At 36.9% G+C, this 1153433-nt stretch overlaps 1 protein-coding gene and 2 long non-coding RNA genes across 25 annotated transcripts; 1 reads left to right on the plus strand and 2 right to left on the minus strand.

Annotated features, from left to right (window-relative positions):
• Nucleotides 1–7188: 7188 nt before the first annotated feature.
• ROBO2 (roundabout guidance receptor 2) lies at nt 7189–935672 on the plus strand. 21 transcript variants are annotated; one of them, XM_054069947.1, is made up of 30 exons: nt 7190–7747; nt 508586–508912; nt 771868–772025; nt 773634–773754; nt 783281–783419; nt 798645–798772; nt 802055–802066; nt 820552–820676; nt 825281–825452; nt 831708–831913; nt 835930–836011; nt 836396–836561; nt 838233–838399; nt 842738–842859; nt 848885–849116; nt 854676–854800; nt 857561–857732; nt 863646–863828; nt 873018–873060; nt 874625–874752; nt 878156–878440; nt 878817–878942; nt 883265–883421; nt 889295–889555; nt 892797–893017; nt 902202–902384; nt 906770–906940; nt 913915–914175; nt 918560–918760; nt 919491–935672. In XM_054069947.1, coding segments are annotated over exons 1-30 (4794 nt in total). In that variant the 5' UTR covers nt 7190–7629; the 3' UTR covers nt 919493–935672. The 21 variants fall into 21 exon arrangements, with proteins under 21 accessions (XP_053926015.1, XP_053925940.1, XP_053925922.1 ...); XM_054069989.1 differs by having other exon boundaries at nt 7192–7747; nt 918560–918661; XM_054069957.1 differs by having other exon boundaries at nt 7193–7747; nt 878159–878440.
• Nucleotides 935673–970971: 35299 nt separating this feature from the next.
• LOC128850961 (uncharacterized) lies at nt 970972–986424 on the minus strand. The gene is made up of 2 exons (XR_008448232.1): nt 986076–986424; nt 970972–972637 (listed from the first exon to the last, which is right to left on the minus strand). It is a non-coding gene; the product is annotated as an uncharacterized LOC128850961 (long non-coding RNA).
• A 43-nt stretch (nt 986425–986467) lies between these two features.
• On the minus strand, nt 986468–1096777 carry LOC128851003 (uncharacterized). Of its 3 annotated transcripts, XR_008448283.1 has the most exons (4): nt 1096646–1096777; nt 1036444–1036516; nt 1035232–1035925; nt 986468–986704 (listed from the first exon to the last, which is right to left on the minus strand). It is a non-coding gene; the product is annotated as an uncharacterized LOC128851003 (long non-coding RNA). The 3 variants fall into 3 exon arrangements; XR_008448284.1 differs by lacking the exon at nt 1035232–1035925; XR_008448282.1 differs by lacking the exon at nt 986468–986704 and having other exon boundaries at nt 1026995–1035925.
• Nucleotides 1096778–1153433: the final 56656 nt, after the last annotated feature.

A 1153433-nucleotide genomic window follows, 5' to 3' on the forward strand; every position in this document is an offset into this window, starting at 1 on the left:
TTTTGAGCTTAACTGTAGTGGGCAAACAGCCCAACCAAGCCAGCCAAATTTTTCTCCTCCTTTTCCAAACGGATTGCAAATCTGGGGCAGTGTAGAGAAATTACGCTGGTATTTAAAGATGCAGGTGTACAAGCAGCGTGGCATTTTTTGCATGGCTTTCATACTGATGAATTACACCCTTGTCTGGTAATTGTTGGTGCTTCTGATTTGTATCTGGAATCCCAGCTGACAAATGGAATTCTTCGCTTTAACTCTTCAGAAGTCAATGCAAGAAGTGTAAAGAAAGCCACTGCTACGTCTTTTGTCTTGAATGTGTCCACAGGGAAACTTCAATACCACATAAAAGGAAAAGCAAACTAATATCTTTAATAACTACAATTAGTCAGAATTTCATTGTTGCAAGTTACCTGAGATGTGACACCTTCAGCAAGCTGGAGGCATCCCAAACATAAAACCTAACAGATCAATATTTGTTCAGAGAAAGCAGATGTATCTCTTAGCAGCAGCAGTATTTCCTGAATGATCTCTGATCCATGTTGGTCCTCCTTTCTGATCTGAAATTTCAGATCCTACCTAATTCCATTTTCCAATAAAACTTGGCTTCTCCCAGGATCTTTATTATATGGAGATGCCAAATAGTCTGTGATTAGATAGTCTTTTCCACATTTAATTTCTGTAGATTACATCAGGAGATACTTGTTTGACTGATGTTCGTATATTCTTCCTGAAGGATCTACTGGGCATCGCAGTGCCAAAGCACTTCAAAAATTAATTGAAAGCAAGAGGAGAGGAACACCTTAGTACTTTGCAGCTTCAAAGTTGTGCATAGTAAAACTTAAAGTGAATAAGTCTAAAATAATCCCAAAGGAGGCAAAAAAACTGGGAAACACATAAAATGTTTTGAGGCTCTCAGATTTAAAGATCTATTTTAAAATGAAATGTGAGCTTGACTTATTTTTTCCTGTGAGTGATAACCAAAATTTGTTTACTCACAAATCTAAGCCTTTAAGTCATTGTAGGCAGGTTATGATTCCCATATGAATGAGCTGATACTTTTTAGCTTTACTATCTTCTTTTCATAGCTGTTAGAAACAGGCCTGAAGAAAAAAAAAAAAGAAAAATGTTTTTTTGTATGGTAGTTCAAGTATTTTCAAAGTATAACTATTGCTTTGCTTAGACTTTATAAAAATATTTCCTAGGATCTTCTCTACCTGCAAGTTGCTTTGTCCTGAATTCTATTTTCTTTTATTCCCTTAATTTGTATAGGTAGTGTTTGTAAATTTTTCCAGATAATTGTGTTTTGGATAAACAGTCTATTTCTGGATAAGAAATAGAACAAAATATTGTACAGTAAGAAAGCAAATATATTAGGCTTTTTCCACACTAGTAAAGAGGTAAACAAGGCCAGAATTGTTTGCCTTTTTTTTTCCTGTTTCTCTCTTGTCAAAACCACAGAGATGTATTTTCTCTGTGTAGTAGAAAACACAGTCATATGTCTTATTAGTGTTTTTACCTCCTCTTGGAATTTATGGTTTTACATAATATTTTCTTTACCAAAGCTGCTTCTTGGGAAACAACATATGTATGTTTAGCAATTTGTTATTGATAAGTACATAATATTTATTACATATTGTTACATATAATAAGATACATTTTAATGCATTGCTGTTTCACTGTATACATATCAGATACTGTTTAGAAATTGCATTTCAAAGTAATAGTATAGTGTATTATCAGTGATGAAAGATTTTAGAATCTTTGTGAGTAATGTAGTATATAAGAATATTCAAATTAATTATTAAATTAAATTTAAAATACTGAAGAAATTAAACGTTGGCTTTCTCACATCATTTACCAAATATTTAAGCAGTCTGTAGTTGCCTACAACTTCTAACAAGCAAATGTATACTTTTTGAACTGAAATAATGTGTGATTAAAGACTGGAATAACTGGTAAATTCAAAGTGAGTTATTATCATTCTTATACTTCAATGTAAGCCTCAGATAAACCCTGATTGATGAGTACAAAATAATATCAAATAACTTTCATATACTACTACTTTCAGTAATACATATCTGCAGAGTATCAGAAAGACCTTAGACCTCTAAGCTTAAACAAGAAAAAATTCTATGGTATAGAAAGCTGTCTTGGAATTATTTCCCTTGTTTTATTGATGTGCTTCTTCTACATCAAGATTTCATGATGCCTTGACAAAAAAACAGAGCTACTAATTATGATGAAAAGAGAGACTGGTTTTGTGGTCTGCATTGCCAATGGAAGCCAAAATGAACGTAGTATTTGGAGACTGGCATGCAGTGATTGTCAGAACTTCATCTTATTTGATTATATTTGTGAAGAGGAAATATAAATGGCTTTTCAGAATACCTGCAATGGAAGTTCAGTTTGCATACCAGGCAAGCACTGGTTTCTTAATCCTTGGAAATCACATGAACTGGAAGGAATTTCAAATAGATTTTTGATTTAAGAAGACTGTGTATTTGTTTGGCAATGTATTCTATTACATGTATCCAGAAATGATGTTCCCATTGGCGTCTGTGGCTAACAGAAATCCCCAGGAGGTTTCTACAGATATTTAGAATGCCCTAAGCTGAAAGTATTAAAATCAAAACAATTTTCATGCCTAAAAAGAACTGAATTAATTATGGCTTAGAGCATCTTGGGCCTCTGTGCATGGTGAGGTAGACAGTGGAAAAATATTCTTCATGCCTACTATGCAGGATCCATTATTTCCATCTTATAGTGTTTAGTGTTGATTATATTCCTTTTGCAAATTTCATTTAGTCATGGGTGTTTTCATGCTGCCAAATGCTGGCTGTGTGGCATCTTTAGGAAAGGAGAAAAGGAGACAGGTAGGACAAAATTAAATACTTGTAACTTCTTGGGGCAGGTGGTAGGCATTTCAGCTTCTGTTTCTGCTCCTTCTGATCTTAATTGTGACACACTAAACATGTCATTTCTATCTTTTTCTGCGATCTCTTGAATTTTTTATTTTGGTTGTCCGTTATTTTGAAATTATAAGAGTGAAAGCTGCAAATCTTCCTGAATTTCCTGAGCATTGTTAAGACAATGCTATAATTAATAAGTGCCAGGAAATGCAAGGATGAAAAATACCTGTGCCACTGAATGTTAGATTTGATCCAAGTGTTACTTCTTGCAATTACTGAAGGATCTTGTGAAAGTCTGTAACCTTCACCATAAGAAAATGGAATCTGAATGGCAAGTACAAAGGGCCAGAGAACATGACAGCGTGTAAGTAGTCGAGGCTTCTGTCTGTCCCTTTTACAGCCTGCGAGCAGCAGACCCCGCTCCAAGATATCACCCTTAAAAGAGCATATTGCTCAAGGGCTCTGATATTTAAGCTTCCATGAAGTTATTGTTGCTTTTTATTCAAGCTTGAGGGTTTTGACCAAGTACTTTTACCAAAAGTCCTTTGTGCCAGATAGTGATTAGTTAAAAGAAGGAAAATACGGAAAGGAAGGATGACCAAATAACCCAGATACAACAATTGCAGATTAAACTAACTTAGACATATTTTTTCTGAGTATTTCACTGGTGGTTTGTTATTTAGGCTGCTAATGTATGCTTTCACTAAGTAAACATCTTTTAAAATTCTGTTAATTAAAGAACCTCTGTATCCATTAATGTTGCAGGCATTTATAAACATGACTCCAGCTTCATGTTAGCTGTTGCCCTTTGGTTTCATAAGCAGAATGAGGGAGAATATGCAACTGATAATTCATCTTGAATACTGCGGGCTTTTCTTTTGACTTCATCAAAGAAGTCTCATCATCTCCTAAACACTACTTTAGAACTGGATATACTTAGGATGAAGGTGGCAAGGACGTTTGCGAGTATGGGACATCTTTGGTCTGAGGGAAGAGTAGGGTTGTACTTTTCTTACTGGAATAGTTATAGGAAGGGAGAGTATGTTGAAAACCATGATATGAGGAAAGGTAAACAGGAATATTTTTTTTCCATGGTAGGAACCCAAAATTATCTCAATAGAATTATCAAGTATACATTTCAAAGAAAAAGAGGAAGTCTCTTTTTCAGACTTCAAATAATTAAATGTGTCGAACTCATTGTCAGGGACTATGGGGATGGAGAAAAACATTCACAAGCAGAGGCTGGCAGGCTGGGCAAATGGTAAGCTCCACTAATGCTTTCTTATCATTCTTGTACTTTTCCCATAAATACTACTGAAGATGTGATGCTAGACAAGATGGGCATTTGGTCTGTCTTAATATATGGATTCTTCTGTGCTTAGAAAGTATTAACTAGCCTCATACTCTTGAAAGATGTGAGCTGTTGTGAAGGATCTTGAAGGGTTTAAGAGATCCTGGCAAGGACTTGTTGGATGTCAGGAACAGTTAACTGTAATGAGATCAGTTTGACTCTTGTAGTTCTCATAGGAGTTTTTCTTCGAATAGTAACAGACATAAAGGTAGTATAGACTGCTTACTTTTCTCTGTTTCCAGTATTGCACATTCAAAGCATGAAATAGAATTACAAATCAGTTCTTTTACATCTCTAAAACATGATGTTGACTTAAAAATCATGATACTTGAAGGAAAAATAAATGTTGGGTTTCTTTTATTTGTCTTTCTGGTGTTTCCACCTGTAATGTTTGTATAATCTTTCTTGAAACTATATGTTTTCTCTGGAGGCATTTCAACTCTGGAAAATTGAAATTCTTATGAACCTAGAAACAAGGGCATTAAAAACCCCACTAAATTTCATAAGAAGTGACAACACTTTTTCTGTGTTTGCCTGAAGGTCTGCCCACTCATTCTTAGTATATACAAAGAGGATTCAATAACTTACCTTTTGCAAAATAACCAAGAAAACAATCAGCATAGGGTAGTCTGGGCTCTTTCGGCATAAAACTGAACCAGACACACCCATGACCAGCAGCCATGATGGTTTTCCTTTTGCTCTTGTGTAAGATGGTCATTCCCTTCTCCTGTCACATCATTTGAGCTGCTGCTTGAGTGATACCTGATCCTGCTGAGGCTGCTGGAGGCACATGTCAGAGCTGGCAGAAAGCTGACAGAAACTCATAATACCTTCCAATAGCCGCTGCTTGTATTAATGCTGAAAATAGAAGATGTCCAAGGTGAAGAAGCTGAATTCTTCTGCAGCACAGGAACTAAGGAGGTATTTTTAAGGATGCCTGCTACCATTGGAAACAGGCTTCTCTACAGCAGCTGAATTTCACATGGATAGGGGTAAAAACAGCATGGCTAACTTTCAGGGGATTCTAAAATTTGAAAGCAAGACACTCACTAAGAAATTATTCAGGAGGAAGAAGTGACATAAGGTTGCAGAGTTGGTTAAGAGTATTTTCTCATCAGCATTTCTGAAGCATAACTGATATTGTCACGTTTTGGACATTAGAGGTGTTTGCCTTCTGATTGGAAACTCAAGTTAGTGAATATGCATAGTGGTAATTAAAGGTTGTTGTGTTGGTGGTGTTTTTAGCTTAAGGTCATTTTATATCTGGACATTAAAAGTTTGAAACCTCACGAGTGAAATTGTTTTTTTGGTGCTTCAACATAGCACTATGGTGTTAGTTTCAGAGGAGTGTTACAGAGGCAATAAAAATGAACACAAGTGTCTGCCTAATTTCAGTAACAGTTGGGATAGAAATAGAAGAAATGGTGTTTTAATTATTAGCAATGAGACTGGTGATTAAGAACGGCTTGATGGAGAAATTTAACATAAGAAGCCACAGCTTCGTGACTGTAGATGATAGATACTGACCTATTTTTTGGCAACTAAGAGCCATAAACATGAGCCTTGAAATATCAGACCCAGCATCTGGTAAGATGTCTTATAACTTTTAAAAATTAATGCACAGAGGGATGAAAAACTACTGTACATCAGCATGCATTTGTTTTCTGTCTAAATGCAAATGCTACATCCTGCAACAAGCCCATAAATATATTTTAGAACTTAAAGAGAAAAATAAAAGATCTTTCATACTTGTGGTGGTGGTGGAGTTTCTAGCATTTCCTTGTTTGTGATGTTATATGCTGTTTGTTTAAAAACTCACTGTACATATATTAGATGTTGGTGATCGTCTCCACCAGTCAAAATATCATTCTTTATTCAGACGAATAAGCAAAGCTTCAGATTTATTAATATCATCTTCTTAATGTTGTACTGAAAAGGGCATCATGTCCCTGGTTGAAAACATGATAACTTCAGGGAATTTGTGACCATGGTTGCTTTGTCATTCTAAGGACATTGATGTTTTTTTGATTTTTTTTTTTTTTTTTAAATCTATCTAAATCTACAGCACAAGCTTTGTGGCTCATTGATTTGAGTACTGAATGCTTATATGGAAACAACTAAATGCCAAACTGAAGATGAAATTAAGCTATTGGGCATTCTTAAGTAAGCACTGGGTACCTCAAGACTGCCTGAGCAGTTTGAATGTCGTTAATCTTTCTTTGAGCACCCATAGTGAAAATCGAAAATTTTGTCCAGAAAGTCTTGTGTTTACTGATCCAGCTTCAGCATTCTTAACTACGGACATCCGGACATAAGTAACTATAGTTAGGTAGCTGTATTGTTTCTGTGGCAGTGACAACTACTGGATGAAACATTGTGACTGCAATCTATTATTTTGAAAATATCTGCACTTCTGAACATCCCTTTCCTCTTTCCCTCTCTCTCCACCTCCTACCCCACCCTCCAGATGTAGGAGATCCTAAGTATAGACTGTGTGAAAATATAAAATGTGTAACTGCTCTGTGCAGTGAAAAGATTACTGCTGCTGCTAAGGATTTGTTCTTCCTGTTTGCTACTTTAAAAAAAAGAAAAAGGCAAAAATGTGCAGGATTTTTTCAGAAATGTTGTAAGTAATTAGTGTGTCAAAGCTTGCATTTTAGTTTAATGTATAAACTAGAGCCCTAATAAAATGCAGCCAAAAGTCCTGAGCAGTTGCACACTGTAAAGCAGGAAATCTCCTCCACACAATAGAGATTAAACGCTCCCTGTGCATACTGTATTCTGCTCAGCCCTCTGCTTTCAGAGCTGGGACCGTGGCAGTCGTTATCTCTAGCAGGTTCCTTGGTGATTTTCAAGCCCTGCACTACCTACCCAAGTGGCAGTGACACCAGCTTTCACTGAAGCCTTATTACTCTTAAAAGAGCAATTTGGTTGGTTGCACGGCTATTAGGATCAGACAGTCAGGCTTAAAGCTGTCAGTACAACTGCTTCTTATCTTTTTTCACAATCCTGACATCTTTTCTTTTTTCTGCTGGACACAAGCATTACTGTTTTTATCATTTTCAATCAAGCTCACGCTGCAAGCTGAGGACTATATTCCCACAGAAACCAAAGTGAGGAGCAGAAATTATTTTATAGCTACTGTAGTAGCAGCGGTGCTGGCTGCATGTTGTGTGGGAGAAACCGGATCAGTGAGAAATGTGGCTTTCCTCAGGGCTACATCATTGAGATATTAATTCAGCATCTAAGGAGAGTAAAGCTACTGCTTGCTCTGATTTTTCAATGATTAATCATTCCTCCTTAAGCAAACAGGAAGTGGGGATGAAGATATAAGACAATTTTTTTTTTCTTTTTTGAAAATAACTTGTGGAAATGTTATCATCAGTGAAAAAGGGGAAAATCACTATGCTGCTTTTCATTTTGATGTTGCTCTTCTCTGGACCAACCCTCAGCAAGCTTAGCAGGACCAAAGGCAAACATTGGAAGGGGGGTAAGTGGAAAGAAAAAGTTTTCTAATCGATGGCTCTGTAAGATTCCAAAACGCTGTGTTAAAGGTGATCTAAGGAGAGTACCAGTGCTGCTTTGAGTGACTCAGATTTCAGGCTGCTGTGTGTGCTTGCAATAGGATGCTGAAAAGAGAGCATAGAGTTTAATTTGTTTCCTTGTTACTTTGCTTAACTGACCCTGTAAGGCATGTATTCCTCACAGGAGTTTTACTTTGCATGGTATTACTAACAGAATAACATTTAAGGACTTTATACAAATAAATGTATAATATTTAGAAATCAGAGGGGTTTTTGGACTGTGAGAGTTCAGATTGTTCCTTTCATTAAGGAGACTTTGGGACAGATGCTTGTGTCTTTATTGCAAGAGGCATATCCCCCTTCATAGGGGGTTATAGAGTTGGTAAGGAAAAGGAAGGAAGAAGAGAGAAAGAATGCAAGTAGCATATTTTGAGTACAGAATTGTTAGTATATGTGGTAAAAATGACTAGACAGACATTTTTTTAGAGTACATGAATGTTGTGAAATGCACTGCCAGCAGCACTAATTGGCTGACTGGCTACGTCAGTGTTGATGTGTTAATAAAGATAAATTGTATTAACTTTATTGAAAAAAATGCTGTGCTGAGCTTATGATTTTTGAAGGCAGCAATCAATTTTCCTCTTCTGTTAAAAACTGCTGAGATTTACCCCATGTGTGCTGTGAACAGTTCACTAAATGTGCCTTTTCATAAAGTTCACTTTGTTTTGCTTCCTTGCATGATATTTGTTTATGGAAAACACGGGTTATCGAGGTCTCATAATCAAATAGCTCAGTGAGCATAAATGGTATCTCATCAATATTTGGACTGAAGGCCTGTGGATTGTAGATATCTTCAATATTTTCTCCCTGGATGTTTCTTGATGTTACTGATTGGAGGCACCTCAGGACTTTTTTCTTTCTGCCCCCCCTTCTTCCCCCTTACAAATGTTGCCACAGCATGGTGTGGTTATCACAGCTTTAATAGCACTTTCAGTTTTCCTCTGCTGTCAGTATTGTGATCTGAGGTTAAAGAGTAGCATCAACATTAAAAAGAAGTTTTAATAATTTATCACAACATCTTGGCAGGAGACTCCTCCCTTCCCCCCTCTATATTTCCTTTTATTGCATTTAAAGATATCACAAACCTTTCAGCTATTGTACCTTCATGGGAAAAGTTGCAGCATACACTTAACCTGGACTATTAATGTATCACAGTATATCTGAAAATTATTTCCTGGTCCTGTAAATCACATTATCACATGTATCTTACAGTGGGCTGCTGGGTATCCTCATTGCAATTTACAAGCTGTTATTTACTCTGGGTAGTACAACCTCTTCTCAGAGGCATGTGAGTTAGGAGTATATGTCACTGTCAAGTTCATGGGATTTAAAAAATGCTGTTAACTTTTTTTTCCTTTTCTCCCATTTTCAATTAAATCTGGTAAATAAGGGGCCTATTTCTTTAGTTTCTTACCTACCCTTAGACAGAGGCAAGAATCTCTGTTGAAGAATTTTTATCATGGATAGAAAATAATCCCTGAATCTGACTGCAGAAAATCATACTTTAATTTAGGATTTTGCTTTTCTTAGAATTGTTCTTTGCAGTTGAAGCAGAATGTAAGTAAGGTACCTGTTTAAAGGGGACTAACAAGCCATTTGTCTTGTTTACTCACAGCTCTTGAATCAGCCAAAACTAAGCGTACCTGCTGTACAGTAGTTTTTTCATATGCAAATGTTATTTTGAGAGTTATGTGACTTAAAGATGATGTATGCTTTCCCATGGAAGTTTCAAGTTCAGGATCTGTCAGAATCTGTGTTCCAGTGTCATGTATTTTGAAGCGATTCTGACTTCTGAAACATGTTACATGTCCTCCCTGTCCATTAAACGTTAAGGAACAGCTTTTGCTTATAGAACAATGATGTGCATTCTTTCTGTTGATGTGCTTCTGAAATTTGTGGTGTCATTGGGTGAAATTTCAACATGCAAATTTCTCCATTGCAGCACACTAGAAAGTTCATCCCAAAATGAAAACAGAGATTTTTTTGTGGTGCTTTTTTTTTATATTTATAAGAGGTCCGGGACAGTCAGACACCTGCATACCAACTTCCAGCTATATTGTTCAGAAGGGAAAGTTGATGCTAGATGCTTGCATCTGGGCATACATGACACAAGTCCTAGCATAACTATACTGAAGTCAGTTTCCATGATGGACAGCAATAGCTCTTTTAGACCATCTCCTAAAGTTTCTAGACCATATTTTGTTTTGTTTGCTGCAAAGTGTAAGCATCATTAGAAAGTGCTGGTCTTCGGTATTCTGAGTAGGGCCTGATCATGATCAGTCCAAGTGCAGACTAATGAATCTGGAATTCTTCTGAAATAATTAAGAAAAGGAAGTTACAAGGTCTGAGAAGACATTTTTTGTGGTTTTGCTGTGTAATTCTCAATATGATTTATGAGAAAAACAACTCTCTTGACCTCTATTTTTCTTTTTGGAATTTACTATTAAAAACTGTATGCCTACATACAACTAAAATGAATGTAGTTATGGGTAGAAATCACCTTCTGATTTAGTTGCAATGTCAAGTGTCGGGGAGTGAAATGAGTCCCATACGTAAGGCTGGAGAAATGTAAAGATACCATTTTCTTTTCTAGCTGTTTTTAAGTCTGCATTCCAGAAAACCTTTCCAAATAATTCATTGGAATAATATCTCTAAATGTGCCTTAAACCTGGATTTGTAAACTAATGATCGAAATAAACTGGAGTCTAAAAGCAGAACCTTGGAAGTACAAATCAAGTGGATTTTCTTTTTCCCTTTGAGCGAAAATAACACACCATGGTTCAAGTTTTTAAGAAGGATTTATAGTATGGAGAACAAAAAAACTGGGAAAAGAAGATTAAGTACTCTTTTCAGTTTACCTTAAATCGGAAAGCAGATTTCAAATGTTGCTAATGCCTATCCCCTCCTGAATTTGTTTCTACAGTGTTTTCACTCTGTCATATATCATGGCAGGGAGGGAAAATTCAGTGTTGAGTGTATCCATCCATATGGATGTGTTCTGTGGCCGTCCGGTGGCATATGGGACCGTTTGGAGACTGGGAAATAAATTGTCCATTTGTGTAATGTTCGGGACCATTCCCAGCACTTCACTCATACTAATACCGCAGTAATTGTAATTCCTGACCATGGAAAATTGGGATAGTGATTCCCTTTCACAGATCTCGCAATATCAAACATGCCCTGGATCTATGTAGAATGTCACACTGGATAAGCACCACAGGCCAGTGTGAGTGGGACTGAGGAACATGTTTGGGCTGTTGCCAAAGAGCCGGTTGCTGCTGCGACCTCAGCCTTTTTGAGGAGCTGTCAAGGGCAAGCCAGTGCCTATATGGAAAAGCTACCGTGTGTTGTGGCTGGGTGCTACCTCACCTGGCAAACAGGAAAATGCATGGGGAGAAGAAAACCATGCATGATGTTTGTCTTCTGGTAGACATCAGTCTATTTTACAGTTCTGTGTGGAGGCTGCATGGCAGTAAGGGATCAGAAGAGGAGAGCAAGAGCATGAGGACGATCACCATGCTTGGCAGACATTAAACTTTTACTTATCTTGAAAACAACTCACTTGTTCGGTCTGGGCTTACCCTCCCAGGCCATCAGGTACTTTTGAAGAGCCTGACCCTTTGCACAGTGGCCTCAGGAACAGGACTGGGTCCATCTGGTGGGCCAGCATCCACCCCAGCTGAAAAGCTGTAGGTTAAGCCACAGTGGGACATTTCTCAGGCATGAGATGAACCTCAGTGAAGGACTCTGTTCATGGCCCAAGGTGTCCTGTTGTAATAGCAATGCATCGACAGTGCGGGCAGCACCACACAAGTGAAGAAATGCCTCTGGGGTCAGGTAGAGGAGTAAGAGATAAAAAGACTTCAGAGGGGATGGACCAGACCAGGGGCTGGCAAATGCAAATTAAGCATGCCTTTTCCCCAAAGGGGGTGTTTCCTCAGGTCTCCCTTATGCTTCACCAGCGTAATTTCCATTTTTCAGAACTAAAAGTGTGATTGGATTTACTTATGATCAAATTGGAGAAATAAAAATAAAATACAACCACAGTGCAACACTCTACAAAACTGGATGAGGACAGTGGCTGTCCTTTCTGTCTACATGGAAGTGAAGCAGTAATCTCTTTAATGACTAAATCAAAGTTTATTACACAAGTGATACAGTGCTATATTTCAGTTCCAATTTCAGCTCTTTGGTAGTTTAATAATTTTTATGGCAAAAGATACTAGTGTGAGAAATCTTAAGTGTCACTGGCTAGGTATTACTAGTGAGAATGGTACAAAGCTGTATTTGTGAGATTCTTTCCCTATCCCTGCAGATCGATCAGCTCAGGTATTATTTAGGAGGCGTGTAATCCATTAACACTAGTTTAAATGGTTTTAAGAGTATAATTCAAATATTAGCTCAGAAGATAAAATATCTGTAGAATTCCTTCCATACAGAAAGCAGCCACCCTTCGGGCCTTTCAAATATGGAGTTAAAGCGTTAGATTATTAGCTGCAGTGTTAGAGTTGGAAGTCTGTTATTGGACTGCTGCTAGGTGTGTGGTTGCTCTGGACACCCAGACATCTCAGGTGCATGGACATTTGCATGCAGAACAAATTTGTGGTGTATACACACTGATTTTGGTGAAAATAGGCCTCAAGATTGTCTACATTTGTAATCAAGAGTCTCAGCATGATTGTAAAGTCCCACACCTCAAGATAACCATGAATTCTTATAGATGTTTAGATATCACCTTGGCAGCCACTCAACAATACTATTCACTTGCCCCATGGGGAAACTCATAAAGGTTTCTTTCACCAGTGGGAACTTATTTTCATTTTGTCTCATGGCTGTAGGATGGTGAGGACAAAGGTAGGGATGCTGCCTTTCCCTTTGAAGAGGGAAAGTAGAGAGGAGGCATTTATATGAACCTAGATAGCCTGGGTTTTGGCGTGAGTTACTGTGAGGGAGGAGTGGTCTAGTGAAACCTGATGAGGCGGAGCCTTTGATGTGGTGGTTGAGTTGCAACACTTGGAAAGCACAGTCAGTTGTGGTGGAATGATTCACTGTGTAGCTTATGTAATTTTGGGGGTAACACTTTATATAGTTTGCCATTTATCTAATGTAAGTAATTTGTTTTATGGAATTTCAAGGATAAACTGCATGAATTCTTTCTGAATACGTTATGTTGCATGATTAACAGTATTTATTAAATCATGAGACTTGAAACGTGCTGCTAGGCACTTGTACATTAGAAAAGCTTGTGAAATGCTGACCAAAAGTTTCATACTCAGGGTCCTAAAATAATTTCCCTAGATTTCATAGAAGCATCCTAATTCTGAGTAGTAATGAAAATCCACAATTTTTTGTTACTTCAGAGGAAGGTCAATATGTATTCAAGGAGGTGAGTTGTGCATAGATAACGACCTAAAAACCTAATTTTAGAAACTGGATACTCTAAGTGTGGATCTGCAGTTTCAGTCTGACTGCAAATATATAAAAGTGTGTGACTACACACAGTATGTGACTTCATGTGCTGAAGATATTCTTATAATTTTGCTTTGAGTATACTTAAAAAGGAAAGGAGTATTTGTTTGGATACTGACTGTGAAATTAACCGGTTTTTTTCAGATTTTTATTTTCTTTAAAGTTGATTTAACCCTTATCTCATGATAATGAGCAAATTTTTGCACCGTCTTTCACACTACCTTCTCCAGAGTGAAATATGAACTCAAAAGAACTCTGCTGGTCTATGAAGCTTCCCATACATATTGTCTAGGAGCATATAGCCTTTGTTTATTTATTTGGAATACTTTATAGAAGTCTGGTAACCTGTATTCAAACTCATACAGGAGGAGATGACAAAGGTGAGGGAAATGGAAAACCAAATTTGTGAAAGTTCCTTTCCAGGTGGGAAGGAAAAATAATGGGGTTATTCCAGTCAGGAGGGAGCGAATGGTGTGAAGATGTAAGACCTACTTAAGAACAGACTACTGTTGGCACAAAAACAAACAGTAAGGAATAAATGCAGGCGGGAACTTAGAAGAGCATTTCCAGCCATCATTGAGAAGAGATTGTTATACTTTGGCAGATGAAGTCAGCCTAAGACAGGTTTCCAGAATCACTTTCAGCCTTTGCCAGTCCTGGCTGCATGGTTTCCCTCCACTTCTGCCACTGGTGATAGTGCTTCTGCATGTGCAGATCTGCTGGCATCTCTACTCAGGAAGTTAATCCACATAGCAGAGAGAGGATAACGATCATCTAGCTAATGGAATCCCTTAATTTACACATTCTTGGGTCACAGGTAAACCTAGTACACAACAAAACTATGGCCACAACAGAAGAGGTTGCAACTGTGGCTCGATTCAAGCTAATACATAACTTCAGCCAGCAGCGCTGGATTATCCAGAAGAAAAAGAAAAAAAAAGATTTAATAAGGTGGCACCTTCCCTTGAATCCTATGTCCACATCCTGTACTTGGAGCCTTACTTGAAATGTTTGCTGTCATATTAAAAAGTATGTTGATCAAACAGTTATAAAACAGAAGGAATATTTAAATACTAGTCACCTCCCCACATGCATACACGCCTCTCTTCTTTGGTTATTTGCATTTATTTTTTCTTGAAATAGATTTTGGAACCATCATTGACATTAGAAAACTAGCAAGCACAAGTAAAACCCTCTTACTTAGGTCCACAAATAAAATGAACCCATGTAAATTACCTGTTAGATATTGAAAGAGCAGAGATCACAGACTTAAAATTATAAACAGGCTTAAACGCATATCAGACTCTCTGAGAAAAAATTTTTTGGGCTGTCCCTTTCTAGCAGTTTTGAAAGGCAATGATGTTCATTGGTTAAACACTACTGATTTTTTAATTCAAAATATGCTCTAAGGAGTACTTAGAGTGCATTACTTCTTCCAGTACCAGTACTAAATGCCTTCATGAAAACTTTTGTTTAGTACATTCAGAATTGGGGGAGTTACATGATTTTTTACATGAGTTAGTTTTGGTAACTGATACTTGAATTTCCAGCAACAGAAAACTTTTGATGTTTTACAGCTAGTGTTCAAGAATGGCAATACAAATGACTTTTTCAATCATTTATATCTAAATCATAAAATGTTGTTCTCAGCTAAATCGTGTTAGCTCTTATTCTAGTACTGATTTCATTGTACTAGTTTTGAAATTTCATATTCTTATCCTAGCTAAACAATAAATCAAATTCATGGTTGCATTTGTGTGTATTGCACAGAGAAGTGAATCACAGTAATTCAGAAACATCAAAAAGCTTTTCTCTTTTCTAAGGTTTTCCCTCAAAACCTGTGTTTTTCATCATTGTGTTTACTTACATGAGGAAACATTAATGAAATAACAGAAAAAAAGAGAGAGAAAAATCAAGTTTGATTTCCAGAGATACTGATCATCCAGCAGAATCCGACAGAGATAAGGATTCTCAGCCTTCACAGAAATCAAGGTCTTGGTATAAGTAGGTGTGTAGCTCCTCTTTCCTCCAGGCTCCTATGTCCTCTGAACACCATCTTTGCAGCCTCCACGTTTCCTTTCAGATGTGTGCCATTTCTGTGTTTGCATAAATTGTGGTGAGACTTCATTGGTACAATTCCTGCTGCCATTCCAAGTATAGGTAGTGATCTGATAGCACCAAGGGTCAGCAAACTTATTCTTCACTGTCTTTCCCATGTAGGATGCTGGATAAGGACAGCCGACAGTGCTCCTGTTAATGCTGCAGGTTGCTTTAGTTAATGATTAATTTTCTGCTAGCTGGATTATTTGTGTTCTTCAAAAGTGTTTTTCACTTCAAAAGTGTTTAGAGAGACAACATCACAGGTTTAGCTCATTGCTCAAGATTGCTGCCTCTGATTCAGTAATTTAACCTGGCTATAGCTCCATTCTGTACTGGCAGTGGAAAAGCAGACATTAAGGAATCCTTAGCTCTGTAAGCAGGAGTAAATGAGCAAATGCTTTGCTCCCTGCATACTGCATTATTGAGAGAAGAAATGGAACAGAGCCTAATATTAAAAAATGGAGGAACTGAAAACCCCACAAATTTATTCTGAAAACTGTAGAAAATATTTTTGAGAGACATTGAAGAAGTCTGACCTACTTAATTGTGAAAAATTTGAGAGGCAAGTTTCATGCAATTCAAACGTGCCACTGAATTTCTTCTGCTGTGATGGTAAATGGTCTTTCAAGTTATTAGATAAAGGGATCTAATGATTGAAAGGGATAAATGATTGAAAACTCATGTCAGACATGTCCAAATAAAGACAACGAACAAGTTTTAGGTTGATTATTTAAAAAAATCATGCTTCAGTTATATTTTTAAATCTTACTGACCTTTTGGAAATTTGCATTCCATTGTTGTACTTAGTGTAATTAGTGGTGCTTACTTTGAGAAACCACAGAAATTTCTCTTATACCCTGAAAAGATGCTGGGAGAGTCTATTCTTCAGTCATTACATTCAGCATTCCTTCTGGAAAGTGGTTGGTATATCAAATCTGCTACTTCTGATTTAAAAATTGACATACTATACAGAAGCCCTTGGGGAATGCCCCTGGTTAACTATATTCTGCAAATGTAAGATAGTGTTTTATTTCTTGTACTTGCTTGAGGAAAACTGCTGTGTTGTGCTATTTATTCGGGTGTGTCGTGTAATAACTGGTACATAATTGGCATCTTTCTTGTATTTGTTATAGGAAGGTGTAATGGAATTACGCCATTTTAAATGAGAGGAGAATCTGCTTTTGAATCATAGCTATAGTATCATCCTTTTGATAATTAATTACTACAGTTCTCACCAGGTAATGCTTATCTAGTAACAGATCCAGGCAGCTGGGGAAAGACTGATCTGAAGACGAGAACATGGAAAAATCCTGAGGCTGATGAAGACAGAGGAAGAATTGTTCCCACTGCTGTAGAGTAGTTTCCACTGGTTAAGGTGGTTTTATACTGCTTGTGACTCTCTGGTAGAGCCTGAGAATTTGTCTGCAGTCCTTATTTGCTATCCATTGTTTTGCAATGGATCTAAATGAGCTATTGTTATCTGTCCATTTGATTATCTGTGGACTTGATATAGTTTCATACTCAAGGCCAGGAGATACTTCAATGAATTAAAATATGTTCTGATGTCACGAATCACTTATTTCAATAGTTTTCAATTTATGTGTAAAGTCATTTCAGAGATATCATAAAATTTAGATTAGGAATACATGTTTAATAAAAAAAGAACCAATATGTACATAAAATAATTTAAGGTTACAGAGCATTGTGAAGGTAAAAGGTTCATTAAAAATCTGGACAATAGTCAGTGTTCACATTTTCAAGTTTTATTTTCTCCACTGCTAGACTCTGGTTTCTGCATTAAAAAAGTGACAGTCTTGAAATGTGAGTAATGTTCTTGTTGTTCATAGTCACTGAGGGGAAAAAGTGAGGAATGACTCTGTACTTTGCAGAAGTTTTATTTCCTTAAACTGGGGCTTAAGTCAGAAACTTCTTCAATTTTTTGACTGTTGAAGAGCCTTAGAAGGAAAATAGGAAGTGAAGAAATTAATTGCTTAATTAATTCCTTGATACTGTTGCATTGTGTGTGTTGAATGAAAAATATCTTTTAGAGAGGAAGGTTGTAGGAGCAGAAGAAGAGAGTTGCAGTAGAGTTACGAAGGTAACTTCTCTGAAGTTGCTCATGGAGCCTCCTGGTACAGTGTGTGAAGACAGAGCCACTCCACTGCATATCTGGGCAAAGACAGATTTTTTTTGTATTCCGGGAAGAAAGCTTGATAATTTTAGCATAGAACTTAATTCCAACCTCTTTGTGTTTTAGGACAAACATCTACAGTCTCTACTTCTATTTTTTTTTTTTTTGTTTAAATTAACTTGATAATACATAGGTTTAATTATTGTGAGGAGGAGAAATTCTCTGTTTAATTTGGTCTCACTTTACTATTTCTACAGCAGCCCAGTATAGGTTATCTTTTAAATCCAGATTAATGGAATTTGCTGAGCTGTCTTGAGAGCCTGTTCTGCATTACAGCTCCTGGGCACCAGTGACCAGTATTTTTATATCTGAACGCTAGCTATGCTCTCTCTCATCTTCTCCTTCTTTGATCTTCATGTTCAGTGCACAATTTCTTCTGCTTGTCAATTGTCTTCTTATTTTTAAAAGACATTTTACAAATGATTATCTACAGAGGTTATTTATCAGAGAGTTCTTAATTTATTTCAGTTAGTTTTAGTAGCTTTTTCACTCCATTTAAATAGAAAAATACTATTAAGAAATGTTACCTTGACTTCTTCCTATAGAGTCAGTACTGCAGACCATGAAGAACATGTGATACATATTTGTTTCTGGCAATGTGCTTTGCCTAATTTGTATTCTTTGGAAAATATGGCTCAGCACCTTCACTAATTTCCTTTCTGGTGTCCTTGGACAGTATAGTATTGCTGTTTAACCTGAAAGGAACACGGTAATTGGAAAGAGGTTTTTGTACCCTTCAAATTACAGAAGATGCATTGTCTTTGTTATATTCTCTGGTGTTTACAGCTGCTTCATAAACTTGCTCAAAGCCTAGTTTAAACAAAAGCAATGTTGTAACAGCTCGTATGTGCTCTAAAAATGTACAGCTCATGTAGAGAGAGTGAGAGGTGTTGAGAACATGGGATAATATAATGTATTATGCATGTAAATTTATTTGATCTGAGTAGGTCTTTTCAAATTCTTTTTCAAATAATGAACATGGTAATTTCATTTTGCAGATAATGTAGTATGAAGCCCTAAATCAGTTTAGCAGTACACATTTTTGATTCATGGCAAGGGCAGTTGCTAGGTCTAAATGTATCTGTTCATAATCTGTTCAGCAGAAATACAGCCATGACTGGTATGTTTCATGACACTTACATTGTCTTTACTTATTGGGAAAGATGATCTACATGATTCATGGATCACCAGAAAAGCTACAGAGAGTCACCACAGGGTGAAATTTTGCTATGTATTTAGAGAGAAAAATAATTTGAAGAATCCTTTACATACATTGAATGAACACCATCTTCCTCAGGTGGGATTTGGGTTTATGTTATTTTATTACCTTTACATTATTTTTTTATGTGGGCATGTGTAAGTGTATAATGTTATGTTGGGTTCCAATTTTGCATTATGGTATAAACAACGTCTGGAAGCAAAAACCTTCCTATGAATATTCCTGATTTATTCCTCTGTTCCCCTGCATGTGTAAGTTGTGCATAGGCAGAAGACCAACTTGAAGATTGGTCCTCTTTGCTGCTTGGTCTACAGGATAAATCTGTACCAATTTACACAACTGCTAATAAGCAGCTTGTCATCCTTCAGTTAATTATCTTGTTAATTTTTGAAAATCCTGTAAATATAGGCTTTTATAAGTGTGTTAAAGCTCCAGCAAGAACTGTCAGTTAACTTACTCAAAATGCAAAGGAGATGACATTTCTATTGATTGCTATAGATTTTTGTCTTGTCTAATGGGATTTATTTTTTTTCTATGAACTTGTAGGGAAAATAAGTGAAAACAAGTAATGGCCAGACAGACCTAAGACATTCTAAGTTCAAAAATAACTCAAAACTTTAAATTTCTCTTGCATGCCATTGCATCCCTGGTTTCTAAGGCATCCAATCACGTCTGTCTTTTTGCCAAGACAGCAACACTAAAATGGGCTGAAAACGACATCCTTTCACTTTGCATTAAAGCACACAGACCAGCACTCAGCTTTGTGCATTTTGAACTCACTGCAATAAAAGTTTTAAGAGATAAGAAGCTTTTTCTATTTCAGGGTTGCCATTAGCCTGAATAATACATAAACATGGGAAAAGGTCTGAAGTCCTTTTGAGGATCACAGTATAGCTTCAATTAAATTATACATCATTATCACAGCTGCCAAGCCTGGTGTGGGATTTTAGCCCTCTATCTCACTAAATGTTCTATGTAGCTGTCTTGTCCAATGCTTTATTTTTCTTCTTTTTTTTCGTAAGTAACAATAGCCTTCTTTTAAAAACCTAGTTTATGGAATGAAGTAGAGGATGAGGTTTGGTTAATCAAGAAAGAACATTGAGATGTCAACAGTCAAGCACCAAGGGAGGAAGGAGGTCAACTCTCTAGCCTTAAAAAACACTAGGGAGAAATCAAACACTATTAAGTCGTGACATATTATGTTCCTTTTGAACCAGGGCTGTGTGCACTCCCTCTCTGCTGAGTGGTTTGCAGTGCAGCTCAAAGTTGATCATGAAACTCATTGTTAAAGCAGAATTTCTAGGGCTACCCAACAGAGATCGTTTCAGTACATGCCTACATAGTTGGCAATGACTTAGAAATGTAATCTGCACAGGCAGATTCTTTGTCTGGTTTGTCCATCCATGGTTCTTTCAGGTTTTACAACCCAAAATTTTCATGATGGCTTGTAATACTGCAGATGAGTGTTTGCTTGGACCTTAATATGATACAGAATTATTCAGTTGTCATAATAGATGTCAGCTAGTTATTACTTCCATGGTGGCTTTGGCATAAATCTAGGATACATAGAACTATTACTGCATAGTTAGGAAAATCATAATGGCTTGTCTTTTTTATTTATTCCTATAGTATCCTCTAAAAACGTTAGAAGCGTTTTCATTAATTAATTACAGTTAGCACTCACAATGCCACCACACTTACTGTTAATTTTATCAGTTTGCTTGTCTTCTTTGTACTAGTATTACATTAATAAATATTTTGTCTTCAGTAGTCACATATGAAAGGCTTAAATCAAGGTGGCATTGCAGAGTTTTATTGTAGAATACTTATTTAGGATTATAGTCTACCATTGATTTTTGCATGGAACAGGCCATCGATTTCAATGAATGCTTAACATGCAGATCAATGACACGTTATAGTGCTTAAATGGTAACATTTGACATTTAAAACTGAATGGGCCAGTGGTATCACTGTTTCAAGCCAAACTGAAAAATATCTGATAAAAATCCAAACTCCTTTATGTTTTCAGACAAGTAGAAGACTCTGTTTCCAGCTTTCAGGCATTTCTCTTAAGCCCAGTTGTGATTTCTGTGTCATTTGTATCGCTTAGAGGATGAAGCATTTATTTTTGGGTTCTTTGCACTGTGCTTGATTAACCCTCAGACTGGAAAAGACACTTTTTTGGATATCGAGAAAAAAATAGTAGAGACCTTCCAAGAGAAATGCAGAAGCTTTAAGCCTGTGCAGGCTGACAGAACAAATACATAGAGTTATTTTTTTGCTGTTATTTTGCAGAACTATTTTATAAGCATATCTGCTGATATTGAAAGAGAAGAAGTAGAAGCACCTTCCTCAATCACAAAATGACTTGAAAAATCTGTTCACCAGCATGTAACATATGCCCTTTAAAACTGCTACTGTGCTGCTGCCTTCTCTTATCAGTATGGGCCATAAATTTTGCATGGATTTAGAGGGAACTGCAGCTTGAGTACTTGAAATAGTTAGCAAGAAGCTGTTAAAGTATACAAAGTACATTGGCAAATGGGTCTTTGTAGACAGGCTTCATTACCAAGATCCATGGGTGCTGTGTTGTGCAAGTCTGAGGAATGCTAAAGGGCCAGTGCTCACAGACACCTAATTTTAGGTAAATAGAGTCCTTAGATTCATTGTGATATCACACATAAATGAATATACCAAATGTCATTGACTTGTCAGTGAAAAAGCAGCCTATGCTTTGTAACAAATGGATCAGTGTTGTATATTTGGAAGCTCCATGACATATTAAAGTAGTTTATGAGGCACAATTTGTTTTGGTGGTCTGCTCTGATTGATGGTGTGCTATCTGCCACCGTTTCAGCTGTTGTAGTATGTTTGTAATAAATGTTCATTGTGAGACAGTGCTAAATGTGTTCTATCTAAATCATTCGTTACTTATAACAAGTTTCAGTGTATATGAATCAAAGGTTGTTTATACTTGCCTTTGAAAGAATTTATCATGTTGAAGCAGCTCTATCACCTCAAATGGGGCAACTGCATGCCTAAGTGCTCCAGACCCTTTCAGCAGTGCCTGCAGGAAACAGTACAGAAAGTTAATGCAGCAAGCAACGTTACATTAAATGCTGTTTTCAAAAGTACGTTGTCTTTTCCAATCTAGCACTCCTGTCTGCTTTTCTTTTTTCCTTTCTTTTTTTGGTTTTGAAACAGAATATCAGAAAATATCAGAAATAAGCACTGATGGATGAAGAGAAAACCTTCATGTGACAGCTGCTACATGTCAGATGAAGCACATCAGTGGGTGGGATTTTTGCTGATGTTTTATATACTAGAGTATCACTAGTTCATCAGACAACTATAAAAAATGTATGCACTACCCACAGGGAATTTTCTCTTTCTTGCAAGTGCAGAATGCACCATCCTTAAGCAAATGGCATAATTTGTTTCCTCTTGCTTGTTAGGAGATGGGATCCTTTTTTCCCATGGGACATGTCTGTGTCCTTCTTCCAAAATTCAAATGAAATAGAAAAAACTAAGGACTAGCATTTCAGGGTGGTCAGTGTAGAAATACTACTTCACTTTTTATTGTATAAACACTGTTTTTTGTTTCTATGTGGCATCTGAAAGACAGAGAACTTATTTTTTCTATTTCAATAGCTACTAAGAAGTAAGAAGTACAGAAATAGCTATTAGCTGAAGTAACACACAGGTATTTAAAGTAATCTTGAATCCTTAAGAGAACAAAAATTTGAGTACTTTTGAGTATTTAGTAATTTCAAATTAATTTCAAATTTAAAAATGCTATTTAACTACTCTTCAAAGGCAATTTTTTTCATGTAAAATGCCAATGTACACTAGAATGTAGATTGACAAAGACAGACATGACTTTTGTAATTACTTTGGCTACTCATAATTGCATTTGAATCATAACAAGTACATGAATCTCCAGACGAGATAATTTTTCTAGTGTCCCTAATAACATTAAAAGAAGCAGAGTTTGCTACTAAATAGTTTGTAAAATAGAGAAACAAGTATGACAAGGAATGGAAGCGAGGAAATGGAGTAAAATAACTTGTCCAAGCAGTCCACTTTTGATTCAAGGAAAATATCCTTAGTTCCTGATTGTCAATTCATTTACTTTTTAAAAAATTTTGTTGGCAATACAGAGGTAACTGCACAAATTACATGCTGGCATTTGGAAAGATGTATGTGAGTGCCTTTTTCGTAACTTTCAGAAAGAAAGAAAAAAGCACAGTATCACAGAGTTAAAATTGCTGTGGTGATTGAGGCTGCACAACTGCAGCAATATCAAACAGTGGAAGGCAACAGCAGGGCGTAAGGTAGTTTCTTCATTCCCCTAGTCATGCATATACGTGTCTCTGTTAAGTTCATAAGGGTAGGGTTTTTTTTTTTCAATATCTAGCCTTTTTAGCTGTGGGTTGATCCTATTTCTCTGCTTCTGTTAATGCTTTTCCCAAAAGTTGTTAGTATGTTAATAGCTTCTTGTAAGCAGCACATTCAGGAGTGTTTATCAAAACCTGAAAAGTTTTATAACTAGCCCCTGAGAAAGAAAAACTAAGATCAAATACAGGAAAAAAATACAGAAATCTGTAGCATCAGCAATTCATAAGACAAATCAGCTCAACATTCAGTTTCCTAAAGTTAATGAACAAATATTATGTGGCACTAGATGGAAATTAAATCTTCACTTTGTTTTAAATGTCTTATCTACGTTTAATCACTCTCCTGCCTTTTTAATTGCAAATCTTTGCCTCTGTGTATTCACATTTCTTTCTTCTCTGTGGATATCTTTTTCTTTATCCCCTCATTAGCAACCAGTTGCTGAATTCTATAAAGTCTTTCTACATAGAATTGGTGGAAGATATGGCTTTCTTGGGTATGTTTCCTTATAAAACTGGTTATCCCATCACTTAGAATCATACAATCATAGAATCATAGAATCACCAGGTTGGAAAGGACCCACTGGATCATCGAGTCCAACCATTCCTAACACTCCCTTAAACCATGTCCCTACGCATTTCATCAACCCGTTCCTTAAACACCTCCAGGGAAGGTGACTCGACCATCTCCCTGGGCAGCCTCTGCCAGTGCCTGATGACTCTTTCTGTGAAGAAGTTTTTTCTGATATCCAGCCTGAACCTCCCCTGGCAGAGCTTCAGGTCATTCCCTCTTGTCCTGTCCCCTGTCACTTGGGAGAAGAGGCCAGCTCCGTCCTCTCCACAACCTCCTTTCAGGAAGTTGTAGAGAGTAATAAGGTCTCCCCTCAGCCTCCTCTTCTCCAGGCTAAATAACCCCAGCTCTCTCAACCGCTCCTCATAAGACTTGTTCTCCAGCCCCTTCACCAGCTTCGTTGCTCTTCTCTGGACATGCTTCAGAGCCTCAACATCCTTCTTGTGGTGAGGGGTCCAGAACTGAACACAGTATTTGAAGTGCGGTCTCACCAGTGCCGAGTACAGAGGGAGAATCACCTCCCTGGACCTGCTTTGCACACCGTTTCTGATATAAGCCAAGATGCCATTGGTCTTCTTGGCCACCTGGGCACACTGCTGGCTCATGTTCAGTCGGCTGTCAATCATTACCCCCAGGTGCTTCTCCTCCGTGCAGCTCTCCAGCCACTCTTCACCCAGTCCGTAGTACTGCATAGGGTTGTTGTGCCCCAAGTGCAGGACCCGGCATCTGGCCTTGTTGAACCTCATGCCATTGGTCTTAGCCCAGCGGTCCAGCCTGTTCAGGTCCCTTTGCAGAGCCTCCCTATCCTCCAGCAGATCCACACTTCCTCCCAGCTTAGTGTCATCCGCAAACTTGCTGAGGGTGCACTCAATGCCTTCATCCAGGTCATTGATAAAGACTTTGAACAGGGCTGGACCCAGTACTGAGCCCTGAGGAACCCCACTTGTAACTGGCCTCCAGCTGGAGTTAACTCCATTGACCACCACTCTCTGGGCCCGGACATCCAACCAGTTTTCAACCCAGGAGAGTGTGCGCCTGTCCAGGCCAGAGGCTGACAGTTTCTGAAGCAGAATGCTGTGAGAAACTGTGTCAAAGGCTTTACTGAAGTCCAAGAAGACTACATCCACAGCCTTTCCCCCATCCAGTAGTCGAGTGATTTTGTCATAGAAGGTGATCAGGTTAGTTTGGCAAGATCTGCCTTTTGTAAAGCCATGTTGACTGGGCCTGATGACCCAGTTCTCTTGCATGTGCTTCATGATAGCACTCAAGATCACCTGTTCCATGAGTTTCCCCAGCGCTGAGGTCAGACTGGCAGGCCTGTAGTTCCCCAGATCCTCCCTGCAACCCCTCTTGTAGACGGGCACAACATTAGCCAGCCTCCAGTCCAGTGGAACTTCCCCAGTCAGCCAGGACCTCTGGAAGATGATGGAAAGGGGTTTGGAAAGGACATCCACCAATACTTCAATACTCTTGGGTGGATCCCATCTGGCCCCATAGACTTGTGGGTGGCTAGATGGGCAAGCAAGTCTCTCATCTCCTCCTCTTGAATCATGGGAGCCTCATTCTGCTCCTCTAACTCCTGGGTTTGTACACAGAGGGAACAACTTTCCTTGCTATTAAAGACTGAGGCAAAGAAGGCATTAAGTACCTCAGTCTTGTCCTTATCCCCTGTCACTGTTGTTCCTTCTGCATCCAATAGGGACTGAATATTCTCCCTAGTCCTCCTTTTCTTGTTGATGTATTTGTAGAAAGATTTTTTATTATCTTTCACAGACTTAGTCAATTTGATTTCTAGTTGGGCCTTAGCCCTCCTGATTTTTTCCCTGCACGATCTCACTTCCTCCCTGTAGTCCACCCAAGACGCCTGCCCTTTCCTCCAAAGCTCATAGACCTTCTTCTTTTTGATGCATCCCAAAGTCTCCCTGCTCCACCAAGCTGGCTTTTTCCCCCGCCGGCTCCTTTTCTGGAACTCAGGGACGGCTTGCTCCTGAGCTGCTAGGATTTCATTTTTTAAGAGCACCCAGCCCTCGTGGACTCCCTTGCCCTGAAGGACTGTCTCCCATGGGACTTTACTAACCAACCTTCTGAACAGTCCAAAGTCTGCCCTCTGGAAGTTTAATGTGACTGTTTTGCTAATCCCCTTCTTTATCCCACCTAGAACTGAAAACCCTATCATCTCATGATCGCTTAGTCCCAGGCGTCTCCCAACCGTTACATCCACCACAAGACCTTCCCTATTCTCAAACAGTAGGTCAGGGAGGGCACCCTCCCTCGTTGGTTCACTAACCAGTTGTGCGAGGAAGTTGTCTTCCATGCACTCCAGGAACCTCCTAGACTGCTTCCTTTCTGCTGTATTGTACTCCCAGCAGATATCTGGAAGATTGAAGTCACCCACTTCATAGAATCTATATCCATCCATAGGTAAAACATGGCTTTTATAGGTTGCCTATGTGTTGCCTGCTTTGGAATGTGGAAAGATAATATGTGCTTGTGTATGGCATGTATATGTCATATATATGATATAATATATACACAAGATCTGAGGTTCTAAATGTTTTTATATGTATGCCTTGTAACTCAAAAATGACACATGCTCATCTTGGGGGGGGGGGGAATATGAAAGGAGACATTTGAATTATCTGATCAAATAATTTCTTAGACTTCAGCAATATTAGCTACTGTTCCTGTTCCTCAACACGCCAGCAGCTCTGAAATTTTGTCATCAGAGGCTTCCATTTCTGTTTTCTTGCTTTCAGAAAGTAGTAAAAGTCTAAGAGGAAGGCAAGATGCAGACCCCAAGTTGCCATGGTGATTTTTGATTTTGCTCTTTCACTTGCGCTTAGAATGAGAAGAGGGAAAGAAAAAGAATAAAAAGGAGGCATTGGGAATTGCCATGATTTGGCTGTGAGCACACAGTCACTCAGTGTCAGGAGCAAGCATGGTGGTCTCAAGAGTTCTGCCTTGCACTGGTGGTTGCGTGAGAAAGCGGTGCCTTATTTATTGTGCCTTGTCATCTTGCTTCTTCCTTACCTACTATTTCTGAGTAACAGAACGTGTCGCGAAGTACAGTTGCTACCCACATTGGCAAGCCTGGTTCATTTTCAAGATTGCCGGCAATAGCTGGCGTGGCTGCCTAACCAGCCATTTTTTTCTTGTATAGTAACTTTCCACACAAGGTTTGCTCTCAAGAATTTCATGAAAGTGGTACAGACACAGAGGATTTATACTGCTGAGACAAGGTCTTTTATTCAGGCTTTTTGACAATGATGCATAGTACTCACCATGTCTGAAAGGAAGCAACGCATTTGTCTTTTTAGCCAGTTCTATAACCTCTACTGCCTGCGCTTACTACTGCAGCGGAATGACTAAGATGGGGATCAGGGCTTTAATTTTTAACTTCTACTTGCTGGTGGGATCCATCTGACCATGCTTTTTATAAATTTAGCTTTGTTGAAAGGCACCAAAACCCACCAACCTGCAAACTTTTCTACCAGCTTTGATGGAATCTACTTTCCAGACTCATCTGTGATATTTTTCACTTATCCCTTCTTACCAGGGGGGTCTGCCCTTCCCAGCAGCTATCAGTATAATCTTTTTTCCTCCTATCCTGTGCAAAAAGTAAATTTAACCTCACAGCCCTCTTGCAAGGAGATAATTTTATCAAGTAACCACATAAAGATGTGTGAAATACAGTTATTAGTTGGTCAGCCAAACTGTACTACCTTCATCTCTTAAAGCACAATAATGAAAGCATCTGTCCTTTAATGGCTCTTCATTGCCTATTCCCTAGTTGTTCTTCACCAAAATACAATTAATTACTAAAGGGGTTTCCCATACATAAAATGGTTGTTGGAGCATCTCGAAAAAGCAGTAGAGCATAAACCCCTGGAAACACACTATGAAGGAGAAAAAATATATTTCCTGCCCCAGGCTATGCCTTTTCTTTCTCTTATTTGCATTCTGAGATTCTAGTGTTTGGATTGTTGGATTTTTTTTCTTCTCATTCCATAACTAGTCTCTGTCTTCCTTGATACTTTGACTGTTGTCATTACCTGTTCTTATTTATGCCAGGTTAGAAATGATGAAGGAGTTATCTGCATGTTGTAGTATGTGGGTCTGCAATGTTACGGACAGGCTCCCACTACTCTCTTTTAAAATGATAGGTCTCCCTCCTCAGCTTACTCCAAAGGACTGAATTTGCTTGTGGATGGAAGTTTTTATTATTATTGTGCTTTAATTCAGGAATTAAGGATAAAATAAAGAGCTAAGGTTCTGAATGCTTAGGGACTGCTGCAAATAGGATTGAAATGCTCCTGTCCCTAATGGTTTATTAGAGAAAAGACACAGTTTGCTAGTATTTTCTTTAAATATATATATGAACTCAATCTTGCAGAAGTCGTAAAAATCAATTACACTAGTAATTAGAATTATAGAATTTTCTGCCAGTAAATATGCTAAATATAAGGAGGCATTGGACTCTACAAGGTCAATATGTTTGCCTTTAAAATATATCCTAATATCTGTTAATGTAATCCGCCAATTAAAAAGTCTATAAATAAGTATTTACTCAATAGATTTTAATGTCTCTGAAGGGACCAATTAGGCTTTTAAGGAGAACTCTTAAACTTTTCCCTGAAGGTTTTAGTGCTTAGTTTAACACTTTGTCTTACAGAAATGTACATTTCAGAAATCATGTTTGAAATACTAGTAATTTGTGGTTGAACTTGTACTTTGCTCCCTGCTGACAATTGGTCCTAAAATGACTGTTGAAAATGTAGATGTAATAATATTTATTTCAGTATGTAAATGATAAAAATAAGGAGGCAGGATTTCTTTCCTTCTGTAATGTTGTGTACCTTGCTACACTCTGCAGTCTTTGGTATAATTAGTGGTCATATAACAACAGGGTTTGTCCTACAAAGCCCTTTTTATGTATTTTATATATAGAGATAAAGGGATTTAAAATGCAGAGGCAGACTCCTGGCTTGATGTAAATATCAGTGAGCTGGCCTGATTTAAATTAGCTGAGCATCTGGCCCATTCAATTTGAAAACAGATTATCGGCTTCAGTAATTGACTGAGATTTGTGGGTTTCATTTCTTTCATTTTATAGTTAATTTTATAAAATAGTGGCATGCAAATGTAGCCAAGATTATTAAAATTATTGATCATCTATGCTATCCAATGAGCTACAAACTATGCACAGTTATAAACCATTAGTTTTTAGTTATATTAGAAATTCATCCAATTAGAAAAAATAATAATAATTAAAAGGATCAGAGATGTGTGTCAAAATATAATTGCATATTCCAGAGATAGAAAATCATAATAGTAGGCCTGGTAGTCATTTTTATAAGAGAGGGCAGGGGCAAATGGCGAAAAATTCAAATATGAGTGAAATGCCAGTAAATGTCATACTAATAACAGTATACATTACAACCCACTGTGATTTTTCTCTCCCATGGGTAATATCTTTTTCCTCTTTTCTTCTGAGGTACCATGACCATGGAATAAAGCTTTTTCTCACATCTCTTTCCCCTTTTCTCAATACTAATTTTTGCTTTTCACTTAATTGATCAAATTAATAACATCTATAATTAATCTATAACCTTCTGCAATGTGAGAGCTATGAATCGAGACATGCAAAAATAAAAGAAAACTGCTTACTTTGCTATTACATTATGTGTTTTACATAATTCCCTTGAGAAAATACAGTTTACCTTCTAGCAGAATCATTTACCATATTTTCTCTGCAAATTTTGAGAATAAAACTCTACTTTTTGTATAGTTAACTGTAAATCCTATTAAGTTAGAGTAAGCAATGACAAAAGTGAAAAAAAATGGCACACATCAGTGAATATTACAAATATAACCCAAGCTGGTTAACAAAGAGATTTACTCTTAAACCGTATCTGAAAGTAAGTCAATGTCATCCCTGAGATGCCACTGAAAATGGCAACTTCTAGCAGTCACAGGTTGTTTTTCTATAATGAATCTTCTCATTCCCACAACAGAATTTATTTTAATTCTTGGGAAATGCCAGCATTTTGGATATTTGAGGGGAATGCCACTGAATCTCAGCAGAATATGGAACACTGTCCATGGGCTTATGGAGTGCTTTATACTCACCCAACACAAAGAAAATCTCTGCCTAAAAAGAAGTTTCAGTGTTGTGTGGTTGACAGACCAAGAACTGCCTAAGTAATTTAGAACTGGTAGAAAATATGCTATCTCATTAAAGCTATTAAGTAAATAAAATAAAAAATTTTTGGAGACTGTTTTAAAAATATAAGTAAAAACATGTTGGAAAACTGTCTTTCTAAGGTAATTAAGCTGCAGCTTCTCCAGTACTTCTTTGAACATAAGGACCACATTTGTAACCAGAACCATTAGAAGAGCATCTGAAAGAGTTGTAACAGCCAAAGAATGCCTTTTAATGTTGAGTATTCTCAAATAGTGAAATTATTGATGTGTCCATTTCCTTTCAGTTATTTAAGTGCCCAAAGTAGTGAATGGGTTCAGTTTTCATAATTATGCAGACAAATAATTCTTATTGATCTGAACCCCAGAGAAATGACCAGATTTACCAATGAAATTCCATTTTGCGCTCGTCTTCATCTTTAAGCATTTGCATATTGCACATATTTCCTTTGGACACCAAATCAAGAAACCAACTTTGTTTATTTAAACTCCTGCCTAACTGTGGATATGTGCTTAAAATTACTCATGTTCTTTTGTTCTTTTCTTGATAAATATTACTCAAGCATGTGAAGGTCATCCTGATCCAAAGCACATGGAAGCAGCAGGCATCATTGATAGCTGGCCATTGCTTTGCTTCCAACTTCCACATTTTTAAAAGTTCGACATTGTGAATTGAGATGTAGTATATTTTTGTTTCAAACCCAAAGGGAATTAGAAATCTAATCTGTTATTATGGAATAGAAAGTAGATAGGGTTGTGGCTGAGGGTGCTCAGTGAAAGAAGAAAATGAAGATTTAGAAAAATAATTCTCATTTAAATCCCTTAGGTGGCATTTTGAAAATCTCTGACGGGGATTGATACCAAACAATGGGGAGGAAAAAAAAGTGGTTTAGATAGTCAGAAAGTATTGGGTTCTCAAATAAATAAAAAGGGCCATAGGCTGTTGCTTTAGTAGCTGTGCATGGTTCTTTATTTGTGAAAGATATATTCATTGAATAACGAAGATAAAAGTTGCCAGACCCTTAAAATGTTTTCAGTGACAATGTACATTACTAAAGACTTAATTCATGTAATTAAAGAAGAATATGAAATATATAACTCATAGCCTTTCAAAAGAATTCAAGAAAAAAGAGTGGACTAAGGATCTTCCCGAGTCTGTAATTTATAAGAAGGCTCTTTCAGTCTTAATTTAAAAAAAAAAAAGCTGAACCATCAAGCTGGATCTCAAATGTGCTGCCTACTGGTCCAACGGACGGTTCAAATCTGGAGTGTTCTACCAAGATGTTTGTGAGGTCAGGAAGGTGAGACAGATTCGGGTTTCAGCCTGACTGGATTTTGGAGGAGGAAAGGAACCAAGGGCTGAGGGAGAGAAGGAGACAGGTGATAGAGCAGAGGTGCTCTTGGGCAGATTTTGCTGGACAAATTAGAGAGACACTGGGATTTCTGAAGGTCAGTTCTACTGCCTCTAACGTAGCCCCAGATCCAGAGGGTTTTCTGTCTTTCTAAAAGTCTTGCCCATATGAAAGATAAAGTTATGAAGAGCAGGCTGTCCTCTGGTGAGAAGGTGGAGAAGGATGGAGAACCACAGTCCTTGCAGGCTGAGGTGCACTGTGGTCTTTTTTCCCATGGGTGGGACAATCAGTCATATTCAGAGATGAACCTGCTACTAGGCCACATACTATATAACTCAAAATAGCTGTTGTGAATACCCATGTGACCTGGGAGGCCACTAGCCTGTAAAGGAGTCCAGTTGGCTCTCTGCTAACTGGATAAACTAGACCCACTATGGGTTTTTAAATCCCTTTCTGTGTCTTCCCTTGGCTCATGTGTGCTAACCTACAACCTTTTACTTTTTTTACTGGCAATTATTTTATGACAATTTAAACTATTTTTGGCATAGCATCAAAACTGCAAGAGTCCAGACACTTGTATTTTGGCAGAGTTCCTGAAGAGATAATGGGTTTTAATATACTTTTACACTTTAAAGAAATGTTTATACACAGCAGTTACCTCTTAGAGCAAGTAAGAAAATATAATTATGAGAAATTTAGGCTGTAGAATAAACTGAATGTATTTCTAATGAAAGAAGAAATAGGATCGTTACTTTTGTTAGAGCGTGGATGACCTTACACTGAAGTACCACATTTCTGCATTCAATTGGTTAAGCAGATTTCCTGCCTTAAAGCCAGCTATAATATCAGCTATGTATTTCTTTGTTACTTTAGGCAAAATTAGATGATATAAAACCACACCATCATTTTGGCATAATTTTTCATGAATGTTTACCACTGATTATAAGTTATGGATAATTATTTTCTGGTATACCAGGTACTTCAGTCTATGGTTACAGGTATGATAGAATTTTGTAATGAATTGTTAAATATCTTTATATACTTATTCTACTAGATTCATTTATACGTAGATATTTCCTATAGTTTAGTGAAGGCTTGCGTAATTTCTTGACTTTTGAATGTGCAACCATACTCAAGTTAACAGGAGAGTAAAAAAGTTCAATATATTATTTGGAATTGGTCCAATTTACCTAACATCTCATACTAAGGCTGATCAATCCAAATTAGCTGTGTTGCACTTTCTGCAAAGCATACATTATATCTTTTGCGTATACATCATCCATATTAAAGAGCTTGATCCTAATAGCCTCATATTTTGAAACTTTTCTTAGGCTAGTCAAATACAGTGGTTAGTCAGTCTAGCAGTGATGCCAGAATGATTGAATAATGTAAGAATGCTTAAAATAAATTAAATAGCATCATGTACATGTGTTAGGATTTAAATAATTAAAAAAAAAATCTTCCTTGCCCTCTATTTAGTTCTCTAAAAAGAGGTGGGACAGGTGACTTTTTTAACTGTGTTACCTATATATCACTGAACTGGAGAAGTTATGTCAACTTGAGCATGAGGTTTCAGAGAAAAAAAAAAAGTCCTTTATTTAATCACTCTGAAAAACTGGAGTACAGTTTGTTTTCTCTGAATAGCATATCTTGCTTTTACATTGTTTTACTATGGGATAACATATTTCTTCATGTAATGTTTTGTGTATACATTATATACCTTACTTGGTTCCATCACACACTACAGTCAAGGGCATTATCTAGATCTTTAACTAGCCCCAAAGAATTGCCATCCCTTAAATAACAAGATTTTGTCAGTCTGCTCTATACATAATCTTGCTTCTTTAAACTAAGAAGTATTCATCAAGAAATATTCCAGATCGCTACATCATTTAATAGAGCTTTAATAGAGCACAAACCAGTCCAAGTAAGTACAGAAATTTGAGATATCTTTTCATATTAATAGTCCAGTGTACTATTTGCAATCTGCCTGTTTATTTTCAATCTATATATTATTATAGTTAATAAAAGGTGTATTTGTTTTCATAGTTGATGTTTGTGTTTCAGTAATGGAAAAGCAATCTATTTGCTTTTTTTCAGTTTTCACAGAATCACAGAATCACAAGGTTGGAAAGGACCCATTGGATCATCGAGTCCAACCATTCCTAACATTCCCTAAACCATGTCCCTCAGCACTTCATCCACCCGTTCCTTAAACACCTCCAGGGAAGGAGTCCTCTAAGTAAATGACAAGTCTAATATAAATTCCATCATTTTAAAGAAGATTGTAAATTTATGATAACTCCTGATCTCTCTGTGTAAGTTCTTCCTGTAGGAGAATATCTTGGTCCACAGTAGCACAGTTTTTTTACTAGTGAATCAATGCAGTTATTCTAAAACTCTCTAAATGGATATTGCTCACTATGTTCTGTCTTGCTGCTGCAAGATTAGAAGGCTCGTATCAAGGACGATGAAGGAAGCTTATTGGTTTTAACTCCAGTTTTGAAAAGCACAGTAGTAATGAGAAGTAGAATATGTTCATGAAAAAACAGTACTGCTAAAAGTAATGTAAAACTCGATGGAAATAAAAGGAAAATATTAATCTTAGAAAAAATAGAGTAAGAAAATGTTACATTTCTCTCTGTTACCTGTCCTTTCCAAATTTATATTTCTGAGGTAAGAGTATTGGATGACAAAATTGTAAAATCTCATTGGTATTGCATATAAACATTTCCTCCTCTGAAGCTGCAGGAAGAGGCTGGAATTAGTCACCAGTTTGTCTGCATACGGGATGCTGTCTGCTTTACTTATAGGACAGATAAATAGAGTAGGTGCTTCTACTTGCGATTCTGTCTGCTTTTCAGTACTGCTTTTCAGTATACTTATGTATGGGGCAGAGGCAAGATTAGTCTTCCTCCTGGAAGAGTGCAAAAGTTGTGCAGGTTGAACAGAGAATTTTTTTTCTTTTTGACCATTCTAATGAGTTTTAAATAATGTATATCAAAAAAAACCCTTTTCATAGAGATGCAAGTTGCTCAAGTGAAAAAAAATAAGATATCAACATCCTTACAATCTTTGCAATCTGTCCATCCTGCTTGTAACTTAATAGTAAAGAAGTCTGTAGAAGTCCTACCTCCAAGATGCTGAGTGACAGCAAAAGCAAATATACTTTCCAAACAGCTTACTTGGGACTGTTCTTGTTCTTTCATTTCCAATTTTGATGTGGTGTCACACTTGGACCTTTGGTTGAGCACCTTCTCTTATGCTATGTTTCCCACTTAACAAGAGTCCTTCAGTTTCCCAAAAAGAATGGAATAATTATTATATTTTCACAGTTAGGAGGTAGACATGTATTTTTGATAGTAACGGTCTCTGTCCTATGGGTTAAACTCCCAAGGAGAATGATAGACTGTCACCATAGCAGAGCTGAAAAAATAAAGCATTTGTACACTCAGCACAGGATGGTTAGGTCATGTTTTGCATTTGTTTGATTGTATGAAGAAGCCCATACAGTATTAAACCAATTTCTCCTGAATAACATGAAATAGTAAAACAAACTCTTGCCTCACTTGTGTGAAATTGTTTAGTCTCACTTATGTATATAGAAATGATTTACTATATCTAGTGCTGCATGATTAATGATGATGTGTTTTAAATTTCTGGTTCCATTATTAAATTTGTGGCTTGCGTATAATAAGATTTACTCCTTCAACAGTATCAATAATAAGTTAAAGAACAAGGAGAATTTCTCCTGTCTGCAGCATCTTGAAAAATTCAGCTGCACACAGTTTAAATCTTTTAAAAATACACTTTTTGAAGGATCAACACTTCATTACTTTTTATAAATCATAATTTAAATGGAAGTAAAGCCTTCTAGAGTCATAGATAGTAATTATTTACTACATAAAGAGAGCTTATGTTTTGGATTTGTTGATTTATTTTCAGATAATTATTGTATGTACGAGACTGAATAGATTTATATACGCACATCCCTTAAATTTCCCATAGAATTATTGGCATTTTAGGTAGGTTTCTAGTGAGATAATAACTAACACTAATGGAAAATATGTACGTATTTTTAAAAAAATAATTGTAACTTGTTTCCTAAACATTAGTGTTTCAAGTTTCTTGTGCTAGTGCTCATATAGGTAAAAGCAAGTTTAAAAAGGCTGAGAAAGTTAATTTTACAGTATCTTTCTGCATATTTGAGAAAACTGTTCATGTGATCTCAGTTTGGCAGGCTGTGATTAACGTATCCGAGAAGTTTTCTGTAGAGCTAGCCTGTTTTTTCACGTGAATGAGTGGTGCACTCTTGCATTTCTGCTGCTTTTCTACCTCAGCTGGCTCACCTAGAGCCCAATTGCACGTTGCTTCAGAGCGAACTGCAAAAATAGCACATAGATGAAGCTATGACAGCACAGAAAATCAAAAGGAGGGATTATCCGGTGTAATTATCTGTGTAAAACTCCAAGGTTTTCTACTGGCAGACTGAGAGTGGCTCTGTAATGGTTTTCAACCTGTACAAAACCCCACTGAAGTGAGATCAGTGCACTGAAGTGGATTTGAGCGTTGGCTCAGGCAGGGCAGGTGGGGGCCTCTGGCCACTTGCAATTGGAGCAATGGTTAGTCCTGCAGGTCAACACCCAGTTGACCATATCAAGTTTTGAAATCCACAGCTCAGTTTGGTCTAACTTAAAAGATGACAATCAGCAGAGTTTTATCTAGGCTGAAGGAAATATTCAGTCTGAACACTGGCCATCTTGTGTGAGTTTATCTTTCAATGAAAAATGCATTAGCTGTGAAAAAGTCAGTGGAATCTTGTTTGCATGAATATGCTCTGTAGAAAATCTAAAGGTAAAATATAAAATTGCAGGTATTAAGTTCTGGTGGAATGAATTAGGTGCATTTTTCTTTTTATGAAGAACGTACTTTTGTTATACTGTAGATAGACACATGACCTGAATGCTCAGATATTTCTGTGTTGTCTTTAGGGTTCCTGTCTCTTAATATGTTATTAGTCACTGGAACAGATTCTAATTTCCTCCTTCATGTTAAACACAACTGTGAGTATCACTGGGGTTGATAGGAGTATTTCCTTCATTAAGGTGCTACTCAACATAAAAGGAAGTAATGGAATCTTATCCTTCACGAGTTAAAATGTTCCAACTTGATATTGCAACAAAAATGTTTTCTCTTAACATTGCACTGAGGTGTGCTCTGCAGTCTTTACGGTCTAATTTGCAAAGCTCTGCAGTACAATTTTGGTAATCAGTACTATTTATTTTGATCAAGACTAGGTAGAAGGAAGGCTTGCATATTGGAAAAAGCATAAAACAACTTGAGAAGTATGTTTCACTGTAAATAAAATTCCTTATGTTTATGCAATTTCTCTGAATAACAATGTCAGATTTTCTCGAGGGAAAACCAGAACTTATTTAACTGCATTTTTTAAATTTTTTTGTAACTTTGTCTGTCCTCTTTCCAACTTGTATTACTCTCCTTTCTTCCTTTTTTTAACTTCTATATTCTAAGATTTTTTAGAGTTCATTTTTGCTAGTAGCTATACTCTTTTGATATGTACCTCTTTTAACCTTTTTTTTTGCTTTAGTTTTTCTGTTGTTTCTTTTTACATTTTCTCTCATTGCACTCTTTTCACCTTTATTAATTTCTGTAATCTGTTTTTAGAAGTCTTTTTTTGTGACCCTTACTCTTCAGTTTAATCTTCTGCATTATTATTTAATGCTGTTTTTAATTGTAGTACAGATTGTTAAAAAGCCATGCAGCAGAGATGGTACAGCAGAGACTGAGAAAATAAGTTGAAGAAAATCAGTGTTATTTAAATAGAAATGACCCATAAGACTTTTCACTTTGATAGCTGTCTGTGAATTGTGCTTGCTCCTACATTCCATGATTGTGGTTCAGAATATGGAATTCTGATTCATCTCAACTGTGCCACATGACCCTACCCTTCCCCAAAAGAAAATATCCATTTTAAAAAAGAACATTGCCTGGGAGGAATTGAAGTCAGTACCCATCTCATAAACAACATACTTACAAAATTTGAAGAATTTTCAGGTTAATAAGGCTTGATTTTATAGGACATTTCGAGAAAACAAATAGGTAAGTCACTGGTCTAATTTTTTTTGAGCTTTCCATACTTTACAGCACAGGAACCTACAGCTTTAGGTTGTGCCTGACAGATCAGTCTGTTTTGCACAGCAGGCTTCATTTTTCAAGTATAAAGCCTTGTAGCTTGCAGGCAGTTTTATAGCTTGCTGTAAGTTGCAAGTAGTTTGCGTTTATGAGTGTTGTCTGCAAGAGCAACTCCAGAGATAGGAACTTTCAAGTTTATGGGTCAAATTAATTCCCTAATTTCAATGCGGAGACAGGTTGTTTATTAAGGATAAACTTAAGACAATAACTTTATGACTCATGCTTCTTACAATATGTTTCTGCAAGGTCCAAACAAGGCCATTTTAAGAGACATTGCAAGATGAATTTCTGTATAAGGGGGTTTTGCTGGCTTCAAAATCTGGTAAATGTTACACAGAATCACAGAATCATTTAGGTTAGAAAAGACCTTCAAGATTATCACACCCTACCATAAAGCTAACACTTCCGAGTCCACCACTAAACCATGTCCCTAAGTGCTACGTCTACACAGCATTTAAATACCTCTAGGGATGGTGACTGAACCAACCACTTCCCTGGGCCGCCTGTTCCAGTGCTTGACAAACTTTTCAGTAACATTTCCTAATATCTAATCTAAACCTCCCGTGGCACAACTTGAGGCCCTTTGCTCTCTTCCTATCACCTGTTACTTGGAAGAAGACACCAATACCTGCTTCCTTTCAGGTATCTGTAAAGAGCGTTAAGGTCTCCCTTCAGCCCCCTTTTCACCAGACTGAACAATTCTAATTCCTTGAGCTGCCTCTCATAAGACTTGTGCTCTAGACCCTTCACCAGCTTTGTTGCTATTCTTTGCACACGCTATGCTTTCCAGCATGGTCTATGATTATCACCCAAATTTCTGCTAAGACTTTCTAATTTAAGAAATGTTACTGTTTTTATTCTAAACCATCGTGTAGACAGTGATTATATAAAATTCTTTAAAATTTTAATATTTGTCTAAAGAGTTTTCACAATGCTAATGCATAAGTTTATCTATACGCTCAACTGGGATAGCCACTTTAAGATGCTACATAGCCTGAAGGATTTCTAAAAGCTTTGAGAATTGTTTCCTGCCAGGTTTAATAATTTTATAGTGTGCCATATTAATTAATTGACAAAATCCCCATTCTGTGGCCCAATATATTGATTATTTCTATCTACATGGATTTTTCAGCTGCTTTCTGGTATGTGTAACGTCAAATATCATAGGTACAAATATTAATGTAATAAAAGGGTGGGTTTGAGTTTATTTTTTGTCAGAAGATTACAATTGCTGAATGCAATCTAGAAATGTTAATAAAAGGCATCATCTCATTCTTTTTTCTCTAAACAGAAAAAAATGCTATTGCTGTTACTAAAAGGCACATTGCTCAACCTGTTTCATGTGGCAATCCATCCTCTTTATTCTACTTATAAACGCAAATTTAAACACCTGACTTCAGACATGTGGAATAGGATTTATTTTGTCTTCCTTTAGTATCCACAGCGGAGATGACTACATCTGAAGTCATATCCTTGGATTCCCTTTTGAGTCAGTGGGAAGCACTAGGCATATTTAACATATATGACAAAAACAGGTGGATGAGTTGCACCCTAGAAATGCCTGATGCCCTTTGAAGACTGTAGTCTAAAGCTAGGTAAGATAAATATCTGCCACAATTTTTAAAATTCTTAATATACTCACTTGTATGGGCAGATAATTCAGTTATTTAAAATTTACCCAAGTATTCAGATAGGGCATGAGATGAGACTTTGCAGATTTGGACATTGGATTTTAGGAACTTAAAGAGAAATATGATGACATTCTCATAAAATGGAAGACATGGAATAAATCTCTGGGGTTTGTTTCCCCAGTTTTTTTTGTGGTGGTCAGTTTATTCCTTCATGTCTTGAGCCTGGGGCCAGTTTGCACTGCTCAAAACTATGTAATAAGGGCTACTAACATGTCTTCATTACCTTTGTAATACTCTCAAGACCTTTTATTTTAGGTAAAAACATCCCTTTTATTTTCCTTGTAGTGCTGCTTACATAAATGTTTGGGATGCAGCAAATAATGAATAGAAAGATAAAGTGGCATAGTATCTTGTAATTTGTTATTACGTCAGCTCATACTTCCTAATCCACTGTCATGTCAACCTTTTGTGAGACGATGATTCCAGCATTGATAATGAAGGCTTTCTCTTAAAGTTAATGGAATCTTATATGTAAGCAGATACCCATATGACAGCCTCCCTTTGTCTGAGTGACATTTCATCTCATCCCAGAATGAGTGAACTTTATTGAGCCTGCTTATGTGTTGCACTAACCCTGCCTGACACTTCCCACAAGGTACAGGTGACAGGAAAAGAAAGTAGAACAGGGCAGTGCGAGGGGATGTGTTTTAGGTCCTCCTGCTGCTCTAGGAAATGGGCAGGGTTTCTCCTTAAGAAAAAATCCCAGCCAATGCCCACCCATCTGTCTGAAGCCCTCATGAGCACAGGCATTAACATATGCATTATAGCTATACACATCTCTGAAAAACAATATCAGTACGACACCTGTATACTGTTTGGCCTGTGCAGCAGACAGTGATATTACCAGAAAGCCTTACAATTTCTTTCATTCTTGAAATACATGTACTGTACGAAGCACCACTAGGCTGTATGACAATTACCTTCCCTTCTGCACCGCCTTTCTCTTTTGGTTTGCAATCCTCTCTTTACGGGGGTTTGAAATGGAAATCCTGAATCTGTTCTTTAATGTATAATTTCAGTATCTAAAAATAGCAGTTGGGATTAGCAGACTTGTCAGAAAAACAAGAATTTAGATGTTCAAAAAATCTCAACAATCCACCCCCAGCTTTTCAACTGTGTCAGGCATTATTTGGCTGTACACAGCTGCTGTGAGATGAAGAGAGAGGAAATGCAATGAAACGAAGAGGTGTTATTTTAAGAACATGATCTGAAAATAATGGGATCACCCAAACCACTTCATATAAAGCAGTTTACATGCTCTGCAAAGAGATGAAAATGCATACTGATCTCACATTTGGGCAAGTGTTAATTATGTACTCACTGACAACAATACAAAATCTCTTAGAACTCGCTTCTTTCTTTTGGTTTTCTCAAAAAACCAGAGTAACTGTTACTTGTATTCACTCTCTTCTTCTCCTCTATACACACAGACACTGGTCTGCTTTGTAAATCGGGAATATAATTAAATAGAACCAGCTGACACTAATAAATTATTTTATGGAGGCATAGAGACTGCTATCATTATTCCTGACAATAGATAAGAAGTCATCTTCTCCCTGATTGCATTCTTCCAGAAGTATGTCTGCCCGTATTTACTGTTATGTCAGATATAGCTCTTAGGTCAGAGTTTTTTTGCTATTTCTGCTGCTCTCTTTGCTGTTCAACTTCTGGCAACATTTTACTCATATGAAGCTACCAATGGGAGACTAAATTTTTATAATTTAAAATGTTTTCTCATAACAGTGTATAGATTTACTTCAAGTGCTTTGGTTTTGAGTGCCTAATAATGCCCTTTAGTAATGCTGGCGATTTTTTTAATATTGGTTCATGAAGACTACATTTTAGAATACCTTAAGAATAATAACATACTTAATAAAAAAATTGCAAAATTGACCTCTATGTTTTGACAAAGTTTGAAGTATTAGTTTAGCTTTCCAAACAAAATCTGCTCTTTGCTCTGCTTCTTCTCCTAGTTCTCTACTCACTCTTACAGTTTTACCAGTAGAAGGTTTTCCTCATCTTCCACTGAACTTTCATTGTGGGTTCCACAGGAGATCGTCATTGGTCTTCTTCCACCACAGTCATCTTGGGTACCCTCATCCTCTAGCTCAGGTTCAATCACCAACTGCAGAGTATCTCCCTGATCCAAAGCATCTCCTGGAATCTCCTCAATGACATATGATCTTCAGGTACATTTAGTGATCAGCCAGACTCCCGAAAGATAAATGACTTTTTCTTACCTAAACTGTCTTCTCATTTCCTTTGTGGGAACTACTTTTATAACTTCCTACTCTATCAGTTATTCTGATGTACAATACTATAATATCATTGTTCCCTTTCTTTCTTCATTTCTAGATATACAGCTAAACTGGTTATGAATACACATAAATACACACAAACAGTAGAGTGTTGGGGAGAATTACGGGAATAGAAACAAAAAGTATATTAGGCCCTTAAGTATATTTAAGCTTCAAAACTGGACACCCAGGAACTAAGCTGAAATTCAGTTCTTGTACATATATCAGGTAATCGTAAAATCACAGAATGGTTTGATTTGAAAGGACCTTAAAGATCATCTAGTTCCATACTCCCTGCCATGGGCAGGGCACCTTCCATCAGATCAGGCTCCTCATAGCCTCATCCAACCTGGCCTTGAACACCTCCAGGGATGGGACATCCATGACTTCTCTGGGCAACCTGTTCCAGTGCCTCACCACCCACACAGTAAAAAATGTCTTCCTGATATATGATCTAAATCAACCCTCTTTAACTTAAAACCATTACCCCTCATCCTATCACTACAATCTGATAAAGAACTCTTCCCCATCTTTCCTGCAAGCCCCCTTTAAGAACCTGAAGGCTGCTTAGAGGTCTCCCTGGAGCTTTCTTTTCTCTAGGCTAAACAAGCCAAATTCTCTCAGCCTGTCCTCATATTGGAGGTGTTCTAGCCCTCCAATCATCTTTGTGGCCCTCTTGTGGACCCACTACAACAGATCCATGTCCTTCCTCTGTTGAGGACTCCACAACTGAACACAGTACTCCAGATGAGGTCTCACAAGAGCAGAGTAGGAGGGTAGAATCACCTCCCTCAACCTGCTGGTCACACTTCTTTTGATGCAGCCTAGGATATGGGTGGCTTTCTGAGCTGCAAGAGTGTATTGCTGACTCACCTTGAATTTCTTACCCACCATCATCCCCAAGTCCTTCTCTTCAGGGCTGCTCTCATCCCTTCTCCACCCAGCCTGTAATTGTGCTTGGGATTGCCCTGACCTAGGTGCAGGAATATGCACTTAGCCTTTTTGAACTTCTCGAGCCTGTCCAAGTCCCTCTGGATGGCACCTGTTACCTCCAGTGTGTTGACTGCAAGCACAGTCAAAAAGCAAACTAAGCCTTTCACGATCACTTAACTCAAAACTTTCCAACACTTTATATATAATAGCAAAGTATTTTATTAGAAGAGTGTGGGGGTTTCAAGTATGCATGCTTGCTGAGCACCTGAAATTTACCAGAGAATCCGGCAGTCCTTCTTAAAAATGTGCTGTGATACAACTTCTAGCTGACCGATCGCTATATGAGACAGAAACCTCATAAAATTTATAGTCCAAAACTTTTAAGTTGGTATTGTGTCTTTAGAGACTATCAAATACTATCTTCCTTGATTTCTGGAAGGGGAAAAATTGAAACATCCAACTACTAACTTTGTATTTTGACTTCAAATTTTGGAATTCATTTTTTTGAGGGGAAACTAAGCAAAGGCAGAAAATAACATGAAGAAAAAATATAGACTTACAAAATAAGTCATGATAAAAGAGCTTGTTTAAAAAAACGGGAGTACTTAGAAAATAAGTCATGATAAAGGAAGTTTTTTTAAAAAAGAAGGAGCTTATGGGGCTTGGATGTTGAAAGATTCTATAAATTCTTATTTCTCTTTCTTATCAGAGAAACTGGGCACTTTATTATGCTTTAACGCGTTGAGCATGATGGGTATGTTTTAGTTGTGATCTGACAGGTTTGTTCATCATAGTTCATTTCACAGTTTGTGAGCACCATTTGTTTTTCTTTCTATCCTTAGATGAAGTTGCTGACATACAGCACAGGTATTATTTCAAGACAATGGTAGATGAAGCCATCCCAAGAATTATCTATTGCTAAAAGCTACTACTAAAGCAGATTTGTGACTTGCTTATTCTTAGGTGGCTTTAGTTTCTTTGAAAGATGCCAGTGCTGATGCAAGCTGGCTCAGAGAAAACTTAAGTATACAAGACAACTTGCTTGCTATGGGATGGTGTTACTGATAGTGTAGGCAAGACAGGAGCAGAGGAACCACGAGCTGCCCCAGCTGGAGCTATGTTGCTCGAGTTCACCCTTAGTTATGTACTAACCCTCTCCTGGGAGCGTGCAGGAGGGAGATCTCATTTCCAGTCTTGAATTTTATGAATTAATTTGTATTGTAGACCTTACAGGAAACCAGCAGACTGTAACTTGAGGCAAAGGCCTGTTATAACTCTGGAAATGTTTGTTACAGCTTGGAGATATATCGTCTAACAATTGCTCTGATTTTTTTTTTTTGTAACATAAGCTACTGAAATCCTATCAGATTTGAATGAAATAGGTATATTTGTTTCTTCTGTTTTCCTCCTTTGCTTTATTTTTCTTTTCAATATTTCAGTCTACTATCTACAATGCGTGCAATGATAAGAGAGGTGATTGGTTGTCTCTAGGAATATATAAATCCCAAATAGAGGCGAGGCTGCAAAAGAAGAAGGGAAATGCAGGTGATAAAATTTAAATAATCTCAAGAAGAATGTGCTCATATTTGGGTGATTAGAGATAATGTGCTGCCTGGAAAAAAAAAAAAAGGGAATATGTAACAGTTGTTTGTGAAGTCATTTAAATTTAATTTGAATTCAACTGTGCTACTTCTGCTCTCAGAACAGTTGTATTACATAGAATCATAGAATGTTTGAGTTGGAAGGGACCTTAAAGATCATCTAATTCCAATGCCTCACACCTCACACTAGGCTGCTCAAGGCCCCATCCAACCTGGCCTTGAACACTTCCAGGGATGCAGCAGCCACAGCTTCCCTGGGCAACTTGTTCCAGTGCATCACCACCCTCATTGTGAGAAATTCCTCCTTAAGTTTAGTCTAAATCTTCCATTTTCCAAGTTAAAGCCATTCCCCCTAGTCTTATCACTACATGCCTTTGTAAAAAGTCCCTCCCCAGCTTTCTTGTAGCCCCCTTCAGATACTGGAAGGTCACTATGAGGTCTCCTCAGAGCCTTCTCTTCTCCAGGCTGAACAACCCCAATTCTCTCAGGCTGTCCTGGTATGGGAAGTGCTCCAGCCCTCCGATCATCTTTGTAGCCCTCCTCTGGATCTGTTCCAACAGCTCCATATCCTTCTTATGTTGAGGATTCCAGAACTGGACACAATACTCCAGATGAGGTCTCACAAGAGGGGAATAGAGTGGAAAAATCGCCTCCCTTGACCTGCTGGCCACGCTTCTTTTGATGCAGCCCAGGATACAGATGGCCTTCTGGACTGCGAGCACATGTTGCTGGCTCATATCAAGCTTCTCATCAGTCAGCACCCCAAGTCCTTCTCTGCAGGACTGCTCTCAGTCACATTATCCCTCATTCTGTATTGAAACTGCGGATTGCCCTGAGCTAGATGTAGGACCTTGCACTTTGCCTTGTTGAACCTCATGAGGTTCACATGGGCCCGCTTCTCCAGCTTGTCAAGGTCCCTGTGGATGACGTTCCATCCTTCCAGTGTGGCAACTACACCACTCAGCTTGCTGTCATCTTCAAACTTGCTGAGGATGCACTTGATCTCATCTATCTCATTGATGAAGACATTAAACAGCACTGGTCCCAGTGTGGACCCCCTAGGGACAGCACTTGTCACTGATGTCCATCTGGACAGTGAGCTGTTGACCACTACTCTCTGAATATGACCATCCAACCAATTTGTTATCCACCTTTCTGTCCACCCATCAAATCCTTATCTCTCCAATTTAGAGAGAAGGATGTTGTGAGAAACTGTGTCAAAGGCTTTACAGAAATCCTGAAATACAATCTCTCTCTGAATTGTTATGGGTGTAGCACTGCAGATAAATGAATCTGCTTTTGAATAATAAATATTATAGGGATATTTGGAGTGTTTACATGTGTAAATAAGTTTTCAAATTGGGAATTACTGTGGACCGTCTTTTTGAGATCTCTAGAGTTGTTTCCAGAGATTCCTGTTTGTTGTAGAAAGAATGGCATGGCATGAAATATGTATCTCAAGTCAGGGACACAGCAATTTCTAAAGGGGTTTTGAACATTAGGTAAACCGTGCAGTTGTGAATACCAAGTTGCTGTCTTTCCATTTCTTGCAAGACAGCAAGCAATGCCTGCCACTGTTCAAAAGCTTCTCTGTAGAAAAGAAAAATCTTTAAGGCATATCTTTCTTTCAGCAAATGCTTCTTGAAATGGGTAAGAAGCATACATGAGAGAATCTGTTCATAACAATCCTCAGGAACTTCCTGTTGTTAATCAAACAGCTGCATGAGTGGTTTGAAGTGCATAAGTTTCCTTGCTTGAAGTTTTTTTTTCCTTTTAATATTGGTGCTGTGACAACTGTTTTTTTTTTTTCCAGATGAGTATCACTTTCGGATCTGGAGTGCTGCAGACAGAAGTAGAGTGTAGAGCATCAAATGTATCAAATTACTATTAAATGCTATCTTGGGAAATTTAGTGCAATCTAAGAGGGATAACGAACTGAAGGGATGTTAACACTAGTTATTTTTGTTCATAGTCCCCTCTCTCCTGATCCTGTTAGTTCCCTAGCATTTTGTTAAGTTCTTTCTATTTTACTCTTACATTTGTTTTCCTGAATCATAGCAGGGAACAGATCAGATAAGTCAAATGTTCCTGTTGATTTTGGTAGAATTTGGGTCAGGACCTATGATTATTATTATTAAAGAATCCCACAGGGATGCACAAGTGTATATCAAAGCTTAAATGATGAAACTCAGCATGTCTGTAATTTACTAATATATCAACTTTGAGGATGTCTGTGCATGTGCACATATCTCTGAAAATGTTGCAATCGTACACTGCTGATAATTTTTAGCTGCAGATGGTTTATAATCTGCCAGCTGATGGGTTTGTGCAAGCCTGCACATCTGAATTGAGTAGATATTACTTCAAAGCTGCTCTTGATTTTATTTATGTTACAGCTAGAAAAAAAAAAAGGCAGAGTTGAAACAATAAGCTTGGCACAAATGACATCTGAGAAATGAGAGAAAAAAAAAAAAAGTCATTCCTGGAAGATAAAAGGAATATGCGGTAGGTAGATAGATAGATAGATAGATAGATAGTCAGTCTGAATTATCTGTATAGATAATTTTATTTTGTATTTAAATGAATTCAGAGTACCAATTGTAGAAACTCCCAATATTGTATTACCATGTTGAGAATTTTACATTAATTTTTTCACACAGACTTGCATATAAGCTTAATTTAAGGATAGTTGAGTCCCCATGTTTAGGAATAGTAAATAGATTTATTATGGCAGCCACATGCCCACCACTGTATGACACTTTGTGAGCACTGGGTTGCAATGTGGTTTCTTGGGTATGGTCTGTAGTGTAGTTTAGGATACGCATCATTCTCTTTTGTGTTACATTTTGCAAATGAGTCACATATTAAAAATTGATGGCCTATCAAGTAGCTTTCTAATGCAGTCTTATGAAAATTCCAAACAAAGTACTTATTTGATTATTAAAGCAAGTGGGTGAGACATGTAAGGGCACACATTGGGCAGATGTAATTCACAACTGTCTTCCAAACAAAACAAAAAACACTGGGCTGGTATTTACATCTGCATCAGAAAACTGGGAACATAAATTACACTATCTTGTAATTACAATCTCTATATTTTCAGAGATATTTTTTTTAACGCCTTACGATTTTGAAAAATGTGAAAATTTTAGTTTAATATTTTACTTAAGATTTAAAGGGTTTTCTTTTTGATTAGGCCAATAGCTCAGAAAAGTAGAAACATAGATCCCTCTAGAAGTCAAGAGAGTATGTATAGGTAAGTGAGAGTTATGTCCTATGAGACTTGCAATAAAATCACTGAAATTTAAAAAGAATACACCACAAAGTGTTTTCAGGAAAATATTTTTATGAAAAAATCATTGTATGAGGGTTTTGTTTCTCCAGTATTGATAAATACTTTATCTTATAACAGAAAGTTCCAGTTTTATTCATGATACTTAAAACTTTTAATGGAAAATGGATGTGAATATGTTTCCTAAATTTTGTGATTTAATAAAATCAGGATTTGGAGGAAGCCCTGATTTTTTCACTAGACAAATGTCATCATTGCTTTCAAAAAAACGTGCTACATGTCAGTGACAGACTTATCTTTTCTTTCTTAATCATGACTGTGGAAGATTTTAATTGATGCAAATATGACTTTTTGTAAATCTGTCATGTATGATGCACCACACTAAAAGTTCCCAAGTCAAATTATTTGACCTTAGTCCACCTTCATGTTTGCTACAGTAGCACAGATTATTGGTTGCTGTTCCTTAAAAGACTAGTTATTTCATCTGGGAACAGTTCTTGAGGACTCTTGGTTATTAGTGACTCTCTGAAGAATCATGTGCAAGAGCTCTGTTTTTATAAGGCATTTACTCATGTTTATTTTGGCATTTTCCATTAAAGATGAATAAGAAGTATTCTTGTATATCTCAAATAATCCTACATTAATAGCCCGTGGGGAGTTGTTGAATAACATTTCTGCCTGTATTTGATTTGTGCTAATTCTTGAAGGCTTATCAGTGGAGTACAGCATCATATAACTTCAAATCTCAATATATTTTCCTTTTAGCTTTTAAACTATAAGATATTATCTTTTACCTCATTTCAACCTAGTGTTCCCAGTAGAAAAGTCTACTGCTGTTTTTAATTTTATAAACTTATCAGCTTGCTGAGTGCTTTCTATCAATTATTCAGTTGTTCCGTACCCAGTAAAGTTAAAGCAAAGCATTGGTGCAGAACAGTTCATGGGGTGAGACCTTAAAATACCTGTGCTCAACTAATATTTCTGTTTGGAGCTCTGCTTTGATCAGTGAATGAGTTTTCTAGGTGAGATGTGAGTGCTTTCTAAATATATAACATTTTAAATTTCAAGGTGTTTGAAGTTAGGGACTTAAATCCTTACTCAGACGTATATAAGTGGATTATATTTCTGAGCACCTGAGCAATTGCAGCTGCTGTTGACTGTGGTTAAAAGTGATTTTCCAGTCTGAAAATCAGCTCACTTGATGGCTAAAAATTTATACAGCTACCTAACTTGATGTACTTGAGTTTGTGGATATAAATCTCCTTATGATATCTGTAAAGCTCCAAAACTACTTCAATTTTATATACCTTATGCACATAAATGACAATGTCCATTTTTCCTTGTGATAAAAGCTGTGAATGCTGTCCCATCCTGGACCAATGAGTTCCCAGGATCTGGTCCTTCACCTTCAGAATTCAAGAAGAAAATCTTCCCCTATGACATCACCAACCTCTCAAAACAGCGTTTTGGTCATTTGTTCTGAGAAAATTGTACAGTGAGTAATAGCTAGAACGTGAAGTGTATAGAATCAGGATTCCTTGTGTTGAAGTACTTAGGTTCAACAGCCTTTCATCTTGAGGTGTGTATGTCTATATTTACATATTTTTAAGAATATGTGTACTTCATCATCAAGACAAAGATCTTAGGATGGTACTGTGCTGGTATTTCACTTGGAACTGGGAGTCATGTGTTCTTGCACCCCTAGGAGCAATGTCCTTCAGCAGCTGGTACTTAAAGCATGCTGACTACCTCAGCGCAGCCATTGATGCACACTTCACCACTGGCTGAGGCACATACTGTCCCAGCATCAGACCACCATTCATTAAAATTGAACTCCATGCCAACAGTGTAAATTCACCTGAACTGAATTCTTTCTTGATGAAAATAAACAACAATACATATCACACAAGCACAAGTGATCTTCTTCTCTAGCCTTCCAGTAGACTAGAGCTACTCAGGGTAAAAACCCCCAAATGGGTATAATATGGACACGGGAGCCTTAAAATGAGTGATGCTGATCTGCAGGTCAACTCCTACTAATGTCCACAGTTTACTGACACAGATGTAGCATAATTACTGTTTTAGAGATGAGAATATGAGGAATGGGGGCTGAAGGTCCAATTTTGACAGTTCTCTGTTCCCCTAGGAAGCAAAAAGTTAGCTAATTTTGATAATTTTCCCCTAAGTGATTTGGTCAAAGCTACATGGGAGTTCCTTGTGCAACCTCCAAAATCGATGCTGGATCCATTTTCTTTTTCTCAGTACTCTAATAACTAATCTGAACTGCACACTCCTCCCTACCCACCATCTCCTGAAAGCATGGTTTCAACTCTGATTAAGGACCACAAATAATTCCTTTGGTTCACCAAGAATGCAAGTTATCCAGCTTATTGAAACATTACTAAAGTAAAAGAGAGACTGTATACTGTAAATGAGAATAATTTACTCCCAAAGTATGATTTATGTGATCTCTGTACGTATTTTTACTAGAAAATTTAAGTTTTCAGAACAGGAAGGATTTTTTCTTTTGGGCCATTCCCAGAAAAGACAGAGACCTAAACTTAGGCTTCAAGTTGGTATTGACCATAGCCAGTCTGGCAGATCCAAAAACTTGATGAGACAGACCAGGCTGAATGGCAGGTGAGCATCAGTTTTAAGACGCAGAACAATACTGATTTGTCAGTAAACTGGTTAGAAACGGATCTTCCATGGATCTTATCCATGTACATGCTTTCTTTGTTTAGTGCATGCTGCCTTACATTCAAGATGGATGCATTCAAAGTAAAAAATGTTTTCAGTTTTCCTGATCAATGCTATTAAAGTCTGTTGAAATACAGTACAGAATTTAAGGAAAAATAAATAATAAAAATAAGAGAGCAAAATAAACACCCTCCCCCGTGCAGTGCAGCAGGTACCTCTCTATTTTGCTTTTTGGAAAAATTTCTGATCTCTGCACAGCATCTGTTTTTAATCAGGAAAATTTTAGCTGCTCACTGGTTTATAGGGAGCATGTTAGACCCTGCTCGGTCCAGGAAAACTGCATCCACAAATCCTTGGGGAGCATCATGATGGCAGAACATACCTCCAGACTGAAAAAACTGAAAAGACAAGCAAATATGAAGTGTATGATATATAATTGATGAAGAAGAAATCTCTAAATGTAACAGTTTCATTAGATCATAATAAAGTAGTCGAGAGTATGCAGGCATCAGAATTAAAGACACATGCACTCTATTCAGCTGACCAATATTTATTCTTCAGTCTAAAGCAGTAAACATAAATTTTTAAATTTGTATTTTTTCCTAAAATCATGGAATTGATTTAAATATCACTTTTTAAAAAAAAAAAAAAAAAAAAACAAAACACAATACAGATCAGGTTTCTGGCTCAGGTACCTTTCTTCACCTTTGAAACAAAAACAAGCTTCTAAAAGTTCAGGAACAATTGTTCCAATTTTAAATATATTACATCAATCACTTTGAAAATCTTAAAAGAAAGGAGGGCTGCAAGATGCAGAACAGAGAAGGCTGTTAGCTGCAGAACATGCATAAATCTTGTAAATCTTTGCAACACAAAGGATAACTGGTTTTCCCTGAGGTGTTCTGGAATTTCTTGGGAGTTGGTTTTGTCAAAAATTGCAATGTACCATCATCCCTTTTGAATTAAAAAATCCTACTGTCCAGAGGAGTTATGGATTTGCAAACTTTCTTGTGAAACCAGAGTTGAAAGGTCCGAGAGAGTGCAGAGAATGTGCTGCCTTAAATGGGTGTGGGATTAAAGCAAGACTGCAGTGTGTAAAATGTCTAAATGGATCTAGATGCTTGTGTTTAACCAACTAAATCCCACCCTGGATTTTTAGCTCATTCTAGTGGAGAGAAATGTGTGCTCTTTTAAATTTCACCTGTGTATAACAGCATTTGAAGTTCTTGATGAACCTCTACAGGATCCCTGGGTTTCTGTGGCACAGGTTGGTGGAGGGCAGAGGAGGAGGGAGTCATCAAGAGAGCTGGAAGGGGGAACAGTCAGGTTTTGCGTTTCTTACTGTGGTACCGTCTGCTGAAGTTTGGGAGGTTGTTGGAAGGCTGAAATGCAAAGTGTGATCTTTCCAGAGAGACAGCATTTACTTAGTGACTTACTATGCAGGTTTCATCACCTGTATGATGTCACTGTTGGTGGCATATGTTGGTGGCAGTAAAAACCTCCTTTTTATATTGCGCTTTGTTTGTTCATTGAGATTATTCTGCCTCAGATGAAACTGTTTATTCAGTGGGTGTCTTCACTAGATAAAAGTCTTCAGACTTCACTTTCTGATTAAGAAAGTGCTTAATGCTCCTTCTAAAAGCAAAAGCTGTTTTGTAATACAAACTCCTCATGTATTTGGAGTAAGTTGCTGGATGTAGATGTATTTCAGAACGGTACTCCATAACGTGCAACTTTTGCCATGAACATGAGGGTTGAGTCAGCTGATATTAACAAATGCTTTTTCAAATACAAGTTAGTGAAGGACAGTGGTTATTAAGTTAAAGGGGAAAATAATGAGGAATTCAGAGTTTTGAACCTGGAAAGGTAATGTGCAATGTTTGTGTATCTCAGCATTGAGTGGGTCTGAGGTGGAGTTTCTTGCTAGTCCTTCTCTGTTTTACTTCGTGATGTTGCTGGTGTATTGCAGGGCTAACTTAGTACCTACAGCTATGATCATGATATGACAAAGTAGTGATAAATTCAAGTGTTAAGCATGCTTCCCTGTCAAATTGATTACCAGTTATTCCCAATCAGTATTTATCTTCAACTTCGCTACATTTGTTTATTGTTGATGGAACGTAAACACAAAAGCTTCTCTATTTTTTCACATTTTAATGTGAAACATATGATTCCTTAATATATAATACGGTATTTTTATATGATAAAGCTTAATATTTCTTTCTAGAAACTTCTTAACTTTTATTTTTAACCATCAAACCCAAAGGTTTTTGCTTCTGCTAAAACACCAACGTGAGCAGGGTGAAGTCAGTTAACACAACTTCTATATTACTATGGATGATAAGTACACACGTGGCCACAGCGACTTTGTTCATTATTATTTCAGGGCAATAGCTGAGGCTAGAATTTCCAAGTTAGGAGTCATGATCCTTTGGGACATGTGACAATGGATGTTAATTAGTTTGTTGGTGAGAAAGAAGTTTTGCTCTCTGGTGAAGAAAGTAGCAGCAGTGAGACCTGATATAGGATCTATAATAAAGTATGTAAATGCTTAATAGACTTGAAATAAAGATGTTTGCTCTGGTCGGGAGCAAAAGTTGGGTTTTTTTCAATCATGTTCTTTCCTGTGTCATAAGTTTTGTTTAACTAACAAAACACAATGGTTAATTGGGCATGTATCAAATGGTGTAGCTTTCCAATGATGTTTTCTGTCAATGGCAATAAAATAACATAGTTTTTTGTGCTTAGAAGTGGATGTTAATACAACTGCAGAAAGATTGTATCATGGGAAATAGTTACTCATTTATTAAGAATTTTTTATACTATGATGTTTATTACTATCTGTGCCGTGCATCCAGTTGCTTTTACTTCTTCATTTTATTTTACTGTAGATAATATATAAGCCAATATCAATTTACATTTATTTGTATTCAACCTATATGCCAAATTAATAAATTATTTTTTTTAAGTCAAGGGTGCTTTCTGTTTTGAAGGCTTTGAAGAAATGCACAAATAGAAATGTTAGACTATTCTTTATGAGAGGATCCTGGTTGTTAATCTCTTTTTCCTTTAATCTCTCACTATGTAAATGTACTAAAATAGATGTACTTAGACTGTATCAGGAGAAAAGAAACTGCATGCACGATCTACTTTCGTTTTGCATGGATTTCAAGGTTAAAGGAAAATGTCCCTTATGCTTCAAAATTTTCTTTGTCTGAGAGGTGCCTGGTGAGGCTTGAGTTTTTGTGGTACTTAGGTTTTGTTGCACAGATGGCCACTGCCAGGAAATGTCACTTTCTTCCTAAGGATCCTTCCACCGCAGGGGAGAGCTTGCCTCTCTGAAGGAAGGACTGTTTAGTAGCCCTGGCCATCGTGTGTCTTACCAGGATGGAAATGTGGCTTTGAGTCTACTGAGAAGGGAGGAGAATATGAACCTGACCCTCTCATCTTCTGCTTTGGCCTCTAATGATGAGCATGAAGGTAACAAAGGGCTAAGTATTGTGACTTTCTAGACACCTACTTCAACTGCTTTGTGCTTCAGTTTAGAAAGTGGCTAAAATGGGTCAGCATTTTCTATTTGATTACCAAAGAGACAAATTGCCTATACACATTTGTGCATATGCAGATATTGTGTACCTATGTATCCAAAGAATTGTAAAATCATTTGGGTTGGAAGGGACCTTAGACATCACCTAGTTCCAACCCTCCTGCCATGGGCAAGGACACCCTCCATCAGATCAGGCTCCTCATAGCCTCATCCAACCTGGCCTTGAACACTTCCAGGGATGGGACATCCATGACTTCTCTGGGCAACCTGTTCCAGTGTCTCAACACTGTCACAGTAAAAAAAAAAATTCTTCCTAATATCTAATATGAATTCACCATCTTTTAGCCTGAAACCCTTACCCTTCATCCTATCACTACACTCCCTGATGAAAAGTCTCTCCTCAGCTTTCTTGTAGCCCCCCCTTTGAGAACTGGAAGGCTGCTAGAAGGTCTCCCCAGACACCCTGAATAGAACAAATCAAACTCTCTCAGCCTGTCTTCATATTGGAGGTGTTCTAGCCCCCTGATTATCTTTGTGGCCCTATGGACTTACTCCAACAGATCCATGTCCTCCTTCTTCTGAGGGCTCCAGAACTGAATACAGTGCTCCAGGTGGGGTCTCACAAGAACAGAGTAGAGGGGCAGAATTACTTTCCTTGCTGGTTACTCATTCAATGAAGCCCAGGATACAGTTGGCTTTCTGGGCTGCAAGAGCACATTGCTGGCTCATGTTGAGCTTCTTATCCACCATCAGACCCAAGTCCTTCTCTTCAGGGCTGCTCTCAATCCGTTGTCCACTTAGCCTGTAATTGTGCTTGGGATTGCCCCCACCCAGGTGCAGGACCTTGCACTTGGCCTTGTTGAACTTCATGGGGTTCACACAGGCCCACCTCTTGCACCTGTCCAAGTCCCTCTCAATGGCATTCCTTCCCTCCAGCATGTCAGCCATGCCACACAGCTTGGACATGTAATAAGCCAAATTACATGGATATGATTCTTCTTTATTACGTAGCTTATGATTCTTCTCTCAAGCTCAATAACCTATTAAACTGTGCCTGATCTTTAGACAGGCAAAAATTAGGAAGTTTTCTGTCTGTGCTCTTTAAGTAACTTTTCCAGGGTGTTTATTCTGTCAGTTGAATGCAAAAAGTTGCATGAATTTTAAAATCCTGTGTATGCCAAAATAGTTAAACACAACCTTGCCCTTCTTTGCTCACTCTTTGTCTTATACACCTTTTGGGGGGTGGAAGATATGAAATGCTTCGTTATAATTCTGCTCATTTAAGCTGCTTTCATTTAACCTTCCAGAGGACAGCAGACTGGCTGCTTCCTGCGTGTGTGCCCATGCTCATACTTTAAGAAAGTTAATGAGAGGCATGAGAAATCAGGGGGTGAGAGAGTGAGGGTTTGTATCTGCAATTTCTAGGCATGTAAAAACTTTCCTTTTACCAAAACCAAGGTTAAAGTTTCTTAAAATTCAGCCCCTTTCAACACCGCAGGAACAGTTGTGCACTGGTAGATTTAAATGTTTGGCTTTAAACTCAGCAATTTGATGTTTAGTTTAAGTAGGTCAAAGTGGGTAAATGCTAGACTGTCTGAGTCAGAGGTGGGTAAACTTTATCTGCTTGCATTCAGCGTCGACTGAGAATGACATGAACCATTCCTAATTTGCTTAGACCAATAACACAGTGAAGAGGTTTCAACACACTTTATTTTTTTAATGGACTAGATTTTACTTCATTTGAAAGATACATTTTACTGAGCATGGGTTTGAAATTAAGCTTCCCTGTTCCACATATCAGTCTGCAGCTGCATTCAGAAGCTTATAAGCACTAATGATTAAAATTTGCTGAGACAGTCAGCCCAACATTGCTCTTATCTATAGTTTTAATAGAAAGACTTAAAAATGACAGCATTGTCATTAAACATTGTTGTTGGTCTTCTTTAAATCTGCGTATATTTAGGCATGATTTGCAAGAATATCCGTTGCATTAATAATGCAAATCTTAATTACTTTTTAGAAAATTGATGTTACCCCTTCAAGCTACATTATTTCACAGGCTTTCTCCAGAGTAAGATTATTTGGATAACAGTCTCCTGAGGATCTCAGGTTTTGTGTTATGTCAAATTTTTTTGCAGCTATGTGGCTTACAAACTCATTTTTTTGCACACCAAGGGTGAATAATAATCTTGACTGGCTTATTAGTAATCCTGTTTAGACACCTGTACAAATCTTATTGTTTGGAAGAGCGATTTGGCTTATGTGTATTAATAAGGCTGGAAATACATTTCTTAACTATTATACATTGACAAGCGTTTCAGTTTCCCTCTCCTTTTCTCATTAGAAGTGTATGAAACATGTCGGTGTATAAAATAACTGAGGATAAGAGCCATTAAAACCTTGCTGGTATTTTTAGAATTTTTTACTCTCATTTTCCTTATGGCATTCTCAACTTTTGAAAGTTATACTATGACAAATATTAGAAATTAACTATATTCTGACACTATTAATGGCTATTTTTAAGATATCTAACAGTAGTATTTTGGAGCTTCCGTTATTAGTCTAAAACCACTTCACAATGAAAATGCAAGGATAAAGCATCTTGAAAATAAAGCCTATAAATGTTTTTGAGACATTGGGCCTCCCAACCTTTAATCTTTTTGTTTTTAAAAGCCACTGTATTCTCCAAAGTGAATATTAGATGTTTGAAATCAACAGCAATGTTATTTCTGTTTGGAATATCCTTACAATTGATGTCCAGTTAGCAGAATTTCACCCAGTTCTTGATTGGCAAAGTGACATTCAGTGATGGCATGGGTATACATTTGGGAATATTAAGCTGCAGACTGGACATAGTCCTCCTTGTGTTGTAAATGTATGTCAACTCACTGAAAATTTTCTGATTAACTTTGAAAAATGCTTTCTGTCATGAAATATCACATAGTATCCAGAAAGACTGGAATGAAGTCAAAACCTGAATTGGTTGAATATCCTACAGAACACACAGACAACCTTTCTACTAGATCCATGAACGTGCTGTGGAGCCATTGATTACATAGTTCACTTCATGTTCTCTCCATTTTTTTCTGTTTGCAAAAATAAAACAAAACAAAACCAGCTTATCATTTATGTTATTCTTGATTCATAAATTCATGTAAAAAATAATGGTAAGTAAAAATCATTGTTATATATTTGTGCTGAACAATTATTCATGATTTTGAGATTTACATTTCAGAATATCATTAATTTCTGGTGCAATGTATGTATTAATTATATCCTGGCTGTATGTAAATAATACTAAGAACGTTGTTCTTTCCATGGAAACAGATTTTTTTAAGTTTAAAGTTCATTTTCTTTTAATATCTACAAATTTGTGTGATGTTAATATTCATGTGAACACTCTCACAAAATCCATTTTCTGATAATCATCGCTCACTCTTTATTACACAACTACATCCAATGGAATACATGGATGTTATCAGTTCATTACGAGAATCCAGAAGAATATAATAATTTACTGTATTTCTAGAATGGGCTTGAAATGTGTTGTTCAGGGATCTATTTATCTTACTTATCTTTTTCATATATGCACAGAGGAAGTACAGCTACCTGTATCTGAATTTATTGTACTTCATACATTCTCACTGTATTTATCCTCACACCACTTCCAAGTTGTCAGCGGTTGTAATGTTTTAATGGGCAGAGACAAGACGGCAGAATGATTTGTTTGGGGTCTTAGTGGAAGGATACTCACTTCAGTCTTCCACCCCCTCAGCTGCCATCCCCACCACTGCAACTGCTCTTGGGATTAGCACAATGTGAACTTGGTCAGAGGAAAGCAAGAGTCTTGGTAACAACAATTTCCTGTACATGGAAATGATGGAGCTCAAAGACAAGATGGTTTCCAGTACGCTTCTCTGTATCTCTAGTAGAAAAACCAAGGATGGGTGTTGAGCTTTAGACAACAGAATGAGCTTTTGCTAATAAGTTAAATAAGCCTTTTGAAAAAACATCTCTGTGCTGGCCTTCAAGATTTATTTCACTGGCAACAAAATTAGTATAATACTGAGCTGGATCAAAAATTCAATTAAAATAAAAAAAATATGATAATGTTGTACTAATGAAGGAAATAAAGTAGTAACAAATAATATATATTTGAGAAAATCCATTTTATAGAATCCATAAATATCTGCAATTTATTTTTGATGTGCTGGAAACTTTTCTCCCGTCTGTCTCATCTTTAAAAGCACCAGACACATTATATCATTGCACTGAGGTAATATGAGATAATCATGATTTTCCTACTACTGATTTAATGAAACTTTAGCTGGCAAAATGTCATATCGCCATTTAACATGAACTACTGAAATATGTAAAGTTTAGAAATTTGAAACTGCAAAGTATTCTTATTAGGAGAATATTGATTTAATCTAATTCAATTTAATTCCTTTATAATATTTTAAAACCTAAAAGTGATGAGTTTAGAAGAGTGCAAAGTATTGCTCAGCAGTAAAAATACCATTTTTTTTAAGGTAGACCTACTAATGTCACTTACTATTCATGACCTTAAGCTTCTGCCTCACCATGCTGTGTTTATAGGGCTTTTATGTTTTCTTTTAATGCTATAGATTTTTGGAGCACAAGAGTATATTACGACAGACTTTATTTTTATCAGGGCAATAAAAGAAAATTATGTTGTTAAAAGCTGTTTAACACTGTTATAGTCAGGGAACTAATAGCAAGAGGAATTATTGGACTTGATGACTAACCTGTTCTAAATAAAATTATGCCACAACTTCTCTGCAGACGATGTGGAAAAATACAGGTTTTGAAAGCCTCAGTTTTGACTTTTACAAGTGTAGTCTGCTTGTAAGTCCTTGGCTGAGTTTTTCTGAGTTTTAGTGACATCAAAATAAGGCGTCAGAACTTTCCTTTGGCTTACATATAGGAAGAGTGTTAACTGACGATGGCCAGCAATTAATAAATTAACAAATAAATGCTGACAAATATGCATAATGCCCTCAATACCTGATTAGAAAGGGGAGGAAGAGGGGAAAGTCAGATATATGTTTTGTTTGTATATGTTAAACCTTGTTGCATTTGTTTTATTAATTGTGGAAATGCATATTTAGATGAGCAGATGAGGTACCCCTGGGTAGGCAAAAATGTCCTCACAAAGCAAGAGGAAACGCTATTTCTTGGAGTATCTGTTTTGTTTACCTATGTAATTCAGATTTAAATATTTTAAATTTTTTTTTAATTTGCTACTTTAGAAAGTTATCAGGTTTGATTCAAGATTTGATGGTAAGCTAGAAATCACTGCACAACTGGGGAGATCCAGTAGTTTTAGAGCTTGGAAATATGGTAAACCTTCAATTTTTGAAACTGTAGGATATTTTGGTATATTAGCTATATACCATAGATATATCTCATAGATAGATGAGATTTTTGTCATTCGGTGCCTAATAATGCAAATTTTCATCCAGTTCTGTTAGATGGCTTTGGAAAATATTGACTATCAAATGAGAAAGCCTGACATGGAATGTGGATTTAGGGAAGTGTTAAGTACTCAGATAACTTTCTTTAACTTTCTGTTCAAGCAAAGCCCCGTATCTGGCTCAGCCATCTCTCATAGATGTCAACTGATTAGCAAACCTGTTTATCTTGACTCCATCTGTTTAATTTTCCCTCTGCAATGAGCAGACTCTCCTTTTCATACCCGGTAGGAAATGCAGAACAAACAGCCTGCCTCTCCCAAACACTGTACCCAAATAAGCTCAGCAGCCTGTGATGCTGAGCTGGGTTTGAAAACGTGCTTGAACAAATTCTATGGAGAGTTTGGGCGTTGTGGAGAGAGGTCTGTAAGAGATGTGTCAGGGCCTCGGCAGCTCAAAACTGCCATTTGCATTTTGACACCGTGCATCTTCAGCTGAAATTCTCTTGAGGGAGAACTTAGGTTTAAATCTGTGCCTTTAGATCATCTGCAAGAAAATATCAGTTCTCTACTTTTTTTTTTTTTTTTTTATCTCTCTTTTTCTTCATTTAGGAAAATAGATTTTATCCAAACGCTATAATTCAACTTTTACATAGATGAATCTCCCTCTCTGGAGAAGAGCTGAAGACAGAGAATTACCTACAGAAATCACTTTGAGGTCAAAGTCCTGGAACCATGGTTACCTTTTCCATAATAAGTGAAAATATATAATGTCCCACTGGACATCCTGATAGCCTGAGGAGCTATAGATAAATTAATTGCTCAATACCAATATACACAGGGCTTCGCTCCTTGTTTTATGCCTCTGGTAGTCCTGTGCACCCAATTTTGCAATTTGGGTGAACTGGGAACAACCAGAGTTTGAATTTTCTTAGTGCCTGCTAGATGGCCATGCTAGTGATAGCTTTTTTATGCTAGGCCAGTAGCGACCAACCTCAATAGCTATTCTTGCAACACAACTCCACATCATATCTTACTTTTTTAATTTAGGTATAGAAAGATGAAATAGTATGTGGTAGTTTCTCTAGAGCTACTTCTCCTTTGTAGGCTAATCTCTGCTGAACCAGAAGGATAGTTTGGCCAGAAGCTGGGGGTTTAGGGATAAGAAGGAATACGAAACAATACCTGTACATCAAATCTTCCATAATCTCTGCCCAGCTAAAACTGCACCAGTCCATTCTCTCTGACAGTAGTGTTGAAGGATCGTATCATTTATACATACAGCTTTGTCAATGTGTGTACAAGTTAGTAGATAAAAATGCATTAAAAATGAACTCTCACTGAAAAGTATTACACTCTTTTACTAACAATTGCATCCATAAAATGTATTCCAACTAAAAACTGTGAAGACTCTCTTCAAAAAAAAAAACAAAAAACAAAAACCCTAAAATTGAGCTTGTCCATTAGGCTAAACCTTAAACATCAAAAAAATTAAAATGTTGTCTGCAAGTATAATGTACTGCGGCCAGTAAAAACTTCTATTTATAGCCCTCACTTGGAAGTGATGAACTCGGTCTAATAAATTAAGGATCTTGTGGTTTACATATTACGTATTCTTCTCTATGGACTTAAAATATGGATAGCATGGTGATTTAAATTGCGTTTTACTTGTTTCTTGCTGAGAATTTGGTCAGTCTGGCTTGCCATTTGTTTTTCTTTCATCTTACAGTAAACAACTCTCTCCAAAGATTGAAAAAGTAATTGCGCTTCATTTTATCTTTTATACCTGGAGAAAGTGAGAAACTTGACAGAAATTGTAGAGCTGTTGTGACAGAGACCTTCCAGGTTTCTGAATTCTATTCTGAAAGCTGTAAAGTAGGGGAGACCAGAAAGTAAGTGATGGAGTGCCTTGCAGAAAACCAAATCAAACCCCTTTCTTACTCAGCTGAGAACGTTTCAGGTGGTTGTCTTGAGCTGCTGAGTCACTCGTTGATGCTGTGCACCCCAGGGTGTTGCTTAGTATGCCCAGCGTAAACGTTTTGCTCTGCATTCAGCTGTAGAGTCCTTATTTGGCAGACACTTGAAAGGATCCTCTTCCTTATTCCCAGCAATTATGTTCCAAAATGCAGAAAGGTTTTTTTTTTTTTCTTCTCTGCTGCAGATATTTTTAAGCCAGTTGTATTGCACAGAATATGTTTCCTCCTTAAATAGTTTGTGCTAAATCTTTTGAATGCTTGAGAAAGTTTAGCTTGATATAAAAAATGTTAAGCCTTCCTGAACAGCTACTTTAGCAGTTCGTAGATTATCGCTGTTTTTTCATCTTTATTTTAGGGACACCTGCACCATACTCCTATTGGGTTGTGAGGTAGTAGAGGTAGTTTATTTTCCTCTATGCAAAACAAAACACAGTGATGGGAAGATGGGAGGAAAATCCCATAATACAAATTTGTGTATTAAATAATAGCATCTCCTCTCCCAGTTTGATATTAAATAGAACCACCTGCTGATAGCTCAGATTGTGTTCTAAGTCACTTTGCTTTAGGTACACAGAATTAATATATTCATTCTTGTATGTTCTTAAAAAGTTTTATTAGTGAGAACAGAGAGCTTCTCAGGATTTGAAAAAGTTTTTCTTATAACTGTGGTAAGATCTAAGTATGTCTAATTAAGTCAGCTGACTTTCAAGATTAAAGGTTGGTTGATATCTGCCTATGACTAACACTACATTATTGCTTTCTTTTTTTTTTTTAATTTTGAAACGCACTAGTGAGATTACTTTTTTAAAGTGTTTCATCACTCTCTGAGAATCCCGTACAGCTGAAAGCCTGGGATTCAGTGTGCCTTTTTTTTTTCTTTAAGTAAATTGAAGAATAAAAAAATAAAGCTCCATGTGCTATACACAGTTGACAATGATAGATAGTGGGGCATATAGGAAGAATATCTTACTGGGAGCTTTTATGTGTCACTCCGATTATGTCTTTGTTGAGTAACTGGTGCCAGATAGATTCCCTGGGAGAGGAGAGGGCTTGGAGTACATTCAGGATTAACCTTTTGTTGGACAGTTTGCAGGCAGTAATATGACCAGTGCTAATTCAAACTTCATGGGCTACATTAGGTTATTTCTTGGGTTTGTTTCATATAACGTTAAGCACTACACAGAACTGTATCAGCACTATTCAGTGAGGTGTATGTACATGCATATGTTATGTGATATGTGTAAATTTCCCTTCTGGGTAGGGAAGAAGGTTGTTCCTTTTAAAAAACAAATTCCCCATTTTCACATTTGCCTGCTAAATGTGTGAAGGTAGAAACCAATGTTGCAAGTAATACTGGTGCTCAGAATTTTGGAGGAAAAGTAACAACTCTGTTGGCACAAAGCTTCTTTATAGAGAAGCAAAACAACTTTGGTTTGGGACACCTGGTGCAAATGTTGGAGTGCTGAGATTGCAGCAGGCAAATCTTGCATGACATGTACTTTGAAATATATTTAACACCAAGCCCCCATCGGCTAATGCATTTCTCTTCAATCTCTCCATCCTTTCTAGCTATTAGGATTTTTTTATTTTTTTTTTATAGTTCGCATCTTTTTTCTCTCTTGACTGAAAATGGGAATATGTACTGAGAAATTATTTGAGGGCCATAAAAGACAGTGTGCAGTGGCTGTGATTGTAGGGGTGAGGCAGTGTAAGTGTTCATTCCTTCCGTTATTCCTGAGAGTAATAGCTGCTGTTGCGTTAGTCATCCCTGTGTTGTCTTGGGAGAGCCACAGAGGACTAAAGCTAGAAGTGCATGTTCTGGGGGGTATCATTATGGCTATAATCTTTTCTTGGGGACATTTATTACAGGCTGCTTTTCCAAAAGAAGATGCTAGGCTACGCGGCTCATCCTCTTTAGCCACTACATCCTATTTTTTATTTCATTTTATTTTATTCTGTTTTTATGGTAGAGTTTAGAAGCAATTCTTGATGGAGAGGAGGTAAAAAGGGTGGAATCCTTTACTTGAGATGTCATAACTTTGGAAATGTAGACATTTCTGTGGCTTTAGGTATGGGATGAACACATCACAGTTCTTAGTGCTTGTGATGCCTGAGTAAGGAGCACAAATGACAAGCTCTAGCTCAATCCTGGCATTTATGTTGGCTAAATAACCTAAGGACTTACAAAGCTGCCTGACCCCTCGAAGTGACTGTCCTTCCTCTCGAGTCTCTGGGTCATGATCAGGGTACACTACGAAGAAGGCAGCAGTCCTTGGAGATCAGGCACTCTACTTTAGACATTAAACCAAAGGAAGAGGAGGCAAGACAAGATAAGAGGTCGAATTCTGCATGAAAATTACTTTTCAGAGCAACTCTTCACTCTTTTCCTGCTCTGAGAGTTGTTGTACTGCAGTGTTTTAGACAGTGACAGGTAAGGTAGAACATCTTTGCCGAGTGGTGTAACTTCAACAGAGGGTTTTTTCTCAGCCTGGAAGATTCCACCAAGGGCTGGACAGATTTGTTTTCCAAAGGGAATTATTTAACAGAATTGTAAAAATTTCTGTTTCAGCTAGTGTCTTCAAATCTGGCAATATATTTTTGTCTTGTAATCAAAGAATCCTCACTAAAGCATGACTATACTATGACTTTGCCGAAAATAAATTCCATCTCGTTGTTTTAGAAAAATTTTTCAGACATAGACACTTGCAAGGTCATCTATGTGCAGTCATGAACAGCGAGCATTCCCCAGTGTACATATTTGCTAGAAAATGAAATACAGGAATAGATTAGAAATTATGCTTATTTCACAACATAGTGAAATAACCATATAAAATGCTTATAATTATATAATTTAACTGTTTCTTGGCAGTTATCAGTGGGTAATTTGTTTTCTTTCACAGTTAATTTCAGGGATTTCTTTTGAGAAAGGGATGTCTTATTTCTCTGAAAAATTAAATATCTGTTTGTGCTGTTAGTGTGTATTATGGTAGGAATTGCAGCAGTGTAACTGAAATATTGCAGCAGTATTTTGTATAAAGTGTTGATGCAGGAGTTACAGGAACTTTGGGCAGCAGAGGCTTAACATCCATCATTATATAATATTATTTTTGTTGGTAGAAAGTAAAGAAGTTTTAATAGGGCTTTTGTAGTGTTTAACATTAGGTAACTTTTGCTTACTGTTTTAAGGAGAAACTTTTAAATCATATTATATATATTATGTTGTAGAGTTGCATTGTTACCAAACAACAACATAAGAAGAGACAAGAAGTGGATTCTTCCAGTAGATATTAATATTGTGACTTGGAGCAACACAATTGCTCAATTATATGTAATCTGGGGAAGTGGTGTATCTTTGCGAAGAACTCCAATGTATGTCACGTAATACTTTTTCAGAGATGGACTTGTATACTTGTATGTTTGTGGAAACAGTTTGATGCTGAGCTCACTGCATTTTTACGCAATGCAGGATTTTGTTCTAAACTTATATTTAAGTAGGTTATTACTACCAAAGGTGAACAAACATACACAAAGATTCAAAACAGGCAATGAGATTAACTTAAGACTGCCTCACATAGATCTGCCCTTCAACCAGTTTCCTTTCATGATAGGATACAGTGCTATGGATGTATGCATTATCGAAAATGTATTTGATTCATATTTTATTTTATAACCACAAGCCTTTGATGCTTTACTCTAAGACTAATACCTACTGTTTTCATTAAAGCACTAGGCTGATGTGCTTTGTCTCTGTGTGAGCATGTGAGAATGATGACTGTCCCTCGCTGAGTCTGAAGTCCAACTGTTCCTGGAAATGGGGACAAACCTTGAGATCATCCCCTAGGAATAATCAGGGTGCACTGATATTTTGCTTTGACAAGTCACTTAGCCTACTCCTGTTTTCCCATCTACAACACATATTTTATATCCATATGTTCCTCTTCTTTTCAATACAAGCAGCTAGTGAAAGCTCGGGGTCTGCAAAGTTATTTCTGTTAGGAGGGAAGATGTGACAAGTTGGGTGTATTTGATGCCAACATGTTTATTTTTAAGAAGCTACAAATTCACGACGAATCCATCTTGGAATGGAGGAGGGGCTGCCTTGAGGGGCAGCTTTCTGGCTCACAGTCCTCATGGTTTTGAAACCTAACTTTCTCAGAGCATTTTTCCCCTCCCTGATCACTTAGCAGTGCTTTGAGTTCAGACTGAAGCCTCCCCAGCCACCTGGCTGTGGTGCCAGCTCTGGTGGTAGGACTTCTCAGCAGCACAGGCACACTCTCTTCTCCGAGCCTGTTGGTATTTCTCCGTAGCTTAGCAGACAAGTCTGCTTGAAATTCTTTACCAATTTCATTAAAGCAATTATTTTGATTAACTGTCAGCATTTTGATGAAATTTTTCCCAGCCTATTCGTGTAAATATCTTAACACTCTGCAATTTTTATTCTTGCCTGGGTTACTTCCAGGGATGGAGGGATGTGTTATACCATTTCTCTACAAATAATATTTTTGTTGGCTTGAGTATCCAACATTAAAATTTCCCATAAAAAGAAAAAAATATATTTTCTAAGTGCCGCAAAATCAGGAGACCAGCAATCTACTTTTTTTTCTTCACCTATTATTATTTAATACCTTTTTATTTTGTCTCTGATTTTTAAATGTAGCTCCTTTCTAAGCAAAACTATCCCAGCTCTGTCATTTCTTTTTTGAAGGAGCTTTCATTCATGCCCTGGACTATCTGTGTTGCCTCCTCTCAGCCATTCCTCATCTGAGTAAAGCATGGTACGGATCATGCTTTGCACCAATGAGACTTCACTGACTGATAGCATCTTGCAGTATTGTCTCTGGTATTCTCCACATGGAGTTTTATGCAAATTTTTCAAGCTTCTTATTTAACAAACTTCATCCTTATGTTCATCAATGCAAAGATAATTCACTTTCCTTCTCAGCTAAGTTAAACTCTTTTAAGGTGAACAAAGGCTTCAGGCTTCTACCTTCAAATATAGACTACTTTCCCTATAAGACCTTTTTTGCATTTTACCTGATGTTTGTAATAATCTTTCATCCTGATAAGTCTTCACGGCTTATTAGTCTCTATAAATATTTCCACCATTTGTCAGCAGTTCTCGGTCATTAGCTTATATTTTAATGATATATATTTGTGGCCAAATGATGTTATTGCCATGCCTGACATGGTAAACAGAGACCTCATTAACCAGCAACTTTTAACAAAATATCAAGGAAGAAGTCTGAGTCACAAGAGTATCTGTGTCACTCAAAAATATCTTTTCAATTTACATTGAAGTGGAGAGAAATGTCCATAAGCCACAGTGAATAAAACCTTTTAGTCATAGATAAATAAATCCTAAATTAAAACAGTAAATGCTATTTTTCAAACTGATTTTCTGATTATTATTTTATAATGAAATATTAGTAAACATTAATTAAAAGACTAGCTGAAACTTCGTGAAATATACTAATATGCTTATCTTTAGAGAGTAAATATATATAGTAAAAATTAATATATCTTTAAATAGTAAAAGTATAAAGGATTTATATTAAATAGTAAAAGTAAGATAAAAGGAAAAATAATGATAGTTCTTTTAAAATGCAATGTTTTCTTTTAAAATGCAATGTTTTCCTTCCTATCTGCTAAGCAGCTTTTGAAAATTTCAAATAATTTGCTCTACTCTCCAGCTGCTTAAATTTCCAGTGATTTTCTGTGTGAAACTTTGTCAAAAGGATTTGGAAGTCCAAATAGATTATGTCAACTTGTTCTCTTTTGTCCATTTTATCCATTACCATGTGTATGTACTATGACCCACTTTGAGAAGTGTATCAGATGAGAAAGAGTTACACAAAGTGCTATAATACAGAGCAAACCACTGTCTGAACGTATCTTCAAGCACCATAACTGAAAGTGGGACTTTTCATATCCCTGTAAATTAAATTGATTAATAATACATCATGTTAAAATGAATTTTTCATGGTTTGGGAGCTAATGTTCTCAATTATTCAGCAATGCAAAATGTAGGAAACTTGCATATAAACAGCATGCAAGAGTTGATCCATGAAATCTTTATTTAGAAAAGCTATTTTTTTTAATATGCTAGAACATAGTTTCCTAAATATGTCATTTACTTTTGATGGCAAAAATGAGGTCTGAAATTAAATTGGTCATATATATACAGCATAAGTATCCTGCCTATTACAGCAAGAGCAAGCACTTAAAATTAATCATTGCATATTCACAGTTTTCCTATATTTTACTTCTTCAGTGCTATGAAATAAAACTCTCATTCCACACCAAATGTCATAGTTCCTGGAAGGCATTCACAAAGCTGAAATAAGACGTTCTATTGTCTTTTGAAAAGCTTAAGAAATTTTTGATACATTCCACTTATAAATATTGATGTTATACTCCTTGCATCTTCCCTGGACTGTGATTCCAAGTCATAATCCCATGTACCTAAACCTTGGAGAGTTTTAGTTGGACTGAATTTCAAAAATTCAGAAATTGTAAATCTTTAAAAACATGTACAAAGAGGATATTTTGTGTTTAGGAGGACTGTTTGTTTTTAGCACAGAACTTCAATTAGGATTAAATTTTTTTTCACAGAAATTCTAAATATGATTAGTTATATGGGAAATCCAACTGATAGTAGTCTAAGTACTAATCTAAGTAATAACTGCATGATTTTGAAGTATCCCACCATGAAGTCATAGCAGTATAGTCCTCTTCATTGCGCATTTGGACATCATTTATTTTCACTCTTCATAGATGAACTCAGATAAGAGCAGTAATAACACTAAGCACCCATAATGTCTAAGTGCTTCCAGGCATTCAGTATTCCTTGGGATCTGGCCTGTAGAAATGAGAGACGGAAACACTTGTGATGTTTTCTATTCATGGAGAGTTTCCTGGGGTGTATTTTTTAAGAACAGGTGCCATGATCACCTGCTGTGTGGAACACCCTCTAACCTTGGTAGGGGGTTAAAGTGTAGAGTGATTGCAAGATTCAAGAGTACTCTGTCTAGCATCACATTAAGTGACTCAAGATTAGGGCCTCCATGTACAGTAGTAACGGTGGCTAATTTTTCTAAATGGTTATCTATTCATACCTTGTATGAAGTAGGGATTTTAAATCTCTTCTGCCCGATTGCTAGATAAATTATATAGCTGAGGTTGCAGGTGTAGTAAGCTATTACTCGATATCCTTAATCCTAAAAACATGGTGACACCTTCACAACAGTAGAAGTTCAGTTAAAGTCAGTCAAGCTACCCATGGACAGAGAGATGCAACTCACACATGTTAAGTTATAAAAGGTGAAAGCAACAAAGTTTGCTCTCTTGACATATACAAACCTCAGATAATCCTCCATTTTTTTCTTCTCTCTTAAAATTGCTGCTCTTGACCTTATTAAGATATTTGCTGTGTACCAGTGAGATGTTTTGTCAGCTAGAGACTACAATGTTCCCAGACACGTATCACCATAATTTTCTAGAATCTTTTTCTTTGTTTGGTTGTTTTTTCTCCTCTGAGAATTGCAAAATTGTTTAGAGCAATTGTATAATGATCTACTTGTATTCTAGAAGTCATACTTATGTTTTTCAGCATACAAATGTAGAGATAAATTATATGGATTTGAGGAAAAAAAAGTGTGTCTCTCTGAGAATTGGAAGACAGGTAGGGAACTTGCCCTGCATGACCCTTATGCAGCATCAAAGGTTGATGGAGAAATTATTGCTAATGGCACCATCTCTACTTTAGTAAATTCATTAATTTGCATCAAAAGAGCTCCATTGCATGTAACTAAACATCACCGTATGCCTGAGCACAGGATCATTACAGGCTGCTTTACTGCATTTGCCATATGCTTCCTGCATGGTTGGAAGGAATCTCAATAACTTTTTCTGTTCCTCTTTTCCTCTTTATGAGAATTATCACCAGAGTCTGGGAAAAACTGTCAGTTTTCCCATGAGTGTGAATGAGTTGTTTCCTGGAGAAACAAAGATATGCTCATTTTTTAATAGTAGTTTCCTGTGAGCCAGTGTTTGAGGAGAGACCTAGTACTTTCCTTGACTCAACTCTCTTGGGATCTCACTTAGTGGGTGGTTCTGAATTGCAGAACATTTTTAGTGCACGATGAGATATAGAACAACATAACTTTGAGATATGGGATTTTTGTGTTTATCCACTCCTCAAATCTAATCATGATGAAAGAAAACTATTTCCCTTTTTCGATCTACTTATTGCAGAAATTGCAGATGTATTGATAGATGGAGACCCAGGTGTCTGGGCTGCAGTAGCCTGCCCTGTTCCACGCAGGAGAGTCTATTCAGGAACAGCATTTAACCTACAACAATGACAACTGAAATCCAGATACCAGGTCATTCTCAAGCTTCCCATCATCAATCCTTCCATCATGCTTCACCATCAAAGCCCTCTTCCCTCCATGTATTCCATCTCTATACTGTTACTAGAGCTGATTCTCGAGCTCAGATTTAAAATTGAGATTGCATGACTGGAAGCTAGCCACAGTATCCGCTGATACCTATTTATCTTGGGCAAGATCTGTTAACTCTGTGACATTCTCAGAACTCTGTTGGCGATGTAATCTAGAACAAACATTTTTCTTCTGTCACCACAAACTGCCTGGGAAACCAAAGCTAAAGCAGACTTCTTGGAGAGTGGTACAGAGCAGAAACTGAACGACTGGGAACTGCTAAATATCAGCAAAGGTTACACAGTCCTTTCTCATGTCAGTTTGACAGGCTTGCCACTTTCATGGAAGCCAGGAGCAAGGGACAAGAGCAGAAGGGCAATCAAAGGGTGCATGGAGAGAGCAGGGAAATGCAGCATTGATCAAGGGCATCTGAACGGCACATGATAAAGCTCCATGTTTCTAAGAGGAGTGAACTTTAGGAAATATCTGGTTAAGCAATGTCATTAATGTTCTATGTTCATTGCTTAGTAAGTTGCATTACTTATTGCAAAACTAGGTACAAATAAAGAAGGACAAACTTAAAAGGAGCAGCTTTTTAAATGCAGGTGTGTACTCCTTCTGTTCAGTTGCTAGTTCTGTTTGTTAGATTTAGGACAATTAATACCTATCTCACAGATCTTCAGAGCACACCTTTTGATGGTGCTGATAGACACCGTGTACATAGCAAGATTATATTAAATTACTCAAAGAGACAGTGATACATATTATTGCCCTATTGATTCGCAAGATGTTTTATAGTATGAATTGTAAAATCACTGAACCTCAGGTTAAATATTCAGTGTGATTCGGGGTGTTTTAGTCATAGAAATCCTATTAAGAGGGAGAGGGATCACACAGTTAAACCTATGTAAATGGCACTGAACAGTTACCTCTAGTGTCCTGTAATGGTCTTAATAATGGAGAAGTCATTTGATATTCATTGTTGAGCCATTGATCATAATGGATTCATTCATTATTAATGTGGCTATAGCACAGTGCTGAAAGGCCTGTTGTGAAGTGAGCAGGAAGATTACTTTTGCAGAGGAAATCTTGAGGTAGCTTGAGATCAATAGTCTTACCTGCCATACCGGCAGTATTGCTAGACAGGAAGTTAAAGGATATCAGTGGTTAACTCTTCAATAATCTCAAAGAGAAAAAAAAATAAAATTGCTAGGAGAAGGTATTGCAGCTCTACCAGGAGCCTAAATTATCCAGGCTCAAATATTGCTGTCATAAATTGACACAGATTGCTGCCCATCATCATTACTGGTTTGAAGATCAAATGCCGGCTTTGGTTACAGGAAAGCTGCCATCTGGAGGCAAGTACACTAGAAGATGTAAAAGGGCCTTTGGGGACAGCAAGTGATCATTGGACCAGCTCTGCACATGCAGTTGTCACTCACTGTGATGCACAGTAACTTTTCTATTAACCCAAAGGGCCATTGCTAAGTGAAAGATCTACCTATGTATTCCAGGTGATTTTCCTTTATCCCAGCCACCAATTCAATCTGTTTTTCAAGTACTTTCTCTCTCCTTAGCTTTAAAATTATTCTTACCTTTCTGTAATAAGAATATTCGGTAAGAATATCTTCCATATGCATGAAGAAACATTCAACCATTCTACCTCCTAGAGCAACTATTTAACTACCTTCCAAAACAGTTGCAGGATGCAATAAGTCACTCCCTTTGTGCTTCCCAGCTGTGTGATTGTTCCTTTCTCTGCCACAGGGCGGAAGGTCAGATTTGGTTGTTCAGTTGAATGGCTAACAGGTCATGGATTTCCCCTCACGTATTTCTCTGATGTACCAAAAGCTCTGCAAAAGCATTAAGCAACAGTTTCCATGATGTCAGTTAACTAATTAAAAATGTCATTTTCTTATCAATAGCTCACCTCTACTTTCTTGTCTTTTCAGATGACTGCTTATTGATACTATTGGGAGCAGGCAAGCTTTATTAGAAGCAGCAGTGGAAGATTTTCCAGTGCTTTAAAAGTCAAGCAGGAAGTTGATATACTTTGATTAGGGATACTTTTAGGCATAGATTTAGTTTTGCCTTCTTTACTCATTGTGGTGAATCATTGGAATGTTTCTTCAAGGTTTCTATGCCACATATTTGGCTGATGTGAGCTAGCTAGAAGCTGGGCATCCGACTTTTATTTTCCTACTTCACTGAAACCCTACACACCAGAGATTGCACTGACATTTTGTGTTTGTTTCTTCTGTAAATGTGTTTTTTCCCATATCTGTATTTACTTCTAAAGCAGGTGAAATTAAAATTGGGTTTGAAACTGGCATGTAGATGGCATTTTACCGCATAAACCTCAGAGAGGAAACGTTACTTCATTTCATCTTTTGATCAGAAGAAGGCAGCGTTCCTTTCTGCACTGTACTCTTGCTTTCTCCCTAAAATACTAATCGGTCAGGGCTTATTGGTCACCTCCAATTTTTGAGACAACTGAACTTCACTTTCTCATCACTGAGCTCCAACATTTGTATTTCTGCCTGCATTGTTGCAGGATCACATTGCTTTCACATCCATACTGTTAATCCAAATTCTAAGGCCAACCTTCAGCTTTTGTAATTTATGTAGCTTAAGAATGTAGAATATTATTTAAGTTAATGTTGTAATATCAATCTTCATGTGCAGTGGAAGTAGATCAATAAGTTAAGCAAACTTCATAAGAAATGGTTCGTGTTCAACTGAACTCAAAGACACCCACAACTGAAATGCTGTAGGGATTTTTGGAGAAATGTGCTAAGTTATCTCTATAATTCTTTCTCCCATGACTATACTGATTTTTCAGCACTCAGATCTTACTTATGTTGCAACAAGTATTACTCCTTTTAGCAACAACTCCTTTTCCGACCAAAGATATTGATGGACTAAACCAGTCTTGATATGGTCAAACCCCATGTTCTTAGTTCATTTCAGAGAAACTTAGGTGTTTTCTTTTCTCTTTCTTTAAGCACAGATACTTTTATATAAGAGCAATAAAGCATCTGTCTAGCAGGATTCTAAGGCTGCAGAACAGCAAAGCAGTGGGCAGAGGAAGATTGTCTAAGGCAATTCATACCTTAAATATTAAGACACATGATAATCTTATTTGTACTGTGATAAAGAATGAACTGATGCAGTAGCTATCTTAATGCAGGTGTGCCAGGTGGGAAACAGTAAAGTTATCTCTTGATTTGTCCACTTACATGTTTTAGGAGTATACAGCATTATATTCCAGCCCAGCACAAATAGAGAAAATATGACGTTTTTTAATAATGCTCAATTCTGAAATGCCATAGAAATCAATTCATTGATTCACATGTAAACCAGCCCTCTATACAGGTAGAAGCCTAATGAATGGTGTTTAAACATAAATACCTTAAAATAATAAGTAACAAATATAATAATAAAATAACAAGGTACAACTTCCTTTTCATTTAGTTGACTATTAGTGTGTGAAAACTTTAAGTGGCTATCAAAAATAACTAAAAATAAATATGTCTTTCAAGAAATAAAATCCATACCGATCTTAAGCAATCCTGAGGCTAGGCTGATAATGACATAGTCCTGTAAATGTAGGAGTTGAAATAATTCTCCAAAGCTGCTGTTTCAACGTCCCTGGACAGAAAAAAATCCTATGTATCAATTCATAAACTTGTTCTCTTGCATGCCTACACTTCTGCCATCTGCTAGAGAGGCATTTTGCCCGCTCTAGGAAATATTGTTTCATTCTCTGCTGTGTACAAGTATCAACTTGCATTCTAAAGGAATTCTGAAAAAAATACAGCTACTGTTTCTGGTTTTTTCTTCCCACACATTTTCTCTTTTCAACACTACCACTGTATTCATTCGCTGGAAGCATAACATATAGTTTAGTCTTAGTCTTTTTACCATTTACCAAAACCTTTCCTGAGCATCCAGCTTTCAGCAACTCCAGATGACCAAGAATTTCACAAGTTTGATGATACTGGCTGTTAAGCTGATATTTTGAGAGTTTAAAGAAAAGGCTTGTCTTATCTTTTACCTGGCCACAGAAAGATGAGACACAGCTGTTGTCCTGGTTCTACCTGAAAGACAGCTGACAACCTGTCCCACATTAATGGGCCCATCAATGTGTCTGAAAAAAATGGTGCATGAAATTTCTCTTCTAGAAGCTCCCAGAAAGATTTTTCAGTCTTGGGGTTGGTAATGATGAATAGTCATGCTGTTTTGCTGAGCCCCCAAGCATTGCCCTTAACCTCCTAATTCTAACTCTTCATTTTGGAACTGACTAGAGTAAAAGTTTATGCATGGGAAAAGAATGCTGCTAATCAGAGAAGCTAAGAGAAATATCCTCCTTGGTGGGTCCTTGTTACTCCACAGATCCTAGTGCTTCTTTCCCACATTAAAACTCCATGTCCACTGCACCAGCCATCAGTCATCCTGCTACTCATGCTTATTTTGCCTTTTTTCAGCTCCAGACTCATTGTTTCTGTCTGTCATTCCCACACTAATTTGCCAGATGTATCACATTTACATACAGAAAGAATCTCCTTTGCAGTTCTTAATACAAAATGCAAAAAGATAATTTGATTCAATAATATGTAATGGAAAGGTCCTTTAATATTGGCCAACTGCTGTAGCTGTTTACAGAAACTTTGCACTGACTGTGGTAAAGCTCAGTATTTAATTTATACCTGATAGAAAGTTTGACAGACAAATTCAGATACTATATGTTTATTATATATATAACTTATAGATGTTTAGCAGCATCACAACATTGTGTATATTTACATTTTATGTTGCATTATATGTATTTATATACATGTACGATGTCCAACACACACACAAAAAAAAAAAGGACACTGACCCTATAGCTCGGGAACAAAGAATGGGAGAGAAGAGACAAAGAGATGGTTATAGACATATTCTAACCTTTCACAGTGAGACAAGGGTCAACTTGATTGTTTCACTCAGTATGAGTGGACACATGTTCAAACACAGGCATTTTCTTACCCTTGGTCAGAAAAAGTCAGTGTGCAAAAGTGAACTGTGAGTTCATATCAAGTTTTGGGGGAAACTAAAGAAATCAACAATGGAAACTTTTCAAATATTGACAGAAGACATTCCAAAGATCAAGTTAGTGCTCAAAGGAACTCACTTTTTGTTGGCAGCAGACGTGAAAGTAAAATTAAAAAAATCTCAACAGGCTTTCAGAAAATAATCTGTGGAATTGCTTGAACAATCTACAGAGTATGTAAATCAGTTTATGATGAACTGTGACTTTTCCAAATTACTCTAGCTGCACTTGGAAACACATTTCACATAGAATACAGTGTAAATAATTTCTTTTCCATAAATAGAATTATTTAGTATATACTCATGTTTGTGCATATGGATACACACATACACATGTATGTATTTTTAAGTGCATCACTAATTATGTGTACCATTCAAAATAAGTTTCCCAAAATCAGGTTCTTAAATCCCTGTTAGTTCCTTTTTGCCATTTGGCAAGAGCACACACATTCATCCACAACTGCTGTATATATGAAGGCAGTAAATAATGCTTATGAGAATGGCAAGAAATAATTCTCCTCCAGAATGCAAGGACAGACCCTTTCTTTTGGGAAACGGGTACTGTAGTCAGTTTTCAAAGGTTCTTCTTGTGGAGGTGACTCAAAGTAGCCATTCCAAACTGCCAGCCAGCACCTGTATTTCACAGCTGGAATGGGAACTTTGAGCAATGATCAGGTCTTTTCAAATACATCTGATGCCTCAAGCACATCTTAGTGTGTTTCATATACTTGCATTGCATGCGCTTGCAAGCATGAAGTAATTTCAATGATTTGTTCCTCCTCTTCCAACTACATTTTATTTATATTGAGGGAAAAAAAAAAAAAAGCCTACAAAAGAATACTGAGATTAGAAGAAATAGTTTCTTGTGATTCACTCTCTTCTCTCATTTTGGTTTATATTCTGTCCACTGGAGTTGTCAGTATTTAAAATGAGATCCTTACTTATACGTCAATAAAATGTGACACTAGTGACTGTTATGCAAGTAACAACGGTAATAAAGTGATAAAGTTCATGGACTGAAAAGACTGTGAATTGAAAAATGACAACTTGAGATGGAACAACTAGATGAAAGAGAAACATGACATGTACTGTGATTGGACCATCAGCCTACCATTAGTATAGCTAATGAAGAAGGAAGACTAGACTTAGGAAGCAGGTAGAAAGCTATAAATGTAGGTAAATGAGTACTTTGAATAGTTGCTGTGTGAAAAAAGAAGAAATTTCCTAAATGGACTGTAGTAGAGCTTGAAAATAGTTTTCAGATTGGATGACAATAAATCTCAGAGTGGTTTATTTTAATGATTCATGGATGGTCACAATACAGAATTTTTTCAGATAAGTTTTTATCATTTTGATGTACAGAGCACGTAGGAACATGTCTTGGCAACAGTGAAAGTTACTAACATATGCAGAAGTAAAGAGCTTTGGTTTTGTCTTAACTGCAAGAAATTTTTATACAACTAGGCAGTAGAGAAAACAAATTAATAATAGAAATAATAAATTATTTTAATAAATGTGTCTTAGGAACATTGAATATGTTCCTAATATTTCTCTTTCTCTGAATATTTCTCTTTGCATATGCAAAGAGAAATTTAATAATTGCTGTATAAAATTATAATTGTACCATGTAAGCTATTAAAAGATAGTTTTGTGTTAAATTTTCTTATGCTTTAAACAACATGGCCATCCACATTCTGCTTTCAGTTGCATTGGTGTCATTATATTAATATACCTCTGATAATCAATAGAAAACTATACCTAGAAATAATTAACAAGGTATTATTGAGTAATTTCTTTGAGTTGTTTTTCTGACACAATTTAAAAAAATAAATTCAAATAACGTTGAAGCGCTTAACATTCTCTAAGACATAGTTCATCAGATTGCAATTATGTATTTTAAATCAATGGATAGAATATAGAGATCTGAAAATCAGTGGATTATGACATATATTTACATAGGATTTCTTTTGAAAGCAAAATTGTATTGCTGTTACTTGCTAAATATGGTATTGCAAAATCAAGACAAATAATTACTAAATATCTTTCAGCTTGGTCCTTTTGAAGTAAATTTGCCAGCAATGATTTTGCATCATTTGACCACATGGTCTTTATAACATCCAAAGGAGTGTGTTACTGGTATGCATTGTACAGTGATAACTGATGGGCTCTAGAGAACAAGTATGAAAATTTTTATATTGGAATACTCAAGCACACTGCCCAATGTGCTCATTAAAATATCTGAATTAGATTACTCTTCTAAAATATAGTGTATACTCCAGCACAGAATAATTTTCTCTTTGATTAAACTAAGAGTAGTGATTTCATTAAGTCTAGAATGTTGAAATATGTCACAGAAGACAACAGAAAAATACATTTGCTAAAGAATTATCTGGAAAGAAAATTCCAAGATATATCCAAAGAATAGTCGTTATCTACTGCTAGGAAAATAATTGGTTATATGATACGGAACTTCACTACATCTAAAATATTACAATCACAATTTGAATGATATAAAACCTAATCCATTTCATTTCATGTAGTCTAAATATACTAGGAAGTATATATCCTGTAAGAATTTGCCTGATTTTTATGTAGAATCTTAAACTGATGTAAAAAGTCTTCATGCTAATTCCAAGCAAATCCAGGGCCTGTGAGAAGTTCTTTTCTGCTGTGGCCAGCAGATGTTATTAGGCATCATTTTCATTGGCAGCCTTGCCTCTTGAAGGGGGAGCTGCCTCCTCTTCCAGATCTGGGTGGAAAGATGGGTGTATCTCCTTCTCAGTTTCTTCTAAGTAGCTCACAGTCCTCCTTAAACCAGAATTTTGTTTAAACAATGTAAACTGATTGCATTTCCAAATACATTAGTTTATGCATTGATCAGTAGGTATTTAAACACGAGGATTTTCAGGTTTGATATTGACAAGGTCCTTGCTGGAGGCAAGGATGTTTAAGTAGTACTTTAAAAAAAAATCTGAATCTGTACGTGCTTAGCTAATATATTATGTAGGAAAAAATACAGTTTAAAAATATACCATCCTGTTTTGGTAAACCTGATTTAATCTCAGAGGATAAAATGCTAGTAAATCTTTTTAGCTGGGGGAGTAGGACCATAAGAATAAAACAAAAAAACCCCAAGCTAGCTGGCTTGCAGCAGCAGCAATTTATTTCTCTTGTATAAACAGGAAATACTTTAAAAGGTCCAGAGTTCCACGTCTCAGAGTCACCAAGTAAAATAAAGAGATTTAATTTGACCTCAAATGTTGCAAATCTTTTGCCATTAAGATTTCATTGGCTCAAGCCTAGGTGTCAGAGGGTATTAAGGATTCTGTCATGTTTTAGCTAAGGATCTGAACATTTTAAAGGTTACTGGATCCATACAGAATTCCAATGCATTTTTTATCCTGGACAATATTAACAGCATATTTATTACGGAAGAAGCTTCATACAGAATACTTTTTCAAACCATATACAGCATATCTAACATTGGAAACATTTTTGCAGCTTTCACTCAACGCTTACCCTTCACAATTGCATGGGAATTCATTTATGAGTAAAAGCATGCATGAAGACTGCAAGCCTTTTGATTTTAATGTACTCCTTTATCACCAATGCAACAGAATAAAACTGTCTCACACTCTTGTACAGTGATTGCTAGAAGATGACTGAGCCCTTGTCAAATTATAAAATTACTTTTGTTTACATTTTTTACTGCAAGGTTTTCTTTATAATTTTGTAAGGTGATATATATGTTAAATAGACAGTATCTAGTAATAGTTTACATACCTTGATAGGCTTTACGACATGAGTGTGAGTGTTCCCTGGAAGCTTAGAGGGGGACAGAATTATACTTTCAGTTGATATTTGTTGACTTTGTAAAGTGCTGCATAATCTTTACTGTTTATTTCTCATTGGTTTCAATCTTATCTGAAAGGTAGTACTTCAAGATACCAGATGTCAGCATACTCAGTGGCAGTTAATTAGAAAACCAAGTTTCTCTGTTCAGATTTTCACATACCTGAACTAGATGACCCAGAAAAAAAGTTGGGTATAGACTGGATTATATTGACATTTATTTCAGTAAGAATTCTGAAATCACCATTTTCTCAGTAAATCAGTATTGATTAAATTGATATGAGTATGAATTTAATTATATTAAGAATTCATACAATTAAAAGTCAAAGTCAAGCTAATAAACTGTAGTTAATCTCTCAATAATGGCATGTTGAGAATCTTCATAAGATAATTCTGACACTGAGAAACTGTGATCTTATGAAGATAATATGTCTTAGATTTTAAGCACTCGTGTACCATAACTGGAATATTTTAGTTATTTGTATGTACTGAGAGAGTCACTGTAGATTTTTTTCTCTATTGTCTTTATTTCCTAATGAAATGTTACTTCTGTTCTGTTACAGTGGAAATTTTGAGTTTTAATGCCATTGAAGATAATTATAAATAAATTAGTACCCTGGTAAAGGACAGGAGTACTTTGATGAGGGGCAATATTCTTTGTAGAATAAAATATAGAATAAAAAAAGCAGACTGGAAGTGATATAAATTAAATGGTTGGTAGAAATCAGCAGACTGCTATTGAAGGCTGGACCTCTATAGAACATAGATCATGACAGCCGAGTTACTGGCAAACAATGCAAAACTCATACCCTGGATCTGAGACTCAAAGCTTTCAGTCAAGGCAATATTTTAAGTAATTTTAATATTCACTATAAAATACAAGTATAGGCATTGTCCTACAAACATCCACAGAAGATAAACTTGAAATAAACTGTTTGCTAAATACACTTTGGTTGTAATTGAAATGCTTAGTGATGCTATGAAGATTTAATAGTCCAGGTGCTGTAATGACACATTGCTTTCCCCCCGTCCCCACAAAACACCCACCATGAGCTAGTTAATCAGCTGAACTATGGCAGTGTCCAACTGCCTAGAAAATTTATCATTAAAACGGGGGAAAATTGTACACTTCAAACAAGTACAGAATATTGTAGCATTTAATTGCAGTACAGTGAGAACTTCATACCCAGATTCTCCTAAGTAGACTTCACACTGAATATCAAATCAGGGCAGGGTACACGGTGCACTGGGTCTATGTTAAACATCTTCTGAGGCTCCAGGGTAAACACCAACCCACATTTCCATGGTGCCAGACAGTGCCCGTGATAAGCATGAACTAATGTGGGCAGAGAGTCTGTATTCTTTAGTGTGGCAGACAAACTGAAAACATTCAACTTGCCCGTGCACTACAGAAATGTAAACTCCTATTAAGAAAAAAACAACAAAATATTTTCTTCTATGTGGAGAAGGTAAAAAAATTGCCACTATAAAAAATGTGTGTTTGTAAATGCTGTTTTAATTGCATCATAATGTTTTGGGGTACTCTAATAAGGACCATAAATCAATCTATCCAAACCAGTTAGTAATTCTCTGTAATTTCTGAGACACTTCAGGCAGATGAATCCTAAGCACTTGTTTCTGCAGCACACGAATGAAAGTATGCCTAAGAACAATAATTTTCCTTTTGTCATCTTAGTTACAGTTTGCATTTTTAATGACCTGACTGTTGTGTATTTGTATTTACTATATTGCATTCACAATTTGAATAAAACTGTTCTATTTGCGTAGTCCTTTAAGCACTGCAAAATGATTTATTAGTACTATTTTTTAATAGTTCAATAGTTCTATGTTAAAAATACCATCAAGAAACTGAAGAACATTCAAGGTTCGTAGGTAAACATCAAGCTTAGGCAACTTATTCCATTTCTAATGAAGCTGCCAAAACTCTCTTGAGCTTATGTTAAATCTAAAATGAATTGATTACTAAACTGAAGAAGAAACAGATACAATTTTGCTGAGTTTCAAATCACAGACTCCACTTTACTATTACTTTGTAAATGCAATTAAATACAATAATCTTAGAGGAGATAGAGCTATCTGAAAAATTTCTCAGCTATTTTATTTAGCGTTTTCTTTCTATCACTGAATTCTGGAAGAATGGACTTATTAAGATCATAAACTGTGATATACAATAGGTTTAATAAAACTTCTATTTGAAATTAATACAAAGCAACCTTTTAAACTTAGACACTGTTGACTGCTAAGATATAAACTTATATCACAACAGACTGTAAGCAAACTGAAAATTTTAAAACCTTTTTCAAAAGACCTTCAAAGAAAGAAAAAGTCTTGGATGATTCTTAGGAAGGAGCAAGTAATTCATTTGGAGAGTTGCAGAAAAACTTAGGAGCACTGATAAAGCTGTTTCTGTCCTTGAAATCCACTGATTAGGCATTTTTGCCCAGGAGATAGAATAAAATCCTCAAAAATGTGTATGAATTATATTTTTACCTTTCATGGACTAAATAACCTCCCTAGTCCATTATAACACGTGTCTCTGATTTTTTGCAACTGGTGTCCCTCGTTTGTGCCATTTTGAAATTCCCTTTTATGCTTTGATTTCAGGCTCTGTTCTTCTGTTGTTTCTCCGTCTGAATTTTCCTTCCATCATGCCACCCTAACCTCTGCCTAGTGTATCCTCTTCTATTCTCATCTCCCGTTCAAGGATAAAATTAGTTTCTGCTTATGTACTCCTCCTTTCACTTTCCAAATAGCCTCTCCACAAGAGGACCCTTCTTCACTTTCTCCTCATTTACAAACCCTTGGAGAGCCCACAAGTCAACATTTCTTCCAAGGGTGATAGTCATTCATTGCATATGTTTAAAGAGACGACACTACCTCCATATAAAAATGGGTTACTGCCAGTAAAGTTAACTGTGACTCACTGTCATTAAGATATGTTTCTCCATATCTTGAGCTGCCCTGATCTTTACTGCAAGAGCTGCTCTTGATGCAACTACTTTGTGCTGTCTGCTTGCTAACTGCAGTAGGTCCTCCAGATTCAGGAGGAACAGCTTCATTGGAGGAGCACCATCATTCTGACCTTCTTCCTGCATTCCCTGGTTAACCTCAAAAGCCCAGCCTGGCTGAAGAGTAAAAAACTCCTACATAACTGGTTAGAAAATACCTAAATCAGACCTTTTTTCATATATTCAAAAAAAAAAATCCAAAACAAATACAAAAATGAAGCTTCTACAGTTTAAAGCAACATTAGTTTATGTCTAGGAGTGAACTTTGTGTAGATACTGTTCCATGCTTCAAAGACAAGATATTGTTTCATTTATGTGAATCCTGGGTGTGTAAACAACTTTAATGTCTTAAAGCAAGAGCAACTAAATTCTTTATATTTCTATTTATTTATCTATTTTTCAGAATCAGAGTTTGCACCTAGGATTTTTTCCATAGACATTCTGTGCTTTGGTCATCTCTTACAAATTTAGTGGGATGAATTTGAGAGACTACATATACTTACCAGGTTACTGTGGCAGCTTGCTTCTGGCCTTTGTGGGACCTCACCAGAAGACACAGGGAACTTTTTCCTTCCACAAATCAACAGTGGACAAAGACCACTGGTGGTCATAGTTTGTGGGAAGAATTTCTAAGGAGCAAGCTTTTCAACACATTGTTAATTTTGTCACTGATATTTTAATGACATAACATATAAACCAAATCAGTGTTCTATTTCTGTTATGATTAAGATTGGGTTTTCAGGAAGTGTAGAACATGAACAAAATAAAAAAGAAGCTTTCTGAATGTTAACACTGGTTTATGGTGTACCATAAATAAGAATTTATATTTATGAGTCAGAGAAATTAAACCATCAGATGGACTGGAAACAGGAGCAGAAATCCAATAAACTACCATGGCTTTCCTGCTGTTTGATAAATTAAAAGTTAACATTTCCACACATGAATGTAATCTGCTAAGTAAAATTACTTTAACTGCTGTCAAACATCGCTCTTATTTGTAAATACTGAGTCTTTTCATATATAACCTGTTAAATTTGGATTTTCTCAAGTTATTGAATATGTTTATTTTAGACCAGTGCTTGCTGTGGAAGCGTATAATCTGGCTCAACTCAAATCTTGTCAATTATTTTCTGAAGTAAAATAAACCATGAGATAGTAGCTCATATAGATTTTAAATAACTCTAAAATATACTTAAACCTTTTTTTTCTCAAGAAAGTCATTTTACTTATAGCAAAGTTTTACAATATTTTTTCAGCTTGTGGATTTTTAAATGTTGTTTCCTTGGTAGTTCATTTGTTCTCATGGCAGTAGGCATGTTTTTCTTACTTATTCCTGCAGGTCTCTAAACCCAAAGACTCCAAGGAATGAAAAACACAGAGGAGAGTCCTATTAAGCCATCTACCTATTACTAATTTGTTGGGGTCTTTTTTAATCACCTTCCTTCAGAGTTCTGAGTGTTAGATGAGATGACTACCAAAAGTCTGGATATGTACATTAGTCTTTTTTCAAACTGGCAGATTTCCTTCCTCATGCCTGAGAACTGAGAAACCAAGTGCATTGCGAGTGAACTCCTAACAGATTTGACCAGCACAAAAATTTCTTATTCAGGGAACAACATCTTTTAGAATATGTAATGTCTGAATTATTTGTGCATGAGGCTTTTTCTTTGTTGTGGATCTTGTTACTTCTTTTGCTTTTTATTTCAAAAGAACACTACTTCTATCATCTAGTTCCAACGCCCTTGCCATGTACCAGAGAAATACCCCATGTTTGAAAAAGTCAAAAGATGGATGACTACTTGAGCTGTACTAGAAATGCCTTTTTCAGCACACATTTTAAAAATACTATGTAATGAACATGTGTTACATGCAGTGTTTACATGGGTTTGGGTATGCACAAAGGTCTACTTGCATTTTCATATCAGTATCAGTGCCCTTAACTGTAGGAACATAAGCTCAAGGAACTTGCTAAACATGACAACTAATGTACGCTTTATATACTTCTATAAAGGAGGGTTTACTAATAGTCAGTCTTATCCACATAGATAGTATTTCTTTAGCTGCAAAGAACTATAATACTATTTATTTAGCACTTTAGGTGATACCTCCAAATTACACATGCAACATTTCAGTCCCTGTACTTATATTAAAATATGTACGTATGAGATCTACTTGCTCTACATCAAACTTTTTAAAAAGAGAAATATTTTAGATTGAATATTTTTATTTTTTAGTAAAAAAACATTTCTCATTCAAAAACTCATGGATAGCTACAGAGCTTGACTAATCATGAACAGTAACACGTATATGCTCTTTATTAAGAAATTTTATATTTTGATGTCAACATTTAGGAAGGTTATGGAACTGTTGGAATAGGTCCAGAAGAGGGCCGCAAAGATGAGCAGAAGGCTGGAGCATCTCTGCTATGAGAGCAGGCTAAGAGTGTTGGGGTTGTTCAACCTAGAAAACAGAAAGCTCTGGGGGGACCTTATAGCAATCTTCCAGTACCTGATGGGGGCTACAAGAAAGCTGGGGAGGGACTTTTTACAAGGGCATGTAGTGTTAGGACTAGGGGGAATGGCTGTGAATTGGAAAGGGGAAGATTTAGATTAGACATTAGGAAGAAATTCTTCACAATGAGGGTGGTGAGAAACAACAGGTTGCACAGGAAAGTTGTGGATACCCCATCTCTGGAAGTTCAAGGCCAGGTTGGATGGGGCCTTGGGCAGCCTGATCTAGTGGGATGTCCCTGCCCATGGCAGGGCGTTGGAGCTGGATGATATTTAAGGTATCTTCCAACCCAAACCATTCAATGATTCTTTGAACATGTAAATGACTGTATGCAGTCTCCCATTACAAGTGCAGTTGTTATTGAATATTATTGAGTTCAGTTCGCACTTATAGGAAATAACTTAAATGGCAAGGCTGCAGGTTGCAGCTGTGCCATTTCTCTTTTGAGCAGGTTCAGCTTATTTTCTTTACACATTTTCCTCCATCAAAACGTACTTATTTTTAGCATGGAAAAACCTTTGGGGCACAGCATGAAACCACTTACTCATGGGGTGGAAGGTTTTTTTAATGGACAGCAAAAGCTTACAATGTGAGCATAGTGCTGGTCTGCCTTTTGAGTCATAAAAAGCAAGAAATAGTAAATGACGCATAACTTTTTAATGAGTAAATCCTAAGAACAAACTTCTAATATTTAGCAAGGAAGGACAGGTTTCACTTTTAATCTTTTATGGTCTTTATGTCATAGCAGTTATTTTCAGTATAGCGATTAAAGATGTTTCAAAATTGCAAAATGCAATTATTTCTTTAATTTAATTGAGTATGTAGGCCACTGTAATTCTGTGTAAAATAAAACATTGAATGACATCTCCCCTCAAAATTTCTGTCTGTATAAAGGATGTTTATTATGGCAGTATTTTCAATGAGACATAACAGAACAAGCTAGCAATCCTGAAATGAGCCCATAGGCCTCAGTCAGTTTAGTGTTATGTGCAATGTATTCTTTTAAGACATCATCTTAAATACAACCGATTCCACCAAAGCAGATTGGAGAGCTTTAAGTCAGATGCTACATCCAAGAAGGATGTTTTGAGTTATAAAAAATATTTCTCTTATGTGAAAAGTTAGTCTTCCAGACTATTTTAATACAGAAGAGAAATATTATAACCAGAACTTTGAGAAATCTTTTCTACTTCTGATATCTATACTGCTGTTTAGTAATAATTATTGAGAATGTGATTTATTTTTAAGAAGCTCATGTGTGAACACTTAGTAGGACTATGCATTACCCAAGATGATATGTCCAACTACATTTAGGCAAAGTCCATGGCACTAAGATATACAAGTAGCTTTCGTGCTTGGAGAAAAGTTCAGGAAAAGGTAATAATGTTTAATGAACATCAAACCATTTTGTATAGCTATCTAGAAAGGATATTATTCCATGTAACATTTGAAAAGTTGTAACAAAGAAAACAAAACCAAAATTTTTTAATGAATATGATACATTTAATGTGTTTACTAATATGGCCTCAGAAAGCCAGCAAGTATCAGGTTTTTCTCTGGCTTAGTGATGTGTTCATGTGGAATATCACTACCAAAGATGCACACAACTTAAAACACAAGATGGTGAGGGCATGTCTCGGACTTGAGAGTATGGCTTAATTGATCGTTACTATAGAGAAGATGGGGTGAAGGTGAGGGTAATAAAAAGAATCAGTAGAAATAGCCGTTCCTTTTGGCAATAAAGCTACAGTATTCATCACTGTTTTGTACATTTCTTTGATTTATTCATCATCAAGTATTTGAGAGACTGAAGTCCAGAGCTTCTCTTACAGCACCGTGCCGTGAAATATTCATTGAAGTGCGTTATGCTGGATGACTTTTGCAGCGGATGCATCATCCTTTGCAAAGGAAACATGAATATGTCTGTATCAATTAATCAATTGAACTCCTCAGTGTGTCATTAATTCCTCGTGTTTGGGGGAGAGCAAGGAATTGTGAAATTGCATCAAGTTTCTCAAGCAATGCTTATGCTTTCTATTTTTCTGCATGTACAGAGTAGAGCTAACTCTGTAGGAGTTTATTTAAGTATCATCCTCTTTCAAATAAAATAAATTATGCTGATTAATGAAGAATTATCAGTTCCCATTTGTGGAGAGAATAGATGTTGCTAATAAATAACAAATGATGAAACATCTCTTACATAATTAAAAAGCCAAGAAATTAACTGTTTATAATAATAAGCATTTGAAAGCATTCATAGATTCAAAAATGTAGTGCCTACTTTAAGTAGGAATTTGTTAATGTGATTTCTAAATAATGATTTAGGAATTATTGATTTTTAAATAATTATCTTGACTGATTTTAATTAATTATCTTAAGCGGCGCTAGCAATCAGAGGAAGAGTTATGATGTCCGTAGCAGACACCATCTGGGTTTTTTTGTGTGCGGGGTATGGTGGTTGCATTTTGTTGATGGTGACTGGCTGCAGAGCCAGCAGGTTGCTTCCCTGGTCCTGGCTGGTCTCTGCTACATCAGGTGAAAACATATGCAGGGAAAGTGATTTTACTTCCTGTCCTGGAAGCCTAAAGGCACAAGAGAGAGCACTCTAACGTGTAAAGCAGCAGAGGCTGAGGATGTGGAAACTCACCAAGTACTGCCCAAACCCATGCTCCTCAGAGGCAATAGGGCAAAGAAATCCAGGTGACAGATACAAAGCAGGCATTTGCTGACTTGCTGTACTAACATGAAGCCCAGCTGAAACAATCTGTCTTGCATGACTGTGATGGGTAAGGAACATATGCATTTACAAAACCTGTTACTTCTGTTCTTATTCTGAATTTTCTCTGTTTTAGAAAATTCACTGTTGCAGTTTATGTTCAATAATTTCATCTGCTGTTTATGACTTTGAGTGTGTTCTGGTGAAAACCAGACACCTCTCAAAGCTCTGGTCAATTTGTATTCCGTCCTAAGTGGCCTTTCAGAGAACCTGCTCTGTTCGCTCAAATGGGAGATAAGGTTCTTGGGAGGCTTAGGGGTAAGAAGGAGATGAATTTCGAGGAGCATGTCAGAAATATCTGTCATACCTACTACTTAAGTAAAGTATATTTCTGCTATCACATTAAGTCTCTTCCAAACAGCTATGCTTAAGGTGTGTGTTGAAGAAACAAACTGTTTCAAAATAAAATTAACTGGTATATACAGACCAACCACAATTCAGAATCATTTTTTGTGGGGGTGAGAAGCTGATATGTCACAGAAACCAGTTGCTCAAATGCATAGGGACGTGCCATTCCCCAGAGGGGAGGCCTGCTGCTCTTCACCTCCCGGTCAGCACAAGTTTAAGCAACCCATCTGGATGCTGATATTCAGAGTTGCTGGTTTCCAGACTAAGCCTTATACCTGATTGGAAACAAGTTACTGGACGTTAGAATTCCCTAGCCTGGTCTTGGCTTTCCAGTCTCCACAGTCCTAGTCTTCATTACTTTTCTTAAAGATTTAGTATCTCTGCCGAAAAAATCAGTCGAATTGAAGAAGCTGTTTCTGTTGCAAAAATGAAATTATAATTACAAATTAAAGAAAAAAATACCCCAAATTGAAAAGTAACTGACAAAAATATGTTGTTTTGTACATGACAGGTATATACCAATAACCTTGAGGAATTTCAGGTGACATTACAGTGCTCCATTATGTAGATGGGTTAGGTTTGCCTTACTAAAATATTAAATTTAAAAAAAAAAGTAGGAACTTTCTAGCAATGCTTTTAATGAAGGTGAAAGTACAGGAATATGTAATGTTATATTAAAGTTTGCTGTTGTGTGCTGCAGTATGGCTTGAAAAGAAACCTTAGACTAGGTCTCCTTTTTGGAACAAACTCCCAAGTGGCTCTGAAATATCATTTCTTATGGAAAGGCTTCCTAATCTCTGAAGTGTCTTTCTTGTTCCCATTAATCCATTGCTAAATAAGTATCACAGCAGCCTTCCCCTCTAATGAATGATGTTAGCTGTTTAGACTGCAGGAAGCAATCCTGCATCCTGCAGACATTTTCCTGTATCAAAAGGTTTTGTGCAGCATCTAAGTTCAAATGTCTTATCGCTAAAGCTTGTTATCAAAAAGATATTGACAAACTGAAAGATCACAGCAGTGTGACTGATGACAGAGCTAATGGGATTCCTTTTCAAGACAAAGGTTCAAAGAGCCTAAAGACACATTTTGGCCAAGGCATGACAAGGCTGGATAACAGCATATGTCCTCCTGAAGAGTGCAAACACAAAAAAGGAGATAAAATTTCATGTTATAGTGACTAGCTAATAGTAATGACATGAGATTAAGAACTTATAACTACTGCCTAATCTTAGTAAGTACCTTTAGATAATTAGATTCAGTGATTTTTGGAGCTCCCTCTGCAGGGGAGAACAGCAATGCTGACATCTTAAATAAGGCAGTGCCAAAAGCCAGCAGTTGTAGGAAGACCTTTGCTGGCAGGGGACTGGACAGGATGCCCCACTTTCTGCTTTCTAGCTCCAGTGCTGGGGAGTCTGTGCTTCTGTGGTATTTGTTGTGGATACACTGTGAGCAACTTCAACCTATGTAATTTATTTTAAAAGTGTGTTAATAAAGCCATGGCTCTTGTATAGGAGGAGGAAAAGGGAGACAATTTCAAAGTTCAGCTGTGTGCCTTTGTTCATAAATTTGTTGAGATGTATTTGTGTTTCAGTTCATTTAATACAGCAGATATGTGAAGTACATTGTGCACTATGCCAGCGGCTATGTGGGCTGATGAATGACTGACATTGTTATTCGTTATGCCCATTACAGATGACGTTGCTGGACAGACTTTATTAATACAAGAAATTTTACAGAGCATTTCTGGCAATGATCACTGTACAAGTTTTGTAAATCTGTTTATGGTACAAGTCACTAGATTTCTAGCCACAGCTAGCTACAACTACAAAAACATGAATTATTGGTTTCTGACTTTTGCCTATTAGATTTCTCATGTTTCTGTGAAGGTGTGATTCAGTATTATCTTACTGAATTCTGCACTTGTAAAGCTTTTGCCATCATATCTGTTAGGGTTTTTTTAGAATTGTGGTGAAGAGGTTCACTAGCTCTATGGAACAGCCCTGTCCCTACAGTGTATATAGGTTTTACTGGCAGATGTCATACCCCAGTGAATTTCTGAATTAAAGTAGATAACAGGCAGAATTGCATCAGGCTTTGGTCAGCTATTTGGTATTATGGTGTGTTATTATTTACTTTGCTTCAAGTAAAATCAGATCCTCATATAAGCAACTCTCACAAGTCCAATACAGCACTTAGTTCCTCCATGTGCCAGAGTGTTGTCCCTGGTGGAGAGCACAGACAATGGAAAGGGGAGGACAGGGGGTATAGAGGTTCATGGGCTTGAAGTTTTGTACCTACTGAGATTAGGGTGCACCCTTCTTATTTCATTCAAAAGTTCAAATGTCTGACCATTTCTGTTTTCACCAGCACCTACTGTTGATGATGCCCAGTTGTGATTTTGGAGGGGTATTAGGGCTTTTTTTGTCAAAGCCTTTGACTGCATTTAATCTTTTACATCAGCAGTGAAGTGTCAGTCTATGAGACTCAAATGAGAAAATAACAGAGAACAAAATTTCATTTGACTCTCAAATGTTAAAAGTAGCAGTTGGATTTTGCAATTACAAGTTATATTGGGAAACATATTTCTTATGAAGAGGTCTTAAGTGTTTTTGTTGACTAGAAACCTTTACTGAGCAGACTAATTTTCCCTGAACAAAACCATGTTCTTGAGTGTTTTTTCCCACATACTGATGAGGAAAAAATGTCTCTCACTATGTATTTCAGTTGTAAATTACTTGGGAACATATGCATAAACTTTCTGAGGAAAATATTTCTCAAAAATTAGCGTAAAGTAGCTATTAATTTCTCTTCAAACTAGGAAAGCTGAATGTTTCTTGTCAGAAGTGCAGTTTATTCTAACAAATTAATCAATTTACAAAAAATAGCATTACTGTAGCAGAGGATGCACAATTAACCAATTTTTTTGGTCTATCAAAGATCAAGTCAAAGATAAATAATCTAAATAAAAAGAAGCAATGTGAAAAACTTCCATAAGCCTATGAATAGTGACATGTGGCTTAATATTTTGGTAGATGTATATAGTATTAGATAATTTACAGATTTGAAATAAGGTATGTACTTCAGAGTTCCAAGACATCTTGTTTCTGCAGGATCCCAAGTACAATGTCACTACCACTACAGTGTCATTGCGAGAGCAAAATTAGATCTAAAATAGTTACTTGACCTTGACTGTCACAATACCAGTAGGGAGCTACAGATCCCTTAGTGGGCTTAAGAAAGGCGCAGTAACCCACAAATGTGACTTCTTGTCAGTTCAAATGTATCCTCAGTGACTGCCAGAATTTCCTTTTCATTGTTTTTTTCTTTTTTATTCTGCTTTAGTGAAGAACTGTAGGAGTGCATTCTGGGCAGCAACAGTCAGAAATAAACTGAGCATGCACTACAGCTGCTGCTTCTCTGTGACCATTACATAGTTGATGAACAGCAATCTCCTGCTCCGTAAGGCAGCAGTTCACAGTTCTTTGCCTCTCTCTGTAGCTCATTGAAAAAGAACCCAACTGAGCAGAGAACTTAGTGTTGAGGAGGTATGTTAAATGCTATGATGCTGAGAGATAGCGTGGTGTTGAGTTGTGTCACTTAGAAGTACGTTTGATGGAAGGACCATAGGGTTTAAGAAGAAGAAATGAGGCAAGTATTTGACAAACAAATTAACAGTAAGATGTATAGCTGTGCAGAGAACATCTTTGGTCATTGGTTGATGGTCCATACAGACCCCATGTTTTTCCTATTCAAACTACTTTTTACCCTGGATCTGTTGTTTGAAACTTCAGCACCACTAAATGACTTTAATGATAATTACAGGAATGAAAATATTACAATCTTAAGATCTTCAAGCAGTACTAACTGAACTAAAGAGAGAACAGAGAAATCAGAACTGAGTCAAAAGTGAAGAATCTTTAACGTTCTTCTATTACTCACAAGCAGAGTTTTTGTTTGCTCTTACAGCTAATACAAGGGCACATCAAATCACGCTAACAGACATGACAGAAGGCAAAGAAAACTAGTGTTTATTCCTCTCAAACAGTGCAGGAAAATCCAGGTCCCGGTTTAATGGTGTCATAATGATGATATATACTTAAATTACTCAGGGGAAAGGCAATATTCACAAAGGAGAGCATTCAGATAATCACAGAAATAAATGTAGAGTTTAGACTTTATTTTAATGGCAAATTTCTATATAAGGGAATATAAATTAGTCAAAATATGTGTCTTTCAACAAGTCTCTAATACTTGGCTTGGTGTAATATTACCCACTCTTAGAAATTGACTTTACCTAATCTGTATTAGAATCACTGCTGATTTCGTCTGTGTGTGGTTTGCTAGATGTGGCAAGGTATAACAATGTTACTTTGTCTCTCTGATCTGTTTTCTCAGATCAGAGGAAAGCTAATGTGCTTAAAAGTTTGTCTATTTACACTAGATAAGAAACACTCACAGGCCAACCTTTTATCTAGTTTATCAGTCCAAACTTTACGTAGCATCTCATTGGTAATCTCAGTTTGCCTTTTTACAAACATTGCATAGTAAATGAACCAAGTTTGACTACCCTAAGGTTTTCATTTACTCTGTAACGTGTTTGCATTCAATGTGAGACTTCTATATGAATATTACATTTCTTTAATGTTCTTTTTCTGTGGCAGACTTGTGGGCTCGTACAACTGTGTTGAAACTTTGTGATACACCAAATGCACATGGCAAGAAATTGGCCTAGTTTGCCACTTCCCCTCATTTTGAGAGATGAAAATTAATTATTTAAGCAATAAGATAAGACAGACTTTTCAGCTGTGCTGATTAATGCCCATTGTGGATGTTTGCCATGTTTTTCCATCACATGTGAATCAGCACTAACGCACAAGATAATGTTTCTTATTAAGATTTCACAGTGGTTTTTTTCTTCATAAAAATAGAATTTAAATTTTTTTTCCACTAATAGTTATTAATGGGGGAAATGTTACATTCTTAATTCCAAGATGCACAATGATAAAAATGCATTAAACCCAAATGTTCTTCAGTGGGTTTTTTTTTAGGAATTTTGTTTATTATCTTACTAATTACAGATCTAAAGCATTTTCATGGAATTCGTGTGTTTACAGTTTGAATTGTTTTTCTTTTTGCATTGACAGGTTCATACAACCTTGCACTGAGGCATAGCCAGTGTGAATTTGTTTCTGGGACATCAGCTCCTACTGCAGCACAGCATAAATTCCTGCTAGAAGAGTTATAGATTGCACTGATGGGTGCTGCTATCTTAGCATCTCAATTTGGACCAGAAGTTTGCTTTTAAGTTACTGTTTTCTGTTATTCAACTTTCCAGTTGTTGACTTGCATGGTACAGTTGTCTTTAGATAACTAGATTCCTTTTGGATGAAAATTGAATTGAACAAGAGACTCCTGAAGCCCACCTGCTTGTGCCTCAGTGACTAGAGAACACTCAGTTTGTGTGACCAGGTTGGAGGCAGTCTTACCATGCCCAGGAGTCATCACTGCTTTGCAAATCTGCTCCCATTACATTGCATCACTCATTAACACTGACACAGCCTATGCTGCTCTGAAAAGGCTGTAAGATGGATCAACCTGTACATTTTTTCCTAAAAACCATTAAAACAGCATTTAAACTCTATGTTAAGATTCTATTTAAAAGCAGAATAAATCTGTGAATTTTTCAAATAGAAAAATCCATATCTGAGTGAAACATAATAAATTAAAATCAAAGATTTTAGCTCACAGATCTCTTCCTGCTTGCTTTTTCCTTTCAGGGAAAATCCTTTCCTTAAGTTTTGCTTTCAGTTTTGTAGCTTTTAGTGGATTTTGGGGTTAAAAAAGCCTGTGTGGTCTCTTCTTAATTCCTCAAGTCTTCATTTTCACTGTCTTTGCAGTGTCTTTGTGTCTGCTTTTCCATTTTTCTGGATACATATGGTCAGTAACTCCTAGGAAGGAGGAATTTCCCTAAGTAGAAAGCAAAAGAAATGACATGGTCCAATACGCTAGAGCAGGAAAAGAAAAAGATGGCAAGATGTCTGTCTCTCACTAAGACAATGCCTGTGCAATAAAATGTGGAAATACAGACGTGAGAAAAAAAGGATTTTATTACATTCCATTTCATATATTAGAAATAAATGTAAAAGAAAAAAAATCTGCAGTTGACAGCAGCTTAGAAATGGCTTTGCTTTTATTGCTTCTCAATTTACTCTCGGTGGTTGTCAGGGAGGAAGAAGGGAAAGGATCATCTGAACTGGTTCAGAGCCAAGGGCAGAGCACACACTTGTTCTGTATCAATCACATTGCACTGTCTAAAATCTTGTTATTTGTAAACACCTCAAACGCATTCAGTAGTTTGGGAACATAAAATACTTTATGCAGTGGCCTTTGCGCTTCCTTAATGGAGTGCTTTAGAAAGGGTGATTGTTATCATCATCGAATAGGGGCTAAACAACAATAAAAGTAGGGATTTATTTGAGGGCAGCAAGGGAAATAAAGCATGATATGCATCAGTCTAGGGTCACTGTAATCTATGAGTGATCCAGACCTCAAGTATCAACACTTGAACGATCAATTCCCTTCGACTTCATCTTCCTTCTGGTCTCTGAAAATTAACTATGGATACTTCATGACTCTTTTTTTATATTGAAAGATACACTTTTTTTTTTAATGCAAAAATTAATCCTTCCTGATTGTGAAATCAATAATGAACTAAAGTTGAGCAGTCTTATGACTATTGTTTGCTACTAGCTTCAGCTAAAACTTGGATTTTTCTGCTTGCTTTATCACCAACTCCTGTCATTTTTCCTCTCTCTTGTCTGTAAGTACTCATATTCTCTCATAACTTTGCTGCTGAAATCTCAGCTTTTTTTACAGTAAATTTTCATTTCATCTTCACTACTTCAAACGTTCTTCCTTCCTACACATCCAAAATATTGACATCATTATCAACTGCATTGCTCTGATCACTGTTCCCTCCTTTCTAAATTATTGAGCAGGTTTTCCTCTTTCACATACAGTTGAAGGTTCTTCTTATGCTTTATATGTTTATTCTAACCTGTTCTCTTGCTAATCCTCTACACGCTGCTCCTTTCACTCCCCTTCTCCTTTTCTCTCTAGTGCTTGGAATACATTGGTCTCTGTTAACCTTACTAAGCACATCCATCCTCCTCTTTGGAAGCACTTTTAATTATCTATGTATTTGGCAAAACCTGTAAGTATAGGCACCCCTCGAAGCACCCATTTACAATGTAAGATGGAGATTTTACTCTAGTTCCCTTCAGCACCTGATGACAAAATCTCTTCTATCATTTCTCCAGGGTAGATGCCTTCAGGGGAATAGAGCTGATGGGACTGAATTTGTATTCCTTTGAACTTTTAATGTCACAGTCTGCCTCAATATCAGCTGATATCCCAGGGAAAAAGAAAATAAAGGACAAAAAAAATAAAAAAGGCTGCTCCTGCCTAGTTGTTAAAACTGTTTTCATGACATATGGACTATCTTCCCTTGGAAACACCTGTGTGAAGTTCCTAGGTTTGTGTTACAGCTTTGAAGGTGTGTGGGTTTGGTGGGGTTTTTGGTTTTGAATGCATTTCATTTTAAAATCTAAAATTATCTGAATGTTTCCTCAGTTGATTTCTTAGTCAACAGTAACATGGAACTGTTCTTTGAGCCACTTCCAGATGATTAATAATATGAATGTCATAGGCAATATTGAGCTAGAATTGTAGCACCCCTCAAGTCTATGTGGAACTTACTCCTGCTATTTTGTCCAGCAGCAGCAATGTTTCTCTTTCCAGCTGCCCCAAAATATCGATGCTTAAAAATATTTACTTCTGCAGTGGAATATTTTAGAGAGCTATTTTGAATAACACGGGTTTCTTTTCTCATAAGGCCACCAGCTAATGCACTCCCTTGTAAATAACAATGCTAGTTCGTCTTGGCATTTAGTTGATAACTAAAATCTTGGGTTTTTTTAGTAAAAGACTTTTAACTCCTGTTTGATTTATATGTTCAAGTTTAGTCCTTCACCTCTATTTCCATAATTTGTATATAATAGTGTCTTTAGAGATTTAATGTAAGTATTTATTGGCCAACTGGCGGCTTGGTGTTTTAATGTAGAAATTAGATAAAATGTTACCCTGAGTGAGCCTCTGCATTTAGAGAGCCTAATTTCATTTTGATATATTTAGTAAGATGCAATTACATATTCAGAAGAGGGAAAAAGTAGCTTCTATGTCATTTCTCGGTTACATAAATGGAGACCTCTAATGTCAGTGAAAATGTATTGAAATAAACAAAATCACAAGTAAAGTTTCCTCTAAACAGTGCAACTCTAAGGCTTCTTGAAGTTTATAAAAATACTTGAGATTTTTTTTGTAGTAGAAAAAGTTATCCTTAAGGGGGCAAAATATACTTCTTATAATTGCTAATAGGTCTTAAAATATTTCTGATTCCATTAAGTACAGAAAAACTGTGTAGAGGTTGGGATCTCAATTAAAACTATCTTGCAGCAATATTTTGTCATTTAAGTGTTAGAAGTTTCATTTGCTAATAGCATTTCCATGAAGAATGACAGTCTTACAGGGCAACATATTTGACATAGCCTTTTTTCCTTTAAAAGCTGTGCTTGAACAACTGCAGCATTCCTGATGCAACAAATCAAAATTTTCTTTTTATGGGTTCTTATCTAAGCAGATCCTATAAGTAAGCTACAGTCAAGTTTGCAAACAGAATAATATACACGAGCGTGTGTGCAGAGATATATAGCAGTTATCAAGACAATGTATAGATAGATGTTTCTAATTTTAATGGTGCCTTTGAGCAAGTAACGTTTCCACTGTTCATCAGATTGAAGGGCTATCATTTTAATATAGTCCTCTGTATGCTATCGCATTCTTTCCAATCCATTTCACAGGGAAATTGTCCATTGTTAGAAAGATATTGTTTGCATGGTTTGGTACATCACTGTTACACTATTAACCTTCAAATATTATGCACACAATTGACACAATAAAAGAAGCAAATCCAGATGTTTTCATTTACTTTTGCTGTCTAGAGGACACACGTTAAATAACTTGCTCTTAATTTGACTGACAAGAGATGACAAACATGATATTTGCATATTACAGAAATAAAGTGTAAGAAGCATTTTGAAGATGTCGTTGTTACAAGTGTGTTTTTCTCCCCCTTTAAGTACTGTAACAAATGAGTAGTCATACTTGAGCACTGACCTGTATGCCAGACAGACTTCCAGGGGAGGAAAAGCATATTCAGATCTGCTGGCTGTAGTACCACTCCATATCCAAGAAGATCATTGTTTGCCTTGATAAACTCTACAGGCTAGGCTTTGTTATTTTTCTCTCATACTTTATTATCTAGATTAAATAAAAAATTAAGCTCTAAATACATATTCAGCACTGGAAATATATTAAATAAGTTTAAAATAGTAGCTATTGTTAGCAAGCTAATTAAACCTTTAAAGTAGATATAGGTATCCTTTGTCTGAAGAGAGAAGTCCTAAAAAAAACCTGTCTGTTGAAAGAGTTGAGTCAGTTGTTGTTTGATGTGAATTAAGATCTCTGAAGTTGTTAGAGAAGGAATTCTACATCATTGAAACTAAAAGATGCACAGAAGACAAACATTTTCTTCCCAGGATATTTACAAGAGTTTAATCTCATCTTGAAGTGAAGGTCGACATTTTCTCTTAGTTTTCCAGTTACGTCACAGGTTATTTACATCTTAAAGGGATAAATCATCCACATAGTCTTCATGGTCCCATTAGGAGACCTATTCCTTATTCTCCTGCACCGATATTGTGAGCATGGTTCTTCTGTTTTAAACTACTTTTCTGTCTTTCCACCCCCGACAAAATGGCCTTTCTACAAATACCCATCTCTCATGGACTTCTGCAAGGGCTCTGAGGACTGCATTCATGATGGGAGAGGTTCTTCTACTCTTCCAAATTTGTGTGGGAAAAATATTCTTTCTGTGTCCTTATTGTCTGTGAACAGTCTTGGATCCTTGCCTTAACTCAGGTTGTTGTTTTGTGCTGTGTCCTACTTTAAGTGTAGGTTAAGAGTCAGGGAAATTAGGAGGTAGGAAGAAACCAGATATGAATGAAGCAGTCCCACCAGGAGCAGGTCTGGATTGTTTATTCTACCTACCCCACCCCTTAATCACCATCTCAAGCCATTGTCAACAGAGTGCTTTTTGAAGCACTAACAAACACTAGTATTTATTTTCCAAATGTTAGAAGAAAACTGCTAGTTTTCCTTTCACAAAATGCATATAATTTCAAACCGGAAAGCTACATCACATATTAGATAAAGCTGTTTCTTAGTAATTTCTAAGTGATATTGAATGTTGATGTACTGTTTGGCAGAAGAAATACCTGAATGTGTTTTGTGCTCATAAAAAGTTTCACAGCAAATCTTAGAGGAATTGGTTTCCTTTAAAATGTTTGTGATTTTATGTGCACTGCTGGTCAGTGGGAGGAGGGATAAGAAAATGGACTTTCAGAAAAGCATTTTCAATTATTTTTGTTATTTAAATAAAATCTAACATTATGCTCTAAAATAGGTTTCCGTTGCGCTAAAGTACCAATCTCTTACCATAATAATTAGCCTTTGAGCTAATGGTACTGCCTTATTCTAATTAGTCTCATTTTTGGTGCCTAGTAGAGAAAAATGACTGGCTTTGCTTACTGAATTTTCTCTTAAAGACTAGCAGCAAGAGAAGTCTTTCTTTTATTTCAGAAATTCATAACAGCTGCTTGTCAATATTTTGAAACAGGAACAGAGAAAGACATAAAATATTAAAAGTGTGCCAAATCTTATCCTTTCTGCAAGCATGCCTTTGATTTCAATAGTTCTGTTTAGTCTGGGTTATTTATACTTTTCCAACAAGAACTAATTTAAAAACTCGTATTCCTAGATCACAGTTAAATATTTATCTAAGTTTATAAAGCTGCTTCTGCTGATTAGTGAGCTACCTGTTATGGGAGAACAAAGAACCTCAAAAGGCAGCAAATTAAGGTCACAGGTCAGTGTTCAGGCAAAATAGAGCTGGGCTACCAAATGATTTCCTGTTATTAAGCCAATAAATCAGGCAGATGGTGATAGATGCAAGCACTGGGGCAGTGTGTCAGCCTCATGAAAAAATTGTTTAACAGATTCAGGTGATCAATGCTGTCAGAATCTTGCATGTGAAAAATAAGGCGACAAATTAAGCTGTAAGGCTGTGACACCAGAGATTATTACGTCTCCCTTCCCCCCACCTCCGACCACTGCTAGCATTGTTTTACATCTAGCCTAAAAGCAAAAGCACAACAAATAAATAAATAAAATTATGTGTGGCCTATCCATTTGTGTCCCTTGGAAAGCCCACAAGTGAAGCGGAAGGCTAATGGATTTTCAAAACGGATCCAGTCTGCTGCATAAGCCCTGATTGAAGAGCTCTGAAGGGGAAGAAAATAGATAAAGGAGTTATTGAATTATTAATGGACTCTATGATAGTGGTCTAATTAGAGCTAAAGAGTTATCACTTTTTACTAATGGTATGATGAAAACAAAAAATAACCCATCACAAGACATCAGGACAGAACTTATGTTAAAACTGAATACCTTCTCATGGCAAAAAAGCACTATATTGTATTTAATTTTAGGAATTTCAGGGGGTTTTTTGGTACAAAAATCTGCCATTCATTTTTTCCAAATAACACAAGCATACTAATCCAACAATTGCTGTTGAAGGCCCAACCTTCTGTTTCAACAATTTGAAAACACTCAAAACTGATGAAAAAAATTAGTCGCTATTAAGAAGACCATCTTTCCAGTCAATGTGTGTGCTCACATGAACCACTGAAAGTGGAGTGCTGCATTTTTTTCGGGGTATTTTTGTAAAGATAAAGGTATTTAATTAGGTTTACTTTTTGAAAACTTGAAAACTAGAGTCCAAGAGACGCTATATGTGATATTCCTAGGGAGCTTGCTGTTGGAAGGCAGTGCCTTCTATGTGGCCATAACATGCTCTGAGGTCACCAGCCCCCTCTGCTCCATTGCCTGCCCTCCCCAGGGGCCAGGCACTAGTGGGTGCCAGAAATCAGAACTGTTGGCCATAGTGAGGTAGGTGTAAAAGACTCATCAAAGGACTACATGAGTGAGAGACTTGTCCATTTTCCCCCTGGGCCAAGCACAAGCTCTTTCCTGATTCCCCTGATATGATATGTAAGATAGGTTATTGCCTTTATGACAAGTGCCAAAAATCACACACACAACATAAAACACAAATTCTCAATAATTAAGCTAATCTGTGAGCTGTTAAATATCGTAAGGTTGCAAGAGGGATGTACTTGTAAAGCTGGCAGAGGAAGACAAGAAAACGCATTCATGCCTACCTTAGGAGATACCTGAAAGCCAGCATGAACTGTCATCAGGTCATTTAAGAATTTTTTCAATAGTTACTCTGTCAGAGCTATCAGGTTGCTGCTGCTACCTGTCTCATAGATGGATGGGAAAGTGCTGTGAATATAAGGTTTTTTGCTGACAACCTCACCCAGAGAGAAAGAAATTGTTCTTTGAATGATACCAATTCTCTGTTTGTTTATCTGTCTCTGTTGTTTCTTTTTTTTTAATGGTGTGTCCTATGCCCTGGCCCTCGCATACTCAGATGGTGACTGGAGCTTGGTGACAACTGTCCTTCTCAAAGTGAAATGATGTTGTTGGCTGTAAAATATATATGCTAAGAGATATATTTTCACTAATTCTCCCTCAGGGTTCTGGTTTGGTTCACAATGACAATAATTGCTAATGATTTGAAGTAAGCAAGTGAGTCGAAAGCTCCAAGTTCAACTTAGATATTTTTTAATAGGAAAAATAAACAAATATAGTGAACTGAAAGGATTAATGACATTGGCTTAATTTAAATGATTCTGCCAATTTGAGAGAAACGCAATTGAAGCTATAATTTTGCCAGGCTGATTCTGATTTTCGGCATCAGACCTTAATGGTGCAGATATTCAGATTCAGGAGGTATTGCCAGTGTGGCAAATAAACTCCCTGAGCCGGTGCTATCTGCAGGAAGGCTGTGTTCATTGAGAAGAAGCTGTGGATGCGTGCTGCTCTGGGTTGTACCTGTGACAGCTGCCAAGATGATCCTTCTACCGGCTGCCCTCCTGGCTCCGGGGTTTAAATGCTGACTCTAGTTTGGTTTATTCAAAGTGAACAGAATTATTTGTATTCAGAAGTTTTAACTATTTATAATAGGTGAGCCAACTTGGATGACTTTAACTGACCTGAGTTAGAAGGAAATTATGCGAGTTGGCATCCTGCTGCTGTGAAGGGTCATCACCTCTGTTTCAAAGCTAGTGGGAGGGAGATTTCTTTGTGTTCAGATGCAGTTAGTTCAGGATAGGCAAATGCAGTCCAACTGTGTCAAATATACATGAAACTGTTGAACCTTGCTCAAGGATGCCTTCCTTTCTCTTCCATATTTACCATAGGCTAAGCCAGCCATGCTTTTTAGGAGTCTAAGCTATCATGGCTGAATTTGGATTGGTGGTGCATGCATTACTGAACAGTGTTAGGGGTGAGAAAAAAAGAGGCTGTTGACAAACAGAAGCACAAATGCCACATCTGCTCGTCACTCGCATGCACAATCACACAGAACATTTTGCTATCACTAAAATAATGCTGCCATATATGAGTGTCTGGATGATACAGCTGACTCAGGTGGCAGTATTTGCCACAGATTATTGCAAATGTGCTGCCTTCTAAACATCACCATTTTATTCCTTGCGTACGCCACAAATGGGAGATCTGTAGGCATTATTCACAAAAGTATCATTATGGAGGTGCTAGCACTGTCAAAAGCATACATCTGGCTCCATGATGTACAAGCTGCTCCATCACGCAACTGTCACACAGGTGTCTCTTGTATCTCCTGGATGATACTTTTGGGCTATTCAGGCAGTTCTAATTCTTCTTGTTTAGTACAGAGAAAAAACAACAAGAAGGTATAGACAGCAACAACATATTAATATCATACAGACTCTTAAAATATTGCTTCCTTTGCGATTCTGAAATAATGTATGAGCAACATAGGTCAGTTTGTGAAGTTAATTTCTTTCAGGAAATTCTCTGTATTGCAGGAAACTGTGTAAATACTCCATAACTGCCATTTGCTACACTGAAACAATAACCATTTATTTTTGTGAGTTCCAGAGTTATAGTGTGAGTGTCTTTGGTTATTAAACCCAGTGGTCTCTGCATATGTTGTTTTCATCTTTGTGGAAATGTGTAAATTTTCTTTTATCAACTTTTAATTTTCATACGCTGAAGGAATTGAAATGAGGCTGCTAGGTACCCTAGGGACCAACATATCATATTTGGTGTACATTGTCATTTTAATGGAGACATGTTAACAGTTTCTGAATGCACAGTGTACTTACAGTACTGTGTTAAAAATTGCCTTAAAATTTGGGTTAAAAAAGAAAAATGTAGGTCCTTGGTTTATCATGTGCGTAACACTGTCAGAAGACTACATGTGGTTATATAATTAAAGGCTGCTGTTCTTCACTCCATGACAGCACTGTTAATGAGTCAACTCTATCGAGGGTCTCTTCTCAGATACAACTTAGGGTGCTATACAGTATAATTTTAAAACAGCATGAGTACAATGGCAATTTATTACAATACTGTTAACTCTCTCAATGTGATCACGGGGCTAATTAAATATAACAAGTTCACTTCTGGGACTGGCTTCACAGTCTGCAGGCTGTTCTTTCTCCAGGTCTTTTGGGGTTTCCCATCTGTGTGGGAGACCAAGAACAGCCCCATGCGACACAGTTTTCTGCACTTGAAGAGATGTGTAATTCCCTGTCAGAGAAGTGAAAATTACATTTAGGTCTTCATTGCCTCCAAGATTTAGGGGCAAAAATTTTTGATCTAGAAGTCTCTCATAATGCTGTGAAAGTTTTTTTCTCTTAATAACGAGGCTATCTTTATACTAGTGACTTAGCCATGGCTGCAGACATGATCGCCCAATTCCTGAGGCCTACTTATGAGGAACAGCCCATATCACTCCCTGGTTTAATAGTCCTTAGTTTCCACAGGAGTCTGGCTGCATGCAAACTCTCTGTTGAGCTGTACCTATTCCTGTTCACTTGTGACTTTTATGCAAGAGCAGCTGGGAGAGTGCTAACTGGCCTGGGCCAAAATCAAAGCAGGAATGCTCTAATAATGAAGTGGTATGAAAAGTCATGTCCCAGATCCTGAAAGTTTCCCAAGGTACTTTTTAATTTTCTGGTAACCTGTGAGTGCTATGACAGGGGAAAATATGCTTTAATCAGATCATTACCAAAGTGGTTTATTGACTTTTTAACGACACATAATTAACCAGCAATCAGGAAACTGTAAGTATCAATATCACCAGTGCAACCAATGAACCACTTTATTAGACATTCACACAATGTTAATTAACACCTACAAATACTCAGGCATCCCTTCTATAGCTGTTCCCAAAAAGCTGTCATCACACTCACACCAAGTTAGGGGCCCTCCTTGCTGCAGACACTTCTAGAAACTGAAAGCGGTCCATCTTTTGCCCACTTGTGCTGCTTCCTGCAACCCAGTGATGTACAATCACCCTCCCCAACACATTTTCATGCCTTCTTTGTACTGATTTCAAGCTGACTCCTCTGTTTCAAGAGTCTCTTTGTAATTCTCCAGGTACTGCTTATTCCAGCTGTTTGTTGGCTTTCTCTTTAGCATTATCTGCTTGTACCCTCTTAGATGAGTTCTGAGTATTCAGTTCACTTATACTGCTTATCCTGTCATGCCTTTCTTAGCAGCTGTTGTCCAAGCCATTTTGCCAAAGGTGAGTGGAGGAAGCCCATCCACAGAGTAACTTCCATCCTCTGTAGACAGATGAATGTGTGTTCAATTGGACTACACGGCATGAGATATATATACATATCTAACCTCTTTTTAAAAATGAAAAGTAGTAATAGTTACTCTGCTATGATGAGCTTGCATTTAAAATGTTTTTATTGTTAAGTGAAAATAAAACTCCTCAATTTAAAAGGCTGTATAATAAACAACTCTTTAGCAAGAAGCTTGATAGCTTTTCCTTCAACTTTGTTGTATAACATTTGAAGTACTCATATATCATCAAATAATGTGCATGCAGGCCATACTCACATATATGATTTGATTTGCACAAATGAGATTGTAGTCAGATAAAACCACATTCTTTTGATTTGCATATATGTTTTCTGTACACTCTGCTGAATACTTAGAATTGGCACATTGTTTCCAGCAAAGCCAGTGGAGTTCCTGCCTTTTTTTTTTTCTTGTCTCCTTATCTCATATTTCCAAAGGCTGGAAATAATTGCTTTTCCTAAAATCTGTTTTGTTAACGTAAGCAACATTTCTAAATAATATAGCCTGAAACTTCAAGTTGGGCTTGTCTGATGCTCATTTTTTTATGGCTTTGGGTCCAGCCCCGTTCAATGTCTTTCTCAATGACCTAGATGAAGTCATTGAGTGCACCCTTACAAGTTTGCAGATGACACTAAGCTAGGTGGAAGCGTAGATCTGCTGGAGGGTAGGGAGGCTCTGCAAAAGGATCTGAACAGGCTGGACTGCTGGGCTGAGACCAATGGCATGAGGTTTAACACGGCCAAATGCCGGGTCCTGCACTTGGGGCACAACAACCCTATGCAGTGCTACAGACTGGGGGAAGACTGTCTAGAAAGCTGCCTGGAGGAGAAGGACCTGGGGGTGTTTGTTGACAGCCAACTGAACATGAGCCAGCAGTGTGCCCAGGTGGCCAAGAAGGCCAATGGCATCTTGGCTTGTATCAGAAACGGTGTGACCAGCAGGTCCAGGGAGGTGATTCTCCCTCTGTACTCGGCACTGGTGAGACCGCACCTTGAGTACTGTGTTCAGTTCTGGGCCCCTCACCACAAGAATAATGTTGAGGCTCTGGAGCGTGTCCAGAGAAGAGCAACAAAGCTGGTGAAGGGGCTGGAGAACAAGTCGTATGAGGAGCAGCTGAGAGAACTGGGGTTGTTTAGCCTGGAGAAGAGGAGGCTGAGGGGAGACCTTATTACTCTCTACAACTTCCTGAAAGGAGGTTGTGGAGAGGAGGGAGCTGGTCTCTTCTCCTAAGTGACAGGGGACAGGACAAGGGGGAATGGCCTCAAGCTCCACCAGGGGAGGTTCAGGCTGGACACCAGGAAAAATTTTTTCACAGAAACAGTCATCAGGCACTGGAACAGGCTGCCCAGGGAAGTGGTTGAGTCACCTTCCCTGGAGGTGTTTAAGGGTCAGGTGGATGAGGTGCTGAGGGGCATGGTTTAGGGATCATTAGGAATGGTTGGACTCGATGATCCAGTGGATCATCCCCAACCTAGTGATTCTATGATTCTATATTCAAGTGTCCATGTAGATGTTTTTCTGTAGGCTAAAATTTTGTGCAGCTTTCTTTGTGCAGATTCTGCTACTGTTGTATTTCTGCACCTGAAACGTCTGTCTTTCTTTCTGTAATGTCAGCTCTGGAACACTGATGACTATTCCAGCTACATGCCGGCTACCAACCCAGGGCCTGATTTCTGCAGTATATTCTGCTTTGTTTTCTTGTGTGAGTCAAGATGGTAAACCATGTTACAAAGCACACAAATCCACACTCTGCAAAAGTTGGTAGAGTGTGCTTCCTGGTCTTCAAAATTTTAGAAGGCCAGCTGTGAGTCAGCGAGCTTAGATATAGATATAGATATAGATGCACACATAGATAGAGATGCACACACATATATATATATATGTTGTTAGGGGCATTTTAACAATAAGGATGATGTACTTAATTTAACAGTATTATAGATAAAAGAAAAAGGTTGGGATCTGAGAATTCTGGAAGAACTATTATCTCTGACTATTTTTGACTATTTCTCTTTCTAAATAGTAATAATGGTGTGCCACACTTTTATGAATATTTTAAGCTTTGATCAGGGCACATGTATAACAAATAGCCAGTAAGTAGATTGCACTAGAATGAATGGTGTGACTTCCTTTCAGATTACCCCATAATCTCCAGGCAATGTTTCTTACTTTGAGTACTAATTATCCTGCAACTTAATTGAGCCATGAATTACCCATAATTATCTATTTTCCATGGTAAAACAAAACCATATAATTATACTCTCTTCAACGCCTTAAATTTATACATGGCATGAACAAAATTTAGGCCAACATGTACTGGGCTGAAAGCAAGAGTGGGATTTTTCTTCTAGTCCCGAACTTCTTCATAGCAATGTAATTTGATTGCAAGAGAGCCAGAAATGTCCTCCAGAGAAGAGACACTGTACTTCGGGAACATGAATAGTGAAGGTATAGTGTAAAATGCATATTTAGTCATGTTGGTTACTGCCTTTTAAGCTAGGATTGGCATAAGGTGTGTGGATATGCATGGTTACAGTGCAGTACAGTACTGCTATTCCCCACATACTGCAGCTTTTGGAGATGCGAAATGCTTTTGCCCTGCATTTGCTTACAGCAGGCAGACAGGGTCTTGAAGGGGTCCAAGATGAAGTGACCCTTGAAGGTGCTTAAAGTTATCCATTTCTGTCTGAAGTGTAGTAATTCAGATTCAAGCCTAACTTTGCCTGAATTAAATCATTAAGTTCCTAAAAAAGAAACCTAAGAGATTGTTCCCTAGAGAAGAACAGATACGAATCTTTAGGCTAATGCAGTCCTAAACCTTATTTCCTGAGTTTTGGCATCTCATTTTGTAAAGGCCAATAGATGACATGCTCTAAAACAAATATAGTACAGGGAAGTCAAAAAACAGTCAAAAGGTTTTGAATCACGTAATGCTCTGGTGTGTATATCTCTATGTCCCATGATGGAGCACCTGCACCGAGGCTTTCTAGAAATGACATATCACAAAAAGGTCAGATATCATGCAATTCTTCTGCTGAGGCATCTGTCAAGTTATGTTTGCCGTCAAAACAAGGTAATGTCCTGAAAGAACGCAGGATGTTTTGCAACAGCCTGTAGCATATGGCACTGGAAATGCATGTCAGTAAAGTAAAAGTCATGCCATGTACCTGCTTTTCAACTGTAACATGTTATTTGTCATAAAAAGCTGCAGTTGTTTACTTTTTCATAAGAAATTTCCACGTTTTCACATACTTCAAGTACTGGATTAAAAGCAAAGGGCAGGAAGCCTCTTTATTCAATAGAGAAACCTAAAATGACAGAATACAATGTGTAATAAATGCATCATTAGACCAAACATGAGGTTGATTCTTATTTACACAAAGGGCCACTTATGCTGCTTCAGCTGTGCAAAGCAGTGTTAGTTTGATCACCCACTTGAAGAAAATTTGAGACTCAGGCCCAAAGACTTGACTTTAATTCTAATGGACTAGGAGTCTTCTTTTGAAAATCCTTTGTGAAAATCTCAAATAAATGGTTATAGTTTCTTCTAAGGAGTAGGAAGTATTGCGAGTAAAGTTATATCTAGAACTAAACTATTCAGGCATGATTTCAAAGCCATGGAATGTCCTTGAATGCTAATAGTTGCAGTAGGAAATGCTCATGATGAAATGTATTTTAAAATCTTTGTGGATGCCATGTTGATAGTAGCACTACAAATACATATATTGGATAAAAAGATGAAAAGCTCAAAATCCTCCTTATTGGCTCCCCACAAGAAGCGCTACTGCATTCCAGTTAGATAAGGGCTGAGGCACCTTCTTCGTTTACAATTTTTAAATAGTTGCCAGACAGAAGGAATTTAACTTAATTCCTTACTTCATCTCCTCACTGCAGAGAAATTACGTGGATCGTTTTATAGGTCAGTGCAACCAAAACTTGGCTTTACGTATGATCATGTTCACTGCGGGCACCTCAAGTATGCTCCTCAGCCTAGCTTCAGAGAGCCAGAGAAAGAGACTTTGGTCAAGGTCAAAACTTACATATGAGAAAGGCAAAGCCCTAGGTACTCCTCACTGAGCTAAGAAGAACCATATTGGCTTGGGCCTTGGCATGGTTTTTAAAGATAATAGGGAGGTGGAGTTTCTAGTGAGCGTGTCCTTTAAACACTGACTGCCTTGATGTTGGAAGTTATCAACTTGTAATCGCCCCATGTAATGTACACTTTTCTTCAATGCCTTGAGTGGCTACTGCTTTAGAAAAGATGTTGCACTAGATGGACCATTAGTTCCTGTCATTTGTGCCTTTTTTTCCTGCTTTGGAATGAATAATTTGATTGCTGCATAGAAATGAAGTCATAAAGCCCCAGTGTCTGCAAACTTCTCTTCTTGCTTCTTACCAGTTCATTGCTATTCAGGATTATGTTCTTATTACTGCAGTGTATTATAGCCTATGAAAGAAGAGATCTGTGTCTGGTAGAAATCAGAACAGCCAGGCTTCTGTATTACACTCATTTTTAATCATAGTATGCCCTATTGTGAAAATGTAGATCAAAAAATGCACAGTGAGATAAAGATTACTGAGCACTTCCTAACAGGAGAAACTGAAGGGACTGTGTTGCTGTCTGGGTCTGAGGCTGGTGTGACCCCCAGAAATATTTAGGGCTAACTGTGAGCTCCAAAGTTTGTGAAATGTGTAGCCTTGTTGTGTGTACATGTCAGAAATATCATCATTTCTTTTGTGAAGCACAGCAGTATGTCAAATCTGTGAACTTGGAAAATCTTCCCTGTACTTCAGATCTGCTTAAAAAATTAGTGGACTTCCAAATCCCAAAGCTCTAGGAGTAAATTGTGGAAAGTTGTTATGTTAGGGCTAATACAAGAAAAAAAAAAAAAAGATAGTTTCACTAAGCAATTTTAGAAACTATATTAAACAGCAGCTGTCTTCTTATTTAAGAGGATTTTGTTTGGCTGTTCCTTCAAAAATGGCAAGAGCATTTAAAATAAACTGCTGAAAATGTTTAAATCCCAATGAATTATGAATGTAGTAAGAAATCCATAAACCTATTTACTTGGATAAATCTAGACAGAACATTTACTTTTGAATCCTGACTTCTATAACATTTATGCTGAAAATAGGCATGCTCCAAAATTTTTTTTGGTCCAAGTTCTCTTTAGACTATTGAAACAAGCTTGCAGTTTTCACAACTGCCTGGCAATCTGCCTTGAGCGTATAAGCACAGCTGTCCTTACCGCTGATTTCTTCAAAGTTTACATTCTAGCACCATGAAATCTCCATTGTTTGGATTGATTTTTCTATCATTTCCCAGGCGTCATAGTTTTTTTAAACATTTAAGGTATTTCTATCTGTAAAAGCACTTGACCTGGGAGTATTTTAAACATACTTAATCACAGGAAATACAAGAGCATGGAAAATCAGCTGTGCTTTTCAAAAGATATAATATATTGCAGTGCAAGAAATGTTTTCAAGACTCTCCATGTGGCAGTGTGAAGAAAAAGGGATCAATACCCAGAAGAAGTATGTCTGATGTGTTTTACTCATATACGCTGTCTGTTAAGATCCAGCATGACAAACTTCTGCAGCAGGGACACGTCTAGCTTTGAAGAATTCAGCTTAGGATTTGTTAAGGATTTTAACACTTTCTGCTCGAACTGATATTGTGCAAGACTCACTTTCCTGTCTCTGCATTGCTTTCCCCTATCTGCTTGCCACTGGCCCCGACACTGTCTCTGTGCCAGCTGTCTCTCCCCTTTTGCGATCAATTCCCAAGTGGCAGATGCTGGTGCTGCCTGACACGAGTGAGTCTACCATCAATCAGTGTCTGGCACGAAAACCAATAGACTGAGGCACCTTCAGGTTAAGCAGTGCTTCAGCCAGGATGTGCTTTGTCCAGGGTTCTCCCTCGGGGGAATACTGTTGGAAAAAAACCCTCTAGGTGCAGAAACACAGTCCTTCTTTGTGCTTGAAGGGTGCAGGTACCACAACCAATTGTGGCAGAGACCAGCTTCCATCAGATGACCCAATGCCTGAAGTCTTGTGGGCACCAGGCAGTTAAGAGGCCTGTAAGGAAGTTTGACGCTAGCCATTAGCATAACTATATCACAAAAAACAAGAATAGATTGTATTTTTTTCATCAATATTGCCTGTGGAATTAGAGAAAGGCTTCTAGGTTTAGTCCTCATTCATCAGCTTCTGAAAGAATCAAACGAATAGAAAACCTATGTTTCTCCTAAGAGTGTCTGCACTTCTTCTTTGGAGGAAATGGAAGGAAATGATCCTCCTCTGACCGTGGTGTTCCCTATGTTTTTCCTCTCTTTGTCCAATGTTCTTGACACTTTCTTACCCAAACTCTCCTTGAGACACTGCCATCATGGCTGTGGGGCTCTATCATGCTCCACAGTGGGGCCACTGGAGCCAGCTGGAACCTGCTGTATCTCCAGAACAGCTCAGACCTGGCTGCTTCTCTCAGAGGCTTCTTGGCAGGAACCTCTGACAGTGCCAAGGCACCTGCACCCAGCACAGCGACATAATGATACGGATAGAAAATGGAGATGTCTCCCACTCTTGACCCAGTTTTCTACCACCTGCCCCCCTGAAATCCTTTGATTCTTCTGCTGATGGAAATGCAGCCACTTTATCAAAGTCTCGTTATACTACTTTTTCATCATAGTTGAAATTTCGTCTTTTTCTCCATCATAATTTCTCCATGATGGAGAGAACATATCTTCTCATAATTATAGAGAAATGCCGTAATACAAAATAGACTTACCTTTTCTTTCACTGTTAACTCATATTTCGAAATACTTAATGTGAGACAGAAGATATGTCCATTATTTCATAAATATTTTTCCTCTTCGATGCTGCATAATGAGTCTAATGGATGAAAACAAAATTTCCTCAACAATAAAGAATTGTTAATGCAATTTTGGAACTCCTTGAATTGTTTATAACTATTTTCATAATTTAATACTTCAGAATTACCTAGTCCTCAGGGATATTAGAAAAAAAAGAATATTAAACAGCTATTTTTCTTCAGTTTGTGAGCTTGAGAATCCTTGTATATGCCACATAGAGTCCCATTATATTGTCTAACATCTCAAAAATCCGATTGACATCAAAACAATATGTGCAATACAAGTATGATTTTCTATTGCATTCTTTTTCTGTGGCTATTAACCTCATGCATTTGGCCAGTCACCTGAAGCCGCAAAATGCCAAAATCTTTGTTTGACTGTGAGCCCTCAGATACAGCAAGGATGTTATGGGCAGCCCAAGAGGCACAGACTTGATGTTGGCTCTCAGGGCTTTGTGCCCTGCCCAAACAGGCAGTAGCCACTTGGCTGTCTTTTTCAGCAGCTGGATTTTCTCACTTTTCCAGAATTATACAGCTCCACTGCCAGTCTCCTAATATGGCCCTACCATGGGAACAACAGTGGAATGGTTCATCAGCAACAGACTGCTCAAGGGCCAAAGATCTGCCTTGGAAAACCAGGATGTATTTCAGAGAAAGTATTTTCTTTCTTTTCCTTTCCATTGGTGTTCCTCCCAAAACTATTTTATTTGGTACCTAGAAAATAAAATAGTTTTGGAATGTATAGGCAATGTCCTTCTTTCTGTTTTAAGTTTCTAACCAAAGTTTAGCTTGTTTTGCTGAAGAATCTCCATTGAAGTATTCTATTGGTATGAGATACAAGCCAACTTACAAGGGAATGCACTTCTTATTTGTTTGGGTTTGGTTTTTTTTAAATTATAAAAATAACCTTTTCTTCTCCAACTGATTTTTTTTCATTATGACACACTGGTACTGCTTCTTTCATCATTTCCAAAGAGTATTGTGTGTGACACAGAGCGGTAAGATGCCAAGGAATGTGGAATTTGCTGGGGAGAAAGTAGTCTTCACAAACAGGCTAGATTAACTGTATCATCAAGAACGTGCAGAACTAATTAACACTGAGGAGTCCATCACAATGACAAGGAATTTAGGGCAATCCTTGAAATAGAAGGAGTGAATGTAGTGTCTGTTCATGGGGAATCGGAAAAAGAGTTCCTGAAGCTAGTATGTCAAGATACATCCCAGCCGGAACTCTCTAACTTGCTACTGAGTTGAGCCAAATGTTAAGGCTGTTGTTCTGAGCAATGCAAATGTAATGGAAGCTGTAGGGGTTTGAGGCCCTTTTGAAATATGCACAGAACAATGAATCTAAATATACACATTTTCAAAACACAGGTTTTGAAATCATAATGTACTCTTACACTGCCTATTAAATGCAAGTATTTTCATTAGTTTTATTCTGTGTATCTGACTTCAGGATTCCTTTAACACCTTTTAGTTTTGAAAACACAACAACTGAATCAGGTCATCTTGTAAAAGTAAGACCTGGCTATACATGGGAAGCCACTATTAGGTTGGTTAAACCTTGTTAACAACTATTTTGTTACTTTCTATTATTTATTTTCTGCGTGAATACAGTAAGTTATAAGTCAAAACAATCAGCTTAGCATATTTTAAAATAATTAGTGAAATATTTTTTTTCCTCAGTATTTCTCTTTAACTCCTCAATTTGTCACATGGAATGTAAGTCTCCCCAATATTCAGTGAAGACGTATAAACTTAACTCTAGCCTGCCTGAGTCATGGAGCTTATGTTAAACCATGAAGTTTACTGATTATAATAAATAGTGATTCAATAATGCTAACAATTAGCTTTCACAATTAAAAAAAAATTGTGGCACAAAAGGAATGAATAGTAATTTTTAAGCAGAAAGATTAAGCCAAAAAGCCATCTTAAATGTGTACAGACATACCATTATATTGTATTTTATTCATGGAAGGGGGAGCTGAAGATGGGATGTAAGTAAATTGTGCGTGCAGGCAGCAACAAGCTTTTTTTTTCTGTAGCCAATCTAACTGTGGCTAAACAGCTTTATATTTAGGTACATATGAAAATACTAAAATGTAAACATTTTCCTGGTAAATAGTACCTGTTAATAATAATTAACTTGCTGAACCTGCACTGGACAGATATGATTTCCTGCCGTTCTTCCTAGTGTTTCACAGATTTCTCATTATTCTGCAATGCACATTGTAGGCTAAATTCAGCCCTTAAATCTTTCCAGTGGTCACTAAACTCTGTTCTTTCTTGCTTTTTTTGCCAAAAGAAGAGTTATCCATGTAATCTCTGGAGACTTCTCTGGTGATCTGTGAATCTGTCTAGTGGTGTAATTGTGATTCCTTAATTCCCAGCTGTAAATTTGATTAAAAAGAAGCTTAAAATATTCTAAATATTATCTGTTTTCTAGATAATGAATTGCTGTGGTTGGTAATGTAATCAGTAACTAATGAGAAGAGAGGTGATTTGTGCAGAATAGTACTTTGTTTCACACAATAGCGTCTGAAAATAGGGGTTCACACTCTCAAGAGTCTAATTGTTTTGGCTGGGCTAGGCAGTTGCTTTCCTGAGGCTTGGGATACTAATTCTCTTCTTCATTTGACATTACTGTCTCTTATTGCAGAAGTACTAAAGTATGAACCTAGATCTGTTTGGGATTGTCCTCACAGAATATTGTGGGGCAAAGTGAAAAAGCCCAGAAAATGTTTGTCGGTAATAAAACAATCTCAATCTCCTGTGAAATATCCAGTGGGCAAGTTGCTCTCTTTGTAGCTGTTCAGTGTTTTCTTGCATTTCTGAGTTGCTCGGGAGCCAACAAAACACTACAGTTTGTTTTAAAATATATTTCAATTCATATGCTATGTAAATATTTTTCATTCAGTTGTGTAGATCATGACATAGCCTGTGATTGTTCTCTTCTGTTAAACTGAAAAACAATATTGTGTAGTACTATTGCAGCTATTAATGCACTAGACCTCATGTTCTGGATGAAATATGCAGGCATTCATCTCTAAAATGATCACTTTACTTCTTAATGCATTTAGAGGGCTCAAGGAAGCATTTTGTTATTATCTTTTTTACCTCTTCCCCTCACTTTCTTTTGCAGTCCAGCCCATTCTGAAATACTGATCCACGTGGGAATGATCTTTGATTAATTTCTGTCTTATTTTGTTTATTATAATCAAGAATAATCAGTCTGAGAGGTACAGGGTTGCCTTTCTAAGGGAGATCAAAGAACTGTGCAAAATATGTTGAGTGGGTATTCCATGCAAATGCATTTTAGGGCATTGCACGATGTACATTCAGATCCTAAGGGGCCAAGGAAATCATCATATAGGCTTTTGATAGTTTAGTCAGTGGAAGAAAAATAACTGTAAACATGCAATCAAATTTACAGTTCATTGAAAGTGACAGAGACATAAAAGAGCAGCTTAAATGAAATAATAGAATATGGAACACTGCAAGAATGTATAGCATTTAATCTTGTATACACAAATTCATGTAACATTTCTGCACGATTAATGATCCAGTGCTTAAGCTTGAGTGATAATGTGTCATTGCTAAGCACATCTATGAGTGTAGAAGATAATATTGCCTAATTAGTTTTGCAGTAGCTTGATTTTTCTTTATGTTGATATTTGTGATGAAAATAATTTCTACCTCTTACTCTTTTTAAAAAATGTGATTTTCATGAAATTACATGCATCTAATTTTTTTTTTGCTGTTACATGAAACATTCTGCTTATTGCTCCTTTTATCTAATTTCATAAATGTGTTTCTCTTCTCTTATTGTCTTTATCATCCTTCCCTCTAAAAAAAGGGAAAAGAAAGGAGCTGAAAGAATTGTGAAATTGACTTGAAAGTTAAAATCTTTCAAATAACTGATTCTGTCACTGATGAATCTTTTTCTTCCACTATGATGCATTTCATGGTAATTTAGAACAAGTTTCAGAAATTTTACAATAATAAATACACTTCTGCTAAAAGCATACATTATACAAGCAATAATTTAAAACTGTTCATGACATCAATTATATTTTGTCATAGTGAAATATATAACACATTAGATTTTATCAGCACAATGAAGAGATACATTCCAGAATCATAAAGATGGAAATCAAAATGGTTTTTCTTTTGCCTAATGGCTTTAATTGCAGGATACAATAGAACAAGGTTGCTCCTTTATTTAAAACTTCATTTTATCAACTGTCTCTAACCTGTCACAGTATGCCCAGTGCATGACGGTTATACCATTCCATTCAGTTCCACCTCAATAGACTTGTGACAATATGCCAGTTGATTGTTTTCTTCTCTTTCTTCAGAAATGTGCAGGTTCTGCATACGACAGATTTATTAAAATACTATCTAAGCGCCATTACAGATCACTATTATCCATTGTCCACGAACTGTCCACCTATAGACTCATCATCCATCCATCCATCCCTCCAACCATACCTTTGTCCGTCCATCCATCCATCCATCCATCCATCCATCCATCCATCCATCCATCCTCTACCATAACCATTTGTAGTTATTTAGCAGAGTTCATAGAGTAAACAAAACTGTTGAAATGTAAGAATTCTGATAGTGCTTTTTGCATGGTCTGGCAGATACAGTGTGTGTTACTGTTTTGGTTCTGTGACTATAGAGATAAGTTTTACAATGGTTATTTTGAAAAAAATGCCTTTGGCAAAACTTCATTCCCTGCATTGACTAAATATAGTTTTACTATATGAACATATGCAATTACTTTTGTAGGTTTGTCTGATGTATGTTGATAAAGTATACATAGAAACCTAACGTAATTCAATAGTGGGCTGTATTATCTCATAGCCATACTGCCCAGAGGTAACTTGAAATAGGAAGCAAAAAAAATAAAATGTTTTTCCTCCGGCATGTACATGCAATCAACAATAAAGGAGGGAAGAATGCATCCACTGTGTGAAATGTAAGGTACCAATGTGCAACTTATAAAAAAGCTGTGGGGCTTCCGTTTCCTTTTCAAATGTTTCTTAATCAGTTAGGAGCAAAAGTCCCAATAAATTTTTAAAGTGAAAGAGCACTCAGGACCTTAAACACACCAACAATACTTTGGACAATGTGGCCTAACTTTTGAGGTTTGGAAGGGATGTCCCAGACTACAAACTGCTGGGGGGAGCTGAACCCTCCCAGTACTGTCAGAACTTCTATGTGCTGCCCAGTGGCAATATGCCCTCCTCATTTTAACTCACTCTGGTGAGCAGAAATCTGTTAAAACTATTAAACAACCAAAAGCCTTAATGCGTTAAATATCCTTCCTATCATAGAAATGCCTCGAATCTATTTAATTTACCAGTGTGGCTGTTTCAACATAGCGTCAGGAAAAAAACACTTTAAAGCCTTGATTTTCATGGTAATATATATTCAGACATGTTTAAAATGTGTTACAAGTGGGATTTGTAGTTAAAATAGACAAAAAATTTAAAAATAACAAGAAAAGATATATTAAAATATAAAAAAAGAAAAGAGATGCTAAAATATAAAAAAGAAAAGATGCATACATGTTTCATTAAGGAAGCAGACCTCAAAAATATATGCTTATTTTAGCCTTCCTGAAAAGACTATCTGTAGTTAATGATATTTATGAACATTTAATTAGGACCAGTATCGTCTCTCTCAAGAGATCCCCATAACCAAGATTCAGAGTAGCCTGTTGTTGTGGTGCATTTATCAGCTTTAGAGTCTTAGAACTCAACAGGCTCCATCACTTTCAGCACTGGGTATCATCAAGATTTCTTTCTGGAAATGAACCAGGTATTATCCAGAATGAGAGCACTGTATGCATATATTTTGTTAAAAGGCTAGTACTGCAGCTGGAATAGAGCAATCCAACAAGACACAAAGACACAGTATGTAATAGAACAGAAAAAGAGCCCACAACAGATACATAGCAAGCAGTAAATAATTACCTTCTACAGAAGAAACAGTTAGTTCTCTTGTGGGACATATGACGAGACCACACAAAGGAAGAAATTAATTTGCTATGTAGCTGTGAATGAATAAAGAAGATAACAGTACAGGCTTATCACTTATGATCTTTGTTATAAGATACAGATATCAGACATCTGAGAGAGCTGAAAGTGTAACTGAACAAATCTTTGAAAGCTGGTGTTGCTCTTTGGACACAGTGGTGTATCCTGACATGATGGGGAAAATGAAATGTAAACTAATGCCAACAGAGAAAAATGCAATCAGCTTAGCTGGAACACAGATAATATATTATATGAGAGGAGAACTCTGGCAAGCATATGCCTCTGATCTCTCTCAGAGACAAAGTTGTCTGTATTCCACTTGTGAAACTGTAAAAAAGAGGAAAAAAAATTCCTAGTAATTTCCGTTTCTATGAATAGAAATAACAATTAATTAGTAGGCCTTGTAATTACCTTTTTGAATGAGAAGGAACAGGTCCAACTAGTTTGTAAAGAATTACTTCATTATAGCTTCACCATAGTAAACAAAATTTGTCAATCAGCCAATTCCATGTAATCCAGATTGAAATTTCAATAGATAAGAATATTGTGTTTTCCCTGGGTATCTGGGCAGGGAATAGTCTGTGATCAACTTCAGCAGCACATTTGCTAGCAGAAATTCAGTGATTCAGCAGTGAATGTTTCCTGCCTGGGCTGAAGTAAGGCCTTTGACACCATCTCCTACAAGATCTTCATGGACAAGTTCTTGATGTATGGGCTAGATGAGCTAAGAGGTGATTGAAAATTGGATAAGTGACTGAGCCCAAAGGGTAGTGATGAACAACATAGTCTAGTCGGAGGCCAGTAACTAGTGGTGTACCCCAGGTATCAATATGGGGTCCAATCATGTTTGACAACTCCCTTAATGATCTGGATGACTGAGCGGAGTGTACCCTCAGCAAGTTTGCTGGTGACGTGAAACTGAGAGGAGTGGCTGATATGCCAGTGGGTTATGCTGCCATTCAGAAGGACATGTTAGAGAAATAGGCTGATAGGAACCTCATAAAGTACAACAAAGCAAGGTGCCAAGTCCTGTCCCTGGAGAGGAAAAACTTCATGCACCAATATATGCTGGGGCCTCCCAGCTAGAAAGCAGCTTTGCAGAAAAGGCTCCAGTGGTCCTGGTGGACACCAAGCTGAGTGTCAGCCAGCAATGTGCCCTTGCTGCAAAGAACGCTAATGGGATCTGGGGCTGCATTAGGAAAAGTACTACCAGCATGTGAAAGGGCTTCATCTTTCCTCTCTCTTCAGCACTGATGAGGCTGAATGAGGTACTGTCTCCATCTCTGGTCTCCTCAGCACAACAGGGAAAGGGACATACTAGAGAAAGCCCAGTGAAAGGCACCTAAGAGTATTTAGGGACTGGAGCATCCTTCCTGTGATGAAAGGCTGAGAGGGGTGGGACTGTTCAGCTTAGACAAGAGAAGGAGGGGGAGTAGTGATAGGGGATCTCATCAATGTATACGTATACTTGAAGGGAGCGTGTGAAGAAGGTGGACTCAGACTCTTTTCAGTGGTGCCCACTGACAGGACCAGAGACAATGAGCACAAACTGAAACACATTTTCTCTGCGAAGGTGAAAAAGCACTAACACAGGTTGCCTAGAGAGGTGGTGCAGTCTCCATCTTTGGAGATATTAAAAAACCACCTGGACACAGTCCTGGGTAACTAGCTCTGGGTGGCCTTGTTTGAACAGGAGATTTGGATGAGATGACTTCCAGAGGTCCCTGCCTACACCAGCCATTCTGTGATTCTGATTCACGGTTAGGAAAGTTGCAGCAATAAATCAGTCCTCCCTTTTTTTCCCCCTTACAACTTTGAAAAGGCAGACATTTTGATTGATTTCAGATCCCTGAGATCTGGAAAACCTGTTTTGTTTTGTTTTGCGTTTTTTTTGGTGGGGGAGTGTAAATTTAATTTGTGGTCCCAATTCTACATTTGACAGCTTTGACGTTTTGAACATAGTATGAGAAGAGAGAGAGAGAAAGAGAGAGATGGTCATTCCAGTGGCTATTTGCCTGCCATGTTGTAAGTCATTCTAGAAGTCTATTTTGAATGTTTGGAAATTCTCAGACTGACTTCTATGATGTTTCAAACAGCACATTCTAAGCACAGGAGTGTCAGTGGTCAGGAGAAGATGAAAGGTATAAGTAATTTTTTGTCTGTTTGGGGAAGACTTTAGCCTGAGGTTTGTTTGTGCAGAAAGAATGCCTTAAGATACCCTGAAATTCTTGTGTAGTGCTGGATGCCAGAAACTTCAATTGACTTGGGCAGATGAAGACACTGAGGGCACTTAATACCTTGCAGACTTATTATACCTTTCTCACAGAAGCTTTACAAAAGAAAAGAGGTCTCAATCCATTACTTTTATTTTCATGAAATCATAAAGTAAATACAATCTTTGTGAGACTAATAACACTGAAAAGTGAAGTTGACTATTTATCCACAGTATAGCTATTAATGTGCCAGCATTTCAACATAGAAGAATTATTGTAGAAAAGAGAGATGACTCTCTATGCTGTGCCTGAATTTGGCCAGAGTAATTGAGCTGCTTGTATACAATTTGAGACCACACCTTGTATATTCCAAAGCAATTTTGGAATTGGCTTCTCCAGGAAAGGTATGTTTAGAAGATGTTAGCTATAGGACTTCATGTGCTGTTGTACCTGGGACTAAGTGTTACCAAGTCTGCAACGTTATGGTGGAGTGAGAAGTATATGAGCTGGGATGAAGAAAAGAGAGAGGCATTTTATTTTGTCAGAATAGTGACACTGAAAAATATTGCAGTGGTGTAGATCAGGTGGGGGTATTTATTATATTCCTACTGGTTTCAATGAGCAAGCTCCTGTGCATTACTGATTCTCAGCTGCACTATCAAACAAAGCAAGTAGGAAACGGATGTTAAGAATATTTGGGGCACGTATTTATTTACAAGAAAAGTGCACAAATGAGACCTATTTCTGTCATCTCATTTGAGCAAGTAGTAGACAGATGCGTCCTTTTTCAGAAACTTCAAGTCTACCTCCTCCAGCAATTCTCGGGTTTTAAGAAGCTTGATCTGTTCTTAGTCCTGTAAACCTCTCCTAGCTTCTGCCTCTCTCAGTCTCTTGACATCCTACCATGAAGATACTGATTGCGTAGATGTTTCCGCTAGGTGGAAAGCTAGCATAAGTCAGCATTGTGTTTCTCTCTGGATGCATCTGCAGAACAGCCAGTTCATCACTTCTTTAGTTGTGCCAATCCACAATCTGAAATGATCTGTCTACAAAAAATCTTTCAGAATACATAGATGTGTGTATGTGTGTGTGTATGCAAGTTGAAAAATACATATTCATTTTTTCGTTTATTGGTCAGCCCTTCAAATGTTTGGACATAACTGAAAGGATGGTGAATTACAACTCTAGGCTAGAAAGACCAAAAATAGCAGCAGCTTCTTAAATTGGGATTACCCCCAGATGGAGATGGTGTATCAGTACCTTTACATACCCACATATGCCAAACAACATGCTGACCCTGCAGTTCAGCAGGTGTAACGTAGCATCATAGAATCATAGAATAGTCAGGTTTGGAATGGACCTTTCAAGCTCATCTAGCCCAACCCCACCTGCCATGAGCAGGGTCATATTCCATTAGATCAGGTTGCTCAAAGCCCCATACAACCTAGCCTTGAACACTTCCAGGGATGGAATGTCCACAGCTTCTCTGGGCAACGTATTCCAGTTCCTCACCGCTCTCATTATGAAGAATTTCTTCCTTGTATCTAAAACTCCTGATGAAGCTCAGTGATCTGGTCTGTTACTTTGTTTTATCAGCATTGTTTGCATCTACCAGTGACTGTATAGGAGGGGTAAAGTTCCAGGGCCCTGTCGACAAGGTCCAGCAAGTCCAGCCCCGTCTTCCTTCATGGGCCCATTGAGCTGGACTAGGGCTTCAGTTGGAGGCTGGGACTGCCTCTGGTCCCATGCTGCCTTTGACTTTATCAGAATGAATTCTGTCTCTAGTGAATGAAACAATTTGTATCATTTGCAATACAGATCGGTTGGCACTCTAACTTGCGGGCAGCACTCTTGAGTGACATGAAAATGCAGTTACTTGGAGTGATGCCCAGGTGGGCAGATATTATAGAGAGGTCTGTGAGTCCCTGCAGATAATTTGCTGTCTGGCTCATTCCTGAATCGTTGTCTAATCCAAATTCTGCATCATTACTTCTGAAATATGATGGTACACTAATGAGTTCTAATATAAATAGAGGAGCGAAATGGCAAGAGTAGTTTTATATGCTAATTATTCTGAACCCTGTGCAGCAGGCCTATTGAATATCCATTGTAGATGGTGATGCTGATACTATTTAAATGTTATAGATTGCCAATATTGATTTAGGGAATGGGCATGTATTCTCTGTATTTATAAGACGTTACCCAACCATGTCAAATCTTTGACAATCTTGTAGAAATACTATCAAGGAAAGTACAACACCAGCAACAAACTACGTGTCAGGAAGGTTTTACAACAATATTCCTAAGTGTATTAAAAATTATGAGAATGATTTCTGGCCTCATGTGAAGACAGTGTGGAATATCAAATTGCAATGGTCAAAATATTTGTGCCTTTTCCTGTGCCGTAGCTCAAGCACAAAAGAAAATCTGTTATTATCTGAAGAGGAAGAAAGTGTATTTGAAAAATAGATCTATAAAGATGGCAAAGGAAAAACAGCTTTCACAGTTTTGCAGTTTATAAAAGACTCATTGTGAGTTGATAAGGATTCTTCAAAGAACACTTCTTTTGAATACACCATGTGAACAAATCTGTAAGACGCTAAGCAGATGCATTGTTTTTCAGTGTTAAATCAAGGCTGATGCAATACAATTTCTACAGGATATTGGAACATTTTTTTATTATTATTTAGAATAATGACATGGTTTAGCACTTTCTATCTTCAAAAGGCTTTGTATTCAAAATGTTCTAAAGCTTTAATTAATACTTGTAACACATCCTCTGTAACACTTTCCATGCCCAAGAGGTCACTACCATTATTACCATGACTGAGGAATAAAAAAGGCATCCATCTTTATTGTCTCTTTGTCTTTCTCAGAACTGCTTTTTCTGATTTTTCCCCTGTTGCATGCTGTTATATTATTACATCATGACTCTTTGGATGTGGAGACTACCTTTGTATTGCAACCTTGAATTACTGCAGCCATTTTCTTAGGCCCTGTCAATATTTTTCTTAAAATGCACAATGTTACAAAAATTCACATATCTCTGTCTGAAGTGGCAAAGTGGGAACAATAGGATAAATAAAATACCGTGCAAAACAGGAAACCACAATCTGTCTCCAGAGTAAGTAGACATAATCATTGCAGGTCCCTTCCCTCTTCTTCCCTTTTCTCCTCTTCCTTTTCCCTTCTTTTAGCCTGTTTTTACTTTTCATCTCCTCTCCTCTTCTTTCCTCTTCTTCTTAATGCACACAAATATGAAGTTTATTGCACTAGTTTTAGTTTTAGTTTAAGCAATGGTTAAACTCAACCCTCAACTGGTTGAAAATAAGTGTGTTGTAACGGCAAGTCATTGGACTGTATCATGTGAAAGAGAAACAATACATTTTAAAATGTGCTTTCATTGAACATGGTCCTTTTCTCTGCTTTTCAGTTACTTCTGTTAATGCTCACAACCTTCTGAAAGAGGGTTGCTTTATAATTTTCTCTTTACCGCAATGTAATTGGTTTATATATCCCTGGATGGCCATTGGCTGGGTGAATATGGGTCTTTTACCTAGTTCCAGCAATAATTGTATTTATTTCTTGCAGAGAATGTAAATCACTTTATATGCATCTAGTTGTTAGCACAGTATGCTGTGACAATTAAGTTGGCCTTATCTATTGTTTTACATTTGCTGTGATTGCTTACAGTAGGAGCTGAATTGGTTTGTGATGTGCTGTCATAAATTCTAGGCCAGGAATGAACACTTCATGAAAATTTAGGTAAAGTGCCACACTTCAAGAAACTTTACCGACTGTAATGGTGCCAGGCAACTGTTATACAGTCATGCTTCTCCTCCTGTGTAATTTTGATAGCAAGCAAAGACCATGCACCTGAGAATTTTGCTTTCTTCTATCTACCCTATGAAGTTAAAGGTGACTATTGTTCCTTGTGGGTACAGACTTTTAGGACTGCTTCTATCCCTGTCTGCGCCTGCTGAAATACTTCAGAAATGTTGAAATATGCCGTCTCTGAACTTGTATAAGCCGGTGGGAAGTTCTTTATGCTTAACCACTCAGCTAAGATGTGAGTGTTATTTATTGCAAACGCTTAGGCCAAATTAATCCCTTACCTAGTTTTAGGCATTTTATTGAGTTGCCTGAAGTGGAGCATAGTCACCTTAGATTTCTTTTATGGTCTGTGGAGATAAGCAGGCACAAATAGCTGCTACAGGAAAATCTGCATCACTCCTGGAAATAGAGTGGGTTTAAAAATGGCCCAGCAATTTCCCTCTTAACTCGGGCACCAGAGTTAAATGCATAGAGTTAGTCAATGTGAATCTAGACTTTCCTGTTCTATCTGCCCTTCATCCCTGTATTCATAAACTCTCCAGCCCACTCTTTCAGATTAATGTCTGTGTGTTGATCCATGTTTATACAGAGCCCAGCTGGCTTTGACAGGGCACAGATTAGCTGGGTACAGGGCTGATTACAGGGCCAGGAGATATATATATGTATATATATATACATGCTTCTGCTCAGCAGAACTCATGCAAGTAGCTGCTTATATAAATGGTGTGCTTCCAGTGTTTTTCCAGCCAATTTGTCCTTCCTGTCTCTGCTATTTTAAGAACTTGCTGTAGAAGGAGCACTTGATTTCTCTTATCTCTTCTATACAGGCTATAATTAGGATTAGCAGAAGTGTTTTACTTAATGTTGCAGTAGTTCTTGTGTACAGCACTCATATCTTAAGTATAATTAACACTGTATAGCTCCCATTAGTGTTTTTAAGCACTTAAAGTGTACCATAATGGCCGAAGCTAAAGTTGTCATTAAAGGGCCATTGCTATTTATTATGCTCATAAAGTAGACACTTTGCTACAGAAAAAATATATCGTTGGGTTCCATTTAGAAGCAGTAACAGACAGCAGAGTTAGTGATGGCACCCTTTGGATTAAAGGACTGCTTTAAATTGATCCCATTCTTATTCCATACAGGAGTCAATAGGGAAATCTAAAAGAAGGTTACAAATCATTGCATTGCACAGCATAACTCTGATCAACTGAGTTATGCTGCGGGGCTGGTTTGCTGGTTTTTATGAACTTTCCTTTCAGTAAATGCTTGTCATTTTTCTTGCAATCTGTATTTTCCTCATAATTGCATACATTTTGTATTTCAGTTTTATTACATTTCAGCTTATGTGCTACATTGTTTTAAACAACTATAAAAAGAAAAATGTTTTATGCCCTCTTCATTATATTTTGGGAAAGGAGTCAGGTACATTATTAACACAAGGATTTTCCAGAATTCTTTCCTTAGCACTCTTGATCAGCTGCACAGAACCGTGAGCAGGTTAGGTTTCTTATTGGCTGCTTCATTTGATCCACCTAGTGATTCAATTACAGTTTTTATAAGTCTTATTATCTCATATGCAATAATAATGCACTCCCTCTACTTTCAGAGCTCCTTCTCCCTGAAGAAGTTAATCTTCTTTGCCAACACAGCTCTGAAGATACATTTAGTCACAGTCCAACTGTTGGAACAAACTATGAACCATTTATAGCAGTAAACAATTATCACTGAAATGGGATAACAATTTAATGGTCTTGCATGATTAATGTCCTACATAAATTCTTCATGACATAGAATTGAAAGATGATGTTATGAATATATAATAGAAAGTCAACAGAACATGTCACCTTTTGGTTAGTTTCTAAGGAAACAGGCCATGCAATCAGTGTTTTCATAATAATCAGAGATTCATAACAAAACCATCATATATTGTCCTTACTATATTAAATTTCCAAAGGTACAGTTATTGGCTTTTTTGGCCTCAGTGACAATTATTGTACGACAGGTCAATTCAGTGAATGATATCCCTAGAGTCTTTTTCATGTTTGTGATCCATTTTCAAATGTTGGTACCTACATTTAATTTAAATTGCCGACTATTTCTGGGCATATAAATAAGTGGTCTGTTCTTCATAAATGCTGTTATTCACAACTGATTCTGACTTTGCCCTCTGGCTCCAAGGTGAATAAATACGTGTTTAGTATCTTTGAAAATCAGGACAACAAACTTTAGCGGTCCGAATATTAATTTGATGCAAAGGTTTTTCAAAATGAGAAGTCTAGTATTACGCTTTTAAGTTATATTCATGTCTAAAATATGCTAAAACCAATTTCATTAAAAATCAGTAAAAGCTGTGAGCCATCTAGCATGTTTTAAGATCAAAACTGTTTTTTTCTCTGTTTAATACATTTCTGAGACTGAGTTTAAACTTACATTAAAGAAAATAAAGTCAGACATCAGAAGCATCCAAAGTAATTTGCTTTACTAAATAATTTTGAATCTCTCTCTTCTTCCTCTCCTATTTATATAAATACAAGTACACACAAACAACATAAACTGTTACTACAATAACTTTTATTTTAAGTGTTTGTGTGACCATCTAGCATCTGTCGTTTACTGAGGCAATGGAGAGCCCTCTGCTGACTTTACTGGAGTTTTCCCCCTGCCATGCTTGGTGGGAGCAAGGACAGTTTGTCTTTCATGTCACTGAAAATTCTTGCTTGGTCCAAGGATTGCTCAGAGTTGAGAAAAATCATCTGCTTCTCCTTCTGTCATGCTGCCATTGGAAAGAGAGAGGGGAAAAGTATGATTTCCTCTCCTGGTTTTTTTATCCATGGTACCTACTAAATAGATCTAAATTCCCTTGAAATGGAGGTTTGTAAATGGTGAGATGGAATATCAACTGCAATGTGTTAAAACAAGATTAACGACTAAGATAATGATAATGACCCTGATCTTTTTGTTACCGAGTCGTTAAGACTAACTGCTCAGATAGGGCCAGGATTTAACCACTCTGGATGGGATTAATTTTAACCCCCTGGATATGCTGTGAGGTTCCAGGAATAAAGTGTGCTTGTCATTTTGTGGACAAACTCTGGATATGAAGACACCTCTGTATACATAAAACTCTCTGAAATCACTGTTAGGTAGAAGCACTCTGAGGATGAATCCTAGTGCTCATCCAGCGCTGAATAAAAAGAATACCTACTTAATAACCACATTGGTTATTGAATGTAAATTTCTTTGTTTCACCCTCTATCGGTTTTATATGTATTTATCCATAAAACATACTCCCTGACTCTTGTCCCTCCTATTTCTTCAGACATATGATGTCTTAAGATAGACTACAGATTGGTTTAAGGTACTTGTTGATGAAACCTGAATGCTTAGGTAGGTCCTTGAGTGAAAGGACAAAAGGAAGCAGAGCCAGAATGTTATTTCATTACAGATATTCCCTGGATCCGAAAGGGACATTCAGTGCCATGGCCAGAAGGCAAATGTAGAGTAGGTACTCTGAAGTTAAGATGAAAAACACAGTATAAAATGAATGAGAAAGTGGTATAATTCTATTAAGAGGATAGGTAATAGACACAGAGCTATAGAGGAAAAAGAAAAGAAAAAAAAAAAAAAAGAGAAAATAGAAAAATAAGGAAAACAATCTGTTGCCAGACCTTGAATGAATTTGTCTGCTAAAATAGATTCTGCCATTTTCAACTGGAGTTAGTCCAGTAAGGTAAGTTCCCAGAGATAGTGTCTTCTGATAGATAGATTAAGGGTCATTTTCTTTTGGCATTTACAGAGTTCAGGTCCTAAATTAGCTAAACAAATCACTATGATTGGTTTGATATATTAATATTTTGCAGTCTTAAAGAGATTTGTAATTACTATGTTACAAACCTGAAAGTAACCACAGCATTAGTATAGGCAGTCATTTATTTTTTATGGTTCTGCTTTGGTATTTCCTACTGATTGCTCAAACTTAAGTTAGCAATCAGGAAACAAAAAAGATTAACTGGTCATTTATAATGACAGCCACGTGAAGCTGTCTTTCCTCAAAGATGAGAAACAGGGATACTACAGTTATAGTCCATCACTAGGCGATAAGACTCATCAATAAACTTTGTTCTATAGTCTCAGTAGAAATTGTGACTGTATTAAAAGACCAGTAGCACACATATCTGATAGGATGCAGATATATATGTATGGTGGAGTGAAAGTGAGACTTAATATTTTACATTTTTATTTATTATATCATTAGTAAAGCTAATCAGAACTTGTGGGGTTTTACTGTGGGTATACAGTTTCCTTTTCTCTGGAAAAATGTCAATTTCAACACGATTGTTTTGTTTTCTTTCATGTGAACTGAAGTAAAAAGTTCTGTCTGAGTCAGTTTCACTTGTTGGAGCTACCAGACTCCAACTACCAGCTACCAACAAGTCTGGAGCTGCATGTCCCTATGATTCTGTGTAATGTTTCTGGCTAGGCTACATTTGTCCTCTGGCTGACAGAGATTGATATGCCATAAAATGATGCAACATAGGAGATGTCATTTGATCAAAGAACCTATCATATGAAAAAACATATGAGCACCAAACTTGATACTGAATAAGGTGTACTGAACTGATTCAGAACAAAGTGTTCCGACAGACATCTTTCTGGAATTTTAATTTTTTAAAAAAGCCCTTTTGATGCTTTTTTTTAATCCTAAACTATAAGAGTAAGAAAGAAATTCCTAACCTTTGCCAATTTGTGTTGAAGACTCTAGAAGAGTCCAGTTATCTCTGAGATAGAGGCTGTAGGTGAGGCTACATGGTATACATAGTGCTCAGTTAGCAATTTATTATTATTATAATTTTTGACAAATAGCAAGATGATATTTCAGTGTAGCATAAAAATTTCGCACAATGTTGCAGTAAGGATTTATGCAAGCAAACTGCACATTTAGAGTTTTCTTGAATTCATGATGTGTGATACTGTAGACACATAACATGTAAAAATCACTTAGCCCAACTCAAACTGGTTTGTTTGGGAAAGAGTGTTGGGATTCACCTGATCTGAAATGAGGTTCAGGCACTAGGAGCTGCTCATATCTATTGATTACTTTGTACTTTTTAAAAAATGTGTTCACGTTTTTTATCAGTAAATTGAAAGTCATTTTGTGTTCTGCATGCTATCAAGCTTTAGAGGATTTCATGTACAAAGATTTCCTCATTCAGTCTCCTTATCCTTCCATCTCTATTGTAGATGGGGAGTAGTAAGGAACGTACCTGACCACTATTCAGCCCTGTCAGCAGTGGAGTGAGTAGTGAGCAGGCCTGGCTTTGCTACAGTATAAGTGATTTCTTCCTTTGGGAACTGGCAATTTATAGAAGCTTTCATAGTTTCTAGATGTCTCTCAAGCTCTTATAAAGCTGATATTTGTCCATTTCATAGTATCCTGGTAGAAATCCTGGTTTATGCAAACCATTTTCCTTTCAGTCAATTACAGATTATCACAGTGTACATGAGCTCTCTGATAAAAAGGAAAGGGCTACCTCACACACCTGCACCTGCCCCATGACCTCCAACAAGCTGCATTTCAGGGCTTCCTAGATATCTCTGGCCTGTGTTAGCAGGGTTGTCCATGAGTCCTGTCCTGTGGGAATCCCTCCTCTCAGAGCTGCCCCTGAATACATGCTGCTGGGCAGGTGGCTCTGTCATACCTGAACCTGGAGGACTGGGAAAATTGGAGGCCGACTCTTAGTGGGGCAGAGTGACCTCTTTCTCCCCTACAATGAGCATCTTTCCCTTGAGGAACATCTTTGAATTTGAATGTGTGGCAGAATGCTTTTCCCTAGGCTTTGATTTCTTTTTCCCAAAAATGTATTTTCCTCATAGTTCCGGGTTTAATTCTCCTTCTCAGCAGTGCTTTCTCCTCTGCTGCTTCACAGTTTTATTAGTCCTTTTCTTGCTGGAGTGTGGTAAGAGTTCTCTTCGGTCAAACAGCCAATACTGAAATATTCCTGAAGTCATCTTCATAGTTCTTTTCATCACATCCCTCTGTGTGACAGTTTTGTTCAGACTTCCTGAGTTTGCCTGCAGTCCCTGTCTATTGAGAGACCAAACGTAAAACAGACTCTAAATCAAACATTCAAAATATTTATCCACATCCTTGTATACAGGTTTTCCTGTATGAAAAAAAAAACACCCACAAAAGCAACAAACAAACAGAAGTACAAAGAAATCTAAAACTCTGATTTCTAAAATCAGTTGATTCAGTAAAGTCTCCAGTCTCTAGCAGTTTTTGCCTGATTTTCTCAGACTCTCCTGAGGAAAGCTCTGAATGAGTAGGATAACTGGATTTTCCTTATATTTTTTTTCATTATTTCCATCAATATAAATCGACTACAGTAGAACCCATTTTATTTTTAGTGAAGTCAGTGGCAAAGTTCCCATTGCACATTATGTAGGGCCAGGATTTCATTCCCTGTCTGCTGCTGTGAGAAGGTAACAAAGAGTGGCCATAAGAAGGTATTTTTTGAAGGTTTACCCTAACTGTCTTTTCCTGAAGTCACCTGGTCAGTTAGGCCACTGCTGAATCCTTTAGAAATTGCTGGCAAAAAATATATTAGTTCTTTCTAATTTTTCTATTAACATATGAAATAGAATTCTAATGAGAACTTATATCAAATATTCTTACAACAACTAAATATTAAAATTGCTGGAAAATTAAAAATCCCTTCTCTACAGTTCTAAGACACATTTTTTTTTTTCTTTGCTTCAAAGATCCTAAAGATGTAGGAAAACATTTTGACCCTTTCTTTTTTGCCTTCGAATCCGTACATATGTGTATACATTTAGTCAGTTTTGTTTACGGGTGAGAGGAATCCGTGAGGATCTTTGGCTGTACTATGTCTTTCCTGACAATAGTCTCCAAAAATATGGGAAAGGGTTCCGAAACAATTCTTCGATTGGGACACTCTTTGAAAAAAGTCACAGAAAGTAAAAAAGAATGTGAGATTATAAAAGCACATAGATACTAAATACTATGGGTAAATACATTGCCATTAAGTACTTAAAAGCAAGTAGGGGTATATGGCAGGGGAGTCATATGTCTTGCTTTATTATGCTTGAAATTTTTTTTTAATTTTCAGGTAATTATTAATTTTTAATGAGAAACAGGATAAAAGTCGTGGGGGGTTGGTTATCAAGAATGATAATAAAAAAGGATTTGCCACATAAAATATTTTTTTTTTCTAGTGAATAACAGTTTAAAACTAAACTTTTATTCCTGTTTTGGAAATGGCCTGTAAATTTCTGAACCATCTCATATGGCCTTTATTTTGTCCACACAAGCATATCAAAGGAAAACAGTTCAAGTACTTTGGAGACCTAGTTTTTTTATCTTTTGATAATCTCATCATCTGCCTCCCTGGTTGATTCTCTTTAAGAAAGTAAGTTAGTCTTAGAAATTGAGATTCTCTTTTGATCATTGCATTTGCAGAAAAGTGAAGCTAAGGAAACACATGTGCTGGGGCAAAATTAACTTTCTGGCATGTACTTAGTAACTGCTGTTTTGTTGATGGTGGGAGAGGCTGGAGAGCATACAGAAATTGTGCTGTGCTCTTCTTCTTCTGACAGTAATTCCAACATCTGAAGAAAGCAGTTTAGCAAGAACTAGAAAGGTGGAGTAATAATAAAATTATACATCTGGTGTGAATGTGACACAGACAAATGTATTTTCAGCTCTAGCCGTACTATATCTGACCCATCCTTTTGCTGACTAACTCAAGTGACAAGATACTGGGAAACAGCATATGTGATTATAATGCACCATGTAGAGTTCAGAACAAAGCATAAATAATTGCCATGCAATATCAATTTGTTTGATCTAGGAATAACATCTTCATCAGATTTTCTAGTCTCTGAGTGTCACTTTGAACAGTTTTATTAGTACATGTTAACTAAAAAAGCCTCATCTGTCCAAAAGCCTTGGGTGGTGCAGAGCTGATGTAGTAAAGATTGATGCAGGAAGCAGCAGCATGTAGAATAAAGCTATTTGTTTAGTATTTGTAAAGATAGACTTAAAGAAATGCTGAGGCTATTCCTCTATATTTCATCTCTCTTACTATAATGATCTGAAACTTCTGGTCTCTCAGTATGAATTAGTCCCATTTCAAGAAAGGGTTGTAAGATACACTTTAATTGAAATTATTCCCTATGTATTGAAGCTTCTGAGATTTTTGTCTTCTGCTTTGTGTTTTTATTGAAAATGATAATAGCTGTCTTGGTGAATTACCTACTTTGCTCAGTGGATACTCTCGACAGAGTTTTTGCCACTTATTCCATCTGTATCAGGATCAATGATTTAGCAGCCCACATAGCGTTAATGGCAGTAAGAAAAAACAGAAGAAAAACATAAAAGGAAACCCGTCTGGTTAATATTTATCATCATTTATATCAGTGCATAATTGCTGTCTATAGTTTCTTGTCCTACTTTTTCACCTACATTTACTTTTCTTTCACTCCACTGCCAGCAATGCATACAGCACTATTTTCTCCTACAGACTATCTTCTGCAAACACTAATGCCTCTTAAGTGTTGACCTATCAGCAGTTCACTGACTATCCAGCAAAAACCACTTCAGTACCAGGCTCACTCAGACTATATGCACAAATTAGAGACAGCTTTTCCCAAATTTCTCTTTGTTTAGTAATCAGTGCCTTGTCACTAGCATTTGTCTGGGGCACAGGCATGTTTTCCAGGACGCAATAGTCTCTGGAAGGACTTGACCACAAAAGCTGCTGTGAAACTAGAGAGCACTGCTTCATATAGCATTCGCTGGGGATACAAGAGTCTGCCTGAAGCCAAAGTAAACATACATTCACGTTCTTCTCAGAAAATTTATTTACTGCGTCAGTCATGGCAAATCTCTCATTCCTGTCAAATTAGACAGTCCCTCTGGCAGGTCACAATAGCCATGGTGGCATTATCAATATTTTTAAAAGGTCATCTATCAGAGAATGGGTGATGTAGGCAATGAACAAGGAGGGAAAAAAGATTGCTTTGTATTCTCAGAAAAGTAAAAACAAAAAGCTACAAAAAGCTGTGATGCCTTAAGAATAAGAATTTTTTTTGTTTGCATTTTATAAGCCATACCAACAATTGCACAATTCTAATCTTGCTTAGGCAGTCTTTATCATATTTAGGTCCAGGCCTCATTCAGAGGCATAAGATGTTTTGCCACAGTCTTCTGTGAGACTGGAGTAGGTCCCCATATGCAGGACGGAGTCCAAATAATTGGAAGCAAATAAAAAACAAAAAAAATACCTTTATGTTTTTTTAAAGTGTTTTGTTTAAATGTGTGTATTCTGTGTGAGAACATGCACTTGATTATCTGGAAGCAATTAAGTTATTCTAGCTTTCATTTGTCTTAAGCTGATAGGGAAAAAAAGTAACAAAACAAACCCATTCTTGTAAGTTCTCCAAAAGATCTCATTACTACTTTGGTGTTCATAGAACATGTGAAGTATATGTGTTGCTTTACAGATAAATATGATCAATTATTGGATCCAAAGAACATACAGTTTAACTCTTAGAGCTAGGCTTTAAGTATCAAGTGTATGATCTTTTATTTGTATGTATTAAGAATCAAAAATGAACTTTTGAAATTTTCCTTTAAGATGAATAATTATTCTAGTAGATATAAATGTGTCTTTGGACATTCCTCCCCACTCCCAGGAAATGGAAGACAAGCCAGATAAAGCCAAAAGTTTTTCCATTTTTCATAGCCAGAAAATGGAACCTAACTTAAAATCTGTGGGTTTTTTTAGTACGTAAAACCAGTGAAAATTTATCTAAATTTCAGTCCAGAAATTTCAGACATTTTTAGGAAATTAAAAGAATGTTGTCCTTTTAAATGAAGAATCTGACATCAACGGTTGTTATCAGCCCTGTATGTGATCACTGTTAAGGCATGTGAGGCATTTCATGCAGTTGTGAAAAAAATGTGGAAGACTGTGACTAATTTCTTTATGGTGAAAAATCTCACCGTACAACCACTTTAATGAACAGAGGACTCCTAGCTGAGATATGTATGAATGAAAAACACCTTATACTCTGGTGTTGTGCTAACAGTGGAGAACTTTGTTGAGATACCTTGCATGACCCAGAAAGACTAGACACAGAGAAAATGTGAAGTTTTGAATGCTGTAGTAGGGCAGCATGGGCTTCAGTTATCTCAATAGTCTGTTGGCACAGCAGGAGGAAACTTGATAGGGGATTTGGCAGGCAGTTCAGGTTTCCTCAGGCATCAGTTCCATCACGCTGTTGCCGATTGTGTAATTTCACTACAGAAGTTTGTGTTTTAAGCTACAGAGATGGTTCATTAACAAGAAATAACTTCAGCTCTCAGTGTGCCTCTTGTTTCCCAATATCTAGAATATAAAAAGAATTTGGAATTGCTTTCTTATAGTGAGATCCCCTACTGACAGTCAAAATGCTGCTGTCCCTATTGTCTGTCATTGTCACTGGTGCATATTTAGGTGTTGACTTAATGTCCCCTAAATTTTATGGAGAGGCTCCGTGGCATTCTCTTGGCTTTACATCAGAGAAAAGAGAGCCAACACTGGATTTTCAGGAGCTAAGAGAAAATCAATTTTAATTCCACAGTATGGAATTACTGGGGTAGAAATAGAAGTCGTTAAATAGCCTCGCTTGCTCCAAGGCTAGTGATATGGAAGAAGAACCAATAAGAAAAATTCTAACTTTGGGGTGCCATAATTGTCATACTCATTTACATTATATTGGACTCCCTTGTTAACCTAACAGCTGGCTGGTATTCGTAAGTGCGTATAAGAGAAATGTCACTGTCACTCCGATAGACAAGCGTTGCTGCTACTTTCCTTCTGTAATTAAAACTAGTTGGCACAAAAGAAAGCAGCTGGGACAACTGCACCATCTTTTAAAAGCTATTGTGAAATGCAGGCCTCTAAACTTCATGTAGTAACAACAAATGCATGTAAAATAAACACTAAAACAGAACTACAAGGCAGGAAAGGAAGAACAGGGAAGGCAGTCCAGAGACTGGGATGGGGTTGAGGACAGACTTGGCCATGGCCAGGGTTTGGGTTGGGTTCCGACAGCCTTTCTGGACTGGGGTCACCCCGGCTGTGGTTTTGTAGGAGGGCTGCCCAGATGTGCCTCCTCACAGGTTCCTTCCCACTCTTTCTCCAAGAGCTCCAGGCCTGGCTGAAGTACCTCTGATGGTCCTCTCATCATCACGACTCATCATCATTACCAGCAAGGGATGAAGTCGAAAAATAAAACCCACAACCTAGATCAGTTTAAGGCTGTTAAAGAACACAAGATCAAATTTGGATTTAATTCCAGATAATCTTTTATTACCTTGTGCCTACCTGTGTACCCTGGATTTCATTCTCCGAAACCATTCTGTTTGGGCTCCAACAGTATTTCTTGGATTTCTACTATCAATACCCTTGCTGTACATGCAAGTCTGCACCTTCCAGCAGACTCTTGACATGCCTACATCTCATGTAAAGATATATTTATTTATTCAAAGACTTCTCATTATGAAAGTTTCTATAGAGCTGAAAAGTCTTTAATGCAAGGAGTAACAAGCACCTTATGAAACAAATGCTTCCTACTCCGCTCTTCTAAAATGACAGCTTCTTGCCATAGAAGTTCAGCTCTAAATCTGAAGACTTTTTGGGCTAGTCTGAACTCTCACAGGGTTGTACCTTAGCACTTGAAATGTGTGGATCTCACCAAAGAAAACTAGTAGATGCTTTTAGTCATCTTTTACTATTGTTTAAAGAGGTGAACTAATAAAATATTAAGTATGTTTTTAGATACCATGTCAGCTTCCTACCTTTTAAATTGTTCAGTTTGTATGTACCCTCTAAATTAACCACAGTGGGTTACAAAAGGGCAGTAATCAATAACACAGCTCATTATCTATGATACTTATAATTATCTTGATGCTAGTACTAATGTCTTGGTTTAACCAAAGCATATTAAAAAAAATGTCCTAACAGGACATCTCATTATCACCCTTATTTTTGCTGTGGAGTTTTATTAGAAAATCATGCTACTCATCTGAACTACCACAACAACAGCATTATCCCTAGGGTGTTTTTTCATATCAAGGTTAATTTAAAGTGATTAGCATAAGCACTACAGATGTTGCTATGGGGATAGGAACCTCACATCTACTATGATGGAAATCACATGATTGCTGTTAGAGCCCCAGTATGATTGGATTATTTGTTTTAATGTCATGCGAAATAAGTCACATGATGAAGATCAGAATCTCCTTAATAGCATTTCATATTCTGGAAATCAATCACCTTTTCTCCATTTTTCAGTGCTCTAAGTGCCTGGAGTGCACATAAAACGGATGTCTCTGGTTTACTGCCACATGTATCTACTGTTCCTGAGGTAAAATCTATGATTGGAGACTAAAATGTACACCTATTTAAAAACTGAGAAAACAATTAACTTTATTTTGCCATAATTGCAAGCATTTTTTAATAAGCTGAAATGAAATACTAGTATTAATGCTATTAGGCCATATTTTATAATAAACTCTGTACTGAAAGCATGGAAAGTCATGTATTGATGGATGATCCCAGTGCACCGAAGTCAGTGAGAAACACCTTACTTGCCTCCGCAGGCACCTTTGAGTTCTCTCAGCTCAGTCACAGGAGTATTTTACGGTATAGTATTGCAGTAGGGAGAAAAAGAAATACATTTCTTCAGGACTCAATAAGGACTACAGCTAACATATAGAATTGTGGCAAATTAAAAATATTTATTTTAAGGCATTTTTAATAATACCTTATTCTTACAACTGTGGACAAAAGACTATGATTAATAGAGTCTTTAACAAGATCAGTCTGGTGAAACAGGATGGTTTTGTCATCTGCAGGAGGATGCTTTAGAATCTACTGGGTGCTGTGCAATGCCTCTTGGAGACACTTCTCTCTCACCAGTGACTGCATAGACAATGAAAGCTCCTAAATTTGGTCTTCTACATTATATCCAGAACACACTCTAAAGTAACTTCAAATACAGCCTATTAATATTTCATCCAATTTCCTCTCTTGTGATTATTGCTATGAGTAATGTTTGGATTTTATATCTACAATTTTCACATTTCCAATAAAGTGGAAACAGTTAATTGGGAAAATACTCTGAATGCTGGCCTTACTTTCTAGATAATTTTATATCTTTGTTATGTGATTTGGATTTAACTATGCTAACGCTATTCTATACAATATGATGTTACAGTGAAAATTATTAAGGAAAAGAAACCAGTAAAGAGGATTTTTGAACATACTGAGAATAACAAAGTATATCTTAAGTTCATACTTCTTTTTCCTGAACACTCACTTACAGAACTCTCACTTCAACTCTTCAGGTGGAATGTACTTGTGGTTTGGGTAGCACCTTTCATTGCTGAGAGTGTGTCAGAAAGTAATTAGAGGTTGATACTCTGATGATGGGTGATAGGTGATCATGACATTAGCATGTCTTTGAGCCCAAGTTAGTAATAGCCCAGGTTCATGGAACTTGATTTGTTTGTCAGCTGAAATTCTGATGCATTACTGCCCCTGTTCACAAGCGATACTCTGATCTTTAATTTTCAAAGAATAGTGACCTGGGAGGGGCAGGATTCAGTTTTTTGATCACCGTGAAAGGGCAGGAGCATCAGCAGCCCAGTACTTGGAACCACCCTCAGCAGTCAAATAAGCAATAGATTTAAAAGCTCATCTCACTACAAAAGTGTTGTGTCTGCTAAGCAGTTCACGTCCCTGTTGAACAAGCCATAAAATATTTGGCTGCACAGCGAGTAAGTATGTTGTAAAATGAAAGATAGCCAAATTGATAGGTTTCTTCATAGTCGTGGACCTTTCTATTCACTCACGTCTGTGCAAGAAGACTCGGTTCTTCACTCATATTAATACTACTATTAGTTTTTTAAGTGTAAATGAATACACAGTACAATGATCTTAAGACATGAGGAAGTGTCTATGCCTGTAATAAAGCAAAACAATTGTTCCTGTCTGGAATCTGAAACAACCTCTTATTCTGTCTGCAAGTAGAGAATAACTTTGGATGCCTTTATCCACATTTCCACATACAGATGAGTGGTAAGGATGTAGATCCAAGCTCTTCTCCATTAGTAAACAAGTATCTGAAGTAGCTGGAAACAGTCAAGAAATGCTAACACAGGCAAGCAATTTTATTTCACTGAATACTACAGTGGAGATGCAAATCAGCTCCAGCTCTTCATTTCTCCTCAGAAGTTTGATAAGTTCTTGATGAATAGAGAACTTCAGTAGTATTTTTGGTAGTTGGTTTTAGTGCATTAATACCACTACACTCGAACTAAATAATGCAGAAGTAATAGAGAGGCTTCTGTTCAGCAACTTTATTTCCAAGTTGTTAATTCTGACAGTATTCTTCTAAGAATATAAGGCAGGATTTTTAAACACATTTAGCAATTATCATGATTATTTTAATGGAAAATACTTTCAGAATGATTTGATGTGATGTTAGTCTGATAATTTTCAACAGCTATGATGATACAGTGCTGTATCATCAAAACTATGATTACTAAAATGACAAATCACACCCAAAGTATTTCTGATTAAAAATTACTAACTATTTTTAAAATATAATTTCATCCTTTTAGGCAAGGATAGACAAGATGTTAATTTTCATTTATACCAAATGCATTTCAGAAAAATTCTAAAGAAAAAATTTGAAGAGATTCAAAGACGTTATTCAGTATTCAACAGCATTAACAGTTTTACCATTGAAATATTTAGTGAATAAAAACATGAGCCCTTCTTTTTGAATTTAAAAAAGTATTTTTTTCCGGTTTGCATGTATCTATACTTTCAGCTGCATACAGGGAATATACATGTTATAAATAATTAATGATTAAGACAACTGCTCCCAAATCATTTCACACTCTCCAGATTAAGCAGAAGAAAAAAATTGTATAAAAATTTCAACCCCTTATGCAGACAAAAGACTTTGGCAAATGTGTTATGATCTTTGACTAAACTTTTAGATTTATTGTACATTCTAATGAAGTTTCCAGAGATTGACGTTTCAGTACTTAGACCTGCAGTATATGTTGACAGCAATCGCTCTTAAAATCACTCCCTCTCTCTCCTGCAGTTCAATTTCCGATGCTCCACTTTGCTGCCCTACATACATTTTGTGTCTATGAACAAGTGCTTTTCTTTCAGTGTCGGTAAATAAGTATAGGATTTTACCTGGATTTCCTGTGCAATTGCTTTGACTTTGTTGTTGTAATTGTGAACAGCCTACTAAAGTAAGACTAGTTATCTTCCTGTATTAGCAAAAGCAACATGTTTAAAGATTGGTTGTTGGTTTATAGCAGAAAGGAATATTTTGCACTGCATATGATGGTCCCCTAAAATTGGACAATATATTACTGGTAATTTCTGTTGTTCTTTTTAATTGTTAATTGTACTCTAGATCCATGAAGAAGAATTTTTGGAAAAAAAAATTAATACATAAATTTCATGTTCATTCATTTTAAAGAATTTTTATAGGATTGTGAACTTGCAAATGTAAGCTCAGTACTTTCCCAAAGCTCGCGTGTGGTCCCACTTTAATTTTAGCACTACCAGTGACATGCAGTTGTTGTTATCGGAGATCTCCCTGTATACTCCTAAAACCAGAAAATGCCAGTCCCCAGCTGTTATGAATCAACATAGCTCTGATGAGGTCAGAAGTTAAAATATATGCCAGGGAGGACTGGGAACTGGTGTTTGGCCCTTATTTAGCATCATCTTTCTCAAATGAGAGGCCTTACAGGTTCAGTTGATTTAGTGTAGCTAAGTTTGCTTGAGTGACATGATTGTACTCTGATAGAATGCAGCTTCACAAAATTATTATGTTCAAGGGTCCAGAATTAATTTGTAAAGGGCTTCGTAAAAACCCTCGGTGTTAGACTGTCTTCATATTAAAGAAATAACAACCAGAGTGTTAACGTCAGTGGGAGGAGATTTGGGACTCTACTCAGACCCACTCTAAACATATAATTGCCAGTCAATAAGCTTTCAAATAGTTCAACACCACCTTGTAGAAAGTTTCCATTTTCTTATATATCATCTATTATTATTGAGATGCGCATCAACTGTTCAGGAGTCTGGAGTTCAAGTTCAAACTGGAATAATAAGAACACTGTAAGGATACAAGCTCCTGATTGCTTCTATGTTAAAAATTACTGAGGGGTTGAGGTTATGGAAATGATTACAGATTTTGTGTATCACAGGATATGTAAAACTGAAGGAGAGGAAGGAAAGATTTATAGGTTTTCTGCTCTGAGGGTGCATGGGCAGGCAGAATTCTTCTTATACATTTTAGTGATATCTTGCCTTTCTTGCTCATAGTTTGATTTTCAAAGAATAACTACACAATTTTCTGTGTTAAATGTTTCCAAGCTTGTGAGGAAAGAAGGAATTAATTCCTCACAGTACCTACGGTTAGCATGAGAAGTGAGGTTAGGGGAGGAGTTCAGTCTCTGTTCATTATTTGTAACAGTTTTTCAGCCATAATGGGAGCTTCTAAAGGAAAAGAGGATAAGTAATTTACTTCTATGAAGAGAGGACTGTGATGCAATGTAAAGCCGTGGAGTGCAGACACTCCTTTACCCCAGATTTCTGTGAGTGGTCAAACTTAAGGGCTTGTAAGAGTAAAGGCACCATGATTTAAGGTCACAGTTCTGCTTGTTAACATTAACCTCCCACATGAAGATTTTGGTGGCCTATTTCATCCCTCGTGTGGAAGATATGAGAATTTATTAAGAGCTCTCTCTCTCTAAATTTCCCATTACTAAATTAAGCATGGAAGTGTGATTTTCTTTTTCCTCAGATACCATTTGTTTCCCAAAAGTAATTACAATATCAGCTTGATAAAGGCTGCTGGTAATTTTGTTAAGAAATTTTCTGAAAAAGAGCAGGAAAACTTAACAACCTAAGAGAATTGCCTGTGGAATGGGGTGGGCTCATGAGACCCCTGTCTTATCCATTAGGAATTCTAGCCACTGTAATTAGCAGCAAATTTCCCTATCTCTATATGTTAAACAGGGAATTCATCTTCGGTTTGTGTCTGCCTGGGGCAGAAGGAAGGGAAATGTAGTCATGTGCCTGCCTGGGTTAAGCAGCTTTAGCTGCACTGGAAGGAAGCAAATCCACAAATTGCACCAGCCTCTGATTTATAACCTATGCAACCCTGTCAAAGTCAAGGTTCTTACTTCAATATAAGCCAGAGAAAAATACAAGTGCACAGGTAGATAGGAAATACCCAGGTAGAGAAAGTGTGTGTTTATAGATGAGGTTGTTTAAAAACTAATGAATAAAAGATGAACATTTCCATTCTAGAGTTACTGTGCTGAGAAAACTAGTAACTTTTTGTGAGCTCTTTTACTGCCTCTGCAGTATCAAACCTTATATGAGTAAATATTTTCTGTACCGGAACAGCGAGAAATACCGATGATTACTGTGTAACAAGACTGATAATGTTTTATATTGTCTGCCAGCCATCCTATGTGACTGCTGATGAGCTTCTTGGTGCTAAGTGGTAATCTTAAAAGGGAAAGAGTGCTGAAAATAGAATATAAATACATTGGTATAATGAATAGCAAAGCTAGATATTAATAAAAAATAACAATTTGCCTTGCTTTCTGAGTTATATTTCAATATTGTTTATCTATCAACTTTATGCATACAATTACTGGTTTAGATGCTACTTTTGAGCATTCTCCATAAATGGTATATAGGTAAATTGTCACTAATCTGTGCTCCTAATACTCCTAAAGTGTCCACAAAAGCCAGTAAAGAGACTTCTTAATGTTGTTCTGGGAATCTTGGTGTATTTTATGTAATTATTTCTAGTGGATTAAGAACAGGGATGACAAAATCAATGGTTCTGTTAATAAACAAATGTTTTGTTAGAAACATTTACACAAATGGATGACACAACATGGCTTATATTTTAAACTGGATGCGGCTTTGAATTGTATAATTCACTTCTGTTTCTCTGGTTGTCAGAAACTATTTGTGAGCTCCGGGTCCTTCTTCAAGCAAAAAGAAACAGTGATAAACTTTAGAGTTTATATTCTTTTCTGCTTTTCTGTTTTATCCACTACTAAAAATGGAAACTGAGTTAAAGTCCATTTTGAATTATCAAAAATTATTATTTGTTTCAAACTTACACTCTTTTCTCCCTGATATTAACAGGAATGACAGAATGACCTCTCAGAATGAGAGGTGAACAGTGAATTACAGAGTAAACTTTTATATGTACCACTTAGAGTAGTTTATTTTTAAAATCTGGGACAAATAAGACTACTTCAGTTTTGGCTTTGCACTTGCACATAAAAAAAAAAAGGACATTTAATTACTTTGGTTTCCTAAGCTTTGCTAATACCAAACTAATTTGCATATTTTTTGTTGTTCACCTAAGGTAATTTTGTTTTGTGTGAAAACATCCATCTAAAAAGACCTTGAATAACTTTAGAGAAAAGGACAGATTAGAAAAACATAATCAACCCTTTTCTTGGATGCACAAAAGGAAAGCTGAACTATCTGATCTTCAGTAAGGTGTTCTTTGGATGTCAGTTTCCCAGATGACTTTTTTTTTCCTTTTATTTATGCTGCTTATACATTTTAAAAATAAACTTCAGTCCATCCAAAAAGCTATAAAAAGCTAAAGCCCAGGGATAAAGAACTGCTAATTCAAAGTAGCAGAATAACTGTTTCAACAAAACAGCTGAAAAACACAGTAGTTAGAAAAATAATGTTATGAGAAAATATATTATGCACAGAGATTTTAATTTTTATTTCTTACCTTCTGTACATTACCATAGCTACTCTTCGAATGCAAATATTATTACATATACTAAATTTCTCACTGAGGTCTATTTGTTTCAGTGGTGGAAGAAGCTGAGTACGTTGTGAGGCTGGTTTGGGTTTGTTGGATGGGATTTTTATCTCTGCGTTGCCTTGGTAAAATGTAGTGGCAATCTGACTGCTTTGGGGGAAGCTAGACCTGGTCTGCAGTGCAATTCTTGTGCCATTGTGTCAATTGTGTTAATTACGTGCCTCAGAGGCTTCTTTTGGCCACCTCTAGAAGCCAGAAAACAATTTCTATTTCTTATTGTATGACAAATAGTAGAGCAGAGAACGGAATAGGGAAGAGGTGAAGAGCTGAAACAGCAGAGATGCATTTGGAGCTGCAGACGGCACTCATTGCTGCTAAAAATTCTCATCTGCTTTGTTGACATATTTTTGTTAGACATTTAGGGTTAAACTTAATGATGGCAAATGATATTTATCTGCTTTTAATTGAGTATAATGGCATTTATCTTCTGCTGATGCTAAAAGTTTTCAAACCTCTTTCCTGTACACAAATACCGTAGAGATTTAAAGCTACATCAGTCTGTGCCAGATCATCACACAGGAGACTGGACTTCCTTCTGCTGGAAGGCAGGGCCAGCCCTTTACAGGAGAATCCCATTGTGGGAGTGTTCAGGGATATCCTGAGTGGAGATGACAGCAACAATGGGCCAAGTGCTCACCCTTGAAAAGCTAAGGAGGCTAAAACATTGATATTACAGCATAGGTGTTCAGTTTCTTATAAAACATCAGTGCAATATATTTGTCATGACACAAAACGAAGGTCAAGAAAGAGGTCTGTGTGACAGATGGTGCAGAAAAGTCTAGAGTGTACTTTTCAAATTTGTGACTTTTCAGTACTGGCAGCTCAGTCAATGTCTCAGGAGATTGTTAGTGGGAAAGATAAATTATGCTCAGGAAAGCAATATCTTCTGTTTCTCTGAAAGAAAATGAAATAGCTGCTAAGTCATTATGCCTTGCTCAATCTTTTGGCAAAGGATGTGCTCATCCTATAGAATTTAAAACAAGAATATAAGGATATGACATTTGTGTATTTGCACATACATATCTAGAATTATTTATTTTATATACACATGACTGTCATAAAATAATTAAATACAGAGACTTTAGACTACACTTAGAACCATCCGATAATATTTGCATGCTTGTATATTAATAATAGCTGTCACTCTCTGGTCTTGAGTGTTTCATCAACATTTTGCCTTTTATAGGTAATTGCATCCATTATTTACCAACAAAAGTGGCATCAAAAGAAGCACAATGTCTGAATTCTGGTGATGCAGTTAACTGCTTCTGGACTTTGTGCCTCAGACTGCATCCCAATTAATTTATGGCTTGTATTTCTGGATAGCCATCATCCACCTGAAAATATAACCAAGTGTCTTAGATGTGATTGTTGGAAGAAGATCCAAATAAACAATGACTTCATGATTTTGGACATTAAGCCAAACAAAAAATTCCATTCTAGGATTTCTCTAATCAGTCTTCTGGTTTATAATTTCCTCTAATGTTTTACGTTATCTGAGAATATTGAGGAAAAGAGTGACAGTAATGAAATAGATTTTTTTTTCTCTTCTTTTATTATTTTTCTCTTCTTGCTTATAGTTCTTCATGGATTCTTGTGTTATAGATTGTAATTTTTGAATGCTTGTTGAGCATAGATGCAGACTGCCAACATCAGTTAGCTCACCACTAGAGTATGTTGTCTATAGTTCAGCTTGAGCATAAATATTATATACCTATGCTCCCAGACTGTGTTTTTCCACATGAATGGCTTTATTTTCAAGACAGAAAGAATCATAATAAGGCCATTAAGTGACAGAGGACATACTCCTATTTTAATTTAGTCAAAAGCTAGCATACAACAGTCTGCGCTATCTTTGTTTTATTCTGGATGTATGCAAATCTGAGAACTCGAGATACAAATATTCAAGGAGACCATACTTTTTTCTTTTTCTCTGCTTTTCTTATAGTATTTTAAAAACAATTCTCCTGAGACATTTTTTAGAAGTCATTAATTTCTATGTAGAACACACATGGCACCCTTGCTTGTCTCTCCAGGACAAATACTTATGGAAGCTCATTGTTCACAGACACATTAAAGTCAAGAAGCTACAATTATTGATCCTAGATGGGTATCTGACTTCTTGTATTTATTTCATTCATAGCACTTTAGCCACTGAAAACACTGTTTGCCATGAATATTTCTGAGTGGTGACTGAGCATCTGCTACATGGAGCTGGTTGACTAAGAGATTTTTCCTGGACAACTAAAAAAAGGTTTCAGATCTGACTTGCTTGCTTTTCTACTCTAAGTATGTAAATCCCCATTGAGATTAGACTTAGATTTCTATATACTTCTCTGTGTCGCGCTTTTATTGATCTAGGTGTATATAACACTTGTATAAGTAAAAACAGCAAAACCCATACAAAAATAATAACTGGACATAGATATAGTGAAAAGCTTTATTTCTGAGAGAATGACTGTATTTCCCAGTTCAAATTTATTTCTGAGCTCTGAACAGCTTAGAATCAAAACAATCAAACCAACCAAGTTACACTGTTTCCTCATATTTTCAAGACATAAATCCTTGGCCTACCAAATGTGTATCTTCAGGGCAGCAGTATGGGGGGAAAAAATTGATTCCAGCACTTCTAAAAATATTTGACTAAAGTACTTGGCATCTTCCACAGCAGGTAGAAAGTCATGAAACATTTAAACCCAAATATCTTAATACCAATTTATTAAAGCAGTTGTATCTTTAGACATACCAAAGGGAAAATTAAATCAACTACTTTTTATAAAATGTATTAAACTAATTTATTTTACTGCACCTCAGCAGGAAGAAAAAAATAAAATGAGGACAAGCTTGCTATCTGTAATGAATAAAAAAACATTCCACAGCAGGAAAGAAAAGAAACAGAAGGAGAAAAAAAATAAAACCTAAGACTGAAGGCAGTTCGTCATAAAAGGTACCATGTGCAGCACCACAGCTTGGGTGAAAATAGGTGCACCTTCGTAACAACATGCTGATGTTCATTCTGATATGACTATTTAATCTCATTATTAGCATTGCCTTACAAAATTTCTCATTGACTGCACTAAAAGAAGCTACAAAGGTGGCCCATCAAGATAGCTTTTAGAAGTTAAAAATAATTTAAAAAAACATACCAAAAGTCACCCTAGCTTCTGTTCAGTGTAACACTGTTGATTTGTATGAGGCTTTAGGACAGGGAAAATACAGCCATATTGGAAACTGTCCTCTAGGACTGAGGCTGGTATTGTCTCTCCTTGGATTATATCCTGACTGTTTTCAGAAAAAGATTTCCCTGTTGTACTGACAGTTTGCGCCTCTGAAATACCTGCTAGAACTTTCCCAAATGGTCTGGCAGGTCAATGCCCATTCATCAGAGGATACTGCTGTACACACACAGCAGCCTATCAATTTCTCGTTTCTGGAAAGTCTTTCTCTTCGAGAGATAAGAAAGAAGGGGAATGGAACATATTCACAATTACTAACAGAATGTTCTTTAAAATGTTGAAAATATGTGTGAATATATATCCTTGAGCAGATATCTTCTTTAACTGCACTAAATAGGATATAGAAAGATTACATGTGTATCTCATCTATTTTTTTCTGTAAACATACTAATTGCATCCATTTCGAGTTAACTCAGAAATCTCTGTTGTGCTTAGAATTACATATTAACAAATTTACTAACTTCATTAAAGCAATTCTTGCTAAAATGTCATCAGCTGTGACATAGTAATGTAACATTAAAGATGTAACATGGACAATATGCACACACGTGTACCACGTGGTCATGGAGGTACATATTCCACAGGAAGACAACTGGCAGAGGATGCTAGCAAAGTTATAGTAGTATCACTGGTAAAGAGTGAGCATCTGGATAGGAGTGGTGACATCCATACTGACCACTGGTAGCACGTTTAGCCTTGTTTGAGGAAGAAGAAAATTAACCTGAAAACCCCAGGAAGTTGAAAGGAATAAGTCTGGTTGGGAATTTCATTGAGAAGGCCTTTTTTAACATTAGTTGGGCCATATGAACTGTCATGATGGAGTCAAGCCATAAGACCAAAGTATGAGTGACCATCCCTTGGTGTCCATTGAAGAGAGTTTGGGGCTGTTTTGTTTTTTTTTTCTGTTGTGGTGTTTCTACATGTGGAAAGACCAGTCAGTTTTGTGTCATGGAGTGTCAAGATTACCCGTGTATAGTTACAAATACTCTAGCTTTTCCATCTCTGATAACTTTCCCACTGTCCAAGAACTCAACATGGGAGCTGGTCCAGCTTTCCAAGCTCCTCTTGTATTCAAGAGTATTCAAATACTGCTTGAATTGCTATCGGTCCAGTACATTGAAATGGCTAAATTTGAGGAAGTTTTGTGGCCAACAGAGAAAGGTTCACGAGGTGTCAATATAAAATGTGAGAGGTCTATGTCACTTTTCTTCTAAAATATTAATCTTAGAACTGTCTATTTGTCATAAGTGCAGAAAGAGAGAGCTAATGCTAAAACCTCAAGACTACCTAAGGAAGGTGCAATGATAAAACTATGAAATTCATTCTGTGCCAAAATAAATTCTTCCAAAAGTAAGATTTTTTTAAAGATGGCTGATTATTTTTCTTTTTTATTTAATAACTAATTTTGTATTTGGTGTGGGCTTTACATCAAGTGGCCATAAGATTTGTGATGCACCTCTGGAAGCTATCTTATGGCAGAATGGTGAAAAAGCAACATTAAGTTCTGTTGTAAGGCTGTCATCTATGGAGAATTGGAAAAGTTGCAAATTGCTGTTAATTAATATGTAAATAATAGTTTTCACATCCAAGTACTATTCTTCTAAAAGAAGCCAATATATATGTATGTGTTGCTTCCATATGAGAGAGTGCTTGTAGCCACATCCAGTCCTATCTACTTAAGAATTTCCATGTATACATAAAGATTTTGGAATTAGGGCTAAATGCTACCAGGAAAATAAATAAATAAATAGATAGATAAACAAGCTCTTTTCTTCTTATTGCTACAAATACTTTCTAGCATTTTTCAAGAAAGGAAATCCTTGCTGAGGGCTTGAGGATGCGTGTGACAAACAATTAACTAAGGATAATATCTGGTCTTTTTGAGAAGAGTTGTGACTAAAAAGGAATCTGTTGGCTTTTTTTCTTGGATTCAGTGTTGAAAAAAAGAAATTAAAATTCTTTGTGATGGACAAGATTTAAAGAGGGAGATTATCAGTCTTCCCACCCGGAAAAGCGATTTTTAATTTGCATTGTATTTCAGAGACTACAGATGACAATATTTGTGACTCTACATGTAATCCTCAGTGGTACTTAAGGGAGCAAAAATGCGGGGAAGACATTTTTAGAATTGAAGTGAAAGAAAAGAAAACCAAAGAGGATCCTTGGCAAAAAGGAAGTAGAGCGTTGCAATTAATCGAACATACTCAAATAAGAAAAAACTATTAATGGCCAAACCGCAGGGATTACTTTTAGGGCCACTATCATTTATTATAAATTACTTATAAGATACAATGAAGAGGTGAATATAAATCTGCTTCTGTCATAAAATGAATTTAAGATCAAACAATCCAAATGACATTGATAGAATTCAATAGGATTTGTACAGATTAGACAGTAAGGAAATAAGAGTGAGAGAGAAAAAAAAATTGCTATACAATGGAAATGCGATACATGGCGTTGATGTATTTTATCACTTCTTGTCCAAATAGCATAGTTTATAAAGTGGTGTCATAGTCTCACATATAATCTGTTTTTCTGATAAAATTTATATACTTTTATAGCCTCTTAATCTTGAAAAGCTCAACTACATTATGAACAGTTTGTGTCTTTAATATAGTTGCTCCATAATTCAATGGTTTTAGATAATTAGAAAGTGGAATTTATGAAATGCATTGTGCTGGGAGAATTACAGCGTCCTACCTCATGTCATTCTTAGTGTGTGCAAACAGGAATCTACTCCCCAAAAGCTATCATCCATTAATGTTTTGCTGCAGAGGTGGATAAAAAATTAAACAGATCTTCTAGATTCAGCTTGATGTGAGCCCAGTCAGCCATCAGGAGTGACATGGAATTAAAGCTGAGGAGGACCAGTGATTTTCAGTTCTAGGGAGCTGGAAGGCAAGTGTGTTCCTTCTTTCCCTTTATGGAGATGCTATTAAAGTCTTCAGAAAGCATTTGCTGGCATTTGCTGATCAGGAGATGAGGAAGAACCTACTTCTTTAAACATGATGAAAATCTTTCTTGTTTCCCTTTCTAAGGAAGACCTCTTCATTAGGCATGACTTTGGCAGAGGACTGCTGTTTGGTCCCCTTGCTCAGTTTTCACAGGAGGATATTTTGCAGTCATGGTGGAAAAGCTGTCTATGCTATTGCACAGAATACTTTGGTTTGGACTGGAAGGGACCATGGGGGGTCATCTAGTCTAACTCCCCCTCAGATCTCTCAGATGCATTTCATGGACTTACGTACATCCAGGTTCCTCAGGTGGTCGTGAACCTGATCTTCTCTTACAGTGGGAGGAACTTTGCTCTCTTGCATCTTGCATCTGCATCTTGCAGCCCATCCTTTTGAGAGGTGTTGGAAGAGAGGTTGCTGGTGAAGGCTGAGGCAAAAAAGTTGTTGGATACTTCAGCATTCTCCTCATTTGTTGCCAGCTTGGCAGGCTGGCTCATCGGTGTAGGTACACTCTTTGACCTTTCTTTTCTGGTTTACATTCCTATAGAAACCTTTCTTATTATTCTTTGCATCTTTCACTATTTTCAGTTCCATCTGTGCCTTGGCCTTCTTTACCCCATCCCTACATAACCGGGCAGTGTGCCTATACTTTCACCAGGATACCTGATCCTGCTTTCACTACCTGTGCATTTCCTTCTTGCCCCTTATTTTGAGCCACAGGCCATGCTCAGCCATGTTGATCCCTTGCCTGTCTTGCCAAACTTCTTGCACCTGGCGATGGATAGCTCTTGCACTCTATGGAAAGCATCCTTAAAGATCTGCCAGCTTTGCTTTGCTGCCTTGTCCCTGAGGGCAGTTTCCCAGAGGTTCTTATTGACTAGCTCCTTGGAGAACTAGAAGTTTACTTTTTAAAAATTTATCTTCAATGCATTCCAGGAGACTCCTGGATTGCCTACAGCTCACCGTCCTGCTCTTCCAAATCTGTCGTTGAAGTCCTCCAGTAGGATGAGGGACTGCAAGAACAATGCCTCCTGTAGCTGGAGTAAGGAGGCTTCATCAATTGCCTCCTTTTGGTCAGGTGTACTGCAGTAGACACCAACCACTAGGTTCCCTTTGTTGCCCCTGTCTTTGACTTTTAGACATATGCTTTCAACATGCTCACGGCTACTCTTCACACTCTATCCATTTAATGCAGAGGGCAACTTCTCTGCACCTCCTTCCCCGCCTTTCTCTTCTGAACAGCCTGTAGCCATCGATAGCCACACTCCAGACATGGATTTATCTTACGAAGTTTCAGTAAAGGCAACCAGGTGATAGCTTCCCAGCAGCACAGTGTTCAATGTGTAAAGTTAAGTGCTTGCATACATTTTCCTAGGATAAAAGCACTGAGAAGAAACTAGAAGTTAAATCTGAATTGAAAACATCCATCTTGTCTCTTCTCAATATTGGTTAACAAATTTGGTTAGGGATTTATTTTTTTTTTTCATGTTGGCCTTCCTTCTTGAACTTCCAAAGGCAAGAGAGCAGACATGCTTTCAAGACCTTCCTTCTGCAAAAGATTGTAATTTTTTTCTCTCTCCTACCTCACTTCAGTTTGTTTCTCCTGTGATGTTCTCACTTGTTCTTTCTTTGGTATGACTGAAGGTGTGGAAGAGCTACTGATGTGTGGGCAAAACTAATATAGAACCTGTTGTGTGCCTAAAATGTTTGATTCACAGGCTTTCCTGAGGTAATGAAAAACCTGAAAATGAGAATTATTGGATGGTCCTCTTGATAGGGAATTAGTGTATTTGCTATTTTTCCTAATGTATGCAGATATATGTTGAAAAGATGGATTAACTCTGAGTCAACCACAGTGGAAGACATAACTCAGTGGATAAAAGCTCAGTTCTCTTTAGCTCCACATGCAGTAGTAAGACTTCAAAGAAAGAAGTTATGCAAGATATTTCGTATGAACCCTCAGACTGTCAGGAAATCCTGTCTTTCTCTCTAATACAGAGCAAGAAACAAGTAGGCAATTCTCTTAGAGACCTTCTGTCTGTGTAAAATGAGCTGTGAGTATATCTTGAGACTATGTACCAATTTGCTCAGCTCATACCACTCCCATTCCCTTTGTGTTTCCTGGGTATTTCTAGGTTGCCACATTGCTTACGTGATCTGATATAAAGTCACATGGACCTTCCTTACTCCTTTGGCATTTTGATAGTAGGTTGTTATATTCTGATTTCATTTGCTTGCTATTAATGCAGTTTCCGTTTTATGGAGTATTTGATGCTTGTAGCCCCTCCTAACCGCACTTCTATACTGATGCTCTTATGTCAGTCTTTCTTGAGCAAGGGAAAGTCTTTGCTACTCCCTTAGAGCTGCTGCAGGAGGAAGGATGAAGCCTCTAGATGTGTTGAAAAATCTGTTTGCTCAGTGCCTGCAAGCTGAGTATGTGGCAGCCAAACAGCTCAGTAGCTGCAAGAGGGTGAGAAAGAAGCATGGGGTTACGCTGAATGTTTTGGACTTTTGCTGCAGGGGATGGTAAATGTCTGCACTCGCAGTTTATTTAGTTCTGTATGAATGATCCTCTATTTCAAGTCTTTATCTTTAACTGGAACAGAAAAGCAAGGCATATTGTATGAAGGAACTGGAGCCCCAAGGCCTGGATAGGGACCATGGATATACCGCTCAACAGCATTGCAGTCTTGTCATTGCGCTTTGAGACTGAACCGAAAATAAGAACTAAATAAAACTTCTTATGTCAGGAGGAATACATATCTATCAGACTTGTGTTTAAAGAGCAGGGAGGTACATGTTCATTTGTTACTTTGCACTAATACTGCCATCACATGATACTTGCTATTCTCTTACTAGGCTACACAAGAAGTATCATAGAATCATAGAATATTTTGGGTTGCAAGGGACCTTAAGGATCATCTAGTTCCAAGCCCCCAGCCACAGGCAGGGACACCTCCCACTAGATCAAAGCCTCATCCAATGTGGTCTTGAACACCTCCAGGGATGGGGTATCCACACCTTCTCTGGATAACCTGTTCCAGTGCGTCAATACCCTCACAGTAAAACATTTCTTCCTACTATCTAATCTAAATCTACTGTCTTTCTGTTTAAAGCCATTGCACCTCATCTTATCACTACACTCCCAGATAAACAGCTGCTCCGCAGCTTTCCTAGAGGCCCCCTTTAAGTACTGAAAGGTTGCCGAGCCTTCTCTTCTCTAGGCTGAACAAACCCAGCTCTCTCAGCCTGTCCTTGTAGGAGAGATGCTCCAGTGCTCTGATCATCTTTGTAGCCCACTTCTGGATTTGTTGTAACAGATCCGTGCCCTTCTTGTGCTGAGGACTCCAGAACTGAACACAGGACTCCAGATGAGGTCTCGCAAGAGCAGAATAGAGGGATAGAATCACCTTCCTCATCCTGCTTTTTGATGAAGCCCAGGATACTGTTTGCTTTACTGTTGGCATCCACTTTTCTTTGATGCAGCCCAGGATACTGTTGGCTTTCTGGGCTGCAAGTGCACATTGCTGGTACAGTGATTATGTTTCACCCTTAACACATACAAAATTGTATTTGAGTGAATGAATAATCTATCAATACTAGAAATCTGTCCATGCAAGATAAAGGCGAAAAGTTTCAAGAATGTGATCACATGGACTCTTGAAATGTAATTGAAATATCAGTTTTACTCTCATTTTAGCAGCTATCTGAAGCATCTCTGCTTATTGCCTCAGAAAGCATGCAGTTGAAATATGGGTATGTGCTGGAGTTTTACTGGAATGTGTTTTCATATGTAGTTATGAAAGCAGAAGTCAAGATGAATCAGTTTTACTGTGGTGCTATGTGCTGCTTTATCATGAGTCTCATAAAACCCTGAAATATTTTTATGTTGTTTGGGTTTTTACTGAAGATTAGGAGGAAGAGGACACTTTGTCATTCACAACAGAGTGATGAGATATTTCTCATTTGTGTTTGCTTTTCTTATTGATATAGATGTTACAATGGCTTCTCCCCTTATGTAACTCCGTTGTAGTATCTGATCTACAAAATTAATTATATCTATTCTGTTTAAGTGGAAAAAATAGGTGGATTAATTTGAACCTCATAACAATATGCTTCACGAATAAGAAATTCAATTAATACTTCTTTAAGTTAGAGGTAAACTACAATATTCATAACAAAGTTCCTCATGTATTGTAAATTTACTGTGAGATTACATCTGTACTCAGTCATGAAAAGTAGCATTCCAAACATTGCTTTGCCTGAGAACTGTCCAACTTTTATACATTCAAAAGGAAAACTCTCTTTTTCTAGTTTGGGAAGGGAAAAGAGTCCTCTCCAGACACAATCTCAAAATGCTGCAAGTATCGCTACAGCGCATGCTCTTCCTGGAGAGCAAAGTCGATCAAGCAGCCGCAACTGAAAGCTCAGCTGATGGAAAAGCCCATGGAGATGGGCTGCTGAACATCAACTTGTGATGGCCTCAACAAGCTAAAGTCTATTTTCTAGGGGCAGGAATCATGTTTACTTCATTAGTTGAAAATTTTTCAGCATTCTCCTAAAATATTTGAGACCTAATTTCTCAGTAACAACAGGGCCACTCTAAGTAGATTCAATGTCAGGTTTTGCTTGCAGGGCTTCTAGAATGAAAATTACTAAACATCCCAGATCTGCCTTTTCTTTTGGGTTTTTTTTTTTTTTCTGTGTAATAGCACAATTACATAGGGGGGTAAATTTGCTTTAAAAATTAGCTGACAAGTTTAATGAAATATTATTTGGGAAAATTGCTTTAAATGGTGTAGGCCTAGATAGGCAGCCTATCAGGGTGGAGGCTTGATAGGACTCTTTGAAACAGAATTGTGAAATGAAATATTGGTGAGGAAGAAGATCTAATCTGAGAAAAGCTCGTCTTAGTGTAAACAACTGACGAAAACATTTTTAAAAGCAATCAAAATCCATAATATTTATAGTTTTGAAACATATCCTGTTCATCTTATTGGGGAAAAATGGAAAAGTAGTAATGCTTTTGGGGGAGTGTTATTGGAGGGTAATACTGTATTATTGTACTATTTAGACAGTGTAGGCGATAACCAGAATGTTATTTTTCAGGGGTCTTCACAAACACAGGATCAAAAGGTGGCCTGTATTCTTAGCAAGGCTAAAAGAAAAGGTAAGACAATGCATGAAGGAAGTAATCAGAGGGAACCTAGGGGAACAATGGAATAATATTAGTCATGATGGTAGTATCAGTGGCCATGAAGTTTTCATGGCAAAAGTTAGAAGAGAGAATGTTAATGAAGCAATCAAACACCTCATGGTAAGCTCCTCCCATGGGCAATGAGAGATCCTCTAAAAGTGAGCAGAAAAAATTATGTCCTTAGTATTTTTTTTATTCCTTTTTTCTTCCTTCTCATTTTACAGTTTTAGTGTATCTGTAGAAAATGCAATGGCCCACTGGCTACAGCAGGCTATATGTTAACTCAGACATCCTGTGCCTGTATTCAGCATAGTCTATGTAGCTTTTTGCATCATGTTAAAAACAGTTCAAAAAGAAAAAACATCTTCCTTGTTTTTCTAGAACCATTATGCAACGATGTAAAGGTTTGACCCTTAGCTGCGTCTGCTTTGGAAAGCAGTTGATGAAGATGACTGAAGGAACAATTTTTCCTGCCAGTGCTAACGCTCCTTGGAATGATAAGCTTTGGCTAGTGAGACTAAGAGGATAACTTTAATCGAATCATTGTTACATTACCATAGAGAACAGTCTTGTACTGGAAAATGAGTGAGCTAAATAATCTAATAAGTGTTTTCCATCTGTAATTTCTTGCATATTAAATAATCTTTCCAAGCTTTTCCTTCCTTTACCAGCCAAGCTGAAAGTCTCGTGTTCCTAAAAGAAAGTAGCAGTAAACCTTGTTTTCCTGAAGATTATAAGTTCTTGCTTGCACAACTGTATTCTTTCATAGTAGGGGGGTTTCTAAGGGGAGAAAGCTGTTACACGCTGCTTGCTATGGTAGCTGGATGTATGGGAGGAAGGGAATTGGCAACACTGATTAAAACCCTGCAGGAAAAGAGTTTCCCTCTTCTAGGATATAAGCATTTATAGTGGGTTTTCTGTCATCTGGGATTCGATTTCTTTTCTAAATCAAGTAAGCTGTTCTACAACAGTTCAGAGTCAGTTAAAAGTATTCTCTCAGGTCAGTTTTGGTCCCAACTGCAGAAATCTGACAAGCATTTCTATTAGTCTCTCTTGTTTCTGAGTTTATTTTCTCTTCACAGGCTATCTTTTTGTGAGTTTTTTTTTATTTATTTCCCCCTTCCGCCTGATCTTGAAGTGGAAACATTATTTGAGTGGAGACTTACAGCTAAAATCATAAGGGGAAAACAGAACTACTTTGATTCCAGTTTAAAAAGAAAAGGGGGTAAATTTTCTTGCATTCCTTTCACTAGTTCCATGTAAAGAACTAGTGAAACAGAGGACCCTGTAAAAAATAGCTTCAAAGTGTAAATCTGCAGAGGGCATGCAAGGAAACTGTAGTAGGACTTTCCATGGTCCTGCCACTTTCTTAAATGTACTTTGCCACTGCAAAGGGAGTCCTTTTTATTGCTTTTCCCAAGGCTTGAAGATGGCTGAGGTCGTTGATGCTGTTATATTGCTTCCAATGTGCTTTCTCTAGCTGCTTTCTCACAAGTGTGTACCAGAAAATATATTGCATTTGTATAAAGCAAACTGAGTATGCAAATACCCCAGTCAGAAGTGTTTAAAAATGCTTTTGGGAAGAATATTCAGTAAAATAAATAAATAAATAAAAAGCTAAATCTAGTACAGTCCATTTATTGACAAGTGTAGTTAGTCTTTCACATTGCTGTGCAGAGACTAAGTAACTGTCAACATAACAGTCTTTTGAGATATGCTGGCTGGAAAATCACACTTGTAAAAACGAAAGAAACCATTGCAAAAACACAAGTCAGGCACAGATCCATTGGTAGGATAAAACTGTCTTTCTGCTCCATACTCAAGACTACCTCCTGCATATCTCATTGTGTGTTTATGTATTTGCCTGTGTGTCCATATATAAACACAAAAAGATGTGAATGCTTTTTTCCCCAGGGAGAAAAGGTGCAGTTGCCCTGTTCTTCGGGATAAATCTGGATGTGAGAGAAGATCCCGACAATTAGATACTCTCAGCAGCTCTGTAGCCTCTGGCTATTGCAGGCAGGCTTAACCCCAGACTTAGCTGCCACTGCATAGGTCTCATTCACTTTGTTTGAGACTATTGAATTGGCTTCTTGTTTTTCCCACTAGCACTCTTTCCTTAGTGCATGAGGCAAGACCTTATGTGAAGATCCATTCATCTTTCTTCAAAGCTATTCAGCGTGGGTCCGGTATAGAAGAGAGATCAGGTTTTATTCCATGAGGTAACTACCCATAAAGTTGGTTTGGTGTGCAGTTAAGCAGGTTTTGTCTTTTCATATACCACCAGGGTTCTAAACCTTTTTAACTTCCTCTTCCACTGCAGTCACTGCATTTATTTCACACTTGTGCAATGAGATTTAACTTCTTTTTTATATTTATCTGGAAGAAAGAGTTCAAAATAAGGTCTTAAATGTTATCATGCAGCTTAATAGAAGCCTACAACGTGCAGAGTGAATGAACAGGGGACAAAGTAAAGACAAACATTGACATATAGTCAAACAAGAAGTTAGGTCAAGCTGGATATCATTTGCTGTGTCAAAATAGTAATAAAAATGTGGAACAGGAAGAGCACCTTGACATCATGATGGCTGTGTGATGATTCACTCACTTGCTTATGGCATGCTTATGCAGTGCTAGGTGCTTCCAGATGTTCAGAAAGATATAGATGTCACCTGTTCCTCTAAGGACAAAGGAAAACTAAGTTTAGGACTACAACATATCGAGCAGTTTTAGAAATGTCTTCTAGATGAATAGGAAATGAACTCAGGCAGATGGTAATATTTTTGAAGGTTGTATCATAAAAGAAGGCATAGCAAGGTTGTGCAAGGAGCTAACAGATTGATAGACCCAGGAGGGGGCAACACTGTTAACAGAAAACAAATGTAGTGGAACAGGGCAAACGCAAGTAGTGAGGCAACCTCACATAGAAGGAGTCGTAAGGCTGTTAGACAGGCTGCCTGCTGCAGAAAAATTACAAATTAACTGTACTCTGTATTAACCTGAGGTTCCTGCACTTGCTTAGGATTTGGTGTGGGGTAGAGGTTGGATAGGTCCGGAAGGCAAATGAAAGAGAAGTGGTGGAGTGGCTGTGTGTTATTAAAGAGTAGAAGATGAGAGTCTTATAGAGTTGATGTCCTACAGCAATGACTATATGTGATCATTGTATAACGTTCTGCTTAATAAGATAAGCATAATTCAGATCTTTTCTCCTAGTTTTCTAACTAGGTCAGCTCGTTCAATCATTCACAGTTATTTATGACACATTATATATGCTGCTTGTTTGAGACTTTTTGTGGAATTAGTTTATGAGAAGCTTTCCCACGTGTTTGCTCCTTCAGCTTTGATTGCACTTCTGATTTTGGATGAGACATAATTTGAATGGATCACAAATAAATCTCTTGGATTAGAGCACTTCTTATGCCAGAACTCCAGTTCACTTCCAGCCCTGAAAGTCAAAGTAACTCTTCTCCAGACCCACTGACAGAGCTTAGTCTGAAAAACTTTCCTATTCATTGAAGTTCAGGACCTAGTCCAAACAGATGTCTCAGGACTACATAGGACTACCCTATACCCAGAGTTGACCTCAAAACATTTGCGGATTCTTTCATCACCCAGGTATTTTGAATTAGCTCATTCTTTCCTAGAAAAGCATCTTGGATTTTCAGTGAGAGAAACACCATTTATTCCCTTCTGGGGCAATTATTATTTAATTAGGCAGATTACTTAGGCAATGCATTATACTCCTATTTCCCTTAGGTCTAGTTTCTCTCATTTCACTGTCCTGTGGATGTGCATAAAGATTGTTGATTAATTGCTAGTAAGACAGGAAACAAATTAGAATTTTTTTCTCCTACCCAGTTGCTCATTAAAAGACAAAATTCAAGAAACAGGATCAAATCTAGAACTGATTCAGTTCAGAGTGTCTCTTGTGCCACTGAGGCCCAGCTGACTTAGTTCAAAGTAGGCTCTGACCCATGATTTGTAAGGAAAAGTGAAAATAGCTCAGAACCAGCATTATTTCCTGCCCTTTCAAACTATGCTTTTAGCGTTATGTCTCTTGTGGCTTTTATCTCAAAGAGCTGAAATAGTCCAGTAGATTTTATAGTCAATAAAGGTTCATTTGAAAGTGCCCATTGTACAAGAGGAAGAATGAGGAACAGTGGGAGTCACTTAAGATGGAGCATTTCAGAAAAACAGTACAGGAATTTTTCATCTTGAAAAATCTGAACTGGCTGCCAAATGATCACAAACACTATGGTGAGTTATTTTTCTGGAACTATTTCTAGTGTAACCTCAAGAAAAAATGGCATTCTGACGAATCTGTGTATGTGTGTTTAATATTTTTTCTTCTAACTTCAGTTTTCAGTTCCAAAAATAACTTTTCAAAAGAATTATAGATATAAAAAATGTAAAATAATCATCAAAAATTGGGAACCGATTAAGAAAAACCATGGAAAGAATTACTACCCTGCTCTCTCTGCCTGATCTCCTGCTTGCTCCCCAAGCTGTCTGTATAATACAGTAAATATTTTGAAACTTCTCCAGTTTATTGGCCCCAAACTTGGCTGGCTCTGGTTTGCATATATATAAGTGGTTATGGTTTTGAGCAGGAGTGTTTGGAGACTGACACTTATATGCGGAATTACTATACTATCTTTTCAATAAAAAGTAGCATTTAGGGATCTTCCTGCTGTGAAGGGACAGAGTGGGCAGTGACCCACAGCCATGCTAATAGTCAGGTATCAGGGAGGTGAAGAGTAATCTGTCAGCTTTTACTTTTAACTGTGTTCTTGGTGGTGGTGGTGGTGTGAAGTAAATTAGACATACTGGTAAGCAGTATAAGTTTTAATTCCTATCCAGAAGTCTTAAGGAAAGCTATGAAAAATGAATGACAATATATTCCTGTTGCAGTCAGTGAGAAGTAAGACCGTTACAGTGATCTGATTGTTCTACCAGTGACTACAGGAGAACTTAAGTAAAACTTCATTTTGCACAGCTAGAAAACAGTAGTTAAAGAATAAAAACAAATGTTCCATGGCTTTCTATAGTGGTTGGGCAAAGTTACTGCCTGACTAGTTGCTTGTATCTTTTGTGTGATTTACAGAAAATCTGGGCAAGATTCTTCACTTCCTTGCACATTAAGCAGTGGTTTGTGTTTATGTAGATGGGGGGCAAGAACAGCCTGTTAAGGATAGAGAACCCTTTTAGGTGGTGTTTATCACAAGTCTTTTTTTGAGTTGGGCTATTCCTTTGGCAGTTTTAAATAGTAAACTCTGTACAATAAAACTAGAGGTAGAAGTATTTCCTCATTACAGAACTACCTTTTAGAACATATTATTGGTCAAACCAGTGTTTAAAGGTATCCTTGAGCAGGGAAGATAGGGCACATCTTGATGAAAATGGCTCTAATAAACTGTTTCTAACCTAGCAATTTGGCACATTGCAAAGAGATACTTCAGATACAGAAACTTTACCTTAAGTTACTTCTGTACTTCTAAAGCAGATCTTGCAAATGGCTCTGCAACTGTAAACCATCTTGTTCAGAACTCGTGATGTGATACACATCTACCAAAATCCAAAAGGCTGATTTAATTCAGCCATATATACTATAGCTGTGCTGCAAGCTCATGATGGCATTTGGTGTAGCAATTATGAGTGATTCCTATCAGTTGACAATACGTGGTAAAATGTACTTTATTTTAACTCATTAATATATCCTGTCTGACAGTATGATCCAGGTAAGGAGTTAGCAAACTAATGACAAAAAGTGAAAGGAAAACAGTGTGGATGAGAAATTACACTGTCTGCTTAAGTAGCAGTAGAAAGGGATTTGGTGTAGGTAATCTGAGAAGCTCTGTGATTTTCAGAGTTTCCAAATGCATGAGGTAACAAAAGAACAGTTTAGAGTATTTGAAGATACTTCAGAGGGCTGCTATCAAGAAGGAAAGGGAAGTGAATCTGCTTCATTGACTATCCTGCTTTTCCTTCAGCATCACACAAAGTAAGCAATCTTCTCTGTTTTCTAGAAGAGTCATTGATAAACTGAAGAGACCAAAAAGAAAGTTTCTTGTGTTTTCTTGGTACTTTCCTACTACAGCAGGAATTGCTGAGAGTCTGTAAGTTACTCAGAACTTCCTCTGACTTGGTTGCTTTTTTGTAACACAACATATGTGTATATATTTTAAAATATAATTTACCTTCCCTCTATAGGCTGTATTTTATGTTGCTTTCCATACTATATATTTTTTTTCTGTTTCCGTGCTTAATAATTTGCATGATTTTTGTTACCTACAAGTTGTCTTAAAATGAATGAAGACAAAACTAAGGCATAGGTAGGAATGGACAAAAAAAAAAAAAAGGCCAAAAGCATGCTTGTAGTGAATAACTTTTAAAGGACTTCTAAAGGTTATTCTAAGGCACAATCAGAACACTGCCTGGGTGCAAGTATTTTCTGTAAATATGCAATTAGGATATTTAGAACAGTGCTCAATCATTATGACTGCATTATGGATCTGTAATATTTAAATCTGAGATTAATAGCCACAACATTACTTACATTAAATCTGTTTTCTGCTATTATATCCAGTGGCCAGGCTGATTCACTCAGACTGAAAAATAATCACTTAATCTGTCTGCGTCTGAGTTATTAAGCTTTAAAATTAAAACAATAATTTGGCATACCTGCTGCCTCTGCCACTTTTGTTGCAGCCTACTGCTTTTAAAAGTAGATATCTAGTTGTTTAGCAACAGTGTCTGTCAGGCATTTGGAAATTCCAGACAAATGTTGAATTTCTTGTGCACGGGCTGACTGCTTTGCTTGTGTAGTGCAACTAAAGCATCCTAGACACTGAACTAATTGATGAAAATGAAAATGTTGACAGATGTTTGTCCAATCATTTGTCTGCCTTGTCTGTTTAAACTAGAAGTTTGCTGTGACTGTCACTTGTTATGTGTTTGTACAACATCTATCACACTCTGGGGCCTTCACACAGCACTGAAATAAAGCTGGTAAACAGTAATAAGGTTGAGATTTTCCTCCTTAGCTAGAAAGAATCCATTTCTAGGCATATCACTTGAGAGGACCTTTGTGAAATAAGAAGTACCTGAAAGTAAGTTACAATAAAACAGAAAATGATTCTCTATTTCTTTGATGATTGTAGTATAAATGCTACCAGTGCAGTATTTATGAGAAGTAATTATTTTTTCAGTTGCTACCATTTTCCTTCTAAAAATACAGCATGCATCTGGACAGATCAGCCAATATCAAAGCTTTTCTGAATCTCAAGCATGGTGTCTGGTTGCAGATTATAGATACTAGCTGTGTAGAAATGGAAGCTGGAGCCTCTCCAGCTGTGAACGTTATGCAAAATCCTGAACCTTTTGAATCTCTAGCAGATATTATATACTGACATGCTATCCAGGTACTGAGTTTGACAGAGCTAATAATAATAATATATATAATTATTGAAATTACCCATACTCTTTTGGTTTAATGGTGTTCAGTAAATTGGCATGCATAATTTATACATCATTGCTGTCAACCATCAATCCAAATGTGAGACAGCAACATATAAACTGAATGACAGAATAAAGTGTTTATGAGTTTATTCAGGACAGGATCACCACAAGCTATGACACTGGAAATTTTCATATAATTTTTTCAGTATTTGTGTGAAATAGGATGCTGTCTATGGGATTTCATTTGTTGCGTTACTATAGAACTTTTCAATAAACAATTTAGTAGACAACAACTAGAGTACTCTTCAAAAAGACCCTGGGGACAGGATTTATTCTGCAACTCAGCGTCACAATTTCTGTTTCAGTTTTTCCTATAGCTTAATGTTTCAGCCTTTTATTGAAATGTCAGTCATTTAATAATAAAATTTTTAAAAAATGATACACCTTTGAGGCTCAATCAAGAGATACACTAAGCAAACCAAATTCAACCATTATCATGCTAATTTAGAATAATAATTAAGCCTTTCTAGCTATATATTTCAGTAAGAAATGTTTAAAATAACCCTTGTCCTCACACACCTGAATATGTATCTATGTGCATGTATTGCCATAGCTTGAAATTACTTCAACATTTGTGATGTTAATCAAAACGGCAGGATACATTACAGATGATTCAAATACCCCAATCTCATTACATGAGGCTTGCTACACAGTGATATTAGTATTATGTTTTCTCTCTTTTTTTTTTCTTTTGAGAATGCAGTAAGCAACTAATCATTTGAGATGTTCTACATTTCTTTTGCAACGTGCCAAGTGCTGAAAGAAGTGATTAACATAAAATGAGGAATTCTATGAATAGAAGCAAAAGAGAAACTGCTGAGTTATTTTTGGCACTCTCTAATGAATAAATGGATTGTTTTCAATGTTCTGTCAATGAGCAGAACAAAAGTTAAAATGCACTGTGAGTTGAAACATGCTGCCTCACTTTCACTTGTTTTGAACCAAGTCTATTAGAACAAATAACAATCACAAATTCTAAAGAATTAAAAAAAAATAATTCATGCTTATATTCCTCTAGATGCTAAAAATCAAGATTCTTGGTTTCTACAAGGATTTAACTCTACTTACTCAGTTTAACATATTTTTGCTAAAAATACGATTTGCTCATATATGTGAATTTCTATGACTAGGTCATAGCTAGTAGCTGATTAACAAGTCAAACATTAGTAGAACTTTTTCATGACTTTAAAATAGCTCTTTGGCCACAAGTTATGCCAGCAAAATAGCTTTCCTTTGATGACTGTTGATTTATATAATTGAGAGATTACCTAGCTATGGATGAGGAAAGACATTCAAAGCATGTCTAAAAAGTGAAGACATCAGTCCAAATGTGAAAGTAATCATGGTACAAATGCATTTAGGATCAGGGTTGTGATAGCCCATCTGGTAAGTATGGTGAGGATAATGGTTTCCTACTAAGTAATCTGGATAAATCATTGCATTTCATGTCAGTACCAGCATCCTGCTTTGAGCAGGAGCTTGGACTACAAGACTTTCTGAAGTCCTTTTCACCTTGAGTTATCCTACGATCCTAACCTTTAAAAGTATAAATGCAGTTTATTGGTTATAAACAAAAATAGCTAATGACTAGTGTATTATGAATGTTTTTTGGAAGTTTACTAAGTGTACTTTCTTAAGTCTTGCTATCCTTACTGATAAAATTTAATTTACTGAGCCATATCAGATGTTGAAAGAACGAAGAGGATTGTGTTTAAGTAATTTTTAACATTGTAGATATTACATCAGTACTGAGAAAAAACCAAAACAAAGCAAAACAAAACAAACAAAAACCACAGACATAAAACATGAAAGAAATTAAAGAGAAGATTATAACTTGTATATTTTTACATAGTCCTGCATAACCTTTGTCATATCTTCTAATTATAAATTTCTGGTACTGTACTACATATGCTTTCTATTGGTTTTTCATCTCATCTGTCTTAAGAATTCAAGAATGCAGTTGTCTACACCTGAACTAAGCATCGTTTGCTAGTGTTATACTCAGAATAGGGGAACAGTTGCTTCCATTGCGTGAAGTATCTAACCACCTGCTGATGCAGTTTCTTGTCTCCTGGCACAGGCACTCCAGATGTGCTTATTTCCATCCACTGAATATGAAGTAGGTTTAGATGAATACCTCAGATATTGACACCCACAATATGAATCCTGTGGACCCCCCTTAACCTGGACAGGAAGGCAGAGTCCAGACCAAGAGGGGGTGGGGCACAGTTGGGGTAGGTGGTGCCCAACTCAGCAGGACCCAGGGCTGGAAGAGTGTTGGGCATGGAGTTTCCTGTATTTCAGTTTGTGCCCATCACTTCTCATCCTGTCACTGGGCACTGTTGAGAAGAGCCTGTCTCTCTCTTCTTTACTCCCCACATCAGGTATATTTATACATGGATCAGATCCCTCGAGCCTTCTCTGCTTCAGTCTGGACAGTCCCAGCTCTGTGCCTCTCCTTGTAAGATAGATGCTCATGCTCCTCTCTCTCAATCATCTTTGTGGCCTTTCCCTGGCGTTGCTCCAATGTGTCTCAGTCTCTTTTGTACTAGGGAGCCCAGCACTGCACCCAGCACTCAAGGTATAGTCTGAGCATGGAGTGAAGTCTCCATTCGATGACTACACCAGAGAAAGGAAGATAGATGATAGGATAAATGGAAATTTTCTCCCAGCAGGCTTGTTTAGGGTCCGTACACTTTTCTGCTAAGCTTTTTGGCACTTGTTTGGTTTTGGTTTAAATAATAAATCTGAAAAGTTATTAATCATATTTACTGTTAGTATTGGAGGGCAAAATACATTAAAAAGAGAACACAAGTCTTCCACCAGAAGACTGTAGACAGATTTAATTCTCTAAGGTACCCTGATACATCCTAAAGAAGCTGTGCTGGCCTTGATAGGTTTTTAATGTCTTCAGAAAAATGAGACTTAACTGGACTAGTACTATATAATACATTTCATTTTTGAATACTTTACTGTGCCCTTGCACTTGTAGGTGTATCCTTCTCAGCAGCCAGTTGAGTATCACTGTCAAAGCTGTGCTGACAAGACTAGTCCCTGTTGCCCTTCGAAGATTAAAGGATTCACCCACTATGTGTGCATTTGATGCATAGGTTTCCTTCCCCAAAAAAATTTTCTTGTCCTTTGAAATTTCTTTTGTTACTTCTACCCTTACCTCTAAGGTTATGGAAGGATCATGCCCTTCTACAATCTTTTTAACTAACCAAAGGGAGCACTGCCCTCTAAAGGTTGAAGGTGAGATAGAAGACAGTTTTATGGCTAAGTAGATCTTTTCAGATTTATCTTTGTAAAGGTGTTTTTGGTCACAGCCAGTACTTAAACATGAAATCTGAATACCTTGTAGCAGCATAGTAAAGAATACTGGTGTAGTCTTGCCAGGTTTATGATCAGGAAAAGTAATAATAAACAAGAGACCTGACATAATTCAAAGCTTATAATCTTTAGGCATGTTAAGGTGTTTTTTTTCTGGAGTGGGAGGGGGGGGACGACACCCTGATAATATTTTCCATAGCTGCTACCACTATGTATTTTTTAATTTGTACCTATCTGCAGTTATAGATCTTAAAAAAAAAAATCAACACTAGGTTCCAATGAGCAAATGCAGAAGGTAAAAGTAAAAATAAAAAGTAAGATACTTTAAGGCTTACGTGTGACATTGAAGCAGAAAAATACTATGAGGCCCTGAAATTTGAACTGCCAAATTTTTGGTGTATTAATTACAATACATAGTGAAACAGGCAGTCCTGCAAGACTTCCTCACATTTCTGTAACGTATTACGCACTAGAAAGTCTTGTTCTAAGTAATTCAGTGAAAAATAGATTTTTAGTATTTCAGCTTTATAGACAGAATAAAAGTTACTCTGAATTTAAATCACCTGCCCAAGAGATAAACTCACATTTTGTAGGAAAATATTTTGGTTCTTAAACTATGGATATAGTCTAGAATGTGAATGAAGTCATATGAACAAAAGTAACTGAATAGAATCTTGAAATGCTTTGGAAAATATAAATATAATAAAGAAAAAAACTAGAATAGCAAGACTGGAACACAACTGGCAATACTTCCAAGTCCTCTTTACATACCCGGAATAAAATACAAAGCAGACTTTTCATGTGATAGAAATAAGAGATATTTGGCTTGTTTGCTGGGTGAAATTCAAATTCTGTAAGACATATAGGTAAAACGTCTTGCTTGCACTATTCTGGAACAGCTGAAATGATCTTTGGCATTAAAGCTGCACTGATTTTCACGCTTCTGCAACACCTCTTTCTCTGAACGTACTCCTCTACTAGTCTTAATCCAGACTAGAAAATTCTTCAGAAGATACCAGCCATCAGGAGATTCATATATATGCTGAAACAAAGAAACTTACACTTGTCTCATAATCTTCTGCTATTCACTGACAACACTGAAATGCACATTGAGACACTGTATGGGTTAACAAAACTATTAGTCCCAATGCTACAACATAAAGAAAAATTGTTTTCCAGGACAAGTTTAGGAGCCAAGAAGTTAACCAAGAAAAATCTATACCTTCTTGCTCTTGTATGGAGCTAAGAAGGCCATACAAAGTTTTACAAAAATTCCTGGAGTCTGAGATTGATCAGTCAAATTGAAAGAACCCATGCCCTCAAAATCAGAGCATCCTTAATGGTGTCTTAATAATAGATAATCAATTACAGCTTTATTTTCTAAAACTGCTGCATGAAGTTGTCTAGTTTCAAGATTTAAGGCCTCCAAGGCTGAAGAGGTATAATTGAGGCTCCTTGCATAGCTACAAATAAATCTCTTTAAGGTATTATAATTCATGGGCACAGCTACTCCTGGTGTTAGAAGGAAACCAGCATAATTTCAGCTTTATATGACAAAGTTTTGACAACCACATATAGTTTGCTATGCTTGTGGGGATTCCCAAAGCACATGAAAGAAATATATTTTGTACTGAAGAAACAGCATTTAAACAAAAGGCCATACTATTGAATATTGTACAAGCCAGTTCTTCCCAAATGTTTATGGAGGCATCTGATTTATGGGAAAATAAAGCTTCTCCTAATGGATACATTGACAATAATATTAACAATTTTCCATCTTTACAGCTTACTTTACTTTTGTTAGCCTTAATTTTCAACGATATTAAGCTTTCTATTGTCCACTGGCTGGTAGGTGATTTATTCACTGCAAAAAAAAAGTCTATACAAGTCGGCTGTTCTTTAATCTTCATTGCTATGAAGACTGTTAAAAATACCTGGTATTGTCCGTTCCACTTTTCTCCCAGTGGTTTTCCTGTAAAATCTTTAATATAAACCTCATCCCAAGAAGTAAAGGATGTAGAGATTGATCTAAATATCTAGCCCATGCAGCTAATACAGGTTGGGTTTTTTTGGGAGGAAGGGGTTGTTTCTCGAGCAAGTTCAGCTGTTTTTGTAGGCTCGTAAATCATTCTCACCTAATTGTGTAAGATCTTCTCCTGTGTACTGCAATTGATATACCGAGCAAATGCCTTCCTTGGACTATGCCTTGGTTTGAATCCTAAGCAAAGCCAAAGGAAGTGGTTAATACCAATACAAATTGGCTTCTTGACAAATTTTAGCTAGTTGTTGTTTTATCAGTAACAATCAGATGATTCATTTTCTCCACCTGGTCACTAGCCTGTGGTCAGTATGGAGTATGTAACTGCCAATCAATTCTTAAAATTTCAATAACCTTTTTACTATTTTAACACACATATGTACCTCTATCTGATAATATCGCTGCAGGTGCTCCAAAACAAGGTGTAATTTCATTTGACAGTATACTTTTGACAGTGACTTTTCTTGCTTTATTTGTCTGGCAAGGAAGAGCTTCTAGCCAACCTGAGAAAATAGATGTTAATAGTAATAAATACCAGTACCCCCCCCTTTTCTAAGGAGTTAAGAGAAATCTATTTGCATCCCTATTCACCAATTTCTAATTCAATTGTTTATACAGAATATCTGTGCCCCAATGGGTTTGTTCTGTTTTGGGTTTTTTTGTTTTGTTTTGTTTTTCGAGGGTTTTTGGGGGGATTTTTTTTTTTGTTATATGTCTTACCGTGTCTTCTACAGTATGCACACCAATTGTTTCTTAATGGTGGACCACATTCCTTTGCCACTCCAGGTGATTTTGCAAAGTGAAAAATATATCCGCTTACATTACTTCATCCCACTTCTCCTCACACCTCAAGAACAACGTTAATTACAACAAGGTGTTAATATGCCATTAAATGGCCGCTTTTCCCCATAATCAAGCCAACACTGATTATCTTTTTTTTTTTTTATCAAGGTTTTTCTGTTTGTCCACCACCCAGTGGACCACCAATCCTCTTATAATGATCTAAAATACATCCCAGCTGGCTGTTCCTTAAAGTGTGGCCACTCTGCTAGCCTCCTATCTTATGGGTTATGTATTCTGTCTCCCCAGCCGCAAATCGCTAGCACTGTATAGGTGGATCTGTCCTTGTTGTCCCAGTCTTTACATTCAGGACAACTGAAGTCCCAACCATATGTTACCCACAATTTCTTGTTACACTACATACCTCATAACACAAATATAGGTGTACACTGATTTTCAGGATGTAATAGACACCAATCAGTCATGCATATACAATCTGGACAAAACTCACCGTTATTTCTACAACAAAACAAATACAATTTCATACAAATATCCAATTCCACAAAAATAACAAGCATAACACAACAACATTGACTTGAAGAATTCAAACTGATACATAGAAACCAAATATTCACTCAGGCTTCCAGAAACCAAATATTCACTCAGGCTTCCACATGACTCCAGTTTCTTTGGTTAATATAATCTTTAAAACTGAGACCTCCCAACAAAAGTGACAGAATTGCCACAGAAACCTGTTTCTCCGTTGAGGAATAGCGATAGTGAGACAGAGCTTTCTATCATTTTGGTTTTTGTAAAGAATGCTTCTTTTAGTAACCTTCATCACATTTCATTTGACTTGCATATTAATAACCTATTTACAACCTCACGCACTTGCTCACATGTCTTCCTGGAAAGGAAGCTCATCATTGTGGCAAAGATCTTCAAACGATCTAAGTTCACATAGCTTCACTAAGATCAATAGAGTTAAACTGTCAATGGATCTACCCTATTTCAAATTTTCAAAATAATATTTAGTTTTCTTTAGCGATCTTGGGAATACCTATTTGACTGTAGGACCTTGCTCTGCCTAAGTGATTTACAGTGATTTTCCTATAGTATGCAATGATTTTCAAGAGCCTGCCTGCAGCTAATTTTAATGAGAATTGTGGCTAAATCAATATGCTCTGTTTCAAATATGCATATCCATTGAGTCCCTCAATATGTTCTGGATTTTTTTGATATGGCTTTCTACCAATATGAATGTCTATCTTCATCAGCTATTCCCTGATTATGTTTAAAGCAGGAAAAAATGCCAGGAAATCAAAGATTATTTCTATTTTCAGTCTAAGAACAAATTGCTTAATCTAAAGACCAGCGCAATAAACAGTCTATCAGGTAATCTTATGTAGACCATATGTTGTTCTGGAATTTGAGATACTGGACCAGAAATACTTTTTATAACTCTTCCTTAGCTTGTATCCAAGCATTTTTATTGTATATTACTACACCAAAGTATATTTCAAAGGCTTGCAGAAATCTGCATGTGAAGAAGGGCTAGTTTATTTGCTTTTTCAGTTAATGTGGTTGCACATGAACCAAGTAAAACCAGAAATTTAAAATACAGTTGTGCAAATACTTCTAAAAATTTAAGCCAACACATTTTCAGTCCTGATGCAATATTGGATCACATTCTGCTAGTCAGCAGTTTGACAGCTGTCTTAGAAGCAGTCACAAAATTACAGTTCCTACAGTTGAAGCTTTGCATGCTTAACTGGCTATACTTGTGCACTACCCCAGATTGTGCTTGGTCTATTACTTTATTGGTTTAAAGGAGTACGTTTGTAACCCTTCTGGCAATGGAATATTCTTTTTTTTTTCTGTTGTAAAACTCATTGCATATTCATTTATGCTATTTTTTTATTCCAAATAAAAAAAAAACAAAGTTAATGTTGACAAATGTCTCCACTGCCATATAATTTAGTATTTTTTTATTGAGTAAAGTAACTGTGTTCTATTTCTATAACTGATATGTCTTGGAAAAAACCCCAATTTTTTCCTGGCTCAGAAAATGTACAATTTCCCAGCATATATTCATTTTTGTTTGTTTTTAATAGAGTTAAATATATTTAATAATCACTGTAACAAATGGTTTGTATGCAATAAACTCACTGTGTACAATCCGTAGCTTATGCGTGCAGTTACCCATTTCTGTTTTGTTCATTTGTTATACTTCAGTTTAATATCCTCTGTAAGCTTATGTGATAAGAGAAATTCCTTCTCCCTGTTCCAGTGTGAAAAGAAAATATACCCAAAATTTTGAGAACAGGATATTAATTTCAGAGGCCTATTATTTTTAGTGTCCATAATGCCACCAAATCAGGCTTGGCTTCCCTATATGGCCCCAGCCTAACCAGAAGTTTTGTATTTTTTTTCTGCACAGTTGTCTACTTTCAACAGAAAACCTGACGGGTTTCCTGAGCTAGAACATTAGGTAGGATTTTGGATTAGAGTCAAGGGCAGTAGGTGTGGAATCCAATGCCTTCAGGAGGATAAAAGAAAACTGACTGAAAACTAACTTGAACAGCTGTGGAAAGCCCTGGGCTGTCAGGCACTGTGGGGTAGTACTACTACATCAAGAAAGCAGAAGGTCTTTTGAATTACATTCAGTACTCCATGTTTCAGCCTCTTCCCACCAACCCACCTCCTCAAGCCCAGTGTGGGCAGTGTTTGATCACCCAGTCCAAGGTGCTGGACTTCTAGTGTTTAAAAAATTTGCATATCTAACTTTGCATCTGTAGTCTTTTCTCTTGCCACAAAAGCCAAAATAACACACGTATCACAGTGTCTAGCTTGTGGGAATTCAAATTTGCTGCTATAGATATACAGTAACTTACCTCTCCTCTAACCCTTGTTTCAAAATCTTGATCCTGGTCTCTCCTTGAAAAGTCATGAGATCACTGACAGTCTTAATTTCTCGCTGAATCCTATAAGGATGAATTATCCTCAGCATTTTGCAGGTCTTGGTTCTTAATGAGTAGGCATTTATGGAGACTGAGCCTGCTCTGTCTGAAAACAGTGGTGAAATTAAAGTCAAATAATGGTGTGGAATGAAACCAAAGGGGTATGCCATTCTCCATTTGTGACTTTCTGCACTCTAATTGCTGCAGAGGTTGTATTGCTTCTTACTACATTTTTTTCCCCGTTGTAAGACAGATGTCATAATAGCTAATGTGGTCTTTATTAGCTCCCATGAAGCTTTTTTTTTTTTCTTTACACCTTAATTGTCTATCTCATTGTTTACTTGAAGAAGGGACTAGAAAGGAGGTGGGACCCCAATAATTTTTCTAACATGCTTTCCCACTCTGTGCAAAAGGTTTGTTAAAGATATTTATTAGCTATGGTAAATAACATTCTAAGCAAGCATTTGGATCATTTCAGTAACTAATGTTTATTTTTTTAAGCAATAGTTTAATTTGACGTTTTGCCTAATGCATGTGCAATAAGGGTGCCATGCTTGATGGATAAATGCCTAGAAAAACTCATATTGCCTAATAAATAATGTTGGATTTAGATATCCCACTCATTTAAAGCAAACTTGTCATGGTTTATTAGCTATACTAAGTAGTGCCTTGTTTATATCTGTACATAAATAATATGAAGCATTTTTGAAACATGCCCCTTTGAATCTACACAATATTACCCTGTTACTGTCATAGGCTATTAATGTCCCTTCTGTGGTTGGCAAGTTGCCAGGGCAGCTTAAATATGTATTAGAACACATCATATCGTCATACACCGAACCTTTGCCTTATCTCTTTGGATGAAAATTATTGAGGCTGAGGTGGTTCTGTTCGGTAAAAGAATTAGTAGAGCAGCATGTTTATTAAGATGCAAATCTGAACTCATGTAGGTGGTACACTTGCTCTCAGGGTTATGCAGGTAGCAATGACTTTGAACTTGCTTGTGTCTCTGGACTGCCTCCCTTACACTGCAGAGCACCTAGCACGGAATCACACAATCTGTTTGTCCACACGGTAGCTGGGTGCTAATCAAGACTGTCTCAGCAGGCTTACTTTATAGTTAACCACCTGCCTTACTGTTCTCTCTGTGACCAGCAATTAATATCTTGCTTTACCGAAGGTTACTTGGGTACTACACTACTTATTTGGACAAAGCAGGCTTTCAATAACATGTTTAAGAAAGACTGCACACTTGGGTTACTGGTAGTGGTGAGCCACATATAGGATCCTTTTCTTTCCACCTGTTAAAAGGTGTTAACGTTTGCATGACACAGTCTGTTCAGAAAACTGTCCACTTGTCCTTATTTCAGGTAGCATGTCTTTTAAAGTTTATTTTCCCTCCCCACTCATTCCCACCTCTTTTATATCTCAGCTGGCTTCAGGCTGAACTTAGCTGTAGCCTCTGCAATTACCCTTCAGTGTTTTGCAGGAAATTGCTTGCATAGGTTCAACGTGATGCTTCACTGTTTCATTTTCCAGTATTGTCTTTCAAACTTAGGCTTACTAGGCCATCCTTAGGACAACAGATCACTATAACCCGGCTGTGACTTATTTTCACTAATGAAAACACATTCTTCTTAACAAAGCTGTGTTCTTAATTATGTCTTTGTTATCAGATATCGAACGATCTCAATTTGCATATGTACAGAATCTAGCAAAATGTTTTTAAAGTCTTCATTGTTTGAGTTTTTCACCTTTACTATGTTAAATGCAGTATTTTCCTCTTTCAAATTCTTTCGTTTGCACTCTCTTTCTCATTCATTTCCACTATATAGCATTCCTCATGCACTTCAGACAGTGTATCTCACACTTCTGTCTTTCTTTCTTCTAATCTTGCTTTTAACTTCAAGCTGGCTGTCTTTTGATTTCCCTTTATAATCTATTAAAATTGTTACCTGATTCAGGTATTCTGTCCAAATGAGATAATCATACTATCTCCTACACCACTTTCTTCCACGTCTGCTTTCAACATCCACTCCAATGCAAAGATCATAGGCCTTAGCATAATCATGATTAGAACAACATGGCTAGCATGATGTGCTATAAAGCTCTGCTCAATGATCCACTTTAATTGATAGCTTTTCATTGCAATGATTTACTTGGAATCTGTAGAGGATGAGAAAGGAAAGGGAAAGCGTATTTTAAGAAGTTCTGTTAAATAGAAGAAGGGCATATCTACTCTCTGTCTGAAACCTTCTCAGTGGAGGAAATGTTAGTCCCTAGAGCCAAAAAGAGATTTCTGAGTCTTGGAACTCTGGTAGAGTGGAAGGAATCATGGCCTGTAGCACAAAGGACAGCTGGGAAAATAGTTTTTTCTCAGCCTCAGTTCCACAATTTGAACTCTGAGTGCAAAAGTTTAGTCATTATTATTCACTGACTGCCTGTAGTGGCCAGACTTCCTACTTTCCTGCAAGCTACTGCAAAAATATATATCTTCCTGCATTCACTGGGACAGTATGTAGAAAAAAGGTCAACATGTGTTTGCTTTTCTGGTTTACAGCTCGCGGTAGGTCTCACTTGTTTTGTATTGCTGCTGTTACTTTAGGTAATTATTTCCCACTCTGGGTAACTCCTTATATCTTTATGCAGTATTGTGTCTTAAACCCTCATTATGTTTTTAATAATGCATTTCATTACATCTGGCAATTGATGATTTTCATTACTGAACAAACTGTTAATTTACTGCTAACGCTGTTTTAATTGTTGGCTTGGTTAAATCTCCTTGTTTAATTCTACCCATTTGTGAGGGAAAAGTCTGAGTTTGTATTTGTGCAACTGCAAATTTTAGATTAAAATTTTATTTTTTTCTCAGAGGGCTTTTAAGAAAATTATTTCTAATTTTCTTAGTAATAAGTTTATGATCTGCTCTTTTTTTGAGTGTATTTGTTCAAAATAGCTCATGACTCACTTATGACCTCAAGATAGGGTAGCAGTGCTGGTAACACTACATGACTATAAACACAGGTTTCAAACATTAGTCCTATCCTGTCTACATGTCTAACTTGAAGACACTGAATATCATGCCTATATAGTATCTACCGCAGAGTTCATCTTTCTGAAAAGGCAGAAATTTGTAAAGACTACACAGTATTTGCTATAAAATATAGTGTACAGTAATTTTAATTTTTTTATATATAGGGAAGTTGTGCAAATGCAATATCGTTTTTGTAGTCTTGTCTTCCATGGGGTTTGGGAAACTGGAAGAATGGAAGTTAATTTAGATCACCTTTCAAAACTGTTCTGGTGGCCAGAGTTTTAAGACGTGTTAGTCTTTTGCAGAGGGTGCAACCAGTTGTTTTACATGAAACGCAAAGGGGCTCTAACAAGATGAATTCCAAAGTTGCCCTTCCTTAACCCTGAAAGTCTGCAATATTCAGACATAGTTAAAGCTGTTGACTTAGTTTGGAACCTGCTTCTAGTTTATCGTCTGTTAACTTATGCCTGTTCATGGGATTTGATTTTCCAGTGCTCTGTGCCAACTTTATGTGAGAGTATTTGTGTTGATTTCTGGCAAGTTGCATATGTTTTATTCCTCTCTGTCAGTCATATGAAACAAAATATCAAGAATAACATGATAGTACATATAGCAGAAAAAAGAGGAAAAGCAGAATTTAGTCATTCTAAGGCAAGACTCAGTTCTTGTATATGAGAGCATCTCTCCATGTTTGTGTAGTGACAATCCCAATAAAGAGTCATGTGAGAGAATTTATTGTTTCTTCTCAACTTTTTATGGAACCTAATCAAACTTGAGGGTAAACTAACAAAGCAAAAGCCTGACTTGAAATAAATAATAATTCTTAGTCACTCTAAGGGGAGTAAGCACCTTAAGATGGGGGATAACAGTTGAAGAGAACTTAAAGGACAACTTTTGCAATACCAAATAAAGGAAGGGATGTGTGGAGGTAAAAAAGAATGGTGCTATCTGTGAAATGAGAAGAAATTATCTAGGTTGGGGACATATGCAGACCAAAGCCTTGATCTGTATTATTCAAATGCTATTGGCCTCAGGATCTAGACAGTGACGTTGTAATGACCTTACCATGTGGAGGTATTTTGATGTAAGTTGCATTTTTTACACCACAGTATAACTCAATATATAAAAAGAAGGGCGGGGGAGTTATTACATTCCTTACTAAAAAAATATATAGAGAGAATTATACCTGTTTGAATGGATAGAAATTAATACATATGACAGAACTGTCCTTACGTAAGTTTATTCAAAATTTAGTTTAGTTTAAACACAAAGAGGTTGTAAGTATGCTAACACAATCAGATATGTATTTCAAGCAGCCCTAATGACCTGCAAAAGTAAAAGCATATTATCATCTAGGGTCATATGCTGCTAAAGTACTAATTTTGTCCTGCTTTTCTGGTTCCACTGTGTCTGACCTGTTTTAGCTTTCTCAGCTCAGTACTGTACATCTGTCTTGCTTGTCTTGCTGCAGAAGGTCATTTGTCCCAAAGAATCAGAAGGATGAAGCAGTGCTTTACTGGAAGATCCTCTTGGAGTCCTTCTGAATAGCAGAACTAGTTGTGAGAACTTCTGTTCACAGAGTATGAAGGGAAAGTAGTTCCTTCCTGAAACAAAAAGTCTTTCTGCCCTACCTTCACTTGTTTTGACTGCATTCCTTCCAGGGAAATTATGGAAGTCAACCTTAGCTGGTTGACTGCCTGTCTCCAGGGGTGAGAAACAGCATGTAGTGATCTTCATGTGCCTGCAGAGTCCTACCGGAGAGGCAGTCCTGTGAAAAAAAGGAAGGAAGAAAGCTTCCTTAGACTTCGTGCAACAGCCCTGGACAGCTTCTCTTTCTGTAGAAGTGGGCAAGCAAGGAGTGCAGATGGCCACTGGATCCTCTCACCTTCTTATGAACACTAAGAATACACATCTCTCAGTGACTCAGCTTGCTCACTGGAAAAGCTAAATGCCACCACCCTGGAAAAGGCATCCTTTAAACACTATTTTTATAACTGGTGTTAATAACTATCATCACTGCTGTATGAATGTCTGTCTAGTCTTAAAAAAAACCTTGTGAAATGGCTTGTGAAAAGCCATTGTATCATTCATATCCTTGAACACATACTGAATCTGCGTTGATATAGAAAAAGACTGAAGCTCTGTTCTGCTCAAGAAACAGTGGAAGTATTTTGAGATGCTGATTATGTTCAGAGAGCATCAAAGCAACACTGGAATTTTGCAAAATGTTGCTCCCTCTGGTGATGTGCATTAAGACAGATACTAGGAGGCAACAGAATAAGACATAAAATTCTTACTCTACCGTCTCTGATTTAGAAGCTATTTGTCTACAACAACAAAGGCTCAATTCAAAGTGCAAGAGATGTGATGCATTTAACGCAGAACTGCTCAGAGTGTCTCCTAAAATCTCCAAAATATGTCAAAATGAGTTGGCATTCAATCGCAGCAGTCATAGTTCTTCAAAATTAACATGCAGTTTAGAAACTTGATATCTCATCCACTGGTTTTAGTGTTTAGTTACATTTTAGAGAATAAAGTATCTACATAATGAAATCCCCTTTAGAGTGCTTTTTCTGAATAGTTCATGATGAAAATTGGATAATATCTCTGACAGAGTGATGTGATTATACAAAAGCTAGACCAAAAGCGAAGAAAAAAATAGTTAAGATAGATTTTTATTTGCTTCTGTGGGTGTCTATGTTAAAGTTTCTATGTAACAGAAATACTGAACTTTTGGAATAAAAAATGCTGGATTTATCACACCACTGACATTTCATTGGCATCAGCTGTCCAAAATGGTAAATTTTCATTCCTGGCATCATAATTGAAATCATGTTATTTAATTCTGAAGAATTAATATGTAAAACTTAAACTATATGCAGCTATTTTATCAGTAATTTTTGATTGAATTTGCTCAGTTTACAAGTGATGCTACTGTTTTTCCAACTGTCATATCTACAATCTTGAGGTAGTTCTAAGGTTATATCTAGCTGAGCTTTTATTCTCAAGTCTATCTGAATATTTTAGAGTAAGTTGCATGAGGAAGACTGCAGTACACAGAACTGTTCAGCCTCTCACTTGATTTTATGTATAAATAGGAAATAAAATGAAGTTTCAAGTGAATTTCTTGTAAATAAAATAGATTAACTTTAAAAAGAGTGAAAATCTCCATTTTTTTCCTGGATGATGTTTTTTTTGGTTTTTCTTCTGATGTTTGATGGACTGTCTTTTAAATGCAGAAAGATTAAACGGATAACAAAATGAAGAATAAATAAAAGTAAGGACATAATTGATATTCATAATGCATGGAGGAGTTTAGGTAGATATCTAAAGAAAGATAAGTTTCAAGTGAAAAAAATGGGACACAATAGGATAAAAATAAGTGTTGGATATTTCAGGAAAATAAAGCTGGAGGATCTCGATGATACTTGAGGAGCAAAAAAAGAAAAAAGTCAGTCTGGAAATCCTTCTTCATAGCTTTTAACACCAAATTGAATCTTATTGTGGGAATGATGCCAAGGTCTAGGGAAAATAAGTAAGGCTTTATGATCTCTCCAGAAACTGGGTCTTGCACAAACTCTGTCTGTTCCAAAGGAAACTCCTGGTGTTTTTCTTCTGTTATGTTAAGAAGGTATTTGTTAATCACTTAGAAAATGAAAATTACCAAGTACTTGTGATATGATTCCCTTTCTTTCTGCTTGGATATGTGATCAAGAATATGATCACATTGTGTTTATCGTTTGAGGACTTGTATATTAAACTGTGCCTATTTCTCTTCATGGGGAACTGAGGGAGACTAGCCCAGGTGTAGAGGTCTATGGTACATATGTCTGCATTCAAGAGAAATTAATTCTGTCCAACTAAGCTACATCTAAACTTACAGAGAAATACTTACACTGAATATCGAACAGATATTAACTGATGCCAAATTTATTTTGTCGTTGCCTGAAAAATTCTTACAGTAGCTGTTAGTAATCGTGTCTTTGCCAATTTCATTGGTTTCCAGTGCATATCTTTTTAGTTTCTAATTAAAGCATGGTACAGTACCTATTTTAAGGGAAATAGGCATTTTCTCATGTGAAAATAATTTGTGGTACATTTTCTATACAGTAAAGGCAAAAGTATACATTTTCTAATAAGGAGATATGCTGTTTGAATAAGTAGATTAGTTATTTAAAATGTGAAAAACATATCCACATTGTACTACTGTCTTGATTGAACTGTGGGATCTATGAGATTAACTGTATAATTTCCATCGACATTTATGCATATTGAAAAAGTCATCAGTATATCCTTGTAAGAGATATATTATTGTGGAACTGAAATAACGCGTGATTAGATGACTACAGTTTTTCTGAGTTGTGGCAAAGCCACATTTTTCTTGTATCTGATTGAGACAGAGATGTTGTGAAACAATCCTTCAGGCAGTGTAATAATTGTTCAGTTTGCTATTAGAGGGAAGACATCTACAAACATTAGAAGATAGATGTTGAAGTTGGATTTTAGGAAAACCTCAACTACAAGACCTCATCCTTTGTCTAGTTAACTGTTCTGACTTGAATAAGGGGGTTTGAGTTTGTAGGTTGTTTTGGGTTTTGGGGTTTTTTTTTCTTTTTTTTTTTTGTCTTATTTTGACCTTGAGCTGTTTTTTATTATTATTTATTTATTTGTAAGATAATGATAAGACTTGTATCATGTCAAATTAAACACACTTGTGAGTCTTTGTGGACTACTATCTTATTATCATACTGGGTAAGTTCTGCTAATTACAATTATTTTGTGCATTTTGAGGCTTGTAATCCACAAACAGTACTAGGAACTACTGAGCCTTGCTCCACATATGGCCAAAATGTTCACTGAGCAAGGGAGGAGAGAAATCAGCACAAAAGATCTTGTGTCACTTTATAATTTTCCAACAAACAAAAGGTCAAGTTTCCTGTGAGGCTCAAGTCAGTTTTCCGTCATCTCCCAGCTGCAAACTCTAATGTATTGCTGACCAAAAAAAAAAAAAAAAAAGCTTGAGTACTTTTTGATAAATATCAAGCAATCATAGTGGAGGAAAAACAGGTTATACTATATATATACACGTATGTATTCCTCTTTCTTCTGTAGAATATTTTCCTCATCATCTTGGAAGGCTTATTCCCTCTCACTTCAATTTTGTTTTTCCATTTGAAGGCTCTCTCTGCCTTCTGATGACTACCCGCTGACTAACAGGCTGCCATGGACAAGAGCTGTAATGTTTTGAGTATAGCCTCCTCAGTGGGGTTGTGATATTAAAGTTATAGTCTATCTCCAAGAAGACCATTATCATTATAAAGTAACACACATCATTAAAGAGAAGCTCCATGAAGACTGTTATCATTATGTGGTAACACATCATTAGACAGTATCTTTAGCTGAACAGCCCATTGAGGAGGGTGCAGTCATAACGTGACTGCTCTCTAGAGTGACATAAGTCAGTCTAGCCATTTCTTTCAGCAGGCGTTACTTATGTCTCAGTGATTCCTCCTGGAATCCTTTCTTAGCTACCAGTTGTTAAGGAGAAGGAATTGCTCTAAGATAAGCCCCAGGGCTCTTTGAATAAAAAAAATCCCACAGGAGTTTGAGTACTCCTTTCAGCAGAATCAGTGTTTGGTTGCAAAGGGCTCAGACCTATTGCCTCTGTGCCAAGGAGACCAGCTGAAAAAGGAAATACCTCAGGTTCCTGCACATTGTTTATGGATTTCATAAGGTGTGTGTACTATGATGGAAAGCAGGTAGGCATTGAGCATGGAACAAAGAGCTACAAAGCAAATCTGTTACTCAGTTGAAAGAAATACATTTGGCTATCTTATTTATACCATCAGATAATGAAAGCAGCTCAGTTATTCAGACTTTCAATAGTCTGGGGAGAAAACTGGGCCCATACTACATGTGCAAATTGCGTAGTTGTGATGAAACATGGAAGTGTAAAAAGGTCACACTTGTGCTTCAAGAATTAGATCTAGATGCTCCAAACACACTTAGTTTTCTCTTCTAACTATAGAATCTTGTCCTCCTCTATTTAGGTATACTGAAACAAAGCCAAGTTCATTGTCTATCACACATACAGGAAGCATTTGTCTTATGAATCTATATTCAAGATGATTGTCATTATACTATATTCATAATAAGATATGTGCTAGGTATTATTTTTCACTAATATGCTGTTCTTCATTAAAACAATGCCCGTTTTACTCTGAAAATGTATTCTTTCGTGTCCTTACAAAAATTTCAATATGTAAACCATCTTCAATCAGCCTTTTACCAGAAAATCATATTTTTATTTTTATAACTGAAGTAATTAATTTTCTGTCTCCTTTTTGGATAAGGAATTAAAAGACTTTAAGAATGAAAAGTGGATATTTTCGGAGAAGAAAATTTAGAAATGTTCCAAATTTCTGTTCCATAGCATGTTTTTGAGAGCCAGTAGAGGGTGCATGTTCCACAGTTTTTTTCCACAGCATAGTTTAATTGGCATTCTAATTAGGTATGTGAATAGAACTAGTCTGTATATGTTATTTTAGAATTAACTTTGAGGAAAACAGAGCAATATCTATTCATAAGATGATCAGGCCATCCCTTTTTAATCATTCCGTCTGAACTTTACAATAATAAAACACCTATTGAGATGTTTTCCATTCTTCTTTTATTCGTTTTGTACCCAGTAACTTAAAATGGCTTCCACTTATAATGCAGCCTGGTTAATCAAGCATAGCACTCACAACACCATCACTTTAGCAATTTTGCTGTATATATGATTAGTGAATGGGTCTGAATAAATGCCTTCCTTATTTTTACAAGAATCACTTGGTAACAACTGACGTGCGGATTAAAACACAAATGTCTCCATCAGCTTTATATATAATGTGACATTTTCCCTCCACTTCAGAGTGTCAAAATTGAGAAACAATCCACAATCAGGATGTGTTAGGTATGCTGCGACATCAATAGGGATATGGAAGAGTCCCTGAAAACAAACAAGCTACATAATCTTCATACCAACCCCAAATAACACAGTGAGCAGAGGACATATGATGGCAAGTCTAATGAGGGACAGATCTCCTCACATACACAACAATTTATTCCTGACTATGATTTTAACTCTTGGGAGACTCTATTCTGTGAAGCCACTGCTCATTTTCAAAATATGTCAAAAAAAAAAAAAAAAGGTTTCAGCAACAAATTCCAGATTTAATATCTATTTTCTTCCAGCCTGCATTTCCCATTTTGCATAATTATAAGGAATATTTAATACTCATATTTCTCTGTGTCTTTCAAGACAGCAGCATAAATCAAGAGTCAGTACATATTACTCTTCCACAGAAGGTTAAAATGAGGTCGTATTGGCTGCACATCTTAGTGTGTCACCCTGTAGCCCTTGCACACATGCTAGGGCCAGCAAATGCAAACTTCTTTTAATGAGACTGTCCTTAAATAGCTTACTTTTCTTTCCACTAAAAACACCTAGCTGAATACCTTTCTGCCACACAGATTAGTGCTGTTAAGCCACCCCTGAGAAGGCAGGTGAAAGCTGGTGCAAGCAGGGAGGCTGTGTTGGAAGCTATTCCCACCTCTGCATGTCAAATGAGAGGTCTTTGCAGTACTCAGCACAGATAAAGCACGTTTCCTCCGTATGGGAGATCTTATCACTTCTGAAGCTATAAATAGGGGAGTAGTATTAGCAACTTATTTGCAACTGTCCCACTGAATCTAGACTGTCTCTCTGTAGTACTTCTATTTTCTAGATGACATCTACTAACGCTGGTTTGAGTAGCAAACATGCCTCAGAGGTCATTCAGAAAGTAACTTTTAGAGACCGTCACTCCTAATATGTTTTATCCTCATTATATACTTCTAACATATTTCTGAGCTTGCTATTTCTTCTTATTCACTTCAGAGATTTTAAGAATACAATCTTTTGGTGCTACTATTTTTTCCAATGCAGAAATATAAACTTTAAGACTCCCAATGCCATTTAACCCAATTTGTAATATAATTAATTCTCATTGGTAAATCTCAGTGGCTCTGTGTTCTTTTACAAAATAGTTCTCTTAATCTCTGATTAAACTAATAATTTCTGATGGATGTCTAAAGAGTTAGCATTACTGCCAAATTCTGTGATGTTGATAAGAACAGCTTTAATTTAAAGAATAAGTTGGAGAAATTCAGCGGTAGCCGCATAATCTCTACATCTAGTTTAGGATACAAGAAGAGAAAATGAGTACAAGAGAAAAGATAAAAAGTGCTCAATTTACTAGATCAGTAGCTGGATGGACAATACAGAAAGTTGAAATGCTCTGCATATTTACTGCAGAAAACTGGATCAGAAAAACTTACCAGAAATTTGTTCTGATCAAAGTCTGAAAAGCAAAAGGCCAAAACTGAATGCAGAATTTCAGATGAGATCAGAAAGGTGAGACTGACGTTGTGTTGAAGGACTTTTGTGTCCATAGCCCGAGTGAACTAGTGAATGGGATGTGCTGGGTATGGGAGGTTGTCTTGATCATTTATCTGTGACCTTCTGGATCCAGTTCTTTTTCGTTCTGATCTTCAGGAGATAAGCAGTAAGCAGAGGGGAGCAAAATAAAAGACAAATATCCTTAAGTAATGGGCCTTCATTAATTCTGCTGTTCAGAGGGAAATTTGTTTATTTATTTATTTTGGTAAATAACTGCCAAGGGTTATTATCAAGCTGAATTGTGTTTATAAGTGACCCAAGGAGATACTTCGGCTCTGACAGCCAGAAAAAGTTAGATTTGTCCCAATTGTTCCTTGTCATTGGCATATCTCTAGGGAAAATAAAGATATGCTATATTATGTGCTGTTAAGGAAGACAGAAATATGGAAGTGTTGGACTAAAATGTGACATTATTATTGACTGTGAAGTAGTGGGAAGGGTGATCAAAACAGTATCTCTTTAATATCAAGATTGCTTTGGGGAAGCACTGTAGGAGGAAGGTTTCTCCTGTTTCTCACAGGACAGATCTGAATACAGACATGAATCACATGTAGTGTTATTAGTCAGATAAATATTGGGAACTGTTTCATTCCAATATGTCAGTGAAATATATTGACTTTCCTGAAATACATTGTATCCTGCTACTATTAAAAGTAATGATAATCACGTTATGTTTGCAAGTGGCATCCAACAGATTTTTTTCAGTAAATTGTCAGTCAGTTCTGTAGGTTTTATGTTTTAAATATTTTATTTTCTGTGACTGTTGCCACAGTAGTATCTAATTGAGCAGTTGTTAATACATTCAGCCAAAATTAAGTGGAAGGATAAATATTTCCAGAGAGACAGAATTTGAAAAATGAAAAGAATTAAGTTCTGCAAGCAGATGACCTGTGAAGAATCAAGACCTCAGTAGGAGAGACATGAAAGTAAACTGGCCTGCTGGTTGCATCTCAATACAGTTAAGGTTTTGGAACACATATAGATTAAAAAACATAAAATACAAAACATGAAGGGGAAAAGATAAAAAAAAAGTTACACAGATGTACTGTACATAATGATTTTATAAATGGACTTCTATTGCATGCTTGCATCCTTTATTTGGATTCACTAAAGCATTTGATATAATGTAATTAGTGAAGCATGAGAACACAGGAATTTAGTAGAGCAATTGTAAAGTAGTTAGAAACTGAATGGAAGGCAAATATTAATGGTTAAATTAGAAGATTTATACATTCATTAGTGGGGTTCTTCAGGAATTAGAAGCAGCATCATTTAATATTTTAATATTTTCAATATTAAAAATAGGAATCTACTGGCAAAATTTACTGTTGACTATGTTATTGTGTGGAAAGATCTGCATGATCTGTGATAAGAGGAAATAATTGAGGAACAGAAGTCTCTGGTGCCTCTGAGCATCACTGGGATATTTGCCTTACTGATGTGATATAGTTCTGAGAGTGGGAAATCAAACACTAGGTTTTTGAGTAACTGTTGTATTAGTAGAGACAGGTATTTCTGCCATTGTACAGGGCACTGGTGGGTTCTCACTGGAACTCAACATACAATCCTCTTCACCTAGTTTCAGAAAAAGGAAACCTGGACTAAGAGAGATGCAGAGTAAAGCTACTAGAGTTACTAGACAGAGCAAATATTATGAGAGGAAAATAAAGGATACTTTCCTAGATAAAATGGAAAATAAAAAGAGTCTTTAGTATTGCTGTCTATGACTGCCAGAACAGGAAAAACAAAATGGGAAAGAGCTAAGGGAAAATATCTCTAGAGAACTAGTTGAATATAAAATGGCTGCAGACAAATGTATGCTGAAAACAAAGAAGTGTTTAAGTGGCAGAGTCATGAGATGCTAGAAGACAGTCTCCCACTGGGAGTCACAAGGGCAAAAAGTTAATTAGTTTTAAGATGGAGATTAATCCTATTTTTAAACAGATTATATGATATAGCCACCTGACCAACAGGGGATTGGACTTTATTCTGCAAGTTTTTTTCACAAGCCACGTTCCAGTGCTTCTGTTACACATCTTGCAGAACCTGGTATTTTTCTGAAATCTCTAAGGCCTTTTAGCAGTGTAAAAATCTATTCATTCAGTAACTACCTACTTGTAATGATTACAGTGAACTTGAATGTGGGAACTTTCAAGGGTGCAATACCTACGAAGAAAATAAGGCCACATTTACATATATTTTAAAGCCTGCAAGATTTATTGCACTAATATCTAGGAACTGGAGACAGAGAACTGCAGAATCTGAATGCTAATCCTTTATTGACTATCAAATACGATCTATGACATATTCTTATTTCAATTCCTATATATACTTCAGGCTCGGTATTTCAAAGCTTGACCTTCATTAGCTCTCTCCTATTTTTTTTTTTTTTATGTGGACTCAGCTTATCCTTAATCTTAAAGCCCCTGTGAAAAGAAGGAAATGGATCACTCTGCAAACTATTTACACCTTGATCTTGTTCCTGCAAAAAACTGACATGGGTCCTGTCTCATGTATTCCAGTGAAAAATCTGCCTATGAATAATCAGTTATTTCAGCAGGGTTGCTGACAGGAAAACTGGCACTTATGCATGCGTACACAGAATTGTGACCCTGATTTGGGAGGTCATGTGAGCTCCAGGTGATGTGCAGACCTGGGGAAGAACCTTTCAAGAAGGATGGAACCATTCCAAGGAGATGGCTGTGAATCAGATCAACAATCCTCTTTCTCCCAGCTGAAAACTGTAGTTGCATTTCCAGTGAAATACTTTTCTACAGTCCATAAGATATATTCTTGGCTTGCTAAATGGGAAATGCTGTGCTCCGGTGCATTTCGAGCCTCATAAGTGGTGTGCAATGGTACCATATCAAAATGCCTTTTAAAAATCCAATCAAAATAATTGATTTTTCATCAGAGCTCAGTTTGTCATTGAATTGCATTCCTTACAAACTGTCAGAAATACAGCATGCCAATAAAATACACACGATGATTAGAAAACCGCTATCAGTTTTGGTTGTGATGTTTCTTTTGGCACATTTACGTTGCAATGTTTTATTTTCCTCCAAGACTGAAGTGCCAAGAAAATATATTATTCTGTATCTGCCCACTAAAACCTCAAAAACGCATGGATAAAAGTCTAAACTTTACTGAATACTCTTTTCTAACTATGATTCGTCTACAAATAATAAAAAAACCCAACACATTAAAACGTCTTTTTATACAGATGTCTGGTTATACAAATCCAGCCTTATTGTAAAATTTAATAATGGCATTTTTTATTTTTAAAGATAAACAGATATAAGGTAAAGTAGTAATTGTACTTCTAGTGGCTTCAATGGGATGTCTTTGGTTTGGATTTTGCTGTGTTTTTTTTTAAGTAACAGAAGTTTTATATATACTAAGAAATGGATACTTAGCCGATGAAAATCAGTGCACCTCCACTGAAACCAAGGGGGCTTTTCAAGCTCCAAAAATCAGACATAACCAAAATTTGGCCTATCATTTTTATGGCTTTTTAAAATGGGATTTCATAGACAGCTCAGTTTTCCCTCTCTTTTTTTCAATAGCCCCTATCAAATCACAGATGGTTGGCAGACATGCTAGATAATAAAAGTGTATGTTTTATTAAATGAGTGTGGGTATAATAATGGTATTCACTGTGATTTTACCACTGAATGCTTAAGTCTTGCAGCCTGAACCAGCCAACAATGAATACCTTTGCACATTACTTTGCTCAAAGCCTTCCTGATTGTGGTGGTTCTAAAACCAGACACATGAGATTCTGTTGTGTGGGCCAGTTGCAAGAGTAATGCCAAATATTAAATCAGCTTATTGAAACACTTAAATACTGTTTTCTAGATTATCACCATCCATACTTAGTTATTTGTTTAACTTCAAAATCGGATCTTTTCATTCATATGAAATACACGTATCTATAAAGGGTACTAGAAATGTGATCAATGTGTCAGTGTCCTTTGTGGTATGAATGGACTGGCACCAACTCAATATGATAAGCATTTATATTACATATGGAATTTTATAAATTTAAATCAGAAAAATGACAGTTCAATCCCATTACAGTACATTATTTTTTGATTTAACAGTTACGTAACTGATCTTTGGTATGGAAAAACTATTTTAGGAGGGGGGTTTATAATTGCTAAGTTTGAATACTTGGTTTTTGTTCTCTTAAAAAAAATCCAAAAGAAGAATACTATTGAATTATTTAAGACAGATATTTAAACAGATTTCATTCTAGCTGCAAAACAGATTGAAATATGTGGTGACATATATAAACTCAAGTCAATGATAATTTTCTGCCTGTTTTTAAATCAACTGAAGTTAAATAGATTACAGACTAAGGTTTAACAGCGAATTGCAGGCACGTGACTATGTCTGTAAACAGCAAAATCTGAGTGCAGAAAGAAAAATAAATGTAAGGCATAGAGGTTTGAATTATTTTTCATCTTAAACATTAGATTTGATTTTTTAAAACAGAAATTTGTTTGGCAGAGTGCAGAGGTTACCATTTGCTTTCTAAAAAGTGGTTAAAAACCTGTGATGCTAAAGCCAAATCCTGAGTTTAGTGATATGGTTCCTCCTGGAGAGTTCAGGTGTGCCCCACATTGGGCTGTGACCCATGTGGTTACCCTGCATCCTCTCTTTCACCTGTCTAAGAAAGGGTGGCACAGAGCACATGGTTTAGCTTTTCTTTCTTCCACAACTCTTTTATTCTAAAATGTTCTGAAAGCTGAAGAACAAAAGCAGAATTTGCGTCTAGGGAGAGCACTGGTGTTTGTAAGATTTTAATCATCCATCTCACTAGCACGTGTTACAGTGAAAGAACATAAAAATGGAGCTTGCTGAATAATGTCTAGGATCAGCTGCCCTTTTCCAGCAGGAATTGACTTAACATGCAGAAAGATGAATTTTCAACATGAAGTTTACAGTCACACTGACAATGTCATTGTCATTTTCTTCATCCTTTTGTCTCTTATCTTTTTTTTTTTAGTTGATAAAAACATGAGGAAGATAAGGTAGAGAATTTACTGAAGAATTATGGCTAGGAAAAAAATAATTGAATCCAGTTACAAAAGGATTGTGCATCGCACAAGGCAGTCCCCCTCCTACATGGTTATATTAATTACTTCCTCCATAAGGAATGCCAAACAATGACTATAAAACCAAAATCAGGCCCTCTGTTTTGATCAAGATATAGCAACGCTAGCAGGATGTTGTCATACCTATCTTTTATTTGTAAAAGCTGGTAGTCATTCCAGACATTGCCAGTATAGTGCAGGAACACATGCAGGAATTACTGTTAGATATTAACTGTGTGAATGCTTCATTGCATATGTTGAAGACTCTCATGAGAAAAATCTGACCGTATGCACAGAAATGACATGTGTTGCCACCACAGCTGCTACAGTATTTTCACACTTCAGCGTGCTGTCTCATGGCAATCAGGAAACTATTATTATGTCTAAGCAATAAAGAAAACTTGAAATGGCGGGTTTTGTTAGCCCTCTGCACTTTGTAAAAAAACATACCCCACACCCTAGTCCCTGCAATCTACCTCTGAAAAAAATCAGCCAGCTATGCACTCTCCACCGTCTGTCTCTCAGCATATCATTCCTTCTCACTTGACAAAAACACTGCCTTTGGCTTTTCATGAGAGTGAAGCGTAAGATGTGAAATCTGGGATCCAAATGCCAATGCAATGCCAACTTATCACATTCAATGTACATGCTTGGAATATGTTTTCACAAATAAGCTTAAAGAAATACCCAAGCAAAAGGTGCTTTAACCGTTTCTCAGTTGCAACTAGATGGCCAGACACCACAAAGAAGGACTGATATGATGATGTTGCTAAGATTATCTCCCTCTAAATGCGTTATAGTGTATTTGCATGTTTAAGTTTTAGAAGAATGAGCATTATAAATGCATGTACCCAAGAGTATTTTTAGAGTATACTTAGAGAAAAAAAAAAATCTGTGTTGCTTTAGAATCTGTTAATAGGCTCCCTTCAAAGCCTCAAACTCAAACCCAGTAGCAAAAGCAGAAACTGAGCCGGTAATTTCAGGAACAGGATCCTCTCCATAAAGCAGCAACAAATTTTCCCCGCGTTACTTCTTTTCAGTAGGGTGGGATCATAGCTGTTAATCCGTACATGGCAGCTTCCCACGTAGGAAGCTAAATGCATCTGTGCTCCCACCCCTGCTACCAAAGCATTGCTAGGGACTTGGCACAGAGATCCTGGTATGTGTGTGCAGCAGCTGCCTTCCTGTCGCTTCTCTCTCTCCGCTTAGAGCCGCTCTTGGAAGCTGATTTTCCTTCAGCCTCCAAGAACATCCACTTGGGTTTGGGATTTCCCTTGTTGTAACAAACTATGAATTTTCTGTGTGAATCTCGAAAAGTCTGCCTAGTGTTCTGTTGAGTGAAGCACCAGTAAACAATGCTTAGATCAATGGAGGTCTGCAACTGCTTGCATCTTTACTTAGCACATTGTGGTGTGGCTATTGGTGTAGACTAGAAAAGGCCAATGAAACTTGCCGTGTAAGAGTTAAAAAGGAAACCATCACTGCCTCTGGGCAGACAGAAAACAAGTTACAAACAACATATTTTTACCCAGAAGAAAGTAACAGCTGTTCCTGGGACACCACAGAGAGAGTCTAGAGTGCCGTTAGGTGATAGTAGTGTAGGTTCTGTAGCTCTGACTTTGTGTTAAGTGGTTTAGTGTAAGGAGCTAAAATCTTGACACAACTTCCATCATCAAGAAAGACATAAAGATGCATTTTTAGCAATCTATCTTTAAACTAAAGGTTGCAAAGTTTTAGCTTTTTGGTTTGGGAAATGTTTGGAATATGCTGCTTTTCCTTTCCAAACCCTCGCATCTATAACAACAAATGCCTCCGTTACCAAAATGGAAATGCTAATGCGCAAAAAGCTTATAGTTTTCAGATTTTGCATGAACATGTGTGCCAACAGTCAACTAGTAAGAGCGTGGGACCATTTCTTATTTCTTTTCCTTTAAGACATGAAGCTCGAACCAGCACTGATTGTTTTAATCCTGTGTGTTGTCACTCTGCTGAAATCAAAAGGGTGACATATGGCTTTCGGCAAGGCTGAGCCAGACCCATGCACGTGAAGTGGATGTTGGTTTGCCCTCCTGTGTCAGAACTGCTTTGAGCTCTGGTTCTATTTCAGTTCCCTGTGATGAACACCAAGAGGCACAGTGTAATTCAGAATGAGTAAAACCAGCAAGGGAAGGAGGCAGCTGGTGCCTACTTCCCACCATGCCAGCCTCTTGATAAAGAAAAGCGCCATTGTTGGGCTCTGCTACACCAGTGGGCAGGAGCAGCAGTGCGTGCTGAGATTGCCAGGCTGCTGCTGACCCCAGAGGGCAGCTCTTCAGGGAGAGGTTTCCTTCCAGTAATGCCTTGTGGTCACTTTGTCTTCGGAAAGGACTTAGGCTGCTTTCTATTCTTGTGGGGACCAGGTGCTCTGTCAGCCTCAGCCAGGTGATCTGGAGTGTCAGAAGAGCAGGCACCTACTCCAGCATGGTTAATTATGCTGCAGAACCATAACAAAGTACCAAATCAAGAAATGTATACTGCTCCCTGTGCATAGAGGAAACTAGTAATGTTGGTTGAACATGAACAAAACAGTTTACCAAGGAATAAGGAAGAAGAACAGTACAGGATTTTCCACATATCCTACTAGTATTGCCTGCTCCTATTTACCATTTACAGGTTGGAATGATGCAGTAAATGGTTTTGAGGTCTATTGTTTCAGGCTTTTGACGAAATGAGGTGACAGCCTAACTTTTTCAAAGAGATGGTTCTCACTGTAAAGTGTTAAAATTATCCAGCTATGCATGATATTACTCTGTGAATATGAGTGAGAAGAAAACACTAGAGAATAGTAGAATCATAGAATTGTAGAATCATAGAATCATCAAACAGTTTTGATTGGAAAGGACCTTAAAGACCATCCAGTCCCAACCCCCATGGCCAGGGACATCCCACTAGATCAGGCTGCTCAAGGCGCCATCCAACCTGGCCTTGATCACCTCCAGGGATGGGGCAAACTCCTCCAGGGATGGGGCAGAAAGCAATGTCTAAATGAGAAAATTCTGTACATTTTTGTTTTGAAAGAAGTCAGATCTACAACAGATCATTTTCCAGGAACTCTGAGGAAATATAGATATGAGACTTTTGCAAAGTAAGTATATATGGCTTTTGCGAACACACATGAACCAATTAAATCCTATTGAGGATTTCTTAGCTAGGTTTTCAGCAGGTTTCTGTCTTTAACTGATCAGCTCTGTCCCTTGGAAGGTCTCTATTTTTTATAGCATCTTTTAAAATTAATGTATTTAATATTACAGAGAAATCACCTGCTGTCATTTGACTGGCAGTTCTTACACTAAGACAGGAAAGAAAACTTGTCTTTTCCATCGGCAATGTTCATGCATCTAGGAAGAGAGGCAACAGCATTTTCTTGCTTTTCAGCTGCTTCTGCTGATTCCAGGAGGCAATAAGAAGATGAGTTTTCTACATAAATTCCCGTCGTACACCCAACCCCAGTCTGTCAAGGCTCTTACTACAGGTTCAAACTCCTTTCGATGACATATTCTTTAAAAGATTTGAAGGAACTTTAAAACATTGCCATGAGAGGTAAAGTTGGAAGATGCGGGAGGCTTAGATAGAAAACATAGATGAGATCTGATGAGGCTGTATTGCAGTATCTGACTTCCCATAGCCTTATGCTGATGTGTCTTCATCAACCTAGTACAGCATTATTTCTGTGGTGCTGGATGGTTAAACCAGCAGAAACTTTAATTAAAGAATAAGAAACCCACAGATCATTTTACTCATTACAATGGTACTAGATTTAGTAGGTATAAGCATCTTATTACTGCTGCTGCTGCTTCTTAGTATTTTTCCTGAAAATATTGTGAGGAAAAAAAATTATTTTCCATGTACATTGCACTGTGACAGTTTTTGTTTGGTAAATTCGCATCCATAGCAGCTGCCTTCTGACTTAATAACCAATTATGTGAAATCATGTAAAATCATTGAACTATAGGCAAAAATCAACCACCTGCTTTTAAGTTTTGATATCTGTATGCCACTAACTTGTAAATGTACAATAGAATTGCTTTTGTGATTATAGAAGAGGAATCACCAATGATTTATCAAGGAGAAGCTTATTATTAGTCTTGTCGAGATGACAACTTCATTAATTATCCCATGGTTTTGTTGATCATTTCATTTTGTCGTATGAATAATTTAAAACTTCAATACATACAGTAATTTTCATTAAAAGCCTTCATATTGGTCAGCTTGTCAGCTGCTCATAGAAGATTTAAATCCGAAATAACTAGTGTCTTTTACAATCTCAGAGAAGTTAATTGAAACACTGTTGCTTTCCTCATTTTTAATCTTGCTGTAAGAGTCTAAAAGAAATTACTAAAATAAAATATCTTCATAAGCAAAATTTTAATTAGTTTTATATTTTATTTCATTGCTACTAAATTTTTTTGACACAAATAATGTTTCCATATGCTATTTCCAATCTATTCCTTATGGCAAAGCAACTGGAAGTATTGAGAACGAGGCACTAAAAGACAAGTAATAGATGAGATAATAAAGTGTTTAGTGTTGCAAAGTAGATCTATATTCTCAGTCCTTAAAAAAAAAGCAGAAACAAGTCCGATATAACTTTATTACTAGGTCTATGATATGGAATTGCTGAGGACCGATCCTAAATCAACATAAGATACAATTCCAAATCACTGCTTTTGAACAGCATTATTATGTATCTGTTGCTTTTATTTTTATGTTGGTTAATGTAATATTCCTCACTACCACAGCACCCAATGATGGAGACACCAGCACTTTTAAATACATATCCCTCTTTCTAATACTTGTCCTTTTTGGCTATTTTTTGTGAGGAATGGTGCACCTTAGTCCCATCTCACAGACAGAGAACTTAGTAAACCAACAATTTTTGTCTTGCTAAATTTGCCATGTATTTATGACCACAGATTGTTTCCAAAAGCTGATAAATAGAAACAGATTTTTTCAAATAGCCACTTAGCCGTGTTAAACACAATAAATATTTAGCCTAAGAAATAATGGAATATACCTAGGCTGTCCATTTAGAATATAAATGAATATTCACATGCTAAGCATAAAAATTGAATATTTTCCACAAAATTGCTTCTTTAACCAGTTACAGCTGATAGAGTACCTAGAGTTATTGTTCACTGAATGATTAGCTGTTTCATGTTGAAGTCCTGCGTTATCTCTCTGTGTAGGAGCAGGCAGACAAAGTATATGATGAATATCTTTTCACTAGGAATGTAAACTTTTTTCAAATGTTATAAATATGAAGAAAAAATGACAATGTTAAAAGCAGAGCGTTTTCTTTTAAGACTGAAATTTTATATTTCTGTGGAAATGTGTCAAGAATGTGGTAGTGGGATTACATCACCTAGAAATGCAACATCCAGAAACAGTGGTTAAAAAAATTTGTTGCGTGTTACAGTTGTCTATGGCATTACAGGTCGAGAAAGATATGTTCAACACTTTATTGGAAGAAGCTTTGAGACTCTGGACTTGGTTACCTTCTAGTGCAAGGACACGATGATTTCTCTGTTACTGTATATCCAGATTCTCTCTTTCAGAGAATTAAGTTCCTCTTGAAGGAGACCAGTATCATAAGGGACACCTCAAAGACACATACATATTTAGCGTATCTTAAATGGGTAGATAATTTCTGAAGTTGTTCTAGATGATTAGTGGCACACCATTCAAATACACCAAATGGGATTTGCCATTTTATTTCTAGTTGCCATTTTGGCCAATGTGCCAATACTAGTCTCCATCAGACACTAATGACATCTCTATCTATGTGTATTTAGTATAATGCAAAATTGCTTCAGATTATTCAAATTCAAGGTAATGGTAGGGCCCCATTCATATCCCCTATAGAGAGAGGCAAGGCAAACCTTGCTTACCTACACCCCGCAAGACTGATCAACACATACTCAGAGAACGTCAGCAAGCCCAATAGCCAAACCCAACAAAGTATACGTTCCTGATTAGGAACAGGAAATAATCTTTATATAACACTTCTTAAAGTAGCACTTTTCTTCACAGATCACAGGATGGGTTGTGTACTACTCAGGGAAGATTTAGCCTTCATTTAATGGAGTTGTGGGAACACCCTGTTGGTTATCATCAGCTGTGATTTTCTTAGGAATCATATTTAGGCCTGTGTGCCCTGGGTCTTTATGTATGTCGTTGGGATTGGAACTTGTGCCAGGCTCAACTCACCTCCAGAAGTAAGTAAGTACAAAGCTCTACTAGCTGAGTGTGCTCAGTTCACTACGTATATTTGGTATTGAGAATATTGATTGACTGTTGAAGTTTATGTCATCAAATCAATTTCTTCCCTGGGAAGGAGACTTCAGAACTTAAATTTGCCTTTTCAGTTCCTGAAACATCTGACAGTGTGTTTAATGTTTTGCCTTTTTTCTTTTTGTTCTTTTTCGTACAAAATCTATGCTGCCAAGGTCACTTACTAATTTATTCTCTGTGATATGTGACTTATGTGAGTAGTACTGCAGGTACATGGGAAAACACACATATCAGCTTTCTTTTTTCCTTTCAGGCAATGTATCATTCAAAATGCTTTAATTCCTAGCCTAACAAAAAAAGTCTGGTATCTTTAGTAATGTCGTTCACTATTCAGTCTTATGACAATTATTATCCTTCCTTTTGCTTCATCAACCACTAACACTTGGATTGCAGGAAAACCACTGCTGTTCCTCTTAAAGAATGCAGTGCAGCTGTGCCATTGTTCTAGGGTGGGAATTCATCATTACTTATCCAGGTGTTAATTAATTTAATTTTTAATGTCATAGTACATATGCAGTAGAGTGTTAGGGTGTTAGTTGATAATTACTCTGAGCAAGATAAGGTGCAAAAGGAAATAACTTTGACTAGTGTGAAAAATGTTATTGAAACATATCCAGTTGCAAACTTGATATAATACAAGGGATGTTATGAATGTGGAGTGTGAATTTTACAATATGTTCACCAATATGAGATTCAAAATAATCTTTTCCAAAGCTACAGAAATACAGCAAACCCACACTTTAGTTTTTTTAACATTTATACTTCAATGACTTTTTGCTAATGTGCACATCTTATATTCATGAGACTGGAGAAGAACTTTGCTCAATCTTGACATACTATGCACATAGAACAATTTGTTTACAAGTAAAAGCAGCTTTCCTACAGCTTTTATTTTAATGGAAAAGAGATTAAAACTTTTCAATTGCAGATGCCAGATACAGTTTCAATGGAAAACTCTCATACTGCCTTTGTCTCCCAATAATTTTTCTAATTAAACTACAGAGATGCAGCCAGATACTAAGGACCATGCAATTCAGCTGATTGAGATTAGGTAATGACTAAACAAAGAAATAATCAAAGCAAACTGTTTACAATCAGAAGAAAAGCAGTGGTTATGAAAAGTCAAAAGTATATTCAGTGAAATAAATGTTTTGCTACAATAAACTTCCACCAATTTCTTTATTCTGTTATTTCAAATGGTCTGAGCTGTAAGAGAATTCAAGAGAAATTTTGAAAAAAAAGTATTACCCGATTAAAAATAGATTAAAAGACTAAATAAAAAAAAACCTTAGGCTTAAGGATTATGAAAGAATTTTATTTTAAATATTCAGAAAATAAAATTATATGAACCTGAAGTGTTTTGGTATTGCCAAATGTGTACATTTTAGTTAAAAATGCAAATCCCTGGCAACCTTAAGTACGTGTGAAAGTGTGTTATCTTCTTTTATTTATTAATATATTTATTAATCAACTTAAAAATGAAAAATATATTTTATCAAATTATTTTGTTTGACCTTTTATACACTGTAACAAGAGCATAACTTGCTTTTAAAGTGACCACTGCAAGCTAGAGGAGAGTTATTCCATTCCGTGGTGTTGCATACGCCCTTTGTACTTCCCAGGACAGGACATATGGATACAGTAGGATAAAGAAATGATCCCTATTGGAAGCAGGCATCACTGTAGTGTTTCTGTGTGCAGTTCAACCAAATAGGCCTGCAGTATTCTGCAACCACTCAGCCAAATTAATATCCTTATCAAGGCAACAGTAACCCCTGCTGCAATAGTTCAAAATCCTCACAGTACTGAAGTAGCACTCCACTCAGATTACTTTAAGGCTAATGTGTTATTCTATTCTACAAAAGGAACTTAATAATTCAAAATGCAGCTGTATTACAGATGGATAATTCGGGGGGGAGGGGGGAGAGGGGGCTTAATCAGGCTATACATTGATGACTGAGAAGAATTTTACTTTCATCTCTTTCCAGAGTTTCCACTTTCAGATGCTGCTAGTAAACATCAAATTTGGAATTCATGGACCAAGAAATAATGAATATTATTTTTTTCTGTTCTGTTATTTAGAACTTGGCTTTTTCAGATGTATGTATAGATGCGCATATATATATATATATTTATTTGTAGCATGACTGTCTTCTTCAGATAAAGCCAGAGAGGAGACAGTTGTTCATCAATTTGTTTTTACATGGTCCCACAAAAATTTCTTGAACACCCACAAAAAAAAAAACCTTAACACTGACTAGCATTCTGCAAAGCAAAAATGCAACATCATGAAAACATAATTCTGTGAGTTTACAAAGGGAGAATGAACTAAATAACAAGTATATTTGCCAAAAAAAAAAAGTCAACAAAACCACTGTGAAAAACAGCTTTTAAAGTGATAATGTTGTAAGAATGAAACAAAAATTTCAGTACATTAGCATCATAGTAGACTGGACAGCTGTAAGAAAGTGGACATTTTTTTACAACATTTGTTTAAGAAACAAATTTTCTGCAAACACCAGAGTGTGAATGATCAGTATTGAAGTTAGAAGGTGGCCTGCAAGTAGAGCTACCTAGCAGAATCAGGCCTAAATACTGAAATTACTGAATTGAATTACAACTATTTTGTGTAACTTGAAAACATTGTGATTTTGAGGCATGCTACACGGGCTGGAGTTAAAATGTCAGTATGCCTCATCCCTGGTTGCCTTTCACACACCCCCTTCACTTCTTTCCACCCATTCTTCATTCCTCAGTGCAGGACTTTGGACTTCGCTGTACTCTGTGATACATCTGCTTCTCCCTTGCCATGTGCCTGGTGTCTCACTTCTGCTCTACCTAGATGACTTCCTCGTTCTCTTTGATGTCGAAATTTTGATATGCCACAGGGGTGACGCCTCGGACACTGCTTTTATCTGAATAGTTCTCAGAGAAAAATAGCAATCTGTTACTGTTCTTTAGTGTTCTTCCTTCAGGAAGGCTTCCTTTGTTGCCTGTTTGTGATTGTAAAGTTCTGTCTAGATTTGAGCACTAAACCTGAAAACACTTATTTGCCTGCCTGGCTACTCGCCTCAGTGATTCCATTGACTCAAACAGCAGTTTCATCTGATTAAGAATAGTGGAATTTGGCATTCCATCTTTGTCTGTTAAGTACAAGATAGTCCTTCTAGTTGAATAACACTTTCAGGAAGCAATCAAAAGAAAAATATCTATCAGGAACAATTTTTGATCTACCAGTTTTTTAAAAAGTACATAAAATGCATTGCCAACTAGGCCTGATTAAATTTCAATTTGAACTTGTCCTGGCCAGGAAATAAATGGCCTATGGAGTCTGAATTTTTGCCCACTTGAAAAAGCATGTGAGAGTGTGTGTGTGTGTATGTGTGTGTGTAGAAATATGATTTATGAAAGTATTGATTTTTTTGTTAAATAATGAATTAGATGTCCTACCACAGTATTATTTATCAAACTCTTTTGTCATATAATTAAATTGTCACATAATGGATTGCAGCCATATAGATTCATTAAATATTAAAACCTATATATGACACAGTTCACTTTTCCTTTGGATAACAACACATTTCCTCTGTTCTTTTCCATTAAGATCAACAGTAGCTGTTCTTCACCCTTATCACCCATATTTCTAAGGTTAGAAAATAGATGGCAAGGAAAGCTGTGAGGCTTGTAAGTTTACTTACTTTCAGTTTGGAAGCTAGTTCTTCTTAGCGATCCTAAGTCTGCTTGCTAAACTTCAATTGTAATAGCTAATGGAGTGTTCGGGGGTTTTTTTTATGTGCAGACAGTTATTCTACCAGTTTTCTCCAGGTGTGAAATGAACAAGTCTGCTGAACTGTAATAGAGTCATTAGAGTCAGGTCTGAGTTCTTATTTGGGAAAGAAATATTTATTGAACTGTAAGTGTGAATAAATTGTCAGCCTGTAAGCACGGAGTAAGAAAAGAACTTGAAAGAAATATTTTCTCTCAGAGTATTTGAATAATAGAAAAAAAATACATTCAACACCATCTCAAATGGATCTTGTAATGGAATTTAAAATATATTAAAATCAAAATGTTTTAAACCAACTGGAAGAGAACTATGTAGATAAACTGTCAAGTAATAGTAACTAGAAATTGTATTTGAGAAAAAGAAGGGGAAGCTGATCAGATATCAAATGTAATTGCATCCAATAAAAGGCACTAAGCCCCCTTTCAGGAGTGAGTTCTGATCAAAAAAAGGACTAAAGAAGCTCTAACTGAAAAAGATGTTTCGAGAAAATATTCTTTGCAGATGTACATTTTAATACATTATTGCACTTGAGTGCACAGTTATCTTCAACTAAAGGAAATCCAAGTGATCTCCCATCTATCAATTTTGCTGACTGTCCAGTAATACTTCTGAGTATCCATCAATAAAAACCCAAACAAAACAACACCCAAATCAGAAAAAAATAAACCCCACTAGACATTTTTTAATAAGAACTCCTACCCTAGGTGTTTTGTAGAAATAAATTATCTCTTGTGGGGGCGTACTGCACAGCACTGTCCGTGTGTAGTCATTATGTTGAAGTCATATTTTTCTGTGTTGCTTGTTTAGTGCTGCATGATGTGAGAATTAAAAACAGTTTTCTTCCTTTGTCCTCTCCAAATAATAGTTTGATATGTTTCAATTTTTGGAACCCCTGATGCCACACTACAGCCTATTTTTTTTTTTCTTTTCAATATCATACATTTTACAGGTAGTCTGATTATTACATTCCTAATATTGCTTAATTCTCTTCTGCCTTCAAAGTTCATTATCATTTATGAGATTGTACCGTGAACTTTAATTACTTGTTACCGGAGTCTCACTAGGGATTTAAAACAAACCAATTTTGCACTCTACCTTTAGGGAAAGGAGCATGACCACACTTTAATATACACTGTGGAGTAGAAAATATATGTGATAAAGCTGATTATATCTAAGTGTCTTGGCTGGGATTCCTCTTGCCTAGTTTTACAAGTCTACGACCTGGGTGTCTGTGTCAAAGCTTGTTACCTAAAGTTGACCTCTTGTCAATGAGGATAAGTAGGTACTTCCAGAGGCCCCAAATAATTTATTTGCTCCCTTTTAAATGCCTACATTGATTTTAACAGAAGTCTCGACTACTATGTACACAGAAGCATTTTGTAATCATGGATATCTGTTTTCACTGTTTCATCCATATCGTCTGTTGTGGGAGACAATATGCTGCACTGACCCTACCTAACAAACTGCTCATATAGAGATCCTTTAGTTGGCATGTATGCAAGTATGAGCATATGAGAATACATGTACTGATACACCCAATGAAAGATGAAACCATAGTGGTATTGTCCTAGACCAAATACGCGTGCTCTGTGGTTTCATTTTAGGTCTTCCATGTTAGCCAAAATAAACCCGTTTTTAGAACAGGAGACTGAAGCAGACACGACAGTCCAGTCCTGCACCATTTTGGTGAAAAATGTAACAGATTGATAAGGGACAATTTTAGGTTCCCAGACTTAAAACATAGAGGATTACATACTACGTAAATGTTGGGTTGTTTCGTTTTTTTTCTGAAAATCCAGGACAGTTTTTTTGTTACTTGCATGAATGTTCCTAAAGGTTTATAAAAATAGCTATTGTCCCCAGAATGGAAATAATGTGCTGTTGCAGGGGTATATATTTTAATTGTCTATGGCTTAGACCATAAAAATGTCAGTATTTTGTGGCCGAAGATAGAATTCCCAAGGTTTTTCTTAGTTGTAACAGTGAGATCTGTATCATCTTCTTTCTTGAACTATTTTGCCAAGTGTGTTTCATTATTTTCTATTAAAAACTGACCATTACAGATAGGCTGGTTTCAGAGTGTAAGGATAACACTTATCGTATTTTTATGATGCGCAGAAACAGGATCTAAAAAACCTAAACATTCTGATATTTCAGACCTATACTTTGCTCTTACATATTCCTCAGCAAAACACTTCAAGTAAGAGGGCCTTATTGAGAAGCAGGACATCTGTTTTCCGTTTCCTTTATGTTTGTGGGTTTTTTTTGTAAATGCTTTAATGCTTGTATTCTATGTGACCTGTTCTCAGTAAGCTTCTGAAAAATCTTGAATCAAGGAATCAAGGCTGACAGTTCTCCAGTAAATAATTATTCAAATGGGATATAGTCAATCTTAAATATAAAAAGCTAACATTTTTCGGAAAGATTTCAAAGTTCCCTTCCTTTTCACTCAGTGAGGTGCTGCCCATCCTGGTGTGACTACAGGTCTCAGGTATATTTTATTATCTCTCTCTCTTTTGGTTTTTTTTTGGTTTGTTTGTTTGGGTTTGTTTTTTTTTTTTCCTATTAGTTAATGTTCACAACTGCACACCAGAGCAGATTCCTATATGTGAGAACCATGGTGAAATTTTTCAGCTGCTAGATACGAACTTCTTCATTTAGATCTTTTGCGGTGGCTGTTTTTAACTTGGGAAATAACTGGACAGGAATGGACAAAATGCTGGAAGAAATAAAAAAAATCTCTTGACTCATTATTCTTGTTTTAAATGATCTTTTTCAGATAAAGATTTTTTCCCCCCTATCTATTTCCATTTCTTGTCTTCAAATGTTGTGATTTGTTCTTACCTCAAATCTCTCTAACTTCCGACCTAGGCTATACTAGTCTCAAAACACCACTGCCTATTTTTTCTTATTTTGTGGTAGATCCCTTTTTTATGAAAGAATCACTAGCACCTGCAGCAACTTTTCTCCTACACAACATACAATTGTGCAGAACATGAAGCACATGCTGCTTTATGAGGTTTGTATGCCAGCACAGGTGAAATTTGAATTTTCTGGGATGAGTGCCCTAGAGAATGAGGTCATCAGAGGAGGTACAGCACAACTAGAAGTTTAATTAAGACAGTATGGGAAAACCTGCAGGAGAAATTTAAAAATGTACTGAAGGGTCACTTCCCCCTCATCTCGGTGCCACAGACCTAAGGAGAGCAGTGCTGGCTGTGCTGCAGATATTGGAAAGGAGAAGGGGGAGGCTGAGGGCATGCAGTTGGGGCAGTCTTGCTGCCTTCAGATCCGTGTATGGCCAGGGAACAGGTTTTCTCCAACCCGCCTTGAGTGGAAGCATGTGCCTCAAGCTGCTAGCTGACAGGTTTCCTTGCAGTGCCTGTGAAAACCAGCACTCACGGCCTCATGGCAAATCAGCCAAGCTGTTGAACTGTGAACTGTAATTAGCAAATGCTCTTCCAGAAAGCCAGTATGAGAAATGGGGTTAAAGAAGCATTATAATCTGCTGTGGAGCCTCTTAAGAGTAAATGAATTTTCCCAATTACTATGCAGGACACTGATGTATGGACCATGTTCTCAACTTCTAATTTACTATTTAATTTTAATCTTGGTTTGTTTCTGTTCTCTTGAAATAGCCTGCTTAAAAATAAAATGCATTTTAACTGTATTTTTCATGATATTGTATTACCAGCTGTTCCTTTGGTAAATGAATGTTAGAATTGACTTTTTGATATGTTTACTGCTAAATCATTAAATATCACACCTGGCCTATTAGATACCTGGCAAGCATGGTATTGGATAAATGAAAGTAGACAAGATTATTTTCCTTTCACATTAGAGTGTAAAGCTGGTCTGCGTCTGTTTCTTCACTGAAGTTGCTGTAGTAGGTGATGGCATACATATTTTTATCTTTTTTTTCCTGCTGGATTTCTTTATCCTGTCACTTTCAATTAGTGCTAAGTAATGTGAAGTATGTAACCACCAATTCTTAATACATTAGAAATAATCCAAAGTCTGAATTGCACAGGGAGCAAAATGATTAACATTCTTGTATCTTTTGTTACACTTCATACATTTTTTTTAAATGTTACAGTATGCTGCTAAGTATGGTTTTGGAGATAGTCTTCGTATGCTGCTTATTATAGAGTGATATTAAATAATGTGAAAGAAATATTTGTTGGAATATACACATGTAAAAATTACTAAAGAAGGTTTCCTGGACTATTTTTCCCCTTCAGCTTATTGTTTGGACATATATCAGTATGTGCATGGGTAATTTCAAGTGTTGCTTCACACTTGAAGTGTGAGTCAATCTATTACGCAAAAAAATGACACTTTTGATGAGGCCAGAAATGCCAGTGGGTGAATAGTGGTATTTTATTAATCATTCTTTTTTTGTAGTTATTTCTGTAATAAAAATTGTAAGAGAACATGAAAAAATCATCTGTGAAAGATAATCTTATCCAGAAAATCTTGTGTGCATACGATTAGGATTCATTTGTGATATATAATTTTAGAACAGTTTCAAAATTAATGTGCTAAACCCAAAAGCTTGAGTACTTAAATACCATTTTAATAGCATCACTGTCATGCATACATGGTTTCCACAACTCCCCCTTCCCTCCTTGTATCCCCATATCAGTTCTTTCCTTTAACTGAAACTGGTAAAACAACCCACACTTCATTCAAACAAATGTATTTAATCCATGCTCCTTCCAGAGTTTCTCCTTATTTTGGTGCTTTGATTATTAGATGCCAAACTTCATATACCACAAACATGTTTTCCAGATGTCTCAACAAGCATTAGAAAAGTAAAACAGAGGAGTATAGGGCTGTGTTATGCATATTTCAGGGGTTTGTACTATTTCTGTTTTCCCTCTCTTCCTTATATCTTAACTTTGGAACTCTTTTGGTTATAAACACTTTATTAGATCCCATGATGATTTCTGACTTGCTAATTAATAGGATAGAGAACCTGCCAAAATCCTCACATTGAGACGGAAGTAGAAGGTACACAGTCCATCGCTTTCTCAGTGCAAAGATTGTGGTTTTGCTGTGGACACATCAGCATGGGATCTGCACTCTTGCCTTCTGACTAGGACTCTAGTTTCTGATGTAAAAGTCTAGAAAAATAATAAATCATCAAGAAAATTGGGGTCTGTACTTTGTTTTGGGTTCTGTGTAAGCAATAAATTCCTGTACCACCCTCTGAGAGGCAGTGTAAAAAAGCACGCCTTGGAATTGGGTTTCTTTTGTTGTTGGTTTTTTTTTGGTTTTGACACATTTGTCCCATCTGCTGGTTCTTTGAGATGGAAGAGGATGTGTCTTATCTGGTCATTTTCAAAGTGTTTTTTGTGGTTTCTGGGACAGAAAAAACATCTTTATTTTTTATAGGGAGGTAGGAAGACTTACATCTCTAGATATACATTGTAAATAAGACTCATATAATCTACTTGCAGCAGCAGCATTTAGACTTTGCGTTGAATTGTACAACTAATTGGTGAGATAAAAGAATTTAACTTGGAAAAATGGTATGGATTATGTGGAGGCAACTAACAGGCATACATTTCTTCAATCATGGGTCTTTCATGATTGCACAGTACATCATTATGTGCGCGCAATTACGTTGTGTACAGGATTCTTTACATCACATTAGTCATCTCCTAGATCTGTTTGCAATTATCCTTATTGCTATTCTTACACTTACTCTTATAATTTTCATTCATCTTTATTAGTTTAATTGACATCACATTATTTTCTTTCACCCAGTTTTCATCTAATTTTTCTTCCTGAACTTTATACTTGTTCACCTAAATATCAACTGATTTTTAAGATTATAGTTTGGCTGTGTTACCAAAGACTATGCAGGGGGGAGGAGGAAAATAGACTGTCTGGATTTAATTAAAGCAATTATGGTACCAGTATGTTGTGTGTTGGGTTTGTGTGGCAAGGTTTTGGAGAAGCATAATAATGGGAGGGATCGCATGCTGGATAGTGGGAATAGGGTAAGGAGTCCTCCTGAGGAGTAAGAAGCAGCAGAGACAATGTGTGATGCACCAACCACAACCCCCATTCCACATCCCCCTGTTCTGCCGTGGGAAAGGAGGTAGAGAATTTAGGGGTGAAGTTAAGCCCAGGAAGTAGGGAGGGGTGGTGGAAGCTGTTTTGAGATTTGGATTTTATTTTCTCATTATCCTACTCTGATTTTGATAGGTAATAGCTTCAACTAATTTCCTCAAGTTGAGTTGGTTTTGCCTGTGACAATACTTGCTGAGTGATCTCTCTGACCTTGTCTCAGCCCACAAGCCCTTTGTTGTATTTTCTTTCTCCTGTTCAGCTGAGCAGGGGAGTGCCAGAGCAGCTTTGGTGGGCATCTGGCATCCAGCCAGGGCCAACACACTACATACTGAGACCAAAGAAATCTCCAAAAATCGTGCCTAAACTCTACATCAGTGGGATAGTTTCTAGCAGGCATTTCAGGAAACTTAAAATAGTTCTCTTACTCTGTAGCATCAAGAATGTATTAAGCTATTAATTTTAAAAATCTAGAAAAAATATGCTATTTAGTATATCTTGGATTTTTTTTCAAATAAATATGAGAAAGGGAGATAACTTCTCTAGTCTGGAGGGCAAAAGGGTGCTGATGGGTGGAACAGAGTGATTTATGTCCTCACAAAGACATTGTATCGAAACAAGAGTAGTTCATGATAAGTTATTAAATCTGAGGCCACCTCAAACTTTTCAGAAATTATTCTAGATTTACTTCAGTATAAATAAGTAGCTCTTGCGTTATGATGAGTTGGTGTTAGAAAGCATTTATACAAAGTCATATGGGTAGAAAATATTTTAAAATCCCTAATCTTTAAATTGGGTAGAAATATTTATCTTAGTTCCATAGTTTTGGTGTCATTAAAAAAATATTTCCAACATATATGGGAAGTCCCATCACAAGTCCACTGCAGACAATACATTTTGCATAATGGCACAAGGTCACCAGCTATGCTTTAAACAGATCCAAGTTTATAGTACCCAGAAATTGAAGCTGTTGCAGAACCGAGCCTTGAATGTTATACTTTTTAAATTGACTATTGAATGAAAAAAAAAAAAAAGGAATTTATTTAGGAAGCTAAATTGAAATAACTTCATTATCTAAGCCGTTTCTAATAATGGAAATTGGATTCCTAAATCATGTGGCTTCTGTTCAAAATTTTGTTCAGAGTCCTTCAGTATCTGAAAGCATGTGTGGAAAATTAGATGATGAGGCATCTAATTGCTACTGTCTTTGGGATGTTTTTGGTAGCAACCTGTACCTTTAGCATAATCACTGTTGCGTTCTGAGAAAAGGAGAACCAGTTTCATGCTGCTTTTGCAGGGGAACAGAATCTGTAGCTTTCATGACATGACAAGTAAGCTCTTCATTCTTTTGGCCATATTAAAGGGTAACCAGAGTACAACTCTATACTTTCTTCAGTCCATCAGGATATAAATATATTAACTTCAAAGTTAGTAGTTCTAAGTGTGTATACAAGTTTTCTTCTCTATATAGAAGTTTTCTTTTTTTTTTCCCTTTTTTCATAAATAATTTTATCATTCCCGTGCAACTACTGTAGGATTCTTGAATGATGTTAGAATTTCACTTGTATATATAGGTAACTTTTTCACGAAATTGTTTGATTTTCATTAATAATAAGAAGATTATATCTTTTAAATTATGTTTACATATACATGGAATGAAGGGTTGGTTTCTTAATATTTTTTAGTGTCTGTTTTGTAATAATGATGTAAAAATAGCTATCAAGAATTTTAAGAGTTCACTAACATGACTTGTTTTCTAACTTCACCAAATGAAACAATAGTACAAGTAAAAAAGTTGTGTTGTTCGTTTGGTAAAGTGGCTGAAAATATTTCTGCTATTCCAAGGCTGTTGTAGAATGACGATTCTTCTAATTACTACTGGCATAGAGGAAGAAAAATACACATCTGCAATTTTCTTCCTGAATTGTATGGATTTCCAACACGTCACAGAGATTATCAGTGAAAATACTGGTGTTCAGTAATTATATTCAGCACTTCAAGGGTTTGCACAGATATGTTAATAATCCCATTAATCTTCTTCCTTTATATGTAAATCTGTGGCCCAGATGTTGCATCATTTGCAAATCTCGCAATTAAAACATTTTATAACTTGCGGTTATACAAAGGGGCAGTAGACTGGAAAATGGGTAAAATTGCTTGGCTAGGACATTACCATGGCAACACACTGACCTCCGTTTAATTAGTTACAACTGAAGATCCACCTATTAATTATAATGGTCAGAGAAGGATATAATCTGAATGTTCTTTTACCTTTTGGATATGGACATTTCTCACTCACCATAAATCTCTGACTTTAAGAGACAAAGCTCCAAACCTGAAACATTACACGTGATAGTGCTTAAATACTGATGGAAAGTGGAGGACAGTAAAGGAATCTCATTTATCAGCTATATTCAAGGTACTACTTCAACTTTTTGTAGTCTAAGCACTCTGTCAGGCAAGCTTCAAAGTTATTCATTATTGCTCATTTTAGCTATTGAAATCTACATTATGTGTGTGAGCAATTAGCACCCACTTTAGAAAGCTACTGTTAATTAGGGCCAAACTAATCACCATGGGACTTGTGGAAACAGATAGATGCCTGCCTTTGTCAATTTCACATTTTTACTGTAGCAAAGTTATTATTTTCTTGACATATTAGCAAAGAAAAGTTATCTCTTAATTATAGAAGATACTCTCTGACATTGGAGCAGTCTCACCATGATCATTAAGCAATACTCTGCTTGAATAGTAAGTACCTCACTGTAGGGTTGTTTTTTTCGGGAGGTTGTTGAAATTACACTGCCTCACCACATCCTTTCACATTCACTCAAGAAAAAAAAAGCAAATCTTGAACCTGTGATGTTCAGGATTTTAGTGTTCTTTTATTATTATTATTTTTCTGGGTAGCTCCACGTTATAGTAAACAGAAGACCAGGTACTCTGCACAGAGACTTTTTCTCCCTTCCTCTTTGAAGTGCAGTATGTTCACTATTAATATGAGCAATGCTGCTGTGGTTTTATACTCTTTAACTTATTCTCAGGATGTGAGGGGTTGTAGGGTATTTTTTGGTGGTGGTGGTTTACCACATTTTGGGGGCTTGTAATTGCAGAGGGTTCTTTTCCTGGTTTTTTTTCTTTTTCAAAAAAACCCTGCTTTGTCCTGATAATTACTGATGAAAGGCAGTGAGTGAGTGGAGTGGCCTGGCTGGGAATAGAGTCTTAAAATCACTGGACTGGGCAAAATTTTAGCTAAACGTGAGGGCCTGGCAAAATACAGTATTAATCTGTAACTGATTTCCAGCAGTTCTGCATTAGACTCGCATAGCTTAAAGTGTGCATTTAAATATCTATCTCTTATGTAATAACCATAAAATATCTCACCCCAGAAGGTGTTTGTGCATTCTCTATGATAGTCATATCCTGCACAGATGGCAATGATGTATAAATTGTATCCTAGTTTTGCAACCCTGTGCAGGACTCTGATGTGAAACAAGAAGCACAGAGCAGTGGGATACCAAATATTCACTGAAATTACATTGAGGTGATCCCTATGCAAGGTACAATTTTGCACCACTTAGACAAAAAAAAAATGCCAGTGAAATCTTCTTAACAATCATAATTACATTGCACCAAGTGACAGACAATGACAGGAAGTTCAGAACTCCTTCCAGAATATTGATTACATAGCTGTAACTCTTCACTGTTGTGATTCTTTCCCTTTCTGCCTCCAAGACCTCTTCCTGCAAACCTGCAAGGAATTTACCCGTGCAAGTCACCTCATTGCCTGGATCTGCTTTGCAGTTATTTAAGGAAGCATATAAAACCTATAGTTTAAAGACAGAGCACAATAAATTCCCTTGTTTATCATAGGAGTATGCCCTATGTGGTGAGCCCCAAGGCTAACTACTGGTGAGAGTTCTGTTTAATATCTTTATCAATGATGTGGACAAGGGGGTTGCACATTGCCTCAGTAAGTTCACAGACAACATGAAGTTGTGCAAGAATGTTGACCTGCTTGACGTTAGAAAGGCTTTACAGAGGGATCTGGATGGGCCCAGCATCATTCATCTGGACAGATGAATGAGCTGACACCAGTTGTATGAGGTTCAAGAAGGCCAAGTGTTAGGTCCTGCACCTGGGCCACAGCAATCCCATACAACCTTACAGGCTTGGAAACAAATGTCTGGAAAGCTGCCTGGCAGAAAAGGACCTGTGGATGTTGGTTGACAACTGGCTGAATATGAGCCAACAGTGTACCCGGGTGGCCAAGAAGGCCAAAAGCGTCCTGGCTTGTATCAGTAATAATGTGTCCAGCAGGACCAGAGAAGTGATTATGCCCCTGTACTCAGTGCTGGTGAGGCTGCCTCAAATACTCTGTTCGATTTTGAGCCGCTCAGTACAAGAAAGACATAGAGGTACTGGTGGATGTACAAAGAAGGACAAAATAATGGTGAGAGTCTGGAGCACAAGCCTTAAGAGGAGCAGCTGAGGGAAATGGACTTGTTTAGTCTGGAGAAAAGGAGGCGGAGGGGAGACCTTATGGCTCTCTAAAACTGCAATTCTCTATAACTACATTAAAGGAGGCAGTAGCAAGGTGGGTGTTGGTCTCTTTTCCTAAGTAACAAGTGATATGACAAGAGGAAGCAACCTCAAGTTATGCCGGGGGGGGGGGGTTAAGGCTGGATATTAGGAAAAATTCTTCACTGAATGGATTGTCAAGCATTGGAACAGGCTACCCAGGGGAGTGTTTGATTTAGCATCCCTTGAGGCACTTAAAAAATGTGTAGATGTGATGTTCAGGGACATGGTTTAGTGATGGACTTGGCAATGCTAAGTTTCCAGTTAAACTCAATGATCTCAAAGGTCTTTTCTAACCTAAACTATTATGTGATTCTATGTATGTAGCAGCCTATGGTCATTGTATAGTAGATGGTTCAAAGAGGCAAATGCAGTATAATTAATTTCTAAACAGTCTTCCTATCTTCTGTGCTCCAGGACTGAATAGAGAAACTGTAACTTTCCATTATTCTGCTCCTGCCACCCTTCAGTCCCTCCCCAGAGATTTTGCAGTATGTTTTTGGGGAAGCAGGGGTTGTTTGGCTGGTTCCCTTTTGGAAACCATATTTAACTCCCTCTTCTCCATCAAAAGGTGATGTGTACCCTATACCAGTCATACTTAACAAAACTCTCTCTTTGAGCTTCTTATAATTGTTTCAATAGCATGTTCTTTCTTATTTTTTTTTAATAAAAGTTCATACTGAACAAATAAATAGTAAATTCAGGATGAGTTTGCTTTAACTCTGGGGAAAAAGACACATAGGTTTTCCAAAATGTAAGTTAGCTAGACATTCATGTAGAAGAAGAGATTGAGGCAGTACAATGAAGCAGATGGGAGAAGAAGATTGAGGACAGAAAGAACGTAAAAAAGCCTTTTGAACCAGAGAAAAAGCCTCTGCAGCTTTTCTTTGCAAACATACATCTGTACTATTTTCTTCACACTATCTAGGCTTCTTACTGTTGCCATTTGACTGCACATGCAGAAGAATTTATGTTCTGGATCAGAGCACTAGATTTCAGAGGGTGGTGTCTGGCAGTAGGTAAATTTACTATTGTTAAATTCTACTAAGTGAGAAAATTTCACATATTATGTAACTTATTTCTGCCCACTTCTCCTTGAATTGAGTTTAATGTTTCCCACTCTTTCAAAAAAGTATACATATTATGATTGAATTTATTTTCTCCATGTTCCCTAAAAAACTAGTTTGAACTATGTGAACACTTCAAAAGTATCTGGTTTGCGTTTAATGAATATACTTTTGAGTATTTAAATGTTTTCATGATGTCCCTTTTAACCATCTGTTCCAAGTCAATAAGCCAACTAATTTTTTTTTTCTTTTCAATGGATCATTTTCTAAGCCTCTTATGCAGGATACTAGCTGAGATGTGTGGTTCAGAGACAGACCATCAAAACAAGATACATTTGGTATCCAGAAGCAAACAATACTAGACTCTAAAACTTATCACATATCCGCTTCTTATTTATATGCTTTGGCACAGTTATATGAGTACTCACTTGATTAACTGTTTCAAATATTGTATTTATAGGGAAGCAGATTGTTGTGCTGCTGAATCTTCATGTTCTTCATACTTTCACTGTAAGTGCTTTGTCAGACCCTGCAGGTAGATCTCAGAGGCTGTGTTTACTATAGCAAATAGATAAAGAAAATCCTGTCATCTGGTCTTGTGGATAAAAGACATAGCACAACTTTTTCTGTGTGGTTAATTTCCCTCTTTTCCTTTTGTCCTCTTCCTCAAAGCAGAGTGGTTTGGTCTCTTCTGCCTGCTGAGAGTGGTTCTTCATCTGTAATAGTTCCCTTGATTGTCTCTGAGTATTTCTGGATTAAACTAGTTGGTACAGGCCAAACATGTCTCAAGAGAGTGACAACAATGTGTATCACCACATTCTAGTGCTGACCTGTTCTGTTTACCATCACAGGTATAGCTAAACAGTGTTATGATCTATATCTATATGAGAGAATGCAAGACACAACCTCAGCTCTAGCCACAGATGAAGTGGCAGGACACTAATAAAAGCTGTGTGGCAATCCCAGTGCAGCCAAAATAGATATAGTCTGAATATCCAGAAGGCTTATTATTTCAAGCTCAGGATTGCACTTATATTTTCACAGGACTTTTGATTTCAAGTTGGCTAATGTTCTACTAGCTGAAGAGGCATAACTCTCTTGCATCTGCCTGGAGAATACCATCTGCTACTGTCTTTTCATTAGCAGATCTAGTAACAATAGCCATGTGTGGTTTTATACTGAGTGAAATTCTTGGCCAAAAAACCAAATTTTGGAGTGCTTGATCAATTTAGTGCCAGCACGGGTGAATGAATCTCAGAAGCTGAGTTTCATTATCAGTGGAAATATATTATAAGGTAATGAAGTGATTTTTTTTTTTCCTTTAGCTTTTATAACAAGTAAAGAAAATAAATTTCTTCTTTTCTAGTCAAAAAGACTTGCATACAATGTGACTACACGTATAAGCATATGCATATGCATATACATGTATACATGCCTTCAAACACATGGGTATAAATGTAAGATATGTCTACTGTAGATAATATGTATTTCAGTAGTCCAGACTGTACCATTTCCAGAAAAGTTAGTTGATGACAAGTACGGTAAAATCGCTTTGCCCTGAAGAGAGGATTTCGGAAGGAACAGAGTGGGCTTTGTAGTATCTACAAAGATAACATAGGTTGTCCTATGACTACCCATATTGCATTATTCACTAGAGTGTGGGACATATGCAGTGTTGACTCATTTCTCAGAAATACGTCAGAACGATTTTTTCTTTCTCTGTCAAAGAACCATAAACAAGAATATATGCTTCCATTTTAACTAGCCCTTGGTCTATCCATGAGGAAATTAGGGATTTTCTTGCAAGCCTGTCTTATGTTACAGTGTTAGGGTGGACTTTGTAAGTCTGCCATTTCAAGTGGTTTCTATCCATAGTTGAGCAGTACGCTGAACCTACGCAAACAGAATCAGACATCTGTAGAGAGAGAAAAAGCTAATATTAAATTATACATTATATACTGCTATACTACATGGAAAGTCTCATTGCTTTTGATTTTATTTTTTTTCTCCCCTAAACAAATAAAACTTATGATCTAAAACTTATGTTATGACAAATCTAAAATCAGATGAAAGAAGTCCAACTTTGTTAGGAAAGGTTGACACACTGTGACCCAAATGTCTGACCTGATATTGCTCTCATGGCTAGTAATCACCCTACAGGCATTATCAAAGCAATTTAAACTACTATGCATTTAATTTGCAGTGACATAATTAGAACATTAGTAAACTTGGCTATCTAGTCATTGAAAGTCATCATTTGTGTATGTGATGAAGTTGTAACAGTATGAAGGGTCTGACACTTTAAGGAGTAGCAAGCTATAAGTTAATTTTTTAGAACATTGCAACATACAAAAAAACCCTCCCATTTCTCTTTTTTTAAACATTTGTTGCAGATATCCCTGCAGTACAATCTCATGTTTGCTGAAGCTTTGACATTGAAGCATTGTAAAGTGAACAAAAAAGACAACACAGAGAAGAGAGGTGTGTTTGGCATACAAAATAGCCCCCTTGCTAGATCAAACTGCCACACGTCTTTCCCTGAACATCAGGGAAAGACATAGCTTAGTCCCATCAATAGTTTACTGACCTGTGCTGTGATAACATTTCCATCTCTGGAGTGTGCAGTATGTGACATTTTGCAAGTACATTTAATGGGGATTGGGGGAAGGGGAGATGACGCTTATCCTGTTTGTCGGTGCGTACTGAACGGGGCTAGGGGTATCGATTGGGCAGGAAACTCTCCTCCACTGACTGATTGCTGCCCCTCATGTGTGAACAGTCTTTGAACTTTGTCATATCTGGATAAATGGAACAGTTTCCAGTGAGATTAGTCAGGTCTCAGCAAAACAAACACCAGCTAAATTGAACAAAAAAACCCATAAATAATAAAAGAAGCTCTTGACATTGCCTCAGTGCACTATATAGACAGAGAAAGGCTTAATTCTGTTGCAAGCTATTTGCCTAAGAATGTAGGTGGCTTGTTGAGGCAATAAAAATTTAAATATCTTGTTGCACACTTCCTTTCAAAATTACTGTCTTGCCTGTTAGCCTCAGGTCAGCACTATAAGTAAAAGGTCAGAATACCAATTAACTTATCTTCCCAACAAAAAATTGCTCAGTTCAGAGGTATTATGTAGCTTAATATTTTATTAATGTAGGATGGCTTTGATCTGCTCTTACTTTACGAACTGATACTGATTTTTTAAAATAATTTAATTAATTATTCACCTAATTGGAAAACAACCATAAGTTTGAATTACAAATTTTTGAACTTTGTATTTATCTTTCCCACATCTGCATTTTTTATGTAAAAGGTGAATGAAAACAGTATGAAATGTTAACAATTAAAGTCAGTATGCTCCTTTTTTTTCTGAAAAAGTATTGTAATATTGTACACAATCATGTTCTGGAAAAATGATTGTAATACTGTACAGCAACATATTCTGATAATAGCTTTCTTAATTAATAGTAATTTACAAGATGTCTAAAAAGTCATTGGGGAGACTAAAGAGCTAGGGATGTGCAAAACCACAACTTGGTAATATGGAAGTAAAGAGTTTGAATTTTCTCTGCCCCTCAGCTGGAAGTTTTCTAGAGGCTCCCAAAGGAAACTTGAACATATCAGAAATGATTCTTCTGAGGTTTTCTTTACTCCCCATCTTTTCCTGTATGTTCTTTTCTCTCTTATGGATTTCCAAGGCCTGTTGAATGTCCCTGCTGTGAAATCAGTATCTTACTTGCACTCTTAAGCCATGGACGTGTTCCAGATTTTGAGGATTTAATTTTTTATTTTTTTTTGTGCTCATTGGCTAACTTTTTCAGGAATAAGAAATGCATTAACCACAATCACTTCATGTTTTGCACTGAAATTGTGCTGACAAAAAGTATTTTTCCTGGTTCTCTTCCATGCAACACAGAATACCTGCACCTATCTTACTGCAAAACCACAGTGTTGAACACCTTGCTGGTGTTGAAGTATTGCGTAGCCTCATTTTGCTACCTCTGGCAAATAGGAGTAACTGGACATGCTCTGTATAGATGACTACCACTTTTTGCTAAGCATTATCCAGTACTCCATTCAGCACGGCAACCTTAATGTCTTAACTTTTTTCCTCAAACAGTTCTTCTTCTGTATGGCTTTTCCTGTTCTTGTGGACAACAGCCAAGATGCAGCTGAAGCTGATGGCCTTAGGCTGCTCTACATTATTTTCACAGGTATAGACATTCAACTAGGTGTAAAGCTTCAACTACAAAACAAATCTTAACAGCAGGTGAAGAAAGGAAAAGGCTGAAACTTTTCAAGGGTGTTGCTCTTTATTCACTTCATCTGTTTTTAACCTGTCTTCTACCTTACCCTATAAGGCACAATTGCAAACAGCATTCCCTGCCTTGCACATAAGGTTCTTTATAATGTTGCTTAGGCAAACTCTCTACTTGGTTCCTTATGGCCACATACTCTGTGAAGCTCACTCACATTTTGCCATGGCAGACCTCTTTTCAGGCAGTTTCTCAGACAGAAGTGGTTTCCTGGCCTTCCAAAAACGTAACTTAAGTGTGTGACCTCTTTTGGACCTTAAATTTTTGATGAGAAAGATAAAGTTTTTGGGGAAGGCCTTTAAATAACATCTCAGAAATTACAGTTACACAAACAAGCTGTGTCAAGATAAATATTTGAACTAAAATATCAAGGCTGTAATGGCTAACCTGGAACCAGGAATTGAAGAATCCCTCCCAAAAGAGGCAGCTCTGTATCATGTGAGGTGGAATTTCATTGCTCTCATCTGCCTGTCATTTGAATGAGCTCTCTCTACTACTAAAATATTTCTTCGACAAAATGAAATACTATTGTTCTCCACTCCTGAACTACTTGGGACATTTAACCTGATGCTTAAAACTTTAGGATTGTGTTGGAATATCAAATGAAGTTCCACTCCATTTAACAGAAACATTCATGTTTAATTAAAATTCACAGATAGCTAGAAACGTGCAGATATTAACCATCTACAATGCTCAAAGTGTTAGGGAAATAAGGCTGGATTTAATGCTATTTGAACCTCCTGCAGTCTTATTTCTCTGCAAAGTAAGTAATGCTGTCCTTTTGTTTGTTCATTCTCTAAAAAATATCTTTGTGCATCTAGTGTTAGATTGTATTTTATAAAAACTGACTCTGTAACATCATATACTTAGGTAGAAGAAGTTGGTTTGTGAGGATTTATATACACCAAACAGGCAAGAATAAGTGTTTTGTCTCATCAGTGAAATGTAATGTGTTCTTTGTCCTTCTAGTTGAATTGGTTACTCTTATATAACTTGCAATTTTCCTCCCTTTATTTTACTTTTTGATTGGACTGTGACATTTATTAACAAAGAATTTGACTTCATCTCTCTACAGCTTGCTTTCTAGGGAATTCACACTGTTCTTTAAAATCTTTTTTTCAAGAAGATATAAAATATGCATACTTTCCCTGGCAAAGAGTGTTGAATTGCAAAAGCTATCTCAGTAACCAAGTGATGGATTAGCTCCATGAAAGAACCAAATCAGATAAAGTGACAAGAAGTCATACAAATTTGTTAAAAATAAAGGAGCTTTTTTTTAAAATAAGAATAAAAAAAATCTTGATCTGAAAAATACAATGTACTCTTAGGACATGATATTGGATATTGCTACATGCATTAAATTTTAGAATGACAGGATAATTAATATAATAACTCCTTCCTCATAAACAGCTCCAAAGGTACGAGGGGGCATTTAAAGGAGAAATATATTTCCATCAGCTTTAATCCTGTAGGGCAAAAATGGGGTTAATATACTTAGGAAGAATTTATTTTCTTTGCTGCCACCAAAAATATAGTACACTATAGTAATACACTAATTACTACTCTATGCACTAATTGCTAGCATTTCATTATTATTTGTAATGAGAAATACACCTGTCAGCACAGTTAGACAGCATGATAAAAAAAAAAAAAAAAAAGTTGAAACTTTTTTCAGTGTTCTGGCTGAGTTGTGTTTAATTATAATATGTCCTAGACCCAGAGTTATCACTGAGGGTCCCGTATTGCTGTACGTAGAGCTCTAAAATATCAACAGCAATGTCAGAACCTGTTTTATGGTTGCTTGGCTTGCACAAGCACACTCCACCTCAGGGGCAGGGAAAGACAAATCATTTACTAAACAGGGAATAGGTTCTGGTCTGGAAAAGTGAGTGAGGCAAACATGGCTTCCAGCTCTGTTGAATTAATTGAGTACTTATGCAATCAATAGATGGAATAGGATAGAAAAAACCACAACACACTTAATTTCTCTCTTCCTTAGGGTTGGTTTTTTATTTTTTTTTATTTGCATGTTCCAAATTATGGTCTTAAAAACGATCAAAATACAAAAAGATAGTGTGCAAATTTGAGTATGTTTGCTTCATTCACCTTTGTTATAAAGCCTTAAAGAGTAGTCTGAATGCCCGAGTTCAAGTAGAAGTAAGCAGACTTGAGTTGTGTGTATATGTTCTGCTTTTGGTTGGGTTAGTTGTTTTTTTTTTTTCATTTTAATTGCCTTCAGGATTTTTAAATACTTTCCCAGTATAAACTTATTAGCAAATCCAGAAACAGCAAGGTGAAAATTCATATTCCCACATGGATGTCTGCAACAGCAACTACTCACGTTCTGCCTGCCTGCCTGAGAGGAAACTATGGATTTAAAGATCATAAGGGCTCCACCACTTGTGATTGCACAGATGCAGTGTGAGCAATGCACATCCGTGGTTGCATAGGTGTGACTGATTCCTCCTAGCAGGGAAAGAAAAGCCTGCTGGATAGGACATTTCAGTACTCTATCATCAGCTGCCAACATGCTGGAACCCAGCAGAAGCTGGCAACCCACATATGAACAAAAAGTAGATTTCTCCATGCCTTGATGAGAGGAAAGAAGAATTTCAAGTTCTATCTAGAGCTTCTGGGGTGGCTGACTGCCTAGATGATGAACTAAATCATTGCATATGTCACATGCTTTGGCCTGGCCTTTTCTCTGTATGCTCCTCTAAACTCTCGTGGGTCCAAAGTGAATGTGACAGATGGTTTAGATTGTAGAACCCAACTGACTCCAGGCAAACCTTCCTTGCCAAAGGCCAGTAGGCTCAGTTCTCCAGGTAGGTACTGTTTGTCTTTGGAAACATGTAAGGAATTCATAAATTAGGAAATTGAATATACTACCTGCAGCAGGCTTGCAAAATTTTTCAGGTTTATATTTTAATTTACAGATTGTGCCAATAAGCATCAAATAAAATATTACAGCTCATACAAGACATTAATTCTGCTCTTTTAAGATGTTGTTTGTTCAAGAAAGCTTAAATTGGATGCAGCAGCATCTGTTTTTCAGTTCTGCTTTCATCTAATTTTACAGCTGGATTGTCTGAGCCACAAGAAGGTCAAATGATTTGCCCTGACTCTGCCTATGAATTTATGGCATATGCTTGACAATCAGAGTCCATATGCTTGCCAGAAGTGTGTTACACTTTTAAATGCATGGTTTGAAATAATGCCTTTTTTTTTACTGGAAAAAGTATTGCTACTAAAGCAATTTTTTTTGTTGTGATAAATTAACAACAAAAAGGTGAGAACACTAATTTGTCACTGGAATTTTACCGACGGTAAATATTTTACTGATTTTTTTGCTTTCTATTGTAATCTTAAGAAAAAAAGTCTGTATCATAATTTATGGCAAATGACAAATTTTACTGAAAACAATTAATTTACTTCAAATTTAACTGTTGAATTTTGAATCAAAACACAGTATTTTTCAACATGGAGAAAACAACCATGAAATATTTTGTATTTCATGAAATGAATTTCATATTTCATAGTCTTTCTTTTGGGAACCTTCTCACACTCAGCTGGGGAAAGAAGTGTAGAAGGGTGTTTCTAAATATCAAACTTAGTTTGAGAATTAATTCATCCATGGCAGTTTCACATTGCAAGATTAGGTGAACCTTGTTAACTGAGCCTGGAGCAAGTCTTGCTGCTTTCACAGGGTCACTATGATGGTCAGGCAAAACGGGATTTGCGTGACTGGTAGTTGTATTGCTAGCTGGCAAGCTGAGGAGCAGCGAAGTGTGGACTCTCTCCAGCAACAGGGTTACCTTGTCACAGAGGATGATTTGTTGCCAACCGGGTATAACATTAACCTAAAATCCTGCCATCCTGACCACGTGGACCTTGGATAAAACTAGATAACTTGTTCTAAACAGCAATTCATAATCTCAAGAATTGATGTTGCATTTAATACTGGTGCTAAGACTTAACTTTCCATAGATATAATTGGGTCATATTTTTATGCCTTATACTCACTTGCATGTGCCTAGGAATATATATGTATATTTTTTTTTCCAGATCACTGGAGAACTATGCCATGGATTGCTGTCTTTTTAAGATTTTTTTCCCCCATCTTTTTCAAAACTGTTTCTCAAACCAGTTGAAAATGGTTTCATCTTTGGATCAACTTGTTTTACAGCAAGTACAATGTGACAAGTTCACTAGGGTACAGCAGATGTTGGTTCTACCCATTTTCCCTGTTTCCCCCTTACCTGAAGAGTGGTGGCTTTGGAAGTGTTTTCAGTGTGTTTAGTACCACTGAGAAGTGTTCCACTATATCCAAACTCAGGTAGTCTGGCTATGGTCAATCGTGTACTGAACCACCTTTCACTCACAAAAAAAAAAACCCAAACCCAAAATTACTCTATTTATGTATCATTACATAGTGAATACACATCTCCTGTCCCCCAAAAGGATTAGTACTGGAAGAATTTGGAAGGTCCTAATGCTATCAACCCTATACTTTAAACTGTGTGCCACTATGTGGGGACTGAATGTCTGAGATGTCAACAGGCTATTGACAGCTATGCCAGTGTAGTGTATCATAGTAATTCTTCCTCTTCTCTGTATTTATTATCTCACTACAAATGGATGTGCAGAGTGGTTTGATGCAAAGAAGATTGGCTTAGATTGTTGTCTTATATTCATCTTTGTGATGGCATTGCTGACACACTTTGTAATTTCAATTTATCTCAATGTATTAAAGTGCCTCCCAAAGACTTGGTAAACTGTGACCCTAAAGCTGCAAAGGACAGTGAAGCAGTAATTACCCAAATGTGTAACAAAACTGCAGCTCTTCTTGATGGAACTCTTTTGGAGGGCTTTTACTGTAAACAGGTTTAGCATACCTAACTGAAAACCACAAACTTCTAATCAGAAGTATAAACCCAAGAATTTATTTGTGCTGGGACTCTCACATGGTGATTTTTTTTCCTTAGGATTTGAGACATTAATTTAAATTCAGCCCTCTTCTAGAAAAAGCAACAATTGTTGCTGTAAATGAGGCATATTCTTTTACCACAGATAAATATTATTCTAAAACAATTGTAATGCAAGTTTACGCGTGTTTTGTTTTTTCTTCAGGCAAGCTGTCATGTTTCCTTTAAGTAATGGATTCTCAGTTTGATACTTTGGTATTTAATGGAGTTGCCATACTTGCTCCTTAAGTAATAAGAACACTGTCACTTGTACTATTAAGTATTCCACATTTTTGAGTTATCGTACAAGTAGTTCATGTTTATATGGTGATTTAAAAAATCTCACTATAGAAAACGTTCTTGTTTTGTTTTCAACGGTATTGCATACTTCAAAATCTTAAAATTTCCTAGCAATATAAGGGCTGCTTTTTAAATGAAGGTTTTACAGTAAAAACAATGAAGTAAAATCCTGTTATATGTTGGACAAAGCATATTCTACTGAACTCCACTAAATGTAAAATTAAATACAAATCCTTTGAAATCAAGGACTGTGTATAGGCCGTTCTTTCAAAGGAAGCTATTGAAGTTGCTGAGATCATATTTTTAAAAGCTCTCCAGGAAGAGTATCTTATGGTAATCTTACAAAAAACTTCTATTTGAAGGTGATTTAGGGTCACTTGGTGAGGCTGGAGCTATTTTCAGATATTTGCTTTTTAATCTGCTTGACATAAAGATGTGGAGCATGGCATTGCTTTGATATCACGGCAGAAGACTTTCTCTGTAATACCTGCTGATCTTTCAGTGTTCCCCTCGGCTATCTCTATGTATTTAAAATACGGTGTTATTCAAAGGACAGGCTTTTCTTCGTAAAATCTACCCTATGATTTAAAAAATAGTTATAACACAAAACAAATCTAGCAATTTTTGGAATACATCCTTAAAGACTCTTGAAGTTATACAGAAGACTGATATTGAAAGTTTCAAGCAGTTTAGAAAAAAAAACTAATGTGTTATACGCTTTTTTTCAGATTACATTATTCTAAAAAAGGTCCCTGTTAATATTTTTAAATTACAATTTTTAAGTAGTATAAACTTAAGTATATTAAGCAAATTAAATAGTTTGGATTTTGAGATGAGGGAAGAGCTTATCATAGGAACTGCAGTTCTTTAATTCCAAAAGCCAGAGCAATTGAGATACAAGCTGCATTTAATTAGAAATTATGAGATGGATAAAATGAGAAGAATAGAAGGATTTCCTTTTCACTTATCCATTTCTAGTGAATACATGTTTTGACAGCAATAATACTGTCTTAAATAGTTAATGTTACATGAATCTTCCATCTTATTTATGTGGGCCGTTGTCTGTATACTAGGGAACCTCTGAAATGTTAGATGGAAAAAGATTCTATGCTAGATTAAACCAAGATGGAAATGGAAAATTTGTTTTAATATTCTTGTGAGAAAATCCATAACAGTGTTCTTCCCCATCAGCCCCCATAAGCTTTCCTTCAGCTTTTCTCCTGCCGATTTGTCAAATATTTTCTCTGAAAGACCCAAAGTGCCAGTCTCAAACCAAATATCTCTTACCTTGCTTTTCTTGGCAAACCTTCCATTTTGCTGTTTTGTCTTGGGCTACACATCTCAGCAATATAAGAGAGTTCTGTGTGAAAGCTATGCAAGATTTTGAACGTTGGACAAGATTTTTTTTTCTGGAAATGTAATTTCTAGTTTACTTCCTAAAATATACCCAGTGGATTTAGACTGTGCCTGAACGTTGTCTAAACCTGCGAATATGTCTCTAGTAGCACTGCAGAAAATATCCCCTATAACAGCGCAGCTGGCATCCCTAGGTGTATTATAAGAGCCTGTAATACACTTAATCCAGCAGATCATATGCCTGTATAACTACATACATGACACAAAGAAAACTCGTGTGCCAGAAGAAGCTCTGCAAGAATCTAAGATGCACTGAAGTGCTCAGCTGCCAGTAGCGAACATTTGTGCTAAATTGTCTGTTACTTTTCTTTTGAGACCCTCAAGGAAAATGTAAAAAACTTCTTCTTTGGGAATTTACAACACAATGACAAAAAAAAGTAATGGATTCAATGATATAGGGGTTCCTTTTCCTTTCCCATGGTACATCAGGAACTTTTACTTCTTTCCTCCTCAAACATTGTTTAACACTTTTTCTTTCCTTACCAACCTTCTCCTCGCCTATTCCTTGCCAAATCCCTTCTGTAAAATACCTTTTCTCTTCCATCAGACCGCCCACCTTTTTCTTTCAAGGGTAGGATAACCAACACATATTTAACTAATTGCTAGGTAGTTGCTCTCAGGGGACAACCCTTTCTCTTAAGGATACAGCAACAATGAAGGCCAGAAAAATCTGCTGTTGGAAGCTACCCCAGCCATAAACAGTATTTCTAACATATGCAGGATTCTACAGGTGGCAGAGATTTCTTTCAAAAATCTGCAGATTAGCATAGACCATCTGATTTGAGAGGATGATGTGATGAACATGTGCACTCCATATGATTTTACTGCAGAAGGGATGAATGTTTTATTTTTATTCATGCTTGTGAGGCACTAAGGAACAGTTCCAGAGGTAAACTTTTTAACTCTTAACAAGTAGTGTGAGAAGGTATATCCTATATATGTGCATTGGAGGAACATTTGTACTGCCATGGAAATCCAGCACAGAACTACTCATTTCAAACTAAGAGAAAGTAGTTATAATATGCAACCCAAAATATTCATGGTGATATGTTCTCCTCAGCCAAACACTTAGACTCATTGTCTTTACAACACAGCTACTTGAATTTCAGTGGTGCTACCACCTAACATCTTCACATAAAACATTATGATGTGCCTGTTTTCCCAAGGAAAAGGCAAAGAAACATATTTCAGGGCTCTTTAATGAATCTCTTTGACTTATTTTCAGACCACTTTAATATTTCTGCCTTGACAGTCTCTGAAAATGAGTGGTAATTAGCCTTCTGAGTTGACAGGAAATTGCTATATTGATGTTCTCTGGAAACACTATATATAGAAAGGAAGACAAATACATAGAAATAAATGTTTATGTAAGTTATTGGGTTTTTTAGTGTGTTTCTTTTCTGTTTTTTATCTTGAAGAATTATGAATATTGGGGGAAACACAGAAGAACCAAATGTTGCTACTGATTTAGACATTTAGAAATAGCTTTTACTATCAGTAGTGCAAATCCAGTAATATCTTCTGAAAGAAGCTAAGACCACTTTTAAGTAAGACCACATAAGGCTTGGTTGTAAAGGAAATATTGCTCTTTAAAAATGTAAAACATATCCTCCTAACAGGGCTTTTCAAGTTAAGCTATCTCTAAATAAAAGATGATGAGATATTTAAATAGTTTCTGAGTTAGCACTAAATTCATAATTCAGGACTGAACGTTGAAAAGGGTGTAAAAATGTAAAAGGCTTTAGCAATATTTCTCTCCAATTCTATAGGGTTTGTCTAGAAGATTTAATTGACACAAAGGAGCTGAAATAAAACCAGGGAAATAGTTTGGATTATACGGATTTTAAGGTCTTAAAAAATTGCCAACTCTTTACAAATGCTTCTGGTATATAACAGTCCCTAATTTAGGATTTGCTACTTTGTGATATGTATGAAAGGTTATAGTAGCGCAAGCAAAAGAAGCTGATGCTTGACAATGACCATTCCTGGTATTATTGCGCAGTTCCATGAGTCTGAATTAGTGATGACTTTTAAAAATCAAATAGCCCTGTAAGACATCCTTGTGTTGCTTCTATATCCATATCGGTCTCTGAAATGGAAGTCTATACCAAGGAATACCTTGTAAAAACCCTTGCTATGTAATAAATGGTGGCATTTATCTAGAAGTTTGAGACCAGAACTGAGCCCATCACTCCCAATGTTTCAGACTGTGAGGGCATGAAGCTGTCTCTGAAATGCAGTGTTCTTATAATGACAAAGATGAAGGCTCTCACATCTTGAGAAAGAGCAGGAAAGAATAAAAAAAAAAAATTAGCATTTTTGTAAACTAAAGTTGCTTTTCTAGACAGCTCCATAAACATTTTTGATAGGGTTAGCCTTCAATCAGTATGTTCTTTTTAGGAAGTGAGATGTGGAATATATAAACATCTCAAAGGAATATTTTTGCTACAGAACTGCAATAAACACAATTTGTGTTATGCTCTTTTCCTGTGGCTGTGAAAAGCCTCAGAAGGACACTGGCCATTTGGACTGCAGTTCAGTAAATTTGCTTAAATATTACTGTTTGCTGGAAAAAAAAAAAACATCTCTGTAGACAGAGTACATTACAATGGGAATCCTGCTCTTCATTTTATGCTGACTAGGCTATGTTCCTACTCTTCCTCTTAAGAGGGAAAAAATGTTTTTGTGATTTCAGAGAATTACACGAAGCAGCTTGCTGTTAGTGTTTTTCTCTTGTGGACTGTATTATATGTCTTATCCACGTTGCATGAGGGTACATCCATCACCATATCTGCTGCTGTTCTGCAGTTTATATGTTCCTTCCCGGGTTGTGCCTGACTAAGCCAAAATATAGTAAACTGTCACTAAAAATCAATCAATTTCCTTATTACTGGCGATTAATGTTCAAATGTCCAGTTACTTTGAGGCACAACTGCATTCACATCGGAATATTTAACAGATACTTTCATCTTCTGTTTGGATACATACTTAAATACATAATTTTCAAGATATGATGCTTTGTAGTGTCAGCGGTGTTTCAAATATCAATGGACAGATGTCATTAGATAGAAGTGTAGTATTTTTGGGTGTCCCTGTAAGGGATGGGCATTATGATCTAAATGGTATAGAGGAGATGCTTCTTTCTGCAAAATCACAAAACTTTAATACAAATGCTATGTTATACTGATATATTATAAAACTTATTCTAATAGAAGAGAAAGATGAGAGGACATTATCTGTTATGAATGTAGAGAAAATTGCTTGGTTATGGAAAAGTAATGAGACCATCTGTAGCCAAAGAACTGTGACTTGGTATGGTGTAACCTTCCTTTCTCTACAAAGATAAATTGTTCCCTGACTTGTGTAGTCCTAAATGAAGGTTACTTTTGAGCATTTCCTTTAGTCTTTTTCTGAGCTATTCTAAAATTTTATAATAGAACAGTATAAATGCAGCCAAGCATTCTGTAATTTATATTAAAGAAGTAACTTAGTCTGAAAACTTGGAACAAAATGTGGGTGTGAAAAGACCAGCTATGAGATGCCCTTCCTATGGGAAGAAGAAACAGACATCTTCACCCAAAAGGGAAAAAAATCTAACTCACTTTGGGGGATGGTAGACTGGATGGAGTTGATGTGGACTACACCTTTTTAAAAACTGGACATGAATTGCTCGTTAAGGTTCTTGATGATTTGAATTGCTGACAGTTTTTTTCTATACCTGGAACTCTCTGCATCCTAGACATACTGTAGCAAGTTTTTCCGTAAGCTTTTGGAGCCTGGGTTGGCATTTGTTTTAGTCCTGTTGCTCTAGTCCTCAGAAGTCTTCTCTAGTCCTTTAGTATTTAACTGCTTGTCTAAATTAAATATTCCTTATATCTCTTCTTGTGATTAGAAGGCTGGAACTCATGGTAAGTCACATTTTGCAACACTTTCAGTTAGAAAACCATAAACAATCTAGCAACCATTGTTATGTTCTGGAACAAAAATATTGCAAAAAGCAGCAAATCACACAGATATTTTAGAGGATGTAAAGGATTAAGAAATTGAAGTTTATGGTACATTTATGGATGCGTATATTATGCCTTGTGTAGATCACTGATTTTTTCCCCTCCATCTTTGAGCTTTGCAGATTAAGACTGCCTGTATAACAGCACATTTCAAAGATTCATATGAAAGTAAGCTTCCATGGAATCCAGTGCTAAAGGCTCAGACCTAAATTTGGAAAGAATTAGCTTTTGTTGCTATGGGAACATATACTTCATTTAGTCCTGAAAGAAAAAGAATATACAAAGTTATGTTAAAAAATAACACTATTAGTCCACTTGGTGGGGCAGGAGGCACTAGAAATAACTATGTAATCTGGGCGTGTAATATCTCCCTGTTGTGTACAGCATGATTACACTGAAAAAAATTCTCCTTGTCAGTTTATTGGTCCATCGCAATCTTTTTTTTCTATAAATTCATATTTGTTTGCATTCTGAAATCATAAACTGCACATAAATAAGTGGTTCAGTCATTATTTGCCTTTGTAAGGCATTGCTGGGGATGTCTATTAATTCCCATATGATTATCTTTATTTCTTTGCCTTTCACAAAGTTTTGTATGATCTAAGCATGTTTTTATTCAGCTACCAAAGAAAGAAGCTACCAAAGGAGAGAAATTTGATGTTGCAATTGAGTTTATTCTAAGACACTATTAATATGTATATGAAAGTGAGTTCTGTTGCTGACTCTTGTGTTTGCTTCTTTGCTTGAGAGACAAGTTTTGCTGACTGTGAAGGAAAAGGTAGCAAATATCTCACAAGAAAACTTTCTTTCCTTGGGGAGTTATAGACTTGTGGAGAACTTTTGCCACATTCTTTGCTGAATTCTTCCCATTTTTTTTTTAAATCTGTATTATTTCGTGGATAGCCTCAGCTTGAAAATTCATCCGTGGAGCGTCATCCAGAAAAATACCCTATTTTTTTAAGTTTGGAAAAGTTCTAAATGAAATGTAATGCCGCTTTTGTATGAAAATTCTGACATGATTTTTTTCTTATGATTTTGGGTACTATGACCACCATCTTGTCCTCTTTGTGACAAAGAACTCACATGAATTTACTTGCAAGTGCAAGCAGTACAAATTTATGCCATCTTCCATGTGCATTCTCTAAAATTTTATTTGATTTTATGTTCAAATGGACATGCAAGTATAAAGTGAAATACAATAGAAAATACGGCTCTCATGATCTCCCAGTCCTCCAAAGTCCTCCAAAGGTGCACTCTTTATAATATGTTGTTGTAAAAACACTCTCTAACGACAATTTAGCTGCTTCAGGCATGCTGTTATTGATACTGAGAACATCTACCTTTTAACAAGTTCCAAATAACTTCTGCCCTTTCCAGGAGCTGCCTATAAAAAGAGAAAGCAAGAAACAGCAAAATGAATAAGAGGTGCAGACAAAAGGTAACATAAAATTGGCAAGACACACAAGCTTAGTTATCTCGCACTTCATCTCTGTGATGCAGAGCAAGTACTAGCAAAATGCTTTTTATCTTTTGGTAGCCCCTAGCGTGATCTACCATGACCTCCACTTCTCTCTCATGACTCCGCTGTTGCAGTAAGCAGTTAACATTGCTTTTGTTGAAAAGCTGCCATTAATTTAATCCTCAACTGTGTAAAGTGCTGTGCCCACTCAGTGCAGGGATGGTTCCTTGGCCTAGTGACAAACTGTTTAAGCACTGGTTATGTTTTGTTCTTTCAAATAAAATCCTTTTCCCAGAAATGAAATGTTTTCAGTTAAGAAAAAAAAAAGTCCTAGACCATTTTATTTTGTTGTGGGTTGTATGAAAATTGCTCAAAAATGTCTAGTGTTTTTTATAGTGATGCTAATGTGTTCTACTTCTGTTGCCTCTCCAAAATCTCACCTACTGAACCACTGTACTCAGATTGCACTCAACTCTTCACCAAAGGAAAAGGCAATATTTTAGTATTCTATAGTGAAGTATGTCTCAATTGCATTTTTTAAGCAAGATGTCAACCAAATACTTGTGATTGAAACTGAAAGAATGTGTCAGTAGGTCTTTGAGAAACCTGTAAAATAACTCTCTGTCATCACTGTGGAAGAGAGATGAGCATCTGCTATTTCTCATCTATGCACAATCCAGAATACAGTGATGTGTGCCTACAGTAGCATTTTAGTTCCCAGCAGAGGGGAAAAAAACCCCCTCCCTGTTGTCTCAATTACTGTTTTTCAGCTCACTTTGCAAAGCAGTCTTGAGGCACATGAACTGGGCACTTTCTAGGCGTCCCAGAAGATCCACAGGACCAGATTAGAGCTCATCTTCATAAAATGCCGTGAAGTACTTACGGTGCACATGTTTTATCAACAACCTCTTTGTTGCCCAAGTCCTCTCCTGCCAACCACGTTGCCGGATATTTCAGGCATGTCTTATGTCGTCTGATATCTATCACACCCTTCATCTCCCCAGTTGTTCTGTATACTTTCATACCTAAATTACAGGTTTAGATTTACCTCCTTTTTGTTAGGTTATTCCATAGCTACTTAGTAGCATGTCTGTGTGTGCATATGTAGCTACATAAGCCCAGGCACTTGTGGACATTTTATTAGTAGGCAGTCACACACAGACATTGCCTTTCGCAGTTAGTGGAAATAATATCATCTTTCCATTGACATAATGCAGAATCTCAATACATGTCTGTGTTTCCTAAAGGGACAGTGGGAGTAGGGCAACAGATACCTCTCTACTTATTAATTTCTAGGGAAATGGTTGCTCCCCGACGTTTCTGTATCAAAGAATAAATCTCTCACCATTTTATGATTCTACTAGTCTTTATATTCCTTATTTTAGCTCTTGGAAAGAAAAGTCTTGTCTCTGCCAAGAGGTAGAGTGCAGAATAAGAGAAATGGTGCAGCTGGCAATGAGAGATTCTAAAATTGTAAATACAATTAGTTTCTGGTGCTTACCTGTGAAGTAAAGTGTTATTTTAACAAAATGTCCAAAACTAATAACATTTCTCTGTCAATATGTAGGCATACTTAAAGGAAAACTTTTACCATTTATGTGGTAATGGTTTCTGTATGGTGTTCTCCCCAGTTTTGAAATCTGAATGCCCATGTTCATTGGCATTATTCATGGGCCATTGAGTCAAGACTGTTCCCAGTCTTGTTTTTGGAATGCTAATATGGCAGAAGGAAGCTTCACTTTAAATCAGTGTAATGGTTGAATGGAACCTATGCTTCACAGTCACCTTGTTGGGCCAGGAACAAATCTTTTTATCCCTATTAAGTACCTCGCTGTTTGTAGATTATTTCCATTTCTTCAGAAATATCAGAAATTGTCTTCAGGTAGAAGTGATGCTTCATCAGACTGAACAGGTAATACCAAAAACCATCTTTCCGATGTACTTGAGTACCTCCTGCTCTGATGTGCTTTCAGATGTCCTCTGAAGCACTGCATATTGTGACTAATATCCTTCCCTTTGGAAATGGATTTGTCGATATTAAAATCCATTTCCTATAAATTTTGGCCTCAATAAAGTCTTTAGATACACACTGGTATTTAGCACTTGTTTATGTCTTGCTACTCCAAGAGATGGTGTAGGGAAGAAGAGAATGGAGGAGGAAAAAGTCATCAGGTACCCAGACTGAGCAAGTCATGTTCAGGTCCCTAAACTTAACTTAACCTGTAGTATGAACATGAACATCATCTTCTGTATTTCACATTCGTGGAATCTACTGCCAGCAGGCTATAGGCTGTATTGTGCCTCTTCTGGTGAATGGCAAAGTGGAATAAAGTTACTGATTCTAGCTCTGTGGTGGAGAGACATACTATAAAGAAAAATGGACGTGGGGAGCTTGAACTTTGATTCCCTACACTTGTGGTTTATGAAGCAAAGTTTTTAAATTATATTGACTCACATTTTAGATCTCAAGCCTTACTGGACAGTTGTGGGACCAGAGAATGGAAAAACAGCCACGACAGTATTTCCATTCCTTTTTTACTCTAAAATATATCTTAGACATGAAAAACCTGAAAAAATAATATTATAATGAGTGAAATAATACTACCTGAGTATTTTACTCAGGAGTCTCTAATTCAGAGTAACTTCAGTTGTAGTATATGCTTGTATATGCATACATACATACATTTAATTACACACAGATATAACTAACAATATACAAATATAAAGTATATAATTAGTTATATTCACATACAAAAATATTTTAACTAAATAAAATCTCCACCCCATCTTCCTGGTATTACAAGTGTCAACAAGTGAGTTTTAAGAAAATACAGTGTTCCATAAAACTGTAGTGTTTACCCTTTGCTGGTTAAGGAACAAGAGTAAATGCATGAGAAGTGGTCCCTCTATCAACCCAAACTGTGACCAAAGAATCTGCAGAGTATGGTTCCTTAGACTGCACAATTTACTGTAGAAACAAAACTAAGCTAGTGCTACCATCAGGCAACAACATCTTCGTTGACATAGTCAGAAAAGGTGTTTTGCCAACAGTAACTACTACAATATTAATTTAAATCAAGAGCCAATTTGACTATCTTTATTATTATAAAAATAATAATGTGGGTGGAAAAAATATTTTTGTCCCTTTTCTGGCATATATGCTGTATAACAATAAACAAGGAAATCTCATCTTTGTAAAATCTGCTCTTGTACCCAATGAGTAGAAGATGCCAGGATGGAACTGCATTCCTAAACCCTTGCTTGCAGCACTCATTTAATTTATTTTCCTGAAAACGTTTTGACTGTTTCTTTTTAACTTGATCTTTATCCTCCAAAAATATTGAACACATGTATGACTATTCAAAACATTCTGGATTGCAGTAGGAAGAATAAAGAACTGAAGATCACTATCATGTCCATTGCAATTAGTTACCACCTTTTTGCTGAGCTGAGAAAAAAAAAATCTGTCTTTATTAGCAATTAGAATCCCTGTTGGTTTGATTTGTTTTGATTTTTGTCTTGGCTTTTCCTGTGAGTCCGCTGTTACTGGCTACTATTTGGAGTCCAGACAGCTGTGTAGGTTCAGGGGTTTCTGATCTATCCAAGACATTTCTAGGACTCAATGTAGATAATGATAAAGTGAATTAAAGTATTCCTAATCATGATGGCATCAACTAATATATTATAGAAATTAATTGAACAAGGATTTGGCTTAGTTTCTAATGGGAGAGAGCATGTTTGACAAGCAGCAACACAAATAAAACCATGGGTGTAGAATTAGCTTATATAAATCAATCAGATACTTTCTTCAGAGGTCATAAAATCTGAGGAAATTTTTTCATGTTCAAAATGTTCAGCTTCAGTTTTCTTCATGCACCCAAGAACAACATTTCCAGCCAAGCCTGTAAAGATAAAATATCATACATTTTACGTATGCTTTGCTTGCAATAACAAATAATCTCTTCTCAGCACTGAGCCAGAACTTCAGATGGTTTAAATCAACACAGACTTCAATAAAACAGTGTTGATTCACTTTTTTTTACTATTAGATGTTTATGTAGACGAAGCCAAGGAAAATTACTGGCCTACAGAAATTTAACACATTACCATGTTACCAATATGTCAGAATATTTCTTTGGAGCAGATCTCTTTGATTAGCAATAAGATCTAATTAATTTTACGGTTTCATTTTAAGGTAAATAAATTGAAATCGACAACTTAGCATAACACTTCTCAAAACCATTTTGTGTCACTAACACATCGAAGAGAAGTCATGTAATTACAAGATTTTTGTTCAAATCCTGTGTGTGTATATATATATATAAAGGATATGCCAGTACAATCTAAGATTTTGTTTATTTATAGTTTGTGTTGATAGTCTCACTCTCCTAAGACTAGTCAATTTTAATTCTGCTCTGATTCTTCATATCATGCATGGTCTTTTGGAATCAACAAATATGAAACTTCCTTATGAAAGGGTGAATTGGTTTCTCTGAGAAGAGGAGGAGACAATCACCATCTTCGAAGTATATTAAACAGTATCAAAATGGATGGGATCATTGTATTCTCAATATGATTAACATAAAGAGAAATACAAGCATTTGAATTCTTTCACTGCATGAGATCATGTATATATATGCTCCAAGCGTACCTACTAAATGCAGTGGAGCAGATGTATAAACTTTCACGTTGTTGTAAATGTTTGACTTAATTCACACTTTATTTTTACTTACCACTCTGCCATTTTTCAGCCATTTCAATTTTATTTATGCTTTTATTTCTGAGCTTAACATTTTCTTTTGTTTAGAAATTGAAATGTTAGCAGGGGTCTCATGGCTGATACTGCTGTTCTAATCATTCTGCATAGGCATTCAGGAGACCTATGTTATTTTCAGGCTTTGCCACAAGCATCCTGTGTAACTCTAAGGAGGTCTTTTAGGCTATTTACTTTGGTGACAAAAATGTCTGTCTTTACAGCTCTGCTCCTTAGATCTTACAGTGTTTCATTATATGTGTGTATAACATGGCTGTGAAATTAATCATTTCCTAAATGCTACTTTAATATAAATTAAGAATAAAAGATAAAAAAAAATAAATTATGACAGCTACTGTGTGTATACTGGTAGTGATTGTGGGAAGATAAGGAGACTGAAGAAGGTGATCCAAAAAGGTTAAATAGGGTAGGAGAAATAAAACCATACACAATGGGAACCTTATAAATCTAAACAGCTGAGTGAATTATTTCCTATTTCATCTCTTTCTTTAACAAATTTTTTTTCCTAGTTCTGTGCAAATAAGCAGTCTTTTACAAGAAAGACACACAAAATACTAGTTGGAGTTGGTTTTATTTATTCATTGATATGAAGATAGGGGAAATGTTACTTTTTAAAATTCTCTGCTCTATGTTACTTTCCCAAGTAGTTTCATAACCAGTGTTCAAACTTTTGCATGTAAAATTATTTCCTTGTCTTTTCACTGCAGAAGTGCAGCTCTGCTTATGTAGGAATGCTCAAATATTTAGCAAGGAAGGCTATAGTCCCCCCGTCTCACTGCTATCCCGAAACAATTAGGTTTAAGGAAAATAAGTATGCTGAGAGACCTGTAATTACAGAAGCTGGAATTTGGCCAGGTCACTCAGATTAATATGCCTAAACAACTTCAGTGATCCTAAGATGCCATTAGTTTAGTTTTTCTTCTTATCTGAACTACAGAGCCTCCTGTAGCACAATGCCCTCTCCTATCAAACTCAATGTTTAGTCTGAATTTTGACCAATCTCTTTGCGGTGTAAATAAAAGTTTGTTTTATGAACCAATTTTGAATTATTTATCTTACAATGGCACTAATTGCAAACTATTATTAATGTTTTCTCATATGGAAAATTATATTTAATGAAGCCTATAGAAAAGAATGTTGGCAAACTTCAGATATTTCCTGTTTAAAAGCTCTCTGTGCAAAAGAGCTTGTTCGGTTTTCATTCTTTCTTCCTAGGATTATATTAAACAGGCAATGAAAAGTTTTTTAGAGTGGACTTCAAGACTAATTCAAAATAGTAATAATTGTAGATTTTACTTATCTGGGTAGTATCATCCAGTTGAGATCAAATGTTTTCTGCTAAGAACTGCAAGTTGATGAATGTGATATCTTTCTGAAATGGAGTTGTAGGGCGCTTTTTTTCTGCTTCCTTTTATTTTCCTAATGTCTGGAATTTGGAATGAATTCGTGGCACTTCATTTTTTCCTATTGCTACGTCGCCATCCTAAATGTGGAACTCTACATCTTCCACTCGCAAGTGGTTTGTGAAGGGATTGTAAATATGCTGGACTACATTGACCTTTTCAAGACACTGCCTGTTGATTGGTTAGCCAGTCCACCTCTCCCCTACAGGTTAATGAAGCTGTAAATAGGAAGAACTGAAATGGCAAGCCAATCAAAAAGGTCAAAGTAGTATAGCACACCACTACAGCTGACAAAATATATGAGGCATTAAAATTTGGATACCTCATTCTTAGTGACAAAGATTGTAATGAGAGCAGAAAAGAAAGCTCCACGAATCCCTTCACATCATACGGAACGTAATGTGGATGGGAAACGATGCAAGCCTGCCACACTTGTATTCAAAGAGCTATATTTCAGGGACTATATAATAGTAAATTTAGATTAATAACCATGTTCCCCAGTGTAGGAATACACTTTTCACTGTTCTTGCTATTATAGCCACAAAATCTGCAAGTACACCCTTTCATGGTAATATAATTTTTCAAAGGAGAGTATAGAGCAGAAAGGAGGAGAGGGGAAGAGAATAAGAGAATAGAAAGCTGCTCAGGGTTTAGTAGAAAGAATATATGAACATGAGAATGTCAAAGAAGACTCCGCTGACATTCATAACTATTTTAAATGAACAAAAATCTTGTAAAACATATAAGGATACTGCATGTAACCACTGTTTAGCTGAAGAGTTTACTGTAGTTGAGTTTAAATGATTGCTTAAAAAATGCTTTCTCAAACTTTGACCCTCCAAGATAGCACGACAATGAAGTCAGCACAGAGATTATGGTTGAAACTTTAATTTGTTTAAATCACCAAACTTTTTACTGAACATTGCTATTATTTACCATTATCTGAAGTAAACACCTCTCATGTTGGTGTTTTATCCAGCTACTCTATTGTCCTTGTTTTGAAACGTTTCCCTCTAACACTGGATACCTACATCACTTTAGGAATGTAAACTATTAAGTGCATTTCCCAGGTAGTTTAAAGGACATCCATATGAAATTTGTGCTCTGTGGTGTAAAGTAAGTAGCTGGTAGGAGTTCTAGTTAGAAGGGTATGTGTCACAACTATATCCGTGAATTGGAATGCAACCTTAGGTTTGTGAAACCTTTTCTCTTCTGCAAAAGAGTGATAGAGTATTTGTCCATACAGCAGTAACTTACAGTAGCTTGGCCTTGCCCTGTGACTTATTTATGTCAGATGTATTACTCTGCGCTTGCAGCATAAGCACATATAGCTAAATGCGGCTTTGACAAATGGCACAGTTTCTCCAGACTCAGAAGGAGCCTCCAGCTCAAGCCTGGCCGACCCATCTCCTCTGCTGGGTTTCCAGGCTAGTGGGATGAGTTACAGGGACCTGTGCCAAGAGGTACCTTCTGCTGCACTTTATCACTGACTCTAATCCAGCTGCCTGAATCGGTGCCAAACTAATTAGCTAGTTCAGTCCCTGTTATATCAAGAGCCCATATAAGCCCAGAGAGTTCACATTTTGAATGGGAGAGAAGCCTTTTCATTTGTGTCTCAGTTCACGTGGGCCCAAGACGACTCCCATATGGGACAAATTCCACTTAATGCCTCTCATTTAAACTTGTCCTGTGATATTTTAGAATTTTCACCAATTAACAGTAGCACAAAGTTATGAACTACTTTAGGTGAGGCTTCCAGTGGAGACAACCAACCTTTGTTTTTGTGAATAACATTTAATCTTGGCTAATACAGGAAAACCTTAGAAGAGATCTATTGAAACTGCATCACTGCATAATTATGCTTTAGGACTTATTATTGCCCAGACTTAATAGATACAAACACAATCTATGTCCTAAGATATTCAGTACTTTCTACTCCCAAGTGTAACCAGTGAGGCTAAGAGGAGGCAGGCAAGAAAAAAATGATATTATGATGATAAATACAAGGTAAAAAAAACAGTGAAAATAAATATTATTATATGTGATTAGCTGCTTTCTCAGTTATGTAAGCTTAACCTCAATAGCAAGGCAGCCAACTGACACACATGAGACTACAGATAATGAAATTACAATGTCTGTCAAGACTTCCATAATATCTGCCATAAATAGCTGCAGGAATGAAAACTATGGCATGATATTTTTAGTGGTCTCATTTCACGAAGTTAGATCTTTACTTGTCTATGAAAGCCAAAGTTGCTTCAAATTAGTTTACTTCTTCCAGTGTACTTTGCGTAATTCAAATGTTTCATAAAATTACGAAGGAAGAGCAGTCAGGCTGATCCTGGATCTTTGTCCTGTCAATGAAGCAAAGGAAACTCAGAGAATAATATTTACAGGTGTGTCCATTGCCAAAGGTCTTGTTTAAAGAACTATACTCTTTCAGGAGCATGCTACTGAAGAATGAGTACAAAAGAAAATTAGGATAATTTCTGTTTATTTTGGGTATGGGTCTTTTAATTACACACAGCCATTTTTATCAGATCACTATATTATTAGCTCTCTCTTAGAATGACAACATAAGCAGTCATTTTAACTTTGGGAGTTACAAAAACCTGTGTAAAAAGAAACCACAGCAATGGAGCAAAGTTGACGGGGCATCTGTCCGACTCAGTGGAGATGTTTAAAAGGCCTGATGTGAAGGGTTTTTTCTTAAAACAACATGCACTATGGTCTATTATTGACACTGGGTAGCACTGAAAGTGCTGCCTAGATGCTCTGAAAGAAAGAGGGAATTGGAAATCTTGATCTAGGAGTTATGTTTGCTGTAACTGCAACTGTTGCCATGCTCTGCCCTTTCTGCTCTCTGTCCTTAAGTGCTCTGAGTGCTCTTATCCTGTCAATGCACTTGACAGGAAACGAGAGTGAGCCTTAGGTCTCTTATTTAAGTCTATGTCCATAATAATGCATTTTATGTGGAGAGGAAACACTGTCTGCAACCGAACACTAGCATGAGTTTGATATCATTAGCCATGCAATACACTTCTTTGTTCCCAACAGAAGAACTTTTCGGGACCTAAGCTAAATGTTGCAACTCAAGGTCACCTGTATGACAAAACCAGGGAACTGACTACCAAAACTGTGAATTAGCAAACTAATAGGTATCTGCTTTGAAAGAATCAGTTGTCATATATAAGTTAGAACATGCAGCATAAAAAACTATTGGATATCAGACATCAGATGAAACAATTCCTTCCATCCTTGTGAAAGGCTTATTGATTCAGTCAGTCAGAGTATTACAAAATGTTATCACCACAGCTGGTCAAACTGGACTGAGTCAGCAATGCAGGAAAAGAAAATATAAATCAGGGTACTGTGGGCATTGCTGAAGCCATGTAAGCATAAACATAGTTTGGACCACAATCATGGAAAAATTATAATATTGCAAACACAAGGCCATGAGGTCAGACTGAAACCCTGCCATCAGAGAACATGGTATGATGCTAATTACTGCGGACTTCGCTGAGATTCTTTTGCAGGCTAGCTGAAGAAAGCAAACCTTTTCCCCAGGGCTTTAGCAATGCTTTTCCCCATGGCCCTAGCAATGCTCCATGTAAACAGTTGGAACCTGAAGTTACTTTTCCACAGCAGCTCATTTTGCCTGCGGATGAGAACACAGGGAGCTCTCATATATTTATACTATTTCTATTTCTGATACACCAACAGAGCAGCCAAATACCATTAAATTGGACCACGGTTCTAAAACCTCTGTGTTACCTGTGCCTGTTGATTTTCAGTCTTTTAGAGATTTTCCATTTACTGAGCTCAAGTTACATCTAGTGAACTGGTTAAATATTTGTATTTGTCATAACCTGTGTGCAGATGTGAATATGATTATCTTGCATACGCATTAAGATCTGTATTGTGAATATCACTGCTTCTGCAGGCATCAGTATCTGTCCACTGCAGTGAGCATGCATATACTTGGGGTACACTGCTTCAATACTATCGGTGATAATAAAAGGCAACTCTTCATTTCAGCTATTGCAAGAGATGCAATCAAGGAACTATTTGGTTCAGTAAAAAAGGTTTGACCATAAGATTAAAATCTGATTTCATAAAACAGAAATTGTTCTGCTTATCTCTTTCATTGTGAAATGCTTTAAAACTGGAATTTAGAGAAGTACTTTATAATCAAGTTAGTGAAGACACTGAATGACTTCATGGGTCTAATGCAAGTAATGACAATGCTGACAAAAGTAATTTTTAACTGAACTAAAGAGAGCAAAAGAACATCAAGGCAGTTAAAAGTTATCTTTTCACATCTGTAAATATTTGTAGAACTTCATGGTAAAAAGAGCTTTTTCTACTAATAATGGACATAGTAAATTAAAAGTGGTTTTAATAAGGGACACAGAAGCCTAATAGATGTCAGTTAATGATCATAAGATTTTACGCTTGAAGTTGCGCTGTAAGGAGTCATGTCTATGTGTTGTTTTGGAAGAACAATGTCCATAGTTCTTCAGTAACCAGAGGCTATACAAATAGTGATGCTGTGTTTTAAACAGCTCACCAGGTTTATGTGATAAGTCCAGGAGACCGCAGGAAATGTTATTTTCTCTTCATGTGAGCTTTCTAGCAGGTTTAAGGTCTGATCCACTGAGTCAATTCAATTACCAAAAGTCTTTACCCAAAGAATTGTTAGAAGTGTGCAGGGTGTTTTTTCTCATTATCATACAGAAAATGTTTTCTTAAGTAGGCATGACTGTGTAACTTCTGGACTGAATTCCTTCATTCACAATGAGCCTGTGAAACCCCAGATGCAGGTACTGTAGAAGCTGGTTGGAACTTTTCCATATATTCCTGGGCCCTGTGTTACCTATGGTTGTTATTAATAGCTCAGGCTTGGAGCTTTGGAGAAGCATCTGGTGCTGTATTGGCATCAAGCACACCTACTGAAACTAAGAGAAAAATAAATATTTGCTTCTGTACAAACTGCAAGAACTCTTTGGTGCAGGTTTATATATGTATCACCGCCATTTGATGACACTACTACAGAAGGGCTTATATAAGTGGGAATGCAAATGCCTAATGCTATACAAGATAATGTTCCTTTATGTATGAAAATAAGTACAACATGCACCCTGAAAGCATGATAGTTGACAAGCTGGTATTCTCACTAGACACCCACAGGGAAACAGCTGAACAGGTCACAAGTGCACTGCTGTACTTTAAATGCAACAAATGTGAGACTGCTTGCTTCTATATCTTACTTAAAAAATAAATAAATAGTTTTGCTTCCTGACAGCCTAAAAATCCAAACACTGTGTTCAGTCAGCTAACAGATTTTTAGGCTGATGCAATTTATCATTAACCATATCCAGCAATCTATCATTCCAGAGGATCCACAAATTAAAAACAAGTGCCTGGCTCACAGTAAACATCAAGGAAAGCATGCTGGTGGCTAAGACAGAATGTTAAAGTTTCAGCTGCATTGGGTACTTGTAGCCCTACAGAGGAATTCAAAAGACCTTGAGTGGACTGTTCTTTGGATAAGACTGTAGCTATTTCAGTAGTCTGCTGAAAAGCATGGAGCATACCGTTAAGAAGAGTAAACTAGAATATAAAATTTCAGTGCTTGTCACAATTATTTTAGTTCAGTCCTCTGAATACTACAAAAAGGGCTTCAAGATACGGACTTTTTTTTTTTGTCTTGAAAATAAAAGGTGATGCATATGCTTTTTCATAACTGTCCAGGTTTGCAGTACACCAAAATTTTCTCATAAATTGCAATACGTTCTGTCTATTTACTGGATATTACATGAGAAAAGCTTATTATTGACAGCCTTGTCCACTTGTGCTGGACTGTTACTATACTTTGCATTCTGATACCTTAATTCCTCTATCATATGTGTAGAAATAGCATTTAGATTTTTTTTTAATTCTACAAAAGTCAATTTCCTGATGCAGAGAAATTGTGTATATGAGTTCATCAGTATGTTACCCACAAGCAGTATAAACAAGCAGTGAAAAAAACAGCAAAAATAGAAAACACATGCAGTTAACAAAGATCTTAGATTTGAATGGGGCTCGCATGTAAGGAGAAAACAAAACCTGTAGTTTATCAAAAAGGAGAATTAAGTTTATGTTGTCTTCTGCCACTTCTTGCTGTCTGGTGGACTTTTATAAAATGCCTCCTGTTTCGAACCTACTTAACAAGGACAATATGAGCCTGCTTCTAGATCAGCTAGCTGTAACAGAGCAATAATTATTTTTGGCCTCACATTCTTCAACATGTGTGTTGAGAATAGAGCATTACATTGCTGCATCCATCACATTCCTAGATACAGCTGTTACAAAAATTCTGGATTAGGCTTCAGTATTATTTAAATCTACTGAACCAGTAGTTTACATGCTGCCTTTTCACTAATTACACAAATAGAGTGCCTATGAAGCACCCTTTACTGTTGTGTTCTGAAAGAGTGTGATTTATTTATTTAAGAGTAGAAGATGATACTGCATTGGTGCTGAATGGAAGTTCTGGTCGTCATGTTCTGAGGCAACCAGAGAAGTAGAGACCCTCTTGTTGAGATGCTCTTTCTTTGATTTTGTCCTAGCAGCTTTCTGTACTGCAACCGCAGCTGAGTTTTCATAAAGAATATATTTCTCAAAGCTTGTACTTGTGAAAATACAACATTAGTCAAAGCTGAAAAGAGATCTATGTTATTTCAAATATACCTTTAAAATAACGTCATTAATCTGTAGCTGCTGAGAGACTCTGTTCCTGTGAATTTCCCAGCACTGATCTTTAGGATGGTCCTGCATTCACACCATATAAAGCTGAGCCTTTCCTAGGGGAGGCACTGAAAAACTAATAAAAGCAATACAAATATAACCAATGCAGAACTCAGATTGCTGCTGAAGATTCTGCAGATTTGTCAATCTGTCTTGAATTTTTCTCTAGGTGTGGTAGGTAACACATGGACACATAACCTTTACCTCCTTGTCACCTTGTCTTCACAGTTTTTGGCCACATCAACATCTGACTTGCTGTGCATGACAGAGGTTGAGAGGAAATTGACAGGGAGGCAGGGAGGCAGGACTGGAGGGCAATCCAGTTTTAGGTCAGCTTAGCCTGACCCTGAAACTACCCTCAACCCTTTCTGAAGAAATTTTGTGAGAAATATCTCAAGGAAATCTTTACTATTTAATTCTGAGTTTCAAAGAGACTCATAGGTCGATTCTTGCTATGTGCATCCCGCATATATGTATGTGTGCCTGTTGAGTAAATTATCTTTCCAGTCGTGGGAGAACAAAGATTGCCAATCAACATGTCTATAAAGAGATATGAAGTTGTAGTTTACATAACTTAATAATGACAAAATTTAGAAAAATACCGCTCTATTAATTAAAAAATTCATAGTGAAACATACGTGGTTTGTGGTATTTCTGCTTTGTGCGTTTTGGATTTTTTTTTCCTTTTGGCAATACTATTTAAGTTTTATAGAAGCTTGACTCTGAAATGAGTCAAAAGCACACTAATTTGGTTATTAGCATGTGCATGAAGCAATCCCACTCCACTCATTCAGAAAATAGGAATTAAGATGATTTGACATCCCTCCAATTTTGCTTTCAATGCTATTGATTCCTTTCATCAGGGCTGTGCTCTTCTGTGCTTGATCTTGCAAAAGGGACTGATGGCACACTTGCTGTAATCACATTTTATTGTACATTCACTGCATGTAATAATAAATTTGGCTACCCAGATCAATTTTGGCCCAATTTCCTCTCACAGGATGCAATTCAATGATTGCTTTATAATTTCTAGTTTAAGGACCATCACTTGATCTATATAGGATTCTTTTTTTTGTCCCCAAAATATTGAATAAGATAAGCTTCAGTAGTATTCTATACTTTTGTTTACTGTCACTTTGGGAAAAAGCTTTTGCTTCCTTTTGATAGGTCTGAGTTTACTACATGGTGTATAACAGGAGTGATTTTCAAATGGTTTTCAAATCACTTAGTATGTTCAGAGAGCCTTCTTGAGTGAAGTGATTAAATACAAATACTTTCATACAGTGTGCTGTTCAATATAATTTGCAAATGCAATGAGCTTATTGCTCAATTTTGTAAACAGTATGGCAATGTATCTCAATATTTTCTGTAATGACCTTATAACAGGATCATTATTTGACAAAGAACATTGCGGATGAGGTTAATGTACTTCTTGTATTTTTTTCCCACAGAAATTAGAGATGAAAAAGATCTCGTAGGTCAACTAGTTCATTCTGTGCTGGTGATTTTATTATGCCTACTCATCAGTTCAAAAAGCCAATTTACTGTTGCAAATCAGTATTAGGGAAAAGGCAACGCTGGACTTGCCTATTAGCAGATTTTGCTAAAGAACGTGCAGTGAGCAATAAAACTTCCACTGACTCATGGTGAACAAATAAAGCATCTGAAGTCCTTTGAAAGTGAGGAGTGAGAATAATTCAAGGTAAAGGACTTTTAGGTCTGTGGTCAGGTCTCAGGTTGATCCTAACAGAAAATAATGACAACACCTATTTTGAGCTGGAAGAGTTGATCTTGGATTAAAGATCTGAGGTTTGCAACTGAGCTTTGTTTAGCATATAATGAAATAACAGTTACGTGATTTTTTTTACGATTTTTTACTAATTAATTCCTTTAATACGATCGTTAAGTAAAATCCAATTAAGTGTATGGATTGTAAATGCATGAGTGTGGGAAGGAGATCTCTTAAGGCAGCTATTCTCACTATATTATATTACATCTGAATCCCAGTTAACTATGACTAGAAAAATATGATTGCATATGTGCACAGTGGCACACACGAAGACTCATGTGAGTAAAACCTGTGGTCTTATTTTCCCTCAAGTATAAATCATTATGATTTGATCAGAAAAAAATAACAGTAGAAGAAAAAAAAAACATGCTTCCTTACTTCCAGTTAGAATAAATTCCTGAATAAAGTTCAGCCAAAATACATCCATCCAGCATGATACACAATCTTGCATGCGGATACCTTGAAGCTTTGGAAGTGTTATGTTGCCTTCTGAAGAATTAGAACTGAAAGTCTTTAAGTCAATTCTCATCACTAGTGTAATAGGCAGAGATGAGAAGTTTCTTTTTTTAATGTAAAATTATAATAATTTGTTCGTTAAAAAAGTGGAAGAGAAAGATGCACAATTTTAAACTTTGATGGTTTCTGGTTTCATTTTTCTTCTTTTTCTCTCAGAAAATATTTGTTAAACATTCCTTAAAGTTTTAACTTTCTTTATTTCAGTCAATGACTTCTTTTTCTGATTATACTATAAACTTAATTTGGTCTTCTGGCTTGAAGAAGACTTAGTTAACTAATAGAGTAAACTTTAAGTAAATAAGGAATAAACGTAAAGAATACATTTTAAATAAGTAGGTACAAAAACTCTGAAATTATCTTTTTAAGACATTCATTGAATTTTGATTTTCAGCTTTTCTTCTCAAAGAAACTTAGAGACTATAATTATTTGTTCAAGAAAATAAAAATTTGACATTTTGGTTGCAGGAGGACCTTCCAGGATACGTGTCCCCAATGATGAGTATGAATTCTGATTCTATAGAATAATATTATCTGAACCACAGGAACTTGATAATTTTCTGCCCCAAAAATACATGAAAAAAATTGCTGCTTTATGGAAGGCACACCTTAAGAAATAATCTGTTGTTTCATTATGGCTGAACAGAAAAGGTACAAATTATAAAAAAGCTCCTGGATGTTTTGGAGTAGAAAATAAATTTTGAGAAAACATGGGCTTTTTATTGCAGAACCTGTATTTTTATGTGAAAAAAAAACGGTGAACAAGCTCAAGCATTAGCAGTGGTAACTTAGGGTTTTGCAGTGCTACTTATCTGGGAAAGAAAGTTTATTTTGACAGAACGTTTAACAGCATTCACTAAGCTACAATGAAAGCTATAAACTCTAATGAAACAGGCTTGGCAAGTCTGTCTGAGGATGAGCTTCCTTCTGTGAGCTTAACTCTATTTCAGTGTTCCTATTTATCTTCCCAGTGAATGCGGGCACCCTTCATGGTCTGACAGATATTCTGTCCTTGCCAGGTAGCTGCTGCTTTTAGGCATTAGCTGCCAAAACAATTCAGAGATTAATGGGAAAACATCCATAAATTATAGTACAACCTCTTCACTTTCACAGAAAATGTAAGATCTTTGGAATGTTTAAATGCTGTAAAATGTCCTAATTTGTTCAGACACTTGCACAATTATTATTACAGACAGATGCAGAATACACAGACAACAAGCATCTAAATTAGCTTTGAGGGGAATTAATACAAGAAGCTAGCAAAATGCTACCAGTGAATAAATTAGTATGACATTTTATTATGATTTCAACACAAGATTACCAAGTGCATACCTTAAACGTTGGTCTGCAAAAGAAAGCTACTATCAAATGATGCAGCAAGAAAAGCAGAATAGAGAGCTACACCTATTAGGCTCATAGACATTCCCAAGGTAAGACAACACTTGTCAGCCTGAATAAGCCATTAAACGCATTGTTTTTTCCAAGCCTTTAATTTCAGTTGGCATTCCCAAGTCTAGCACTGGAGGCAGCCATCCTGTTGAAGAACAATAACTTTTGTGACACTGAAGTGGGAGAAAACAGCAGCAGGGACCATAGCCTAGTTTCCAAAGTGCTTCTAAAACACATTAGTAGAAGAAAAAAACCTTTTTAATGTTGCATGATTTAGACATCTTGGTCCAGCCTCAGCTGAACATAATGCTCTGTGGGCTTGTAACAGCACCCCATATCTGCAGTGAGGTTCAGCTTGGCTCCTTTCACTATCACCTAGCAGCACAACAGACCTCTGCAAAACTGACTCTGTATGGCTCAAACGGAAATTTCCTCATAATGTGATAACCTGTAGCTTCTTAGCCAAATAGATCATAATAACAATTATTCAAACAGCACTATCTGGTGACTCTAGTACAGTCATACAAGCTAGTAATGTTCTGTCAGCCCCTAAGATGTGATTGCAGTCACCTCAGCTTCTTTTCATAGCTTGCTGTTACTAAAAGAAGAAGTGCTGCTTTTCCCATTACTTCTTTCTCTCCAGCTCTTCCTTCAGCATGTGGTTGTACTGAGTTTCTTCTACCCCTGCACCTAAAACTCCCATTACCTTTGCTGCTGGCTTTTGGGAGGCACATAAGCTACTTTGTGTGGCCAAACAGAAGAAAACCAGGGTTCTGTAACACGCTTTTAAGAGCATCTTATGATGAAATACACGAGGTATTATTTTTATGTTTAAGCCTCTTCTCTGGTTGAAACTTGTCACGCTTCCCTTCAAGGACTGAATCAGTTCATGCTGAAGTACATTAATACCCAAAGTGATTTGCTTGCCAACTTGCCTGCACTGAGACAGCAGCAGCTGTCTTTCATGCCAGCCGTGTGACTGCGTAACACCTGTAACTTGTATATGCTTATGCAGAAGCTCAGGGCTGTGATGTGAAAACACCTGGTTAGAAACATCAGTGCTGTGTCACGTCTTCAGCCAGTCCCTCAAATTCAGAACGGGCAATTTGGTCATAGCCTGGCCAAGCCTGTCTTAGTATCCCGTTCATTTTTCCTCTCTGGGTAGGTGATAATCCACACTTTTCAAAAAAAAAGCCAGCCAGTGGTGAAGTGAGAGAAGAGCGCAGACATCCTTCTGAGTCTTAAAGGAGAGAGATCAGGAAAGAGGGGAATAATGGAGAGGAGGAATGTGAGGAGATTTGAACCTAAGAAGAAACCATGAGGAATCCCAAGAAGGAAGGGCATATAAAAGATGTTATAGCAGTGCTGGTAGAAACTGTTGCCCTCTGTGAGTTCACCTTGTGGAAAATGGTGAGCTATGAGTTTGAGTCTCATACTAAGAGGATTAAATAGGTGATGTATGTTAATGATTGGAATATAAAGATAAAGAAGTTGACCTCCTCAGTTTTAGGCTGGAGCTAAGCATGGTTTCTGTTCCTTTGTTATCTCTGTCTTAATAGATAATGAAAGACAAAAATTTTTTATTCTGTTTAAAATAAAATGACAACACCTTATTTTTTATTTTACCTTCAACCCAGTTTATGTTAAGTATTAAGTGTTTTAGATTAAGCAAGGTGTACAGACATGGTGACCCTTGCAAAGGAATTTAGGGGAGCATTTGAGCAATGCCCACTGTCCCAATCCTTTTCTTCAGAATATCCAAAAGCAAATGACATGCTTCTATAAAGTTGATAGTCCAGTTTTGAAAGTTACAAGAAAGTCACGTATATGTTACACGTCCCCAGTATCAGTAGTTGTTTTTGAATTAGCTCCTGCCAAGATGCTTCCGGGAGCGTTGCATTCCTGCTGACAGTCTGCTGACCCAGGCTAAGGTTACCGTATACAGTGATGGTGTGATTTGGCTTGTGCTTGTAGCAGCCAAGCTAAAATCTGGTACAGCTAGCTGGTCCTTAGGGTGAAGCTCTCCTTCACGCAGCCTGAAACATGGCATACAGCCTTTTCCCTTGCACGGACAACAGCATCCCTTTTCATGGTGATGACTCTGAAGTGACATTTAGTCATGTGGTTCACAACTCCTCATTTAGCATAACATTGAGAAAAGTGAGTGGAGTTGTTCAAAAACTAGAGTTCTTCAAAAACTAAAGAGTGAAAAAAGTATTATATCTTCTTATCTTGCTGAGTACTCCAGCACAATCTCTAGGAGAAACACATTTTGAAGGCAGTCACATTCAGCAGAACAAAAAACAGTCAGAGTTGTGGGTGTTTTAATAGTCAGACTTCCACCTCCAGTTCATTTTAAATGAGAAATGTTTAACTGAAGATTGTAGCTTTATTTTGGCAAATATTAAGCAAAATTAATGGATACAATGCATTTTAGTGTGATTCTTAATCTATAAGAATGTCTGTCCTTATCCCTTGCTCAATTTTTTCTTTTATGGCGTACTTAATTTTAGATCCATGACCTATGATCTTTGATAGACTTTCTGACAATAATGATTAGGATAGTGGATGCCAGTGTCAAATTATCAATAACCTCCTTCCCTGAGATAACACTAATGAATCATCATCAATGAGGATATTCTGCTTAAAACATTGACCATTAACAGATTCACCATTTAGACACTAAAATCTGCATTTGCTTTCCTGCCATTTTTCTAAAAATATATTAAATACATATTGTTGAGTAATTTTTAGCTTGGAAGAATTGATGGGGGTTGGCTTGTTTGTTTTTCTGAAAGCTACAAATGAAAATCCTTTAGCATGCACAGTCCCTTATTTCTTTTACGGACTTTCTTGGAACCGAAATCTTCATATGAAGCATTTAAAATATAGCTTAAATAAGCATAAATGAAATCTCTATAATGAACTCTGTCTGGAAATGCATGAGATTTTTACAATTCTCATTATATTCTTGGAACAAATGGACCCTAAGATCACATTGAAAACCTTGATTAAAAAAAGTGTGACTAAGATAGGCTCCTTAAGGATTATTGACGTTTAATTTAGCATTTGGTATTAACTATCTAAACCCACATCAGGAGAAACCAAATATTACTTTGCTCTAAGTAGTTTTCAGAGAAAAAGGAGATTTCACAATTGAAACTTTTGTCACTGTGAGCATCTCAATTAGCATATTTTAACAGTCTTTTAAACCTTGAAACATAATGGAAAATCTAATAAAATATTCTGCTTTGAGTGCTGAATGAAATACTTGCAAACCCATTTTAATGTCATTGTCTTTGCCACTGTCACGTATTTGAGAAAGTCTCATTTTAAACAAATTTATTCTCTGCTTCAAACCTGCACAGGACAAATATTAAGGATACTTTTCAAAAAAAACCCAAGATAAGCACGTTCCCTGCTAGCATTTTCTTAAACCTTTCATTTGTTTAAGCAAGAGAGTGTCTGTAGGAATTCTGTTCTTGCAGATTTAGGCAGTAAAAGCTTTGCTTGAACTCATATATGGGTTTACTAGACCAAACTCCTTTTTTTTTGCAAAACATTTCTTTCTGCAAGTTTTGCAGGGCTTTGCATTCACATACTTTCTTTGAAAACATCTCAATGTATCACCACTTCCCTTATTGCTAAGAATGTATCAACTCCCACAAAATAATTACTATCATTTGCTACCCGTTTGTGTTTCCCATTGAAGTGCTGTTTCTAAAATATGTCATATGGTGAGCCTGGAGTCAAACAGAACAAAGGAAAAGTGCAGATGCACTTGAAGCCAATTCTACTGCCAGTGATGCCCTGTCATGAGTATTCCTTTATAAACCTCACCAAAACTGCTGGATGGTGATTCTTCAATGATTTCACAGGGAAGGAGATAACCGATAACCTGGCTGCCCTGATGCACTTATCCTTTCTCGCAGGAACAGAGCTGCATGGAATGGAATCAAGCAAGCAACGTTTCTTCTGCGATGAGACTAGGAGCAGGTGCTCCATGGGGTGGCTCACCTACTGAATCTTCCCCTAAAGGCATGAAGTTTTTTCTGCTAGGTACTAACTAAAAGATTCACAGGTCCCTACTAAAATTATGCTTAATAAAAAACATGTGTCTTCCTTAATGTTAGGGAAAAAAATGTCTCTAGGTCTGTATCAGAAAAAAACTAATGAGAGAGAAACTTTAGAAAAAAATTGCCCTTTCTCAGTCTGTGTTTAGTATTAGTTTGATGCTGTATTGTCAACATAGCAAGAAGGGATATTGCCCCGGACAATGAACCTTTACATGCCACTTTTCTTTAAAAAAACTTCCTTAGAAACTGCAACTTTAAAACAAGACATTCTGAAGTGGCATATTGGGAAGTACGAAGATAACAGTTTATTCTCCAAGCCATATGGAAGGCTTTTCAATCTATGTATGCATCTGAGGATGGAAAATCGTGTAGAAGACTCTGACAGGCTAAGTAAAGCAAACTAAATCTCTTGCACTTAAAGACTATTAGAGTACGTTTGATGCTATATCACCAGTTCGAGGTGTGAAGGTGGGCTGCATGCTGATATAGGTAATAAATGGGATAAAGCATTTTATGGGTGATGAGATTAATAATGTAATAGCTGACTTCAGAAGGCCTACCAGCTTTACCTGAGGGGACACTTGTCCCAGATATTGAATCAAATCAACATTGATGACTCTTTATTTCTACCATTATTTATATTATTGAAAGAAGCCTTTGTTAAATCAAATCTATATTTACAGAGGAGAGATTGGTTTTAACTAGAAACATACTTCATTTTCTCTTAAGTCTATACCAGCATGTGAGAAAGTAGGATCTGTGGGCTTGATTATGTACTCTGAAAGGGTAGAAGCAAAAAACAACAAAAAAGAAAAGAAATAAAAATCAAAGTAGTTTGCTTCATTCCGTTTGTATTGTCTATATTTAAATCCTGCATGCAGTAACACCACTCTGTTTCTCTGTGGTTCCTAGTATGAAAACTCAATACTGAATATACTGAACAAATAGAATGGAACAGTTTTGCTCCTCCTTTTTTGAATCTTGATTTTTGAATCTTCCTTCCCACCAAAGGACTGCCAAACAATAATTAACCCCCAGAATCAAAGCAGCACCTATCAACCATAATAGATATCGACCTCAATTCTAGTTTTTGACTGGTATTGGATCTCTTTTAAGCTGGCGGTTTCCAGCAAGTCAGTAAACTTGGGAAGAAAATGTACAGACTGTGTACAAGATTAATTTCAATTAGTTAATAGATTTTTTTCAGTTTTAGGCAAATATTTAATTTCAGGTTAAATAAAACTGCAAGTTGATAAAATAATACAAAGAAAAATGTTATGAAAACGCAAAGAAAAATTCCAAAATGGTGACTTAATGATAACGCTTCATATTTTATAGTGAACCTACATCGCAGGTATAATTTTAAGGAAGTAGAATTAGCTATGTATCTAAGAAACTAAAAAGCCAGACTGCACAGCCATTGTTAGACATATACAGTATTCCTGAGAGATGTGTATTTGTGTGCACAGCTGCACAGACATAGAGACCATATGTCTGTGTATAAAGAGTTGATATCTGTATGTGTGTGTGTGCGCATGTGAATATTTTATAACCACATTGGCAGGTATGCAGGAAAACCTGCATATAAATTAGACTTCTTCGTAGCTCTCTTTATACTGGCTGAACAGCTCTGTGGTTTGGATTAGAAATAAAATAAGGCAGTTTGGGTCTTGTCTTAGAATCAAGTGGATTAAAGTTGAGTCTTAAACTAGAGCAGGTTGAGAGTAGCTTTTTCCAAACTGCAGTCTCTGCCTACAAGACAGATTGCTACAGAACAAGCCAAGCTGACCTCATTCTCTACTGTGCTGTTTAAACTTAAATATTCTGATTTTATAGCAAAAGTCTTCATCTAGATGAAGGATTACAACTTTCCAGGTCATTAGCTTTGTATGATTCAAGCTGTTTTGAATTTTTTTCCCTGCTAATCTCCAAAATAGTTGAAAAATCCATTTAAAATTGCTTTCCTGCCCTTCTTTTTGCTTTCCTTTAAATTTCATTTTGCAATTACTTTTTGCTCCTTTTTTTGTAGTTTTAGAAACATGCTACTTGAAATGTCATTCTTCAGCCAGACGTGTTCTTCTTGGCTACATCCATTTCAGCACCCTCAATTTGTGTCACATAGGTAACCTATGTCATCCAAGCAGATCTGTAGTAAAGCTTTTTAATTCACTCCCCAGAGATGTCCTTAAGAACTAAGAGAACCTCTCATGTAGGGCAGTAACTTTGTGCTATTTTAAGCGGCATGCTATAATAAGAGAAGGCTCCCAATATGTGCACCACAGAACATGGACAGGCAACAAGCATGCAGAGAATTTCTAGACAAAGCATTAGCTGCCTGAATCCAGGAGTAAGGAAAATCAGCTGAGCCACCTGAAAAGCTCAAGAAATTGACTTATTAATTTTCATTGTTTTCCAAGTGTCCATGTTGTTGTTTTATCTGTGTTGTAGAAGTGTACAGAGGTCCCATTAAGAGTCCCACTCCTACTTGGAAGGACTTTTCAAGCAAACACTTGAAAAAGAATTATCCTTACCGTGCAAAATTCTTACATTCAAATTGTCCTCTCATTTGCCTGTTTTTAATGCAATGCCCTGCTGCAAGCAAGTATGGAAAACTTTGGACTAAACACAAACCATTTTTCCTCCCTGTGTCACTTGTGGTTTCTGCTCAAGGTTGTCCAGAAAGTGCCTGTGCATCTCGATAGTAGATGCCTGGTGTAGGCAGCTGCTTCTCATGATAAGAGCATGGCTGACAAGGAGGAGAGCAGTCCCGACTTCTGCCCATGCTGAGAAACTCCCGGAGAAGTCTGGAAGCACAGCGAGGAGCGTGGGAGTCTGGTGGCACATTAACATCCAGTTCAGCAGGCTGTGGTTTGAACAGCCAGTTCAAACATAACGCAAATTGCATTTGCTCCAGCGGAGTTCTCAATTAAGTTCTGCAAAGATGATTAAGGTCTCAGAGTATCTTCTGTGAGAAGATTTATTTATTCTAAATTTGAAAATGTAAGAGACGTTCTTCTAAACTGATGTTTATCTGTATTAAATTAGAAACTTCCGTCAAATATGTGAATGACTGTTATATTATAAACCTTTCATTTTATGCTTTAGAAATCTATAAATTTCACTGAGAATAATAGTTCAGTGAATGTTTGGTCATTGAATTTTAATAAGAAATTTTTATTCTATGGTAATTATTTTTGAAAATTAATTATTCTTTTTTTTTCAAGTACTTATAATTTTATCGGACTAAAAAGAAAGATAACCATGCCTTTCAAAACATAACTAGGACAAATAAAGGATAGTAGATATCATTAAAATACCCCTATTATATGCTAAACAAAAACATCTTTGTAGGAACTGTGACAAAATATGCTTCTCCCTCTTAACAAGACAAAATGAAGGTTTGTTTTTCTCAAAAGATAACCAGTTTAAGTCAACAATCTTGATATAAGAATCCTAGTTTCTAGCTGAGATAAAGTAAATGTAGTATTATTATCTTAAAATAATCAACCCTTTGGTTTCTTCTTTTATGGATATATGAGTTTTATATCTGTAGCGCAATTGCCATTCTTGAACTAAACATTTGCTGAGCTGTTTCCATGGATTAGACTAATGTGCCAGTTGTGGTCAACTGAGGTTCTAAGTAATTGAAAATCTTTCATCTCATGAAAATTCAGCTCTGTTTACAGGTAGGATTTGTTTCTCTAGCATTTATAGTGGATAGTTACTGCTGTTCTGCCTAACTAGTTATTATACTTGTTACCTTAGCCATGCTTTTCTTGTGGTCACTGTTTTACTGATCACCCATACTAATATGCATATCTCAGTCACCCTATATGTTTTGATGATGCTTCGAAGGGGCCGTTACCTTCTCCATTCACACCCATAGAGCCTGATTGTCTTTTTTCGTTGTATCTCAAAATGCCATGTATCTCAGCCAGTGTAGTACCAGCTGAAAACTGGGTTGGATGCTTTCAGGAACTCATCACTAAGGTCACTTCATTAATTCACAAAGCTTAGAGGGAATAGTTTAAAACAACCTCTATTCCTTTGACCTGAAGCTGCAGTCATTCTTGACAACAGACAGAATATTTTCTTTCTGTGCAATGAAGATTTTTTATATTCCTCCAGTGCGCACCTTCTGACACCGCAGTGAACCACTGGATAACTAATATATGCAAACAAGGACACCTGTATGCTGGATCAGCAGAGCTCTGGGTGTGCAGCTGCTGATTTGTTTCCAAAGCAAGTTGGCAGGTTGATTAAACTGGGGTGAATTAGGTGGACAATCTGTTACAGAAAGTGGACACTGCATAATTAAGAAACATTTTTTTCTCTGTGCTATCTCTTCTCTTACATTTATTTCTGCATTTCAGCTTCGTGCTGTATGTCTGGTTTGAATAAGAAATGTTCAGTCCACCTGGTGCTGTCAGTTGCAAGTAATGTCTGTTTACTACGTGCATTAAATTAGGCAATTAACTGTTTGAATGTATTTGTACAGATCGCTAAGTAAAATTTTATTATAATAGCTGGCTGGCTCTAGCAGGGCTTGATTTAGTTGGATTAAGGTTGTTCTGACTCTAAATAACCACCATCCCGCATCTGCTGATACACAAGTCTTTTGGAAAAAAAAAAAAAGTGTTGTGGATTGGAAAGTTATTAGAGGAATGTTTATGGGAAATCATAAAGCAAAGCTCATAGAAACCCCTGTAAATGCTCGATTCTAATGATTCTGGCTTCGGTCATTATTGATTTGAGAATCACTCAATTTAAACTACGAGCAGCTCTAACAAACTGAAACCTCATGTAACTTAAATCTGCAAGCGTTTAAGAACAGGTAATAGGGCTAAAGTTGGGTTAGGCTGGCTGTGTTAATCACGTCTAACTGAGAAGTGCTGTTACACTCAGCTAATGCCAGAGCGAGATACACACAAGATGTGGAGGAGGATGAAACCAAATGCAAGGCTCATCTCAAACACTCCGGGCCAGATTTGCTGCTGTCACAAGTGACAGCTTTCCCTCAGTCTCCGCTCCATTAGAAAGTTGGGGGGGGAAAAGAGTGTTTCAACACACTTCACAAGATTGAGTAAAATCTGCCATGACACAAGGTTCATTGACTTTATAGTGTAATAATCAAGGCTATTATATTTATATCTCCCAAATAACTTAAAGTATATGCCTCTTAAAACTTTAAAGTGTTTGGCAGAGGAAGATTTAAACAGTGAAGTGCAATATTTATAATTCTTCCCTGGAAGCCGGAAACATACCTCTCTAATAATTAAACATTTTCAGAAATTAACTAGTGGTATAACTTTAATGATATGGTTAATTTTTATATAGAACAGATGTGTTCTGACATTTGACTGGAACCACTGCACTTTTGCAGGACATTTTGTTATCAACGACAATTTACCTATGACTCATGAATGCACATGCCAACAACATTTTAATGTTTCTACAGAAATAAAATCACACCTGAATCCAAGAACATGCTTCATATTTTGTTGGGGTTTTTTCCTTTTATTTCTATTTTGGGTTTTATGATTTTTAGTTAAATATTTCCAGGAGGCCTTTAAGTGTTGAAGTGTTTTTAATGATTTTCTCCTAGGGAAAAAAAAATAAAACTGGAGAAGCAGGAAGGTGGTTTTGCCAGAATCAGACCCTTGTGAACAAGCCACTTCCTCATATGAGTTCACAGCCAATTTCTTAGCATTATGAGGGCTGAATTCTGGTCTTGCTTGCAGCTGTAATCTGTAGAGTAGAATAGATTTGTGTTTGTGCTCTATAAAGAAGCTCAGGGCTGGACTCTGAAGCAGCTCCACGCTCTTCAAACACAAAGCAGACTCAGAAACCAGTATTCAGGAAATCAGGTCATCCTGTCCACCCTCTCAGCAAAAAAAAAATGAGTGAGACCAATGCAAAACCCACAGTTATTTGTTAGATAATAAAAGGAAAAAAATGCTAGATATTCAACAATCAACAATTCAGTGATCAGTGAGGCTAGTCAGTGGCAGTGCTGGTATCTGGTATGTTGATATTGATGCTAACTTTTGTTCTGAAACTCTTCAAAGATTATTGGCACCCTTCCTTGACACCCCTTTCCTGGACATACTTGTCTTTTACAGCTAGGGAATTTTCTTACTGGTGTTGTAGATCAAGCCAATTGCTTCCTGACTTCCTCCTTGTGAATATGGAAAGTAATTTTAGTTGTTTCAGGACTGTTACGTTTTCCCTCTAAATACACTGTTTCCTAGGCTAAACAAACCAAATCTTTCAGCCTTTTTGTGTGTCATGTTTTCTGAACATTTTATCATTTTCATTGCTGTTCTCTGTACTATCTCCAGTCTGCCTAGGGTAATGCTGGAAACTAAAACTGTTCTCTTGCTGAGGTCTCTCCAGTGGAATCTTTACCTACGTTTATTCCCCAAACCACTCCTATCGATGTGTGCTAACATAAGAGCTGCCTTTTTTTTTTCTCAAAACATTATATCGTGGGTTCCTAATGGATCTGCCATTTGTCCGTATTTTTTTCTGCTACAATGCTCCCTTCTCCCATTCTACTCCTTTTGTATTTGTGCATTTAACTTTGTCTTTCCTAACAGTAGTACTTGATGTATTTGCTATTATTGAATTCCACCTTATTGATTTCAGTTACCCAGAGTGCTTGTGTCCTAGGGATATCCACAAATCTCTCAATTGTATAGAGAATCATAGAATAAAGCTGCACGTAGGACAGATACATGTGGAATCTCCACTGAATTTTCTTTCAGTTTTCCAATAAAATGATGATTTTATATTTCTACATCTAAGTAGATCATAACATTTTTCTGCATAGCTTGATCTGTCAGAATGTGGCAGATATTCTCAAAATGGCTGTTGTCATTTCTCTTCTTTTTATTGAACAAAGTACTGCTTTTAAAAAATAAATGGGTGTATTCACCCAGAGTTTCCACCAAACGCTACAAAAGGAAGACTTGGCAATGCTTTTTACCTGGAGACTGCATGCCTTGAGAGTTTGTAGACTCTGGCAAAGAATCTGAAAGACCCATCACTGATACCCACCAGTGAGACTAAAATTAGTTTTTATTACTTTGATTGCTTTGTTCAGCTTATACCCATCACTCTTTCCTTCTTACTTCTTTCTTACTCCTTTCTGACTACTTTCTAACACCTACAAACTTTCAAGCTAAGTTTGAAGTTACTGACATATTCCTTTCCCCCTTTACTAGCTTTTGAAGGTGACTGTTTCCCTGTTTATCTCCGCTTGAATTCCAATTTACAGTCTTGAAGTGCTGAATCCATGGCAGTGATTTTAATGGCCAGATGGATGTCAGAAACAGAGGAGTTTAGCTTTTCCGCAGGATGAAACCAAATGAAATGCTTGACTGTAACGAAAAAGCCATATTATTCAAACAAAATCTCTCACAATGACAGCAAAAGGATAAAGCAAGATGACTGAAATTTCCATTTGGAGTGCTATAAGAGGATTGTTGAAATTAAAGGCACTGAATTAATAGGTTACGGCAAAGATTTACTGCAGCTTTGTGAAAAACTTCATTACTATTAAATATGTTGCTGTTTTCTCCTCCTGTAAAAGTAAGTTACTAGAACAGTTAAGGTGCCTTGTTACGAGAGCAATGAAGTCAGTTTAAATCAACTACAGAATAAGTCAGCCAGGTGATATTTTGGGCTGTGTAACATATTACTGATTCCTGTGGTAGGTTTGCCCCAGTTACTTGCTAAGCACCCACACAACCAGTCGCTCACTGCCCCCTCCCAGTGGGACACGGAAGAAAACAGGAAGAATGAGAGCAAGAAAACTCAGGGGTCAAAATAAGGAATGAGAAATCACCTACAAAGTACTGCAGCAGGTAAAACAGACTTGACTTGGGGAATTTTATACTCCTCCTCCTCCCTAGTCTGATGTGCCTATGAGGCTCTGATCTTATTCTCACTGGTGGCATATTGAAGTCAGTTCATACCTTTCCAGGCCAATGTTGAGAAAGCAGATTATATGATGGGATATTAACTGGTGAAAAGTCATGAGTATAAATGTTTGCCTTTTGTTTTGCTTCACAGGCAGCGTTTCAAATATAGTACTTGTATTAGCAATTTTATATTTTAAGGGCAAAGCCTGGATGTCTGTAGTGCTGTAATTGATGGTTGAAATGCTAAATCCCAGAGACATTCTCTTGTACTGCAAAGCAGTCATTAGTGCCTGGTGTGACATTCCTACTACAGCGAGCAGAAGGAACTCAAGCTGTTTGTCTCTACTCAGTATGTAAGAACCAGTATTATTTCTATTTCTAGGGCAGTTTTCTTAATCTTCCCTTCTCAAGTTTCTCAATCAACATCTCCTTTATATAACTGTCACTTTGCTGGATTCAACAATTTATAGGGCAGAGGAGCAGAGGAATACAGAAGAATTCTGTTTCTGCATTTGAGTTATGAATCTTTTGCATTTATGCCCAATTTTTTATGAAAGGGAGAAAAGCGAGGCACAAGATCTAAATCTTTGTACGTTGGTGGAAATAACCACATCAGAAATTGTAGCCTCCTGCTTCTGGCCAGGATAATTTTGTTATCAAAAGCCATGATATGTTTTTGAAGAAGCTGTTTCTTCTCATGTCTTTGTGCTCATTTATTATTTCCGTGTAAGGGATTTCTCCTTTGTGAGAGAGTTCATTACTTTTTCTCTGAAGGTCTTGTTGCATCCTGGATGAGTGTGCTCATGTCTCTGTCCTTGCCCCTCATCAAAGGCAACCTGTTGTCTGTCAAGTAATCTCCTCTTATAGACATGTTTACTTTTCAGGGTTGATAATACACTGTTTGTACATTATTTAGGGTCACTCTGAGATGTAGGCCTGATTCAGCCTGAAGCCAAGTACTAACTTTAAGACTAGTATGACATAGCAAGAAATTCCTAATAAAAAACATTGTGTTGTAATAACAATTAGAATCATTACTTCCTCTGTTAAAAATAACTTTGTTTTTCTTCAGTTTTCTTTGGCATCCTGTGACTGCTTAGCCTTATATTTGTTTGAATTTCCAGTGGAGCTGAGGATTTTTCTCTTTAGTGAAAAAAAAGTGTGGAGTTAAATTTTCTCCCGAATAGCTCCATTGACTTGTAGACCAAAGCCAGCAAGGATTTGACCCTTTCTTTTAGAAATTTTTTGTTCACTGGCAAAGACCTAAACACTTGCCATGGCTTCATTGGCAATGTCAAGAGCAGGTCCTTATCTTATACATACTGTCATCTTTGAGCCAGAAGAGTCTAAAAGGTAACTGAAGACCCAAGCTCAGCTTATTAGGGCATCCTACCAGGTCTTTATTGAATCTTTGGCCAAGTCCTCTTCATTTCTAAGAAAGTAAACTGTCAGCCAGCTGGTACTCAGGCTTTGTTACAGTTAAAGAAAAAAAAAAAAAACAGAGAGGGAAAAGAAGGGAGTAAATCAAAGGGGGAAAAAAAAGTCGATCCTATTATTATCATAAGATTCAAAGGATTATTCATAGCCGAACAGTAGGAGGTGGACAGATTAAAGTTTTAAAACTGTAACAACATTTCTCTTTGTGCTCTCTAGTTCAGTAAAGTGAACCTTGTAATACTTGACATCCATCACAACATTTCCTGCAGTTACCACTCTGTTACTTAGACCAAATTCCAAATTCTGGCTTGCAGACTATAATTTGGAGACATTAAATGACTGTAATGTGGAAAGTATCTGATGATGTATTATGCTTTAGAATAATAAAACTACCAAAATAACAGCTTGGAGAACTAAATCAAATATATAATCTTCTATGTTTGTAGAATTTCCTCTAAGACCATTTTGTTGTTTAAGCCACGTCTTTCTTTCTCTTTTGTTAATAACCCATGTTCTTAGAAAGAAGATCATGCATTTAAAGATGTTCTTGGCATTCAGCCCTACTCTCACCTCCTTTCCTTCCTTCTTGCTGACCCGTAACAAAGCTTCTGGCTTTGATTTCATTTAACATTCAAAAGCAACGACAGAGGCCTTAATGAAAAACTTAATCCAAGTGTTCTGTTTTATTAGCTGTAATTCTCACACTTGGAGAGTCTCTTAATGCTGAAATTCTTTCATTTTGGTTTTTTCTTAGCCTTTATTTTCAGATGAGTGCTATATGGTATTAGGAATAAGTGTAGTGATTGAATGTTCAGAAACTAGTTCCTTTAGGGAGCTTGCCAACATACAGTATGCGGGTTTATTTATTATTTTTTCCTTACCAGCAAAAGAAGTATTTTACATGTTTGGAACCACTGTAGTTGTTTTCTATTCTAAAGATATTTTATCCCTCCTTTTCAACACACTCAACTCATTGCCATCATCTATCAGTTACTTCCCTAGCATATCACAAAGAATATTTCTTCACTATTGCAAATAATTCTCCCTCAATCTCCCTTAGGTTTTAAGGTTGACTGCGCTGCCTGCGCTCTCTGCTGGCAAGGATCCTTTGAGACGAGTGATGAATGAACCTTGGAAGCTTGAAAACTTGTATATACCTGAGGTCATCAGTCAGCACTAGTTTCTGAATGTACTGATTCTGTAAAATTGTCGTGGAAATCTCAGGAGGAGGTATTTAGGTATGAGCATTCTGCAGGTTCTTCTAGCCCATCTTAGGAGGGAAGGAGATCTGTAACTTCCAGACACTGATGACTACCCTGAAATTCAAAGGAACAAAGAGAGGCTAGGAGAATTTAAACTGAACAGAAGCTATAATCTTTTGTTTTCTTACATATGTAATACGAGGAGTGATCTGAATGGGGTGAGCTTATATGTAGACAGGATAAAAATTGAAACTATGTGGATAAGCTAACACAGACAGTTAATGTCTACAGTCTACCAGACTGGTCTAAAATTAATTCACCTTTTGCTAGAAGCTACATAGTGCTAAATTCTTCGGAATGTGACATTTTTTTCCTTTCAGAAAAAAAGTGTGTATATTCGTCGTTTTCTTTTTGTCATGCTACATTCAATGGTCTAAAAAAAGTATTAATAACTCAGAATGTATTTGTATCTTTATCAGTGTTTTGTTAAAAAAAGAAAAAATCACAGGAACTAGATAAAGTCTATATTGCCTAACTTCAGAAATAGATATATTGTATTTCTACTTACCCTGGATTGAGTCACTGCGTTACCAGCTTTTCTGTAAGTTAGTATGAATACTGTGTATCTCTTAGGCAGAGGAAAGGAAACTAGACCAATGTGCAGTAAGAGATACTATTTTGGAAAATGTCAGATGGAAACAAAACTTTGGTTGGCAGATATACCAGCAGAGCAACAAAACTCACACTGTACAGTCCAGCTTTACCTAAGAGCTAAAAGAGACAGCTTTCAGATTTTCTTCACATTTTATAACACATAGCTATCCTATCATCAGTTTGCTTGGACATATATCTGGTTTTGTATGATGCTAAACAGAAAATTTGACTTAACTCCAGAGAACTCAGCCAAGCATGATCAGATTCCTGGAACATGATGAAATAACTCTGCAACCATGTGAAGTGTGAAAAGACAATCTACATTTGTTTATATATTTTTGTTGTCACAATAAGGACTGAAACCAGCAGTTGAAAAGGCAGACATTCTTTCTTGCCTTTTTTGTTGTTTAGTATTTTTTAAGTGAACTGTGACAACAAAGGTGTCTGAGACCATGATAATATTGAATTTGCCTCTTGACCGTAGCCAGAACAAATTTAAGATAAAAACAAGGAAAATGTCACTCTCGGCAAAGCTTCCTATAGCCTGAGAAAGAAAAACTGAAAAACTTAATATCACATAGAAAACTGTGGATATCATTATGCAAATTTCACTTTTGCTCAATGACAGGCAAATATTACAGTGGTGAACCCTGTGTTCATTTCTTATAGTTTATGATTTTTTCTAAATACCCAGTATGAATTTTAACATAGATTCCATAACAACTCTGAAGAAATGTGCATTAAAGTGCATTTAGCCATTTCCACTGCCATAAAATGATATTTTAGGACTACAGCAGTGTATTTGAGTACCACAGATTAAATCCAAGGTGTGAGGGGAAGTTGTTGCATAGGACTTATAAATATTCCTGTTGTTGCCCTTTGGCTGGTCTGTCATTTTTGGAAGAGAGGAAGAATAGTAATCATATTTTCTCTTTTGCAGCTGGCAAATGTTCCTGCAGCTAGAGGGAATGGTTAGGCAGTTGCCTCTCAGCTTCTGGGAAATATATGCCAATACACTCCTTCAGAGCCTTCCAGCCTTACTTTTTTTTCCACACAGGAACATACTGGTTCTTCTAAGTTTCTGGCTTAAAAAACATGAAGACGACAAAATGTTAGCCTGTTTACTTAGCTTTGGCCTTAATAATTTTTTTTTAAATAGTTGCCTTTACAGAGTTTATCCAAATTTAAATATATTTTTGTCCTCCTACTCCACATCATGGGAGGTTTATTCTAACAAATACAACCTAAACGTTTAAGACACATTTCTGAAAGAGGAAAGTAACTCAGGTTCTGCAAGAATTAGCATCTAGTAGGAGAGAGACCTTTCTGTGATAAAATGCTATTAAAATATGTTAGAGTTTTTCTCTTTCATGTGCTTGTACAGTGTCTGATACAAAAGTGGCTCAATGGCATACAAAAATCCAACTTATTGTTTATTTCAAACTGTTTCCAATTAGATTTTATTGCCAACTTGCAATAAAAAAATAAAAATTACCAATATGGCAATACAATAATTTCCCTGTTATCAACTTGAAAAACAATTTTCTGAAAATTACAGCAGTTGATAGTTATCCACAAGCAGTCAAGCAAGGTATCACCTACAGCACTAAAGAAACTAAAAATTAATTTATCCCCCTCTCTTCCAACAAGTCATTATTACACTGTGTACAGGCACTAAACCTCTCTGTTCTGTAGAATATGTAGGTGTCCAGGATTAGATGAAGATGAATGCAAAAGATCAGTTCAGCTGATGGTGTTTGAGCTTATTAATGAACTATCTCTGCAACCCACTGGTGGCAAAAATAAGCTGAGGACACAGTTTTTCCTGGTAAATGAGAGGTTGGGTCCTTAGCTGTTCAGAGGCAGGTTATACACTCTTAATGGCAGTAGAATTCTTGGAAATACTTATGTAGTAAGGGAACTCTGAGTGAGCATAAAAGAATCTAACCCTATATTTTCATCATGCATAATTGCATTCTTTCTCATTAAAATAGCGCTCTGATTCTAATTAAATTCATAATTGTTCTGCATTTGATGCTATAAACTGTTATGTAGTGTCGCTGGGTGCTATTTAACAGATGTCATCCTCCCCCCAAGAGGTAATGGTATTTCATTGCTGTGTGAATTGATCCTTCAATGTGAAATCTGAACAGGTCCCTAGACAGCCAAGCAGGAAGAGGGATGTTGTGAACTAGCAAGAATGAATAAATGAGGTAACCATAGAGTGTCTCTCAGAATGTGTGAGATGTAATTCCTTGTACTTCAAGATATTTTAAAAGATTAATCCAATTCTCTCCTATCTTCTATTCATAATAAAGATACAAATTCGCAGATACTCAACATGCAGTCCCCAAGCTCAGACTTGCAGATACAGACTAGTGTTTACATATTTGCATTAATTTTCTTTTTTTTCAGTATATGTCTTCAGAATTAGCTGCAACCAGTTTGACTCTTGCACACACCTACACAGAGCTGAGAAAGCTAGTCTTCTTGGCCTTTTTCAGGATATCAGTTTTTTCAAGTGTGCCAATTACATTCACTACCTCTTCCTCTCCATCCCTGGGAGGTACACATGTGATACTAATGCTCTTCGTCCTGTTTGTTTCAAAACAGTTAGTCATTTGACTGTTTCTGAACTTATTCTACCAAGTTTTGCTGCCACCATGCTTGATGTGTACCAGGGGTCTCGCCCACATCCATCTCTGAACAAATTCCAGTACAAATTCCCAGTTTAGCAAATCCCACAGAAACCTGTTGATCTTCAATTAGATCAGAATAACCTATTTCCTAACTTTTATATCTCAGACTCAGCATTAATAAGTAGAGTAGGGTTTTATGTAAGTTTAAGGAATAAAACACTGAAGTACACTGAATAATATAGGGTAATGCTACTATGAGGAAAAACAGGATTAAAAAACTAAGAGAGAGTAGCAGGATGTCAGTGGGTCAGTTAGTTCTTTTTGCACAGCAGTTGGTCGAGTCTGAAGATGCTTTTAAATTGCTCTAGGATCCTCAGAGACAATTATGTTATAAAATGCATCTTATTATTTGCTATACAATTTATTGCCAAAATCATCTATTCTCTCCCACTCGTATGACAGTTCTGGAGAATTTGAATAGGAGAATAAAATTAAGTGTTCTATTCTAAACTTGGACTTCTTCTAACATATTAAATTTGTTCTCTATCCCTTGCTCAAGTTAGTTGAAATCAGGTATACCAGACAAAATCTTTCCAAAGGGTACATAGAATTGATTCAAAAGATCCAGATAAAATTCTTATCTTATAAATAAAAAATCTAATATATTTATTAGATAAAATTGGCTGCTGCTGAAGAGTGGTGTCTGTTAGAGGTTACTACTGTTATTTAGCAGTCTCACCTCATTATGAATTTTGAATACTGCTTTACTGTCTATACATGCAGCTATCAATAACGTGAATTGTCCTTTTCAAAAACAAGGGGAATACATGAGGGCTGGGGACTCTTTGCCTTTCTTTGATAATGCCTCTAACCAGGTGCTAATTTTAAAGGCTATCTCCTGAAATTCCTAAACCCTCTCAAATTCGGATAACAGTGTCAGACTGACGGGTGATTCTGAGATGATGTGGAGGCACACATATCTTGCTTTCTTATAGGAAACCAGGCCAAAATGCTTAGTGAAGAATAAAGGTTAGTGCTGGTATACTATACTTAGTATACAACTACAAAGGTGTGCAGTGGATCACTGACTCCTCCTTTAATGTCACTTTTCCAGTAACTAGCCATGCTTGCTGCCCCATGGCCTGTTTCTGTCAGCAGCCTGGAGAGCTGCAATTAATCACAGGGAGGGTTCTGTCCCATTTCTGCTTCACATATAGAGTCAAGCTAGAGGGCTTGGCTGAAGCAAAGGCTTGTCATAGTTAATGGCTGGTACAACATAGAAATACTTGCAGACTTGCAAGAGGGGAATGAGGATTCCTCACACAACTACCATTTCTTCCACGTTCTTCATAGAATTGTAAAACTCACTGAATTTTCTCCTGACTAGTACTAGCTAGACTAAATTCTACAAGTGGGGAAAATGATGATGGGAATTTAGCCACAGTAATGCTCTGGGTTGGTTCCTAAATGTATTTAGTACAGAGTTCTTCTTTTCAGCATTATTTTTAGTATTTTTTTCCTTAGGAACACTGAAGTTAATATTTACATTTTAATTTGATGACTACAGTTCTTGGCTGCCACATTTTAGTCAATGAGCCACTCTTGGAAATTTTCCTTAGCTCTTAAAGGAAATATTTTACCGTTGTGAAGTTATATGAAATAGGAATAATGAGTTGGAATAAAACCAGAATATTATTGACACAAAATAACTTTCATGTTTTACCTGCCTCAGGATATTTTGACATCCAGATGAGTGAGTAACAGAAACATACATGGCACAATAAATTACAGAAGTTGGCAGTGACACACAGGATTGAAATAATCAATAAATAAATATCCTTGGTTTGAAAAGAACTTGTAGTTGCACAAGACATGTATGACAGTAACATTAAAATACCATGTCAAAATACAGACAGTTCTGATTTGCTAGAACAATTATCTACTTTGTGCCTGATAAACAACTTTGGAAGAGAAGCCCAGTCACACACAGTGAAAACCATAGGATAAGAGATTGGGTTATCCTGTGATAAATTAGTCTAGTTCAAATTCTTTGCATGTCTGAAATGACCACCCAGGGAATCAATGTATCTTCAGGAACTTATCAAAAGCACTGCTGTTATTAGTTTGAAAAAAAATAGAGTGAGAGAAAGAAATAAAAAGAAAAACTAAGAAGACAACACTAGCTAAACTCGTAATTCATGTGGCTTTAAGGTAGTCACAAAATCTAGAAGGAAAAAGTCTGAACAGCTAGAACACTGACAAAACAGTCCAAATCTTAACATGATAATTCAGAAACAGCAGAATATGTTAACTGAGGTGTTTAAGCGAATGGTTAGAAATAAATGTCCTTTTGTTTATGTCTACTAGGTATATTTAGGGCATATGTTCTAAACTCATATTTTCTATGCTTAAAATAGCTTGATATTCACAGAATAAATGAGAATGGGCAGAAGGACCTCTGGGGGTCATCCAGTCCAAACCTTGCTCAAAGCAGACTAAGGTCAGGTTGCTCAAGGCCTTGTCCACTGATTTCATAAGTGAACAGCAATGTTACCGCTGGCCTGGACACTGGTTCCGGTGTACTCTACCTTCATTATGAATATTTGTTTTCTGTAATAGCTAGTTGGAACTTCCCTTGATTCAACTTGAGTCTGCTGCCTCTTATCCCGTTGCTGTGCACAGTGGCTCTACACGTACAGCTAACTGATGGCAGAGAGTAGAAAAGGCAGAGCCAGGCTCTTCTCAGTGGTGCCCAGTGACAGGACAAGGGGCAGTGGGTGAAAACTGAAATACAGGAAATTCCACTAAAAATGAAGAAAACACTTTTTATAACACTGAGTGCAATTTGATACCGGAATATGTGGCCCACAGAGGCTGTGGAGCCTCCATGCCTAGGGACATTTGAAACCTGTCTGGACATAGCTCTAAGCAATCTGCTGTAGCTGAGCTCCAGAGGTGCCTTCCACTTCAGCCATTCTGTATGAGTCTGTGGTGTAAAAATCAGTCTGTTACAATACAATAAAGTTTTGACTGCTATTGGAATCTGATAACGATTATCAGCTATAGTGGGGTGATCATATTTTCACTCTAGTGTTCATCCTATGGAATGCCAGTAATGGAGACATCTCTCCTTGTGTTTTTAATTGCATTTACATATCTAAGATTTAAATGCCCAGACTAAGCTTTCCTAAACTATCCACCTCAGGCAATTTGTTTGGTGGAATTCAAGCAAGCGTACTTAAATAATTACAAAAATGAAATTTTGCAAATGTCATGCAATGGTGCAACTGTGATACATGCTGTGGAACAAGTGGCTGAAATCTGGTTAAGTGTTGGCTCTGATTGCAAATATATCACTGTTGAGTAATTTTGGTTTGTGCCATGGGGAAAATAACAACTGCTTTGACAAGCTAAAGCTTGAACAATGTTGGCTGGATATGCTCAACAGAAACTCACGGAGAACTAAAATTTAGCAGAAGTGTCATGTGAAGATATATATATAATACAATGCAATGCAATGCAATACAATACAATTAAATACAATACAATACATATATAATGTAGTACAATTATATATAACATAATACAATAGTGTTTTTTGCTGAGCATACTCTGGACCAAAGGCTTGGAAAGGTTGCCTACAGCACTCTTTGAAGCTGGTGCTGCAGGCTGAGGTGGCACACGTGCAAATAAACTGAGTAAGGAGAATATTTCTACTGTACTTTCCATATCCTCATTCAGAAAATCTGGAAGAGGAGGAAAAAGCAGTCTGAGAGAGGTTACCTTATTTTTTTGCCTAGATAAGATGACAGTTCTTGTAGTTTTCATGATTTCTGTGTAATTTGTCATTATGTCACAATAAGGAATGTCCTCCTTGAGGTAAACAGCCCTCCACATCACGTCTTCAGCCCTAGGTCCTATAATTATCATCTCAGTTTTGGAAATTCGGTTTTTATTTGAAAGGTTGTTGGAAAAACTTTTGGCTATTCTTTTTATTTCTTCGGTACAGCTTTTTCTAGGTAATTTTGAAAGTTGTATCTTTCCTTCTCTTTATCCTGAGGGAGTAAAGCTACAGCAGGAGCGCCTGTCTGGTCATTTTCTTTTATCAAAACTGATTCTCAGTACTGCTCTAGCAAAGTTAAAGGCTTTTCCCCCACATACTACAAATATTGTGTTCCTTTATTTATCATTAGAAACCCTGCTCTAAAATCCATAGTTCATATCAGAACATAGAAAAAATACCTGGGTGCACTTATGTGGCACTTGGCCACTCTTCTATGGGTTTAAGAAGGAGTACAGTATACAATCAGGAAATAGATCTCTTTTCTTGACAAAATTTCTTATCTAAAAAAATGATAAAGCTGGCTACTAAAAAATTCTTTATTCATCTATTCTCTTCCTTCCTCATCCATTCACTTGGGCAAAGACAAAATACTGAGGCAAATCTGCCTTACCAGCAGTAACTTTCTTCTCCTTAAAATTGTAATGTTACATTCTGATCCTCCATGCCAAGTTTCTCTTGGCATCACAAAAAAACCCCAACACTGTGACTCCAGTTTCCTTTTGAAATCCCTCCTGTCTAATTTTCGTAAGTCTTCCTTCCCTCTTCCCTCCTAAAGTATCTCACCTATTTTCCATAGGTTCAACAGGAAAACAACAACAATGTCTTATGTTGCTCAGATTAAGTCACCTTAGTTTGGCATTCCCAGATGAGGAATTCTACAGATGTTTTCCTGTTCCGTGCAGAAAATTCATGTTTGCATTTCCAACACAGAATTTATCTACATATGTTAAATAATCTCTCAGGTTTTCCAAGAAATATTGGGTAAAAGAACCTTATGCCACAACTAGATATTCCTAATTTATGTGCAGAGTATCCAACCTACCCAGTGGCAAGAAAATGTAGCACTCAATTGTAAATAAAAGCTACTTGTATACAGAGAAGGTGAATTGAAAACTGAAAAATTTCCTAATGTCAGAGAAACTGTCTATGCTTTATTGTGTGAATGAATGTAGACCTGAAAACACATTATATGGGTACAAATATAAAACACTGAGGGTGAGATTCCCAGTTCCAGAGTGTGTGATTGGCTACTTGCACTTGCATGAAGGCTTCTAATTGCATTGGGACTCCACACACTTTGCGGTTTGTGAAGACAGGGGGCTTGTTTTCTATTTTAAAAGTGAGGCTCACTTTCCACTTTTGAGTTTTGATTTTGAGACCCAAGACAAGGAGCAAACACGCATGATCCATAACATCAAAGCTGCATTTTCAGAATTCATTGTAAGTTTTCGCAGTATAGGATGTTAATTAATTTCTTTATTCCTTTGTCCTGGTAGTCCCCTAAAAATTAAGGGGTTTTGCTAAACAATATTTTTTGCTGAATTCCATAAGATCCTTCCTTATTAGTTTCTCTTTTGGCCCTTTGGCAGCATTTTCTCATTCCTAACATTTCAAAAAGTACATAGACACAGAAGAAAACTTGTCAAATGCATTTCAGTTTGTCTTTCATCCTAGTGTTCAGCATTAAACGCAGGTCAGGCATTTAGGTAAATCTTGGTTTCCTTACTCTTCTATGTTTCTTGTATTTTACAATACACAGAGCTGTGTGACACCAGCTCAGCAGAGTCATCAGAATAATATATTCATATGTTTTGAACTGCCTTTGCTGTCTATTAATCTTTTAAATGTACCGCCTTCCTGCATCTGATTAAATCCTTTTTCCATTATTTATTGTTAAATATCCTCTTCATTTGATTGGCATAACACTTGCTGGTTAGTTATCGTCTTTCATTTATTTGAAGATAATCTCTGAGGGTACTTTAACTATCATAGTATAAGCCAGAAGCATTAATTTCATATAGCAATTCTTGTTTTCAAAACCTTTAACTGAAGTTTACCATGCACAATTTTTGCTTTTTTTTTTTTTATTTGTTTGGATTTTTCTTTATTCACTCCCCGCATTTACAGGTGTGATTGATGATAAGAGCAGTACAAAATGGGTGCTGATATTAACTTCTATCTTGCAACAACCCAGCAAGATCCACCTTTCTAAGTTTCCAACGGGTTTTATTTAGAACAAGCATTGTTTGATTGTACCTTTGAAGATGCTTTATGCAAAAAAATATGTATTACTGTTTTGCCTTTTAAAAAAAGGCATATGAAAGAGTTATTTCTCCAACAGGCTGTCCCTAGAAACAGCAATTTTCAGTTTCTGCAGATATTTAATTTAAACACCAAAGCTGTCTCCTTTGAAATCCATATTTATATATCCAATAAAAAGAAGATGAATTCCTTTCTGGGACTTCTACCAGTTGAAGTAAAATGCTGCAAATTGCCATTCAAAGAAGCCATGGCTTTTTGCACTGAAGGTAAATCGAGCGTATTAAGGTTAATAATACCTACCAACAATTAAGGCTTAGTCAGATATAAAATCAAGGGATTATTAAGTAAGCAGAGCAAAGCCTCTTTCTGGTGAGCAAAAGGCTTAATGTCTGATACACATTTCAAGCAAGATTGTGAGTAAAGGTTCTGATTTGGAGGCCAGGTTTGGGAGCCCACTTCTGGTACAGCTCGCAAAGCACCAGAAAGCCAGGCAGCAGCTGCTGCATCGTTCCCTACAACTGCTGCCTAGTGATGCACCACAATGAAGGAGATGCACCCTGTCCCCACACTCCAAACAGCAACACACCTCAAAGGAGCCTGTGTGGAACTGAGAAGAGAAAATACAAGCTCCTAACAAAGATAAACGAAAGCCAGGGCAATGATCTCATAACTTCAGTAGCTGTCTTGGGAATAGAAAAGCAACTATAGCTTGCTGCTTAGCTAGAGTAGCAATCACGCTGCCCTTTTCACCAGAAATTGTTTTCTCCTTCTCTTACTCCTATTAGTATCCAAAAGGTCAGTTCCCTAAAAAGTAAAAGCCATCATCAAGGTTCCATTTCATAGTACCAAGTTAAAGTTTTGGGGTTTTTTTCCTGTTTGAATCAGTGAGCTGCCTTAAATTTGCCACAGTATTTTAACAATGGTAAAGTATTTCAGCAAAACTGCTTAGCTGAGCAGGGTACCCATTGCTGCTTATCACAGTAGAATTTCAATTATAAAGCATGAGGCTCTTTTCAGAAGTATCCCTGAAGATGGATATTCATTAGTGCAGATTCCCAATGACTTCTGAGTATCTCTAGCTGGGCTGGCGCTTAATATGGAGATACATTGAACTGTGCTACAATTACATAGTCATTGAATCAGGATGATATAAATATAAATGTAAAAATGCTGACTGGATGTTGTCAGATAATTCATTGTGCCAGAAAAACTCCTAAATGCAAATTTTTATTTTATAGAACATATTCTCAGCTGATGTAAATACATCTTTTGGTTCCACAGATTATTGGCCCAAATAAGGTCAAATCCAGAAAGAGCAGAAACGTTCAGTTTTTCATCTCTATCTAATGTATCTAATGCTCCACAATATTTGTTGCTTGTTTTAAAAAAAAAAAAAAAAAAATGTTCATAAAGAAGAAACCATGTAATCAAGCAATCTGGCTGGATAATTTTTACTGTTTATATATTTAAATAAGTTGTTTGACGTATTTTCCATTATTTTCTGCTATACACACAGCTTCATTTTAGTTTATTTTTCAAAAATTCATTAACTGTTCGATGTGTTTCATAAGCTATTTTGTACAAAAGACTAGACAAATCATTATTTTTTAGTCAACCTGCTCTAATTAGCAGATTAGGAAGTGATGTTGTCAGGGTTGTAAACATTGTAACATAGGAAAAATGGCTCCTGACACAATGCCTAAATGCATATATCGCAAATGTTCTTGTGTTACTGTCCTCTAATTAAATACAGTCCTCAGGTCAAAATATGATTAGTTATCAAGTGACAATTTAAGAGGCTAGAAGTGCATGTTTGTGCTGAAACTAGAGCAGGAGTTCTTTAGAGTTATTTGTAGTGCATAAGTAGCAGTTTTAGTGACTTTTTGACAGGCCTTTTGCTGCAATTCAACACAGCATTGCAGTACATAATGCCAGAAATTTCATAATGCAGACTTGGCGTGTTATACATTTGGGTTTAGTTTATTGAAACAGAAAATTTCACATGAATGCCTACATTGCCAAAGTACCCACAGAGAAAAAAAAAAAAAAGGTAAGGATAGTAAAAGGATAAGTAAAATTACCAGGACCCACTGGAGGTATGTAATTTTGCCTTGCTTGTGTAACACAGAGCTTGATGAAAACAGGAAAATAAACGAAACAATATATTATTTGTGTGGTTAATTTTTTTAAAGACGACAAAGTTGTGTCTTGTCTTCCCTAAAAAAAATTCATATATCTTGGTTTGGTTTGTTTTTTCCATTAAATAGTGCTGTCACTGGAAAGAAGTCTATGACACTAGTTTTAAGGAAAACAAACACAACTATGCAGTCTAGTGACTTTTTCACTTAGAAGAATCCATTGTGTTATTTTTGTGCAATCCAGGTTTAACACGGCTGAATGAGTGCAATGTTAAACCAGGTTATAAATGTGTGACAGAAAAGGAGAAACTCCAATCCCTCAGCACAGGTTTCTGTTGATTATATGGTATCCAGGCATTGACAGGGCTATACAAACAACATTTCACACAGGAAAATGTGTTACTGGGGCTTTTTTCTGTTTTGTTTTTTTTTTTTTATGGATATGGATTGCTTTATATTAAGTACATATGTAATATTTTTTCTTGTGAAGCAAGTATAAATGTCTCACAAGGTGTATGAATGATATTTTTTACATGGTGTCCTGAGATGCTTTATGACTGTTACAGAGTTAATCAATATCTAGATAAAAAATATATTTTCCTTTCACCTACAAGAATATATGCTTTACTAGTTTGTTTTCTGCACAACATGAGAGACTGTTCTTGGACTATTTTTAAAATCTAGTTCCACTGCTTTTTTAAATCTTAAGGATTTTTTTAAATTATTGTCAAGAAAAAAGAACTTGATATTCAAGAGACTTCTGTGTATCTTCATCCTGAATGTAAAAAATTATGAGTTCCCTGTACAGAGGAATCTGTTCCAATTTATACATTGTAATAATTATTAGGTAAATCTTCAACTTGCATAGACATAGTATGCAAAAATAGTAACTTCATCAGGGCTATTTTATGTCTATATACACAAGGATTCTCATGTCAAGTTTATTCACATCGACAGGACCATAAAGGCAAGAGGCAAAACCATTTGAAACCCTCCTAAAGTAATATGAAAAAGTATTTTAAATCTAAACTTTGTGTTCGTTGGGGGTCAGTGAATTACAGTGTCTCCAAGACCCCGCATCTCTGCCATGCTCCTCTTATCCAGGGTGTGAAACTTTGCCCTCCAGACAGAAGCTGCTGCACAAAGCAGACAACATTTGGTGTACCCCTTTCTGTCTCCATGCCCCCCTTATCACTCCTAAGCCTCCCATAACCATGCTCACACAGGCAGAGACAGAGAACAGCTCTTCTTTATTGAGACACGCTGAAAAACAAGAGGACAGGGAGAAATGGCAGGACACGGTGGTCTACTTTCAAATCTCCTCCTGCTCCCGCTTCTCTGTTAGTGTGGAGGGACACGAGGGGGCTCTGTCAAGCGATACTAATAGGTAATGAAATATGGACTACACCAAAGAGTCACAGGCACCCATTTGTTTTATGTTTACAATTACATTCATTTACAGTTATGATTCTGTCATGACACTGGACTACTGCTTGCTAGCAGCCCACAGTAAATTTAAAATGTAACCCTAAAATCTAGAATAATTTCTTCTACATTTTTAGTACTCTGTACATCAGTACAAAAAAAAAAGTGTAGGATTCACCAACTTTATACTTGGGCTGGATACTCACGACAGGAACATTTGACAGTTCTGGTAAACAGTTTAACTTAGACATTAAGATATTTTTGCACTGTAAATTCTTGTGGTTTTTTGAAGAATAAGTCCCTGGTCTGTGAGGAAGAGAAACTGGTATGTTTGTATTCAGTGACCATGATTTAGATATGTTCGTTTCTCAGTTTCAAATATGGTTAGAGTTTCCTCTTTTTAAAAATGAGTTGCTCTCTCCCTTATCTGTGAAATCTTTCAGACTGAATAAACTTAACATGCTTCCTTCCATACGCCGAGAGCTGTTTAGCAGATTCAGGACTACAATAACAGCTGAATAACCTTCTCACTTTACTGGGTACAGGATGATACATGCTTGTTTTCCCCAAGGATATTCTCTGATCTCTGGCCTGACTCCCTATCTAAAAGGTGTTTACAACAGAGAAAGGCTCCTCGGGCTTTGTGCAGAGGTTATACCAGAAATGACACTAATGCCGAATTCTGACTGTATTGTCACCATCACGGGCATAGCCCGTGATAGGGAGAGCAGGAGGGGATCTTCGAACTGGAGTCATGAAGTATGACAAGAGGGTGTTTAAGAAACCAATGTTGTTTTACAGGAGATATATGTGTGTCCTGTATCCATAGGTTAATTTGCAAAACTCAGCTGAGGTTCCACCTTTCCCAAACCTCAGGGCTTGGGGGACGTCTAAGAATTTTTCTGGCCAATCACTCCAAGAAACAGAGTTTTCAATCTTTTTTTTCATATGTAGCTGAAGAAATTAGCTGCTCCAGAGGAATTATTATGTCCATAGGTCCTGAAAGTCACAGAGAGATTTTTATTCATTCCATATTATAGTGATTGCATCTTCAATGAATTTATGAATCTGGATATATTTTTATATATATGCAAGCAGAGATAAAATAATATCTGAAAGATTAAAGAGAGAAGGAGAGTAGAGATGAAATGATATATTATTTACCATATAGGACAAATCTGTAGAATAAGAATTCAGTCCTTAGTACTTCATAGTGGCATATTATTCAACAGTGTTTCTAGACAATAAAGGCTAATCTAAAATCTGTGAGGCAGAAACAAGCAGTAATATTTCATAGTTACAGCCTACTACATCTTTGCTCTATGTGCCTTTCTAGACTTGTATGTATCAACTTCCTGGATATCAGTGAGATTCTGTATGTTGCTGAGGAATAATAGTTCAACAGTTTAGCTGATAAATAGCCATATATGAAGATTTTATACAGTCCTAATTAAAACTATTGTTCATGTTTTATATATGGAATATATGTAACCAGATTTTATAAACTGAATTAGGGTTATACATCAAAGAAAAAAAAAATTCCATGTCTAAGGAGCAGCATTTGAGTCGTTGCACAATTATTTTCTTATTTCATAATAACTGATATGTAGGCTTGTCTCATCAACTGAAATACAGTGCTCTAGTTTCATGGCAGGCAACTGAAGCGGTGTAGTTTTTAAATCAGGTAGTATCTGACCCAGCATATATTCTTTCTTTTCCTGTAACTTATAAATAGAATGAAGTTCTTAACCCATTATTCAGCACTGAGAAGAGAAAAATGGAATATAGTATTGCCTTGACCTTTATAGCATTCTGGTAATATAATTTCCTGAGCACTCATCTTCTTTCTGGAGTTCAGCAACCTACCTAATAGCAAAGAATGGGGCCAGACCCTCAAACCACAGCTTGTTCAAAGACTACAGCATATGTAACATAACCTAGTCTACTGCACTGCCACTTCTGGAATTAATGCTTGTGAGCTTTCATTACCCTCATAGCCATATCAAATACGAAGTATGGCACAGTATTGGCCCATTCTCATAGACCTAATAAGAATTGGAAATGGTGAAACTTAAGCCCTGTTATTGGTTTTCACTGGGGCTTGACCCAAAATGCAGAAAAGATGTCCTGCTGTTTTGCAGCAGAGAAATGCGTGCTTGCCCACTCAGTTATAACCATCTTGCTCTTAAGATGCTGAAATCTTAAAATGCATGCCTTCAGAGGAGCTGTATATTGTAACTTTGTTGGTGCAGCCTGCCACATCAGGGGGTTTATATAAGCTTTTCAAAAGGTCAGTGTTAATTATTTTCAAAATGTTACTCACATGGCAAAGTTTAGTAATTAGTGTGCTGGCTGCATTGGAATGGCCAAGAGACCAGTCAAGGATTATGGTGAGCTGTGCTTGGTGCTGTACAAATACTCAAGCAGGAATGGCCAGATAAGAAAGCTTAGGACCTTGAAATGGGGATTTTAAATGTATGTTTACAGGACAAATCTGATTTATAAATGCTTTTCCTTCTGTTTATTCCTGAACTTGGAAAGGATCTGCCATAGCGTAGCTGATTTGGTGACTTAAAAGTCAGAAAGTCTAGGGCTTAGGTGAAACTAAGGAATAAGTTTGGGGTATTGATATCCTGATGTGAAAAAGTAGCTGAACTAAAAAAAAAAAAAGTTAGAAAATAAGGGAAACTTTTATCCAAGCTTCTCTATAGGTTGTTTCCCAACATCCATTCCCCGCTCTGTACATACAGAATCTGTGGAGCTAGTGACAGCTTTTTAATGGTTTCTTACCACTACACCAGTGAAATTAAAAAGTGTTCCATTTTTAGTATGAAACCATTGCTATACGTTGTTTATGTAAAAATAAGATGCAGAATTTCTCAGTCCATTTTAGATGCTTTACAACTTCAGAATGAAAAAGTCTATATAGGCTTAACTAAAGATCATGAATATTTCGAAATAAAGATACTTATGAAAGTGCTAGTTGCCATTCTTCCTGGGAGGCTGGGTTTAGCTGCCATAGCTCTACTGTGGTCAGTCAGTTCCCTGAATTTTCTACCTAATGATGCATAGGATATGCCTTGAAGCACCTGAATGGGAGAGTGGCAAGTGACTCCCAAAGTTTATTTCTTTATCTCAAACATAAATTTAAAGGCTTCTTTCGTTTTAGAGTTTACTGAGGAAACATTTAATCATAGAACAACAAGGAGAATAAAAGCCAGTTAAGATGCCTGACATCTATTTCATAAAATATTTAGACAAAATACATTAAGGAACAGATGAGTATGAAATGAATGGGACCAGTGCACTAATGCAGTTGACTGCCTTTAACACAGTATGTTCACTGAGAATATGCAAAGAAGAAACTGCAGTGCAGTGGAATTCAGTTGCACATAGAGTATCATGTATATTTCTGCAGATAAAGGAACAGGATCTAATTTTAATGTTAGGTCACTTACGTGCTGGTAAATAGAATATACAGTATTCCATATTATATATCCTGAGTGGAAACTTTCAAGCAAACAAGCACAAAAATGCTGAACAGCTATTATAAAAAGGGAGTGTTATTTAGATATAAAAAACCTGTATATTTTATGTACTGAATGTCTGGTATACTACATTTCATGGAGTTTTTTAGTTTGTTTCCTATTTTTTGTTGTTATTTTGAATATGACCACTTGGTTTTTACCTCAGGAATTTTCTATTGGATTTCCTTTTAGTGTTTTAAGTACTCAGAGGACCTCAGTATTTCTTGCTGAAATCAGATTTATTGAATTTCTTCTAAACTTATATTATTTGATTTATTCTTATTAATTCTGATGTTTTGCTACTTGAAATGAACAGTCTTTAAATAATTCAGTAAAGAGATTCCTGCTACTCAAAAAGAAATAGTATATATACAACAAAGAAGTATCAGAGGTTTCTGAGCTATTCAGCAGAAACAGTGTAAAGTTATAGGAATATCTTTTAAGTCCAAATAACTCATCTTGAACTATTTTCAAACCTTAGATTATACTAATTTCTAATTCCAGCCACCACAGAGATTTCAAATGCTCTCATTCTTCTCTGGTTTGAGTAGTGTTATATCAGTGCGTTTCCTTGGGATAGAAAGGAAGCTTTAATGAAAATATGTAAGTATATTCTCTACTGACCCAAGACTTAAGTGTATTAAAAGATTTTCCACAAGTTCTTAATGAACAAAAATGTTTGTTTTTTCATGCACATATTTTGATTTACATTAATATTTCATGCTCGACCAACCTCTATGATGAAGTGACTGGCCTGGTAGATGAGGGGAGACCAGTGGATAATGTCTACCTGGATGTTAGAAAGGCCTTTCATGCTGCCTCCCACAAGATCTTCTTGAACAAGCTGTTGATCTATGTGCTAGATGAGCAAATAGTGAGGTAGATTGAAAACTGGCCAAAAGGCCAAGTTCAAAACATGATGATCAGTGGCACAAAGTCTAGTTAGAGGCTGGTAGCTAGTGGTGAACTGCAGGGGTCAATACTGGGTCCAGTCCTGTTTAACATCTTTAATTATCTGGATAATGGAGCAGAGTGTACCCTCAGAAACTTTTTTCATGACACAAAACTCAGAGGAATGGCTGATATGCCAGAGGGTTATGCTTCCACCCAAAGGGACCTCAACAAGTTGGAGAAATGGACTGACAGGAACCTCATGAAGTACAACAAAGTGCCAAGTCCTGCCCCTAGAGAGGAACAGCCTCATGCACCAATATATGTTGGGGCTTCCCAGCTAGAAAGCAGCTTTCCAGAAAAGGCCCCGGGGGTCCTGGTGGACACCAAGTTGATTGTGTGCCAGCAATGTGTCCTTGCCACAAAAAATGCTAATGGAATCTAGGGCTGCATTAGAAAAAGTGCTGGCAGCAGGTAGTGGGGGGGCAATCCTTTCCCTCAGCACTGATGAAACAGTGTGCTATGTCTAGTGCTGGGCTCCCCAGCACAAGACAGGGACATACTGGAGCAAGTAGAGAGAAGGGCCACAAAGATGATTAGGACTGGGCCATCTTTTTTTATGAGAAAAGGCTGAGAGAACTCAGACAGTTCAGCCTGGAGCAGAGGAGGCTCTTGGGCAACCTTATCAACGTAAATGAATACTTGAAGGGAAGATGCAAAGAGAACAGACCCAGGCTCTTTTCAGTGGTGCCCAGTGAGAGGACCAGAGGCAATGGGCATGAGCTGAAACACGAGAGGTTGCCTCTGAACATCAGGAAACACTGCCTTATTGTGTGACTTTGGCAGAGGTTTCCCACAGAAGCTGTGGAATCTCCATCTTTGGAGATACTCAAAAGCTGCCAGGACATGGTCCTAGGCAACTGGCTCTGGGTGGCCTTGCTTGGGCAGGGGAGTTGGTCTACATGACCACTAGAAGGTTTCACTGTTCTGTGATTGTGTGATTCTGTAAAGATTTTGTTTCTAATTATGTTTATAAATGACGAGACAAGAATGAGACAGTGGCATTCCTTTTTTAGGTCAGGAAATACACTATGTTGACAAGTGAAAAGCACACTGGTCATCCTAAACCAGAAGTTTTTTCACAGAAGTAACAGGAATATAAACAAACACATTAGCATGATCTAGGATTCCTGCTTGATTTTCTTCAATTTACCTGTCTTTCTCTCCCCCCTTCTCCCCCATTTTACATGTTACCTGTAACAGAAATGGGATACAGCACCCCTGTTTCTAGGCAGGGGAAGAGTATGCTGAAATCAAAACATTCCTCTCCTTCATGCTTTCTCCCGTCCAGAGGTGGGGAGGAGGGGGCCTAGGTATTCCAGAGCTGAGGGCCTTCACATAAACATGTGTCTGGTAAGGACAGTCTTTTCTTATTAGTACCCAATCTGCCTTCCTCCACGTGGAAGGTAGCTGCTCATCCAAAGGCTGTGCTACTATAGCTGCTGATTAACTTTCCCTTTCTACAGGTAAGGATTGTGCCAGTTACTTTCCAGACAGTAATTATGTCTGAACACAGTTTTCAGATTTAAAAAGCTCAACAATACACTTAGTTTGAGTTGTAGGAATAATAGCATTTTATAGGACACAAACCTGTCTGAAGAGCTAGTCAAAGGCATACATAGATCTAATTTGTAGGTAATGCACTTTATGGCATCCGTGCCCATAGCACTATTCTCAGGCTTCATGTGCAAAACAATTCAGAAATGCCGAGCACCCACAACTCTTATTACAGTCTCCATTACACAGGGACTTTCAGCTGCTTTGAAATTCCCTGGAAACCTAAGAGCTAATTTGAACATATTGTCTCCAAATGTTTTCCATAATAGACTCAGGGTTACAAAGATTGCTTGTTCTTAATGTTTCCATATATTGCAATGCATTTTTTTTCCATATGTCTAAAGTTTTTTTTAAAAAAACAAACTTTTAAATCTTGATCCCTCTGGAACCCTTCCTTCCTTCCTTCCTTCCTTCCTTCCTTCCTTCCTTCCTTCCTTCCTTCCTCCCTTCCTTCCTCCCTTCCTTCCTTCCTCCCTTCCTTCCTTCCTCCCTCCCTCCCTTCCTTCCTTCCTCCCTTCCTTCCTTCCTCCCTTCCTCCCTTCCTTCCTTCCTCCCTTCCTTCCTTCCTTCCTTCCCCTCCCATCATCTTCCCCCCTCTCCTTTCAGCCCTGATTGACATTTCTGCATTTAACGGTCAGCTGACAAGGTTTTTGAAAAAGATTAGCTACTCACCTATCAGCAGGATCATGTTTCTGCACAAATCACTGCTACGGCATAATCCAGTCATTTTAATGAGGCACGTTCTTTTGAGCTGCCAAGTCACAATTCCAGCACCTAGAGCCTCACTCTGAGGTATTTTTATAATGTCACAGGGTTTTTTTGTTACAATTCTTGCTAGCTGGCACCATTCGGCACATGCTTCCCTGCAGGCTATTTCTAATCCCATTACTGTGGAAGTGACTCAGTTTGTAGCCTTTTTAGCACATTTGAGGGAACATCTGAGAGACATTTTGGTCTCCATCAGAAACGTCTGGGTTTATCTGGAGTTTCCAGCTGTGTTTAGCTGAAATACAGTGGGAAAATGCTGGTTTAAAGGTAAAGGGGAGATAAAGGAAATTTAACATGTTCACCTTAATAATTAGGAACACAATAATGGATGGAAAGCTTCCAGAAGAGTGACATAGTTTTCAAATAAAAGTATAGATCAAGATTAATCAATTCTTTGGCTTTTTAACTTCCCACTTGTTCTTCAGAAAAAAAAAAAAGGGCTGCAGTTTACATCTAACACACCCTGCTGCTGCTACTAATTGAGGGGTTTGTTTTCTTCTTTAGAAATACATAAAGTATGCTTATTACTGTGGAATAGTTATTATTATTTATTTTCTGCATTCTTCAAGCTAATTCATAATAAACTATCTTAAGGAAAATCTTATGATATTACAGTATTTCAGACTTCAGGGAAACAGTTTATATCTCATTTAAAAGAATATGTGAACTGCTGTACTGGGTCCTGCTAAAGGTCCAGTTTGAATTGCCTTCTGTTTCGCGTGTGGACATTAGCAGATGGTGAGGGAAAGGCTGTAAAAATGGAATGAAATTTCTTGTGCTATAACCTTCTGACTTCAGCAGTTACAGTCTTCCCTGAAGCAGAAGTTCATATTTGAAGTGGAGGTATCCATATTAGTGCTTTATACTATTCACAAACCTTTCTGAGAATTCATTTAACTGCGTTTGAACACATTAAGTTTCTGGCATCCCATACATCCTGTGGTAAAAGGTTCCATGGCTTAATTAACTATCCTCTGGAAAAAGTACTGTCCTTTCTTTTTTTCAAAGAGCTCTGTGATAACTTAATTTGACGCCCCTAGTTGTTTTATTCTGAGGAAGAGAAAATCTTTCATATTTACTCACCATAAAAATATTACCAGTTTCTTTGAAATTATGGCCGTACAGCTAGACATCTCTTGCTCTTTTCCCAAATGTTATGTCTTTCCCAAAAAGTTAAAAAGACTTAAACTTTGTAACTTCTTTATCCTTGTATCTTTCCTTCTATTTCTCATATTACTTCTGTGTTCTTTTCTTTTTTAATTCAGCTACCAGAACAATATGCGGGATTTAAAATTCGCATGTTAAAGAGCTGTATGAATTGCTAAGAACTTTTTGTTTATTCTTTGTTCTATATTACTTTGCTGATATGATAGTCTCCTTCAGTCTACAGCTGAACATCAAACTTATAATTAAGGGCAAATATCCACAAAATCTTTGAAGCCTTTTTTCTGGGAGGTAGGAACTGAAGTGTATTTCCTGCATATTTCTATTACATTTGGCACTTCATAACCTGGGTATCCAGTATCATGAGAGCATTTTGTGACTTTGATAGTCCATTTTAGTTTTGACCCATATAAGTTTTGACCCATATAAATACCAGTATGTTCGTTTCCCTATCCACTCTCTTTTCCAGATTATTTATAGACATGCTGAACATTAAAATAACTTTACATAACAGCTCTGCAGTTTACTCTTCAAATAGTAAACTTCTCCTCACAGTAAATACTACTTTGTTTCTTGTGCTTAAACCTCCATTAATTCATGACATAACCATACCTCTTGTCTCTTTTATAGGTTATTTTCTATAGGAATTTTTAGTGAGAGATTTTGTCAGAAGTGATGTGGAAATCCATGTACACTGTATTGCCTGTATCACACTTGTCTGTCTGCAGTTACTTTCCCCAAAGAATTCTGTAGATTTTTTAAGACTTATTTCCTTCCATAAAAGCTGTTGGTTATTGCTTTCCGAATATATTAGATTTATCTTTTCATCCAGTAAGTCTACTATTTTATAATGCTTTTTACTGATTTCTGTGGAATGGCTGTAGGACATGTACTTCCACAGATGTTGCTGAAGCCCTCCTCAAGATCTGCAATCACTTCCCCATGCTCCTTGACACTAGTACAGAGGCTAAGCAGAGGGGCTGAGGAAGGAAAACAGTGCTTGTGGTGATAAGAAGGTGGCAGACTGGGTCTTCTCTGAGACTCCAGGTAGAAAGGGAGCCTCAGTCCCCTTGTGTACCCAAGGAGGAACAGGAAGGATTTGTGCTTAGGGCTAAACCTAAAGGGTTCTGATCTTGACAGAAGGGGTTTGGCCTTAGTGACGATAGGACCCTCTTTAAGGCTTAAGGGCTGGGAGACACCAACCCGGATTTATGAATGGAAAATCATGCCTTGCCAACCCAATAGCTTTCTATAGTAAGATAACTGACTTAGTGGACAGAAGCAGAGAAGTGGATGTTGTTTATATCTTGAATTTACTGAGGCTTTTGACACAGTCTTCTGCAGGAATCTCATAAACAAACTGATAAAACACAGGCTAGGTAAGTGGCCAGTGAGGTGGACTGAAAACTGACTGAACTGTCATGCTCAAACAAAGTCCAGGGAGGGGCAACAAAGGACTAAAGGACTGACTTGAGCAGTTGTTGAGAGAAAGGACTGTTCAGCCTGGAGCAGGAGAAGGCTCAGGGCTGTGTGATTCATGTGCATAAATAACTGGTGGAGGGAGCAGAGAAGGTGTAACCAGGTGATTCTTGACAGGACACAATGCAATGTGTGTGACCTGAAATAGAGGAAATTCCACTTAAATATAAGGAAAGACTTTTTTTTTGCTGTGAGAGTGGTGAACACCGGAACTGGTTGCCCAGAGCAGTTATGGGTCTCTGTCCTGGAGATATTCAAAACCTGACTGGACATGGGCCTTATCAACCTGCTCTGGTTGACCCTACTAACTAGATGATCTCCGGGGTACCTTCCTGCCTCAGCCATTCTGGGTGAGTCTGTGGTTTCAAAACAGGTGAAATACAGCACACAATAGTTTTAAAATGCTATTTTACAGTTTGTTTATAAATGGTTGATGAGTACCATTGAATACACACAACTAGTTACAAGTTTTGTTCTTTTATTCAAAACTGCTTCTATTGACACATCTGTTTGAGACCCTTTCTTCAACTTTTCCTATGTAAAGATAGTTGCGGTTGGGGAAGTTTATCTGTTTTTCTGTAATGACCACAAAGAGGATTTTTGACTTACTTTCTATCATCTCTCAACCTTATAGGCCCTTGACTGGTTCCTCCCTCTAATGTTTTAGAACAGGGTTTTATGGGCATTCTTTATGATCTTAGGAAATTATTTCTCCAAAACTTTTCAGTATACCTATGATTTTAAATCTAACTTTCCACATACTGTGCATTCTCTGTTTTCCTTGCTTTTGATTTCCATAATCTTAATTTAGAAGGATGTCTTTTTACTTTTATTAGGTACTATGTTTAGTTATTCAAGCTTTTTCTTTGGTTGACTTTTGGGTTTTGATTTTTTGTAATGGGTTTTTGAAGACTCTTGTAGTTAATACATGGCATACCCTGAACCTATAATGCGATGTTTTCAGATAGGCTCCATGCCCTTTACAAGGGCCTCGTCTAATTGCCTTTTTCAATTTACTTTTAACAAGATTCCTTATTCTTATGTTCTTCCATCTTTAATTTTAATATATGATAGTGGGGTTTTATTTCTGGCTTTCTTCTTCAAAGATAACAGTAGCTAGAGTATTTCAGAGTATTTCTTCAATAACTTCATCTTGAACAAGAGGCACTGTGCTTTGCCTAGACTTGCCTGAATATTTTTTCTTCCGCTTGTGGTTTCTTTGACCACTTACTTATAGAAGCAATCACCTTGTCTAAAGTTTTAGGGTTTATGTCATCACTTCTTGTAACAACTATCAGTTTCTCTGAGGCAATTTTTCTCAATATTGCCATGAAACAGAGATACGGTCATGCACATGGTCCTACATGTGTTAGTAGAAGCAGGGTCAGACAATATTAGCATGCATGTTCAAACAGCAACCATCTTACTTAACAGCTCAGATGCTGCCTTTCTGTAAAACTAATGCAAATTTTAAAGCCTGATAAAAGATATCTTTTCACCTTAAAATTATGGAGAATGTTCTTATTTTTAATGAGCTCTAGTTTATCACCAGATTGTGGATCATCCCTTTAATTCTGCCATCACATTACTTCAGCACAGACAAGTGCTGCTTTAAGTGTCATTGTGCTGTGGAAAATCTGACATTCAGATCTGAATGCGAGATGTAGCACTAAGGAAATGGAAGATGCAGACTCCCAGACAAGGACTTTTCTCTGAATTTTAAAACACACCTGTATATATTCTTCCAGTCCCTCTGATTCAAACCTCACGGTGTCCGTTTTGCATCAGAGAAATTAAGTCTTCTTTCATTCACAGGTTCCAGAGGAGAAGTCAGTAGGTTAGAAGAGAGCATAATGTTGTGTTGTTTTTTTCCCCAGTAAAATGGAGTGAGAGAACCACTTTTTATGATCAATATGGTGCCATTCCCTTTTGTGCTAAAAGCTGTCTGTTGCACTCTGTCGACTCTGCACAGCATGTTCAGTTACTTTAAAAATCTGAAACTTTAATTACCGCATGGAGAACTTGAGACGTTACCAAGACAGACTCTATTTGGGACCTATATAAGGGTAGAATACAAAGAAGTGAAAGTTGTCTTAAAGAAAGAGTAAGAATAAACAGACATTTAGGTCATGCTTGGGCCACAATACCTTAATTCTCAAATGTATACTAATAAATAATGCAGACTTCAAATAAATCAAGAAAAAATTACTCTATATTTGCACTGACTATTAAATGACCTGAAAAGAATAATTTAAAAAAGCAACATGATTGGTGCATAAGAAAATTTGTTCTTACCTAATACATACTAAAGGGGACATTGTTGCAAAACAATTAAACCTAATTATTTAAACTTGGGAGTCTAGTGGAGTGAGGTTTATAGTGGTAGTATGATTTATAGCACCTCTTAATTAAAGTAACTGAATGAATTGCACACATTTGCAAAAGTTTTCAAGGGAGAGAAACAGTACAGCTTTGCAGGAGCATTTTCTTGGCATACTCATTTGCAGCATTTTGTCATGAATCAGAATGAGAAGGTCAGAATTTGCAAACTGACAAAATTGATCAGTGCATATCTTGACTAATCTGAATGGTATTAGAGAAAAGAAAGAGGTATTTGCTGGAAGTGTGAGATTTATCTCTTCCCTTAGAGATGATCCAGTTCTGCATTAGCTACAGTTGTGGCATCTCTCTTAATTGTTCTCTTAATAGATGAATCACAGTATTAAAAACTTATTGTAATACAGTTATCATTTTAACTTAAACAGACAATAAATATGGTAATTTAAAGCTGCAGGATCACTCCATCCTCAATAACCATGAAGTTTTATAAAAACAAAATAAAAGCCATTATCATAACACACTGTGTGTCAGAAAACAAAGAACATAGTATTAATTTTCATTTATTCTGACAATTTAGGTAAACAGCATAGAAAGGTCTTTTTGCTGACTATAGACCTGGTCTTTCACTGGTATTAACTTTTCCATGTATGTCATTATCATTTATTACTCTAAACTTGATATCTAATTAATATATCATCAGTACTTAGGAGTCTGAATATGATATTTAATGGCAGCAAAGTCCAGATTTGGGAGACTTAATTCCAGCTCCTAATTCATAAACTTGGCAGTTGTCACTATGATTTGTGACACTTGGTGATGCCAATTATGGAAACCTAAAGCTCCCTTTTCCCTCTGGAAATCTATGCGTGACTACCCTAGCCCCTCTCTCGTGTGTTTGTAAGTAACAACTGGCACTGACTTAACATGACTCCTTTATTGACTCAGGGAGCATTAGATTAATTCCTCCTTCTATTTTCTTAAATCCTTATCTGTGTTTGGGTAAATTATTTTGGATAATATTAAACTATTGACATAGGGAGTAATGTACATTTACCTAATGACTGGAGTTAACTGCCATTAGGTAAAAAACCATTTACTTAATGGTGCTTGGGTTTTATTTTTATTTTAGTATTGTTGTCTAGAAAATAGCTTTTTTAATTATTATCCTGAAGTACTTAATGTGTGTAAAGGCCGAAGTACATAAGCATTCTAGGGAGAAAACTATTCATAATTAATATACTTCATAGCTTAGACTTTTCCTTTCTAAGATATTTAGCCTAATGGCTGTAGTGAACAGGCAAAAAATGTACTGTAACTTTCCACTGTCTTCTGTTTTCTGTCTTAGGCTGTTTACATGTGCGTCGTGAGCTGCAGGCTGAGTTAATATTGTGTCCAAGGCAAATATATATGTGTAGTGATGTATATTTTTTAATGTTAACACTGTCTTTTATCAAATGTAATCTGCAGGAAATAGAAGAATAGTTGTCAACAGCAACCAAAGTTCCTGGCTCCTAAATGGAAACTACCATACAAGTGATGTGGCCAGGTCTCTTACCTGTACAATAAAATAAAATAAAATAAAATAAAATAAAATAAAATTTAAAAAAACCACAAAACCTACCTTTTATTCTGAAAATCATGGCTTCAGATATATTGTTGTCCTTCAGATACTTCAGATATTCAACAGTCATGCTCATCTTATTTGTAGTAGAAAAATGTAAAGTTTTCCTTTTATATGTTAAAACTCTCTCTGTTTTAATAGGAAATATTTTTAAATCACATATTGACAGTTATATTTGATGTATTTGACTGGGTTAGATTATTTGGAGAATGACAGGCATGAAACATTATTGTAGTTTGTTTATTATCAGGTAGAGCTTAAGAAAAAAAAAAAGTAACTGAAAAAATGTTCTCAATCTCTAAGTAGCAAATGCTCCAGAAGGCTCTTCTGTCGGTATTGCACACACTTAAGTTCAGGACTCTGACTGTGTTGTGAATAGCGATGGAAGCAGAAATATTCATGCTACCTCAGTTACCAAAGGTGGCTAGTGCTGGCAATTTATCTGGTCCAGTGTTATTTTTCTCTATATTCATTTAGATTTATAAATGTTAAGTCCTATGTGCTTTAAAATTGCATTTTGTGATATTTTCAGAAAGTGAGGTGACTATACCTGACATTAAAATTTGGGAAATATGACTGACATTTCCACATTATCAGGAAATTATTTCTCCAAGACTCTTGAAACAGAGGGTTAGTGGAAAAGGTGCAAAATAAATTTCAGCTGTGAATATGTTGATGAATGTTGTTTACAGGTTTATAAGCTTATCACAGGTACATGCAGAGATAACTTGTTTTTAATATGAGTTGTTGAAAGCATGCATGACCTAATGCACATTAAAGTAAGTAGCAAGATATATTCAGACTTTCTGCTTGTAGAAAAATATTGCAGTAGGTGAGGACTTTACTCTTCCATTTTGGAAATGTGTGTGAAAACTTGCCAATCAATACTACACCCAACTCAAACACTGATAAAATTCCTCCAAAGATTATAATTCTGTTTTATAGCTTTCTACCAAATTATAATAATTTTATTTACTTTACCCTTTTTAAGATTTTTACACCAGTCTGTTTTCCTTGCCCTCCAACTTCGCTTTCTGTGATGACTGTTACAGCAGGTAGGAAAGGATGTTATAAAAAAAGCTGATCAAACTATTATTATGGGCTATGTTTCCCCTTGTTCATGCCTAAAAAAGTTCTAAGTGTGAGACTATAGAAAACAATGAGTTAAGAATCCCGAATGTGACCAACCTTTATAAAAAACATCTATTCACAGTACATAAACATGTGTTGATATGTAGTTTACCAAAAATATAAATAAAGCTATGTGCAAAATACAGTTGACATATGTTATTCTCAAGAAAAAAAAAATGATGCAAAAATGTATATTTTATACCATGTGTAGGATATTAATTATTAATGTGACCTGAATATATAATATGTTAGTTTGATATAATGACAGATTATATTAGTGTTTTTGCCTAAAGTCTCATGCTATGAAAACGCAAGAAAGGTTTTCAAGATGTTCTTTGCCTAACTTTTACTCAGGGAAGCCCGAGGCTGTCATTACCACATGGTTTGTCACTGCAACAGAAAGGAAAACTCCCTGAGCTAAGAATAATAGCAGGTTTTTGTCACCCAGGTTTTTAGGAATTAATAAAGAATAATTTCACCATTGACTTAAACAGGTATGAGGAAATATTCTGAAATATTACTCTGTGTATATTACAGGAACAGACTGTGCACTACTCTGTTCATTGTCAGAGAAGGGCAGGGAAATATAAACAGTTGTATTGAAAACATGATCTGGGGAAACGGCATCTGGAGTAAAAATTATGGTCCAAAAAAATCAAGACAAAATGTTTAGAAATATCTAATCTTACTAAGAAGCTCTCTTTTAAGTTTCTTGCAAGTCCTTTTCATTCAATAATTTAAATATTATGTGGCAAGCTTAAAACTACCCAGTGTCTTTTTCTGCAAAACTAAGTCAGAAACTTAGTCAGAACTTCATACCTAAACACCCATCAGTTATGCAAACTCTAAACATTTCTGGAACATGTCAGATGAAAACGGTTTCTTAGGAAATGGTTATAAAATATTAATTTGAAATAAAGTTGAAGTCGTGGTTTTTTTTTAGTAAAGCCGCTGTTGATGGTCCTTAAATTCTATATCAGTAGCTTAATGTTAGGCTGCTTTACTAGGAACACAGAAGTTAAATTTTTCTTTCCATCAAAACTCTTGTCTCCAGCTTCTGCAAATATACTCTAGCCAGAGTAGTAAATTTTTCAGGATGGATGGTCTGCATAAGGCAGAAAAAAAGGACTCTCAGGAGTCACATGCCTTGAAGTAGACCAAGTGAAAGGAAGTGGTTCTTTGGCATAAGACATATTTCATGATCATAAAAGTTCTGAATTTCATTCCTAAGTCTCAAGATCACTTCTGTTTTCACTAATTTAAAATGAATAGAAGACCAGAAAGTAAATGCAAGAGGAAGATCTCTTGAAAGAAAGAAACTTACGCTTAGTAGTTTAATTTAACAAATAAGGCAGGCACACTTTATTCAGTGCTGGAGAAGATTCCAGTTTCATCCTCAGAGTGCTTCTGCCTAACAGTGATTTCAGAGAACTTTATATACACAGGTGTTTTCATAGTTAAGGTGTGGCCACATTTAAGTGGTCAGTCTCAAAGACTCTGCCTGACAAGAAGATAAGGGTTGTTATCTTTATCTTAATCGGTTTTGGTTTTTTTTTTAACACATTGCAGTTGACATTCCATCTCACCATTTACAAATCACCATTTCACTCTCCTCCTGGTTACTTACTGTAGCCACCAGGTAAATAATATTGCCTTTATTTTAGAAAGTCCAAAATGTGCATGTTCTGGGACAAAAGGGGGGAGGTGCTTGATAAGGTCCATGTTCAGGATTATCACAGCTAACAAAGTTGCTCGAACGTTTAGAAAGGGTGAGGCTGTCAGCCCTAAAGAGTAGTGCTGTGGCTTTACTGGTGGCTGTGGCTCTACTGGTAGCTGTTTGGTTCTTCTTCCTGAGGTGTCACCTGCCCTCTGTGTCCATGATGGTGTGCATGAAACGAGCCACAACAAAGGAGAGAAGCAAGAGCACTCAGCAGTTCGGCCTTGCTTAATCACAGGGGAATATATGTCCTCGCAATGAATCAAATTTACAAGAGTGTCACAGCCTCACGAGTTTTCCTGGTGAATCTGTTCCTTGCGTACAGTGGCTGGATACCTAACCCTAGGATTTGACTTTACATTGAGTTGCAGACACTAAGAAATTCTCTTATTGCAGCTACCTAAATCTCAATTTATTGAAGTGCAGCTCTCAACACTATGTAGAGCTATGATTAAAACAACAGTCTTCTTGGATGTAGCCTACTGTACCCCATTTACTGTTATTGTATTATGCTTTAGAATCTGTGTTTTCATTTCTTTGAGACCATGTCTTGACTTTATATAGAAATTATATGTCTTAATTTTTTTCATGCAGTAGATGGAATCGTTTCCTTGTAATGAGTATTTAAAGAACACAGTTCTCCTGGATGTGACTTAAGCAGGTGATTGGTTTGGATGAAATACAATGCAGCCGCTGCCAGTTTGAGACATCACAATGTCAGACAAGAAAGAGTTAATGTGGACTTAAATATATCTGAAAGCAAACATACTTAATGATAATGACAAGTACTTATGCAAATGAACTGCTAATACTCATTGCCAGAGGTGATTAAGTCTTCTAGGCCAACTGGAGATTTCACCCAGCAGGGACTATTTGGAAGCTAGTAAAAGACAAAGGCTTAAATAACTTCAGGGGTTATAGCTCTAGTGCTGCACTTAAGACACGTTTTTCTGAATTATTCTGTCTTTCATGCCCCTTTCCTCCCTCCAAGAAGGAGGTCACAACTTCAGTTACCTTGTAAATCTTTTAACCTCTACATTTTAAGGCCTGTAAGAGCACAGTAACCAATCTCAGAGTGATATGCTGGTATTAAATAGACTGGAATAATGAGTGGACCTAAGGGATTGTCTAGTCTGATACTTAATTATGTAGACTAGGATCAGGGGGGGAAATAGAGGAATTACATCTGTCTCTAATTCCTGTAGCGTATGTCCACAGAGAAGTTATTGATAATTTTTTTATTGAAAGCTGTGCTTTGATGAAAGAAGGCAATATAGGCATGAGTGAAATTTAGCCGTATATAAAATGGTGAAAAGAGATATTTAAGCAAAATGAGCTCCACTATTTGAAACACAAAAACACCTTATTAGCTACTGAAATGGCATTGTAGTAGTTTATTTTTCACTCTCAATAATTCCCTTAGTGTATGATTCTTATGTGCTGTTATCATATAGTTGGGTGCTATTGGAAGCCAGTGAATTTTCAAATTGCAAATTTTCTCTTTGTCTTGTATTTCATTGGCGAAAAATTCTATCCTTCTCTGGAGGGGAAAGACACAAATACACCTGTAATGCAAACCAGCACAAAAGTAAATAACTGGGTGATGTTGGTCTAAGAAAAGAGGTTGGATATTTTTGCAGATATGGAAGACACAATAGGTTTGCAATAAACATGCATCCTCTTCAGATGAATGTGTATATGTGCACATATGTATATGTGTAAATATGTATTGTATTAGAACAACTCACCCAAGTTCTACACCTCATATTAAAGGCTATTTTCCTTAATAAGTTTGCCAGTCAAGCAGAAAAAGGGTGTTTGATACCTGCAGCTAATAAAAAAGGAACTTGTTACCTGAATTATTATCTGTTTTGTGCTGTTGTGACTACTATTTGAGGAAAAAAAATAGTGTATAAGCTTATGACTCAACAGCTTCAGGAAAAAGCCAGTAGTTAACAGGTGTTATCAATCACTCCTCAATCTGGTCTTCATAGCTGGGAGAAGAGGATCCAGCTGTCTGAGGTTTTTCTGATTAAAACTTCCTTCTTATTAATCTGCCAGTCTTTTGCTTATGCCCACACATGTTTTATACTTTTCTGTGGGCTTGGGGAAATGAATGGATTAGTAGTATCATGCCTCTGAGTCAGTAAGTTAATTAAAGGCTGCATGTATAAAATGGAACAATGAATTATTTAGTGGATAACAAACATGATCTAAAATTCCATTTCCTCACATTTCAAGTCATTTTTTAAGTTTCAGAATTCACATACCAAACCCTAATATTTTTGCATATTGCTATAAGTAAATGTTTGCTAACAACATGTTTGCTAAAGTTTCAACTGAAATCCTCTTAAGTGCTCTGCAACTTTACATTTGGGATGTTTTGTTTCCTTTGTATTCCCTGTCCCCAGTGAAATTTCCAGCACAGGCTTGTGGATACAGAATTGTTTGTCTGAAGGTCAGCACTAGGTGTAATGGGTGGTGTAGATCTGGACCCAAATTGCAAATCTTGTCTTCTTTGGAGGGTCTTTATAATGAACCATCTGAAACTTCAGACATCAAACCCTTCCAAATCAAGATCTGAGTTCTACAACACAAAATACATATACACTCACTCACCACATCCATGTGCTTTTTTTCATACATCTAATTAAGGCAAGCTTTTTTTTCTGTGCAGAATATTGCAGAACAAATATTTCTGTTGATTTCCCTGGGCCATTTGCAAGCCCATGGTAAGCCTAGACAGAATACTTCCCTACAAAAGAGTTTTATTTCTTACCATTTATAAAGTCCTATTGACTGTCTTTACTGTAACATACTTTTCTGCACCTTCATCACCACTCTCAGTATGGAAGGCACAGTAAATCTGCAAGACTAACTGTCAGCAGTACATTTAACTTATGATGTCCTAATTAGAAACAACTTCAGAATGTTTCTTTTATTTAGAGCCAAAAGAGGCCATTGATCTATTGTTCATAATGACTGACATCTATTTGGCATAGGAGAATGAAATATCTACGTTCTGAATCTGATTTATGCATTGTAGTATTTATTTTAATAACTGAAATCCATGGTGAATATTTATAAAGTATCTCACTGATGTAAGGACTAAAGTTCCACAGATTTTCAGTGAGAGCTGGGGCTGAGGCCCCTTTGACTGAAGAGTGGACCATGTATTCCTGCTGTACTGCAGATGCTGTCATTCGAGTCCTGAGCCCATAGCATCCAAAACAAAGACTTAGACATTAAGTAGTTCTCTCTTGAGAATCAAGACTGACCAGTCCTGCTGTAGCTGGTAAGCACTATTTCAGGTACCCCCTGGTTGCTTTTTACAGCCTGTATCACAGACATCTGAAATTAAATGTTTCTTTGTTCATCATAATCATAATCACATTCTCATTCTCATCTCAATGTAAGGCACCAAATAACCCTTCATGAAATGTGCTCCATAACAGACATACATATTCCATGTGTAATTTGGGACTCTACATTTATATTCTTCAGGTGTATTCCAAAAATATTGACTTGCCAAAGATTAAGGAGACGACACATTTTATACTTAAAAAAATTTCTTTTTTTCTAAGAAATTTTTACCTGGCTTTCTGAATGTTTTGAGTTTCCACATCCGAAAGCTCTACTTCTTCCAGAAATTTTAAGCTCTGCACTCACGTGTCACTTCTGAAACTTACCTACTCAAGTTCCTACCCAAGCACAGAAAAAGAAAAATGCAGAACCATTTGGGGCCATCCCCAACATTCTTGATTTTGAAAAGATACTGGAAAGCAGACACCTTGAAAGCAGCATGTATTTATTTATTTATTTATTTAAGGAGCCCTTCAAATATTTTTATACAACTTGTATCATCATTTTCTGTTGTGATGTGAGAGGTGATCTATTACAAGTCTGGGGCACCAACAGTCAGCTCTTCCATTTAATGGAAACTTCCAATCCTCTTATTATTCTTAATCATTTAAATGCATGACATCCTTTTCAATACATACATGCAGGCATTGCCTCCCTGGTGTGTGTGTCATTTCTTGGAAAAAAATGGACAGGTGTTAATCCCATTTTTCGGATTGAATCTAAGAAGTTTCAATAAATAGAGAACATAAGAGTATATGTATAAAGTGCACTTTCCGTAGCCATGTAATCCTTTTCATAAGGAAAGCAAAGACAAAAACATTCATTTTACAGGAGAGAGGTGAGTATTCTGTTGACCAGCAAACAGTAGCATGACTATGACATTAGTACTTTCAATGTTCTCAAATGCTTTATTTAATGATATAACTTTTCAGCAGAATATAATCATGCTTAGGTTGAGCCAAGTTCAGTATTCTTAAATAACTACTATTTTTTCTCACAAGGAGCATTCCAATTAAAAGGTACATATATGTAGGTTATTAAGGGCTTCTCCCCACTTCCTCCCTCCCCCTTCTTATAGTCTTGTGAGAGTCTACACTGCATTGGACTGGCATTATTAAGTGCATAATTTTATATGAGTACATCTAAAGTACACGTGTACTGTCCTCTGTGCTTAGATATGGATATAAACCATATATATGGGTCTGAAGTCAAACCCAGATTTGGTGATGTTGTTATCATTGTTATATTCTTGCTATAATGGAGCTAGTAAAATGTGATTCAGAATCAATTTTTAATCCTAAATGAAAATGCCATGCAAATTAATCCTTCCTTATCTTTCTGTCTTAATAATGATATATCGGCCTTGGACTGAAAATGATAGAATCCTACACCTCTGTGATTTGATGCTGAAGCAAAAGTGAAATACAAAATATCCTTTCAAGTGTAGTGGTATCTTCTTTCCTTCTAATATTTCCTGTGTTAATCTAGTCTAGACATGGATAATTTTTCCTAAACAGATAATTACTGAGATTTTGTTACAATCAACCTTAAATGACTCTTTTAACTATTACACTATGAAAACAATTCAAAGCTCTATTAATAGTGATAGTAAGCATGAAAAGCCTTTATTCTTTTAAATTCAACATTTCTGTAAATTTATTCTTGTTCCTGTTAAAATGCAGAATACTTCATAAGTAATGAACATGTGAATCTCAAGCCTTTTCTTTTTTTTTAACACTTTATATGTCTCATCATGCAGGGGAAATGAGTGTAGGCTGAGTGGAACTTTCATAAGAAACTGGAGTTTTTGTCAGCTTTTGTTCCTCCAGGGGAAGTATCTGGGGAAAATGAATAATTACAATGCCAATTTTTATTATGAAAATAATGTGCAAAATTTATGACCTGATAAATCTGTCTTTGGATGAAGATTCTCATTTTGATAATCCCCCTAAAATGAGTAATAAAGCACCTCTGGTAGTAATAAACCATTTTTCTTTGACATTTCATGATAAGTGTAACAACAAATAAAGAAGGAACTTCAAAGACTGCTTACTTCAAAAGATCTATGAAGTCTATTTGAATAAAATCCACAACTTCCATAAAAGTGATGTTGAAAATGTCATGAAGTAAATTACTGGTCTACATCTCTTTGCTTCATATTGTCTGTATTTTAATCATAATTTATTCTTCTGCACATCCTGCATGCTGTTGATTGAAGGAAATATTAAATCCAGCTGAGCTTTAAGCAATTTTAAAAGCAATGAATGAATATAATTAGACATGTTAATTGTCCTGAATCTGCTTTTTTATTTGCTGCTGTCTGTCGTATAACAGATCAGTAAGCTTTGCTTTTTATAATGATCATTAATCTTTCACAAAGATTCAAAAAATATCCATTCTATAGCTACATTTTTTTGAGTTTTCTTTATATAGAATTGTTTTAGTGTTCTTGCTGTGCGAGGGAAGTAAACTACTGATGATTTGATCAACTTCTAGGAAAAAAAAATCAACTTTTCCTAATAAAAAAGCAAACTTTTTAATATTCCATTTACAAAGGAAATCTCAGTTGAGAATAGATTGAGAGTGCCCTGCCTGAAGGGAGAACCTTTTCCTTGGAGTACTTGCTCTGTCATGCATTGGTAAATCTCATCACAAACCATTATTTCCAGGGAACTAGTTTTCTCCAGTTGTCCAACTCAGGTTCCTCCAGTACATTCAATGAATATGAAATTGTCTCTATGAGGGTAACACCTAGAGGCAAGAAGAAGCCAAGGGTTTCCAGTGAACTCCACCAGGACACGTGGGCAAATGACAGCAGAACAAGCAGGGAGATGAAGCGACCCCCTCAGTCTCCTGGCCAAAGTGGGTGAACCACCACGACTGACTCACTGAATCACCAGGAAAACTGGTTTGCCACTGGTAGTGAAAAGCAGATTTGCTGGTGCTCTCCTGGTTCGTGCGACATGACTTTCTGGAGCTGGCATACCACTGACTGTGTGAGCTACTAGGTGATATATGAAAGCTGTGCATTATAATCCATTGTCTATCTACCATAATAAAAAGACAGATCTTTTGGTTTGTTTTGTTTGTGTGGGATATACAAACCTAAGTAGGACTTGAGCTCTATTGCTGTACATATCACTATTATCCATAATCTCCCTCCCAATCTGTCTTGTTTTTTTCCATGTGTTTGTTTCCATGTATTTTTTTGGTGTGTGTCATTGGTGGGAGTGATAGTGTTTTTCTTTGTTAGAGTCTTATTTTTATCTAAAGTGATAAAAGCAGAAGGAAAACCTCAATTGCATAAGAATGCTAGATTATGCTGCATCAAAACTGGTGTTGTTTTATTTTTCAATAGCAGACAAATTTTCTTACTAAGACTGACCTTGTAATTTATCCACTGGAGGGCTAGATAATACAACTGCACCCTTAGAGATTATAATTATTGCTGAAGTAATGTTGGACAGATATTTATCTGTGAACATTTATGTTAAGTAGCTTGATATTATTGGCCTTTCCCAGAAGGAATTGATATTTTAATATAGTATTCCCAGGCTATATTTCAGTTAACAATATTAACTTCACACAAATTTCTGCAGCACTTATATTCAGCAACAAAAGTTCCCTTAAGAATCCCTAACCATGCAAATATTGTAACTGAATCCTTGTGTAGTTGAGCTTCAGAGTAACAATACACCAATGCCTGAATGTTTCTTTGAGATCGCATTGGTTTCCTCCTGGGATAGCTGAAAAAGGTCAAGAAGCATAAAGGCAAAGAGGGAATAACAATTAAGGAAACTGATCCCGTATGTCACCAAATAACCTTTTGTATTCTTGTGTGACTTCTTTAAATTAACATGGTCAGATGTGAACATAAACATGCTCATGCTTATCTAGTAATACTGAAAACTTATAATACGGTTTTTAACATTACATGTGCCCTTTTTATCTGTGAACTCAGTCAATACTAAATATTGCTTTGTCTGCCATTGAAAAACCCTGTCAGCCTTTATATATCTCATGAAACCTTAGAAAAGTGATAACTTAGAAAGAACATTTCAATTCAGATAATATCAGTGCTATAAAGTTCAGCATATTGTAATTATTGGTCACCCTTGGTTTTGAAGATAATGTCCTAGGTATTATTTCTTCTTTAATTTTCATAATCTCTATCTCCACAAATTTACTTTGTTTATATTTTGCACAGAACATATGGGTGTAAATGTGAAGCATAAACTCTTAAATGAAAAAGGGCTTGAAAAGGTAATTCCTAGGATATTTTTGTGTTTTCCATTTTCCATTTATATTTGTGTTATGTGGATGCCAGGAACATTTCTGTGAAAAGTTGTTTCAGATGTTTCTAGTTAAAGATGTAACTAGTTGATGTAATGTAGGTATCCTACTGTATTATCCTGCCATCATCACTTTGTATTTAGTTGTCCTGTAAAATATCACTTGAGGAAATACTGAAATCAGCTAATGAAGAGTGTGCTTTAAAATGCCAAGGGGGTCTTTTTGATAGATATCTGTCTTAATATAACATAGAGTTTTGTACCATACATTGACTTTGACATATTATAAAGCAGAAAAGAATTATGAAATAGTGACTTTCCTTTCATATTTCATTATTAAAGTATGTATTATTATTATTAAAGTATGTAGTATCATATAAAGTATGTATTAGGTGAGTGATATTGGTTTTCCAAGGTTGAAACTTAAGCTTATGTTTACTTTTTATAGGCTCTGAATGGAAAGAAAATTAGAAGCTCAAGAGGTGGGCCTGTGCAAACCTCATGAAATTCAAAAAGAACAAGTGCAAGGTCCTGCACCTAGGTCAGGGGAATCTCAAACACAAATACAAGCTGGGTGGAGAATGGATTGACAGTAGCCCTGAAGGTATTGACTAGAGGGTGCTGGTGAATAAGAAACTTAACATAAGCCAGCAATGTGTACTTATATCGCAGAAAGCCAACTGTATCTTGAGCTGCATCAAAAGAAGTGTGACCAGGAGGTCAAGGGATGTGATTCTCCCCCTCTGCTCTGTTATTGTGAAACCTCACCTGGAGTACTGTGTTCAGGTCTGGAGTCCTCACCACAGGAAGGACATGGATCTGTTAGAACAAGTCCATGAGGTGATCAGAGGGGTGGAGTACCTCCCATACAAGGACAGGCTGAGAGAGCGAGCATTGACAAGCCTGAAGAAGAGAAGGGTCTTATAGCAGCCTTCCGGTACTTAAAAGAGGCATAATGAAAACTGAGGAAAGATTCTTCATCAGAGAGGGCAGTGATAGGTCAAGGTTTTAAGATGAAAAAGGATAGATTTAGATTAAATACACGGAAGAAATTTTTCACTGTGAGAGTGGTGAGGCACTGGCACAGGTTGCCCTGGGAAGTTGTGGATGTCCCATCTCTGGAGGTGTTCAAGGCCAGGTTGGATGGGGCTTTGAGCAACCTGATCCAGTGGGAGGTGTCCCTGCCCATGACAGGGGGGTTGGAATGAGATGATCTCTAATGTCCCTTCCAACCCAAACCATTTTATGATTCCACAAATGTGTTTTCATTCATTTGCAATTTATAAGAGATGTGTACAAAAAAAAAAAAATAAAATCCAAAGTTGAAAGTTTTATGGGTAGAAAAACACAGAATCCAGAAAAGGAGAAAATGGCACCTGAGTAGAAGTTGTAAGAGAAAAGCACGAGATTATTACAGCAGGCAAATCTGCTACTATGAGGACGAGTGCTAACCACTTATGTGACATAAAATTACTTGTAATGTTAAAATTATATTAGAAAGTTTATTCTTTTCTCATGTAACTGAAATGCAAGGAGAAATCTGAATTGATGTAAATCGTGTGTGAGTAAGCAAAACCAAGAGCTCTCAAATCCAAGATTTTACAAGGTTAATAGCCTAAATATGAGCCACATTAATACTGTGTGTTGAGTCATCTCTGCAAAATGTACTGAAAAGCTGAAATACATCCTTGTGAGACAGCACTACTTAAATCCCCAGTGTGGATCTTAAAATAATGCTATCCATAGTTAAGTGGCATACACCATTATCTACATAAAACTTTTATTTGTCAGTAAATGTCTATCTAAATACAGTAAACTGCCTTAGCTTAGAGCTTTGTAGTGACTATTAACTTTACTTAGAATTGGTGTAAGTATATTACCTTTTTAAGTGATGTTAAATATGATTTTGCATGCCTCTCTTAGTTTCTATACCATTAAATTCTTATATGGTCAAGAAAGACTGTGAGAAAAAGATGAGAGCATAATTATTTTGGATAGAAATAATATTCCTATTATGATGCGTTTTGTAAAATTAACTATTCAAGACTTTAAATAATAAGACTTAAAACCTAGAAAGATATTTCAATAATTGAACAAAATACTAAATCTTAATTGGAACTGTGTTTGATAGTGGACAGAAAACAGAAATTAAATAGGTGAAAGGGTAGCAAGGGGAATCAAAGTCACATGCAGGAGTAGGAGACCTGCCCTGGGAACCTCTTCCATCCCTGCAGTGCTGTGTCACCTCTCATATGTGCTTTAGAGCTGTATAGTTACACAGTCATTTGGATCATAATTCTTATATGGAGCTATAATTCTTGGAGATCTTGTGGGAGATGACAATAAACAGCTAAGGAAGAGATGCTTAACACACCTGTAATGGCCAAAGATTTGTCATTCTACATAAAGGAAAAAGGCTGGGTTTTGACATTCAGAGAATAGAAAAGCAGTGGGCAGTAAGGAAGCCAAGTATTACATATTGTATACAATGTAAGCACCATGAATGCATATGTAGTATATTATTTTAACTATTAATAATAAATTGTTATAATTATTTATTATTAATAAATTATTATTATAATTATTAATATAATAATTAGTAATAATTTAATTATTAATACATAACTATCTCATTAATGGAATGTTACATTTTTAAATTAAATCATAGTGAGAAACTGAAATTGATGAATGAAATATCTTTGTTAGAGATTTAAGTTTTAATTTGATTTTTCCTGGAGGAATATATTCTATTGTTTATGTTGATTTTTCCACATTCTTTTTCCCTTTAACTAAGCTAAAATACTTGCTTTTGATAAATCCAAAATACTTGGGTAGTTTTTCTTCTTAATTAATTCTCAATAACATTTTATAGAAGTGAAAGCCTGGGCCCAGTGAAGTTGAGAATTTGGAAGTATGGTTTAAGCTGTAATTTTTGTGCTTTAAACCTGATGTAAGACACTATGGCTATAGGTGCTTTGCTAAATAAGAAGAAAAGAAACAAATCTCCCAGTGCTGAGCATACTTACTCGTTCATATTCACACCACTAAAGACTAAGCCCCTGTTAAAACGCCTTCCCAAATAAAAAAAAAAAAAAGATTTGTTTTGCAACGAAAAACTTCAAGCAACTCAAAGAAAGCCTGTGAGTAACCTAATCAATCTGGATAATCAGGAGCTCAGACCTTAACCTCCTCCCCCTCAAGCCCTCTTTCATTTAGCGGTATAGACATCATACAAAATTTCATGTACTGTGCTCTGTGCTTTGGACTTTGCACTGACGTGTACTGGGAGGTTTACACTTAAAGGTGATAGTATTTCTGCCCAATTGTTCTTTTGACTATGCAATGACTGAATTTTCCACAGAAATTAGATTCCTGTTTTGTATTTTATTCTTTCTTTTGGCATATGGTAACCATATCTAAAGACGAAAACCATTATGTGTTGCCCAAGAGGAAAACAGGCCTGAAGATGAGTGTAAAATACAGTCAAAGATCATTTTATATTTCTTTGCTTTGTGATTGTCACTATGCGTTTCTAGGTTAAATTATTTTTAATATATTTTTTAACACTGGTGAGACTTTAAAGTTCCTTTTGATTTTTTCACAGTTTTAAATCCTGTGTGATCATTAAAGCTCGAGTACACTTACTCTGCTTTGGAATTTAATTCTCCATAACCTCAGGCAAACCCTAAGCACATTAGCTGTGTTAGATCTGTGACAGAGCAAGCTCTTCGTTGCTGTTTAAGTAGGTGTTTACCATCTAGAGCTAGACATAAAGCTTAGGTCCTCAGAGTCGTGCTCTGATGGTAGCTTTGTCTTCCCACCCTTACATCAAGACACTATATTCCTAACCTCATGCTTGGAATTACACTTCTAGCAAATGTAAACCAATTTAAAATCTTTAACAATCTATACTTACTTAAATCTAATTGCAAGATCAGTGTGTCCAGAATTCCCCGAGATACACTTTATTTTTTTTGCTTTACAAGTGAGTGCAGGTTTACTGCTGCTTACACTTACAGAGATGCAATCTGCAGGTTATCATGTGTGGAAGGAGGGAAGAGGGTTTCAGATCTCAGAAGGGATTGGCTGGCCATAATAGCAGGACTCTGACGTGACCTGACACCCAGGCAAGAAGATTTTGTGCAGATACAGCCCTTTGAATGGCCCCTTCTTCATGATAAATATGAAAGAAAAAAAAGAGGTTGGTTTTTTTTTTTTTAAATCTACTGTCCTTTGGCATCCCCTTTCTGCTATCAGAACAGCTATCGTTTTGACCAGTCCTTTTTTTTCTGTGTCTTATTTGATACAACCTTCTTCCTCCAAACCATTGTGCTCTGCTTTCCCTGCTAGAAATACAATAGATCTTCTTTCTTTTACAAATGACATAACTAATCAGATTCTAAGGGGGAAAAAATTGAGACAGCTAACACATATTCATTACCATGAGTGTTGTGCAGACTGCATTTTTTTCCTCACAAGATTGATTAATTAAATATTTATGAAAGAGAAACACCTGGCACACTTCCATAAACAAATAAGTCTCCTGTGAGTTTGCAACAGCTGAGGGGAGTTTTGAGGGACCACTGGGACCTCAGGGTAAAGACTTCCTCACAGCTTGAGTTCTTATGCATTGCTGTTTCTCATAAATATGCACCAACAGGCAAATAATTTCTATTTTGAAGATAGAAAGTGCAATATCAACAGATGAAATCCAAAATACAGCCAAAGAGAAAGGTAAATATTAAGCAGAACAGAGATACTGTACATGGGGGAAATTGCTTGGTTCTATTTATCTGAGAAAGGTTTAATGTTAAGGAGGCTCAAACTGAGGCCTCTTTTTGAAGGTATTTGTCTAGGGCTGCTAGTTAAACAGTGGAAGCCAAAGACTGAAGAGATCTGTTGAAATCTAAGGGCAAGGGTTAAGAAATTATGCAAGACACCTAAAAGTGGGAAATTCATTCTGTTCACTGTTTCAGCTGCTCTTCCAGATGGATCTGCTTTATAGACACTTCCCTGCCTCTTCATCTTCAGTGGAATGTTTTCACTGGTATGTTACTGCTTTAAAAATAAAAAATAATTGTGCCATTGACTTCAGCTACAATTTAGCTGCTATGATTGCTTTTATTGACCACTGCTTTACTGTGGCAAGTTTCCTACAACTGATTGTTTCAATTCTGGGGAGTGGAAGTAATGTAGCTGTTAGTATCAAAATCTTGTGCAATAGTTTTTACCTGTACTTATATGCCATGTGCTTTCTGTATGTTGTATTATACTTCATCATGCTCCAGCTATGATTTTTTGCTGTGAAAGCTAAGAAACCAGCCAGTTGTACTGAAGTGTCAGCCTATGTGAGAAAGTATGAACTGTATTGTGTTCCTGAGGCCAAATTCTAAAATTAGTTGCTCTGATGAGGTATTCTCATATTGGTCAAGTGTTAATATATTTGTCAAGTTCAGACATAGGAAAATACATGGGTTCGCAAATTTTTACAGTGTAACTTTTTTAAAAACACTTGAATTTCATTTTATACTTTACCAAAGCTGGAAAATTATTAGAAAAAGTCCTTTTTCATATGTCATTTGTAAATTCTGAAACAGAAAATGTTGTTTATAAAACAAAAAAGTGTTTCTGAAAGTTCAAATGGTTAATCATTGAACTAATACAGATCAAACTTTTGGTGCTTTTTGATTTCCTTTTCTTTGGTCAGGAGATTTTCTTCCAGTCAGTATGTTTTGATTGAACGGAGTATTTCTGAGCTGTGAATTGGTTTAGGTATTAAAATTGATACGATCATAAACACGTCAGTCTGTTTAGGAGGAGAAAAAATGAAGGGTCTTTGATGAAGTTCTGCAAACACAACTGTTTTGTAGTGATAAAGTCTGCTGATGTGTATAGTAACGTGGAGATAAAGCAGCATTGTGTTTAGTATTAAGAATAGGCAGTTCTTTGTCTTCTACACAATCCCTGTAAGGTGAAATGATATTGTTGTTAATCCTATGAAATTTGAAAAAAAACCTAATTAAATAAATAGAAGCTTTTTCACAAACAGCAATATATCAGCAATGAGGCTTTACATGCTTTTACTTGTATTGTGCATGCTTTCACTGCATAAGGTTTTGAGGAAGGTTTACTCATGCAGGATGCAGAATCACTTTTTACATGCCACCATTATTTGCCATGCTAATTTCTTTTATAATTAGTTTCACATGTTTTTTCCAGAAATAATAGGCATTAATGTGCAGTGTAACTTGATGTAATACCTTTTCAAAGTGTAGTTACAAAGACTTACTTAATCTAGAGCAGACTTCTTCCATACCTGCAGTTTCTTCTGGCTTTCCCTAAACATTTATAGTAACAGTATAATGCATTCCAGGTTTAAGCTGTTTCTTTAACAAAGGTATTGAGCCTACATTCTGTAAAAGTCTAAAATCACTCTTTGAAATTAATGTGAATAGTGGATGCTTAAGGATTGGAGAATTCAATCCCTAACCATCAAAAATGTATTCTAATTTTGTATGGTGAAGGTCTTCAGCGTCCTGAGTAGAAAGAATATTAATACTGAATGGAAGCAGATATATCTTGATTTAATAAAATGTCTTTATTTCCTGCTAACCAAAAATGATCATAGGGTTGTTTAAAAAGGATGAACCACAGAAATCACCTTGTTAGATATAAATACTTAATAGCATCCATTATAATGAGATAAAAAATGATGGTTTTAAGGTCAAGTGTGAGAAAGAGAGAGTTCAAAGGCAATGTAGACCCCTCAACATAACATAACGTAACATTAAAAGGGAGAGAGAAAATGCATTGCTTGATGAGAAGAAAAGCCTCATGTAAGCTTGAAAAATATTCAGGGTTTGTGTGTAATGAGAAATGGAATCTGATGAATGAAACGTCGTGGTAAAATCATTTTAATCAATAATGGAATGTGACATTATTCAGACCATAGTAATATGTCTTCTACTTTTTATTCTTTCCCTGTGGTATGCTTTCCTTACGTTTTCTTTTTTAAAATAATTTTGGGGTTGGGTATTCTTTTTTTTGTTTTGTTTTTAACTTGAGATTGGTTATGCTAATGTAATATTGTTGCAACCTTTCTTCTGCAGCTAAAACATTGAATGTGTAATGTCATAATTCTAGACGTAAACCTAGGAAAACAGATACTGTACATGAAGCACGGCATTTTCTGGGAATATTTATGTATTAAAAAAATAATTTGCTGTTTTTCCCCTCCCCCCAACTGATACTTTTACATATAAGATTGAGACTGGACTACAGTAAATGTCATCTGTGTGTAGGGAGTGCTTGTTCAGGCTCTTGGGTAATGTAACAATGACCCTAGTGTAAATAATTGTGGATAAATTATGCACTATTGCATGCTAGTTGTCATTTACTTTGTTGTAATGTTTGCTTTAGCATAATAAAATGAGATCTTTATTTTTCATTATTGAGATCTTGTGTTAGAGCAGTAAAACTGATTATTTTTATAATGCCTTCTGATGATAATCCTATATGGTCCTTATGGACCCTTTATCTGAAAATGCTGAAGTCCATTTTGAACATTAAGTAGATAGTGATGTTTTTGCCAAAAACATATCTTCAGTTACAACATCTTTCAATTACTTTCTCCATGAAATTGTGAAGGTAAACTGATAGACTAAGTTTTCTTGATTCCTACCTTTGGTCCCAAGATCACCTTACTGTGGATCTTTGTGGACCTCCCAGCTCAGATTTTGGAGTGTGCAGGAGACACAATTCTGTGTATCACATTCATTTCCAAGTGTTTGTGAGCTTTCTAAAAGTCTTGGTGATGAGCAAAAACAGCCAACCAGGAAGAACTGCAGAGTGAGCGAACCTAATGAAAAAAATGTTCCTCAATATTTAAAACCTACCATGCCATTAGAACATCTTAGAGGTTGATTTTAGAAAAACAGATTAAGACAAAATCTTTCAAGGATCTTTATCTGTTGCCGTATAACAACAATCACATTTATGCTGAAACCGGACTGGAGAAAGTAATGTCCTAAAGTTCTAAAGCAGGACAGGGAAAACCTTATTCCCCTGTTACTGTGCTGAGGTTCTTTTTAAGATTTATCTTCCTATACTTGTTCTAAAAATATCACCTTTTTTCTCAAATTTTAAAAAAAAAAAAAAGTAATTTTTGTGATGATATTTCACCAAAGCAAACAGTTCACAAAGGACATCTTGCACATATTTATTTACATTTTTTTTTTTGTTTGATTGTTAGTAGCTTATTACTGGGTAATGCTTGAATTGATCCTTTTCCTTTACTATAGCAACAGCATGGACTGAATGTAGTCCATATATTAATATCAGGTGTTTATTTTTGTTTGGATCAATTTGACTTAATGTTGTTCATGTCATTAATATTTTGCAGAAATAATATTGATGGAAGTTATTGATTCCTCTTGCAGAAGCCATTGTATCAGTTGTGCTGAAGGTTTACAATTGTTTGATCCTACATTAGCCACAACAACTATTTGATATAGTCTATAGGCTCAACACAGCCAAACCCAAGTGATCTCTGATTGAGTCATTGGGGAATAAAACCCAGGTCCAGGAATGAATTTTGAAATTCTTGGCTTCAGTAAACAGGCTTCTGACCTCATTGGGTGCTGTGTCTCTTCTCTATGCCAATTTTGGCGTAGAGGGTATAAAAACATAATATTAGCCTTGCTCCATATTGGTATCTATTTTGGCAGCTAAGTTTTTTACCTTTGTGCGAACTCTTCTCTCTTCCTGGTGTTTTGGAAATGGTAGCAAAAGAAGCAAGGTCCTCTTCCTCCTCCTTCTTCTTCTCTCTTTCCCAGCCTGAAATAATTTCCTGTACCACAGTATCAGGAAAGAGGAATAGCAATAGCAGGATGTTTCAGTGGGAAGGAGGGAGAGGGAAACAAGATAGCCCTACCTCTCTTCCCTCTCCGGTCTGCCTAGCCTGAGGAGAGGGCACCCTTCTCCTGGCTGTCTCCCCACAGGCCACCTGGGCTCTGGATGCCAGACCTGAAGGAAGGAAATCCCAAAGCTGAGCTCCTTTCCAGCCTTCAGTAGCTCCTTTTGGATTGTGAAGACTGGTGTGTCTTATTCGTAACTGATAAACAGTTCTCTTTGTCCTCCTCGCTGCCTGTGTGCTGGCACTGGGGCAGTTGCATTTGCAAATATACATATGTTTTTGTATGGTTCATGAATACTTAATTTTATTGAAATACACAAGTATAATCCCAATTTTAGATATGTACAATATTGTACAGTGCCCCATATGAATACAATAATATTGTTAGATGGCTAACACAGAAATTGCAATGTCCATGCTGTGGCAAATTAACATGTTACTCACGCCTCAAGGGTCCTATATATCCCACTAAAAAATTGTTTTGTATTTTCTGAGTTTGGACAGATCTCTTAAGGATATTTATAGTTGTGTATCCTTAATACTTCTGTTAAGAGAATATAGTGAAACTTTTTAAGGTTACAGTGTAAGAGCGACATAGCTTGAAGCTTTTTCCTAAAGCAAAACAGGCAGGACAAAATATAGGAATGTGGGATTCCTAATGCTAATTTGCAGCAGGGATATTTAAAAATCAATGAGCCTTGCTAAAGGTCTCGGTACACCAAAAAGTCAGTTATAGATGATCCTTAAGTTAAATAGAGTACATATTGTCATGATATAACAATACGTATTGCTCAATGCAGGTTATTATTTTTTACTTTCTTATAGAGGGGTAGTCCAGAAAGAAATTAAATAAATTTCCAGTGTTAGGAGGAAAGTGTGATTTCTTCAAGTTCTTTCATTTTCATTATTTGAAAGGTCATTTGTGATGTACTAGAAGGATGAAAGTCTAACTTTAAACTGTAGTTGATTAAACATAAAAATGCTTGTTGTATTATGCATGGTTTTCTGTTTCAGATGTGGCAGTTGTAGGGAGCAGTGCAAATAAAGAGTAATCACAGGTCAAGACTTTTGCTTAAAGTTAGTTGATACAAAGCTAAAAGTATTTGAGAAGAGTGGGTGTACAGTATAAATAGAGCTTCTAAATACTTTTTTGTATAGGTATTGAGGAGTGCTATTTTTTTTTTTAATAATGAATTCAAAACTCTTTTAAGAGTGCCTACATAAACATAAATAAGGACATGTACTAAAAAGAAGAGAAAAATATATTAAGTACGTGTCTGTGTATTTCAGCATCAGAATGTTACGCTGGTAACATAATACAGTTAGAGTTTTCTCCCCATTACCTAACCAAAACAAAGTCTTCTTTAAAACTGAATTAGTTTAGGTCTTTTGTGTGTTCACAACTGATAATTGACTATCAGCTGCTAACATTTTACAGAGCTGTTTAGTCAAAAATTTCTTGCTTTATTCAAGGTGCATCAGCTCCTCTGGTGTTCTGTTGTAATTAAGTATCTTTAGCCTCTCAAAAAGTGCTTTAATTGGAAAACTATATTGTAATTGTATTAATTTTTTTAAGTAAATGCAAGATAAGTTAGTGTGACATTGGGATCTTTAATGGAAATTTATGGCAATTTTAACATGAAATAAAACTACATTGACTTAGCAGAGTGAACAGACTTCTAATGTGTATTTAACTGCTGGCGGTTAGTTTTGATCACTGTGAAATAACACTTACTTTACAAAGGACATAGAAGTTGCTATGTACAGGAACTGAAAACTCTCTTCAGGTTAATTATGCAATTTACCATCTGCTACCCAAAGATTGCTAACTTCTTAGGGGATCTTACAGAGTGTAATAATTGCTAACCAGGGCTATTAGAAATATTTTTGAGATAAGTGATTACTCTAACCCTTAATCCCTGTATGAGCTGGATTAATTTTAAAATACTGGTCTACATAAAGGTACATTTTACAAAGTTATCAGAAACATCATTTCAGATTTTGAAGCTAAAAATTAATCTGAGCACTCACAAATTTTTAGTATACCTTAAGCAAAGCTATTATCTAAGTGTGAAATGTATATTTGAGTATGGGGAGTAAAATATATTGTGTATTAGCATCTTACTGTTAAGAGTAGGTGGTGGAAAGAAAATCAGAGTTGAACTCTGACCATTAGCTTTCTTGACATTAAGAATACTCCAATAGGTATCCCTGATAGTTAACAACCATTCAAGAAATCTAGCCTGAATTAATCCTGGGAAGAGGACTCACTTTGCCTGTTGATTACAGTTACATCTTGCAAATACTCCTCAGTAGTTTCTTCTACCTGTAAATAACAGCATGGAGGGGGAAGTGCTTGAGACAATTTCCCTTTCTTTAAGTAGATATTGAGACAGAGAAGTGGCTCACTTGAGAAATGTGAACGTGTTTAAAGTTTTGAGGATTAACTGGAGATGTATAATGTGTTAAAAAAAATATTTTTTTTTTCTCAATAGCAACTTCTGAGTTAAAGTCAGTGGGTTTATTATCTTGGTTCTTTGGAACACAAAAATTATATAGATGGTGGTGTTATAACACTAGTTTGTTGTACTCCTGAAAGAAGTCTACAGCTGGCTTCAGAAGACTGTCAGAGCAGCCCCTCACCTAAGGATGGCCAGGTGCTAATCAAATATTCTCTGCGACAATATAGTAATAAAAAAGCCTGGTTTGGTTTCCTTCGTTTTCCAGTATAGTCACATTGAGATTAAAATATTGTAGATGGGCCAAGAAGTGTCAGTGTCTAAGGTACTAAAAGCAGTGCTACAGCATGATGGATATCTAGTAACATGTTATTGCTCTCTATTATCTGCTCTTGGCTAGATGAGTGATTGGTTCTTGGCTTCGAAATAAATAATGCAAAGGATCCAAAGAGGCCATCTCACAGTTCCTGAATCTAACTTGAAACTGTGATGAACACAGATATTACTAGTTGTTGTTCTTTTTTAAGTAACAAAAAATAGGACAGTAGTAGAATTTGGTGCCTCTTTTTGTTGAAAGTAGAGCAGTTTGAGGAATAAAGATTGTTTACACTGCCATGAGTACTAAAAAGAGCAGAGGTAATTAGGGTATTTATCAGATTGATATTATAATATATTTAAAATCTCAAAATAACTCATTTAAAAACTTTCTATTTTTTTGAAAATGAACAATAAACACATTGCTTTGAACTGAATATATTTTCCTTCTATTTGACTATTAAAAATCAGTTATTTGCACTGCTTTTATGACTTTTTTCTCCTCTCATTCTAAACATTACAAGATCTTTTCTGATTTATACACTTAGTTAACATCGGTGATATGATAGAAACTTTCTGACAAGATTTAATATTTTGTTCACCAACCAAACAACTAATGACATATGATATTGCCTGCCTTTGAGACAGCTTTTTGATTAAACAGTGGTATTAACAGATAAAATAGAAAGCTATTTCAAAGACTAACCAAGATAAAACCAAGCTGTTCAGTTTCTTTGTCTCTTCTGCCATTTGATATTTGTTTACGGATTGGCAAGTAAATTACCATACCAGAAGTTAAGGAAAGAACATAAACCCCAAAAGATTACTGTGGTACTCATATACACACACACATATACACCCCAAAAAAATGTTTTCCTGAGTTTTTTGACCGACTTTGTTTCTGCTGAAAATATGTTTTTCTTTCCAAAGTGGATTTTAAGGCACAGGAGGGCAACTTGCCTTAAAGCGTAGCAAAATACTTCATCCTGTAATTTCCAAAGAAGATTTCTGATGTTAAGCATTTTTTTAAATATATCTCCCTTTATGTTATGAATGTGTATCTATCAGAAGGTCCAACTATTTAATTTCATCATTTAGTATCTTAAAGACACTCTAAATTACCATTCAGAGGTTAGAAAGCATGTTCAGCTCAGCTAAAATTATAAGTGTATTTATTTAATATAAATAAAAGCTGTTCACCAAGATTAAGAAGTCAGTGCCTATTAGGAGATAAAACCAAGTGATGATAATGCACAGGAAAAAATACTCTATTATATCTAGCGCAAAGCATGAAGGCAATTCTAGCCCAGGAAGTTCTTGGGTATTAGTTACTGTTAATATGCTCTCTACAAAGCTGAACAACCCAACACAAGGAGACCTCTTTATACACAGGATGTAGCATAGACAAAAGCATACTATCTGCTATAAAACTAGGCTGATATGAAAGCTACTTTGCTGTTATTCTGAACAAAATCCCAAATTCGTGAGAATTTAGGGAGCATTTACCATTGAAAGAAGAGGAACGTATAGTCCAGGAGCAAACTGTATTTCAAATACAGTAACTGTAAAAATAGTGTTGGATGCTGGTCATGATTAGTAGCAGGGATGAGGGCATATCGTGTTGAGCAACTCGGACACTTGCAGCTGTCTTTAGAATATGTTCCTTCTTTTAACAATTTTTGAAGAAGTTAATGACCTAAAACCTTTCAGACACTTCCCATATGAACCATACGTGCTCCTTTTGTGTTCACTTTGAAAAAAGAATTCGAGGCTGAATACACTAAGCCTGTGTGAACTTGCACATATGTGGAGCCGTTGAAATGAAATATCACTTTCTGAACGAGATTGCCCCGTTCTGAAATAATTTGGAGGTTGGAAGAGAGTCAGAAACTGGCAGTAGATTCGCAGAAATTGAATAAAGGACATTGAAATTTTCGGTCAGTTTTTTATAATGGGTAGCGCTTGAATAAAGTGCACAGAATACAGTAAACGTAAAGGTGCTTTAAGACCTCCCACCCTCCAACTGTAAAAGCAATACTGGTGTGTGTGACTGCCACTTCCATGCTGCCTTCCTGTGTTATTTATTACACTACCTATGACTTAATATTTTAGGTTCATGGGAAATATCTGATTCCTTGTCAATATGTTTTTTAGGCATTATTTCTTTTTCCAGGTAAAAGGTGCTCATCTTCCTTTCATCTCAGAAAACCTTCTTACTGATGTAATATTATGTAACACCTATATTTTCAGAGGGTGTATGTACACAAGATGAGGTCCTGAAGAGGGATTTTATTATTTTTTAAGAAGATTGCAAGTAGATATATGCTAAGTCAATCCCAGTGCCTAATTTATTCTCATTGTTTCTCCCAGTTAGTGGAACTTTCAAATACAGAATGTAAATGTTTTACAAACCTATATGTTTAACTTCACATTTTCAAAAAGGAAAGTAGTGAGACCATAGGATTAGTTCTTTCTTTGTGTGTGTGTGTGTCTGTCTCTCTCTGTCCCACAGCAAATTTGGTAAATTTAATTTTCTTGTTTCCACTCTATTTCCTTTATTGACAAAATTTATAGAAGTTTTTCTTATATGAATAATTGACTAAAATAAAATTATCCTGTTCAGTAAAACTTCCAAGACTCAGCATGACATTTGCTTTAAATAGGTGAAATACTGGGTTGCCAGAGATTCCTTTGTCACAGGAAAAACTGAAACCCCCTTAAGGGAAGAGTAGTGGGTGGCCCTGTCCCTGACACACTATGCTGCTTATGTAGAATCCCTGTCCCAAAACAATGGCAATAACAGTGATAATGTTCCCTGTGTTCTGAGGAAATAGATTGTGCAATCTGTCTGCTGGCTGATTTCCTTGCTTACAATACAACTTTCAGCTGGTAATGAAAAGTCTTGGGTTTGATATAGCAGAACTTTTAAATGGAGTATTTTCCACTGCAGCACAAAGTCAGAGAAAATCTGTTCCTCATAAAACTCGGAAATATATAAGCAACTTAGCTGAACTACTCTTGTGGAATCGTAGATTTATTATTCATGTCAGAGTGAGCAATTTGATAATGTTGACGACTTCCTGCAATGCAGAGGCTCTATAATTTCACAGAGGAATTTTTTCATCAGGCCAATAACTTCCTGTGTAGTCCAAGTATATCCACAAGAAGATAATGACTCTGGGGACTTCAGTTGCTGTCATGTCCCTAGGAAATTGTTTACTGTGATTTTAACTGTTTTAGAAGCTGAGCTTATCTAATTTCTCAGTTTGCAGCCTTTGGATCTCTGCTAACTGTATTTTAAACTGAAAACCTTTGCACTATCAGAAAAACTGTATTCTCTTCACCGACCAGTGATAACATGGAAAAAACAAGTCAGGATTAAGAGACTTAATCTCTTCCGCTAGTGTACGACATGGGAGATCATGAAGGGCTGCAAAATAAGGATGAGTGGTTTGTTAAGTTTTTATGCCTTTGATACAGACTTGAATCTTTGCCAGAAAATGGGTGATGTACATCTTTTTGTTATAAAAGATTTTCAAAGATGTGCTGAATGGACGCTCTTTATGAACAGTAGCATAAGAAGAGGGTAGGTAGATAGTATAAGAAGGTTTGTTAGTGTGTCTTAATGACTGAAATTCATTATCGCTTTCTAATATATAGCCTCTTGAGAAATATCCTGCCTGAAAATTGGAAGAAAATTTGGCTGATGCTCTAGTACCACAGCAATCAGAGAACAGTAATGGTACAAGAATTAGTGGCGTTTAAGTCTTCTCTACAGGTAAAATGAGTGTTTTCCCCAAAATTAGGTCTCATTCATAACGAAAACAGAGAACTTTTGCTGATGCCTTTATTCTAATAACATCCATCTGTAAAGTTGCTTCTCTGTTATTATAAGCATGCCTTGGCTCAGAGTTTGCAAAAATAACACACTCAATGTAAGTAATAAGGTTATCAGAAGATGGGAGGAGATGCTACTTGGAAGGAAACACATAGAGGAGCTAATCCAATGCCAATGCATCTGTTAAAATCCTGTTAATTTTAGAGTGACACTTTTGTATGGGAAAGCAAAGAAAATAATTTCAGCAGGTGGAATAAATTGACGGTTTTCTGAGCACTTTTGTCAAAACTTCATTCTATTTTATTAGGGAAGGGCTTCCTTGAGATTAGTAATCTGGGATTTTGCCTCCTGCATAAATATTCATGAATAAGAAAAAGGGATGTAATTTGCAAGCAATAATCGTTTCAGCAGGGGACAAAAATGCATGCATCCGTGTATTATTTTGGAAACTGCCCTGCTTTATTCCTGTGTTCTTGGCAATATGTGTGAAGACTAATCAACATTTTTTCAGCTGTGGACAAAGGGGATCTGCAAGGATGGTTGCAGGCAGCCACTCCTTTGCTTTTCTCATAAGCTGTGTTTCAAGTACTGAGCTGTGCAAATTTACACCAGAACTGGCTGTCTTCCCAGACTGGTGCAGTAAGCTCTTTAAAGGAAAACCTTGCTGCAGTATTCACAGGAGTACATATAGTCAAGAGGCTAAATGAATGCATGAGCATATGTTTTTGGGAGCTTTCATGGACTACATGAAGCAATGGCTTTTTTTCCAATTTTTACAGGAACTAGTGTGTATCTACCTTAGAAGGTAAGATGGTCAGGCATTTGCCTTGCTTGTACTACAGGCTTTCATCGAAGTCTGTATGCTTCCATGTAGGTCCACCCCAAATGCATAGACGTTTAGAACTTCTCCCAAGAGAACACAAATAATTTATATCACAGCCAGGAACAGATCCAAGATCTCTTAATTTCTATTCTGTATTATTAATGTCTTGCAGATATCTGTCATGTCAAACTTTCCAGGAAGCCCAGGAGTTGGTTTTGGTTTTTAATAGCAGCTATTACTCTGATTTCTTAGAATTAGCTTTAATCATTTTAGAAGAGCTGTACAGCAATCTGAAATGTCATCTTAATGCAATATTTTGATATAGCTCTCTCATGGCATATGTGTTAACTCTTAGTTGTAGGTGCAACAAAGAGTGGCCCTAAAAAAAAGGAAAAAAATAAAGGGGCAAACAATTAGAATAGAGAGAGAACAATAAAGAACGCTTATGTTCTTTCTCATAGTACTAATCTCACCTTGCTTTCTTGGGTGTTTTCTGTTAATTTCTCTCCTGTTGAGGTTTCTTGGAATAAATTATGAGGACCCTCAGCACGCTGTTTAGTAGTGTATTTAGGTTCTGAGAAAAATGTAAAGTGTTTTTCTTTGTTTCCCAAAGCATTTAGCACCACTTCAAATAATGTTTTAGTAATGAAGAATCATTAATTTAATGTAAAATCTCTAAAGACTGAAAGCATATGCATTTTTATTTCACTGTGTTTCTATCTACCCTGACTCCAAGCACTTGAATTGTGTCTTTGAGCTTATATCCAACTTGTAATTTAGAAAAAAAATAAAAAAGAAAATCATAACCTTGAATTACCTTTCTATGCAAGGTGGCAGTTGCACTTGTAAAATGGTATATGCAATCATTTGCCATGAGAAAATAGTAAGACAGTCAGATACAAATGGAAAGAAAAGATACATTCACTCTCGTGTAGAGTACTACACGTAGATTAATGAGCATCTTGACTTATTCTGAAATACATTGGGTCACTGAATGTGCTGTGAATTAAAACTCACTTATTTACAAGGTTGATACGTACATTCATATCATATTGTAAGAACTTTTATCAGAGTGACATGTGTATAAACATATACAAGTAAGCTAAAGTAAAATGCACCACAAAATGAATTTCCTTTGTGTGGGAGCTATGCAATTGGCCCAATAAAAACAGAGGTTTTTTAAAGTAATCTAGCTCATTTCTGCAATGAAGACTGAGAAGACACCTTTTAACTGCTACGGAAACTGATTTCTACTTTTGGCTGTCTTTGCACAACAGGCTTCTGCTGAAAATTAGTTCTCACGTGTAATGTGTTCAACCCCAACTGTGTTCACCCTTGAAATCAGCCTTCTGTATACAAGTATTTTGGATTGAAATACCTATATTTCTTCTTTCAATTTAATGAAAAATTTCAGCCCTCTTGGTTTATTGGTAGACCATCATGGAGATTCACAGCTCTGCTCATTGATAAGAACACCTACTGATAAATTTTATTAACCTCTCACTTTGAATTCTTATTAAATAATTAAAATAGTTAGATTATAATAGGTTATAAAAATATGTTTTAAACTGTTCTTTTTGTTCCTGCTGGTGCCAATTCACTGCTGCTTTTAGTGATTATTGTATGTGTAGTATTTTATCCAGATCTGCTTGGACAGACTGCTACTAGGGTCCTGAACACTTAGTCTTCCGCAAATAGCCTCATACTATGAATTATGTCTCAGTCCAGGCCCAAACTTTCTCTCCGCTGCACAGGCATAAAGACAATAGAATTGCGATCTTGGTCATTCATAAAAATGAATCTGAGCAGAGTAAGACATGTGGGTTTATATTCTAGTTAATGATATTGGCTTATCTGGAATGTTTCTCAGTTTATATATTTCTGAAACTTGTATTAGTGGTTTGGCTGCATTGCCAAGAATACATGCAATTTCATTGATCTCTTCTCCTGTGGAAGACAAGAACTGAACTGACTCTCACAAAGCTTTTGGGTGTGAAGGAGCTGCTGAAATATCACGGACTATGAGATTAAGCTAGTGTAGAATACAAGAAGGTGCCTTGTATTATTTAGAAAACAATGACATGAATATTAAGTACTTCATAATAACATAGAGAGAAGTTGGCAGTGTTGTGCATTTTCAAACTTTTCTTTAAAATAATCTTTTTCATATTTGAGCAGGGTTTTGAAAGGGTTAGATGTAAAATTCTTTAATCACTAAGGTTTTAGTTATAGTCTGGGGACTATGAATTCAGGCAAATAGATATGTTGGGTAAAATATGTTGGGTAAAATATGTTGAGAGTACTTTTGTTAAAGCATCATTATCTCCTCTGTCTGCCTTAGCTTTGTTTTTTTTTTTTCTTTTGAAGCTTGCTATCATAGTGAAACTAACCTCACTTCTAGTTTGTTTACAAAAAGCAAATCAGTCTTCCAAAGATAATATGACAAAAAGGGTCTGGGAAAAAAAGATCTCTCTCATCTACATATCTATATATGCATACACAAAACGTCTGGAGATGCAAAGGGGTAAAACATATTTTACCAACTGAAAATAAAATATTGCTTTAAGGCTCAGCTTTGGTTTGCTGACTTCTAACCTAGACTTCATTTTTAGTTTTAGATTATAAACCAGTGAAATCAGGGACTGGGAATGAAAATGATAAGATATTTTACTGTAGAAGAACAACCAGACATCACTGTGATATTTTATTATGATAACCCGTAAAGAGAATTCACTGTTAACTTGGGACTATACATAATAAAATACAAACAAGATGATGACTTTAACTCCTTTGCTTTACAGACTGGAGATTATAGTAGCAAAGAAAGAGCAGACTGGGTTGATTGTCTGAAGAACATACTTTAAAAATGACCTAGTGGCCTATCAGTTTAATTTTATTTTGTTTAAATTATATGTATTGAGATTCTAGCCATGAAGTTGATTGCATAATGGCACTCCCCCTGAGCCTGGGGGAGTCCTGCTGAAGCAGAGATGTTGGAATATGACCAGATTTTTGTGGGTTTGGAACCATAAATGCCAGCAGAGCTCGCAGCAGTCCCTGCTGCCAAGGAATTTCTGCATCTTGTTCCTACATCTCAGTTTATTTATTGATATTTTGTTTCTGGGAATTGTATATTAGGAAGCATGGATCTCAATCAGAGATGATCTTAAAGCCAGCTTCAGTGAGCCTTTATTGATTTAGTGCTTATTGGGGAAGCAATATAGTGTCTGGTGTCATCAGGTGATGAGATAGAAAGGCTGTGTTCCTCTAAGTAATGAGCTGTAACAAACTAGAGCGCTTTCTAAGTCTCCTTTCATCTTATGTGTTATAATGCAGTAGGCAAGTGCAGAGAGGATAAGTACACAGATTGGATTGACTGGCTCCACAGACATTAGAGAAGTATATATTCCATTGCCCATTAGCAGGTGGAAGAACAATAGGTAATAGATATGCAGTATTTAGTGTTGTTCATCTTCTATATCCTCTTAGCCTGATCTTTATTTAATCGCCTTTCAGGATCAAAAGGTTTCTCCTCATTTGGCTACTGCATTTCCTCACTTGCAAAGAAAGATGAAAAAATTGAAGGAAGGTGTACTGCTGATATCTGAGCTGGGAGATACATGAAATCACTGATCTATCTCCATTGGAAAGGAGTACCAGGGAAGAAATTTTATTTCTTTATGTGAGATTTTGTGGTTAATTTGACTTTTCTTCTCCATATGCCTTTGTTTCATGCATTTAGACTATGAAAACATATCAAATCTATATTGCTTCTGTGTCATTTTCTAGGTGACTTAGTACAGTCTATTTGAATACATAGAAATAGTTTTGGTTTGGGTTTGTTTTCCTTTTTCTCCATTCACTGTAATATATCTTTTCCCACCTTATCTTAAACAAAGGAAACATTGTATGGTAGGAAAGGAGACTAGGAGCAGTTTTAGGGATTCCTTCACAAAGCAAGGTTACAAAGTCTGATTAACAGAAACACTGGTGGCCTTTAAAAACAAATATGCAGCTTGATGCTTTCCAGCTGTCCAGGAAGATTCTTAGACAAGAAGGCGAAAAGATTCTTCTCAATGACGCTGCTGAAATTAGGTGGCTCTGGTGATTACTAAGCTTTATCTAGTTCATTAGTTCAAATCTGATTCATGCTGTCTTCTTAAAGCTCTTTTTGGCTGTGTTAGCTTAAACAAAGTAGTGGCCTATGTGGTTCCTACTGTGAAAACTGCTCACATCACCAAAAATACAAATTTAATGTTGTTTGCTGAGGAAAATTCAAAGAGTCTTTAAAGTTGGACCTCAATTTTTCCATCTCATCCTCTCCATTTTTCCATCTTATCCTCTCCATTTTTCCATCTTATCCCCTTTCTCTGTCAGCCTCCTCATTGCTGTTAGAGTAATTTTTCTGATATTCTCTCTGTCTTCTAGAACAGTACACAATAAAGCTACGATGTTAAAATGCCTTGTGATAACATACTCCTTTACCTTTCAGTGAAGCCTAGGCCAGACCATTAGATAAAACCTAATAAAAAAAAGAAAAAAGAGCTGAAAGGCCTTAAGATTATTAGATATTATCATACTCATTTTAAGGATGAAACTATTGAGATTCGGGAGGTGAAGAATAGGTAGTTTCTGGGGTTTTTGTTTGGCTGTGGGGTTTGGAGTTCTTATTGTTTTCATTTTTACAGTGTATCTGTGCTATATAAGGTAGGAAATAGGTGTTACTCCCACAAGAAAATGGCCGGTATCTGCTTGGGAATCAGTGTCACACTGATTGCCTGTATCCATCAATTCAAGGGTGAACAAAATGCTGTAGCAAAAGAACGAACTTATGAGACAAATACTAAGGAAACTAAGCCCTGTTGCTTTCTATCGCTTTCTGTGCTGTCCAGTGATGACTTTGAACCAGAGTTTGAAGGACCATTTTCTTTCAGTGTCAGAGGTCTAACGGATCAGGATTTTCTGTTGCAACTATTTCCCCTTCCTTTTAACTTCTGTATCAGTTCCTTTGTTTTCCATGAATTTAGTCTGGTGAATCAGAACCTTTGTGAAGGATTTTAGCAATATGGTCGTTGAGGTACTTTTTGGCAGCCATTTAAATAATAAAAAGAAAAAACTTCCAACTTGACACAGTACAAATACACAGACCATATGGCATCTTGTTGAAATAACTAGATTTGGTTTAGTTTGCAAATACTAACTTGAGTATTAAATGCCAGCATTTTCTCTGGTGCAGCTGTAATTTGGTGATAAGGAGAAAAAAATAAAATTCCCCCTTCTGCATTATAGGCTTCCTTTGATCCCAAATGGGGCTGGCAACTAGGTAAATTCCTAGCTTTCCTCAGTTTGTTCCATGCTGGGGAACAGATTCATCTGGCTTTAGTTTCCCTCTTTCCCTTCAAAAGAACTTCAAATTTTCTGGAAATTTATGAATATACAGAGATTTTTCTATTACATTTAGGCTGGCATCAATTTTAATTGATATTTTAAATAAGAAAAAAAGCGAATTGAAGCGATCCTGATTTTAGGCCAGTTTGTAAGTGGCAGCGGACTATGAAATGGTCACAATGGTTCTTTTTAAACACATGGTTTGTTACTTGACTTTTATGCTCTCTCTTTCTCCTGTTCCAGATAGCCTAAGATATCAGAGGAGGAGAGAACTGTGCTTGCCAGCCAATTGCACATTTGTTGCCACAGTAATTCAGATAGTCCTTGTCAAAAAAAGAAAACTGACTATATGGTTTCATCTGCACAAAATTATTTCAGCACTGTATGACTACAAGTAATTGTACTAATTTTTCTTTCCAGAAGTATTCATAAGGATGTGTTGTCTCATGCTTCAAAAGTGTACAATTGAGTTTGTTAGACACCAGGATACACTTTGGTGGTTAAGTAGTTGTAGATATTTCATCTGAGAACCCATAAAGCAAATCAGTAATCTTTTTATTTTTTTTCATTCTTAACCTAGTTTTTCATTTGATTTTACTAATATCTCAAAAATATTGGCATTCACCTACATAAGAAAGGTGAGGAAGCCGCTGAATGACAGACACCCAACTTTGAAAAGTGTACTCTCAATGCTATTGACACTTGCAGAGATTCAGTTAGGGCTGAAACTGTAGAAAGCCCAGATTAAACTTAAATGCCAATGTAGTATCAGTGACTGGCCTCCCAACAGCAGATTAGCTTGAATTCTAAAGCTCACTTTTAGATGGTCAAGAATGACTATGAAAGGAATCCAAATTTTCTCTTTCACACACCCATTTCAAAAATTATTGTAATAAGCTGCTGGTGAGAAGGAGTAACTTCTCTTATTCTTGATTTTTTTTCTGTGTATCAGAATAATTATAATATTTTAGGGCCTTTTTCAATGGTAAACCTTCAAAAAGAATATCCACAGCTTGCTATTATGCATGCAAGCCTGTGAATCCTGACCATCTTATCCCAAGATGCCTATTTACAGTCTTGATGAAACACTGATTAGCTCTGATTAGCTAATGGATCTCTGATTAAAATGTCTAATTAAGAAAGTAAGTTATTTTATTCATGCAGTCAAATTAACTTCCTCCCACAAAACCAACATGAAGTAGTTGTACATGCTGTGTACGTACTTGATTCTGAAAGGTGCATAGTGTTTCCCAAGCAGTGAGAATTTAGATCATTTGAGTTCATGTCATTAGATATTGCAAGTTATGCAAGCTTGTACCACTTTAATGAAAAGTATTTGTGCAAATAATGTTTTCTTGAAAACACTGCTTTGTGTTATAAAGCAATGAATATCTTGTTACTGTAGTTTTAATCAAGAATTTATATTGTGCACAGATTTAACTAAGTTGAAAAGATGTATCATTGGGTATTAACTGACAGGAGCTTTACTTCAGAATTTTTATTGCTGAAGCAGAAATTTAGTGATATTTCTCAGGTGTTTTTTCAGTGACTTAGAAATAATGATTTTTTTATTTATTTATTTACTTAGCTTTCATGGTGATACAGTGTGATTAATTGAAATGCACAGATTTCCATAGCTTTCAATAGTTTTTTATAAGTTTTAATTTGCCTAGCAGTGTATAAGTGAATAAAGTAGATTCATTATGCTGTCATAGATGAAACGAATGAATCTAGTGAAAGATTTAATAAATTGTCGGGACAAATCTGTCCGCAAACTGATGTGTTGAACAACTAAGTCAGTACTTCATAAAGGTTGCTATGCATCAGCTACACCAAAAGAGGATCTGTATCTCGCTATAGACATTTTCTTCATTGGATGCTCAGTAGTGGTACAGATGGAGTGCAAATATTATAAACAATTTCCAGTTCCCAACAACTGGATATGCTTTTTAACAAGTTTCAGGAGATATATTCTCATTTCCACAAGGGCGATGGAGATTATGGGGTCTATGGGAGATGGGAAAAAATCAACTGCTCTTCTTAAGAAGAAACGCACAGTTAATTGCACTTAAGAAATGGACTGTGCAAATTTAATGAAGGTTTTAGGGATATGGATTTACTGTGTAAGTGTGGCAGCCAAATTATCTATCCATGGATTTAGGAGTCCCTTAATACTCATAGAGGTGATAGACCATAATGGCTCTTAGGAACTATTAAATCCATCAGAAGCAACTTCACATGACAAATTTTACACCTACATTTAAAACTGACAGATATTCCTCCAACATCCGAGCTGTTAGTTTTTGTTGCTAGTTGAACTGCAATGTTCACAAAATATTATTCAGTTTTTGACACACTCATTGTTTGACTTTCATTTCATTAAAAATATTGTCTGATATGAGGACAAGAGGATTCATTAGGAGTTTTCTAATCCACTGAAAACTTTGATTTGACATTGTGACAGAGAAAATAAAATGGTGGAGGAAAAAGTATAGGGCTGTTAGGAACCAACTTCTCTGAAAAAATTTTGGAGTCTAAGGAAAAATAAACCTGATAATCATGGCACAATAAATTTCTAATGTCTAAAATTTCTTCTGGAAATGAGGAGAAAGAAATGAAAACTCCTGTTACAACACCATCTTCACTTTTTTCTATTATGTACCTACTATATATCACTCCTCAGAGACCCATCTACTCCTACTTCATCTGTCTTTCTAGTAACCCTTGTGCAGAGTAATGTCACAGAAAGAAATAAAGGGGCAAAGTGGAACACCACTGCTAGGGCTGCCCAGAGGTAATTTAGTGGACCATGACAATATTCTTAAAAGAAATATATGGATGCCTATTGTGGCAAGGGTATGGAGAGAAATAAATCACTTCTGCATGAGCTGTTGGTGTGGGAAGATTCCAATTCTCCCTCATTACACGTGTTATTAGAAAGCTAAGGCAGGCTCATAATGATCCTCAGCCTTGTTTTGGATGTTAGTCAAATCATTTAACCTTGTCACCTCCCTTTAACCTTCTATCTCAACCCAAGAGCATTGAGAAGATCAGGGAACATAAAACACTTCATATCCTCTTGATGGTGGAATGCGATACAGAAACAAGAGAATAGCTTTTGCTTTAACTCAGTTCTCTCTTTCAACTTCGTATAATATACTTAGCATCTTGTAGACAGTTTTTTTAAAAGCCCATAATATATTGAAGATATTCTAGGGTTTTGAAACAAGGAAAAATTTGAATTCAAGTACGGAGGTATGGGAATAGTTGCTATTGAAAGAATGGGAAATATCTACCAAATGGGGGGGGGGGGGGGGAGAAACCAAAACAAACCCAAAACAACAAAAAACTCCCAAAGAAACAACAAAAAAAATTATGCTAAATTGCTAAAGTATTTTTGTGAAGGAGATGCCAGTAAAAACAGAAGGAAACCTCAGAAAAGAAAATGCCAAATTCTAAGAGAAGGAAATATGAGATTAAGGAAGAGAGAGGGAGAATATTTAGATTATATGATTTAAGAAGAAAACAGATTGACAGGTACAGCCTTTCACTGGACTGAGTGTACCAAGTGCAAGAGGAAGGCTTTATTAGCACTGTTAAGTATCCATAAGACTCTTCACACTGGGGAAAAAGACTGGAACCAAGTCATGAAGGATTTGTTTCTAGCAGACTCTCATTTTAGTGCTGCAAATGTAGCAGGCACTTTTGTGTCCCAAAGAAAGGCAGAATTAACATTGACTTCTATCCAGCAGCTGGAAGTGCTTGCTCAAACAAATCACTGTGGATGATGCTCATGGCAAACTAGCCTTGATGTTCTTGTTGTATAATTTCTTATGGGAGACAAGGCAATATTTTTTCCACAAACTGATCCTAGCTGCTTCCTGTCCAGAAAAAAAAGAGGGGAGAAGAGAGTGGATTCTGGCTCTTTGTAAGCAGAGATCCTTGCTATTCTGAGGAGTTCATGTACAGTATAGTTTACTGTTAGTAAATCCTCCTCCTAGCTCTCAGTAGAGTATCAGAAGTAGGTCAATTTTTTTATTAAAGGACAGGTTTTTTAGAAGACAAATCAGGATTTTGTTTGGGTTTTTGTTTGTTTGTTGTTTTTTTTTTATTTACACTGATGTTCTTCTAGAATTCTTCTCTTATATACGGTGTTTTGAGGAACTGAACATGTAGAACTGAATAAAATTAAAATGTGAAGATAAACCAAATTGAAGTTGGCTCTTTAGCAAATCATGGGATTTGGAGCTCAGTTGATTTCTGCCTTGTTTCTCCCACTGATTCACAGGATTTATCAACTCTTATGAATGCACCCCAATAGCTCAAATAAAGAAAAGAAGGTATATCACATATATATATATATGAGCAGGTTTTGTTAATTTTTCAGTGTTGCATTTTGAGGTTCTGGTTTTGGACTGGGAAACCACATTGTTCTGCAGAATGACATTCTCTGTATGAACATGTATTTTCCTGTAAAATCCCCAGGGCCTTCTGCATGCTGAGTAATATATTTTATCATAAGGCTTTATTGCAGCATGACCAGAACTGCATTCCCTCAGGTGTAGCTGCTGCTGCAATGTACATGGAACACTCTTTAAATGCTTCTTAGCCGCATTGTGTCTCAGAGGGCAGATATTCTCAGTGTCTCCACTAACTGGTGTTGCAAATAAGTCACCCCTAGTAGCTGCTATAGAAGCAACTGCTGAGGATATTTTGCTGTTGAAGATAGCACGAGAATAAGGCAGCTTACTCAACCAGACACGTGATTTTTCAGGAAGGTTTATTCAGCATTGCTCATACATTTTATTGTTTAACTAAGAAATAGAAGGAAATACTAGTTACTACTATGATTGTTGTTATTATTTTTATTATTTACTTCTTTGAATTTCTGTTCTTGCTCTCATATATAGTCCTAACTATTTCAGGAATGTATATCCTTAAAAGATGAATAAAGACTGTTTAATTATTACTGTAGTTTGATTTTGATAAGCCTTCAATTAAATCAGTGACTGTGGAAAGCAAGAGTTCTATCAATATTGGCAATATCTCCTTTTTTTATCTTGTCGTCCTTCATATCCGGCATTCTGGTTTGTCCTTTGCTGTCAAAGTAACCTACCACTCCTTTTGCAGAAGAATTTTACAATCTGTTGAACAAAATGAAAAGACAAAAAACGATACTTAATGGGTAATAAATCCTCCAGGAAAAGATATTTATTAGATACTCAGGTTACAGAACTGTGTCTGGGAAAGATCTGCAAGTGGTACTTTAGACTGTGTTGTATTGCAAGCCAACACCCAAATCTGCATCAGCTTTCTCCACTTTGCATTAGAGGTGCAAAGAAAGTCGATATTTAAAAGTTAATATCACTGCAGGCTTCATATCTGTTTTTGAATTCACAGAGCCACACAGGAAATGACCCTTGAGAAAAAAAATTTAGCATGATATTTACTACTTCAGCTGGGTACAATTATATTATATAAGTAAATGAGTTTTCTTAGTGACTGAGACTACAAAAATAACTCCTTTTTTCTTTTGTTTTCTTGAGCAAGGACTACAAATACTTCCCCTCCCTCCTCATTTGATTGTTCTTTGTACAATTACTGCCCTGAAAATGTTAGCTTTGATTTAAAAGGAATATAGGTGTTAAGTCACCTTTCCTCAGTGGAAATACAGTATTTTTTACCCCTTTGGAACCAAGGTACAGATCTCTGTTCCCTTCTAATGATGCTTTGTGATGTTAATAATTTCTCCTCCTTGGGATCCTCCAGAATGGCTCAATGACATCCAGCCCAACTTAGACGGAAAAAATATGAAATGTCTATTTAGAATAGTTTAATCTATGTTCAATTCAGTATATTCTTCATAATTTCAGAGCAATAGAGAAGCATTAAGGAGTTGGGAGCTATTAGAAAACAGCTGAAAGTTTTAAATAAGCCCTGGTCCTTTTTGTTCTGGTGTAAACTGGTCTCTCTTTTTTGTCCTTTTATGCCTTTCCCAAGCCTTTCCCTTTGCCATCACAGAATTCCTTGGAAGCAAGATTGAGTCCAAGTTCTAGGGCTTGGTCTACCTGCCTGCTTTACAAATCCAGAGATGCATTCTTTTTCACAAAATGGAGTCATTCTACAGATAGACAATTGCCTTTTCTTTTCTTTTGATGGTGAAATATGGACCAACGTCTGATGATTAATAATAGAGATACATGGAAATAGTATCCCAGCTTTGATACATTTGAATCAAAATCTTCCTAATTCTGAAGGAAAAGCAGGATCTTTGTACTCACTAGGCATTTAATTAAATGAACAAATCCAAGGAGTTTGGAGGGGCAGAATAGTCTTTATAGTAAAATCTCATCAATCTACTGTTGCCTCCGTTAGCAAACAAACAGGTAGGAAACACTTCTGCTTTATAAGAGCTTTGCTATGCCTGTTGTATGGGACATCATCAACCTGCAAGAGCCCAGGGTTCAGCTTTTTCATTTTTAATTCACAAATCCTGAGTTGTGGCTACATGCTTCTTCTCTCTTTCTCTCTTTTAGGAAGTGTGGAAGATGAGCCTCAATGATAAGCAGCATCCTTTGCAAATATGTGCTGAGAGAGCTGCCGTTTCTTTGTATGACTTTTCTGTGTATGTGTAATTATGGAAGTTCAAAAGCCTTCTGGGCAGGTACAGAACATCCAAGGAGGCTTTATTATTATTATTTTTTACCTAGTGGCCTCGTTCTTCTGCAGTGAAATGGGTGAGGCCAGAACACCATAAAACATTAAAGGACAAAGGACGCCAAATGACATCAGTGCATTTTCTCAGAAAAGAGCAGTAAGGCATCTGGCCTGTATTATATATTACCACATTTATTCAGCTAAATTTCAGAAAAAAGACAAGAGTACTCTGCCTTGAAAATACATGAAGAGCCTGGAGACTGGTATATGTCAAACTGACTATGCCCTCAAGAGTTCTGTAGCAGTTGGTTTTTCCATAACTTCTATCACATAGGATTTTTCTTGAGTTAAAAACTTCTCGAGGAGAAATGCATATGAGAAAATGTGTCTTGTGGTTTACTTGTGAATAGAAATGATTTGGTAAAATGCTGTAAATTATTAGCTTCAGATTTGTTGTTGAAGATTATCAAACCACTTATAGAGGTTAATCCTGTTTTTCATTGCAAAGAAAAGAAGGAAGTAATAACAATGTTGTGGTATTAATGGTTAGCTTTCAAAACAGGAAGGCAGTGAGATCTGGGGCTTTAAAATTGGCTCCTCAACTGACACAGCAAACTAACTCCACCTATCTTACAGTTTCAGATGCAAAGGATGGGGGAAATACTTTCTGTGGAAAACCACAGGTTATGGACTTATAGGGTAAAAAAAAATGGGTGTGTTTATAGAGACATTCAACTTTCCTATTCCACCAGCCTTCCGGCATGAAAACACGTTGCATTGCTAACTCAGGGATTTTGTTCAGCTTCAATATTAGTTTCAAGTTTCAGTTGAATTTTACCTTACTTCTTTTTTTTTACCTGGTCAGTTTTCACCTGGTTTATTTTATTCCCTTATTTCTTCCCAAGAACTCCTCCTTCCTTTTTCTTCCTCTCACCTTGGAACTTCTCCAAAACTTATTAAAATCAATAGGGCTTTTTTTGTGCCTAGTATTAAATGAATTCATTTTAAAGAGAAATGAAAAAAGTATAAAACTGTCACAACATTATATTGGCTTTACATATTTATGAAGGGACAGTAAACTTATTATGTATGATAGCTTGTATTCAGTGGAGATATGTATTGCAAATGAGTTCAACTACAGTTTATTAGCACTAAACAGTTACTATTGGTGTTCACTCTGTCTTTGAGATAGCAAACCATGCTCAGTATTATTATTCTTGCTCTCCAGTTTGAATTCTTAGTGTGTGACATTATGACTTTTGGAATTATTTAATTGGATTTTATGTGATAGTGAAGCTTGAGTATTATCATAAAGGTTAAACAAAACTGGAAGTTAGATTCAGGGACATTAACAGTTGTGTGATATCTGTTTTAACCTGGTAGGGTTTTATTAATGAAATCTTTAACACTGTAAAACACACACTATATTTCACAACAGTATGTAATAGAAAGATACATAATAATAATAACACAGTGTGAAATATTAAGCCTATTCTTGAAACTAAACACTGTTGAAGCTAATAAATGAAATCTATATTTGTCCCTGTGTACAAAGATAACTTTTCCTATTTTTACAGGGTAGGAATAAACTAGTAAATGTTCAGCAAGAGGTAGGAAAACTCTCTTGGGCATTCAGTGTCATCTCTGGGGCTAACCAAAGAGTTTCTGCCTCAGCCTCTATCTCTGTGCTTCTCCACCAACTTTCTCACATCTGTAACCCATCTTATTTAAGCAACGCTAACTTCCAAAATATTGCGCTTGATCCTGTTTGACTCAACCTGAAGTTAAGTGTGTTTACATATCTGTGGTTTTGCCTAGCAGGGGTTTATGCTAATTCTTTGAGTACTTTGGGCATAAGCACATTTGTAACACCTAAATTTTACCTGAAGACTTGACTCAACTGTGTACATTGAGTTTAGAACTTTCCTCTGAGCTGGAATAATTTCTGAAGCTCAGAAGCTCTTAATAAACACTTGTTATGAAAATGAGAGGAAGCTCCCTTTATCCATGGACCTTCTCAGGGAGGACTATTGGTTACACCTTCTATATCCTGAGTTTTCATGGATTTTAATTTTAATGTGACTATTTGTGTACATCAATTCACTTTTCTGTGCCCAGACTGACTATAGCACAAGATTTCAAAGATAATTTAAGTAGTAAAGCATCAGTGTTACTTCAAGTCAGCTTTGTGCTATAAGTTTTTGATTTTCATAACAATTGGACAGGAACAACAAGGCAAACATCATTCACCCTTCCAATTTCTGTCTTATTAATTGAATATTCTGTCTTATTAATTAAATAATTATATTACTATATAGTTAATTTTGCCAGGGAGTAGTTCCATTTGTTTACAAAAAACCTCCACAATACAATGTGGTTCTAGACTTACTGACATAAAGTAAATTTATATTTATGTGTTAAAAATCCCATCATTTAATCTTTTCATAATCATGGCCACAGATGTTTCTTCGCTAATCTGTATTTGGATGCTTTGCATAAATACAGGTGACCCTATATATTGTTTCCCCCTATCTGCTTAAGGCCTTGTAACTCTTAAAATAGTCTTAAATACTGCCTTCTGTAATTATTTTTATAATTCACTTTTAATAGAAACCCTGAAGTATGAATTTTGCTGATCCATATACTTAATTGTTTGGCAGTGATAATTAATCATTTCACAAGATTTGCCTACATATTTAGAATTTACATTAGTTTAAAATATTTTGAGGTATTTAAATCATTGTTCAGGAGTTTACTAACCTCAGCCTAAGGTCAAGAGGAAAATGTAGCTATATTCTTCCACACATGGTGCTATTCACTGTGAGACTTGCAAAGATCTGGTCCTGACTGACATCATCTCACCGCATCTAAAATTAATTTAGAGTCAATCAATCCACTAGTTCAGAATACTTATGTGTATCTAATCCATTCTCCTCTTTCCATGCATGCACATGGATGTAGTTTCTGTGAGCACGAGGGAGAAAAACAGATGGCTTTAACAGCAAGATTTTTTACTGACCTCCATTAAGTATAATATTTTTACAGGAAAATAATCCCTCACATGATTTATTAGGTATTTCTTGAACAGGAAACCTAGTAAGTATCCGAGTCATCTTAAGTTCTTCACCAAATATGTATTATGTCATCCAAATACAACACTTGATTATCTCCTTCGAAAATTACTTTTTTTGTAATTGTCACCTTAATAAGCATATTCCTTTTACATTTCAACTGCTTCATTGGCAGTTTGCTATAGGCATGTAAAACAGAAATCCATTTGTATATTGTCACCTAAATTGTGCAGAACAGTGATTTAGTCTAACTAGAATGAGTTTGCTTACAGCAGGCAATTTCAAAGGGGCAGTGTTCATTGAGGAGGAACTCACTCTAATGCCAGTTTTTCTTCTTCTGCATATAGTTTGGAAGTGAAGGAAAGGCTGAGTACGCATGATTTATAATACTGATCATATTAAGAAGCCCAGAGTATGCACTGCTAACTCCTGCTAATGGCTTTATAAAGCTGCAGTTCTGGCGTGTGCTTTCATTGATTTAAGACAAACTAATCCAAATATTCTCATCTTTGCTTTTATGGGAGGTAGAAGAAGCCAACATTATTAAGTTAAGGTCTTGCATGTTAAAAGAGAAGCATGGGTCCTGTGGAAACCCCTCTCCCAGGGGACTGAAGAGTCTTGGCACCTGCAGTTGATGGAGGCAGGCCTAGAGATTAGCACAAGCATTACTCTGAAGACTCACTCTTTCTGCCGTGTTTCCACAGTCTCCCAAAGGAAATGCAGTCAAATGTTTAACCAAAGTAAATTCCTTCCCCAATTACAATTGCACAGCTGAAGCTGTAGCAAACAGCAGTTCCCTTACACCAGTTCATGGAGAAAGAGGCTTGACGTATGGTATATGGAAACCTCAGCAGTTCTGAAACTTCTATTTACTTTCAGAGTGCTGTTATCTGTGAGACGAAAATGTTATTCGCTCCAACAGCAGCAGCAAGAATCACAGCTTACTTTGTGTGTATGCAATGAAGCATTTTAATGGTAAACGCTAATAGAAAACACTATTTAAAAGAGACGGTTCTGCCAGGGTAACTCACATGGAATAGTCCAAGCCACACGGGTAATAACACTGTTGAGAATAATATGCATGCAAGAGTTGAACACCTAAATTTTGGCCTGATTTTGTTGGACAGAAAAGGCATTGCTGTGGAATTTTTGTAGGGACCTGTGACCTCTGGCATTTGTTTTCTGTTTTTTGTGTATTTTTTCTTATCACGTGAATTGAAATAAGAACCTAGAAAAAACACTGATTAAATTTAATGTAACAAATGCATTTTATCATTTCATCAGGCTTATGGATTTTTTTTCTCCATCATTGAGCTGTACGATACAAATATCGGTTTGCAGATAAAGAATTCAATTAGCATTTCAAAGGGTTCAAATTCACTCCCTCTCACAGCAAGATCTTATTAGTTTACCTGGGATGACTGGGAGTCTTGATGAAAATAGAGAACCTAAAAAATTAAGAGACATATATAAGGAAAGAGAGCATAATGTATTTATTTTCAAATAACACAAAAAATCTTCCTAAAAATCAGTGCAGAAGCTTTTGAAAATTTGGAGAAGAAAGTGTTCGTAAATATAAGAAGTAGAACCTAACTAATGGAGGTAAGGGAATGCATTGATATCTAGAATTTTCAAATTTTAAGACAGTTTCTAAACTTGGAAAAGTATCTGTATATGCTTCAACTTTTATGCTTCTAATTAAAATTAAAAAACCATTTGCATTGCATTTCTTGCAGGAGAGCTAAGTTTACAAAAATGGGACTTACTCTATTTCAAATATGGCATGTTTACAGATGTCTGGTAAACAATCTTTTGAATCTTGTTTAACTGTGATTATTCCTGGCCCTATTTTTGAAGTAGTAAAAAGATGTGGGGGAAATGGCATTACCTGAAGAACTGCTGTGCTTTCCAAAGGCTTCGCATCCCCTGTGCAAAGGACCAGCAAAATTGTGCTGTAAATCCAGCCCTAAGACCCTACTGATGTAGAGTGTATGCCAGTTAAGAGGCCAGTGAAACAAGGTGGTGCTGTAGTTATCTATCCTGGGAGAAAGCAGCAGATGGGAATGAATCTCACCTAACAAATGCTGAATGGTCACTGCACAGCTTCCATTGCATTCATTTGCCCTCTCACTCCCAGCTGGGAATACCGGTAGCCCCAGAGCGTATCATGCTGGCCATTCTCTTTCAATAACGAAACACAGGCTTCAAACTGCCAGCATTGGGATTTCTACAGGTTTCAGTGAAACAAGCTTCAATTTTTATTTAATCTGTCAGAAAAATAAATGGGGATCAAAAATTACCATCTTAAACTGGGCAAAGCTGCACTCTAGAGAGTGAATTCATTCTAGCAGAAAAGGCAAATGGAGGGGCTTTTTTTTTATGAAGATGTTCTGTTTTTTTGATTTGAAGTTGCTTTTTATGACAAGGAGGGTGAGGGACTGTTCCTGCAGAAGTTTCTGAAAGGCTGAATATAATAAAAATAAGCAATAATGCTACTCAAAGTAGTACACAGTAGTACAGGAGGCAGTAGATGAAGTGGCTGGACAGCAGGCTCAAGCACTTGTGACAATTTATGCTTGTCCAGGTGGTGATTAGAAACCATGGCAGCACAAGCAATTGTCCCAGTGCTTTTCCCCAGTTTGTCTTCTCATTGTCAAATGCATATTTTGCATACGAACAACTTCAGTATTTAGTAAATATCTGACTTCCTCCTCATCCTGCCCTCAGTAAAATAAATCAATATTTTGTGAAATGTCTCTCAGAGTTCTGATGTCCATGTCTAAGACATCTTTCAGTCACCTCTCAGTATTGCCTGGTAAAAGAGAACCTTCTCCTAAGAAAGAAAAAATAACATACAGTGTGAGTCTTTGCAACTTTTAGTGATTTTCAGGGATTGTGATTTTGCTGAAAAGTAGTGCAAAGTAGTGCAAAATATTCAGAACTGCTCACTAGCACGAAGATTTATGTAACCACTACTTACCTTAGTTTTTGTGAGGTTTAGCTTCATTTGGCTTTTTCCTTGGTGGTGACCCGACTTTCTACCCTTGCATTTAGTAAGTAACAGCATGATAACACTGTTAAAATGAAAGATATTGCTGCCTGTCTTTGATGGTGACTTCAGATTAAACTCAGCTTCTGTGTAGGAAGATACAACTCTTATAGACTACAAAGCGAATGGAGTCCTACTGGTTCTTGACTCTATAATAGGAGTTAATGTCCCTAGTTTGCTTCAAAAGTTCTGCCTTGAAGACAGCAGATGTGTTGCTAAAGCCATCTGGCTCTTTTTTGAATATAATTTGTATGCCTATAAATAATCACCATGCATATGGGCTGCATTTCAACCGTGTGTTCCTCAAAGTATGTAAGTTAAGATAATTTATTTCTTCTAGTCTTACAAAGAGCTTCTGCCATATATTCCTGTCCTCTTGTTAATATTCTTGCAAACTATCAAAGTGAAAAAGCAACTTATGTGCACCAAGAAGCCAGAAAAGTTGATTAGACAAAGAAAACTGAAATACCCCTTTAGGCTTTAGCAATCAGTGATTTTTTTCCCCCCTCAGTATTTTCCACCATTTGAAGTAACAATTTAGAGCCACAGAGCTGATTATTAGGATCTCTGTGAGGAAGGAACAGGAGATTCTTGTTATTGTAGAGCATAAGTGTCTTCAATTCTTTTGTGCAGCTCCAGCTCAGCGTTAACTTATGTCCATTTTTAGAAGTATGTGAGCAGCCTTTTGATTTAAAACAAAAAAATTTAGAAACTCAAAGCATCACCCAGATACAAGAATTTTGTGGAAATCGAAGTGCAATACTCAGTATTCTAGAGATGGTTTGATGTTTAGCTCAAGAACTTCAACTGCATAGTTATTTTGGTTTCCTTAAGTATGATAACTAACAATGTCTTGCAAGTTAACTCAGATTTAAAAAGTTAAATGAAAACTATTTTTATTAAAAATGCTGTGTAAATATACACTTAAAGCTCATACATATAATGCAGAAGAATGGAGTATTCTACTTACTGTTTTACTTTCTTTAAAACATACTAGTTTTGATCAATGAAGTCTGGTTAGCAGTCTTCTGAACAAATGCTTACAAACTGACAAATGTTGATTCTGTAGAAGCGAAACACTCCTGTGTGTGCATGTCTGTATAAATTTGCTTCTCCATGTAAGGTTTTTGAAAGGAAAACAATCTGAAATGTACGATGACATTCCTCTTGGTAACCATTTAAAGGCTCTTGGTCATGAGCTTTGGTTTCCTACAGTGGTGCTGGGACTGTTGGACTTCTGGTCACACTAGGGTGCTTCTGCTGCCAAAGGACACTTTATTTAATGTCATTATCTACGAAACCTTGACATTCATCACCTAAGATCTCACACTTACTGCATTTTTCAGACCTCTAATGTTGCAAATATTCATGTGGGATAGTAGCCCTGCTGATACGGCATTGGGTCCAGATGCAGTCTCATACTTAAACTTGCCCATCATCTTATTCCCTGTAGACTGGAAATTAGGAGATGCTAAATAAGATTTTCATCCATTTTGAATGGTGAATTGACAGTTCTTATCTGTAACTGATATGGATATGTATCAATTGCTGTGAAAGACATTTAAATGAAGGTCATTTGGATTGGAGACAGGGTAATTAAGCCAAACCCTCCAGAATTTTATGAGCAAGTATTATTTGTAGTGTATCAGAGAAATAATGTTATTTTTTTGACATAGTCTGCTAGGATAGCGGGTGACAGAAATGCAAGCTGCTGCCAAGGCTTGGAGTATCTCAGTAAAGTCATGTTTCCTTTCGGCCTCCATCTCAGGCTACCTTAGGCACTGGCACCATATAGAATGTCTGGAGAAATGTGTATTCAGGTGTCAATAGATTTAACAAATACTATCTTCAAGAACTTTTATCTGTGATTGAAATACCATAAAGAGTTGTGCTGTGCTAGGTGATGCAGCTAATGCTCTGAAAGGGTTCTGGAGTTCCTTGTTTAAGGTGTTCACCTCTGGCTTGGATGTTGAATCCTGACAGAGACAGTATTTGAGTGTCATGTATTCATTAACAATATCTATTTTGTTTCCTTGGTGGATCATTTTCTATACTTTTTATAAATACTTTGCCTGCATCCTGGGAGCCATATACAGGATATTGCCTCCAATTAAACTTGAATATCTAGGCTGCTCTTCTAACGACCTGTAGCACGTGTTGATCAGTAAGTAAAAAAAAATGGCCTGGCAGAATCTGGTAGTAATTCCTTTATCCTTAACATGATATGCTTGTGAACAAATCTTCTCAAAAGTGGAATCCTTGTAATCAACGTTATGTACAGGAACTTTTGAAAGTTCTTCCTGTAATCTTTGTCTCTTATCTCCAATAAAAATTCTGGGTTGCCAAGAAAAAGAAAAATCAGATGTTGAGAGATGAAAATTACATGAAGAAATTAAGTATAAATACTCTGTGATTCTAAAAAAGAAACTTGTAAAGAGGACTGATTGGATGATTTTGTTAAGGCTGCAGATGATCATTTGGTGCATAGATTTTAACTAAGATAAAGAGGGTAAAGTAAAAGGGGGGGTGGGGTTGAGTGATTTCTGTTTTGAATTTTTTGTTTGATTGGACCCAGGGGAGGTTGGAATTATATCCTGTAGGTTTTTTTGAAACATTTATTAGACCTTCAGACCTACTTTTAGGATACTATTCAAACAAAAGCCAACTAAGCACTTATTCTTGAGACCCAAAGTCTCTGCTCTGAGTGCACCACAGCCTGCTTGTGCACAAAGAGTGGCGGCAGTAGAAGGTGCTGGTACGTATATTGAGCAACACTTTCCAAATATCCAGAGAAATTGAAAATAGCTGTTTCCTTGATATTAGCTTTATGATCAAAGCTAGAATTCCCATCTCCTTCCACTTCTCTTCCCATGACTATAAACTGCCTACAAATGTTTGTTTGATTAGACTTTGTGGTTTCATTTACTAAACATCTGTACAACACTTGTGTCTAAAATCCTTTGAAACCTTCTCGCCTCCCTCTAAAATTCTTTCTGTCTTGCTTGCATTTTGTTGTGTTGTCAGTTTCTTCTTCAGAGCATATAGAAATACAGTTTTTGAAAACCATAAAATGGCAGATAGGAGTGTGACCATAGTTTTAACTCCATCTCTCATCTTCCACCTTTGTCACCCTGCATGCAAATGTGGTGAAATTAAAGTTTCAGTATACCACAGTATAGTACTGTAAGACATCACTGAGACGTTAGTTAGTGATGCTAACAGGGAGAATGAATGTGTATTCCAGAAAACAGGGAATATGTCTAAGGAGAGCATATGTAGCGGAGCTACAGTTTTACATTCCTCTAGTTGAGAATTCTTTCTCCTAGTTTTCTTAGACCCCTCTGGATTGTGATTACTGAGGTACTGCTCCATGGAAAATACAAAACTGGCTGGGTGGATGATGGAAATAGTCTTCAGGAGGCTTACTTTTTATATCAATACTGTTTTGCTGCCCTTCCTTCCTTCCTTCTGCTTCTGTCCTCCCTATGGCTGCAGACTTTCTCACTTCCTTTTAGGATACTGAACGCCATTGTGCAGACCTATGCTTGCTTTGATCTTTTCAATGTGATTTACATGATATTTGTGGGGATTCACTGGATAGTACAAAAATATATTATTTTATAGAACATATAGAATACTTACATCCTATATAATTAGTTCATACTAACCATGGCTCAAGACGCTGGTGCTTAAAACACAGCCCCAAGATGGAGAAATCCAGAGTTTACAAGTGAACAGTGCTTTTACTGTGATGCATGGCAGGCTGACAATCTGAGTCTTGCTTTGGAGTAAGTTACCAATACATTTCCTTTAAAACTCATATTTTTATTCTATACAAAAGCAGCAGTTCTAAGTTCAATTCAAAAGTAAAGTAACTGAAATGTTGCATTCTGCAACATCTGCTTTGTTGCCGTCTAATATATCAGTACACTAATTAGCTGGGAATTATGCAGCAAATTTAATAGAACTTTGTGATTCTTGTAAGGACTTAACAGCAGAAAAGTGTATATATTGGTGTTTATTGCAACTTGCAGCAGCTACCTCAAGGTAAGTGGTAGAGACGTACCACTTTACCTTGAAACTTACGGGTCACTGCATTAATCCTTAGGGCCATATCTGCATACACACTTCACCTGTCATCTGTGAGATGGGATTCCTGTAGTGGGAGGAGTGGAGCTGTTCTTTTGGAGCGAGTGTTTAAGTTCACAGAAACTATTAGGACTGTTGCCAGTTTGTGATTTACCTCCTAATTTTTTCAATCACTAGAATGTCCATTCCATAACCTCCATTTAATTTCCTAGTTGAAAGCGTTCTGTTACTTTCCTATTTTTAACACTTTTTCTGTTAGCTTTGTTTCTACCCCTTTTATTTCTGTCAGTTCCCAGTTCAGTGAACACTTAAAAAGCCTGTTTTACTTTTTGAAGGAGGCCACACAAAGCTCTTCCCATGTGGCAGAATGTTATTTTTTCGAACTGTAAGGTAGCATCTTTTGCTTGCTTAAGTTATGTGACAAAGTCAAAAATCAGAAAGTTAGGGTAAAGGAATTAAAAAGATGTGCCTTTGTAGTGTACCAAGTTCAGTAACTGATCATTTTGTCTTCACAATTTCAGGAGCTTAGTAACACGTTTTAATAATCATATGACATCTATAAGCCAGCTTGTGAAGTGACATTAGCACAAAGACCATATGGATGATTGTGAAATATCTTGTTGAATTTTTAGGAGTGTGAATTTGTCTAGAATCATGTCTCCCTGAATACAAAAATAATTCCTCTTCTGTTCACTGTGAAGTCTTAGTTTCTAACAACACAAAGTTTTGCAAACTCTGTTTTGTAGATTTTTAATTCTCTCAAGATCAACCCTAATTATCACATAAAGATCTTTCTGTAAAGGACCTACATATCCATAGTAATTTAGGTGCTGAATGTTTTATTTGCAGGTGGAAAAAAGATAATAAATTTGTCACAGTGTAAGGTCTTTGCTACGGAGCAGATACCAAAGAGCAACTGTTTCAGTTGCTATTTCTAAAGTAATTTTATCTACAATCCAAACATCTAACTTCCATACTTGCTTTACAAGCAGATGAATTTCCACTCTTATATACACATGCCCTTTCCACTGTATGCCACTTTCAGTTGTTGATAAATTATTGATTTCTCCTGTCACAATTCTCTTGAGTTACACATAAGATGTTGAAAAAGAAACAAGATTCATTATTTATTCCTTTTGAAATGTGCTCCACTCTGTTTAGATTTTTCTTATTTTCTTGTAAGACTATATGAAAGAGGTGCAGAAATGACTACAAGGACAGGACCTCAACCTGCGCCCAAAAGGGATGGTTATTTGGAAATAGCAAATAAACTGATGAAGATAGCAACAGAGTTCAAGAGTAAAAGTTCCTGTCAGAAGTCAGTTGTTCTTGCCACTGAGGGAGGAATAAGAAACTAAATGTTTACTAAGAAAATAGTTTTCCTGGTTTTATTACGGGTTTTCAGTCAGCTTTTTGAAGCATAATCTTGTTTTATAAACCTGCTGTGAGCTAATTGTGTGTGTCTACCATTCTCTTACAGATACTTTTAAATGAAGCACAAAGAAGCTCATGAAACAAACGAAAAATTTTAAAAAATGAACAGGCTAGGGATTTCAATTTGCATTACTAGATAGTGGTGGTTTGGTTTAGACTTCTAAGACCAAAGATTTTGGTTTAAGTAACTTTCCTTTGCTATTGGGGGTTTATTCATTGTATACAGTCCTTGCCTGCTCTTGGACCAGTGCCTCTGGTCAGGAACTCCAGCTGAGGGCAAAGCAAGTAGTGGCCACATCACTGCCAGCCATGTGCTGGCACTAGGAGCACTACTCTAGGTAAGATCTGCTGTCCATTCCCTCTAGCATTCTGGGTTTGACAAAAAGGTAGTAATGGGTAGTTCAGAGAAACATGTCAGTTCTCCACAGCAAGCAGGTGAGAGATGTGTTTGGTCATTTTCTGTATCTTTTGGAAGCTGGCATAAGACCTAGAGCATGCAATTTAATTTAAACTCTGCATTTGTACTATCAGTGCTATAGATCGAACCATTGGTATCTGAGCACTACTTTTTAAATGTTTACATCTTGCCTCAAATACTCTGCATCACGGAGTTCCATGGTCTACTTGCAGACTGGGGAGAAACAATTTTTTTTTTTATCAGATTTGTCACTTTAAATGGCATTGAATGTTCACTGGTCCCTCTGCCTGTGAAATTTTGGTGAAAGGGATTTTTTTTTAAGAATTCCTTGAACTACTTTAAGTCTAAGTTGATTCATACCAATACAAGACAAAGTAAATACACATTTCCTAGCAGGAGAAATATAATTCAAACAACTGTAATGTGTGCTGCTAAGTGTGTTTAATGATGGATACATTAAAAAACAAAGGAACACATTGATTATTATATGTGAATGAAAACCTGAACTTTCAGCCCAGAAATGTTTTTTAACAAAATTTTCAAGCTTTTGTTTCCAGGTGATAGTAGATGCCATGTAATATCTGCAAGCAGAATATAATTTCTCTCTGTGTTGAACTCTATAAACATCTTGTCAGAGAAGTAAACTGTTTGACAATCAAAGGCAGGACAGGCAGGAGACTTCAGTCCAAGTTTATTGTTGTTTATGCAATGTACAAATAAAAAAATCCTTGCCATAGTAGGGGAAGAAACTTCAGTAAACATCATTATTATGAGCAGATGGCATATGTTTGTGTTAGTAACCATGTACCTTTGCAGATTATCTTCAAAAGAATTCAGTTTTCTGATCAGAAAAAAGGGAATGAAAGATAGTGGTATACTTCTTTCCCATTATCTGAATCAAACTCAAATTTATCAGGCTGTAGGAAACATTTCCATATTTTGTTCTTGGACCATGTCTATCACTATAATGCAAAGGCTATTTTTTATTATTTTAAGATACATAGAAAATAGGACCTCAAAAACAGGGAGGTTGCTAGTCCATCGCCTGTCCTGAGACAGTCATGACTATTTGTCCACTTAATTGTTAAAAAATCTCTGGGAAATTTATTCCAGTGCTTAATTGTTCTTTCAACTATAAAGGTTTTCCAACCTTCAATGTTTTTCCTGCCTTAAATTTATAACACTTCAGTTTAACTCTATTTCTTTTGTATTGTCTGCTGTAAATCTTAAAGCAGTATAAACATCCTTTGGAATTTTAAACCTGTTTTTCAAAGAGCTTATTAACCCCTTGCAGCCTGATATGAGTTTAAAGCCCATTTTTGCTTCTACCACTCTGGTCTTCTGTGAAATACGAAACAGCGTGAGATTGGAGTAGACTCAAATGAAACACAGCTTGATACTGTTTCTTTCTAATTTAAAGCGAAACCCTGAGAATTACTCAGTTGAGTAGATCTTTACCAGAAAACTGGTCTACTTCTCATTTTCTGTAGACTTGTTGCACATCTATTTCACAGTGGTTTCATCTAGACCAAGTTCTGTAGCTTGTTTACAAGGTGGGCATGTGAGATAAGACTTTACTTAACTCGAGCCATATGGTGTTTACTGCTTCTTTCCCAAGAAAAGCATATTCATTCTGTTGCAAAATTAAAAGATATTGTCTTTGACAAAACTCATTCTTGACAAATACCTGTTGGCTGCTTCTCACTTAATTTCTTCTCTTAACTTGCCGATCAACTTTTTAGTAGAGCAGACAATTTCTTTCTCAAGTTATGGGAGTAGATACCAATAACATTTTATGATATTGTTTCAAAGACTGTTTCACGTCCAGCTGCAGGAGCAACTTGTACAAAATAATTGCACTCAAGGAGTTTTAGGCAAACTCAATAGGCAGTTTGAAAAGGATAGTTAATGCTGAAGTTGCTCTTTTTTCACTCAATGAGCCATATGTTGTGTATTCAGACTTCCAAGTTCCATCCTAGGTATGCTGGTTTCAGGCAGGGGATGTTTATACCCACCTTCTCCTTGAATCATTTTAAACACAGGCTTTGTTTAATCTAAGTCCACCAGGAATCTCTCCCTCTTTGGTTATTTATTTTCTCCTCTACACAGGGCTTTCTAGAATCCTTGGTTCTGGGCTGAGTTGGGCAGATTCTCAGGCCTGTTTTTTCATAGCAGCTGATTCATTTTCCTTTGCTAATGGTTTATTGAAATAGCACCTGCATTTAATATGTTTCAAGCCATGAGAAAGGATGAATGAAAAGTTCAAACTCATGGCTTCTGTGGGAGATGGTCTTTATTTTTTGAGATATTTTTTATTTTGGGGGGGAAGGGGTGGTGCTTAATTTTAAAATAAAAGAATAGAACCTATTTTGAGCAAGATTGTTGGATCCGTTGTAAAGATCCGTTTGCTAAGAACGTAACTTATTTCCACATGTATTTCTTCTCAAATCCTAAATAGAAGGGCAGTGAGTGCCTTAGGCCTCCAGCTTTGCTTGGTCAAGAGCTATCTCTCTTTACTTCTCATAGATTTGAAAATTATTATGATAACAGCTAAGGGAATGACAGCATCATGTAGTAGTAACTTCCAGAAAAGTATTTTTTTCTAATCAAGTGTTTGGAATATTTTATTTGAATAGCATAATTTATTGCAGTATCATCTATTGTGAAGAATGGTAAAGTTGTAAAATTTTAGATAAAATATATTAACAGGTAGAGCTCAGCCATAAGGTGTGTATCTGTGTTTATAATAAATCAAGAAACTGAGCAAAGACAACTGAGTTCTGAATCTATTCAGTTATTAATGCATTGGAGCAATAGTGGCCCAGCACACTTGGGAAATCCAGCATGAGCAATAGGAATGACACTCCAAATCTTTCATTAATATATGCAACTGCTGCAGTTATTTCACTCTTTCACTCACTTCTGACAGGTGATACATCCTTCAGTGTTGTTCTACTAATGTTATATTTGATATTATGCAAAACATGTCTTCACCTTTGAGTGACTGGTTTTGCTCTGGACAAAGTAATAATAGATTTGTGTTATTGATAAAACTAAGCAACAGGGAAATCCAGCAGCAATCTGTGCTCTCTTACAAGTAGATGGCCTTACAGCTGTCCATCTATTCGGTCTAGTGTTGCCAAATGTAAAGTACTGCTTCCCTCACTTTCCTGGCAAATATCAGTCATTCTGTTACACTTGGTCAAAATCTAACATGTAAAAAACAACAGTCATAAGAGTCATCAAGGAGGCAAGGCTCAAGCCGAATATGAAACTGGACATGAAAGTGGATATGAACCTTTTAATAGGCACCAGTTACAGATGAGGAAAGCATCATTGCTGGAATCAAATGGAGGCTTTTGTTATGCATTCAAGCTGAAATTAAATTTCTGTGTGAAACAGCATGTTTTCAGATAAGATACGAAAAAGCTCAAGTTTTATCACTGAACTGTGCAAACTTATCTTAACCCACTCTGGAGGGGAAGAAAGGAAAGCACTTAGCGACAAAAAAAATGAACATTTTCCTTTCCATTCTTTTTACTTTTCCCAGCCCCTGTGCCTTGAATCTGCTACAGTGAGAAACAGAGGGGTATGCTCCTCCAAAATCATTATATATCTTGATCTGATTATTCTTTGTCAAATCAGAACCGCTTTTCTTGCCATTCAGTTGCGGCTGTTTTGGCTTGGACTCCTCTCTCTCTCTCACTCATCTATGAATAATAGATGTACATATAATAATTCAAAGGGTATTTCTCAACTGAATTGTTCTAAGACAATACCATTTTGTCTAAACTTGCTTCCTAACCCCTCTGACTTTAACATTCTTCACCCAGTCTCCTATGCCCTGAAATGACTGTCAAATCTGTAGTTGAGGTTTGGGGAAACAGCCCCAAAATCAGGAGGAAGGTCACAGCAGGCAGGAAGGCAGCCATCACAAAGGAAACTATCACATCTCCTCTTACTCTACATCCCTCTTTTCTGTACATGTGCGTCTGATGTCCTACCAGTCAGAGCAAGTGCAAAGAGGCATGACACTCGTGGCGGAGTAACAGTGACAATTTTGCATAAGTCATTGCAATATGTGTTTTATTATAAATGATGTAGTCTATATTTGGTTTACTGTATGGATATTTTACCTAAAACACACAGAATATAGTCTGAAGCTGATAGGATTGGGTTTTTCTTTCACTCATTTTAGGTGAAACAACTATACACTGAGATGTTTTTACATATTTTTCCTGTCGAAAGCTTTCTTACCACAAACTCAGCTGTAATTAACAACTAGATAATTTTGGCCTTTCTTTAAAAGAAAAACTGCTGTGTACTGTGTAAGAGTAGCTTTGATAGACATATTTTTGTTGTTACAGGAGGAAAAAATACACAAGGATTCTCAAAGATTCATGTTCTTCCCTATTTGTTCATATAGACACTTATCCTAAAGACATATACAAAGATGAATAATGAGTCTTAAAATTAGGCCGGCAAAGCTCTTTCAAGTTTTTATCAGTCTTCCAATACTTAAAAGATGTTTTTAGTCCACTTTTTATGAAATAGCGTTTTGTACTGGAATGTATTGACATTTTAATATGTAATTTTTTTTTAATCACCCAGGGTGATTAAAAGTTTTTTTCCTTATTGCTAAACAAATTTCTGTGCAGAAGAACATTAAGCCTGCTGTTAAAAATCCAGCTTTTATTTATAGTTTAGATTTTAGTTTTCTGAGGCAAAAATTATTTATGAAAGTAATCTGGGGGAGTTTTCTTTACCTCCTTAGATTTCTTGCTCTTCTGTGGTTGTGTTCACTTGCCTCTCATGTCTTCACACCCTTTTCTTTGCATTTATCTGATACATGACGTATAAAGTTTACTTTGAAAACTAAAACATTTTATTACAGAATACCGAGTTTCTTTGTCTAAGAATGTCAAAGAGCCAGGTTTTCTGCTGCTAAGTATTATCATCAATCTCAATTATCATCAATCTCCTTCTTCCTCTTTTCTCCTGCTATACCACTTAAATTTTCAGGCTTTGTTCACTTAATCATGAGGGAAATTTTTCTTTCCCTTTCTCCCCTTATAATTACTCTTTTTGTCCATGTTCAGGTTTCAGCTTTATTGCAACAGCACACAGGAGTGGTGGCAGCTGAAGCAGGTGCCTCTTTGAAGCCTGGGAAGAAAATACATCTAATGAAAGGGCTTGGATACCCTCTCTGAAGATGTTTGTGGATCAATTCTAACAATTTCATATCTTTCTTATCCCTGTGCTAGCCAGTGTTTCTCTTAAGCTTAGTTTGATTTAGTTGCAGGACTTCTCTTCCTCAAGAGAGAGTAGCTCATGCAGAGGTCAAAGGCATCCTTTATGAAAGGAAGGTTTCAGATCTACCATGCGTGTTTTTGATCTTTGACAGACTTCAAATGCAACCTCTCTGGAACAACACTCACTTTCTGGCAAGTGACCTAATATCAGAGCTTTTCCAGTTAATAAGAACAATATAAATTGTAAATTTGCTTGCCAAGGTAAATTACAATTGATAATTTTTTTCCTTTCACTGTGATTTACAGATTTAAGTTTCTTTTAATGGGTGAGGTACACACATTTAAGGGTGTAGAAAAACTGTCAAAGGTTTGAATCCACTATTCCTGGTGACTTGTTTGCAAGCTGGATTTCTGAAATATTTCTACATGGTTCTTACCATTGCAAAATCAATGTTTGTCAAAGTAAAGAGCACTTTGGCCCCACCACATGTCTCGGTGCATTTCACTCTATTCATTGCTTTCTCCTGCTAGTTCTGTCTGGCAGCAGCTGAAGCCAAAAGAAGCCTTGGACCCACTTGCAGCCAGTTACATCCTTTCAAGGCCTTCATAGGTCCAATTAGCTCTTCCCACCTAACAGCAGCAGCTCAGCTCATAATAATTTATACATCCCATCTCTTCTTGAGTTGTGGGAATTGCCATTCTCATTTTTTAAATGGGAAATTTAGGTTGCATTAAGTGTTTATTGTAAAATAGCATGGAAAATGGGCAAGTTAAAAGAATGGCCAAAAAAAAAGTACACTTCTCAAATATTTTTTAATTTTATTTTGGCCAGTGTATAAACTACTGCTACATCCTGTCTGCCATGCCTGAACTGTGATCTTCATATGTATTGATGGGTTTCTTTGTTTCTATTTGGATATTTGTGAGTGTAAGGAAAATCAGACTTAAAATTACATCTACTCTTCATACTCTTGCTGCCTGTCCTGTATAATGAAGCATAAAACCCATCAACTATATTTATTGTTTGATAGCTAACTATTTTTATCATTACTCACTGCAAGTATGCTGTCTTTCCCACTCTTGCCTTAGATTATTTATTTTGTGGTTTTGTATTCTAGAGATTTCTGAAATGTTTTTAACTCAGTATTCCTATTGCATTCCTCAGATTACTGCAATTATCCTCAAAATTACTGCCTAATATATTTTCTTCATGTGCAATATGTGTATGTGTTTGTGTGTGTATGTATATTAACAGAAAATATTTTCACATTCCCCTTCAAGGAATTAACTGTCACCCCCGAAGAAGGGATTATTTTAAAATCAGGAACTTTTGGCTTCTATTCCTGGTTTGATCTTAAAATAATAAAAAAAAAATCCAATCATAGCGGCTATCATGCCATATAGTCTACAGCAATGTTGTTACATTAACTAATTTTATCAGTCACCACTTTCCACCTCTGAGTAGTTTCACAACAGCCCCAACAGCAGCAAGTAGAGTGCTAGCACAAGTTCTGTTGAGAGACAATGACAATGAGTGAATGTTCTACCCAGAAGTGCGCTTTTGTTACGTACTTGCTGTAGCTGGTTTTATTACTCTTAATAATACACTTAGCTAATTCTAGAGTTAAATACTTTAGTTTCCTCTTATCTAGCCTTAATTTATCATGATTATGGGTAGTTAGAATGATTTGCTCCATTTATACTCTTGTATTTATTGAGAACATACCCACAAGTGATAAATAGCTGATAGGATGCAAAAGGGGAGAGAAACTAAAAGTGCGGGTTGCAATAAAGAATTACATCAAGCCATTTCCTAGGGAATAAATAAGAGGATTTTAGAAAGATTTTTAATACTGCTTGAGACCTCTTTGCTAGAATAATACTCTTGACACAACACAAAAAAACGGATTCTTACAGAAATATATGAAGTCATCTTCATGGCGCCAGTTTTACAGGTATCAGATGAGAGCCACCTTTCTCAAAGTGGGAGGAGGGTCTTTGCTCAGGAGCTTGCAGGGCTCATTGACAGAGCTTTAAATTAGATGTGAACAGGGAGGGCAATAATATCAGGCTTGCCTATGACAAGCTGCAGAAGGACACACAAAGGTTGGAGGGACGGGGTGCTGCTATGGGTGCTCTACCTGCTGTCCAGGGACGTGCTGGGGATGCTGTGGCACAGCTGAAGTCCTGTGGAGATGAGCAGGAGGCTCCTGAGGGGAGTAGGTGCCAGGAAGGAAGCTTCTGCAGAACACCGTAAAAGAAATAAGGGATTTTCAACTAAGAAGGCAATGCAGCCAACAGCTCAGCTGAAGTGCCTCTATAAAACTGCACAAGGCTTGGGCAACAAACAAGAGGAGATGGAAGCTACTGTGCTACTGGAAAGCTATGATCTTTTTGCCATCACTGAAACTTGGTGGGACGAATCCCATGACTGGAGTACAGCTATCTATGGCTACAGGCTGTTCAGAGGGACAGATCGGGAAGGAGAGGTGGAGGTATTGCCCTTTATGTCAGGAAATGGATAGAGTGTGAAAAGCTGTATTTGAAGAGTAGCCACAAACAGGTTGAAAGCTTGTGGGTCAGAGTAAAAGACCGAGTCAACAAAAGGAACCTTGTAGTTGATGTATACTATAGGAAACCTGATCAAGGAGAGCCAACTGATGAAGCCTTCTTCCTCCAGATGCAGGAGGCTTTGTGCTTGCAAGGTCTAATCATACTGGGGCATTTCAATTACCCTGACATATGCTGGAAGGGTAGCACAGCAAGCTGTAGGCAATCAAGAAGACTCCTAGAGTGCATTGAAGACATTTTCTTAACCCACGTAACAGACACTCCCATCCTAGGGGATACAATACTGGACATCATGGTCACTGATGCAAGTGATCTCACCGGTGACTTCAAGATTGGTCTGCAGTGGTCATGTAGGGGTGGAGTTCAAGGTCCTGAGGGATATGGGATAGGCAAGTATAGTCAGGACCCTAAATTTCAGGAAAGCAGACTTCCATCTCATCAAGAAGTTACTCAGTAGGACCTCCTGGGATATGGTCCTCAGGGACAAGGGAGCAGAACAGTGCTGGCACATATTTAAGGATGCTTTCTATAAAGTGCAAGAGCATTAAGTCGCCAGATGTAGGAAATCAGGCAGAGAAGGGAAGAGACCAGCATGTCTGAGTCGAGACCTGCTGGTCAAACTGAAGAACAAGAGGGAACTGCACAGGCAGTGCGAACAGGGATGGGGAATCTGGGAAGAGTATAGGGATGCTGCCCAGTTGTATAGGGATGGGGTCAGGAAGGCCAAGGTGCAGCTGGAGCTGAACTTGGCAAGGGAAGTGAAGACTAACAAGAAGGGCTTCGACAGGTATGTCAATCATAAAAGAAAGGTTAAGGAGGATGTACTCACACTGATAGATGAAAATGGTGACCTTACATCAACAGATGAGGAGAAGGCAAAGATACTCAACAACGTTTTTGGCTCAGTCTTCACTGACAACCACTATCCTCACCCCTCCTCATCAATGTACAACAAGATTGGGACCAGGGGTTAAAGCCCCTCCCATTGTAGGGGAGGATCAGGTTTGTGGTCGTACGAGGAACTTGGACATATATAAGTCTATGGGACCTGATCAGATGCATCCCAGAGTCGTGAGGGAATTGACTGATGTGGTTGCCAAGCCCTTCTCCGTGATATTTGATGAGTCATGGCAGTCAGGAGAAGTCCCTGGTGACTGGAAGAAGGGTAACATTGTCTCCATTTTTAAAAAAGGTAGAAAAGATGACCCTGGGAACTAAGGATGTTTGGGCCTCACCTCTGTGCCCAGGAAGGTCATAGAACAGGTCCTTCTAGAAACTATGTTAAAGCTCATGGAGGCCGGGGAGGTGATTAGTGGTAACAAGTGTGGCTTTACCAAGGGCAAGTCCTGTATGACCAACCTGTTGATGTGCACAGTAGTGGACATGGGAAAACCAATGGATGTGATCTATTTAGACTTCTGTAAAGCCTTTGACATGATCCCCTGCAACATTCTTATCTCTAAATTACGGAGATATTATTTGGATGGGTGGACTGTTCGGTGGATAATAAATTGGTTGGGTAGTGGTATTCAGAGAGTAGTGGTCAATGGCTCAATGTCCAGATGGAGACCAAAGAACAAAGGTGAGTAGTGACAGGACTAGGAGCAATGGCTATAAATTGGAGAAGGACAGATATAGACTTGACATAAAGAGGAATTTCTTCACAATGGGAATGGAGAGACACTGGAACAGGTTGCCAAGGGAAGTTGTGGATGCTACATCCCTGGAGGTGTTCAAGGCCAGGTTGGATGGTGCCTTAGGCAGCCTGGTCTAGTGGGAGGTGTCCCTGCCCATGGCGGGGGGGTGGAACTAGGTGATCTTTAAGGTCATTTCCAACCCAAACCATTCTATGATTCTATCATATGGAACCTGTGTCAGATGAAGCAATGACAAAGACTATGCCTCACCTTCTCAGGTAAATATTGTAAATAATTTCCTAGCAGAATCTAATAGGCACACAACCTGTGAACAAAAGAACGTTTCTTTTTCCCTCAGCTAGATAGGTTTGCTCAATGAGGTCTTATTCAAACAGTAAAACCAGGTGAAAATTACTTCTGGTGAACTTGACAAATTCTTTAATATTATAAGGATTACTTCAGCCCTTGCAAGAACTCAGGAGAAAATTGTACCTTGTCAAATTTTATCTGCCACTGAGGAACCCAGAAACATCAGTGCCCTGAGCCTTAAAAGCTAATGCAAACAGCAAAATAGTTTAGGATACAATTACTGTTCAGTTAAAATGTGATTAAAGCAAACCTCTAATGATGTAAACTCTGAAGTAAAGCTGGCTTTACGTATTTCAGCTGATTTGTACCAAAATCTTTGTATAGCTTCCAATGATTGAAACTGAGTCTAGAAGTTCAAAAAAAAAGGATATAAATGTAATAAATCCTGTTCATTCTACTATGTGAAGGCTTTAATAAATATGTATGATCAAAAATGCTGAATTTATTTGTATTTAACCAGTTTGCTGGAGCAAAGTGGAACCTGTAGGCAGCAGTTTGACTTCTGCATAAATTGGACAAAAAGCTTTGTTCCTCTTTTGAGATGGATTTTTGTTTCATACATAGCCATGTAAGATGAGAAAAACATGTTCCTCAGAATATACAAATCTTTGATATATTCTTTCCATGTCACTTGGCCATAGCTGGGAGGCAAACCACATACAATCAGCAGAAAATATGCTGTTTTAAATGCTTTAAAGACTTCTAAAATCCATATAACAGAGCTTTAAAATATTTTTAGGTTCCTTTAAAGTCACATGCATGCTTGAAGCAATTAAAATTCATAAGCATTAAAGTGCATGCATGTCATGCAATAGTGGATGTGGCAGTAGGGATATGCAAAGTGCGTATCATGATAGTGTAGCTTTGGATAATGCACATTTTGAAGTACATTCTGCGTGTTCACAGCCTTTAATTCTGAAAACACACAGGAAGGGATTTTCACATCTATCCCTTCTTTTCACAGATTAACTGTATCTGGGTGAAATGCTTGTGGAATGGGGTTAGGGTTAGAAGTAGAAAGGGAGTTTTATCAGCTCAGAACGAATGGTTTCTCAGTTGTTACACAAAGCACATGTTGATAATCTAGTGTTCATTTAGTCTTATTTTTATGAATTTTCTGTCCCTGCACATTAAAGACTCATTGCAAATATTTTTGATCACTTCTTCACTGAGGGAAAATGTTACTTAAACTAGAAAAACAACTGAAGTATATGACTAATACCTGGTAACATCAGTGTGTTCCACTCTCTTCAGAAGGTTCATGTTTAAAATAGGTTGGCTAATTAAGGAAGTGTAGATTCAACGATCTAAGAGGTCTTTTCCAACCTAGTGATTTTGTGATTCTGTACTGCAAGATACTCTCCAACAGAAACAAACCAGATAATGCTAGGTGAACAATCAATTCTATTTTGAGCCTAAAATACACTTTTCTGTTCCTTTGTGATATGCAAAATGTAATTCATCTGGATTTCATCCTAGAATCAAAAATGGAAACATTTTAATTATTTTTTTTCCATGGATCAATTTTAAGGGTCTTGTGCTCATGCACCATCAAACTGGCCACTTAATTAGGATAGCGTATTTCTTCTCTATACTGAGAGGCTTGTTTCAAGACTGCAAAGGAGAAAAAGGAAATAGTGGATGATCAGATTGAAAATGCCAACATTACTTAAATGCAATTGGCATCTTTCAAGTGTATGAAGTTTATAAAGTCCCAAGAATGTTTCTTCAGTTCTCATGTATTTTGCATGTATCTCAGTGCTCCAAGATTCCCTCAAAATTCCAATTTTTCCTCAACTTTTCTTCTGCCAGAAGGTTTCATAAGCTCTCACAAAGACCCGAGTTCAACAGCCAATAATTGAATGTGCTATTAAGGCAATTATTATTTTCCCATGCACAGTACAAGCACCATGATTTAACATGCTCTAACATTGCTTTTTTTAATTTATAAAATTATTCCTACTTATTTTTATAATTCCATTTTAGAATTTCTAGGATATGTACTCTTTGGTCTATATTGTTTCTATTCAGAGAACTGCATTTTGTCCTTCATCTATAGTATCTGGATCTTCAGGACATTATGCTGTGTTTAGAATGGATTTCATAGAAACTACTACTAAATTCTTCAGTCAAATAATAATAATGATGACTTGCCTGAAATGGAAATGACTGCATTTGAGAATGAGATAGATGGTTCTCATGTCTTAACATAAAATTAGAAGCACAATACAAATATGTGAATAAACTTCTAAACTATTATTTGAAAGTTCTGCTCATGACATAGAGACAGAATTTATGCAAATGATACCCAATTTATATACATGAGTCAAAACAAAATAAATTTGAGGAAGGATAAACAACTGTATTTTCTATCCAAAATAGGAAACAACTATTTTGTTTCATCCACACTCAGATTTAACTGCCAGTGCCTAAGAGTACCTTTTCTGTTTCCAGGCAAAGCCTTTCCTTTCATCCCAATTTTATCTATTTTTATAATGCCTTGAGTTCAGAAAAAGATGTTGCCGTCGTACCAAGAGGAATACCTTTTTTTAAATATGACTACTGTATAAAGTATGACTGACAAATCTGTGCCCTATATAGTTTTAAATTCTTTCCCCTTGAAGAATGAGATTATATATTTTAAATGTTATTAGCAATATTTTTGTCTCTACTATTGAAAACCTACGTAAAGTCTATGATAGCACCATACCACAAATTTTCACTGCATCTAACTCCTTGCCCCTTAACATTAGTGTCACTGTCGTGAAGCAACTCCAGCTATTTAAAGGCAACATATAATGCTTAGTGACTCTGATCATATGATGATACATGAAAGTTGAGACAAAATTTTGAAGTGCTGCTAGGTGGCTTTTTCCTTAAAAAATGCACACATTTAGAAAGTGCAGATAATGATGGGTTGTAACAAATGTTGATTTCTAATAATCCTCCTCTTTGTACAAATGTAGTGCTTTTTGCTAGGTATTAAAAGTCTTAAACAATGTAACAGTACAAAATTCATATTCATATTTCAAGCTAATCAATGTTATTTTTTGTGCCTCTATCTTTACACAAATGAAAAGGATGTTGGCAAGGCAGATTCATCATGGAGGAGGGGTAGGGGGCAAGGGAAAAAAGAGAGATACTGAGCATTTTTGGCCCAGTGGTATCCTGCACAGCTCAAAGGTATACAACTTCAACATCCGATATAAAAGACCAAGGCTGGGTAAGAAGATCAAAACAGGCATGACATCAAAGCACAGTCAAAGAGGGAGCAGCTAATTGCTGCATGTTCCCTGCATTGAAATTAGCTGCAGCAGCAGTATGAGCAGTGGTAGCTTTCCCTAGACACTTAGGTGATGCAACTAATGACACAACCATGGCAGAGCTAGGGGGAGGAAGGCACTGGACAAGACTCTTGCAGGAAAATCTGGTTCCTATGGGATTATTTGTGGTTCCTATGGGATTATTTGTGCTTCTTAAACAATTCTAGTCTGTTATTTTGGCACATCCACAGTAAAGTGTAAATGTTAAATGTAAATCTGTGTCTAGAGGTGTTACTTTTGTTTTGCAGGCTTCAGAGTGATATTTCCATATGATAGTTGCAGTCAAAAATAGCATTTATTCAGACATTTTGTGCCACAGCCTTTACCTTTTGCAGTGCTAAATATTGCTGTTTTCTACCCAAGATAAGAGCGTGTTTTCAGAGATTGACATGGGCATTTACTCATGTAATTTAGATTGACCTTAATGGCAGCCTTCTGGAAATAGCCAGTGTTTCCAAGGCTGATTTTTCACTTTACCCACCACCAGGAGTACGTAATGATAGCAACAACATTTGCTATCACAACTTTTGAAAATGAGTGTCCATAAATATTACCTGCAGGCCATTTGCAATGCAACTAAAGACAGCATCTCAGGAGACCACCTCAACCATCCTTCCTCAGCACCAGTGTTTCCCCGATCCTCTAACAATTGGTCCATGTATGTGGTGGGGCTGGTTCTAGCAGGCAATGGTGGAGCACACTCCTCCCGAACCCCCTGCAGCAGATGCCAGCAGCTCCCCTACCCTCAGCCTTTCTGCAGGAATGGTGACAAGAACTTGCAAATGTTTATTTCTACTTCTGAGCATGACCAAGGCATCATCACCCTGTTCACCACCTCCCACTGCTCTGCACCATGTAAAAGTTTGAATGAATAGCAAGAAAAGTGCCAGCAGCAATGCCTGATCTGGAGGAGACAATGCAGAAATGCTAGGGCCCTGCTATGCCCAACTCAACTCACCCTCAGGGAATGAAGATTAGCCCAGAGCTACATGTAAATTCAAGCAGCCATTTGCATTTCAGGGAAGGTCTGCTTGGGTACAAACAGCCCTGGTACAGCTATGTGAAGTCCTGAGCACCATCTACTGGCCCCCTCAAGAGGTACTGGAGGTATAGAAATACATTTCTTTTACAGAAGTCTTAAGAATATACGGTCAGGTTAGGTCTCCGAAAGAAACAATTCATTAGAAAAAGATAGCCTTAGGTTTTCAAGTGTTTTCTGGGCACATACTCCCCCTAGTCAGTAAAAAATAGTAATAATTTAAAAAAAAAAAAAACAACAGTGTTACTAGCTCCTATCTGCTGCAGCTTTGGACACTTCCAGCTAGTACTTTGGACAAATGATTCTTAGATTTTTATCCCTGCTGTCTCCATTGTGTTTCTGCACTTAGTAGCAGCAGTTAGGATCCAGTTTGTAGGAGGAGGACAATCTTGCAGTTTTTGCTCATGTAATTTGTGCCACTAGCTCAAAGATTACTGCAGTAAATATTGAAGACAGGATCAACTCAAGCTGACATGATGTGTGTATGTAGGAATTTGAAGCCCTTTTCCTGATCAATACGTGAAGCCAGTTGTTCAGGCAAAATCAATTATGTGCTGTGGTGTCACCTGTACTGTAACACCTTGAGCATAGCCAATGCATGCCGTAAATTTAAATAACTGCTGTGGACAGAACGCTGTTTGACAAACTGAAACGACTTTGTTGAGAAATGGCAAGCTGCGTATTCGTCATGTTAAGGTAACAAAGCAGCAACTCAAATCCATCACCCTTATAGCAATGTGCTGGCTTTGGCTGAAAGCTCAGTTACACTGCAAGTATTTATGTATATTTTAATGTTATTCATGGGTTACATATATCAGTTCTGCTCCTGTCAGTGGATAATCTCTTGAATCCTCCAAGTTAATCCTGTGGCAACAGCTAGGAGAACCATAGTGCATCAAGATTGCTATCATTCCAAACAGCTTGTTTGCGTGGCCCTTGACTTTTCCAAATGTGTTATCGCTATGGCTAGCCACATCCCTCTCAAGCCTTACAATGACTGTGCAGAATCTCTGCCTCTTAGGACTAGATAGTCAAATCAATCCCATAGCTCTTTACAGCAGCTCTCCAGTATATATTTCTGTTAGTGTAACGACCATTCTCTAATCTTTTGTTATTGCTATCAGAAATTAATTTGTATTATTACCTCACAACTGGAGGCAAGACATGGGTAAGTTTAAGATATATAATGATTTGACATTAAAGAAAGAGTGTTATTATGAATATTCAACAATTTTACATATTTTGTAAAGTGTAGTAGATTGGAATATCTTTGCTGACTCTGAAGTGGGCTAGTATCCTCCATAGAAGAACTGGTTAAACATTTTGGTTTGTTCCTTAGGAGCTGAAGGAGGATGGAGTGGAGATATGCTTAAATTATATTGTTGTTTTGTTAAGTCATTATGACTCCATGATTATCTTTTTTTAATAGTTTTGACCATACATTTAAAAGTAAGAGAGGCCATTTAATTATGTCTTGATAAAATGTATTAGAATTTCAAACATAACAGGACTAATACTTCAAATAGATGTAAACAGTGATCTGCTAGACCTCTCCTAGACATGAGATTTCTGCAGCATTCTCCATTTCACAGAATAGAAGCCATAAGACACGAGAAGATTGTATCAAAGGCAAGAGAAAACCCTGGGCCTTTTTGAGTGTCAACAGTGTATTTTGTTTACAAGACTATTCTAATTCAATAGCAGTATATTCATTATTGTTGTCTCTGCAAGTATTCACTTCAACTTGGTTGCTTATCGTGCATTGTTCTTGACTGAATATACATTTTTACGTTCACTCTTATGTTCGTTAACAAGTAGTGAAACATTGCTGTGTGGTATTTCTGACTTAAGAAAGTCGTGGTCATTTGCTTAACAGATAAATATTAAGCTGACTATAATCTAGAAAGAAATTACACTGATACTGTGTAAGGGTGGCATTTGGCTACCCGATTACCATTCTTTTACCTCTGATATGGAAGTTAAATACAGTGAAGTATCTTACAAGAAAGTGTAAAATGAATTAATTTTAAAAACTAGTAACAAATACTTATTTTATCCCTCCCTCATTATATAATTAAATATTCACCTAAAATAGACTAGAACTAACTATATGCTTAAAATGAAAAATATAAAACAATAATATCAAACTTATTCAACTGAATTCCAAAAGAGACACAAGAAGAGAGTTCCTTTTTGTCTGTTGCTACACTGGGAATTTCTGGGTGTATACAGTATCATACTCAGACGTTTTTACTGCCCTTTAGAAAATAATAACTCTTTCCACTTTTTATATATTTATTGTTTGCTGATTAGGTCCTATAGAAAATGGGTGACACTGAACATGTTCATTTAGAACAACTTCCTTGGAACCTTTTGCTCTATCCTTTCTATTCCCCAACTTTACCTGCACCTGCAAATACTTTCCTTGATGACCAACATATCTCTGCATGCATTCTTGCCTTCAGTGTGATGTTTCTTCTTTACTGTAATCAAATAGGTTTTCATTGAACACAAATAACTGATTCTTTTCAAGTTGCTCTGAATGTGCAAGAGAATTTCTTCTTTTCTGAAAAAAAAATCTGTTTAAAATGTATATTTATTATGAGCAAAAAATCACTTTTTATTATATAGTAAGGAAAAATCTTTAAAGACAGAATGCTAAGGCACTCTTCTTGCTAATATATTAAAATTGGGGGTGGGTGAAAATATAACTTTGCTTTTGGTTTCAGAAAATATGAAGACAAATTTCCATCTATACTTCTCATGGAAACAAAGCAAATTGAAATCAACTGCTATAGCTGGATAGGAAGAATGTAGTCATGTTCTCATTATTCAATGACTGTTCTGCTTTTCTATTTTCCTTTAACCATAATGTAGTCTGTGAGCAATTGGTTCTTTAATGCACTTACTTTATTAAGCTAAGATATGATCTTATTCATTTTTCATCTATTGGGGTGACATCATTTCATAATGTTAAAATCCTAAAATAAAATTGACATAAATTTGATTGTGTATGTACAGGTCAATTTTATTACTAATAAAATACATGGCAAACTTTTTGAAAACTATACAACCATAGGAACTTGTAAAAATGTGATGCATTTTGGCTTTTTAAAGCAAACTTGTAGAAAATGTGGGTAGTGTTAGAGCTTTCTAGCAAGTGTTTTCCATGAGGACATGCCAGATACATACTGACACATTATGTAAATTTGTCATTGTGATTTACATTTTTTAATGACCTCAAGATGCTCCAGATTTACTTTTAGATGCACATAGACAATAAATGAAGAACAGTAAGATGGATGAAATTAGGCCAAAAAGTCAAGATGTGTCAAAGCAATATGAGTGGCAAATATGAAACAGTCAGGCAACATCATTCTTTCTTGATGTCCAGCTATGTGGAACCAATATAAATATTTGATGTGACGGAAGAAAAAATACCCAGTGGCAGCAATATTTTCTTTAAGGAGGTAAAATACAGCTGTTATTTCCTTCTGCCTCCCAAGTATAGTGTGCAATGGATTGATGTTTCTTGGATGAAAGAAAACAAAGAACAGTCCCAAACTGAGAACAGAGAAGGCAGAAGATTCAGCCCACTAAAATAACAGCTTTGTTATTTCATTTTTGTATTGTGATCAGAATAATTTGCTGTTTCAAGTTTAAAAGCATATTTACTCTATTTGTACTGATCATCATTGAGACAGTCTTAGAGTAGGATGCAACTTCTGAATCTCAGAGATATCAAATAATTTTCTGACTATGGTACTTTGATCAATGGTGTATTTTTAAATGATTGTGAATGGAGATTTAAAGATAAAACCTCTATAACACCATTTGGGAAGGTTAGCAAAATGCTGGAGAAGGGTGTACATAAGTAGGTCACTTATGCCTGATAAGAAAATATCAGCTGATCTGAAGTACAGTATTCTTGGAGTCAAGGGCTGCTTTTAAGGTCAAGTCTTTTGAAGAAGAAGATAGTTGCCAATTCAGGTACATCTTTTTGTGAAATCGGGCAGTTCAGGCAGAAATTACAGCCATAGTTTTACTACTGAAATAAGAAATACCTGCAAAGTGGAACATTCTTGGGTCCTATTGAGATGAGCGGGAGTAAGCTCGTAATCTGGAAGAGGGATAATGAGAGAAAATGCCCTCCATTCAGAAGGCTTTCACACCGAGCAGAAATTTTCAGTTTCCAAGTAGCCATTGTGCAAGAAAAGTTCAAACTAGGACATCAGGACTGTAAATTACTATAATAATTGATCTTTGCTTTTTTTGTAATTGTTCGTCCAGATCACAGTTGACATATTAGCAGAACAGCATGAGGAATCTACCACCTATGTGGCATTTGTTTTCTGACTAGAAAGACATCAATTCTTACAGTTAACCATCAAGTACTTTCGGCAACTCTAGATTCACTTGAGATTCCTCATTTAGCCTCACTTTAAATGCAATGCTTCCCTGATATCCTACAAGTCTGAGACTTGCAGCGTTGATTGAACCAGTTAAGACAGAGTTTCAAGATATGAAGCAGGAGCTGACACAGTAGCTCTGCTTTCATTTCTCTTCTATACATGTGAGCGTTAAATGAAATGTAGCAATGAAAAGTTATTGCTCCTTGGTCCTTGAAAGGGCCTGTGAAAATATAACTGCATAATTTGATTTCTACTGCAGTCCTCAAAATAGGATGTCTGCCACTTTCTCTGAGTAGTTTTAAGCTTGACCTCCCATTTGAGAACAGATCCATACTGGTCAGATCAAGAAAAAGACTTAATCTCTCTATCCCTATGGATATACACAATAGAGGGACTGATAACTCATGAGGTAAAATTATTACAGTAAATAGGAGGATGAGGGCAATTGTGTGTACCCTTTTTATGATGGAGTTGATAGTATATTTGCTTGAGGACTATTTTTTCTTTTGAGATCTTGGTGGTCCTTTGTGGGTCTGGGAAATGGCATGAAGTAAAAGAATGATGAAATATTTTTCCAAAGAAATTAGTAGAAAGGTGGAAAATAAATTGCAGGTTTCAAAACCTCATAAGAGAGAGTTATTTCAAAGTATCTACAAATAAGCAAATTTCGTGGCTACGAAGTAACAGGGGTTTAGGGTGGCTGAAGAACCTGATTCAGCAGCAGCTCTGTTGGGTTCAGTGGATCTTGATTCAGCAGCGTGTCAAACTCAAATCCAATACTTTTTCTGTTATTTGTGCTGAAGTTGCTGCAGATGCTGTGTTCTGTTTTGTTTACTGTTTTTCCTCGGACTTAATTCAATGAAAATCATCTTACTCATTTTAAATAGCATTTTAAACAGCTGTGTCAATATTAATTTCCCTTTATAATGGCCAATTCACAGTCTGATTGCTGAAATATTTAGCAAGCTTTTATCTGAACACGTTTCCTTTTCCCTTTATAGCAATCACTTCTCCAGTGCAAAGAACTGAAAGCTGGATGATTTCTTTTCATCCAGTTTCTGTCCTTTTTTTGTGGAAAATGGCCATACGCCTATGAAAAAATAGCAGCATGCCCACTCAGCTGCCTAAATGCAGGAACAACATTTAAACTTTGTGATAAGTATGTTGGACTACAGTGTAGACCATGTGCAGTTTAGGGACTCCGTACTCCAATCTCTGTCCTTAAGTCTGTGTTTGTAAGGTCAAAGCAGTCAGACTGTTACTGGAATTATTTTTTTATCACATATTATGATGAAAAGGAAGAAGGGACCCAGTGGAAAAAAAAATATAGATCACGACTCACTGAAATATCAAAAGAATTCCTTTTGGGAACCTCTGTAGAACATGGTGAGAATATTATCTTTGAAATTCATGAGTTGTTACAGCTGTCATATCAGAACAGTTCTAAGTAATAGAAATAAATATGATTTTGTTTGTTTGTTTGTAATGCTCTTCATCTCTAGACAAATAACTTATATGGGAGAGGTGAGTGATTTATTGTATCTTGAATCAGCACTGTTTTGAGCATATTTTTTTAATTTACATACCCATCTATAACATAATACATCTGAAAATCATCAGGACTGGGAATGGTATGGAAAACAGGCCTTTAATGAGATTTGTCAAAGTTGTTATCCTGTATCTTGTTTAGAAAATGAGCACATTCAGCATGCATGCAATTACACACCATGCTGTTCTGTAGTAATAATTTATCCACGTGTCTCTGCATGACAGTGTTTTGGCTGGGGAAAAAAAGTTCCAGGAATGGAATCCTGTTTCTTTTTTTAAATCTCCAAAGTGGATGTTTGATGTATTTTGGGAGAAGACTGGACAGTTTAAAGAAAAAGAAAAATCTTTATATGAGGTGGGTTTTTTTTAAGTAACTTGATTTAGGTATATTAAACAAAAAAAGCCTAAACATGTACAAACTTCTATACTATGATTTAAACAGAAGATGTCTAATGCTAAAAGCTATTGGCTATTCTAATAAACTCTGCTTTGTTAATAAATGTAATACAAGGAGAGAAATTATTCTGCAGATCCTTTTATGAGTCTTTTATTTAATTATTTTGGTTAGAGAGTGCTGGGGATAGGCTAGGATGTATGCGAACTGAGTTTAATTTCTCGCTTTTTGACAGTCTTGAATAATAATGGGAAAGATAATTAGAACAAGAACCTAAAGTAAATGAAAATATTGCCAGTGATTATAATGGGATCAGAATTTGGTCTGTTTCCCTTTCACAAAATGACGATGTAATAGTGCTTACCAGTCTCACATGGGAGTCCTAAGAATGAAAACATTACAGTAAAATATGTAACAGGCACCTAGTTATGACTGAGAGATTCAACAATCAGCTCAGGCTACCAAAATCATTTTTCCATGAATGAAATGAAGGAAAACTTTGATATTTTTTCCTAAAAATATAATTAAAAAAAGGTAGAAAATAAGTACTTATCGAGCATCAAAACATAGTAACAAAAGAAACTCACTGACTACTGTGAAATCACAGTGCGAATGCAGTACAGGCCCTTGCATTTAAATTTTAGTCATGGAAGACAAGGAAAAAATTTTTTTTGGTCCTTCTTCAGAACTTAGCATTCTTGAGTAATATAAAAGATCTGCCTCTCTTTCTTTCCATAAGGACTACTTAAAATTCCTGTATGGAAGAAACCAAGAAAATATTAGTCCTCTACGATGTTTTTTTGATTAAAACTCCAATAACAAAAACTGAGATCATGACCTGGATTAAATAGTATTCTTTGGTCTTTCCTCAAATTAATGTGAAAGGAGAAAGAAAATACCAACACTGTTTATTTTGAGAAGCGAAATATGAACATGAATTCTTTTACCACAAATGCCTTTCGCTGAGGGGGAAAAAATGACAACATCTGGGGCTAAATGTTTAAATTATAGTGGATTGGACTACAAAGTCAAACTGAATTCAGTAGAATGGAAAACAGGTTCCATTGCAGCATAAATGAATGAATGGCGGCAATCTCAATCTGAACAGCATAGAATATGGCAAGGCAGTCATTCAAGCCAAGTTTTTTTTAAAAAAAGTAATGTTCATACAGTCCGTGAAGAAGTTTTAATAATGGTATGCAATTAAGAATGTTTAGGTGCATTTTACACACCATTAATAAATGTTTTTTTTAAGTTACCATAGTGTTCCTTTATCTTATTGGTGTAAGGTAATACCAACATTAATTCATAACTAGATAGGAAGCAATTGTTTTTATTTCAGTAAGTGGTTCTTAAAAGCTTATGTATATATTGCCCACAGGAAACAAGTATGGAGAATTGGGATAAACTAGAATTTCACCACAGTGATTTGTTAATATGCCTACAGAAATAAAATGAAAAAAAAAACCTCAATCAAACTTTCCTCCTCTCCCAGTTCATATCTGCTTAAGGGGATAGATTTTATGACCTGTTTGGTTTCATCTTGTTCTTCCTTTCAAATGTAAATACATTGAATTTCTTAACAGATTGCAGTAAGTTTTTTTAAAATATTTACATAAAATTAAGGAATGGCAAATGAAATAAGAGTTGTCATCTGGACTTAATGTTTTTTTCCCAATATTTGACTAAGTCCTGTTATGTGTTACCCAAATTCTTCAGTATTTTCTAATTCTGTAGCTGAAAAATACAAGTACAGATATTATTTCTGACTTCTTCAGAATGAAAAATGTAGTTTTACAAGGACATCTCTATTTTCTGTAGTTTACAAATTTGATAAACTATTGTTTGTTACTGAATTGATGAGATCGTACTAAGTCTCTGACTTCAGTGGGAAGTCACCAGGGAGTAAGGGTCCCTCCTAGAAAGCAACTTGAAAGGTCAGTAGGGAAAAGGTACAGAAAAATAAGTTGATTTTCTCCTAACATCTTGAAAACACCTGGTTGCATTACCAACCAGCATGTTTAAAATGGAAGGAAGTCCTTTTCTTACTTCTATTACGTAAATTATGTGAATTATTGCTGGAGGATGTTGTTGATGCTGAACGTATAAATGGGCTCAAAAAAGATATTAGAGAAAAAAAAACGTATGAAAGGTGGAGCCTTAGGATATAGCTTGAATTTCTTATTGCCAAAAAATGCAGAATAGATCACACTACATCTGGCTTATATGAACACTACTCAAGATCACACATAGTTTCCACAGTCTAAAAGCTGGGCAGCACATTTTGGTCCCTTTTATTTCCTCTGAGTACATCTTTCCAGCAAATGTCTTATTTTTCTTCCAGTGAGAAAATAGACCATTCAGAGGAAGAGGAAGTGTACTTCACCATCATTTCTCTGTTGGCCAGGCAGGTTAACTTGTCTAGCCTGACTCTCTTTGACAGATTTATTCTTTTTTTCCTCTCAAAGAGCAAAAGATCAGCAAGCTAATAAAACACTTAAACAAAATGAGCTTCTTAAGACAGCGTAGTCATTCCTTTCACCCACAAATATGGATAATTATTTGAAGCAAGAACAATTTTACTGAAAATTTATTCTCAGGAAAGCTTGAACCTTCCTTTGTGAATCTTGCATTCTTTTCATCCCTGCTCCACTATTTAGTCCCTGTTTCATTGTTGTTGGTTTTTTTTTCCCTAGTCTCAAATACAGTTCTCATTAAGATACCCACTTGAACTTCCTTCTTGTCTAAACTAGATCACATTTTACTATTACGTTTATTTCTATTCGAAGGAGATGAACATTGCCACTGCACCGAGGCTCGATTATTGTACATTTAGTAACTTCCTCTTTGTTGTTTCATTAAGAACTGTTGTTATGATCAATTGTCTCTCCTATAACTTTGTTCCCTTCTTATTGCATCTTTATGAAGCTCTGTCAGATAATATTACACAAATCCACTGAGGAGAGCATGGTATTTATAGATATTGATACGAATACTTGTTTAAGTGCCTGCATCAGCTTCTTAAAATACTCTGTGTTTTGGCATATTTCACTTATGTTTGCAATAAACAGTTGAAATGAGGGCTCTGGATTCAAATTTGCAAAACTTAACAGAGGAATGTAGAGAATGCTCATTAAAGTCTCCTATAATGCAAATGGCAAAGAAAGAACAAGCTTTTTTTTACATGTCTTTTAACAAGCTTGAGATCATGATGCTTCTCTATCATAAATTGTTAAAATAGTATTTTAACTCACAGAAATAGTTTAATCCATCAATAAAACACTGAATTAGTTTATTTGCCTCTAATTTGTGTGTTTTGTTTCGTTTTTTAATTAAACTAATCAGTTATCCTCTGTGCTCATCAGATTCTCTGTCTCTAAAGTGGGGCTAATTCTTTTGTCTTAAAAAATCCTGAGACTTAATATATTAAAAGCAATTCCAGATCCTCAGGCTGAAAGCATTCTAGCAGTGCTATGCATTTTTATTATTAGAATATTTATAATCAAAACCTTTATCCTGGGCAACAAAATGCTCTTCTCTTAATGGAGATTCCCTCTTTTGTTAGAACAGTTTAGGAAAATAGCAGTCAGCTTAGCAGTCAAAATCCTCAAAGAATAACCCTTCCATGTGTTTCTGCCACAAGGTGGTGATTAGATAGCGGTTCATATCATTTTACATAAACTGGGAATACTGAGTGCATTGTTCAATGGTAGTGAGTTAAATGATAAGACTTTGACAATCTGCATATAAAAAACAAATGAAAAATAAACCCATTCTTTTTTTACAAGATTCCATAATTCCAAGATCGTCATCCATCTGTGTATATCCTTTTTTTTTCTTTTCGCTTACTTTAATAGCTTTATTTTGCAACTTAATGTTTTTCCACCAGCAGGTGAAAGCATTCATAAATCTGTCACGAACAGTTGCCAATGAATATTCATATTTGAACTGTCTGATTGCAGTACTTTGACATTTTTATTTGATTCTAGTAAGAGAGCAAACTTAGACATGCTTCTTATTTCATAATATATTATAATTGGTACCTCAGCATTGTACTGCTGAGTAAGTTAATGTGGCTGGTCACATCAAACTACTAATTTGGAATGTAAGTGTACATGAAAGAGTTTAAAAATAAAATAAAATGCCTGACTACATGACGAAGAGGACCTACAAAATTTTATTCTCATATTATTTCTAAATTTGGCAGCTAATTAGGATCTTTTAAAGCTAAAAGCTCCTACTGTTCACTCACAATACTTACCCAATTATTTGTCTGTTTATCTGTAATATAGAAGAGAGAAGAAGAGAGGCAGTCAAGTATTTCTGTTCAGTTTTTCTCAGTTGTCATTCCAGTATTTTTATTATTCACCAGCTTTTTTATTTAGCCATCAGAAGAAAAATTTGTTGTACCTCCTTAGAAACACTATTTTGGTTGCTGTGTTTAGGAAGTAGCACTTTCGTCCTTAAAATTTATCATGCCTACTTGCCTAGTATGTTGGTTCTTCTTTCTACAGCTAATGTTCTTTCTATGAGCTCAGTCATATATGACAAGAAAAGTTTTTGCAATGTATCCCCCCTTCCCATTTTTGGCAACAATCTTTAATCTACTCTTGCTTAGAAGGAAGCAAGAATCTTAATTTTTTAGCCTTTCCTTTCTGGTTAGTTTACACAGTAATGCTGTTGCCACTTTTTTTTTCCTGATAAAACTTTAGACTAGGAACCAAGGGAGAATCTTAGGGAACTTGCACATATACATCCAATGGAAATCAATGATAGTTGAACACCTACCTCCTAGTATGTATCTTTAGAAATATAAGTTTCCATACTTTCTCTTAATTAGGATGAAAACCAAAGTGACAATAAAGGTAGGAAAGAAAAATATTCTATTTCTCTTTTTCTCCAAGCAGTCATGTGAAATAGATGTAAAAATGTGTACTGCCATTAACCTATGGAGGCAAAGGTTCGAAATGAATGCTTCAACATACAAGTGAAAGACAAAGTTTGCAAGTATGACAGTTAAGTGCGTTTGAGTGTGCTTTGAGTTCCTTATTGAGAAAACACTGTATAGATCCAGCCATAGGATTTACATAACTGATGAAAATAAAGGGTATAAATTAGTCTTTTAGTAGTAACAGTACCTCCTATGGTAGAAATGGTTGGCAGTCTAATGAGATCTTCTGTTGTGAGTTATTATTGCAAAATGATGAAATAGTTTTGACTCTGAAGTTGATGCAATCCAAGTAACGATTTTATCTTCAAGGAAGTCTTCCAACTGTTTCATAGGGTGTGCTAGACCTAGTTAAAGAACTGTGACTTAGACCTTTAATATTCAAGTATCACTGTCCAAATCTCAGAATTTACCAGTCACAAGCAATTTGGATTATAAATCATTTCTTGGCTTTAACCCAATACAACTAAAATAAAACAATGTTTAGCTTTAAATAAAAATAAAAAAAAAGTCATCATCATCTTTCTGGATCATTGGCAGTTCCTCATCAACTTGAAGAACCTGGCAGCCAGTGAACGAAACTAATGTTATTCATTAGCTGTTTGGAAGACTAAGTCAGTATTTAAAACAGGATTACAGCTTCTGGGTCACTTAGACATAGCAGAAAATTAGATCTAAGATTAGATCTGCAAAATCAAAACTAGATTCAAGAAAGAAGAAAATGGGATTCAAAGCTTCCAGCTCCAGAAATAAGCAAATCAGTCTGATTGATACTGCATTAATGTTTAACAGGGACTACGTAACTGACTGGGAACATACATATGCATATGTGTATGCATTTTATTTTAGGCATCAGTCATGAAATATAACAATATCTTTTCTAGAAACAGGTTCATAAATGAACAAAAAATATCTAATTCTGCTTATGCATGATGCAGGGAAATTTTGGTTTACACAGAACCGGAAATACAGGGCTACTGGAAATTAACTAACATTAGCATCTGATTTGGTCAATCTTTTGTGATCAGTCAGGTATCCGGTGGCACTCCTTATAGACTAGTGCCCATAATCATAGGAAGAGTCAAGATATTTAGGGACAGTTTATCTGAATGACATAGATCTCAGAATTCTAAAGTAGATTTACTAATAAATCTCATTTCATCCCAACTGAGCACTATGTGCTGGTGACAAAGTTATTCTCCGCATAAGGATTTTTCTGAGCTGTATAAATAGATTGTGGTGGAAAGCGATATTTTAGGAGGGATAAGATCTTTGTTTATTTCCATACAGCTATAGAAGGCAATCGGAGTTATATGTTATCTTAGTGAAATAAGATTGGTTTTTATCATTTATAAAAATTGGGGTTTTATCATCAGGAAGATGGAATTTTATTTTTAAATAATAGTAAGCAAAAGGAGTGCCAGTTTTGCTCAGAAAAGTGTTCGGGTCAAAGTGTATCTGCAATTAATTCTGTTTCTGCAAGTAGCCTATCAGAGTCTCAGATCTGGTTCTTCAAGCCTTTGTTCTCTCTGGTAGACCCAGTTAGAGGTTATCTCCTGAGACTCATAGAATACCTCCTCATATATTAGTATTTTCTACAGATTTAAAGCATATTTTGTTGATTCTCATATTAACCTTGTGAAAGCAGAACTGTACTGATTATTTGGTGAGTCATTAATTTTTCAGGAGCTATGGATCAAATTTGTGCTTTCTATATCACAATGTAAAAGTTGATTTGAAGTAATTTTGTCCTTTATGAAATACTCTCCGTAGCATGAAAGCAATTCTTTTGATGTTACTAAATTTCCCTGCACCATACTCATTGGTTGCTTATTTGTGTATAGTCTAAAGGAAAGACAGGAATCAGTTGCAGAGCAGGAGTAAAGTGAATCGCTGCAGATCTCTGAGAAATGTAACATCTCCTAATAACCACACAAGTTGTCCTACTGTAAAGTAGGGGTGGGCATAGGCCAAGAAATACAATACTAATTACATTTAGTTAAGTGTAATTTCTTAGAACTATTCAAATTATGATGTGTAGAACATAAAGAGGGAGAGCAGAGAAAGATACTGTAATTTCCAATTCAAACTTGTATTGAGTGCCAAGTTCCAGTGAATTCCAAATGCAATTCTTTTATCCTGTATCAAATGCTTATATGTTGGGATGTCATTCTTGATTGAATAATTACTAGTCTTATGGTAACTCCATTTTGCTGTAAAAAGAGAATAAGAGCAATGCTGTAAGAAAATAATAAAGTATGATAAGAGAATATTGGTAAAAAGAAGTTTCTAGGGCTTTTCTCTTATGTAACTGTTTGGAACTGTCATTCAATAAAATGCTTGTGAACCCTAGAAGCACATTGAATGTTTCTCCATCTAGAGCAGCAAAACTTAGGAAATTAGAGATGAGACAAAAATGAGAGAGATAGGAAAGTCAGGAAAATACTTAATTCATAAGGTATATATGTGCACAGGAGCCAGAACTTGTTTAATAACCAAAACAAGGTACAGATTGAACATATAATTCTATTCTAGTGTGTAATTTAAATAGATCTACTCCTTAAAAAAAATTAAAACAAAAAACCCCAAACCAAACAAACAAAAAAAAAAAAACACCAAAACATTCTGAGCCAAGGTATGCATAATGCAAGGCTATATCTAATCCCACAGTAGTTTCTTAGCCGAATGTATGGATCTTGACCCTTATTGATGCTAGTAAAGAGTTTATTTTTTCAGTAACAGCATTTGAACTTAAACTAGAAATATACTATAATCTCAGTTTTGCTACTTTTTTTTTCTCTTCTATGTGGTCAGCAAAATAAATGGTAACTTTTGAGCAGATCTGTTCTGTTAGGCTTCACCAAGCAAATTGCACTGTAATAGCATCTATTTGATCTTTTGCTACCTAAAAACTGCCTGGGGGCTACATGTTTCAGTTCATTTCATTGGATCAAAGAGAGGGAAGTCTGGGGTTTTCAAAGCACATCCAGACTCCAAGTGCTGAAAAGTGTTCTTTTGATTTCAACCATCCTGAACTAGCAGACCAGATTTAGTATGAACCCCATTAGTCACCACACTCTCTTCCATTTAATAGTGAATGATTTTTTCCAAAGTAGCCCAGTGATAAATTTATCACAGTCAGTTCACTGTTACACTCTGTAGATGTTTAACAAGGTTCATGTAAATATAAGTTGAAACAGATTTGATTTAAATTACATCCTGGTTGTTGGCACAAATTATTCCTAGTGAACAAACAGACTTCAGTGAGTGGAAGGTGTATTCATGATGTGCTATCTTCCTGATGCTGTTAATTTGGGATGCTAATTTGCAATTTTTAACCCACTAAAAGTCCAGCTTGGATATTATCATGGAACACTGTTTTGCAATAGCAGTGAATGTAGTAGCAATTACCCTCTTTCCTCTAGTGTCTAGGCATATCTTTAGAAAGTGTGCTTGGGAGAGCTCAAACAACTGTGTCATTTCTAGGAACAGCATGTTTGAATCTGAGCCTGAATGAAGAGAGGCCTTTTTAACCCAATATCGCTTTGTTGAATGAGAACCCTTAGGGTGACTAAAATAAGAATGTAAAAAATCAGAATGTAGAATATAGACTTTCCTCTGTTTTACTCTGACATTCTAAGAATTTATTGTTTATTTTTTAAGTTTTTAAATAAGTGAATTTTTAAGTTTAATAGGTGAATTTTTAATGGTAAGCAGCTATGGTGATTTTCAAACATTAACAATACTTCAAACTATAACAATCTAATTAAAAGTTCAGCCAACAACACTGTTTTTAGCTTCTGGGATAAAATGAATGTTCAAATACCTTCCCTCATGACTCCTTTGAAAAACTGAACAAATCATAAGAAATTAAACTGCAGGAAACAACTCTATTCTGTCAAAAAGACGACAATCTAATACACCTCTAATTCCAGCACAGTTACGTCTACTGCTCTTCATCATTGCGTACATTTGCTCGACCTTTTATAGTCACTGTATCATGCACTATTCTTCAGCTGCATAAACTGCATAATATCTGAAACTGACTGATAGTTATTAGGGAAAAAAATATCCAATAGATTTTTTCCAGAGAGGTCAAATAGTTATTAATAGTGTTGTAAGCATCGATAGGCTTTCATTGAAATCAATTTGAAAGAACCATTGGTTTTTTATTTATTTTTTTTAGTGTTTGCAAAAGTGCATCTCTGATACAGTTGTTTTGAGATGTACGCTGTGTTTCTGTTACAAGTTTAACCTATTTTTGTTCAACAGGTATTTGGGGCACACATGCAGTATAACCCTTACAACAGTATACTTTGGAAAATGAGTCATGCATAAGAAAAATAACAGAATTTTGCTTAGGTAATTAGATTGAATTAAATAGCTGTCAGAAGAGGATAATTTCCAGAAACTGAGTAGTAGCACCTGCACATCTGAACAACTACTCTTCATCCCATGACTTTCTCAAGAGTCTGATCTCGTTCAGTCATTTAGCAAATGAGTTAATCACTCAGCCATTCCTACCGGTTTTACAAGAGAAGATGACTTAAATGACCTCAACTATGTAGCTAAAGCAACATCTCATTAACAACTTTTTTCTTAGTGAACTGTGTTCTCTTTTCTTGCATTTAATCCATCACTCCAGCACTCTGGATTCTCTAGGAATTAAAACCTGCTGCTGAGCAATCATAAAAAAAGTTCAATTGAATGAAAGTATTTCTTTTTTAAAAAAATCTGTGTTTCACTATCTCACACTTCATTTTAGCTGACTCTTTCTGAAGTGCAGCTATGGTACTATGAAATGTGTAGACAAAAGGTAGTCTCTAATGCAGGCATGGAATTCAGATAAAATCTACCCCTGTGTTTTTCTAGTTTCATGTATGCTCAGCTCTGTTCCTCTTCAGCCAGCAAGTATACATTTACATCTTTGAACGCTGTATTATGTATTTGCTGGGTGTTTATATATGATGAAATGCCCCCAATAAAGTATGTAAGCAGATACTAAAGCTCTAAGCCCATGGCTGCCCTCATCAGAGATTCAGACCAGTTTTTTTTCCTAGATGTTCATAGTGATTTACTTCAAGGTGTTAAAAGTCAGGGAGGTAATGACTTGATCTCCAGTATTCATTCTTTGCAGACTGCCTAGCTCAAGCTAAAAAGCTACTGTTTGGTGTTTCTGTCTTGGCATAATAGACTAGGTAATTTCTTTCTCCTCCCTACTCCCCCAAAATATAAACACTGAAATAAAAATAATGAATATTTTTTTTTCTGACAGTATCCAGGACACCTTTCTTGACCTCTGTATTCCATTAGTTTCATCAGCTAGATATGTGTTACAGCAGCCTGCCTTTACGAAAGTAACCATATACAAAAAGCTTCATAGGTTAAAAGAGCAACAACAACAAAAAAAGGAAAAAAGATAATATCAGATTTCAAGAAAAAGACTGTGAAAGGTAATATCTCTCTCTTTATCACACTTCAGTCTCATGTTAAATGAAAGCAGATGTACTTTCACAGTCCAATCTAAAGATCAGTAAGGTCAGTAGGGTCTTTTGGTAGTTTTTTTTCATAATGTCTCAATTAGACTGTCTCTAATGGGCTAAGTCTAGGGACCTGAAAATACATTTCAACCAGAGAATTAGCAACTATGTTTTATACTACAAGTTACAAAGAAATTGTGAAATTATTTCACTATACAGCCTCGCAGTTGTGCAGCAATTTGAGCAAACACTCTCAACATCACCATAAGACTCAGGTAGCAATTACTAAGGCTGTGCAGGTCTGCTGATCTCAACACCTCATTCATGCATTCTGACCTATGTTTATAATAAATTACCTCATATCCAAAAAGCTTATATTGTAATTAGAGTTAGGGTCTGTGACAGATGAGGTGCTCCACAAGCTGATGTCATACATTATTTTACCAAACTTTACACACTTTTTTTATAAGAATTATGATTTGATTACCTAAAAGAATTATCCTTTAGGTTTCATCTGTTTTCTGTAGCTACTTAGCCAAGTCAGTGATAAGCCAGCAGCTTTCGAGTCTTTATGGTACTTTCTCTGACTACTTTATTTTGATCTCCTTAGCAAAGGGTTCTTGTTTTCCGGAAAAACAGTGTGTGTCTGTATGGGCTTCTCTATGTATTCAACTTTAACCTTGCTACCTGCCCTCTCCTTCCCACTTTACCCCTTTAGTCTCATAAAAGTTTCCATTAGGTATGTTCAAGAGATTATTATTTTGGATTGTTAGGTAAATGCAGATGTGAAAAGCAAATTAATCTTAGAAAATAGCAGTAGATTGTTGCGAGTCAAGAGTGCTAGACATGCCACATGGACTTAGGAAACAGTGATAACTGTAGATGGGATTAGAAAAGATAAATAGTATAATCAGCTATAGTATTTCAGCTAACAGTAAATATTTCCAGCACCAAAAATCTGAAAAAGGAGGAGACAATATGCAGCAGTAGCCCATGACAAAGAATTCATTTTAAGGCATTGCAATGCATAATTAACAGAACAAATTTTGGTAAAAGATTCACAAGTTACCTCATGGAATACATCTAGTCTTGTTTTTATTGAATTCTGTTCAGTATATGAGCATTACACTATTGTTATAATTATCTATATGGATTGATCATGCGCAGTTTTCAATGAACAATTGGTTCTTAACATTGTTTACTTAATTGGGTTTAGTAATTGCTTTTGTTCTCTCAGATGTGATACTCTCCTCCTGTGAAAACATTTTTTAGTAGTGATATAAGATATCTGACATTATCCATCATAAAATGAAAGTAGAGCTCAACTACATGCTTTCCAAAGAACTGGTAAGTGATAAAGTATAAGTGATAGAGGTGTGTTTTGACAGGAGTGCTAACTACGTCTCTAAAACAGAGAAACTCCCAGGACTGATACATTTAACATTAAAATTAAAATCTCTCAACAATATTTTCCTTTCATTTGACAAATCTGCATAAAAAGAAATATGAGTTGGTTCTACAAATGTTCCATACATAAAGAATGTAATTTGACAAAGCTTAGAGTTTGGAAACAGAGAGAAAAAAACTTTGAAACATTTCATTTTAAGAGACCAGTGCAACAAATGTGAAACCAACTGTAATGACTGTAGAAAACTCATTATGGGCATATTTATTACGTAAAAATGGTTATGTAGAAGAGATTTATTCTTTACAAAGCAGGAAATTAAATTCAGCTTCTTGGTGAGGCATAAAGAGGACATGAAATGTAAATTCCAGTATCACAATATGCATTTTTGTTCCATTTAAGATATAAGCATTGGCTTTCAAAATGATCACCGTGAGCTAAAAAAAAAAATCTGCTTAAAAATTACCTTTAATTTTAAATCTAAGGAAAGCTAACTGAATAATATCAGAAGCTAGAACTGCATATAAATGAGGATAAGCATTGAAAAATTAAGTCCACAACCCAGACATATATCACACATTTTAAAGTTAATTGTTTGATAACGGAGTTTCAATCTTTCATTCTAGATAGCAAGATTGCAGTCATATTTTTATATTTTTATCATAGGCATTGCATCCCTATCAGCATCCCACAAAGCAAAAAAGCTTTGTAATTTTTTTCAGCAGACTGCAAGTGCAGATTAACAAATTACTTACAAAACTAGCACCTAGTTGTTCTCATGAATGCATAAACAACCAACCTTTCTGCTCTGAGAACCCCATATAAACAATACACTAGAGTAATCTCGTGTCATAAATCCACTAATTCATTTTATGGCCTCAATCTGGTTTTGTTTCAAGTATGCGTCATACATACATGTTGGCTGTGAAAATGTAATGACATTCAAAATTCTGAATCATGAAAAGTTACAGAAATTAACTTTGCCTTTCCTAATTTGCTCTGATTTCTTTCCCTTCTTGACTGTTTACCAAAGGGTACCATCTCCATACTTTACAGTAATTACAACAGGTAAGTGGGTTTGAGATCTTTGCAGCTTCCAGAGTGTGTTCCCTTTAATGTTAAACGGAGAAGTTTGAATGTGCACTGTACATCACCATACTATACTATATTAATATCACCATGCCATTGCCATCCTTCAGTAATATAGGCCTGATAAGGTGTAGAAGCATCACAAATATCCAGAAAATCCTTACAGGGGTGCAGTATTAGACCAAGATATCTTTCAGTGCACATTAAGCATTACAAAGTCTAATTAATGTCCATTAGTGATGAGTCACTTAATAAATGTTAAGCCTCTGCTGAAACTAAATTTTTGTCTCCCAGGACAAAGAAGAACACTTGATAAATATTTCATTTTTTTAAAAGACTTGCTCCAAGCTACAAAATATTCAGGTTTGAACCAAAAGGATGCAGCTGGGCTTCAAGATATAGTTAAGTATTCTTATTTTAATAAACTTTCCAGTAGTTTTCAAAGTTGGAAGAGAAAATGTGTGATGACATTTACTTTATAATTTGGATGCATTCTCTAGAGGCCTATGACACTGGCTTATTGAGAAATAGGTTATCCAAACAAATATGCATATTCAGAAGTAATTTTTCTTGCCAACATCAGTTCCTTGGGCTCTATGAAGTTTAATTTTTAAAGCTTTAAAAGCAGATACTGTTATTAGCAATAAGTATCCTATTATTTCAAGTTTAAGATTTCTGATTTATAATCTCTTTACAGTTTGTAAAGAGTCAGGGTGGAGTCAGAGTAAAATGGCACATGAACTACTGTTAGGCAGAGATCATCTTAGCCTAATGCCTGTTGTTTAATTAAGTTTTGGTTAGTTGCGTAGCTCTCAAAATATAGTTTCTCCCTGTTTGTGGACTGCTGTTGCCTCTTGTCTGTAAGCTCACCCACTGTGCTTACATCCTGTTTCACTGATTGTGCTGGTGGGAGGCTTGTAAGAGAGAGGTAGCTTCCTCCTAGGTTTTTATTGATATTCATAGGGCAGAGGCTCTGCACCTTTCACATTCTTTTCATTGAGATATTTATGGTTCAAACTGAGCGAGACATGCTGGGGAGAGTGATCTTGGAGATGTACTGGTGGCAATGACAGAGAGAATTCTTGAAAAAGCAGTCATCTTTAAATCTCTCAGGTCCTATAAATTACCCCACCAGTATTCATATATTTCTTAAACTATATACTGTATGAAAGAATATTCCATTGGTAACATGAATACAAACAAATCAGATAGAGGTGTCTTGAGGAATATAAGCAATCCCCAACCAAATCACTAAGATGAGCAATTTCTTGGAGGTTTTCTTTGAGAAAGCATCCAGATGCCTCTTACATTTTTAAAGATTTTACTTTTATCCCAAAAATTAGAAGAAAATCCTAGCAGTACAGTGCACCCCTGGGCTGAGGAAAAATACCCCATTCAAATCTTGCTCTGTGTGTGGCCCTAGACAAGCTAGTTAGTCTCCACTTGTCACCTGTAACTCATCTTCTCATCAGGTTAGGATTGTAAGAGGCTTGAAATAAAGAACTTAGGTACTAAAGATTTTATGGAAAATAAACATATAAAAACATTTGCTGGAACACTTCACAGTTCCACCACTACACGGAGTGATTTTTACCCATTACTCCCTTTGCAATTTTAAATGAAGCCAAATGGCAGAGCTCAACTAAGACTGGAAAAGTCTCTGTTATGGACCGTAATTATCCTTCAGTGAGGTAGGAGAAAAAAATCCCACCCCCACCAATACTGCCATATCAGAGAATCATAGAAGAGTTTGGGTTAAGAGGGACCTTAGAGATCATCTAGTTCCAACCCCCACTGTGACAGGCAGGGACACATCCCACTAGATCATTTCCTGTTCTTTAACCCCTTCTGAAAGGCAGGGGGAGGCGAAGGCACTGACACAGGCCACTGGCCTAAGGTAACTTGTCCCAACTATGTGACCGTAATACAAGTCAGTTTTTTGAGTTCAGGAGATCATTATTCCTACCCTCTGTGTTGTGTGTCATACAGTTTTATTAGGTAGATATATAGCTGTATTGTTTTGCTTTCTCATTAAGGTCTCTGTTTCAGTGAGGGGTTTCCATTTACCTGCATAATATTTCTAAAAATCTCTAAAAGCTTATAGACTAGGTAACAAAAAAACAACAACAAAAAAAAAACTAGCTCTGCTAAACACCTGCTAGGAGGTCTTGAAGCTTTTTTAATTTTACTTTGATTTAGAGAACACATCACTGCAAATAAGAATTATATTGTTTACTACCAAGCTGCAAAGAAATTTGTGGAGAAAAATTATTTTGTCAAGAGGTTGTTTAGAGAAGAATACTGACAGGCTTTCACCCCGTTTCTGTTACACATCTCACATGTCCCTGGGTGAATTCATATGCCCTTTTTCTCCTTACTTATAACTTAGTTTTACATGGAAAATCACAGAATCACAGAATCACAGAATCACCAGGTTGGAAAGGACCCACTGGATCATCGAGTCCAACCATTCCTAACACTCCCTAAACCATGTCCCTAAGCACTTCATCCACCCGTTCCTTAAACACCTCCAGGGAAGGCGACTCGACCACCTCCCTGGGCAGCCTCTGCCAATGCCCAATGACTCTTTCTGTGAAGAATTTTTTTCTGATATCCAACCTGAACCTCCCCTGGCAGAGCTTCAGGCCATTCCCTCTAGTCCTGTCCCCTGTCACTTGGGAGAAGAGGCCAGCTCCCTCCTCTCCACAACCTCCTTTTAGGTGGTTGTAGAGAATAATAAGGTCTCCCCTCAGCCTCCTCTTCTCCAGGCTAAACAACCCCAGCTCTCTCAGCCGCTCCTCGTAAGACTTGTTCTCCAGCCCCCTCAGCAGCTTCGTTGCTCTTCTCTGGACACGCTCCAGAGCCTCAACATCCTTCTTGCGGTGAGGGGCCCAGAACTGAACACAGTATTTGAGGTGCGGTCTCACCAGTGCTGAGTACAGAGGGAAAATAAACTCCCTGGACCTGCTGGTGACCCCATTTCTGATCCAAGCCAAGATTCCATTGGCCTTCTTGGCCACCTGGGCACACTGCTGGCTCATATTCAGTCGGCTGTCAACCAGCACCCCCAGGTGCTTCTCTTCCGTGCAGCTCTCCAGCCACTCTTCCCCCAGTCTGTAGCACTGCATAGGGTTGTTGTGCCCCAAGTGCAGGACAAATTATGCTACACACTTTTTGGCTTTCTGTAAACACAAGAATTACCCTTAAAACTAGCAATTCCACTCTGGAATGCCCAACGTAGATATACTGCACGCAAGAATGTTGCTTATTAAATTAACATCAAAGGCAATTATCTCCAGCAGTTCTCTGAAGATTTTTGAAAACAGTGTGAGAATAGCTTATATTCTCTGTTACATTCAGTGTGGGCTACTTAACCTGACAATGCAAAGAAGGAAAATGAGCAAGTTATGTGAAAAAAAGACTTGTCCTCCTTCTCTGCAGCACCTTTCTGCCATGTCCTGATTGCATTTGAACATCATCATGCTAGAATGTGTTAGCTAAAATGTTCTGGAAATTTAGTGCAAGAAAGCTGGAATAGGTTTACCATCTGCTAACAGGATTAAATTGAACTCTGGAAATGAGTCTCCTCTCTTCTTTCCAGTAATTTAGAATATGTTTTTAATTAGATTCATTTTAGTCTTAATCAAGAAAACATATATTGAGTTGGGAGAAGGCAGATTGGTGTGGCATATTTTGCAAGAAGCAAGAAAGATGTATGTGGCTGTATATGCCATGGAAGTTCAGGGACGCATGCCAGGCAGGGCTTCTTACTGCTTTAGTAACATTCTGGAAAAGTGTATTCTTTGCGTAGGCATCTGCTCTATGCTTTTAATTCTGTTTCATTTTGGAGCTGAATACTGTCCAGGGTGTGGGTAGGGTAGCTGGTACACCTGAGGTTGTAGTCTTGCTGCCATAAAGCTGAATGGAGAAAGGGAAAGATGAGAAGGAGGTCCTCTCAACCCTTTCTACTAACAAGATGGGGGCTAGGGAGAGAAATGTGTCCCACATTGGTATAAGAAATTGATGGTTACGTTGTGTTATGTTTTGTTTGCTATTAATTATGAGAGGGTTCTTTTTTTTTTCTTTTTCTGATTAGTCTTAATATAGTTCACTCACGGATTCAAACTCTCTTCAGCTCCCAAATATGTATGCACTGTATAAAGTCTTCTTCTGCGCAGAAAATTGGAGAAGTATTAGACAACTTTTATGCCTGTTTTGAGGTCAAAATCAGCTGAAGGATGTGAATATGTACGAAGATTGAAGCAAGTTATTTATTCATTAGAAGTTAAGGAAAAGCAACAGGAATAGTTCTTAAACTGAATCATTTAAGGGCAAATGTTGTATGTTTCCTTGGGACCTTTATGCCTATAAATAATTCATGACCTTCTATTTCTATAATGGTTTTGATTTCATTCTCTGAATATGCTTTTTATGACCAGGTCACGTGGTCAGAGTTATCCTTTAATGTCCTTTAATGTATTTTTTCACTTTATCATTTTTTCATTTTGCTGAGGAATACATTAGCCTTTGCTACTTACCCTTGAAGCATCTACTTTAACAGCAGGCTTTGAAGAGAAAATGAATACTGAAACATCAGTTGCATCATACATAGTTGGGCAAGAACTTTTACCTGCAAGATTGAAAATGTCCAGGAAAAAAATTTTCTCTTCTGGCCTACATGTAATTTCTTGAAACTCCAACTATGTTAACGGTTTATATTAAAGTCAGAGTTCAGTCTTCTTCTAAAGATTTAAATATCATCTTTTTTTTTTTTTTAATTAGTATTTGTTTTCAAGCTGATAGAAAAGGAACTATGGATTTGAGAATATAAAAGGAGAGCATAACATTACATTGGACACCTGAAGCTCCTTCCTGTTCACCTATATGGTTATGCTTAAGCAATGCTTAACCCTTCCAGTAAGTGAGACATCTCAGCTCATTATTTCTGAGGATTCAGGCTTGCATAACTGTTCCTCAGTAGTCTCTTCCATGTCTGATTTTTGGTTGTATTTGTTATGCTGTGTAACAAGGCATAAAAATTCCTCTGTCATTAATGTGACGTTTCCGTACGGAAATTTCATAGCCGGGGTCCTTAATAGTACATGCTAAAACCAAATTTCAAATCATCCCAAAATATGTATCTGAGTCAAATACTTCAATTTTTGGGCTACTAAAGTTTTGAAAACAGATAAAAATATTTATTCCAGCCATTTTGGGGGGGACTAGACTCCTATTGAAACTGAAGGGTGCTTCAGTGGTGACTTTTTCGGTCCCTCTAGAAAGTTAAACTATTCAGAGGAATCAAAAGTATTCCCTTTTATGTATGCATACATATGCATTTATTTATTTATTTAAACAGTGCTGCCTTTCCAACCTCAGGAGAGTTTTCTTATATTAATTGCCTCTGTGCTTAGATGCCTCCAATTATTAACCTGCAGGTGTCTCTAATCACTGCATATTCCCGTTGGGTTTAGGTTGAGGGCTATTAGCTATGGTGGTTAAATACAACACACATTATGTGGGTTTTGTTTACTGTTTTATCCCTGAATTTGGCCTCATAGACTTCAGAAAACAATCATCAGCAATCAGTTCCTTTCATTAACTGCAGTGCCTTGGATCACACTTTCCTTCTTCCTTTCTTTCTCAGAGAAATATTTAAAGACAATGTGTAGTCTAACGCAAGAGTTTTCTAAACGCTATTCCAAAGTACTGAACTTGGAACGCATTTTAGACATCCAACACTTCCTCTATCCAAAGACATAAAGATCCACCTTGGGAAACACACGTATTTCAGCTAAAATTGCAGAGCTCAATATTTGAAAATATAAGGAAGCAGTGGACTCTTGTCTTCATTTGTATGTGGATATCGTGGCTTAGACAACAGTAAAATTGTGTCTAATTATGTTGGTACTAGACTGAATCTCTTTTAATTGATTAATTATAATTCATGTGTAGATTAACAGCTTTTAAAGGTCAAAACCTTTCAAATTTCACTGAGTACTTGTTTATCCCTCTCTGTGCTGTGTAAACCTGGTATTCTATTGCAGTCTGAAAGTGACACCATAATTACAGATTTGGAGGATGAAAATATTGATTAGCAACCAAGGCTAGCTAGGAACAAAGGAACTGGGTCTGGTTATTTTTCTGTAGTTCCTCCTGAAATGCAGGAGCTTTGACTGGATTTTAGAGCATGAGATTTTGACAGCCTGAGGTGTTTCTAAAGTAAACAACCTCTGTTTAAATAAAAGGTATCATTGATTATGAAGTTGGCACAGTGCAATGCAATAAAATATATATTATTTCTTTAAATTCTGAATAGAATGAGATGCTGGTATTATTACATTTTAAACAAAAGGCATCCTGATGCAAAATTAGTTAAATAATGTTTAACCTAATACTCCATTATACCTTGTTCTTCCTCTCACTCAGGTGCTGACACAGAACACTGTTTATTGTGCATGACACCTCAAGGGTCTCAACGTGGTTGAATAAAACATGTTATTTTCACCTACTGGAAATACCTCCAATGTGTTCTGTACTCTACAAGCAGCATGTGGTTGTTATCATGGTTTTTAAAGTGCTCTAAATAACAAACAAAAAAGAAAAATATCAAAGTTTTCATTTGTGGTGGAAATGATAATACAGTTTTCACAATATGAAATTATCCCTTGCTTCCAAGAGAAGGACTACTTATTCTTTCCACTTTTGAGGCATGATATAGGAAAACAGAACCTTTTTATTGCCAGCTATTTGGCATATCTTGTGATAAAATTAGCATTCTGCATTTTTGAGTGATTGTTTTTGTGACCTCTGATATTCCGTTGAGATAGAGAAAATTTAAAGCTGAGAATGTTATTCTCTTCTAACAACATGAAACACCTCTTTGGAGTCCTATTTATTGTTTGCTAATTTGCCAGCATTAGCTGAATAATATCCATTCCTGAAATATTTCCTTTTGCATAGGAGAAGAAATTAAGGAGATAATGAAAATAATTTGATTTTGAGTGTGCAAAGAGCAAAATGCAGTTTCTCGGAAAAAAAACCAGAAGAACAAACTGTCAGTGTAATTCATGGGTTAGGGCAGACCTGGAGGAAAGAGCTTCTAGGCCTGAAGCACCATTTTCTGAGTAATGTTTGGATTTGTGATTCACTATCTAATTAAGTATAGTTAGTCAAAGACAACAGTGTAAAAAATACAGTCAGTGTTATTTATGATTACATACATGTCTTTTCTATCTGTATTCAGTTGGGCTCCTTTCACACCACTTCTCTTTCACAGCTCAAACACTACTGAACACAGTTTATAATGTTGTCCAATTCTATTGCGGAAGTTATTATGAGTATGGCAAACCTTAAATACAGATGTACATATATATGGATTTATATATGTATATACACACACTCCCTCTATTAGCCAAGTAAAATACTTATGGACAGGAATTTGAAGGTATAAAGATGCATCTTTGTAGAGTTGGTTCTATTACAGACAGCTGTCCTTACCACAACTCAGATTGTTGTCTCACAAATGGAGTCTGGTGCTCAATGTGTAATAAGCCAGTCTTTCACAGAGACAAGTTATATATTTACTTCATATTTGTACAAAGGTGGGTGCTAGTTGGAAATGCCACAAAGCCAGCAAACCCACGAGGAGTGTTAGTGCGATATTTATGTTGTTTAAACATGAATATTCAATTGGATTTCTCCTTCTCCAAGTTCTTACTGGTCATTTTTTCCTTGCTTCGATTTAAAGGAGTCTTCAAATAAAATTTCAGTCCACATGCTCAGTGAGTGAGAACCCTTGAGGAGACTGATAACCTTTCCCAAGGAGATGTATTTTTCTACTGTAATTACACTTTAATGATAGTAGTTTGCCAAAAGTTCAAGCTTCATTAGTCAGTGTCTTTGTTCCCTTGTGTTTATCTTGGTATATCTTTGTTTGATGGATTCATAGTGCCATCCTGTTTCTTCTTTTTCATGTTATCAAATCCCCTACTCATTCCAAAAATTTTTCTGGTTCTCATTATCTTCTAGTATGAGTAATTAAAAAGCAAACAATGTCAATTGTACCTAAACAGTAGCCAAATGGTTCCTCTGGTACTACTTCAACAAGCATGAGATTCCCACACAGTGTGTGAGCTTTGTATGCAAACATCTCATCAGACCTTTCTCTAATCAGCAGACGTTATTAGTCTACAAGATTATAGTGCTAAAACCCATCTTTGATGAAAACTTAACGTCACTGAACTTGATGTCAATTTTTGTGAGAAATAGATTTAACCTTTTTTGGAAAAAAGAAATTCAGAATGTGAACATAAGTTACTGGGAAGGTGAAACAGAAAATATAAACACGTCTTGCAAGAGCCAGGAGTTAAGGAGAGGCTGGGCAACAACACAATAGCTATGAAGTCCACTGAAAGTTATTTAAATAGCTTTTTCAGGGCAGAACATAATGTGGAGATTCCTGTCACTCAGAAATTAAGAGAAGATAAAATGTGTGGAAGCTTTATATCAAAGAAAATTTTGGCATGCTTAGTAAATTTAACTAAATTTAAATTTAATTAAATTTAAAGAGTTAGAAGAATGTTACTTGGACAATATATGGAAGCATCAGAAAAATAATTCAGAAAAAAAAAATTTTCATGTTTGCATTCTCTCCACAGAGAGAACAGAAGACACACATGAACCATGAGTCAAAAGTTTGTGTTTTGTTTATTTCTTGCTGTTATTAGGATAGTAAGCAGTGCATTGTCAGCCCACATTTTGCAGGGAAGAGACAGCCAACTCACAAAAAAACCTACAAAAAACCCAAACAACGACAACAACAAAAAGATGCTAGGGTGTCCTGTGAAGGGAAAGTTGCCCTATCCATGGCCTTATCCTAGGCAGTGATGCCAGTAGAGCCATCATGAGGCTAACTCTCCCTGCAAGCCCTACGGCACCTCCCCAGCACTTTCGACGTGGTTTCTCTTTGTGAGCAAGGCATTGAACCCAGTCTTCCACAAAGACTGAATTTTTATAAACACTTCAGACCTCTTCCTGTCCTCCAGTGCTAACCACTGTGTTGATATCTGAATGGACTGAATTAAATTCCCATCCTGCCTGCAAATGTCATAAGCTGAGGCATCATACAAAGTATACACTGAGGGAAAAGAGGCATCATTATTTCTGATAGTGGTGCTGATTATATAGTATATAAATTTATTTTTCATTCATCTGGCTATTATAACAATGAAATCAGTTTAAAAGTCACAATTGTCAGCAACTTGGCAGAAAAACAGTAAACACCTAAGCAAGATTGGCAAGGGAATTTTGAGATATTAAGAAAATGTGCATTTAAACAACATTAGTCCTCACTTTCTTTATAAGCTCTTCCCTTTCTAGGCTCCTTGGAATTTAATTTGGCTCTGGCTCAATGGAGTTATGAATGGAAGTAATTTAAAGATGGATGGATGCTAATTTAAAGATGCCATCGTTTTCCGACAGAGCAGGGTACTGAAGTGTAAGAAAAAGTATAAAGAAGATAGCGTGCAATCAGCAAATGCCAGTGAGGCAACAATTTGATAAGTTGATGAGAGAGACACATGATGCTTCTAATAGCCTTTAGTCTCTACGAAATACAACACATTTGATGAGCTAATTTCTGCTATGGTACACAAAGATTTCCTTAATTGTACTACACAATTGTGTATGTTTATACCATAAATGGAGATACTCTTTTTTTTTATTTAATAAGAGTAATATCAATATTACTTCCACTAAGCAGTAATGTAAATTGTTTAGTATATAAACATTAGTGTGAATTGGAAAATTAATTAAAAGAACAAGTCACTATAATTATGATAAATAAAGCTTATCTTTATTGCTAGCATGCTTCTCCAAGCAATCTGTCTAAATGAGAGGAAATTATATACCATCAACTTTCCCAAGTCTCATTTTAAGAAACAGGTATGCTACACTGAAATAAGAAAAATATCTGCTTACTCGGTATCATGTTTTAAAGAGGATGAAGAGAGAGATTGAATGTGTTTTGTCACCTGTTCCACACATACAGAGCACAATTTTTGTCCCGTTTAAGTTAGCGACATTGGTCAGTAAATTTTCCTTGCTGTGGCTAATTTAGTCAGATTTCTATGTCAGGGAAGCTAGTCATTATACTCTAATGATAATGTAGGTGTAACCATTAAATATGCAACACTTTTCAAACTGTACTATTTGAATTTGCTGCTGTGATATTTTTTAACCCTGGCATTCTTAAAAGATGTCTAGTTTATTTTCATGTTTGTCACAGCCTAGTTATTGTTTGAGAAAAAAAGAAGTCAACAGAATGTTCCTACAACTTTGCCTAGCTGTTAGAGAAGATATCTATCTGTTCTCCCTTTACTGGCTGATCTTAGAATCATAGGATCATAGAATTGGAAGGGACCTTAAAGATCATCTAATTCCAAACCCCTGCCACTGGCAGGGACACCTCCCACTAGATCAGGCTGCCCAAGGGCCCATCCAACCCGGCCTTGAACACTTTCACGGATGGGGCATCCATAGCTTCCTTGTTGCAGGGCCTCACAACCCTCACTGTGAAGAATTCCCTCCTTATGTCTAGTCTAAACTTTCTCCTCTCCAATTTATAGCCATTGCCACTAGTCCTATCACTACACATCTTTATAAAAAGTCCCTCCCCAGTTTTCATGTAGGCCCCCTTCAGGTACTGGAAGGCTGCTATAAGGTCTCCTGGGAGCCTTCTCTTCTCCAGGCTTAACAACTCCAGCTCTCTCAGTTCTCGTATGAGAGGTGCTCCAGCCCTCTGATCATCTTTGTAGCCCTCCTCTGGACCTGCTCCAACAGCTCTATATCCTTCTGACGTTGAGGATTCCAGAACTGGACATAGTATTCCAGATGAGGTCTCACAAGAGAGGAATAGAGGGGCAGAATCACTTCCCTTGCCCTGCTGGCCACGCTTCTTTTGATGCAGCCCAGGATACAGTTGGCCTTCTAGGCTGTGAGGGCACATTGCCAGCTCATGTCAAGCTTCTCATCAACCAGGATCCCCAAGTCCTTCTCCGCAGGGCTGCTCGCAAGCATGTCATCCCCCATCGTTTACAGAAAACAGGGATTGCCCTGACCCAGGTGCAGGACCTTACACTTGGCCTTGTTGAACCTCATGAGGTTCTCAGAGGCCCACTTCTCCAACCTATCCCTCTGGATGACATCCCATCCTTCCAGTGTGGCAAGTACACCACTCAGCTTGGTGTCATCCGCAAACTTGCTGAGGGTGCACTCAATATCACTGTCAATATCATTGATAAAGATATTGAACAGCACCGGTCCCGGTACAGACCCTTGAGGGACACCACTTGAGCCATTAACTGCTACTCTCTGAATACGACCATCTAACCAGTTTCTTACCCACCTTAGCGTCCACCCATCAAATCCATATGTCTCCAATTTAGAGAGAAGGTTGTTGTGCGGGACTGTGTCAAAGGCTTTACAGAATTCTAGATAGATCACATCCGTCAGTTTACCTGTGTCCACTGCGGTGTTTACCCCATCACAGAAAGCCACCAAGCTGGTCAGACAGGACTTGCCCCTGGTGAAGCCGTACTGGCTGCCATTAATCACCTCCCTGTCCTCCATGTGTTTTAGCACAGCTTCTAGGAGGATCTGTTCCATGACCTTCCCAGGCACAGAGGTGAGGCTGACAGGTTGGTAGTTCTCAGGGTTGTCTTTTCTACCCTTTTTAAAAATGGGCACAACATTACCATTCTTCCAGTCACCAGGGACTTCTGATTGCCATGACTTTTCAAATATCATAGAGAGTGGCTTGGCAATCACATCTGCCAATTCCCTCAGGACTCTGGGATGCATCTCACCAAGTCCAGTGGACTTATATATGTTCAGATTCCTCAGGTGTTCGCGAACCTGATCCTCCACTACTGCTCTACTTCTGTGTCTGTCTGATAATTGCTTCTTCCTTTACCCAAAGACTTGCTTTTGGTAGAACCTGCACTTATACCAGCTGAATTCTGTCCTTTTTAAAGTCCATTGCGTTCATTTGTAGAAGTACATTTCTGAGAAGACGATGGAGGACTGTTTAACTTCTGAATTCTATGTCGGTCTTTTAATTTTTTTTTTGTGAAGAAAAAAGCTTGTACAGCTTTTCTTAATAATGTGTTCAATATGTTGAGAGGCAATGACATATTTAATTATTCATATTATTATTGGACAAAGAAACATTGTATTGAAATAGACATGCTGTGTATTGTTGAGTTGTTCATTGCTGCTTTAACTCAGTGACTCTGATGATCACATTTTACAATTTCCAAAAATAATTTTTGTATTAGTGCCTGCAAAAATTTCTTTGACAGAGGTAGCACTACTGGTTTAAAAACAATGTCTCACTCTTAGTCTTCTTTGCAGCACTGTTTAGCCAAGATTTGCAAATTATCTGTCTAAACCCAACTATGCTTAAATTGATAAGGTGCCACAGTGTTAAGGTACTCTGTATCTGAGAGAGTATTTATCACTTACAGGATTTATTCTGACTTTTGCTAATTGCAGTAATCCCACTAATAAAAAAAAAACAACAAAAAAACCCAGAATAGACAGCAACTCTCTCTACAAAAATGTTTACTATAGATAAACTCTAATTGGTAAGCAAAGTTTTTATTCAGGATGCTTCCTGTATTCTAACTGTTTACTCACTCTACTCTTTGACATTTTTTGTTGGTGTCTTGTTTAAAAAGAGTATAAAAAAGCAGATTATTTTTAATTTTCCTACAAAAATCAATAAATCTCTGAGACGTATGTGTAATTTCTTTTTTTTAATTCACTTCATAGGTAAATGTTTTACTTAAGAGGTTCTTGCAGTGAATTCCCAGTAAAACCTTCAGGAACAAATTTTGTTTACCAGCAACTTCTATGCATGAATGTTGAGATTCTTCTAAGTTAATGAAACAAAAAACAAAGGTCAAATTCCCACCTGAACTAGTAAAGAATCAGCCTCTCTCCACATTTTTCCAGTGGTGTACCAATCTTTTAAAGGGGAGGTGAAATCTGAGGTCCTCATAAAATTTGTGTCGGTTTAAAAATCTTTCACATGCCAAGTTAAAGGTGTTATCCCTAGTGTCTTGATGAAATGCCAAATTAAACATTTATGTTCTGTGTACCTGAGATCCCTGTCTGATTTCATTTAAATATTATTTCTTTCCTTAATGGCATTAATCCAGTGTAGTTTCTGTATTTCACTGGTGCTTTCATGCTTGATGATGTTAGTCTAAACTTTTGTGAACATATAGAATATGTAACTGTAGTGCATTTAAAGGAATTGAGAAATTTCTGTCTCCTTTGACAAGTTCTTTGCATCAAGTTAAACTGTTAGATAAAGGATCAAAGAGGAGTCAAAAAGGAGATAAGATCTTTGATGATATGTCAAGACAGAGTGGCTTTGTAATATATGGCCCTTATGGATATTTGCAGCAGGATAGAAACATTCATTATGATTTTTTGGGATAAAATCCTAGGATCTGGGCTACATCTCAGCTAGCTTTTGCCACACCCCACTAGACAAGGCAGGAGGGTGCCCAGTGGCAGATTTTGCGAGGCACGGGGACCATACAGATTGATTGGTACAGGAGAAAATGTAGCATGCTGTATTACCACTGACACGTAGGTTTTGTCACATTACCCTACAGACTAATGGTCAATTTAAGCTCCAGTAGTTGAACATTTCCAACATCCATATGTTTTTAGACTCCTACCACACTTTAAGTAGTAAAAGATTCTTCGGAAGAGTGTTATTGCATATAATTTGTGGATCTGTGCCAGGAACTCTTGAAACTTTAGAACGCCTTTTGCCTTCATGTGTTATTTCCGCTGCCTAGAAGAACACAACTCATAGTAATTCTAAAAAGGGCAACAGGGATAATTGGGTTCCTGCTGCTACACATGCTTATCAATGCACTACTGCCAGATGTAGGACATATGCTACAAATGGTCTTCCTATCCCCAAAAGGAAAAAGAGAAAACCAACACCCAAAACAAAACCCCCTTGCTTCCCCCCTGCTTTGCAGACATATTACTATAGCACTGAGACTAAAGCCAGTAGGGGTTTTTTAGCTTTGATACCCAGACCTCCTAGGTTAATGCTTTTATTCAACTGAAGGTTGCAGATGAGGGATTGTTTTAATTTGGAGTGTGGAATAAAAAGTCATATCTCTGCATGAGAAATTTAGAGACTGTGTGTGGTGTTTAGATGTGTATGCAAAAGTTTATACAGCTCGTGCTTTGTATGTGGCTAGTGAAGATTGGATTGCAGTTCAAATTTTAGTATTAGGTATTTTTTACATTGGGAGGCATTGTTTGACTGGATGATTTTGCTCAACATGGAAAAACCCAAAGCTTAATATTCATTTTACTCAAAATTGAAACAGTTGAGAAATATCATGTTTAACTTCAAACGTTTTTAGTACAGAATTTCACTGGACTTGAATAAAAAACAAAGCACTCTTTAAAAAAAAATACACTGAAGGAAACTCTCAAATTAAATCTAATTTTAGATTTATTAAAAATGAGTGAAATGCTTCAAATCCTTTACAAAAATTTACATTCAGGAACTGAATGTAATACTTTAACTTTATTGTGTAACTCTACCAATGTTGTTTAATCTTACCACATGCCTTTCTTCTTCATCTGCAGAAGCAAAAATCCCACTGGCCTGAGAATTTAGTGTAGTCCAATATTATTATAAGACTCTCACATCAGATACAATACACAGGATGGGAAGCAGGGAGTTGACAGCTTTGTGTACGTGGAATAGCATGAGCTCTGCTAGGTTTTCACTCTGTTAACAGATTGTAGACAATACACAACCATTACTGAAAAAACAGTGGATAATATTAATATGTTTAGTATAGGTCTCTGAACAGCCTCAGGGATGAAGGTAAGCCTCTGTGGCAAAAATAGTTACATTCAGGGCTTAGAAAGATTGCAGTCTGTGGAATAAACTGGACTGAGGAGCGATGTGTAGGTAAAAGCTGAGAAAAAATTACTCAGTGGTGATTAGCGAGTGTGAGTGTTTTGAAAAAATATGAACAGTTGAAAAGAAAGATGAGTGGGAAAGTTAATGCTGTAATAAAATGGAGCAGCTGGAGGTCAGGAGATAGTGGGAGATAGAGTCTGCATTGCTCCAGGGCAATGGAATAATGCAACAAGAAATGTTACTTCATTTTTTGTTTCATTTTTATTTCCTTCTACATGACATTCTGGATAGATGGTTTGTGGTTCAAGTACACCAAGATATTATCTTTGTTAACGCAAATGTTAGACAAAATAATGTTTTGAAAATGTCAAGCCAGTTTAAAATGGTACATACTGCATGGACACAATCTATCTCTCAAAATACATGCAATTTTGAAATACGGATCTGATTCATATATATGTATCAAGAGGACAGTAAGGTCCTCTTTAAAGACCAAATGAAGTTTATTTATCTTTTTATACAGTGCAGTATGTGTACAATAAGGGATTTGTGTTCGATTTACATTTGTTATTTTAGATGCTGTCTTTAAAAGAGTGTAAAGAATTTGTTGTCTAGGTAAAGAATAACATGTGCCTTCACCGCTCTGAGGTGAATGTCAACTCTGGTAAAGAAACATTTATCAAATGAAACTGAAGAAAAATATGCTAGAAACCTAAAAAGAAACACTTTTCCACATAGGATGACTGCATATCCTTACTTTTAAATGTAATAAAGAGTCTTAGGAAAGTGCTTTTTAGATCTCTGAAGTCATAGAATGAATTTGACTAGAAAGGGAAAATTTAACATCAGAAATGTTTCCCTTTAATTTTCCTTCTGCCAAAACTTACAATTGGAGATATATGGAGCCCTGTAGGCCTTGTCAACACCTTGAACAGTGTCCAGAAGTGACTAGGAAGTGAGTGCTGTTCCTGGAAAAATTACATATCCTGCAGGTAACACCACCCGCCAAGCAGAAAAAGTGCACCTGGCACAAATAACACTTCAGGCTTCTTTGCTTTTGGGCAAGTAAAGTGCTTGAATGGATATCCTGGATTGTAGTTGGTATTTCAACACATGAGATTTTGCAGTTGGTTGTAAATCAAGAGGAGAAAAGCATGCAAATGCTTCAGAAAACCCACCCCAGGGCCTTCTAGAACATGACATGAATTCACATCACTTTAGCATTAAGATAGAATGTCAGAGGCATTTTACAAATTTGTAATTAGTTCAGACAAAATTATTTGCTGTAATTTGTCCTTACTGTGCATGTGTAGTGGATCTAGTGTTATGCTTGAGATTCTTCTCCTTATCCTTGGTATCTTGTCTTTATGTTGTCAGAATTGCTCGCATCCAGATCATTATGTTGTACTTGTTGGGCTGTTTCTCTGGTGTCCCTCTCTGGAACATGTATTCCTTTATAAACAAGTCTCATTATTTCTGTAAGAAAAAAACAATAAAAAAGCTGAAACACGGCAGCTGAGACCTGTGTGTAATCTGCATCTAAACTCAAAACAAAGCTTAAACCTTGGATTTCTACTCTGTTATTTTGAGACCATTGAGGCCAATGAGTCCATTCTCACTGCTTCTCCAGGAAGATTAGATAAGACCCTCTCAAAAGGAAAGTAAAGGCACTCTATGGGTCAGGTGAGGCTAAGACAAGGCAAAATGTTATGTGTATAGGTAGCAGTTCCCTTTTATTCTATCCAAAATCATTAGTAGTAAGAAAGTATGTACATTATTAGCAATTATAAAAACTATCTGAAGAAGGAGCATGTCACTTTGTACAAAAGCCCTACAGTTTTGATCCGTAGCAGATTATTCACACCTCATTCTTGGAAACTACATCAAGAAGCTTAGAAAAGGAGCTGGTTAAGTCAGAAAAACAAATCCAGATACAAACAGTGGTTAGTTTTTCACCAAGTGGCAAATGGTACATTTTACTACGCACTGCTAGTTACAAGGTCTTTCTACTGGCTGGTACTAGAGCTTGCAATTACTTTTTCTCATTGGCATATTTAGTATGACATAAATGTTTTGCTATTTATTGTCTATACAAGAATTGTCACCACCTTGACAAAAAACACCAAATTGCATTTTCGGAAGAAAAAAAATTACACTTATTGTGAATTTAAGTAGATTTTTTAGAAGAGAATAAGCAGAAAGATCTGTTTGAAGTGAACTGTATTTTGAGAACAAGATATACAATTTAAGACCAAGAAATACTGTGCAGATTTCTCATTGGAGCATATCATAATTTCCATACTCATGCTTTAAGTCTTAAAAGAAATGGGCAGCAAGCACCTTTACTGTTTTACATTTGACCTAATTCTAGAGCAGTGCTTTGATTTTTGATCCTTAATGCTGTATTGATGGCACCTTTTTAACCACTCAGAAAGGACCACCCTGCCTAAAATGCAAGACAGATACTAGAATCCACATTAGTTACATCCTTTTTCTCTCTCTGAGCAGACATTTCCAGCTGAGAGGGATGGTAATGAATTCTTATGTGTTTTGTAGTGTGAACTGCCATCAATTAGTAACTAAGCTGAGACCACGAAACTTGTTTTAATTAGAACCTCTGATTGGATTTATGCCAAGATCCCAAAGGTAAAAAAGTAGTAGAGATTTACCATCTTCTCCAAATGGAAATTTTAATTCTAGTCAACTCTCCTTCCTCAGTACTGCATTTCCTTTCTTAGCATGAGAGTGTGTGTGTATGAGGTTAAACATCCTTTTACTTGGTGGGTAGTGATGTTCATACACTGACTGCTGGGCTGAGAGCATCCCATTATTCCATCCCTGGCAGACACCATTCCATTTATACTAGCAGGCAGGAAAGCAATATTATCTCTCACATTCTCATTCTATATATTTAATTTCTAATGAGATTCAGGGATGCTCCATTCCCAGGGCACATTATCTTCCATTATTACCACAATACAATACAATGTATAAAATAATAATAATGAATAATAATAATAACTAATGTGCAATCATCAAGTTGATTCTGTCTTGAATCTATTGTTACAAAGTCTGACAATTGTATCCTAATAATGGGAACACCTAGCCTCTGGATGATTCTACTTGGAAAGATAATTTCTTATTAGCTGGTATTATTATTATTATTTTAACCTTCTCTATTTGTAATTTTAAATTCATGCTTAGAGTTTAGTTAGCCATAACGAGTTCTCTGAGATGCAAAATGGTTTCCTGTATGGCTGGAGAAATATGCAAATATGCTATGCTTTTTCTGATGCTGATTATGTCTTTGTTTTGCATGCAGTTGTATGTATAGAAATTCCACTCATGATGTTCTCCGTAATGGCTTTCATATTGAATAGCTTTGTGATCAGTGAACCTTACAAACAGAAAGATAGCTAAAGGATAGTTGTAGAGTTCGCATACAGAAAAATCTATAGGATCCTATGCAAACAGCTGTAGGCTAGAGGAATTAGACAGAGAAAAAATGCGTCTACTTAGCGCATAGACAATTCAGACCATGTTGTTGACCCACTAAGTCACCTACAGTAGTAGTGAGACAGAAGCCAGAGGACTTTAGTTCAATCATCAATTAGGTCAGGCAATCAAAATATATTTACAAATGTATATAAACAGATGAGTTGCAGGATGTCTCAATTCCTGCTTTTTCTGTATCCCGTGACTAAATCTCAAGCAACTACACGAGGAACAAAATAAAGACGAGACCATTGCTATACCAATAACTTGTGGTTGCACCAAAAACATCATTTAGGTATAAATATACATTCATATTTATGTCATGTTCCAGGAGCTTTTGTTGAGATTTAGATGTATTTACAACTCGGTGAGTATAAAGAATTATTGCAACAGTATTATATACACAACTCCTTTCCATGGCTTAACTTCTTGTTGATCTTTAGGACAGGCCCTAACTTTAAAAATTATTTTGGGGAAGAGCTTCCAAAATTAGATGTCATGATCATGCAAAGCCAAATAGTGAAAAAAAAAGAATTAATAATTCTTATTGTCATTTCGAAGGCAGTTTAGGGAGTTTTGTGACACTGAAAACATTTCAAGAAAACTAGCCATCTTCATGCATTTCATATTCTTAATTGAATTCTGCCTTATGAAAAATCCATATACTTGAACAACTAATTTTTTATCCATTACATGCATAATCTGATAACCTGGTAGGTCTAGGTTCATAGAAAAGCAAATGACTGTAGAGGTACAAAACGTCTAATGCAAAAATGAAGAAGGGAGAGCTTGGATTTCAGAATTCGATTTTTGACCTGTGTTTAGAAATCAGCTAAAAGATGAAATATTTTGATCTCTAAAGTATTTCCAGTTATTGCCCTCATAATCCCTTTGGATACTATGAGATCCTTCTCTAGGGAAAGGTGTCTTTTAAACTTTGGGTATAACCACTTACCCTGAAGTACATTGCGATAGCTGCTTAGCAAAAGTAATTCACTTGTAGTTCCTATGAGTTAAAACAATGCTTATATAGGGTTTCTTTCCCTTGTGTTTTCATTTATTTTATAATAATAATTTTTGATTATCAGGTGAAAACAAATAACAGCTCAAATCAGCATTGAGTAGTCACAGGTACAGAAGTTAATAACTTGCTTTACTAACATAACACCTTATTCTTCCTGAATTAAATGTTCTGTGCACAGCCTGTTATTTTTTTAATTCGATTTGTACTTACAGCAAAGTTTTTTACTATAGAATAAAAAGATGAAACTCTCATATGTTTGGGCATAAGCTTTGTTAGGAGGTGTAAATAAGACAGCAGACTACGTGGACTGTGCTTCTCACCTAGGATTAGCCATCCTTTATGTACTAAATTAGCATAGTGAAAGAAGTACTAACTGGAAGCCTCATCATCCAGCTTCTATCCATACTGATTATTTAGATAAAATTTTAGAACAATGCAGAACAAAAAGCTTTCGGGCAAGCAGCACTTTTCTGATGAGCAAGTCCTCTTACTTTTGCAGCTTATATTCAGCGGAAGCATTTTTCCCCACTCCAGTTTGTGACTCTTCAGCTGAGTCAAGGAAATAATATGATGTTCAGCAGACTCCAGTCAACTAAGATTACATCCTTTGTGCCATGAGAGTAAAGGAAAAAAATGCATTTGTTGAGACCAAAGGGCACACAGAGGCAGCCCCTGAGTAATTCAAACATAAACAGGAAAGAAACTTGATAGAAAACCCTGGTGCTGGTCCATGTCAAGGCTAATTACTGCTCCTTTTTTCATGCAAAGTTCTGAATTAATAAGGTAGGAGAAATAAGGAATAAGGAGCATGCACTTCTCTTCAAGGGCACAGCTTCAGCTTTAAAATCCTTTATTTGTTCTTGAATTTAGAAGAATCTATAAGAACTGTTTCAAAATAATGTGTGGTTGAAACACTTTCAAAAAAATGAGTTCTGCTTTCATTGAGATTAGAATAAAACTGTTCTTAGGTAAGATTTCACAGTTGTCGTGGCCTTCTATTTCTTTACCAAGGAAACAGTGGCAGACTTGTTTTATAGTGAGTCAACCTTATCTACGTAGTGTTATACAACTAAGCAGTCAATTTACTTTCTCCTATAAATATCAGTACTTTTAAAGTGTATTCTATTAATTTAGCATTAAGACATGCTGAATCTAATACTTACTTAAGTGAAATTACAGCTGTAGGAATTAAATGGATAAGGTAAAAAATGCTCCATTATTTAAGATAATTGCAGACATAAAACAATCTTCCCCTTGAGAAGTTTTTGCACAACTTTGACAATCCCGCCTATGTAAAAGCCCTAACCTTGTGAACAGTCCATCTGGAGGAGACAGTGGACTAGCCACTTGGGTAATGGATTCAAAGAGGGAAGAGAGGGAAATAGAAAATGGATTTTTCATAGTAATAGTCATAGTCACAGTCATAGTCATAGTACCACCATATTAAAATTCTTATAACAAACTAAAATTCCCATAGTGGAATCAGTGGCAGACTGATGAGATGAAGAAATATTCACAACTGTTACAAATTTTCCTGTGTTTTTTTTAGAAATGGAAGTCTTCCCTTTTCATTTGATGTGTTAAAGGACATTGTCACTGGAGTGAAAAACAATGAAACTAGCTGAGCAAATGGCCAAGATCCTTTTCCCCTGAGTTTTTTCACAAAATGGAGACAAAATTCATGTTCCATACCAAAAAACCTTTCTCATGAGTCAAGTCCAAAATAAGCTGTTTCTAATAAGTCTATTTCTGTAGTAGTCTAAAATGGATATGTGTGTGCATGTGTGCAAATGCACACATGTGTTAGCTCTGAAACAAAAAACAAGTGCTGGGAACCAGTAGGCCATTGATAACCATTGTCTGTTAAATTTTGCCTTGAACTTGATGCCAAACAAGTAAGGGTTCATGTTTTACAAATACCGCTTTGATGTTTTGTTGATTGCTTTTGTCAAAATGAAATGCTTGAAAACTAGAAACCAGAAAGTTGCAATAACTTTGTAACATGCATGATATCACTTCCTGCTGTTTGTAGTCCAAGACATGCATTGTTTGCTAATGGCTTGAGATAGCTATAAGCTGATTTTATGTGCACAGCTTTTCACACCCTATGTATCTGTGGTCAGTGCCAAGCATTAAGTGTTCTCAGAGTTCAAAAATATCTGTAGTTCGGATGTGCTGCTCAAGTGACATCATTTAAGCAATTTTAGCACATTTTATGAGGGCAATATGAATACCACATTTTAAACTTGCCCAGGCCTTTTTTGCCATTTTTATGTCAAGAGCTGGAAATTAGATCCTTTAGTTTCAGTCCTGCATACTCTTCTGTATGCATGGAAAAATGTGGTTACTTTACAAACTGTACTTTTTAGTGTGAGCGCAACTTTGTGTTCTCAAGGCCAAGAACATTTGATACTTCCAAGCAGATTAAGAGCAATTCTAACAGCATAAAGGCAGGACACAGTATGAAGGCAAAGACAAATCTACTGTTTCGCTGAAGGCCATTAAAAACTGTGATTTTTGGCAAACCTATCCATTACTGTGTTAAACTATAACAGAGTTACGTTCAGAGAGGAAACAGTATCCCCTTTGTTGAGCCAAAAAAAAAAAAAAATCCTATTTCCAAGCCGGCCTTATAAATTCTTACTGAACCCTTTCAAGTAGCTTGCCAAAACATCAGGCAGTTTTAGGAGAACACTGGGGTGCAGATTAATTCTTAATAAATTGATTGATATTCCTACAAGTAAGCAAGCAAGCTGTGTGCGCAGATGCCATTTTGGTCCTGTGTATCTGACAGTTTCTTCTATAAATTATGGTTTAATTCTTTAAAGGACCAGTGTGTCATCTGTACTAAAAGTCTTCAAGTGCTTACAGTTGTTTCACATTATAGCTTATTGTATTACAGTTCTCGTATATTCTTTCTATAAGTAACCTTGTGGGAGCCAGAGAAAAAAGAGTCCTTCGGAGTGCAACGGCAATGACTTCTCCATGTTTCCGTTCTCACTGTGGTAATGGGGGAGCAATTTGAAGAAACTGATGGAAGCTTCCTAGGCACCTAGGTTTCTTAAAATTTAATTCAATTTTCAACAGTTTTTGACTTTGATTTTAAAAAGGGGTCTGAGGGAGACTGGTGACTCCTCACAGGCAGTAAATATTCACTGCGTGTTGAATTGAAACAGACTGAAAAATTGTCTTTATTAAAGTAAGTTGCCAGGGAAGAACAGTGGTATATAGCATATGCATTTCCTTGCACAACTTGGACCAAATATAATCATTGACAATGGCTAAATTTTGGACAAACAGAAACTGAGCTGTTGGGGTTTTTTTCCTCACTCCCTTCCAGTTTCACGTGAACCCTAAAAAGGCATGAGCACACAGCCTGCATTGTTCTTCAAGTACAGTGGGTAGACAGCACAATCAGGCTACCTTTACTGTCCCTGGCTGTTCTGCTTAACAGTTATGTTTCCTGTGTATTGCTAATTACTCCCAACATACCAAGCAGAGCTTTGGTCCTGTGTTATTCCCTGTGGGTGGTGTTACTTTGGAGGCACACGCAGCCTGCTGTCCCCATCCTGATGGGGAGTTTGCCAGAGGATCACCACCATTCTGCACCAATAAGGACCCTCCATAGCCCTGCACACTGTTGCTGCTACCAATCCCACCTTTTATCAGCCTGGTCAGAGCTGCCCAGGGCAAAATGAACAAGTGGGAACACCCAACAATTGTGGCATGTAATTCCTGGAGAATGAGGCATGTACCTATCAGCAAATTTTAACTCTCAGTAATTTAAAACTCCATTTCAGTTGGTCTGGTTGTGTCTGGGTGGCCGTAGTGACTGACCAGCACCCTCAAAGAGACCAAAAATCATCAAATCAATAAAAAAGGAATTAAATCTATTTCAGGGGTAAAATTACCCCAAAAGTAAAACATGTTATCACATACGTTTGCAATGGAAAATTGTGAAGAAATTATATGTAAACATGAATAGCAATAATTTAATTCCTTTGAAAGTTGTCCATGTATTTGTCACAGATGTTTCATTAGAAATTCTAAGGAAAATGGTATTTTATGTGTTTCAGGCATGCTTTTCTTAGGAATAAGTGTAATGTTCTGCAGCAAATACGACACAAGGAGTCATTGAATTTTGACTGTGTAGTTGGTTGCCATTTATAATCAATGTGATCTTTCCCCAGTTGTCAGCCTATAATTTTTCAGACATGTGAAACAAATGATCAAATGGAAGCCTTGAATTTCTTGTTTCCTAAACTGTGTCTATACATATACACATTTAAAGATACAGTTAATTTAGAGATAAATATTCTGTAGACACCAAAAGAAACCATATTTCAAACAGTACTTCCTTGGAAAACAGAACTACCGTACATTAAAAATGAGGCCAAAGATTACACTGAACATTTTGTGGTGGGTTGTGCCGGCTGCCCACCAAAGCCACTGTTATCACTCCCTTTCTCAGCTGGACAGGGGAGATAAAATATAATGAAACACTTAGGGAGTGAGATAAGGACAAGGAGACCTCTCAGTAATTACTGTCATTGGCAGAAGAGACTCAACTTGGTGGGAAAAAAACCTAAATTATTACTAATCAAATCAGGGTACTATAATAAATAAAATACCTTGCCCTCCCTTCTTCCTCGGCTTAACATCCACATTCATGTGACTGAATTCACACCAGAGTTTTAGTTTTCAGCTTAACTGGCCAACAGGGTCTAATGACAAAGGCAAAGAAGCGGCATTACATCCCAGCTTCATCTGAGTGTGTAGCAACAAGTTTCTTGAAACCTGAGACAATATCTGATATCTTAGCGTACTCTAGCATCTGAAATGAGCTCTTTATTTCTTTGGAGAGGAGATGTGAGCTTCTGAAAAACTTGCTACTCAAGTCTTGAAAATAACTGAAATGAGCAAGCAGAGATGACCTGTACTGGACAAAAGGACATTAAGCATTTCCTTTATTGAAACAGATCTTTGAAAATATCTTGCAAATAAGATTCTGCAGAAAAGGCATTAATGCTGTTATAATATATTAACACTTCACTGCATGTTTTGAATTCTTTCTAAAGAATCTATACTATTACCACTACTACCTTTTCTCTCTAATATTCTGAAATTATCCCTTTTGCTGAGTAGATAATACTTATTCTTGCATGGGTACACTTTTTCTGTTTCCTGTAGGTTTTTAACACTCTATAGAATAAAAAAATCTAAAAATCTATTGTGGCACCCAGATAATCAGACCTCATATATTCACGTATGGTTTTCATGTACACTGTAAGAACACTGTGCTCATTTCTAGCCAACCAAACCCACGAGGGTTGCGGCACCCTATTGATTTTTTTCCTAGCTTGTTATAATGTATTAGCCTGTTGAAATACAGCTTGCTTATAGGTAGAATGCAAATAGCTCAAATAAAAAAAAAAAATTCCATATTATTGATAGGTCCCTGTAATAAGGAGGAGATACCAGAGGGGATATTTTATTGTCTTGTTATAATGCAGCACATTGGTCCCAACTGCTATGGCATATTAATAATATCATGACATCAGGAAACATATTTTTCAGTTTGAGAGACTTTTTTTTCGAAAACAACAACATCCCACATGAAGACTGAAAACAAATCAGACTGTTATGATCTATTGTGGACTAATATAAGTCATTTTCAAAGTCTCTGCTTAAATCAGTCTTTGAATAGACCTGAGATGACATTTAAAGGTTTGGAAATACTTGAGGTTTTATGTAAGCTTTGTGTTACTCCCTTACCTTGAAAATGTGGTGGTTTTCTTTTTTTTTTTTTTCTTTTGGTGGAATACATTGAGTTAATTAATCAGGTATTGATGAAAAGACCATTCTGAAGTAAATTTTCTACCACTTGTTGCTGTTTAATATCACTGTGAAAAATAAAAAGATGAAGAAAGAGATGGATGTTTTGGCCTTCCTGTGTATCAAAGTGTGTATCATTGTCTTAATCACTGTTGGTAAGAGGAAAAAAGTGTCACACTAACTGCTTTTTGACCCTATCACAAATACTCAGTAGTAAACATAATTTCTCAAGTAGGAAATTCGAGCATCTGATTCTGATGTCAGTTTTCAGCACACACCGCTGCATATTGGGAAATGTTCTCTACTTAGCATGAGCACATGCACCTACCTTTCAAAGAACGAGCCATGCTCTGTTTTTCTTTTTCCTTTATTCATGTAATTCCTTCCACTGCTCTTTAATAGTGACAGTTTCCCTCTGTTTCAGAAATCAAAACAGAAACTTCTGAAACAGTAAACATTTGCAGCCTTCAGTATTGCCTCCAGCCTTCCTTTGATATGCAGTCTCTGTTTTCAAATTAGCAAATGAATGTGAAATTGGCTGGGATGGGGAAGGCTGAAGGAAATAATCTAAATGTAGTTTTAATATGTTCTCTTATGCTGTATTAAATCAGAGCTGATACCACAATTCTGAAAGCAAAATGAATCCTAAGAAATCTAAGCTAGGGAATCTAATCCAAAATATTTTCTAAAAAAAAATCAGGCGTCTGCTCAGAAATAACATAGTGCCTGCAAATACTCAAATTTATCTTCCAGCAGGGCTTGTCTTCAAAAAATTACCCTCCCCTTTTGTCTAACAGAAATATTTGGGCAAGTTCTGTAGTTACTATTAACTGCCAAAGTTTGTATGAACCAATGCCATTAAGTAAAGCTTGGGAATCTTCCACTTTTAGCTTACTGGTTTTTTTTAGGAAGATGGTCTCCTTCACTCTTCAAATAGCTTCATCATTTGGATAATTTTTTGAGATAACTATGAGCTGGTTTTATGTGTGCAGCCTTGCGCACCCTATGTATCTTTTGACCACTGTTGACAGCAGTGCCAAGTTTCCAACTTGTTTTCCCAGACCTCTGTTTCTCCATCTCTCTTTTCATGTGTTTGATTGGGAAGTGGAGTGATCATCCCATTGCATTAGAGACTCAAAGACTAACTTTTCAGTGATTATTATGACATGATAAATTAGGTGAAAGCAGTCTGATCAGTAGTTAATAATTAATTAGATAAAATTATTTTTGTTTCTTTCTTTCTGTTCTTTGATGTGAGAGAAACAATGGCAGTATTAAGGCAGCCTTCAAAGGAATGAAGATTATATACATGCCACTATATGAAGTCAAGTATATGTGATATCTGTATGACTCATTGTCTTAGTATCCTACCCAGAATTATATACATAGGCAAAACATATCTTTGCTGAAAAAAATACAAAGTATATATGTTTTGGCAATTCAGTTTTGACACAATTTTTAAAGGGATTGCATAGTAATGTCTAGGGTATTTTTAAATCTTAGTCACAGAGCATTATTGATGGCTTTCCTCAAGTGCTTGTTTAGTATGGGTTTAAAACACTAAAAAACCCAAAATATATGCTACCTGACTAAAAGAGTAAGGTTGTACTTGTCTCATCACATGCCCAGCCTCCCCTCTCCCACATAAATGCATACGCATGTACACATATCTTCTGTTTCTCAATTATTTTAAGACTTTTTACATGGAAAAGTAATTCTGTGCTGTCAACCTTTTTAATTTACTGAAGGCTAGATTTCTCTCTTTGTACCTAACTGTGGGAATGAAGTGACTGGCATTTAATCATTCCTAGAGATGTCCCCAAAGGGAGACTCCTCTTGTACTGGCAGGAAATGGTTTACTTTATCTTCTTCTATGGGCATCCTCCTCTTCAGTAACTTTGGGCATACACAGATCAGAAAGATGGTAAAGAAAGCAAAGTTTTATTTCTCTATTTCATGGAATAAGCATTACATAGATAGTTCTGGTTCTTCATCTACATACTCAGTCTGGAAGAAGGAAGGTGTCTTACAAGTGACTACAAATCTGTGCCAGAACAAAGGGCCCCTGAGCAAAGATGCTTAAAATAAAGGGGATTCATTTTACATTCCTATTATGTTGTGAGGCTCCCCAGAGAGTGGACATTTCTGTGTTATTTCTGTGTCACTTTGGTGTTGACTGTCCATCTACTGGGAATATAACTGAGGCAGGCATTTGATTTCCTGTCGGCCACAAGATATCAATCAGATAGCAATCATATGTTGTTGCTATCTGAGCCACCTTCTTGATACAGATTAACACTGAGCCCTCTACACAGTGTTACTTCATCTTCTCCACAGTCCTCTGTCTCTTTATGGAAAGTTTTTGTCACATACAGCCTTGAGATTTCAGAGAGCACTTGTGTCCCACAAGAAACCATTAATTTAGAGTTTCTTTATTTCTTTATCACACCTACGAGCAGAGGCATATATTGTACGTTAGGATTTCATTGCAACAGATCTTTTCTGCATATATAGCTGCATTATCTAGTGGAACTTCACTTCCAGGAAAAGAATTTTAAGACCTCAGCTCTGAACTAACTGCAATGAGTAAAAAACTTTATGAGCAGCAATGAGTGGGAAAACTTATTATTCCCTGATTTTCAAGGTTTGGGTTTTTTTATTAAAGCGTGCATTGATATTTTTAGAATTCAGCACAGAGCCACAGTATAACTCTCATCATCCAGGGCATTACGTATGGAGAGAAGTAATTGATTGCTAGTTAGTTGTATCTGTGACTTGGGTTTCAATTAGAATAATAACTTAAAAAGTCAAACAGAAAGAAGCTATTTCGCACATTACTAAAAGCATTTGTGTAAGTTTGGTGTGTTTGACTCATACATAATGTATACTCCTTAATGACCTGCAGAGCCAAAGGATGGCACTTTAAATTGATGAGTGTGATATATTCATACGTAGAAGAAATTAGTTTAAGGACAGATGAAGAATAGATGTGCAGTCTAGCTAGCATGAACCGTTACAATTATAGAGATTATTACAACCCAGCCTAATACCTTCCAGACATCAGAAATCATTATGTGTCAGTTACATAGATGTAGAAGCTAGCTCTATCATCAAAATATTATTGTATTACAGCAGTAGCAACTGTGCCCTTATATTTGAGATTACAATAATATTTCTACTGAAAATATTTATTTTCACCGGTTTCTAACTTAACCTTAGAAATATACTCAGGAAGCAGCATGCTAAAAATATCCCTAAGTGAAAGAAGAAGAATACATAGCAATAAATTTTCTCTTGGAGCATTTTGTTTCCAATACACAAGAAAACTGCATTGTTTTAAGTCAGTGGAAGTCAGGGTGAAACTGTTGATCTGAGCAAAGCCTGGCCTTCAGAGAAGTGGGGGACTGAAAGGATCTCGTTTGCTCAAGGCTAACTTTGAAAATAAGTCATTTGGTCATACCTCTTATAAGAATCCGTAAAATATTATAATATCTAAACTCACTTCAGGCTGCACTCAGGTTTAAAAGTGAACTTGAACCAGACCAATAAATCCTAACACCCACAGGTTTGCAGATATACTTGGAGCTCGATATGGCTAACTTTCATAAATTGGACCACTCTGAAAACGTACACTGAAAAAAGAAATAACTGGAAAGTAAAATTGATTAGATATGACATTTTTCCTGTTGCACACGCTGTGAAAGAATGACATGCCTACTTATCAGATTCTTCACTACTCTTAATCCTTCAATTTGCAGTTTCATTGGTGATAAGTTCTTCACTCACAAGGACTTTGCTTTTTACCTCCATGAGGAAAAAGAAAAGGCATGTGCACACGATGGTATCCCAGACTGTCATGGCAATGGTCAGGAAATAATGCTTTACCCATAAAAGGTCAATAAAAATAAGGGTCACTGGCATTTGTTTTTCATTATTTTGTTGGTAATATCATAAATTTCATTGGGTTGGTGTTTGAAAATTAGTATTTCTTCTTTATAAAAGGACTTTCATTGAAATGTAATTTCCTACATAACTGCAGACATTTTAAAAATGTATATATAACCTTTGTCCAAATTGTACTTACTGATATGCTGAACAAATGCTATGGTATGAGCAGATTCATACACAGAAGCAGTCATGCTGTGGGTACGGATGCCTACACTTCTGTGTTGTTATTAATATCTGGGACTTATATTATGAGGTCTATGGAATATTTTTGAAATGCTGTTAGCTGGGAGAAGAAGTGGTAAGTCTGTCCAACTGTTAGGGCACTGACCTACATCGTGGAGCTGTTGTGACAATAAATACATCAAACATATTTAGAATAAGGTACAATAATTTTTTAGCCACCTAGTATTTAACTCCTGTGCTACTCAAATTTAGGCACTTGCACTCAGAGAGCACCAAGGGGGCTTACAGAGATGTGGTCTGGCCTTCCTTGAGATCTGCAGAGCTGTGCCTTCTGCTCACCTGGTATTTGTGTGCCTTAGTACTTTAAAAATCAAACTTTGATCCAATAACTAGAGCAAGCCTTATCATCCCCAAACCGGCATACTCAGAATGAACTGGTTTGGGGTTAAAACAAAACCAGTTCAGAATGAACCAGAATGAACTGGTTTGGGGTTTGGTGAGAGACACTGAACCTAAAACGGAGAATACTAGCACCAGTCCATCTGCTGCCTTCACCAGAGCTAGAAGGTTGCACAAGTGATGTATAGTCTGAAACTTTCTCTTGCTACTGCATCTCTTTATTCTTAATATTGAGTAGTGACAGGCACAGAAATACTTATGCACTTAAGCAAGAAATAGGAAGGAGATTCAGAAAGTTAAAAAATTCCTAGCTCATAGAATAGAGGAAATCACCCTCTTCCACCCCTCACCAGTCACTCCAACATGTTCTTTCATTAAGACATGAGAAGTGAAATTCTTTTCAAGAGAAAGAGGTAAGTTAATGTAGGGGCCATTTCTCAGCAAGCCAACCCTTTATATGCTTATGCATGTCACCAAAATGCTATGAATTTTCACTGTAGAAGTTTCTTGGTTATAATGAGGTTTGTATCTGTTTTTTTTGGTCAGCTGCTGCATCTGCTCTAGATTAGACTACATATGGAATGCAAAAAGTAAAACTGGAAGTAGGTAGGACAGCATTTTGAAGTTAAATTAACAATGAACAGGTATTTTCTCAGTATATGCATCTAAATTCTAAGTTTTCAAAACACAGTTGACCTAGGTAGTTAGGCAGCTAACTGCTGTTCAATGGCAATGGAGATTAGGCCTTGAAATTCCTTTGAAGATCTGGCTGCTAAAATTGTTTTTACATACTAGCCATCAAATACTACACAGGAAGGAATTACAGAAGAATTCCACGCAGAGGGATAACAACAAAAAAGTGCTCATGCTGAAACTCACGCAATTCAAATTCAGACGGTGAGGCAAATGAACAAGGAACAGCAATTATGTCTTTTCTGGTCCTACAAACTTTCAGGCAAATTTTATACAAATTCGACTTATAACAGGGTACATTATTACTCAAACCCTCACAAACAAGACCATACTGTTAATGAATTAATAGAGATAAGACCAGAAGTCCTGTAATTTAGATAAGATGATGCCTAAAACCAATGTGAATTCAAAAGAAGATAGGGTCGTTTGGTTTTTTTTTAAAAAAAAAGGATGCCCACTATAAAGAAAGCATTTAGAGCAAAACCATGAGTGATCCTTAATTAAGACTGCTTTCATATGTTTCCATGTAACTCCACAGTCCACTTGTATAATTGTAGGTCTATCATGTCATGTGCCTTTACTTCACATGTAAATTGCTGAAATAATCTTCAAAAATATCCAATTTTATGATAAAAGAGCAAATGGCAGTTTACATCAAAAAGAACTATGACAGGATTTCAGTTCTCACAATGTGCTATTAATTTTCAGGAAATTTCCAGAGTCTGTGCCACATTACAGGTCAGTACCTGTCCCACCCTGCTTTTTTTCTGTAGGAAGTTATTATTTGCCTTTAGTCATATAATATTTTTGATTCAGGGAACAAAGTGTTGATCCTAAGTTTTTTATACAGATGCAATCAGGTATTTTAGGGGGAAGTATCGGAAGGTGTGGTCTCTGCTGTGCACAGGTTAAACCCTAAGGAAAAGTGCTTCTTCCAGGTGCAAAGTAGATTGCACAGGGGTGGCCATGGCCAGTCATTTTAGCTTCCTTGGTCCTTGATACACACCACTTCATTTTGCATAGGTACTATTCATGCATGTAAGCTCTCATTATCGATACATTAGAGCATATGAAGGAAGGGGGCCCCATTTTTGAGTTGATGCTAGCAAGGGTTTTGTATAAGGAGTTCTTTTTGTGTAGGATCCTAGCAGAGATTATGCTTATTTCCTTACCCCTCTTACTGTGCCTTACATTACAAGAAGTGGTGATTTGATTTTGGCATATGAGGTTATCGAGTAGGAAGAAAATGCAGCAGTGCACCACCAAATTAGGAGCCACAAACACTATGAAAGGAGAGCATAAATTGGTTTGAAAACTAATGTGTGAAATGAGTCTTTACAGTGTTTGTTAAACAAAGTTCTACACACTAGTACACATAGCAGCTGAGTCACTACAGAAGTGCATATTTGTGTTTCTTGTGGGAGTTCCGTAGCCTGTGCCCAGTTTCATGTTGCTGCAGTTTCATTACTACTAATACCTTTAAAATAGCTATGGCTATACTAATGCAGATAAGTGAGTGAAGTAGCTGTATCCCAATTATTTCTTGACTGGCACACAAAAAGGATGGAAAACGGTAATTTCACCCACAGGTGAAGTTGGCTTGAGTGCACTGACAGGACTACAGATTTGACAAAAACTTTTAATCTGACTGTACAAAGACCAGAGTAATAAGTAACTTTTTTCACTGCTACTCTCTAAAGAGCAAATCCTGTACCCATCCTATCTCCAGCAGAGGAAGAAATTAAAATGTGAACAATAAGCCTGGCTTTAGGCTGCTTTCCCCCCTTCTTCACCCCCCACCCCCCCCGCCCTCCCCCCTATTCAGTCAATAAACTATTAATGCTATTTAGTCAGAAATTCCCCAGGAAGATTAGAAGGTCTATACCGTGAAGTGCTGCTTTGGTGGCATAGGATCCATGTTCAGGGGATTCCTTTGCAAACCACTGTAACCTCCTTATCTCAAGTTGTCATTGCACACCACTTGTCACTATCTCTAGCAGAAGCTTTATCAGCATCTCCAGCAAGAAGCACTAGTCTACAGTTGGAAGAAATCTGTGTTTACAGTTAGAACTGTCAATCATTTTGTCCTGTATTCTCACTATTACTTACTGCCTTACCTGTCAGTGAATAGCAAGCTTCCTGGCTTTACAAAAAAATTAATATACTACAAAAAAGGGGAGCATGGTACAGTCTGTAATGATGCAGAATGTGGGTTTTTTTTATTTCAAGCATCCAGTTCATAAAAGGAATTTTACCAAGCTGTTAATACTTTTTTATTGTTTAGATACCTTATAACTTAAAAAATCTTAGGTAGTATACAGTAATAAACTATGTTAGTAGTTTTGAGCTATCTGAGCTCAACTATTGCCCTGGAATTGGGACACATTTATACAGTTATAATGTGCACGTTTAAAAAAGACAAACTTATTCATGCCTTTGCATTGCCCATCAACAGCACATGTGCATTCCTTCTGCATGCCAAAATATGTAAGACTAGTTCACCAGACAAATCCCTGGGCCATCCACATTTTCAATGTTATGTGTAGTTCTTAATCTATGCTTAAGTTGCACACAAATCATGGTCAAATAATTCACTCAAGGTCAAACAGTGCAGGATCCAGTTTCACTGGCAGGAAAAGCCATTACAGACAACTTAAGGAAACCACATAGTCATTTTGCACAGGGTGTGCTGCTCACTGACATTAGTGGGAAGCAGCCAGAACAAGGTAGAGAATCTGGTTGTGCAGCTTCAGAAAACCGCTTATTTTCTTCTTCAGTTGTTTGTAAGCTTCCAAAGAAAGCTCATATGCCTAGCTATTCTAATATCTCTTATTCCTCTGGGTCAAGGTCACCCAGTTCTGTCAGCTAGGACATAAGTTTTCTGTAAGGCATTGACATTTCAGGGCTGTAAGGTCAAATATGGGACTGCTGCTTTGTTGTGGTCATTTTGTTCTGTGTAAAGTATGTAATGCAACATATTAAAGAACTCACTTGTACTGACATTTAGCCCATTTCCAAGTCATAATAGCAAAGTTTGCCCTCACTTCCCAGGTATTAAGCATGTGCACCATATATCACATAGTATATATCCTATCTACCAATGCTTTCTCTGTCAATGATCACAAGTTTTGTTTTTCTGTTGAGTTTTCTAGCAAACGCAATGCAGTATTCCATAGGGTTGTCAGTCTCTATTTTAATTTGTGTGGTGGCAGATTGTTTTCCTCCTACAGTTCTTACCAATTTTACAGGTCATTAATAGTTGACTAAAATTGGTGCAATTTGCCTCTGCCAGCTGATGTTTGATAATAATTGTCATTCCTGCCAAGACTGCATCAGTAGTTTCTGACAGTATGTAACACATAGCACATATGTGGATTGACTACATTACATTCTTCTGACAAGCCATTTAATTGACTGATAAAAATCAAAGAATGAGTGGATGAACCTTGAGAGGAAGCTAATTTATATGTTTATTGGGAATTTGGTACTACGTTGGCCTCTTGTAATTACCAAAGTTTTGTGTATATACCTTGTTTCAAAGGTGACACTAGAAAATTTTTTAGCTTTACCCCTTGGACTAGTTATATAAAGCCAAAGACCTGAAGCAGTGTGCATTGAAAGTCAAGCTGTAGAAAAAGTGAGATGTGGTGGGACTTTCCTGACCATGAAATCCAGGGCAGTTACTTTATTTGCAAACTGTTTAAATCCACTTGTATGCAAACGTTAAATGAGGAACTGCCAAGATTTATGGTTCCTTATGGGGTCGTAAGTGCTGTATATAGTGAAAAAGTTGGAGTCAAAACACGTCTTTTACTTCCCCTGGAGAAGAAGTATTGCATGGAGGTAGGTCAGAGAGCCATGTCTGGCTCACTGCTAACTTAATATGTGACTTGGAGAAGTTATATAAGCCCATTGTTTCTGCTTTCTCAAGTGTAAAATAGGTAAAATATTTCAGAGGCTACTTGTGTACTTTAATTGGTTGACTGTTTCCTATATATTGGATAAAATGAGATTACTGCATGTTTAAGCATCGCATTTCCCTTTTATATTTTATTTTAACTAGCATGACAAGATTTTCTCATGCTTACTCTTATGCTTAGCTAGTTTGTGTGCCTGACAGTTCTTTTTCCTCCCATTCCTCTTGTCCTGTTTTTCTCTCTGTGCCGTTGTTCTCCACTTTTGCCTATTTTATTCTGCTTTTCTGTCTTTCTGCCTGCTCTGTTTCACCATATTTGTGATGTAAATGTGATTTAACCTAGAGTCCCACTGTTTATCTGACAAACTGAGGCACAGTTTTGCTTCTTGCTGTGTACACACTCTGTGGAGCATCAGTCCCTGCAGGGTGTGTGAGTACATGCTTCTTATTCTCAAGTACTTCTGCCTCCTGCATGCAAATGCTTCAGGGTCTGCTAGAGTCAAACCCATCTTGAGGAGCTCATAGTTACAAAAAACGCAGCTGCCAGCTCAGTTTTGCCTATGATTCCAGTCTGAAGCCTTCCGAGAAACTTTCCTCTACCAAAAAACCCTATTGCTGAATCATAGCTGCTGATTTGAAGTGGCCTGTGAAGAAAAAGTGTGACCCAAATATTGACTGGACCATTATTTTGTCATATGTAGTAGATACCTAGAGGCATTGGAAGGAAAAGAGGAGGAGAGAGAGTTGCCACACCAGAAAAGGGAGGAGTAGGCTTGAGGGGCTGGGGGACTGAATTACCCTAGAAGGGCTCTGTGCCAAAGGGACAAAACTTTACAGTAACAAACTCATTAATTCTGAATGCTTATTCCATCACTATGGATATTACTTTAAGGTAGTAAAACTTTGTTGTATGACAGTGGAGATGATTTCTCGGTGCAGACAATGCAATGTAATACATAGACATCCCAGAATATCTGACTCAGGACCACAGTGATGCATTTGAGTCTTCCATAATACAGCAATTAACAAAAACTTCTACAGGGAAATGAAGGCAGTCTTTCTAAGACAGTTCATTATTGCCTTTTTTAGCTGTCTACCTCTCATTTCATTTTTTGCTATAAGATTAGGATATTGGCTTACAGCCGGTCCTCACCTCCACTGCCCTCCACAAAGACCAGAGTTTTACTGTACTGTCCTGTTCATGTTTTTTTTCCTCTGTGGGTCTATAAAAGCTATGATGTCTATAAAAGGTATACCTGATGGCCTGAATGGGAATTCACGGATTTCAAAAGGAATATTAAGGAGGGAAGGTAATAGAATTAAATTTTAAAATGGAGGTGTGTTTCTTTTCCATTACATTTTTACACAAAGAACAATACCTAAAGGAAGCATCCATTGCATGCTGGCATATTCTAGCCCTCCTGAATCATGTGCCCACTGGAACATTACTGGCAGTTGTTGTTCACTTTAATTTCTAGTAATTTTTAGGTGGAACTCTGTATTCTGTGAGCTTTAGTCTCTTTCTAGTTACACATATACTGGTTATCTTGCCCCTACCCTCTCAGAAGACCCAGGTGCAGAAAGACAGGGCTGATTGTTGGTGTGAAGATCATTGGTGTAAGAGGTGCCTCACTAACAGCTATGCAGGGTGAAGGGAAAAGGATCAGAATAAGAGATCTAAAGGAGCAAGGAAAGTGGTTTTGAAAATGCATTGAGTAGGTTTGTCCTTATTCTAGTGGGGACTGCTCAAGTTTAACTGTTTCAAGGTGTAGTTTTTTGGTTTGGTTTGGTTTTAAAACACTAGAATGTTTTGGCCTAATAAAGCCAAACCAGAATATTCTTGAGTAGTTCTTCCTCATTATGAAAAAAATCAAACTAATCTCCTTGGCTTGTATTTCTAGCAGATTCTTTACATTTCTCTAGCTTTTCCATTGAGGAAATGAAAACCACATTTATTAAATGACCTTTAGTTTTTTCCATCTAGTCAGGTGTTCTTTGCACTGGCACAGTAATACCATTGTCTTGACCTTTGTCTCCCTCATACAGTTTCTCTTCATGCCTGTCACTAGCAATGGCTCAGCTAGTAAGAAGGAGAAAAAAAATATAAAAAGGAAAAACTATAGTCTGATTCAAATTGTTAGGCAATGTAAACCTCTGGAGATGTTTGTTCCAGCTATGCTTGCTTTCCTGCTGTTTATTTTTACCCATTTAGCCACTGTTTTCTCTTTCTTCCATTGACTTTTTCGTTCTTCAGTCTAAGTCTATTTAACCTGTTATATACATGTGGAGTAACAAAGTTTAGGACAAGTTTAATGTGAGATTCTTTTGGTCTGAGTCATAGTTGTGGTTTGCCTTGATGTAAAACCTTCCACAATAGCATGCTGTTGCACTTCCACATGCTAAACAGTTGTATCTCTTTGAAGTTAAAATAAAAGGGTTCACTGTTTTCTCTAACTTCAACATGATCAAGCAGAAAAAGTCTATGCCTAAATCCTACATTTAACTTTCAATCTGACCTTGGATTAATCCCTTTACCTCACCATGCCTCTGTTTCCTTTCCTGCCCCAAATCAGCATGCAGGCAGTGCAGTGAGAGTTGGGGAGCTCAGTCTTAATTCTTTAATACAGCTGGAAAAAATCCCTCAAGACATAAGCTAACAGATTTCAAACCATGCTTGTTGGCTACTTTCCAGTTTGAGTGAAGTGCAGAGCTACAGGCTGACTAATATGGCTTGAAAATATCACTTGAAAGCCTTTATCTCGATAGTGTTTTGGCTAATGCATAACTTGCAGAAAGGCATTCAGTTTCTATCTGCAAACATCAAGAGATTTACAGTGTGCCAGTTCTTTCCTTAATTTTGTCCTTTGTTGTGTGATTTATGTGCAAGCACATTGCACACTGTTGTAACACAAAAATTTAATAAGAAATGTAATCTACTGTGTTTCCTTCCTTTTCGGATATTTAGGAAAGAACTATGGCGAATATACATTTAAAGACAAGTGACAGGGCTTCACTGTCTTTTCCAGTGATAAGGACTCCTGAAACAGGGCTGATGTGCATACAGATAGATGATTTCCTGTTGTTTGTTTCTAGTCTAATCAAGCTGATTGGGATGAATGATAATGGTGATGTCTTTAGCACATACCAGAAATTTTCTTTGCTTGCAGCTGAAACCATTTGCAGTTTGCAGCTACAATAGTCGTTGACTTAAGATGGGATATTTGATCATTACCTTTATAATGTGAGTCACTGTTTTGTCACATACATGGCTGTTTACGAGCTTAGAAAATAACAGCATGCTTCACCCATCGATCTGAAAAGGCTCTTTGTAAAAAGGGTCAGTACTGTTATTCCCATTGAACCAATGATGAAATGGATGAGCAGACAGAGAGAAAAACTAGCTCAAGGTGACAAGCAGACTGCCAGCAGAGGCGGAAGAGGACTCAAGCCCTTCTGTAGTTCGAGCCCCAAAGGCCCTGTGACTCCCTGTGCTAAAAGCCTGAGCTGATTTACCACTGCTAGACTCATCAGAAATTCAGAATCATGGTGATCCCAAGAATAGACTCTTCCATGAATAATCCATGGCCAGACTTGCCTGAAATCTATTTCTATTCAGATCCCTTAAGTTTGTTAGGGCTTGATAGTTCAAAGTCTATAGTCATTTGTATCTGTTCTCATGATCAACTTCATTTTCAGTACCAAAACTCAAAATACAAAACATTAATCATACAAACCCATGGGTTCTTTGAAAGGGGAATATAAATATGTGAGTGGTGTGGAGGCTTTTTTGTATGGGCTTTGTGGAAAAGGAAAATCATTTTAATTTTGGACAGTACTGACATCTACCTGAGTGTAGACAGGATGCTATCTGTACACAAAGGTAACTGAGAATGCATTCCACATGAAAATCAAAGGAAGTGCTAATTACGGTATATCGTATGCTATTCAAGATTCGCGCATCATTTTTTAATTTCCTATTACCTTTTTGATATCTTCCCATTCATTGACTTAATTGATACACTACCTACCCTCTTTTCTGCCAAATACATTTGTTTTCTTCCTTCCAGGTCACAGTTTTACAATTATCACCATAGCAACATTCCAGCAATAATAAAAAGATATATCTTCTGAATGGCTGGTGATACAAAATTACCTGTTTGAACACAACATTTTTCATGTTGGAAACATCTGTATTTCACAACCAGCAAAGATCTCTAAAAATGTATGTAGCTCTTTAATAGTCACCCAAGGCTGCACTTGCAAGCTTTATTAGGATGCAGTTACAAACACTCCTTAGTCATGAAGCATGAAATGTGATAAAAGTAAACTCAATTCCAACACAAAAAAATAAAATGTAAAGTTCAGTTTAGGAGTCATGTGGCTGAAAAGAGAAAATTTGAACTGGCCTTTGTGTCAAGGCTTTTGTTTCAGAGAGTTGGGCCATACTCCATTCCATCACTGTTCCCAGCCTATTACCTACAGCACAAATATTGCTATTTACTGGCTGATTATATCCTCTGGCAACATTCGGACTGTGTCTACTTCCCTGCTGCAAACTAATCAGTTTTCAAAATTAGTTATTGATCTCAGGCTCATTGTGGAGGACAAATTTAGTGGCTGGTTCATTGAGTATCAGCAGTGCCACTTTTTGTGTGAGCTGCATAGAAGGGAAAACAAACAAGATATTCATGCCCACATACATATATAATCATCTAATATAAGGAAATACAAGACAAGTATAAATGCATTGACAAATGAAATATCTTTTTTTGTGAGAAACACAACCTGAAGAAATCCAAGACTATTCCTCTGTTAAGGTACACATACAATTCTTACTATCTACCGCAGAGTGTTTTATCTGAGAGAGAACAGGCGTCAGCAGTACTGCTGGAAAAGTCTATTGTTACTTAATTTGAAGTAGTTTAGGGTTTGGGTTTTTAGTTTTGGTTTTAGGGTTTGTTTTGCTTTTTTTTTTTTTTAAGATAGGAAAAGATAGGCTTTTTAACTTTTTACTATATACCATTCTTGAGATTTTAAGTAGTAAATGGATTAGGTGGAGTCAGAAAGATTTTCAGATAATAAGTACTTGAAGTTGGGATTTATGTTTTAGTGACTAACAATTTGCTGCCATTTCCCACTGCCTAGCTCTACCAAACTACATTAAATCCTTCCAGTGATTATATTGTCACTCCTTTGGTTGTAATGGGAACTTATTAGATGCAAGAAATTTTAATTGTGAAAGTTTCCGTGCAAAATGTTGAGAGAAAAAGATATAGTCAATAACCCAGCATTTTCCTGGAAGTGGAAGGCACATGCTCAAGTTGTTTCTCTGTCTGATTGGAAGTACACGAACAGTATGTTGCATGTTTCCAGATTCTGTCACCAGGTAGACCTATAAACATTTTGAAAACTAATTCTTATTCTGATAAAAGAGATTATAATACAGGTTCAGCTGCAAGTACATTTCCTAGTCTTTTAGGGGAATGTCTTATTCTGCCTAATATGTGTGTGTGTGTGTATATAAATACAGATTTGAAAATTGATTCTCAGTTTGAAGGTTTTGTTTCATTTGAAAAAGATGTTTGGTAAGACTTTTAATTTATTATGAGCTCCTTCAATTTTAATTCAAAGTTTGTATTTAAAAAGTGTCCAAAAATGAGATCATTATTTGCATAGAGTTTTCATTAAACACTATAATTTTCAAAAATTCCCTCAAAACTTGGCCCAAATTTCTCAAAATGTTTATGAACCAGGACACTATTTCTGATTTATGAGAAAACCACAAACCAGGTCCTTGGCTTTGCTTGAGTCTTGAGACTTTCATGATGTGGTTTATTTTTGATGTAGGAAAAAGCTGGAGCCTTGATGAATAGTTGGTGGTCTGTGATTATGTTCATTATTTCAATGATACACACACACAAATTTCCAGAACAAAAGTTTTCCATTTGCATTGATGCAAATTAGAAATTACTGAGTTTTATTACAAGGTTCATTTTAAGTTGAAAGTTCAACGCTACATTCCATTATGCTTAAAATTTCCATAAAACTCAATAAGAGCTAGGTTTATGCAAATGATACAAATCCAAAGTATCATGGGAATTGGGTCTTAGAAGAGAAATAATGAGCCAGTAGAGTTACCTGCTTTGCTGTTTATTTCACCATTAGTTCCCGTTACACTGTGATGCTTTTGAAATAGGATACTTGTTTTCCTCAGTTCTTTAATAAAGCCAATGTGTTAGAACAGCTTTCTCGCTTTTACCTCTTCAACTCATTAAGATGTAGCATATGAACCCATATATTTCACTACAAAATCTGAGTTAAAACCTTCCATGTTTAACATATACTTTGAACCAAACACTCTTTGGTTGCCTACATTCCTGAATTAATGTATCTGAAATGTTTCAGGTTTAAATCTGTATTTTGCTTTGGTCTTCTTTAGCAATCGTTAGTATATCCTCCATTTATTTTCACCTGGTATGCTGCTACAAAGTGCAGAAACCATGTATGCCAGAACATTACTTCTTTTTTCTGTAATAAATATAGTCCTCTTTATTGCTCAGATTATATGAGATATAGATTTGTTTTCACCCAGAAAATGATATCTAGAGTAAGACAGCATATCTATTAATTTTGATAGAATTGTGCTCTAATATAATTCTAAGGAGTTGGACTCATTCTTTTGTTTGTTTTGTTTTCTTTTGTTTTGTTTTATTTTAAAGCTGTAAAGACAGTACAGAAATTTTTTTTATTTGAATTCTATGATTTGAATAGATCTCCTTAGTGACTGCTGATGCCACAAGCAACTTCTGCAAAGATTTTCTTTATGTCTGCTCCATTTTTAAAATCCAATTGCAACTACAAATAAAAAAAGAGTACTTTAAGAGATACGAATTAATTAAATATGTAATCAATTTAATTTGAAGATGGGCACCAAAGTATAAAAAACGCCAACATTTACTTGTTTCAGTGAAGCAGTCAGTGGACAAAGAACTTTGTATACAATTGATCTATAAATATAAGTAAATCAATAAAATATTTTAGCCCTCCATTTCTTAGCTTATCTAGGTCATTGAAATGCTCTATCCTCAAGGGAATTAATGAAATTAAAAACTATATTACATTTTTATTTGGACATTGTCCATCTGCCTACAATTTCTCTGCTTTCAGATCTAGAGTGAATGATTCCACTTGTATCAACATTGACAGAGGTACCACAACCATCTTTTGCCCTAGATTTTTATTAGACTAAGAGTGCACTGAAAAGCGATATGCTTAAAAATGTTTTGGCACACTCAAGGATAGGGCTAGTCAACTAAAATGAAAATGAAAACCTTTTTACACAGGATAGATTTTTATGCAAGATAGATTTTTCAGAGAAGCAATCACTCATATGGATTTTAAGCTCTATTTTACTGTGCTTTAAGATAAAGATGGGAATATTCAAGTTCTCAAAAACTCAGAAGTGAAAGTGTACTTCTAGAATACTGGATGCTAGTATAGTGGTATAGTTAATAAAATTTTTGGACCAGAGATCAAAAGATAATTACTTTTGTGACTGAGATGTTGTTACAATAAACAATGGTACACTAAAATGGAGCATGCTTTAGATTTGTGTTTAATTTTTATTATTTTTAGAATTCTTTTTCTTTCACTATTTTTTTTAGCAATTTTGTATGGTTTTATGCCAACTGATTTTTTAAATTATATTTTACTTATCTCTCTTCTTATGAAAATCATGGTAATTTTTCATAGTAGAAAGTTGGTTTGCTATTTTGATTGTCTCATATGACAACACTCTTGATAAACAATTAATATCTGCTAATGGAATAAGAGATTCCTGGTTTAGGTATTTAAGATTTTTGAACCTTGTGTACTGCTTTGAAAATTTTTAACAGCTTTTTTTTTATACCATGTATATCTTCTATCTTTGCAAGATGTTTTATTGCAATTGAGTGCTTTGGAGGCTAGAAATTAATTCTTTGGGAACTATTTTTTCATATTCACTAAGATATTGAAAAAGTAATAAGACAGATATTTTCTCCATAGACAATTAATCAAAGGAATTTTATGATGGCATGGTTCAACTAGAATCCTACTTTTGTTTTTCAAAACTCTCTTCTTGAATAATTTCAGCTAACCACATATATTGAAATAGATCTGTACTTCAGCTCTCTAGATATTACCAGTGTGTGAAGTCAAGGGAGCTTTTCTCTGTAGACAAGATGAGGATCAGAGTTTTGAAGTATGAGGATTTTACATTCTTGAGTCTGTTAGATGTGGGGAGATTTCCAAAGCAAAAATAGAGTACCGTGTACCAAAATCTCCTTGTATGTCAGCCCAGTTGTATTCCTACACAGTGTGTCCAAAAAGGGGTCAGAACGATGGGTGACCAGGTCTTCGTACCTTGGCATTTTGGGCTCCAATAAATGACATGTGAGCATATAGCTGGCAGGTGGTGGAGGGGATTTGGGACACTACTAACACTTAGGTCACCTTACACTACTTTGCACCAAGAACAACATAGCTAACTATAGCTAAACATTGATCATTTTCTAAATGAAGTATCTGCTCTCTTTTTAGTTTATTCACACAGAAAAATATTTCCCAAATTAACTAGCTATGCAGCATAAAGAAAACCCACTCTGCAGCTGGATCAAGAAAAAAGAAATCCTCCATAGTGTGCATGACAGGAGTTGTCACACTGCTGACAGCTGCTGAAAACACAGTTCTGGAAAGCAGAGATCTTATTATATGAGTACATAATAACAACATTCCAATAATATTTGTCCTACTAAATTCATACCTACCTCCTAACCAAGAGTAATGGATCTCAAGGGAATCTGTTGAGAGACACTGACCATTTCCAGATTAACATGATTTTAAAATAAGCAAGGAAAGTTAGTGTATCTGCATCCTCCCTTTGAGTTTGATTAACCAACAGACCACCAGCTGTGACTGCAGCTACATCTCTAGCATTACTGAGTTGTAAAAAAAAAAAGAAAAGAAAAGCAACAATAAATGGTTTAATATAATTTCCATCTATCTTTGGTGCCACAAATCAGGATTAATTGAATATAATAATTTATATGAAAGTAATTGAAAACATGACATCTCAATTCCTACACGCAGAGTTCATTCATCATTCAACAGCTAGATAACTTACAGACATAAAAACATAAAAACATGTTAGGAGAAGAACAAGTGATTTTAAGTGGTTTGAATTGTTGGTGGGTTGTTTGATTTTTTTTTTTTTTCATTTTAAATCAGTAGCTGCTAATAGAGCTAGCCAAATTACTACAGATTTAGCACCTAATATGAATGAATTTATCATCTGTGAAATGCAAGGCGACTGCATTTGGAGTCCATTTGAAGATGCGTAGCAATGCTCAAGCTATCCCAATGCAGGAGTGGTAATGGCTTTCACTGCCATTAGCAGCTTTGTATTTTAAAGTTGTGACGTTGATTTTCAGCCCAGAAGGAATGCATCCTTTCTTTTATGGCTGGTTGGGGTAGAAGCACTGTTACATCTTTGTCATAGCACTATTTTCTTTTACATAGGTTTTCCTCTAGTTGAAAGCGAAGGTCTTAAAAAGTGCAACCCAGCTTAAGTCAATCCCGAGCACTATTGAAATAAAGAAATCTGAATAGTGTTAAGCAGGTTGATATCATGCAGCACTTGACTAGATTCCTCCTATTTAAAATATTCAGGTTTGCTTATCTGCTGTTATTGAAGTTCAAAGCACAGTACTTGGTTCATTTAACAACTGCAGACACTCCATTAGCCTTTCTCACTACCAACTTCACATCCCATATGCCTGCTTGATCCATCTGTCATGTTTTGTCAAATGTTAGCGCTCTCAGGCTGCAGCCATGATGTTACAGTGCATTGCAAAATGGGGTTCCAACCTGAATACCCACTGAACCACAGAGGAAAATTTTAATAATAGAAGAGCCTTTGTAATCATGAGGACTATGAGCAAGGAGGAATGGTTACTTTTGTGCAGAACTGTGGTGGGCAACAAGATATGTAAATTTTCACTGAATGGATAACATAAGGACAGTAATATCAGGTTAGATTATACAGTCAGTATTCTGCCTCTGAAAGTATGCAATAAAAGATGCTGAACAGAAAGTTTAATAGGCCAAGTACCCAGAATCCTTTCCTGGTGCTTACCTCCTTGGCTCAAAACAATAAGAGCATACAAAAAGCTATGGATCTGGCTTTTTAGAGCAGAAATCATGACAGGGAATTAATTGTAAACTACATATATATACCTCAATAATATGGCTACTGACATTTCCACGCTTTGATTAATATGCACTTATATACATATAAACCCCTCTATCTGCACACACAGTTATACATGCACACAGATATATATACATGTAAAGAGTATGCAGCTATAGCAGAAATCTGTTATACTGACTTTTTACTGTCATTCTGACAGAATTTATAACTTACATTGAGTGTAGGATTATCTAATCATATGGCAATAGCTATAGCATGGTCCAAGCAACTTCTTCTCTCTATATAAGTACTAGCTTTTTTCCAATATTCTTATATGTAAATTGCAATGTAATCTTCTTGAAAATAAGTCATAACTATCCCCCTGTAAAATATTAAGAAAATTAACATAATTATGATGCTAAATATTTAGTATAGAAAACACAATATTTTTGCCAATTATTTGGACTTTATGCATATCAAGCTAGTGCATAATGATATAAGAACAGCTGCATTAGTTAAGTTATAGAGTCACTATCCTCCTTGGAGACTAGTCAGTAAAAGTGCTTAGGAAAAGAGTTTAATAAAAGGCTAACTATAGAGCATTTTCTTAGTATATTCTCTCATTTTCAAACTAGCTGTGGTATCAAGATGAGCCAGAGGCTGCATGCACATCTTTGTGCTTAATGGCCCTGAATGGATGTTTTTTTTCTAATCATTTGCCTAATTATTTTTTTACCTCATTTATACTTTTGGCCTTCACAACATCCTGTGGCCATGAGTTCCACAATTTAACTATGTGTTATGTGAAGTACTTCCTTTTGACCCTGTATGCATTAAGAATACTTTATCTGTATTTCTTCTTTTTGTTTTTTTCTAATATTTTTTTTCCTTTTCTTTTTCTTTTTCTGATGCCTAGACTTGATCTCAGCATCCTTTCAATCTGAAATGGCCCTTTTGATAAACTGTACATAAATGCTGGCATATATAAGCAGATCTTTTTTGTTTGCTAGAATCTTTCTTTTAGTTTTAGAGAATGTGGGTCCCTGATAAACTTTAGTAGTCTCATCTTTTATGAATCAATACCTCTAGGGATCATAAAAAAATGAAAGGATTAAAAAAAAAAGTATTTTTTAAAAAAACCAAAAATCCCCAAACTCAGAAAATATTGTAAGTTTGAACTGAAAACCTACAAAAATACTAGATCTGGCCTCAACAGTATGTGAGAAAAAGGCTACACTTTATGTTTCCCAAATTAGATAAACTCATTCTGGCCACTGGCAGATCTAGCTTTATTCTGTGAACAAAGAGAGTTGCTCTTGCATTTATCATTGCTGAATTTGGCTCAAATAAATGAGGCATAACTGATTATTAAGATTTGATCATTAAAAATAAGGAAGTCAATTACTTTAATGAAAGAAGTTGAAGCAAACAGGAGTTTTGAATGAGTATAAAACATGATTCATAATTGAATTACTTTTCACTAAACTAAATGTGAATTTATGGTCATAGTTGAGGTGCTGTGGTCTAAAAAATTCAGCTTTACAACTTTTGATTTAGTCTGACAGAGGCAGAAGAAATAAAGTGAATAAATCTGATGAAATATCTGAAGCTTAGGTTTTATATCAGGCTAACTGCAAGAGTCACTTTTGTGGAGAATGTACTTTAATTTAATATGAGTGCTAGGTTTTTCTGCAGTTTCATTTACATTTTTTTCTTCCTAGTTTTCAGCCAAATGTTCTCCCAGTGGCCTTGATTCAGCCACTGCTGATCAGAAGACAATAAATAATAATACATAATGGGGAGAATATCCTTCCTAGAGGGATTATCACAAATTATTTTGCACCCAGTTGAGTTTATCATGACACCTGGTGTGATACTTGGCAATTCACCTCCCTTCAAATGCACTGCTTGGTCATTTCCTATATCTTGCAGTTTCCGACTTGTCATGTAGATTATTTTTCCTCTTGTTTTGCCATAGCATGGATACTAAACTCTATTTGTAATACTAAAGCTACTAAGTGATATTTCAGAACTTTAAGCATAAATGTCCTCAGTAAGCTGTTTAATACATTTTCCTGTAAATTCTTAAACTGTCTACATCACATCTTGGCTGTTCAACTACATGTAAGTGTATTATTTTTATAGTATAGCAACTGAAAGTGTAAGATGTGCTTTAATAGGAAAGTTAATGCTGCCAATACTGACACGAGATTGTTATGAGGCTGTTTTTCAGCTAACTAAGCATGGTTGTAAAAAATGTCTTCTTTTTTAACTAAAGAAATACACAATAAATCTAGGAGAATATGTATCATATCAGATGCTTCTCGTGGTACATGGTAGCAATCGGTGAGAGTCCAATGACTCTTCAAAAGAAAAAAAATGAGTCTATCAATATGAAAACAAATATCATACCAAATTTGATATCATGAATCGGCCGGCAATAATAAAGGTTTGTTTCCTGCAATCAAAGGGTCCCTGGACATCAGCCACATAAGAAGGCAAAGGGTAGAGACATCTGCTTGCTTGCTTCCCCTTGCATGAGCTTTACAGCTCAATCTTCCTGGATATTTTCCTTATTTTAGCATTTTGGAGCATTGGCATGCACAAGGAATTCAGAATTATAACCAAGGCAGCCTCAAGACATAGCTGACTGAAATGTTTATATGACTCATAATGTATCCTGTCGTCATAGCCAAACTTCAAGAAACACATGATTTCTACTTACAAAAACTACATTATGAAAATTTGGAATGGACTCAGTGCTCTGAGTTGTTCAGACTTCTTAAGTTGCATTATTTAGCCAAAGACATGAGGATAGTGTTGCTTTTCTAAGAAATAACTAACAGCTTGCTATTTCAAACTCAAGGATGGTTCAAACACATATTAAAACCAGTAACATTTAAAATTCCCACTACAATGGATGGATCTTTCAGGTTTCTGGCAGCGGGGGGAAGTTATGCAGTATTGTCTTGCTTGGCTTGTAATATTTTAGGTAGTCACTGGTTTTAATTGTCTGCTAAATGCAAAATAATTCTCATCTAAATATTCTATTTGGATAAGAAATAATTTAATTTGGCTTTGTCTTTCAGAGTTCAAAAGTTTTGTAGAGTTTGTGGAGTTAAACTCAACCTTTTCTTTACAATCATAATACTGTGCTGAAGAATTTCTACACTAGTGCTTTGAGGGAGGCAGTCTTTCACCAAAGGGGTCTTTTGTCTAGGGCTTGATAAAAAATGGAAATACTGTGTTGATTTCTATCATTTGTACAAGTAGCAGTGGTTGTCACTATAGTATGTTAGAAAAAGAAAAAATGTCTAAGGATAGTGTCACAAAGACAGGGCTTTCTCACAGAGGGCCCTCGAGTTCCGGTGAGCTCTGCCAACACTCTAATTTGGATAGTTTTGGAGAAGGCAAGCAGCCATTGCCTTCTGTGGCCTGCAGTTTTTGAGTCCTAGCTTGGGTATAACATACAATAGGTATATATTTGGACATTAGGAAAAATTTCTTCACTGAAAGAGTTATTGGGCACTGGAACAGGCTGCCCAGGGAGGTGGTTGAGTCACCATCCCTGGAGGTATTGATAAGATAGGTAGATGAAGTGCTTAGGGAAGTGATTTAGTAGCGGACAGATACGTGTGAACTTGATGATCTTAAAGGTATTGTCCAACCTAATGATTCTATAATTCTATGATATTATATACATGTGTATACACACACATATATATATGGGTCTGTGTGCATATATATATGGATGGACAACTGCTACCTTGTAAGCTAAATGGAAAATAAGTCTCTTTCCTACCGTATGGAAATAATTTCTGGTCTCATCCTGTTCTTTCTCACAACTTCTGTTCTTCTTCCTTTTACCCTTGATGCCATAGTTCAAGCCTGCTATCTCAAATCTTCATGAGTTTGCCTCTGCTAATAATGTGTCTTACTCTATATAGAGCTGAAACATAACATATGGAGCTCAATAATTTTAGATCTCTTTTCCAACCTAAATGACTTCATGATTCTATAAATTGGAAGAAAGAAAGAGATGAAAATTTCTATGGAAATGTACATTCAATCAAGTCTGTGCCAATTAAGGGAATAGTTTTATTTAGTATTTCACATATTCTGTACAGTATTTGAAGGCTGCATCCTTACCTCAAAGTTAGCATTATGATTATAGTTAATAGGGGAAGTGTATAATCACAAGTCAGTATTGGGCTCTGCCAGGTCCTGGTGCCCTGAGCACACTACTGCTCTCATCCAGTCCATGTATCCTGGCCTCCTTGGTGTGAAATGGAGGTCCACAGATAGGACCTTGGCAGTTGTTTGCTACTTGAACTATACAAAGCTGGGATGCAGTTTGCACTTTCAGACCTGGTAGCACAGAAGCTTTCCACGACTCCTTGTTCAAACATGCCTCAGGCATCTGAACACAACGAGATTCTCCGAGAGCTGTTATTCACAACCACAGACCTGAACAACAACTTGTCCTCAGAAGGGACAGAAAATTGAGCCAGTAATTCCGGGATAATTTGCCTATAATAGGTGCTCTTTCCACAGATTACACTTGAGTAAACTCACAAACATAGCTGATCAAAATTTTAGGAAAAATTAGCATCTAGGTCTAGACTCAATTACGTTTCACTCTGGTATGCACTTAAAAATCAAATCTGTGCCACACTTTTCAAACAATTCTTAGTACAAAGACATACTTGTTTTCAATTTTTGAAGTAATGTCTTACCTCATTTATGCAAAACTTTGACCCTACTTCTCCCTTAGAACACGGCTGTCATGGGATGCAAGATCAGGTAGAATTTCAGGCACAGGAAAGGGTCAAATAGCATAACTAATTGCACTTTTATGAAAGACAACAGAACACAAGTTCACCAATTTAGGCCTGCAATGCAACCATATTTAAATGTTGAATACCCATTTGAAAAACAACCCATTATTGCCCATACACCTTAAAAGTCCAAGCATAAAATTTCCCTAGAGAGATGTGCAGCAGAACCAGGACTCTCTCTGTTGTGTTTAATCTATATGTAAAAATCAGTAAAAGTAAAATGTGTAAGTAATTCAGTGATTGCTTGAGTGTTAGCTATGTTTGTGTTTGAGTGGATTTTCTGATCTTTTTAGCAGTTTATCTATGGGTCTTCTATGAGAGTATTTTTTCATTCCTCTCTGTTTTTCTCAGTCAGTTCAGTCTTTATGTAACTCTTCCGTAGCTCTCCAGTTCTCCATTACCAACGTTTATTGCTAGCTAGGTTTCATAATATGTAACCAGAAAATGTGATATTTCAGAATTGTTTAGAATAAGTATTCTACACTAAAACTTTGTTTGCCCCCTTCCTCATGCTGAATACTACACGAGGCTTCTCCTAGATTACACATCTATTTAAAGTGATTCAAGATGATCTTTAAAATTTTCCTTTAAATGTTAAATTTGCTTCTTTTTTGACAGTCCATGGCAGCTAAGAAGACTCAGATTTTCTGTCTTTGTTTTTTATCGCTATGTGGCACTGTGAATATACAGATTATTGGAAAAACAGCCTAGATTTAACCAGATCTACCTTTTGGATTGGTAGGTAGCATTTACGTAATATATTTTTCAGGAGGTTATAGAAGTACAAGTTCGGTCTTGGAAATTTGCCATGTTCTCTGTTATCAGTAGGTGCACAAGAGGTACATATAAACCCTACATGATTTGCATTGCTGATATATCATGCTAGAAGAAATCACAGTTCTCAATGCCCTGCCCGAATTTCCTGATCTGACATCAATCCCAAAAACTGGATGAAATTCACATTAAAAGATATGGAGCTATCGATGCAAGACAAAGAACTGAAACCTAGATGATAACATTTACTGGATGCAAATATGATCAGGAAAACCGCAGTCACAACCAGCTCTTTCCTATACTTTTTAAAAATATGACAACAGTTAGGCTGTGTGGGATAGCTAAATGTCCAATTGTCATTCTAGCTCACTTAAATCCACTTGATCAAACTAGGAAAACTAAATGCAAACTGACAGTCGCTCTTCCTTCTAGGATGCAAGACAATATTTGGTCCATGTGCAGCAGATGCATAGCTAATGCAATAAATATGGTTCTTAAACTTTCTGTATATAAAAATGAAAACTGGACATATTTTCTAGCATTTTTTTTTTTGCATTTTGCAAAGAAGGATTTATCCTGTGTTCCACATTTGAAAGGCTGACAATTGCTGTAAGTGATTCTGAATATTTTTGGACACTTGTTTATCAGCATAAAAGATTAAAGCTTTGTGAATAAATATCAAAATTCTGCAATTCAGAAAAGCACAGCTTTCTAACTTCATAAATCCTTTTAAGGTAGCTTCTTCAACCAATATATGTCTAATCTACACATTGAAGGTATTCACCAGACTTAGAATGTTTTATAGATACCATTAAGCATATTAATCAGCGAGCTCTTGTGATTTCATTCAAATTGAGTCCGCTAGGATTCCTCCCACTTTGTGAAGTCATTTTTTTTTTTTCATTTTCCTATGGTGTTTTAGGGGGTGCCTACTTGGTGACTTTCTCCAGGGCTTTATTTCATCCTTGTCCACTGCCTACAAGCAACAAACAAAAGACAACAGAGATTGAGAAAAAACAGAATGCAAGATGAGTGCTAAAAAATACCTCAGCAATTCCAGTTAGATCTTTTGAAGTAGAATGGAATACCTTGTTCTACATAAACTGGATTATTCAGCAGTTGCGTAAACTAACCTTATGCCCTTTCCTTCAAGTTTATCCAGACATTGGCCATGCCTCAGTTTAATTAGGGTGAGGGTTTCTATGTAATGCAATGTGATATAATATTAAGTGCACAAAAATATTTGGCTAGACAAACATCTGCATTTTCACTTCTGAAATCAATCAGAGTCTAAAAATACTGGGAATGAATGAATGAACTAATGTATATGAGGAAAGTTCCTACCGTCATTTAATGAACAGTGCCCACTTTGTTAGGTACAGACTGAATATTCACTCAGATAAATAAGAGCTTAAGCTAAAGGATATCTAACCCTCTTAACGTCTTCCTGTTATTTACACCTTGTTAGAGTAACACCTTTCTCAGCAGGCATTCCAAGTGAATGAAGGCAAGTTTGTCAGTGCTAGAAAATGATTAATTGAGTGAGGTCATTAGGGAAAATCTTAAGTATCAGTTAAAAGTTGCTCTCTAAATTCCAAAAGTACATGGAGAAGCACCAGTGAGGGGCAAGCATAGTCACAGTAATTACCAATCAGCCACGATACTTATGGCTAGAGGATTTTGACTTTCCCTGCTTTCTCTCCTTCCCTATGAAAAGTCTCATTTTGTGATAGGTGTGATATGACTGCACCTATCTCAGAAGCCAGTTAGCAGCTCAAACATCCACAAGTTGCTTCCCACAGTAATGTTCCCTTGTCAGACTAAAATGGTGTATTTATTAGTGATGTATAGTTTAGCCAGGCATTGGCAGCTCTCAGGTTTAGTACATTTGGGTTAGCTCACTACTCTATGTTCCTTATTATCTCAGCAAACTGGTATTCAGAGAGCTTTTTAATTCTTTTCTGAAGCATCTTAGGCTTTTCTCTCTCAAAAGCCTGCCCCTGATTATCTCAATGGATGTGGCATAAGTCTGTTTTGCTGTTTTCTCTGAATATTTTCACTGCAAACCCAGCTGAGTAAAAGCACCTGTCAGCTTGGTGCATTATATTCATTTTGCAACTAACAGGAGCAGTGTAGTTTTTTTGTCCTCTCTTGAAAATCCAAGAGACCTTGATTCTGCACATAAGAGCTCTGGCAACAAGCCCACAGATCTCTCTTCTAAGTGTATGCCAAGAGTTTGAGTTAAAAATTTAAACAAAACAGATTTGAGGCAACATGGATAAAACTTCTGTCATCTCTTTTCATCAACTTTAAAACTCTTTCCTTTTATGATGTCATAATCTCTAAAACATATACAATATTCTTCAAAGAGCTTGCCTTTGCTTTAGCAGCTGCTCTTGGTAACAAAACAAAGAAAGATAAATAGCTCTTCAGAAAAGCCTTCTCTCTCAGCAAAAATAAGTGTTTCCCTGCTCCTCTTTAAAGACCATGTGCTTGATATCTAATTCTCTTTACATGGGTCACTAATCATTATGGTTCTGTATTGTACTGTCCAGATTCCGTGGCAGGTCTCGAAGCAGTTAGCCATTGCAGTGAGGTGGTGTGCCATTTGCCTGCCAGTATTTCTCTTTGTCTTTGGAACAGCAGCGCTGCATCGGCAACCACAGCCCCTGAAACCATCTCCGCAGTTCTTACCTTTCCTAACAGTTGCAACTACTGTGCTGAGGTTTTAATTAAAGAGATAATGGGATTGAAAATCAGCTTCAAACGTAGCCAATGGGTAATTTGAAAGATTACAAAGAGATGTTGCCTGTATAAAGACAGGAGAAAAAAAGAGTTGATACCTGGACGTCATTTAGATAAGCTTTGCAGGGTGAAAGTTAGGCAAATTTTCTTCATAAACTCAATTATTAGAAAAAAAAGTAGTTTTTTCTGTATAGAATTTTCTCATTTAAAAGTCAGTTTCTTCAATCTTGCTTTTCATTTTTACAAATACTTTAATTACACTGGTGGGGGTATTTCTTCTCCTTGCTATATTTGAATATATAGGCACTTTCATACCTCAGAATTCTCTTCATAATTGTAATTAGCACATAATACTGTTTCCCAGGAGGATGGTAGAGAGCTGTTCGTCTACACTCAGGAAAAATAATGTGTGTTGAATCACATAAAAACATACTCATTTTTTGCTGTTTTATATAGAGGTGTAGTACTCAATATTATTAATGGGGTATTTTGGTTTAATAGACAATGCTGCTATGTTTTAATACTTTGATATGTTCAAAAGTAGATCCTGGAAGAAAAATCATTTACTTAAATAGCTTACATGGCAGGCAAGCATATGAGAGTCAGTGGAAATCAATATAAAAAGACACATTTCTACTACCAGGCTTTTGGAAGAGATGTATAGATGAGGTTGTTAATTGGTTTTCAATGGAATGATTTTCAGTGTACTTCATAATTATTCAGTTGTATGTATTCTCAGTCCACTGTAATTTCCCTCTAACTTCCAAACAGCCTACGTTCTATGGAGCATTTATAAAAGAGAAACATTAATTTGCCACTTTCTGGCAGTTCATGTTCTATAAGCTTGATTTCTCTAGTATCAAAAGGCTTTGTGTTTTTAGTGTCACTTGAATTGCCCTAAATTTTTCCAAGAAATATGTTGTAAACAAATGTTAGGAAATAATTGATAATTTCTATTCTCCAGCTGAAAGTATTTTAATAGTTCTAATTTTTCAGCCTAGTTTTCAATATGCTGAAGTTGTTGCCTGCTTCCTGTTCAAGAATCCCATGGAAATAAGCCCTGATATGTGTGTATCTCTTCTTGCTACTGTTCCTCCCCAAAGTTAATCATAATTAAATACTGGCTATAAAAAGGAAAAGACATCTTTGTGAGGACATCATCACATTTTTCTGAAGTTTGGTCAACATTTGCTGTATACACAAGCCGCTAGCTGGATTTGGTAACGTAGTGCTTAGATAGGGAACTAAATTACCATGGAATATGACACACTTTGATTGTGCTACAGGGGTTATGCCTGCTCTGAACACAGTTTAAATTAAGTGGCGGAACAGTGTAGGGATGCCTAAAATATATCTGCCAGCTCTAGGCATGTCAGTTCAACCTCCATTACTCTGACAACCTTGTGCATGCTATATATAACTACAGTGTGGGATAGCAAGTCCTGCTGCAGGGGAAAGATTCTCACTGGAAACAATTCTGTGAAAGCTTCTAGGAAGACAAGCTAGGAACAGCCCTAGATAGAAGCAAGGCTCCATAAAAGCCGGGTTAGAAGCTAGAAAAGATACCCAAACTTAGAAGAATGCTTCATTTCTCCAAAAATGTGGTGTAAAGACCACCACTATTAATTTCAAATGACAGAATAATTTTAGCCTAAGAACAACCCAATCCAAGTTTTGGATACATATAAGTTTTTGGATGTTATCTTGAATTATATCGAGAGCGCTTACAAACAGGTGCAATTAATCTTTTTTTATAACAATACATGTTCACGATAAAGCAAATAATAATTAAAATATTATGACACTCTTACCTTAAAACTGTGTTCAGATGTTGAATATTGAGCACATAGGAGTGGGGCATTAAATCCAAGTGCCTTTCGAGTCAGCAGACTCATTTAGCCCAGTGTCCTGTCTCTGGCAGTAACTGTTCCAGGTACTTCCAGAAACAGTTTAAAAGAAAACTCACTTAGATCTTTTGCTAACATACCCTTCCAGCAGTCAGCAGCATCATAATTCCTATTCCGGATCATAATCTGGATGGTCATGTTCAACTGTCATCAGTGTATCTGTTCTTCATTAATTTAGGTGCTTTTTGTATTTTGAACATTGTACAACCATCAGTTTCAAACTGCTTTGGGAAAAAAAAATAATATTTTTTTCTAAAACTGTTATGTCATTTTTTGTCTTGATCCCTTAATTATTGTATTGTGAATAATGGTTCACAATTGATCTGATTTACACCATTTTTTATTTCCTTTCGCTTAATTTCAAGTAACCTTCTTACCTCTCTACTACTGGAGACTATGTAGTCTCTTTTCTTTGCAGAACTTGTTCAACACCCCTAGCTCACACTTGTCAGACTTCTGTGTTTTTATTAATTGTACTGTATAATTTTTTCAGACAGCATAGCCAGACCTGCATACAATAATTACAGTGTGGGCACACCAAAAATCTACAAGCATTTAAATATACCTTTATTTACACTCAGACTCCTCTCCAAGTAACTCTCAACAATCTCTATGCCATCCTGACTGCCACTGGTAACAGCTATATCAAATCCGGTATTGTATGTATTTGAGTTTTTTTATCAGCCTTAATTCTGATTTATTTATAGTTGATAATTATAATTGCCATGTTAAATCAATCCCTGCCTAAATCAATTTGATCTTTTTGGACTCTCTTCAGTTTTTCATATATAGTGTTAACTTTGAACATGATGAATACTTTTGTATCATCTGCATACTTTGGCAATTTTCTGATAGTTATTTGCTCATGATACATGGATGGAATGGAATAAAACATATAGAATGAAATGAATGAGACAGTTAACCACAGAAAGGAGAAGGTGATGGCTATTAGACATGAACACTTTTTTTCTGAAGCAGTCATCTTAAATTACTGCTTGCAAAGCCCATTAGCACATAGCATTTTCTTGTCTGTTTAAGAGGAGTGTAGTTCTGAGTTACTCATCATGAGAACAGGGGGGTTATAGAATTCTACACTTCTTTTTTTCAGCTTGAAAACATGCCATAAAAGAAACTGCTACCTAGAAAACCAGAGAATGAAGCCTTTAATGGATGATTGTAAACTGGTGGTATATCCTACAGCTCACTCAGGGTTGCTGTTTATGTTATACCACTACCAGGGATTATTTTGTTTTATGACCATCCCTTTGTTACCCTATAAAGGTATGTGGTCCTACCTCAATGTAGTCATATCTGTGTGAGGTTATACTAGAAAACATATGGTGACGTATGCTGAAGTACAGTGACAGCAGTTTTTCAACATTTTTTTTTCTGTGTATCAGAAATATTGACAAAGAAATTGTTTGGTAATATCTCAAGTTTAGGTTTCACTCCATTGCCTCTTTTTTATTTTCATTTGCTTGTTTAAAAAGTTTTAAACCTATGAGAAGAGAAAATCCTTGCTGCCCAAGATTGATGTACTTACACAAACTTCAGCAAAATTCAATTTGTTTCATTCCTGGGAAATTTCTGTTAAAAGTTTGATATGGTATTTCCAGATCTTTGGTTACCATAAATAAGAGTATTTCTGTGCTGTGCTAAGGTATAAGAAAACAGACCCTGGAATGGGTAGTTTTTTATTTTCAGGTGTAATAGGTTGTATTTCTTCTACTTATCAATTCTCTTTAAAAGCAGTTTGCATTGTTCAAATAATGACCTTTCCTAACGTGATCCTTATAGATCCACCCTTATAGATGCTTTTATTTACTTTTGAAAATGGGGCTTCTACATTCTGTTATTATTTTAGGAACACAATATTTTTCCAGGAATTGCATCTCTCCCAGAAAAATGTGGTTGTGTTCTTTCAGGGTTTGTAGTAAGAGGGGATCACTTCAGTTCTTCAGATAGTTGTGTACAAAAGTATAGGAATAGCAATACTGGCTCAGACCCAAGTTCTTTCTCTTCTGGCAATAGCCTATGTAAAATACTTTTAAGAAAGATTATAATAACCTAGCAGATGGCTTGTGTAGGATAATCTGACACTGAGCAGTTGTAATTAAAGGTTGTTTTAAACTCAGAAGTGTAATTAATTTCCATATTTTCATTACTATTATTTATCATAACCATATACTATTTTCTGTATAGATGTCTCTGAATCTTGTATTCCTGATGTCAGAAGCAGTCAATTCCTAAGGCAAATAATATGTCTTCATGAAAGAAAGTTCTATTTTCCTAATTTTTTTAAATTTTATTTTCATGCTGCCATGTGAGAAACTTTGTCATCATTACTTCATACCCAGTTACTGTGACAGCTGCTATTCCTCTTTTCTCAGCTGTAAACAATCTCACACCTTTTCAATCTTGATGGGTCTTCCACATTCATGATAATTTTTATATGTTTTTCTCGACGTTCATAATCTGTCCCTAAATACCTTATTTCGAAGTTTCCAGATGAATTTTAACAACTACAGGTAAATATAAAATTGCTTCTCTGTCCTCCATATTCACATTATCTTTCTGTCCTTGGCACACCTCTAGCCAATGTTAAATGAAGCCAAGTGAGTGTGAAAAAGAATAGCTGTTGGGAATTAGGAGGACTAAATTTGATTACTTCCTGTTGATCAAATCATAAACTCTCCAATATCCATAGCTGCAAAATGGGGATAATAGTAGTTACTTGCTTACAGAATACTGAATATAAGCACAAAACTTCAAATTATCTAAATACCTCAGGATATGTTCTCAAATATGCAGTGCTACAAAAGTGCAGGCTATCTATTCAGGCAGCCCAGTGGCTTCAATCTAATTGTTTCCTGAGAAAATACAAAAAATAATAGATTTTGACATGTAAAATTTCAAAGTATATATGTTCCCTTCATTACAGGCATATGCAAAAAAACCCCTTGAAGTTAAAATAGGAGAAATAATAATTCCATTTGACAAGAACAGCTGAAGCATTAAGATTATGACAGGAAGATTAGCTAGACAATAAAATACAATACGGGTCTTTTTCTCACTTCATAGGAGCTTCTTCAAAAGAAGGTCACAGATAATGAAACTGTAAACAGGAACATTTGCTGTGAAGAGCTTTTGGTTTAAAAAGCCAAAAAACCTTTATTCATTGTTCATGTAATTCCTAGAGGATGTTGTTTATTCATAGAATCATAGAATATTTCGGGCTGAAAGGAACCTTTAAAGTTCATCTAGTCAACCCCCCCGCAATGAGCAAGGGCATCTTCAACTAGATTAAGTTGCTCAGGGCCTCAGCCAACCTGACCTCAAATATTTCCAGGGACGGGGCGTATACTACCTCTAGGGACAACCTGTTCCAGTGGTTTGCCTCCCTTGTAAAAATTTTCTTCCTTTTATTGAGTCTACATCTGCCCTCTTTTAGCTTAAAAGCATGACCCTTTCTCCTATAACAACAGGGCCTCCTGAAAAGTTTGTCCCCAATCATTCCTATAGGTCCACTTTAAGTATTGAGAGGCCTCAACAAGCTCTCCCTGGAGCCTTGTTTACCCTAGGCTAAACAACCTTAAACTTATTCTTCCCAAGGATTTCAAGGTGGCTCCCCACCTTCTCTCAATCATACCTCTGGATCATACAGCACTGCTGGTGTTGGAATTGCTGCCGAGTATTTGATACTTGTTCATTTTTTTTGACCAGCTCAAAGTCTGTGACCTTGTTATCCTTTGAGAAACACAGGCTTAAGGAAAAATGCATGAAGATGAGTATGCTATGATTTAGAGAACATAAAAATATCATGTTTTTTTTCTTGCAGATGTTCACCACACCTTGAAAGACAGGAGGTGGTTCCTTCGTTGCAACCATAACTGATATATCTCATATAATTTGATTTATATTAATCAGACAATATTGGTTTAATTTTAATACATATTTGCCATCTAGAAAAAGAGTTGGGTTTGTGTTTTGTTTGCGGTGGGTTTTGGTTTTTTTCATGGATTTTTTATTTCTTTAACATGGGGTTTTAATTGCCAGCCTCTTTCTTGGTCACTTTGCTTAGCCTACTCTGATTCTTTGTGATTAGAAATGTCACTGCAACTCTTCAAACTAGTTACTGTCTTAATCTCTAAACCAGATTCATTATCTCATACCTGTGCACAGGTTTTCATTTTATCTTCAGGTGTAGTTCAAAATCTCAGCAACGATCTTCAGACTTAGGTTATCCAAATCTGAAAAGCTGTCTCTCTCAACTTGTAAGAATCATGGAATCACAGAATCATAGAATGGTAGGGGATGGAAAGGACTTCTGGAGACAATCTAGTCCAACTCCCCTGCTAAAGCAGGTTTACCTAGAGCAGGTTGCACAGGAACATGTCCAGGAAACTGTGTCCATTAATGTCAAACAGATGTACCTGATGCTACTTTTTTTTCAGAAACATCATTATGCATCCCAGTGCCTTTGTTTCTCCAGTGTTTCCTTGGCTATTCCCTTTATAGGAACTGAGTTTAAGTTAGACTTGGTCAAAGTTGGCCAGTCTGCAGCAAGAAAATACACTTTTGACTGGATTTCAGTAGTAGGGTGACTTAGTGTCTAGACAGAAGAAATGTAAGTTTGGATGACTTTGTGATATCAATGAATTCTCCTTAGCTTTGGGATCTGGTGGGTTAGATTTACAAGTTTGCCTTTTGTTTGCTTATTAAACCTTCACAAACATCCTTGCACTAAAAAGCATTTTGATTAACTTTGAACTTTGTATTCAAACTAATAGGTGTGGTCATAAATAAAAACGAGTTTTATAAGGTAGTTTTTAACACTTCACTGATGCACTTCTACTTGTCATAGGTAAGCCTAAAAGACCAATCTTTGAAAATTACAAGCAGCTGGGAAAAAAGGGCCTTTACATTAGAATTATTTACCCAGGCCTAACTAGAGCTTGTATTGTGTGACTCAGCTATGATTCTATTAGCAATAAGACATTGCAGGGAGTGTATTTCCATGCAATTATTATAGTTGGGTGATTAAAGTAATTCTAGTTGTGGCCTTGTCCCATATAGCATTGCCAGAAGCATGTTATAATCTTACAGAAGTATATTGCTTGTCTCATCTCATTGCTTAATTACAAGACTTACACAGTAAGTATTCTGTAGATAGAGAATGAAAATTCCTGGAATCAACATTACAAAAAAAAAAATTTAAAGTATGAATCGTTATTTTACCACAATATCACCTTCAGTTTTATAACAAAACAAAGAAATAAGCAATTGCAAACATAGATCTACTTATTTTGGAACCATGGAAGATGGAAATACACTTATATCACATAAAAATATACTTTTTCTTTCTTTTTACTGCTTTCTTCCTGTGTTACTGGAAACTTTTCATATTAACGTAAAGCAATTCAATCAATAACCTATGGTCTTCCTCAAAGGTTTTTTTTTCCTTGTAGCAGAATCTAAATCTGATTTAGAAAAGGTACAATAAATGCCCCCGTTTCCTTCTAGACTTTTTTTGACATGCACACAGAACAGAGATGGAAACTAATTCTCTTAAAGACCAAAAAAAAAAAGGCTTATGTAGCCATAGATAGGATAGTCTTGTTGCTGGGTTTGTTTCATTCTGAGGATAAGAATATTATCAAAATTCAGTGCTGGGGGGAAAAGGAAAAATAACTGAACCCTAAAGGAAACACACAAACTGATAATCTCTTCTGCCTCTGTAGGAAATTGCAAGACTGCAAATGTAGAAAAATGCAAGAAATTTCAATTACGACATAATGAAATCTATAGTCACAGAAGTATTTACTGGGGTGGATCAAAAGCTGACTGGAATAAACAGAGCTAACATTACTTAGTTCAGTTCAGACATATAGTACTGTGAGTTTACTTAGCAATACAAAAACGTAAATTGTCACTGATTCTTTTAATATGCCATTTTACAAGATTTTGAATCTCTACTTATGTTTTTGCTAAAGTTGTTGAATAAGGCAAGAATTTTCCTGCACAAAACTTAAACATTAATAATTGACGTAGAGGGCATTTTCTAGGGATTAATAACCAGCTAGGAGAGCTGATGGCCTGAGGCAAAGCCAAGGGCCATTACCCCCTGGGTGGTTATTAAATCCCAGGAAATTCCCAATGCCAAGGTCATGATTACTATTACAATTCTTTTTTCAAAGTAAAAAAACCCAAACTAACTTCATTTCATTTCATTTCATCCTTCTGAATAATTTATTTTAAAATACTGTACCTAAAATGAGTTCAATGCCATTGCTGTTTGGACAGTTCTAGAGGTCTAACACAAAATCCTTCAATATGAAGAGATAGTCTTTTTTTTCTGATAGCCTATGAATACGGTCCTACTTGCCTAGGCAAGTAGGGGCAATCAAAATCATTTTTGAGTATTTAGTAAATTGTCAAGGTTAATTGATACTAAAGAAACAAAAAACTTTCATTTTAAGTTACTTAGGAAGAAAAATGGCAAACCCAAACATTGGTTGGGAAAATGGCAGATAAGTAAGAAATGTTAAACTGTATCATTGGTATTGCAAAATGATAGGCAATATGTTATAGTCAAATATCTGTTCAGGAAATTACTGTACTCTGTGTGGAAAATAATACATTAAATTGTAACTGGATGTGATCTACAGTACAGCACACAGCAATAAAGTACGGCAGTCAGAAAGAAAAGGCAATCAGTGCCCTATATGCAAATGCCAGCATGCTATTAAGAAAATCAGCTACTTGGTAAAACAAGTCTGGTATCAGAGAAGGAAGGAGGAAAGAGTCATATTTTATTGTCAATAGAAGTCGTGAAAGCATGCATATTAGATTAGAACTAACCTAATTGGAGATATGGGTGGTTTGCAGTAAAGTAGGAAGAACAGGCTTTAATTTATGTCATGCTACGCCATGTCCCTACCACTTGAAATTCCATTGGGCAATATTAATTCAAACAGAGGTCTAGGCTGCTAATAAATGAGGTAAATTGAGTCAATTACTAATTTCATGCTTTTCTGATTTTTGGTTTGGATAGATAATATCCACAATTTAATGCACTGTCCTCTAGAGATCTTTGCCACTTATGAAAAACATTTGTTCACAGAATTATTTATGTTATTCATTTCGATAAACATTGCTCTTGTACCCAGAGCAACAGGACAAAGGATAGGAAAGGAGCCAGGTTTTGTCTGCCTTTTCCTTTCATTTGAAATCTTTCATTATTTGTGATATGGCTTTCTTGCTTCCAGGCAGATCTTCACTTTCTCCTTGTCATTTGTTTCCCTATAATTCAAGTGGCACAAGTAAGTCTTCATTCATGTGACTGCATTGATATTTCCCTATCAATAGGACTGCTTTATGCAGTTAGGAAGAATATTTAGTACCAGTGAAGGCCTTTTTACCCCTTTCTTGCAGGAGGGACCCCTAAGCTGGTCCTGAATCCCATCAACAAATGTACATTTTCTTGATTGCTCCCTTTTTCCGGATAGAGCTTTTAATAAATCACTGGCTCTGCCACTAAGTTCTTGCTCTACTCCGAACTATGGCTGATAAGGCAGGAAACATACTGTCAGCTCCAGCAGCTCACCTAATATACAGCCCAGGAAGCACTCTCTGATCTACTAGCTCACTTTCAAATTCTGCACATAATCCCCAAAACCCCACTTCTAATCGAATCTCTCCCACTGTACTAGGGTAAAGTAAAACCCAACACCTCTTCTCAGGAAAGACAAAGAAAAACAAGCAAGATGCAGGGGTTTTTATCTCTCTGGCAGAATTCTTTGTCTGCTATGCTGTGTCTTCTTACTGAAATGGTGTGTTAATTATGCTTGTTAACAGAACTCACAACAGTTTAGTTCAAGATGTATATCCCCTACCGTAATTTCCCTTTCTCATAAATGCATGTCAATCACTTATGGAAGTTGAAATAAATGACAAGTACATAAAGAAACAATCACCTAACTCCCACTCTCACACACACACACACACCCCCCCAATAAAAAGAAAGAAGAAACCCTAACATAAAATACTTAACATGGAATAGTATTAGGGAGAAAGAACAGTATAGAAAGTACGTGTAACAAGACAATCATCCTTCTTGCTTCTATGGAGCAAGCTCAGCATTTCTCCTACCCTTTTACCTTTCTGTTTTCTAAGTTTATATTTAGATCTAAACTTAGTTAAGTAACTTCAAAAAGATTATTTTACAGGTCGATCTTTGCCTATTGTTACATCTTCCTCATTAGGATAGGTTCTAATTTGGTTTTAGTGTACACAGAATAGAATGGTTTGGGTTGGGAAGGACATTAAAGATGAACCGTTCCAACTTCCATGCCATGGGCAGGGACATCTTCCACTAGATCAGGCTGCCCAAGGCTCCATCCAACCTGGCCTTGAACACCTCCAGGGATGGGGCATCCACAACTTCCCCAAGCAACCTGATCCAGTGCCTTACCACTCTCATTCTGAAGAATTTCTTCCTAATATTTAGTCTAAATCTTCCCCCTTCTAATTTAAAAGCTTTGATGTCCTAGGCAAAGAATTAATTGTGGGTATAATAGGGTAAATTAGACTGAAGAAACCTTCTATATATACACAAACATTGTGGTAATCAGGCTGATGGATAAAGGAATACGGAAAAACGCAGAGGCAGTAAATGACAGTCAAATGATCTTTAGCCACAGTACCGTCTTTCATGGTTCAGTACAGGTCATTGAGTGAATTTTATATTTCACACTACCCTTTGCCTGGATTTATAAAATGAGTATTCATAACTACATCTTAAGGAAAGGTTTAAGTTCTTACATATTACGGACATAAATACAGCTATCAAAGCTATGTATCTATTCCTTTCAACCAGAACTTAAGTCTATTTAATGTCACCATTTCATGACTACAGTCATGATGGAGCTTTTCATGTCTATTTTTCAGTAACACAGTAATAAAGAATTGCTTCCTAGATACTGGCTTTATTCTGACTATAACAGAGAAATGCATAGGTTATTAAGCTCCTATCAGTATTAGCTATTGTGTCTCACTTTCAGTAGAGAGTCTTTTCAGTAGGATTCTTTTTGCTCAAAATGCTTCCACAGAATACAAACCCACCATTTCAATCCAATGTATATTAATTTCCTTAAGGCTATAATTTGCTTTATGAGTTAATAAAGCACAATATATAAAAATATATTTTTACATCATGGCACAGTACTCTTTATACTATTTTTTTTCAATGCACTTTTCAATGCAGTAATTGAAAGTAAGGGAGAAAAAAATTAGAAAATTAGTTGACTTTTGGGTGAAATATTAGGCTTCAAATCCAGATAAAAATTAACATGGCAACTTAGTAATACCAACCTGTTTGGATGGATGACATTAATACCTCAGCAACTACTCATTCTTGAAGTTGATAAACCAACAATGAATGTATCATTCTGCAAAACACTATAGGCCTTTAAGTGGAGGGGAGAGACACTGGAGTTGAATTATGAAGCAGACTGATTCTCTGTTAGATTTGTACTTCACATGTTTGTGAGGATATTAACCTCAGGATGGGAGTTTTCTGCCCCTAATTACACACTCAGGTTATTTTGAAAAGCTTTTAATCGGACTTTCACATAACAGCGAACATGAAAAACATACAGATAAAAAGGGGGCATGCCTTTGAATTTACATGGGCAAATAGTACTTTCAAGCCTTCAGCAGTAATTTTTTCTGTTGACATTGTAGATGTGAGGTTTATGTCATCTGGGTCAATAACCTCCTTGTTTTAAGAAAAATGGCTTCTTTTTCTGGAATGTTTAACAGACAGTGGAGGAGATTAAACAGAAGCTCTTACATAATCTTTTCATTTTTATGTTAAGAAGAGATGGACAGTAAGCATATAGAATGGTATTTGTGGAATTTTTACCAGACCTATCATTGCAATAGAAATCTGAAAATAAATTACTTTTCCATTACCATCATTCAAATACCTTTTTTTCAGATTTGGCAGGGAAAGTGTTGGCTTAAGCCTCTTCAATGAATTCAAAGCATTAAGGAGGAGATAAATACAGTGGGTGCAAATCCATTTTACTGCTGAAATGATTGTCTTACTAGCTCAGTAGGAAATAGTCTCCTGTCATGGCTGCAGGATTCCCCAGAAGAAATTCTGGCTCCATTGAAATGAAGAGAAAATCTTCCTTTTGTGTGAGTGGGGACAGGATTGCATCCTGGTGTTTGCCACCATGGATGCTAATTTTAACCCTCAGGAGAAATGTATTCACTAGTGTCCTCAAAGCAGAGCTTTCCAGTACTTGTTACACACTGTCTGCTCTCTAAGATGGCACTGCTTTTATTCTGACTGCAAATAAATAAAATCTAGGTGAGGAATCATGAAGTCTACCCGTCTGTCTAAGGCTGAGGTACTTAAAGTATTCTTTGTCCCAGTCTTTAATTGTACAATCAGATGTCTTCCAGGCACCCAGCCTCCTGATTTAGAAGACAGGGAGGGGGAGCAGAACAAAGCTTCAACAATCCAAGAGGAAATTATTAGAGACCTGCTCAGCCAATTAGACATCCACAAATCTATGGGGCCAGATGGGATCCATGCAAGAATATTGAGGGAGCTGGACGAGGTGCTTACTAAACCCCTTCCCATCATCTTCCAGCAGTCCTGGCTGACTGGAGAGGTCCCACTTGACTGTAGGCTGGCAGATGTTACGCCTATTTACAAGAAGGGTCGTAGGAAGGATCTCGGAAACTACAGGCCTGTCAGCCTGACCTCAGTGCTGGGGAGAGTCATGGACCAGATCATCTTGAGTGCTATTGCATAGCACACATAAGACAACCAGGTGATCAGGCCCAGTCAGTGTGGGCTTATGAAAGGCAGGTCCTGCCAAACTAATCTGATCACCTTCCATGACAAGGTGACCCACTCAGTGGACGAGGGAAAGGCTGCGGACATAGTGTACCTGGACTTCAGTAAAGAATTTTATGCCATTTCGCACAGTATTCTACTTGAGAAACTGGCTGCCATTGGCCTGCACAGGCATAACCTCTGTTGGGTAAAAAAATTGCTGGATGGCCAGGCCCAAAGAGTGGTGGTAAATGGAGTTAAATCCAGTTGGAGGCCAGTCACAAGCAGTGTTCCCCAGGGCTCAGTGCTGGGTCTGGCTCTGTTCAATATCTTTATCAATGATCTGGATGAAGGCATTGAGTGTACCCTGAGCAAGTTTGCAAATGATCCTAAGATGGGAGGAAACATTTATCTGCTTGAGAATAGGGAGGTCCTGCAGACTGGATCTGAACAGGCTGGATCCGTTGGTTGCAGCCAAAGAGATGAGGTTCAACAAGGCCAAGTGCTGGGTCCTGCATTTGGGATCCAACAACTCCATGCCTAGCCACAGGCTTGGGGAAGAGTGGCTAGAAAGCTGCCTGGCAAAGAAGGACCTGGGGGTGTTGGTTGACAGCCAGCTGAATATAAGCCAGCAGTGTGCCCAGGTGGCCAACAACGTCAATGGCATCTTGGCCTGTACCAGAAATAATGTGGCCAGCAGGGTCAAGGAAGTGATTGTGCCCCTGTACTCGGCATTGGTGAGGCTGCACCTTGAATCCTGTGCTCAGTTTTGGGCCTCTCACTACAAGAAGGAGAGTGAGGTGCTGGAGAGTGTCCAGAAAATGGCAAAGAAGGGGCTGGAGAACAAGCCCTGAGAGGTGGCTGAGGGAACTGGGGTTGTTTAGCCTAGAGTAAAGGAGGCCTTATCACAGCCTACAACTACCTGAAAGGTGGGTGTAGCAAGGTGGGTGTTGGCCTCTTCTCCCAAGTGACAGGTGATAGGACGAGAGGAAATGGCCTCCAGTTGCATCAGGGGAGGTTCAGTTTAGACATCAGGAAACATTTCTTCACTGGAAGGGTTATTGGGCACTGGCACAGGCTGCCCGTGGAGGTGGTTGAGTCATCATCCCTGGAGGTACTTAAAAGATGAGTAAATGCGGTCCTCAAGGATACAGTTTAGAAGTGGGCAGGTATGGTTGGATTTGATTATCTCAAGAGTCCTCTGCAATCAAACAATTCTATGATTCTATGATTTTGTCTGTCTTCTGTACCTTTAGAAGACTAATTTTGTTAGGTGGCTAGTTTTTGTTAGACACTGAGAATTTTTATAAAATAGGATTCACAATAAGATATCACAATTACTAGAATTCTAAGAAAGTAAATTTATCACCCATTCAAGAAAAAAAACAAGTAGGCGTGACCACCAAATAGATGTCATTTTTATTTGAGAGGTGTTAGACTTATAACCAACAATTTGCTGGTTTTGAATGCAATTTGCTATGTTTTGAATGCAAATGTAGCCTTATTATTATATCTTAAGAGGTAGGAATTTAGAAGTTTAACTGTTGGTAGACTTAGATTGTAGCTGGTGCATGGTCATTTGCTGCAGTCTAAAATAAAACTTTTCTCTGTAGAGTGAGAAATATTGGAGCTTTAGCAAAGGTACATCAAATGTTGCTGTCAGGCTTACAGTGGAGTTTTCACAAAGGAGTACAACTAACATTTACTGAATAGTGAGTGACTTGAAAAGCTACGTACTTAATTGCTTTAAGTCACAAGCCTCTATGTAAGCAAAAGACCAAAGACTGTCATAAGCTTAACATAAATGTGTGCAATACATTCTGTCCATCTACAGATTTTCTTGTCTTAGAAATTATGTTTCCTTGCCCTGGAGAAACATTGGTCTGCCCAGCAAATGTATTAAGGGCTAAATTTTCAAAATATCATAGAACCAGAGAATGGTTTGGAAGGCACCTTGAAAGGTCATCTAGTCCAACTCCTCTGCCATGTCCAGGGATATCTTTCACTAAATCAGGTTGCTCATGTTGTTTTGTAATTGTTATGGAGTTGTTGCTGAGTTGAGTTGAGTTGTTAATACATAAAATATATGTACGTATGTCCTTCCGTGACCAGAATAAGAATGAAAAAAGTTGTATAAAATAGTAGATAAATAAAACGTTAGTAGCAGTATTGGCTACTCCTCTCATTTTAGCCTGCACTTTGGACTTTAGTTCAAAAGTTCTTAGGGGTGAAAAGAGAACTTTCCTCTATTCTTCCAATTAAAAACCAACCAGTTGTCAGATAGATTTGGGAATATGAGTCATAACTTTAACTCAGGCAGTTTTGTGGACAGCCTGGATATGCAGATGGCTCTGGCATATAATAGTGAAAATGATGTAAATAATTTCTCATTGAATCATAGCACCCCAAGCTGTTGCCATGTAATTGTTCAGTTTGTATAAAAGTAAGTGCCAGTTGAAGAATTTGAACTGGCATGATTATTGTGTGAGGCGCTGTTTGGTCATCAGCTGCAGATTGTTTCAACAGTTAACTTCTGTCCCAGAAGGTGACGTATTGTTTTACCACCTTATTTGAGGTGGTGTTCTATCAGTCTTGATGTCTTTACAGTTTTTTTTTTTGTTTGTATTTTCTCTTTTATCTCTCTGACCCAGAGCCAATAAAATGTTTAAACTTCCTGCTTTATACTGAAATAGTGTTTATCATACTTAATCTGAGCCTCTGTGCTTTCCTAGAATGGTAGGTCCAAATAATTTCCTAACACTCTCTACCCAGTATATTTAGGCAGACTTGAAAATTTACAAGCAAAAAATTGAAAATTGAAAAAAAAAACTTGAAAATTTACAAGATAAACATACTTTGAAGTAGGACAAAAAAAGAAATAGTAATATCTTATTGCCACAGAAAAGACGATGTAAATACTTTTGTTTGTGCAGACAGGTAAATCTTCATGTTTTGTACTATCTACTAAAAAACTTATCTTTTCCAGAAAATTTATTGTTGTATGCTTATCTCCCATTCTTCTGGTTACACTTTCTCTCTTAGTGTAGAATATTCTTTTTAGATTGGAAGAAGGCCACATTTTCCTGTGTGTTTGTACCGTGCATATTCTACATACGATGGACACAATCATAATCCAGCTACACAATAATCTATGTCTTTGTATTAAGTAGCACAAAAGAATGCATTTTCATAACTGTAAGTCACACTACTGGATCCTAAGGCATATGCTGGCTGTGCCTTTAGTGTGCAGCGAACATAAAAGTATATGATGCAATTTATTAGGAACATATTGGAAATATCTCTGTGACTCGTGGATTTAAGTGGCAATGAAAAGATTAGCTCCTTGGTCAAGCATCTTAACTTAATGACAAATGTTGCAATGGGACAGTATTAAATACAAGCATCCTTATTCAGCCTAGTAGTGCTAGAATAATTCTCTGGGTGCATTTAAAAAACACAGCCATTGGCTTGCAGGAAAGTGAGGCCTGAGAGAAACAGAGCACAAGGAAATATAAGTAAAAATGAAGCAATGTATTAACTTTTCCATTTGACTTGTGCTGCAAGAGGAATAGACAGCACTACTGACACTATAGTTCTGAGAGCACAGTTCAGATAAAATACCTTCCAGGGTAGAACAAAAATAGTAAAGAACTGCTTAAGCTCTTTAAACATTGGCAGAACACATGGGTAAAAATATGGCTCAGAATAAATGTGGAACATCTCTAAACACTATGGCACTGAAATTCTGGGGACTGTCTTACATCTAAAATTGAGCTCGAGAAGTTTATAAAAAGGATTTTGTGATATGATGGTGATATTAATTCAGTGATACTGAAGACACTCAAATTCTGACAACTTCCTACCTTCACAATAGTGAGAAATGCACTTTGTGATTCTCATTCAATTGTGTATTTCTTCTTAAGACACAAGGTCCAAGTGTGAAGAAAAATAAGGAAAAAAAATAGAGTTAAAATTTGGAGTAGAACTTCTTCCTACATGAGAAATCCAGATTGGAATGTTGTACAATGCCAGTAGTAAGAGAGCTCTGGCTGCAAAACAGTCAATTTATTGACTCATTAACAGTTCATAAAATTTAGTGCATTGCTCTGTTTCTTGTCACTGGTAAACATATGCTTTGAATTTACAGTGGGATCTGCAGTACCATTCCATAAATATTAAAAATAGTTTTGTGATCATTACAATGAACGTGTTTCAAACCACAGTGGAATTCTGATCTTAAATGAAAGAATTGCAAATTGTATCATACTGGTTCACATGATTCATGACCTATTGAACTCACCGAAACAATTCAGCATGCAACTAACTCATTGAAAGCCTTGAAGAACATTTTTTTTCAGGATTTTAAAGGAAATTTCTGATCACAAGCATAACTCTAGAGGTGTGGATTAAACATACTATTGCTCACTGTAGTGTATCACAAATGGAACTACTGAAAGGGCATTCCCAGGACACAGATAAACCAGTGTGATGATTACACAGATCTGTTCAGTACAAAATTAAGACAGAAATACCATTTCATCTAGTATTAAATAAGGTCTGGTATATCTATTCTTGCCAGATTCTCATAACTTTACTCATGTTGAAAACTAGTATTTACTTTGAGTAAGGGAATTAGAATATGAGACATGAGTTTTAGAAGTCTGTCACAAGTACATATTGACAAAAGAATTAATTAACAGGCTCAACTCATTACTGTGACATTTCTATTCTTTTTATATATGTGTGTATGTATATACATGAAATTCTAGTGAATCAAGAAGCAGATACATTCCATACCATCAGCTTTTACTTTCTCTTTTCATTAGAAATGTGGTGTGTAAATTGTTGACCACAGAAAAATAAAATCCCTTTTTCCCCCTATTTCTTGAGAACTTGTGTTGTTTGACTGCATAACACCCTTTTGCAACACTCTTTGGCTGGTAGGGTCTTCAACAATTTTTAGAATAGCATCAAATGGAGCTAATAATGGACTCCTACATATAAAAATGTGTTATTTCCTCAGCTGTAAGTATTATTTGGGCTGTCCTGTTTAAATTTGATGTGACTTCATGAGGTTAAAAAGGCAGAAAAAGTCATACATTTTATATGCAGACATGATACTAAATAATCAAACGTGCAGTAGTAATGAACATATATTTTCATAGAAACTAAGCAGCTTTTTTCCCCTGCAAAGCTTAAAATGGAACATTATTTTTATGTGCAAAATTGTATTGTTCAGAGGACAATTAACTACAAATAGCTACATTTGTAGAACGTGGTGCATGTGATATGGAGAAAGAGATCCTACCTCACTGCCTGCATGTGATATGAGGTACTACAATTCTTGCCACTGTTCAGTAACTTTATACAAAAGAATGTATTTATTTCTACTTTAAAAATTCCATTTAAGACATAAAAGTAAAAAAAACTATGACCAAAAATGCTATAAAATATAATTTATTTTTTTCAGCCTGAAGTAAACTGAGAGTTTGCTTTGTAAATCTGTGTCTTCCATTTTGTCCTTATGCATCTCTGTTTAGCTAGCTACTCTATAGGCTTTGAACAATTGAAAGCATATGCAAGCAATGAAAGAGGCAAGATCACTGTTATTGAGTTTTGTTCCATAACATATTTGCTGCTTTCACTCAGAGTTTTCATGGGATTCAGCATTCTAAATACGAGACAACATATTTGCAATCATGGTAAATATATTCTAAGAAACTGATGCATCTAATCAACGCTTCCTGTGAGAAATGGAATAACATAGTCCAAACTCCTTTTCAGCTAATGGGAAACTTCCATAAACTCAAAGAACTAAAGCCCAAATAATGATGCCTATTCTGAGCTTCTGTAATAAACCACATATTAGGTGTCTTTCTATAATCCCTGAAGCCAATTTCTATGATTTTTTTTTTCTGATCTGCATTCATTCTCAGTTCAATAACCTACACTGTTGGGTAATAGCTGAGTGTTTGATACTGACTTTCAAACAAATGTGGCAGAAGTGTAGCACAACAACTTTTCTTCAGCTCCTGCATGCAAAAATATGTAAATGAATACTAACCTCTAAATTTTGTTAAAAACTTTCTATTGAAGTTTTCTAAATTATAACTGGTAGAAGCCTCCTCTGAATCCTTCCAGGTGTAGAGTGCTAAAACTTGATGCAGTACTCTACTGTCTGACACCAGATGAAACAATGCTCTCATCCTTGATTCTATATCTTTGCAAATACCTGTGATCTTTAGGAGGGAACATGCAACTAAACTGTGATTCTTAGATCACACACACGCACATATATATATATATATATATATATATATATATAAAGTCTATAATTTCCTGCCTCTGCAGTGCTTTGATTTGCCAGTTTAACTGGTTATTTAGGTGTAAGAATTGATCACACAGACCACTAAGGCACTAAATATGTGAGGTGTCATGTTATTAGGTGGTATATAATTAAGTATTTTATAACTACATAGTTAAAGTTACAATGCTCTAGCACGTAATTGGACTTGTGAAAACATTTTTAATTCTTCAGTTTATAGTGTTTATATCTGTTTGATTACAGCATAGTAGTAGTGAGAATATGGCTTTGACTAAGACCTGAAATGATCAAAGCTGTTAGCATATCTGACAGCATATTGATGGTGAAATAAATCTTATTAAAATCTAATAATCATCATTGACCCCAGCAAGTTCAATAAAAGGAAAGGTGTTAAAAAATACAGGTGCAGAGTTAGTCAGTGCTATGGGTACCGGTAAACAACAGGCAGTCTTACACACTATGTATGTAATAGTGCCTAACAAATCAAATCAAGAGTATTTATGAGATCCTTCAAATATATTGCCACATATTAGCGATAGCTCCTCTTCTTTAAGTGTTTTACACAGGACAGATTGTAATAATAAACAATTCTATTAATCTTTGCCTTGCTATCATAGAACAAATAATAACTCAGTACATGGTAATACTCATTGAAATGTACTGCCTGAAAAGTTAGTGAGCGTGTAGCTGACATCTCATTCGTGTTACTCCCACTTTACTTTCACCTCTCAGCTTGCAGCTTCCAGCCTGACATAGGCACTGTCTGGTGCTAACAATACGTAGTGTTAATACTCAAAAATAATATTTTTATTTTATTTCAAAAAGGTGTACTGAGGTTTGAAATAAAACAAAAACTCTTTCAGAAATCAGAAATCAACTTGATTAAAGCAATCGTATGTCTTTGCTTTGACTTTTCTTTCTTAATACTGTGAAAAAATGGAAATATATCCTTTCTGTTTTATGTTATTTTAATACCATCTTAATACCATCTATGATGCAACCAAGAGTATCTGAACAGTCTATACCTACTACTGATTTCTAAATAAATAAATAAGTGAATATCTTATTATCCATCAGATGTATACAGTTTGTTTGAACTTGCCATTCCACATTTATCAGCTCTATATAGAAACAAAATCAATTTGGAAAAGACCTTTGAGATCACCCAGGCCAACTGTACCTGCCCACTACTAAATCATATCCCTGAGCACTTAATTTACCTGTCTTTTAAATACCTCCAGGAATGGAGGTATTTAAACCACCTCCCTGGACAGCCTGTTCCAGCGTCCGATAACCCTTTTAGTGAAGAAATGTTTTCTGATGCCTAAACTGAACGTCCCCTGACACAACTGGAGGCCATTTCCTCTCATCCTGTCGCCTATCACTTGGGAGAAGAGGCCAACACCTTTGCTACAACCACCTTTCAGGTAGTTGTAGACTGTGATAAGGCCTCCTTTTCTCTAGGCTAAATGACTCCAGTTCCCTCAGCCCCTCCCCATAAAATTTGTTCTCCAGCCCCTTCATATTACACACTAGTGTTGTTCATAGCAGCAATACTAAAGAGTCAAACTTTACTGAAATATATCTATAAACACTTGGCTGAAAAAATAACAATAGAAAAAATTGATAAGATCACATATTTAAAATCAGAGTGTAATTGTAGTTTCTCTTCTCTCAGCAGACATCTAGGACAAACTTCTTTAAGTTCTCTTTTTCACTTTTGGATTAATAGTTATTCATATGCCAGGCCAGTTCTGGGAAACCATTAAAGAAGCATGACTGACCCACAGCTATTCTCCATAGGGTCAAGAGGCTGTTCTGCAGGCAGAAATTGCCAGTGTACAGGAACACAGACTCTCTCTGCTCCCATTACAGTGGATAAATCTGGAACAGGAGGTTGTATGGCAATTCTGAAAATATGCCTGTTAAGTAATCCAAACAAATGCAAGAACACAGACCACTATTATTTGCTGCTTATATTACACATCATTTTTCAAATGGTCAACAAATCTCTTATCTCACCTGTTAGGGTGCACACACAGCCAACAAAGAATTATCTGTTACTTACATCATGAAAGGTTTATTTTTAGTTCATGGGCAATAAAGGATTGATACATTTGTTCAAGCAGTATAAACCCAGCTTTTATACAGGAATATGATCTCAAATTTCCTTAGTTTCTTTTCTTGTTTGTGCAGTGAAAAGGACTGCCTGTTCATTCAGCTTGCAAAACTTATAAGGAAATACATTCCATCATTCGAGCTAGAAAAATGCCGTGTGAGAGAGGGTCATTTTGTTCGAAAGAAGAGGGATGTTAAAGGGGAGAAAACTTACCTGAACATACTTTATAAGCAAGTACACTTTTGAATGGTGTTTTGTATCTTACAGTGCCTGCCCTTAAAATAAATAAAGACTAACATTTGAGAATTATGCTAATTAACCCATTGGTATACTTCAAGTAGTTTATCAATTAAATACTATCTTTCAGAAATTAGTCCTTTAGAGAAGTTTAATGTAAAAGTACTTGTAGACAGATAAAGTAACAAAATCAGCAAGGGTCCAGAAAAAAGTGTGGCACAACAGCGTCTGAAAAGGTCAGAAAGATGGGAAGGCAAGGCAAACCAACGCTAACAGTCCTCACCTGTCTTTCTTTCCTTTCCCTTTACTGCTGCTTTTCTTAGCCCCCTGCAAGCCCGCTTAATTCAATAAAAACACAAAAAAATTATGCAATCACAAAGAAACAAAAGTTGCTTTTTTCTCCCCTAATTTTAATGAGTTGGATTTGTTCAGTGAAGGGGAGGAAGCAAGGCCATGTAGCTAGAAGAAGGAATGGGAGAAATGAGGAGGAGTTCAGTGCTGAAATAGGGAAAGGAAGGTTGCTAGACTTCTCTGTGTAGCAACAAGATGTTAGATCAGCTCTGTGTCCTGTGGACAGTAAATCTAGGTGGATAAAGTGATGTGACTTAAACTGATATAAGAGCTTCCCGTCACTGAGAGGAAATAAGCTTTCCCTGCTTGCACGATCCCTTCCTCTCCCTTCTGTTTTGCTGTTGGCACTCATTAGACTTGTACAGCAGAACACGTTCTTATTGCTAACTTGGCAAAAAACTAATCCAGACTAAAAATACATGCCTTGAAGGTAGGTAAGGAAAGCTGGGGACTGTATGCTCAGGATCGTGTTCAGGGAAGGCAAAGGACTGGGAAAGAGGAGGGGAAACCTTCACTTGCAATAGTTGTAAGTGGCAGAATCGCTCAATCATAATATGTAACTTCAGCATCAAAATGACAAATGAATTCTAAATAAATAGAGACAACAGCAGATGCTTAATTGAATAGTTCTGAGCATGTGACCATTGCACTGTGCTTTAATATATATATATGTTTTTTAATAAAAAGCAGTTATTCGCACAGCGTGAACTGTTAACTGTTCTTCAGTTTCAAAATGCAAACCAGGACACTTGCATGAAAAACCTTTTAAATGTAGAACAGATGTACACAAGGATTTAAAAAAAAAAATTAAATATGTATTGATGCGATTCTCAGCAGTTTGTAACTGAGCAAGAAACGGACAGTTTATGTGTATTTCTCAAAATGCAGGATTTTTTCCCCAGCATTTTAGTCTTTTGAATGAGTCTATCATGAAGGAGAGGATAAATGTCATCAGCATTCACTTTCAACAAAGAAGTGACTTAGTTGTTGTCCACATTCCTGTAATTTATCACTCTAAGCAGAGACTGCACCACACTGACTCCTAGTAGACACAGAGTAATTTCTACATTCTAAGGAAGTCTTTTGCCCTGAAGAAACTATGTGCTTTTTTAAAAAAAAGAAAATAAAAAGATCTTTGATGTTAACCTTTAGAGCAGCAATATTCATACAGAAAAGGAAAGTTTCTGAGCTGAAAGAGTAACTCCTTGCTATTAAAAATCACAGAATCACAGAATCACAAGGTTGGAAAGGACCCATTGGATCATCGAGTCCAACCATTCCTAACACTCCCTAAACCATGTCCCTAAGCACTTCATCCACCCGTTCCTTAAACACCTCCAGGGAAGGTGACTCGACCACCTCCCTGGGCAGCCTGTTCCAGTACCCAATGACTCTTACTGTGAAGAATTTTTTTCTGATATCCAACCTGAACCTCCCTTGATGGAGCTTCAGGCCATTCCCATGTTCCATAGGCTGTTAGAAATACCTTGAAACAGGAACTAACTATCCCACAGATCTAAATTAAAATAAAATAATTTAAAACCAGTATCTGGGATAAGATAGGATTCTACTACATCATGTTACAGCGACATCTGTGAGTTCTTATGTAATTGTTACGCTATACAGCTTACTTTCAGATCACGTAGAAAGTTTGTTTACAGGGTTCTCACAAAATACAGGGTAAAGAACAAGCGGTAAGAAAAGAAGTATTAGGTGCACAACTAATTAAATCTATCAATATCACCATACCTTTCTTAAAAATATCATTTTCACTGCTAATTTCTTTATTCTTTATGAGCTAAGTGTCTGACATTCTTGGGACCTTATTGGGGCCTTTCAATACTTAAAGGGGGCTTATAAGAAAGATGGGAAAAAACTTTTTAGCAGAGCCTGTATCAATAGAACAAGGGATAATGGTTTTAAACCAAAAGAGGATAAATTTAGACCAGATATTAGGAAGAATTTTTTTATGCTGAGGGTGGTGAAATGCTGGAACACAGAGGTGGTAGATGTCCCAACCCTGGAAACACTCAAGGTCAGATGGTGGGGCTCTGAGCAACCTGATCTAGTTGAAGGTGTCTCTGCTCACTGCAGGGCGTTGGACTACATGTCCTTCATGATCGCTTCCAACACACACCATTCTATGATTCTATGATTCTATGATTCTATGAGTCTATGAGTCTATGAGTCTATGATTCTGGGGCAGCTAAAGACAGAGAGAAGAGGTTTGGGCGAGGTCAAAATATGCACATAAAATATTACTTTTGCCTTCAATGGGAATCAGGTATTTTAATTTGGTTGCATTTTTAGCATACTACATTTGAAAAAGAAAACGGTCATAAGAGTATACAAGCAAAACGAATGAGTTTCTTAAGTATACCAAGTACACAAAGAGTAGCCAAGGCATGTGCATTTTTTCTTCCAGATCAGCTGACCATGAAGATCCTGGAGAAGTAACTTTTAAAATAAACAAATCAGGAAATCAAAAATTAATTTACAAGGTGTAGCTATTATTTAACTATAGCCATATGTTTTTTAATTTAGCCATGGCTAAATCTAGTTAGGTGAATTTTTAAATACATACATATTTAAAAGGGAAAGAGAGAACACCATCAGTAATAAGAGCGTAACTAATTTCTAATGTAGGGATTTATGTATGTTTGTCTGAAATTTATGAGATGCACACACAGAAGCTTACCATGTGTTAGAGATTACATCTCTCCATTGTCAGTGAGTGATATATTAACAGTACACTCCATTTTCATTCGCAGTCTCCTTGGAACATCTCAAAGGTTACTGTAGCATCATACAATATTAAAGTTTTCTTTCTATCCATGAATCAAAGCCAGGCAATGCAAATTTTGTTTTTGAGGTCCGTCCCCTAGTCAGATGGTAACATATTTATGAAATGTAAGGCCTATCTTTAGCTGGATATTTCATGTTTAGCTATTAGAGAGAACAAAGCACACTTGTTAGAGAGTAGTATTCAGACTTTTGAATCCCAGTCACAATTTTCCCATAACTCTTCCTTCTTACTAAGTAGACTAATTCACAGACTTGTCTCACATGCTAGACTAGACTAGAAATTTCCAACTATATTTTAATTTTTCTCCAAAATTGTGATTGTATCATTTAAATTCAATACTTTTAGTGGAAGAAGTAAAATTATTTGGAAACTTACTCACTGCCCCGATTACTATGTTTTCACTCTTATTACAGTCAGTGTTTAGACTTCACTGCTTTTAGGGAGATAAAATACAAGGCTAAACAAAGATATATCTTCCTTTTATATGAAATGGCAGTTACAACAGTTTTGAATTATACTTCAGGGCAAGTTCTCAAGTAATGTCATGTGGTTGTAATGCTATCTGTGGACTGTTAAAGGTTTTATGTTTTAAAGTATTTTTTGACATGCAGTGAGTGCTTTGCTTTATACAGACTATCCTAGTCAAGAGTTATTTTTCTTAGTTCTCTCGAGATAGTTGCTTCTTGTTGGGAACAAGATGAGTCATACCTGGTGGTGCTAAGAGTTTCTATCGGTTAAAACTAAATGCTTTACTTCTTTTAGTCATCTTATCAAATTACATAAACCTTTTCTTAAGTCAGCAATGTGCACCTTAGGCAGATCAGGGAGGAAAATTAGGAACTGGTCTACCAGGCAGCTGCCCATCTTCAAAAGCAAAATTGGAAATTTAATTCCTAGTATATAGACATCCCTCTTGGATTCTTGCTTTCTTTTGATCATACTTTCAAAAGATGTATCCTTTCCAGAAACTAAAAAGGAAGGAATTAAATGGAAACTGAAAGAAACTTATATGAAAACAAGAGATGACTCCATGGTAGTGGAATTAATGAAACATTGTGATAAGATAGACTTCTCTTATTTCAGAAGCTACAGAAAGACTATCTTATCGCAATTTTTTCAGTGACCTCACTTCTTAAGTTTCAGAGGAAATGCCTTCAGTATGCAACCTTACACTAAGGAAAAAGCCAAAATAAATAGATAGAACAATATTATTGAGATTGCCAATGTTTTCTTTAGTGGAACTTTTTCCTTCACAGTCTCTGCCTCTTGTAAAAACAAATCCAAATGACCAGTTGGAGGAATTCTAGACTATTTTGATTGAAAAAAAAAAAAGCTGTATGGACCTACATAAATCGTGTACAGCTATGTGTCTTAGTTCAGAAACCTATTAATAAGAGAAATGGCAACATTATGTCCTAAATCCTGTATCATACACTAGAATGCAAACATACAGTTGTGCATGCTTGTATAAATAAAAATGTCATCATAACCCTTTTTATACCAGTATTCAAGAAAACAAGTTTTGACAAGAATAGAATAACAGTGGGATGTTTTATCTTTAAGTCCGTTAGCGGTCTCAGCTAACCATATGGTCAGCCTCCAAAGCAGTAGAGCATTTCAGCTGAACTCTACTTTTCTGCTGGAACTCAACAAAGGGAGAAAGAGAGAAAAAAACAGTTCAGTTGTTGCAGGAACAATTTGTTGTGGCAGTGGTATTTAATGTGGTAGTGAGATTTAATTACTATTTATAGTACAATTTCAACTCCCATATAATTATGGGAGAAAAAAAGGTGAAGGTAGTGATCTACAAACAGCCTTTGTGAACAGACTTTAGAATGATACTTCCAGAGGAAACAACAGAAACCACAGAATGGTTTTATCAGCTGCTGCTGTGACCTAGGACTGGATTTCAATGTAGAGATCTGATATTCTGAAAAAATATTTCTTAATATCCCTATTCTTTCCTTACATTATTGCAAATACAAAAGAACAACCTGTGGCTAATAATTGCATTTCATGACTTCCATTTTGAGACTTTTTTCTTTAGGCAGGTTCAATCCTTCCTGACTTCTTCAAAGATTTTATGTGATTCCTTCTCTGTTAAAATAACAAAAGTAGCATTAGGAGTAATAGCTTTTCTCAGATATCTCATAACCTAACTTTGTATTCCTACTTTCCCCCTGGAAATGCCTTTCTGCTCCTGTTTATGGCAGTTCTTAGTCATTCCAATTTTATTCACTGTCTTCTAGCCTTTGTCTTGGCCTTCTCCATCAGAAATTATTTCAGCGCACATGACGTAACTTTTGACCAAGCCCAGCCATGCTGCTTGATGGGTTCTGTGGTAATTCCTATTAATACCAGGTATCTTTCTGCTGAAATAGTTGTAATTGCACTTTTTATTTGGTCTGAAAGAAGATTACTTAGCACTTCAAATTCCCTTTACATAGTCTTTAATTTATTTTCTAGCTCTCCAGATCAAAGACTGCATGAGGGAAGTTTTCAGAATAAAAATATTTAAATAGGTAACTGTTGAGAACCTTCAAAAGAAACTAATTGTTAGAAACTTAACTTACACTGACCTGCAATCCTAGTGAGGCTTCCACACAGATACTACCAGTGCTGGGAAGCACCCCCAAATAATTTTGATAAACCTGGTATTGGAGAAATATTTTTCTGCAAAATCATTTTGCTCTTAATATTGAATAAAATTGGTAAGTATTTTTTCAAGACAATATAGACCAAATGCGAGTTAGTATACAATGCTGCCAGTCCAAACACCTAAAGCTATAGTCGATGATTCTCTAATACTGCCAGGCATAAATTAATAGAGATTTTGAATTGATTAAAATGGGGTAACTATTATACCAAAACTGCTGCACACATAACTCTAATCTTTTGCTTAAATAGTTTACAACAGTAAAAGAAAACCAAAATATCATCAGAGTTGAGATGTCAAACATATATTTGATGCCTCACAAAAAATGAAATATAGTTACAGTTTGAACAATAAAGATTTTTCTTTCAACATTTGGAATTAAAAATACAGTATTTCTTACTGAAAGTGCCTGAAGTGCATGTGACAGCGATCCTACTGTTCAGCTTAATGATCCTGCCAGTCTAGAATATTAAACAGTTTGATTTAAGCATCTTAAATATGATGAAGATCTAAAATGTTAATGGTAAGCCAAAGATTAGAAAATGTAATAAGGAACAATTTTCCTATATAAAAAAATCTTCTATCTTTCATCTGCTATTTTCCTAGATTAAAAAATGTGGTTATTAATTATTACAGCTTTGATTTCTAGAGACTAAAAGAATTCAAATCCAAAATTTCCACTGTATTTCAATATGTTTCAAGACCTCCTTGTAAGAATCTTCACATTTACTTGCTGTCACTCAGCCCTCACTTAAGTTTTTTGCTCATCTTGACACTCTTTTAAGCAATACTTTCCACCATTGTGATTTGACGTATCAGTCTTCCAATCAAGTCACTGCTAACAAATCCAGGATTTAACAGTTCTAATTCCCTAAACTTCCTGCACCACTCTTGCACCTTTAATCTTATTTCTGGCAGAAAAGACATCTCTGCATGTATCAGATATCCAGCTCTAGAGTCACTGCTCCCTTCTTTTTGTTCTGTTGGTGTCAGAGAAGTCTATATCAGTTTTTTTCTATGTATTGCTTGTTAAAGACATGTCTTAAGCAACTTCAAGCTTGTAAGCAGGGACCAAAAAAAAGCACTTTTATGCAAGTATGCTGAACACTGGTATGTTCAGGCATCCACAAGATTTTAGAAATGTGATCCTTGTTATTTTTGTGTTAGGTAGTTTAAAGGTAGACACTGTGAATTGTTGGTGGCTAAAAGGCAAGCTCCTTCTTGACTCAGAATACGTTGCGTGTTTCATTTAAGCAGTGTAAATTTATGGCCATTTGAAAATTAACGGATCCAAACTTGTTCTAACTAAGCATATGTTGAATCACTAACCAACTTTCAGGTCATACAACAGGAAAATTAAATAGATTTATGGGGGAAAAAAGAAGTAAGAAAAAAGTTTGCACTTCTATGTCAGGGTTGCTATGAGAAAATTATCCACATTATCCTATGTCCCTGCAAAACCATTAAAAAACTGGAATGGATAACAACAAAGTATACCAGAATTTAAGCAATTTTCTTCAAAATACAGATCACTTGAAAGGATTTCTATGACTCCCAGACGAAAAAGTGCGCAGGTGGCCTATTGCATTATTTTGATGATTTGAATCAGCTGTACTATTTCTTCCAAAGGATACTGGAAAAGACTTCTAGTGTCTTTTTGCTATATGAGGATTCAAGTCCTGTGAGCACTCATGGAAATTCCTAAAGTAAATTTCATGCAAATTTTGATGAGAATACCTCTTGCCTTCTATTTTTTCAGAATGGACTCATGTTTCTTTTTAGATATGAACAAAGTAATAAATCCAGAACACATCCTCAATGTTTCATGTCTTCTACACATCTATAGGCATTACTACAGTATTTTGAATGTAATACATAGGGGTATTTACTTTTTTTTTTTACTTATCTTGTGGCTTTACTCCATATATTAGCTCATTTGCTTTCAATTGTACATTTTAATAGTCATGACACTTGCAGATTAAAGAGCTAGTATATTCTATATACTTTTCTTTTTCCTAGGGAAATGATACAAAGTTAATTTTTTACATAATTTTTTTGCCAAAATCAAAGATTTCCTTTAGAAAATCTGTCAGCAGGTAATGTGGTGGTGGGATTTAATTACTATTTATAATACAGATGTCCATAGATATAGAGTCCTGGTTACAGGTTGTCATTGTGGTAGATACTGTTGAAACCCAATTGTTTCCTCATTCTCAAGATAAGTACCTTCTGGGCCATGACAGTGCAAAATATCCTATTCTTCTCAAGATTGTCCTAGAAGGCTGAACTATTGCTGATTGTTTGGGTAAGATAAGCTTACAATGTTTTTCTCTTGTCTACAGAAAGCTTACTGTAAAATAATTTAACCTGGAAATCAAGTAATAACTTTTGGTCACCATCACCATGGGCAAGATTTGAACTGATGGCTTAGATTGAAGCATGCTAAATATTACCATCAGCCACAGTATTCCAAGCTATACAATGAGAAAAACAAAACAAAAACAAAACCAAAACCAAAACCAAAAACGGAGAGGTTTTCTGATGTGTGGGTAGTGTGCTTTAAATGTGAAAGAGACTTCCTAGCTGTGGCAGTAAGCAGCTTTGAGGTAATTGCTATTTTATGTTTCACTTCAGAGACAGACGTTAAAATGAGTCATTGGCTTCTGTTTCTGTGTTCTGAGCTGGCCCCTTTGCATGTACAGTTCTATTAGTTTCAAAGGAACCGTGTACTGGCACAGCTGCTCCCAGTATAACAAGTGTATGCAGCACAGAGGAAAAACATTCCCACATATTCTTCTGGTAAAAGTTTGGTGATTTTGTATACAATTTAGGCAATTAAATCCCATAATAGTTTTAACTGCAAAATATAAAAAAATACGATAGTTCCTTTAGTGATTATACAGGATACTTGTTTATATATGTACGTACTTGTCATTTTCATTAAATGCATACTTTTTAAGGAGAAGTCTTGCTCTGAGGTTTCAGGTTTTTCTTCTTTTGTCTTTCTTTCCAATTTACTTTTAAAATTCATGTGTCTTGACCACTCCTTTAGTCTGCCATGTATAGGAGAGGTAATAGCCCAAATTCTGCTGTGGGTGCTCTCTGTGCTTCAGCTGCCTGTAACAGAATCACAATTTTAAAAAAAGAAGTCATATACTCACATAAAAATCTAGATAGAAAACTAAATTACATCAGCAGTGAAAAATCATATGACTGAAACATCAATTCTAATTTAAAAACATTTCTTGAGACAATGCAAAATGTAATTCTATTGCTGAAGTGAGGCAAAGCTGCTCTGGGACAAAACTAATATAGAAGTCTGACAAATATTGTTAATAACCATTGATATGCGTAACTGACAAGAACAGTGTTGACAGCACCATATCACAAAAAAGAATCATATCCTGATGGGAACATTACAACCCACTGGTAGAAACATGCAAGAGCCTCTAATGCTGTTAGGGTTGCCACCATTGAGATGGACCAGATTCTCAGGAGCTGACATCTTCATAAATCAGAAGCTCTGTTGTACCACAAAAGGTCCTTAGTTTGACTAAGATATGATTACAATTGAGGAATGTAGTACAGCAGAAATCTTGCTGAGCAATAACCTATCTGTGCCATTGACACTTTGGAGGCCAGAGATAACAGAGGGATGTTAGTATGTCTGGCTTCTTCTCGTACAGAACAGTAAATATAAAATCCAGATAAATTCAAAAGCCATTTAAGTTCAAAAAAACCCCTGTATGTGTCTATTAGAATTTTCAAGTGAATTGACTCATTAATGACATAAGAAATCTTGTTTCCTACGATTTATTAAATTACACTTCCTATTTTAAAGAATATTTGCCTACCTACAAATGTGTGTCTACATAATGGACATATACATACGGAACTCCTTGTATGAATTTCTGCCCCATTAACAACTGATGTACATATACAGTTTCATACTCCCATTTTAAAAGCTGAAATTAAAGTGTAAATATTGTTGGCTAATGTAGATGGGTGTCAATATACACTTTTTATACAAAATGTGACATGTCATTTAATAAGAGAGCGTAACATTACTTATAATATAATTCTGTTGGAATATGCTGTTCAGCTTAAGACTTATTTACGTATCATTGTATTACAGTTAAAATGTCGTGTTGCTCTTTAGCTTGATTTTCTGATCCTTGGAAGTCAGGGTGCAGTAGATATACTTATATTCATATGGATAAGTCTGATTGCACTGTGATGAAATACATTTTTCTAGTGAGAATTTCACCTTCCCGTGTCTCAAGTAAGTGGGGTAGGATTTTATCCTCTTCCAGTTCTTCACTTTAAATGCTCAATCTTTTTTTGAATGATACAATCACTACCTTTTGCCCTTTGGAAACCTAAACTGTCTTTTGAAATTAAGCTTAACTTGTCACTTAAGGAATGGTTTTATTTTTTTGTATATAAATTAGGGCAGAGTACATTTTTGTTAATTTTTAATAGAAATGAATGTCTGGAAAGGGGACTACGTTATCAAAGGAAAAAAAAAAATTAGTCCTGGAATCTTATTCTATTTGTAATTGATAAAATATGTCTACGATGCCCTTATTTACGTAGATTAGCGTTTTATTACATGATTGGTGCCTTCATCTTACTAAGTAATTGACTTAGCCTTGACAAAGGAATGTATAATGTACAGAGCCCTAGATATAAGTGAGGGAATAGAAATTCCTGTTTTAGCTTTCAGGAAGACTCATAAGCCTTGCAATGGGAGATGTACAGAAGTACTGATATAATTAAAATATTTGTGCATAAGTGGAAATTCCTGACATGGAGAAAGCTAGTCAGACACAGTCTGTGCATAAATTTGAAGGGATGCAATTTGTCCTGTTGCAAATAATGAACTCATGCTGCAGTCTACAATGCGGAGGCGACCGTAAGCCTGATGTGCAACTTTCCACACTTGGTAGAAAGGCTAATAATTTTAGATACTGCAGTTGCAAAAGGAAGCATTTCCAATCACCAGAGTGGAAGGAATGGTCTTCTATTTGTAATATTAACTGTTCAGTCTACATAGGAGTCACTCAAAAAAGGCTCCTGGTATTGCAACAAGAATGTCTTAAATTTGAGAAAAAAATAATCAATTCTGTTATTTCTAGCTTGTGCATGCAGCTTTCTGCAATTTTATAACAGAAGTGAGCACTACTGAACTCTTTAGTACACAACTATCTACTAAGAAACCTTGACGTTCAATGTCAAAGTACACTTCCATGCTCAGAACTTTGCCAGTATTGCTAGTCGTAGATTTATGGAACCTTAGGAAAATACTGTTTAGAAGAGGCCTCTGAAGATCATGTAGTTCAAGTCAAAGATGGTTCACCTTCAATTGGACATTGTCCAATTGAGTTTTTCCAGCTACAGTGATTCCAGTGCACTTGTTTCACTGCCCTTGTAGTAAAAAACTGTTTCCTGACATCTAACTAGAACACTCCCACATTACAACTTGTGTCTGCTGCCTCTTATTGCACCTCTGTGAGCCTCTGAGAAGAGTCTGGTTCCACCAGCTCTATGCAAATCTGTGAAACTCTATAAGAAGCCCAGCAGTTTTGAAACAACTTCAGTGCTTATGATTGTGACCAGCACTGTACTCTTCACGCTCCAGGTTTTGAGTTCAGTCACTACTGCAGTAAGTCACAGATGTATTTCTAATATGTACTATTCTTATCCCTTTAGTATAAAGATGCTGTTGCTTTTTACAATGTTAGCTCTAGATAACTCAAAGGATGGTGTGCTGCCACCTTTTTTGCAGTAGGAAAACACAGACCTGTGTTTCACACAGCGGTAAACTTACTAGTTCATTTGTGAATGCCACATCTATAACAGAAACTTCCTTTGACCTCACATCTTGCTCTCAGAAAGGAGAAATTTGAGCCTGGCTTTATGTATAATCCATTCTCGAATTCTTTTTTAACTAAGAATTATTTCTCTGCTTTCTTGAATTTTTGACCAAGCTGCAAAGCATGAAAGACAGTCCATCGTCTTTTTATGTGTGGTAAAAGTACATCCACAGAACAAATGGAAAGTATGATCTACAAAATCTTTACATGAGAACATAGTATCTATCATATAAATATTTGTGCTTATTGCCTACTCTGAATCTCAGATAAAAATCAAAGAATCAAGTAGAATTTATTTTAGGTGAGACTATTTTATAACTTGTCAAGAAACCGTACCATCTTTCTGTTACCAGTTTTTGCACATTTAATGAGCTGTGGATGCAAAACCTAAATTGAGCATATGATGTATATAAAAAACTTGCAATAATTTAATTTACCAAATATTTATCTCACCAACAGGATAGATCATCCTTACAACTGTGGTAAGCACTGTAGCTGTACTAGTAATTAAAAATAATACAGACATACTAACACAGTCTAGCAATGTATGCACATTTCAAACTAGGGTTCTTAATGTTGTTTGATTGGCATTTCCATAGGAGCATTCTGAAGTCAGATGCCACAACTCAGGAATTTTTAATGTTGAAGCAGAAGGTCGTCCTGCGTGCCACAAGCAAGAGGCACCTGTGAGACAGAGAAACACGCACATGCTTCTAGCCTCCATTTTTTTTTTGTTTTTTACCACGAGGGTAGTTCTAGGAAAGCAGATTAATCAAAATTATGGTAGCTAGGGACAAGAGAAAAATTAATCTCCAGGGGCCTTCATGAGAGAGAAGCGCTTGCAGTTTTTCTCGCAACATGTTTTCTTTTCCTGAACTGAATTCCTGATTTACCTCTCAATGTCCAATCTTCCTCTGCAGCAAGAATAACAATCGTGCTTCAGCATTTATAAGGATTAAAACCCATAAATTCTGTTCTCTCATCATGTATTCAATAGTGAGATGACATCAGAACTCAACGACCTGGAACAGAATAGCACAGAGGAAGACAGAGTATGTTTTCTGGGAAAGTCTATGTTCACTGTAGATTTTTTTCCTTTCTGTTTTTGTATTTCTGAGGCTGTCTATCCTTACATTCACTGAATTATCCTCTGCATCTGCCCTTTGGTTCCAAGACCAGGTTCCTAACTGAAATACTTAAATTAGTTACCTACCTTTAAATTATATGGCCATCATGTCACATGTATGTGACGAGCCTTGGCCTTCTTTATCCTGTCCGTACACAAATGGGCAGCATCCCTGTACTCTTCCCAGGTTCCCAGCTAGCACTACCTGTGCAGTTCCCTCTTGCTTTTCAGTTTGACTAGCAGGTCTCGATTCACTCACTCTGGTCTCTTCCCTTTCCTGCCTGATTTCCTACATCCGGGGACTGAGCGCTACAGTGACTTTCAGCAGTTCCTCAGATAAGTAACACAAGTGTCCAGAATAAATTCTGTATGATCCACTTCAACTCAACCTCTTCTCTTTCAGAAGATAACAGGAGCTTTTTATGGCAACTAGGAAAAGGAGTATATGACATACATTTGTAACACCAGAAACGGTAATGTTGGTTTAGAAGAAAAATGCTGGGAGTGGTAAAGCTCACCTGAAAAAGAGTTGCAGTCTTAGAAGACTTGTACTTTAAGCACTGGATCTATTCTTTTGTATACTAAATATATATTTTAATGCAGATATATAAGTCTAGGAATCAACGATATGAAATATCAGACCGGGGAAGCAGTTAAATCTCGTACCAGACTTGTACAGATATCTGATCTTACTTTTGTTTTACGAAATTGGTCCTGCCTCATTTGATGACATTATTATGAGAAAGTTCTAAATTCTCACATTAACAATACTCTTTGAACTGGACCTTTATATGCACCAATACTGACGTCTTTTCTCATCCTGCTCACACCAGTATTTCATCAGTTGTCATATTGCTCATAGCCAAACAAATAGTTGGCACATTCAGTTCCTCTGTATAGACTTTGCTATTCAAGCAAAGAACATCTGTCGTGTGGGCCGTGTTCATAGGAGGTTACTGAAAGACAGGCGAGACAAGCACATGTTTTTTAATTCTGGTATCTGCACTGCATCTTGTAATGAAAGCAAACATTGTTCCAAGCAAGCTCTGTAGGCCAGTCAAGCCGATCTGTGATGTGTCCTGTGTTTGTGAACGATAACACATATTAACCTCCACTGCAATGCTCCAGTAGATGACATTGAGGGGGGCGATGTTAGACCTTATTGTGTTTTGTTTTGTGTTTTGTTTTTATGCTAGCCGAAGTTAGCTGAGTTTTCTGAGTTTGGCCAAACAGCACCAATACAAAATTGGTGTTGTCTTAGATCCTGCTATCCATTTTGGAGAACTGTTAATGCTTTACAAACAAAAAAAACCCACTGAAATACATATAGGCAAAAAATTATGCTTGAAAATGCTTGATTAAATTTGGCTTAATAGTTTCAAACTTTTGCAAAGTGTTTAATAGTTGAAAAGTGGTATTCTGTAGAAGCGAATTAATAGAACAGTGGCAACTATAATGAAAAACCCATTGATTTCTCTGAGAATGTTTGTATGAGTCATACTCTTTTACAGGTAAAGGTTTTAAAGACTGTATATATCTACGAAGTGTTGTGGTGTACATCAGCTATTATTAAATTTATCTTAAATGTATTTAAGAAGCATGAAAATAACTAAAAAGTGTCTAGATATTTCCAATTTAAAGCTTAGTAATAAACAAATCAGCCTTTTCACTAACGCCGTGTCCTTGACATGTCCACTACAAAGGGAAATATTGTTTAATATTTCATGTCTTGTTACACATACTGCTGCTACACATACTACACATCAGGTAGGTGATTTATGGTTTTCTCAGTTTGCCAATTCACATGCACACTGACAAAGAATACCATTTTGATCACCTTACCCTAATTAGCCTTAATTATAGCCTTCTTCACAAGGTGGTCTTTAAATGTATTAATATATATTTATCTGCAGAGCATATTGTGAGTATAGGAGGACATCATTCTCTGATTTGCATAAAGAGGCTTTGGAGAGTTGTCATCCGGCTTTGTATGGAATAGCAATAATCTCAGACACAAACTTAGATAACAAACACCTCACACTGTCATGCTCGGTGACAGCAGAATACTTGTCACTAATTACACAAAAGAATCAAGGAGGAAACGACTTTGCAGACCATTTATTTGAGCAGATGTGTGCAGTGTACAGAAATGCGGTTCAGATCAGGAGTTATTAAAAGAATACATCTCTAGTAGATGAAAAATGAAACAAACAAACAAAATAAGTAAATAGAAACCCACAAACAACAAACCAGCAAAGAAGAGAGCTGATAAGAGAAAAATACTTTGGACTAATTGCTTTAAGGCTCCTTCTGTTTATAGGAGTTGGAACTGGATGATCTTCAAGGTCCCTTCCAACCCAGTCCATTCTATGATTCTATGAAATAGCTCACGTTAGCACAGCAAAGCGACTCACACGTTTTTATTCACCAGTTGATCTTTTATTCGTGTTAAAACGATCCTCAACTCCAATATCCCTCTAAAAACTAAAAGCACAGGCTACCAATAACACATCCGAACAGGTTTCTTTGTCAAAGTTACGCGTAAACCTACTTCGTTTCGGGGTTTCTCGCTGGAGAAAATGGTTTATCGCCTATCTAAGCAGCCCCGTGGGCTCAGGGAGCTCCCGGGTTTCCCCCATCCCCATCGCGCCACGGCGCAGCCCCTCGGGAGGCTCCGGGGGCCGCCCAAGGGCCTCCTGCGCCCCCCCCGACCTCGCCGCAACAAAAGGCGGCATCGCGGGCAGGGGCGGTGGCGGCCGCGCGCCAGTAGGGGGCGCTGCCGGATCGCCGAGCGGCGCTGCCGTGACCCTTCCCCCGCGCCCACACCCGGCGCTTCGAAACTCCGCTCCCCAGCACCTTGTTCCTTCCTTCCTTCCTTCCTTCCTTCCTTCCTTCCTTCCTTCCTTCCTTCCTTCCTTCCTTCCTTCCTTCCTTCCTTCCTTCCTTCCTTCCTTCCTTCCTTCCTTCCTTCCTTCCTTCCTTCCTTCCTGTGCCTGGCACTTTCTTCCCCCTTCCCTGCGGTGGTTTAGGGTTTATTGTTGAGGCGTGACAGCCTCTGCCGCGCACGCGGAGGAGCGGGGCTGCTCCCCGCTTTATTCCCCGCTGTCCTCAGGGAATGCCGGGCGCTCCCGCCAAACTTTCCCGCTGGTCGGAGTTGCAAACGGCAGCCCAGGCGCCCGGCACTGGGTCGGGGCTGTGCCAGAGCCCCACAGCTCTACAGACCTGGCAGCACGCGAGCCATCAGTTCCATTTTATTTGCCACCTTTCTCTCCTTATCCCTCCCTTCTTTCCTTCCTCACTCCCTTCCTCCCTCCCTTTCTTCCTTCCCTCCTTCCTTCCCTTTCTCCTTTCTTCCCTCTCTCCTTCCTTCCCTCCCTCCCTCCTTCATTGCTTCTTCAATCCTTCCTTCCTCACAGAGTGGGTCAGTGTAGAAATCTCTAGGGAAAGACCCTTCCGAGGGTCTCACTCACTCCCAAGTGTCTGTGTATGTGAGAGAGAGGGAATGAATAATTAGAGAGCAATTCCACTAAATCACTTACCGAAACAAAAAAATAAATTGCTGTCCATTGAACGGGAAGCAGTGAGAAGCACTATATATGCTATCTAGACTATATATATATACACACACACTATATATATATACACACGTACACTCACACACAATATAGATACACATACTGTATCTATATGCTGTATCAATACATATATATCTATATATTATCTATGTATAGTATGTACAGTGTATCTATACAGTATACACATCTACATACATATATAGAGTGTATCTAGATATATACTGTATATACACATCTATATAGAGATATGTGCGGGGTATCTATACAGTATGTCTATATAGAGATATAGACAGTGTATCTAGATATGTACAGTGTATCTGTATATATATAGATGTGTGCAGTGTATCTATACATATATAGTGTATAGATACATACATAGTGTATAGAGAGAGTTTCTAGATATATACAGTGTATGTCATATATAGATGTATACAGTGTATCTACACATATATAGTATATATATACATACATAGTATATATATACATACATAGTGTATAGAGAGAGTTTCTAGATATATACAGTGTATGACATATATAGATGCGTACAGTGTATCTATACGTCTATAGTGTATAAATATAGATATATATATAGACATGGTTTGGTGGGAGATAGGAATGGTTGGACTCAATGATCCAAGAGGTCTTTTCCAACTTGGTGATTCTATGATTCTGTATATAGGTATACTTATATAGTGTACAGATCTAGTATCTAGATATATAGAGTGTATCTATACAGTATATAGTGTAGAGATATACTGTAGAGATACACTGTATGTATAGTGTATAGATATGGCGAGTGTGTGTATATATATATATATAGCATATAGCACATGGATACACTGCATATATATAGTGTAGAGATACACTGTGTCCCTATATATATATGGTATAGGTATAGTCTAGGTAGCGTATGTAGCGCTCCTCAGAGCTTCTCGTTCAAATGGGCTGTATATAACACTGTGTATATATATACACACACACACACACACACTATATGTAACGTATATATATATATGGTACCCCTGCCCAGCTGCAGAGGGGAGGCGCGGGGCGCAGCCCGCCCCAAGCCCGCGGTGCGTGCCCAGCTCGGCGCCCCGGGCGGAGAGGGACGCGTGGGTGTGGAGCGCGGCGGTTTAGTCCACACCCCGCAGCCTCCCTTCCCCAGGCAGCCTCGGGAGCTGCGCTCATTCTCCTCCCTCTCCTCGCCAGCCGGTGTGTCCGCGGCGGCAGGAGGAGGCGGGAGGGGAGAGGAGGAGGAGGAACAAACTGCAGGGCAGCAGCCCCCGCTCCGGAGTTACTGCCCTCCAGCAGTGTCCGGTCGCCTTCGCAGCGAGGAAACAGGGAAGAAGCAGGGAACAGGGCTTTATTTTGAGGGGATGCTGAGGGAACCGCTCCCCTCCCGTAGCGCGCTGCCTAGGCGTTCCTATTATGGAAGTTAAGTGAGAAACTCCGCAGCTTGAACTGATTTGGTTAGAGAAAAGGAGAGAAAGGGGCAGGGGGAGGGCGAGAGGAAAGCAAAATAGCCAAACCGAGCCAATGGTTTTCCTGCAAAGTGCCGGGAAGTTTGTGGAGCACTTTCTAGGAATCGGGTCCTTTCTCAGTCTCTCCTTGTCTTCCGAAGAAAGAGCTCGCTTTTGGATTGCCATGGATCCTAAAGAGAGTCCTAGACATACTTGAATAATTCCTCTGCTTGGGCTGGATTGGTGGCAATTTAGGAAGGAGCGTGTGTGCAAAGCAGAAGCCTCCGGAGCTCGCTCGCCGCTGTAATCTGTATGGATCTAAAAGTGTCACATTCAGGACCTTTCCGTCTGCAGCTTTTGATTTGAAGATTTCCCTTTCCACTTTAAGAAGCTGCTAGGAAACTGAAAACTTTTGGACCTACCTCTTACTGGTTTTGGATACTTTTTTTTTTTTTTACTTTTTTTATTTTTTTTTTAAATCTCTGTGGAATTGGTCTTGCAGGCGATTGGGATTGCTTTTAATATGTCAAAATGGGTCTGCTGACGCCACTCCTGCTCTTTGGATTTGCATTTGCTCAAGTCTATGGTAAGTTCCCTTGTTTTAGGTATGCCATTTGTGCGCAGAAATCCCCTTCTTCTGAATCTGATTTGGGACAGCACATGGCCGGCATCATAAGCTTAAACCTTACAGAGCCTTAAGTTTGTTTCTGGTATTAAAAAAATGGTATTTCGGGAGGGAGGGGGAGGAAGAATATATGTTTCCAATAAGCGGTCCTTTCCGTCTCCTACCATAATGGCAAAGCAGCTTATGAATGGAAGAATGTCAGCTTGAGGTAGCGAGGAAAGAGTGAAAACTACCGTGACTAAACCTCTTCTTTCGAGGGGAGGGAGGCGGTAAGGAGAAAGGGAAGGCAGGGAGCTGTTGTGACTGATATTACTTTGCCTCCTTCTATTGTTAAACTTTCCACCGGGAGCGCCAGCCGATGGAACAAATAGCCTAGTTGTGCCTCGGCTCCAGGTGAGGCGAACCGGCGGATTTCCAGAGTCCCTAAGCGCCTCCTTTGGAGGCTGGAGCGGGCGAGGCGCAGCGCCCCCTCCCCGCGTGCCCCCGCGGGGCCGGGCAGGTGCGTGGTGGCTCCGCTGGAGGCGGGGGCTGTACGGGCTGCCCACCATCTCCCCCCCTCATTATTCCGCAGGGAGTGTGGTCCGAAAGCTCAGCAGCGCTTGGGGAGAAGGGTGGGTTCCGCCCCCCCATCCCCCCCGCACTCCTTCCTTTGGGACTGCTCTGCGACGCTTCTTGCGGTTTTCAAGTTTAAGTAATGGATGGGGAGCTATAAATTAGCATCTCGGGGAAAGCACGCTTTAGTAGGGCGGAAACTTCAGCGCAAGGGTAAATTGTCTTTCAAAGTAGAGGATGGCGCTGTGCCGCAGCACAGGCGTTGGATGCATTGCCGTAGTTAAAGCACACGGCCAGGAAACGAGCGCCTGTAAGAGCAGACACTTCTACACGAGGGCGTGCTGGGACCGAGCGCTCGGCAGTCCTCCCGAGCACTGAGTGTTCGCATCTCTACGTGGGCTTTTAGACTTTTAGTGGATTTAGTGTCTGGGACCCTGTCTGATTTTGCCTGTCAGAGCAAACTTTGTTCAGGAAGCTACTGCTCACAGCATTTGCTGTATCAGTCCTGAAGCAAGGACTCTGGGTTTATTGTTTGCAGTCACGGGCTGCTTAGGGTGTTTCTCCCCCTCCTCTCATCTTCCCCCACTCCTTAGCAAGAAAGGAGATGAGAACAGAGGGGCATTCAAGTGCAGTTTTACATGGGTTGCATAATATGCTGTGCTGTTTAATGTTCAGATTGCTCTAGCGATTAAGATTTCTTCCTAACGTATGTAGATGCTAAACAGTAGGAATTTTAACTGTGAAAGGATTTAATGGAACATTTGGAGCTATCAGCACGGTAATAGTTTTGCAGGGATTTTTTTTTTTTTCTGTTTGCTTTATTTTTCCTACTGTAACGTATTTCGATCCTTAAGTTTAAGACAACTGGTATCAGAGATATCTTTGTACACAAACTGAAAACATCAGACTGTAGAAATGTAATTATTAGTAAGTGTTTAAAATTGTATGTAGCTAGAAGGAATACAATTAAAGTGCTCAATGGAAGTGACAGAGTGAATCAGAGGAGCTTGGTGTTACAGAATGTAATTAATGTACCAGGCTGTTTGGAGATATATGAAACAAATGCAATTAACCAGCTTGCTGGAACGACAGGAGCAAAACGTAATTTATTCTGGTTTTGTCATGGGGAACACAAGTAAAACCTTTGTTCTGGTGTAGCCTTTATAGGACAAGAAGGGGGTGGGGAGTGGTGCACGTGAGGCATATAGCTAATTTAGAGCTTGTGCCATTAGAAAAAACGCCAAGAAACTGCCGAGAATAGATGTGATCCTCCCCTTTTGTAGGAGGGTATTGAAGAGTCCGTCAAGTTTGCCTACATTAACAAATCCTTTAAATAAATAAATAATAAGCTTTGCGAGTAGCACATCTTGACCGAGCAGAGATAAGCTGTTATTGTCAAAATGACTAACAAGTAGCTTTGAAGAAATACTGGCGAGCGAGCTTGGCACACAGCACTTTTGTCTCAGTAGGAGCATAGTAATTATGATTACACCTTAGGGTGACATATACCACCAGTTGCTTTGAAAAGATCTATATCAACAGTAGCACTATTCGTAATGCTTTAATTTTAAGGAAAAAAAAACCCCTCAGCAAACATTTGTTTAATGTGTCCTTGGTTTGTTTTCTGTGTTTGAAAGTTAGCTCTTAGTGCATTTCAGGTTTTGAGGGTTTTTTTTGTTCTTGTGTCAGGTCCCAGCACAGAAAGACACTGTAGCATCTGAGGCATGTTAGCCATCCTTGTCCCTGTGACACGGGTTTTATTTAGTGATTCAAAAGTGGTATTACGTAGTGCATAGCGGTATAGATTAAAATTATATTTTTTCCCTCTAAAGTTATTTTTCTCTGTCCATGCTTTTATGATACCTGGAAACTGAAAGCTTGATGAAAATGGCAGAAAACATGTATGCATATTTTTAAATTATTATTGTGCCCTGCCCATATTCTAACAGTCTGTTCAGGAAATAATGGTAATTCTCTTTTACTTTATCTATCAATCTTGGTTGCCATTCTTGAAAAAGCAAACAAACAAAAATCAAACACGATCCCCACCCCCAAAACAAACCCCCACTCCACTAGAGAGAATCTGTATCATAAAATGTAACACTAGCTGTTGGAGTTAAAACAGCTTATTGCATGTTTTCTAAATAGTGTTCAATTTATTTTTATTTCATTGCTATGTAAGGTTTGTTATTTTTCTTATTAATAAAGTTTGAAGGAATGAATATTAACAGAAAAGTGCACAACTGCTGTGACCGTAAGTGTGTGGATATTATCATAGACATCAGTTTTAGTGGGCCATACTCTGCCCTGGTGGAACTTGCAGTGCTTTCAGTGAAAATGGACAACCTTTTAGCCATTGTCCACTGAAAATTGCAGACTACAAGTGTCATGCTCCTGAATGTGTGTTGGTGTTAAAGATATTTGAGTATAATTCTGTAAAGGCAGCATTTTATGTCTGTATTGATATATTTCAAAAGTACTTTTCTCTTAATGAAAAATCTGTATCTGAATGGTGGTGAGGCTCAAACATTCTCTCTTTTCCTTTTTTTTTTTTTTTTTTTTAAACTCATTTTATTTCTTCACACCAGTGAGCTACACATCTGTGGCCTTGTACAGGTCTTGGTTGCCTATCAGAGAACATGGCTTACATATAAAGCTAGAGTATATTCTTCCAGTAAGTATTTGAGCTGACAGGGTCTTGATCTCTCATGTGAGTTTTGCTGTTGATGGATAACCTTTGCTTTTGTGGATTGTGTGCATTTCAATGCATTAAGAGTAAAATTCCGAAGTTTGCATTTTAGTTTCCTTTAGCTTGTTCTTCCATAGGACCCAATTCTGCAGAGCATTTAAAAGTGCGTTTCCATCACTTATCTGGAATCTTACTGAAGTTAACAGGAATTTAAACATATGTTCCAAGTTAATCGTATAGTTTAAAACTTTGCTGAGTGGGGATTAATTTTTGCACATGATGGAACATTTTGCGGAATTAGTCATAATATTTTCTTTCTTTACTTCCTGTCTGGTAAGTCCTTATTGCAACAGCATGTATTTATTTGCAAAAGATAGGTGATGAGAAAGTCCTGTCATTGCACTTACAGACATGGATATGTTTCAGAAGTAATGTGATTAAAAAATTTGTTTTGTTCCTTTGTTAATTTGGTATTCTGCCACAGGTCTGATACTTCACATTTCTTTCAAAAACATTAGAATAAGAGGTTCAAAATGTTTCTATGAGTTGTATTTACTGCTATAATCCTTCCATTATTAACTTTCTGGAGTGATGAAATTTATGTTTGTTAAGGAAAATGAGTTTTAGCACTGCAGGCTAAAAATATGTAACCTTAAAAGTAGACAAAGGGATTTAAGTAGATTTTTAAGTTATGCATAAGAAGTGTCAAAGAGATATGCCAAAAAATTCAGCGAGAGGAAATGGAGGCTTCAGCTGGTCTGTCCAGCCAACTCTGTTTTGCGGAGTCCCTTTTCTGTAGCAATGCTATGTCGACTCATAGCACTAAATTCAGGACATGCTCTGTCCGCTGCTGAACCATTTAGTGGAAATTACTGAAGAGCATGCAATGGCTTTTTAGCCATTTGCTACCCTTGAATTGCTATTCAAATATTGATCTCGGCTAAATAGATTGCTAACAGGTTCTGTACATTCTGTTTCAGCCACCTAAGAGGAGCACTGCTGTCAGATTTTATCTGTTATCTCAGTTGGCATGGCAGAGGTTGCTCTTACTGTGGCTGCCATCTGGCTCACCACCTCTCATACCAACCTTGTGGAGGATACTTAGTAATCACATTGATTCCATCTCTTGCCAAGAGGATGAGTTACTGCTGCTCTCTTCTACATTTCTATAGAAATCTCTTTATTTTGTAGTCAGAAGAAAGTGCTAATCTGCACTTGCCAAATAAATAAATGTGTTGGGCTTTTTGTTCCTATTGAACAGAAATTTCTTACATGTAACTGCTGAATTTTCACAGAAGATTAATTGTTGTCCAAGCTGTCCTGCACTTGCATTTTTGTACTACACATACCTTGTGTATTCAAAAAAAATCTTTCAAATTTTGGTACACAGAAGGATATGGAATCTGATCTTAAATCGCTACTTCAGAGGGAGTGTTGAAGATACCTTTTATGCAGGATTAGTCTTGTGGACTGTTACTTATGAGATCTTTGAATCCAGAATAAATGCATGGAAATAAAAAATTATGGATGTAGATTTTAGCTTTATCATCTTTACTCTCGCACCTAGCTTCTACTGTACAATGCAAACTGTGGACTCTTTACCCTTAAAGTTATATGTCCAGAAATGCTGTGACATTGTTGGTGTTGTCCTCACCTCGAACCCTTTCCTTAACAAAATAGCTGTTAATCAACTGCGATTAACACTTTTTATGCTTATAGTAGACAATTAAATGAGGCCCTGCTAATTTAGGACCTGATTCTGTACCACTGAAATCTATAACAGTTTTGCTACTAAATCCTTTGTATGAAAGACCTTGAAAGCCTTAAAGGCTTGTATCTTAATTCATGTAAGGCAATTTTGTTACAAGATGAAGTTGGCCTGTCAGTACATCCTTCAGTGGGCATAGCCTCCAAATACTAGAGGGTACGGGTGCATTTTGCTCTTTCAGTCCTGCTTACTCCTTACTTACTCCTATAGTACTCTCTTTGCTAGTACAGAGCAATCAAAAACCTGCTTCTTCTGCTGTGTTGTAGATGTAATGATATGCATTCTTAATCTGTTTTTCAAGCCAAAAGTTCATGATGTAAGAAATGGCTTTTTATTTCCATCTCAGCAGCTTATCTTGGCCATGGAAGAGATCCAAGTTGTGCTCTTAATTTTATTAAAATAATAACCTTCATCAATAAATAGAACAATAGAGAAACTAACCAGTAGCACCCACATAGTAACCTGCTGATACCTGTATTGAGCTGCTATGCTCTAGTGGCCAAATCTAATTGAGATTCACTTTCATATTATGGACAAATGTGATGTGAACATATTAGTTTAAACAACGTTCTGGAAGGAGTAGCTTGTGAATGTGTTGAACTTGCAGCCTTGCAGCTATGTTTTTGGCTGAGTAGGTTGTAAAATCACTGAATAATGGTTATTAGCTGCAGATCTCTGAGTTAACACATCCTCTTAACTGGATTTTCAGCTACCTTTCTGGTTATATTCTAGATAGATTTGCAAATATCTTTTCCTATGACTAATTTCTCTTCGAGCTTAGTGGTGCTACAAAACCATGTCAGTAAAAACCACACAGTTTCCTTCTGCTGAACAAAAAAAAGTTACTTGTTTTTCTTGATATATCTATCATAAAACAATGTATCTTTGGCTTGCTGATAACTGGAAGCCACCATTCTTCTAGTGATTCCAGCGTATATTTTGGAACCAATTGAGATGTTGTGCTTGTCCAAGTTCTATTGCAAACTTTTTGTGTTATTTATCTCTCCTGGTTGTAGAGATACTCATTCAGATCTACCTATGCAAATGATGACTGGATGAACACAAAGGATTTTGGAATTATTTTCTCATCATTTTCAAGTACTCATTGCATAAGACACCATTCCAAGCTTGATTCGGAGCAACCTTAATGATATCTGATGTATGCTTGCAGAATTACCCTTCTTGTCAGTGAGTCTTCATTGTGCTACTTCAGTTCCAGCAGAATTCTTCATTCTGACTACAATGGAAGAACAACGACCTGCTGCTGTACTATTTTATACTTTCATGTACTTTTATTTTCTTTCCTTGATATTTCTCAGATTAATTGGGAGAATAGTTTATTTGGTCTGATAATATGGAAATGAACTGATGGGATGAGTGGGGATGCCAGGAGTTGAAGTGTAATCTGCGTCATTGGAGTCTACCTAGGTGATTACGCCACAATATCTGTTGTGGCATACGGTCTTTTAGTTTGTATTTATGCATTGCCTATATAGCTTCAGTGAGGTGTGCCAAGGCGAAAAGAGTCTTTCTGTTATGCACTTGTCATAAATGTAGATCGGACAAATAGATAAAGAATAAATGAGCAGCAGCAAGTTGTAAACCACAGTAAATTCTGTAGTTCACTTCTGTTAATCACTTGTCATTGATTGCAAGAGAAACTGCATGGAAAAAAATTAACCTTTTAAAACCAAAATGTCAGATAACTAACATCAGTCAGCGCGTTCCTCATTCATAGCCAATGGAGAAACTGCTCATGCCAGGGTACCAGAGGTACTTCTTTACTGCTGTGAAAATGTCAGGAGTTAAGAAGCAGTTATGAGAAGTATTTTAATACTGCAAGAGCCCTATAATCATGGTTTCTCAAGCTGTCATTCTGTGCAGTTTTCAAAGTCCATATGTCCTGTAGCCCAGGCGACTTCATCCTGGCAAAACGAGTGGCTGATTTTAACAGTTTAGGTCATATCCTGAAGAGAACTCTAACTGAGGGGTGGGCAATGGTTTCTTTTATATCAGTGTTATAACAAATTCAAATGACATAGCTATGCTCTTAGACTAGGAGCTAGATGGAAAAGGTGTGTTTTCTTCACCTGGATGCCCTTTCGCTAGTCATTGTGATCTGTGGATGCATCCTCCTTACCAGTTTCCAGAGGTGAAATACTGTGCTCAACACTATTATGTCACTTTCAAGACCTGGAGACACTTATTTGTCCTGCATGTACATGTACACTAGCACTGCTCTGCTCTGACAGTTTTCTGGGGAGAAAAGTGATACTGTAAGCTGCAAGACGGAGCACGATAGTAGCCTGATTCCAGGTCTGTGGCTTGATGGATTAAATGACTACCCCATTTTGAAACAGGGAATGAGGAAGGAGAGAGAGAACAAGCAGATAAGCTAGGCAACAGAGGATGTGGCAGTGTCAGGCAGTATGGGGAGTGAAAAGGTGAGCAAACCACTACTGTCATACTTATCATGGTAGTGCTGATGCCTAATAACTTGAGGGTTGTTTTCATACACCATATGTTTAGGCTTTTATCATTGCTATGTCATTTGTACATCACTTACCCATGAAGTGAATAAACCTCTCCGTTAAATTGTTTGAGGCCAGATTTGTTTGGAGTGGCTGCAGAAAAAAGTCTAAATTGCAATTTGATGCAGTGCACTAAGGTCTTTGCTGGCTTTAAGCTGATGTAGTGCTGTGATAGAGCAGCTGGATTTTTTGTACATATGCTTTTATGACAAGTAAGGGAAATTCAGTGGGCTAACTAAAATAGTTGGTTTACATCAAGGCAACAGCTATAAAACAAAGGATTTTCAGTAGAAAAAAATAACTGTCAGAAATACTGCGGGCTGCATTTTACACTTGATCTATTACATCTGTTCTGTTACCACACTAGATTTTAACACATCATGCTTTAATTTTAAGCTAGATAATGTAATGAATCTATTCAGATGTATGTCTGAATTATAAAATTCTGTGGTTTTTTTTTATTCTGCATGAATTTAATTCATCATCTTAAAATGTGCAATATGATATTTACCTAATGAGACCAGACAGCTTGTTCTGTAAGATCAAGTCTCATGGGGCAAAATCCCAGCATGTGGACTAGGAGCACCTTATGAAAAAATTGTCTTTTAGTACTGTTTTCTTCAAACCTCTAAGAATAGTTCTCTGTGTCTCTACATCTAGATTAAAAAAAAAAAAATCTCTTTAGAAATGTAATTAAAATCTCTATACACTTACAAGGAAAGAAAATAACTTTAGAAAACGTAAAGAATAGAATTTATGTCCCTGAAGGCAAAACTGTAAATAGTAGTAGGAACTGTAAGAACACTGAATTAAAAGAAAAGTAAATGTGTGACAAGTAGACAAACAGATATTTAATTAAACATGAATCAGTGTAAACCAGAATTGCTTGTTATTATTTACTGAATCTTTTTTTGACAACTGCTCAGTTTAGGATAAAATGCAGAAGAACATATGTCTGGCTTTGTATGACCCCAAATTTCTCTGTTCTCCCTTTCAGCAGACAACATGCCTTTTTTCCGTAAGTGATTTTTGGTTGCTAGGCGAAGTGCAGTAGTCTGCCCTGCTTTTACACAGCAGTAAAACCAAAGAGTGAAGAGCAGCGTATTGAGGTAAAGAGAGGGGTAAAGCACAGTATAGGCCCTGAATCACGAGTTGTCTCTAACATGTCCACTTTGTTCCCACTTTTTCTTTGAAAAGTTTTGTTTTTACTAAGGGTGTTTCTTTTCAGCTATCTCTCAAAACCATTCAGAGAGGGGAAAAAATTGTGCTGTGAAGAGTCTACTCAAAGGAACAACAAAAGGAGGGGGAAGACTTTGAGACTTATTCATGGGGCCACAGTGGTAGCAATGTGCAACTCAATGAATAGCTACAGTCAGCTTCTGTTAAAAGTGGATGATTGATACCTTCTGGTTTTTGCTAGGACTAGAAAGTACATAGAAATTCTTTAAAGTGTTCCTGCCAGTTTTAATGCAAGATATTGAAGTTGTTTACAAACTGTCTTCAAACTTCAGTATAAGCAGTATTCCATAAGTCTATCTGGAGAATTCATATAGTAGCATTGCATGCATTTGCTGAGATTAGAAAAAGAGAAATGTTAATAATGATGATACTCTTGAAGAAGTTTGTGAAATGCTCTAAATTCTGCTTTTTGAATTAACTGTGTACTGTGGAAGCACCACTTGACGATCACCTCCTCTAATGATCTGGAAGTGTGTTTCGCCAAATGTCATTGGCTACTTTTAGACCTTTGCAGAAAAAAATGGGTTTATGTATCTAGGTATTATAACAGCTAAAAGTGATTAGACAATATTGTCCATATTAGTAGACTACTGAAATTACAAGAGTTATGGCAGATTTCAATTGAAATTCAATCCAGGATGAATATATAGACAATATATTCTTTCCCTAAGTGCTTAATGAAACCTAGCCTTAAGATCAGTCTTAAAACGGTGATAATAGCTCAAGAAAGATTGCTGAAGAGGTCATGTGTGTGAGTTCTGTTGATGAGGAAACTGAACATGTGACTGCAGAGAACTGTGATTAGTGCTGTAGAAACAGATGACTGCCTGTGAACAGTGCAGGCCTATGTATCATTCCTTAACAGGAATAAGTGGTGAATGGCTAAGGGTCTCATTACCAGTTTAGAATATCTTGTTGACTCAATTTAGTGACATGCAGATAATAGAGAAATTCAATGATGATGTAATTGGAAAAATAGTGCAGCAACTTGTACTGATTTGTTATTCCCATTTGAACAAAATAGGTCTCAAACGTATTTCTGAGGGTATTGGGTGACTTGGCAGTAGTGGATTCAGTCCCAGTGTAATTTAATGGAATTTGTGTCTGTTTAGGTCAGGGCTGAATTTGCCCCTAGGGAAAGATGAAGATAGAAGTGTTGTAAGTTAAATTACAGGGAGCTGGCTCTATCTTAAAGGGAGTGTGTTTGTGGTTCTTTTGTGTGTGTGTTTTTTCTTCTTTCTTTTCTTCCAGATCCACACAGATTTTAGGAGTAATTTAAATACCGTCTGCAGTATGACTGAGTTTTCAGTTACCTCCATGAAAGCTGCAAGTGCTGAGACCAAGGATTTTCCCTCATAAATTACAGCAGATGTTGCCTTGGTCATCCTTCAGTGTTGGCCCAAAAGTGCTGTTTTTCTTCTTCCTGCTGAGAATTATATGGGAAAACAGACATTTTTGTCGCTCCATGTGGATACTGGTTGGCAAATTTGAATTAACTGTTAATATGTTAATAAAAAGAAGGTGTCCTGTCCTGCTCCATTGCATGATAAAGAAAAAAGAGGTAGAGGGTGATTTAGCACTGCTGGATTTGGGACAGGGGCTAGTGAGGAGCAAACACTGGTGTGGTAAGACATTGAGCTATGCCTGTCCTTCCTGATCTTTTCCCTCTGTCCTCAGCTCTGTGTTTCTGAGACTCTAAATACGGTAAGAAAGGAGTCAGAAAAGAAGTGGTGCCTCTTAACCTGGACCTCTCTGAAACTGGAGGAAACCTCTTGTTGCATGGTGACCTTCAGTCATCTGACTTCCTTGTTCTTTCATTTCCCTGTTTATTCAACTAAACATGCCAACTGAAGCATCGTTTCTTCAGATAATCCATTTGTCCCTCAGAGGCTGATTAATTTGTAAACTTCTTTCAGATTAAGAAGTATACATCTATCTAAGTAAAGACTATCGATAGCTATGATATTGAAGTGGAGAAGTAAGGAATAAATGTCCTTCTCCCCTCTAGTTAGATCAATTTCCTAGATTTTTTTGTGTACTGAAAGACATGTGTAGCTTGCTTGGCAACTTTCCGATATGAAATCTCTTCACTGTCAATGCTTTGCATTTGTAATTATAGGACATTCTGCTGCATCGGCCAGCAAATGAGACACCTTAGCTTACTATATATAGAACTCACTGGAGTTGGAACTTTAAGAGTTCCTTTTTTTTTTTTCATGTCAATTATTTTGGTTTCTTTCCAGCTTCTTTCTATTCATCTCATTCCTCTCTTGTTGGTTTAGCTTGCTGTTTTCCATGTTGCTTAAATATGAAGAATGAAAGGATTGAAATAACAGGAAAAGTTGGGGGAAAAGCAGTGTTGGTGATAAATAAATGATTATAAGAAACTTTGTTCCTTGGCAGGATTCTGTGAGCATAGATAATGTTCTGTGGAGGAAAGGACAGGCTCCTTGTGCTCTGGAGGAAAGGACAGGCATCTTGGGTGGACTACAGGGACGAAGTGAGATCGTGCAGGGAAAAAATCAGGAGGGCCAAGGCCCAACTAGAATTAAAACTCGCTAAGTCTGTGAAAGACAACAAAAAGTCTTTCTACAAGTACATTAACAGGAAAAGGAGGACGAGGGAGAATATCCAGTCTCTAGTGGATGCAGAAGGAATAACAGTGACAGGGGATAAGGACAAGGCTGAGGTACTTAATGCCTTCTTCGCCTCAGTCTTTAATAGCAAAGAAAGTTGTTCCTTCTGTTTACAAATCCAAGAGTTAGAGGGGCAGATTGAGGCTCCTGTGATCCAAGAGGAGGCGGTTAGAGACTTGCTTGCCCAGCTAGACGCCCACAAGTCTATGGGGCCGGATGGGATCCACCCAAGAGTATTGAAGGAACTGGCGGATGTCCTTTCCAAACCCCTATCCATCATCTTCCAGAGGTCCTGGCTGACTGGGGAAGTTCCACTAGACTGGAGGCTGACTGATGTTGTGCCCATATACAAGAAGGGTTGCAGAGAGGATCCGGGGAACTACAGGCCTGTCAGTCTCACCTCAGTGCCAGGGAAAATCATGGAACAGGTAATCTTGAGTGCTATCATGAAGCATATGCAAGAGAACCGGGTGATCAGGCCCAGTCAACATGGGTTTACAAAAGGCAGATCTTGCCAAACTAACCTGATCACTTTCTATGACAAAATCACTCGACTACTGGATGGGGGAAAGGCTGTGGATGTAGTCTTCTTGGACTTCAGTAAAGCCTTTGACACAGTTTCTCACAGCATTCTGCTGCAGAAACTGTCAGCCTCTGGCCTGGACAGGCGCACACTCTCCTGGGTTGAAAACTGGTTGGATGGCCGGGCCCAGAGAGTGATGGTCAATGGAGTTAACTCCAGCTGGAGGCCAGTCACAAGTGGAGTTCCTCAGGGCTCAGTACTGGGTCCAGCTCTGTTCAATGTCTTTATCAATGACCTGGATGAAGGCATCGAGTGCACCCTCAGCAAGTTTGCAGATGACACTAAGCTGGGAGGAAGTGTCGACCTGCTGGAGGGTAGGGAGGCTCTGCAAAGGGATCTGAACAGGCTGGACTGCTGGGCCGAGACCAATGGCATGAGGTTTAACAAGGCCAAATGCTGGGTCCTGCACTTGGGACACAACAACCCTATGCAGCGCTACAGACTGGGGGAAGAATGGCTGGAGAGCTGCACGGAAGAGAAGGACCTGGGGGTGCTGGTTGACAGCCGACTGAACATGAGCCAGCAGTGTGCCCAGGTGGCCAAGAAGGCCAACGGCATCTTGGCTTGTATCAGAAATGGGGTCACCAGCAGGTCCAGGGAGGTTATTCTCCCTCTGTACTCAGCACTGGTGAGATCGCACCTTGAGTACTGTGTTCAGTTCTGGGCCCCTCACCACAAGAAGGATGTTGAGGCTCTGGAGCGTGTCCAGAGAAGAGCAACAAAGCTGGTGAGGGGGCTGGAGAACAAGTCTTATGAGGAGCGGCTGAGAGAGCTGGGGTTGTTTAGCCTGGAGAAGAGGAGGCTGAGGGGAGACCTTATTACTCTCTACAACTACCTGAAAGGAGGTTGTGGAGAGGAGGGAGCTGGCCTCTTCTCCCAAGTGACAGAGGACAGGACTAGAGGGAATGGCCTGAAGCTCCGTCAGGGGAGGTTCAGGTTGGATATCAGAAAAAAATTCTTCACAGTAAGAGTCATTGGGTACTGGAACAGGCTGCCCAGGGAGGTGGTCGAGTCGCCTTCCCTGGAGGTGTTTAAGGAACGGGTGGATGAAGTGCTTAGGGACATGGTTTAGGGAGTGTTAGGAATGGTTGGACTCGATGATCCAATGGGTCCTTTCCAACCTTGTGATTCTGTGATTCTGTGATTCTGTGAATCTTCTGCCAGCCCTAACAAATGTCTTGACTAAATTGAAAAAATAAAATAACAAAGTTTACAGGTATAAGACAAATTTTGTGTAAAGTTGGAAAGAGGTGCCTTCCTGAACCATGCCTCAAGCCTACCTTTTAGTTTTGAAGCACATATGTCTCTACTCTGTCATGGAGAATCCTCTCTTTCAGTCTGGAGAGAATTACAGATAATTATGTTTGTAAGTGATTTGTTAGGTTTCCTATTCTTACAAGTAGTTGGACTTTATCCACTTCTAAAATATACATACATAGACGGACAATCAGCTTTAAATATCTAAGCTGATTTTTTGATGTTCTACAAAGTTGTAAACAGACAATTAATATTAAAATGTAGAAGGTAAAGCTAGGCATAAACTGAATAGCAGGAGCATTCAAGGAAATTAATATGTTGATACTACTGTTGAAATAATTGATATTATTTGAAGACTTAATTTGTTATGTGTATATAATCTATACATGATATTTGTATACAATATTACACATAATACAATACATACTATACAATACATCTTGTAAAATAACTCTCTCAACTTACTAGATAAAGTAAGTGAAATACTTTTTCGGTGAAAGTTAAGTTGTTTTTCTTTTGTTTCCTAATTCACAGTTGATCTTAATTGTATTAAGAACAAATGGTATTTTTTGTAGTGGGTGTGACTTGTAACGTACGTGAAATCCCCACTCAGGAAAAGATGCTAGGAAGTCTGTTGTCAGCATCAGTCGGGGCCCCAGTTTCGTTTTTGGAGTGTTTGGCAACGTGGGAGACTAGTGCAGAGAAGGAAGTCTTGGGGTTTTGGGTTTGGTTTTTTTTTTTTCCCTATTTTACTTTATAATTACACAAAACTTAAGAGATTGGCTTAAAACTAAACATAGAGTTGTAATCAAGAGGTTAACAGATGCAAGAAACTTCACCTGTGCTCCATTAGACAACTTGTGAGAAGCCAAGGTGATGCACAACACATCCAGTAGAAAGCAGTGTAGTCAGCAGCTTGAGAAAGAAGTCTGCAACACCACAAAAACTACATTATTTCATTTTTGAATGAAGGTTGGCTGTTGACTTATGGAGAGCACCTTTGGCTGTGTCTGCCCTGAGGTCTACAACTTTCACTGTTATTCATAATAGATTTGCAAAGTAGAAAGACAGATACATTATTTGGCAACAAATTTCTGGCTTACCTCCTAGCATATGTGACCAGGTGTCTTAATAGGCAACTTGGTATTTCCAGAGCTCTGATGAGAGTGAAAAGAATTCTGGCACTCTTTAGATGAGGCATGATAGAGTGGTTATCAGTCATTTGAAGGGGATCGAGAATAACTACATGCAAGGCTTGGTCTCTTCTGCTATCTGCAATTGTACTTTTGCATCTTTTGAGATAGTCTCAGCATGTATTTAAGGTCTCAAATCTGTATTTTACCATATAGACTATCATCAAAGTCTAGGCCAGACTTTGTTAAGGACTACATCACTGTAAGCCTGTGGTATTCCTGTAAATGTCAAGTGCAGGTATTTTTGTCCTATGAAATCACCAAGAAAGTTTTGTGAGACTGGGCGGTCCCTCCTGGGCTTGTCTTCTAATTGGAGTGAAAGAGTAATCTCTGACCACCTGATATGTTTTGCAGTCATACCCAGGTAAAGCATATAGAGGCATAAGAGTGGAGCATGAAGGGGCAGAGTTGGAGCCATGGTTTACCATGCTTCTTGTGTATTACTTGCACAATGAAACCTTTGCTGCTGCAGAAACTGCAGATGGGGAATATTTTAGCAACAACTAGAATACAGCACAGTGTTTCCCCTGGATGCCCAGAATATCCTTACACCAATTTAGGATTCAAGATGTTGGGGAAAAGAATTGTAAGGTAATATTTAGTGGAAGATAGATTCCTAGGAGTCTGAAATTTCTGAAGACAGATACTTATGCAGTCATAGATCACAGAAACACAGAATAGTCGGGGTTGGAAGGATGTCTGGAGATTATCCATTCCAACACCCCTGGCTAAAGCAGGTTCACGTAGAGCAGGATGCACAGGAATGCAACCAGGCAGGTTTTGAATGTCCCCAGAGAAGGAGATTCCACACCTCTCTGGGTAGACTGTTCCAGTATTCTGTCACTAGCAAAGAAGTTGGAAGTTGAGATATTTATAAGCGTTGATAAGGTCCTCTCTGTCTTCTCTTCTCCAGGCTAAACAGTCCCAGGTCTCTCAGCTGTTCTTCTTAAGAGAGATCCTCCAGTCCCCTAACCATCTTTGTAGGACTTCGCTGGACTCGAGCAGTTCCAGAAGTGGGCACAGTACTCCAGATGTGGCCTTACTAAGGCAGAGTAGAGAAGGAAGATAATCTCCTTGACCTGCTGGCCACATTTTTCTTTCTGCACCCGCCCAGCCCCCCCCCGCTCAGGACCTTTTTGGCCATGAAGGCACGTTGCTGGCTCATGGTTAACTTGTCCACCAAGACTCCCAGGTCCTACTCTGCAGAGCTGCTTTTCAGCAGGTCACCCCCTAACTTGTACTGGTGCATGGGGTGTTCCTGCCTAGGTGCAGGACTCTGCACAATATCTACTTTTTTTTTTTTTTTCCTGTGCCTTTGGAAATTAATTTCGCGATTCTCCAGAATTTTGTTTTAACACTCTGAACAGACAGGCAGCATTCTCACATCTAGCAAGTGTGATATATTAAGATGAGGAGAGAAAATGTAGAGATGGTTATTTTTAACATGGACTCATCTGGAGGCATGCTACCTAATGAATCACTAATACCGCATCCTACAGTGTTATAAGTGCTAGTGGTCTGTCCAAATGCAATTCTTGTCCAGCTTCCGTCACTTACGAACCTTGCAGCATCATAATTCTTACATCTACTTTAGAAAGAAGACAACTTACAAGTTGGACTAGCCAAGATAGAGCATTTTGAATAAGCTTCTTTGGAAGTAAGACTTCACTGGAGAAATTGAAACATGGAAAAGAATAGTGCTATGTAGGAGCAAAAACGTTCAGCTTGTACACTGAGTGCCTGGAAAGGACACAGGTTCTTTAATATTCTATGCTGAATATTCAGAAGGCTTTTCAGATTGTAGTTTACTTGCATGTATTAAAACATTTTATAAGTTGGTATAAATTGGTTACATATGCATGTGTTATAAATAAAAACCTAACTGGATGTTGTAAGCCGATGAAATAAATCAACCTATGATTTATATTCTTGGTACAACTATGATGCATATATTCTTGGTACTGCATATATTCTTGGTACAACTGTCTTGGAGAACTACAAAGACATATTGCTTATTACTTTTGCTTGTATTTATTTTTGCTTTAAATAGAAAATAGAACTGTTATTAACAGACCTTAAACTCACTTGGAAGATATTTACTTAGAGCATTTGGAGGAAAAGAATGAGTGTCCTTGTTAAAATATTTGTTAATAGTGTCTGATTGTTGGGACAAATAGATACAATATCGGTACAAATGAACTTTTCATTTATGTCTTCAAGGAAGAAATTATGTATAGATTTCATAAGGACTTTTCCAAGCACTTTTGCTATGAGTCACATTTTTTGGGAAAAAGCCAGATCTAAGAGAAGAAGAAAAAAAAAAATCAGAGTAACAGTCTTGGTAACTATTGATTGCCCTAAGCCAGCTTAAAGAAGTAAAAGAAACATAGCAGAACAGTAAGTGCACATCTCACAATTCATTACCTGTTTTCCCCCCTTTCGAAATATGTCAAAATTGGCAAAAATATTGCTATAGTTTCAGTAATATCTTCTTTAAAACTAGGCCTTCCTAGCTTTGTTTTTCTTTGTCAGTAAAGAAAGAGCTTTTGCTTTGTGAGGATTTTTGGAGGCTTTGCTCTCTGCCAGTAAATTTAGCAAAAATAGGATAGGAGATAGTCCACTAAATTGTTTGGTTTTTCATGGAATGTATACCTACTGTAACATAAATGCCACTGGCTCTTGTTGCCCTTCCCCCTCATAGGGATAAATCAACATATATACTTCAGAATATTTCCATTAACAAAATGAGAAAGACTATGATAGGTCTGGCTACCTGTCTGGCAGCATGCCTATCTCTTTGATAAGCCAAATATTTGGAACTTTTAGAAAAATATTGTTAAAACCATATTCCTGCCATCAGGCACTTGCTCACTTCAGTGAGGTGTTTCGGAGGTAAATGAGAAATGCTTCTTAAGAAGTTCAGTATGACAATTTGGAATATTGAGACCAGGTGAGATTCCTTTATTATGGAAATACTTAATAAGAGGGTGGAAGAGTTGCTGATTTCTTGTGCTTTAGAGTTTTAACTTTTGATTGTATAAGCAAAGAGATTCATAGTGTACTGTACAATCTATATTTAAGTTTGTTTTTAATATTTCAAGTGGTCTGAGCAGTTGGACTAGCCATGCAATGGAAGCTGAAGAATTCCAGAAGACACTGGTAGGAAGGATTAATGAAAAAATCATTCTGCTTAGTTCAGTTTTGTCTCAGCCTAGATGTATAAAGCTTCTCCTTTCAAGCAACAAAGCTATCTATCTGTCTATCTATCTATCTGTTTGTTGATATAGGTGACTATTAGATGACATTAGTCTATATTTTCCATGAACTGTTGGGTCCCCAGTTATGATAAAATACTAGTAAGTCTACTTAAGCTATTTTTTCATGGCCTATATATTGATGACACACCTTAGGATTTAATAGCTGAATGCTCTTCTAGACATATCATGTCACATTACTTTGCTTTGTGCAAAGATTGATAGTGAGTTATACCAGCTCTTGTATTGTAAGAAGATGCTATGGAGAAGGCACTTTTGCATTGAAAGTCTTCGATGGCTGTGTAACACAAGACGTGTCAGAGTTTGATCCCTTTTGCATTCTTCTTAGTTAGTAGCTCTTGGTCAAAACAATGAGAAATATTGTGGGCTCTAAACTGGTGGAAGTGTGTGATGTCCTTGCACAGTGTTCACCTGAAGTCTGAATGATACATTGGTGAGGTTGAGATGGCACAAATGCTGGTTTCATAAATTTGAGGTGTTTTTTTAACCTTTAAATTATGGAGAACTCTTGTCTCTTGGAATATTCTTTTGAAGAGTTATTAAAATAATTTCATTCCCTGATCCAAGTTTCTTCATTATTATTTTATTGTTATTACACACATATTTTTATGTGTGTTTCAAAATGCCATTCAATTCAAGCAGCACTTGGGAGAGTGGAAATCTCATGTCACTTATTAGTGTTATTTGTAAACTAGAAGTGACCTCCTAATTTGAGGAATTTCAATCAATTATCATCATGCCTTGTATTGATTAGGTTCTGTTATTTTATGGCAACTGGCCATCTTTTAAAGCCATAAATAAAACTGTTGGAACCTAGCTACTAGTAAAATGACATTAATCCTTTTTTTTTTATATATGACATGGAAGGCATATAGTTTTGGAGGTAAAAATGTAGTTTGAAAGATATTTTAAGCATGAAAGAGGGAGGTTTATATCTATTGTAAATAAGAGATATAGGTGGATTGTTGGATGAAGTGGTGGCCTTTCACCTCCAAGGCAACAGTTTAAATTAATCCCTAGATCCTAAGTTAATTGAGATAAATGGTTTTAGCTTTGTCCCTGGTGTAAAGCAGTCCATATTACAAAATCACCATACATCTGTTTTTGCAAACTTGGCATAATTGGCGTTCTCTTAGGACTCAATTGATGTTGAAAGTGAACTCTTTCTTATTGCTTAGAATGGTGTTCCCTCTAGGTCAGGATAAATGTCATTGTTGGGTCTGTGAAGGAAATCTTCTTCCTCTGTTAATAATCCATAGCGATAGATTTGTCAAAAACTTTTTAAGTACTATAGCTGTTTTTTTTAAAAAATTAAAACCCCCCACACCTTCCGAGTAAAGAAAGTAAATCAGTGTGAGACAGGGACCTTATTTTCTTATATCTAGTAGGAATTCAAATTCTCAGAGACACTAAAGTTGCCTAACATCATTTGCTCATGACAGGTAGTATAAAACTCCAGTGATGGTCTTTTGAACTTTATAAGACAAGAATTGGGGAAAAATGCCCAGGAAGTCAATGGGTCATACTAATTATGTTTTATTTGTTCTTTTCTGGTACCGAGAGGCAACTTTGAAATGGAATTGCATGTATTTATAAACATCTCCTAGCTAATTGGGGAACAATTTTCTTGAATTTGGGGAAGATTATGGCATTTTTTAAACATTGATTTATTTATGTTCCTGTTTGAAAGCAGAATAGAAATATTTGTTCTATGCGTTAAAAAGAATAGGTTTAAAAAAATCTAAAATCTCTAGCTTATCAGATGTATTTTTAATGTAAGAACTTGAAAAATACTTTACAGAGTAGTGTTTCATTTTTATAAAGTATACAGGCATGTATTTATATAGGAATTGGCAAAACTTTCTCTTGTGTGTCCATAGCAGGATTTTGTGTAACAAGTTAACACAGAGGCCTTAAATCTCAGTAAAGTTTATGTTACTTATTAAGTCAAATTTAATTATATGTTTGAATGTGTGCACCTTTTGTTTCAATGATAGGTGCCTGAGTGACTGGGACGTGGAGAGAGTAGAGAGAGGGAGAAAAAAGCTCTCTTTCCACAATTGTCACAGTCTCAAAATAAAACATGGAATGAACTATTTTATCATCTGATTCATGCTAGCTAATTACTGATATTTCTAGTGACAGCAGGTGGATAAAATGTTGTGGTAAATTTTCTTAGATGGGCAATTTTAATAAAATGCACATCTTAAGTAGTCTTCTGCTGTATCATGTGTAGAACTTATTGGCAGGAATGGCAGATGTGAGCTGTTCTAAGCCTTAAGTAGCTAAAAGGGATTAACTTTACACAGAGGATTTACTAATGAAGACATCGCACTTAGACACACAGAAGGAAAGTGAATTGTTGATCAAGAAATCATTCTATCTAGTTGTTCTAAACACCTTTTTTTATCCTACTTATAAATGGAGCATATCCTACAACTGTAATTGGATACTATTCTCATGTTTTGTCTTCATGCTTTTATAGTAGTTTCAAAGTATCTGGCAGACAGGATCTATAGACAGATAGACATGACCGTCAAACCACAGGCTATGAGGCAACCTCTATAGTATTTGTTCTTCTGATATCTTCTTTTTCATATGCTTTGGGGTTAGACCCTACTGTTTGAGCCAGTAAATAATAGGTTTTGGAAGGGATGATGCAGATAATTCTAATCTTCTCTGGGATTTGTTTTTAAAAAAAAAAATAAGAAAAAAAATGGGGAAATTTTTTTTTTTTTAATTGAATACTCAGAATTTGCTTCTATTCTGTGAACAACTAGTTATCTTCATAGCTTGAGGCCAGGTATGCATCAAAAAGGTTTAAAAAGTGAACAAAAGGATCAAAGCCCAAGTGAAAAAAAAAAAAGTTTCTCCAGTGAAACACAGGAAGACTTGTTGACAACTGGCTTCATGGTCAGTCCATCTCTGAATGCTGACTTGTGTAATTATTATTTGGGAAAGGCAGGAGGTTTACAGGGCTGGGTAGCCTCCGTTATTGAAATGAGTTTTCCTTGAAACATTGGTGATATTGCGAGAACACATTAACTTTGCAGGCAGAGATCAAGCAGGTGTCAGAAAGTTAAACATACTTGTTATCTCTGATTCCTTCCAGTGCTTTCTTATCATATGAACTGCAGGTTCTGTAGTGAGACAGACAACCTTGTTCTGCATTTCAAATGAATCTTTGCTGCTAAGGGTTGAAGCAGATGTAAAATATTTTAGAATTACAATCCCAAGTGGGGCATTCTAGGTTTTGGCTAATGAGGTAACTTTTTGTGCTCTTTAAAACGTACTGTGGTTGATACTTCTTTTAATTTATGTTTATACATATTCATATCCACATATATAACTGCAATTATTAAATGAGATGTTGTAACATAGGAGTTCTATTTTAGTTGTAGAAATATAAAGATGTTCTTTGGGACAAAGAATACTGTTTTAATTGGATCCAATATAAAAGTGAACAATCATTTAAGAAGTAGTTTTAATATAAGGAATGGTAAGGCTATTGCTCTGAAAAACAGAGTATGATGTTCCAAACCATGTGAGCTACTAAGAACTACTCAGAGTGTACATAATTCAAAAGGAAGTTTATTCTAATTTTCCAGTATATACTGGGTATATACTGTGACTTTGGCCTCATGGATTGTTAATGCTTTTCTTATACAATGTATATAGAAATGTACATGTGATATACATTTTGTTTATAGATTATTACTATAGGTTATTTCTCTTACAGATTGTTGCTATTACTTCAAATTACTATATATGATTAAAATTTAAAAAAAAAAAATCATTAAGGTGTGACTGAGTCACTCCCAAGTTATCCCCTTGTCCTTTGTCTTATGCTAGATAAAAAAAATTCATTATGGAAGGGAAAAAGTAGAGCAAGCATTTTGTCAGTCATTCACAGTTTCTAAGTATTTGTGGTGTATTGACTTCCTGAGGTGGTGTCCTTGCAGAATTTAGCCAGGTGTTTTCCTTGCAGAATTTAGCCAGGTGTTTGGTTTTGGTTTTGGTTTTTTAACCCACATGATTTTGGGGGTCTTTCTGGCTAGAAGTTACAAAAGTATTCCAGCAATTTCCTGTAGTATTAGCTGATATCTATTCATAGATCAGTTCTTTTCCCAGTGTTATTAAAGACTACTGACAGAACTGAAGGGATCTCTATAGACATGTTTGTTTTCTTGCTACATTCAAATGAAAGAATATTAGATAACAAACACAGCTGTGGCACTTGTTGAGCAGGGCCCCAAAATAAGTTTTAAAATGCAGGCAATTATGAATTTTGTTGCACCACTGTAGTAATTTTGCCTGCAAGGTTAGTGATATAATCATTTGAGGTTGTTGCATTTAATATTGATGTTAACCTTTAGGATAGCTGATAAACTGACTTTCTTCTGGCAGGCATCTTTAATAGGAGGCTCTGTCCTGTCCTGAATAATTTTCCTCACAATTAGCAGCATTGATCTTGTGGATGCAGCAGCAGCTGAAGTTCCTTGAGGCAATCAGTGAATGAAACTGCTTGAAACTTACACTGAACTGCAAGCCGATTATTCCCATTTGACCACTCTGGCAATCACCTTTTTCTAGTCCTTGTTTGTTGATTCTTGAAAGCAGTTTATTCCTCATGCTTAGATTTACTTCTCACTTATGCTTCCAAGGCAAGAAGTGAAAGCCCGGATTCACAACCTGTTCTCTGTAGGATCAGTTGTACTTAGTAAGTCCTTCTGGATGTGAAGATAATCTGTAAATCACGTTTGTACAGAGATGCAGTGTCCTGAAATGTCAAATACAATGAACGCTGGGTTTTTTCTTTTTTTGTTCGTGGGGCAGGTGTGGGGCAGGTTGAAATAATTTCTGTTTGAAAAGCCACCTTCCCACATATTTCTTTTGTCTACCAATAAGGGCTCATTTTAGAGACACAAAAGCTCTTAAGGAAGTGGTTCATTTTTATGGAATAACCAATGTTTGTTTGTTGGTTTTTGTTTTGTTTTGGTTTGTTTGTTTTTTTTTTTTTTGTAGTAAGAATGCCTTGCCTGTTGAGCAGGCTTCAAAGAAAAGCTTAATATTAAAGTAGGGGAATAGACTGGGAGCTGTAGGTCTGCTGAGAAGCATGGAAGGGCTGTAGGGTTGGGGGGCAGTGGACAGGGAGAGAGTGATGTATGTGAGGCTGTCTTGTAATGCATTAAACGAAGATCTTGATGACTGGGGGTGTGAGCCTTCCTTTGTTATCTGTATTATCTAATCTGAGTTGGTGACGGTTCATTTTGACCAAAATCCAATCTTGAGCTCTGGTGAAAAACAACATCTTACTTAAAATGTGTTTCAAGTACTATCCCAGATTTCTGTTGGCTACAACATTCTATCAACTCGTCATCTTCACTGTGCTTTTACATTAAGAAAGGATTTGTGAATTGACCAATGCTTTTCTTAAACTTCTGTGAGGCATAGTAGAGCAGTAGGGAAGTTATAAGAGAAGGACTAAAACCAGTCAAAAAGCACACAGATGGGGAAAAAATAATTTACACTCTTGAAGGTCACAGTTACTGAGTGCCTGGGAGACTTTGTGCTAGGACCTGCATTCTGTTATATGAGGAGGAGTGCTGGAAGAAACACTGATTAGGAAAGCAGTCTTTCAGGGGTCATCTCATGAAAGCAGATTCTATTTGTCTTTTTTTTTAAAATCAACTTATTTAATGCCAAGTATGCTTGAAATTTAACTAGATTTTTTTTTTTTTTAAAACAGCATGTAAGCCATAAAGCAACATTTGACTTTTCTGAAAAAGACGTTAGGAACACAATGTGTAGTCCTATTAAAAAAATATAAATTATAGTTTCCATAAATAATTAATTATCAATTGTGCTTTTGATATTTCTGGTACTTCTTACATTCTGAGATGTTGTTTTATGAGACACTGCAATTGTGTTTACAGTTTGCTATACTATTTTAATCAGTTGTAAAACCTATAAATTGATCCAAGTACAAGACAAGGGCAAGTCTTTCCAGAGTAACTCTATCAGTAAATAAAGTAACTAATGATGCTGTCAGAGTCACTGTTATTATAACTATGTGAACAAAAATTGTTACATTATCCCTATAGATTATGGGAGATATGGATATATATAAAACACAAATCCTGATGGATTGCTAAGTTGATTTGGGGTATAAACCCTGCTCTGAGGCTTCAAGAATCTTAATTTCTGCTATCAATCTACATGTCTTTGTCTGCTGCATCAGTATTACAAATATTCTTGAAGACTTATCAAAGCATATAAACTGCTTTTCTTTTGACATTTTAGGAAACTGAAAATCTTGCTAATCAAGTGAGGAAATGCTCATTTTTATATACGTGTATGTGCACATATAATATAGAAAATAAAGATAATGAATATATATAGTTCTTGTACGAGCTTTTTAAATCTCCGGAAGTATAAATTGGTTAAAATATTGCAGTAATAAAAATGAGATCTCGAGGAATTGCCATGTAATGTAGGCAAAATCAGTTTGGAACTAGGAAAGAGTTTTATTTTTTTTACTTAAGTGACAGGAGAAACGTAAAGCCTGGCATAATGAAGTTGTGTCTCAGTGGCTCTAGAAGCCTGGACCTTTCAGGCATTCCAAGAGAACAGAGGGTAAAGCTCAAATGTAACAGATCAAGAATTTGCAGATGAGTCTTGACTGTGCGGTGGCATAGCAGGAGCAGTGTGGTATCAACCACACGTTATTGTAAGCCATCTGTGCATGCAGGGTATAGGTCAGGAAGACACCTTAGTAAGCTGACAATACCATTTGTTACATGAGGTTTTCATCAGTGGATCTCAAAATCTTCACAAATGAGTTGTGCCGACATCTGCATTTTAAAAACAGAAAAAATGAGGTAAAGGATGAGCGAAATATCTGCCATGTAGCAGAATAATGATAGAGTCTGGAGCGGAACTTGTATGTCACGTGTTCAGGAGCTTGTGTGACTGTACATGGGCGCATGAGTACCCTAACGAAATGAATCTGGCTTGGAAAGAGTTAGATCAGCATAGAATCCAAGCAAATAAACATGCCATCCACAGGGAGAACAAAGAGGTGACAGAAATAGAGAACAGTATTTTATAGGTTCCATGTATTTTGCTGTCTTTATATATGATAACCTATCTCAAAGTGACATTTCCTGTTACTTTGACCCACAAGACAGCCAATCTGTATGTGTGGTACATATGATGCTATGTGAAAAACACCAAAATTTGGTGCTATCCTATTTCAGCACTCTTTTTGTGAGGAAACACACAATTTACTCTAACAGAATAATATTAATGAAAACAGTATCTAATGACAATTTTAAGTCTGAAAATACTACTAGAGAGAACTCAAAAATAAAACAATTTATATGATGTTCAAGGAAGTTACACTTCCTATAACAGCAGGAAAATGTAGATCCATTATGTTCCTCAGCAACTGCTTGCTTTTTTTTTTAATTATTTTTTTTTGTTAGGGAAAAATTCATATGTGCCATTTTAGGGCACAGTTTTCTGTTATATTTTAATGTAGCCTTTGAATATCATCAGAGTTATCAGTTTTGCTTTGAAAGAACACATTCTGCAGGCTATGATAATGTCACTTCCTTTAGGTCGCAGCAGCAGGAAGAAGCAAAGACTAATGTTAGGTATGTGTGAATCTAGTCCAGATGAAAGTGTTCTTGTTAAAGATAATATTAAATGGAGAATTTTACCCTGAAATAGTGAGTGAAGTTTTACAGTTACTAATACAAAGGGACCTTGGGAATTTGTAATATGGTTAACAAAGAAAATGAGTTGCAATCCAGAAAAATTCAATAATCAAATAATATGCATCAAGGAGTTCAGTATGAGAGACCTCTGAAAGGAATTTTATACTCATTTTTAGTACAGTGTACCTTACATGGGCTTATATGTATGGTAAGTTAGCCACTGCAAGATGGAGGATAGATACTCAGCATAAGAGATCAGTGGTGTGGCTTTGTAGGACATTGCGTTTTTAGGAGTGACAAGTTATTTACATCAGCTTTGCAAGAGAACAGAGTGAAGCTGAAACTTCAACTGAACAAAAACTTTGTGCCAGCTTTCTGCAGGTGGGGGAATTTAGCTTACTGATGTGCAGCTCTAGGCCTCTTCATTTAAAACCATGTTAGCAAACTAGATAAAACTCAGAGGTGGTGACAAGAGATTAGTAAGAACTTTGAAGAAGTTTTATGAGCAGCTGAAAGGGAGTATGCCAGAGGAGAGAAATAAGAATCAGGCAGACTTTGACTGTTGTAAATTGTATATGGTTCTTTTTCCCTCATCTTTTACATCTTTCTTCATCTTCTCAGACAAAGTATTTAAGATGGAGGTTAAAATATAATGTCTGTATCTTACAAAAGATGATGTAGCATTGCAACTAATTTAACTTAACCTTGAAATCTAAAATTGGAGGTTCTAATGAAACTGAAAAATAGAAAGGCATGGAAGCACAGAGTGGAATGTTCAAATATCGAGCTGTAATGATTACAAGTCTTTCAGGAGTGTAGCAGAATGTGGCTCAATCGGACATAACAGGCATTAGGCACATGCCATTTTATTCTTATATTCAGTATGGAACCCTCTTTTCTGGTAAGATAATGGAAAGTACCTACCATTTAAGTACTTTTGAAGTGGACTGAACAAAGCTAGAGATGGCTTTGTAGCTGATGGATGAAAATGCTTAATAGGTAGTAAAAGAAAACATGCTAATTTCTGTAATCATCCCTCATTGGTTATGTGCAGACAAATCCACCATGCCCTAAAACGTTACTTTAAGCATAATGTTTGAAGCATAAAATATGGGGAAAAAATGTAGTAGTACTGTATTGATTGATAAACTGATAGATTTCGCTGAAGATGCAGATCATGAAAAGGGCTGCCGAAGGCATGAGAAACAGGAAGAGGTCTACAAAACATTGGTTAGGTTTGTTCTGATTATTTTGAGAGAGAAGTAGTAAGGGTTATTTTGTTTGGTTTATTCCTCTCCTCTTTGCCCCCCAATAAGACTGGATGTTTTTCTAACAATAAAGGCCATCTGCAGCTATACAAATAAAATATGGAATGCTTAATCAAAGCGTGTACTTCACGGTGTAACCTGATCACCTGCAGCTGGTTTTGCGTGCAGTTTTGTACAACTGCAGTAGGTTTGTTGTTTTCCACTCTCTTTAAGCATGATCATAAAGTAAATGATGTATTTAGAGTCTGATATGGTGGGGCAAGTTTTACAGGGCTAAAGTTTTGAAATTATGCAACTGCGTTAAGTAGCTCTATCTGCTGTAGTAATTAAGGAGCCACTCAATTTTACATAATTTGTTTCCTATCTGTAGTTGAAAAGTCAAATATAGTACATCATAGTGTATGGGGGAAGAAGTTCGGGGGAAGGAATGGACATGGAAAGATGGGAAAATACTTCAAGAATTCTTATAAAAAAATTGCAAGTGATTCTAAAATTACCACGTTGAGACATTAGTATCTACACAATGATTTGTCATTTTTACTTTATAATAATAATTATAAAATCTGCATAATACCAAGTAATTGTTTCTGTTATTTTTTTACACCATTTTTTTCTCTATGCTAAGTAACTGGAAAGATGATTTTTTTTAATCATTAATTTGTTTAACATAAGAGATGGCTTGAAACTAACATAGATGTGACTCAGTTTAAGAGAGATAACAGAGCACAGTGGCACTGCAACACTGCAACTGTGAGATGAAAATATATAGATATACTTAAATGATGCCCTTTCACTATAAAGACTATTTTTCCCTAATAGAATTGAAATCTAATTAAACAGATTTCTTTATCCCACATGAATAAATACATAAACAAATACACAAACAAATAAATATTCTGAGCACACATTCAGGCAAGGGAGCTGCATGATTAATCTGAAGTAAAAGTAAAGTCTTTCATTATTCATTAGTTAATGACAGTTAGGAGCAAGCTGCAATGTTTCGATAAATGAGAGATGTAAAATGCTAGTGTGAGGCAGACGCCTTCTTCTCAAAGTAGAACACAAGAATCAACCAAGCTCCTCAATGAAAATGCTAATTCCACATGATTAATCCTTTCTTCTTTCTGTCAACATGAATATTAAGTAACTTCCTTTCCAGGGTCACTGGTAACTTGTAACTATTTTAGTTCAGGCTCCCATACTCCGAAACAAACAGCCTGACCTAAGCACTTAAAATGACCCCTTATTGTTTGTTTTTGCCCCTTTGAACTATAGTTCTTATTCATATCACTCTGGAGGAGGGAGGCAAGTGGTGGAACAAGCAGTGAGAGGCAATTACTGATATACCAGGGACAGGTTTTAGTCAACTGCTATGCAAGTGGCAAAGAGGTTAGACTTGGGAATGGTTCAATATGGGCGGTGTGATCCTGATCTCACCTTCCCTTATGTAAAGCATTAGTTCCAGTGAAGTTAATGGTGTTAAGTCAGCATTGACTGTTTGAATGTTTAAGAGTGGCTATGTGTAGTTTATTTGTCATGTTTGTATGATTTACAGTAAAAACTTATTCTTGAAAACTTCTCTTTAGAGGCCTTATACTGTAAAGTTTCTTACTGCCCACCATGATGTTATCATACTTTCACATGGATTTTTTTCTCTCGATTCCATTTCAACTTTATGTGTATGCTAATATAATCTTAAAGGTAAAAGACCCAGTATGTTAATCATCATATACACAGAGACATATTAGTCGCTTTGATTTAAAAGTTGAATTTAATTTTTATGGTGTTCAAGTTATTTTACCCAGACTGTTATTTGAAAGACTTGATAATGTTTGGATGACAGATGTTTCCCTTTTCATACGGAAAGGTGTTAAAGCACTTAAAATAGACTATGTCCTGTCTTGAATGCCCTCAATCTCTCCTTACCTCGTGTAAGGAAAAGAAACAAGACCTGGTTTCACAACTCAATCTTTGATGTAGTTCTTCATGGTGTGCCGAGTAAATCTCTAGCATAAAGATATTATTAAATCAATATAGGCATGGCTATTATAAAAAATGATTTAAAACATGGCTTTGCCCTGTGGATGCATTCCAGATAATAACTTGACCCTCTCTTTCCTTTATACTATCCCTCAGTGACCCCTGCCACCTGCATACACTTGTTGCATTCCTCTCAGTTCTTAATTATGCTTTAACACCAACTGTTTCTTTGGTGTAGAGTAACTAGCAGATGTGGCATTTTTGCTTCATAGGTTCTTTGACTCCTGTTAATGGTTAGATACACTGCCTCCTTTTTTTTGTAAGTATCTGCAATATCTCCAGATTGAGCTGTGTTAGCTAATGTGTAGTGGTGTCTGTTCAGGAGAATGGGAGTCTCTTACAGTAGGACGAAGGTCCCCAGTCTTTGGGGTTTTTTTTAATCTTTACTGTAAAACATACACTGTTTAAAAATATGATAACTCTGTGGAAGTTAGATGTGCTCATTTCAGTTTTCAAATAGATCATACAAACCTGAGTTCTAAAAATAAGTGGCAGTTTGAATTGTTGGAGTAATTTGAAAGAGAATAAAACCTTCTGATTGTACTTCACTGACTGTGAGTGGATTCAATCCTCCTGAGACAGGCCATGTAAAATTATATTTTTAATCTAAGACTGTCAATTATTTTCCTTCTGTAGTCATTGGAGAGGCTTGTACTAATGGTAGATCCTGTTCCTGCTGACCTTAAAAGCTGTGTTAGGTTCGTATGAATCTCTGGAGCTGAATTCTTTGTCGCTTTACTATCAGACAAGCCTATATGTGAGGTTAGACAGCTGAACTGAGATTGCTGTTTAAGACTTTAGTTTAGAAGAAAGGATTGTTGAAAAAGCAGCTGTTGGGAAGAAGAAAAAATAATAAATTTAAGAATATACTTCTACCAAATTTTGAGTCATGTTACCATTAAACTTATTCACTGATAATGCAAGTCTTGAATATAAATATGCGATCTTGTGCTTTCTAAGTTGGTAAAGGAAAAAAGTACTATTGTGTTGTTCCACCAAGAGTTTACAGGTGCCTTTTATTATAAAATTGAACTTTGCTTTCAAGATCTGGATGTAAATTTTAAAATTATACTGATAAGCAAGGATATTTAGTGTGAACTAAACTAACTTGAGAATAACATTAGTGTGAAAATTAGTTTCCATTATTTTTTGTACTCTCCCAGACTTCTGTTTACTACTATATTGCTTCAAATATGTCTTGCAAGTAAATTATGTTCATATTCTTCTGTTTGTAAAAGCACATATTATGATAGCATGGTATGGACTGTTATTTTTAAGTATGGAGTGTTACGTTTAAGAGCTGCTATGAAGTGGGAGAGTGGGCCACTGGTAGTCAAAGGAGGTTGCATACTGCTGCTTAAGAGCCGAGTTTCAATTTTAATTCAGTGCAAATTAAATTTATAGACTGAAGTTTATTTTAGTCTCTGCTCAGGCTGTTTACACTATTTCAGAATATAGCTTTGATTATGGGGAGAAAATATCTGTTGTGCTTTTTCTATTATTTCTTTCACGTATTGTAATATTACCTGGGAAGATCAGAATATCTTGCTTTGTATTGTGTATTACAGTGAAGTCAGAATGGAAGGTCCAGAGCTGTCCTTTTTGTTGTTTGAAACCAGCATAAGGGCTCTAAAGTGTTAAGTAAGTTCAGAACTGCTTTGACATACGTTTTTGCAACTAGTCAGCAGTTTTCTAAAGAAAGGACTAGAAGAAAAATAAATACTCCATAGATAAGTTCAAAGAAACTCAGTAGTTTTATTACTTATACGTAGCCACCTGTTTTAGAGAAGATTTGCATTTGTCTTTGATTTGCACAAGTTGAATTTGTTAATTTGTTTGATGAATTAAGCAGTGTGTCTGTATCTATGTGTGCCTATATTTTATAATATTAACATGTATACTTATATCTGTGTGTAAATATAGTGTTCCATAAGTTCCATAATTTTTTCTCAAATGGTAAGTCTTCTCAGTATGGAAGGTTCTCTTATGACATTTTTATTTGGCTTTTCCCCATATGTGATATGCTTTATTGATAAAACACCATTAAATTAATTTTAATTTTAAAACCTAAGTATTAATACAAGGGCACTGAATTGTAGTTTTGCTTATCTGATGAATAAAACCATGATGTCATTATTGAGGCTACTGACTCAGAGTAGTGCTTTTGCATGAATAAAAATTAAATATTTTTCCCTTACATATTCCTTGCATGGTTCTCACTGCTGCTAATCCCTTGTTTCAAACCCAGTTTTTAAAACTGTTAAGTGCATAAAGTCTATCCCAATCTTACTTTTTCTGTCTCCCTCTGACGAATTTCTATGGACTGATTTTAGGTTATGACACTAGAAACAATCAGAAACGGTGTGGATTTTTCCTTACCAGCACTTAGCAATGATTCTGTATATATTGCTGAGGAGATGTAGATGAAGTAGGAAAAGGAAGAGGGTAGATATTCCAGCGAGGTGAAATAACATGGAGTAGATGAGAACTAGAACTTTGGAGATGGGGGAAGTTCAGTGTGATTCTACTGTATACAATATATCACAACCTTTTAGATGGAAAAAAAAAATAGAGAATTTGCTTGGATATCCATGCTATCATGTATATGAATCATTGGTTAACATCTGTAAATAAAGGGTTACAAAAGACAGCATTAAACTGATTTAAAGAAAGGACTCAATTGGTTTGCCACAGGGATCTTTTTATTTAGGTTGTGTCTTGTTCAACATCTTTGTTAATAATCTGAATGAGTGGGTAAACTGCATGCTAATTAAATTCACAGATGATACTAAGCAGGGAGGTGTTGCAAACATAGGGTGGCCAGATTTTCTAAGTGAAAATCTGGACCACCTGTCATGGCAGGCACAGAGAGGAAGGTTTTTAGTAGGGATGAAGGAGTGGGTGTGCACAGAAGGACTTGACAGCTTGTGGGAGGGGAAGAAAGACTGCCCCACTCCACCCCCTCCTTAACCAAGCACACCCTCCCTTTCCTTCTCCAGCATCCTCTGACTTGGATCCATTGTATTTATATTGTTTGCTTTCCTCAGGTCATGAAAAATTTACTAGGTACCTATTAGATGAAAAGTGAAACCTCTTGATCAAGGATAGATGTGGAAGACTGAAAAGAGGGCAGGAAGCAGTAGCAAACTCCAGACAAATCACCCCAGTAAGCCCATCTTCCAGCTACTGAACCTGGACGATTTTGTTTTGGTTTGCTTTTTAAGATGAAGATTGGAAGCTGACTCTTCCATGTCAGTCTGATTTATGTTGTTCTGACAAATGTGGAGCTACACATTTTATATAGAAGCTGTAATGTCAAAAGGGCGCTACAACTTCCTCTGAATCTGTAGAGTGCTGTTTAATAGCCCATCTTAAGTAAATGGTTGTGGGCTAATGAAAGTGTAGCTCATGATGCGAGGCACTGTGTGCCAAGTGGGTATTTTCTTTCCTTCTCTTTTTCCTGTTTATGTGTGATAGAGAGGCTACCCTTGCATCTCCGCGACTGGCCTAGCCTGTTCTTGTGATTTCTCCATTATTTACTAAGTACCTGTTTTGTTTTTTCTTTTCACTTAACTTGGGAAACATAAGCAGCATATTTAATACTTCATTTCTGCCCTCACAGGATTCTGAATAACAGGTTTGAAAAAAACTTTGTCTATAACTTTGACAGTCATGTGAACACTTGAAAAACAATATAGACTTCCTGCTGAATCTTCATGTTATGAGACGTGATGTAGCATTGATCAAGAAGAAAAATCAACATTGTAGTCAGTCCATCAGTTTTAAAGGAGTGGCACTACTCTTTCTGCCTTTTACTTGAAGCTCAGAATTTTTAACTGTCCTTGGCTGAGAAGGTTGGCTTCATTCTTAATTTTTTTTCTCATCCTACTAATGATGTACTGTATTGTCCATGGCCCTTGCTGTCTTGGGGGCAGTTTTGGGGAAACTTAAGGGCTCTAGCTTTTGATAATCACACTGTCTGGCTCTGTTTGCTTCTGTAGTTGTAGCTGTGTAAAAGTTAATGTACTAGAGAGAGAAAGTTAAAAGTTTTGGGGACTGGCAAAACAATGAGCTTTCTAATTTTCTCAGTATTACTTGTTTTTCTCAGAATTTTGTTTGGACGGCCCCCTTGGTCCCTGCAAGTTCAATGGCAGCAATGCTGAAAATCATGCAGCCCAACATTGTATGTAGATGTTTGTTATCTATTTAGCACTAATCCAGTTCTGTATTTGTTACCCCAAACAATAGATGGTTCAAAGTGTAATGGCCATGTGACAAATGATAAGCATGTCATGCTGCCTTCTTTAAGCTTTTTACTCTTGGCTTTTTGTGTCCTAGGCATCTTTCCCTGGCAGTGTTATGCAAATTAACCAATTAATGACAGACAAGATGGTCTTCCTGCATCGCCATGTTTGTAATAAGAAGGGCAATGCTGTAAGTCACGTACCTATTCAGCGTGCTCTGTAGGCCACTGCGAGGGCATGATTAGCCTGACTGTGGAAGACAATTGCAGAGGCATCTGCTCAGTTAATTTTGAGAGAAAATTTACCAGATGGAGGCTGAAGATTTAAGTGATTAGAAGGTAGTAGATTGGAATACAAATTGGATTAAAAGAAATTAGATTGATATAAATCGAATTGAGTCACAACAGTTTGTGTTGTTTGTACCAAGGGACAATGGATTATGGGAGAAGCAGATGCTCCAATGAGATAGGAATTAATGTGGCTTTGACAGTCCATCTGGGAAGGCCTGAATATCGAGTACATCCCTAATCTCTCTCTCCATTTATCAATGCCATAATGTTAATTAGTACTTCATTCATTAAGTTACTTACAGAGGAAAAAATCTCACCCCTAGCCCTTCTCCGCTTGAGGATTTGTTACTGCGCCAAGAAATGAAAATCTCTCTTTAGCTGAGCTAGTTACAGTTGACTGTTATGCTAGACCTGTGTCATTCTCCTCAAACTTGCTGCTGCTTTGGGTGTAAATAAAATTTAATTGGGCTTTGTTTTGCAGTAAACTGCTTTTCATAAATCCAGCAGCATAGTTTTTGAAGTCCTGTCTTGATCCCTACAGCACACCGATTCCTGGCTACCAGTAATAAGCCTCCTCCGCACAGTTTTAATAAGGTACTATATATCCCATTTTATGTAGTTACATAGCATTTTCGTTTACAACCAAGATATATTTATGACATTAATAATGAGAGACAGATCTTCTTTGGAAGAAAACCAAGAAAGTTTGCAAGTGTGTATGCATATGTAAGATCTCTGTTAGAAGAAGCTGTGTGGAAGAAGAGTGCTGTACCTGACACATTTGATGTGGGCCTTGTTCCTCAGGTCTGCAAAACTGTCTGATAAAAGAACTGCTGGCTTTTAAGTGTATTTCTCTTATTTAAATTGTATTCTGGAAGATGAATGAGTTTTTAATCTCTGAGAAGTGATAAGAAATCTGAAATCATAATGTGAGTGCTAGATGGGGAAAATTACAAAATGGAATAAACCCACCCTATAAAACAGTTAACAAATGTACCAGGATTGTGAAAGCATGAATTTTGATTCTTTTTCTAGCGTCAGTCTTCTGGAAATGAAAGCAAGATAATAAATTAGAAGTATGCTTAGTAAAAATACAAAAGAGAAGACTGACTTTTCTCTCCCTCCCAAGTATACACTTAGGTATGATGCAGTAGTATTGTATTAAGATATTCATATAGGGTAAAAACATCGGCAAACATTGATCTTCATGTGAGCATATTTGTAGCATCAACCTTAAACTTTCTTTATATTTTTCCATAAATATTTGACTTTTTTTCCTAGATGACAAAGTAGTTTTGATTCCGCTTAATGTAGAAAGCTAACTGCAGCTGCAATACTTTAGTTATCAATTAAAGGAACATTATATAAAACCATGTTGCTGCTCTAGGAACCTGAAATGACAACGGTACCTACAAGGACATCTGACATTATACCCACATGTTCTGGAGGAAGTAGGATCACCACAAAATAGTTTTGCAGAAGAAAGCATTCTTCTGTCATGTTTAAGGCTGTTGAAAAACAGTCGCAAAATAATCACCTCGTCTCCTGAAAAATTTAGATTTTTAGCTCTAGACAAAGATTGTAGTAGGCATAGGGTAGCAAGAGGCTGGGAGGGAACATAGCTGGGACAGCTGACTCAGATTGATCAAAGAGATAGTCCATGCCATATGATGTCATGCTCAGCAATAAAAACTCATGGAAAGGAAGATAAAGTGGGCATATTTGTAGTTATAGCATTTGTGTTCTCAAGCAACAGTTATGCATGCTGAGGCCTTGCTTGCCAGAAAGTGGCTGGACATCTGCTTGATGATGGGAAATAGTGAATGCATTCCTCTTTTTTTGCTTTGCTTGTACACACAGCTTTTTCTTTCCCTTTTAGCTGCCATTATTTCAATCCATATGTCTCTTTCCTTCCTTCTACTTTCTCCCCATCCCATGGGAGAAGGTGATGAGCAAGCAGCTGGGTGGATGTTTGGCTGTTGACTGGCATCAACCCACCACTTTTTAAAGATGGAATTTTATTTCATTAGTTTGTATAGACAGCATTCATTATGTTTACTGAGAATAGTGATTTAAAAGTCAAAGGTTACAACGTGAGATGGTGGAATATACTTCCTCCATATTTTTTTCTTACTTCCTCTACTGCTAGTGTCCCAAATGTGCTTGCTTACAGTAAATTATTTGAAGACTGCTTAGGAGTTTCTTTTGTTTGTTTCACTTACTATTTCACCTCTTATCCCTGTGCTTTTGTATAATGTAGTTTGCTCTAGAATAAAATGGATTAAATAAATTATATACTGGGGAGAAGCTTTTAGAAGGTTTTGTCACAGCAGTACCCTTGCTGTCCCACAGCTCTAAGAGGTGGTTGTTTATCAGTAATACGTGATCTATTAGGAGAATCAACAGAAATCCTTATAAAAACAAGTTATGCAGCACAGATTTCTAAGTTGGTCTCTTCAGCTTTACTGCTTCAGAAAATCTTCCTCTTTTTATTGTATGAAGAGTAAAATAATACTGCAGAAAGATACTGTGAAATGTGTATCCCTTGAAAAAGGATCTATATCTATATCTATATCACCTGAGAGTTTCTTTTAAATAAATTTATATATATAAATTGTGCTATAAATACATCAAGAGAAACATGAGTTATGACAATATTTGCACACAATTTAAAATTATAAGTTAAATTTCTAATTATTAGTGGTAACAACTTCCTTATAATTAATAATGGAGTCAATAATGTGACCTCAGATATTAGAGTGATAACTGCTGAAAAACTTGTCATGGTTTTGTGATCAAACCATGTAGCATACAAAGAAGGTGCAGTATTTGCAGCAAAACATTTATACTTAAAAACTTCAAAAAAAGCCCCAAACATGAAACTTCTAAATACGTAAAGGGACAAATACATGTCATGACACACCAGTATAAAAGAATTTTTTATATGGGTTATATAGGTAGAAATAGCATGTGACTGAATTTTCTTTAAAATTATTTTGTTTTCATAGAATCATAGAATCACCAGGTTGGAAAGGACCCACTGGATCATCGAGTCCAACCGTTCCTATCACTCCCTTAAACCATGTCCCTAAGCACTTCATCAACCCATTCCTTGAACACCTCCAGGGAAGGTGACTCGACCACCTCCCTGGGCAGCCTCTGCCAGTGCCCAATGACTCCTTCTGTGAAGAATTTTTTTCTGATATCCAGCCTGAACCACCCCTGGCGGAGCTTCAGGCCATTCCCCCTTGTCCTGTCCTCAGTCACTTGGGAGAAGAGGCCAGCTCCCTCCTCTCCACAACCTCCTTTCAGGTAGTTGTAGAGAGTAATAAGGTCTCCCCTCAGCCTCCTCTTCTTCAGGCTAAACAACCCCAGCTCTTTCAGCCGCTCCTCATAAGACTTGTTCTCCAGCCCCCTCACCAGCTTCCTTGCTCTTCTCTGGACACGGTCCAAAGCCTCAACATCCTTCTTGTGGTGAGGGGCCCAGAACTGAACACAGTACTCAAGGTGCGATCTCACCAGTGCCAAGTACAGAGGGAGAATAACCTCCCTGGACCTGCTGGTCACACCATTTCTGATACAAGCCAAGATGCCATTGGCCTTCTTGGCCACCTGGGCACACTGCTGGCTCATGTTCATTAGGCTGTCAACCATTACCCCCAGGTCCTTCTCCTCCATGCAGCTCTCCAGCCACTCTTCCCCCAGTCTGTAGCACTGCATAGGGTTGTTGTGCCCCAAGTGCAGGACCCGGCATTTGGCCTTGTTGAACCTCATGCCATTGGCCTCATCCCAGCGGTCCAGCCTGTTCAGATCCCTTTGCAGAGCCTCCCTACCCTCCAGCAGATCCACACTTGCACCCAGCTTAGTGTCATCTGCAAACTTGCTGAGGGTGCTCTCAATGCCTTCATCCAGGTCATTGATAAAGACATTGAACAGGGCTGGACCCAGTACCGAGCCCTGGGGAACCCCACTTGTAACTGGCCTCCAGCTGGAGTTAACTCCATTTACTACCACTCTCTGGGCCCGGCCATCCAATCAGTTTTCGACCCAGGAGAGTGTGTGCCAGTCCAGGCCAGAGGCTGACAGTTTCTGAAGCTGAATGCTGTGAGAAAATTTTTTAGGCTGGCTGATGTTGTGCCCATCTACAAACATTTTCAAACATTGAGAGTCTGAGTAAGTCTTTAAAATGCAAACTAGTAACAGATGACATGAAGGGGCATTCTCAAATGTCCCCCTAAGTCTTCTGTTGCCTGTGCTTATTCACCTGATTCTTGTACATTGACATATGTATCAGAAGCACAGGTGTGAGGAAGTTTACACTGATTCCAAAAGTCTACCACTTTTAAGCATATTAAGGTTTACTTACTCTATATGGGATTAGAAAAAGCAGTAGTAGGATTAGAAACTTTCTTTGTAAAGCTTGATCTATATTTTCATCTTTGGATTTTTGAAAAACTTCTCTCTGACTTTTTGAAGCTTCAGAAGAGAAACTCTGTCAAATAGCCAAGCTGTAATCTGTAGATTTCTAAACCAATGAGCTTTTGATATCTGTTATATTACCTTCAATTTTATTTTGAGTTTTGCTGCTGAATTAATGCTGATTGGCTGATAGTTACTTAGAACTTCACTAAAGCTTATTTTAGGATGTTTGTGTCAAGTTTTAAATAAAACATTGATATTGCCTGGTTAGAATTCCCTAGACATCCACAACTGGTGTGGTTCAGAGGAACAGGGAGAACTAGTCTTTGTTGCCAGAGTCAGCAGTGAACACAGTGGCTGCAGGGTAAACTTAGAATACTAAAGTTAAATGCCTGCTGTGCTTATAGCAGGAATCCCCCGCCTTCCTCAAAATATTATTTCAAGACTGCGTTAGATGGGTGAAATTACATAGATTTTTATCACTATTGTCTAAGGTTCTTTTTGAAATAAATGAAATCATATTTTCTATGGCATGCAAAATATGTAATTGTTTACATCTGCTAACTTGAGTAGGATTTTTCTAGATTGCACTATGTGAGGATAGCTTTATTGAAAGTGAGTGGACTAAATTGTATTGTTTCTGATTTGCAAAACTTGTATTACCTTAACTACCTTGAGATACGCCTGTATTTGCCACTTCAGGGCTTTTGTCTAGCTGTGAGATATCAGACTTATTTTGTCAGGTGCTAGAATATTGGATTGTTAGTGACATCTAAAAGGTTTTAATGAGTCTTAAGATGAAGGAAGAGATAAGAACGTAAGTTCCCTTGGCTGAAGTATCTCTATGTATAGTCTTCTGTAAAAGTTAAGGTGTTAGAACTGTCAAGCTTACCTAAAAATTGTTTCTAATGGTGCAACATCATGAAAATTTTGACTTACCAAAATATTTAAATGAAAGTTAAAGGTCAAATAATGTTAAGATTATTTGAAGAAGCATTTTGAAGACAATTTGAAAATTTGCAGAATCATCTTTGATTTCATGGAGTTTATGTAGCACTTTATTTACAAAGTCTGATTTCACGGGTTCTGGCAGTTGTATCCTAATTTGATAGCTATTTGATTCATGATTCTTGAACAGTTCTGTCATTTGAAAGCTTTCTTTTATAGCCGTTTCAGTTTAATACTGTTAAAATCGGTAAATTTTCATGTTTACACCTTTAAAGCCTTTAAATAATTTATGTTTTAATAATTTCTTGGATGTTCATTATGATCTATCAATAGAAAGTTTTAGACCTTAGAGCGCCTGTGTTTATCAACTTTTCTATATAAAAGTATAACATTTATTGCTCCTAACAGCTATTGGTTCTTACAGTGGTATGAGGGAAGATGAATAGCTTCCCTTTGGCTGATAAGAAGCTGTTGTTAGTTCCCCAGTGCTATTATAATAATATGCTAGTTGTATAATAAGTTATTTTGCTGTTTATAGACTGACTGTTGTTCATCCTTCATCCTTGACCTGAAAAAGAGCTAAAAGTTGTTTGGCAGAGTCATACATACATTTACGCTTTGCTAAATTCTCGAGTGGTTTTGAAAGGCTCCCAAGGGAAGAACAGTTATGCTTGAGGTCTGATGTATGAAAAGATAGAAAAAACTTCTTGCTCTCTGTTTGGTGCTTCTGTTACAGGCTATATCATCTGTGTATATATCATTGAATAATTTGAATTAAAAGGGACCTCTGGATGTCATCTGGCACATATATATGTGCGTGTACATTGTATACATGTACATTTTATATATGTAAATATAGACATGGTATGCATCTACACACAGTATATAAATACAAAGACAAATATACACATAAACCTTTTCATGTGTTCTGCTTTTCATAGCTGGAAGTGTTCCTCCTCTCTCCCTACTGCTTTCACTTTTTAAAGTGATTTTTATCATCTCATTGTTGAGAGTCAGTCAACATTAATAAACCCCACACTTGAACTGGAACAGTTATTTTAATTTCAAAAGCCAAGGCTTTTATGAGAAAGACAACTTGTAAATAAGGGTGGTTTGGGTTTGTTGTTTATTTGGTGTGGGGTGTTTTTTGTGTGTGTGTGGAGGGGGTTGGTGTGTTATTAAGTAAATAGCTGTCTGTTATCTGCTTCCGGGGAGCGTAGCTATGGCAGATAGATACTTTACTTCTTGACTGAACTCTAAACCATATTGCTTTGCAACAAAGAAATCAATGTTACTGTCTCATTGAAGCAGTGACTTGTATTTATAACACCACTTTTCACCTGGGAAAAAAAAAAATGATTAGTTTGCCTTTGAATCTATGTACTAGTTTTCAGGGGTGTCATGCTACTAGCTCACTCCTCCTCTCATAAATGTACCCTAACATGCTACATTCCACCACATGCAGTGTGTTGGAATGCAGCAAATTTTGTGGAGCAGTAAGCCTCTGCAAAAAAAAATTATGAAGCAAAGAGAGCACAAGATATAAGGTGAAAGAATGTCGCTAACCTGTTTGTAATGTGAAGTACTAATGTACTTCTGAGAAGTGGTGTATGAAAAAGAAGGGAGGTAGATTTTGGTTGTTTCCTGTTCTGTGAGAAATGATCCATTAGCAACCTTGTTAGTCAAAATCCAATTTACACAACTGAAAACAGTACAGAACTGTTCTGCTCTGTGATGGCTTTTCTGATTTTTTTGACCCGCAAAGCAGATCAGAATTATTTTTATTATCTCCCACACACCAATTGAAGTGTGACACTTGTAAGATGGTGCGTGAGGAGCAAAATTTTTTTTAAGAGGTTTATTAGAACCTATTTCCATTAAGGCTTTATGGCAATTTTGGAATGCTCTCCCTGAAATAATTTCATACAAGGAATAGGGTGCTTATACCATGGCACTGGGTTATTGTCAACATTAAAATGAAAAACAAACAATTGAATTTTATGTTTGCAGTGTTCTTTACCCTTAACCTTGATTACACCCACCTTAGAAAAGTCACAATTTCATACAAGAGAAACTTTATAGAACCAGCCTTCCATTAGGATTTGATGAAATGTTTTTAATGACAGTTATTGATCTCTCTTGTCAGTGTTGCCTGCTATCCCTTCTTGGCAGACGTGCGCTATAGGGAAGGTGGCTTATCTGCAGATACATGTCCTGAGGAAGTTGGATATGTTGCTTAATGGATTAATTTTGCTCGCGGAAGAGCTTTCAGAGGACCTTGTCATAGGTGACGTAGCTTTGAACAAAAACCTTACCTTGGAAGCAGTCATATCACTAGGGTCTGTTCACATCTGCCAAATCTCAGGGGAGGGGAAGAGACTTTAAAGTATAAATTTTTGAGATGTAATCTTTACCATGTCACTTTGCCTAGAGGAATGCGTCTGAGATAATCAGCCTGATGCCAGTGCATCAGCCTGTACTCCAGCTGAATTTTCTCATTATCTTGAATTTTTTGTACATTATCTTTTGTTCAAACTAGGATGTGACTGACTGGATCTCTATCTGAGATCTTTGCTTGCTTTCAGTCAATTCTGTGGTTAAAAGGGTAGTGAAAGCAACATACTTATTCATTACATCTAACAGATATGTGTAATAAGTGCTTCTGATAAGTACTTCCCAAGTGGAACAAGGCATATGAAGAAGCAGGAAAATGAACAGTAACCGTGACTGTCTTTCAGTAGATTTAACTAAGTAGCTGCAGAAGTGTCTTTTTTTTCAAGCTTAATGTTATCTATCAGAAGCCTTAGAGTCTGCATGAGTCAAAAAAGAACCAAAGCCTGGCCATATGACACATCCTACATAGCCAGAAAATATTCTGTGAGGACTAGCTATCAGTCCTGCCCATAAGGCATATTATTCTTTTAATTGTGATTTTAATACCTTCATTTTAGATTTTTTTTTTAATTTGCGTAGTGAAAATAACCAAATATTCTTGCATAAAATAAGGTTCTTTGGCATTAAAATTTATCTTTGAAGATGTCCTCTAAATAAAATCCAATATATTTGGGCCCTTTCCTTCCTCTGTCTGTCACTTTCTGTTGCAAGAGATTATGTTTTTTTCTCTATTACTGTTTTGCTGTTCCTTTTCCTTATAAACAGGGCTTTTGCACTAAGGGAGAACATGTGTTGTTGGCAAAACTATTATAAGAAATGTGTTCAAAATGCTATTAAAAGCACAGAAGCAGCTAATAATCTCTCAGATGCAATATTGATTGCTTTCACTTGTAGCAGACATAAGCTTTGAAATGTCAGTATGACTTTTTTTTGTTGATGTTTCTTTATTCTACTACTGCTATATATGCATTTACATATATTATGCATGTGTCTTTCAAGTTAGGTTGTCTATCAGGCACTACTTTACTTCTGAACTAAATATATAATACAACTGTAAATCTTGACCTTTCAGAACTATTGAACTGAAAATATTTCAAATGTACAACACAATGGGATATACTACATCATATTTTAAACTTCCCTTTGTATAGCAATAAAATGAGAGCAGTAAGGGGGATAGGGGAGATAGAATAGTAGGTTAAATAACTGTTAGTTCTGTTTCTGAGAACCTATTCCTGGCTATATATATATTTTTTTTTTCTTTAGAATATTAAAACTATGCCTTTGGAATGCTAAAGAAATCAGAATTTAGTCTGTACTGTTATTTTTCTTGTATGACAGACCATTGGCTTTGTAGCTGCTTATATATAGAGTAAGCTTCATAGATGAAATTAACTTTTAGTCTTCATGTGAAGCTAATAAACTAAAACTGGAGGAGTGTGAAGTGCAATAAATGCAAAGTCTTTTACTTGAAATTCAAAAGATGGTGACCTCCAGGGGTTGGAAGGTAAACTGCCAAATGCCTTTTTCTATGCAAATATGTGTATATATTACACACATGCACAGAGCACATTGCCCTTTAAGTGGATGTAGTAAAAATGAACAGAATATTGACTCTGTTTTACTTCTCTTTTCTTCTTGCTGCTGTGCCTCTGTAGCAAATCTATTTCTTTGATTAACAAAAATTCTTGCATCTAATTACAGTTTAGGGTTATTTGGCTATTGGATCAACTAGGCTAAATTAAATTAATAGGTATTCTCTTCACATGCTATCAGTGTAGCTGTAACTATATGCTACATAGGATCCCTGAGGGAATTTATAAGGAAATCTGAGCGTATTACAGCAAATCTATGAAGCTTGTTGGTAGTTGTAAGAAACAGTTTAACTTACAGAATTGGTGGTGCTGAGCTGGTGGAATTGAATGTGTGACCTTTGTCTTTTGCACTCTTTAAAAAAGAGTAGTTTTGAAGGTGATTCTCAGGGAACATAACCTGGATTGAATTACAACAGGGAAGTGGAAGGGCAGAGTGTCTGAAGACACCTAAAGTACAATATGCAGTCCAGATTGTTTTTCTGCTTTTGTCAACTTTACCCACTTTTTGTTTTAATAGACTAATACAATCATAGAATAGTTAGGTTGGAAGGGACCTTAAAGATTATCCAGCTCCATCCCTCCTGTCCTTGGGCAGGGAGACCTTCCACTGGATCAGGCCACTCAAAGCCTCATCTAACCTGGTCTTGAACACCTCCAGGGATGGTACATCTACTACACCTCCGGACAACCTTTTCCAGACCATCCTCACAGTAAAAAAATTCAGTTTCTCTTTCAGTTTAAAACCATTCCCCCTTGTCCCGTCACCACACTCTCCAACAATGAGCCTCTCCTCTCCTCTCCTCTCCTCTCCTCTCCTCTCCTCTCCTCTCCTCTCCTCTCCTCTCCTCTCCTCTCCTCTCCTCTCCTCTCCTCTCCTCTCCTCTCCTCTCCTCTCCTCTCCTCTCCTCTCCTCTCCTCTCCTCTCCTCTCCTCTCCTCTCCTCTCCTCTCCTCTCCTCTCCTCTCCTCTCCTCTCCTCTCCTCTCCTCTCCTCCCCTTTCCTTTCCTCCTCTTCCTCTCTCCTCCCTTCCCTCCCTCCCTTTCTCTCTCTTTCACAGTACTTCCAGGGCGCCTTACAGGCCTATCTTTCACTACTTTGATTAGGAAGTATGTAAGTACCTTATTTCATAGGACTGGAAGGGGATTATGAGAGCAGTAGCAAATATATTTCAACGCATGTGTCGCATCTGGACATCTAAATAACCAGAACTTGCTCTTATCTTTTCATGGCAAAGTGCTTCCTCCAACAACTTTCTCTTGCTCAGCGCTGGTGTGAGTCTGGATTTCACATGCTCAGTGTCCTCACCTTTGTAGGCATTAGTAATGACTGATGCAGAAATTATTCAGATAAAGGTAGATATGACTGCAGGAGTGTTCATTATGTGTGAAGCAACAGTTTATCACAAATCAATAAAGTCACCAATTGTTATTACAAGAACTAAAGCATTTCCCATTACTCAACATTTATCAGGTCAGCAATTATCATTAATTACCAGGCTTTGGTACCTGAAAATGAAAGCTGTGTTTGTTAGTGACAAAACATTGTCTCACAGTATCTTAGACAATGCAAGTTGATAACTCTTCTTTTTTAAAACGAAGATGACTTTATTCACAAGTAAACATGCAAAAAAATAGTGTTAATGCTTAGTGAAGAATTTAATACAGGATTTCTTGATCCATATTTTAGTTTTCATTAACTGTAGACTACAACTAGTTTTTTTTATCATAGGAATTTCAGGTACATTCTTTATGAAACATTAAAAATCATGCATTTATGTAGAAGTTCTAAAAAAAGAAATAAAACGACACCTAGACTTTGCTGACTCAATATTTTACACTTTATTTACTCCAAGCAGTGATTGCAAAATTTCTTGGAGCTTTTCATTGAAAAATATGTTTCTATTGGCTAGGTAGCTTTGAGTGTGATTTTTTTCCCCTAATATTTAATTTTATATTCTTTTTCTTTTAGCTCAGTGCTGGCTTGTGAATTTGAATAATAGCAAACAGGTTGAAGGTGAACAACAGCAAACAATTAGTGTACTTTGATGTTTATCTGGAAAGAAACCAGTGAAAATATTTTGATCTGCTAAGCTGAAAAAATAACAAGTGGGAAAAAGGAGTGCATTAATACTTTTCCATCAGTTATCTGCTGCTGCTTGATGGTAGTTCTGATTTACCCACTGAGGATCATCAAAATTAGTAACTTAAGTTACTAATGAAATACTGCTTGAGCACCTTTCCCGCATTAGGTTTTCTAGCTCTGGTAACATTCACTCTACTATGACATTTACATCAGTTCACAGCTGTTCCAAAACCGTATTTTCTGAAAGAGTCTATATTATTTCTACTACTAGGTTTCTAATCGTCAGATATCGCAAGCTGCCCCACAGATACAGCTTCCTCCCATCTTTGCTTTATCCCCACAAAAAATGCTATTTGAAGAACAGAACATTGAGCTATCTGGTAAAGTAGTGTAAACAGATGGTTTTGGCTGTAGCACAGTCTAAGCAAAACTTTATTTGGAAGATCAGCAGCATTGAGGCAGAATTATTTTTATTTATTTCCACCCCCAAGGCTATTATATTGAACTAATGTTAAAATCCAAAGACTATAAGATTGTTTATATGTACACCACGTGCTGAAAACCATCCTCATTCGTCTTTTTCTACCTTAGACTTTCACGCAGAAAAACCCAATCACATGCATTTTGCCGAGGTGTGTGGTTAACAGTGTTCCAGATGCCACTGAGGTTATGTTGAACACTGTACCTATTTTCTGTGCTTTTGGGGCTTTTGCCTGATAGCATCAAGGCAGAATGCCCTTATAACTGATTCTTTTATAATTTCAGCTGTTGCTTTTTCCTCTTGTTTTTGTATTAGTACTGATGTAGGAGTATTTCTTGTTGTGGCAGATGCTAGAAGTACAATAGAATCGCTGCTCTTTTTTTGCTTTTGTATGACTTAATCCTTTACTGCTGAATTATGTAATATTACAGTATAGAATTGTATTTGTGATTTTGTCAGGTTAAGGCAGAGATATTTGTAAAATACAAGACGAGATTTTAAAATGCAACCACTCATCATCTTGAGTGGATTATTGTTCGATCTCATCCTCCCAAAGAAGGAAAAGTATCACCTTTACCCAGTTAGTTCAGGGACTTAATAATTTTTCTGTTCCTTTTAAATTGGGTTGTATTTATTAAGAGTATGGGGAGGTAGTGGTTGGGGGGGAGCCATAGTGGAACACTAAAAACTCAAGTAGGAAAATAGCTTTTGAGGCTGTGACTTTCTTGCTTATAGACAGTGCCTGTGTCTGCCAGAACAGAGGCAATGGAATCAAGTTTTTGGTTTTGCTTGTTCTTTCTAAATGGGAGTAACCTTCTGAAATAGCTGCAGGTGCTCAGTTCAGTTTTGAAGGTAGGAGTTTGCTATGCTCGGACTTCTTGTGTGTGTTTTTCTTCCTCCTCACTCAAGTGCACTGAAGGAAATAACTTACAGCAGGAGATAGCTGAAGGTACAGCTAGCCCTCACAGGAATGACTGGTATAAGCCCCCCTCAGAACAAGCCTGAGCCTTTCTCTTTGCTGATTGGCATGGTCTGTGCTGCCCACAACTAAACACTTTAATTGCTTGATTAGGATACAGTAAGGTAAATATTAGTTTTGTGATGAACATCAGTACTGGAGGGGGAGAATTAGTCCTATTATGACCTGAAGAGGGGTCTTCAATTGGGCCGTATAAGGTGGAAGTTTTAACTCTTTACGGGAGAAAGCCCTTTTCAAAGGATTTAGCGTGGCCTGTAGTTCTAGGTAGAATATATTACTTTGAGTTTTTATTGTTGTTAACAAACATTTGTGTGTAAGAAAACTAATATATTTCTACTAACTGTGTTATGATTTGCTAATCATTTATCAAAATTTAGTCACATCTGTTCTATTCTCCAACTTAGGTCTCTCTAAAGTTTCAGAAACGCCTCAGCTTTTGGAATTTCTTGACAGTAGTGTGATTTTGTTTGGGTTTTTTTGAGAATAAACAACAATGTAAGTTAGGAGACTTGCGCGGAGAGTGTTATTGCTTTTTATCCCCATATACTGTGAAATTTTTAATCTTCAATGGTGATTTCAGTCTTTCAAGGTTGTGTGTGGGGTCATGGTCTAGAAATACTTTTTATCTGCAAATTCTGTTTGATCTTAAATGCCTTTTTGTCAATAGAAGGGAGAATAAAATACACTTTTCTAAATGTACTCTAAGTTTATCTGTGCTTAGGTGTAAATTGTGGGGGGATTTTTGTGCACTGGCAGCACAGATTGTTGATACCATTGCTATACTGGTAACAGAATCTGGCTGCCACTGAAAAAGTCTATTTGTGCAGCAGTGGTATAACACCTTATTGCTATGGCAAGCCTTGGTTTAATGACCTGAGTGCTAGTAAAACAGATGTCCAAACATGGGTTCAGTCTGCAGAATGGATCCTCATTCCTTTCCTCATAACTTGTGGAGTAAATGAGGCATTAACAATATTTTGAAATATGTAGTGCCTTGAATAAAATTAAGATGCTGATGTTTGATCGCTTTTCTATGACTTAGCAAAGCTACTGATCAGAAAATTGAGACAAATGTTTCACTAACCTGCAGAAGCTGATGTAGCTTGCATTTAAGAGGTGCAGTCCAATTGCACTAATGTGGCAGCTCCACTCTAAGGGTTTTCAGGATCCACACTACAAAAGATGATTTGTGCCAGTCATTAAAGGAGGCTTATAAGTTGTGGAAGAACTTTTTAGTAGGACAGTAGGACAAGGGGTAAGGGTTTTGAACTAAAAGAGGCTAGATATAGACTAGTTATAAGGAAGAAAATGTTTACGGTGAGGATAGCGAAACACTGCCATGAGAGGTGGAAGGTGCCCCATCCCTGGAAACATCCACGGTCAGCTTGGATGATTCTCGGATGATTAGAACTAGATGACTTTTAGAGAACCCTTGCAGCCCAAACTATTCTATGTTTCTATGAATTCAGAGAACTGACTTTATTTTTATGAGAAGCAACATAGAGGCATGAACTACTGTGGTGTGTTTGCATAAAACTGTTTTGTCAGGCTAACATAGTCTAATGAAATATGTGATACTGAACTGTTAATGACTGCTACTGAAGTTAGGAGTGCTGGACTTGTTTTTCTGTTGGGTGACGCCATTCTTGCATTGCTCGTCTCCAAAATTTTTCTGTTAATAGCTGTAATGAGGAGCATAACAACTTTGAAAGGATTATTACCTTTTCCAGAAAACGAGTACTGCAAAATTTGGCTAGTGTTGTGATACCACTAAATTTTTTTGACCAGAGGTCGATGGAGATTTGGGAAGCCATGACTTTCCTTAGTGAAAGTGCACTTCATAGTAAAAGCTATAATGGATGGTTGGTGCTGGGGCGTTCTCCAGGGTGGTGGACTCAGCACAAATCTCTTCCACATACCTTATCTCTATAGAGTGTACCCTCCCCTAGCAGCTCTCTTCATTATTCCAGGATTTGAGTGATAGGGTAAGACTTCATTGGAGAAGATGGAGGACAATGTTCAGGCTCTGCTTGCTTCCCTGCCCCAGGCAGTGGGAAGGCAACCAAGTAAAAAGGAAATACAGGAGGACAGAAGAACAGTGTGTCAGAGTGGCTGCACAGAAAATTACAGGGCAAGGTACAAAGTGGCTGTTGTAGAAAGCACAAAATTACTGTTGTAATTTTCAGTATAAACTTCAGTATTATCAATACCTAGCAGCGCTGGTAGTTCCAAAGGCTTAATGATGGCATATTAATCATCAGTATTCTAAAGTGAAAAATAGTATTCTGGTGGCCAATTGAAAGAAGAAGGTGCTTTGGGTTGTATTACATTCCCGCTGATAGAGGGATTCATTTTTTTTACTTAATCCTTAGCACTATAAAAAATAAGTGGAAAAAATATAAACACATTATTTCTAGGGTTTGCTGCACTCAGACTAAGCCCCTGGAGTGCACTTGGGGATAATCCAGGTTTCAGACCCCTGGTTAGATATACTATGTAGAAATGCTGAAGCTTTTAATAACCGCCCAGTAACCATGTAACCAGGATTGTGTTGCAGTGTAGGTAGGAATGTAGGGATACTGTAAGTGGGTTAGGGAGTATGTTTGCAGATAAAAGATGATGGATACCACAGAACAAAGCCAAGAGAATGATGAACGCAGAGAGAACAGAAAGAGAAAATGGACCTATAATGATTTGTCAGACAACGGCGCCTCCAATGCACTTCCAGGTCTGTGTCTGCCTATATTGTGTGCGTGTTCATGCATAGAATCCACTGAAAATTTCTAAAGTACAGTTGATGTTTGAGATTTCCAAATAAAACCAGAGCTTAGTAATGACTTCAGACACTTTGAACTGTTGTATAAGAAATTTATGAAGGAAGGGATATTGTTTTCAGGTTTCAATTGTGGAGGTTTATTTATTTGGGGATTTTTTTCTTTTCCCTTCTGTTTCTGTACCTAGTCTGTTTATAGAAAAGGAATGCAGAGCACATACATACAAAACTACAAATAGCTGTTAACCAAGGGGTGGTAAGACACAGTGCTTTTTTGCTAGTAAGCCTGGCAGATGAAAGGATGGGACATAGTAGCTATGACTGGAATCTGGAAGCATTCATGAATCTAGAAGCAAATGTAAATAAAAAGATCATTAGGGCAAGGAAAAGATCATTATGTATGTATGCGTAAGAGATGCTCCTTTAATCCCAATCTGTATGTAGTATGGATTTGATAATGCCTTAGAGGTGTATATTTGTAGTTCAACTCAGTTTTTAGCTTTGAAAGCCCCTGATACAGTCTCTGATCAGACAGACAAAACAATATCAGATATGTGAAGGCTTTCAGACTTTTTTCTTTGCAAATTTTTCTGGCATTAAAAGAGTAACTAGTGAGAACTCTTTGTGAAGCCTTAAAGTTAAAATAATTTTTCACTCTCTCTTTTTCTCTAGGATCTCGTCTCCGCCAGGAGGACTTTCCACCACGGATTGTTGAGCATCCTTCAGATGTAATAGTCTCTAAAGGAGAGCCGACAACTCTGAACTGTAAAGCTGAAGGACGGCCAACTCCTACTATTGAGTGGTACAAGGATGGAGAGCGAGTGGAAACAGACAAGGATGATCCACGCTCCCACCGCATGCTGCTGCCCAGCGGATCTTTATTTTTCTTACGTATTGTGCATGGACGCAGGAGTAAACCTGATGAAGGAAGTTATGTTTGCGTAGCAAGGAACTATCTTGGAGAAGCTGTGAGTCGCAATGCATCTCTGGAAGTGGCATGTGAGTAATTCTACACGATTAGAGCTGTGTAAAACTTTATAGTTGCTTTTATGCTGTCAGTACTTTCATACAGTGAGCAGACTGGGAGATAACAAATGTAGATAAGTATGGCATTTTGTCATTACCTATAGCTCTCAGTCAAGACATTTCTACATTGGTTTATTCACTAGCAGTGACTGTACAGAGTACATGATTTATACTGAAGCAAAGCTCTAGCCTGCATGTAATCATGATTGGCACAAACATGGACAAAGGCTAATCTTCCTCTAAAGAATAATCTAATTTTTAAATTATGACTAAAGTTGGTTATACTGAAACTAATGTGGAAACATGCCTATCATTTATTACAAGGTGCACTGTCTGTTTCTCTTTATCTAGTCATCTGTTACCTCAACAGAAACAGACAGCTTCTTGGTGTACTGCTGGAAACCTCAATATATGCTTCTCTGTCATAAAATTGATATGGGACTCATTCATTATGTGAATGGCAAGTGAAATTGTTGGCCATTTCTCATATCAACTAGAGCAGTCTTATTTTTTTATCGATTCTCTCTGTCTTAACAAAGAAGTCATCATGGCTCTTTAAGAGACCACTCAGCGTGCATGATCTCCTTCCAGTGAAGTTAGCAGAGACATTCATTAATTCACATAGCAAACAAGCTCATCATACATAAAATACAGTGCATTGTATATTATTTTTTACTGCCTAGTTATTCAGAATATCAACTAAGAGTAGCTGTGTATCTTCACATAAAGGTGTATTTTAGTAGATTTATGAATGCTCTTCTTTTGCTAGGCTTCAGTTTTCCCTTACAGTTCTTCATATGGCAGGAGTTTCACTAAAATATATATATCTGAAGTAGAGCTTTAGCACAAACTTGTATTGCATAGTTGATAAAGAATTGATTTAAGTACAAAGTAGAAAGTATGTTTGTTTAAAGTGTGTATGTGGAAACATCAAAGAGAAATCTTTATTCCTGATGCAGTCTACAGAGGATTCAATCTTCACAGAAATTACAGAAAATCACATTTTAAAAATATTTAGATGGTGGTATAGGCCAAGTGGAACAGACTTGTTCACTAGCTTTCACTTGTAGCCTAAATTCAGAACTTTTCCAAAAGAAAAAAAATTGGCACAAATCCAAGACACAAGTAAATATATATCTGCCAGTAAAGGCATCGCAGAGTGTGATTCAGTTTTGGTAGGTATTTGGGAATCGAGAAGATGACCATTTAAGAAAAGCTGAAACCTAGGTGAGTACAACTCTAAGACACATTGACTGGATTATTTTTGTCTATGGTTTTTAAACTGTTGAGAAATCCTATGAGAAGGGAATAAACATTTTGAAATCATCATTGCAATCGTGTTCAGATTCAGACATCTGCTGTCGAAGTTCAGAAGATCATTCAATTTATACCTGGAGTCATCAAATTAAAGTGACTGATTATTTTGAAATTTAAATGTCCTATATATTTTGTCCATTTTCACTGATTCCTACCTCAGTGACTACTGAGAGAATCTTGTTACAATATCCATAGTCTCTGGAGTAACAGTTATAACCACTGTAGCTGGTGGCAGGTCATGTCTGAATTGTATATGAGATAGTAGAAGACTTGGAAAGTAATAAAAGAGTGTGTCGTTGTCAGATGTATTTTAGAGCAGGATCATAGAAACCTGAGATTTGAAACCATAGCCAAAGTTTTTGTAATAGCAACATGCACCTTACACTAGATTATTTTACTCTTTCCATAGTTTTGAAATGCAACTCAATTCCCCAACTAAATGGTTTAGCAGCCTAAAGCAGGGGCTCCTGTTCCACTTTAACAGTGCTTTGTCATTCCTTGAGCATTGCCATGACTGTGATTACAGGAAGGTGTTCATCAAAGAGAAAAAAAAGTAAATATGCCTGTTGCTTGTTTACTTGATTTCAGAGATTGTGCTAATTTTATTTTCGGTGGTTTTAAAAGCACATGACAATGCTCAGCTTGTATGTGAAAGGTATTCTCTGAAGGACGATAGCAAAACTACCCAGTTTCCCTTAGCTTTGAGACACTTTTAAATACGATTTTTGGTTCTGAATCAAGTTTTCAAGTGGTTTTCAGAGAACAGTTATTTTAAGGCTTTTAACTTTTTCTAATGGCAGTGTTTCTGGGCTGAAGAAGATGGGCAGGCCTGAAGCAGTCCATTTGCCCACTAGAGAAATGAGTTATTGCTGATGGCCTGTTGTCAGCATTGAGTCCTCATTCACCTGTTCTCAATTGGTGCTGAAAACTGCTGAGTTGCCTGGATACTGTGGCCCTGTCCACAGAAGCCACGACAGCTGAATGTGATTGGGTCTTACACTATCTGTAATGGTGTTGAAAACTGCTCTTTCCACAGAAGCCAAGCTGTTTTCATCACCAGAAAAAGGGTGGTTGTCCTTTGCTGACGAGGGTTTGGGCTTATTATCTGACTGTAGATGGCCTCAAATTGTGCCATTAGAGACAAACTACTGGTTTTCACAGGCTGAAAATGCTTGAGTCTGCTGTTCTAGTAAAAAAATCAGTAATTGTTTTACTTTGCTTACTAAATTGTTGGTCTCCAATCATATTCATTTGTAACTTTTTAATGCTTTATGGAGAAATATTTATTGGTTTTATGTGTTTCTCAAGTGAGCTCATGCTTATGTGTTCAGACGATAAACAGTGCTAATTGTGGTTCATTCTCTTCTATGAAGAGTCATTATTCCAGAAGGCATTTACGAAGAAATAGGAATTTGTATTTGAAGGCGAATTTTAGGGTTTATATGACTTATCCTGCTTCATTCTTCTTTTAATGCATTAATCCATGTTATGCACATGTGTGGGTTACTTTTTTCAGCAGGAGCTTCCTCCGAAGGAAAAAAGTAATGCTAATGCTTGCAGCAAAACCATTCTTCCACCATATATGTGACAAATTCTAATTTGTATGTTTTATGGTTAAATTATTAAAAAGAAATGTTGTAGTCTTAAAGTAATTACAAGGAATTATATTCAAAAAAGTAGAACATCTTTCTTTTGATTTTGTGTATTCGAATTTTTAACTGAAATTGAAAAAGAGTTAGTATTATTAGAAATATGTTGATGCTCAGATTTTCTTGGGGAGATTTTAGAAAGGGAACTAGGCTTAAATATTTGGACCCTTTTGTGAAACCCCTTTCTTATTTGAAAGCCAGAAATTTTAAAATAAAAACAAAGTTTTCCATGATGTACAAATTGACACATTTTGAACCTGTGTGGTGGAATTTTCCAGTGGGAATATCAGGAGACACATTTGCAATAGTGATTGTAGCTAGAATTTCAGCTGCAAGCACCGGGGTGCCACATGTAAGCAAGAGAAAGAGCATGAGGGTCCTCGCACTGACTCAGGCTGCCTCTGATCTAGCCTGAGTCAGCGACAGCCCCCAGAGATAGCAGCTGTAGCCCCAGGTGTTAAATACGTGACAGCAGTTTGATCTATCGACTACTGTAAGAGGGGGCTTTGGCCTAAATGAAAATTCATGAAAAATTGATGAAGTCCCCAGATTATTTTTTTCCCTTTTCTTTTTCCAGTGCTGTGCCAGTGCAGCGAGGGGAAATTAAATGAGGTGTTGAATGCTTTCATGGCAAGGAGGTTGTGGTTCAAAGGTCAGGGGTCAAGGAAGGGAAAAAAGACTAATTTTCCACCTTACTTTCCTTCGAAAGAAAACACAAGGCTTTTCAGATTAGCTAGGATTTGCTGCCATTTTAATATAAGAATAAAGCTCAGGAATATTCACAAATAAGATACTTTTCTGCATGGATTGGTGGAGGGTAAGGAGTATGTGGTTTGGTGCTAATAGAAAACAGTGGAAGACTCTGAGTCATAATTCAATTGGAGAACCAGAAATAGATTGAATTTTGTAATGGCAATATAAATTTGGGCTTCTGTCTTTCTGAATATGTGCTTGAACTGAAGTCATTTGGAGAAAGAAGAGGTTTTGCATTATTTATATATCACAGATTGCTTGAATAGCAGGCCTTGGACCACTCTCGTAACATAATGGTACTGTTTATGTTAAATCCAAAACTGAATTACATTTTTATCTGTTACAAGAGAGGTTATTGTAGTACACTGAGTTTAGTTAGAAGAGTTACAGGCGTATGCCAAAACAAGCATAAGACAGATCCTAAACACCGGTGACTGTTTCTGTTCAACATACGACTTAAAAATAAAAATTGTTTTTAATTCTGTTACTGGCAATTTCAATGTCTTATTTGATTTAGCATTACTTTTGCATGTAGAAAGCATGCCCTGTTCATTTACTTATGCCCCTCTTGCCCTCATCCTTCTCAAACAGAGTGTGAAAAGCTTCTTGTATGAGCTGGCAGTCTTTTGCTGTCATCAAGATAGAAGTAATTATTGTAGAAATTGAAATGCTACAGGCTGCGGTCCTGTGGATGAGCCATAGCAGGACATTGAAAGGCATCATGATTTTTCTTACTCTGCATTTCTCTTAGCAGAAATAGAACAAACCATGGCTACTGACACAACACACTTAATGAAAATAAAATTTCCTTCATACAAGAAAATAAATAAAATTCTATCTGATTCATTAGGGAAAAGGCAGATTTCATAAGGTGAGAAGGGAGCACTTCAAACCTTGTCTGTACTTCTGATGCTTGCAATAAGTAATTTCTGTTGATTGGGATAAAGCCATTGGGAATATGATTCTTAGAAATCATTACATAATACAGCATTTCTGTGTAGGACATAATTTAATTGTTACAGTCACTTTTAGAAATTAAAGAGGTTAATGAACACTAATGAGTGACAACATATTGGATAAATCGAGACCTGACCGATATTTCATCACATGTTTCCTTTTGAGCCAAAAAAATAGTTCCGCTTATTTACTTTATTTACTTTTACTGGTGTGTTTCTACTGGTTTCGAATTCACATGCGATAAGCAAACTAGATATTTGAGTCTTCTTTTTTTTTTTTTTTTTAATGACAGAGGTGCTTTTCAGCAGGATAAATTAAATTGTGTTTCCTGTTGTTAAAACATTTCTCACAAACAGTTTGTATTTCAGCATTGATGCCTTCCTATTGTCATCCTCTAGGATATAGACAGGTCACTGAACCATTACTTCTCAATTTCTTATCCTTTGAGCTCCACTTGGACTTGCAGATCTAAAAGTTTAGTTCAAGGTTAAAAATGCTAATGACTTCTCACATTTAAGAGCTATCACATTGATGGCAGATCCAAAGATATTTAATATGATTTCTGTCATAATAGCAAACTGTACAGTGCCTTTAGGTTTCTCCAGGCATTGTTCTTGTTCTCCATTTTCTTTTTCTTGCTCTTTTCCAAATGTGGTCATCTGATAATAGATTATTTTGGTAGGTGTTCTCAGCACAATGAGCTTTAAAGAGACATATGCAGGTTCATACAAAACAAGCAGGCTTGAGTGCCAGAAGAGTGTTTGTTGTGAGCACTTAAGCTGAGCTGGTTATGTGTGCTAAAGAAGGTACACTAGTCCAGAAAAATTTCCTTAACAACTGGAATTTGATTCCACTGTGTGAAATAATTCTTACAGGACTGGTTGAATGCCCTTGCAGTGTGCTGTGTTGAACTATGTAGTCATATGATCCAGTATCATCCCTAGTGTTCCTGTATTGGAAATAGTTTCTCATGTACAGAGATGTTTAAAGAAGCTTTCTATAGGATCTCTAATTTACTCCTTGAATTCTTCTCCCCAGGATGTACCTTTTTTTCCTCACCTAAAAGAGAACTTTTAATGTTACAGTTTTAGAATCTCTCTGCTGTGAGGTCAACCTGATTATCTTGCTAATAATCTCTTGCATATTTCCTCATCTGATTTTTATTGGCTTCCTTCTTCCCCTTGCCTTTGATTTTATTTTTTAGATTAAATCATGCTATTCATATATCTTTAAATGCTCTACCTGATAAAATGTAAAGAACTACTGATGACTTTACAGGAACCTTGAAGGAGATCAGCTATTGACTGGTTTGTTAATGTGCGCATCGTCATGTACGGATTTTTCCTTGGTTGGCTTTTCTCTCAGTTTTAGTTCATCTGGGAAATAAAGAAGAACAAGATAAGATTGTATTTTTACAACTCTGTTCCCTTTGCTCAGGAGTCTGTAAGCACTATTTGAATGTTAATTGAAATATTAGCTATTGTTGGCGTATGCTTCAGACATCTTACTCTGCAATGTCAGATAGACTTAAAAATAATATTTATTTGAAGCAGTGCTTCGGTCTATTCCTTTGCAAATGTTGTGAAAGGACAAAGTTCATTACTATAGTAATTAACAGTAATTATTAGGGTAAGATTAATGGATGTTTTGCATATACATATTTATGTGTATTTATGTGCATAGAATTTTATTCTGAAAATCATTATATTTGTTTGAGGGCATCAGAACCTTATACGTCTTCCTTATTTTTTTTTGTTTGTTTGTTTGCTTTCTGTTCAGATGTGTTCTTCCCCCATTCCTATTCTTAGACAACTGCAAATTAATCCTGGCTTTGGTGATACTTCCACTTAAAATGGTCCCACGGATATTATACTTCGAATAAGTTTCTAGTATTTGGAATATAAGTGGGAAATGAGTTGGTGGTTTTGTTTCACTCCTCTAACTTGAACTTTTCAAGTGATGTGAATGTATACTGATAGTTTGGAAAATGCTTCATCATGTTAGAGTAGGGAGGCCTATACACTCATTTTCTCCTTTCTCAGATATCTGTCTGCCACTGTACAAAGGGATGTAAAGAGGTAAAGAACTGGATCTCTGTCTTCTCTGTATTCAACACAGCTGTATTTTGTAATCCATTCAGAAACATTTCAAGCTGCACATTGAAAAGCAGTTTGATTGCTTTCTCTTTCATCTCTGAGCTCACTCTCTTCCCCATTTCTGTTGGAAGCCTGTCTTGGAACTTAAGTATTCCAATGGTGAGAAAAATAGTTAAAATGTTTCCAATGTAAACACAATCATGCTTTGTTTATGCTTGTTCTTGTGATCTAATTGTTCTTTAGGTGAGTTATTTTCTCTCCTTTTTATTTATAGACCATAGTTGTATTGCTTCTCATCTCTGCTATTGCCAAGTTAAACAAGAAAAGCACATGTCTTCTCTTGGAAAGTATTTACGTGATCCTAGTAGTAGTTCTTCATTTGTTGTAGTCTGCATCCATTTTCTGAGACATGGGTGTGTAGATTGACTATAATATTCCAAAACTTGCATGCCGTGCATTACGAATTGATGTTAGTAACTACCTTCGCTGTTCCCTTATCTGTCAGCCCTGTGCTAAAGTTTAGCTTTTTTTTAAGCATTTGATAGCTCATAGTCATGCTTTAGTAATAGGTTGCAGATCTTTCTCTTTCTCTCTAATCTGTAACAGATGAGCTCCTACTTTACATTAAACTTCCTTGTGATCAATTTGAAAGCATATGACCACTAGTCTTCAATGTCATCCAGTTCTTCCTGTTGGGTCCTGCCTGACTCGTTGCTTAATCTTATATGCCAAAGTAGAAGGTGGCTTTAATGTTTAAAGTCGGCAAATTCTTAATCCAACAGGATCATGCTGGAGAACTTTACTTTTACTAATTGGACATGAATGGCTTCTTGCCCATCCCTTATGCAAAATCATTTGATGAATAAATGGGAAAGAAACAAGTTTCTGTCAGCCTATGAACTGAATACCAACCCAGCGAGGTTGAGCCACATGAACTTCACTTGTTGGAAGGAAGTAGTTTCGCTGACTTTTATTCTGCTTCTGTTGTAATCTCAAAACACCAATCCATATATGAGAATCTGAGGAAAAATAGCCCCAGTTCAGGTAGATAACAGGAGTAGCAATGTTGCAAAAGAATTTGCATTGGTGATCTTTTCAATTATTTTTTAGATCATAATGTATGCAAAAGGTTCCCCATCTGCTGCACATGTGCACACAGAAGTATAATTTAGAATAATGTAGGCATGGAAAAAGAACAAAAGAATTCATTGCACTCCTTTGACTTCATGTTTTTTGGAATTAATTATTCAGTGCTCTATGTAGTGCACTTGGTGACTTGCAGTATTATGAAACTGTAAGATAGATAATAGGATGTTTAATTTGTGTTTTAGCAGAGGCAGATATTAAATGGAACTTTAGGTGTGGTTAGAATGTAAGAATTCTTGTATTTTGTCCAGAAGAGGACTTCTGAGGTAACTATATAAAATTTCTTAGTGTTTATTTTGCATGGAAGAAAGAAATTAGTGATGATGAAAGATAACGTCCTCAGGACTATTTTCAATTTATTTCCATAGCAGATGCACATTCTTCACAGGTTTTACATGCACGTATACTCTTTGGGATATGCTAGTATGAAAAGACATTTTGCTTGCACTATGGTCACACAGTGGTTTTGAGAACGATACATTTTTTTGTTTCTTAGTTTTGAAAACTGGGACTGTAATCTCAGTTTTGAGAGACCTTTCCTCTCTTCCATCAGAAGTAGTGGCATAATGCCCTACTGGGCCACACCAGTTGGTCCATCTAGCTAAGTGATCATCTTGGATAGTGACAAAGAATGACGCTGTTTAGGAATAAATACATGAGCCTTAACACCTTAAATGGCCCATTCCTCTCATGGATTCTGGAGAAGTTCCTGGAAGTTTTTCTTGGTTAGAATTAGAAAAAGGCACAGGTAGTGGAAAACCTGTAGTAGTTGAAAGCATCCAAGTATTGAAGGCCAGGAGGGATGAGGCTTTGAGCACTGTGGTCTATAGAAGAAGTCCCTGCCCGTGACAGGAGAGATATAACTAGATAATCTTTGAGGTCCCTCCCGACCCAAACCATTCTATGATTCTATGATTCTATGATCTGATATCAGTGAAACAGTCACCTTAGTCATTGAGGAATTTATCTTTACTGCAGGACTGTCTTTATGTGGAAGATGTGTACATGGAGTTAAGAGTTTCCTTTCTTTCTCTGCACATCACTTTTCTCTTGAAGTATAGAATATTCAGAATGTTTTAAAATTGATAACGAAGTGCATATGAGAGCATGGTTTGGGTATAAATTAGAAGTTACTGAAACAAACAGGAAAGTTAAATGAAACTTTTCAAGGTATGTCAGGATGGGCTTTTCTTCTAGCTTGGTTACTAAAGAATAAGTGGCAAAAGCTTAGATGGAAATTGTTTTCGGAAAATATTTGCTTTTGTGTTCCATCTACATTGTTTCTAACTCTGTCTTCTCATTTTCATATATTTCTTTTATATTTCAGATTTTGGATCAGTAACTTGAAATCATGTCTTCCTCAAGTATTGTAGTTCTTGAGTTGATTAAATTATGTTTGGTCTTTGGATTGTTGGAGGGAGAGATAAGTAGCCTGCAGTATATATACTCAGCAGGGAGACATGATTTAAACCACTCTAGGTGTTAATGATACATACGTTAGAGCCTCTACTTATTCAATTAGCATACATACAATTCTTATTCTACTGTACAAACAACTTAATTACCTGAATCAAACCTGTGAATTCCACTCCTAGATATGTGTGCCTAAAAATCAGTGGTGGCAATACTGAACATCAGTCATGCTTTTTTTGAGATTCAGAGCCATCTGCTTAAGATCATGTATCGTGTTGATTGCCAAAAACATGAGCAGAAGCCAAATCTTTTGATTGGTAGTGTGATATCTTAAGAATATGAATAATAGTCTTAATTTATTTGCCTCCCTCTGCTTCCTATAAAAAACAGGTGACTTACTTCTTCATGCTTTTGTTCAGATTTTGTTCCCATTTGAGCAAGTCTGATTCTGAAGGTATTAATTCCTGTACATTTTCAACTTAAATAGATCTTACGAGTTTTATGTAAATATTGATTCTATCAATCTTATTGAAACTGTGGAAACACCCCACCTTCCAGGAGCACTTTATATAAATAAACTTTTGAAGAAGTGGGCTATAGGGAAAAAAATTGTGGAAATCCAAACAAAAACATTTCCTTTGTCTCTAAGAAATTTAAATCTTAGAAAAATTAAGCAAAAAAACAACCAACCAAACCCACACATACTTCACACCAAAAAAAAAAGGCAAACAAAAAAACCTACAAAAATGAGTTGTAGTGGTACATTTTGATCTGAAAATTGTTGTAGAATTAATTACTTCACTAGTAGTATCATAGTCTAAATGATATTTCCACTTAAGACCATGCTGTTGGATTTGTTCGGAAATTGGAAATGATTTTGGGACAGAGCCCTCAGGTTTTTTTTGTCTGGATTTTCTTATCAAATAACTTTCACATCGTAAGGTATTACTTTCACTTGCTAGAATAAAAACTTGTCTTTGACTATTCTTTTTATAATTCACTTGCTAATTTCGCCATTCATCAAAATATTTTGACTGATTATCATATATACACTGTGCAGATGTGCAGATCTTGGCTTATATGTGACTTTACTCACTATACACCTGCATATTGAAAAAATGAGAATTTGATTTCTGTCGTATTAAGCTACTTTCACAATTGTTTTATTCCAGTGCTGCAGATATGCTTAAAGATAGTTTATAATATTAATTTTCACCTCTCCTAGAAATAATTTTACTTTTGCAGAGTGGTTCATTATGAGGAATGGGTGTAAAAAGTAGAAGTTAAGAGATATGAGACAGGAACAGTTTTTTATAAGCATGTCATCAAGTTCCTATATAGTGACATACAGAGCTAGTGAACAAACAGCATATAGTGTGCAATATGTTTATTAATATCATTTTTATTAGCTAAAAGTTCTGGGAATATGAACTTTCAAATTATAATGAAGTGTTGACAATATTCTTCAGGACCTGTGCAGTATGCAGCTATTTAACTCTCATATCTATTTATTTATATGTTATATATATGTAAATATATGAGTGAAATACATAGGCACTGTAAAACATATCTTTTGAAAAGTAGACTCTATCATTTAAGCATATTAAAATCTTCAAGTAATGGGCAGTGTAGAGTTTTTAGTGTCATCTCTCCTAGCCTGGGCTTCAAAGAAGCTTGTCAGGCACACAGCGTGAACAATAATGGGTGTAAAATGTATGTGCTTCCATCCACTTTCACTGTATACCAGATCCGGTCTATGACATTAGGCACTCTTCTTGCTCCCTTTCCTGCTCCCTTTCCTTTAGTCCAGCATGTATGCCAGTGGTTACAGAAGAAATAATAAACCAATATTTTTTTCTGATTTTTATGGATTCTCACTTCAGCCTTCATGCTTCTGCTGTGATACAGATTGTATATTTGTAAAATAACTTTCCCTCCCCTTTTTCTAACCAAGTAGACTAAAAAGAACCCTAGGAACGCAAGGGGCACTGCAAGGGAGCTTGTTTCCATATGTAGCATCAACTGCAGGGAAAATATGCATGCTTGAGCCAGCCATTTTTCCATCGCCTATCCCAAACTCTTCAGTTGGGGTGACCTCTGAAGTGCCTGCTACAGTGAGTGATGGAGTTAATGAGATCCAGAGACACCCTGACCCTGACCCCCTCGTAGCCTTGGTTTCACTCATCCATCTTCCTAGCCCCACAGGCTGTGATGTGCTGTGTGGAGACAGGATTAAACAAGTGTGAATAAACAAGTTCAAAGCTTTCTGTCATGGCTGCCAACACAGAACAGCAGGAAAATGAGACATTAATAACCCAATGCTGGGAAGGCATGTTGTTTTGCCATAGGAAACCTGGGGAAAGTACTACTTTCTCTTCGATCTCCTTTCTGCATGCTAGGAAAAGTTTGCTTAAGACTCCTGTGAAGGGTACAAGATCTAGCATGCCATTCTTCTTAGTCATGAAGCCTGAAGCAGTCAGACTGAAGGTAGAATATATCATCCAGAAAGGTGCTGAAAAAAGCTGGTATGAAGGCAGCATCCTTTGCTTGTATCGTGTGTTATCATGGGCATCAGAAGTGATTGGAGGATTTTTTTTTTGGTTTTAGCGTAACCTATAATATATAGGAAAAAAAAACCCCAAACAGTCGAAGATGTATTGCCAAGATTATTCTCTTAAGGAAACTCTTACAAGAGAAATTTTGTACTTTGGCATAAAAGAACTTTTTTGCTATAGTAAGATTTCAGGTTGAATCTGCATCTGTGGATAAGATGCTGAGATAAGGTGCTTTTCTGATTGTGACAGTGGTTTAGGTAGTGTCTGTTTTCTCTTTGTCGAGACACTCTCTTTACCCTGTGGCACTTTTTGATCACTTGACTAGGTGATGATTAAATACATTGATTTAGTTCACTGGGTCAGAGCTGTTGTGGTGGGTAGAAAATTACTGATGGATTATCAGTTTCATCACCTCTGACATCCGGCCTTAGCATAGTTCATCATCTGAGAATTCATAATACATTTCCCTGAGCAATAACATGCTTAGCTACCTGTGTGGTCATGGATCTAGGTATGTTCAGAACTGACAGAACAGATGTCACAGAAATTATAAGGGCATCATCTATTTTGGTGATAAAACCACTCATTAGTACCAACTACTAAAGAGTTGTGCTAGGGTCAGTAGCCGGTTTAGTAAGTTACAGAGCTGTAATACACAGATAGTTGTCTTTTCCTGCAGAGTTTCAAGAACTGAAAGTACTTTTCAGATTTGGAGGAGCTTGAAATTCGTGACAAAACAGAAGGTTGCCCAAGAGATCTAGTGAATGAAGAGGAAGGATCATTTTAGACACCTGTGAATTGTCAAGGTTAGCAAAGAAACAGTGGCTGTCGTGACAGGGATGTTATTCCTCCAAGAATTACTGCAGTATTTGAAATCCATCTCATCAATGTTTACAGTTGTTGGTCTTGTGACTATTATTTATATCTTTTTAAACTGAAGAGATTTCCACTTGTCCTCTTACAGAAGGATTAATCTGCTGTTTTTTCTATTTGACTGCTGAACAGAAGATCCCTAGAGATTCAGGGAGCACTCATGCCTTCTGCATTCTGATCTTTAGGACACAAATGGCCATTTTTTCTATTTATTTCTCCATGCTCTCTCTTTCTTGTAGTGTTTTCTATCCTCGTAGCATCTTCCCACCATATTTCTACAAATCTTTTACAAATAGGGGGCATGGGGTGTTAAACATAAAGCTAGTTTGAAATTGTGTTTATATTCAATAACCAGATATCCAACAGTTCTTCTATGAGTTAATTCTTTTCTACTACTGAAAAAAATTGCTACAATGTGGGAATGGCTAGTCAAAGCAACTCCTTCACTTTAGCTTGTGGTTTTACTGGAAAATTCTTGTGTTTTTCTTGTGTATTATACACTTCACAGAGGGGGTGGATTTTCCTACTAGGCGTGCTACCAGTTGTGTACGAATAATAGTAGAGGGGGAAGATGAGGAGAGAAAGAATGATAAATGACTGGAAAGAAAAAGAAAGGGCAAAGATTTGCTGAGAAAAATACTTCTTGTTCTGCAACAGTAAGGCCCTATGGTAAGATTTTTCTTATTTCTGGCTTTGTTGGTGCATCTTATAAATTTTTGTTTATCCTTTCAGAGAGAAAAACAACTGAAGTTCTAATTTCTTCCTGATGGCATATACATAATTTCAGTAAAGAGTCAAAAAATAAAACAAGATTAGAAACACAGGCTAAAAGGGAGGTGTCCTCCCATTTCTTGAAATAACTTAATGTGGGGAACTATATTGGAATACAGCAGTTGCAGAACATCTGCTGTATTCTTCTTGTTCATTATATATCATAGTTCACTGGAGAGAAACTTGAAATACAGTTGCATTTATTTACCTTAATTTAAGGATGCTACTATCTTGTAACTTCAAGTTTACTAGCTTTCCCTGATAATGTATTCATCTTGAACATTAAGCAGTACTTAAATGCTACTTTAATGGATTTGAATAGTTATCTCTTCCTTAAGCCATGTTTTGTAGTCTTCAAAATGAGAGGGTGTTGTGATATGCATTGATCTTCCATAGTGGAACTGGACATCAACTTTGGCTAAACTTACCACTGCTGAAGTGGAACCCAGTGGCAGAGTATGTATTTAACAGCTGCATAAAGGGGTGTAATATAAGTGTGCTATCCTATATAGCATTTTCTTTGGGGAAATAATTGCAAATGGTACATTCAACACGCCATTGCATAAAACTGTCATTAAAACAGTTGAAAAGCTTACAGTGCATCTTAAGTCTACTTATTCATATATTGATGAGTTTTTGGTGCCCTTGACCTAATATGTTTATTTTCACAAACTGTATGTACCTACAAAAACTAATCTTGGTGTCAGAAAGTGACATACAAAGCTCAGTCCTTCCAGCAGATGCTTGACTTAAAGCAGGTGAAAATGTGCAAGTGATTTCAATCTAATTTCTGCAAGAACTTTATTAAAGGAAATAAACCCCATTTTTTTAATAAATAACAGAAATAGCACCAGCTTCTTAGCCCAAATATCAGATGTATGTCATGTCTGTAAAAGAAGTATAAAGGGAATAATGAGCATGATTGCTTCAGAAAAGATAAACAAATGTCAGTTTCAAGTGGCTGTATATCAGGAAAAATATGAAAATTAATAGGGGAAAAAATGAAGCAAATTTATCTAAGACTCTTTCAGGATGTTGGCCTCAAATATACAGTTAAGCATAATGATGTATGTACAATAGCAGTGAAGTGAAGTCTAACATTAGTGAGGAAATTTCATTTGTTGTTACTATTCTCCAGACAACACAGGCAGAATGGGGTTTCATTGTATATGGCTTTGAGCAAAATGTGTTTTAATCTATAACCCACTGGACTTCATGATGAGAAGGAGTTTTTAGAGAAATGTTATTTTTATTGCGCTTTAAATGATGAAACTTCTGTGTTGGCATATCGGCTATTAATGAATGTCTTTATAGAAGCGAAATAATTTGTTTTACTTCTGTATTGGTGGGCTAATAGTCATGTTTAAGGTTAAAGGAGTCATAACCCTTAATTTTTACAGTTCTTAATCCAGTGGGTTTTATTTGTGGGACACTTAAGAGGCTATTTCTTTTCCTTTCCACATATTTAGGTCTTTCAAGTACCTGATTCCTATCCTTCTTTTAAATTACAAACAATTTCAGGACCATTTATTATAGCAGCTCTGTAGAGATATCTTTTAATTCCAAATAGTTTACATGTATGACATTTGAAACCCTTAATGTCATCTGCAGCCAAAGGGAAAAGACGCTTTGAGAGAAGGTGAAGTGACTGATTTTTCATTTTTCTCTTCTCTTCTCTTCTCTTCTCTTCTCTTCTCTTCTCTTCTCTTCTCTTCTCTTCTCTTCTCTTCTCTTCTCTTCTCTTTTCTCTTCTCTTCTCTTCAAATTAAACAACAGTTTTATTAGCAGTATTAAAATAAAAGTCAGACACAAACCTTACAGTCAGTGCTAGTATCAGTTAACCAATGAATGAATCTTGTTGAAGTTCTTAAGTTGTTTCATGGGTTCAAAATGTCACTACAAAAATAAATCTGGGTTAAATCTGTAGAAACAGACTGAAGAAACAAAAATGTCTTATTTTTATTTAGTTTGCAATGTCTACTGTGCAAACTATTTGCTAGTATAAATTTTGATTTCCTCCTTTTAGCTAATAGTTCTTCCAGGTTTTGTTTAGAATGAATGAGAACATGCAATAGATTCAGTTATTTCTTCTGCTCGACTTGTATGTATTACCACTCCGAATTACAAATTGTTAGCCAATACTTATTTATCTCGTAAGAGTTTGTGAGGCTAAGTATACTGCTGATGTGAAACACTTAAACAATGCTACCATAGTAGGTATCTGTGAGACATTCTGTTCCTATTGATGTCAGAGTACTCTTTACCAATTGGATATGATTAGTGCTGAACTGCACATGCAACTTTGTCCAGAAGTTGTTCTTTCAGCTCAGAGAGACTTCATATTCATGTGGCTGCTTATTTTCTTATGTTTCAGCAAAGATACCTTAGTTTCAACTGCCTACTTGTTTTTTTTTTTTTTTTAAGATATGTATTTTGAATATATTGAGAGGGGAAAAGTAGTAAGACAGCATTAATCTAGAGGGGATTATCCCAAAGTGTGGAAGACTATATACAGTACTTGAAATGACTTTTAACCCGTTTGACATTTGACTTTCTTTTAGAGTTGATAATATCCTTTTGAGATCTCTGCCTTATAATCAACCTCATTAATTCTTGTGACTTCTCTTGTATCTTTTTATTGACACATAAGGTATATTATTTTAGAAAATGAATTCCAGTTCTTTGTCACTATTCCCTGTTATAAAAATGAAGTAAGGTTAAACTACACATAGACTTATAATATGAAAATAGTTCTGCTCTTTCACTGGGGGAAGCATGCAGGAATTATCAAGTTAGACCCTAGAATTTGCATCAATTGTTGTGATGTCAAAGCTGCCATATTAATATTCTTAGTTTTCCATTTCAGTGGTTAAGCATAATGAGGATCAATCTAGTGAGGTTTTAGGTACACTAAGTACTTTTTGCTTTTACAGTTGTATGGTCTTGAGTTAAAAATGAGCTTTTTAAACATATCGTTATAACTGATAAAAACTTGTATGTTTAAATAAAAGGAGAGTTTTATGGAGAAAGAAATCAAGTACATAAGATTTGCCTGACTTTCTTAAAACTGAACATGCCATATTTGTATTGAGAAATGTTGTTTAAATCTTTATAAATTTAGAGTGTTTGTTTTGACAAAGATTTTAAGTGGCCTTGGGTGGGCCTAAGAATGAAAACTCTTACAAAAGAGAACTATCTTTAACAGTTATTGGGGTGGATGATGCTCGTTACTCTAATTATCTAGGTGGATTAATGTATTTTCCCGTCTAAATTGTAAGGGGAAAAATAAGAAACCTTCCTAAAAATGAATGCAGTACTTAGATTGTTAGATTCAGAGCTGTAAAAACAAATATTTCCCAAATCTATGCCAGACGTGATTTTTTTTTTTTTTTATATTAGACTACGGTATATATTATTATATTATTTATATTAGGCTTTGTTCAATATACTGTATTTTACTAATATTACAAAAAATTAAGTATATGGAAAAAAATTAGAATCTTGAGACCCCTCATCCTGACAGCATAGTGGTCTGGTGGAATAATGTCACAAACGATGTCTGATGGATTTAAATTGAATATGAGTGGCTTGTATTTCTTTTTTCATATCTCTTCTCCACCTTACTGGTTCTCAGACTGGTCCTGCCTTGCTTGTGTTCTATACATGTAATATAGACAATTGTAGACCCTTTTGTGGTGATTGCTGGCCAGGAGCCACAGGAAATTGTGGGTTTTTTTCAATGTAATTGAATCTGAAGAGGAATCAGTGATTGAGAATCAAGCCCTGACTCCTGAATGTACACTATGAGCAGTTTTGATGAATAAGCGGGCCTATATTTCTAATTTGGTAGCTTTTAAGATATTTAACCACCTCTCTTCCTTATGAATCCCAGTGGAGATGGTTCTAGCTAGTGTAGAAGATAATTATTTTGCCACTCACATTTTAGTTGGGGAATAAGATAGTATTGGTGTATTTTAAGGTAATTAATAATTTTAAAGACTCTTTGCTAAACTTCATATCAGTAAGAGGCAGATATGTAAAGATAAACCAGAAGAAGTTATTTTGGCACTGTGTGCACGCATGTTTGATTTCTATGTGCGATTTCTAACAACTGACACTTCTTTCTATAGCATCTTTTAAGCAAACTAGCCTATCTTGTAATATCTTGAACAAATTCACTTTTGGGTGAATATTCAGTTAAATAAAACTTATAAGTACATGAAGACAGGAAGGAGAGTGACTTATTCTTCTGATTTGCTGTTACCAGCTCTTTCCGACTTCTGGTTAGCATGCATGTTTGAGAGACATTCAAGGCTCCTGTCATGCCAGATCTGTTACTCATAGAAATATCAGGTCTTGACTGATTTGCTGGGCTGCTCAAGTATGCTTGGGTGTCAAATCTTAGGTTGCAAGCCACCATTTGAATGGCCTAGGCTAGCAGAAGCAGGGTAGTCTCAATTGTTAAGTAAAAATGCAGATTTTTCTTAATTTGGGTATGGCAGAGACACATTTGCCTGCGTAACGCACTTGTTTTGGACAATGTAAAGTGAAGTATTCAGTTATGTCTGTGTATGTGTGTGTTTTATATATAAATCTCATTTACATTTGTATTTATGTAGATAAAAGGTGGCCTGTCAAACATTAATTCTGCTTTATTACAGCGATGTGTAATTATATGCCCATGTACATCATTTTCTGATGGACCACAATCTGAGTCAACGCCCAAAATGGATGATGTTTGTTATGTTTTTTTGTGCTGTCCTTGTTCTGTGTTTTGCTCAGACTTCAGTTACTGTGTGTTGCTGAAGTCTTAATTGTGTGAGGTGGTGTATTTTTCCTCTTTAATGTTTTTAGTACTTATTTTGAGTAGAACAAGTAGCTCTAGAAAAATTTTGCAGACATAGAACAAAGACAGGGCTACCTTGTGACTTTAGCAGTACTGCCCAAACAGGCCGTGGCAAATTTAGAGCATGGGTCTTTCAGACCAACAGGAGCATTCTTCAGCTTTCTGTGTCAAATGAAACCCACTAAAGACTCTTGCACAACTCTGGCTTGCCCAGGGAATGAAAGACGTGTGACTTGATGTTATGATCATTTAATGTACCAAACAAAGGCTGACGGGGAACAGTGAAATTTGAACAGCTTACTAATTCTGTCACAGCTCTGACTTATTCTGTCAAATTCTCAGGTTTGCAGTCTGAGCCCGAGGACAGGTCAATATGTTTTCATTCATTTGAAAGGGGCTTTGCAACAGATTCTAGAAGACTAAAGATCTTGTAGGAAATAAGTAGATGGTCACCACTTGGTGAGACCATTGTTGTAGTACAGTTGTCTAAAGAAATAATACCGGTGGTAATAAATGAGTTCCTTTCTATAATAATTTACTTATAATAGGTTTCTTTCTCTTTTTGAGCAAATTTTCTGTGTTTGTAAGGAAGAAATAAAATCTGAACTGATGAATCTGTGACTTTCTAGCAAGTAGGCTAATGAATATACTTTTTTCTATACCATTTAAGCATAAGCTGAAGTACATGGTCTCTCTGTACATGCACTTATCACCTGTTGTTCATCTTTCACCTACCTCTATAAGTAAAACCAGTAGTGAACTATCTGTTATTTGTATCTGCATTTACACACACGCATAGCCAGTGAACACTGATACGTTATCCATAGATCACACCAGAGAATCCTATGCATATTAACAGCCTTGCAGAACTTTGGGAACTCCCATTAAATAATTGGCAAAACACAAAGGAATGCATGGATATTTCTGAGACTTCACCTTGTGAAGGTTCCCATTTTGACTTGAACTCTTGAACTTTTTTAGACTTCAGGTAGGAAAGCAGCTTTAGTTTTATTTATCTTCCCTAAAATAGTTGTTAGTATTGAATTTTAACCTTTTTTTCCCCAAATTTCACAATTTATCTGCTATGCCTAAAACTCGTAGAAGTTTGTTCCTTAAAACAAAAATGTGACTTAAACTGTACCTTGATTCTGAGGGCAAAAGTATATGTGTAGTTATGTATTTAATGTCAATGCATTTTGTTTGTATACAAATGCATTTAATTTAAAATAGTGAAGTATGTTCATCTAAATCAGCTGCTTAGGTTAATTCCTTTTCTTGAGTATAATGTGTGCTGTTTGCGATTGTTGTAGTTCAGTGAAGAAAATGCACAGTAATGAAACAAATACGTCAATATTTTTCAGAAACTAATGCCATTTGCTTTTTTCCTTCCTGATAAATCAAAATACATATGTATGAAGCCACTTTAAAGATCAGTGAATATCACTCAATACTCATCTGTGTAGAGATCTGATCCTTGGCATGTATTTCAGCTGCTCTAAAGCAAAACAAAAAAAAAAGACATAAAGCCCCTTGAAAACTTACCCAGTGGCAAATTACTCTTTTATGAAGCCTTACCAGGGCCATAAAAGTGGCTATATGACCATTGTGTGTCATGAAGAAACTTGGTCACATTTAGCCAAGTGACATAGCATCATTCAACCTCAGCACGGCAAGCAAAGTATTCCTTTGAAAATCGGGCTGTAGTCTCCGAAGAAGAGAAATTCTGGAGACCACCATGAAGTTGAAGTAAAGCTTCCTATTGTGTATGCAGCTTCCAGCCATTGTGCACATTTGACCCTCAAATGACAAAATAAATGAAAGCTGCTCTTCAAAGTAATGCAATCAGTTCAAAAATATTGTGCTAATAAAGTTATAAATTCTAATTGAAAGATTTATGGCAATCCATTTAGTTGTTACTAGGTTATTTGTGACAGACAGATGCAGAGTAAACTGATTAGAGTCAGCATTGTGATGACTTGTAACTGCAGAGGGGAATAAAGCTTTAAACTATTGTCTTAGCCTATTCTCTGAGATGCATTTGGAAGCTGATTTAAAAGAAAATATATGACTGTTAAATGTAGGTTTGCAGCTGCCTCAGAGAGGTTGGCCCAAAGAAAATGCTAAAATGATGGGCAGATCTTTCTTTACCTAAGTTTTAATTTGTAACTCAATTTTCTAGATGGGTTTAGAAAAAATCTATTGAAATACTCTTCAATTTAAAATTAGTTTTTCCATTCATTTTATATTTAATTTATGATGTTAGGAATCTTAATTCAGTTAATGAAAGAAAAGATAATAAGTTTATTCTTTTGGATTTTATTATACAAACTTTATGAAAATATGCCACTTACATGGACATATCCTTGAAAAGTGTAAAAGCTGTGCGCATGTTTCTGTATCACTTTAATTGGAAGACCTTAGCTTTATTGGAAAAACCCTTTAAATCATTCTACAAGTGAGAATTAATTCATTTTTGTGTTTGATTTGTTTGACCTATTTATCATAAGCAGGATGAATTGTTGAAAGTATACAGTTTTGTGTAATCAGGAATAAAATGCATCAAGTTTTTTAATAATGTCGTAGTAATGTATATTGCAAAGATGTTCCTAGTCCTAACTTCAGTCCACTTGAATGCTTTGGCACAATAAAGCAATAAATGATCCAAGCTCAGGTTTATTGGCAAGTCCTACTCTTAACCATTCTGATTAATACAGGTCTTTTCCTATAACATGTCAATTTATGTTGTACTCAAAGTTATAATCAAAATAGATGTAATAGTTAGAGCTGTCAAAGGGAACTGTTTTGACAGAACTGCTTTTGTATTGAAAGCTCAATGATTCTTATGGCTCTAACCTTATGGAATGGTATGCTTTACTTGCTGGCATTCATTCAATAAACTTTCTCCAATGCTGTAGGAAGAAATACTAATTTATCAGAACATCTGAGAACAGAGGGTGATCGGTAAATCTGATCAATGAATGGATTATTAAATTCCGTGTTTGTATAGAGTAGGGAGACTTCTTTGGCAAGTTGCAATACTGATTAATTCCCTATTAGTGTCGTCTAGTAAGTGTATTTAAATTTTAAGAAATACCAAACAGGAAGAATTATAAAATACATCTGTATTGATTTATTTTTGTAAATATATGTATATTTGTGTGTGGTACTCATGTATTTGTTAAATTCTGGATTATTAATGTTATCTTAAGATTGTCTACTCTTTTTTTTTTTTTTTCCCAAGAGAAACCCACTTTATATTGTCTATCACCTTATCAAGCTGTGATCACTTAATTTGAGGATGCCACATTCGAATCTGCCTTCTGGATGATTACTTCAGAGTGTTGTGATGGGGAAAGCAAAGGGAAGAACCTGGGCAGAAATTTTTCCCCTTTCTAAACATCTGCTTTTTGTGGACCAAAATCCTTGGAATATCACATACCAATGTCCTACCTAAACGTTGGAAGGATTTTAGAGCAGATTACAGATGATATCTACATACTTAGGACTAAAGACCTGTATATTAGGAACTTCCCTTTCACCTTGCCATCTAAATCCATTCAAGAAATCACTGTATACAAGTATGAATTGCTAGATTCTGAAACTCTAAACAGATAGGTACTCTGAAGATATCATCAGTGTTATGTGTGTTCAAGCAAGGGTGATCAAGATATTCCCAGCAATTATAACTTCTACAATTTATTTCTAATGGTATTTGTTTGAAGCTCAGTGGCCTGGAATGGTTGAGTAACTCCCAAAGTGATGGATTAGCATGCAGAGAGCAGTTGAGGTGGTCAAAGGTGCATGATAAATGTAATTAATCATAAAGTTATTGCTGCAATGGCTCTGAGGTTTCTGGGAGACTAGCATAAGCGCATTTTGCAAAATGTCAGAACTCTTATTTTTAATTTGTGAGTCCTTATTTTAAAATATTTCTTTTATCATAAGTAGCAAAATCATTTTGATTAAAACTCTCAGTACAGCTTTGTGTATAGATATTAGAACTGATTTGCTGCTGTCTAGGAATACTAATGTTAGCCACAAACTATTATTATATGGGAGCAAAAGAAGACCCAGAGCTTGTAATTTCTTTTCAGTTAATTTTTAATCAGCTGGAATATGAACCTTGCACAAAACTGCGAATTGCACATAAACTGTATTAATAACTGTAGTAATGAAATTGGATATTTTTAAGGCTTCTCCACTTTGGAATTTGTAGTGAAACAGAATTGTGATAATAAGGAATAAATAGCAAGACTGTTTAAAAATCTTTGGTGTTAATATGTTAGGAAGGCTGTTTAAATAGTTTTAACATTAGTGAACAAGATCCTTAGCTGATGCAAATGGACTTTGTATCATTTACTTCACATAAATTTTGCCTGCATGCGTGCATGTCTGATGGCCTGGCCTACTGCTGCTAAAAAAAGATATGGTGCAACTTCATTGCATCTGTAGCAGTCAAAGTGATCCTGGAAAGTCCTGCTAGATAACTTACATTAATTCCGGTGATTTCAGCTTTGAAAGGTGAAACCAAGAATCTTTTCTGTGCATATTTCCCCCTAGCTTAAACACCACCACCCTCTCCCTCCCCTCCCTCCAAGTCCCAGGTTCCCTATTTGAGTTGGTTAAATCTAGTTCTAAATCTAATACTTAAAAGCCAGTGATAAAATCAAGATGCAGGATAACCACGTGCTGTTTTAACTTGAAAGAAAAAATCTGTTTCACCAGTTCTTATCTTAAATGTGTATTTTCCATCACTACTCAATATTTATTTTCTTGCTTTCTATTCTCTTACATAGTGTCTGTAAAGATGCATGTTTGATTCACTGCTGTTGATGATTTTGAAATCTGGAGAACATTTCTTAAATGAAAAAAGATTTGTTGTAAACAGGATTTGGGGTCAATTTTAATATGTGGTTGAAGTATGTCACAATCAAAGGAGTTCCTTGTCAATTCTCAAAGTGATTGAGATACTGCTGAACTGAAGATGGTTGTTCTGGAAAGTCTCAAGTATTTGTCTCAGGTATGTGCAATTGCTGTGCCGTTTCAAGTGAGACACAGATATGCTGCAAAGGACATATTGTGTTTGTTCACGTGTCTGTCTGTCAACACTTCAGGAACCTCTTCACTGCCCTTTTTCCTACTCCTTGCCCTGATCAAACCATGACTTGCTTGCTAAGATTCTCATAAGATAGTCATTTAATAGCAGCTCTGAGCCAGAGGCAAAAGGAAAGATAGTTCAAGGGCTCACTGCTGATTTTTCTCCTAGCATAATCAAATAAGTACTGCTCTCCAGCCACGACTTAAAACCCTTAATAAGTCACTATATTCAATTAAGAGGAATTGATTTTCTTCTACCGTGGATCATAGCGATTATGACAAATACGGTTTCTGCTGCTCACTTCCCTATCTTCTCTGCTAGTGTCCATTTGTTTGCAAGGTCGGCAGGTAAATGAGCCAGAGAGATGATGCAGGGTCATTAACTGCAGTTGGTGTCAGCAGTCTGACAGCTGTGGAATTGAGTGGTTCCGTAGATCAGAGCCGAAGCTGGTTGTGAGGGTCTCACACAGCAATTACGTACTTCTGACAACACCACTGACAACCTTAAACGCAGGAAATGATGGGACAGTAATTTGTAATTGCAACTGGGAGAGCACTTTGCAATCGGCAATGGTGTCGTGGCAACATACAGGCTGCAGTTTAGATGTTAGCGAACATTAAAGCAGGTGGGAGAAGCTGAAGGGAGAGCTGTCAAGCTGACATATTTCAAAACTGAAGTAATGTTGATGTTCTCTTATATCAGAGGTTGCTAGTGGAAACTTTTCTTGATGAGATTACCTGTTTGTTTGTTTTACCTAAGCTTACTGCCCACAGAAAATTTAATTTACTTGAATGAATATATTTTGGGCGGAAGAAGGGGGCTGAAAGGGGAAATAGGTAAATGTCAGTGCTGTTGAAGATAATATTGGGTATCATCACATAAAGGCACATAACACAGTTTGGGAGTTGAAATATGTTTAGTTCTATGGGCTATTGTGAGTGCAGTCAAATAGCAAACCAAAATATTATATCTCTGTGGGAATATTTCCTTCCCCATCATGGTAACAGCAACATGTACGTGGACAGCTCCTCTTCCGTGTGCCCTCAAGCTGTAGACTACATAGCAGGTACAGGTAAACTTTGGGAAGTGAACCATTCACGTGGTTCAGCTTTTACCTGCTTAATTTCATCTGTTAAAATTGCAGTAAAATTTAAGATTTTTTTTTTGTTAGTTTCAAGTAATGTTACCTAGTCCATATCTGAAGAACCCATAACCTGGGCATCTGCTTAAGAAGCTTTACTTTCAAAACTATTTAATCACCTTGCTGAGCAAGGAAAGATAAACGGTCATTTCACTGTTGAATTATATAATCTCAGCAAATTAAGGTAAAGTTGTCAAAATCAATGTGATCATGTAGTTTGACATCCTGCATAATCCAAGCCGCAACTTCCGTAGTAGGAACAATAATTTCTGGCTGGAAAGGTATATGCTCTTTTAGGTAAGAATTTTATCCATGTTATCTGGAATTAATTTTGAGTCCCTGTGTAGAGCTAGAAAGCTCTCACGTGAGGGAAATCATATCCCCTGTAAACTGCTTTAATATTGAGATGTCTCAAAGATAAGACTACTACTTCATGAATTTTAGTTATTCTCCTGTGGTTAGGCTTCAGTTCATGTTTCTTTTTAAATTCATACGAATGGAATATTCTGCAGAGGAAAAAGTTTTGATGTCCATACAATGTGGTATGTCTGAGACATCATATGTCTTTTAAATATTACAACTGTTTCATGCAGTTGACATTTTCTTTCCCTGTGTAGCTATGTGGAATGGTAGTAAAATGAAATTCAAATTGCCAGGTGCTATCTCATGCTGTATAAGTACAGCTTTTAAGCACTGATTAGATGGCAGTCTGATGGTTTTTGAGTGACTGAAATCTACAGCTTTTGGATCCAGAGACAATTTTGAGGGAAGCAAGACAGAGAGACTAAAATTTTTCAAGTTTCAGAATATTCTGAGAAATTTGCTTAATTAGCACACAGACAGATCAGTAACATGTAAGGGTAACACATCATCTTACATGCAGAGATCATTTTAGTAGTTTTAGCTGCGCGGTGTAGTATACCACAAAAAGACCTGATCTGTCTCAACATCACACCTAACCTGAAGATCTCATTGCCCAGGCAGCTGCATGGGAACTGCAGTTTGCAGGGCCCACCCTGATAATGGCGAGAGCTACCAGAAAAAAAAACAACTGCCAGGAGCTGGACGTGCTCCAACAGGTGAATGGGTTTGGTGGGAAATTAAGGGGTGGAGTTAGTGAAATGAACCTGTTAGCAAGGTATGACCACAAGCATATAAAGGGATGAAGCAAGGGTGAGGCTTGGAGAGTAATCTTGTAGCAGATTGAGTATTGGAGTGATGGGATGTTGCAGTGCCTTGGGTGTAGCTATATTTATTTCTCTCTCACTCTTTCCTTCTCTTTCCTCTTTTGATGCATGCCTTATAACCAAATAAACAGTGGCATGTGGCCTCATTAGAGTCTTACTTCTGTGTCCAAGTATCGTAGCTAAATATACTGATACTTCCACAGCGTGTATCACATTGTTAAATCATGAGCTTGTGTTCTCTTGGTTATTTTCTTTTTCTTCTAGGATATAATTTTCCGTTCTGCCATTGTGGCTTTTTTTGTTTGCTTTGAAATATGATCTTGCTATAAATCTTAAGCTGTGCCCAGTTTAGCGAGCAATGCTTATTTGTATAGATTACTTACCACTTCATTATCCAGTAATGTGTGTTGTCTGGAAATTGGATTAGTAGTGACCTTATATTTTCTTCTTGATTACTGGCAGATATTGAGCTGTTTTGGGGGTGTGAACCAGTGCCAGCATGACTCCACTGTGAACTTGCTTTTTCATTGGTGATTCCCCAGTGATATCTCTTTTTCTGGATTTATCAATTACCAGTTTCAAATCCACTTAGTGTGTGCCGGGTTTAATTTGTATGGTGCTAATTTCCTAATGCAAATATCATGTGGTCAGGTGCTTCACTGCCTATATAACCTCTTTTTTTATGAAAACGTGTCAATCATTACATAGTGAGATGTGATATAGTCATCAGCCTCCTTCTGAACACTAGGTTCAAAGCTTTTATTCTGGACTATTGGACCATTTGGTTTCTTTTTAAATAGCAGTTTTAGCTGTGTAGTGCAACTTTGGCTTAAAGAGTGTCTCCTGTTGGTGTTTCCTTTGAACCTGTAATGGTGTTTTGCTGTGAGAGGAGCAAGACTGCTGAAGTGTGCCATTCCCATTTACGTTATGAAGCTGGTTTAAACACATAAAACGTGGCTATTGTGGATTAGAAAGAGCACTTATCAGGTATGAGAATAAGACACTTCCTGATTTAAAAAGGAAGTAAATTCTTCAGTAGATTCCTTTCTTCGGGCTTTATGTGATTGTGTTTTTGTTATTTTAGTAGTAATGGCTTCTGGAGATCAAGATTTGATGCATGTAAAAGACTATTTAGACCCTAAAATTATCAGCTTAAATAAAACCTTCTTGTGGCCTATAAAATGTTCTTGTTTAGGTCCTCTGTGCCTTGTTTTGGCTCATGCAATCTGGAAGTGTTGGGATGTAGTTAGGGCACTTGGGAATCCAAGGTTAGAGTAATATAAAGGAGGCTTTTGTTCTATCCTGGGTTGACTCTATCTCTCTGAACAGTACTTAAAGTATATAGAATGTCTCTGAGCCAAACTATTTTCCATCTAGGAAACCTGCCAATAACAGTGCATGACCTCAATTGTCACCTACTTCTTATGTATTTCAGTCTTCATGCTTATTACATTCCTCCTCTTATCATCTCTTGAACCTTAAAGTTTTCTGGTATAAAGAGAATAAGCGTATGGTTTACTTATTACAATTTATGTAGTAATGAATGGTTAAGAGCACATCATAGTATAGAGAGGATTGCATTACCAATACTTTACTTAAATAAACACATTTTTCTGAAAATGTTAGCTAAAATGTAAGCCTCATCTCAAAATAAAAATTCCAGTGCATTTTGGTAGAGTTGCTCTCTTATTACTTAGTGCTGGATTTATATTTTAAGTTTTGCAGAGTCTAATAGTTCCTTGGTAATTTTCCCTTATTTGTTCAGAAATCCAATCGCCAACTAGGATGAGTATCAACAGTTAACATTCCCTCTCCTCCCCACGGAATTTACATCAGGAGGACAACAAGGTCTGTAGTCATCATAGAAGACACAGCTAGGAGGCACAGATTTTGCTTTTAGAGAGAGAATGCCTCAGTCACCTAGGGCAAAAATTCTTTTGTAGAAAGTTGCATTTATGTCAGAAAACAGCTTCACACACATGAATGCTAAAAGTGGTAACAAATATAAGATTACAAAAAGCAGTAACTCTAGTGTATACTTGACTTTTAAGGTTATTTTTTTTTTTTTCTTGAGTCTAATGTGAATCAAGGTTGAGAATTTCTTTGCTACTTGGTGATCCTAAGCAAAATACTATGGTTGAGTCACAAACTCTTAACAATGAGTTCAGAGTGATAAAGCACTCTTCACTCTAATGTAAAAAGTGTTGCCATTAAAATAAGTCATATGCTTAATGAAATAACAAAAGAGTTGAAGGAATGGGTGAAGAACACCAATAGGTCTTGGAAATCAAAGATACTTTTGGGCTTTGTGTTTACTGGGTGCTTCCTGTGAGCTTGTCTGATAATCACAGAATAATGTAAGTCAAGCATAGAAATCTTAGTACACATTCAGTGATTTTTCATGATACTTCCTACATCACTAGAATTTTGAATAGGAACAGTTGAGGATATAATTAATTAGTTTATGTTAGTAAAGGGCTCTGTTAATACTATCTATTATAAAATAAACTGACAGTATAGTCTGGAAAAATGGTACAAGCATATTCATTACTGTAAATCATTTTGTTTGCTAACAGAGTTCTGCTAGTTATTAAGGAGAATTTATAACTGATGAAGGGTTCAAAAGTGACCTGGAGCCTTGCGTCTTTAATTTATCACAGGAGCAGGACAGTGATGACAGAAAAAAAGAAATGTTGTGGTGCTTCCAGTGCACCTTAACCTTGACCTAGAGGAGACATCTCTGGGTATGATCAGGTAATTCTTGCTCCATCCCCTGTAATTCATGACCCTTCTGTTACGATTACCTGTAAGGATATCCATTATTCTCTGCTGAAAGTTGGACTTTATTAGTATTACCTATAATTTATATTATACTCAGGCCTAAAGAAATGGTTTTGCAATGTTGTAAACAATGTAAAGGCACAAAAAAGAGACCATCTCTGTCCCAGAAAACTTAAATTTGAACTCTCATGTTGTAGACAATGGCACTTTTACAGATGATTGTAAATCAGATTTCCTTGTGAGGCACTCTAGGTTATTGTGGTTTGAATTGCTTGTTCATAACACTTGGGTGCTATGGTTAGAGTGTCTTCAAAAAGTTTTCTTCTTTTTAAAGCCAATTTTACTCATATTTCAGTTTCAATTATTACTGCACAGCACGTCACTAATATAATGTAAACACAAAAATCTGTAGCTGATAGAATCCTTGTGCAACCACAGGGCAAAACTTTATTAGGCATTCTCCTTGCTCTTGTGGGTTTAAAAAACTTTGCAGTTTTCTTACTTTATCATAAAGTTTGATAGCAGCAGAAATCTTTCTCAAATTGCTTTCCTTTGCTTGAATTTTTTTAAAATAATTATGAATAAATGTCAATTACTTTCTAATCAAGGCAGATTCTGACAGCCTTTTATGTGAAGGAATAAAGCTACAGCTGATGTGCTTGTCAACATTTAAAAAAAAATAAAAATTCAGAGTATTCTTTACTTCCTCATGACCAAATGGAAGTCCAAGCCAAACAGGAAACAATTGGGAATGGAGGATTACTTCAAATATATTGCCTTTGTCAGCACCATATATTTTATGTTGTGAAATATTTCTGCATAGGTTCCAGGAACAAACAGTAATATCCAGGCTATTAAACGTGTGTTTTCAGTACATTTTGCATTTTAGAAGAGTGCAAAGGACCCAATAAAAACAAGTCCTTGTAGAAGTCTTTGCTTCAAAGCTATTGAATAAAATGCATACCTAATTGAGAAGCTGGTTCTGATTTAAAACAAACTAACAAAACAGAAAAACATGGAAGATGTAGGACAAATCACTAAAAGTGGTCTTAAAGTGGTCTTACCTTCTTAATTTTCATTGTAAGTGATGAGTAAGTGCCATTGTGTTGTTGCATAAATATAATGATATCAGACCTCAAAACGTGCAGTATTTATTATTAGAATAGGTAAGAGACCAGGGTTTCATGAAGTGTTCTGTTTTTCTGTTAAACACCATGTCTGCTTTTCTCTGAGCTACTGAGATCCAGCTTAAGCTAGTAATAAATCCACATGCAAGAATGTATTCAGGACTCTGTTCTATAATGCACCATGTTGTCTACTGAATGGGCTTCCTCAATAACTGTAGGCAATATATGTTCTGTAGTGAATAAATAGGATTAATTAGTACAGGTGTGAAAAGTTAGTTATGGCTGTTTACTAATTTAGGATTACAATGGACGTTGTCATATTGGAAAAACAGTTTGTTTGGGTGAAGTCTAGTCAATGTATCTCTGGCTCAGCTTCCGAGGCTTATTTCCAGAGTCACTAGGTTACGTACGTACTTTGCTTTCATTGGTATGTTGATTATGAGCATATAAAACCCTGAATAGTTGCAATAGTAATTTAGTAAAAGAACCTTCAGTCAAATGAAGGAGAGAAGGAACAAACTGATGGGTGGGTGAGGGGGGGAAAAAAGGGGGGGAAAAAAAAAAAAAAAAAGAAGCATTAGTAAATTTAACTTTTCACTTCAGATTGGATGTTGAAACTCTAATATAGATATTCTGGAAGGAAGTAAAGCTGTAGTATTTTGCATTGCTTTATGGAGACTTGAGACTTAGCTCCATAATCCTCTTTCCCTAATTGGACCTCTTCCAGATGTTGATTAATGAAGCTTGCAGTGCAGTGGCAGAAAAATTGAGGGCTTCTTACAGGACTGTTTAAACCTACTCAGTTCTTGCATCTGCTTATCCTCTTGACATTATTGTTTGGTGATCCTGTATCTACGTAAGTGTAGTCCCTATGTGCGACTCTTGAGGGTCTTAAAATGCTTGGTGTTTCCAGGTGATCATTTAGTAGTAGCAAAGATGTGCTGCTTTCTGAGTCTGTAATGGACAACACTCAAAAAGTACTTTGTCAAAACAGGGAACTGAATGAAATCCTGGAAGCACAAACAATATAAAAATGTGGTCTTTACCAAATGTTTTTATTCTTAATGTTCCTGGTACGTATTTATGAAATCATTACCCTTTCGACTGAATCACACACTGCAGTATTTATCAAGTTAACAATGACATATAGAAAAACTCTTTTTTTACAAAGATCAGTATTAGAAATGTATGGATGTGTGTATGGGTTGTATTTATGCATTGATACACCTGAATCAAAAGACTGAATACAAATTTCTCATTCAAGTTCTGAGCTTGATTAAATTAATTGATAGAAGGCTACGTGTGTCACTCAATAAGTTTCAAAGACACTGAAATGGAAGAAAAGGCTGTAGATGTTGGTATATTAATGACAGCAATCCTCACAAGTCATGAAAATACACCTTCACAGACTTCAGGAAAAACAGAACGGAAACCTTTCTTTGTAGAAATGTATACAATGTTGGGTTTTGTATAAAATACAAAGTGCTATTGGATTTGATGATCTTCAATTTCCATAATTTCTGTAATTATAAATAAGCCTTTCAGTCATTCACCTGCTGTAGAATATGGATAAATACAACAAACACTTGCCTGGCACTACATAGGTATTTTTTGACACGTTTTCCATGTGAGTTATTCATTATTGTAATGGTACTTTGTGATGTGCAGTTTCTGGATTTATGACCCATTCTCGATAAGCGTGAATCCAGCCTGCATGTGCATCTTTGATAAGGTTCTAATTGGATAGCAGTGACCTTTCTGAATGTAATTCTAGGAGGAAGATTAAAAAGCAGTCCAGAAAGTGACAGGTTTGGGACAATAACGTATGAATTCAGCTCTGCTGGCAGGCGTGAGATGTAAGCCATGATAAATTAGATGCAGGCCAAACAGGCTTGTTGAATGATTACTCATTTCTACTGCATCCTTGGGTAAAATCCCATGAGTAGCACCAATGGTGCCGTATTTTTCCTGTACTCCAAATTCAGTGTTTACTGATCATGCATGCTAAAAAAAACATATGGCTAGTAAAGTTAGAGAAGACGCTGAGGAGAGCCTGGTGAGCACTAAGTCTGAATGCTACTGTCCTTTGGTTTGCCCGGGAAGTCGTTTATTTGTGGTTCTTATTCAACTACTTGATAACAACCTGCTCTGCTTGCTGCTTCTGATGCCTTTCTGCTCTAATGAAACTACTTTTAACGAAGTGATCGGTTTCATGCAGTGTCTGATTAAATATCTTACAAATTGAAACTAAAATTAGTTAGCTTGACTCTTTATGCACTCTTTCTTTTCCTTTAAAAATATGGCAGCTATGAAGCTGAATTACAGAACTTGTTCTATGTGCGTTTTTAGAGGTTTGAGGTAATGTAGGAATGCACTAGAAATATAAACCTGGGGGGGGGAAACATTTGCCAATTTATATAGGAAGTTCATTTCAATAAAAACTCGATAGTTTGGTTAACTTGGCAATTATCCAGGAGAGTCATTAGATGCTTCCCATATTGAAAGACACCTTTTATTTCTGAATGAAATATTGATATATTTTACATATGTTTCTGTACCTGCATTACTATTTCTACATAACATTTGAAAACTTGACAATGTAAGGCAGTGGAAGAAAGCAACAGAAATCTGTATGCCAAGTTCTATGTTAATTTTTCAGGTTTTATACATACACAGCTGAAGGGCTGTTTTTACTGTTGTTCCTAGTACTAGTTTTTGCGTTGTGACAAAACTGTGACAAGAGTTTGAAGCCACTTTTTACCTCTTGAGAAATGCTCTGCTGAATGAAATCTGAGGTCACCAAACTTAAGGGAAAAATATTTGTCATTGTGTTAAATCTAACTACTAATAACCTGTTTTAAAAGCTTTGTAAGCCACTGCTATTCAGCCTTCAAACTGCACATAGCGGAGAGTTCAAATGGACATTAGCTTTAGCTTTTGAAGTAAAATGAAGGTGAAGGGAGAAAAGTAATAAATGTGGATAGGGTTACAGGTAACTGTGAGGACTGTAGTGGTTACTAGAGTTTTAAACAAGGATTTGTAGTTTTATTTAACTTTATAAATTTAAGCATATGGGAAATAAAAACTGTTTTTGTAGTTTGTTGCATAATCTTATGACAAACATATTTAAACCTGATCCCCCATTACTAATTATATTTGTAAGAGAGAAATGTAATTATTTATTAATGCTTTGGTTTATTGGGGCGTGTTGATAAAAATGAGCTGTTGTTACCTCTCTGATAGTTTTTGGTTTACCTTAATTTGTCTTGAAACGTTTAGAAAATGGGTAATAGTAAGAAACTGTCAGAGGTTACAGTGCAGAGTTGTCATTTAAATCTTGATAGTCTGCCTAATGAGGACACTTAAAAGCAGGTAGATATTAAAATATTCTTTGCTTTAATAATTTGACAACTGAAATCTGGCAGAAAAGTTTTTAAAGTGAAAGACCACATTTTGGGTAGTCTAGTAGAAGTGTTTTAGCAAAAGGTTTGAAAGGGGGGAATTTCCACTGTTTGTGTACCTTAGCATCACAAACATCCGTGCATCTGAGAGAATTTTACTGCTCGCAGTAAGGAATTCAACTGAGAGGGAGACAAACGCTGCATGTGAAAGACAAAAGGCTAAAAATGTTCCTAGAATCAGCAGCTACCCCACTGGGCATGCAATTTAATAGTGTTCCCATGCTGTTTCAGGCCACATGGCAGGTAAATGTAGGGCTTATGCTACAGGTGAGGTGAGAATTGTTCAAAGTGTAAAGATTTATGCCTTCTAAAGGCACAACTGTCAAATCCAGTTGCTTAAAGTTATGTAAGATTTAGCACTTAAGTTTCAAGATCTTATCCCTTTAATTTTCAGAGATACTTTGCTACTTCTAAATTTACTGATTCTGAGCATGGAATATTCTGGGTGTTTTTGCATCATGATATTTATCAAATACTTGGGGTTTTTTGTCATGTGAGGTACATGTGCTTATTTTGTGTCTTAAAGTTTTGAATTGTTTTAAAAAACTGGTCCTGGTATTTACAGTTGCTGAGAATGGACAGTTAGAACTAATTGGGTGCAGAGGTGAAGGAATGTCCTTGTCTAGCTGGGTAGTTTAACTCTGTATGAGATGAACTCTGCTACTCTTAAACAGATATTTTCAATTGGAACTGGAATATGTGGTGTGATAGCATGTAAAGTTTGGTAACTGTTTAATAATAATTCAGAAGAATTAATTAAAAGTGCTTGTTACTTCCTGAATACATGGCTAAAAATAGATTACATTAAAACCAAGCAGGTGTGAAAAAAACCCCACTTCTCAGTATTATAAATTGATACTGTTGCACCTGAAGCTGGTGAGCTTGGTGCAGTTTTCTGTAGTGACTTCAGGCATTTCAGGTAATTTTCCTCCTTATCCTACCATACTAGTTGTTTTGGGTAAGATTGTAGCTGAAATCTCTGACCGAAGAAAATTCAGTCATGTGGTTTGTTACTGGAGGATTTAATTTTATATGGAAAACTGGTAACACATACAGAGCTATTTGTTTTATTGCAAAGTTTTTGCACTTAATCATCTATACACAAGTGGACAACAAGGCTTGTGGGTGAATCCATCCTGATTTGCATTAGCAATTTTGCTGATAAGAAACAGTCCGTGTTACAGATGCTTGTTGGTTTTCTAGCCCCAGAGCTTTAATGTTCTGCATGGAAAGGCAGAGTTGTTCCCCCACAGGCAAACTCCCATGCTGCTGTTCTGTAGAGAGCCAGGAAAATCAAAGAGCCACCTACTGACCCTACCTATTGTCTGGCCTTGTCGCCTTCTATCAGTAGCATGCCACAATCAGTAAGCTACATGTGTACCTCATGCTTGCTTGGGGTTTGGCAGACCCTGTCCCTTGCACCTGTTTTCTTATGCATGAGCTGTGCGTGTTTGAATCCAAATAGCTGACGGAGAAGGAAGCTGAAGGGGGGTGGGAGGGAAGTCACTGCCAGGCGCTTTTCATTAGGCTACTTGGAGGAGCCAAGGCACAATGATGCTGTGGAGGCAAAGGAAGCATTGGCAGAGTCCACCAGTGTACTATGAAATTGGGAATTTTAATAGATGTGGACAGTTGATCATGATACATCAGTAAATGAACTCTCTGATGAAAGCCACTTGCTTTTTCTACTTATTTAATTCTTAGCTTTGATTTCTGATGAGAAAAGATTGCGCAATTTGTGGATGGTGAGAGAATCTGTATTTTTCTGGGATAGAACCTTAATGTTTTATAAGAGCTGATAAAAGTGCTATTCAGCATCAGTAAGGATGACAGAATCTAGCCTCTTATCTGCTAACAAAGCTAATCTCTCCAGTCTGCTGGGTCTGACTGTCATATATTTACAATCTTTACAGAGAAAGGTCCTCTTGATTCTTCACTGCTATTGCATTTAATCTTGTTCACCAAGTGCTTTTTAATTTTGCTAGTTATTTCTCATACAGAATCTCCTGTGAGTATGTAAGAGCACTAACAAACAGATTCCACATGCTACTGCATATTTCTTTTTCTCAGTGTTTTGAGAAAACTATAAGAAAAGCTTGTCCCAATTCAACTCAGTAAAAGTGGGTGAACAGCCGTGTTCTTGCTTTTTCATTCATACCTGGCCAGAGAGAATGGACTGTTCTCCCCTAAGGACAGAGATTGTTACCTTCTTTCAGGTCCAACTTTTTTTGTGCTGCTTCCACACATTATTTTTCTTCTTGCTTTGGTCTGTGCTCTAGAAATCGTACTTTGCCTCAAATCGCTATATATAGATGAGGTTTAATGTGGCTTCTGTTACTCATGATAAAGCTTTATTGAGGTGGGGGTGATTTCCTGCAAATGATAGGAACATAATCTCTTTTCAAGAATCTATTCTCTGGATTCTAGAAACTCGCCCCATTCTAGAAGTGGTGTGGAATAAGGCTCTTTAATAAGTAGATATTTGCTATATTAGTTAATGTATAGCCTTGTACAGTAGATACGTCAAGTAATCTTTTCCATAATTCAGAAACTATCTGAATAACTTTGGTTCCCCTATCATGTGTTTCCTATGCATGTATAGGCTTTGTTAATGCCAACTGAACTTAAATTCCTAAAGCTTAAGTCTTTTATGTGTAGTCGCTCAGAAGGAGATAGACATCTACATATCTTTGCGAATATTGGCCCTGTGTGATTGTTGCCTTTTGAAATGGGTTTTGGCATCCAAAGTTACTTTTCTGATGTTGCTCTTCCTCAAAGGGCCCACGAATACATGGAACCACAGAAGAATAGGTGAAAATTAGAATGAAAGTTGTCAAATTCCTTCAGCTTAGCGCTACTATAAATCTTACCTGCCTTGTCAATGGAATTTTCTACCACGTATAATTGCAAGTTTTATACTGATCACTCTTTTCTCCTCCCCTCTTCTTTTCTTATCTTAGTGTTTTCTTTATACCTTGATGAGAACCAGCACAAAATTAAGATGACAAAGTTTTATGTTCCTATGAAATAGGAATGTTTGCTTCTTATACATGGGGAAGGGTCTTAAATGTGGATTCCAAAATGAACTCCTGTTAATAAATTCCTATTGTTACTTCAAGTTTTCCTGTAAAACCTTCTCATAAGGTAATTTTTTGATGCTATAAATGTTATTTCAGTACATACTTTAGCATATTAAGATGGATTTATTTTATATAATTCATTTTTGCATCAGAGAAGTTACTATGTTTTGGTTTTCCTTTTTAAGTGAGAACTGAGCCAGTGCTTGTAATAAGCTTCTTCCAATGTGCTTCACCTCTAGTCTTTTTTTATACAGCTGTTATCTAACAAAAGGGAAAATAAAGAACAAGGTGCATTCCTGTGATCTATTTTGCCCATTCAGCTATGGTAGTAAAAATGCAGTCAGTCCTGTAGTAAGTAGAGTACCGTTTGCAATTGAATATGTGTGGTGAATTCCAGGAAGACCCCACCTTTTTCTTGTGTTGCCCAACAAAGTCTTAGAGCTGTAGTCTTTCTGTACCTCACACAATCTGAACAAATAAACACTTCAGAACTTTGCATGCAGAGTTCCAGTGTTTAGGCAGAAGGCAGTACATCTGCAGGCTCTTGCTTGACTAACTTCCTGCTAGCAACAGATTTTACTGCCATTTAAATAAGAATTTATAATAATATCTGTAAAGTTACCATATGGTTAGACTTGTAAGTTTTAAGGCTTCTAATCTTAAAAATATTTAGATTTTTTAAATTTGTCTGTCTTCTTGAGCACAAACCCATTTAGGTTATTTTTCGATCAGTATTTACCACAATTTCTTTCAGTTCCTCATGCAAATGTGTTTACTGTAATATAGTCATCTTTCAGTCATTTTTTTTTCCTTAACAGCTATTCTGATCAGATTGACTGTATATTTAAGAAGTAGCAATGCAATAACTCAACTCAAATGCATAGGTCTAGAACCCCCATTGAATTCAATGGTAATAATGGTAAATTATCTGTATTGTGACCCCTTCCCAGTGGAACCACTACATACAAAACTTGTTATTGCATGGACTCCCTAAGGGAACATCTAAATCCTGGCAGGTTTAAAATTTCCAGAGCTAACTTTTGTCATCTTTACGACTTTTATGAACATATGCAATGTGCTTCAGAGGGCCATGTGTTTGTCCCTTAACATTCAGCTATGTGTCTAGTGTATATAGAATTTGTTTGGACTCCAGCTTCTATAGTCTGGCACTTTTAGGTTTGGGTTTTTTTGTTGTTGCTTTAACTATCTAAAAGAAGATTCAGTTTAAGGGAAGTAGAGTTACAGAAGAGGCAAAATCTGCTTTTGTGTTCTAGTAATAGCTATATTACTAAAATGCAGTTTTTATAGAACTTATGCAGTAAGGACGTTGCCTTTGGACTCTTCTATAGGCCATGACTAATTTTTTTTTATTTTTCTGATTTGGAGTTTTCTGTCAAGTTTTGTAAATATTAAACTCATTTTCTCTCTTTGACACTGAAACTTTGTGTATCAATTTGGTTTAGAAAATCTTCTTTAAATAGCTACATCTTCATTTTTTAGATGGGTCTTGCCTGTTCAGCTACAGCGTATTTGTGGGCTTGCTGTCTCACGAATATAAGACTGTAAAGTAACCAAGAATGCAAATTAGATGTTTGAAAGCCCTGTGATTTTTACATTTTTGTGTAAACAGCAGTATTTACTACTACAGATTAGCTATAGTTTCTTTGTGGATTACTTTTCCTGTAAGCTTTGATAGTATTAATATGTTCAGCACCTGCAGAGATGCATTGATGTTCTTCAGTGTAAGGTGATGTATCAGGAGTCCAATACTTGTCATGAGGTGTATATTCCCACAAGTCACTGTTGTTTTATACATCTTTCAATAGATTTAGGTTCTTTACTACTCAGCCTCTAACATCCTGCCCATCCAATTCTCAGCTTGAACTTTCTCACCTACCAATATATGCGTTTGATGCCTAAAAGCAAACTGTTGAAGGAATGCTTTTAAAAGGATAGATTAGTGGCTTGGTTGCATTCAGCTTTGTCACAGACATGATCTGGATGAAATATTTTGGTGACAGAATCTTTCATTTCTAGTTTTTCTCTTCCCTTCTCCTGTTGTCAAGTAGTGTTCTCTTTCCTCATTTTTTTCTTCACATTCTGCATATTTTCTTTTTATCTTAATCCCATCATTTATGGTTATAGATAATTTCTGAAATAACAAGGAGCCACATAAAAAGCAAGAAAACAAGAGAAAAATGCTTTCCCAGGAAAATGTCAAAATTGGATCAATCCTTTTCTCTCTCTCTCATCCGTCTGCTTTTTTTCCCCTCCCCCCTTCGCTGGATGTATAATTACCTCATTGTTTCAGTAATGTGAAATAAAAATTAGATGCAAGAGAAAAATCTAAATAGAAGGACTCTAAATGCTTTTTCAAAATGAAGAATTTAACTAAAGCACTCTAAAGTCCCCTGCTGGGCTCAGGCAAGCTGAAATTAATTCAAGAAGGCAGATAAAAATTTTAACCAGCCCGAATGGAGATGACGGATGTGACAGCTCTCAGTTAAAATGTCTTTTAGTCACAAATGCATGCATATTAGTCAAGTGATGTGACTGTCTCTCCTGGGTGAGAGAAGATCAACCAATGACCATTTGCATTGAGAACAAAAGGAAATTTAGAAGATTGCAATATAGAAAAGAAGAAAAATATAAGTCAACACCATTTTTCCATGTGTAAACCTCTACATATGTATATATACACACACGTGTGTATGAAAGAAGTAGTTAAAAAGATCTTGTGGGTGATGGAAAGTGATTTATGATGAAGATTTCTGAGTTTTCTTTTTACAGGAAAAGTTGGGGTATATGTTATTAATGTACACACACTGCACTTTAGAGTTTTTTTTTCTTTTGAAAGATATTTTTATCTCCTTTATTGAGATGTGCAGATCTAATACGAGCAGAATTTATTCAAGAATCATCTGAAGATGCAGTCCATTGTGAAACCTGCAACAGAAATATATATGAACAGGAATGGACCTGTAACAAAAGAATTTACCCGTAAAGAAAATACTTTAAGAAATCTTTGTCAGTATATACCACATGATTTTTTTAAAGTTATGATTTAGGAACATACGGTACCAAGGCATAGTAGCACCCAGTTAGAGCTGCCCAGGTAATTGAATTTCAGTATTATTCTTAACTGACTATAATCAAATTGTATTATCATAATTTTGTTATTCGAATGCACGTCTTACTGTGTACCTCAATAACATTCAAGGCCGCATCTGGAAGTTACTATTCTTAAATTCTGTTGCAGGGTAGCAGTAGGTGGACTAGAATATCTTTCTAATAATACTTGGTTGCAAAATAAGACATACTCCCAACCACTTTTGTAAAGGGAATTCTGCTAAAAGGTTAATGGTTGGAATCTCAAAACTAATTGGGCATTTGGGATAGACTCTTTTGGTATCTCTGTGTGTGAGAATGTGCATAAATTAACCCTCAATATCTTAATTTTAATAGCTATTCTAAAAAAGGTTTATTTTGTTTTCAGTTGTGACATTTTTAAACCTCCTGTGAAGCACGCTCCATTATAGTATTTCACTTAAAAGAAACAGTATTCATTAAAGGAGTTACAACTATTGAGCAAAGTGCTTCAAAACAGGGTCAGAGGGGTAGGGACTCTAAAACGCTGACCTGTTCAGAAATAAACTGCAATTCAGCAAGCCTATGGCAAGCTACTCATTAACATTTTAACAAGGGTAGCTAATAGCACAACAACCTTATTACAGCAGTGTATCTGTATATGTTTGCTCTGCAGATTTTCTTTATACCTCTTTGTTGTTTCTTTCAAAATAATGTTTATAATATTTTGAAAATCAATCTGTTTATAATATTTTTGAAAATCAATTGTAAGCCATTTTCTTGAGAGGCTTAGAAGGGGAACATTTACTACATTATTTTTAATATTAAATAAAAGCAAACAAATGTTACGGGTTATTGTTTTTTCTTTATTTTGATATCTAGAGTATGCATGTACTTTGAGAAGATGAGTGTAAATCACTTTCTTTTCTAACGCTACAAATTTTCAGGTTTTCTCAGTGTCTCTGCAAAGGTCTGTCTTGTCACAATCTTGCCAGATACTAGTTTGCAAATGGATGGAATTTCAGTTCCCTGCTCTGTCAGCTATCCCACTGACCTTGAGCAAGGCTTCTGCAGCCTTTTTGTGCTTCAATAACCAATCTGTAAGACGAAGACATTCACTGTTCCCAGCATCACATGGACACTAAATATTAACTGCTTTTTTGAGTTAGAATGTGAATACAGTTAATGTATACTCACATGGACAGTTTACAGCCTTTCTAGGGGAAAAGGCCAAGGTAATTTCTATAAGCTGGTGACTGAACTCAGAGTTTTCTGTTGTATATCTGAAGACAACTGAGGTCTGGAACTTAGGAAAGATGACTGCAAGGATTTTAGTCTCATGGTCCTTTCTCATTCAATAAACTAAATAGTGAAGAAAGACTATGAAATTAAATAAATTGAGTGAATTGCACCAGAATAAATGCTATATATAAAATATCTCTATTTAAGAGTTTGATTGTTTTATTAAGATAAGTCACTCCTACTTATTGTGCATACCATGTTACCTACCAGAATATTGTCTGCCTGTCTTGCTAAGGTATATATACATATTTCAGGGATATTGCCCATAGAGAATATATGTTTGCTTGGCTTTCCAAATTATGTCTAGTTGAGGAGTAATCTAGTTTACTTCTTTGTCCCTATCACAGCGTTATTTCAAACACTAAAACTTATTTTACATGATTATTTGATATATTTAAAATCCAAATGACACTTTTGAGTTAGTTGTTTATCAAGATTAAAAATGCGACTAAGATCTTTAAGACATATGTATCTGCTGAACACAACAATGCTGCTCCAACTGTTACATGTACTTTGTGGATTCTACCTCCAAAAAATAAAAATACAACAGATGCTTCCAGGCTATCTTCTATAAATAAAAAAAAATAAAAGGGACAGCACAGCTATTCTGAAAAGGAGTACAGGATGCTTGGCATGACTCCGGTGGCATCAGGAAGGCCAAAGATTTTACTGGAATATAGTGAACTTGCTGGTTGACAACGGGCGACTTTCTTTGGACACTGAATATTTTCTATTTGTTATTGTGGGATTCCTAGTTCAGGCTGACCAGCCTGTAATGTGCTTGTCAGGTATGATGGGCTTGTGTATCCAGAAACAGTGAAAATCAGTAACATTGTAGTCATACTGAGAACAAGAACTTCAATGCAAGCCAGACTTTGAAGCCTATTGTGTAAATATCTCTTTTTCTCATTGTTCTTGATGTTATTTCTGGTTTCTCTCGGCATTAGTTGCTTGTTGATGTAGTAGGATGAGGTTCTCCTTTTTTCTTTTCTCTTAATGTTATTAATATCGTGCTCTAGGGTTTGAATACATTGTTTATATGAATGAGTGATCTGGTATTGCAGTAGTCTGGGGCTTGGAAGGTATTCTAATATATAGAGTTTATTTCTATATAAAAGAATATAGAGTTAACCATTTCCTCAAAGTTATAACTAAGTGATCATTTACTCTTTAATTATCTACCAATTTTGTTTTTCAACAGAAGATACTTCTAAGTTATATTTTATGTTACTGTGGACATACAAGGTTTTTTTAATCCAGATAGTGATACTTATCCATTCCATGTGAAAGTGTGAGATGTGAATTGAGACTGCTGTCGAAATACTCCATAGAAAGAAAAGCTGATTCAATGATGGCTTCCCCACAACAAAGACTTGTGCTTATCGAAAGAATGTTTATTTAAGAATATCAAACTACCAGTCAAAGAACAGATCAAAAGTTCACTCTCCAAATCCTATTTTCCATTATTGGTTTGTTTTTTTAAAAAACTGGACTAAACCTTATGGTTTAGAGAGTCTCATAAATGCAACTCTTCTATTTGCAGCGTACAGTAACTCTGATCTCAGTCGTGGTAAAGAAAATGATTGCCATGTCACAGTGAAACTGTGGAAGTCTGTATGTCGTTTTGGCAAAATTGAGATGATTTTTCCATTTGTGTTCTTCAGCATTACATTTGCCAAAAGCATTACTTGTGAAGATATTTGTGACAGAGTGCAAACAATATTCTGTGTATTATTGAACATTCATCAAGTTCATCATTAAAGTCATGAATGGAATACTTGCAAAGTGTAATCAAGCTTACGCTTTGGGGAAAATAAAATATTTTAACTGTTGTACAGAGGTACAGGTGACTTTATAGTCATTGAATGAGTTGACAGGTATTCTTTCTTCATTATAGCAGTTTTAAAATTTTAACTTGAGTTTTTGCCATATTCCATTATATCATTAGTCCCGTATGGTGAAAGTAAATTTGGCAAAGTAAAGCTTGGTTCTATGTTTCTTGGTTTTGGAGGAGACCGAAATGCTAGATTTCAGCTGGAAATTGTAGTGAGCCTTCAATAGCTATCCTTATCTCTTTACTAAAATGGAAATAAAATAAAGGACAAAACCCAGGTTCTGAAGTTACATGTGACATAAGATATAAAGCTATAATTTTGTCATTTACACAGTAATAATATTATTATAAACATACGAGTGAACGCACTATTCACTTTCATGATTTCCTTTTTACATCTGATGTTGAGTGGGACATTCATATGAATTTGTTGAGTAGCATTTCTTATTTTTCAGTCATCTGAGAGTATTTGTAGATGTGCTTTCTAGTTGTGCTCAGTTTTATTAATAGGGAACTAAAGGACAGGGACTTAATTGTCATGCAGCTGCTTACAAAATAAGAATAGGGGCAATATTAACGTGTGGCACAGCATGTGGCACATATTAATGTGTGGTAGAGCAGGTGGTTTTAAGAATCATATCAGTTATGCATTTTGGGTTCTGACATTCAGCTCTTTGTGTAACTTAGAACACTTGCTGGCTTTTTGATAAACTTGTTCATGTCATAAGCCTCATTGGCCATCTTGAATTGCATCTTAACTTCATAATTTGGGAGATAAGCAGGTTCTCCAGACTTTGGCATTATTTCACCACTATCCTCTTAACTGAGGTGCAACCCACCAGTAAACTCTTTAAGCAGATGCTATTATCTTTGCAGTCTACTATTGGATTACTAAAGACACAAATAAGAATTATTAAGTATCAGAATATTCTGAATGTTGAAATATTGACACTCATTAGGGGAAGTGTTGCTTGTGTTTAGTACTGTGATATTTAGTGTTCTATAAGAATTTCTGCTTTTTGTTGTTGAGTTCTGAGTATATTTATTGATACTACCTTCAGACAACATTAAGACAGTGACTGTTTATTTGTCAGTGAAAGAAAAATTTTATTTTAAGACAATGAAAGACATCAAAAAGAATTATTTTTTTTTTTGGTTTGTTTTCAAAAGTTGTTTGACATTGATAATGTGTATGTATGTCTTAATAAGCTTCCATTACCTATAAAACCTACTAAACAATGCTTTTTCTCTTTTCTAAAATCTTATTTAGCATGCGTGTGTCTGGTGAGTGTCTTTGAGATGATTCTGGTTTATGGGGACTAAATTTCAATTCTTTAGATGACTAGGAAGTTAAAGAAATAAAATACTATTATGAAAAGATATTTGGGGGAAAAGATGCAACCTGTTGAAACTGTCAAACTTGTTGATAGTATTGTAATATACTGGAAGAATGTTAATAGCAGATCAGTTAGATGACATTGCAGTACCAGTGTTAAACAAATATTTGACTGACCTGTCTGACTGTGAGGGAAAGTAATACACAATCATGTGCTATGCTTATAAGTATACTACTAAAAGTCAGATTAGCAGAAGTTTGAGGTATGACAGCCATACTTTTCTGGTCTGAGATGAATTTTCGGTATTTTTCAGTTGTATCAGAACAGATTTTAAGTCCTTAATAACAGTATTCCAACAATCTAAACAGATTTATTTCCAAATCTGTTAGTTTCAATAAAAACATGATTGATAGCTATATATGGGCTTGCCTTTAATTTTTGGTGACTTAGTATGACATTACTGTGTGGTATGCAGTGAGATGAACCCAGAGCGGCTTCATGAAATCATGAATTCACCCCCCTGTTCCTCTCCATTTTCTACTTATGAAGATGGTCTACTACCACTCTGAAAGAAAAGCAATATGCTTTTATTTAGACACTCTTAAATAAAAGCTAATCTTTTTACAATAGAGGCTTGCAGCAAATCTCTTCTGTTTTTCCATGAGAGTACAGTCAAATATTTTGTAAATCATAAAGCAAACTGGGAAGAAAAAAATTCCATTGGACAACGGATTATATCACAGTGACTTTAAGAACATTTAAAAACATGGATTATTAACTAAAAATGTTACTAAATGAACTTAAATTATGGATTATTGATGAAACACATTCTATTTCCTTTGCAGTCATTCTTTTTATGTTCAGAAAATCTCTCTACTGTAGGTTGCAAATTACTGATCTACCGTCACAAGCTAGTGGCCTGTGATTGTTCGTCTGTTTCACTAAATTATTTTTGTAATATATACTTGTAGAGATAGGAATGTAATAAATTCATCACATAGAAGTTCATAATCTCTGTTTTATTGTAACAGAATGTGTATAGCAGTTAAGCCATATGTTGTCATTGATCATTTAGATATCATTAAAAAACAGTGTGGTGGCCTAACCTTGGCTGAAGGGCCAGATGCCCACCTGGTCTCCCTCTGTCACTCTCCCAATTCCCTTCCAGGACTGGCGGAAGCATATAGGATGGCAAAGTTCATGGGTTAAGACAAAGACAGGGAGATCGCTTGCAAATTGCCATCATGGGCAAACCAGAGTTATCTTGGGGAAAACAATGGTAAATTATACCAATTAAAATATATGTAGGTGGTGAGAAAGGAGACAAAACATTAAAATATTACCTCCCACCTGCCTCCCTTTCCAGATTCAACTTCATTCCATTTCCAGCTCTTCCACCTTACCCACTCTGCAGAGGAGATATCAGGGATGGGGAGTTGGGCTCCTCTCTGCTGCTCCTTCCTCTGCTCCAGCATGGGTCCTTCCCATGAGCTGCAGTCCTTCAGGATAAACCTGCTTCTACCTGGGCTCCCTGCTGGCTGCATTTCCTTCAGGGCATGTTCACTTGGTTTACCGTGATCCACTCCATGGACTGCAGGGGAATCTCTACTCTGAGTCCAGGAGCAGCTCCTTCTCCTTGTTCTCCTCGCACCTTGGTTGCTTGCACAGCTGTTTCACACACTTTACTCCTCACTGCTATACAGGGTTTTCTACCCTTTCTTACACACGTCCTCCTTATGCTTTGTAACTATCCTCTGATCCAACTTAGCAATATACAGCTGTTAAGACTACATGATTTTTTGAGCTAGTAAAGACAAACTCTGCTATGAATATCATTAATTATAGTAATCTCTTATTTTTATTAATTTTTGTCAGCAGTTACTGTTTTATTAAGAAATACAGTAGGACGTCTTGATTCTGAGTTCTATGTTTTTAAAAAGCTTGGAGGAACTAGGCATGTACCCCATGGGTCTCAGTAGAGTCTCTAGTAAGGTAATACTGTAATTTGTGGAAAGTATAGCTGCTTTTCTTACCTCTTCATCCAGGTACTTGGAGTGACTCTTAGCCATGCATTTTTTCTTTTCTATTATCTGTTCTCCCTTCTCTCACTGTAATTTTGGAACCACACCATACTAGGTGGTTCCATGCTGCAGAATGTGTTAAGGGAGGTTGTTTTCCGCCGTATGGGGATAATTCTCCCAGGCCTTTGAAGTATTTTCCAGAAGGTTGATACATTGGGTGTCTTATTCCCAAGTGTTTGTAGATAAAATGCCTCAAGGCTATCATTTTGCATTTGTTATTACTGGATCTGTATTCAGAGTGAAAAAATGAGAACTCTATGCCATTTGGGGGAGGCAGATGGTATCAGTTTGATGAGTTGTTATGGGTTCAGCACTAATGTTGTGTAACTATTATCTATGTCTTGCTTCATGATTCTGTGCCCTTATACCAAATGTACTGCTATTATGGAGCCACTACTGAAATTTGCTTCAAAAATCTTAGCATATTGATTACGATGATAACAAAAAGCTTGTTTCCCACAGGGAGGATTTGTGTAAGTTAGGAAGAAGATGTAAATTAAAATCTTGTAGTCACTGGGATGAACCACACTGGTGTAATTCTGCTAATTTTGAAACTTATTGGTGTGCAACGCTTTATATCTTCCAAACTATTTTGGTGTAGAGATTTAAGCCATTTTTTTCCCCCAATGTCTACAAACAGGCATAAGCATTCAAAGTTGTCTGATCATGTCTCCTCCTCATTCCCTGCCATATCCCCCCAGACCTTAACTGGTCCTCTCTAATGTCAGAAAAAGTGTATAGCCAGAGAGTTACTCTGGAATGGGTAACTATTCTAGAGGTTAAAAGTCCTCTGGTGGGTGAGTGCATGTGTGTGTTTAGCTAAATGTAGAAGTTCGGCCCCAATCACTTCTAACCTGGATTACTTTCTAGGCTGGTTCTGAACAGAAGTGCTTGTATAGGTCTGAGGTATGGAAGGAAGTGGGCCTGAGAAACTGTAGTGTGCAGGGCAGAGAAACTCTACTAGGACTGAGGTTAGCAGAGAACTGCATTTGGCAGCAACTTTAACTGAGGTCACCTGCCCTTAGGCAGGAATGTGAAAAGAGGAGCTCAGAGATAAGTTTCTTAGCATAAAAAGGTACCCAGTTTGGCCTGAGAGATGGACACACAAAGGATACTGTAATGCTAAATATGACTTATGTGTTCAGTAGGTTAATAAAAGAGGATAAAATAATATTTAACATGTAATGGATGAACTGCAAGTTGGGGAGAGTGGAGGAATTGACCTCCTGAAATACATTACAAATTATTTATATATTTAATGAAAGACTTAGTGCTTATTCATCACCATTTTCCTCCTGCTGCTTATTCACAGTTTACCTTTTGTCATGTACTGTAAATGTCATGAATTGATCAGCTTCCCTGTTAAGCCTTTGAAATGCCAGAGAATGACAGTAGGTATTACTGTGGGGCTTTGGTTAAGCAAAAGAAGCCCTTTCTTCTCTCCTTCCCACTCATCCTTACGTTTTCATTCATCTCTTTGGATTTCCTTCTGCTTCACAATAGTTTTACTATTAATCATTACTTACCCTGTTGCTATAATGACTGTATTGTCAAGGTGTTGGTCCACTGTGTCATTACCCAGCCAACACTAAAGTCTTAGTCTGTCCATTTTACCAAGTTAAATCTTGGTAAGCAGGATTTTATAGATGTAATTGCTTAGAAACCAAAATAAGATGTCCTGATATCAAGTGAAATCCCACAGAATAATTATGCCAGAGTGTTTCTTGAGACTGCTCTTGGTAAAAGTTGCAGGAATGTACTCTGTAATAAAGTTGTTTGTGTTGATATGTTATAAATCTACTATCTAATATTATTTTTAAGCTTCTTTGTTTATGTTGTGGTAATACTACAAGAATCATAAACCCCTGTGTACTGTTCCAACACAGAGCACTATGCAAAATATATTCTTCAGTCCATAATATTGCTAGTATTCCTAGTTTATTTCAAATTGTGTAATAATTATCCCCTTTAAAACTTTCATCCTTGTTTGTTGTATTACAGGTGCTGTTGAACATTTATATAGAATCATAAATATAAGTAATGTCTAACAAAACATAAAAAACCCCTGATGCAATATTTTGCATTAAAATATTGTATTATACAATATGTAACGTGGTATTATTTTATAGTATTTATATTTATGTAATTTTAAAAAGCACATCACAGAAGAACGGGACTGGGGAGGGTCTAATGTGGAACAAATGAATGCGGTTGATTTTAAGGGAGGATTTGAATAAGAAAAAGAATGTGATTGGCAAAATGAAGTGGGGGATATATCAAGCTCTTTTTCTTGTAAGCTCTTGAAGCAGCATTGCAAAGGATATATTGCAGGTAGTCCACTCTGTAAAATGTAAGTTCAATTTCTGTGGAAAAAAATCATTTAGAACCCATCTGTTTATATTTTACTGAAGCGATGAGTGCAAGACGTATAAGTGATTGAAGATTGTGTGACTTGTAAAGGGCAAAAGTGTGAATGAAACTGTCTGTTTTACTTCTCTTGGAGAGAGAGTTGCATTTTATAACCCTATGCCTAAAACTGTCTCATCTGCTGCCAAAAAATTAATTAGATTTAACATACATATACTCTGGAAGTGTGATTTTTTTTTTTTTTTTTTTTTTTTTTAATAGAGCAGCTTAGGGGAAATAGGGAAAATCTTCATTTCAAAATGGAAGTTGGATGCTTATGCCTTTGAGTTCTTAAAAGTATCTAGTTTTAAATGCAGCGGGGAATGCAGAAAGGAAAGGTGCTCTGTAATCCACTGTATAGGGGCTGCATAGGAGTCCCTCTACAGCTCCAGTAAAGGAGCCAGGCAAGAAATAACAATATATCTGTAAAACTGTCATTTCATAATTGTTGGTCAGCAGCAAATGATGTATGACCCATTTCTTGGCCACACTAGGCTGTGTTTAGCATGCTCTTGTAGACACCAAATGCTTGATGTATCATTATAGCACGTGACTATAGAAACTTGGCTTCTTAAAGAAGCCAATAAATTATAGGGCATATTGGGTTTGCATGGCTACGTTTGGTAGGGCTGCAGGAGCGGCTTCTGTGAAAAGTTGCTAGAATCTTGCCCCGCATCTAATAGAGGCAATGCCAGCTTGGCTCTAAGATGGACCCACCGCTGGCCAAGGCCAAGCCAATAGTGATGGTGGTAGTGCCTCTGGGAGAATGTGTTTAAGAAGGGGTAAAAATTGCTGTGCAACTGCAGTTGCAGAGCAGTAAATGGGGCATTAATTATTTCAGTGTTTGTCTTCTGGAACAACTGCTATGCATACTGAAGCCCTGATTCCCTGAAAGTGTCGGGACATAGCCTGCTGATGGGAAGTAGAGGATAAATATTTTATTTTTTTTACCTTTGCTTCCATGCACGGCCTTTGCTTCTGCTTTTATTAAACTACCTTTATCTTGTCCCATGAGTTACTTTGATCTCATTTTCTCTTCCTGCTCCCTATCCTGCTGAGAAGGAGAGTTATAGAGTAGCTTAGTGGATACCTGGTATCCAGTGAAGGTCAATTTACCAGTCAGTCTGACATTTTCTGTAAATCTGGGTGGGTACATTGACTCCATGCTGATTTGTGCTTTGTCTTTAATATTCTAAGAGACTGTGTAACTTGTAGTTATACAGCATCAGATGGTACCCTGTCAAAAAAGCAAAGGTTTAGCTCTAACATATCACAGGATGTATCCAGCAGGTCTGAGAGTGTATTACTGTGTATACACGTATCCCCAAACCTATGGAAGGTTTTGCGTGTAGTTTAGCAGTACTCTTATTTAATGTGTTTAAAGGGTCTTCCTCATGTAACAAAAAGCTACCTGAAGGCTGCGGGGGGAAAAAAAACCCCACAAACATGCAGCATTTTCTTCCTCTGTGTTTCAGTGTTGTTTTAAAAAAGACTTGCAATAAGCTGATTTTTACTTAGTGCCATCCGATAAGGAATGGACAGTAACTCATCTTTTCTGCTGCATGGGAGCCAAGGTGTGAGTGGCAGCATCAGCAGGGGGAGAATGACAAATTTGGAGACATGGAGAATCTCCTAGGATTGGTTACTTGGGAAGATTGTTTCTTAATTCTAATTCTGTTGAGTGACAAGCATCAACGCCTTGAAGGAAAGAGCCCTACTTGACCACTTCTATCTTATTTTGAGTCATATATTTATATGTACATGTTTCTGACAAAACCAAATGAAATTACTTTTATGTGTCTGAAGAATTGTTTTAAAACAAAACAAACACACAGTGCTAATATTGAATTTTATCCAACTCTACAGCATCAGCTTATTTTTTGATGGCTGATTCTAGACTCATTTTTATCTATTTTAGTGGGAAGAATAAGCTTTGACATTCTCTTAAAAAAAATGACAAAACAAGCCCAACAAAATTATGCTAGAATTGCATATAGTTAAATAAAAAAGCTTACTTGAATTCCCATAAAACTGTCTGCTCTATTATTTTTATTGTTTAATTGTTGTTGTTTGAATGCCTTAGAAATATACTTTAAAGTGGCCTTTCTAATAAGGAATGAAAAGTAGGATGACTTTGCTATAACCTATCTACACTTACAATATTCTAATTCATTGTGTGCAATGAAAGGGAGATTCTGGCTATATCATCAATGTTGCCTATCTTGGCTAAGAACTAATTAAGGAACAGGAATGTTTCCTGTGTGAAAATTTAACCTTTTCAAAAGTTGTTCATAGTTTAAAGGTCATGTTAACTTTAATGACAAGGTTTTAGAATGGTTTATGGACAAGTGAAAGGGTATTGTTAAGAGAACAGATGTTGGAAACAGATGCCATATATATGTGTTTAGCAGCAGCTTTTTCTGAACTGTACTTCTCTACAGCACTGTATCATGAATAATGTGATAACTCACTCTTCTTAATCCTTTTGCTGTTTCACTGCAAGCCAGGCTGTATTAAGAGTCCAGTAAGATGCATCGTTGTATCCAAGGGCTAAGCTGGTTAAAGTGGAAACACTTACATATTCACTGAGAATTGCTGATATGCCATCGTTTCATGACACAGCTGCAAGTTTACTTCTGGAATATTGGAGTTAGAGGGAGAAGAAGGTGGATTTTTGTTTCTGGGCGCAGTCTTATCTCAATCTATTCAAAGGGACCGTTACATTGGTTTAATACAAAAGTAGCTTTCTTGATGGGTTTTTAGTGCAGCTGACTGGGTGGGAAGGTGGGTGAAATTCCAAGGAAATCTGCAGGAGTTCCAGTAGGAATGATGATTTTCAGCTTTTTATTTCAGTTTGATAAAATATTTTTTTCTTTAAGAGCAGTCTCAGTTAATTCAATTACAGAATAAGCACAAAACTTTTTAAGTATTAACTAACACTTGTAGAACATTAAACTCGAAGTGCCAAAGAAGCTGACTGTCTTAACATTCATTCTTTTCTAATGTCTTTCCTTTTGCCTCATTTTCCTATTGTCAGTGTTGATTTATGTGGCCTCATACAGGCATTACGTATATAGCAAAAATTTTATAGATTTAACTATATCAGTTAATAAACTGAAAAGTTAATAAATATCAGTAATTTAAGCTAAACAGATACTCCTATTTGGATTTAATAACATTTGATTTTGTTTATCTTGTTGCCTGGTAGACTGAAAAAAACAATAATAAGCCCCTTTAAATGAAATGACAAATGTAGACTTCCATGTATTCAGGTAATACAAAAAGGCCATCATCTTATTTCAGGGGAAAAAAGGAGGAGTATCACTTTAAACACATAAATCTAAATATTTATACTGATCTTGTTCTTGACAAAAAGTGTTAAGTGTAATATAGAAAAACATCTACAGCTTTAAACTAGGTTTTTTTTTGCTCACAAGAACATACATGCAAACACAAATATATAAGCTGAAATAAAAATCCAGTTTGCAAATGATGTGCGAGTTGACTTCATAAGGTGGAATTCAGTATTTATTTTTGGGCCATTATGTACATGGATTTGATATGACTTCAAAGTGGAAAGCTGAATCTGTAATTAGAGCAATGTGCCTTGGACTTACAGCTAGAAAGACTTTAATTATGGAGTTTCTAGGCTAGAAGCACCTGCATTTCTAGATGTTTTTATTTGCAGCCCTGGTATATCTTCCTGATGAAAAGGTGTTCATTATGTCATAGTTTTGAGATCCCTTTACATGTTTGCCATACATGTCATAAAAGCAGGGTTCTAGGACAGTATGATTAGCAAAAGCATATCCGAGTTGCTCTGATGTAGAAGAATACTCAATTTCTTAGCTTAATGGTACCTTTAATGTGAATTTGTAATGATTCCCTTGAATTATGCCTAAGCTTAGTGCTTTATATTTACTTGCTGTGTAATGGTGATTCTCAGAGTGGAAAATGATTTTTTTATAACATTTTTCTTCCTATTACTAAGTATTATATATTGTCAAGTTGCAATCAAGTGAAGTTCTCTCTAACCAATGCTTCAATGAACACTCCAGTCCTGTGGTTTTGTTATGATAAAATATTTATTTTCATTTCCCTGGAACAGGAAATACAGTATATTTTATGCTCCATCTATCTTCTGCTTAAGTAACAGGTACGGTAACTACTCTGGAAGGTCATGGTTTGATCTCAGTATTTGGATCATATTGTCATGGTGTGCTGAATTTATTTACTGTTATTAATGGGCCTTCAACATATATTCTGGCTGCTATAGATGTACAGAAACAGTCCCTGTTTGATATTGTGGAACCATAGTGCTAAATATTCAAAAACTCCATAGGAAAAATGATTGTTGTCTGTACATCTAAATACACTTAACTTGGAACTCAGTTTTTCAAATAGGACTTCTGATGTAGTCTCAGGGCTTGGTGTTGGGTTCAGTTCTGTTCAATATCTTTTTTGATGATCTGGATGAGAGGATTGAGTACACCTTTAGTAAGTTTCACCCAATGAAAGCCGCAGGAGCTCCATGGAAATGGAGCAGATTTCCATCTGCTGATTCCCAATGAAATCTGCAGGATGACACTAAGCTATGCAGACGTGCTGATCTGCTTGAGGGTAGGGAGGCTCTACAGAGGGATCTGAACAGGCTGAGACCAGTGGGATGAGGTTAAACAAAGCCAAGTGCCGAGTCCTGCACTTGGGACACAAGAACATCATGCAGCGCTACAGGCTTGGGTAAGAGTGGCTGGAAAGCTGCCTGGCAGAGAAGGACCTGGGGGTGTTCGCTAACAGTTAACTGAACGTGAGCCAGCTTGAATGAATGGCATCTTGGCCTGTATCAGGAACAGTGTGGCTAGGAGGACCAGGGAAGTGATTCTGACCCCGTACATGACTTTGGTGAGGCCACACCTTGAATACTGTGTTCAGTTTTGGGCCCGTCACTATAAGAAGGACATTGAGGTGCTACAGCACATCCAGGGAAGAGCAATGAAGCTGGTGGAGGGGCTGTTTATCCTAGAGAAAAAGACTCTGAGTGGAGACCTTATCACTGTTTACAACTGCCTGAAAGGAGGTTGTAGCAAGGTGGGTGTTGGTCTCTTCTCCCAAGTGATAGGTGGTAGGATGAGAAGGAATGGCCACGAGCTATGCCATGGGAGGTTCAGATTAGATATCAGGAAGAATTTCTTCACCAGAAGGGTTCCCAGGCACTGGCACAGACTGCCCAGGGAAGTGGTCGAATCACAATCCCTGGAGGTATTTAAAAGACGGGTAGATGAAACGCTCAGGGGTATGGTCTGGTAGTGGATAAATACGGTTGGACTTGATCTCTAAGATCTTTTCCATCCAAGTAATTCTATGATTCTATGAAGACTGCCTAGCATAAAGGACTCATCTACAGTAGAGAATAATAAACATTTGTCCAGTAGAACAAGATTGGAAATGCTGCATAATGGAAGAGGGAAGCCAAAGAATACTGGAAAAGTCCATAGCTGTGAAACAGTCAGTAAATCCTATCAGTAAGCTCTAGGAGTAATCAACAGATTGCATGTGTTACCTCCCAAAATGAAGGTAGAAAAGCCAATCAGGAGAAAGATAAAGATAGTTTCCTGAGTATTCATATTTGTGTCACCCTACTTGCTTGGAAATACAGTTAATAGCAGACATCACATGGCTTTAATGAGAGCAGGTGTGTTCCCTCATGGATCCAAGCCAGTTGTGGGTGGTAATGAAACCATTCTGTAAATGAGATTTTAAAGGGTGCAATACTTCATCACTGGCACTGTTGTCAACATGCAGACGGCACGTCCCTCTATTTAGAGTGGAATGCGATTACTTGCAGATTAAGAGTGATGACGGAATAGAATTCAAAGCACTCCCTCCATAGTGTCAACAGGCCTTAATGATAACATAGTGCCGCTTCTCTTAAAGAATTTCATGTCTTATTCAGTGTAAATGGTAAAAATGTGGCGTTTTAGGACCAATGATGTGTTTTTCTATTGATGCTGTCGTAGTACGCAGCTGCTGAAAGAGGAGCTGTTTGTCAGATCCCATTTTCCTCAGTGATTTATCAAGCAGTGGCAGTTCATGCATGCAATATCAGAATGGGAATAAATAACTTGCAGCAATGCATTGAACATTGTAGTGTTTTATTAATTTCCCACCTACTCTGATGCCACTCAAGGAGTTAGTGATTTTAGGTAGGATCACCTAAGCATGTGTTCAGAATGTTGCAAGTTGCCCGTCTATTTTGTAGGAGCAGGACTTATGAAATAGGATTATTAATGAGTTAATGGATGAGAAAATCAGAACTACGTGTTCCCATTCTTCATGCTGTAGTTTTATGCTTCCCAAAGTACCATCGAGGCAGTCTTTTCTCTTACTTTTAAATCCTTTATTTTGAATAAATTATAGTCATTCTAAAAGGGAAAACATCAATTTAGTAACTCTTTGATAGCTCAAAATTCAAAAATAATTCAAATCCAGTTTACTTGCATAGGACCTGCTATCACCTATAGCATACAAATTCATCATTTGATAGTGATAGTAAAAATGTGTTTATGGTTCAAAAGGGTATTGACATGAATAAAGCATGAGTACATAGGAAGTTCCGTGTGTTTCCAGCTGTCGTAGTATGAGCTGGATGGAAATCCAGATCTTGGATGTGTTTTAGCTGCGATCTTGGGATAGCGGTGTGTGGTTTTAATTTTAGGATTTCTGAGAAGGATTAGTTTTAAGTATTGTGTCTTTGATGGTTTAGGATTTGATGTGAAATTATTATAAAGGGGGAGAGGGAGAGAATACAAGCATAAGGAAAGCCAAGCCTGGCACATGATAAACTTTTTGAAAAGTAGGTGTTGACCAGTGTTATGGGAGTTGTGCAGATTTTCTAATCAAAAATATTGTGAAGATGTCATACAATCTGACTTTGAATTTTGAATTAATAGGCTAACAACTAGACACTATATAATCAGTCTTACGTTCCCCTAGAATCTGTCTTCCTAGGGAAGGGAGGGTAATGTAGTTTACACGCAAACTGTTTACCCTAGCTTTGTGTATGAGTTTGTGAATAAGATAAAATATCAATCTGTAGCTTGATACTTAGGATGGCTTGTAATTTTCCATTAAAATCCTGCTTTATGCTCTTTAGTTCAAGAGACTCTGGCAAGTTCTTCAGCATGAAATATATTCTCCAAGGTCTACTGGAAGGAAAGGCAGAAAATAATCTCTCTTCTTTTGAATCCCTCGTTGTCCACTGTAGTGAGCACTCACAAATGTTGTTCTAGAGAGGAGAACTTAAATGGTCTTAAAGGATAAAAAAACCCTTCTAAAGTACAGTTTAGTAGGAATGCGTTTGGCCTAATAGTCATAGTTTGCAGTAGATAGTTTCGTGACTATTTGCTTTGTTGATTCGTGTTCCAGTATTTCAGCCCATCCGACTGAAAGATGAGTTTGATGACAAAGTTTTCCACAACATGCTGCTACTTTCTTCAGCCAGAACACAGGGGAAAAAAACAAAAACGTCTCTGGAGAGCACAGTGGTTGAACTCCCCTGTGACAAAGACTGTAGTATCCAGCAGGACTATTTCTCTCCCTAGAGCTGTATAAATTTAGCATAATATGAGTATAAGCAACGTACAACCATTATTAATTAGGTTTCAAAATAATTATAGACACTTATGGGTGTGCAGTCATTACTTACATGCATATTTGTATGTACCAGCACATGTAGGCCCCCCTCTCGAATATACATTACTCATACTGCCACAGCAGGATAAATCTTTTGTGTGTTTGGTTGAGCGCTGTCAGGACTTTTTCCATTTTTTTCACCTAACAGCTCGCTTGCACGTGAGTTGGAGAAACACAGGGAACTGTGATATTCTTTTCAGTGTGTCATTAGTAACTGCTTTAAAAAAACTTGCTGGTAATTTTCTGTTAGATTTTGTCATATATTTGTTATAAACCTCAGCAGCCTTCTGCTCTAGATCGTCTTTCTAATATGAGCAGTGAGCCAGAAAACATCACCACATTTGAGATAATGATTTATCAGTTCATGAAGAGAATTAATTGGTGTGTCTGTGAGCATGAGAAACAAAACTCCAGTATAGGTAAAGACAGTTTACTTTTAAACTGCTGATCTCATTAGGCATCTTTATCATTGCCTTTAGCAGAAAAAGGGTCAAAGTAAATACATCAGCAATTTATCAAATACTAAGAGAAATAGGTAATACAGAGGAAGTTTGAGGCTGCTAGATAGGTGATCACTGGATGCTGAGAAAGTAGCGTTCTGTTTAGAGAGTAGCAGATATATATTGAAAATGAAACCTGGAATACTTTATCTTCCTAACTACAACTCTGGGTTGTAGATGCTTGTATGTGGTGAGAACTCTTATCAACATAAATCCACTAGAATTTCTGTGTGACACACCTTCCCAGAGTAAATCTTCCAGTATTCCCATTCAAGGGTCATCAAGGGCAAAAGTTCTAAGACATTAATGTATAGAGAATAATACATTTTCAGAAATGTGGAATGAATACCCTTTGCAGATATTTATTATGTAGTTGCACAGTAGCAACATGATAGCAATGGCTAACTAAAAGGTCCAAAGCAGATATAACTCTCTTCTGGGCTAAAAGCACTATACTTTCTCTTCTCAGCAGATGATGAAACACATGCCTTTGTCAGTTCCTCAAATAAATATGGCTCTGGGCTGCAGGAACCTGATAATTTTAAGTCTACTTCACATAGCATTGTAGCAGGTGGCCTTTGAAAGAAATTGGCTTCAGAAAGCCAGTGAAGCATGACTGTCTAGGGCATGCAGGTCCCAGAGGCTTTGAGCTGTTTATTTAGTACTTGAAAAAAACCCAAACAACACGTGTTGGTCACAATAATAATTATGTATTTTGAATTGGATTTGTGTATCTAATATCAGAGTTGTTCCTTGAATGAAAGTGCAAACACAGCATAACGTTATAATGCTTCATTTGCTAATGGAGCAATGTAAAACAGCTTAAATATAGACACACAATTGACAAGGAATTCTATTACAGCTAATTTACCAAATATGTTAATCTTCTGAATGCAGCCTTATACCAAAACCTCCTAGTTTACTTCCCCCTATCTCAATTAACACATCGCAACTATCTGATGATTTGGGGATATTTTAAGAGTCAGTATTCCTCTTTCCTCTCTAGCTTAGTGACTCAGTGCAAGAAGACACATGGGTTCTTGTCTGGTTTGGCTCCTGAAATCTGTTTCGAGGGCTCAAATGGCCAGAAAAAAAAGTGCCTATATGTTTTGTGATGTAACTCAAATAAATCACAATTGCACACCTTGGTATACCAGGCAGTGAAATAAGGATTGTATACTTTGCTGTGTTGGAATGACTTGTTGAGTAGGTTACACACAACCATGAATTTTTGCTTCATAATGTTTCTAACTTAATTGATAAGTACTGCAGAGGTATATTACTGAAGGCTTTGGCCTTTTCACAGGAGCTGGGAGTAATAGTGTAAAAATTCTATGCAGAATTAAAAAAAAAAAAGTCACAAGCAAGTCACAAGGATTCTTGTTTCAGGTGTGTCATAGTTTAAAAGAAAAAAAAAAGCTAGGTGCCTTGAGAATTGTGAAATATTCCCTATTTCTGAAAATAATTTTGTATGCATCTTCACAAAATATTTTGTTCATGTCTTTGTTGTATATTTCTATTTTTTTAGTGGAATGTAGAGTAGAAAACACAACAAACACCCTTGTTCGGTTCTTGCAGTTTTCCCCTTAAGGCTTACGCCCTTTTTAATCCCATTGAAACAAATGTTTATTGAAAGTTCTTTATTATGAAGGATTTTCAATAGTTTCCTTTGGTCAAACAAATCCTTCATACGTTAATGTATAATTTTTACTGTGTCTTTAATGGAAAGAAAAAGGAGGATTTGGAAGGGCAGAGTGGAAATAGTACTTCTGCATCTTGCTAGTTGCAACTTCAATGCAATTGTATGTCTGTTATTTTGTATTCTTCCACTTGAAAAGAAAGCATCTCCCCTAAGCATTCCTCCTTAAATGCATATGCATAGTTATACACGTGTAGGAGAATATTGTGTGATGTTATAGGTAGGTAACTCTTGAAACTTAGTGTGAATATGCTTTTAATCCTTGGCCTTCCCATTCTCTTTATCTGTATTATACATGTTAGCTTCATCTTAATTGTTTTAAAGGCATCTAGCAGTTTTCTCTGTCCTCAAACTAACTCACTGCAAAGGAAGAATTGGCAAAAAGCCTGCAAATGTAACTCCCCATTAAAAATCCAACATCCATGAATATTATATGAGTGAGAATTGAGCATTCCCCCTACTCAGGAAATAAAATAAAACCAGCTGAGGTCTCAGGCAGAGGATTTTCATCAGTTACTCATCCATCAACTTATAATAGACAGAAAGTGTAACAGCAGCGTGACTTTTACTGCAGTGCAACACCCTATGCTCTGCATTTTGTAATGTCATACATTTAAAAAACCTTTATAATCAATTAACAAAGTTCATTCATTCCTACTGAAATTCTGATTTTGAACAGTATGCAGTCCCATGCACATTAATTTCCACTGACATTTGTCTCTCTCTCTCTCTCTGTTTCTCCCCTTACACCTCCATGCACCCGTGTCAAGGGAACCAAAGTTTTAGTCACAATAGGAGATGATCATAAATACTTCTTGCTTTGAATTTAAATGGGGCCGGTCTAGCTACTTTGAAATTAAAATTAAATTCAAAATTAATACCCTTGATTAGGAAAGAAGTGTGAGAGAGCAGCCAAATACAATTTTTCTGAACAAATTAATAGTCTTTGATACTACTATGTACAGTGTTTGATAATTACTCACACTACAGTAGGCTGTGATGGGTCTTTTATTTATATGGATGTATGTGGAGAAAGACCAGTTTTCCTATCAGCCTTCAACACATGCTGCCTGAAAGTCACAGTGTTTAACCTCAGAAGAAGACACTAGCAGATTCTTCTTCGATGGTTTGGGAAAAGGGTTTTATACGTGCTCTTGGACGTCTGAGGCACCAAGAAGGGAGTGCTATGAGTCTGATCATGAGGGGCCCTCTTAGTGGTTCCAAACCTCTGGGTTTTGACATGGCATAAAACTGTAGATTAGATATAAGTTTATGATGCTAGTTCAGATTTATTCAAACATTTTAGATGGGTGAATATGACAGCAGCATGCATTGTGCCATATTGTCAGTCTTTCCACAGTTGGCTTTAAAGTCTACATCCAACATAGGCTTTGTATTGTGTGCTGTGCTGGAGTTAGCAGCAATCTGCCTGTGTGTCTGTGCTGATCTGGAGAAAATGCGTTCTGTGAGCAGGAATATGGATATGTTATTAGCAAGTATGGAATCGTAGTCTCAGCAGCAGTTATGAAAGAGTTAGAGGTTTACTGAAGTATTTGGGGAGATATTGTAGTTGCCATTAGTTTAACATAGTTGAACATCATCTTGCTATAGCATGGCCTTGAAGAGGAATGTGTATGCTTACTGAAATGAGAAATGAAAGTTGGAATTTAATAGTATCTTCTATTTGCTGGTTGTGAAGGAAAACCAGAACTGTAAGAGTTATCTCAAAATTAAGTGCCTGGATGTCACTTCTGTCATCATTTCTATTTCACTGACAAACTCTGAATAAGATTTTAGTATCTATTCTTTTTTTAATAACTCCTGAATTCATAAATAGTTCCGTTCATGGGGTTTGACCAGACTTGAGTAAGTGAATTCAAGGTGAAAATTATACACGTTTAAACATTTTGGTTCTTAACTGAAATATGTTAATCTATTCTCAAAAAACTGTTTTAAACTTACTTGGAAAAGGTGTGCTGTGCCTTAGTGCATAATCCTATATTTTTATCTGAACTGATGAAGTTAGAAGCAAGTTTGGGTAAGATACAGTTCTCTTCCAAAGCTTTATTAACTTGGCTAAGTAAAATATCATAAAATTAGATAAGTGTTAAACTTTAAACCTTTCTAAAAGGTCTTAATTAGCAATTTAATGAGCAATATGAAGGAGAATGGGGGTGTGTTTGCTCATTAAATTAAATTAAATAACACATTTTGGTTTTGTAGAGTGTGCTCTTGTTGTGACAAGCGTGAATATGTTTGTAAGAGGGTTGATTAGCCTTTTGGCCTCTCTGCTTAATACTTTTAGTCATTCTTCTATGGAAGTTCCTGCGTGCCTCCCATCAGGATTATTGGAATTTGGAACCTTATCTATAATTGTCTACCAAAAGGGATGACACGATGTCTCTCCGCTGCATTAACTTTATCGTTCCCTGTAAAACATTAACACATCAAAAATCAGAGCTTGTAAATGTGAACCATGTCTTCATCTTGATCAGAGAAATGAAATTTGAAATTCAAATGAGAAAAGTTAATGAACTTAATGCACAGGCTGGAAAAAGTGTTGTAATGTGCCAATTTGGTCTGCCTATGGATGGTTCCGAACATTCCCATTAAGGTATTGATTGTGTCCATTTAGCAAAGTGAAGGGGACAGTGAATTCCCTAATGGTTTACGCATTACACCAGTAGTGTCTAGACCCCTAAACAAAGGAAGCCTATCATGATAAGCCTTAAATTTCCTTAAAAAAAATAAAAAAAATTTAAGAATGTAGCTGATGCTAATACAATTCTTTAGGAGGCCAAAAGCTGTTGTAGACAGAATAATCAGGCTTTTATGTTCATAGATATCTGTGCACAATTTAATATTCCCAAGTCCATATAATGGTGGAGGGTCTTAGCACTGCAAATGATGATAATGTCTCATCACATAAATGTTTGCTGTAGTTTTATAGTAACATTTTATCTGGAAATATAGTATTGTGATCATGATGACAGTTTAGAAATTCAAATTCAGCTCCTTTCAGAAAATTTAATTTCTACACTGGTTATCAACAGTTGTCATTTTACCTGCTGTCAGTAGTTGGTGGTGGTGCACAAAGCGTTCAGGCATGCTTACACATGCACAAAGCTTTACTAGCAGGGTCTGTAGCTGATAGTATACATCAACTTCAAAGTTGTCTTAGGTGAAAAAAAAAACCACAAATTGAAACCCAAAAAAGCAAGGAGGAAAAAAAAAGACAGGGAGGAAAAAGGGAAGACCTCTTCCTAGTGGCTGCCTAGGAAGAGAGGTAAACTGTGTCCTTGGACAAGTGTACTCTCCAATGCACTGAATGGTTTCCCCAAGCACTTTTCTAACAGAAAGTTTATGGGCACCCACTAAAATTTGTGAGTGGGTTGTTCACATTAGTGATACTGATAGCGGCAGTGAGAGCATGTGTGATCAGGTGCAGGTCTTGCACATTTGTTGGCGGTTGAGCCGTGTGGCTAAGCTTTGTGTGTACGAACGTGGTGCCCCCTGGATATATGACTCATCTCTGCTGTGCTGTCTGTAGTGTCCTAAAGCTCTAAGCTAAAAGGCATGAGGGGAATGGTGAGGTCACCTTTGCCTAGACTTGCAGTCTAAAAGCCAAGAGGTGAAGAGTCATTCAGGTATTTGCGACAGTCAGAAAAAAAACTGTGACAGTGGTCAAAATCTGCCACGCAAAACTGTGAGAAGGGTACTTGGGACGGCAGGAAAAACACTGTCAACAGTATCCTCAGATTGTATGCTGATGAAAAATCACAAGGTTACAGTAAGAATCAAGATACAAAACTCGAAATGGAGGGCCTCTGGCTTTATGAATGGTGAGGCAATCGGCAGCATAGTCACGCCACCTGAAGACTGCAGGAGTTTTGGTGCTGTAATATTCCCAGTTGACTTCTCTAAGACTTCTGTATAGAAGAGACATTTACGAATGAGACAGTAACAGCTGCTGACCTAGTGCCTCATGTCAAGTAACAGAGTGAAGTACTAATCTACAACTACAGTAGATTTGTAATTTTGAAGTGAGCTTCTTGATCACTATTTTGTTCCTCCTTTGCTGAGGAATTTTGTCTCAGAAGATTCATGTTCCATGAGTTGTAAATATAACTGGCTTTCTTATCTTGAAATATTCTATGTGCCAGCTTGTAATCATTTTACTCTTTTACCAGACTAATTGTCTATGGTTTTAGGTTACTGAGTGATGTATAAATGGTTGTGGACTTCATGTTTAACAAACTGTTCTGATTGCCAGACAGCATTTTCAGTATGTAAAAACATTGTAGTTCAGGCCAGTTTTAACACAATATGCATAAATTTACTCTAAAGCTTGACTATGTATTAATGCAAGTCTACAGGGATAAGTCGTAAAAAAACTAGTGGTTTTAAAAATCATGATTTAATTACGCTATTAAAGAAAATAACATTTAATCAAGAAAATAAATCTGCTAAACCTCCTGTGAACTGAAATCAATATTCCAAATAAATAGGTGTAAGATATTCTACATGAAAACAGAGGACTTTACAAAGGCCCCAAAAGCTGCTTCTCCATTTAAGTTTGAAAGACTTGGAAAGTATTTGAAAGGTAGCCTGTGCTAAATGCAGACCTTGAGCAGCAGCATGCTTGAATGTAGAACAAGTCAGTGTACTATTGATTGGAGTATGGTGGGATAAATGTGTGGCTTCTGCTCTTAATGGAAGCTGATTGTTCAGGGACGTGCTGGCAAGGCTGGTCGATTCTTTAGCTGTTGTTTACTGGGGAGGACGATATCAATTTTCCAGAGGGATGATTGGTGGGATGTCAAGGCTGTCACCCTTTTCTTCTCATCACTGACAGACAGCTGAGTGACAGTTACAGTGATGTGACATTGTCTGCATTGGCATATACACCAGAGGATAACTGGCAAACAAAAAAAGGCAGCAGTGCTTTAAAAAAGATATAATCAGCAGTTGTCAGGACTCGTTACATATATGATGTCTGAATAACAAGGCCAGAGAGTCCCGCCTCAGATACTGACATACACTGTACTGCGTATTCCTCAGCCCATGTAGAAATTAGCCCTGGCAAAGTTATTGACTGTTGCTAGAAGTCATTGGTAATCTAATCGGGAATTAAGCTTCAAAGGACTGTATTTTCCTGTGCTTCTCCCTGAGAAAGAAGAGACCCTTTCTGCAGAACATCAAGTGGTAGTGGAGCTAGATACCAAATTTATGAGCTCACAAGGCTGTTGAAGTGTATGCCTAGTTTGTTCTAGGGCTCACGTGTTGGAGTTTTTTCTGTTACCCCAACAGTTAATCAGAGAGCAAACTGTGTGCTTTGCATTTGCATTAGGTATTTAACCTGCCAGTCCAGAAAATGCAGACTAAGCTAAACTTTAGGACTTGGAAGCCTTCGTTTACAGTGCATAGGTATATACTATAGGTGTGCACGTGTACTTTTCATGAATCAATGTCTTGTACTAGCTATGGGTCATTATGCAAAAGACTTTATCCTGCTCCTGTGAAATCAACAGTAAAACCTCTTTGATTTCGAGGTCCATACTGGGGACGAGTGTACTTAGTTGTACACTGCATTAACAGCTGTCACTTCCTCTCACTTCCAGATGTTGAGATGAGAATGGGCTACAGGGTCAAAAAAGAGACCCAAGAAATGATTTAAATATAGATGTAAGTGTTAGCTTTATGGTGCAAAGCACATCTGGCTTATCTCCAATCAACTGTATTCTTCTCCTCACTGCTTTCCTTGCCTCTCCTCCAAGAAGTTCTAGATTGAGTGGACCTTTTCAAAGGGTGTTTTAGATGTACTCTCATCAAAGCTCAATTACTGTTTCGACAGTACACTTACATTTATTTCAAGCTTTTACCTGAAATATGTGTCCTGCTGATACTTTCTTTGGTCTGTTTCTCAAAATCTTCTGCAGCAAGCACAGGAGAGGGGAGAAGCACTTGGCTTCCTGAAAGACACTTACCCTGAAACAAGGAGAGATAATGGAGACAGTGGTTTTAGGAATGGTCGTGTTCTTTTACCACAGGCCTATATCTCTGGTCCTGCTTATAATAGATTAAGAAAACAATGTAGTGGAGGTCAGTAGTTAAAAAAAAAATATACCTCTCCAAAGACAAATGTATGAATACACTAACTGTGACTATTACCTCTTAGACCTGCGTATTATCAGTGGGAAAATGGTACAGAGAGTCTTTACAATGAAGAATTGATAGTCTGAAAGCTTTTCAGGCTAAGTGGTACAGTTGCATGAAACCCACTTCAGTGGTGTTTTGATAACTTCCACACTCAGTGAAATTTTAAGTGCTAGATACTATCTATACCATCTAAAATGTACATTTACACAGTCATAGGTAGTATATGGTATGAAAGCCACATATATATTAATTTTCCTGAGTTTAGCTCGCTCTTCTCCTTTTACACTTCTTAATCCCTTTCATGTGGTAAATAACTTACTTTGTTATAGTAGTTCCTTTCTGTTTTCTATTCTTACACATCTGCCATTTTCTTTTTCCCCCTATACATTTTATGTACATGCACATTCTTTCTAGTTTGCACTGTATAGTGAAAATTAGAAATTTTATATATGCTTCTGATTCCCTTATACAATTAGATCTCTCAAACAAGAGAGCCTAGACTTTAGCAAAGTGATTTTGCTCATCCTTTCAGACATGTTTCATCCTTTGAACTTTAAGTCCCTGATGACAGCAGGCCAAGTAGGTGTTAGGAGATGCTGGTACAAAGCATGACTCTTCCTGTTGTATGCTCTGGATCTCAGTGGAGCAATTCTTAACAGAGGAGTTTGTTTCTGCTGCTGACAGCTCATAATGGAAACTGTGGAACCTCTGGGACTGTTACAGTAATATATTAAAGCTGCCTTCCCCTGACAGCACACAGGTACGAGGTCCGACACAAAAAAACCCAAGACAAGCCCCATAGCTCAGGAACGACAAGTGGGAGGGGAGAGGCAAAGAGATGGTTATAGAACATGTTCTAACCTGTCACAGGGAGGCAAGACTCAATTCAATTGCTTCACTCAGTATGAGTGGATGTGTGCTCAAGTATAGCCATTCTCTTGCCCTCGGTCAGAAAGTGTCAGTGTGCAAGAGTGAACAGTGAGTTAACATCAAGTTTCTTGTCAAACTGAAGAGGTTGGTGATGGAAAATTTTCAGTTATTGACTGAGCCTTATGGTGAAGTGTGCATGTCTTATGCACGTTTTTGAATTAGCGCTCAAAGGAAGCCATTTTTTGCTGTTAGAAGATGAGAAATCAAAAATGATGGAGATCGTCAACAGACTTTAGAAAATGAACTGTGGAATTGCCTTGAACGTTAGCAGCATCATATGCATCTCTGTGTCAACTCAGAAGAAAACTATTTTGAGGGTGATCATAGTTGATTTTCTTTATTTGTTAAATAAAAAGAGTTACAGGCACAGTCTCTTTTTTTTTTGTGTTGGAATCTGCATAGTGGCAACATTGGCTGACGGTAAGTAATCAGTCTGACATAGCTTCTCTCGTGGATATTGTAAGAGATGTAGTTTTCACCTTTCTGATACAATATGTCTACATTCAATTAATATGCTTGATACATGATTTTTTTCTTGCCTGCCGTCCATACTGTAGGATTAACTAATGACACTGTTGTTCGTGAAAGTTTGTTTCTTTTGTTTTCTTTATTTTTAAATATCTAGTGTTTCTCCCCACCAAGGTAAAGTTGTATTGATGAGCTTAGAGGAATCCTCACAAGTAGAGGTCATGATATGAGACCTATTAGTTCTCAGGTACAAGGAAATTTTCATAGCAAATTGCAATTTGGGAAGAATTGCCTGCTGCAGTAGAGATATGCAGCTTATGAAGTTGGCTCTCTCCCAACTGAATGACATTAGAGAATTGCATCAAAGACTTATCTTCTCTTTTCTGTTCCTTTCTGAAATTGTATTTTCCTTGAGTGCTTCTTTTTGGCTATGCTGTAGCATTTTTCAGGTTAGTGATGTGAAAGACTGATATAGTGATATAGGGATTCTTCGTATTTTTATTTTAAAGAAATGGTTCTTCAGCCTGCAGAAAAATACCAACACATGTGATTAATATGGAAGGTTATTTTCGATGGGTTTCATGAAAACACCAAATAAATGTGATTATTAATTTCTTTTCCTAAGCCACTAGTTAATTGATTTTGCATTGTGCTCATTAAAAATAGATACTTCACTTTTCAGAGGACTGTCTGGGAAACCTAAGGCAGGGCATGGACTCCTCTGGGACAGCATCATCTGACCATTCCATCAGCCAGGGAGAGAGTGGTCATGGAGCTTGTCAGAGCTGAAGTATATTTACCTCATCTCCCTGCAGATAAACATTTGCAAGGCAAATAATAAATTAGCCATTAATCAGAAGAGTGCCTGTGTTTGATGAACCCTGAATAGAGTGGAGATGTCAGGTAATGAGACAAAGTAAACTGACATTGTAGACTGAGCCATGTGGAAATTCCTGCTATCAATTTTTGAATCTTTTTTTTTACTGTGTTTTCAAGAGACTTTCAAGGTTAAAGTAAAAAAAAAAAAAAAGAAAGACCAAAGATATGAGGCAACCAGCAGTTACTAGTTTTCAAACTGATAGTATTATGCAGTCTTTCTCCTCAATTAGATCTATTTTACTGCATGGCTAAATATGATACAGGAAAAAGATGATTTTACAGATACTATTTGGCTATTATTGCCAAATTCTTCGAGGCACACGTTTGTTCAAACTTAATTATTTCAGTGTGTCTCCAGATGAAAGTTCAGATTTTTGATTGACAGTGTTTCTTAAATATTATTTTCTATTACATTAAGTAGACTTTTTTAGATCATCTACAGTGTAAATAAGAGTTTTTTCAAAACATACTGGGGAAAACAGTTGGGAAATTCTACTCTGTTATTATCTAGGCAATTTTATTAAAGATTGGGCATGCTTTACCGTCTTTACTTGTAAACAGAAAAGAAAATAATGGCAGAGTTTGGCAATTGCCATTTATGGGCGCTTAATTTGAGTGTCATTTTAGAATTGCTAAATAATATAGGGAGAATTTAGATGGTCAAACTACTGAAAATTGGGCAATTGGTGCCTCAAAAGGGTTACTCCAAATTAGCTCTTCTTCGTACGGTGTAAGTGGAGCTCATAAATAACTTGAAGAATAAAATATGTAGGGATTCTGTAACACTGCCCAAACTGAAATAAGGCTTGTACTATTTTTCTTCTTAACTGACAGGCAAAATTACTATCCTTACAAATTGTACATCAGTTGTTTAGTCACACAGTATGATCTCTAAGTTGGACATGCTCTTAGCATTCAGATGTCACAAAACACAGTTTGAAACACAGATCTACACCTTTTTTCCTGAATACATTTTTTCTGAAATAGATTACAAATACAGTTGCAAGTTTTTTAAGTACTCTGAATGTTCAGGATCTTTCATTTCCATCTCTATTCATTCAGCACAGTATAGCTCCTAGAAATTAATTTCCAGGTTCTCAGAGGACCATCTTTGGTTTCTAACATCAACTGTTGTTCATTTCTGTGCTTGTCTTGGCTCTTGAAATCCTTTAAATTATTAGGTTTGAGCTAACACTCGTTCAGTTCCTTAGCAGAACATCAGGCAAACATTTTAAGAAAAAAGATTAAGTTACTGTACGTGCCTAGTTGCTTTCTCATGGATGTAATAGATTTGAAAGTAAAAGATTACTGATTACTTGTTTGTTACTTGTTCATTGCACGCACAGATTACCTGATGGGTCTTTGGTTAAGTAGTGTACCTTATTGTCATTATCCCTGTTTGAGAGAGGATTTATTTTGTTTGTGTTGTCAGTCATGCAGTTGATTTCAAAGAGATCAGTATAATTTTATTTATTTGGTTTGGAAGATAAGAGATACTTTTCTACAGGGTTTTTTTAATTATTTTTTAATTGGGTTTTTTTTTTTTCAAGTATCCTCAATAGTGCTAACAAGCCCCAGTTCATCTCTGTCTCTTATATTGTAACCTGTCCTATATATAAGGAAACATCGTTTGACTACTGCTGGAAATTCTGCTGCAGGTGAATGTCTCAGCGGGAGAAAGGTTTTCTTCCTACAATTCCAATTCTCTTGAAAACAGAAAATAGAGACTTTATGAGAAAGAAGCGTTTCTGGCTCAGAGATTTCTAACCTGTGCATATATAGTGAAAGTAAATTTGAGGATTTTAGCTATCAGAAAAACAATGGAACAAAAATTCAATAAAAATCTTTTTCTATCCATATTGTCTGAGGTAGTAACTGAAAGGCTTTTTATTTTTTTTAAGTTAGCTTTTGTTTAATAATATACTTGCCTTGAATTCTCTTGACAGTTTTTGTAGGTCACAGATCTTTCTCTTTTTTAATCTGCCAGTATATAGGAAAGAAAACCCACAGAGAGAGAAAGTGAGAGAAATTACGCTCAAATATCGCAGAAGTTTTCTCTTATCTCTTGTGATCACATCAAATCTCAGCAGTCATTTATAACATAATAATATAGTATTCATTCTTAGTCAGCAATGTGATTCTAAAATTAATGGTGACCCCTCAGATTTCAATTTTCTGTCGGTTAGCCAGATTCTTCACCAAGTCTCAGAATGTCAAGCTAGCCTTTAATACCTGCTTTCAAATAGAGGATACTAGTCAGTGAAAAACAAAAGTGTACATGTAATAGTAGAAGCATGCTTTTGGATGAAATGGTGCCTCCAATATTTTTGATAACTGTTTAGACTCCAAGTATATTTTTTCAGTGTGTTGTAGCTAATAAATCTGTAATTTGGGCAGAAAGAGCCGAAGCATCAGAATGTGTGTAAGAAGGTCCTCAGCATATAACTGTCAAAAACTTGACCTTGAAAAGATAGGTCTGTAGATGAGTAGACAGAAGACTCATGACTGGGGTGTTCCAGGCTCCCTGGTATTTTGTCTAAGGGAAGAATTTGATTTCTGCTATACCCAGACAGGGAGATTAAACTCTATCTATTGTAACACCCTATTAATATGTATTGATGTCGAAACAAGTGATGTTGATCACATAAGGGTTTCTCAGAGGGTTCCTAGGGTTGAACATTCTGATTGGACAGAGTGCAGGAGCTAAGGCATAGGCTTTGCATTGCTCCTTGTTTGGCTTTAGATATCTGCAGGTGTTCTTGGTTTTCTGCAGCTAGTTGCCTCGGTCCCTACCCTGTCTATATGCTATACAGTGTGATGAGGATGCTGGACTGCACAGTATGAATCAGCCACCTAGAAGGCAAATTTTGAGAGGCATGGCCTTTAAAATGTTTAAGATCTTGATTTCTTTAGCTCTTTAAGAATCTGTGCCATGTTGAACACAGCAACTTAAGAATACATGTCACTTAAACTTGTTAATAGTTTTGATTTTGGATTCCTACCTAAAAAATAGGAATGGCTTTGAGAGCAATAGAGGGTGAAGTTAAGTTCAAACAAGTCTTGTTCTGATTACTATCTTCAGTTTGTAAGAACATCAAAACCTTCCCATTAATTAAATTATTTTCAAAGATTCCAGTTATCTGAGAAACTATTTAATATTTAGCTGATTATCATAATGTAGTTTGTAGTTTGGTTGTTTTAAATAGATCTTACTTTTCTTCTGAACTGTTTAACTTATTTAGCCCTTACTTGTTTTAGGCTTTTGTGGAAGACTGTTCACTGTTTATTATTCAATATTTTAATTAAAGGAGCTTCAATAATAGTTGATATTGTAATTATTTTAATTGATGATTTTTGTATAAAATAATCTGTTGGGTTTTATTAAGAAAAAAATAAGTAGATGCGATTCTCTTATATTGTTCTAGTTTATTTTTGGGGCTTTATATTTTGGTAGTAGCAGCCCTCAGAAGACTAATTTTAAAAAGGACTTTTCTTGCATATGCTGTTGTAAAATTATTTGAATGTAACCTTCTCCCGTGGCATTTTTTATTTGTTTATTTTATCAGTTACTTGCTAATGATTTAGACACTAAATGGAATGGGAGTTTCAGGCTTTTTTAGCTGTATTTTAGATTTCTTAAATTAAATGTTGCAGCCTTGTGCTTAGCTTTCTGCAAACCTATATGCTGAACAGAATAGTGAACTGATTCATATGTAGATAACGTGCCGTGCATGTGTGATTTTCTTTGGTTAGGCTTCTGAAAACGGCCTTTAGCTTTTCCATTGTTCAGTTGATTAGCAAAGTTTAATAGAGGTTTATGTCAGATAAGTCTGAATGAATGCTCCTAGTCTTGTCCTTTATAGAAAGATCTTTTAATGCTTTGCAGATCAGAAATTTGTCCCTAAATGGAAAAGGAAGATCTTTAGTCCTATAATAGCATGACAAAAATGCTAGGTACATTATGCAGCAAAATAGGTTTAGACTTAGTTTGTGTGTTTGCAATAAAAGTCTGTTGGATAAAGTGTTTCGCTTAGGTATACAAGAATACGTGAATCTGTCTTGCTCTTAAGATAGTTTGCACTGATATTAGTGTCTTAGGGTCACCAGCTTATATGTATCAGGAAGCAAGGGAGGCTAAATTTCAGTTACTTATTTTATTTCAGACTTTTTAATAATTCTTGGGCTTTGACTTTGTCACGTCTGTATTCTGATTAGATAATGGTAAAATGGAGATTATAACTTCTCCCTGTCTAACAAGTAGAGGACAGGGACTATATTAGTCTGCACTGTGCTCTTAAATAAGGTAAGAAAGAAGAAAACATCTCTCTCTTTTCATCTTCTGTCAGCATTTTTGCTGGTAAATAGGAGAGAATTATGATAATGATGAATATCCTTTTATTAAGTCTTTGTTATCCAAGTAGCAGGGAAACTGAGCTGATGTTAATCTCGTGTGATATCCTAGCCATTAAAGTAGAAAACAATAGTATAAATGTAGACAGATAAACTATACAGTTACTTTGCTCCGAGTACCAGAAAATTTTTAATACCACAGTATAAACTGGTATGACCTTCTTTCTTTTTTCCCAATGTGAGTCTGACTGAGCAGCTCATAAAGCTTGTTCAACCTAATTATGGATGTGTTGTATTTCTGGTAGCCTGGGATCTCTACCTGCTCTCACCATCTGTGATTTACCTTTACTCTTTTCTGATGCTTTGTTTGTAAATAAATGGCCTGGTGAGCTGAACGTCTGCTTAGTTTATCTTCCTTTTGTTCTCATTCATTCATTCACATTTTGAGACTAATACTACAGAATACACCTTAGGGGGATATCACGTTACTTAAAAAGCATTGGAAAAAGGTGCAAGTTGAAGCTGCTGTGCTTTCTGAATTTATAAATCAAGGTATTTGTTCTGCCTTTCTTTAGTTCTGGTTAGCTTTAGGAGAAGAGAGGCTACCACATCTTTGGGATGAATTTATTGAAATCATAATTCAACAAATGAACATCACTTCCCAGGTTCATTGATTTTATTGGGAAATCTCCATAGCTGATGCTGCTTTCTTAGTTTGTTAAAAAAATGGCTTATATTATTTAGGCAGTCATTTCTGTTTTGCCTCTTCATCAACTAATCTGTAAGTTTTATTAATGTTTAAAAAGGCAGACAAGATAGCATTGAAATTTCCACATCAATTCAGATGGCTTTTTAAAAACTATTTTTGGTTTGGTTTATTTTTTTCCCCCTGATTAGGAGTAACATGTTTTAATTACACTTATTGCCATCAAGGGTTCTGTGGGACAAGCTCTATAACATTTAAGAGTTTCTCTAACGATTCACCACAATTTCACTTTCCTAGCAGTGGGTTTTCTTAAGCCCCAGTAAGATAAGTGGAACACACATATTGATTGGAGGAGTCATCATACTTCCCTTGTTTTATCCCTTTTTTACTCGTGGGTTCTGATACAAGCACTTTCTTTTGTACCTGTCATCATTACATATAGAAAAAGGTCAGTAAAGCTTGTTAGTTTCTGAATTGCATTTTCATTCTTAAGTCATCTGATTACACATTTCAGATAAAACTGTCTGGCTACCTTTAATGTTTTTGAAATTTTTAGCCTTTTAAACACTTTTGGGTCTCCTACAGAGAAATTCTTGGCTTCATCACTAGTTTTTGGTCTTTTCCCTTTAGACTGTGATGTGTTGAGGGAAAAATAAGGAACTAGAATGAAGATCTCCCACCTGCTGTAGGTGAGGAGGGCCTAATGTAGCTGTGGGCAGAGGCAAGTTCTTACACCCTCACTGCAGCTCAGCTGCTGGTTTGAAACATCTCCTTAGGGGCACTGCAAACAGAGGAGCCCTGTCTCCCATGTGAAAACTCCAAACACTGAACTCTCTCAGCATAAGCTGGCTTGAGTTATTCATCTCACTTTTGTAAACACAATTGTTTCTCTTGCTGATTGTGTTTTGAGAGGAGTTTGCCACTCCTGTTTATTTGTTGAAAGAGAAGACTGAAGTGCCGTTCATGAGAGAGTTCTGTGGGGCATTTTTCTCATGAAAGGGAATTGATCCCAGTAGTGGTAAAATTAAAAGAAAAGGGAAAGAAAAAAAAGTGATGTGGAGAGTGGGCAAAAGGTTGGTTTAAACATCCCTGCCCTTATAAAGGCACACTCACTCTGAATCCTGTTTTTCTTCACTTAATCAGAGGGCAGACTTTCTCTTAAAGTAGGGCAATAGCTTCTACCTGGAGAAGGGGTTCGATTTTACAAACCTTAGTCAAAGGAATACTCAACGGTGTGATATGGTTTTCCACCTTTTGATCTCAGCCTTATTTTAAATCAGATTTAGACTCTACAATGTAAGACATGCTTCCTTGGCTGGGAGGCAGCTAAAAATGCAACACTTTATATAAGGCTATTCTCCCTGCTGGCTTTACCCATACTGTAGAGCAGTTATAAAGTAGACCTATTGTATGCCTCACTAGTTCAACTTCTGTAAACTGGATCAGTATCTCCTTTGCTTATTTTGTATTAACTGCCCATATGTGAGATGTGTTCAGTGGTTCTGAAATTGTTAATTTCCCTTGCTGTTACTGAAGTGGTCATTTTTAATTACTGTATATTTTGCACAAGAATAGAGATTGCCAAAAGAATAGTAGAGGGAATTTTAGAAGGAGCAGACCCAGATACCTGCGGAACAGCAGTATGAATAGGTTCGATCCATGCTGAAAGTTGCAGCTAATGTGAACTGGGCTAAGGAGACAGAGTTGCTTGGACTGCAGTCCATTTGTAATTAGATAAGGAATACTGACAGGAACAGAGAGTTAGTGGCTCCCCTCCAACAAGAGCTATTGACTGAACATTAGGTTTTGCATGAGATGGTGATGCAGTCGATAAAAGCATCAGGCCTTGTTTGGAGTAACACTGCCGATTACTCTCTAATTTGCTGCCTGGAAGTGAGCCACAGACATTTCAGCCTTGTGTTTAGTGTTGATGCGATCTAGAGTGAACATTTAATCTTATGTTTACTAGCAAACAACTTGTAACAAGGATGCGGCATCACAAAAGGGGAACTCTCTGATGACTTTCTGGCAGTAAAGGTTTGGTTTAGCTCTAACCCAGTTCAAAACTACAAGTTGATAACGATTGTTCATTTTGTAAACTGTAGTTCAAGACAATCTGTTTAACCTTTGATGGGAGATTATTGTATTTTTTTTTAAGGTACACATGTAGTTTGCCTTGTGACTAAAACACAGTATTCATTTTCCAAGTTACAGCAAATTTCTGAGTGTTCTAGGTGACGAGGGACAGCCATTCACCTGTATAGTCTCTCTGCTAGAGGTCCACATGGCTGCAGTTCTCTGCTGGCGGCAAGCAAATTGCAGGACTAGAGCTCTTCTACCAGATACCTTCTCTTTGCTTTGACAGCTTTCTTATTCGTCATGCTTTACCAGTGCTGTTGGCTTTTTAGATTCATGAAGGTAGTGATCTGCTTTGAAGAAATACCTTCTCTTTTTCTTTTTTTGTCTAGGAAGTTATTGAGTATTCACATGGTGATATGTGAATGGCTTTACATCAGCAGTACAGGCTAACAATGTTTAGCTTAAACACAGATTCAAGCATAAGCCCAAAAGTGTGAAAGAAAAAAAAAAAAAGTGCAGGAGAGGAGAGAGAGCTGTAACCCTGAAGTGATTTTTAAAAAAATCTGCCAAGAATGCATTCATGTGACTTCATTGCAGTTCTGTTTCCAGGAAATGGATTAAAGTGCCTAGAAGAGAAATCTTGTCTTATTCTATGGACAGTGTAAGTAAAGACATAGAAGAGATTTGCTACAAAAATATGTTAGCTTAAGAGAAAGGTAATATGAGATTTTAAACTTCTTGGCTTTTCATGCATTCGCATAAATATCTTTTTAGAACCTATATGCAGTGAAATATCTGAATTGTAAGTAATTACAGTAGGGAAGAATGATACTATAGACAAATCAAATAGACTTCCCCTTATTACCACTAAGTCTTGTTTAACTTTTGTAATCCTGGTTTAAATGATTCAGAAGATATTCTGCATGCAACCTCTGAATTGTGTTTAGCTGTACAGATTCATTAGTGCTATGGGATTTTTGTGGGTGCAGTGTTGACAATGGTGGCAGAGCTAGCATGCTTATCAGGTGTTTTGTTTCAGGACTGGTGTATTAGAGTGAAACCAGCTTGGGGCAATCAATTAGATAAAGTTCAGGGAAAGAACATATGTAGGAAGAATATTTGGTGCGATAAAAAGTTTGAAAGACAGGCTAAGCTCTTAGAAAAGAGTTTGTTGGGTTTTGTCAGGAGTCCTTGAACTTCAGGCATTCTCCATAGGCTCCTGCCTATTTAAAAAAAAACAGCACAAATGTATGCCTTGGAACACTCCCTGCTGTGGAGAACTGGAAAGAACAGATTTTAAAGTCCATAAACTTGACTACAAAGATCTTGAAGTATTCTGGAGACTTTGATGTAGGAAAAGGAATGATTCATGGGAGCAAGAAAGGAAACTAATTTAAGGAAATATATGCAAGTCTTACTTGGTCTATTTATGGGAATATTTCCTTATGTGATGCAAGAACAATAGTTTTTAAACATTATCTGTATCTCTGCACGTCCGTTTGTATAAGCTAGTATAAACTGCAGCCTGGCCTTTATGAAGCCCATCCAGAGATGTGCATTTAATTTTGCCATTTACTGTAGAGGCTCATCTAAGTTTGGATATCATCACTAAAGTTCTGGTAGCTTGTTGGATGGCTTGTATGAGCTTATTTCTGTTAATGGGTAGATCTAAGAGAGAGCTTATGCACAGAGAAGCCATAGACTGAAATAATTCTGCTGTGGTGTAGGGAAACTTGAAGTATGCCTGGCCTGCTTGGCTGGATACCAATAGCGAAGTTCTGTTAACAAAGGGAGAAGGAGCATGAACAGGCTGACGGTGTCTAATACTCAAAATCATCTCTGAAAACCCTCTGATTAGCATTACAGCCAAAGTCTACTGATTCAGCTGGGAGAAGAAGCATTGATTTTATCAGACTTTGAATTGTCTTATTAAAAATGCATGCTTTTATAAAATTGGAGCAGATTATTTTCCTTTAAGTAAATTGTCCTGCCAATTTTTGATTGCTCTTATTTCCTTTTAGTTTACTCCTTACTATGTTTCCCAGTGTATTTAGAAAAAAATCCAAACAAAAAAAACCCTCTCTTCCCCTACAAAATGCTATCAGCAAAAGAAATGAAAGCGTGTAGCTATTGCTACCACTAAAATTATTTTACTAAAACTAGTAATGAACAGATCAATTGTATTTATTGTGCTGTGTGTAAAGGTCATGAAAAGGTACAGAAGAGTAAAGAGAGATATCAGGAGTAAACAATGTCCTACTAGAGAGAAGAGCCTTTTGCAGACAAAATTATGTTGGTACAGAGGCACAAGAGTAGGTTGACAGTTAGAGCCATGAAAGGAGTTAAATTAGAAATGGACTGTTTTGGAGATTTTAGGGCTGGAGAAGCCTTGCTGCTGGTGAGATTAACAGTGTTACTGTTCTCCGTTTTGCTGGAGGGTGATGTTTTCCTCAAAACAGAATATCCCTAAGCTGGTGTGGGGGATATTAAACTCATGCAGATATATTCAGGCTCTTATAGCTGCTCGTTGTAATGATTTAATTAAATTAATTAAGCCAGAACGGTACTTGAGCAGTGAATAATTTATCAAAATAGATTTAAGGGAAGAATCAAAAGAGTATGTCTCCTCAGATTTTGTCATGCATGCAGGAAACTTCTTTTCCTGCTGTGATTATCCATAAAAGTCCGGGCACTGTACAAAGTCCTGAAAGCAGTCAAGGTGGACTTAACCGAAATCTCTGCTAGATGCATGTAACACGGTACTGAATTTAGAGGTAGACTTCTAGGATCTAATGAATGATGATATGCGAGTGTACATGAAGAGATGTGACACCGCATATGGAGTTGGATAACCTGCCCAGCCCGAGTTTTCTTCTGAGTAAATTATATATAAAGCTGTCTTCAGAAGACTGTATCTGTGGTGTGGGGCTAACTAAAGGAACATTGGCTGTAGTACACCCTGAGAAGATCGGCAGCATCACATGATGAAGTGCCACTGGTGTGGACAGGGATTACTGGTCTGTGTTAATCTTTTTGGGACACTGCCAACATGAATGGTGTGATGAACCATTGATTTTTCCTGATGTTCAGAAATCACAAACTAAAATGTCGGTTTAGATGAAGATATTTCTTCTAGGTTGCTGTACTTCATCGATAGGAATTTTTGGTTTTTTAAACTGGGTCATTTTTGTGTACTTTACAGCAGTTAATGCTTGTAGTAAGACTTAATTGTATGGCTAATCATTAATTACATGCACGGCTGATCAACTGTGTCTTAGTAAGGCCTGTAGGAAGGAGGAGAAGAGTTGAGTTCTGCGGGGAACTTTCATATTTTTTTCATAATACATTGCAGCTCAGTTTATGTTATTTTTTTTTTAAATTCAGTGTCCTATGCTGCCTCTGACATTTTCTGCTTTTGGTGTTTTGTGTTTCTTTATCTTTAATGATTTTCCTGGGAGACTGGAAGAAATTGTGCACTTGGATTAAAGGTTGTTACCTTCACCATGTTTCCTTAGCGTGTTCTGGCTAGCATCCTGCTTTTTTTTCTGGAAGAAACTTCAACTGTGTTTCTCATTTAAGCTGTATGACTACTTCTGTTTCAATACATATACATTTATTGAGGGATATGCACAGTTCATCTGAAGGTCTGGTTGCTAAATGATGTTATGTTCCAAGCAAGAAATGTGTAACTAGTCAGTTTTATTATTAAAGCATATATTTTTTTAAACATTTTTCATAATATTTACTTTATGGAATACCCTTAATAGTCACTAAAATTCACATGCTACTGACATACAGCTGCCTTCAAGGTGAAAAATAGCTCTGTAATAGAACCTGTATGGGAAGTAAATATGTGTACTTAATAAATTGAACCTATAGGAAATTATTCAGGTAGGCAAAATGTAATTAGGTAAATTGGAATTTGGTCTGGATCCTAAGAACAAATATTACAAGGTATTAAATATCAAGAGGACATATAACAGAAAAAAACCCAAAACCAAACAGGGCTTCTAGAAATGCAGTGCTGCCTCACTCCAGCCCTGAGGTGTGGATTGAATACCACATTGCCTCTGATTCAGTCTCTGTGGAAGTTCATGGGGGAAAGAATTTCTCTATTTTTAATGGGCTTTGGATCCATCCCTTGGAGGGAATTGTGTCAGCTTTGAATCATGAAAGCGTTTCCTGGTGCACCTTGTTTTCCTTGGAGGACTCCCATCCAAAGGGAGGCATGGTCTTGCTCAAACCTGTGAGATCAGAGAAGATCAAAGCTAAAGGCAGGACAGCTCTGGTGGCAGGAGCTGAACCAAACCAGCCACCATGTGATGGCTGTGCAGGAGGATTTCCTGTAGGGAAACTCGTCAGTCCTCCGGAGGTGGTGGCTGTGAGGAAAACCAAGGCCAAAGTAAGAATTCAAGTGATAGTGGACTGGATGCAGCTACGCTTTGGTTAAAGGAAAGGGTGCACATCTGTGTTCATGCACCTTGGATTGCAAAACTAGAAGCTTGTGGACTGGACTGTATGGATAGTGGTATCAGAAAGTGCAGCCTTCACACATTCCTCCCTTTCCTTTCTCCCCTATAAATCAGCACCTGTGAAGCACAGAGAGTTTTTCTTTTTTTTGGTGTCTCACATAAATAAAGATTAGTTAGCTTCTACAATTAAGTGCAGAGTAAGAAACCTTGCTGAAATTTCTGATTCATGTAAAGAAACTTTGAAATCTAATTACATAAAATGGCTACTCAATATCAATCTCTACCAAAGGTGCTGTCAGTTTAATCCTTTAGGACTGTGGCTTTACTTAGGATATAAAGATAACTGGGGTTCTACAGGGCTACTTTTTGCAACCTTGTGATAGTGAACTGTATCAAATCTTTCCAAACAACCCAGTGCCAAGAATGCCCATAGGTAATTAGGATCCTGTTTGTTTAGACTGGTGTAAAGAATAATTACTCTAGAGGCATCTGTGTTACTGGACAACACACCTGCAGCTCAAGAGACAATGGCATTAACTGTAAAGCATGTGGGTTTTTTTCTCCCTTAACAGCTTACATCAGCCTACTTTGCAAAATCTAAAACTAGCAAGCAATTTATCTTTCTTTCAGTGCTTTGTGGATTGGAAACTGTGGGGATTTTAATTTTAATTTCCTTAAAGGCCTAAAAAAAAACCCACCTCAGAAAGCAGCCATTGATATGCACTCTAAAGCTTGTAGGAGTAGAAGAGGCATGTTCACTAGAGAGATACAAGTTTATTCTTGTTATGTATCAAACCCTATAGGTTTATTTTCATTATGAGTTTGCATACTTCATACCAGATGGCGTACTTGTTTCAATAGCCATTGGATTTTATAGTGTACTAATTTGAAATATCTTGTCAATAAACACTGAACTGTTGCATTTTGTTCACCAGTGAAGCCTTTCAATACGGAGGGGGAAAATTGACCTTTGACATGGTCATTTCCAGTATGAATGTATTATGGGAATTTTAATGTGAAAGAATATAAAAATGCTATCAGAGATACTTATAGTGTTGGTTACAGTACTAAATCATAAAACTGGAAATGCATGGTTGTACAATATGTGTAAGAGTCCTTTTTTCTTGATCCTTCCAGGGCTCTGCTTTAATAAAGAGGTTTATATAATGATTTGTTTTGTTTATGATGCATGAAGGTAGCAGTGCGTATTACTCTGATGGGTGCAATATTAGGAGCGCATTAACTGCTTAAAATCCATTTGAGAAGATGATCTACAAATAAAAACTGTTACCATTTTGCACAATGTGGTTTTTGCACTGAGAGTGTCACCTAGATAGTTCACCTGGAACAAAAATGCATCTGGAAGTCCCTAGACTGCAGACAGTTATAGTTATGAAGTGAGCCTGCAAATGGAGTGACTTTGTATTTACAAGTTTAGTAATGTTTTGTTTAATTAACATTTATCTACTTGGTTCAAATAGCAAAGCCTCTGGCACAGCTTTGTAATGAGTGCACAAAGGACTAAAAATTATATTACATTATATTAAAACTGTATCGTCTTATAGCTTACTAAGAAGACTAAAATTGTCAAAACAGTTCCAAATTTTTATTACCCTTCAAGCTTGACTTTGGGATCAATAATATGCAGGTAGAGCCACTGGTATTGGAAACATACTTCTGACTTCCTCTGGTCATTAATGGGTGGTAAAGATTTTTTTTCTATAAGCAAAAATGACAACATTGGAATTACGGAATGTGTTCTGGATCATGCCTTTCTGTCAACATGCTGTCCTTCCTCACTCCCTCAAATGAGAGGAAATACAGTGCTGAAGATGAAATTGGATCATTGACTTGGTTTACCTGAAAAGAGAAAACCTGTGCCATGCATTGTAGTACTTTGTTGTGGAATAAAGTGTGTGTAAAATTTCATTTAATAAGAGTTTTGTAGAATTTACAGTAGTAACAAAGAAGCCTTTAATGAAAAACAATGAATAATGATATTGTTTTTTGTCAATGACCTTAATGAGGCCAAGAAGAATGTAGTAGTATATTTAGAATACAAGGGTTTTGGCAAGTAAAATTGTGAGCTAGGTGTCTTGTCATAAGCTACAATAAGATATTGTAGGTATTTTTAAAACTTTTCAGTATAAGAAGATACCAGACATGTAAAGTTAAACTAGTGCAAATTACTTCACCGTTGTGAAAGTTTAAAATCGTACTTAGTGGACTTGTTTAGCCTAGAGAAGAATAGGCTCCAGGGAGAACTTAAGATAGCCTTCCAGTACCTAAAGGGATCTACAGGTGAATGAGCAGCATGGAGGAAGGTTCCTCATTTGCTTTATCATGGCTAGTATGGACTTGCCTGTGTGGAAGCTTTCTAGATGTGAGGGGCTGTTGCTTCTTCCCAAAAACATGCAGCAGGAGGGTCAGAGGGGAGGCGGGGAGAAGAATGTCAAGTGCCTGACGGGCAGCAGAAAGGCAATGAGGGGAAGGGTGGGACCTCAGGCTGGGATCTGGCATAAGGTCAGATCTCAGGAGCCACAGTCAGCAAAAGGCTGTCTGAAAATGGTTTGCCCTACTGCTCTGTGTAGAACTTACTCTAACTGAGGCAGTCATTGAGCTGTGGAGGCAGGGCAAACCGAAAGAAAGTGACCTGCTCTTAAAGACGCAGTTTATACGGGACTGTTTGAAACATTTTAAGTCTAGCTTGCTTACTTAGTAATCAAGGTTTTTCCTGTTTTTTAAAAATTACCTGTTCTGATATCAAATCCAGTGAAACTTGGACTTTGGTTTTGTAAGCCCTCTCGGTATTTTCTTCAAAGTTCTTCTTCAAAGCCCGGGTAGACAGACGGTCCTGTTGCAAGAGGGCTTTTCACATAATTCATCTTATCAACAGTATATTAAGATGACAGTAAAATAATCCTGCTCACTTAATTCATGTTACTAGTTTTTGAGGAACGTGGAAGAGGGGGGGGGGTATGATGCCATCTCAAGCCTTGGGCTTTGCATTTTGGACTGGAAATGTTTTTGGAAATCCATCTTAGCTATGGGAATTTTCTCTATTTTGTTGCTCTCTCTCTTGTAACAAAATATTTTTTATTTTTAGATTTCATAGGCTAGCAGCAAAAAGAGATACCAGTATTACTGTTGCTGCAAGTAATTCCATGATCTTTGCTATTAGATCAGCAAGTGACCTTATACACAGAAAAAAGGTTGCTCAGAGGGTGTTTCCTTCTCTTGCTATGAGGCTTCAAGGCTGCTTGTCACTATTATTTCTTACCAGATGTGCAAATTGGTTTAGAAAGCCTATAACTGTCATAAGATAATGCAAAATTCTATGTAGTGTGATTTTGGGGGTAGGGGGGAATTTTGTTTCTCCATTTCTTTATTTATTTACTTACCTGTTTGTTAAAGATTAATGTTTGTCAAAATTAGTGTTTCAAATCTGTTTTCTGTGAAGCATGACATTTTCAAGGACTGGAGACTCCCAGTATTTTGAATATAAGAATATGGGTTTGAAGTAATAACCGATTTCTTTATTTTGCCAAATGTTCACAATCTTTCCAAAACAGTTTTGTGAAAAAAATCAGACTATGTAATACAAAACTTGCATAGGGGAGCTCGAAGCTGTTATCTTTCATTTTTTATGGTAGAAAACAGTTAACATGTTTCTACAGAAGTAGTATAAAGGCGTAAGTTAGGTAATTTAATAGGGATGAAATTTTATGATAAACTTAAAATAAATGAAGTATCCTAGAAACTGGAGAAGTATGTCATTGTGCGGCTCTGAAAGCTACTTTATGTTTCATTTGCAGCAGGTGAAATTCCATGTTAAAGAGTGTGACTACCCAGCCATGCAATGCTTCCCTTAAAGAGCTGTGATTTGTAGCTTATTCAACCAGAAATTTCTTAAGACAAGGATAATCATTCTAAAAGCAAAGTACAGAAAACCTGACCTACGATCCCCTTTTTTTTCCTTTCAGCTTTTATCTCACCACTCATCTGTGGGTGGGGGTAGGAAGAATTCTATCTACTTCTCAGACAGACTGTCATAATTTCTACTCAGTGCAGCAGCTATACACTCCTACGTTTACTATAGCACACAAGGCCAGCCAGAGGGGGCACAAATAAGAAAAGAAAGAGTGAGCACTGTTGCCAGACATGCTTTGGTCTTTGACCTGCCTGAAACCTATTGGAAAGAATTACGAGAAAGGGAGACAGAGAAGACAGTTTCCATTTTTCCCCAGAAATGGTCATGTCCATTTCCAGCAGTTATGTAGATGCTATGCTGCAGGGATCAGTTGAGGAATAATGAGAAAGAATTGATAACAAGCAGAGAATATTATTTTGCCACCATTTCTGGCACGTCCATTCTCCTGTAAAGTCTCCCAAAACTGTAAAAACGGTCTTGCTCCGAGGTGTATGGTATTTATTGTTAAAAATTTAGCACTTCTTTCCTTGGTTGTATTGATCTTTGAAAAAGACAGCTCTTACTGTGAATGAGGACAATTCTTGTTTATCTCTTCCAGGGTAAAGGTAATCATAGTAATGTTTCAGTCCTTTTGCAAAGGGTAAGAAAACAAATAAAGCGGAACTCTGAATAAGGATCTTATTCTAAACAGCTAAGGCTGTATTGTTCATAGACATGTAACTAGAGTGTTTATCCCTTATGCGACTGGTAGGTGTGGGTATGATGAGGAATAGATGTATTCTTATGCTTGAAACAAGTATAGGTTAGGCACAGAGTTACAACCGTTAGTTAACCTTCAGCAGTCCTTTCTAGGAAGCACCGAGTTCTTTGTGCGTGCCAACTTGACACTGTTCGTGATATTGTAACCTTAATAATTACTATATGTATGAAAAAAAGAATGGGGGAGGAAAGGAGAATTAGAATGAAAGCAATAATATGGGAAGTATCAGGATTCACAGTCCTGTGTGCTGCACCAGGTAAGGTTTTTTTCTTTCTTTTTAGTGTCAGTAAAACCAATATCTTTCATCCTTGAAAAAGCATAGCCTTTTCCTTATTGCTCCCCTGCTCTATCAGTGTCTCTTGTCTATTTCTGTGGCCACAACTCATTCTTGTGTCCCTTGACAGAATTGACTTGAATGCTCAGATTCTGCCCCTCCTGGCTATTTTACATTTTTAGTTGGCTGAGTCCAGTAATATTGCAGGCAGAGGCTCTGCTGCAGTGTTAGAAGGAAACACATAACCAAGTTCCTGCTTTCTCAAGACTCTTCCTCAATTTTCTTTCACCAGAGCTGATAAATTCAAAGCTTTGATGCTTTTCATTTGAGATTCAGGACTTCACTTAGCACTTTTTCTGGAGTAGTTATATTTACTAAGGAGCTGTACTCACTCCTCATACACTTGCAGTTTTACTGGAGAAAAGACAATACCCAAACTTGTTACTCTTTGACCAGGGAATACTTTTTGACCACACTGAATGAAGATGGTACCTTTATTTACTTCAGTACTGCTAAGCTTCTAACCAACAGTACTTGGGGAGGGGAAAAAAAAATAATAAAAAAAAAAAGTTCGAGAAAATGAGAGCATTTGCAATGTAACTTTCCCATGTTGATTTCTGGATAAGAAATAGAGTTGCAATATAACTTCACACCTTGGGAATATGCTTTTGTTGAGGAAATGTATTATTTGCTTCTTTCCTTATAAAAGTATGTAATAAACATAAAAAGTCTATACAATGAAAAAACTTACAAACTACTGCAAAATGGGTCAGTTCATGCACTTTAGCTCTGACTTGTAAACTACTGTGTTTCAGTCCTGGGTCTCAACTTTGGCGGAAATTGCTAATTGCATAGTTAGTTCATGATGTGGCTAAATGTCCACTAGGGATTAAGGCGAGATCACAGATCTCTTAACTCATGACCTCAGACAGACATGAACGCTGACCTCCAGAGACGAAAGGCTAATACACAGCCCAGCTACTGCCATCACCCCATTGGAATCTTGTCCTCAGTTAGATCAAGGAATCTGTAGGGATTTAGTATTAGATAAGTGTGAATTCAGAGTAACTATATGGCAAGGAAAAATAAGAAAACAAAGACCAAAAAACTTAAAATAAGGAATAAGGAAAATTTCTAAAGCTCCTTTATGGAAACAAGAGAATTTCATAGGTTTCTGACAATTCCATGTACTCAGAAGAATCTCTGGAGATCCAGGCCAGTTCCTTTTTCAGTTAACAAATGAAAAGAAAGCTGACAAGGAAAACCCAAAATTCTATCTATGAGACTTTAGCATTGTGGTTTTGAAACAAACAAAAATCTTTTTTTTAAGAATCATTTTTCTTGATAATCAGAATTACCTTGGATCTTTAACTTTCTTGCAGTGTGATATCAGTAAGCGACTGGTAAAATGTGCTAAACAGTGACAGTAAACTTATAAATGACATTTCCCTTTTTTGGAAGGTGATGACCTCATGATTCGATGCATAGCCACAGAATTTACTAAGATCTTTGCTTAAACGGAGATGATGCTAAAGACCTTAGCAATTAATTGAACAAAAAATGGAATTTTTATAGATGACATAAATATTGTAATGTTAGTCAAGTCCATTGTGTAAGATTTATTTCAGATCAAATTTTATAGCATGAAATAAACATTAAATTCAATTAGATAGAACTGTATAGAGGAAAGAAAACTTTAGATGTTCCATTTTATTTTTCACCAAATTGATTCTGTTTCCCCTTTTTATGAAACAATATTTTTAAAATATTTAAGCTTATATGTTCCATGAAGAATTGATAGCTGCATTAATTTTTAGGACAATTATTCCTCGTTTAAAAATGCACAGCAACATAAACAGAAAGGACGATTTACCATGACCATTTGGTTGGAGATGATGTAACAGTGAGGAATTATATACTAATACAAAGAATTTACCAAAGTGTTTCCATGCAGCATGTTTTCTGTGGTGTGGAGGTACTACACTAGGCCCTGTTAATTGCATGTCAGTGTGGGGCTGGAATGGGAGACCTGGAGAGAATGATTGTTGAAATACGCCTGATCTGATCCCAAGTCTGAGCCCATTGCGGCATGTGGGGGTGTTGCTCCTTGTTTGGCGTGAGGTAAGACTGCAATTTAAACCAAAACAATGGGCATGCCTCTCTCATTTTTGCATTTAGAATGGCTGTCATGAGAAAGACTGCTGTGAATAGTAGGGGAGGAGTAAGGTAGCTATTAAAGATTTTTATGTTGTTAAGTTGAATGAGCTCTTTTGTAATTTAATGATGTTACTAATCTTGCAAGTTACTTTTTAAAAATAAGCATGATTAGCAATTTGAACCTTAATTTATGATTTAGGAATTTACTGTAGCTCTAGTAGTAACAGAGAAAATAACTTCATTAAATATGAAGAGATCTTCTTGAAATGTTCAAAACATAATGACTGTGTTTCTAGGGTCTTTAGGACATTTGCCAAACCAAAGCACTTTATCAGATCTGATTGCAGTAGAAAGCAAGATTACAGACATTTCGTATTTAATGTGCAGGCTTTTGTATCATTTTAAAATATACCTTTTGTTATTAAAAAGTAGGTTGAGATAATAATTTGTTTTCCTGTCAAGCACTAAAAACTGTCTGAATGGAGGGTAAGTTCCTTACAAGGAAACCTTGCTTTGTTTTCTCAAGGCTGTGCGTTCCCTTAAAGTTATGTATTTTCAAAGAAATCCTTTATGCACTTACATTTTCTTAATGGAGGACAGAACCATCATTTCCTTGTAAAAATGAGATGAGCCTAGAGCAAGCTTGTTAGTTGTGCTAACAAGTCCATTTTTTAATTCTTTTTTTTTTTGACAGAACATTCTCTGAAGATTGTGAAAATAAATCGATGCAGGATGGATAGAGAGGTATCAGGCCTTGACAGGAAAGCATTTAACCACATGATTGAGTCTGTTTTTACATCCTAGGATGTTTCACATCCACCTCTGGCTTAATTTCAGGTCTATGATTTAATCTTCTAAAGTTCAGCATATGGTTATTCTTCCTAGTTGTGTCTCTAGCTGGAGCTTCTGATGTATGTATTTTGGCAGTGTTTCATTTCCCCGTGATGCTATGTTTCTGAAAATACGCATGTTTTGCCAGCACCTCTATGGTTTGTATCTACAGTGTTCATAAATTTCACTGCTCTTTGTATGCTCTTTACTTCGTATGACAACTGAAAAGGTAACTTTTGAGGCAGCATTCACATGTTTACTGGAGCTTAAGCACACATCTATACCTTAACATGATTTATGCTATTGACTACTGTAGACAGTCCTCCATAACATCAAAGTTTATAGAAATATTTTTATGAGGTATGATGCAGATTCTCTTATTTTAATGAGATACTACTCCTCTGGTATGTAAAACTGACGTGAATATTTATCAACCAGACACAAAATCTACTTGCCCACCTTTAATTATGTTAATGAAATCGTAATGAGATTTCACTTGCATGTCAAAAAGTTCCTTCCCTTAGATGAATTAGCAAAGGGAAATTTTGCAGGACAATTCTGTACACAGTTTAATCTCTGGATTTTCTATGTGAAAGCTCCAGTTTCTAACTGAGACTTTACATAGGAATGTTTTGTAGTTGTAAGGATTCACTCTAGTTCCTGTACACTGTCTGCAAGCTAGGTGATAAGAAGGGAAGACATTTCAGACTGTTTAACCTTACAGTACAATTGCCATAAGTGCATTGTGCTCTGGCCTCTTCTCTCACGCAAAACTCATTAAGCGGCGAGCAGTTCTAGCACCCGCTCCTTAAGTCAGGGTGGGTGTTGTCCTGATGAGTTAGGGGGCAGCCCACCGCTTGGCAGACCCAGCGGGTGATAAATGTCTAAAGCCCTCCAGGCTGACTACACATTTTTCATCATTAATCCGGCCTATTGTGAGCTGGTCACTCACATTGATTCCAACTAGAGGGCATCATCTGCCGTTAAGAAGGTGATGACTCGCTAAAAATGAAGGCCTGAAACTAATCAAATATAGTTAGAGCCTTTCCTGGCAGCTTGCTCGGATAGCTCTAGGGCACTAATAGGAAAGCGGCGGACACGTGGGCAGGTCCCTTCTGGCACTGCGTGGCTTTGTATAGGAATGCAATGGTTTCCTTTGACAGCATGTTGTGTTACTATCGCTATTACTGAGTCAGACATTGTTATGAGAAATTCTTCCATCCCTTTTTGCAATTATTTTTATGGTTGTTTTGCAGCAAAAAAAGTAAAAAAGCGGAGTGAATTTGGAACCATAATATAACACCCGTCCTGTCAAGTCAAGATCAGGCTAAATGATTGTGCTACAATGAGAAAACAATTCCCTTTGCAGAGATATTTGTCTGCCTATTGAAATCATCTGCCTGTCTTTCTATTTAGCTGTTTATTTATCTAAAGGCTTCATTTCTTTTGTTTAAAAGTCACACATATGCCCAGTTTGATGTCTTATTCTGTGTTTGTCTTTGAATAGTTATCATTTGTTTGCATGGAATAAGTGCAGCAGAGAAGTAGAGGCTGAAGTTCTGTGTAAGTTATAGCCACAAGTGAAATTATAGATTTTATAGAAATTATAGAAATGATGGAGTTAGTGTATTTTTAAGCAACTTGTCTCTATTGCAGAGTGGTGAAGTTTCTTCCATAGTTTGTCGTCTTCACGTCACTGAGCCTGTCCCATTTCTAAAAGTTCACATCACTGGAGATTCCCTTTGGAGGAATCTAATACTGCTGCAAGAGAGCCCTTTTCAAGAGAGGCTCCATTGTATTCATTGTTGGCAAGAGGCTTTCCGAGAGTCTGCACTGCTGGCGAGGAGGCCCACCCCTCCTAGGGTTGTTTTCTGGGGTTCTTATGAGAATTTATGTTGGAGAAAGTTAGGATGTTTAATTGGTAGCTCATAAAGCTCTCATTGTTAAATGCTTTGCCCTCAGTAAAAGGTTCATAAATATGTTGGGCAGTGTTCTACTTTGTTTTTATTACAAGATGTGTAAATGATGCCTAGTGGCAACTTTTCAGAATGTGAAGCTGTTGCTCATTTTGAGCATTGATTTAGTCCTCTTGTAAGCAAGTTCAGCTTCCAGGTCATGTTTTCTTAGAAAGCTGTTTATGCTACGGGAGCAACCACTTTATGTTGGGAAGAATTGCTGAGAGTGCCAGTCTTGGCCATTTATTTAGGCATAATGCATTGATGAAGTGTTCTACAAAAAAAAAAAAAAAAAAAAAAAAAAAAGAAAGAAACAAAAAAAAAAGAAAGCCTCCCACAAAACCACCAACACAAAACAAAACCCAGGGCTGTTTTTTTCAAAAACCAGGACAGCTGTTGTTTGGAACTGAGGGGTGAGAGGAAATTCCCTGCTGCAGACTTGCTTAGCCTCAAACAATCTCATTGAAAGCAAGCTAATTGAGGAGCACCAAACCTGCTTTGTGAACAGCATCAGTGCATGCTGGGGAGGAGCGGTCAGGGAATTTGATTCACAAATGCACTGCTGCTCTAAACATGAATATAAATGCAGCTGAAGGGTCAGATTTTTGAAAGAATAAGATGGACTTAGATAACCAGTTCCCACTGAACTCATTTATGCTGCAGACTTTTTCTGCTAAACCCAAAGTTTCAAGGCCTTTACCCATGCTGCTTCTGTGGAGATCCGAAGTGGTATAGGATGAAAATACCTTCCATGAGAGCTTTACTGCAATTATGGATTTTACCCAGGAAAATGAAATCTAATTCAATTACTTATGGGACTACTAATATTTTTAACAGCAGTAAAAGTAAAAGCACATTTTCTGTACTTCTTTGTATTGTTTAGTTCTGTATTAAACCCCACATTTGAATAAAAAAGTAAGAATACTTGACTGTTAGATACCAATTTCAGCAATTCAATTTTTTTTTTCAAAATCCCAGGCATAACTTTCATAGAAATATTTGTTGTTTCTATAACAGGAATCCTGATAAACTATATTAAGACTTTTTCAGCTTTTACAGGATTTTGTTTAATTTTACTCTGTCAAACCTGAATATTGTTGGTCTGGAAAAAAGAATATTCATGTTCTACACCATTGGGTTTCTTAAACAAATCTTGATTTGCTTCTTGTTTATATTGTTCTGGCATTGTAGGTGGTTGAGATTTTTTAACATAGTCTATGACAGCTTGGTAATTTAATTCAGAGGATGTTATATGCATTTCTTGTCTATTCAGCATCTCCAGTAAAGTGAGCTATTTTAATTTATTCTACCTACAAGTAAATGAATGAAATATTACTTTGCTCACACATTCAGAGGCCAAGGAAGGATTTTACAAATAATATCAAAGAGGAGAGAAGTCAGCCAACTGTGAAATTACTGATCATCTGGATTCTCCCTCTAGTTTTGACTGCATATAGTGAACTGGAATGAATGCATTTTCTGTAGCATACAGCACTTCTGCCTCGTCGTAGTTTATACCAATTTGCTTCCGTTGATTACATGTCCATCTTATTAGAGCAGAAGTGGTCTACTGGATGGTTTGTAACATTTTTTACTGAACCTTGAGGAGAGATTATATGGGGCAGGAGAGAGGAAGAGCCTTGTAAATGTGTGTGTGCCCTTAACGTCTTTAAGGAAAACACTCCAAGGAAAGACTCCCCTTCTAAAAATGGAAATAGCCTTTCTTCATAGTTTTAAATACAAACAGACACTACAAAGTAACTGATGTGTAACAATCCTTTCACATTTACAGTGGTATATAATCAAATATGCTGATGTTTTGTTGAGTGTTCAGGAGTACACTGCATGTATTAAACCTAACTGCAGTTAGTAGTTGGGAAGGAATGAGCTCAGTCATCTGAAGTCTGCAGTCTTCCTAGCTGATCAGATAAGCAGAGCTAAGCCTTTCTTAGGAGTAGAGCTTTAGGAAGTTATAACTAAAGGAGCCTCAAGATCGATCTGTTATCATGCTTGTGGCAGGTTTTGGCTGCCCTGCGTTACATATGCAGAGAGTGATTGATTATGCATATGATGAAAGGGAAGTTTATCAAAATATCTGTGACCCTATGACAACAAATACTTCAAAGCTAATTTTAGAGTGAGAGTGGCATGCTTATAATAAAATGAGTGAGAACCTGTGCTGTGGTTTCAGTCTAGTCCTTAAAAAAACCCCAAAAACGAAAAATGAAATAAAACCCCAAACAGTTACCTTAAAAGAAAGTTAACATTTTGTAGACTGGAAGACACATCATTGTGGATAGAGACTGCACTGTTTCCTTAGAGGGAAAGCTACTTCAAAAAGCTCCTGTTGCTGATGGATAAAAAAGAATGATACGGGGCTTATTGGTTTGGTTGGCTGCCTTTTGCTGGATTATTTCAAGAGCTCAGAGCAAAGCTTCGTTGTGTGCCTAAACAGTTCCCCTGGCAAAAGTGAAGGAGTCAGGAAAACTGTAGCACGGGTGACAGGCGGACATTGCTGGAAGAAGGTGTAATGAGAGCTTTGAAATCTGGCACCGTGGACAAAGAAAATACAAGGTCAAATTTCACTCTGATATACTTGAAGTTCAGTATGTGCTCAAATATTTTGCTGTTCTGTGGCCTGTGTTGACTTACTTTGTATGTGTTGCTGCTTGAAACAGCAAGGAATTGTGACTGCTGTGCCACAACTCTTTAGTTTTTAATGCTGTGTTTGTTTTGGAGCATGTGTAGGTTAAATTTGTAAGTTGAGTTGTTACCCGATTTGACCTGTTATAACAGCTAGCAAGCCCTAGCTTTTTGTGTATCCTTTCCAGTTGTGTGACACACGGTGGGTTATCCCTAGGCCCTCTGTAGTGTTCTCCCCTCGTTTTTTGTTTTCCATGGATAGAGAGATATTGAACTAACACTGAAGATACTCTTGTGTATGTATATAAAGCGACAGCATCTGGTTCTGTAATGCTAGTGGACCATTCTTTTATTGAGGAGTGAGGTGTGATTTCACAGCAGCCCAGTGACACTTAGTGGCTGTGGCAGGCTCTGGGGGCTGCGCCCGCAGGTTCTTTCATGCTGCACTGCCCACAGCAGATTACCTCAGCTGCTCTTCGTGGAGAAGTCTCCGTTAGCTTGGATCTCCTGATGGAACTGGTTCTGTGACTATGCGCCGGACTGTCTGAAGCAAAATAATCTGCCTTGGCTTGAACAGTTTGCCTTTGCTAGACTGATCTAATTTGACTGAAATGTCTTGGAAGAATGGTGAACACAGTCTGTACCACTGGAGTCATAAAGTTGGAGCTGTATAGCAGGGTGCAAGCTGGGCACAGTTGCATCTTTTGACCCTCAGAGCCATTGCCAGGAAAGTATACAAAACCAACCCCGAAGTGATCCTGAAGTGCTGTTAAGTGCATGAGAAGTGTCAGACATGAGAGGGAACTTTTTTTTACATTTTTTTCCTCATAAAATATCAGTATTTCATGGTTTAATAAAATAACTTTTTTTTTTCCCATAGTAAAGCAAAGGTGTAGCTTTTGTCATGTGTTTGTTCCTGCTGGAACCACAGCTTTTCATTCCTAGGACTTTAGCATGCAATTGTGCATGTTGGAAAGTATTGAGAGTATATCAGCCACAGTGTCCAGCTGATGCTACCTTTCCAGAAGAGAAAGTGTACCGTCTAGGTAGCCTAATTAGTCAGATCAGTGGGCATGAAGGTAGGGATGTGTCAGGATCTCATGCCAGCAGTTGTTGCCTCATGTGGTCTTAAACCAGCTTCATAATCTGCATGATTAGACAAAACATTTTTCCTGTCTGTGGGTTGTAGACAGAGAGATGTTCTGTGGCTGCATTGGGGATAGTGACTCTAGAGGAAATGGCAGATCTCCTTCTGGCTGTAAACATACATCATATTACATCATATTTGGGACAGATAGATTTCCTCAGAAAGTTGTTTCTCAGGGACCTAGGCAATTTGGCACTGAAAAAGCAAACAACAACAACAAAATTGACAATTTATTCCCTCTATTGTCCACATGCTGCTGCTAGGATTTTAAGCTCCATTTGGACAAACACATTAACATGTCATGCAAATTTGTTGTGTCTTAATCTATTCTGTTTTCTTTGCAGTAAAACAACAAAAGCTGGTAATGAAATGCAGCAATTCCTAGCACAGTGAGTGATAGGATATAATAATGTTTTAATTATATTTTTAGATGTTCAGTAGGTTTATATTGGTTGTGTTAAAACTTGTCTTTCAAGCTGTGTCTTCATATGACTGTAACACTCAGTATGTGGATGTAGGCCAAAGGCCATACATATTCCTAAATTTACATGTGAAGATGAACGGTCAATACACCCTTGCAACTTTTCTGTATGCCTATAGTGTGGCATACACATGTCAGTGTTATAGGGGAAATTTTGTTAAGATAGTCATGATGAGAAAGAAAATACAGGTGGCAGTGGTATAGTCAGGCTGTGTGACGAACAGTACATTTTGCAGGTGTAGAACTGAGTTGTCCTGCCATCTTTGGCACACACAAACTCCTGGGGTGGAAGCACGATACAGCTTCCCAACAGTTTGTCAGAAGACTTCTCCACGCTGTTTATTCATTTTTCATATTCAGCAGGAACTCTCTAGGACTGTGTAGAGTTGTGTGCCATACAAGCTGCCTTTTTTGGGTGGTAATTCTTACATCACAGTTTTAATTAATGACCATGCTTACTTACTTGGATGTAAAAAACAGGTTGAGATTAGATCTTCAAAACTTATGCCCCTCTGCATGATTCAGCTGTCTTAAATGTACTATTTTCCAAGGAACTCAGTTTGTGCACATGAGCCTGAGGACCAACACCTATACCTTCCTATCCTTCCTGGTCTTGCTGTGCCAAGCAGTGATAGGTAACTTGAAGGCAGGAAAGGAGTGGTGCAGAGTGAAAGGTAGAATTTAGTCTGCTGTGTATAGACAACAAAAAATAAATGTTTCCTTTATCAGCTGTATACATACATATTTCAAATAAAAGTTTATTTTTTTCTTTTATGTGTTACTAGGCTTATGACTGTCCTGTCTCAGACCAGAAAATTTTTATTTTCTTTTCATTTTAACAGAAAGTATCCTTCTTTTGCAGCTACTTTTACATTAAGTCTCCAGGCTGAATGAAAGCATTATGAAAAAAGACCTGCTTGAAGTAAAACCATGCAGGCAAAATTTTGAGAGTTGTCTGATCTTTTAGGGGAGCCTCGATTTTTGCATATCTGAATTGAGGCATCTCTAAAGTATTTGGTTTCTGAAAGCGAGATGATCAGTACTTCTGGAAAATTATGCCTCTTGAGAAAAAGTGGAGAATAACAGATGGGGCATCCTGAAGTAAAACCAATCAAAATTCCTGGCAAATTAAAAATAAAAAATACTTCCAATATGAGCCATACTCTTAGGGATGAAATCCTGTTATTCTTGCCAACAGTTGAAATCGATCCCTCTGTAAAAAGCCCACTCTTGGCCTCTGCCATACTCTCCTTCCACTTGAAAGCTATTTTGAGATTTCAAGTGGAACTTAAGTGGTAGGAATGCATTAGGCAGTCCTTCTGCACAGTTTTGAGTTTAATAGTAGCAACAGGAAGAGTTTCATAACATAGCACAAGAACAGAAATTTAGTCCAAGGAAGGAGCCTCTGTTTTCTTTTCTGAGCAATACAAATAAGAAAAGGAATACAGATGCAGAGTGCTTTCCAAATACTGTTATATTCAGGGACGTGTGAATGCCTTGTGATGAAAAAAATTAAATGGGAGGTTAAAATTGTCTCAGCTTATGAAAATAAAGCAGTAATAGAATGATTTTTAATGCACACCAACGTTATTGCATACTTGCGTCAAGATGTTTGTTTAGAAGTAAAGTCCACATACTCTTTGTAGGACTGCTCTTTAAATTTGTTACAAAAAAATCTCACCCTGTTTCCTATTGATCAGAATGTGTAACTATCCAAGTAGAAAAAACCCTGAATTTGATCTCTGTGTAATGTATACTGCCCAGGGAACCTGTAATGTAGTACCAAGTGACAGGCCAAGCAAAGAATGAATCCATGGGAAGAATGAGTTCTGAGAGTCCTTTCTTCCTATGAGGGGCCACTTAGCAAGACAAGCCACACCTATGCTCTCCGTTCCTCCAGCCACAATATCCCCAGCCTGATGCTCTCAGATGCATTGAAGCTATTCTCTGTGTGGAATTTGAAGCATTCATATTAAAATTGTGTTAATAATTCACATGTTATCGAAGTAGTCAAATAGTCTGAATGGTTTTTAGCAATCTGACTTTGAGCAAGTAGTAGAGACATGTGCCATGTGCCTGCAAACTTCAATGCACAGTAAATTGTTCACCACCTTTTCATTGCTTCTGACCTGCTAAACAGTCCACTCAGGAGAGCCTATTAGTTTTGACCTAATTAATATTAATGGACTTGAGCTACTTATAATTCAGATTTAAATGGGCAATCTATCTTACATTTGCTTGTGAATGGTGTGAGCCGCACTGCTTTGTGCCCAGCCCTCTGTCAGTATCTTCAGTCGGCTGGAATTGTTGTATTTAAAAATAAACTCCTGCTGTGTTTGCCAGTACATTGTTTTAGCACTATATAGAAGTTTGTAACAGCATTGAAAAGAAATACCAACTGTACTGGTAAAGGAGAGTCAGAAGGCAAATCTATTTTTTCTGAAGCTAGCACTTCTAAAGTTTGGCAGCAAAGTCACCAAGATATAATACTGAACTAGTGATGCAATCTTGTGACAGTCATTTGAGTCTTACTCTTCTTGGTGCCCGATACAGTAGATAAATAATCAAATATTTAGTTTTAAATGAGAACTGAGAAGCCATGTGGTAGTCAAGAAAATAAATAAATTATGGTATTTTGTCATTCTGGTCAATGTCATGCAACCAATTCCTACTTGATAACAATTGTGTAAGCAATATTTAGTGTGAACACTATTGACTTCTCATAATTATTTTTACATTTCACATGGAGAACAGATGTTAGTTAGAATTTCTTCAGCTCCAAAATGTCGATGCAAGCTGACTCTTCACTGCTTGAAATTCCCAACATGACAGTCTCTCTGCAATCCAGGAACTAGAAGACATAAACTGTTGTTCAGTCTCACACAGTCTAATAGAAGGGAAGAATGATGATTATTTCATAGCCACAAAATCCTGGATTTTGGTTAATGTAGAAGAATTCTTTTATTCTTTGTTCTTTTATGACATACAAAAATAGAATTTGTTCAATAGGTTGTACTTAGGGTGTTTGGTAATGCTGTAAGTCTTCAAACTTCCAAAATTCTGCAGATTTTTTTTCAGGAGATGCTTATAATTCTGATAGGAGCCTAAAATTTTCTGTTCCCTTCAGACTTCACAGTGAAAGCTGAATCAGTAGAAAAAAACATTTGAATCAGTAAACAGTAATAAAATGATAGTTTATAGGTATTTTTAACATAGTAATTCCTTTAATGGGATAGTATTTTAGCTTGCTATAGACAATACCCTAACCTTTTGGAGTTTTTGTTTTTCTTTAAATGTATTATGTTTTAAAAGCATCTCACTCCATCATGGTGTTCTTTTAAATATAATTTAGTTCTTGTATAATGCATTGTATCATCAGATATTCTGCATGGTATAGTGAAGTATATGCTATTTATATACCACAACCATTTGTTCATGTAACAGGTGCATTAGAATAATTTTCCTGACTACGATACATGATTGTAAAAGTAAAAGGAAAATGTGAAAGTAATTTTTCAAATGATTTTCCCCTTTCCCTGTTGTTTATAATAGCTTTTTGGAAGAGTAATACTTGAGGCATATTCATTCGAAATCAAATAATGTCTCAGAACGTTTTCTAACTTGCCTTGGCTAATTTTGGTGAGCTAATGAAGAGAGATTAATATCTGTTTCACTATTAAGACATTAATGAATCTTAAGTCCTGGGCACCCAACTTAGCCATTCATCTTTCCTAAGAGACAAATTATTGCATAACTTTCAATAATGCTCCAGAGTTTTATTACATCTATAATGAGAATACTTGTTTAAGCAGTAGCATTTTTATTTTAAATGGCTAAGGGGCATAATCCAGTTGAAGTATAAATAACTGCAATTTGAGTGATGAGGAAGTTCTTAAGATATTTCAATTAATAAATGTCTCAAGCCACAGTCAGAGCAACAGCCTACCTTTCTTCTAGCTTGCTACAAAGGGTGCAAGGACAAATACTTCTAAGTTATACTTTGAGGAGTTTCACTCACTTCCCATGGCTTTTATCTGGTTGTGTATTTCCTGTCACCCTGTTATAATACGCTGAGCTTCTATAACCACGATTAAAGACATGTTTGTCAAAGGTTTCTTCGCTCTGAACTGCTAGAAGTTTTGCTATCTCTGGCCTCAAAACAGCACACTGTTTATTGTCATTTTACTAGCAGAGATACTGTTAAGGGACTACGCTCTTCAGAGACATTAATGTATCTTCAAGATGTCATAGCTGAGTAAATGTAAAGAGATTGGAGCCAGAGTGAGCTTTATGTTTTATGCATGTGTATAGTCTCTTGCATGAGGGATCTTGATCTTTGATGGATGCCGCCAAGCTGTTGCCACAGTAGTAGTAAGTTGTTACTGCAGATTCTGTGGAAACATTCATCAAATTTCTCTGTGAGCTAGGGAAAGCTATCAGGGCCCGCCTGGATCTGCTTCTCTCTTCTGACATTCTTGGTGACAAGTGGGGCAAAGGGGTTACACAGAATATTGGATTAGGTGTGAGAGATTAATGTGATTTGGATTATATAGTTGGTGTCTGTATTTTGTTCCTTTTGTTGACATTCTTAGTCTCTGGCTTTCCTTTTTCTGCACACCAGCTGGATGTGTCTCAGGATTTGGAGAAGTTTTATTAAAGAAAAATCTAATGTAGATTGTTCATCTATTTCTATGATGTAGCTCATCAGCATTATTTTGCCATTGTCACTGATTTCTTTTTCCAATTCTTTATCTAGCTAGGTATTGCAGAACAAGTGTACTATGATCAAATGTTAATCTGTGTTAGAATTGGCACTGATTTGATTGATAATTCAGTTGAGTCCCATTTATTTTATTTTTCTGAATATGAAGGTCCATCGCACTGCAGACATCTGGTGTTCTGGGCACTTAAAGCTGCAGATCCCAGACAACTCCGTTATTTCTGTTTAAATATGCATGAACTGTTTAGGTAATCCACCCTGTCAAAATAACATCGAGTGTAATATATTTCTGACCTTGCATACTGGAGAGGTCTGGAGGAATCTCCTTATACTTGCAACTACATTGTTTTTTTTATATACTCAAATCTTTGGAAGAGTGAATATTATAGTGGATGTAACATTTGTAATAGGTGGTTTCATTTATTCATGCAACTTATTTATTTGGCCCCGAGTAGTATATGACAATCTTTTACAGCACAGTCTTGGTCTTAGGGGTAAGAGAATATAACGAGGTAGCTTGGCAAGCTATAGCCCTTACTGTGGAGCTTGTGCAAAACACACCGTGAAAGATGTACCTGGACCCCCTCCTGATCTTCAGTCTTGCGGTCTGTAAGAGCCTGAAGACTCTCAATGTAGTTTGGCTTCTGGTGTTGGAGGAAGCAGGCTTAGAATCATGTGCCTTCAGAGGCCTCTGGAGATCCTTTTGACAGCAATAGTCAGAGAAGCACTTCACTCACACGCTTTCTCCTCAGCCAAGAGAGTCTGCAAGCGTGTGGCAAGGGGCTAGAAATGCCAGCTGTGCTGCGCTCTGAGATAATCCTCAGGCAGCCAGCTAAAGCAGTTCAGTTATTGAATTGCTGCTGGACTCCCATGGAACAGAAGCCTCTTGGGATGGCATTGCACACGATTTGTATTTCATGTAAAAAAAAAGGTTCTGGGTTTACCGTCAGGCCATGGCAGTTTACCTGCCATGTTAACATACCCCTTTCGGTGGAAATTGCAGCCTGTGTCAAATAAAATGAATAATGTCTCCTGATTTGATTCATTTTTTTTTTTTCTTTTGGACAAGCTAAAGTGGAAAGTGATTTCGAAAGGGTCTTCTGAAATCACTCATTTGCCACCTCTGCAAGTATTTTGAGTTAACAGAAGTGACCTTGCCTAGTCTCGATGTTTATGGATTTCTTTGCCATAATTATGGGTGGGACACCCCTTGCAAGATCTGTAAAATTAGAATTGTGTATAAGCTTTGCAAGTTGATTTTGTAACTCATTCTGTTGGTTTTTGTTTGTTCTTAACTTTACAATGGGAAGTATTGCTATAACAACATATGTGATTTAAAAGGTCTTCCTGATGATAAATATATTTTTTTAATAGGCACTTAATCCTTGTGAAAGGTCCTGGATTGTGACAGCACTTGAAGATGAATTCCTGCATTTTTCTGCAGAAGCAGGAGACAATGACAGGGCATGCTTCTGTTACAAATATGTCCGAACCCTGACCTAGAGAGATCACCTTTAGAGATGAGTCTTCATGCCCATTCAATTCTTGACCTCCCTGCTGAGACTCTGTCAAGGTTGCCAATTTATGATGTGGACCTTGGGCTTGAGAGTACCAGCTCATTTAGAGTTAACTACCAAACCAGTTTTGAATGATGGCAGCTCAATAATGACCTGGAAGGTCTCAAGCCAGTGGTCACTCAGGAAAGGCTTCCATCCTACTACAGGTCTTTAGAGCTATCTAGTTTGCAGAGCAGGTGCTTTTCATTGTCAAAAGGTTCTTTCTTTTGTCTGTATTCTGTGTTTATTTTCATGAGGTTTTCAATGCAATGTTTTTACATATCTGGAAAAAAAAAGAATAAAAATTGTAGGGATTACTTTTGCATCACGAGTTTGTAAATTTAGCATGTATATATAAAAGTCATGGGAAGGGAAATGTATTTAGCAATGGCAGATGTGCCAGCATGTTTTTTTCCTTGCTGAATCTCAATATGTGTGCAGTGATCTTCAACACACACACTTTCGCCTGTCCTGGTGGATGTGGCAACTATGGCAGTGACAGCTCCCCCCATTCAGTAGCAGGTCATGCGCAAAATGATGCCCAAACAAATGCTCCCCATCTCCTCCAAGGAAAAGACTGCAGTTGTTAACATGTATGTTAATAGGTATCTGTATGTATCTGTGTGTGCATGTGTATTATAAATAAGTACACATATTTAGATATCTTCAGTTAAAATATTCTGAAAATAATTTATTGAATGCTCACTATGGATTGGTAGTCCTTATTCTGAATCTTTGCTAGGCTTTTTTCTACACTTGCCAGGTAACAGGAAAGCTCTCATGGTAGCATTGATCTCTTGCCCTTGTTTAATATTTTCAGTAAGGTTCTTAGGCACACAGAAAAAACTTTGGAACTTTGTAGGAATTATTCAGCCCATATTTCTTGTTTTATTATTATTATCCTCTTTTACATTAGGAGGAATAAGAGCCAACTGACGCATTTTGTGAGATTTTGCTCTCCTTTATCTGTCCTTTAATAATTGATTCAAACCCAACCGTTTTTTTTGCACAAACCGTAATGGTGTCAGAGCCCTTTTCCTCTTTCCCATTCTGAAGCATTTGAATAACATTGGTCCTTTGAAACATGTCTTAACCTCAGCAATATGCCTAGACTATTTGAATTCTTGTTCTCTTTTTCCTCTTTGTTATACACTGTACAATTTGTTTAATGCTGCCTTAGCCATGCAGTACCAGTCAACTTTATATATAAATTCCATAATAAATTGAATAAAGCTCTGTATGGGTCAGCCTAGACTACCCCGATTAAAAAGTGATTTACTAAAGAGACAGAGGTAGCAGGATGGTAGAATGTGCTTCTAAATCAATTATGAGTCTATTCACTGTTGGCCTATTGTGTGTAATAGTGTATTAAAATGCATTCTATATTGTTAAAAAAAAATTGACTCTTTCATTGAAACTGAATTAACATTTGCAAGTACATAATAGTGTTTGGAAAGCTATAAACATTTAAATTCAATTCCTCATTGAAGGCTAAATGTATATAGCTAGAATTGTAATATCAAGATAAGTCTTTATGTTGTGCTCATTTTATTATTATGGCAAGATGTTCACCGTACTAAAGGTAAGATTGGGTCAGTTCTTCTATTTATAAGCCCGTAATTACAAGCAGAAAGAAGTACCTCTGGACTGTAAAAATGAAGTTCATTTTGAACAGAAAATTATTGTCTGCATTTGTGCTTGTATTCACACAAGCATTTTTAAAAAAAGTATAATACACATTGCTAATTTTTTGATAAATCTGCTTAAAATGTTTCTGTCTGAGTGTGTTGGGTGGTCCTATAAAGCAACATTTACTAGCTTTTGTGGCAAAACATTAGCAATCCTTACCGTCAAGTTCAAAATCTTCCTGCTTCCCAGCTTTTTGCTGAGATTGTACTGGGGTGTATTTTAAATCCTGCCACTCCTCCACCCTCCCTCGAAGCCTCTTTCTCCTCTTTTCCTTGTGAAGGAGAAGAGGCAGGATGCAATCAAAGCAGCTGTCTGTTCTTAACCCGCTTAAAGTGAAGGCTGCGCCCATGCTTGCAGCTTGGCACAGACCCTGCCATCTGAGAGCCACTTTCTTCCTTTCCCCCAGGTATTTCAGAAGGTCTCAGTTCTCCCCAGGGACTGCCTGCAAAGAGTTGCCATGGCATTAGGTGACCTGGATGCATCTATGTACTGAATTCATTTGCAGCAGAGTCACATTCTGGTACCCCGATGCTAACACTGAGATTGGCAGGGGACACAGTGAAGCTCTGGTCCTCTAGAGCATTTCTCTGCTGGGAATAATGCTGTCTTCGGTGGGATTTACTTACTTCAAATTCAGCTAATTAACTTTTATGACATAAATTCAAAAGGAGCTGGAACTACAGCTTTCATTTCAGTTTAACTTACATTTGTACTTCTGTGTTTCCAACACACCAAAATGAAATAAGAAATCCTACAAGAAGCAGACCAAGCAATGTTATCTGTGGAGTTTGAGAGTTTTGAAGAAGTTATTTTATGTTTTCTTTCCCAGACTATAAATACGGGGCTGGTGTTAAGTCATTTTGTCATCTTTATAAACTGGATTTGTTTTCTTTGTGCGTTAACTTAGTTCTTTGAATGAACACCTCCCTGCGTGCACACACACATGAGAAATGTACACAGACACCCACCCGCACAAGCACTTCAGTGTATAAATCCATAACAAGCAGCTGGTTTTATCAGAAGCAGATCTGTTTAAAATGGTGCAGCTTTTTCTGTCAACACTGCTCTGTGGTAGCTCCCTGTGCAAGAACTGAGCTGTTCATAAAAACAACAGACTGAAGTGCACAAGGAAGAGATGATAACCTTGTGACTTGGTAAGCAGGTAGTCAGCATCTTGCATAAGGCTTTATGGTATCTAGGGTTCATACTAGAGTTTACAGAAGTGCATGAACAATTCTTTCAGCCTTTAGAGTTTACCGAAATTTGTTGTTCTGAAAGTGTGTGTGTAATTTGGGTTGACACATAGGATATTTGCAGAAACCTAGGAGAATTACTAAAGCGTTTTTGTTACACTCATGAGGGACATAGGCCTGTGCTAGCATAAAGACTGATTTATTTCTCCTCCCTGAAGAAATTTAGCCCTTCACTTCTTTGAGATGATCACTTGAAGCATAAATTCGCTAGTGTTTATTTGTAAACGAAAGAGCAATGTGCATGACTTTAGATGTTGTGCTTTGCAAGAAAAATACAGTTCTGCAAGTATCATTATGGCTGACTCTCCATTTGAAATATAGATAAACACTGGCTGTGCATCTAGAGGTAAATGGGGTTTGCTGTGTTTTCTTAGGACTGACAGAAATTTCTGTAAAGAAGATTATAACACTTTACCAGAGGCTTCACATTGTGGAAAAGTGTGTTAAGGCTTCAGGTTGATTTTCTGTCATTTTATGGTAAGCATGGTGTGGTTTAATTTTTATATAAATTTACAGGCCATTTGTGCAAAATAATTTATTTTTTTATGTGTTATTCTTCTATACATTGCTTTTTCCCTATAAAAAATGTAAGTAGTTATGGTAGATTTTAATAGGTTAGATACTACCTGATAATCACAAAAAAAAGAGCAAACGTTTAACATCACTTCAGTCTCTGGGTTCCTAGTGTGGTGCAAGGGCTATCCAAATGAAATAATTGCTTTGTCTGGCAAATAGATTGTCTCATAAGAGGACTGAACTGTATTAAGTGATTTTCCCCTGGTGATTGGAAGTATCTCTCTCCACTGGTTCAGGTAATTCTAAGGTTGTGCCTTCACTCTTTCATGCTAGACTGCTTTTCCAATAAAATAAAAAAAATGTAGAACCTGCTACACAAATGTAATGTTAACCTAGATTTCTCCGAGGACAAAGGTGAATGCTATAGGGCTTGCTAAAGGCAGAGAGAGAAATGATATTAAAAGGGTATTAAAGATAAGAGTTGGATGCATGGGACTGTATAAAGCTGAAAGGTGCAGACTGGGGTGTATGAATTCTATATTAGTTTATGTTTCTGTGAGATTCCTTGAGGCAAATCCTAGCAGTCTTTTTAAATACTTGAATACTACTTTCTTTTCTCTACCAGATATAAATATGAGCTAGGGGGTTTCTGGGGTAGAAAAGAATGGTCATAGGCAGAAGAGGAAGAACTAATCATGGAAAATGAAAAGCATAAAGATTGTCCTAGATTAGGATTACACATGTCTATGCATTGTTTTAGGTCCATACTTGAGCAGGGTTGTAGCTGTCCAAACTCTGCTTGTCCAGGGAACAAAATGAAAAGAAGCAGGAGTTTTGATACAGTGAGAAACTCTCAAGTTTAAATCCCAAATTGACTTGTCGGGCATTGCAGTTTTTGACATGGAACAGCCAGGAATGCCTGCAGGCACAGCTGGATTTTTCTGCATTACCGTACATATGTTGAAATTATGTATGTAAATGCTGAAATGCACTTCATGTCTGAAAAAAACCATTGTATTCAGCAGAGAAGCTGCTTTCATTGGAGCTAAATTGGGTGCAATCTGGCTGTATGCTTGCTGCTGTCATGTAATAAATGTACACATCTGGAGAGACACTAGGATAAAGTACTGGAGGGTAGGGGGTAGCGCATCGGTATCTATTTTATGAACATCTCATTTATGTGCAATTATGCAACTTGTACTCAGTTGCATTGCAGTTTGCGTGTGATCTGTTACTGGTGAATATTTGGTGCTTCATTTTACTACAGAGGCTTTGAGTGCCATAGAACTGCAGGGTCCCTGTTACACAAAGGTGCATAAAAATCTATACGTGATTAAATAGTGCATGAGAACTTTAAAAAAATAAAGTTTGATTAGAATAAATCTGAACAGAAAATAACATTAAAAGCATGTACTTTGAAACTAACATGGAAAATGTTTTGAAAAAGGGATAGAGGAATAATATTTCTGCAGTATACCACATAAAATAGATTCTCTCTCTGTACATTTGTTATTATGTTTGAGCTTAAAGATAACAGAGAAGAATTTAATAATGGAAAATATTTAGTACTTCTGGTCTCAGTCCTTGGAAGAGAAAAATCATTTTGTGTTATTCTAAATAAGAAAAAATCATACACTGTTGTGACTACGTGGGAGCCAGTGAGACTTTTTTAAGCCTAATGATTGAAAGTCAGAGGTGAGTGAAGACAAAAAGCCTGTTCAGATGATACCACTGCTTTACCTATGATAAAGCCAGATCTAACAATGGCAGCTGGGCTTGGGCTTTTAGGAAAAACTTAAGATTCAGAGAAATAATTAAGCTTTGGGAAAATATTTTTTGCCTTGGTGATTTCTCTGTGAAAATCTGACCTCGCTCCTCTGCCAATCAACTGGTGACCCATAAGACAAGTCCAATTTGGAGAAAAGCTGTATCTCTCCCACTGCTGTCCGTGGATCCACACAGCAAGTGTAAGGGAGCCTGACTACTCAAGAGCTTCTCTTCTCAGGTGCTTTGATCCACACACATGGATGCAGACATGGCCCCTTGCCACTCACGTGACACCGAATGTGTAAGTCCTGTTTGCCTGAGTTACTGTTGCTGTTATGAAAATCTTGAAGTCTGTTGAAGATATTAGGCAAACATCCGAAATAATAATTTCCCAAACTGCAGTATGGAGAATTTGACAAGGTTAGCATCAAAGAAATTCCAGAGCAATTTCCAGAATAAAACACAGTTTGGAGTTTTTAGTCTGTTGTCAGCTAATGCCACAGCTCATGTTGCACACAGTAACTTTGAACTCTGCAGTCACCTTAGTATTTATGCTTCAGTATTTCTTCTGATGCAAATGATTGTCAGACATTGATGTTATAGGCCAGCTGACACCTTGTCTCTCTTATAAGAGCTCATAGAAGTTTTGTTCTAGCTGTGGTGGTGTAGAATAGAAGAACGTTTTGTTAAGTGGCAGTAGATTTTAGTAGACTATCTAGTATGCCTGGGACAAATATACAGGCTTTATAGGCATAAAATAGGCAAATAATACTGACTCTGAAACAGACACACGAGCATTCTCATTCTTTCTAAACAAGTTTCAGTATTTTAGTGTACAGAAACCTGTTTATTGAAAGCTTCTATTTATCCACCTGCTGTGGGAGGGAAGGCTTTATGGTTTATAGGCTGCTGTTCAGCATCGCAGATGATGCTGTTGCTTAGCAGCCATTAATATAGCTTTATCTATAATTAGCAAAGGTCTAACATCTTTCTGGCCATATGGAAAATGATAAGTTAGCTCCTGTCATAACAGGAAAATAATTATTGGATAACGTATAAATATCAAAACATGATAAATAATGGTTACCTCAGAAATTCTCAGCTGGATAAAAGTAGCATCTGCCTTCACTTTCTGAATATCACACATGATTAATCTGGAGACAGCGAGGCACTTTCTCAGCTGTGCTGTCTCCACTGGGCAAGCCTGGCCAGTCAGTCAGTCCCTTGAAGGCAGCCAGGACAGGAAGAGTATGAAACTTTCTCTTACCCTTTACCTCTGCAGTGCCGTCTCTGAATCAAAAGTTTTCATCCAGGTGTTTGTTTTACGAAAAGTGAGAAATAGGGGTAGGGATGAGGTGAAAATGTAGCACTGGCTGGAATTATTCAATTTGCTTTTACAATTTTATTTTTTTTTTTTTTTGTGGAAAGTGCATCTAGACAAAATTAAGTTTTATCCTTCTCATAATTTCTACCGCACTTCTTACAGGAGAGTTTCTACCAACTATTTTGCATTGCAGAACTTGCCTTATATTCACTGTTGGATCACCCATACTCTGAACTTCCCATTTCATTCAGAGATGTGACCTGAAAAAACTGTTCAAATCTGAGTTGAAATTCCAAAACTGACAGTGGGTGTTAGGTATTGTGTATAAAGTACATCACAAGTTTCTGTTGAATTGAACCCCTGATGAATGATGGCATTGTCACCATGCAAGCAATGCCCCAAAACATTAATCTTTATGGCTATTTGTTTGATAGCAAAATGGAGAAGACAAAGATCTTTGTGTGTGTATGTGCATTAAATGAGAGAAAAACAGGGGAACCAGCACCAATCCTAGGAGAAATTTACTGATAAAGATGGAGAGCTGTAGTTCTCTTCTTCACTGTTCCTGTTGAGACTTTTCAATAAAATTGACTGTCTCTGGTTCCCTTAAAATTGTGTACTATGTGTAAAAGCTTTACTCATATTTGAAATGAGAGGCAATAGCATAATGTTCCAGAGTGTGCTAAAATTACTCCTATAAGCTTAGTGCTAACCGTTAATACACCACAATTTAAAAGACTGAAGAAAAATTGTGCCAGCAGAGAATTTGGACTGATTTTCATATTTTTTTAATTTTGTATAATCTCAAATCTACGTGGATAGAATTTCTTAGTAAAGTATCCTCCCCCCCCCCCAAAAAAAAAAAAAAAAGAAAAAAAAGCTAACAACTAACTTTGAGTTTGCTGGAGATTCTTCATGGGTATTTACTACTTAAAATTGGCTTATCTAGCTTGAGGTCCATTAGCTTCCCTAGAGCTCTGTGACTTCACCCTTTGCCTCTAGAAATTAAATATTTAATATTGCTTTGTTTGTGCTTACTTTGAAAAGCATTCATCCTTCATTTGGGTACCATGTCAGAATTCATTGGGAAGCAAGAGCTAATGTTGCCAGCTGAAATCAAACCTGACCCTCTCATTCCCTTTCTGCCCTCAGGGGCTCTGTTAGTGTTACCATCTCAGGAACCCCTGAGGTTCTTCATGATAAAATAAAGTTAAATTAGGACCCTGGTAGAAAGCAGTCTCATATCCTAAATAGTAATGTAGAAAAAGACCCTTTGTGTTAGTGTGCTTGCAGTGAGATCCTTCTTCTTCTGTCAGCTACTGCAGGACAACGTAATGTGCGTATGACTAAAAGGCGTACTGTAAGTGAGTCAGTTGGACTAAATACATAGGAAACATTTTCTTCTTTTCTTTCGTGAGAGCTTTGCTAGAAATGAACAATGCATATACATACAGTTTATCTTGCTTAATAAAACTGTGCTTCCTCCAAGAAGAATATGAGATAATGGAGCGTGGAAACAGACAGAATATATGTGGCCTTAATATTACATTTTAAATCACTCATTTTGCTATTCTTTAATTTTTATCTCCTCTCTAGTTTTTATGGTGACCTACCCATGCTGCTTTGCCCTGAAGCATCCTTCCTGTGATTAAATGTAGTGAATTTATTTCAAACGATGCACAAGTGGGCAATATGCACATAATATGGTAAAGATTCAAGTTGTGTCAATGCTAAGCATACCAGATAAACTACAGGACTTTAAACTAAGAATGGTTTGAACAGGCTATCCAAATCTTTAGATGTGTGGCATCAGCATTGGTATAAGCAACACAGCCATTCTAATTTGTATCTTGTTCAGTCTTGGTCAGATTTTAACAGAAGAGGTTGATGCTTACAGAAGACAGATGCTTACATTTTTTAAGGACTTGTTCTAATATTAAGTAAAACACAGATCCCCCCCCTCCTTTGGTAGTTGAAAAATGCCATTGTATCCATTTGATAAGTATATGCACATTTGTTTTGGAACTAAAGAAAAACAGAGCATCAAAGCAAATGACTTCTTACAGTTTTGTTGTAAATTAGTTATGTTATTGATTGATGAAACTAAGATTGCCAAAGGCTGCTTCTCTATTTTTTAAAACAAATACAAAAGAACATTTTTTCTGTATCACTGATAAAGAACATACTGATATAATGCTAGTATTTTCTCAAAGCTCATAATGAGATTTTAACAAGTATTTTATATGATATAAGGCACTCCTGGGAAACAAGGAGTAAATGTTGTGTGACTACAGGTGGACACTGTGCACTTCTGACTTCTGTCCTTTCAAAGTAGTTCAGGTGCCCCTGAGTTACTGTGTGATGAGTGCTGATGTTGTTTAAGAGGGTGGGAATATTTTGAAGCTGTTAGTCTGTTTTTATTTTTAAATTCATTTATTATTCACATCTACCTTGTTAAAAATGAGGTTTTATGTGTTTGTTTTACTAATTCACTAGGATACACTCTAGTGTACAATTATGTCAGTATTTAACAATGGAAGGATAAGATTTCTTTTCAAAGTTTTTTTTTTGTTTTTTTTTTTTTTTGTGTGTGTGTTTTTTTTTTTTTCTCCCTTTACTGGAAACAAATGAAGAAGGGCTGTAGCCTGTCCTTATCCAGGACTGGAAACAGTAGCTGAAAGGTGCAAGAACATTTTCTTCCCCTTATATTTTCAGTACAGTGGAAGAAGATTCAGACTTCTTAGGCATTACATGTATTTTCCATGGCTGAAAATTTTACCTGCTTTACATTATACATCTTTAACATAAACAAGGAAAAGTTAATTCATTCATAAATACCCACAGTAGTTGCTCACGGGTGAAATCCTCATTGTGCCCTCCAGTGAAATTGAAACTGTTATATTTTATGGTGTGCTAAAACTTCATATTATTAATGCAAGCTGCTTACATATTTAAATCTTGCTTTTGAAAGATAATATTTGTAATAAGATTAGTATAACTGCTGATTTCATATAGTCTTTTATAATTATAATATCTTGATATCTTCAGTAACTGGTGATTATCAGTGGTCAGTGATACATTCAGTGGAAGCACGTCCAACATCCAAGATCGCTTGGCTGAAGAGCCTTTTATAAGGTCACAACTTCTTTTCAGGCTCTCAGAATACTGAGCATATGATAGTGGAAGATTGGAAGGGATGATTCCAGTGGTGCCCTGAATCTACTACAGCAGTATTTTTGGAGGCCAGGGCAGCTCTCAACTTTACTCCTGGAAACTCTGTGGGCACAGGACTTGGTCTTACCAACCATTGGACTTTTACTGAGCAGCTGTCAAACATCAGGTTAAATTCAAATGCCTGGTTTTCCAGCTGGTGGTGGCTCCCCATTGTGCACTTCTGCTTCATTTCTCATTACTTATTCATATTTGGGTTTGATGTGCAATTGAATTATTGCCCTCCTCTTCTTAAACAAGCCTGTAGTTGATTACATGTAACCCTTGTCAGCTATGAAACCGAACTGCGATATTAACCCATGGTGCCATTTCAGATTACAAATTGGAATGAGAAACAGGAATGACAATTGTTGTATTTTAGGGGAAAGGCTGTCTTATAGTGGTTTTGGTATGATGAATTATTGTAGTAAATTCCACTAAAGTAAGATACACCCAAGTATCAAAATTACTTAGTGAACTAGAATGGCTTATTTTCTTCTCAAAAAGTGCTTCAAGATGAATTTGGGAAAAAAGAGATCATGGCTTTAAGCAGCATAATGTTCACAGTTTATTAATATGCCGGGTAACATATGAAAACAAGAACTTAAATGCAATTTTCCAATTTCTTCCTACAAATAAAACAAAATACAGTGCTCCACACAATGTACTAGGAATTTTAATTTGATCTTGTCTCTCTAGATTGAAGTCGGCCATCAAGTTTCCAAGTAAATTTAATACCCTATAAATGTGATTGATCACTGCTGTGGTAATCCAGTTAGCTTCTGCAATGTTTAATAGCTGGAGAATCTGTTTAGAGAAGAATAAGGATCTTGAGGTTAAGGTACTGGGGTATTTTCAAGACATCCAATTTCATTTCTTAGCTTTGACATGAATTTGAAATAAAACCTGTTCTCTACACCTCTCTTTATGAGACAGGTTTTCTGCTTCCTTCTTTACCTGATGGGCATGAACATGTGTATGAACAACACAGTCCCATCAATGTACATAAAAGACATAAGGTTCTACAGTAAGATTTTCCTTATATTTCAGAAAGGTCAAGTCAGCAAATGTTACGTGCAGCTTGTGTGTTATACCAAAATATTTTAGCAAATTGAGGAGAGAAAGGAAATGAGCAACTCTTCCCAGCTTAATCTCTCTCAACTCACATATCTGTCTGTTCAGGATGACGGTAATTGTAGTTTTGAGTCCAGTCAGAGGTTTAATTGCTTTTGGTACTGCTAGTTTCACACTTAAGTTACAGCATCTCATTAGTATTTCACTCCCTGAGTAACAACTTATCTTTACATTTAAACTGTTCTTTTGCTTGTATTCACACATACAGGAGACTAACGATTTTAGCTTTTGTCCTTTTGCTCTGAAAAGGGTGAATGTCAAATGATTTCTGTGACAATTTGTGTCAGACCTGTGCTTTTTTTAATTTTTTTTCTTCCCAGTAGGCAAATCCATCCCGCTTATAGTTATATATGTTAAAAAAAAAGAAGACTTATATGTAGTGTGATTTGTGATATGAGTGCATAAAAGCATGCTAAACAATGCTGGTGTGACAGCTAATTAAAACTAGGTACTTTAATGTTAAGAAACAAACATCTTTAAAGTTACTGAAAACTAAAGCATTGTGAAGGCAAAACAGAATGGCAGAGGGCTTGTTCAAAGGACAGCTCAAAAGATTTATGGAGTACCAAGGAATACAAATTATTTCATGGAGGAAAGCTATATTATTATGGCTCCCAAATGACAAGTCATTGTTGCCTTGTTACTGGGAGAATTGCTATAGTTGCAAAGCAACTGCAGCTGACTTTTCATCTTATGGTACTAGATACCAACAAAAGAGAATATTTAACATGAGCCAAATCCTCCAAATTTATTGCAGGTGATCCTTTGACCTGCTCAGGTAGGTAAGTCCTTTAGACTACTGTTTAGCCTCATTAGACAACTGTGTTATCATTTGTGCTTGCATATGGAAAAAATGAACAGTAATATCTGATTTTTATCTAAGGGTTCTTTTGGCCCTAATACAAACGTTAATAGTCGAGCAACAGTAGCTTTGGGATGAGGCTGTACTTATAGATTGCTTATTTGCTCTGATCTGAATGTAGGCCTTAACTATATGTTTTTAAGTACAGATATATTAATCTAAAGCCTTCACATACCACTAAGCTACCTTCCTTTATTACAAGATCTTATGATAAACACAGATATTTTGCAAAGCCCTGTCGTTTACTGTAGAGTAATTTGTAGAGTTGTTTTACTTACTATTTTATACGTAAGCCTTTTCATTTAAGTTCTTTTCTGATTCTCTCAACGCTTTTGCTTTATGAGTGCATGTATGCACACACATGCTGGGCTCCTGGTTCGGCGAAGCCTAAGCACGTACTAGGCTACAGAGCAAGAGTACAGTGGGCAGGCTGAGAGAGATAAATATTACTCTGCTGCTAATCCTCTAGAGAAGAAGACTAAGAGGGAATCTAATTGTTGTCATTTACTGCCTGGTGACTGCAGACTTAAAGGAGAGCAGACACTCCTGCTCTCCTTTAAGGTGTGCTCCAAAAAGGCTGGAGGCAGTGGCCACATATTGCAGAAAGGAATGTTTCTGCTAGATAAGGGAAAAAAATCCTTCACGGTGAGAGCAGTGATTTGTGGCATGGGGCACTGATGCCCAGAGGGGTGGTGGAATGTCCATTCCTGGAGTAATCAAAACCTGTGTAGAAAAGACCATGAAGAAAATGACTCCTACTTTGAAGTTATCCTCACTTTGAGAAGAGTGTCTCACCAGGTCACCCTCAGAAGGCCTTGCAACACAATATTTTCTGTGATTCTATGAGATGTGTTTGTATGTATGTATGTATAAGTTAGTGATGAAGTCTGTATTGCCTTATGGTTTGCTGTTGGCATTGCCTCTCAGGGTGTTAAATATACACAGATTAGGTAGAATTTGGAAGAAGTGGCATTTGCTTCAGGAAAAAATAAGAGTAACATCATACAAGGAACTAAAATGCTTTGAAGTGGCAGTGAGATGTCATGTGTTTGGCAATTAGAGATAAAAACATTTAGACCTTGTGGGAATAGATTTCCTTTCTCCCTCCTCCTGCTCTGTTTTGCTTCTAGAGCATGCTTTTGGCAATAGAAAATGTCATTCTATGCATCATATAACACTGTGGTTACAGTTCCTAAAATAGGATTCAGATCATGGTACAGTCAGCATTTAAAATCAACTACTGTGCATGGAGAGCAGACGTAAAAAGACTTGCACTGAAAATGATGAACCCATTGCTGTTACATTTTCAGAGTGTGTTGGCAAGAGTTGGAGTCACTGACGTTTTGGGGACAGTTCCTGAGAAGTGCAGAACTCTGATGTCTTGCTCTGTTACTGCCACATCAACATTGACACAGTTTGTTTGTGCAAATGTGTCGTCAAAATGAAAGTATTTGTTTTAAATCAGTCCCATTTTATTTCAAAAGTGAAAGAATATTTTGGCATGTGTTTTGGAAAGCCATAGGAGTTAATGTTTAGAAGGCAAGCAACAGAGAAATGGGGGTATAGCGTGTCGCAAACATGAAGAAGCTGTTTGTACAATACATACTGATGCCTGGGAATGAATAGAGAGTCATGTCAATAAATTCATGACCATCTAAACCTCATTTGACTTAAAAAATCAAGCATGGCACAAACTAGAACAGAGATAATGCTCACTGCGGGCATCCATTGGTCCACAGTTTTGAAGCAGGAATCAAGATGTGACTTTGGCATGAATATCATGCCTTATTTTGAGTTTGAAGGACATGGAATATAGAGATATAGAAAACAATGGCACAGGAGGTTAAGTTAGGCATGTATGAACTTTGGATATTTGCAGTGGAGTGTAATAAGCCCTGGAAGGGAAACAAATTTTCTCAAGTGAGGATGGCCCAGCAATATAGAGCTTCAGCCTGAAACCCACAGACATTTCAACAAATACATGATTTGAGATGCTTGAAACCATGCTACATTTCTGGTGGAATTGTCCAATTGCATATGCGTTTATTACAAGCATTCATACATACAAGGCAGTATACCTTGTACCTGAGATGACAGGAACAATCCTTATAGTCTCACGTGTTAAAAAAAATATATAACATTATAAGGAAAATGCTGATCTGGTTGACCTTGGAGGCAAAATCTAATTGATTTTACAGTACTCATGATTGCACCTTAAGTTACAGAATTTCAAAGCAACCTATGTGACTTACAGGTCTCAGTTTTACCATGGTTCAGTAGAAGTTGCCTTAATGTGCCTTGATAATCATAACCATATCCTAATTTCTCTATATTAAAAGATGCAGTTAAATTTGAAAGTAGAATATTAAAATGTGTCTTTACCTGTGAGTGCATTACCTCTGCTTTCTCAACAGTCTTCCCATTCAACTTGGAAGATTGTTAAATGAAATTAGCCTTGTTTTCCTGTTTTATATAGTTCTGAAACATAATATTTATAGACTAGTCCCCATGCTTGTGCAAAAATTTTCATGGCTTAGTGGTGGTCTTGTATAATGGGATAGTTAGCTTCCATGACTTCTGTGAAGATTGAGATCGATAACAATGCAACATAAACACTGAACATAGAACAGTGAATAGAAATCCCAGCTTTTATTTTCATAAAAATAACCAGAATATCTGTGTAACACCTATAAAGGCTTTTAACGACTTTGAAGTATAAGGCATGACATGTTGTTTTAATATGTATACAACAAACACCACATTTCTAAAGTTGCTATTTGAGTTTGTTAAAAGATGAAACTGATGATAGCTAAAACGAAATGAAGTAAGTTTTATGCATGTTGCATTTTAACAAGTCTGCTGTCTCATTGGAATGCACTGTCTTCTTGTGCTGCATTTTATTTTTGGAATTTAATAAGGCGCCTGTCATATCTGCCTCAAGGCTAAAGAATATCATGAGGGAGAAATCCAAAGTACTGTCATGTTTGACTGACAGGGGGCCAATTTTATTTTTTTTATGGGAGGTGGCTGATATTAACAGGCTGTAGTGCTGAAGATGCATTGCTCTACCATCTGCTTTAAACACCCTGTGTTGATGAGCCAGTAATGACGTTGCTCAGTGACATTTATCAGGTGAATTTGGCTCTGACACTTAGTAGAGGATTTTCATTAAAAAATTAATTCTGTGCATTTTACAATGAAGGCCATTGTGATGATAGATTCTGGTACTGTGCCATGTGTCTCCAGAAGCTGCTCTAATTACCTGAGAAACTTGGGAAAGCAATAAACTACTACTTTCCATTTCTTGTGTGTACTCCCATAGCATACAATTAACACACTGACTCACTTAGCTTAAATCTCTAAAGATCTATGTCTATGTGATGATTACTAGCTCTTCAAAGTAATAAGAAAATGCATCTCAGTGGTTAGATGGAGCTGGAATCGGCAGCCTTTGTGAGGTGCAGTCTGATCGTGACATTCCCTGAAAGTTCACCAGAAAAGTAAGATACAGTAACAGTGGAAATACTACAAATTCAACAAACATTCTTTTTTTAAAAAAAAAAAAAACAAACAACTGCTCCCAAAGGGAGAACTGTTAAAATATTCTATCAACCTCTTCAAACCAGTAGGAGAAATATTTCCATTCACCAAGCCTTTGCCTCGCCTGAACTGGAGACTCTGTGGATGCATGATATTGATATAAATTAGAAGTCTTCTCTTCCAATATTTTTGTAACATTCATTCATCTCGGTTAACTTTATTTCTCATTAGCTTACCATTGGGAAAAAAAAATCTTATCTAAGAAATTAATGCAAATTTCTTAAGAAGCAGAATCAGTTAATTAAGTTTGGCATTTAATCTAGCATCTTTTCCTGTTCTGAGACATGTAAGATCTGCATGTATCCTTTGCCAGTTCAGAATGACTTTCAGGTGACCTAGAAAGTCATTTCATTATGGTAGTCTTACCATAGCTTTTAAAGCCCCTACAAGTGCAGCAGGCAGGTGGTGGCCTTTCCACTGACAGTCTTGGTAGAAAGAGTAAAGACTTAATAAAACTTAGTGGGTGGGGTTATAGTTAAGCGTTCATTAAAGCTCATGTCTGTTAAGCTAGATTATTTTGTGGTATCTATTTGATTTGAATCGAGTGTGAGCCTATATTCTACTGAATTTATCATAGTACATGATAAGGGGTTTGTGTCAAGTTTATGCAGCTAACTAAAGGAGATGACTCTTCCCCCAGCCTATAGTTAAAGCTACTTCTACGGAGTATTGCAGATACAGCATGAAGCCTACTAAGACCAGATGTAATATATCATGAAATATGGTGATATCACCTCAAATGATTGGAGATTTGATATCTGAGTAGAGCAGCTGAAGGAGCAAATGCACGTTTTGTGAACTGAGAAAACACATGTGAGAGATTGCATCGCATTATGCTGCTGATCATCAAAATACTTAAGAACAGCTTAATGTGAAACAAGTGACTTACCCATTGATGTCTCTGGAGATGATTTGATTAGACATTTCAACACATTAGATAACTTTGGATGACAAACATTCTGTTTAAAGTATTATGACTATTTTTTAAACTTGTCTCTTGGGTTTTGTTGTGGTCAGAGAGGTTTATTATTTAAAGCATACTATAACTATCAGCATTTTCACAGAAAATTTAAAAGCCATTTTCAGACAGCTTTGTTGGCCTTTTGGGGGGAACTGGATTAATTCTCTGATATTCTGTAGTGTTTCTCATTCCTTCTGAGGCACAGGACTATATTGTCTGGTTTATTAACATGAATACTTACAAGTGTATTTGGTTCAGCAAATCATTTATTATAGAACATAGCCTACACCTGGCTTGGGAAGCATACACTATTAAGAGATAAGAAAACCAAGACTCATTTAATGAGGGTCACGGAAGAAGTAAGTTTATGACCTTTCGAGAAAGGTCTGTTTTGGGAGCTTTTTCATAGCAGGTATGTCCCATGTGCATTCATCACCTTTTTGTGTACCTGCCCACTGATCTATCCCACAGAGGTCGTCTGGGTCAGGTCTTGAAGCAGCTTTTCTAATCAGGGCCCCCTGGTAAGCATACACTTGATCTGCCCCTGCATGCTCTATGATGTCCCTTATCCCCCTGTGGCACAGCTCCCTCCCTCTCCCAAGGGAATGCTGGCCAAAGGAAAAACACTGTATGGCTGAGAGACGGGGTAAGACAGAACAGGTTTGCTCACACGCAATTTCCTCCTTCAGAGATCTCTAGTTTCTAAGCCCTCCTTTTTCTGCCTTTCTCAAGTGAAAATGCTTCCAGCTGACTGCCTTGACCAGGTGTTAGTCCTCCTTTGTACCTTTGTAGTATGCTGGACCTGCTGCTGGTAGTCAAGGCAGAGTTAAATAACCGTATGGCTGCCTGCTGCTGAGATCAGTTAGCTCGTCAGTCACAACCTGAGCAGATGGTTGTGCTGCTCGGCCTTGAGAGACAGTCTCTTCGAAGTGCACATTAGCCCATTGCTGGAGACCCATGGAGGTGTTTTTGTTGCTTGTTTTTTCTTTGCCACTTGTTTTCCCACATGAGGAAATATCTGAAGGACTTATACGTGAGTCTGTCAGAAGTAGCATGGAAAATGAGGGAAGTGATAGATGACCATCACAACAGGAACTGTAATTTAAGTATTAGCGTAAAGCTTAAGCAAAACTGAGATTTTTTTCTTTTTTTTTTCTTTTTTCTTTTCACATATGTTCCTTTTTGGCTATTGCATGTACATTTACTAACCTATCAGCCCACATGTCAAGGCTCTGATTTTTTCAGATTTGCAGCACATTGGGATGAATGTTGTCCTTCTTTACAGGGAAGCAGGTTTAAAGCCATAAGTTTTTTTAATCAGCAGCTGCTGGTCATGAGTGACAAACCATGACACAGAATATGTCTTTTTTGCCTGGGTCTTCCATTTAAAGAGAAGAAAAACACCCCTCTGCTGATGGAATGATTTCTGTCCTTTTTTTTTTTTTTTCCCCCCTTCCTTTTGAAAAAAATAGTTGGTTCTGGAAATCCTAAGCCTTTTTGACAAAATGATAATTCATCACTGCTGTGCTTCTGTAATAATTTCTTACTTTTCAAAATACAAAGGTAGATTAAGTGCAATTCGAATTACAGGCAAGAGAAAAATTACTTTCCTGAAGGGAAGAAGTCTAAAGGGGATTTCTTCCTCTCCTCCGATCCTTCCTTTTTCCTCTCCCTGTTTATTGTTCCTGAATATACAACACTAGCAGTTGCCTGACACCAGATCTTCAAAAGAACAGGGATTTTGAGAAGAAAGGATGAGAGAAATGAGCAAAGAAATAAATTTTGCTTTGATCAGAAGGAAGCAGAACTGAGTTAGGGGAAATACTTCTCTGGACATCTGCAGATTAATACAAGAACTAATAATTTTAGGATAGTTGAAGCAGTGGTGCTGTTGCAGTCATTGCAGTATAAGCATACAAAAGCAATGAAGGTTTTTTAAATTATTTTTATCAGGTCAGGGTTACATGTTTGTATGTCTATTTTTTCCAGTGTTTTCAGCTGTTGAAGTGAACTATGCTTCCTTCTGCTTCCGATTATGTTTCTCTTACAGTCTCGAACTTCTAAAGAAATCTTATGAGAAGCTTAAAACCTACAGTTTGTGCAACACAAAATTGCCAAACCGTTAGCTCCACTGCTAAAGTTTGTTATCCCTTACTTCGTAGGTCATTATGATGGTATTGTAGGCTACAAATAAATACGAAGAGAAGCAGTAAAAAGTCCTGTTGAGTAGCTTGCTGGTGCTTAGTACTCCAAAGGTAAGCATGCCGTTATAAAGGATTTAGAGGAGAAGGGGAAATGTGCCCTGAAACATTAGCGGAGCAGCAGGTTCCAGAAGAATTCTCTATGCAGCTGTCTGCTTCACACTGGAAACAAGTTGTGTAAAGTAGATTAATTGCGTGAGAAAAAAAAGTTTTATTAGCATGGCAAGGAAATTATTTTGGCCCTGAAGCATTGCATAGTTGCATACAATTTATGGGATGAAGTATCAAGAGCATTTGGAGATGGAAGCATCTAAGTAAATGCAAGTTCATGTTTGGAAACTGCGGAAAGAACGATCTTGTATATCGATCTTGCTGAGTTACTTAAAAAGAAACAGCATTTGGCTTCAATGAGTAAGTACTTTCTTACTCCCTCCTTTCTCTCTGTAGGATGCATAAGGATAGATGTTTATTAACAGATGTTACTAAGCTACCTTGTGAATCTTCAGCAGTACTGGAAAGAGCACACGGAATTAAATAAAGACTTGTTTATATGCAAAGAAAGCTATATAAAAAAAATTCTAATGTTCTCATTGAAATGAAGTTTCTGTCTAGGTGAAGCAGGCAGACTAACCAGATACGCTTACCAGACAGTGCTGCCCAACAATTTGCTTGCTTTCTTTTCTCTGTGCTGAAACTTGTAATCCTTTAAGGATAACTATTCTAGTGACATGTATCCTTTTTTCCTTCTTTTTTTCCTTTCCACAGTTCCATTTGCTGCTGTAGTTTCTTAATTCCAGTTGTGTAACTATTGATCTACAAATAAAACCAGTGCCATTTTCTTTCAATAAAGGGATGGGAAATGAAGGAAAAGAGTCTCAACAGGCAAATATATGACAAGAGAAACCAATAGGTGTTTAGCATGAAAGAAGTTTTTAGGTTACATTCCTCTTCTAACAGCATGAACACAAAACATGTTGACATAAAGTAGCATTTTCTTGGCATTTGCATCAGAGAAGCTAAAGCTAACACTGGTGTCTCAACATTCACTTCTCTACACAGGAAATCATTCCAGGTTAGATTCTGTGGACTAAGAGATCTGGTTGATTTACAGGATAAAACCTCCAACAAGTTCACGGCCATTTTTGCCATCTCCATGAAAATAGGTTAGTGTCTCCTGAAGTTGTAACAGACAGAACCCAAGAATATATATTATTGTTCTTGAGATTTAGAGGCCCAGTATAACTCATTTGTCTTTATGGATCATTAACATTCTGTTGCTTTTACACAGCGTGTTCAGGGGCATCTGCCTCTTCCACTGCTGTGTCTGCTTGTTTTCGGGCTCTGGTCTCTCAAGGTGTCAATCTAAAAGCTTTCAGGAGTATTTTCAACATTAGAACTAAAGTTAGAGGATTAAAAAAAAAAAAAAAATCACAGAAAAGTTTTCATAATATCTCCAATGTTGAAGTCTATTGCTGCATTTCCCATGAAATTTCTAGTGCTATCTGGAAGAAGAGCGGTGCTCTTCCTTAACTGATGTAGTAACTCAGTCATGCTAGCTTGGTGTTATACCTGTGTAAATGCATCAGGATGAGCAATACATAAATATGGGGCGTATGTATGCAATTTATTACAAGTCTTATTGTCTTTTTTGTATTATATGGCATATGAAACCACTGTCCTATGAAGTTCTGCCACATGATTATTGATTCTTATATTGCCGAGTAGAATTCAAAAATTGTTCTGCCCTTTTTAAAGCATGGTTTTCTGCAGCTTCTACTGAAGAACTATTTCTAGCTTAAGCCAATTTTCAACTGTTTTTCTGGCATCAAAATGAATTACATATGTCAATAAAGAAACTAAAAAAATGTATTTAATGTGAAGGCACTTATGTAATAATATCCTGATACTTGTAAAGTTTGTAAGCAACTAATAAACATACCAGTTAACTAGGGAATCTTGAGTCACAGAGGAGATAAGCTTTACTGAGTTTTTAAAGAAAACTGATTATTTCAGAGACTGAAAGGCATCATAAAAAGTAAGAGGTCTACTTTCCTTCTGTATAAGAAGGCTTGCCTGCCTCTCTCATTTGTCTGGTTATAGAACCCAAACCTGTTTTCAGCTCCTGGTTCTTCTCCTCCTCAAAGGTCACACTGTATATTCAACAGATTAAATTTGTCTCATAATTCCCCAGAGCTGGAGAGTAATAATGCATATATTGCAAGAAGAAATAAGTGTAATCAACTGAAAAGACTGGACAAACAATTTAGTAGCTCCTATTTCATTGTATAAGTGACTGTACTGGAATGAGAAGATCTGCTGGAAGCTGCAGATATTTCAGTCTGCACAACAGGACAGTGGCTTTTTGAAATCTGTCACCTGAAATGACTCCAGTTGACATAGTCTTCAAATTTCTTTCTCAGTTTGATTTTTAAATGGCATGTAGTTTCAGAAGATATAGCTTCAATCACAATGGAAATGTAGTATCATAGTGAGAACAGACTGAAATCTCCAGGAGCCTGAACTTCCCCAGTAACAGCTGTGGCCTCTGATGGATTTTTAAATTCTATTGTGTGATTACCTGTTTCTGAGGCAAAATTCCTCTGGAGCAACACTAATAATGCAAATTTTCAAATTGACATTAAATTCACTTTACAATCGTTTAGTCTCGTAGTGCTAGTGTAATTTTGAATATGGAACATGCACTATTGATTGAATCAGCATTTTTCTGTAAAAAATTTTGAGACAGTTCTTTGTAGTATCTATCAGAATATAAATATCTGCGCATTTTTCTTCTGTTTCCTGTTACCTCATTTGGTCCATTTTTCGTACATTAGGAAAGATGCCATAAATTTGGGAATATAACTGAGAGGAAAACCAGAGGTAGTAAGGTAAAACCAAAAACATTCTGAACTCGGTCAGTGTTGAAGGTGTCCCAGTATTTCCTTTCTTTAAAAAGAATGAGCCTGATTTACGGCTTTTAATATCTGCAAATATTTTCTTTGATAAATTTGCTGTTTGTGCATAGCAGATAGAAATATACACCTAGTTATATGAATTGTGCATATATTGTTACATTTAATAAAACCTGAAATTTGATCATACCAAAAAGACTAAATCTCTGGTTTACTCCTCTTCTGCTTTGCCTATCACAGTTCTGCTTTCATGCAGCACTGTGATGTGGTTTGTCACCTCTTCAGTCAGGTCATGTGTGATCTTTCCTCTCTTCCGTACGTTTTATTTTGTGACTTAGATGAAAGTCACAAGACTTGTAATGAAGCATATATTTCAGACCAAGAAAGAACCGCTAGCCTGCTTGCTCACAGATGCCTGGATATTGGCAAGCAAAACCAGAACAAGATTGCGATTTATTTATGAAGCTAAAGAATGTGACTTCCTGCTGCAAACGCACTTGAAAAACTTTAAATGAAATTTGATTTGGTTTGGTTTGGTTTTTTTAATGGTACTTGCTTTTGGAAACTAAAAATCTTACTCTGCAGAAAGAGCATTTTGGGTTTGCAAATGAGTAGATGAATTTATTTATCCAGTGTTAATAAATTGGACACAATCTCTTAATGGAAATATATTACTCCAGTCTTAACTTTGGCATCCTTCTTTTGAGTGGCAAAGGGACAGACTTCTGCTTGACTGCTGATTCTGACCATTCCAGAGCCAGCACTTACTGCCACATGTGGAGTGGCAGCTGGTGGCTGCAAAATCCAGGTGCTGCTGTTGGGAATGTATTTTTACAGCTGCCCATCTGTGTCTTTGGACATTTCCTTTCACTGTGTCTTCACTGCATTCTCTTCTGGCTTTGCTGGACTGTAGAACAGCCCATGAGATATTTGCTGGGTCAAACCATTTATGATAGTCCTTTGCCATCCTTGATTCCATTTGCATTGAATAATTTGAGAGTGATTTAACTCCATTTATGCACCATTTGAAAGAAACAGCAGTCGGTCTTGAAATTCAGGAAGACCGCTAGGTATGTCAAATATTATATAAACATGATCTGCTGTACAATTTTTTCTTTGAATATCATTTATAGGTCAGAAATAAAATCACCTTCTCTTTGTCTTGAAGAACTTCACATAATCGTATTCTTTTATCTCTTTATGATCTGATAGTATTTCTGGAGCTTTTCCCAGAGCAGGTGGCCATGTTTCCTTAGCACCAAGTGTTTAGGAAAAAGAATAAAGATACACTGGATTGTTAATGAAAAGGAGCATTTAAAAATCTCTGCTAATATAATAAAAATAAATAATCAGTTAGTTCAATGATAAGTTTCTAAAAAAAAAATACAAACCAAACTAAACCAAAACAAAGCAAGAGATGTAAGTTAGGATTTTCTGTAGTTTTAGTTGTTTTCTGTTTTCTTTAGTGTGTTGGGGAATGCAGTTGTAGTGTAAATATGTTGCTTCAAAAGTAAACAGTTTTTTTTGACATAGATTTCTAAAATGTCCAAAACTTCAGTGTTATAATATGAGTGTTCTCTGTCAAGAAAATACGTAATTAGGAGAGTTGGACTAGTTTGACACTAAAAGTAAATGAGAACTTTTCTCACAGGAGAGCCCTGTTTTGAAGTACTGGTAAACTGCCTGTATAATGTAAGGTAATACAAAGTTATGTATTGGTAAACTATCCAGATCAAGGCCCTCTTGTAAAGTTTATGCTGCACTATAACAAATTGCCAAAGCTGGTATTGAGGAGCAGTGTGGGTCATCCCTGGGCCCTGCGCTGAAGCCCAGTGACAGGGAGGCAAAATCCACCTTCTGCAGGGATGGGGACAAGGCAACTGTGCTTTGTAATGACAGGGAGAGCAGCTGAGCAAGCTTCTCCACACCCTGCTTTCACCCTGACCTGCAGGACACTTCCTCGGGGTGAACGAGAGGTCAGTTCATTTTGCAAACTCAACAAGCCGTTCAATTCACAACTTGTGTGCTGCAACTGCCGAGGGTGCCAATTAGTGGCAGCTGGATTGGTGGGGTCTGGGATGTGGACAGCTGGCTGCCAGGACCTGAACCCAGACAACCCTATTCTTCCACATGGAAAGTAAAATTTAAAAAGGAAGACAACGGCGTATCTCTTTTGTTCTGTGTGATTAGCTTTTTTTTTATTATTATTATTATTTTTATTTTCTCCATCTCTTTTTGCCTTTTGGGTTTTTTTGTGTTTTTTTTTTTTTTTACATTTCTCTGCTTATTGGAGTTATATCTATGTGAGATTCCTTCCAATGGAGCACTGTTGGTTGTGATATATACTTTAGCATAGTATTCAAGATCTTCTGGTCTAGCCAGAGCATCCTTATTATTTAAGGTGCTGAGAAAATTAGCTAGATTAAGGAAGAAACTAGGAATCCTGCAAGAGCTCCAGTAAAACGTGAGGAAAAACTTTAGTTGAAAGCTTTGGAACATATTTTTGAATTGTAAGCTGAGCCAATAATTCAGTTCAGGTCCTACTGACAGACTGAAAGTACAATTAAAATACTTGAAACTATCTTCACATCAGAAGAGAGGGCAAAGGCTGTAAGACAAGCTACCCTTGTGTCTTTAGACAAAGTCTATCTGGCTTATGTTTAGGAGACTGCTGTGGAGAAGCTTCTTTTACTATCTTTCTTCTCTGAGTTGTAATTACTTATCTTTTCCTGTGTGAAGAAATGGAAAGTCTGATGTATAAAAAGACACCTGAGTTCTAATGGCAAAGATTTGTCCTGAAATCTTTGCATTTCAGATTTCAAAAGATTTTTTTCAAATCTTTGAAACACTTTGAAGGTGTTCTTTTTTCAAAAGCATCCTGGACTGAAGAAGGAAGTGCACCATCATAAAGCTGTCTATTTTATCAAGTAATGAGTAAAGGGAACTGGATTATCAGACTTGTTTTAGTCTCTACAACAATGTAGCTTAAGTAGAAACTGTGAAAATACTTCTTTTTGGAACTTGGCAACCACACATAAGAAAGTAATAAGTAAAAATACGTATTACCTCATCTGTAGGAAACCTTATGAACTGTAGCAGCTTCTTTAGGTTGTTCTGATGCCAGAGAATACATTTCAGACTTGATCTTGTAAAGGAGTAAGATTTGCAAAGAGTTTACTGTTACTCAGTAAAATACCATTTGTCTGACTGACTTCACCTCAGACCTGCTGAACTATAATGCCTTGAGGCTGCCTATGTGGTAATTTTCACTGCTTCAATTTTGTGCAGCCTGTCTTTTGCTGGAAAAAATATGTGTCTTGAAAAACTATTATGGGTACATTCACTAACTTTTGTAATGCATACAGCAGCTCTGTCATGGAAAGAAATGTTTTATCAGAATGAGTAAGTGACGGCAAACAAATGACCTTTTCATGACCAGTTCAGCCTATCCTAGTATCTCCGTTCGAGGCTCAAAGGTAGGATCCTGTGGAGGTTGTAGTATCATCCAGAAAGCATTCTCTGTGTGTATGCATTCTTATGTAGATGTTTCCATCTATAGATAGAGGCATTAAGAAATTAGTATTTATGTTCATAATCATAACAAAAAGAGAGTTACAAATCTGGATGTTTTGACTGGTCAGAGCATTATATGCTGCTGTATAGTTTGCTTCCCTCTCGTACTCACTGGGATACGCAATGGTTCTCTGCATTGTTCTTCAACAAAATGCTCTTCTTCGTATCCAGGCCTTTATCACATAGCATCCTTATTCTCCCTTATCACCTGACTTCTCTCTTACCTTGTCTTTTTCATCCTCGTGGTAATTTGAAGTCATTGGCTCAAGTTCTGCATAAGTTTCTAATTGGACATTGCAACATGTTAGCATCTTTTTCAACATGGGGAGTCTCCCACTAAGAAAAATAAATTTGTCATCTGGGGGCTTGGAAGCAATTATAGCTCAAAGGTCTACTTCCTGGCTCCTCATCATCCTCTCACTGGTGGAGCTGAAGTTTGTCTCTGTTTTAGAAATACTGCCTATGTCAGAAAACATAAATATCTGTGGGGAAAAAAAAGTTTACTTGAATTGGTGATGGCACTTGATTCTTTTTTTTTTTTTTTATATATATGTGCACAGCTTTCAATTGAAGTAATTTCTTTTTGATTAAAGGTTTACTATAGGAAATTTCAGTATTTAGCTTATTATTTGTGTTGGTTTAGTACAGTCTCAAACTGCCCACAGAGTTTATTTTCTGGGTTCATTTGATCTTTAGCATTCTTCTTGATATATCATGGATTGTGGACTGAGCATCTGTAAAAAAACCCCATAAGATTATTAAAGTTCACTTCTGAAATTTACGTATTTTCAGCCTCTGACTTGATGTATCTCATCCATGGCACCTAGTAGATTATATTTGCTTAGGCAGCAAATAAGGCAGGCAGAGCAGGCTGAGGGATGTTTTTTAGTACATCTATCTGCAATAAAATCCTATTGTGGAAAGGATTGGGTCAGTCTGCATGGAAGAAGTGAACAATAATAATAATAATGATAACAATAATAATAATAAAGAAGCAATTTCTTTGTAAGTGGGGTGGTCCCTTTGGCTCATGCATTAGTGCTTGCACCACAGAAGACTAGTAATTTATTGATGCAGATGGCTATGTAAAGTGCATGCAATTTGTGAGGGGGCTTGACCCTTGACTGATGGGCCATATGTTGCAAAGCCCCAGAGGCATCATTTGACTGAGTTCTTTTCCTCTCTCTGTCTCCACACCTATGGTACTTGTTCAATCACCACATATTGAACTATAGACTTACTAACTCCCCCAATAAATCTCCAACTAACTGTTCACGAAGGCTATAACTTAACCCTTTACATACAAAAGAGCACATAATTTTGCATTGCATTTTTCACACTCATTGAAATAAATATTGCATGACTTAGCTAGTTATCAAGGACAAAGGTGTCATAAAATACGACTACCTGCAAGCTTGTCTTTGTCTGCATAAACAAAATTCACTTGGAGCGTTCTCGAAGTTTAATAGTGTGTACGTGATGTTATTGAGAGCTGTGCCCCAAATGCACACTTGGGTTGTACATTACTGTTGCGTTGTATTTCTGAAGTACTACTAGCGAAACACAGTGGAGTACCTAATGTTTCTGATTTACTGTCTTATCTTGTCTGATACTCTTTTTATATTCTAATAGGGTTAATGGCATGTTATTCGTGACCTAGGTGTATGTCTTCTGTTGCATAGAGATTTGACAGACGGTTATCCCAGTAGACAATCTTTCCATAATTTATTAAAATTTTTCAACATTTTTCTGTCATACAACCCCCTTTCTAAAGAACAGCTAATGTATTCACATGCAGTAAAATTTCAGCTTCCGTTTATTTCATATACTGTCATTAAACTGTATGTTGCTGCAAGCCACTCCTCGGTTAGGCTGGCGAGTGGGGTTCTGCATTGTTGTCTGCAGTAGGATGCGTGTGCTGCTAGACAACAAAGCAGCCCTATAAGAAACTTGCTTTTTGCTGTTAAGCTATTTTTATAAAAGAAGCCGAATAAGCTACCCAAAGCAAGACACGGTGATAAAGTCTGTGTAAGATTAGTACTGATTTAGCTCTTTTATAATATTAAGAAGTAATCCCATGCATATAGGTAATGCAGTTACAGGGATTCAACTTTAAAATGTTGTCTTAAAACTAGACAGGCTGCAATTTTTCAGTAAGTTCAAAAAAAGCAGAGGAAGAAAACAGTTCCAGGTAGATAATGACTATTCTCCTTTCTCTGCAAAGTAGTTTGGGGTGGTAGTTGAGCTGGGTGGAAGTCAGTGGTAGTATTAGCATTGACTGCAAGGTCGTGACTTTACCAAGAGAGGGCTGAGACTTGTGTAGGTAAAGTGAAAGTTTTTTTTAACACTTGTAATGTGTTGCGTAGTAGTTCCATTTGAAACCCTCCCAAATTCATTTTGACAAAATTCAGATTATCAATGGGTTTTTGTGTGACTATGCATTGGGACAGTGCTTAAACAGCACCCAGTAAACTTTTTATGTGTTTTTATGTTTAGAACATGTTCTGTAGTTTAAAGTCGGCGTACAGGTGAATACTTATCTTTTGTGCATGATTCTTTAGAGGTAGAAAATGGGAAAAAATAAGAATAATATGGAGTTCTTAAGTGAATATGAACAAGTTAATATGGTATGAAAAAAAGTCAGCTTATGGTGAGCTGATGTAAATGAATAAATTCATAACTTCCCCACTTAAAACTGCTTTCCTAGCAGTTTACGATATATTCAGAAAGTGAGGTCACTTCAGCACAAATCATGTGCACTAATCATGCTTATTTTTGTTTTCTCTATTAAGGCCAATAGGTTTGATGGTTTTATTTATGTAGATCGTTTTTCTTTTCTGTAGGCACTGCACCATTATTTTATTGCAAGTCTTCAGGCCTAAAGTATTCCATGTAACCAGAAGCCACTGATAAGCATTCCCTCCTGAGGTTATTATTTCACAATTAAAGTGATGATATTGAAAATATTGATGGCCGTGGGATTCACAAGGGCAAAGGTCTTTACTATTGCCTAGAATACCAGAAGCAGTTGAAAACATCAGTTTTCAAATTTCCTACGTATATTAGTCCCCATGGAAAATCTGTATATGGGTTTCAGTATATGCTCTGAATGAGTTGGGCTAGGCTATAATTTGATGTGCATCTTATATAGCATCAGTCAGAATTTGATCTGCATTTCAACTCAGGTACTCTGGTGCAAATATATACTGCACCCAGTTATGTTTCTGTAGTGACTACCTTTGTTTGGATTGAATAGGCTTTGTTTTCTTAGCATAACCCCTCAAATCATTCAGACTTCTCAGAGTTGCATTCAAAACTCACAAGCAGAATAGAATACTATAAGGAGAGAGCAAGAGGAGAACAATATAAGGAAGTCATTTAGTATTTTCCAGCTAAATCAAACTGGACAAAATTGTAGGAAAGGGTTCCAGTATTATGCAGATAGATCATCTGTCGCATTACAGTACTGAAAAACATCAGTGTCAACAATAAGTCTGGAACCAGCTGATGTGCAGTATCAGAGGGCAGAGAAAGACATTTGTTTTGGCTGATGGTAAAGTAAGTTTTAGAAAGCTGTCCAGAAGAAATTGTGTTAGTGAACAGGCACACTGCTGAAAGTCATTACCCTCTCGAGTGTCAGTTTGTATATTATCAATGCCATACTACATGTATTGAAGTGCACTGTCCTTGATGAGTTTGGGGTTTTGAGAGTCAAAACCACGTTATCTTTTCTGTCAAACTTGTTTCTATCAACTGCTGTTTGGTTTTCTCAGTCATGGGTTGGGCATCAGAAATACTGCTTGAAAATTGGTGTGGGTTTACTAATTTTGGGGTTTTTTTTTAATTTTGGAAGATTTATTTAGAATATGTATTTTTATTGCATGTTCTTCCCAGTTGAATGGAAATTGAGAGGATGAAAAAGATTAAATTATTCCAGTTCAAGGCAATACTGCTTTCATTAGGTACTGCACAGCTTTTCCAACTTAGGTGTCATATGCAGCTTTTGAATTGATACATGCAAATGGTTTGGATGACAGTCTGAAATTGTGCCATTTGTACTGATCTAAGGGAGATGAAAAAAAAAAAGATTTGAAGTTTGCGCCAAAGCGGACACAGGGTATTCTAAATTCTCTTTCTACCTATGTCACAGTATGCAGTAAAATCCTGAGCAATTTGCTGCTCTTGAACATGCCTGAGTTTTTAATCTGAAATAGTTTGACTATCTTGTTTTGATTAAGTCTATTATCTACCTCCAATCTCCTAACCAGACATATAACTGAATAAAAAATCCCCACATAATTCCAACATACAGAAGGGCAGGTCTAGAAATCAAGCTTATTGCTAGGAATATCTTGAAATATGGTAAGACTGATATAAGTAAAAATGTATTAACTGGTAGAATTAAGCTTCACCTAAGACTTTTGTGTCTTCCTGGGGTTTTTTTCTCTTTTGAAAAAGGTAAAGAGAATAGGGTCAAGCTGTTCTGTCCAGCAGCTTGAACCACTTTTAAGATTAGCTGAACATTTAAAAAAAAAGTCCTCCAGCCAAATATGAGAATTGACAATTATGCCATTTTACATTTAGAGTAATTTAATTGATGCCATTGGAGTGGTCTAACCCCTGATGTAGATATCACCAAATTTTATGAGTTTCTAGCAAAATGGACATTGTGAACAGATTTTTTTAAGCTGCTGAAAACAGATCATAAAACAAAAGGCTGCACCAGGCCATTTTGTTTAAGGGATTTTTTTCCATCAGAGTAGATTTTTTTTTCTATGAAAATGTTTTTTAGTAAAGTGGTACACAAAAGATAGTAGAAAGATCTCAGCTTTTACATAACTATGATTTATTTTTGTTCTTCTTCATCTTGCATTATAGTTTAGTCACAGCAAGCTTTTATCCTGAAGAAACAGTAATTGAATTGGTGTTGAAAAGAAAGTTGACACACATAAATAATAAAAAGGACAACTTATATCTCTATATATTTTAGATGCATTTTCATTGTGACCAAAGGCCCTAAAGTCACAAATAGTAAATTTCAGCTACTTCCTTCAAGATTAATTTATTATATCATAATCTTTGTTTATGATACAGGCAGAATAGCTAAGCAATATCAAATAAATCAGAGACTTTTACCATTATGACCTCAAGCACTTTTAGCGTATTGTATTTTCTCTCCCTCCATGAAATTTTAGACACACAATTTAGTGCACTTGAGATACATGTAATGAAAAAAAGATTCTGTGTTGCCAATGAAGACTAAGAAAATGAAGTTTTTACTTCCTGTACTGAAGAGACAATAAGGATTACTTGGGTTTATTCTAACTCTAGTAACGATACCACATGATTTCTTTCTGAAAAAGTCATCTTCACGTATACAGACAAATTACTACTGCCATCACCTGTGGTTTTTTTATTTACTGACTCGTGAGATACTAAGTGCACTATTTAATGGGGGGTGGATGTCAGGGAGACAGCAATATGACCACCGCTAGGGCATTAACTATGTGATTTTTTTTTGCTAATCCTTTTGTCTCTAGGCTTTATTTTAATTCAGTACACGCAGCCTGATCCTGCTTGACATTTATTTCGGGAGGAGTATGGCTGAGACCCATCTTCACCACTTTCTCTGATTTCAGAGTTCCCTTTTTGCTGATTAGTGCAGAGATTTTAATCTGCAGTTTTATTTACAACAGTCAGCACAGTCTCAGTGGAGACAGAGAAGCTCTGGGGGACTAAGCAGGTTCTGCAAAGTTGTTATTTTGTGCTGCTTATAGTTTAACCTGCGCCATACTCATCAATACTGTGATGCTTGTTACAGTATAAATAAGGAGAAATTTGTTTTCCGTTGTGATTAAGTAAGCTCTCAGTATATTTTTTTTTGGTGAAATATAAAAGAAGAGTCCTATGCGTATTTGTTTATGTGCTGGTTTCAAAACAGAGCCTTATCCCTAGATAGAAATTAACGTGTCAGGCATTACCCAGAAGAGTATTCATAAGAAGCAGCTGAAGAATTAAGGGAACAGTGGAATTGTGTAAAGCAAACAAAGGTACGCTGTATGATTAAATCACTTCTTGATGTACTATTCTTAGACAGTTTGTTCACCACAGAAATCTACCCATTATCTTCCTATTTTTTGTGTTGGTCTGATTTTAATGTTCCTGTGAAAAGCTGATGAGCTTAGTAAATACTGGAAACCAACACAATAGGAAGGCAGAACAGAGAATTCATTATCTGTACGTCAAAAGCTGTTTCATGGATGTGGGTGTTTTCTATATCAAGTAGTGGAAGCTCAGGACAATGTCATAGCAAAAATGTTGTTTTCCCCATTACTTTCCCAGCACAATTTCTTATTGTTTCTTCATAGAATGAATATATTCATGCAATCTTCTGCCCACTTCTAGGGGGACTTTTTTTACCTTCTAAATGACTTTATTAGGTAATGTAATCTAATGCCACAATATGATTTTCTATGACCTTTCATACTCTGGGCTTACGTTCTTTTTTTTTTTCTCATTTATTGAACTCATAGATTTCCCTGCAGATAGCTTAAGGGAGCATTTAATTTTAAGCATTTATTTGGTTAATAGTAGCACTGATACAGTAGAAGGAGTACGGTGACTTACAGTTTTACTCTGAGTGAAAATGTTCCACCTCTGCAAACTGTTCTGCATTATCACGTTACACTATCATCTAAGTAACTTTTAAATAACTTTCTAGACTCAGGAAGGAAAGGAAGGACAATTGTTGATGAAAGATACCTTTTTTTCCTCCTCCAAAATATTACCAGCTTTTCTTCACAGATATAAAGTGCTGTCATAACAAAGATCACTATTCATTGTCTTTTCTTGTGCATAGAAATGATGAAAGGAAAAGTAGGAAAACTGTTTAATGTTTCTTTTGGGTTAGTGTCCAGATGATCTGTGCTTTGGGAGAAGGTGTGAATCTTTTGGCTGTGGTTCAGCAGTTATTTTCATTTTGCAGTGTTTTCAAGACCTCAAAAGAGTGACCTGTAAGACCATTTGAAAGTCGTAGCTAGAGGCAACGTACAACCTCACAATAAAATGAAACAGAATATTCCCTTGCCAGTGTTGTTTTTTTGCCTGATGGCTTGGCTGAAAGAGGGTGGGGCCATTCTGCATATCGTGCTTTAAGTGACCTTGAGAAAGCTATGAAAGTTATGCTTTAAGGTGCTGAAAGGATGCTAAGTTTGTATGTGTTCTCCCTCCTGAAATGTGAATGAGTGACTCACTTGAATGAGTGCATTTCAAGATTTGTTAAAAGTTCCCTTTCTACATATGGGTAAACTGAGGCACAAATAAGTTCACCTGCCTGTTTTTCAAGGGAGGTTGGGGCTGGGGAAGGCCTCAAAAAAGTATTAAGAATAAACAATTTTGATTCTCTGCTTGCCCTTTGTTAGCACTAGATAGGCCACATAGAGTGAAATATTAAAACTTCTTCAATCTATGAGTTAAGAATGGCCACATAATTTGTGCATAGTAGAATAATTCAGATAAATTGTTTTATTGGTGTCAATTTGCTTGCTGCACTTAAAACAATCCCTCTTAGTTTATAGTAACAAAAAATACTCCAAGATCATTCATCAGTTTCCAAGTGTGTTTGCTTACCTAAGCAGATATCCAAAACCATTTAGTTTGAGATTAAGTTGCAAATCTCAGAAGAATGAACTTCTCTATAGGTATTTCTGATTTCATTTGCATTCAAAATGAGCTGAGTATTGAGCTGCATAGAATCACTTTTTTCTCTGTTTCTCAACTGAATTTTATGTGGGAGTTCCTGAGAAGTTAAAACAGAATTTTATAATTACCACGTTAGTGTAGCCCTAAAAGTGATTTTTTTTTTTTTTTTATTTTAGCTGAAGACATTTGTTTCTAAATGGGCTCTGAAATCGGAATTCTGTCTTATTTTTGTGGTTCTGCAAAAAATTATTATTTGCATTTAAGATAATCACTAGGGCATAATACATTATTTTTTGTATTGATATTAATGAAATACAAACAACAGGATTAGTAGTAAAAGCAAAAGATGGCCTTCCTCAGACAAAAAAAATTAAAAAGTACTTTGTAGAAAGTACTCAGCCAGAAAACAACCCCTGCCAAATTGTTCCTCAAAATTGAGAAGCTTAGTCTCACGTTTCATTTGTAGCTCAGGAGGTGCTCTCTTAAGTTTGCACTCAAGTGTGTATGTGCTATTGATGTAAACACCTGACGGCCACTTGATGTTTAAGACTTTACACTTCATAATTAACCAAAAGTCTGAATTATGTAAATGGTTAATTCCTGGAAGTCTATTATTCTTTTAACTCAGCCATCTAGTGAATTTTTGGTGAACAAAGGAAACAATGGGACTATGGCTGAAATTGTACTGAACTTTAGCATCTCAAAAAGAAGCTAAAACAGCTTGACAGAGAAAAAGATGGTGAAAAGCAGCCGCTTTAGATGGTGGTTCAGCTGAGAAAGCAGAATCAGAAAACGGCAATTGATTCACTAACCATCACAGCATCAGTCCATTCAAGAGGCTTGTGAAGATCCCATTGCAGGTCTGGATCAAAGGAGCTAAATTAAAGCAGACTTCCTGGAAAGGACTGAACGAGGAAAGTACCATTAGGGAAAGTAGGACGGCATCTGAGTCTAAGAAGAGCATTGATTCTGAATTTTTTATCAGTCACGTGAATTGAAAATCAACTTACATACCTATTGTGGCATTGTAATTCTGTACGTTCTTTTATGACTCTCTTTCCAAATTACAGCATTCTTTTGCTGAATGTGCTGTTTAATAATAGGCTCCCAATGCTATGCAACCAATTTATCATTTATTCTCTGAAAACTGCAAGTAGCCCCTTATCCTAAGTAAAGCAGCTTACAGTGGTTGCTGTTCAGTAATGCTACTGCCCAATTACATCAAATACATCACCTGCTATCCTAAGAGAAGAGAAATATCACAGTATGATGAATATCAATTATGTTGTAACACTTGGTAAATGGCAAATTTTTAATGGGACACACATTATGCCTTAATGTGAGCCAATTTTAAAGTGCCTATAACTGTAAAATCTTTTTCTTCTTTCCAAATAAATTTTCTCTTTTGTTTTGTGAGTACCGGTGTGATAATAGCTCTTGCAGTGAAGATGGCAAAAGTGCAGTTTCACATAGGATAAACTTGGGGCTTAGGATTCTTTGAGAAGCTACATCTTATATTTTTTTCCTCTGAAAATGTTTTATGTTTTGCCTATAGAATATTTTATTTTAGAGATAATTGCTTTCAAAGCATCTCTCTGTATTTTCCCAGATTTGAACATATACATATTTGAAAGTGTTTGTAATGAAGAGATAAAAACATTTTTATACTAAGCTAGGTGAACTATGCAAACTGTTGAACTTGAGCTATACAGGCATTTCATGAATAATTTAAACTTAATAAGGCTGTGTAATTGTTTTACTCACCTTATTGATGTAACTGAATTTTGTGTTTGAAAATATTTTGTTGAGTCCATAGAATAAGAAGATATTTTAAACTTTGATAAAAGATAATGAGAAATAACTGGCAAGTCTTCTTACCTGGTTATATTGCAAGATTTCAATAGAGTAAAGCAGTGAAACTTTCATTTTTGTGAATAATCACTGGTAGTCAAAAACAATTTAGTAACAGTCCACTTATTCCATTTTCAGACACACAGGAATATGCAACATCTGAAAAAAAATGTTATGGATTTCGTGACTATCAAGTGATCTTCACCAGTTTTTTTGAGCTTGAAAAATCTAGTGGTAGATGCGGCAGTTACGGAGAGGAAGCCAAGACAGTGCAGAGCTCATGAGTATGTTGAGGCTGAATCACACAGTGTATTTCATGGCCTCTGAGAAGATGAATAATTAGGTGAAGGATCTAGTGAACGAAGACCAGTCCTGGAAATAAATAGCTGGATTTTTTTTTTTGGGGGGGAATCTAATAGAGTGCAATACCTACTATCTGTTATGCCTGAAAAGGGTTTTGTGTGTTCATGATGGACTATGCTCTTTTTTTTTACTTCTGGGACGTCCTGGCCAGTTCTGCCCAGGTCTAGTAAATTCTATCCTCATGTTGGGTTGTTTAGGAAGTACGTATAAAATCCATGGATCAAACCACAGATTTTAGTTGTATGCAGTTGCATTTCTGAGGTATGGAATTTCAACACACAGAAACACCCCCTTGGAAATGTTTTTTTCATCTCAGTTTTGAAGAAATAGAAGTTTATTTCCTCCTCTTATTTTGAGTTTTAACATTCAGAGCAAATACTGTCCTGAAATTCCACTATAACTAAATGTTTTAATTCAAATTGTTTAAAATCTAAATTAACAACCCCCTTCGATATTGGTCAGATATTGCAAAAATTACTTGCATCCTTCTTCCATATATTTTGTGGTTTGTTTGCTATAACCATTTTTATGCATATTTTCTTCTTGGAGTGTGTCGTAGAATATCTTGATTGCTCGGTAAAGAAAAACATGGATAGCTGAGTAAGCTAAAACACACAATAAAGCCTCACAATTGGGAAAAAAAAAGAGATAAAATTGAATGGAAAAGAAAAAAAGAAACCCATCCACACAACTATATAAGCTGATATAAATGAAGTTAGATCCTTTGGGACTACTTGGAGAGCTACCAAGATGCTTCAGAGAGATATTGATTTTGGTTTGGAATCTGACAAAATACCCAGAACTGGTGTCTGTTGAGTTGTGTGATGGGTTAACAGAAGTAGTTTTTGTGTCCAGATGTGTTATGGTATAATTTTTTTCAGTATTACCAATCAGCAATGTCATTCCATATATCATATACTATTCTTGATTTGAAAACTTGCTCTCTAATTCTAAGCCTGCATGAAATCAGAGATGTCAGGATTTTGCTGTGAGAGTAACTTCAAGGAGAGGTGAAGAAAAAAAATAACTGAAAGGGGGGGAAAATGATGTTTGGTGGGATTTTTTTCCTGAATTGTAAAACAAACCATAAAATGAAATAGAAAGCCTAACATACAATAATATTGGGTTGGGAAAAGAAACGATGCTTAATCAGGAAGCAGCATGTCCACTAGTTGATAGATACTAAGCATACTTAAGTTTTTTTAATTTTCTGGGCATACGACATGTAGTATCTTCTTTTAAAAGTTAATATGCAGTCCCCTGCAACACAAAAACAGGAAATATTTTTTTTTAAATGGAAAAAGTAGTAGAATAAGTCAAATAAAGAGCATACAAGAGATTCATTTCCTGTGAAAGGAAAATTGTTCATTATTATTATTATTCACAGTGTAATGAGTCATCTGAAATGTTTGTACCTGTACAGTGGTTATTTTCTGGGTTTTATTCCTTCTCCTCCCCACTCCACCCCAGCTTGCTCTCCCTGTGAGAGATAATCACAGCGGTGGCTTATTGAGGCTTGTTTTCTTTGCTTTACTTTCAAATTTTCCTTCATTATCATCTAGCCTTCTGAAAAAAATTGGAGTCCAAACAGGATATGCATGATTAAGTGTAAATTTATAAGGCGGTTAATCAATATGCACAATCACCATATGCAACTAGATTTAATATTCAGTATGCTGTATTCTTACATATAGCCACATGTATATAGCTAATAGTAGCGCTTGTCTCTGTTCTCTGGTTGAACCATACTATGTATGCCAGCATTTTTTGTAAATCAAGATGCACTATGATTAAATTACTTAACTCGTTCTTAATCCAATCACTCAAACACTCTGATACTGACAAAACTGGTACTTGATTCTTGCCATAGTTGTAAATCAGATTCTACAAGCGGGAGAAAGAGATTGCTATGAATATGCAAGATATTAATACTGGGATTCAGTTTCATAAATTAAATTTTCAATTTGGATAAAAATACAGTTTTTCAAGTAGCAAAATTCCACTGTCTTTGCCTGGCTCTTTCTCGCTTTTTGGTTGTAGGCTTTGGGTCTGGTAAAAGGTGCATATTACAATATGGGAAAGGACCGTAGAATGTAAAAAGTATGTATTCAACCCAGCTGCCTAAAGCCTTAAATGCCTATACATTTAAATATGTTCTGTTTCTGGTTCACTATCGCTATATTGTGTAGAAGTATTGCCTTGTAAGTATTTCCATTTTCATCTTCTTCCTCGGTACCATTGTCTTTTGGCATTAAGGTCCTTCTTTGAACCTTACAGGTGAAGGTAACTTACCTTCTGCCCTTGAGCAAAGAGCTTTGGTTTACAAAGAGATTATGTCCATGATCACCTTTGGCAAATGGCTTTATCTCTGTGTGATATGCTACAAAACAAAGAGACTTTCTTGAGTTCTTGTAGTTAGAAAACAAACATATGTTTTCTGTCCGTGTAACTCTCCATGCCAAGAGTATTAAGGAATCCTGGAGGACCTTGTCTGTTAACTTCTTTCCTGTAGACTCCTAATTGCATCTTATAACATCACAGAAGAGCTGTATTAACAGAGGTAAGGTTCCAGTTTTTTAATGGTGTCTTCCACAAACGAATGCTAAATTTGGTGAAGGTAGTAAGTGTTCTTGCTAGTATCTTCATTGTACTTGAACATAGCACAAGAAGAGATAGCAAGAATCAAGGACCCTTGAGAGGCCAGGAAAAGTCTAGGGGAAGAAGTGTGACTGATTGCAATTTCTCCATGAGGGCAGGAGTCCTGAAGCTTCCTGCAGGCAGTAGGAATGCGATAGCCCTAATCTCCATCTAGGCAGGGAAGTTTCCTGGCAAGAGCTTAAAGGTAGTGAGAATCCTGGATTTCACAAGGAAACTGCATATATTTGTTTGGATTCTGGCTTAATCCAGCATATGGAGCCGCTGAAGCAACAGACATTACTGGAGAACTAATAGTCTTTCAGTGTCTGAAGGAACAGCAGTTTTATTCCCATTTAAATGGGGAAAAAAAATCCAGGCTCAAAAAAGAACCACAAAATAAGCTTCTCATATACCTGGGCAGGTATAAGCAGAGTAACAGGTTCTCCTGATGGATTCTTGCATGCAAGTTTCATTGATGTGACTGTTCGGACATGACTGCCAGTCATCCTAGCTTGATGTAGGAAAGTTAGATCTGCGACAGGAAGACCATGGCCACTTGCAAGCTAGCTTATAGAGTCATTTCATAGCACTTTCTTAGGAAGATGAGTGGCTGTTATTATACTGATTTGGACTGAGGATATATTTAGACAGTGTGCTTTTGTGCATGTAAGTCCTCTTCTGTGTCCAGTGTTCATTGAAAAAAGTGTAGAGGTTAAGGCAAACACAAGAACCAGAAGAATGAAGCACTGACGCAGTGAGAAAAACAAACAAACAAACAAACCAGAATTAAAACTTAAAAAGTACTGGCATTACAAGGCAACCATGAACAGCAGGTTTATTCTTTGTAATTTAGAGACTTAATGTCCATCTGTCTAGAATTTGATTTGCACAACTGTCATACTAAAGAGCATGTTCCCATTTGCTTGCTTTCCACCAGACCACCCAGGGGTTTCCAGTTATTTTTAAAAAGGAGTTGCTGTGGAATTGACAGTGGGAAGAATGCAGGGATGCTGTTCTTTTCATCCCTTTCACCCTTACCCTCCCCACCACCAAATCAAAGACAATAGTTTCACTGTGGTCTACTCGTTCAATTGTCTTAAATCTGCACGGAGCACAAATACAGTCATTCAGATGCTTTTCAAACTTTTCAGTTGTTCCTGGCCTCTCCTTTTGAGTTATATAGTTTACTTCTGCTTGTGATAAGAATATTCAAGCATATATTTAAAAGCTACTGATCAAATACTTTCCAGTTGAATCTACAGAATTACTCACATAATATATGCACAGCCACAGATGTTTCACAGTTTTGGGAATATTGTTTTCTAGGACCATCACTCTATCAGACAGAGCTCTGGACCTACTCTTCAAGAAATATCTGTCATTTGAGCATCTGGAGAATCCTTGTTAGTTGTACAAAGCCTGCAAGAAAGTGTTAGACAAGTCTAATTCCAGCTGGGAGAGAAGAGTCAAACACATATCCAATAGCTAGGTCATTAAAGAGTGAAACATATAGTGTGAAACATAAGGCTTATTTTAGGAACTTACTGAGTTTTGTAGTTTATCTGTTATATAGTTAGGGTCAGTTTTTATTAGTTTTTATTTCTGGAGCAAAGCAGCATCTATATTTTAATCTTATTTTTTGAACTGTTGTCCTGATCATTCGAAGAGTTAGTTGGATTGCTTTCAGTAGTTCTATATTAAAACAAGAAATGCATGTATTTATTGAAAGAAATATGAAAATGTATGGAAATATCTAATTGTGTGTACTGTTTGGATAGAAAATTAAAGATGATAAACCCTTTTCACCATTCGACAGAGCATGAAAGAACAACAGAGATTAAAAAACTTCATTAATTGCTGTAACATGACGTTACAAGCCACCTGCACTTCAAAGAATTTACAGAGAGGCAGATGGATTGATGAATATGCCATCAAAGATTTCCAGAATGTTTGTTTTAAAAATAAACTGCTTTCTAAGTCATCACAAATCAAAGCATACAATTTACACAAATGTCACTGCTCCTTTTGTCTTGTACCCTGCATGCTTTTGAAAACATAACCTTAGTTTTGGGAGTGGGATTCAGTGACAAAATTTTCATAAGCAGTGACTACAGTAGATTTGAAACAATCTTTGTGTCATAAGAAAATTTGACCCCCTGTGTTTCATGCCCGTTTAATAACTGAGGGCAGCAGTAGGGTGTTAGTGGATTTTTAATTTGGTTGTGTGCATCTGGGGCTCATGGAGATGCAGAATTAGTCCTCTTGAGTAGACTGAGTAGTATGGCAGGATGCTATATGAGCATGGCTAACATAATGATAATCTACACTAACAATTTTACAAAAAACATTACTTTTTATTTACTTTTCAACAGAAAGGGATTTTTTTTTTTTTTTGGGTGGAGGCCACAATAAGTGGCTTTATGACAAGTACAGAGTTACTCGTTAAAGGTCCCAGGAAACAGAAGTAGCCTCACCCGAAGTAGCCTTATTGTGGAGTTGTGGTTGACATCTTAAGCCTAGTCATTCCAATAACAAAAGTAATATTCTTTGTATGAAGTGAAGGAGATGTTACTATTCAGGACTAAATATCAGATGTTGGGGACATAGCAGAGGAAAAATAGTAACATGATTCCTCTTCTTTGAGTGTTGACACTGCTATAAATTCTTTTTCTTCTAGAACAGATTGACTCATGAAACCTTCTTTCTGTGATTATCAGATACTCGCTATTAAGTTACTTTTGGACTGACTTTATGTATAAATTTCTCTTTCATCATCTTCATTTCCTAAACCCATTATAAACAGAAAAACTCTGCTAATATTTATCTATTTTAGTACCCTTATAGTGCCTGCTAGATTAATTCTTCTAAGAGAAGAACTGAGATGCACATTCTTACTTTGAAAAAATAATTTATAATTCTGTAGCTTGATTAGATGTTGATTGCTTCCTAAAGCCCTTTCCTTGAAGAGGAAAAATGAATTAATATCACAACTTCAGTTAAAAGAAAGTAGAGGTAAGCTTATTTCTTCATTGTGAAAAAATATCTGGAAATGAAAAATAGTGAAAATTATCTAAATCTACTAGAAAGAACAAAAAATTGAAAAGGGAAAAAACCCCACATTTTCTTTATTTAAAACATTTTTTGTGCGGATGCTTGGAATATTTGAAATTGGAAGTCAGAGGAAGAGAAAATAGTAGAGAAGGGGCATGAGAAAAAAAACACTTAAATTTAAATCTTTATTAATATTTAGAGTGAGATGCATTAAGTACATCAATCAGTCTTTCTTTTTTGCAGTCAGGTAGTACTGTATGGATGTCTATATCTCTGCTTTGGTAAAAAACATTCAAATGTAAAAGGATTGATGTGTCTGTGGATAGCAGGGCAATTTAGTCTACAGTCTGAGTCACTTTCTCGGTTTAGGAAGAAAGAGCAAAATGAAAGACAAAGATTCAAAGCAGACGAGGAAAATGGAAATACAGCCGTGTTGTGTCAGATTTGAGTTCTCCAAAGTTTAAAATGTATGACTTCACTGTGTCCTTCCAAGTGGTTTCATTTGACCTTGATACATGGAACTCTCAGCATAATAGACTAAATATTTACTGAAGTCTTTGCTGATGAGTATTTGAACAATGCTGTCTTTTTTTTTCTTTCTTTCTTTCAATACCAAAGAATAAGAATACAAAGAAGAAATAGCGCACTTAATACTGACAGTGTATATCAAATATTTAAGTGTGGGAAGTGTCAAAGAAAATTTATTTTGTTTGGTTTTGAGGGTCTTTTTCATTGTTGTACATTTTATTCCTGTGGTTGGCAGGGGAGAAAGAAAATCTTAATAGTTTAAAGAGGTTTTTAAATGTGAAATAACGCAAGTTAGTTTCATGAAGTTAATGTGCTGAATAGGCATTTGCGTCTTTGCTGGGAAAGAAATGAAGGCACCTACAAATCAAAAAGACTGAAAATCATTCCTTTCATTAAACACAAAAATGTTTGTAAGACAACACTGTTCAAAGGCATCTTTGTCCTCAAGAGATTCGTGGGACTGTTAGACTGTAGGTTTACAATGAAGTGTTGGTACCTAGTGTTAGCCGTAATGCAGCCACATCAGCCTGTGACATAACCATACCCTAAGATATGACTCCTTTTTTCTTGCATACCTTCTAGGATATATGTGGAGTGCTATCTGAAGTAAAAGATTGTTTTTCTACTTTAATGGGAAATATTTACCATTTTATAATTTACAACTTTCCTCTACAAGATACAACCTCCCTTTCTGTTTTCCCCCCTTCTTCTAAGGATGAGATAAAATCATGGAATTATTACTGCCTTTTCAACTTCCTTTGTATGAAAAATGATTGAGATGTAATCACTGGATAGTTGATTGTTTTTCTTATGAGTAAAATTTGTCATTTGCATTTGGATAGGTTTCATTAATATTATGTCAAAGTAGATGTTAATATGGTGTGTGTCTTTTGAGTACCAGAGAGTCACAGAATTTGGTGAAACAACTATCTCTAAATAGGATAGCACTTCTATTTTGCCCTGAATCTTAGTATCTGCATAAATAATACAAATTAAATCATGTCTCTATGCAGTTGGAGAAAATCTGAAATTCTAAATGACAAAATACTTTCGTGAAGCAGACGTGATTGGAGAGTGTGTAATTTTCCTCTTGAGAAAGAGGAATTTGCGGACTTTCACATAGCAGCTTGCCCAGATTTCACTATCCTGTCAGTACTGTGGAATGTTATTCTAAAAGATGACTGCAGTTCAGATGTGGTAACTAAGTGCTTTGATGTCTCTGTTCATCCTTTGCAGGTCATAATCCATTTTCCTCCTCAGATCACCTCAGACTGTGATGTTAATCAGCATAATTTATATTCACTGTTTAGTAGAGAGTCTGAGTGATATCATAAAAGTAGTGTAATCTGCTTAAGTAATGTGTGATCTTTCCTTTTTTGCATTTATTTCAAAGGCTTGCTTGCAAAAATCTTAGTTTTTGGGGGAAGGTATTGTCATTTCAACAGTTTAGCAGAATGAGATTAAAAGTACTGTTAATATTTTGAGGTTTGGTGGCTACATTTTGTGACAAACCATTAGCTTCTGTAGAATTCAGTTGTGTTTTAGTGCATAAAAACCCTTTTAGGTTGTTTTTCCTAATGATTTTTTTTTTCTTATAATACTGAGATCAAATATGTGACTAAAAAACTGGTCAAGCATGAAATTGTTTCTCGGTATTGTGAGAGATGGTTCAAATGACAGCAAAATCTGGAGAATTATGAAGAATTATTTTAAGTGATGCTCAGAAACAACAAAACTAAATCATAAAGATAACACGTACAAATGTATATGATAAACTGCTTGATAAACTGATAATATTAATAAATGATATCTAATTGGGGCTCATGTTTAGCTTTTACAATACCTGTAGTCATAGCCACAGGTGTGATAACTGGTGTAGATGTTGCACCTTATGGCAACTGCCACTGACAAGCAATTAGATCTAGTTCATTATGACTTTGCTTATGCTATATGAATTAACATTCCTGTTGTGCTGTTTTCCTTGTTTGACTGTGTGACAGCCACAGCCCTAATGGGCTCTGTGAATAATCAGCTGAGGAATTGCTTGCTGTGGTAGAATTTGTACAAAATGCATTCAAACACAGATGCAATCCTATCTTTTTTCACATAAGCAAGGCTGAACTTCCACAGGAGTTTCTGTGAAGGAACAGTAGGAAATGCATAGAAGGCCTTAAAGAGAATAATCTTGAACTTGTTCAGACCCATAAAATTATTATGAGCATTTAAGCTGCATTTCTGTCTACAAAAATGAGTTATAGTGATCAGTATATGATAGAATATATAAAAGTCATTTGTAGTTTGGGTCCTAAACAAGCTTTCTAAGTCACAGATTTTCCAGTCTCATCTTCAGACTAGAAAAAAAGTGCTGTTGAACTGAATGCTTTGTCTCAAATAATCCAGAAAGAAACTGACTTTCCCACTTTGGAACCTGTTTCTTCCAATTTATAATGGGAACCTTGAAAGTTGTAAAGTTGTCCCCATGAACACTGTGGCTATGGTTGGGCTGTGCCCCAGCTCTTCTCTAACCAATCCCTAGCAACATAACACTTTCACATCTTGTAAAGGTCTGCAAGAAGACAGCGTACAAGTCTTAGGAGATGAAAATAAGATGAATTAACAGTGCAAGTAGATGAACAATGTTTGAACAACTTATTCTTAAGTGTTACGTTTTTAGACATTCAATAAAATAGAACTGAGTTTACAAGTTTGGTTTTTTTGTTATTGTTGTTGCTTGTTTTGGTTTGTTTTTTTTTCCTCTCCAAAAGTTTAGTGGAATGCAGTGCTTGCTGTGGCCAGAGACCATGAAAGGACAGGTGGCACAACTCAGTCATGATACAGTCAGATGGTGGACAATTACCTCATTGTGCTGATGTCCGGAGATGGAAGATATTGGATGTGTGAGGCATTTCCGAAGCAGAGTAATACACTGCCTGTTGGTCATGACAGTGGCAGTTTTATGGGCAGTATCAAATTGGATATATTAGGTCTTAAAAACACATTTTCATTTGAGTTCCTGCAAAGGCAAAAGATATTGAATTATTCTGACAGAGAACAAAAGACTCATTATATTAGGATCTTATTTACCTCATATATTGCCTTTCTTCATTATTCATGTTTGCATTAGAGACAAATATGTCAAGGTGGAATTTACCTATCTTTACTTTCCTTTTTGTTCAGTTGCTAAGTGCCAGGTCTCTGGCACAGGACAGCATTATGAATAATGTATGAGAAACAACGTGAGTATGAGGATGCTATCCTTTGATATAACTGTAGTGGGAAGGGCCATGGATCATTTAGAGTGCAATATCTTTGGTGTATGAAACCCTAAGTAGTTTATTGTGTATGTAATTAGGGAGGAGAAGGAATTCTTTAATGCATCTGCTATCCTGGCAAAGTAATGGAGAAAGCAGGGATTATAGAATGCAAGTGATGAAATTTTCTTTACCACCTTCACTCTGATTTCTCTCCTTAAACTGCAAGTAGAGTTAGTTGGAAATATTCTGGCAGAACAGTTTTTCTTCAGGGCATGCAGAAGCATTTTGATTTCAAGAAACGTTCAATGGGACACAAGTGAGATTCTGGCCTACTTTTCTGCAGTTTGCTTGAGGACTGCTGGGGAACCCAAGTCACTGTATCCATGGCTGTGAGGTATCTGTGCTGTGCTGCTGGTTTGCATATCAAGTCAACAGCTCCTATGACTGGAAGAAGACAAGAGCTGGAAGCCTTGAGGGTCTTGTAACTGGCACTATTGAGGCTCACAGTTTACAGTGGAGAGCTCATCCACATTTCAAAATCCAGGCTCAGACTGGGGTTGTCTGTGTTTCTGGAGTCTTGGTGAGCTAACATTTGAAGGCAGTGGCAGTATGTTCCCTGACTCTCTGGGAGCAGAAATATCAGCAACGTTCTTTCGGAAAAATGAAATCTTTTGATTTAATACCGATAGTAGCTTAACATTTTAAAACTTCTAGAGAAAGAAGATGAGCTTTGCCTTGTATTTTATGTTTGTACTATGCCAGTTGTGTTGCACTCTTCAGTCTTCTCAGAAACCTTGAGGCACTTTGAGAAATAGCCTTTACACCTTTGGATGATCTTTGCAGACTCTCTGTAATTGCTGAGGAGAATGAATCTAATAGCTGTTACCTATTAGTTTTTTTCTCGACCTTGCATGTAGCATTGGCATCGCCATCCAACTCCTTTTTTTCCTAGGGAAACTGATATTAGGTTTCTTGTATGAAAAATAATCAACATTAGATAATCTGGGAATTAGATGGAACTATCTTCAGAGGAAATGAAATATAAGAAATGGTAAAATACTGAGTGTGTGAGGAAAAACAACACAAGTGACAGCAGAGAGAAGATTTAAAGTAATGAAACAGACAGGAAGCTGCAATGATGCAGAGACTTCAAGAAAAGCCTATGCACATGAGACGGCAGAGGAAGGAGCGAGTAATCACAGAGATAAAGGAAACTGCAAGGTAGAAGATAGAAGTTAGGTAAAGGATAAGGAGAGGAAAATAAGAAAGCAAGACAAAAAGAAAAACAGTAGCTGGCTAAATGTAGGGTAGGAGGGAATGCAAAGGAGAAAAATTAAACAAAAAGGCAAGGGGGATTTTTAAGAAGCGAAATGACAAGCATAGTAGTAAGAAGCCTATTCCTTTTGCATTCACTGTTAGTTAAAGCCTCTTTTTCCTTTCGGTCTGTGACTGCAAAGAGGGGAGGTTTCCACAGCCTTTGAGAAAGCAGGATGCCAAGGCAGGAAGTCTGACAGCTCTGGGAGGAGAGAGCTCACCAGCGGTCTTTTTAGGATACTGAGGGCTTTGCTGCTGTAAGAATTGTAGGAACTAATTTACAGTACAGATTTTTAATTTTTAGAGAGCAGCCCGGTACCATCCATCCTGTGATTACACAGGCCTTGATTTCCTACTGGAGCTCCCCCCAGTGTATGTACAGAGGACAATTCTACTTAGTCGGGGAGAAAATCCTTAAACAATACTGTTCTTGCAATCAGGAAGATAAATTTTATGATACTTACTACATAAAAGGGACAATGAATGTAACATACATTATAGGAGGGATATAGAGGAGGTTTCGTGGAAAGATGAAAGTAATGCAATTAGTGTTGCTTTAGTGAAAAATACTCTCCAAGTTAAAACCTTGTCTGCTTATTAGAATTGAAAGGAAGTCGCCTCACCCAAGTTTGTTGGAGACTTAATGTGGCCTCCACCTCATTGTCACATCCAACTCCCATAACAAACTGGAGCAAGATCTCAGCATTGGGCAGCTACAGACCCTTTTTATTTAAAAATTGAAACTTATTTAACTGTTATGAGGTAAACAATAATTTATGCTTCTGGAGATTAGGGCACATAGTATTTTGAAAGTCTAAGGGTGTTTTCATACTGTTTTTATGCCAGTTAAAAAGGAGGATCTTCAGAAATGTTATTTTAGCTCTAAAGATGTATTTGTTTTTTAGGGAGTAACTGCTGATAGTCAAAAACATTAGATATGCTTTTAACTGAAGCATCTGTAATGTATGAGTCTATGGTATATAGGAAATGTTCAGTCAGTTGTGATACCAATTATGTATATAAAATTGACTTTACTATTTCAATTAGATACATATTGGTACATACAATAAAGAAATATTGATGGTCTGAAAGAAATTTCTTTTAGGTATCGAAAGACTGAACCTGAAACACATCTCACAGTATGTTCAGAATACATGAGTCAACCAGGACCATATGCGTCTAACTCCTACCAGACAGACTTGGACTGAATTGAAATTGCTCTCTTGCTAGGTTGTAATATAGCCGTCTAACCTTGAAAACATCACAAATTTTATAGCAGTATATCTTAGAACCTTCTTGTGATACTATTTGATATGGGAGGTGGTATGTATCTTTTAGATCTCAAGCTTATTTTTTTTTTTTTTTTTAAAAAGCCTCCATAGTTCACAGCACAAAACAGTCCATAAATGTGTGAATTGGTCAGCTACTTAAGGAAGATAGTTGGGTCAGTGGCAAGAAAACATTTAGATATGTCTGGTTTAATGTCCTTAGATAATTCAGGTATAGATTCATAAATTAAATAAGGATTTATAATATGGTTTGGTCTTGTTTTTGACATAGAGTTTGTCGAGGTGAAGGACTGCTGAAAGAAGGAAAAAATAAGCAGTGCCTGCTTTATTCCCTCATGCTTCTTCCTTATCCATGTTTAAATAATATTTCTCCAGTTAGACCTATCAATTGTGTACCTCATTAGGCATAAGAACCAAGAATGGACATATGCCACTAGTGTCCACTTTCCTTCAGAGATTTAGGGTGATGAGAAGATAAAAGGTCTGCCTACCAGATGGAGCTTGTCAGATTAGCAATCGGAGCAGCGTAAAGAGCACTGTCATATTCAGGTTTTTTTAAATTTTCCTTTCCTTTTTTTTTTTTTTTTTCCTCAAGACACAAAGCAATCCCTTAATAACACATGTGCATATTTTATGGGATTCTTTTTAGGAAGAAGGGGAGGAAAAAAGGCCTCAGCAGAAGGTTGCTGTTGGTTGTACCACTAACGGAGTAGCCTTTGCCTTCGGGCACTTTCCTGCTTTCTTCATAATAAGGAACATTAGCAACCAGTGGCTCAGGAAAGGCAGAGTCAAATAAGTCCCTTGGGGACAAGTAGGGCACATGAAGTGAGAGCCATTAGACAAAGCAATAAGATTACTGCTCTAGAAAGGGTTTACCACATGTATTACCGCATAGATTTTACAGGCCTGCCAGCTCACTCAACTTACGAATGTCAAACATGATTTAGAAGGTTATTATACTATCAAGAGAGAAAGAGGATGATTTTTTATCACTGAAATTTCTATTTCATTCTGTTGCACATACTGCATCTGGCAGAGTCCAATATATAACCTGCTTTTATCTTTAATAAGTGTTTTATGATCCTCAAATTGGAGAAAAAAAATCATTTTCACTTTATTTGTATTAGGAAATTTATCTCCTCTCACCACAAAATGATGTAGTAAATATTGCATGTAAGTCAAGTATTGAGAAGTTGAAGACTCGTCTTTCGGACTGACTGTATTTGTATGCTGTATGTTGAAAAGGGCACTTAACCTTAATTACTGTGAACTTGGAATGATAGGTTTTAAGAGAAATATATGCTTTCCCAATAAACTGTAAAGCAGTAGGGCTCTTCAAATAGATTCAGAGATTTGGATATGCTTGTCTCTAGTTTAGTAAATTATATGAAGTTTTTATTGTTACTGATCTGTAAAGGAAAACTGAGAAAAAAGAGGTTTTTCATTTTGTACCTCTGCGTATTTTTTTCCAGCTTAACAGGGACCTCTGTTGGGGTGTCCGTTTAATTATATTTTATATCCAGACATCACTTTTAAGCAGTTACTTCAGTACTAGCCACCCATATTTTTCTTCTCAATTGGAACTAAAATTGAAACTTAAGTACTGGCTGTTTTTACCTAGTTACTTTGTGGCTTCTAGCGAAGTTGCTAAATTACACGATACAATGCATCCTTACTTCAATTTTTTATCCACCTAGAATCCATTGCAATTTGGAGCAAAAGCTGATTTGTGTAACCTGGATATTTAAAAAGAAACCACCTTTTCTTTTTCTCCTTTCTCTTTCTGAGGCATCTTATTTCAGCTTCTCTAAAACAGTAACAATTTCTCCAGACTTACTTTCCACGTGTACAAATTACTGCTATTCCCATAGTGAATAGGAATTTGTATTTATTTGTATAAATATGTAAAATCTAACATCATTAACTTATAATCTGTGTCTGACTCCAAATACAGTAGTACATTGGAGCTTGTAAAAATGATGGCACTCATTGGAGTTCGGAATAATAGTTTTCAGTCTTTGATATTCAGATAATACAGATTTTTTTTCTTTTTCTTAGTCTGAAAGTATTAAATTTAATATTCTGAATTCACACAGATACATATGTTTCAATGTTAAATTTAAGCACTTGGACAAAGCTTACTGGTGAATCTCTTCCTGAAAAATAGTACTGAATTGCTTCAAAATCAGTATGTCTGTTATCTTCATCTGTCACTGGAAGTTTGAGAATCTTCGTTTTACAGTGGGCAAAGTGCCTGAATTACAAGGGAAGCAATCTTGAAAGCAGTAAGAAAAATAACCAAATTGCCTACAGACGTATATTAAGAAAGAGTTCATCTTTCCCATCACTGTTTTTCTACAAAAGTTATGAAAAATATTTCACATTTTAAAAATATTATTTCAGACCTCTGGAGAGAAGTATGTTTTCTGTATGAACAAAATATTTTACATTCTACGGACCATCAGTCTGCTGGAAAAATCCACGTACTTCATTCTTGTTAGAACTTGATATGAAAACGAAAAACAAGTAGATGAAAATAAATTAGGACTAGAGGAGTGAGCTAAGTGCTCTATTTTATCCTGCTCCATTGATACTGAATTCAAGTAGCATAAACATGGAAACTTATTTAAAAAATTGCTTGCAAGATATAAATTGCCTGCTCCGTTTTGCTTGGGCACGGAGGACATAACTAGTTGAATAATGTTGATTTTTGCTCTTTATAACACTTTTTTTCTGAGTATTTCAAAGCACATCATTGCATGAACTTATCAGCTTGTAAATAAGAAGTCAGCTTTACACGCTGTGATAGCAAGAGAAAGGAGGAGAGTGATGATTGTGTTTTGTGTCAGAGCTTGAGAAGGAACTCAGGAATCCTGGTCCTCAGCATCCTGCTGAACAGTTAGAAATAATGCAGGTTCCAACTGTTTTTAAAAACATAGGGCCCTCATGTGACTCCAAGGCAGGTGTTAGGTCTGAAGCATGAACAGAAACTTTTCAGAAAGATGGACTTATAGTATTGTTTAGACTTGGCAACTTATAAGTGGATGTATTTCTTACAACTATGCTGTTAAACATCCCATTGTTTTAGAGAAAGCACTGAATAAACAATTTAAATATTATTAGAAGGCCAAAAGATATCTTATGAATTTTTCTCTTGGGAAAGAATACAGTAAAATCCACTTGGTTTATAAAACCAGTTAGTACTTGGTTTAAGTGAGGAAAATTCTTAATTTTTTTACAAGGCAACCGTGTTCAATGAGAATTTTGTTATTGATTAAAAAAAAATGAAGTTGTTTATGTGAACTTAGTAGAAAAAAAAAAGGCTTGATTCTTCCTCTCTATTCTCAATTAAACACCAAATCACTCTCCCATACTAAGGGAGATAGCTGCAGGGCGTGGTGATGCAAACTCTACACAGAGACTCCCTGAGCCCACTTAGGATAAACTTTGTGTGCAAGTCCACTGGAAGGCGAGATGACAGATTTATAAACAAGAATATAACATGATGGCTCTTACAGCATTTTAGATCATTCCAATGAATTGGCAGCTATCTATCTGATATTTTCTGCTATACATTTGATTTTGGGGGGAAGAGGGAACCTTTTGAATTTCTCTGTGAGATGGTGATAATCCAAAGAAAGGAAAGGAGAGCAGTAGTGAGTCAGCAGTCTCGTTCAAGTGCTTGAATATGGGTGAAGATGCAACAGAGTCCATTTTTTAAAAAATATTGGCTTTCAGTTTTCTGTAGTTTGACCTTTTATATGAACAGTTAATCTGGCTGGATCGTACCAGTTTGTGGCACGACACCAGAGTCTGATCCCAGTTGAAACCCTTGGGTACTGCTACAGTAGAAACGATAATGAGGAATTTGTTTGTCAGGTTTTCCTTTGTTTTTAATTGGATCTGTCAACTCCTTTTAGCTGGAATAGACTTCAGAATTGGTGTAGTTAGGGGACTCTGTATGGTCAGGAGCTTCAAGTGATACATTCTTCTGTGAAGACTGTTATCATTCATTATTTGGCATTTTTGCTTAGCGCTTGTTTTGCAAATAAAACCAAACTTTACTGGTTTTGTGTCCTGGCTGTAGCAATTTATTTATATAAAGTCGAAGAACAACATTCTAATGGTAGCCATACATTCTGTGTACTACTTTCTAGACATTTACAACTTTGTTTCTTCAGATCTGTTTGCCGTCAGGAATTGCCTTATGTTAGAGGAAAGGAGACTGGGAGGTCAGTGGAAGAAACTGGGGATAAGTTATAGCTGGGGAAAGTGCTTTCTTGCAGGGCTTCTTTAAGCTGTTACCGCAATTACTGCAATCATTTTATATTCTTTTTGAAATCCACTTTCATGCTGGCTTATATTTATTGATCTGTGCTGACTCACTGGAGGTTTTTATTTATTTATTTAATTTCATGTCAGTAACATATGTTCCTTTATAGACATTTTTAAAAAATTCTGTGATCAGACCTGATTCCACTAAAATAAACTCACACCAGCTCCAGCTGAGCTTGACGTTTTACTCCTCATCATGAATCCTCAGCCTGCTAGCTTCTGTAGTAAGGATGGTTACTGAGACTTCTTGCCCCATCAACTAAAGTCCCTGGTTTCTGTAAACAATGTTTGTTTAATGATCAGTGCAGCAAACCGGTTCATTAAAATGTTTTTGTTTACAAGTTGCTTTTAAAGAAAAGGCAATTGTTGTGTCTTAAGTATCCATATAAGCGGCGAGTAAGAATAGGTTTTTGGGGGTTTTTTTTGAGAGTTTTAGCTGTCTAACATCTCTGTGATTTAGATAACATTAAGCATCTAGGTAGCAGATGAGTGTGTAGTTTTGTGGATATATCCATAGCTTCTTACTGTAGGGCTATGTTATACTTCAGTGCATTCCTCCATCTCTAAAAAGATGAGTGTGATACAGTTACTTAATCGTAGGCATCTACTGACATTCCAGATGTCTCAGGATGTTGTTCTTCAGCTGCTGCTGTGTCAACACAAGAGGCTGTTGCAGGTACTCTGTTTTCCAGCCTGCCCTGTCCACTAGAAATGCCTCAGATAACCAGGGAACTGAGTCCCATCATTGGTTTAGGATGAAACTCCAGGTTTTAAGTCTGTACTTTTAGGTGTCTAACTGTAGATGGCAGAAGGTAAGCTAGATGTCTAATTGCCCATTTTAAACACTGGTGACCTGGTCAACACAGCTAATGCACTCAGAAAGCTACTAGGTCTGTCCTGCCTTTCTCTTGATGGCACAGATTTTATTGACCACCTCTTCACTATCTTGTAATTAGAGCTTAAGCTCCTACCTCATGTGTTGCTATCTGCATTTAGACACATATATTTAGGAGTCCATAATGGGAAGCTGAATTCCATTAATTACTTTATTGTAGTCCCTTTGGGTAGAATGAAAATCACACAGCTGTACCAGGGAATCTCAACTCTTTTAGGAAATCTCATCATGAATGGTGATACAAGGAAAGGAGAAATACAAGGATGATTTTCAGTTCTCAAATGGAATTTGAAGAAATATTAATTAGGTATCAAAATGTTATCTTCTGAACTGTGACTATCTGGTAGAGATGTGAATATCAGTATGTAACTTCTGTTGGCATTATTTTATGCAGCTTTTAGTTCAGCTTAGGTTTGAGAGTTTGTTTGGAACAGTAAACATGAGAAAGGGCTACAAAGTATTCATATTAATGTTAATGTGGAAACCTGATGGTGTATCTGGTTATAGATGTGCAGGAAACATTTCACAAAGGTCTAGAGAAAATACAGCTTTAGAGAGACTATTGATGGAAAATTTTGTTTGATTCCAGAAAGTTACTGACATGTTGGAGAGAGTTCAGCTAAGAATAGCACAAATTAAAAGTGCTAAAGGATCTAATTTACTAAGAAAGATTGTGTTAATATGAAAAAATTGACGAGATGATAACTAAGAGAGATCTGTTAACTGTCTTTAACTATTAACAATGTATGATGCCAAAAGGGAAAGAGTAATTAGTCCGGAGGAACTGGTAATAAAATACACCTACTAGGATAAAGAGAATAAACGGACAAGTTGTCATACACTTCTCATGTCCTAAGTGTTTTAATGTTCTCCTCCCTTACTTAAAACTCATATTTTCACTTCCAGACTGTCAGAAAATGCCAGGACTGCCATTTTACCATGTTAACCTTCTTTTGCAGTCCATTTGCTGACTTTATGTCACCCCTAATATGAAACACTTCAGTCCTCCCATTTTTGCTTTCAAATGCATGTGTGTTATGCACCTCTAGCCTAGATCCTGACTGTGAACATCTGATCAGTGGGACTTAGGTTTGTAAAGTCCTTTTAGCAGGTAGAAAAGGGTGGTAAAGTAACTTAGATTACACTTTTTAATTTTATACCTCTTTTTACTTATCTTTCTCTCACTTCTATAAACTTCAATGCATTTCTCATTGCTTTTTCCTTTTCCTTCCTCTGTACCTTCTTCCATGCTGCTTTCCATGTATCTATATCAAATTAGAGCTTGCAAAAAAGCTTGAAAGGTTGGAAGAGGTGAGAGAGTAGCATATTTACTGTTTGCATATATATGGCAGAATGACAGGGGACATAATTAAAAACTGTCAGCAGATCAACAGTAATTTGTTAAGTTGCTGTGATTCAGCTGTTACCTACACTCAACAGTTCTCCCTAAATGCTTAACTCCATCATGCAGGGCTTTACAAAGGCAATAAAAATTCAGATGAATGCTAGAGTGGTAGTGTTGCATTAGCACGCGGAGAGTGTGGTATATGTTAAAATATGAAAAAAATCATCAAAATCAGGATGAATGTGGTCTATTTGGTTAATATAGTATTTTTTTCACCTCTCAAAGTATAAAATCCTAAGAACAGTTAACTTTTTCTGCATAGTAGTAAACTCATCTCTGGAACCAAGCAAATAGTAACAGTAGGATCTGAGTTTCACAGCTGCTAAGCCCATCAGATTTCAGTTGTCTTATATAGCTCTCCATGTTGTCTCTTTTTAAGCCCTAGATTTGCTGAGCACATACAGGGTCTTCAAACCGTTTGACAGTCTTGGCTGAATCACTTTTGAAAAGTTCCAGTAAAGTCTCATAATTACTTCATTTGCTGTTTGTAGTCAATGCATTGTTGTTATCACTTTGTGTATTGTAGCTAAAGAGTTTAGGTCCCATGATGCATCTTAATGGCATTTGTACATATCCTAAATATATTTTAATACATCAGTACCTGAATCAGGAAATGTGAAAATATGCTCTAACTATAAATTATTCATGTGTGCATTTAAAATATGTCAATCTGATATAAAGTAGTTTCTTTGAATTCTTTACTGATGTCAAGAGCCAGGCAAAATAGCAAAATATCACGTTTGTCTTAGTGGGCTCAAGGAAACACTTCTATAAAGTACAGTATGTGCTTGAATTTATAAAGAAAATGGAAGAAAAGAATTTGGCTTTTGGCGCAGCCAAGTGATGGGTTCTGTTACAGCGTTCTGCTCCTTGTGCTATATGCAACAAGGTGGGGGGGATTTAAATAGCCCTTACTGGCAAAGAGAAACAGAAGGGTGAAGGGAAGCTATAAAAAGCTCTGGCTTCCTTTAGCTGAAAGTAGATATAATTCATGGAAAGCTGAGCTATAGTACTTGACCACCTAAAGTATTTCTAGAAAATGGGCATGGTTTCTCACTGTATGCACAGGTGGTGTATATTATAAAGGGCAGAATTAGGCAGTCTTACTGCATAAACTCTTTTAGATGAAAATTCAAGTTTGGACAAAAATAAACCAGATGCCTTTTTAGATTTTATAAGCTTCTTTTGGATGCTGAACTTTCAAATTATGCCTTTAAGCTGTATGCAGCAGAGATAAAGTCAACCGAGCTTTAGCCTGTGAAACTTCATTAACCAGTTCTGAATCACCGCAGCTGAAGAGTAAAGAGAACAGTTAGACAGCAAGACTGTAGGTCTGGAGGCACTGCAGGTTGCTCTGTCCCCTCCTCCTCCTAGTTTTTCTGCCTGCTGGATAGGAGAGCAGTAGTGACATACTTCACTGTTTATAGTGATGAAGTGCTTGCCCGTGTCTCAGCAGGTTGGCGGAAAAAAAGCAGCAACACAGGCCAGTTTGGTAGGAAAGCTCATCCCAGCATTCTCAGCCAGAAATTCAGAAGTTATGATGTATGTGACATTTCTGGTGTCGACAGATGAGTTGTAAAGGAAGAAGTCATTAAGGTACTACATGGTGGATCTAATGCAACTTGAATAGGAACAGAAAGTGAGGCTTCTTTTGTAAATAAATCACCATGTTTTATTCAGACACTATATATTCTGTCATGGTTACTCCTTGAGTAAGTAATCACTGCTACATAGTGATAGTAGGAAGACCTGCAGGTTTAATTCCATACTAGGAATCGAAGAGTAATACCCAGATCTCAGTTGTGTATAAAAGAATTATTTCCTTTCATAGAAAACATTGCACTGGTTTCCTTTTTTGATCATAAACTATTCTAGGTTAGCAAGACTTATTACAGATATAGAATAAGTCATTTTTCATTTGTGGTTTTAACAGATTTTGATAAACGAGGGCAGAGACACAGGAATAATTGACTCCCTGATCTGTGTGTCACAGTTTGTTGTGGACAGGGTTGAGAACTAAAGGGACTATTGATGTAAGGAAGAATTATTAAGAACAACATCATAGTTTATGCATGAACTTCTGCAGTCTATGTTGAAACAATCTTACTGTGAGTAAGTCAGACAGTGTGGAAACTCTTTATCTTGAACAGAAGGTGTGTAAAATACAGTCCCTGAAGAAGGTGTTTGTTTATGAGTGATGGTTTGTTACTACGTTAAATTTGCTATAATATATCTTCACAAGAAGCACATCCCATCCTTTGCCAATCAAACCAAACGGAAAGCAAAAACTCTTCTTCTGTTTGGATGATAATCCTATTTACTGAAAGAGAAGAGTGAGGTAGAAGGCTTTTTAAGTTGAAAAAATAACTAAGGTAGGATCATAATACCTGTAGTCCAAAACTATTTATTACTGGAAGAGAGCAGATTTTGTTTCAGTCCGCTGGAAAGTACTTTTCTATTTAAATAACCACCTGTAGTTTATTATTATTATATTATTAATTAAATTATCAGGAACATGTGTAACAAATAAGTAATTTTAAGATTTCAGACATATGTAGGTGTTCCTTCTACTGAGATACTTTTGGAATGTGACATCATGATAGAGGTCTGAGATGGCCAGTTTTATTTGGGGACAAAAACATGTGGATGACACCAAGCTGAGTGGTGTAGTTGCCACACTGGAAAGATGGGATGTCATCCAGAGGGACCTGGAGAAGTGGGCCTCTGAGAACCTCATAAGATTCAACGGGGCCAAGTGTAAGGTCCTACACCTGGGTTGGGGCAATCCCCGATTTCAGTACATGATGGGGGATGATGTGATTGAGAGCAGCCCTGCAGAGAGGACTTGGGGGTGCTGGTCGATGAGAAGCTTGACATGAACTGGCAATGTGCGCTCACAGCCCAGAAGGCCAAACATATCCTGGGCTGCATCAAAAGAAGCGTGGCCAGCAGATCAAGGAAGGTGATTCTGCCCCTCTATTCCTCTCTTGTGAGACCTCATCTGGAGTATTGTGTTCAGTTCTGGAATCTTCAATATAAGAAGGATATGGAGCTGTTGGAACGGGTCCAGAGGAGGGCTATAAAGATGATCGGAGGGCTGGAGCACCTTCCCTATGAGGACAGGCTGAGAGAGTTGGGGTTGTTCAGCCTGGAAAGAGGAGGCTCAGAGGAGATCTTGTAGTGACCTTCCAGTACCTGAAGGGGGCCTACAAGAAAGCTGAAGAGGGACTGTTCATAAAGGCTCGTTGGGGATAGGACGAGGGGAAAGGGGTATAAACTGGAGAGCGGCAGATTTAGGCTAGACATAAGGAGGAATCTCTTCACCATGAGAGTGGTGAGACACTGGCACAGGTTGCCCAGGGAGGCTGTGGATGCGCCATCCCTGGAGGTGTTCAAGGGCAGGTTGGATGGGGCCTTGGGCAGCCTGATTTAGGGGGATGTTCCTGCCCACGGCAGGGGGATTGGAACTGGATGATCTTTAAGGTCCCTTCCAACCCAAACTAATCTATGATTCTATGACATAACAATTGGTCTCTTTTTAAGTCAATTGCTGAGGTAAGGCATCATGAGGCGAATCATTGCAGAATTGGAAAAATGGTGTTCATGTAAAGAAACTACACATTTTTACAGTAAAATGGCCACATGATAGGCTAGACTGTTTATTGATTTTATTCCTCCAGGGTGCATTCACTTAGTTGCCAAGGAATTTTATGAGTGAATTTTACGAACTTTTATTGGACAGCATACAGGGCTGAATCTACTTGCATGCTTGTTTTATATATTGTATTTCGGAAACCAGCATTGCTTGAAAATACATCAGAAAGAATAGAGACATCTATATTCTATGTCTTTTATCAGAAGTGTAGGCATGTATTTGTCCCCCAATGCCTGAATGTGTTTGTAACCAAGTCAGAACTTAATTCTGATTTTGTCTGTATGTTTACCTGAAGCCTCTCCAGGATATAGAGCATTTCCTCTCACAGTAATCATTAGGGTTATGACATTTAAAGAGTAACCTTTTTGGGATAGAAAACTGGGGCTGATAGAAGTGAGAAGCTGCACTGTGGCTGTCTATACCATACCCTATTTCTTAGGATAAAATTTCAATTTCTTCTTCAGCCGCTAAAATTCACTTGAAAAATGTAAAGAAGAGAAAAGGAATGGTGCTTTAAATTTATGTATCTTATGAAATACATCTCTTCATCTAAGCAAAGGAGATATTACCGATTACTTAGAGTAAAAGGTTATTTTAAAAAAATCAATCGAAACTCTTAAATGCCAATACATTTTATGTAGAATCATTGTCATTGTATGTAGATGATAAAATTTTTCAAGTTCTTCAAATCGCTTCAAAATATAATAATAATTATTTCCGTGGTTAAAGATGTTTTAAGTGTACATATACAGGTATGTGTAAATGTGTACATACACATACATATGTATATCACATTTATAAATCTAGTTTTTTCTAGGTATGGCATTTATTGTTCTGCTGATTTTCAACTAAAATTGTTGTGGGAAGCACTACATTATCATTATTAAAACTTCAGTTTGCCAAGGCAACCTTTCATAGATAGATTCTTTCAGGGTTTTACAGACATTGGGAAGCACAGCAGAGCAGAGAGATGGTGGTGGTTCCCATACAGCCAGTCTTCTGTCTCATCCTGTCGCTGTTTCTAAGGCCCATACACACTGTTCCTGTTTACTTTCTCATTTTTTTAGCTGTCAGGAGCTTGCTGAGTTCTGGCATTTCTGCAGGGTTTCCCTGTGTACCATAAGCACACTTTTTTTTTTTTTTTTTTTAACTCTGAGCTTATGTTAATGCTAGTCGGAACAGCTTTTTTGAGTGTGAGTTGGTGACTTGGAATAAGATAGGACCCACCTGAGCAGGAGGACGATTTAGGGGGTAGATCTTTATAGGACAGCAACTGCCATATACTTTGATTAAACATTATACAGCCACATGGAACTGTAGGCAGAGAAAGATTCAGCTTTGAAATTAAATTGGCTTAAGCCTTCTGTCAGTATTTAAAATGCAAGCTTTCCTTTGCCCTTTCCATTTCTTTCAAATCTTTCATTTTCTACTGACCATGGTCCACTGTAATAGTATCTTAATGACTTTTCATGTGCAGTTGATACCTGCGGAGCAGTCCCAAGGCATCTGATTGTGTCTAAAAATTTACTTCTATTGCAATTCAGAGCTTTTCTTGAATAATAAGCTTTCGTTTTCAGATAGTTTCAGCTTCCTTCTTGGGGCTTTGTTGCCTCTGAGTTGTGGCAGTTTTTTGAAAGCCACTCTTTAGTAGGAAGGTCTGAATGAGATAAATGAGTCTGTAGGAATAATCTGTTCTCAATGTTGAAGACAAGAGCACTAAGGAAAACAGGCCTCAATTGCAGTGCATGAGACCAAAAATAGCACATTCACTTGAAGTTCTTTCCAGCCTGGAATCTGGGACAGTAATACCAGCATCCCTGCTTGACACACAGTCAGTTCAGGTCTTTCTGTCACATTTTGTTTTCTTTAGATCAGGTTTTCTTAGTTGCAGTTGTTTATGATTGCAGAAAGTCATTCAATTCCTGAAAGAGAAGAGGGGGGGTCTCAGGCAAGACTCCTCTTCAAGATTCACAGCAAAACCAAGTTAAGATTCAAGCATCATATTCTGATTAGGATGCTAATTTTCATAACCTTTTGATAGTAGTCCTAAAATAATATTCACTTTTCTTAGTAGAATCTCAAACAGGGGAAACCAGCTACCTGATATTTGTTTGGTTTTCCTCTCGCAAGTGGTTAAACAAGAAATCCATGAGTTTATGTTCTGAAATCAGAAATGCTGAAATTTCCATGTTAAAAAAGTAATCTTAAAATACTGACCAGATAAGTAATTTATTGCAGGCTTAAAAATGTCTGATTGCTTTCTTTTGCTACGCTGCAATGCATTTTTTTTCACTGTTACATTTGTTCACAGAATACAGCATATTTTACTCAGCAAAAAACAAAATAAAGTGGAAAATAAATAAAAAATAGTAAACCAAATCAAAACCTAGTATGGTGGCCTTTCTCCTTAACCACATGTGAAACTCTTAAGGGTTTAGTATTAGCTCCAAAAAGCTGCCGGTGGGACTAATAGTATTGGACCTCTGTCCTGCTGTATTGAGGGTTTATTAAGAGCTTTGCCTGTTTTATTTGGCTTTTTGATGTTTATATGTGGCTTGATTCAGGATTCCACCTTTCTGCAGTGCTCATTAGTTGCAGTGGCCTTTCTAAACCGGGTCTTTTGGGAATACCAGTGATTGTGACAGATGGTAGAGGAACAGAATTGCTCTGGGACACTGCTTCTCACTCTGTCTCTGTCTCTTGCCTTCTTTCCTCTTATTTCAGGACTGATGTTGGATTCCCATGCATTTGCCCCTGGAGAGGCACAAATTGCAGTAGTTACTTATGCAGCACTTCACAGAGTACTTGTAAGAATAAACTCTCATGCTTCCCTTTGTCAAATAGAAATCAATTATGTCCTTATTTTTTCACAATTGGATTTCTCTTTTTACTTCTTGCACAAGGTAATGCATTGAGAGTATTGAACCTGAAGACACATCTTTGTAGAAAAGCACATTACAGTTGAGTCAAAGCATTCTTCAGCTGCTTTTCTGGTGTTATTTGTAATTAGACATGCTCTGATGGAGAAAGTGGTATTTTAATTCTGGCCTCTAAAGAGCCGAGATTACTTGCAGCAATATTCTTCCAATTTGTATGATCAATATGTCCTCCATATTTGTCCAGTACAAATGAGAAAGGCATGTCACTGTCATCTAAGGTACAGAAAAATAACATTTTGTCTTGAAGAAGCAAAGCAAAACCCAGATAAATTTTCAGCTGGGGAAAAAGGAAGAACGTGAAGGGAAAAAAAGTTGTGAAAATGGTGGGAAGTGAGGAAACTGAAAAAAAACATTAAGCTTTATTATTTACATCTTTTTTCCTTCTCCTGATCGGTAAGGTAAAACTTCAGCTTTTGCAGTCAGTCAAGAGGTGTGAGATTTACTCAAGACATTGTAAAACCCACAAAATCCCAAGATTTAGTATGAGAATGGCACCTCCTAATATTTTTGTAACTTCAAATGCATGTTGGAATAAACACTTGGATGTTTCAGGAATGTAATGTAGAAACACTTGCAATACAATGTCACAAATATTTGCGCCACTTATAATTTTAAACCTAAAAATGTTCCTAAATACATTTCTTTCTCTCTTGCCTGCCTGGTAATAAAGACAGTCTTCTTTTTCTTTATTTAAAATAAAAATGCAATACAGAGAGTACTCTATTGTCTCCTGGCTTGCTGAGGTGACAGGCATCTTCCTCCTCTTCTCTGTGTCTTTGCAAAGATTAATTGCCTCTTCAAACCTATGTGCATTTTGGCTTTAAAGCATTCTCCCTTTGATCCTTCTCCTCCTTAGCTGCCCATCAGTGCTGGATTCATACAAGGGGAAGCCTAAACGGCAGTTGCCTGTATATGTATATATTTTAATTCGCTGTGTGAAAGGGGACAGCTTGCACATTCTCCATTGTTCATGGAATATGATTGGATTATCTCTAATTGTGAGCTGCAGTGTATCCTGGAGGAGACCTTGGAAAAACAGGAATAGTTCTATACCTTCAAGGTTAGCACTCCACCTGTCTTGATGTTCTTATTTCTTAACTGGGAAATAAAGCCTGCTTTTGTGGTCTCTCTCATTCTTAGGAGGTGATCTCCTAAATCAAAATTATTTTAATCAGCATACAGTACTACAGTGGATAATAATAAATTCATTATAGTGACTGTATGTAAATGTAAATAAACTATGTGAAAGAAGGTAAATGAATTACAAATACTTAATTGTGGGTACCTACTGGAAAATACACTGTTCTCTATTTGTCATCTTCTCGCTTTGTATAATCTTGGGGCTTAATCTTAAAATGTTACTGAATGTATTTAAAATAAGATTATGATATTTTCATATACTTGAAGTAGAGAAAAGCCTACCTTCCGCTGCAGATATAACCCTTTTTTCAAACTAAATAAAAAAGGAACATTCATTATAATCATTCTTAGGGTTACAAGATCTTGTTTCATGTACTGAAAAGTTTGGAAAATGAAATTTTACTGTAGTATTGCTGAACTCAAATCATCCTTTATTCTGTGGTAGGTTTCCTGATTTGTTTTGTGTTGCAAATGTTTCAAAAGTCATTCAAGTGGAAGCAAACATGTGCTCTTTATGCCACAGCATACAATTTTAATTTCATGGAGGGCAGTGGGTTTTTTGTTCTTTGCCAGGCCTTTTATGAACATGCTGCTAGATCCCCTGTCTAATAGCACCTGCTGTGCTAGTGATGGGGATATGTATAATGGTATGTCTACCTTGGGAGATTATGGGTATGGTGAGGGCAGGAGACCAACAGGGAGGCCAATGTGTGTATACTTTCCAAATTGCTAACTACACCCCTGGCTAGATTGCACCATTAAAAGTAGCATGCTGTTAACACTGGAATATAGAAAGCGAGGATTAAAAACTAATGTGTCTCTGCATGTTAATGACTGTGTATTCTCTATGCTTCCTAGAAAAAGCAGCAGCAGAATAATAATCTCTCTGAGGTAGAGCTATAGAGCCCAGTCTTTCAGATTGGCAACCATTCCTTGAACTTGGAAAGTAACGTTGTCTGTTCTGGCCTCTGTCACCTTAGGTTTTAGACAATACAATGGTGGCTTTATGAATTTCACCTTATAGGATACTAGTTATCAGGGCAGATGCAACCAGGGAGTTGACAACCTCCTACACACGTTGACTGGGCTGACATTTGCTCAGCCGTAACAAGCTGCCATAGTATGGTGCCATGGGGGCCCTTGGGCTTGATTTAAGAGTGCTGACACCAACTGCTTGTTATTTCATATTTTAGAGCTGTCAGGGAGGCAACTGATGTCAGCATAAAATTATTTGATAGCTCTAAATCACAAGTAAAGTATAAATCTATTGACACCAATAAGCTAGAAATCAAATTGTTGAACCCCTCAATTGGGAGAAAATTGACAACTGAATGGTGTGTGCGCATACACATATCATGGGTAGAATACGTAACTGTAGCCCATCTTGTGCCATCATTTTGAAATCCATGTCTATGGTTCTATCTTTTAAAATCCTAGCATAACTACTGCTTTTATTGCCTAGCAAGTTTTCTTGGAAAATACTGCATTGCAGTTTCCATTGTGTTCTCACTGAACTTTTATTTGGTGAATTTGGTAACAGTAACATTCTCATCTTATATTTTACATGTAATCATAGTCACATCTATCTTTGCTAATGACCTTCTTGAAATTTTTGTGTTGAGAGGAGGCTCTTGAAGTAAGAAGATAATAGTGGGCTGTTAGGCTCGCTGTGAATATTTATGAAGCATACTGCATTCCAACCCCAAAAGCTCTATCAGTTGCTTTACCTATGTTCCACTTCATTTTCTTAGACATAGCCTGATGTAACTCTTATTACCCTACAGTGAAACAAACTTGTAATTGTGGAGTATTGAAAAAGATTTTTTGTTTTTACCATTATAGTATGTATTTCTTTTCTTTTCTATTCCCCTACCCTAAGCCCATCACATGGATCTGGGGAGCTTCTGATTCTCTAATTCTGTCCCAGTATATACCAATTGAAAGCATTTAGTTGTGATTAAAGCAGATTGAATGAGATAATCCCTCTGAGTGAGCAGCTTCAAAAAGCTCAAACACAGCTCTTTGGGGACATGAACTAACTCAACATGAGCTAATTCCTGTGGCATCTCCCATGTGATGCGTTAGGTACACCGCTTACTTGTTTTGTTTACTAGATCCCATTAGAATTCTTTTGTTTAAGAACTGATTTTTTTAAAGCAAGTTTTAGCAGTCATACATCATGGAATTATACAGTTTAGAACTCTTTAAACTGTGCAATAAAATTAATATTTCTGTGTTAGAAATCACAGCAAAGATGTTTCTAATGGAAGCAGTGAAGCATTGAGTAATGACCTGCAGAGGAAGGGTAATAATATGCAAAGCGCAGGAAACAGGAATATAATGCTTTGGTTAGACAGTATCACACTCTCTAAGCCCCACTGCCTGGCCTCGTGTTTAATACTTTATACTTTTTCCAAATAACATCAGAAAGGTAGCCAAGATTTTGGATCTGAGGCCATATAAGTGCAGCTGGAGTTAAGAATGTTGTAACTTTGACAACTTTTCCAGTAAACCATTTTCAGTTGAGATTTTGGCAGTTGTTATTTATTTATGTTTAAATTCCTTTCCTCAAATGTGTTATAACCATTATTTAAGGGGACCTAAACCTTAAGCTCTACAATCACTGTAGATATTAAACTACCTTACTTATTTCATTTCACTTTTGAGTTTCTGGAATGGGCATTCTTTGCCACATCTCTTCAGGATCCACAGCTGATCTGATTATGCTGGTCATGTGCTAGCCATAAGGCTGCAGTAGAAAGTGATGTGATTGCTGTCCTCTACTGTTCATTAGGGAGGACAGGCTCAGAATTAAAATGTTTGTGAAGAGGAGACGCTTTACTGCAAGTATGTAAACCAAACTCAGTATTTGCTGAATGCTGTGGTCAGTAGAATTCAGTCCTCAAAAACAGTGAAGTTGTTGCTTCATTCTGGTCTTCTCAAAATTTCTTGTGACAACTTTATTACTCTTTAATGAGTTGATTTCCCACTTTTTTTTTTTTTCTTTTTTTTTTTTTGGTAGGATCTATGTGTACTGATTTCTCTGCTTTTTCTTTCATCAGAGTCCAGTCTTTCCATATGAACAATGGTAGAAACAAGGAAGCTGGTATTCAGAAATCTTGTCTGATTGGTTTTAGTTTGAGTAAGGTACAGAAAGGCAGTCTGTCATCTGAGGCAAAAGCTTAGGAGGAATGAAGGAGTGCCTCTACTTCAGCATTTTAGTGTAGATCAGAAATGTGCTGTTCTTCAAAAGTAAATCCTGTGATTATTCTGTTATGGTCCTTTGGCTCTGTTACAGAGGGATATTAAGGCATGAAAGCTATGTTCCTTCCAGAAGGAATTAAATCAAAACATTTTTTTCACGATCTTGTGGGTTTGAGCCCCCCAGCTGGCAACAAAGAGCCATATGGCCACTGACTCCCATGGGCAACAAAGAACCACATAGCTGGTTGGTTACCCCTCCCCACTCTGTATCACAGTAGGAGGAGAATCAAAAGAAACAAAGTCAAAACTTGTGGGTGGAGATAAGAACAGGGAGGGATCATTCACCAGTAGGCAAAACAGACTCAACCCGGGGGAGGAGTCAGTCTAATTTATTACTAACCAAACTAGAGCAAGATACTGTGACACAAAACCTAGTCTCCAAAAGAACATCTTTCTCCCACTCCTTCCTTCTTCCCAGGCTTAACTTTTACTCCTGATATTTTCTAACTCCTCCCCCACAGGGTGATGGAGAATGTGAGTTCTACTCAGTTCATCACACATTGCCTCTGCTGCTCTGTCTTCCTCAGGTGGAGGACTCCTCTCGCTCTTCCCTTGCTCCAGCATGGGATCCCTCCCATGGGAGACAGTTCTGCATGACTTTGCCATTTTTCCCCTCTTCTTAAATATGTTTTCACAGAGATGTTGCTGTCATCGCTGATTGACTTGGCCTTGGCCAGAGAAAGGTCTGCCCTAGAGACAGCCAGCCCTGGCCTCTAGCATCTTCCAGCAGCCTCCAGAAGTTATTCCTTTTAGTCCTCCTCTCCTACCAAAACCCTTGCCACGCAAACCCAACACACAGGCAAAATTCTAATGTCTTCCAGCAGCCTTTGGATATTCAAAGTATAGGAGCAGATTAGATCTAGTTTAAAATGGCTCTACCAAAATCATCTACTGTGTAAACGTTTGGTTCTTGGTGCTAAGCTTTTTATTCTACAGATCTACTACTGTTATACTACAATCCTTACTAGTGGGGAAATGACATAGGCTGAGGTGGTGTGTAACTGTGAAAGAGGAAACGAGGTGACAGTATGAGCTTTTTCCAATATATTCATGTTTTTGAGTTCTGAATAAAAACACAACCATTGTAATAATTATGTATATTTAATGACATATACTTTTTAATTTTAAAATAATTTTAAAATAATTTTGCTATGGCAAAAATATTTGTGGTTGAAGTGTGAAACTTAATCTCTACATAGTCCCTAACAAAAGCTACTTCGACATGCTGAATTTGAATTGGGGAGAAATTACAAGCTGAAGTTTGAAGGAATTGGAGAGATCCTTGGCACGTGCCCAGTTGGCACGTGTTCATGTTGTGGTAGCTCAGCTCAGCCTCCAGCCTTACAACAGAGAGGTGTTTGCCGGATCTGGGACAACTTGCACATGTGGGTGATTGTAAATACCTTGGCCAAGTGCCACCTACCTAGATCTTCTTCTGGAAGAAAAACTAACTCATTAGTGATGAGGCAAATTATGCTACATTTTGCTGTTGCTCACCAACAAAGGAAAACCACAGGATTAGCTTTAAACGTTGCATAGCTGAAAGTGAGCAGGCTTTGATGTGCCTGAGTAAAAGTGATCTTATATACTAATTGAAGGAGTTCCAGTCCTAGAGCAGATATGACTCAGAACTGCTGTCAGCTATGGAAAATTAAATTTTGCCCAGCAGGAAAGGAGATGTTGAGACTTAGCTGATAGCATGTTCCCTTTGCAGCATGAAAGTGAAGAATAAGAACTGAGGCTGCACTTTTTTCTTCCAGTGACAAGGAAAACGCAGAGAAGTTGCAGCCGCGTTAGCAAACCTGGCTTTTCAAGATTTGGGTGTAGGAAATGTTATTCCTGACAATTTTGTCTGAACTCGAAGTTAGTGCTAACTCAGTACAGTTGTCTGTACTTCATGGTTTTGAAAGAAATGTGAGAGGTAGAAACAGCAAATAAGAAAGGGAAAAAAAGTCATTTGAAAGGGAAAAGTACCTTTGCTATAGCACTTATCATCTATTCTTGATAGTAATTCCCATTACGTGGTTGAACTAGGTGTGAGAAAGGAATAAGGGAATGACTGGTTTAAACCATTTTCTTCTTTTCCACTTAAAACACAGTTCCAGTTCCCTGTCTTTATCTTTAGTATGTTGTAGGGCCATTACAGAGTGGAATTACACCTCAGCTGGAATTCTGCAGGAGTTTCCAAGTTTGACCGATCATGATCACCATTTCAAAGAGATATTAAGTTAACAGTTACACATTGGAATTTGTCAGAGAGATTATCATAGCTCAGATGAATGGATGCATGTAGCAGGAGAGGAAATACTGGTGGGACTGAAGAGAATGGGCAGACAAAGGAGAAAGACAGCACTCATCTGGACATGAAACAGTTATTGATGTAACTTGTAACTCTACATATGACAGTTTCATTTTTACCCTTAGGCTTTAAAAAGAGTCATATTTGTTTTAATAACAAAATACTAATATAGTTCCTTTTTTTTTTTTTTTTTTGTGATCAGTTGCCAGACATCCTTAAAATTTACTATACTTGGCCTAGCCAAGCTGATTTCAATGTCTGTTTCAATATGCAAGGAATTAATCCCATACGTGTTGACCATTCATCTTCAACAAGCAAGAACAGTTCGGAAGTCTAAGGGAAAACAGGGTTACCTTACAAGTTTCTTTTTCTTGCCAATATTTTATCTCTTCTTGTTGTCCAAATACACTAGGAAAACCACGAGTACTGGTTGTGTTATTTTCTTGAAAGAGAGAAACATTCTCATTTGTCTCAGCTTCAGGATTGAAGTCTTAAACCTCTGATGAGGTTGTTTTTATAATTTTAAGACTACAGGAAGTTGAGGTGGAGATCAGAAGTCACAATTTTTCACATAATGCATCTAGTGAAATTACACTGCTGTCTCCAAGCCAAAAGCCCTTTGCTTTGTAGAAGGAATCTAGTACTGTTCTCAGTCCCATGGGAATTGTGAACAAAGTCCATTTGATTGCGAGGAGGGAGCAGAGTGGTTGGGTTTCCTGTGTTTTTAGGAGCTTTTTGTTACCCTATGATGAAATACAATATGTTGATATAACCCAACTTTAGGCCTTTAATATATTTTTCCAGAATATTGTAGAGTATTGTAGAATACAGAAAGAAGATAGGCTATTGTTCTGAACCAGCCTCTTCCAGTGCCTCTTTTTTTCCACTGGTTAGAATGGTACTTTTGGAAGACAAGTATTTTGTTTAGGTTTCTGTACTGAGGCGTGCTATACCACCTTTTTTGTTTTCCTAGTTGGCATTTTGTTTTGACAGATATATTTATGAAATAGAAAGGAAGGACCCTCTCTATTCCATCACCGCAGCTTTTTAATATGATGTACAAAAAGAGAATTACAGTTGCGTAGTTGAATCTATTGAAAACCATTAGGTAACCACTCATTGAATTTTTACCAATAAGGGGACTATAACATTACATGCCTTCACCTGTGATAGTTATCGTTGTAAAACTGAAGTTTTTAATTATAATTTTTATTGTGTCAAGTTTCTTGTCTGACAGATCTTGATAAAGACTCTATATGCATTGTTTAGGGAAAGGTTCTGTTTAGGGCTCCATTAATAATAGATGTAATCCATCTGCCTCTCAAAAATGAATTTTCATGATCTCATTGTTTTGAATGTTATGGCTACAGCTCACAGTTGTCATATGTAGGAAAAAGAATTTGCCTTAGTGGATTAGACCATTGGTCCATGAAATCAGGAATCCTGCCTGCACTGGCAGCCAGTTCATTGCTCAGCGTATTGAGGACACTATTCTGATCACTCAGCATACAGACTTTTCTCTAATTTAAATGAAAAAGCAGCATGATAGGGCTCTTTCATTTCCCTCCAGGATATTAACGATCATTCATGGAAACGAGTCAGGGACAATACCACATGCTGTACATATCCTAAAGAAGGAAAGAGAAATCTGTAGAACAGGAGTGGTGAATGGTAGAAACTATCATCATGTTGTACTGATGTTTTTCTTCATATTTCTTTGAAATCTTCTAATAACTGTGTAAGTAGCTGAAACCTTTTCATGGCAGCAGCACAGCAGAACGGTCTGTGCGTTAGTGACCTCGGCAGGATTACATAAACCATATTTTCACCTGCATAAAATGTTGTTCAACAACTTCTCTTTTGCTTTAGGCATAAATAGTGTTTTTTTCCAATGTCACATTTGCATGCTAGATTTCAAATTCTGTGATGCTGATCATGAGAAAACTTCTCTGTTCTCTATCCACACTAGGTGAGCCATTCTCTGTTTTTCATATTATTGAAGGGCTGACATAAGATGCCTTGTACTGTTATCTCGCTTCTCTTATTTTAGATGACATCACTTGGAAGATTTTGCAGAAGTCATTGCATACTCTCAAACCCTAACTCCGCTGAAGTCAACAAAATCATTATAATTTCCTTTTGAAGCGTTAAGTTAGGAAACTGGAAATTTTATACCCTAAAGCAGGTTCTTTCTGATGGTTTTGTTTAACAATCATGCTCCAACAAAACAGGACCTGACAGATCTCTCCAGAAATTCTAAGCCTAAAATTTCCCTGGAAGCTGCAGATATCTTGCTGTTTCTGGCTGGTAGCTGGGATGTGGGTGGTTTGTGAGGTGAAAGTTTGACAGATGCTTTGCCCTTCTTCTCTTAACTTGCATGTAATGGTGAAAAAATAAGGATGATGAAATATTAGTGGAAAGAAAAAAATCTTTAAAACACTCATGCATATGTGTATTAGCATAAATGTTCCTAAAGGAAACACTCATACAGGAAACCTTTTAGATTTGAAAACTCTTCTAACTAGAGCCCCTAAAAGATACCAAGTGACTTTTACAAATAGATACCACAAGCACTAAATTATAAAAGTAAACAAAAACTTGCAGAGAAAAAAATCAAATTGAAAAGTTTGTGTAGCTTGGGCATGTACACATATATGTGATCCAAAGATTAATTTAATCTAAAAGAATGTTGAGGGAGGAAGATTGATCCATGATTAAATTGTGAGCATGGGCAGTTTCGTGTTTTTCTTGCCAGCCTTTTAAAATGACAATAATTTTTAGATCAGAGAAAATATTTTGTAAATAAAGATAATGAAGTTGTCCAGAACTAAGGCCACAGTGCCCATGTATGTACTTTGATTAATGGATAATTCACAGAAATTAAATAGGACTCAATTATTTGGAAATGCTCTTTCTGAATATTTTGTTTTATGCTGTTGTTGGCTATCCCATTTCTTTTTTCTGTTCCATTTCAAGAACATTTTTAAACACAACAATAACTCCATGATAATTTCTCCTTTTTGATAGATTTAGTAGGTCGGTAACATTATCTCAAATCTGTACTTGGGAACTTGTTAGGAAGAGATGTTAGAAAGAAAAGAGAAAGACACTGCTTTTGTAAAGAATCAGTTAAAGAGTCTTATCTTTCCTCCCTTTATTGGACTCAGAAGGTAGGTTTCTTGGATTAGAACATCAACTGATGTACATCATCAAATTTACTTGCACTGAGTTCAGGAAAGAGAATTTACAGTGATCTTGCTACTGAAATCTTTGCAAAGATCACCTTCCAAATGTCATCCCTGTGTCTTAGCATCTGTGTCTTGAGATCTGTACTTAATCTGACTTTCGGAATTTTTGTCCAAGTTGTAGTGGACTAGTTAAACACATACATTAAAAAACAGCATCAATGAAAAAAAGGCATTATATACTAGGATGTGTTTTCTTTGGGTATAGAAATAACTTACAACATTGCAGTTCACAGCATGTGACAACTTGGTGATTAGCGTCCAAAGTCTTCAGGAAAAATAAATGTAGCAATGTAATATAAATGTAAGTACAAAACAACCAGTGCTTCATCAAGTGAGAGAACTCAAATTGATGGAGTTTTCAGTAGAAAGTACATCCTCCTGTGGAACATTAGCGTGTGCATTTGAAGTATCAAAATGAGAGATGGTACTTGCTTCAGATCAGAGTCTATGTTGAGCCTTGAGACTGCACTGTCTTCATATATGGCATTATGTTAGGAAAGAAAAGTGTAATATCATATTCCTGTACCTAGAATTCTAGCTTGTTGTCTTGGTGCAGCAAATTGGCTTGACATTGAAAACTACATTTGCTCTATATTCACTCGTCAATCCACTAGGTAACCTGAAGTTCCTACTTACAATTGAGTTTGTTTGGTTTTGAGATATAAACATGTCCTAAAAAAAATGAAAACAGCAGAACTATTAGACACTTTTAAATCTTTTATTAAAAAGATGACTTGTAATGCTGTTATCTCCTTTTAAGGCTTTTATTTTCTTTCTCTATATAATGTTTGCTGCTCTCTGTAGCTCTGTTGTTTCTGATGGATCTTATTCTGTTTAACTCCAGAGAAAGCATGAACAGGTTTTAAGTTACTGTTTAGAATTTGTTGTTTATTTGTCTAGTGTTTTGCAGTTATATAATGATTTTATATTCTTAACTTCTTTGTGAAACATAGAGGTTATTGGTTTTAACCAGTAGGTAGCACACAATCACTTTGAAAGAAAGGAGAAATGACCAAGTCAGGTACGCTCTGAGACTGGGTCACTGTTGTTCATTGTCAAAAGCAAATGACATGGGCCATCACACTGGTCCTTGCCAGCAGAAGTGACAGGTGAACAGCCCTGGGGACTTCGGTGGGAGCAGCCAGCCTATCATATTTCAAGCATGCTCACTCAGCACTGGAAAAACTAACCACATGATTAAATAAACATAATTTTCCCCTGTTGTTCTCAACTGACCAGTAATTAAATACACTCATAATGTATGGAAATATAGATTTAATAAAGAAGCTGTGAAGTTACCGTAACTAGGTGGGCCAAATGTTTAAATAAGGTAGCAGGCAATTTCAGTTTGTGGTCTCTTGCCTCAGGGAGTGTCTTTTAATGACTTGATGTGATGCCTTTTACAGTTTATCACTGATGACATTTTGAGGACACACATAGTTCTTAGAACAAAGAACAATAGAACTAGGGTATATTTATGAATGTGGTTTATATGCCCTCCAAGTTATAAGCTTGTTCCAGCAAACTGAAGTAAAGGGCTACTGTATAGTATTCTCCCTGAAGGTAAGAAAAATAAAAAGCCTATCTTAAGGAGAATGATGTTTGCTATGTGGCAATTAACTGGTAGTAACCTAACACAAGAAGTTATTTAAATAAATTAAATATTATTTTTATTGATTTCTTTTCTTTTTTTTCTTATTTATTTTATGATTCCATGTTATCTTTTTTGATGCCCCTTATTTTATTTTTATCTGATCTTCAGATATCAGAATGTTTCCAGATTACCTATGTATAATTTATTTATATATGCATGTATGTGTCTATGTTTACTTATGTGTGAGAAAATTATCCTGTGTCACATGTGCAGTGGTCCTACCTTGGAGCTCTGAGTGATCCTAGATGTACTCAAACTTCAGATTAGTGAGTGCCTGGAGAGTACAGACAAAAATCTGGGACTTAATTTGTTTGCTTGTTTAAGGAACAAGAATCCCAGCAGCTCTGGTATTCTCAGCTAGTTTGGATTTGCTCAGGACTTGATTCTCTGTGGTATTTGTCATTTGTATGTGATGGGTAGACAAGGAGGAGAAGGAAACCTAAATTATCTTTCTGGTCTTGGTGTGGTGAGAAACTGACAGTGGCAACAGACAATTACTGGAGGACTACTTTCCAGTTTGTCTGATACAGTCACAACAGTGGAATTTAATCACCAGGAGGGAGATTAATATAGAATATATTCAATACAGTCATTGAATACTTGGCCAAAATCTTGTAATGTAAATAAAGATTACAAATAGATATCAAGCCATACTTTTGGTAACCTTCACAGTTACTAGGTACATGTCGTTGTTAATCAGACAGGTGTAATTATTCTGGTGTCCAAACCCAAATGTCTGGTCTGAAAAAAAAAATTGTTTAAGAAATCTTCCATTAAATCATAAAGTGATTCAAATAAAAGGAAGTGTGCTCGTACTAGTAATAATGTTTTCTTTTAGAATTTTTCTCATCTACCTTCAAGGCCAGGTTGGATGGGGCCTTGAGCAGCCTAGTCTAGTGGGAGGTGTCCTTGCCCATGGCAGGGGGTTTGGAACTGGATGATCTTCAAGGTCCCTTCCAACCCAAACTATTCTATGATTCTATGAAAGCTAATGGCTCACTGAATCAGCCGCAGTAAACAGAAAGCTAACTGTTGGAATTGTTCTGTGTAATCATAGAACGGTGTAACAAATCCTGGTACTCTTCCACCACTGTTTTTTGCCAGCTTAATACGTGATGTATTAGTTAGGAATGACAGGACAAACTGAGTATTGAGTTGCAAATTTTGTTTAATTATCTCTTCAGTAATTGTTAATAGCTAATATTTTGTCTTGTGTGTTCTGCATGTATGGCTGCAACCCCCTGGTAATGTTCAGTGCTATGACAGGGTTTCTGTAGCTGGTTGCTGCAACTGGGTTTACGCTCTTCTTGAAGAGGGGCTTTTTGTTAGATAGTGCCTTTCTGCCACTTGAAGAAAAATTGCAGCAGCCAGTGCAAAAGAGGCATTACTGTCTTCTTTAGCTTTAGTGTAGTTGTTAAACCCGAACAGCTTGCTAAGGCTGTAGAGGCTGTCAGTGGATGTACTGGCCACACTTCCATTCCGAGTGTTTCTCTCTTTCATTAAGTCTGATATTTTGGAAACAGCTCTGTTGGAGGACAGCAGTGTGTAACAGTGAGGTGAGGAGCTGCAGTTTCAGTTAGATACAGAATGTAAAAGCACGAAAGAAACGTGTGATATCAGAAATGTGTTAATGAGGAGCGAGTTGTGAAGAGCGTCTGCACAGTCTCCATATCATAACTCAGTGTAATAAGATTAAAAGAAATAGGCACACAGAAGGAAGGGAGGGAGGGATGGAGGGAGGGAGGGAGGGAGGAAGGAAGGAAGGAAGGAAGGAAGGAAGGAAGGAAGGAAGGAAGGAAGGAAGGAAGGAAGGAAGGAAGGAAGGAAGGAAGGAAGGAAGGAAGGCGAACATACATATTTGACCTCCATACTGCATTAGGATGCAACATCATTTATCTGATACTATTTTATTTTAAAGTGAATCTGCTGATAAATTTAGTCAGCCTCTATGGACAAACTAAACAGACAATAAAAAGAACAGCACTCATAAACTCCATGTGTTGCATCAGCTGCATTTCCAGGTCTCCAAGCACTGTAAGAGAGTAATGAATTTCCTCGTTTGAGGATGAGGTTTAATCCCCCTTCAGTAAGTGTTAAGCAAAAGTGAAAATTTGCTGTGGTTTGTTATAATTTATTTCTTCAGTTTTGTTTAAGACAGTAGGATGACAAAATAATAATTACAACAAGTTTCCCTCCACAAGCAGATTTGCTGATCCTTCTGGTCTCATAGCTTCCCATTCTAGAGGACGCTGAAACTTTTACATTTGCACTCATTTCTATCTTTTTGTCCCTGCGTGATAATTATTAATTTTTTTAATTTTATTTTTTATTTAGCTTATTTTAATTTTCTTTTTACCCAAGGCCAAATTTGTTCTTTTTGTGTGACATATCTTGTTCTGAGTAATCCTTTACTCCCAAACCTTATTGAATCTGATTAGGTCAGACAGAGGCAGAGAATCTTTCCTGGTGGAAATCTGAAGTGCTGATGCTGCTCTGTAAATGGGAAAACTTGAAGCAGAATAGTACTGCATGGAAAATATATAGGTTAATGTGTTACCATTGACCTACCTGGGAATTTCAGTTAAGCAGAATAAAAAAGCTGTCCATCAATGGGCTAATGAAAGGACTCTTCCAAAAATTAAATGCTAAAGTACGTAAGGCACAGAAAGTGATGCGGTGACTCAGAAACTAGTGAATTAGGAACTCAATTGCTCCCTTCTTCTTTGTATCCCTGTACGTGGCATAGCCCTTGGAACACCACATCTGTGAATTCCAGAGTAGTTGTATCACTGGCATGCCCAATAGTTTTGCCCCCATCAACAGCACAGTTCCTATGTGTAATACATGAGTGATAAAGTGTGATGCATGACACATGCAGTTTAATAAACTGTCATTCTCTGTAAAGATTTTTAATTTGCTTAACAAATAATATTACTCTCACTGCAAAATTGAGGGGAAGAGTGGAAAGGGGTAAAAGGAATAATTTATAGATGTGACCAAAACAAATCTTTTATGTTTCTTGTAGTGCAAATCAAGTTAAATTAGTCAACTGGCTGTTTCCATGCTAAGGCTAGCTGAGTTCTGGCTTAGGAGCATATATCCCAACAAATCAAATTGTTTGCATTTTTCAATAAATCTGTGGGTATTTGCTGAAGTTTAATTCCAACGTCCTTGAAATGCTTCACTGAGCTTTTAAGATTCTAATAACTTCTCATTATTAGGAATATTAATGTCTTGGCTTAAATGGTGGACGATGGAGGGTTAATTTCTATCCAGGTCAAAGATCAAGGGTTCAGTCAACTGTCATGAGAATATGAAATAGAACAGTAGAGACCTCTGAATGACCCCCTTTACAGCAGAAAATACCTGCAAAAATGTTTAAGACACAAATTTTCTGTTCAAAAATAAAATAAGTTAATGTAATTTCTGCCTCTACAAAAGGACAATAGCATTGATTTTTCTGTGCATCTCCCCTTGCTACTTAATCCTCACTAAGTTGTGATACAGGTTGTCAGGGAAATGGATGTACAAATACGGTGTTCTTTGGAAATGAATGCCTTTTATTGTATGTTAAATGTGCATACAATAGCCAATAAGCTAGCAATTTCATATATCTTCCAGTCCTCAGGAAAACACCCCCAGTTTTCTGACTATTGGGACTGTGACAGACAGAATAATTCCCATAACAAACAGTTCCAGTGCCATGTACAGGGCTCGAGGGAGGCTAAAACCTCACCACTGACTTCAGATGAGCTGTATCTTTTTACACAAACTAAGGATCTGTGACTGCCAAGACAATCAAAAGTCCACAAAATATGGTGCTTTTTTGGCTATTTGTGGATGTTTTGGGAAGAGAGATATAAAAATACCACCAAAGGATTCCCTGGAAAAGGTTAATTTATTTTATTCTTTCGGGAGTGGCACAAGGCTTCATAGAAAAAAATATCAATTCAATAGTGAGTTTGGGGACGGTTCTAGGACTTTAGTGGGAGAGAAGTTTTTTCTTACTAAATTGTTGGGGGGTTTGGGTTTTTTTTTTTGCTACATAATGATAGTGTATTCCTATTTATGTCATTGTAAATGGGAATACTATAAGTAACTGTTTTTCAAAGAAGTAGGTGGTTATGACAGCATGTTTTGTTGGCTTTTTTTTTCTTTAAAAAAAAACAAAGAGAAGCATATTAAGACTATTTTTTGAGCATCAGCATGTTATCATAGCAATTCTTCAGTTTTTGTAAAGCACCTACGTGTATACATTGATGAATCATGGCATACATAGATTAGAACAGGATAGGAAAGTCCGCAGTCCATAAAACAAATAGTAAATAACATTTTCCCATCTCTACTTCAGTGCTAGCCCGGAATTGTGAGATTAGTAAAGGAAATTCTCTTTTCTTGACCCTTCTGGATGGAGCTGACCCCTCAGCTTCAAGCCTGTACGCTTGTACTTGGCACGTTAATAGGCATGGAAAAGCAAAGAGCATTTCACTTAATAATGCCTTCTGTTTGTGTTGTCCATGTTAGTAAAGACTGAAATGAACACAAGCAGTGCGACAATATGAATACAAGGGCTCTCCCTTGATTTTCCCAGTTAAGTGAATTTAAGTGGCCTATATTTGTGTGACACATCTAAAGAGATTACCACACATGTGGGCTTAGAGGCCTCTGGGTAGGCTGAGTGTTTGAAATACATAAGCTGCAAAGGAGCTAAAACACTGTCATGCAAAAGGAACCTTCAAGAAGTGAAATAACTTCTTATCAGAGGTGCTGCTTTAAGGTCCATATTTACATAGAGAATAAACTCAGACTGTTCACCTCGCTTTCCTGTATTTGAGGATTTATATTTTCCTCTAATCTTATGGATAAATTTTTACTTGTGTGAATGAATAATAATGGCTTATTTAATGGTGATGTTGATATAGATTTTTTTTAGAATTGCTTACTATAGGCAGAATGACTTAACAAAGTGGGTGCTTTCTCTGTCATATACAGGCTTAGCGTGATTCTGACAAAGTCAGCTATTTGATAAATGCCAAAACTCGTTCAAGATTTGAGTTTTCTAATGACAGCTACCATATAAAAAAGCTTTTTAACATTCTTATCTATGAGAGGAAATCTAATTTGACAAATCTACAGAGCAGGCCACGTCTTGGAAAAGATCAGAATCCAAGTACCAGAACCGGTGTACTCTCTATAGCTTCTCAGCAGCCAAGCAAATGATCTTAGAAAATCTTCTGAAAAGGTGTTCTTTCCAAATCTGTGTCCTTTCAGGTTCAATATGGAACTAAAATATTTATGTAGGCATAGAAAAGGATGATGGAGATGAAGTTTGTTCCTTGGGATCACTATAGAATATTGAGAAGATTGTGTTAAAGGACCAAGTGCACTCGTATAGTTTTTTGTTGGTTTGATTTCAACTCAGTGTAAATGACTGAGTGTGACCATCTTTTTATGGCAAAGTTGCCCTTTATTTATTGTTTTGAGAAACCATTTCTTTTAGCTCATACTTCTGAGGCTATACTTCACACCAGGGAACAGCTTTCCTTTTTTTTTTTGTAGCTGCACATCATGAATAACAGCTATATTTGCTTCCAAATGAGATGCCCTGATTTGTGAGCTTTCCATAAACATATCTGAATTGTTCAATTTCCTTCTCATTGCATAATTTCCATCTTGGCCTTCTGCCTGCTGATATTCAGATAAAGAGTGCATTCAAGTAATTTACAAAAATGCTGTGAAACTGTTTGAATGTAGCCTGATATAAAACGTAATAGGATTGTTCGATTTTTATTTATGTGTAATGTAAGTACTATTCACCATTTTCTTTTAACAGCTACTTTAAAACCGTCTTGTTGTAATGAATGGTAACAGGAAAAAAAGAAAAAAACATTAAAAGTTACCTGCTTAAACAATTGTATTTCATCTTCATGGCAGAATGTAACATTGATTGTTATTTATAGGTTTGGTTTAATGTTTTTTTTGTTTGAGGAAACAAGCAAAATAGCTTACTGTTTTCTGTTTTCTTCTCTTTCTTTCATGTCCTTTCTACATGGTGATGGATTCCTAACATGGATATCTGGGCCGCTGTGCAAATGGCTTGGCTTTGATATATCTTCAATAGGTAAGTGAATAATACCAGTTTACTACAGTACTTTTGCTGCAATATATTTATTTAAAATTTAGAATATAAAATAATTAAAATTAATTTCCAAAACAGCAGTGAAATCTTGTTTTGTATTGAGTCCAGCGAACAGCAGAGTGAGTTGATAAAAGTGGAAGCAGCTGAATTCTTCCTTTCCCCATTAAAATTATCTCTTTCTGGATTTTAGACTCATAGACTCATAGGATAGTTTGGGTTAGAAGGAACCTTAAAGTTCATCCAGTTCCAACCCATCTGCCATGGGCAGGGACACTTCCCACTAGATCAGGCTGCCCAGCCTTAGTATGAGGATAAATTCAGCACCTGCTCAACTAATTGCATTGTAGCATTTATTTAACCTTCATGGTTGAACCTGAACAGTTACAATGGGAAAGCAATCTTTTGTCTTTGAGAGTACATTCCATATTCAAGGAATGGGAAGAAAGAGGGTAAGAAAAGAAACCCTCTCTTCACCCATGAAATTACTGTAATTTTGTGTTATCAATGGTGTCTATATATAGAACTAGGAAGATTTTGATGATGAACATGATTGAGAAATTGCAGCAAAGCAAGGCACGTGAATGGAAAAAAAATGTTTTCTGAAATCACTCTGTCCAGTGGGTAAGTGTCCATTGGATACCGTAGTTAAAGTGTTGATTGATTATTACTTTCTAATAGTAATTATAATATCAATAGTCGTAAAATGATCTTTCTGAGGATGTAGACTCTTACTAAGATTAGTCCATGTCCAAACAATTGTTGAGATAGTCTTTCCTGCATCTATAGCAGAATGAAGAATGATGTAAATACATATTTTAAAAAAGACTGTACTTCATACTACAATCGACCAATGGAAGATTTATAACCATGGTATTTAGTGTTATGTCACCTATCAATCGGCAAAGGCTTTTTTTTTTTTTTTTTTTGTAGATATACTTTCTGTGTTTTGTGTAGTTTTACTTTGGCTCTTGTAGAAGCAGGGAAAGCGTGCTGGGGCTATCAGTACGTTTAAGATGGCCTTTTAACCTGAATTTGCACTGACACCCTCACCCTCAATCCCAGACTATGTCCTATCTTTGCCATGTAGGAGCTGACTGTGCCCTGGCAAAAGGGATCAGGGAAGGATCCTGGCAGATACTAGAAGGGTGACCTGCAGAAAGAGCATGTACATGCTTGTTTATAACTGAGAAATGGTTACAACTGTGTTTTTTTAGCATTTCTTTGTTGTTACTGCCACTCACAACTGAGGTGAAGGACTGCAATTCAGATAAAGGAGTAAGAGCTCTAGAGGTTCCCTCATTTGTGTGTTCTCCAAATATGCAGCATAGATGTGTCCTTATGATGGCAGTTATAGCAACATGAGTCTGTGCAATATTTCAGCAGCTGCACAAAATCAGCTGCAATATTATGCTGAGTGATACAGAAATTGTAACAATCTCTTGAATTTTTTGGCTACCACAAGAAGAAAGATGGGAAAACTGAGCAATCCTCTTGTTGAGATTGTGATCTCAAAAAATATCAGTGTTTGCTGTTGCCAAGAGCAAAATTTGGCCTGTGATGTTGCTAGGGTCTCTCAATTAGCATACTCATTGTATAATATTTGCTTTGCCTGTTTTCACGAGGTAGCTCGCATTTGGCAGAACAGATATGTCAGTTTGAATTATTACAATAGACACTCATGAGAGATGTTAGGAAGGAAAAGACATACTTCAGAATACTGTGACAGGAAAAGCCAAGGAACTATGTAAAGCATGCTAGCTGTTAAGCAGATATATTATTTGGTGGTTTATACCAGTCAGATGTACAACTTATTTTTGTGTATTTGATATATGCAGACAGGAAGAAAGAAGAATCAGGTGTATTATACTTATCCAGGTACAGTGCAATTACTCAACCTCTTTTCTCAAAAACCTTGACACTACTGTGCTTCAGAATGGAGTTGCAGGGTTCACCAGGGAAATAACAGCTGGCTTCTTTATTAGATTTTATGTCGTACATAAGGAGGCCATGTTTCCCATTTTCAGAGCATAAAAGAAAATGAAAGCTCTGGGCATCATTAAAATCTTGGAAGTGTAGTATGTGTCAGCTCCATTCCCACAACACCTGGATCAAAAGCTTAGTGTGAAGCTGTACAGCAAACAAAACCAGACTGTTTTCCACACTTCAGTTTTTTTGCATTAAGTTTCCAGTAACTTTCTATTTAAACTGCATTCAGCAATATTGTCTAGAGTATTGTTTTACTGCTGGAGGGTACTAAAAAGGGAAAGTAGGCAACTCTAGAAAAGAATTTTATATGTGCTCCTGAATATCTTTTCTTCTGTACACTGTGAATTAATTCTAGCAAAAATTTGAATTAGAAAAATATGTGCTGTGATCCAAAGAGCTAATAGAGATATGTCTCTGGGTTTGCTATTTTGCATTTTCACATCTTCTAGAATGCAATGCACATTATAGGGATTGAGTTTCACAGTTTAATTCTCACCACGATATTTGCTAAACTAGGCGGGTTGATAGAGAGAGAATTGATGTGGTTTTCTTTTCTGTCTAGTAGTTCTGAAAGAGTGCACACTATGGAGTAGAAAGGTGTCAGATTATCTTTATTAGTTTTTGTGCAAGATGACCACACACGTGGTCATGTCAAGTTTAAAAACTGATACTTGGTAATGTAAATATTTCAAGAGAAATCAATGACTTCTGGCAGTGTTCAAAATGCTTAGTGAGTGCATATTAAATAATGTAGTTTCCAAAACTGGCTACAGCTCCTGTCAAAACAACAAATTAGCCATGTAATAGAGAAACTGTTAACAAAACTAAGAAAGTGTTACTATCTTTCTGCATCTTAGAATAATATTTAAGATCTGTGGTGTTTTTTTGTGGAAAATTTAGGATTGCGAAGAATGGTTAGGTAAAGTAACATGAAGCTTATACTTTAGGAATGCAGATAAAAATATGTTGAAATAAGTAATTTTTTCAAAAGGAAATTTTTTCAAAAGGAATTTTTTCCTGTGGAACAGATACTTGGAGAACCATTAAAAATATCTGATGTTTATTGTCATGAATCTTCTCAAGTAAACATTTTTAACTTCTTTATATTCCTCCTATCTGTTTCCTTCCATGTAGTATACAACGTAAATTAAAGGATTTATCATTATTGCTGCTACTACTACTACTTCAAGTAAGAGCAGTCTGAGAATTTCCATCTTTCTCCTCACAGTGCATTCTTGCTCATGTCATGGCCCAGCAATTCGATCCTGTAACAACTTTGTAGCTGGAGCAGAACTTATGAGCTGATAGTATTCATGTGCTGCTTTTTGATTCCTGGGTCATTAAACATCAGATGAGATAGGATTTCCTTCTACTTACTCCTTTTCTTTTTGTGGCTTGAAGTTCAACTGAGTCTGATCTTACACGCTGGAATTTCTGTAATTGACTATTTTTATTTATATATGTCTATCTATGTATAGATGTGTGTGCACGCACATATATATGTTTGCTTTAGTTGCAAAGTGCTTTATACTTTACATCAGGAACGTGTGGCAGAGAGACACTGAAACATTAGCAGTCATGTAGCATTAAATGTGAAGAGATCATCTGTTGTTTTTACCTTACGGCTGAGTTCTCTTCCTCTTTTCCTTCCTGAATGCATCATTTTACTTTGTCTTCCAAATAGCATTTTAGATAGGTTACTCTCTAGTAGACTGAATTCTTGCTGCTTTGACTGTAGACTTAATAAAAAAAAATAAGATGCCAAAAAAATTAAGAGTAAGAGCAGTGAATTCCATTGACTTCCTGCAGAAGTCTTAAATGTTGTTTCTTTCCAGAGCCACATGCAATTAACACCATGAAAAACTAGTGGGGATCATGTGATAATCTCTTGAATTATAAGCATCAGGTTTCAAAAAGTCTGGGCAATGCTGTACCTTGTGAAGACAGTGAAGAACATTCCTTGTCCTCAAGTGAGAAGTTGTGATACTGAGACAGTGTTTAAAATGAAGCATTCATCTGAATATGTGCTTCATATTCATAATTTTTACCTGGCAAGGTAGAGCAATAGTAGAAGCAATAGATAATGGATTGATTTCAGGTTTTGATCCACATATGCATCTATATAAAGATGCTTTCCAAGCATTTCACTCCAATCATGGAATCGTAGAATCATAGAATAGTTTGGGTTGGAAGGGACCTTCAAGATCATCTAGCTCCAACCTCCCTGCCACGGGCAGGGACACCTCCCACTAGATCAGACTGCCCAAGGCCCCATCCAACCTGGCTTTGAACACCTCCAGGGGTGGGGCAGCCACAACTTGCCTGGGCAACCTGTGCCAGTGCCTCACCACTCTCATGGTGAAGAAATTCTTCCTAATGTCTAGTCTAAGTCTGCCCATCTCCAGTTTATACCCATTCCCCCTTGTCCTATCCCCACAAGCCTTTATGAATAGCCCCTCTCCAGCTTTCCTGTAGCCCCTTCAGGTACTGGAAGGTCACTATAAGATCTCCTCTGAGCCTTCTCCAGGCTGAACAAGGACAATCATGTCTGTATTCACATTTCTGTTCATAATAGGAAAGAGCTAACAAAAGTCCTGAAAAGACTTCAGCTTCTATTTAAGGGACTATTGATTTGCAATAAGCAATACTGGCATTTGTAGCATACCAACTAATCCACAGTAATACCTACCACTGACTTCCATGTTATTTTGAATATGACATGTCGCAAAACGAATCTTACTTGCGTTGACCAGCCTGAGCATAGGAGCATTGTGTGTCCCTGGAGTCAGAACGGAATCACGAGTGTATAGTGCATTCACAGCCTTCTGGGCTATAAAGTCTTCATTTAGAAAAGCCCTTTATCGGAAATGGGGAGGCTTTACGCATTGTTTTGATCAACCTCTCCTATCAGGGTTTTCTCTGGTCCATTTCTCATTAAGGGTCTATTACAAGTAATATCAGCACAATAGATCTGTGCAAACTGCTGCTATCTGCCCTTATTTGTCATATATGTTATTGACCACTATATTTAAACACTTAAAGCTCTTCATTATGCTCTCAGAATCAGTGACAGCAGACCATCAACATAAAGCAGCTCAGTGCCATTAAAACTAAGGTACTAACTTATGTCAATCTAAAACAGACTTGAAAATGCAGATGTTGTTGCTGTCGTTTTACCCTCTCTGCACTGTTTTTCTTTCTATTTCCTTTGAACAGTGCATGTTTTTAAAAGCAAATGAAACAAAACTCAGAATCTTTGTTAAACATAAATTGTTATAGTGCGCTTAAGTATCTGGTTTAAATTGTCATATGGAAAGCTAACTTTCCAGAAATATTTTCTTTAAAAAGAAATTAAATTATTTTCTTGATATTATGTGAAATTAAATTTAAGAAGATGTTTAAGCATCTACATAATAAAGCAATACTAAGTGATGACCACACTAGGGTGTCTCAAAATGTATAAACAGAATCTGAATTTTAGTCTGTTCTGTGTTTGAAACTTCCATTCTAGTTAGAGAAAACAAACAGGGAGCAGAAAAAAAAAAAAAAAAGCTGGAAAGTTTTCACTAATGCAGAATGTGAATTTGAAATGCATTTGCAAGTCACTTTTTTTAAGAACTATTACATTGTGGTCAAAGTAGGGCATGGAGAGACTTAAAGGACAGAGACTGTTTCAGAAAGCCAGGAAACAGAAATAGCAGAAAATGACTTTGTGCTTGCCTCCTAATAAAAGATGCGTATCTTTCAAACAGACCAATGGACTTGCTTTTGAAATGTATAGTATGACCATTGCAGCATGCACTGCATGCGGACTGTGCTGGTGGTAACTTCTTTACAAGATGACCTTTTCCTTGAAATATTTCTTCCCTTGGGGGGAAGTGTAATGGACATTTAATTAGCAAATGACTATATACGCTTGCCTTAAAGAACAGCAATAAGCTGTCCATACTGTTTTCATAGACACTTTGTAGACACCTGAAGAATAAGCCATTTGATTTCTTTGGTGAAATTCAGCTTGTTTTGAGGGAGCCACTGGTTACATAAGGCATGAATAAGCATACCAAGATATTAGGTTTAGACTTGGAAATGTTAAAAAGCCTGTTCAGCATTGTTTCAGGTTTGGGATGTTCTGTGTTTCAGCAGTGGGGCAAGAGGTGCTAATAGCTGAGGTATTTTCTTTGTTACATTTCTGGGCATAATAGTGCTCAGCCATAGAGGCTGCCTTGCTTGTGTCTGCTAAATTAGTTATTTTTCTTGCCCTGCCCTGAACTATTTAAAATTGGGGGGAATCTAGACTTCTGAACTTTTTGATGTGGATTGAGGGTCCTGGTAGCCTTAGCACTATGGGGGACTTCTGCAGAATTATTCCTTAAATGATATTTTTGATAGTTATTATTTTTCTGTAAGTAAAATCTTTAGCTTTTAGAATTTTTCCATTCTGTGAGAATTGAACACTTATATTAACATCATTTTCCCATTAAAAATTTCTTATCTCTCACCTTCTGTAGAAGCTACGGAGAATGTAATCAGTCACTGAAATGCACGTTTTCAACTCACTGTTTTTTTTAGAAGGGGGACTTGACATTTGCATTCAATTTGATCACACTAAATTAGGTGCATATGTAGGCCTTTGGACTGATGGTATCCTGTGTCATGAACAACTCTCAGCTCCTTCTCCAAACATCTTTTCAAAGAAAAGAATGATGGGCTGATATATATAGCAGTGTGTAAAGCAAATAGTTGGAGAATGGAAGCACCATTTTTTAAAAGTAATAAACTGGTATGGACTAATAAGTAATAACTGAGACTTTGGCACCTTTCTTAGACGAGCAATAAAAAGAACATTCAACATGAAAAATTAAAGGTGTTATGGAGATGTTGAAAGTGATTTTCTGTTTCTTACTGAGGGATTATGAGAAAGATGAAAGATTCCAGTCTTTGAGAACCAGAGATAGTAATTTCTCTAGCTGTATGGGATATACTATGCTTAGGAACGAAACTGTCTAATAAAATCTGAGGGTGAAATATTACCTCTGGCTTCCAGAACTTCATTCCTTTTATCGTCTCAAAGGAATACTACATTCCAGTTAACCATCAGAGTACCAGGGTTCACCAGTGCTTGACAGTTATTTATGATATGTCACCTGTGCATTTCTGTGTATGTATGTATCTCTGCAGGATTTTTTCTGAAAGCAGGGAAGGAGAGGGAGACATGTTTATTAACTGTAAAGTTGAATGATAATCTAATGAACAACCTGCAACACAGAAAATCCTTGCTGTGTGTGTTAACCATAATATTTCCTTTCCAACATTTTGTCAATGTGACTATTAAATCATTAGTGAGTAGTAGCATATCACTTAGATGTACACATTAAAGGGTCATATGAATGTCAGACAATAATACTTCAGTTGTGATTCTTCTTTGTATACCCAAACTATTTCTAATAGATACTCACAAATTTTAACCTCCGATGTTGACCAAAACCCACGAATCCTGCAGGGGTGAAAAAGAACGTAGAGAAGACATTAAGAGTACAGTTTGTTTACTAGGCATATGTTCTTGGCTTTGCCTGCTTTGTGTTAAATGTCGTGCAAAGGACATATTCTGATACTGAGCTATCTAAAATGTGAAAAATGTTTGTTAATTTTGAGGCAAATTTAATATATTTATCCCTAACTCATGCTATTTTATGTCCTGCAGTCTTTTCCCTTACTTCCATACATTTCCTTTCTAATTTTTTTTTTTTTCTGAAATGTGGTTAGAAATAATTTGCATAAGTATTTAGTGTCATACACTTTTAAGATGAGGTTACTAGGGCATTATTTTACAATTGGAGCACCTTCCTCTAAACATTTTAGAAGGTGTATTACAGGCTGTGGAATTACTGTAATGTATTAACACCATCTCTCAAGGATTACAAATACATCTGAATTATGCTCCTTATTTTTTGGAGCCTCATCCAAGTCTCATTAAACTCAACTAGAATGTGTGCTTGTAGGTCAGTTTCCCTGAGGCCAGTTGCTTAAGGCAATCTTAGCTAAGGACACACTTGTGAGAATTGCAAAATCATCCTCTCATCAGTTAAATGCTTCTGATTCTGTTGCTTTGGTGAAGGCTTTTTACTTAAATTGGTTATGAATAAATTAAGAATATAAACTGAAACAGACATACGGAGATAGAATGAAAAGTACCATAGGAATCTTTAAAGCAAAATACATAGACTTTCAGCAGTTCCTGGTCTGGTTTAATCATTATTGTAAGGGCAGTAGCCATAATTTGCTTTCCTTGGAGGTACTTAATTCCATTGCTGGAGGTACTGCTCTAAAACAGTTATATCCTTTACTTGTGTTTGGCTATTCTTCTGCTTCAGATTAATTTGCCTCTGTGAAATGCATAGGAAAAAGACTTTTCCTATCTGAAATGTTTGTCAGCATCTTAATGGCAGTAAAGAATCGAGCCTTCCTTAAATGGTTCTTTTTCAACCTTGGATAATGTATGTGACCAGCCTTTATTTCTGAGCCTGCCCAACCCAGGATTAAGAGATGAGAAAGACAAGGTACAACACTTAGTCAATAAACCTAAATGCAGAAGCCTGCTTTTTGAAAATTTATTTAAAATTTCAAATTGTAAAAGTGCATCTTATTATTTTACTACTTCCTTCTCTCCTGGAGTTCTAGACTTCGCTTTAAGGAGTCTTAAGGTATGTTTTTCTTATCCTTTAGCCAGCTAATTGGATATTTTTTATCCCATGAAGGAAAGTTCCCTTAAAAAAAAAAAAAAAAAAAGTATTCTTGTAGGAGTTCCTAATTTGTGGTAGTATTCTGAGAAAGGAAGAGGAAGAAACAGTGAGGAAGAAGGTCGGGGTGTATTTTTCTTCAAAGATGAGAAGTAAGACAAGATGTCTCACTAGATTTTCCATAGCTCAAGTGACAAAGAATTTTATTTTAAAAAGTGTGAAATTTCTCTAAGTTTTCATTACTGAGAAATATTGAGTAAATATCACATATATATAGAAACTTGATTAATTTAAGAACGACTTTGTCATACTTCCTTGATGCTTAAATGCAATGGAGATTTTTCTTCAGTAATTCTCTATATTTATTGTACAATGTCTAAATCATGAGTCAGATGTGGCATTTTGTTGGAATAAGTGGATGATCAAAGTGAGACTGACATTTCTTTAACCCTTCATGTTACACTTTTACAGTATAGAAATTGTTTTGCCAGAAGTAATAAGCTTGTGGGTCATCACCATGATGGATCTTTATAATTCAGTTATGGAATTCTTTGTTAGACCTATACTTTAATAGGTATTAAACAGTGACAGTTACTTTCATTGTCGACAGCTTCCAGAGCAAAATTGCCAGGAAGTATAAAGGGCATTCTGCAAATGAATAATATCCTTACTGTTCAACTGCAGCTGTAGAAAAGATGTATCTGAGAGATGTGTATTTTGATGGAGTAAGCTACAGAAATTATAGCTTCAAGTAGTGTCACTGCAGGGAAAAATTGGTAGCCAGGGAGGAAGCAATGGTGACCCTATTCACCTCTGGCCAGCTGAACTCCTTCAGGGCATTAGCGAGGCTCGTCTCCAGAAGGGGTCAGTGCGTACCAGGCAGAGCCTCTGCAGACAGAGCTGGAAGCAGAGAGTCAGGTCCAGAACAGCCAAGTGTTTTGAACAAGACATTTGCAATACCGTCTGCCTGTACTGTGATAATGTCCTTATCAATTTTACAGTGAGGAGCGAAAGTATATATTTAATCAGGTTGAAGGCTTGGTTATTGCTTTCTTACCCACATGCACGGTCCCCATGCAGACAGACAGTTGAGTGAGGCTCAGATTAAAATAAGCTACTTATCTAAATTCCCTTTACAGTCAATAAAGCCAATGGATCCATGAAAACATCTTAAAGCAAACATCTCCTCACTGGCTTGCTGAATCTTTCTAGATCCCTTTGACTATATTGACCAGATCTCTTTTGACTATCGTGGGAGCTTAGACACCAATCTCTCATGCTGACCTCAACTTTTAGCTATGTTTTGCACTAAATTCCATCAATTGACTTTAATAGCAGGATTCATTTGCCTTGGTGGAGGCTATTATTTATTAGTAGTACTATTTTAGAAGCTATCACATATTCACCTCTTTCACAACTTCCATCTACCCAGGAGAGGGTTTTTCTTAGAACATATCTGTCAGCCTCACGCAGATGTCTTAGATACCTCCAGGCATCTCAAATGGTGCCGGGCACCCATATTTTAGTGAATTGTGTGCCAGCCTTATTCTTTTACTAGTAGCTGCAAAGAAGAAGTAATAGCAAAGTATAAGCTAGCTTGCTATTTCCATTTTTATAAGTTACAAATGCAAGTCCGTCACTGTCTTTTCACTGACGATATTATGTCTTTCATATAAGACAGATAACTCAAGTTGTAGGTATGTGAATTTGAAGGAAGTCTAATGTATAAATACTAAATCAGTCCATATTAAAAAAGAAAATATATCATAGGAAATATTAATTCTACTATTCTTAATCTACCTAGTTAAGAACAGGTAGCTGAGAAAGCAGAGCAGGATTGGCTGCCTCGATTGCCCTTCAGCATGCTTATCAGCAAAGAAAAGATTAGAATCATAATTTCTCCTAAACAGAGATTAATGGCATCATAGATTAACTCACTGTTATGCTCTGAACAACAGGAAAAATAATGCAAGGTTTCCCTTCCAACTGGTGACTGTCCCAAAAGATATGTTAAGCCTGCTTTTTCTTCATGTGGATAGTTCTACAATTCAAAGTAAAGGCAATGCTGGTTCTCTCCCAAAATGGGCAAGAGACAGTGCTTCACCATTACATGCAACCCTGGTCAGTGCGTATATGCAGTTCTGAACAACTTTTAGCAATGGGGAAGTACAAATCAGGTAACTGTTTGAAGGAGAAGTATAGAAATAGTGATTTTTTCTATTTGAGTATATGCAGGGGCTTAGCTCTATGGGAAAGATCAAACTTGAAGCTCACAATATGTTTGAATTAGATGAGACTACCCATGTATTTATTCACAGTGAATGGACATACAGTATAAAAAGGGATATTAAAGTAATTTATGTCAGCTCTGTTGGAGCTAAACAAGAACAAGGAGGTACATGAGCCCTGAATCAGTTACATGGAGGCCTGTTTTCCCCCTTCTCAAAGGGTAATACAAATTTAGAAATTAGATTCTGGTAGCACTCAGGAAGAAACTACTGTGAGCTCTTTGGACTCCTGTAACAAAAATAATGTCTAGACATTCTTCATATATTTTGCTTACATTGAGTTGGGTTGATTAAAAAGTACATGACAACTATTTTGTTTATTTTAATTTTAAGATGTACTTGTAGCACGTCTGACTTTTCACCTTTTTCTGGAGCACCACACAATGATTGATTTTGTGTTAATGCCACTACTGGGCAATTTTTCTGGACTTGTACAGCTTCTGGCATTTCTGTATACCTTTATGGTATTTTTTAATGTAGTACAACGCATAAAGAACCTTCTGTTCTCCTGAAGATCTTTTCAAAACCCTTCTTTTCAGCTTTAGTGTGACTGTTTCAGAGACGGAGAGAGAGATTTAAATAGTCATTCTGATGCTGAATACTCATTTAGCATGTTGCAGCTGATCCTGGTGGAGTGCTGTGTACAACTTAAGTATCAACAGTGGGGTTTCAACAGAGCTCAGAGTTGCTGCAAATTTCAGTTCTTGGCAAGGATGTCAATTCTGTATGTGCCAAGTGTCTGTTATTTAACCAAGCAGAGGATATTGAGTTACTGTAGCAGAAGCAAGATGTATGATTCATGTTTGCATATCCTTCTTCAAAACAGAAACAAAAGAGATTTTGCTTTTAACACATGGTGCTTCTCTCACTAACCTTTTCCCATTCACAGTGCCATAATTTGGCAGCAAAAATACAGCATTAAGTATTTCTTCACTTATTTAGTGAGATGGGTAACAGGCTGCATCAGGTACTAAACCAAACTGGGTAAGACCAAAACTGCAGCAGCAAGTGTGCTTTTTAAAGTGGTGGAGTGATACTCTGTGTCATTAAAATTCTGCCACTATCAAATACAGATTGTTTTGAATAAGAGTTAATAAAAAGTCATGTTTACAAAGCAATTGTGATTTTAAATCAAAAGTTTTATTTTAGGCACTTATGATGGCTTTGATAGTGATGAGTTCTGATATGCTTAGAGTTGGGATTTTTTTGGGCGTAATTCCTCCCCTAACTGCCTTTGACAAGATTGCGTTTTCAAAAGATATATTTGGGGGCAATTTGGATGTGATGCTGTTCCTTTAATGCTTTCTCTTAAGACAGCAGTCACTGTCAGAAGAGATGAGATCAGCACCCTGTTTAACCCAGTTTTGTCAGCGTGCCGCTGACCACCACTGACTGCAGCCATAAGCGGGGCAGCGTGCGCTCCCATCTGTGTCAGCTCCCTGTGGGACAGGCACTGATTCACCTGGCTGCTGCTGCCCACCAGCTCGGCTTGCGCACCACTGTTGGTCAAATGGTGTTAATAAGCTTCTTAGGACCTGAGGAAGTTTTCTACAGAAATGCTAACCAGATTTTCCTGATTCAGCTATCCTAGCTGTGGATGGTTGTTAAGGCCATTCAGCATATAACTAAGTGGGTACACGGATAATTAACTTTAAGAACAGGATTATTTTTTCTATAAGAAAACTCATCTGAAAAGAAATGTTGGGGTATGTTTCCTTTTCAGTTCCTGATTAATTTTTCTGAGGTGGTAACTAACATGAATTCAATCTAAGTATCTCTGGATGAAAGGATGGACTGTGAAAGCAGGAGCTGTCGTGTTAGCTCTCTGGCCTTTCTCCACTCATGAGGTATAAATGCAGAAATAACTGTGACCATTGCCTTCAATCCCTGGTAGCTTTGTGGTATCAGAGAGTCATGCAGCTATCTGCACTGCATCAGTTGGTGCCAGTATGCGTTGTACATGAATAGGTCCTGTACAGGTCATCTGTAATTAAGTGACACTGCCATGGACCACAAAAGCATATTAAAAAGTAACCTGTACAGTCTGTTCAGTTGATTTGTGACTATACTATGTTCATTTTTGCTATGCTGAATTAAGTTTCCCAAAATGTTTGAAGGTTTGGTTTTCAACAAAGTGAAAAGTATAGTCATCTTAGGGTTAGGTGATAGCATTAACAGCATTTTGCCTACTGCACTTTTTTTTTAAGGAAAAAAAAAAAAAGAATGAACCCTGAATACTTCGAAACTGATGTATAATTGTAAAGGTGTCTTGACTTAAAATGAGAATTACAGTTGTAACAAAATAACAGCACCTCTTTTGCATTTCAACAAAACTTTGCTGTATATAATTTAGGGTTTTATAGTTTACGTTAGCTTCCTGGTTAGCAGGAACCTTTGGTTCCAAAAATGTTTTTTGCTGACCGCTGGGCCTAGAAAGTAGGACAGGAAACATAATGAAAAATAGTTTGACAGAGTTTTCATATTCTGTTTCAGGTGGGATCACATGTTAACAACCTGGACAAGGGCAATAGATGTGGATAGGTTTGATTTTATCAACCGTACTGTGCTGCTCATGGGAGTCAGGTGTCTAGTTTGGGTTACATTGGCAGCATTTTGCTTTCTGTATGCAATTTCCAAGTAAGGATATCATGAGTTTGCATGTTCATACTAATTCTTCCATGCCCAAGGATTTAGGCTAAAATAATCTGTTCATTTATGTTACTCTTACAGACTGAAAGAACCAGAATGATTAAATGCTTTCTGAAGCAACTGAGAGGCAGTATTCTGTGTTTCAAAATTGGAAAAGGCATGTTTTTAGGTAGAACAATGCAGACATTCATTTTTCATGAAGTTTCCCAATTTTTTTTTTTGCCAATTTACTTTAAAATTTTGTTGACCTCTTTTTTTGTTACTAATACGCAAAAAGAACAACAACAAAAAACTTCTATTTTTAACTTTATTATATTGTTTGAAATAAAAATCGTATCTGTTCTTATCTTCTGGGATTTTGGACATCAATTTACTGCATACATGGATGCAAATTGAGTGGGTCATGGTAAGGCAGAAATGAATGGGAAAGTTTGCATTCTGGTGATGTCAAAGAAAATCGAAGTATGTTTTGTTGTCTAAAAAGGATGAAATATGTACATATGAACGTTATCTTTTTTATATTCCTCTTGTGAGAAGTTCTCTTGCCAAGCTTGGTTCTTTCCCTTGCCCCCCCCCCTTTACTTTTAGGCATCTTTTCCAAGTCCTGTACCAGTTTATCATCATATTCATGCTCCTAAAATAATTTCTGAGGTTAGATTTCCAGTGAGCATGAACTGTCAAAGTCCTGATTTGAATCTGTGTCATTAAATTGAAGCTATAAGACATCATTGTATTTTTGTTGACTATTTAATTCTAGAGGGGAAAAAAAAGCTATTTATATATGTCATAGTACTGAGATGTTTGGATTTAGAGGAGGAGGAAGAGGCAGTATTCTGATGATCAGAGCTGCAGAAGTAAAGAGAAAAGTAAGGGAAAATGGTTTCAATAATGCATAAAATTGAGGAACTAAAAAAATAAAGGAACACAAAGGAAACAAGAGTTGAAAGAAAAAAAGATATAAAGAAAACCAGCAGATGGGGATTTTGGGCAAACCAAAGAAGTAACAGAAATAGCCATGCTTTGTTTTCATATACTGCTTGGCTTTAAAGCTGTGTTAGGCTAAAGTGTCCTTTTTAACAGAGCAGTGGGTGTTGCAGAGATTATTTCAGTGGCGAGTCTGTGCAAAGATGAATGTGCTTCTGTTTCCCTCTGCTGATTAGCACAGTCCCAAATGGCAAGTGTGATAAACCCTGGTCTTTTGATGCCCCTTTTTTTCCCTTCAACTTAAAGACTTTGAGATCACAGGGTAATTTTTTTTTTCCCTAACAAGACACCGATGTTTTCCCCTGAATTCTTCATAAATCAAACATTTTAAATACTTAAGATTGTGTCCTTACATTTCCTGTTTCCATGGATTCTATAGAATTCTAAAGTATTCCAGGATGCCCTGCCAGCCCTTAAAGCCATTATCAGATTTTCAGTCTCTTGTGTCTCACTTAGATCTTCTGAGGTATATTGCAGAGCTGTTTTCAGTTGAGCAACTCTGCATGAGGAGCTATTAAATGATGCCTTCTAAACTTCCTGTATTCCTTTGATTTCACACTGAGTCTATTTTTTGCATCTTACTGACATTTGTCATTCCCTTAAGGCAAGTACTACAGCATATACAACACCCACAGCTAGATAATTACAAGCTTGGACCTGTGACTACTTAAAGTGAAATCTTTTAAAAGAAAAAAAAAAAAAAAAGAAGAAAGTGTTCTTGTAGTTAGTGCACTGAGATAGCATCAGAGGGAAGGCAGCTGTACAGCCAGTTTACATTAGGACTGTCTTTCTGAAACTCCCATTTCTTCCTTTTTTTTTTCCAGATAGCTTGTTTTAAATCCACCTGCCCTAACCTTTTCCTCAACTTGTGTGGAGTTGCTGCAGTGCAGCATGCAGACTAATGGGACTGCTGGTTAGTGCACCTGACAGCTATGCCCTCTTGCCATGCATGCAGACAAAACATGGTCACATTTAAGACAAGGTTTGTGTCATTTTCTTTGGTGGAACCAGGCTTTGGACCTGAGGAGACGCAAGTCAGAAATCACGGATGACTGGTTTGGTGTAACGAAGCAGCACAGCTCAATGTGGTAAACCTCATGGACAGGGAGAATATAGCGAACTTCGGTTCTTTACTGTAATTCTGATACTTTTTTTTTTTTTTTTCTCATGCCATCTTTAAATTTAATTACTGAAAGGCTTTTGGTTTTAAGAATCCTTTTCTGCAGCATGTATTTCAAGCATTCCCTTGTGAGCTGTAAGTTGAACAACCAGGAAGTTTGATTGTTATTCAGTGCTAAAGCATGACATAGCTTCTGTGCACTAATGTAATTGTCCTGTTTAGGATGATGAAACATAGCAAATAAAAGCATGCCAGGGACCAGAATGTAAGAAAGATGGTTAGAGTCTCTAGCTGTAGGATATTTGACTTCTGAGTAGGCAAATTACAGTTTGGGGCAATGGTCCTAGAGAAAGAGCTATGACAAAGGCTGTTTGTCATGAAATATGGAAAGGCTATGCTAGACAGCCTGTAATTATGAGCAAGTTTCCATGTTTGGCAGCAGTAGCCTCAGAAAATATTTCTGTATCCATCATTTCTTGCCAGGCTATGGCATGCTGACTCCCTCAGGTGTGCTGGCAGACGTGTTCGTGGCCCCATGCTGTGAACTGCAGTTCACTTCCACTGAGCAGTCACTCAGCATATTTTTTAGGAAGGACACGAGGAGATCTGGTAGATTATGTTGCCTGAGCTGCTTCATGGTGTGTTCCCACAAACTACTGTGCTGGCACATGCGGCAGCAAAATGAGAGCAGGAGTAGGAGGGAAGGAGCAGCTTTTGCACAAGCTCTGTAGCTGTTGAGCTGAAGTGTAGATATTTGGTACTTTTGTGTCGGGACGGCCTTAATTGGTCAGAAATGCATATTACAGAGTATTTCCAAAATCCTTTTAAGCTTCAGGTGTGGCAGATTGCCTGGCTTACTTTTCACTGCCGTTTGGTGTGAGCTCTGCAAGCACAAATTTGCAAAGTTCCCACCTCTCACGTGTTCTACTCCCACCTGGTCACCCCTTTGCTTTTGCCATGCCAAGGTCTACATTCATGGCTGGGCTGTTGGGGTGGCAGGGTCAGGCTGCCACAGCGTCGCTGAGTCTGGCACCTGCAGCCCTGGCCTGGCTGGGATGGGGTTCCAGGGCCAGTGGGGTGCCTGGCCTCATTGCCAGGCCCTGACAGCTTCTTCTTGATGTGTTTTGGATGCTTCTCTTGCTGCCTTTGTAGCACACTGCGTCCATATGGTATGTAAGTGATCTGAAATATGATTGCATAGTATCTATATATGAAGGGGGTTTTTAGTTTTTTTCCACCTTGGATCCCTTTCTGAAAGAATTTTGGGACCACATAGTTAAGTAGTCTCACTATCCCTAAATTGATTTCCATTGTTTCTAGGAAAAGTTAATTTCTCCTTCATGTGAGCCTCGCTGCTGATGTTTCAGCAGGACAGCGTTGTTCTTGCTGTTAAAAACAAGGAATAAAGGCATTGAATATGACCAAGCATTTGACAAGAAACCTCTGAAGATCATGCGACGGTTTGCTAGTGTGCTTGTGAGGAGCTCCTGAGTAGCAATCACAGATTTTGTCAGATGACTCTGCTACGTAACTCTCTCTGGAAAAAGACAAATGATAGTATGATAGGGTCCTTTGCACTAAATACTATTTCAGCAGTAACTGTTATGCAAATGCCTACCAAATGTGAATAAAAGTTCTCCTGCTCTTCACTAGAATCAATCCTAGTTTGCACTGAAGCAAATGGGAGCAAAACTGAAGCAAAATCCGGGCTGTTCAGGTGAATCCATAAATTTAAAGAACAATAAGAAGAGCACAGAACTGAGAAAAGGATAACTATGATTAAATAGTGTTAAAACAGTGTTAAATTTGTGTTCTCTTTGCCTTACACTATGATAGACTTCACAGGTAAATCAAACCCTTTTAGACATGGGAAGTCAGAGGAATAAGAAATAGGATCAATTTTACTGTCTGCTCAGAAACACAACCCTGTTGGATTCAATTGAAGTTCAATTATTAAATTCAGTAAGGTCAAGTTTCTACTCTTTATAATGACCTACTGTATGTTTGGACACACTTTCAGTACAGTAATTACTTCCCACTACTTGAATATTTTTAATACTTGTGAAGATCAAGTGCAACCATTTTGCAGCTCTTCATACGTGCTGAATGTTAGTTTTATTTCCTAAATTTTACTGTTTTCTGATAGCAAGCCAGCAAAGACAGCAATAGGATAAACCAACTCAAAGCAAATATGTAACTGTCTCCAGCACAGGTTTTCCCTGTGTTTTATATTTTATAGGGAAGAAATAGGGCTATTTTGCAAACCTGCAGGAGGAAAGCTGGTTTATTCTGGTTTTGTGGAAGATAAGTGTCTATGGATAATCTTTTTTACTGTGTTGAGCATAAATGCCAGGTTTCAGTTTGAGATGGGATGTTATCAGAGCTCTTCAGTTTATGTCCTTTTACAACCAGCCTTTTATAGTAAATTGGCTGTAAATCAGAAAAAAACCCCTGCAAAATATCTTTGTGAAGGACTAAAATTCCTGAAAAGTAACTCTTAAATGGAAAGAGTATTAAGCAATTTTAGATCACCACTAGAACTATGGAATTGAATGTTGATTGATATTGTCATGTTTAGAAAGCAGAACTATACCTTGAGGGTTTAAAGTCCACTACCCGATGATCTCGTCTGCACTTGTCATTAATGTGGGCTTTCTCGCTGTCAAATCCCTCAGTGATGTGTTTCACTTCCTTCATACTGATTCTCCAATTTTCCTCTTTTTTTGTCAAGCAAGCAGTTTTACAACATCTCACATGTAATTTCTACATGTACTTTGTGAATTATCAGCTTTAATTTTTCGACTGTCTCTTTGATAGCATTTTCCCTGTTTTTATAATTCCAGATGGGTAATTATGTGTTATATGGTAATTCTTTGGGAGAGGCAGGAGAATTAGGTTATATGCATAGTGAGAAAGGATTTTAAAAAATGCTATTGGAATTGGCAGGGAAATGGAGGAAGGAAATGGAGAAAAGCAGAATCTTGTGAGAAGTTGCTATGCCTTTAATTTGGCTTTAATTCAAATACATGAATCCCTATATGTTGTTTTCTAATGTGATACAGTACAGCTAAAAATACACCAGCGAAGTGTACAAGAGAAAGAAGAAAAAGCCTGCTTTTCCTGAGGGATATAAAGACTCTTAAGACTTCCCGTTTTCCTAGAATCTTGTCATCTGTGCACTGCAAATTAAATTGGAATAATAAATAAAAAATCCACTGTATAGCAGGGCAAAGGTTTTCTTCTGTAGATCTGTCTTGTTAGCAAGTGTTACACTTCTCTGTGGAGATGCTTACTGATTCCTGCTGATTCATTATGGCAGGAGTGGCTCGTTAACTCTTGCCAGAAAGAGGACTGACAATCGTGGCTTTCTGGTTAAAAAGAGCAGAAGGACTAAACCTGACCTCAGTGCAGGCAGTATGGATTTTGCTCAGAGCAATGTGGGATGCTGACATGGGAAGTAGATTTGGATTTTATCAAGCCAAAACCGTGTTTCTAAAACCTTTTCAAGCAGCTGCTCGAACATCCTGTTCTAATGAGATACAGGCAGACAAACTGCCAGTTCAGCTAACACAGAGAGAGAGCTTGAGTACAAAATTTGGAACAACACTTCCTGCCCTGTGAAACGTTTGTCCTCCTTTTGGCAGCTTGCTTGATGAGATCATTTGACTTCATATATCATGGTGGTTTATATGGGCTAGTTCTATGGCCTAAAGCGTGCCTGTATGGAGACTCTGTGAGAGGGCATAATTTGATCTTGCAGTTTAAAAGGTAAATTGTAATAACAATCCTGACTTTTGTAATTTCTATATTTACTTACATAAATATGTGTGTGTATGTGTATATATATATGCATATATAGCGTATAGATACATATAATCATAATGTATACATGTATATATATGAAGACCACGCTTCTTGCTTTTAGTCTGCTTGTCCTTCCACATGTATTATAGTTGTGTTCATGCTGTACAATGAAAATGTATTCTGAAAGAAACCTCTCAGTGTTGAGTTTGTGTCTTGTTCTCATACTTGGAGTTTGAAATGAATTTTTCCCACAACAAAAAGGAAGTTTCTGGTTCACTTGACAGTGTGAACATTGGCTTGCTTTCATGGGCTCATCAAGGTACATTTCAACTAATAAGTTTACTGGCTTTATGTTTACTGCTGTATGTCTGTAGCACACGCTTTGAATGCCTCAATAGCTGAAATATTTTAAGTAACGTTTGTAAGTCTGTGCTGTTTGGGAGGTTTTTCTCTTGTCCTGCAATATAAAGGCCAGACTAAACGGAATAGCAGAGGTCTCTTTCGTACATAGCTGCATGAAGATGAAACTGGTGAAGTAAAAACAAATTAAACAAAAGCAGGGTATTTGAACTTTCAAAGTTCTAGTTTCATAGGTTGCTTATTGAGACAACAAGTAGGGCAGGTATTAGTTTCAGTGATAAAATTGAATGGCATTCTAAAAGTTTCAGCATAGTTTTCAGATATTATGGTGCATTTCTCTGCGTTCTAATAGAGTCTGAATAAGCAAGATTCTTACAGAGCAAAAGTATTGGCTATTGCTATTCCTATGCATAGGGGCAGAAGAAGGAATATGGTATTTGTTTCAACACTTATCTGATGGCTACTACTATTAAAAGATTTGCATTTGCCCAGCGAATTGTACTTTTCCTCTCTCAGGCTTTCCTGGTTTTATTTAATAGATAAAATAGGCTATCAACTGATAGGGCGCTGATAGTATGTGATTCAGCTTTTGATTACCCTGAGTGTTCTAACATCACCTAGGAATTAGTTAAAGTTTTCATTAAAGTTCATATACATATAAAGTTGTTGTTCAGCTACATGTAAACACCTAATTATCACTGTTCTAAATGGTTTCTTTCTTTTCTAACTACTACTAACTGAAAATTATTTTTTTTCCTGTAGTATGTTGAATGTTTCAGAGCACCTTTTGCACATGTGCATTTCCAGTCACAATAATTTATACATTTTGTACACAGTTTTAATCACTTGAAAGGCTGAATTAGTCTTTTAATTATTAATAAGGTGAAATCCATTGATTTTCTCCAGTTGTTCAAACATGAGTCTGGCCTAATCCTGCCTCAGGCTTGAGGAGCACTGAGATGAACAGCAAATCCTTGAGCTAAACATTCATTTCATGGGATTTAAAGTGTGTGTGCGCGGGGGGAGGCATATTTCTTTTTTTCTCCTATGACCTTTTCTTCTAGCTTTTTCTGTTTTCTCATATGCAAACATATATTTGAAAGCTATAATTTTGTGATGGCAAAAATAAGTGAAAACAGAGTAGTTTGAAAAAATTGTTCTCAAGAAAGGTTATTGAACACTTATGTTTGCCTAATTTATGTGACTGAGCAACTGATGAAAGTAGACCTGTGATGCAGAAGCTTTACAACTGAGGCTAAGAAGTCTTATAGATAATAAGTGAACCTGTGAGTATTCTAGCACATAAAAGCGCATAATATATTTAAGGACTTGTGTGCGGTGTTAATGCACATGAGTATGTGTGGTTTACCCTATGATTAGTGTCAGATTTTCCATTTTCCATGGAGGACTCTCTTTACTAAAGCCTCTGGCTCAGCTGCAGAGCGGTAGTTTGATGCAGTTTTGTCACAGTTTATTTCTTTAATTGATCTGAACCTCCTTGTTCATTACATATGACCCTAACACTAAAACCTGGCATCCATCCATCCTACAGGAATCAAATAATACATTTCACTTCTTTATCAGTTTAGTTTTGGTTCAATTCATATTCCCTCATGTTGTAGTATCATAAGAAGTCTCTGCTATGAGATCTGAATCCAAGCTATAGGAGCTTTAAAAAAAGGAGATAAGCAGCCACGCAGAATGTGGTTCAAACCTCCTATGATTTATTACCATAAAAATATATAATTTGAGTCTGTCCTTGATTTTTTTTCTGGAAATCAGTGCCAAACTTCTGAGCTTTACTTCCTTGTTTTCAGAAATTTTAGCCTCTGAATAGATCCTTTTCAAGTGCTCAGAGTCCCTGTTCTTGGAGACTTAATTCCCAAAATGATATAAACATTTCAGAAAGCATCCATGAATACAAGAAGTTCAAAGTGTCAAGTATCAGTATCTCAGTTGTGCATAGGAAGACGGTATCCATCTTCTCTGAAGAGAAATAGTGGTTTTCACTGCTGTCACTAAAGGGAAACCTCCTTTGGGACCTTGTTAGATGCTTTCATGTGAGGACCATTTGACCCACTTCTGACTAGTGAGCAGGCTTAGAAGGCAGTAGTTGTTGGGGGTATGCCCTTGGCTGATCTCCTCCCCCTCTTTGCAGTGAGAGAAAACCCTCAGTGGAATATATTAGGGATAATAACGGGGTAAAAATGTCAGCTTAAAGAAGGGTGATGGATGGAGGTCCTAGCCAATAATAATAATAATAATAAACAAAAGTCTTCAAAAGGTGTCTCTGTTTACCACAAGACAGGATCAGGATAGTATCCCATGTTCTTTTTAAAACAGATGAGAAAAGAATATTTGTAGAACTAATATTTGGTTTTAATAGCAAATAGTATGAGTTACTGAATATCCCTTAATGAGGGCTTTTAAATTAAGTCCAAATTTTCCTTTCACGCAATGAAATCAATTTAGTGAAACTGAAAAATACATTGTTTGGAAGAAAATTGATTGGGTTTTGACTGCCTGTTACTAACGAAGAAAGGAGGAAGAGGGCTTATGAAGAGAGTGTGTGTTATAGCTACCTGAGAACAAGATGCTATAAAAAGCAGTTTTAAAGTAGGGAAAGCATCAGCAAAAATAATTCAAAATATATACCTGTAACAGATCCTTTATATATGATATCTAAGGAAAAAAATGAAAACCCAACTTTTAGCCATACTGCTGTTTCTTAGCCAAAACAAAATACTTGTTATTTTTCTGTTTGATGACTGGATTCCTTTGCCAAATACAGTAATATTGGTGTTTTACAATGGGATAACTCCATTGTAAGGCAGCCAGTTTGAAACAGGTAATATCTGTTTTCTTTTAAGATATTGTAGATCTACAAAAACTTTGTAGGTTTTTTGCATGCTACAAGGGGCCTTCATGCAGATACCAATGTTTTTTGGATTATGAGATTACTGTATTCCTGTCCCTGGGAAAGCTGGTTCTGATCTATGATTTACTCCCCAGCCACCTCTAAATATGCAAGACTGGGTCTACAGCAGCGCATGTGGAAGAGATCAGAAATAAGTAACTTTTGAAAGAAGTATTTATGTTAAGCTATGTACCACTACATTAAGTATAAAATATTCTCCTTCCCTGCCACTGGGGTTCTTCATAAATAGTCTGCCTGACTCTGTACGTAACAAAGTAATAACTGTATCAAGAGAGAAGCCAGAAAAAAAACAATTAAATTGTTGTGGCAAGTGGAGGACAAACAAGAGAGAGAACTCTATAGAAGCCGAAAATTTCAGCTAATGCTTTGTGTTTTGAAGTCCACTTAAACATTGGATCGGTTTTCCAAGTTTTTATTTATATTGTTGAAAAGAAACTGGAAACCAACAGATGAATGTCAGTAACAAAAATTCTTCCCCAGCATCTTTTAAATGCTTGTCACTACCTTTCAAATAAGGGTATGACTGAAAAAAAACAACCCAAAGGGATAAAACCAGAATCTAAAGGCAGTGTTAGGCCTGAGGAATTCAACAGGATGTAAGATGAAGACATCTGTAGCTGAATAAAGACGCCGCCTTTAGGAGATTATCCTGAAAATGATTGCAGCTGCCACCAGAGAGCAGAAGTGCCAGATGCTGCCATAGCCCCCCAGGGAAAGGGCTGTGTGTGATGAGTTGTCAGAGACAGGAAGGTTGGAGGAACAGGCATCCTTCTCCAGATCTTACAATAAGAAATCAGGCTGGTGACAGCCCTACCCTTAGCCTTTGTCACCAGTAAGGGAAAATTTGCTGTAGGCCTCTTGCCATCAGTCATCTTTTTGTGGCATTTGAGATGTGACTTGTGGGAAATAACTATGATGGTACTTGTATGGATGGTAAAAGCTCTTTGCAGAGATTTTGAACTGAAAATGTGTGATGCTCTATGAAGTGTTAAAATTTTTAATTTGTTAATTACATATTTCGTATCTTTGAAAGGGAAGTAGTATCATTTTTTTGGTAGAGGTGGTGTATCATGGGAGGAAAATATATATTTTTTAAATTAATTAATTAAGTACGGCATTGTTCAGTTTATTTACAGGAAGCAAGTATTCTTGCATAGCTCAAATAACTTGGGTGTTCAAAATTATTTTAACAGTTCTTAAATGTGGATATGCATTGCAGTAACTCCAATTCATTGTTGACCATAAAAATGGTGCTAGTAAAAGCCTAAGCATCTTACTTTTAACTGAGTTATTTGATTAATATAAGGATTCTTTCACACAAAATGGCAGAACATATTCTGTTCTTATACATATGTTTAATTTTCCTCTGTGCATGTTTGTAGATAGTTGCATGTATTTTCTCATTGCTATGTAGTTATGTTCCCACATGAATGGCTTCTAGAATGATTCAAGAGTCTTTAAATATCTGTAGGACCACAGCACCTTTTTTCAGTTGTATGTAACTGAGGAGCTTAGTACCAACAAATGTGAATTAAGTGCATTCAGATTTGTACCAGTAATTCTTTAACTGTAGTGCAACTGAAAGGACTTTTATTATAAAGTTTTAGAAATTCCATAGGATGCCCAAATGATTCAGGCTTGTCTATAGTCTGATTTTAATGTACTTTTTATTAAAGGAGAACTTTACATATATCTTAAGTTCTGTTAATTCTTATTTTTTTGTTGTTGTTTTCTGTTGTCTGCCCTCTGTATTTATATTGGTATCAAACCTTGATTCTAGTGTTACTAGTTCCCTCTCTATTACTGTCTTCACCTCAACTATTTTACCACACAGACACTTAATTATGCTATAAGTAACTCTTTGCTCACTTGTTCAGCCCACTCAGCACGTTGAGCTCCTGATTTGAATCTCTCTCTCAGAGTTCACCACATGTCATATGTCTTACAGACAGAGTTTATAGAAGATAACCCATATGTCAGATAATAACATCACCATCCTATCCTGTTGACCTCACCCTTTGACCCCAAGATGGATAGATTGCTGTCTTGCACAGTCACAGTTGCCAAAGTGTTCTGTCCAACACCAATTAGGATGGATGTCCTGAATTTTCGAACATATACAAAATACTTTAGCCAATCAGCAGCAGGCTATTGTACCATTTGTCTTCATCTTGCCAACTTCATTTTATGTTGTGAGGCAACCAAGGAAAATGGAAGTACTTTTCTGGTCAAAGCCGTGTTGTAATGCCGTGGGAGATAAAGCATGAAGATTTTCTTCTCAGTTCTAGGACTGGTACTTAGTTCAGCATAATGATGGCAGATCTGAACCATTAGACTTTAAAGTGACAAAAACAAGAAACAAGATTGTGTGCCAATCATTTTCACCTAAATGCAGTGTTATTTGCTTACAGTTTGAAAAAGGCTCAATGTTTTTTAAGAATTGTACTTATTTCATAGAATCTATGTTATGCTCATGGATTGTAGTCTATTCAATGATACATGGATCATATTAATGGGCAAAAGAATTGTCTAGTTTCCAAGTGAAAATATCTATGGAAACAGTCTATAAATGAAAATGGGGATTACCTGGGTCGGGGCAGTCCCTGTTTTCATTACACAATGGGAGATGAGGTGATTGAGAGCAGCCCTGCAGAGAAGGACTTGGGGCTGCTGTTCGATGAGAAGCTTGACATGAGCCAGCAATGTGTGCTTGCAGCCCAGAAGGCCAACCGTATCCTGGGCTGCATCAAAAGAAGCGTGGCCAGCAGGGCGAGGGAAGTGATTCTGCCCCTCTATTCCTCTCTTGTGAGACCTCATCTGGAATAGTATGTCCAGTTCTGGAATCCTCAACTTCAGAAGGATATGGAGCTGTTGGAATGGGTCCAGAGGAGGCTACAAAGATGATCAGAGGGCTGGAGCACCTTCCCTATGAGGACAGGCAGAGAGAGTTGGGCTTGTTCAGCCTGGAGGAGAGAAGGCTCAGAGATCTTATAGTGACCTTCCAGTACCTGAAAGGGGCTACAGGAAAGCTGGAGAGGGACTATTCATAAAGGCTTGTGGTGACAGGACGAGGGGGAATGGGTATAAACCAAAGGGGGGCAGATTTAGACTAGACATTAAGAAGAATTTCTTCACTATGAGAGTGGTGAGGCACTGGAACAGGTTGCCCGGGGAGGTTGTGGATGTCCCATCCCTGGAGGTGTTCAAGGCCAGGTTGGATGGAGCCTTGGGCAGCCTGATCTAGTGGAATGTCCCTGCCTGTGGCAGGGGAGGGGCTGGAACTAGATGATTTTTAAGGTCCCTTTCAACCCAAACTATTCTACGATTCTATGATTCTATGATTCTATGATTCTATGATAAATGATGCTGGCCTTATTTCATTCCAGAAGCAGTTCACCAGTAGCTGCAATAGGTCCTTACCAGTTTTTAGCAGTTTTTGTCTACAGCCTTGTTCAGAATCAGAAGATTTTGAATGAATTTTAAGGACAATTTTGTAAACACTGGTCTGCAGCACTGAGTATTTGAGCTGACAAAAATCTGAATTTGCTTTGACTGCACTCTCACGGGAGAAAAACTAAAGTTTCTTTGCAAAGAGCAGATGAAGATAACATTTTAAGCTACAACAAACTTAAGTTTCCTGCTGCCATTATCAAACAACACCTACTGTCGCTTTTCTGGGCTTCAAATTTGTTCCATTCACGTGTGTTTCTTAGCTAATTACTGGCAAAGTCTGCCAATACCCTCTTGAAGCAATTCTGGACTCTGGAGTTATACTTCAGTGTGAAGTCTTTGACTTGTCACCTACTACAGCTTTATAGGACTCTCTATATCAGAGCTGCCAAAAAGGAATGTAGACTTGTTATATGTAAGTTTAATGTGTTGTTAATCTAAACTCTTCTCAGCCTTAGCTGCCTCTGTTAAGCCTTGGTAGATCTGCTGAGATGCTGTATCTGGGGGCCCTGTGAAGGTCTGAGCATCTGCCCTTTCTCTCTCGTGCGAGTCAACAATATTTCATTATTATTTGCATCAGAAACTGATAGCTTTCATAAATTCTTTGGCATCTGACCTGTATTGATCTTTAGAAAAGAGATCATTGACCAAAAATAAAAATATTGTCTCTGTGGAGAGATGTGCAAGTAAAATCTTGCTACAGATGCAAACCCCAGCTAATCCCTGTACAGACAAACACTTTTACATAACTGTAATCTTTTTGATATCTCCTCCTCCCACCTCCCTCCAGGGTTCCTAAGTAATGATTTAGATCAATTTCTGGGGACAACACTAAGTGGTGAGGAATCAATTGTAGGAAGTAAGGGCAGAAGGTAAAAAAAGCCTCTGTTGGTTTGCTCCCCATCTCATTACCTGTGAAGGATTGTTCCCTATTGTATATTTTCTAGTGATTTGTCCGTTCTGCTCTTAAAAGTTGCAGGGCCTGTGTTTCTGCTATGTCCCTTGAGAGACTGGTCTAATGTATCTTCCTGTCAGGAATTTTGATCGATCTTCTTCAGCCTCTTTTTTTTTTTCTTTTTGCTTCCCTGTTCTTTGGTTATGTTTTAATGAATGTAATTACTATTCAAATGGGTTTATAATAATCTTTTCATTTATAGCATATATTTAGAGTTTTATTTGTATTTGCAGCGTCTAAATCAAGACTTTAAACATAATTTTTTAACTGTTTTACAGGCTTCAAATAATCTTTGCTTTATTTATCAAGTTTATCAGTATGTTTTTTTCCTAAAACTTTTTCAGAAAATAAGGTGGGTTTGTAAGTGGTACCCCATCACAGCACCATGGAGAGGATGATGGCTTTTCATCCCCCTACAGCTACTTATTTTAGAATATATCCCCTGCAATATGTTGTTCACTATTAGAACTGATTTTTTTTTTTCCTTGCATTTCTAGGAATCATTCATTGTTTGTATTTTTTCTCCCGTTCTAAGTGGCCAAGCCACATATTCGAAGAGTTTGTGGTTTCTGGGGTTTCCCTTTGAATTTACTGTTAAAGAAATCAGAAAAAATACAAGGATCTTATTGTTGAATAATTAAGTTTTTAATAAAAAGATATATAAAATTACTTGTGTAATAATGAAGGTACTAGAAAGGGTATGTTTCACAAAGTATTTATAGCAATTGAAGTGACAGCAAGATGGTTGTATCAATTCTTAGCCCAGTCACCAAACTGAAGTGATCAGTAGGCAAGCTCTATTGTTTAGCAATGTAAAACAAATCCTACTTACTCTTTTCTGGTCTTTAGAAAGTCGTGGTGTCTGTTTAGCTGTTATTTAAGTTTTGCATTCTGTGGTTTAAAATTGGTCAACAGAACTTGATTTCTATAATTTCTCTTGCTTCATCCATTTGAATATGTATAACGCTAGTAATATTACCTTGTCATTAACAATAAGGGATTTCTACTCCAGGAACCAATTTGAGGTCATATGTTTCCATTTTGCTTGTGCGATATACATAAGAGTGAAATTTGAATATTGGCTGGATATTGCATGCTGCAAATTCTGTCCAATTTTTAAGAAGTGGTTATAGTGTACACATTCAAATTGTTGATAATTTCAGCACTGCAGGTTTTGCATCAGTTAACGGCCAGGAAAACATAATTTCAGTAAACATGAAGTTATTTGTGAAGATAAGACAAATATTACCTTTCCTACCCACAAAAGTAGAAATGAAAGATCTGCCTTTCCTAAACCTAATATCATGTAGAGAAGGAAGAACTACCCAAAATAATTGAGTCTGGTTACATTATCTCATAATTAGCATTCTCCCACCATCTACATATTTCCTTGGACCTATTTACATTTCTGCTGTAACTATTGCTGTAGGAGAGGAGAGTTCTGTAGACATGCCCGTGGCCAATGAGGTGATGAAAAGTCTGTACTTGAATGCCTTGGACCGCTCACTGGCACAGAGGAAATAAATTTTTGGAAGTGCATTGTGAAAACTTAATCTAAGGGAAAAACAAGCCTAATTGTGCGTAGAGGATTAATTTGTGTTTTGAACTGAGATACAAATTCTGCTTTCCTTACAAACCAAGGTACTGGCAAAGTGAGAATATTTGCAAAGACTGAGCAGAAAGTAACTAAATGCATAACATCTGTCCCATCTTGCCAATGGTGTTCTCATGCAGATCTTCCAGAAAATGTTATTTGTACAAAAATAGCACATTTTAGGAAAAAGCTGTAATATAGCATGTGGAGGCAAATCTTTGTCTTCTTGCTATTTCAAATTTCTTTTTTATTTTCTCCTAATTTTCTCTCAGTAACTAACAAAGTGTTGTCATTCAAAGTGAGACCAGAGTACCAAAAGCAAAAAGGCACAACAAGGGTTCCTTGTAGAGTTCTGCCACTGACTTCAGAAGGAGTAAAAGAGATCATAAAACCTTAATCTGAATTCACTAGAGGCTTATAAAATCCTCTCAGATTCAATTTGCTCGTGCAACTTGGTATTTTGGTACTGATTATTTCTTTGCACGTATCCTAGTAAAAGCCCGGTGTTATTTTTTTTGGATCTATTAATGTACACATTTGTGTCCCTAACTGTACAGTGTAGAGAATCTAATTCATCGCGCTAAAGGCATTCTTAGTTTCATACTTAAAGGTGAGTTTCTATCCTTTGGTTAATGAAAATCACTTTTTTTCCTTTGTGAATTTCCTTATTTTGTTTTTTAACTCTGAGCTGATCCTTTCCAAATGTCATTGTGCTATGTGTAGATCCTGGATTCATTAAAAATGTTCCGTTGAGAACAGGTAGATATTTTACAAATGTTCCACTTGTTTCCAGGTGACCAAGAAACCTAGACAGGCTGCTTATCTGTCAGCTTTAGTAAAACAGTCAGCCAGGAAGTTTTTAGTAAAAGAGCATTTCAAATAGTTGTGGAGAGTAATTTCTTCCCGGTTGTTAGAGTATTTCAACTTAAATAGCAAAGCAGTGTTTTAGGGAAAAGAAGGAAAAATAATGATAAACAAACCCTGTGACCTGTCAGAAAATACAGCTGCATTTCTAAGATGTGCTCTTTGACTTAGTATGTGCATATGCTGAATTATTGTTTTATTTTCTTACAAATATCACTTTTGCAAATAGTGGTTGACCTACAAAATATGCAGCTCTGCTTGTCTTCGAAAAGATTAGAACTGCAAAGAGGTTTCTGCCAAAGCACTTAATTCAAATCTCTGAAGTAAGAGAAAAAAATTGAAGTGTGTTCAATTTAGGAAATACTAAATTTCTCCAAATCCACCTCGTGAGATCATTAGTTTGTCTTCATTTGTACAAATGACCCTCCAGTGGCATATGGGCATCATTGTAGGGCACTGGCTCATTATTACTGCCAAAGGAAAATATTCAGCAACTAAAAGACTGCCTTCCATAGCTGTGGTGCCCTGAGGGTGCTTTGAGAGATTTCACATTGAAGTATTTTCTTAGCCCCTCCCTGCTGAGTGTGTGAGAGCTGATGAGATCACAGCTTGATATCAGATAACTGGAGGCCAAATATTCTCTAAGAAGATAAATAACCCAGCTATATAGGTCGCAGGGAGAAAGCCTGACTTCTCTAAATCCAATGAAGGCAAGGTTTCACCTTACAGGTATGTAAATAATCAATTCACTGTCAAGATCTATTTACAAAAAAAAAGGTTGTTTTATATGGAAACACACTTCCTTTCCCCTACATGCTGATGAAACTTTGCTTTAACATTTTAAAACAAGTTTTTAATGTGCTAAAAGCGTGCAGGATTATAATTAAGCTCAATAATTAGTCTAGTAATAATATTCAAAGAGCAGACCATCGTAAAGGCCTTATTAGGGTATGCATAAATATATATGATAAAACTACAGCCCTTTTGCGCTTCTATACAAAATAGGATATCTACATTCAGATAAACAGAATGCCTTGCATTTTTTAACACATGAACAAACAAACAAAATCACATAGGAAAAAGTGCAGTATTTTATAGAGATATGAATTGAACTTTTAACATATAGATTGAAAACGTTTTGAGGTTGTCATTTGGGGAAAGTAAAATCTTCCACTCTGTTCATTTACAATTAAAAGCAGGACTTTTTTCTCTTCACTGCCTATCTTGCAATATTATTTTTTTTTAAGACCTGGACTTCTTTATGATTTGATTATAAAATCAATTACAGTAAGACACCTATGTGAATAGATTCGACTTTATTTTTTATTTTTCCTTGCAGTATTGTCTCTCACCAGCAAACATAAATGTGGTCAAAGTCCTGAGCATCCCTCAGAGCAATTACAGCATAAGTAAATTTTTAAAACTAACAAGTAAAAGCAACCATTCTCAGCCTTTATCTCAATACTAGCCTTCTGCCAAGCGAAAGGGTTTGACAAACACCCTTTGAAAAACTTATGCATTCCATTTTTTGTTTAAGTGTTTTCCAAAACTTTATCAGGCAAGTAAGCCATTAGAAATTTTTGCTCAGAGCATAGGATGACACTGCAAGTGTGATGAAGCAGTGATCTGGAAGAGGCACCCGTCACCAGTGAAATTACACTGTCCTGCCCTGAATGGCAGTTTTTCATCTGTGCAAAGAAAGTGGGATCCCAGGAAAAGTTCTCAGTTCTTCAGGCAGCTCCAATGACTAGCAAGTGGTTGGAGCCTTTTCAGGCAGGCAGCATGCATTTCCTTGCCATTGTAAGCTTTAAATGAAGCAGCAAATAGAAAAGTACATTAAGGAATTAAGAAGGCTCTCTGGGATGTCTCTTAAGAAGGCGGGGCAACCCTGAGTGTTAGCTAAGGATGTAAATATTTTAAAATTCTGTGTAGAGAAAAAGCCACGACACAAGCTGTTCCACCAGAACTTAGTTTTTTATTATATGCCTTTCCATCCTTGAGGTAAAACTCTTACACTAAAAACTTCATTTCATAAATTTAATTGACACTTGCAGTACAGATAAAATCTCAGGTCATGAACTTTAAAGCTGAGTTAAGACCTCAGTGAATGCATTTGATTTAAGATTCCTGGGTTTTGACATAAATATTTCCTAATCCTTTATACTGCAGTATAATTTGATGCCAATTTTTGTTTTGATCTGTTTATGTGTTACATTAAATCAAGGATACCTTCCTAAGGAAATATATTCCTAATTTTTCAAATGTGTTTCAGGTCAGAGGAGCTTTGAAAGCTCATATTTTATTTTACTTTTATTAATAAAGCACAGAACAACTGAAAAGGCATCTTTTCAGTTGGTTTCTCTGCCAGGAGACAGAGTAGTAGTACATGGCAGAGAACTTTCTTCTCTGGCTTGACAGTTAGATTTAGTTAGATTTTATGCAGATTCTGTATTCAGTTTATGCTTAGATTTGTACATTATCTGATGATCCAGTAATCTTCAAGGCCTGATAAGAGCAGATGAGAATGGATAAAACAGAAAAAGAAAGCAGAGCCTGAATAATGAAGAGTGCATGGGACAAGAAACACGAAAACCTTGTGATCTATTTTTTAAATATATACTATATTCTGTCTGCTTTATTTCTGCCTCCCCTCTGCTCCCAATTTACTTGTGCTCTGAGCAGGGGTGCGTGCGGGAGAGGATTACCTCTCACAATGGAGGAGCACAATGGTGTCTACTAGAACAGAGTGAAGATCCTTTTTTTGTATTTTTCTGCCTCCATTCATGTTACCAAAAGCTGGAGGGTTTTTTTTCTTCTTCTTCATGATTGATGAGCACACATGAAAATTATATAGTATCTAGTTAGCATTGCTAATCAATATGTAATGCATATCCTTCAGCTAATCTTTTTGAGCAATTAAAGCAAATTCAAAAGAGAGATTATCATGTGTAAACAATGACGGCTTAGATATCTTGCCTACTGGCCTAAGGTCTCGCCACAGATCCTGCAGAGTTTACCTTCTGTATCAGTAGTTAATTAAGGTGAAACATGAGCTAATTAGGGCTAATCCGAGCGTTATCCTGCTGGCCTATTGCCTTTCAGGCCATGCCCTAAACTGAAGCATTTTCACAGCTTGTGATATGGTGCCATTTTCAGAGCAGATTTTAAAAATTGATGCTCATGTTTACTACAGACAGTGTTCCTAATCCTTTAAGGGAGCTACAGTGAATACAGTACAAACGCAAAGAAGGAAAGGATGGCTTCATTTATTTTTCTATGGGTTTGAAAACTGCACTGTTGATACAACTTTAAGCTAGGATGTTCCTTGTAATTGACAAGGGATTAAGGGGATTAAATTTGTACTCTACACTTGTTTCCAACTGCTTGTGTGAAGCTGCCTTGTTTTTTTTTTTTAATGCTCCACATTTGTCAACGTGGGGGAAGGATGCACACTGTTAGAAGATGAGTTCATGCACAGATGTGCCAATGTGATATAAATTCAAAAATGTATGGTAGTACCTGGAAGAGCTGCTTCAGAACAACATAGGAGTGTTTCTCTTCAAGAGTGGTTTGGCCTTCATGAAACAGTACAGAGGCTCTACTAAGTCTGATCTCTGCTCTTCAGGATACGTATTCTATTTGCATGAAGACTATTTCAGAGGCTAGAGATTATTTTGTTATTGAAAGAATGGAACTGCTCATTAGATATGTTTAACTACACAGAAAGGGTCACCCTTTTAATAGAAAATACAATATATTTATTTTAAATCAATAATAAAGTATTCATTCCAGAAGGCATTTTATTAGGCTTTTAAATTTTTAGCCTAGTTATATGATCTTGAGTCATGTGTTAGGTTTCTAATTAGCTGCAAGTTAGTATCAATGCACTGTCAACCAATGACCCATTTCTTTTGTACTTCCCAAGCGTAGTAACTTGGTCCAGCGTTTCTGAGGGGTTTCTTATACAAGGGAAGAAGTTAGGTCCCAGTACTCCTGTACTGCAGATATCTTCAATAGGCTTGGTTCCATGAACTGCCAAAGAAAAGAAATATTAAAAATTAATGGGAAGATGTAATCAAAATCTAATGTTCCAAATTTATGGAAGGATTTTTTTAGCTCTCAGTGCATGTGTATTTGTCTCCTCTAACATGAAAGCTGACATAGATGTTGATGATTACACTTTGTTCATTCATCTCATTCTTTTCTAAGAGTGATATTTTGCTCAACTCTACTGTAAAGTTTTGAGTGTCTGATAATAACTTTAACGAGTTGAAGGGCTGCCCCTCCTTGACTTTTTTAACAACTTCTTTGGTTTATTCTTTAATACTGCCTTCCTCAGTTTTTAGAAGCCAGGAGACTGAGACTGTCAGTCTTCGGTTCCACATCACTTCCCTGACTACGGAGTTTTTTAAATGCCAGGGAGTGGAAGGATAAACTTCTACAATTCCTTGTCATCTATCTTGTTTTTCTAGTTGGGATCTTTATCTTTTTATGTGTCATAATCCTTATAGTTTAGAGAATAGGTATTAAAGTCACAGGCATAAGAATAAGAGGTTCTCTTTTAGATTTATTGTTTTTCAGACATCTAATACAGTTTTTACTTGATTTCAGCTTCTAAAACTGGAGAAGGGCCTTTTCCTTCTGCATAAATGCAAAGAGGATTTGCAGCATGACATTTAGAAGTATATTGTATGAGGTTTGCTATTGATCCCTCTGGTGGGGATGAGTACTCAGAGGGAATAAATGGGCTGCTTTTATGAGGCTCCCTGTCATCATGGATTTAGCTGTTTCATTTGCAAATTCCTGTAAATGTTTGCCTGATTTATGGCCAGTAATTTTCATTGGAGGAGGAATCGACATATCGTCAGCAAATGACTGTGCATCGTTAATACTTTCAAGTGGCATCTGAAAATGTTCATGCACTTGCATTGATCCAGGCTGCTTCCCACTTTACAGCTCCAAATGTTTTAGTGTTTTGTTAATATTGCGTACATGAAGCTTGGGACGTGTTTCATTAGTGGGGTGTGAGAAAGCGTTGGAAGAATAAATCATAATTCAGATTCATTGTGTCAAGCGAAGTTTAAGCAAAAAAAAAAAAAAAAGAAGACTCAGCTTCACTATGTAGCAGTTCCACTTGGTAGCCTGAAATTAATTTTGCAGTATTTCACTGACACAAGCAGTGGCTGGAGATACTTTTCTGGTTAAATATGAAACAGTGGCCCAAGTCATAAAGACTTGGTAATTTTTTTCTAGATTTGAGCACTTTCAACTTGCATTCTTGGTCATCTTCAAAGCCAGTTGATCATATTCTAATTCTTTAAATTGTTCTTACAACCTTCAATTCTTTGCTTCTTGTTATTATTGGAGCATCCCATAACTAAAATTAGTGCTTTGGTGTAGGAATGACTACAGTAGTTGAGTTTTTTGTAATAAGCCATGTAAAAATTACAGAGTTTTAAACCTGATATTAAGAAAATGTGAAGCCTAAAAATGTCTCTGTTTTTTACTTTGAGTCCACTCTGTGTGTGATGTCTAAGTGTGAGGTTTTACACTTATAATGAGATTTGTTCTTCAGGGAGGCATTCATATTAGCATGATGGCACTTGTTTTTTGTTTGGTTTTTGGGTTTTTTTTAATCTACTGGTGTTATCTGTTATTTTTATTAGCTGGTAATGCCACAGTAGTTGTTGATCAGATGATTTTATTATTTAGTTATTCTATATGTTCAATGATAGTAAGCTGGCAGTCATTCTAGTAATACAGTTACTAGCTACACAAAGAACAGTGTATTTTTGTTTTGATGCAGCCTAGGCTATGTCTGCTTGATGTAGCTATTCATTCCAAAAAGATCTGAACACCAGGGCAAATGTACTTTACACTGTGTGTTTAAAGGTGTCAACTATGTAGCTTACTGGCATAGAGCTCTAACACTGTTTCCTACTTTGCATAATCTCTAGGGTTCTGATGCCTTTGCAGAACTATGGAGAACTTAATATTAAACATTGTGTTATGGAGTACAAAAAGGCTTTGTGGAAGACTGTGTAAAAGTGTGAATGGATACTACTGTAACATAACTAATAACAAAAAAAGGCAAGAACAAAAGTTAGAGAAGGATACATCAGGTGAATCTCAGCCTTTTCTTAAGTAAAGTTGCTCCCAAGCTTGGCTACGCTATTAATGATTTAAATTATTTTCAATATCAAAAGTAAGATAAGGAGAAAGCAGGTTACTCAAACAGTCTTTCAGTTCCAGGTTGTGTGCTTATATTCAATTCAGCATCAAGGCCGTTACAAAATGAAGCCTTCAATGAGCAGGATCTGTCTTGTTACTGGGACACAAGTACGCACAAACTTTTTCTGAAGACACTGATGTAGTCACTACTTTTGTGATGATTCCAGGAGGCACCGTGTTACGAAGAAGAAGAGACAGGGAGGTAGTCTCTCTTTTCTATAATTCGTCATCCAACTCAGAGCTTACCTGTGCTTCTTGGACGAGTCATTTTATCTGAGTGACTTCTAGGCATCAATATTATTACTGTGGATGTTTTTCTCATGAACAGATAACGTGCTTCCGCATTTCAGTTAAACTACCTTTTCTTTCTGCTTTTTATGGCCACTTTAGGCTACTCTTTATTTAGTCTCAGAAATTACAGTTTCACATAGAACATGGGTAAATAAAATTACGTCTGGCAGATAAGTGGTAGTTAAGAGGTATTTTTATTATTGTGAATTTTATATTCTTAGTTCTTCTGTTCAAGTATTCCTCTTGTATAGTCAATGCTCCTGTGGAGATATCACTTAATTAGTCAGAAATTTGCTGTGTGTTGCCTTTATTATTCCACGCCATGACTGCTCCACCTCTTTCTCACCACCAGCCTTCAGCAAAACAAACCCCCTGGAAAGATGAGCTGCGTGAAGCAAAGGAGAGGGTTATTCATTATTAGTAATTGTTATACTGAGAAAATGTATTCCGTTTCAAGCCAGCCAGCTGCCTTGTGCATTAGGAACTCTGTTTAAGAATATTTTAACCGTTCTTTTAAAAAGTAAACAAGAAAGTTAAATTTTCAAAATAAAAGTAACAGCTGGTCATCATGCAGATGAAATCATGACCCAAATCTGTGTATTTCTCTAACAAGGTATTCCTTTCATTCACATTATGAAAGGGTGTATAAGAATATACTTGTTTCCAAACAGTGACTCTCCAAACACTTTTCAAGAAGTTAGTCTTTTTTTCTGTTTTCATAATAGAAATCCTGAAGTACTGGTAAATAAATCTTTCCAGTGCCTGATCAGCAAATGAACTGGCAGAAACAAGCTAACATCCCCAGCCCCTCATTCACAGTCTACCTGTTTCCTCTTGTAATGTACAAAAAGGAAAAATATATTAACAATATGTTATCTTTACTAGGTATTAGAGGACCTCAAAGTTCTTTAGTGTTATTAATGAAAAAATGCCTCAGTGTGTTCCTGAACAAATGTCCGTGCCAATATGTGAATCTGGATGGACTGCAAAATAGTTTTTCCAGATGCAGACAGTTTTAGTATTTCCTTTGTGTCTATTAATAAACTAAGTGAAGAGACAGTAATATCTGAAGCAGCTTATCTTCTTCTTTAATTTTCAATATCTCTTAGAAACTTGACTATCTGAAGATACATCTTCAGTTTTTAGGGCCACGTATATATCTGTACTATGGCAGGGCTTTTATTAATGCCTGATAAAAACATAAAAAAGGACCACACTGAAGCTATGCTGAGTTATTCTTGATATCAGAATCTTATGTTTACATTATCTCTTAAGATTTTTATTTTGTTGTCATTCATAATTTCTGCTAATGTATGAAATAAATCATGTGCTACTTAACTTTAAAAACTGAAGACAAAACAGAGAGGTTTATTATATTTATTTCTGCTTTTTCATCCTTCTGCGAAGAAAGGAAGGTAGACTTGGTGAAGTGCTTTATCATTGGTGCTTTAAAAAATAATTGGCATAAATGACTTGGAATATACTGGAATCACAAGTTTGAGAGGAAAAAATACTTTAGTTTTTTGGATTTAGGGCTTTTTTAATGTTAGGTTTCTGAGAAAAGTTTAGAGTTGAGTAAGCCTGTTCCATTTTATTCAAACTAAAAACAGATGTCTTAAAGAACTAGATGTCTAAGTTGAGCTAGTAGAAATAATAGACAGCAGAAGTTTGTGAACCACTCAGAAAAATATAGCAGCATAGACTGTTGGTTCCCACTACTCGGGAATATTCCTTGGCCCTGGTTAATACAGTAACACAGGTAGAAGTTGTCAGTGTCACTGTACTGGAGGAGGTTGGCTTTGGGGTTTCTGTTGGAAAAGGATTGCTTTGGGGATTATGTAGCTGAAATGAGCCCAGAGTGTTCTTGAACGCTGGAGCAAAGTTCAACTCTGACTTCAGTACGTAAACCCAAGTAAAAAGCCGTAGAGGTGAAATGATTAAGCTGTACTGCTGACATATGTACATGAAGGTAAAATGCAGCCTGTTCAAATCCTGCTGATCCTGGGCAGTCATCATGGACAAGCACTAAAACAGGTTAATATTTCAACCAATATGTCTCAACTATACTTAAGAAAGCTTGCATTTTTGCAATATCTGTAATTAATGTCCTCTTTAGTAACTACATAGCTAGTCTTTTTGTCGGCAATTAATGATGATTAATTTTTTAATAATATTTTTTTAATAATAATTTTGGAGCTTTAATCAGCTTTAATCAGAAGTTCCTTTTGTGGGAGGAGGCATTTTTGGAAGCATGGCATATGTCTGAGCAAAATTGTTGGAAACTTTATTTGAAGCCTAAGCCTGCAAATAATACCAAGGTATTTGGGCTTTAACTGATGTGTTAGCCCAAAACTACTGAGGTTACTTCCTGGAGAGAGGACCTTGGGTTACTGTAAATCTTCAGTTCAGGATTCTACTATTCTTCTAATTTCCTTCTGTTTGTGCCCATTTCAGCACCTCCTACAGGCTGATTAATGAAACCCCATTGCTGGCAGTAATGAAATATGTTGCATGTAGCATCCTCCCAGCAGGAGGAAATGTTGCTTGTTGATGGCTGGCTGCACATGAGGGAAGGTAGCTACCCAAGGCTGAAACTGTGGACATTTCCTGCAGATAAAAGCTGGATGCTGAGTACTGGCAAAAAGAAGAATAGACAAAAAAGCACAGCAGGTTTTTGGATACATAAAACATTTGCTCCCCAACTGTCACACTTGCAGTCTCTGCATCTGGTATTCTGTTGACTCATTTCATCTGAATTAACTAGACAGCTTCTATCCAATGAGTTTTAACACATAAAATTAAATCCTTTTCCCAAATGTAACTATAGTGCACCAAATTCATAATTGTAACAGGCAAAAGAAATTATTTTGCTTTCTTTAGTTAACAAATCTAAACATACAAATTCCAGCTTTTATCTGTTTGTTGGTGATTAGGTTTTGCTTTTGGGTAGACAGCAGAACTTTTTAGCACCTTTAACTCCTTTGGGTAGTTTTAGAAATAGTAATAAAATATAAGTTGCTTAAACTATTCTTTGTGCTGTTTGTGCATTATATTCCTCAAGAACTGTTATAATGTATGATTTCGCTGACTAGTCTCATAGCATTGGAAGCTTCTTACGGTCTTTATTTTGTAACAGAGACTAAAACATAAAGGAGGAAAATCTAACCTGAAAGATTTAAGAAGGAAACATTTCTTGGCTTTTTCTTCTTTTTACATTTTCTTTAAACAGACAGAGGCTTGAATCTTTTCAGAGTTTGGTAAGAGGTCAATCCGGTGGGAATAAACATAATAAAAGGACTGGTGAAGACAAAATTGCATGCATACACCTGCTCAGTTACTTATGTTTTTTATTGGACCAAGGACAATGACTATATACTCATCCCTGTTGAGGACAGATGAGATGCAGAATCTGCTCTCAAATACTCCATAAAGCAAACTGGATTATTGCACTGTGCCATTTTATTGCCCATAGCTATTCAAAACCACCTTGTTCATATTCACACAGCTCTGTAACACAACTGCACCCAACTGCTCTGGACTAAATGGTGTTAAATACAGGGAAGGAAATACAAAAGGCATACAAAGAGAGGAAGGAACATGGAAAGAGCATGTAAGTCACTCAGACAAGTACTGCTCTGCACACTAGCCACCAACACTGTCATGAAGGAGAGAGTTGGGTGGAGTTGCCCTTGTCTCAGACCGTGTTCCTCCTGGTGCTTCTTGCTCCAGGAAGAGCTGCCCCCTGGGCATGGCGTGGTCCCTACCAAGTGAACAGGTTGGCAGATAAAGGAAGGAAAGATTGCAAACAGTATTAGAGAAGAGCAGACACTGATGTGGCTTTCTGTTTTGCTTAAAAATACATGATGCATTTGACTGGATTAGAGCTAATAATGCTTCACCAGAAAACTGTGCTGTGGAAGTGCATATATGTAATGCCTAAAGTAACATACGTCGTTTCTCTGTAGCTAGAACCTTTGGAGCTTATGTTACAGTACTGGATTTTGACAAGTTAAGCTGAATGTTGATTAGACACAGAGAGAGGAGAAGAAAAGATGGGATTACACAGGAAATAAACATTCTTACATTCACAGTCATACTTTTTGGATTTAGAATGGAATGAAAGAATTGCTGTACTGTGCTGTCTGCCTTTCTTTAAATGTAGGACTTCACATGTAAGCGTGCTTACACACTCCTACATACATGGCCACTTTTGCAGGAGAGAATTAAAAATGAACAACTTTCAAAAGCATCTAGTTCTGTGTCTTTCAGATTCTGTAGCAGCATGAAAAGTAGTACCCAAGTAGAATTAAATGAAGTCTAGAGTATTTCACATATGTGATATATTTAAGGATCTTATTTTGTGTCTATTATTTCCAAATCTAAATTTAAGTAAAAATCAAAACATAGAATAATCTTCTGCAATTCGTGACAGAAACGTATCAGAAGAAAAGGCAAGCAAATGTATTCCAGAATATTGTGCAAAGAGATGAATGCTTCTGGACAGAGATATAAAGTAAAAAATACAGTTTCTGTCTTGAGGTCTGGGTACATTCTTCATGCACAGATTTTTAGAGTCTTCTCTCTTTTGTGTGGGATTTCATTTTTCCCCTCCTCCAACCAAAAGATTAGACATAAAATCAACAGGGTCATTTCCACTGATGCATCAAACTTTCAAAGCATAACCTTGAATGATAAAAAACATGTTGTCTATATCAGATCTATTGCTGTGGTGCATGGACTATCTGTAACCAAAAGAAGAGGGAGGATTAACCGTGAGAAATACATCATTTTTTGCTACTGCTGCGAAAAATAAGAGTTTGTAAAACTCATAGATTTTAATCAAACTGCACAGAAGATTTTTTTACCTAAGGATTTTTAAGACATAGAAATAAAAGAGAAATAAAAAAATAAAGCTATCCTCAAATTTATAAGATTTCAAAGTGGAAAAGGCTTGGCAGGATAGTTACACTTTTAAAACCGTTTGTTAGAACAGTGTTCTTAACTAAAATGTGCTTTTAGTGGTTCTGCTGATCTTTTTCTTACTCTCCCTGAGCATCATCTTGCTTTCATGATCTCATCCTGGAGTTTGCAAAGACAAGATTGCTTGAAATTACCGCAGGTCCTCATGCTTTTGTCTCCCACAAAATCTCACAGAAAAGAACAGCCTCAAACCAAACCAAAATCCTGCAGCTCCTTACAGAGTGATGGAGCTTGGGCATTCTTCCACGCCAAGGGGTTAGGTCTCCAAGGGTCTTGCTGAAATAGCATTGGTAAGTGAGGGAGAACTGTTCTTGATGAAGAAGTATAGGTAGACTTGAACAAGTTGCTTTAAATTTCAAAATTAGCATAGCTGTAGTGGTAAGAAATCCCGACTCCTTGGACTGATCACCTGCCTCTCAGAGCCAGTGCATTAGGGCTGTTCCTGGTATGGGAGCTAACTTCTGCAAATGTCCAGGTGTGAGCATCCTTGCCTGCCTTGAGGCCCACGCAGGGATGGTGATTTGCAGCTCTACCATTTCCCAAGCTGTTGGCCCTCGCCATCTGTGTGGAAGCAGCATGTGCTATTCAGAGCAGCGTGCAGCACAGTGGGACCTGCAGCTATGCCGCTGCTGACTGCTCACCTTCAGACATCTGTTCCTTCATACGCAGGACTTGAGCTATTTTCCCTCAAAGATAGTAAGACATGCTCATGAAGAGGCTAGTTTCTCTCAAAGCTGGTATGGTGTATTCATGAAGTAAGATGTGGTTCAATCTGAGCTTGTGTAATTGAGTCTAGACAACAAAATAGTGCACAACTTCACTTAAGTTTGTAATGTTTTATTAAAAGGAAAAAGGAAAAAAAAAAATAAAGTGGAGTCACTGTTCTTCCTATGATTTTTTTTTTTTCTCTATGACTTTTATTCTCTTTATTCAGGTTGGCCTCAGACTCAAGTGAGCACTTTTCTTAATAACATAAAGCGTATGTTTTTCTTTCTTCCTCAACAGTTATTAAAGTTATGCTTTTCAATGTGAGCGGAGAGTTTGATGTAATTACATGACTCACAATTTCGCATTTTACTATATTCCCTATGCCTCTTATGCAGCCTTTACTATACTTAAGTGAACATCATGGGCTTGGGGCTTGAATTAATGTGATACTTAAAGACAAGTTCATAATGATGGGTGGTAGGAAAGGACAAAGACAATCCTTTTTAGACATCTCTTGGGTCATCAGTGCACTCACACTAAAATACAATGTATATAGGTTTGCTCGTGAATGTTAACTGTGAGCCCTGAGGAGGCTACACTTCTTCTTCTGGGGACTGAACACATATTTCAGTGGATCTGTTCCTGTGGAGCTGCTGAGCCTGGCGTCTCCATGATGTATCTCAAGCTAGGCTCCTTTAACCAGTAGTTTCCAGAGAACAAGGCCACAAACTTAGGAGAAAGAACCTGAGAAATAGAATGGAGGAATAGCAAAAAGATGGGTAAGGAAATTAGAGGTTTCAGGTGATGTTTAAAGAAGCCTCCTGGATAAGCATAAGAGCAGGATGCAGGGAAGCAGTCAGCAAAGTATCTGTGATCAAATGGGTGAGGGAAATACAAAGAAAAGAGATAAGCCAGGGTAGGAGAGAGGAAGAAGTGGAAAATAATGCCAACACCCAAACAGAAGTCTGTCTCATAGGACTCAAAGCAGGTTTTGCCTGAATAAAAGTGCTGTGAGAGCAACCTCCATTAGCTCACAACAGGCCTAAAAGGTTTGGACACGATGCTTGTAACTGAGAGCAGTTGTGCGTGATGAGTGTGGCAAAGGGTTTGTGGTTCTCTGTTCTATCAAAGAGGACCTTGATCTGAAGAAGTAATAGTCCAGAAAAAAAAACATAGATTTTGTTGCTTTTCTATTGTTCTTTTTTAAAACTACATAAATACTACTACGTTAGCAGTTTTTCTGTCTGTGATCTAGTGATGCTGATAGATTTAACAGATTCATTTTGTTATAGATGATTGGAGTGGTAGATCATCCTAGTTTTACTTTTGCCAAGTTAGGACTAGTGTACTGCCGTTAATATTTTGCACTGGATAGTATCAAACTCTTCTGACTGATAATTGCTAAGTGATGTCTTCAGAAACTTAAGAGGTTTTATATAGTCTTAAACACATACGTAATGTAAGCATAAAATTAAACATTACTCAAAATTCTTATCTTAATCTAAATTGAAGTAGAAGAGGGTTTTAACTATTCTTTGGTGACAGTTTTGATGCTTTAATTTTGTTGTTTCATTAATCAATGTGTCCTTTCATTATGAATACAAAGTTAAAACTTTATACATAACCATTGGAGGCATGATTTTTATGAAATCTATTGTCCCCTCCATTTCTTTTAAATAGCCACCTCCTCACAGTTGAACAGATTTTGAAATATCCTCTTAAACTAAAAAAGTCTGCATAATATTTTAGCGGCTTGTTAAAAGACCTGCAGACAGGTACTAATTACACCCCAATTTACAATACATCAGTTTAGCACTATTGATCTGTTAAAAAAATGAAAGTAAACTGAGCAAAAGCCAGTCTTGTTGCTGAAGGAATGATGTATTGATTCCAACTGACAGTGCTTTGTCTACAAATCAATGTAGATGCGCAGTATAGACCAGAAGAATGAGACAGGGCCACCAAAGGTCAGTAAAAGAACAGGGTGTCCAAGATTATTTGAGACAACGAAATGAACATATCATAAAGTAGACCTGATTGCTACTTGTAAGGGAATCCACTAGTAACAGCTTTTATCATGTAAGACAGAAATAATATATTTTATTTTACAATTAGCTTTAGATGCTATCAGTTTAGCAGGGTTAAGGAGGATTTGGTATTTTCTGAACTGCAAGGAGTCTTACAAAACCAAAATAATAAACTGGTTACAGCTCTACATATTCGTAAAAAGCGGAAGCTGCACTTCTGAGAGATGTTAATCTTTGTCTGACATAACAGCACATTTTAAGATTCAAATATTCAGAAATGTTTAATCCCTTAAAAACTTCAGCATCTTATTTTGATGGATATAATTGCTGGTTTTGCAGTGCATGGAGATTCTAGTTCTATTACATTTCAGCTTTGCACTTTGAAAAAATAAATAGGTATGTGCTGGTTTAATGCAACAACAGCATTGAAGTGTACTTGTACCTTAGTGGGTTATTCATTCACTTATTTTGTGTGTCCTTGATGTCCTCTGAGATGAAGGGCTTAATATTTTAAATAAGAAGGAACACTTCATATTTAATAAGATAAATCCCATACAGCTTTTATGCCTTCTAAACCCTTCCTCATTCTTCCTTAGAAACCTAACTTTTACAATGAGAGGGATGTCTGCTCTGCACAAGTATTATAATTTAGGTCTTAATCCCCAAAATTAATGTTTAATCTGCACTGCTGCCTTGTTTTAAGGGCTGCTGAATAGGTGTCATTCAAAAAAATTGCTTCCAGAGCTTTCTAATCCACATTTTTACATAAATGCTATGATTTCCTTAGGTTTTGCCATATTTTTTAGCTAAGTGTGTAACTCTGGGTGATGAAAGGTTGAGGGTGCATGTTATTCTAACATAATCACAGTGGAATAATTTACCACAGTGACACTTTAGCCTCTCCTCTGAGGAATCAGATTTAGCACAGTTTAGGGTTATAAATGCATAGTCACTGTATATCTTCAGTGTGCATAAGCTGGTTTGGTTCAGAGTGGCTTTGCAACAAGGGAAACAATAACTGCACCTTTTATCTCAATCCCCCTTTTTTTGTCTTCTGGGACAAGATACTTTTTATAGAAGATATGCTACACCAGCATTTAGGACAACCGCTTTTGAGTTATTAAAATTGGTTATAATATGAATTATTAACAACAGAATACCTTGGGGACTTTAAAATGGTCCGATGTGATCTGTCAAGACAATGTAAAGGTCATGTTTAAGTTTTAATACAAAATGTTTTCTAGGACAGTGCTAGATAGCAGCAGTAACAATTTAGCTGAATTAAAAGTTACGTAATATAATGCACATATTTATGGCAAAAGAATCCTATTCCTAGAAGGTATCCTACCTCTGCCTTAAGAAAACAGATATGAAAGCAACAGATGACATCTTCAAAGAGCAGTTTGCTTTGATTTGTGGTTTTCAGCCTAGTCTTAATTGGAAAATCAGTTCTCATACTTTCCAAATCTTGCAAAAGTTTTCAAAAAGTGAGGTAGAGATGCTGAAATCACTTTTTGGTCAGTTTTGTAGTTCATGGCCTATGCGAAGTCAAGCATAGTGCTTATTCTTTCTTTTACTGATGTATTTTATTTGCCTTTCAACTAAACAGTGAATTTCAATTTTTTTGTATGATTAAACCTTTGTCTTTCGTATTCATGATGTTCATTACAGTTTGTCCAAGCATATAAGGTAGGCCATAAGTATCCATTCAATTGTCTCTTATGAACATTGGGTAATACGTTCATAAGATTAACCATGTTGGAAATATCCCAAATAGTGCATTCATTAGAGGTGAACACTGTCTGAAACAATCATTTCAAAATCTTTCTCCCCAGGGGTTTGGATTTATACATACTGAGTTAAACGATTAATTAAACTATGGCACATTAAGTGTTCACTATTTCAACTTACTGAGAAGTGTCCATTAATGTTAAGAAGATTTTGATTTAAAACATCACAGTCAAAATTTCTGTGATTTCATTTGTAATTTTCTCTTTAATTTTGTTGCAGTCATGAATGATAATAAGAACAAAATTCCATTTTGCAACATGCTGACCCTCCTAAAAATCATTGCTTTTCTTAGAAGTTAATGGTTTTACTCATTTTATAGGAAAACCTGGCGATGCTCAGGTCTTAATCCACTGAGACCAAGAGCAAGTTGACTAAATAGCACAAAAATGGGGGTAGTTTTGATATTGTTTCTGATGGGAGGATTCAAGAAATCTTATCTATCCTGTATAAAATAACAGACATATATTTAAAATAATACTTGTATCTCTTCCTATGAGATGAAAGCAACTATTCTGGAGGGTTTGCCTTTGTGATTTGCAGCAAATTTCCATGACTATAACAGAATGAAAAGAGCAGGGGTTTGACTTCATTGTGAGTGTGCACTGGAAGTGCTAACAGATACGTATTGGATGGACATGGTCTAGAGGCATGCATGATGCAATAGAGCTTCGAGCTTCATGTCACACTGCTGTTTCTGTAGGTCTTGGACTCCTGTGTCAGAGTGAAGGTTTCTAAGTTTTTGAGAATCCTAATGTAAAGTGCCAAATTTCCTTATATATATCAAGTGTGAGTGGGTTAAAGCCAACTCTTGCTGGCCTCAGGAAACAGAATATCTTTCCAAATAATTTTATGGTCTCTGCTGGGAGGTTTTTCTTATTGATAAATATTAATTAAATCTTAATGGTACAGGTACCGTCATCAGAATTACTAAACGTGTCCCTTTGTACCTAAAATCAGGTAATATTCTTACTGAAGTCGGTGTCTTTTGTATATTCAGTATATTTTCATGGTGGTCCACTGTATTAGAAAAAAATATTCATAGTATTAAGTTTACTTTTTAAAAGTACATGCACAGATTCAGAAGATACATACTAAAGAGGGAAGGAATATACTCCTCTGTAAAGAGGGAGAGAAGGATTCTACTCTCTATATAGAAATCTGTAGAATTAATAATTGTTTTCGAAGGATTGAAAGTGTGGGAACAGTTAATCCAAAATAATGTTCTGCTGAAACTGTGCAGAAGATGTTTGTGAGCAAATTCCCAAGATCTCATATTAATCTGATGAAATTTATCAGCTAATATGAAACATGTTGCCAAAAAAGACCAATATTCTCATGGCATTACTCTGGTTATTATTGTTACTTCCCTCAGACAATGTTCTCAAGTGGTTTGGGTAGAAAAAGACATTTAGAAATGCGGTCCTTGTACATCCATTATGTGTAAATGAAGAATACCTTACATTATTTAAAGCTGACTGAGAACCATTTACTTTAATAATGACAAATTAGTCAAATCTTGTAAATCATTAACAAGCAATTAACTTTCCTTCTAGAATTTCAGCAGACCAGGCTGTTCTTATCACCATAACTGCTTAGGAACTTTATCTGCCTCCCAAAGCAGCTGACTCTGGTAGATGGCAAGATGTGATAAAGGGCTTTGATATGTTACAGGTGTCTTGGAAAAGGAGACTGATGCACAAATTGGCATTTTCCCCTGCTACTGAGATCTTCTAGAACTGCTGTTGCCTTGTCTCTCAAATGCAAGTCTGTTGACACAAATAAATTATGCAACTTCAGTGGGAGCAGTACAATCTATGCAATGTGTTTGTCCAGTACAGTGTACTCCCAGACAGGGAGGAGCGCTATACTCAATTTCATACCAGTATAAAAGTCATTTGCAGCAGACAGGTTACTAATATAGTATGACATTTTTACATACAGACCGGGACTGTGTATATCTTGCATAAGAGAAAATAGTATTGTTGAGAAAGGATTTCGAAGCTTGTTGCCTAAAAGTAAGCTTCTACTTCTCCTTTAGTTGTGGTGAGTTTAAAAAGTGCTAGTCAGCGGTACAAAGGAGTCAGACATTTATTTATATATGTTGTGAGTAGGGATTAACTTGATTACATCTAGACTCCTGTTCTCTAAACTTCTGGCTTATATAATTTTATGGATCAAAAAAACCTAAGCCTTCTTTTGCAGAAAGTTATCTTTAAAGAAATCTACTATTAAAAGTCAGTTACTGAATTGTAAGTAAAACGGATGTCATGTGAAATTCATTTGTTTAGAGAGATGTATATGTCTCTATTTAGTTAGTTATGTAAAGAAAAACATATTTTAAAATAGAAGCAGGTATAGGTTAATCTTTTCCAAATTATCCTTTCCAAGATAAAGTTGAAATAGTTTTCTTTTCTGGGAACCAAGTGGCAACTGAGCTTATTTCTGCATGGAAAATTACTATATGCTGTGACTAGTATCCAAATGTTTGTTTTGTTATAATTTTTTAATTAGATGCCCTTCCTATGAGAGAAGGGTACCTAATGTACTGTATTAAGAAAATGTTATCAATCTTGGCATAATTTCTAAATTCTGACACAGTCTTGGGATTCAAAATCCCTACAATGCAAATTAAATTAGGAAGGAATGCCTCTCCCAGAGAAGATACATAACCTTTCCAAAGGGCTAGACAGGCAAACATGCAACATTGTTCTCTGCTTTATCTTATCAGGGTGGTCTAATCCAGCCCAGGTGTAAGGAGACAAGTCTCTACTGCACCTAACAACCACCTTGAAAAAATTTCTCTGAAGAAAATAAATGGGTTTCTTGTCAAGGCCATTGTAACAGAAGAGCTGAGGGCATTGATACTGAAGGGGTCATTTTTTTCCTGTTGTACATTAATTTGAGGGTGACATGTTGTAAATGTTGCAGTTTCATAAGTTGCATGAGACGTCACTTTGTCTTTTCCCTTCCAGATATTTTCGAAATGTGTCATCATCAGTCATGTATAAAGCATATAATCTTTTATCATCACTATGCACATTCTGACACTGTGGTGATTTAGTCTTAATACCATCCCTATTACGCTGTAAATGAAAATCCCATATTGTATTAGACACACAGTATCTTGTTTTTCTGCCTAATAATTTTCACTGTTCCTCTTCTCCATCGTCAAGTGTTGCTTGCTTCTGCGCACTAAGCCGTGTTGCTAAGCTGTTTCAAGGAGTAATTCAGGATGTAAATTTAACTGAAGCCAGCATTACATCGATGAAAGTATTATGGGCAAAAGAAGGAGACAGGCCAGAGGTTTTCCCATAGAACAGAGTTATGACTGGTAGCTATTCTATGTAGAAATCATTGAGAACCTGGGAAAGAATCGTACAGCCAGATCCTTTACAAAGCCAGATCCTCAGGGTATTACTCAAGGAAAGTAGCTACTGAAATATCAGGCCCTGAAGCTGAAGCCTTGTGTGTGTATGTAGCTTTGTGCACTGTGAGTATTCCTATTGACTTCAGTGGGATTACTGACAATATGTATCCTTAAAGATGTGCATAAATCTTTGGGGCATACAGATCTTAACAGTTTTCCCTGTTTATGACTGAGCACTTCAAGGCTTATTTTGTAGAAGCTTGGAAGCAGCTCGTTTATCCTCATTGTTTGAGGCTTCTGGACAAAGTGGGAGTACGGTGACTTCTGTGTTCCAGTTTCAACAGTTTTTTTAAGTAATTAAGAGAATGTTTATTTTGTAAACATGGCTGTAAAAATTAGTGTGTGATTTTAGCCTTCAAATGCAACATAGGCAGTTCGTGATGGCTTAACTGGCACTTTGAGAGAGAAAAAAAAATAATGTCATGTAATTACTGAATTTGGTTTTAAAAATGTACAGATACACCCAGGTATATATTCGCACACAGGTGCATATGCACACACGTACAGTTTTTATATCATTTCCTTGGAGAGGGGTGAGGTTTTTTTAATGTATTGATTTTTACTTTTACCCACATTTACCAAATGGACTAAGTAAATACAAGTAAAATGTCACTTCTGTGTTCATTTAAAACTTTGGATGAGACAAGGGCACTCTACAACCATTTTTAGGCCATAGAGTTTTTTGAGAATAGAAGTGTGAATTAGCATTAAAGTGGTTTTGCCTAAATACTAAAGGTGACTTTTAAGTGAAAAACTATAAAGTACTTTGCTTCAATACTAAAGATCGCTTTTAATTGAGAAGTATAAGTGAACCTACAAAGCAAGGTTAACGTTTATTGGTATAATTTTATACATGCACTTTAGCATCACATTGACTTTGATTCAACCTTGACTTCCTACAAGATCATAGAAAGGCACAGAATAATTTGTTGGAAAAGAAATGAGTAGGAGAGTACAAATACGAGTTGCATAACAAATTCTGAAGATGAAATGGTAGCATTCAAAGGAAATGTAGCATTTTATGCCAGTGCCATAATTCTCATCCAATATTACAAAGAAAGAAGTATGGCCTGCAATTCAACCTTCCTTCTCTTCCCCACCACTGCTCCATGATGATATTTAGAACTTTATAGCTAGGCTAAAAAAGGGATTTAAGGAAAGATAGTGTTCTGTACCCTTCTCATTCAGGACTCTGAATTATTATTCACCTTCAATGCTCTGAATAATCATGAGGGCTTCTTGCCATGGGACACTGGTAAGTGATTGGTACTTTCAGCCTCACATTCAGAGGAGTACCACACCACTTGCTTTTTGGGTAATCTTACATGCCAAGCAGGTTAAGATGATTGCCCACACCCCATCTTGCCCCTTTTCATTTCTGCATGCAACCACTGAAACACTCAATGAATGCAAATAAAACCTAATGCTTCAGTGAACACAGCAGAAGATACTACTCAAATTAATGGCCTGCTGAAAGCTACAGGCTGGGCTTTTGCCGTTCATTCATGAGCTGAAGTAACAGTAAATACTTTTTTATTTTTGCTTGATATTACACTGCCAAAAAAAAAAAAAATAGAGACAGATAAAATCTGCACAATCAGGACATTTTTTAATAACAAGAAAGAGATATGTCCTCTGAAGAGTTTAACATCTAAGTAGATTATAGAATTACTGAAAGTAACTTAGAGTAATCAGATCTGTAAATCAGTTACCTCAAGGTACTTTCTTCTTTGAAGGTGTATCTTGATTCATCAAGCTGGTGAGATAAAATTTTTGTTAAAGTAGGTCTAAAGGATCCTTGCTTGAACTGAAATATATCATAGCCTTTCTTGCTTTCTGACTAAAAGAGATCACTGAATTATTTGCTAACTGCGAAAAAAAATTATATTCACTTGTGTGTATGTGTGACTGGCCACAGGGCCACTAGCTATTTCTCAGTAGCATTTAGTGTTATGAAATCTCTTTGGGAGACAAAAAAACAGTGTAAATTATAGCCAAAAAAAAAAAAAAAAAAAATTATGTGGTGACACACAACTGGCAAACTGCATGTTTTGATGGCTTATGTGTTCTCAGGTAAAGGGCTGTCTGGGAGGAATCAATATATGCTAATTCACAGTAATAGCCTAAACGAAGCCAAATTCACCCTTACATGCACTCCGTGTGCTCATTTAATTTATTGTGATTTTTATTCTTTTATCTAGGGAAAAAAATTAACTTATGGACTAGAAATTTAACAAATTTTCATTTTCTTTGGAAAAAAATCCAAATGACAGCCTCTTAGAACTTGATATACACAAAGGATAATGTCTTTCTCTAGTAGTTGTCTATTTAACAATGCATTTAAGAATTTGTCCCTAAAATGCCATATTAGTTTCAAATGTTTAAAAGTTTTCTCTTTTTGGTTAATTATAGTAATAACCCACATCTCCTAGCTGAGCTTTTCTTAATATTGCTTCAAATGGGAAGTAATATATATGTGTATATCAGTTGAGGGGGGGATTGTCTGTTTTACTTTAGAAACAGAAGTTGTTGCTGTTGACAAACTTCTCTCTATGTCCAGAGTTGTGGTTGTTGTGAAGTTGTGGCAGATTCACTCTTGTAATCTGACTGGTATTGCAACAATGAAGTGCTTTCAGAAAATAATACATGAGCAGCAATGCATTAACAAACAACAGTGACTCAATAATTTTGAGGAAATTTAGGAGGATATAAATATGGAAAATAGTGGAGACAGATCCTGCTGGATGAGTGTTGCAGACTTTTTATACCAGGGAAAATAACTATCCGTGTATGTCCCCAAATAGACATTAAAATCAATGTACCTCTTCTTTGACATCTGTTAGAACAGAATGAGTCCATTTGATAGCCCCCAAACACTCACACAGTGACAAAGCGTAGTAAGTGGAGCAAAATTGTTTGGGGAAATGGGTATGTGTAAACAAGCCAGTTAGATGTCATTTACTTTCTTGGATCACTTTGGAATTTTTTTCAGGTCTGACTGTAGTAAGTCTTTGTGCACAAATCTGTATTTAATGTACTGAATCTAGATTTTTCCACCTTAAAGGACAAGACTGTTTAAATCATGCCCATTTTGGAGCTGGTTCTCTCAGTTGTGTTTGATTTACAATAGGCAGTGCACGCACTTAGCAAAACCGAGTATGTGAGGTTCTTTACTGTTGTCACTAGTGACCAGGCTATTAGCGGGGGCCTCTTTATGTATGCTTTAAAAATATTTGGTTTTCTCTGTTAGCACACACCATTTAACTGCATGTACATAAGGAGCTCATACATGCTTTGGATGATCGGTAATGACGTTTGTGCCGCCTTTTGTTCATACGCCTTGTGACTGCAGCATAGCTGAAGGTGCCAGAAAAATTGCAAATAAGAACACATGTAATGCTGCTTGTTAAACTTTAGCTATCTGCAGTAATTGAGGGCCTTCCTTTATATTTAGAGTATTGATTTCTTATGCAGCCATGCTTCCCTTTGTTTTGAGGAAGATGTGGGGAAAACACCTTTAGTCAGTGGTAAATGTGTTTTCCATTCTTTATAGCACATTCTTTCCCATGTTGTATTTTATATTTTGGAGGACATTGGCCAGCACAGGAATCAGTTATCTTGACATTTACAAACTAATTTGTTCCCAAAATTAATTAAACAGTCACTCCACAGAAACTATAGCTGGCCTGTTGTTCAGGATTCTTAGCTCACAGTGGAGTTTGAGGGTCAATTGGCATAGTTTGATTTACCTCTGACTTAACTGAAGAAAAGAGTTGCATCAAATTCTGTGAGCCTTTTTGTTTTCTAATCTCTTCCTTCCCATAGATTACACAATGAAAATTAAAGTGCATTATGGGAGAAAACAGCCAGTACTTATACACATAACTAATCTCCCAAATTATATCTAATATGTTTTTAAGGAAAATGTCTTCATATTGGTGATTTCACATATACTTACAGTTGTGATCGGTGTTTCTAGCATGAGTTGAACTTTTCTGACAGCACATCATTTTTTAAATGCATAGACACTTTCGGGAAGCTCTAGATGTGTTTTGTCATTTCTTCTGCACAGCCACTGTCTTTTTTTACAGTAGAGGATATAGAAAGAGGCATCCAAATCCAGTCCTCTCTGATACCATTCTCCTCTGTATTATCTGCTTTGAGTAACTGCTACTTCTGTTTCCCGCAGTCATTACTAATAAATTGTATGTGTACATGCAAACTTAAAATTTCCATTAAAGAAACAAACAAAAAACACACAAAACCCCAAGCACAGAAACAGTGACTTATATGTAAAATTTATGTTATAGTACCACTTTACTAAATCTCCCAGCATTCACATTTTAAGCTTTTTTTAATCTAACCTGTGACCTAGAAGAGTTAAAAACACAGAAACAAAGGGTGTGACATTAAAAGGACACAATTATCATACAGGTTCCTCTGTAAGGAGTATTTAGAGTATATATTTTCTTTAGCATTGGGGACTTTGATTTAACTCAGGGCTTGATAGAATCTTGTTAAATTGTATTTTCCTCAGTATGTCTATGGAAATTGTGGCCCTGCTTGCAAGGAAAGTGTTTCTGAACATGGCTAAAAGTTGACTATTCTCACTGCTTAATATAAAGCATACTAGAGGAAAACAGTAGAATGAGAAGGGGGGCTTAGGCTCTGAGGATGGATCTGCCACTGACATACTGTGCAACAATCAACAAGTGATTTAATCTTTCAGTGATTCTACTTTTCTTGTACAGAAAAGCAATACAAGTGGACTCAGATAAGAGATTCTGAATGATTTAACTACTTGAGCTACACTGTGGAAAGGGCACTGTCGCTATCAGCATTAATGTATGTTAATTTTATTAGCCAACAGCAATAGTAACCATTTTTACCTGTCCCCATCAAAAAATGAGCTACATTTTTATTTTATAAGTTTACTTTGGAATATTGCTTCAGGGCAGATCTAACAATACAATATGAAAAGTCTCATTGTATGAGTGATTTCCTTTGCACAGACCTATACTAATTTCCACAGGACCGGTGTGAACAGACTGCCTCTAAGATGGTCTTTTGTGGTTTCAGGATGAAATATAACTATTTAATGTCCTGTTCATATTAAATATCATAACAGTTGGTAACTGTGGAGTTTAAAATATTTAAAAATATTGCTCTTGGGTTTTAATGATACTTTGAAAGCACAACAACTTTGCCAAAAGGACACTTAGATTCTAAAGCATGGAACACTGGGAAGGTGAGAGATCCTTATAAAAATCTAACCCTTCAGAGTATTATAATCAGTGAGAACCAAAGACAGTAACAGATTATGTCTGTAAGCTCTTACTAATATGTATTTAAGAGAGACAAGTTTGATAAGGAAAATGCATAAGTTAGGATAAATGGCAAATTTTAGGCTTCTGTATTGATCAATAGCAACTGTCTAAGGTTGTATATGTTATAGTGGTATGTGCCTTGAGAAATGGTTTTCTAAAGGGGGAACCCATTGTGCTAGGAACAGGCATGCTGTAAGATAAGATAAAGAAGCAGGGAAGCCACATCTTTGTGCCAGCAGAAAAGGACCATTTTTTTCAAAGTTTGGGCTGCACTGCCCCTAAGGTCAGAAGTTTATCAATGAGGAAGACTTCCAGCCTTCATCTTTGGACCCCAGAAGGGGTTCTCACTACCACTCAAAGGACCAACTGCGTATGCGAATGTAGCATGGAGACATGTTAATGGTTGCTCGAACATTTTCAAGAGATGAAATGAATATGCATAGATTTATAACATAAAAGTGTGGTTTTCTTGTTTGGGGTGCCTGGTTTTGGAGGACCAATCCTCCATGTACCCACTACTGCAAATAAAGGGAATACTTGCTTAATAATGACTATCCAGTCGTTATTGAGTTATTATGTGGGAATTCTTGCCCAGCCGCACCTAGCCTCCCACTTCAGTGAGGAGTGTTAGAAAGCAAGGGGGCTTGGAAACTCCATTCTTTGAATCAGTTATAACTGCTAAAATAAATATAAGAAAAAAACGTATAGACTGGGAAGTTGGTTTATGCAGGCTCAGGGTACGATCTGCAAAGGTATTTAGAAAAGGTATTTTTCCTTCCAGTTGGGAACTGACCTTTATACAATTCAGGTTGGGAGTGGAAAATTGGGTGTTATAGCCATCTGGCAAAGACACGTTGAAAACTCTAAAATACATATGTACTTTTTAAATATTTCTCTTCAGTGGTAGGTCTGTAGTTTTTATTAAAATTGTGATTTAATCATGTCTATCATGGCTCAGTGAGAAGCCTCATAAAATGAACTTGGTGTTAGCTTTTAACACAAACATCCTTGCAATCTTTTTGTTGTATTAAATTTTGAATGCTTATAATCTGTGTCTGTGTTTAGTATAGCATTCATGTACCTAGCCTGCAATATTTCTCTTTCTTTATATAAAGTTACTGCTATGAAAGAAATGGTGAACATTTTTAATCCACTGGCTAGCTAGACTGATACAAGAAAAGTAAGACTGTTGATAATCTAGCCATCACTTTTAGTATTAAAAGGATGCAGTCTGGTTCCTTGAGACAGTGGCAACAATAAGTTCTGATGGCTTCACTCTTGTATTGAAAAATATTTTAGGAAAATAGGATTGAGACCCACATCATAGATCAATAAATCTATTCTCCAGCTATTCTGGACATGACATTATATCATCTTTTTTCACAAAGCTATTGAGTGAGCTTGAACTAAAACTCTATTTTATTTCTCCATTATGCTTGTTATAAAGTAATTTCAGGATCTGATTGTTCTAATAGTTAGGGATTTTCTAATCTCCACATAAACTTATTTGTGGCCAACCTATGAGGTGAGTTTGGGTTGTTTTTTCTTTGAAATGTAGATCCTAGATTAAGTAGCTTTTTTCCTCCCTATTTTTTATAGGCACAGCTATAGACTTTGTATTATAACAAGCACAACATTCCAAATTATCTTGAAGACTATCTCATAAAATAAAGCAAGAGCTGCAGTTAATTTAAATCCCAGATAAAACTGCCCTTTAACTTCACGTCCTTATTACGTTTGTGAAGACTTGTTAAAAGAAATGTAGAATAGTCCTGTTCTATTTCACTGAAAGGAAGTCCTGCTACAATATTGCTGCAAGGGCTTGAGCCAAACTCAGGTTGAATTTGCTTCTGCTCCTGGAAAACTTCCATTAGGTTCACCGTGGCAGTATCAAATCTCAAGTTATTAGATAAGCCTATAATGACGAAAGAAGCCAATATTTTGGCTAGATGCTGTGGCTCATGCAATGGTAGAGGAGAAAACAAATATATGCTTTGTATGGTGACCCTGCATTTAGCACAGAAGGGACAAACTCATAGGAACAGGTGGTGATGTATACGTTTTCTACATTTATAGCTGTTACAGAGGGTCAGAAAGCTGTTAGAGGAGAAAATGGAGAGTAGTACCATGAGATTGAGACATACAAAGACTTAAGTGCCACTCAATTGCCTTAAGGCATCCCCATTAAACATAATTACCCTACTTACTAAGCACCAGTCATAGCTATTAAGTATCATCGGGTTTAAATTAGTTCCCTGGGAGACATCCCGTTTAAACCGATTTCCTAGTTAAGCATAGGAAACTTCTTTTTTACTAAGTCCTTCCTATCCTTCTTGTCATTTTACCTGTTGTGGAGTTGACTGTCTCATAACTATTCAAACAAAAGCATTCCGGATGTGTTTATGAAGTGCACTAAGGCAAGAGAAATATAGTGCTTGATTTACACTTCCAAAGTAAGCACAATCTCTTCTGTGTTCAGTGAGGACACTGCTCTGTTAATGACTGAAAATGTTTAGGCTGGCCTTGCCTCTCTACATCCATTTTCTCTAAGTTTGTTCTTTTCTCGTTTTAAGTACTTTATTGGATGTCATTGCCTACATTAAGTACTTTATTGGATGTCATTGCCTACAAAGGAATTGTGTTTATTCCTTTGAAGTATCCATGGATTATTATCACATATATTCTCCTAGAAGTTCATCAGACCATGGATATTCGGATTTGGCTGTCTTCATATAACTCATTCCTTCCAACATAGAATCAGAGCATAACTGGGATTGGACAAGACATGTAGAGCTTTCTAGTCCGCATCCCTGCTTAAAGCAGGTCTAAATAGATCAATCTTCTCAGGGATGTGTCTGGCTGAATCTTACAAATACTCCAAGGATGGAGATTGCACAGATTCTGGGCAGCTTGTGTTTGACCATCCTCATCAGCAGAATTTTTTTCCTTATAGCTTATCATAATTTCTGGTGGTCCAACTTGCATTTGACTGTGGTCCTATTGCCATAGTCCTCCGAGGAGAGTCTGGCTCTGTCTTCTCTGTATCCTCTAGTCAGACAGCTATAGACAGCAATGAGGACCTCTCCTCTCCTCTCCTCTCCTCTCCTCTCCTCTCCTCTCCTCTCCTCTCCTCTCCTCTCCTCTCCTCTCCTCTCCTCTCCCTCTCCCTCTCCCTCTCCCTCTCCCTCTCCCTCTCCTCTGGCAGTGTTTCTAATAACTAAGCTTAAACAGTCATCTATAAAATAAATTTCTTTAATTGGAAGACCAGAAAGAGTTTTCTTCCTTGTATTTAAACTGCATATATTTTAACAAAGAAAACTTTGTAACTGACCTTGAAATTGCATATAACAGAACCAAATAAAAATTCAAGATGCTTCTTATTGCTTATAACGCTTAATATATGCAGTAATTTTCAAAAATCAGTGTTTTCCCCCCTTTTCTTACATAAAACTGCTATAACTTTTCTGACTTCTCATTTATCTTTTGATCAGTGTTTTTGATTTAATTTTCATGGATTTTTTGCTAGTAGAGTTATTTTTTTTTCTAATTTTCTGGTGGAAGATCACTCCTTTTTCAATATTTTGAATATTTTCAATATTTTTGTTAAGCTTTTTTCTGCTTTTTGGGTTTATTCTTCTTTAACATCATACTATAAAAGACTGCTTTGCAATAATAGATGCTACAGTGTCTGCTAAATCTGTTCATGTCTTAGAGCAACTCAAAGTCTGGAGGGGCCTGTCTGCCGAAGTGCTATTGTCTAGCTAGCAGTTTGCTGCAACTCTAGATTTTCCTTTTCATCTCTTCCTTATGGAGGCACAATAGATAGTTTAAACAGCAAGTCTCAAAGGAATGCTTTAAATTAAAGAGCTTATCTTCAGAGGAAACTATTTTATAAGCCAATTTTTCCCCCCTATGCTATTGAAAATGAAGCGAAACCAGTGGTTATTTTATGCCTACCATGTTGGGTACATTACTGATTCAGATATGGATTAAACCCTTATCTGTTTAGTACCTATATTACTTAAATATCAGGTGGAAGTTGAATAGCATGACTCTCATTAAAGTTATTAGATGATAACCATTTTCTAATTATGGTGTGATTATAGTTTCTGAATGATTCACCATATACATGTGCCAGCACTTCTAGTTTACATCCGGGAATGGATTTCAGAGGTATACTATAAGAGGGATATTAAGGTAAGAGTTCAGGAAAAAAAGGTCTGAATTTCAGAACCTGGAAAGCAGACAACCTCTGAAACACTGCCGGACTCTTGGGTATCTGGGGTGTGTTTGGTCAGGCCTCTGTAGCATCTTAGGACAACTGGTATTGTGTGTAGAACAAAATGCAACGTAATCTGACTATCAGTAGTATTATTATTGGAACACTTTTGGGGAAGAGTGGGCTTTAATTCAGTACTAACAAAGTAAATTAAGTAGTAACTGGGTAAGTTAATGACAGATAACCATGGCCTCTCCTGAGGAAAGCCCTGCCTCTGTAACCTGCTATCAAGTGGTATTTGATTTAAAAAACCTTTTGTAGTAGGCTTTTAAATAATGCATATGATCCTGAGGAGAAAGACAAAACACTGTCCTGAAGTACAAACTAGGAAGAAGAACCAAACCCTAAAATTAGAAATAAAGAATTTTTTTCATCGTAATGACAAAATTATAAATTAATTTCCTTGAGTTGCATACTAGTTCCACCAATGTTTAACCTGTTTTCCATATTAAAGAAATGGAAAGGAAGATTAAGAACAGAGGAAAAATAATAAACTCACAAAAGTTTTAAGTGCTTGAAAGATGAAAAAAACTGGTGGACTTCAGGAAAACATAACTGGATAAAATGCAGTGGTTTGCTCTTGAAACAAATTTACAATAAGTGTCTCTTTTTTTTGTTAATTTCAAGTCTTTATGAATTTTCTAGAGTAGATAAATATCTGTACATGGTAAATGTAGATCTGCTGATGCATGCAAATGAGCCTACTCAAAAAGAACTAACTTAACAGTTAAACTGAAATCACTGTAAGGGTAGGAAATGTACTACTCGGAGGAAGAAATGGATGAGGGTACTGTTCTCTTGTTAGCAAGGTAACGCCTTTAGTTTAAAGTAATACAATTTTGGTGGATAAGAAGGCTGGTCTCTGGTCTAGCAGTTGTATAGGTTCTGATGTACATTTGATATGTCTTTTATCCCACATCAAATAATTCACAAGTAGTTTGCTCTTTCTACAAACGCAGCCTTGCTATTTAAAGCGAGTCAGTCTAACATGTGGGCCATGCACTTGCTTGGCTACTGGGCTTACCTACTCTTCTTTCAGTTCTCACCTACCTCACTCCCTTTTTTGATCATTTGCTGTCCCTGCATTGTCTTGCTCTTCTGTTGTCTATATCACAAGGGAATATAATAGCTGTTAAAGTGGGTAGTTAAACACTCTCTAGCAGAGTGTTTCTTGCCCCATTACATATCTCCAGATCCAGCCAGCAATTTCCAAGTTAGAAGGTGAAATGATGAAACGAAGGGAGCATGGTAGCAGCTTGCACAGTGCTTCCACCTTACCTAGTATCTGTAGGTTGAACTGAATGCTGAGAAAAAGGGTGAAAGAAGGAAAGAAAATAAAAGCAGGAAAATCCAGGTTTGTTCACTAGGTGACTTTTTTAAATTTCTTTCAAGACTGGCAGGTCTGGACATATGATGCACGTTCACCTACAGACTCAGTTTATCAGTAGTTGCGATATAGGGCCAGTAAAGAATCTTTTATACAGATGAAGAGAACTCAGGCATCTCAAATCCCTCAGTGGGGTGGCAGTTGGCAAAGAATAAATTTTTTATTTTTCTCTGGACATGTTCAATCAACCAACAATGTTTTTATTCTTCACGTTTGTTTTGTGTCTCTAATGTTCTCTTTTCAAGTGCACTGATGACTAGGGAAGACAGGTTTTCAAGTTCTTTTATGCAGTGGAGGTTACATATTTTTTCCTTGAACAACAGAACTTCATTTCACATGTGACCTAAGACGCAGAACGTTCCTGTGTGTAGTACTGTTGTAGTACACAAGAGAACAAAGCACACTCACAAAGCTCCTGTGCCCTGTTCTCCTTTGCTCTTATATCCATTTTACAAAGGATAGCTCCTTTGATTTCAGTACAATACTACTGTATTTCATTTTAGTAAGAGGAAAAATTTGTCCCTTTTCCAGTAAATAAAGTATTATGTCTACTATACATTCACTTCATTAGCTGGATGACCCCTTTCAAAGATAAACATCATCACATAAATTAGTATATAGCTAGGTTTTAGCTCAATGTTGCTGTTCATGTCTACAAAATGAGCACAGAAGTGAATAAATCCAAGATATATCCTCCTATCTGTACGTGCTGAAAAGCTTTTCTATACTTCCAGCATCTATTTAACAATTTTATTAGGAACAAAATAGTAATTACACCACTGTTTCTTTGGCCATGGGGAAACACCCCCAGTTAAAAAGAGTGCTTTGGAGGATAACAGATGTTTTATCTCTTGGCCTCTGACTTCAAAGGAAAACAGTTATCTGGGAGGCGGGAAAAAAAAAAGGCAGTAATCAATTGTACTGTCATATTTTGTGAGCATGGCAACTGCTGACTCAGCTGCTGAATATAAAGCATCTGAGACTACCTGTTTGGGCAGGCTTAAAATCTTTCAAGTAATAGCAAGATGCTTGGAAGAAGTACTAAAATGAATCAGTTTGTAGATTTTTTGTTTTAACAAAATCCTTTCTGCTATTTATGACTTTCAAAAGTAGAGACTGAATGCTTCTCACTGAATTTCATAATACTGGCTTTTTTGTTTCCAGCAGAGCATTTAATTAAATGGGTCGTAACAGGTAGATTAAAAAAATCCAAATGTTAATGTAAAGCAGAGATGAGGGTTTTTTTTTTCCTCTATTTCAAGCTTTGATAAGTGTTAAATCACCTCTATCCTACCCCAAAAAACTACAGCAGGTTTTTACACTTTCATTTACTGTTACTCCTCTTTCCCCCAGATATTTCTTCAAGGGCAGTGGCTGTTATGATATTGGAATACTGATACTAAATATGGAGAAAGAATATAATTCTCACTTAGTACAAGAGATAATCTGTAGTCTATAGTCAAATGCCCTTGTGAAATAAGAATAAGACATGAAATGGCAAAGGTTTAGTCTTGAACACTCATAATTTTTCCATGGCAGATACAGGTTATGGTTTTCTAAACACTGAGTTAAAAGAAAGCCTGTTAACTCTTTTATATTTTTTTCTACTGAAAGAAAATAAAAACCTCCGTCTATGTTTCTTTAACATGACAAGAAAGAATATACAATTAACAAGTAATACCCATAGAGCTATTCATTCAATTGCAACAGTTAAATAGTAGAAAGAAAAAATATTAATTTCAAGCTCCATTGGAAACCAGGAGCACAGCATTTGCTAAATCCTACAGGAAAAAAAGTGGTATTAAAATATTTCATTACAATACCTGTGGTTTGATTCCCTTTTCATACCTACATCTTCCTGGTATCTGCATGAACAATATGGCAAGCACTTTGAGCCCTTGGGAATGTAGTATAAGAATCAGGGAAGCCCAGTCCTGGATCTCTGCCCTGTGCCTGCCTCATCTTCTGCATGTCCACTCTTCTCCATGGGCAACAGCAAGTGGAGATGACATAGCACTTTGGAAGTGCCCTGCTAGGGAAACCGAGTGAGTATCCCACGGGCAAGCAGGTACTGGCCTAGGATGCGTGTTGATGGTAGGTTAAGGCTGGGGCTTACTTTTCCAGAATTTGGTGTACACAGATTTTATAGAGAAAAGTTGCATTCCAAGTTAGAGCATGGAGTTATGTCATCAGGTATACAGGAATATGGGGCAGTGGAAAGGTAGAGTGTTATTTATGTGAGCATAGTGCTACCAGGGAAATTCAAGGTAACCTGAATGGATGGGGAACTGCAGAATTTTTCTTTTCATTGAAACATAGCTAGGTGTTTAATTTCTGGAGAAGAATTTGGGAAAGAACTTGAAAACTTGAGTCTTACTGCAGTACTCCATGTGAAGGAGGCAGATGGAAGGCATTGGCAGACTTGCTTTAGGAAAAGCTCAACTTCCTTGGGCCCTTTAGGCAAGCAGTTTTCTTTCCAGCTTGTGTTACCAGGTCTGATCAGTGCACCTAACTGAAGTCCATCCCCTTATCAGTCTTTCCAAATTCTTATTTTAAGATTATCAGGTGGATAGATATACTGTCAAGATTGTATGACTATAAAGGGGCACAGTGGAGAATCGTTCATATATTATGATTTAAAGAATAGCAGTATCATTTTGTTCATGACTTACTATTTAATGCGGAGACTGTAATGTATTTTGGGAGAAGGGTAGATAAAAATCTCATAAGTTTAAGGACAGTTCATCACTCCAAGTAGCCATAAAATTGAAATGTTAATCAAAAAATTATTAACATTGCTGGTTGAATGTATTCTGTGCATTTGGTACTGTAACTTCATTAACTGTCTACACTAATTTTTAAACAATCAGCTTCAGTCCAGCTGTCCTTTTGGTTATGTCTGCATGACGAAGTCTTTAGTTTATGGTAGCAACATGATGTAAACTCTCCCAGGACTCCTGGCAAATACTTGAGTTGCTACTGAGTGCTAAAACTCATGCCGTTCTTGGCTGCATAGTTAACGGGGCCAGCTAGATTAGGCTAATGTAAATACATCAGGATGTATTATGCTTACTTCTTAATGCATCTCGGTAGTGGTGCCCTATAATTGCAGCTGGTATATGACAGATTCTTTGTTTGTGCTGTGCTTTATTCTTTTTATATTTGAATTCAAGGCAGAAGGCAGAAGGACATGTTTTTGGAATCAAATTTGAAAAGCAGTTCTAACAGATGTTGATAATTGTATGGTACTTTTGGCACTGCTAAAGGAAAGGACGAACACAGCTGGTTGAACTATATTTACTGAAAATAAAATGCTGTGAGAAGTTCTGCTTATTTTAGTACAGTGATTACACTGGGGGAGCACACAAGCATTTGAAGAAAAAAGCAATTGAGAGTTGGGGTATCAGTTGTAAAATACTATTTTGGAGCTCAGAAATAATCTAAATTGACTGCAAGGCACATTGCTTTATCTCTGGAACCTTTTTTTTTTTTTTTTCTTTTTTTTTCCCCTGCCTTTTCACCCCTTTATCTCCAGCTAGATTGTTATTCCAGAATTATTTGGACCACAGAGACAACCTTCAATAATCCTCCCAATTTTATATACTCCTATTCATATAAAAACTGAAATGTCTGCTGTTTCAGTGTCAGCATCCCAATTTGAATGAGTCATTGTGGCTTATCTCAGCCATATTTATTCTTTGGAAAACAATTTTATGTTGTTCACTGATTTTCCTTTACTTTCAGTGTATGTCAGCTTTGAACCCATTAATATGTGTATTGAACACCTATCCTGTTTCAGATCCCTGAGACACTCAACTCTTAATTCTCTCCACTTGGAGAAGCAGCCATTAAATTCCATTCTGTTTAATTTCACTTAGCTAATTTTTAATACGCAACAAAATTTACCTCTGTCCCTATGCTTTTTAATTTTCCTTAATAGTTTCTTCTCAAGGATCTTATCACAGGCTTTTGTCAAACCACATAAGTTATACCTACTAAATCTACCAATTGTCTATGTTTTATTAACAATGTTCAACAATTCAAATAAGGCAGAGGCCGTATTTTCCGTTCAGGGAGGTCCAGCTTCATCATTGTATTATAGAAATCCTTCCTTGTTCTGATCTTAATCATTTTCTGTCAGCTACTCTACAGCTAAATGGAGACATCATGCCCATAACATCTTTACTTTCTTTTCTTAAAGATTAACACTATGTTGTGCTTTTTTGTTGTTGTTTGGGCTTATTTTTTCTAAACATATAGGTTGATAGATATCTACAAGAACTCATCTCCTGTCTTTTTATTTAGATGCACGCTTTAGCACTTTGTTTATCAAAGTATTTTAATTATTAAAGTATTTTAGGAATACTTATGTGATAAAAATACACCTATCACTTTCTGTAGTGAAAATTAATGTAAAGACATTTCTCTTTGAAGTCAAGATACTCCCTCTGATCAGCACTGCTGCACTGTGCAGAGGTCGCATATGCTCATCCTGCCTCTCTAATTCTGTTACCACTTATGCATTGTTACTACAGGCACAGTACAGTAGGAAGGCTTGAACTTACTAGAGCAGGAAAGGACAGAGGACACGTGGCCAAGCTGCTTTGTAGCACTCCTCAGGGCTATTACAGGTTTTGTGTCATACAATGCTACAGCGTTTTCTTGACCGTATCATTCCCTTGCTTGTGGTAACTTCATGGCCTCAGCTAGCTTGGTCTTTATTTCCCTACAAAGCTTCAAATTAAACAGCATTTTTTTACATTAACCATCAAATTTCTAACTGCAACATGTATTAATTCATTGCATCTCTTATTCTGGACCCTCAAGTAATATTTCTGCATGCTTTTAGACATGTTATGAACTATTTTATTTTAGGGAGGAATAAAAAGGCACTTATGCATTTCATCTTTCTTCAAGAAGTCAGGAGGCACATTAAGAGTTTGTGAAGTGTTTCAGAGTCTTGAGTACTAAAATATTTTAGATTCACAAAGTTTAGTTTACCATTGCTAATAAGTAAGTTAGAAAATGGTGATATTGAGGTATCTTACTGAAGTTATTGGAGAAATGCTGATAGAATAAAAATCTTAAAAACTACAACCCCGATTGTATATCTTTACAGTATTTCGTCACAGATAAAAATTAGAAGCCCACTTTTCTAGCTGATGAACTTGTTCCTGTAATTGAACTTCACACTCTGAAATATCACTCTGTTGTGCTAGAAGTTCTGTAACAGCAAAGTTAGGACACTCCACGGTTCTGTACCAGTTTTATCTTCATTTTGCACCTCCCTTCCATCTGGTGAAGAACACTTTCTAATTACTTATTGTTTTCCAGATCACTCATGGTCTTTGCTCCCATGCTGAGTGGAGATTACACTCTCCTATTAGCCCTTTTAAGGTCCAAGGAATGCCAGCCATGCCATGTGTGAGCAATCTGCAGGCACCATTAGCACTGCTTGAGTAGCTCTTGATAACACTCACTATGGAGTCAATTAAAGACGTCAGGGGGTGGACTGGACTGCTTCTTTTTACTAACAGCTCTCATTAGGGAGTGGAGGATGGGGAGTTTGAACAGGTGATTTTTAGTATATTAAATAAGAAATGGTAAAAATACCCAGACTAGCTTTCTCTTTTGTTTGGCATTCATTCCTTTCTCTTTTATTCTCTTCTCTATTTCTAAAACAAGTCTTTGACAGAGATACCATTTTACAAAGTCTGAGAGAAACAATAACTATAAATCTCAACAAAAGAAATCTAGACAGACAGTAAAGACAACAGAAATCAGATTAGTGTTTCGTAAGTGAAAGGAAGTCTTGGGCAGTCACTTTTCAGAGCATACGCTGATCACAGACAGCCCCAGGTTGTCATGATTTGGGCTGAGTTGAGGTCACTGTCACTTTTATAAAGATTTTTAGTACCATGCAACTTGGGAAATCTGAGAATTTATAAATATTAATGAATATAAATTTATTTAAATATGTAAGTAGACTGTAATGTTATCGTACCTGTGCTTATATATGAGCTTCTACCAGCTGTGAAATGGTATATTGCTAGGGCGTTCACCAATGACTCTGATGTATGGCTTTGAGTGTATATATTTTCAATGGCAATACTAAATACCACTGGCAGTTAACTCCTAAGATGTAAGAATGGGTGATTCATTAAAGAAATGCGTATAAGGTACATATAAGCTGTAGTAATTAAGAAACTTGAAACAAGGTTAAAATTTTTGAAAATATGAGGACAGGTATTGTTGATTACCAATGAACCTCATTTTATAAGTACCACACAGAAATATTAGGAAAACAGAGATTTAAAAATAGTTTTGTTTTTTTGTAGCAAGATTAATCCAGTTTAATTCTTCCTGTAGTTCTGGATTTTGGTTTGGGTTGTTTGTGGGGTTTTTTGTTTGTTTTTATTTTCTTTCTGCTGTGTGTGATTTTTTTCAAGATTTATTTACAAATTTTCCAGTTGGATATGGGAGCACACTGTTCAGCTTTTCTCTTCCAAGGTTTTACTGTGAGTAAAGACAGTGAAAGCCTGAGTCTTCAACTGAATCAGGATATGTTTCCACTCTAGGAGCCATCATTATGATTGAGAATAATTCCAAACAGTGAATGGAAGGACGTCCAGTGTTTTTGAACAAATGGAGGTTGTATCACTCAAGAGTCTTTAGTCTTGACATGATGTAAAAACGAAAACAAAACCCCTAAATCCCTATTTGAGTCTTCTGTTTTCCTTACATGACCCACAAGGTATTCAAGTGTCCTTTCGAGAAATAAATTCATTAGGCTAAAAGCTATCATCCATTTGGAAACAGCAACATGTAGCATAACCTCAGCAGGGAGGCACTATGTAAGAATGCATTATACAGTGTTTTAATTGGAAAAGATGTGATGCATTTTGAAATGACCATCACATCATACTACAAGAAAGCACAAAACACCGCTTGGATCTGGCAGTTATTTTGCTACAAGTTAAAAAATAATCTGAATTAGTATATTTAAATTCTTCAAGCATTTTCAGTTCACAGCAGCACATCACTTGCGTTAAAGCTCCCATTCTGTCTTGCTGGTGAGTGTATCTCATCTCACTGCAGCTTCTCTCTCCCCACAGCAGCACGGGGATACAGTGAACGGGATGACTCAGGCAGGGAGGAAGCACTATTTCTCTATGTTTCTATTTTTGAAATTATTTTACCAGCTCTGAATTAAAATGGTAACAGTTTTGTTTGCTTATGTCTTCACAAAATTAACATAACAGAAGGGGTTCTGCTTTTGAGCTTTGGATATACACAGCCATGATTTTGCAAATCTTGCACTTGCTTACATATTTCTGCTAAACATTGGATTTACTAGACATCCCTCCTGTATATTGCAAATGAACACTAAGACTAGTACGTTTTTTAACTAGTAAATCCAATAGGTACTTTTTTTTTTCCTTCAGTGTACCATTTATCTTCTATTTCATATTTAAGGCATCTCATTTAATTTTACTTGGTCAGTACAAGGAAGTATAATGGAGAGGGTTTTTAACGTTGATACATATTATGCCAGTTACTTATTTTCAGATCTATTAATTTCCAGTCATCTTGCTGAGTATTTGAAAGAAATGACTTAAATTCTCTGCTGGTGTGTGCAGTAAAGATAAAATAAGAGATTGTTTACTTGGCTAAAAAGACACTTCCTTTTCTTTTGAAATAGCTGAGAACATGACATGTAAATTAGTGTAGAAACAGCAATGTGCATCTCCATCAGAAGGTCTTGATTTCTTAGCAGAGTATTAAAAGGAAACTTAGAAATTTGACCTAACTTATGATATTAAACAACAATTTTCATCGTCCGCACTGATATCTCACTGAACAGCTGTCCTGGATTTGTTTTAATAAATTCTGTTAAGATGTGCATTATAGAACTGCAATTTGGACCACTGTGCCAGAAAATGTACAAAGGACATAGTGACATAAAAAGCTACAATACTGATTTGTTTAAATAATGGGAAAAGTGAGCAAAATAAGTCTGGTCATCCATTTACATCTCAGAGCTGCGATTAATTAATGGTGCAGCCTTAGCCAGGAAACCCATGGTAATCCTGGTAACTTGATTTCGTTTTATACCAGCTTGTTACTGCAAGAATGCTGTCCTATTGCATATAAGAGAATGTTTTTTGCTTGTCTGGAGAAGCAACATTTGCTAACTCACTCAACAGCTGCTGAAAATGTTAAGTTTGTTTAGTACTTAAATTTTTTCTTTAGATTACTTTTGTTCTAGTCTTTTATTCCCTATTAATGGCATAGAGATGGAAAGAAACAGATAATTTTTCTCTGTTGTTCCCCTTACACTGACTTGTCTAATCTGCTGCATCCATATTTAAATTTAATTGTCTCTTCAGCATGCTAATCAACTTCCACAACAAGCCGGGAAGATGGATGTAGGTTAAAAAAAAAAAAAAAAAAGAGTATCTATCTTATAGAAGTTGAGATAACACTTGCAAACCATAGAAAAGAGCAGTGATTGTTATTAAATTAGTACTTAAAAGAATTGTAAATGGCATTACATTAGACTGTTCCTTGAATGGCTCAAAGCTGAGCCACTGCTGTATTTTTCCCATCTAAGAGTCTAGGCTGCATACCCTGGCAAGGTATGACGGTTTTTCTAGTGACCCTTCTTTGGTAGTTAGAATGAAAGTTAGCAAAATATCTTGCACATAAATGCTATTTTGCAAATAATGGACAATAGACACTGTTAGTGCTGTGGCTACTGAGAAGATATTACTGTTAGTTCTAGCTTTTGACTGTTTCTTAATACATTTTTATTTGCTACTGTGAGGAGATATTTTGAAAATAAGCCAGGATCTTCAACTTAATTATAAATTAACAGCAATTTATTCCGATAGGAAGTGTTAAAATATGCGATCAGGCTTAGATGCTATAGCATAAACTTAATAATTGCATACCTAACCATAATAATATCGACCATTATAATGCAGACAAATCCTACTCCTGATGCATGTGCCTTGCCAGAATTTTATTATTGGTGTTCTCAGCCCTGTGATGTCAGTGAAACACTAGAAGATGGCATGCAGTTAGCAGGACTGTGCAAGGGAAATCCTTTTGCCTTAGAGCTAGTACAGTCCCTGTTAAGAAAAAAAGCAGAAAAGCAAAGGTGAAGCTACAATACTGCTGTATAATCAGTACTCCAGCTTGCTTGAGGGCTTCTGTCTTGAAACCTGAGTCAGGGCAGATTCGTAGTTTCTCTGCTGTCCTCTAAAGCCACGTCTAGCTCCCAGCTGACCTCTACTCAGGTATTCTATCATGTGCAAGCACAGAGTAACAATAAAAGATGAAAATTATAGTAAGACTTTGCACTTGAAAGGCTCCTACATAATTCCTGGTTGTACCCAGTGTTGGAAAAAAAAAAAAAGATTGGAGGGATATTATATGACTTCATTAAAGTCTGACTTATAAAATATATTGTTGGCAATTTTAACTGATTCTTTTGAAACAGAAATTTGCCTAGGACTTTTGCTGTTATATCTTTTAATGTCAATATAGGTATCACTGATGCTCTATTCTGTAAACTGTATCAACATGAACAGTTCTCCCAATTGAAAAAAACAACAGGGAGTAAGCAATAACATAAAATTATTTTTAGAAAATGCATTTTTAATTACTGAACTGCTTAATTATTGAGTACTACTGAAAATATCCTGTGAACCTCATCACTATGCAAATGTATTCAGTTTTAGAAACAATTAAATGATAATAAAGCATTCTTTTTTCTTTTGCAACATATTACTGTAATGAAGCTGTTACCTCTCAGTGTGCATTTTAATGAGTTTTAAGTAACATTTTAATGAGCTCAACATTACCATAAACCCAAGGATTAGACAAAATTGAATTTACTGGGAAAAGGGAAGGGTTCATTAAGAGTTAATTACATAGTTTGAGAAGAAATATAATTCATTTTATGATGTCCTATCAACCAATAATTCAGCAGTAGATCTATACTTATTAATAGGTGTAGAAATGGCAGTATTATATTGACATAAAAACATGGGTTTGCACACCACTGCTCAGGGTTCCAATGAAAGTGTCTGTACTGAAATCCCTGGGTCAACTTATTTCTTATCCAGTTCATTATTACATCTGCGAAGAAAAAATACCAAGCTTTGTATTACTGGCTCGTAATTCTGCCTACAAGTTTTATAAACATCATGAACAGTGAAAGCAAAGTTTAATGGATTTACCATTGCCAGTGAGATCTTAAGGCAATTTATGAATAAATGTCTTGGGTTTATTATTTTAAAAAGGACTAGTAGAGATTTGAGTCCAAACTGCCAGTATTACTGACATGCCCACTCTAACAATGGTCTGTTGAATGTCTGCAGTCCAGGCTGCCCGATGTCCAGAAATTGAGGGTAAATTCATAGAATCATAGAATAGTTTGGCTTGGAAGGGACCTTAAAGATCATCCAGTTCCAACCCCCTGCCATGGGCAGGGACACCTCCCACTAGATCAGGCTGCCCAAGACCCCATCCAACCTGGCCTTGAACACCTCCAGGGATGGGGCACCCACAGATTACCTGGGCAACCTGTGCCAGTGCCTCAGCACTCTCATGGTGGAGAAATTCTTCCTTATATCAAGCCTAAATCTGCCCCTCTCCAATTTATACCCGTTCCCCCTTGTCTTATCACCACAAGGCTTTGTAAACAGTCCCTCTCCAGCTTTCCTGTACACCCTTCAGGTACTGGAAGATTGCTGTAAGATCTCCTTGGAGCATTCTCTGCTCCAGACTGAACAAGCCCAACTCTCTCAGCCTGTCAAATTCCCACACTCTGTGCACACAACAGCTCTGTGTCGGCTGTACTCTACGTTCAGATGTACACTTAGATGCTTAGGCCCTGCATAATGCAGAGTTGAACTGCTCATGCTCAGTAAGTTCAGTCACACATTGAATTTACTGCTCTCAATCTGCCAGTGTTGGCATTTCTGGTTAACTATTTGAAATAGAATGGAGAGTTCTAGCACAGTGCCCTCAGATATCTGCTTAAAAAAGAACAAGGAACAGATTTTAAAATGTTAAGCATATTATTATATTAATTGTGCTGAATTAGCATATTGCACTTTTGTTCATATGCCAGCCTTGTGACCTGCTTTTTTTTAAAAGAATAGAATATGCATTTTGTTGATGTCACAGCCTTTCAGTGGAGTGAGGGAAACCTCCATGAGGTTTAAAGCTTTCATAAGTTTCAGTAAAATAGAGTTATCTTCTGTAGCCTGCTGTTGTGAGGGAAAGAGCATTCTAGCAAATGTCTGTTTGAGTGAGGAAAATCATGAGCTGTGGTCAGGAATTAGACCTGTTGGAATTCCATCACTCCTGCATGTGCCAGACTGAAAGGTGTGCCCTGAGAGTGGCAGTTCTGATTGCTGAGCTTTAAAATGCTAAGGTAGACATGAAGACCTACTCTGGAAGGATGATTCCTGACAACAGACAGGGTACTGTTGGCATTCAAAAAGGAAGCCCAATTAGTACCTTGGATTGAACTGGTGCTCAAAAGGAAGTGCAAAGAAGAGCTGTTAAGCAGGTAGTAAATTCTGGACGTGAAAGAAAGAAAGCGAAGTGCCGCTGAATGTATGATTATGAGCCAAATTGTACTGAACTTCCACTTATTCAGCAGCAGAAATGTTTCCATCTCTTCTGAGTTGTTTCCAGCTGATGCATCTGTTGCTAAGTAAGGAAGGAAGCCCCGATGAACAGAATTAAATTGTAAAAATCAATCATGTACCAACTACTGGCTAAGCATTGTTTAGTCCCCCGTCCCCCCCATGTTTTCTCTCCCATAAGCTTGCAGGAATTAAGGACAAGACAGACTCCATAGGGATGGAAATCGGGAGACCTTTATTGCTCTTACCGAGCTCCTTATATACACAATGTTATGTTGCGTCTAAAACTTGGCATCATTTGATTGGTTACAAACAACTGTTCACGCGTATAAGTTTATACTACTATTGCTTAGTTGCTACTGTCCACACGCCTAGATCAAATGCTTACTTGGTTAATTAGCTTTGCATATTTTGCATGCTTTCCCCTAAGTTATCATGATTTCTACTTTTCTCGCTTACACCTCCCTCTCAGCTTCTGGGCACACAGCCATAGGTTACTGTTGCTATCCATTGTTTCCTCTTACCTTACTGTTCATGGTCCTTCAAGGGCATCGTTGCCTTCGTTAATATAAAATGTTTCTACAGGAGCTCACCTCTTTGTATGAATGTGGCAGCACAGCCAGGCATGTGGAAGTCTTCAGAGAGAAACGGAAAATGTTCCCCACCTACATCTGGAATTGTTCAGAAAAGGAGGAGCAAAGCTACAGAGGTCCTCCTCAAGGGAGAGTTTAATTCAATTTGCCTTAATTGAAGCTGCACAAGCAAACTAGAGAATGTTTCCAGTTCTCCTGGTTCAGAGAAATCCCACAGCATGCACTGGTTATATGAGCTAGTCTATGTTATATATTCTGTATTCTAAATATAGGGAAGTATAATGCATAGTTTAACAGTAAATTTTCCTTGGTGGAAAGTCTGGTAGCCCTGTTCTCTCCTGGCCATTCATTTGCTCTGCTTGTAATAGCTTATCTGTCTCTCAGTTCCTTATGGATCTGGGCTGAGAACTGGGCCCGCAGAGTGATCCGAGTTAAAAATCCTCCAAGCTGGAGATTTTTTTTTTTTTTTTACTCTAATTGGCATGGAAGAAAATATTGATACTACTTGGCCTAAAATCTGTCCCAGGTGAATACTGTGGCAGGCTAAAAATTCCCTCCACTCAATCCTATCTAGTCTTAATAATCTAAACTGCCTATTTCAATATTATGCTTTTGTCTATCATATGGTGCTTGAATGCTTTGTCTTGTCAGTATAGCCTCTTGTTTTCTAATGCAATTGAAGAATGACAGTAAGTTTATAAATGTACACAAATTAAATCTTTTGTGGGAGTTACAGACAGACACTATATCTAGTTAAACTCCATGCTAAGGAGGAGTGAAAAGAATTACTTAAATGTGCCAGGAGGTTCCTGTTTAAAATAATACCTATTTCAGTATTTAGTTATTGAATGTGTCTGGGCTGAAATAGTTTCTTTGTTATACTAGTAGTTCATATACGAAAAGCCAAAGGAAGAGGAAAAAAATTGTAGAAATGATTTTGTGTTCTAATTGTGAGATTAACAGAGGTCTTTGAGACCCTTATGAGGAATGTGAGCCCTTAGTCTGAAGGACTGCTCCAGCTGTTGAGTAACACATCCCTTAAAGGCTGTTTTACAGACACATATCTGATTGTTCTTCTCCACAGTTTGAGGTAAACAATGATTTGAGTAATGTTATTTGCCAGTTTTCTCTTATTTGAAAGCCATTAGCACATGTGTAGTGATCCCGTTTTTCTCTCATACTGAATTGCCGGAAGAATATTCAGTAGCAAGGGTTTAGTAGAATGTGTGGCATGTGGAGGGTTTATTTTGCTCTTGTAGTTTTATCATGCTGTTCATTTTTCTATTAAGCAAAATTTGTTGTACATGAAATAGCATTTTGGGAAAGCGATATTACATAGAAAAACAGATTGTTTCACCCTTACTGCTATTCAAAAATATTATGCTACTGCATTTTCAACAGTATGTTTGGAAGCTGGTGTAACCATTCAGCTGAAGGTCATTTTGAGTTTCAGGCACAGCGTAGTGTGACTAGAGGAAGAAGCTGGACACCCAGGTTCTGGTCTCCCCCTGGGTACTGAAGCTCCTCTTTCAAAACTGTTGCTTTAGGCTATTATGGTTGGTCTTTGCTCCTGCTTCTGTAATTTTTTTCTTTCCTCTTGCATGATGTAGTGAATAATAATAAGAGCAACGTGAACTCTTATATTCTTTCTCTCTTTTGAAAATAACTGGGAGTTATATTTCATATTTTATAGAAATAATTCCTTATACTATTTAAGCAGATCAAAACTGCAGAAGATTTCCTGCAAATTATGCTATTCTTTTCTTTGTTTTGCATAAAATCACAAATTTGGGACTTCTTTTCCATGTTTAGAACATACAAAACTACTCTTTTATCTAGTTGTTTGATAGCACATTGGCAAAGCTCAAATGACTCTCTCCTAAGAGCATTTAATACAGGGTCTACATATCACATTGCTCCTTCATTTCTTTAGAGCTCAAGAAACTTCAAATTCATTTTGAAGAATTACATGCTGATAAGTGACAGATAAATACTTGTGCATCGTTCAAGATAAGACAGAAAAAATATAATCTAACATTTTTGGTCAATTGTTAAATCTGAAAGGAGCCTTTTAGGAAGGAAGAACTCGCTGATAAAACTTAAAAAAAAAAAACCCAGCACTTGAACACTGGAGGAAAAAAGTATTCTTACCATCCTCAGAGAAGGTGGAGTTGGAGTCTTAATGAATAACGTCTTTGGGACATGCATTGTTACTTTTTATTGTAAAGTATTAAGATAATATTGAATTAAAATAATATGCAAACATAAGTGGTAGAGGAATTTTGAGGGGTGGGCTTTTGTTGTAAATTCTTGGAGAGCGGGTGCCAAATATGACTGGAGCAGTGAGGACACTAACTGGTGACCTGTTGCCTTTTGCTGTCCCATTCCTTTTGGGGCAGTTCTTCCTTCATACAGCTCTTATTTTCCACTAGCTTCGAATGTCTCAATTGCATGCCATGCAAACACATTTTATGCATTTCTAGTTTCCAGTTTCCATTTGCTGAGATGAATTCTAGAAGCGAAAACATCTGAGTCCTTCAGGAGGTTAACCATTAAAGAAGCCACAGGTCCTGCAGGGAATGCCACTGCTGAGCCTGTAGGCAATGTTGTGCCCGTTTATGGGACAGAGGACATGAAGCCAGCTAGGCTTATAGAGCAGATCTGTTTAAATGGCATCTGGCAGGCACCCCAGAATGGCCTATTGACATGAGGACGGTTTGCAGGATGGGAAGCGAGGTATTCAAGAAACAGCAAATGGCTCTCACTGGTTCTGTGTACCAGCTGTAGATGCATCTCATGCTCCATATCTGATGAAGTGTGGCCACACAGTCCGCTTTAATGGAGTTATGAAAGCTTATTGAGAAATATGTGCCATTCCGTGTCTGCTCAGACAGCTCCTTTTCAGTCCTAACTTCTGAAAGGAACAACACAAAAGCCCTGACAAAAAAAAAAAAAAAAAAATCCTGCTCACAAAAGCTGAAAAGACGATGTTTTAGCTTACAATTAACAGATGAACCTTGATAGAGACCAGGGTTAGGGAAAGAGGCCGTGGGATGGAAGGAAAAGAATTCTTATGTTGGTCAACAGCCTATTTTGTTTGATGCCTTCCTTAATGTGGGTAAAGTATAGCAGTAATGTGGCAGTGATCCCCTGCCAAGATGGGAAAGCATCCCAGCTGTTGTGTATGTGTTGTGCATGTGTACACAAGAAGTTTATTAGAGGCCATTCACACTTCAGCGGAGCTCAGAGATTGCAGTCTATTATATTGGTTAAATGAACCGGATCACATTGTATATTTCTTGCACAAGAAATATTCATTCATTTGTATTTGTTTGCATGATACTCATCTGTTCTTATTCCTTTGTTTTACTGAGGGCACATGTATATTTTAGGTGTTTTGGCTGGGCCTGAACTGTAAGCCCAAGGGACTGAAGCAGCCCAAGTGGTTGCAAGAAAATCAACTTTATTCTGGAAACAGAAAAAACACAATTGCTCAGTGCTGTGTCAAACTTTAGGTAGTACTCATTAGGTTGAGCATAATGCTGCAGGAACTTGGCAGTGCTACTTTTGTACTCACAGTAGTAAATCTGCATGCTATTACACTGTGGTTGCTGAACTAATTAAATCTGTGTTTTCTGAGGAATCTGTGCTGTACTGTGCAGGTATAGTGCAGTTTCTCTGTGCTCTTATGAAGCACTTGATAAAAAGCTCTCACCTGAATTTCATTCATATATCTCCTGACAGTAACATTTGGGTATTTTTGGATGCCACTGCTTTTGGAAATCCATTATGTATTTCTAATTCCTTTAAGTTTGAGGAGTTCGGGGGGGGGGGGGGGGGGGGCTTTGGTTTTGTTGTTGTTGTTGTTTTTTTTTTTTTTTGTTTTAAAATTTAACTATTAGAACCCAAGAATGGCTGCACTGCAATATTGCAAGAAAACAAAGGACTATCTTGTCTGGTCTATAATTTTTTCCTGACAGGAGCTTATAATGGATTCTGGAGGACTGCCTCTTTTACCAGACATGATCCTCCCTACCTCATTGCTGGGAGAGAAGCATAGTAGATGTGATTTGAAGTGTTCTTTAGTGATTTTGGAGAAGCTAGTCCCATATTCTTGCTGAAAAGAAGATATTGTGGCATACGAGTGACTGTGAAAGTACACTACTTTGGTTGTGATGTGGTATTTTTTGAAGCTGTGCTTGGTTCTACGTCTGATATTCACATTAGTTGGGAAAAAATAAATTACTTGCCTGTGATTTTCTAAATGTGTAGTCCATTAAATGTGAAGAGCACGTAAAAGCAAATGTCAGACTTGAGTTTAAAGGACCATTAAATAACTATTCTAGTAAACTGCTAAATGCCTGATCCCTTGTTAAATCTTAAGACTTACAACCGACAGTGAACATTTTTCAAAATTCATTGTGTGCAATTGTGGTACCAGTTCTTCTAGAAAGTCTCTGAACTTTTAAGCAAGTAATAGGATTTTTAGTTTCAGTGAAATAAAACTCTTGGTAACGTGTGTCTTGTTAGCATTTGCAATCTGTGCAGTGCATTCATCAAGAGTGATTATGCTTTAAGAATAAGAAAAAAGAAATCTACTCTGTATCCTAGAGAAAAATTTTCAACATATTACGTTGTATAGCTTTAGATTTCTGAAATTACTTAAATGTGGTCTTCAGGATATTTGCATTCATAAAGAATACTTGGTTATGCTTATTGCTTCCCTTTGCTTTTCTTAACTGTCAAAACACAGTGATGCTTTTGAAGATTTATGGCAGATGGGTAATGAGATTGCTGACTGTTAACTGCAGCATTCAGAATTCGTTGGTGGAAGGAGACAGGAGTTTAAAAAAGGGAGAAGGTTATTGGGGCTTTGCCATGAATGATAGAATCATAGAATGGTTTGGGTTGTTCGTGGCTACTCTTCAAAGACAGCTCTTCACATTCTATCCCTTTCCTGACATAGAGGGCAATGCCTCCACCCCTCCTTTCCAGCCTGTCCCTTCTGAACAGTCTGTAGCTTCAATAGCCACACTCCAGTCACGGGATTCATCCCACCAAGTCTCAGTGATGGCAAACAGATCATAGCTTTCTAGCAGCACAGTACCTTCCAGCTCCTCCTGTTTGTTACCCAAGCTGTGTGCGTTTGCATAGAGGCACTTCAGCTGGGCTGTTGGCTGCAACACCTTCTCAGTGGAAGACAGATGACAGGACTTTGTTTTCAGTCAAGAAGCTTGAATATAAATATGTTATGTTCCAAATTATAAATATCTGCACTCTCCATTCTATCTAGTAGTCAAATAAAATCCTTCAGAAAAAAAGCATAGAGACATCACTTTGTATTCAAGTAAGCACAATGAATCACAAGAAAGACAAGGACATTATATAGTGTTTCAGTAAGTCTATTCAGGCTGTATTGCATACACTTAATTCAGCACAAATCACAGCCTTTAAAAAAAAGGCAAACAAATCATAAGCTAATGTGTGCAATAGCTATCACTTGTATACCTATGTAATTGTGTAAAAGGGAAAAAAGGTCAGCAGTGCCCTTATAATTGGGTTAACTGCTGAAGAAAGATTTCGAAGTCTGACTCTTGCAGTGTGTGCTGCAAATAGGAAAGGAAAAAAACTGTCTTTTTTCCTGACTTTTGTGCAATCAGCTAGTTGGGGTACACCTCAGACTGAAATTTAGAGGAGAGAAGAAAACCCAACTATGTTCCACTGGAATCTGTCTACAAACTTATCGATGTTGGTTCATGCACCTGATTTCTAACACTGTTAATACACTGTTAATACTCTGTTCGCTTGGTTTAGTAGATTCTGGTTTTAGAAGCAAGAGTCTCCACTTTCACATTTAAATATCAATGCTCATCACAAAGTCCAAATTCTGTAGTTGTTGCATTCAAGAGTTGTGGTCAACGACTCAATGACTAAGTAGACACTGGTAACAAGTGGCTTTCTACAGAGGTCAGTACTGGGACCAGTGTTGTTTAACATATTTTTCATAGACATGGACAGTGGGATTCAGGGCAGCCTCAACAAGTTTACTGGCAACACCGAGCTGTGTGGTGTGGTCGACATACTGGAGGGAAGCCATGCCATCCAGGGGGATCTTGATGGTCTGGAAAGGTGGGCCTATGCAAACGTCATGGCATTCAACAAGGCCAAGTGCAAGGTGCTGTACCTGGATTGGGGCAATCCCAAGCACAAATATAGGCTGGTGGAGAATGGATGGCAGGTAGCCCTGAGAAGGACTTGGGGATGCTAGTGGATAAGAAGCTCAAAATGAGCTGGCAATGTGCACTTGCAGCCCAGAAAGCCAACCATATCCTGGGCTGCATCAAAAGAAGTGTAACCATCGGGTCAAGGAAGGTGATTCTGCCCCTCAGTTCTCCTCTGGTGAGACCTCACCTGGAGTACTGCATTCTGTTCTGGAGTCCTCAGCACAGGAAGGACATGGATGTGCTAAAGTGAGTCTAGAGTAAGGCCATGAAGATGATCAGAGGGCTGGGGAACCTCCTGTAGAAGGACAGGCTGAGAAAGCTGGGCTTGTTTAGCCTAGAGAAGAGAAGGCTCTGGGGAGACCTTATAGCAGCCTTCCACTACTTAAAGGGGGCCTGTAGGAAAGCTGGGGAGGGGCTCTTCGTCAAGCGGTGTAGTGATGAAGGGTAACGGTTTTAAGCAACACATACAGAGGGAGCTCAGGAATTTGCTGACAGTCTTGCCTAGACCTACTGCCTAGGTTGTGATTTTTTAAACAACTTTCCTTACAAAATATGACGGAGGCAGTTACTGAAACAAAGAGGTAGGACAGCAGAGCCCTCAAACAAAGAGTATTATTATTCTTCATGAGGAAGACTGTCTGTGAACCCTTGTTTTTTTCTGTCACCCCACTTCAGCAGGTAGTGCCAGCTCACTCAGGGACCGTTTCAGTAGATCATACATATTAGCCAAGTTCTAAAATAGCCCCCTGCATCATATGCTACCTAAAGTATTATAATCCTTTAATCTGTCCACTGCATGACAGCTGGGCAGTTATTTGACATAATAATTCTTGTTGATTGTGTGTATCAGTATGTATCAGAGGAGAGAAGCACGAAAGGAGGGGTGGAAAGATGAGGATTTAGGAAAATGCCTGTGAGGCAGTGCCTCGCATTGGGGGAGACCTACCTGCTTGTGGCAGGTGACCAACTTGCCACCAACATGGCTGTGTAAAATATTTATTTGAGAATAATATTATCTTCAGATAAGTGTAAAACAGAATAGGAGGGGGAAGATAAACTATCAGGACCCGAGTTACAGATGCGCATTAATATTTACTTGATACCTCTTTATACCCTCTAGTCAGCGTGACAGATGTAGCTGTGTTTTAAGACATTATCATTCATTGAAAGAGGCAAAATAGATAGTCTTTCCCTCCCTCCCATTCCGGGTAATCTCAGATGTTCGCCGTCCGTGTGGCCAGGAGGAGGTGTAGAGCTAAGCGCTGGCGGGAGAAGAGTGCAATTATCCCAAAGCCTCCTGATAGGCATCCAGTTCTTCCCTCTGGCTTAGCTGCCCTGACCACAGGCTGGGGGCTCATGGGATGTGGACCAGATTGAAAAAGTGGAAGCAGACAGATGGTTATTTGTAATCATCATGTAAATGTAAATCCTATAAAAATGTTTTCTTTCTAAGGGCCTGAAAGCTGTTGTAGTGGAAAGCAGGATTAAGGCATGGATATCTAGCCTAGAATAGTTCTGACCCTGCCACCTTCCCTCCTACCCCATAAACTCTGTGGCTTTATCTCCATTTCCTTTACATAAATTGCTGGAGGAAATTAATTGTTTCCATGTAATTCCCTGAGTTTATGAGCATCAGTTTGACCGTGGCCTGGATTTGGGCCTAAGCTGGCAGGTGCTGGGAAGCCGTTGCCTTGGTAGCAGGGGCTTCTTTTTCCTTCTTTCTCCCTCCCCCTGGCAGGTGCATGAGCTGCCAGTGTTTATCTCAGCACTGCTGTTGCTAGATGGGCTTGCTTTCTGTCATTATGCCTGCAGGTACCTGTAAACGCCCGTACAGGATTTTGCATGCCTTAAAGATCGACGTGACAGCTCAAAGACATATAACTTGTTCCAGCAGCATCAGCTTGCTCGAGCCACAAAAATACCGATCAAACTTTAATTAACTTTTGTCCACAGCACTATTGTAGGCTGTGTGTTCAATTTAGCTGTCCTTTCCAGCTCTGTGGTCCCTCCGTGCTTTTCCAGACAGCAAGGTGTAGCCATCCAGAAGCTTTTGTGCTTCCAAGGCTTTGCCTCTCAAAACGTGAGGATGTTTGTGCAGCCATTGGTCTGGCAGAAAGGAGCAGCCTTCCCATATCACAAAACAGTTCTTGGGGCTGAGTAGCAGCCCCCAGAGTCCTGCTCTCCGAGCCAGCTGCACTGACATCCCAGCATGGGCAGGTGGGTCAGGATGCTGGTGATCTTTCTCTTTGGCATTCCTTGACAAATGTAGGGTAACACCTATGCAAGCACAAATACTTTGCATTAAAGCTGTGTGAAGTGAAGAAACAACAGAACATGAAGAAGCGGAGTCTGATGACAATCTTTTGCACTTGTGTTGAATTTTTAAAACATTAGTATTTGTACACTGCCCAGACAGCCCTGAGGAGAGCTAGTTTCTCAAGTGAACAAAAGCTTCTTGCCAGTATGGGGAGAAGGTGATGTGCTCTGGCTTAGTAATAGTTATTTGGAAGTACCGAGCAATTGTGGATAATTGGCTGAGGAATACACTTGCAGTTCTCAACCATTTTTCTGTTTTTACAGATGATTGTGCCATTAGTTATGGTGAATGCACTAAGCTGTACTACAACTTTTCCATTTACCATGTTAATGAGTGTGAACTCAACTTCCAGTTGAAACTCCTTTCTTCTGTGTCCTTCCGTACAGCTGGAGTGGGACAGCTGAGTTCACCAGCCAATGCTCTGGTCTTCTCCATACATGAATCACCCTTCTCTCTCAGGGTGATATTTGGATGTGCTGGGATGGCTGTGCTGATCGGATGAATGTCTGTGCTTTGTATCATCATTATTATATTGCATTAAAGCACTGAATCACAGAAATGGCTGCCTGTGTCCTTTGCCTTTTACCTTGTTTTTCTCTCCACTTTCATTCTTACCTTTTTTCTTCCTTTACCTGGCTTTTTGTTTTCAAGTCTCCCTGAACTTATAGCATTTCCTCTCTTCCTGTCTGACTTGTTTTACTCTCTTTAATTTATATTCCACACATTTTTCTGTTATCTTTGTCTTTCTGTCCCTGCTTTTTTTCCCCGTTTCTTTTTTCTTTGACCATTTTTTGTTTTTTCTCCAAAACAAAGAATGCTTTAGGTAGAAATAGGTATATCTATTCAAGATTCACGTATGCACTGAAGTACAGAGTAAGATTAAGTAAACCCTGTAGCATTAATTCTGTCTTCCTCTCAAGCCAGATTTGCAGTTAGACTTGGGTAAAGGAATGTGATAAAATCAAATCACCTCTTAGCCTCATATTCTGAGGCTGATTGGAACCTTCACAGTTGCTGGGACAATTCAGGGAAAGTTAATGTAATTTGCTGTGTATCACCCTAAGAACTGTATTTGTCAGTCACAGAATCACAGAATCACAGAATCACACAAGGTTGGAAAAGACCCATTGGATCATCGAGTCCAACCGTTCCTAACACTCCCTAAACCATGTCCCTAAGTACTTCATCCACCCGTTCCTTAAACACCTCCAGGGAAGGCGACTCGACCACCTCCCTGGGCAGCCTGTTCCAGTACCCAATGACTCTTACTGTGAAGAATTTTTTTCTGATATCCAACCTGAACCTCCCCTGACGGAGCTTCAGGCCATTCCCTCTAGTCCTGTCCCCTGTCACTTGGGAGAAGAGGCCAGCTCCCTCCTCTCCACAACCTCCTTTCAGGTAGTTGTAGAGAGTAATAAGGTCTCCCCTCAGCCTCCTCTTCTCAAGGCTAAACAACCCCAGCTCTCTCAGCCGCTCCTCATAAGACTTGTTCTCCAGCCCCCTCACCAGCTTTGTTGCTCTTCTCTGGACACGCTCCAGAGCCTCAACATCCTTCTTGTGGTGAGGGGCCCAGAACTGAACACAGTATTCGAGGTGCGGTCTCACCAGTGCCGAGTACAGAGGGAGAATAACCTCCCTGGACCTGCTGGTGACCCCATTTCTGATACAAGCCAAGATGCCATTGGCCTTCTTGGCCACCTGGGCACACTGCTGGCTCATGTTCAGTCGGCTGTCAACCAGCACCCCCAGGTCCTTCTCTTCTGTGCAGCTCTCCAGCCATTCTTCCCCCAGTCTGTAGCGCTGCATAGGGTTGTTGTGCCCCAAGTGCAGGACCCGGCATTTGGTCTTGTTAAACCTCATCCCATTGGTCTCGGCCCAGCAGTCCAGCCTGTTCAGATCCCTTTGCAGAGCCTCCCTACCCTCCATCAGGTCGACACTTCCTCCCAGCTTAGTGTCATCTGCAAACTTGCTGAGGGTGCACTCAATGCCTTCATCCAGGTCATTGATAAAGACATTGAACAGAGCTGGACCCAGTACTGAGCCCTGAGGAACTCCACTTGTGACTGGCCTCCAGCTGGAGTTAACTCCATTGACCACCACTCTCTGGGCCCGGCCATCCAACCAGTTTTCAACCCAGGAGAGTGTGCGCCTGTCCAGGCCAGAGGCTGACAGTTTCTGAAGCAGAATGCTGTGAGAAACTGTGTCAAAGGCTTTACTGAAGTCCAAGAAGACTACATCCACAGCCTTTCCCCCATCCAGTAGTTGAGTGATTTTGTCATAGAAGGTGATCAGGTTAGTTTGGCAAGATCTGCCTTTTGTAAACCCATGTTGACTGGGCCTGATCACCCGGTTCTCTTGCATGTGCTTCATGATAGCACTCAAGATTACCTGTTCCATGACTTTCCCTGGCACTGAGGTGAGACTGACAGGCCTGTAGTTCCCCGGATCCTCTCTGCAACCCTTCTTGTATATGGGCACAACATCAGCCAGCCTCCAGTCTAGTGGAACTTCCCCAGTCAGCCAGGACCTCTGGAAGATGATGGATAGGGGTTTGGAAAGGACATCCGCCAGTTCCTTCAATACTCTTGGGTGGATCCCATCCGGCCCCATAGACTTGTGGACGTCTAGCTGGGCAAGCAAGTCTCTAACCGCCTCCTCTTGGATCACGGGAGCCTCAATCTGCCCCTCTAACTCTTGGATTTGTAAACAGAAGGAACAACTTTCTTTGCTATTAAAGACTGAGGCGAAGAAGGCATTAAGTACCTCAGCCTTGTCCTTATCCCCTGTCACTGTTATTCCTTCTGCATCCACTAGAGACTGGATATTCTCCCTCGTCCTCCTTTTCCTGTTAATGTACTTGTAGAAAGACTTTTTGTTGTCTTTCACAGACTTAGCGAGTTTTAATTCTAGTTGGACCTTGGCCCTCCTGATTTTTTCCCTGCACGATCTCACTTCGTCCCTGTAGTCCACCCAAGATGCCTGTCCTTTCCTCCAGAGCACATAGAGCTTCTTTTTCTTATTGACGCATCTTGAGATCACCCTGCTCCACCAAGCTGGCTTTTCCCCCCGCCGGCTCCTTTTCCGGAACACAGGGATGGCCTGCTCTTGAGCTGATAGGATTTCATTTTTCAAGAGCGCCCAACCCTCATGGGCTCCCTTGCCCTGAAGGACTGTTTCCCACGGGACTTTGCTAATCAACCTTCTGAACAGGCCAAAGTCTGCCCTCTGGAAGTTTAATGTGACAGTCTTTTATAGCACTGTGAAATGTTCAAGGAAAACGCTTTCCTTAATATTGCTGCCGGGAGTTAGGAGTCAGAAGTATAAAATCATTATGTTATAGGATCTGCTGATTTTCTGGGCATTTTCCATGAATACATTAGCACTGAAGTTCTGTAATTTTACAAAGAATCACACACAAAAAAATTAATATTTATTTTGTGTGTAATAATAATAGGAAAAGTTGATGTTTATCCATTTCCCAGTTACATGAAAGAGGGCGTAGAAGAAATTTTTCTTTCAATGTATTATAGTGATGACAGATATATGAATATGCTTCCTGAAATGGATGATTTTGTAAAATTTTTCTTCTGGTTCATTCATTCCTTGAAATTGCTGTGGTATTAGCTTTCTTGATTCGCAAAGTGTTGTAATGCCAAATAGTCAGAAGCCCATGATCATCAGTTTACTGTTTCTGTGTTGTGCATTACGTAAATTATTATTTCTTACAATTGATCTTGAAGCTCTAAAAATTCTATTTCTGTCAATGTGGTTATTGTGAATCAAAAGATAGCGATTTTTATTAATCAGAAATATTTTGGGGTTGAGTATGTTGTTAAGTTATTAAGTTGGAAAAACTCTATCAAATGGGTGTGTCACCTAAGAGGACTACAGGTTCTTGCCAGAGCTGGATATGTTGCCATCTGCGTCCTATCACTTTTATTTTAAGCTTCAAGAGCAAGACCTAAATAACCACTCCTTTTTTTTTGTATGTATTAGAAAAAGAATTAACTTCCAATTAATTCCCTCCTTCTCCTGGGATCTACCTGGATATCCCAAAATGGGAAACAATAAAAGTTGCCTCATATATCATTTTAAGTGCCACAAATGTATAGCCCACTCACCTCAGCTCATTCACCTCATATTTTCCTCTGGCTTATTCCAGAACAGAAAAACATTCAGTTCCAAGTGTTAAAATGGGGTACATTTTATTAACATTGAAAGCAGTAAATTATCTCGGCTTATGAAATGAGACTGAACAATTTCTGCTGAACTCTTCCTGACTTGCCCCTTCACTAGGATACAGTGTTTTCTAATTTCTCAGAGGGCCCTGGTTCCATTAAGGGCGAGAACTGTTTTAAAGCTGTAATGAAAGCCATACGTAGCTGAAATTCAAGGAGGGGAAATGCCCTAAATTCTATTTCAGTAGCTCATCTAGAGCTATTTTCAGTTTTATGTTTATAAGAATGTCAATTAACCTAGAGACTAGGACATGCATGGAAGAATAACGATGATGTGGATATCATTTTAACAACTGAAGCCAGGTAGCTGGACGTAATCCTTCTTTATAGAAGCTTAATTTACATAAGAAGCTAGCCTGCATTGGCTAATTTAGTTCTTAAACAGCTTCGTGATTTAAATGTTCTTTCCTTTCAATGTCATGGGACAGCATGGGTCAAAGTTAGAGGAATACTAAAACTAAAAAAATAAAAGGAAGAAATAAATATGCTGGAAGCACACTACCATCATCTTCATTTATACAACGTTTCAGAACTGGTGATCACTTCAGTGTGTATTTGGTGATAACAATAATAATAGTAAATAATAACAATACCATTAATCAAAGTGTACTACTGAAATTCAGTATCAATTGTGTCACTTCTTTACCCAGCTTATGCTGAAGTTGGAGATACAGGCAAGTCAGATATTCAGCATTGTTTTCTGTAGTGAAAAGAACTCGACATCAGACCAGCAATGCTACTTGCCAAGGCTCAAAAGACTAGTGGGTGCTTTAGATCTTTGTAGTTTAAATACAGAACAGTGTTCTTATCTGGAGAAAAAAACAATGAAAAAAAAAAAACGTGTGTGAAATCTGCCTTTATTGGACAAAAGGTCACACCTTACCAACTTGCTTTTATGACACCTTTTATAGTAAATATAAGTTACAAAGTCATCACCTAATAATGGTTGAGACTTCTGTTTGTTCATTTAATATTATACGTATCTGCATGTATTTTTTTCCCTGACTTACAATGTCATCACTTAAACTATTTTTTTTCTTCTTTTTCTCATTTATTACATTAGTGCTACGTGATGACTTCCGCCAAAACCCTACAGATGTTGTGGTGGCAGCTGGAGAGCCTGCCATATTGGAGTGCCAGCCACCTCGTGGACACCCTGAGCCTACCATCTACTGGAAGAAAGATAAAGTCCGTATTGATGACAGGGAAGAGCGGATCAGTGTGAGTACAACTGAGGTGTTCATCTGTAGGCACAGGGCCTGCATCGAAGCCCCATAGCTGACTGCAGCAGAACTTTACAACTTTGCTGTAAAGACGTAGCATTCTTCTTGGCAGTTAGCTTCTCTGAGCTTTCCCAAAAGGTGGGGGAGGTGCTATGGGTCTCCAATTTGAAATTCTTGAGGCTTGATTTGTAAAACCCATGTAACGAAGGTCCACTAGAGCTGTAGATGTGGTCATGTAAGCTGCTTTATTAGATGGGGGACTCAGTGGATGTCTTTGACTGATTTAGCCTTACCTTTCTAGATCTTAGTTCACTGAAATGACATTTGAGTTCAGTGAAATAAGACTATCAGAACTTATATCAGGAGATGTTTTAAAGATAAATTCAGTTATATCTATCATTATCGTTAGTAATGTTGTATTTAGTATAGTAATTGCCATTTACATTCTAAAATGAAGGCTGAAGTTATACTTTAAAGGATGATTGTTACTAAGTAGGTATACATATTGAGTAAACGAGTTGGATTGTGTGACAGTTCATTCCACATGTTGAATGAAAATGAATCCAGCAGAAATATCTACCTTAAAAAGTGATTAGAAATTCTGTCATGGTATATGCAAGCAAATGGGATAAATTCAGAGTGCAGTGATGTATTTCATTCTTAATTTTCAAATGCTTAGCTTTTCACTACTCATATTCATCCACTAATATTTTATGTTGTATGTAATGGTACGTAGCTCATTCAGTGCTGACCTTATTCAATATGGAAGTACTATCAGGAAGTTTGTTTGTTGCTTTGGATGCCTAAGGAGGTAGTTCAAGCTAAACAATCCAAGTAATTGCTATTTGTGGGCTGAGCTCTTTCTGTTAGGGTCTGCTCAAGAGCAGAGGAAGGAAGAGTGTCATGGAACTGGTTATCATTCACTGACCCTCAAGTTTCTTTAGCTGTGTTCCTAGCTTATTCTGAAGCACTCTATTGTCTAAATTCAAAATTGTCTGTGACTTCACAAGCTGCAAATTTCTTACTTTATTATTTCTTTCAGCTACCCTGCTCATTCACTCTATAACCATCCTTTGTAGACAGGAAAATGTTAAGTCTTTTGGGAGTCAGGTGAATTCTCAGTTTGGGCTGGATTCAGCCTTTATGCATCAAGGAAATGAGAAAATTTGTCTTACTCAGTGAACATGGAAACTGTTCAGACACCAGTAAAATAAAATGCACTGAATAGAACTAAGTAACATTGTCTTTTTCTTGTGAGAGATGTCAAGAGTGCTTTACATATGTATCATCATGCAAAAAATACAAGCACTCTGCTTTGCCAAAGAGGCAACAAAAAAAGTACACTTTGAAATGTAAAGCATCTAATGAAAAACAAAAAAAACCCACCTGAAATGAAGTTAAAATCAGACAGGAGGATAAATTACATTCTAGAAGAGCTTAGATATTTAAGTATAAAGGATTATAACATTTAAGCCATATATATACTTGCAAAAAAAAAAAAACTTTTAAATGTCTTAGTTGTGGAAGTCACTGCCTGAAAAGATAGCTTTTTTTCTGATATCTTTTTTTATCAGAAGTTAAAAATCTATTCCTTGTTTTGAAACAGATACGTGGTGGGAAGCTGATGATCTCCAATACAAGAAAAAGCGATGCTGGCATGTACACTTGTGTTGGAACAAACATGGTGGGGGAGCGAGACAGTGATCCGGCAGAACTGACTGTCTTTGGTAAAGCAACTCAAGCTTTTGTTTCCTTTTCACTACAAATGTCATAGGCTGAATTGACTTGGGTGTTTAATCAAAATATGAGACAAAATAAGGTTAAGGAAACACAATAGTACTGCTTAAGCTGCATTTCACAGTTTCTGAAGACCAGATTTCAAAGGCTGCAATTTATAATTATGAAGCTGTGATGGCCCAACATTTTTGTTTTAAGCACATAGTTTCACTCTACTTGGAGGTGCTTAGTGGTATGCATACACTTAGAGACCATAATGCAGGACATAATGATGTCTTTCACAAAATTGCCAAATGTAAATAAGCCACTTCTAATACAGTTGACAATGCCTGTTTAATAGGTTTGGAGTGGTATTGCCTATTTAAATAATTCCTTATTCCTTGGGATTGTGAAATCTAACCTTTGTAGGAGAGCACAGAAGACCTCAATTGATCAGTAAAAAGTCATTGGAGAAAATCCTGAGGTCAGCTTTTGGAATATAGAGAGATACTATTGTTGTTTGTTATTTAAAGGGCATGAAACAGCTTTTCATACTGTAAACCAATGCATCATTTAGGTTTTTGGTGTTGCTGAATGAATCAAAACAGGAGAGTTTTCCTGTGCAAAAGAGCTTCCAGACCTGATGGGCAAGGCAAGAAATTGTTAGGATCATTTGCCCTATGGCAAGGGCCTAGAACAAGAATAGAGTAATAGTGAAGCCAGAACTGGATCCATTCTGCTAACAAGTGGATAAGAAGCAAAGCCACAAAATCATTCTGTGGTACATCCTGCATCATGATATTTCTATTCACCATTAGCTGTGGTTTTGTAGGAATTAGTCAAGAAGTCTTGAGCCAACAAAAGAAAATCAATATGGAAAAAAAAAGTTCTCACTGCTAAAGAAAATGCGTGTATACTTACAAAAGAGAAAGGAATTGTTTGTGTTGATGTTCCTTCCTGCTACACGTTTTTGATATCCTTGATGCAATATTGAAATTCCAGCCAAGACTTCTTGTAATTCTAGTAAGACTTATCACAGGAGTCCTAATGTCCATTCTGAAGGTTTTACTGATTTTTGTCTTCTGCCTAATATGGTGCACTGGAAAACCCAGTCACACATATTGCCATCTTTGTCTACATGTATGTGCAATTCAGTGTTTGTCCACTTTAAAAAACATATTATGAATTTCACAAAAGGCATAGAAATGTTTTTTAGACAAGACTCATAAGTGACTGAGGGTTTGCTGCTTTCCAGCATTGCAAGACTGTAAAAGCTTCTACTACAATTAGTTGTGGATTCATGGAAGCGTATGACTTTTAAAGACACAATGAGTATACCTTGCAAAGAAAATCCACAGAAGGGATCTGTAACAATTGCTTATCTCATTTACAGCAAATCTGTTTAAGTTGTGCCTTTATACAGATGTAAAAGAGTTATGACATATCTTCTTCATCAATTTAAGTACTGATAATCTCTGGTAATACTCCCTGTGGCTAGCAAGCAGATTGCAGTCCTAAACTACAAAGCCTAAAAAATCCTTAAGAAAATAATTTGTTAAAATTCATTGAACTGTCGGAATAAAAATTGAAGTATGCATGTAATTTCATTTCCTGCAGAGGTATGAAAAATATTAGGTTTGTCTTGATACATAAAATACTACACAGCCAATTACATTATTCTGAATTTTTATAGGGTTTAATCATAGCAATCAACTCATAAAATACAATCCATACAAGCTTATCTTGTGAATACTGGACAAAGTCAGCAATAAATAAAATGAGATATTTTAATTCTTTATTAGTGTGTTAAACCACAGAAAGAAAAATATATTTAAACTTCCTTTCCTATCTAAGTATCTTCCCATCTAAATATCTTCTTCTATCTAGGTATTCCTTTCTTGTCTTCCTTTTTACTGTACAAAAATAGCAAGTGCTTGGGTTATGATCTGCTGTCTGACAAGATAATTTCACTGTCCTGTGGCTATTTCCTGGCTGCCACCTAGCCCTGAAGCTCTGTATCAGTGTATCAAGCTCACTGTATAGATGTGTCCAAGTTAGTCCTGGTCCATGCTGTACGTAAAGAAGGCAGCTTGTACTCCATTCTTGGACTCCAGGCAGCATAAGTGGTGCGTGGGTGCATGCACAGTGCACTGGAGACTATTATCCATGATGTTTCCAGGAAGCACTATATTGACTGGGCAGTCCAATCAGCCTAAACATACACAATAAATCAAATAAATCCAGCAACCCTGGGAAACATCAGATTGGCTGTGCATGTTCAGATTGACTTTACTGAATATAGGCAAAACCACAAGTCATTTATTAAGTCCACAGTCTTCCTCTAATATGACTCATAAGTTTGAACATGGATAGGTTGGAATATGAGGATAGTGCTAATCCGTAGGAAAAGGAATTGTTACATACTAGTTCTCAAACCTTTCCACGAATCAGCCACTTGCTACTTCTGGCTTTGCAAGTTTTTCTGTAATACCCGAAGTTAATTTCTGCATGTGACTCATGACAGGTCTCTGACTCCCTGTACAGTAAATTTAGCTTGAGGCATTGCCTCTGGAAAAACTGAGTCAGTGTGGTGGTAACTGATGGCCCGAGGGGAACAGCATGGAAGCCTAGCCTAAAAGATTTTACCTTTCTTGAGTTTAAGAAAAAAAATAAATAAAATGAACAGTAAGAACTTTGGAAAGAAGTAGGAGGAAAAAATTAAAGTTTCCTATATGCAGAATGTATCGACTTGGCTGGGTACCCATTCAATAACCTTTGCTGATGCTGGACCAATGGGCTGAGACCAATGGCATGAGGTTTAACAAGGCCAAATGCCGGGTCCTGCACTTGGGGCGTAACAACCCTATGCAGTGCTAAAGACTGGGGGAAGTCTGGCTAGAAAGCTGCCTGGAGGAGAAGGACCTGGAGGTGTTGTTTGACAGCCAACTGAACATGAGCCAGCAGTGTGCCCAGGTGGCCAAGAAGGCCAATGGCATCTTGGCATGTATCAGAAACCACATGACCAGCAGGTCCAGGGAGGTTATTCTCCCTCTGTACTCGGCACTGGTGAGACGCACCTTGAGTACTGTGTTCAGTTCTGGGCCCCTCACCACAAGAAGAATGTTGAGGCTCTGGAGTGTGTCCAGAGAAGAGCAACGAAGCTGGTGAGGGGGCTGGAGAACAAATCTTATGAGGAGCGGCTGAGAGAACTGAGGTTGTTTAGCCTGGAGAAGAGGAGGCTGAGGGGAGACCTTATTGCTCTCTACAACTACCTGAAAGGACGTTGTGGAGGGAAGGGAGCTGGCCTCTTCTCCCAAGTGACAGGGGACAGGACAAGGGGTAATGGCCTCAAGCTCTGCCAGGGGAGGTTCAGACTGGACATCAGGAAAAAATTTTCACGGAAGGGGTCATTGGGCACTGGAACAGACTGCCCAGGGAGGTGGTTGAGTCCCCTTCCCTCCCTTTAAGGGAGGAGTGGACGAGGTGCTGAGGGGCATGGTTTAGGGAGTGTTAGGAATGGTTGGACTCTATGACCCAGTGGGTCCCTTCCAACCTGGTGATTCTATGATTCTATGATTCTATGGTTGTAGGTAATACATGTAGAACTTTAACAAAACACGTAATTTTTCTTTTCTCCTCTGTCTGCATAGAAAACCTCATTTTCAACATGTAGGCATTTGGCATGCTGTTAGCGAAGGTTGCATTTCTTTTGTTCTCAAGTCATGATTCTTATGCTAGCAGAATTTTCACAGTAAAATACGATAAAGCAAACTGATTATATAAGGAGTGCTTCCCAAAATCATTCCTATGTTTTGAATAGTTACGTGATGCGTTATATTTTGTTAGTCTTCTCTTTCAAGCACCACTGCTACTTTTTGCCTCTATGAGACTCCAAGGTGTAATCTTGGACTAAAGCAAGAAGATAAGGTCTGTGACAAAGTTTAAGTTGGCCTTTAAAGGAAGTTAATAACTAATCCATCAATCCTTGCTCTCTCAAAAAGAGGCAACATGTTATTTTATTATTATGGATGCACTGTTCTGACAGCTGAATTCAAAAGTCTAAGTGATCTAAATTAGACTGCTTTGCGTGTGTTTAGGCTCATGGCCTTTGTCTAAACAGAATTAAAACAAGATTCAAAACAGAAACAGTTTCATTCCAATTTGCAAGAAAGCTTGGTTTGTAAATACATAATATGGAGCCATAAATTAAATAAAGTAATAATTACTGTTTAAGTTAACCTTTTATCATTTTGTCACATTATTGCACTGTTCTCACATAAGTTTTCAAGTTGTTTTCACTATTTCAAACTGCTTTTTGTTCCTTCAGACTTAAAATGGTATGTTTGAAGAGTATGTACAAAGGTATATCTTGTATATTGATTCTGAACCTCAGTGAAATCAATAAAAGCCTTAATATATCAACTTCAATAGGCTGGCATCAAGCAGTGGAAAAAGATATATTTAGAAGAGTGTCAAAAGAATATATAGCATAACTAAGAAGAGTACAAAAATGTCTTAAAAGACATGTCAATTCAAATATATTAAAGATTATTTTGGATTAATCTTTGATTTTAGCTTTAGTACCTGAACCTTTTTTCAGCTAATAAGGTCCTGTGGGATAAAAAGGTATTTTTGTCTGATGCATGAAGAAGTATTTGTGTTTGATGTTCTCTAGGCATTGTCAGGCTGAAAGAGACACCATAGCTTCAGAAAGAGTGTACTGTGATGACTTGATGTTCGAGGGAAAAATCCAAACCCCCGCTTAATGAAGATTATGTGCTTCATTTTACTTTCCAGAGCTCTGTCTCTGTGGAAGGCCTTATCAGACAGTCTTGTCCTGTCGTATACTGAAAGTTAGTCCCAGAAGCTTACCCAACCCCGTAGAAAATCTATGAAAACCAGGTATAACTTCACAGTTAAAGAAAGAGAAATTGACAATGGATATTTTGTCTTTCAGAGTAAAGATCTTCCCATTTTTCTCCAAATCCTTGTATTTCCCACTTGCAGTATACTTACGGCATTTTGCAAAGAGCCAGTCTGACTCTGCAATATCCACAGACACCGACAAATTGTAATGAAATAATGATACTGCTCTGAAAAATGGTCTGATTTGGTCTCCAAAGTCTGTATCTAATGCTCAGTAAAAACTGAAATTGTCATAGTTGTAGACGTCTATAAAAGGAGAAAACCACTAACAATTGCTAAAAGCTCATTTTTCCTTTTTTTGCATGTTCCTTGTAACAGTGCTCCAGGCCTTTAATGTGTAAGCTCATTGCATCTTGGATACTGCATAGAGTGTAGAAGTTTGCGACGTCTACACAAGTTTTGTTTCTCAAATGGAACATGGAAAAGTACCTAAAAAGAGACAGTAGGAGAATGTGTTTAAATACAAAAAAATCTACTTTTGTATTTTGATTTATTTGGCCAACATAGGTAAATTTAGTGTGATTCTAGTATCCTGTCTTTTTCCACATTTTCATTTTTGACAGTTTTACTTTATCCAGATCATGTTGCAGTTAATGAAATAGCAACACTAGTGTCAGCATTCTGAAGTGAAATAAACTTGTTTACTAATCTAAACATTATCTAATGTTTCTTTTTTTCCCTTTATATCAGAACACTAAAGCGAGGAAAGCTTTCATTTTTAAACTCTTTGTTATTAAATCCCTCCCCAAGGCCTTTTAATTCATGTTTTAGTACTTCTTTCTAGAATGCAAAATCATTTAAAAAAAAATGATGCCTTCTCTCCAGCAAAGAGAGGCAAGACAGTTTTAAATCACATTGAGCCTCTACATTATGGGGACCATCAAATCCTTCGCTATAGCAGTTGCCTCGGCATAGAAAAAAATATTAAGGTAGTAAGGATTGTTTTAATTAGATTGAAGTCCCTTAAATGGTTGTCTAACTTTTTGAGAAACAGAGAAAGGGCAACAATACATCTGAAGGTCATGTGAGTCTCTCTAATAGACTGTGATACTCAGACCAACAGTTAAACAGGGGGGAAGTGAATTCTAGGGTTATCAGTGTCAGTACCCAAATTAAGGAAAGGATTTACCTTTGTTTCTGGTTGGGATCAGTTCTGTAGGTTTTCCTACAGCATATACGTCAAGTGCTGCAACATAGTTTAGGTGTGTGTCCAGATTGCATTAACAATTCCCTTTTATAACTGCAAATAGTTTTTTCTGAAGTTATAAAGTTCACCCTAGTAATAGCACCACTGGTTGACGTGGCATATAACTATGATCTGTTTTATAGTTCTCTTCAAAGATTTTTGATATTCATCAGAGAAAGTCTGAGGATTGGGTACTTTATTTACTCAGTGAAAGATTATAAAATAGTTATATTAAAAATTTTATATACATCTATAGTTTTAATTTATTAGCCTTTCTTCTTGTTTCTCAAGAATATTTTTTCTGAATGCTGTTGACAGAGTAATAATATTTTTTCTCAAGTATAGCTCTGAAACTAAATTTGATCTGGATGTGTGAAGGAACCTTCTTTATTTAGCATGCTTGTGCAGCCAGCACTGTCTCCTGAGAGATTAATGTTGTAAGCAACTTATGCAGGTGACTCAAATCCAGTTAATCTCACATAAAGAATGTTAATTGCATTGGCAATGGCATTCACTCTGATCACTTTATAGCTGTGTAATTAGCTAGTGGATATGTTCAAGGGGTTGTCTGAGTGATACAAATACAGGAAACAACATGAGAGAAACTTGTCCTTTTCTGATTCACACTGCAAAATGCGGAGATGATGAAAAAATGGAAATAGCAGTTATCGATAGTTGCTAACTTGCTATCTTTGCTAACCGGGATCTGTGCTTACATAGCTATTTATTTTTAGCAAACTATTAACTGTTTTGGAAAATACACAGTTTGAGAAGCTGGTCTGAAACAAACGCATATGTATACTGCTAAGTTGTCTTGATGTGAAATCAAGTGATTTACTTAATGACCTTTGGGTTATTTACTGTCTTGCCAGCTGGTTTCTCCTCAAAATGTTATAGGAATTTATATTCTCATCTCCTGTATAGAAGCATTTACTGACACAAGTAGCAATTTCATAAATATGTACGCATATGTTTCTTAGCTGTTTACAGGCAGCTTTTGTAAATATGATCTAAATTATTTTTCATGCAGATCAAGCCAACATACAGACATGTGCAGAGATATTTAAATTCAATATGGAATTCAATGAATCAGGGTCTTTAAATCACTTGTAAGACACTGATCTAAATTTCTTGGTTTAGGATCATGTCTTGAAAGACACATACCAAAATGTAGAATGTATTGAATATGAGCTCATAGGGGGGTTGGTCTGAGCACTTTTTAGGAGAGAAGTTATGAATAAAAACCTGTTGCAAATTCACAGGAAGTTTAATTAAGATATTGCCTTCTAGATCCACACGTGGACATAGAACATTAAAGGGTTGTATTTGAGTGGCACAGAGAAAAGAGGCTCCTGTTCAGGTGTAGTTTGAACATACAGTGGAGAAAAGTCAGTTTACTGTGAGGTGTGAAGAAGAGGCATGGATAGTTGGAAGAGAGACTGAACTCGTGAACTTTCTGGGTTTCAGCTCTGAACAGCAGAGGCTAGCCTAGGAGGAGACAAATCGGCTAAGGAAGCAGTAAGCATCTGGGGAGACCTGGCATAGCCAGTGGCTGGAACAGACAGGGACTCAAGGCACAGGCTGGCAAAGACATGTAAGTGAGGGTAGGAGTAAACCTTGCTGAAGACTGGGAGGGGACAGGAGGTTATATGCACAGGGAAGGAAGAAGCTGGTGGTAGTGAAGATTATATATGGCTGGTACATAGACCTGAAAAGGAATAAAGGCTGAGATTTCAAAGTGCAAGGATAGACTAGAACTAAATTTACTTGCCCAAATGTTCCTGGAACCTGCAGGTCCTGCGCAGGACTAGAAACAGGACAAAAGCAATGGCTTGGGAGAAATAAGGAGAAAGCTGAGCTTTGAACACACAAAATTAATGCTAAATTATTAAAAAAAAAACCCTAAAAAATTAAATTTTATGTCTCCGGTTGAGTATCAAAATGGAGCAGATATTTTTACCTTGCTCTAGTTCATCTCCATTGCACCTAAGAGAGGAGCTACGAAAATAAGTGAATTGTTTATGAAGTATTAAGGTAGGTGTAATAGAGGTCATGCAGAAATTAATAATTCTGTCTTTGAAGTGAAATTTGAGCAGTATGACAGGAGGCCACCCACTGAATGGTACAACTAAAGCAAAATATTAAACACCTGCTTATTAAATTAATATCAACAATCTGGAGGTGTTTGGGGGGAAAATAGTATGTGTTCATATAATTGCAACCAGCCCCATAAGGCATAAACAGAGAGGGAGTGATTAAAGGGCACACAGGCGGCCTTAGTTCTGGCACTTCTGGCACTGAGGTGCTGCATGCTTGATTTGCAGCCTTATTTATGTTCTTTTAATTTATTTTTTTTGTTATTGTTACTTGGATATGGTAAACAGGCATAGCAAACACATAAACTCAGCCCTGCAGTTATCAAGACAATCTGCCTGAGTCAGAGTCTGGTATTGCTTTCATCTGCGTTAATTCTGAATATTTTTTTCAGTGACATCATATCCTTCAACTTTCTGAGAATGAAATGTGAAACATAGTGTGTTACCAGTTTTAAATAAATCCCTGTCTCAAGTAGAAATACTGTTCCGTATAAACCCAGTCTTATAATGGTTTGATTCTAACTTAAATAATTTATGACAATAAAAGTGTGGTATGGCTAGGTAAGGATAGAATAAAATTTATGCAATCCAATGGCAACTTGGAGTCTAACCGCAGTGACATCCTTTGAAATGAAATTAGCAGTATTTTCAGTTTGTACCACTATAACTGAGATCAGATTGTGGCTCTGCATCTGGATTTTAAGCAGGCCTGTACAACATTGTGATGATTAATACTATTTGTAGCTGTGCAGGCTAACATAACAAGGCTAAACAGAACTTACTATTCAGGACTGAATTCACTTTTCCATGGTGAAGTTAGCAACAAGGATCAAAGAAGCTCTGACTTCTGTACAATAGCCCACAATTACCTAAGATGCATAACTCAGAGTTTACATCTCCCTTGGAGGCATCAAGATATTGATTATTGCCAAAGGCAGGCTATCTCCATTGGCAGCTCATGTATCACTAGAGCAGACAGGATTTTTTAGATCACACTCTGAGTATACAGCAATGCAGACCCAAAACTTTCACATGGAAAGGCACGTCCTTGGAGGCTTCTCCAATGGTATGGCAGGTGGGCAATCCGAATCCACAGGCTTCCTTCTCGTGGCATTCAGCTCTCCTGCGAGGGCTGGATGCAGCAGCCACCACCTCTCCTGTCTGTCAGTCATCTTCTGGGCTCTTTATGCATACCATCAGTTCCACTTGTCTGAATTTGTGGAGCTCAGCTTCCTTTCTTCGTTCTGTGTAAACAAAAAGATGCTGAAAAATCAAAAGTATTCATTTCAACTCTCTGACTCACTAAAGAATTTTAATGTCTCTTTCAAGAACGGCCTACGTTTCTCAGGCGACCCATTAACCAAGTGGTTCTGGAGGAGGAGGCTGTGGATTTCCGGTGCCAGGTGCAGGGGGATCCCACACCAACAGTCCGGTGGAAGAAAGATGATGCAGACTTACCAAGAGGAAGGTGAGAGCAACATTCATGTTCCGCATACTTGCAAATGTCAATTATTGAGTAATACTGGAATCACTCCCTCCTACTTATCATTTGTTATTTGATATTATAGGCAAGATTTATTTCCCATATTTCTCGTCTTTAGTAATATAAATCCTGTTTCAGAGCCAGCTGAGCAGATAAGCCCATTCTGGGTTGATTTGTCCAAGGTAGTAGATTCCTGGTGAAGAAAGAAAAGTGATGCATAGGTATTGTGAGTACATGGGTATTCGCTGAATTTGCTGGAAAAAAATAAAAATGTTCCAGGAATGTACTAATGATAGTAGACTTCACAATAATACACTGATAGTGAAACAGAAAACTTGTCTGGAGAGTTGCAGAGCCTCCCTGTTGCACTAGCAGGATGAATTAGAAGTGCTGTGGTGGGCTTTGCTGGCTCCTTGGCTAATGTCTGTTAAGTCTTGGAAACCTTCCTCTTGAGGAAACAAAAGAAGGAACTAGCAGAAGTGGAAAACAAAGCTGGAATTTAAAGCAGGCCACTTGTGTTCAAGAAAGATCCATTGAATCAGGAACAAACAGAGGAAAATCCAGAGTTATCAGGGAATGAGAGTCTGTCTTATAAAAGGGCATTGAATTATCTTGTCTTCTCTCAGATGAAAAGAGCAATGCTTGGTCCTCGCTTTCTGAAACTCTTTCTAGTTTTGGAGCTGAATCATTATTAGATTAAAAAATCTTGACACAGATATAGGTCTGGGAACAGGAAGGAGAACCCAGCCGATCCTTTTGCCCCTGTGAATCCTGATTCATTCTGGCACACTGCTTTTAAATTCAACAGATGTGAATAGAAAGGAAAAAAAAAAAAAGCTAGTTCTTCTTTAAATGAGTTCTTTAAACACGGGACTTAACATAGGTTGGCTGCCAGTGTTATTTTTGCTCCTCCAATCGTGATCTTAAAAAAAGGGCAGCTGCAATGGTGTTTTTGTCAGCATATATTAAGTGCTTTGTGAGTGGACTGCTAAACTGGGCCTAACTAAAACAAGTTAGACATGGCTTTCTACTGTCTTTATCACGGCATGTCTTACATCTTTACCCCAACAAGGTGAAAAACGTGGTAAACGTGTTATCTAGCAGTCTTCATCCACTTGCTAAATATGATGCTTAATGTTGCATACGCTTTCATGTGTCAGAATTCCTTGGAGTCACGCAGCACTTAGTCATGTTGAGGACTTGGTTTAATATATTTTGTTTCTCAATTGCTAAATCTTTAACAAAATCCCGAAACTCAAGTTGGAGAATACATTTTTTTATTTTCCACATCCTCATCTCTGCAAAATGTCTCATGTGAGCATGCAATTCTTTAGTTAAATATATTAATGTAACAATACAAAATACAGAAAAAAACCTTTATATAAGTAGAGGTATGTTTATATATACATAGAAATACTACCTTTTAAAATCAATTACCTTGCAATTTAAAAAAAATAAGCGATTACATTTTTTTAAAAAAAAATATATTGATAGATGTGTATGCATATAATATAATATCTTAAAAATATTATTTTTAAGAGCATACTTTTGGATGGCAGGCTCATCTTTTTCTCTATGCTTGCTATTTAGCTATGCATTGTAGAATAGTCCTGAGTAAATACACTGTGCTTCTGTAGTTTATTCTTCCTATTGTGCTGCTTCTGTTTAAAATCACTTCTAGGTCACAGAAGTAGTAGATGATAAAACAACAGTGCATGTGATTTGGTTGCTCTTTTAGTAGGGATTGTTTAATTACTATGTTCCTTCTTTTTCTCTTTATCTTACTGTAAAAAATATAGTAATATGTGCTTTGAGGTAATTTTTCCCATTCATTCATATTTCTAAAGAAGAATAAATGAAACAGGAAGTATAGGAGGAGTTTTCACTGGGCTTTTAACTAAAAGAAAAGAAGACTTGTCACATACATTCTTATTATAATCAACTTCAGGCTCAGAAACTACTCAATGTTTTGCAGTGGTTTTACACTGCTGTTTAAGATTGTGCTTTGGCACATTAACTGTGCTTTGGCATCTGAAAAAAAGAAAGTGGGGGTATGTCTTTACTTATGTCCACTTTCCAGAACATCACAGGCATAGGTGAAAGGGAGGCAAGGTTGCAGAATCCTGCACTGGAGACCACCTTGGGTGATAGAGTACTACCACTGCCGCTGCCCATGTAGCATGTTATCACCACCTGAGACACGTAGATTGTGGTTATCTGGTAGAGTTCAACATGTACACTTCAAATGCTTCTGATGATCAGGACTATATGTTTTCTTTTCTAAAATGTATCATTTGTATAGCAAGATATGCAAGCAGAGTCTTCATTGTCCAAAAAGTGGAATTTTCCAAACTATGCTGCATGTTGTTAATCAAGGAAGATAATTTTGGTGCATATAAAGGAATAGCTATTGTTTTTCTTGTGTTTTTTAATGCAAGCAATGAAATTTGTCCCAGAATAGCCTGACTGAATGAATGGATGAGAAAACAGTAATATAGGAATTCTAGAAATTTAGAAGAGAATTTCTAAGTTTTTCCTCCCTGATGAAGTGGGAGGGTTTTTTTTTAATTTTTTGAGGGTAAAACTGGGATTAGCTTTCAGCTCCTAAGTTTCTGTATTTTAAGCATTTTAACATCTACAGTGAAATATGAAACCCTCAAGGAATTCCCTTTGTTATTCTATGTACATGCATAAATCCTTCTGAGCATATCTGTGCAGCTATTTGTCTTATAGTTTTCAATATCAATTTCCTGATTCTACAACTAATGATGTTCTTTGCACATCCACCTGTTATTTTTTTTTTCAACTATTTCCTTTCAGTTTCATCCCCAGATTATAAGACAATTAGGCCAGATACCTGTTTCAACAATTATTGGCAATTTTTAAGTGTGTCTATTGTCAGTTCAACTTTCAAAAGTGTCTAGTTCAGTGATAGCAAAGTAGGATAAACTTAATCTTTTTACACATTTTGTATCTATAATTTTCTCCTCCTGAATGTCAGAATCGGTGATACCAGACCCATAATCTTTTAGAAATCCTTCACTGTTTTTCCATCTTATTTCCTTTTAGCTTTTTTAGTGACACGTGAATGCAAAGAGAAAAGTAAAACCAGTAATTTCTAGTGACAAATATAAACAGTATTGCTCCATTGATTGGTGTGTTGAGTAATAACTGGAAAATAATTTTAAGTTGTCACAGTATTAATTATAAAGGTCCCAGGTGAACTGCAAGCATCTCCAGTTGCAACTGGATTGAATGAGAAAATAAAGCAACTTCTAAAGAAATTATGTTTGGAAACATGACTAAAGGAAGTATTTGGCCACTTTGTTGAATTATCCATGCAATTACACAGAAATTTATGAATGACCGTTCTTTAAAACTGAGAACAGATGGACATAAGTTTATTCTGAGGGTGCAAGGTTTCGCTTCAAATTTTAGCTGTGTTCAATTACTGATCTAAGACAACTATGATAGCCTCTATTTTGAATTTAAAAGCTTAAAATAGCTCTTACAGTGGAAGTTTTCAAAATGCCTAGCAAAAACAGGTCTCATTAGCAGTCAAAGGCATTTATTTGTCCAACATTGTGTAGACCTGACTAGAGATTTCAAAGGCTGTGATATTCATAAGGGAGCTTTTCTGTGTGTGCCTTGGCAGAAACTAAGGAAGTGATAAGAAAGGACCAGAAGGAAACAGTGTCATGACTTATGTATGTCACCTGTTTCAATAGTACTTTTACATTGTTGTGATAATGAATTAATTAAATTCTTCAGATTTGAAAATTCTTTTGGAGCCTAAACGAATCTCAGTAAATTAATAACTTGCTATTAAAAATGTTGATACTGCACCGACAGAGTGAAACAAAGGACAATGTGAGGTCTGGGGTGTGTAAAGCTTTTTTGCAGAAGCTGTTCATTTCAAATCAGTGACCCAAGACTGAAATGCATTTTGAATCATGAGTAGGGGAGCATGGTGTATATTTTAGTTTAATTGCTCTAAAAATTCAGCATCGCACCATAGCTTCCACAGTACACAAAGGCTAAGGAATAGTTAATTAAGTGCGACTCATGTCAGACTGCTGAAGGCAAATGGGATATTGTGTGGTCACTAGTCTTGGCTGAAATATTAGGTTCACTATGTCATGAATAGTTTCTTTTCATTATAAGTGACACAAGGAAATGGCACAAAAATTGTACTAAAGCAACTCAGACAGTTGTGGCCATGCATAATGACCAGGACCTACTGAAAATTAAATAAAAATTGTCTTTATACGTTCAAGTTTTTTTCCAGCTGCATATTCAGGTAGCTTTCCTTTTGATGTCTGCTTGGCAGAAATAGAGGTTGCACTTTCCTGCCAAGGAGCTGATGGTCTCCTGTGTGGTGAGGAACTCAATATGGCCTGGATCAACTTTTGATTCATTTGCTTTTTAGTCCTGGTAACAGGGAGAAAGCAATATTATTTGAGAGTCTACAGGATGAGAGTGGCATATCTATGACGAGCAATGTAATAAAATTTGAATAAGGTTTGTACAATGTTTCATGTCTTCAGATTTTCTAGCAAAGCCGAAGAGAGCAGCTGCATAGTCTGTAATTACATAGCAAGTAATACGGATTTTTTTTTTTTTGAGGAAGTGAAGAGATTTTCAATTACAAGTTAAAATTTATGACACACTGTAATAACTGTTTAAACCTCCTACACAGAAGAAGCTAGCAGTGCCAGCTCGTTGGGAGAGTGAGGTTAGCTCAGCAAATGTATTTTTCAGTTGTCTTAAAAATGACTGAGTAGCAATCACATGGGTCTTTTTTTGCATTCCAGCCCAGAACAGCTGGTTCAGCTCAGTAAATACATCTTTAATGAAATTACAACCTGCTCTTGTAAGTTGCATTTACAGGCGCTGTCTGATTAGATGAATATTGTACTAGAGATGAAAAGTGGCAACTGCACCAGCAGGAAGAGGTATTTGCTTTATGTGCCACCCACGCAATGGGAGTGTAGGAAGAAAAACCGAGTGATGCTTTAGAACAAAAATGGTGTGTAGTTTACACAAAGTATATTGCCAAGTGTTAAGAAATTGTAGGTTACTAAATGAAATAGAGCAGTGGCACACAGTAGTGAAAATCGTAAACAACACAGTAAGCTTTCTTATATACTAAAGATTAGGAATTTTTATTTAGAATTATTTGGGAAAATACATTGTTAATACATAGACTTAACTTATTGTAGGGTATGTGTCAGCTCCAACAATAAGTCTGTGTAGCTGCTAATCCTGCTATGTTTTTAAAACTGGTCACTTTGTGTCTGAAAAGTATTGCATACACATAGCCTGGGAAGAAATACTGTCTATCACACTTCCCATAGGTGAGCATTTTTACTACAACTTATGTGCTTTCCTCCATGGCGTCTTGTGAGATCAAAGCTAGAGGTAAATGATGAAACTTTCAAAACATCTCACTGTCTTTCAGATGCAAATCTTTGAAATGGTTTTAAATGCAATTAACAGCGAACCTTGTCTCAATAAACTCAAAAGAGCTTGATGTTTTTAAGAGGAAATTTAGAAAGGGCCTGATCACCAGAAGTGTTCTGCATTCGTATTTATCCATGATCACAGGATAAAGCCCTGTAAGTCAGCAGGACAGTAGTTTTTAAGAATAAAAACAGTGCTACATAGTTCTATTTATATTCTGTGGATGGGATAGTGAGGTATTTAACTGCAGCCTCCTCTAGACACAGCCAAGGGGAAAATGACCTTTCAATGAAATATGAGTTAATAACGTTACAGTGCTGTGTGCTTTGGTTGAGTTAATCTCTGTGCAGATTGTAACAAAATGCAGTCTAATGTGTACTGGAAATTAATTGGGGGAAAGTGTGTTTTAGTAGTGCAATAGATATACTCTTTGGTTTCATCAGCAAATTTCTGTTACAATTAAAAACAATTAAAGGTTTTAAATAAAGGGTCAGGAAAAAGGATGCTTTTCATATTTGCTGTACTTTGTGTACTATTAATAATGTCTGGCTAGATGCAGTATGATTTTCATGCCCGTCTTCTGTTTCCTAAGTTAAAGTATCAAGGAGAGATTAAGTCCCTTTATGAGGAGCATAGGGGAGAAGATTGGATGTTCTTAATAGCTTGTCAAAAGAGACAGCAAAAGAGCAATAGCATTTTAATATGCTATTTGTGTTCTTACGTACATCTGGAGGGAGAAGAGGCAGTTTGCAGAGGATGTTATTATCTTGGGTTTAAAACAGCACATGGCTGGCACAGGGCAAGCTGCAGTGCAGCTTGTGTGGAGTCTGTGTAGCCTAACTGAACGCAAGTAGATTTGAGTAGATTGCAATGTAAGCAGCTTTTTAGATGTTATGTTGAATCATTTGAGGAAGCTTTCCCTCTAAAGCCCAAGACATCATTTAGAGATAGAGAAGTGAGGAGGGTGAAAGGAAGGTAGGGGTTGGCTTATTTTTGTGTATATAGCATCAAGATGGTATGCCCCAGTGCTGGTGGGGCACCCCATCCTGTTGGTTCTTTTGATTGAGAATTCTTCTTCTATGATTGATATTTTGCCTGTCAGTGCATGCCTTCCTGTTCTGTAGTAAAAAAATATTTCATACATTGTTCTGAACAATACATGGCCAAGTGAAAGTGTAAATTAGGGTATTTTTTGACATTTAAAATGCCTCAAGGCATGGCATTGTATAATGTCCCATAAACACATTCTTCCATAGTTTCCCCAGAGGTCTATAGTCTAACCCAGTAGTTATCCACCATGCAACTTGTACAAAATTTTTAATATTGTGAGCAAGATTGTTAGGTTTGTGGCTTTCCTAGACTGGTCAGCAGAAAAATGGTTAACAGCATTGACATTTAAATTAGCTTCCTACCACAGAGCTGAGGAAGAGCCATTGTTTCAGTCAATCTGTTTGTGAGTACATGAGAAGTGTCTCCAGTTGCTTACAGGAGGATCGAGTTTGGGAAAATAGCTTTACAACTTCACAGACAGAAACTGTAAAGGCATTGTGCCAACTAGTAATCGTGCCTACGTGTTTTCTCTTTATGCTGTCTGAACCATTGGTGGTCTATGAAGTGCACTGACAGTGCATGTGAAGTAGGATTGTCATGAGAGTGGTTTATTTTTTATTTTCTCTTATTTAGCATCCTAAAATTGTTACATTTCAGAGAAATAATGAAGTCACTAGCAGAGTTCTTAAAGATAATTTAATGTCAGTAGCAGTAGCATCAAACATAGATTTCTCTGAATTTTCCAGTCACAGGAGACTGCAGTAAATAAATGCCCTTGCTGGAAAGAAAGATCTAGAATTTCATTTAAATTACCCATTTTAGTGCTTGAATCTTTGTTAGTATGTGAAAAGCAAAGTATAATAAGTAAAAGCTTAGTAATCACATAGTTTATGCATTGTATTTATAAGTTTCAAAATCCTGAGGTAGCCTGCTTTCTTGAAAAGTGTAAGGATATTAAGCAGTTCAGGCTTACTATTATCAGTTTACTCATAGAATCGTATAATGGTTTCGGTTGGAAGGGAATTTAACTGTCATCCAGTTCCAACCCTTCTGCCATGGACAGGGTCACCTCCCACCAGAACAGGCTGCTCAAGCCCCCATCCAACTTGGCCTTGAAACACCTCCAGGGATGGGGCATCCACAACTTCTCTGGGTAACCTGTTCCAGTGTCTCACCACCCTCATGATGAAGAATTTCTTCCTAATGTCTAGTCTAAATCTTCCCTCGTTCAATTTAAAGCCATTCCCCCTCATCCTGTCACTTCATGGCCTTGTCAAAAGTCCCTCCCCAGCTTTCTTGTAGCCCCCTTCAGGTAGTGGAAGGCTGCTACAAGGTCTCTCTGGAGCCTTCTTTTCTCCAGGCTGAACAATTCCATCTCTCTCAGCCTGTCCTCATAGAAGAGGTGTTCTCTCCCTCTGATCATGTTTGTAGCCCTTTTCTGGACCCGTTCTAACCCATACCAAAATTCTAGAATGAAAGAGTAAAGACAGTTAACCATGCAATTTTTTTTTTCTGTAAAATCCTCAAGAGGACAGGGAGAGGGAAGCTAGTGGCTATATTTAAGTGGGAGTAAGATTCAAGAGCTCTGACTGTAGCATCATTGATGCTAACTGGAACAGCTGTCCTGCAGAGATTTCTTCTGCTTTAAGTACATTCCATCTCTTTATGGGATTTTCATCTCAGTTAAAACCAACAAACCAAATAAAAAACTATCTGTGAAAACACTGCAAGGTTAAAGTTTTAACTATAAAAATTATTTTCCAGTTCCTATTGGCAAGTCCTGTGTTGAGAATTACTTAACATTAGCAAAATGTACTTTTTAATAATATAACTTCTGGCTCAACTGTAATGTTAAAGGTTCTTTCATTAGAACATTAATATGACTTCATCTTTAATTACCACTTCAAGGCTGGTTACTGATTCAAAATACAGATTAGAAAATATTTCAGTTACTTCTCTGACAAGTTTATCACAATCGTTCATCCTGCTTAAGGCAAATAAAAATAGACAGGCCAACACAAATCCTGTTTATTTCAAACTAATCATCTGTTTGTTCATGTTAAAAAATGCATCAAGCCATATTTAGTGAGTTCAAGATGCCAATCTTGGCTCAGACCTTCTAACTGTGTTTCAGTCCTTGAAGTATCAATGACTCATTTTTTTTCTTTTTAAAAAAGAACAAACCAGAAGTGTTCAAAACCAGTATCTTGCTTTTCCTTAAAATTAATTTCAGTGACGCGTGCTAAGCAGGTAACTGTAAGAACTAAGGGTGCTTTTCTGATGGATAGATTTATGACATAGGCATAATAATACAGATCTCCCCGAGTGCCTGACAAACATGTCTCATCTGTGAGGGAAAGGACTACTTCTGGTGACAGGTCTCGTTGCCAAGTCATTACATGGTCTCTTAGCTCATACTTCCACTGATGTTCCAGTTTTTGAAATGTGGAGCTCTGTCTGGAACTAAAATCAAATCAGAAGCCCATTTTGGCTAATTACCATGTGGTAATTCCCTATGAGTACTTCTGTGTGCAGAGATATAGAGGTAAAAGGTGGAGCATGCATCAGTTTAGACAGGTTACTGAGTCACTGATTCCCAAACATAAGTTTTGTTCTTAACTTATATGTGTTTTGAAAAATATTTCAATGGGAATAAAAGAGCAGTCTCATTTTTCTCTCTTAAGTCTCTTCTGAGAACATGGCTATTAATTTTGTAAGGCAATTATTATGTGCATTGACATATGTGTGTTTGTATCTAAGAGTAGTACTGCGCAGTGTGATGTTTCCAGAGAAGCTGGAAAAAATGGTTTTTTGGATATAGATATGGTTTCACAATGTTGGCTCATTAACGGAAACTGTTAGATACATATTTAGATTTAGGCCATTATGTTGAATGCTTTGGTTTAAGACACAGTACAGTGTGTGTTTCTGTTTTATATTATTACAATTGAGAGTGTCCACCATAAGAAACTACAAATAATCTGCTGATAACAAGCCATAAAAGATTTTAGACTAAAGCAGAACCTGCTGACAATATATATTAATAAAATCAAAGTTATGAATAGTAACCTGTATTACTTCATTCTTTTTCTGGTTTGGTGGAATAAGGCCAGGGAACTGTTTTATATGACTGCTTGCATATGTGCCACACACAAAGAAGTTCAAGGTAGTGATACATTGTCTTAAACCTTTCTCTGACTTGAATTGCATAGCTGAAGAATAAATGGGAGTCTGGACATGTAGATGTGAGTGGCAGCCATCCTGTGAGCACCCTTGGGAAGCTCCCTGGTAGCTCAATTTATCATAGCTCTAAGCAGGGCCTTAGAACCATCTAGCAACAAGCAGCCTTGATTTTGGGGAGAACCACCTAGCAACAATCATCCTTGATTTTACAGCAGAGTAATTTGAGACCAGTGCATACAAATATGTACGTCCGTGCACTGTCTGTTGCTGATTCAGGTTTTGCTTAGGAAAGAAATGCAGACTCCTTTATCTTTCTCTCAGGAAACTATCACTCACATAAGTTTGTGCTTCTTTTTTCTTCAACTTATCAAAGCATGGATTGGAAGTGAAAAAAAAATATATATTATAAGGGAGCTGGCAGTAGGGGTGGTTGCAGCACTGATGGGAATGGAGACTCTTTGTTGTGCTTTTGGATCATACAAGGCTGAAGCAGGTAACTGAGCTCATGCTTCCTATCTCACAGCATAGAGAGCCTAGGAACCAGTGAAAAGCTGTGGCACTATACTGGAATCTGAAGCATCAGAACCACAAAAGGGAAGTGGGGACTGAAGCTTAATTCTCTTTAACTACCTCTGGTTTACACAGGTTTTGGCCAGTAGCATCTCTCTATTTGGACTCCCTAATCATTGACGTTGTGAGTAATCTTGAAGCTCCGTGTGTGTTTTGCAAAATAGCGTGTTTGTTAGCCTGACGAACAGGCAAAAGAATATAAAGCACATTTTAGTGCCATCTCTAAAAAAAAGAAAAGCATCCAAAGACTACATACAAAGATTCTGTTATGTTTTTTAAAATTTATTTACAGTAACGTTTTAAAAGAAAGTAGGTTCTTGGTATAAGTTGATGTAAATTTTTTTTGGTTATCATAGCAGTCTGCAACAGTTAAGATGCAGCTTTTTCTCTTGTCAGCTCCCTCTAACAAGAAATATGACTTTTTGAGATGGATTTGTTGAATTCAATAATACAGTCTTACAACTTAAAAATGCACTGCTGAAGCAATTGCATTCTTGTATTGCCAGTTAGGCCTAACTGGATATCTAGGAGTAAAATTATTCCTTCTGCAGACATAGTTTTGCTACCTGTGCATGTGAAAGACAAAGAGATGCACATGTTTTTATGCATATTTTTGAAAATCTGGAAATCTAAGTGTTCTGTGAAGTACTCAGTAAAATGTATATCAAATGCAAAAAAGCATATTGCTAAATTTCCCTAAATTCATTAAATTCTCTCTCTTTTCTTATTTGATAACCATGGAATATTGGTGGGTGGGTGTGGACAGATACATGTAGGGGAAAAATTATAACTGTGACAAAACCAGTTTAATTAAAGATTATTCTTAGATGCATAAGCCAATGCATGAATCCAACCTCAGTGTATTAATTTGTGATACTTAAAACAGTTAATGTGTTTTGTTTTATTTGTTATTTGGTTGAGCAGATGGTAATGATTTTGACACAATTCATTTTTTTATTTTTCTTCTTTTCTTTTCTTTAAAAAGACAAGGCTCTTTTTCCCACTTTGTCACAGCTGGTTACCAATCAATCTCAATTCACGGTACAGTGATGATAGCACATGTTGTTCAGGGGCCAAATCTGATTGGGTCGCATTTTCAGCAGTGTTTCATATAAAAAAAAAAAAAGTGTCTGTATGGCAGCGACTGTCAGCACACTATTGTACAACTGTCATTAATCAAAACTAGCAACAATGAATGCATTCATATGTGCCAGAGACTGCCAGATTTCACTCAAAATCACCCAATTTCTATTAGAATTTCCTCAGTAGTGTTTTCTCATCTGCTTGGTGTTTGTTTCTTTCTTCCTTTCCAGTTCCCTACTCCCTCTCTTCCTTCTTGATTAATTAAAAGCAGACCTACTCTATTACTTGTGAAACAGAAATTATGTAATGTAGTACCTAAAAGTGTCTGCGTTGTATCTAAGCATAGACTAGCTGTTTAAAAGAACCACCCCCCCAGCTCAGTCTGATGGCTGAAGTCTAAGCTGAACCAAAAGGTTAAGCACCTCCAACTGTTGAACAAAGGAAGTACTTAAAATCAATGAGATGGCCATAAATATGTGAAACTGATGTCTAACACCCTATGTTTTTAGCTGAATGTTGGCATTAATTGGCCAAGAGTCAACAATATTTGGGCAATATGTCAGAAGGTGCTTTTTGACACCACATGTATTTTGAAAGTATTAGCCCTCTTAGCTCACCGGCAACATGAAAGACCAACTTATTCAGTATGGTCTGGTTTTCTGCCATTCCATCATCAATCCAAGAGTCTAGTAACCTCTCTCTGGGATTGATATTAGCAGTCAGGAAGGCCCTGATCCAGATGAGAGTGAACTTCTCCAGAAATTCATGTGGAAACACCCTGTAATAGGAATATGAGGCTCTGGGACAGAGCTGTTCAAGACTGCATAGATGGATGCTTGAGAAACTGAAAATGTGTTCAGGGTTCATTCTTTGTAACTTCATGATCTCTTTCTAACACAAGCTCCCTGTGCTTCTAGGAACTACGCTAACAGCCAGCTTTCTTCCTTTCCCCTTCCTGCCTGTTTCAGCTGTCAAAGCTCTTCACTGAACTGTGGTGACTTCTGAGGACAACGTGTGTGGAACAGATGACTGAGGGGGCAGTGTATCAATACTTCAGGACAGCAGATGGTTATAATATCCCATGTGTCCATCTATGTATGAATCTAGTTGCTGGGTGGCACATTCTGTCAGGGTGGTTGACAAACCCAGTATGGCCTTGTTGAAGAAGCAGTCTGGGAGAGCTGGACCTCTCCTTGAAGTAATTGATAACTGGACCATGATAGTGACATGTTTATGCCACCCTCCGTTTCAAGACCCAAGTGGGAAATGATGGCTGTGTCCTCACTCTGCGTCCTGGCATGCCATGCAGCTGGCTTGTTCCCCCAGCAGCCTTTGCACAATTTGCATGATTGGCAGGTGCAAGCATAAAGACTGCTGAAGACTCCAAGGCAGCTGGCTGGCATGCCGGCACCAGCACATTGGTGAGATGAAGAGAAACGAGTCAGCTGCAGCCTACAGCAGACTGGAGGGCCCTGTCCCAGGCTACCTGCATCCCAGTTCACACAGGCACTCGCTCAGATACAGTCCTGCTACCAGTTTGTTTTTATCTCAGCAGCAGTGAACGAACCACAGGAATGTTATTTGTTCTAAAAAAACCCAAAAAACCCAATTGAATAAATGGCTAATTGTTGCCCAGCTTTATAGTGTGATTCCTATATCTATCTTATATTTACATTACAACTGATCTTAATTTTCTCCTCTTGCAGGAGCTGAATACAACTTTATATTTTCAGTCCCTCAGGGCTGGCCTCATATCGAGAAAATAAGCATTTTCTCTTGTCTGCAACTCTGTGGTCGCCAAAGACAAGTAACTGCCCTGTTGTTGTGGGATAGTGATATCATATTCTTGAGATTTTTAAGGGAGACAGTTTGCCTTGTCTCTTTTATAAAAACAATGATTTCTGTTTGCCATTGAATAGTGCAGCACAGCATGCAAAATTACATAGTTCGTGAGCATTCAAGAAGAAATGTTCCTCAGCTGCATATGGCTGTTGAATATAGTTGCAATAAATCTGTACTCCTCTAGAAACTGCATATGAAGTTCTTTAGCATCATAACTTACCCCCTCGTCCGATGTTAATACACTAGAAAAACAAGTCTCTAAACATTTCTGAAGTTTGCCATAGCATCTACTTGTTCTTCCCCTTGGCATATCTCTTACTCATTAGTTAAACCTGAGGTACTGCAGAGACATATAACAAAGTGTAATTCCAAACAGAGGAGACATTACCTGCACTTATGTTTCTCTCTAAGAGAATGGGTAGTCTCAGTTTGGTGTGGTTTTGGTTTTTTTTTTTAATTTAATTTTTGCTAATGAATAGAACGGACTTACTGAATATAGAGTGAAGATGTGTTGTATTGTGGTGAGTGTGAAAAGATATCTTGACTTCTCTTTCTTCCTGGAATTGCTAGTAATGTTGTGAGCTTTAATTAGACATAACAGAACTTTAAATGTTTAAACATATAGGAAACTTTGAGATAAGATGCTTTGAGGTATGTTAACACACACTGCTTTCTCTACAAATCTATACTAAAGGTACCAATAACACACAGAAAATCATGTTTCAAGTTCCTGAAGTGTTTAAAAATACTCATAGAGCCTCACAACATTGCTGTAACTAATTGCATTACATTCTTATTCATCAAAACATTTAAGGGTGCTCTTCCATCTGATTTCAATGTTTTCTGAACAAGTACATAAGCTCTTTACTATGTAACAAAGAGCAGGTAAATTAGTTGTTCTGAAATTATGTCATGAGTGTAGGCAGTGAGAAACAATATTGACATGTCCTGAAGTCATGATCTTTCTTGGGGTTTGTGTTCCTATTTCACTATTTGATACATGAAAATTTGACGCTAACTCTGGATTCAAGGTGACTTACGGTATCATGGGTTTATTATGCCTGGAAGAAAAGTGGTTGAAAATAATTTTACAAGAGAGTATTTCAGGAGTAAAATATCCATACTGAAAACTAGGCTTTTCCTGGTTTGGGAGCCAAAGAAAATCTCCCGTTGACTTTAATGAGCTTTGTATCAGAGTCTAAAATAGTTTGTTAAGCATGAGTTCTGCGGGGTAATAACAACTTAACTGAAAATGTTTTTTCTAGGTCTAAGCACTCTAAATGCCTTGAGGATGAATGTTTGCTGCATGCTGAAGTAACTTTTATTATTTTAAATCTTATAAATCCTCATAGTTTTAGAATTACTACAACAAGAGAAACAAATGGACAAAGCATAATTGAATTGTTTCTAATTTCTTTCAAGAAACAGAAAATGTTATTGTCCACCTTTAATGAATCGTTTTGCAGTATTTTTGTGAAATTAATACATCTCCTTAATGTGTGTCTTCAATAAATGTCACCTTCCAGACATTAAATAACTTCTATTGTTCACAATGCTGTAGTGTCAGATTCTGTCAGCATGCTCACAGTTTTCCTAAGAGTTGCTGCTGTAGAGAAAAGCTATATAAAAAGGGAGAGTTCCAAATCAGCAAAAGGTAAATTGTGTAACTCACGCAGTTAAAGGCATGATAAACCTGAGCTGTCATGTATTCATAACTGATGTCTGATAGCTTAATTTTATCTTATTGCTCTAGATCAAGGACAAAGTGAGTGATATTATTAATAAAGCCCTACTACTGAATGAACATAGCAATACTAATTTTATGTAAAGTTTCTAACTAATGCAGAGTGCAATAAAAATGTCATGAAGATTAATGCTTGGTGGAATTATCTAATGCTAGATAATAATTTATCTTCTAAATTTGGCTCCAAGGTAGATTCAGACAGGCATAATACAGGTGAGAGTTTTCATTAATTTCTGTTGTCTACGGAGAGTTTTCATTCTTCTTCTGTAACGCAGATATGACATCAAAGATGACTACACTTTGCGCATTAAGAAGGCCTTGAGCACAGATGAAGGAACCTACACATGCATTGCTGAGAATCGAGTCGGAAAAGTGGAAGCCTCTGCTACCCTCACTGTGCGAGGTGAGTGTTCTCATGGAGGGAGGGCCTGTGCCCTATATGGATAAGTTGTTTTCTGATGAAATGGGGCACATCCTTACCTGGCACTGTTTGCCCTTTGCAATTGTGGGTGCTGCGCTAATTTACAGCAGAGGTAAAATCCTACTTTTGTGTATATCTCAGGCAAATTTTAATTGATTTCAATAGGATAGGATTTTCCTGGAGCCAAAGTGGTGATCCAATGTTTTTTTATTGAAGAACAGATGCTTATATATGCACAAGCAAGCACTGCATATCTGTGGTCATAGACATTAATATGTGAGCCATCGATATGGTCTATTATTTTATGTTTCTTTCTCTGATAAATATAAGGAATATAGCAAGTAACTCTGTTTATTAATGCCAAGCATAATGCAGATATTATTATGATTGTGTCATTAGTTTTGCCATAATTAAACTCTACCATTACTCTTTACCTGAAAGATAAACCCTAGCCAAAGGAAAAAGAAAATCCTAATTAAATTTTGTAAGTATTACAAGGTAAAGACTAACATATTATCTCCTGAAATATTCTTGGTCTCTAGTATCCACTCAGTGTTTATGTGCTGCTGTTCAATGTGCTAAGGAGGTTTTAAGACTGGTAGAATAATGAGTTGCTAAAATGTCTTTTGTGACAGTAGATATAGACATGCTAAAGATTATGGGGAGAGAAAAAGTTTTTAGGCTAATCGTTCCATATGAGTAAATAGAATATAATAGTTATTACTTCATTCCAAAAGATAAGCAGCAATTTGGCACAATGGATATCACGCAGACACTATTTCACAGCTTAGTGGTGCATGCTGATGGTTTTCAGTAGAGCTGTGAAAGGTTAATAAAAACATTTTTGGCTTTATCTGTTCTCTTCTTTTCATACACATTAAATCAAATGTTCAAAGTCTCAATGGATTGCTTTATTAGAACTGAGGTCAACTGACCCAAGAGGCCAGCTTCCATTTCCATCCATTTAATGCATGGACACAGTTCAGTTTAATTTGCTGAATTCAAAGGGAATAAAAAGGACCGAGTAGCTTTGTAGGGGGGAAGATGTTAGTATACAACAAAGAAAAGAGAGTATGGTGATAATCCATCTGCCGAAATATTACCTCAGTGTTCACTTCAGACAATAAGTGATAAAGCAGCTCTTCCTGTTTAAGCTGAAGAAATAAATTCACGTACTACATGCTTGTGTAAGAGATTGTTCTTCCATTTTGTAAAGTGAAAAAAATAGTCACTACAGCAAACTCCCAGAAATACTATCACTCTGTTCTTTTGTCACAGGCAGAATCATAGTATCCAATAAATCTGATAATTCACTTGTTAGCCTTTAAACATTCCTAGAACTGTGTCCACTGTATACATTACTGGAGCAAGCCTTTCAGATTTGCAACTCAGACTTGTGATATAGCAATAGCCAGAAACAAGAAAAAAATCCTTTGAAATCACTGAAGCTTGAACTTGATGAAATTAAGGTGAAAAAAACCCGAGGAAATATATGATTTAATCGATTTTCCTAGAGTAAAAGCAGGTTTTCATTATCTTGGTGGGTATTTCCCCACCCCAGGTTTGTCATTTATAGTCAAGTTCATACTGTTTATCCAACACAAAGGAAGCCACGATAATGTAAGCATATTAAATGTTCAGGATATAACAGAAAATGAAAAAAAAAAACCAAGAAATTCAGTGGAGATGATTATTACTCTGAAATTTCTGAAAACAAAGGACTGGACAAATGCCCATTGACTTTTTAAAAAAACCCAAAACACGAATAATGGTCATTTTAATTAAAGGAAGGCTTAATTCTGAATTCTTAAAGTTTTGACAGTTTTGCTAGAACTGCTTTCATCATGTAGAGGAGCAAAACCACATAGCACTTCAAAATTTTCTTTGAGGGTGCCTTGATCCTTGCAGGTGTTGTGTATATACATCTGCAAACTTGACAACAATAGCATTATGCTTAGCTCCCTCATTCATGTCTCCATCTTCTCAGAGCAGGGGATGATGATGCCATCAGGGAGTTTGCATTACATTCTTACAAGCAATAACAAAATCTGAATTCTGTGGCTCAACCTTCATGCCCTCTTTTGGAAAGGTTCACAGCACTCTTATTCCTTATCTCTCTGCAGAAGAAGGAATATGTCCATAATGCTAAAAGCCAGAAAGCCTTCATATAGATGATGGATGAGAAAGGGCAGCAGGCTTGAAATAATTAAATGAAATGGGTATGTCAAAGTAAAGATAAAGCCATGGAAAGGTTAAGAACTACGAAGATCCTTCCATGCTGTGTTACTTTTGAATCTGCATATCTTTCATTTGACCCTAGCCTGTGTATAAGGTTATAGAGCTGATTAAAGTCTGAGAAAGAAAAAAGGAGAAAAAACATGTGCTTTTGATCAGAAATGTGTAACTACTTCTGTTAAAATAAGGGGATTGACTCCAGATGCAACCTGGAGTCAATTTTGTGTCCAACTTTTCAGGTCTTCTTATTAACACAGGGACTGACAGCCCTCTTCCCTAGCACAACTATAATGAAGGGTTGTTCCTATAATCAAGTAATCACCTGTTGCAGCAGCGGCTTTCAATTTTGATATCAACCTAAACCAGTATTAACCTGACGATCATTCAGCAGCAATTTTTGAGGCTATATAAGTTATCTAAGCAGTAATTTGGGAGGTTCTGGGTTGAAATCCCTGCTGCCATTTCATCCTATTTGTTATATTGTCATCCACACTGTCAGTGAGGAAAAAGCAGCGTGGCGTAAGCTTCTATGCCCTTTAATGAATGAGTAAAACTGCCTTGGGCTTTCTGTAGCCCTTACCAGTACTGACTGGCCATGCTTAAAATTCAGTTGGTGTTTGACTCAGAAAGTGAATGCCTTTCATCTACTGGCATGACATTTGGCAGTCTATGGCTTAAATTTATGTTCATTGGGATCTAAAAGTTTGTGCTAATGCAATGTAATCTTTCTTTTATCAGGAATTAACAATGATACTTGATGATGGCATGAGAAGATAATAAAAATGTTTCTCAGAGAATGGTTCCAGTCAGCTTGTTCAGATACTATGCTGAAGTAAATGTGATATTAGTAGCAAGTGACTAAACAGTAACAACAGTGAATGTTTTACTTAGGCTGTCATTTGAGGGGTTAGCAATCATGGTAGTATCCATAGTGGGTGGTAACATTACACGTCATGCATTCTGACAGATATTCTTTTCTTTTTTTAATTTCTTTTTTATGTTCTCACTACACCATTGTAATGTCAACAGCTCGCCCCGTTGGTAAGTAACCATCCTTCTATCCATTTTAGCATGGCTTCATGCAATGCTTCATCTTTCATATGCAACAGCATTTAACTGAAACTAGCAGCCACTGCTTAATAGTTTTGACTGTCTAAAGCCAGGCAAGTGATTTTGACTGATACAGTGCTATTTCTGAACTTTATTTTTACTGCTATGTCATGTATAAACACATTTGCCAAACCACCAACAAATACCAATCAGCAAAACGGGGTGGGCGTAGTGATACTGAGCCAAAATCATTCATTCAGACGTTTGTAATGGTCTGTTTAAGGGCTTGGTATAAAAGCCATTGAAATCAACAGAAAGGATGGTATTGACTTCGGTGAGCTTCTATCAGGCCCTAAACAATCAGCTCATTATGCTTTTATTGCATAGCAGTAAAAGCACAGGCTTTGCATGTCCTGTCTTTCTTGTATCTTTCTAAGAGTTTTGAAATTAAGTAGCCCTGAAATTGATGAGGGGATAGAGTAGATTTCCATGCTTGTTAAGAAAGTTCATCATAGAGTTTTGTCCTTAGGTCATCTTGGAGTGCATTTTGGAATGTACTGTATAGGATGCAGGCTGTTTTGAATAACAAGTCCAGAGAATAGCAGCCTCTGGATTTTGAATTCCCACACTGAAAATTTGATTCCTTCCCATACCTTTGAAATAACTTCTGGACATTTATAAAAATCTGAACATAATGGAAAAATTGCAACTGTCAGTAGATGAAATTCACTTTTAGCGTTACGAAATATCTTGAACATATTATGTAGTTTTCATTTACGGATGTTTACTCTGTGCCTTTATGGATTTTCTGAACAATTTAACCAGTTCTACTGCTCTTCTGATTTTTGTAGTTTGTGTTTAGGTGTATCTTTTAGAATAATAATATGATTGCTCTGATTTTTTTTGCTAGTGTCAGAAGTATGTACTATTGTTTCTGGAGATTACTGAGGGGTTTGGTCTGTCTTTATGTAGTCAAAACTTAGGTTAGATATGCACTTGACTAAAGTCTGTGAGTTTGAACTTCTGTCAGCTCCTCACCATTATGAGTCAGAGGAAGAGTGGTTGGAATAATTTAGAGATAGAATCCAAGTCGGCCTCTGTTTCCAGAACTAAGGTGATCCCATGTTTATTAGCTTGCTTGAACTAGCATATGTAGAGCCAAGCCTAGTACCTCTGCAGTCACTGAATGGCTTATCCGTATTTGGAGGATTCCCTGTGCAGAATGGAAATTCCCTGTTCTCCATTTGGGATTTTCATAGAATCGTAGAATGGTTTAGGTTGGAAGGAACCTTAAAGTTCACCTTGTTCCATGCCCCTGCCATGGGCAGGGACATCCCACTAGATCAGGCTGCCCAAGGCCCCATTGAACCTGGCCTTGAACATTTCCAGGGATGGGGCAGCCACAGCTTCCCTGGGCAACCTTTGATTTTGATCACCCTTACCTCTGATGGAGGGTAGGGAGGCTCTGCAGAGGGATGTGAACAGGCTGGGCCAATGGGCTGAGACCAATGGCATGAGATTTAACAAGGCCAGATGTCAGGTCCTGCACTTGGGGCACAACAACCCTGTGCAGTGCTAAAGACTAGGGGAAGTCTGGCTAGAAAGCTGTCTAGAGGAGAAGGACCTGGGGGTGTTGGTTGACAGCTGACTGAACATGAGCCAGCAGTGTGCCCAGGTGGCCAAGAAGGCCGGTGGCATCTTGGCTTGGATCAGAAACCACGTGACCAGCAGGTCCAGGGAGGTTATTCTCCCTCTGTACTCGGCACTGGTGAGACCGCACCTCAAATACTGTGTTCAGTTCTGGACCCCTCACCACAAGAAGGATGTTGAGGCTCTGGAGCGTGTCCAGAGAAGAGCAACGAAGCTGGTGAGGGGGCTGGAGAACAAGTCTTATGAGGAGTGGCTGAGAGAGCTGGGGTTGTTTAGCCTGGAGAAGAGGAGGCTGAGGGGAGACCTTATTACTCTCTACAACTACCTGAAAGGAGAGGTTGTGGAGAGGAGGGAGCTGGCCTCTTCTCCCAAGTGACAGGGGACAGGACAAGGCGGAATGGCCTGAAGCTCCACCAGGGGAGGTTCAGGCTGGATATCAGAAAGAAGTTTTTCACGGAAAGAGTCATCGGGCTGGAACAGGCTGTCCAGGAAGGTGGTCGAGTCACCTTCCCTGGAGGGGTTTAAGGAACGGGTGGATGAGGTGCTGAGGGGCATGGTTTGGGGATTGTTAGGAATGGTTGAACTCAATGATCCAGTGGGTCCTTTCCAACCTGGTGAGTCTATGATTCTATGATAGCATGCTATAAACCCCAGTTACTAGTGTATTACTATGGCATTGTCTTTGTTCTTGGGAAATTAATTTCCAGGATCTGTAATGCGTAAAACTGGGGTAAACTCATAAGAGAATTTTCTTTTACATAGAAAATATAGTCTGAATTTAGTAAGTTTCTAATGTAAATCCCTTGGGGGGTGCGGGGTGTTATGACTAATGAGGAAATCTTCATTCACTAAGAAAACGCTACAATTTTAAAAATATTTAAATTCTAGATGTTTTTCTGATTTTGCTCACTCTTAACAGAAAGGCAAGAAAAAGAAAATCACAAAGTAGAGACTGTTTCAGGCTCAGTGAAAGCCACATAAAATAAATGACTGGAGATTCACAAGGACATTACAGCTTACAGCAGCTTTGGTACTGTTTAATTTCAGAAGACTGATTCTTTTTTAAGACATTTCAGGCCATTGAGTCATTGATGATTCCTTCTCCAAAGCTTATACAGAAGCTCTTGGTCTCAAGTTACTTACGTCCAAGTATATAATCCACTTGTGTGACCACGCTGTGGTCAATTTGTCATATTCCCTGCCTACAATATTTTATTTTCTTTACGAGTTATCATCTTGTACAAAGAAAATTCTTCTTTTAAATAATTTATTCAGGACACATAAATTAGAATGGTTGACCTTAAAATAATTATTATGCAGTCATATGGTCTTTACAAAATTGTTTAATTTAGTGATTATTTTTGTGAATTGTGCAAAGACTCCAAAGAATCCAACTCCAAAGATATTTAACATATAGAAGTCCCATATGAGTGTATATGTAGAGATTGCTGTATATAAGCAGAACACTTTCTTTAGATCTCTTTCATGTGATCCTTTGCCTATAGAAAAGGCAATGCTGTCCTTACGATAGTGTATGCCATATTGTTTTTTGCTTGAGGACCTGAAGCAAAAGTGATTTCTGTAGTTTGCATCTCTGTTTCAGTCCGAAGAAGCCCAAATGATCTTCTGTTAAAATTGTCATTTTACAAGTGTGGTGAGTCAAATATTGTAGCAGTTTTTCATTCAGGACGTTAACGAGATAGTGCAAAAATACCTCTCCTTACTGAAAGGAAGCTAAAGCAGCCACTACTTAATATTGTTAAGATCACAGCTCTCTAGGAGGATGACATTTTAACAACAGTATATTTATGTAGTTATGTACATTTTAAATTGCAGGGAAACAGGTTAAACGTTTATATTCTTATGTGACACCTGAGTATTGCTGGTGTTCCTCTACTTTTCATCACTACCTCCAATTCAAAACAGACAAAGTTTGTCTTTATTGTGTTTTAAACAAGACCAAATCATTTTCTTTCAATGCCTTGCCACTGAAGAACAGAGGAATGTTTTTTTAGTGTTCCAGTATTGCAATTCTTGCTGCAAACTGAATAATTTTCATTTTCTATTCAGTTTTTCCTATTTCAGATATTTATATTCTGTTAGTTGTGACATTTTTATTTAAATTTCAGTTTGAGTGAAAAATTCAGGAGTGGGATTAGCAATAACCATGTTTGATTCAAGCAGCTATTAACGTACGGGATATACAACATAGACAAAATGAGGTACAGTTCTGCCCGAGGTGGATGGCAGCTGTTGAATTTAACAGCTCTATGCCAGCTTACTCATTGTGTTTGGGTTTGCTGCTAGGGATGAATGTGTTGCCACTTTCTAAAATAGATGTTCTCTTATTCATAACCTTTTGAAAAGATTTCCAACAGGATTTACAACAGATGGGTTTATGAAACAAGATATTTATCCCTATTTAGACCATTTCTGTTGTTATTTCACTCATTAGGTGGATTTTTCAGATGAGTAAGTTAGTATTTTATCACATTAACATTCTATTTTACTTTGTATGGCAGTTGCTAAGAAAATAGCTGTTAAAAGAAGCACAGAAGTTGGGTAGAGCCCAATGCTCTTTTCAAAAGCAGATGATGTTCTGCTTTAAGATGTAGGGCTAAAAGTTCAAATAGAAGATCTATGAAGATCTGCTTGATGTTTCAGTTATCTTTTTACTATTTAACCAAAAACTCATTCAGATGACAGAGTAGTCAGTTTTCAAATTAATTTAAAGTACGTCCAAGTGAAAATACAGTTCTTTTCATTTTAGTTGCCTTGCAGTAAGTCAAATTTACTTTAGTTATTGTCATATGCTGTAACTTATCTAGATAAGCTAGATACTTATGCCACCTATATCGAAATTGAGCTTCTGGAATTAAATAAGGAAGCAGGGGGAGACCAAGTTACAAAAGCTTCACTTTCCTATTATGTTGGAGAAGTGAGAAACAGATAAGACACCTGCCATGAATTTTCAAAATTTCATGTTAATTGAATACAGTCTATTCACATTTTAAGTGCAATGCGACTATATGATGCATTTCACTCTGCTCTGGGAAGTTCTTATGACATAAATCAGCCTGGCATGATTTAATGGTCTATTAAGAGTGGTACAGCATGAAACATAAAATAGAAGGGACTGTATTTTAAAGAAAGCTTTATTAGGTGTTGTGGCTAGAAATTATATTGTTCAGATGGTTCAGGTTGGTTGGTAAGAAAATATGAAAGTATGAAAATATCACCTTCACGTGAGACACTGAAGATTTATCAAATATCAGTAATGGCCACTAGTGTGTGACAGAACAGACAAGATCATGCTTGACACTGCAGTGCCATCTTTCAAATCTCAAATCTATATAAAAGTGTGGTAAGTTGCCTATCTGTCTGCTGCTTCCACCTACAGAAGGTTTCAGAAGAGGGTAAGGGCACCAGGGGACATAAGGCTTTTGAGATATGTTTGTTTCTTAAGTGAAAGAATAATACATCATGCTTGTTTAAAAACAGGCAAATTCGTAGAATCATAGAATCACTAGGTTGGAAAAGACCTATGAGATCATCAATCCCAACCGTACCTGTCCACTACTAAATCATATACCTAAGCATTTCAACTACTCATCTTTTAAATACCTTCAGGGATGGTGACTCAGTCATCTCCCTGGGCAGCCTGTTCCAGTGCCCAGTAACCCTTTTGGTGGAGGAATCTTGGCTTATGTCTAATCTGAACCTCACCTGACATGGTCTGAGGCCATTTCCTCCCATTTTCTCTGGACATATCCCAGGACCTCAATGTCTTTCTTGTGTTGAGAGGTCCAAAACTGAACACAATATTTGAAGTGCAGTCTTGTCAATGCCATGTACAGGGGCACAATCACTTTCCAGGTCCTGCTGGCCATGATGTTTCTGATACAAGTCAAGATGATACTGTCCTTCTTGGTCACCTGGACCACTGCTGGCTCATGTTCAGTCAACTGTCAACCAACGTGCCCAGGTCCTCTCTGCTGGATAGCCGTCCAGCCACTCTTTCCCAAGCACTGCACGAGGTTATCGTGTCCCAAGTGCAGGACTCTGCACTTGCCCTTGTTAATACTCAACCTCTTGGTCTCAGCTCATCGATCCAGCCTGTTCAGATCCCTTTTCAGAGCCTCTCTACCCTCAAGCAGATCGACACTTTCACCTGGCTTAGTGTCATCCATGAACTTACTAAGGGTACATTCAATCAAGGTCATCAATAAAGATATTGAACAGAACTGGACCCAGCACTGAGCCCTGGGGAACACCACTTATGCCTGACCTCCAACTGGATTTAACCCTGTTTACCACCAGTCTTTGGGCCTGGCCATTCAGCCAGTTTTTAACCCAGTAACAGGGTACGCCTGTACTGGCCAGTGGCAGACAGTTTCTCCAGATGAATACTATGAGAAACGATGTCAAAGGAAGAGTTCAGGTGCAGTACATCCACATTTCCTTCATCCATTAAGTGGTCACCTTGTCATAGAAAGCAATCAGGTTAGTTTAGCAGGACTTGCCTTTCACAAACCCATGCTGACTGGGCCTGATCACCCAGTTGTCTTGTGTGTGCTGTGTGACAGCACTCAAGATGACCTGTTCCATGACGTTCCCTGGCACTGAGCTCAGACTGACAGGCCTGTAGTTCCTTGAATCCTCCCTCCGACCCTTCTTATAAATGAGCGTAACATTTGCCAGCCTCCAGTCAAGTGGAACTTCCCCAGGCTGCCAGGACTGCTGCTAAATGATGGAAAGCGGTTCAGTGAGCACCTCTACCAGCTCACTTAATAACTTTGGGTGGATTCCATCCAGACCCATAGACTTGTGAATGTCTAATTGGCTGCGTAGGTCTCTTAACTATTTCTTCTTGGATCATGGGAGCTTTCCTCTGCTCTTTCTCCCTGTCTTCTTACTGGCTGAGAAGGTTGTGTACCCAGAGAGCATCCTACCTTACTATTAAAGACTGCGGCAAAGAAGGCATTAAGTACCTCAGCCTTATCCTCGCCCTTGCCATTATTGTTCTCTTGCACCTAGCAAAGAATGGAAATTCTCACGACCCTGCTTTTGTTCTTAATATATTTGTAGAAACATTTTTTATTATCTTTCGCAGAACTGGCCAATTTAAGTTCTAGTTGGGCTTTAGCCCTTCTGATTATATCTCTACATGATTTCACTTCATCCCTGTAGTCCTCCCAAGATGTCTGTCCCTTCTTCCAAAGCTCATAGACTTTCCTCTTTTTTCTGATATCCATCCAGATCGCTCTGCTCAGCCAATCTGGTTTCCTTCCCCACCAGCTTATTTTCTGGGATAGGAGCAGGGACAGCCTGCTCCTGTTCTGCTAGGCTTTCCTTCTTAAAGAGCATCGAGCCTTCTTGGGCTCCTTTGCCCTTAAACACTGTCTCCCAAGGAACTTTATCCATCAGCCTCCTGAACAGTCCAAAGTCTGCCCTCCAAAAGTCCAAGGTGGCCATTCTACTGACCTCACCTCCTTACTTGTCCTAGAACTGAGAAATCTATCATCTCATGATCACGATGTCCTCCAACCATCTGAAATTCTTCAGATTAAAGAGAAAAGGTTGACATACAATGAAATTCAGATTTATTTTTATAACAGTAAGAAATTAACATATGGAGCTGACTTATGACATCTCTTATCCTTTCAAGGACCTTTCTAAAATTCCTCAGGTCCTTAGCTTTTCTACTTTGACAAAACCCCACTAGATGAACTTACACTTGAATCCTATAATGATTTCAGATACCATGGAAAAACATTTGTAATCCATGAACTAGAGTGACTCTGCAGGTGAACATTGAGCAAATTAATCACCAGGCATTTAAGTGCTGGTCCACAAAACTTGGCTTCGTTTCCAGCTCTTCCACGTCTTCTCAGGTATGCCAGATGGTGGTCAGAGCAGAAAGGGTAGAAGATCTAGTAGAGGATTCTTCAATGCCAAGTGTGAAAGAAGACAGGGTATGTACTTGAAGTTTTAGCATGACATACTGTGATGTCCTGATTCATTCTACTCTGGTACCGAATATGTGCCAGTACTCACACTCTTTCTTTCAGAGAAAAAAACAGTTACCGTTACAGCAAGTACAGGAAGTGCTCAAGGGCTTTTTTTTTTTTTTTTTTTTTAATTATTACTTTTTCAGTTGCTGAACTCCAGCTTGGGAAAGTTTTAAGAAGTTTAATGTATAATTTTTTTTTTTAACTTTCCTGAAGAATGCTCAAATCAGTGGGAATTGTTTTCTTACTTCGGTGGATTCTGAGTCCTTCCATAAGTCTTTGAAGATTAGCGTATGAAAAAGTTTTTTGATGTGTTGGTCCCTCCAGACTTTTCCTTTTTCTAAAAGGAGAAATCACTTACTTTTCCTTCAAGAGAAGCATGGAAATCAATACATTAATACATTCACTTTTCCCTTTACTTTCTTTGCTCACTTGCTGGTAGCCATATTACAGTTTGAGTATGATCTCAGTATTATTCAACTACAAATCTAATGTACTCCCCATTCCTTGAACGCTGGCATTGTCAACCAGCATAAATATTCTCTTCTTCCTCACTCATTTTCTTCTCTTTACTTGACAGTGGCCCACACTGAGCAGAATATCTCCTCTCAGCCTTTTTTATTCTCAAAGATAAACAAACCAGGAACCTGGGGTCTTTCTCACTATAGATGTAGCCTATTAGCCTATATAGGCTCTTTGCTCTTTTTATCATCTCCATAGCTCTTCTCTTCAGTGTATGATTCATGGGTTTTTTTTTAAAAGGAGATAACCAGATTACAGTCATTATTTTAATGAAACCTTACTATATCAGCAAAGGGTATGCTTTTCATTTTTTTAAACACGTTACCGGTAGACCCTCCTGCTCTCTCCCATGACAAAAGGAATCATGGCAGATTACATGTCTTTTTGTTGACATAATTTGTTTTATTGGCTAAACTCACAGAAGGTATGGAAGCGCAAGCCATCCCCTAATGGTACTGTTTACCTTAGCAAGTGGAATAAAGTGTTACGATTTTAGGAAAGCACATTCTTTCTGTCTGATCTGAGTAGAAGGCACATACTGAATCTCAGACACTTGAGGAAAAAAGGGAAACAATTAAAAAGCATTGGCTAGAGTAGAGAAAGTCCCGAGTAAACTAAGTTATTGGGCAGATAAAATCAGTGCTATGTCTTTTTATAAACATCAAAACTAAATGAAGGACTTTCTAGAAGGGATTTTCCGGGAGCATCTGTAAGGCACAGAGGCCACTTAAAAGAGATGATTAGACAGGATATAATAAGATACAGATGTATGATTAAATGACAGCAGGCTACAGTCTCATGGTAAGATGAAATTCAGACCAAATACTTAAGCTTTACATTTATATGTACGGTAAAACAGAGAGGAGGGGATCAGGAAAGGTGCTGCAGATGAACTCAGAGGTCTGGAGATGGAAAGGGTGGATGGGTGTTGGAAAGTAGATGCACTCTTTTCTGTTATGTAAGAGACAGAGTTAGATTATTTTATATTTTTTCTCATAGTTTTATTTTATTGACATTAGTAGTACTAGGTAAGAAGGAAGAACAAATCCTTGGTAGTATTTTTTTTTTTTTGTGCTTCAACTTTTGTTATAAAAATTATAAATACAGATTTGGCAGTTATGTTGATTGAAATTGGCAGTGAAACTCTGAATATAAACCAAACCTGTTTTTCATTATTCTTTATCTCACATCTCTTTTTTTCACCAAACAGATTTATCCCACTTCTCTCTTTTAGGTCATCCAGGGATAAAAGAGATTTTATGTGTCAAAATATATAGGACAGTTAGCAGGTTTTGTTTATTGATTTTCTAGTCTTCTTTCACCTCTTGCAAGGAAAGAAAAAAATGCTTATGCTGCTAGGCTTTAAGATTATCTGTTTCAGTGTTTCAGAACAACTGAAAGATAAAAATATTGTTATATGTGCAATTCAGACCCTGGATTTAAATTTAAGATTAGAACAATTAGTCTAGTTATGAGGGAAGGGTTAGCATTTTCAAATGATTGATGTGTGATCTTGTTTTTACATGCTGTGTTTTTAAATGACTCATCTGAAAACAGCAAAACAACCCATACCATAACAAAGGGAATTTCTTGCTTTCCATGAGACACGAGCAGCCTGAAGAACACTTACAGCAGAGCTAGTCCTGTAATAATCTTGCTGAGACCTTGCTTCCTCCTGCTCTCTACCTCTGCCCTATTGTAGCCTGATTCCTCTCCACCAGTGCTTCCTTTCATTGAACCTGCTAAAAGTTCTCCCCACTCACCCTGGGTTCAAATTTTGGATATTTGATCTATTGGTGTAGGAAGTATGAGAATCAATTTTGAAGCATCGTCAATGTTAAAGATGATATCTGAGCTAAGGGTTATAAATACTCCGCTAGGTTATGGAGAACTGCTTTTCAGAAGAATGCAACCCAAGTAGCTGCTTTGCCACCTCCACCTGTGTCATTTTAAATAACATTACAGGTCTGGCAAGCAGTTTCATGACTCACTTGTTGTCCCCCACAGCATAGCCATCCCTCGTTTTTATTGACAGAACCACCCACCTGAAGAAGAAATCATGGAAGAAAGAGACCACTCTAAATGAACAAGGAAGAGAACTTAGCTAAAAAAAAAAAAACAAAATGTCCACAATGTGAGATCCTGTGCATTCATTTCAAAGTCCAGCTGCATTCCATGCAGTCTAGGGAATAGTTATAGATTTCTATGCTAACGTGATCCTCATGGCAAAGAAAAAAAGGAAACTCCTTTCTCAGGCAACTCAGTTATAATGAGCATGCAAAAAAATTCCTTCCTTCCTCCTGTGAACACACCTAATCACTTGGACACACCATAAGATTGACAAGTCTTTTCACTTTAAACAAAAAGGCCAACCTAAACTTCCATTAGCTTATTCCTGATAAGAAATGTATAAATTAATAATAGACCTAAACTATCACTTTCACAGGCTTCTGCAACAGCTCCCATGTCAGAGGCTACACTCTTGATTTATCATTAGTCATAGGCAATAGTGCACTAATAACTTAGAATCATGTATCCTAAGAATCATGTATCACTTTCAGTATCTATGAAGATCTGAACTTCTGAGGAAAGAACTGCTGACTCATCCTAGGTTTCTGGTGGTTGAGACTGGGAACATTTTCTGGTTTTCTCTATTTACTTCATCAGCGATAGTAGCCTTGCGAACCATCTTTCAAAACTCCTAGACTTTCATATCTGCACTTTTTGGCAGATCATGCCATGCAAAAGGTAAATGTTGCCACAGGAAGTTAGATAGGTAAGATGTTACAGTTTTCTTTAACATTTGTATCATAAAAGCATCCAAAAGTCCAATATCTTTGAGACCTTCTAGACAAATCTAACCAACAACACAAAAAGGTGGAAGATCATTATTTTCTTTTAAGAATTCTTGTACTGCCTTCAACTGTTGTATAAACCAGTACCTGGAACCAGCAAAGCAGTTCTACAAAGAAGTAGTCCTACTCAAAAGATGATGTCTAGGGTTACCTCCCTTTCCAAAATACTTCAGCTGGAGCTCTAGGGGTTTCTGCCATCCTCTGTGTGAACAATTTAGAGGCAAGTCTTGATCTGTATTTCATAAAACTGTAGCTGATTTTGATCTCTTATAGTAGCAACACTTACCAAAGATCAGCTGAAGTGGCAATATGCATATAGTGGTGAGGTTTTGAGATGAGCCTTGAGATATCAAGTTTTAAGTCTTTGAGGGATTTGCAAAAGAAGATTGTAATGTTGATTAGATTCCAGGAGTCAGAAAACAGTCTGGGGAAGGAGTCGTTATCTTGTCACCCTTATTGACTCTTTTACTTCCAGGCAGAGCTACTGAGTATTGTACCAGGTGTAACTTTGATTGTTCAAAGGACTATTATGCAAATAATTTGTTGCTGTGAATGTACAGTGCTGAAATATACTGTAGATGGGAGTATTGGGTTGATCTGCTGTCTAGTTCCCACTGGAGCAAAGCTGAAACTTAAAGAATTTTGGCGATTCAGCAGCCACTGTGATTCTTCTTTATCCTCAAAGCTGTTTCCACTGTCAGTGAGTATTATCAGAGTTTTTTTTAGAACATTTACAAGTCAATCAGTGAGAATTGGCAGCAGGGATGATAAGTTCTGCAGCTGAGTACTAGACTGAGGCAGACAGGCTGTCCCTGGAGTGAGGGGAGCCCAAGAGGGAGCTACAGGTGGGTGACTCCTGACTCCTGGGAGCAGCAGCTCGCACATTGGTGGCTGACATGGAGTGGGTGTCGCTGGAAGCCCCCTGGAGTGGGTGGAAGTGTCAATCTGCTTGAGGGTAGGGAGGGTCTGCAAAGGGATCTGAACAGGCTCGATGAGCTGAGACCAAGAGGATGAAGTTAAACAACAGCAAGTGCAGAGTCCTGCACTTGGGACACAATAACCCCGTGCAGCACTACCATTTTGGGAAAGAGTGGCCTGGCAGAGAAGGACCTGGGGGGTGTTGTTTAACAGTCAACTGAACATAAGCCAGCAGTGTGCCCAGGTGGCCAAGAAGGCAAATAGCATCTTGACTTGTATCAGAAACAGTGTGGCCAGCAGGACCAGGGAAGTGATTGTGCCCTTGTACACAGCATTGGTGAGGCCACTGTTCAGTTTTGGGCCCCTCAGTAGAAGAAAGACATTTTGGTCCTAGACTATGTCCAGAGAAGGGCAACGAAGCTGATGAAGGGGCTGGAGAACAAGTCTTATGAGGACTGGGGTTGTTTAGCCTGGAGAAGAGGAGGCTGAGGGGAGACCTTATCATTGTCTAAAACTCCCTGAAAGGAGATTTTAGTGAGGTGGGTGTTTTTCTCTTCTCCAAAGTAGCAAGTGATAGCACAAGAGGAAATGGCCTGAAGTTGCATCAGGAGAGGTTCAGGTTCAACATCAGGAAAAATTTCTTCACCAAAAGAGTTATCAGGCACTGAAACAGGCCGCCCAGGGAGATGGTTGAGTCACCATCCCTGGAGGTGTTATAAAGTCAGGTAGATGAAGTGTTTAGGGATATGATCTAGTACTGGGCAGGTATGGTTGGACTGATGATCTCAACGGTCTTTTCCAGCCGAGCGATTCTGTGATCCTATGATTCCGAGTCAACATCTTTGCCCTAGCCCATTTTGAACCACTCACAGATGTTCATTGGTGGGTAATAATTCCAGCTGAAAATGAAACATTCCTCCTTATCATTTTAGCTTGCCTAAGTCATCTTCACAGTAAATTCCATTTGCAGTTCACTATTAGCTGAAATTAGTGGCAATTAAAAGTTGTGAAATGTGTAATTTAATTCTTTTAATATTTACTGCTGTTGCTCTTTTCCTGTAATATATTATTTTTTCAACGGGTCTTATCCCAAGACCACATAAGCCAATAGCAGAATGTCTACCAACTTATATGTGCTTTGAATAAAGTCTCATATGCTATGTTATGTAAGGACATTTTATCTAAATGCAATTTAAAGATTATTGAAGTTTTCATTATCTGAAAATTGTTTGGATTATGTAAAATGAGTTTGTCTCATAGTGGCAGCCTTAGGTAATTGAGGATGTTTAGAAAAAATCCAAACAACAACAACAAAAATCCCGCTGATATTAGTTTCTGTGGTTAAAATTCCATTTCTGCTTGCAGGAGCAATACTAGACTAAAACTTGCTAAAGTATCTACTTTTAATTAAAATCAAAGCAATATGTACACACCCCAGGGCACATGGGCTGAGGGAGGTGCTGTAAGCAAGTCATGATAGTAAAATTCCCTTAGGGTCTTTGAATTCAATGTGAACAACAAATCACAAGATCAGCTTGAGAAAGCTATGTCATTAGAAGAAATATTGCTAGTACTTAATTCAGCATCAGTGTACTTTTTGCTATAAATTTGCATTTTCCTGTGGTAATTTTCCCCTCACCTTCTGAGTCTTCTGTCTCAGTAAAGCTTCTGTACATCAGCAGCTCTATCAGCTTCTAGTAACTCAGTATAACCTTTAGTATTCAATAACACTGCTGGGAAAGAAATGAATGCAATCCATCCCATAAGATTAGAAATTCTGCTACCTTTTAAGGTGTGAGAAGAGTTAGGAAATCCCTTTGAAATAATTTGCAGTGTTTGTTTCTTCCTTTTTTTTCCTAAAGCTCTTTAACACTTAAGCAGAGGCTACCTACATATGCATCCATTAATAGAATAAAAGATCCATTCAGTCATGCATAAAATGACATCTAGAAAGAGTGCAATAGAATGCACTCTTCCCATTTTGAACAACATAACTAATGCTCACTACGGCTCATGCTTTTCTACCTCCATTTTAATTCTTCCAGCAGAATACTGTTCCGTGCTGTAAAAACAGTTCTGAACATGATGTGATTAACCTTAGGGTCCCCTCATCCCCTCATCTCAAAGCCCCCTTGTACATGGCCTATGCTTTCTATTCATGTTCAACCACCTGATTTCCATATCATCCTGCTCAGCCTCACAAGCTGCTATTAACATAACATAGCTTTAGTGTGACAGTGATTGAAGCCAGCGCTTGCTGAATGCAGTATCAAAGCATAATTTGCCAGAAATCAAATCTTATTTACTGTGTACTATTTAAATTTCTCATTAAAAAAAAGTTTCAATAGAAGTATACTAAGTCTGTAGTATTTATTGTTCTTTTTTCATAATTTTGCCTAGTCTAGAATTCAAGCAATATATTTCCTTTTAAAGTGATTGACTTTCGAATGTCAGTTAAGCAAGAGTTTTTCCACTTTGTTTATTTCAATCCAGTTAATGTTACATCTGAAACAGTAAAGGCTAATAGTTTCATAGGGACAATGCTCAGTTTGCTGCTTGATAACAGTTTTTTCAACAGATTCTTCTAATGACCTTAATGTTTAGCTTGAATTAAACATTAAATTGCCACATAACTTTAACAGCTGAAGCATATCAAGCCTGCTGTTATTCCTCTAACTGTACCTTTTCAGAATGTTCTAAAAATCCACCTACTTTGATAGAAGCAGTAGTAGCTTGAAGACAGGTTTGTCCAATGTTCCACTGAAGCTGAGCTTTGAGGAAGTCATGGTCTCAACCTTTCTGCACAATGGGAGTAATAATATTTATCTGTCTTTATAAACAGCAACTATATATGAAGATAATGAGCTCTATTTTTAGAAAAATTGAAGAGCCCAAGTGCTTATTCTGTCAAAGAAGTCTTGCTGTTTCTGAGCAGAGTTGTGTTGCACTCTCTGAGGATAATGGCAGTCTTAACTACTTTGGTAGTTTTGTTTGACCATGAATCACTTCTGCCATTATTAACTATTGCTTTCAGTTGTCAACTTGCATTATGCAGCTGGAAATTGATAGATAAAAGTTATATGGTGAAAACATTGTTTATATGCTGTAAACAAGGTCATTTTTAACAGAGGCTGTTTGTAAACAGAGCTATAGCTGAATATGACAACCAACTGGAACAAAATGGGGGTTTCCTTCATTGTAGAACCCCATCTCTGAGTAAATAAAAAAGCACATACAAGGTTTTACCTTTCCAAAATGAAGGAGTTTATTTTCTTTTAAATTATGATATAAAATAGTTTGGCTGAAGGAATTGATTTTGTGCTCTAATTAATGTATCAACCAACAAAAGTCAGTTCCTTGTGAGATCAAGAGACTATATTTAAACATAGGTTTGATTCATTTATTTATTTTTATAGTGAATTTCTAGTAATTATGGCTGCAGAGAAGTTCTAGGAAAGAAATCCTTTCATAAGCATACATCATTGTCTACTGAAGTGTTTAAAAGTCTAAACTAGAGGCTGTGAGGCCATGAATCTTCTGTTCACCTGATATGGCAAATGCTGGAGACAACCTGGTGTGTGACAGGGAGAGAACAGAACTACAGGGTCAGTCAGTCCTTGTCCTTTGGATTATCTGGACTGAGCCACAGCCTTAATAGCTTCTTCTTTCCCTTGTCTCTTTTTGCAAAAGAAAGGATCAATTTTCTAGTCTTAGGAAATTCGGAGATGTTCAAAGTTAAGAGTAGGTAAAAAACTAGAAACTATCTAGAAACTAGGGTGTTCATCTCTCATTATTCTTTGGCTACCAAATTACCTTAATTTGGTCCTTGGAAAGTCTGCGACAACAACAAGTTGGGTGCTATTACATCTGCTCAGAGCTTTGAATTATTGATTTACGGTATAGCCTTGTGTGAGAGAGAATATTTCAGCTGAACTCTTAAAATTACCTACTTTAGATTTGGTTACGTGATCTGAAAGAGGCTCATGGAAATGCCACACCATTCTTCCTTCTGTTGAGGCATCTCAAGCACCGTCTGCATAACATACTCTCAGTGCACCAAACACACCTACACAGCTATCTTGGATATCAGTCATGCTTAGGTATGATGTATTTATAGATCTCCTGCGACCAGGTTTTAATGTCACAACAGAAAAATAATGGTCTTGAGGCCACTCATAATGCAGCATAGACATAGAACTCAGGCATAGTTCCTGTCAAATGCAAATACAAGAGAAGAAGTTAGAGGTTTTCTACTCACCTTTCTGCCTGAGCTTGCTATTTATTCTATATTAATATCCTGAGCAATGAGTGTATACGGGTGAGCAGTGAAACTGAACTAATTCAGTGGCCTTTATTAAGTGGGTAGTGAGAACTGTAGAGATACCTTAGCCTAAGGTATGCCTATATGAATGGAGGTTTCTAATTCATGACTTAAAGGTCTTGCTCTCTTTCCCTTCCCACATGACTGAATGAACAAACACATGTGCTTGTTACCATACATGTGCTTGGTGACACCTGTAGGGATTGCGTACAGATATGCAAGGTAAAACATGGTGAGTAAAAAAAATTTTCTGCAGTCCATCCAGCGCTTCAGGAATAGTACAGAATGAGTTCAAATCTTAAATGTGTGTGTAGCAACTTCTGTGGTCTTACAGAAATCGGAAAACTTATAGGTATAAATGGGCAGCAGCAGGGCACCTAGCCCTACGTCCCTGCCCTTTCAGAAGACTAACGCCTACTGAGGCTGAGGGAAAGGGTGGACACTTCTGTCTCCAGAGAGGCCAAAACCTGTGCTCAGGAACTGTGAGGCAAAAGGAAGACTCCTCATATTGTCCTCACCCTCATATTGTCCTCACCAAATTGATGGTGATTTACATACACTACGTGCTTTGCAGCTGTTCTAAGAATGCATTTAACCAGGGCTAGTCAAGTGGTGCTCTTTAGACTCCTGCTTATCTGTAAAGTCTTGGGAAGTACCTCGTGAGGTAACTGTGAAGTATATTAAAAAAAAAAAAAATCACATCTGCATAGATTTCTATACAGTTAGCAGATTTGTGTCTGTGCTGTCAGCAGGTGTAATCGGAAGCAGGGTCTTGATTGCTCTTCATGTCTAATTAAATAATTTGTAATTATAATGGTGAAAATATGGTTTTCTAAAACACTTAAATTCTATTTACCTAAAAGCTTAGTGTTCCTAAACCATCCCCCTCCACAACCACTAAACCAGGAATGGAATAGAAGAAAATTAATGTGGGAATTTTTATTACTGATTTTGTCCCCTTCAGCCTTCCCCAAAAGTTAGCTAGTCTATTTGGAGACACTTCTTATATGTCAGCCAGTACAAATACAATTCTAGTGAATTCCAGTGTTGAACAAAGACTGAAAGGTTTGCATGTCATGCATAAAAATTGTTTGCTTTATCACATCATGACTTGAGATAGTCACTGATGTCAATTTTTTTCTCTCGAATCCTCCAACACTGCTTCTTCCCCACTTTCCTTCTGTACATTAACACCTTTTCTCTCCTTTCTTATTCCCACTAAATATTAACTCTCTATTCTCCATCAATACCTCCAGACAAGTAAAACTACCCTCTCTTTTAGAAATTGTTGGCTTCTGACTCTGCTTCCTGGTCCCATATGTCTGAACACTGTTAATACCATCTACTTGAAAATGTATCCAGTCCTGGTTCTTCTTTCTTGTTTCAACTACACTTTCTCCTTTTTTATTTTCTTTGTCTCTTCCTAATCTCCTGGAATACGTACTCCTTCTTTTTCACCACTCACTGCTGTCCACTAAATCTTCAACTGTTTCTTCTTTTTGGTCTTTACACAAGCTTAAATCTGGATCTCTCAAGTTGGTGTTGTTTTTGCAACCTTACTTTTTACAACAAGTCCTCCTTCCCACTCCATTATTGACCACACTACACCTAAGAGAAGTGAGGGAGCTCTTGAATTTCTGTCCTTCTGCTGTCATCCAGGCTTTCTTCTCCTTTCTTGATAATTATTAAAAGTCTGGAGGGGCAGACTGAAAAAGGCAGTCTGTATATCCTAATTCATACCTTGCAATACCCAATAGACCCAGACAACAACAACAACTGTGAGGCGTAGGGGGTATAAGAGTGCTGATATGTGGCCAGAACAAAGATAGAAGACATCCAGAGCCAGTACCATAAACATCTGACTGCTGCTCCTTAGCATTTACTGTCATCAGAAGTTATGCTAGCATGTATGGTTGTAATGTTTCTATGTTTCTTTCTGTATTTTTTTTGTTTGTTTGGTTTTGGTTTTTTGGGGTTTTTTTTACAACTGAGGATATCACATGCTAATATTGCTGCTCTTTTTGTTGCTCTTGTTGTTTTTTTATATATATTAGTGCTGTCTATACTAATCAATGTTTCCGGTCTTATGTCCTCTGGCATAAAACAAATCTCCATAATGTTGTCTCTTTCCTTCAGTGTTCCTCATCTCCCCTTTGCAAAATATCTTAAATTTACTCCATGTTTTCTCTTACATTGTAGCTCCCCCACAATTTGTGGTGAGACCGAGAGACCAGATTGTAGCCCAGGGTCGAACAGTGACTTTTCCATGTGAAACTAAAGGAAACCCTCAGCCAGCTGTTTTCTGGCAAAAAGAAGGAAGTCAGGTAAGTTATAAGCACCTTATGAATTTTTCAATCCTTTCAAAATAGTTATATCGCTACATTTTTAGGAATGTTATTTATTTTGCCTTTCACAGATTCTTCTAATCTTTCACAGGAATTTTCCTTTTAAACTATCATTATTTTCTACAGACATTTTTGTTTCTGTTTTTTAAAAAATATTATTCATGTGAAGAGCTCAAAGGTCATTTAAGTTGGTGAAGCTTGTGTAGATGCTGTTTAAGTGTGTAAAAAGCAATAGTACACATCTTAAACATTTTTAATTCTGAAAACCCCAACAAACAGGTGGATGAGACAAACATAGTAGATAAAAAAGATATGACTCAAGTTTTAACTAATCAGAATCAGCAATTACAGTTCACAGCCTGCTTAGACATGATCAAGCAGGTATATATCTAGCAAATTGATTTGCATTGGCATATTCACATAGCAGATACAGATACAGGTTTGGAGCACGCAGCTGCTTTCTATAGTAAAATTGTCTCAGGAAATTTCCAAATCTGGTTTCGGAAATATTTCACTGATCCTTACTGTAATTTTTTGAAAGCAAAATTTCTGATGTAGCAGTCAATGTTACCGTCAGCTAACACTAACCTCTATAGCTTAATATGTGAATGTCATGCTATAACATGTTATACTGCTGTTGCTATATAGGTAGAAGTCAGACCTTCTCACTTTCAACCTACGATTCATGTTAGGAAGTTATATTTGAACACTGTAAACTATGTACTGTATTCTCTTTTGCACTTGAGGAAAGATTGAAAGGCAAAATGGATGCTCAAGAACAGTGCCTTCTGCAACCTTCTGATGAAGCCTGTCATGGCTGCATCTGTCTATGCGTCTATATTGCATATCCTTCTCCATCGGCTAAATTAGTCTTTTCAGAGCCCTGTGCTACTTTTTCCCATATGGTGATATGTGAGTTAACTCAAGTATCCCTACTGGGCTGTGCAGTGCATATGTGCTTTTCATCTAATCTGGAGGCATTATGGGTACCAGGTCAGGTAAAAAGTGAAATAAGAACTGAACCATGGACCTGCCATTCTACTCCACTTGTTCCTATTTCACCTTCTCACAAGGTCAGGTGACTGGTCTGAAATGACAGGGCCAAGGCTGACAGCATTTTTTGCCCTGTTGCATTTGTGACTTAAAAAGATGTGACACTATTACTTTATGAGTGTAAGCTTCTACGAGTGCAAGCTTAACATTCAGTATGTTTCTTTCAGTGTATTATTTGGAGGACTTTAGATCTAGCCTCCATGGATCACATCCTGGAAAAGGACAGTATAGTGAGTTCTCACTAAAATGAAAATTGTTCCAAGCTGAAAATAGAATAATCTGTTGAAATTAAAGTAGGAAGTACCGATGTTCTAGCAAACATTTCAAAACCCTTCCTTGTAGAGCATTTTAACAACATGGTAATGTTTATGTAAAGTGAGCTTATAGTGTGACACTTGAATCTAATAAAGTGGACATCCATCATGCTGTAATAAAGAGAAGAGCTTCTAATTAAAGTAGGACATCATTTGCGGGATTAAAGTCATTTAACGTAATTGAAAAGTGTTAATACTCTATTTTATCCACTTCATTCGTATCACTTCAAGGGTAAAAACATTTTAAGGTGAAATTGCATCTTGTGTCTTTAATTGAATGTTATTACCTACTGACTGTACCATGTTGAAGCTGTTTAATTACAAACCTGGAATATTAATTACTATATTGAGAATCAGATCCCTGAGGGTTAGAATAGTCTTTTTTGGCAAATAAATGCAACATAAGAATTGATACCTACATGGTTTATAATCAAACCTTGAAATGTAGCTCAAACATGATTCACTACACTCTCATGTTAATCTTAATTGAGTATCAGTGAAGTAGCACAGCTTAGTGCTACCGTCTCGATATACAACTTACCAGCTTTTGTAATGAGATGTCATAAATAGGTGACTTTCCACATACTGTATATCATCATACATATATGGAGGACAGTATTTTGGCCAAATTACATGACTTTTCACCTTTAAGTGCCTGGACACAAGTTATTACTTGACTTGACAACACTTGCTTTTGCTTTTAGTCGAGGAACTGTTTGCAGCACCACTGTTATTGTTCAGAATAATGTTATGTAGTCATGTTAACCCACTCCAGTAATTGCAGCACATTTTTCATTATGAACCCATTTCTCAATCCTGTGTTTCTGAGCACAACCAGCTGGAAGGGAGGGGAGCTGTTCCCTCCTGAGAAATTTTCTGTGCTAGCTTGTGCACAAACAGCTGGTTCTTCGTACTCAGTAGCCTTTTCCCCAGAGATAACAGCTGCCCACCAATGAAATCACCAGGGCAGTGCATGTGTAACTTTTAGACTCTCTGGATTAAATTATTCCTTGAGATAAATTCAATGGTGTTATATCAGAGATGACTCTGCTCCCCCTGTCTGCAACCCAGCATGCCACCGTTATGACCAGAGGAGCAACCTGACAGCTAATTAAAACCAATGAAATTGTAAGAACACTTAAAAATGGGTTGTACTGTAATTTAGGACAAGTTATAATTCATGGTTATCTGGTTTTCGAAGAGAAGAGTCATGAGACTGATGAACACCTCCTAATGTGTGGAATATTCACTGGGACATGTTACGTCTCCAGAACAGATAAGCCCATGCTGAAGATAAAAAGAGTAGCCTTCTCTTTCTAATGCAGTGATAAAGAGAACTCTAGATCTTTTTCCTCTTAAGAATTAGGAGTTTGATCCTTGCACTGTTTTCTGTTATGTTTATTTTAACATTTTGCGTGATGAATGGTAAATTGAGTCAAGCTCAGGTATACCAAAATTATCTGCTTTCTATAAAATTTAGTGGAGTTTTCATAATAACCTTGTTTGTTAAGTATTGGTGCCAGGCAGAGGTTATTCTGAAAGTTTCAAGGCAGTTCAGAAAACAGAACAATTTTTTGAGATCCGGTAGCCTGAAATTTTGAGACTTAGTCCGGTAGCCTGAAATTGTTTCAGAATTTTCACACTTTTTTCTTATTGGATCTGACATGTTTACTGGTTGCATATTGATTTTTGAGGAAAAATTTGCTGTGAAAAATTTCTTGAACATTGATATTGAAAGGGGATAAGGGAAAAGACTCACCCTAGGGTGACAAGTAGCCTAGTAGTTTAATACAATTATAAGGATACTTGGAGTGTCAAATCTTTATTAGAGCATATCTCCTTTCATTGCCAAAACCAGAGAAAGTTGTGAGCTTCAGTTCAAAGCAGAATTTTTAAAAATCCAATTTTTTTGCTTGTGAATTCCAGATCATTTTTTGTAAACTATTAAATTCTACTATAGAAGAAGCGGATCTACAGAAAAATTCTTTTAATACTCTGCTCAATACATTAGATTTTCTTTTTAGCCTACTTAGACAGGATTAAAAGTTTGTAGGGAGGAAGCACAGCAGAGCTATACAGAGCTGCAGTAATGACTGAAAGCTTGTCACAACATGGTAACAATGTTTTGGGATATTTCTGATACAAACAATGATATTTTTCATAGAGGCTTATTTAGTTGACATAAAACCCAGACCCTATTTTCCTGGAATTGCTGTTGTTTAATTATTGGTTAATCAGTTCCCCTTTCTATCTGATTGGACACTGCTCCAGACCTTTCTGTTCACATTGCCTCCCTTTTCCTGTTCTTTTTTAAGTCACATCAAGAGCTATGCCAGATGGTATAACTTTTTCCTTGAAAACACAGCCCTCAGCATTCAAATCTCTTTGGTCCTTTTCTGTATTATTGATTAATTCAGTCTTTCATCATATGCAATGGCTACTACATCCATTCCAGTTATTCTTATTAGCAGCTCTCTTTCCTCCAATCCAGCCCAAAGGCAAAAGATAATCTCTCTGTTTTGTGCTAACTGATGTCTTATCCCACATGAAATTATTTTTTCTTTCTGAGATTTCCACATCATATTTATACCCTTTTTCTTCACCCTCAAGGCTCCATGCTGCCTTTCTTCTTTTATATATCTTGGTTTTAATTTCCTTTTACTTCTACACTAAGCTGTCATTCTCTGCCAGCTTCTTCTACTTTATGACCTGTCTGTATCTTCCTCCCAGCTTTCCTTCTATGCCTTGCTCTTACTATCTCCTCTGCGCAGAATGTAGTCACAGCCAAATAACAGTGATATGCTATCTCACGTCCCCAGGTTTCAGTTCTTTCTGCAAGTTTTTCAGTTCTTACTGTAGTGTTGCATCCTCCTGGTTTGATAGCCAACTAAGTGCATCATTACAATTACATTCAGAATTAAGAAGAAATTGTTGCAAATACAAATCACTCAAGTGTGATTGTTGGAAAATTTCTTCTCAACTGTACCTCTAGCCAGAATACAACACTGTGTGCTGACAATGGGCTGTTTCTAATTTAAACTGCTAGTTGCCTGAGGCAGGGAAAGCTAGATATATGTGTTCATAAAGTCATAACCACAGTCACCTTTCCTTCTAGTTTATATATAGTACTTTTAAGGAAAAATCATTGTCTCTCTAGCTGAGGGAAAAGTGGTGCTTTCGTGTTTTGAATTGACGTGAGATTAATTGCCTTTGCAGAATCTACTCTTCCCGAATCAACCTCTCCAACCCAACAGCAGATACTCAGTGTCACCAACAGGAGACCTCACTATTACCAACATTCAGCGGTCTGATGCAGGCTACTACATTTGTCAAGCACTAACGGTTGCTGGAAGCATTTTAGCAAAGGCTCAGCTGGAGGTTACTGATGGTAAGCTATAGAAATTCCTATTGTTTTTTCCTGTCAAAAGAATTTTAAAAGCAGTGTAAATAAAGGCATATGAGATCACATAATTCAGACAAGTAAACAGATAAGTTTCTACAGAAAATACAATGAAAAAGAGTCTCTCGATTCTCTGTGCTATCAAAAAGACATCAAAGTCTACTTTTCCTTTTGCTTGCTTTCTGGAGTTTCTTTAACAATGCAACCAAGGGACAAACCAGCTTAGAATGGGGTTGATGAGAAAGGAAGCTTCTCGATTCACTAGAGCTAGTACAGAACTGCAAAAAAATACTTAGGAAGAATGAATAGATTTGTGATTCAAGCAGTGAATTGGGGTGCAGAAAATACAGGTTCAGTTCCATCAGCCTTCAGTATTATATTAGGCAGCTAGTTTGGGGATATGTCCTTAGCTCAATTAAATCAACACGGTTGCCTCGAACTTACTGGGCTACAGTTGTTTTAGAACAATGAGAACATATAGGCCTTTAGTCCTTCTGTGAATAAGACATCTACCTCAGAACTGTGTTTTAAGAATTTCTCAGTATGGATAAGTGTGAAAAGAGAAATATGTAGGTAAAGAAGAGTTTTCATGAAAGGAAAAACATTATATGATCTGTGTTGATGTTTTTATTTCAAGATTTGGGGTTTGAAATTTATCCTGTTTAAAGTTTACCTTGTTCCATTGACAAACACGAATCCTTTTCATATGTGAGGAATCCCGTTGACATTGCTCTTCATCCCATAGTGAATAGAAGCCAGTTTGCATCCTTTAATGTTAGTGAAGAAAACAACAGAATTCCTCTTATACTAGGAGATTGTGGCATTCCCTGGCGTCATTATTCCTTGTCTTAACTGACTCGTTAAATATCTCCTGACAGACTTTGATGAATTTCTGCCATTAAAATTGTTGTTATATGCAGAGGTCTACTTTTACTGTTCCCTTAGAGACCTGCCCGCACCATGAAAGTTTGAAAAGATGTCTAATTCTGAATAATCTGGCTTTTCACAGGAGCACATTCATCACAAGTGACAGGTAGAGAGGTTCAGGCTCATGTTATAGAGGTTTGAGCATTAATTTGATGCCTTTTCTTTGTTTTCCAAAAGCTGTCTATGTTTTTATGACAAGGAGAGATAATTTTTGCCTTATCCTTGCATCTTTACAAGCACATTGATTTCTGTAAAGTAGTTTCTGGAGACTAAAGGTGAACCTTCGCTCTACACTCTCTTAAAGTCCTTTCTCTCATGGTCTATGACAAAATGATGCATTTTCATTCAATTCAAATTTAAATGTAGATTAAAAGGTCATTTAAAATTAATGGAAAGGCAGTATTTTTTAATGTCTGTCCGTAGCACTGTCTGATTCAGTGCTGTGACTGTGATTGGAATAAATAGAACACACAAATATTGGCTAAGAGGACATTGAGCTGTTAGTGGTTGCACCTGCTGATGCTGTACAGATTTACTGCAACAGGGGCTGTGAGGATCAAATCAGGTTCAAGGATACTGGTGATGAGAAATTCTTCCTTTTGATAGACAAGGCCTGTGGTTCATGTTTCTCTGTTTCTTCTGTGGGGAAAAATAATAAATCCTAATGACCTCTGGAATTTTTGTTCATTTATTTAACAAGTCAACAGATATCTCACAAAAGTGACCCTGTTAAATGGAAATTCAACTACTGTTAATTCTGATTAATGGTGGTGTGCTTTCCACATTGCTAGAGAAAGCATTAGCTGTTGGCTTTGCTGCTTAAGGAATGTAAGGCCTGTGTTCTTCAAACATTTCCAGAGCCCACTGTCAACACAATCATTATGAAATAATACAAGGTAGCTTTATAGAAATACCATTTCATCCTTGAGTCAAAGGGCAGGTGAGGCCAGGAGAAAAGTGCCAGAACAATATTGTGGTATTGAGATTACATAAATAAAAGTACCATTAAATCGCAGATATCTTTTAATTACTTTCAGTTAAGAAGTTAACCATAAATGTCTAAATAACATGTTTTGGTTGATGCTGAGCAGGAGTTGTGGAAGCTAATGGTTTTTAACAGTAGAGAAATCTAATTTAACAGATTTAAAAATATAGTAAAAGATAAACATTGTGCATGCTAGCTTTATACTTAAGCATTAGCGTTCTAGTTTTTGGCTGGTGATTTCAGTTTTACTTCATAGCCCAGAATTTTTCTGTTTGGTTAATGATTTAATAATAGTGGTGAGCCATCTTTTTCATTTTGAACACATTTTTGTTTGATCCAAAGTAATTTAGATCCAATTGAAGTTCCAATACAGAATGAAAACATATGTCATGTGCAGAAAAACAAGTGCTTAATTATACCATATATAGCAGTATTTCAGTTGTTACATTTTTGCACTTACAAGACTTTACTGGAAATATTTTTAACTCAAGTGTTCACATGAGAAGAGCATTACTAGCTGTGATGAAATGTGCTGAGTTGAGTGATAATTTTGCTGATTATGGACTGTGCTAAGAGCCTTCAGTGTATTTGAAATTCAAATCTTGTATTTTCTTGAAAGGCTATCTCATAATCCGCTGTCTAACGCACATCTGGAAAAGCAAAATAATTTTTAAAATTGAGACAATCTTAGCAATCCTTTCAAGTTCTAGAAGTAAATATGCAGCTCACAGTCTTAAAATGACAGATCATGCAAATAATGCAAATGCTTCCATCCAACTATATCTGTGCTCAGGATAAAAGGCTAGTTTACAGTTACTAGTTTATGCCATAAACTTATCCATCATGCACAGAGTATTTTGGAGATCTCAGCTTTTCCTAATCTAGTCACTGTTTATATTAATTAATAAAAATTTTGGCCACTGCATGCTCAGTTGTAGAATCAGCCTACCAATGCTGGTTTACCCTGAAGCTGCAGCTTAGGATGAGTATTAGAACAGAGGAGCAAGCATAACCTCCCCCAGTGGATGGAAACATAAGAATGAAACGGTTTAGGATATCCAGTTAATTAAAGCAATCTAACTTCTGGGCTTTTGAGCGAAAGCAAAAGTCTGAACCTATAAGGAGAGTTCAGAACAATGGTCAAAAAAAGAAAGAGAGAGAAAGTGTTGGCAGCATACTTCAACAGGTCCCTTTCCACTGATATGGGATAGATACTTAAGGTATTTTTCCCCCCGAACTCCTCTGTATTTTTTTTACTGTAGGTCTATTGAATATACTAGGATATCTCCTTCTCAAATCCTCCTGGAAGAACTTAATACCACTCACAGTTTACACGTCTGTAAAACTGGCCACCATAATGCCTGTCCCTGATCAAACATATACTACATGCTTTATAGCAAGTGTGACAGTTTCAAACAGGAGATATTTAGAACAACTTTACAGTCTCCTGTGAAGCTCTTCTCCAAAAAACTCTGAGGAAAGATTGGTTTCTGCTTTTCCTCTTCTCAGGAGAGCACCCTGCCCTATTATACTTACTTTCATCATGAGAATTTCATGATTATGTCTGATTTTCCCCTTTAATTCACCAGGAAATATTTTGAAATGTGGATTTTAGAAGTGCCAAAATAAAGACTTCATTTTGTCATTCTCTTTGATTTCCTGTTGTAATTTTACCAAGTTCCACCCCAATTTAAACATGGTTTCAGTTGATCCAAATTGTGTTTTAATGAATTAATTGTTCATTAACAAATATAATTTGTACTTTTCTGACACCCTGGTCAAAATTTTAGCTTCATTTTATCACTAAGTTATCTGATAATTTTTCAGTTACCAGAGTACGTGAATATATGGTTGACGACAAATAGTTTCAAAACATTTTTTATAAAGTAAATTAGTTTTGAAATCAGTATCTTTTTTACTATGTAAATATATTTCAGCCACACAAAATATTTCTGTGGAATGGAGATAGAAGTTTCCTGCCAGGAGAAAATAACGTAAAATTTAAATAAGAAAAACAAAATATTGTAAAAGAAATTAACACAACCTCCAAACTTTTCATGGATATTTTTCATTATCTCGCTGTTGTTCAGAATGCTTCAGAATGCTTCTTCAGATTTATCTTTTTAAACTTTTAAGTGAGTTTTGAGTCCTTATACCGTATACTTATATAGTAGGAATACTAGCACATATACTCATTTTAAAGAAGATTTACAAGTCATGGGTTTGAAGACAATACAGTCGTTCACAGATCAGTGGAAACCCTAAGTGTTCATTTAACCTTTAGCCTTAGTGTCATGGAAACCTGTAGTGGTCTTTCACCCATAACACCCTTGAAAATGAAGATTCCTTCTGGCTAGGAGACTTTCAATTACACTATTGATCAGAGCTATTTAAAGGATTATGAGCTCCTCATTTGGGCTGTAAAAAAACTAATTACAAGCCGAAGAACAATATCTGTAATGCAGTAAGTTTTGAAAATACCTACATTGCTACACATATAAAAGCTAATTAGATGCAACAAGTAACTGCAAAGAAATAGTTAGCAACTTAAGTAATTCTTTATTTCTGAAAACTTCCACTGCTAGCTTTTCATTTAAATATAATTGTGCTGTAAGCGTGCTGATAGTACATATGAGCTGAGATCGATTTTTATTTCACTAAATGGCTGAACTGTGTAGTCATAAGGAACCTTAATGAGATCAAAAACTTCATACAAAGGTGAAAACACATTACATTTTCCCTTTCCTTATAATATAGTGTTTCCTGTCCTATGTCTGCTTTCAGTGGGTGATATTTCAGAATTTCCAAAATAGCTTTCTTGTTCTAGTGTTAATAAATAATCTGTGTTAGCTTTCTATTTTCAGTTTCATTCACAGTAAATGTGGTGAACTCACATTCCAAGGTGCTGCTAATACTAACGGTTTTACACATTGTATATCTTGTTAACAAAAGAATTTATTTAGTATTTTTGCGATGTTACAATTTCAGAAACAATTATTTTAGGTATAAAATATACCACTAACATTTCCCTAATATTTTTTATTTGTTGAATAGTGTAATGAAAGCACTTTGGATCTGTTGAATGTTCCAGAGGTTTGCATCTCAAAAAGCTTGAGTACAACAGAAACCATATTGCTTCACAATACTTTATTTTCACCTCGTTGTTAGTAACAGGTGTTATATATGGACTGTAATGAAACAGATTCTCAGCTAGAATAAATGATTCAAACTCAATTGATGTCAGTGGAGGCAGGCTAAAGTACACTGGTTTAAGAGCTAATCCTACTTGCTACAATATTTAATATCATTTGTATAATTGTTCAGTTGCTGAAAAATTTAAAAAAGCAGCAGTGTGGCAGGCAAATATATAAAAATGAATTTTCTGTTCTGTTATACAGATTTTATGCAGGAGTTATAGCCTTGTTTATATTATATTCAAGTATTTCACATTCATTTTGTATAAACACAGTATTTATAAACAAAGAGTTATATTTTGCTGCTTGACTGATGATTCAAAGAATAGGTACAACAGCAGAATTATTTATGAAAAATTGATCTTTCAAGAAAAGAGATCATGAGCATTTTGCCTTGTCTTCAAGACAGTCCACTGGTCATGGAATGAGGTTTCTGCACAACCATGCACTTGCTCACTAGTTACGGAGTCCTTAAAGCAGTATTTCAAGCATGCAAATGTAAATTATTAGAGGGAAAAAAATAAGAGAGTTCATGAATTTGAAAAATGATGAAATGACTTCATAAGTAAGCTGTTAAATGGCTTGATTGAATTTGAACTTGCCTACACTGGAAAAAATAGTGCAGTCATTTAGATCACTAAGATTAACAATATGTTTTGTATCCTTGTTAGTTATTTTTGCTTATGAAAACTTGTAATTTGGGCGTGAATGAGGGATGTGGTTATTACCCATGATAGAATGGTTATGGTGTCTCACTTTGAACTTTAATGAATTTTCTTTTTCAGTTCCAAATTTGCTAACCAATTAAGCATATTTTGATGTGACATGAAGCATGTCTTAAGTGCTTTCCTAAACTGGAAAGAATAAGAGATATACCTCAATTTTTTTCTGGATCAAGGTCTTATTTTTCATCCTGTCTTAATCAAATGAGTCTGATGATCTTTGCTAATGGAAGTTTAATCTCTTTTCAAACATACTAGTTAGTTGTTAACAAGTATCTGTGGATCTAAAATGTTTTTAGAATTTTAGAGGCTAACTTGAACAAGTCTGTGAAAATCGGTACTATGTCAAGGAAAGGACTAACTGCAGCAGAGGATCATTAGAGGTGTGGATGCCAATGCATGTGTCACTGTTCAGTCCTGACAGATAGGCCTCCACCCATCATCCTTCAGGGGCCCGTCAATCAGACACTAGCAGTGGATGGGACAGCTTTGCTGAAGTGCAAGGCAACTGGCGACCCACTTCCTGTCATCAGCTGGTTAAAAGAAGGATTCACCTTCCTGGGCAGAGACCCTCGAACATCTATACAGGATCAGGGAACGCTTCAGATTAAAAATCTGCGGGTGAGTAGCAATAGCAAAACAAATGATACAAAAGGACGTGGCTAGTCGTGAGCTGTTGCTGTGTGCCTCAGGCAGCCGTGTTGTCATGTTGTCTGGTGTCTTCTAAATTAACTTAATTGTGTGTTTTATTATGAAATTATCACCAAGTCCACATCCTATTTCATTCTTTGATGTTGCATAGTGAAAGGGTGCGGGGGATGGTGAAAAAAACAAGCATCATATATTTCTATTGGAATTCCCTAAATACAGAATTGATATTTTAAATCTTATCTGCGTTGCAATAAAAAACATGAGTTGGGGATGGATAGACATGTAAAAGGATAGGCCCTCCTTACCTTTTCAGTCAGTCTTACCATGAAACCATTGTCCTGTTGTCTCTGTTAAAACTTAGAGCAGCTTGTTTTCAACACCTGATCATAATTTTCCAAGTTAGCAAGTGATTCTGGAGTTCATCAGAGTTTAGCTGTGCACTTTCTCCATCAATAAGTCTTGGCAGTCTTGAGTTGGTTGATGTATTCCAATGTTATTCTTGCTGGAGTTGTTCCATCAGGCTGTGGATGGGAGAAAACAACAAACACTGTAACATACATCCAGTCACATGCAGGGTAATAACTATTCAAAATTAAATGCTTGTATTAATATTTATCCTTTAACATGAGATAATGTAATATCTCATGTTCAAAGAAATGTTACAATATTCCAAACAGCAAAATGTCAAATTTTGTTGAAAAACATTGTATCGCTAATCTTTGCTTAGGCTCTTAATTTTCCCTGTTCAAAGATTAAAAATGCATATTTGTGTTTATGTGGCATGTATATGGGAAAATACTAAGGTAAATCTTAACTATTTGCCAAGTACATAAAGACAATTTCAGAAACCATTTAATTTCAGCAGCACTACTTTCTGCACTTAGCTTTCCCATCTGAAAAATGTCAATAAACATAGGTACCAAGGACAAGACATAAAGAGCAGTTTTGTTTTCTGATACTGTCTCATCAGTGATCAGAAATGAATTGTTAACTTCCTTGGAACAAAATGGAATTTATTAAAAAATTTGTGCTAGCTTTCCTTGAGTAAACACTTTATCCTTCCTCCCTGGGCTGAAGGCAGGTTTAGGCCATGAAGGTTAATGCATTTTTCCTGTAGAGCTGGATTAAAGAGTGTGCTTGAATACTCAAGACACTCCAGTAGTGTTAGAAAGCAGCAATTAAAGGTGGAGGCTTGGTGGTTTCAAATAAACTTTCAGCCATTGATGATGGGCTTCTGTAGAGTGTCCATGATGCAGAAGCTCCTGGGATACCTGTCTGTATGCAGCTATGCAAACAATGAAATTGGTTCTGAATCGTGCAAGCACGTTAATCTTGCTGTTAGAGGCACAAGGTCTGTAAACAAAAGGAAAAAAAATTGCTCGCAAGGGAAGAAGGAAACAGTATTAGTCGTGAGTGTGATTTTGAAAGACACAAAGTTTTCATTGATCCTTAAGTGGCTCAATCACTAGTAACTAATTTTCCTTAAAGGCTCATAAAGACATTATTTATAAGCCCCTTGATTGCAGTACTGTGCACTGTTTGACTCATACTTAAGAAAAAAACCCACACACAACCATAAAAAACAGATTTCTCCTACACCTTGTAATTTTTATGAATTGAATATGGATTTCAATGTAGAATATTTAACTGAATGTTTAAGTTTTCTCCCAGGTCTATCTGAGCAAGCACTAGCAACACTTCTTAAGAAAAAAAAAAATGCAAAAAATAAGTCCAAGTGCACTCACATACCCAAGTTCGAAACAAATCAATATTTATCACCCACATGTCCTCAGCCTTCTCTTCCCCTGACAAATAATCATCACTATTGCAGTCATAAAAGATATCAAGATATGGGTAAAGATGAGCCACTACTATTTAAACCTTTGAGACCATCCTCTTCTGCTATATAACTCTCTTTCTGTGTGTAAATCAAATTATTCAGGAGTCTGCAGCAGTCATGGTAAACCATGCACCACAGTCATAAACATGAACCTGGAGTTTTTTTCTGATGAGACGGTCTTCGTAGTTTCTCTGAGGAAGACAACTAAAAACTCACATACTTCACTCACTCACTCCACTTTCAGACACGTCAACACCGACAAGCTCTCTTCTGCTCCATAGAAGTGTACCACATCAGATTTAAACACCTGCAGTAACTTAAAGAAGAAAACTGTTATTTTACTGAATAGCAATATTTGCTGTTGTTTTTTGCTGCAGCACAAAAAGTATAAATAACTGAATTATCAATACACTGTGTCTGTATCTAGCCTATACACAGTCTGTAAGTTACATAATTCACCATAACTTGCAAGAGGCGGCATATCTCCAGCTTGTTTTGTATGCTGAGTTTGCCTTCTGCCAGTTGTGTATGCCCCTTGCTTCATTGAGTAAGCTGTACACCGTCTGCCATAGTACTACAGAAATGAAGTTGAGAACCATAGCCTCGAGAAATATCCTCCATTATGATTATAACATAATGAAGAATCATATATTTAATAAAAGCTCAGAAGAAGCAAAATACCACACTACTTCAGACTGCTATATGGTGCTCTCCTCTGGAAAACCTGTCTCCTTTCAAGAGTCTTTCTCCTTTCATTAGCAGTACCTCTATATTTTGAGTCTCTGAGCCATTGTCAGGGGGGGTTAATTATTGCTCGTATTTCACGGAGAAAACATCTCCTAAAATGCAAGTTATGATCATTCAGACAATTGAAGTTCCTGCCTCTAAGGATGGTACACTGCCGTCCCATTGTATCTGTAGAAAGTACAAATGAAATTCAAACATGGTAAAAAGAATCAATTAAATTATATTTCAACAAGTAATATAAAAAGCATCTTACTTATTTGCCTTGACATTCTTCTTAACGAGTGAGGTGTAAGCACACCTGCCTTAGTGTCACTCTGAGTTTAGCAGAAGACCATTACAATACTTAAAGTTCCATAAAGCTTCTTGGATGCAGCCCTATTTCCATCAGGTCATCTAATGGTGGATATAATTCTTCTCCTTTATCACTGAAGTCAGCACTCTCCCTCCTCTGGTCTTATCACTGGAGTACCATCCTTTATATATAATGGTAGGAGGTCTCCTCTGTAGATTTTGCGCTTTGTAAAGTCACCATTTTCCATCCATCTATAGTCTTCTCTAGTTCCTGTCTCAGAAATCTTTACTTTAAATGTAAGTAGAGAATAGCAAAACATATGGCAAATTTTCCAGTAGAACAATTTATACAGCATTGAGATTAATATCGACACTATAATTGAAACAGTTTCCCCAAATAAATTTGAAATATATGAACTGACAAGGAAGTCACAATAGTTTTATACAATTGCTTTTTTTTTTTTTTTTTTGCTATCAAAATGCCTTGCAAGCCTGAAATAAAATCCCATGTGAAATGGAAGAAAAGTAAGTGTGGTGTAGGATCTGATGTAATTTTGCCATTTGAAAATTGCTTGGAAGACTGCCTGTAAAGAGAGAACCAGTTAAGTCTCAGGAACAATTTTTGTGTGTTTGGTGGACTGTATAGAACTGACTTGATATGTCATAAGAGTGCAAGATGGTATTAACGGCATCCCTGGCACTGGAAACTGTACCTCTGTGTCATCATAAGATAATAAACTGTGAGATTTTATCGTGTAAGAAATTAGTTGTTATATTATTACTTGGTTTCATGTGTGTTTGTTGTAACCAATACAAAGATTGACACTAAAACATCCAGTCTATAGTGATTACATGCTGTACTTGTACCATTAATGATATCAGAATTAAACTAGAAAAGTATTAGAAGCAAGTGATCTTATTATAGTTCTGTAAAAGTAAGCTACCATTAAATGATTGTTTGGAAATATACGGTGCCCTTTAGCCTGGTGTAAAATATGGAGTAAGTCCTTTTTGCCAAGAAACATTTAGAAAAAGAAAATTAGATTTAACTCAGTCATCTGATTCTAAAAGTTTGTTAAAATTGTCCTTAACTGGTTTTTATGTCTAGCTGTCCGATACTGGGACTTACACTTGTGTTGCTACAAGCTCTAGTGGGGAGACATCTTGGAGTGCTGTGCTGGAGGTGACAGGTAAGCAAAGTCCAGGGTCTGGTTTTAGTTAGCACAAAATTAAAGTGTAGACTATATTAGAGCAGTCTGAGTGAAATAATCTGCTCCGCAAATTCTGGGACTAAGATGGAGAAGTTTTAGCTGGGGAGGCTGGGCTCCTTCACATACTTTGCATTTCATTGCTATTATCTTTTTTATTTTTATTTATATTTAACACTTTTGAATTTTGCAGTGTTTTTCTGTCAGCATGTACCTAAAGAATGATAGCTTTTCATCCTCAAGTATATACATGATAGTGCAATTGTTTGCTTAGTTCTTTACAGATTAAGCACATGGGTTACGCTGATTTTGCAGATGTTTGGTGTGTTTTTCAAAAAGTAATTGCTTTGTATTTTCCTCTCCCAGAATCTGGTGGAGCAACAGTCAGTAAAAATTATGATATAAATGACCTCCCCGGGCCACCATCCAAACCTCAAGTCACTGATGTTACTAAGAACAGTGTCACCCTGTCCTGGCAACCAGGGACCCCTGGAAGCCTACCAGCTAGCGCATATATCATTGAGGCTTTTAGGTAAGTGAATTATTCCACTTTTAATCTCCTCCCTTTCTAATTTTGCTTAAACACTTGTACTTGCTCTTTTCCTGTTATTTTGGTGTTCTTTTGCACTATACATGTACCATTACAAGTTCATTAAAAGACTCAACTTCTGTGGAAGGCATTGATTCTTATTTTTCAAATTGATCTTTTTAAAAATTTATCACTTTTTTCTAAGTGATTAATTAAAGGAGCATCTAACTACTTCTTCAGGTCAACAGGACTATAACAGGACAATGCAGTCATTATCTGTTACTTTTCCTGTAGAATTGATGACCAGTGAGTCTCCTGTGGGAATGCTGCAGGTCAATTCATTTGAACCAGCGTTATCTTGACTATCATAGTGCAAATAATCTGAAAATAAATGGATAATCCCAAAGCCTCTCTGCATACTTTTTTTCCTGTTCTTGTTAAAACTGCACCTAATAGAGAGTAAAGCACTTCAAATATCTGGGGTTTACTGTTTCAGATAGATTAAAACTTCTAACTGAAAAGGTTAGTGTTGATAATTTAGGATTTCATCCTGCAGCCTGAGGCTGAAGATACGTGGCACAAAAGAACTTCTGGGCTTTGATTCAACACATGCGTTTAAAGCCATATCTCTCACATTTATAAGTAATATATGCTTCAGCTTAAAATGTGCACATTCTTAAGTGGTTTCCTTAATCAAGATGTTCAACAAATTATACATAATTTAGTCCACTTTTTAATCAAAATTCATACAAAAATTTAGCAAAACCATGTGCATGCAAATTTAAGAAGTTATAGTGATAATGCTTTGCCTTTCTATAATGTGCAAAGAATATTACTATATGTGCAGATAGTTGATTTTGGTTTGGAATTTATCTGTTATGCATTACATGAATGAAACAATTGAAACAACATGAAATCTGTAGCTTTCAATTTTCTGTTTCCTTTTAATATATTTAAAGATTTCTTTTTTTGTCAATGCTAAACAGCAAAACACAATAAAAAAAAAAAAAAAATTTCACTTTAAACCTTTGTGATATTTCAACCAGATAATATTTAATAGCTTCTTATGAATAACTTTGACAAAAGCCAAGCATTTTCATTAAAGCTCTTTTAACAATCACACTTGAAATCTCTTTGTACAGTGTATTATAATGTAATTATAATAAAGTCCCCTGGAAAATGTAGTGACAGAAAAAATATACGTATGCTTTCCTTCACTTACAAGCATGTTTTCAGAAGGTGTTTCTTTAACTTTGAGTATGAATTTAGTTCAAGGAGAATACTTTTCTTTCAATGACAATTTATCAATATAATTTATTTAGCAGTATAGAAAATTATTCTTTTAACAGGATTTTCTTTTCTAAGGTTTATGTTGAAGAGTGGCCTATTTATCATTCAAATTTACTTTGCAGCTTTGCACGATTTCCTTTTGCAGATATTTATTTTAGAGAGACAGCAAAAGCTTTTGCTTCTGGTGAAAGGAGAAATACTTTTGACAGCTGTGGGGTTTTTTTATCCTATTTTGATGAGTTAAAAGAAGCATTTTTATTCTTAACCTTCTTTTACTACTTTTTCTTCAATTAGACTCAATAAAGGGTTACAAAAGCAGTTCCTTTCACTTCTTTACTTTTGTCTTGTGTTAGTCTATAATCTTCAATCCTCTTCTCTTTGCAGTCAATCTGTGAGCAATAGTTGGCAAACGGTAGCTAACCATGTGAAGACCACTCTCTACACTGTGAGAGGACTGCGCCCCAATACAATCTACCTGTTTATGGTGAGAGCTATCAATTCCCAAGGTCTTAGTGATCCCAGCCCAATGTCCGATCCTGTCCGAACACAAGGTAATAGTAACTATTAAGGCTTATGTACTTGTGCTAAAGTAGAAAGAAGGGAAAGAAAATTGACCAATAGGTCAGTCTGGCCATTTGGCTTTAGCCCTCTGAAGGAGTCATGAATCCAGCTTAATCAACGAAGACAAAATATGGTCCAATGTTTGCTGTATCAACCTGGAGTTTAGGAGAGATAGATTAGCTCTTTAATCCAATGTATAATAAATACATTGTAGACCTTTTGTTTTACATTTCACTTAGACTTTGTGTGCTCCTTGATGTCTGGATTCTATTGAAAGTAATGTGAGTTACTCAGGCTTTTCTGAAAAGTGCTTTTAATACCATGCTCTCCTCAGTATCTTTTCTTTCTGTGTCCTTACTTCTCCGTGTTTATAATAAGGATATACTATAATAACAAGTGCTTATGACAGACAGGCACTGTGTTTAACATTAGTTTCTCAAAAGAATTGCACAAAATAGCTGTGGTGTATTGATTATTCCAGTCCAACCTTTAGGCAGAGAATTCATATAAATTAAGGCATTTGCATGCTAAGAATATTTTGAAGTCATTCTAAGAAAAGTATGGGTCTTGTATTTATTTACCTACATTTCTGAATTCTTTATCTTACTCCACTGTTTAACCAAGAGGGAAGGCCGAAGTGAAATCCCTCTTTTAAAGGGTGATGATATACTTGATAATTGTGATCCTCCATTGCTATCCAATTGCCTATTGAGTTCTGTTCATGTTACATCAAGCTCTAACCATGTATAAATGTGACAAACACATTTCTCTTCACAGTATGGATTTTTTTGGCCTTGACAACATATTGCTTGAATACAGGAATGAATAATTTTTTTTTAAATCATATTTTTTTGGGTGCCAAGTCATAGTTCCTCTCACAGTTAATTGAGAATTAGATCTTCTGTTTGTTTGTAAAAGTTATAAAAGTGTGCATGAAGAGTGTGTCCTGTGTCAGCCTCCAGCATGTGTAAATCGTTTGGATCCTTTGCTGGTCCTAGGTGGAAAGAGAGAAACAAGAGTAGGGTGGTATTTCTTTATCCCATAACCATCACATCCAGCCTTTCTCATCCTTGTCAATTTCTGAATAAATCTGTTCTTTAAAATTATCCCTTAAAATAAAAATCATTGTTGTAAAAGAGAAAAAAAGCTGCTTTCTGAAAAGCTGAAGAATTGAGTTGGCCGGAGATTTCATGGCTTGACTATTCATGGAGTATCACAAGTTTTCCTTCTCTTTCTTACTCTCCCTTTCTTATAGGGTGACTCATACTTCTCGTTGCACCAGCCTTTTAGTCTGCATAACTTATCACCTAGTTAAAAAAAACAACTTTGTTTGGCATTTAAGTGTCAAGTATAGACTTTTTATCTGACATACTGACAAGCAATTTGATTTCAGTAAAAACATGTCTTTTAATTAGCTGCAGTGTTTGTTGCAGCTTCCATTTCCAGAAGCTGTTTAGCAGTCAAGCACTCTGAGACATGTACAGGATTTATAGCTTCTTCACAAGCCTGCAGTTTAATAGAATTAAATCATAAAATCAATTGAAAATTAACATAATGTTTTGATGTGATTTCTAATTACGCCAGAATTCAATTCAGACTCACAGAAGAAGCTGACACACAGTAGAAAGCCTATTCACAGTGGCCACGCAGGAAGAAAAAAGCAGCTATAACAGTGCTATATAATATTAATTTGCAACAGGTGTCTGTGGTAGCTTTAATAGCTGAGCATTTCATTTCCTGGTTTTATGTACAGCAAATACAAATAATAGGATTTTATGCATATTTTCACCAGTGGACTACAAGGAGACAAGCAGGCACTTTCAGAGGGTTTATTATATGTGACTTACATCAAATAAGGACAGAGAAATCAGTAATTACTCTAAGAAAGGAGCTGATTTCTTGTTTGGATTATTAACAGATCAAGCCATATGTTAAAAATCTCTATAAAGAAACTATATATATATAATTCTATCCCTGGAATTTAAATTACTAGCAACTAATAGTAAGTTCACTGGAAGCTGCTAAAAGAGAGGTTAGAGAAAATATACAACCAATTTAATTTTAGCGACCTCTTAACTGACATCAGAATATAGCTTCTTAAGCCAATTTTGCTTGAGTCATCATTTTATTAATCCAGTATTTGATTATATCCTTATAGCTAGATCAACTGCTTTTCCATCAGGAGTCTCCTAGTAATGTGAAAATGACAATAAAAGACATTAATTGTGAGCATCCTATATGCATATGTTTCCAGGTGTACATACCAGAAAACAGAATTCCACATGTACACCTTGATATTCATTTCTTACTGTTATTGGCCCATGTTATTGCCTTATTTTTGGACATATGTCCCATTAAAATGATGAAATACAAAATGATGTTCATACAAGCATACTATGTTGAAGGGTCTTTTCTCCCTAGGGAATTTGGATATTTTGTTGTTTATATACCACAGGATAACTTAACCTGAAATGTAGCTATGGGTAACTGTAGGCATTTTGTACCAAGGAACGTAGCTTTTTGTGGGTAATAGCATAAATTGTCATCCTGTAAACCAGTCTGAGTTGTTGTCTTACAGATTTATTTTATTATATCTCTCTGATTCTTAGTCACTTTGATTGGCATAATTTGCTAGACAAGTGCCTTCACAGACATTCTTATTTGGATTAAATTCCTTTTGAAGATCCATGAAGCCATTTTCATTTGAATATCAATAGAAGCCTGTGGCAATATTCTTTATTGGTAGCTCGGAACGCATAACAATCCAGAATTATGAAGCTGAAATATTGATGATTGAAACCTAATTTCTTTCAAAACTTGGAGGCATGGGATTCACACTTAGTTGTTATATTTAAGTGATTAGTTTTTAAAAGCACTATTATTTATTCTTAATAATATTTAGAAGATAAAAAGAAATGACATGCTGCATACTCTCATATCTAAGACCATCAGAGGGGGCAAAAACCTTTTATATGTGTATTCTCTTCACAAGGACGTGATGTTTACCCAAAAAGAGGGCACATGTCTTTAGCTAGTGAATCCCTTTGGTAAACCAAGTAGAATCCACAGATGCTTAGATAGGCATGACCATAATGTACCGGGCCTTTTTGAATATAATCTGTGCTTCTGTTCCTAATCCTCTCCTCTGGAAAAATTACAAGCAAATTCCAGCAGAAATAATGAGTATGTGTGTTTCTAACAGGTATTATATAATCCACATAAAGAACTGACATCTGTGAGGACATCTGTAACTGTTGACCAAGGACAGTGTTGTAAGATCCTTGAAAGATCCATTGAAGGGATGCACACTTTTCTGGCTCCTAGAAAGTACCTTCATTCTGTTTAAGCCGGAGAGAAGGGACATACTATGGTGACATATTAACTAGGTGACAGCCAGCCCAATATTCTCCTTTTGGTGCAATGTAACAGAAAATTATGTTTTCCAGGAACTAGGTCTAAAAAGATACATTACACATCTCTTTTTCCATTTGCTGACATATATTTTGTCTTTGCAGTTCCTATTTAGTAAAGATAGTACAACTTCATTCTATATAACACAATGGCATAGCCCAAATGTCCCTAAGGACTAGCCACAAGTAGTGCTAGAGTCACAATTTTCCATAGAAGTATATTAAGCAATCAAATTCCTCCAGATTTTGACTATAAGAAATAATTTCCCCTCACACTTTGAAGGAATCTTTGACTTAATCTTGAAGAGAAAATTTTGTGGTAGAGTGGGTTTTTTAACCTTTTATTAGATCAGAATCATCTTGGCTTCATAAATTATTAGAGGTTTTTTATATTTACACTAGATTTCATTATCTATAGACAGAAAATATGTTTTGCAGAAGGAATGCTATTTGTAGTGTTTGGTTCTTGTATACGTGGTATTGTGAAGAAGGGAAGCTTAGTAAAAGTTTGGAAACATGTAATGACTTAATATCATGTATGCCCTAAGGGGAAAAAAAAACCCAAAACTGTTCATTTTCTTCAATTATACTGACCAATTTTGTTCCAGACATCTGGATAACATCATTATTATCTTGGAACTAGTGAATACTGCATCTTGCTCATCACTTACCAGCTCGGAGAAAATGTCATCACATCTGAAAACTAATTTAAACATCTTTATATTTCATTATTTCCTAAACAGCTAAAGGTGAATGGTTGGTTTCCATTACCTGATGTGCTTTGGAGTTTGTATTTAAACCTTAGTACCATAAAGCGTGTTTAAATCAGGTCGTTAAGCTTGTCAGTAATTCTTCTTGATGCCACACATACCTATTCTTATTAAAATTTTGCTTTCATGTGTTTGCTTGACCTGGCAGATATCAGCCCACCGGCACAAGGCGTGGATCACAGGCAAGTCCAGAAAGAACTGGGAGATGTTATTGTACGACTGCATAATCCTGTTGTGCTGACACCCACGACGGTTCAAGTCACCTGGACGGTAAGACTTAATCTATTATTACCTTAACATGACTTTAATTTTGCGTGTTTATCCCTGCAGTTTTTTACTATCCTGAAAAGCTCCAGTCTTGGTGCCAATGTGAGTGCTCTGATAAACTAACATTATACAGGCACTTATATGTGGTGACGAAATGTCCTTCTTATTTTCCCTTTAAAGTCAGGCAGGTTCAAAGTCTTCAGCATTCAGCTCAAAGTGAGCTAGCTGTTTGACTAAAAAAATTATTATTAACATTAATATGCTTAGCACCACAATCTAAAGGATAATTGATCTGTGGACTCATTACTGTGCATGCCAAAAAATAATCAAAGTTAGATATCAACATGGAACTGCTGTGTGAAAAAACACTTTCCACGTCAAGGCATAGGGACCTCTGACAACACCCTATTATTTGGTGACCCCAAAATGCAAAAATAACTTTTCTACAGGCCACTTACAGTGAAGTTAGAAGCACGTGGTGCAGATGCCTTACCCACTGAGTAACATCTAGTTTCCTAGCATAAGATTTACCCGCAATCAGTAGATTTCCTTTCATTACAGAAGACCAGAATCTTTTTTGGCAGGACTTAACAACACTTCTATTTGAGGGGTTAAACTACAGGGTAGAATATAGTGTTTGGCTTTCAAAATACTATGTTTCCCTTCCTGAGGCTTGAAGGAAAGGATTTGTAACCACAGAAGGAGATTGTTCCTAGGGTGCTGCACACCAGAAAAGATTTGCTTTGCTCTTAGAGCTATCAGAAATATAGTTCCATAGGCTTGTCCTTGCTTTAGCATATAATACAAAGCAAAACCCCAATATAAACACAGTTCAGTTCTATGCAATGTAACCAATGTCACTGGATTACAATGAAATATATATGTACGCATTTGTGTGTATGTATAGTCTATGTGTGTGTCTATGTAACTCTATCTAAAAAAGTCTCTTGGTGCACCTAATGAACAAGTAATAAGTGAAGGAAACATGGTAAGGTAAAGGTAAATAGTTAGGGATGCTATGAATATCAGCTTTTTGTGAAGATCCCTTAAAGCAGTGATCCTGTGCCACCTGACAAGCACACAGGCCTCTATAGAGACGTTTTAGAATTGCCCAAGGGAAGAAAGACACAAAAAAAGATCTCTGAAACAGCTAATTAGAAGCTTTATAGCAACCAGAAAAAAACCCTAATTAATTAACCATAGTCTCTAGGAAAAAAAAAGCCACTTTATCCAGAGAATCAAGTCCACACTATTCATATAAAATGGTTAAATAGAGTAGCTATCATACAAAAGGACAGAAGTGCCATGAGAGTCATAAGACTCTGTGCTGACTGTCTGCAGTTCAAGGAGTCAATGCCGAGGAACATCCTTGATCACTGAGTTTCTGACATCCTGGCTCCAAGCAAATTAACACCATTTTCTCCTTTCTTTCAGATCTTGTTTTGGTTTGACATCATCTTTTTTTTCAAATTGGAGTTTAAAATTTCAGAAATATTTCTCTGCTACTGTGTCGCAATTTTAGAATATACACATACATATTTTGTCTATTTTAAAAGAAGGTCAGATTCACAAAGTCAGTGTTTAAAAAAAGAAGAGGAATGACAGAAGTTAGCTTTTCACTGTCACTTAGATGTATTCCTCTTGTACAAAAATATTAAAATGTAGCTGTAATTATCAGGTCGCATACAGGATCTCTTCTTCATGGAGCTATTAAACATTTCTTTTTATCTTCTTTATTCACTATGTAGTGCCAGGTCTTATTAAATTCATACCATTGAAACCTTGCATTGAATAAAAAATTATTAGTTTGTCTCACATGCTTGCTTATCTGTCATGCTCTCAACTGTAACATTTGGGTGTTTCACAAATAATACTGAATTTAACATCACAATGATAAAAATGTGTCATTATCCTAACTTTACACATAGAGAGATAAGGTGCAGAGATATTTATGACTGATGAGATTTATGGAATCATATATGCCCCCTGCTATCAAATGGCTGATTTTAAACCTTAGGCCTCATTTATTTTTACTTTTATCCCAACATTTTGCATTGCAGCATATGATATACTCCAAGCACTTTTTCAGCTGACCTCAACTATAGTTCAGCACTTCTAGCCTCACTGGGCATTAAACTGAGAGTGGCCAACTGTGAAAAGTTTCCTAGCATTATAAAGAGCCCTGTGGCACAAGCAGGAATAAAAATCAGTTCTTCAGTATGGGAAAAGAATTGTTTCTTTGAAATCCTGACTGCCTTCTAGGAAGCTACCAGGCAGAAGAACAATTTATTTACCTCTGTCTTTTAATTTGACATTGATTTTAAATGAATGTACTTTACTGAATGCTTAAAGAGTCAAGTCCTGTAGACAATCTTCCAGTATGTTGTCACCTTTTGTCCTTTTCCTGTAGGATAGATAAATGATAGCGCCGTTTGAATTTCCTGAGATTACTGTCTGTACTAAGGAGTTCAGCACAGTGTGCAAGGTGTTCTGCACAAACAGAGAATCACTGTGGGAGCAGACTATTTCTTAGGATATTTTTGCCATGGAAATTGACATACTACAAAGCATATTGCAAAATGTTTTTAGAGTGCAGACTAGCAAGTTTGCCTGAAAGGAGCTTATATTTGCAGCATAAGCTGGCAAGTTTCTCACCATCTCGTTAACAACCTAATAGTCTAACATAATGATCTAATAGCCATTGAACCTGCCTCCTGTTCAGCTACAGTATTTGAACACACAGGATTTTCCTATTTTGAGGAAACAGAGAGATGTCGGTTTTGTAGATACCTCCCACACTACATATTCATTGAAAATGAGGATGAGAAGGAGCACACAGGACCAATTATGCTTAGGGGTTGCCTTAAAAATTTAGGTCGTTGCTGAGCAGAACTTACCTAGCAGCTGCTCTCTTCTATCTTTTCAAGGAGCATCTGCATTTTCTGCCATTTACCTTTTGAGGGAGAAAGTGTATCTTTAGATCAGCAACTGTTGTAGCTCTTTTGAGGGGATGCACTGCTGCATGCAGAAATTCAAGGGTAGTTGAGTGTCGCAGGAAGACTAGAAATATCCTCTGATTTCGGTATTCAGCACAGAGAGTTTCTGCAATGTCTGTAATCCTGCTAAGTATTTTGTACGAGGAAGTGGCAACCATCTACAAAAAAAAAAAAAAAAAAAAAAGAGAAAGGGAAAGGGAAATACCTAGAAATGATTACTTTCTTTCATCAGATCAGGGTGCATAGGGTGCATGTTTCTGCGACTCTGCCCATGTGTGAAATGTACCAAACCTATAGAGTTGTTTGATGCTGTAATGCAGCTCTTTAATGCTAAGCATATTTTCAGTAGCCTGTTATTGACTTGACACATTATTATCACATAACAAATGGAGGAAACAATGAAGTCACAGGCTTTGTATTATGTATAAGACTGTGTGTAAGCATATATAGACATATACACATGTATGTATATGTGCATGTGCATAAACGCATATACATGTGCACACACAGATATGTGTGTTTATATATTTATGAAATGTGTCTGTCCTATACCTCACAAATATCTCTGGTTAATCCATGTTATTATCCAAGAGTAATTTTTTTACTAATCAGAAAACTCCAAACAAAATAAAAATTCCACCTTTCTCAATACATGAAGTTCTCTCTGAGTAGTTTCTCAACATTTTGACCATACGAAAGGCCTAACTTTAAGTGGGCTTGAGAGATCGCTTCTCCTTGATACTGAATGCAACTGAATGTTCATAGAAAACATTAAAAATGCATAGTATTTTCTGTCATAAGTACCTTTCCCTGAACAATGAAATCGCTGTCAGTAATCTGAAATTTGGTCAAATTATTTAGCCTTGTTGTAATCAAAAATCTAATTGAAAACTGTGTGAAACTTGTGTGATTCCCAAATCAAACTAGTTTGTAGCACTCATATACATAAAAACCTTATTTAACTACTGCATTCTGTTTTCATATTTCTTGTATTCTTTAGTCTTTTAGGTTAGAAGTTTACAAACCTAGGAGGAAAAGGGGTATATGAATAATTTGTATATTACCTATACAAAAGTAGATACAAAAGTGTAATGGACTCAAAACTAGTACACTATAGGTATACTATAGGGTCCAGTTCTTCTTGGTAAGTTGGTGGGTGCATTTGTATTTGTACCATGCCATACAAAACACCTTCAAGACCATTTTGTGGCAATACACCATTACTGTTCAGCCAAATCCATTCTGAGTTTTCAGATGTTCTCCACTAGGAAGTAGAGCTTAAAATTACAGCAAGAGAAAATGGAAGGTTCTAACAAAGTTACACCATCTTTCAACGTAGCTTCTAACTCAGAAGTGAGGCAGGAATCAAACTCAGAGTTTGATTATTAAACATCATAGCCTTATATTCTAATTTAGATTGAGAATCTGTATTACAAAGTGGATAAAAGTGTTATTTTCACTGAATTTTGTAGTAAACATGAAGTTCATAAAGTCTCAATGTCCGTAAAACATTTAGTTAATGAAAGTCAAACATGGATAAAAACAATTTACTCTGATTTACAGACTCCCTTCATCTGGAAACAGCTGCTTAATGTTCTTCTTAAAAACACAGCTTGATTCTTTCGGTATTAACAAGCTATTATTGTGAGTTATATCCCTCTTTCAGTGCATAAATTCACTTAAAGTGAACATAGAGAAGTTTATAAAATGCAAGCTTAATGTTGTTGTAACATATGTTGCAAGGTTTTTAACAGTGACAGTTTTGATGAAAGACATTTCTTCTTTGCTCTCATAAATCAAGCTTTCTTCTTGCTTGCCCTGCTTTATAATATCTAAGAATCTTTGTCCCCTCAGATGCCTCAATAAACTATAACAAGATTATGGAAGAAATGTAATAGACCCTGGCTTGTGTTTTCAGCCTTAAATTTATTTATTCTTAAAAGAAGTCAAATATGTCTCTGATTCTGAAATAGCTTTGAGCTAGCAAATTGTCAATAACAGAAAAGAAATCCTACTTGTTGAATCTTCGTTATAGCCCAGACATTTGCCAAACACTTTATTGTATAATCTTATTTGTGCTGCACTTTCTTTGGCTCTTTATTTACGGCTACAGAAGCAGCTGGGTTTGGTTTTATCCATCAATGTGTTTTGACTGGTTTTGCAGGCAAAATTCATGCAAATATCATAATAGATCAAATCATTGTCTTGTGCCTTTTTTTCTCCAGACAAAAAATGCATGCAAACTCTCCAAGATAAAAAAAAAACAGTTTAATTTTTTCCTTCAAATAAGAATCCTATTTATAGCTATAATAGCTTAGAATTTTTAAACTTCTACATGTGGCCCAATCTTGAATTGTGCTTGCCTAGCAACATATAAAATGTAAGCCAAACCAAACATTCTGTCTCCATCTGATGGCCTGAGAGCATCACAACCCCAGGATGCAAAAAGACTGCTCAGACTGTGAAAGCAAGAAACAGCACATGTCCTTGGAAGCTGTTTTCTCTGCATCTGTCTTATGTTTATTTCACTTTCCTTAGCATCTCATGAAAAGATGAGCTGCAAGCCAACTAATGGACTAACAGAAAGCATGTAGGGTATCTTCAAAGACTTGTCCTCTTTTGAAAAGAATTTGTTTTTCTTTTCTTCTCATATTTCAGCACATCAGTAGCCAAGATGTGCTTAATAAGTTTACATGTGGTAAGCTTTATGCCAAAGTTCTCTTTTCATGATTTGTTGCAGGGGTGGGGCTTTGTTTTATGATTTAAGGTGGTATTTGTCATGATATGTAGAGCTGGAGAAAGCAAAATAGAAAGAAATGCTCTATAACAAGTAACATGAGAAAAATATTCTTTATAGACAGTTAATCAGTTACTTACAAGAAGGCAGTTTGATTTTTAAATTCAGCATCTTAACTGTTAATTTTCTCTTTTTCATGAGGACAGAAGTATTCTAAGCAAATGTTTTGTTTTCTTTTTATACAGTTTCATCACTTTAATATTTTTATTGACATATTATTTAATGCCATTTCTAGGTTGACCGACAATCCCAGTTTATTCAGGGCTACCGAGTAATGTATCGCCAAACGTCTGGCCTACCTTCTCCAGCTGTATGGCAGAATTTGGAGGTCAAAGTCCCAACTGAGCGCAGTGCTGTCCTTGTCAGCTTGAAAAAGGGGGTCACATATGAAATTAAAGTTCGGCCTTATTTCAATGAATTCCAAGGAATGGACAGTGAATCAAAGTCTGCTCGTACCACAGAGGAAGGTTAGTAAAATGGTTAGAAAAGCAGCAGGTTTCCATATCTATCACCAAGAATGACCATTTTGGCAAAAGTGTGTATGTGTATGTTTAGCTCCATTTCTTCCACATTATTTCTGTTGTATAAAAGGTTGGCATTAGAATTCAATGTGATATTCAGGTTTGTTCTACAAGTATTCCATGAGAAAGCACTGGCCCAGTCCAATATTCTAGCTTACACATCCCTCTAATGTACAGGTGGATTAGGTCTTCCAAAAAAGAGTGCACTGCAGCAGTTCTTTTATAACCAGTATTGCTGCAATGAAAGACTTTTTGTGCACTTTGAAAATAAAACTAGTAAATGAAACCTTTTTACAGATGAGTGTTTAATATTAAGCACATCTTTCTGGATGGGTAGTAATGTAGATGAACAGTTTGTTTGGGAAATGGGGACAGATGAAGGGCAGATATTTATCTAGTCTGAAGGAACTTCAGTCTCAAGGGCATGACATGTTTCTGTTAGCTCACTGTTCCTGAAACTGCCCTATTTAGTCCTTTGCAGGATTTCCTTAAGTACTATTCAAGCCTCTGTGAAACATGCCAGATGCAGATATAGTAAACAGTTTACATTATGGAAGTGCACAAGCATTTCCCTCTATGGCATATGGGGTGGTATATAGTTTTGCTAAAACATGCACTCCAGGACTATTTTTTAATTGAAAAGTAAAAGGAGTGAGGTGAGATTTAAGTATAATATTTTTTGTATTAGCAATGTACAATAAACCTATCTTTCTAGCTATCTAAATTCAGCTTTTGCCTGGAGAATCTCTCCTATAAATGTAGAAGGATGATCATAACAATGAAGGTTCGAATCTCTGTTTCACTGATTTTTTTCAAAGCAAGGGAAAATTTCAAAATGCTGATATGGTTTTGGTGGGTTTTGAGAGGACTCTTTCCTTCTTATTGAAGATTAATAACTTACAGCAGTCTCCTGAGGTTTAATTTAGTGCCAATTGTCGAGCTCTTTATAATTCCAGTATGGACTCAGTTATTACCCACTTTTCTCTTTGATTTGTAATGATTATTGCCCAACAAGTAGGTAATCCTACAGATATCTAAGATGATCTTTTCTTATCTTCATAGATAAGAAAACTCAGTGTCCTGCAAAATGTAGAGGAGCATGTAGGAAGGCATCGTTCAAATATGATTTAGAATTTGAGACTTTATAGTTTCTATTGCTTTGTTCAGACTATAAAGCCTAAACCAGTCAGTAAAGAATATCTTTGCAACAGTCTGAACAAAGCTTTTTTTTTAAAAAAAAAAAAAAAAGAAAATTGAAAAGGCTTTCTGTAGGTGTAATTGCTTTCCTGTAGTCAAAAGTAGGATTTTGTCTCCTCACTAGCAGATTTTCTTCTTGTCCAATTTCAATTGATTTTTGTTATTTATTTATTTAGTTCATCTGACTGTCTCTTGCTAAAGGTAAATTAAGAACTACTGAAAAAAGAGAAGATTTTGTACCTCCTGTCTATCTCTACAAAATACTTGAGGAATGACATTTTTGTTTATACACCACAGCTCCTGGCAAAACCTGTGAGCTAATTTCCTACCTCAAAGGCCACTTCGTTCATGTGGAATAACTTTCCACATGGTGAAGATTTAAAAAATCTTTTCTTGCCTACAGATTGGTATAACTCACACACTAGGATCCACTTTGTAAATTAATATAACCTTCAAGGAGTCTGTTTACAAGTATGTCTCTCAAAAAACTTCACCCTCTGACATATGGTATTATCACCAGACAAATGTCAGATCCTGTAAATATTTTTTTCTCTTGCTTGGGTGATAAAGTTAAGGCCTTCCATGAGAAAATTAAGACATTCAGTAGATGCAGTTCTACAGGTATTTTCTTTTAATTCCTCACGTTATATTTGTAATTATAATGAAAAAGGTACCACACTTGCTGTGTTGCATGTGATTGCATTTTGAAAATGAGGTTTTTTAGACTTGACTTTTAAAAAATGTGAGCTTTTCAGAAAATAATTTGGAAGAGTGATAAGCACATTGGAAGTTTTTTGTAACATCAAAAAAAATAGCCTTGGTAAAGGCAAAGTATGATCATAAGGTAGTGGCAGCTTTCTGCTGGATTGAACTTTACGTGCAATGTTACTTCTGAGGCCTGCCTCCAAAAATCAATTTTGCTGCACTTAGACTTTTCCTCTAGATCAGACATTTGTCACAGTTCAGTATCCATCCATCTCCTGCCTCTTTGGCCTTGTGAAGGTAACAAATGGAATCCTGTTTGGCTGCGTCTGGAAAAGATGAGCAGCGATTTGGGTTCTTTCCTATCTGTAAGAAGAAGCTGAGCACTGGAATAATTGACCTGTCAAGAAGCAGGCAAGGTGTTCTCCACAAGCCAGCAGCAAGGGAAATGAGAAAGCAGTTTTAAAAATGTTATTTTTCAATGTGATCTGTTTAATAACTGCAGCAGTGTCAGACTAGTGGCTTAATTTATATCATGGTGCCAGCTTACAGAGTGATATTATCAGAGAGAGGAAGCAGAACTGCTATATACATGTATCTGTGAACACATACAAGAAGGAACTAAATATTTTATTTTATAATTTTCACTATTTCTTTCACACTTGTTCTAAAGATAGATTGATTTATTTTTTTTCAATTACATCCACCATTTTAAATCTCTTTTGGAATTACTTTGTGGAGTAGTATTTGTTCTGCAAATTGTTTGTCACCAAAAAAATATGACAGTCAGTAATGGAAGAAGTCTCTCTAGTTTTTATCAGCTGCTGTCTGTCAATACCTTCTTGCCTTAGTGCAGTTCTTAAAATAATATTTTCAGCTGCATGCATCAGCTGTAATTTTAATTTTGCTTCACACTTATCATATGTCCTCAAAATACAACAAAGAAAAGGCATGCAGTTGTCGAATATTAACTGGAATATTCATACAGTTTAAATGCAAAACCAAATGAATGTAGTATTTTTTTCTTTAAATGTTAGACTACAGCATTTACATTACTTTAGCATTTATGCTCTTCTCACTCAATCTCTCTGTGTATATATGTGCATATAAGAAATTATATTTCCATATGCCCATTGTGTTTGAGGATGAATGTAAATATATTTCAGCAAGGTATTCCATTGTATTTAAAGCCAAAAAACAGCCATACAATGCTAAGCTTTGCCATTTTTATTGTTAGTATTTTCATGTATTAGAAAATGTTGATCTAAATAATATCACACACACCTATTGATTCATGATTTTGTTGTCATTGAATAACTGAAGACTTTTAAAATGCTATTTTTCATACTGTGTGGCAAATTATTTTACTTGCCATAAAATACACAATGCAACTACTAACTTAACCAATTTTATGTTTCGCATGATGTAAGGAATAGTCTAAGGCCACCTTTCCATGCTTCACTTTCACTGGCTAAGAGTCAAATTGTCCACAATGCAACTCCATCTCTCCCTTCCAGTGCACTGTTTCTCTGTGTCATTCAAGGTCACAAGAACTCTACCAAGCGTTATTGTTTTGCAGCTGAACCGGCATCTGAAAATGTAGTGGCCAAAAACATGCAGCTTCACAGGACAGTAATAGGTGTCAAATACTTTTTTCTGATGTAGTTTTGTATGGTCTCTTGTCCCCACCTTTGATAACCTAGTTTTAAGTTGTGTGATTCCTGCAACAGGCAACTCCAACTCTTCAGGGTTTTCAAGGTAAAGATTTGAGCTCAGCTCCTTGAGCCTGTGCGAAGTCAAGTGCTGAGGAGCACGTGAAGTGGAAACATAGCCAGTCTCAAAGAGGCTATGGGGAAAAATAAGGAAGTCTGGATTGACTCAGGAATCTTGAGTACTCTTGATATCTGTGGCTGTATTGAGTTGTGTTAAATCTGCCAGACTTCAATACAAAGATGCCAGCAGCTTTTCATTTTTTTCCAAGAAGCTGATCTAAAGATGTTCATGCAGTCAGAAATATCTGTTAAAGATAAGATTAAGACTCCTGTTCCTGTAGAGCTTAACAGTGAAGAAGTCCTCTTTGCACAGAAATACTGGAGTCAGGGAGCTGTGACACTCAACGTAAGATGCCCAAAAGCAGAGAGGGCTATTTAGCTTTGGGCAGGGTAGAGTCATAAATATTTTAAGTTCTGGTATAAGTCTTCAAAATAAGCTTCCATATTTCATAGTAAATGTTTTAAGATCATATGACAGGCAATGACAAAATACAAGAAAGAAAAATTCTGTAAGAAGTTGTTAAACACAGACACCTGCAACAGAAATTGTCTAAGCAACAGTCTTCCGTGAACTGGAAAATTGTCCTGTAGACAATTTTATATGCTTGCTTTATTAGTTCCCACTTTGCTAGCCTCTCTCTGTGAGTTTTGTTGAAGAATGGAGTGATGAGTTGGGATAAATGGAGTAGATAGATCCAAGGGCCAGTTCAGTGCAGCTGTTATCATTATTTTTTTTTTCCCCTGGGGCCTGTATCTTTATATAATACAGTTGACTTTGATGACTTAGCTTGCCACTGCGGTGGAGTTTTAATGCTTGTCTAGAAGTAATGGAGGGGGCAGCTGGAAGAAGTTTTGAGTGGCTGAGGAGGGGCATATGCCACAGCCCTCTGCTGTGGCAGCTATAGTTATGGTGGGAGAGCCCCCACGTGGAGATGCAGCAGATGCTCACAGAGGAGACATTTCCATCTCAGAGCTGCTACACCACTTCCCAAACAATATGCCCGGCGCCAACAAAAGCACCCTGCTGCTATTGTGGCTACAAGAGGGTCTTTGCCAACGTAAATCATAGCTATTAGTGATTATTTCTTTTTAATGCTTCTAGACAGCTAGCAGGGCTGGCAAGCAACTGTCTTGTATACGTGGCCTTGGTATGCAGTGACCAGCCAAACAGCTGAGTGGTTGAAGTTAGCAGGACTTCAAAGAGCAACTGATTTGCCTAGGGGAAAGAGGACATAGGTATATAACTGACCTAACTTAGCACCTCTCCTATTCACTTGCATTTGATGTAAGGCTCTGAACACTTCAACCCTTTGCCACTTAGGAACTGCAAGGTTTATGTTTAAACCTGTTAAGCTAATGTCTTCTGGGAGAATAAATGGGAAACAAAACAAGATCCTTAATTATCTGCTGCTCACATTATTGTTAGACTATGTGGGGGAAGAGGAACTGAAACACTTTTCAGGCCAGGCGAAGTAGCCTCACATTACAGCTTAGTTGATATATCTATAGCTGTCCATGCTTATTATGGTAAACAAATGCAAGCATGAAAATAATTCCAATGCAAACTAAAAAAAATAGTAAATAAAAATAAATGAGGAGTGAGTTGTATTGATTCTCCATTGGCACAAATTCCACATTGTCATTCAGCGCTATGCTTCTCTTCAGAAAGGCATTTTTCAAAACTGTCAGTGCCTAACAAAATGTGCATACCCAGGCCTGCAGGGAGGGTGAACTTTGTATACTGCCTGCTTGCTCTTACAATGTTTCAGCAAAATTTGTACTCTACCAAATGGATTAATGCCTTGCTTCTGTTTCTTCCTTCTTCTTGGTGTAGCTCCAAGTGCCCCTCCTCAGTCTGTTACTGTATTGACAGTTGGAAACCACAACAGCACAAGCATCAGCATCTCCTGGGATCCTCCCCCTCCAGATCACCAAAATGGAGTCATCCAGGAGTACAAGGTAGAAACGATGTGTAATAGGAGGGTTGTGTGTTTAAATAAACAGCCTGCTTCAATTACAGAACAACAGTGCTGTTTATTCTGACAGCATTTACAGCTACCCATATAATTATATGGAAAAAGAGGACTGACTGCTTATGGACTTTTTTTTAATGCAGTAATACTGCTATATTAAAAGCAAAAATGCCATGAGCTAGATCTAGAAGAGAGCTGTAATTGCCACCTAGTTTACTGTGCTTCTATTTCTTGCTTTTTCCTGCTGTAGAACAAGAGGAAAGTATTGTTTCATTAAAAAGACTTCTGCACTCTCAAAACAGGCAGTGAAATCTTTGTCTTAGAATGCCTTCAATCCAGCAGAAAAGCTGGCAGGAAAGATATCTCTGCTTTCCCCTGCAAAAATGCTAATCCTAATGCTTCAAGGTCAGAGTGAAAGACTGTGGCTCTGAGACACTACAAGACTTCATCTGAGTGCTATCTCTATCAAGATTCACAACTTAAAGTGCTAGATTGTTTGCTCTGAGGAACAAGTTGAACACCACTATTGTACCCAGAGTTTGTTTCATGGCAGTTGCCTGCAACGGTTGTGTCCTCTCCTTCTTTGTTGGTGTGCTTGCTTGAAGTATCTACTCCTTATATCATCTTAAATTTTGTTGTAGTCTGTAATTCCCCACCAAGCTCACTTCTGCACAAGTATATTTTACAAAATGGAAGAAGTGCAGTGTGTTATTGGGATAAAGGACTATGGAGAAAATAATTCAGCAAAGTTCAGCATTGCCGCAGTCTTGTGACCATGGAATGCTTTGCTGCAGCTCGCTTGCCTAGCAGGAGTGAAGGTTTTAGTTGAAAAAGAGCAGGGCAGCTTTCTTGACAGTCCCACAAAGGGTAGAAGTGGTGGATGCAGGTTATTTCACACAAAAATGGCAATTTTTTTTCCTCTTCTGTATCTTGAGGGAGCCAAGTAAAGAAAGGAGAAAGTTCTTGACTTTTAAATCAACTAATGGTTCAACCTCTTCTAGCTTATCACTTGGTCAGAGGGAGGCAGTAAATGCTTACAATATTTATGTTTAGGATAGTACTTTTGTTTTGCTTTTAGTCAATATCAAGATATATTAATCTCGGTATTGATCTCATTTTTTGTATCAATTAATAATTATCTTTTGGCTTCATTAATCTTGATACTGACTCCAGTGTAAGTCAATATTAACCATCAAGGGTTTATAGGCAAATAAGTAAAGCATATTCCTAAACACAAAGTATGTAAATGTGAAACAAAGTGGGCTGATGGTTAATTAAAGCTGTGTTCCAGGTGAGTGCTCAAATCTCTATTTATAAAAACAGCTGTAGCTACTACCTGTTGCATCCCTTCTGTGTTAGGTTAGGTGGCTGCCCCACTACTGTGCTGGCTACAGTGAATAAAGTGTAAAGAGTCTCATACTTCCTTGAGTATAAAATGATTATGGAGGTTTCACAGCACACTTTCTAACAAATTGAATGTAGATCTTTTGATTCCGTTTCAACCATCAGAGTACCTGTAAATTCATTTATGAATTAAATGTCTTTAATTAGGGGCATCTCACACCTGCTGTAACCCAAGACCAGTAAGGACAAGGAGTGAAAGAATGAATGCAATAGTTTCTCACCCTAATGCATTCTGGCCTGCAAATAAGATCTATTTGAGCTTAGGAGAACAAAGATTTCTTTTGCCCTCCAAATTTTCCTTGGTGTTTCAGTGAAAAAAAAGATAAGGTGTGATAAAACACTGAGCAGAGTCAAAATTAAGGGTAAAGAGAGCATTACTGTTGCTTAGACACATCAGTTGATGGCTAATAATGATTCCACCAATAGTGCTTTCTTCTGCTATTACAATTACGTAGTGCACATATAGTATTTTTATGCATTGATTTTCTTGAGTGGTAGTAAATGCTTTAATAATAATAATAATGCTTTAATAATACAGAAACAATATTTGCAGATAACATTAGCTGAAGAAGCCCTAAAAGATCTTAGTTTTGAAATTTCTTGGGAAAAGCGTATGGAAAAATGTGAGAGAGAGAGAGAGAGAGAGAGAGAAATAACACTGAAATCACAGGCCATTCTCATCACAAAATATCAGTTGAGATTAGAGCATTGTTTCTGGTTAATTAGAGACTAAATGAGTCAGGAACTGATATCTGGATTCCTGAGCAATGTGAGTAATGACAGAAACAGCAGTAAAAAGTGAGTTTGTACTTATTCTATTTTAGAAATTTCACATATCCCTGTTGTGAAGCGAAAGGAAGTTGAAAACAGTTTTTAAAATTGTTTCCTTTTTAGTACTTTAAAAAGTGTTTCAGCCTGTGCTTTTTTTTATTATTTGGTATCCTTTTGCTATTCAGTGGGAAATTAAGAATGAAAAAATGTGGAGATTTTTGGGAAGAGTTTTAGTGGTAATCATATTACTAAACAAGATTTCAATTAACTTATAATGCCTCTTTCTCACTTGGATGGTTATCGTCTGTGTATCTACGAAGTGTAAGCACAAAAGAGTGCCAGAGTCCAGAGAGGTATTTGCAAGCAGCTTTTGCAGCTGGCTTGGTCCTGTGCTAATTCTGGGATAGCTTGCTGAGCCTAATCAGCCCAATTCCAGCTACTCCTGTACAGTAGCATTGTTAAGTCCAAAATAAGTGATTGTCATGTGATACCTTGATTTGTCATATTTATGCACAATTGTTTATGAGTATGAAGAATTTCATATTTTTTAACACGTCAACTTTTGTCCCAGATCTGGTGCCTAGGTAATGAGACTCGATTTCATATCAACAAAACAGTAGATGCAGCCATTCGGTCTGTAGTAATAGGTGGCCTATATCCAGGTATTCAGTATCGTGTGGAAGTTGCTGCAAGCACCAGTGCAGGTGTGGGAGTAAAAAGTGAGCCACAACCCATAATAATTGGTAAGTGATTGTATGTTCTGTTGTTTTGTTTTGCCTGTTTCAACTTTCAGAAGTGCTTTCGTAAATCACTTCTGGAAGCATAAAAATCCATGGAACAAAAGAAGATGTTTGCATATAGCTAGTCAGTTAGCTTATGACGTCTTTCTGCCGGCTGACATTGTGTCTTCTCTTTGTGCAGAGTTCTCACAGCCAATGGAGAGAGTTATATTCCTGAGACATATGAGAAAATGCAGATTACCTAGTGAAACTGATTTAATATTTTCTTATGAATTTACTGCTTCTGCAGGCCGACGAATTAATAGAGCTAACAGCCTGAGCTCCCTTTTCCTGTTCAGTTGACTGTAATATTGCCTTATTCATACTGCTCGTGCCTTAGGCACTATTTACAGTTGGTTTTCTGAATATTTTGAAGTCCGTGTTTCTCAGGTATCCCGAGCAAACAAGAGTTCTCTATCAGAGAATAAGTGGCCTCTAGTCCAAACAGAGAGCAAAAGTAGTGTTATCATCTCAGCCTTTGAAATGACTCTTTCTAAGTAGTGGTTTCCATTCTGAATTAATTTCCTGATCTGAGGGAAGCACAGATTCTATTTCTTCTGAAATTCTTGTCAAGTGTAAAATATAAAAGCAGGAAAAGTATGGGAAGGGTAAGAATAGATGTAATCACATTTAGCACAACTGAATTGAGCTGTTCAAAGCAGCATCTCTTTTGAGTGCTTAATATGGGAATTTTGTTCCTTTTATCCATATGATCTATTATTTTAGTTATTACTTAAACAGGCTTTTGTTTGTTTGTGAGTCTTTTGTTGTTATTAAATATTTTCTTTCTAGAAAATGTTGTCAACACAATGTCCCAAACATGAACTATTCTGTTAGAAAAGGCCATCCCCTAAGAATTGCTTAACTGTTTAATGACATTCAGGTTCCCTGTGCGTAAAAACAGAAATTGAGATATGTCAGCTTTGAATGTATTGTCACTGGAGAAGGTAGTATAAGAGTGGAGATAGAGGTGGCACTGGTTTTAGAAAAATGCCGAAGAAAAGAGGGGAAAAAGATTTGCTAGAACTGGAAGCAAAGCAATTATTTTTGAAAATGCAAGAAACCTATCATCTAGTAGGCCTGAATCCTGAACCTCTGTGAAAATAACTCATGTTGTGAGACTAGCCTGTCATTACATTCACTTTGAGCAGGACTTCTTTTTCTTATTTCACTAGAGCATCCGTGCAGCAAGGCAGTAAATACACCGGGCTTGGTCCAGCGAAACACTTAAGTGTCTAGCATTTTAAGCACATGAATAGCTTAATGTCACTTAATGTGTTGTGAGTTAAACTGGAACTAAAGTGCTTTGCTGGATGATTCCCAGAATGCTCAGCCCCATGTCTGGGTACAGCCCTTTATCCTGACTTTTTTCTTACAAAATATAACTAATATAATCGAGAGTCAAATATGGAGATATCTCTATTGTTACAGGAAGGAGGAAAGGGATGTTAGGATGTAAATAAAATATAAAATATAAAGAAAGAAAAAAGTTATTTGATATTTAGAGACAATTTTTCAGCGTTAAACTTACAGTGATATTTACTTGTTCCTTAAATGATCCCAGCATGTCTGCTTCAACAACTCTGTCTGGTGGCATCTTTGCACATTTATGAATACTTTACCTGAAAAGTAAAGGAGAGTATTTTTGTTTGGGTTGTGTTTCTGTTCTCATCTCTGTTTTCTCTTTTGGGAGCCAAAGCTGGATGTGGTTATTCCTTGTATAGTCCATCTCCCTTTTCTTAGGTCCTATTTTCCTATATATTATGAATTGCTGGCTGTTATTTCTCGACTATAAATATGCTTGATAAAGGTAACACTTAAAGTGATAGCATTTCTGGAAAGTTTGAGTTGGTGCGACTTGTGTATGAAGAACATGGAACTATTTTTAGGTAAATTAAAAAAACGTAACTACATGGTTTAAAAATGAACTAATGAATAAACCTCAAAACATCACCATGAATGGGTTAATATTGTTGTGTAATTAATGGAATTGTATATGGCCTGGTGCTTAGCTATACTATTTAACAACTTGCAATCAGAATGAACAGCTACAGAAATGCTGAATTATGGAGAGAGAAGGTCAGTGATGCAGAAGAGTTAAGCTGTGTTGCTAAATGGTGTGACTTTTATTGTAATGAAATACAGAGATTGTATTCTTAATTACAGGATACATTCTTCTAAGAGGAAGTTTTTTTTCTCCAAATAACTGATTTTCATGATGGATAATCAACTACTGACTTTTCAGACCAATTCTACGTAACACACCTGTGACAACCCAGAAAGTAAAACCAGGAGACTATGGAGCAGTAGAAAGTACATTATTTCTTTAGTTAGTGACTGTGTAACTGTAACAGGAACCCCGTGTTCATGTTTCAAGCAGGGCATTGAAAAATTTTATGGAAGACTCAAAGAGAATGAAGAATAAATAACATTTCTATGATCACTATTGATATCCTAAAAATTTTACTTGGAAAACCAGAAATAAAATTGTGGAGTACTGCAATATTGGTTAATGGTAAAGCTATTATTTCTCTTCATCAGTTGGTCTGTTCCCTCTTACATTCCATCATTGGCATAATATGAGGAACAGCTGCAAACTTTCACAGTAATAGGTACAATCAAATCTGATGTGTCTAATTAATTTTTGGTCCGATAAATTAGTTTTGTTCTCCATTACTCTCCAATGGGAGGAAGACATTATATTTCATTATATTTTTGTCTTCAGGAACAATGGAGCGTTACAGGTCACACACTTCCCTTGTCTATGTTCTAATTAGTTGAACTGACAGCATTGTTACAGAAACACCTGCAGTACATGAAATAGTACACTGGTACCTTAGATGACATATTTATTACTTCCTCTTAAATAGCATATAAATAAATACAAAACTAATGCTGTTTGCTTCACCGATGCCCAAGAACTATATTAACATCATTGGGTAACATTCACCTGTACTCGTTTACTTTTCAGTCACCAAATTCACAAAACATATGTTATTTTGACATGTAAATGAATTATTTCTTTTGCAGTTATAATTGCTAGGCATTGAAGGGTAAGAGCAAACAGCCAGACTGCCAACTTGAGAAGGTAATTTAGAGACAGATTCCTTCCCCTAGAAAAGACAGAGAGCATGAAGTCCACTTCAAGCTCCTGCCCCCCCAGGATCTCTGCATTTTGCTCTCATATCCTCCGTTCTCAACAGATTGGTTTCTGACCTTAGAGAAGAAAATGGGATGTTCAGACTTTTTGGAGGCTTTAGCAGGAAGTAGTTGTTCTTATCTTGCGTCTAGGCATGCTCGTTCCCAAAGCCAAATGTCCCTGAAGCGCTTCTCTGCTCACTCTTCTCCATGGCAGCATGGCTGCCTCTGTAGCAGCTCTGACATTACCTGTTTCCTCACTGTCCTGCTGCTTTTACCTCACCTCCAAAAGGCATAGAAATTAACTGAAAGTTAATTGCAATTAGAGAAACATCAAATCCCATGCTGATTTCTACTAGAAAATCAATTGTGTGCTTGGAAGAGCATGCTGTAGAGTGCCTCTTTCTATTAGTTTTACTCTCAGCACTTGCTCTTTCAACGCTGGGGTGTACCTGTGGATTGGTTCCATGAGTAAAACAGAATGAAAAATCCAGTAAAGAAGCCACCGCTGACTCCCTTCTTTTCCTTGTCACAGACACTCACTGAGTTTTATTCTTGCTTACTGCATCAGGGCTGGAAACTACTGGGCCTTTGGCAGCAGCAAGAGAGAATAAGAAAGTGAGGGAAAGGACAGCTACAGCCACCAAGCCCTGACACTAGTAAAGCTTACCAGCATGCCCAATATAGACTGGTATGAGATAGAAGTACTGGTGTACTGCCTTTTTATATGTCAGCAGGCATAGTCTGTCAGCATCCATCTGTGGGACCTATTTTGTTTGCTGGAAGCCTGTTTTGTTTCTTTCATAGAACTACTGAAAGCAAGCCAAGTCCTAGCACAGTTTCCACAGTCTGCTTGCAAAAGCAGACGGTCATCATTGCTAAATATTGACATGGTGCTGAAAGACAGAAAGCTTAATAAAATCACCAAGATCATTAACAGCGTGATAGTGACATAATGCAGTGCATTACATTTCTTCCTCAGCAACTCAGTCCCTCTCTGAACACAGCAGAGGGCTTCATCTGAAGCTGCCTCTTGGGTGGGGCAGCAATTGGGCAGATCCAGTCCCATGGCAGGGAGGCAGGCTGGAGGCTGGAGCAGGAGGCATACCCTTGGGAGGGATCCTCATTTGTCACTCGACTGGTGTCAACTCTAGATCTCTTGCAAAGAAATGTACGTGGAAATAAAGCTGGAAGTGTCAGGCTTCTTGCATCTGCTTTAGCAAATGACCTTGTTTGCTTGCCTTAGTCTGAAGCCAGTGCGCTGACACAGGGGCTGTTCTGTTGAAAGAAGTGAGTGGTAAATTAACCGTTAGTGAATTATAGAAGAGGAATGCTTATGTTTTCACAGTAAGGCAAATACTACAATACTTTTAATAATTTCCTCTGAGTGACCATTTCTGTATTTTATTGCCATATTCTACTACCTTACGTGTGTGCAATAGACTCCTATAACTGAGCATCACGCTATTTGCATCTTTTTTGTCTCAGTAGAATTGCTAATTTGCAGCTCTTCAGCGTGCATGCAGGCATCTGATAATACTGCATAAACATTTCAAGGATTGAACTATATACATGCTTTTACCGGAAATGATGGATAATTCTTTTACCAATTTCAAAACTGCAAATGTAGGCAGTTTACGTCAAGTGTACATATAATCAATATTCATATTTTTCACAGTAAAATGTGTTCCACATTTCATAATTTTAAAACTAACCATTTTTGACAAGGGAAGGTTTGAAGTAGAAAAGTGCTAGCCCTTGTACTTGACGCTTTAGCATTTCCTGAATTTTCATTCATATTTTTAATGATTATTTGTTTTCAAGCCAGACACTGAGCTTTTCCTTTTAGAAAAGTTACCTTTTAGAGAAAGAGGAGGGGAAAAACAATAGGAGCATCTATAGTTTTCTAATGTAGTATACACAATTTACGGTCCTATTTAGTAATTTTTGATGCATAACACTTGAACTGCTGTTCCACATCCCGATTATTTCTTACAGGTTGATGTTAAGAATTTTTTGTGCCTATTCTAGGTGAAAAAAAAATAGCATCTGTTGCTGTGATTTGTTTAGAGCTTACAATTAACTGTCATTTTCTGCTTTATTTCAAAGCTGGTGCACCTGGGATTTGTATGAATTGTTTTCCACATGAAATAATTGCTAGAAAATGCATCTTTGCCCCAGCTGAACATACATATACTTTATTTTTTATTTTAAAGTCAGAAATCCTAACATGCAGAAAAAAAAAATAGGTGTTAAGTTAGAATTTTTGGTGTGCTGACAACAATGAGAGAAGGAACTGTCTTCTGAGGCTGTAGGATTTTTTGTATTTGGATTTCTTATTTGGAAAAAGTTATTTATTGTTTGCTTGATTAACTTTGATTTATTTTCTATGATCCATTTTCTCATCATTGTATTCTGTCTATAATTATGTCAAAACAAAGCAAGAAATGTATATGTTGAAAAAAAGGCTCTGGACTGTCATCTGTTAGATTACTTGGGAGGGTGCTATAGAGCTATCTTTTCAGGTATATGTTTGCAAAATTGCAATTGATTATGGATTTACATTCAAGAAACATTGTTTTTCATGTGTGCATTCGTACTCATTAAAGATGTCCTACTGTGGAGAAGTATTTTGAGGTTCATTACTGGGTTTTTTTACACTTTCATTTGCAGTACTTTGTTCCCTTTTGTATTACAGAATCCATAATAACAACTTTCTGTTATATTGCTTTTGTGCAGGAGGTCGTAACGAAGTTGTCATCACTGAAAATAACAACAGCATAACTGAGCAAATCACTGATGTTGTCAAACAGCCTGCCTTTATAGCTGGCATCGGTGGTGCATGTTGGGTAATTCTGATGGGTTTTAGCATCTGGCTGTACTGGCGCAGAAAGAAGAGGAAGGGGCTCAGCAATTATGCTGGTAAGAACAGTAACTATTTATTAGCATCTCATCAAATTCTGTCATGAAGAGAACAGGTGTAGTTAAACCTGCTTAAAAAATGTGTCGAACTTATAGCACAGGTGGCCTGGGTGAATTTTGTATGCTTATTTGAAAGATACTCTGTGAAAACGCTAGTGTATGAGAAGCTTTAAATGCATTGCTCAGTACCACATTTCATCATTATCATAAGACAGTCTTTAATTTTACATCTCCAGCACATCCAGCATAAAAAAGCACAAAGGATTAACTGCACCTCTTGCTCCTTGCTCAGAGGCACTCTGTTAGTGGTTTAGCTACATTTATGTGCTCAAATGTGAATTAGACTAGACCCTTACAAGAAGGTGAGAAAGAATATTTGGTTGTCTTCTTCATTTCCCTGTATCTCATGTCTTTAAAGCCATATGCGTGGGAAATGAATAGAGATACTTAACCAGTGATTGCATACCTACTGCTGGAAAAAAAGAGAATAATGTATTAGAGAAGTGTGGTGAAAATTTACCTATGGCAGAAGCCATGGAAAGTTTTGTGTTGGATGTAGAATACCTTGGAATGATCACTCTTGTGCCCAATGTGTTGCTCCATTTATAAACTAATTTTTGAAAAATACATTTGGAAAAATAAGTTCATTTGCCAAATGAAAATATTTTCTTCCTTCCCCAACCTGTTTGTTTTGTGTGTTACTCCGTGTTTCCGAATTCTTACGGATTTTTAGGGAGTCAGGTGACTAAAAATAAAATGGGCCACTCTGAAACCTAATTTAGTACAAAAAAAAGCTGTTCTTCACATATTGGGTTAGATTCTTATGTATTGCTTATTATATAAAACATTTAAAAAGAGAAAACATTTCCCTGAGAAAGATATGCACAGTTGAGGACAGTGCATGTTGAATGTTGACATTATATCCCACTAAAGTTCCGCTACGAGTCATCACATGCAAATCCAAGGACACAGGTTCCCTAAGTGACTGCATTTCTTTAACAGCTTCCCAAAACCCAATATTCATTCGCTGCTCCCAACAAAACAATCCCATGCCTCCTCACCTTGGGATTAGCCATCGTTGGGCTCCTCATTGTCCTGTCTGGGGTGACTAAATCAGAAGAAAACTGTTCTATATTGGTTTTCAATCCCTCCTGCTGGAATAGTTTTTCTCTGGTTTAGTGAAATGAAGCAGCCCATGAAGAAATTAAATGAGCAGCACAGCAGAAGCAGAGAGAGGAGAGACCCTTGGACTAAACTGGCTTCTGTGGAGCCTCACCTCACATCATCACGTGCCCTGTCTCATTGATAGGTTATGCTTTTTGCACTGAGGCGATGTTTTCTTTCCATCAACGGCAATGACTTTTACTGTGTGAGAGCTGAGCTGGTGTTCATTGAGACCAATATATATCACACACACCTACACATGTGTGTACATGAAATATCAGTCTAGATCCCAAGATTTTTCATATTAAGAGATAGCTGTACTGTTATTCCTCTTAGGAAACAGTTCTAAGTTCTGGACACAAGCTAAGAGTGCTCTTTTTTAAAAAAGCAGAATTACTAGCCCGATATCTGAGTTTGCAGATTGTAGTATTGAGAGGGTGGGGTGGAGAGATTGAGAAAAAAAGTGTTTTATACGTAAAATGCATAGCTGTGTATAGTCATAATAGTCACTATAAACACTGTGTCTCCAGCAGCTCATTCCTTCTCATGGTGTTTGCTGCATCTAAGTGTGATGTGAACATTGTATCACGACACAGAATTCTCATTATCGAAATTATTAAATAGCGTATGCTTCCAGCAAGGAAAGTTCATAACATATCACACTTCAAAACTCATCCTGATGTTTACAGTTTGGAGAACAGCATGTGCACCAAAAAAGTCTTCCTATGTGACTGTCAAAATTCATTGCTCACCTTTCTAACCATCACTTCCCATTGGCTGCTGGCTGATTAGTGCTTTACGCTTAGCTGTTATGTCCTGCTTACAATATTCAACCACAACTGACTAAGTTCCAGAGGAGACTCATGCCCTGCAATTAGCACTTGTTGTCAGGGGGTGTAACTCACAATGTGTTTGCTTTCTTGTTTTGCAGTTCAGTCCTTCACCTTCACCCCTGCAGGTACTGTTCATTAGTCTGTCTCTTACCTCACCAACACATCATTGCAAAAATCAGCTATCTAAGTGTTTATAAATATGTGACATATGCAGAATTAAAACCAAATACAAGGAGAAATAATTCTTCTGTCTCTGTGTTTAAAAAATGTAGCATTTGTTCTCCTAGTGATTGCAGGGGGACATAAAATCTGTCAGCATTAAAGTCTTTGTCATTATAATTCTGCATACTTCTTACTCATCTCACTCCCCAAAATAATACAGTTTTGAAAGTAATTTGCAGGACAAGATGCTTGAATTAACAACATAAACAAGCACTAGTCATATATGACTGAATTTTTATTTTAAAGATCAAAAGTGTCTCAAATATTTTTGAAGCTCTAACTGGAGAAATGGAACTTCCTTCCAGTTTAGCTGTTAGTTTTGTATACATCTGCCTCTCCACGAGGTGTGCAGAACTGCAAGAAATCTATGCATGCAATGCCTTTACAGTGGTTTTGGAACAGAAACATTTCCTTTTTTTCTGCCTACCCAATTCAAGTCAGATATCCTGGTTCTCAAATCTCTGATACACATAGCGTATGGTAGACTATTACTGTAAGCATGATTAAAGATATGTGAAGAACAAATGAAGTGTGGCTGAAACAGCAGGTTGCAAACAGCTTACCCAACATATGGATAGCCAGGAAAAATAGAGTGTACAATTAATAGTAATAATAAATGCAAATATTTAGCTTCTGCTCTCATACCTAAGCTTGAGATTCAAAACTAAAAAATAATTGTACCTCTGTGTTACAGAGTAAAAGGCTGATAAATCTCAGCATTTTACAACAGAAGTCTATAAGGTTTTTTTGTGTGTGGCTTGGACCCTCAGTTGCAGTTACCAAAGCTGTCTCTTCTTCTGTCCCCTCTGCTATCCATATAATAGAGTCCAGTCTTCCAAACACATTACTATACCAATCCTCATGCTTAGCTGGCTGCTTTCTCACTCTTGCTTACCTTCAGCCACAGCTTGAGTGTTTAGCATAGCAAGAAAGAAACGACTGTCAAATTTGTCTGTGACATAGCTAGGGGGAGGTGTACTCATAGAGAAGCTTGGGAGGCTCAGGAATTGCTCTTCCTGGCTTCTGGGCAGGTGTGTTCAAGTCCAAATAAGTTGTGGCACAACACATCCTACCCTAAATGCTTTACTTGCTTTTATTTGAGATACAACATAGGAAATCTTTCAAAATCAAATAACACATCTTTGCATTTGGATCCTGTGATTATGCCACAGTCATCTGTCTGTAACTGTGGCGAGTTTTTTCCATCGTCTTTGTTGCATACATTGGCATGACACAGGGTTGTGCTGGAGCTACAGTGCCAGTGCGTAATTCAGTGCAGTTGATCAACATGTACTGAAATACTAGGATATGTCAAAGACACTGCCAAAAATTTGCTTTTTGAAAATAGTTTTGACATATTGTGGACTCTATAGAGCTATAACAGCACATAGTTCTATTTCCTGGCCTGTAATTATTTCTGAAGGCACTGAGTACCTGAGTCACCCAGTAGTGAAGTCCAAAAAAAAAAAAAATTCTTTAAAAAAAAGTGTTGTTTTTATGAAAGCACATAGTTCATATTTTTTGTCTTTATACTCAAAATTCCCTAAGGAAACATCTTTAGTTCTCTAATATTTGCATTTGCCATTGGTAATATAATTCAGACAAATGTATCTATGCTTATGGTGGTTTGATGACACAACTGTACAAATGTGTGTTGTTCCCTTCAAAGCTATTATTCATAAATAATTTGGTTTCAGACCTAAATATATAGACAGTGGTATGTAGCTTTCAGAACCTCATCAGAGACAACTGTTAGTAAAGTTATCCTAATACACTCAGATTTTAGAAAACTGCAGAGGGTGCAGATTTGTCTGTGTAATAAAGAGAACGAAATGTAGTAGTGGAACATTCATATACTTAATCCAGTTCAGACGCAAAACAAAAAACTATTTTTTTCAGTTATTTCTGATGTAAATGTTTTTTGTTTCATTTTTCTTCAGTTGTATTTGCGTGTTTATAGGACTTAAAACACTACAGATTGCTGTTTAAAAGTCTGGATTCTGCAGTTATGCAACTACTTGCTAAAAATATTCTTTTGGGTCATTTTCAGATTATGGTCCATTCACTGGGACTGTTTGTTATTTGTATTCTGTTATTAGGCTCCTAAGAGGTATAATTTCTGCTGTGTGACTGAACTGCTGTAACATTCTGTGAAGGAGAAGAGCGAATAGCAAATGTCATGCTATTGGTAGAGATTTGTGCCAAAGAAGGATAATAGATAGAGTTAAATTCATTAAGCATTCTGTCTCTGTGAACATTTTCATAAGCACTGATTGTTTGCTCAGACAGTCACAAATGAAGTGACTTTGAAAATTATAGCTAAATCTTTTTACTTATTTTCAATTGAACTGTCTTCAGTAATTACCAAGCCACAATTCTCTGTACATCACTGTTCCTGCACTTCCCATGACTTACCAGGCATTGACCTTGGTAATATTACGACTACAAAACATCTGATTTTTTTACTATATTTGTTAGATTACTGCTGGTAAATAGTAGTGTCATAATCTGCAGCTGTACAGGAAGTATGCTTTTTTGGGACCATGACATATTATCAGCAAACCCAAACACTAAATAAAACTGTTACCCCTTTTCAGTCATCTGTTCCCAATATAAAGTATGGATTGTTCTTTTGTGAGTTTCTGTAAAATCTACAGTACTGCTGCATGGGTTCTGTAGTATTTCTATGGCTGCCCTTTACTCAGATTGCCTGGATATAAACACACACTGTAGGTTTCTGCATGATACAAGAAAAGATAGATGGCACAAAAGACATATCTGATCACTTCTCCTGTAATAGATGAATTGGTTAATTCTTGCATTACAATGAAAGTACAAAATTTATTTACTTTGAACAGGAAGTTGCAATTCTCTTTTCACATTTTGGTATAATGATGATAAAACAAAAGTATGGGATCCATTTGTAGAAATAAGACAAATTTTGTTAATCTGCTTATCTTTCCTATGCCCTCAAACACAATGTTGTGCCACTACCACTCACTTGAATGCTCAGGTGTTTGCAAGTGTGTAGGCCTTCATTCATGCAAAGAAAGTAAATATGTATTTATTTTCACTTATGAGTAGGTAAGCTTATTTAGTGTCTAGTGCCCCTCAGGATTAAAGATTTCATGAAACTGAGTAAACAAAAACAAATTAAAAATAGATTAAGAATTATGGGTTGCTACACATTTTATGTGCAACTCCTGAAACTGTTAAATGAGGATAAATTATTTGACAGAGTCATGCAAAGGTAGGCAGAGGATTTGATGGAAGTTTTTTATACTGATTATCTGTTCTGAGTTAATGCTTATTAAAAGAGGATTAATCTACATTCATATTTGAGGAACAGCTTATCATAAAAAGGAATGAGACTTGGCTGGCAACATTAAAGTTTTCATTTGCAGTAGGAAAATGTGGCCTACTAGAGATAGGCATACAGAAAGCTTTCTAAAGCTTTCTAAAGATTTCTTGCCTCGGAATGTCAGTTTACTATACATTCATATTTTTCCAATTCTAGCAGGCATGAAGATTAAGTTTAACCTTGTCAGATGGTATTAGTAAATGGTTTGGGTACCTCCTTACATATTTAATAAAAAGCATGAGAAAAGCTCCTCAGTGTATGCTGTTCTTTATACAAATATATACAATGTAATTTTCTTAAATATTTATGCATTTAAAATGCACTTTGGATTACATTTCAGCATTTCTACAGTCCTTGAAGTATGAGCTGGTGGGGATTCCTTCAAAATCTCTCTATGCAGAGGTTATTTTTTTCATCTTCTTTTGAAAACCAATCTCATCCCTCCAGGTCTTCAGCCTTTCTAAGAACATATATCAGATGCAAAGAATGCTGAAAGAGCTTTTTTGCTTCCTCCGTGATAAAAAGCAAGGGAGATGGGTGGGTCAGTGATAGGGACATCCTTCCCTTCCTCCTCTTACATTGCCCCTTGAAATTGCTCTGCTTCTTTTTGAAATGGAGACAGGATGAATAAAGCAGCTGTCTGTGTGTTTTATTTTTACAGTGACATCTACAAGACTGCATTGCATTAAGTATGCTCCTATTGAAGCTTTTAGACTTGTTTTGTAATTGCAGAAATCAAACTGCAGGCAAAAATGCTGACAAAACGTACGGCAGGAATGATAAACATAGTGCTTGTGTTGGCAGCCTGACCATATCTTCCGTTGTTAGCTGTCTTTTCTTTCACAATATTGATGCTAAAAGAAAGGCATCTTCTCTATCCAGCCTCAGGTAGCCCATTTATGGATGGCATCAGGAATATGATTTTTTTTTCTGTAACAATTCTGATGACATGTACACATTTCAAGAGAAATTTTGGCTAGCTTAGTTGATATTCCAGAGCTTTTTCCTCTAAGAATAGTAATAAAATACTTTCCTGTTTATTTTCTCATGAAGATTATGACCATCCATGCTTTGGTATACAGGGTAGAGGGTAAACAAAACAACCTGTATTCCTTCCCAGTTCCTTGCACATCACATAAACCAAGCACATAAGCCAGGAAAAACAATGTCACTGCAAGACAAGTTCTTTTTTTCAATGAACTAAGCTCAACCTTTCTTATAAAAACAGTGTTTATATTGGGATGCTGTAAGGTTATTTAATGTAGAATAAAAAACAGGGCATGGGATAGAAGGATACAACCAGGACGGAAGGAAAAAAAGTTGGTATTGTGATACCTGTCTTTTCTCAGCGAGCACATATGCCACAGCCAACCTGCAGCAATTATAGCTCTAGAGAAGAGGTTTCAATGCCCTGTCTTCTTGATATGTTTCTTACAGCATGCCTTGGAGTTTTTTTCCATACCTCACTACGCAGAAAATAAAATGTGACTGGCAAACACTGCGGCAATCTCCTACTAGCCTCCCTCATTTTAGCTTTGCTTTATAAAGGCACACAAGGTATATATATATTTTCAAGACCACAAGTGTTGATTATTTTTTCTCGTATGACATGCACAGTTGAAATCTCACACACCTATGTCTTTAAAATTATTTCTGGTAGATGATATTCCAAAATGAGTATCAACCCCAAGAAGTTTTCAGAAAATAAGCTTTACTGAAATTCCCTTTGTAAGCTTTGATCTGTAAGCTTTCTTTGTAAGGGTTGTTACCAAATGCATCTTTGTTTCTCATTTTCCTTCTTTTTTGTCACTTTGACAAAGGCAGCAATTTGAAGAAATGGAATATTAAATTTGAAGGGGAGGAGAAGAAGGGAACCACTGTTTAAAGTACTTTTGACCAACATACTTAAAAACATACTTTAAAACATAGCCAGGCAATACCTATATCTTTGCATATTCACACAGTATCCACAGCATTTTAGATTATTCACTTTTAAGCAACGAGTGATAGTCATTTGACTGTCTGTTAGAAACAACATGCATGAAAGTAGTATCAGCTTTAAAATTAATAAGCTGCAATGTTTTACCATGTCTTGTTTCTCAAAGAACACTCCCCATACTTGCATTTTTATTTTCTTTTCAGTAATTGTTTCGATTACATCCTTTCAAAATTCAGCTATTAACCATTTCGATATGACATATGACTGCAGTGATTTTCTGATATTGATATTAGTTTGTTCTGCAATGTAGGGTAATTAATCACCTTACCCAAGCACTCTTCCAGCAGGGCTTCCAGAGTTTCGAGTTTTGTCCCCTTTGCTGAAAGTAGACTGTAAAATTATCCCAGGAGATAATAAAGTGGCAAGAATTCTATAAGGTATCACAAGTATTTTCCCAGGCGATTTATGTCATTGCTAATTTTTTAACGATCACAACATTTCTATTGTGTGTAGTAATTTTGTCTAATTAGAATGATGTGTAATAGAATGCTTAATCTTGAGTTAGTGTAGTTTGGACTAATAATTGGAAAATCTTGCAGGTACTCTGGGAGCTATAATTTAATGATGAGAATGTCTGTCTTACAATGGTAAATAGTATTTCCAAACCAAGGCCTTTTAAGTTAAACTGGCCACAGAGTCTCTGAAATTTGAACCCTCATCTTGTCAGGGCCCGTAAGGATGCAGGTGTCCGGAACATTGATAATATTAATAGTCTGGCTTATCTACGTCTGACAATAAATAATGGAGTATTTCCACTGAGAACCAGAGTAGACTGTTCACGTTGATTCAAAATATTTGCCAGTGCTTCAAAAAAAACCATCAAATGTTGTCAATTAGCATCTCACTAGTAATGTGGGTTTACCGATATTGCCCTGAAATGTAATCATGTTAATAAGACAAATAAGGGTTAGCCTGTGGTTTTGGGTTTTGGTTTTTTTTTCTCTCGAACACTCATGAATGGGCCATAAAAACAATTGTCTCCCTCTGCACATGTCCTTGGCATCTCTCACGGCAAGACTGGAAACACTTTCTTCCCAGTGATGCATTTATGTTTGGTTGCTGGTTCTTATACTGTACTTCTAATACAGTGCAGCTGTAAGCTTTTTTTCACCCCTTCAGCTCTAATAGAGCTGTCACCTCTTCGTATTTATCCTGGGAAATGGCATATTTGTGTGGTGACATTATATTACTGCATTATGACATGATGTTATTAACTCACTGGTGCAATGTCATTATGTACTGAAGCAAAAGCATGCCAAGAAAACAATTTCATCACATGGCTCAGTCTTGCAACACAAAATCAGGTGAAGGGCCTGTGGTAAATTCAGGCCTTTTGCCCAGGTTCTTGGTTTGCCTTGTGAGTTACAAAGCAAATTGATATTAATCAATAACATGCAGTGAAATCCTGAAAGAGTTGTAACTCTAATGTGTTTGGTCCTTTTCTTATCATTTCTGTATTTTATTTTGTGATGATGCAAAGAGACCTTCTATCTTGGACACTGAGTACTTTGAATTGTTACTTTTAATTATTACTAATTGATTTTTCCCTGTCTTATATGTGTGTGTGCATGTGTGTGTTTGTTTGTTTTGTTTTTTCAACCAAAACACAGTCACTTTCCAAAGAGGGGATGGAGGACTAATGAGCAATGGAAGGTATGTTTCTTTGTACAAAGGTCTTTCCATCATATTTATTTTTAAAATTAGGGATCTGAAATATGCTATAGGTGATACATTTAGTGAATAACCAATCACTGGGAAGAATGACAACACTAGGAGGAGTTAACTAATTTACCACAAGGTTTAATGACCTATCTGTTGTGCTCTTTGTAAGAATCAAGCCCAGATGTTTCATATCTCCCAGATGCCCTGGAAGAAATGAGTAGTAAATATCACGAGGAATGTGTTCATTTGTTACTGGGATGTTTATTGCATTAATTAGACATTAGCAAATGAAGTTGCTGTTGTTTAAGACTCCTTATTGGCTCCTCCTAAATTGCTGTGAGTGAACAATCACACTTAATCGATCACAAAATAAATGATTCATGGATGATGAATAGGCTGTAGATTGATAGGACTGGATTCCACAACTTTGGCTGCTCAATTGAAATTGATAAAAGCTGATAACGGGCCCATATATCCCCATCTATTTTCCCTGTGCCAATATGGAGATTGTAATTAGGCCCTGGTAATAACTTCCAATCTCCCATTTAATCAATATTTTAGCAAAAGAGATTAGGCCTAATGAGAGCGAGTAGATGTGGCAAGAAGGTGGCTGGGTCTTCTTATTGTCGTTTCCATAGAAACCAATGTTTCTCTTAGGGATTGTACCAGGCAGGGGTCTATAACATACAATGATCAGAGATGTTGCTCCAACTACATGACTGAATTAATAACCTAGAAGAGCTGCAGAACTCTGGAGGTTTTTTTTGTTTTTGTTTGAGGGAAGAGAGTAGTGTCTGCAGGAAATGATTTGTTTTCCCTGTTAAATACAAACAATCCTCCGGCCTTGCTACATTTCTGGCTATTTATCCGGGGTTGAGAAATAGACTCTGCCTTATGGCCCATGTGTACCTCGCCTTTCAACATATTCACTGTTTAATACTGCTCTCAAAACTGTGAATTACAGGGATATAAAAGCTGTGCAGTAGTGACAGATAAAGATAGCTGTGGACTTTCCATTAATCCTACTCAAATGTGTTTGCCTCTAAACCATCCAAGAGTGCTCAAAGAAAGAGTTACCAGCCTGTAGATGACAGGCGTGCATTTGAGATGCAGGGGAAGGAAGAAATAGTGGCCCAAAGTCCTGGAAATGGCTGATACAGAGCAATCAGTTTGAATGATGGCTCTCTAGAGGTGGTAATTTATCATGCAGCACTGGTGTAGGATCCCATGATGGTGCTGCCTAACCCCTGTTTTGCACAGACAACAGAGTTCATTTGGATTCTGGCAGAATCACTACGGATGCCTAGTCCCACTTCTACTGACAAAGTTGATTTGTATATATCCTTAATTAACTGCTCGAAGTCTTTAAATCATGAAAGGCTACACAATTTCAATTTGAAATAAATTAAAGTATGAAAACTTTTTTTTACCTAAGGTGTTAGGAGAACAGTGATATGTTCTCTTAAGTCACTAGTTGTCTCACAAATATTTTAATTTTGTAAATATATTTGTATATATCTTTGTATGTATATATTTTTTTCTTATTCTGCTTCAGTCGACCAGGTCTGTTGAATGCAAGTGACCCCAGTTATCCTTGGCTTGCAGACTCTTGGCCTGCCACAAGTCTACCGGTAAACAACAGCACTAGTGGACCCAATGATCTTGGCAATTTCGGTCGTGGAGGTAGGTTTCGTTTTACTAAGTCACCATATAGTATACAATAGGCTTCTGTTATTAAACGTCCGTGATAATCACTGTGTAATATTTTTGCCATTATAATTTTTTTCTATGTTTCACTCAAAATTTTTCGTAAAAATGACCTTAAAATGCTTATTTTGCTTTGTCACTTTCTGCTTCGTTAAAATATAGGTCTAGTTTGTAATTTACCCCACAGCGGTGAGGCAGACTTTGCTTATCATCACAATGCAAGAGTATTTTTTGCTCAGACTCAATCCCTTCTGTGTGAGATGAACAGTCTGCTGTGTGGGGCAATGTAGCTGAGGACAGAGGATGTCCAGAACAGCCAAGAACTCGGGGGATGTAGGAAGGCTATTCTTTCAGCAGAAAGTAACATTGTTACTCTCACCTTATCCATTGCCTTCCTCTTGAAAGTCTACTCTCAGTCTAAACTATGAACCATGAAGAAGACCTCAAAGGACTTCAGAAACTTTTGTTCTTATTGAAGGAGACAATACATTAAAAAAACTATTTAGATTTTGAGGGGGTTTATTTCCATTTTGAATTGAGGGAGGCCCTTTGAGGAGATGAGGTAATGATTTATGATTGTCTTTACAGGGATTGTTTTCTCTCAAATCCTTTACTCAGATGGGAATTTCAAGGCGTGTGTTTGGGATTTTTAGAAGTCATAGTAACGTTCACAGCTTTCTGTCATTTCTTTGGTTTCTGTGAGTCATAATACAGCTAGTTCTGCATAGTGGTGTTCAGAACAAGAATTCCTAATGTAAATGAGTATATAAATATTTTTAAGACCTAAACAAGTAAACAAAAATCAAGAAAACTTTATATGTAAAAAATACATTAGAATGCAAAAAAATCTATAAAACTATCAAAATGATGTATGTGAAAAAAAATTCAGTTTTGAACTGCACCAGAATCTGCCTCTGAAAACAACCCCTAACATCAGGTTATACGTTCTCATGCAAAACTTGCCTGTGGTTTGGCTACTGGGACTTCAGATTACAAAAACCCAATCTAGATTTATTACCCATATAAAAATGATGTAAAACTCTTGCCTTAGAAAAATATTATAAAGTAAGCAAAACTTTTGATTATCTTTATAAAGGCAACTGAATATCTGCCAGCTTCTTTGTTGTGAATATCTTGACAATAAAATCCTTCAATACTTTCCCATCTTTCCACAAGCTCACATAATACACAAAAATTAGCATTTTCTTTTATCATTTGGCTCTATACGACTGAAATTGGAAGCATGTTTTAAAACTTTTGGCTTCAATGTGGATGAGGCATAGGTCCAAATTTGTCCAAGAGATGCAACAGTTATATTTGGGATTTCAGAATGTTCCTTACAGTTGAGCTCACACTTTTATTCTGGTTGGTTTGGGACTACTTTATCCCTATCTGCTTCAGCAGCTGAATTTGAATGCTTCTGCATTAAAGATGGATTAGAAGTCACACATCTTCTTACATGAATTAACTGTATAGATAGAACTTGGGCCTCTTCTGCTTGATGAAAGGTCTATGATAATACAAAAGGTCTGTAAGAATTTTGAAAACAGTAATGTGGCAATCAATCACTTTGAAAACTCAGAAGCTGAGGCAAGCATTACCTTTAAGAGTGAAATTCATGTTATGTCCTAGATAGGCATTTGAGGGCAAGGCTGTGTTCAGAACAGGTTAGGTTTGGAGTCGTGTAAGGCCACAAAATGGTACTGTGTGTCCTAAGGCAGTAAGAGGGAGCTTTCCTCAGGACGTACTCCATCACTATGTCTGAAGAGTTACATAACAAGTTGGATTTTGGAGTTTTTAGGAAATGTGTGAAATGTGTGTTCATCTTTGGTCTGAAATATACAGTGTGGAATTTTTTTGCTATGACAGCTTGGTAGGAATATCACTTGATTTTTACTAGGTGATTATGGCACTCTCTAAAATGTCACTTTAGTAGCTCTTTGAGTGCTTAGTGTTAACATCAAAAAAGTAATCTGTGGTTGTACTGAAAATTCCCAGAATGTTTGAAGAATCTCAGCTTATTAGTAAGGATGACTGAAAATTTTTGGCTGATGGGAAGCTATGCACCTTTTCTCTCAAGTGTGGGCAAATGTATAGTTCTCCATTTTAAAATGACTATATAGAGATCATACCTCTTCAGTTGCCAGAAATGTGCTCTAAGTTATAGATGTATGTCTGAGTACTTGAGAGATGAACATTTTGCTAGTTTTTATTTCCTGGAGTCTGCAAATCCAACAAATACAGATTGAGCTGGAGTTAGTTCATTTTATACATCAACAACAGAATTTATGTACTAAACTTCAATCCATTATGCTTTGATGAAACCAATTGTTGAAAGGAAAAATCATCATATCGTGGATGAAATGTGAGAAAGGTAGAGCTCTGCTTCTCTCACATCTCATGCTGCATTTGCACATAGACGCTTTTGTCATTGTATACTGCCCCTAGAAAGCACATTGGATATGTGCAGATGGAGAGCAATAGCCCGATGTTGAAATATGACCCTTAGTTTTTCTTAATTGTAATTTTTTTTGCACTTACAATTTATCTGCAGATGTAAGTTAATATAATAAAGGTATTTTAAATACTTGATTGTGCCTATTTTCCAGTTGTTGTTGTCTGCAAAACCAGAACATACTGTTAGACCCAAATTTAATCTCTGTTTCTGCAGTCTCTCTACTGAGCACTTGTTATTGCCGTATTTATTGTTATTATTATGTTGCTGCCCTGACACTGCAGATGTCCTTAGCATCCATATTAAAATATTCACTGTAGCACATGTGAATACAGTAGAAAATAGTTCTGTGATCTAAATGTTCATCCCAGGAAAATCCAAAACAAAACAAACAAAAAACCTTGAACAAACCTCAAACCAGTATGGTATCATATCTCATTACAGGAAGAGCCTTGAGACAGGATGACGCCCTTAAAAAATTACTTTGGGAGCTTTGGTGTCATTTAAAAATTTTGCTACATATTGGCTGAAAAAGTTTCCACTGTGATTTGTAGATTCACTCCTTTCATCATTTTCCTGAAGCCCAGGCAGTTTCATTTGTTTTGACATAGAGTGAACAACTGAAAACATTCTTCAGTAGAGAAATGTTCTAAACTTCAGTTTCACAGTTGAAGGTATGGAGAGAAAAAAAAAAAAAAAAAAAGATGGTTTTAAGCAGTGAGATGTGAAGGACAAGTAGTAGGCCTGTCACAGATGCTGATAGCTTTGTGATGGTTGTACATCATCTTCCCTTCATTGGCTCATGGACCTGTCTCAGCTGAAATGCAAACGTGCAAAATGACACATTTATTTTTCATCTGAAACCTTGATACTTTCAGGCTTCCTGTGCATCAATGATTTGTTTCATTCCCCTATGTTCACCAGCAGATGTGCTACCACTGGTGCCAGGGCAAGGAGATAAAACCGCTACTATGCTTTCTGATGGAGCCATTTACAGCAGCATTGACTTCACCACAAAAACGAGTTACAACAGTTCCAGCCAAATAACGCAAGCCACGCCATATGCCACCACCCAGATACTGCATTCCAACAGCATCCATGAGCTGGCTGTCGACTTACCGGATCCTCAGTGGAAAAGTTCAATTCAGCAAAAAAATGACCTGATGGGATTTGGGTACTCTCTCCCAGACCAAGGCAAAGGCAACAATGGTAATTGCAGCTCTTATTTTCCAGAGCCCTTGACTTTATACTGTATCATCTATGCATGAATTAGAAGAATCTCTTTAGTATGTGAGACACTGTTCATATTCACTGTGACTAATGATTACATACCTTGTATGCGTGCTGAACCTCACACAACTGCAAAACATGTTGTTCAGTGCTTTTAATCCTCTTTGTCTTGTGCTAGTCACCAAGCCAGGTGCCTTCCATTAGACTAGGATAGGTATACATTTAAAACAAAAATAAGCTAAGAATTGCTGCTCTGCCACATCTGCTGATGACTTGCTAACTGCATGTGTTGCATGTGCTTGTGCTGTCAACTAATCACACGATGCCACTGTGACCTTTGCCCTTTAACCCTTAGCCTTGCTTTACATCCCTGACTACCGCGTGGCTGAGGGATTGGCTAATAGATTGCCACACAACCAGTCACAGGATTTCAGCACCACCAGCTCCCACAACAGCTCCGAAAGGAGTGGCAGCCTCTCAGGTTGGTTCCATCGCTGTGGGTGGGTGAGGGACAGAGGGGTGTTGGTGATCAGCTTGCCAGCGAGGCAGAAAATCTCCCAGGTGCACTTTGTGGATAGGTATGTGGGTGCTGGCCCAATGGAACATCAGCGAACAGTGTCACATTGGTCTCTAGTAAAAAATACCAAAATGCCTTATGCGTATCCTCTCTGGAGATAATTGGAGAATCCTCCCTAGCAACGCTTGTTGGCACAATTGCAAACCTTGCCTTGTAACACAAATTCCCTGACAGTATAGTTCATATTTCCACATCAATCCTCAGTTCATAGGCCTCCCCACACTGAACTTTATGAGATTAATATTTTTTGCCGAGTTTTTAACAGATTCCCCACTCCCAGAAGCTGTTTCAAGATGCTGTTTTTCAGCCATTCAGCTCAGAAATGGATGTAGGTCTCTGCAAGATGCCTTGGGTTTAAAAACTTATACCAAGCCTGCATTCAAACAGAATGTAAATTTTATGTGTGTTCTGCATGTTATACCAGAAACGTGACACATTTTCACTGGATGAAAATTATTATAGATCGTGTGGCTGTGTAAACACACCTTTTTCTTGATTTCTTTAGTTTTGCTTACTTGTTGCTTATGTTATGTGTAACTATGTCATTGTTTTTCAATACAAAAACTGAAAGGCCTGCAATTAAAATGAAAGTCTGCTATTTCACTTAACCAACAGATGAGAGAGCTGAAGGGACTTCAATTTCGATTTCTTACTATATCTGTAGCCTTTTGAATTTCCACTGTAAGTTGGAGCAATTGTAACAGTGACAGATCAACCTTAAAAATGTCTTCTTTAAGTCAATTTAAATGACTATTCAAATTGAATGCTGAAATTAGAAGCCTATGATCATTGGCCCATAACTCAAATATCCATGGATCAAATATGTTTGCAAGTCTGTGTTCCCATGGGGAATATTAGTTGATTTGAGTGAGACAGAAAAACAGGCTTATGGTATTGACAGAAAGGTATCTGGGAGCTAAGTTCATACGGTTCTTCAGGAAAAGTTCTTGTTCCTTGTATGTGAGATGTATTGGTAAGTACCTTAGGAAATCAGCCTGCTCCTCTGGCTGCATGAAAATGAAGAAATTGATATGCTGAGATACATATGTGCCAGTTATTAGAGGGCAATATCACGCTTTAGATGTGTTGACAGCTACAGCTGCCTTTCTCAGAAAATAAAAAGTTTCATTGGAAAATAGCAGTTGATCAAAAGCTGGACTTCTAACAAATATTTCAAGTGAAATATATTTTGTATAGCGTTTCTCGGTTTGAAGTACAAGTTCTGACGACACAGAAACTTTAGGTTAGCCAGTCTTTCCTTGTCCAGGGCACTCCTATTGTGATCAAGGCAGCTCACACCTGGATGTCCCAATGCTCAGATGAGTGTCAAACTATTGGACTACGGAGTCAGTATTTTACTCTCTCTTGGCCACTAATTATGTCTTTAATACAGGTTAATTATGTCTGTAATATATGAGATATTGGGGAGACCTTCAAATAGTCCTATAATTAGAGCATCACTGGAGTCAGAGACAAGCTTTGATTACCTAGTCCCTAGTAGGGTGAGCAGGGACTTATTCTCTCACTTTCTTAGTCAGTACTTTATGTACTGCTTATTATTCTGACTAAGTTTCTGTCTCTCTCAAATGAATATAATGAGAAATCTTATCCCACTGTGGAATGGAGAAAAGCTAAAAACTCAACTACTTTGTGAGGTAGGGATATTTTGTGGCTGTTCTTTGCACAGCTCTCAGCTTATGTCAGTGTTATGATTATCAGCCCATTGGCAAATTCTTTTTCCAGGACCTAATTCATCTAGAGATTTAAACAGTATAATTGAATATCCTTGTGAGGAGACATTGAAACACCAAGCGTCATTGCTATGGGGAAACAAGGCTTCTGTGCAATGGTTTTCGAACACACATCAGGCATTACGTGTTCTGTTCCACTAGTCTGACAGTGGAGTAACTCTGCCCATGGAGACAGAAGAGAAATCTCCTGTACAACTCTATGGTCTAGACTACTTTCCCTACGAATAATGACCTTGGAGTACCTTTCTTTTATTTCTTCATTTAAAACAGTTCCTTGGCTCTCTCCTTCACTCTTTAAAATAGCCCCATTATCTTTGACCTTCCTCTCCAAAACCCCTCAAACTCAATTGATTTCATACTACCATCCCATACATTCAACCTCCATTTTACCAATCTCCTAAGATTACCAAGATGATACACTTCCAAAATCTCCCTCTCCACCTCAACTAATCTCTAAACTGAAGGTCTCTGCATTTCTCTTCTCTGAGTACTCCTAGTTTAAGTCCCCATGCAACACACACACATACGCATGCTGGTATGCATGTGCTGTCCTCCTACAGCAGCCCCTCCTGCCTTAGCTCTTGTTGACTCCTACTCTTGCTGACTTTTCAAGAATTCCCTCATGTCCCACAAATTAAAATTAGCATACTTCCTTTGCACTGTTCTGTGACCCTATTTCTAACTCAGCTTTCTATGCCTGCTATGCCTGCACTTTGAAAGTTTCATTTTCCTTCCAGAACTTTCATGTATTTGTTCCTCCATTGCTGCCATCACTGGGCCTTATTTTCTATTTGTCAAAAAGTTCTTTCCCTTTTCAAGAAAGCCTTCCTCTCTGCCAGGCTACAAAAGAAGGGAAGAGCCTGTCTCGCATCCTAATAGATGGAATATCAGCTCACTTTGTGCATAGAGAGTGACAAGTTCTTGGCTGGACTTACTATAAATGATCCAAGACAAAGAAGGAATTGAGTAGTGGAAAGCAAAGTCTTGTTTGCAACATTCTGCCATCCAGACTGATTAGAAACTTTGCTGGATTTGTTGCTTGTCTCTAGCAGCCACGACAGGAGGTGAAAGAGAAGTCTTGGATACTTCTGAGTCACAGATTATCCTTGTTTCTTCTCTCTCTATTTGTTCCTGTTTTGGTCCAACTGACATTTGGAGATAACAGAAGAAAGCCACTGATTCTCAAAGTCCTGTGGCATGTGCTTGTCTCTATTGATAGAATTGCACCTTTTTCTGGGTGTCTTTATGCCAAAAGCTAGAGGCATGGTAAAGAGTGTGGTGCCGGCCAGTGCACACCGTGCCACCCTGCCTGATAAGTCGGTTGTGGCTTTTTTGATTCATTGCTGTTGAGAACTTTTTACATGTTTTGGGGGTTTTTTTGGCCAATCCTTATAAATCAGCAAGAGATGTCAGTGAGAAAGATGGATTAGACTGTGCTTTCTGCAACAGGCAAGAGAAGAGTGACCACCAGCTGGGTACCCCACTGAAAAAGCATATGACAAACCATTCTTCCACCCCACACTCCACAGAGTTTGAAAGCCACAACAAAATGGCAATAAATAGATGGGTCTCTGAGCAGTCAAGGGATTCAAAGTCTTATGCCATTCTTCCTCTTAATGAATTCCTGACAAGAAAAAGGAGTCAGGACAAAATAAAAGAAGCTAAAGAAGTGAGATGAAGGCCTTTTTCTGTAATATCTTTTTCCCACAAACGAAGTATCTCTGTTGGAGAAGGGGGTACGAAGACGATGAGAGGAGAGCTTAAACAAAATGCGTTGCTTGCTTCATTTCTACCAGCATCCTCCATCTGAGTACATCAGACATAGAACTTCTCCATAGTGGCACAAGATGTCTGAGTCTGGGGAAGCAGATAGTTCTAAAACATTGCAGATGACTTCCTGGTGTTTTAAAAAATGGAACTTACTAAATTCCTGTCAGCAAAACCCTGTTTCTTTTTGTTTCAACAACTTAAATTTGTCGTTCTGACTGGAAGATATTGAGTCTAATGACATTTTTTTTAGGTTGTATCCTTAACCTCTGTTTTCACGGAAAGAGATTATGTCAAACAGTGTTATAAGCACATTTGATTTTGATATTTGAAACAATTCGCTACTGTCTATTATATTTTTACCTAAGAGTGAATTCAAGAAGTCATAAAGCAGACATGAACAAACCAGTAAATATATTTATGATGCAGCAAAACATATCTTTCCTTGTTTGTGCAGTACTGTGGTATAAATGTGTGGAGTTTTAAAAAGAAGTGATTTTCAGCAGTCACTCAGAATATTTTTCAATTCCATTCCATTATTACTTATAACCTTATAGCACGTTGATGCTGATTGTGCTGAGATATAAATACATCTTCTTTTTTGGGGCATGCCATCTGGAATCAGAATTCTTTCAAAGATATGTAAATAGCTAGCTTTCTTCCCCACATTATATCTCTAACATTTTATTTTTCTTTTTGGATTTGCAGGTGGCAAAGGAGGGAAAAAGAAGAAAAACAAAAATACTGCCAAGCCTCAGAAAAATAATGGTTCAAACTGGGCCAGTGTTCCCCTCCCACCCCCTCCTGTGCAGCCACTTCCAGGCACAGAGCTGGAACACTATGGGGTGGATCAGCAAGAAGCAGGGTAATTTTTTCCTTTTGCTTTTGAAGAAAAATCTGGGTTTGCAGAAATGAGGATTTTTAAAAAAAACATTGCTAAGGGACAGTATTATTCTGTTTGAGTTTTTTTTTGAAAAGAGAAAGAATGCCTTTATCCTATAGACTTATTCAAGGCTATGGAAGAGGAGTATTTGAATAGCTTCTTTTGATAGTAACTGAAGATGGAAATAAAAGTGACCTTGCTTCATCATGTAGGATTTCTCTACATACTCATGCTGAGAAGTATCTCGCTTCACACGTAGCTTAATTGAATTCTGTTGGGACTTCTTGCAAGTGAAGGGACTCAGAGTGAGTAACGATGACATAATCTGACTCCTTGTGTTTTTTCCACTGCTTTGATGCTTAAAAATATTAAAGCCAACAATCAGAACAAACACCCCCAGACCAAATTGGATTAATTTTAGATCGACCGGTGGATAATAATCTTCTCATCAGCTTTTAGAAGAAATTTCACAATTGAGGAAGGCATGCTATTTATAGGCCTATTTATTATTTAAGCAACTTTTGAGTTTCTGGAACCTTACATTTATTTTTGAATAGCTTAAAGGACAATGACACAAAACACACAAAAAGCACTAAATGAGAGGAAAGAGGCTTTTCCTGCACAGAGAACACTTATGGAATGCTTTTTCTAAAGTGAAATGGTATGACATAGCAGGTTATCAAACTCTGGAGGAAATGATAATATATATGAAAATAGTTTACTGTGGTTAACTCTGTCGGAGCCTTTGATAATCATTCTCTCAGGGACAAATTTCTGCGTGTTTAAATACATGAATTAATCAATATTTTCTAAGGATGAAACATATGTTTTAAGAATCATTGTAATGGCTTTATTGAATATAGATATTTCAAGTGTTATCTCTTTGGTAAGCATTAATTGATTATCACTACTTTTATAATGAAAATTATAAGAATTAAATATTAATATTTGAGTTTATACCAAGTCCTTCAAATCTTATAATGAATAACTAACTGTGTAAGTCAGTGGAGTTCCTTTTAAAATGTAGGTCTCTTCAGGCTGTATTAGAGTTAGAATTTCAAAGCAAATGTAAGGGAGAATTAATAACCTTACTGACTGTAAGTGTTGAAATCTTGAGGCAAAAAATGCATATAATTGTTACGTTCTGTATTTTGTTCTAAAAAGCTAAAATAAATTTAAAATAGTTTCACCATATAATATTTGTCTTTATCAGTTTATCCTGAAAACACATGTGCACCAAGTTGTCTAAAATAATTATGTTATAGAAGGCAAACAACTTAGACTTTCTTTCAGGACAACAAAATAGCATAAAAGGTAAATGGAAAAACCTTAAAAGAAATCCCTTGTGACACAGGGCTTGACTCCTCAGCTGCATAAAGTATCTGTTTTTTAGCTGGAAGGAATTATGTTGGTCATGAAGACAGTACTGGTTATTTAAGGATAAGGAAATCTTCAGGTTCCAAACAATTTTGCCTTAGTTTTTCCTCTGATTATCTTTTGAATTACTCTTCTCTGGTTTTTTTGTAATGTCTCATTACTAGTAGTTGTAACAAGACCTTCTAATGTGCATTTTACCAAACACAAAAAAATTCTGAAGATTAGTCTTACAGTATTACTCTTGAGCTACAGTAGTTTGCAACCAATTTTGCTGAACCCAGTGAATCTGCAATGCCCATACTTCCTGAGGGTGTGTCAATACTAATGGGTATTCTGTATTCAGAAGTTGATCCTCCTTCCATGGTTTTCAACACACTAAAATGAAATGAATCATAGATTGTGTTCCTTATGTTGCCTTTAATATTGACATATTGGGTAAAAAAAAAAAACCAAGCAGATTTTTTAAACCGTTTTTTTTTCTTGATTCGCTTTTATGTGTACTATGTATTACAAGTTCAATGTGTTTGAATTTTACAATTAATTACATGCAGATGAAGTTATATTGTGAATTACAGTTGAAAAATGAACTTCTAGTCAGAAAAACTGAAGACATTATTAAAGTACTCACTAAGTGATACGAAAGGTGAACATTTAGAGTCGTAAAACACTGAAGTTGGCATATAAACAGTAATTTATTTTTCAGTGTATGTCTTCCTGTAACTCTTTAATTCAAGTGTTAGTTTCATTGGCATGAGTATCCCAAACAAAGTAGGCAATTTTCACACTTTATTTTGCTTACTAGAAATTAACACTAGTGGCCTATTGGCTTATAAACTGTAAAAGAAAATCCACAAAGGCAGCAAGTGAAAAAAAAGTCACCTAACTTTATCATATATAAGGAAGAAAAAGAAAAAGATACTCTGTTTTCTCTACCATCTTCTCTACAGAAGAACTGAGGTTTGCATTCCCCTTTTTCCATATACTGCAACACATATAAGAAAAGGTGCACGTTAATCCAAGCAGTCATTTTATATAATGTGGTAGCTTTTGGAATGTCTTAAATTCCTATTTAAGTTGTGCAGAAAGTCTGTTTAAACTATTGTTTTCCTAAAAAGCTCTTTCCCGTGAAACTTTCCCCTTTTTTGTGGTCTTCTACAAACTCTGTGCTTGTTCCTTGTTGTCTCCGCTAATTTTCTCTTGTATACACCACAGAGTCTCTGAAGTTCCTCTTTCCCTGTAGTAGCTCCCAATTAAGCAGGCCCCCTTTCCCACCCTTTTCAGAGAAAATGCTTTTGCTTAATTTTATCTGATAAACTTAACAGTAAGGAACTGCTTGTTAATTATTCATTAATATCTAGTTATATTTTTTCACCAAAAATATGCATCATCTTGAGATAACCCCAGTAAAGGCAGTCTTCATATTGTTATCGTTGGTTATTTTAGTTTCTAACTATTGATTACACCTTAAAATGGAATATTAGCTGCTGCATGTCAATATAGTTGACAGTCATTTTCTGTAATTTGAAAAAGTATAGAAGATAATAGCTTTTACATCAAAAAATCCTTTCTGGCAAGGCCTAGAGAAGGAGGCTTTCTTTGTTGCAAAAATCTGTGCAATGAAACACAATTGTTATAGAATGTGCCCCTTATCTATCAGCTCATTGTTTTTAAGGAAAAGAATTTATCACTGTAATGAACGAAGCTTTTTACCAGCAAACATTATTATAGAATAAAGGTTCTTACTACAGAATAAAAATTACTAGAAACATAAAGAGTCATGTTTGTTAACTAGAACTTATTAGGGACATAATGATCTTGAAATTCAATTAGAGTTCCCTAAGTTAAGGTGCTTCAATTTTAATATGAAGTACTTGAAAAATGTTGCATTTTCACCAAGCTGTATTTACCTAGAAAATCAAAAAGAACATGGATGTGACCGATATTGACTATGCTACTTCCATAAGCTTCAGTAGTTATCATTTATGAGAGGTGTAGTTACTACGTAGTCTGTTAGCTTTGCAAGCTTTTTTCTGGCAGATATTTTTTTTTCTTAAATACAGTTTAGAACTGGTGGCTTTTCACACATCTTACGTTATGACAATAAGACTTTTGTACCTGATATCTTGAATCTCAGTGTCCTGAACTTTAGGCTTAGGCTCCTTTCCATTTCAAACAAAATCTAGGTAAAATTATGGTACTTCTGTAGAATCTTTTTACTACAAAATCTTTTTTATTAAGAAATCTTTTTACTATCAAGCTGAACATTTGGGAATTTGAAGCAGGTATGGTCAAAGCAGGTATGAGCACATCTAGAGCTCACTTATGCTTTACTGAAAAGTCACTAGGGAGTATCTTTCTGCCCTGTTCTTTTTAAAGAAGGCAGTATACCAAAGCATGAGGTTAATAGAGGAAAAATAAGTGGCAGAGCTGTTGCACTCTCTGTTTTTAGCAGCATGAGTTAGGATGGTCTGTCCAACCTTGGGTGTCAATGTCATGAGTAAATATTAGAGGAAAGACAAATTAGAGCTAGTCATATCTTAATTGCCTCATAAGGAATTGAATAGGTACCATCTAAGATTTTCCTAAGTATCTGTGTTATGAAAATGGTAGCAATCAATCACTCAAAAGTTCCTAAATGCCAAGTGTTAGGATGTTCATATCTACTTATAGATTTGGTCGTATCTACATATAGATTTAGTGTGATAGCAGACTTAATCACAAGGCATACCTTCCTTAGACTTTTGGATGGTTATGTCAGGTTGTTTGAGCTGTCCGGAATCTGTACTTTTAAGTACAGTCTACGGACTTTTAAATAAGGAAAAGGTAGTTTAGTTAATTTTAAAAATCTTTGTATTTTGCTTAAAGTAAATGGTCTCTTCATAGTACAGGTTTTGAAACTTCTCTGTCTCCGTGTGCCTGGCCTTTTTGTAACCCAGCTTCACTGCTGAGAAAATTGGCAGTGATTCATTTTTCTCTGGGAAACTGGTAATTCCTTCCTTCCAAAATCAGAAGCCTTAGAAGAGTATTTTTGAACTAGTTTGAGAAACTAACTGTATAACACAATGCATTACCTGCCTGCATTGCAGAAAAAAAAAAAGGGGTGTGCCTTGTCAGCAGCAGTCCTTGAAGATGGAAGAAAGATAAAGTGACCTAGGGGATTCTTGGGGAATGGCCTTAAGAGCGTGAGATGGTTTGACAGTGAAGGAGCTGTGAGAGCTTTTGGTTGTCTGGTTACCTTTTGAAAAGAGCTGTCTATCCTGAGGTATTTTGAAATACACTGGGAGTTAAGAAGAAATGTTTGCAGATGCTCAAGGGATGGCAGACTGACTGAACGTTTTGAAGATGGGAAGAGTAGAAAGTGTTGAGATTTGAGTGGTGTGATAGTCAGCAGAGCTGTGCACAACTGAAGTTGTGTTCAGATTAGGAAATTACTCTAGAGAGATAACGCACAGTCACTAGGGTCTGTATGTCTAAAGTGATACTGGTGTCTCTAAAGGACAGGGTCCTGTGATGGTGCTGTGATACCACACTAATTGACAGGTCCGGTCATGAGGACGGAGACAGAAAAGGATTGAATTGCTCACAAAGCTTGTGCAAGAAGTGATAATAGAATATAAAGCTTCTGTTTCTAGCCCTGATCAGGTGTAGCATCAGCTCTCACGCCTTTGATATAAGACTAAAAATTGACCCACAATACCCTGTCCAAGTAACTCTTATATGTGAAGACAGATAAAATGGGTATTGAAGAATATTGGTAGTTGTTAATCTTTTCATTTGCTTTTGGGCAAGTGTGGTGAAAGCATTCAAAAATTTAGCACTGTCTAGTGGTAAGTCTCCACAAAGATTGGCTAGGAGGTGGTGTGCTGGCAGAGTTGTCAACATGTGTACTAATGTATCTTATCAGCTGATGCTATGACTTAACATATGCTTAGGGTCAGTGCTGTTGTGGCATGAATGTATTACACATCGTAGTTGATACCTATATGCAATGTGGAAAGAATTTATGTGGAAAGTGTAGCTTTTTATTTAAGCTACAAAATAAAAACAAATGGTATATATACAGAAAAATAAAGGGGAGGATAGGAGTAAGGAAGTGCGTAGGTGCAACTATGTAAAGGTCACTCTGCCTTTTAGGAATGCTACTATTTTCATGTCTAGGTCAATCTTCATGTGTTCTCCAGGAAGTGAGTTCATTCATTTTTGTTGTTGATTGCAGTGTAACATTATCTAATCACCTTTGACAAATGAGATAATGGATTGTTAATTTTTTGTTGTATAGTCGTCCAAATTGCTTAGAAGTTGTGAGGGCAAAAAAGCAGTTGTGGGAGAACTTAAGCAATTATGTCCCTATTTTAAATAAATGTTAAAGCACACATGGCTTGCAAGGGTTCAAACTGTAGCAGAAATCCTGTATACATCCTACTGGATGTCGGAGATGTGTTTTGATATATACTAAGTTTGCTTGGTTTTTATTTTAGATATGACAGTGATGGCTGGTGTCCACCTTTGCCAGTTCAGACCTACCTACATCAGGGCATGGAGGATGAGCTTGAAGAAGATGATGATCGTGTTCCCACACCTCCTGTCCGAGGAGTAGCATCATCACCTGCGATCTCCTTTGGGCAACAGTCAACTGCAACCCTCACGCCTTCTCCACGAGAGGAGATGCAGCCAATGCTTCAAGCCCACCTTGATGAATTGACTAGGGCTTATCAGTTTGATATAGCAAAGCAAACATGGTAAATGTTTGAAGGGGTCACCTGCAGTCTGGGAAATGGAAGCATAATAATAATGTATTCTTTGATGACATAAATATCAGTTGTGTTCAACAACATTTCAGTGATGTTTTCACAGCAGTAAAATAGAAGAAGAAATAGCAAAACTGTTTTTACAGTGTGAAGGCCTTAAACATTAGTAGGTGCTTTTTAAACCATAGTGCTTGGTAATATGTTAAACCTTGGTTAAAGAAACATATAAAAAATAATATTCCTGTGAAATTTTACATGTATTCAACTAAGTAGTTAACAGCTACTTACTGACATACTATTCAGAATACTCTCTTTTCAGCCTAGCAAGAATGTCAGTTTTTTAGGATTTTCAAAAATATTGAGATTCTAAATTCCTGATTAAAAATAATGCTAGTCACTTGAAATAGCATTGTAGCAGCTTTTACCATGTGTCACGTGAGAATAAAGCATTTGCATCTCTGACTGTAGTTTGAAATACCGTGAAAATTTCTGATTCATAAGAAAAAACCTGAAAAAGCATGAAGGAAATTGTATTTATAAAATGGTTCTAGTGTTTTAGAATGCTTTATGCCTATTTAAAGGAAGAACAAGCAAATACCACAGTAACATTTCCCCTTCAAAACAAACAGAAGCAATCTCTTCAGGGACTGAAAAAGAACTTGTCAACTGCACCAGGCTGGGGATATAGTGAAGGTCAGTTGCTTTCTGGATGTTCCCTAAGCGGCAGTTGTCCTTTTACAACTTTTCTACCCAGACAAAGCACACGAATCTCAGAGGGGAAGAGCAGAGCTAGTTACCGAATGGCATGCTGCCAGCAGAGGAGCAGCCTTTCTTCGCTGGTAAATAAAGCCACAAAGTTATTCAGCTTGAGCTACCATAAATAGATCAGGCAGGTAGGCAGGCTGTGCCAAATCAAAGCCAGCTGTTTTCCCTGGACACCACGGAAGCCTCGAGGCTTGTCTGCAATCTGCACTCAATCAACAGGGTACTGTGGTCCCGCTGCAGTTTCTTGCTGCCAAGTGCGGACCCCAGCCTGGCTGTGGGACAGACCCAAATCCCAAGCAGCAGCTAGACCTGGCCTATTGAAGGTAGCTGACTTCTGAGCCAGCGCGCAGATGCACACCCTGTATATGCAGTCAGTCGCTGATGTATTTTGCAGCTGTTACCCTTTCTATGCCCTACAAACCATAGGTGCCAGTCTGGGAATAGATAACATAGTAGGATGCTATAGCAAATCCTCTTGAAACTGACAGGAAAGGTCTTGCTCCCTTTTTGGGGAAATTAAAATTGATTGGGAACTTTCTTAATGTGCTTAGGAAAATATAGATTTTAGCGTCACTCCTGTGTAAGGTCACAGTCATGGAGACTGAGACTGAAAAAAGTATTTAGGAGATAGTATTATTTTCATACTAGGACCTTATAGAAGGCATCAGGGTAAATATTGAGGCTTGCAAATATAAGTAGGTTTTGCAGTAGTTGTGACAGGGAATTGTTTAATGCTTTGATATTGTTTAACTGGACACATACCATGCTGTTCACCAAATGCTGTTCAAAGTCAGTGGAAAGTCCTCCATTGTTTAAAGCAGGGAGGAAGATTTCTTAGTTTTCTTTTCACAACATTAACTTGTCCAGTGAAGAGAAAGGAAAACAAAACAACAAGGTGAGAACTGTCAGAGAAGTTACTGCAGGAGCAGCAAAAGAGAAATATAGAGACGAGCCAAGTAGAAATTTAAGAAAAAGCTCATTAGAGATTACTGGAAAAGTACATAATCATTATGGCCTTGATCCAGAAAATCACTTCAGTATATGCATAACTACAAGTACATGAGAAACTGACTTCTATTGTTCTGTCATATGCTTGACATTAAGCATATACTTAAGTGTTTTGCTTGATTGGGAGATAATCGTGCTGTTTATTGAGGGTTAGTTAGATGGTAGTGCCCTTGATTGCAGTGTTTTGAACACTGCATAGCTAAGAACCTGGTTTCCAAACAGAAAAGTATTCAAAAACAGTTAATCAGAAGAAGGGTGTAAATCAGAATAGAAGCATTTGCTCTGCAAATAAGCTTCAGAATAAGCAATAATTCAAAACCTACACCAAGATGCAGAGAGATTCCAATAGTACATAACATTTACCATGACATTCTCAGCTCCCATATATTTACATTATGTAAAAAAAGCTCTTTCTATAAAGGGGATTACTGCATTTATCAAGTATAGGCAATAATATAGCACAAAATTTTCATTAAAAGTATGTTAGATCTAGGTAAGCAAACAGGCAGCAGTAATTTTTTTCTGTTATGCTGGTGTGCAAGCAGAGTCCTGGATGCCATCCAGAGTGCTGCCAATTCAAATCAGGTCACAGCACCTCATGAATAGCTGCCCAAGGATTCCCACATGCCTAAATTAGCAATTTCAAGTGTGGTACATGCTCTTATACTAAGGCCAGTTATGCCTGAGCCACCTGACGAGGCTTGCTGTGTACCAGTAGTGATGCATTGAAAACCGATGGTTGTTCGTTTCCTCTCTAGCCTCTTGGAGACCACACAAGTAAAACTTCAAGTCCTGTGCTTGCTTTTTGGACATTTAACTGTCCTGTGAGGTTTTTTTAATCTTTGCTTTTCTTTTTCTAATTTATTGCTCCGTGCAGTAATTTCACACATGTGAGCCCTAATACTGCTGCAATTAAATCACTTAAACTACTTGGAATAAAGCAAAATAAAAAAACCTTGCTGACAGTGGGTTCATTGGACTTGAAAATTTCTTCGGTCCTACTGGTCTTTTCCTCTTCTTTAGGGTGAGTTCTACTTAAAAGCATTGAGTCTGTTTACGCAGATGAACGGAAATTTAATTTTGGCTTAACATGTGATTTTCAGGGTGGAATACTGGGTGTGACACTTATAAACTAGGTTGTGATTAAAAATTCTGTTTTTCCGTGGACTTCCTACCTGAGTTTCATAGCCTTCATGTACATTGTTCTTCATCTGTTAAAGGACAATCTTGTCCTTCCCCATCTTACAGGAGGAAGGGGAAGTACATTTAAGACTGGAAAGTGCATGGGTGCTCCAGTATTGGAAGGTATGGTAAATAAAAGAAATGACTTTCTGGATTCTGACCCACCAAGCACATTTTGTAAATCTGCTTCAGAACTTATTGAACAGCTTATTTTCTATTGAACCTGCGCTACAAAATCTCATACATTCTGATGATATTTTCCTGTTTCTTTGTGTAGGCACATCCAAAGCAATACACAGCCTCCTCAGGCTCCAGTTCCACCCCTAGGATATGTGTCTGGAAACCTTATTTCAGATTTGGAAACAGATGTTCCAGATGATGATGAGGATGATGATGAGGATGATATTGAAGAAGAAACTATAGAAATCAGTAGGCCGCTAAGAGGTCTAGAGCATACTCCAGGCTCCAGTATGGATAATCTAGACAGCTCTGTGACAGGTAACCATACTCAGTTAACAGTGATGCCAACTTATTCCTAACAGTAAAATACATCATCAGTCAAACACTTTGTAAGTGAAAATTTATTCCACTCTATTCCTGTAACATTTAAAATGTGTTAATATTAAACACTAAAGTTAAAGAAGGATTTGAAAATACTTCGCTTTGCTGCAAAATGATAAGAAAATTCATGAATTTTAAAAAGCTTTAAAGACTTGAAAGAAAACTCAATTATATTCTGGCTTTCATGAAAAGTTCTCTCTACTGGAGAAGCAAGTCAGTTACATAAAATGGAGGGGGAAGACCTCAGCTTAGAAATATATATTTCATAAATCAGGAGCAGCATAAAAATGTTATCTTAGAGCACTTTTAGATATTCTGCTAGGTAAATGCTCTCTCAAATGCACACAGGAAATTTTAAAAACATCACAGTAAGTGTAGTTAGATCAGCATAACGTATATTTTTAGAGTAAACATAATATTTAGGTAGGAAAACGAGTATTTTGAACCTACTTTGTAATTGCTGAATTTAGTAATTGTTCCCTTTCAGTGAAGAGATTTAATTATTGTGACACTCCTTCCTTCACCGCTTCTTGCCCTTTGCTTGCCTTTGAAGGTTACAATAGGGATCACCGAAGGGAACATAGAAAGGCATGCTAAACTTGTTCACAGAGTCTGAATGAATAAAATTGCTGTTCATGAAATGTAGGCAGTGAAAGATGATTTTTTGAAAAATACATCTTCTATATGTATGGCATGTATTTTTTGTAAGCATCAGTTTATTTTCCATTAGATTTAGCTTGGACCTCTATATAATATACTGTATCAATCATACACAGCTGTACAGAAGACCCAAATGTACATAGTGTTCACAGCTCATAAAAACTAGAGGGCACCTCTTCAGTCTTTGATGTCAGAAGAAAAACACTGATTGTCAGTTGTACCTTGGTGGAGACTTGCTCAGTACAACTTACTACCATAGTGCTGCTGTATTTTATCTCATTCTTCTAGAACTCTGAAATTCCAAGGATCTTGCACCCTTACATAAACATTACTATTCTGAAAACACCGCAGGAATATGACAGTGATGGAACATCAATAACTATAATTTTCTTCCTTTTTCCTGGTTGAATTTAATAGTGTAGAGCTTAATCCCACTCTCCAGGTTTTCCTTCACCTTAGGATCAGACTGCTTGCCTATCTAATTAAGATTTAAGAATGGTATCTCTGCTGCTACGATTTAAAATCTAGTTTCAACTGAAGGCCGTAGAGTTAAAGTTTAAATCCATGTGTTGAGAAGGTTAATTTATTAGTGCATGAGTATGTTAAGTTACTTCACTTGAATTTCTAGTGTAATTTCCTTCAGGCTATAATTCTGCATATTTTTGCATATCTCGCTAATGGGTCAGAAGCTTTTCTATTAGGAATGCAGAAAGAGGTTTGCACTGATAATACAGAAATAAATAAATAAACAGATTGATATATATTTTCCATTTGGTACATATTATTATGTCATTGTTGATATATGTGTAAATCAGAAAATGAATGTTTTTCATATTTGCATTTTCACCTAATACTTTGGACCACCTTACCCAGCACAAAGTAAGGAGTAGCTGCATTTTTGCTCTGATTCATAGATTTCTGTGCTTGTTACACTTTTTTTCATTTTATGAATAACATTCAAGCTTGTTATAACATTTATAAATCTTGCTTAATTATTGGAGAATTAAATGTTTGATTATTGGTGTGCTAAGAAACTTCCTGGTGCATTTTTTTGGAAGAAACTGGGCAGAACCTGATAATGTAGACTAGGAATGTGCTTAAGGTCATCTGAATGCACTCCCACTCATTTCTACCACTATCTTGATGTGGCCAAAACTTAATGTTTTTCTTTTGCTTTTTCTTTTCCTGTTTTTAATTAGTAGCTGAATCTGTTTCTTGATTTGGTTCACTGCACAGCAAGGTGTTTGCTGGCACTGCAGGAAGGGAACGTTCAGCTGGAAGGAAAACGAAATGACAAACTGCCTCTATAGCTTACAGCCAACACTTAGGTTGACTTAAAACAATTAGGGAACTATAGCTTTACAAAAATAGATGGAAAGTGTTAGTCTAAATGATCTGCAAAATGGCAAACTCCTCAAATTACAAAACTGCTTCTGTTTTCCTTGGTTACTATATAAGCAAAACCTCAATTTTCTAAGGGCTTATTTTGGGGTTTTTTTTTTTTCTACGGGTGGAAGAAAATTGCTTATTATACTTGAGGGAATCGTCTCAAAAGAGAACTTCAATTTTTGTGTAACTGTTTCTGTTAACTCTTCCATCCCGTGTTTACTGGCTTTAAGGAGGATACATAAAAAAATGCATTTATTGTTGAGCTGTTTCTCATTCCTTAATTGGATTCTTTTTGGATATTCTAGAACAACTTTGGTTTTTGTAGCACTGAGAAAATATAAGCTACTTCTTTTCATAGGGCTTTTAGTGACTTAAACCAGCATTTTCCTAGGAATTTATGTACTACATTTTCACTTCTTTAATAATTATATTAAAAACTGGAGGCAAATGCGAGCAACTGATCTGGATGAAGCAATATTTCTGTACATTTTGAAGTATGTCCCTTGAATTCAGTGTTTGTGAGAAATCTAAATTGACATCCCTTAGTTCAGACTTCTTCAGAATAAGGTGCTGTAGAGTGAGCAGGGCGAGTTTCCTCGCTGTGTAATGTTAGCATACCTCACCAAGGACTTGAAGATGCCCAGTCTCAGAGTGAAACAGTACTTTGTTATTCATGACTGAGCTGAGACTGAAGTTTTCATCCAATGCCAAATGTGAGATTCTCTGAGGGGAATCACTGGTGCTGTGTGAGCCAAGCTCAAACTGTTAAATTCCTCTGAAACAACAGTGTTATTCCTTTAAACTGTTTAAAAGTCAGGTTATCTTCCAGGTCCTGGAGTTTTAGTTACAGCTAACTGAAGATTCAGACAAGGATTTAATCTGTGCTATTAAGCTTTTCTCTTTACAGGTGGCAGAGACATAATGTTGACATGTATAATAAATTGGAAAGAAGGGAGAAATGCACAGTAACTGTATCTTAACATTTTCCAGATATTGCAAAAGAAACTCAGGGAGGAAGGTTTAGATTTGAACATTTGTGGAATGGAATATGAAATTAAAACCAAATTTTGCTTCATTCCCAGAATTGTTTGTTAGGATACTGAGTTACTGATTCTGATTAAAGAAAAAAAAAAAGAAAAAGAAAAACCTGAAAAATAGCTGTAAAATTTCTGCTCATGTGACTTTCAATTCACAAGAATTAAGGGTTATTTTTGCTTTCATATCCACATCTATATATATTTTTTCGTTTTCTTGTGTTTAATGTTTGCCTTTAAAATCAATTGTGCAGAATTATGGCATGAGTGTTCAAAAAGAGCCTGCTATGTAACACTGTTTTAATAGACAATGACTGCATAAGAAATTAGTTTTCTTCTCACTGAAATCGTGAAGAACATCACTAGATTTTGTGATATCAAGTTATTATTGCTTGGGAATTTTCTTTGCCCTCTCCTTATCTTCCCTCAGCTATATCAGTGAAGATGGTAGGAAGAGCTGTAGTATCTACAGCTCTAGTGCATTTTGGCTGAGAGGAGATACACCCATTAACTAGCACAGAAGTTAGAACAAGCCCTTTTTCTCTCTGACTAACACAAGCTGATAGAAGCAGAGAGGTGTTTTTTGTAAAAAATTAGCAGTGCAAATGGGTAACAAAGTTGGATATGGGGTTTTTTTCAATAGAATTATGTAGATCTGAAATTTTAAAAATATCTCCACGAGTTGTATGCTCAGCAAGGAAGAAAAACCCTTATCTGGCATGTTTTAGTCTTGGTTAAAAGAATCGCTGATCATTGTCTGTGTGTAGAAGTTGTTCATTCATTGTGTCTGAGCACAAATGGAATAATTCTTAAAAATTACACAAAATCATTTTCATGAGCAATATTTTACCATTGCAGAGTTCAATATTTATATTGATTTGCTTAGGGATACCTATTGCAAAAGATTCTATAAGCAGTTAAACAGATTGCTTTTAATAGGAAGAATGTGTTTCGTGGACTAAACATGTGCTCAGAAAATAGAAAACTGCTACTTTTTCTATCTCATAAAAATGGTAATGCAACAATTAGCAGGGTCATATTATAAAGCACAGACTTTACTCTAGCTTAATGGATCTAGGGATATGCATTCATCAGCAAGGATGGATTTAGCATAAAACGACATGTAAATGAATTGATGACTGATCATAAATTAATTTTAGTGCTGAAGAAGTAATAGAGACACAGTAAGATGCCACTTTATCATAGTATTTTACTGCTCAGCAACATTTGAGCAACTACCTAATGTTCTGTGTGCATTTCTTTTCTAACAGCTTGAATAAATTTGAGATTTTTTTCTGCCTTTCAGCAATATGGAAACCAAAAAATCCAGAAAGACTGAAAATGCAAACACAAACAAATTTGGCTAACTGGCATAAATTCGTTTTTTATTAAACGTTTATGAAGGTCGTTAATTATGATTGGACCTGTGAAGTGCCAAATATGTATGCATGGAGTTTGCCTCCTTGTTTTTAGTGCTTCCTGCCTCAAAATAAAAATTTTTAAAATTAGGGGTTTATTTCAAGTGTGTACATTTACATATTGGGCATATTTATGGAGAAGTATAATGTAAAGTATAAGACTAGGCCTAGTTTTTGAAGTGTGATCATACTTATAGTCTGCATTCAGAACCTTCTGTTATTCTTTCTTATTTGAATTTTACAATGACTACTGCCCCTTTTATTTCTTCACTTTCAGCAAAATTAGTGGACATTCTTTCTTTGTAATCATAACAGTAGTCAGATAAAAGCAAATAATGTCTTTCTCCTGTACAAAGACTAGAGGAATTCTGTAACTGATTACAGCCAAAGTAGCCTCACTTCCCAAGGACTTGATCCGTACTTCACAAACGTAAGCAGTCTAGCTGTGTTTCATCAGGGACTTCATGTTAGCATATGCTTAAGGTTCTTATGAAGTAAAACACATTAGCATACACATACAAGTCCCAGTGACATAATTTGTTAGCATTAAGCGTGCACATAGAGTTTGATGATTACAGAAAAGTAGCTAATGGAATTTTCCAAAGTGTTAGTTTCATTGTGAGCAAATTTTACTTCACAAGTGCATTAGATTTTTTTATTTTTTTTAAGGTAAAGCAAGACTACACTTTACAAAGAAAAACAGCAATTTTATTGCTTGGAAAATGCCACTAAAAGCAGTAGCATCCAGCCTACAAGAAGTTAGCACCTCTATTCCCTTCACCTTTCCCTGAGAGCAAAAGAAGCTTTCTGTTTGCATTAGCACCAAGAGATATTTTATGGTGCAAGAAAACAGAGTTCAACTTTTCACAGAGTTGATTTTGTTCTGCATAAAGCATTTACTGCTGCTGTCAGCAAGAGCAAAATTTACAGTTGCCAGAAAGCGTAAAAACTCAAATGTGCTCTTGGAAAACACATAGTGAGCTGCATGTAAAGGAGGCAATAAAAGCCTGTTTCATTCCATTTCAAAATGCACAGTTGATCTGAAAGGGACATCAGCATCTCTTATTCTGCCTTTATTCAGAAAGAAACAAATGTGCATCTGATTTGGAAAACAAGAGGCCAGTGGATGCCTTTAAACAGGCCGTTACCCTTTGTGCTGTGTTAACACAGCTGCATGGTAGCCTGAGGTGCCTGGGCTGGGTTCCAGCACTCCCATGCCTCCTGGGCAATGTCTGCACCTCTGAAGGGCAAACCAGCAAACCAGGGGTTTTAGTGCTGCAAGTTTTAGTTGAGGGGGAGGTTTTTTATTCAGGGAAACTGAATAGCTCAGAAGCCAGTAGAAATGTCATGTATATGTTTCATGGTATCTTTCTGACTTCAGCACTTTTGCCTCTGCTTCCAGCAATCAGTTGTATCATAGAATCATTGAATCATACAACGGATTTGTAAAGGAGCTTTAAATATCATCTAATCCACCCCAATCCAGCATGGACAGGGAAGTCTTTAACTAGATCAGATTGCTCAAAGCCCCATCCAGCCTCACTTTGAAACACTTCCAGTGGTGGAGAATACACAATTTCTCCGGGCAACCTGTTCCAGTGCCTCACCACTCTGATTGTAAAAAATTTCCTCCCTGTATCTAATCTAAACCTACCTTCTTTCCATTTAAAACATTTCCCCTTACTCCTGTGACTTACAGGCCTTGATGAGAAGTATTTCTCAGCTTTTTGTATAAGCCCCCTTTATATACTAAAAGGCCACAAATAACATCTCCTTGGACCCTTCTTTCCTCCAGGCTGAGCAATCCCAACCCTTTCAACCTTTCTTCACAGGAGAGGTGTTCCAGCCCTCGATTATTTTCATGGTTCTCCTCTAGACCCTCTTGCGTTGAGGACCCTAGAACTGGATGCAATACTCCAAGTGGGGTCGTAGACTCCTCTCTCGTCAACTGTGTTGATATCCCAGTAAAGCTCATATCCTTAGAAGAATTGGCCTAGTCTTCCAGCTGGACAAGTGGTCCCTCCTAGCACAGCTGCTGGAGGAGAGGAAAGGGGAAGTGATTCCTGGACAGAATGCACTATTCCTAGCCTTGCTATTTTGTGTTCTCTATGGGAAATAAAAGGAGTTCAGGAACAGGGCTTTCTTACAAGGTTAACCTGAAAAATTAGCAGTCTGATAAGAGCATTCAACTGATAATTAAGATTTAGCTATTGTTAGGAAAACCTGGCATGTCTATGAGTGTGGAGAATGATAAGTATATGCAGACACATTAAAGAGAGCATTATGGGCTTCTGCAGATTTTTAGGATGTTTCATACTTAAAATATTTTTTTGGACTGGATGAACTTCAGACCAGCCCTTCAAAGACCAGATGTAAAATAGCAGCTGTTCTCAGACATACCCTGAAAGAATCCCATCCAGGTTATCACATGTGTCATATTTTGTGCAACTGGTTAGCAAATGGACAGAACAATGTGAGCAAATGGAAATTCAAACCTAAGTTTCTGTAAAACATCCATAGTCTTGTGCCTATGATACTGAAGATCATACCTATTCTGTGCAGTATACGTTTTTATATGTCTCTGTATGGAAAGTAGTATGTATTATATAGCACCCTTGGGCCCTGAAACGAACAAGATTCATGTTAAATTTTTAGCACCCCAGTATCATCCTTTGATATCTGTAGGTCTAGTCACTTTTTTAGGATTTAGCTTGTACTTACATTTTTTTCAGAATAAGTCAATAAGCAGTTGTTTGAAAATGTCCTCAACTATAGCATTTCTTTTTCTTACATCTTCATGAAGTGTTTTATCTGTAGTATCCCTTTTCATATATCATCAATAACTGTTGCTAAGCCTTTTTACTCTCTGTTCTCTGTGATGTCCTATTGCACTTTGATTGTTAATTCTGAAACTGTCCTCTCAGAAGAAGTTCAGTTTTTTCCTTCCCTTGCTGTTATCTAGGCTTTCTCACATCTTTCTGCATCAGGACGAGTCTATTTGGAAAATAACAATTTTATGTGTGCTCTTGGCAAGCAGAATCAAACTCTGTCACTCTCTGTTGCACTTAAAACACTTTCTGCCTGTCAGACCTCCATAGACCTCTTTATTTTCTTTTCTTCTATCTTAGGAGTGCATGGTCTTTATTATAGCCTGACACTCTGCTGACATTAAAAGGTTTGGTCACTGCAGCATCACAGAATAATGTATTGTTCTTGAGTTTTGTGATACAGTGTGCTACTGCCTAAATTCCAGTATTCAGTTACTGTACTCAGGACTTATTTTTGCAGGATAATTTTAATATTTGACACTACCATTAGTTACTTAGCCTATGTATTTGGTACTAATAAGAAGGTCATTATTGATTTACAACTTAACAATTTTGGACACTATAATAATTTCTTGGATACGGGTTAAGAAATTTTGAAGAACATGACTGACACTGCTGCACATCTTATGTACATTTACATAAACTCATCTGTGCTAACTGACTAGTTAAATCAGGGACATGATGTACCACTCCCATACGTCTTCATATTCTTTGTAATATATCTTAGAATTACAGAACACCATTAACTCCAGTTGAAGCCGCGAAAGAAACAGAATTTCAATGCTTTTTTAAAAAAACTCAGATGAGTGATATCTTTTGAAAAATATATTGTACTACCTTTTTGGGTAGCTGATTGATCCTTTATGCATTGGAAAAGAAAATATAAATGAAGGGCAAATAAGATGAATCCTTTATTCACTATTTTTGCTCTTTATGTTTTGTTTATGTTGAGACTTCTATATTTCTTTCACGTGGCTTTTCTGGTATCTGGTTTTCATTTTTATAATGTCATTATCACTTTCCTCTCCTGCAGTCATCATAATCCATAGCTAGAAGGTACCAGAGGGCCAGCATTGGCTTAATGACTGATTTAATATTAAATTTGAGTATATATTTGCTCTGCTTTTGAATGCTGATTATTCCTAACCTTTTTAAAAAAGTAACTTTAATCCACTAGAATGAACTACTCAAAGTCAGCTTTCTTCAGGATATTAAGATTGCTCACCCATTTTAAGGTTTTGACTGAGAAAATGACATAATGGCAGTTGTGTTCAGGGTGGTTCTTGAAGCCCATGTCTGACTTCATTTGTATCTACCGAGATTTACACTTGCGTTGTCCTAAATTAAGATTTTGTTTTACAAATATCCGACTAGACTCTGATTTATAATAGCTCAAGTAAAAAAAAAGAAAAAAATCACATTCATTTCAATCCCAAGGAAAATCTGTTAACTTTGAAAAGAATTTATTATGGAGCCTTCGCATTTGTAGAGAATACGTACCAGTTTGTTTACAGGATCAAGGCAACACAGAGCGATCTATGAGTGAGATACTACTTTGCTTTGATAGTGCTCTTTTATACCAAGCTTTGCCAGATAAACTTTGGATTTCTACTTGTGAAATGGCATATTAAGTGGGTCTTTAACCATTAGATGAATTCTGCATTTTGTACCTAGCTCTGTCAAAAGACTTTTGGGTTTCCTGTTGAGAAAGGACAAAGCGGGACTTTAAGCTTTGGATGATCAAAGAATTTAAAATGTCCACAACTCACTAGACCCCTACATTTGTTTTTAGGTTCAATGGTAAATGGATGGGGTTCTGCGTCTGATGAGGACCGTAACTTTTCTAGTCATAGATCTAGTGTAGGTAGCTCCTCAGATGACTCGATCTTTACCAGCGGCAGTTTTGCACAAGCACTGGTTGCAGCAGCAGATAAAGCTGGGTTTAGGCTGGACGGAACCAGCCTGACAAGAACAGGTTTGTAGACTCAAAGTTGATGCTTTCTGCATGAAGAGTGTCTACCCCTATTCTTCTCTTCTTTAGAGTGAATTCGTGTCTCACACTTGTCTAACATGCATGGAATAAAGTGGTTGGAGATACTTTTATTAGTATATTTTAAATGAAATCTTGCATTATGTTTCACTTTTAGTGATTTCAAGTAGTGAATAGCACAAGCTTTTAATCTGCACCCTCAGTCTGCTGCAGTTTCCCTCTGTGCTGACTATGCTATGGTTTTACTGACATATGCTCCATTTAATACGTTAGTGAAGAGATCACTAATTCTGCCATGCAGTCTATGATGATTTCATTTTTTTGCAAAATTTTCTCACAATCATTCACATTTCCAGTGATGAACCTCATGTTTAAACTATTATCTCCATCCCTGCTCTTCTGTTGCATCTCTTCTTGCAAAAGTATTTTTCTGTGAAATTTTTCTAAGCATGGGGTGAATTGGTGTGCTTTTATTGTTAAAAACACAAACTGTTTAAAGCTCTTATGAATAGCTGATTAAAAATACTTAATTCAATAAGTTAATATATTTTAATAAAATTAACTTTAATTATGCCAACTGATATTGCCAAGTTAACTGTAACAAAGGTAAAGTGACTATTGCTTTTGAAAATATCATCTAAAATGAATTAATAAAATGCAAACATTATTTAGTTCACATTTTTAAATCTCTGTATGTTTTATTTCTAGCGAGAGAGATAAGTAGAAAATATTTTTCAGTTTTCTGGGAAAAAAAGAATGTTTTTGCATTTGCTTAGTCTTATCAAAATAGCAAAAAAAAAAATCTAGTTATTTAAGTCCACAAATCTAATAGCAAAGTATGAACTTGGGTGATATTTTTATTATACTTTCTCAGTTGATTCTGGCCCACAGGTCCCATGATGTTTCTATCATTTAAAATTTTTACTATTAGTCTGGTATTGTGTACATTTATGAAAAAAGTTTCCATATGTTAGGGCTGAACACTGCATGCAATGGCTTCATGGCAAACAGTCCTTAAAAGTTATTTCACCATTAAAAGTAGTTAAAACCCTCACTTGCTTCTGACACTATTGGAACATTGACTGAGTAAATCTGTCATGTCATTCAAAGAAACACAAAAGCACAACAAAAGAAAACCTAAAGTAGACCTTCACTCATCTTCTATCAGCAAATTTGACCAAACTATAATTTAAAATGCACTGCCTGAAGATTGTCCTAAACAGTCTTGAATGAAAGGTGCAAATCTTTCACAACCTTATTTTTAGTGTTGCTCCTGAGCTCAGTAAAATCTAATGCAAAGATTCACTCAAAATTAATGCCACTTGTATCACACCATTGAGCACTACAGTTTCCACCACAAACAAGCACGTAACAAAAGGAAATAGACATAGATACACACAGATGCTTTTAATTAAATATGATTTTTTGTTATAGCTATATAAAAGGAAAGTACAAGGGATGGATGAGAGCCCTCTTGTCAGTTATATTTTCCTAGTTTAATTAGGTCACAAGTGCACTTAGAATGTGTACTGACATGTAATTCCTTGGACAGACTATTAGACTTTTGGGTAAAACAAAGTATCTTACAGTTGAGCTAGTGACTTTATGATTATTACCTTCTTGTTCTCTCAATGATCTAGCAGGTAAAACTGAAATAAAGCAAAAGCTACATGTAAACAAGCAGCCCTCCCCTCTTTCCCTCACAAAAACCTCAGCAAATGGAAATAACCCCCCAACACTTACTGCAGTTTCATTATGATAGGATACCTTCCAGGGCAGAGTGGATCAATCAGACATGCCTGTTATGGAACTGCTGCACCACAGCAAACTCATCATAGTGCAAAATGGTATTTTGCAGTAGAGAAGAAACAGTATTACTTCTGTTCATGGCTCTGGAGGGAGTCTGGACAGTTATTATCACCCCATCAGAACAGATGAGAAATGTTCTCACTGATACATAAGGAGAAGTCCACTTGATAGTCTCACATGGGTGTGTTTGACTGCCGAATATAACAGGCACTGGTAAATCGTGGCACAAGGCATCTCTCCTGCCAGACACTTTGACATCAGTTTCTAGAAGCCATCCTGTGATTTGCCATGTACTTCAGACAGTTTTCGTTTTTAACACTCTTGGGAAATCAAATCAAGAATTAGCGGATTCATCCTTGTTTCCACTTACACACAGTAAATCTACTGCAGAGTCTGACACTGCTCAGCAGTTATTACCAGAAGGGCTGCATATAAATACAAGTTGCTGTAATCAGATAGTAGGTGCATTGAAAAACGTGTTTTGGGAACCTGCACATCATTTGTGTTTGGCCCACGTCTGATTTAGGTCAGTGCTATTTAATTTTCCTTATTTTTCGTGGAGGGATAAAAGACAGAATGTTTGGTATTTATTTTTTTCCAGCCAGCATTCTGAATGAATAATAACATTTCTTTAGACAAGACTGAAGGCTCTTCATCCTGCACTCACTAGTTACACTTGTATGTTTCGAATTTATGCTTGCAAAAATGTCTGTGCAACACGCTGTAAGCTAGGATGGAATTTCAGGCTCATATCTGAATTTCTTTGCATTAGGGTTTTTTTTTTTTAATTTTTAAATTAAATTTTAATATTTTGTCTGTGTTTGTCTGCTGTTTCATCTTTATCTATGAAACGAGGGCTTGATCACTTGTCTTTGTCCGGCTACAGCTGTGCCAGCTATAAAGGCTAATGTTTCCAGCCTTCCCCAAAATGCCTATTACTGATTTTTTCCATCTCCAGAGTTAGCTGCTTGGATGATCATCCTGTAACCCATTTCAGTTAAAATTAACCAGATTAGCAAAGGCAACATTTTATACTATTTAAGTTCAATACGTCTTATTTTGGTGGAGGAGAGTTAGGGAATGTTCACGTGAGAGGTTCAAACATGGTAACCTCTGATAGATGGTAGTGACATGCAGCTGAGAGACAAGCCTGCCTAAGAGCACTGTACTCCTCAGGGTACACATCAGTCAGGAAATCTCTGAATTCAAATACGGAGATGTTAGAATAACATGTGTGTATTAATGTGAAAAACAATGATAGAGACATTATGGCTACTTTTTTACTTTGCCCTCTTTTTGCACTGAGAATATTTCAAATAGCATAGTAGGTAGCATCTTAGTCCTGATTAGACTTATCTAGATCAGTTCATATGTGCCAGCATGTTGGAAGTAAGTGCATCTATTGAAAGGTTTTACTAGAAAACGTAACTCACACCAGGGTACACCCGAGGCTAAGTTAATTAGAAGATTAAAGAAAGCTCCTTACCAGCTTGGGTTCAGTTGACCAGGAAAACAACAGACATTTTGCCACTTTTCATCAGCTCTTACAAAATTTGGACCTACCATAGCACCAAAAAAAGCAGATGTTCTGATTGGCTTATACATTTCCCACTTCAGATAGGATTAAAACAACTAAGAATTTTAAGTATCAGTTCTAAACAAGTTAGAATGTTATCATCCTCAAGATACTAGGTAAGAATGACATGTAGAGGAAAAAAAACAAAAGCAGAAGATGATGATGGTCTTTAGTTTTCATCAATTATTAAACAATAACTCTAGTTAACAGACTAAAAATATCAAAAATAGAGGAAGTAAATGAACTGTGCTCCTATGATTTCTGCCATGATGCTTTTAATGATCTGCTCTATAGAAAGCATCAAAGATTTATTTTTTTTAAAGAGAAATCACATAACTTGTTCAGTCTTGCTCTTTCTATATATAAATATGGGGAATAAATTCAGTCAGAAAACATTATTTTTTTGACATGTAAAAATACTGAAAATGAACAGGAAAATTTTAGCATTTAAATATAACTCCCATTTTTATTTAATGAGAAAATAGAGTCCTTAAGTATACAAACCTACACTGCTGCATAGCTTGCAAGATCAGATATGTTTATCTCACTGGAGTTAGTCCAAATATACAGTGCATTTGGGAGCCCCTAAAATGAGGATCTGACTCGGCAAACATGAAGGTAGAAGGCAGGAGGAGATAAATTTGATATGATTGCAGAACTGTTTTCCTTCCCTGCTCAAGGCTGAGAAGTTGTTATGACACATCTGTTCAGCACACAGAGCAGGTAGGAGTTACAAGGCATACAGTAGTTTTATCACAACAGATGGAACAGTTTTAATTTTAAAAGTTAAAGACAAAAGAATGCCAAGTTTCTCACTTCGCTTGTTGTGGTGTGTCTTAAAGCAGTTGTCATCAGTGGGTACCTCAAGGGGACACTTGCTTGCCTCTGAGAATTAGTCCAGATTTAATGGTTTGGAACAGACATTAATAGAACAGCCGATTTCAAGGCAATAACATTTTTTCATCTGGTTTCTCTTTTTTTTTAGGCAAAGCATATCCTTCCTCTCAGAGACCTCGGCCGAGCAGTCCTTTTTCTACTGACAGCAACACCAGTGCAGCTGTCAATCAGAGCCAGAGGCCGAGGCCAACTAAAAAACATAAGGGAGGACGGCTGGACCAACCCCCCTTGCCTCATCGTAGGGAGGGAATAACAGACGGTAAGTGTTGTGGTGAAGTCCCTGATGATAACCTACATTAAGCAGGCATGCAGAGCGGGAGAACAAAGAGCAATCTTTTAAGGAATATAAGTTACAGTGAATTATTTATTTGTTGAAGTGGGGTCCCCAGGTTGCCGCGTGAGCAATATTGCAGTGCTAGCAGTGTGGGGCTTGCTTAAGTGTGTCTTTAAGGAGCCTTTCTTCATTTCAACTCTGAACATGTTAGCATCTCTTAGATTTTCTCAGTTCACAATATAAATCTTACCCCAAAATGACTTCATTGCACATGATTTAACATTAGAAATGGCCTGTGGGAAATTTTACATTAAATGAATGTAGCCACCACCCGCAGCAGTAGTGTGCCATGAATTTCTAAGGAGAGACATAGGGGCAGTCCAGCAATGGTCTATTTGGTTTGTGCTATTTCTGACAGCCACTCCACTGCTACATCAATATGTGCCATGCTTTTCTCCTGTTTCTGCACCACATCTTGTCCATGCTGGTTCATTCCTGACGTGCACTGATCTCGGTGACTTTGTTTCCCTCTGACATCTCGACTTCTGTCTGGCCATCGCTTTCCCATTTGGAAATTTCAGACATGTCTGGTTTGCTCTTCTAATGACTAAGATCAGCTCAGATTTCCATTGTCTTTATCTATCCCCTCTTGAGTCTGGCAAAAGATGCAATTGCTGCCTGTTACTCCTTGAGAAGGACTGGTTAAGAAGGTGGCTGGCTGGCTACCTCGCCTTCACTTCTTCTGATCTCTGGCAACACCTGTAGGTGTTGACATTATCAGAGGGGAGAAGCAGGCAAATGGAAAACCAGGAACCGCTAAGAATAGCTGTAGTACAATGTGGAAGGGGCGTGATCACTTTCCTTGTGGTGAGCTCTCTGTCAGAGTTCAAAGCAGGGCAATCCTGAGAGCTAGACCATTCCAGCTGCCTCAGTGGCTCTTGTAACACTGTCTGGACTATAGGAGTGGGTGTGATGTCAGTAAGTTTGTCTCCTAATTTTAAGTCCATCTTGACAAATCCAGTGTATGGGGAAGGTTTAAGAATAAAAAATAAATTTAAAAAAATTACTTTAGATTTTAAGTATAAACATCCTTCTTATTCTAGTAAAAATTACTTGAGAATCCATTCATTATCTTATTTGGACAGGTAACACGTAGTAAACAGATTCAATAGAGAGTATATTTAGTTTGGTTTGTTCGTAATGTGCTATTTATTACTCTAGATACATGTATAAAATATGTTAACAGCTTACAAGCTGGGCTGTGGCCACTAAAAACACCAAAGGTCTCCTCTCGGTCATGTTATTGGGTGTATGTGCACAGTTTTGCAGTATGCTCTGTCAGACTCCTTGTTTGACAGACCACAAAGGAGGAGAGTAGATTTGAGAAGTGAAAGTCTTCACCAGAAGAGTCATCAATATACCTCATGCTCTGTGGCTTACTCTCACTAACATACTATTTGTGGAAACATCTTAAAATGCCTTAGACTCCAATCGTATGGATCTGAGTTAGTTTAAACATTAATGCCTTCTCATTCTAGATGTATTTCAGAGACCTCCCTGCTACTCAGATCCATTAAATAGATGCATCTATGAGAAGTCTCACCAGAAATTGTGGTTGTTGCTTATAGTGCTGGCTTGTAGTACTCTTTCTGTGCATATATCAAATCAGCCCTTGCACGTGGCGCATTCTGTCACCCTGAACTATGAGCCTCTTGGGCCACAAATTCTTCATACATGTGAGTTTGTGCTGCAGTCAGTATGGTGGGACCTTAATCCTTCTGCTTTTGAGTACTATTGCTATAGAAATGTTTAACAATAATGTGGGTACTGGAAAATTAATGGGAATCTAGTTCAAGGCATGGGACGGGTGGAAGCGTGACTCCTCAGGAATTGGCTCCATTGTAAAATCTGGTATTGTTCTAAATTAGTGAAAGAGTTCAGATTTTAAGATTTATTTTAAAATGGGAATCTCTTATTGTTTTTTATTTATTCTTTATAAAATACTAATCTTATTGGAATTTCTTTCAACTATTTGAGTCAGAATACTGATCATTTACCATTTCCTTCAGCAGCCCACCTCTCAGGCACAGGCAGTTACAATACAGCTTTGGGACACTTAGATTAACATTTGTCTGTTATAAGCCTAGTTAAAATGTTTACTATATGTTCAAAAAATGTATAAAATCTGGGAGTAATAGGAGGATCTTTTTCCATCCTCTCTTACCACAGGAACAAACAAACACAAATTGTACAGTTTTTCCACTTCAACTCTTATTGAATATGAGTCATTAAAGTGTAACAGCAAGTCTGAGTCATAGCTAAATTTGTGAAAGAACATTTTCCAATTAAGAAAGCTAAAGCTTGCTGCTGCCACCTGTGCGTATGTAAACTAACTGAATTTAGGAACCAGTGGTATACAGAAATGAAAAATGGTAACTGGATGCTGTGTGTGGAATATTGCAATGAAGTTGAAGAGAGACAATACTATTATGCTTAAACTACAGTAAGAAAAAGCAAGTAGAAGAACCTGGGACAGATCCAGCAATTCTGAGCCCTGAACCAGGCCAGTCTGTTCAACCCTGGGCATCACTATGCATTTTCTCCTAGTTTTGAGATGTCTCAAATCCATTCCTTCACAGATTCTTCTTGGATTTGTTGTATGAGAAGACATTTGGTTTGTCAGTCATCTTCAAATCTCTAAGCTGATTGAGTCCTAGCATCCTGTGTTTAAGTCTTATCACATACTGGATATCTGTCATTTTAAATTTTCATTGACCAAGTAGGCTCCAGCCATGTCCTTTCTCTGCCCTTTGCCATGCACTTCCTGAGCAGTTCCCCCTGTCAAATGTAATCACATGGGGCAGTGTAAAAGGCACACAGATCCCAGACTATGTAAGCATAGATACAAATTCATACCTACTTTTGACAGCAATCCACACAAATCCCCTAAAAGCCTGTATCTGCATTTTCTTCAGTCACAGGCCAGAATCCTCTAGAGACTGACTTTAGATTGAATTTTCAAATTTATCTTCCTGCACAACTTGTTTTTTAAATTCCCTATTTCAAAAGACCATGGACACAACTGCAGACACACAGAGGGAGAATATCTTATGGATCCCTTAAATGATGAAATATCTTCTTTCTGAGGTCACAGTCCAGCGTAAAAAACAAATAGGTGGGTTTTAGTTTGAGTGCTCAAGGAGTAACTTGTTTTCTTGGAAGCAATGTATTCATGAATTGTGAAACAGTGGAATCTGTCACATAGGTGGTGGTAAGGCAACTGCATGACTGAAGTTAAAAGCTCTTCCTTAGCTGAGCAAGATGTTTAAGAAACTCAGAAAGGAGGCAGAAGGGATATATTATTAGGTGTTAAAAATGAGAACTAGAACTCCAGTTTTCTATTAGCTTTGCTACTGACTTGCTATCATGTATTACAAATCAGTTTTTTGAGGTAGTTCACTGTAGACGAGATGTTTACCTTGATGTTAGAAAATGATTCAGAAGCTTATTAAATGTCACAGTAATTATCATGCCTAGGAAGACAAATCACTGGCCCAGGTAGAAAGGGATGTCCTTGTACCCCTTGGTTCTGTAGCTTGCTGCTTTTTCCAGCTAATAATGAGAGGCTGTGCCAGAGCCTGACTGGTACCCCAATCATTTGGCCAACGCTCTGCCTTCTAAAGGAGGGCTGGAGTAATCCCAGGCCAAACATCCATCTGCCTCTTATCAGGCACGCTGATGTCCTACAGCTTCTCAATCACAATCCCTCCATTACTAAATCAATAAGACCCTCACTTCCCCATCAATGCACTTAAAAATTGCCTTGCAGTCCTGATAATCCTGCCATTAGAGCCTGCAAATGGTAGTCTGGATGACATCCCACTGATCTAGTAAGTTACTAGATAAATGTAGATGTTTGACCTGGAAGATAAATGTCATTTAGATGGAAGCACATTGACAATCAGTGATACCACTCTGGGCATCTTCACTGAAAATCCTGATGAAGTCCTTGAGTTTCTAGATTCAGAACTTCTCCGAAGTGATTGATAGGTTGGAATGAGTTGGCTTGCCCCTATGTGCTAATAAGTCTGCCTGTTAGGGACTGAGACTACTAACTCATCTGATCTTTGTTACCCCTTTACTATCAGCTAAAATACCAACTATTAGTTTACATATATGTGCATACTCACAATTGTGTGTGGAGACATGGCATGGGCATGTTTGTCTGGGAAGTGAGAGGAGAGAAAATGTCAAGACTGTTCTGTGTGGCACTGCAGGAGGAAACTTGTGAATACAGATACAGGTGGTCTTTACACATGCCCAGGCAAGGTAGCTGAACATATTTAGTAATTTACCTAAGGCAGAAATTTGCACTATGGGATTTAAGTTGTAGAACAAATAAAAAGCCACATTTCCAAATGAAAGTCTCTTCCAGCTTTTTTCATTAAAAAGGAAAAGGTCAATGAACCTGAATAACAAGATGAAAAAGCTATCATTTTACTTAGGTGATGGTTGGCTAGAATTAGTAACTGTTTGTACAGATCTTTTCAGACATGTCTAACACAGTTCAGGAGGTCTATAGTCAGGCTGGAGCCAGCTTGCTTTAATTCCATAGTGCTGATAATTCTTCTAGAATTACATGAAGCTTCATGAGAAGACAAATTATATTTTTTCATTTCAATTCATCCACAGGTCTAAAATACACATATAACTTTACAAACATGGTTTTTAATTTCACTTCTATGCTTCAGGCAATCATTATGCCCATTTTGTGGATGGATAAAAGCAAGAATCAGGTTAACAGAAGATCAGCAGCATAGGTCTACAGTGATTCAAGGAGTTGTGCCTAGCTCTAGAACATGCATTACACCCTAAATACAAACCTTCTTTCCTTCTCAGTATCTAATCGATAACAACTACTAGACAGCGATTTTTGAGGAAGGGTACTGTATCTTAAGAAGTTTAATATTGTAATAATTTTAACTTCTTTTTTTCTGTGATATTACTCAAAAATTTTGTTTATACTGAGCGGAATATTTTGTCTTGGTAAATTGCATTGTCAGATGTCATGTTATGACTGTGTTTATGGGATTCAGTGCATCTCCGTAAAGTGCTTATAAATCACAACTTCAGTAATCTCTGGTTTGGACTGCATAAGCACATGCCAGTGTTGTGGTTCTGTACATTAACTGGTTATGATCGCAATAAAATCAATTATAAAAAATGCCGGTTTGGAAGCCAACACTGTAAAGCAATTTTAACATTGGCAAGCTCCTATACCCTCCTGTTTCCACCTACAGTAACTCAAGTATAGTCATTGTCATGAAAGGTCACATCTATATTCATAACTAAAAATTTCTCAAATAAATTAGTGCTGAACATAAAGCATACACCAAGCTCACTGACAGATTATTATAGGGCTGTTTTAGCTAGAAGATAGATATCTTAATTTGGGCTATAGCACTTTAGCTGTGAACAGAGTTACAGAAGCAACATCAGATACAACTTCTTTCCCTCATAGGCATAAATAACCCACGTGTCTTCATTTATCTGTATGAAAAAAATGTTGACTGGAATAACATCTCGGCATCACCTTTAACAGCAAGGATGTGAAAAAAAGTCTGTGTAGCATTATATAAAGCTGGATTACAGACTTCAAGACAAATTCACTCCAAAGGCCTCCTCACCAATTCATAAAATGAATTTCAGTTTCACTAGCGTTATAAATATCAAACTTTTCTGCAGAGGCTAATCTTCCATGCCTTTTCTTGTGTCAAGCTCAAGAAAAACCTTCACAACTCTGTCAGGCATAAAAGACTAGAAAATAGGACAGACCCGTATCTAGTGTAAACAGACATAGGTTTATGGGGCCAGTTGATGGCGCTGCACAGAATTGCATTGCCCAAAACCAGGGTTATCAACAGGTGTGCTACAAATAAAACAGGTGTCTGGTATGAGAGAGTTTTTATTACAATACTAAAGGTGCTCCCTTTTCTGACTTTTTTTAAATCTGAGGCATTCTAGACTATTGTAAGTCTATCATATAGTTTAAATGTAAATCATATATTTAGAACTAAAATTATCCAGATTCTATAATTACCTTTGGTCAAAGACTAATAAACAAAATGTACTTCTGCCTCCACAAATGTGATTAGAAGCTTGTTCTTCAATTCTTTTGTTCTACTACTCTTTGTAGTCCAAGTGATAAACCTGAAAAGGACAAGAGGTGTTAGAGACCAAGCAAGCAAACGTCTTTCAGTGTTCAGGAGAAATTGTATTTTGATTAGTTATATTTGCGAGATGGCTAAACTTAAGTGTGGCCCTCCTTTTGCCTGTGAAGTCCATAGCTTTTGGCTGAACTTTAAAATAGTGCTTGAATGAAATACTCAGCTGTTGTTTGGTGGTTTCATTTAAACGTGCATTTTTTCACAGATATATTGATACTTTTTTCAATGACAGTAAGTTTTTTTGAACATCTTTTCACCATTTTTTTGTGGAATTGTATTCATTTTGATAAAGTTTTATGTTTGGATTTTGAGCTTAAACCTCAAGTTGAAAGTGAAACCCAAAAACAGATGCGATGAAGCAAGGCTTAGTATGATGGAGGAAATTACTCTGTCAACTGGCCCAGATCAGTTTTTCATAGCTTTTCTTAATTGCTTGCTGTTACTTAAGGAGCCAGGTGGAATATACCCCACAGAAAATGAATCCTATGCTTACAAATGTAAGTCAGGGCTCAGAGTCTTTTGATTTTATGGAAGTTGGAAAGTGCTAGCAACATAATAACCTGAGTAAAAAAAATAATGGAAGATAAAAACACATTTCTGATTAACATCCTTTCAAAATAAGCAAGTGAAGTGATTCGTGCCATTTGCAAGGGACTTTTCTTTTCAGCATCAAATAGACCTTCTGTTTCAATTAAAATATTAGTTCATCTAAATCTTATTCACGTTTTTTAGATCTTCCGCCACCACCCGACCCGCCCCCCGGTCAGGGTTTAAGGCAACAAATAGTCCCCGGCCAGCGCGGAGGCTCAGCAGAGAGAAAAGGAAGCTCTCTTGAGAGGCAGCATGCACCGAACGTAGATGAAACAAAGAGCTCCCTGGACCGGCAAGCTAGAACGTCACTAGAGTGGCAGCGGCAAACCCAAGAGTGGATAAGCTCTACAGAACGCCAAGAGGATTTCAGGAAAGCCCAACACAAACAAGCCTTCGGATCAGGTGTGTGTGCGCTGCACCAGCCGAGGCAATGCAGATGGCTTCTTGACACTTTCCAGCTGAGGATTTCTGTATCTGGCAGGAGTCTAGGATCATCTCACACCCCTCTGTGCCGGCACTGCTGAGGCTGGAAAATAAGAAAAAGCAGAGTATAATGAGAGCTTGTGATCCAAGTACTTTCCCTCCTGCAACAATAAAATCTCATTAGCACCTAGCTCAGTGCATTCTTTACAGTGTTTCGACAATTATTAAGGTTGTCAAGCATAGGGGTGGAAAAACAGGAGCAATTTCAAACTGAGAGGAAAGGAAAAAAAATGTAGAGTATTTTCTGTAAGATGTATGTATTTATAGATATACGACCACATTTTCTAGTTCTTTCAACCTGCTTCTAAATTGGCAGCAGTTGTTTTTGCATGTCCGCAAGAAGGCTGATCCTTCAGAGTTACTGACATTGTATTTATAATACTGTCTTCTCCTTATTCAAGAATATGACAAAATAACATTCTCCTCTTAGGCCTAGCAAGATGACAATGCAGGTTTGCACCTTTGTACAGGACCTGCTCGATGCCAATGCTGACTTTGTCTTTTAAATGGATTTCAGGTCTGTAAAAATGTGTGCAGCTGAGCTGGAGTTGTAGTTCTACATTGACAGATTGCTTCTCGCAGCCCTACCTCAAGTAAATGCTGCTGTTTCAGATCCCCTTACTAGGCTATTTTCTTTAACCCATTAATCATATATTATCTCATTGCTGATGAGAGTGATACAAGAGGATAATTAAGACAATTAAAAAATGGATTATACTATATGTGGAGCTTTTTGTAGGGCTATGCTGTTTCTTCAAGTATGCATGTAGCTCCCACAGTGACTACTCATATAATCTATCCTTTTCTTCATTTTGTTCTACTATTAATGCTCCTTGTTAACCTAGAACTTTGATAGAAATTATATTCTAAAAAAATAGTAGTATGCAGGCAAACCTGTCATGGGAGCAGGATTTCCTGAATAAAATCCTCGTAGGAAATATTGCTGCCCTTATTTAAAATGTAAATATTTTAAATACAATCAATATTTTAAAATATAATAGTAATGGTACGTTAAATTCCATAATTTTTCAACTGCATAAACAAGTGGCTGGTTGTTCATGTTGTGAAATGATGATGTGAATTCGCAGTTTAAAAATAGTGTGTGAAATTTGTGCTTCTTGGTGAAAAGGCAATTTTAATTACAATGTACACGGTGTACAAACACATAGGCAATAGCCTAAATATACTTTATGCATCTCATTTCTTTGTAATTTATTATTGAAGATGCCTCTCTGACCTGATTAGCAAAAACTCTCTTCCTTTTCTCTGCTTCATAAGTATAGAAATAGAAGTTGTCAGTTATTCTATGATACAGAGAGTACACAGCAGTGAAGTTCCTGTACCGCAGGACTTGCATTTTTCTGTCTTTAAATAAAAACAACTTCATCCTGATGCTTCCAGTGCCCTACCGAAGCATTGACTTTAGGACTGGAGTGATTACAGGTAGCTTATTTTTGTCCAGAGCAATCGTGCATCTTTTGTGCGTGACAGAGGCTTACTCTAGGAGTTACTATGGTTTTACCTTGGTAGGAGGAGTTCAGAAAAATTGTATACAAGGTGGACCAGAGCTTCATAGCTGGCTGTCTGTCTTCTCATCGCGGTTTCTTGCTCTACAGCTTTCTTGCTCTGTGTTCTTCTCTCTAGGAGATTTAAAAAAGATTAGTCCCATATGTGATGCTTTTTTTTATTACTAAATTTTGGGTTTTCAAATAGTATGAATTGTACTTCTTCCCTTTTCCTTTACTAATCTTGTCTATCTTAGATTTGATAAATTTCCAAACGGAGTTATTATTAGCTATCAGATTCCAGATAGAAACTATTTTGCAGTTTAGGGGGCTTCATTCAGATATTGCCAATCTGTAAGTGGAACACTGAAAGCAAGACCTTTGGTTTGAAGTTGCATAGAATAAAAATACCTGATGCTAGGGACTCTTTTTACTGGTTGCTTTCAGTGTAATCAAGATCACTGAGTTCCTGCCAATGGCTTCATTGTGGAACTGCAGTTACAGCATGTCAAATATAACATTCTCAGCTGCCCTTCTAAAGAAAGTAGTGCTAGATCAAATCACAATTGTTTTGATAAAATTAAAAGCCTTTTGAATATCCTATGGGATGTAGAAACATCATTACACACATATATCCTGATTTCACAGAGGCTAGAATTATGTATTGAAATTAAATTCTCAATCTTTCAAAGAGAAAGGCTTCGACAAAGCCTTCCCATATTATTTGCAGGCTTGGGGCATGGGGCACTTTTTTAAGTGTTTAATAAATGTAAGCCTATTCTAAGGACTTGATAAAACTGCCTTTCATGTGCTACAATTTTGTGGAAAAGTTAGCCTTTATTATATGTCACAATTGCTTATTTTATGGATTGCATTTATTTCTGAGGGCACAACAGATAATTTAACACAACATATGCTCTATAATGATAATGCACTTTATATTTATTCATGGTCATTTTTTCTCAATATTTCATTGAACCCAAAGGAGGCCTTATTCTGAGTCCACAAACTAAAGAAACAAATCACTTGATCATATATGTCATTTTCAAACTCTTTTGCAATGCTAGTGACTTTTCTTTCCATCCCTTAAAAATGTATCCAGCTTTCTGCTAAACTGATTTATGCTGCTTGCTTTATTGCTGCCTTAATGCAAGCTGCTCCATGTTTTAGCGAGCCTTTGGAAACCAGGTTTGCATCTGATTCTATTGTTAGAGTTTGACATATAAAGAACAGGTAACATAATTTAGGAGGCTGTGGCTGTTAAACACCATTTTACTATGTCTTTTAAGCATTTCTTTATGTTTAAGCAAGTACAGCATACGGTCGTATCACAGAAAAATTATAATGTCCTCATGTCCTGCAACAAAAATATTCTGGTCCCTTGGGCAGGGCCAGAGGGAGATACTTGGGCAGAGAAAGAAGGCAGCTGCCTACTCTCTTCTGCAACAGATTTACCTTGCAAAGAGGTTCTGTTCAATAGCAGATCACGTGAGAGATTCCTGTGTTCTACTCAGTTGTGGCAGTAGGCACAAAGAATGAAAACTTGAGTTTCTTCCTCAAATTTGTTCCAATTAACACTTCCCTAAGTTACTTGTGCTATTGATGCGGCCTTGGCAAAGGCTTCAAGATTGTGAATAAAAGCATTTTCATCTCCTCTTTATTTCCAACCATCTCCACCTACTTTCCTGCTATGTTTCTCCCTTCTGTCAATGAAAACATGTTTATCCTCATCAAATTGTTTAAAATTGAAGGCAATTGGAAAAGCAAAATAAAAAAAACCCCTCTCAGTCCAGGTTCATTTTGAAAATTGTAAGATTCAAGCAAGAGATATTCCACTGATTTCAGAAGGGGCAATTCCCGTGTTTCCTGTTAAGCATATATAACCACATTCTTTCATGAATCAAAATGTATTTTTGCAAGATCTTCAGCTTCTGAGACAGCAAAAGTGGATCATACACAGCGAAGAAATAAAATAGTGCTTCTATTTCAGTGTTAAATCAATGCTGCTGTTTTACTACTTAGGTTAGGATTATTACAACAATATGTCCTGGAAACTCTAATCAGATGTGATGTCTTTGTTTTACTTCATGCTATATGAAGAAATACAGTTATTAATTCTGCTCTTGCAAGCAGTGCATTATTGCAGGTCTTCATGGAGGAAGAGACCAAGTGAGCAAAAGTAAGCCTTTTGTTCATAATAGAACACGAAACAAGCTGCAGGAAGATTTACTTACCCCAAATATTACAACTACTAGTATTACGTATAATATAATATTTTTTAATGTAATTCACAACCAGTTTAAAAAATCTTCAATCTGCTTTGAATCGTTAGAAATTACTGACTGCTGGAAGCTAATTAAATTAGCTGATATTGTGGTTCTTTATTTAAATTGATTGAGGTAATGTAACCATAATTTAAACTAAAGAAAAAGGAAAAACACATTCATGAAGGCTTGAAGCGAAAATCTAATCATAGCTGCATCGTTTTGGAAATTGTGCATCTATTTTTATTAAATATCTATGATTCATGATCTATTACTTCATAATAAATCTAGACTTTTTATAATTGATACGAACTAACTTATGAGTTTATGTGAAAGCAAGATTAAATTCATGCTGTTTTCTTTGTCTCTGGAATACAATACTGAGTTGTGTATTTCCTTAGGTAAAACTGCCATGCTGTAAAGCAGTATCAAAACCAGATATTTGAAGGCAGGAATTAATATGATGTCCATTATATATAATCCTATTTATAGGAATTTATTTGGTATTTGTTTTCTTTTGTTTTGCTTTTCTAGAGGAGGCACTCGTACCATATAGTAAACCCAACTTCCCATCCCCTGGCGGCCACAGCTCTTCAGGAACAGCTTCTTCTAAAGGATCAACCGGACCTAGAAAAGGTGAAGTCTTGCGAGGAGGTCACCAACGCAATGCCAGTGACCTTCTCGATTTAGGCTATGTGGGATCAAACAGTCAAGGACAGTTTACTGGTGAATTATGTAAGTTTATCTTTAGCTACAGTTCAAACTCTCAAATAGAAAAAAAAAAAGAGAAAAATTATAAATCTGTTGTGAAGGGAGGAAGAAGTTTTGTGTGATAAACAGATTAAATTTTACCCCGATTTTTTTGCCTTCTGAGGTGTTTTGCCTGTGATGACAAACAGATGGAGGTCTTCTTTTTCAACTGTGTAGCCCAGTTTTTCAGTGTTATATCCCAAACCTTTCCTTATCTTCCCAGGCCAAGAGAATTATTTTCCAAGCAATTTTCCTATTATCACCCAACATCTGTTAAACCTTGTATAGCCATGTTAATGGTGTGTATGTGATGGTAGTACTACATGCCAAAAGGTTTGACTCTGTTGTTTGAAGTAGTACATCAACATCCCTGCTAGTTCAGGCATACTAGTACATTCGTTAGTAAAAGCCATGTAGCTGTTGGCATGTCTGCCTTCTGTTTGCTGCAAACCCACAGTACCTCCCAGCAGTAGCTTGTGAGAGAGCTAATGGTTACCCACAAACCCTGAAATTTGATACCTTAGGTAAGGTGTTGGTAAATGCTGAATTTTAGCATCTGTCACTTTTCAACTTAGAAGCGATTAACTCTCTTCTCCCAACCTATTAAATATTCATCCTGAGGTGCGGTAATATTGCTATAGGGTTGGGGTTTTTTTTTGGTGTTTTTTGCCTCCTTATTACAATTTCTTATTTTTCCCTCTGTTTCTCTCTATAGAGTAGTTGAGAAGACACATTGCAAGCTGCTCTGATGGACCATCAGGTCTGAACTCATGGAAGTGATGACACTAAACAGTGCAATGAACATTTTCTTTATTTATGTACTATTAAAAGAACTGTAAATGCAATGTAAAGACACACAGCCACACATATCCCACAGATACTTTACTTGTGTTCTTCTCCTTAATACACCATCCACCTTAAACTATTTCTTGTCAGGAGTATATAAAAAAAAAAAAAAGAAAGAAAAAAAAATCGCCCTCCAGAATGAAAAGGATTTCCTTCTGTATATAATTTCTTTTGTTGCATTGCTATGCAAGCTCACCTTCTTTTTAGCTATGTTCATATTCATGTCTGTTTTATTGGTCTGTTGTACTATATGTGAATTAATAGGCTGTGGTGCCATATATTAACTTTTAATTGTGTAACTTTTATGTTTAAAGTTTGCACTGCAATTTTATTTGGTGATAAGCACAAAACTCTACTCCTCATGACATGAAGAAAAAAAGAGACTGAATGTGTGAAGGTTTACATACTGTAAGCTACTGGATAATGCTGGATGTAAAGACGGATGTTAGGTGGTTTTCCATTGGGGTGTAGAAATGAAAAAGTGACAGGCAAAATTGATGTCAGTGAAGACATTAGAGACAGATTTAAATCTTTTAAAAGTAAGCAACATAGTTGCTCTTCCTATTTATGAAGGGGTCAGAAGTTGGAAGTGTGAGATTAAAGAGTGAATATGAAAATAAAGGTAGCATGAGATGGCCTAGACCCTTTCACTAGAATGATGACCTTAGTATCAGTTTTTAGCCATCCCATGCCACTAAGTAAAAGGGAAGAAAAAGAAACCTTGCTACAAACTAAAGAACTTAAGGTGTTTCACTAAAGCTGTTTTTATATTGCAGTTTTAAAAGAATTATTACCATTAATTTCTGCAACCCAAAATAAAAAACAGAGATTTCACAGGAGAAACAAGCTATATCATCTCAAGGAATACCTAGTAAGTAGTTATGGATGCAATTTATTATTTAGACATATTCAGGCTGCTTCCAAAAAATTGAAATGTCAGAGTATCATATTTCATCTTTCCAATACATGTACAGTACAATAGAGGATAGAGCTGCACCACTGAAATTCATGACTTTAATTGTTTTGATGCAGTCTAAACAAACCTTTGTTTTGTTACATGAAGTCTGCTAGAGGTGAAGCTGGATCCACTAACTTTGTAGTAAAATGTTCAATGTTTGGAAGGAAAGCAATAGTCAAATTATTTTCAACTTGCATTAGGTACATTTCTGGCAATTCCATACCTCCAAAAAGCTGGATATAAGCAAAGAAAATCTGACCTGTGTTTTAGTGAGTGGCTTCAAACTCTACTATGATAAGGAAATAAGATATGTTTATACACTTTTGAATAAACCAAACTCTGTAAGTGGACACTAATGACAGCATACTGTCTCTTCATTAGTTTTCATAGCTTAGTCCAAATCTTCTGTATCTCTCAAATTTCAATGAGTAAATTTTCCAACTTTTCTTAGAATATTCTGTGTGGATAGCCCACTCATTTGATGCTTATTTTAAATTTTGCATCCTACAGCTTATTTCTGTTAGTTACCTGACCATGAACACAAGTTTCCATTTGAATATTCTTTTTGTATAACCAGTCTATGTTGTTTTATATATTGCCTTGGAGCTCACCAGTATTAAAAACACTTTTAGTAATGGGAGAAATTTAGAAAAGTAAATTACAATGCTAAATATGTGTTGCTTTTCATTTCATTAACTTGTTCCATGATAAGATAAAACACTACAGCCATCAAATATAACTCAGCACTACTGAATCTTAAAAAAAATGCTAGTTAACTTCCTTAAGGTCAAGACTGTTATTTAGCAGATTATAAATCAAAAAAGTTGAGAACAAAATGTGTGCATTTATTTATATATGTGACCAATAAGTATATGTAATTTTCCTGCTTGTTAAACCATTATAGTTAAAACCATTACTTAAAAATGTGCAAAATTGTTCAAGCAAGGTAAAGAAGGCATCTTATTTATATGTGTATGGTTCTTATTTGGTATTATCATATGAAGAGAAGACTATTCAGGGTACAATTTAAATTTAATTCTCTGGAAAATGTTTGTCAGTCACTGGTAGGGTTTTTTTGTGCTGAGCTTTGGTGGAACACCTTACTCACTATGTTCTATTCAAAATTCAACACCATTAGACTTTGATAAAGCCATCCCAATTACCTTCAAATATGTGTTTTATCTCTTCCACTGGAAATTAAATGTGTGTCAGTATTAAAGCTGTGCAGTACCATGATATTCACTAACTTGTCCATCTGCTTCTGTACATTTCTGTTCATTAATAATTTGCTTACAATATTACATAAGGTGTTGTGTATCTCAAATTGTCTCCATTATCTTACAGGTGATGTCTCTTCTTTTTTTTTCTCTCTCTCTTTTCTATACAGTGTACTTCCAATGAACCACAGTACATATTTTTTAAAATGCCATTTAATTTACTATTTTGAAAGAAGTATTCTTCTTTTTTTTAAAAAAAAAATTGAAAACATTTATTGTGAATAATGTGTTTAAAGAAAAGGGATGTTGTGGCAGCACTTAGAATTGTTTTTTAATTTGTGTTTTTTTAAAAAACTGTTTATTGGCTACAGTTTGTTCACAAAAAAGTATGACCTCTTAATGTGTTTCATTGGTATTGTTAGTGCAGCAAAGTTTAATTGGCATAAAAAGTTGGTTAATAGTACTGTTGAAGTGTGTATTGTATATTTACTGGGGAAAAATAAAACATATTCACATTTCAAATCTATGTTAAAAGACCTTGAGTAAGGAGTCAATATGTGAAAACCCAAACTGGGAAAATCAGGCAATAATAACATAGACTGAGCTATAATCATCACTGTCCACTTACAGTAACAAAGATCTTTTTATATGCTGATTTTTGAACTAAGCTAACAGCTGTCTTATAAACATTGCCTGTCACAGGAATTTCTGTTTAAGGTCCTGTCTATATTAGGAGTAGTTGTATCAATGTAATAACACTGATACAGCTCTTCTAGTGAACATCCTCTGTTTGTAGACACGCTATCTCAATGTAAAGTGAGGGCTGGAAGTGCACAACTTATTTGCTTAAAGCCGATAATGTAGTAGATGTGTAAAACCTCTGTTCATTGGGTCTGAACTCTTGGACCTAGGAGTTTGTACTGATGCAGCTACTGCCAACCCACTACAGTCTATCAACACAACCTATAGATAGATGTTAGGTCAATTCTTCTCAATCTTTACATTGACTATAAGCTCAATTTTAAATACAGGAGAGCTGAAGGACCAAATACTAAACTGTTACATGTGCTTCAGTGGTGTAGTGCTGTATGGGCGGCTATTTCAGTGATGCAAATAACAAGCATTTCTTTTTCGTTATTTAATATTTCTTAACTCCTTATCCAAGTCAGAAAACCTTTTGAGTAACTTTTGACTGCCACTTGAATACTACAGAAACATTGTTCCTTGAGAAAAGTACAAATGAAAAGGAGGATGGAGTGTTTTAAGTATATTGATTTAGCTATACACCAATGTAAAAGGAAGACATGTCTGTTTGAAATAATATAGTGGCTCATGCTTGCCTCAGCCAGTATGTTGCCAAGCAGTTGTATACTAAGGCTGAGAAAGAGTCCTCACAACTGACAGAGGAAAGGTATTTGGGTTGGGGGAGATTCTGGCAGGAACTTTTTCCTTTTTTAAAAACTTTGGGCAGCTCCTCTGGCTTTTCTACAATTTATGCAGTTTGGGGTTTTTATGATTAATGGCTTTGTGGAAATTTAGTAGGGGGACTAGAAGGAAAAAAAGTTGTCCTTCTTTTATAAAGACTGGGGAGAAATTGTTTGCTGAGGGGAGGATTTTTTAATTTCATTTTTATTTTTTTATCAAGTTTTGTTCCGTCTGTCGGGAACATGTTAGCTAATAATAAATTATATTTGAAAACCATGTGGGCAATGGACAGTTCATTTAGGAGGTATATGCAAACATCAAGAAAGACGGCAAAGATTAATTCTAAAAAAACACATATTTTGCCTTAGTATCAGCCCAGTCCACTGGAGGTTCAGATGTAATTCTGAACTTTTGATGGTACATATAAACTTCTTTACTTTTGGTTTCCATTCCAAAATAAATTATCCAAAGTCCACAGGAGGCCTAGATCCTCAGGACTGTAGGACTGGTACTGTAAATGAGTGGTTAATCCAAGCTGGTGGGACTGGAGGATGCTCCAGGTGTAGAATTCCCCAGCCCTGGCTGCTCACCCCCCAGCGGTCTCCTGCCGGGAAACACAGGTGGCTCCGGGCTCAGCTGGTTTCAGTGAATCCTTCACTCGGCACTTCGTCAGCCATCACATACGTAGAGGCAGAGTAGTTCACCAAGGAGTGAGTTTTTCAAGGCAAGGAAGGTGTCCCATGAGTTAGGCATTGTGACGGTTCACATTAGGACCACTTAATCAGGCAAGTCTCACGTTTTGTGACCGTGATCTGCAGTCCTTGTCTCAGTGCTGTCCTGCTGTGATCTGTATACTCAGTGCTGCTGTTATCGCCTGGATCTGGGGTACCTGGCACGGTGGGTACAAGAGAAGAAGTGCAGTTTTGCTGGGTCACGTAAGGTTCTGCATGCATTGAGAGGCTGGTTATATGCCCTACTAGTTAAGAGGGGCCAGTACAAAGTAGGCAGGGGTCAAAAAAATCTGTTCTATTGTTTCTAGGTGGTTCTCTGCTTCCATTTCAGACTGACCTCTTCTCTGCCAGTCACTCCTCAACCCAAAATAAGAGTTACGGCTTAGAGACTTCTCATGGGGTCCAGAAGAGTTGTAGGGCCGTGCTTCTGTGCTGTGAACATGGACAGGGGATTTGAGGAGAGCTAGCTCTCAGGTCTAGTGTTAGCGTGAGGACTAGATTGCCTTTACTTAACTGTGTAACTGCATCCAGGAAGGCCCAAGCAGAAAATAAGTTCCTAGAGCACAACCCAGCATTGCAGCATCTCTTCTGGCATGTGACTCCTCATTCAGTCTGTTTCAGACCATCCTGAGTTTGATGCTGGCTTCTCACCATATCCTGAGGTGTGAAACGGCTTACACCCACATTTAGGCAAGTGAGGTGGTTCCTCTCTTCGGGGGGGAGGAAAGAGAAAGGGGGGAGGAAAAAACCAACCCCTCCCACCCGAAATACCAAACCTGTCACTTCATCTCAAACCCTTTGAAACAATCTTCAAAAATCCCAGAAACAAAACCAAGGCATTTTAGATGTATATGTTTGGGGATTTCTATCTTTTTTCCTTTTCTTGGTATTTTGTGTTAGCTATCATTGAGATGATCTTTTTTTTTTTTTTTTGGAGTTGCTACACTTTCTCTCCACCCTTTCCATTCTCCAGTACTTCTCTTTCAGCTGTAAAGAAGTTATGGTAGACAGTAATTACATTTGTCTATTTTCCATGTTATAGCTTTAAACAAGGTGCACAGTTGCATTTGGTTTAATTGATCAAAGCCAGATGGGTTTGTGGTTTTTTTTTTCTAAAAAAAGGCCTGCTACTATTTGTGGTGATATTTGTTCCCCATTTATGCTGATCAGTGCATCTTTTGCCTTCAAGGATGCCATTAGTAATTCTCATTTGTGTTCAAAAGCAGGAATCCATTGTGCAGCACTTGGAGAGCCACTCGGATGCAGGTAAAGAATATAACAGCTTGAGCAAGTGCTAATTAGAACCAATTAAACTTAATTGACCTCCTTTGGCAGTAAAATGCATAATAGAACTTGCTCTGTCCTTGCAAAATGGAGATCTCGCCTCTAAGCATAACAGTGAAGCATGATTTCATGTACCAGCCTGTAGTAATTATGTGGATATAACAACCAGGAAGCGGCTTGTTCCAATTTGTTCTAATAACTGAGCTGTACTGTATCAGGGCAATGCAATAAAAGAGAGATTTCTGGTTCAGTCTATCTATTTAAAAACCTAATTTTTACAGAGCATATGAACATCCCAGGATACCAATACTAATCTCTAGGAATGAGTTAGCAGAAAAATAGAGTCCCCTTTATAGGTAAGTAAGAGTGTAAGCATAAAAAAGGCAGTTATATGACTGCAAGTTGGAAATGGCTCTGATGCTCAGAGGCTGTATCTATCCTGAGTAGTAGGTGTAAGCTCTGGTGTGCCTGGGTTGGTGCCTTCTCTGGGTGAATGACCTACCTACAATTTAGCATGGCTCCTCACTGCCCCTTGCAATGAGGTTGCCTTCTGCAGACTTATGCTTCAAAAGGAACCCTGTTATTCATCCATCTGACATTTGTGGTGCCATGGGACTGGGGGACAGACAGGGTGTGTGCACTACTATCATGGGCACCAATGTGGATATAGTTAGAGGTACCCAAATAAAAGTAGAGAGAGAAAGAGCAGAGGAGAAAATTAAGGGTAAGAACTGTGCAATTGTATGAATTCTAAAGGATCAGTGGTGAGTGTTAAACTATCCCTGTGAAAAGCTGAAAAGCCATTCTTATTAGCAAAACACAATTGATTCAGTTTCAATAACCGTGCTTTGCTGACTTTTTTTCTTAGCAGGAACTGAATGCGACTGATTTTGCTGCTAACTTGGCCTTACTATTAAAAGCAATAAAGGTGTTAGTCAGGTGGGGACTTTGGTGTGACCAATAACATCACTCTCCCTTCAGGGAATGTTCATGTGCTGGCTTGTTAATGAATTTCTTTTCTAATGAGTATCATTAAAAACCCTTTGATTAGCTATTTGTGTCAATGCCCTTCCTTCTTCCTCTAAGCTGCTGCTTGGCTAGTGGCAGCAGGCTTTTGCCCTAGGCAGAAAGCATGCAGCTGTATTCCTTATCTCATAATAAAAGTCTGAGGCAAACTGCAATACAAAGGAGATAAAAAAAAAAAAAAAGTAAAAAAAAAAAAAAGACGTCACAGTTTTGTTGAAGTTGTTTTCTACATATGTACAAACTGATCGGGCCACTACCATTTAGACAAGAATGTCATTAGGGGAAATGAAGAGCAATAAGTAGTGATGGTGAAGCATGTAACAATAATTTACATACACCTTGAGTGCCAGTAGGCAAAAAATCAAATAAAACTATAACCTAGGAAAAGAGGATGCCAGGAAATAAACGGACTGCAACAAACAAACAAAAAATGCTATGTCATAAAATGTAGCAAAAAGTCTGGAAAACAAAATTGAAACCAAACCAAGGCACTTCACATCTCAGGCCTCTTAATGAGATATTGATGGCATAGAAATTGCTTACTCCTATGCAAGACAAAAGGAAGACTGAGAAACACAAAACAATTAGGAAACAGATTTTGCTATCTAAGGCTTAATAGAAAGAGATGTGCCATAGCAGAGCACAATTAATCACCATGTGCCTGAAACACCTTCTTCTCCTGAGCTACTGCAGACCTGTCTCCTCCTTCCCAATCTTAAAATGACAGACACCCAGTTCAGTGGTATTTTAAATAAATCTCTCTCTTCTATTTCTTCCTCAGTCCTTCAATTCTCCTGGTGAATTGCAGCTACTGATAAACAAACCTTTTGCATTTCCTCTGGTGTCACAAGCTTCAAACTCACTTCAGCCTACCCACCCCCTTCATCCTGCTCTTCTTTTTTCTCATCAGGCATACACTTCATCTACATATTTTCTACCTTGTTGTTAGGCATATAATGAGGCCTTTCTATTTTTGTCCTTCTTTACCCAGAAAGCTGCCTTAGATGCATTGCTCTTAGAGATGTTGAATATGAGGTTTCAGGTCATTGAATATGGGGTTTCTCTAGGTCATTGGGTGCCTTTAGGGCTTTTATAAGTACAGGAGACCCATTGATGAGTCTTGATTTGAGTGTTTCAGCCCTGTACACAGAGCCTGAGAAACTCAAGGTGAATGATCACAGTTGCAGAAGGATTAAGGCCGCGTGTTGCATCCATGGCTACTGTGCTGTATGTAGTTCTCTGAGCCAATGTATTTGTATTAATAGCAGCAGTGTAATGTACCTTAAAACATCTGTAAAGTAAGTACCTCTAAACAGTGACAACCTGAGACTAAATCTTGGGTCTGATGAGAGCTGAGTTAAGGCCTCAGTCTTTAATCAGGACGAAATATTAGATTTTCCAGGGTAGTCTCTGGGGTGTGGTAGCAGATTTTTGCCCATCAAAAGACTGCCTTTCTGTTCTACGTACCTTACAGCCATGGGATATTCAAACATATAAGGGAATATATATAAGGAACTTTGAATCTCCTTATACCATAGTACATATGTACTTTGGATCTTTTGCAAGTTACCTAAATCCCAAGTGTTTTTACAAGCACTTATCACTAAGAATATTCAAAGAAGAATCGCTTTCTATATATTTGTATTCTTTACTGTTTGTGCAGGGCCATGAAAGAGAATACCAATTTCAGTTCGTGGTTGCTGTTATGTTACACTTCTGATTTCACTGAGGGATTTATGAGGTATGATTCTCATAGGAAAACACGTCAATTAGAAGCTAATAGTAGAAGTATTAGACCTCCCAGATCCTGCAGGGACCCTCATACTTTAGCTGAGGGTAAAACCTTTCAGTACTTTCACAGCTACTTCTTTTTTTAATCAATTGAATCATGGAGTTACAGTATTTTGTAATATTCCCAGCAGAGCTGTCTGAAACTCAGTTGCTCTAGCCAGAAAATCCTGCTTGGACCAATATTTACACTTTTGTGGGACAAGGAAATCTTATATGACTTTTTAACAGCAGCAGGATGGTTAAAAAAAAAAAAAAAATTAGCAAACCCCAGGTAAACTCAACCGCTTTTAGTGAGCAGCTGAGGTTTCCTCTGCTTTAGTCTCTAACATAAGCCAGGAAATGTTTGGCGAAGGGATGTCTTCATGCCTGCTAATGTCCCCAGCACTTCTTGCCTCACCGGTGACACTCCTAGCTGGAGCAGCCGTGAGAGTGGAGGGCAAGGAAATAAAAAGGAAAGGGAGAGGAGAATTGAGACATACCATATTTCAACAACAGTTTTCACAACAAAACAGAATTCTTCTGGGTTTTTTCTGGCCACTTCTATAGTGCATTGTGGGTCAAGTATACAACGATACTCCTTTTGCTTACTGTCTATTTTTTTTGCTTTAGATGTGGATAAACATAAATGGCTCTCTCAGAAAAGGAGATCTCATAAAAAAACAGCATTAACTTCCAGAACAATGTGGGCTTGTCCTCAGTGCAGGCCTTTGATCATCAATATCAGGATGTGTCAGTAAATTGATTATCATTCGTACACCATTCCTAGTGCTGACAATAGTAATGACAGAATGATCTTAATTGGTCCCAGGGAACAAAAAAGAGACACAAAATTCTCTCTCTCTTTTTTTTTTTTTTTATGGTGAACAGTTCCTTTTTCTTTCTTGTCAAGCACTCAATATTATCATGGTAGTCTTAAGGGCATTCTGAAGCATCTTACGCTCTTCACTTTCTTAAATCCATTTATTAAGTTGGATGTTGTTGAGCATGATGCTGACATTTGGTGATTCTCACACAGTTTCTAATAGCTGCAGGGTGCTCATTTTTGGAAGCAGTTTTATGATGTTACAAAATGTCTTCTCTGCTTTTGCTGGCACATATCACAACATATAGCCGAAGCAGAGCTGTCAGGACAGCATGGCTTTATTTAGCAGATCATTGTTTGTCATCGAACTGATATTCTTTGAATTTTTTCATCTATAGTATTGTTGTCAATGGCTAAGATTTCAAAGCTTCATAAATGATTGCGCAGAGGAAGATTAATCCAGCCAGCAAACTTTCTGCCTTTAAGATTTTTGTAAAAGTCATTAACAGGGAAACAAATAATTTTCACTCTCTGATGAAGTCTTCATTATGGAGCATCTGAAACCTTGTTATAATGTGGATGACTTTGACATTGTATCTGCAGCTAAGTGTTTGCATTTCCAACAGCACTCATACAAAGGGAATTGAACACCACAAAGAGCTTCTGAAAGTAGCTTAACTTAATTTTCCTCTGTATTCATACAGTTTACAGGTTTACTAAGGGTCTCTCATGTTATTTACAATGTCTTTGTTTACCAAATTCTTATTTTAATTCCCTTGTATATACATCTTGGTGAATGTCAACGCTTGTAACTATCAGCTTTCGATAAACAATCTGCAAGAATGTGAGTTGTGTAGGACGTGAAATGAGTAGGTCACTCTATAATGAGCAACTGCAAAGGGAGGACAAGTTAGCTTAAAACACTTTCTGTATTTGTCAGATTTAATTTGAGGTTTGGACTGCGTGTAGGTTCAGAAACACTTGTCACAGGTGGTCAAGACATGCTAGGAAGAACTACAGTGAATAATAAGACTGTTGTGCTATGATGTTAAAATAACACCTGAAGCAACCATGGTAGCTGTTGTTTCATTTTTCTTCAGCACTGATTTAATTATTCTGAAATGAAACATTGACCTGCTAGTAGATTCTGTGATATTGAGGAAATGCTAATAACATATATTTGTTCTCTGTTCTCTTTTTTACCTTCTACACATCCAACCCTCCCCCCTCCTCCACAATAGACTCAAGTACTTACTTGAGGTGTAACAAATTATTGTCATACCCCTGCTGTTAAAGCACTCCTGGATGGCTGCATGGGAAAAAACCCAAACCAACAAAAGTTATTTTTTTAAACACTCTATAGAACTTTTGTCAATATTCACAGCTCTCCAGAAAGAAATCTTTTATTCAGAAAAAAAAATTAAGGTTCTTCAATGAAACAGTTTGATAGAGGCATTCATTCGCTGCCAGACAGAACCTAATCATTGTCCTTTATATACGTATTAAGCACCATTTTACCTACAGCTATCCCAAACAAGAAGTGATGTTACTCAGAGGACCAACGCCTATCCTGTGCTGCTCACACAAGACACTTCAACCTTCCTTATTCATGTAATTAATTTTTTGCACAGCTACTCTTAAAATTTCTGATGTTCTTCAGTCTGGACTCTTAACATTCATAATGCATCCTTCTTTAATACTACTTTAATTTTCTTACCTTTGGTTTTCCTTTTTTTTCTTAAAGGTACGATTTTGTTCTTTGAGCCCCTTCTACAGATTGTATGTTTATTCTTTGCTATTTCTATAAGAGAAATCAGAACCTAGGTGTTAACCCTGTTTGAGCAGATTCATTTACAGGTAGCTCATACTTAGGTACATGTTATGTAGCTGTTGCCACTTTTACAGGCATATGTTGTGTATGTGTTCAGATGTTCTTTCCTTTGGTACCTTGTGTGACATGTAAAAAAACTGGACAAATAAAATCTCAGCTTTGAGATTTTTCATACCTCCTGGGCAAGCCTATTTCCCTCTATGGCATGTTATATTTACTGAAGGATGATGAAGCTTTGAGCAGTTTCATACTTCCAAAAATTTTCCTTCAACTGAAAAATTACTAATGCTGATTACGTCTGGAAATTGAATAAGCAACTTCAGCCTCTATGAGCCTGCATGCACGTAGTCAGCTAGTGATTTGGAATGGCTTCAGCTCAGTAGAGCTAGTCAGGGAGAGACAGCACGTGGCCAGCAACTTCTCTCAGCTAGAGTCATAAATCATCATACAACCTGGCATTTACAAATTGGTCTTGGCCTAGAGCATCCAGAAGCTTTGTGAGAAACCTGGCCAGGGTAGAGCTAAAACACTAACAGCAAGCATCTTGGGAGATGCTTTCAAACTTCTAGCTGGAGGTGGATATGTAAACAATATTCTTTAGGGGCAAATTTCCAGGAAAATCTATTGCAATTTTTAATTTGTCTTCAATTACTTTTCCTGGAATTTTCTTTCAATTCAGTAGCTATCTTCGTTGTCCAAATGAGCATGGGCGAGGTGGATCTCAGATGACAGTTGGGCTCATCTGTCAGCAGTGATGTGAGAAAAACAGCAGTCCAGTTGCAATTTAGCACACAAAATGTTGCTGTTAAAGGGCAACCAGTTCATTGAACTTTGCTGAAAGTGATGAGGCTTTCCAATGGTTATTTAGCCTGTTAGCTGGAAGACAGTTCTAATCGTCTGAATAGCTGTCACATATGGTAAATCTCCACACAGATTGAAAATAGGCTGAAAATTAATGAGTTTCAAATTTAAAGACTCATGTGTCTTGAATATATCTACTTTTTTTCTCAGAGATTTTCCCATTATCTTTCCTCTCCTATTCCTCAGTCTTACCCTTTCCTTTTTACAAATTCTTTATCTCATACACAGTCATTGAAGCACTTTTCTGTGCATGTGCGTGTATTTATAAAATAGAGCTTAAACTGAAAGTTATAAACAGGCATTTCTGTATCTTAATCTACCAGCAGGTGATTGGCACAACTGGAAGAGTGAGGGAACAACAGCTCCGTTAAGATGTTCTGTGAAAAAATGGCATCAACTTCATACACAATTACACACTTACTAGTTAGTGTGAATTAAATGCTGTTTTCTGAACATTTTACTATATCTATTGGCTGCTAATCTTTGTCTTTTCACTTCAGCTTGTCCTCAGATTCTTTACTCCTTCTTACTTCTTTCTACTTTTCCCATCTGCCTCTTCTCTAATACTTTGCTTTGTCTAGGACTTCCAACTCATGCTGCTTTCTAACATAAGTCTTTCTACCCTCTAATTTTCCAAGATCGTCCTTTTCTCCATCTGCATTGCTAATGTAAAAATCATTATTATAAATATGTCATTCTAATACGTGAATAGCTAAATCTCTGAGAAGGCATACGACAAGCTAGCTCTCTCCAGAAAAATGAGTAGAATCAAATTCACTTCACAACTAAAGTGACTGATAGCCCCATTTTATCAGATACCTGATTTCTGCTTGTTACAAAATGTGAAAGGATTTTCTACATCTGTATGTGGGTATATAACCATCAGAGAGGAATTAATGATTCGGTATGCATATATTAGCTCTTTAAGAAGATCTTGCAGGAAAATATCAATCCTTTTGAGAGTCGGGGGGCAAAAGAAGCTGGAAAAGCCTATTTCTTTTCTGTAATCTCCATGGTGCTGTTACAGAAAGATTTAGAATTGCTTGCAGGCCTATTGGCTGGTTAGTGTAAGATGTGAGTATAGTAAAATATTGTTCTTTTTCCTCATTAAATTATTGAGTCCACTTCGACGTAAAATCCATAAAACCTATTGATTTGGGGAACTCTGAATCATCAATAACACAATGGCTTGTTTGTGGAATAAATATACAAACTGGAAATTAAATGTCATTGAAAAGGAAGTGAATTTTTACAAAGATAATAGAACTTACCAGTATAGTTTAGTCTACTGGTTTAACAGTAAAGGAGAACAGATTAGGATCATGTTTTAATCCAGCTGATTTCAAGCGCAACTGAAACTGGTGTTCTCATCTCCTGACATGTTTTTGAGAATCAGCAGGAAAATCATCCTCATCCTGAAGAACAGCTCTTATTTTGGTTGGTGCCTACAGGACAGCCAGATCCCAGAGAGTACCATGACTATGAGCAGGGCCACGCAGGGAGTGGAGGTGTTATGGGGCAGCCTACAGGGCTTTGGATTGCTCCTACATATTGACTACTCATTTGCTTCTTTTGGAGAGGGAGGAAGACAGTCCGAGCTTCTCTGTGTCTTGTGTGACACTGACACAGCAAATGTCACATTTTTGGTTTGTTTTGTTTTAATTCTGCACCCTACTGAGCTTTGCCTGGAAAAAAACTTCTGCAGGTCCCCATAAACTTCTCCGATGACTTTTGCCTCTGTCTGTAAGGTTGGATATGGTGGATATATGTCAAAGTGGCTTCTCCCTTCCCTCTCATTACTTGCAGAGTAAGCCTGTAGAACTAGGAGGGGAAGAAGGTACTGACTTTTGTGGGGGCTTTGGGAGGCAGTGAGGGATTTAGAAACAAGGAAATTGTTTGAGTCTCCTTCTCTTTGTCCCATGCGCTAGATCTTTCTTCCCACCACTGCCTCACCTTCCTGATTTTGTGGGTTTTGTGTCGATTTCTCTAAATTATGGAAATGCTAATCTTTTGAATTTCATTTGTTGGATGCTGAAAAGCAAGCCTCCTTCGTGATGCAAAGATTAACAAAATAATTCCCGGTAGAGGGTTACAACACTCTCATTCTCCCTTTTCCAGCATGAGCTTATGGCTTCTGTGTAGTCTGGAACCTCAAAATTGCACTATCTCTGAGATGCTCTTTTTCCTCTGGCACTGCTAACTAGAAGGTAGAGATTTCTCAAGGAAATCTCCATTTCCATGCAGTATTTAAACAATCTGCTAAAACTTTATATAAACGTAAGTAGACTGATTGTTTGTCCATTTGTTATCTGGAGAGCTACACACACTGATGTTGATGACTACATGGATTTGTTGCTGGTATGAGTTTCTATATCAATTCTCTCATTCCAACCCTTCCAAACAGTCCAAACAACTCTTCATGTGTGTGCATTGCAAATTGCTTGGCAAGTGTTTTCTATTGACATCAAACTAGTGAAATGACAGGTAAATTGTTTTATAGTGTAGATTACAGACTGGAAACATTGTATGCAAGTCTAGCTAAGTTATAGAAGTAGCCAGCTGCTATTCAAAACATCACTTTCCAATAATAGAACATTAATTGTCAAAATGGAGGGATCAAGGGGGTTTGTTAATGTGTAAAATAACATCTGGCATCCATGCTTGTTTGTTTTTGAGCACCTCACCAGGCACAGACGATTACACCAAATTACACTAGTGTTGAGAACAAGGATTACACTAGGTTTCACAAAATGATTTCAGTGAAGATTATGGCATGAATTTATACCAAATCATGAAGGCAAAGCAAAACTTGACATACCTTGCATTACCTAAACAATTAGTCATTAAAAAATATAATTCTATATAATACATATCAAGTCTGAATAATATATGAATGCACCAGCATTTTACGAAAATTCACAGACAGATGGATAAAGTTGGCAATAAACACTATTTCTCTTTGTTTCTGTGTCATCAAGACCATAGCTAATGAAAGAATGTTGAAAAGAGTCTTCACAACCTCAGTAAGATTTATATTTTGTCAAAGTAGTGCTCAGAGAAGAAGGTTTCATGAACCAATAAAGAAATTCCATGGGTATCTGAATTATAGAATTGCCTATTAAATGAAAAAATAAATACCAGAGCTGTTGGGGATATTGTGTTTGGTGTCACTGTCTGATAAATTTGTTTTAAAATATAAAAGGATTAAAAATGATCATTACTTAGGCTAGGATTAGTAATAAATAAGCAAAAGCTATTTTGCTAAAGCCCTAGGTGAACAATGGCACTTGAAAATGAAACACTGGCAAAATGCCCATCTCCTCTGGGAAAAGCCAGCAGTTTCTCTTTGTAAGCAAACAGCCTACAGAATGCAATCGTCTTCCTCGTCCATTAAGAACATCTCAACAGGGCACACTTTCTCTGTGGTTTTGTGATTACTTGTTTAATCATAAGTAATGGTTGCATTCACAGATGCAAACACAGGGATGGTAAGTTTTTTCCATCACATATTTGAGGATCATATGTTTACATCTAAACATATTTATATCTGTGTGTATGTGGTTCTGGTTTTTTAATTTCCTCTCCAAATGTGTCTTGCAAGAATGAAAGACTAAAAGCTAACCACAGACTTCAAGAACTGATTTTTCTCACACGTGTTTTTAATTTTTTTTTAATATATGTCTTACTGGAAACAGACACATTCCAGCACACACACACAGAGCAGAATTTTCCTACTGCGGGAGTTCTGGCAAAAGATATTTGCACAGTTCTTCATAATGATCTACCTTTGAGAATGGTGTGGGGTGGATTCACCCCAAAATAAATATGTCAAAATAAATACAATGCCAAATTCAGCATTTCATGTGTAACGTGGGAAAAAGTTTATCATCCCATGTTGTTTGGGACAACATAACTTGGACTGTGACTTACATCCATAGTTCCTGGCTATGATTTTGTTCTGAGGCAAGTTTTATAGAATCATGTATTTCATTCTTCATGAAAATGGCTAAAAGACCATTTCACACACACACCCTTTTAAAAAGATTGGTGCCACCGTAACATGTACAAACATGGCAACAACTTACTAGAATGCTCCCATACGGCAATACAAACATCACCATTTCACCACTGTATGTCACTGGCATTTATAAAACACCATTAAAGGCATCAATTGTACTCATTGTCTGTTATTCATACCTGGCGCTCTTTTAAGAAAAACAATTTTGAGAGTTTGAGGGCCAGGTACAAGCTCCCTCTGTGAGCTGAAGGCCAGAGGAGAGAGCCACTTTACCTCATAGATTCTATTGCCTGCCACAGGCCCCAGAGGATCCAAGGTTTCTGTTTGCACACTCTTTTTGGGCAGCCGTCGGTAGCATGACATGCTAGACCCTTGGGTCAGCAGAACTATAAGTAACAGCAGGAGAAGCTTGCTTCACCATCTCTAAGGGCTGTAAGGCAGAAGGAACTAGCTAGGCTGGGCTTTATATAATTATTTTTTTTTTTTAAAAATAGCTCTTGGGAGGTGGGAACTTGTGACTTGCATACAAAAAGTAGTATGCACTTTGGTATATAAAGTGTTCTAGAGGCTTTTACTAGGGATGAGGGATGTGGATTAGGCACACCAGCACTGGTAACTGCATCAAGGACTAGTTATTCCCTGTCCTTAGGGTCAAGTGATGAAGACCAGTTGTGCCTGCACTGCTCAGCAGCATCCTTGCTCCCCCCACCCAGACAATTAACCCCCAGATAGCCCTCAGAAATAAATATGAAACGCTGCAGGTAGAACCTATTCCCCAGGAAGAAGCAGTGGAAGAAGGAGATGGTCCCCACAGCCTGGAAACATTCCCTAGGCTCCAGCATCCTCGGAGGGCCCTAAAAACATCCTCTGTCAAGAAAAAGAGGAGAGTGATCGTCTTAGGGGATTCCCTTCTTAAAGGAATGGAGGGTCCCATCTGCAGACCGGACCCTCTCCACAGGGAGGTCTGCTGCTTGCCGGGGGCTTCAGTGAGGGATATCAATAGAAAACTCCCTTCCTTGGTGAAGGAAACGGATTACTATCCCCTGTTAGTGTTTCAAATAGGTAATGATGACTTACAGCGCAGAAAGCTGAAAGCCATCAAAAGAGACTTCAGGGCTTTAGGGAAGATGATTGAGGGCTCTGGAGCGCAAGTGGTGTTTAGCTCCATCCCAATACTAAGGAATATGGAACAGGAGGTCAGGAACGTACAGATGATTAATGCCTGGCTCCGAGCCTAGTGTGAGGAGAAAGGCTTTGGCTTCTTTGATCATGGGGTGACCCACCCACCCCCAGGTTTTCTTACTAGGGATGGGTCATACTTGTCTCCAAGGGGGACTAAAGTTATCTCTAAAAATCTAGTTAGACTCTTAAATAGAGCTTTAAACCAGATGTGAAGGGGGAAGGGGAGGAGACCAGGCTAGTTGGGAATGAGCCTGGAAGTGGGAAACCGGCGGCTGAGAAATGGTGTGCTGGAGAGGACCACCAGTACACCACAACAGGGCAAGTGAGGGCGAGTACAAGTGGGGACAGTAAGGATGAAACTGGGTCTGTGGAATTAGTTATTCCAAGGACCAGTCAATCGAGAATAAACTCTCTTCCCTTTACGAGGGCTGAAGGTTCATCAGCCCAGCTGAAGTGCATTTACACCAATGCACGCAGCATGGGCAATAAGAAGGATGAGCTGGAAGCTGTTGTAGGGCAAGGTGACTATGATGTCATTGCCATCACAGAAACGTGGTGGGATGACTCACATAACTGGACTACAGCTATGTTGGGATATAAACTCTTCAGGCGGGACAGGAAGGGTAGGAAAGGAGGCGGGGTAGCCCTCTATGTCAAAGAGTGCTTTGATACTTTTGAACTGGATTACGGTGAGGACGGGATCGAGTGCCTATGGGTTAAAATCAGAGGAGCCCACAATAAAGGGGACTTTGTGATAGGAGTCTGTTACAGACCACCCAGCCAAGAAGAAGCTGCTGATGAGCTCTTCTATAAACAGCTGGGGACAGTCTCTAAATCTCTGCCTCTTGTCCTTGTGGGAGACTTTAACTTTCCGGATGTCTGCTGGGAGTACAATACAGCAGAAAGGAAACAGTCTAGGAGGTTCCTGGAGTGCATCGAAGACAACTTCCTTGCACAACTGGTTAGCCAACCAACAAGGGAGGAAGGCACCCTTCCTCCTCTTATGAGGAGCGGCTGAGAGAGCTGGGGTTGTTTAGCCTGGAGAAGAGGAGGCTGAGGGGAGACCTTATTACTCTCTACAACTACCTGAAAGGAGGTTGTGGAGAGGAGGGAGCTGGCCTCTTCTCCCAAGTGACAGGGGACAGGACTAGAGGGAATGGCCTGAAGCTCCGTCAGGGGAGGTTCAGGTTGGATATCAGAAAAAAATTCTTCACAGTAAGAGTCATTGGGTACTGGAACAGGCTGCCCAGGGAGGTGGTCGAGTCGCCTTCCCTGGAGGTGTTTAAGGAACGGGTGGATGAAGTGCTTAGGGACATGGTTTAGGGAGTGTTAGGAATGGTTGGACTCGATGATCCAATGGGTCCTTTCCAACCTTGTGATTCTGTGATTCTGTGATCCTCTGGTAGAGCTGTCTGACTGCCCAGTGCCAAGGGACATTCAGTTCCCATCACCACATGCCTTTCTCTGGTATCCACACAGTGCTGAAACCTAATTATTTTCTGCAGGCTGCTTCTTGAGTTTAAAAATGTCTGAAACAAACTGAGAGCAGTGCTGCAACATGAACATCTTTATAGCACAAAACTGAGGTATGTCATGGGAGCCACGGCATGTATGAGGGAATGAAAGTTTTGGGACAGGGACGAGGATATGCATTTGTTTCAGATGGAATTTTGTTTGTATTACTTGACATTGAAATGGAACTTCATAGCAATATATTTAGATTATTAATACAGAAAAAACACCAACAATGTAAAACTTCCCTGAAGTCAAAATATATCTTTTCTAAACTTGAATTGGCAGACTGGAGGCTGTTTTAACCTTCTGGCTGTGAGCTGGCCTCAAAGGAGTGTCCAGTGTCTCTGAAACTATAATATGAATGCAACAGTGCTTCAGTCACAGTTGCTCCTGCTTCCCAAAATTGCTTCTATTTTAAGATGTCAATTTACCGACTTAAAACATGCTGACTTTGTGATGGATACAAATACTCCCCAAAGAGATAATGTTTTCAGATGGGAGATCTCACAAAGTTTCCGGGTCCTGTACAGCTGAGTAACATTGACCTGCCAACACACGACAACAGATTTTGGGTTAGATTCTAATCTGGATTTTACCCAGGAACAGCTTCTTTGTAACTAGGTACTTAAACTAACCCAAACCAAGCAATAAGAAAGTTAGGTTTTGCTTTCCAGGAAAGTGGGTGGATCTCTTTTTCTTTTGTGGCCCATTTGCAGCTGAGGAACAATTCAGTGGGACGCTGCCAATATGCTCAAAGAAACAAATTTAAATTTTCCAAATACCTCTGGCCCTATGGATTAAGAGAAGATTTTAATGTATTTCTTAGTTTTTCTTTCCCATTCAAAGAGTTATGGGTTTTTTTGGTATTTTTTTAATGGAACAGAGTAGTTTCCATGTTTATATTTTATCTTTTATATCTAATACTTTTGGTGCAAAGTATGCATTCTGCTTTATAATGCCTGCCCCCAACACACACGTTTTCTCTCCTGATTTGAATAGAAATTTAACACTGAAAGTGAAGAACACTGAACTACTGTTTCACAAGCTGTCATTTAAGTGATAGATGATAAATTGGAATTTTTTCATGCAAATTAGTTAATGCTCAGATGAAGACAGTGTTTATTCAAATAAGGTCTCATTCTTGATCAGCTGTTTCATCTTATATCTCCAGTGAAGCAGACGACTAGCTTTTAGCTGGAGCAGACAACTAGAACTCCACAAAACCATCAACTGTGTTCACTTAATACCATCTCAGTAGATCAAATGATGTTCAAACAGCACTGATCTGTAGCTATCAGCTGGAAACAGCCATGGATGCTGATCCTTCAGGCAAAGAAAAAAATGTGATAGTTGGTAGTATTTTGAAAGAAGAATTTACATCTCTGGATTCCACTACATCCAGAAATGTAAAAATCCAACAAACTCACAGTTTGACATTTCTTTTAATAAAAACATATGTAAAATCCACACACAAAGAATAATATATTTAGAAACTTAGTGGGAGCCAGGAATGACTCCTATAGCAAAGTTCCCTAAGCCTACACTTTAAATGCACGTAACCTTTTTTTAAGCAGCTTGCTACTGCTTTTGTTCACAGAAGACCTTTGAAATGTGGAAGGAAGAAAGCCCCTTGGCTATACAAAATGCCCTGTCTTTACCTGATAAAACTATGCTGTTACACATTTATAGCACTTAATTTCAACTTATTTTTCTTGGATACCTTAGGGAAATTTTGGCAACCTGTCAAATAACTGAGAAGGCAGCATCTACAGAACCCACCTTGCTCCCTTACCAGGAGACCTGCAGCTGCCTTGCTTTCCCCTGGGGACTTCCAAAGTCACAGCACGGGCACTAAGGAAGGAAAACATCTATCCCACTGCAGATTCCCCACTGTCCCTTGTCAGAGTGTTCATAAAAGAAGAACTGCAACAGACCTTTGGAGGTGAGGAATAATTACAGCTAAATTTAACCACAGTTATTCTCAGTGGTTCATGCAAGCCTTTCTTATGAGCCAGAGCAACAGCTGCTTTCCCAGCTAGGGCAGTTAATCCTTTAATACAGGTGTGCTGCTAGCTCATAGAAAAAAGCCAGAGATGATGTATGACAGAATATAACAAAATAGTCGTGCTATTTCAAAAAAAAAAACCAAAAAACGAGGGCACAGACAAAAGGGTTGCTCTTCAATACAAAAAATGAAATCTGGTCACCAGCACCTTAAGGAGTGTGAGTGCCAACTGAGGGCAACATTTTGTCATCAATGCTTCTTTTTTCAGCCTGCTGAAGAAAACATACTTTCTTTTTTTTTTTCTTAACATCTGTCTGTATATGTCTTCCAAAATTGTTGAAAATACTGCCCACAGTAGACACATCTGATCTTCTCTTAGGTCCTTCAGGAGAATATCATAAAGGCTGTACCTATTTAGATGCTGCCTGCCACAGATGCTAGCAGGGGCAAATGATCAGGCCTCACTTGCTTACCCTTCCTCAACGGATGGGTCGTGCTGGCTGCTTCAGCTGCTGCCAGAGTGGACAAGATAAACTTGTTTCTGAAGAAATACTCAGTGTTTAGTTTTCCACAAGAACAAACTGGTAGACGAACCAGGACAGAAGAAAGGAACATGGAACTGACATGTCCATAAGTGAGCAGAGAGGTGGGAGAAGGAAGGCAGAGAGCGAGACAAGCACCAGAAGAAAAGATTTACGGAAACTGTGGTTACATAGTAAATGCTGGCATCAGCTCTAGGTTTTGGAATCCACCAGGGAGAGGGGAAAGACAAAGCATATGATGCATTGGACATGTTTGGAAAGGTACACTGAATTCAGTTTAAAGAGAGGGGCTCTCAGTTTAGTGGTACAATCAGGAGTACTAGTAATGTCCTTTGAACATATTTTCTTTATGTAGTTTTATGTGTATGTTTATAGAATGGGCCATTTTCCTGTTTAGTAGTTTATATTCTAATCATGTCCCATTCTTTATAAGCAGCTTAGGAGCATCTACACTGTTAAGACACATGCTGGAAGTGATGCAGGTAACCAAACCATTTTGGGCCATCCTGGCATATCTTCCAGGGTTCTAACTCAAAGCTGAAATGTGTTGCTATCTTTTGCAAGATATTCACAAAGCAACTCTTTCCAAAAGGAGACTGTACAGTATGCCACCATTTGAAATCTCTTTACAGTGTTTTTCCATTAAAACAACAAACCCTGGCAGTTACTTTCTACTGTTTTCTGATTTGCAGCCAGACAGTTATACCACTTAGAATACACTCAATTAGCAAGGACGCAGGCTCAAGGCACTGATGTCTGCCTTTGTGTAGTTCTAATTGTGCTGTAGGAAACACTTTTGTCTTCTCTTCTGTATATCTCATTCATTGTTTTTTTTACTTCCCTCTACACACAGTAATTCCCTTGCAAATATTATTTTAGCAGTGTTCTGATTGCCTTCTAAATGGTTGGGTATTAAAAGAATCCAATTGCCTCAATCTTTTAGTGTGACCTTCAGTCATGAGAATAGAGCCGGTGGTTTCGTTGGAAAGATCTTCAAGAGTGAAAATTGCTCCAGTGAATCAGGGTTTAGAAAACCAGATTTTATTTTTGCGGCTTACCAGATGGAAGAGTTACTGAAAGGCCTGCAATCAGAAAGGCAGGCATGCTAGCTACAATGAAGATGAGAACAATACGGAAGCCTTCAGCGTGCGCTAACCTTCCAAGCATGACCAAATGACCCTGCTGAAAGTGTACAATGCATGCTGAGGGCCATAGGAGCAACCTGGTTACTTTTCCTCCAAAAGCGTAATTGCCCTATGATCTGATGCGGTATTCATATACATCATAGCTCATGGAAGAGGAAGATCACTGTCATTCGGGTAGCTCCCCCTCATGTGCACACAAACACAAAACAACTCACACACAACATACATGCCACATGCCAACACATACAAACAGTGGTCCATGCTTGTCCTTATTGGATCTCGTGACCTATCTTCAAATCACAATGTATTAGAAATTGACACCTGACACAGACAGTCATAGCATTTGGGGAAAGTAGGCTTCGGCTAAAAACTGTGACACAAACTGTGTTTTAAAGGCAGCTTCAGAGGACTTACCTGGTCTAAAGTTTTCTCTCCTGATGCGATATTAATAATGATAGACTATTTAGAGCGCAGACATTGTTATACTTAACAGAGAGAATGCCACAAAGCACAAGACTGGATTTTCATTTTCCTGTAATCTCAGTGAAAGGGATATTATAGATTTTGAAGAATAAAGCACAAATATTTATAATGAATATAAAGAAAATTCAAGAAAATCCTGGAAGAGTTTCAATGGATATATACAGTTTGCTGTATCAAGGGATATAAGATTCTGCGTTAAGAGTCCTGCAGATAAGAGAAATTATCACAGGTCTTTGAGTCTGTTCTTTATATAATCTGCTTCATGAAAATACTTTTCTTTTTCAAATGTGCATTTTCTTGTTCCACTATTTTGTCATGTGACTTTCACGTCACATGAGGAGATTTCAATTTTGCAGTGGGAACACTATGTTTTTAACTTTGCTTAAGTATGTGCAAGACTTTTTGGTTCAAACTTAATTCTCCTGCTTCTTAAGTATTAAGTAGTAAATAGTCTTAATCTTACCTGCATTTTCAACAAAATGTCCCTGGCCAACTTCTCCTTTATGACTATTCAGATTATACCACAATGACCCCAAACTGGTGACTGCCACAGGAAAATAGGATAACAATAATAAATGTCAGCTATATATTTAATCCTCTGTTAAATCTTATGTTAGTCTCTATCCTTGCTGTAGCATTACAATGGGAATATAAGAGCTAGAGCTACTAGGATGAGTAGAAACTAAAGTCTTTGCAATAGCCGAAGAAGTGCATCATCATGGTGGGCCATAGCTGGGGTGAGAGATACAGGTGATTGGAGGCAATGTAACCTCCATGGGATTTGCTTGTCACTGAGGTGTGGTTTTCAGTTACCCCTAGCTGGAGACCAATTTCTGACACACTCTCTGATCTATGTTTTTGTGTTCTTTCCCCCCAGATCAGCTGAAGTGCCTCTAAAGTGATGCGCACAGCATGGGCAACAAACAGGAGGAGTTGGAAGCCATTGTACAGCAGGAAAACTGTGATATAGTTGCCATCACCGAAACATGGTGGGATGACTTGCACAACTGGAGTGCTGCAAGGGGTGGCTACAAACTCTTCAGAAGGCGTGAGCAAGGAAGGAGAGGCAGTAGGGTGATTCTGCATGTTAAGGAGAGTTAGGATTGTCTAGAGATTAATGACGGCAATGATAGGGTCAAGTATTTATGGATAAGAATTAGGAGGAAGATCAACAAGACAGATATCATGATGGGAGTCTTACACACCACTCAACCAAGATGCAGACAAATTATTCTATAAGCAGCTGGGAGAAACCTCAAGTTCACTAGCCCTTGTCATTGTGGGAGCCTTCAATCTACCAGATGTCTGCCGGAAATAATACAACACAGTGGAGAAGAAACAAAGAGCTTTCTGGAGTGTGTGGAAGGTAACTTCCTGACACAGCCGATGAGTGAGCCAACTAGGGACTGCACCCCACTGGACTTGTTTACAAAAAGAGAAGTACTTTTTGGTCATGTGATGGTTGGAGTTCATACTGGTCATAGTGATAGTGAAATGATAGAGCTTTTGATTCTTGGAGAAACAAGGAGGGGAGTCAGCAGAACTGTCACCCTGGGCTTCTGGAGGGAGGACTTTTTCCTGTTTAGAAGACTGATTGACAGAGCCCCCTGGGAAGCAGTCCTGAAGGGCAAAGGAATCCAGGAATGCTGGACATTCTTCAAGGAGGAAGTCTTAAGGGCGCAAGATGAGGCTATTCCTATGTGCTTGAAGACAAGCTGATGGTGAAGAAGAGCCTGGGTGAACAGAGAGGTCTGGCTGGAACTCAGGAAAGAAAGGAGAGTTTACATTTGGAAGAAGGGGCAGGAAACTTAAGAGAACTACTAAGATGATGTGAGGTTATGCAGGGAGAAAATTAGAATGACCAAAGCCCAACACCTACTTCAGTAAAGGTCAGTAAAAAAATGTTTTTATAAATATATCAGCAGCAAAAGGAGGGCTAAGGAGAATCTTCATCCTTTATTGGATGTGGAGGGAAACAATCACAAAAGATGAGGAAAAGACTGAGCTAGTTGGTGCCTTCTTTGCCTCAGTGTTTAAAGGTAAGACCAGTTGTTCTCTGAGTACCCAGCTCCCTGAGACAGAATACAGGGATGGGGAGAAGAACTGAGCCCCCATAATCTAAGTGGAAATGGGTAGTGGCCTGCTACATCATCTAAACATGTACAAGTCTATGGAGCTGAGTGAGATCCACCCAAGAGTACTGAAGAAACTGGTGGAAGGTCTCCCCAGGACACATTCCATCATTTATCAGCAGTTCTGGCTAACTAGTGAGGTGGCACTTGACTGGAGGTTAGCAAATGTGATGTTCATCTACTTAAAGGGCTGGAAGAGCTTCTACAGGTATGTAACCCAGAAAAGAAAAATCAAAGAGAGTATACTTGCCCTGTGAGACTGCCAAGCTGACAACAACAGATGAGGAGAAGACTGAAGTACTCAACAACTGTTTGTCCTCAGTCTTCACTAGCAACCTCTCTTCCTACTTGTCTCAGGGGATGGGCTGAAAGATGTGGACTGGGAGAGCAAAGTTTCACTGTAAGAGAGAATCAGATTCATGACAACGCAAGGAACCTGGATGTGCATAAATCCACGGGATTCAATGAGATGCATCTGAGAGTTCTGAAGGAATTGGCTGATGTGGTTGCCAAGACACTCTCTATGATATTTGAAAAGTTGTGGCAGTCAGGAGAAGTCCCTGGTTACTGATAAAGGGTAAGTTTAGGCTAAATATTAGGAAGTGTTACTTCACTGAAAGGGTTGTCAAGCACCAGAACAGGCTGTCCAGGGAAGGGGTGGAGTCACCGTCCTTGGCAGTATTTAAAAGACATGTAGATATGGCACTTAAAGGCATGGTTTAGTAGTAGATTTGGCAGTGTTATGTTTATAGTTGGACTCAATGACTTTAAAGGTCTTTTTCAACCTAAACAATTCTGTAAGTGCAATATTCAATAATCTCCACAACATAACCAGGGTGGGATTTATCTCTAGTTCAGAGGCTTTTAACTATCTCTGCCCACCCTTTTTTTCTGCCAGCTTTTCTATCCTATCCTATCCTATCCTATCCTATCCTATCCTATCCTATCCTATCCTATCCTATCCTATCCTATCCTATCCTCAACGTGATGTAAACATTAAATAATGTTATTCACATATAATGCAGGTTCGTCTTTTCCATGATCAAACCATGATCAAAGGTATTCCTGCCTGTTTCGTTGCTCTGACATCTTGCCAGTACAGTGAGGTCAGATGCCACCTGATCCAGTCACAAGCAACTTCATTCAGCAGGAGAGAATATCTTGTTTGGTATCAGACATTACATGTCTATACTCATTTTTCTTCAGTGGTAGGAATTAGTGGAACAAAGTAGTTCAGTTTTTGCTTCATTTCATGTTGCTCATCTTCCTCAGTTGCTGTGATATAGGCAGAAGCAGTGCAAGTCTGAAAATCTTATTTAAAAAGCGATGCTAATAGCATTATTATAGACACCACAGGGCTTTCAGATGCAGAGTGCATGCTGCATGAACAGTATATGCAGAAAATAATTTAGCTGGTGTTTCCTTTCTTTATTTATGATGCCTTTCTTTTTTCTTCAACAGGAAGAGCACCATGGAGTGCGAAGTTCATCTTCTGTTTGTGACTGCCTTCTACCATTTTTCTTTCATGTTGGCATATCCAAGCAGAACATATCTGTTTGCAAGCAAAGAAGGGGAATAGGCTGGATGTTTTGGGGTTTAAGCTAGATGTTTTCAGAAGTCGCCAGTATTATAAACAATCTAATTTTTAGACCAAATCTGACATATGTTTCTCCTATTAAAAGGCTCAGTCAATTTATTTAGGGTAAATTCTGCTATACTTGCTTTCAGAGGTATTTTTCCTACTAATGGACAAGACACACTTTTCCATTTTGCTTCATGTTTGTCATGAAGACTGTAGTAGTATGATCAATTGTAGCTAGGAATAACTTCGGATTTTCTCATTACTGCAAGATATTAAGTTGCCAGGGTATGATTTACTTTAGCAAGTGGCTTTTATGTCATCTATATTTCAGAAATTCTGTGACTTGTTTAAATTTCCATTTCCTTGGCAATATATCTGCGTGTATAGTGAAACAAAGAAAGAATTGACTAACACATTGAAAGCATTAGCCATTGAAGTTACCCTATTAGACAAATACAACAGCCGCACGCTGCACCACATGAAACCGAAGCAAGGAGAGAAGAGCTTAGGCTGTTGTTTCAGGCTTTGAAACCATTTTCTCAACAAAATGCTCTTCTTTAGTTTGACCACAGGCATAAGGAATGACATGAAAATGAATAAAAATAGAATATGCAACTATCCTAAAAGTCTGAAAATATGCAATGTATTTCTTCTGGTCTTTTGCATTTGATTTACTTTTTGTTGACTTACTGGCAACTGGAATTTTTCCTTATGCAGCTTGATTAGTATCAGTGCAGTGAGTGGCTATATAAGAGTCCAATCATACCCATGGTTTAACATATACCACATGTTCCCTTGTAGTGACTGGACTGTAGAGTCCTCATGCTGCTATCTGCTAGAGGAGAGTACTGAAACATGAAGCTGGTGTCAACTGGTATTCCTGCCACATCAGGTACATAATATTTGAGTTCACACAAGGGTAAAATGCACTGATGTAGCAGGAAACAGATGAGCTAGGTGTTATTCATATCAACAAATGACTCTAAGAAAACAAAGGTTTGAGGGAGTGACTTGCTTCTATTAAACTCAGATCTGAATATCCGCTGAAAGGATATGGCACTTGCAAAATGTTTTGCTGATGGTCAAACCTGTCTGTTGCTAGACAGTCAGGTACATTTCCTTGAGCTTCTTCTTGAGCATCACAGCAATGAAGTAGGCCCACTTGGCTGCCTAAAGGAGGCACCTCTCCAGGCTGGCAACATATGAAACACTGCTCTGCCAGTGGCAGTGCTTGCTGACGCTTCTGGAAGGGGACATGGCGAGACAGAGAGGCAGCTGCAGAAGTACCCTGAGAAACAAGTGTCCCTCCTAGGACCCAAATATATTTTTACAGAATGTTCACAATTAAGAAATAGGCGAAGACTGCCTAGTGGCAGCTGAGGCATAACACCCAAATTGTGCCTCGGGCCTAGGAGGGCAAGAACCCCTGCTGGCCTGCTGAAAGGTCCTTGCCAGGAGCACGCCAGAGAAACAAGCAGAGCCAGCTCTTCTACTTGTATGTGATGGGATACTGTGCCTGTCTGAAGCACTAGTAAATGGAATAGAAGATTTTCCCTTAAGATTCACTTTCAGAAATAGGAACACAAATGTTGTCAAGTTTCTGTAACTAATTAGCAATTAACTTGGTAATGAATTTTCCTATCTATCTCTGCTATATTTGTGTATCTTCTTTATTTTACCAGCCTAAGAGTTTAAGTCCAAAATCAAAAGCAGCACCTTTTAACATCTGGGCAAGGCACAATTTAGAAACACTTAACAGTTTCTTTTTCTTTGTAGGTATTTTTAAAATAGTCTTACAGCATTTAGGATTAGTAGGCAAGCAAGCTTTATAAACAATGCATAAAGTAATATCAATACTGCAGAAGACTCCTGGAACACTTTCATAACAACTTATTCCCATTATATCCTTAACTGGGTTTCAGGTATACCTCAAAGACTAATAATGGGTTGCATGCTACTTGCACAGCAACAGTTTCTCGTATAACTAAAGGAGAAATGGGTTTCTGTAACTCGTCTCCATTTGCTGAGACTGCACAGCTCTGTGTGCGAATAGACACGTAAACCTAGATGGAATGACAAATGATACTCAGTGGTGCTGTATGTTGAGAATAAAGAGCAGGTCTGATGTATGTTTTGTCCTCCCTCTCTGATAAACAGACAATGTCAGTTATTAGAATAAATAAATGTTTCCTTCTGAAGCAAAGCTGGACATGAAGGAGTCAGCTACATTTGCATGTTTCTTCCTGACACACAATCAGGATCTGGTCATCACATTTTGAGACAGGAACGAGGACAATAGGGTTTACCGTGGAGCAACACCTACTGCAGAGTGTGGACAAAGAACATTTGTGCCTCTTTTGGAGCTGCACAAGTTGATCTGCTGAAAAAGCACCTGGGACACTGAATATCTTAATAAGTTTCACTTGTTGAATTAGTCTGATTTTTATTTTCTCTCTGACTCTTAACATTTTCACATAAATGCCACTTAGAAAATAAAAGCTCTCTCTGTGCATAATAATTTTGGTGTTAATATGGCCCTGAGCAATTATTTTATAATGTACATTTTAAAATATTTAAACAGGCTGAAAAACTGTGATTCTTTTGATGACTCTCTGGACATATTTAGTTTGCCTGAAATGTGGCCAAAGGAACAATTTAGAAATACTTTGGGAGAAAATCAGTTATACAAAGAAGATTAGTGTGATACCATAATTAAATACGGAAGAGTCATGTAGAATATCAAAGCAGAGGATAGGCTCCATATATTGTTCATGAGGAGCATTGAATGCTGTAAAAACGCAGGACTTGCAGAAGTTAATACGAAATACTACTCTGGATAGGACATAATTAATAAGCAGCCTTTTCTTCTCCTTCTTACCCTTGAAACATGCCCCAAAGACTTGGTGAAAGTCTCTTATTTTTAAAACCAATGAGGGATGAGGACTATATCGTGGAACACTGTTGTGGGTGCTCTTTTTGTGCATTCACTGGCTGATAAGGACACTCGGAATGCTGTTCAGCATCCTTTATCTGAGAGGATTTGAACCCAAACCTCCCAGGAGAGTGCCGTAATTAGCACTCCGCAGGGCAGCCAGCCTAGGCTGAGGTTTTGCACACTCATTACCTTTTGTTGGAGCTGCTCCGACGTCTGTCAGATTTTGTTCATAGAATTTATGTATAAGTTTGTGCACATGTCCTGACCACAGGCCAAATGGTTAAGGTGGCAAACTGCTTTCTCATGTTAAGGCACTTAGAAAAGGCACTGTTGGAAAGTTTGGATTGCATGGTTTTGAAGTGCTACTAGGGCTAGGTGTGGTTTTTGAGGGTCTAAATTAGGCATCTAATTGATACTTTAGATGCCTAAATCTCTTTTAATTCCCCATGGGACCTACTCTTTAGCACATATTCTTGAGGTTTTCCCAAGAAAGATCTTCTTTAGCAGAGAAAGAAAATTATGCAGAGAAACATTGCCTACAGGCTTATTATAAAATCCTGACTGTGCAGTAAAGATGCAGCTGCTTGCAATTCATCACCTAACTTTCTGTTCTATTGGTGGGTGGCTTTAATAACCACATTTCTGCCAGCAGATGTAACATTGCTTGCATTTATATGCAATATTTAAAAATATATATATGTAACTGCATAAAGAATACAATTTTTACATCTGCTGTTCTTGGTTGCTTTTTTCTTTGTCTTCTAAAGCTACATAAAACTGCACAGTTTTGTCCATCTACTAAATGGAACTCTAATTTTGCTGTCTACTCATAGAAAACCTCATCGATATCAGTGAGATTTCGTGCTTACTGACCTTCCTGTGCAGATCAAAATGTCCACACCCTGATTCAATAAGGCCATTTAAGTGCATGCTTAGGTACATCTCTCCTCACTAATATCCTTACGTATGAGGTATGCTATGTTGATTCTAGCTGAGTTGAGCAAAGCCTTCAAATCAGCCGTATGCTGAAGTGCTTTCCTGATTAGAATGGAACAAATCAGACAATAGCAATTGAATCTATTGACACACCCTTGTGAATCAGTGTCTGGTTTTCAAACGCAGTCTTTGAAAAAAAAAAGGAATTCATTAATTATTCCACCATTTTATTAATAATTTGCTAATAACTTTTCTACTGAATGGCAGCATTTAAAAAATGAAACTGAATCATTTCCCTTGTCTTTGCCCCTGTGACTTGCATTATTTGTGAAAACTCCCATGCAGTGTTTCAAAACGATTTCTCTCCATATGTGCTGGACAAAGAGACTCTGCTTCTCAGTCAGTTAAAAGTAATGTGGAAAAAACATTCTTTTGCTTACAGTAAGTCGAAATCTCTGACTGTTGCAGTAGGTTCTACAAATGATGAGCTACATCTTTATTTTCGTTGGTTAAGAAAAAGAAGGTGCTTGCAGATGCAAAATTGGATGTATTTTTGCTTTAAGCAATAAGTTATGGTCCTCTTGCAGCCCTTGCTCATTTAGCACAGCTACAAAATAAAGCTAAAATGCTCTTCAGAGAGTAATGAAAAATACACTTACATGTGCAAGCTTTCTCTTTCCTTTTAGCATGCAGACGGATGCAAACTGGAGCTTCAGAAAGCTTGACTGATAAAGGCCTTCAGCTTGACTAGAAAAGAACCACTTGGTGATGAAGCTAGAGAATACTCTTATTGTCATGATCATTCAGTTTCTCACTTAATTTAAAAAAAAATGCCAATTATCTTTGAACAAAGCATTTTCAGTATAGATTATGATTTACTCAGAAATCAACCCCAAACTTCATTTCTCTGATTAATCCTTTATAGCTTTTCTTTTGTTATTCAATACAACAGACTAATGATTATTAATACCACCTGGGAGAAGGAGATTATACAACACTAGAGCGGCATGATGTCCATACGCTAGATGTGTGCTAATTCAACATGCAGCTGTCAGAAAAAAAGAAACCTAAACGCAGAAACAGAACATATGTGTATGTATACAGAAGAGAGAAGGGGAGCAACGCTAATTGTTTGAACAAGAAATAATGTAAACCTTTTGACATCTATGTCTTTTTCTGCAAGGCAGGTAACTACAATGCAATCAGATGTGATCAGTGGTTTCTTGGTACAGAGCATTTGCACTTTTCAGCTATTTGCAATATTGTTTTTTTACCTTGACGACATAACAAGTCTCTTGTCCCCAATTTTTTTATACAAAATAAAACCGCAACTCAACCGCAAAATCTACAGTAGTGAAGTTCAATAGGCAATAAGCATTGTATAGCATTTCTATTGTAAGATAAAACAACTATTGTGATACATCTTCAGTTTTAAAATCTCAGAACAGATGGCCATACTTTGAAATCATGAGTATTCTCCACAGACAAAGGGCTTTTGTCCAAATCAATTTGATTGCAGAATCAGGGCCTATATATATGGAAATACAAACTTATACAACATTACACAACAGAGTTTGTTGATACACAAGGAGTGTAGAAACAGAATGCAGTTACCACAGCCTAGGTAACAGTATGAATACCTAGCAGATTGAGCAAAACTTGTTTTTGTTCTGCTATAAAGTCTCTTGAACAGGGGAAAAGTCTTATGGTGAGCTAAAAATTAGGGAAAAACTTGCTGAGGAATTTTCTCCTCTCAGAGCCATCTCACTAATGTCAGAGTTTGACTTACAAATTTAAGTCTACTGCAATTATGAAGAATATAATTTTATTTTAAGATTACAAATATGAAGGGTTTATGCAAAAATGAATACTATTGTTTTTCAAACTCATACATTCTGGACTTCAGTCTCTTGAGTCATATATATTGAGTGATATACCTCGAGCGATATGTTTCTTTATGATGTAAAGCCATAAGTTTTCTTGTTACCGCCTTTTCATTTTTGATCAAAGAAGCCATTATAGGCAGATAAAAACAGTTTTGCTGCATATGGTTTTCCCAGTTTTATTAGGTAATTAGAAATTATCTAGATTTTTAAATCTATACAGAAGCCTATCCAGATGTTTGGTGGGATTTGTTTGTTTGTTTGTTTGTTTTCCTTCTGTAAAACAAGGATCAAGAAGGAAATGTGCTGAAATATTTGGAGATTAGAGAAACTGATGAGTAACAAGCGGGGAACAAAACTGATCAAGTCAGGCCTAGCTGGCTGAGCCAGCTGCATAGTTAACATTGCTGTTACACTTTTACTTCTTTTGTTCTCCTTTCTTTCTCTTAAACATATCATAAATCAGTGAAATTTTGGGAGAACAGTTCCTATTGCTGTCCACCTTTTCACAACTGTCCACCATAATAAGACGCTGGTCCTGATTTAAAACTTCTGGGTAAAAACATGTAAGAAATAACTTGATTTATAGTTCTTGTTGAATTAGTAACTAATATAAAAATGAAAGAGAGAAAATGTGAATAAAATAATACTAGAGGGTACTATAGAACAAACTTCTTTAGATAGATGAAGAAAATAAATTAATTGTTTTGCCATGGTACTGAGTTGTAGAGTTGCAAGAAACAGTGATGTGCCAGTTTAAAGATTTAGACAGGTTCACAAAGTGTTTCCAAGCAGCAGATTACATGCCTGTGTCTGTTTTTACTCAGATAAGCACATAAATGCACAGTAAAATTTTTATCATGTTCATAATGTTGTGAAATTCATACACTTCAAATACTGGCTTCTAGTGAAACACGGATTTGGGATGAACTTCTTATTTGGGATTCAGCTGAAGAAAAAAAGAGTCAGGGACCATTATTCATTTATCTTCACTTCCATGACTCTTCATCATTGACAGCCTAGCACCATCAACATAACTTCTTATGTGTCACCTCTGGTCTTTGTAGCCTACTCAGTCAGACTTGCCCAAACTAGCAAACATTTCCAAATGATACCGTAAAGCTTAGAAACATTTTACAAAATTGAAAGACAGTGAACATTTGTGTTTACTTTTCATAGCACAGAGAACAATTTCCCTACTTCTGGGAAATTACTATTATGATATTGCAACAGGACAACATTTTGTAGCCTTCTAGTACTTTGTCAAAATAGCAGAAGTTCTTTCTTCCCCCATGATAGATAAACATCTGAGAACTTACTATTGTTTAGTGATGATTATCTAAATAGGATTTGTTAACTGTTTACTTCAGGAACATGGTCCTTAAAGTGTTGATGCACCAGGTGTCCTACTGAAAAAAAAAGAATAAAAATGAGCATGAAATCCAAGTAAGTGGATATTCAGCATCAGACAGTTAATTTGGTTGAAAGTTATTAGTTATTATCTCATTAGAAACATCAGATGAAACAACTTTCATTATTGGATTTCTAGTTTTCCAAAAGAGCTATGGCTAGTTAAGAGACACTTTTTCCAGTCCCACATTTATTAAAATCTTCACTGAATACTTATTTCTATATTTAGTTCATGGTATCACAGCTCATTACCAGTGAACAAATTAGTTTGAAACAGAATCCAATCTACCTGGCATTCAAGGGAATAAGGGTGCATGAAAAGCATTCTTGGTCTTCTGTAGAGGGGCTACCTGGCCTCTTACTTACTAGAACAAGTCAGTAAAAGGTAGGAGAGTATTGATGTACTGTTTCTGCTGACTTGTGATAGGAACATTTCTAAGAGATGCACTGTTGTTTTTTTCTCATTGATATGAACTTTTTCTCTTACAGCCTTCTTCCTTAATGTTTTCTGCATTAATCAAACTAGTTCTGTTGACTCTGAGCAAGTATTTTGGTCCTGTTTGGTGAATCTCTAATAATGCTAACTAGCAGAGGTAAGGAGATGGTTGTAGAAGCTGTGACAAAGCTGTTGGAAGCTTTGTCACCTGGAATTGAGGAAATTAAGAAGTAGGAAACCTAAGGTCATTGACTCTAGGCTTGGGGAACACACATTTCAGAAACTCTGTCTGTGAGGTCACTCATCATGACTGAGGGAGTTATTTTCATTCCACTGGGCCAAAATAATGATATTATTACCTTACACCATGCAGGACAGATGCAACGGGAGGTATTGTAAGGTGGCCTTAAGTCTGACAGAATCAGCAAATAAGGGTCCAAGTAGAAATGCAAAATGAACTTTTGTCCCTCCCATTTCCTCCACAATTGTCCCAGCCATGGTACTAACAAAAGGTGAGTTCCAGGATTTCCGATTTTTATGGGCAATTTGTGTATGTCTGTGTGAGAGAGAGAAATGTAGCAGAAACCTTTTGATGGATTTGACCCAGTTTTGCAACTATTTTTCAGGTCAGCTGAACCTGTTCTTTTTTGATGAATAAATCATTTATCTATATTCTTCTTCTCAGCTCTAATGTAGTGAACAATTGATGGTGGTGAGGTGATTCATCCATCTTACTAGATGGTCAGAATAACTGAGCTAAGCAGTTAATTATGGTAGGTGTACCCCAGCAGTGCATCTACTGTAACCACTAAATCTTCACCCCTGGGCAAAGGGAAACGGAAGAATAGTTGAGGGATGCTGGATGTTTAGGAGCCTGTGGAGGTTACTCAATATTGAGTGAGCTTCTTCACTAGAATTTTCTCAGTCTAAGCCAGCTGTCAGATATTACACCACAGAAAATAATCAGAGACCAAACTTTTCCTGAACTATTAATTATTTGGATAAATAGGGTTTCTGTTTGGAGTAGTGCTTCTGTCTTAATTGATTAAAAAAATGCAATTCAGTCTTGCAATGAATAAGGAACTTACTAGAAGTTGTCCAATTTTTAATCATTCTGGTCTTTACAGAAGTGACTGTGCATTGGCAGATCATCGCAATTGAGCAACTGATTTCCTCTTCTGAGTTCTTTCATTTCTTTGACTCTGAAATTTTGAGATGCCAAAAATCCCGGGAGAAAAAGATGCAGAAAAATGATTTTTTTTCCACTTAGTTCCAACTAACTGTAATTGGAATAGGGATTTATAAAAAAAATAAGGAAAAAGAAAAGAGGAAAATTGGAAAGCAGGCACAATCAATGTTTGTTGTTTTCATAATGTGTGCTATTATTTAAACTGAATGTGTGATGTAATTGACAATTGCATCTCACCTATCCACAAAGTTGAAATTGTTATGAAGTTATTTAGGTCTTATCAAACCTTAATTTTCCATTTTACAGTCACAGTGTAATGATGCATATAATGCAGTGATGCACAATGCAGATGGATCAATCTTAAAAAGGATAGAGTATTATTATGATAACACTGTTTTTATGCCAAGCAAGGTGTGAAACCATCATGTTAAAGATGATTTATAAATTTATTATTTTTTTGCAAGTGCTGCCTGTCAGATAATTTCTTGTCAAAATAGGCTTGCAAAATAGAACAACAGTCTTGGTAATAAGTATTCTCTTAGAAGGCTAGAGGTATTTTGCTTACTAAAACACATAAACTGTCCATATAATGTTTGATTGCCTGTTGGTTCATGCCTCTTTTTTGCTCAGGAGGGATTAAGATATCTGCTCAAAGCAAAAAAAAACATTTATTTGAATCTTGTTTTCCATAGCTCTTTCAGTTTGGTTAATCCATTCTTGTAGTAAAAAGGGTTGATTCTGTGATGCTGTCCTCTCACAAATGTTAATGTAGGACATTTTCAGGCCTTGCATAAAGAGAAAAGATAAACTATGATAACATTATCACTGATGTTGTGTTTCATCATCTTTTTTATTTATACTTCAATAGCATCCAGAGATCTGATTTAAGAATAACTCTGTGGAATGCACTATGTGAACACATGGCACAAGATAGACCTTGTCCAAAAAGAGCTTATGATCTGAATAAAAATGTCTATAAAAAGTGAAAAGAGTAGCTATAGGCTAAGCTCCAGGCTTTTCAGTTTCCATTTCTGTCTTCTGACTCACATTACCTTTTGCAGTACACAATTTATATCTGCTCTGACTAATTTCATCTGGGGAGGTGGAGTAACATGAAATCATCCATGCATTAGATAAGTGATTCAGCCACGGCTTATTTATCTGTTTTCCTTCAAAATAATTTCAATGTGATTACGCAAGCATGTAAAAAAGGCAATAACTTGAACTTCAAAGATGTAGGTTCTGATACAAAATTCTGTTGTTCCAGTGATTATGAATAAACTTTGGTAAAGAAACAAAATTATTTCTATTTCTCTTGAGGACTGAGTCAAAATAAAACAATTAACAGCATTCCAGAGAATGCAGAATTTGGAACCCATGAAGAATGGGAATTAGTTGCTGATGTTCCAGGAGTAATTGCTCCCAGGGACCTCATATCTCTTAAATCATCCAAAAGGCCATCTGCTCCAAGGATTTATCAATTATTATTTCTGCTTCTTCAATTATATATTCCTGCTTAAAGGAACTTTAGGTATTCAGTTATACTTCCCTTTGCCTCCTTTTGTTGAAAAGGTTTTGAATGTGTGTATTTTTCCTTGAAAAACTTTCATGATGAAGCTGCCTCCAGCTGAAAAGAAATGTGGCTTCCTGTATGTGTCATTACCCAAAAAATGCAGGCTCCATTCATGATTCCAAAATTCGTTGCGTATGAAACATAAAATATATAAAAACCAAAAACTGTTGTGAACTGAAAAATTACCACATTCCTTTTGTCTGTTATCTTGTGCTGGTCAGAGGTGCAGGAAAACAGGGCAAGCTGCTTGACTGGATGCCTGGCTGATCATTCTTAAAAATGCAAGGAAGTTTGTATTTTTAAGTGTCTGCTATTATAATAATCTTGGAAATTTTTCTTCCAAAATTCTTCTTCCCAGAATGATTTCAGCCCCAATTATCAGCTTTTACATTCTTATAAACTTACTTAAGCTCCGCTCGTGTCATCTTGTCAGTATTGAATATTATAGGTTGTATAACTGGGTTGCAAAAATCATCTTTAAATCTTACCATGAGATATCAGGGAATAAGGGATACTGGTCAACAATGAAAGCACAGTCTTAAAATTATTCCTTATATAAAACATGTATTTTATATATATATGTTTTTTCTGCATGGAATTCTTACATCAAAATTTTTGCTAGAAACACGTTAGCTTCAGGATATTTCTCTCTTGTTGGAGTTTTTGTACTTGATCACTCTTCTATGCCCTTCTTTAGTGTAACAGTGAGGGCTTGTATCCCTCCGTGCTCCTCAAGGCCAGGCTCACTGCAGCAGATCACTGGAGCTCTGGACTCCACCAGAAAATTCAGAGCCATCTGGGTCTTCCCTTATGGTTGGATGATTTCAGCCTAGCCCATGCTGCTGTTTGCTTTCTGCTAAAAAAATCCAAAAACATTTCTATTTATTATGAAGTGCGTGGTAGACAGTTTGACACTGGAATTTGGCACATGTCTTTGGGTTAACTTGGCCAAAGTGATTTATAGCTGTTTGTTCATGACCAGCATCCATTAGTGGAAAATGCTATCCAAGTAAAATCCCATGAGAGAGAAGCAAAATGGGGGATTGTTAGGAGCTATGGGCACAGCCATTGCCTTAGCCACTGCTGAATGCAAGGACAATTACCTGATGGCTTTCCTCTGGCCAAGCAACCAGACAGCGCAGGACCTTTTAAATTCTGTTCCTATTCTTATTTTGTCATCTTGAATTTTCAGAGACAGATAGAATTCAGTCATCAGCACTGAATAGCTGCTTTGCAGAAGGAATGAGCCAAATTATGGACTGCAATCTGATGCTGTTCCAATGCTTAGCACCTGATCCTCACGTAGTTCAATTAAAACTTCCTAATGTAGTAAGCATGAGTAAGCATATGATTATCCGATGCTTGTTGAGCATGAAACCTCCAAAACTGATGGCATCCCTCATTTAGTGGAAATTAATGCTTTGTCCTGTACATTAAAAATTAGATGAAATAGGGAGAGAAGGAAGCAATGAATAGTCTTCCGAACCGTGATGGCAAGAGAATGGTTAGATCATTGCCTCTTTATTCTGTGGTAAAACACTTTGTAAATAATAGAGGAGCTAAACTATATTACCAGAACATGGGGAATTAGGAATAAAAATAGATCATCTGAATAGATGTACATTATAGTAAGTATTGATTGCTAAGTTTCAGAAAAGCTGGGTCATGACTGACTTTATATTTGCCCCTTTTCATGACTACTGTCAAAGTTGCAGAAACAGTCGAGTTCATTTATGGAGTTTTCTTCTGCAAAATTGTAAACCCAAGTAGCCTAATGTCTTGCCTGCCTCAGTGGGAAAACTCTGATGCTATAAGACACTTTGCATCAAAGCTTATAAGCTTATTACGATAGCTACCGGACCTTAGAAATAAATAGATACAGAGTAAATACTAGCATGACTGTTGTCTGTCCTATGCCAAGTCTGAAAATATGTCTAGTAAAGAGCACTTCTGTAAAATCTGGTAATTTATGAGGTCTATGGGCTTGGGGGTTCTTTTGGTTTGGTTGGTTCTAGGTTTTTTTTTTTTTTGGTTTTGTTTTGTGGTTTTTTTTGTTTTTTCTTGTTTGGGGATTTCTTAGTATAAAAATATTTTGATGCCAACCCCTTTGATCCTCTTCCCCATTCAACTGCTCTGCTAATCAATACTCGACTAGTTTCCAATTACCTTTCTGGAGCTGCATAGGTATTTTTCAACCATGGTAGCTGTAGATTTACCCGAAGATACAGAATTTAAAACCAGACTTACAAGAATTAACAAAAATCATGTATCAAGCCAAAAACAAAAATGCCAACTTGCTTTCACTATCTCTCCAGGGCTAAACTTTTATGCCATAACACTGTCCAACTTTACCTCGATTCAGACATTTCTGTTAGTATCAAAATATATCTGTGTGTAATAATTTTAATACAGAAATATTTTAATAAAGAAAATAATTTAGCAATGTAGCAAAAAGAATCACTGAAATACCTATAATTTTTTTTTCTAAGGTCTTTTATGTTTAAGAAAGCATGTTATACTTGAAAAAGAAGTTTAAAAGTATATTTTAATGTCTTTAGCTTCAGTTCAGGGAAGAAGATAACTCTGCATATACTTTCAACTGCAGGAACTTTCCTAACTGATAAACTGTCTCTGTGTTCTAATAAAATGAGAAAAACATACATATAAATACGAAAAAATAACATGGTGAGATGTTCTCCTACGCTGTGGTCAATAAAATGCTTTGTATATTATAACATATATTTCCAGCATTTGGTTTTGATGCCTGAAAATGTGTTAGTCTTTCTCCAATGTCTCTCTGTTCTCCTGCTCTCTACCTAAGTATGAAAATGAGCAGCGATGACAATTCATCTTGGTGTTCCTCTTAAAAAGGAATAGATTTGTTTGTTTATTTTTGCTTCATACAATATAGTTTAATTAAAAGAAGAAAAAAAAAACAGTTTTGAAACTACAGCCAATACTCAGTGGAAACAATAATACTTTCCATGTGTACATGAAAAAGAGAGAGAACAACTGGAATGATATCAAAAGGCCACCACAGGAATAAAGGTGTCATCAAGAAACAGCAAATTACTTTGAGTACATTACGGGAATACTTCACCTTTCTCAGAAACACTAAGCATAGGCCATTTTCAAGAACCTCACCAGAACTCACTGTTAATCTTAATTATGTTCCTTAGCCTACATGCTAGGAAGATGGATTCTTTAGAAATCTTTGCAACTGATGGCAATCGCAAAACGTGAACACTTTGTATGTTAAAGCTTCGTAGCCTTTCAGTATGACAGGTTCTCATACTTTCAGTGTATGATTAGTCTTTATTTTCAAATAATCTCAAGAAAGTTGTTAGTGCTGTTACATACTGGTACTTGGAGTCTGTGAAGCAGCATAAAAGTTACATGCGAGTTTTACGGTATGTCGTTGCAGAAAACGTAATTTCAAATACAGTCGATGAACAGTGAGTGTACCCTATGGCTCTGGTATGCAGTTAATAGAAAACCTTATGCTGTGTGTTTGACTTAGTGAGTTATAATGCTTTGTAGTAGATAACGGGCTAGCAAAGCCTTCCCCATGAAGTCCTGCTAGGAGTAGGTGCAGTGGTAAATCTCGTTTTTGTCAATGCAACTTATTTAGGAGGAAAGATTTATGTTCAACTGCTTTGTGCTTGTAGCCCTGCTCAGAACTGTAACCAGGTTTCTCTCTTTACCTACTTTTCACATTAGAGTAGCTGTTGCTATCATAACCCCCCATCCCTACTCCCTCCCCCTTTGCTGTCCTTTGTCTGTTTTCACACTCCTCCTTGCTTTATAATCATTCACTCACACCCATTTATCACTGGCTTACTCTGTCCTGCCTACACTATCTCCCATTTTTGTCATGGTGCATTGGTACATTAGGAATACAATTAAACCTTTTACGATACTGCAGCTTTTGGCTAATGCATCCCAGCTTCAAGGTTGAAAGATTTCTGATATTGCCACTGATATCAGTTCTTTCCCATTTATCGGCTGCGTCTGTACTAATGCAGAATTGTTGCATTAATTAAAGGAAGCATCCAGTAATGCTGCTTGGTTTTGCCAGTCTGACACTGAATTGGAGCTTGATGCCTGCTCATGTTTTAAGAGCCATTCATCACACATGTCATCCCAAAGCAGCCAGCTGTCTGAGAAAAGCCTCATTTGCATTTCATCAGCTACACTCTCCCTCTTCTCCCTACCTTTTGTATGGAGCTTTGGCTTTTCTTAAAAGAGCATAGTCTTCAAAAGAGGCTTAGCTAAAATTAGTATTCCATTTAGAAAGATGATTTTCTTTAGTTCAGAGGTCTTAGAATTGATCTGAGTGGAAAAAAAAGTGTCATACAAACATAGCCACGCAATCCATCTGTATAAAGAAATTAATGCATTATGGGAGAAGACAAAGATTTTTATGATGGATGGACTACACCCCTATTAGTTCTGTACATTAAGCTGTTAGAATTAATAAAACATTTCATTTATTTTGAAAGTTCCTTAAAGGGCCTGGGATTTTAAAATCCCAGCAGCTCTGAGTGATTCTACATTATGGGTTTTGATTTCCTTTACTGTTAGACTGAAATTGTCTGTGTCAGGTTATATTGAAGCCATTTTGGGAGGCCAAAGAACATGTGAAACCATCTCAGTGTTCTGAAACCACCTGAAGAAAAGAGGAAAAAATGAAAACATAAACTTCTACTTTCATTCAATGACTGACTTGATGAACTAATTTTTGGTTTTGTTGCTTTGCTGAATAGTGCACCATCTGCAAGGAAACATACCTACTATATAGAAAAATCAATGGAATGCAACTCTGTCTGAATATATTTTTATATATTACATACAGAATATTGTAGATGCAGGTATGTGTGTGTGGTTATCTGTCTTAACCTCCAGCTGAAACTGTTGCAGTATACAGAGGAGTATTGATGTGCACATGGATTCTGACTGCTTCTGGAAATGGCTGGTGTATGCATCTGGAATGATCTCACAGTTTTAACAGGAATGAAATAACTTGGAATAGATGATTAATTACTATAGAACTCAAGATTCGGTTTGTGTCATGCATATCTTATGTGCTGAGCTACTGGTCAAAATCTAATACTTACCTGAACCTAGGTTAATATCAGCCAACACAAACCTTACTTTAGGCATTTGTAATTAAGCTGTTCATTTCAACAAGGTTTAGGAAGCAAGTGTTTTGCAGAATAAGCTGTATGGCTGAACTCTTAAAAAGAAAATGTGTATTTGCTTTGGCAGTACATACATTAACTTTGATTTCTTCTCATTTTTCTTATTTTAACTGCCCCAATTTACAGTGAATTTGAAATAGATGTATTTAATTTAAATCCAAGCAGGTTACTTTAAGTCAATTTCTAGTACAAGCAGAAGTAAAAGAGAAGCAAACATCTCAAGTCTGACTTGGTGTAACAGTAAATATAGAAGGGATCCACAGTTCAGAGCAGCTTTGTGATGGTGTTCTCTGCGCTTGTTTTGTCAGCTTACAGTATAAATATTGGATATGACATTTTGCCCCTTTCTTCTCCACAAACATGGCTTATTTAATTGTGTCCCCAGGTTAGCCAGTGAAGCAGGTTGTTATATGTGATACCAGGAATGTTTTTCCTGTAATTCCAGGAGTAATTTCAATAAATTTGTTCACCAAAACCAAGAAATGAGCACAAGTCACCTTCATTACATTCTATGTGTTCCTACACATCTATGAGATTTTATGTTTATACTTCAGAGTGAACAAAACTGAAAGAAGCTTGTCTTACATAGATTTATTATAGCTTATTACTCCTTTGAAGAATAATTTTTTAGTCAATAGGAAAAGTGACTCCCAGAGACAGAATTTTTCTGTTATACTTATGGTTGCAGCCACTCTCCGTCTCATTCTTTCTTCTGCTACATGTGTGACACCATAGCTGTTCCCACTATTTCTACCACAGACCTGGGAAAACCAGCAATAGTTGGCTTAGCTTTTGCAGGCTCTTAAAATTCAATATGCTTGTATCTGTTATTCCTTATGTAGATCCTCCACAGATTTATTTAAAATCACATTTAGGAGTGTGTGAGTAAAAGAACCTTAGTACTTTAATATTCCTTATAATTTTTCACATGAATGGCTTTTAAATAGTATAAAGATTTTAAAATATGTTTTATTTCAATTTCCTGGTTTTAGGGTATAATAGACTACTTCACCAATACCCTTAAACTAACCATGCTTATTGTAAAACAGTAAAAAGGATCATATTTGGGTTTTGACACCTGCTGTGAATTCAGAGATTTTTCTGATTTTTTTTAACCCAATCATCTCACTGAGTTAATAATTTATCTGTTCTTCAAATTATAAAACTCCTTCCTTCCTCTGAAATGCACTTGATTTACCTGACTCTTTATAGACTATTTTCTGCTAATGTTATTAGTGCTTTTAAACAGGGATTTCTACCAGAATAAGATCTGCTTTTAAATTCCTTAAAAGTTGTCATCTCTCTTTTGTCCAATTTATCAGATATACAATTATTAAATTTTTTTTAGTCTCAGAGCAAAGTATATATACTCACAACCTTATCTCTATTTCCAGCTGGAAAATAGGAATTATTTGTAAAAGTAATTAGGAAGGATTGATCCCTAATCAAATTAAAATACTTGGAAGCCATATTCTGTGAACCCAATTGTCATTTAAATAGCGCCTGAATTAGTACCTGAATAGACTAATAGTTCTGAAGGCAAAGCAATGATTTTGGTCATTTATAAAGCAATGACATATAGAACTGAGCAAATACGTGACAGCAACATCATTGTATATGAAGAGTTCAGAGTCTATGCTCAGACAAAGCATAGGGGATTAGATTTTGTCTGAGAGACAGGGTGGAAAGAGTCTGTTAGAGGGAAGAATAAGGGTAGCAACTTAGGGTGCTGCATGTGAGAAGATGCTTTACCTATAAAAGACAGCCCAGAGAGGTAAGAGGGGGGGTTAAAGGGGAAAGATGCCTGGCACGGACACCTGTACCTGTGGGGGGACAGGGAAGTTACTCAGCCTGGGAAGAAAGTCTGGCATAAGGTCGTGAGAAGTTTGTTGGCAGTGTGTAACCACTGCCCAAAAAGATGACAGTCATTTCCAAAGAACCTGATGCAGAGGCAGGAGGATGAAACTGTGAGTAGCCCCCGAAATGAGGAGGAACAGGATGTTGGTCAAATCAATTCACGTTTCCAGTCCTACAGAGACACAACATGCTCCCATCCGAGATATTTTGTGGTGACATCTGTGATGATCAGAACTTCTGTGAGCATTGGAAGGGGAGAATTTCCCTCTTAAAGTGAAAGATGACAGTAAAAGGGTCAAAAGGTTTTGAAAGGCAGTGGAAGTTACAACAACAAAGAGCGAGAGCAAACATGAGCCTATAGGCACTGTGATGTAGGAGAGAGGCCTGTGAGAAAGCACAGGGGAAGAGCGGGTCTGTGCCTGCCTGAAGAAGAGCATCAGGCACTCTAGGAAGGGACAGGCGTTGCCGTGAGAGCAGTCCTGGATGCAAAGTCCTCCATACATTGCAGCAGAACTTTCTTCCTTCATGCAGGTTTATTTTTTTTCCCCCTGCAGTTTTGCCTGCCCTCCATCTTGTCCAGAGTCAAAGAATGAGAGTAGCCTGGGCACTCTGGCAGCACACAGAGGAAAACACGAATGAAGAATCTGAACTGAGGTGAGAAGAGAGCCTACACTGCAATAAGGAGAACCAGAAAAATACAGCTGCTAGGAAACCTACAAAAGGCTATATTCAGCTGTTTCTTACCCACAGCCTCTGAGAATCCTGTTTAGCCAAAATCTGCGAATTCTCTCTATATTTCTGTGCTTACTATTTTTTTACTGAGAAAGTTTAATCTTACAGTCTATTCAGCAGAACACTCACTTCCTAAATCTAGTTGAAATGAGCAGGACGCATGTGCCTCAAGTTAGGTATTTGTTGGCTAATATACCTAGGTTCAGCTAAGTGTCAGGTTTTGCTGTATCCTTCCACTTTCCTGACATCCGTCTCTCCTTGAATTTCCATTATCATGCTTTTCTGCTTCTCGTTGACATTTATTCTTTTCTTGTTCTTCAAGATGATGAACATATGAGGCAGAAATAAATAGAAACATAGAAATACACAAAAAAACTTGCTGATTTGGGCCAACTTCAATTACCCTTGGGTATATCTTCTTGTAAATTTTCTTCCTAAAGAAAACCTTTCAGATTTCAGATTCCCGGTTGTGCAATGTATAAATGTGAAAAAGACTGTTGACAAAGAGGACTGGAAATAATTATTTTTTTATGAACAGAACATTCATGAATTAAATTGTCTTAAAAGCTTCTATTTTTGTTTACATTTAAATTTCACTCAGAATAAATTTCAGAAATTAAAACTTACATTAAATCATTAAGAATTTAACAACAACTGCAGATGATTGTCATGGAAATTTATTTTGTTCATAATTATATTTATTTCAGGAAGAGAAAAAAAAAATAGAAATTGAAAAAAGCTTATTCATTTGAAAAAAAAGCCAAAGCAGTTGCTGTGACTATTACAGAATTGTTGTCCTGACTGGTTAAAGCTCTGGAATAGTGAGATAATTTGCAAAGCAAAATGCATATGCAAATTAGTTGATCAAATCATTAAATTATTTTTCCTGGTGCTTTAAGTGAAAGACGAAAAAAGTAAGAGCAACAGTAGCAGCATTTTCAGCACGCATGATGCTATAGACAGCAGTAACTTCAGTGATAATGCAGTATAACTGAGACTGCATCTGATACACAAGAGAATAAAGATGGCATCTATTCCATCTGACTTAAATTATCTATAGGTTTGTCATCTGGAGTTCTCTTACATGCAACAGAGATAAGATAGTTCTTACGGGACAATAATTCATGTTGCAGATGATAGGTTGGATCTTACAATCCTCACTGATTCTCAGAAGAACGGTAGTAACTAGATCATTTCCAACAACCTGAACAATGCTAGGTGTTTATTACTAGTTGTTAGACATCTATGCCTTCAAATGTCATGTACTGGAGGTTTTTCAGGATCTCACAAAGAGGAAAACTTTTAGCAAGCAGAAGGCCTATGCTCATGCAACACTTCTTATCTGTAGTGAGCAGGTCACTAGATTAAGCCCTGTTAGCTGTCACTTGGAAACAAATGTTATATTACATATAAGAGAATTAAGGGACACATTGATATTTTGTTCAATGCTTATTTTTTTTTGCAGAAGTAGAATATGGCCATGGAATTTCTGTCATTTATTTGAAGACTTAAACAGATAGCAGGAGACAAATAGTAATAATCATATCATTAATTTAAAAAGATAGTAGACTTCCAGATCTGCATAAGTGAAAAAATATGTAGCTGTTGTTGTTTGTGCTCTCTTCTAATGGTAATCCTTCTGCTCCATTGTTTATTCAACACATAGTATCAAATTTCTTAGAATAAGCTTTTTAGAGCTGGACTTAAAATCTCTGTAAAGCATTGTATCTGTATGGGATTTTATAAACAGGATAAGATAATTTCTCATGCTGTAAACACGCCAAATGAATTAGCACTACTGACCAAAAAATTTTAGTGGCACAAAAAGATGAGGATCGGTTCTCCAGAGAAAACCAGGGAAGGAAGTGGCCATCATGTCAGACTTCATCACTGAACAACTCTCATTAATTTAAAAAATATGCTGACTTTTTGGAATGGTTACAGCAAATGACTTATGAAATGAAAAATCCTTTCCCAACCCAGTGAGCTTTTCAATCAGTGTTCTCCATGATGTGCTGTTTGCTAGCTGTCTCAATTCAGCAACCCTAAATATATTTAGCAATATAAATGTACATTTTAATAGCTTTCTGTGATCTCTCTTTTGATATCTGGTTTTCCTGATCTGTCTTCTTCCATCCACAATCTCTGGTGCCATCAGCCGAAAAGTCAGTTCCTCTCAAGGGTTCATCTGAAGGCGCTGGCAGTACTGAGATTCCCCCTTAGCCCCCACCTCTGCACTGCCTCATGTCCTCAGCAGTCTCACCAAAAGTTTTTCTTTTTTTTCTCTCTAAGGAAAAATATAACAATTTCTTCCTCTGCATACTCCATGCCCTGAGGAGAAGATTAAATTAAATTAAAACTTGAAAGAGGATTTGCTGATGGCTTAGATTTCTAGTTAAACCACCTGAGCTACAAATAAGTTTGATGTAGGTTATTGTTCTTTGGCAAATGCATTGTTACCACAAGTCTTTGTTAACAGACAGACTAATCACTGCTGATGGAGAGAGGGCTTGTTTGTTGACTAGCCATTACACCTCTTGTTGGCTTTCTCACCTATTTTCTACTAATTTCTTATTTTCCTGATGTTAGAACCACTGAGATCTAGGAATTCAGCAGATAGATTTACTCCAGGAAAGGGGTGCATTTTGCACTAGGAATATTAAGCTACTTGAGGCACACACTTTACACAATGCAAAGGAATCATCAGTGTTAGGAAACTATGTTTCCTATGTATTTCTTGTATTTTCTTTACAGTAGATAGAGAGGTCTTTGTCTCTCAGCCAAATCATACAGATGCCTAAATAGCCTGGTGTAAACTCCAATATCATCTCCCAGCATCATAACTGCTAATGGTGAGAAGCAGCAGAGAACAGTAAAGGACCCTGCAGGCACTTTGAATAGGTGTGTGTTGCAATGTGCACAAGATCTGTAGCAAAGACAGCCACTTCAGCATGAGTCTTTCTGCCCCTAAATGGCACAGATCTGCATCATGACAGAGAGGCAGAAATACAGCCCCTGGTGGTGTTGATAGTCCTGGTGCTGCCTCCTGAGGGGGCACCCAGAGCAGAGGTAGATATTTCAAATACAAGTGAACATCAGCGAGTTATAGCTTAAATTTTTTATGGGACTCTTTATTCCTTTTTCAATATTTTTTTAATGTCCAGTTGGAGAAAGACACTGTGGAGGATTGTGTACTTTCAATATGCAAACGCTGTTATTTTTGTATAGATATAGGAATATATAGAGGAATTTCTGATGCTAGATATGTCTAAGCAGTTCGCACTTGGCCAATGCGTGTTCAAACTTCTGTCAGTCTCCTTGACTCTAAATAATATTTGAAGACCACAACCTTCCTTGTCACACAAACTTCAAAGATATTTCTACATTGAAAAAAAATGAAAGCATACAGGGTTAAGCTAGTGAGTAATTAATAGGTAATGAATAATAGAAATTAGTAGTATTTGTCCATGTAACAAATATTACCTTTCCTTACCAGGTAAATAAAATCAACCTGAATTGTCTTTTTTGCAATGACTTACATCTTAGGCAGTAATAAAACAACAAGTTTCATTCTCTGTGGTAAATATGAACTAGAAACATCTGCAGCAGTACGGATTTTCTGATGACTTTCCTCAAAGTGAGCAAGCAAGATGGTTTTTAAAATTTACCCTACTGTTTCAATTATTGAGAGTATGAATGATAAGATTTGGAACAATAGCTACTTGATTGCATCTACCTATGAGAAGGGCAAATTGAGGCATGGAAAATTCAGGAATAAGAGTGCAGAGAAGTTTCTGCCTTACAGTTTGCTGGCATAAAACTGAAGCAGAGTCCTCAAAGCCTGCACTTGTTTCTCAGTAGGAGTTGTCTATCTGGAAGTATAACTTGTAATAATATAATTGTTGCTAGTAGTATAGCATGAATGGTGTTCATCTGTGGATTAAAGAGAAAAGAAGAGAAACAGCAGATTTTCAGAGTTCCTAGCCATGGCTGCATCAATTACCCATCTACCATAGGCCATGGGAGGTTTGGCAGTTCCACAGCTCTAACTTCTTTTAGGCAGCATCTCTGTGCTGGAGCTGAGAAGAATCACTGTGCTACCCAAGAAACCTGCTCTGTAGGGAAGTCCTTGTACAACAAGGTAAGCCAGTCTAGAATTATGTTGAAGGTATCACAAAAGGCAGCACGGAAAGAGCTTAATGATCTGGACTTTGCTATTTTTTTGTGACAGCACTGGCTAGAGGTTTTATCAGCTAATCCAAAAATGGCATACAATAGACTGAGCCAGTATTTGGGTATACACCTTACAGAACATTTCGAGATTGACAGATACAAACAGATGGTCTTATTATTATTATTATTATTATTTTTTTTTTTGGTATATGAGCATACACAACAGCAAAGTCTAAATCCCCAAACCTTGAAATAAAGGTATAACCTTGTTGAGAAACATAAAACATAATACTGCTTGACTTTCCCTTGTTTCACAAGGATGTTCTCCTAAAAAGGTCAAAACTGACACCAGGTGTGGTTTGAAATAATATCTTCACATTTTAAAAGTGTTTTGAAGGATATAATGAAGGAAAAGAGATGTAAATGTGTCCCCTGGCTTTAGATGGCAGACCCCCGTCTGAGCAAAATAACAGCTTCTACATGAGAGTGATATTCAGCCAGATATTGGGTGTTTTCTACCAAGGATTTCTAGGCTTCCCGTTCTTATAATACAGTGAATCATGGCAGCACAAAGGTTAAACCAAGCCTTTTTTGAATCTTCCTTCATAAATACCATGCAGTGCTAGTGCCCTTTTGAAATAATATTTATTTATGTTACGTCTTGCCAGAAATCCCCAGTAGGCTGTATTTTTAGGTCTTTCCCTCTCTCCAAATTCCATGTTTCAGTCCTACCGGTCTCACACTATGCTCATATATGTGTTACAGTAAACACAAGCACTCTTCTGTCCAAAGTCTTCCAAATTCTTGCAGTCTTAGGAAAGGAAGAAAAAGATGGCCTCAGGAAGGAAATCATAAATAGGTGCGTACTTTGCACTTGTGGCTGTATTCTTTAATCTAATTGAGCATTCATGGAAAAAAAATCTCAGCTTTATTACTTACCATAAATCCAAGATAATTCTATTTAATGTTCCTTTAACTGACAAAAAAAGATAAACATAGCTAACCATAAACATGACATAAATAAAATCTAGCATTCCTCCCATTCCCCACCCACTGTCCCAGTTGGCTATTTTATCATATCACTCAATATAAAATTTAACAGTATGGTATATAAATGATGCTTTTTTATTCTTTTGCATAATAATTGGCTTGCTTCCAGTAATAAAGAATAGTAAAGCTACAATTTATTCCAAATCATAAACATCTTTGTTTTATATGTTCTTCTTTGCTTTTATTGTGGAGAAAACAACACAGTGGCCAACAGATAGCTACATCAGCAGATTGCAGTAGTTGTTTGAAAAGAACTGGAGCCACTTGAATTCAGCTTGAATTTAGCTGACTTGGTGTCTTACTTCTTGGCTCAGGGAAGCAGAAGAGCTGCTAAAATGGTGACACAAACTGGTGTTAATAAATTAGTACATTCATAAAAGGAGACTCCCAATTTTTGTGCTAACAGCACATCATTATATGCAGCATAATGTATTTTAAAAGGCAGACTGATAAGTGGCTGTATTCAAATCCATTTCTGTGCCCTTTTGTGTTCTTATCTACTCTAGTCCAGCAGACAATCCAGCTTTTCACTAACCTTTGGCACTCCACCATCAGCAATAACCCATGCTCTCCTTTATATCTCCATAGCTTCTGTAATGAGCATCACCTGTGGTATGCTACATTTGGAGCTGCAGCATCAGCAAAACGCACCTGCTCTGGTGCCTGCTGGTGGTAAAAGCTCTTTGGCTCAGGGCCCGTGGGAACCCATCCCCATGCCCTAGGGCAGTGCCAGAGAAATGGCAAAATACCTATCATCTCCAATGTGCTGAATTTTAGAGTCTAATCCTTGTAATTGTTGTTTTAACAAAAAGAAATAGCCAAACAGGGTCCTGAACTGGCACAGAGTGCCTAGACAGCTCCTAGGAAAACTATAAGGCTGCCCATATTTGTGATAAATTTTTTATTTTAATCAAATATATCACTGTGGCAGCAGTTTTAAAATCATCGATTTCTTTGAAATATTAATTTCTAATTAAATCCTGTATATTTTGAAATGCATTTATACTGAAATTGGAGGCATTTTCCCTTTAGGAATTTATATATATTTATCAATAGATACAAAAACATACATTTATATGTAAGTAAATAACTTTGAATTGTAGCAGCTTTTTAAGGGAATAAGTGGGCTTATAATTATTTTAAAATAATAACATTAACAGTTATTACTGAATCGTGCTTTGAAAAGAACAGGTTTTGCAGAGCTATTGGCAGAACATAAAAAATAGAAATACTTACAGAAATAACATTCTGGTTGTCTGAACTGAATGCTTTTTTAATTCGTGGGGTTTTTTAATCAGAAGACAAATCTAATTGAAAAGTTAAATTAGTACATTTTCTTAAAGCAAAGCTCAGTTTAGTATAAAGGCTGTTATATTCAGTTGTAAACTGAGAGAAATGTTGCCTGGGTTTCCAACATGAAGGCACACATTCTTCTGAAAACAGAGGAGCCTCCCAAAATAAAAGATTTTATTGCTAGATTCATACATTGAAAGAAGTAGAATTCAAGTCAAGAAATGCACCAAACTAAGGGCAATGTTTCTAACAGTAGAAATACAAGAAGATTACCAGGGCTATAGAACAAAAATCTATCTCACAATACAATTTATTATACAATAAAGCAATATAATATTTTCTCTACTGAAAGTTCATTGACAGCCAGACAACAAAGAAAGAATGTATTTTGAACTCTCAGATACGCTTACCATACTGTAGCGTCTCACTTATGTATGTCTGACACATGATTTTGCTCTGGACTCTTCCAAGGAAATGTATGTATAGTTTCAAAATACTGCCTTTTAAAAAGAAAAAGACATTCAGTTATGTGCTGAATCAGCAGATAACATAAGCAGACTATTCTGACTGTTGAAATTGAGTAACTGATAATACTTCATAAATTCCAGCCCTGCTCTGCATGCCCTTTATTTTTATTGGAGGAAGCGAACAAGCTGGCATGTTACAAGTATCACAGCAACTACTATTTATTGATTTTTTTTTTTTTTCATTCATAGTAAATATCCATGTATATCAAGGAAAAAACATACAGGAAGGAACTCTGAACATGAGAATCTAAAATCTTTCACTAACTAGAAGACCTTACTGTCTAATAACTCAGAGTCCTGGACATTACTAAACTGAGAACATGAACAATAATACCACAATCAATATGCCACCCACCAATGTTGAGGATTAATATGACAAAGTTTTGGTTCCCCCATACTGGCACAAACTGATTCTGCCTAGCAGGAAAATAGACCTCTTATAGCTAATGTGCTCATCAGCAAAGAATATCGTATTGCTTCAGACTTTGCCTCTGTCTTGTGAGTACAAGAGTTGGGGCTCATAATTATTTTACAGATATTAAAAAAAAAAATCTTCATTTAGATGTTCCATTTTCTCACCTTTTAAAATCACTTTTCAGTTTCTGGAAATGTGCAGGAGGGATAGAAAAACATCCATAAGATGCAGCTGTGTTGCATCACAGTGCCAATAGCATTGCTATAGTGCTATGGCACAGTGAGATATCCATCTCAGAAAAATCTGCTGAAGCATGGGGAAAATATGGGTTGTCTAGAAAAGAAAGGTAATGACAAAGAAAATGAGTAGCCACAAGTCAAGAATCTAGCCCCGATATAAATTAATCTGGCTGCCCTATGATCAGTGATGCTACGTGGTGTAGCCCTACTGAGTATTTTGCCCAAAGCTGAATGGCTTGGATTTAGCAGGTCATAGAACTCAAACCAGATTGCAATCAGTTGCTATGATTTAAATGCTATGTTTTAGCTTCTTCTCTTTCAGGTGGGATCTTGGAGACATCAGAGGCAATCACATGTGGGCAAATGCAGCCACAGTGAAGCCATGAGAGGATGAGAATTGAAGTGAGATTCAGAACCCATTGATTTCAATTGTTTTCCTTTTCTTGGTTGAAATTCAAGATTACAGCTCTTTGGATCAGATCCTCTGTCCTTCAGAAATATGAGAATTAGGGTTGTTGGCAGACACCGCATATTCAGTCAGTCAGTGGCCAAATGCTGCCTGCAGCAGAGCTTGGTGAAGCTGGGTGCCCACTGGGCTCCCTGGAGGAGGAGACAGGGCTGAGGTGGTCTTGAGTGCCTGTGATAAACAGGGCAGGAGGCGGATTTATAAGCTTACATGGGAGTTTTCTTCTCTTGCTGGTTAACAGAACAGAAATTTATTGCATTCAGAAAGATCTTCCTCAGGCCTTAGTGATTCATTAGGAGCATCTTTCTTATGCATGGGGTTATTTCTATGGGAGAAGAGTACAAGAGTAGAAGGAGCAGGAAAGTGTTGTATAAGCTGGAGGTGTGCAATAATTGCAGGGTTCCAATGTTGTTGTTATTTTAATTATCCAAATAAACAAGAGACATAAATTATCTTGACAGTGCCTGCTGGCCACCTGCCTAGCCAAATGTTAGAGAAAACATGTATGATATACAAGGAAGAAATATGGTTGAAAATGGTGTTATACTCTTATAGTAAGCCTTAGTTGCTGCTGGTGTTCAGTTAGGAACTGTAAAGAGATGTCTTCCTTAACTATTCAGTAGGATAACTATTCAGCGGGATTTTGAAACAGTGACCATACTGCCTAAGGATATTTAAGGGACTATTCTGAATGTAAACTTGACCTTATTAAAGACAGTGAGAGTATTACTTCTCTTCCCTCACTTGGTATTGTTTTGAGAGAAGCAAACCAAAAGATTTTATCCTTGTGCTTAGTAAGTTCAATGATCTTTTACTGGAAGCACTTTTATCCTTCATAAAATAAGTTCATTTTTGAAAGAAAGCTGTTCAGTCAAAAATTAACTATAGATGTAATACTAATGAGTTTGCAGTTGTTGAATATTTATTTCTTTTCACACTTAACTATGTATGAAGGCTCAAGATAATGAATTTCTTTATTAACTCTAACAAGCCTCCACGCCCTGGCCTCTTGAACTCTTGCTTGCCTGCATTAGTCTTTAAGTTTCACTGGTATTACTCGGCCAGTGTGCTTTCACTGACCAAGGAATGGCCCCCTTCTCAAAATGCTGCTTCCTACCATCTTACCCTCTCTCAGCTGACAAAAATTCCTGCTCATGCTGGAAAAATTGAGGATTTCTGTGGTACAACTTAAACAACAGCATGACCTTCGGCCACAATAGGTTTCTTTTGAATAGAATAACCCGACACTTGGTGATGGTTTTCAACTAATTAAAGAGTGGCATGTCTTCTAAAAAGGGGAAAACCATATATTTTTATGATGAATACCAATAAAGTACTTCATCTGTCTGTCTATCTTAGCAATTCTAGAACAAAAAAGAAAAATGAGGCCAGGGCGAAGGAAAGGAGAGAAGCTTTAAGGGGAAATGCTTTTAAGACCTAAACTAATTCCATATTCATTAAATAGCAAAGATTTCTAGAGTTAACTGTGAGCATATATTTACTTATTAGAGATTCATGGGGGAAAAACCGAGCTGAGGTAGTGTTAGAATAAGCTGCCCAGAAGTAAATAGCTTTCGAACCTCTCTTTTTAAATATTAAAATTGTGCTCAGTTATATTTGAAATGTTTAATGAGAGAGAAAAAAAAATGTCTATTCCAATCTTTTCTCCAGCTGAGCTACAAATTTGCTTACAACCTTATCGTTATCGTGAAGTTAATAATCATGGTGATAGCAGAGAGCAGTTAGAGTGTGAGAGTTTTGTTTCTACTATATTCAGAACCCTACTAATGACTCTGATCAGTTCTTTACTTCCCCCCTCTTCTTCTCGAGTCATGTCAGATACATGTCACATTGCAGAGTGCATTAAGCCTAACATGGGATCCAAGAGCATGTAGAGTGCTGCCAACATCAAACCTCTTTAGAAGAGGACTTGTTCAAATAAAACTCTTAAATTAATTGTTCAGTAGAATAAGAATAAAATCTAGAAAAAGAGCAGGATCCTGGCCAGTTTCTTCACAATGGCTTTACCAGCTAGGCTTCTGTAAGCAGCCATCAGATACAGCAGGTGACTGACAGCATCGTTAGCAGGAGTAGGACACTTTAGAGGACTCTCTGATCCCACTTGACTCCACAACACATTTGATTGAAACTATTTCATGAAAACCCATAAAAAAGTGAGAAAATAAAAGAAAGGCAGGCTGGAGCCAAGCTGACCTCCTCCAGTTACCTAGTAAAGTATACATGACTTGTGTTCAAAAGGTTTTAGTCCTTAACCCTGTAACTGCAAACCCTTTCATATCACAAGGAAAGTGAGATTTTTGGCAATACAGAAAAATCTATAGCCTTTCATGTGTGAAACAGAAATATTGCATATTGCAAAAAAAAAAACCAACCAAGAAACTAACGAAAACAACCTGATGTGTTCATGTATATAGAAGTTATTTTTTTTCTCACTTAGGGGGAAATACCGTTATAACATTCAAGTGAATGTATTCTTTGTCTCATTCAGAATCCAGCTCAGGCAATTGCATGTGAAAATTAAAGCTTTTTTTTTTCAGGATTATGATATAATAAATACAGCAGTTGGGAGCAGATGAAAGGTACCTCCCACCCAGTATCTGGCCTTTGACAGGGGCAAATTATGAGGGCTTTGGCAAAGAGATTAAGAAACAGGGAAAATATAGGGTAGTCCTTCTCTGGTGTAGACTCCAAATTCTGTAATCTGTCATTAGTCTGCAAGTAAACTGTAGTTTGTTATTTCATGAGCTAGAAGTTTCAGTTACATCACTGTGTTTCATAGATAATCATGGGCCTTTTCTTTATGATTTTATCTCATCTATTCTTTATTCATTTATATACAGAGCAGATTAAAAAAATGTTACTGCAGTGAGTTCCACTATTTAATTATACTATGAGTAGTACTTTCTTTAACTGAATGCTTTCTAAATCTCTCATCACAAACAGTGAATATTTTCCTCTTTACTTTCTCCATGCCATTCATAATTTTGTAACTATTATTTGATTATATTGTATTATTGTATTGTATTTATTTTAGATTATATTGTGCTTTACTATATTATGCATGCTCTTTAATTTCTGCTATTTCTAACCTGTAGAGCTATGGTTGATTGAAATTCCCCCAGAGAAATAAAAGCATGATGATCATCCTTTCTGCCTCTTCCCTGAACCTTATCTTATAATGAAATGTGAACTTTGAAATGCCATGACCAAGTCTGGACATGGCAGTCAAAAGATGGGCATGGTCTTTGCTGAAATATATGTAGTCTTAAAGGGACTCCAATCCGTTGCAGATTATGGCTTCTCAAACTGGTATCCTAATTTGAGTCTGGTAAATAGATGGTAGGAGAAAGATGAGGCATCAGCTGAAGGCAAGTCCTTAAATTTTTGGTTTGAATGCTTGATTTTACAACTTCAGTAAGATCTTTCAAATATTTATTTTCATACTTACCAGAGGTGATCATGAATTTTTTTACGAGGCATGTGCCAATTCACTTGAAGAGAAGGCTAATAAAGGGGTTTAAAATCCGATTTTAAAATCACTATTTCAGAAAGCTATTCAACAAAAGCAAATATGCAGATTTGGAAGTTAAACAAAATGTGAGATGAGTGGATTTCAACTGGAAGACAGATTTCAGTTTTGCAGAAAATTCATTTCATTGGAGTTCTGAATATTCAGGTTGAACATGAACATTTATCTTGAGCATATAAAAAAGCATAAGAAAGAAACATTGATAAACTTGTAAAATCCGCGTTCAGAGGCCAGGAAACATTAAAATCATGATAGTGTCTTGTTCACTGTTCTATGTATTTAGTAATTTACTAATCTTTAATTACATGGACATGTAAAGTGTGTCCATAGGAACTTTTCTTTATTCAGTGTACAGAATTAACAGCACTCCTTTACCGCTTCAATACTATGTTTCATCTTCTATGGCCAGTATGAGGTCACACTTAACTGCAGTGTGCTAAAACTCTGCTCCAAAGCCAAGGTTATTAATTCCTGATGAGCTTTTCTTTCATATCACCATTTTAGTATATTAGTGCTTTAGACACTTTAATGAGTGTATCATCCCTGTGCTGTGACTTCAGGTTGTTGGGAGCTGGCTCAAAATGCTAAAAGTTTAAAGTGTACACTCACTTTGGGGCTCGATTTCAGATGTATGCCTGGGTTTTCAGAATTCTTAGTAGTATTTTGGGAGTTAAAGCAAGAAAACAATTGGTTCAGTTGCAACTGTAGGGCTCAACCACTTTGTCAATCAACCCCACCTCCAAGAAGAAATGTTCAGCTTAATCCTGATCAACTGTTTGCCTAGAGCACAGGAACTGAGAGGCAAGCGCAGGCAGAGCATCCAAATCCCAGACATATTGCATCATTGCTGTTCAAAGAATGATCACGGAGTTTTTCAGTTTGGTGGATTATTATCTATTTATTTCATTGACTTTGTTGTAGAAATAGTAGAGATGTTTTCTAAAAGAATTGAACTAGAATGGAAAAAAACTCTCAATTTCATTGCTAAAAGTTCAGAAAAATCACCTGCTACTCAAATAGGTTTTACAGTTGAAAGTGAGAGAAAGCTTTGAGTAGAAAGCAGTAGTAACATGGCTTACAGCTACAAATCATTAGAGCTTCATATAACTTTCTCTGGACGATGAACTCATTTTCCTGTAAAAAGTGGAAAACCTGTTCTAATAGCAACATTTAGTTAACAAAAAAAAGTCAAAGTTTTCTAATTCCTGTACACATTAAAAAGTGCCCTTGAACTTTTGTGATGTAAGCTATGTAATTTTGTTTGCTTGTGGTTGTATTTCTCTCTGTATGTTCTGTCTAAATCATCTAAATTACAACTTCTAATTAATATACTATTTCTACATTATGAACTGAAAGCATACATAAATAATTAATATATTTTGGACGTGTCTTGTTTGTTTTAAGCATTTCACTCAAGCCTTCAGAATTTCCTTAGACTGTCACTTGTCTTTGTCAAGGAACAGAGGTTTTGCTTCCTGTTCAAAAAAGTGTAATGTTTAATAGTAGTACTCCTTCTTTACTACATTCTTTGCTGAGTTTTATGGTAGGAACTGTGATGGTTTCAGCAGAGCAATTGTTGATTTATTGGATTTGAGTTTGAACACTGACTTACATTAAAACATGAATGTTTTAATCGATTGAAGTAGAATGATGTAGGTAACAGTAATTTTCACAGGTAAATTGCAAAGTCACTTAGATTTCACAGAAATTAACCATGAAGTGACCCAACTCTTTCAAATGTTTACAGTTAAGTATGTTATCAGAAATAAGGGTATGGCACATCTACTCCTGTAAAAACACCAATAATCAAGCAGAAAATATCTTCCCCCTTCTTCAGTTCTTGGGCATCCCCTAATTATTAAGGTTCACATAAGCATAGCCACAATGAGTTCAAACCCAACATACCATATTTTAGAAAACATCAGGGTAGGGCTGTCTATTTTTCCATGAGCAGAGAATTTCTCTGGCTCTTCTACCCACCACATTGTCCTGCTGCTTCGTTTACTCTATTGTTTTTTTCCCGCGGAGTGATACATTGCTGCATTTTCTTTGCTGCAGCTGAAGTAGAGACATCCATCATCCCAATCACTGGACCTTATGGACTGGGAGTAAATTATGTAGCTTTAGGGAATGAGAGAGGAAAAGAGTGAGGGTTTTTTCGTGTTTGGGTTGTAGGGTTTCTCTCTCTCTCTCTCTGAATCTGCTATATTACATTACTGTTTCCTTTTATGTAATATTTTTGCCTTGCTTGGGATCATGATAAAGTAAACGCAGCAGAACTAGTTTCACTATTTCCAGAATGTAAAGTTAGTCACCACAAATGCAGCTACTAACTTCATAGCTGTCTCGACTGTTGCTTGGATCTGAATTTGAGTTTCATTTGTGGCTTTCCTTTCAGCTTTAATGTAATGCAGATGCAGACTTCACTAAAATAAATGTCCAGTAAACCATAAAATAATGCTGTGTAGGTGATGAGTGCAATTTACTGTTACAGGCAAACTCCTCTTCCTATTTAGATAAAATAAGATCCAAGTAAGGCTCCTGGTTTTAATTATAAAGACTACAAATTATTATATTAAAACCTGAACTTTCCCCCTCAAAGTAAGTCATATTTTGGCACCTAAAATTAAGTCTTAAATCTAACTCATAAACTAAACCAGAGCCCAAAATCTCAGCAGTGTACCCTGTCCAACCAAGACAACTGAGAACAAAGGAGGTGATTAAGCCTAATTTTCACACCTCAATATTGCTGAGTATCTCTTCCTTCTGGAGCCTTATGGTACCTCCAGTCTTTCACTCTAAACTTCTTGCCAGCTGTGATAGAATACAGGAGGTCTATAAGTGGCCATTTCTCTGAGGCTGATCTCAGGCACCTTTATGAGCAAGTCATGTACTTAAGCGTATTGTATAAACTAGACTTGATATCCAAGTAATGCTTCAGATTTCCTCTTAGTGTTCACGGCATATCCGACATAACTGAAGAAAGGAATAATGAAACTGCAGTTTAATGATAGAAGCACCTTGTTTTTCATAGTCTTGTCATCAAAATTGTGTGTAAAAATAAATTTGATCAACTTTGCTGTTATAGTTAGTGAAACAATCAAAGATGATCATAAGATCTCTTTGATAATTAACTGACAAGTTTTATTGCCATCATTGAATAAGAGAACAATTAAATATTCTTTCTAGTCTTTCAAAGCAAAATGAATTTGGTCTGCAATTGGTAAGCTTATTCGGAATATCAGTTTCAAAATATGCTCACAGCACTGTTCCGTAAGACCATCAGCTTTCAGTTGCTTCTTCCGAGGAAGACAATACAAGGAGATGCCCCCCCATCAGAAGTGATTTAAGCTTAGATCATCCGGCTAAGGCTTGGCCAAAAATCACCTTGTCTGTCCCTTAAAGTCTGTTTTGTCCTAGGATGAAACTGAGGAACTGGGCCCTGGTGGACTATGGGTGAATCACATCTCCATACAGAGTCTTTGGCATAACCTACAACGAATCACTTGTTTATCCTGTTAACACTAAGTGCTAAGTGCCAACATATGTAGCTTAAAATTTACTTTCTTCTTTGTCAAAGGAAGTGCTATTCTCTGGGGCTCTGTACAGCTTATCAAATCAATAGTAAAAGGAAATTGGTGTTAATTTCTTTTTTTTTTTTGCTATGATATGAATAAAAATAATGTGTACAATGTAATTTTTTTGAATTCTAGGATCTTTAGGTGAGTAAATCCCATTTCACCAACTGTGATATATTACACCTTATTTTTCAAATTCGTCTAGCTGATGGGTCATAATAAGCCATATTTGCTCCAGCCAAGGAATGCTATGTACATAGTCAGACCCACTGAATAAGACCTAATGCATCTCTAATGCTTATAGCTCCAAGGCCATCTATAAGGATACAGTATTGACCTATTTAATAAAACTATATAATTTTGTGAGGAATGTTGTTTGTTGCTTATTCATGAAAGAAAAGCTGGTAAAAATTAGATTGGAAATGCATAGATGCTCTGTAGTGTCTGCAATCAGAGACAAGTATGAGTGGTGTTATAATGTAAAACGACCAAAAATTTCACAGTGGTAGTCGATGTTTGTTTATTATAGATCTGCGTATAGGACACCAAACTATATACCATCAATTCATTTATATCTGATGTCTTGGAGCCAAAAATATTTACTGAATTTATTTAACAGAATTATTTTGAACTCAATTTTGGTAACATGAATTCACATGTATAATTCCAGACAGAAATCCCTAAAGCTATTTCACACATCTCAGAAACGGTCATCAGACTGGCTTACTGCTATTCTGGACTAGGCTTGGATGGTGTAAGCTGCCATGAAATACACTTCAGTGTCATTCATCGGACTCACTAGTCATCACGTTTCCTCTTCAGTTGTCAAAGGTAAATAATTCCATTTCCTCACCCTGTTCTTTGAGGTCAGAAGCAATATTTGTTGTTTTACAGAGATTTCTGGGGTTTTATTTCCTTTCTTTACCTAGTAAGTATGGTTCTTTTCCCCGACAATGTGTTGTTTATGAATATTCATTTCTTTGCAGTATCTTGCAAATATACTTTGTACTGAAAACAGCATAATTACATCTATTTCTGTTCTACTTCTGTTCTTGGACTTATTCTGTTGCTGACTTGACCTAACATATTCTTAGCTAAGTAAGGCATGTCATTAGCAATTCTAATGTGCTTCATTTGAAACCAATATGCAGAAGGAAAAAGTTTTGAAAATATAAGGAAGAGTAAAATACTGATCACTATAGGATAATCAATTTCAAAACAGAGGGAACAGGATCACAGTCACTTTTTTATTCTGGAAATCGCTTTGCTTGAGAGAACAAAAGGACTGGGAGAAACAAGAAACAGTCAGTTTTACTTCTTTGTTTTCATGCTTATTTTTAATTATTGTTACGGTAACATTCCAATTCCACAATCAGTACTCAATTATATCTCATTCTGGACTGGATTTATATTCTCTGTGTTTTTATGATCTTTATCACAAGTGCTGTGCTGCTCATTTTCCACATAAAAACTCAACTTCTGGGGTCAGGTTATTGTGTGAAACATTCAAAAATTTTTTTTTCTTTTCTTTTTCCTTTTTTTTTTTTTAAGCATCCTCACAGCTCTCCCAGGTTGTTGTAGAAATGTTTAACGTTATAGCATTTTATGCTCTCAGCACTAGAACACGTTTGCAGTTTTGAAAATATGATTTTAAACCCAAACCATAACTTTTGGGGCTAATTTCTAACTCCATAATCCCTAAAACCTGTTTAATATTTATTATCTTTCTATGTGATGTTATGAGTTTCTTAATTTTTTTAAAACATGGCATGACATCTACTGTATGTGTCTTTCCACCATGAATACCTGAACCGTAGAAGTAGTCACCATCATCACCGGTACCAAAAGCAAAGTTTTGCTACTTCTGATTGCAGGTGTGGTCATAAGCACAGAGGGGAACTGGGGAACCTGAGGGACCAGGTTTTTTAAATTAATTAATTAAATTAATTAATTAAATTAATTAAAAAATTAATTTTGCATTAATTTCTATTTTCTCATCTGGAAGTTCCTGCAAGCATTCAGGAAAAGAAACTTTTAATTCACATACAAAAAGAGATTTTCATGGGGTGACTAACTTTATTCTGCCTTCACATCTCCTGTCTGAAATCTGGGCAACAGGATGCCAAGGAAAGGGACAATCTTGCCAATGTGTGGAAAAAGAAAAGAGGAACGCTTTATACCTCCTAATCTTCTAAACTATATAAAATATTCTGTATTTTATTTCAGATAGGCTAGTGATTCAAAATTGCGTATTTTGCTTACATGAAATTCTGACAAGACTCCTTTGTGACAAAATTGTTTAGATATTGACTGATTTTTTTTTGTTTGCATTCCTTTTCTGAAGAATACAAGCTATTAAATCAATGAAGTAAGAAAACGCATAGGTGTATTTAGAGCATGCAAATCTTTCTTTTGATGTCTGCTACTTACAGGAACCCCACTGATATAGCTCCTAGTGTCTGATAATCTTTAATGTTTCCACCTTCTAATGGTTCCATTTCACTTCTCCTTCCCCCAGCAAGGTAGGCATTTATTTTTCCATTTTAAATATGGGAAGCTGAGGTTAGATTTTAACATCGCTGATTCCCAGTGACACAGAACAACATGAACCGAAGAATCATAGGTTAGATTATTTTAGTTTAAATGCAAATAGAAAAAACGAACAGCATGATACTGGGGACCCAACTTTGCTTTGCCTTTTCCAACCAGGAAGTGTCTTCAATATGTAAAGCACAATTTCAGTACTAGTTTAAAGCTCCCAAAAATTCTCAAAAGTGAACGGAAACTGATTTTTCCTATTAGTCAAAGACAGGCAGAAGAAGACTATGGAATAAGTAATCTGGGATGACAGGAGGAATAAGTAAGAAAGAAGGTGTCTCAGAGACTATGTCTTGCTGCTGTTGTCACTGCTGTGGGACTAGGGAAGAACCCTGGAAGTGATCAAGATGGTTTAATGGGTTGCCTCCCTGGAGGCACAGACACACTGTCTTTCAGCTGCCATTGCCTGCCTGACTGCAGGTGATAGGGCAGTACTTATTACACTTCTAGGAGTTTTACTGGCCTAAGCGTCTGCCTGTTTTGACTTTCCCACAGCTAGCCTGAATAGTTTGAAAGGGAAATTTTTCTGTGGACACACCAGGATTACATAGAACAATATGGGAATTCATATAGTATCTCTGGAACAACTCCAGTCATTGTTTCAAGGCAACTTCATATCAGGAGACGTTTAATGTGGTTTAGCTCTTTTTAATGTGATTTGGTAGCTGGGCATAAGAACAACAAATCAGACAATATGCCAGCAGCCAATTCACAGCATGCCAAGCCAACATTGGAAATCTTGGCTGTGGAGCAGCTTTTATTTCACACACCCACCTCATAGATTTAGTGAGCTCTGCCTGGCCTGGCCCCTCTCAATCTCTGGGTGGTACCACAGTCTCTACTTCCCCTGCTGAAGAGGCCAACAGGGCTTGAGTGTATTGGCTGGTGCCCCTGGAACCGTATGCTGTTACAGCCGAGCTCAGATCATACATTTCCAGGTTTGCAAGCCCATGCCTTAATGTCCTCACAGGGAAAGCGTAAGTATTCATATTGGCCTTATGTAGTTAAAGCATGTTGTGTGATTTACAGACAGTAATTCCCATTTGGTTTTGATTGGCATGACATCTAGCTCTGTCTGGCTGTTCTCTTCCCTACAATGACAAAACTGAAGAGTGCTCAAGAGCCAGGTACTCATCTGGATCAGATCAGCATTGATGTGTTTACATCAGTGAAGTGTTACTGTTTTACCACAGCTACAACATATCTCTTTCTGAAAATACTTGCTGTTGTTAGCACCCATGTTGATGATAACAGAATAACTGCATTGTGTACTCATAAGTTTCTTGCTTGCATTTATTATGGCCTATCCACTTCCCACACCCTGATCATGCTCTTTGGCTGCCATTATTTATACAGTAATGTTTTTTAGCAAACCTCTCGTTCTGAATTTTATGAGACTAACTAGGAAATGTTAAATGAAATTCTGAATTGCAACACTGTCTAGATCCCTTTTAAACCTCCAGGGCATTGTGGATGACAACTGACGCTTTTAAGATTAACTCTTCCTAAAGAAGGAGGTGTTTAATCCCCCTAAGGAAACACTTATGAATCCAAAATGGTAATATATTTCCTTAAACTGTTTGATCTAGAAGGTTTCCTGGGTTTCTCTTCTCTGCAGGAAAGGTTTTGCCTTACATATATTTATGCTTTCATTTTTTGCTTATATTTTCTTGCATTTTTGACAGCAATAGCTCTGAAATATGTGAAGATAACTAACTGCTCAGAGGTCTAACTGCATACTCAGGGGCTAAGTACATGTTATTTAAAAGTTTCCTCTTTTGCTGGAGAAGAGTGGTTTTTTACCCTCTGACTTAATTAATTCTTCCAAGAAGCAGTGTAGGCAGGGCAAAAACGCCTTTTCACTGGCTGAACTGCAATTAGGCCATTAATGATTCCAGCATGAGAATGTGTGAGGTGGCCTCCTCAGTTTCACTGTTCTGTCTGCTCTTTTATCCCCAAAATAGGTTATGCAAAGTAATTTTTCTGTAAACAATGAATAGGCTATTCTGTAACATCCTGTACTTTTAAAAGAAGGTACAGTGGAATGAGATGAGGTTCGGTATTCCAGCAAGATAGTATGGATCAACTCAAGCTGGCCTGCTTTGCTGTGCCTGAAAGATTTCTCAGGGAGTCCCTGCTTGCTGCAGTGCTACTTGAGTGTAAGGCAGAGGCTGCCCAGAAGAAACAGCAGGATGCTGATGTTCAGAACAAAGCAGTGGTGGCATGGCATGCTGCTGCACACAGGGCACCCATCTGAGCAGTGAAAAACGCTATGCTGATTTGTACTTGCTGGTAGGTGATTGTTCTGTGTTAGCACTGCTCAGTTCTCCTTCTGAATAAGGCTAAGAAAACAACAGTGCTCCTTCCTGCTCTTTCTCCCAGATGAAATAATTCTTTAGAAAACTTCAGGCATCCCTATGCCTTGCAACAATAAATTATTGTACTATGTCCAAGTTGCCTACCTTGTGCAAATCTAGCAAAGACTTCCCAGACTTCAGCTGGTGAAAATCAGTCAGGATTGCTTTTCCATTGTGCGTCCTTGAGTGTAGCTCATAGGTTTTCCAGGCAGAAATAAATGCAAACAAAAAGTGTGCATGCACTATGTATCTGATATGGTCAGGATTTGTCAGAAATTCGGAGCAAACTGCACAGGTGACAAAAGCATGTGTAGCAAGTCAGATACATGCTGGATGTATTAGATGTAGTGTGCATACACAATTTGTCTCCACAGTGCATGCAAAACCTGGATGATCTGTCACAGATGAGTCATAGTCACTACATATGCACTGTGGTGTTGAGATCTAGCTAGCTGTCAGCTCCTTCTGAGCTTGTGCTTTGGGTAACCAGTGCTCTAAATAGATGGATGGAAAGGGCCCGCAAAGGAGCAGAAGCTCAGAGTGTGGGCTCAGGGGCTCAGAGGATTACAAGAGACATATTAGTGACTAACAAAAATTCTCATCTTCCTAAATTCTGGTTAAGTATCTTATGCATTGGACTGTCTTGTCAAGATACATCATTTCAGAGTCTTTTGTTATGTATTCTAAAACATTCAGTTCAAAAGTAAATTAATGTGTACTGGGAAAATGCCACATACTGAAGTTGTCATAAGAGAAATCAAGAGTCAGCAGCGTCTGTGATCTGTGTGATACATGGTTATTTACTGGAACAGATGCCTTCACGAAACCTACAAGGGACTCTTACCATGCTGAGCATGAAGGGAAAAACCTGAGAACTAAGTATACTTTTTGAAGAAAATTTCACTACAGCTTTTTCTTATGCTACTGTTAGAAAATTTAATAAGAAATTACCAGAAATTGCTGTTTACTGTATTCATATTCTGCAGTTGTGATACTGCCTACAGAAGATGTCTGACATGCAGACACTGTAAAGACTCACCCTGCCACAGTAGGACCTTGTTAGCTACATTCTTCTCTTCATATTCAATCACCCTATGGTGATACTATAATGAATCTGCAAATCTGTATGTCTGGTTTTGTGGCCTCTGCTCCTTCCTATTCTGCACTTCTAGTAGCGGGCTACTTATTTGGGTAAACTGTTCTTTTATTGGTGTTCTTCATAGTAAACTGTTCTTTTATTGATGTTCTTCATAGTACTGTTTCAAGTCTACATTTGAACCTACTTGGAAATGAAAGCAAAACAATTCCATCAGTTTTTCATATTCAAATACTAAAATGAATACTGTAATTAAACCCCCATTCCTACATGGAGGCTGCATGGAGGTGTGTACGGTGAAGAGTGAGCTCCAGAGTTCACCAGTTTTTCAGAAAAGACATCAGAGACACTGCATTCCAATAATCAGCCTCTGTTTAAATTACTTTTAAAACATAAGTGTTGAGGGGATAAGGTTTAGATGGAAACAGACCTCTGCCTCAGAAACGGTCGACCCATCAGAATGCAGAATACTAAAAAGGTCATCCTGAAATGGCGCAGGACGGTATTTCATAAAATATAGGCATTACATTTCTGGAACCTCATTTGTGTGACAAAAACTGTGACAAGAACAGAGGTTGGCACAAAATCAATATACTCAGGCAAGGACTGTAATAAATAATAAAAATGAAGAACAGCATACATTTTAACCAGTTTTCATTACAAGTTAAAGCCAGTCTGATTTCCTCTGTGTTCTCTTGAAGCTGCACAATTTCCAAAGAAACATAGCAAAGGTATATTTTCCATTTTGAATGAGAGGCACTTAGATAAATATCACAGAGAGAGAGAAAAAAGAGAGAGAGAGAGAAAGGGGGGGGGGGGGATATTCATAACTTTCGCTTGCCCTTGGCTGTCACCAGCAGGAGTGGAACTGTGGAGAAAGGGACAGGAGGCAGGTGGGGGCTTCCCAGGCTCCATCACAGACACAGTCTTCAAGGGACCAAGGAGCCTTGGCTTTTTAGGTGGTTTTCAGTCCCAAGCAGTCTCAGCCTGTGTTGGCAGTTATCTCTCTGAGGCTTCCTTGGGCAAGATGAGTGACTTAGGTCCTTCAGTTTCCGTCCCCTAGGGAGGAAGGAGAAGTCAAGCTTGGTCCTCCACAGTGCATGTCCATTTAGATTGACAACTTGCCATGAGTGTGGAGGTAACCTGCAGTTGCCATCTCTCCCCATTGCACACAAGAGTACAACCTTTCCAAAGTAACAGCAGCTCTTTGAATCAGAAATTACAGTGAGTTTTTCTTCTCTTGTGTTCTTATTTAGCACTAAATTACTCAGGCATCGGTTTCTAATAGCGCAGATGTGGTTTTTTTTCCTTTTCTCCTGAATGAAAGGTTAGTAGAGGACAGTGACTGCTATAATGGTTCCATTTTGTTATTTTATAGTGAAAAACATGAATTGGTGTCCACTATCATGTCCCTATCTGGCAAGTGCTTTGTTACTTGAACAAGATTTCCACCTTCCCATCAAGAGTAACAGTGCTCAGATGCACTTGTATGGCAAGGTACATTGCACATATATGTTTGCCTGGAAAAACTGTGTCTTTAATGCAAATTATATTTTGAAATTGTATTTTTTATTTGGTGTATATGACTTTTATTTTTTATTATTAGCAGGGGATTTAGTTATATTTTTTGCAGAAAGACAGCAGCATGGTAGAAAGACTGATGGTTCCTGTCAACAGTGTAGTTTTTATTACTGTCAAAATGTTTCAGGTAGAAAGCATATTTAATTAGGTCCTTATTTCTCAAATTCCCCTTTAATATTTCCCTTTTGTCACATTGCAACTCTTGTCAAACACAACTCACTCTTGCAAGATTGGATCTCCGAACACTGAACATTTTTTCCAAGTGTTAGCAGACCATTGTATTCTCTGTTTACCTTCTGGATAAGTCCCTAGATAATAAACTTTCCAGACAAACATCACTCTGCCTTCTGGATAACTATTATGTGGTGTTCCTAACTACCCAAATGTCTATGCAGCAATTTTATGTACAAAATTCTGATAATATTTGGGTGCCTTAGAATTGGCTATTATTAGACAGAAATAAATTTTGTGTGTGGATATTTTTAGTGTTGACAAAAGTAGAGTGCAGCATTATTAAATTTCTTCAGTTGCCCTCTGTCTCAGGAATGTGCCAAACCCAGTACAGCTTTTAATTGCTTCATTCTCTTCTCAGTAATTTTCCTGCTGTTATTAGTGCAGGCTGCTCAGCAATCTCTCTGAGCCAAGGCATTTGTCAGATATTTCCTTTGTGTAGTTTTTGTGTTGTTGCTCTTAGTGCTTTGTAACACAGTACTGCAAATGAATTTCTGCTCTACACTGTAACTGGTTCCAACTGGCACTTGCAAGAACTCAGGGAAAATATATTTTTTCATTAAACAGGTCTTATAGCTGTAAGCGGATCATATTTCTTAGGTAGCTGTGCAAAAAGAGCTGAAAAGATCTGGAGGATCTGTTAACACATTGCAGACGTATGTTTTTCAATTCCATAGATATGGAGGAAAGTAGGAAGGGGAATACCAGCACAAGGACTTGCAGGCACTGCCCTGGGTTGGAGAATCCTGGCCTGTACAGTCTTATTCGTTCCACAGGTGTCTGTCTTTCTATCTATCTGTCTCATGTGGAGTTGTATTTTTTATAGCTGCATAAAATGTAGAGAGATGTAATATCCACCCAAATAAGGCCAAATAATGAACTAGACTATTTTTGTACAATATATCTTGGTTTTATGAAATTTCAAGTAACATTCTATTTATTGGAAGTTGCAAATCTATACACTCTGCTGACATGAAACCATGTAAGAACATAAAGATTAAGAGTGATTTATGACTATATCCAAACAATGGATGCACTGCGGTTGAATCAATTATAAATTTTATTGTGAAGTTTAAAGTTAGGGACCAGTACTACGTACCCAAAGGGTACTAGCATAGCTGATAGCTTGTTGTCACTGTTCAGAAGATAGTATTGAATAAACAGTGTGATAGTCTTTGATAATTTCAGCACTGAGTGGACAACCAGCTGTGGAAGGCCATGGCTGTGTGTGTCTGAAGTCAGTGCCTTGCAACTTGACAGATTACTCAAGAGAGGAAAGGTTGGTTTCTTTCCTTGAGGTGATTGATGCAAGCCAAAATGGAAATAAGAGAGCTCAGGCAAGTTAGAGAGGTCCTTCAGAAATGCAAATCGTAATAGCAGTGTCTTCTCTAATTGATTATGCAGTCTGAATCTTTGCCATTAAGTGCTTGGCAGAAGTATTACACTCTAGCTCTCTCTACTGGATTGTTATTACACAATTTCTGTATTTAGTGGGTACAATGTACTTTATGTTAAACAATTAAACAGATAATCCAAGCATAACACTATATTGTATAGATGTTTCTTATTTTATGTGCATTACAACAGATGTGGCTATGGCTTGTTTCTTTGTTTATATATTTGTAATATATAAGAAAAAATGTGTTTTTTCTTCTGCTGCAGTTTATGGAGAATCATTCTAGAACATGAGAATATTTCTTTTGGCTGTAATTTCAAAAAATTACCTTGGTCATTCAGAAGAACTAAAGGTAATTTTTCAAGAGGGAGTTAGGACCTTAGAAGCCTGAACTTCAATGGCTTTCACTGAAACCTCACTGGCCACATAACTTGATAGTTATCTTTGACTACACACTTTTCTAATTTAATTGATTTTTGAAAGCTAATGGAGAGCTTCACAGTTTTCATGTTTCTGCCACACCCAGTAGTAGTTATTCACTTCTTCTAAGGGAAGAAGCAAGCAGAGACATTTTAGCTGAGTTAAAATATGACCACATTATATTTTGCCTGTCTCCCCCAGTATGACATCTGGCATACCAGGACTTAGCTAAGAGAAGTCAAAATCTTCACTAATGAAAAAATTAATAAAAATATGTTTACCCATGCATTGCAATAAACTGGTCTTTGCTGGCAGGAAGAGGACCTTTTTGATCATTATTTCAAATAAAAGATGTATTTATACTTTTACCCAAATGATGAGCTAAGGATGAGCTTGTAACATAAAGTTTCATATTTCTTCTGAGGCGTAACGTCCACTGAGAAAATTTACAAAGAATATAGTCATATAGACTGTAAATGCCATAATTTGTTTTATCAAATAACTTAAGTGAACAACTCTATTGTTTTCTCATTAAATGTTACTTCACTGCAAAAATTTATACAATAAAAGAAAACAATGTTTTTCGTGTGCCTGCAGTCCATCCTAAATATCACTGTAAGAACTGAAGTAAAATTTTATTATCACTGTGATATCCATAAGCTTGAATCAACCTAGACTAAATGAGACATACCTATCCCGCTAAACTTGAAAAAGGTCCAGAGGCCAATCCCTATGTCTGAAAGCAAAAAACACTGAAACCCCAAAGTCCTCAAGAACATGGCAGTTTGATCTGGGCAGTTTGTTGGTGAGGGCCAAAGCAAACTATGAGATAATGATACGCATGTAGAGATCAGGGGACCAGCACTCTATAATCCTTTTGGGTTTTTTCCTTTCTGAAAGCACAATAGATGTTTTATAGGATGCCTAGAAGATTAATCCTTTAAATCCAACCCATCAGATAATCTAGACTCTGATTCAGTCATGCCTCCTCATCTCCTTACTCTGCATGATGCAAGACAGTTAACTTCTGAGCTGTATTTCAGAGCAAATGACCTAATTCCTTTTGAGAAGAAAATGTGGTTCAGCCCTGGGAAATGGTCTTAGAACTGCCCCCGTACTGCATAGATGCAACCACAGCAGGTGAGGCTCGCTCAGTTCTCTGCACAGCTCCAACATGATTCTATTCAATGTGGACATGAACATTTTACTAGAGATAGACATGGTCCATCATGGGGCAGTCATGGATCTGTCTCTTCCTCTGCATAGAGGATGGAGAATTTTGCAATGGAGTGGATGCTTTCAATGATATAAGTTTAACTGTGGAAGATGTCAGGTATACACCGAGGTTTTAGGCTGGCTGAATTTCTGAGCATTATGTTTCTGCATGAGCAGAACAAGGGCACTCCCAGTTTAGGCACTTTAGTTTGCTACTGGAAGATATATGTCATGAATCTGGGCTAGTGTAAAATCCATGTATTTCAATTTTCACCTAAAAATATTTTAGTGTAACACTACTGAAAAAGATGTGAGCTCTACAAGGAACTACAAGCATGGGAAACGACTGGATTTTCCCTTCACAGCTGAAGAACGTTAATTTGAGTTTATCTATCACTGGTTTAGTCCAATAAGAGCAAGGTATTAAAAAGCTAAAGAAGATGTAGAGAAAGGAGAGAAAAATAAAGCTAAGCACTGGGTAAAAATGACATGTATTTTAAGAGAGATATATAGAAAACAACTTGTTTAACTTGTGGAAAAACAAGCTGAAAGATTAATTATATTGATATTCTCTCCAAGTTGAAAAATGTCTAGGTACCAACTACTCTGTAATATAATAGAGAAAAAACAGAGCCAGTATATGCAAACTATTACTTCATGAATCTTCATGAGAAAGAACAGAGTTTTAATACAAAGGTGTTTAACAAGTACAATAAACCATGTGCATAAGGGATAGATTTTCTGTTTCTGATGTCCTTATGTTAATCCCTAATAAAATAACTACTTGGCTTAAAGACATTCATCTTAGCAGAGTTCTATATTAACATAGCTATACTGCTTCTGTGACAGCTTCATAAGTGTATTGGGCACTGTAGAAAAGGATTTAACTCATTAATGCAACTAGTTGTGAGCCATAGTCATATGTTTGAGAGAGAATCCATCTTGAAGACAGGAGATGAGCCAATGTACAAAGCCATCTGTCAAGATAGGAAGCTGAAGTTTAAATAAGTGTGTAATTTTTTGCTGATTCAAAAAAATAATCTGTAGCAATTTTCAGCTAATCACCTTCTAGTATCAGATGCATAGAAGAATATGCATAGGGATATTACAAAAAGATCTTAACTAGTACTTGATGCTGATCTCACACCCTCTTTGAGAAGAATCTTAAGGTTGTTTCTAAGCTAGCTTTTCTCAAATTGGACAAGTCCCCTAGGATCCAGGGAAACTCCATCTGGTGTCTACTCTTCCTTTCTTCCTCTTTCTGGTTTTTTTTTTTTTTTTTTATTTCCTCTCTGGCAGTCACAAGAGGAATATAACATTTACTCCGAACCAACTAGGATAAAGAGGCAGAAAACAAGTTGAGTAAGCTGCAACATTAGGAAGAGTTGCACATTGTGCATGTGTAGGATTGAAAAGGAGAATACAAATTTTATTGCAGAGAAAAAAAGCTTGCCCTTCTGCTTCTGGTTTCTTTTTTTCCTTATTATGATCATGAGCTTCTAGATGAATGTAAAAAAAATGAAGTAGTATGTTGAGCTGAATAAAACAAAGGCATCCCAACTTTATAGTCATACCAAGCGGCACCTACAGAATTTATGGCTTATTGAATAGACCCCCTAAGCATATATACTTTTTATTTGACAAAGGATTGTAGTGTTTAAAAAACAAAACTGTACACCTGTAAGAAATTGATGTATGTAAAGACAGATCCATGGAGCACTTTATCAACTGTCTGTCATTTTCAGTGTAGCAACCAGTAAAATCTCACTCATTCTGACAAGGAAAGAATCGTTAGAAATATATACATCTGGTGAAGAAACTGGGCTAAATATGGCCTACTAATGGCATCATATATCAGTACATGACCTGATGTGGCAGAAGAAAACCCTGCAGGAGACATCCCCGTAAGAATATTTGTAGGAGATAAAAGAACTTCATTATATCATTAGATATGTCATAAATGCATATTAAAAGCATTTTAGATAGCCTGTTTAGGGGGAATAGTATTTTCAATAGTATAATCTAAAACCAAACAGTTAATGTGGACTTGAATTGAAACAATATTCCACAAAATAAGCCTTATAACAGCTGAACAATCACTTTGCTGCAAAATTTTTTGTCACACTTTTATGATTAATACATCCTGCTGTTTGATTTAACTCATTTTTTGATCCTTATATGTATTTCATGTAAAATCCACTTGCATGATGTTTGCATGTATTTCATGTAAAGCTTGCTGAGTGAAAATTTTTTTGTCTTGTTTCACAAACAAGATTTGGAAATAAAATTTCTGTTGCTTACTGGCTGATCTTTGATCCATGATCCTCACTTGCAGAGCAGATTTGGAGTGCAGTAAACAGAAATAGCATTCTGTGTGGGATGTGACTAAACTCATTTCAGCACATTTGGAGGGTGCTAAACCAGTCAGCCCTCATTGGCTGAGTTTCTGTCTGAAGTCAGGAAAAGTGAGACAATGAAGAGCAAGAATAAAACATATGCATGAAGCAATCCCTTTTCTCCTTTTACCCCCACGTCTTACTGACAAAAGTGATGTATGAAATGTATTTCATTATATGATTTATTAATACTGGTAATTTTAGTAATTTCAAACTATGTTTTTCACACAATGAAACACAGTACACAAATATGTAGGTGTACATTTGTTCTGAGCACAGACACAAAATATATAATGATATATTAGTCCAAATCACTGTCTTCCAGAAGGAAAATTGGCTGTTGTCAGCCAAGGACCACATGCATGCAAGAAAGTTGTTTCACAAGGGGCATGCTTCTAGCACATCAGTACAAGAGAATGGGACTTAGTTGACCCATTTCTTCAAGCTGTGCTTTTCTGTAGTGTCTGTTTCCCTTTTATTCTTGTCTCCCTTTTAGCACACTGAAGATGGATAGGAAGAATAATTGTGCTGTACTGTGCTGTACTCACTCTCTTTTATCATGAGTTTTGCAACAGTTTTGTTTCTTTTCAATTCCTAATGAGTGGAAGGCCTATGACTGCTATAAAATGTCAGCATTTATTTTAGGGAAAAAAAAATTCTAAGTCTTTGTGGCTGCAGAAAGCCCTTGAAAATAAGATCCTTCTATTTTAAAGTGGATCAGAGTAAAGAAAATGTAGTTTGGAAGTTATTATAAAGTCAAGAGTGTACACCAGTCTGACGAACACCAGTCGGGGAAAAGAGAATAAAGGGGAATTTGATTTATTGATTTAAAACATTGGTATATTTTAAATCTGCAGGAAGAGGAGAAGAAGAGTCAAAAGAAAAACATCAGAAAAGATGCCAAAGAAAAGGTGATTACAGGGAAAAAATGGGAGCCACAGACTGATAAAATTTATAGGGTACAGAAATTGTTTTTATGTTCATGCCTCGGTTCATTACTCTGATCATATTTCTAGACTTTACTATCCTTAAAATAATAAAAAATATTTACTAACTTCCCAAATAAAACATTGAAAGAAATGATGGAATTAAGAAATGGTAGTTGAGAGGCTTTTTGTGTGATATGCAGTCTGCCACAGAAAAAAAATGGAAAAAAAAATATTAATTGTTCTGCAAAAATGGGAAGGTATCTTTCCTTCGCTCTGTGCACTACCTCCTTTAATAGTTTAAGAGAGGATGGGCTGAGAAGAAGAATAACATCCCTACGCCTGTCAGTGCAATATTAGACTGAGGCAAACTTCCTTTTTCTTTTACAGGCTTCCAAATGCCTTTCTTACTGATATGAAATGTAAACTTGTACATATCCACCTAGAGCAAGATGTGCAGCTCTTCTGGCTTCCACTGATAAATCAAGGCAAACAAGCTATGTTATGAGACTACTTGCTCTGCAAACGGTTCATGTGGCTCAGAGGATAATGCAGAAGGGCAGCTGTCGAGGTGAGTTTGAGAAACCTGTGGGAAGAGAGAGTGCTGACTTTCAGATAAATTTTATAGCTGTAGAAATGTCTAACCTGCTGAATACTACAGGACTGGCAAAACAGATGAGGAAAAAGTGTGTTCCCATGTTAATTTAACTGGTGTTCTTGATTCATTGCTTGCTACTGAGTTGCATATCTGAGCACATAAACCTTGTAGATAAATTTCATTGATATATAGATTTAAAATAGCATATTATAGTATATTATATTACACCTCAGAGTAGGCAGCAACCTCTGTAACAAACTATTCTGTTGCCCTGCATTTAGCTTACTGTCTTGATTTCAGCTGGGATAGAGTTAATTTTCTGTGCTGGTATAGTGCTGTGGTTTGGATTTAGTATAATAAAGTTGATAACACACTGATGTTTTTAGTTGTTGCTAAGTAGTGTTTATAGTGAAGGGCTTTTCAGCTTCACATGCTCTGCCAGTGAGGAGGTGTACAAGAAGCTGTGAAGGGACACTACCAGAACAAGCGACCCAAACTGGCCAAAAGGATATTCCATACCATATGATGTTGTATATAAAATGGGCGGAGTTGGCCAGGTGACAGCAATCAGTGCTTGGGAATCGGCTGAGTATCAGTCAGTAGGTGGTCACTAATTGCACAGTGCATGATTCGGTTTTCATATTCTTCTATTATCATTATTATTATCATTCTTTGTTCCTTTGCTGTTGAACTGTCTTTACCTCAACCCACAAGTTTTTGGTTTTTCCCCATTGTCCTCCCCACTCCATGGTGGCAGGGAGTTGGGAAGGCAGGGGTGACTGAGCAGCTGTCCAATGCTAATTTGCTGGCTGGGATTAAGCCACCACATCTATATGCTCCTATAATTGTTTTTAGGATAACTGTCTATTTGTAGTAAAGTCCTGTAGTGCGGCTGGGTAGGTTACTCAAAACCATACCATAAGCATAAGCCTGGAAAATGTCTTCAGACACGCATTTCTTATTTGTGCATCCTGGAGTTTCAAGTCATCCTCAGACAGGGAGAAATCAAGCTTCTTTCTAAAGAATACTGTTCTGTCCAGAATACTGTTCTGGTGTTTGACAGAAAAAGGAAAAGTTATACAACATTTTCTGAAGCACTTAATACTATTGGATACAGGTTTTCTATGACCAACAAGAAGAAATGTCTGATTTTGATATTTATTTTTCATTATCCATAGTTTAAGGTGCGTTAGTGTTGGTCAACTGCATGAGGATTGTCATATAGTTAAATCTTTAAGAAATAGAAATTTCTGACCGATCATATATAAAGGAAGCAGTAAGGAAACACTCTTACTGTCGGGCAAGTGTTCAGAAGATACCCATGATTTTCTTTAGAGAAATGTAAATCTCTTAAATTTAGAGAAGGAATGTGAAAAATTGACTTCATGGGCATGATGTGTCTCTGAGGCATACAATGAAGTGTAAATTGGACAGGGATAATTCACTTCCCTACTTTTTAGCCTGGCTTCCTAAAAAAAGGAAGTTGTGTTTGCACACTGTCCCCAGTGCCTGCTCTCTTTCTGTTTTATGTTAACATTTGAACCCATGGATCAGCTATAAGTGAATGAGATGGAAAGACAGAGATTTTCCAAGATTATTTCCATGGTACAAGTTTCACAGCAGCTGCCAGCTGTTGGAGAATAGGTATTCAAATGAGTACCTCTAGCGGAGGAAAAGTCTGAATAATTTGCTTGTCTGTCCATAGCTATGTATGAACAAATAACTGGCATGAAGTTCTACCACATTCACCCAGTTCATCCTACCAAAGACATACGGATAAGCTGTGAGGCAGTGAGCTACATGGCAGAGGGAGGGGAAGCAGCAAAACCAGTTTTGATGACAGAATGCAAGTATAAAGGAAATCAGGCTCCAGCACTGCTGCAGCTTGCTGATATTTTTATTCAGTTTTATATTCCCTTTATTACACATATAGCAATGAATCTACTACAGAGACTGCAGGTATTAAATAGAGTCTTGAGAGAGAGAAAAAAATCCCCTTTGGAAGCCCAGAATCTTTGTCCTGTTGGTTCTGTAAAGGCTGTTTGATGGTGTCCTGGGAGAAAGACAAGGTTGATCGTCCTGTTCTTTAATAAAACAACTTTAAAATCTTGGTCTTTTCATGGAAAACAAAAAGTAGATATTGAAACACTGTATTAATAATTCTGTTGCAACAGCTTTGAAGAGTTATTGGGTAAGCAAGTTAAACGACATTTCCTGAAGCACTTAATACTATTGGATACAGGTTGATTGCTTCGGTTCCTAGGCTCTAAGGATAACAACATAATGGCACACAAAGTCTATACAATGTCTTGATTCTCTTTCTACTGATGGTGGTTATAAGGCTTTCTTTTTCCTTTATTAATGCTATTTACAAAAGTTGGGGTAAATCCAGTTAATTTCTCATTGGAATAGTGTGTGGTGTCTGTGATAAGATTAGGAATTTGGAGGGTACTCTCTGCATCAGAACATTTGGTAAGGAAAAGTAGGAGAAGGTGTCCCCATGAGTTAATAACTTTTCAATTCATGATGAGGATTATTAAAAATGAAAGGGGATGTGGAAATACAGAGTCAGTTTAAATTGAAGATTGAGGGGAAAGGAAAAAGTGTTTACCACCTGCGGTTCAGAGTAGGGAAGCACACTCAGAGATAGCTGAGAGCATTAGATTAGTGACTGTAGTGATATCTAGGGAATTTTAATTTGTATAATTTATTCAGTCATTAATAAGGAGGACTAGAGTTTTATGTAGAACTCATTTTTATATCAGTACATGTTACAGTCAGCTCAGCAAGGAAAAACTTCAGACTGAATTTTATTAAGTAAAATGGCTATGGTAAGTACTACAATCATTAGGGATGCCTTTGAGATACAAATACAGGTGTATTAACATGTAAATTGTCCCATTTAATACAATAAAATATGTATTAAGTAAAATAGATTGGCAGTGTTTATGAGCAAAGAACTCTGAGGATTAAAAAAGAATAATTTGCAAAAAAATTGGTAGGACATACTGCAAAGTAAAACCTGAAATATAAATTGCTTAAAGCTTCTGTAGATGAGTGATAAGTTGTTAAGTTAATTGCAAGTAACAACACAGAAGCAAAAAACTGCATGAGTCAAAAACTTTGGCACAGATATAATGTCATTGGAAGAAACAGAGCAAAAGTAGAAAAGAACATTTGAAGAATAAAATATAATAAATGAGTCACTGTTGCCTGTCTTAGGGGAACACAAGTGGAGAAATACTCCTGTGGTGGAGCTGTTATCTGTAGTCAGAGGATGAGGCATGAAAAATAAGTAAAACAAGTAAGAAAATAGCAAATGCAAGAGAAATTTAAGCTTTTCCTTTTCAAGAAATTGGGATGTTTTTACTGGTAACCATTTCATTATGACATTGCTTTTGACTTGTTGTCTTCCTTATAAGATTACAAACTACTAAAGGGAAGGAATGACTCTTTAAAGTGTCATACCACTCATGGAGCAGCTTTCTACTGTGTCTATCCCAGTGAAGGGAAACACACCTCTCTGCATCTCTTTGCATATAGGTGCTTAGAAGGCTGGAGATAAAAAAAGCAGAACAACGGTTCACGTCCTAAAGATAGTTTTCTCTCCACAAAAAGAGGAATAGAAGGTGATGTAATTATTTGTGGTAACAAATGTGGTAACCAAAATTTGTGGTAACAAATACAAGAGAGAAAACAGTAGAGGTGTAAGCCAACTGAAGATACTATATGTATCTTCCAATAAGTTCTTAAAAAAAAGATAACCAACTCAGCCGCTGCAGTGCACTTAGGGAAATACTGAACCTCAAACGACTGGAAAGATATCAGACGTAATCTGTTTAGTAGTAGAAAACTGTCTCTCTGTGTCTACAGGACATCTTCATAATTCAGTGAGAGACAAAGTTTTGCATGAGTGAATTTTTTACCCTATGATGACAAAAGAAAAAAAAAAAGAGGTTCATGCATTTTCCAGGGTTCTTAGACAACAAATAATGTTGTCAAATTATTGCACAGCACACAAGTGCTTCTAATTTCTTTGACATGTTTAACTTGCTTTTTTAGTGTTGCACATAAAGTGACACACAGTAGAAAAATAAGTCACACTCCTTTTTGTTTTTATTTTCTTGATGGAAGCAGCAAACAATATAATAAGGTGCAGTGTCCAGAGACAAAACTTAGGATATGGATGAATTGGAACAATTCCTAATTATTCTGAAAACAGGATAAACCATTGTGTTATGGGATATTACTGACAGGAGCATGAGTGCTCAAAGCCCCATCCAACCTGGCCTTGAACACTTCCAGGGATGGGGCATCCACAACTGCCCTGGGTAACCTGTTCCAGTGTCTCACCACTCTCATTATGAAGAATTTCCTCCTTATGTCTAGTCTAAATCTTCTCCTCTCCAATTTACAGCCATTCACCTTAGTCTTACCACTACATGCCTTATTATAATAAGTCCCTCTCTAGCTTTCTTGTACACACCCTTCAGGTACTGAAAGATCGCTATAAGATCTCGGAGACTTCTCTGCCCCAGGCTGAACAACCCCAACTCTCTCAGCCTGTCCCCGTATAGGAGGTGCTCCATTCCTCTAATCATCTTTGTATCCCTCCTTTGGACCCGTTCCAAGAGTTCCACATCCTTCTTATGTTGAGAATTCCAGAACTGGACACAACACTCCAGGTGGGGTCTCACAAGAGAGGAATAGAGAGGCAGAATCACCTCCCTGGCCCTGCTGGCCACGCTTCTTATTGTGCAGCCCAGGATACAGTTGGCCTTCTGGGCTGCAAGCACACATTGCTGGGTCATGTCAAGCTTCATGTCATGAAGTGCTTAGGGACATGGTTTAGGGAGTGTTAGGAATGGTTGGACTCGATGATCCAGTGGGTCCTTTCCAACCTGGTGATTCTGTGATTCTGTGATTCTCATCAATCAGCTCCCCAAGTCCTTCTCTGCAGGACTGCTCTCAATCGCATCATCCCCCATCCTGTATTGAAACCACGGATTGCCCTGATCTAGATGTGGAACTTTGCATTTGGCCTTGTTGAACCTCATGAGATTCACACAGACTCACTTCTCCAGCCTGTCCAGGTCCCTCTGGATGACATCCCATCATTCTGGTGTGGCAACTGCACCACTCACCTTGGTGTCATCTGCAAACTTGCTGAGGGCACACTCGATCTCATCTATATCATATTAAACAGCACTGGTCCCAGTATGGACCCCTGAGGGAGACCACTTGTCATGGATTTCCATCTGGACATCAAGCCATTGCCTACTACTCTCTGAATAAGACCATCCAACCAATTTCATATCCACTGAACAGTCCACCCATCAAATCCATACCTCTTCAATTTAGAGAGAAGCGTGTTGTGGGGAACTCTCTCAAAGGCTTCACAGAAGTCCAGATAGATCACATCCACTGCTTTTCCCATGAAAACTGCTGTAGTTACCCCATCATGCAAAGCCACTAAGTTGGTCAGGCAGGACTTGCCCCTGGTGGAGCCATGCTGGCTGCCACTAATCAACTTCCCGTCCTCCCTATGCTTTAGCATAGCTTCTAGGAGGATCTGTTCCATGATCTTCCCAGGCACAGAGATGAGGCTGACATTGTATTGTATTGCTTGGGAAAAGGACAAATCTTTAGGTTAACTGCACTTTTTTCTTTGCCATCTTCTTGTACAACACCTTGTAGTTGCTGGAAATGCAGTACTAGTTACTGCAACACTGTTTTTGCTGGAAGTAGCTAGTACAAAAAAATGTGTTTCAGTGGGTTGATAGTGAACTGCAAGGTTCATTATAGGCAATAAGTAAGGGAATTTGTATTGCACAACTAAAGCAAAAAAAACTAAAATAAAGCAAAGCAAAACCAATCCACCCATTTCAGGGTGATGAAAACCTTCAGCATTTGTGGGATTAGCTAGACTAGTATCATAAGCCCTATAATCAGCTTATTAACAATAGTTTTAGAAGAAGGAAACTTTTAGTGCACATAGAGAGGTTGTGAAAGATCTTTACACTGGAAAAGGAACAATCTAAAGGTCAAGAAAATGCTATTACTAAGGCCTCATACATATTCAGTAATATTAGAAGAATGTGTACTATATTGGAAATTGTGCAAGTGCCTTGGCAGATGGAACTTGTTAATGCTCGTATCAAAGTATACCTACCACAGATTTTCCTTTAATCTTGGGAGAAGTACATCAGCTGAAACCTTGTAAGAGAAGAGTGAGCTGTTTCTGTTCTGGCAGTAAGCATGGTCGTATTCTGTACACAAGTATTAGGTATTTTCAGGAGGAAATGACTTGAAAATGTACCCAATAAGTAAAGTCTCCATGATTTCAAGTGAATGGAAGAAAATTTGGGAAGGATGTCATTTGAAGGAGAGAAAAGGAGGTAGTTTATCATGCAGTTTAATTCTGGAAATCCAGATGAAAATTATGGAAACTCAATTTGCCTTTGTATTCTAAGTTTTGGCTGTGTAATAGATTGCCATGTCATAACCCAGAAATGGGGGGAAAAAATCCACGTTCCTTGAATGGTAATTTATTAAGGTTTTAGTTCCTTAATGACAAACCAATGCTCTTCACAGAATTATTCAAGCCTTACAATATCTTTTATCACATTTGTTTTCTTCGCTTACACTTTTGCTCACTATGTCATTCAGCTTATATCTGCACTGCACTTGATCAGCAGGCAATGACCCGAGACCATGACCTGGGTCCATCTCCCTCCCACGCAGGCAAGCAAGGTGAAGATTCCTCACTCACACAGCTTTTCTCTGCAGCTCAGCCTACATCCAGCAAGGCCATGGCCACGAGGGATGGATGGGGACCTCCTTTAGAAAGTTAGGAGCCCAATGAGTTCAGAGGAGAAGTCCCCATAACAGCCATGCTGTGTTTGGCTTCACAGACCCTAGTAAATGGTTTCTTGTGTCAAAAAAACAAAGTAATTATTAAGTGGCTTGGAGTGCCCAGAATAAATTATTGTGACAGCCTTCAGTGCTTCAGGGGAAAACGACAATGTGCTCCTCCTCTGAATTTGTAGTGCCAGCAGTAGCTCCTTTGGCCCCCTTCATGCCTGCAAATGTGTCAGGAGTTGTGGATGGGTGAACAAAGGAACTCCTGACTAAACTCAAGTATAAACAGTGTACAAGGCATAGAAACAGGGACAGGTGACCTGGAATGAATATAGAGACAATTTCCGGATGTGCTGAGACAGAGCGGGGAAAGCCAAAGCCCACTGGAAGTTGGACCTGGCAAGGGCAACAAAAAGGGCGTCTATATATATTTCAACAGCAAAAGAAAGATGAGTCAAAATGTGCACTTGCTGCTAAGATGGAGCAGGGGACCTGCTGATAGGAGACACAGAAAACACTAAGGTGTTCGGTGCCTTCTTCACCTTGATCTTTACTGGTAAGATTTACCCTAGGGAATTGCAGGACCCTGACACTCAAGTGGAAGTCTGGAGCAACATAGACTTACTCTTGGTGGAAGAGGACTTTGTGAGGAAACATTTAAACAACCTGGACATACACAAGTCCCTGGGACCTGGCAGGATGCAGCTGTGAGGTACTGAGAGAGCTGTCCTATGTCACTGCTAAGCCGCTCTTCATTATTTGTGAAAGGCTGTAGTGATCAAAGGAGGCTTCTCAGGACTTGAAAAATGCAAACGTCACCTCTGTCTTCAAGAAGGGGGATCCAGGGAACTTAGCCTCACTTCAGTCTCAGGGAAACAAATTCCAAACATGAAGTAGAGGAAGGTCACTAGGATTAGTCAGCATGGATTTATGAAGGGACAATCATATCTGACTGAACTGAGAGCCTTTTATGATGAAATGATTGGCTCAGTGAGCAACAGGGATCCATGGATGTTGTTTATCTTGACTTCAGCAAGGCTTTTGACACTTGTTAGTATATAAAAAAACCTGTTGGGAAGTAAAGAAGCTGGACTCGGACTCTTCTCAGTGGTGCAGTGACAAGTCAAGAGGCGATGGAAACAAACTGGGTGGTTGAACTCCGTCAGAGGTTGCCCATAAAGGCTGTGGATTCTCTATCCTTGCAGACACTAGGAAAACAACTGGGCACAGACTTGAGCAACCTTCTGCAGTTCTAAGCAGAGGTTTGGAAGTGCCTTTGAGTCCCTCTGACTCTGTGCTTCTGTAACTTTGCAATGACATACATTGACAAACTTTTGTTTCTACCTTTGTGACACTCATAAGCTCTTAGAGGAAATGTCTGAAAAATAACTGAATGATTTTTTTTTCATATAAAATTGGATCTAATTTCTTATGGAAATATTTTTTTTTATAAATTAAATAATCTGTCTGATGTAAAAGAATGCATCTGTGTTTTTAAGAGCTAGAAATAGGGCTAAGAATTCCTGTGTTTAAGTTTCCATGCTGTCATTGAGATAAATTAAGTTTCTAATTAAACACATACTCACATACACTCTCTTGGATGGGAGTGCTATGCTTGATCAATAGCCCTAGGCTACACGGTAGCAGGCAGAATTATAGCAAATGGAACTGGATGAATGAGTTTACTTAATGACCACAATATGATTTATTTCATTGATGAGAAAGGGGGGAGGAAGACATCAAATAGCTAAAAATACTACCTGAGAAAATTAAGATATGATTTTACAGGAGATGCATTCCAAGAGATCCTGTGTGAGTTTAGCAGATCGGAGCTCACGTCACTCCTAAAGTGTACTTGATGGAAGTGTGTCAGCTAATATGCATTCAACTTATTTTCCGTTTGTAATTAAGAAGGCTTTTTTATTATTTTTTTTAATGTAGGTGTCTCAACCATGGACAATTACTGACTTAATCAGCACATTTACACAGTGTAATGATTTTAGCAGTTGGAGGAATCTTAATACAAGACACAAAATTAATGCATATGATTTCACATACAGATAAACAGAAGAAAAATATGTCTTGGAATGAAGTTTTGCAAAATTTCATTTTGTCATCCTTGACTGCAACCACTTATTATTCGGTATTTGCACTGAGTTAAAACAGCATTCCTTGCAAGACCTGACAGTACGGAAGCGTGATGGTGTCTGCTGGTGGTCAGTCTGGGACCAGCAGCTACATGCTTGGTTCCGTGACTTGGGACATACCACTGACCCTTCTGTCCAGGTACTTACCTAGTCAGTGAAGAGAATAATGCCAAGCTGAGACACAGCAAGAGAGAAAGAGAGATGAGATAGCTTTCTGAGTTGTGACTTTTCTGTAAAGAAAGTTGGTATATATTATGTGGCCTGTGAGCCAAAATCAGAAAAAATGCTAAAATTTAAATAAATAGCAGGAGAAGACAGCTTCTCCAGCACCCCAAAATACGCATGCACATAATTTTAGTTCATATACTAATTTTAGTTCTGGTTATTGGAAACGTTGTTTCAGTTTCTCTTTCTTCCTACTTATTTATCTGTGAAAAATGCAGAAACTGAACATAAATCAGGTTTGGACTTTTTCTATAATTGTGCTTTTCAAAGGAGATAATTAAATTTCTGACTTTTTGGGAAAAGGTCAGAATGTTCGGGTAACAAATATTCGTATCTTTAGGGCATTTGCCCTTATTAGCCATGAATCACTGTTTCATAAGCTTGGAGCCTTGGCTAGAATCCATCTAGCCTAAAATACTTTGAAAACTTATGAATTAACTGAGATCTATTTTAATAGTTGGACTTTATTAAGAATTAACCTATATATGCCCCCGTTTGTTACGCTGTAATTCAGAAGCTAACACTATTGCTATTGTCTAGACATATATTACAGGTGTGGTGCTATTTCTCCATTACTTCAGGAATTTTTTGCTACGCTGATCACTTCTTTTGTACACAATTTAAGGCTGTACACAGGTTAAGGAGGTTAGTGAAGAAACTTTTGAAAGGCTGATGGATGACAATCTTCATCTCCACACCAACTAACTCAAATCAAGGAAATAGTCTACATTTCAGTGATGATGGAGAGCTTAGTCACGAGTTGACTGAGCAGGGACATCTTCAACTAGATCAGGTTGCTCAGAGCCCCACCCAACCTGACCTTGCATGTTTCCAGGGTTGGGGCATCTACCTCCTCTCTGGGGAACGTGTTCCAGTATTCCACCACCCTCAGTGTAAGAAAATTCTTCCTAATATCTAGTCTAAACTTTTCCTCTTTTAGTTTAAAACCATTACCCGTTGTCCTATGGCTGCTGGTTTTTTCTGCTAAAAAGTAATTTCTCATCTTTCTTGTAAGCCCCCTTTAAGTATTGAAAGGCCACAATAAGGTCTTCTCAGAGTCTTCTCCAGGCTGAACAATCCCAACTTTCTTAGACTCTTTTTATAGAGAAGGTGTTCCAGGCCTTTGATCATTTTTATGGCCCTCTTCTGGACCTGCTCCAAAAAGTCCATGTCTTTCCTGTGCTGAGGACTCCAAAGTATTGTAGGTGTGGTCTCACCAGAGATGACTAGAAGTGCAGAATCACCTTCCTTGACATGCTGGCTATGCTTCTTTTGATGCAGCCCAGGTTATGATTTGCCTTCTGGGCTGCAAGCACATATTGCTGGCTCGTGTCAAGCTTCTCATCCACCAAGACCTCCAGTTCCTTCTCCACAGGACTGATCTCAATCTCTTCATCTCCCAGTCTGTATTGAGGGTTGCCCTGACCCAGGTGCAGGATCTTGCCTTGCTGAACCTCGTGATGTTTTCACAAGTCCACTTGTCCAGCTTGTCAAGGTCCCTCTGGATGGCATCCCATCTCTTTGGGTGCTTCAACATCACCACTCAGCTTGGTGCTATCCACAAACTTGCTGAGGAGCACTCGATCCGATCATCTATGTCAGTGATGAAGGTATGAAACAACATTGGTCCCAGAACAGACCCCTGAGGGACACTGCTCATCACTGATCGCCATTTGGACATTGAGCCATTGACCTCTAACCTCTGGGTGCAACTATTCAATCTATTTCTTATCCGCTCAATAGTCTATCTATCAAACCCATATTTCTCCAATTTAGAGAGAAGGCTGTTGAGGGGGACTGTGTCAAAGGCCTTAAAGACATCCAGATAAATAAAATCCATGGGTCTTCCTCTGTCCACTAATGTAGTCACTCCCTCATGGAAGGCCACTTCGTTGGCTAGGCAGGACTTACCCTTGATGAAGCTGTGTTGGCTGTCTTGAGTCACCTCCCTGTCCTGGCCCAGCATGAAACATGATGACAAAGGCATGACATTGTATGTCTTTGTCAGCATGCTCTTGCTTATCTTAAGGCTCAGACTTATCATTAGCTTCCATAATATAAAGTTTAGATAGTCAAATACCCCCAACTCAGCTGTATGGTTAATCTCAAAAGGTCACTAAGCCTTTAAGTTTCTAGCAACAAGGACCATGAGATACAACTATCTGACTACAATGCTTAGCTTAAAGTAAAGCCTGCCGAAACTGAGATGCTGAGCAGTTCTGACTATTCTTATCTATTGAGACTGATCCTAAGAAGATGTTTCTAGACCGTGTTTGTGCAAAGCAAGAAAATAATATACTCCTATTCTTATCACCACTTCCTCCGAGGATTAGCCCTTAGCTTACTCTTCCACTATTAAGGAGTTTAGAGATTTGAGTATTTCCCTTCTTCTGGGTAGTCTTCTGGATATTTTTAATTAATTCCTCCACTTTATACTCTAACACTTTGTCTTTACAATACTCTTCAGTCTTCATACTTCCAATTGAAATAGTTCCTTATGATGTGGACCACAGAGGAAGGCCTGTAAGCATACTTCCCGGGCAAGTCTACGTTTTTCTTGAAATGCCAGTGAAAATCTAAGCATTTTAAATTTCAGTGGACATTGTAGCAGGGAAAGTAACAGGAAGTTGGGTTTTTTCTAGATAAGTACCCTGACAGCTAATATATACAGTCATGTTTCTGTTTGTTTGCCCTCTCTTTCTGGATATGGAATAATAATATTATATTTAATATTAAATAATAATATTAATAGTGATAGTAATTATATTATATTAAAATAATATTAATAATATTATATTTAATATTAAAGTGGAACAACCACAATAGGAGAGCATGAGAGTATCTCCTCTCACAAAAGCCTGTAGTATACGGATTCAAACCTTCACCTGAAAGGTGAGAGAAGTGGGTTCATGACCCTTTAGAGAAAGGAACTGAAAATACAAGCATTAAACCTACAGGTGTGAGACCTGTTTTATGCAGGATTTCCTTATTGAATGTGACAGTAACACTGTTCAGTTCAGATGAAGGACTACAAATTTTGGTAAAGAATGACCAAAAAAAATTTGGCTATGCCTGGTCATGCAAAGAAAGCATATGTTAGCAACACATTAAATTACAACTCAAGCACAGGCATATTCTATGTCTTTTTGTATTTGCCATTGATCTTCAGACTATATAAAGCGAAAGTTTCTCACAGTAATTTAATATATTTTTAAGTTCTGTCAAAGAGCTGAAAAAATATATTGAGACTCTGATAATAGCTGTGTGACTTTATCCAAACACTTTAAATGATCTTCAGGTTTTAGATTTGCTGTGCCATAGGAGTTGCCTAAAAGAATCTAGCTCTACTTGGGGGAGCAGAGAAATAGTGAGGTATATTTAGGAAAAAAGGTTTGCATGTGTAATTTCATAGAAACAAACAATGCTTTAACTGGTTTAGAGCAGACCAACAGAAAAGCAAAAGTCAGTGGAAACAAATTGGTTTTCCAGAGCCTGATGCCCTGTGTGGAAAAGTGTCCAGAACTAAATGCTTCAGAGAATGGAGCAGGAAAACCTACAATAAGAACCTGTATAGGAAAAGATCTAGTCATCTCTTCTAACCATATGGAAAATTTCACTATTTCAATTCAATTTCATTTTCACTAGCTGCCCCTTCTCTGTGTCTAGGAAGGAAAGGTGAAAAGAAGTACTTTTTGTATACTGAATATAATTTACTGTTTTGTTTGTTTTTATTACTTCTCCTATAATTTGTCTCTGCTCAAAGATTAATGTTTTCCACCCATCTTTCCCAGGAGGAAAATAGAAATGGATTTTTCAGTGTAAAGATGCTAATAAATCCCAAATCTTCCTCTGTGAAGACAGCATTGAAAGTATACATGACTGATACCAAGCAAATCGAGTTAAAAAAATAATGTCCTTGGCTACACATCTCTGACTAGAAAGCCTTCAGGGTACACAAGCATATATATATGTATATACTTTTAATGGCAAATGTTTTTAATTACTATTTGGAATACATACTGAAGATTCCATCAAAACTTTATATTTGAATATGGTATAGCAAAGTTTGATAGAATTATATGATTTTTCTTAACGGAAGTAATTTTGCTATGCAGTTGAATAATGAAGGATCAGAAAAGAGGTTTTCTTTTTAAAAACATCCCTAGCATTGCTTAGTTGCCCTTCAGGGGTGCTAATTTAATATTTAGAGTGCTCTGATGTCCAGCTGTGGAATGCTTTCATTCAAAGGCATAACAACTCACTGAACTTGGTTTGGACTAGATATTTTCCTCACATGAACTCATGACTGCACTTTCTATTACACTGCTTAGAAAGAAGGGGAACAATGGCATCTGTTACAGGTTTTTTTGGTGGATTTAGGGAAATGAAGAAAGAAAAGGCAATTGCCTGCCAGTGTGAAAGACCTCTTTTTAAATATTCTCATGGGCTTCATATTTGAGTAGACTAAGGCAGACTCAGAAACGTGTTGCATTAGAAGTTAATGATCTGTTAAAAGAAAAAAACAATAAACATCAACAGTCATAAATCCAAAGATTCTTTTTCTGTTTGAATGTTCCCTCTTTATTTAAAGAAAGCCACATTCTTGTGGCATTTATCTACTAGAATTCTATAACAGTAATATTTTTACACCCACATTTTTACATAAACTTTTATTTAAAATATTTACGTATACTTTTAGACTTGACTTTTATAAACTCCACTGACCACCTAAATATATTTCTGTCAACACTAGAAGTGTTAAATCGCTTTGTAAGCTAAAAGTCATAATTTTCCTTTTTGCCTTTTCAAGTAACCCTCTGGCTGAACCCTGGACTGTTACCTTGAAGATATTATAGAATCTAGCATATTTTTCCAAATTCATGTCTGCTTTTTGGATTACCCTTCAGGACTCCATTGTGCTAAAGTAACCAATGTTCTTTAATGACATTCTTCAATACCTCTGGGGAAATGAAATGGCTTTTTCATGTCTGAGCATCCAAAGTACCAGTCCCTTGTCCTTCTGCATTTACTGCGGGACAGGGCTTTGATAAGTAGCATTGTCTGTGGTATCAGAAACAATAGAGTAAAAGCTGTCAGACTTTTTATCTTGTTATAGACATTTGTATTATCTTGTGGGGATGTATATTTCTTCAGGGTAGCCTTCATTGTTAAGTAGTGTGATAGCTTATGAATGCCAGCTCTCCAGTAATTACTGCACAGATTTTTTTTCCTCTTTGCCTACTAATAAAATACTTGTGACAGCAGCAGAAACTCTTTACATAAGAAAATAATTGGAAAATATTCATGATTTCATAGATACTTAGAGCAGTAAGTCCTCTTATTTATAGTATATTGCAATAATATTACCTCTCAGTTGTAAGTATTCACATTCCTGCCATCTTATAATGGGCTAGGAACCTAATCATTTTTGTGTCCTGCATGTTTCTGTCATTCGCCTTGTATGCAGCACAGGGCTGAAGACACAAAAAAACTTGGGCCCTAAAATGTTCAGCGATATGGCCTCAGTGTTAAGTAGTTTTGTTAATATAGAGGAATTCACAGTTCTGACTTTTGTTCCCAGGCTGCCTGTGAAGTCCCAAAACATATGTGTGGCAAATCAAGTATCATAAAATCAGAGAATCACAGAATCATAAAATCATTAGGTTGGAAGGGAACCTCTGGGTCATCGAGTCCAAACATTCTTAACACTCCCTAAACCATGCCCCTCAGCACCTCATCCACCTGTCCCTTAAAAACCTCCAGGGGAGGTGACTTGACCACCTCCCTGGGCAGCCTATTCCAGTGCCCAATGACCCTTTCAGTGAAAAATTTTTTCCTGATGTCCAGCCTGAACCTCCCCTGGCAGGCCTTGAGCCCATTCCCCCTTGTCCTGTTCCCGGACACTTGGGAGATGATCCCAGCTCCCTCCTCTCCTTTCAGGTAGTTGTAGAGAGCAATAAGGTCTCCCCTCAGCCTCCTCTTCTCCAGGCTAAACAACCCCAGCTCTCTCAGATGCTTCTCATAAGACTTGTTTTCCAGCCCCCTCACCAGCTTTGTTGCTCTTCTCTGGACACGCTCCAGAGCCCCAACATCCTTCTTGTGATGAGGGGCCCAGAACTGAACACAGTACTCAAGGTGCGGTCTCACCAGTGCCGAGTACAGAGGGAGAATGACCTCTGTGGACCTGCTGGTCACGTCATTTCTGATACAAGCCAAGATGCCATTGGCCTTCTTGGCCACCTGGGCACACCACTGGCTCATGTTCAGTCGGCTGTCAACCAGCACCCCCAGGTCCTTCTCTTCTAGGCAGCTTTCTAGCCAGACTTCTCCTAGTCTGTAACACTGCATAGGGTTGTTGTGCTCCAAGGGCAGGACCCAGCATTTGGCCTTGTTAAACCTCATGCCATTGGCCTCAGCCCAGCGGTCCAGCCTGTTCAGATCCCTTTGCAGAGCCTCCCTACCCTCCAGCAGATCCACTTCCACCCAGCTTAGTGTCATCTTCAAACTTGCTAAGGGTGCACTCAATGCCTTCATCCAGGTCATTGATAAAGATATTGAACATGGATGGACCCAGTAGTGAGCCCTGGTGAACCCCACTTGTGACTGGCCTCCAGATGGAGTTAACTCCATTTACCACCACTCTCTGGGCCTGATCATCCAACCAGTTTTCAGCCCAGGAGAGTGTGTGCCTGTCCAGGCCAGAGGCTGACAGTTTCTGAAGCAGAGTGCTGTGAGAAACTGTGTCAAAGGCTTTACTGAAGTCCAAGAAGACTTCATCCACAACCTTTCTCTCATCCGGTGGTTGAGTCACTTTGTCATAGAAGGTGATCAGGTTAGTTTGGCAAGACCTGCCTTTCATGAACCTGTGTTGACAATGGACGTGATTTACATCAGACATCCTAATAAGTTTGCAAACAGGAAATGCAACAGAGAACATTATGTTCTGTACTTGCTCCTTCTCTGAAATTTTGGAACTTCATTGCAGGCTCAGGTATCTGCTTTGTAATCCATCTGATGGAAATGTTTAAATTAAGCCCTTCCTAATAAAACACAGAAGGAAGACATGGTTTCCCTTGTTAGTTTAACAATAAAAGCATTCATTCTGAATGCAGGAAATACAGGAAGACACACTTTACGATCACCCAATGTATGTCCAAGCTGTTGGACCGTAAAGCGTTCCTCCAAGTGTTTCTTACTCTGTTTTACTACACATTGGGAATATCAGTATTGTCTATTTCTTCATCATTACAACACACTTTTCTAGTGATGTCTTACACTGTCCTGTGAAGATTCAATTAATTCATGCACACTGAAACAATTTCAGCAAAGGAATTGCCTCATATGCAATCTTCTGGACCAGTCCACATCAGAAAACAGAGCTTGGAATATCTGACAGCCATGTTGCTTGAAGTTGCCCAGCATGTTTATGAGGTAGTCCCGTGACTAGCTCTTGAGTGTGTGTTATCTATATTTCTTGGTTTTCCCCCTTGTCTTTCAAAGACAATGCACAGGGCCAGGGTTTTATTTTGGCCAAAATGGTGGATTACTGTACTACGCTTGCAGCAAGCCAGGGCAGCTCTACTGTCATTTAGTTGTGTTGCTTCAGCTCCATCTGACAAGGATGAGAGACCATATGTTATTATGGATGCAGTCAAGGCAATCATGGTAAAGAATATTACTCCCAAACTCCAAGTACAGACGAGTAAGTACTTGAGTGGGATGATAATATGCAGGTTGCCAACAACATAACTGAAAAGGTGTAGCGATTGCTTAGATTCTCACCTCCTCTTGCAACCCCAGCTGCAGAGGTGCTAGTCCCTGCAGGCCGATCCTAAGGATAGTTCAGTGTGCCCTCTCTGGAGTAAGGCTAGTAATGGCATGCTGAAGCCTTTGTTCCACAGAGCTCCCCAACCTTAAGTAGGATCTGTGGCAGTGAGGATCTAAAGCCAATTTTTTTTTTCAGTCTGGCTGGAAAACACATCAATTCCTATTTTTTCTACTCCTTTCCTTCTGTTTTCTAGACTGGGAGAGTATAAAGCATACTCATACGCTAGAAAAGTATTTAAATAGCTGGATGGAGAAAATTTAATCCAAATGTCCTAGATCATGGATAAATGCTCTGTGACTATGCTGTTGAGAGAAAGTGTGTGGATAAAGAAATTAGATCTTTTATGGTATCTGATCATGAATTGGTCTCTGCAGGCAATATAGGCACAGAAATTTGTTATTTATGGATCCTGAAAGGCCTTCACTTATCAATGTTTTAAAATTTGTGTGATCAACTGAACCAAAGTTTTGGGTTATGCAGAATACCTTTAGAGGAGAGTACACTATGTTGCAGCCCATTTGAGAGAGAGAGTTTGAAAGGCAGTTTGAGCATTCACTGCCACACACGACCAAACCTTATTATGTTGGGATGCAAGCATTCTATGCAGTTTTGCTCTTAGTCACTTTTGGACTATTAATAATTCAGGAATTAACATTAAGAATTTTAGGAATCTCAGTTTTGAGCTTGGTTAACTTTTCTGGGGTTTTGCCTCCCAAAACACTATTGTGGATTTAGGCACTAGTGAACAATAGTAGTGAACAACATCCCCACTGAATCAAGACATAAGTCTGTATTTAGAAGAATGATTTCTTGGCTTTGCTATCATATTGTGCATATCAGGGAAGCCAAACCTTTGAATTGATTTGTCGCAGACCAAGGAACAGAATAAGAGTCAGAACCTGCTACTTCAAACCCAATCCCGTTTTGTATATGTTAGACATTTTAATTTATATTTCTAAACACTCCAGTTAAATGAAATAATGTTTTTTAAGTAAATAAATATATGCAGTATGAGGATTTCCTCTTGTCTACTTTAAGAGCAAGCAGATGGCTCATTGTTGTGTGTTATTTTGTTATTTACCGAATAGCTAGCTTGTACTACAGTATCTCTTCATCTCCAGAATTTCTCTTCCAAGATTATGTATAGGGTCTGTCTTAGTCGTAATATTTTAATTCATCACCACATATTTAGCAAACTCCTTCTTTTATCACTTGATGACAGAAGGTATTTTTTTCTCTGACATTTATTGCTTTTTAAACTGTATTACTGGCCTGGTGCCAGATTTCTCCCAAAATATTGTAAATAAATGTGAGTAATACAGATTTGGATTTATGAAGCATAATGGCTGGATGCTCTAGCTGTGAAGAGATACTTTATCATATTGTCCACCATTATGTGCGGAAACATCAAGACTTTCTTCCCTGCTTTATTTTGCTACAGTCTTTAAAGGTTTTAAATCAAGTTGCTTTGAAACTTTTAACACAATTATAGTAACCAATCTGACATACACACAATGTGAATAAAATGCTCTTTTATATACAAGCATTTTAGCACTGATACATTCTACACATATAAAATAAAGGCACCTTGAAATAAAACTCTTATCTCCCTCACCTCACTTATCTACTAATTACATATAAGCTCACACAATACAAAAAAGGTCCCTGTATGTATGTCATTAAGGTACATAAAAGAAATGTTTGGTATCTTTTTGCACGCTTATCTATAAGACTCAGCAACGTTCATATCTGTAAGAACATATATGCTCTATATACGTGTATATTCATATGTAATTTATATATAAAAATATATCTCCCTTTGGACTTTGAAGGATTAAAACACAGGCTGGGGAACTCTTTCTGTATTTATGCTTTCTGAAATCAGACATTCTTTAAATGGAAGACCTGCATTTCTTCCTTCATGAGCGCTGCTTCACGAGACCATGAAATCAATCCTGTCACCCTTTTGGCTAAATTTGGAATCAAAATGAAAAATTGCCTCTCCTCTAATATCCTTATTCTCTTTCAATCATGATTTCACAACCTGGATCATTTTTTCGTATGGTTGATTTAATGTGCTGGTAACAAAGTTTGAAAATATGGTGGCAAAGCAAAACCATCACTCCTTTGCATCACATCTCTTACATATTTTGCATACTGATACACTCTGCAGTTTACCTTGAAGAGCGTGAATGAATGAACTTTAGACCTGAAAAGTAAGCAAGTGCCTGGGAAAATAAAGGGATACTTTTAATCAGTGGGAAATAAATTTCCAGCCTAACATGTCACTTCCTGCTCATTATGCGGGACCAGTTAACCTCAGAGCTTGATGTGCTGCAACTGAAGATGAATAGTATCAACTTAGTCTGTGGTGGGTTGTAATGTGACCAGTGCAGGAATCTGGATTTTCTCCATTTCTGTCTTAGGGAAGAATAAAAGACTGCTCGTGCTCCCAGTTGTAGCAACAGGGTCTGGCATCACTTTTCTTTCAGTTAGAGTCTATGTGCCACATTTCAGAGGTGATGTGGAAATGCAGGCTTCCCAGGTTTCTTACATGCTTCCATTCTGATTTTTTATGATTTCCCAGTGGACCCAAACATTGCATAAGAATTCCAAGGAAAGGAATAACCCAGTTCAGAGAGATACTATCAGGGGACATTTCCCACATGCCTGTTTTGTGGAGATGGGAAAAGAAGCAGATGTTTTCCATCAACAACTAATGCTGAAGAGCTACTATTACTCCCTTCCTAACCAGAAGCTCTAGGTCACAATCATGCACTCCCCTCTTCTGCTCCTATGTATGTAACGGCAGTTTGTAATAATTGAGAGTATATGAGAAACAATGGATAAAACTGGCCTTAAAATACAGATGTGTGTACAAGAATTTCCCAGAGAAAATATTAAAGACCAAAAGGAGGGAAAAATAAAACTGAGATAGTTAAATGGCATTAGTATAATAAAAGAGGATTGACTGCTAACCTATTGAATGAAAAGACATTAGTTGAGGAACTAATTTTTTTTTTTTTTTAAATAATATAAACATGGTCAAGACATCTATCCTGTGAGAATGATCCCTGCAATATTCTGATTTGTCAATGTGTGTAATGTAATAGCCATTACATTTTTCATCTAGTGCACATTTGTAGATGTACCAAACTGGAAAACAAAAGCATTTACTCCTCTCCATCTGGAATCTCACAAAGACCTGCTATTTTTTGTTTTGTAACTTTCCCCCCCTAAATTTAACCATTTCTTTTGGCAGAATAAAGCTTCGTTGTAACTTCTAAGTTTAAATTTTATACATGTCTGACAAATCTGTAATGTTTCTTTTTTTCCTGGCGTAACTTCAATTCAAGCAATATTTTTCAGCAAACACTTGCAAGAGCACTGCTCATGGAGGAATCTTCCCCCAGACTATGAAAGTCTGGGGACCTACATGATCAAATGCCAGGACTCAGGATAAATTCTTCCCAAGTACGCTAATTAGCACTTTCCTTGCAAAAGGTAGGAAAGAGGAGGCAGCCTATACGCTGACTATTCCCAAACCGCTACAGCTGATCCACGCAAATTTCCTTTGGTGGAAAAAATATGACAAGTGACAAGCAGGGGCTGAATGTTGCTTTTTTACTCTGATTTGTCACTGACAAATGCAGATCAGCAGTATGTGAGACAGGAACCTCTGATTCTATGGAACACAAGAGAGAGCTCAGGATATGATATATAGACTTTTTTTTTTCTTACTTCATGGTGCTGCTGGGATATGAACATGCCATTTTGGGGCAAGTTAATTGCCTGTTCAGCAACTAAAAGCAAGATACCTTTGTTCTGTGAGTTACAATTCCCTAAAGTACACTGCAGTAGCAAAGCAATAATTACAATGCAGTATGTCTTAAAAGAGCACCATTATACATTTCATGAAGAAAAGGACAACTTACGCATTGCTGAAGCAACGGTTAAAGCAAAAGATTTGAAACACCTTGCACTTGATCATGTATTTTTCATGAATATAAATTTATGTACATGCAGATTTCTTATGTTAACCAGGTTATAACCTATTTTGTGCTGCTGGCAACTGCCCAATAATCTAAACCATATTTTTAATTTCTTCTTTTTTGTTTTTTTTTCCCCCCATTCTCCAGTAAAGAGATATTGTCTCACCAGAATGGAATGACTTCTAAATGAGATGGTTAGTACAAATTAAAGCAAGGCCCTTAGCTGAAGTGAAACACAATGAATGTTTAGAAAAGGATGGTGAAAAACAAAAGTGTGAGCAAGTGGAGGAAGCTGGACAGCAAGTACAAAAGAATATGTGTTTAATATATTTCTGATAGTGAAAATAGAGAGAGTACGATTGCAGCATTCTGGAAATTATAAGCACCTCAGAGAGTTAAGATTACCTCATAAGTGGGAATAGGTAATTTCTTGGGGATTATTTATAAATCAAATTTTAATTAAAAGGTCAAGGAAAGATGAATATATGTTTTAATAAATAGGTCATTATTATGGAATACAAACATCAATAAGCTGTTAGTAATCACATATTGATAACTAGAAGCATGATATAATTATTTGATAGCCTTTAGGTTTTTTTAACTATTGATAAATGGAACCTTTTTTATAGAGTATAAAATTGCAGAAGAAAGCTGGAATGAAACAATATACAAATTAAGATTTTCAGAGAAATCAGTAAAGGAAGGTAACTTGCATGGCAATTATACTGTGTTGCATCGTAGGTTCCATACTCTCTCCTAATAACTATGCAATTTTCTCATGTCTGCATGGCACATATTTTGTGAGTTTTTCATTAAAAAAGCCAACAGAAACCAAATAATCTCTTGCCACATAACACATTATTGGAAGAATCATAAGGAGGTAGGATAAAGGAGCAAGCTTAATAAATGCTGCAAAGCATGCTGCTGCTCCTGAATGTTTGTCTTGGATTTCATATGATGTATGAGAAGCTGACATGTCTTGTGGGGGGATAGTTTACATTTTTTTATGAAAGGTTACAGTACTCTGGACCTATCATTTATTTACTTTTGTACTGGTGATGTAAATATTTTTTAAGGGTTTGACTCATTACATTTTTTGCAAACCCTGCACTCAAATGTGTGAGATTCACAGTATAATGAAAACAGAAATAATATCCCTAAATCACACCTGTCTGCGAGTAGAAAATCTGTCAACTCTTTCATTCCCAACTCTTCACCTTGAGTCAGGCAAAGAAAAAAAAAAACCAATAAAAAAGCTGGCTGCTATTTGGAAACAAATTCACTGGGAAAATGTTCCTTAGTTAAGAAGTGCTTTGCTGGGATATCTAGGCAAATACAAAACTTGGAAGAGTCAACATATTCTTGGTTTTTAGGTCACCTAGCCACGATTTGGAAAAAAATCTGTATCAGCCTTCTTTGTTTTGTGTTTCTGTTTGCTTGTTTGGGGGTGTTTGGTTTGTTTGCTTTTGTAAGTCATCCACTGAAGATTAGTTTTATGAAAAAAAAAGCACATCAGAGAGGTAGTGTAATATATTCAGATTATTCATCCAGTATGAAGATATTTATGAACAGATTGGATATCTTATATTGACTAAGAATTTATTCCAAGAGATGTTCAGCAACAGCAGAACATACCCCAGCCAGTAGGTTATTTTTTAGACAGTCCCACTTGCTGCTGGAATTAAGAAGTGGCAGATGCGATAAAGGGCACTGGTCTCTCAGTATTCCAGAAACAATCAGAAATCACTAGGACCAGCAAAAAGCTTCTCGATCCAGTGAAAATTACGGGATTTTTGCTCCGAATAACCTTTAAGTAACCTTGTTAAACTTATGAAAAGCACTTTAGGACTTCATGGTTTGTGCATAGAGCCCTGCACAGATTACTGGTATGATGTTTCTGCAAGGTAAACTAGGAGCTAAAGACTTGTGATGACTTTGCTTGTTTCCTTTCTGAATGGCTTTGTCTTGAATTCTTTCCTGCACAGTAGTATAATAGTAAAATATATGAATGAAAATTCAAACAGCTGATAACCCGATGATAAGTGCAGTATTTTGAGAGAGATGAGTCTGAATTCCTGTATGTCAGGCAAATGTATATCATGGTGCTCCATCTCCTACTAACATTTAAACAAATGTGTCTGCCACCTCATTTTGTGATGTTTGACCCTGCCATACTCTAAAAACACATTCATGAGTCTCTTTCTAAATAAAAAAATGTACTGTCGTTGTGGAGTTCAAGTGGTCTCAAGGTTATGCAGTGTTAATTAGTTTTGTGGTTTTTAATTCTGTTTTCAAATTTGGCCATAGCGGTCTTTCCATTCACTTTTGTGGCACTTGATTGATTTTGTTATTAACATTATAAGTCATGGGATCAGATAGTAGCAAGTCAGACTGACGTACATCAACACATGTCTACTGAAATGTACATTGATTTGTATCAAATCTTTTATCCTATAAAGGTGTTTAAATTTTTGGGTTACAATGTCTATGTGTATAACATAGATACATATATTACTCACAAATATTTATATAAATGCATTATATAAATATATACATATTTATTTATTCATAAATTATATCTACTTATAAATCCGCACTGTTACCTTATGTCTTCAGATAAAAATTATAAAGCCAGCTTTTCCTGAGTACAAGAAAATTCATCTTAAAAGTTTAATTAAAGAATAATCTATCAATGACAAATTACCAGAGGGTGGGTATGTCACTCACAGTGTTGGCATATAATTTCAAAGAATACAAGTGAATTCACCCGAGACTAACAGATCTGGGCATATATTTGCACTCAACAGACAAGGGGAACATAGCTGATAGGGAACTATTTCTAAATAGCTTCTATAGTAAGAGATTAGTTGGAAATTTCTTCACTCTGGAAGAAAAAGCAGGCACTAGAGCAAGTCTGCATCACTTGGAAAGTCTGAAAAAAATTCTACTAAAACAAGTAATCACTTGACAAGTTTAAAAACACTAGTGTGTTTTTTAAATGTGTTTTAGTTCATGAAGTCTCCCCATTGGACGAAATACTGAGCAGCTTTTTATTTGGCAGCATGGAGACAGTTCTTATAACCCTCTATCAACTTCTCTTTTGAAATACTGAGCACAGGGGCATCCATGGGAATATGAGAAGAGCTTTATTCCCTCAGTTCTATAATTCAAATAAATGAATTTGTACATGTGGTAACTGATCAGCTGCATGTGCATAAAGCCATTTACAAAACAGAGGCTGTGTGTACAGTTCCAATGTCACTGACAGGCTAAAAATTAGTTGTGTATTCTGTACCAGAAAATGCACTGGCAAATATTGTTTAACTACCCGTTGCATTTTTTTTTTGCACTCAGCTGAGTAACAGAAGTTCTTCAAGTGATTACAATTTTTCAGTTTCCCATGAAGTTACGATTTGTTGTCCATAAGTTGTTATTATTACATGGCCTCTATCAAGATAGATTTCAAATTGGAGACGTTGGCTGCCATTGTAAGTAAAAGCTATTTTCTTCTGCCTTTACTGAGGCATATGACCTCATAGAAATAACCTTACTGATAACTTCTGCTTAAGAAAAAACACCAGCATCGTAAAAGTCATAGTAAGCAATCTTAGCAGGACAGCAGAAAGGTTCCTTGGGGCTTTTTAATTATTTTAGTCCACAAGTTCTTTATAATGCATACAACAGAATCATAGAATGTTTTGGGTTGGAAAGAAACTCAAAGACCATCTAGTCCACCTCCCCTGCTGTGTGCAGGGACACCTCCTACTAGACTAGGCTGCTCAAGGCCCCATCCAATCTGTCCGTGAACACTTCCAGGGAGGGGCCACCCCTGACTTCCCTGGGCAACATCTTCCAGTGTCTCACCACCCTCATTGTGAAGAATTTCTTCCTAATGTCTAATATAAATCTTTCCCCTTCCAATTTAAAGCCATTCCCGCTAGTCCTGTCACTACATGCCCTTGTAGAAAGTCCCTCCTCAGCTTCCTTGTAGGCCCCCTTCAGGTACTGGAAAGCCTCTATAAAAGCAATGATTGTCAGTTTTTTATTCCTGCTCCACAGAGCATAGTTTTACCTTTGTCTCATCCAGGAGAACCTCGTAAATCAGGTGGAACAAAAATTACAGCAGTATCATATGGAAATTCCATTTAATGTGAAAGTAACATGCTGACAGACAGAAACCTATTATCCTGGGCTATGTATACTTCTCTCATCACCCTATACAGGAGAGATACACATACTCTAACTATAATCCTGTATGCCTTCTGGTCACTGTTATTTATTTTTAACTTTCTGTTGGGTTTATTGACTTCTCTTGATGATTACCTGCTACCAACCATTTGCTTATTTTTGACCCCTGAAACATGTCCAACATGTTCTGCTTGAAGGAATGTTGTCTTCAATAAAAGCTTAGAAATTTACATCTAAAGCTCACAGCTACAATTTTATATATAGACTCAATTGGACTATGTTTCTTTCAGGAACTACTTTGGGGTCTTAACCCAAAGGAATACATTTTGTCTCTGTCATGTCCTTCAGCATGAGTTCGGACGTATTATGTCTCTCCATCTATTCATGTTTTCTATAAGAAGAGAGTATTGGAATAAAGATCCAAAAGGTGACAGATTTAATGAATTTAATTTTTTTAATCAACAGCAGTGTTAAGTATGTTGTTGATTTCACTGTTATTGACTACAATGTCACAGTCAAGGCATTTGCTGTTAGCACTAGCGCTGATTGTACAACTTGTCCACCAGTTTGGTTTCAAGCCCACTGTAAACTGCAAGTCAGGCCCTTTCTGTTAGGATATGGATCATTCACAATTCATATGGAAAATCTGTGGGATCAAAAGCAGTACAGAGGTGTAATACTGGAGGCTGGCAGAGTTGACTGTATTCTGGTGATCACCTCTATTTTCAGGTGTTTCATCATGCATTTTGGTACTTTCTATAAAGCTTTAATGAAATGATAAGTGAATTTATGGTTTTCTTCAAATAGAAATTGCTTCTTTCAGCAGAGGAAAGGTGTACTATGGACATTCTTCTGGAAATACTGGTTCTTCAAACTTACAGTCTTTTCATAATGATGATCTGAGTATGCTTCCTTGAGGTTTTGAACAATCTTTATAATCTTTAGATTTCAATAAGGAGGACATTTAATGTCTTGCAAAAAATACTCACCATGTTGCAGACACTTGAGAGGACACTGGTTCAGCTTTATAAATTTTACTATGACTAGAAATTAGTTGATTTATTTTTAAATGTTTACATTCTTGTCTAATTGATTCATCAGTCTTTTTTTTTATTTTTTTTAATTATAGATTTCATTGGCTGGAGAGAAACTTATAAGTGTATCCCAATAAGAGTGAGTGTTTGGGAAAAATAAACAAACCTGAGTAATTCTCAATGGAATTTTATTCTTCCTGGCTAGTCTTTTATTTACTAAGTCCTCTTAAATGATTAGTTTCAGTTTGAGAGCTACTTTTTAATTAAATTATGTTAATAATAGCCTGTTTCCATAACACACAAGACTGTAAAAGGTGTTCAATAATGATCTGATAGTAATTAATTAATTAATTCTTTGGGAAAGAGCTTCCCAATGATAGCACTTTTGCATGCATGATAAACATATATAATAGATCATCATTCTAGCAGGCCGTGCAACTATTAGCAGCAAGATTTGAAATGCTCACTGGCTTTCTACTAGTAAGAATTTTAATTTAACTATAAATAATATTGTCAACACATATATTAGAAGGATTGAATCAGAATTTTGCACCAAAATAGAAGCCTCAGACCAGTTATGAAATAGCATCTACTATAATCATAAAGCAGGAACTGAACTGGTCACATTATTGTTCCATGATTAGGAATATCTTAATAATATATGGGAACATAGAAACACTTTATATGTCTAAGTCAAACCAAAACAGGCAGACAGTACTGATGATGGTCCTTTGCTGGCCTGATTTTAAAACATATCGAAGATTTACTTTTCCTTCCTACTTCCATGGGGGCCTAAGAAGATTTGAAAATTCAGATTGCAGATAGCCCAAGTTGGACAAACAATGTTAATGTATGGGTTGGTTTTTTTCATTTGTTTTGGGGTTTTTTTTGGCCACAACAGACTTGCCCGAATTTACAGAGGGAGATCACGTTAAAAACCGTCGGTATTCAAACTTTGTCTTAAGAAAGCTGATCATCATTAACCATTGCTGTTCACACATGGTATTTTACTTAGACTCAACTAGAAGTCAGACAGTAATTTATATCCTGTAGTCAGTCTGGAAAAGTCTGGTAAAATTTATAAGTGGTCATGAATGGAAGTCTCTAGCAGGTTAAGCCTTGGGGTAAGGTCAGTGAGGAGGCAGATTTAAGAAAGGAAGTCACACCTTGGTGATTTTCCTGACTTAAAATAAGGAGGCTTCACCTTAGTTTGTCAGATGAAAAACCGTGTTAAGATACCTTTTCCACAGAAGGTCGGACAGTATGTAAAGAGGTTTTGCAATGTAAATGTTAAGCTTCTTTGTGATGCTATTTGTTGTTATGTTTCAGGTTTGGCCATATAGCATTTTTTGAAGTAAAAAAATTATAAGATTACTTCATTCAGTTTCAAGCTGGTATTGTCAAATCATAGAATCATTAGCTTGGAAAAGACCGTAGAGATCATCGACTCCAACCATATCTGTCTACTACTAAATCATGTCCCCAAACAACTCATCTACCTGCCTTTTAAACACTTCCAGGGATGGTAACTTAACCACTTTCCTGGACAGTCTGTTCCAATGTTTGATAACTCTTTCTGTGAAGAATTTTTTCCTAATGTCAAATCTAAACTTCACCTGATGCAGCTTGATGTCACTCCCTCTTGTCCTATCACTTGTCACTTGGGAGAAGAGACCAACACCCACATGTATGCAACCTTCTTTCAGGTAACTGTAGAGAGCAATAAAGTCTCTTCTCAATCTCCTCTTCTCCAGGCTAAACAACCCCAGTTCCCTCAGCTGCTCTTCGTAAGACTTGAGCCCTTTCACCGGTTTCATTGCTCTTCTCTGGACACAGTCCAGGACCTCAATGTCTTTCTTGTAGCAAAGGGTCCAAAAATGAGCACAGGATTGGAGGTGCGGCCTCACCAGTGCCGAGTACAAGGGGCGAATCACTTCCCTGGTCCTCATGGTCACACCGTTTCTGATACAAGCCAAGATGCTATTGACCTTCTTGGCCACCTATGTACACTGCTGGCTCATGTTCAGTTGGCTGTTGACCAACACCCCGAGATCATTCTTCTCCAGGAAGCTTTCTCTTTCCCAAGCCTGTAGTGCTGCATGAGGTTTTTGTGCTCCAAGTGCAGGACTCTGAACTTGACCTTGTTAAATGTCATCCCATTGGCCTCAGCCCATGGGTCCAGCCTGTTCAGATCCCTTTGAAGATCCTCCCTACCCTCCAGTAGATTGTCATTTCTTCCCAGTTTAGTGTCATCTGCAAACTTGCGAAGGATGCATTCGATCCCCTCGTCCAGGTCATTGATAAAGACATTGAACAGAACTGGACCCAGCACTGAGGCCTGGGGGACACCACTTGTGACTGGCCTCCAGATGGAGTTAACTCCGTTTATCACAATTCTTTGAGCCTGGCCATCCAACAAGTTTTTTACCCAGCAGATGGTATGCCTGTGGTAGCCAGTTTCTCAAGAAGGCTACTGTGAGAAACTGTCAAAGGCTTTACTGAAGTCCAAGTATACTACATCCACAGCCTTTCCCTCACCCATCAAGCAGGTCAGTTTGTCATAGAAGGTGATCAGGTTGGTTTAACAGGAGCTGCCTTTATTAAACCCATGCTGAGTGGGCCTGATCACCCAGTTGTCATGTATGTGTTGTGAGATGACACCCAAGATGACCTGCTACATGACCTTCCCTGGAACTGAGGCCAGACTGACAGGCCTGTAGTTTCCCAGATCCTTCCTCTGGCCCTTCTTGTAAATGGGTGTAACATCTGCGAACCTCCAGTCCAATGGAACTTCCCCAGTCAGCCAGGACTGCTGCTAAATGGTGGAGAGAGGTTTGGCAAGCACCTCTGCCAACTCCCTTAATGTCCTCGGGTGAATCCCATCCATCCCTACCGACCTATGAATATCTAACTTGCCTAGCAGGGCTAATATGTCAGACTAATAGTTGTCAGGCAATCAAGTATCACAAGAGTTTGCTTGTGTACCTTCCTAAATTTTACAAAAGATTAAAATGTCATCGCTACTATTAGGGACATTGGGAATGTACTGATTAATTACTCTGTGCATTATACTTTGAAAAGTTTCAGCAGCTGGGTGTGTTTCAAGCATTCTTATCTTGTACTCAGTGTTTCAAAAGTTTATGTATTTACTTCCTAGACTTATGTTACGCATTCTGGTAAGACCACTAATTTAGCAGACCTCCACTTCAGATACTTTATTTTAAGCCTTAACTCCTTGTATCAGTACTTTTACGGTTTTTCCTAGTCTTCAAGGAGATTTCTGAATTTGTACAAAGTTCAAGAAAATCTATGATTGCACTGCATACTTGGGTAGAAGGATTAGTCTGTGAGGGTGATCAAGGAATCTTGGAGGATCAATGAATGTTTATTTTTTGGTAGATAACATCAAAAGTAAAAGTGTTTCACAATTCTAGGAAGGTGGGAAGGGAAGGGAATTAGAGACCTCCACCGTTATCTTAACATTTTTCAGTATGAAGAAAACTGTGAAAACCTAATGAAGGGGGATAGAGAAAACAAAAACAAACAATAATTTACTTTTTATTTCAGTTCTAAATAAAGTCACTGCAAGCTGTAAACCTTTCAGCAAAGTTTCCTCTCTGTCTATCCCATCTTTCTTCTTCTGTGCACACTTGAACACCTGTAGGTTACCAATGGTGCAAACTGGCAGGACATAACGCCTTTGTACAGAGGTTTTTGCTTTGCTTTTTGTCTGGATGAGCAGTTCATAACTTTCATTCTTTCACCTAAGCACTGAATAAAGCCTTCAGAATTTATTCTCATATTCATTACAGACAAATACCTCAGATTCTGATCAGTATATCTATTTCAATGGCTTTGTTCATAAACTTCACCTTCATTCCATTAATATCTAGGATTTGGGGTAAAATTATGCTTGTGCCTATTTGTATTCTCCACACAGACAAAATTGCTATTTAAATCAATTAATCAAGTAATGGCTTTCCCACCCTTTTCCTTGGGTTATACTGGAAAACATTATTTCAAAATTTCAGTTTCCTCCCTTCCTCGCAAAGCTGCTATGTACCTGAGTTCACTGTCCAGGTACCCCAGAATATTTTTAAACTGCAGTGAAGTTTGATCCAATTTCTATTTTCTCCGTTAGCCTGAAAGTTGGATAAAATCTCATTCAGCTTATGGACATGCAGGCTGTCCTTCAGTCATGATAAACATAAAAGCAATTCTATTTTAATTGTGCATCTATGTGTACAGACACGGCAGAAGCATAGCAGATGCAGACAGCTACAAACAATCGGAGGCTCGTTTACAGAACAAACCCAAGGAAAAAAGATCTTTCTGGACATCATGCTGGTAAAAACTTGTCCCTGTAAAATAAAATAAAATAAAATTAAATTAAATTAAAAAACCCACAAACAAATAAAGGGAACAAAACAACCAAAAATCCCCCAAACCCCCCCAAAAAAACCCCAAGCCCCAAACCCATTTTTGGTAAGTTAGCTGTTATGAGATTTCTGATGTGTTCAAGAAAAAATGTTTTTTTAGCACACTTCTGTAAAATGAGGTTTGTTTCAAAGAAACAGGATCATTGTAATTGATGTTTCCTTCTAACAGAAGCAGAAACAAGTAGAAAGATTCTGAACAATGATGAACAGCTCATATGAAAGGAACCAAAGTATTTTAATATTACAGATTTTTAGTTTCTGTGCTACTGGCCACTTTTGATTTTCATTTTGAGATTTTAACTCATTCAGTATCAAAAACATAGTCCTTTTTTTTTCAAAGAAACTAATATACTTGGTGAGAAAAACGACATTAAGAAGTCTAGGTCAAGAGTTAACATCAATAATTTTACTTTGAGCAAAAGTATTGTCCCCAAAAGGGGAGGGGTTAATGTGAGCTATTCAAAGTGAAAAGCAAAAATATTAATAAAAAAGGAAGACATGATGGAAATGTAGTTTACATAGCAATGAACAAGTGAGATCTCCAAAACAGCTTTGTGATATGAGAAAAAAAAGTTTTTGTTTATATTTAGTTTTCATTTTGATATGGTTTTATTCTGATATAAATTCAAACTCAATAAATGACTGTCAAAGCTCTTCATGTGGCTTTATTCTGTACTTCAATTCCTCAGCCGAGCACAAATTTTCACAAGATTGATCTTCAGCATAAAGAACATGCAAAAGCACTTTTTTCAAGTAGGAGGGAAATATAGGTAAGACATAGTACTCCATCAGAAACTATTAACTTTCAACATCCTTAACACTGACTAGCTTTAAGGTAATTGAGATCAGTTAATGTTTCGCTGGGAAAAGAACCTTATTTTTCAAAGTCTATCATCAAAACTTCTATCTGCACTGAGAACTCTAGAAATTGAACGGGATTCCATCTCAGTTCCTGCAGGCTGCTGAACATATTCTTTATAATTTTAAATTTAAACCTCTCTGGGATAGTCTCATGAAAACAGAACATTTCATTGGGTGAGTAAGGGAGTAACAAAGCTATTCGCCCCTTTCTGGTCGATTGTATCGATTGTGATTCTGACATTTTCAAGTGTATTTCTCTATTTACTCCAATTATACTAAGCATGATTGTTAAGATGATTGTCTCAGACTTTGAAAGACATTCAATGAGCCAGCTCACTTGTAGTTGTGCCAGAAGTAATTAATTTTTCTAAATCTAAAATGACCAAGGGTGCATTCTGCTTTCTGTTTTGAATTAAAATAACTTCTCCACTGCTGTGTTATTCCTGGTTTATATTGATTTTAGGTTCAAAGAGTATTAACTTCAAATCTAAATTTTCTTTTAACCTGTGGAGAACATGAAGGGATCACAAGCTCTACTCCGAAATTTCCCCAGGGGGCTCATCCAAAGCTTAACAAAACATTCTCACTGACTCAATTTCCCTCGCTGTCTTTGAAGGACTAACTCTTTTTCCTTCAAGTTCAGTTTTTTGGGGAATCTTTTAATTCAAATGCAAAATATCCCTAACTAGGAGTAGTTTTCCTGCAGCTGGAATTATTTGAATTTTTGCAAATCTCCAAAGGCAAAACAACAATCGGAAAAAAGAAAAATATGTATTTAAAAGTAATTTTCATTGAAAGAAGATCTCACCTGTGATGGGTTAGCCTTGGGATAGGAAATAAAATGAACAAGTACAAGAAAGCTCCCATGTTGAAGTAAGGACAGACAGATTGCTTTGTGGACAAAAGAGACTCAAATTGAGGAAATTTAAATTAATTTATTGTCAATTAAAATAAATATTTAGTTACTGATTCAGGTATTGGTAAACAAAAGGCAAACATTAAAGCCACATTTCTCCTCTCCTTTTCCCAAGGTCAGCTTCTCTCCTCCTCTCCACATTCCTCTCTACAACCTGAGTAGTGCAGAAGATACCTGAGGGTCACAGTCAGCACCAGCACTTTCTCTGTGCTACTCCCTCCTTCTCACATCTTGTCTCTGGTCCAGCACGGGCTCTCCATGATGACAGATCCTTTGGAAACAGCTATGTGCATGGGGCCCTCTATGGACTGCAATATATGCCTGGTGCAGTGCCATGGAGCATGTTTTCCTCCTCTGCTCTTGATGTTGTCTCTCCTATTTCTCACACGTTTTCTAATCTGAGGATCTGATCTCTCTGTCAGACACCTTCTGCCCTTCCATACACAGACACTCTCCATGTTGCCATCAGCATGGTTGCGGGGCTCAGCAGTGCTCTATGGTGGAGTTGTTGGAGTCAACTGAAAGTGACTGAGTCACCGGGGCAGCCCTAGACACTCCTCACACAGGATACCCCTTGACACTTGCATCCAATGCAAATTCAAACAAAATATTTAAATCAAAGTTTACCTCTGGGCCATTTCTTCCAAATTTGGTTTCTGTTTTTTTGGCACTTGCAGTTAATTTCAACCAATAAAATCTGTAGCTGAAGCGGTATGGAGGAGCCATTGCAGTCAGCCTTCTAATTTGAAACAGGAGCGTGCACTTTTGGAAACCAATTTAGTGACTGTCTCGATTTGCCATGCCACAGTCCGTACTGTGGTGCAGCCTCAGAGTGCACAAACCAGGCTCACATGGACACTTCTAGCTCAAGCCAACGCCAGGCACAGCCTCAGAGTAGGGCTGAGCTGGTCTGAGCACCATCATGCATGGGAAGGGCGCAGGCACAGGCATGGTCACGGGGATGTGCAAGGGCACGGTTGTCAGCACCGTTTTGTTACCTGCTGTGTGGCACATCTCACTAGTGCACAAACAGATGCATTCACAGAGAGACAAACACACTGATATTTGGTCCAGGGTCTTTCAAATGCCTCAAAGTATTGTGACCAGAGTGATATGATGTTTGCTTGCTGGACTACACGCAATGAGCTTGACAGTGTCAATCTAAAACCTAGTGAGACAGAAGCCATGTGACCAAAAAAATGTAAAAAAATACAAGTTGGTTTGACACAGTAATTACCTCTATGATAGCTCTTTCTAGGTAACATAAATTGGTGATGACAATGTACGGAAATTCACCTCTTTAGCACTGTTTTCTGAATAAAATTTCCCACAGCTGTCAATCAGGGCATTTTACCCTCACATTAAATTAGCACCACTTATTTTAATAGTGTCTTTTGTACAGTGCTGAAAGGTGAACTATTTTTTAATTCAATGTTGAGAATACTCTGTTGTGTTAAAAGTTCCTGGTTTTATGTAGTCTGTGTTATTTCTTAACTAAAAGTCTTACACATATGAACTTTATTTTCCTAGCATGGTCCTGATCTGTAGACCATATGCTGAGAAGTACATTTTAGTCTTTTTATTTCACAATTAAAAGTGAATGATAATTTCTCTTTGACCATAGTCACATACATTTCCTTTTCACTGTACTGTTTTACTGCAAGATGTGATCTGCTCCATATAACAATTACCGTATTTGGAAATTTTATTAGAACAACAAATGACTTTTAAAATGATTCTTGTGCCTCCCCTGCACCATCAATAAAACACTGTAAAAGTAACTGATACAAAAGACCTTGCATAGGCTTGTTAATGCTACAGGTAGTTTTACAAAGAGGTTATAGCAACCTAAAGCTGAGTATTTCAAAGGTAATTCTCAGGCAAATGTCTTTTCTTGTCAAAACAGAAGCTACAAAATTCAGTGTGCTACAGCAGAACACACCAGAAATGAGCCACTGAGTCCAAGGGTGACCTACACATCATGGAGGTTTAAATATTCCCATGGAAAGAGTGAGGACTTCAGTTTCCATTTCTATTCCAAGCACTTATTTTGTCCCATAATAATCAGTTACTAGCTGAGACAAAGACTGAACCCCATGTTTCATCCTTCATTGCCCTGATGCCTTGGCAGAAGACTCACATCCCTTCAGAAACAATGAGAAGCTCTTTCAAGAAGCAATGTTATGCTCATTGTTCTTTTTTTTCCTTTCCCACATTAAATAAGCTGTTTGACACAGAACCATAAAAGCTTCTGTGTGACAAGCATTGTAGTTTGAGGTAAATTAGAGGCAGTTTTAAGACCAACTCACTTGCTGTATGTAACTCCATTTCTTTGAGAAATAACTGCATGGTTTTTAGACAGGGTTGTTCTCTAAAATGATAACACAGGGCATTGGAATGCAAAAAAGGCCAATGCTTATACTTAATCAAGGCCATCCTCAAGACGGTGGAAAAGAAGCCGTGGCTGCAAGGAGGGTCGAGTACGGCAGGTGACACTAAACTGACCAACAGATACTCTATCCCATATATGTCATACTCAGTATAAATTTGAGAGATTACTAGAGACTTGCTCTCTTCTGTGATGACATAAAGTGAGGACCTCACTTGTTTGGTTGCTCCTGATCCCAGATCCGTGTGTTCCTGAATCCAGTTCCTGAGTCCAGCTCCCTCCTAGACGTGGACCTATTTCCTTGTGTCTGCTCTGTAGTATTTGTGGTGACATACAGTCATCAGGGGGTGGGCTGGGGACACACTCTTACATATTTGTATATATTTTATTACTTTGTAATTATTTGCATTGTTATCATTATGATTAGTATTTCATTAAAGCTGTAGTTCTAGTTTCCAACCCATAAGTTTTTTGTTTGTTTTTTTTTTTTCTCTCATTTCCCTCTCTCCTTTCCCTGCAGGGTATGGGATGAGAAGGGATTTTGAAGCTCAACTGCATGGATTTATCTGACGAATTTGGCTGGGTGGGGCTAAAACTTGACAGACAAGTTAGCCCCTCTCAGATTTGCCTGTAACGTACCATGAAGGATACTCTGAAAAATACTGGCTATGTGCGTTCCAGACCTGGAAGTGCAACAGAGGCTTCCTGACTCTAAGTTCAGAAAGGGACAGCTTTGGAAAAATAAAAACAGAAAACAAGCACTTATAAAATTATGTTTATTATAAATTACCAACCTTGGATGTGAATTTTTATTTTTAAATATTTCAGGTTTGCTTAGGTCTGTGATTTTTTCTTGGATTTATATCAGGCAATCTAGTCCCATAAAGCAAGCTGCACCGTTATTATGAGACTTGCACACAGTACATTTAACCAAGTGCTTAATCCTTCTCTGTTTGCTACATTCTTCCAGAGCTATCCAAATGCATAGGTGGTAGTGCTTACTAGCTTGAAACTCTCTGTGTCTGAGATTCCAGCATCTTCATGCACAGATGCAGAGCGTTTTGACTCATTTGAGCTACTTGGTGAGCCTAGATCTCATTTCAGAGACAGAATCTAGCTGTGTCATTTGTGTTTCCTGATGAGTCAATGCCAGGCTCACCCGTGGAGCCGGCTCAGCACACTACAAATGAAACACACTTAGGGTCTGAAATGGTGGTAATGCCACCCACCTTCCTGCTGGTGAAGGATAAGGAAGGACACTTACAGGTCAAAAGTGGTCTACAAGTTTCTCCAGCTGGCCCCTGCCTTCTCTGAGACAAGAAGAATAATAAGTGCAGAGCTCTCCTTGTCCTTACCCCAGAACGTGCAGGCTGGCTCCATGCTGGGTACAGCTGGAAGGCATGAGCATCTGATGGCAGAATGACAAGCAAAACAGATAGTCACTGATGAAAAAGAGGAGTGAAGCAGGTTGCTACCACTGTGCAGGGAGGTGGGTCACCCACTTGGACAGATGTTTGCAGTTGTGCAGATGGCCAAGAGGAGAAGCTGTTTGCACCACATGGGCAGGGAAGCATGTGGGTTTCTGCACACAAGGGAAAGATGAAGTATCCTTCTAAGAATGAAGGGAAGAGAGGTTTGCAGCAAGGTGAGACAGAGGTTGCTCTAGAGTCAGCAGGAGGAAGGACTTCTATATGCGCATTCAGTACTAACAATAAGATGGGTCACCCTGGACCCTACAAATTATTGGTTACTGTACTAATTATTGGTTACTCTACTAATCTCCATTTCCTGCCTTGCCTGAGGTCTTCATTAATCACTTTGGCTTCAGCTAAACTTTACATAACTACATAGAAGAAAAACTTGTAAGATTAAAAAAATTTTGTAGAGGCTCAGAGGTATCAAATAAACCTTAAACTACTTTAAATTTGTGACTGAAGAAGGCTCCTCTCTCTGGTCTCTAAGGTATTAAAAATAGATATATAGGGAAAATTGCATTTAGGGCTTTTTGTGAGCACTCAGATTTCATTCCATTCTCCTTTATCCACATACTCCTTTATGCACTGAAACTTTTCATCAGACAGACAAATTGGATAACGTGAGGCCTTTCTTTAAAAAATGAAAGAAACAAGTAAGCCTTTGCTAGGAAGCAAACCTATTCAATCAGCTTCTGTGTAAAAGCAGTTTTCAACATTAGCAACTGGATACCACCCATTAGCATGACTTAGTGCAGCTGCAAAATGCTGCCAAACTTTTGTGTTACAATTATTAGGTGACAGCATTGCATAAAATAAACCAGGGCTGCCACTGTAGGCTCTCATTTGTAGCAATTCTTTTTTTAAAAGCTGATGAAGAACATCAGGCAGTTCCGTGGCACAAGGTAAATCTGGGAAAGATCAGATAGTCCCATGAGAATAAAGAAAAAATTGCAGTACAGGACCTCTTATCAAATTAAAAGCCTGTTGCATTTCTGCTTCGGCTTTTGCTTTCCAAGAGCAAAATGCTGAAGCATTTTCTGCAATAAAACAAACATTAGTTCCCAATATTTGTATGTCACATATCAGGTTGCAGAAACTTACTGTAGTATCTTTCCAGCTATTCAGAAAGAATAGTTTATAAAAGGCAATTGTAAGTCCACCTCTGTGGTTAGGTTTGTTGTTTGTTGATTTAAATAAGATAAACTATTTATTAGTTAAATTCTCTAAAAAGAGAGGCAAAAATAGAGATGGTGTCTTTTAAATGATGGATTTTTTTTTCCTCTGTGAAAGTAGATGGTTCAGAAGGAACTCACTTGATTATGACTTTAAATAAAGACCTGCAAATCTTATCAGGACCACAGAAAGGTTCCTTAGGACTTCTTAATTATGTTAGTCCCCAAGATCTTTATAATACATAGAACAGAATCCTAGAATGTCTTGGGTTGGAAACGACCTTAAAGATCATCTAGCTCCAGCCCCTTGCCATGAGCAGGGACAACCTACGTGGGCAGGGACACCTTCCACTAGATCAGGTTGCTTAAAGCCTCATCCAGCCTGGACTTGAACACTTCTGGTATGGGGCATCCACAACTTCTCTGGACAACCTGTTCCTGTTCCTGCTGCAACCTCAAGGTTTACTGGAATAAAAATCTGAAATTCTGTTGCATGAAAGTTTGATTAGAAGATATAACTACTGTTCTTTTTTATTAGTGTCCTTTTTTATTACTTTCCAAATTTTGATTCACAAAGCATGTTTCTGGTCATAGAAATTTCCACTGGGTTCGTGCCCATCAAAATAAAATTATTGGGGTTATGTGGTGTCTATTCTACAGTTCAAGAATAATCAGAATTGTAACTGAATACTGAGAATTTGGACCTTCAGAACAACTTAGTCACAAAATTTTGAAAAACAGACCTCTATGTAGTCTGTATATATTCTGCTCTTTGTGAAGAATTAACATGTAGTTACAGAAAATGTATCAGTGTAAACACATTTTAGCTAAAGAGGAAGATCTATACATTTTGTTTCACTTAAATTTTCATTTGGCAAACAACAGAGTAACTGGATCAGCTTCCAGACTGCTTACTCCAAGGTGATGATTTAGGGAACACTCTTTACCCCAGCAATCCCTTTCTCCACATCTATGGGCACAATATGACTTTAAAAATTCAGATAAGTGGTCTGTCATATATCTTTGATAGACCATACCATAGACAAGGCTATACTTTTTCACTTTTGCATTTGCTCTCAGAATGTTTGTTTATCTAAGTGGACTTCGAATTAGAAAATGCACATGATTTCTCTTATTTCCTTGTCTAGCACATCTCAAACGGTTATTTTAACTTACACTTAGTACCTGAAGAACTTCCTAAACTCTAAAGATTTATAACCTGCTGTAGGATCAACCTTGAGAAACTTTATTTCAAACTACAATTGTGGTGTAGTGATCACATGAGCAAATATAAGTAGCTAGTAGAAATCAATAGGTCAAACACTCTTTTCTCATGTAAGTCTGTCAGCTCAGAATACACCCTTTGAGATCAACATATTTATTCTGGATTTACTGCTTTTTCCATGGCTAGCCTGATGCAATGACCTAGGCTTGGGATTTCTTAGAATGTATCTGTTATATCACTTGCCATACAATGAAGTTTAGGCGTCACTTCAAAAAGATTCAGATTAAATATCACAACAGGTAAATAAAACCTCTAAATATTTTAAAAGAAAGGTATCATTAATACTCTGCTTGAATAGACTGAGAGCTAAACATTGGAATAACTGCAGAAAGAATGGAATCTACAACTAATTATTAATACTGATTTGTATTAGAGATTTTGGTTAGAGTTAGGATATTAAATTTCATGTGTACAGGTTTTCACACAATACCATCAGAAAGCAAATTAAGAAAAATTGGATTCTAGATCAATATAGATTGTGTTTGAGAAGATAAGATTTAACGGATGAGAAATGCAGTTTAAACATAGTTATAGAACAATGATAAATCCAGGAAAAAAAAAAAAAGCAGTCTCTGTTAAATGGGGAAGTGCTACATGATATAGATAAAGATTTGGAGGTTAAAAGCATGTATCAAAAACTAAACAGGCCTTGGAGTTGTCAATGCTTGAGTAGAAGAGCTGTAAGAAAAGCCTATTTATTGCAGGAAGATTTTTTGAATCGGTGACTCTCTGAGTTAGTACTTGAACATTATTGCACCGCTGGGTTAGGGAGGATGCCATGGAGCCATGATTTGTCAGCATTCAGAGATGTTATTGAAAATACCATTGATTTGTATGTTGGAGTTTTTTCCTCAGCAGCGAAGTGTGTTAATTCTGGTTCCCTGGATAATTTCAAATAGCTAGTTATATTGAAAGCTGTATAGAGTAGATGATGTGACTCATTTTATTCTGAAATGATAGGTTTTTTTCCGCCTTGTTTCAAAATTGTTATTGCAAAGTCAGACAAAGTCAGGCAAACTGATTTTCTCATTCCGATTAGAAAGTTTTTCTTACCTTTTTGGCATAAGGTAAAACAATGATTTTCTAATGCCTTTTTAAAAAAAAAAATTTGGAAACCCCTAGCATTCTCATGATTTAGAACAGCAATTTGAAATTAAATGCATAAGACAGCATTTATCAGAGATCTGCCTTTTGCCATCCCTGTAAAAACCTACTCAAGCTTGTTACGCCTTTGGGAAATGACTGCACATGCTTAGTGGTGATGCATTCAATTTTTTAACAGTTAAATATTCCTGAAAGATACCAACTGCACTGCCAATGCTACAGTCGGGGCTCAGAATGACTTTCCCTGCTATTGTCTTCTAAGCTTATGCAGGCCATGCCCAGCCCAGCAGCTGCACCAAAAACTGAGTCTATCACTGTAGTGCTCTCAGTGACATCCTAGCAAGGACTCGAGGGGGATGTGGTAAGAAACATCCCAGAATCAAATACAGAGGAGATAAAGTCTAGCAGTCATATGAGAGGAAAAATCCCTGGCTAAAGCAGGACAAGACAGAGACTGGAATGGCAGCCTTCTATGGAAAAGGCTGTGATTCTTAGGGTGTAATGAGAAAAGAGTGTGGGCCTATGAGATTAATGATGTTGGTACAAGAAGTTTGAGCGATGTGATGTGGAAAAGACCTCAAAGATAAAGTCTAGAACCGTAGGCAACAAAATGAGTCTGGAAAGGGAGAGCATGAAAGAAGCCAAATGAGGAAGAAGAGATGGAAACAGCAGATGACTTATGAACAAGCTTATTGTGTAACCTTGAGGTCACGTACCTTCCACACACTCAATCAGTTCCTAAGTTTTAATGAAGTTTAGACTTGGAGGGGGAAGCCTTAAGCATCACATCTAACCTTGGCCTCTTTGTTTCAGAGCTGGGTACTCTAATTCTGCTGGGATATCTGCCCCATCATTTAAAGAACTCTGTCTTTCTTCCCCCAGGGTCTCCCCTCAGAGGTTAGCCTACCTGTTTCCTGGCCTTGAATGATTCATCCTTCCCAGGAATTTTTCCCCTCTTTATCCATAAATCTCTCAGCAGACCTAGCTCCAAGACAGATGCTTCTTTCTTCTCCCAACCTTTACACTCCTCTTCTTTATCTGTGAAGACATCACTAACGCTGTAACCCTTGAATATCCACCTGCTTCCTGACAGCCTTATATCCAAGCACACTTATTTTGCTGCTCACCATAGAACTTAACTGCACAAAAAATCCAAGCGTTTCAAAAAGCGACCACTGGCAAATACTCAAATTATTCTTAAGGGCAACAAACAGAAAACGTCAGAAGGAGACAATATAGTTACTTAATTACACAGTTGACTTAAAGCAGCTTCTAGAATCTCAGCATGTAACTTCTACTGACCTTAAGTTCTATTTCAGGCAACATAATCCCTTTAGAAAGACAACTATATGAACAGACCGATGGCAATTTTTTGTCTTGTTTCTTTGTTTTTTTCTCATTTTCTTCTTCTCTCTCTTTTTTTTTTTTTTTTTATTTGTCTGAGGAGAAGGAAAAAAGCTATGAGTGGCTAGGCAAGGAGTATAAAGAATAAAACTTAGAAATGGGAATCCCATTCCTTGCTTTTGAACATGACTGAGCAAGCCCATTGATTTCTCTGTGCCTCTTTTTCCAGCAGTATTGTTCTCTCTTTCTTCATTTAGCTGTGTGGAAAGTAGAGACATATTTAGGGGGCGGATGTGTTTGGAGGCATTTGTAAGATGATGCCTTACATATGACTAAAACAAAGCCCACCCCCAGCCTGTGAAGGCAACCTCTCCCTGCTTGTATTGCTTGGGATTTGAGAAAACTTTTAGCAGGAAACTCCAAGAACATTTCCATCAGTTACATGGAAGCAAATATAACTTCTGATGAGAGTAAAGAAGAGATCAGGACTGATGGCAGGAATGATTTCAGGGCTAGTCTATTTGGCAGATGGGTACCCCTTGACCAAAATATGTTTTGTTCTGTCCCACCAAATGCTAGATGACAGACTAAGAAATAAGGAATACCAGTTAAGCCTACAGAATGAAGTAGTTTGACTTGGAAAACAGTGACTCTGAAAGGAATTTAGGGGTCACAGTAGATATATGACTCCCAAAACGCTTAATGTGGTACTGTGGGAAAAGAGTTAATGCCATCATGGGTATATAAACACAGAAATAGAGGGAGGTGAGCTTACCTCTGTGTGATTGTTATTCCAATACTTTCTGCTGTTCTGGTCTCCATATTTTTAAAGGATGTTGGCAAGAGTGCTAAAAAAAGTAATAAAAATGATTTAGTGCCTGGAGACTTAATGACTTACAGTGAGAAATTTAAAGCATTCATTTTGTTAAGCTTATAAAAAAGGAGATTGAAAGGTGATTTGATAATGGTTTATAACCACATGCATATGGAAAAAAATCGCCAGGGAACAAAGGATTCTTTAATCTGTTGGGGAAAAAAAGTAGAGAAAGAATTGACGACTAAAAGCTGAAACTGAAAACACAGTACATATTTTAGCTGGAAAGGTAAAAACTGATGAAAATTAGTAGGGAACCCTCCATCTTTTGCTGACTTTATGTCAAGATTGGAGTCCCTTTCAGACTGTTGGCTGTAACTGAAGAAAATATTTTTAATTATGTTAATATAGAGGTAAGATTAGAAAAAAATAAATGGCCACCATCAACTTCTAGTATTTATTTATTTTTTAAATGTTCATAACATGGGCAACAGACTTCTGTATTACTTGGTAGCTTGCTTAAGCCTCAGAATCATAGGTCACCAGTGAATGGGACAATGCAGCACGCATAGTGTTAGCATCCAAATCAACTGACTGGAGACGAACAGGAAAAAGTGGGTAACACAATGATTTGTACAGATAGGCTGAGAACTGTTAGGCAAAGATAATGGACGTAGACTGGATAGCAGAAAAAAAAAAATTATCACATTTGTAGGACTTGCCAGAACAGCAAACATCATCTCCTTTCCCAACATTTATTTTGAAGGAAATTAGCTCCGGCTGTTTAAAAAGTAAGACCCTTTCTGATATTTAGACCATATTCAGGCTGAACATTCCCTTTTGGAGTTCACACAATGAAAGAACACTAAGGTAAAATGTCAGGGGAAAAAAATCTCAATAGAAAACTCCTTAATCTTTGAAAATAATTTGAGGGGGTTGAGTTTTATTTGTTTATTTGCTTGTTTTCACATTTCCCATTTTGCTTTCTTCCTCCTCTACTTTTCTTGGTATTCTCTATGTCCCAAACAAGGAAACCAGGTTGGAATATCTCTCCAACAAGGGTCTGCTTTTGTTACAACTCCGGTCCTTCAGGCTGTCTGCATTGATTGATCACACTTCGCCTTACTGTTGAGATAGGGGTAACTCTAGTCCTTGTTATTCTCCTTTAAAAGTGAGCAAATAATTCATGATGAATTGCTGATTTGGTTAATTTCACTCCCTGCTTCCTGTTTGTGAGTTATTTATGAGTCTCACAGATACACTTGCTGAATAATTCCTATTAACAATTCTGGTCTGCATCTCATTTCAGATCACTTCACTGCAAGTATTCAATGTGTGATATTTGAGCTGAGCTATCTTGTTTAAAGTAAAGATTTCTGGTATACTTTTCCATCAGATGGCTGAATTATTGGGATTCACTTTTCTTAACAGCTTATGATAGTCTATCAAAGAAAGGCAAGACTACTTCTTCTGTCACACACACTGTGTGATCTCTGACAACTATCGCCACCTCTCTCTGTCCAGGGTGTAAATTGGAGACAACACTTTCCTAGTCACCTTTCAAGCATGTATTTCTGTAATAAACTAGTGTTCTGTTTATAAACAGTATGTTAACTGAAGATTTTTTTCTAGTCTGGGAAATGATACCAGCTCATTTTTTTCGTTTTGGTTCTTTTTTTTTTTTTCTTTTCTGAGTTCCTCCATATCCCTGATGTTTCCTTGCGTCTTCAGGTCGTTTCTCATTTGGTACTAGAGGAGGTGCTGCCTCCTTACGCACTCCTTCATTGTAATCACGACTGCTTTCCAGTGCACAGAAACTACTAGAGCAAAAACTAGGGGCAGAGTCAAGACAAATTACATTAAATTCTGCCTGTAACATACTTCTCCAACAAGAAATAAAGATGGCTCAATGGTTTCCGAGCCTTGGGCCAGATTTTATTATGTGACAGGCTCTGTGTAGTGCATTTATACTAGCCACAGTGTCACTAATCACGTAGTACCAATACGCCAAGGAACTATGAGCCTAAGGAGTTGTAATAGCTTCTTTTGTAAACCTGGTAAATAGACGACCACCTTATTTCTTTGCTGTTCTTCAGCCTACAAGGAAAATGCAGGCCTAGAAAAAAGGCACAGCAAGAGGATTTATTCTCATAAGTTTGTCTTTCAGATTCATTAAAATAATCATATGGTCTAATCTTGCCACAATTTATGCTTTGTTAAATACAAGTTGCACTTGATGGTTTCTCTCTTACAGTTCTTTTTTTTCTTCTTATACATCACCTACTAACAGTGCCAGCAGGAATGAAGACAAATATGTGTCAGACTCAAAGTAATACATATATATTTATAGAGGTGAAAAAGAACAAGAAAATTAATTGTTTATTCATTGGTGTTAAACTCCCGTGTAATAAGCAAGAGGAACTGGAAGTTCTCCTCATAGAGAGGCAATCCGGTCTAATTTGCTATCCTGAGAGCCAGTGAGAAGGGCTGTACTGTCAGAATGTGCAAAAAAAAATATTTACTGGTCACAATGTGTTTGGGAAGGACAGGGCAGAGGGAATGGTGCTTCTAATGAATGTGGTTGTCTCTCATTCAGAACTGAAGAGTCATGAACATATGCAAATCAGTACACAGCCTAGCAAGGTGAATAGTGGCTGTTTGTTACAGATCAAAATAAGCTTGCAAAGAGGATGAGCTAAGCATTCAGCAGCTATCTGAATAGAAACACATGATGTTACAAATGAGACTGCAGTGGCATGAGTATGAATAGCTATTTCAGATAATTAAAATAGTTTCCTTACATAAAACTATTGCATTAAGGTTAATTAACCTTGTGGTCACCATGACAATGGAAAAAGCTGAATTGATCCTTAGACTGAAATTACAGTAGTTGTCCAAACCTTGCCTAGTCATAGCCTGATAACATTCAATAAGAACAAACAGAGGCCTTATTTTAAACTTTTATACTTAAAATTAACAACTGAATTATCCAAATTTAATAACATTCTACATAAGGATTGGAAGGAAAAAGAAAGAAAAGAAGAAAACCTAACCAAATGAAAGTAGAAAATACGTATAGGATGTTTGTCAATAGTTAGAAATCCAGCTATGTCTTGAAGCCCATTGTGATTAAATGAGATGCCTTGAAAACAAATAGTAGTTAAATAAGGAGATGGGAGAATAGTAGAGTGGCAAATTTGCTGTCTGACACAATTGGGTATACAATTGCTAACATTAGCATGTAACTCTCTCTGCGATAGTGACCATTAGAAATATGTGACCATATATTCACCTTTGAAAATGTGATCCAGACAAGGAGGTTTAGGATACACAGGTTCAACAGAAAGACTGTGCTGTGACTCTTTTAACTTAAGAAATTAAGAAAATCAACTACCATCACCTTCAAAATAATTCCTTTCTGAGTTGACACACAGCTGCATATGATGCTGCCAACATCAGAGCAAGTCTGCAGACTCTGAAAGTCTATTGAGTATTTCTGCCTTTTTTGCTTTCACATCTTCTGACAACAAAAAATGGGTTCCTTTGAGCACAATCATCTGGGAAGATGTAGAAATCTCAGGCAACAAGATCTAGTGAATAGGGTGACCGCTCAAGCACAGTGATGTTTGTTTTAGCTAAAAACTTCTTCACAAACAAAGTGTGGTGGACTGATGTACACTGACATTGTCCAACCAAGGATAAGAAAACATCTGTATTTGAAGACACGTGCACTCATAGTGAGTGAAGCAGTCAAGTTGAGACTTGTTTCACTGTGACAGGTTAGAACATGTTCTGTAACAATATCTTTGTCTCTCTCCTCTCAGTCTTGGTTCCTGAGCTATAGGGTTAGACTCAGGTCTTTTCTGTTGGACTTCATATAGCTATTTCATTCAATTAAATGAACACTCTCTTAAGAAAAGTCTGTACACCATGGCTTTAGAAGAAGCCTTCATATCCATGGTCCTTATGTTTGTTCATCATTGACACTCTGCATACAGTATTACAAAGGCTTCTCACAAAGTATATTTTAGTTTTAGTAGTTTCTTCGCAAAGATATGGACCTATCCTAAAGGATACTGGTGCTCAAATGACAATTTAATGATTTGTCATTCTTCTTATATTTCTTAAAGGCAGTATTTACAGCATGAGCTATTAGTAAGTTATGAAGACCTTCTTGTTATTGAAATGATTTAGTTTCCATTGCTTTTTAAGCAACTTTTACTTTTTTCTCACGATACAGATAATAACCTACATATTATTTTATTAATATATAATGTATTATTATATTATTATTGCTATCCTTTGTGGAGGTTCTGTGTATCAACAAACATTTTGGAACATGGCAGATATTGCTGAGCTGTTTCTAGTGAAAAGGAAACCTGCTAAAACAAGTAATCCTTCTATAAATGTACAGTTAAAACACTTTCAGTACTGAGATGCATGAGATTTTGGCTGCTAAAATGCCCTATGCCTAGTATAAACACTCTAAATTGTCTTCTAGATGATTCTCTCATTTGCTGTCTCTGTGCCTCTGTTGAGTACAGGAGGAAGTCTAGGCAAACTGACCTAAAATAGAAGTCTGAAAGATGTTTTTTCCAGGTGGGTTTTTTTTCCCTAAACCACAGAAAGTTGCGATGAAACCCATTTCAAAACATTATTACAGTTATAGGATGGAAGGTTTAAAAGTTAGAAAACAATAATATTAAAACTTGTGGTAAAAATGTCAGTTATTTTAGCATGAATTATATAACAGTTGTATTTTCATAGTTTGTTTTTCCCCCCCCATGAGTTCTCTTTGTTATACTGTTCACATAATGAGCAACTATTCAAGATCTCTTTTATCATTGTGACCAATATACGTCTCTAGGATTTATTTACTGCTCTCTATCCTATCCTTCTCTGAAATCAGAAATATTAATTTCCCTCTGGATTTTTCTGATTTGATCATTACTGTAGCATCTTAGTTCTTCATAAATCATACCATAACACCTCTTTACTGCTGGAAAAAAACATCAGCATTCAGAGACTAAGATTAAAATTATTCCTTGATTTTATAATCCCCAAATTATACCTTAATCTTTGGAGAGTGTTGTATTTCCTACCAAACCAGTCGCACCACGTGTGAGTCTTCACAATACCATCAGTGGCATTTAAGTACCTTTGCTTTGTCACCTCCCAGAGTTAATCTCTCCATGTCAGATTTAGGTCAGTTTAATGGTACTGAGAAATAGTTCACTCCTACACTGCTATAAATGAAGTTATATGCAAATGAATGAGAATCAGATTGCAGTGAAACTCTTTAGACAAAATTTATTAGTCTCTGGCACATCAGTCAATGGCTATACATAAAAGATACATATCAGACTGATCTTGCATCTTTCATAAAGCATAAAATTTACAGTACCTATAATATCCTTACGCATAAACTTAAATGTGAACTGCCAATGTTTGCAATTACCTAGAAAATGGCCTGCTTTTATAATTATTAAAGCAAATGTATAAAGCCTGGATGACAGAAAACACAATTTTACTGCTATTAAGAGACAATTTAATGTATGAAATTACATTAGCATGCTCAAAAATGGCTTTCAATCATTCACATGAATATTACAAAGCTGTTCTATGTAACTCCAAAAAAAGAATGGATGATTTTTTTCAGAGATAAACCTTTATGAGTAGATCGCTTGCACATTTCAAGTAAAGCAGAACAACTATCAGGTGTCCTGAGAAACCATCAACTACGCAAACTTCCTTTGTATATCAAGTAGTGAAACTAGTGATATAAACCTTATACAGAATTTTTGTTTGGTAGTAAAACCAATTTGCAGATCTCTTTACTTAATGTTTATTAGGTGTTTCCCATTTCAGAGGCTTGAAGGCAGGGAGGAGAGGAAGGTGAATGAGTTCGTGGGGCTCCTCACATACTCTATGACAGAATGAAAGAGGACTTGGGCTCCCACTAGCTCTGCCTGGGATAGCTCAAACAAGTGACCAGGCTGGTATCCTAATATCCGAACCACAGGATAGCTGGAGGAGATGCACTGAATATAGTCCTGTCTGAAAACCTCTGGATTTGTACACCTGAAATTTCCCTTGTCGACCTGATCTTTCTTCTGACACTTCTCCCACAGCAGCAGCCATCTACCCCAGACTTTCTCAAGGATGAAGTGTATGAACATTTCTTTCATCCTTAAAGAACAGTTTAGACAACTTCCCATGCTTATTCTCTTTTTCCTTTTGCCTTCCTGCCCTACAACTCCATGACAATCTAGAATATTCCAGTTGATACAGTAGCTACAGTTTTTAACATAACTAACTCCTAATCTGATATCTGCTCTTTGGAGATGTACTTCCACGTCCAGAAATAATATAGCAGGAAGACTTAGTTCCAATAGCATAGACCTGATCCTGCATTTTGAGGGTTACCTGTCTATATTATATTTTTACTAGAACATTTTCTTTTCTGTAGAAATAACACATTTTCATGTTACAAGAAAATCTGCAACAAATTCATAGGACGGTATCTAAATGTAAAGGTGGTAAACCAGTGTCTTTCGTGCAAATAGTTTGCCTTTTTCATTATGGATTATTTTATTCCTGTCAAAAGACTATCTGACAATAATGAAATCCAGTTTAATTTATGAGAGCACAGGTAAGTGCAAGACCTTGATATTAAAAATACATGAATGAACAAGGTCAAAAAACATAATAGGCTTTTGAGTTTAGAGCTTAAATAATAACTCATAATCAGTAGAAATAATGGAGAAAATGTGGGTCAAATGCTGATTGAAAGATTGAAATAGCAAGTATAGATGTTATTCATACTGACAAAGTAAATATTTCAGTGATTCGTACTTTTACTTTTTTTTTTTTTGACTCCCATTTGTGATACACAATAAAACATTACCCACTTGAACTGGAATTTCTTATCAGATAGGAAAAGTGAGGGAACTACATGCAGATAGGACTCATGAGCACAAAAACTGGGAGGGAAATCTCATTTCTCTGGACAGTTTTGTATCTATGTATGTATATACAATCGTGTATTGGAAAACAACACCCAAGCTCAGTTTACATCATTGTATAAATATTGTTGAATTTCAACATTCATTTTCTACTTGAATTATCATGTATATCTCCACCCATGAAAAAATTAAAATTATTTCCAAATAATTAAAACCTACCTCTGTCTTTCAGTCTTAAGGGCTTCTATGGTTTCATACTCTTTGAGCTTTGACTAGCAAGTCTTTAGTTGAAAGGAATTTTTGTTATGACGGGACTCCAAGGACTATTTTCCTCGGAAATTTTTAGTGGTGTAAGATGGTATACTTTAGAATTCAAGTATGTGTATGAAAGAAGAGATGCATTTCTTATCAAAGAAAATAGAATTGAGTACCGGTTAGAATTCTTTATAATTTGTTTTCTTGAACCATATATTAAATAAAGTGATGCAAATCTGTAGGAAGCCTTTTTCAATCGGGAACTAGCTCCCATGGGAAGATGGACGTTTCTGATCTATGGCACAAAGCAAGATCTTGGAAGAAAGACAAGGCGTCAAGTTGAAGTCTAAGTGAAATAGGCTATGAAAAGAGCAAGATGCAAGAAGCAACTTAAAGCAAAATCTATCTTTCTTCAGAAAATAATATGGAAAGGTAAATTAATCTTGAAGTGCTGGCTAAGTTTTAGACAGTTACACACAAGGATGAAGTAGTGCAGAAAAGAAATAGATACCAAGACATTGTCTCTTGAATGAAGAACTTATTTGTAAAAAACCATTAACTGTTGCTCAAAGCAGGGTGCTGGGCAAGAGAGGAATATGAACCAAAATTTAACTAATAGACACATCTGGCCACATTTCATAGGGACTGACAATATTGGATTATTAGTTACAGAATTTTTAGTAATTTAAAACAATTACAGCTTCAGTGAAGAGTAGAGAATAGGGTAATAGGGTTAAATAACCATCCGTATGTCATCCACCTGTATGGCTGATAATGCTATAGAGAATGTGCTCAACAAACTACTTGTAAAGTAAGCCTGGTCACTTTAAATAGCTTAAATAGCATAGGAAAATAAGAAATTTTAGAATTGCTGTAATGTCAAAAGTTACTGCATTTATCAGTATATTGCCTTATATACTCTGGTTAAGATCTTGAATAAACATTAATTCTAAACACATAAATAGTATGTGACAAGTTCTAACAATAGAAAGAAAGCCGTGCTACCTTATGAATGGCAGTCTAGTCTCATCAAAAAAAATAGTTTTCAAACTATTCATTATTCTTTTCTCTGTAGAAAAAACTTTTGTTTTTCTCTTTCTGAAATAAAGTACTGAGTTTTTTTATAAAGATTACTGTCATACAGCTAATTTCCTTAAGCTCCAAGTTGATGAACAATCCAACATTCAAGTAAAAACAATAAAAGGAAGTCTATGGTCTCCCTTATTTTTGTAAGACTGTACCTGTACAATGGTGTCATGTACCAGGAAAGACAGGAAGGGTAGGCCAAGTGGGAAAAGCAAGCTGTTCTAGATATTATAGGTTAGGATGTTGATGACAGGTATGTTTACAGTATTTCCAGTGGTATTTGCTGTAGCTGTAATCCAGAACCTGTAAAAATTCTTGACAGATACTAAAGGAAATCACACAGCTAGTTCCTTTCAAACAGAGGAACTCAGAAAACATGACCCTAGGAACAGATCTAGTTCCTACTTTTAAGATATTTCTTATTGCTGTGCATTTTTTCACGTCTGAACCACGTTATTAACACTGTCCCCCTGACCCAAGCTTTGCAGTGTACTATTAGCCTTTCTTGTATCCTAAAAGTTTGACACATTGCTAGTTGGTGGAGCAAAGAGCACACACATGTGAACATGTGCTCACACACACACACACATATTTTGTTACAAGACTGTTCTTACAATGTTTACAAAGGTTAAAATTAAATTTTAGTATAGGCATACATTGTACTCGGATAGCAGTCAGTAGATCTAATGTTACTGTCAAGTGCAAAAACTGCATTTATAAATCCTTGGTATCCAAATTCATTTCAGGCTGCACTGCACATTCTTGTACCTACCAGTCTCCTATGTACCTGGGTTTTAATTGTTTCTCTCTTTGACATAATGAACGCCAGAAAGTAACCCTGAAGCACTCATTTTGCATCATAAATCACAGTATCTTTTTAAAAGGGAGGGATAATTACAACAAAATAACAGTTCAAAACTGCATGGAATTTGCTTCTTACCTTTGACAAATAGCAGAGAAAAAAATTGCCTAAAGACAATGTACAACATTGATTTAGATGACTTGTTATGCACACATAGTGTATTCTCTGAAAACAACCTTCTTTCAATAAAAAAAGCCCACCATACACAAGACCTATTCAAGCTCCTGACAAATTAATTTGTTCAGGGCAAAACACTGCACATTTGTAATTCCTTCTCTGTTCCTTAAAAGCCTGTTCATCACATCTCTTCTGCCCTCTGTCTTGTAGTTTATTTTAAAGAATGCTTCATTTTAGCAGCCTGCTTTATAATTGCTCCTCTTATTTTTCATAAGAGTTGTCTTTCTTTGGCTTTTTTCTATTTTAGCTCTTTTAGTTTTGATAGAAATATGATAGGATGACACAGATGTATGAACCACTGTGTTCTGATACTGTTCTGTTTGTTTACTCTCTTTCTGGTGTCGAACCTATCTTTACAGATTGTGCTGCTTCTGCTCAAAGCTGCTTGATGTCAGATAAAGTTATGCTTGGAGATACAATGATATTTTATAATTGCAGTCCCCCCCAAAAAAATATTATTTGATTCCTATAATATCCATCAGATTGTACTAGAATTCTTTTTATGAAAAGCTGAAGAGAGTTGTTTTGTTCTCTTTTTAAAGGAATATTAGGGAAACAGAGGCAAAATTCTCACAGGTCACTAGCCTGAAGATTATTCAGGCATGCTTATATGAGTTGCTGTTACTTTTGCGTTTAATTGTGCCGTTATTTTTCAATAGCAATGAAGACATAGCCTGCATGATATAAGCAAGCTATTTTACCTCTTTTTTTTTGCTGTTCTTCATCCCCAGTTCTTTCTCTCCCCTTTCTAGATCCTTGTGTAATGCTTGAGATCTGTTTCAATGGGCTAACAGCTACATCAAAATGTCTAAGGTTCATACCTCCAACCAGTTCGAGCATACACTCTTCTTTGCAACGTCAGGATTTACAAAGAAAAGCTGTTCAGAAGCTCATCTGGAGCCAGCAGAATGAGGCTGCAGTTTAATACGGACATATGTAGACACTACTGAAGAACTAACATGGATGGAAAGGGCATGTAAAAAGCAGGTCCATCAGCTATTTCCTCAAACAGGGATATGGTCTGAGGGATGTGCATATGACTGTATTCTCTTCCAAATGCTCTCTTTGCATTCTTGCCCATTATACACTTCTCTCTAAGCTCTTTTGTGAAGATAATCCTTAGCTGCAACCAGCTACTTTCATGCACATATCAAGCTACACACCTTCTTCCTCTTCCACTCTCCTGTACAGTGAACTTCCCATGGCAGATTGACCAAACTCAGGAAACAGCACTCACACTATAACATAAAGAACAAATGCAGTACTCGGTAGCACACCAAAGTTTTACAAAATACTCTCAACAGAGTTTTATTTAATTGTAAAAATTTATTTTTCAAAGAGAATTACTATAACAGCACTAAAACATATAGCAAAGAATTACACTTGTCATTGTGACTTACTAACCTAGTAGGTGTGTTTTATGCATTTACCATGATTCTATAATTTTTCACAAACTATTGAGTACCTATGAATTTAATTTTAATTAACAAAATTATTCCTTACAATGTGCAACATTGTGACTTTAAACTTTACCTGTGCTATTAAAAAAATACTGTCCCCTAGCAACTGAAAAAAAGACATTTAGATTTTGCTTTCCTAATATAAGCTCTGCCCAAACTAAACTGTGATTATGCAAAACACCTATCCTTTTAGAAACATAAAACCAGAAATTTCAATTTCTACAAATCAATTTGGTGCTTTGAAGAAGGGCATCATACTGGGACTCTTTTCCTGGAATGAAGATCACAAGGGCAGGAATGTGCTGCCATAGGCAACAGTGAGAAGAAGGACTAAATTTTCCTTCTTTCTCTTCTTTGGACAGAAGAGAAAGAAGGAAAAAACCAGAGTATCCTTGGGCAATTACACAGGGCTATTTACCACTGGAGACGAGGCTTGGTTTGAAGCCAAATATTCACTGGAAGAGAATGTAGAGGGCGTGAAGGAGAACTGCTTAACACCTATGGACAACATTAAACAAAAAAATGTTGCGAATACAATGACTGGAAAATCCATGAAGGGCAGAAGAAGCAAACTTCAAAACCCAGCTGGTAAAATGCTTTTCTGTTTAAGGTTTCTTTAATTTCTTTCAAATATTTTCTGTCATAGCAACACTGCCAATGTCCCACTGGAGTGAATGCACAGACATCTAGCTTCTGTTAGCTCATAAGTTAGCTCATGATTTTCTTAAAGTTTTTTTTTTTTTTTTTTTAACAAAACAACAGCAATCAAATGGAAGTGACAGAAGTCAGAACACTGAACCCACAACAGAAATAAGAATTTCCTAATAATTTGTAGATGTTGAAAGTACAATTTATGCCTTTGGACATATTATTACAAAATTCATTGTTGCTGAAAAATCATTTTGATGACATTTTGTTGAATAGTTTTTCATTAGCAGGATGGTTTGTTTCCTTTGCTTTTTTATTAGTTATGTGGTTTGGCAACAGCTACTGTAAAATAGGTCTCCAGAAACATGTATCACATATTTTCTTTTTTTTTTTTTTTTTTTAGTATTGGAAGAAAGCATAAATGGGGATCTTTCTCCATAGCAGTACAACTAATTTTCTAAATAAAAAATTAACTAACATATCAGTGTTCTCTCTTAGACTGGGTCTCAGGAACCCCTCTCTAACTTTGGCTAGCTCCTGAGGGTAAGAGCTTAGCAACAGAATTACTTGACTCAGATAAAGATTCCTCCAGTCTTTGTTCTATAGCTTGTGCCTGAAATCCCAGAGTTTTTTTCTCCTCATAAAAAAAATAAAGCAAACAAATATACAATGTCATGAAATGCATCTATGGTCACTCTCGAAAACTCTATAAAATATGTAATCTTGTCTCACAAAGTTCTCTGGCCTGACATAAATTTGTCATCACGATAACATATTTCAACAGATACCTTGGTCAGTATAAATGTGTCGCTTAGGTACTAATTATGTATTTCTGTGGAAACAATTTATTGAATACCAGTTAGGTAGCCTATGGGAATTGGAAGTTGGTGTGATAAAATCTGGACGTTAAGAAATAAAGGTTCCAAACAGAGCAAACGCATCTGAACTGCAGATGGATCTTACTTTCCTTACTTGGATCTGAACACTAATTTCACTTCTGTAAAGGACTGAAGCAGGATTCAGACTGAATGTACGCAGACCTTTGAGTTAAACTTTGAAATTCATGCGTATGGGATTTAAACTGTGGGTCCTGCAAAGTAAAATCTAAATACTTCGAGTTAGTTTCAGGAATCCTTTACTTTGTTGAAAACTATATAAGATCAAAATGAATGATGTGCCAAAATGGCTGAAAACAGAAATACTTAAACTGAACATATCTAAATACTCATCTTCGGAGAATAGTCGGGCACCTTTTGGTTATGCCTGAATAATAATGAAAGAAATATACCGTCGCCTGTCTCCTCCTTCTCATATTGCAGAGCACCTTTTGGCATTATAAACATTACAGACTGTTACCTTTAACCTCTCAGCCTCAAACAAGTTAGGCAGCAGCTTTTGATTTACTTTTAAGGATATATACATGCATAGAATTACACAAGTAGACAACTTACGTACAATACAGGCCACACAATGATATAAATTTGGCTAAGTAGTGCTGGCAGGAAATAAAACATCAGGAAAACCATCAGAAATGGCAAAGTACAGCTCTCCAGAAGAACAAATAGTAAAATGAGCTAATCTTCAGTCAGCGAAATAGATATATTGGTTTGCTTTATTTAGATTCACTTGAGGACTACATGAAATACCAGGCTCTCAAGTTTATGATGATTCTTTTCTGTTGGTGTACCATCCCCATGCAAAACCAAGACAAAAAAAAAAAAATTCTGCAGAAGTTTATATACCATAGCCAATAAATTGCTGTTCAGCCAAAGTCAGTTATTTCTTTCCAATTATGAAATGCTAAATAAAGCTGTCAGACTCTCTCACAGGAATTTCTGCTAGGCCACACTCCAGATTTACTAAATAAAGGACCCTTAACAAAACCTCTTCTCCTTTTCTTAATCAGTTGGTTTCAAAATAAATTTCTCTATCCCTTTCCAGACAATTCATTCTGACCTCAATTGAAATGTTCAGTTTTGTCTGCTGCGTTCAGCAGTGCTCAGCCAGTTCAGTCTGTCAGTTCTTCTAGCTGCCCATCTCTCCTCACAGAATTACCTCCACAGCTGCCGGTTCCCAAAGGATTCAGTCTCAGAAATTCTCATCTATGAAAACTTTACTCATATAAATAGTTCTATGCAAGAAGATAAAATTAGGATACCAGATGTCAAGGAGTAAGTGGAACTCTAACCACTTTTAAATATATAGATACTGTCAAGTTACATTGGAACTCAGTAGCATTTAACATCTTGAAAGGATAGCAAAATTAATCAACTAGAAGAAACAGGTCTCTATTAAAATATCAGACAGCGTGATAGAGACTTTTCAGATCTACACAGAAAAAAATGATAGAAAGGCTGGTATCTTGGAGGGAATAAACCATGGACTTCCTACTGTTTAAGTATGACAAGTATGAGTAGCAGAGAAAATGTCATTAAAGTTCTATGTGAGAAAAGCTCTAAGTGTGTATCAATCAAGATAATATTAGTGGGAAAATGGCTTCAAATCACTAGTGGCTAAAAGAGCTAGGTATGCTTAGAGACATATGTTCACCTTGAAAACTTAATGCAGAAAGGAAAAGATTTAAATAATCAGTTAGCATGCTTAGTGATTCCCAGAAAGCTTTTCAGCCCTTCCTGTGTGAAAGTGTATGCTGGGGCATAGCTATGGCTCTCACTGTCAGGGCATATTCTCATGGAAATTTCTAACTGAATCACTCAGTGGGCACATTTACATGGTAAAAAGCTGTAGAAAAATCTCCCAAAGCCAGGGAAAGTTATACTGCCAAAATTGTTAAGCCCTAACTGGGTTTCCAAATAAAATTCAGTTGCTCTATTGGGTGTCACTTGAACGAGTTGACAATGAACTAAGGCGCTAGTTAAAAAAGGCCTTTTTAATATGGAAAAGTATCTTTCAGTTTCTGAAACAGCGATCCCCTTGAGAATAAACTGAAAGGTGAGACTTCTGAAAGGCTTTGTCCAGTTTCAGCCTCCTGCCTTTCATATGTTTAGAGATGCATTCTGCTGTTGCTGCATATCAAGTTTGTGGCTTTATTGTGGTTTTCATCAGTTGCACAGAGAAAAAGAAACATTTCTTTTGACTCTAGACAGCTTTTAACATTTTCTGTATTGTGACTAACCTTCTAACATACAGAGTCATTCATGGACTACTTTCACTCCCTCTCTCGTTAACCTCATCTCATGCCTCTTGCTTCAGAAGTCCATATGTCTGAGTATATGAAAATTTCACAGAAGGTAAAATGAAAATTAACTTCCTTCAGTGAATGGCTCTTGTGAAGGCTGTGATTAATTTCACAGAGCTACGTGTCTTTGGAGGCCTACTGTTGTTTCATAATGATCTTCATAATTTGTTTTGGTCTCCAGCTTTGTCCAAGTACTCTTTCTACCACTGAGGTAGAAAAGACTTGTTTATTCTTAAGGGCATATATCTGGCATGTATGATTGACATGTTGATACTGACTTCAGGAAACAAACAAACAAAATTTGTGGTAAGAGGAAGTATGTATAAGCTTATTGTTTTTGATGAATGCTACAAACATTGTTGAAAATACATGCTCGGGAAAAAAAAAATTTTTCTCTAAAAATACCAGTAAAATACCCTGTGGTGTGAATCTTGAATCTTAAGGAATTCAGTCACTTCAGTTCACCAAAATATTCCAAAATATGATCCCAGCATTGTTAAACAGCTGTGAAAGCCCTCCTGCCCTTTACCTCTCACAGATATTTTACATAAGAAAATTTTCTCTTTGTTATTTGGAAAGGAATAACATTTAATATCTAAACAAGAACTACCATACGATAAAATCCATGATGAACAACTCCCTTAGTCTGCTGAGCTTCACTCTTACCACACAACCACACTCTTCACACAACCACAGACTTCCACTGAGCTTTTGCCTATGTGATGTTGTGATTCTCTAAAAGTGATATTTCATGTGCACTGTGATGATATTTTAAATACGTTAACCAGACTGCCTTTATGTCATGTTTTGTCCAGTTAGCAAGATTGTACTTGGAGGGAAGGCCCCCTGGATGTGTAAGATGTGGCAGTAGTTGAAGCCTAGTCTGATGTCTGAGAAGGTTATTCTCCCTCTGTACTCAGCACTGGTGAGACCGCACCTTGAATACTGTGTTCAGTTCTGGACCCCTCACCACAAGAAGGATGTTGGGGCTCTGGAGCGTGTCCAGAGAAGAGCAACAAAGCTGGTGAGGGGGCTGGAGAACAAGTCATATGAGGAGCGGCTGAGAGAGCTGGGGTTGTTTAGCCTGGAGAAGAGGAGGCTGAGGGGAGACCTTATTACTCTCTACAACTACCTGAAAGGAGGTTGTGGAGAGGAGGGAGCTGGCCTCTTCTCCCAAGTGAAAGGGGACAGGACTAGAGGGAATGGCCTGAAGCTCCGTCAGGGGAGGTTCAGGTTGGATATCAGAAAAAAATTCTTCACAGTAAGAGTCATTGGGTACTGGAACAGGCTGCCCAGGGAGGTGGTTGAGTCACCTTCCCTGGAGGTGTTTAAGGAACGGGTGGATGAAGTGCTTAGGGACATGGTTTAGGGAGTGTTAGGAATGGTTGGACTCGATGATCCAGTGGGTCCTTTCCAACCTTGTGATTCTGTGTTTCTGTGAAGAGGGCAATATCTGTGAAAAACGCACGTTTCAAGTTCCCACATCCTGAAAAGTGCCAAAACCTCTGATTTCCTATTAAATGGAAAGCTCCCAATGCAATATCATCCTCTTTTCTACTTAAAAGTATATATTTAAATGCTTATTCACAAGCTTTTCCTTCCAAGTAAATAATTATTTTCCACTTTATACCAAATATTCCAGGCTTAGAGCAACCCTACTGTGGAGATTCAGAAGGCAGTATTATACTCATTAGGCATGTCTTAAAAAAGCAGATCAAAATGGTGTTTGAGGTCTCACATTATGCTGGTGGAACCTGTCTTTTTGGTGAGACACAGAGCAAAAATTCATTTGCAGTCACAGTGGCCTCAAATTCTGCCTAGTATTCTGTTGATTCCAACTCAGTTTTTTAGAACTCTTTGCTTTCAGTTTAGATGTTTTCTCACTTCTTATATTTTCCATTTACAGAACATAAAGTCCAACAAGCAAAAGCAACAATTAACATGTACTGCATATATGAAATGAGCCAAACCCATCATCCTTAGGAGTACAAATAAAATCCACTGCTGCCAGACCTTCTCAATATTCATAGCAATATTTGAAAAAAAACTGCCACTCATATGCTGTGAAAGGAATTTCTATGTTCATCCTTTTGCAGTCAAACAGGGTAGGTGGATAATTGGAAACGGGGAGTGAAAAGGGGGCTAAGTTTTAAATAGCATAAATGATAGCAGTATATAGACAAGCTTCCTTTAATCAGTCAACCAGCGTTAGACAATTTCAAAAACTGGCAGTTAACAGTGTTTTTCTTAGCTTGTGGTATTTGAAGGACATTGATATACACATCAAACAGAATTCAGGGTGCTCATTGCGGAAGTGCCAGCTGAAGCTTCATATGTAAGTTAAAGCTGGAATTCAATCCCTTTATCATACACGAGACATACAGACTCTGCTGCCAAATTTCCACTCATTTTGAATGAATAATCAATTTTCTGAGGATTTACAGGTAAATGTGATCATTAAAATCTAGTCTCTAAAATGAAATTGTAACATACTCTACACCAATGATTTAGAGTAAGTCAAATGGCATAGCGAGCTTGCAATGCTTGTGGTTTCTTTATTGTTCATAACATTTACCATTCAAAATATCTAATGCTATATTTCTCAAAGGTCTTTATTAAAAAAACCCCTAAAATTATCTTTTATCATGCAGGGCACGAACAAATGCACATTCCCAAAGCTTGACCTTTATTCTCTTGTCATACACCTTCTTTAGCTTTCCTGTGTCTTTATTAATGTTCCACTATGTACAAATGTACACACATGAGCATACATATGCCCAAATAACAATTTCCCTCTGCTTTCTGTGGCCTCATTAACACACTTGAAACTATATTAGATCAAATTTTTTTACCTTCCAGAAGTGTGATCCTTATTGAAATAATAATTTTTGGCATCATTTTTTAATTAGCAGTTTACAATCAGAAGAAGCAGCTGAATAACCTCTTCTGTGGGAGAGAATTGCGAAAGTTATGTCCCAGTGATCTAAGGAGTACAGCAGAAATGGATGTCCTCCTGAAATAACCTTCTGAAAGCAAGCTGGTTACTTCAGTTGTACTATTGACAACAGAAGATGGTAACCATTTTGAAAGATATTTGTCTGTATACAACCCATAAAACTACAGTGTTTTCCTGAAAAGGAAAACTTGTTGGACGATAACAGGGAAATAATGTATCTGTTCATGTAGATTTTTTGACCTATTTTAACACACTTGTGATGAAATAAAAAAAATTCTCCTTGCATGGGAATTGCAGTGTATCTTCCCCTACGTATTTAGACAGCAGTGATACCTGCTAACGAGAAACAAATGGAAATCCTTGAAAATTCAGAAAGGCTCCTTAGCACAAGCAGCTAGTTACCAAATCTGCCAACGGTATTATGAAATTATCATATGCAGCCTTCATCGAAAAGATGCGATATATCAAAATCATAAACTATACCCAGTTGCTTTACATTTTAGATATTTTACATTTGAAATATCAATAAATATATTTATTGGTTTTCAATGCCGTCAGGAAATGAAAGTGGATTAAAAGATAACACAACACACTTACAGGAAGAAAGGTAAGAAAGATTTGGAAGCAGACTTATAATGAATGCTTTAAAGACGAAAGATAATTATTTCTGGCTAAATTGTTTCAGCTGCCATAAAAGGGAGCAAGAAACTTCTAGCAAATATGCTTGGGAAGGTGTGACAAAGCAAAAGGGTTTGCATCAGGAAATGATTTAGGAATGTTGCCATGTTTTGAAGATAAGAAATCCTAAAATACCTGCACCTACAGTGACTCCCTGGGGGGAATTGCAACCCAGGATGTGGAGAGGGAATAGGGTCTCCTGCGAAAGTGGAGATTGGTTTTGCTGGTTCCAGGCTCTGTGGAGGAATTCCCCTCCACAGGCACAGACTGACGCCCCTCCTAGAAAGGCAACCGACAGCCAACACCCACTTCCAGGTAAATTTGCTACAAACTAGTATAGTAAGAGTCTTTTTCTCAATATATTTAATGAGTCTTTTGTGATTCTTTTAAGCAGCCGCAGGATTTCAGTCATGATCGGAGAGTATTTTTTCACAAGTGTGTAAAACTCCACTCCTTTCCCAAAGATGTCAACTGCTCCCCATTGCAGTCAACAAGAGCCACAGATGCTTAGACAAGCGATACAAAGCCCCTGTACTCTTTTGCAAAGGAGGTGTAAATCTCCGAGTTTATTTCTGTCCTTTACCTTAGGCATCTGTTTTAGTAGACTTTTATACCACAATGCAGTATATAAATGGTGAAAAGCTAAGGAATCATTTGGATGGAAAATATGATACAATTTTAAGAAATTATTATCTTTGTTCCTCAAATGTCACATAATCAATGAGAGGAAAAATTGGTTCTGTGAGAAATATTACTGCTTCTAAAAGATTAACACTGATGGAAGAGAATAGCTAAACAACACCCTACCTATACTAAACAGTTTTTAACTTCCTAAGACAACGATTTTTTAACCTATACTGTGAATACATTTTTCTATTGCATCTCAGCTATTCAGTCTCAGAGAAGAGAGGATTGATTTGTTCCTTGTATCAAAACATACAGTTTTACACAGACTTCAGTACTTTGAAAACCAATTAGGGTTAAAATAAAAACCACATTTTTCTGAGGAGTGGTTTATGATCTTCATCGACTCCTGAGTGGTGCTTAAGGTGTCAGTCTCAGTGAAAAGCTACAGACATTAGTTATTTTGAAGTAAGCTAGACTAGAAATTCATAGTGTGTTAGCCCACTGAAATTTCTTAAGATTTCAATTTACAGATGTTTATCATACAGCAAATGTGAGGAGTAAGTTATCTTACTCATTTGCTTTGGACAGTTATTTTCAAGTAGCTGAATCTGTAACTTGCTTATCCTGCAATCTCCTTCTCATATAGCAATGTCTGTAACACTTATTTTGGAACATATTTATTAGATTTGCTAGATCCAGTCGAGGTCACTCAAAAAGTTTAATCTGAATAAATAAAATACATTTATTCTGGCTTTGTTAAATCATATTAAACTTGAAGTATTCATTTAGAACTTATAATAGTTTAAACTGAAACTGAGCTTTACTTAGTTTAGTTCACTTCTAAAATAAGACCAGATTCAACACTATATAGAAATAGTTTCGCTTACCTAAAGTAAGACAAATATCAGATGAAGTAACAACTCTGAAGCAAAACACTATAACTAGACAATTTTCTATTCAAGACTTACCTTTTAATTCTTATGTAGACTCAGAAGCCTTTAAAGGTTTTCCTAAAGTGGATTTACCTTCACTGCTCTAGGACATTTATTTGATTACTGAATAAATAGTGGCAGCAAATAATGATAGATAAAAGGTAACAGGACAATAATCTCTATGCTTCATTTTTCAAATGAACGTCTTTATAAGAGTCAAACTTACAATCACCAACAACACAATCAATATTTGAAAATTTGCCAGAATTTTAATATTCAATTTGCTTAGGACAAAACAGAAACACCCAAAGTCTGCAGCAGAAATATGTTTAGTGTGTCTAGCTTTTAAGAAGCATGATGACTACTTTACATCATCTGGTAACCAATTAACTGATGATAGAAATGTCTCATGGAAAAATCCTCTTCATGATACATTTTGAAACTATTTGCTGCTAGAACATTATTTTTTTTCCAAAATATGTATAGGTTTACAGCACAGAAAACATAGAAGAGTTACTTTGAAACACAGCTAAATCAAATTGTCGAAGGTAGATGAAAAGACATTAGCAGAGATTATCAGTATTTCACTGTAAGCTGCTGTTATCTAACACAAGCAGCTGCAGGGAGGGAGCCTAAGTTTTGGAAAATATGCACAGACATATGCACACACATGTGCTGACACACACAGGCGTAGGCGCACATACACATGGTGTCACATGCCGGATCCATGAGCTACACACTCATGCTCAGGCTTCTTTCAACCTGCACAGTCAAAACAGGGAGGTTCGTCTATCTGTGCAACAATCTGGAGGCTGACAAGGTCACTCTTAGGGCAAAAATCAAAAGAAAAATTTATTCTGTCTTTGACAAAAATAAACAGACCAAAATACTCAGGGGCACAGCTGAGAAATGGGGGAGCAACAGATCACAATCTGATTCCCGAATGCAGCCAAGGTCACTCCAAGCCAATCCAACACACAGTGATGCCAATCAAGAAAACAGTAGGGTAAATGAGAGAGAAAGAAAAAGAGAGAGAAGGGAAAAAGAAAGAAATCGCTGCTTTCATGGACAACAGCAGTTCCTCAGGAATGCATGGTCACTGTAGCAGCTTCTCCCAGGCCACGCGGTCCGGGCTGCTCCCATAGAAGTGATGGGGAGTGCGCAACACATGGCTCCCTGTGAGTTCTTTTGTACAGCCATTTCGTGCCCCCAGAGTGCCGTGTGTGTGCAGAAGCTCCTTCGGGAGGGTCTGTCCAGGTGGGTGTGAGGAGGGTGGTGTCAGGCAGCACCCACTGCTGCATCTCCTCCCGCCATAGCAGCCGGCTCAGGACCCAGAGCTTGGCCAGGTGATGGTGAGCAGTGCTTCCTCCTGCACCTGCCTTCCCATTAGACCCTGAGCCCCAGACAAGGCGCTCAGGTGATATCCTAAGACCAGTCTTTAGGGAGCACCTGCTGCTGCACCCAGTCTGGACCCAGGAAACAAGAGCACAAATGGCCAGCCTTTCAGATAAAATGTTTAAGGCAAAGAAAGAAGCAAAGTCAAACTTCACATGTGTATATGGACACACATATATGTGCACATGCGTGCGCAAATGTGCATGACCAAAAATGCACAAAGACTCACATGCATAGACATGGATCCAGTCCAGGAAGGCTGTAGACTTTCAGGAACTAGCACAGAAAAATCCATAAGAATATCCAGTTGGATTAAAATATCAGGGCAGCAGAAAACTCTGGTTCCTTTTGTCTCAAGAAACGCAAACACAAAATTGCAGAATAAGTGAGACACTTGCACTTCCTGTTCCTATACTACTTCTAGTCGATGTCTCGAGGCATTTTTCTGAGGATCTGTGTGTATGCATCAGTTTGCATAGTTTCTTCCTTTAGTATTCTTCCTTTCAGTGTCAGAAAAAAAGGTATGTTCTTTGTCTTTGGCTGTGATTTCTCTTTTCAGTGGAAAACAAAATCCCATGCCGATACTACTGCCCAACGTATAGGTCAGTAAATGTAAACTGATACTGCCAGTGACCCTGATATGAAGGGGCTGATGGAGCCCTTCTGCTGTGCAACTGGACCCACGGACCAGAGAAGCAGAAATGGCAGAATGGGGAAACTGTGGCAAGAGTGCGGAAACTGTGGCAGAAATTATAAAATGTGGCAGGACACAGCAGGCACCACAGGAGGAGTTCCAGTGCTTTGGCAGATGTCACTACCCTTGCAAACAGTCCTGGTCTTTCCTAGGAAAAAGGCAGAGTGCTAGAGGGAAGCGGCTTCCAAGTCTGACCCGTGACATCACCTTGACCTACGCTGTCCAAATTTCACAGGAACAGCATTGAAGATTAAATACTAGAGGAAATTAATAAAATCCCTAGTTTAATTGGCAGCTAACCACCAATATTAAATAGATCCTCTTAAAGAATAGTGCTTCAGAATCACTAAGGTTCATTTTCAATTATTGTATTGAAAATCTGCTTATGAGAAACATTCTTTTCAAAGCCTGTGAAACTGTGAGGATTAGTTTGAAGTATCCAATGTGATCAATATCTTGCAATCGCATTAAGACCTTAGGCAACAGGGGCCTTCATTCCTTCCCATTTCCCATTTTCTGTTTTCTGTTTCTAAGCACCATCATAGGCAATCAGACATGAACAGAAAATGAATTTGCTACAAGCTAGTAGCATTGTAAGTGGCTTTGATATAAGTGGAACAAGGGTCGGTAACTTCTAAGCTCCAGTAGCCTGATAAGAATATTAAGTCTACCATTTATCCCCAATGAGTGCTTGATTAGCCATACAGTGCTCTGCTGACAGAGTTCACTAAAAATACATTATGCTAATAACACTTGAGTGCCAGCAACACTGGGAAAGCCCAATCTTAACACAAAGAATGAGTCATTATGGTATTTACCTGGCAGATACAGTTATAGGCAAAAATACGACTTTCTAGTCCTGTTTGGAAAGGTACAAGCAGAAACAGAGGTGACACTTCAAAGCGTGTAAGGATTAGAAAAAAATGCAAAGTGATATTCCATGTTGGCATATTGGCATGTGGGAAATAAAAAGACACTTAGGTTTTCTAGAGCAGACAGCTGCTAGTAGGGACAACTCATATGTATTTATCTTTGTCTAAACAACATATGGCTTTTCACTAGTGTCTCTTTCTGCCTGGTTTAATATTGAACGTGTTCCTCCTCGCTGTGTACTTGGACTGTGTGCTTGGATTCTGCTGCTGTCCCACAATTCCCACCTGTTCTCCAGTCCACTGCTATTGGCCCACTACTTATGCTGCTGTTAACATTGTACTTTGTCTCATCTAAGGGAAGGATTTATAAGCTGTCTCTCTTTCTTAGCACCTGCTACAGGTGTCACATACCCCAACAACAATCCAAAACACACTTCAATATATGAGACATTTGGGTGGAGAGGTTCATTGCAACTTCAAATTAACACACTGAATCTTACAGCTTCTTCCAAACACTGAACACCCCTGACCTTTTTACAGTTCTGTCCTCTACCACAGCAGCCAATGTGCAATTAGCAACCCTCCTAGGAAGCCTCTGGGCTTTGCAGAGAAGACAGACCCATTCTGCAGACTACTGCCTGCCTGCCAGCTATTACACAGGCAAGTTAACGTACAGTACTTGGGCATGATTCATACAAAGCAAGGGCAAGCAATCGTTTCACGGACATACAACCAAGAGTTTTTCAAAAAAGGATCAGGCTTTGGCGCAATTAATCTGGCAAATAGAGCTGGTCTAATATGTTTGGGGTTTTTTTTTTTCAAATCTTTTACTAGCAAAATATGCTTTTTAAGCCCAGTGAAAATTAGGTCAAATTTGCCACACAGTTTCAATGACCAAAGATAACATTTCACAAGGTGATGGAATGTCTCTTCCATTTCAAAAAGATTTCATTTTTCTATGTTTTAGAGATGCCATAAAAATACATTTAACTGTTCATAAAGGCTAAACCCAAAAATTTGCTTTAGAATGTGTAAAACATTTTGGTGCACCTGAAATATATCTTTATTTCTAGTGTTTCACTTTCCTCAGAAAATGGAAGAACAAAAAGTAAGTTGGGACTTTAGCAACTCTAAAAAATATTGACAGTGAGCCAAACCCCCCAGCTACTCACAGTCAACTATTGCAAACCACCGGGCTGTTTAAATGCAGAGTTAGAAAAGAGACAAGTAATCTGATCTGTTGTAACTGTTTGTATGTGAAGTAGTAAGTGAGAAAGTTCCAGGCTACAAAGAAAAACAAGCACTTTCATGACACGATTTGTCTCATGCTAGTCTAAAAGCCTAAAATAGGTCAGATGAACCATGCCTTAAAAATGCTTATTTCTCCTCACTGACTAGAGGGGAAATAGAGGTGACTAGTGCTGGTGTAGCAGTCTACTGTATTAATACCGACAGTGGGGTGAGATTAATTTCTGCATTTTAGTAGTTCACAAAAAAGAAAATAAAATTATATGTGAAACACCCAAAACATAGGGCCAGAAATTGGAAGAAATGGACAATGCACAAGATTAAAATTGTTGGTGGTGACTCTGGCATTCAACATGTCATGTCCTATTTGTTCTCCTATGTTTACCCTTTTTTCTCACCTTTTCTTCCATTTAACCTTCTCATCTTCCTTTTTTTTTCTTTCGCTCATCTTCTGCTTTGCTTTCTTCAGCCCACAGAGCTTGATAGCTGTTTTACAGAACATACTGTTGATAGTGTCCACCTGCTTCTGTCATTTGCTTGCTACTTTTCATCACCGTTGGAAAACACTTTGAAAACCACAAGCACTCGTGCATGATGGGGGGAGGGGATTCTCCCGAACTGGCAGATTGTATCCTTGTAAGCAGGAAAAGACACTAGATGTAACTCCAAGCAAGGATTGTTCTGTTTCTTCAGACTTTAACCCTGAAATGCCACTTTCATTACCCTCCATTCTTTCAATGTATGGTTGGACCCAGATCTCCCTTTGAAGTTTCGTTATGAAATCAAGTATTTCAAGAACCCTAACCTCATTTTTTTTTTTTTTTCTTTCCCTTCAAGGACCTGCTGTGAGTTCTACATGCAATATTACAAGTTTTACATGCATTTAGTTTCCTTGAAAATGAGACAACAAAGTCCTTCGTGGTCCAAATCTGTCCGATGGTTTCGCTGTTGACTTCCATGTTAACAGAACAGTGAAATTTGAAAAAATATCCCCTATACCTAAACGGAAAACAGTTGTGTGTAGGGTTGTTAACAGTACATTATTGTGCATTCTTCATTATGTATTCATATGTGTATGTACAGTACATGCATATATGTAGAAATACTGCACCCATTTCTTAAATTTCATTTTCAGCTAGAGCTTTCTGGTGATGTCTACTGTACCCCACCCCATACAGTAAGAATCATAACAAAAATTAAGGCCAATCAGTATTACTCCTAGCTGTAAAACATCATGCATTTGCCTATGCCCCTGAGCAGTTTACACTCACTGGACAACTAAGTAGCAAATATAATTCCAAAGGAACTCACCATACTCCCGGATGTCTGAACTGCTGATCATTTTGTCTGGCTGTACAGAAAGTTAAAGCAAGCTGAAAGTTTTCAATTTATGGTGATTAGTGTACTCAAGCGGCAGAAAATTACATACTCGTTGTTCTATTCTGACTATGTGTGATATATGAGGTACAATGAACTCCAGTAAAAAAAAATGAGACCAGGTGGTAAAGAACCAAACTATACTCTTCATTTTTCTTAGTATTTATTCTACCGTTTTGCAAGCAATAAGAGGCCATATACAGTGTTTGTGCACGTTATTTCCTTCTGTCCTTTATGTTTTGCTATTTATATTAACAATATTTCCCTTTTATATTTCCTTTATTGCTGCTTTTTCCTCCCCTTTCTGGGATTCTGACATTGTTATTCTCCAAATATACTATTTGTAGATAATCCTTCAAAAATCTATCCTGTTATCACCTTCTGTTTCCTGATAAGTTCTCAGTTAATTCCGGGAATATAAGACAGGGCAAAAATTTTTCCTGAGCACTTATGAACCTGATTTTTCACAGTGGAAGGGTACACTTGGATTCATGCAAACTATGTTTGTGAAAAAACAGTTATGATCTGGTAAAATCCTGCCACAGATTTCTAAGAATTTTGTCAAGGTAAGTATACAGAGACTTCAGAAGATACTGAACATGAAGCAACTTAAAGACAATGTACAATGAGGTTTTACAAAAGCAAATCATCATCCTACCTTCAGCTAAACATGTGAAATTGCTTTTATGGAAATTGAGGGATTTGGCATTTTTTTTTCCAATTATTTCAAATCTCTTTATCATCTGTCTTTATCTCTAGTTCCATGCTGTACACTTGGCAATAACAGTGAGTGTGTTAGACTCAGAAACAGTAATTAGTATCTGTTCATACAAATGTTCTGGCCTGGTTTTTCTCATTACTCAAACTCCATACACCAGACATGTTTAGAAGCATAAATTGTTTTCCTACTGCGCTTCTAATTAACACTTCCATTAAGATCCAGGCAGAGAGCATGGAGCATACTGTAAGAAACTGCTGTTTACAGAAACGGTGATAAAATGTATACAAATATGTCCTGCAAAGTGCAATCAAGCCAGCTTGTGTGACATGTGGATGTGTTTCTCTGTGTATGTAGGCACAAACAGAGGTGGTACACTCACATGCAAGACTAATTTGTTCATTAACTTTAAAAAAACTAGATGAATAACAGTCCATTAATTTTTATAATTACCTCTTGCATACTCGTATCACTACTCAATTTAGTTTCTGAAGCCTTTGATAGCTTCAGATTGGCTCCTTGGCACGATTATACTGGATACTTGAGTTACCTTCCACTGGGTTTGAATTCCCTAGATTGGTTTTGCTTGGATTTTTATACTTATACACTTTCCGATGGCCTCCACCTCTCTTCTTGTTTTACGTGAAAGTCAAATTAACCTTAAATTAACATAAATAGTAACAGTTTAGCTTTTTTGCTTCTATTTTGAAAACCAGAATGAATTGATAGAATGCATCGTTGCTAAGCATCATAAATAGTCGTAGATTTCTAGAAGAACTCATTTATGCCTTATAATAAAACCTTGCATAATCTCTTTGATTTTGCATATATTGTATACAAAACCAAGTAAGAAAAAACTCTGAGAAGCTGTAACTGAATTCCACCTCCAGAAATCCCATTGTGAGACTCAGGAGAGTCAATCCACAAGGAAAGAGATTAAACAAATAGTCTTGTGACCTAAAGTGCAATAAGCTCTGCACTGTGCGAGTAAGTTTGAAAGCCTGACAATTAACTGTAACTCAGGGTTGGCGATGGGGAATGTTGTTGTCTTTGTTTTTAATTACATTTTATTGAACAACTAAATGATAAGCATCAAAAGACAAGATTGTCTTGGATCATCAAAGACGGATGGGGGAGTGTGTTTGTTCTGTGAATTCAGGCAAACTAAAACAGCTTTTCCTGTGTTTACCTGAGTAATTAATGGAAGACCAAATTGCTTTTGAGCCAGGAGGCTGCAGTTAATTGGAGTTATGTGCATTCAATGAACCTAGTGATTTGGAGTAAAAAGGATTTACAATGTGGGTGACAACCCTCTTCAGGGAAATGCCGCAGCAAAGATGAATATTAGGAGACAACTTCCAGATGATATAATTTATGTGGAGAGCTTTCTCTCTTGGTTAAAGTTTTAAAATGGAAAAAAACAGAGGGTTAACTGAGTAAAATCCTTAAAAATTTTAGTTAAAACAACAAGTTTAAATTTGGATTCAGACATTCAGCCTATTGCTATTGTTTTTAACTGTTAAGATCCATGAATTCAGAGAAGTTTGCCAGCCTACCCTAAGGAAAATTGTGTTTTCAGGGCCAGAGATATACTAATTTTGAAGCTATTACCATGCCTATTTTTGTAATATATCTCACAAAGCACCAGGGACATAATAATCTACTGTTACTGTAAAATAATGGTTAAGACAATTTGTTTTGAGCTGTACTACTCAAAATGACAACAATTATCGGCATTTGTAAACCTCTTGGTTATTTACCTCATTTTCCAGACCTGTCTGAATATGTTCACTAAAGTGTTCTTAGGTAGAGGTATGGTGGTGCTGGAGATCAAAGATTGCCAATGGAAAAGCCTGCTGGGCTAAAGGACAAATAGAAGAGATGTACCCCTTCTTCCTGATGAATGTTGTTAAGCCTAACAGACAGGTTTCCTCTTGTTTCTTCTCCTGCTCTAGTAAACTTAGGCATTTTTCTCTTCTTTCTCTTAAACAAGTAATTCTTTACTTATGTAAGAACAAATATAAAATAAAGATGAAGAGGTGTTCTTCCTTCTTTTCTGAAGAAAGTAGGTTTTAGGTATGTACATTCTTTCCTGGATCTACTTCTCACCAAGTAACAATGAGTCGATTGGCTTTCAATCTTAGTATACCTGATGAATATTTGCACTAAATATGTATCTGATTAGTCTGGAAGATCTATCAAATTCAGCTTTTTTGCCTTCAGTCCTTTTTTTCCACCAAGGTTCAAAATGAACTGAATTCTTTCACTAAATAATTGCATTATACATTGTTGTAGGATAAATGGATTCTCAATCACTCCATCTTGTTGGATCTGTCCCCAAAAATCCTTTATCCTGATTTCTAGGAGTTCATGAAACTGTTGTGTGGTGGATATTTCCATGTCTTTCTAATAATAAAAAATGTTAATTGGCATGGTTTATTCAATTCCATATGATTTTCAATTGACTTGTTTGCTTTATATTACATTTTCCTAAACAAAGAGAAGGTAAAAGATGTCAAGTCATTGTTCTCTGCTTCTAAAAATAATAATTTTACTCAGTGTTCCAATAATTATTTTTATATACAGTTTCAGAATTCTTTATTAAAAGTCAATAATCGTACTTCTGTCATTGTCATCACTGGATTAAGGATCAGGCCTGAGTGCCTTTACCCTGAGACCTGCTACTGAAACATCTGCAACATAGGAAAGGTAGTAACACATTTCGACAGTCTTATTTTTAGCCTGTCTGTTGGGACTAAAATTGTGCAGTGCATTAGAAAACTTCTTCCAGCCTCAAGTGCTGCCGGTGTCTGCAGAGGCTGCAGTATAATCTGTGTTTAAGTTGTTATGGGTTAGATTCCCAGTGGCTTCCTTCTAATTTGATAAACCTAGAGATCCATTATATTTTAATACACATCTCTTGAGTTAATAGAGAAAGCTGGCTCAAATTAGTAAGAAGGCATATATTTCCATATATATATACATATATGTCCATTAATAATTTGAAATGACTGGATATTTACAACGAGCCAGAGCTGTATGGGTTTCACAAATTCTGTTGTATATGAGAAATAGCATAGTGCCATAGGGTGCCATCCTTTCTAAACAGAGTTCTCTGTTGATGTCAATAAGAAACTCTACTGAAAAACATCCAACCTCTGGTTTTGGTTTAATTTAGGGCAAATTCTGTTACACTTACTCCCACTGAGTATGACTTTTTATTATGAATAGTGATAATTAAACCCATGAGAAGATCATGTCAGTGGAACCTGGATTTCCCTCGTGCCCATTATAAAATGGTCCAGAATGGGAGGATGGTACTGAAATATTTGTTTTCTTTGGAGTTGGCTGTTATTTTATATATGAATCACCTAAATATCATACAGAAAATGGTCATATAATGGAGCTTCATGAGCCACATGGAAACAAGCTATAAAAATATGTGTATTTATATATGTATATAAAAACACATTCTCAAATACCTGATACCTGTGTTCTCACTGTCAGTTATTTGAATTGTCAAATACCGAGTATCTTTCTTCCACTGAAAACTGCTGAATATAACCATGTGGGGCCATAGGACTCGATGCAACACCATTATTATGAGGAAAGCAGTCATCTACTGATGACTGACATAAAAAATGCTTCAGTAGCAGACATTTTGATAAATAAAACAATATTATTCCCTCTGTTTATGTGAGAATAACAGCTTTCTTAAGTACTATTTCACTGTATAGTCAGTGGTTCTTCCACTGTCTTTGCAACAACTTTTATATTTTAATTTTCTTTCCTTGTTTGATGGTTATTTTCCTTGCTTATCAGGATCGTGTCATAAAGACACTAGTTATTAATTGCCCATTTCTGTAATTTAAAGTTATATTAAATCACTGACTTTAACAAAAGACTTTAACAAAACCAAATAGGGGAAACACAGGTTTGTAAGTAATGACATATATTTCCTATGGAGCTGTGAAAACAGAAAAAAAAAACAATTAAGAAATCAGGGTATAGAAAAAGACAGACATTCTAAACTGATTTCATTTGGTTGCACTCATTTGTACTTACTTCACGTGAAGTTCTAGTAAACAAATTGTCTTGGAATAACATCTTTGCAAAACAGGAGAAAGGACACTCACTGAAACACTTTTCTCATTTCCTAGGTTGTACCAGTTGCATACTGTGTTGAACAATGATATTTCTTGAATTTGTAAACATTTTAGAATCTCAAACATTCTCATCAGAATTCTAACAGGAAGGTCGTGCAGGCAGATAAATGTTTTACATTTATAATTGCGTTGACAATTTTATCAGTGATACTATTTCTCTGAGGAAGAGGGGATTGACACTGCATTTATGACGATGATTGATGCATTTTTGTAGAACTGTAGCTGCACCACTGCTTTTACTAGTATAAATACATTGATTGTAGTGTATGAAATATTGCTATTTACAAAGCAGGTTCACAAATAACATTTGCTAAATCAAGAAATTCAGAAAAAGTAATACATACACTGTGAAAACTGAATATTTAAGCAGTCTGAAGAGTCAAATTTACTCTGAATAGCCAAATAGTTTTTGAAAGTCACAATATTCTCACAATCTACATGCAAAGAGATATAATTGAATAATTAAATTATATAGAGATCACATTTGCCATTATTAATCCTGTGAATACATTATTTCCCAACATAACAATTCTGCAAAATTTTTTCAATGGGTGCTTCTGAGTTTATGGAAGAATATATATACACAAAGCAGTTTTGCACATTTTGTGATCCAAGATTAGTACTAAATGGATTCCAAGGCTTCCATGGACAAGGGACTTCAAATATTTCCTCTCCTGAAACTATCATGATCTGTGGAATTAGTTGACAAAGTAAATTGTAACTTACAGGAGTACTTCCTTTGTAATGATTTGCAGTCATTATATTCTTTCCTCTGGTTTTGCACTTCCCATACCACTTATTGAAGGTATCTAGGCAGGCTAGCAGGGATAAATGCAAAGAAATGGAAACAGTGGGATTCACAGTGAGACCTGTGGGACCAAAATCCTGACATACTAGGACAATAAAAACACAAACCAACTGATCCAATTGGTAACTGGACTCTTCATTAATGTATCCCAAAGGGGAAAATAAGACTGCTAGCATGTAGCAAAAGTAGGTGCAGAAATTCAATTAAAATTAAAATCTTCAGTGAATTGTCTTCAAAATGGTGGTGTCCTTTTGGAAAAGATATCAGCATAATTCTGCTGCATTACACAAGAATTAGACTCTGGATACAGCCTGCTGTTACAAGCTTCCTTGCACAGAGGGTGAGGGATGGATGGACTGGATAATGTCTCCAGCCTTGAGTGTTTCACCCTCCAGTCAACTACAAATATCTGTACACATTTGGCTACTTAAACTGGCCTGACACAGAGCACACAAGATAGGATTCTGTGGGAGAGGTGAAGGAGAAGGAGGAAGAAAGCAATATATGGATAATTAATTCCAGGCACAAAATACAGCTAGCAAGCTCATTTTATTATATGGCTTGTGTAGGCATGTGTAGATAATACAGATATCATAGTGCCAAGTCACATAATAAATAAAAAACCCAATTATACTCATCACCTCGTATTTTGGCCAATGCAATGTCTGGCCTCATTCCATCCTGTGGGATCATTTTCATGTAAAACAAGCCAGAAAGTTTAGTGAAGGAGAAATTTTTTCTAGGATAAGAGAAACGCAGAGCCCCAGATATGTGCCAAGCCCCGAGTTCCTTTAAAAACGTAATGATATGAGATGTTACTCTTTGTGTTATTTGGAGCTTAATCTTGTTTGTTGTGGCCTGATTTGTAGTGCAGAAAGAAACAAGAGAAACAAGGGGTTTCTCTCACACATGCCTACAGATCCCAGCAGATAATTTTGCTACCTATCTCCATAGCAAGCAAATTACGTTTCTTAACTTTCATCTACAAAGGGAAAGCACATGAAAAAGGTGCATGGTACAGGTGCAAACCATCCTGTGCATTTTCTCTACTATGGAAAAAAGCACCAAAACAAAAAAAAAAGAACAGGAAACACGTTTGTCAACTGCATTAATGAAGTGCTGGTAGTACTATCCTTGATATATAAGGACTGCATTACACTGGACAACTTGCAATCAACTTTCTACCTGATGGGATTTGCAACCACAAATTAAATGTCTCTGCCCATCATGAGGAATCTCACCAAAGACAGAGCGTCCAGGAGTTGATACAGTGTCCAGGAATTAACAGGTGCCAGGGGTCTACCTAATTCACTCACCTCAAATCTTTTTGAAGCTGCTCCACTGTCATTCAAATCATTAAATACTTGGGAGGTGAAGAAAAAGGCAGTGCAAGAATGATGACTAACATAATGTTAGCATTGTTGTCAGCATAGGATTATAGTCTCTGCTCCATCAAAGATCATTAAGTTTTTTATCTTCAGCACAAAGTGTTCAGCAAGACAGACTGCAAGGGCCTTGAATCAAAATATACTGCAATATGGTGGTGAGCAAACTCCGTCCAGTGTAGAAGACATTAACTATTAGAAGAAACTAAATATTTAAAATTTAGAAGAAACTAAATGTTTAAAACCTTTAAATTTTTCCACATTACAAAATCTTTAAAATTAAATCAATGCATTCCAGAAGCTGTAAGGAGGAGAAAGCAGCCTGAATCCTAATGCTAGAAATCTACTCATTAAGATATGCAACAAAAATGTTAATCGAGTAAACTTAGGGAGGATGGGAAAGCTATTGTATAATCCTCTTTGCACTGTGCAGTGTCTCAGTGCTCTCACACAAGAAAATGATGAGTAGGTAAACAAGTAAGAGAGAAATAAAATAGGTCCTTTGATTGTAGGCCAAAGAAGAAATTGTTCCAAATGGTTTCATTAACCAACATGAACAGTTCAAGTAGAAACATTAGGGTTTAAGAGCTCTCTCTATTGCAACAGCCTGGAGACAGCTCACAGAAAATGAACAGTCTGAGAAACTGGAATATGGTTCTTGTTAATTATGGTCGTAGCAATGCCTTTTGTTACTCTATTTATTTATAACTCTATTCCACCATTGCAAAACTATAAGTAAAATGGATATTTGGTTCTATGTCCTGCATTATTGATGTTTTCCCTGCTAACCAACAAGTAGGTACTTCATTCATAGATCCTTAAAGTGAGATCTTTGGGATTATCTGTGTTTGTAGCCTTGTTGCCTAGTAAGTACAGTGTTGTTTGTAATAGGCTTTTTGCTAAGCTAATAACACAGAACTCAATACCGATCAGGCTCTGTCTGGATTTGTTTTGGCCTAGCTGAAGCTATATTTAGTCTTGTTTAAAGATAACAACAATTATCTAATAATTTGGTGACCGTTACCTATTTCGTTTTAGCTTGTGAACAACTGTATAGGATAATAGCAAGCAGTTATTCAGTGCAGAATGCACTGTTTGTGCTTTTGAGATTAAATGAAGCACAGAAGAGTACTGGCATACTGCAACAGCAGAGGTGTTGAAACTATGGGAACAGGATGACACCAGACGCCACAACTCTATGGACATGTCACCAGCGTTTAGTTAATGGTCATTAAAGGAATGTAACTATGTGAACGGGGTAAAAATAGTTTTAAGGATAACAAAATGAACAACAAATATGTACATAACATAACTTAAATGTAGTATAAGCAGTAATGTGAACCAATGAAGAAGCAGCAAGGCATAGAATATACTATAAAGCATGTAGACAGACCTAGAAGTGAGAAGGAAGGAAACATGTATATCAAAGTCACAGGTCCCCCCAAAAATGATTATGATCCTAAGAACAGACTGTTATCCTTCTCCCATACCTTGGACCAAAGCTTGAACCTTAGGACCCAGAAACACAATGGAAGGATGACAAAGAAACATGGACATACTACACTGTTTGCATATACTAATCTTAACACTGCAAAACTGGAATCATAAGGATTAATACAATTGTAAGCAGATTAATGGTTTTTATTTGATCAATCTGTTAAAACTTAAATTAGAATAATAATAAAATCCCTATTTGTGTATAATATGTACTCATGTAACAAGATTTTGAGTGTAGCAAATAAAAGGGAATAAATGCAACTTAATCTGTAACCCGGATGCTACAAAATGGCAATGCTTGCAGAATGCACAATAATCCAGTCCATTTTTTTCAGTGTTTCAAAAAGATAAAAAAGATGTGTCTCCACCAAGCTGTTGAGTAGTTTTAGAAGATGATAATAGTATAATGTCCATACATACAGAGAAAACATCTTCCCAAATTAGTCAAGAGTCCCCTGGCCTGGAAGTAATGTAATAAGGAAAACAAAAATTGAGGGTCATCCCAATTTTATAATAGATATGAAAATGCTATCATTGGCATCTGCAGCTCAAAGCATAATGTTGGACTGAAGACTGCCTAGAACCTACTGTTTGTCCGTCATGAATTCATAAACCTGAACCACCCCAGACTGGGATACACGCTTCTAGGCAGTATGCTAGGACTTTGGTTTTCTTCAGGACAGCTAGGATCTTTGCTCAGGCAGACAGCAGGGCTTTTCTGGCTTTTTTCCCTCTTGGAGGAATTCCTTTTTTAACACGGAAAAGATTGGTGCTCAACACACAAAACAATGAGAGTAGTTTTATTTTTTCAATACTATTAAAATTTAAAATTCTTACCAAATAATAGAAGCATAAATTTCAGAGCACTTACTTACAATTATTTTTTAATATGATTTACTTTTACATTAGAAAGCCAAACAGTTAAACACAGCAGTAGGCTATTTGCAGGCAAAAATAAACTCATGGATGTTAATTTTGATAAAGGTCACTGGTTATATTGCTAACGCTACAGCTTTAAATTTCCTGACCTGAAACTTCTTTTTTTCATTATATTTATACTGAATTCTTTTGTCCCATAGAAATAATATTATTAATTAAGCTTAAAAAATATTTTTCAAGTTCAAAGCAAATCATTTTGTAAACCTCAAACGCTGTATTTATTTATTACTTGGCTAAAGGTGTGTGCTGTTTTAAGATTCTGTATGTTGATTTAGGAGGGATTGCCTAATCCCTCAATTCTATTACATCTCTCAATTCTATTACTTACTTTCCAAAACAGTAATAATGATTTGCAATGTGCAGTTTGCATTGCAATAGTAATACTCCTGCTGCTAATAAATTTAATTATTAGTATGTGACCCCTTCCCTGGAACACCACCAACAGTATGTGCAGTTTAACTTCATACCACAAAGTTGTGTGGGATCTGGATTTTTTTATTAATAGGAAAAGACTATTGTTTTAAATATAAAGCTTCAGTCATATGTGTAACTTTTATACTAACATAAGAATTTTATCGTAAGAGCAATAAAAGTAGGGAAATAAAATAAAATAAATTACTATAATACTACTTTGCACTTTTTTTCCTAGATAGCAAAGTTAGCTATAACTATTGCCATTTTACAAAGAAGGTAGGTTAGGAACAGAAGAGTTATCTGAATTATCTGGGTATTAATATCCATTCACCTAGATCACTCTGGTGCATGAAAGAAGTTCAGAAAGTACTTCAGAAGCATTGTACAATCTTAGTTTTTATTTTAGTACCCTGGCCTTTTTTTCAGTGACAATATGTAAAGTTTTCTACATACAAGTGGTGTTTTTCATGTGGTCTTCAAGTACACATGGATGTACTGAAGAATGTCAGTGACAAAGGGAAGTTTAAAACTGCAATGGACGTGTTTTTTTTTCCTTTGCATTTACTTTAAATGCATTTACATGAAATTTACTTTACACAATAGTTGGTGATGTATGTAATTAAGTAGAAATGTTTCGGAGGATGTGGTTTTGTGGTTACTGTAGCAACTAGCACCTAGATGGTCCATATTCCTGTGCTCTTCTACTGCAAAAAACATCCCAAATCAAAACCATCTATGACCTACTTGAAAAAATATATGTTTATACTGCTCAGACTCCCATTGTTCTTTGCAGATAACTGTTGTCACTCAAAAACCTTCCCTGGAGATGTTTAAGGGACCAGTGGATGAGGTGCTGAGGGCCATGATTTAGGGAGTTTTAGGAATGTTTGGACTCAATCATCCAGTGGGTCCTCCCCAGCCTAGTGATTCTGTGATTCTATGATTCTATGTCTTTCTTTAGAGGCCACTCAAGTGCTACCTTTAATTTTAATTTGAGTTACTAGGAGCTTTCTTCTACCATATGCACATATGAAATACAGATTTAATAGTAACATTAATGTTACAAAGACAGGGAGATGTTATTTTTTTTATTTTCTTTGGAAATGTTTGGATATGACTGCAGGCAAATTCGATTTTTAAAAAAATAACTCTTTCATCCTTTTTTAAAATTTTTAATAATCATTTATTTCTGTAATATCAGAGGTGGAATAAGAAAACAACAAATAAGATAGAACTCCTTTTTATTACATATTTGGTTTAGATCTAATAATGACTATAGAATATATCCAAATGTAATCTATTTCTTTCTTTATTAAGTAAATATTTCTTCATAGAATGATAGATTCCCTTTCTACATTCCTTCACTCTTTTCCCTGTGGACCTTCTAATCCTTACTTCTAGATATTTTAACTGTAAATCATGCTCATCTCCATTCTGTGATCAGAATGTACATACCTGTACTGCTAGACAGGGGAGTTTCTAATTCCACAAGTCCACCCTTTCAGAATAACAATGGAAAAAGTCCAATTTTAGAAACAGAACTAAGGAGTAATTTTACACAGGCAGTATGCTACAAATTTCTCTATAAGCATTCCTGTACTTTAAGTTGTCACTGTACTTGCCAGCCCATATGCAGGAGACAGATGTTTGTCATTCCACTCTGTTAACTACCTTGTCACAATACATCACCATTTATGTATTACTTCATGAAGGTTTGGTTTACAAAATTCAGTCTGTATTCCCACCTGTGTTTGAGGAGGATTGGACAAGTACTTGTTAAAGTTACTGGATTACCTTATGTTTATATAGCCATTTTTAATTATTACATTTAATAGTCGTATTACATAGCAAATATTTTAAGTCTACTCTGTGCTCACTGCAGTTAACAAGTTCATGTTTCTAAAACAGGGATCATTTGTATGTAGAGTGTAGGCAATGTTTACATTGTATTTTCATTCAGGTAGCCAACCTAAGGTGGGTTAGCTGTAAGTGCAGCAAGACAACAAAGTACCTAGCCCAATGAGGAAGATTTTTGATCTCACTCAGGTACAGCCAGCAAGGACAGACACAGTGTACTGTGTATAGGCTCATCCATGAATTGAAGTGAGACCACTGAATCATTTCACATGCATTCAGAGTCATCATATGTGGGTAACTTATATCATGGTCAGTGTGTGATGTGATCCAGAGGGATAGCAGAGATCAGAACAAGACCTATATAAAATAGTAATACCGGGATGCAGTGACCTTGAGCACTGCGCTGACATAAGTGGTCAGCGTGACGCGTGAGTGGACAATCCATGCGATGGGATCAAGTATCAATTTACCACTCTTAGCCAAAAAAAGATAATGTTTTTTACAGGCCTTGTAGGACTCCTAGGGGAGATAGAACCCTTCAGTCTTACTCTAATATATATATTAACACTTTCCACTGTGCCAAATAAAAATGCAGAATGAACAACTCAAAACAAAAGTATGTTTTCTGAAAGAGTCTATTATTTGTCTTAGGTGAGCTGCCTCTTACTTTTGACATATGTCCGGTACTATGGAAACATATGAAGCATGCTGCCGCCTCCTGACTTATGTTACTGTGACTGAAAGTGGAATTGGAATTATGCAAGGGGAGTTGAAGATGCTTCACCTTCAGTAAAACATACCCTGCCCTTTTTCTTCTCAGCACCAAACACACTGCAGCTATGAGACAATTCAGCCTATGGAGTCATAAAACATGAGCATAATTCACAGGCAGATGAAGAAATGCCAGAATCTCTGAAGCACATCAACACTCCCTAAAATATTCCTACTGTAACCCTGTGCACTGTGAGACTCCAACGGAAATAAGAAAGGGGAAGTTGGGAGGGTTGGTGTTCACGCACCATCAGTCCAAAGTTATTTAGCGCAATTGTTTCTGTAATTGCAGCTCACTGGTAACGTTCAGTGTTCAACGGTCCTCTAATAAGACTTCCAATTGGCTGATGATGGGTTTTCTTAGATGCACACAGTGAGCTAGGAAATTCAGCCACTTCTGCCAGGACCGGAGAATTCTCAACACTAGCACAGGTTTTGAGGTGAAGAGGATCTTAATGTTATCTAAGCCGCTTTTCTTCATGCAAGCATACATCTCTCTTGCTGAATTAATAGCATATATACAAGACCCTAAGCTACTGAGTGTCAATAGCTGTTTTAAATTGGGTAGAGTGAAGAATTAGTGACAAGGAAAATTAATTTAAAATTAACCATTTATATACCACTATTTCTGATTAAATAGTTGTGTCTGAGATGTCGAAAATATTACAAAGTTATTATAAAAAAAATTTCCCAGTAAAGTGTGTGGTGGTTTTTTTTGTTGTTGCTTTTTTGTTTGTTTGTTTGTTTGTTTGTTGTTTTTTCTTTACTGGTGGCAAATACAAACCTTCCCTCAACTGCTAATCAAGATAAAATCAAGTTTTCAGGCTTTTTCAATAAGAGTGGTGACAAGCTTGCAGCTTGGGTAACAGAGAAACTTCAGGGCATTTTCTCCTAGAGGGGACATCAGATGACAAGAGTACACTACTGCTTTGGGGTGGAGGGAAAGAAGGGGAGGTAATGACTTGAGACTGTAAAGTTTAAGAAGCACATACCCCTGCCCAGGGCCACAGGTTGTCTCCACTTCTGATGAAAGGGAGCATTTCAGCAGAAGGACTGAAGGAAGAACTAGTGAACTGGTCCAAAGCTCTTCGACGTATTTTCTGTATCATTTACTCCCTTCTAAATCCACATCTAAACATATAATAATGACAAAGCAGGGTGACAAAGGCTATTTTACAGACGCTTCCATTCTGCAGCAACATAAAGTATTGCAGTCAATAACTGCTGCCGCAGGAAATATTGTACTAGGTAAAATCATATTCCTCAGGGGAACAGAACTCTGTGTCTGAACACTTGATCTTATTTTATAGATGACATTATTAGTTGATAGTAAAGAAAATTACAGTCCATGTGTAGGAGCATGCTATGAATCTCAGGCAGGGACTGTAGAGTTCTGCTGTTCCTGGTGAACAGCCTTTTAGAAGTAGCTTATATCACTGTGGGTTCACAGCCCAGTCTACAGCTTCAATTCATTTGATTTAACACTCTGTGCTATCAGCTCTGCAGGATTAGGATGCTGATTCAACCTGCTTGTCAGATGGAGTGGTGGCAGCCAAAGAGGGATAAAACTCTGGCTGGGAATAAGACACTCAGCATTGCCAGAGCTGCCACCTGTGAGCACATGCAGGAAGCATGTGTAGGCAACCTCAACACATGCACATGTAAGAGGGCATAGAAACCTGTTAAAAATCAGCACAAATACCTCCCCAACAATATAGTTCCTAACAGACCATGATAAGTACTTTTGTGCATAGTGCTGCAATAGCTAACTTTTCCCGTCACACCTATGTTTTACAGAGATGTGCCAGAGGAACAGATTGTCAGGCTCACAGGCAGTTCCTAAACAAAATCTCCTGTTGCCACCTTAGAGAGACTGGCTACTGGGCCAGGGCATTTTTTTTTCTTATCCCATCAGTTAAATTCTTGAATTCTACAAAGCCATAGGAAAGAGACCAGCAAATAAAATCCATTACTGACTAGTATGTGATATTTAACGAAGACAACTTTCAAAGAAATAAACTGTACAATCAAAGCTATATCTTTCTCCTGCACACTGCCTAAGTAATCTGCATATTTAAACAAAGCTTTTAGAATTCATGTCTGAAAGTGCATAGCAAGGGAAACTGAATCCAGATACTTAGATGTCAAAGTGATTAAAAAATTGCTTTTAAAAAGGTAGGCTTCCAATAATTAATAGTCCAGATCTTCAGATAATGTAAAGTTCTGAAGTGAATTGCACATAATATAGTTGTGCGTCTGCAATCCTTATTCTTAAAACCATTCGGCACATACTGTGGATAAGTTATTTTCAAGGTGGAGGAGGGGGAACCAAACATCCATTTGCTGAAAGCCTTTAAGGATATGACATATTCTAAACCACTCTAAAATATAGTCATGTGCTAATTAAAACTTCATACTTTTAAATAATAAAGCAGCAAAGAGACACAACTCTAGCTGGAATAAACATCCCACTGCAGTGTACAGACAAGGCAAGGCTTCCAAAGGCACAAATGGCAGCGAGGCACTTCCCATCAAGAACTGGTGTTGACAGGTCAGGTCAGACAATTCTGCACCCTCTCAGTATCCTAACAGAAAGATGTCAGAGACACTTCTGAAGACAAAATGACTGTCACTAGTCTTTGCTGATCAAAGAAAATTTTTCAGTTTAAGTTTCAGCTTAATTCTTAGCACTTGTAGAGTGCTTAAACGATATCATATCTCTTTGCACCTGGCAGACTCTTGTGTTACACCATGCACGGCAGTAAAGAAGACAGATTAATGCTCTTTATTTGCTGACACTGACAAGAGTAGCCTGCCTTTGTTTCTGAATTTCATCATTAAAGTCTTGTTTTTCAGCCTCAAATAGCCCCAAGACAATGCATTGTAATAATTAAGTATAAAAGAAGTTTAAACAACATCAATAGACTGGATAAAATCAGCAAAAGGCAACACATTGTACCCAGTCCTTACATCCAGCCTTTACACACTCCTGAGGTAGGAACCAATAGAAGAAGATGGGTGTATTTATTTATAAAGTTTCCCCCCTTTCAATTAGTGTTCAGGGATCCCTGTTCATCAAGCACTAAAGGTAAAGCATTAAAAAAGATGCCCAAAACAAAGCAACAGGGGCACAGCCTGGTCAAGGCTTGCAGCCTAGCTACACCAAGCCAGATTTGACCTGATCCAGCAGTGATGACAGTCCTGCTTTGAGCCGGGGTTTTGACTAAAAGACCTTCAGTGGTCCCTTCCCACTGACATTGCAGTGATTTGGTGATTTAAGGAAACAGCTGCAACATGGTGTCCTGATAGTAGGTTATGCTTAAGCAGTTTACACCCTAACAAGAAACTTTATGTCATTGTGCCCTTATAACTTGTGTGCAGACTGAGACTTTCTCTGTCTGCCAATAGTAGCATGACTCTAAGTGAAACAAGAAGAAAAAATATCTCCTAAAAAAAACAGTTATACTTTTAGGTATGGTTTTGATTATGGAAATAAATTTACTGTGATGCTTGTGCTTGCAAGACCCAAACCATAAGTTTGAAATTTTAGGTTTATTTTGTATAAGTTCTTGAGCTGACTTCTTTCATCTGCCATTTTTCTTTTGCTAAGAATTAATTAAAGCAAGCTATCAAACTCATCTTTCTGGCTGAAGTCAGCCTTCTTTTCTTAGGTAAGTAAAGGCAGAATTTACAGCTGCAAGCAGTTTCAGGTCTATTTTGAAAATGTTTTTTATTTTAAAGGGTCACTGCCAAGGTGATTAGCACTGAATCCAACTGAGCTCTTAACCTGCCTCCTCTGAGGCTGATTTGACTAGTAAAATCCTGCCAGCAACACCAGTTTCAAAAATCAGTCTTTGAAGCCATACCACAGCAAAAGGCTTCTTGTAGTCCAGGGAGATTATGTGTGCTATGATGCTCCTGTCAGCTGTCTTTGTTACTTTTTAGGAGAAGTTAATCGGATTTCTTCAGCCTGACCTCTACTTTAGCTAGTCTGGACCTGCCTAAGGCTGTACCTGTTGGGTCCTCCCCATCAGGGTCCTGCTTACCTCTGTGACCCAAACAGGCATGTTCAGATCAGCATCCCTCCCTTCTTGGCCTTTCATCTGCCTCCTCTGGCTGGCACCGAGTCCAGCTCCTCTGCCACTTGTCCTTCTCTTTCCTCATCTAGATTTAATTTAGGAGTAATGGTTGTTCTTTCAGCTTTCCTCTGTGTGACAGGGTGAGTGTGTACATCCTCCCCAGATTCAATGGCTTCATGATTATCCACCACCACAGGCCAAAACAGGACTGCAGGAGCAGTGGGGAGAAGGGGGAAGACCCTACCACCAGGGTTCCTCAATCAGTAAGCCGTAAAATCTTCCTTTTATTTCAAATGCCTATTCATCATTAACTTCATTTTCTTTTACTGACATCAACTGTGTTTATTATGTGGGGAGCTTGTAGTAAAGTTTTCAATTAAGATTTTCTAATAATTTCTTTTATGGCTTTTAGTTTTCAGTATAATTTAACCCCAGGAATGTTAATCATTCTGGGCTAATTTTTGCATGCTGCATTTCTGCCTCGAGTGGAATTGGATAGGGATCACCAGCTACCATATTCCTGCTTCCTGTTTTAATTCCCCCAGATATTCTCATGGTTTAGTAAAGTAAAGTAGGCTGGAAGCCAGATGATCACAAATTGCACTTTCATCATTTCTTCTGTATAATGGTAATAATTCTTTGCAATTGTGTCTGTAATCAAGCAAGGCGTTATGCATCTTTTGCATAGAAAGCAGAAAACTGCCAGTCCATTGGCTTAATCAGTGATGGAACGGAGGTTTCAAAAAATTGTTCAAGGTCACCAGTGCAAACCGGAATTGCGATTTCGTGGAAGAAATGTGATGTTGTCCAATGCTTGTAGACTGCTTTATTTTACCAAAAGTATTAAAATATGTGCCAAGATGTGAAAAGAACAGTCATCAGATTTTTACACTCTGATTGTAGAGGATACCACGCATACTATATAACACATCAAGGACACCCTCAGTTGAGCTGAGACTACTACTTTTTTCCAGCACTCCTGATAGGTGGTTGAAAGCTTAGATGCAAGTTTGCCAGATCAGGATGGGGGGTGGGGTCACACGTTATTTTTTACGGTACTAAAAGCTGAACTGCAGTCTTGGTGTTCTTGTTCTTTTCCCTTGCCTTCTCTCTTATTTCTTCCCTCTTCTCTTTGTCTCCCTTCACGAAGTTAAAATTACAAGCAGGATGGAAATTCAGGATTTTAGATAAATTCTCTTTAGATATCTTCTGCACCATGTTCCCATTGGGAAGAAAGCTGTCCTGAAGAACTCTCTAGAATCTGTAAGATTATCTGTAGTCTAGGTCAGACACAAAACAGATACAGCCGCTGGGGCTGCCCAGCACCAGTAATTCAAGTGTGAGCTCCAGTGAGAACTGTTTAGTTCTCAGGACTCCAGGCAGTAGGGCTGCCCTCTTTTCTTCTATTTACTGCTACTGTCTTCAACAAATTGGCAGATCAGCTTTCTAGCCTATGCTTTTCCAGCATCCACCAGTTCAGAATAGGTATCTCATATCTTTTCTCCTTCATGGTTAGGCTCTTCAGAGATCTAAAGGGGTACAAGGGGTTAAGCACTTCTTCTGTTCTCCTTGGTAAAGCAGAAGAGTATGCATCTGTGGCCCAATTCTGTTTGCCTCAGCCATGAGAGTAGTTTCATTGAAGTTACTCTTAAAGCATGCTGGCTTTGCCCCTTGTGAGGAAAGATTCCTTCACCTTTGGCACTGAATGCAAGATGACTCACTCTTCTGCTGCTGCTACAATACTTAGGTCCAATGGATAAGGAAGGCAATCGGACTTTTAAGTTCTCCTATTCTGTGAAGTTAACCTTCACTTTAATCCTTATGCTTTTCATTCGTTTTCATGAGTGAGATTTCTTAAACATATCAGGTCATGAATTCAGGAGCAAAAAGAGAAGGGGCAAAACCCATTGTTAGAAAAGAATGCTAATTCTGAGAGTAAGCATCTAAAGGTTGAGTCAGTCTGTGCCACACTGTGAGAGTTCAGCAACGCTCCATTCATTTGTGTGACAATCCTCCTTATGAGGAAGCTTTTTAAAAGCAATTCATTCTGTGGAAGCTCTGGATACAGTTCCAAAAGCAGAAAATAAAACCTAGGAGAACTGCAGAAGCAAAAAGAGTAGGAAGTAGAATCAAGCAGGAAGGCACACAAAAATAAACTCTTTTGCAAGTTCATTTTTTCATTATGTTTGACATACTTTAGGAGACAGAACTGCAATGCACACTTGTGGCCTCAGGCTGCAAAGCTGGAAGAAGATATTTCAAGAACTGCAGAACACAAACACAGCTGTATAACACAGAAAAGATATAAAAACTAAATTGAAAAGATCATGATTACTAACTTGCTCCAAAATTACATCAGCCAAGATAGTCCATTTTGAAGTAGACAATTTTATGTATTCCTAAATGTTTTACCACTTATTTTGACCTTTAGACGGTGATCAAAAGATGCAGCATCTATAGCTCAGCTGAAAAATTAATTTAAAATCAATCTCATCCCAAGCATATTAGACAGATTTTCTGAAGAATAGAAAGAATAACTAGAAGTTGTGTGTGATATTTTGGAAGATGAGAGGTACCTCCAGTAACAATTCTAAGTAGACAACTAGAAAAATATTTAACTTCATGATACCCTATAGGTTCTAATGACCTCTGGGATTTGTGATTGTCATTTTTAAGTCAATCACTCCATCAATGAGACATTAAAAAACAAACAAACAGACTTTTGTTCTCCCTCTACTGGTTCTGGAGCAGCAGATAGCTAACAAATGCTGGACCCAGATCTCTGCTGTTTGACATAATTTGGTGATGATGAAGCAGAATCATCAAGCTTTATCTTTCAGTGTGCTTTTGTGTGTTTTGCTGCTATTAAACACCTGAACAAAAAAAGTCAAAATGCACATTATCTCTCTCTTAGGGAAAAAGTACATTTTACTTTTTGAGAGTGATAAGAAAGTAATTTCTAAGGCTCGCTGAACCTCAAGACACTTTGCAACAATCAACACTTGGCCAATGCTTGGGGTAAAGCTACGAGGCTGAGTGGCTTGCGCAGTACAGATGCTAGCAAACTCTCTGAGTCTTGCTGGTATTAATGTTTTCAGTCTCAGTCTGAGCTAATAGTTGATAGGGTCTGAGCTATGTTTATTTACCCAGTAGGATTGAGGATTTAACTCATATACTCAGAGAATGAACAAAAGACTTCCTATTAAAAACAAAATTTGGAAGAGATGAGATTTAATATAAATAAGTTAACTTCTTCATGAGAAGAAATTCATATTTATTGTATTTACAGGAAAATGCAAATGAGTTGGAGACAGGTTGATATTCTGGCATGCTTTTGTGCAAAGTTTTTCCTGTCCTACACTGCATCCAAAGATGCTATGCAGAGGGATGTTTCCCCTCACACAGCAGAGGTACTTATGCTGGCAGCTCTTACGGGAAGAGGAAGCTGGAAAGTGTTCCATTTACCTTTCAGTAAAAACTTAAGAGAGAATAGAAGTCCAATGTGACTTCTGCGATGAGTTAGATTTTATTCATACTGAATGAAAAACCCCCTAACCTTCAGAAGAACAGAAGTTGACCTTCTGCATATAAAAACATATAGGTAAATATTTTAGGTCTGATTAAAGATGGGTTTTGGTTCCAACATTAACTCAAGGACAACGGTGTTATAAGAATGGAGTGGAATAAGGAAAGTACATGCACAAACATTGAAGACATACAACCCCAGCTTTCTCACTGGCATCTTGTGATGTTCTAAAGCACTAAATCAATGAGCCTGTCAGTGTTTGAATATATTGCTACACCCCTAGAGCTATAAAATACTACTCCTCTACTAGCCCATTCATGATTTTACTAATTCTGTCCTTTTTTCTACTGTGTTCTGCTCCGGAGTGGCATTCATGCAATTCCTTCCATGCAGGCCAAAGTTGCGGAGATCAGTTGTGGAGTTCCAGTTTGGTGTGACTAAAAATGAGCCTAGTTCCGATGCACATATAAGTTTCCCAAGGGCAATAGAATTGCACTAGCAGAGCACCTGTGTAAATAACTGGAGGACCAGGCCACTTTCTCGGTGTATCCCACACTTTTGACCTTAGCACTTTCTACATCATTTATAGAATTGCTCTTAAAAGCAATTTCTGAGGAATATAAAATGCCTTCCTTCAGCAAAGAAGCTTGCATAAGGCACACATGGAAAGGATGTGAGAAAATTCTACTGGCCATTTAATTAACTCTAAGGCACAGAACTGGCTAACATAATGAAGCATAACATATCATCAGGAGGCTGCATCTGTCTGGAGAAGTGTCAAACAGAACAGTTTTACGAAGCATGAATAGTGTGCATTATGGAAAGAGAAAAAGATTTTAGTTTTATTTCAACCTTAGGAACCAGCCTACTGCCCCTAGGGTAGAGATGCTTCCATATGCAAGATTGCATAGTTCAGAAAGTCACATAAATTATTACGGTATGAATAGCAGTAAAAGCATCAAAATCAGTCTTTTCTTTGTTGGAGAATTGTAGATAAACTCCATCCTTTTTATGTTATTTTTTTTCTCTAAGAATGTCTAAGAGAAAAAATTCTTGCTTTAAAATAAAATGGACAAGAAATAACATAAAAATTGAACTACGTAAATTATTCATTTGATTCAATTTTATAAGAGAAAGATAGATTCAGGGAACATTTTCATTGTGATTCACTGAAAACTGTATTTTTAAAGGTACCTATATGCTTAAATTTTCTGGAGAGTTCAGAGTGATAATGTACATCTGTGTACTACTTCCTGCTGTGAAAATTACAACATCTACAAAATATGTTTATAAAATTCCAAAACTGGAGAAAGAGATCAGATCTGTCCGTGTTACTGTCTCATTTTAGAATGCACTGAGTAGTTTGATAAACATTTACATGAGAGACTCTAATATGCTTTCTTACAAACTGCAGCTTATTATTGGTTATATAGTACAGAAGAAAAAAAAACTTTATTTCTGCAATGACTTTTGTATGACTAGAGCCAGTAGGAAGGAGTCTCAGCGTCTGGAGACACTGCTTTAATGCCCAGACTAAGATTCAGCTCAGCTCCTACCCCATGTGATGGAAATTGCCTCGTAGGATCTGGGGTGGCTGTGGATCTGCTCTGCTCAAAAGTACCTGACAGCAGTTGTAACCTTCACAATTGCTTTTGGGTCATCCTCCCCTTTCTTTAGGAGCACTTTCAGTCCGATTTGAAAGCGTTGCCAACTTTTGCTTCCTTTTAAGCAATGTGATATACGAAAAAAATCTACTTTCACACCTGATTTTATTTGTAGTCCATCTTAACTTATCAAACATCATTATTTCTGCTGAAAATGTCCTTTGGTGTCTTCAAAACTCTATATTTGGAATTACCACCACTGCTAAACAATGTAATGAACAAACTATTTTAATGAGAACACTTTATACCTAACAGGCAACTGAGCTGCTAGTGTCTCATTCTTGTCACTGTAGCAAAATTCATCAGGGCTACATGAAGAGTGGGAATTAATTATTTCAGAGAGGTGTCTTTTCTTAAATTTTTAAATGCTCTCATAAGTACCTGAGGAAAATGTTCTCAGCCCATTGCCTGAATTTAATCTTAGAAATAAAAATCATATAACCATAATAATAATTGAAATGAACCCCCCCAAACAACTCTGCATTGTATATAAAGCAGTCATTAAGACTAATTTTCAACTGAAACAATTAGACTCATTTATTTCTTTGTGTACATAATTTACAATAAGTAAAATGAAAATCTAGTCCTTATCCTGAAATATTGTAAGAGAATTATGAGGCTAGTGATACCTTATCACTGTACCCAGTTATTTTCCATGTACTAATTCCTGCACAGCGTGATCTGCTTGAGAGGTGTGAAAGATCAACAGCTGTGAAAACAGAGCAATAGCTGCACTGAAGTTTCACACCTGCGTTCAGTGACTCCTTCATCAACTCCATGAACTTTGTCCTTTCACTATAATGCAAAGGGGTGTTTTTCAGTGTCATGCTGCTGTTTCCTTAGTAAACAATGGGCATAATTAAAGCTATAATGTATCGTCCAGGCAAAAGGATACCAGCATTAAAATATAACTTATGATTTAATTGGCTAGATTTGTCATTCTTCTACTGTAGATGATAAAACGTTACAAAAATGAAAAAAAGTGGTAGTAAATTTCCGTTATTACATGGGAAATGGCTGCAACACTTAGCCATAAACGCAGTTCATAGTGAAGTGTTATTTATAAGCAGGCGTCTAACAAGAGAAGTTTATTTTAGTACAGCATAATGTAAGTAGCACTGGATTGCATTGCATTCAGTAACCAGAGCTACCGACATATCTGGAAATGACTATAGCTGGAGAAAAATGTGAGACCTAACAGAATCACTTTGTGAATTTAAACCCAGAAGTCAGTGATACAGTAATCACTTTCTGCTCTCAAAGGAGACTAAGAAATTAGCAGACAGGTAGGGCAGGAGAAAAGAAAAATAAATCATCATTCTTTAGGCATTTATTTCTTGGTGAGAAAATGGTGCTACGGTGACTGGAAGAATTTAGTTTGATTTTTCCAAACCCATCACCTACATAAATGATACAGACCGTAATGACAAATGGTTAAAATGGAACAGAACAAACACAAAAAATAGGAATTCAAGGCAACAGCTGTCCAAAACAGAATATCCCTATCTTTCATTTAAAAACCTTCAGCAGGTTGACTGAGCAATTCCATGCTGCAGAAATGCCTTTGGGATGCTCTCCTACTGGCATCCGTGTACCACCTGCTTTTGAAGTACTGTGCCATGGGCTTTAGCATTTGAATAGACTTCTGTAAAAGGAAAATGTCAACTTCCATCTGATGTTTCAGTTTTGTAGTTACAAAAGGCATACATACATAAGCAGTGGCTAGGCTTGTAGAGATGATGCACACATGCAGAGAGGGCTCTGTGCTACTTATTTCAGTGACACTGGAATCTCTGCTTCTTGGTTTTTCTACCCAAGTAAAGCAATTGTATGGTAAATGAACAGTAAATCTCTTGCACCTGAAATAAGACCTATACTATACTAGCCAGTAAATGGGAGTCCAGAAACATTGCAGCCTCAACTTCAGTTTAAAGTCTTTAAAAGTTTCTTATAAGAAACATTTTTTTAAAAAACATTCAGTTATTGACGTCTTCCTTTTGAAAATATTTCCATGTCATGGCTGAAATGATTTATACAATAATAGACCTTATGGTCTCCCCCTGCAGTCATTATGAAACATTTTTTTTAACATCTCAGAGGAAGTAGTCTGAAAAAAGGTTTATATAGAGTGGTTAGGCTGAAGAATAAGTGGAGATAAGGTACCTGGAGAATAGAACTAACTGCACCCTACAGGTTATAGAATAACAATAATATAAAAAATAAGTATTGAAAATTGGAGAAGCCAGTATAACCGAAATTGGAACTTAACACTGAGGTAGAAAAAACAAGTATAGTAATTTTGTATTGTGAGGGAACTGTACTAAACTGTTGTTCTGCATACATTTCTTGGAAGCAGGTGACTGCTGAAATAATCAACTTTTTTTTTTTTCCATTTTGTTTTGTAGATTGTCTTGGAACATGCTTGATGAAAAACCACTCATTCATCACAGAATATCTTATCACGATACATGCCAATGTTTTATTGACGTGGGACTAGTTCTTCCACCAGAGGACATATTTTACCTATTAAACAGCCAAACTTGGTCTACTTACCCTATAGTGCATCTGCACAACATCTTATTCAGGACAGATACTGGTGTACAGCCCATGCTACTGAGCACCGTAGCCAACTGGATTTCTATCAAGAAAAAAAAAAAGCTGCTTCCTTCTCAAAGCAGTAGGCAGTAACAACTGATAGCTCAAGAATCAGTATTTTAATGGAATCAGTATTTCAGAAACCTTAAACCATCCTTTGTGACATCTCTCTTTTACAATTAATCTCATCAGAAGCTTTACTCCTGTTGGGATACAAAGTTCAACACTCAGGGATGCAAGCAGGCAATCCTGTGAGAAATGAATGTTTGTTAAATATAAGCAATTGAAAAAGTATATAACAAAAAGGCAGGCCTCTGAATACCCCTAAGACATTGAAAAGAAACCCACATGAATTCTTCCCAGGGAGGCATTAGCTGCCACACTAAAAGATGGATTCTAGGCTTGATACTTTCTTGCAGAGAGTGTGGGAGCAGATCCATCCCTGTAACTAGTTACTTAATTTTTATGTTTTCTTGGTGTTCATTGCAATGCATTTACAGCATGCCATTTAAACTACATTTGCTCTGAAAAATTAAGCCCTAGTACTACATTTCAATCTTAAGAATTTATTTTTTTTCCAGATGTTAGAAAGAGGTGGGAAACAAACACTTGAATGTAGACAGAAGCTGTGTATACCTGGCTTACTTTACAGCTCTAAGATTTTCTTTCTGCACATACCGTAAGCCTACACAACCCATATTCCAAGATTCCCAGAAATAATTTCCAAGTGCTGGACTCTTTTTCTAAGATTCTGGTTACTTCTATACAGCAGGCAGATCTGGTTTTTGCATTTAAGGAATAAACAAAGCAGTTTTAAACGACTTCATTTTTTAAGACAAATTACCTTTCCAAAACTCGAAAGAAGTAATCTCGCTCAGACACAGGAAGATCTATTGTCCTCTCATCCCTAGGCACATCTTCCATTAAAGCAGATCAAGGCATGAATACACTTTCTAGTATTCAGATTTTTTAAAGCTATCTCGAATCAGGATCATGAAGAATATTAAGGCCCTCTTAATGGACAAGTCATTAAAAAAGAGAACAAAACACATACATTTTATTGAGCAGAAACAGGGATGTATTACACATAGGTTGCTACAGTAGCATAACTCTATTTCACTGCAATGTATTACCCCTTTCGCAACAACACCAAGGTAAATGACATAAAAAAATTAAAAAAAGAAATAAAATAATAGAGTGTAAGACTGGAGTCCACTTCAGAAGAAAAACAGTGGATCTCATAGTGGTGTTGGTGTGACTAACCAGAAAAATCATGGAAAGAAATAAGAGGTGTAAAGCTGTCATGAACAACATCCTATTCTTCTTGTAGATAACCTTCACTTAAAGTCTGCTAACTTGTTTCTGTTTCAGAATCTACAACAATATTAACATAGAAATTTTAACTTCAGATTAGATTTTAACAGTAAACACGAGCATTGTGCTAAGATAGACATTCTTCTCTCTCCATCACAGAAGCCATAGATGTTTCTGTATGCAACTTCACAATTAGCTCCATACAGAAATGACTGGAATAGGTGAGAACTTCAACAACATATGACCACTAATTTTTATCTCAGCCTCTCAAAATAAAATGCTAACTAAATTTAGAAAACATTCAGCAGGAAATAAGAAAATATCACCTTCTGCTTTTCTGTTTTTAATGTCCTGCTGAAACAACCAGCAATGTATATACATACATAACATAAATATACCCTGTATACCCTATGTAATCTCTCCTATTTCTTTTAAGAGGTGAACAAAGACCATTCAGTACTTTAGGCCTGACAGTTATTTTCAGCACCCTGGAGTAACTGCCCTCCTTGTGCTCCATTTGTTTTGGAGCAGAGCCAGACAAAACACTCAAAGCTAAAGTTCACTATTTTTCCAAATACTTTAGTATTCTTTTCCACTGTTATAAAGGAAAAGACAAATTGGGTAGTGTCCTATTAATACTATAGTTTCATTGTTCACAGAGGGATTGAAAAGTGTCTGGGAATAAATCAAAACAAAGATTTTTTAGCAAGTCACCTAAACCTAAACATTTTTCGTTACAACTTTATGCTTGACATATAGAGCATTTATTTTATATAATATCAGTGTTCAAACTCTTTTATCCCTTCCTTCTGTTACAATGTTTGAGAAAGGGTAAAAAAGCCCAATGTGTTCTAACTTTCAGCCAGCTTCCTTTTTGTTTAAAGTATCTTATGCTGCATCTTTTGGATTTAATCGTAACATCCAGAAGGAAAATGATGTTCCATCCTGCTGACACTTCTGTCTTTTGTCTCAACAGATTAAAGTCTAATCTTCCATGGTAGGTGCTCTTAGCCCCTTAACCAAACTAGCGGTGTTTTGTACAGGCTCTAAAGGATGTACAGGCCTGAGCTATAGCCAGGCCAAGAACTCTTCTAGTTCCAATCTGTTCTCTGAAAACCCACAGAGGAGCAGAGTGATGCAATAAGATCGAGGCATATGAGCTTGGAACACTGATCATGCAATTAACTCACAAATAGTGAGTAGCTTCAGACTCATTAATCTTGTGGGTACAAGAAGTCTCATGCACACCTTTTTCTGCTGAATGTAATTTGACTGCAAGCCAACCACTTTATTCCATAAATATGACAGCCTAAGTAAGCCTTGTTTGAACTCTCCCTGTTAGGCTGTGTAGCTGCATGGAGGTGATCTCCCCTTGCATTGGGACACCTCTCAAGCTTGCTCTCAAGGAAGAGAGACCTTTCATTAACTGCACATCTTTGGTGAGTAACTGATGTTGTGCATAACCTTGTATTATAGTACACTAATATTTTGTCTTGGTAACTTTGACTTTTGTCTCGGTAACTTTGATTTTCACCTTGGTCAAATGATTGTGAAGTACGGTAATAGAGTAAACCTTGACATCGAAATTTAAGTTGCAACTTACATCATATTTCAATCAAATCACTTTCATTAACACCTTTACCAGTGTTTCTTTAAGAATGCACGTGAAGAATTACTTTCCCAGAACCAGAAAGTTAGAAGGAAAACAGTTTCCTTCCTCAGCATTTCCAAGTATCTTTCTTTAACAGCTTCTGGTTTAGAGAAACAGGGTTCTTTCTACAAAAATAACATTGTCTTTTACAAGATAATTTGATTTTTTTTCAGTCTTAGTAATAGGCCAGATTCATCTCCCTGTCTTCTGACTCTCTACTTCTAAAATACATGTTACTCATTGCTCAGTTCATCTGTTTGCAGCCAGTGCATGATGAATGATGCTAGGAGAGGACATATGGGCATCACTTCTGCACACAAACCCAGACGTTTCACCCTATCACAGCCATGGCCACTCAGCTCCTTACTTTTACACTCTGATAGACTAAGGAGTGCTCACAAGTTGCAGTCTATGGCCTGCCCTGCATAGAGCATTACCCTCCCTCAAAAGAGCAGTAAAATCTTCTACCACTCCAACTGCATTTGAGATAGATTGTCTACTGTAGCTTCGATCCCACCTTTTCTTTGAACCCAAGTTCTTGGACAGAGGCTTTAATGTAGTTACTGATACATGGGAACAGGTACTGCTGTGCTTATAATGAAGTACACCTTTGCCCTTATTAAAGGATGCTTAGCGTATATGTTTTTCTTGAGGCTTGTCACCAGTGAAGTATACAAGCAGGATAAATAACATGATAGCATGAAGCATGCCAAAATATTACTTACACTCCTCAAAGCCATTCCCATTTTACTCCAAATTCAGCATAGCCATGTGGTTAGTACAAACAGGTCAGAAGCTTATGGGTGAGAATAAAAGACCAAGGCAACAGAGGAAACCTTGTGGCTGGTGTCTACTACAGGCCACCTGATTAAGGGGAGCCTACTGATGAAGCTTCTTCCTCCACCTACAAAAGGACTCACACTCGCAAGCTCTCATTCTCCTGAGGGACTTCAGCCAACTTGACATCTGCTGGAAAAGCAGCACAGCAAGCTGTAGGCTATCCAGGAGTCTCAGTCTCCAGATGTAGGAAGAGGAAAGACCAGCATGACTGGACCTGCTGGTCAAACTAAGGAGCAAAAGGGAACTGCATAGGCAGTGCAAGCATGGACAGGTAACCTGGGAAGAGTATAGGGACACTGCCCTGCTGTGTCGGGACAGGGTCAGAAAGCCAAAACGCAGCTGGAGCTGAACTTGGAAAAGGAAGCAAAGAATAACAAGGTCTTCTATAGGTAGGTCAACCAGAAAAGGAAGGTTAAAGAAAACATACCGAAAATGGTGACCTCGTATCAACAGACAAGGACAAGTCTGAAGTACTCAACAACATTTTTACTTCAGTTTTCACTGACAACTGCTCTCCTCACCCCGCCTGCATCAATTGACAAATAGATGGGGACTAGGGAAGTAGAGAAGATCAGGTTTGTGACCACCAGAGGACCCTGAAGATATATGTCTATGGGACCTAATGAGGTGCATCCCAGAGTCCTGAGGGAATTGGCTGATGTAATTGAAAAGCCACTCTCCACGATATATCAAAAGTCACAGCAGGGGAAGTCCCCGGTGACTGGAAGAAGGGCAACACTGAACCTATTTTTGAAAAGGGTAGAAAAGATGACCCTGAGTACTGCTGATCTGTCAGCCTCAGTTCTGTGCCTCAGAAGATCATGGAACAGAGCCTCCTAGAAGCTCCCAGTACCTGAAGAGGGTGTACAAGAAAGCAGGGGAGGGTGTTTTTACAAGGTTGTGTAGTGATAGGGCGATGGGGGAATCATTTTAAAATTGGGAAGGGGAAGATTTAGATTAAACATTAGGAAGAAATTCTTCATGATGAGGCACTGGAACAGATTTGCCCAGGGAAGTTGTGGATGTGCTCTCCTTGGAAGTGTTCAAGGCCAGGTTGGATGTGGCCTTGAGCAATATGTTTTTTTGGAAGGTGTCCCCTCCAATAGCAGGGGGCTTGGGACTAAATGATCTTTTAAGGTCCCTTCCAACCCAAACCAGTCTATGATTCTATGATTCTGTGATTCTCACATTACCACTCAATAGCATGTAAACAGAAAGAAGGACTTGTAACAACTTATTAGAGCAGTGGTCCTATGCAGGTATAATCTTGTAGTAACTCAGTGGGCTCAATAATGTTATTTTGGTAAAACCGTCCCCAAAGATACTAAAATATGAGCAAATGTACCGTTTGATGCCAATTCATTGGGTGAGTTAGTTGTATTAGTATGCCATAAAATGTTCCTCCACTTTATCAAGTGCAGTCAGCAAGGACCATTTTCTTCACGGCACCATTCAACAAAAGAGTATCTATGTATGAATAGTGAAATTAGAAGCCTGCGCTTTGTGTAACACTTCTTTATGTTAACTTCTGTACTGTTTATATTTGCTTTTTCTTATTCTCCTAATACATGCAGCAGTGACAGAAGATAAAGACAAGAGACTGAAATGGAGAGTGGATTGCACTAAGCAAACTATTCTCACATGTAAGGGGAGAACTATAGACTGTTTTACGGTGCTGGAGTCTTTTCAGACAAAAGCAGTAGAGTTTTTTATACAAAGACATACAGCTAGAAAGATAGCATTTACAAATATGACCAAATGGCTTTGAAACTGTAAAAGGCATACTTTTTCCTCCTTTATTCCTCCTAAATTCTTTAAGGATTTAAAAAAAACTCTCAAAAGAGAGCTGGTATAAGAATTAATGTTTTCCTGTTGATGTTGCCCCATTTTTTGAAGTTAGGTATAATCTACTGTCATAGATACTCTCACAGGTAGTCAAGCTGCAGTCACAACTCCTGTTGAAAATAACAAACTTCTGTTAGTATTACACATTCCTCAAAGTATGCCACAGCAGCTTCAGTGGTAGAGAAGCGTTGTGAAGAATCAAATATGTAACTAGCCAAACTAGAAATATTTTATTTATAGAGCAATCCACAAGAAAATGTTTTCATCATCCTATGTCTCATAGGTGACTACATAATAAGAATACAAGAAAACTGGCAACTCGGTCTTGGTGCTGTTTCTCATTGCCTCTGGAACAGTGGCTGATTTGTTAATGTGTTAAGATTTTGTCTCCTTGTTCCAGCAGTTGCCTTTAACAGTAGGATTTAACGACTGTCTACAAAGACAAATCACATGCTAAAGAACTGACCTTGCTACCCTTGCCATATCTATGGGGCTAAGACGGGAAAAGTCTCATAGCCTCAGCAGTGGACCTGTTGCCAGTACAGGGGAACAGTCACTCTGCTTCCACCGGCAGGAAGAAATTCTGTACCATCTTTCCCAGTACTGTTATCTAACTCAAATACCCAGAAAACCTCTTTTAACAATATTGTTTTTATTAAATACCACACATATTTTCCTCAGTTTTCTATTATATGCAGTGTGCTATACTGAAGCCATTTCCTTTTATAGTTTGTAGTTACATTTTCTGGCTTGAGCTCTCTGTCAATTTTTTCCTTTCTTGCAATATGATCCCTACTGATAAAGGGGGCTTCAGCCTTTTTTAAAGAGAAGGAAATGATACTTGCTTTCATAAATAAAAATACTTCAATTATTCTTTGATACTTTTCCCCTTCTGTAACATGCTGGACTTTCATTTACCAGACCATCTCCATATGAAAACATATTGCTTGGCAACCTTGATGCAGACTTTTCTTCTGTTTATGTGAAATATGTAGCTACTTCACTAATATATTTTAACCCAGACTCTACATTCCTTGCCATTATTCTTTGATTCACAAGCTTAAAAAACCCTCTTCAGATCAGTTTCCCTGCTGTCATATTATCCTTTAGATATATTCTGAAGAAAGCTTCTTTTTCTGAATTGAAAAATGTCATAGCATGCTTTGTACTGTCTAATTTTTCATCTTATTAATAGCAATAATATAATGTATTTGAGCACCACAATATTTTCATAAGATTCATTGGGGGTCTATCTTTTTCCAACTCTAACGTACAGATAATGAAGCTTGGGGGTTGAAATAGATAGCCTGCTGACCACTTGAACCCAGAAAGATTAAAATGTATGATTCAAAGCTGTTCAAGGGATATAGTTTCTGTAAGGAAGATTCCTGTAGTGCTCTATCATTAACATCTAGACACTTCATACTGGAAAACTCTAAGGAAAGCAGGTATTCAATTGCTTCACATAGCCAAAGATACGTATTTAGAAGAAATGCTAGGTACGGGCGTAAGGGTCATTGAGCTGCATTTATACTGTCAATTAAACTGTTTGAAGACATTTCTTTTGCTTCTGTAAAGACTAAACTTTTAGGTGGCTCAAAAAGGAACAAGTAACTGAAGCAAAATACCTCCTCTTTTATTTCCTGTAAAGGAGGCAGAAAATAACACCAATAAATATTGAACAAAGAGAAAAAAAGTAACATGCTGATAATAATGCTTCCTATGACACTTCCTATTTTAGCCTCCAGAAATTAGAAGCCAAGGAAAAGGTATAATTAGTGAATTGGAATGCATGCAATAGTAAGATCAGCTGTACAGCATATATAACTTTTAATCAGAAATGATTTTTTATCAAAAGATCTGGTGTTCGTCTCTCTGTGTACACTGATGGACAGGGAACTTCAGTGGCTTTTCAAGATTTCAAAACGCAGATTTAGAGAGAAGTATTAAGTAGCTAAAAAGCACAAAAGATTCAATAACTCTCATTTTCATCAAAATTGTCTTTAATAATGAATGTTGTCAGATACCTTAAATGCAGAAAGTTTTATGCACACATAATTACATTGAAATAATTGTAGTCAACCAATATGGAGGTAATACGTTGCCTTGACTTCTTCTATCCTTCCTGAAGCTAAAGATTGTCTTGGATCACAGTCTAGGTACTTTCTACAAACTGTTATAAGAGATCCCTGGTCTGATTTGATGAAAACTCTAGACTAAGCCAAGAGTTTTATTGACTTCATTGAGGCTGAGTTTTCACTGACTTTTCAAAATAAAATTTGCAAACAGCTGAACAAAGAGCTTGAAACATACTACTTTAAAAGATATATTTAATTACTAAAACTCAGTAATAGTAGCAAATGTTATTTTATTTAAAATATAGCTGGGTTTAGTTATATTAAATATGATTTGTATCTCCTTGCTTTCTCAAATGAAACACACGTTGTAATTCCAAGGTATAATTTTTCCTTCTTACTTCACGAATAACAAGTCCAGACGTATTACACAAATTCTTTGTTGAGGATCATTTATCTTATCTGGAAGCCTTAAGATTTTGCTTCTGTATGAAATACTGCTGCTAAGTCAGAGTCATCTGCATTTCAGAGGAATATAAAGAGGTAAAACTCAAATTTTGTTCGACACTTTGTGCCTTGAGCATACAAATCTGATGGGTTTTATTACTGAAAAGTATTGTGGTTGTGAGAACAGGTGGAATATGACAATTCAAGATGTTCCTAAAATATAGTAAGGGATAAATAGCCTTCAATGTCTTTGACAGGTGCCTCCAATAGATAAATACTACCACTTCAGTCTCAAGGACTTTTTGTCCACAAATGAAACCTTTGGTAATCCATAGAAGTGGTGACAAATTGTCAGATTTTCAGCTTTATTTTTAGGAAGGCTAGAGTTCAACCTATCCTATCTGCTCCCCAGGCTATTGGCAGACTTCTTTGGCAGTTGGAAAGTTGGGTGGGATGCTATATATATTGCTGTGAAGTACACAACAAAACATCTTGCAAAGTGTTAACATTTCCTTTTCCCACTGATCAAAACTCCCACCATGAAACAGATGCACCAAAGATGAATTAAAGTTGAACTCATACAACGAGGCTTCACTTTCATGAGATCTGTATTGGCAGCTCAGATAACAAGAAGCTAGAGCCGAGCTGATCAAGGGACAGCAAACCCTTGTCCGGGCAGTTCAGGTGAAGTAATATTCACTTTTCTCTCCTAAATTCTAAAATCATATGGTATTTCTCACTGCCCAATCAAAAGGAGAGGACATCAAGATTTACTCTATTTTTATTAGCTTTTCATGGCCCCAGGAGTTCTCTCTCCCTATTGCATTACTGCTGAACTGAAGTGTTCTCTCTGTAAAATAGTTTTCATTGCTTCTGTGTCCTACATCAGAGTAGTAACTCTCTATTATATATGCAGCCTCCAAAGGAAGACTGTGCTTTCAGCAAGATAGGGAGAAAATGTGAGCAGCAACAAACATCCAGTCGGATATGTTTCCAAGGCAAAAAATATGCTTGTAGGTTGCAGCAAACCCAAAAGCAACATCCAAGTTTAGTAACATCAACTATTATTCTCCTCCTATTTGTAATGATTCATCTTAAAAGAAGCAAAAGAGTTTGATTTACTATACCTAAATTGTGTTTACAACTTTTGAAGAATTTGTCCTGGGAATCTTCTTAGCCTCTTACCAGTCCAAAGCTATTTTTATTGCCAGGTACATTAGTAGGTTATTAACAGAATGAATGCTCAGTTGCAATCCTCCACGAATTTTAGCAAAAAATGTTTGCATAGGAAAGATCACAAATTAAAGTACCTGCTACTCACTAATAAATTCACTAGGAGTGTGTTTCTTCAAAGCATAATGAGCAGTCATGAGCTTTTATCAGTATAAGAATAAAGGGAACTAATTTGACATTTCTGCCTTCTGTCTCTTTTGCACTCATATCAAAATTACTCCTCTGACTTCACTGGGACTGCTTCTACTTTGTAGTGGGTTTTGAAAATAACCATTATCTAAATTCTTTTATTTCAATGATGTTCTCATTTTTCTTGGACGTATTTTGAAATTCTGAAGAAACAGTAAATGGGACCGCCCTTTGCTTGTATGCACTCTTTTGAACTGAAAAACTAGGTATATGCTGAGCAAAGTCCCTTGATGCCTTGAATGGATACAACTCGGGACTGCTGTTTGCAAGATATCCTTCTAACTCATTTAAGCCCTTTCACTAATACTAAGCAGTCCTTTAACCAGTGCATTCTATTCCTCCACAGAAGTCAACACATCCTAAAAAAACTCACCCGAGGGGCTGGTTGAGGACAGAGAGTGTTAGCTTTTGCTATCTTCCATAGTTATACACCTGTGTAGATTCACTGTTTAACACTTTCTACATATGTACTAACAGAGAACATTGTATGTCTATGGGAGGTACAGCAGCCAATGCTGTAGCCAAAATATAACCAGAAACTTCAGATGTAAGCACATAGGTTGCAAATATTTCAGAACATGTTTTTTACAGGGCTGCATACAAAATCTTCAAACTAAAGTCATACATAACACATGGTACTATTGATACTACTTAAACTGTAACACAACAGTATATTAATGCTGATATATTCAGTTTTAACATAAAGTGAAAAGGCTTACCTGTGACCTTTATATGCAAAAAGCTGTGTTGAGGAACAGACTGTAGTGTCCATACTTGAAAAGAGTATACGGATGCATCCTGTGCCCATCTGAGACTTGGGCACTCTGATGTCTTTATGCATTTGTGCTCGTGATGTTGCAAATTTGCTCCACTTAAAAAGAGGGAGGTGTTTTGGTTTTTTTTTGCAGGCAAATCTTTACTGTCTTTTTTTGATCAAATAATATCAAGAATCTAGGACAAGCACTTAATATAGATGAAATTAAGGGAAGACCCACAATTTGTCTAGCTTTTGTGGGGACTGCTTACAATAATTTTAAGTCTAACATAACTTGAGAACTGCTTTCTTTCTATTGCTTTATGATAAAACTCTCAAATAAAGCAGAGCTGATGAAATTTCTTGTCTGCAATCATTTCAGATAAATCAAATAAATTACATGACCAAAAGGTTACACAAATTATTTAAACATCTGAGTGAAATCTTATGGGACCCATAAACATTTCTCAATGATGAAACACAACAATAAGAATTTTCTTTGTAGAGGTTATGCTGAGGTTCTCCTGGATTCTTTATATATAAAACCATAAAAAGGGATTCTTGGGATATATATATCAAATGAGATTCCCCCCACCCCTTACTTGCGGCTAATATTTCACTAAAATTTAATAGCATTATTGCTATAAACAATACAATATTCTGTAGAAAGGGATACAAGGAATGCTTATTAAAGCACTGGAAAAATAGCATCGAGTTATTTGACACACTTACAAAAACTAAATAATGGAATATGAATTACATAATATAATTTCTCTGAGGCATTACCAGCCTATTTTTCAGTGTCTGAATAGCATGAAAGGATTCCCAAACACTAAAATACAATGAGAAATTTTAAAACTGCAAATTAATCTGTTGCATAACAGTTCATTCACATTTTTATACCTCCTTTACAAAGATCCCACTCCTATCTTCTCATTGTGTTCACATTTACCAAGCATGGCACCACTCGTATTTATAGCTGCAGTTTACCAGGTAAGTATGAGGTAACTTCCATCAAGCACGGTGTAATGAATAAATAGCTTTACACGGTCATCCCCCACCTCCCAAGCTACATAATTCTGTAGCTTATGAAATGAAATTAACAATACCTTGAAGATATTCTGCAACATCTAACCATTACATTTGGATGTACAAAAGGTGCATGTAGGCATGCCAGTGGTGTGTTCAAATTATTACTTTACAGAATCTGAGCTTGCATTTTTGAAGTAATCAAATCACCGTGATTCTTGTAGAAAGTGTTTGTCTTGTAAGGGCTTTATACAGGATTAGTTGTTTTGTAGTGTTAGTACAGTGTGACGAGATTTGTAACTGCAGCCATTATCAAATACAGATCCAGAAATTTTTATTCCAGAGCAGACACTTGATCACTCATTCAGGAGAACATTACTACAGATTTCAATATGTAAATGTAACAGTATAAATTATTTGTGGGAGGAAAGTATCAAGAATGAACAGCAAAACAGAAACAACCACAGAAAGATCTATAGTATGAACAATGCTGCTAGACTTTTTCTTATTGTCCTGGACATAAATTGCAAATAGAAAACAGTGCTGTGCCACTCTGTCAAAAAATTATAGATTTAAAACCACTAAAATTCAGACCTTAGTAAATGAAACTATTTTTTCTTGTCATCCCTCAGGACCACAATGTTATTACAGAAAGGAAACGGAGGAATAAGACATATTGTTTCTACAACTAATTTTCAAAAACTATTTATATATTTTATAAAAAGCAGATCACCTAAGGGCTTTTTTTCTCTGGATTGTGTTGTTAAATTTACTCATTCTAAAAATATGTTTTCAATATTGCTGCTTTACAACATTTCATAAAAAAGAAAAAAAAATGTTTGAATGTCAGCTATTTTCTATAATCCTGTTGATATTTTTGCAATCTTCACTGTTGCACTTAAATGTGTACATACAAAGGAATTATTTCAGCCAAGCAAATTTTTGTTTCTTCTTTGCCTAAAGACAAAAACCCAAACATAACTAAGCAGTGGCTTTTAAATTAAGGCAAACTAAATAATCTTTTGTGGATGAAGAACTCTTTTTCTGAAGGGTGAAATGTAGCAGTAATTGTAATCTCACTAAATCATTTGGAAGCAGCATATGCAAAGTGCTTTTATCTGCAGCATACATACAGTAAAACTGTATGATAGTTTGCTTTGGCTATTTTGTTTTCTACAAAATACTAAAAATGAACCATTAGCATCATCTTTCTCATGTGCTAATTAAAATATGCAATGTTACCACAGTTGAGGCATACTCTTTTGCAGATGGTTACACCAGGTTTTTACATGGTATGTTTGTCACTACTTTAGGACACACACCTTGAATTCTCTTCCAAACAAGTAACTTGCTGTGCCAATGCAACCATTTAATTTCTTTGAAACAACACTGAATAGAGAAACCATAAGGAAAACACCTACTATTTCAAACATGCAGAGCTTTTTAGTTCAGATTGAGAAAGAAAAACCTGCTCCTCAATTGTTATTGCCATGATCTGTCCCAGTTACATGAAAATATGTCTTCTGCATTGGAACTAACTTATGTCTGGCTGTTTAGCATGGCCATAAGCCTGCACACCTTAATAACAAGATGCACCTGATTTTTAGATTAAGCTAAATCCACTTCTAGTGTCCCTGAAACGATAAAACATTTGAGTTTATATTGCAGCTTTACTACAGCTCTTATTCTACATATGATTTTCATTCTTCACAAAATTCTCATTTTTGTAATTGATGAGTCAGCAGCCCTGCCAGTTGACAGTGAAGTCTACCACCACCACGGAATAAGCAGAGATTCAGTGAGAGAAGGGTTTTTTCCCATCAAGATGACAGAGGCCCTAGTTTGATTTTACACTACACCTTAAATACTGGCACTAACAGTGTAACACTACACAAAACAAGCAGACAAACAAACAAAAATCCCAAAGGTAGCTCCTATTTTGAGTAATAAGCCTAAGAAAAATTCTAGCTCTTTGTGTTTTTTTGCAAGCCTTGGTTCAAGTTAAGTATTTTACAACAGGACAGGGAGACCTCACAGTTAGTTGATAGCAAACACAGCTATCAGAAATATAACCAGCTTTAACTGATATATTTCCCCTTTGGTATTACAAAATTTGAGTAGAGGATTTAACTGTGAAACAGAATAATACCAGCTGATCATCTACAAGAAAATATTCCTCTGATCAGTGGAGATGCGATATTTACATACAGATTTGCCTGTTTCCTTTGTTTCTTACTCAGGAGGGAATCTCAACTTTTGTCCATTCTGTCTTTGGCTTACAGCTGTGGTAGTAGTTTTCCTGTCACTCTTGATCTTTGGAAATGTTGAAATGAACTGCTCCACTGGTATTTGACAAATGAACATGAAAAAGATAATTTAGTTGCTTTTTATCAAGCTGGCTATTTTATAACAGCTGGTGACAACCTAGGAAAAGCTCAGATCCAGCTGCCAATCTCACCAGCTATGTTGTCCTTAGGGTTATTCATTAGTTGAAAAGCAAAGTGCGAGTGCTGATAAATTTCTATAGCTCACACTCCCAAATACAATGAAAGCAGGTGAATTTACGACTTTGTCAAAGTAATCTATTTTAATGAGAGGAATATAAATGTTTTACTCAAAACAGAATTGCTGTTCACCAGTTATGACAATAGGCTTGTAGTGAATACTGAAAATGTGTACAATAACATGCAAGAACAAGCAAAGAAGTCATAGAGTCACATTGCTGAGCAGATATCTTACAAAAGCATGAAGGACCCACAATCAGGGATACCTACCTGTAGGAGCACAGCCTTGATAGATACATGTTCTATGGTGCATGTATACCTTCCGTGAGAAATAAGGAAGCCCAGAAAAATTGATTTGGACACCATCAGTACAAAGACATTTTTTAATAGCTTTTGGTTCTTGCTGCAAAAATGTTTATGATCATGTATCTTCTAAGACAGAATATTCCTGTGGCTTGAATAATGCACTTGGGCGAATAGATACATGAAAGCCAATATGCAGCTTCTTTTGAATCATTTGACCCAGCAACAGGATTTCCAGTTTCTTAAATATGATTCAGTTACTTTGCCAGATATGTTGTAGGATCAAACTTGCTGACTCCAAATGAAACTGCAGTGGGTCCGTTGCTTGGTCTTAAGTAGCTTGGTATACAGCAAAAAGAGTTACATTAACATGACAAGTAAAAGAAGTTTATAGCTACGCTGTGCAAGACAAATCTGTTCAGCATATAGTAGTCACAAAGTGATGATACTGATTTTCGCATGAAATACAGAACTGTCCTGTAGGAGCATAAAATAAAACTGATTCAAGATACAAATTGCCCTGTGGCTTACTTAGTTTCCCAATGAAACAGACAGCACTGTGGACACCAAACACTGCCTCCATGTACACTGTGAACCCTTCTATTTATTTACCTATGGGCATATTACTTATCTGTGGGCAGGTTTTTAATATAGTTTAAGGGTCAGATCAGGCATACTTTGGTGTGAATACTCATCAGTTTCCTAGTCAATAGCAGTTTCCTAGTAGGACCAAAAAAGTAGTAAACAAATCAAGCAACATCCATGGCATCTGAAAGCCTTACCTTTAAAATGAGCACACTGATAGTGACAACCTGTCTTAGTTTGAGAAGCACCACAAAGGAAAATGGGAGGTGAATGTCTCTGCATATCTTCTGAACTCAAAGAGAGGTGGTGTCACTCTGAAACTAATGCTTATGTTGCCTTTGAATCAATCCTGTGCCTAACACTATGCTAGTTCTACCATCAATAGCAAAAGTATTCCAGAGTGCATAGAACAGCAGTTTTGGTATTGCTGTCCAGATACACCTTTGTAGGTATGTGGAGAGAGCGTCCCATAGAATGAAAGAATGGTTGAGGTTGAAAGAGACGTCTTGAATTCATCTAGTCCAAACTCCTGCTCAATGAAGATCAGCCTGGAATTTTTTGTTGTTGTTTTTGAGGTTTTGGTTTTTTCTTGTGAGAGGGGGGAGGGGTGTGTTTGTTTTGGTTTTGCAAATAAGTCACGTATGATAATTTCATCAGAAAACATTAAATATATGAATGTAGAGTCTGTTAAGACATTGTTAGAGGACTTTGAAGAGAAGAGAGGGCCAGATCTGGCATAGTCTCATTCATATAATCTACTAAATAAGTACTCACAGAGAGTGATTTAACCTAACTCCAGAGCAACCCTGGATTTTCTTTTCAGGAGGGAACCTTCGCATTTCCTTCAAGAAAAGTCCTGGAGTGAATTAACATCTATAGGACAGACAACAGGGGTTCCAGAATCCAGGAATGATGCCAGGAGCAATGTGATTTTATCATTCAGACTCATGCAGACACAAGAAGGACTCCTGCTAATGAACAAGCAACCATTTCTCCATGCAAAAAGGGTTTCTCTCAGGCTCACTGAGCTTTGTGCAAGGCTGCTGCTGCCTGAGCATTTGTTACCCTCTGTATGTGCTCACACAAGATGCCAGGGACCTCTGTGCCAGAACAAGTGTTTTGCTTGTTGTTCTGTCACCACAGCTTTGCCGTCACACTCCTGACTGAAATAGCTGTGCTGGCAAAATCCAGGGTAGAACTGTGTATAGGTTCTGGAAACAAAGGAAAAGCACTTAAGGGAAGAGAATGTTTGAATAAATTTGAAGTAGACTGAAGACTGAAAGGCAGGATAAAATTTAGATCTCTATTGAAGTTACATGGCTTGACATTTGAATTCTTACTATTCTGCTCAGGTTCAAAATCCCACACCTCATCATTGTGATCATTGAGTGCCTGCTGGCAATGGCTGACATTTTCAAAGGACTGTAACGGAGGTTGAATTTCAGTGAGATTTGGGCACCTCATTCTCTCCCACAATACCTTGATAATCCCAGTACACAAAAAAAGTTTTTTGTCTGGAAATCGTTTCAAAAAATGAAAAAGTAGTTAGGGTTCAAACACCAGAAATCAGTCCACATCACTGAGAAATTAATTGTATAATGTTAGATCCCTTTCTAATATTACTGATTAAACCACCAATACCAAGAACATACAAGAGAAACTTGACATGAAAACCAGAGTCTGTCTAGGGGTAAGGGAAGATCCTATTAAACTCACAGATAGAAAAGGTCAGTTTGAGAAATGTCTCCCCCGACTGAAATACGAGATCATCTTTTGAAAAAAATAATATTGCAGGTGGTGAGGCTCTGGTTGAAGAAAATCTAGTTATAACAGAGGGGAAAAGCATATGTTCCAGATACGTACTAAAAATAGACTAGGTACTCTTATGGGATAGATCAGCATACAGAGGAGCAGCAATAGAAAAGACCAGAATAAATATGCAGTTCCTTATTTTTTTAGTCCCATCATTTTTTTGTGAACGCACCTAGTGGAATTATAGGTTTTGGGTTTGTTTTACTCATCATATGTTTTTAAATCTAGTGTTTGATTCAAAATAAAGTTAATTTGCATTGGCATAGTGACTTAACTCACTGGTGTATTATTACTGTGTAAGCAGGTGTATCAGCAACTGCAAATAAATGCTTGCTGATGGAATCCCAGCAGGGTTTCTGATGAGTTTTCGTTTTGTTGAACCTTACCCTGGAAATTATTGTATAAAAAGCTTTGCTTTTATTTCTTTGCCTGAAACGTTATTTAGGTACACCTGGCCAAATTCATGGCAATTATACTAATTATTCATACAGGACATACCAAAAATCCCATCAGCCTTTTTAAATTATTGTCTGAAAACCCACATAAGAATAGTGAAAAAATCCCCCTTAGATTAATATGTACAATGAGACTTCTGATTGAAATGCTGTTCACTGTATAACCTACATAAAGGCAGTTAAAATAAAAGCTTTAAGGTGGGATCTAGGTGACACATCACTGGAATATCCTAAGTGAAAGTATTTTACAGTAAAACATGCCATTCAAAGCAAAAGTATTTATTATTATGATGGGATTTGGCAACACATTTGATCATGTTGTCCAATTATTTTGCTGTTAGAGGGCTTAATGGCTTATTCGAATCAACTCACAATACCCAAGAAATGCTGTAATGGGCGCTGCATGTCCCACATTCTACAGCTTCCTATCAAGAAATTATTTAGGTCATTCTTTCTTACCTACAGTAAAAAGCAGCAAAAACGTTTTCAGTAAAAGGATGAAGAAGAATAGGTATTGATGCTTTTATACAGATCCACAAAAGTAAGCATCAAAAGCGCATAAAAAATCCACATCTAACATTGCATAAAGATTTGTAAGTTACCTTCAAATACTATCAGGGTAATTGTTTGAAAGCCAACAAGCAAGGTTAAAATAAATGTTTCCCTTTCCTAAACTAGGAAGTAAGCATTTGCCAAAGAATGGGAATTAAAATAGGTTTTCCTATTGATTGCCACAAGTGTTCATGAATTTTTTTAAATGATAATGACAATAATTTACATACAATATGGAAAAGTTGATACAGTACCTTAATCCTGCTATGAAATGTTCCATAATGGAACTGCACCTTTATTCACAAAGCATAATGACCTACTTTTTCTATCCCACTCGAAACCTCTATATTCTCCTGGCACCAAGATCTTTTTTTTCCAGCTTAAAGCTAAATTTACCTTTCTCCTTAATTCCAAAATTATATACTATTGCACAAATCTTACTCACCTGTGATGTGAAAGTCTCGCAACAGAATTCCTGCAGCGTTGGCAAGTGGCCAACCCAGCCACTGTGCCATCAGAGTGTGACACCTGGCAGGAGACGGAGGAACTACTGTCTTAGTACCATTCAAAAGGACACCATTTTGAGGTCCATTCAATTTGACATACAGGATTACACAAAAATTATAAAACATCTATCTCTGCTTCATTGCTTAGCCTTTTGTACTCACAACTTTCAATACCGTAGAAAGCCTTGCAGACCTATCTTGCCCTACTGAGAAACCATGATTTGGACAGACTCTCTACCTAAATCATGACAGAAAGAGAGAGAGAGAGAGAGAGGGGAGATATTTCAGGTGTTTTTCAGTTATGGAAACATTTACGCATGGCCAAAGGAAGAGGAGGAGGATAGCACAGCCATTGAGTATCCATATACAGGTCTAAATTATTTAAAAATCTGTCTTAGATGCTTTCAGGAGGTGTCTAAGTGGAAAAAGTCTAAAATTTACTTTGGATATGTAAATCTCTCACATCACTTGACTTTGTTGCATAGTTTATCCTTAACATATCACGACTTTTAAGCTAAAAAAGCAACATGTGAAGCACGGTATAGAGCACAGCTCATGTCTAGGAAGCCATTGCACAGGCAGGTTCAGAAATGAGAGTGAATGTGGTACCTTTTCTAGGGTTTGGATCGGGTTTTTTTGGCATTGCACTATCACCACTAGTTTGGGGAACACTGGGGTAGTTACACTCTTATAGGTGCCTTGGAAGGGCCTTTCCTGGGAGTCAGCTGTCACCACTGCTGCACTGCAGTCTCTCCTCTCTGTAAAAAGTGGCTGCTTCTGTTTCTCAGATCCTGCTCAACTCAGTACTCAGCTAAATGTGCTGCCTCCTGCAGGGCCAAGGATCCCATTTTCCCCAGAAAAACAGGGTCTCAATGCCTTCTGGCTGCTGACTCAGCTCTGCAAGAAGTTAACTCCACTCATCTCCAAGCACAGCAGGAACAGGACCTGCTACCTCTCCTGCAAGCATCATTTCCACCTATTTATAAAGAGCTGTGATTCACAAATCATGAGAACTCCAAATTTAGCAAAGAAAATTTTTGAAAAGCAAGAACCCTACCCCTTCTCCTCATTTGCCCTCAGATCTTCAGAGAAGCTTGAGCCTAAGCAAAGGCATAAACCCACTAGATCTTCAGGAGCCAACTGCAGGCTGGGAAGGCTTTTTTAGAAGAAAATTTAGTTATTTAGTTTTTCTTTCTTTTTTTTTTTAAATGTAGTTAGGAAAATAATGAGAAAGCAAGCATGCAAGATATACAATTCATTTAGGAAGAAATGTGTAAACAGCATTTTTATCAGGTCAACCCGAAGTAGATGTGATGGTTACATTGACAATTATGCTTTATCTCCCTTACGAGATCTGCATGATAGACTGACTGGCAGAGCTATTAATTGATTATTTGTATTTCTGATCTCAGTAGGGCCACCAAGCATTCCTAACGGTTTCTAATTCCTCATCATGACATCCATTATGTTCACCTCTGAGATGTCTAAATGTGTTCCGTGTATAATGGCAATGTTATGTAAAATGCAACATGACAGGAATACTTAGGACTGTTCAATGCTGCACTGTAGAAACCCATCTTATTTGTGCTAGCCACCCAATATGGGATTTGCATGTGTTGGTTTGCTACAGGAGTGCTGAGAAACTCAGCTACATAAGGGTTTAGACACTGCAGGTGGGCTAGTGTTGTATCCCTTGTGGTTCCACTACAAACACAAACAAAAACAATCTATATAGGAAGAACAGGCATGCTGACAGAGATTGTTTGACATTAGAAAAGCACAGCTACAGCTGCCTATTCTTTGTTACAATGGTTACAGTAAATTTGGGATAATGCTCACACAAGAAAAACTACCACAGAGGACTCTTAAACAGGAGAAATAGATTCTGAAGGGTGGCAATTTAAGTAATGTAACTACAGCAAAGGAAAAATGAAACAGTTCTCTAAAATCTAAGCCTTTCACTTTGAGGAGCTTTGAGGAAACCTAGCCTTTTTTTTTTTTTTTTTTTTTTTTTTTTTTTAAGCAGAAAAACAGAGCAGTTGTGTGATACAGGCAAAAAACTCTATCCATAAGATAAAATGGTTTTTGCTCATCTATGTAGCACAGAGTCAATTTAAAACTGAAATCTATTGTTCCTGTGCCTGAATTGTCAAAAGTGTTAGACTAGTTGATTTTTTTAAAAAGATCCCTCCCAACCAATGCCATTCTGTAATTCTTTGATTCTACGATGTGTTCTCCAGCATGGTAAAATTACTTGTGTTTACAGAAATATATGGTTCATTGGAGTTACCTTGCTTTAGTGCCATGTAGTACTGACCTCACAGGTTTTCACCCCACCTAGGAACGTAAGAGAGTGGCCACTTAACAGAAGAGTAAATTGTACTGTTCAGAGAGCTCTGCAGGTTATGATTACATGGGAAAATTGATAAGACACTGTTTGAGAATTTGTAGGATTTGTAAATCAAAAGATGTACTAAACTAAGCTGAAAATAAACATAGTTTATTCTTCTGCCAGCTGAGAGGAGGGAATCCAAGTTTGTTTTGCACTTATCAGCTGTCTGGGAACAAATGCCCATTCTGAAAATCTCAATGTGAAGAACAATTTGAACACAAAATGCAATATCTGTGGCACAACATTCTCTTAGCATATCTGAGAAAGACCTGGAACATTGCTCACACTCCAAATTCAGCCACATATAAATTAACTAGTAGTGCTATAGAAATATGCAGGAACATTCCTTATTGGCTTTGGTTTAATGCATGTTATCTCCCAGATATCTGCAATCCATATCCTCCTTTTTTTGTCAGACAAGCAGAATAGTTATAAAAAGACCACTTATAATAAAGAATTGAGATATAGATAGAGGTATTAAACTTATGTTGCTTTAGGAGCTACTAAATCATGGGTTCCTCCATATCATCACAAATGGGGGAAAAAAAAGGATCTTTTTCTGAAACTCTGTGAAGGACGTTTGAGGGTCAGAACTGGCAAAACATAAGGTGAGAGCAAAAGGATTACATATTTTTTTTAATTTTATTTTCGAATTTCGTTCTCACTAGTCTTTCTCAGTAGAGGATCTGAATTAAATCACAGAATCATAGAATCACAGAATGGTTTGGGTTGTAAGAGTCTTAAAGATCATGTAGTTCCAACCCCCTTGCCATGGTAGGGGACTCCTTCCATGAGACCATGTTGCTCAAAGCCCTGTCCAGCCTGGGCTCGAACACTTCCAGAGACAGGACACTCACAACTTCTCTGGGCAACCTGTTCAAATGCTTCACCACTCTCATAGTAAAGAATTTCTTCCTTACATCTAATCTGAATCTACCCTCTTTCAGTTTAAGACTATTACTCTTTGTCCTGTGACTACATGCCCTTATAAAAAGTCCCTCTCTATCTTTCTTGTAAGACCCCTTTAGGTACTAGAAGGCTGCTAAAAGGTCTCCATGGAGCCTTCTCTTCTCCAGGTTCAACAAGTCCAACTTGCAGCCTGTATTTGTAGGAGAAATGCTCTAGCCCTATGATAATCTTCATGGTCCTCCTTTGGAATCACACCAACAAGTGCCTGTCTTTCTGTTGGTAACTGGAAGCAGTATTCCAGAAGGGGTCTCACGAGAGCAGGGCCGAGGGGAAAAATCACCTTCCTCAGCCTGCTGGTCACACTTCTTTTGATGCAGCCCAGGATACAGTCAGCTTTCTGGGCTGCAAGTGCTCATTGCCAGCTCATTTTCAGCTTCTCATACATCAACACCCCTATGTCTTTCTCCTCAGGGTTGCTCTCATCCACTCTCCACCCAGCCTGTATTTGTGCTTGGGATTGCCCCAACCCAGGTGCAGGACCTTGCACTTAGCCTTGTTGAACTTCATGAGGGTCTCACCGGACCACCTCTCAAGCCTGTCAAGGTCTCTCTGGATGGCATCACTTCCCTCCAGCATGTCAACTGTGCCACACAACTTAGTGTCTTCAGCAAACTTTCTGAGACTGCCCTCAATCCCACTATTCACGTCACCAAAAATTTGTTAAACAACACCTGTCCAGGTGCTTTGAGTGCAACCATCCAGCCAATTCCTTATTCACTGAGTGGTCTATCCATCAGATCCATGTCTCCCCAATTTAGGGACAAGTGTGTCATGTGTGACAGTGTCAAATGCTTTGCACAAGTCCAGGTAAGATGACATCACTTGCACTTCCCTTATTTGCCTAAATGCAAGTAGAAGAGGTTGTGGATCAAACAGGTTGACTGAACAGTAACAAATTGTCAGGTTCATGTGATATTTATTCAGCATTTTAAGATAATTCAGGAATAAAATACCTTTCCTACTTATTGTAGTGTATAACTTCACTGCATTCATATGTGATGACTGGGAGGTGGCCAAATGTCCAGTCAATATTTTAAAGGTTTTGAGTCTCTGACATCCATGGAACTGCAAATCGATAAACCTACCAAGAAAATAAGTAGAAGCATTATCAAGGAATTAATGGACTGCTGCACAAACAGGAAAAGAAATACCAAGACACCCTTTGAAAGGTTAGTCCGGAGCCACAGACTGTTAGGTTTTTTTGAAAGGAGTCAAAGACATATGGATAAAAGAGACCTTGTCAACGTTAATATCCATGAATTTTAGAATTTCTTACCACAGGCTCTTGAGGAAAATAAACAATCATTGAGTAAGAGAAAAAGATCTTCCACAGATAAAAAAATGCTTAAAGAAATGGGGGAAAAAAGGTGTTAGTAAATGGGAAGTTTTCATAGCAAAGAAAAATTTCACTAGGGTTTGTGCTTTTGCTTTTCAGCATATTCATAAATGATCTGGAAAAGAGCAGTGTAAAATTCAGTAATGAAACCAAGTTATTAAGGAAGGTAGTACAAATTATGGCAGAGTGAACCACTGTCAAAGGACCTATGGAAGGAGACAGTAATGGCAGTTGAAATTCAAGACAGGTAGACATAAAATGTTGCACAAAAATAATCCTAGCTTGATATTAAAAACTGTCAATTCTATTTGGGAATGAGATCTTGAAGGGATAAGGTTTCTAAACCAAAAGATTGGTGGTGGGTGAACAAAAAAAATAATACAACAAAAACTTGAAATTTTGCACAGGTTTGATCTTCTGCAACTTGGAAAGAGTAACATGAAGGTGATAAATGTTTAGGCAAGGAGAAGGATGAGAAAGGTATGAAATAATTTCTATAAGGGGACTAGATCTAGGACTCTTAAGACTCAAAAGTAAAAATAATAAGAGTTGCAAAAGAGATCTATAAAATCATGAGTTACATAAACAGAATGATGAAGGAATTATTACATATTCCCACATAAGAGCTAGGAGAATTACAAGGTGTTGAGTGTCAAACATGAAACAAAGGATTCTCTCACTCTTAAGCTGTAGAACTTCCTAAAGCAAGATAATGTGAAAGCTGTCTCCTACACGTTAAGATCTCAGGATGAAAAGTTCATCGCAGTTTATATGAAAATAAATAACTTCTAGTATAAAAAATTCTGGAGTTTGAGAGGAAACTTTCTATGTAGTGTCATTATTAAACTCTTTGATCCACATCTACTAATGGCCACTGTCGTATCCTACCTTGTTGAATTAAGTATTATCCAGCGTGACCGTCCTTATATTCTTATCCTAAAAATTTTCCAGGCACATGAGTCCAAAAAATGGACCATTCTTGAGAAAAGGCAGCAAACTAATAAGGGCCCACAGAGGTCAAAGGAAGTACTTAAGATAAATGTAAGTGTAAGGATTTTTTAGTTAACTGTACATACTTTCTAATCCATTTGTGTTAGATTCTTCATGATATTTATTCTACTTCCTTTTGAAATGTTCGTCACTTCTCTGCAAGAAGCTGTATCTGAAGGTGAAGTTGCAAAGGAAGATCAGGAAAAGATCACAAAGAAAAACAGTAAAGTATTTCAGAACAAAGAATAGATAGCCTATCTGAGTTTAAAAGAGATTTAAAGTGAAAGAATAGCAGAAGAGAAAATGATACAAATGCACAGTTGAGATTTATAAACAGAAAGTATGGAAGAATTGTTAAAACTATTGGTTTTGCTTTCTTCAGAATCATGAATCTGACAGCATACCTTCCTTCCTTACGCAAGAAAGGACAGGCTAAACCTATTCTTTCTTTTACCCTTTCTCTTAAAAGCCTCAAGTAATCTCTCCATAGAACCACATCCTTCCAACACTTAAGAAGATAATACCTAAACCTGTTAAAGGCATTTAGCTAACAAAATTATTTAGGTAAATTGTATCAAGAACTTTCAGAGAAACCAAATTTAAACTTCATTTCAGATTTAGAGTACCCACACTTTCAACATTTGAGAACAAGACACAAGTAAATCTGGTTTAGCAAAGAGTAAAACTCTTCCTTCTAGCTACCTCATTCTTTTCATCAAGTACTTTCCAAAAATAGATATCTGTGAGATTCTCTGCATAATCACACCACAGAAACTCCTGCTGGGCAGCTGCTTAAGATAGTAGCTTAAACTGCCCTGCACAGGCATTGTGGGCTCTGCACATATGCTATTTTCTACCATAAGATCTTAAAGAAATGATTTTCGTACTCATCAGAGATTTGATTCATGACAAGTACATTTCATTTCTCTTAAGTGAAAAATTATTGCTTATATCTTTTATAAAGACTGAAATTCTCTGTATTTCATTTGTAATTCTTAAAAGGCACAATAAGAACAGACACACTGGAAATCTAAGGCTTTGGCTGTAATATTTTTAAAAAATATTAAATCCTTGAAGTGAAAAAAAAAGGAGAAACTTCTTACTTCTTACCTTGGCAAACTACCTCTATAGAATCAAAAAGAGATAAGTCTACAAGGGAGGAAGAAAATGGAAGAGGATTGTCACCGCAACCATTTAAGAACTTATTTAACACAGGAAACAGTCTGAGTAATCTCCTTTAATTTTAAGAATCACAGGATTTACTACACCATCCAGAGTAACGGGATTTTTTTTAAGAGATAGTAAATTAAATATCACTTCATTCAAATCTATAGTTTATTTGCAGAGCTTTTGACTCATTTGATGTATGGACAACTTATAGGGGCATAAATTAAAATGAAAATAGCTAGGCATTCTCTTTGTTTAAATTACTTAAGCCATGATTAAGCCCAAAGATTTTTCATACCGGACAATGCAGAGGTGATATTACTTTCAAAAATCAGGAATAAACATCCTTGCAGTGAAAATAAAAGTGTTAGAAAATTGAACTATTCCAGGGCTAGAGACTAAAGAATGTAATACCAATTGTCCTTCTTTCCCATTTTTTTTGCAAGACAATCCACTATGTTACAGAAATCTTGATGGCTTCTAAGCAATATCTTCAATTCACAAAAGAACATTTTTATTTTAATATTAACATCAGTTATTCACTTAGTCTTACTCAGTCTCAATTTTATCACATGCAGTAATCAAATACTGCTACATTGCTAGATTTAAGACAAAACGTAGCTACTTGTTTACTTTCCCTCTGGGGACAGTCTTGATATAAGTAAAACTTTATGATATACATTTCTGAGGGATTTATTTTCAGTCACTGCATGTGTTCACATTGAAGAACTCCAGAAAAAAATCATTAGCATTTCTGAATGGAAAACATAGTTGCTTATTAGCAAAACTTTATTGCAAACAGAAGAGCAAGAGAAACCAATTTTCCAATAAAAAGTTCCACTTTTTTTCAAAGAAAGTCAAAGTATTAAATACAGCCAAAGCCTGATCATCTAAGAGAAAGTTAAAAATTCTACAAACTGCCAATGTTTTCTTCTGTTAGTAAATAGTTTTGATGGGATTTCTTTTTTATTTTCCACAGAATTTGATCCAATAATAGGTCATTTGCTATTCCTCAAGTTTTCAGAATGAAACTGCATTTCCTACAAATTATTTTCTCTGTAGAGAGGTTTATATTTTAAAAGTCAAGGAAAAATACTTCATGAGCTAAATACAAGATTATTTATTGCATAACTGAAATCTGCAATTATTTTCCGGGAAGTTTAATGAGTCTATCTATTTCAGATCCTTCAGGGAAAAACACTGTTATTGCGACTATTAAACCCTGCATATTTCTGAAGTCTAAATTTTTTACCCTCAAGGCTTCTTTCTTCAGATGCAAGAAAGCAAAATGCAGAAACTTATTCCAGTAGAAAGGACAAATTATAAATTTTATTTCACTCATTCATTTGCTTTAAAAGTCTTTAACAGATCCTAAATTTTAAGCCTAATTCTCCATTCCAAATCCAAGGCAGAGCCAGAGTTTTTACTGAAGTGTTATGTTACTTCTACTTTTTTCTTGGCAAGCCCTTGAGAAGTACCCTTCAGTTCCCGGGCCAGGCAACACAGGATGTTCCCCAGCCATGCAGAGCAGCAGAAGTCCTCTGTGTCACTAGACCTGACTCAAAGACCTACCCTTTCAGAACTCACACCTCCTTTTCACCCTCATCATGGCCAGACCTCACAAGCACTCTCCCTACAGCAGGCTGGAATAGACACTTGTCCTTTCACCACCATCTCTCCATAGCCACGTGTCCTTCATTATTGCTGTCCCTAATGTTGTCTTCGTGGGGGAAAACAGTATTTTCTTTCTCACATTTGACAGCAGGTTGAGTTGTCCCAACAGCCACAGCTCCCCTACAACAACAGGTGCATTTGGTGGTGGGAGGCAAACAGGTTACTTGCTTCACCGCTCAGACCTGGCAAAATTCGCAACAGATACATTTTTGTGTGACGACCTCCTCACTTGGTGGCCTCACAAATATCTGGTACCTCAGTAGCATCTGCAGTACAGTACTCACAAAATTGGCATCATATGGGTTTGCTGCTGTTTGGCAGTGAAAATCTGAAATTCAAGGTGGCAGGTCTGCTGTGGCTTTTCAGGACTATTGTGTAGATGTGCACCATTCTCCACTGGAAGACCACTGCATCACTGCCAGACAGCAGCTCCTCAAGCTGAAGGTTTCATCCATTCTGTTGACAGGTTTCATATTCATAGTATTTGTGCTACAATAAAACCCAGTAAATTACATTCAAGTTTTAAGCTATCTCTGTTTGAGGAACATAAGAAGAATATATCCCCTCTTGTATACAAGATCTGCTTTCCCCCTCCCTCTGCTCCCTTCTTCCAAACACACAGGCTTCTCCTACATTCCTGTTCTTGCCTAGTCCCAGAAAGTGAACAAGTGTCATGTTTGTAGAACTATTTAAGGTTCAGTTTTGAACTGTCTCACAGCTGATCACAAAGAAGTGCTGGCAAATTACCAGAGATATTAGCGGCTGAAACATGCCCCTTACATTTGAAAAAAAAAAACCAAACAAAACCAAGAAAGCGTAGCTTCAACTTCCACTGTTTCCTGATATATTCCACCAACCTTCTCTACAAATGGGCAAGTTACTGGCCCAAAAGTGGCAGGACAGATGGGGGAGGTGTGTGTGCTGGGGGTGAAATGGCCATTTCTGTGGGGGAAGAGGTACTTAAGAAACCACTGTGAATTTCAACAAAAATGCTAGTAATCCCATTCCCCAAGAACACACAAAGATTGCAGGCTCCAGCCTTACTGTTAGTTCATTACGTGATGTGGATGTAAACACTTAAAGATTTATGGATCATACTTTACACTGTCAGATGTCTCTGTCTCCTTTCGGTATTTTACATTCCTGACTAGCATAGGTCTTATTTACCATATTCAGCCTTTCATCTTACAATAGCTAATTCATAAGTCGAATACCCACTTACTGGATTTAAATTTCATCATTTGTTTTTTCATGTCTTGTGAGGATTTTGTTAAGTCTTGATAAATAGTTCCTGCTATTTTCCTTTTAATACTCAGCTGCACTTAACGAAGTCTCAGCAAAGTATGTATTGCATGAATATACATCTTAGGCTATTGTTGTTTTGTGATGTCCTTACCTTTCATGAAGGATAAAGTAGTATTATTTATTTTCTGTATAAATACACTGATTTACAATAGATTTATGTCATGCTTATACAAAACCAGGAATAGTTGAACACATTAGAGGGATTAAGAGTTAAGTATTGAAGAAAAAAATGATGTTGTGCAAGAGTCAAAACTGCAAAATGTTACTGCAAAGAGAAGACTTCTAAAAGCCAAGCAGTAATATTTTTCTGCTTCTTCCTTGTCGTGGGAACTGTGTATTATGTATTAATACAACACATGGAGAAGCTGAATCTCCACCTTAGAAAACGATAGGAAACAACACTTTGTTACAAAAACTTCAAAAATTGGAGGATTTGGGGTTTTGGCTTTGGGTTTTGTTCGGGTTTTTTTTGTTTGTTGTTTTTTTTTTTTTTTTTTACACTACAATATAGTAAACATTTTCCTTTTCTGTATTTAGCCTTAGGATTATTTTACATATGCATCAGCAGAAATCTGCAATGGGTTCTAGAAGAATTCATATTAATTTATCTTCTAAATCTCTAAACAGAGGTTAATGAATGAACAGTCCTTGAACCTACATTTCATGTTGAACATACTTGCAAATGAACATACTTCCAAAGAGGCAGAAAAATTCTTTTCCCAAACAAGCAAGCATTATAACCAAAAGTCAACCAAAGTTCAGTTGGAATGAACGTGGACACTTTAAAGTGGTCGCTAATGACAAACTGCCTCCTACAGACATTTCAGGGACAGCACTGGAACATTTCAGACCTATAGCTGGAGCAGTAAATAGATTAGGCACTCATGCATTATCACGGTAAATATCATTAGCAGATAAAATTTAGTGACCTATGACACTATATTGTCAAAATATTTTTTTAACAAAATATGATTGGCAAAATGACCAGTTTGATGAAGAATTTTGCTTTCATAGCTAAGAACTAGTTGTGTGTATATGTCCTTTCCTTCAGCGCAGCTGTATCAAACTTGTACTTTACTTGTTGACATGAGTAGTAACCTACACTTCCAGAACTAATAAAGAAAATACAGTAAAGGGAATCAGTAAAAGATGTATAATTTACCCCTATGAGATTTCAATGTATTCCACTTAGACCTTGTTGAATATTTTTTCACTGATAACGTTATATCCTGTTAATTTATATTGCTGTAGTAATTTTTTCCAAAAAAAGAGAATTTTTCTACACACATACTTGATACTTATCAAAGCAGTGATTTCACATGGTCCTACAACTGAGAGAAATCCTGAGAAAGCAAGTGGGGCAAGTGATAACATAGAAATAAAACACATACATAAACACTCACAATTCAGACTAATTTTCAAAATAATGTAGAGTAAAGCACTGAAACAGTATGTACACAGTCATTCAAGCATTTCAGACTAGCACTGGGTTTTTTTTCCGAAATTCTAGCCAAAAAAAAATTAAAAACAACAATCTATATGCTGGCTGCCCTACTACAGCCATACTGCCCTACATTTTCTTCATATTCTACACACATCCACTCACACTAGCTACATTTTAAGAAATGGGGACCAAACCATCCTGTTTCAAGAAGGGTGTAGAAGGTATAGCTCCACATCCAGTAGGATATGACCTTAAATATTCATATATTTAGGTTAATACTGTAAATAAGTCTCATTTCATAAGCATGTTTTGAAGGTTTCAAACAGAAAGCTGCGCTGTTCCTTATTTTGTTCTGTTCAGTACAACTGCAAGTGAAGTCACATTTTCTCAGTGTAGTCAGAAAAAAAAAAGTAATTGTTTTGTTTGGAGGCTTTGGTTGCTTAGAAGCACTGGAGAGCTACTTGAGGAGATCAGACATCACGATTCATGGTTCATTATGTCTCCTCCATGTTACACTGACAGCTCAGTCATATGTCTTTAAATGTACAAATGAGAAAAATAAGTAGTTTTGTGAGTAGTAAAACTTACGAAACTGTTTCCTGCATCTTTATGTTTCATTTCTGAATTTTTCCAATCTGCTCATTTTTCTTTTCAATGCGGCGTTGATATTTCCAGTGCAGATTTTCTGATGTCACCTAGGTAGTTGAGCTGGCACAACAGTCTTTGTCAGAATATATAGATTCAAAAAATTCTTTTGGAAATATATTCCAGAATTTAAGATGAAGGAAGTCAATAGGTTTATACTGTAACAAATCTGAAAATCAGTCTTTATCTATGTTGGTCTTTTTTTTTAATTTTCATCTGCGTTAGCAGATGGAAGATCTTGGCTTTGCTGGTCCAGGATTAGAAACAGGTTTTCATCTTTCAAATCAAAAAGCTAAGGTGAAGTAGGGCATATGTCAGTGAACACCTAAAAAGATTCTATGTCTTTATATTTTTTAATATATTTATGTTTACAGACATATTAATATTGTAGAATGAAATCACATGATTCTTGCTTACTATATTAATAATATACACACACACACAACATTGAACCAGGAGCTTCAGGACAAAGGTTTGTTTATACATGAAGGTCATTTTTATTAGGCTACATATCCCATTACTTTTCCGTAATTTGTAGTTCTTGATTTATGTGCATTTATGAAGGATTTTTCAAAACTAGCCTGGAAACACCACAAAAAAAATTTATGGGTTGTTACCCATAAAATGTGTATACTTAGATTAGGGATTCAAAAGTGCACATGTAAGTATTCATAACAATAACATAGATATTAATAGATATTTATAATCTATAGATACTGTGTGTTTATAGAAATGGCCGTATAATGGATTTATAGAGCTATAAGTGTGGGTATGTATGGGTGGATGGCCAGATTGATAGATTTTTACATTTAATAGGAAGAGAAGAATGTTTTTGTGCAGGTATAAATCTCTTTTGTTCACTTATTTGGAAACTTCATGCCATGATGCTGTCTTATATCTCTTTCACATTCTTTCCTGTCCCAGATTAACAAGCTAATAAATAGAAACTGAAAAGTAAAGAATAAAATGTGTGTTTGAAAATTCTTTATTTAGGCATATTGGGAATACTGGGCACTGATCTGATTTCACAACAACACAAGACAAGATGACACCAGAGAAATAATTTATCCTTAACACAGAGCACAAAGTAATTATTCAGCCTTGTTGTTTGAATGTTCTGTCTGGAAACACTGTTCACATATTACATCTGACTACATTACTTTGAACAAGTTCATCTACAGCTACCAACAAGCCTTTGTGATTTAAATTCCTCGGTCATTTTTTTTCATTGTATCTTCCAGATTTTATTTTGTCTCATCATGAACTAACTGCCTTGGGCTACTAATGCTCTAACAATGCTCAATCTAGAAAACTGTCTAACCTAATGGAAAAGGTAAAAATCAGAAAACAGAATCACATGGACTCTGTTACCTTAGGAACTGTTGTTTATGCTCTGTATGCTCTCCACAATGCTTTCCATTATTTTTCCTTGTAGTTCTATAGTCTGTTTTCTGAAATCAACAATGTTAAAAATATACTTATACCTCTGACTACCTCTACGACTGAAAATACTGAAGATTCTGAACTCAGGCTACAGTAAGATAAATATGAATAAATATAATAAATTTACATTCACATTCTTTTCAAAATTTGCCACTGTGCGAGCCAGGATTGAAGACAGTGGGAAAATCTTAATGAAAACGTTCTTAATTTCAAAGACCACTTTCCCAGACACTGAATGGAGCTCTAGTCTTAACTGTTTAGGAAGAAAAGGTAATAATTGAACACTAGGGTAGTTTAGAGTGACAGAGTGATTGTAAACTTAGCCTGACTGTAAAAAAAAGGAAAGGTCGTTGAAGGAAAAAATACTCATAGAAAGACCAAGTTCTCAATGCATTTAAGTGGTTTGTTTTTACTATGTGCTTACCATGTGTTCATACAGGCTACTTATTAAAAAGTGCGTGTTCCAGGAGTTCAGGTTTCCATATGAAATGCCAACAAATGCAGCTTTGCACAAATACCAAGTAGCAAATAATAAACTATCCAACTAAAAAACATTTCATGAGGTTTAAATGACAAAAAGCAAACAAAGTAGTTGTGGAAGAAGGCTAGAACAAATTCAAGCTAATCTCCACCTGACTTTAGTATACTATGGACTCCTGGAGAAGAAGTTCTGGGTCGTCAAAGTTGTTTGAGGGATGAAAGGATAGAACTGCCCAGAAATTACAATCAGAAGTAAGAACCAGCAATCAAACCTTGGTTTTAAAACAGAATTTTCAAGAAAAATGCAAAATCTAATCCTAAGAAGCTTAATTATAGCACAAATATCAAAGGTTATAGGCATTAGAAAGTAAAATGTGAAAGTAAAAGAAATAGGATAAGTGGTACAGACTGAATAATTAATGCTATGTACAATTATAAAGTGCAGTTACTTCAGGATATAAAAATAAACGGATTTATTCACCAAATACCTACTGAGTCAGCAAGAGATGATTTTATGCTGGTTTTAGATGAGGTTTTGGTAAGTGGCAAGGACTGAAAAGAAAAGCTGATTGCAGAAAATAACCTTGAATGGGGTGATCATGACTGAATTCAATTTAAACTAGGATTATTAAACTGCGGATTTCCATTTTGAAAATACAGACTTTGAGAGCAGAGTCATTGGGACTGCACTGATGAATGAATGTGGAAGAAGCCTGGAATTCTTTTAGCCAAAAAGAGAAAGAAAAAATGTGGAATTAGTACCCTAAGGAAGGGATAAAAATTTGTGTTATGACCTGTATTCATGCACAGAGGGCTTTCTGCCATTTACACTGATGTGAGTAGCTACATCAAATGCCATTCCCCAGGTACATTATATTCTAAGATGTCACATGTACAACCAAAAGCACAATGATTCTGTGTTTGTAATGCTCTCTGTTAATTAGTGTTTGTTCATGTACGAATGGCAAGATTTTCTTGCAGAAAGCCTGAGAACTCTGTACCGTGCAAACAGTTTTCTCTTAATATTAAGTCTGATTTTGGCAGATGCGTTGATACAGTAGGGTGCCAGCCTTTGAAAACACTTGGTATCCATCGTTATCTGTATTATTGTGTCCTTACGTATTCAGAAAGTAGATGATGTCAAAGATATTCTAACTACTGGCCACAAAATAAGATATTTCCACATCAATATATCAAAAAGAAATTGAATATCTGGAAATCATCTCTAGGCTGCAGAGACACTCCAGTGTTCCAGCTGTTGTCATGAGACTTCTGGATTAACTGCCTACATGCCAAAAATTCTCAAAACCCATCAATAAGTTAAAGATGAATGGAAAAACTTGCAGTAACTATATACATTATTAGAAGACGGAACATCACAAATTAGTAACAGAAGAGGATGGTGACATCTAAATAAACATAGATTTTATATCAGTTTGTCCTGTGCTGTCAAGCAAAATGTTATCATTTACCTACCTTCCCTAAAAATTTTAAATATATTATTTGTGCCTTCCTGACACCATGGCATACATATACAGAAACTGATAATCTGCACTTAAGGCCTTGACTATTTGTTTTTATTTTATTTCTTAAATCAGAGGATATCAAGCAAGAACCCAGAAAGTCTGAATTGCTGATTAGTAGGTTGAATTAAAGCAGAACACCAAGCGGAGGCACAGCCATTATATGGGAAAAAAAATCAGTTTGAAACCAGTCACAAAGTTATGTTATTTTTTTTCCAGAAATTATTATTTGTTGTTGTTGTTTTGTTGAGGAAGCACTGTTTTGGGTAATGAAATTTTTGCCCTTAGAAAATAAAAAAGCAAGCATATTCACATGGATATGGACAAACTACGCACCCCAAATGTCATCCAAAATTGAGGAACTTGTTTTTCTTCACCAAAGAAGCGTGATATTTCAGCACAATTTTGTATTTCTCCCAAATGGAAAAATATTCCATACAGAATGATAAAAACATTTCAAAGCTCAGGAAACTTCAGTATTGAAGAGAATCACTGCCCTCCAGAAAACTCAAAATTAAGATAGAATCACTTTCTCTTTATGTTATACTGACATCATATCAATAAGAGAAAACGTGTTTCATGCTAATTATATTAATAGACCCGAAATATCTTACTATTACAATATCAATGTGTGACTGTGCACCACTTCAATATATTAGATCAATAAAATATCAGTGAGAAAAATCACTGTAACCATTCCCACTCTTGTAACTGTATACTTGTGCTTGAGCTGACATGTACTTACAACTCACTGACTTCTCCCAGGATTAAAAGAAGAGATAAAATAGAAAAGATAAATAAATATAATTGAAAAAATACTACGGAATTTAGTATCATGTAATTTATTTCATATTAAGCCAAGCAGACTTAATTTTTTGACTGCAAATGTATCTACAGGTCTTGTTATGTATTTTACTATAATTGTAATCAATAATATTAAAATAACAAGTTCCTTGCTTTTCAAAATTGCTAGTATTTACAGTAATGGAATGATTCTTACAGATTTAATACATAATCCAAAACTTAGTAGCCAATCCTTCCCTGACTCTCAGAAGTAGTGTGTCAGACCTCTGATGATGTAAACTTTATACATAATAGATTTTATCTCATAACCTACAGTCTAGAAAGGTAGTAATGATCCTACCTTTTTGACTGTTATTCTCCTGATACCAAAAGAAAATTGGTGTTTTCCTGTCCAAATAATGTAAATTAAATTAACACTATATGCAATTGAATCTATGCAGTATATTTTATATTCCTCCATAAGAAAAAAGGGAACATTGCTGAAATCACAGAGGGGATGTGAAGTTTAGCTTTATAAGCAGAGCTTTGCATAGCTTAAATATAAAATCACAAGCAAACGTACATTGTCTTTATTTTGCGAGAAAGTAAGCAAGTCTTTTCAGCAGGCATGTTCAAAGGTCTGCATGAGTTAGTTTTCATTTATTTCTTCAACAATTTATTACTCTTTCTTCAACTATATTTATTACTAAATAATAAAAAACTTAAGATAATAAATTAAAAAATACTCTGAAAATGACAGTGTCCTTTGGTTACTAGTCCAGTTTATCTCCAGTGTGAAGAGTCTGTCTTGCAAATACTCAGTCTTCCTTCCAAATCATTCTCTCTGTTACTTGCTCAAGAATTTCAGAAAACAGAACCTATCAGCAAATACTCTTTTCCTCTAAAAATGCTGTCATCTAATTTTTACTCTACCATGTAGCTTTGTCTTGTTTAATTTCAATCACATCTGATTTTTCTTAATACTGATAAAACTTCTTTTTTGTATCTGCAGTCTTGCAAGTATATTTCTTCTTTGTGATCATATTTTCAAACTAAGGTGTTGGACAAAGTCACTCATATGTTTGTGGGTTTTTTGATGTTCTCTAGAAACCTATGTTTCCACGTGTAGAAATGCACAAAACATGTATAATTTATCTTTTCGGTGAGCAGTGTTCCAAAATGACATCAATTTTACCCCTTTTTGGCCTCTTTGCATTGCTTAGATTTTATATGAACACAGGGATTTATGTTTCTTTTGACAGGGGGTGGGGCAGAGGGCCTTCCATGGTATGAAGTGAGGGAGAAAACAGATAGTACTTCAGATGTATAAATGCACTGTTACAGAGTTAGCCAATGGCTGTTGGCCCAGTCCCTCTGCTATAACCTCTTCAGCACTCTACTGAGGAGGATTAATTCTGCCTGAGAAAAGCAGAGTATGCCATGGATGTCCTGTACAGTGCAACCCTTGGCGTGCTGCTGCTGCTGTCCACAGCTGCTGAGATTCACTATAGGGAAAAATGTGGAAGCAATTCCCACTCCTCACTGAGCACAGGGGCCCACATAAACGGAGGAAAACCCTTCTGTCTCTCTTTCCATCCTCTTCATTCTGTGCCATATTGCACCTGTAAAAAGACTACACAAAATGGGACTCTAAAAATGAAGCAGAGGATTTTAAATGAAGCAGTTATCAACACAGTCACGTTCACACAGCTTCTGTCCTTACCCATTAGTAGTTCTTTGGAAAAGGACTTTGTGATACCTTGCTTGTAAACTGTGTGATATAAAATTAAGTTCTTTGCCCTTCCTTGGCAAGAGGAAATATAAAAATCACTACTATAAACATTGCATCCAACTTTTAAAATGTATAGCTTTTAAAATTATATCACACATGGTGAAAACAGATCAAGAAAACAGATTGAGGCTTTTAAAAGCATCAGTTTTATCCTGCCAGCAGCACTTATTCCCACTTTCATTTACTATCAACATTTTAGTATTCAAAAAAAAAGTGTAAAGACTCAAACATGTTCTTGAAAAATAGTATAAGTTGCACCCTAATGAAGCCACTCTTCTTGAGGGTCTGTCTCCTGCTATTTGTCAATAATGACATTTAAGTTTCTATAGTAAATAATGTCTGCTCTTTAGAACATTTTGCAAAATACCAAGGAGAAGTAGGAAGAAAACAAGTATGAGGCATTGTTACTTTGCTTATATAAACAGTAGTGACTCCCTCCATCAATCACCAACTCCCCACCCCAAACCTCCCACAAATAACATCTAATTATTTGTTGCATCATTCAAAAATTTAGATTCCAGAATACGGCAACACAAATATTATATAGTAGACAGATCATTAGAACAGCATAGATTTTTGTGAACTGTAAATAATGAAAGAGAGACTCACATTTATGCCATCATTCTCAGCAGCACATAGAGCAATTTTAAGAAGCTGAAGCTGACATCTGACTGACTTCTTAGCGAATATTACCCCTGGCTGCACTGGCAGATTCCACCATAATATGAGAGACTGAAACACTAACTGACTTCTGCCAAGCCAGAACTGAGCCTTGGCTTCTATATTGACTACTTACTTTGTTTTGGTTTGAATTTGTTGGTTGGTTGTTTTTATTAAGAAATTATTAATTTGTGAAATTATTTACATTTCTGCTGTACATTATCTTAACATACAGCAACAACAACAAAATGTATGCAAATACTTTCTTTCTCCAGTGGCCCAAATAAGATTTATATACTCTTGCCTCTTAGCATTGCTGTTCTGTGTCATAAAAGCCATGAGAAATATGTGAGCATACGAAGGAAAGGATAGCCAGGGGGATATGCAAGTAATTTATTTTTCATCCCAAATATAAACAACAACATTGTAGTGTGCATAGATAAGCTCTATTTGAGTTTCATCAAGGGGTTCTGCTGCTATCTTTATGGCATGATACTTATCATTCATACAATGAACTTCAACCATTTATTTTGCTACACTATCAAGACCTCCTCATAGAATAAAGGCCAAGTTTTCCAGAATCAGAAAATATTAGTCTTTCTATACATAGATCTACTTTTGTCCCCAGGTGAAGCATGACAACACACTTTCACTCTGGTGCGCCTGCACTGATCTCTCAGTGACTGAATTATTCGTAAGCAGTCTGGAGACAAAATACAATCTTTAAAGCATTGACTGAAAATTTGTGTTACTGCTGGGAATGAGGCACATTCCTGACCCGAAACATCCTCAAGATATTTGAGTACTACAGGATTGGAAACAGCACATATTTGATGCACTAGTTCAAACTAGTGAGTAGTTGTATCCAAATGCATTTAAACTCTTCGGCAGAGGTTTGCTCCTGAACCTTTCACTCTACTTGTCCATAGAGAGACAGGTTGGACAGCAGGAGGGTCCTGCCTCTCCCTGGGTAGCAGTAGGATATTTGTCCTATTTGAGAGAAAACCCTGCTGAAGGCAGTACAGAAGTCCACCCAAACTACTTGTGTTAACTGCACTGCTATAAGGAGGAAAAAACAAAATCATATTTGCTGGGATTGGAGTTGTGAGATGAGATGTACCTTCAGGAGGTTGCATTTAGGTTTTTTACTCAGATTAAAAAGAAAAAGAATTCAAACCAAACCACTTCAAATATAAGAAGAGGTACAGTCTTTGCAGCTACACTCGGTACGATAACAGTTATAAGGGCTATTAGCCTCCATATTACAGATCAGTGGAGGAGGTCAGAGATATATTTCAGCCAAGCAACACATCTCAGCTAGGCTGAAGGAATCATTTTAATCTTCTTTGCACTATTCATTGCACTAAATCAAATGATATAAGCAATCTTTCCAGTGTTTAGGGACCAGGGCCGCACTCAGAGAATCTAAGGCAGAGACTAGTAAAATACTAGTCCCTGGATTTCCATGGCTGTTTCCAGAAGTGATTCAAAATTAGGGCGCATCCCAGTGCCAGAGAGAGTTGCCTTGAGAAGGACATCGGATAGGACAGAAATCAGTCAAAGGAACCTGTCTCATTGTGTAACAGTTGAACGGACCTATAATGGGGCCCAAAACATATATAAGAACGTCTTCTAGAGATGGGGCTTGCATACCTTATTTTTAATCATAGTGATAAAGCTCTGAAAGAGCTCTGTGTGCCATTTTTTAAAACTAGGTTTGTGTCCAAGGTTAGAGTCGGAGAAGATGTCAGAAGAGACAATGGGTATATATAAAAGATCTTTTATTACTCTAGAGGTTTTTTAAGGTTTTGAATAAAAAATAGAAAGGTTCAAACCAGAATCGCTGGATTCAACTTATCCCAATTTTAGGCAAATTTATATCAGGATATGGACACAAATTCCACCTTTCAGCCTTCTCCAGTGAACATGCTGCAAGCTACTAGCAGGAACAGGTAGGAGGGAAGAGTTTTATACAATCCTATTTTATTGCATGAGAGGAACGTCCTCCCTGCAATGTCAGGCAAATGCAGAAATCAAAATTACAGTATTAAAAATAAATGTGACTTATTGTACATTTGTAAAGATGATTTTCTCCTGCAGAAATATGATAATATGAATTCCTGGTCAGTCTGGGGTAATTATTAAGGTATCTGCATTTTACTCATCCTTTATGCACACATTTTACCTGTTAAGAACATTAATTCTGTTTTACAATAAACATTTTATGTTTCTGTGTCCTGCAAGGTCAACTAAGCTTATGAAAGCCAAGCTGCTTTCTATCTGTCTTACTTCATCACTAAAATTCCCAGACAGAACAGAAACTCCAAAACTCATCAAAACACTGGAGACTGGAGAGAATTACAGCTGAATACTAATTTTAGTACCTCTATTACATATGCACAAGGCAACCATACTTGAGGTTGAAATAAGCAACACATCTTGAAGGACTCTTGTTTATTCACTCTTCCGCAAAAGAAGTAAAGTAACAATTCCATCTAATGAAGTGAGAAGGTGAAGGTAGTTTTACTTTCCAAGTGAGTTAGTTAATGAGGCAATATCCTCTTAAATCTTTGAGATAAGCTCTAGGTCAAAAGTAGACAAATTAGCATAACATTCATATTAATATATTTCAGAATCAGATACAGAAACAACCTGCACTCTGAAACCTGCCTAATCACAGACAGCTAATTTTCAAAGGAGTTTTGGCACTCATTACGGTGATGGATGACAGTACTAAAAACATCAACATTTCTTTGACTTCTGCCATGCTTTGTAGGCACTTCTCTTATGTACTCCATGAATTGTATTTTATATTATTCATAATTTATTTAGATACTCAGAGGAGTAAAATGAGGTTTCTTGCTGAAGATATTTTGGTATAATGCAACACTGCATTTCTGTGCTTGCGATATGGATAACTCAACATGTTATCATTTTCTAATATCAGACTGTTGCATTGCTGCTATTCTAAAGCTTTTACCATCATATCACAATAAGAAATACACATAGGCCTTTGTACAAAAACACAGGCAAAATATTGTATATATGAAGTAAGTGTTCTGGTAATTATGGACTTCTTCATGTACATATATGCAGACATACAAGCATACAAACACCTCTGCTCTCACAGGTGTGTGTACAGACTGTAGCCACTGCCATCATTTACCAAATGTTATGCTACTGTATGAATATTATTAAATTATATTTTTCTGTAAATTAAATTAAATATCGGTACATCACAAAAGTGAGCTAACATTTCTGATGCTGTCTAGTAAAAAGCAGACAAAGCAGAAGGAGAGGATGCATGGAAGATGCTATAAAAAAATTGGAGTAATTTTAAAGAACAAGACCCCTACAATAGTTCCCTTAAGTTCTAACATATTAAGTTGATGAGGTCATTTTAGGCTGCCTGTCAAGTTCATCTGAACTTGTCAACGTAGCAAGCTTAATTCTAGAATGAAGCAAATTCCTTATGGTTTCAAAATCCAATTTTGCTGGAGGAAGTTCATCTTGAAATATACTATTAATCATCAATAAAACTAAAATGCAGCCCTTTTCCTGTGAACAGCAGACTTGTATCAGCAGGTACTCAGGACCCCATCTTAGAAATGCATTAAGCATCTTTGAAGGTGATAAACACACCCAGTTTACGTTGTCTCCAAGGGAAACTGATGTCTTTTGGCAGTTTTTGGATTCAGGCTCCATTTGATTAGTGTAAAAAAAGAACACAAAGGGCTCATGGCTTAGGCAGCACAAATTAGCCAAAAGCGCATATGCCTAAAAATAAGAAATGACTGGAGAGTTCAAGGCAGTGGTAGGGATGATGAGAAGATTTATCCTGCAAGTTACTGGAACACAAACTGGCCATGGGCCTACTAGCAGCAGAAACTGGAAAGGGAGCCAAGGGAAGGGAGCTTGTCTTATCTGACATGAAAGCCGACAGGGTGTTGGCAGCCCTGGTCGCAGACATGACAGCTGTGAGTCAGGTTACAGCTTTCCCTCTCCTGCCCCAGGGGCTCAGCTCCCCTTCTCATTTGTGACAGGAACAAAATCTGCAGCTCACTAGGTGCCACAGTGATCAATGTTACTGCAGCATTTCACACAGTATCTACTTCCAGCCTACCACTGGAAATGTCTTTAACAACCAAATATTATTTTGCTCAGTTTCACAATATTGTTCCTCTTGCATCATCCTAAGACCCCCTTTCCTGTTACTGCTTTCTGAACAAGTTCTGGCTACGGTCACTTCTCTCCCCTTGCTGTTTGGGGATGTGTAAGACACAGCAAGAAAGACTGAACAAGACAGCCTCTGTTCTCCTTTAAGCATTGTTATGCTGGTGAAACCTCTGTTTTCCTAAAGGTCTCTCTGTCTGCTGGTAGCTTCCTAATCACTCATTGTAAACAAGATACTTGGGGTCTCTTACAGCAGCTTGGCTGGCACAAGCTCAAAGGTAAGCAAGGATATTGCTGATGACATACCAGCGTGGCGATCTTCTGGCACAAGCACTGCTGATAGAACAAAGAAAAGTGGCTTAAACCCACTGTAAATTCACTTGGTAACTAAAGGCTTCTCTTAGTCAAGCCACTAATACTCTAAAGGGATTTTTCCCATCATCCAAGGACCAACAGTGTGCTTTGTGTCCTGGGTTCAGATCCTTGTGCTTGGCCATATTATTCCGTCATGCAAGAGAAAGGAATTAAAGTCATAATGGTGAGACCATAAATTAAGGAATTCCTCAATGAAGGAAGCCTGCCCTGTTGGATATGTGACTACTGCATAGATATGAATATAACAAAATATTTCGATTCAGCTTAAAAAATTAAAAGAGGGCTGTAATCCCTCCATGCAAAGATGCAGAAAGAAGCCTTAAAAATTGGCAGAAAAAGAATACCTCCCCCCAGAAAACCCCCCAAATCCCTGAAACAACAAACCCCAAAACAACAAAAGCATCAACAAACAAGAAAAAAACAATAAATCTCTGATTTCTCCTTCCTGCAGAATGGCTGAAACATTGAAAAATTACTTTGTGAAAAGCTTTTTTACCAATCTGATAGTAAATATTCATGTTTACAATGAGGCATCAGGTAGCTAGCAGTTTTCTATCAATTACCTAGAAAGCTCATAACCATGTCTATTCATTGCATCACTGATTCTCCTGTATTGTGCCGAAACCCGAGTATTTTCAAGTCCATTCTGACCTTACCTAGCATCTATTTACTAGGATTGAAACTTTATCTTATTTCCAGTCAGATTATGACAGTAGCTTTTAGTTCACCATACATCTTTATACTTTCTGCCACATCAATCCTTATTCTTAAAATGAAATCTCTATAAAACACCATAAAGCCATCTCGTAGTTCTTTGAATGCCCTCAAAAAACTCAAACATGTCTTGATGCCAATGAACACCTTGGTTATGCCTCGGCTGCTGCTATGCTGACACAACCAAATAGGTTGTCAATGAGAATTTCTGGCATACCTTTTATTGCTTGTTTGAGATTGTGAGGCCTAGGGGAGCAACTGTATTTTCTTTGCACACCACCTGTCACAAGGGGGGTCTTGTTTAGGAGAAACAGCAGGAGACATCTATAACTTGCAGCTTGAATGACTACGGTCAGCTCCAGAGACCATGTTGCGACTATCCACTGTGAGTGATGCCCACATCGAAACACAGAGCATGCTGACTCTGAGTCCTTCTCTTGGTGTTTGGCTGGGGAAATAATGTTAGATTTAATAGCTGATTATAGTCATTATATATAGCAATTTAATCCTTACACATATCATCTGAATTCATTTGTTTGATATCCAAGTTTCAATAGTGATCACAATTGGTCAAGGGGTCATATATGTATTTACACGCAACATTAAGTGTTCAGCTGTTCCGCCTCACTTAAAGGGAAACAAAGAACATACACATACATACACACACACACACAACTCCAAAATAAAGCAACCCAACTCAATTAATATTTTAATATTTTTGTCCGTCACTGTTTTTTACAGTGTATCTTTAAGCATTATATATTCACAAGCATTATGCAAAGCCTTAGGAGGATAATCGGCACAATGGGGGTTCAGTATTTAATGAAAGTAACTCCTGTTTGTAATTATAGCATTTAAGATCATCTTATTGTCAAGTGGAATACAGCTTTGCTTTTTTGTGATTTGGCATCCACAGTTGGATTTAGGAAATATCCCACCACCCTTTCCTTTTACAAACAAGATAATTTCCCAGATATTCAGGTAGTTGTATACAAGTTATATACTTTGTTTGGTAGCTTTCCAAAACCAGAACTGAATAGCAAATAAATCAAAGCTATTGTATGAACATACTACTAGAAAATATTTTATTATTTTAATATGCTGTAAGTGAAGGAGGGCAGAAGTCCAGTATTAAGTATCTCACTCCAAGATGTCTTTAACCTCTGGCATATATGCTTCTCTCCTTTTTGCATTTTTTCCTCCTAGAAATTACATCTCAATACTAAAACAGCCCTACTGCTAGACTACTTGGAGCAGAAAATTTGGCTGCAGGTAATTAGATTTCATACATTTTTATATTTTTGGTTATTTCATTTATATTTTGATCAATCTTTTTCACATCTAAGGGACACTACACTAGACTAAAGCTTTCTATCTTGCAGGAGAAGCTAGCAAACAAAAGAATAAAAGCATTGATTAACAAGATGTTCCAAATTCTGTTTGCAAACTGATGTGCGCTACATCTGAGCTACAGCAAGAAGTATTTGCATCCAGACACATACATGTTTCAAGACTGAAAAAAAAATATAACCGCTGTTTAATGTTTGTGTCTTTTTTTTGTATATTTTAACCATATTTGCAATTTGTAAATCTATTTACTTGATGACATTGTTATAAATCTATGAAATCCGAACAGATGGTGCTAGAAAACACATTGTATCTGGGAAGAGGTGTTTGAAGGCATAGTATATGTGTAGGCATACATGCGATGACACCTAGAAGACCACAAATGTTATGTAAAATAGATAACCACAGCAACTGGGAGCCCCACTTTCTCAGGGTGGCTGACAGGTAGGTCTTTTTTGTAATATCAAATGTCATCTTTGCAATGCTTGTAAAGTAATACCCATTGGGTGTAGGAATAAAGACCTTCACTCGTACCTCAGCAGTATCTTTTTCCTGAAAGCTCTATATTCCCTATGGATGGTCTGTTTCAGCAGGAAAGAGATAAACAATGTGTCATGTTATCTAGTTTCTTTGCATTTTGAGGTGAATATTCTTTTATTATGGAGCATTTCTTTTCATCATAACAGTAAGAGAAGCAATATTTATTTAGTAATTCTTTGAGACTATTTTTCATGAAAATATGCAACAGAAATAAGAAAAAGCCAATGGTATATTATTTTATTTGATGTATATAAGAAGCTGGTTCCAAGTGCTGAAAATCATAAAACATGTTGGCATAGCTCAAGGAGAGCAAATTTGCAATGAATGATGATAATTTGCACTGAAAGAAATTAGTGCCTGTTTTGATTAGGAATTAGCCTTCTGCTCAAATTTCAGCACAGTAATGTATTCATTCCTGGTTAGAGCATTAGCTGGGTTGAAAGGGTGAGAGAAAAGCTGGTGGACAAAGGGAAAATTAAAAAGTACAAATATTGAAGATCTATTTCTCTAGTTCAATATTAAGGTAATTTATACAGTTAGAACAAAGAAGTCTCAAGCAATGTATTACACTTAAATGCACGTTTACTGTGGTACCCAACCTTGCCTAGGTAGGAATTCCTGTTGTTCAGGTTTTAGGAGTACATTGTTCATCTTGCATTTTTGCACCTAATCACATGGCTATTGCTCAATTTTGGAAGCAGGTTGAAATACTACCATTTAGCTACTGCTTCAAGCAGCAATTGAGCAAATACTGTAGTACTTGTACATTGGCATGTTGTGCAGCCAGCATAAAATTTCCATTACTAACATTAATTTGATATTACACAAAACACCTCACTAACAGCTTTGGACCATGAGGTAGATGCTTAGTTAATGAAAATTGCCATTGGTCATCTGACTTCATAGGCTATGACAGAATAAGGCAACTGAGTGGGTGGTACACACTTCACAATTACACACATAAAAATATTGCACGGCTAGGACTTTGCTTCCTTCCCTTTAGGCCTAATCTGGAAAAAACAATTAATCAATTACCTTAAAGCAATTCATGTTAAACCTACAGAAGCAGGCTTCAGAGCTACTGAAATCTTCAGCTGTCCCACTAGAGTTGCTACCAGGGTGCCACACTAGCAGAGGCTACAACTCAAAATTTCAAGCCAGGAAAAACATTTCCATAAAGGATTGGCTAGAAATTGATCTTTATGTATTGAAAAACATGGCAGGGAACAAATGAATTCTGAGCAATCTCTGCTCGGCTAAAATCAGAGTGTTGACTGTGATGAAGTGGAACCTGGAAGGGTCTGCCATTCTAGTGTGCAAGTGCTTTGAGGAATTATCTATGAAATAAGCTTAAAAAAATGCTGGGTTTCTGTTGTGGTGCCAGCTGTCAGGGTTCTGACAGTTTACCTCAGCAGTGAATCTTCAGAACAAAGGAACTAGGTCATGAAACAGAAAATTTAAGCATATTCCCCACGAAACTTACCTTAAAAGAGGAGCATTCAGATTACTCAGTCAAGCTCTGAAAAAGTCAGAGAATTTCAATTTTAGGGCTGTATGTTCAACTTCAACTCTCCTTCTTTATATATGTACACTGTTGAACTACTAATTATATGACTGCAGAAATAATTGTATGTAAAGACCACACTTCATTTGATGGCAAAAAGGAATGCTGTTATTTAATTTTAAATGATTAATCAAAACAGAAGTTTAAATTATCTAGATGAATTCAGTGCCTGTCCACTAGCATTTTAAATTATTTATGATTAACCTGACAATTAAATTATACTTTTAAAAATTGAAATTAGAACAATTAAGGATATGAAGAATATTTAGAAACACTCTAAAGGAATTAATCTGTTAAGTGTAAATAAAATCTTGTGCACAATGACAATAGCCCTCTGAACTCTTACCCCTTGCAGTAAGATATCTAATGTCTACCCTAATGACCATTTTTTCCCTCAAGCAAATCATGATGAGATATATAATTAACCTGAGGAGGAAAGGAGCATCACAATACCCAAGCACATTGCATAAGAACACCTGGATGAAGGCAGCTCAGTCTGTGTAGATATTAAGCCTTTTCAGCCAAATTGCATGTTGCACTGCAGCAAAACGGGAACAGCCATGGGTCTGGTATTTCTTGGGCCCACTCAAGCCACAGAAGAAATAACTTTGCCAGAAGCCACTCTTCTGCTTCTTTAAGATCTCCAAATTCAACTAAGTGCTCTAGTGACACTAATTTCTTCTAAATGGAGGAAACAAAAATCAATAAAGTCTTGTTTAAGAAATGGAAGGATTGGGACTTCATGTGGAAAATGACATAGTTATCTCCTTTTTAGTGTTAGTGATTGGAAGACATCATCTCCTTTGTGTATCCTCCCTCATAATCCCATCAACCCCTTGCCGCCCCTAAGCTGGTTCACTTATTCACCCACCTGCCCTCTTTCACTGCCTCAATTTCTCCCCATGTCCAGTTACAGTACAACACTACAGACCCCAAGATGCTCTTACTCTGTGATCAACAGCATCTCTACATCTCAATTTTACTCTTTATTCTCCGTGTTGCTCCTTTTTTATCACTCCCTCTTTGATAGGATGAGGGAAGATGCAGCAGCAGCAGAAGGGTGGTACTCTCGCTGGAGTCTATCTCTCCCCTTCCAAAAGTTAAGGCAATTTGTTTGCCTTGTCCCACTTTTTATCCAGAAAGAAAATGCATGTAAACCATAAAATACGCCTAAGTTTTGTAGTTCTTTCCTGTTGTTGGAGATAATAATACTATGTTACCATAAATCAGACTTCAGTTTTTAATGAATGCACCATTTCATAAGGAGAGATAAAATCTTTTAAGAGGCTAACTAATAAAGCTGGAAAAAAATATGGAGTACATTCCTTAAACCATGATTTCTTAAGGTCATGGATTTATGGGTAAAGTCTACTTAAAAACAACTGTAGCAAGGATGTATGCTACCGTGTACAAGACATGGAGAAATAACACAGATTACATCTGTGTTTACAAAGCTATCACTCATAAACTCTTCAGAGAACCATGTTTCCTAAAGCCATTTTAGGCACGCTGAAATATGCTTCCTGACAAACACATCCTCTACAACCTCTTCCAAGTCAGATTTTATTCCAGTTTAAAATCAGCAGATATTCTTTCTCTAAAGCAGCAGAGGAGTGATGTATCCTCAATAAAGCACTTGCTAAGAGAAGATAACCGAGGATAGAAAATACATTATTTTTTCGGTTCTATCCACCATGGCAATTTGAAACGACAGCTAATTGTGTCAAGGCACAAAATGATGATTTTAATTACACTGCCAGAGTAACAGAAGAAGTTCGCACGCAATGACTGCATCCTTGATTGGTCCAGGATACTACAGAAGAAAAGATAGATATCCTTCTTTAGGGCAATGTTACCCACCTTGTTCCTGTTGATTTACTTCACAAATAATCTCACTAACTTATTTTATTGACCTCCATGGTAACAGGTTTTTGGAAGTAAAACCAGGATATGTTTCCCTTATATGGAAATGTTATTATTTCACTCTATTTTGAAGTACCACTGAGGGAAGTATGTGTCATATACAGCATCATATTTTACGGTCTGTCTTGTAATTTAAAATTGCTTATGAAGGTAACAGAAATTATTCTAAAAGAGTGAAAAAGTTGATTTCAATCAACATTCGCAATATTGTTCAAGGTTCATGAAGTCATCCTCATTGTTATTACAAAGAAGCACACTGAGAATGCAGAAGAGCAAAAAGACTCTCTTTTCTTTAATTATGTCTTTACCTCTACCACTATTGAAACAACGTACCCTAAAGCAAAATAGGGAGAAACGGCAAACCCTTTCCTGAAAAGTTCATAATGCAAACCTGATCCATATATCTAAGTGTCTATTCCCCTTCTACCTTCAGGGAGAGGGGAATATTATTGAAATGATTAAGTTCATTTTACTGTCTAGTGCCTTTGAATAGTACTGTTAAATTGGAAAAAAGAATATTACTATATTCTTGAAGCCAGGGTCTCTAATCCACTGCTAGAGGCAAATAAACCCATACCCACATGCTGCAGAACATTAATATATTCAGATTTATATTAGATGTCTGAAGTTGAAGAGGACAGTTTCCCAGTAATGCAATATCCTAACTCAAGTAGCTTTGTCAAAAGAGGTTTTCCTGTGGTTTCCGAACTTTTCTTGTTTAACTGTTGTAAAGACAGAGATCATCTTAATCCTTCTTGTTTTTATTAAAACACCTACATTGGTGCATATTCATAAAGATGTTTCATATCCCATCATGCATCTTCCAGACATTTTTTATTAGAGGTCTTTGGGAAGATTTTCCTCTTTTCCCCTTGCTTGCTACTTTAGAACAGTTGATTAAAATGCTTCTACAGAGGTGCACAACACGGACCCACTAACTAGTGTCAGTCATTGTGCAAAAATGAGCCGGTGCGTCGGGTAATGGGTTATTGCAACTGTGTGTTTCATGGCAGCCTGTGTTCTTATTGTGATTCAGTGGAACTGCTGAGGCGTCAATTAGTGTGTGGTTTCTAAAAGTTTTTATAATTCATGTTTAAAACATCAGCTTCAACCACAAAGCACAACAGTCCCATAATCTACAAACTAAAATTTAGGGCTCAGTTTCCATTTACCTAAACTTCTTCAGCAATAAAAACGTGTCTGCTGAAGACATCTGTTACAACTCAGTAACATCTAATTTTAATGGCAAATAATAGAGTTCGGCTCTGTAAGATTAGAGGTTACGGGCTAGGCCTTTTGGCTGGCTTGGCGTCCCTGTTGAAATATTCTGCCAGCATACTTAATATATGCACTAAAAAATCCCAGTGACTTGATGATTACCTCCTCCTACTAAGCCTCAAAATAAAGAAATTCTGTCTATTCTCAATGCTTTGCTCCATTGCATTGTTGAGCCTATGGCAGCGTCTGTTTGATGGGACTGACAATAATATTATTTCTTTTCACTGAAAATACTGGCTAAATGAGGAGAAATCCAGAGTTAATTACATGTTGGAAACATAAGCGCTGCTGGAGAGGAGGTGGAGTTGCAATAATCACTGTATTTCAGGCATGCCCTGCATACATTCCTGGATTTCAGATATTGGGCATAGTCAATTCAAAGCTTAGGATAGAGGATTTTTCAGATAAAATTCAGTCTTCTGGCATACATAAGTCACAAAATGGTAATAGATGTTGTAGAGGATGCTTTTGGAAAATAAATATGACAACATTGCCATTCATAGCAATCAAATCTTTTGTGACTGTTAACCAAAGTTCTGCACTCCTTTCTAATTCAAAACCCTGTGAGAGATATTTGTGATTCTCCTGGGTAGCACACATATTAGTGAAATAACCAGATTTGAAGTGTCAAATTCATGAGTAAAGGATACTGTAACTTCATCTAACGTCTAATAAAGCACTCATTCCAGTGAGTCACTAAATAAAACTTCTTGCTAAGACATGCTTGAATAAAGCTGCAGAGTGCTATTTGACAGCGACACAAATGTTGCTGAACAAGTCTCTGTAAAGCCTGTAGAATCAGGGAAGATCGTACCATCAAAATCCATCTGTCCCATTTGAAAGCCAAGTAGCAGAGATAATGTAAACTTAGGAAGAAAAATTGTCAGACACTACGGAATTGCTGCTGATGTTGGGGAGATCTATATGGCCTGTTGGACTTTTTGAAGGAGAAGAAAGCGTAGGCAAGGTCATGGTTTGGGTTTTACTGCCCTTTTCGGCTTTGCTTTCTCTTGGGGCACACATGCTTAACCTGACTGCCCCCTTTCCCAGCTCAGCAACTTGCACTCTCTTCTCTCTGCTTTCTAGGTCTTACTACAACTCTGTTTCTAGAGACTATCCATGTGCAGACAGTAGAAGAGTTATCAAATCTGCCACTTGCATGACTCATACAGTTAAAGACATCATAGTCCAGGAATGAGAGATTGCTCTAGACCATCCCAGATCATCTCCCCAGCTGTTGCCTGGTTTTCCTCAGCTACCACTCACGAGTAACATTTTAATACTCTATGGTCCTGATTCTTCATTATATTACTTCTGGTACAGTGATCTGCAGCTCTACAAATCAAGTGAAAAACAAGTGGCAGGTATTTTCATTTAATTTTAGTATTTTATGAACGAATTTGTAATAACTTTTGACAAAAAAAAAAAAAAAAACCACACAAACACCCCCCCCACCAAAATATTTAAAAGGGCCAAAGACTTTGGATAAGCCACTTTTATTCCAATATAAGTCCATAAAGCAATTATACACCTCTCCAGAGCTTTATTTTTCTTCCTGTCTTCTCCTCTGTGCTAGGATAAGGGCTGGCCACAGACACTCATGACAGCATGCCATCATAGCTGACTGTGTGACCACAGATTCAAGGGACACATGGAAAATGCAATAGAGGAGCAATGGAACCACAGCACTAGCATTTTAGAGGCTCTGTGGATATAGTTTCAGACCTTCAACTGAGCCAACTGAATGCTCAGCTACATGGAGAGGATTCTTACCACCATGCCTCCCACACTCTTCTTTGTATTGGCTCTGACCTTCGCCCAGTCACCACATACATGAATTGTTGAGAACTGAGTGAAAACAACAAATTCACTTGGCTCCCCTCCCCCCCATACCCCCCAGCTATTTCGCTGTGTTTCTTTTAAGAATAATTACTGTAAACCCACCTGAATATCACACCATGCTCAAAAGAAACAGCAGCAGTGTGGGCATGACAGGGGAAAGCTGGATGTGAAGTAAGGAGGAAACCCCTTTTCAGAGATGATAAGCAATTACATCACTGAAGCCACATCATGAAAACGCGTCTCCAGAGGGTGGGGGATGATCCTACAGAATTTAGGAGGATAAGTTAGGAGGATAAGTAATACTTACTTGTTATTCAGTCTTACAAGTGTGTGGCTAGGGAGAGGAAGTGGAGAAAAAGCCAAGTGGGAGATTCTCTGGTAATCTCTCTCTCTTTCTCTATTTCTCTAGTTATTAGGTGGAACAGCTGAAAAAAATGTTTATCAAATGCAGTAAAGTAACTACTCAGCACACTGGCTGGCAAAGGTTAAATGAATGTTGAAATCACAGCCACAGCTCATTCTCTCTGCTGTCCAGGGGTTAAGCACCTAGCTCCCTCTCATTTAGGATATACCATAAAGAAACAGCCTAGCTCTTTGTGACTGGAGGATTATTTTTTGTTCATCATGGCTTTTCTGAGTGAACAAATATTAAGCAATCCTATTGTTTTCATCTTCTCTCAGTGCTGCATCATATACCACTTTCACTCTTCTATTGTCTTTAATGAAGCTATCTGTGTGCTGGACACACCTGCAGAGCTCTTTAGGAACAGAAGATTGGTCACTATCAAGCAAATCTTTCTTCACTTCTCACAACTCTATTTATGATATACTGATTAATCAATCATCAGAGAGATTAAAGGTCATCTTTATAAAATAAATGGCTTATGGCTGCAGCAAATCATGGATTTGAGAATTATTGGAAAAGACTGTAAATTGTCAGTCATGTTATTACACAAATAAATCAGACGGTTACTGCAAATTGATTAACTGAGTTCAATTTTTTTAGGAACAAATTGTTGCTCCAACCTATTTTTCTCTGTTCTTGAACAAAATGATTGCTTTGTAGTCTGAGTGAATGACTGCCTGTACATCCAAGGCCACAGTTATTGCTTTAAGTTTCTTTACACACATTAAGGTTTTTTTGACTGTTGTTCACCACAATTCACTTTCACATGAGCGTTTTGAGACACTGAGTGGTACAATGGCTGTTCGAGATGTTGAAAATAATATTTCAACAGCATAATCAACATTATGTTTATATATGGAACAACCCTATAATTAATATAGATAGGTTTTTTCAAGTTTCACAATAAAAATAGAAGACCGAGGATAATTTCCTACATTGAAAGGGAAACAATTAAGACCCTCTCATTATACCTGGCTTTCTACAAACATATAAGTATTCTAGTGTAAGGAGGGAAAAGGGAATTAATGGAATGTTTCAATAACAGAAAATGAAGTTGGCTGAAATTCAGGACATTCATTGTTGAGATTACAATAAACTTTCTTAGTGGAAGTAATTATATGGAGGTATATGAAACTAGAAATTAAGAACCAACTAAGTGCATTTAACTTACTCTTACTCTCACTGTGTTCGCACCATCTGTGTGTGTAAAATAAATCCTGCTGGGTCACAGCTGGTAGACACATTGTTGAACTTACACTGTCCATTCAGATTACTATGTTCCATTTCAACACCTTGTTGCTGCGACTAGCCCAACTGCACACCTGCAGCATCTCTTCTGGAAAAAAACAGATTCCTTTAACCAGCTAAAATCTAGGCACTGCTCAGCTGAAAGGTATAGGTAGGTCTGCGCTATGGTTTTCCCCTGCTGTAGAACCCTGTCCTACGATGCTAACAGGTTTTGCGTCCTTGAGCACCCTCTTGGCATGTCCTGCTGCAGGCACAACCTGAAGTTTCATGTTATCGAAACACAAATGAAAAAGTCTATTCTCTCTGGCACATTGCAAAGAAGTGTCAATAATTAAAACACCTTTAAATAGCCAAAACCTCTTAGGATCAGAGATTGCTGGGCAGGGGCAGGAGGTTCATGCCTCAAACCACTACAGAATTGTGAGTGTATAGGGGGGAAGGAAGAAGTGTTTGTAACAGCAAGAACTGTCACGGCCACTTACAGGACGATGAACCAGCTCAGCTTGCTGCTGAGAATTTTAGAGCAGTGGCACTCAAAACTGAAAACAAAAACAAAAACAAACAAAAAAGTCCCGCTTGAAGGTCCATCATGACAATTAGTATGGATTTGTGAAAAGTATGGAAAATGTAAATTTTGTTCATTGAGTATACAATAGGCCAGGGGGCCTTTTTGAGATACTGAAAGCTGTGTCATAGGTGTGAATCTGGAATCATTCCATGTGCCATCCTCTGGAACTAGCCAGGTCTTCTTAAAAGGAAGGACCTGATAACAAGTCTCTTAATGTCAAGTTCAAGCAGCTTAGTGGAAGAGAAGCAGATTAAAAGACTGGAAGGTAATGCACCCTTACATTTGCAGAGTGTATGGTTTGAAGTGTACTTCAGATAACAGTTGGCTCTTCTGATGGACTAGAAATATACACACACATGCGGTGCCTTCTTCCCAGTCTCTTCCTTACTCTGAGTTTGTCCATTGTCCACACAATGGCTTTGTAAGGGTAGATGAAATCTTATGTGTCCTACTGTTGCACAATACTGTGAGTGAGCAGTCAGGGATTCTCCTACAGAAAGAGGGAGGAATAAACCATGTTAAAAAACACGTAAATGCAGCAACCGCTTTGTTACTAGCTAACCTAAAGTTCTGGGTTTGGTCAATGAGGCAGAGAGAGGGGACTGCAATGTTATCTAAAGTTGAGACAATCATCAGAGGTACAGCACTTTCAGTTGTGGAGGGGCAGAGGCCTTTAGCTGTAATCTGGTATTGCTAATTCTTATTTGCTGGACAAAATCCTGGAAGCCCAAACTTGCATTCAAGTCACCAGCCATGGATATATGAGACCCCCATCACCCTGGTCTCTAACATAGAGCAGCTGAATAACACCCCAGCTCCCGCAAATGTCTTAGGTATTCCTTTTCACCTCATCTACTCTCCCTTATACACTGTCCATAAACTTGAATACAAGATGAATGCTCTTGCTCAGGATGCAATCTGAAGCAGAGAGGGTCTTGATCAAGGCCATGATGGGGATTCTTCAGATATTCCTTTGTAGACATTTTCTGTGGGTCTCAGGAATAAGAACCCAAGTGAGTTTCAGAGAAAGTGCTGACCTTTCTGTGTGTCCCACACTGTGAGCCCAACACCCGCAGTGAGGGTACTCAAAAGACTCACCAGTCCAGATGGGTTTTCTCACCTGACCATCTGCATGAAGTCCCTATAGTAAAGATCACAGTTTTTGCCATTTCTGAATTGAGATAGTTATCCCACGGCTAAAATGTAATCTATCACTTTGCTGGTCATTGTGTATGAAGCACAGTCATGAAGGTAGAGGATTGCTTGGGTTGCTAATAATGAAACTTTATATCCTGCCATCACTAAATGTTTTGGAACTTTAGGGCACAGGCAAATCAGTGTCACTGCAGGATTTTTCTGGAACTTCTGTGACAATAGGGGGAAATGTGTTGCCATTTCCATGGTGAATAGAAAGAAATGAGCTGTAATCCTATAAAATAGTGATAGAATACAAAAAGAATTCAGCAACTAAAAATAAAACACTTAAAAAAAAGGAGAAGATCTTGAACAAAGATTAGGCTGTACTATTGACAGCAAATGTGAAAGAGCATATGACTTATAGATTTTAGCATAATGGAAAGGAGCTGTTCCAAACATTGCAGGAGCTCTCATTGGTTTGTAAAATTTCATGAAGCACATGCATGCTTGGCATGCATAGGATGCCCCTGTACTGTTGTGAACCGGTCATAGTGTTGCACTCCTGTGTCCCATATGAGGACTGGAGCCCATTTGCTGCATACCAGGAGGAAAACTTCCAGCTTACTTTCCCATGAAAGGTTTCAAGTTGCACACACCAGACTAATCCTGCAAACCAAATTGATGCCTGGGAAGACAAGATGGTCTGCAATTCACCTCACAACAGTTCTAGCCCTATTAGAAAGAAAATGTTAACACAGTCCCAGCCGCTTATGTTGTACGCTGAAATGGATAGCAGGATTCTTTATGCTATAATGAAGTAGTACCTCTGACAATATGGACAGCAGATCTGATTAGCAAGTCTGATTCATCCCAGTCCCTTGTTAGAGTCTTACTTCTTTGCATATACAGTAGCACAATAGCTAAAACATCTACTTTGCCTACATGAATATGGCTGAAAAGAAGACATTGTTTGGTTTTCTGCAGGTTGGAGTTCCTAGTCTCTTAATACTGGAGTGGCCCCAACATCTATGGATTGCTGGTGATGAAATAGACAAGCTTGAGGATAAATATTTTATGGCAAAGATATAATCAGCACCTAGCAGCTCCCCAAAAAAGAAGCAGAAATATAACTGAAATGTCACATTTTCTCTTCTGAGCCTGCATGAAGAACATCTCAGACAAACTAGAGGCTCTAGGCCAGGCAGCTAAAAGATCCGGTCACCTCCACCTAGGAGAGGAGGGTACCAAGCACTCTGCATCACCAGGTACTGCTTGACATCAGCCATTCATCTTTTTAGAAACTCTTGCTTTCAAGGAAGACTTGGTAACGATTTATCCGTAAACACATGATCAAATGCCAATTATCAAGACTCGTTTATCATATAACTCGTATTATATAGCTCGTAACTCTTAAGGGGGCTAAAAATACTACATGTTTCTTAACATACTTAAAACCCAAAAGACAATAGGGTTATCTATTGAAAAGAAACCACTAACCTGGTTAGGAGTTCATCTCACAAACACTAACTATAAGCAGACAAGTCAAAATGTACTGGTCTTACAAGATCAATAGTATCTAGTAATTTCTTTTAGGAGATTTTTAGATAATTATTTCATGCATACTGGCTCACACGCATCCTATATGCCAGATAATTATCTATTGCAAATCAGTCTTATCCCATTGACTCAAAAAAAAATGCTTCATTAGCTGGAGCTAGGTTGATGCTTTTGTGATAGTCTTCTACCTGCAGATGCCTATGACACCAGCTGGTCAGTGAAAGGTTATTTAATTCAATGCAGCAAGGCTGATTATCACCATCTGAAAGCCCAATCCTTCCTAAAAGCACGACCATTTATTTTAGGTATGTTTTTACACTGTATCTTGAACACCTTTAAAAAGTTTGACAAAAGTTTCTTGCATTTTACAATGGGCTCTAAAACATTAAAAATATCTATAAATGTTTTAAAGATTTAACAAGCCAAATAAAAAAATATCTCTGCAGGTTTATCCATTCCTTTTCGGAAGTTCTCTGTGGGCACACTGTTTCATAGAAACTCTTTTCCCAATGTAACAGAATATCTTTTTAATGGCAAAACCTGTATTGTTATTCTTAACTCTTGGATCAATATTTGCTTTAGTTACATTATCATGAAGCCCTTTCTATAGAAATCAGCTATAGATGTCTATGGAATTATAGCAAACAGAATATGCCACATAGCTCACTAATTTTAAAAGATCACATTTACTTGTTGGTTTTTGATAAAAATAATATGATGCCTGCAATACGCTTTCAAGCAGCACCAAGCAGAGCTGTTGAACTTTGCTTTTCAAATATCTTTTTTAGTTTTCTCTGTCTTGCCCTGAGGTCTCTGAACTTCAGAGAGTATATGAAAGTCCTCAGAATCCCCACTATTTTATTCCTCTTTCTTCCATTACTAGCCATCTTCTGGGTTACCACTAAAAAAGCCATGCTGTTGTAAGTCAGCTCTTGGTGCTCCGCTGTCTCTTGACAGTCAGTGGCCTAAAGAGCCAAGAAAACATGACTGCTATTGAACTTCCTTTAGGGTGCCCAAATATCAAAATGTCTTTCAAATGACTGATAAGAAAAGAAGTAAAATGCTGTACTCAAAGAGAGATCTCATTAACTTATTGTTTTGAATTTTTGAAGTATAAGTAATAAGCAAAACCATAACTACTTTCTAGATTTCTTATATTGCTCAAGCATCACAAAATCTGTTACACCTATAAATCTCACTGATAGATCTCACCAGAAAAGAGAATGTCTTAACATATATATCAGAATTTAGAAATTCAAATACTATCTTGTACAGCCAAAATGCTGTGATTTGATCACCTGAGTGAGAGATTTACAAGCCCTACATACACACTGCATTTTGAAAACTAAGAGCACAGAAATAAATCTTGAGGCCATTGAAGCAGATGGATGAATTTTCATTGTTTTCCAAAAGGATATGATATGACACACTGCAAAATCAACATAGAGAAATACATAATAAAAGCAAGTTGCAAAAGCTACTTTTCAGTTGGTTTAAAACCACTGCATAATAACCCAAATTATTCGTATTCCTTTGTTGAGCAACTGTAAATGCTATTATTTTAAAATAAGCTCCAGCATATCTTTAATATGTCCCACTACTCCCCAAAGTAGTTTGTCAGTTTAAAGAAAAATATTTTCCTTCCATTTTTATAGTATTTTAGTACTATATTAAGCTGTTAAATAAAAACTATAGTCTTCCTTAGGTTCTCTTCTTAGAGACTTTGCCACCACTGACTTATTATGTAAATTATTGCAATTTGGTTAGCTCCTTCCATCTCTCTTCTTAACAAAAAGGGTCTGCAAGTGCTAATCAAAATGTTGCAATTTACATATTAATGAAGTTTTCATAATAGCATTTGCTTCCTATGCAATATGAATGGTATGGAGACTCTTCTTTTAAGCAACCACTATGTTTTGATGTTCTGAAGTAAGAGAGGTGCACCTGAAAACAAACTGTAAATGCATCACATTATGTCTCCCTATAAATATCAATATTTCTATGTGTCTTCCTTATCATAGTGATACACTCCAGCATTTGAAATGTAAACATAACATCATTTGTGCCTGTGGCCTGTCATTATTTACTCACATTCTCTTGAACAGTTCTGTTACAATCATTGTGGAAAATGCTAAAGGCATGTTTTTCTGCTGAGATTGCTGAGCACAACTAAATAGTTAATCATTTTTCTGAGAGAAAATAGAGGAAGAGGGGGATGGGGAAAGATAAAGTTTTAAAAATACAACAACACACTCCTATGAAAAATTTGCCCTACCAGGTAAATGTCAAGTTACAAAAGCTGGATAAGGAATCACATTGAGCTTGCATTTCCATAGTATTTTCAACTTTGTTGTTATTTTAATACCAAAAATATTGTGATCAGTATTAAATGTTTAAAGCTTTCTAATTAAAGATCTATCGCAGCTATCTGCAAATCAGTACAGTGGACTCTATCTATTTCTACCTTCAGTTGACTAGCCAGATGTGAACAAAGTTATGTTCCTTAAATTCCCAATAGGAATTGTTAGGGAATGCAAAATAATGTGTTATTTTGAATAAGTGAACAATTGTAATCCATAGTCAAATGGAATCTCCAATTGTATTTTATAGTTACTAGTTATGGGATCCTGTTCAGCTTATTTCAGTTAGGCTGAGGGTTTCTTTACCAATATTTTGTTCCTCACTAATGAAGGCAGATGAATCTAATGTCTGCTAAACTCAAAAGATCCTGGCTCCAATGTATAATTATCTTCTTCAGGAGTGGGGTCTAAACTTGAGCATTCCAGAAATGTTTATTCTCAGTGATAGAAAATGTGTACTCCTCATTACTTTCCAAGTTTATGTTCTAAACAATCCCACTGGCCTTTTTTGGCTGTAATTTCTACTGTGAGCTCATTTTCAATGGGATAATTCCTGTGACCCAGCTTCCTGAATTCATAACTCCGTGAGACTTTTTTTATGATGTTCTTGACACTTCAAGATAAAAGATTTGTTGTCAGAATGAGATGTAATATTGGATTATTTTGATGCTGAGTGCAAAATATTTTGAGTTTGGAACAATAGGTATAGATGACAATCTTTCAGATATTTTAATCTTATAGCATGGAACTTCAAACGTTCCTGAGATTTAAGACCCCCATCAGAACACAGATTTGCTTGTTTTTTAATAAAACAGCTTCAGTGCAATTAATAGATGTTCACAGTACTTTACTGTCACCCAGTAGTTGTGGTTGAGTTAGTGCTTTACTTGAGAACACTGTCCCAGCAGCTTATAGATAATTTCCCTCTCCAAACTTTCAGGCATAATATCCATGAAGTTGTATTTTTGTGCAGGAATACAGTCTTTCTCTCCACTTACTAACCTAGTCCAAAGTTTGGCATAATCCAAAGCCAACAGAGCCAATATTAACCAAGCTCTAATGGAATTATTTGTCTAGAATATGTTTTTTATAAATGAAAAAGAGACTTAGCAATGGTTGTAGCTGAAGCTTTATGACAAATACTTCTAAATCAGGTTGAAGACATGTAGAAGTTACAGGGTGATATTAAGAAAAGGATAATGTTCACTGAATATCAGGAAAACACTTGAGAATGAGATTGATTCTGCTACAGAGAATATTCCCAGGGGTTTTCGTGAGTATTTCATTACTTTGAGTATTTAGAACTATTGCTAAAAAGTAAATCTATTTTCTTTTTTTATTTCAAAACATTTGAAACCGAAGTCATGTTCATTTTTATTTTTTGTTCTTTTTTGAAACTGACATACAATTGTTATCTTTCATGTACTGAAATAGCTAGTGTTTGAAAAATGATATTTTCCAATAATGGTTGCAATCATATGTTTACTAAGCAGATCAGAATTAATCCAGAAAGGGCACCACATTTTCAGTAAAAATGTACTATTAAGAATTTAATTCTGTCTTTAATAGTACATCTTTTTCAACCAGAAAACCTAGCCCTGCAGAGCACCTATGTTTAGAAGGAAGTTAAACAATGCTATGGATATTATGTCTGCTCTTTGCATCTCCTATCCAGTTTTTAATATTTTATGCTCTGACATGAGAGGCAGAGACAATGTACACCAGCCATCATGTTGATGTCTCATATTGTTATGCAGAGGAAAACTGGAAAGCTTTTTGTGTAGCTATTCTCCTTGCCAAGACATCTTATGACCCAACCAGAGAAAGACAACTCTTTTAGCCATGTGAACTGCTTAACCATAAACAACATATAATTGAGGGTCATTTAATACATCCCACATACTTCGGACACCAAAGAGATGATCTCTGAAAGGGGCTAACCAAAGCACAGCAACTGAAGAACTTGCAGTTCAACGATTTGTAACCTGCATGCATCTCAAGAGTTCCAAGTTGGCCATCCTGATCTAACTCAGAGTCAGCATCTAAAGCAGGAAATGAAATAATGAGTATAATCCATCGCACTTATCACATAAAACCCCCCATAACAGGTAAGGAAGCAAACACTGAAAATATCAATTTGGAACTTGTGTTTTCTCTGTAAAACCTGTGGGAGATTCATTCCAATCTTATATAATTTCTATGAGGAATTATAGCAAGACATTACTCTATCCTCAATTATAGTCAGCTTATTTATCTTTAAATTAAATATAGAAAATTACTTTTGTAAGGTTAAAGATCCTATTTTAGTGGAGAGAAAGCTTTCCCTTGTAAAGAGGGAAGTTCTGGTGTTTTAGTGACAGGTGAAAAAAAGAGGTGGATTTCTTTGCCGTCTGGAACCAGTGGGGACATAAATACATGTAATAAAAAAAGCCACTGCTTGGGAACTGAAATATGGTGTTTAATATTGTTATGCTGTTAGAAGAACCAGTGCACCTTTTGTCAATGCTTCCTTTATCTTTTCCAAGCAATCCTCAGGTGCAGCCAAGGAACTAGGTCCTTCTAGAGCTGGCATTGGTAAGTAGCTTACATGCATCCAACCTTGGTGTGAGGGATAAGGCATTTTAAAAGCAAAGATTGTCCTCTGAAAGCTGGCATCCAGACCAACAGACCCTCTTGTTCACATTCAGTTCACTAGCACAGATATAAGTATACAGGTCTTCCAAAGATGAGAAAGGTGTTGGTTACACTGATTCATTTCTGTAAAACTTAAATCTTTTTTAATTCCACTTGAGCAAATCAGATGCTTTTTCCTATGTGTCATGTACTTTTGAATCCGGTGGGAGGGTCATTTTTTTGTGCATTTGATGGATTTTTCAAATGTATTCCATCTGAAACAAGGGTTTGCATGAGTACTGCAAAACAAAGAATGAACCTTCTAAGGTAGATTTCACTCTGATTCCATGACAGTGGAAGAAGTCTTATCCTCAAAACTGAAAGGCTCAGTTTTGATGTTTATCAATAATATATTGCAGTCTATTTAGTCTAGAAGGCATGGCATATGTTCCAAATCCTGTAAAACATATGAAAAACTTAGCTTCTGCTATGTATGAAAGGTAAACATCAAACAACATTGTGTATAGGTATCTGGGAAAAAAAACCCCCAAAATAAAGAATATTTTGTGGAGAGTTCTCAATCAAGCATTCCTAAAGAGAGCAAAGTCACTGATTCATATCGTCTCTGTTACTTTTTATCCCAGATCAAATGGCCCAACGCAATTCTTTGTATGGATACTTAAAAAGACATTATAGACAAAATGATTTTGAGTCCAGCAAAACTGCCTTGCAGATATTCTATTTTCGTGCAGATCTGCACTGTATTCTGCCTCTCAGAAAACTCCAGCAGAGTTCCTTCTATAACATCAATTACCTCTTAGATTTGATCTGCTTAGAACAGATTTAGCAAAGAAGTAGAAGCAAAGCAGCAAAAGGTTTAAAAGCATTCCCTGGGAAATATACTCTACAGGGCATCAGCTTGAAATTACAGAGGGGCAAGAGGAAATGCGAGAGAAGAGAATTTCTAGGAAGGTGTTGTATCTGTGACATGCCTGGCTGAATATGTGAGGGAATAATGAAAATCCATACTGGCTGGTTGTTACTCAGGAAAAGTCCAAATTATTTAAGCACTCCATTTGTATGAGTATTATAAAGATTAAAATGTGTGCAGTGGGGGCTGGTGGGGAACCTGGATATGTAGTGCTAAGAGAAGCCTGGCTGGTAAAAAAAAATCCTTATTGGGAACTCATGAACCTCTCCAAGCTCAGGAATTGCAAGGTGTTATGGTGTGCATAGCCAGTTCTGTAAAGAGTTGAGAGGGAAGATAAGATAAACCTGGACCACCTGTGTCAACCAGTTTCTTAGCTATGTGAAATTTGTTATTCACTAAGTGTGAAAATATATCCAATATCAAGTCCATCTCCAGAATAGGAAATTGAAAGTTCTCAATAAGCACATACCTTACTTCTATTACCTACCTTTTTTGCTGCATAAAGATTAATAAGTGATTTGTAACTAGGTTCCATGGCATTGGAAACAGTCCTCTCTGCTTTTACTTGTGATGCCATGCTTAAATGAAATTAAGCGCAGAGTCCAGCTAGAAACTCTGTGCACTGTAATTTCATTTCCTTTGGGAGATGTTTGGACTTGATGATCTTAAAGGTCTTTCCCAACTGAAACCATTCTATGACTCTATGTTTCTATGATTCTATGGAAGATGATTTTAATTACAGCATTCCAACTACGGCTAGGAACATGAGGAAGAAAAGATGTTATTCTCTCACAATTAGAAACAACTGATAGCTGTCACTGTTCTAGAAATACTAGGGCATCGTATAAAAGTGGAACGAACAGTAATGGTAGCCTGTTAATATAGTCTTCTTGTAAATCATCACCAATTCTCATGTCTTCACATTTTAAAAATTGGCATATCTAACTTAAGAGTAACAAGGAAATATAGAACAAAGTGTGAGCTGGGAAAAATGTGATATTTGGAATTTATGGTAAGGATTTGAGAAAGACAATTTACCTGGAACCCTGAATGCAGAGGTTCACTTAAAAGTATTTGTCAAGCCTCCCATTTCAGCTAGGAGATACAGCCCTCTGACTTGGCTCTACATTTCAAATATATGAGCAAGCAGAGAAGTGTTTTGAGTCCATATGTCTGGAGACTAGTTGCTGTCCAAAACACTTTCTCCTTTTTTCTAACACTAACTTTCCAAGTAAAATTACAATGCCTATTTCAAGTCAGCTCTCACCAGCTGTTAACAGAGATTTCTTACTTTTCTGGGGTATTTGTTGGGAAACAATTGCCAAGGTATCCAGACTGTTGAATCACAGGGATGTTGAGATTTAACCTTGGCAGAAAGCCATGTGATTGACATTTCCATTGCCAGAGTCTGTACGAGTCACTTCGAGAGCCAACTAGATTTCATTTTACCTTATCTGCCGGTTATCATTCTTACAAGAATCATCTCATTCTTGCGGGATCTTGATTTAAGGCTTTAAAAGTCAGCTGGGCTCAAACTGATTTTGCAAGGTCACAAACACTGCAGGTTTGCTCCATTATATGGAATTACAAGATTGAGTGCCAGTCTTTTCAAGGTCCTAGCAACAGTTAGATGTGCCTCACAGCCTCATTCTCAGTTAGGGCAATTTTTAAGGCTGTCAGTAGCTCACAATTTTATCTCATGGTTCTCACCTCAATATTTTTTCCAGGTGCACAACCCTGACAAAAATTTGCCTCCCTTCCATTTGCAAGCCATTTCGAGAGCTTTCCTTTGTGTTATAGTTAGATAAGTACAGATTCTCAATTTTCATCCAATGAAATAAATTTTCCTTGTCCAAAAAATGTCTGCTGCTGTAATTGACTATCTCAACCATGGGGCTCAAGATAGAATGCCCACTTACTCTAGACTTGCATATGAAGGAACAGCCAGGCAAAACTGCTAACGTGTTTTATTTAATTGCCAATTGTTTTATTAATTGACAACAATTCATTATTGTCAAATATATTGCTGCTTTTTACACTAAGTCATTCCCCAGGGAAACAAAATAAGCAATAAACTGTTGGTAAGTAATTGCAAGACATAGCTTTAATGGGTTTACTACAAAAACACTGAGAGTTAACTTGTAATTGTTGCCATTCAATGTACCCCTTTGGCTAGTTATTTTTGGTTTTGTGAATTTGATTGAAAGAAGGTAGTCCACAAAGTCTTAGGCGATTAGTCATCATACATGTGTGAACTGACTCAGAGAGGCAGAAGTCCTACTGTGAATGCAGTTCAGAATTGATGCAGATTGTATGCATATAGGCAATAAATGTGATATGGAGTCTCAGAGTGCACCTCTTGTATGTTAGTCTGTCTAAGTGGGACCAATAGTATGGAGCAGGCACTTCATGGATGGTCAGTCCTGGACATGCTTACATGAGCACCTTCTGAGTTAGAAGAAGGAGACAGAAATTAGAGAGATTTCTACTTTATAGAATTTTTAAAATTAATTTTTCTTTTGAGCATCAGATAGTAAATTTTAGTTGGAGGTCTCACATTAATAAGCAGCTCTGTATATGTGAGCTGTGTTATATGAGGTAATGCCTTTTATGGGGGGCAGAGCAGGGGGAGGCAAAACCAATCCTGTCAAACCTTGACCTCTGAGGTAGCAGCTACTAGTTATTTTTAAATGTCTTACATTATCTTAGCCATTGCTAATTTTTACTGCTAGATGTCTCCTCCTTTAGCTGTCTCACTAAATAATAGCTACATATAAGATGCTTCTTAGGACCAGAAGAAAAGAAACTGCAAGCAAATGTTTTATTAAAGCGTTGCAGAACCTAGAAGGAACAAAGTAATACTATATAATCCAAAGTACTGAAAAGATACTCTTTAGCTAAAGAAGCTAGCAAGATATGTAAAGTTTTATTTTAATAATGGCTGTGAAACAGCACAATAATTACTACTACTTACTATTTGCATTGCAGTAACATCAACAATAGAAAGTTACAAATCCTTCCCCACAGAGCTTGGGTCCCAGTTCAGCCATGCACTCAAGTAAATATACAACTTCATATAAAATTCAACTCACATGCTTCAGGTTAAACAATATGTTTAACAGCTTTCCTGGGTCAGGAACTTAGAACGCGTTTTGGAAAACCAGCTTAGCAAAATTCAGCTACAAAATGCTTTATGTAGTGAAGAATAAAAAAGGTACCTTCTTTTACATTTTTCCTTTGGTCTTTTCCAGTTAGAGTAATTTACATTCAGTTAGAAAATTGTTTCCTCCTAAAACATGGCCCACAAATATACATGTCAGGGACTTCTGCTTTATCATAAATATAACTATCCCCAATATAGCCACCCATGGGTAGGTCTGTTATTTATTACATACAATAAAAAACATCTTCTTCCTATCACTTTACATTATCCTTGACGTCCTGCTCTGTACCTTCAGCAGGGCACTACTCTTTGTTTGAAATGGTCACTGACACCAAATACAGTGAACTAGCTGAAGTCTGGCCAGTAGCTTGTTTAGCAAACAATAGCATTTCAATTTCAGTTTCCCTATGGAGATGCCTCTATAACCTGCTTGTCTTTTCCAGTGCCACTACGTGCAGTCAGGAATTCAAGGACCATTAAACAATAAAACCACTTTTTTGTCACTTGTGTCTTCAATTTCCTACAGCTGTTATTATTTCTTTGTCATCCATTTCCTCTTAAATACACAAGCATGCACTTTAGCCTGCTTGCAGCAGCTTCAGAAACTGAATAGAAGAGGTGATATATTAAGGACATATTCACTCTTATGAAGTTTTCTGAAGACAAAAATGTTGCAATCTTCCAAGGTTCTAATAAAAAAAAAATTAATTTTAGTGTTCTAACAAAATAAGTCAAGTGACAGTTTTATTTGTTTGGACCAGTAACGTGCCAGTTTCTGATGCCATTGCAGATCATTCCTTATTTTTGGGGGGGTTTTATACAGATGTGCCATCAGCAGTAAACTGTGATAGAATGACCAGTATTGCAACTGGTCAGGGTTCATCAGTGTGTAGCCCATACTAGAAAACCTGAAGGTGCTACTCTGTAGGGCTCAAGCTGGAGATACTGCATAGGAACACAAATGATTGAGCATTAAAAGCATTTTCACGTCTCTCAGAGATAGTCTGTGCTTGCTTTTCTCTTAGGTTTGAAAATCCTTTTTTTCAGCATGTAGCTGTCAATAATTTGTACTCATGACTGAAATACAACTGTTTAAAAATTTTAGCAAGAGACTCAACTGACACTAGAAGTAACATGACAGGGTGAGGTACAGTGTCTAACTGGGTCATGAAGCCTTTATAAGGAAGCTATTTATCATCATTAAAGAATTTTTGCATCCTCAATGAGCCGTATACAATAGAAAGTAGGAGTCAATGTGTGCAAGCATCTAGAGAAAACTCAGGACATAGAACTGGCAAAGCAAGTGGAATGATGAGGTCCATGGGTAAGCTACTGCTCAGCGCAGGCCACAGCAGAAAAGCCATTTCTACCACCAGCAGATCACTTTTGCAAGTGAAATCACTGTCTAACTCATCACTCTGTATTTCCAGAATTACCTTAATAATTTTTTTGTCCGTTTCTGAAACACATCACTTCCTCAATCACAAACTTTGATGTTACGCTCAAAAGGGTTGCAGTGTAAGAGAAAGGGAACACAGTACCAGGTAGAACAAATAAAGAGTAAAATATTTCCATGAATAACAGTTAACTTGGTAATAGTCTATCAGTCTGATTTTCCAGACACTATAGTGAATATTTATAGACAGATCTGCCTTCTAACTGAAACAGTAGTCCTGCAACAGTCACTTAGCTTCAAGATTATTATTGCATGGGTAGCAATGCTTGACCAAGAAGACGCTATGCATGTTGAGCAGCTATACCTTCAGTATTTACAACCTGGTGAGGGCAAAAGTCTCCTGAAACTTAAGTGCCATTCAGCTGTTTGATGGACAAAGAAATCCCCTTCCCAAATCCAGTGTAAACCTTATCACCAAGCTTTAAGGAAATTCACTGAAGAGCAGAAAAGGAAATAACTTAAAAAGACAAATCCATCATAAAGCTGACTTCAAGCAAAATCTATATAGACATCTGAACTATTTTTGCATACTTGTTTGGACAGTTCCATTTGTCTGGTCTCAGTCCAGAACTATATTCCTTCACAAGCAGCCTTTCCCTGGATATTTTCTAGAAATTATTTGGTAACTTGAAAGCATGAAATCATCACAGAAAACAGTGTTCTTTGATGAAAAATAATTGACCTGCAAGCTTTAGTTCCTCTCTCAAAAATGATGTGTGATATGTCAAAGCCGGAAGCAATGCATTTCAGCAGAATCTGACATGAGGAGGCAAGTTGTTGTCATGCAGAGCCCCACAGGAGGGGCAGCTCACCTCACCTCTCTCCCACATCCAGAACAGAGGAAAGGGCAAGCCCAAACCATATATCTAGAAGCATTATCTCATGAAATGGTGGGAACAGGCTCAGTCTTCAAAGGAAAAGGATAAGAATATCTTTGTATGCTTCACCAAGATAACTGCTTCATGAATTTAATCAATCAAGGGTGAAAATGGTATACATTAAAAGATAAAATTATGTCAATTCCTTCTATACTGAATGCAGACAGTATCACATAATAAAACTGGGGTGGGGGATGACAAATTATTTAAGCAATACCTGACTCTCATAAATGTATGTTACTTGTCCCTAAAGAAATTAATTACCACAGCATGCTCTGTCAACAACTCTACACTTTTTTGTTAATATTTTTCCATAACTGATGTCACAGAC

Source organism: Cuculus canorus, chromosome 1, assembly GCF_017976375.1.
Source record: "Cuculus canorus isolate bCucCan1 chromosome 1, bCucCan1.pri, whole genome shotgun sequence".
NCBI lineage: Eukaryota > Metazoa > Chordata > Aves > Cuculiformes > Cuculidae > Cuculus > Cuculus canorus.

Excerpts from the sequence above, each read along its gene's own strand:
- ROBO2 (XM_054069947.1), top strand. The coding sequence starts at position 7,630 with ATGTTATCATCAGTGAAAAAGGGGAAAATCACTATGCTGCTTTTCATT. Across the intron at positions 820,677-825,280 it reads GGCAAAAAGAAGGAAGTCAG|AATCTACTCTTCCCGAATCA; the intron begins GTAAGTTATAAG and ends TTGCCTTTGCAG. Across the intron at positions 854,801-857,560 it reads GAGTCATCCAGGAGTACAAG|ATCTGGTGCCTAGGTAATGA; the intron begins GTAGAAACGATG and ends CTTTTGTCCCAG.